The sequence below is a fragment of the Hemiscyllium ocellatum genome, chromosome 5, assembly GCF_020745735.1.
Source record: "Hemiscyllium ocellatum isolate sHemOce1 chromosome 5, sHemOce1.pat.X.cur, whole genome shotgun sequence".
Classification (NCBI taxonomy): Eukaryota; Metazoa; Chordata; class Chondrichthyes; order Orectolobiformes; family Hemiscylliidae; genus Hemiscyllium; species Hemiscyllium ocellatum.
The window spans coordinates 47,242,748-48,396,180 of record NC_083405.1 but is presented as its reverse complement, the minus strand read 5'-3'; the positions used below and the strand labels follow the sequence as shown (position 1 = coordinate 48,396,180).

Genomic DNA, 1,153,433 nt, shown 5'->3' with positions numbered 1-1,153,433 from the left:
ACTGGCATTGATGGAATGTCTATTGAAGTATTGAAACACAGCAAAGAAACAGTTTGTAGCAAATATAATCCTAATCTTCTTCACTGAGGAAGATGAAAGGATGCTAACGGATTTCTAATGAGAAATTGGGAGGTGCTGTAATTGTGACTATCTTCAAGAAAAGAAATGATACCAGTTACAATAATTGCAAAGGGGCTTCCTGCCTTACGCCACTAGAAGATCATCAAAACATACTCCTAAATCCCCTTCCCACTGTGGCTGAAATGCTCCTACAGGACTCAGAATTCCACCCATCAAGAGGTAGGGTGGATATGATCTTCACAACAAGACAAGTCTAAGAAAAGTGCAGAGAGCAGCAGCAAGAATGACAAATGGACTTCTTTGCTGGTTGCGGACTCTTAAAACATGGGAGACACAGTCTTTGGAAAAGGTGGCAATCATTTAGATTTGAGATGTAAAGAAATTATTTCACTCAAAGCGTGTGAGCCTTCAGAATATTCTATTGCAGAAGGTTGTATATATATTGAAGGATGAAATCAGCAGATGTTTGCTCTCTTGTGGAATCAAGGATATGTGGAATAGGCAGGAAAGTGAACTTGAAGCCCAAGATCAACCATTCAGGCTCAAAAAGGGGTGATAATGGCCAGGCAGGATTATTGCTGGATAGTTAATTGGGAGAGCCAGGTAATGTTCTGGGGAACTGGGTTCAAATCCTGCCATGACAAATTGTGTAACCTAAGTGCAATAGGTAAATAAACTGGAATGACAAGTCTAACGATGACCATGAATCCATTGTCAGCTATCGGAAAAAAAGTATTTGGTTCACTAATGTCCTTTAGGGAGAGAAACTTCTTACCTGGTCTAGCCTATGTGTGACTCCAGACCCACAGTGAAGTGGTTGATTCTTACCGGTCTTCTGAACAAATAGGGATGGATAATAAATGCTGTCCTGGCCAGTAATGCCTGCAGCTAGTGAATTAATAAAATAAGATTAGACCCTAATGTTAATTCTCCTCCTGCTTTCTGTTCTTGTGTCATCAGTTGTATTGAACAGAAATTTCCAAGGGCTCCAATATTTACCAGATGGTGAGACCTATGCTGTTTTATCATTCCATATTTTTGCTTAGGAGTCATTTGATCATTCAACTTTAAGATTAGTGATAATATAGAATCTAAATACATGCTTGCACGAAATGATTATATTGAATAACATTATGCTCCAGGGAAAGAGAGGATTTTCTACTTCTTCCACAGAGCAAGATGATCTTGTGCAGTTTATCTGATTTATAAGCATTGAATCTTTACCTCAAATATGAACTTCCTGTCACAGTTTGCATATGGAGCAATGAGCAGAATATAATAATGAGGGCTGAGGCAGTCACCAAAATCAATGTTATGATCTGCACAGTGTCATAAATGACCAATTGGATATTTTTCTATCAAGTTTACAACACTGCACAATGTTATTCAAGTAAAATTTGTCCTTTCTGGTTTATTTACTGATCATGGTCAGATCAGCTATAGGGCTTTATTTGGCATTCCATTATTACTGCTCTTAGTATTAATGATCCATGCTACACATATAGGATGATAATTATAACCAGATGCCAGTATTAGATGATATCATTTGCCAAGATATTCCTATGACCATTTGCTAAATTGATTGATGAATTTTGGAAAGGGAAAAAAAAACACATGAGCAATGGAGGAGGGAAGAATAAAAGAAGATGGGCTGGGGTCGATCAGATACCAAGAAACTTGAGAAGAAGCAGAGTACATGATTTCTTTCCTTGGTCCTGCTTATGTATCATAAGCTTTTTTTTTATTGCTCCATTATTGGTGCCTGCTCCATATTATTCACATCAGAGGAAAACTAGAGGACCAAAAGAGATTCCTGCGGAACATTCCTGGTAGAATCCTTTTTTTTCCATTTAACATCATTGCCTCTAATTTAATACAAACGTTATGTGTTAGCTATGGCTTTGTGGTGAGGCATTCATTTCTGAGACAGACAGTTATAGTTTCAAATACCACTCCAGAGGATTGAGTACAATGTTCAGGTTGATTTGCAAGTGTTATGGCATCTTTCTTTTTCAGATCAAAAGTTAAATTGAAGTCCCATTCACTCCTTGGGAGGACATAAATGATCCCAAAGAAGAACATGAGATTTCTTCCTGTTCTTTGTCAATGTGTATCAACCAAACAATGTCATTAAAGCAGATCAGCTGAACATTATCTCATTGTTGTTTGTAGGAGTATTCTGTGTGCAATCAGACTGCAGTGTTTTCTATCTTACAAAACAATTATATTCAAAAGTATTTCAATTGTTTTAAAAGCGCCTTCGAAAACTTTAAGTTCAGAAAGAGTGTTATATTAATACAAGTCTTTAAAAATCTGACTTAATCCATCTGAATATAAACTAAAATCTACCTTATGGAATTTGATGTTTTAGTTAATTGCATCAAATGAGGAATTTTGTCAAATACAACTGGATTTTTCTTGCCATTAATCTACAATTTTCAAGTATTCTACCATTTGTTATAAAAAAAAGGTATAAGCTTTAAAGCTATGGAGACTGCAGGTAAGATACTTGTGCTCTTTAAATGATCATTGGTAGCATCTTTTATTATACTTTCATGCATTTTTCTGACAATGAATGTTAAGGAAACTGGTTTTTCATTTTCTAATTCATGGCTTATACAATGTCAGTTTGGGTCAGTTACTACTCCCAGCTCTGCTTCAGCTGATTGTAGGTTCCAACTTCACTCCATTATTAAATTTATAATCTAGGTTTGCAGTTTGCATTTGAGAGAAAAGGGTATATTGTTAGAGCTGCTGTCCTTTTAATCAAACCAATGGATTCTCTAATGGCTCAGATGGGTGTTAAAAACTCCACAGCATTAGTTAAAGAGCAGTTTATTTTTCATGGAACAAAATTCCCCTAAACAACAGATCAACAGGAATGACTTATTATTCATTTCATTGCAGTTGAAGGAATTTCCTGTATGCAAATAGTACTATGTATACTTTTATAACCCTGTCAGCACTGTAGAATTTTAAGGACAGAGTTGTGATGAAGTAATACAAATTCATTCTAATTTCTTTTTTATGTGTGAAATATAATTTTTATTCTCCAGTTCTTACATAATACTCCTGAAGCTCCTCAAAAAATTAACCAGAGAAGCACTATTTCTTTTCCTTGTAAGTCTTATATTTGAGATAACCAGGCTAATGTGCGTTAAAATTGCACACATAGCATTCCATGTAAATGGTAAAGTGATTTGAATATTTTCATAAACTGCTATTTAATCAACGATGATTCAATTCAGCAGATTTCACTCTGATTTGGTCTATTCATTGATTGCCCTTCATGAAACCTCTCCCATTTGGACAACCAGCAACTTCAGTGTTTTACAAAGCCTTACCTCCAAAAAAAAATAATAATACATTGCAACCTGTTCCGTTTGTCAACCCACTCAGAATACTTGTACTGCCACATTTATTCAATTTAGTCCAAAGTCACACAGCTCTTGGAGTTAATACATTCCAGGCCAAAGTCTATCGTGCCAGTAATGAAGACTGGACTGTTGTCTTCTGTAATGTTTAAATTGAATAAGCACAACAAAATTTGTCCTTACTTAGACCAAGCCTTCAAGAGTATTCGTGCAAACTCAAGAATTGTACCAAGGCATTCCATAAAAGTAAGAAAACTCCAAATATCGGGTGCATTTCAATGTTTACTACCATTGTGGAAACTAACTGAGTAAGCAATTAAAATTGCCAAGTTGCTTGCTTACTTTGAAGTTGACTGAGTCAAATTTTATTTCGTTTTTGGAAAAAAGTGAATCATTCTGTCAGGAACATTAGGGGAAGGAATAGAAACCAAGAAGTGCAATTTTAAAGAGGTTTAAGGAACAGAAAAATTTGGCATTCAAGTAACAGAACAATTTGAGAAAACTGTGGAAAAAAAACGTGGTGGTGAGCATTATAGCAGGGAGTGGATGGGGTGTGGGATCCTTGATTTGCAGGGAAATGAGAAAATATCAAAGCTGGAGTTTTCCAGATGGGACGCAATAGAAATATCGGTTGCCTAAAGAGCTTGCAGAAATCAATAACAGGGCATCTTTTGATTATTCCAGGATTCCATCCCAGTAGTAAGTCTGCTTGATAAGTTGTCCAGGCAGGAAATGCTGCAATAAATGACTGCTGCCAAGGACCACAGGACAGAGCGGTAGGGAGAGTTCACAGAGAACAAGCAGATCATAGTCAGAGGGACAGGTTGTGTTTGTGGGAAGACATCATTGTGGAAAGAAAAGATTGTTGTCAGTGGGAAAGATTATGGAGTGAGGAAAAGGGTAGAGCTGGGATGATTGCAAGAAGAAGATCAGAGAATTCAGTAATCATGGGAAAACAGCTACTGTTGGCTTGCAAGCAGCTCAAAAGGCACTTACTTAACACATGTGGCCCCTGTTGGCCTTTCTTTACCCAATCAAATGTCAGGAATCCTGGCCAAAAGGAACTAAAAGTGAAAAGCACATAACAATGGAAGCACATAGACTCCATAAAAGATTTACCAACCAGCCTGTAAACCCAATAAGATCAGTCATGCATTCCCGGACCTGTTTCAATAAAAAAATGGATGATTGTCATTGTGCTTGAAATGTTCCAAGGGTTATATTTCCATTCTGTCCAAAACCACCAATCTTCAAGGTTAAAACTACCCATCCAGAATGCAAAAGCAAGAAGGTTATGTCAGACATTTCAAAAATGTTAATTCATTTAAATTATGACATTATTGATAATTCAAAACATCTAACTTCAGTCAAGCAATTAGAGAAAGTGCAAAAGAAATTTGTTAGAATGGTATCAGGACTACAACACTGTAATGTGGAAAAGAGGAAGCAAAATTAAGAGTTTCTTCTTGGAACAGTTAGTGGAATTAAAATCAGAAAACGCTGGAAATATGCAGCAGTCAATTCAGCAGCTAACCTTTTAGATCAGTGAACTTTCATCAGAATTGATCAAGGTAACTTTTGGCTGGGATGTTACTTGCCCCCACCAAGTATATTTTGGGCAAGGGAGCATATAACATAAGAAGGGTGTTTAGCCCACCATCTTCCCACTTAGGCCCAAGCTCAGCACCATAATAGAGAAGGTGAGTCATTACAAAATTCAGCAGCTTATTCCCCCATGTGCAAATAAATCATTAAGGGTCAGTTGTGCTTTTTATTAAGAGTCAACTGAGTTTGTTAAAAGTTCAGTTGCCCTTAACACCACACTGCTCACATTGCTATGCAGTTTTTTGCGTGGCTTGGAAAAGTAGGCTTCAAGGGAAGGGTGTAATCGATATGTGGAGCTTGTTCAAGGAACAACTACTGAGTGTCCTTGATAAGTATGTACCTGTCAGGCAGGGAGGAAAGATTCGTGTGAGGGAGCCGTGGTTTAATAAGGAATTGGAATCCCTTGTTAAAGGGAAGAGGGTGGCCTATGTAAAGATGAGGCGTGAAGGTTCAATTGGGGCAATTGAGAGTTATAAGGCAGCCAGGAAGGATCTAAAGAGAGAGCTAAGAGCAGCAAGGAGGGGACATGAAAAGTCCTTGGTTGATAGGATTAGGGAAAACTCAAAGTCTTTTTTTAGGTATGTCAAGAATAAAAGGATGACTAGGGTAGGAATAGGTCCCGTCAAGGATAGTAGTGGGAAGTTGCGTGTGGAGGCTGAAGAAATTGGGGAGTCACTGAATGAATACTTTTCATCAGTATTCACTCAGGAACAGGACATTGTTGCCAATGTGAATATTGAGTTACAATTAATTAGAATGGATGGCTTTGAGATATGTAGGGAAGAGGTGTTGGAAATTCTGGAAAGGGTGAATGTAGGTAAGTCCCCTGGGCCTGATGGCATTTATCCCAGGATTCTCTGGGAAGCAAGGAAGGAGATTGCAGAGCCATTGGCCTTGATTTTTATGTCCTCGTTGTCTACAGGAATAGTGCCAGAAGACTGGAGGATAGCAAATGTGGTTCCCTTGTTCAAGAAGGGGAGTAGGGATAACCCTAGTAACTATCGGCCGGTGAGTCTTACCTCTGTTGTGGGCAAAGTCTAAGAGAGAATTGTAAGGAATAGGATTTATGAACATCTGAATAGGAATAATGTGATCAAGGATAGTCAGCATGGTTTTGCGAAGGGCCGGTTGTGCCTCACAAACCTTATTGAATTCTTTGAGAAGGTGACTAAGAGGTGGACGAGGGTAAAGCGATAGATGTGGTGTATATGGATTTTAGTAAGGCATTTGATAAGGTTCCCCATAGAAGACAGGGGGTAGTAGTTGATGGTAAAGGTTCATCTGGGAGTGCAGTTACCAGTGGTGTTCCGCAAGGATCTGTTTTGGGACCATTGCTGTTTGTCATTTTTATAAATGACCTGGAGGAGGGGCTTGAAGGTTGGGTGAGCAAGTTTGCGGATGATACGAAAGTCGGTGGAGTTGTTGACAGTGAGGAAGGATGTGGCAGGTTACAATGGGATATAGATAAGCTGCAGAGCTGGGCAGAAAGGTGGCAAATTGAGTTCAATGTCGCTAAGTGTGAAGTGATTCACTTTAGTAAGAGTAACAAGAAGATGGATTACTGGGCTAATGGTCGGATACTTGGTAGTGTGGATGAGCAGAGGGATCTTGGTGTCCATGTACACAGATCTCTGAAAGTTGCCGCCCAGGTAAATAATGCTGTGAAGAAGGCATATGGTGTACTGGCTTTTATTGGTAGAGGAATCGAGTTCCGGAGTCCTGAGGTCATGTTGCAGTTGTATAAGACTCTGGTGCGGCCGCATCTGGAATATTGTGTGCAGTTTTGGTTGCCATACTATAGGAAGGATGTGGAGGCACTGGAACGGGTGCAGAGGAGGTTTACCAGGATGTTGCCTGGTATGGTAGGAAGATCGTATGAGGAAAGGCTGAGGCAGTTGGGGCTGTTTTCATTGGAGAAAAGAAGGTTTTGGGGTGACTTGATAGAGGTGTACAAGATGATTAGGGTTGACCATGAGAACCTTTTTCCACGTATGGAGTCAGATATTACGAGGGGGCATAGCTTTAAATTAAGGGGAGGTAGGTATAGGACAGATGTTAGGGGTAGATTCTTTACTCAACGAGTTGTGAATTCATGGAATGCCCTGCCAGTAACAGTGGTGGACTCTCCCTCTTTATGGGCATTTAAAGGGGCATTGGATAGGCATATGGAGGAAAGTGGGCTAGTGTAGGTTAGGTGGGCTTGGATCGGCGCAACATCGAGGGCCGAAGTGCCTGTACTGCGCTGTATTTTTCTATGTTCTATGTTCTATATGGACAATCAGGCAGAATTAGAATTCACTTTTTCCAAAGTGCTTCAAACAACAGGAACAAATGGACTGTGGTATTATTGGAGGATGCCACTTGCCCTTTGGAGTACACCCCATGATGTTAGCAACATTCTTTCCTTTCCATCTTTACATTTGTTGAAACCTTTGCCCCCACAACCCCTTTACCCCCTCCCCCTCTCACCGAGTTGCCAAAATGCCTTTTGCCCAAAACCCCTGTTCATACATGACTCCTGAATCTGTTGTGTCTCCTGACTGGGCCAGCCTGCAGTCCCACAGCAGAGCTCTGGTATTGCTGGTACTGTTGGAGGTGCCAGTAAATCTGATTACCCAGCAGTCTCTCGTGATCAACACTACAATGAAGGGTGGAGGTCCCATTAGAAGCTTATTCATCCGGCCCATAATGCTTTAAGACTATGGGTTGGGCTTCTAACTGGGCCATGAATTGACCTCTGGCTTTTCTTCCATGAGTGAGTAAGACTCCTGCCCACTCTACCATCCCCATAATTTTCTATCAATTAACTATCTCAGTTCTCTGCAGCTGCTACCAGATCTGCTGAGTATTCAGTGCATTTTCTGTTCTTAGTTCCGTTTTCCAGCAGATGCAATATTTTGCTTTTGTATTAAGGTTAGAGGAAGATTTCATCAAAGTGCTCAAAATCATCAAGATTTTGACAGAATAAGAGAAATTATTTGCAATGATAAATGGATAAGGAACAAGAGAAACAACCATTTTAGATGGCTAGTACAGGGAATTGCCAAAGGTAGTCAGTTGTTGTGATTTAGAATGTACAATTTGAAAGACATGGTGGGGAAGATGTTTGGTAAGCTTGACTTCATTGGTCAGAGCACTGAGTACAGGTGTTGGAACGTCATGTTACACCTATACAAGACATTGGTCAGGCCACATTTGGAGAACTGCATACAATTCTGGTTGACCTGCTACAGGAAGGATGTTATTAAACTGGAAAGGGTACAAAGAAAATTTGCAAGGACGTTACCAAGACTGGAAGGTTTCAGTTATAAAGAGAGCCTGGATAGGCTGGGATATTCTTCGCTGGAGTGTAGGAGGCTGATGGGTGACCTGATAGAGGTTTACAAAATTCAAAGAAGTAGGAGATAAGGTGAATAGCTAAGGTCTTTACCCAAGGGTAAGGGAGTCCAAAACCAGCAGGCATAGTTTTAAGGGGAAAAGATTTAAAAGGCACCTGAGGGGAAACTTTTTCACACAGAGGATGGTGTGTATATGGAACTAGCTGCCAGAGGAAATGGTCGAGGACGGTACAATTATAACATTTAAGAGACATTTGGACAGGTGCATGGACATGGGCCAAATGCAGGAAAATGAGACTAGTTCAGTTTTGGAAACCAGGTCAGCACGGATGAATTGAGCTGACGTACCTGTCTTCATGTTGTTCTTCTTTGGCTTAATGACTCTATAAAGAGCGGTGGAAGCAGGTTTAACAACTTTCAATGGAGAGTTGGTTAACTACTTACAAGTGGAGAATTTGAATGGCAATGGGGACTAAGCAGGCAAATGAGATAAACTAGAATGCCCTTTCAATGTGCTAGTGCAGGCACAATGGGTAAAATGACATTCTGTCTTGAAATCCAATTCCAGATTAATCTGATAAACCGAGCAATAAGAGTTCCATTTGAAAATATAAGTGTCCCTTTTTATATGGGTTTCATTAATATTATCAGAATGAGACATTAATTTTAACGTGGCCTGAATTTAACACAGAATAAAAATGGATGGCAGAGTGGTTAGCACTGCTGCCTCACGGTGCCAGGGATTGGCCTGGTTCCTTGGCGACTGTCCATGTGGAGTTTGCAAATTTGCCCTGTGCCTGCATGGGTTTCCTTTGTGTGCTCTGGATTCTTGCCACAATCCAAAGATGTGCAGATTAGATGGATTGACCATGATGTGTAGGCTGGGTGGATTAGCCATAGGCAATGCTGGGTTACAAGGATAGGGTCGAAGGGTCAGTCAGGGTCAGAGTAGGATACTCTTCAGAGGTCGGTGTGGATTCGATAGCCCCAATGGTCTGCTTCTACATTGTAGAGATTCTATGAAATGCAGAAGAAAGCAGATTAGGTCAAAAGTCACATTTTTGAAATGTGACTTAGTCATGTGGCCGGGAAGTGCAGGCATACTGTTCCATTCTCTAGCCAAGTAAACCCTACAGACTATAATCCTAACATTTCTCTTAAATTATACTGTAATTAATTGTTAATTAACAGTACTTACATGATGCTAGAGCTTTGGAAATCCCATTTCCAGGGTCTCCAAAACAGTAGTCAAAGTTCAAATTTTCATGTTTGCTCATGCAGAGAAATCTGGCACTGGTTTGAATGATTTTAGCTTACGTCATAAAAGTAGAATATGCCAAAGAAAGTCATCAGAGTTAATGTTTTGAATCTGATATCACTCTTGAGAAAGATTATGATTATGATTATTCAGAATAAGATTGTTTTCTGAAAGTGTTCAAGAAGGTTTTCATCTCGGCCCAAGTATATAGACAAGTATATAGACAGAATGTATTTCTGTATTTCACTGTTTACTGTAAATGAACGGAATGCATTATACCCTCAGTGCTACTTGTTATCTGTCAACCATCACGAGACCAGTTATCATGTCCACTATGAATAGGAACCAAATGCATCATCATAAATGTACTAAATTTGTAAAGTACAAGTTTTAATTTATTTTTCAGAAAATGATGTGTGACTTAGCTCTGCATGGAAATTTGTTTCGGTCTCAGATACTCAATTCTACTTATTTAGTACCTATGACTAGTAAAAATTGATTTATTCGCTTTCAGATCTGGGTCAATAAATGTTGGAGCTGAAAATTCCTTAAACTTCACTGTTTGTTACTGCTACATTCAGTTTTTGGAAATCTTCAGACAGAACATTCCATTGATTTTAGTTAGATTTTAATTTGACTGTTCTACATCTCCCAGACCAGTCAAGTCGTTTTAGATTAATATAATGGGGACTGGGTTATAAAGAACAAGCATTTCACTTTTAAAATTATATACATTTTTAAAATCAAATCTCACTTTATTTTATTATTTTTTGAACTTGAAAATAATCCAGATATATTGGCCTGGAACTTTTAAATGCAAAGGAATAAACAAACAAACCATTTCAAATGATTTAATTTTTAGCAAAATACTTAATATAAATTACTGGAAATGAATGTCAATAAAAGACAAGCAAAAGGGTGGATCTGCTACTTCTCATTCTGCTCTTCAAGTAAATTGAACTGATTTCCTGTGATAATGATCATATTTCAAATTAGAACAAATAGTGCTTTAACAGAATCAATGTGCAGTCCTTGCAACTTGTAACGATAATAGAATTACAGGCAGACAATACGCTTGTATATTACAGGAAGGAATGAACAAATTAATAGTAATTGTTAAAATGAAAAATTTATCATTTTGTTCATGGTTTTGAAATCATCATTTCAGCACCAAATGCCCAAACTTAATTTTGAGTTGAAAATTAATATATAGATTTCACCTGGTTTTAACCACTTCACTGCTAAATTTATCAATTGTTCATTGTTGGCTTTAAACATTTTACTGAGTTTAAATACTCAATACATTATGTCATAAAAATGTTATACTTATTTCACTGGCAGCTTTCTTCCAGTTAGCTAACTTTGAAGGACACTTACTCTGTAAATGTCTTTCAGCTAGTCTCAGTTTAACAGCCATATGTCAATGAACCAACATAGTTCAACAGAATGGGGAAAATCCTGTTTTTCTAAATCTATATTTTTCAGGTGAAACACTTCTGTTTTGTGATTCAGTTAGAGACCCATGTGTGATTAATCCTCTTAGCTGACTGATGTAAACCAGTTCAAACATCAAGAAGACTTGAGATTCAGGATCACCATTTGACAGTTAGCTATTGTATTGCCTAATGTTTTCATACATAATGTTTGAACAAAAAGATTTTTAATCTCAAAAACCCTGTTGAATTGCTTATGTAATTCATGAAGGTGGGAGTTATTGCTTTATGCCCATTCTATGATGCATATTTATCTTCTCTGGCCTGGACATATTTTTACTTGTATATGTCGTTGTTTAGCTCAGATTCATGCTAACCAATATGACTTTGACTCACTTGAACTAGTTCATTAATTTGATTCTGCTGAAACTAGAAGTAATAGAATTCAAATTATATTCTCGAAAAACTCTTTTTTAGGTTCTTTAAATGAAATCATTCCTAAACGGTAGGATTGAGGTATGTTTATGTATCTTACCATGAAAATGTTTCTGATTTGCTGGCAGTCTATAAGGCATATTCTTGCTCATTTAGTATTTAGATTACTTAATTTCCAGATTGATTTTTCTTTTCCTTCTCCTTATTGAAAGACACTGGGCTGATTTCCCAAAATTGGGCTAGGTGTGAATTTCAAAGGGATTCATGAAGGGTTTCCCTCAGTGAGCTCCAGCAGAGTTTTCTTGCACAATTTTACACTTACACTGCTCACCTCATTAATGATATGCCACCCCTCCATAGCACAGCTCTCACATTACCTTTAACTTACAGTGGTGAAAATGTGGGGACCTTCTGCTGTTCTGAACATATTTAAAGCCCAGTCATGCACCACCTCAAATATTGAAAGCCTTTTACAGTTGCAGTGTCAATAGAATAGTCCCAGGGATGGCCAATAGATGCAAGTTCTCCACCTGTTTTGCCGACAGAGACCCAGAGATCGCAGTGGATCGGGTGAGGAACAGGAGAGGCCATCTTTTGCCTCAGGATGACCAGAAGAGACTACAGCACCATATCCTTCCAGCCCAGAAGTTGCTGAAAGCCTGATATTGCCATCTGAGTCAATGCCACTTGTATGGTTGCAGAAATGCTTCGCAATGTCACAGGAATATTAATCAACTCCACAAGGAGAAATGGTTCTGCCAAGATAAGCCTCACCATCTTCTCTCTGTTGCCTTACACTCACTCTAACTCTGTTACACCTTACATGTGCCACCAAGACTCATGGTCTAATGATCCTATCATTGCATGTGGCATCTTCTCCCAGGATTCTCATCCATATGATCAAGACTGCTTGTGGCAAGGATTTGTAGTTGACATCGTTGATTACTACACATACATCAAATGTGGGTTACTATGGTTACAGTTGTCATAGAGTCATAGAGCCCTTTCAGCACAGCCTATCGTGTGGAACCTTGTCAAAAGCCTTACTAAAATACATCTATCGTCCTGCCCTCATCAACATTTCTGGTCACATCATTAAAGAACTCTAACAAATTTGTGAGGCATGATCTTCTAAGCAGAAAGCCATGCTAATTACTCCTAACCAAACCCTGTCTTTCCAAATGCATGTATATTTTATCTTTCAGAATCTTCTCCAGTAACTTACCTACTACAGATATTAGGCTTATTGGTCTATGATTGCCAGGATTATCTTTACAGCCCTTCTTGAATAAGGGCACAACATTCACTACCTTCCAGTCTTCAGGGATCTCACCCGTGGCTAACGATGATGCAAAGATATATCAGCCAGGCGTCCTGCAATTTCTTCTCTAGCCTCTTGCAGGGTTTTTAAATGTACCCGATCAGGGCCAGGAAATTTATCCACCTTCATACATTCTAACAGTTGTCTTTAAACTGTACTATGACAATGTCTGATGAATGCAATTGCCCCACATCATTCTCAGTTTGAGCTCACTCCATCAAAGAAAAACAAACATTTCTGTCTCCACTCACTTCAGGTTTGGTGGCATCCAATTTTCATTTTGCTTGCACATCTTGGCCAGAAATACATGTAACATTTCACAGAATGAGTTGGGGCGATCAGTCTATCAGTCTAGTGACACTCTCCAAACTCATGTTCTTTTCTACCTGACAACTCTTGTCAGTACCACTGGTTCAACCTTCCTCACATTCACACCTAAATTTTATTTAGCACTTCATCTCCAGAAAATCTTCTACTTTTCTTTCCTCCACGACCCATACGCAGCAGGGATTTCCTGTACCGAAGCCAATGTGGGTGAGTGCTGATTACCATGCATGGGATACTGGAGCAGCTTTGGGTACACACAGTTGAGCAGTTTAGAGGCAATATTGTTTGTCTCCCCACCTTACCTTCTCAGCCCCATACCTACAGATTAGTAGTGGCAAATGTCATGATGAACTGTTCTCCTCACTCCCAAAAATTCCATGGTGAGATGGTGACCATTGATGGCCCACACCTCTCCAGCATCCTCCAAAACTCCATTTTCTTTCACCCTTCCAAGTTCAGTTGCCCCTTCACAATTATCACTCCACTTCATCTCAACGTGTTGCCTCCAATCTGCACAATTGACTTCTCTTACTGGCCCACAACAGCAGTGGCCCCTAGTACACTTCAGGTGACTTCCAGTGAATAGACCTCAAGGACAGACTGTTCCCGGCCTCATCTGATGTGGAAAGACAATCTTGACTGATGAGTAACCAGATCCCTGACAGGCCTACATGGAACTCCTTGACTGACTTACCACTAAATCCCTGACTGGTTACACTGGACATGTAGGACTAACCATGGCCCATTCCCTAAACTGTAATGATATGGAACTCCTGACACTGAATGGCCTTGTACAAATCTCTGGACTGATAGCAAACAATGTACTTGACATGTACTGTCTGTACCCCACTGACTGCCAACAGTTCCGATTGACTCAACTAAGGATTACCTCCCTTAGACTTTCAGAATGACTATTTGGTTGAAGCACGTCTGTGTGATTGCTTTATAAGCTGATGGCATGTGCTGCAGCTTGACATTGACATAGCACTATGCCATGCACCAACATTTCTGCCCCATGACAGATTGTTGTTGACAAACATGATAGGCTGCCTGGCTTTGTGTCTGTACTAAAAAGCAATGCAAGACTGAACTTCCGTGAGATATTAATTTCTATGTGAGGTGCCAATGCAGAGAAAGACAAGGCAGAGATACTGGAAGCACCTATGAAGGTGAGTGAGCATTAAGAAAGCAAACAAAGAGATGTTAGATATACCCTGTTTTGATGCCTGAGGCAGATGCCTGTCTCTGATCACAAAGCAGACTGGCAGCAGCATTACCATCAAAGGTACTGAAGTGAACTAAGAGATGTGCCAAAATTCTGTGGTGAGGCTGGTAGTTGATTGATTTCAGCCTCCATGGACACTGGATGCAGGCAATTACTGCTCATGGAGCCTGGGGTGATGGAGAATCTTGGCCAAAATAGATACCCTAGGACAACACCAGTGAGCTGTAGGCAACAATTGCCTGCTCTGACTTTCATGTCTGGAGTTGTCACAATCCAGGTTCTCTCCACTGCCTGGGAAAATAAAAACCTGTGTTTAATTGCAACATGATTTGACAATAATGAGATGTTAATGCATGCAAACTGACATCACATTACTCACTCTCATCCAACCATTTTCTGCGCAAAATTTGAATTTTTTTCTTGGTGCAAAAATCTCACTCTTTTCATTCTTGCTGCATTTTCTCAACATTCCTGATGAAGGGCTTATGCCCAAAATGTCGATTCTCCTGCTCCTCAGATGCTGCCTGATCTGCTGTGCTTTTCCAATGCCACCTTTTCCGACTCTGTATTTTCTCAACTGTCTCATCATTGCCCATGTCGCTGAGGACTTAGGGACATTTAGCCCATCATAAGGCGACAGACTCAAAACCTAACATTTCACTTTTATTCCTCTGGCCTGGTTGTCTGATCGCTTCTATTGGTTCACTGAACTCTTTTTGTAATGACTTGCCAGGGGCAACATTATATTCAATTAGTTTCAAGAAAGAAAATGGCAAAAACATTCGATATAATGCCATGAACACATTTGGCAAATTTTGGGATCAATCTAGGGAGAAAAAAAAGTCAAGGGAAAATTTGAACTGAAACACGTTTAACATCGGCAACGAGGAGCAGTGACAACTTGGCAGTTTAATGCCAAGCAAAGAGGACGATGTAATCTGCCTTGCAAGACACTGAAATGTAGAGATGCTGAAATATGTGTAACCTTGAATAGCAATCATTTCTAGCTAAAATATGTGTCCAATATGTATTGTTAAAATGTGGAATATTATCTTTATATCAAAACACTTGATAATATGAAACTTCTTCCATTTTTGGAGATGTTTCGTAAAATGTCAAACATGGAATATTTTAGGAATAAAATTATTCTGTAATACAAAAATGTGGAAAACAATTTTCAATGCATACTTTTTTATTTACAATTTCCCAGAGTTTCCTGAAATCAGACTTTTTTTTATTATTAAATCAGAGTTTCTGCAAAATTTTGTGTCAATTCCATAAGACCTTCAGCCAAATTCTCAGATCAATCATAATTTAACTGAATGTTAGAGCAAATGGCCCACTCCTGCTCCTAAACCCAATGTTCCTCTGTTTCAGGAATTTACTTTGTAATAGAAGTGAACATTTGCAAAATCAAAGTGATGCATATCTCACTATCATAAACAAATCTCTACATATTCAGAGAAAGAAAATATCTTGAAAAAGATTCAAATTCCTTCGGTGTATTATATCTGCAGATGAAGGGTACAACATAGAAGCAAAAATGAAGATAACAATGGGAAAAGCTGTATTTAGTAAGAAGAAATAGTTGCTATCCACAAATAAATGGCTGAAATAAAAAAAACTCAATAAACAATTTGGAAAGAGTTTAAGCACAATGTTATTTTGCATTGGCTGTGAGGTTAGGACGTCATGGAAAAAAATGATCAACTTGTCAATTGTTTTAAAATGTGGACTTGTATGAGTAACAGCTGGGTTTAAAACATAACCAATGATGAATTGCTGAGGAAAAGGCAAAAGGAAGGAATTCCCTTCCTCAAAAGACAGTGAATACAGAATCTTCAATGAACGTAGTGGTAGATAGATTCTTGATTAGTAATGGGATGAAAGATTATGGTAGACATGCTGGAATACTAAGTTGAAAAAAGTCAGCAATGATCTTGTTGAGTGGGGAATCAGGCTCAAAGGGCCATTTGTTTCTTGATCGTATGCTCGTATGCCATATCAATGTTGTATGGTTAGAAAATTGAAGAAAGCCATTACTAAGTGAAAAGACAGGCACACAATAGAGAGACATAGAGTAGACAATGGGCCACAAATCTGCCTTCGGGTAGACCGTAAATGACGTACATGATAATGGCAAAAAAAGTAGCATCCACACATTGACATGGATTGGGTGCGGGCTATTGCTTCATATAAATGGCCCTCCTAAAAGAGCCACAATCAATTCCAACTCCTACGCTGCTATGCCAAAGATTTGATGGTATCAAAATTTAATCTTTAGACATAAAAAGAGACTTAAGAAGATATAAAGCACAATTTGCTTTTTTAGTTCAGTCCTGTTTCAGCTGATTTCCAATTTTTGACAATTGTTTCATATTCATTGCATGTTAAAGTTTCATAACACACCACTTGGATAATCAACATAAATTTCTGTGGACCTGACAAATTATGCCATATGAATATTTTGGCCCAATATGTTATTGAAATGGCTTGCTTTTTATCAGGGCAAGTCAAACAAGCAATAAGCTAAATTGTCAAAATATGTGATTTGAAACAGTTACTGAAGTAGCTGATGTGATTTTATTAGGAATTGTCTATAAACTTTCTGTTGAAGATTCTTGTGTTCTATTGGAGTAATTTTGTTTACTGTTGGTTCTGTTTGTAAATTAGCAGAAGTGATCAGTGGTTGATTGATTCTGAATGAATAAAATTGCCCTGAAATCATCAAATTGATACTGGAATTAACATCAGCAGCTCTCATTTGGCTGTTAAATGTTGCCAAATTTAATTATAAAAGAAACACAGGGAAGAAGTTTCTATACAAGTAAAGGGCAAATGTATTAACACTGATAAATGGAATATTGTTTAATTGGCATTACCCTGTAGGTTAATGGTCAGCTTTGCTTGCGGTTCATTTTGAAAAAATATTAAAATGATTATGTAAACAAAGAGAACCAATAGAGTAATGTAGAAAATATCAAATTTAGTGAACTTGTGAACTGTGTTTAAATGAATATTTTCTTCCATACATGTCCATGTATTCTCTTTTTGGATACATCTTAAGTCTTGGAGCAGTTGATTGATATGAAAGAAGCAGAAGTTTCAAATTCCTTTCCCAGTAATTGCTGGAAAAACTCATCAGGCCTGGCAGCATCTGTAGAGAGAAAGGAGAGTTAACGTTTCAGGTTCAGTGACCCTCCTTCAGAACTGGAATTCAGTTCACATCCGAATAAGGGTCACTGGACCTGAAATATTACGTCAGCTTCCACTCCACAGATACTACCAGACCTATTAGGGTTTTCCAGGAATTTCTGTTTTCATTTTTGGTTTCTAGCATCTGCAGTTCATTAGGTTCTTATATCATCAATCTCAGGTGTTGGACAAGGCTTATTAAAATTCCCACCACTCCCCACCCTCACCATAAATACAACGGGCACCGTACAGAGAAAAATGTTGGTTCCACAATTTTACTCAAGGTTTGGCACCTAGTGTCCATTGTATATGTCAGGTACGCTATGAGTGAACACTTTTTTACTGCAAACCATAGCAGTATGTCAGCTAACATCAGTTCTGCTTGTTCATCTGCACATATTTCAATCTTAAACAGAGATTCTAATCTGTCCAAGATTAAATCATTCTATGTTTGTCATAATTGGTAGAGTTATTTGCTCTGATTTAAGTGTTTATCACCTTAAATAAAGAAATAACTTGCATTTCGCAACATCTTTCATTGAGACAAAACATCGCAATCAAGTACACTTGAGGTGTAGTCATTGTGGTAATAATTCCAAAAGAATTTACAGTAAAGATATAAATGACCTGAGCATCTATTTTCAGATGTTGGTTTAGATATTGTAATAAGCACTGTTCAATATTGCAGGAGAACTCTCCATTACTTTTCAACTTGTTTCATGGGATAATTTATGTCCATTTGCAGATCACACCTCAGTCTTTTGTGGCATTTCCTGATAGAGGCACTACTTAGGGCATGGAGAGCAATTTATGTCAAAGCTTTGCCGCTCAGTAAAAAGAGTGATACCACAGAGCCAAGACTCTCACTTTTCTTGATTTTGTGACTTAGTAACACTCTTATGGACCAGATCAAACCCCTCAAAATATATTAAGACGATAGCTTAGATCCTGACCTTTTCTTATTTTAAAGGTGAATATAATGCATTGGATTCTGAATGCAATTCAATTGTTCAAACTAATAATCTTGAAGTAAAGTACACTTTATTCATTCATTATATTTAAAAGACAATAAAAGAACAAATGGGAATATGCAACTCCGTTAGAAAACTTGACAAATAATAGGTTATTCAACTACTAGACAGTAAACGTCCAGAATAGTAACATACCATAAACATACACTTGGCAAAAGCAAATTCAGTAAACCAATCTGTCTCACATGCAATTCTAGCAGCAGGAAGAGAACCCCAGCTTTTAGCTGTAACAGAGAGAGGGATAAAAGCTTGCACATCCAGCTTCATGATGTCACCAACTCTATTGAAGGCTAAAACTAAAAACTCTGGTTCTGTGGGAGCTTGACCTCACTCATTCATACAGCTTCCATTTTTTCAACTTTAACAAAAATATCCAAGACCTCACAAGCTGTTTACTTTATTGGTTTTAGTAGGTCAATCATCATCTCTGTCTCAACCTTTCTTCATAAAATAAACAGGACAATATACACCTCTTAAAGCCATAGAATTGTCATAACGCTATTAACTGAGTATATTACCACTGCATAGGCACATCATTACCACATGGGAATTAACTGGACATTAAAGTATTTCCAAATCTCTCCAGGCTTGACTATTCTAATAAATTATCTCAGTTACACATTGTCACTACACCTACTGCTTGCTTTCACAACCAGGCCTCAGAAATGAAAATGTCATCAAACAGTATCAGTCTTTAATTAAAGTATTCATTCGAGGGTGTACCATATCCATGATATCATATTTCATATATATTTGCATAGCTTTAGTCAAACCTGGAGCACCAAAGTTGCTAAAGCACATTTCGCACAGGAATACTGCTTTCAAACGCTGAACTTAAATAAAAATCATACTTGGTGTGTTGATCTTTGGCAGTCCAACGTAGGTCTTATGCTTTTATAGGCTGAGATTCATATCAATTCCTGATGAAGGGCTTTTTGCCCAAAACGTCAATTCTCCTGCTCCTCAGATGCTGCCTGACCTGCTGTGCTTTTCCACACACTTGACTGAGATTCACATCAATTTTGGTGGAATGATTCTTACTGCAAGAGTGAGAGGGTTTTCCCACCACATTAATTGCCATTTGAACCCTGTATTGAGAATCATTTCCTATTTCCGAACTATCTTACCATGCAATGTAACTTAGTGGAAGTTGGGGGGTGGGGGGGGTTCTCCATAAGACCAGCATCACTTGCAGCTGTACTATTTTCAAAGTTCCACTGTTCATCTGCAAGAGTGCTGCCATCGGCACTTTGTAATGTTTAACTGTGTTACCATCAGGAGAGATGGCAGCTTGTACCACATTTCTCATGCAGGGATCATAGGAGGTCCTTCGAGGAATGGTGCTGAGGAGGAGAGCACTCCCCTTCCTACAGGACTGCCAAAGGGTGTGTACAGAACACCATGCACTGGAGCAATGTGGAAACAGGAATCAGATGGGTCTGAGGATGGGGGGATGGTGGAGAATGGATGGGCTTCAGGAGGGAGATAAAATAGATAGGGCAAAGAGTAGATTAAAGAGAGCAGATAGGGCTGTGCAAGAGGGAGAGAGAATGGAAGACATCATGGAGAAAGAGAAACTGGGCAGGATCAGAGGTGGAAGAGAGAACAGATGAGACTGGGGGTATAGAGAGAACAGTCAGTGCTAGTGGAGTGGAAAGAATGGCCAACGGTGGGGGTGGAGGAGAGATTGGATTAAGCTGGGGCAGGGGATGGGAATGCAAAGAGGGAGGCATTCTCCTGTTCTCTCTGTGCTCCCCCCATCCCATCTCTGAACTGATCTCCCCTGCCCACACACTCCCCATGTCCTTCCCAACCACTTCCTCATCCACTGCCACATCTGGTAATGCACGCGTAAAAGTCCATAGTGGGTAGCCTGCATGCCTCATGATGTGAGCAAAAGCAGCCACGTTGTGTCCACAGCTTACTTAGAAAACACTTGCATGTTTAACATTTATTTCACACCCACTGACACATAAATTGCTTGAGCATTTCATAAACCCTTGCATTTCACTCTTCACATGATCATTCCAACCTCTGTTTCAGCTGTCAGTGTGCTGTAGTATGCTGTGGCATCACTCCATGGCTGCTAAAGAAATGTAATGTTTAGGAAACAGCATCAATCACCAAATACATCATGTGGGAGCAGTGGTAGCAATGTGGGTACATGGTAGCAGGTCAGTCAGACACCTCAGCTTCCACTTCCATTATCATCACCTACTATTCGTCTGGCTGTGTATGCACAGGAATATATTTCTCAGGAAGATCCCCAGTGGTGACAGTGACAGGGAGAAACAGCTATGATGTCCAATGCTGTGACACAGCCAAGAGTTAGGCACCCTGTACGCTTGTATGGCTCATCTGTTGGCAGACAATATGGCTCCCCTGTGAAGGCCCAGTGATAGGTTGCAGATACAGACTCCTTCCCCACAAGTCAGCTCTCGTACTGTGGCAACTGCAGTCACTTCACAGCCAATCCCTTCAGCATTGCACTACCTACATTCTTCAGGACTGGCACCACAGCTTCTTTGAGCATCAGTGTTAACATCTAACAAATATATTAACCTCATAGCTCATTACTTCATTTCTCAATTTTTTACAATGGCAGCTCAATCATATACAATAGGCTGCACAACCTGCATTTGTAAACCAAATCTTCTCATGCATAAACCTATTTTTGTTCACAATTATATAAGATACTTGTTAATGTCGAGGGGTAAAAATACATTTAAACCCATTTGCAGGGACAGAGTTAGTAAACTTTGATCTAGCCTTGCCCAATGAGGCAGGCAGCACATCGTGTCAGCGCTGCTTCCTCATTTGCATGATTTCAGCATGCAGCTCAGCACAACCCATGCTGCTAGCTAGCTGCATGCTCAACAGGGAACCTTCCAATGTGTGAGGCTGATCTGTGTTTCAGCTATCCTGCAGTTTGGAAAGGAAGTCTCTTTGTCTTTAAAACAAAAACAGCTGCACTGAATGGAAGGAGGCAGCTGCTGATAGGCGGCGTGGATAGGGGGTAGGGTGCAATTGAAGACAAGGAGAATGGAGTACCATGATTCAGAGATGATGGGCAAGGAGGGCAAGGAGGGCAAGGAGGGCAAGGAGGGCAAGGGCGAGGGCGAGGGCGAGGAGAATGAGGTGGGGAAGAGGGAGGAGGATGACGAGCTGCATTTTCCCAGCTCCCAAACAAGGTTGGTGATTACAAGTCATTTGGGGAAATATGGCAAGATTGGAAAACTGAGTTTCTTGATATTAAGGAATCAAATGTCCGATTCTGCAATCATGTTTAGGATAACAAGTTGAGAACCTCTCTAGTGAGTGGTGAGAGACCTATTTATATTTGTAACTCAGCAGTTTCCCATTCGTCCACTGGCTGGCTGGAAGCTGTAGGGTAACTAATTCCAGCATGAAAATTAAAGTGGGTGGCTGCAGTTCAATGCTTGCACCACTTCCCATCAATTGTTTCTGAAGAAGAGTCACTGGAAACATTGACTCTGGTTTCTCTCCACAGACACTGCCTGATCTGCAAGAGTTTTTTTTCAGGCAATTTCCAATTTTGTTCCCATCCACTGAGGTTGCCATCTAACATGTACCAGCCACATCACATCATCACTGCACATCTCTGACTCATTCAGTTCTCCATTTTGATACTTTGGAGCGCAGTGATACCTTTTACTGTAACTTTGCACAGGTACCATCTCGTGGATCAGACCAAGGTTCATCTGGGGTTCCTCAACTACTTTCTTCCTGATCACACACTTTGCACTGGGTTTTGATGCTCACAGCATCTCTGCTTTGCTTTCCCACTGCCTCATTTAGAACTTAAAAGCTACCAGTGCTTGCCTTGCCATTTACTGCAGACACAAAATCAGGGTGCTTATCATGGTTGTCAGCAGTTATCAGTCAAGGGAGTGGACACATTGCTGTACTGCACCTGGCCACACCAATGCCACACAAATAACATTTGCTCGGAGCATTTGTGGGATGAAGATTTAAATGAAAGAGTTGGGTGGGAGCTCAAAACTGATGGGATCAACAGGGAGTTCAAAGAATCAAGGAACATGGAGGTCAGGTGTGGTTCTGGATTACCAGGCTAATCCTGCAGCTGTGACCTGCGTTGTGGAAATGGAAAATGGCTGCATGGAGTGGGTAGTATTTTTTTTCTCTTTTGGAGCATGTGGGTTCCACTTGTGAACTGATGTGAGGCCCTCCAAGGCATTCACTTCCCCTAAATGGATGAACGTACCAGTATTCATAGCATCCTGCTAGTGAAATGATGCAGAGCTATAATTGCCTTGTCCATTAGTTCAGTTCATTGTCATGTAAATTCAAATTTGTTGTTCTCTTAAAGGTGCTGCAATATTGAATCACTCTGTGAAAGGGACTTCATAGCTGCTATTCAAGCTGCAACACTTTGCGATCAGTTTTTCTAATCTGTCGATTTTAAGAGAATAAAATGATTGATTTGTTGAAGCATAGACTTAGAGTAGTATCATAGGGATTGCATGTCTGAGATGAAACTGCACTACACGGTGGATTGTAGATGTGAGGCACATCCCATCATTCCATATACAGCATATTTGTGCTCCAATCTACTGTATCACTATGATTCAGATACAAGCTCAGAAAAATTGGTCTAGAGCACGGTTTTCATTTTGTTTGTCATCAACAAGATCTACTCAAAGGGAATGGCTGTGTGATAGTGTTGAAAAATAAACATTAAGTCCACCTTAAGAATATCCCTAGTTTTTCTGGAGTAGTTACATTATACAATATCCTTTGAAATAATGTATCAAATTAAATTTTGTAGGAATAAATTGATGATCAAACTTTGAAGAATAAATTTGACCATAAACAGCCAAATTATACTTAATATTTAAAGCATTATGCAACACATTTATTCCCACTGGGTATCTTTAGCAAAGTTGTGTAAAAACTAAATGAAAGGAGATATTTTTTGTTTTTATTTTTATTCTGAGCAATTATTTTCAGATCAAATTCTTCTTAGAATCAACTGTTGTCTCCAGCAAATAAGAACAGATCTGCAGAAGGCTCCTTTGCAATAAATTGGCACAATCCATAGTAAGAACTTAATTACCAAGTATTTTATGTATCAGGCCACAGGGCTTTGTATTGCTGCATATGCTGAATGTGCTGATAACACATTTACACAGATTTAGTTTGGTCTTGACTATAAAAATTTGCTCATTGTATTACCCTGTGCTTCTACACACACGCGCGCTCTCAACCCATTCTCAATGCCTTTACAAACTGTATTCAACCTTCTGAGATCATGTGTACTCTTACAGAGCATCTGAACTGGTCTGAGTCAGAATTAACCCGGAGGGTATGTAGACAAAGAAGATATTGTTTTGAACTGCCACAAAAGCAGGTTATAAACATATTAGCACGCATCCTAGCAGTGTACCCTCTACCAAATTCAGGCTCTTGGTGTGTGTTCAATGATAAGTTTTACTTAATAACAAGTCGCATCAGAGTGAAAGAGTTGGGGGCTTTAATTGCTTCATGTGCAGCCTAATTGCAGACAGGCTGCTTCACGAAACATGCACTGCCAGGAGGAGTGTGACTGCACTTGGCCCTGCCTAATTAATCCTGTGATACAAACCTTCTGGCTTCAATTTTCACTTTTCTGTCTCTTTTTAAAGGTGATAATAAAACTGGAAATTTATGTTGGTTACTGTATGATTCTAACTGTGCCAGATGAACACAAATAAAACCATATGGATGAACAGGATTTCTCCTTGCTTTCTGGCTCTGCTCTCATGTGAGGTTTTGCAAAGGATTTCATACTTGTTGTGTTCTCTGGTAACAAGATGATAGTCAAACGATGTGGAAAAAGGAAGAAAAACTTGACGCTTTTCTGTAACAGTGAACATCCCATATGGAGGAGCGCCGGGTGACAATATTACACTTTGTTTCAAGTTTAGATAATGTAGAACAGTGACAATACAGCACTTGTGAAATTATTTGAATAAAATAAATGCAAGCACTTTTATAAAATAGAACCGGTATACCTGTGAATCATGGTAACTACAGGGTGGTGCCCGACAGAGTGTGGTACCCCTGAAGGCTTTGGTTTCTAATGTTCATTAGATTGAGTATTGTGGGTTTCAGGTTGGCATTCGTTTATGTTACCTTTCCAGAGTGAGCACAGAAGTAACAAACTGTAAAACTTGTCGGGCTGTCTTTGCATCCTGATGAAGGGCTTTTGCCCGAAACATCGATTTTCCTGCTCCTCTGATGCCACCTGAACTGCTGTGCTTTTCCAGCACCACACCCTCGCCTCTAATCTCCAGCATCTGCAGCCCTCACTTCTGCCTAAAATGCAGCTTAGTCCAAATCAACCCTGCTCAGGTCAGTTTTTTTTTCTGAAAATGTTCAGCTTATTGTGAAGATATGTTAAACAGATTTCAGTTCCTGACATTTTGACCTGACATTTACAAGGAGAAAGAAGGCCAGAAGACCATGAAATATAAGGAGCAGAATTAGGCCATTTGGTCCATCTGGTCTTCTCCAGCATTCGATCAAAGCTGATCTGTTTCTCAACTCCATTCTCCTGCCTTTTCCCCATAACCCTTGATCCTCTTAATAATCAAGAATCTTTCTATTTCTGTCTTAAAAACACAGCTCAATGACTTGGCCTCCAAGCTTTCTGTACCAACAAGTTCCACAAATGCACCACCATTTGCTTGAAAAAAAATTCCTTTTCATCTCAGTTCCAAAAGGTCATCTTTTCACTCTGAGACTGTGCCTTTATTATAGCCTCTCATACTAGTGGAAATTCCTTCATCACATCAACTTTATTCAGGCCTCTCAGTATTCTGTAAGTTTTAATCAGATCCACCCACATCCTTCCAAACTTCATCGAATACAGATCCATATTAAAAGCCCTTCATCCTGGGATCATTCTTGTAAACCTACTCTGGACCTCCTCCAACATAAGCACATCCTTCCTTAGACATGAGGCCCCAAATTGCTCACAATGTTCCAAAGGAATCTGACTACAGCCTTATGCAGCCTCAGCAATATATTTCTGCTCTTGTTTTCTAGCCCATTAAAATGAATGCTAACATTGCATTTGCCTTTCTAGCTGCTAACCTAACCTGCATGTTATTCTTAACAGACTCCTGAACCAGGGGCTCTCAAGTCCCTTTATGCTTCAGAATTCCAAATCCTTTCCCTGTTTACAAAGTAGTCTATGCCCCTATTCTTCCTATAAAAGTGCTTCACCTCACACTTTCCCACATTGTATTTCATCTGCTACTTCTTTGTCCACTCTCCTAACTTGTCCAAATTTTTCCGTAGCTTCTCTGCATCCTCAACGCTACCTGTCCTTTCACATATCTTTGTGTCATTTGCAAACTTAACAACAATGCTTTCAGTTCCTTCATTCAGATCATTAATGTGTAGCATGAATAATTGTGTTCTCAACATTGACTTGCTAAACTCCACTAGTTACCAGCTGTATCCTGAAAAAAAACCCTCTTATCCCCACTCTCTGTTTTTTGCCTGTCAGTCAATCCTTTATCCATGCTAGTAACATGCCCCTCACACCATTGGCTCTTAACATATTTATCAGCCTCCTGTGCAGTGCCTTGTCAAAGGTCTTTTAAAAGTCCACATAGATCACAACCACTGACTGTCCTCTGTTTAATTTGCTTGCTATCTTATCAAAGAATTCTAACAGATTGTCACGCATGACCTCCACTTCCTCAGCCTTATTTTACCATGCACATCTAACTACTCCCCAATCTCAAACTTAATAATGAACTCTGAAATCTTACCAAGAAGAAGAGAGAGTGGTGAACGTTTGGCAGTAATTATGAAACCATTGAAATGCAGTTAACATGGCTGACCTGATGACATTAAATCAATTGACACTTGTTCTTGCTCCCCGATAAAGCCAGCAACCTGCTAGTTTGACAGTCTAACTGGTTGACAGTCAGAAATGTTCTACTGGAAGATGAGAGCTAAGAATTGGAAAGATGAAAGAGCCATCTTGTGGAAGAGGAGTTAGAGTAGCTGATAGATGTAGGTGGAGAGTTGGTACGTCATGGAAATGTTGCAGGGATTATGGGTACTCATTGTCATGTGGAGACCATTATAGGTACTTTGGATTTCAGTTCTGTTGTAAGATGAATTTTCAGCACAGCTTGATGTAAAGTAAGATCCATCTAGTTGAAGATTTTTTTGCCATCATCCTCTTTCCTGCTAGTATTATGGAATAGCATGCTATAAATTGAGCTCTGCTATTTCTGGAGTCATTCCAAATGTTAAAGTTATTTTTTTAAAGTACGCACATGACCGCAATTTACCTGATTTTCAGCCCAAGGTTAATGGAAAGCATGAACCAGGTTTCTGTACTGAACAAAAATTACTTAATTATTATAAATACATATACTCTGTGTAAACTGACATAAACCATTAGCTTACAATACTACTAACTAAAGTTCTAATGACCTTTTAAATTCCACCTTTGCGCGCGCGCACACACACACACACACACTAGATAAGTGGGAAGGCAGCAAATCTGGAAGTCAGTTTAGTGGTCTTTGCTTTGCTTCTTGAATGTAATTTTGAGATTATCTTTCTTCAGTTCGTCAGGCACCCTGTTGTATTGATTAGTTTCTCTGAAGGCTTCTGCTAGTTTGAAAGAAGTGTCTCATTCACTTGCAAAATATTTCTGGTTTATCAATTCAAGAATTACAGTTTATACCAATGCTGTAGAAGTTTTCTTCAGGTATAAGGTGAGTTTTTAACTGCAGAGAACAGGCAGCTTCTGGGCTGGGAGAAAGCTGCATACTCCTTACCCTCTGTCTCTCCATGTCTGTGGAATTTGTCTCCAGCTCCAAGCTGCTCAGCCTCCCTAGAACAAATCACACAGTTACCAACGAAAGGTCTCTTATCACTTATAACTGTCACTCTTTCGCAGGCCAGACAATTTCTTCTTGCCAACAAGAGCTGCATCAGTGCACACATTTGATCCAGTTGTGTGCAATCAGAACTTCAGTTACTGCTTGTTTAAACACTTATTCACAATGCCCACCAAGGGTAAAAGGTTACTTGCTTTCACAACTGCAGACCCTCTTTCAAATGCTTTTTCTTCAAACAGTTATTTTCACTTCAGTCCAGTTTTCAAAAACACAAACATCAAAAGACATGATCCTTACATTTGGGTGTGCAGCCAATCTACAGGGCCTGCTGGGTTGTATTCTTATGAGGTCCAGAGAAACCACTGGAGTTTCTTGAGAAGTGGGTCTGTATTAAACAAGACATTGTTCATTGCATGACAGCAGCGAGGCACATGGTACATTGGTACGAAAGACATTGTTATTGAGACTATGTGGGAGACTCACTGTTAGGTCTTGCTACTCATTCTGAGGACACATTTTTTAAACATTTAGTAAAATATACTGTAACTTAATTCCAAATGATACAGTTCAGCACTAGAATGGGTCATAGAAAGTTTCCAGTTTGTTAGGTTACTACAAATAATCAAAGCACTGAGCTGACGAGAGAAATACAAATTAGTCCAAAGAATACCTGTAGTACATGAACAATCTGAATCAGCAATGTGCAAAATACACCAAAACTCAAATACATAGCTGATACCAAGATGTTGCTTCCACGCTATCCTCAAAAACAATTTCCCAATTAAGAGTAAGTGTCAGGTCAGCATCATGTGGTTTACTCTTGCCCAGTAAGAACAGACTGGGGTTGTTTCAATTGTGCTATTTTCAACTGCCATTATTGCCACAGAATGATGGTCTATACACTGCACCACCCAGCACATGCTTTGTATACTTACGTCCGTTTGGACTTCTGTGATATTTGTGCCGTTAATTCGGTAATGTTTCATTTAACACACTTAATTTGTAAATATAAAAATTATACTTCCATGCTTGTGGAGACAGCCAATTAAAGAACTGCAAGTTTCAGTGATGTTTATTTTTTTCCCCTTTATTAAAGATTTGATTACAATGATCATGAATGTTGGAATTTATCCTTTAAACTCCTTCCTGATTAATGCAAGGCTCATCTGATTCCTGGTTTGTGGTTAAATCTCTGTGTTTTTTATCCTTTGTGTACCCAAACAACCATATCACACCTACTTTTGGACAATTATTTTTTAAAAAATTCTTTTGAGTTTGTACTTTCTATGTTGAATTACATCTATTGAAAAATGAAACAATCCTAAGCATGAAAATGTTCACTGTAGTTCACAGCAACATGGACTGAATTTTCCAGACCCTGAGCAATGTGATCATTAGTGAGAAAGTTGGGAAAATCATGAGACATTGGCAGTAATGAGATTGTCATAGTGGACAGGAAAAAGTTTCTTTTTCCAAATAAGTGACAAAGAGGGAGGCAGAACTCTCACCAGTAAGTGGAAAGATGTCTATTTGCATGTATTAACATTAATTTTAAATGTATTATTAGCTAATCTCATTTCATTGATGTGCAATTTCCCATTCTCCCACCTATCAGATGGCAACTAGATAGCGACAATTCCCAACCTCAAAGCTGGCTGGAGGTATCAGCTCATGCTTTACTCCTTCAGTCCTCCAGCGAATCCCTAAAATGTGGAAGCAGGCCATTCGACCCATCAAGTTCACACAGACCCTCCAAAGAGCACTTTATCCAGATACACTCACCCACCTTATTCCTGTAACCCTGCATTTCCTGAGATTAATCCACCTAGCCTGCACATCCCTGGACACTATGTGCAATTTAGCCTGGCCAATCCACCTAACTTGCACATCTTTGGACTGTGGGAAGAAACCAGACCACACGATGGAAACCCACGAAGACACGGGTTAATGTGCAAACTTCATACAGACAGTCACACAAGGGTAGAATCGAACCCAGATCCCTGTTGCTATGAGGCAGCAGTGCTAACCACAGACCCACCATGCCACCCCCTTAGACAGTTTGGACAGCAGTCACCAACATCTCAGGGCACAGTCCATGCCAGTGACCTTGCACACATCCCGTCCACCATGACTTCGAAGGTCCATTTCAACAAAACAGGGTTGAAGTTACCTCTATCTAATATGTCTGGAGCAATTAACAGAAACCGGGCAGGGCAGCTCTGAACTCTGACACTTGAACTAGCACACGGTTGGGCTTCAAAAATGGAGGTCCTGGCAGTTACAGATATTTCTGCCTGTGGCAAGTGAGATGATAGGATGAGCAGCTCATCATAGGGACATGGTGTGTGGTAATGAGGTCAGTTTAGCAAGATAGTGCTGGAAATCTAAATCCGGCCCATGGAAAGAAGTTTATGAAACTTGTCAAAACTGACACTTAGCCAAATACCAATAAAACGGCCCATTTTAAGTTTGACTGTAGGTTTGGAGAAAACACGTCCCTACATCTACCTTAACAGTTAATAAAACAGGAAAGAAATTGCACTTGTATAACACTTCTAGAAAATAATAATTTTCATTTATTCAGCACCTTGGATGTAATAAAACCTGTAAAGACATGGTCTGTGAAGCAAAATTTGATGCTAAGACATGCAGGAAGAGCACCAGGTGAGGAGCTGGGAGAGAAATTAGAGTTGGATGAATATTTCAGGTCCAGACCAACATTTGAACAAGTTTAGCAGAAAAAGGGAAGGGCCAGAGAATGTTGGTTGGATATTCTCCACCTGAGTGTCAAACTCTGAGATGTCTCATTATTACTATGGGTGAGCATGCTAAAAACTGGTGAGGGGTTTACAAAGGCAGTTTGTAGAAGAGAAAATAAGTCAGGAGATAATATTTCATTCTACGATCATCCTGGAACAGGAGCTCATAGTTTTTACAAGGTTCAACAAAGAATATGTAAATCAGTTGATGTGTGCATCTGTGTGTCCATTTGTAGCCTCATAATATCCTCACAGTGTGTGATGTTTACTGTGGAAAAAGAGAAAGTCACCATTGTCCGACCAGACCATAGGGCCACTCTCTCATACAGAAAGACAAATGCTGATGGTTTAACTAATGCCTCATGTGAGGGGAGGGGTTGAGAAGGAAAGTTTTATCATGGTAACTTCAGCCAGTGCAGGAATTGAACACACTATTAGCATCTTTTGCATTGTAAAACAGCAGTTGAACCAATTGAACGAACAAACTGCAACATTCAACTATTAGCCCTTTCATACCCTGTCAGAGCCATATACAATATATCCCGAAAGGTTTTTTTTTGTCTCCACTATTAGTGTTATATATCTGTTATAAATGTTACTGCTACATTTTGCCATAAAACATCTTGAGTTTATAACTTCGTTTGAGCTGGAGATTTCATTATTTTCGCCAAACATGTTTTCCTCAAATTTGGAAGAATGGCAGTTTGTTTGTCAGTTGTTGTCCTGACATTCTGAGGTCTTTGGTTCTTCTCTATACCCGTTTCATTATTCACTTCGTCCCAATAACTAATCTGTGGATGGATCAAGCAAAACGGAATGACATTGCACCAATTCCTTTTATTGGCTCCTCTGGCGGTATGTATGTTATATAAGCTCCACTATTTTGCAACTGCTTGAATCATCGTATGTTTCTATTTAAATCACTGATGCAACTTGTAGCTATGGTCATGGCTTTGACAGATTCCAGTCAATCATGTTCATTGTAATGTGTGGATGGCTGTGATTGCTCAATACAATATACTGCTTGGACTGCAGTGATTGCTCATTGCAATATACTGCTTGGACGATAGTGATTGCTCATTACAATATACTGCTTGGACTGCTATGATTTCTCAATACAACTTACTGCTTGGACTGCAGTGATTGCTCAGTGCAATATAGAGCTTGGACTGCAGTGAAGGCTCAATACAATATACTGCTTGGACTGCACTGATTGCTCAATACAATATACTGGTTGGACTGCAGTGATTGCTCAATATAATATACTGAGTGGATCCTGTGATTGCTCAATACAATATACTGCTTGGACTGCTGTGATTGCTCAATACAATATATTGCTTGGATTGCAGTGATTGCTCAATACAATATACTGCTTGGACTGCTGTGATTGCTCAATACAATATAATGCTTGGACTGCTGTGATTGCTCAATACAATATACTGCTTGGACTGCAGTGATTGCTCAATGTAATCCACTGCTTGGATCCTGTGATTGCTCATTACAATATACTGCTTGGACTGCAGTGATTGCTCAATGCAATATATGGCTTGGGCTGCAGTGAAAGCTTAATACAATATACTGCTTGGGCTGCAGTGATTGCTCAATGTAATATATTGCTTGGATCCTGTGATTGCTCAATACACTATACTACTTGGACTGCAGAGATTGCTCAATACAATATATTGCTTGGACTGCAGTGATTGCTCAATAGAATATACTACGTGGACTGCTGTCATTGTCAGTAAAATATACTGTTTGTACCCCTGTGATTGCTCAATGCAATAAACTGTTTGGACTGCTGTGACTGCTCAATACAATATATTGCTTGGATTGCAGTGATTGTTCAATACAATATACTGCTTGGATCCTGTGATTGCTCAATACAATATGCTGCTTGGACTGCATTGATTGCTCAATACAATATATTGCTGGGACTGCAGTGATTTCTCAATACAATATACTGCTTGGACTGCAGTGATTGCTCAATGTAATATGCTGCTTGGATCCTGTGATTGCTCAATACACTATACTGCTTGGACTGCAGAGATTGCTCAATACAATATATTGCTTGGACTGCAGTGATTGCTCAGTTCAGTATACTGCTTGGACTTCTGAGATTGCTCAATACAATGTACTGCTTGGACAGCAATGATTGCTCAATACAATATACTACATGGACTGCTGTCATTGCCAGTAAAATATACTGTTTGTACTCGTGTGATTGCTCAATGCAATATACTGTTTGGACTGCTGTAATTGCTCAATATAATATAATGCTTGGACTGCTGTGATTGCCAAAGCAATATATCGCTTGGACTGCTGTAATTGCTCAGTACAATATACTGCTTTGATTACTGAGATTGCTCAGTCCAATATACTGCTTGGACTGCTATGATAGCTCAATTCATTATATTGCTTCGACTGCTGTGATTGCTCAATGCAATATATTGCTTGGACTGCAGTGATTGCTCGATGCGATATACTGCTTCGACTGCTGTGATTGCTCAATGCAATATACTGCATGGACTGCTATTGCTCAATGCAATATACTGCTTGGACTGCTGTGATTGCTCAGTACAAAATACTGCTTTGATTGCTGTAATTACTTAATGTAATATACTGCTTGGACTGCTGTGGTTGCACAATGCAATATATTGCTTGGACTGCAGTAATTGCTCAATACAATATACTGCTTGGACTGCGGTGATTGCTCAATACAATATACTGCTTGGACTGCTGTGATTTCTCAACACAGTATATTGCATGCAGGCAGTGATTGTTCAATAGAGTATACTGCTTGGACTGAAATGATTGTTCAATACAATATATTACATGGACTGTCGTGCTTGCTCAATGCAATTTATTGCTTGGAGTGAAGAGATTGCTCAGTAGAATATACTGCTTGGACAGCTGTGATTGCACAATACAATATATTGCTTGGACTGCAGTGATTGCTCAATGCAATATATTGCTTGGACTGCAGTGATTGCTCAATGCAATATATTGCTTGGACTGCAATGATTGCTCAATACAACATACTGCTTGGACTGCAGTGCTTGCTCAATACAACATACTGCTTGGATTGCAGTGCTTGCTCAGTTCAATATACTGCTTGGACTGCTGTAATTGCTCAGTGCAATATACTGGTTGGACTGCAATGATTGCTCAATACATTATACTGCTTGGACTGCAGTGATTGCTCAATACAATATACTGCTTGGATTGCTGTGATTGCTCAATACATTATACTACTTGGACTGCAACGATTGCTCAATGCAATATACTACGTGGACTGCTGTCATTGCTAGTAAAATATACCGTTTGTACCAGTGTGATTGCTCAATGCAATATACTGCATGGAATGCGATTGCTCAATGCAATATACTTCATGGACTGCTGTGATTTCTCAATACAGTATATTGCTTGCAGTGCAGTGATTATTCAATAGAGTATACTGCTTGGACTGAAGTGATTGCTCAATACAATATATTGCTTGGACTGTTGTGATTGCTCAAGGCAATTTATTGCTTGGACTGAAGAGATTGCTCAGTACAAAATACTGCTTGGATTGTAGTGATTGCTCAATACAGTATACTGCTTGGAGTGCTGTAATTACTAATTGCAATATACTGCTTGGACTGCTGTGGTTGCACAATGCAATATATTGCTTGGACTTCTATGATTGCTCAATATAATATACTGCTTGGACTGCTGTTATTGCTCAGTACATTATACTGCTTGGATGCAGTGATTCCTCGATGCGAAATACTGTTTGGACTGCTGTGATTGCTCAATAGAACATACTACTTGTACTGCAGTGATTGCTCAATGCAATATACTGCTTGGACTGCTGTTATTGCTCACTACAATAAACTGCTTGGACTGATGTGATTGCGCAATAGATTATGCTGTTTGGACTGCAGTGATTACTCAGTGTAATATGCTGCTTGGACTGCAAAGATTGCTCAATGCAATATATTGCTTGGACTGCTGTGATATCTCAATACAGTATATTGCTTGCAGTGCAGTGATTGTTCAATAGAGTATACTGCTTGGACTGAAGTGATTGCTCAATACAATATATTGCTTGGACTGTTGTGATTGCTCAATGCAATTTATTGCATGGTCTGAAGAGATTGCTCAGTAGAATATATTGCTTGCACTGCTGTGATTGCACAATACAATATATTGCTTGGACTGCAGTAATTGCTCAATGCAATTTACTGCTTTGCTTGAAGTGATTGCTCAATGCAATTTATTGCTTGGACTGCAGTGATTGTTCAATAGAATATACTGCTTGGACTGCAGTGATTGCTCAATACCACATACTGATTGGACTGCCGTGATTGCTCAGTACAAAATACTGCTTAGATTGCAGTGATTGCTCAATTCAGTGTACTGCTTGGACAGCTGTAATTACTTATTGCAATATACTGCTTGGACTGCTGTGGTTGCACAATGCAATATACTGCCAGGACTGCAGTGATTGCTCAATACAATATATTGCTTGGACTGCAGTGATTGTTCAATAGAATATACTGCTTGGACTGCAGTGATTGCTCAGTACAATATACTGCTTGGACTGCAGAGATTGCTCAGTCCAATACACCGCTTGGACTGCTATGATTGCTCAATTCATTATATTGGTTCGACTGCTGTGATTGCTCAACACAATATATTGCTTGGACTGCAGTGATTGCTCAATAAAATATACTGGTTAGACTGCAGTGATTGCTCATAACAATATATTGCTTGGACTGAAGAGATTGCTCAATGCAATATACTGCTTGGACTGCAGTGATTGCTCAATACAATATACTGCTTGGACTGCAGTGATTGATCAACAGAATATATTGCTTGGACAGCTGTGATTGCACAATACAATATACTGCTTGGACTGGAGTGACTGCTCAATACAATAAATTGCTTGGACTGCAGTGATTGCTCAATAGAATATACTGCTTGGACTGCTGTGATTACTCAATGCAATATACTGCTTGGACGTCTCTAATTGGTCAATGCAATACATTGCATGGACTGCAGTGATTGCTCAATACAATATATTGCTTGGGCTGTACTGATTGCTCAATACTTAATACTGCTTGGACTGCAGTGATTCTCAATACAATATATTGCTTGGATTGCAGTGATTGCTCAATACAATATACTGCTTGCACGCAGTGTTTGCTCAATGTGATGTACTGCTTGGACTGCTCTGATTGCTCAAGGCAAAATACTGCTGGGACTGCTGTGATTGCTCAGTACAATATACAGCTTGGACTGCAGTGATTGCTCAGTACAATATACTGCTTGGACTGCAGTGATTGCTCAATACATTATGCTGCTTGGACTGCAGTGATTGTTGGATGCGATATACTGCTTGGATCCTGTGATTGCTCAATGCAAAATACTGCTTGGACTGCAGTGATTGCTCAGTGCAATGAACTGTTTGGTCTGCTGTCCTTGCTCAATACAATATACTGCTTGGAGTTCTGTTATTGTTCAATACTATATACTGCTTGGTCTGCAGTGATTGCTCCATAGAATATACTGCTTGGACTGCAGTGATTGCTCAATCGAAAACACTGGTTGGACTGCAGTGATTGCTCAATACAATATACTGCTTGGCCTGCTGTTATTGCTCAGTAGAATATCCTGCTTGAACTTCAGTGATTGCTCAATAGAATATACTGCTTGCACAGCTGTGATTGCGCAATACAATATACTGCTTGGACTGCAGTGATTACTCAATACCAATATACTGCTTGGACTGCAGTGTTTGCTCAATGACCTGTTTGGTCTGTTGTCCTTGCTCAATACAATATACTGCTTGGAGTGCAGAGATTGCTCAATTGAATATACTGCTTGGGTTGCAGTGATTGCTTAATACAATATACTGCTTGGACTGCAATGATTGATCAATAGAATATACTGCTTGCACGCAGTGATTGCTCGATGTGATGTACTGCTTGTACTGCTGTGATTGCTCAAATCAAATCAATGTAATTTACTGCTTGCACTGCAAAAGATTTCTCAATGCAATATACTTCTTCGACTGCAGTGATTGCTTAGTACAATATACTGCTTGGACTGCCATGATTGCCCAATACAATATATTGCTTGGACTGCAGTGATTGCTCAATAGAATATACTGCTTGGACTGCAGTGATTGCTCAGTACAATATACTGCTTGGACTGCAGAGATTGCTCAGTCCAATACACCGCTTGGACTGCTATGATTGCTCAATTCATTATATTGGTTCGACTGCTGTGATTGCTCAACACAATATATTGCTTGGACTGCTGTGGTTGCACAATGCAATATACTGCCAGGACTGCAGTGATTTCTCAATACAATATATTGCTTGGACTGCAGTGATTGCTCAATAAAATATACTGGTTAGACTGCAGTGATTGCTCATAACAATATATTGCTTGGACTAAAGAGATTGCTCAATGCAATATACTGCTTGGACTGCAGTGATTGCTCAATACAATATACTGCTTGGACTGCAGTGATTGATCAACAGAATATATTGCTTGGACAGCTGTGATTGCACAATACAATATACTGCTTGGACTGGAGTGACTGCTCAATACAATATATTGCTTGGACTGCAGTGATTGCTCAATAGAATATACTGCTTGGACTGCTGTGATTACTCAATGCAATATACTGCTTGGACGTCTCTAATTGGTCAATGCAATACATTGCATGGACTGCAGTGATTGCTCAATACAATATATTGCTTGGGCTGTACTGATTGCTCAATACTTAATACTGCTTGGACTGCAGTGACTGCTCAATGCAATATACTGCTTGGACTGTACTGATTGCCCAATACATTATACTGCTTCGACTGCAGTGATTGCTCAATAGAGTATACTGCTTGCACACAGTGTTTGCTCAATGGGGTGTACTGCTTGGACTGCTCTAATTGCTCAAGGCAAAATACTGATTCGACTGCTGTGGTTGCACAATGCAATATACTGCCAGGACTGCAGTGATTTCTCAATACAATATATTGCTTGGACTGCAGTGATTGTTCAATAGAATATACTGCTTGGACTGCAGTGATTGCTCAGTACAATATACTGCTTGGACTGCAGAGATTGCTCAGTCCAATACACTGCTTGGACTGCTATGATTGCTCAATTCATTATATTGGTTCGTCTGCTGTGATTGCTCAACACAATATATTGCTTGGACTGCTGTGGTTGCACAATGCAATATACTGCCAGGACTGCAGTGATTTCTCAATACAATATATTGCTTGGACTGCAGTGATTGTTCAATAGAATATACTGCTTGGACTGCAGTGATTGCTCAGTACAATATACTGCTTGGACTGCAGAGATTGCTCAGTCCAATACACTGCTTGGACTGCTATGATTGCTCAATTCATTATATTGGTTCGACTGCTGTGATTGCTCAACACAATATATTGCTTGGACTGCTGTGGTTGCACAATGCAATATACTGCCAGGACTGCAGTGATTTCTCAATACAATATATTGCTTGGACTGCAGTGATTGCTCAATAAAATATACTGGTTAGACTGCAGTGATTGCTCATAACAATATATTGCTTGGACTGAAGAGATTGCTCAATGCAATATACTGCTTGGACTGCAGTGATTGCTCAATACAATATACTGCTTGGACTGCAGTGATTGATCAACAGAATATATTGCTTGGACAGCTGTGATTGCACAATACAATATACTGCTTGGACTGGAGTGACTGCTCAATACAATAAATTGCTTGGACTGCAGTGATTGCTCAATAGAATATACTGCTTGGACTGCTGTGATTACTCAATGCAATATACTGCTTGGACGTCTCTAATTGGTCAATGCAATACATTGCATGGACTGCAGTGATTGCTCAATACAATATATTGCTTGGGCTGTACTGATTGCTCAATACTTAATACTGCTTGGACTGCAGTGACTGCTCAATGCAATATACTGCTTGGACTGTACTGATTGCCCAATACATTATACTGCTTGGACTGCAGTGATTGCTCAATAGAGTATACTGCTTGCACACAGTGTTTGCTCAATGGGGTGTACTGCTTGGACTGCTCTAATTGCTCAAGGCAAAATACTGATTCGACTGCTGTGATTGCTCAATGCAATATACTTCTTGGACTGCAGTGATTGCTCGAGGGAATATATTGCTGGTACTTCAGTGATTGCTCAGTACAATATACTGCTTGGACTGCAGTGATTACTCAATGCAATATACTGCTTGGACTGCAGTGATTGCTCAATACAATATACTGCTTGGACTGCAATGATTGCTCAATCCCAATATACTGCTTGGACTGCAGTGATTGATCAACAGAATATATTGCTTGGACAGCTGTGATTGCACAATACAATATACTGCTTGGATTGGAGTGACTGCTCAATACAATATACTGCTTGGACTGCTGGGATTACTCAATGCAATATACTGCTTGGACGTCTCTAATTGGTCAATGCAATACATTGCATGGACTGCAGTGATTGCTCAATACAATATATTGCTTGGGCTGTACTGATTGCTCAATACTTAATACTGCTTGGACTGCAGTGACTGCTCAATACAATATATTGCTTGGATTGCAGTGATTGCTCAATAGAATATACTGCTTGCACGCGGTGTTTGCTCAATGGGATGTACTGCTTGGACTGCTCTGATTGCTCAAGGCAAAATACTGCTTGGACTGCTGTGAATGCTCAATGCAATATACTTCTTGGACTGCAGTGATTGCTCGAGGGAATATATTGCTTGTACTTCAGTGATTGCTCAGTACAATATATTGCTTGGACTGCAGTGATTACTCAATGCAATATACTGCTTGGAATGCCCTAATAGCTCAATGCAATATACTTAGAACATAGAACATAGAAAAATACAGCGCAGTACAAGCCCTTCAGCCCTCGATGTTGCGTCGACCGAAGCCTACCTAACCTACACTTGCCCAATAACCTCCATATGCTTATCTAATGCCCGCTTAAATGACCACAAAGAGGTAGAGTCCACCACTGCTACTGGCAGGGCATTCCATGAACTCACAACCCGCTGAGTAAAGAATCTACCCCTAACATCTGTCCTATACCTACCACCCCTTAATTTAAAGCTGTGTCCTCTCTTAACAGCTGACTCCATTAGCGGAAAAAGGTTCTCACTGTCAACCCTATCTAACCCCTAATCATCTTGTACACCTCTATCAAGTCACCCCTAAACCTTCTTTTCTCCAATGAGAACAGCCCCAAGTGCCTCAGCCTTTCCTCATACGATCTTCCTACCATGCCAGGCAACATCCTGGTAAACCTCCTCTGCACTCGTTCCAATGCCTCCACATCCTTCCTATAGTATGGCGACCCAAACTGCACACAATACTCCAGATGAGGCCACACCAGAGTCTTATACAACTGCAACATGACCTCAGGACTCCGGAACTCAATTCCTCTACCAATAAAGCCCAGTACACCATATGCCTTCTTCACAGCACTATTTACCTGGGTGGCAACTTTCAGAGATCTGTGTACATGGACACCAAGATCCCTGTGCTCATCCACACTACCAAGTAGCCTACCATTAGCCCAGTAATCCATCTTCTGGTTGCTCCTACCAAAGTGAATGACTTCACACTTAGCTACATTGAACTCCATTTGCCACCTTTCTGCCCAGCTCTGCAACTTATCTATATCCCGCTGTAACCTGCCACATCCTTCTTCGCTGTCCACAACTCCACCGACTTTTGTGTCATCCGCAATCTTGCTCACCCAGCCTTCAAGCCCCTCCTCTAGGTCATTTATAAAAGTGACAAACAGCAATGGTCCCAAAACAGATCCTTGTGGAACACTGCCAGTAACTGCACTCCAAGATGAACCTATACCATCAACTACTACCCTTTGTCTCCTTCCAGCCAGCCAATTCCTAATCCAAACCTCTAATACACCCTCAATGCCATACCTCTGTAGGTTTTGCATTAGCCTGCCATGGGGTACCTTATCGAACGCTTTGCTAAAATCTATATACACCACATCTACTGCTTTACCCTCGTCCACTTCCTTGGTCAGCTTCTCAAAGAACTCAATAAGGGAATACTGCTTGGACTGCAGTGATTACTCAATACAATATACTGCTTGGACTGCAGTGATTGATCAACAGAATATACTGCTTGGACAGCTGTGATTGCACAATACAAGATATTGCTTGGACTGTAGTGATTGCTCAATACCAATATACTGCTTGGAATGCAGTGATTGCTCAATGTAATATATTGCTTGGACAGCAGTGATTGTTCAATAGAATATACTGGTTGGACTGCAGTGATTGCTCAATAGAATATACTGCTTGCAGGCAGTGATTGCTCGATGTGATGTACTGCTTGGACTGCTGTGATTGCTCAAATCAAAATACTGCTTGGACTGCTGTGATTGCTCAATGCAATATACTTCTTCGACTGCAGTGATTGCTTAGTACAATATATTGCTTGGACTGCCATGATTGCTCAATACAATATATTGCTTGGACTGCAGTGATTGCTCAATAGAATATACTGCTTGGACTGTTGTGATTGCTCAATGCAATATACTGCTTGGACGGCTCTAATTACTCAATGCAATACACTGCTTGGACTGTAGTGATTGCTCAATACAATATACTGCTTGGACTGCAGTGACTTCTCAATACAATATATTGCTTGGATTGCAGTGATTGCTCAATACAATATACTGCTTGCACGCAGTGTTTGCTCAATGTGATGTACTGCTTGGACTGCTCTGATTGCTCAAGGCAAAATACTGCTGGGACTGCTGTGATTGCTCAGTACAATATACAGCTTGGACTGCAGTGATTGCTCAGTACAATATACTGCTTGGACTGCAGTGATTGCTCAATACATTATGCTGCTTGGACTGCAGTGATTGTTGGATGCGATATACTGCTTGGATCCTGTGATTGCTCAATGCAAAATACTGCTTGGACTGCAGTGATTGCTCAATAAAATATATTGCTTGCACTGCAATGATTGCTCAACAGAATATACTACATGGACTGCTGTGATTTCTCAATGCAAAATACTGCTTGGACTGCAGTGATTGCTCAGTGCAATGAACTGTTTGGTCTGCTGTCCTTGCTCAATACAATATACTGCTTGGAGTTCTGTTATTGTTCAATACTATATACTGCTTGGTCTGCAGTGATTGCTCCATAGAATATACTGCTTGGACTGCAGTGATTGCTCAATCGAAAACACTGGTTGGACTGCAGTGATTGCTCAATACAATATACTGCTTGGCCTGCTGTTATTGCTCAGTAGAATATCCTGCTTGAACTTCAGTGATTGCTCAATAGAATATACTGCTTGCACAGCTGTGATTGCGCAATACAATATACTGCTTGGACTGCAGTGATTACTCAATACCAATATACTGCTTGGACTGCAGTGTTTGCTCAATGACCTGTTTGGTCTGTTGTCCTTGCTCAATACAATATACTGCTTGGAGTGCAGAGATTGCTCAATTGAATATACTGCTTGGGTTGCAGTGATTGCTTAATACAATATACTGCTTGGACTGCAATGATTGATCAATAGAATATACTGCTTGGACTGCAGTGATTGCTCAATGCAATATACTGCAAGGACTGTTATGATTGTTCAATGCAATATACTGGTTGGACTGCTGTTGTTGCTCAATACAATATACTGCGTGGACTGCAGTGATTGCACGATACCAATATATTGCTTGGATTGCTGTGATTTCTCAACACAATATACTGCTTGGACTGCTGTGATTGCTCAACGCAATACACTGCATAGACTGCAGTGATTGCTCAATACCAATATACTGCTTGGACTGCAGTGTTTGCTCAATGACCTGTTTGGTCTGTTGTCCTTGCTCAATACAATATACTGCTTGGACTGCAGTGATTGCTCAATACAATATACTGCTTGGACCGCAGTGATTGCTCGATACAATACATTGCTTGGACTGCAGTGATTACTCAATACAATATATTACTTGGTCTGCTGTGATTGCTCAATCCCAATATTCTGCGGGGACTGCAGTGATTGCTCAATAGAATATACTGCTTGCACGCAGTGATTGCTCGATGTGATGTACTGCTTGTACTGCTGTGATTGCTCAAATCAAATCAATGTAATTTACTGCTTGCACTGCAAAAGATTTCTCAATGCAATATACTTCTTCGACTGCAGTGATTGCTTAGTACAATATACTGCTTGGACTGCCATGATTGCCTTATACAATATATTGCTTGGACTGCAGTGATTGCTCAATAGAATATACTGCTTGGACTGTTGTGATTGCTCAACGCAATGTACTGCTTGGACGGCTCGAATTACTCAATGCAATACACTGCTTGGACTTTAGTGATTGCTCAATACAATTTACTGCTTGGACTGCAGTGACTTCTCAATACAATATATTGCTTGGATTGCAGTGATTGCTCAATACAATATACTGCTTGCACGCATTGTTTGCTCAATGTGATGTACTGCTTGGACTGCTCTGATTGCTCAAGGCAAAATACTGCTGGGACTGCTGTGATTGCTCAGTACAATATACAGCTTGGACTGCAGTGATTGCTCAATACCTTATGCTGCTTGGACTGCAGTGATTGTTGGATGCGATATACTGCTTGGATCCTGTGATTGCTCAATGCAAAATACTGCTTGGACTGCAGTGATTGCTCAATAAAATATATTGCTTGCACTGCAATGATTGCTCAACAGAATATACTACATGGACTGCTGTGATTTCTCAATGCAAAATACTGCTTGGACTGCAGTGATTGCTCAGTGCAATGAACTGTTTGGTCTGCTGTCCTTGCTCAATACAATATACTGCTTGGAGTTCTGTTATTGTTCAATACTATATACTGCTTGGTCTGCAGTGATTGCTCCATAGAATATACTGCTTGGACTGCAGTGATTGCTCAATCGAAAACACTGGTTGGACTGCAGTGATTGCTCAATACAATATACTGCTTGGCCTGCTGTTATTGCTCAGTAGAATATCCTGCTTGAACTTCAGTGATTGCTCAATAGAATATACTGCTTGCACAGCTGTGATTGCGCAATACAATATACTGCTTGGACTGCAGTGATTACTCAATACCAATATACTGCTTGGACTGCAGTGTTTGCTCAATGACCTGTTTGGTCTGTTGTCCTTGCTCAATACAATATACTGCTTGGAGTGCAGAGATTGCTCAATTGAATATACTGCTTGGGTTGCAGTGATTGCTTAATACAATATACTGCTTGGACTGCAATGATTGATCAATAGAATATACTGCTTGGACTGCAGTGATTGCTCAATGCAATATACTGCAAGGACTGTTATGATTGTTCAATGCAACATACTGGTTGGACTGCTGTTGTTGCTCAATACAATATACTGCGTGGACTGCAGTGATTGCACGATACCAATATATTGCTTGGATTGCTGTGATTTCTCAACACAATATACTGCTTGGACTGCTGTGATTGCTCAACGCAATACACTGCATAGACTGCAGTGATTGCTCAATACAATATACTGCTTGGACTGCAGTGATTGCTCAATACAATATACTGCTTGGACCGCAGTGATTGCTCGATACAATACATTGCTTGGACTGCAGTGATTACTCAATACAATATATTGCTTGGTCTGCTGTGATTGCTCAATCCCAATATTCTGCGGGGACTGCAGTGATTGCTCAATAGAATATACTGCTTGCACGCAGTGATTGCTCGATGTGATGTACTGCTTGTACTGCTGTGATTGCTCAAATCAAATCAATGTAATTTACTGCTTGCACTGCAAAAGATTTCTCAATGCAATATACTTCTTCGACTGCAGTGATTGCTTAGTACAATATACTGCTTGGACTGCCATGATTGCCCAATACAATATATTGCTTGGACTGCAGTGATTGCTCAATAGAATATACTGCTTGGACTGCAGTGATTGCTCAGTACAATATACTGCTTGGACTGCAGAGATTGCTCAGTCCAATACACCGCTTGGACTGCTATGATTGCTCAATTCATTATATTGGTTCGACTGCTGTGATTGCTCAACACAATATATTGCTTGGACTGCTGTGGTTGCACAATGCAATATACTGCCAGGACTGCAGTGATTTCTCAATACAATATATTGCTTGGACTGCAGTGATTGCTCAATAAAATATACTGGTTAGACTGCAGTGATTGCTCATAACAATATATTGCTTGGACTAAAGAGATTGCTCAATGCAATATACTGCTTGGACTGCAGTGATTGCTCAATACAATATGCTGCTTGGACTGCAGTGATTGATCAACAGAATATATTGCTTGGACAGCTGTGATTGCACAATACAATATACTGCTTGGACTGGAGTGACTGCTCAATACAATATATTGCTTGGACTGCAGTGATTGCTCAATAGAATATACTGCTTGGACTGCTGTGATTACTCAATGCAATATACTGCTTGGACGTCTCTAATTGGTCAATGCAATACATTGCATGGACTGCAGTGATTGCTCAATACAATATATTGCTTGGGCTGTACTGATTGCTCAATACTTAATACTGCTTGGACTGCAGTGACTGCTCAATGCAATATACTGCTTGGACTGTACTGATTGCCCAATACATTATACTGCTTCGACTGCAGTGATTGCTCAATAGAGTATACTGCTTGCATACAGTGTTTGCTCAATGGGGTGTACTGCTTGGACTGCTCTAATTGCTCAAGGCAAAATACTGATTCGACTGCTGTGGTTGCACAATGCAATATACTGCCAGGACTGCAGTGATTTCTCAATACAATATATTGCTTGGACTGCAGTGATTGTTCAATAGAATATACTGCTTGGACTGCAGTGATTGCTCAGTACAATATACTGCTTGGACTGCAGAGATTGCTCAGTCCAATACACTGCTTGGACTGCTATGATTGCTCAATTCATTATATTGGTTCGTCTGCTGTGATTGCTCAACACAATTTATTGCTTGGACTGCTGTGGTTGCACAATGCAATATACTGCCAGGACTGCAGTGATTTCTCAATACAATATATTGCTTGGACTGCAGTGATTGTTCAATAAAATATACTGGTTAGACTGCAGTGATTGCTCATAACAATATATTGCTTGGACTAAAGAGATTGCTCAATGCAATATACTGCTTGGACTGCAGTGATTGCTCAATACAATATACTGCTTGGACTGCAGTGATTGATCAACAGAATATATTGCTTGGACAGCTGTGATTGCACAATACAATATACTGCTTGGACTGGAGTGACTGCTCAATACAATATATTGCTTGGACTGCAGTGATTGCTCAATAGAATATACTGCTTGGACTGCTGTGATTACTCAATGCAATATACTGCTTGGACGTCTCTAATTGGTCAATGCAATACATTGCATGGACTGCAGTGATTGCTCAATACAATATATTGCTTGGGCTGTACTGATTGCTCAATACTTAATACTGCTTGGACTGCAGTGACTGCTCAATGCAATATACTGCTTGGACTGTACTGATTGCCCAATACATTATACTGCTTCGACTGCAGTGATTGCTCAATAGAGTATACTGCTTGCACACAGTGTTTGCTCAATGGGGTGTACTGCTTGGACTGCTCTAATTGCTCAAGGCAAAATACTGATTCGACTGCTGTGGTTGCACAATGCAATATACTGCCAGGACTGCAGTGATTTCTCAATACAATATATTGCTTGGACTGCAGTGATTGTTCAATAGAATATACTGCTTGGACTGCAGTGATTGCTCAGTACAATATACTGCTTGGACTGCAGAGATTGCTCAGTCCAATACACTGCTTGGACTGCTATGATTGCTCAATTCATTATATTGGTTCGTCTGCTGTGATTGCTCAACACAATATATTGCTTGGACTGCTGTGGTTGCACAATGCAATATACTGCCAGGACTGCAGTGATTTCTCAATACAATATATTGCTTGGACTGCAGTGATTGTTCAATAGAATATACTGCTTGGACTGCAGTGATTGCTCAGTACAATATACTGCTTGGACTGCAGAGATTGCTCAGTCCAATACACCGCTTGGACTGCTATGATTGCTCAATTCATTATATTGGTTCGACTGCTGTGATTGCTCAACACAATATATTGCTTGGACTGCTGTGGTTGCACAATGCAATATACTGCCAGGACTGCAGTGATTTCTCAATACAATATATTGCTTGGACTGCAGTGATTGCTCAATAAAATATACTGGTTAGACTGCAGTGATTGCTCATAACAATATATTGCTTGGACTGAAGAGATTGCTCAATGCAATATACTGCTTGGACTGCAGTGATTGCTCAATACAATATACTGCTTGGACTGCAGTGATTGATCAACAGAATATATTGCTTGGACAGCTGTGATTGCACAATACAATATACTGCTTGGACTGGAGTGACTGCTCAATACAATATATTGCTTGGACTGCAGTGATTGCTCAATAGAATATACTGCTTGGACTGCTGTGATTACTCAATGCAATATACTGCTTGGACGTCTCTAATTGGTCAATGCAATACATTGCATGGACTGCAGTGATTGCTCAATACAATATATTGCTTGGGCTGTACTGATTGCTCAATACTTAATACTGCTTGGACTGCAGTGACTGCTCAATGCAATATACTGCTTGGACTGTACTGATTGCCCAATACATTATACTGCTTGGACTGCAGTGATTGCTCAATAGAGTATACTGCTTGCACACAGTGTTTGCTCAATGGGGTGTACTGCTTGGACTGCTCTAATTGCTCAAGGCAAAATACTGATTCGACTGCTGTGATTGCTCAATGCAATATACTTCTTGGACTGCAGTGATTGCTCGAGGGAATATATTGCTGGTACTTCAGTGATTGCTCAGTACAATATACTGCTTGGACTGCAGTGATTACTCAATGCAATATACTGCTTGGACTGCAGTGATTGCTCAATACAATATACTGCTTGGACTGCAATGATTGCTCAATCCCAATATACTGCTTGGACTGCAGTGATTGATCAACAGAATATATTGCTTGGACAGCTGTGATTGCACAATACAATATACTGCTTGGATTGGAGTGACTGCTCAATACAATATACTGCTTGGACTGCTGGGATTACTCAATGCAATATACTGCTTGGACGTCTCTAATTGGTCAATGCAATACATTGCATGGACTGCAGTGATTGCTCAATACAATATATTGCTTGGGCTGTACTGATTGCTCAATACTTAATACTGCTTGGACTGCAGTGACTGCTCAATACAATATATTGCTTGGATTGCAGTGATTGCTCAATAGAATATACTGCTTGCACGCGGTGTTTGCTCAATGGGATGTACTGCTTGGACTGCTCTGATTGCTCAAGGCAAAATACTGCTTGGACTGCTGTGAATGCTCAATGCAATATACTTCTTGGACTGCAGTGATTGCTCGAGGGAATATATTGCTTGTACTTCAGTGATTGCTCAGTACAATATATTGCTTGGACTGCAGTGATTACTCAATGCAATATACTGCTTGGAATGCCCTAATAGCTCAATGCAATATACTTAGAACATAGAACATAGAAAAATACAGCGCAGTACAAGCCCTTCAGCCCTCGATGTTGCGTCGACCGAAGCCTACCTAACCTACACTTGCCCAATAACCTCCATATGCTTATCTAATGCCCGCTTAAATGACCACAAAGAGGTAGAGTCCACCACTGCTACTGGCAGGGCATTCCATGAACTCACAACCCGCTGAGTAAAGAATCTACCCCTAACATCTGTCCTATACCTACCACCCCTTAATTTAAAGCTGTGTCCTCTCTTAACAGCTGACTCCATTAGCGGAAAAAGGTTCTCACTGTCAACCCTATCTAACCCCTAATCATCTTGTACACCTCTATCAAGTCACCCCTAAACCTTCTTTTCTCCAATGAGAACAGCCCCAAGTGCCTCAGCCTTTCCTCATACGATCTTCCTACCATGCCAGGCAACATCCTGGTAAACCTCCTCTGCACTCGTTCCAATGCCTCCACATCCTTCCTATAGTATGGCGACCCAAACTGCACACAATACTCCAGATGAGGCCACACCAGAGTCTTATACAACTGCAACATGACCTCAGGACTCCGGAACTCAATTCCTCTACCAATAAAGCCCAGTACACCATATGCCTTCTTCACAGCACTATTTACCTGGGTGGCAACTTTCAGAGATCTGTGTACATGGACACCAAGATCCCTGTGCTCATCCACACTACCAAGTAGCCTACCATTAGCCCAGTAATCCATCTTCTGGTTGCTCCTACCAAAGTGAATGACTTCACACTTAGCTACATTGAACTCCATTTGCCACCTTTCTGCCCAGCTCTGCAACTTATCTATATCCCGCTGTAACCTGCCACATCCTTCTTCGCTGTCCACAACTCCACCGACTTTTGTGTCATCCGCAATCTTGCTCACCCAGCCTTCAAGCCCCTCCTCTAGGTCATTTATAAAAGTGACAAACAGCAATGGTCCCAAAACAGATCCTTGTGGAACACTGCCAGTAACTGCACTCCAAGATGAACCTATACCATCAACTACTACCCTTTGTCTCCTTCCAGCCAGCCAATTCCTAATCCAAACCTCTAATACACCCTCAATGCCATACCTCTGTAGGTTTTGCATTAGCCTGCCATGGGGTACCTTATCGAACGCTTTGCTAAAATCTATATACACCACATCTACTGCTTTACCCTCGTCCACTTCCTTGGTCAGCTTCTCAAAGAACTCAATAAGGGAATACTGCTTGGACTGCAGTGATTACTCAATACAATATACTGCTTGGACTGCAGTGATTGATCAACAGAATATACTGCTTGGACAGCTGTGATTGCACAATACAAGATATTGCTTGGACTGTAGTGATTGCTCAATACCAATATACTGCTTGGAATGCAGTGATTGCTCAATGTAATATATTGCTTGGACAGCAGTGATTGTTCAATAGAATATACTGGTTGGACTGCAGTGATTGCTCAATAGAATATACTGCTTGCAGGCAGTGATTGCTCGATGTGATGTACTGCTTGGACTGCTGTGATTGCTCAAATCAAAATACTGCTTGGACTGCTGTGATTGCTCAATGCAATATACTTCTTCGACTGCAGTGATTGCTTAGTACAATATATTGCTTGGACTGCCATGATTGCTCAATACAATATATTGCTTGGACTGCAGTGATTGCTCAATAGAATATACTGCTTGGACTGTTGTGATTGCTCAATGCAATATACTGCTTGGACGGCTCTAATTACTCAATGCAATACACTGCTTGGACTGTAGTGATTGCTCAATACAATATACTGCTTGGACTGCAGTGACTTCTCAATACAATATATTGCTTGGATTGCAGTGATTGCTCAATACAATATACTGCTTGCACGCAGTGTTTGCTCAATGTGATGTACTGCTTGGACTGCTCTGATTGCTCAAGGCAAAATACTGCTGGGACTGCTGTGATTGCTCAGTACAATATACAGCTTGGACTGCAGTGATTGCTCAGTACAATATACTGCTTGGACTGCAGTGATTGCTCAATACATTATGCTGCTTGGACTGCAGTGATTGTTGGATGCGATATACTGCTTGGATCCTGTGATTGCTCAATGCAAAATACTGCTTGGACTGCAGTGATTGCTCAATAAAATATATTGCTTGCACTGCAATGATTGCTCAACAGAATATACTACATGGACTGCTGTGATTTCTCAATGCAAAATACTGCTTGGACTGCAGTGATTGCTCAGTGCAATGAACTGTTTGGTCTGCTGTCCTTGCTCAATACAATATACTGCTTGGAGTTCTGTTATTGTTCAATACTATATACTGCTTGGTCTGCAGTGATTGCTCCATAGAATATACTGCTTGGACTGCAGTGATTGCTCAATCGAAAACACTGGTTGGACTGCAGTGATTGCTCAATACAATATACTGCTTGGCCTGCTGTTATTGCTCAGTAGAATATCCTGCTTGAACTTCAGTGATTGCTCAATAGAATATACTGCTTGCACAGCTGTGATTGCGCAATACAATATACTGCTTGGACTGCAGTGATTACTCAATACCAATATACTGCTTGGACTGCAGTGTTTGCTCAATGACCTGTTTGGTCTGTTGTCCTTGCTCAATACAATATACTGCTTGGAGTGCAGAGATTGCTCAATTGAATATACTGCTTGGGTTGCAGTGATTGCTTAATACAATATACTGCTTGGACTGCAATGATTGATCAATAGAATATACTGCTTGGACTGCAGTGATTGCTCAATGCAATATACTGCAAGGACTGTTATGATTGTTCAATGCAATATACTGGTTGGACTGCTGTTGTTGCTCAATACAATATACTGCGTGGACTGCAGTGATTGCACGATACCAATATATTGCTTGGATTGCTGTGATTTCTCAACACAATATACTGCTTGGACTGCTGTGATTGCTCAACGCAATACACTGCATAGACTGCAGTGATTGCTCAATACAATATACTGCTTGGACTGCAGTGATTGCTCAATACAATATACTGCTTGGACCGCAGTGATTGCTCGATACAATACATTGCTTGGACTGCAGTGATTACTCAATACAATATATTGCTTGGTCTGCTGTGATTGCTCAATCCCAATATTCTGCGGGGACTGCAGTGATTGCTCAATAGAATATACTGCTTGCACGCAGTGATTGCTCGATGTGATGTACTGCTTGTACTGCTGTGATTGCTCAAATCAAATCAATGTAATTTACTGCTTGCACTGCAAAAGATTTCTCAATGCAATATACTTCTTCGACTGCAGTGATTGCTTAGTACAATATACTGCTTGGACTGCCATGATTGCCTTATACAATATATTGCTTGGACTGCAGTGATTGCTCAATAGAATATACTGCTTGGACTGTTGTGATTGCTCAACGCAATGTACTGCTTGGACGGCTCGAATTACTCAATGCAATACACTGCTTGGACTTTAGTGATTGCTCAATACAATTTACTGCTTGGACTGCAGTGACTTCTCAATACAATATATTGCTTGGATTGCAGTGATTGCTCAATACAATATACTGCTTGCACGCATTGTTTGCTCAATGTGATGTACTGCTTGGACTGCTCTGATTGCTCAAGGCAAAATACTGCTGGGACTGCTGTGATTGCTCAGTACAATATACAGCTTGGACTGCAGTGATTGCTCAATACCTTATGCTGCTTGGACTGCAGTGATTGTTGGATGCGATATACTGCTTGGATCCTGTGATTGCTCAATGCAAAATACTGCTTGGACTGCAGTGATTGCTCAATAAAATATATTGCTTGCACTGCAATGATTGCTCAACAGAATATACTACATGGACTGCTGTGATTTCTCAATGCAAAATACTGCTTGGACTGCAGTGATTGCTCAGTGCAATGAACTGTTTGGTCTGCTGTCCTTGCTCAATACAATATACTGCTTGGAGTTCTGTTATTGTTCAATACTATATACTGCTTGGTCTGCAGTGATTGCTCCATAGAATATACTGCTTGGACTGCAGTGATTGCTCAATCGAAAACACTGGTTGGACTGCAGTGATTGCTCAATACAATATACTGCTTGGCCTGCTGTTATTGCTCAGTAGAATATCCTGCTTGAACTTCAGTGATTGCTCAATAGAATATACTGCTTGCACAGCTGTGATTGCGCAATACAATATACTGCTTGGACTGCAGTGATTACTCAATACCAATATACTGCTTGGACTGCAGTGTTTGCTCAATGACCTGTTTGGTCTGTTGTCCTTGCTCAATACAATATACTGCTTGGAGTGCAGAGATTGCTCAATTGAATATACTGCTTGGGTTGCAGTGATTGCTTAATACAATATACTGCTTGGACTGCAATGATTGATCAATAGAATATACTGCTTGGACTGCAGTGATTGCTCAATGCAATATACTGCAAGGACTGTTATGATTGTTCAATGCAACATACTGGTTGGACTGCTGTTGTTGCTCAATACAATATACTGCGTGGACTGCAGTGATTGCACGATACCAATATATTGCTTGGATTGCTGTGATTTCTCAACACAATATACTGCTTGGACTGCTGTGATTGCTCAACGCAATACACTGCATAGACTGCAGTGATTGCTCAATACAATATACTGCTTGGACTGCAGTGATTGCTCAATACAATATACTGCTTGGACCGCAGTGATTGCTCGATACAATACATTGCTTGGACTGCAGTGATTACTCAATACAATATATTGCTTGGTCTGCTGTGATTGCTCAATCCCAATATTCTGCGGGGACTGCAGTGATTGCTCAATAGAATATACTGCTTGCACGCAGTGATTGCTCGATGTGATGTACTGCTTGTACTGCTGTGATTGCTCAAATCAAATCAATGTAATTTACTGCTTGCACTGCAAAAGATTTCTCAATGCAATATACTTCTTCGACTGCAGTGATTGCTTAGTACAATATACTGCTTGGACTGCCATGATTGCCCAATACAATATATTGCTTGGACTGCAGTGATTGCTCAATAGAATATACTGCTTGGACTGCAGTGATTGCTCAGTACAATATACTGCTTGGACTGCAGAGATTGCTCAGTCCAATACACCGCTTGGACTGCTATGATTGCTCAATTCATTATATTGGTTCGACTGCTGTGATTGCTCAACACAATATATTGCTTGGACTGCTGTGGTTGCACAATGCAATATACTGCCAGGACTGCAGTGATTTCTCAATACAATATATTGCTTGGACTGCAGTGATTGCTCAATAAAATATACTGGTTAGACTGCAGTGATTGCTCATAACAATATATTGCTTGGACTAAAGAGATTGCTCAATGCAATATACTGCTTGGACTGCAGTGATTGCTCAATACAATATGCTGCTTGGACTGCAGTGATTGATCAACAGAATATATTGCTTGGACAGCTGTGATTGCACAATACAATATACTGCTTGGACTGGAGTGACTGCTCAATACAATATATTGCTTGGACTGCAGTGATTGCTCAATAGAATATACTGCTTGGACTGCTGTGATTACTCAATGCAATATACTGCTTGGACGTCTCTAATTGGTCAATGCAATACATTGCATGGACTGCAGTGATTGCTCAATACAATATATTGCTTGGGCTGTACTGATTGCTCAATACTTAATACTGCTTGGACTGCAGTGACTGCTCAATGCAATATACTGCTTGGACTGTACTGATTGCCCAATACATTATACTGCTTCGACTGCAGTGATTGCTCAATAGAGTATACTGCTTGCATACAGTGTTTGCTCAATGGGGTGTACTGCTTGGACTGCTCTAATTGCTCAAGGCAAAATACTGATTCGACTGCTGTGGTTGCACAATGCAATATACTGCCAGGACTGCAGTGATTTCTCAATACAATATATTGCTTGGACTGCAGTGATTGTTCAATAGAATATACTGCTTGGACTGCAGTGATTGATCAACAGAATATATTGCTTGGACAGCTGTGATTGCACAATACAATATACTGCTTGGACTGGAGTGACTGCTCAATACAATATATTGCTTGGATTGCAGTGATTGCTCAATAGAATATACTGCTTGCACGCGGTGTTTGCTCAATGGGATGTACTGCTTGGACTGCTCTGATTGCTCAAGGCAAAATACTGCTTGGACTGCTGTGAATGCTCAATGCAATATACTTCTTGGACTGCAGTGATTGCTCGAGGGAATATATTGCTTGTACTTCAGTGATTGCTCAGTACAATATATTGCTTGGACTGCAGTGATTACTCAATGCAATATACTGCTTGGAATGCCCTAATAGCTCAATGCAATATACTTAGAACATAGAACATAGAAAAATACAGCGCAGTACAAGCCCTTCAGCCCTCGATGTTGCGTCGACCGAAGCCTACCTAACCTACACTTGCCCAATAACCTCCATATGCTTATCTAATGCCCGCTTAAATGACCACAAAGAGGTAGAGTCCACCACTGCTACTGGCAGGGCATTCCATGAACTCACAACCCGCTGAGTAAAGAATCTACCCCTAACATCTGTCCTATACCTACCACCCCTTAATTTAAAGCTGTGTCCTCTCTTAACAGCTGACTCCATTAGCGGAAAAAGGTTCTCACTGTCAACCCTATCTAACCCCTAATCATCTTGTACACCTCTATCAAGTCACCCCTAAACCTTCTTTTCTCCAATGAGAACAGCCCCAAGTGCCTCAGCCTTTCCTCATACGATCTTCCTACCATGCCAGGCAACATCCTGGTAAACCTCCTCTGCACTCGTTCCAATGCCTCCACATCCTTCCTATAGTATGGCGACCCAAACTGCACACAATACTCCAGATGAGGCCACACCAGAGTCTTATACAACTGCAACATGACCTCAGGACTCCGGAACTCAATTCCTCTACCAATAAAGCCCAGTACACCATATGCCTTCTTCACAGCACTATTTACCTGGGTGGCAACTTTCAGAGATCTGTGTACATGGACACCAAGATCCCTGTGCTCATCCACACTACCAAGTAGCCTACCATTAGCCCAGTAATCCATCTTCTGGTTGCTCCTACCAAAGTGAATGACTTCACACTTAGCTACATTGAACTCCATTTGCCACCTTTCTGCCCAGCTCTGCAACTTATCTATATCCCGCTGTAACCTGCCACATCCTTCTTCGCTGTCCACAACTCCACCGACTTTTGTGTCATCCGCAATCTTGCTCACCCAGCCTTCAAGCCCCTCCTCTAGGTCATTTATAAAAGTGACAAACAGCAATGGTCCCAAAACAGATCCTTGTGGAACACTGCCAGTAACTGCACTCCAAGATGAACCTATACCATCAACTACTACCCTTTGTCTCCTTCCAGCCAGCCAATTCCTAATCCAAACCTCTAATACACCCTCAATGCCATACCTCTGTAGGTTTTGCATTAGCCTGCCATGGGGTACCTTATCGAACGCTTTGCTAAAATCTATATACACCACATCTACTGCTTTACCCTCGTCCACTTCCTTGGTCAGCTTCTCAAAGAACTCAATAAGGGAATACTGCTTGGACTGCAGTGATTACTCAATACAATATACTGCTTGGACTGCAGTGATTGATCAACAGAATATACTGCTTGGACAGCTGTGATTGCTCAATACAAGATATTGCTTGGACTGTAGTGATTGCTCAGTACAATATACTGCTTGGACTGCAGTGATTGCTCAATACAATATGCTGCTTGGACTGCAGTGATTGCTCATTACATTATGCTGCTTGGACTGCAGTGATTGTTGGATGTGATATACTGCTTGGATCCTGTGATTGCTCAATACAATATACTGCTTGGACTGCTGTGATTGATCAATACAATTTAATGCTTGGACTGCAGTGATTACTCAATGCAAAATACTGCTTGGACTGCAGTGATTGCTCAATGCAATGAACTGTTTGCTCTGCTGTCCTTGCTCAATACAATATACTGCTTGGAGTTCTGTTATTGTTCAATACTATATACTGCTTGGTCTGCAGTGATTGCTCAATAGCATATACTGCTTGGACTGCAGTGATTGCTCAATGCAATATACTGCTTGGACTGCGGAGGTTGCTCAATTGAATATACTGCTTGGACTGCAGTGATTGTTCAATTGAAAACACTGCTTGGACTGCAGTGATTGCTCAATACAATATACTGCTTGGCCTGCTGTTATTGCTCAGTAGAATATCCTGCTTGAACTTCAGTGATTGCTCAATAGAATATACTGCTTGCACAGCTGTGATTGCGCAATACAATATATTGCTTGGACTGCAGTGATTACTCAATACCAATATACTGCTCTGACTGCAGTGTTTGCTCAATGCAAACACTGTTTGGTCTGTTGTTCTTGCTCAATACAATATACTGCTTGGTGTGCAGAGATTGCTCAGTTGAATATACTGCTTGGGTTGCAGTGATTGCTTAATACAATATACTGCTTGGACTGCAGTGATTGATCAATGCAATATACTGCTAGGACTGTTATGATTGTTCAATGCAATATCCTGGTTGGACTGCTGTTGTTGCTCAATACAATATACTGCGTGGACTGCAGTGATTGCACGATACCAATATATTGCTTGGACCGCTGTGATTTCTCAACAGAATATACTGCTTGGACTGCTGTGATTGCTCAACGCAATACACTGCATAGACTGCAGTGATTGCTCAATACAATATACTGCTTGGACTGCAGTGATTGCTCAATACAATATACTGCTTGGACCGCAGTGATTGCTCGATACAATATATTGCTTGGACTGCAGTGATTACTCAATACAATATATTGCTTGGTCTGCTGTGATTGCTCAATCCCAATATTCTGCGGGGACTGCAGTGATTGATCAATAGAATATACTGCTTGGACAGCTGTGATTGCACAATACAAGATATTGCTTGGACTGTAGTGATTGCTCAATACCAATATACTGCTTGGAATGCAGTGATTGCTCAATGCAATATATTGCTTGGACAGCAGTGATTGTTCAATAGAATATACTGGTTGGACTGCAGTGATTGCTTAATAGAATATACTGCTTGTATGCAGTGATTGCTTGATGTGATGTACTGCTTGGACTGCTGTGATTGCTCCAAATCAAAATACTGCTTGGACTACTGTGATTGCTCAATGCAATATACTTCTTCGACTGCAGTGATTGCTTAGTACAATATACTGCTTGGACTGCCATGATTGCTCAATACAATATACTGCCTGGACTGCCATGATTGCTCAATACAATATATTGCTTGGACTGTAGTGATTGCTCAACGCAATATACTGCTTGGACGGCTCTAATTGCTCAAATCAATACACTGCATGGACTGCAGTGATTGCTCAATAGAATATACAGCTTGGACTGCTGTGTTTGCACAATACAATATATTGCTTGAACTAAAGTGATTGCTCAATACAATATACTGCTTGGACTGCAGTGACTGCTCAATACAATACACTGCTTGGACTGCAGTGATTCTCAATGCAATATACTGCTTGGTCTGCTGCGGTTGCACGATGCAATATACTGCTTTGACTGCACTGATTGCTCAGTACAGGGGACTGCTTGGACTGCAGTGATTGCTCATTACAATATCCTGTTGGACTGCAGTGATTGCTCTGTACTATATATTGCTTGGACTGCAGTATTGCTCAATAAAAAATACTGCTTGGACTGCTGTGATAGTTCAATAGAATATTCTGCTTCGACGGCTCTGATTGCACAACGCAATACACTGCATGGACTGCAGTGATTGCTCAATAGAATATACTGCATGGACTGCAGTGATTGCTCAATACAATATACGGCTTGGACTGCAGCGACTGCTCAATACAATATATTGCTTGGACTGCAATGATTACTCAATACAATATACTGGTTGGTCTGCTGTGATTGCTCGATGCAATATACTGCTTTGACTGCAGTGATTGCTCAGTAGAATGGACTGCTTGGACTGCAGTGATTGCTCTGTACTATATACTGCTTGGACTGCCGTGATTGCTCAATAAAATATACTGCTTGGACTGCTGTTATTGCTCAACGCAATATACAGCTTGGAGTGCAGAGTTTGCTCAATGCAATATACTGCTTGGACTGCAGTGATTGCTCAATACAATATACAGCTTGGACTTCAGTGATTGCTCAGTACAATGTTTGCTCGGACTTCTGTGATTGCTCAATTGAATATACAGCTTGGACTGCAGTGATTGCTCAATGCAATATACAGCTTGGACTGCAGTGATTGCTTAATTGAATATACTGCTTGGAATGCAGTAATTGTTCTATGCAATATACTGCTTGGAATGCAGTGATTGCTCAATGCAATATACTGTTTGGACTGCAGTGATTGCTCAAAGCAGTATATTGCGTGGACTGCTGTGACTGCTCAATATAATATATTGCTTGGACTGCTGTGATTTCTCATTTACAATATATTGATTGGACTGCAGTGATTGCTCAATAGAATATACTGCTTGGACAGCTGTGATTGCACAATACAATATATTGCTTGGACTGCAGTGATTGTTCGATGCAATATATTGCTTGGACTGCTATGATTGCTCAATGCAATATACTGTTTGGACTGCAGTGATTGTTCAATCCAATCTATTGCTTGGACAGCAGTAATTGTTCAATAGAATATACTGCTTGCATGCAGTGATTGCTCGATATGATGTACTGCTTGGACTGCTCTGATTCCTCAATGCAAAATACTGCTTGTCCTGCTGTGATTGCTAAATGCAATGTACTGCTTGCACTGCTGGGATTTCTCAATGCAATATACTTTTTGGACTGCAGTGATTGCTCAAGGGAATATACTGCTTGTACTGCCATGATTGCTCAATACAACCTATTGCTTGGACTGCTGTGATTGCTCAATAGAATATAGTAATTGGACTGCAGTGATTGCTCAATGCATTGTATTGCTTGGACTGCTCTGATTGATCAATATAATATACTGCTTAGACTGCTGTGATTGCTCTGTACAATAAACACTGGGACAGCAGTGATTACTCAGTACAATATACTGCTTGGACTGCCATGAGTGCTCAATACAATATATTTCTTGGACTGCTGTGATTGCTCAATGCAATATACTTCTTGGACTGCTGTGATTGCTCATGTACTATATAATGCTTGGACTGCAGTAATTGTTCAATATAATATACTGGATGGACTGCAGCGATTGCTCAATAGAATATACTGCTTGCACACATAATTGCTTGATGTGATGTACTGCTTGGACTGCTGTGATTACTCAGTACAATATACTGCTTGGACCGCCATGATTGCTCAATGCAATATATTGCTTGGACTGCAGTGAATCCTCAATGCAATAAACTGTTTGGACTGCTGTCCTTGCTTAATACAATATACTGCTTGGAGTGCTGTTATTGCTGAATGCAATATAGTGCTTGGACTGCTGTGATTGCTCAAAAGAATATACTGCTTGGACAGCAGTGATTGCTCAATCCAATATACAGCTTGGACTGCAGTGATTGCTCAATAGAATATACTATTTGGACTGCAGTGATTGCTCAATACAATATACTGTTTGGGCTGCTGCAATTGCTCAGTATAATATACTGCTTGGACTGCTGTGATTGCTCATGTACTATATATTACTTGGACTGCAGTAATTTTTCAATAGAATATACTGGATGGACTGCAGTGATTGCTCAGTACAATATATTGCTTGGACTGCCGTGATTGCTCAATACAATATTCGGCTTGGACTGCAGTGACTGCTCAAAGAGTATATTGCTTGGACTGCTGTGATTTCTCATTTACAATATATTGATTGGAATGCAGTGATTGTTCGATGCAATATATTGCTTAGACTGCTATGATTGCTCAATGCAATATACTGTTTGGACTGCAGTGATTGGTCAATGCAATATATTGCTTGAACAGCAGTGATTGTTCAATAGAATATACTGCCTGCACGCAGTGATTGCTCAATACAATATACTGCTTGGACTGCAGTGATTGTTCAATAAAATATACTGCTGAACTGCAGTGATTGCCCGGTCCAATGCAATGCTTGCACTGCAGTGATTGCTGAATGGAATATCCTGCTTTGACTGCTGTGTTTGCTCAATACAATATACTGCATGGACTGCTGTGATTGCTCAATGCAATATACTTGGACTGCTGTGATTGCTCATGTAGTATATATTGCTCGGACTGCTGTAATTGTTCAATAGAATACACTGGATGGACTGCATTGATTGCTCAATAGAATATACTGCTTGCATACAGTGATTGTTTGATGTGATGTACTGTTTGGACTGCAGTGATTGCTCAATGCAATATACCGCTTGGATTGCTGTGATTGCTCACTGCAATATACTTCTTTTACTGTTGTGATTGACCAATCCAATATACTGCTTGGACTGCTGTGATTGCTCAATGCAACAAACTGCTTGGACTGCTGTGATTGACCAATCCAATATACTGCTTGAACTGCTGCAATTACTCAGTATAATATACTGCTTGGACTGCTATGATTACTCAATGCAATATACTGCTTGGACTGCTATGATTACTCAATGCAATATACTGCTTGGACTGCTGTGATTGCTCAATGCAATATATTGCTTGGACTGTTGTGATTGCTCAATGCAACAAACTGCTTGGACTGCCTTGATTGATCAATCCAATATACTGCTTGGACTGCTGCAATTGCTCAGTATAATATACTGCTTGTACTGCTATGATTGCTCAATGCAATATACTGCTTGGACTGCTATGATTGCTCAATGCAAAATATTGCTTGGACTGCTGTGATTGCTCAATGCAATATACTTGGACTGCTGTGATTGCTCACGTACTATATATTGCTTGGACTGCAGTAAGTGTTCAATAGAATACACTGGATGGACTGCAGTGCTTGCTCAATAGGATATACTGCTTGCACTGTTTGGACTGCAGTGATTGCTCAATGCAATATACTTCTTTTACTGTTGTGATTTCTCATTTACAATATATTGCTTAGACTGCCGTGATTGATCAATACAATACACTGCTTGGACTGCAGTAATTGCTCAATGCAATATACTGCTTGGATTGCTGTGGTTGCTCAATAGAATATACTGCTTGGACTGCTGTGATTGCTCAATAGAATATACTGCTTGGACTGCTATGATTTCTCATTTACAATATATTGCTTGGACTGTAGTGATTGCTCAATGCAATATACCGCTTGGACTGCTGTGATTGCTCAGTGCAATATACTGCTTGGACTGCTATGATTGCTCAATGCAATCTACTGCTTGGACAGCAGTGATTATTCAATAGAATATACTGCTTGCACACAATGATTGCTCAATGCAATCTATTGCTTGGACAGCAGTAATTGTTCAATAGAATATACTGCTTGCACGCAGTGATTGCTCGATATGATATACTGCTTGGACTGCTCTGATTCCTCAATGCGAAATACTGCTTGGCCTGCTGTGATTGCTCAATGCAATGTACTGCTTGGACTGCAGTGATTGCTCAATAGAATATACTGCTTGGACTGCTGTGATTGCTCAATAGAATATATTAATTGGACTGCAGTGATTGCTCAATGCATTGTATTGCTTGGATTGCTCTGATTGATCAATATAATATACTGCTTAGACTGCTGTGATTGCTCTGTACAATAAACTGCTGGGACAGCAGTGATTACTCAGTACAATATACTGCTTGGACTGCAGTGATTGCTCAATACAATATATTTCTCAGACTGCTGTGATTGCTCAATGCAATATACTTCTTGGACTGCTGTGATTGCTCATGTACTATATAATGCTTGGACTGCAGTAATTGTTCAATATAATATACTGGATGGACTGCAGCGATTGCTCAATAGAATATACTGCTTGCACACATAATTGCTTGATGTGATGTACTGCTTGGACTGCTGTGATTACTCAGTACAATATACTGCTTGGACTGCCATGATTGCTCAATACAATATATTGCTTGGACTGCAGTGAATCCTCAATGCAATAAACTGTTTGGACTGCTGTCCTTGCTTAATACAATATACTGCTTGGAGTGCTGTTATTGCTGAATGCAATATAGTGCTTGGACTGCTGTGATTGCTCAATAGAATATACTGCTTGGACTGCCATGATTGCTCAATGCAATGTATTGCTCGGACTGCTGTGATTTCTCATTTACAATATACTGTTTGGACTGCTGTGATTGTTCAATAGAATATACAGTTTGGACTGTAGTGATTGCTCAGTATAATATACTGCTTGGATTCCTGCAACTGCTCAGGCTAGTATACTGCTTGGATTTCTGTGATTGCTCAATAGAATATACTGCTTGGACTGCTGTGATTGCTCAATACAATATATTGCTTGGACTGCTGTGATTTCTCATTTACAATATATTGATTGGACTGCCTTGATTGATCAATACAATATACTGCTTGGACTGCAGAGATTGCTCAATGCAATATATTGCTTGGACTGCTGTGATTGATCAATAGAATATACTGCTTGGACTGCTGTGATTGCTCAATACAATATACTGCTTGGACTGCAGAGATTGCTGAATAGAATATACTGCTTGGACTGCTGTGATTGCTCAATACAATATATTGCTTGGACTGCTGTGATTTCTCATTTACAATATATTGATTGGACTGCCGTGATTGATCAATACAATATACTGCTTGGACTGCAGAGATTGCTGAATAGAATATACTGCTTGGACTGCTGTGATTGCTCAATGCAATATACTGCTTGGACTGCTGTGATTGCTCAATACAATATATTGCTTGGACTGCTGTGATTTCTCATTTACAATATATTGATTGGACTGCTGTGATTGCTCAATACAATATACTGCTTGACTGCTGTGATTGCTCAAGAGAATATACTGCTTGGACTGCTGTGATTGCTCAATGCAATATATTGCTTGGACTGCTGTGATTTCTCGACAAAATATACTGCTTGGACTGCCGTGATTGCTCAATACAATATACTGCTTGGACTGCTATGAATGCTCAATGCAATATATTGCTTGGACTGCTGTGATTGCTCAATGCAATATATTGCTTGAACTGCTGTGATTGCTCATGTACTATATATTGCTTGGACTGCTGTAATTGTTCAATAGAATATACTGGATGGACTGCAGTGATTGTTCAATAGGATATACAGCTTGCACACAGTGATTGTTTGATGTGATGTACTGTTTGGACTGCGGTGATTGCTCAATGCAATATACTGCTTGGACTGCAGTGATTGCTCAATGCAATATACTGCTTGGACTGCAGTGATTGCTCAGTACAATGTATTGTTTGGACTGCAGAGATTGCTGAATACAATATCCTTCTTGGACTGCAGTGATTGCTCAATACAATATATTGCTTGGACTGCTGTGATTTCTCATTTACAATATATTGATTGGACTGCAGTCATTGCTCAATACAATATACTGCTTGGACTGCTGTGATTGCTCAATGGAATATACTGCTTGGCATGCAGTGATTGCTCAATGCAATATACTGCTTGGAATGCAGTGATTGCTCAATGCAATATATTGCTAGGACAGCAGTGATTGTTCAATAGAATATACCGGTTGGACTCCAGTGATTGCTCTATGGAATGTACTGCTTGCATGCAGTGTTTGCTCAATGTGACTTACTGCTTGGACTGCTCTGATTGCTCAGGGCAAAATACTGCTTGGACTGCTGTGATTGCTCAAGGCAATATACTTCTTGGATTGCAGTGATTGCTCGAGGGAATATATTCTTGTACTTCAGTGATTGCTCAGTACAATATATTGCTTGGACTGCAGTGATTACCCAATGCAATATACTGCTTGGACTGCAGTGATTGCTCAATGCAATATACTGCTTGGACTGCCCTAATAGCTCAATGAAATATACTGCTTGGACTGCAGTGATTACTCAATACTATATACTGCTTGGACTGCAGTGATTGCTCAATACAATATATTGCTTGTACTTTATTGATTGCTCAGTACAATATACTGCTTGGGCTGCAGTGATTGCTCAATGCAATGTACTGCTTGGACTGCCCTAATATCTCAATGCAATATACTGCTTGGACTGCAGTGATTGCTCAATACAATATATTGCTTGGACTGCAGTGATTGCTCAATCCCAATATACTGCTTGGATTGCAGTGATTGATCAACAGAATATACTGCATGGACAGCTGTGATTGCGCAATACCAGATATTGCTTGCACTGTAGTGTTTGCTCAGTACCAATATACTGCTTGGAATGCAGTTATTGTTCAATAGAATATACCGGTTGGACTGCAGTGATTGCTCAATAGAATATACTGCTTGCATGCAGTGATTGCTCGATGTGATGTACTGCTTGGACTGCTGTGATTGCTCAAATCAAAATACTGCTTGGACTGCTGTGATTTCTCAATGCAATATACTTCTTCGACTGCAGTGATTGCTTAGTACAATATACTGCATAGACTGCCATGATTGCTCAATACAATATACTGCTTGGACTGCTGTGATTGCACAATACAATATATTGCTTGGACTACTGTGATTGCACAATACAATATATTTCTTGGACTGTAGTAATTGCTCAATACAATATACTGCTTGGACTGTAGTAATTGCTCAATACAATAAAGTGCTTGGACTGCAGTGACTGCTCAATACAATATATTGCTTGGACTGCAGTGATTGCTTTATGGAATATACTGCTTGCACGCAGTGTTTGCTCAATGGGATGTACTGCTTGGACTGCTCTGATTGCTCAATGCAAAATACTGCTTGTCCTGCTGTGATTGCTAAATGCAATGTACTGCTTGCACTGCTGGGATTTCTCAATGCAATATACTTTTTGGACTGCAGTGATTGCTCAAGGGAATATACTGCTTGTACTGCCATGATTGCTCAATACAACCTATTGCTTGGACTGCTGTGATTGCTCAATAGAATATAGTAATTGGACTGCAGTGATTGCTCAATGCATTGTATTGCTTGGACTGCTCTGATTGATCAATATAATATACTGCTTAGACTGCTGTGATTGCTCTGTACAATAAACACTGGGACAGCAGTGATTACTCAGTACAATATACTGCTTGGACTGCCATGAGTGCTCAATACAATATATTTCTTGGACTGCTGTGATTGCTCAATGCAATATACTTCTTGGACTGCTGTGATTGCTCATGTACTATATAATGCTTGGACTGCAGTAATTGTTCAATATAATATACTGGATGGACTGCAGCGATTGCTCAATAGAATATACTGCTTGCACACATAATTGCTTGATGTGATGTACTGCTTGGACTGCTGTGATTACTCAGTACAATATACTGCTTGGACCGCCATGATTGCTCAATGCAATATATTGCTTGGACTGCAGTGAATCCTCAATGCAATAAACTGTTTGGACTGCTGTCCTTGCTTAATACAATATACTGCTTGGAGTGCTGTTATTGCTGAATGCAATATAGTGCTTGGACTGCTGTGATTGCTCAAAAGAATATACTGCTTGGACAGCAGTGATTGCTCAATCCAATATACAGCTTGGACTGCAGTGATTGCTCAATAGAATATACTATTTGGACTGCAGTGATTGCTCAATACAATATGCTGTTTGGGCTGCTGCAATTGCTCAGTATAATATACTGCTTGGACTGCTGTGATTGCTCATGTACTATATATTACTTGGACTGCAGTAATTTTTCAATAGAATATACTGGATGGACTGCAGTGATTGCTCAGTACAATATATTGCTTGGACTGCCGTGATTGCTCAATACAATATTCGGCTTGGACTGCAGTGACTGCTCAAAGAGTATATTGCTTGGACTGCTGTGATTTCTCATTTACAATATATTGATTGGAATGCAGTGATTGTTCGATGCAATATATTGCTTAGACTGCTATGATTGCTCAATGCAATATACTGTTTGGACTGCAGTGATTGGTCAATGCAATATATTGCTTGAACAGCAGTGATTGTTCAATAGAATATACTGCCTGCACGCAGTGATTGCTCAATACAATATACTGCTTGGACTGCAGTGATTGTTCAATAAAATATACTGCTGAACTGCAGTGATTGCCCGGTCCAATGCAATGCTTGCACTGCAGTGATTGCTGAATGGAATATCCTGCTTTGACTGCTGTGTTTGCTCAATACAATATACTGCATGGACTGCTGTGATTGCTCAATGCAATATACTTGGACTGCTGTGATTGCTCATGTAGTATATATTGCTCGGACTGCTGTAATTGTTCAATAGAATACACTGGATGGACTGCATTGATTGCTCAATAGAATATACTGCTTGCATACAGTGATTGTTTGATGTGATGTACTGTTTGGACTGCAGTGATTGCTCAATGCAATATACCGCTTGGATTGCTGTGATTGCTCACTGCAATATACTTCTTTTACTGTTGTGATTGACCAATCCAATATACTGCTTGGACTGCTGTGATTGCTCAATGCAACAAACTGCTTGGACTGCTGTGATTGACCAATCCAATATACTGCTTGAACTGCTGCAATTACTCAGTATAATATACTGCTTGGACTGCTATGATTACTCAATGCAATATACTGCTTGGACTGCTATGATTACTCAATGCAATATACTGCTTGGACTGCTGTGATTGCTCAATGCAATATATTGCTTGGACTGTTGTGATTGCTCAATGCAACAAACTGCTTGGACTGCCTTGATTGATCAATCCAATATACTGCTTGGACTGCTGCAATTGCTCAGTATAATATACTGCTTGTACTGCTATGATTGCTCAATGCAATATACTGCTTGGACTGCTATGATTGCTCAATGCAAAATATTGCTTGGACTGCTGTGATTGCTCAATGCAATATACTTGGACTGCTGTGATTGCTCACGTACTATATATTGCTTGGACTGCAGTAAGTGTTCAATAGAATACACTGGATGGACTGCAGTGCTTGCTCAATAGGATATACTGCTTGCACTGTTTGGACTGCAGTGATTGCTCAATGCAATATACTTCTTTTACTGTTGTGATTTCTCATTTACAATATATTGCTTAGACTGCCGTGATTGATCAATACAATACACTGCTTGGACTGCAGTAATTGCTCAATGCAATATACTGCTTGGATTGCTGTGGTTGCTCAATAGAATATACTGCTTGGACTGCTGTGATTGCTCAATAGAATATACTGCTTGGACTGCTATGATTTCTCATTTACAATATATTGCTTGGACTGTAGTGATTGCTCAATGCAATATACCGCTTGGACTGCTGTGATTGCTCAGTGCAATATACTGCTTGGACTGCTATGATTGCTCAATGCAATCTACTGCTTGGACAGCAGTGATTATTCAATAGAATATACTGCTTGCACACAATGATTGCTCAATGCAATCTATTGCTTGGACAGCAGTAATTGTTCAATAGAATATACTGCTTGCACGCAGTGATTGCTCGATATGATATACTGCTTGGACTGCTCTGATTCCTCAATGCGAAATACTGCTTGGCCTGCTGTGATTGCTCAATGCAATGTACTGCTTGGACTGCAGTGATTGCTCAATAGAATATACTGCTTGGACTGCTGTGATTGCTCAATAGAATATATTAATTGGACTGCAGTGATTGCTCAATGCATTGTATTGCTTGGATTGCTCTGATTGATCAATATAATATACTGCTTAGACTGCTGTGATTGCTCTGTACAATAAACTGCTGGGACAGCAGTGATTACTCAGTACAATATACTGCTTGGACTGCAGTGATTGCTCAATACAATATATTTCTCAGACTGCTGTGATTGCTCAATGCAATATACTTCTTGGACTGCTGTGATTGCTCATGTACTATATAATGCTTGGACTGCAGTAATTGTTCAATATAATATACTGGATGGACTGCAGCGATTGCTCAATAGAATATACTGCTTGCACACATAATTGCTTGATGTGATGTACTGCTTGGACTGCTGTGATTACTCAGTACAATATACTGCTTGGACTGCCATGATTGCTCAATACAATATATTGCTTGGACTGCAGTGAATCCTCAATGCAATAAACTGTTTGGACTGCTGTCCTTGCTTAATACAATATACTGCTTGGAGTGCTGTTATTGCTGAATGCAATATAGTGCTTGGACTGCTGTGATTGCTCAATAGAATATACTGCTTGGACTGCCATGATTGCTCAATGCAATGTATTGCTCGGACTGCTGTGATTTCTCATTTACAATATACTGTTTGGACTGCTGTGATTGTTCAATAGAATATACAGTTTGGACTGTAGTGATTGCTCAGTATAATATACTGCTTGGATTCCTGCAACTGCTCAGGCTAGTATACTGCTTGGATTTCTGTGATTGCTCAATAGAATATACTGCTTGGACTGCTGTGATTGCTCAATACAATATATTGCTTGGACTGCTGTGATTTCTCATTTACAATATATTGATTGGACTGCCTTGATTGATCAATACAATATACTGCTTGGACTGCAGAGATTGCTCAATGCAATATATTGCTTGGACTGCTGTGATTGATCAATAGAATATACTGCTTGGACTGCTGTGATTGCTCAATACAATATACTGCTTGGACTGCAGAGATTGCTGAATAGAATATACTGCTTGGACTGCTGTGATTGCTCAATACAATACACTGCTTGGACTGCAGTAATTGCTCAATGCAATATACTGCTTGGATTGCTGTGGTTGCTCAATAGAATATACTGCTTGGACTGCTGTGATTGCTCAATAGAATATACTGCTTGGACTGCTATGATTTCTCATTTACAATATATTGCTTGGACTGTAGTGATTGCTCAATGCAATATACCGCTTGGACTGCTGTGATTGCTCAGTGCAATATACTGCTTGGACTGCTATGATTGCTCAATGCAATCTACTGCTTGGACAGCAGTGATTATTCAATAGAATATACTGCTTGCACACAATGATTGCTCAATGCAATCTATTGCTTGGACAGCAGTAATTGTTCAATAGAATATACTGCTTGCACGCAGTGATTGCTCGATATGATATACTGCTTGGACTGCTCTGATTCCTCAATGCGAAATACTGCTTGGCCTGCTGTGATTGCTCAATGCAATGTACTGCTTGGACTGCAGTGATTGCTCAATAGAATATACTGCTTGGACTGCTGTGATTGCTCAATAGAATATATTAATTGGACTGCAGTGATTGCTCAATGCATTGTATTGCTTGGATTGCTCTGATTGATCAATATAATATACTGCTTAGACTGCTGTGATTGCTCTGTACAATAAACTGCTGGGACAGCAGTGATTACTCAGTACAATATACTGCTTGGACTGCAGTGATTGCTCAATACAATATATTTCTCAGACTGCTGTGATTGCTCAATGCAATATACTTCTTGGACTGCTGTGATTGCTCATGTACTATATAATGCTTGGACTGCAGTAATTGTTCAATATAATATACTGGATGGACTGCAGCGATTGCTCAATAGAATATACTGCTTGCACACATAATTGCTTGATGTGATGTACTGCTTGGACTGCTGTGATTACTCAGTACAATATACTGCTTGGACTGCCATGATTGCTCAATACAATATATTGCTTGGACTGCAGTGAATCCTCAATGCAATAAACTGTTTGGACTGCTGTCCTTGCTTAATACAATATACTGCTTGGAGTGCTGTTATTGCTGAATGCAATATAGTGCTTGGACTGCTGTGATTGCTCAATAGAATATACTGCTTGGACTGCCATGATTGCTCAATGCAATGTATTGCTCGGACTGCTGTGATTTCTCATTTACAATATACTGTTTGGACTGCTGTGATTGTTCAATAGAATATACAGTTTGGACTGTAGTGATTGCTCAGTATAATATACTGCTTGGATTCCTGCAACTGCTCAGGCTAGTATACTGCTTGGATTTCTGTGATTGCTCAATAGAATATACTGCTTGGACTGCTGTGATTGCTCAATACAATATATTGCTTGGACTGCTGTGATTTCTCATTTACAATATATTGATTGGACTGCCTTGATTGATCAATACAATATACTGCTTGGACTGCAGAGATTGCTCAATGCAATATATTGCTTGGACTGCTGTGATTGATCAATAGAATATACTGCTTGGACTGCTGTGATTGCTCAATACAATATACTGCTTGGACTGCAGAGATTGCTGAATAGAATATACTGCTTGGACTGCTGTGATTGCTCAATACAATATATTGCTTGGACTGCTGTGATTTCTCATTTACAATATATTGATTGGACTGCCGTGATTGATCAATACAATATACTGCTTGGACTGCAGAGATTGCTGAATAGAATATACTGCTTGGACTGCTGTGATTGCTCAATGCAATATACTGCTTGGACTGCTGTGATTGCTCAATACAATATATTGCTTGGACTGCTGTGATTTCTCATTTACAATATATTGATTGGACTGCTGTGATTGCTCAATACAATATACTGCTTGACTGCTGTGATTGCTCAAGAGAATATACTGCTTGGACTGCTGTGATTGCTCAATGCAATATATTGCTTGGACTGCTGTGATTTCTCGACAAAATATACTGCTTGGACTGCCGTGATTGCTCAATACAATATACTGCTTGGACTGCTATGAATGCTCAATGCAATATATTGCTTGGACTGCTGTGATTGCTCAATGCAATATATTGCTTGAACTGCTGTGATTGCTCATGTACTATATATTGCTTGGACTGCTGTAATTGTTCAATAGAATATACTGGATGGACTGCAGTGATTGTTCAATAGGATATACAGCTTGCACACAGTGATTGTTTGATGTGATGTACTGTTTGGACTGCGGTGATTGCTCAATGCAATATACTGCTTGGACTGCAGTGATTGCTCAATGCAATATACTGCTTGGACTGCAGTGATTGCTCAGTACAATGTATTGTTTGGACTGCAGAGATTGCTGAATACAATATCCTTCTTGGACTGCAGTGATTGCTCAATACAATATATTGCTTGGACTGCTGTGATTTCTCATTTACAATATATTGATTGGACTGCAGTCATTGCTCAATACAATATACTGCTTGGACTGCTGTGATTGCTCAATGGAATATACTGCTTGGCATGCAGTGATTGCTCAATGCAATATACTGCTTGGAATGCAGTGATTGCTCAATGCAATATATTGCTAGGACAGCAGTGATTGTTCAATAGAATATACCGGTTGGACTCCAGTGATTGCTCTATGGAATGTACTGCTTGCATGCAGTGTTTGCTCAATGTGACTTACTGCTTGGACTGCTCTGATTGCTCAGGGCAAAATACTGCTTGGACTGCTGTGATTGCTCAAGGCAATATACTTCTTGGATTGCAGTGATTGCTCGAGGGAATATATTCTTGTACTTCAGTGATTGCTCAGTACAATATATTGCTTGGACTGCAGTGATTACTCAATGCAATATACTGCTTGGACTGCAGTGATTGCTCAATGCAATATACTGCTTGGACTGCCCTAATAGCTCAATGAAATATACTGCTTGGACTGCAGTGATTACTCAATACTATATACTGCTTGGACTGCAGTGATTGCTCAATACAATATATTGCTTGTACTTTATTGATTGCTCAGTACAATATACTGCTTGGGCTGCAGTGATTGCTCAATGCAATGTACTGCTTGGACTGCCCTAATATCTCAATGCAATATACTGCTTGGACTGCAGTGATTGCTCAATACAATATATTGCTTGGACTGCAGTGATTGCTCAATCCCAATATACTGCTTGGATTGCAGTGATTGATCAACAGAATATACTGCATGGACAGCTGTGATTGCGCAATACCAGATATTGCTTGCACTGTAGTGTTTGCTCAGTACCAATATACTGCTTGGAATGCAGTTATTGTTCAATAGAATATACCGGTTGGACTGCAGTGATTGCTCAATAGAATATACTGCTTGCATGCAGTGATTGCTCGATGTGATGTACTGCTTGGACTGCTGTGATTGCTCAAATCAAAATACTGCTTGGACTGCTGTGATTTCTCAATGCAATATACTTCTTCGACTGCAGTGATTGCTTAGTACAATATACTGCATAGACTGCCATGATTGCTCAATACAATATACTGCTTGGACTGCTGTGATTGCACAATACAATATATTGCTTGGACTACTGTGATTGCACAATACAATATATTTCTTGGACTGTAGTAATTGCTCAATACAATATACTGCTTGGACTGTAGTAATTGCTCAATACAATAAAGTGCTTGGACTGCAGTGACTGCTCAATACAATATATTGCTTGGACTGCAGTGATTGCTTTATGGAATATACTGCTTGCACGCAGTGTTTGCTCAATGGGATGTACTGCTTGGACTGCTCTGATTGCTCAATGCAAAATACTGCTTGTCCTGCTGTGATTGCTAAATGCAATGTACTGCTTGCACTGCTGGGATTTCTCAATGCAATATACTTTTTGGACTGCAGTGATTGCTCAAGGGAATATACTGCTTGTACTGCCATGATTGCTCAATACAACCTATTGCTTGGACTGCTGTGATTGCTCAATAGAATATAGTAATTGGACTGCAGTGATTGCTCAATGCATTGTATTGCTTGGACTGCTCTGATTGATCAATATAATATACTGCTTAGACTGCTGTGATTGCTCTGTACAATAAACACTGGGACAGCAGTGATTACTCAGTACAATATACTGCTTGGACTGCCATGAGTGCTCAATACAATATATTTCTTGGACTGCTGTGATTGCTCAATGCAATATACTTCTTGGACTGCTGTGATTGCTCATGTACTATATAATGCTTGGACTGCAGTAATTGTTCAATATAATATACTGGATGGACTGCAGCGATTGCTCAATAGAATATACTGCTTGCACACATAATTGCTTGATGTGATGTACTGCTTGGACTGCTGTGATTACTCAGTACAATATACTGCTTGGACCGCCATGATTGCTCAATGCAATATATTGCTTGGACTGCAGTGAATCCTCAATGCAATAAACTGTTTGGACTGCTGTCCTTGCTTAATACAATATACTGCTTGGAGTGCTGTTATTGCTGAATGCAATATAGTGCTTGGACTGCTGTGATTGCTCAAAAGAATATACTGCTTGGACAGCAGTGATTGCTCAATCCAATATACAGCTTGGACTGCAGTGATTGCTCAATAGAATATACTATTTGGACTGCAGTGATTGCTCAATACAATATGCTGTTTGGGCTGCTGCAATTGCTCAGTATAATATACTGCTTGGACTGCTGTGATTGCTCATGTACTATATATTACTTGGACTGCAGTAATTTTTCAATAGAATATACTGGATGGACTGCAGTGATTGCTCAGTACAATATATTGCTTGGACTGCCGTGATTGCTCAATACAATATTCGGCTTGGACTGCAGTGACTGCTCAAAGAGTATATTGCTTGGACTGCTGTGATTTCTCATTTACAATATATTGATTGGAATGCAGTGATTGTTCGATGCAATATATTGCTTAGACTGCTATGATTGCTCAATGCAATATACTGTTTGGACTGCAGTGATTGGTCAATGCAATATATTGCTTGAACAGCAGTGATTGTTCAATAGAATATACTGCCTGCACGCAGTGATTGCTCAATACAATATACTGCTTGGACTGCAGTGATTGTTCAATAAAATATACTGCTGAACTGCAGTGATTGCCCGGTCCAATGCAATGCTTGCACTGCAGTGATTGCTGAATGGAATATCCTGCTTTGACTGCTGTGTTTGCTCAATACAATATACTGCATGGACTGCTGTGATTGCTCAATGCAATATACTTGGACTGCTGTGATTGCTCATGTAGTATATATTGCTCGGACTGCTGTAATTGTTCAATAGAATACACTGGATGGACTGCATTGATTGCTCAATAGAATATACTGCTTGCATACAGTGATTGTTTGATGTGATGTACTGTTTGGACTGCAGTGATTGCTCAATGCAATATACCGCTTGGATTGCTGTGATTGCTCACTGCAATATACTTCTTTTACTGTTGTGATTGACCAATCCAATATACTGCTTGGACTGCTGTGATTGCTCAATGCAACAAACTGCTTGGACTGCTGTGATTGACCAATCCAATATACTGCTTGAACTGCTGCAATTACTCAGTATAATATACTGCTTGGACTGCTATGATTACTCAATGCAATATACTGCTTGGACTGCTATGATTACTCAATGCAATATACTGCTTGGACTGCTGTGATTGCTCAATGCAATATATTGCTTGGACTGTTGTGATTGCTCAATGCAACAAACTGCTTGGACTGCCTTGATTGATCAATCCAATATACTGCTTGGACTGCTGCAATTGCTCAGTATAATATACTGCTTGTACTGCTATGATTGCTCAATGCAATATACTGCTTGGACTGCTATGATTGCTCAATGCAAAATATTGCTTGGACTGCTGTGATTGCTCAATGCAATATACTTGGACTGCTGTGATTGCTCACGTACTATATATTGCTTGGACTGCAGTAAGTGTTCAATAGAATACACTGGATGGACTGCAGTGCTTGCTCAATAGGATATACTGCTTGCACTGTTTGGACTGCAGTGATTGCTCAATGCAATATACTTCTTTTACTGTTGTGATTTCTCATTTACAATATATTGCTTAGACTGCCGTGATTGATCAATACAATACACTGCTTGGACTGCAGTAATTGCTCAATGCAATATACTGCTTGGATTGCTGTGGTTGCTCAATAGAATATACTGCTTGGACTGCTGTGATTGCTCAATAGAATATACTGCTTGGACTGCTATGATTTCTCATTTACAATATATTGCTTGGACTGTAGTGATTGCTCAATGCAATATACCGCTTGGACTGCTGTGATTGCTCAGTGCAATATACTGCTTGGACTGCTATGATTGCTCAATGCAATCTACTGCTTGGACAGCAGTGATTATTCAATAGAATATACTGCTTGCACACAATGATTGCTCAATGCAATCTATTGCTTGGACAGCAGTAATTGTTCAATAGAATATACTGCTTGCACGCAGTGATTGCTCGATATGATATACTGCTTGGACTGCTCTGATTCCTCAATGCGAAATACTGCTTGGCCTGCTGTGATTGCTCAATGCAATGTACTGCTTGGACTGCAGTGATTGCTCAATAGAATATACTGCTTGGACTGCTGTGATTGCTCAATAGAATATATTAATTGGACTGCAGTGATTGCTCAATGCATTGTATTGCTTGGATTGCTCTGATTGATCAATATAATATACTGCTTAGACTGCTGTGATTGCTCTGTACAATAAACTGCTGGGACAGCAGTGATTACTCAGTACAATATACTGCTTGGACTGCAGTGATTGCTCAATACAATATATTTCTCAGACTGCTGTGATTGCTCAATGCAATATACTTCTTGGACTGCTGTGATTGCTCATGTACTATATAATGCTTGGACTGCAGTAATTGTTCAATATAATATACTGGATGGACTGCAGCGATTGCTCAATAGAATATACTGCTTGCACACATAATTGCTTGATGTGATGTACTGCTTGGACTGCTGTGATTACTCAGTACAATATACTGCTTGGACTGCCATGATTGCTCAATACAATATATTGCTTGGACTGCAGTGAATCCTCAATGCAATAAACTGTTTGGACTGCTGTCCTTGCTTAATACAATATACTGCTTGGAGTGCTGTTATTGCTGAATGCAATATAGTGCTTGGACTGCTGTGATTGCTCAATAGAATATACTGCTTGGACTGCCATGATTGCTCAATGCAATGTATTGCTCGGACTGCTGTGATTTCTCATTTACAATATACTGTTTGGACTGCTGTGATTGTTCAATAGAATATACAGTTTGGACTGTAGTGATTGCTCAGTATAATATACTGCTTGGATTCCTGCAACTGCTCAGGCTAGTATACTGCTTGGATTTCTGTGATTGCTCAATAGAATATACTGCTTGGACTGCTGTGATTGCTCAATACAATATATTGCTTGGACTGCTGTGATTTCTCATTTACAATATATTGATTGGACTGCCTTGATTGATCAATACAATATACTGCTTGGACTGCAGAGATTGCTCAATGCAATATATTGCTTGGACTGCTGTGATTGATCAATAGAATATACTGCTTGGACTGCTGTGATTGCTCAATACAATATACTGCTTGGACTGCAGAGATTGCTGAATAGAATATACTGCTTGGACTGCTGTGATTGCTCAATACAATATATTGCTTGGACTGCTGTGATTTCTCATTTACAATATATTGATTGGACTGCCGTGATTGATCAATACAATATACTGCTTGGACTGCAGAGATTGCTGAATAGAATATACTGCTTGGACTGCTGTGATTGCTCAATGCAATATACTGCTTGGACTGCTGTGATTGCTCAATACAATATATTGCTTGGACTGCTGTGATTTCTCATTTACAATATATTGATTGGACTGCTGTGATTGCTCAATACAATATACTGCTTGACTGCTGTGATTGCTCAAGAGAATATACTGCTTGGACTGCTGTGATTGCTCAATGCAATATATTGCTTGGACTGCTGTGATTTCTCGACAAAATATACTGCTTGGACTGCCGTGATTGCTCAATACAATATACTGCTTGGACTGCTATGAATGCTCAATGCAATATATTGCTTGGACTGCTGTGATTGCTCAATGCAATATATTGCTTGAACTGCTGTGATTGCTCATGTACTATATATTGCTTGGACTGCTGTAATTGTTCAATAGAATATACTGGATGGACTGCAGTGATTGTTCAATAGGATATACAGCTTGCACACAGTGATTGTTTGATGTGATGTACTGTTTGGACTGCGGTGATTGCTCAATGCAATATACTGCTTGGACTGCAGTGATTGCTCAATGCAATATACTGCTTGGACTGCAGTGATTGCTCAGTACAATGTATTGTTTGGACTGCAGAGATTGCTGAATACAATATCCTTCTTGGACTGCAGTGATTGCTCAATACAATATATTGCTTGGACTGCTGTGATTTCTCATTTACAATATATTGATTGGACTGCAGTCATTGCTCAATACAATATACTGCTTGGACTGCTGTGATTGCTCAATGGAATATACTGCTTGGCATGCAGTGATTGCTCAATGCAATATACTGCTTGGAATGCAGTGATTGCTCAATGCAATATATTGCTAGGACAGCAGTGATTGTTCAATAGAATATACCGGTTGGACTCCAGTGATTGCTCTATGGAATGTACTGCTTGCATGCAGTGTTTGCTCAATGTGACTTACTGCTTGGACTGCTCTGATTGCTCAGGGCAAAATACTGCTTGGACTGCTGTGATTGCTCAAGGCAATATACTTCTTGGATTGCAGTGATTGCTCGAGGGAATATATTCTTGTACTTCAGTGATTGCTCAGTACAATATATTGCTTGGACTGCAGTGATTACTCAATGCAATATACTGCTTGGACTGCAGTGATTGCTCAATGCAATATACTGCTTGGACTGCCCTAATAGCTCAATGAAATATACTGCTTGGACTGCAGTGATTACTCAATACTATATACTGCTTGGACTGCAGTGATTGCTCAATACAATATATTGCTTGTACTTTATTGATTGCTCAGTACAATATACTGCTTGGGCTGCAGTGATTGCTCAATGCAATGTACTGCTTGGACTGCCCTAATATCTCAATGCAATATACTGCTTGGACTGCAGTGATTGCTCAATACAATATATTGCTTGGACTGCAGTGATTGCTCAATCCCAATATACTGCTTGGATTGCAGTGATTGATCAACAGAATATACTGCATGGACAGCTGTGATTGCGCAATACCAGATATTGCTTGCACTGTAGTGTTTGCTCAGTACCAATATACTGCTTGGAATGCAGTTATTGTTCAATAGAATATACCGGTTGGACTGCAGTGATTGCTCAATAGAATATACTGCTTGCACGCAGTGATTGCTCGATGTGATGTACTGCTTGGACTGCTGTGATTGCTCAAATCAAAATACTGCTTGGACTGCTGTGATTTCTCAATGCAATATACTTCTTCGACTGCAGTGATTGCTTAGTACAATATACTGCATAGACTGCCATGATTGCTCAATACAATATACTGCTTGGACTGCTGTGATTGCACAATACAATATATTGCTTGGACTACTGTGATTGCACAATACAATATATTTCTTGGACTGTAGTAATTGCTCAATACAATATACTGCTTGGACTGTAGTAATTGCTCAATACAATAAAGTGCTTGGACTGCAGTGACTGCTCAATACAATATATTGCTTGGACTGCAGTGATTGCTTTATGGAATATACTGCTTGCACGCAGTGTTTGCTCAATGGGATGTACTGCTTGGACTGCTCTGATTGCTCAATGCAAAATACTGCTTGTCCTGCTGTGATTGCTAAATGCAATGTACTGCTTGCACTGCTGGGATTTCTCAATGCAATATACTTTTTGGACTGCAGTGATTGCTCAAGGGAATATACTGCTTGTACTGCCATGATTGCTCAATACAACCTATTGCTTGGACTGCTGTGATTGCTCAATAGAATATAGTAATTGGACTGCAGTGATTGCTCAATGCATTGTATTGCTTGGACTGCTCTGATTGATCAATATAATATACTGCTTAGACTGCTGTGATTGCTCTGTACAATAAACACTGGGACAGCAGTGATTACTCAGTACAATATACTGCTTGGACTGCCATGAGTGCTCAATACAATATATTTCTTGGACTGCTGTGATTGCTCAATGCAATATACTTCTTGGACTGCTGTGATTGCTCATGTACTATATAATGCTTGGACTGCAGTAATTGTTCAATATAATATACTGGATGGACTGCAGCGATTGCTCAATAGAATATACTGCTTGCACACATAATTGCTTGATGTGATGTACTGCTTGGACTGCTGTGATTACTCAGTACAATATACTGCTTGGACTGCCATGATTGCTCAATACAATATATTGCTTGGACTGCAGTGAATCCTCAATGCAATAAACTGTTTGGACTGCTGTCCTTGCTTAATACAATATACTGCTTGGAGTGCTGTTATTGCTGAATGCAATATAGTGCTTGGACTGCTGTGATTGCTCAATAGAATATACTGCTTGGACTGCCATGATTGCTCAATGCAATGTATTGCTCGGACTGCTGTGATTTCTCATTTACAATATACTGTTTGGACTGCTGTGATTGTTCAATAGAATATACAGTTTGGACTGTAGTGATTGCTCAGTATAATATACTGCTTGGATTCCTGCAACTGCTCAGGCTAGTATACTGCTTGGATTTCTGTGATTGCTCAATAGAATATACTGCTTGGACTGCTGTGATTGCTCAATACAATATATTGCTTGGACTGCTGTGATTTCTCATTTACAATATATTGATTGGACTGCCTTGATTGATCAATACAATATACTGCTTGGACTGCAGAGATTGCTCAATGCAATATATTGCTTGGACTGCTGTGATTGATCAATAGAATATACTGCTTGGACTGCTGTGATTGCTCAATACAATATACTGCTTGGACTGCAGAGATTGCTGAATAGAATATACTGCTTGGACTGCTGTGATTGCTCAATACAATATATTGCTTGGACTGCTGTGATTTCTCATTTACAATATATTGATTGGACTGCCGTGATTGATCAATACAATATACTGCTTGGACTGCAGAGATTGCTGAATAGAATATACTGCTTGGACTGCTGTGATTGCTCAATGCAATATACTGCTTGGACTGCTGTGATTGCTCAATACAATATATTGCTTGGACTGCTGTGATTTCTCATTTACAATATATTGATTGGACTGCTGTGATTGCTCAATACAATATACTGCTTGACTGCTGTGATTGCTCAAGAGAATATACTGCTTGGACTGCTGTGATTGCTCAATGCAATATATTGCTTGGACTGCTGTGATTTCTCGACAAAATATACTGCTTGGACTGCCGTGATTGCTCAATACAATATACTGCTTGGACTGCTATGAATGCTCAATGCAATATATTGCTTGGACTGCTGTGATTGCTCAATGCAATATATTGCTTGAACTGCTGTGATTGCTCATGTACTATATATTGCTTGGACTGCTGTAATTGTTCAATAGAATATACTGGATGGACTGCAGTGATTGTTCAATAGGATATACAGCTTGCACACAGTGATTGTTTGATGTGATGTACTGTTTGGACTGCGGTGATTGCTCAATGCAATATACTGCTTGGACTGCAGTGATTGCTCAATGCAATATACTGCTTGGACTGCAGTGATTGCTCAGTACAATGTATTGTTTGGACTGCAGAGATTGCTGAATACAATATCCTTCTTGGACTGCAGTGATTGCTCAATACAATATATTGCTTGGACTGCTGTGATTTCTCATTTACAATATATTGATTGGACTGCAGTCATTGCTCAATACAATATACTGCTTGGACTGCTGTGATTGCTCAATGGAATATACTGCTTGGCATGCAGTGATTGCTCAATGCAATATACTGCTTGGAATGCAGTGATTGCTCAATGCAATATATTGCTAGGACAGCAGTGATTGTTCAATAGAATATACCGGTTGGACTCCAGTGATTGCTCTATGGAATGTACTGCTTGCATGCAGTGTTTGCTCAATGTGACTTACTGCTTGGACTGCTCTGATTGCTCAGGGCAAAATACTGCTTGGACTGCTGTGATTGCTCAAGGCAATATACTTCTTGGATTGCAGTGATTGCTCGAGGGAATATATTCTTGTACTTCAGTGATTGCTCAGTACAATATATTGCTTGGACTGCAGTGATTACTCAATGCAATATACTGCTTGGACTGCAGTGATTGCTCAATGCAATATACTGCTTGGACTGCCCTAATAGCTCAATGAAATATACTGCTTGGACTGCAGTGATTACTCAATACTATATACTGCTTGGACTGCAGTGATTGCTCAATACAATATATTGCTTGTACTTTATTGATTGCTCAGTACAATATACTGCTTGGGCTGCAGTGATTGCTCAATGCAATGTACTGCTTGGACTGCCCTAATATCTCAATGCAATATACTGCTTGGACTGCAGTGATTGCTCAATACAATATATTGCTTGGACTGCAGTGATTGCTCAATCCCAATATACTGCTTGGATTGCAGTGATTGATCAACAGAATATACTGCATGGACAGCTGTGATTGCGCAATACCAGATATTGCTTGCACTGTAGTGTTTGCTCAGTACCAATATACTGCTTGGAATGCAGTTATTGTTCAATAGAATATACCGGTTGGACTGCAGTGATTGCTCAATAGAATATACTGCTTGCACGCAGTGATTGCTCGATGTGATGTACTGCTTGGACTGCTGTGATTGCTCAAATCAAAATACTGCTTGGACTGCTGTGATTTCTCAATGCAATATACTTCTTCGACTGCAGTGATTGCTTAGTACAATATACTGCATAGACTGCCATGATTGCTCAATACAATATACTGCTTGGACTGCTGTGATTGCACAATACAATATATTGCTTGGACTACTGTGATTGCACAATACAATATATTTCTTGGACTGTAGTAATTGCTCAATACAATATACTGCTTGGACTGTAGTAATTGCTCAATACAATAAAGTGCTTGGACTGCAGTGACTGCTCAATACAATATATTGCTTGGACTGCAGTGATTGCTTTATGGAATATACTGCTTGCACGCAGTGTTTGCTCAATGGGATGTACTGCTTGGACTGCTCTGATTGCTCAATGCAAAATACTGCTTGTCCTGCTGTGATTGCTAAATGCAATGTACTGCTTGCACTGCTGGGATTTCTCAATGCAATATACTTTTTGGACTGCAGTGATTGCTCAAGGGAATATACTGCTTGTACTGCCATGATTGCTCAATACAACCTATTGCTTGGACTGCTGTGATTGCTCAATAGAATATAGTAATTGGACTGCAGTGATTGCTCAATGCATTGTATTGCTTGGACTGCTCTGATTGATCAATATAATATACTGCTTAGACTGCTGTGATTGCTCTGTACAATAAACACTGGGACAGCAGTGATTACTCAGTACAATATACTGCTTGGACTGCCATGAGTGCTCAATACAATATATTTCTTGGACTGCTGTGATTGCTCAATGCAATATACTTCTTGGACTGCTGTGATTGCTCATGTACTATATAATGCTTGGACTGCAGTAATTGTTCAATATAATATACTGGATGGACTGCAGCGATTGCTCAATAGAATATACTGCTTGCACACATAATTGCTTGATGTGATGTACTGCTTGGACTGCTGTGATTACTCAGTACAATATACTGCTTGGACCGCCATGATTGCTCAATGCAATATATTGCTTGGACTGCAGTGAATCCTCAATGCAATAAACTGTTTGGACTGCTGTCCTTGCTTAATACAATATACTGCTTGGAGTGCTGTTATTGCTGAATGCAATATAGTGCTTGGACTGCTGTGATTGCTCAAAAGAATATACTGCTTGGACAGCAGTGATTGCTCAATCCAATATACAGCTTGGACTGCAGTGATTGCTCAATAGAATATACTATTTGGACTGCAGTGATTGCTCAATACAATATACTGTTTGGGCTGCTGCAGTTGCTCAGTATAATATACTGCTTGGACTGCTGTGATTGCTCATGTACTATATATTACTTGGACTGCAGTAATTTTTCAATAGAATATACTGGATGGACTGCAGTGATTGCTCAGTACAATATATTGCTTGGACTGCCGTGATTGCTCAATACAATATTCGGCTTGGACTGCAGTGACTGCTCAAAGAGTATATTGCTTGGACTGCTGTGATTTCTCATTTACAATATATTGATTGGAATGCAGTGATTGTTCGATGCAATATATTGCTTAGACTGCTATGATTGCTCAATGCAATATACTGTTTGGACTGCAGTGATTGGTCAATGCAATATATTGCTTGAACAGCAGTGATTGTTCAATAGAATATACTGCCTGCACGCAGTGATTGCTCAATACAATATACTGCTTGGACTGCAGTGATTGTTCAATAAAATATACTGCTGAACTGCAGTGATTGCCCGGTCCAATGCAATGCTTGCACTGCAGTGATTGCTGAATGGAATATCCTGCTTTGACTGCTGTGTTTGCTCAATACAATATACTGCATGGACTGCTGTGATTGCTCAATGCAATATACTTGGACTGCTGTGATTGCTCATGTAGTATATATTGCTCGGACTGCTGTAATTGTTCAATAGAATACACTGGATGGACTGCATTGATTGCTCAATAGAATATACTGCTTGCATACAGTGATTGTTTGATGTGATGTACTGTTTGGACTGCAGTGATTGCTCAATGCAATATACCGCTTGGATTGCTGTGATTGCTCACTGCAATATACTTCTTTTACTGTTGTGATTGACCAATCCAATATACTGCTTGGACTGCTGTGATTGCTCAATGCAACAAACTGCTTGGACTGCTGTGATTGACCAATCCAATATACTGCTTGAACTGCTGCAATTACTCAGTATAATATACTGCTTGGACTGCTATGATTACTCAATGCAATATACTGCTTGGACTGCTATGATTACTCAATGCAATATACTGCTTGGACTGCTGTGATTGCTCAATGCAATATATTGCTTGGACTGTTGTGATTGCTCAATGCAACAAACTGCTTGGACTGCCTTGATTGATCAATCCAATATACTGCTTGGACTGCTGCAATTGCTCAGTATAATATACTGCTTGTACTGCTATGATTGCTCAATGCAATATACTGCTTGGACTGCTATGATTGCTCAATGCAAAATATTGCTTGGACTGCTGTGATTGCTCAATGCAATATACTTGGACTGCTGTGATTGCTCACGTACTATATATTGCTTGGACTGCAGTAAGTGTTCAATAGAATACACTGGATGGACTGCAGTGCTTGCTCAATAGGATATACTGCTTGCACTGTTTGGACTGCAGTGATTGCTCAATGCAATATACTTCTTTTACTGTTGTGATTTCTCATTTACAATATATTGCTTAGACTGCCGTGATTGATCAATACAATACACTGCTTGGACTGCAGTAATTGCTCAATGCAATATACTGCTTGGATTGCTGTGGTTGCTCAATAGAATATACTGCTTGGACTGCTGTGATTGCTCAATAGAATATACTGCTTGGACTGCTATGATTTCTCATTTACAATATATTGCTTGGACTGTAGTGATTGCTCAATGCAATATACCGCTTGGACTGCTGTGATTGCTCAGTGCAATATACTGCTTGGACTGCTATGATTGCTCAATGCAATCTACTGCTTGGACAGCAGTGATTATTCAATAGAATATACTGCTTGCACACAATGATTGCTCAATGCAATCTATTGCTTGGACAGCAGTAATTGTTCAATAGAATATACTGCTTGCACGCAGTGATTGCTCGATATGATATACTGCTTGGACTGCTCTGATTCCTCAATGCGAAATACTGCTTGGCCTGCTGTGATTGCTCAATGCAATGTACTGCTTGGACTGCAGTGATTGCTCAATAGAATATACTGCTTGGACTGCTGTGATTGCTCAATAGAATATATTAATTGGACTGCAGTGATTGCTCAATGCATTGTATTGCTTGGATTGCTCTGATTGATCAATATAATATACTGCTTAGACTGCTGTGATTGCTCTGTACAATAAACTGCTGGGACAGCAGTGATTACTCAGTACAATATACTGCTTGGACTGCAGTGATTGCTCAATACAATATATTTCTCAGACTGCTGTGATTGCTCAATGCAATATACTTCTTGGACTGCTGTGATTGCTCATGTACTATATAATGCTTGGACTGCAGTAATTGTTCAATATAATATACTGGATGGACTGCAGCGATTGCTCAATAGAATATACTGCTTGCACACATAATTGCTTGATGTGATGTACTGCTTGGACTGCTGTGATTACTCAGTACAATATACTGCTTGGACTGCCATGATTGCTCAATACAATATATTGCTTGGACTGCAGTGAATCCTCAATGCAATAAACTGTTTGGACTGCTGTCCTTGCTTAATACAATATACTGCTTGGAGTGCTGTTATTGCTGAATGCAATATAGTGCTTGGACTGCTGTGATTGCTCAATAGAATATACTGCTTGGACTGCCATGATTGCTCAATGCAATGTATTGCTCGGACTGCTGTGATTTCTCATTTACAATATACTGTTTGGACTGCTGTGATTGTTCAATAGAATATACAGTTTGGACTGTAGTGATTGCTCAGTATAATATACTGCTTGGATTCCTGCAACTGCTCAGGCTAGTATACTGCTTGGATTTCTGTGATTGCTCAATAGAATATACTGCTTGGACTGCTGTGATTGCTCAATACAATATATTGCTTGGACTGCTGTGATTTCTCATTTACAATATATTGATTGGACTGCCTTGATTGATCAATACAATATACTGCTTGGACTGCAGAGATTGCTCAATGCAATATATTGCTTGGACTGCTGTGATTGATCAATAGAATATACTGCTTGGACTGCTGTGATTGCTCAATACAATATACTGCTTGGACTGCAGAGATTGCTGAATAGAATATACTGCTTGGACTGCTGTGATTGCTCAATACAATATATTGCTTGGACTGCTGTGATTTCTCATTTACAATATATTGATTGGACTGCCGTGATTGATCAATACAATATACTGCTTGGACTGCAGAGATTGCTGAATAGAATATACTGCTTGGACTGCTGTGATTGCTCAATGCAATATACTGCTTGGACTGCTGTGATTGCTCAATACAATATATTGCTTGGACTGCTGTGATTTCTCATTTACAATATATTGATTGGACTGCTGTGATTGCTCAATACAATATACTGCTTGACTGCTGTGATTGCTCAAGAGAATATACTGCTTGGACTGCTGTGATTGCTCAATGCAATATATTGCTTGGACTGCTGTGATTTCTCGACAAAATATACTGCTTGGACTGCCGTGATTGCTCAATACAATATACTGCTTGGACTGCTATGAATGCTCAATGCAATATATTGCTTGGACTGCTGTGATTGCTCAATGCAATATATTGCTTGAACTGCTGTGATTGCTCATGTACTATATATTGCTTGGACTGCTGTAATTGTACAATAGAATATACTGGATGGACTGCAGTGATTCCTCAATAGGATATACTGCTTGCACACAGTGATTTCTTGATGTGATGTACTGTATGGACTGCGGTGATTGCTCAATGCAATATACTGCTTGGGCTGCTGTGATTGCTCAGTATAATATACTGCTTGGACTGCTATGAATGCTCAATGCAATATATTGCTTGGACTGCTGTGATTGCTCAATGCAATATACTACTTGGACTGTTGTGATTGCTCATGTACTATATATTACTTGGACTGCTGTAACTGTACAATAGAATATACTGGATGGACTGCAGTGATTCCTCAATAGGATATACTGCTTGCACACAGTGATTGCTTGATGTGATGTACTGTTTGGACTGCGGTGATTGCTCAATGCAATATACTGCTTGGGCTGCTGTGATTGCTCAGTATAATATACTGCTTGGACTGCTATGATTGCTCAATGCAAAATATTGCTTGGACTGCTGTGATTGCTCAATGCAATATACTTGGACTGCTGTGATTGCTCACGTACTATATATTGCTTGGACTGCAGTAAGTGTTCAATAGAATACACTGGATGGACTGCAGTGCTTGCTCAATAGGATATACTGCTTGCACTGTTTGGACTGCAGTGATTGCTCAATGCAATATACTTCTTTTACTGTTGTGATTTCTCATTTACAATATATTGCTTAGACTGCCGTGATTGATCAATACAATACACTGCTTGGACTGCAGTAATTGCTCAATGCAATATACTGCTTGGATTGCTGTGGTTGCTCAATAGAATATACTGCTTGGACTGCTGTGATTGCTCAATAGAATATACTGCTTGGACTGCTATGATTTCTCATTTACAATATATTGCTTGGACTGTAGTGATTGCTCAATGCAATATACCGCTTGGACTGCTGTGATTGCTCAGTGCAATATACTGCTTGGACTGCTATGATTGCTCAATGCAATCTACTGCTTGGACAGCAGTGATTATTCAATAGAATATACTGCTTGCACACAATGATTGCTCAATGCAATCTATTGCTTGGACAGCAGTAATTGTTCAATAGAATATACTGCTTGCACGCAGTGATTGCTCGATATGATATACTGCTTGGACTGCTCTGATTCCTCAATGCGAAATACTGCTTGGCCTGCTGTGATTGCTCAATGCAATGTACTGCTTGGACTGCAGTGATTGCTCAATAGAATATACTGCTTGGACTGCTGTGATTGCTCAATAGAATATATTAATTGGACTGCAGTGATTGCTCAATGCATTGTATTGCTTGGATTGCTCTGATTGATCAATATAATATACTGCTTAGACTGCTGTGATTGCTCTGTACAATAAACTGCTGGGACAGCAGTGATTACTCAGTACAATATACTGCTTGGACTGCAGTGATTGCTCAATACAATATATTTCTCAGACTGCTGTGATTGCTCAATGCAATATACTTCTTGGACTGCTGTGATTGCTCATGTACTATATAATGCTTGGACTGCAGTAATTGTTCAATATAATATACTGGATGGACTGCAGCGATTGCTCAATAGAATATACTGCTTGCACACATAATTGCTTGATGTGATGTACTGCTTGGACTGCTGTGATTACTCAGTACAATATACTGCTTGGACTGCCATGATTGCTCAATACAATATATTGCTTGGACTGCAGTGAATCCTCAATGCAATAAACTGTTTGGACTGCTGTCCTTGCTTAATACAATATACTGCTTGGAGTGCTGTTATTGCTGAATGCAATATAGTGCTTGGACTGCTGTGATTGCTCAATAGAATATACTGCTTGGACTGCCATGATTGCTCAATGCAATGTATTGCTCGGACTGCTGTGATTTCTCATTTACAATATACTGTTTGGACTGCTGTGATTGTTCAATAGAATATACAGTTTGGACTGTAGTGATTGCTCAGTATAATATACTGCTTGGATTCCTGCAACTGCTCAGGCTAGTATACTGCTTGGATTTCTGTGATTGCTCAATAGAATATACTGCTTGGACTGCTGTGATTGCTCAATACAATATATTGCTTGGACTGCTGTGATTTCTCATTTACAATATATTGATTGGACTGCCTTGATTGATCAATACAATATACTGCTTGGACTGCAGAGATTGCTCAATGCAATATATTGCTTGGACTGCTGTGATTGATCAATAGAATATACTGCTTGGACTGCTGTGATTGCTCAATACAATATACTGCTTGGACTGCAGAGATTGCTGAATAGAATATACTGCTTGGACTGCTGTGATTGCTCAATACAATATATTGCTTGGACTGCTGTGATTTCTCATTTACAATATATTGATTGGACTGCCGTGATTGATCAATACAATATACTGCTTGGACTGCAGAGATTGCTGAATAGAATATACTGCTTGGACTGCTGTGATTGCTCAATGCAATATACTGCTTGGACTGCTGTGATTGCTCAATACAATATATTGCTTGGACTGCTGTGATTTCTCATTTACAATATATTGATTGGACTGCTGTGATTGCTCAATACAATATACTGCTTGACTGCTGTGATTGCTCAAGAGAATATACTGCTTGGACTGCTGTGATTGCTCAATGCAATATATTGCTTGGACTGCTGTGATTTCTCGACAAAATATACTGCTTGGACTGCCGTGATTGCTCAATACAATATACTGCTTGGACTGCTATGAATGCTCAATGCAATATATTGCTTGGACTGCTGTGATTGCTCAATGCAATATATTGCTTGAACTGCTGTGATTGCTCATGTACTATATATTGCTTGGACTGCTGTAATTGTACAATAGAATATACTGGATGGACTGCAGTGATTCCTCAATAGGATATACTGCTTGCACACAGTGATTTCTTGATGTGATGTACTGTATGGACTGCGGTGATTGCTCAATGCAATATACTGCTTGGGCTGCTGTGATTGCTCAGTATAATATACTGCTTGGACTGCTATGAATGCTCAATGCAATATATTGCTTGGACTGCTGTGATTGCTCAATGCAATATACTACTTGGACTGTTGTGATTGCTCATGTACTATATATTACTTGGACTGCTGTAACTGTACAATAGAATATACTGGATGGACTGCAGTGATTCCTCAATAGGATATACTGCTTGCACACAGTGATTGCTTGATGTGATGTACTGTTTGGACTGCGGTGATTGCTCAATGCAATATACTGCTTGGGCTGCTGTGATTGCTCAGTATAATATACTGCTTGGACTGCTACGATTGCTCAATGCAATATATTGCTTGGACTGCTGTGATTGCTCAACACAATATATTGCTTGGATTGCAGTGATTGCTCAATGCAAAATACTGCTTTGAATGCATTGATTGCTTAATGGAATATACTGCTTGGACTGCTGTGATTGCTCAACACAATATACTGCTTGGATTGCAGTGATTGCTCAATGCAAAATACTGCTTTGAATGCAGTGATTGCTTAATGGAATATACTGCTTGGACTGCTGTGATTGCTCAGTTTAATATTCTGCTTGGACTGCTATGAATGCTCAATGCAATACACCTCTTGGACTGCTGTGATTGCTGATGTACTATATATTGCTTGGACTGCTGTAGTTGTTCAATTGAATATACTGGATGGACTGCAGTGATTGTTCAATCGGATATACTGCTTGCACACAGTGATTGCTTGATGTGATGTACTGTTTGGACTGGGGTGATTGTTCAATGCAATATACTGCTTGGGCTGCTGTGATTGCTCAACACAATATACTGCATGGACTGCTGTGATTGCTCACTACAATGTATTGCTTGGACTGCAGAGATTGCTGAATACAATATACTGCTGTGATTTCTCATTCACAATATATTGCTTGGACTGCCGTGATTGATCAATACAATATACTGCTTGGACTGCTGTGATTGCTCAGTATAATACACTGCTTGGACTGCAATGATTGCTCAATGCAATGTATTGCTTGGACTGCTGTGATTGCTCAATGCAATTTACTGCTTGGACTGCTGTGATTGTTCAATAGAATATACTGTTTGGACTGCATTGCTTGCTCAGTATAATATACTGCTTGGACTGCTGCAATTGCTCAGGATAGTATACTGCTTGGACTGCTCTGATTGCTCAATGCAAAATGCTGCTTGCACTGCTGGGATTTCTCAATGCAATATACTGCTTGGACTGCAGTGATTGCTCAAGGCAATTTATTGCTTGAACTGCAGTGATTTCTCAATAGAATATACTGCTTAGACTGCTGTGATTGCTCAATAGAATATACTGCTTGGACTGCTATGATTGCTCAATGGTATATGCTGCTTGGACTGCAATAATTACTCAATGCAACATATTGCTTGGACTGCTGTGATTTCTCAACACAATATACTGCTTGGACTGCCGTGATTGCTCAATACAATATACTGCTTGGACTGCTGTTATTGCTCAATACAATATACTGCTTGGACTGCAGTGATTGCTCAATACAATATACTGCGTGGACTGCTGTAATTGCTCAATGCATTATATCGCTTGGACCACTGTAATTGCTCAGTGCAGTCTACTGCTTGGACTGCTAAATGCTCAATACCTTATATTGCTTCGACTGCTGTGATTGTTCAGTTCAATATAGTGCTTGGACTGCTGTGATTTCTCAATACAATATACTGTTTGGTAATTATGAATGTGTAGGTCTAGAACCAATTTCTGCAGTAGATGGGAAGCTCGAGTCTTCAGCTTCCTACTTTTCACTGACAGATCAAATTGGAGAGAGATGGATCTGTAATTCAACAGTGCTGAGGAGACGTCAGATAAAATCTTCAAGAGGGACCTATTACATCATATGTACTGTAATGAACTTGTTGAATGTTCAACACCAAAAGTGATTGGAGTACTCATTCAAGAATTGTGGTCTATTTTCCAAAATCATCACATTGAGAATATCATGTGCTGCAAAAATACCATGTCATACTCAAATAACATTCTGTGTCATGGCATACAACTTCTTAACTAAATCCAAATGGTGGTGTTTGTGTTGGAAACTGCATTAATGAAGAAATTAGAAATTCAAGTAATGTTGTGAATTTTTTAATAATGGGATACTACATTTTACAGAGTGTGCGAACAATCATCACTGATAGTATGAAGAATGAATTCCTGGAGTGAGTATAAATTGTGTTTTTAGAGCTGTACTTTGGGAGCAACCAACTAGGGTCAGACTATTTTGGATTTTGTGTTGTGCAATGAATAAGGACCGTTTTGGAAACAGCGACCATGATCTGATAGGATTTCACATTAGGTCTGAATGCAATATTGTCCATTCTGAAAATAGGTTCTTAAATCCGAGGAAATGAAATTATGAAATGGCAAGTTGCTAATCATTAATTATGAAAATACACCAGAATATTTGAAGATAGAAGGAAATGGTTATATGAATTACTGCACTGTCAATGGATAAATACAGCACAACTTCAGTTATCCGAACATCGATTATCCCAATTTCGGATTGTCTGAACATGGTCTCAAGGTCCCGATGCTTGGGTAAACTGTGCTATCCGAACATCAATTATCCAAACATTCGATCATTTGAACAAAATGCTCCCCGCCGGATTGTTCTGTCAATCAAGGTTGCCCTGTATTCCTCTAAGACACAAACTCACAAAAGGAAAGGCAAATCAGCCATGGTTAATGGAAGAAGTTACATTTTGTGTTAGATCAAAGGAGGTCGTTTATAAGGATATCAGAAAACATGGTGAGCTAAGCATTAGAGGCAATTTGGAACCCAAGAAAGGATGAGCAAGAAACTCATTAAGAAAGGAATAAGAGAATCTGAATGACAAACTCGTGAAGAAATATAACTGCAGCGACAGCACTGCAAAAGGTTTTCTTTTGAATATGAAAATGAAAAAGAATTGGAAGGAAAAATGTTGACTCACTGTTGGTGAAAACAGAAGAAATTATGATGGAGAGTAGGGAAATGGCACAGAAACCAATTACTTTGAATCTGTCTAAATGATAGAAGACATCATCCAAAATTACTTGATGATCAAAGGATTTGAGAAATAAGGTAATATCAGTAAAGAACTAGCACTTAAAACATTAACTGGGTTAATGTTCAATAAATCCCCTGGTCTAAATGAGCTTCATCTCAGAGAGTTGAAGGAGGTGGCTTGAGAGATAAAGGATGCATTGGTGGTTATCTTCCAAAATTCAATAGATTCTGGGAAGATACGGTTTGGGGAGGGGGTGGCATTCCAAGATTTTGAACCACTGACAGTGAAGGTTTGGTGGTATATTTCCAAATCAGGACAGTTGAGTGGCTGGAGGGGAACTTGCAGGTGCTGCTGCTCATATGTATCTTACAGCCCTTCAGTACCCTGCCCATATCCGTACACAGTCTAGATAAATAATTTGGATGTGGGGACAAATTATAATTTTTCTAAGTTGGCTTATGACACCAAATTGAATGACAATGTCAGTTGTGAGGAGGATGCAAGGTGGCTTCATGAAAACGTGGTCAGGCTGCTTGAATGGATTATTACACAACAAATAGAATATAATATGGACAAAAGGGAGATGCTTGTGGTGTCCAGCCTTCTGAAGCAGGTGAGATTTAAACTGGGCACTCCTGCTTCAGAATGGGTTGATTAGCAAACATTTATGAGGTGAATAAGTACATATTTCTTTCACTTAGGAAGTCAGGATTTTTTTTAATCAACCTTTGACTCTAATTAGATTAGATTCCCTACAGTGTGGAAACAGGTCCTTCGGCCCAACCAATCCTCCGAAGAGTAATCACCCAGACCCATTTCTCTCTGACTAATGTACCTAACACTATGGGCATGGTCCATAGCATGGCCAGTTCACCTGACTTACACACCTTTGGAATGTGGGACGAAACCAGAGCACCCAGAGGAAACCCGTACTGACACTGGGAGAATGTGCAAGCTCCACACAGACAGTCACCCAAGGCTGGAATCGAACCTGGGACCTTGGTGCTGTGAGGCAGCAGCGCTAACCACTGAGCCATCATGCTGCCCAAATACTGAAAGATTGGGAAGTGCAGGTAACCTTGTTCATGAGTCATGAAAAGTTAACAGAGAAGTGCAGCAAACAATATATTGACCTTCATCACAAGAGGGTTTGAATACATGATATCTTGCTGTAGTTGCATTGCATTTGATTTTGGATTCCTAATTTAAGGAGGAATATTTCTATTACATAAGTAGTACAATAAAGGTTCTCCCTAGGATGGCAGGATCATTTTCTGAGGAGAGATTAAAGAGATTGTATTCTGTGGCATTTCAAAGAATGAGGAATGACCCCATTGAAATTTATAAAATTCTTCATGGACCATGGTTTTACAGGAAATTGCCACTGGCTAGATGATCAACCTGGACATAACTAAAAATGAGCTGAAAATGTGTTGCTGGTTAAAGCGCAGCAGGTCAGGCAGCATCCAAGGAACAGGAAATTCGACGTTTCGGGCATAAGCCCTTCATCAGGAAAGGCTGATTCCCTGAAGAAGGGCTTATGCCCGAAACGTCGAATTTCCTGTTCCTTGGATGCTGCCTGACCTGCTGCGCTTTAACCAGCAACACATTTTCAGCTCTGATCTCCAGCATCTGCAGACCTCACTTTTTACTCGATAACTAAAAATGAGGCAGGCTTGATTGGCTGAATGATTTACCCCTGTTCCAATGTTCCAAAGGCTTTCCATTGAAAACAAACAAATCATGTACATACATTAATATAATCTTATGGGGAATTTGGTGCAAGATAAAGAATCCTTTTGTTCTGGACTGTGAATGGCATGACAATTGGCAATAATTTCCTCAATGTCTCTGGCATTGTCAAATTTTATGTTCTACGTGATGCATCTAAATTGCCCTGCCAATACTATTTCTGATGCCATAGTTTCTAATGTATTTCGTCCTCCTTAAAGATTAACAGTGTGCAGAAATGGCAGTTCTTCCATGCTTTGATGCTGCTCTGGAGGGTTTTTTTTTGTGCTTCATGACTGAAATGGAGGTTTTGCTATGATTCTGACTTCACTGTCCTCTCCTGGAAATTATTCTGTAGAAACGGAATTAAATCAAATTCTGGTCTAAACCTCCGAATATTTCTCTGCTTTAAATGGCTTGGTTTGCAATTTCACTGGTGATTTCATTATTCATTCCTGAAATATGCAAATTTGCTCTTGTAGCCTTCTTAGTTACATTTTTCCAACCCTAACTCATGTAATCTGGGCTGTATACTGGAGACAGCCAAATGGAAATGCAATTTATATTTTATTTAAATTTATGATCTTTTCATCTGTGTTACTGAAGTATTTAATGTTTCCCTTTCATACAAGGGATGTTTTGCTTTAATTTTCATGTCTGGTTGGCTCACTGGCTCAAACTAGACTTGGAACTGCTCCCACAGACCACTACCTCATGATACATCCTGTACCCTGCCTTGAAGATGGACATTCCTTTTGAGACACAAATAGAAGTTGTTGGAAAAGCTCACCAGGTCTGGCAGCACCTATGGAGAGAAATCAGAATTAACATTTCAGGCCAAGTTGTCACTTCCTCAGTTCTACTGAGCTTTTCCAGTAATTTATATTTTTGTCTCTGATTTACAGCATCTGGGTTGTTTCGGTTCAGATTTGTTTCGGTCCTGTGCATCTCCTGTCAGGTTTGAAATACTTTCTGTATTATTCTCTGAAGTATTCTTCCCTGTGTTATCACAAGGTTAGCTATCATCAGCAATCAGATGTATCTATATGTCTTGAAGTCTTCTGGGTCACCAGCATATTTTTTTTCAGGTTTTTGCTTCTTTTTCTGCAATTCTAATTTCTCTGGCTTGGCACCTTTAAGATATTAAGATGTTAATCGCTACTCATTGTCACACCTCACTGGGATAGCATGTTAGAAATCAAATCACACTATTCTCAGAGTTGTCACAAAATGTAAAGATTTTTAAAAGATATAACTGTACCAATTAAACTCTAATTCCCTTATTTCTCTCTCTCACACACACACATGCACGCACACATTGTGGATGGCAGGAAAAGCTGGGTAAGCAGCTCAGTGGTCCCTGTGCACAACATCTGCTGAGACAGTTATTGCGCTGATCTGAGTACAACTTCTTGGTTTTCCTACTCCAGATGTATTCATTGGTTTTCAGGGGCACAGGATAGCTGGACTTATAAGATTTCTCTGACTTTTTAATTAAGTGTCAAAGTTAACAACTATGCCGAAGGAAAAATAAAGAAGATTTTGCTTCAGAGACTGACATAGTTCCTGAACTGAGGAAGGTCTGAAAGCTTGATAATTGCCCCCAAGAGGCCCAATCTGGCCAGCTAGCTAGGCAACAATCACATACCTGTTGGCAGGTAAGGAGCCTTTGTCTTCAATAACTGGTCATTAGTCCACAGACCAATCAGCTACTTGTTGCTGACTGAATCTCCATTGTACATGCCCTTGGTTCCAGCTCATCTGCTTCTTCTGCTCCTGCTTGAATCATCAGCCATGAGAAAAAAAAGGCTTCCAATGAGTGTTAGGTTAATTGAATTTAAAAAATGCAATAATCTTTGTTTGTTATTTTCCCATTTCAATCCACAATCAAAAATACAGAAAAAAAATGTAGGTCCTTGCATCACTCAGTTGTGAAAGGAGCCTCACTGTCACCTCACTGCTGCTTCTTAAGTTTTGTGTGTGGGTTCCTTCAAGCTCAAGTTGGCATAACATACTTGAGCACAGCCATTGTTCTGGTCCAAGCATCTTTTTGAATAAACACAGGCAGGTTATTTGTATTACTGCAATATTTACAGATTATTTGAATATGATCTTTATTGCTTCAGAATTTGTTGCGAACATACAAGCATTAGGTTTGTAACCTACCAGCTCCTTATTTACTCTATGTTTTTGTTATATTGGATAGTGCTGATTGCAGTCAATCAAATATTCAGCCTTTCAGGTCCTTCGCAGATCAGGATACAATTTCATCGAATCCCGACAATGTGGAAGCACGCCATTCAGCCCAGTGAATTCAGCCCAACGCCATTCACCAGCCGTCCCATCCAGACTCATTCCCCATACCCCAACCCTGTATTTCCCATGGCTAATCCACGTAGCCTGCATATTCCTGGACAGTATGGGCAATTTAGCATGCCTAATCCACTTAACCAGCACTCCTTTGGAGTGTGGGAGGAAATCGTATCACCTGGTGGAAGCCCACACAGACACGAGGAGAATGTCCAAACTCCTCTTAGACAGTCACCCAAGGCTGGAACTGAACCTTGACAGCAGTGGTGTCAACCTTGCCTCCCTGGCAGTATCCTTTCAAGTCCCCTGGCCATACTGGGGATATTAAGGTGTTAACATCTTAGAGATGAGGATTGCAATTGGGGACGTAGCCAGATTGAGCAAGTGCAATGCTTATGGAGCCAATTAAACACTTTGAAGAATGATGAGCTGATGTAAGCAACATGACAACCTGTATGTACATAGTTAGGTTATGCAAAAACAATGGCTCTGTCATGCTCTGTTTTGACTTTGTTTGAGTGGTAATTTCTTTGTTAGGGACAAAAAGAAAACTGCAGATGCTGGAATCCAAGGTAGACAAGCAGGAGGCTGGAAGAACACAGCAAGCCAGGCAGCATCAAGAGCACCTGTGTTCTCCCAGCCTCCTGCTTATCTAACTGGTAACTTTTTTTTGTGAGCATAGTGAGACTAATTTTGTTCTCTTGCATGAATCTTACTATGGAATTTGTTACATCCTCCTAAGAGGGCAGATGGACTCTTCGTTTAAAATCTCATCTGAAAGAAGACACCTTCAAACTGCAACACTTCCTTAGTACTGCACCATGGTACCAGCCTAGAATATGCTTTGTTACTGTGGACTTGAACCAATGACATCCTGGACTCAGAGGCAATCTTGGGTAATACATTCCCTTGATCTTATCTGTCTAGCAATAATAGACTTTGTTTACAAACCTTTTCTGGCTCAGCAATTTCAAACCCTAAACTATGTTTGTCTGTCTTCTCTGAATACTGCCAATTGTATTTGAGGGTTAGCATTACACTATTCAATAATTATAAACTATTGAATAAAAAAATTAAACTTGGAAAGAGTCACTTCTGGATTTTATTGTGATACATTCTGTATATGCGTACATGAACCTGTAATTGAATCAAATAAATTAATCTATTTAAATTAATTTGTTAAATAACTTCAAAACTAACAGTCATAAAAATATCATTCACAGTACTAATTAGTGTTTTGCAACACTCAGAGTGTGTTAACCTCAGTATGATCTTTCAAACTTGACAGAAAACTTTCTGTTTATTGTTGATTGCTTCACTAGTGCTTTGTACTATCTCATTATCATTTAAATGTGCTCATTCACTCCAGCATTTTAGTTAATTTCACAACTTCCATTTAAGAAGCTTTCAGCACCAGCTTTACATGTGAATCCTTTTCACCTTATTTAATCATACTACTTTGAAATTAAATTATATTTAGTTTTTAGTACAGTGTGAATTAGTTTGTATTTTTCAGTACAATCTTTCTTATTTGATTTACTTGCACAGAGACACCCCTACATATCTTTTTGTTTACCCAACACCTTCCTTTCAGAAAGGAATCTTTGACTGTCAATGCCTTTGCAACATGTATCAGTGAGCAGGGTCAGCAGTAATGGTCCAAGAGGTGACTCTCAGCAGTGATTGCCACTTTTCACAGCAAGCCAATTAAACCTACCTTGGCAGTGATCAATTCCTCTCTACTAATTTCTTATCCAATTGATGTCATCCTCCATTGTCAAAAGAGCTAACATTTTAACAGCAAATCTCTTGACAGCTCCTTGTCACCTTTCTCTGAAAAATCTAGGTACATAACATCAATGGCATTATCATCAATTGTAAATTCTTTGACATTCTCAAAGAATTTCAACAGATTTGTTAGGCATGATTTGTCTTTTATAAATCCATGTTATTCTGATATTAATGCCCTTGTTTTTGTTAAATGATGCTGAATTACTTCCTTTATAAAATACTTCAGTGTCTTTCTTGCTGTAGATGTCAAGTTAATAGCTTATAATTCCTATTTCTGACATTTTCAAAATTTGGAAAAACATTATCTTTTTTTCCCATGTTCTGTCATACTACTGAATTTAATGAGCTATAAAAAAATTTCAGCCACAGCTCCCCCTATTCCTACCCTCATTTCCTTAAGTACTCTTGGACGCATTCCATCTGGTCCTGTTTTCTTATGAATATTCAAGTTCTCTATTATTTCATTACTAATCTCTATTTTCTCATCTAGAATGCATCTCCTATGAATCCAACAACCAGAAAAACACACTACCATTTCCTGTAATGCAAATTGCCTCGTAATTCAAAATTTTGAAATTCAATGTTCCTCTCCGATTATTTTTGCACCCTGTGTCTTACAAACACACTTTTAATTTTTTTATTTTAAATCTTCTAATCAAACCTTACAATTACACTTTAATTTTTTTTGTTTTTAATTTCACATTTTTTCAGAAATATTCAATGTATATTTAAGTTTATGTTTTCCCTTTTTAACTATTCTTGGTTTCCTTATTTAATCATTATGTCTGGATATTGATAGGGACATAATTGGTCTTTCTATTGTTGAATGGTATTCATACAGTGGCACAGTGGTTAGCACTGCTGCCTCATAGATCCAAGGACTTGGGTTTGATTCCACGCTTTGGTGACTTGTATGTTCTCCCTATGTCTGCATGGGTTTCCTCTGGGTGCTCTGGTTGCTTTCCACAGACCAAAGATGTGAAAGTTAAATGGATTGGCCATGATAATTGCCCTCTAGTGTCCAAGGATGTACAAGTTAGGTGGATTAGTTATGGTAAATACAGGGTTACTGAGATTGGGGTGGGATGTTTTATGGAGATTTTGTGCAGACTTGATGGGCAAATTTGCCTGTTCCTGCACTGTAGGGATTCTATGATTCCACACCAGACTTGGGAGGCAGTTGGTGCTCTGAGAACAATTTTCATTCAAAATTACAAATGTTTTCAGAAATGTACATTTTGCTTACATTCCTGACTGGCTTCATTTGTAAATCACGAAACTGAAAATCTGTCATCAACTGGCACAACCAGGTCATGTTTTTGAATGAACTTTTAAATAAAATTGAACATAAAAACATTTCTTGATATATTCGGGGCATTTGGCTCAGTTCCATGAATGCAAATGAAGCTACATTTATCACAAAATGTCACCACTTTTCATCATTGTCTATAGTCGAGGACCTGTGTGCAACCCTAAGATAAATAACCAAAATAACTTTAACAAAACTGCGCCAAACCATTTGTTCGTTCAATTGATAAACAGTAGTCAACTTCTTAATAAACTTTTCAAAACATTTAAAATGCTTGGTGCCTTGTGTTTAAAGGTTAGCAACAAGTGCAAAGAGGAGAATTTATCTCATGATTAATTTGCTTCGGGGCACAGCTAGTTTTGTTTGTGATTCTGGATCAGTGGTGCTGGAAGAGCACAGCAGTTCAGGCAGCATCCAACGAGCAGCGAAATCGACGTTTCGGGCAAAAGCAGTTCATCAGGAATAGAGGCAGTGAGCCGGAAGCATGGAGAGATAAGCTAGAGGAGGGTGGGGTGGGGAGAGAGTAGCATAGAGTACAATGGGTGAGTGGGGGAGGAGATGAAGGTGATAGGTCAGGGAGGAGAGGGTGGAGTGGATAGGTGGAAAAGAAGATAGGTAGGTCGGACAATTCCGGACAAGTCATGGGGACAGTGCTGAGCTGGAAGTTTGAAACTAGGATGAGGTGGGGGAGGCAGAAATGAGGAAGCTGATGAAGTCCACATTGATGCCCTGGGGTTGAAGTGTTCCGAGGCGGAAGATGAGGTTCTTCCTCCAGGCGTCTGGTGGTGAGGGAGCGGCGGTGAAGGAGACCCAGGACCTCCATGTCCTCAGCAGAGTGGGAGGGGGAGTTGAAATTTTGGGCCACGGGGCGGTGTGGTTGATTGGTGCGGGTATCTCGGAGATGTTTCCTAAAGCGCTCTGCTAGGAGGCGCCCAGTCTCCCCAATGTAGAGGAGACCGCATCGGGAGCAACGGATACAATAAATGATATTAGTGGATGTGCAGGTAAAACTTTGATGGATGTGGAAGGCTCCTTTAGGGCCTTGGATAGAGTTGAGGGAGGAGGTATGGGCACAGGTTTTACAGTTCCTGCAGTGGCAGGGAAGATGCCAGGATGGGAGGGTGGGTCGTAGGGGGGCGTGGACCTGATTTTTACCTAGTGTCATTTGTGAGTCCAGCTTCAAACATAGAGGATTTTAAACCAGTCAAAAACAAAATAATTTCCACAGGAATAATCTGCAGTTAGAACTCTTCAAATTATTTTGCCTTGGTTTAGCCATTTTTCAGCAAATTACACGATGTAGCAGAATCTTATATATCATTCACATCGAGTCCAATTTACAAATGTGTTTGAAGTGTCGGGGTGGGCATGTTAGGAGGCAACAGACATCACAAGCTAAGAGCTTACCATGTTGTACACCAAGCTTTGGTGAATTTCTAAACTTACTGCAGGCCTTGGCACAGGTCAAAAGAAGCTGGTGGCCATTCAGGGACTGGCAGTTTTTGTTCCATAAGGCCACCCAGGCATGGCCTATAACTCCTTTGATCCAGTGGCAAGAAAGTAGATCATTTATATACTTTTCTCCCATGTGGGTGTGGTGGAAGAAATGGGTTAGGGGTCCAGCAAGACGCGAGGATTTGCAGTCAGACACCCATCAATGATTCCAGGCTGGGGCAATTGGAGGGCTGCTGCCCATTCTCCCACCACAAACTGTCAGGCTGTTCCCTCTGGTTTACATTTCCAATTGAGGAAGTGAGTCACCTTCCTTGCATACTGGGAGGAAGGTAATCATGGAGAGAGCAAAGTCAGGAATTTAAGTGTCTGTGAATTGCCTTCTTAAGAGCCCCAACTGGTCAAAGGTTAAGAAGGTTCCACATGGACCTTCTCATTCAGAGCTTGATTGGCAAAGTGATGAAAAAGAGACAAGCATCTTCCCAGCACCATCTCATCCAACTTTTTCCTTCTACTTGCTATCTTCCTCAGATGTTCCAGGGAGGGGAATATGATATCTGCATTGTCAGTATCAAAATCTCTAAACTTAGATATGGCATATGTTAGGTACTTTATCCCAATCTTAATAATGCATCTCTGCTGTATCCATGTAGCATACTTATTTCACTTAATAACCATTCTTATTCTGTCTCTGGTTGAGATTTTTAGATATCGTGCTATGCTGTAGTTATTCAGAGCTGGTTGACACAACCGAAGCAAACTTCACCTCAAAACCCTGACAAAGGACTGAGAGAGAATTTGTTTTCCACTTGAGTTGATTTCAAAACTTTGACTCAAAGGTGAATGATCAATTTTAATCATTTGTATCATCCACACTATCTAAAATATCAGTAAAACACTTAATTTCTGTAGATTACTACTTTTCCTTGATTTTTTCCATGATTTAAAAAGTGCCATGTACTTTTTGCTATCTCTTCACTACATCATCAATTCTAGTCAGACTGTGCCCAAATATTTCATCTTCCTGTAAATTAAGTATGTTGGCCTATGAACTGCTGAATTTCTAACCCTCACTGTAACATTCTCTATCCAGAAACAGCCCTGTCATTCTTTTTTGGTTGTCACCTGTGTTTTACCAACAAAGGCATTCTGACAAGGATTGAAAATTGTATATACAGCAATGCATCCCAACAGACTCAGTCTGAGCTTTCTCCACATCAGTCTCTCTCATGATCTGTGTAGAGTTATTATCCATGCTTTTGTGTACCTGGGCTCACTGTAAATGTGCTACTCTGATGGGTCTCATTTCATCTTGGATCTTTATCCTTGGCAAAGAGCAAAAAAACAATCATCCTTCAATGTCTTCATTATAGGATGATGATAATGCCAGTCACAGACAGAGCAGGGAGATGTTCTAGCTGAAAAGTAGAATACTGCAGATACTGGGAATCAGAAGTAAAAGCAGAAATTGCAGCAAATACTTAGCAAGTCTCACAACAGCTGTAGAGAGAAAACACAGTTGACATTTCTGAGGTGTGTCCTTCCATCAGTCCCAGGGGTTCTGATGAAATGCCACTGATCTGAAATGTTAACTCGTTCCACAGATCTATTGAGTATTTCCAGCACTTCTGTATTTATTTCAGTTTTACTAAGCCATTGTGCTGCCCATGATTTCATTAGCATTTATCCCTAATCAACTAAATTAATTAAGAAAGAATTTGTATTTATAGTACCTTTCACATCCTCAGAATATCTTGAAAAGTTTCACAGCCAATGACATTTTATTCATACATGTTTACTGCTGTTATATAACAGATAATTTGCACCCAGAAAGGGATAGCATTGGATACGATTAACCAGTTAAGTTGTGTTTGTTAATATTAGGATAAACGTTGGCAGTACCACTGTTAAATGCCTACTCTTTTTCCATTATTACCGGGGGAGGTCCATTACTCCCACCTATGCAGGAGACGCAGCACGCAGCGTAATATTTCATATAAAAATGGATCTTCAATAATGCAGGGCTTTTGCACTGCTATGTTGAAGTCCAGAGTGGATGTAAATCCACAACTGCTGATATAGTGAGGCAGTGCCATCATTAAATTGAGCTGACTATTTGCACATTCCCAATGGGGAGCTGTGCTGAAAAGGAGCATAGGCTGGAGTTGGTCAACAACCAGCAACCTCAATTCTAAGCTTGTAGGTCAATAGAGTGTGGTTCCTTGCTGAGAGTATGAAGTGAATGGTTTTATTGTCTATTGTCAGGTTCACTCACTCGTCAGAGATGTGCAATCTCATTTCTGAAAAGGTTCATGATGAATCTTTCTGTCTCTGTTATTTATGGAACCCTCTTTCCCTATAATGCCCCCTGAAGGCTAAACCCTATGATGTCAATAATTTTAAGGTAATATTTCAAGAAAATCAATCTCATATTTCCACAGGCAGTATTACTTCCTTTTCTAATAATTATCAACATCATATATTTTGTGGAAATTGGCTACTGTTTTGTCTACACATCAAAATGCTATACAAACCCAAATTATTTATTTTTAAGGAGCTATAGATCAATCTTGTAAATAGTCCAAATTGGCTTCTTTAGATTTTCAATTCAATTTAGCTTGTGCTCCAAGTAAGTCTGTTAAAGTAATAGTGTTAGCTTAACAGTAATATCCAGTTCAAAGGAACATTGTATTTAATATTAAAATCAAGATAAAAGGAGTAGCTATTCCCATTAACTCCTGGAACATTTGATTTTGCTTATAATGATCAGCAGAATATAACATGTAAAAGCCACTGGGCAAAGCATATTTCTTTTGTGCTTACTGTCGATGAGGCCAATATTCCTATGTGATGTGCTGATTTTAATGTACCCATTAACACATTCACATAAGTTACTAACAGTGCTATTTTAACACAAATGTTACAGGTTAACTTCTGTGATAAACTCGTGCAGACAGGAATTTATGCCAATTAGTCAATAGTGTGCTAAAAATAGCTCACAGAGGGAATTAAACCCATATGTGAACAAAATGTGAAAATATGAATCTTCAATCAAATTTCACAAAATAAAGCCAACAAACCACATGACTTGTCTATGAACCCTCCCTCACAAAACTGATTAATCAAAACACAGATTTCTTTGGTGTGTTTCATGCTGTCACAGTGTACATCAAATAAATGAATCCACACAGTGCGTAAGTCCCCATGCAGTGTACAAAGGTTTCCCACACTCGTACGTATATCAATAAACATCAATCATTGCCTAATATTAGCTTAATTTGAATTAACTTATTTCCTTCACATATATATATAGTGAGAGAGAGAGAGAGAGAGCACATAATAAAATGCATCAAATGCTCAAACAGGCAAGCTGTTATTCTAATGGCTGAGTGATTGTGTCTCGACTAAATGTGGCCATAAAGATTGAGAAGATTCAAGGTTTGATCCAGTCTATGCTGATTTTAGCTGATCTCAGCCAGTGTAGCAGAAGGCTTGCTACAATTTGTTTTAAAGCAGTTGGGATAGACAGCAGAAAATTGGCCAGGGATCCACTTCTGGTTGCAATTTACAGTCCCCCACTGGAAGTGTGCATATGTAAATGCCAGGTGAGTAAAGGAGCTGGCTTGGCTGTGATATTCCTCATGGTTGACAGCCTGTTGACACTCATTGTCAAGGCTCCTGCATGAATAATGGCTGGTTGGATGAAGTGCTGAAGTGGAGCCAACAACTGGGAGACTGTACTCAATTAATCAGGCAATGACTGCAGCAAAGGACGGAGGATTGGAAAAAAATAAATAGCCAGCAATTGAATAAAGTGTGGAAATACATTTTTTAATCTAGATAATACCAGCAAGATGAAATATTCATCTGTGTATTCTCCTCACAATAAACAAATTATTATTTTGATAGAGCTGTGGGCAGGTAGATAATAGTGGTCAGTGTGTATTAATTTAGTGACTCCGATTTGATAATCATGTTGGGGGGGAATCATAATGGTTTCAGTTTCCTATGTTTCAGTGTTCAGATACTATGCCATAGGAGGCCAGGTAATGTTTTGCACATGGTGATTGAGTTCGCAAGCTGAGTGTCCAATGAGCATTATTCAGTTTCTGAGATTGACTTATGTGTTCTGCATTTATATAGCATATGCCTTGCTTTTGTTCTTTGCAAATATGTTGAACATTATAGAGGAATGACCAAAGTAAAATGATGACAATAAATAGTAATATAAAAGTTGAAATTGTATTATATTGTATATTATTGTAAACCGAATGCATGAAAATTTACCTTCTATTGTTCAAAGCTTCCCAGACATTCATTTCAAATGTCATGCATAAATCCTCACAGTAGAATTAACCATATAGAGAATTTTAAAAAAAACACTGTGACGCTTGCAGACTGAAGGGCCACATTATTTTGCCATGACACAACGTTACTACTGCAGGCCTTGATAGATTACAAGGTGTTCTCTACAAAATTAAAGTGACTTGCAGAGGGTGACAGGTTCAACTAGCCTCTCTTCAACTCATATATTCTTGGAAAATCCCAAACAGCACTGCCATCCTTATCGTCATTTGTGTTATTGAGCTTGGATGCTCTCCATCAATCTGAAGCCAACTGATATATCTGACACTTCCTGATATCAGGAAAAGAACCATCTGTCTACAATGAAAAATCTGAACTTTTAGAGCTTGTTTATATTAGTCTGTAATCAAAACATATGAAAGATGTCTGTCCATATATTTCTAATTGAATAGTCATATAACCTGTGTTATATACCAATTATTAGTTTAAAATAACGTTGGTGCATCAGACTAAATAATCCCAATATTCTTTGAAATAGAACTTTTGTTTTAACTTCTTTAGGGTTTTGATGTGAAATATAAACAGTTGATAAAAGTTTAAATATTTGTGTTTAACATTTTCTTCCATCAAGAAATTCAACCTATGTATATTTATTTTACCAATGTCAAGTTACACTCAGACTTATTGCATATTGAAATGAAACCAGAAACATGATGAGTAGAAACTATGTAAAGTATCGTAGAATCATAAACCACAGGAGACCACTTGACCCATCATATCTGAACAACTGTTTGAGAAAGCTATCCAATTAGTTACAGTTCTCTACTGTTTCCCCAAAGTCCTACGTTTTTCTTATTGTCAGGTATTTACCAAATTCCCTTTTAAAATTATTATTGAACCAGCTTCCACCAACCTATCAAATCCTATATTCCAGCTCACAATAAAACACGAGGTAAAATAAAGCTCTCTGCTTTGCCCCTTTTTGTACTGAGGAAGGAGTTATCAGGAGCAGGTCAACAACTGCATTCTGACATCACTTGAAAACATTTTGGCTGGAGATATAATAATTTGTCAAATTTTTAGGTATTGTTTGACTACCAAGCCCTACAGTACTATCCATTATAGACCTGTACAGTATCACTCGCCTCAATATAATGCACAAAAAATGTCAATAAAGAATACATTGTTGAGAAAACAGTTGGACATATCTGTTATAGATATGTCTAGGCCACCACCTGCTGCATTCAATGCAAAGCAGTTAATTCAGGATATCTTTCTATATTGGTGGCCTGGTGGCACAGTGCTGCCTCACAATGCCAGGGCCTTGGGTTTGAATCCATCTTCGGGCGGCTGTCTGTGTGAAGTTTGCACATTCCACCCAAGACTCTGTGGGTTTCTCCAGTTTCCTCCCACAGTGCAAAGTTTTGCAGGTTAGGAGGATTGGCTGTGCTACATTACCAATAGTGTTCACGGATGTGCAGGCTGGGTGGGTTAGCAATGGGAAATGCAGGGTTATAGAGATAGGGTGGATCAGGGTGGGACGCTCTTCAAAGGATCACTGTGTACTCGATGGGCCAAATGGCCTGCTTCCACACTGTAGGGATTCTATGCACATAAGACTAGGTCACTGTTAATACTTCTGTATTACTGTTACAGTTACAGCCAGCTACAATCACTGAGCTTAAAACCAATGTATGTGATGCTTTTACCTGTGTTTGGATGAGGTTTGTGATAATATGCATGCAACCAGGGAATTTTAAGCTATCAAAAATGTTAACTCATAGTCCCCATATTTTTGCATGAGAACTCATACACAGTGAACAGTTTCTTGTTACATTAAGTTAATCTGTTTCAGTCCTACTCTTGTTGTCTGAATCTTTTTCACGTTTCCCGTTTCAGGTATAAAAAAACTTACAATGCTCTCGAGACCAATGGCACTCTGTAGATAAAACTAAATGGCTACTTGCATCAAGTAGGTGTCGGTGAGTTAGTTCCCGCAAGCTTGCTCACCTGTGATTATAATTGTACTTTGTATGTGTATGGTTAAAATTTCTAATTTAGTCTTAATAATGACAGAATAATGAAAAGATATAGGCTAATGATCATGGAGTCTTTTTGAGAAGTGTATTCATTACATAACCTTTCTGATTTTTATATAAGTCAGTTACCTAATGCAGTTCACAATCCAAGATGATATATTGCAAATCTTCATTGGCTTAACATTGTGTTTGCTTTTGATCTGCATTGTGATTATACACCAGCTGGCACTGACAGACTGAGTGCATCAGAAACTAAGCTTGTTGCTGAGTATCTGCTGGTGTGTTGCTAGGAAGTAATGGTGAGTGACTGATACTTGATTTGGTCAATTATCTTTCTAATGGTACGAAGGATAGGTATTTTTTGAAAACTAATCTATAAATCTGCAAACAAAGACAATGACCATTGCTCAATAATTTGAAGTCTAACTAAAATTTCAATTATTTAGGGAGTAATGTGGTGATGTACAGGATCTGAAGATTTCTGGTAGCAAATGATATGCTCACTAAGAATTAATCACCAAGTCACAAGAACATTCAGTAAAATACCACAAACAGCAAGTCCAATGAACAAATCCAAGCACGTTTCCGTTTCAAGCCAGACAATGAGACTATGTGGCACTGACTAGTTATAATTCTGGTGTTATATATTTAATAAATGCCATCTTTACTAAAGGTTAGAAAGTTCTCTTTCACATTTAAAAATTTCGATAAATTGAACCTAAATGTTAGTATGACTAAAATTAAAGTTACAAGAAAAGCTAATAAGCAAACATTGGTTAAAGTAAGGGGGATGAAATGAAAAGTGGGACAAAAGGGAAAAGTGAGTAAAAAAAGCTGTTTCACAGATTTTCTAAGTTTGTGATAATTTACAAAAAAAAAGCTAATTTTGATTTGGACAATCATCATTAATGTAATTGTATTACTTTCAGTATTGCAGTGTATACAAATTGATAGCCCAGGTTGAGAATAATTTCACTGAACACTGTTAGATTCAATCCAAGTCTGGAAAAATAGCATTTCAATCAAAAGTAATGTAATCATTTTGGCAGTAACCAGAGCACCCTGCAGGAAGTAACACCATTTTACATCAATGATCGGTGTAAATTCTTCTAAACTCCTTCAAGAACTCAGTTGCGAAATATAAGATTGCACCAGGGCTCTTGTGATGCAGTGGCAGTGTCCCTACCTTTGAGACAGAAGATCCAGGTTCAAGTCCCCACGTCAGGATGTGACAGCTGCAGAGGTGCATGATAAATATGTCCAAACTGGGTAATTTAAAGAGCTCATGTGGCAGAGGGGTAATGTCCTTTACAAGATCAAGTCCTACTTCCCCCAAAAGTGTGCCATAATATATCCAAACGGCTTAGTTAAAATGTCAAGTTCAGACACGTGACCTGGGAATGTCCCAGGTTCAGGCTCTGAACTGAATTAATGGATTTCAGTTGAATCATGTAACTCCAGCAATTCTGATCTGGAGTCAGAAATCATTTAGAAATTTTGTTACAGATTGTAGAACAGGGGCTGCTATTTAGAAACTGTGCGTGCGAATCTATTGAGGGCATTAAACTGTCCTCCCACTGAGGTAGCCTTGGCTTGCTGATTCTCACCTAATGATGTGTGAGATGTATCACACAAACAAGCAAACTCGGAGTGGGAGTAGACCACTGAGCCCCTCAAGACTCCCCTGCAGTTCATTAAGATCATGACTCATCTGATTCTTCCTGCCTACTCTCATAACCTTTCACCCTCTTACATACCAAACATCGTGACAGCTCTGCCTTAAAATATTTGAAGAAACTGCTTCCATTAACTTCAGCAATACTTCCAAATCCTCATAAACCTCTATGAGAAAAAAATCTCTCCTTTCTGTCTTAAAATACTTAACCTCATTTTTTTTAGAAACAATGGCTCCATGTTCAAGGTTCTCCCACAAGAGAAAGACCTTTTCCACGTGCACCTTGTCAACATCCCTTTTGTTTCAATATTGATACTAGTTCACACCTGTGGATGAATAGCAATCCAAAAGATTATCCAGCAATCATTAGTAACAGTTTTAAAATATTACTATGCTGAAGGTCTCAATCACAGCAGTATGTTTTGGAAAAGATCCTAATGGTCACTTCTCTTTTCACAAAGACACAAAACGTCTGAGAATTTTTTATGCGTGCCTGTTGTTCCTCTCTTATAAGGTTCAATCTAGAGCTGTCACAATTAAACTTTCATGCAGTATTCCAATTTTTATGAATGTAAAAAAACTTTGAGAGCAATGCTCAAGGATTTTCTAAATTACTTACTTTGAATTGCAAAAGGTTGAATGATTTAATCGACGCAGTTTGCGTGCAGGATTATTTAATTGTTAAACCTTTTCTTTGAGAATTGGTTTAAATAGTCAGGTTTAAAGCAAAATCACTAAATTAAATAAAGATTCTCCCCACATGAAGTCGAAATAAGGCACAACTTAAGCATGTGTTAGAATGTTCTCCACTTCTCTGGTTGGGTGTATCTGTATTAGCTCTAAAGAAACTCAATGCTATCAAGAGGAAAGCAAGCCCATTCACAAGGGTAACAATTCTAAACCCTCCCTGTTGTTGGTACAATGGCTACAGTCTATAGAATGCACAGCAGGCAAGAACAAAGCTCCTTCAAGAGCACTTCCCAAGGCTACAACCTCTAATCCCAGCAGACAAAAACACAAGGTTCACGGTGATACCATCATCTCATGCCCACATCCTAAGAATAAATTAAATTAAAATAAAATGCACCATAAATATATTTTGGTTGACTGAGGGTTATAATCCATATTGACATATATTAAAAGAGAGAAAATCAGCACTGTGACACAATGCATTGCAAATATAATGGAAATTAAATGCAGTGTGAGAAGATAGGCTCATGCCTGTGTCTTGCATAAACTAAGTTCTTTTGTTTAGGAGTGTTAACATGGAATATAAAGAAGAGTGGGGTAACTTGGGAGTCTTTATTTGCATCTCAAATGCCCTGCCTGACAATTATTTTTGTAACATGCTTGGTGGTCTGAAGTGAAAGAAGATTGAAGGATTTGAGCTCTAGGGAGAGGCTGAATAGACTGTTTTTTTAAATCCCTGGAGCATCAGAGGCTGAGGGGTAATCTTATCGAGGTTTATAAAATCATGAGGGGTCATGGTTAGGGTGAAATGCCAATGTCTCTTTCCCAGAGTAGGGGAGTCCAAAACTAGAGGGCATAGGTTAAAAGTGAGAGGGGAAAGATTTAAAAGGAGCCGCAGAGATAAAACTTTCATGCAGAGTGTGGTACACACATGGAGGTGGAGGAGGTTGGTACAATTATGTCATTTATAAGGCATCTGGATAGGTACATGAATAGGAAAGATTTAGAGGGATATGGGCCAAATGCTGGCACATGGGATTAGATCAGTTTAGGATATCTGGTTAGCATGATAAGTTTAACTAAAACATCTGTTTACCTGCTGTATAACAGTATGATTCTAAGTATAGCTACATACTGCTTCGCTGGGGATGGTGCATGTAGCAGGGATACCGCAGGATTAGGGGAAAAGATGCACGCTAAAATAAAAAATATAAATAGAGGATGTGAAATATAGTGCCATAGTCAATGGCTAAAAACACACATTTAAACAGGCTGCAGAACTCAGATGGAATTTTTCAATTTGCAATTGATTTATTGAGTGACATTCATGATGACCAGTCTGCGATGGCTTGAAACAACTTCTTTTATGTCATCTTCTGCTATTCACCACATTAGTTAAGCAACTGGGCAGATAGATACTTTTTATTGGGACATTGGGTGGCAAGGATGCAGAAGTGCCTGTCACTGTCAGGACCTACAAGCATTTTTGCTGCTGACGCTTTATTTAAAGGCCGGTTACTCATCTCTTCAGATGCTGTAAGCTGGGCACTGACCCTCACTCTGTGCTGCTTGACTGTTATCATTGGGGACATGGTCCAGAGGGAAGGAAAGCTCTCTGCCCACTTGGTGGGCAGGAAAATGAAGGTGGATAGTGTGGTGCAGAGAAGGGCAGTCCTTTTTCCAACTGCTGTGACAGGACACCACACTATCAGTCTAAGCCAACTGGATGCAGATTACAACCCAGCTTGGTTCTGCATCCTGGATGAAGCAGAATGCTAAACAGCAAAGGAAGCAAGTCAATGATATTTTGCTCGCTGCAAGAGTAAGTGTCATCAATTTGCTTCTGCTACCTTACATTCACAGGGTCAGCAGTCAATCTAAATTTGCCATCACACACCCATCAAACCAAGGCTCATGAACTATATTTCCACTATTGCATGCATCCTGTCCACTCCACAACTTTTACCCACTGCATCCTCCTAATTTATTTACTCTTCTTGTCCTCCATACCTCCTACACACTCATTGGGGACACCCGATCACCTCCCCTGCTCTTGCAGCATCACTAACTACGCTTCCAGTCACTTGTGCCGTACACAGTTCCTCCTTTTCTCTAATTGCATGAAAATGTGGCTCAACCTAGATCGACGTTTCGACAGCAGCCCAACGGATCTATCTATAATCCCCATATTTGATGCAGTTGACCTGCAGGACTAATTGTGACCCAATCCCCAAACACTGTGGACATTGGATTACCAGAGTTTGGGAGGACCAAGAACCTGACAGTCCTTGGATAGAATTGATCAAATCCCAAAGGGACTGTGGTAGTGTCCCTGACTGTTCAGAGTTCTTCACCCATACTAAGAACTGATCCCTTTTAACTTTCATTAAAAAATCATTTACTTGAAGTACATTCAAACGTAACTACCACCTAAACTACTGACACATACTGCAGGCATGACTTTAATGCAGTATGGTTCCACATAGCATACCCTTGACTTTACATTCTTTCTCCATTGTGAAAATCTGCCTGCTGCTCCCTCTGTGTTGAAAAGCAATGCAAGTCACGGAGACTGGCAAACTGTTACTAAGTGTTAATGAGTCTGGGAGTTATGAAAGCACAGCTTCTGCAGATGTATGAGATACACGTGTGTTCTTGAATGCAAGAAGCATGCAAGTTATAGTGTCTGTGAGCCAGAAAACCAGTACTGAAAAGCTGAAGTTGTGACTGTGAGCTGACCTGAAAGCAGGCGTGATGATGTGGTGAGGTTAACTAATGCTGAGTTGGATTGATGAACAGTCGAGGAGAATAGCAACCACAGAGCATTCAGAGATGGAGTTGTGTTGAATGCTTCTCCCAGCAATTGGGTGATGGCTGGGAGATGTATTCAGCAAACTGAAGCTGTCAGGTACCTACTCTGACCTACACATCAGAAATTTAGGCTGCTTAGTTCCTTGGACAAATTTAATAGGTTTAGTTGGAAGCACTAGCTTTCGGAGCGCCGCTCTTTCATCAGGTGTTGAAGAAGCAGTGCATCGAAAGCTAGTGCTTTTAAATAAACCTGTTGGACTATAATATGCAAATCTGTCAGGTGACACAGAACTGAAGCTAAATCTTTTTGAATAAATAAGTCTATTTGCATCAATGATGGGTTCATAGTGTATGATGTTAATTTTTAGGCTTTGTAACAATAAGGATAGCATTTCAATATATTCTATCATCATGCAAGCTCATATAAAATATATATTACTTGCCAACTACTCTAGTTTAAAAATAATTTTTAGTCAAGAACTGAATCAAATCTCTTGTCTAGTACAAAAAAAGTTGTATGTTTATTTACTTTGTTGTTTACTTTTTTCAGATGCTATTTGATTTCCTTTTAATTGTATGGATCATTGAAGCACAATGTCTGACATGTTGTCATCTCCATGAGGGACTGCTCATTGTTTCTCATCTAAAATAAGTTTGCACTCTGAAGGAAACTTTCATAACAGTTGTGTGATTTTTAACTTTGTCCATCCCAGTCCAACACTAGCTCCTCTAAATCATAGTTTCTTGGAGAAGGTGAAGAGAAATCGAAATGGCGTATGGTAAAGGTGAATTGTAGCTTTCCTGAGAAACTATTGGATGAAATGAGATTTTAAGAATGTTACGTTACAAGACGTTGTCTCAACATTGAGGTTCTAATAGTTTTCACTCTCTCCATATTTTCCTACATTTTTTCCTATTGCTCACATGTAAATTCCTTCCCGTGAGCTTTCCGTTTACATTATTTTCTATACTATTAAATTAGAAAATGTACAGGTATTGATTTTAAAAGCATCAGTTATTTGAATTGAGAAATCATCGTCACGTTGCACAAGTGGCAGGCAATCTCAAACAAAAGAGAATCTAAGTATCACTCTTGACATACAATAATGTAACCATCACAGAATCAGCTACAATCAACATTGTTGGGGCTTACCATTGACCAGAAACTGAACTGGACTTATAGCATAAACATAATGGCTGCAAAAGCAGGCTTGTAGGCCAGAAATCCTGCAGAGAGTAACTTACCTCCAGACTCCCCAGAGTCTATACACCATCTACAAGTCTGGAGTGTGATGGAATACTCCTCAATTCCTTGACGGTTGCAGTTGCAACAACCCATAGGAAGTTTGATACAAGCCAGGACACAACAGCCCACTTTATTGGTACCACATTCCCTTCACCGCCAATGCTCAGAAGCAACAGAGTGTACCATATACAAGATGCACTGCAGAAATTCATCAAGGCTTCTTAGACAGCTCCTTCTAAACCCACAACCAACCTTAGAAGGACAAGGGTGGCAGGGATAAGGAAACAGCATCACCTGCAAGTTCCCCTCCAAGCCACTCACCATCCTGACTTGAAAATATATTCATTCACTATCACTGGATTTAAATCCTTGAACTTTCTTCCCAAAGACATTTTGATCTACCTTCACCAAATGAATTGCAATGGTTCAAGAAGGTTACTGCACCTTCTCAAGAGCAATGAGAACTGACAATAAACAATGGTCCAGTCAATGATGCCCACATCCCAGTATGAATTATAAAAGAATGTAATCCCAGCAAAACTGTTATGAAAGTTTCCTTCAGAGTGCAAACTTATTTTAGATGAGAAACAATGGGCAGTCCCTCATGGAGATGACAACATGTCAGACATTGTGCTTCAATGATCCATGCAATTAAAAGGAAATCAAATAACAACTGAAAAAAGTAAGCAACAAAGTAAATAAACATACAACATTTTTTTGTACTAGACGAGAGATTTGATACAGTTCTTGACTAAAAATCATTTTTAAACTAGAGTAGTTGGCAAGTAATATATATTTTATATGAGCTTGCATGATGAAAGAATATATTGAAATGCTATCCTTATTGTTATAAATTAACACCATACACTATGAACCCATCATTGATGCAAATAGACTTATTTATTCAAAATGATGTAGCTTCAGTTCTGTGTCACCTGCCAGATTTGCATATTATGGCTAAGTTGCAGTTCATGACATTTAATCATTCTTTTGTCCAATTAAAAATGTGTTTCTGCCAAATGGTTAAATGATGTTATTGCATATGAAATATCTCATAGGCATGACATTATGCAGAACAAATAACACGTTTGACATTGGGTTGAGGTCTTAAACAGTCAGTATGAAGCTTAAGCAGTCATCCTCACCTAAAAAGCATTAGTCTTTTTGAACATGTTTATTCTGAGGATTATATGAAAACACAATGACTTTACCTATTCTTATTTTAAAATTGGATTCCTTGACAGACAGTGAGCACGTTTCTGTAAGTCTACTGTATTATTTTTTAAAAGTGCCATTTATTTGATAAAATATATAACCCTGATATCAAGATTTATTCAGTTAAAATAGAAATAATATTTCAAAGCAATGAGATTAATATAGTTGAGAGGTGTATTACTGAGTGGGAGTAATGAGTCCAAGTCAAATTCCAGCCAGTTTCTGATGTTATCTGTGCTGTGGAGGTTTATGACATGCAAGGGTAACTTTCAGCAACTGCAGGGAAATGTAGAGCTGCTGTTCTCATTGCGGTGAGGTCACATGCCTTCAGACAGCCATTCAGTTGTACCTGATTAAAAACTTAGCATCTGACCATGAAACGTCAGATCCAATATAACAGGAGGCTCACAAGTGGGCAAAATATCTTTATGGATTGAGAACCATAACAGACCAGGATAAGGCTGGAAGATTTTTAAAAATGTATTATTTAAGTAAGGATCCTAATCCAGCTGCAGTACTCCTTTGTAACATTAGTATGTTGGTATGATAAACTGACTCAGTCACCAACCACTGGAGTGGCAAACAGTCAACACCCTTCAGCAGGGATATTGGTTAGATACAACAATTGCATATAAGTGTTAAACTGATAAGTTCTGGGAGACTTTCTTTCCTATTTTCTGGTCAGAAGTTTGCTGAGCTAGGCCTGTTTTCTGCTAGCTTTCTCTGTTTTTCTAATTGCTGCAGTCATCATAGGAGGCTGTTCTCAGAGGAGCAGCGCTCCGAAAGCTAGTGCTTCCAAGTAAACCTTTTGGACTATAACCTGGTGTTGTGTGCTTTTTAACTTTGTCCTCAGAGTGGGTCTTCAAGGAACATGTCTCATACCTCAGCTGCACTGAAGGATAATATGTGAGGTATGTGCATTTCTCTAAGCAGGTTATCACTAAACTATGTCATTCACTTGCAAGCACCATTGCTTGTGTTTTCAAGGTCATTGGACACCTTAGCTTTTATGCCAAAGGATTGTTCCAGGCTGAAACAAATGACATCAGTCAAATATCCAAGTCTGCTGTTCCCCGTTGTATTAGTGAGGTCACCAAGGATCCATTTGTTAGCAGGAACATTCCTATCCAAATTCTTGGAACTAAACGCAGGATGCAACATAAAGAGGCTTCACAAATTTTACAGTCTTTGCCAGGGTACGAGGTTCCATGAATGGTACCCACATTGTCTTGTGTGCGTCATCACTGGTCGTAAGTGATTCCACCGACAGATCCTTGTGGGTGTCTCTGCCCTGTGTTGTGACAGTAGATGTGATTTATTTACCTTGTGTCATTTCTGTGGCACCTTTATTCCAGCCAAGCTGTCGGGTCTTGAGCTGGTTAGGTCTTTCCCTTAGAATCAATGCATGACTGGGAGATTAAGTTGAGGAACCACAGAGTAGGGGAAGTTGCTAGACTCAGCAGGGATGAAGACAGGAATGGCAAATTGTGAGATTCATTGCACAAGGTGTTCATCAACTTCCATCTCACAGATGAACAATGCGTCAGGTTTCTCTACTTCAGTAAGGACATCCTCACTGAAGTCTACTACCTGCTGCAGCCACGACTGACATCTCATCAGGGCAAGGATGGCATGTCAATGACTGTGAAAGTGACCATATCTCTAAGTCTTTGTTATTGGATCCATGCAGGTCATTGCTGGAAACATTTGCATCAGACACTGCCATTTGTGAAGGGAGCTCATTGAGGGTCTGTTTACCAAAGAGAGTTGACTGCATTTCATGCCCTCTTGACAGAACAAATACACAGTTTTAAAAGGTCATCAGGCTATCACAATGGTGGAGCCATGGACATCGTTTTGCTGAGGTGTCACATGACAACTTTCTTACATAATGCAAGAGAAAGAAATACCATTCTCTCAACACTTAGCTAATTTGTGATTTGAGAATTGGACTGATCAATGCTCAACATCCTGACAGCAGGCAAGGTGGGTTCAATCAGTGACAGTCCACTACACCATCGGAATTTGAACTACAATGTCAAACCAACAAGAAACTATTGGATGACAAGTCTATACACTGCAGTATGACTATGACTCCAAAGCACAACCCATGTACATGTGGATAACTTGCATACAATGAAAACCAGACTTTACATGAAATGTGAACCAAACTAGAGCAGTCCTGCAGTAGAGACATTGGGAACATTTTTATATCTAGCAGGAACTCCAGGTACAAATCCAAACTCAGGACTTGAAGGGTGTGTCTTAACATGGCCAAACAGGGTAATTTTCAATCTGTTAATACTTCTAACTAACAATCGTAGTAAGAACAAGATAGTTTCCTCATCAGCCAGAAACTTAAGGTAACTACAGCACAATAGCCTCCCTTCATTCAAAACTACCACACATAGGTTCTTGCCATTAGCAAGCATCCTTCATAGTAAAGCTGCACTGACTACCCCGAAATCTAGCTTTCCAAATTCAGAAATGCAGAAGAGAAGAAATTCTGAAGAACCTCATGGATCAAAATGTTAACTCTGTTTTCACTTCACAGGCGCTGCCAGATCTGCTGAGTTTCTCCAGAAATTTCTATTTTTGAATGCAGGCTTAGGGAAGGTGAGCTGGCTGGAAAGCAAACAGCCCATGGTCAACCCAGTTGTAGTTTGCACTTCACTACAGACTGCAAGGATGAAGTGGGTTTTGAAAAAATGCACATGGCAGGAGCATACATCCTGCTGGGTATCCTGCCTTTTCCAGTGTCATGCTTTATACTGTCCAGCATCTGCAGTCCTCACTGTCTCCTATCCTGCTGGATATTCTCAATGAAACTAAATGCAATGACCCAGACACAACCAACCCTTTGAAGAAATGGTCATTTATTTCCTTCACCAGTCCTCGTCTCCTCCCTCCTATTATCTATGACTTTGTATTGCAAAGCAGGAAGAGTGCCAGTGAATGTGTGCAGTGTGCTTGTGTGACGTGCTTGACATAGATGAATAGTTGTAATTATGTGGAGATTGCAAGATCTGAATGTGAGACTTATAGTATCACTCAGTGTGTGAGGGTGAGGTGGCAAACCTGATTATTAAGCATAACTCCTTATTGCTAGATTTTGTGGATGACATGGTGTTGAGGGTGAACTATATGGAGCAGTGTGAGTGATTAGTAGCATAGTGAACAGATAATATCATTGGAAGACTCAAAATCAATAACCTTGACCATTCCTATATGATCATTGAATATTTTCCAAAGTTCAAGGTCACACTTCCCTTGAAAGCCACTTATTCCATTCCCTCCTCAGGTTAAATCTTGGAGTTGTCCTGAGCAACCTGCAGTAACATCCCTTTCACCTCTTTCCAACATCCTAGTCTAAGGTCTCCAACATTACATTAGAAATTCCTGGAGCCCTCTCTCTGGTTGACTGTGGTTCAGTTGGATGCTGCTGCCTGAATGCATCTCATGAGGCTGGTACAATTGCAACATTTAAAGGCAACTGGATGGGTATATGAATGGGAAGGGATATGGGCCAGGTGCTGACAAGTGGGACTAGATTAGGTGGGATATCTGGTTGAGTTGGATGGAAGGGTTTGTTTCCATGCTGTAAATTTCTATGACTCTATGTTTAAGTTGAATCAGAGTGAGACTGGAACATTTAAGAAATGCAATCTAGCTGAAAGTTATGCATGCCATGCAGGTACCTGGTTTGCCTGCTGATAAACAACAGTGTGCTTCAGGCTGGGCTACTTGACACAATAAGACCTGGTATGTTGTAGTCATGTATCATGATGCCCTCATTCACCAGCTATTGGGCTTATTTGAACTTTTTGGCCTGTATGTTTCTGAAATACATTTGTGTTCCAACTACAGGAACATGCTTTAATAAATGAACTTAAAATCATTAGAGAGGGATGCTTCCAGCTCCAAGAGTAGTATTATAGTCCCTACAAGAATCCACATCAGAACAGCTTAAAATTGTTTAAAATGGAGTTACTAAATAATTTTACTGGTATGAATTATCACAACATGGTTGCAGGTCTAAGATATTAAAGTGAAAGAGTTGACAGGCTTTAAATTGTGTGAAAAAATGTGGATGAGCATCTAACATAAAAGATGATTATGAGGTCAATCTCTGTCAGGATAGCAAAAGCAAAGAAAAATATGGTGACCATTTCAGGAAATTTTAAACAAAAATAATAAACGAGCAAAATTACAAATATATTTGTTGTTAATTTCCAGTCCAGCACTTGATTAACTGTTTTACCTCCAGTCATTACCATGACTGTTGTAATGTTTCCATAGTAAAATGTTGAAAAGGTTATTCATCTCACCCTTGAGGTTACATTAGTGTAAGTCAATGGGATGTATTCTTAACTAACATTACTGTATGATTGGTATGCAAATACTGCATCTTACGTTATAAAATGATCATACTTGTTGAAATGTTAAACATCAGAGCAGCCTATAATTAATGTATTTTTTTTAATAAGCTAAAAATGTAATTTGTCACGTTTAATGGCTGAGTGTGAAAATGTTTTGAGTGCTCAAAAAATTATCAAGCACAGTAGGGACATGAATATGAATGTATTGGAAAATTGTTGGAGCTGTTGCATTTTTGTAATCTCCAGGACTTTTTTTTTCAGGCCTGGTGACAGATGGTACGCCACCTGACTCCAATCAGGCTAATGTAAGATTCATTGTGCTTCACAGGAAGTCTAAAGATCAAGCGACACTGCAGAAGGTGAAGCAGCACCTTGACAGCCAGTATCACTGTGTGACACATCGAAGCAGCCAAGTCTTCGGAACCTCCAAAACAACATTGGAAATTAACCCTCTCAAGCCCGCGCCAGGAAATCCACAGCTTGGTTTGTGCTAAATGTCAAAAAGTGTTAAGTCTTCCATTCACTTTCAATGTGAAACTAAAAATGGCAATGTCATACCTACTGTTTCTGAGTATCGGGGAGACAGCAGTGGATTTCATATCTATTTGGAGCCCAAAATACATGAATCCTTACCAAAATTGAAAAAACATGTCATTTGGCATCACATTTTGTCAGTAACTTTGACTGAAAAATGATGTTTCACAGCAACTGCATCATAGCTTGTGCAAAATGAAATAAAAGAGAACACTTTTGTTTTTAATACCATAATTAGTACACATTTATTCCATGTAACAGCTTAGAGCACAGTTCAATATGAATGTCTAAACAATATGAGAATTTAAAATTAATGCAGAAAGGAAGACTCAGAAGTTGCTTAGTGTCTGAAAGATAAAGGTAGTTTAATATTATAGACGTAAATGTTCAGCAGAACTTGCCAGAATATTAGCCTTTCTTTCTTTCTTTCTTTCTTTCACAAATATTGATTGATCTATGATAAATTTCATTTATTTGTAATTTTGTTGCAGATTTCCAGAGCCAAAAGTTTTTCCATTTATCTTAATTTTGAGTTGTTTATTTTGAGTCATTTTTGGTTAGTACAGGAAGTAAGATTACTTCTTTTCAAATTTAAAAAGAGCATTGCTGAAATTTATGATATCAGCAAATTTTATGCTCACAAAAGCAATTTTAATACATAGATGTTATCCATCATGATCAATGAAGTACACACAATGTTTTCTTTATTAGAATACTCATTGGTGTGACTTGTGAGACAATATACATCGCTTCAAACTTCGTCATGAACAGTAAAATCAGAATAAATGCTCCTGTGACATTGCTTTCACCATAATACAATTTTACATGATTGCGTTATGGACCAAGTATATTCTTATTTATAACAAATGATAAAAATGATGACCAATTAGAGGTTAAAATATATTAAGTTGCCAGTATGTTGTCATTCTGTATTTGCACCAGTGTGACATCAAGACTAATTTTAGAATCGAGTGGATATAAAGAACACATTGACACTGTCAACTCAGACAAGTATAAATATTGCAGGTAAATCACAGCTTTTTCTCTTATTCTCAGTGTTGCCTCTGACTCAGGTGTCAGTACTCTTGCTTCTGACAAGACTAGTCATTCACATTTACTTCAGAAACTTGACTTCAATTCTAAGCTAAGGGATTACGGAACTTTTGCAAGTGCAGCCTTTCAAGAAAGGTGTTGAACTGAGGCCTTGTCTGCTCTCTTGGGTGGATGAGCAAAATCTGATAACATCACTTTGAAGAAGAGTTTGGAATTTATCCTGGATACCCTGGCTAATATTTATCTCAAAATCAACATTAATAAAATAAATTATCTGGTCGTTATCACATTATTGTTTGTGGATGTTTGGTGTATGCCACCTATCCCAAATGTAACAGCACTTCAAATGACTACACTTTAAAAGCACCTCAATAATTGCAAAGTGCATTTGACAACCCAAGGTAATACTTGACAGTTTATAAATTCCTACTTTGGAAATAGAGCCTGTTTGACTCAAGATTGGAATACAAACAGATGCTAACCTTACACGTTTAATGCATTGTGAGCTGAGATATTACCTTTTTTTTAATAAACCGTTAAGTCATCTCAGGAATGTGACTTGAAAGGAATTCTGGGATTTATGTATTAATGAATCAAAACCTGCAATCTATTCTAAGTGATTAAAGACTTAACAGCAATCACGGTGTGTTCAATATCTCGCATAGTTGTATGACACTTTGATCTTTTATTCTAAATTCTGTGTCCCACAATCCTGCCCCACTATTTACCTGAGGAAGGAGCAGTGCTCTAAAAGCTTGTTCTTCCAAATAAATTTGTTGAACTATAACCTGGTGTTGTGTGATTTTAAACAAGCTATGCTGGGCAACACAGTGGCCCAGTGGTTAGCACTGCTGCCTCACAGCGCCATGGGCTCAGGTTTGATTCTCTCTGTGTCTGCATGGGTTTCCTCTGGGTGCTCCGGTTTCCACCCACAGTCCAAAGATGTGCAGGTTAGGTGAATTGGTCGTGCTAAGTTGCCCATAGTGTTCCAGGATGTGTAGGTTAGGTGCATTAGTCAGGGGAACTGTAAAGTAATAGGGTAGAGAATGGGTCTGGATGGTCACTCTTCGGAGGGACTTGTTGGGCCAAAGGGCAAGTTTCCACACTATAGGGATTCAGTGATAAAGATGCCAAATAAATGCAAATCCTTCTTTGTTTCTCACCATGCTATCTGCCAGCAGTAAGCGATCAATGTTCATATCTGAGTCCAATAACTACACGTGTGAGCTTTAGCAATCATTTTTGTCTCTTCCTACAGCCACAATCTCTGCTCTGCTAAAGTGATCATAGATTTTCTTTTTAATGCCCCATCTGTATACTCAATATTTCTGCACATCTTAACCCAAGTGATCATGTCACCCTCCTGCAAAAACTCTGCTTTTGGGTAGATTACTCTCACTTACTTCCATTCTAAGCTAATCAGTTGTGGACAATGAGTCTTCAGCAATGAGTTGTCTTCAATAACTATATCATTACCTCTGAAGTTCCCCAAAACTCCTTTACTTCACCTACATGTCATCTCTTGGCAACATGATTATTAGACATAGGGTCAAGTTCCAGACCTTCATTAATGATACTTCTCAACCATCTTTCATTGGCACTGCGTGAAGGTTGTCCCTCCAATAATTAGTCTTTCAATCAATGAGAAAATTGAAAGTATCACCTTCAGCCCTTGTCACAAGCTTCACATCTTTACCACAGATTGCTTACAGCTTACACAGCATTGTTTCTTCTTACATTACAACATTTCAGTAAACTGCTACTCTGGCTGTAAAGCACTTTAAAATGTCAGCTGGTTATCGAGAGTGCTAAACACACGCAAGCAGTCCTTTCTTTCTCTTTTACCGAAATATCTCATTCAGCAAGGTTTAGTTATCCCAGCTGAAATTTTCTTCTTTAAGTAGCTCTCCATTTCTGGCTGTTTGCATTTCTTAGATGTGTGGTGGAATATTCTTGACTTTTGAAGGTGCCATACAAATGTAAATTGTTGATGATACTCAGTTACAAAACAGCCCATGTTTCATGAGAATAGTTGATCACATTCAATGCAAATATTTGCACTGCTCTCTGGATATAAGTTCACACCAGTGAATAGAAGTCAGATCCATTCTCAATCTCTGTTGAGCACTTCACCCCACTCAAATATTTACTTATGCACCTTAACTTAGAGAAGAATTCATATTGGTTCAATAGCTCTCAAAGTCATAGCTGCAGCACATCCAAAGATGGATGTAGAACAATACTTTGACTTCTCTGTTTCAGCTAGCTGTGTGTAACCGGCTAGATTTTGGAGGATGTCAAAGTTAGGGGCCTTACTTTAATTTATTGTGATGACAAGTGTGTAAAAAATGTTATTATATTTTTTGAAATTTGGATTATTATGAAAAGAGAAGTGCATGGGTGTGGGTTGGCGCTGTGGAAATGTAAAATATCAGAAAGTCATTCTGAAACTGCGACACAAACGCATGAGGTGCAAACAGATATATGCTTGGGAGAACCCCTGGAGTGTTCACGGAATGGGATGTTCATACTATGGGTTTTTTTGACAGGCAGTGCAAAGACAGTCAGACATTAGATTTATTTTTAATTCTACTCAGAAAATAGCAGGGCTTCAGTTTGGAAGAATCAAGGCTTGAATTCAGAAACAAATTCTCGTTTCTTTCTTAGCAGGTATTGTTTAGCCTAGTCCAGTTCAGAGGAGCCTAGTCATTACAGAAGCAGGGATTTATTTGCTGATTTGTGAAGTTGCAAGCCAGGTGATTATGGATAGAAATCTTGAGCCTGTTCAAATTGGAAAAGGTTCAGGTCATCAAACTTGTAAAAGGTTTGTGCCATCAAAGTCAGAGATGAATTGTAAAAATATTTCTACAATTCAAGAGAATGGAACTAAAAATCAGTGGAATCAAAACTTCTAAGAATTGAGATAGGAATTTAGTTTTTCTGGACTTGGGTCTCCATAAAAGATAATGTGGGTAGCCAGGTTAAAAATGAGTTTTAGTGTGTGTGTGTTAAGACCATTCTAACGGTAATTTGTTTACCTCCCCATCTTTGTGTAATAGGCTTATAAAGGTTGTTAAGAAATATCTATACACTCATGTGAATGTATTTCAGTATCTAACCACGACATTAACTAACCAAACAAAAATAAAGATATATGGGACTCAATTTTATGTTCTGTTGGCTAAGTGCAAGTTGAGTTTTTTGAAAGGATTCTTACCACAAGGACCTAACAGGATTTCTCATGGCATCTTGCCAACCACACTACATTAACTATTCACTCTGCCTCTATGGTGGCCTCATATCTGACTCCATCCACATTGTTTACCATGTTACTCCTGGAACAATTCACCACTCAGTAGATAACCAGCAGAAAACTAACATTCCCTGCATTTGTACCTCCCCTAAATGGCTGCTTAAGAGACGCATTCACAATCTGCCATTGATCTTAACTGACTGACAATGTAATGGCATAACAGCCACAAAGCCATAGTGCTCATGGTACATATTTGAAATGGCTGATACTCCCTCTCATATGCAACCCCATTTTCTCACCTAAGTTCATAGTTCAAATAACTACAAGAATACACAGCTTACCTGCCCTTAGCTACATTCAATCTAATCACACTCTCTAGGCCAACGCTACCCTATCCCCACTGGACACTCATCCCGCCATTACCCAGAGGTGTCTAGCCCCTCCACCTCCTTTCACCATTGACCTGGCCTGGAGAAGTCCAAGAGAAAAGAGCCACCTGTACTGTGGCTGATCATTGTAAGTCTAAATACCCCCTGAAACCACCAGCCAAGCTGTCCAGGCCAACAGAACCAACACAGAGCAGGCTCTGTCCACTCTAGCCGAAGCAGACAGGGTTGCACATAGATGTAGCGGGTGGGAAAGGAAGAAAATAACCAACTCAGGGCATACCAGTGACTCAGGTGACACTGATCTGCAGATAATTCTTCACCTTAGTAAATATATATTTGTTATACTCTTCGATCTGTCCTCTCTAGTCTCTTTGAGGCTGTCAGACCTGGGATCAGACTAATTTTTAAAAGTTTGAGCCGCCTCTTCAGACATCGCAAGGATGAAAGGTGACGAATGGCCACACATTGTTCCTCTGTCTCAAACACTGCCTGCTTGACTGTTGACAGCATTAAACGTTAGAGATTCATGAACCATCACATTGTTGACTGCAGCCAAGTCAGTGCATGCTACTGTGGACAACTCTGAGGCTCTAAGTAATGTGCAGGAATACTGACAGTGGCTGCCCTGAACAGATCACCCATACTTATCATACCTTACGGATGAGAGCACAGAATCAGTGATGATTCAACACTTCCTTGCAGGCAATGTTTTATATTTTGTTTCAGCCTTTTAAGGAAGCTCCTTGCCATTCAAGGCTGAGAGGTGTACAATGGGAAGTTCACATCTCTATTTTCTTACATACTGCAGTGGCCCACTAACAGAAGCTGCCCAAAGTATTGCCTCTCTCTGATGAAATGCTGTCTAACAGCATGTTCAAGTCTTTCATTTAGCAATTTTAAAGGTTCATCAATGATAGAAATGTGAAAAGAAAGTGCCTCAGGATTTCTCCCAACCTGCTGCCTATCACGAGGTACTGCACTGTTCAACACTTCAATATCATATGCTGACTGAAGTCTTAAAATCTACCGAAATCAGTGTCATGCCATGTTATTGTTCTAGCTCACCAACTACTGCTTCCTCTCAAGCACCAAGCAGGATCTGTTCAAGTGCAGATACTTTAAGGTGCGTTTAGCTCAGGATACCATACACAGTGATGGTGAGGAATCTCACTGTCCAAGCTACCTGACTCTCCTCATCACAAGAATAGGATATAAACTGATGCATTCTGGAGAAAATACATCAGTAACATCCCAGTTGCATCAGTATGTCAGGAATTCGGATTTCACACAGAAGTCTCCAATTGCTTCTTGGAACAATCTGTTGGGCACTGGGTTGGGATGGCCACATGTTCTTTCCGAGCTCAAGTCTTGTTCCAGCAGATGAAAATTTGGTGATGATGGCCTGGGATATCCTTAGTCTCTGCCTGCATTGTGTTTCTGACAGTTGTAGATAATGATGGTAGGGCCAGTCAATTCAGACCTGATCATTCTTCTCCATCTCCTCGGGGGATCTTCAGCCATTGCTTCTCCCTATAGAGACTGTGCAGCAGCCATTGGAGATTTCTTGCTGGTCTTGGCAAAACAAAAGCGGTAATTGATGCCTTCTTTGAGTCTGTCATGTCGTGCCATGTTCAGCAGGATGAAAAAAATCCACTGAGCTCTGACTCCATCTCGAGTGAATGATCAGGTAATCTGAAAACAATGTCAGAAATAGGAAAGCAGACCAGTAACATTATTGATCCATTCCTTCAAGCACAATAAGTCAACATGTTCTGTCCTGACACAATGTGGCACATAGACGTTGCCTTTAAAAACAGGCAAATGTCATGCCTTGATATGGAACTCTGAGCTCTATAATCTTATCCAGATGTATTCTGCAGATCCATAATTTTGATGCTACAATGTGGGGTGCAATTTCAGGCACCCCCTCTTAATAAAAGCTACTGTCTAATACACAGACCACTTAAAAACATTCATGCATTTAGATGTAAAAATATGGCTGCTCTGAAGCATTTTGCTCCAGTTTTAGGCATGAAAAGTGATGCAGAAATCGCAAAATTGGTGAGATCTTTACATTTTTGTCTTCATAGTTTTGTGTATGAGACATGACAAGGGGGTGATTGATGCAAAGTATAGCATGGTCACATTTGCTTAAGGCCATAATTTGTAATACTTATGGTTGCCATAAACATGACCTTTGAATAAAAAAAAAACATTTTGTCTCTTTCTCGCACAGTTGTGTTTATTGCGAAGATATCAAGGGTTTCACTTGACTCCCCATGACTGATTGGAGGCTCTATTTGAGACAAACAACGATCCACTACATCCTTCATGTTCTCTATTGTGTTGTGGTCCCTGCATCCCTGATTGCCTTCTAGTCTCCCATTGTTTCTGTCCATGCGTTGTTTGTCATACACCATCCTTATAAAGTATTGAGGTCAAGGCAAATGTGCCTTGTGATAGCACTGTCCACAGCTTCCGCACATCATACGCTCACTCCTCCAACACCTCTACACAGCACCAATAACTTCTTATCTCTGCCTAAGCTCCAATGAAATCTCACCCTTCTATCTTGAATTGCTCTCTTCTGCTCTCATCATTATCCCATTTACCTAGTCCAATGAACCCCCATTGGACCCTGACTTCAGATTCCCACTTTCCCAGGAATGGATTGCCCCTGATAAGTCCCTGATTGTTAATACCCAAACACCCAAGGCTGACCATGGCCAATCTCCTGGATTGAGTTTGAATGACTGACTTTTCCCAAACCTGTGGTCATTTGGTTGAAGCACACTCAGTGTGTTTGACACATAGGCTGCTGGTACATGCTGTAGGTGTGACATTGATGTAGTATAGTGTCATTCAGCAACACGTCCATCCCATTGATGGTTTAGTGTTTTGGACAGTAAAAAAGTTGTCTGCCCTTACCTCTGTACTAAACTGCAGCATAAATCACAGAGGCTAATGGCCTATAAGTTAAGACTGAAGAACCTACACACCGAAGAGTACAACAAACCAAAGAGATTGACAGTTACTATGGCAGTGCAATAATGTGTATGCACTAAGAAAGTAATCTAAAAAGCCTAAGATGTTTCCAATGTGAATGCATGAGCTACATGTGCGCCCACACTCTCAAAGTGACAGTGTCCATGAAGCATATAGGGAAATGGTAGTCACAGTGGAATTGTCTGCAGACCTAGAGAAGCAAGCAGTGAGCTGCTGTTGTCAGGTAACTGCTCTGACTTCCATGTTAGCAATTGGTGTCTAACTACTTGGGGAAAGAGAGGAGAACTGGGACCTGCTTGGGATGATTTAAGGTTAGCTCGCAATGAGATGCAAACTCATGGAAAAAAGACAGTCGCTGTTCATTACTGAAATTCAGAACTCTTCATTTAAAGATTAAGAGATAAGTTGGAAAATTCTTTCTTCAACATCACAGATCTGCTTCTGTCATTCTCACTGCATTTGCCCAAATTCTTCATCATTGCCCACATTACTCAAATGGAAAATTCCATCCTCATCATAGTCATGGAGATCCACAGCACAGAGAAAAGGCCCTTCTTTACTTCAGATAATGTGAGAGTGAGCAAAGCTGTATTTGTCATCTATGATGCTGAGCCTATGACACTTGATTGTTAAGAAACAAGGTGAAATCATGTAACAGATTTGAAACTTAATCTTTAAGGTTAGAGGCAACAACCTAATCTGATAGATGTTTTCTTTTACAAGAGCTGAATGAAATAAAAGGGTGGGTGCTCCTCTCTATCATGATTGCTTGGGAGATTGAGAAGTGGTCAAGAATGCATGATTACAGTCTAGTAATTTCCAAAGTTTAAGAGAGAAACCCAGCAATTCTATGAATTAAGGGTGAGGTTACCAGACTTCTGCACTAAAGCTAGCAGGGAATGCTATCTGGGATCTGATCAAGGGGGTAACATGTCCTGAAGTGTTGGGAAGTGCTGGTCAAGATGGACGCCCAGAGAAGATGCCACTAAATTGCAACTGCCAAGTATTTGTTTCAAGTTTCAAGTTGGATATTGACATGCCTCACTTTGTACCACTACCTGGGAAAATAGCAGCCTGTGTGCATCAATGAGGAACACTTAACTAACCAACGAGACATTAATACATGCAAATAAACTCCTCACCACTCACCAGTGAGATGCTCATTTAGCTGCTGAAACTTTAATAGGAAAATCTGACTTTTGTCACTCAATGTTGAAAATTTCATTTCCTTTCTTGACATCTTTTCCAACATTCTCATTGTAGCCCATATCATTCAGGCGTTAAGAAAATTCCACATGTTGAGATGAATTTCTGCATTTTGTAAAACTTTCATTAGAATTTTAAACATTTCAAGCTTTTGATTTTTGTGTTGTTTTCTTTCTCATTCCTCTGTCAAGTTATTCTCTTTCTTACTCCAGTCTTAACTTACTTTGCTTTATTTCCTGTATTTGAACAGAAAATTTGACTGTAAATCCACACTCCTTCTCATCATTCTTCTCAACCCTCTCCATCCTATAATTTCACTGATTTCAGAGAAGTCTGTTGATCATGTCATTCAAGGTCCCTGGTGAACTGTTGTCAGCTTGCACATCCAACAAGTTAATGCATAAATTACATTTGAGCCAAAGGGTGTAGGAGAGAAAATAAATTATTAAGAATGCAAGTTGCAATGTTTTGTGTTTCTGATAGTTTTAAAGGTCTTTTCTTTAATCCTTATATTTGTTCTGTTCACATCATGTTGCCTAATTGCAAAGTGCTATGGCTGATGAACAAAGAGTAAAAATTGAATGCAAACAGCATTCTAGGTAACAATGCTTGAAGTGTTACTGATACAAATCTAAATATAGGATTGAGCAGTTTCAAGGGTTAATTTAAACATTGATTTCCAGCTCATGCAGTCTTCAGGGAAAAGCAGATCCTACAAAATGATAAGAACAATCAGCAATGTTCAATTATCAGTCCCAAGTTGTGTGAATAAATTCATCTTCCTTTTTGTTGCCCAAGCACGATTTCATTACTGTTGAAGAACAATATGCAAGTTTGGGCTTTAACATAAATATTATTTGTGCAAAGCTCATCAAGGTAGTAGGGAGAGCATATTATAATGGTTTCTAAAATATCACAAGTGTTGCATAATTCTGAATTAATTGTCAACCGACACCTATACCTAAAGCTACAATTCTTCAACAGAAGACCTCATGGATATAATAAAGTAATGATAGTTTTCATATGAATTAATGGTTTGGGATTTTATCAGGTGTAGAGAAATAAAGCTGTAACTCATATATCAAAAGCAGTAGATATGCCCTTGTTAATGAACCATAGAATGAAACAACAGAAGGAGTCCATTTGGCCATTTGCATCTGTATTGGTTCTTTGAAAGAGCTCTCCAATTAGACTCATATCTAAGGAAAAAGTTGCCCCTTAAGTCTATTTTATATCTTTCCCCTCTTACCTCTATAAGGTCACTCCTCAGCCTTCGAAGCTACAAGGAAAACAACCCCAGCCTATTCAATCTCTTCTGAAAGCTCAAATCCTCCAATCCTGGCAACATCCTTGCAAATCTTTTCTGAACACTTACAAATTTCACAACATCTTTCTGATAGGAAGGAGACCAGAATTGCATGCAATATTCCAACAGTGGCCTAATCAATATCCTGTACAGCTGCAACATGACCTCCCGACTCCTATACTCGATACTCTGACCAATGAAGGAAAGCATACCAAACACCTTCTTCATTATCCTATCTACCTGAGACTCTACTTTCAAGGAGCTATGAACCTGCGCTCCAAGGTCTCTTTGTTCAGCCACACTCCCTGGCACTTTACCATTAAGTTCATAAGTCCTGCTAAATTTTGCTTTCCCAAAATGCAGCACTTGACATTTATTTAAAGTAAACTCCATCTGCCACTCCTCAGCCCATTGGTCCAACTGATCGAGATCCCATTGTAATCTGAGGTAACATTCTTCACTTTCCACTACACCTGCAATTTTGGTGTCATCTGCAAACTTACTAAGTATACCTCTTATGTTCATATCCAAATCATTTATATAAATGAAGAAATTTCCTTTGTTCAGAATAAAACCTTCCTTTGTCAAACAATTTGGGAGTTCTAATCTGTGGAACAAGCAATATAAAATAAATATTTCTAGAAGAAGTTCCTGTACTTTAAAATCAGCAACACATTATACATAAGTGCCCATTAGTTCTTTCACTCACTAATCCTAGTAACATCTGGCTACTTTTTGAGTATGTTCAAGTTATAGCAAGCCTTTTTGTTCATGTCACTATATTGTAGGAAGGCTCCCAAACATGTCTTTATTATAATATTTCCAATTGGTATCAACCATTTGTTAATGTCAGTCATGATTCAGTTAGTAGTACTTCCACCTCTGAGATGAAATGTTCTGAATTCACGGTCCTTTGTTCAGTACAGTAATGAAGCAATGCTGTATTGCCAGAGGTGTTGTCTTTTGGATGTGACCTCATGCCATGTCTGTTCCTGACTGGATGTATGAGATTCGATAGGACTATTTCAAAGAAAAGCAGGAGAGTTATATCTTGCGTCTTGACCAATATTTATCCCTAAATCAACATCACACACACACACACACACACACACACACACACACACACACACACACACACACACACACACACACACACACACACACACACACACCTCGTCATTATCACATTACTGCTTATTTGCTGTGTGCAAGTTACATGCCATATTTCCTACAGTCTAACAATGATTACACTTCAAAATTGCTAATTGGCAGTATAGCATTATAAAGAAACCAATGGTTTTGAAAAGCAGTACAGAAATGCTTTTTTGTGTGTCTATGGTGTTTAATTCATTGATAATAGGGAAATCATTTTGTTTTTTTAACTGTATGGTTGTTGAGTTTACTTGGGTGCAGCATGGACAGTAAATATGGTAAAATAAATTGGACACACAGAAAGACATGGATGATTTTATTTCTAATTTAAAAATGAATGCATTTCTTGACTCCCTCACCTCAGATTTCCTGAGCAATTAATGTAAACAACCATTCAATTTGAAAGACAAAACACCATCCAGTGTTGTTGAGCAACAAATGTTCAGGTTCAAGCCTGATGAGCTATCCAAGATTACAGCATTTATCTGACATAAAATCCTAATATGAAGGGCAGAATTTTTTTTTGTATGTCTCATAGTTGTCTCAATTTTCACAGGGATCCCCCTTCTGGTAGAAAGAAAATGTATCTAGCAATACTAAAAATTAAGCAGTAGCTGAAATGAATAACAGACAAAACACTCGGGTCCAAGCCAGTCATGGCTCTAATCAAAAGATTAATAACTGACATATGGCCATGCATACCCAAAGGGTCAAGCAATTCCATACACATTTAATTTCTTGTTGCAATGAGAACACTTCAGGGTCTCTGCTCCATTTTTAGACATTCAACCAAAGCCAAATTGTCTTATGGGGGATTACACAGCCTAAGATTTCAACTTTGATAAGAATTTCACTGGTGATTTACAAAATGTGTACACAAAGCTGGAAAGTACTCACCCTAAACTGAGAGCTATACTCTTTGGATAACTAGTGCAAACACCCATGGCAGCGATTAGTTGAATGATCACTTGCTTTTGCTGTAGATACGTACATTTCAGTAAGGAGTGGAAGGATTTTTGAACCTGCACTAGTATCCAGCTTTACAAGAATATTTTTCTGTTTCTGCATTTATAGGCAAGGTCTTCTCCTAGTACCACAGTGCCAATATATTTGATTCACCATGCATACTCAGTTGATGGTCTGGTTATCCTCTTTGCTTGCACCATACAATTTGGCTGCACATTTCATGGATCTTATTTGGATGCTGTCTGTTATGGTCTCTAGGTAGATTAGAATGCTCTACCTGTCTGACCTTTAGCTGTGGCCTCTCTTAATGTCTTTGCTTTCTCATTGGCACTTCTCATTTCCTGTGATGCCATATGCCCTGTATACAGTTTTAGAAGCTGCGCTATTTCTGGGTGCATGTATGAGACTTTGCTGCTCACATTGCTTACTTGTCTGCATTGGCCAGTATGCCAATGATAGAAACATTGTTCATTAGTTGTAGACCCCATATGTGGGAGTGTCTCAGAGTAAGGCATCACCTATTTAAGGCAGAGTTGAGGAAGTTTTTTTTTCAGATGGTAGAGAATCTGTGGAATTTTATACTGCAAAGAGCTGTTGGGATTAGGTCAATAAGTATATTAGCAGCTGACATAGATTTTTTAGTCATCAAGGGTAATGGAGATAATGCAGGGCAGTGAAGGTGAGGTTTATCAGATCAACAATGATCTCATCGAATGATGTAGCAGATTCCATGGGATGAATGGCCTATTTAATCTCCTATGTCTTATTATCTTATAGGGTCTTAGTGACTCTATCTACCCAATAATATGATTTTGTAATTACTTTGGCTTTGCAGTAGTCCTTTCATAATGTAAACTTTGGATTGGTCCAAGAGGTTATTTTGGAATACTGCTATTAGTATAGATGTTATGTTCTGGTTTCCTCCCACAGTCTAAAGATGTGCAGGTTAGATGAATTGACCGTGCCAAATTTCCCATAGTGTTCAGGGATATGTAGGTTAGGTGCATTAGTCATGGGAAATGTACAGAAATAGAGTTAGGGAATGGGTCTGGGTGGGTTACTCTTTGGATGGTCAGTGGGGACTTGTTTGGCCAAAAGGCCTGTTTCCACACTGTAGGGATTCTATGATTCTATAATATGATTCTGTGTTATCATGACATAAATTATTCAATCAGGTAGCTCCATATTCATAAAGTTGCAATCAGTCCCTTAGCTCTCCATCGACTTATTACATCTATCAGTTGTTGCCCAAAAGAGATAAATTCCAGTTGGTATATTCAAATTTGAGCTTCACTCAAAATTAATCTTTAATTGTTCATCATTGCATTTTTGAGATCATCTTCTGACAGACCAAATAAACTTCATTGCCTCTGTTTTAATGGTGCGTATATCTGATTTTAAAGCATTGAGGTTCAAAAAACACAACTTAATGAAGTTGCTGTCCTTCCAATTGAGTGTTGGAAATTCTATGGTCATCCTGTGGCTTTTTGCAGAATTATTCATACAATCTTGAACAGGGACACCCATTCAGGTTGTTTGGCTCCCTGAGTTGCAATACCTTAACTGGCCATAGCCTTAGCCAGTCATTAGTTATTATTGCCTGTAATGGTGGTGCTGTTGAGTTCTCTCTCAGCTTTGCTAGTTTGCTGAAGCCAGACCCATAAAACAGTTAGTTTGGTCTGAAAGGGATGTTGCAGGCTTTAACAAGTAAGTTAAACAGTAAAAAAACAATGTTTGCAACTTGCCTTTAATTAAAAGGAGATGTTTGGAGCCCTTATGATATAAACTATCTTTTTTCCCTCGTTCCATCAAATCTTTTAATCTCCCTCACTCCAAATTACTCAAAAGCTGGTGAGGTCCTAGAATCATCACATAATATGTAGAAGTCTTACAGTGCTGTACCAATACTTACACAGCATAAGTCAGTAGTTAATGGTTCTTCTATATCAGTTGCTTTTCTGAAAGTGAAAAGGTTAAGGCTTGTCTACCTCACCGTCAAATCTGCAAAAACCACACCATTATCATGTTGTGTTCTTCCATTTGATGTAAACAACCAATTAAATGACAAAGATTGGTAAAATAATAATGTGAGATTTTTATTAGAAGGTAAGACAGTGTACATGTAGTTGTAACTGAGAAATTACATTCGTAAGCTGCTGTTTTTTGCTGAGTTCTGAATCGTGGAATGAAAACATAACATCCTGAGATAAGTGACAGTAGTTTGATATACCTGTAACATTACATGCACCTAATACTACTGCTCAGAATAAAAGAATGCAACATCAAATCCTTTGAGCATCATTTGTTTGTTTCCTTTGTTGGAAGAGTCTGTTCTACTCATGCGTGATGTCCTATAGTAAATTTACAGCACAATATGATTTGTCTATAACGTATTTATGTTCATGATGCTATACCACCTTTTGTTGCTGATCATTACTATGATAAAAATATGTTTACATTTTTAAAATTGCACAATTACTTATCCTATTACATCTAACGTCACAGAACATTGTCCATTATTCTGTCTTCCGACTGCACTCTGCCTTTGTCAACTGACTGGTTACTTGCTTCCTCTTAATTTGGGATCTGCCACAGATTTTAGTGATATCGCTACTCATTCCATTCATTCTGGAAAAGAGACAAAAGGCAGGATCTTGCAGGTGTCTGAACAATGTGGATTATGGTGAAAAATGTGATAGAACCTTGCAAGAAGTCCAGTGAATCTTATCTTGAGAACAATTAGCTACATCTGTCAACTATGTAAAAAAATCACATGACACCAGGTTATAGGTTTATTTCAAAACACAAGTTTTCAGAGCCTCACTCCCTCTTCAGGTGCTAGTGAATTATGTTCCAGGTGTCGATGTGAGATTTTCACTAGACAGCAGCTAGTTGCTGATCAAGGAGAACTGGTTGTTGACAACCTTATTAACTGCAAATCTCACCTTATTTGTATGCACCACAGTATTGTGGCACATACTGTGAGAAAATTGTGCATCAAGACTGTTTGACATGGAAATTAGAGAGGGCACCCTGTGACTTCAGTTCATTGCTGGCTGTGAAGACCCTCCAGTTACATCACCACACAACTGCATCTCAGGGCACAATCCATGAGCACAAGCTACACACAAATCTTGCCCATAGAAATTGGCACCTGATCATTGTTAATGTTTCAGGAATCTTTTGGCCCTCACCAATCCAGTTGAGGCATGTTTAGGTAGAGGAGACCTGTATTTCAGAGTGCACTGGCAAGTAGCACTGAAAGGCTGCTGCAAGGGCACAAAGCATACCAGACAGGCGCAACTCATGCATTTGACCAGATTACATTTCATGGCTTTTTGCTTGGAATCCAATCACATCCATGCCTTGCCTTGCCATAATGTGCCATGCCTGTTAATGCACTGGTGTTTCAGCCAGAGCCTGAAGACTATTGGTGCTGCTGTATTGATGTGCTCTTTTGCACAATGCAAAAGCAGGGTAATTGTAATGCTTTTCAGTAGGATTTGTCCATTTGGGATGGGACAATTTGACAGGCCACGACATCAGTATAACACTTATATCATTTGCCAACTGCCTGTGCAGCAAACACACTGAACATTTATTGAAACAAATGGCCATGTCTGGAAATGAGCTGAGGCTAGCTCACACTCCAGCCAACAGTAGTCACTGTCGTTTAGGCGTTTCCGTACTTTTAGGAATGGGCACATCCAGGGGTTAGGTCGCAGTCAGTCATCCAGTCGAGGGAGCTCATGGTCAGGAAATCTGTCCAGACAGGGGACTGGGCAATGATCATTCTTGAGGGTCATCACAAGGAGCCAATGTGACTGTGTATCATTAACTGGAGAACTTCAAAATTAACAATCGGGGTCTGGTCAATAGTGACTAAGGGCTGTGTTTGTTGAAGTTGGTCAGAGATTTGGGATCAATACTGATTGGAGGTCTGAGCAATGGTCAGTGAGAAGGATGCAGTGGGTCGGGGGAGGGCTGTGTTGTAGGGGTTTGGAGGGTTTTTTTTCCAAAAGAAGGTGGATTAAACAAAACTGGGCTGGAAAACAGTGGCATCGTTGAGGTGGGGACACGAATAGTGATGGGGGAATGTCAAGAAACAAGAGGAAGATGCAGAACAGCATTGGAGAGCATGATATTGTTCTTGGCAGTGATTACCACACTGTACAGTACTAGGGTAGGCACCAGTAAGTTGTAAAGTCAGAGCTCTCGGGGTAAAGAGGAAGGTTGGACGCAAAGTATAATGTGACAGATCTCCACAAGGTTGGGTTAGGTGGAAAATGTTTGTCACGATAGTGCAAGTGAATATGGAATGTCCTGGCTCTCAGGCAATTTGGCAGGGTCCGATTCTATTGGTTTCTACTGGGATCTGCAATCCTGAGATCATTTGCTGTTCACCAGATGCTAAACAGCAATTGCAAAATGGCTGGGTCAAAGCCCAGTCTACGCCAAGTCATTCTCAATTGGGCGAAAGAATAGAATCAGCATCTGCTGGATGCTAAGATATTGAAGGGGCAAGTACATGAAGAATTTGTTTGCAAACATTTCATTTGGGGAGGCGATAGCCTAATTGTATCATCACAGGACTGTTAATCTAGAGACCCATATAATATTCTAGAGACCTGGATTCGGTTCCCATCATGACAAATGGTGGATTTTGAATTCAATTTGTTTTAAAATGTGGAATAAAGAGTCTAATGGTGGCTCATGAATCTATTTCTGATTGTCAGAAAAACTCATCTGGTTGTCTAATGTCCCTTAAGGAAGGAAACTGCCATTCTTACTTGGTCTGGCCTATATATAACTCCAGACCAACAGCAATGTGATTGATTCTCAACTGTCCTCTGGGCAGTTAGGGATGGACAGTAAATATGGGCCTAGTTGGCGATGCAGTCAACCTGTGAATGAATGAAAGAATTTGCAAACTTTTTTTTCACTGTTCTCCACTTCTTTATGGAGAGAAGGTGCAGTGTTGAGTAGTCACTGTATGTCCCAGGAAATTGTGATGGAACAATGCTGAATGCTAAAGCATGACCTAAGGGTTGAGGAGTAGGAGGTCACCGTCCCTGGGGAATGTGAAGATGTCAGCCGCTTTGAATCTCGATGTGACTGTTTCCTTCCATAGACTAATGGGTGACCTGCGTGGGATCTCAGTCATGCACCTACAAACGTATCAGGACAGCGAGTGATGCTATGTGTGTGAGGTCACAGCGGTTCATTTTGTTTCCTGATGACAAGGTCAGTGCTGCAACCTGGGCAGTCGGATTCAGAAACATAGCTGGATTCTCCAAGGTGCAGGGTGCCATTACTGCACACACGTGGCACTGAAAGGGCTGTATCACAATACTGCAGAATTCATCCACGGGATGAGGTTCCATTCTGTTAATGTCCAAGTGATCTGTAATCACCACTTTCTGGAGATGTGTGTCCACCAAACTAATAACTCTGACATTGCTGGAAATCTCAAATAAAGCAAAGAATGTTGAAGAAATCCAACAGATCTGGTAGCAACTGTGAAGAGAGAATTTCTAGCACACTGACCTGTTCCTTTCTCCCTTTTATGTTTATTTAACTTACCCTTAAATGCATCAAAGATAATCACCCCAATTAGTTTTTGTAGTATCAAGTAACAGATATTCTGTAGTTCTCAGTTGAAAAGCAAAAATGTAAGACCATTTGTCAGGCTTTGTTTCATGTTAAACTCCTTAACTTAGATATTGCTAGCTAGAAGTTGCAGACAGAATTGTTTGGTCATTCAATTTCTCCCAGCACTTCAGTGGAGTGGTTCTGCATACTGTTGAAATTGACTGCAGCCGAAAATTACTATTACTAAAATTGCTAAACATTACGACTTTGTTGACTGTTAAGCAAATATTGTGCATTTGCTAGCTATTATTTATTTAGCGAATTTATACTGAAAACATAACACCATCTGAACCTAAATTGGAGTGCACCTCTCTGCCGCAGGAGGACACACCATGACCTGCAGTGAGAGAAGAATATTGTTTATGTACAGAACAAATTTTAATGAGGTTGTTCTGTACACCCAAGAATCCCTGCGGTATCTGAAAATTCTGAAATTGGAATTGTCGGGTTGTTAGCTTTGGCAAGATGTAACAATTTGCAAGTGTCAATATAGCACAGATGTCCAAATATCAACACAAAGATGTTCCTTGGGATCCATTTCAGGGATTACATTTTCAATCTGAATTTAAGGTTACAGTTTTAAACACTCTGAGTAATCTATTGATAAGTTCCAGTGGATGACTATTTTTTAGATCTTACAAGTAAAGGTTTTTTTAAATTTCAATTCACATTTTTAAATTAGCAAATTTGCATTTGCTAAATTATTTATCAGGCCTACAATTTTATGATCTCAATCTAGTTGCCATCCATCCAAGGCATTAATACTTTGATTGGTTTGGTTGGTTATTTATATCTATTTATTTTACCAGACTATTTTCTTAATGAAACAATTAAGCTTTTAATAATTCTATCTTGTTCATAGCTAAAACATATCTCATACAACTTTACGCCATTGTAATATCTTCTTCAACTTGCTAATGTTCACTTTATTAGTTATATTCAACTATTTTTGTGTAACTCCTGGTCCTCACGGCTTTCTAGATCAGTTATTAATTTTAAATCTGAGGTAGATAACTTTTGTTCTGCAAAGGTATTAAGGGATAAGGACCAAAGGCAGATATATGGAGTTAGGCCACAGATCAGCCATGGTCTCATTGAATTATGGAACAGGTTTGAGGGGCTGAATGGCCAACTCTTGTTTCCATCTGACTCTTTGTATCTTTTAAAATAATTGTGATCAGCATTTGAAGGTTTTAGCCTTCCATCTATAACGTCCATGCTATTGTTCTCCATCATCTCACAAAGAGTTCTTTTACTTTCAGATTTTGATTCAGTGACAATGAAAGAACAGTAATACATGTTCAAGTCAAGATGTTGTGTAGTTTGGATGGTAACTTGCAGCAAGCAGTGTTCTTATGGTCTATCTGTATGCATCCTTCTAGGATTCGAAGTTCCAGCTTTGCGAGATTACATTGAAGAAACTTTAGCAAATTGGCTGTAGTCCATCTTGTGGATAGTACACACTGTAGCCAAATGAGCTAGTCTTGGAAAAAGTGAACATTAAATGAGGTGGATGAGATAGCAGTTAAGTGGAATCCTTCATCTTCGTGTTTAGTGTTGTTGGAGCTGTAAGCATACAAGCAAATGGAGAGTATTCCAACACATTCCTGATTTACAGTATATACTCACGCAAAAGTCAAATTTTTTACACTATTTTTTAAGATTAAATATACAGGGTCAATTATTACATGAATACTACTTTCGAGGGACTAAAATTCTTGCAATAGTCCAAAATACCGTATCATTAGCAGAAACCCAATTGACTTCGAAATGATTAAAGGAAATAATGTTGATGTATTATCTGTGAAGAACTAGGGTCGACTTTTAGATGAGATATATGGAAAATTTCAGACTTTTTGGCCTCAAGTTGGGGAGGGGAGGGGGGAGGGGGGTGTTGGTTTTTACATAAGGTCAATTTTTACTCAAGTACATATGTATTATGGTGGCTTATGACCTAGAAGCATTAACAATATGAAAAATGTGTAATTACTTGGGAATCTATAATTGTTTATTTTTGAAAGCATTGTAGCAGTCTCTCTTTAATACTATCTCTTTTTTGTTTCTAACTTGCTTTCCCATTTTCTATCTTATCAGACGATTGTGTATTTTTTAAGCTCTTTTATGTCATCAGACTGTGAGTCCACAGTCGATGAGGAAACCTTCTTGAGCCTGAATCATTGGATATTTCTTGTTGATTGATGGAGAAGATGACATGTTATATTGTCTGAGCTGCAAGAAGTAGAGGTTGTGGTGGGGTTTGGCGTGGTTGTTAGAGTTGGGGGCAGGATCAGTAGATGGCAAGAAATTCTACAGCATGCATCTAAAATTGTCCATAATTTCTCTTCCCAGAAATGCGACTAATTGACGGAGCTGGTTTACTGTAGAATAGAAGCAGTCCACAGAAGACTGCAAGATAGGTTACAGTCCATATACTGATCAGGAAAGATATTATTTCTGTGAGGGTGAGGATCAGTCAAGTTGCAGTGCCTATCCACTAGTTACTGGGATGTAGGAAGGGACTCTTGTAGTTTCATTGTGTTGCAATATAGGATCCCCATTTAGAAAGCAGTTCAAGGAATCGGTGGAGCAAAGATGGAGTATTGTAATCTGGGATTGGGCACTGGGCATTCATCGACGGTAGAGTGGGCTTCGGAGAAGTTTCTGTCCTTTCCTGCTTTATTTGGTGTAATGGCTGAAAGGTGAGAGTCAAATGGAGTTTGGCATTCAGTGCATGATCCTTGCTGCAGAAAGTTCATGACTGGGGAAGTGTCTTGTGGTACTGGATGGCAGAGGATAGTGTGACAGTCAACAGGTCAGTTGAATGTGATAAGGCTGAAGCTATATGGTCATGGGCAAAGATTGCAGGGGATTGTATACCCGTGGGGGGGTTCTTGGAAGGTGATGGAGTGGTTGGCTATGAGGATGGGAGGGTAGAGGGACAGGAGTGACGTTGGGGGGATCTAGATATTTATGAGCTCAAGTTGTAACTATGGAAGTCACAGTAAACATATACAGATTCTGCAGAGGTGGGGAGAGGTTCAACGGTTACATGGGTGACAGATACTAAAAGGTGCTGTAGGTAAAGAAGAATGGGAGCAGCTTGGTAGGTAATGGGGAAGGGTTATACATGCTTATTTTTACAAAATAAGTGAAGTTCTGCTGGATCCACTCTCAATGAGGCAGCATAGCTTCAGAATTCATGGCATCACATTCCAATGAGATCGCATGAAATGATGCATCAACAGTAGACTGAATGGATTCTCAGTCGGTATGAGTTATGAAGACAGATGTGGAGGAAGAGAGATAGACTCAATCCATAATGTAATCCCAGATAGAAGATTATGCCAGATAAGGGAATTTGGGTGAGGAGTTTTGTTTCTTGATCTTTGGTGCCATGGCAACATGAGAATGGATCTGCTACAACCTCCCTGATGGAAAGGCAGTTGTTGTCGGCAGAGAGGTATACTGATTTACTTTTAGTATCCTGGCCAATGTAGATTCTCTACATGCATCTAAACATTTGGCTGTAAGAAGCTATCTTCTGACAACACACAGTCTGACCATTTCCACGGTATACATGCTGACTGAGGAGGAAGGCTTCAGAGAGGAAATAGCCTTTACAGGCACATTGTAAAGCAGGTTTGCAGGGCAGAACTCAAAAACAATCATGACTGTCTGCTCCAGTGAATTGTCTCCATAGATCTCCTGAAACCAACAGTGCCAATGTGAAAAGCAGCCTTGCCACTCTTCTGGTCATCTCGAAGGTAAAGAAGGACCAGTGCAGAGGATACATGAGTAGTCTCAGCATGTATAAGCTGCAGGCTAATTGCGGAGGCATGGGATCCAGATAATCATTGGTGATATCAATGATGAGTATTGGCCAAAAGTAGAATTTATCAACACCACTGCTTTAACTGACTATAAGACAGAAAGTACCTCAGGATACATTAAGTGGTGGTGCCCTCCATGAGCTGGCTGTTGGGCAAGGGCCATGGGAGGTGGTGGTACTGTGGTGATGTCGCTGAATTAGTGATCCAGGATCCCAGGACCTTAGGATATCAGTTCAATTCCCACCATGGCAGATTGTTAGATTTGACTTTTTGAAGAAGTGGCAAAGAGGATTGATGAGGGCAGAGCAGTGGATGCAATCTATATGGAATTCCATTCCAAAGTTTCTTCATAGTAGATTGGTTAGTAAGATTAGATCTCATGGAATATGAGGGAGAATTAGTCATTTGATAACAGAACTGACTTGAAGATAGGAGTGATAATGAGCTTTCATTGTTGGACTGGGCTGGACAAAGTTAGAAACCACATAACACCAGGTTTTAGTTCAACAGGTTTATTTAGAAACACTAGCTTTCGAAGCATTGCTCCTTCATCAGGGAGCTGCACTCCAAAGCTAATACTTCCAAATAAACCTGTTGGACTATAACCTGGTGTGTGTGATTTTTAACTTTGAAGGAGAGAGACAGAGGGTGATAGTGGAGGGTTGCTTTTGAGACTGGAGGCCTGTGACTAGTGGTGTGACACAAGGATCGGTGCTGGGTCCACTGCTTTCATTATTTATATAAATAATTTGGATGTGGACTTAGGAGGAATGGTTTGTGCGTTTGCAGATGATAGCAGAATTGAAGGTGTAGTGGACAGCCAAAATGATTATCTTAGAGTACAACAGGATCTTGATCAAATGAGTGAATGGGCCAAGGAGTAGCAGATAGAGTGTAATTCAGACGAATGTGAGGTGCAGTATTTCGAAAAGGCAAATCAGGACAAGACTTATACAATTAACCGTAAGGTCCTGGGGAGTGCTGCTGAATAGAGCGACCTTGGAGTCCAGGTTCATAGCTCCTTGAAAGAAGAGTCCCAGATAGAAGGATAATGATGAAGGCATTTGGTATGCTTGCCTTTATTGGTCAGAGCATTGAGTATAGAAATTGGGAGGTGGTGTTGCAGCTGTACAGGCCACTTTTGGCTACTGTGTGCAATTCTGGTCTTCCTGCTCTTGGAAGGATGTTGTGAAACTTGAAAGGGTTCAGAAAAGATTTACAAGATGTCACCAGGGTTGGAGAGTTTGAGCTATAGGGAGAAGCTGTATAGGCTGGGACTATTTTCCCTGGGGTTTCAGAGGCTGAGCTTATAGAAGTTAACAAAATCATGCAGAGCATGGAAATGGTAAGCCAACAAGGTCTTTTTCCCTGGGGTGGGGAGTGCAAAACAAGAGGGCAGGAGTTTAAGTTGTGAGAGGGAAAGATTTAAAAGGGACATGAGGGGCATGGACTGATTGGACTGAAGGGCATGTTTCTCTGCTGTATGACTCTATGACTTTATATTTATAAATTCCTGTTTTTTTCCCTCAGAGGGTGATGCATATATGGAATGAGCTGCCAGGGGAAGTGGTGGAGGCTGGTATAATTACCACATTTAAAAGGCATTTGGATGGATATATGAATAGGAAGGGCTTGCAGGTATATGGGCCAAATGCTGGTGAATGGGACTAGATTCATTTAGGATTTCTGGTCAGCGTGAATGATTTGGACCAAAGGGTCTGTTTCCATGCTGTTCAGCTCTATGACTCTATGACTCTAAATTAAATCTGAAATAAAGATCTAGCCTAATGGTGACCATATAATGATTGTCATTTAACAGCCCATCTTGTCCACTATTGTCCATTAACGGACGAGATCCACCATTCCTACCTGGTCAGGCCTACATGTAACTCCATAGTTACAACAGTGTGGCTAACTCCTAATGATCGTGGGGGCAATTATTGAAAGCAAGAAATGCTGTCCTAGCCAACATTACCCATGAGCCGTGAATAAATAGAAACAAAACCAGCGAATGCAAGGGCTAAATGACAATCCTAAGCTAGTTGTCTTGAAGTAATAGTGGCATTCAATTGCTTCACAGATAGCCGAGTTCACGAATCCACTGGGGACCTCTGCTAAATGTTTTAGACAGTATCTCACAAGTATAGACAGAAAGTAACTGATGTTTGGACTTGGAAAAAGCCCAGGAATTTATAAACATAGAGTCATAGAGTCATACAGCATGGAAACTGACCCTTTGGTCCAAACTATCTATGCTGACCATAATCCCAAACCAGACGAGTCACACCTGTCTGCATTTGGCCTATATCCCGCTAATCCTTTCTTTTTCATGTACGGATCTAAGTATCTTTAATCGTTATTACCACAGTCACATCCACCACTTCCTCTGGAAGTTCATTCCACACATGAATCACTCTTTGTGTAAAAAAAATTGTCTCTCGTCTATTTTAAACCTTTCTCCTCTCACCTTAAAAGTATGCCCCCTAGTGTTGAAATTCTCCACCTTAGGGAAAACACACCAGCCATTCACTTTATCTATACCCTTCATTATTTTATAAACCTTTTATAAAGGTCACCACTCAACCTCCAGCACTCCAGTGGAATAAGTCCCAGCTTATCCAGCCTCTCCTTATAATTCAAAGTCTCCATTCCCAGCAACATCCTAGAAAACCTCTTCTGAACCTTCTCCACCTTAATAATATCCTTCCTTTAAGAGGGTGACAGAACAAAAGACGTCCCACCAAAGTCCTATACAACCTCAGCATAATGTATTAATTCCTATATTCAAAGGTCTGAGCAATGAAGATTTTATGAGTATTTTGTGATGTTTTCCTTGGAAAGGGAGCCAGACAGACATGATTTGCTGTAATCACAAGTTTCCCACAGGTGCAAGGTACTACAGACTGCCAACATATTGTCACCAGAACAACCTGGGATCAGCCAGCTGGTTTTGTTCAAATTCCTTACAGTGCAGCCAATATGTGACCACGCTAGCTCACTACTGCAGGTTCACACACAGTACCCAGAGAGCTGTCACAAATCCTGGAGCACTTCTCAGTTGCTGAGCTTTTCAACGTCCATCCTCTGTCACAGGGCTCAGCGCAAAGGCTTCTTCCCAGAGATTTGACTGATAACAGTATTGAAGAATCCTCAGGTGCAGTGCTTCCATAAGGGGTAGAATTGAGCAGACTACTGAGCCACATCATTGAGGAAAGAGACAATGTTGGTAATAGCATCAGCTAAATGGTTATTGATGGAGTAGAAGAAGCTAGAACAATGGCCAAATGAGGAAGCAGGCCTGTGATAACTTTACATGCACAAACTCCAGGTTTAGTGATCTAATAGAACATGTTTGTTTGAGCATTACGTTTCTTGAAACCAGCTGGCTGGGAACAGGTGCTATCCTTAATGAGAAACATCAGACTGTGTGGATAAACCTATCTTTTGTGCTAATTGTGTGCAGCGACTTGCATACTCCCATGACCACAACCTCCTGGAGGGAAGCAGGGTGATGGGTCTTACCTTAAACCTAGAGGAGGCAGGGCAGAGCATACAGACACTGAGGCAAGCTCAGCAGTTCTACATCCTGCTGGTGAGAGTAGTCATTTCGTTCCTTGACTCTCTCTACAGTTCTGGATAGCTTTCTGCTTCTCAACTGTACATTGCAGTTGCTGAACGCCCTCAGTGACTGTGATTTCACTGCTATGAACTGGGCAAGTCCAAGCTCTTCCCGCCCATCCCCCAAGAGGCCAACTAGGCTGACATGCATTGCCTGTCTCTAATTGGCCAGAAGACAGTTGAGAGTAAACCACATTGCTGTGGGTTCAAAGTTACATGATGGCCAAGCCAGGTAAAAACGACAGTTTCCTTCCCTGCAGACAGTAATGAATCAGATGGGGTTTTCCAACAATCAATTCATGGTCATCACTGGTCTTTTACTTCCAGATTGATTTATTGAATGCAATTTCCATCATCTGCCATGGTAGGATTTGATCCTGGGTCCTCAGAACATTATCTGGGTCTCTGGATTAACAGTCCAGTAAAGGTATCACAAACTCACTACCTCCCCATGTTAGCACAATACTCCAGTGGCTCACAGGAACCGCCACCAGCTCAATATTGACCCTTGGAGGATTCTTAAGAGGCTTGACAGCTTTAATACTAAAAAAATGTTTCTCCTCATAGGCCAGTGTAGCACCAGAGGGTATAGTCTCAGAATAAAGGAATGCCAATTAAAGACTGAGCTAAGGAGGATTTCTTCTCTGATAGGATTGTGAGTCTTTGGAACTGTATGCCGCAGAGAGCTGTGGAGGCAAAGACCTTGTGTATATTTAAGGCTGAAATGGATAGATTCTTGATCAGTCGAGAAATCAAAAGTCGGGGAAAAGGCAGGAATGTGAGGAATATCAGATCAACCATGATCCTACTGAATGTTGGAACAGGCTCGAGGGCCAAATGGTCTACGCCTTTTCCTATTTCTTATGGTCTTATTATCTAAGATGACAAGGCACATAAAGGACTTTAAATTCTGCTGACACCGTTACCACCTCCTAATTCTATTCCTGTCCTGTGTGCCCAAAAGTACTAGTTTGAATGAAGCGGTCAGCAATACCTAGGGCAGTGAGGTGTACAGCACTGAAGCAACCAAAGCCTTATGATCACCAGCATAGTGATCCTCAGGTCAGGTATAGTGTTTGAGTCTGTGTATAATGTTCCAGTTCTCTAAAGTACCTCACACTCACAGTCAGGGTCCTGAACTCTCTAATTCACAAATCGAGTCACTTAACCTGCTCAATCCGAGGGGGATTACGGCCATTTTCCTCCTCATTGAGCATGTTCAACAAGATGGAAGGTGACAATGAGCACTCTTCAGCCAGTGACCACCAGCCTCCACTTCCGTGTGTCATTGAAGCCCTGAATATCCAGATCTTCCTGGTAGCTTTTCCTGTAAACCCCATAAACTTCATACCTCCCAGGTCACCACCCACCCAACTAAATAAACAAGCACCCACCTCGCTTTTCACCCAGTCTTTGCATATGGGGTGGCCATGCCAGATTTGATCATACACTGTTCCCTGCCTTGAAAGCAGGGTATTGTGGACCATGGACGATCTCTGCTCCCTTATTACTCTGTTTCTATCCATGTTTTATTGTATCAACCTTTACAAATACAGTAGCTTTCCCTTCACAACTGTCATTGCCCCATTCCACAGTCCCTACAAATGGGTTCCCAAGTCTCCTAGCACATCCTTCCCGACCCCCTTTCCCTTTAGTTTCTGTGGAAGAACCTGATTGACTGAACGTGACCCATTACCTTGCATGATCTATCTTGAATAGCCTGGACAACAAGTGCACAGTCACTTGGCTAATGTTTGCATAGGAACACAACTTCATTCACCCAGCTTCCCAGACTAACCACTCTGGAGCCATAGGACTGACCGTGACCCACTCCCTCGGCTGTAGAAACTCCATGAATGATGACGACTCCCCTGCCAGATGCCTGACTGTGTGCACCCCCTTGGACCGTGTTTGAGTTACTGTGTTGGGACCCCCTGGCTGATGGATGTCTCCAAGGACACATGGTGAGGACTACTCCATAAGACTTTGAGACACATCTGTTTGCTTGTTGCACATGCAATATGATTGCTGCATAGACTGATGGCACATGGTGCAGGTGTGAGATTGAAGTAGCACATTGCTGAATAGCAAGATGTGAGCCCCCTTGACTGAAGACTGCTGACCAGCAAGGCAAGCTGCCTGTTTGTCAGACTGCACTAATTGGCACGGCAACGCTTGGAGGTTACGAGCATACAGATGAATGAGCGCTAAGAAAGCAAACAATACTGAGATTAAATCTAGTCCAATCTCTGGGTTGGATGCCTATCTCTGTGAGTAATATGTCCTTGGAACAAAATTGCTGGTTTCTGATTGTTCTGCAAAGTAGGCCTTTGCTTCCTCAGTGAGCTGCAAGTGGATTGGGGAAGCATCACGAGGATCATGAGGAGTTGGCAAATCTTGAATGTCAATGTCTATGGACAAGGAACATGTGCCACTGATGCTCATGGATCACACCCTGAGACGCTGTTTCAAACTGAGCCACAAGGAAGCCCTACACAGCCAGATTGATCAGTACATGCTTTACCTTCCACATCAAGAATTCTTGACATCTAATTTGTTTGGTGTGTTTGATAAGATAGGAAGCTGCATATTTATGAAGTGAGGTGTACTGTTAATAAAGTGGTTAACAAGCAATAATCAGGGGATTCAAGATGGCGGCGATCTGAATAGATCAGTCTTGCTGAGCTCTGTGCCCCAACCCAAGGTAATAATTTTTTTTAACCCTCACCTTAGTTTTTTTGGAAAAGTTATTGTTAAACAGTAATAAAACCATTTCAATCCTTTTTTTGAGCGTGCAAGAATGACTAAGGAGAAGCAAATGGCCAAGTCTCAACACTCGGGACACTTGAAAACAATGGACAGGCCCGAGATTGCAACTGAGGAAGCTGCTGCAGCTCCTCAGGCAGCAGTGAAGGGAATGCCTGCACAGCAGAACATTGTGGTGGAACTCCGAACGATCCAACATCTGATCCAGGAGATGAGAGAAGAAACTTGTAATTGACTTGAGCCCATCTTGTCCATGCTGCAAAAGGAGTTGGAAGGGTGCAGGAAGCGAGTTAATGAGGTTGAGCACCACACAGCAGCATCAGAAACCGAGGTCGAGTCCTCAATGGGACAAACCCAGGCCCTTGAGAAACCGGTTCAGGCCCTGACTAAGCAAATCGATGACCTGGAAAATAGAGGTAGGAGAAATAATATCCGAGTAATTGGCCTGCTGGAGGGAGTAGAAGGTGGGCAGCCAGCAAGTTTTTTTGAAGATTGGTTGCCACAATTTCTTGGCTGGAATGCTGAGGCCGACTGGGTGAAGGTTGACAGAGCTCACTGGGTTCAGTGTGCAGATCTGGTCAAGGACAAGCAGATAGTCATAGAAACTTCTAGAAGGTTGGGGAGAGGCCATGACCTATCAGGGAATTAAGATAATATTTTTCCAGGACTTTTCTGCAACAGTGATTCATAAGAGAATTTCATTTGATGAGGTTAAGAGAAGGTTAAAGGACTTTGGTATTCAATATTCAAAGAGATACCCAGCAGTGCTTTGTATTACTTATGAGGAAACTGGGCGGTCATTTGGTTCCTTGGAGCAAACCAAAAACTTCTTGTTCTCTTTAAAATAGTGTAGGTGTATTTATGGACATTAACAATAATGTCTGGGTTTTTTTGTCTTGCTTTTATTTCTTTCACTCTGCTCCCAAAGAAGTTGTTGGTGTTTTTTTTTGTTCTCTCCAAGCTGGAGCGGTATTGATGTATTGTGGGGGATGGGCAGAGTGCTCACCATTTTTGTTATACCTTTGTATTTACTCATTTGGTTTCTTCCAGTGCTTGGGTTTGGGGTGCGGCTCGAGGTGGAAGGGGGAATGGAGGTGTGTGTGGGAAATGTAAGCGCCCTCTGTGGGCAGGGGGTAGGGTCTCCCATTAAGTGCCTTTTGTGTTTTGTAGTTAGATTATATTTTTGTTCTTTTTGTAAATAGACTCTATAATTCCTTTTGAATATGCTCAGTGTGTTGCAAGAAGAATACTTCCTCTAAGCAGGTCAAAGGTCATTGTCAAGGATCATGGTTAGCAGCATTCTTAAATGGTGCACCTGGAATATCAGAGGGATTCATTCACCAGTTAAAACCACTATTTGACAGAGTGGCTCAGTGGTTAGCATGTTTGCCTCACAGCACCAAGGACCTTTGATCAATTCTAGACTTGGATGACTGGCTGGGTGGAATTGGCATGTTTGCGGAGTGGACTTGATGGGCCGAATGGCCTTACTTCCACTCTTATGTCTTATGTCTTTAAAAGAAAGGTATTGTCGAGCCTTAGAAAGGAGAGGGTAGATATTGCCCTGTGCAGGAGAGTCATCTTAATGACAAGGAACACTTGAAGGTGCAGCAGGGTGGGTTTAGTGGGTGTTTTTCTCATCCTCTATTAGTAGGAACAGGGCAGTGGCAATACTCATCTGGAAGGGCTCCCATTTAATTTAGTAGATTGTGTTAAAGATGAGTATGGTTGGTTTGTTATTCTATAACCATGTTATACACGGTTTAAGGAATATGGTATTTTGAATACATAGGAATACGGTATTTTGAATATCCTCCAGCTCACCCATTTGACTGATGCACTATTTAAGCTGATGGCCTTAGTGTCACGGCATATTATTATAGGGGGGGGGACTTTAATTGCTTTATGGATGCTGTACTGGGTAGAATGCCCGAAGACCCCCAAAAGCTTTCTTCACAATCTAAGCACTTGGGTGATATATGTGTGGAACTAGGGTTGGTAGACTTTTGGAGACATTTACACCCTATGGGCAGAGATTTTACTTTCTTTGCCAATCCTCATAAATGCCACAGAAGGATTGATTATTTCTTGACTCCTGTGTTTTTTTTAGATTTGGCGTTATCCTGTTCGATTAGGAATATTGCCCTCTCTGATTATGCTGCAGTGTCTTTAATGGTTAAGTTTACGGATGGTGCAATGGGGTCATGGTACTGGGGAATGGATCCCTTCATCATCAAAGACGATAAGTTTGTAGAATACTTCTCTAGGGAATTTGAAGCTCTTTTGGCCACCAACTCGAGTACAGCTAGTAATCCGTCCATTCTCTGGGAGACTGCTAAGGCCAGTGCTAGAGGGATAATTATCTCATAGTCTGCCAGCCAGAAGTGACAGAAGGGAGAGCAGCAGTGTCTGCTTGAGGCACGACTGAAGGCAGCTGAGAAGGCATATTACAGTACACTGTCAGTGACTGAGCTGCAGTGGATCACTGCTCTCCGATCCGCTCATGCAGACAACAAGGAAGGAACTTTCCTTTGCAAAGCAGAGGCTGTTTGACCATGGTGATTGGCTGGGTAAATACTTGGAATATTTCATCAGAAAGAAAAATACCTCCCAGTCTGTTGCTTCTATTTGGGAAAGAAATGGGACTCTTACTTACAATGCTAGAAAGATCAATGAGGCATTTCGGAGGTTTTACTCTGAACTTTACCTGTCTGAATGCTGTGAGGACAGATGGGACAAGATGCGTCTTTTTTTAGGAATGTGGATATTCCCGGTGTGTCTGTTGAGCAGGTGCTTCTCCTTAGTGTTCCATTAATAGCCCAAGAGATACAGAAGGCAACTTCAATGTGGTAATTCCCCCAGCCTTGTTTGCTTGCCCAGTGAGTTTTATAAAGAATTTGTAATCATACTGTCAGGATGGTGCTAGACATGTATAACCATTCATTTAGTTGGGATTGACTCCCACCATCCTTGGCAGAGGCTAATATCACTCTTATCCTCGAAAAAGGGAAGATCCCGGGAGACTGTCCTTCTTACAGACCCATCTCACTTTTAAACTCTGATTTTAGAAGTTTGTCGAAGATTCTGGCATTGAGATTGGAAAGGGTGTTGCTTTCTATTGTTAAAGATCAGAGGGCTTTACAAAGGGATGCAGATCTTCTAAAAATGTCAGGAGTCTTCTTAACATGATTCAAGTGTGCCAGCAATGGTCAGGTCAACGGCTGGTGGTTTCCTTGGATGCGGAGAAGGTATTTGAATGGCCGTATTTATTTTATACTCTGGAGCCGTTTGACCTGGGTGAAGTGTTTACTAAATGAGTAAGGGTCCTTTACAGTGATCCTCTGGTGGCGGTTCTCAGTAATGGTATAAGGTCTGGTCATTGTAATATTGATAGGGGCAGTTGGCAAGGCTGTCCCCTCCTCACCTTTGCCATTCACATTGGTGATTGAGGTGCTGGCAGAAGCCATTTGTAGGACCCTAACATAATTGCCCCAAAAGTCAGGTCGAAGGTGCGTATGATCACATTATATGCCGATGATGTTCTCATTTTTCTTTGGAACCCCGACAGTTTCGGTGCCCCATTTAATACAATGTATTAATTCATTTGGCCTTTTCTCAGGTTACAAGAGCAATTTTTCAAAATCAGAAGCTATGCCTATGGGGGTTCTTAGGGGAATACCTGATGTTGAAGGTGAGTTCCCCTTTAAGTGGACACAGGGAGGCTTTCTTTATTTGGGCTTCTTTATTAGTCAGCCATTTTAATTAGGGCTTTTATGTAACCATGGTGGTTTGGTTTAATAAGTCTAATGCCCTGAGAGGAAGTATTTCGAGCAAACATGGATTTAATAATTGATGCTCTCGAAGGTTGAGAGCTGTGGTCTTGTCACGCTAAGAGTTTTTTAAAAATGTACTTATTTATTTATTGATGTGTAATGGGGGTAGTTGTGAGTTCTTTTGTAGAGTGGTATAGTAGTTGGTTTATTGTTTATTGTTGTTGTTATAATGTAATGTTTTCATATTTTTGTAAGTTTATAATTTTGTAAAGAAATATTTTTTCATTAAAAATATTTTTAAAAATACAAGCAATAATCCCCCTTGTTGGCACTGTGACTAGCACGACATGCGGTAAATGGATAAAAATGCAGAGTTTTCTGAAAATACTCCTCAATCAATTCTACAACAAATCTCACCATGACTCACTAATTCCAGCCTGCTATAAGATTTCGACCTAAATATTCAAACCTTCGTCTCAGCGAGACTTCATCAGCAGGGAAATAACAAACTGTTCTTACTTTCATATTTTACAAAAGTTCCATCCCTACTTTAAACTTTGTACCTGTTTTTTGGCTTATAATAGTGTCACTTTCTACTAAGTAATTTTCAACAAACTTATTGTGCAATAAAATAATCTTTGAGAGTTTTTGAGGCACAATGGCAATATCCCTACCTATCGCCCAGAAGGCCTGCTGAACATCTAAATTGACCTTTGACTTTTTTTTGGAACTAGAACACTGAAAAGTAGAAAAAAAGGGGCTAAATGAACCACACAAATTTACTGTTCACAGGTCAATCCATGAGCACACGTGGTGTGGCCATCACATACACGTTGAGTCAAATTATGTTTCAGTTCATAGTTAGAATGTACTTGGCTCTGCCTGTGCTGCCTGATTTTCATCCTTATATAGATACAACTCTTTCTCTTGTCAGTACAGAAGGGATGTTGCTTAAATTTGGAATAATTTATTTTAATGACATGTTGCTGAAGTTGCATTAATTTTCCAGATTGTGACTATATTTGGTATACTGTCAGCATGGAGTTCACTGTAAAAACAATTCACACCTAAACCTCCAGGGGTTCTTTGATGATGTCTGCTATTTACATATTATCTCATCCAACTTTTATTTTGAGTTTGGCTTTACAGATGGGAAAATAATGTTGGACATTGATAATCTGAATCACTGGACCAACAGAGTGCCGCATTTCGCATCCTGCCTAATATCTATTCTGTACTATTTATTGCAATCATTGCAACCATATCACCTTTCTCTTTATTTTCAAAATGATATGCTTCAACAAAAAATAAGATTAGTGATCAGCCATCATTCTACTTCAACATGCAAATGATAACTATTTATGATAACATTACTCCATGGTTTATTCAATGTATGAATTTGACACTTTGATAAATCAGAATCTGAATAAGCAGAATAAGTGTAATTTTATGAAAGAGAAAAGGTGTTTGACAAACCTGTTCAGGATTTTTGAAAATATAACAATGAGATGATTTAAGGAAACCAGTAAATACAGCACATTTGTGTATAACACAAGAAGAAAATACACAAAATTAGGAATTGTGGTATTGGGGGAAAATCTTTTACATATATTAAGGATTGGTTAAAGGACAGAAAAGAGAGAAGAGGTACAGCAGAATATTTTGGGATTAGCAAGCTCAATATTTGAGTCTCAGATGTCTGTGATGACTTCAGTGAGGAGAATGAGCAAAACCAAATGGAGTTTTCCCCAGACAATCAAAATGGTCACCATCAGACTCTTAATTCCAAATATCTATAGTTGAATTCAAATTTGACCATGATTTGAACAAAGGTCCCAAGAACAGAATAATAGTCTTATGATAATACTATTAGGATTTGTTTTCTTAACATAGTTTGGGCATACTTGTCCCATAGAAATTGCAACAATTGCAACAATGAATGATTTCTCTATGAAGAGAGATTGATTAGATTTGGCCTATACTTACTGGCACTTCAATAAATGTGAGTTGATCTTTTCGAAATATGTGAATTTCTTAAGAAAGTTGACAGGATAGATGCTGAGAAAATGCTGCCTCTGACGAGAAATCTAGTAAATGGGATCACCATCTCAAGTTGACTGGTTAGTTCTTTAGAACTGAGAGGAAGAAAAATAGCTTCACGCAAAAGAATTGTGAATCTCTAACATTCTCTATCTCTGGGCTCTGGCTATTCAGTTTTGTGTATACTCAAGACAGCAGCCAATGTTTTTTTGGGTACTAAAGCAGTTAAGCTGATTCTGCAGATTCAAAGCATTGACATAGAAGATCAGGTATAATCTTGTTGAATGGCAAAGCAGGCATAAAGGGCCAAATGGTTTTCTTATGTCTTTATGTCGTACTAATTCACACCAGTATTAATGAAAGGGATTAGTTGTTCCTTCTGCTAACCCAGGTTGCATTGAACATACAGTGCAGACTATTTGACCTTATTAATCTATGCCTGCAAGAAGGTTGTGAAAAATATTTTGTTTCCTTATTTTTTTCTAATACATACAACATTGTTTGAACAACAAGTGATAGAAATGTATCAGACATCACTGTGAAGTTTTCAGAGCAAGACATAACAGACATGGTTTTTGGACTGGGTCTTTGGGCTTTTGAGCATGTTGAATAGTAGCTACTACTGAGTTGTTTGTGGAATATTTTCAGTTCTGTGTGGTTTCCCTTCCTGCCAACCGTAAAACAAGCCATTCATTCTGCAAAGTCTAGCTATAAGCTGGAGAAGAAGCTTTTGACTTCCATAAGCAGTGAAGCAGTAACCTGTCAGAGCTGCCTGAAAAATGACACATCAAACCAACTAATTCTTGAAGTTATTCTTCACAGAACAGGAACTAAGGATGATAATGCAGATTGCATGTTTTGTATTATGCATCCATCTTTGGATTCATCCATTTTCAGAAGAAGATGGGGCTCTTGAAGGAATTGGTCAGCAGTTGAATAACACCTCCAGAAGATTGAACAAGGAATCAAATAAAATATTTTGCAAAGTGAAGAAAACCACAATGGAGATGATAACAGCCAGATATTGAACTAAAATAAAACACTTGCAGAGAATTCCACAAAGCTGAAACTGACAGAAGATTGCAAACAGACACCAGCTCTGTACCTCTGAGAGCAGGGCTCCCTCAAACTTGGGTTCAGGGCCCCAAACAGAATTACAAGCTGACATGAACTCCAAGGTTGCAATGGCAGGGACCAGGGAACTCTTCACTATGTTGTAACGATGACATTCTGCATTAACAGGGAGCCTCCACACCCCGCTCCACCCCATACGAATTCTCACTCATACAGGTCTCACTCTTGCATATGTCTAAATGATGATAAATGTTACCTCAATATTGAAGAAAGACAAAAATATATAAGTGAAAAAAGTGTAAAATATTAGCCTTACTTTGGTGGAAGTACTGCAGATTTGAAAAGGGTGAACTTGCCAAGAACAGTCTGTGTGGATTTGTGTTAGACTGGCTACATTTGAACATTTAGACCTTTCCATAAGACCATAAGACCATAAGACATAGGAGTGGAAGTAAGGCCATTCAGCTCATTGAGTCCACTCGGCCATTCAATCATGGCTGATGGGCATTTCAACTCCACTTACCAGCATTCTCCCCGTAGCCCTTAATTCCTCGTGACATCAAGAATCTATCAGTCTCTGCCTTGAAGACATTTAGTGTCCCGGCCTCCACTACACTCTGCGGCAATGATTTCCACAGGCTCACCACTCTCTGGCTGAAGAAATGTCTTTCAAAATCCTACCAGTGTTTATGTGTTAAGATTCCAGAATGCAGAGTATGTTGCATATAGATCCTCAGAAGACAATTAATGAGGTACCACGCAAGAGCCTTGTTCTGAAACTCAAGGCATCGTACATAAAAGGAAATATAGTGTCCTGAATAAAGCTGTGGCTGGTAGACTAATTGCTTAGGTAATAGGTGAATATGCTTCAGTTTGACAGAGTGTGATCTAAATCTCCTCGAGGCGTACTGCCATGGTGAGATTGGCCATCATTTTAACATGTCTATATTTTTTACTGCCTTCCATGGGAGATAAAATAGGGTGGAGAGGAAAACTGGACAGTGAATTTGATCATTTCATTTGCCCACCAATTAATGTGACCCATGCATTTGTATTAACATTAATGAGTTGGACATAATTGTAAGAGAAGTGACCTAAGACTATTGGTGTGAAGTCAATGGGAAAGGCAAATTCTAAAGAAGAATCTTGGAATTGTAAGAGAATATAACATATTTAACAGAGTGAAAATTAGAGTCAGATACAATTTTTCCTCCACTTGGGCAGACCCTCGTGCTCAAGAGTACCTTGCTTCAACATTACAAATGAGTTCCCACGTTACTGAAATGTCCTATGCACCACCTACAGACACTGTCCCAGGTGGGACAGGCGGTATTGGTTGGGTGATGGGAGGATGGGATGTCTGGTTTCCCACTCTACATTCTCTGTTGATGTTGGATTTCAGTTTGCGATTCCGACAAGATTAAAAGTGAGAAGATCCATCCCAGGTGCTTTCCCTCCATGTCAGGGCACTCTTAGGCCCAGGTTTCTCACGTGTCAATGGAAATGTGAATTTTATCAAGGTTTCTTCAAGAGTGTTCTTGAGGTGTTTCCACTGCCTTTCTTGCACTCATCTACTGAGTCAAAGATCCTAGTAGAGTGGTTATTTTGGGAGTCTCATGTCAAGCATGATGTTGATGTGGTCCACCCAGCAGACCAGATCAGGAGTGGTCAATGCTTCAATGCTAGGGATGTAGGCCTGAAGAAGAACATTGATGTTAGTATGCGTATACTACCAATGGATTTGCAAGATGCTGTGTAGGCAGAGCTGATGGTCCCTCTCTAGAGTTTTTAGATGCTGTTGTACATAATCCAGGCCCATGAGCTTTATAACATGAAATCATTAAAGCATGAGCTTTATAGGGGGATGGTATATCTCCCACTTCTTTTTCTTCCTTCTTTCTACTCTTTTGGATTCTTGGGGATCATATTTATCAGAATGTTTTATTAATGTCAGTCTTACACATTATTAAATAACAGAAGTATGCTCTGAGATGCAACTGAGACACACTTGGCCATCCAGATAGTAAACTAACTGGCAGAAAGCAAAGAGGGGAGCCATAGAAACATCCTCAGATGGCAAAGGTGTGTTAAGTAATATTCCAGAGGATCCTTCGCCAGGGCTACACGTGTTCAGAATATTCAAATGACAGGGAGTGAAACATTTTTTCCTCCACTTGGGCAGACCCTCGTGCTCAAGAGTACCTTGCTTCAACATTACAAATGAGTTCCCACGTTACCTAAATGTCCTATGCACCACCTACAGACACTGTCGAAATTAGGGCCTCAATTTGGGGTATGATAAATAATGAAAAAGGTTCTGAAAGACTGCAGCAGGACATAGGGAGGATAAGTCAATACCCAATGGGGCTAATTATAGAAAGTTGTGAAGTTGTGAATTATATATTCTGAATTTAAGAACAATTCCCATCAGCCCACTCAACACACACACGCACATAAACTTTTAGGTGTTGGTTATGAGTTGTTCATTGACCAAAGACAAAGGATGTGAGTGTAACAGAGACGGATTGGAAATCATTGATAATTGCAAGTGGTTTGAATAAGAACAAAGAGTACTGGGATGGTAGACAAATTGATAGCAGGATATAGAAGGGACTGAGTATGGTCTGTACACACCAGGATCCAGGAGAATGTAAAATGGTATCATTAAAATTGATAAAACTCTGAGAAACCTTGGCAGGGTGGATACTGAGAGGCTGGTTTCCGTATGTGGAGGATGTCGAACTAAGGGATTTCTCGTCTTTGGATAAGATTTTGTTCATTTAGAATAGAGATGAGGAGATAACTAACAAGGAACCAATGCAGATCAGTGATTACAAAGTGAAAGATGAACAGCACATGTTGTGAATTAGGAGACAGGGAGCAGAGTTTTGGATGGTCTTATGTTTACAGAGAGGAGAACATGGGATGTCAGCCAGGTAAGTTTTAGAGTCAATCTAGTAATAATAAAGGCATCGGGGGGAGTGGGGGGAAGTGTTTGAGCAGCAAATGAACTGGCGTAGAAAAAAATAGTCTAGTAGGTTCACATAGCCCATTTTGTCTCTACCTGTGTTTAACTAGAGTCAAAAACAAACCCTGGTGCCATATGCAGAGGAACCTCAATTATCTGACATTTGTTTATCTGAATATCGTATTATCTGACAAGATCACAAGGTCCCGATGCTCAGGTTAACAATGTTACCCGGCATTCGATTATCCAGAATTCGATTAACTGAGCAAAATACTCCCTGCCCGTGTCCTTCGGATAATCGAAGTTCGTCTGTACTCTTGCTTTTGGACTTGTAGGTTTCTCTACTTAAAACGTTAATCCTGTCTTTTAAAAATACAATAGATTCTACCTCAATGACTTGGTGGTAAACGATGTCACATTCTAACAATTATTTTCTTCAGAAATATGCCATTTAACTAGCTCCTTGTTCAGCCCAATGCAAAGACTGTGTCATTTTATTGTATTTGTGTGTTTTTTAAAGTAAAACAATGAACTGAAATAAGAAAGAATCGCCTTAAAGACAGTGTTTGAAATGGTGAATGTGTTTTTGAAAGCATGTAACCTGACACGCATGCCAATATTGTGTAAGCAAATAGTCATTGAAGTTTGTGTTGCAAATGATTAGAACCCAAAGAAGTATGCTGATGCAGCTTTTATTTAGCAACAAGAAGGTGACTGGTCTATGGATTAATGACCATTATCAGAGATCTTTTTGCCTCCCACAACTGTGCTATTTGTGCTCAAGTAATTTAACAACTTGGAGCAGGGAATAAAATACGCAGAGAGGGAATTGTTCAGTTCTTCCACAGCTCGGGAGCTGTGTTTATATTCTATAGTAAAAACTAATGATAACCCTGAAAAAAAACAGTTGGTCTTTCCCGCAGCAGTTGTTGTAAGTGGTGATTTTTTACCTGATAAGCCAGAGAGCTTTCAGAAGTGACCTAGACACCTTGTGTCTCTTACCAATCAGTGGAAGCACCTAGAGAAAAATGGCTGAAGCAACATGCTAGCCAGCAGAAGAATCATAAAGATCATCTCAGCTACAGAACCAGGAACAAGACTTCAGAACTGTCTTTCCTTTTCTCTCCTCTGTCACAAGATTTGTTTTTCCACTCCATTTACCTGTCAGTCTGTATAAAGGGGATTTTATAAGGAGGTTAGAGATTTAATTAAAAACGTTATTTGCTGATGATTTGTAACCATTTACCTGTAGCTAGAGCTTGTAATGAATAGTAATTCTTGTTCAGTATAGAAGCCTAGTCCATGCTTTCTATTAACATGCGTCTGAAAGTCAGGTAAATTGGGGAACTTTGTGTATTTTATAAAACCATTAGCATTTGTGATGACTCAGAATAGCGGGCTCAATTTCTAACATGCTACCCCTATAAGTTATTAGAGACAAAGAACTGCAGATGCTGGAATCCAAAGTAGACAGGCAGGAGGCTGGAAGAACACAGCAAGGCTGGCAGCATCAGGAGTTGCAGTAGCCAATGTTTTGAGTGTAACCTTTCATCAGAACTGGAGGTAGGTGTAGGGGGGCTGCAGGTAAAGGGGGAGGCAGAGGCAGGGTGGTGAAGAGGGGATAGGTGAAGACAGGTAGAGGGTATGACCTGGTCGGTCAATGGGAGGAATGAATATGGTTGGTGGCAGGGAGTAGTGGAAGGGAGGGGGAAGGACTGGGAAGGGAGATGGGGGAAGGGGAAGGAGGTTATTTGAATGTGAGGAGTGCTGCAGATAAAGGAGAAGGTGGGGGCAGGGTAGTGAGGTGAGGATAGGTGAAGATAGGTAGTGTGGGGGAAGGTGCAGATAAAGGGGAGGTAGGGGCAGGGTGATGAAGTGGGGTTAGGTGAAGACAGCAAGATTAGAGTGGTGCTGGAAAAGCCCAGTAGGCCGAGGAGCAGGAAAATTGACGTTTCAGGGCAAAAGCCCTTCATTAGGTGAAGACAGATAAAGGGGAGAGCGCAAACACAGTCCCCCACTACCACAAATTTTGCAGTCAAGTATCCTGCATTTGGGGACATTGCATGCGTCACCACACCCGAAGGATAATGCGATACCCTCATTCTGGGAGAATATCTCTCTTGATCACAGTATCTCCCTTACCAGGTAAGTACCCTTATAAGTTGTAACATTAGTGACCGCTTTAAATTCCTGACCATGTGTCAGAGATTTTCTCTATCAGGAAGTTAGTTGAATTAGAATTATCTATTCAGAGTTTCAGGAATTGTACACCTGGGAAACATTTGGAGGAATCAAACTGATAAAGTGGTTAGTGAAAATGTCCTAGAATCAGAATAGAATGTATGTTTAGCTTCAATAATTATGAGTACAGAAGCTGAATGTGTTCCATTGTTTATATTTTTTACATAATTACATGACTTTACTGGAAGTCACCATTCAAGAATTGTCATCAATTGGGCTGTAATGGAATTAATAAAGAAATAGAAATGTATTGCTTTAGGACTGGCTGATTGAATGTGGATTGTAATTCATTGTGACTGGAAAGAACACCATTAAGTCCATTCTTGTTACTTTTATAACCAAAATCAATAACCTTTTCTCAAACAAGGAGAAAGGGGCCAGTATATGGTTAAGCAGAAGATTTTTATTTCACCAGTGAAATACTACAAATCATCCCCTGCCCTGATTCTTCAATAATATCCATTTTATCAATTGAAGTAGACAGACCAAAATAATGGTTTTAGTAAAGAAGAACATCTGGTCACTTATATTATCATCACAAACTAACTTTCTCATTTTCTTCTAATTAAAGCTGTTTATATCCTCCTTGAACAGGAAAGCAGAACTTTGACTGAGCATCTAAATATGCAGCATTAACATTTTTTTCCGTAAGTATATGGGCAGCACGGTGGCTCAGTGGTTAGCACTGCTGCCTCACAGCACCAGGATCCCAGGTTTAATTCCAGCCTCGGGTGACTGTATGGAGTTTGCACTTTCTCCCTGTTTCTGTGTGAGTTTCCTCCCAAAATTCAAAGATGGTCAGGTGAATTGGCCATACTAAATTGCCCATAGTGTTAGGTGCATTAGTCAGAGGGAAACGGGTCTGGGTCGGTCACTCTTTGGCGGGTCGGTGTGGACTGGTTGGGCCAGAGGGCTTGTTTCCACACCTTAGGGAATCTAATCTAATATGGTCAATCAGGGACTTTCAGGCTCAAATTTAGTTGCCAAATTTGTCACTCTTTTAAACTCTCCTTCCTGCATCATTGTAGGCGCATTTTCACGTGTTTTGGCATTTCAAGAAATGGCCATCATTACTTTGTGCAGGAGAATGAAGCCTGGGCAATTAAAGTCAACTTTGTCAGTGATAGCACAGCCTGAGAGTGAATGAAAGAAAGCATGCAATGTTTCAATCAATGCCATATAATGGTATTTAGTTGTCGTAATCTTCCTGTCTACTGCACTACTTAACATGGTCAGGTATCTTCCTATGACAAAAATGGAATGTATAGATAGGTTATTTTCACATAACTCTTAGGAGCCAGACTAGAACAACATTAAGGATTGTCTGAGAACAGGCCACCCAAGTGAGTAACTGGCTGAAATTCAACAGAAATATTGAAGTAACATACCTCTAAGAGAGTTAAAATCCTGAAAAAAATTAATGCAAACACTGCTTCTGCTATGCTGTGAATACCAGCTCTTGTCTGTTAGATTTCTGGTGAAAAATTATTTTTGTTTGCTAGTTTGTTTATTACTGATAGATGATTGAATAGTATTTGAATTGGTTGGACAGTTGCTGGGAAACCACAGCATCACATCATTTCCTGAAATATTCATTCATTTATTATAAATCTTGTACTGTACGCACCATATGACAATTAAAAAGTCTGAGAGTAGATAACTTTTACTGAAAGTTCTTCAAACAGTTTAAACTCCTGCTTTTATTTGATACACATAGTGGAAATAAAAATGAAACCAATTAAAGATACTTGAATTTTTTTTGGAAAATTTTACACACAAAAATTAGAACTTAATGTTTCAGTCTGAGCCTCTATGCAAGTTAGTTGATGTAGTGTGGTTGGCAAAAGCTTGTTATCTCTCACCCAATAACTTGGGCAATATGGCCAGTTAAAACCAGCTGGATTCAGTTACCAAATGCCAGGATAAATTTTTTCCAGATTTCCTGTTTGACAAACTGAAGTGTTGGACTGTTTTGGCAATGTGTGAACACACTGAACCAGTTTGAATTGTGGACCTTGCTTATTCGCTAGTAAAATATTTAACTCCTCAATTACATGACTTGTATTACATTAGCCACCAGGAAAACACAGTGTATATAGCCAATTTTGGTCTTTTATAAGCAGTAGATATATTTAGAGAGCAATACAATCTTACAGCACAGACAGAGGTCATTGGCCCATCGTATATATGCTGGCTTGTTGAGAACTGTCCAGTTTGTCTCTTTCTCTAGATTTTTCACCATTGACTGGCAAACGAGACTTCTCCAACTTCATAACCAATTCCATGAAGGACTTTGTTATGGATTCCGCATACAATGTACCTTCAGGTAACATACTCAAATCAGGTAACATACTCCTCTTAACCCTTTCTACTCTGGGGACAATATTCCCAGATTCTATGATCTCTCAGCACAACTAAAAATCTTCATGGTAAATGTCTTTTGCATTCTTTCCTGCATTCTTCCAAAGATGCGTTGCCTCGAATTATTCCTAAATACAACAGCTGATTACTGATTCAACGTTCAGTCCACCTTGCTTATTTCTTTCCCTTTGTCACAGAGTCATAGAGATGTAAAGCATGGAAACCAACCCACTGGTCCAACTCGTCTGAGCTGGCCAGATATCCTAACCTAAGCTTGACCCATTTGACAGCATTTGGCCCATATCCCTCCAAACCTTTCCTATTCATATAGCCATCCAGATGTCGTTTAAATGTTGCCTCCACCACATCCTCTGACAACACATTCCATACATGCACTACCCTCTGTGTGAAAAAGTTGCCCCAATGGTCCCTTTTATATCTTTCCCCCCCCCCCCCCCCCCTCTAGTTCTGGACTCCCCCACCACCAGGAAAAGACCTTGTCTATTTATCCTATCCATGCCCCTCATGATTCTATAAACCTTCAGAAGGTCACCCTCTGACGTTCCAGGGAACAGATCCAGCCTATTCAGCCTCTCCCTATAGATCAAACCCTCTAACTTTGGCAACATCCTTGTAAATCTTTTCTGAACATTTTCAAGTTTCACAACATCTTTCGTATAGGAGGGAGACCAGAATTGCACACATTATTCCAAAAGTGGCTGAACCAGTGTCCTGTACAACCACAACATGACCTCCCAACAATGCTCTGACCAATGAAGGACAGCATAGCAAATGCCTTCTTTACTGTTTCCAAATCCAAGTATTGTTGTGATCATGATGGAGACCAAACATTTTTACAATGCGATGAACTCCCAGACTATCAATGGTATTCACCGAAGGACAAGGTTTCATGCTTTATGACTTTTTACTGAGCAAATAAACCTACACTAAGCATCACATACCAAGCAATCAATACATTAAACTGAAGTGCAGGTACATTTGCAGAGTCAACAAAGCCAACACATGTTTTCTAACCCTTTTAGCTGTTCTGTGTTTATGATAGATATATAGCTTTACAAGATCAAATCTAATATTGCTCCCTGTTCTCCTGCAGGCTTATATCATGCACAGTCAAAACTTCTAGTGTTCTTTCACAAAATTTCTATATTCTTTTCATGTTGTCTGAGTCTTCCAGATCCAATTTTCAGCAGCAAGTACCATGTCAGTGAGCTTTATTTTAATTTTTGAAAATTTCCATTATTTCCCATTAAATTCCCATTATTCTCTTCCTTTCATAAAAATCCTTATACAGTTCTGTATCCATCTCCTTAGAAAACCTTAGGCATCTTATTGCTCCAGAGGTAAGTAGAGGCTTTTGTGAAGAGCTATCCTCCTCCCTCTACATAGAACTTCCTCTCTGTGCAGTCTTCTTGCTATATCTCCCCAGTCATGTTGCAAAATCAAAAACACTCCAAGCACAACTTGACTGTTCATAAAACCTCTTAAGTTCCCTGAGCAGATGCTGAAATATTCAAATTCTTATTTCAACACATTGAGAATTACTTCCTGATGATTCCACATACTTTACAATAGCTGAAGTAAGTCAAAGCACATCAACTGTGAATCTGAAGATTCTTGAAATAGCATTATTGGAGAATCCTCCTTAGACTTGAATACATGTTTAGCTCTGAATGATCGGGACAAAGTTTAAAGACAATGCATCAAATCTGTGGGAACAGTTGAGATCATGATCTGCCATGTCAAGATCTTCTCTTGATGCATAAGACACATTTGAATTTGTGCCCTTTCAGGCACTGGGACACAGTACAGTTCCCCTTAAAAGATATGATGTCATTTCTGTAGTTATCCATGCAGGAGACATGGCCTGACCATGTAAGTTCAATTTAATGGATGGAGGTCTATGTACAGTTTAGTCCAACACAATAAAGGATAACATTGTTTGTAATTTTGCCCTGTAATCAAATTCAGAAGATGGATTTGGCGCCTTTGTAAACTCTTCCAGATGGTTTGAGGTGGTGCCTTGAGCAGACTCAGGATTTTATGCCATGCAACTGGGGCATAAGAATAATGGCCAGATAGAGTTTAGTTTTATATACAGTTTAAGATCATACTGGCACTGGATACAATCACGGAGACAGCTGTCAGTGGTTCAAGATTTTTGGAGGTGTGCAGATCTTTATCTATAGTGACAGCTTGAGAGATTACATTGCTAATGTATGAAAAAGTTTCTATCACCTTAAGGTTGCTGTGGTTAATGTTATGGGTGTCATTCCACAGCATCTGCACATTGCTAGTTGAAATGTTCTCCCATTTTGGAGATATTAATTTGGAGCAATAAATGATTTTTGTCCATCATCAAAAGGCATTTGAAAGAAATACATGGAAAGCATTAGAAGGATAAGGACTAAGTGCAGGGAAATGGGGTTAGCATAGATGGACATTTTGGTCGGCATGGACGACTTTGGGCAAAAGACCTGTACCCATGCTGTAGGACTCCTTGACTGTCTTTCTGTAGTTGATTTATATTTAACTCCCAATGGTGCAGGGCATTATTTTGTGAAACCCGATGTAGACAGCAAGAAACAACTTCTATTTATAATCTTTTGTAATTTCAGTCCGACATTGCATTATGCATGTGCACATCAGCCCTTGCCGCACTATGACTCTGAACATGTTACCCCAAGATATGGAAAGTGCAGGAAGATGAGCAGCATGTAACAGTCAACTTTGGAATTAATTGTTTAAAGTTGATGTTTTACAGATAAATGCTATAGAAATCAATAAACCAGTATTTATCAGCAGATTGAAAAAAAAGTAAATAAGACTTTTCCAAAGCTGAACTATCAGAACGGATGATGGAGTTGGTGATTGCATCATTACTTATTAAAGTATTGCAAAAAGACCTCCTAAAAAAGAAAAAAACTGCTGCAGCTTTGATTCAATACTAGCAGATGGCAAAACTACAAAAGCCATTGTAACCAGACAACAGCACTGGTAAGCAATAGCCGTGGCAAACAATGTAGACACTGCAGCCAGGATACAAAATGCCAGAAAGCTGTGTTGTAAATGTAATCTACCACACTCACTGCAAGCTGGTCTGTATTTCAAAATCTTTGCAAGGAATGCAGTACAGATGGATCCTGGGCCGGACTATGCAAGAAATGTTTCTCCAATGATGCAGCCAGAAGATACGAAAGAAAATGGATAACAGGCAAAGCAATATCGGAACAGCAGCAAAGAATTCATTAAAGAGATGCATAAACAAAAGAAATTCAAAGTTCACAGATAGACAAACCCCAGACAAGTCCAGGAGTGGAACAATGTCCGACCAGAAAACACGTAGGCATTTCACGTTCTGAACCTGACAATTTTTAAAATGCATTCATCGGCTGAATGGACCAGAATGCATTTCTCAATCTTAGTTGTGATTGAGAAAGTGATAGTGATTCACTTTCTTAAGCAACTGCAGTCTGCTTGATGTAGGGATTCACCCAATGCTGTTGGAGAGGGATACCTGGAAGTTGACTCAGGTATGTCCAGGATCCTCACCAACATTTACAGATGCACCATGGGAAGCATTCTATCTGGGTGCATCATGGCTTGGTACGGCAACTGCTCTGCCCAAGACTGTAAGAAACTACAGAAAGTTGTGTGCACAGACCAGACCTTCACAGAAGCCCATGCATGGACTCCATCTACACTCTGAGGAAAAGCTGCCAAAATCATCAATGATCCCTCCCACCCCGGTGATGGTTTCTTCCAACCTCGTTCGTATGGCAGAAAACACTGAAGCTTGAGCACATACACCAACAGGTTCAAGACCAGCTTCTTCCTTGCAGTTACTAAATTTCTGAATGGACTCTCTAATTTCAAATCTCATGTTGACCTTGCTTTTGTGCACCTGTGTGCAGTCATAACCTCGTGCTATCTAAGAACCCTTTGCTATGATCTACTCACAAAGCAAAACTCTTTTCCATACTTAGGTAGATGTGAACAATAAATAAAATGAAATCAAATATTAGAAGGAACATAACATCTTTCCATGTCAGGAAGGTGAGTGGCTTGGACAGAAATTTGTAAGCGCTGATATTTCTATGTATTGGCAGCTCTTGTACTTCTACATGACAGTGGTTGTAGATTTGGAAGGTATTTTCTAATGAGCCTTGGTGAATGTCAGCAATGCATCTTTCAGAAGACACACAGTATTGTCATTGAGGGAGTGAATGTCTTTAAATGTGGTGCCAATCAACTGGCATACTTTGAACATGAGTGGTGTCAAGCTTCTTGAATGTTGTTGGAACTGTACTCATCTAGAGAAGTTGGGATTATTCCTGATTTATGCCTTGTACATGGTGGTCAAGCTTTTGGAAATAAGGAGATGAGTAACTCGCTGCAGGCTTCCTCTGACCTCCTTTTGTAGCCACAGTTTTAATATGGCTAGTTCAATTCCATTTAAAATCAATACTAACCTCCAGGATTCAGTGATAGAAACACTATTGAATGCCAAGGGATGATGGTTAGATTCTATCTTGTTAGAGTTGATCATTACCTGACATTTGAATGTTATTTGCTGCTTGAAAGTCCGAGCCTGGATATTGTCCAGATCTTGTTGCATTTGGAACCTCTTCAGTATCTGAAGAGTCATGAAGGGTGCCAAACATTGTTTAATCACCCATGAACATCCACATTTGTGACCTTATAATGGAGAAAAGATTGTTGATGAAGCAACTAATGATGATTGGGCCTAGGACTCTACCCTGAAGAATTCCAACAGAGATTTCCTGGAGATGAGATGACTGACTGCCAACAATCACAACCATCTTCCTCTGTATCAAGTATGACTCCAACCAGTGGAGAATTTGCTCCAAATCCCATTAGCTTCAATTTTTCTCGAACTAGATTTTCCAAAACAGTCAAATCCTGCTTTGATGTGAAGAGCAGTCACTCTTACCTTCACTCCTTACTTATCCCCATCTTTTAATTAAGGCTATAACGAAGTCAGGAGTTGAGTTGCCCTGGCGGAACTATAACTGGGCGTCACTGAGAAGGCTATTGTTGAGTAGGTGCTGCTTGATAGCACTGTCAATCGCACCTTTATCACTTTACTGATGATCGACAGTCAACCGTTGAGATGAAAATTGATTAGGTTGAATTTGTCCTGCTTTTTATGTACAGGACATATCTGGGTAATTTTCCATATTCTTGGGTAGATGCCAGAATTGTAAGTGGAGCAGCAAGTTCATGTGCAGGAATCTTCAGTATTATTGCCGGAATGTTGTCAGGGCCCTTTGCCTTTGCAGTGTCCATTGACTCCAAATATTGCTTGATATAACGTGGAGTTAATTGGATTTGCTGAAGACTGGCATCTGTGATTCTGGGCATTTCTGAAGGAGGCCAAGATGGATGGTCTACTAGAAGATTATTGCAAGTGCTTCTGCTTTAATTTTTGCATTGATATACTGGATGCTCCCATCATTAAGGGTGAAAAAAATTTGTGGAGCATCCCCTTCCAATGAGTTGTGTAATTGTTCACCATCATTCATGAGTACATGTGACAGGACTGCAGAGCTTAGATCTAATCTTTGATTGTGGAATCACTTAGCTCTGTCTATCTGTTGCTGTTTATGTTATATGGCATGCAGGTCGTCTTGTATTATAGCTTCATCATGTTACCATGTAATTTCTAATTACACCTGGTATGCCCTTCTTAACTCATCAGAGTTGAACCCTTGGATTGATGATTGTCAATGTGCTGGGCTATGAAGTTACGTATTGTTTTGGAGTACAATTGTGCTTTTGTTGATAGCCGATAGAGTCTTGTGGATGCCCAGCCTTGTTAGATGTTTCTGCACGAAAAGATCCTGAATGTAACAATGGGATTTCGCCTCTATCAGGACAGCACAGAGGCCTCACCTACCAAATAGGCATTGAGACATGTAATTGTAGCAGATTGGTTGGTGATGAAGAAATCAAGCATGTTTTTCCCCTAGTTAGTCCCCTCATTATCTATCTCAAGTAGATCTTGGCCAGCTCACTTTTGAACGAATCCTTGTGATGGATTTGAAAGTCCTCCACCCAGAATGCGTTCTGAGCTTGTGTCAACCTCAGTTCCACCATTTCTCCAAATGGAGGAGCTGAGGGGAAGACTAGTCATGGAGAGTACATGGTTATCAGAAAGAGGCTTGCTTGGTCATTAGACTTCATGGGGTCCAGTATCAATGTTGTAGACTTTCAGGGAAACTCCCTCCCATCTGTATACCACTGCGCTAACACTTCTGCTGGGTCTGCCTTGCTGATGGGACAGGACATGCTCAGGAATGGTGATGGTGCTGTCTAGACATATCATACTTCTGTGAGCATGATTGAATTGCTTGACTAGTATGTGAGGCAACTCTCCCAATATTGGCAATTGCTCTAGATATTAGCAAGGAGGACTTTGCAGTGTCGATAGGGTGATGTTGATTCCAATGACTGGTTCAATGCCAGGTGACTTGGCTCATTTCATTTCATTTTTGAGAGCTATTAGCAGTTTCATGCCTTTGAAAGGTTTGCTCGCCCACTTCAGAGGCCAGATAAGATTCAATTTGCTGTGGTCTGGAATCACATGTCAACCAGTCCCTAAAGGATATCAGTGTATCAAATGGGTTGCAACAATGGATTCATGGTCACCATTAGAATTAGAATTTTGAATTTTTTATTTTAATTCCAATCCAGTTATCCATACTACTACCCACGTCTCTGTATTACAAGTCCAATGAGAATCCCACTACACCATTACATCTTTGACATAATCAACACAATTTACTGAACGAAAACTGACAAACAAAAGTTCAAAACCAAGATCAACATGGACACTAGTTCAAATATCCTACCAATATGAACACTGAAGGATGCGTATCAGGATCATTGGAACTCAGTGGTCTTGGAACTACTACATTGGAGTCATACAGGCATAAGTATATAAAAACCAGAAACAGACCCTTCATTACAACCTGTTCATGCTGACAAATATCCTACATTAATCTAGCTCCATTTGCTAGCATTTAGCCCAACTATCCCCAAACTCTTCCCATTCATACATCATTCAGATGCCTTTTAAATACAATTGTGGAGGTGCCGGTGATGGACTGGGGTGGACAAAATTGAAATCACACAACACCAGGTTATAGTTGAATGGGTTTATTTGAAAATACAAGTTTTTGGAGCATTGCTCCTTTGTCACATCGCTAGTGGGGCAGGATACACAGAACACAGAATTTATAAGTAAAATATCAAAATGTCATACAACAGACGTGATGTATTAGACAAACCTAGATAGCTGTTAAGTCTTTAATCAGTTAGAATGGGGATGAAAGGTTCGATTAATCAATATGAAATTCCAGAATTTCTTTCAAGTTACAACACTAAAATAATTTAAGCTTTTATCAGTAGATAAAAAAAGTGACATATCAGTTCAGACAATGCATTAAAGGTGTGAACTTAGAGTCTGTCTGTCTGTGTCCCAACCCGGAGTCAGACTGATTTTATTTCCAAAGTAGGAATTTATAAAATGTCACATGGACTGACTGCTTGCAGATTGTGTGCTTTTTGACCAAAATAGAATGCATTTTAAATGTTGTAATCATATCAGCCTCCACCACTTCATTCCATATATGCACCACCCTCTTACCTTAAACCTATGCTCTCTAGTTCTGGACTCTCCTACGCCAAGGAAAAGCCCTTATCTATTTATCCTACCCATGCCCATCATGATTGTATAAACCTCTAAAAGGTCACCCCTCAGCCTCCAGTGCTTCAGGGAAAATAGCCCCAGCCTTTTCAGCCTCTTCCTATAGCTCAAACCCCCCCAATTCTGGCCACATTCTTTTAAATCTTTTTTAAACCCTTTCAAGTTTAACAATATCTTTCCAATAGGAAGGAGACCAGAATTGCACAGCATATTCCAAAAGTGGCCGAAATCATGTCCTGTACAGCCGTAACATGACCTCCCAACTCCTACAGGCGAAAGTGAAGATTGCAAATGCTGGAGATTAGAGTCAAAAGTGTGGTGCTGGAAAAGCACAGCAGGCCAGGCAGCATCTGAGGAGCAGGAATATTGATGTTTTGGGCAAAAACCCTTCATCCAGAATGAGGCTGGAAGCCTCAGAGATGGAGAGATAAATGGGAGGGGGGTGGGGCTGGGGGGAAGGGACTTGAGAGTGCAATAGTTGGATAAAGGTGATAGGTCGGAGTGTAGGGTGGAGCAGATAGATGGGAAGGAAGATGGACAGGTAAGACAGATCATGAGGGCGGTGCTGAGCTGGAAGTTTGGAACTGGGATACGGTGGAGGAGGGGAAATGAGGAAGCTGGTGAAATCCACATTGATGTCATATGGGTGGAGGATCCAGAGGCAGAAGATGAGTTGTTCTTCCTCCAGGTGTCCAGTGGTAAGCGAGTGGCGATGCCGGAGGCCCAGGGCCTGTATATTCTTGGCGGAATGGGAGGGGTTGGTGAAGTGTTTGGCGACGGAGCAGTGGGGTTTGTTAGTGTAGGTGTAAGATGTTCTCTGAAATACTCTGTGAGTAGGTGTCCTGTCTCCCCAATGTAGCGGACTCTGCATCGGGAGCAACAGATACAGTCAATGATACGTGCGGAAATGCAGGGGAAACTTTGATGGATATGAAAGGCTCCTTTGGGGCCTTGGGCGGAGGTAAGGGGGGGAGGTGTGGTTGCAGGTTTTGTACTTCTTGTGGTGGCAGGGGAAGTTGCCGGGAGGGGAGGGTGGATTGTTGAGGTGTGGATCTGACGAGGTCGTCGCGGAGGGAACGGTCTTCACATCCAAATCACTTAGATAAATGACAAAAAGCAGTGGACCCAGCACCGATCCTTGTGACACACTGATGGTCATAGGCCTCCAGTCTATAAAGCAACCCTCCACCACCACCTTCCATCTTTTATCTTTGAGCCAGTTCTGTATCCAAATGACTAGTTCTCCCTGTATTCCATATGATCTAACCTTGCTAACCGATCTACCATGAGGAATCTTGTCAAACGCCTTACTGAGCTTCATATAGATCACATTCACCACTCTGGCGTCATCAATCCTCTTCATTACTTCATCAGAAAACTCAATCAGGTTAGTGAGACACAATTTCCCATGCACAGAGCCATGTCAGCTATCATTAATCAGTAATGGCCAAGGTTTGATAAGGAGCAGTCAGCATGGTTTTGTACATGGGAGATCATGCCACACAAGTTTGTGAGAGTTATTTGATGAAGTGACAAGGAAGGTTGATAATGGCAAGGCTGTAGATATAGTCCATCTGGATTTCAGTAAGGCCTTTAATAAGGTTCCACGTGATAGGCTGATCTGGAAGGTCAGATCACATGGAATCCAGAGAGAGCTGGCAAATTGAGTACACAGTAGGCTTGCTGGTAGGAAGCAGAGAGTAATAATGGAAGGGTGCTTGTCAGAGGCTGTGACTTGTGGAGTGCCTCAGGAATCAGTGCTAGGCCCATGACTGCTTCTTATCTATATCAATGATTTGGATGAGAATGTACAAAGCATGATGAGTAAGTTTGCAGAAGACACTAAAATAGTCAGAATCGTGGACAGTGAGGAAGGTCCTCAGAAATTGCAGCAGGACCATTATTGGTAGAGGGATTGAGGTTTGGAGCTATGAGGTGTGGCCACATTTGGAACATTGCATACAGTTTGAGCACCACATTATAGGAAGGATGTGGAAGCTTTGAAAAGGATTCAAAGAAGATTTGCCAGGATGTTGCCTGGTATGGAGGGAAGATCTTATGAGGAAAGGCTGAGGGACTTGAGGCTGTTTTTGTTAGAAAGAAGAAAGTTGAGGGGTGACTTAATTAAGACATATAAGATAATCAGAGAGTTAGATAGGATGGACTGTGAGAGTCTTTTTCATCGGATGGTGATAGCTAGCATGAGGGGACATAGCTTTAAATTGAGGGGTGATAGATATAGGACAGATGTCAGAGGTAGTTTCTTCACTCAGTGAGTCATAGGACAGTAGTAGCCTCGCCAACTTTAAGGGCATTTAAATGGTCATTGGATAAACATATGGATGAAAATTGAGTAGTGTAGGTTATATGGGCTTCAGATTGGCTCCGCAGGTTGGCGCAATATCGAAGGCTGAAGGCCCTGTACTGTGCTGTAATGTTCCATGTCCATGTTCTATTTGTTTAATATCTCCCCCATTTCCTACAGTTCCACAAAGAGGTGGCCTTGCTGATTTTTAAGTGGCCATATTCTCTTCCTAGTTACCCTTTCGTCCTTAATGTATTTGTAGAATCCTTTTGGATTCTCCTTAATCTTATTTGCCAAATCTATCTCACGTCCCTTTTTTGCCCTCCTGATTCCTCTCTTAAGTATACTGCTTCTGCCTTTATACTCTTGCAAGGATTCACTAGCGCTCTGCTTTCTATACCTGACATATGCTTCTTTCTTTTTCTTGACCAAAATCCCAATTTCTCTCATCATCCAGCATTTCCTATACCAACCAGCCTTGCCCTGCACACTAACAGGAACATTCTGTCTCTGGACTCTCGTTACCTCACTTTTGAAGGCTTCCCATTTTCCAGCCATCCCTTCGCCTGTGAACACCCCAATCAACTTTTGAAAGTTCTCGCCTAATACCATCAAAATTGGACTTGCCTCGATTTAGAACTTTAACTTTTACATCAGGTCTATCTTTTTCCATCACTATTTTAAAACAAATAAGAGTTAAGGTCACTGGTCTCAAATGTTCCCCCACTGACAACTCAGTCACCTACCCTGCCTTATTTCCCAAGAGTAGGTCAAATTTTCAACCTTCTCTGATAGATACATGCACATACTGAATCAGAAACCTTTCTTGCGTACATTTAACAAATTCCTCTTCATCCAAGCCCTTAACACTATGGCAGTCCCAGTCTATGTTTGGAAAATTAAAATCCCCTACCACAACCACCCTATTGTGCTCACAGATAACTGAGATTTTCTCGCAAATTTGTTTCTCAATTTCCTGCTGACTATTGGGGGGGAGGGGTATACGGTGCAATCCCAATTCCATTCCTACTTCACAGTTTTACTCAAATAACTTCACTGGATTTATTCCTAGGAATATCACCCTAAGTACAGCAGTAACATTATCCTTAATCAAAAACGCCACTCCCCCTCCTCTCTTGCTCCCCTTTCTATCCTCCCAATAGCATCTATACCCTGGAACATTAAGCTGCCAGTCCTGCCTATTCCTGAGCCATATTTCTGTAATTGCTATGATATCCCAGTCCCATGTTCCTAACCATGCCCTGAGTTCATTCGCTTTTCCCTGTTAGCCCTCATGAATTGAAATAAGTGCAGTTTAATTTATCAGTCCTACCTTGTTCTCTGCTTTGTACCTACCTGCCCTGACTGTTTGACTTCCTCCTTTTCTCAACTGTACCAGTCTGATCTCTTTCTTCACTATTTTTCTGCTCACTCCCCCTCCCCCCCCCAACCTGACGAGTTTAAACCCTCCTGAGCAGCTCCAGCAAATTTCCCTGCCAGTATATTAGTCCACTTCCAATTCAAGTGCATTCTATCTTTTTTATAGAGGTCATTTCTACCCCAGAAGAGATTCCAATGATCCAAAAATGTGAACCCTTCTCCCCTGCACCAGCTCCCCTGACATGCATTCTTCCTACTCCTACCCTCACAATCTTGTGCACCGGGAGTAATCCAGGCATTACTACCCTTTTTAAATTCTTGCCTAACTTTCTATATTCTCTCCTCAGATTCTTTTCTATGTCTCTTTCTATGTCGTTAGTTCCAGTGTGTTCAACAACCTCCTGCTAGTCCCTCTCCCCTTTGAGAATATTCTGCACCCTGTCAGAGATATCCTTGATTCTGGCACCAGAGAGACATCACACCATTCTGATGTCTCGCTGTCAGCTGCAGAAATGTCTGGCTGTGCCTGATTATAGAGTCCCCTATCATATCTAATTGCTTGAAACCTGGCATATCCCTCATTAACCAGAGCCGTCCCAGTACCAGAAACTTGGCTGTGCATGCTGCATTCTTCTGAGAGTCCATTACTCTCTACATTTTCCAAAGTAGCATACTTGTTTGAGATTAAGATAACTCCAGGAGACTCCTGCATGACCTGCCTCCCTTTCCTACCTTTCCTCGAGGTAACCCATCCATCTGACTGTTTCGGTAGCTTAAGGGCAGCATGGTGGCCCAGCAGTTAGCACTGCTGCCTCACAGTGCCAGGGACCCGAGTTCAATTCTGGTCTCGGGCAACTGTCTGTGTGGAGTTTGCACATTCTCCCCGTGTCTATGTGGGTTTCCTCCAAAGATGTGCAGGTCAGGTGAATTGGTTGTGTTAAATTTTCATAGTGTTGGGTGCATTAATCAGGGGTAAATGTAGGGAGGTGAATCGAGGTGGGTTGCTCTTCAGAGGGTCAGTGTGGACTTGTTGGGCCAAAGGGCCTGTTTCCATGCTCTAGGGAATCTAAACTAATGTAATCTTATCTCCCTTCCTGCAACTGCCATCTGTAAATTGCCTCATTGCAGCTAACTGCCGCTCCAACTGATTCATGCGATCCGATAGGGTTCGCAACCAAGCATACTTCCTGCAGACATAATCATCATACATTAATTGCATACAGTGGGTCACCCTTTCATTGGTACATGAAAAATGTAATGCAGCTATGGCATTTTGATCAATGTTTGCCAAGTAACAGGTAACAAACAGCAATGATTGATGGCTGTCCTTGCGCATGGAAAGCTGTTTTAAGAGGTCTTCTGCAAGGCTTGATGTTGGGACCCCAGCTGTTTGTCTTGTATTCTAACAAATTGGACTTGAACATGGAGTCCACAACTGGGGAATTTGCAGACAACACAACAATTGACCATATAGACAATAGCTGTAAGGTCCAAAAAATGCTCTCTTTCAACCTTTTCTGCTGCACAGAAGCTTGAATACACACACCAACAAGTTCAAGAACAGTTTCTTCCCTGTTGTTATTAGACAGCTGAAAGGACCTCTCTAACTTCAAGTAATGTTGATCTTGCTTTGTGCACTACCTGTGTAGCTGTAACCTTGTATGCTTTGCTCAGTCTAAGCACCCTATTATCTGTATGTCTTTATCTGCTATGATTTGTCTGTACTGCTCATAACACAAAACTTTTCACTGTACTTAGTTACATGTGACTACATCAAATCAAATCAAATCAAGTCAAATCAAATGATATCAAAGGGTTTGTGGAGTGGGCAGGAAAGTAGCAGATGGAGTTCAACAGTGCTAAGTGTGAGGTAATGCATTTAAGGAGGTCAAACTTAAAAGGAACTCTAATAAATGGAATTCTACTGAAGGGTAGATGAAGTGAGATCTTGATGTGCAAGTGCGTAAACCCATAAAGGTAGCAATACAGGTAGATAATATTGCAAAGAAGGCTAATGGAATGCTATTCTTCATTGGCAGATGTATAGAATACAAAGATACGGATATAAGGATGAAATTATATAAGACACTGGTGGGACAGCAACTGGAGTATTATGTGCAGTCCTGGTCACCACATTACAGGAAAAACATCATGGCTCTGGAAAGAATGTAGAGAAGATTTATTAGAATGTTGCGGGGGTGGAGAATTGTGGCTATGAGGAGAGACTAGAGAGGTTGGGGATGCTTTCCTTGAAACAGAGAAGGCTGAGGGGTGACCTGATTGAGATATACTAAATTGTGAGGGGTAGAGATAGAGTAGACAAGAGAAACCTGTTTCCCTTTGCAGAAAGTTCAAAAACCAGGGGCTACAGATTCAAGCGAAGAGGCAGAAGGATTCCAGGGGACATGAGCAAATACTCCTTTGTGCTGGAATCTGGGATTGGAAAGGGAATCTGAGTCTCTTTGGGTTGGCAGGGACAAAATGAGCCAAACAATCCCCTTTACTATATCATTTTGATGGATCTATGGTTCTAATCCAAAATTTCCAAGATGCAGAATATACTTTTCAACAAACGAGGAAAGATAAAGACAGTGCACAACAGTGCATCAGTGTGGGACTATCAGAATCACATTTTGGTGGAAAGGTCAGAGTCATGTGTCTCACAATGGAACATAATTACCTGGAAAGGTTTTCAAGTGTGCAGGGAGCCCAGGTCTTCAGAAATAATGACATTGAAGAAAGTAACATTGAGGGGGAACAGAAGTCAGCTCAGGGAAATGTACAAAGTGCCAATTGTGAACAGGAAAGAACACACCCAGATGACAACAGTGTGATCAAAAAGCAGGATGACAATCAGCACACTGATGTCACGTCTACACAGCAAGAGCAGCCAAGAGCAAACTTCACACTTCTACACCATAATATGATCTGGGAATGTTATCAACATGTGGAAGTGAAATGAGTTAGACTGCTTGTAGATTTTGTACTCCCTATCTTTGGATAACTGATTTTGCTGTCCCCTTTGAAGTGATGTCTATTTAATGCTCAATGTGGAAATGAGCAAAATGTCTGGATGTTGCCCAAAGGCTTTCTGCCATGTAACACTCTTGACAGAGGCAGAATGTACTGTATGTATTAATTTAGCTCTAAAGAAAGCCACTAAATGTTATATAAATATGAATTCATGTGCAATATATGCATTATCTTTAGTTATATGAATATGACTGCACCTATGAGTGAAAGTTGAATGAAAGGATGGACATCGGTTGACAACAACTATGAAGGAGATAAATGACATTGCCGAAAGATGAGTTGAGAGTGTGTTGCTGGAAAAGCACAGCAGGTCAAGTAGCATCCAAGGAGCAGGAGAATTGACATTTCAGCCATAAGCCCTTCATCAGGAAGTTTCCTTAAATGCTGCCTGACCTGCTGTACTTTTCCAGCATCCTCAAATGCTGCCTGAACTGCTATGCTTTTCCAGGATCCTTGGATGCTACCTGACCTGCTGTGTTTTTCCAGCATCTCTGATCTACAGCATCGGCGGTACTCACTTTCTCCTTGGTGATTTCAACTCTACTGCAAAATCTCTTCCAAGGATGCATACCTTGAAGACTCTGATCTCCAGCATCTGCAGTCCTCACTTTCTCCTTGTCTGAGAGCTAGTGGTGAATGATAGGTGGGGATGGGAAGAAACCCATTGACGTAGAGATGAATAGATTCTTCTCCACTGTTATCAGACTTATGAACAGACCTCTCATGCATTGGAGTTGATCTTTCTCTGCATCTTCTCTGCATCTGTAACATTATATTCTGTTCTATTACCCTGAAGTCCTTCTGTTGGATATGGTTTGTCTGGTTAGCACCAATATTTATCACTGTATCTCAGTATGTGACAATAATAAATCAAATCAGATGGGTGTACCTACATGGTCTTTTTGGTGTGACAAAGTTTGTACTGCAGTTGGCTAAAGATGGTAAAATGAAGGGGTTGGAGTGATAGATCAGGAAGTAGTTAGTTGTGCCTTAGTGCTCACTTTTCTTACTTTGCTTATGTTATTAGATTGCATTTAGCATTGCATCCTGAAGCACTCCTGCTGCTGAGCTCATGGCCAACCTTTACCCAGGTCTTCTTGGATTCACCAGCAGGTTTCTTCTACCTATCATTAGGAAACACTAGCATCTTTACAGCCTGAATATCACATCCAGGGAGGTGTCACTAAAATGAGACACAGATTTTGAATGTGTCTACTGTATTCTGCCAATTCACGTTGTTCTGCTCACAAATCTGAATGTAGCATATTTCATATTTGCCACATACCTTTAAACAGTGAAATTGAAATTCACATATGCAGGTTGTCATCATCTAATTAGTTGGCAAATACAGTGGCAGAACTAAAACGTCACCGAGAGACACACTGCATGTATTTCTTGGTTACCCATGGGCTACTGGGTCCACTAGTGCATTCCCCCAACCCTGGTATCTGATGCTTCAAATCGAGCCCATTTGTGTCTCCACAGATGTTGCTGAGCATTTCTACCATGTTGTTTGTATTATAAAGTTGCATTTATGTCACGCATGACCACCGGACATCACAAAGTATCTTGTCGCCAATAATCTGCTTTGTGAAGTGTATTCTGTATATAATAAGCCAGCGAAATTAGTGCAAAGCAGGCTTCCACAAGCAGCAATACAATAATGACTAAATTATCTATTTATGATATGTAGACCAACATAAAATTGAGGATGCTAGGGATACTTCCCCTGCTCTTTTTCAAAATTGTGCAGCAGGGCCTTGCACATCGTTTTGACAGAGTACTCTCAGCACTGTGTAAGAGTGTTAGCTTGACTGTTCGGCTCAAGCCCTGCAGCAGTACTTGAACAAATAACTTTATGACTCAAAGACTGGTGCACTCCGATTAGGTCATGGTCGATAGCTGCTTACAATACACATTCTTACCACTATACATGTCTATTTCTCCTGCATTTCTCCATAATGAGATCATCAATTTACTCTGTGGTGGATTTAGGAATTTTACAAAAAGGTGGACATGAACATTAAGCAAAGTTAAAAGGCTGAACTAAAAGCTTATTGACTGTCTGCTTTTGAGGACCAGAATTATTGGTAACTGATTATAGTATCAGACTATAGATGTTACAGGTGGCAGAAAGGTTTCTGCATGTAATTTAATATGGTTTCTTTCTGCTCTCGATTATGTGCAGTGTTGAATTGTGAAAAGTTGTTTTAACCAAGAACAACCAATGCCACAAGTCTATTTTCATTCAATCTGATGTTCTGACAAAAACAATCTATTGTATTTTGTCAGTTCTCCAGAATTGCGATGTTTGTAACTGAATTTCAAATCTATATGCAGTAACATTCGTCAGGCCTTTCTTTCATTATTGACAGAACTTCATTCAACAGCTCCCAGAAATGGACTGGCAACAAACACAAATAGACTCTGGGGGTTGCCGTGCTGTATCAATCAACTTGCTGAATTCATCTGGTCAGTCCTAATACATTGTTAAAAAGTTATAATTGCATTGAATGAAACTATTTCTTGCAGAATATGTGAATCTAAGTTAACTTGTGTACATCTGAAAATGGAAATTCCCATTTACAAATAGTTGACAATAACATTCTCATTTTTTTTTCCTACATAAGTGTAGTGGAAAGGCGATTGTGATCAGTAATATACTGTAATAACTAACAATACAAAATTTGTGACAACTTCTTTTAGTTGCATATGTTCCTGTGCTACTCTCACTAACCATCATATCCTCAGTATAAGCACATCATATGCTTTAGATCATGGCAAAATTCTGTGGAGTTTCAGAAATCCTAAATCTTTATATTGAAGATCCAGAGTTTTGATGAACAAAAGAAATAACGGAATAGATTTTGTGATTGTCAGTAAGGTACCAGATAAGTTCCATTTGGGATAATTTTGACACCATGTCAAAGTGCAAAATGGATGACAGATAATCAGTAGCCTGTTTAACATCTCTTGTGAATTTTATCTTCATTGACTTTAAAGATCTCCATAAAGTCAGCTTTACTCCTATTCTGTATAAACATAATATTGAGCTGTTTTTTTCAAAATATATTTACATAACATGTCAACAAGGAAACTGGAAGCCCAGTGAGTAAACACACAGAGGTTGATTGCATACTTTACTTGGGTACTGATATTTCCTGGAAGAAACTGTGTGTATGCAGTCCATGTTCCTTTCCCTGTTAAAATTAATAGGAAGTAAATCACAAGCTCTGCACCTGCACTTCATACTTTGGCTGCAAGATCTGCCCTGCAAGTTTTCCAATTTTGGTATCTGGATCAAACTCAGGAAAGAAAAATATGTGTGAATGCCTAGATTTTGTTGTAAACATCAGTTGGTGGTTCATGATTCATGGTGTCCTGGAATCTGACCTAAACCAGCATCTGAATGAAACAGCTAAGTGAAGATTATTCAACCAATTACACAAGCACGTGGCAAATCTCCTGATAATAATTAATCTCAGCAGTCTCGCATATAAAATGCAAGCATTTGCTAATGAAGTTCAGCTAAAACTGTGTAAATCCAGTCTTTGAAACACTGGATCACACTGCTTTCCAGATAAAAGTCTCAGTGATTGCATACATTCACTGCTGGAACTCCTGATGCTAAGCGTGATTTATATCACTTCATTTTGTCCCTGCATCCTGTTCTAATAAAACAATGAGTAGTATTCTTGGAATTGCGCCTTTGGCTATGGAATGAGTGATTCTGTCATGTCAACAACTTCTATTCATGCAAGAATCATTGAACACTTCTGAAGAATGAGGAAGAGCTGGTGTCAAGTGATGGTAAATATTATAGATGGAGACCAAAATCAGATTTGAAGAGTATTGCTGAGGCAATGGATGAAAGGTTAGTAAGGTAATATAATTTAAATAAAATTCAAAACAGATAGAAAACATCGACTGACAGATGTGTTTTGGATACTCAACCAGTTGATGAATTGTAACCTATATTGAAATAGCAGACATTCAGGCTACTGCTGGAGGAGATTTCTCTGAAATAGTGGATTGGAACCACAGAGAACTGAAACTTGAAAAGGCCTCCATACCTTTATCCTTTGCCATATCAGTTAATGTGCAGACTGTGTTCTGTCCAAAAGGGAACACAGATAACAACTCTCTAGATATACTGTTGTCTTTACAAACTAGAGATGAATGAGGTGTACAATTAAGAAGCTTTTCCTGATTTAATTAAGGTGTAGATTGAAGTAGAAAGACAGAGTTTGGGCACAATTAGCAATCAATATTGCTTCGGACACCTCCTAATTACATCACCTCGTGCTTTCAGGTAATATAATGACTGCGAATCACCACTTGTTCTTGATTACTTTTACAAGTCTATCATGCATTTTCTTTTTTCTATACCAGTGATAGAAACAATGTTGACAATTGAAATGCAGGTGACAGCAAATGATGGCATATACAGCAAATGTTCTTGTAACACTATTAGGTCTGATTGGAAATAAACACCAAGACTTATATAAAACCAACTAAATGTACTTTTGGATAACTCCATCAAGATTGTGCTCAATGTAAAAAATAAAAAAAAAATGAAACATAAAAAAGAAACATTGCTAGAATATTTTCTATCAAACTACATATGTCAAGAGTTCCTTAGGAATTGAACAGTTTATTATGCTATTACAGTTTTCTTCATAAAGCAAAATAAAATCATAAAGCAATACAAGAAATCTATGAACCCTTCAAATTGCTCAAAGCCTTAGCTGAGGAAAATTAAACAACAATGAGATTTACATTATTAATCCAAATGCTACTTTGTGGCCATATAAAACCAAAACATACATGATAAATACAAAATTACAAAAATTTAGAAAATTTCTCAGAAACAGCAGAAAAAATACTGTCCATCATTTACAGATGCCCCTCGATATTGTCTCTTTATTTATTTTTTTGCTACATTAGGTTTCCAGATGGCCATCTTCAGGCAGATGTAGTAATTTGCTTTTGCCTCCACCTTGTTTCGAGGACTCCTCAACACAATGCCTGGTTCATCTGGCACAAACGTGGAGATGAAGTGATGGCACCACAACATGTTGTGCAATGACAGGGAGAAGTTTTAAGATCAATGTTTTAATGTCTCATACAGAAGCTATATCCTAAATGTTGCAACAAAAGAAAATGCTTGTGGCACGTAAAAGGATTTAGTACAGTACCTTATAAATACATGTAGTGAAGGTTTCACAATCAGCACATAGTTTAAATTTCCAATGTTGACTCGTGAAATTTTTGGTTATTATTTGTGGACTTCAAAAGAAGAGCTATTTTATAATATTTGACCGTGGTATGAAATGCAAAAAGTCTAACAGACAACTGATTAAAAATGATTGAGTGAGAAAAGAAAACAATGTGTCATTAGAATGACTATTCATTATTTAGATCCTGATAGATTTTTAAAATTATTGTTAAGTCTTATCTAAAATGTTAATTAAGGGCTGAGCGTATTGACTATGGTGAACTAATCCAAGGACCCATTTCCATTGTTCCAAGTAACTTATGTCAGATGTCAGCTGAATTCCAATAATTTCTAGCTCCATGTATCAACAAACTATTTGACTTCACCAGTTAACACAACCAAACCCAACCTTATCCTCAGCTGATCACCAAGCAAGTGTTGCAGAGCCCCCCAATGATAACTAACAGCAGGAATCTCAACAAAGGATCAAACCTGGAATGCTTCTGGTCTGCTCGGTTCTGTTCTACATGTGCAAAACTAAGCAGAATCTATAATTCATTTTAGAAATCCTATTATCTTGCTATGTTCAGCAAAGTGAAAAATGCCTTTGTTAGCATTATAGAAATCAGACAAACCTAAATTAGTCACAGTGGGTGAAAGTTTAATCTGTGCCAGAGTCAAGGCAGGGTTACAGAAGAAACTTTGAAGTTGGTGGGTGTCAGACTTTGATGGGGGCTTCCAATGGAATAGGATATAATTGCCTCCACCCTTGCCCACCCTCAGCCTACACTGTGAAAGCTTGCAGGCCTCCTACTTCCACAGATTCCCTACAGTTTGGAAACAGGTCATTCAACCCAACAAGTTCACCAACTCTCTGAAGAGCATCCCACACAAACCCATCCGCCTAACCTTTGCTTGTAACTCTACATTTCTCATGAATAACACACCTAACCTACACATTCATGGGCATTATGGGCAATTTATCATGGCCAATTCACCTAATTTGCACATCTTTGAACTACGGAAGAAAATCTGAGCACCCATTGGAAACCCACGCAGCCACACAGAACTCGCAAACTCCACACAGACGGTTGCCCAAGGGTGGAATCGGACCCGGTTCCCTGGGGTGCTGTGAGGCAGCAGTGCTATGCACTGTGACCTCCATGCCCTTGCTCAAAGGTCGAAGGCAGGCCCATAAATAGCCATTAATTGGCATTGAAATGCTTGAACCAGCCGTTAGGAAGGCTCACTTTCTCAATGCATGTATAATGACAGGGAATGTGCCTAAGGCATCATACCCAATTTTACACTTCCTGCTCTCCTGTCAGAGAGACATGAAATTCAGCCTAGCAACTGTGGCAATGCTAAATAAGCCTCCACGATCAATCCCAACAATGCACGTTTACCTCCACATTAAAAAATGCAACTCCTTTTGTGAGACCTATTCTGAAACAGATCACACTTTTTGAACTGGGTTGCACATCACAGATTGGAAATAGAACTGATATCACTGGATAACTCTGCCACAAGCTTTATGCGGTAAAATTAAAAGAAGTCCTGTGAATACTACTGAAACACAAGGGAACAAATAGGACCAGTTACTCCCCCCGACTTGTTCCATGTGAACCAGGCATGATTGCACTTGATGCGAATTACTAGAAATACAATTCAAGGAGAGAATCATGAAGAGCAAGCTGACAGATCTGTCCACATATTAATATCCCAAAGTCACATCATGAAAATTCAGATTAAAGTTGACCATTGACCTTTTTATATATATTCTATATATAACAAGCATGAATACAAGTGGTTTGTCAATTACAACATCAAATTAGTGCCATTTCACTTGAGGACATGTTTGCTGGTCCCAGCTATAAATTAGTGTTACTCAATCCCACGATGGAATTGCAATATGATTTACTGAAATTATAATGTTTCCCCCAGCAGAAAAGTGGTGGATAGGTAAGGAAGTGTGTGCCCTTTTTTTATACTTAGGTATACCTTCAGCACTGTATATCACTTCATGCAAGATTTAAAATCACAGACTCTTCCTCTTGCCAAATTACCTAATGGTAATTTTCAAAAGGGAATTGGATATATACTTGAAAAGGAAAAGTATGCATGGCCATGGAGGATGAGCAAGAGAGTGAAACTTTCAAAGAAGCAGCAAGGTCCCTTTCAGTGTTGTATGTCTCACTGATTCCTTAAACTGACTGCACCAAAGAAAAAAAAATCATAACCAAGCAGTGCTGCTATGAGGTGCACATTCCAAATCTGTACCGTTATACAGTTCAGGTAAAAGTCATCGTTGCAGTCTACTTTTCACATGTGGGCAGCGACCGAAAGGGTATTTAACTCTCAAACATAATTTGTCTTCTCTCATTTCAGATGCTCTCGGTCCTCTGTCACATAATGATTTGTTGCACACGAACAGGTTTGTTGATTATTTCAAGTTGCTATGTAATAGCAGTATTAGGAAGTCATGAATGAAAAACCTTTTGGTCATTGCTGGACTGCACTGAACTCTTAAGCCCCAGAGAAGTGACCATTCCCTTCAGCTGCCCTCTTTCCCTGGGAAAATGGTGTAGAAGTAGTCTAGGGTGACGTGGGGATGAAAACTGAGCAAAACAATAATATATTACTGTTTACTGATGAACAGATGAGGAATGGACCAGAAGCTTTAAAAATGCAATGTATCACTCATCATCATTGTTTTCCTTCCTATTATTGAACTGTGTTATGCAAATATGGTCAAGTTCTTAAGATTTCTGTTTGATGATTTGATGATTGTTCATTTGATGATTACCCTGGGGTAAGCAAAGATTTTGACAATATTCAAATTCATCTTAATCATCTGGATAAATCATAGACTGGAGTATCCATTTCAGAAGGCCAGAATACATTTGCAAAATGCAGTAACAATATGACAAGGATTAAAAGCTATACAAATGTCCTAGTTTCAATTTCCACAGAACCCTATTAAACATTTTGATATGTAAAGGAGCATAAGAATTGCTCAATGTATATGCCCGCCAAATATTTTTAGGTTTCCAAAGTAATGCACAATGATCAGCTTTCTAACCAGAAGGGAAAAATATAGGTTTCTTCTCACAGTCACAGGATCATTTATTGACTGAAGGAAACATTAATCTTCAAGGAAACAAAGAGAAACTTGTTCACATTCAGTGATTAGAACAGCAATAGAAATTCATCATAGGAATGTCTGTGGACATCATGGTATTCTGCCAGAAATGACATAGAATGCAAGTTATGTCAAATTTGGCGTGTGCAATGTGCCTTCATATGTACAGGTTCTGCTGTCTAAATATAGCACCTGTACATCAGCATATCTTTTAGGAAGCTACCCCAATTGTTTTAGAGAAAAATCTTAACCAGGAAAAAGGCAGTCACATGCTGAAGCTAAAATGCTGATCAGACAAAAATTCATCTGATGTTGAGAAAGTTTTTTTTTCCGAGCACAGTTACTTACTGAGAACAATATTGAAATTATGTTGAGTGATTAGACCAGGAACGTTTGACATATGCACATCAAAATCCTTTGTCTAAATGTTAACCAGTTCAAAATAAATGGGGTTATACTGCTGTGTGAATGTTCAAATGTCAACACCAGTCAGTGTAGCTCATGAGTTCCAAGAACTATTCAAAGGTAACTTTGTCCTTTTTGCCAGGTTGTATTCTTGTCATACATGTCTTGCCATGGCTACTTCAGTGTCTGGATTTGAAAACTGACGTGGGTTTAAATAAAAGGCTGCCATTGACAGGTTCCATTAGATGGATTTCCAAGGATGTCAGTCTTCCACATAAAAAATTCCTTTTACAAGTTGCAGGTGAATAATCTTTTACCAATTCCTAAAGCGTACAGTTGCTTATAGTATATCTACAGCATAAGCTATATCCTAAGCAGTGAATGTTTTGTGTTGTCTATCGTTGTCCTGAAATACTACCTGGACTTAGAACAATACTTCAGATGTCTGCAATAAACCCTTATTTAAAAGAATTTACAGAAAAGGAGACTGCAGCAGAAGCTTCAGCATAATCTAGTATTCATATATTTTTAACAAATATGACACAGCAGTAAAATGCTTGACTGTATATTAATGTGTACCTGACAAAAAAGTACTATGTACCTACTCAGATATAGATTTTTAAAGAGTGCTGGCTGTGTTAACACAGCAATATTAGATATGCAATTTCTTTTATTACTGATATCAGCAGATTTCTTGTAACTTTCACTTAGTAAGTTTTTTAGCTGATATGAAACAAAAATCCATATGATAGCATCGATCAAACCATGTAAATGTCCGCAATTCCCGACCCTCCCATCCCTCCTTACCCTCCAAAGAAAAGCATGTAGGCTAAATGAAAACCACTCCCCTCTCCTCAACACCAACCACTCCCACTCCCCACCCACCCTACCCTGAAAAAAACATGTAGAACTCGAATGAGTCTTTTCATAAAGTGCACTGTCCCTGGTGGTGGACCATGGGGTTAATGCGACAGAAACCGTGGACCCATTACTTGATGTCAGAGATGCTGAAGAGATGAAGTAAATCCTGGGTCATGGTCTACAGAGAAAAATAATAGAGAAAAGAAAAGAAACAAGGAGTCATTTTCCCCAAATATGTTGCATCAGTACACATAGGCTTCATTATATGGATGGGGATTGCAACAGCCACTATCTTGTATATAGGCCATGTTCTCATCAAAGTGGGAGAGAGGGACAGTGTCCTCTTCATTGATATGACGCTCAATATCAGTTTTCAGCACTGGCCTCTGGTTGTCTGGGAAAGCCATCGAGAAAAGCGCTTCTGGATCACAGACAAATTTATACACATATCTTTCTCCAGCCACCTGCAGAAACGAGAAAAACAGTTTCCCATAAAGATTCGCTCTTCAAAATAAACCAAAAGCACCATTAGACTGATGTCGTCAAAGGTTACATTACTGGCCAGTCCCAAACCTAGAATTTGAAACTTTAAAATTAAAAGGTTACAAAATGCAAAATTCAAACATAAGAAAGATCTTACTGCCATTAGTATTTCTTTGAAGTTCTTTGAGCTTCTTATTAGTGACTGCTGGATAAGTCAATGTTTATCAAACCAGGTATGTTAATGATCTGAATCTCTTTTTTTACTGCCTGAACAACATCTAAACGTACAGTGAAAATCAGTTCCAGACAATAAATGCAATCCTGTGCACTTATTTAAAGGGTAGGGAAAACAAGATTTTATCTTACAAATTTAATTGTTCTTTTCATCCTTATAACACAGAAAGCATAATTGAAAATTGCTGATTCATCAGAGATACCCATCGATTCATTGCACTTTTTCCTCTATTGTTCTAATTAGGAGGTTAAGCCCCAATTTATGTTTTCGGGTCGCATACACAGAGGTGGGAGCAACTCTGCCTATAAATATGGCTTTCTACACTTCCAACTTTGCAGTCCAAAGGGAGGGAGAGTGCAATCTGACTGGAAGTCAGGCAAAAGAGCTGAGAAGACTGCTGGGTTCTGAGGCAGCTTGGATAGACAGCCTGCTTTGGAGCTCCAACACTGTCCACAAAGTAAAATAATAGGATAAAACCTAAAATGTTCCTCCAACCCTCACACCTGCGCTCTTGCCATGACAATCATCCACATCTTTTTTGTTACTCATGCACAGGATCAGGGCACCGCTGGCTAAGCCAGCATTTATTTCCTAGATGGGGGCAGTTAAGAATCAACTGCCTTGCTATGGGGTTTGGCGTCACATGTAGGCCATGCCAGGTAAGGTCAGCAATCTCATTCCCGAAAGGACATGAGTGAACAAAATGGGTGTTTCCAACACCCATTGTGGTGCCGTTAGACTCTCAATTTGGATATTTGTTGAACTCAAATTCCACTACCTGTCATAATAGGATTCAAACCTAGGTCCCCAGAATATTAGTTGAGTCTCTGGACTAACAGTCCAGCAACAATACTACTGAGTCATCACCTCTTCTGTAACCTTTTCTATCTGTACCCATTCCCTCAGGATCTGTCATAACCCCACATCAACCCATGGTTCCAAGTACTACTTGTTAGCACGCATTCAAAAGGAAATAACAGTTCCATGCACCAAGGATAGTGTGTGGGTAAGAAAACACACTCTTGCTGCTGACTGAAAGAATTAATATGTTGCATTTTCATCATTTTTGCTTTTCATTCACATCTCTAAGGACATCCTCATATTAAGCTGCCCTTGTGGTCCACAAATTACTTTGGCATATGTACCTTTCCCATTGGGGCTGCGAAGACCCCAGAGCTGCCACACATGTGATTGATCAAGCAGAGCCAAGAGCAACCTTCTGGAAAACCGTGTCATCGTTCCTGCTGCTAGCAAGAACTGATTTCCCATTTGTTGCTGACATAGTGGATCCAAAGCAATAAACTCTAATCCTCTGTTAATTTTAACTTGCTTTGTAGTTTTTTTCACCTTCTTTTTGTAGCTCTTACTACCTGGCTTGTCACTCTATGCTGTTCTTTGTACTCCTCCAATTTGTAAGGATGTGTTCAAATGATTAGATTCTTGTATGTGCTTTCTTTTAGTTGAATGTTGGATATCTTTCGACGTTCATCATATTGTTAACTGTCAGGCTCTTGCATTCAGGGTTTAAATTGATTTTGATTCACATTATTGTTTCTTGACACCTCCAACTGAACCACTGAGGTTTTACCTATTTACAGATCGGTGTAGTTTACACTGGGCAATAGGAGGTCTTCTGGCTCAGCATACCAGAGCACCAGGTTCAAACCATGCTCCAACTAGAATGGATCCAGGACTTGCCTCCTTGCCCTATCTGTGATGTATGTCACAGTGCTGTGGGGTTGAACCAACTCACAGCCAGACAATTCAAGATGAGAAGGAAAAAGGGGACAATCTTTGCCTCATCCACTACCCACAATCCACAATCTCAGAAGCTGTTTTGAGTTTCTCCCTTTCAAACACTATTTTGAATTCAATCATATTATAAACACTATTGGATTAATGCTGGATGCAGTAATGAATGATGAGCCAGATTTTGTTAATAAACTAACAAAGAGAATACAAATATAAAGTTGCACAATGGATGGATCAGTGCTTTAAGGGACTCAACATATGTCTTATTTAGCAGAATATAGAGGTTTGTTTTCAAATTATTTCACTTAGAATAGTTTGTCAACAATGTAGATATTCTTCAAAAAAAAATATCTGTGCACTGTCAATTCACGGTCTGACAGTTGTGTTTCAATAAAAATCTTTTTTACTCCTCCATACAGATAAGCTTGAAAGCTTCTTTGGTTAAAGAAACTTCTAGAAACAATTATTTGGGATCACATTAATAGTCACATGGAAAAATAAGTAAATTCAGATGTGATCAGGGAAAATCCTATCTAACTTCCTTATTTTGGTGAAGGAGGGTGAAGGAGGTCACAGTTAACATGAATTCTGTTTTCTCTCCACAGGTGCTGCCAGGCCTGCTGAGTTCCTCAGTCATTTCTGGGTTTTTTTTGTTTTAGATTTCCAGCATTCTTTGTCTTACTTTAGGACTCAGCTTTAAAGTGTTTTGCAAAAGAAGCCAAAGGAAGGTGAGAAAATGCTTTTTCACACAGTGAGTAAATAGGGTCCAAAATGCACTGCTTGGAATAATGGTTGAGGCAGATTCAGTTGAGGCATTCAACAGAAAACAAGATAATTATTTAAATGGAAGCGATTTGCAAGGTTATGGGGCAAAGCAGTAGATTGGCACTAAGTCAACATGCTCAGAGCTGATGTACAATGCATCAAATGGTCTCCATCTGCACCATAAAATTCTGTCATTCTGTGTTCAGCTTTTTAAAAATATATATATTTTACATTGAAAAACCACAGATACAATATTATGTAAGCAGGCATATGAAATATTTATAAAAATAAATCTCTCTTTCTGATTTGGCACTTTATTGAAGAGGAGCACCTATCAGTGAGAGGATGGGAAAATATTAAATTGGAAACCTAGAAGATTTCTCCTTTGATTGTTGGCTCCCAGTCATCCACTCAAGATGTGGTAAAGTGCTACTCCAACATCTCTCTTTCTTACTGAGGCAGGTACCCCAGAAGGACTGAAAAAAAAACTAGGTTGCTAATCTAAAAGGTGCAAATGCACTGAATTCAAAATATCAGAAGAGGCAAAGGGCACAAACACATGCTGAACAGAAGTGCTACTCTGTTGCAGATTGAACTAAGACATTTTGAGATTTTATTGTCCAATGTCAACAGGTGTTGGCAGAGTTTTAAGTATAAATTTTGGAGATCACAGATGACTCTGATTGCCAAAATACATGCCTCTGGAAGTAGCCAAGTAAAAAGTCAGGCGATGGAAATCTGAACAATATACTTCTCTTACATCAGCTATCACAGCAAATATCGAGCAGATTAAACTTTGTACTTATTTGTTCTGAACCACATAGTTTCTGTCTATGTTGCCCAGTTGAACTTTTGCCGAATCCAGAATGAATGGAGAAGCGATCAATACTTAGATGAGGTATTTTTGACAGTCTTTTGACTCAGTATAAGTCCTGAGGATGAAAAGAATGCAAATGTAGAGCTCCAAGTTACAGGTCCAAGAAAGGCATTGGATATTCCTTAAAAACAATGGGAATCTGTTTAATTGGATTGAAATGTGTCATACATGGGGATTTTCCCCACTTCAATCGGCATGCGATATATCTGTATCTCATCTGGATATTATTCAACTTCCATTTGAAGAAATTATGAATAAAATTACTCAAGCTTGTTCCTTACTTTCTGCATGATGCCTTTCTCATAGTAATAGCGCAGTGAACGGCTCAGCTTGTCATAATTCATAGCAGGACGATTCTTCTGGATTCCCCAACGTCGCGCTACCTAATTCAGAAAACATTGCCATTAATATAACATTATGATGTACACATTTCAACCGTAGTTCCACGAAATGTATAAATAATATTTCAGGCCAATATCCTCATGCCTTATGGTCCAAAATTCTTTTCCCAATGAACCTGAGGCCCCAGCACTCAATCATTTACATGCTGGCACTAGTTCAGTAATTTCATCGAGACAGATTTGAACATGTTAAAAATGTAATCGTTGGTAACATCTGACATACGCATGTCAGGAATGATTCCACCTTATTGGAATAGCATTCGAACCAAAACACTGCACTGAATGAAATCCTCTTAAAAATGGACTTGAAGCTATCAGAACAAGCCAACTGGAAAATAAACGATTGTCTACAACAAGGGCTGGCTCTGTGATGCAATGGCAAGCACGTTGGATTTGTCCGCCTTTGTTAAGGTTGCTATTCAAAGTTCGTGGGTTCGAATCCCATCGGAGTCAAGTTTTATGGGCAGCACAGTGGTTAGCACTGCTGCCTCACAGCGCCAGAGACCTGGGTTCAATTCCCGCCTCGGGCAACTGTCTGTGTGGAGTTTGCACATTCTCCCTGTGTCTGCATGGGTTTCTTCTGGGTGCTTCGGTTTCCTCCCATTGTCCAAAGATGTGCAGGATAGGTGAATTGGCCATGCTAAACTGCCCATAGTGTTAGGTGAAGGGGTAAGTTAGGGGTCTTTGTGGGTTGCTCTTTGGAGGGTCAGTGTGGACTTGTTGGGCTGAAGGGCCTGTTTCCACACTGTAAGTAATCTAACTTACATTTCACGCTAAACTTAAACAACCCATAAATTTCAGAGAAGCTATGGAAAACAAAATATAAATTATATTCTGAATCCAGGCATTTACATTCAAACAAAGCAAGCCTATATAACAATCATTAACCCTTTATTATTGATATGAGTTTAAGTGCTCCATACTCTTCATGGCCTCCCTAACATTGCTATTCTCTCTTAACATGCTCCTTAAAATCCACCTTTTTGATCATGGTTTCAGTCAGCCCTCCTAAAATTTTTGACTCAGTTTAGCCAAATGTTTTTCTCTAACCACACCTCTGTAAATCACTTTGGGCAGTTTTTTTATATATATATTAGCGATGCTATATAATTGCAAGTTGTTGATTTTGTTGCAATTCCCAATTGTCTGTTGCTTTTGCTGGATTTTTTTCCCTCTTCTGTTGTGTACTGAGGTCTAATGCAGCAAATACACTGTAATCAAGACCTTTAAAGGAAAATAAAACAAAAAATCCTGTTCCAAGACTGAGCCAACTGTCAGTTTTAAATAATTCTTTTCACACTAATAATTAAATCTGCATCACAAAAGTTGTATTTCCATTAAAAAGAAATGAAGTTACTGACTGCAAACTAAGATTTGACATTCAAGATAAAAGAATTGTTAATTTCTATCATTTTCACATTTATTAGTGATTAATATATAATTAATTCTATTTCCCTTTTTTATTAGTCTTTCATAGAGTCATAGAACTATAGAGATGTACAGCACAGAAACAGACCCTTCGGCCCAACTTGTCCATGCCAACCGGATATCCTAATTTAATCTTGTCCCATTCACTAGCACTTGGTCCATATCCCTCTAAACCATTCCAATTCCCATATCCAACCAAATGCCTTTTAATTGTTGTAATTGTATCAGCCTCCACTTCCACTGGCAGCTCATTCCATACGTGACACCATCCTTTGTGTGAAAAAGTTGTCCCTTATGTCCCTTTTAAATCTTTCCTCTCTCATCCTAAAACTATGTCCTCTAGTTCTGGACTCCCCCACCCCAAGGGAAAGACCTTGTCTATTTCTCCTATCTATGATTTTATGATTTTATCAACCTCTATAAGGTTTTTCCTCAGCCTCCGACGCTCCAGGGAAAACACACTTCACTCATCTTTCAATTCTTTAATATCTGTTCATGTTTACTGAGTTTAATCACTGTACCTTTCCTATTTTGTGTTTTTCTTCTTTCTCACAGGTACAGTATTAGGTTTCCCTTGTCGTGGAAATGACACAAAAAGAGAAACAAACAGGTCCTTGAAACAAAATTAAGAAGTAAATTTTATGAGACATCAGAATGACTAGAACTAACTTAGTTTTCTGGCATTGTTCCTCTATTTTTCTGGATGTAAACTAACATTAACAGTTCCCCGCTGGGAGAGGTGAGCACAGCTGAGGGAAATGGGAGATCATACTGACTCCTCCTCCAATCAGAAGCAATAATTAGCTGAGCCAACTGCAGTTTTACAACTTTGCTCCTGGTCCTGTCTCATAACTGCTTCCATAGAAAATTCAACCTTTGGTGTCTAAAACCCATTTTCCTTAACATTAAATTGAAAGCAGTTCACACAGCAACACTCAGGAGCAAATGCGGTTTGTGGAATAAACTGCATTCCACAAAATAACACACAGTTTACACTGTTAGTACAAAGTGCAAAACAACTAAGTACAGCACAGACACAGGCCCTATGGCCCACCAAGTTTGCATCAACACATAACGCCTTTCTAAAATAAAAACCTTGTGCCTCCATTCAGTCCATATCCCTCTAATCACTGCATGTTCGTGTATCTATCAAGACTCCTCTTAAATGCTGCTGTTGTATCTGCTTCTGCCACCTCCTCTGGCAGCGCATTCCAAGCACTTACCACTCTCTGTGTTAAAGCTTGTTTCTCACATCTCCTTTAAACTTTCCCCCTGTTATTTAAACCATGTCACCTAACAATTGACGTTTCTACTCAGGGAAAAAGACTTAGACTATCCATTCTATCCATGCCTCTCATAACTTTCTAAATTTCTATCAAGCCACCCTTCAGACTTAGAAATTCAACTGAAAACAAACTAAGCTCTTCCGATGTCTCCTCATAGCTGATACTCTCCAAACCAGACAACATCCTCATAAAATATTTCTTTGTCCTTTCCAAAGCCTTCACATCCTTTTAGTGGTCGAACAACCAGAACTGCATGCAATATTCCAAATGTGGCCTTACTAAACCCCTCTGTAGGTTAATGCTTCGAAAGGTTCTACCATTTACTGTTTACTACCGTCTGCATTAGACCTTCCAAAATTTATCATCTTGCATTTGTCCAGATTAAACTTCATCTGCCATTTCTCCATTCAAGTCTTCAGCCTCTCTATATCCTGCTATATTTTCTGGAAATCTTCCCAGCACTGATCCCTGTGGAACAACACTGGTCACAGATCTGCAGTCAGAAAAACACCTTTCTATCTCAAGTCTCTGTCTTTCATGCTGAAGACAGTTCTGTATCCAACTTACTAGCTCACCATGGTGAGCTGATGAAGGGCTTTTGCCCGAAATGTCGATTTTGCTGCTCCTTGGATGCTGCCTGAACTGCTGTGCTCTTCCAGCACCACTAATCCAGAGGCTCACCATAGATCCCATGTGACGTCACCTTTGTGTCAGCCTGCCAGGAAGGACCTTGTCAAAGACCTTGCTAAAGTCTATTGACAACATCCACCACTCTGCCCTCACTCATCTTTGTCACTTCCTCAAAAAATTCAATCAAGTCTGTGAGACACAACCTTTCCTGCACATACCCATGCTGCCTGTCATTAGTAAGTCCATATTTCACCAAATGTGATTAAATCCTGTCTCTAAACATCTTCTCCAATATTTTCTCTTCCACTATTGTAAGGTTCACCAGCCTGTAATTTCCTGGGTTATTTCCATTGCTCTTCTTAAACAAAGGCTATTCTCCCAGTCTTCTCGGATCTCTCATTTGGTTAAAACGAATACAAAAACTTTGTACAAGGTCCCAGCAATTTCTTGCCTTGCCTCCCTCAGAAGTCTGGGATAGATCCCATTAGGTCCTGGGGACTACCTACATTAAGGTTACACCCACACTTCCAATTTTATATCGACATGTCCTAGAATATCAGCATATCCCTCTATAGGTGTATCATCCACCAACTCCATCTCCTTTGTGAATACTGACGCGAAGTATCAAGGACCTTAATTAAGAACTTGATAGAGGTTTACCACAGGACAGTTAAGGACCTCAACCACATCCTCCGGCTCCAATTTCCATCTTTGTTCCTGAATGGACTGACCCTTTCCTTAGCTACCCCCTTTGCTCCTTGTATAAAAAACCTCTTGGGATTTTCCTTAATCCTGTTTACCAAGGTCACTTTGTGGCCCTTTTAGCCCTCCCAACTCCTGGTTTAACTTTTTCCCTCCTTTCTTTATATTCTGTGAGGGCTCTGTCTGCCTTCGGTTTCCTATATCTTACATCTGCTTCCTCTTTCTTTCTGTTTAAGTTCACAATTTCTCTTGATCATCCATGGTTCCCAAATTTTGCCATCCTTATCCAACATTTTCATAGGAACATGCTGTTCCTGAACCCAAATCAACCAGCCTTTGAAAGATTCCCACATGATAGATGTGGATTTACCCTCAAACAGCCAGCCCCAATCTATATTCCCTAGTTCCTGCCTAATATTGTAGCGGTTATCCTCCCCCCAGTTTAGTACTTTTACCCAAGGACTACTCTTATCCTTATCCACAAGCAACTTAAAACTTCTGGAATTATGATCACTGTTCCCAAAATGCTCCGTCACTGAAACTTATTTCAGGGCTTATTTCCCAATACCAAGTCTCATTTGGCCCCTTCCCTCATTGGATCCTTATCAATTCCTTCCCCAGTTCTGAACTCACCTCAACGAGAACACACCCTTTCCACACACACCTTATTAAAATCATTCAGAATCTTATACATTTCAGTGAAATCACCCCTCACACTTCTACAATGAAAAGAGGACAAGTCCTCCCAATTTTTCCTCATAAGACATCTCACTCAGTCTAATTATTAATCCAATGAACCTCTTCTGAACACCTGCATCATTTTGAGATTGTTCCTAAAATCAGTACACTAAACTGCATACAATTTTTGAGATATAGTCTCATTAAGGCCCAAGTATCTGAAAAAAAAAATCAGTATTTTATAATAAAAGCAGAACATGCTGGAGAAACTCACAGATGGTGTCATATCTCCTAAGTTTCTGCAGCAATTCCTGACTTTTATTTCACTTCAGCATCAGTAGTAATTTGATCTGATTGGAGTTCTTACTTTTCAGTTCAATAATAAAGGGTAGTATTCCATTAGTCTTCTCGGTACCTGCATGCAAATGTTTAGTGACTTCTGCTTGAGAACATCTAGATCCCCTTTGCACCTTAGAATTCTGCAGTCAATCTCTGTTTAAACAATAATTCCACCTTTTAATTCTTCCTTTCAAAGTGAACAACTTTTCCACATTATACTTCATTGACTAAAACTTTGTTCACTCACTCAACCCATCTATATCTGTCTGCAACTTCCTTGTCTCCACTTCACAACAAACTTTCCTACCTCTGTGTCATTTGCAAGCTTACATGCCAAAACCTATTTCCTTCACCTTAGTCATTGATACCAATCAGAAAGGTTCCAGCACAGACACCTGCAGAAATTCATCTGCCACATCCTACTATTAAGGGAAAAAAAAACTATTTATGAATTCCTGAAGAAGGGCTTATGCCTGAAATGTCAATTCTCCTGCTCCTTTGATGCTGCCTGACCTGCTGCGCTTTTCCAGCAACACATTTTTAAGCTCTGATCTCCTGCATCTGCAGTCCTCACTTTCTCCTATTTATGCATACAGCCCAGTTTGAATGATTAATTTCAGCCCCTCAAATGCTCACAAGTCCACATATACCATCATATTCCCTGCTTCCCTCCAATATCCACTGCGGACAGACTTCAATAATTCTAACTAGTAGAACTTTAGCTGAAACCACATGGCACACTGAAAAAAATGCCGCTTAAAAAAGTCATAAATTCCCTCAAGCAGTCAATCCATTGTACAAACAAACACCTACTTCAATAGTCACATTGAAGACTTTGTTTACACCTGCTAACTGACCACTTTTGGAATATTGCATGCAATTCTGATCTCCCTCCTATTGGAAAGATGTTGTGAAACTTGAAAGGGTTCAGAAAAGATTTACAAGGATGTTGCCAGGGTCGGAGGATTTGAGCTACAGTGAGAGGCTGAACAGGCTGGGGCTGTTTTCCCTGGAACGTCGGAGGCTGAGGGGTGACCTTATAGAGGTTTACAAAATTATGAGGGGCATGGATAGGATAAATAGACAAAGTATTTTCCCTGGGGTCAGGGAGTCCAGAACTAGAGGGCATAGATTTAGAGGGGGAAGATATAAAAGAGACCTAAGGGGCAACTTTTTCACGCAGAGGGTGGTATGTGTATGGAATGAGCTGCCAGAGGATGTGGTGGAGGCTGGTACAATTGCAACATTTAAGAGGCATTTGGATGGGTATATGAATAGAAAGGGTTTGGAGGGATATGGGCCGGTTGCGGGCAGGTGGGACTAGATTAGGTTGGGATATCTGGTCGGCACGGACAGTTTGGACCGAAGGGTCTGTTTCCATGTTGTACATCTCTATGATTCTATGACAATCAAACTGTGAACTCAGCCCTCAGCTGGAGCAAACAGTTCAAGTGTTCTTGAGACTTGGTGCAGTGGTAGTATCCCTACCTTTGAACCAGGCAGCCTGGCTTCAAGTCCCACCTATTCCAGAGGTGTGCAATCAGGTTTTTGAACAGGTTGGTTCAAGAACAGTGAAACCCATGTCTTCCCATGAACATTGGGAAATGTAAACAATTGAGTTATTGAAACTTAAAAAGCTGACTGCTTTTTTTCCCCACTTCTTCTATAGCTAATATTCCATCAGTCAAAGCAGACCAGGAACAGGTTACTTTTGTTTCTGTTAGAGAAAGCTGCTGAAGACTTTAGTGCTTATTGAGAAAGGACTCCGGGCATTATAATCACCTTGCATATTTTAATGGAGATCACAGAAAGTGTTTTTTTTTATTTCAAATGCGTAAGAGCACTTTTCACAATGAAAAGATATTCTGATGCACCTGAACATTTACATAATGGTGATCAGTGTAACAGGTAACTTTGCAAGATAATCCCCAATAATCCAATTTGTAATACCATATCTAAAGGTGAACAGTTCTTTACATTTGTATTTCAAAAATTGTGAATTAAAGACTTCCATGCCCAAGGGTTGTTATTTTTATTTCCCATTTGGGACTGAGTTTCCTTGTGGTTCCTGACTCCTGAATTACCAGGAACCATGTCTCCTAACAATCTATGTATGACTCAAAGATAGCAGTTCAAACACATTTTGGTTTAAATTTGAACTGGGGCCAGTTATTATTGATTTCTTTCTTCACAAAGAAGTACTATTTCTTTCATATTATCTACAGCCTTTTGAATCTATAATAGAAATGAGAATGTTACATGTAGGTGTGCACCTTTGTCCTCACTGTCGTATTGGTCAGGTTACATTGACAGAGCAGTTCCAGTTTCACTCCAGCTGAACAAGTAACGGATATACTCCACTTCCTCTGAGTTACATTTACCTTGCTAAATCTGTAACATTCATTTGAAGCATATGTTTGATTGCCCTTCATGCAAAATGGTGATAAGATACACATTAGAGTTTTGTTTTTGACAATGCACAATTACATGTTATAGGCTGTGTAATATTTACTCTTATTTCCAAAGCTTTCCATGTCCTCACTCCATTCTAACTCTGCAATCTCCTTCAGCCCTACAACCCTCTCAGACGTCTGACCACCTGAGTGTCCCCAGTTTTAATCACCGGGCTTCAGTTGCCTAGGTCCTAAACTCTGGAATTCTCATCCAAAACCTCAGAGCCCTTTTACCTTTCCTTCTTTAAGACACATAATACATCAAGGGTTTGACCATTTCTGTTAATATCACCTTATTTGACACAGTGTCATGTTTTGTTTTATGTTGCTCCAGTGAAGGGTCTAAAGAAGTTTTACTACACGAAAGATGGTAAATTAATATGTTATTGGTGGTGCACAACCTACTGCACAAATTGCCTTATATTTATATTGCTCCCGGTTTGAATACATAGGATAGAAATCAGCACTACTGGGTTTGGTTTGCCCCAGATGGAAACATCTATATTGCCTATTAGGGACTGCAATGCTACTGCAGAGCCATTCCAGCCAATAGTATCCATCACAACTTAACTTCAACATCATTAAAACTTGCATTTACTCCCTTTGATAAATGGTAAGAAAATTAATAAATACATAAATTGTAATTTTAATGTAGAAATCATTAAAGAATATTTTAGGTTAGGAATATATCTCTGCACTAAAACAAGTGGTGTTGAATGACTGCCGGATATACACAAAGTTCAACATTTTCTTCCATTGCATGCCAATGGAATTAAAATATCAGTCTCTGCTGGTAAGAGGTCATTTATATTCAAAGTGCGCCACTGCCCAAGATGAATTTCTACCCTTTTATAATGCCCAGTGACAATTGTGTTGTTATATTAAAGTTCATAAGCAACCTAAGAGTTTTGCAGCAAAGAGACTGGGCAATGCTAGACTGAATCACTCCCTTGCACTTCACTCCAGTCATTGACAAAGTCCACAAGCTTTACACTGTTGTGATCTACTAGCCCTTCATAGAGAAACGTGAGGTAACAGAAATGCACACATCTCCACGGCCAGAGGAGAAGTGAGCAACATTCCCCCAGGCTAGTCTGAACATGTTTTTTTTGTTTGTCCTGGACTTAAAACACACAATTTTCAGCAACCTCTCAAAACTCAGTTCAAAAGCAAAAAGCTGTAAAAGCGCTTGGAATAAAAGTTTTGGCAGGAATGCAAAGTCATGAGTCTAGGCGCTGTTTAGTGTGGGGGTCAGTCTTATCAAATAATTGTCCAACAGGACACTTATACTGAAATTAGTGGAAAGTATACAAAATATTGCTTTAAAAATTTGTAACTTGGTTCTGACTCCAGAGAAATTATACCATAATATGCAAGTGGATCTTTTATTTATGAGAATAAGCACTAAAGCATCCAAATTCAGTCAACAAATATGGGAAGATTTTCATAAATCAAGCATTATTATTTAAAGTAGATTATTTTCTGTTCCAGTATAACTCTAACACTAACAGGAATCCATCGTTTATCTTAGCATTAAAGTACTCAACTGAAGAATTTTCTTTTGCATAAACTTCCTGTCAAGCTCACCATCTATCCCACATGCATTCAGTTAAAACCTAAACACATTATAGCATGGACACAGTGCTCGTAAAAAATGCTCATGTAGTGCATTTGGTGGGCTAAAGTGTTTCTTCGGTATTGTATGATTCCAAGATACTATTAAATCTAATGGAGAATGATGTATATTTACTGAGTTTCTCCTTCATGATCACAATTATCAGGTCTTTGTCAGTTATACTAGCTGATTATAAAGAAAGCTTCAGCTGCAAGGATAAGGTCACCAGAGACAAAAAAAAAACTGCAGATGCTGGATCCAAGTTAGACAAGCAGGAGGCTGGAAGAACACAGCAAGCCAGGTAGCATCAGGAAGAGGAGAAGTCGACATTTTGGGTGTAACTCTTCTGCAAGTCACCAACCTGCTTAATTTTGTATGGACTGTAAAATATTGCTGCCCATTTCAAACAAATAATCTATTGCTGGTACATAAAATTTGTTGCAAATTACAAATAAGTTGATCTGAGGAAGGATGCTATTAAATTTGAGAGGGTGCAGAAAAGATTTTACAAGGACATTGCTGGTACTGGAAAGTTTGAGCTATAGGGAGAGGCTGAATAGGCTGGTGCATTTCTTTTCCTTGGAGCGTAGGAAGCTGAAAGATAATCTTAAAGAGAATTATAAAATCATGAGGAGCATGGATAGGATGAATAGCCAAGGTCCTTTTCATAAGGTGGTGGAGTCCAAAACTAGATGGCATAGGTTTCAGGTGAGAAGAGAAGATTTAAAAAGGACTTGAGGGGTAACTTTTTTACACAGAGGGTGGTGCATGCATGGAATGAGCTGCCAGAGGAAGTGGTGAAGGCTGGTACAATTAAAATATTTAAAAGGCATCTGGGTGGATATATGAATAGGAAGGGTTTAAAGGGATATGAACCAATACTGGCAAATGAGACTAGGTCAGATTAGGATGTCTGGTCGGCATGGATGAGTTAGGCCAAAGGGTCTGTTTCAATGCTGTGTGACTGTAAATGATTGGATTAAATTGTCTGTCCTTGGTATGACTCAGACCAGTAGCCAACTCAAGCCACACAGGTTCCACATTAGATTCAATGTAAATGTCAAAACAATGATTCTGAAATCAACAGATCTAAATTTGGAATTGTTATTAATAGTGAGACTTACCTCAAGAGCAATTTTGTTTATTCTGCTGGACACTGCTGAGTAAAAGTTCACTATATTCTGTTCTCATCAATGTTTCCTGTTATTTATGTTCACTATTTGAACTGCACTGCCCTTTTAAGATTGAGGTGTGGCTGTGATCGTGCGTGCATTAAATGGAGTGTGGCTTGTCTCTGGCCTGTTTCTTCCCTGCAAGGTGCTCTCACCTTATCCACCTACCATTCGTGTCGATCAGTGCGAGTAAAATTGAAATTATACGTTCGTCCATACATACATACTCTCACAGACTTGGGTGGCTTTTCGAACTTCACAGCTCAATTGAACTCCTGATTCCAGGTGCATGGTGTAGATGGTTTCCATTTAAATTGATGGCAACGAGTCATAGTTAACGTTCCCCCAAATTTCCTGGCATGAAATTTCAGCACAATTTGTTCCCAGCAAATCAGGATGTAATTCAACAAAATAGCAGAAGAAGTTACATAATTTTAAGCATTCATGAACACTCAATGCTGCCAATCAATCTGTCAGCTCTTAGCTGCAAACCCAGTCACACTCCCAGATCAAGACTATGAGATTTGGATGACTGGGCCCATTTGTAGTTATTTTCATCAACCTGTTCAAAAATGTCACAACAGACCTCTTGAGCAGGTAGGATCTGACTCCCAAACTTCTGGTCTAGAAGTAGAGTAGCACTGCACGATGAAAAGATCTGTTTGTCACATTGCAACCAAATCTCTGGGTGCACATTCACCTGGTCACATAGTAATCCGTTGTTATTTCTTCAAATTAGTTAGAAGTTGACCTCGTCAAATGAGCTGATCAATTGATCAGACCAATTAATTACCCTTGGGGTATCTGGAGCCAGTAAACAATTGACGCCAACCAGGTTGTGTCCTGCTTTACTGCAGTAAAACACATAACTGAAGACAGCAGTGATCACCAATCAATTAAATTCCATTTCAATTTCAGAACAAGAGGATTAAATCAGTCAGGAGGAGAAAGTGAGGACTGCAGATACTGGAGATCAAAGCTGAAAATGTGTTGCTGGAAAAGCGCAGCAGGTCAGGCAGCATCCAAGGATAAGCATTCCTGGAGAAGGGCTTATGCACGAAACATCGATTCTCCTGTTCCTTGGATGCTGCCTGACCTGCTGCGCTTTTCCAGCAACACATTTTCAGATTAAATCAGTCAACAGACTGTTGGCATCGCACCGCACTCCAAACTGGCCATTTGGCCAACTAAACAACCAATCCCCTACATTTCATTACCCCTCACCACCACGTAACCTCCCAGTCTTCCTTTGCTGAACAGGTGCCCCATGACATTTTACTAAAGTTGTGCTAACAATGGAAACCCACCTCCTCCGGCTCGATGAGTTTGAATTCCATGCCACGTCCCGTCCATGCAATAAAGTGCGAGTTTGCTGGATCATCCAGCAGAGCCACTAGAAACTGCCAAAGCTGGAGAGAGCCTCTACGCTGGTAAGTGGGTCCTTCCCGATATATGCCTGGCTCCTGTTTGATGTCACCTGTGGAAACATTAACACCATGCAATGTTTCACATTTAGGAGAAAGTGAGGACTGCAGATGCTGGAGATCAGAACTTAAAAATGTGTTGCTGGAAAAGCGCAGCAGGTCAGGCAGCATCAAAGGAACAGGAGAATCGACATTTCGGGCATGTTTCACATTTGTCAGAAATTAGTATTCGATCAAATAATCAAATCTAGTTCCCTTGGCTGGCCTCTTAATTCATAGGCTCTATACATTTAAACACATCTAAAACTCTGCAGCCATGTCCTAACTTGCATCAAGTCTCACTTATTCATCACTCGTGTGATAGCTCCAGCTCCAGGTTTAACAACCTCATGATTTTAAAATCTTCATCCTTGATCTCAAATCAGTCCATGACCTCACCACTCTCTACCTCTGTCATTTCCTGTAGTTCTCCAACCTGCTGCAGTTTTTGTGCTACCCCAATTCTAGCCTCTTCCACACCAGTGATTTGCAATATCCATTGATGACTGTGCCTTCAGCTGCCTAAGCCTTAAGCTCTGGAAGTCCCTCTCCAATCTCCATCTCTCTTTCTTCCCTTAGGATGCTGCTTGTAAGCCAACTCTTTAACCATGCTTTTAGTTATCTCCCCTACTCTATGTCTCGTTGTCAAATTTTGTTCAGTAATGCTCCTGTGAAGTGCTTAGGGAAGCTTAAATAGGTGGACTATGCTATGCAATTCAAAAAATAATTGCATACTGTCATTGTTTCTCTGGAACCAAGCTTTGAAACTTAGAAAATAAGTGCATCTGCCTAAAGCCTGCAGCAATTCTGTGTGAAATCAATTTGGAGAGTCAAAACTGATTCTCTTGAATGAATTCTTACAGGGCTGGATGCCAGGATAATGTTTCCCCTGAGCAATGGATCATGGCCTCAGTATATACATGGTAGGCCATTTCGGACTGAGAGAGGGTGAACATTCTTCAGTTAGGAGGTGGTGAACTTGTGGAGTTCTCTGCGCCGGAAGACTATGGAGACCAAATCACCAAATACACTTAAGAAAGAAATAGATTTCTAGAGCCCAAATGTGTCATGGGTATAGGGAGAGTGTGACATTGGGATAGGGGATCAGCCATGATCTTGTTGAATAGCAGAGCTGTTTTGATATGCTCAATGGCCTACCCCAATTGAATTTTCTATGTTTCTACATGTACACTATAAAACTGCTTGTACTTCCAAATTAGTCGCATAAACTAAATTTGAAAAAGCTTTTGTCTAATACATAATGGAAAATATTTTTTAAAAAAATCTCTGAAGCAAGATTAAAAAGTACAGAAAGAAACCTCAAGCAAGAGCTCTCTCTCTCTGTCACAAATACACACATGCACACATGTGCACACACATGCACACACATGCATACACACAAGCACACACGCATGTGCACACACATAAACACACAAGCCTTTTTAACCATCATTTATTTCGAAAGTTATGCTCTTGGTATTGACAGTCAATCTTTCAAGAAGTAGTAGCTAAATATTTGTGACCTCAGCCAAATGCGAAATACATCGTTTATACCTCTTCTAATACAGGGATCTGATTTGACCAAGTTTCATGAAAATCTTCTGGAACAACTATTACATTTCACAAGGTTATTACATCATTCCAATTTCAACTCTGACACATTTCAATTTGGATTCTCAGTGTTACCTGTTTATAACTGAAAGTTTATAAACAGTGAATGGTGCAGGTTTATAAGACTTTATAAGGCTCCCCTTCTAACACCAAGTCTCAGTGATAGCAAGGACAATAGCAGAAGTGAGGCTGGATCCCTGTAGCTCCCATTTCTTCAACAGTGAGGATCCATGCTCGAATTAAAAACTGCAAGATTAACCACACGTAGTCATAGCATTCACCATTCACCACAATGACCCTTGGTTCTGTGTCAGGCTTTGTTTTCTCACTATAGCACTGAACATTTTACATTAAAAACAAGGCATCTTTTGTCGCTAAACTGGGGCTTATTCCAAGATCTGGAGCACCAAACTAAAGTTGTGAAATTATGATAAGTGAACAATGAACTGAACACATTCAGCTTCAATATGCCACTCTGCTAGGTAAGCAGATTACTTTTGAGTATAAGTGAAGGAGAAATTTCTGTTACTGGAATTAAGCATTGATATGTTTCAATGCATGCTGATTAGGTACTGAAAACAAGTTTGTTAAATATCATTAGATTATTGTGAGCAGGTAAAATCATAGAATCTGTGCCTACTCCAACAATTTCTCCCCATTCTTACGCAAAACTGGTCAATTTCCTACATTGATTCACACTTTTCGGGATTCGAACTGTAATATTTTTGCATTTTGTGTTTGGGATATAGTCTGCTGCTTGTCCTCTTTCATTGCAAAAATGAAAAAGAACAATCTGTTTAATACTTTAAAAGATCTTCACTGAGTTAATACAGAAATATGGAACGGTTTCCTAATAATTGACTTGTAGTTTATTCAATTCAATTATTCATGGAACCTGATCTTAATGGAATGAGTGCCATTGAGCTAAAAAAGGATTTGACAGGACCAGGAGTCGCTAAGTCCTATCAGACATAATGAGAGGATTTCATTAACATTTCTGTATTCTGGTGTTCCTTGCCTGGCAGCTGGCTAGGCTGACAGACTAACCAAGGGGTAGGAAAGATCATCAGTGGTAGAAGGTCAGAACCAGGGAGCACTGGGAACAATTTCTGGTTTTCAGGAAATGGGGGCTATCAGTGGTTAGAGCTCAGGGGAGTGGAAAAAGTTTTCAAAATGGAACTGGGAGCAATTGCTAACAGCTGGTTTTAAGGGCAGGGGTTTGTTGCCTATTTTTGTTTTTCACTCCCTTGTTTTCTCTCTTACACACATGTGAATATTCTGTGGCGACTCCCATAGTAAGTCTGAAAATTTAGATTCTCCCAGAGCAGAAGTTTGTGCCATTATTTTTCCCAGGGTTTCTCAATCATTTATCTTTAGAAATTTGGTGGATAATTTATGTAAATTGCAACAAGAGAATGGATAAACCCCAAAAGAAATTTAATCTCCCATATTGTATTTCCCAATTTTCCTCTGTGTGGGAGTTTTAAAAACAGGCCAACCCTGAGGTGATTTATGTTTTGGAAAATGATGCTATGTGTCATTGGTAACCTGCTCAATTGTGATTTGTTGATGACTTATGGAGAGGATGTTTGAGCCAATTTGCAATATGTGTCACATATAGTTTCCAAATGCAATACTTTCAACTGTGACTCTTTCACAAATGAAAGGTGTTTAAAGGTAGATAATTTTTTTCGCCATATTGTCTAAGACTGTTCAAAATCACACATATACTCTAGACATAGGATTGTAGGTGAAGCAATAAGAAGCCAAATAATTTTGCAACCTATGTGTCAATCACTGCAAGTTTCTAAAGTCTTTCCTGAGAAATAGGTTTGTAAAATAGGGGAATGACAGTAGGCTTACTGACAAAAAAAAACAGAGAAGCAAATTATGTAGCCATTCTACTAGCCAGCCTGCCACAGTGCTAGATATATGCAAATGGTGAAATAAAAAGAAAATAGATGTCATCCCAAACAGGCTGATAAAATAACCAAGGCCACAAATTAGATGGTAGTAGACTGGCTATCCATTTGTAATTTTGTGGGTAGTATTATAAATGTCATTGCTGTTCCTTCTCTTTGAAAACTGCCAACACGTATTCCTCAAACCAATGTCCAACCCCATTGTCTTCTTTAAATTTCTCTCTGTGTTGTCACTTCCCATTTCCACAGCTAATTGTCCTGTAATTCCGTTGGAGTCTCACCAGTCAGGTTTCCTCCCTTCCTATAGTACTGAAACACCATTAACCAAAAAAAAGTGACGACTTTCTCTTCCTTTTGCAATACAGCTGGCAGCCAATTCCACAGTCATTGAAGTTCACCTCTGTGGAATCAAATCTCTCCACTCCTCCATTACACTTTCCTCTTTTAAGAACATCCTTAACATTTGTTAGTCTAACATTTTGCGCATCTGAATGTTTAGCCCATCTAAATGTTTCTTTGGTTTGACTCTCAGCTTGTTCTTCTCTTCAGGATGCATCTGGGAGCTTTTTTCGATGTTAAAAATGCAACATAATTGCTCTAGGCTACCCCATAGGCTTTAGGACATCTATAGGGAGGATTAAATGCAGGGGTCAATCCATAGTGTGCCCACTGGAGCAGCTTGCTAAATGGCTACCTCAGCATTCACCACCCAGTAAAGATGTCAAGTGGGCCGAGCTGACTGTAGAAATCATCTAAAAACAAATGGTCTCCTTCTCTGAACCTCAAATGATTAAAATATTTTAACTGCATTTTCAGATGACAGATTGCTTAAATATAGTGTTCAGGGCAAAGCAAGAGTTGTTTGCTATTGGAAATTTTTAAAGCTTTCAGAAGGATGTTGTATGGCAAATAACTACACGAGGGAATGTATCGATAGAAAATAAAACATGATTTAGAGATGCCAGTGTTGGACTGGGGTGTACAAAGTTAAAAATCACACAACATCAGGTTATAGTCCAACAGGTTTAATTGGAAGCACACTAGCTTTCGGAGCGACGGTCCTTGACAATTACCCGATGAAGGAGTGTCGCTCCGAAAGCTAGTGTGCTTCCAATTAAACCTGTTGGACTATAACCTGGTGTTGTGTGATTTTTAACTAAAATAAAACTTGGCATTCATATTCTGAAATTCAGATCATCCTAATCTAAACATGGTGTGGAGGTGCTAGTGGTGGACCGGGGTAAATAAAGTTAAAAGTCACACAACATCAGGTTATAGTCCAACACAATTATTTGAAAGTACAAGCTTTTGGAACGCTGCTCCTTTAGAAAGCAGCCACATCTGGATAGGAGCTAGCTACTTGACAAAGGAGCAGTGCTCTAAGAGCTTGTACTTTCAAATAAACTAGTTGGACTATAAGCTGGTGTCGTGTGATTTTTAACCTAATCTAAACAGTGAACAGCACCTATCCCTTTAATGCTACCATCTCTACAAACTGCCTGCACTTCCAAACATAAGCTTCTATTGTTGAATTTTCTGTCAACCATGCCACCTCAGTAACATTGTCGATTCCACTAACCCTACAATCACCAAGTCCATAGAGAAAGGAGACAACTTCCTTATACAAACTGATTCCGAAGCAAAGATAAACAAGGTTCAGGAATTTCCTCAGATGACTGTCCTGATTAGTAAAACTGTAAATGCAGTGGGAGTTCAGTGGAGATTGACAGACATCTATCTGAATCTTCCACCATTTTCTCTAAAAGGAAATTTGAGTCATCTTGAGCGAACCCAACTTGCAACTTGGTAAAATACCTTGGCATTTCAAAGACCCACAATTTTGGGGGGGTTGGGAATTTTGTCCCAATACAGAGCAATTTGACTCTACATGATGTGCTCATCCCCAATTTTAAATCCCACTTATGATGAAGCAATGTTTAAAAAAAAAAGTGGATTCACTTACTGTCAAATTTTTCAGGTACTACACAGGTGTCATCATAAAAATGTCGAGGACCTTTTTCATACATGCAACCTGTGGGAACAGAAATAAGAATGGAGAATTACTACAGGCTAATTCCACTGCAGATACAAATCATTTTTAATTTGGAAAAGTCAGCAGGATACATTTATGGAGAGAAAATAGAGTTAACATTTCCGATTCATTGACCTTTCTTCAGAACTGAGTTCAGAACCTTAAACACTAGCTCTGCTTTCTCTGCACAGATGCTGTTAGACCTGCTAAGTTTCTTCAACAATTCCTATGCTTGCTTCAGATTTCCAGCAACCATGTTTTTTAATTTTCTTATCAAGATAGATTTCTCAGCCGGAATCTGGCTGACAGTCTAGCCTAGTCTGTAATCGGAAAAGGGCCACATTTGCATTAGGATACTCTTGGTCATATTAGGGACCTGGCCCCCTCTGGTCACTTCTCATGATTAGCTCCATTCAATCAGTGTGGCAGAGGAGAGACTTTTTCTTTTCGTTAATTCATTTGTCGCTGGCCAGAATAGCATTTATTGCCCAGATGCCAGTTAAGAGTCAATGACATGTCTGTGGATTTGAGGCCACATGTAGGCCACAGACAAGAAGAATGGCAGTTTTCCTTCCCGAAAGTAAGCTGGATTTTTCTAATGCCATGTATCGTTGGTTTCATGGCCACCATTTTATCTTGGATGTTATGGGATTCAAATTTCACCATCTGCAACGGTGGGATTCAAACCTGGGTCCCCAGAACATTCGCCTGTCATTCTGGATTACTAGCTCAGTGACGTCACCACTACATCACTACATCACCATGTCCCTTTGAAACTGCAGCGGGATCATGCCTGTCTGGATCAGTGCAACCTGAGAGAACATATCCCCCAATGTTCTTGCATCTTTTTTTTCCCCCCAGCAATTCAGGCATTTTAACCTGATGCACAATAAAGCATTCAATAGTCAGGCAGTCCAAGGAAGCAGAAGTCACAAGCTTTGCTCCTCGTGAGGAATGCTTAATGACAAAATAATCCTTAACAAGCCTGCCACTGCACAGGTTCATGTTCCCAACACCATAGAACAGGGTGAAAATCTTTTGGGCTCTGGTTGTTTATGACACAGACTTGCAAAGCCTTTTTTGGCTATATCAGTTCCAACTTGAATGGATTGATACTTTGATGTCCAGCCAAACGATAATGATTCTGTGCTTTTTCCAGTCCCAGGGAAAGAGACACAGGTGTTTCCTCTGGCAAGTATGACAGGTACACTAGCTGAATGGTTATGAACCAAATGACCAACCCAAAAAACTTGCATTCAAATCTCACCAAGGTAAGTTAAGCAAATAAATTCAAAGCTGGCCTGCATTCTTATAACCTTGACTGGTCGAGCTAATACCTTTTAGAGAAGGGAATCTACCACTCTAGTCCAGGCTGACAGATGTGTGATTCCAGGTACATAAATTACGTGATTGATTTGTACTGACCACCAAGTGGACAAATGCCGTTCTGCTAATCAACCATTGTCCAAAGCCTGGTTTTAAAAGCTATTTGCTCTCCTCCAGAAATAAAGAGACATTTTTATAGTGCCACATCTGTCCTGCTGCAGATTGAAAATATCCCAAATCCAGAAATTTCCTGCCATGATGATCCAGAGAGCAAAAGAAAGCACAGTCTTACACTTTAATGTCAGACAGCAGAAAATGATATCATCTGGGCTAGTACCTATAGCAAGGTGGAAAGTGTCATGAGCCCTCACCACAGCTCATCATGTTGCACGAGGTATCTGGTAGATTTGCTGCAAGTGCCCTCTGTCCTGACAGTGATCCATATGGCCAGTGAGGCAGAGATAAACCACTTGGTCTTCAGGCAAGAATTGACTCATCTTAAACAGGTGTAGTTTATTGTATGACAGCAACAATGTACAAGTTATGCTAATAAAGTAGAATCTTGACTTGATATGAGATATCCCTACTCAGTGTATTTTCAGTAGAGTGTTAGGAGTAGGGGAGGCAGGTAATGTAGTCAGGAGGTACAACCGCCACCTTCCCTTATTTATATCCTGAGCTGCCTCTCATAATTTAGAGACTGGGTGATCATCAAAACCAGCAAGCCACTCACTGTAAGTAGATAAATAATTCACAGTTCACAGAGCTTGCTCACAGCTCAACTAACCCCAATAATTTTTTGCCCATACCATGCTATGGTTAAGACGGACAGGCAGATAAGAGTGGGCAGTCTGTTTTGTTATAAATGGCAGGATGGAACACGGCTCTACTTTTGGTGGTTGCTCTTTGCCCACTGTGGGAGGCACTCCACTCGAAGATAGGAACCTGCATTCCTACCTGCAAAATCAAACCATTCACCCACTCCACTCTCCAGGGTGATAAAGACCATCCCACACCCCTGACTGACTTGGATCTGGGATCCACTAAGATCCTTTATGGACTTACCTGCAGACCCTGTAATGCCCAATATGGAGCTGTGGCATTGCTAGAACTGGGGCTATGTTCCACCACTGAGGGAAAAAAGTCCTCCTCTGTAATGAATTAGCCTGCCTGCAGTTCAGTATGGCTGAGGGGTGGGTTTGTTCTCTGTTGGCCGACCACTGACTTTATTATCACTGAGGGAAGACAGGTCTATCTCCCCCACATTTCTATCCATCATTACAAAGAGAATAAGGAAAGCCTGGCCAGTGAGTCTTACTCTTTCAGAGTCCTTCACTGTTGTCCCCACAAGTCTGCCTGACATCACCATTATGGGTGATACTTACACTTCTCAGTGTTAATCAGTGTTAACCTTGACATTCTCACTCATCCTCACCCCCAAAACATTATTTCCATGAGGAATATTTCTAGATTTGTACTCATAATTACATTTAATATTGCTCAATCTCCTGCAAATCTCTGATCTCATGAATTCAGGCCGTCTGGATCTTTTACTATCTCACAAAATGCATTCGGACTGGGAATACTGCTCAATGAAGGCTGTTGACTTGGATTCAATCCCAGACAGAAAATCCTTTTAAACTTGTAGACTTTCTGCCTAGTTCTGGCGCTGAAATAGATGATAAAAGTGTGCACAGAGTCTCTGTTCCAGGATATCTTCACAAAGTGAAGCTGAGAAAATGACATGCCCATCATACACAAATACGTCTAGACTGTGATGTGTTCATTGCCACCTATTGGATTGTTGGTCCGTCCACTATGGGAACTTGGTAACATGGAAAATAGAAGCAAGAGTCAGTCATTTAGTCCATTGAGCCTGCTCTGTCATTCAATATGATCATGGTAGATCCCCTATCCCAATGTCATTCTCCAGCTCTCTCTGCTATACCCATAACATAAAATGAAATCAATCCATTTCTGTTTAAAGTATATTCAGTGACTTGGCTTCCACTGATTTATGTGACAGAGAATTCACACCTTCATCCTTCTATAAATCAATAAATTCCTCCCTATCTCAGTACAGACTGGTCTACCCAGTGTCTTGAGATCGTGATGTCTTGCTCTAGATATCCCAGTCAGGAGAAAATATCATCCCTGGATCTAGTCTGTCCATCTTGTCAGAAATTCATGTGTTTCGATGAGATCCCCTCTCAGTTTTCCAAACTCCAGTAAATACAGGTCCAGTTGACCTAATGTCTTTAGAAATGACAATCATGCCCATCTCAGCAATCAGTCTGGTGAACCTTGGCTGCAATGTCTCTATGGCAAGTACAGCCTTTTTTAAAGTAAGGAGATCAAAACTGCACAATACTCCCATACATGGTCTCACCAAGGCCCTACACAACTGCAGTGAGACATTCTTGTTCCTACAATCAGATCCACTTACAATGGAAACCAACATACCATTTGTCTTCCACATAATTGTAATGAATGGTGACACATACTTGGTCAGTCTTATGTTATTGTCATATTTGGTAGAGCTGATTGTGGCTTGCAGGCCTCCACTTCCTATTGACAGCACAACAAATTTCTTGTGCCAACATTACACATCTCAGCGGATTCTGTCTTCTGTTTGGTACATTTTCTAATTGTCACATTCCTATTTTGGCATGTTTTCTGAAAGTGATATATTGTTTTACATGCAAAGCATAGTTTTAAATAGCCAGAGACAGCTGTACCTATGAGGTTTTGGTGCTCCACAGCACTGACAATAGTATCAAGGGTCTGTCCTACTCACTGCACTTACTTCTTATGTGTGTCTTTCAAACCTTTGCACCTTCTGAACTGAATGGATTCTGATCTCCTGTGTACTAGAATAGATCATTTTTTAATTAAGATTGATCAGTACTGTTTCCAGATATTTTCCTCCACTCAATAACTGAATGACTTGATCGATAATCAAAGCTTCTTTTGATCATGCTAAATCTGACAAAGCTTCATCAGCAATTTGAACAGTAACAGGGCAGATTGGTGAGGACAGATCAATTAGGTTTCTTACTCTTGTTAGTTCCCTCACCACATGCCACAGCTTTTCCCTGACGACTTATTCAGCTCGATTAGTAGTATACTACAGAGCCCTCTTGGGGATGGACACAGAAGTCCACCACCCAGAGGACATTCTGCATCTTCACCACACTCTGTGCTTCCTCCAATTAGTATTCAATATTCAACAGTGTTCACAAATCCTAATTCATCAACTGAGAGGGAAGGCAATGTGATCTGCAGGTGGTAATCAGGAAAGGGTTTCCTTGCATGTGTTAGATATGATGCCTTGAGATTTCATGGAGCTTGGAGTCAATGTTATAGAGTCATACAGCATGGCAAGAGACACTTTAATCCATGCTGAGCAGACATCTCAAGCTGACCTAGTCCCATTTGCCAGAATTTGGCTGATATCCCTCTGAACCCTTTCTAATTATATACCCATTGAGATACCTTTTAAATGTTGTAATTGTGTTTGCCCCCTTCTCTTCATCTAGCAGCTTGCTCCATACATGCATCATACTGTGTGAAAAGTCATCACTCAGGTCCTTTTCCCCTCTCACCTTAAATCGATGTTCTCTGGTATTGGTCTCCCCCAACCTAGGTAAAAAGACCTTGGCTATTCACCTCTCCATTCACCTCATGATTTTATAAACCTCTATTAGGTCACACCTCAGCCTCTAATGTTCCAGATGAAAAAAGCCCCAACCTATTTTCCCTTTCCCTATGACTCAAATCTTCCAGGCCCAGCAACATTCTTATTAACCTGTTCCGCACCCTGCTAAGTTTAAGAATATCCTTCCCTTAGAAAGGTAACCAGAATTGAATGCAGTATTCTAAACATGGCCTTACCAATCTCCTGTATAGCAGCAACATGACATTCCAACTCCTATACTCAATGTTCTGACTAATGAAGGTAAGCACACCAAATGCTTTTTCATCACCCTGACTACCTATGACTCCACTTTCAAGTAACTATACACCTGCATCCCTGGAGCTCTTTGCTGGGCAACACCCTGCAAGTTCCTACCATTACCTGTACGATTTCTGCCCCAGTTTGACTATCAAAATGCAATTAGGAGAAAGTGAGGACTGCAGATGCTGGAGATCAGAGCTGAAAAATTAGTTGCTGGAAAAGCGCAGCAGGTCAGGCAGCATCCAAGGAGCAGGAGAATCGACGTTTGAGTGTATCAAAATGCAATACCTCACATTTATCTAAAATCCATTAGCCACTCCTTGACCCATTGGCCTACCTGATTGAGGTTCCATTTTACTCTGTGATACTCTTCTTCTCTGTTCACTGCATCATCTCTTTTAGCATCATCAGCAAACTTACTAACCATTCACCCTGTATTCATATTCAAATCATTTGTATAAATGACAAAAAACTGTGGACCCAGTACCAATCCTTGTGGCACACTGCGGTTCCAGACTTACAGTCTGAAAAACAACCCTCTACCAACATGTTCTGTTTCCTATCTTTACATCAATTTTGTATTGAATTGGTTAGCTCCCCCTGGATCCCATGTGATCTCACCTTACTAACCAGTCTACCATGTGGAACCTTGTGAAACACTTTACTGAAGTCCATATAGACAACAACGACCACTTTGTTTTATCAATCCTCTTTTTCACTTCTTCAGAAATTCAATGACATCAGTGAGACACAGTTTCCCGCCCATGTTGATTATTCCTAATCAGTCCTTGCCTTTCCAAGTGCATGTAAAGCCACTCCCGCAGAATCCCCTCCAAAAACTTACCCATCACTGATTTCTTTTTTTATTCATTCATGGGGTTTAGGCATTGCTAACTAGGCCAGAATTTATTAAATTTATTGTCCGTCTCGAATTACCCAGATGGCTGTTAAGAGTCTGGAGGGATTGGAGTCACATGTAAGCCAGATCAGGTAAGGATGGCAGTTTCCCTCCCCAAAGGACATTAGGAGCCAGATGTCTTTTTTTCTGACAATCGACAATGGCTGCATGATCATCATGAGACTATTAATTCCAGATTATTTATTGAATTCAAATTGCATCATCTGCCATGTTGGGATTCGAACCCAGGTCCCCAGAACATTACCTGGGTTTTTAGAGTAACAGTCCAGTGTTAATACCACAAGATCATCCCTTCCCTACAAAGGAGACTCACGAGCCTATATTTCCCTGGATTTTCCTTACAGCCTTTCTTAAATAATGGCACCAAAATAGCCAACCTCCAGTCTTCTGGCACCTCAGCCACGGCTGTTGATGAGATCTCAACAAGGAGCCCAGCAAGCTTTTCCCTAGCTTCCCACACATTTCTGGAAAATACCTGATCCAGTCCAAGGGCTATCTACCTATATGCAGTTTAAGACCTCCAGCACGTCCTCTTCTGGAATATGAGCTTTTTTCAAGACAGCATTATTTATTTCCTCAAGTTCCATAGCTTCCACGTCCTCCTCTACAGTAAATGCTGATGCAAATTTGTTTTGTATCTCACCCATCTCCTGTGGTTCCATACATAGATAGCCACATTGATTTATAAGGGGCTCTATTCTCTTCCTACTCTTTTGCCTTAATGTACTTATAGAATATCTTTGGACTCTCCTCAAACCTAGTTGCCAAAGCTATCTCATGTCCTATTTTTGCCCTCCTGATTTCCCTCTTAATACCTACAGCCCTTATACTTGAAGGATTCACTTGATCGCAGTGGTCTATACTTACACCTCCTTCGTTTTCATGACCAAACCTCAATTTCTCTACTCATCCAGCATTCCTCACACCTACCAGCCTTGCCCTTCACACTACCAGGAACATTTTGACTCTGATCTCTTGTTTATCTCTTTCTAAAGCATCCCCAATAACCTTTTGGAAGCTCCTGTGTAACGCCATCAAAATTGACCTTACTTAAATTTAGAACTTTTAACTTTTTGATCAGTTCTATCCTTTTCCATAGTTATTTTAAAAGTAATAAAATTATGATCACTTGCCTCAAAGTGCTCCCCCACTGACATTTCAGTCACTTGCCCTGCATTATTTCCCAACAGAGTTTAAGTCAGAATCTTTCTCTAGTAGGTACATCCACATATTGAATAAGAAAGTTTTCTTGAACACATGTAACAAATTCTTCCCCATCTAAGTCCTTTACACTCTGACTGTCCCAGTCTATGGTTGGAAAGTAAAAATCCCTTACCATTAAAACACTATTATTCTTACAGGTATCTGAGATCTCCTTACATATTTGCTTTACAATTTCCCACTGACTATCCCAACAAGGTGCTCATCCTTTTCTTATTAGTCACTTCCACCCATAGAGGTAAAAACAATCACTGCAGATGCTGGAAACCAGATTCTGGATTAGTGGTGCTGGAAGAGCAAAGCAGTTCAAGCAGCATCTGCTGCCTGAACTTCCACCCATATACATGTTCAAGGAGGCACAACAATGCCTCTTCTTCCTCAGGTGGCTTCGGAAGTCTGGCATATCCATAAGCACCCTCACCAACTTCTACTGATGCACCATTTAAAGCATACTGTCCATGTGCATAATGCCCTGGTATGGCAATTGCTTCACCCCTGATCGTAAGAAACTGCAGAAGGTGCACAGCCGAGACCATCATGGAAGCCAACCTTCCATCCAAGCAATCCCTCTATATGGCTTGCTGCTGTGGAAAGGCTGCCAATATCACCAAAGACCCACTGCACCCTGGTAATGTTCTCCTACTACCTCTTCAATCAGGCACATGTTACAGAAGCCTGGACACACACACCAGCATGTTCGAGAACAGCTACCTCCCGTCTGTTATTAGACAGATGAATGGACTCTCTAGCCTCACCAAGCAATTCAACCTGTATACTCTAAGTCTTTTTGTACTGTACATCTTTGCTTCCTATGATCTTTTTGTACTGTTCGTAAGCAAAGCTTTTCACTGTACTTCGGTACACCTGACAATAAATAAGTCAATTAACTGGACAATCACTCAGAAACATTAGCCCAAAGTACAGCCATAATGTTATCCCTAACCAAAAACGCCACTCCCCCTCCTCTCTTGCTTCCCTTTCTATCCCACCCATAGCATCTATACCTCTGACGACTTCTAGCACAGCTCCTTCCAGCTGTAAACCACGCTGTTACAATACCAGACAGTGGATCAGGACACATTCAGGACTGGTGATAGTGCCTGCAACATTGTCATTAAAGTATGATTCCACAAGTATAACTGTGCCAGGAAGCTGCTTCTCCAGTCTTTAGAAAAGCTGCCCCAATTTTGGCACTAGTCCCAGATGTTAGTAAGAAGGACTTTGCAGGGTCAAAGGTGCTTTGCTGTTTTTGGTGCCTAGGTCAACGCTGGATGGTGCTTCTAGTTTCATTCCTTTTGTTTATTCTTTGCAGTGGCTTACTACAACTGAATAGCTTGATCAGCCACTTCAGAGGGCATTTAAGAATCAACCATATTACTGTGGGTACACAGTCACGAAGTAACACTGGTAGATTTGCTTCCCTCAAGCACATTAGTCCATCGGATGAATTTTAAATGACAATCAACAATGGTAACATGGTTGCCATTATGTTAGGTTTTAATGCCCGATTTTAATCAATCTAAATTCCTCCATCTTCCGTGGTAAGATTCAAACACATATTCCCCAGAACATTAACATTAACCCAGGGTTCTGGATTACTAATCCAGTAACACATCCATTATGCCCCTACCTCCTCCCAAATCATTTTTTTCCCTGAGCCCATGGATCTCTGAATGTGCCAGTGGGAACAATGAATGTCAGAAGACCAAATGGAAGAAAGAAGATTTGAGATATTTGCCCCCAAAAAAACTACATTTCTTGTTTTGAAATCCAGTTCTATTTATATTTGACTGATGTAAAATAGATCATGCCGTTGTAACTGTCAAATGACAAAATTGATTTGACAGGTCAGAAATCACAGAAATATTTAAATATAAACATATGTGCACATATCAAAGCAGATCAAGCCTCAGTTAAATTAAATATTTCCACCAAACCTATGAACTGAGTACTAAATCGTTGATATGCAACAGTTGACAAAATAAGCAGAAGTGCTGGAAAATCACCATTCACTTGTATCCATTCAACTCGACTTGCCCTGTAAAAATACCTTTCAAAGTAACCTCAAAGGTTAACAAGAATAAAGCATTCCAAAATGGCATTGCCAAAAGATTAGGGCAATTCTATTTTCCCATCAAATGGGAGCAGTCTGTTGAATGAGACTGTGCTCTGTGATTTACTGGACCACACTATTACACAACTCAGTACTGACTGTTGGTGAAAGGTTCTTCAGTACAAACAGAATATAGCTCAATGCCATGTATTACACATCAGGACTTCCTCCATGTAAATAAGACATTTCGGAAAGAATAATGAGATTGCAAAATATTTGTTACAGTGTCATGTTTACATTCCAGAATTGCCTGCATATCCCTATTCAAAACATATATACAGCAATCACACAACACAAAGCCCCAAAAAACGCAAAGAGCAGAATAAGGCTAAAATAAATCTGTTTTCTGATTCACTGGAAAACTTTAAGATGTGCACAATCATTTCCTTCTAGATGAAGTATCAAGTTTAAAGCACAATGTTTTGATGCTGCATTTCCTGTTGAAAGCAGATTTCTTGGTTCCATTGTAAACAGAGACAAGGATAAACAATTGTGAAGATGGTAATTTGCAGTTGTCAAATTAATGAACTCTAGTTTTGAGGACTGGAGTCTTTAGTAATTTTGCATTCACACAGATGATTGATTTGTTAAATTCCATGACAAGTAGTTATTCCGTGATTTGTTGCATGCCTCATAATGACAGGAAAATAAGTATACAAATTGTCAAACAGACTAAATTACTGATTATGCCACAGGAGACCAAGACTAACTAGGAAATTCTTTTAAAATATATTTCATGGAAATTATATCATAATGAAGAGCTAATTGGTTTCATAAGAAAAAAAAACATTTCAAAGTAATGTTACCAGAAAAACGAGACCTGAATTTATAATGTATAGGTAATAACCAAACTGTGCCTAAAACACTATGTTACATAAACATAAATTGGAGCAAGAATAGACTATTTGGCATTTGCAAAGAACATATATTTCTCATGTTGCACTGGAAACCCTGTGAAGGAGGTAGAGAGGAGGAGAGGAGCAGAGATATTCCTGATCTACAGTTGGACATTGCAAATGCAGGAGGAGCATAGAGTTGTACAGCATGGAAATAGACCTTTGATCCAACTAGTCCACACTTACCTGTTCCCAAACTAAACGAATCTCACATGGCTGCATTTGGTCCTAACCCTCCAAATATTTCTTATTCATGTACTTATCCAAGTGTCTTTTAAACATTGCAACTGCGCGTGCATCCAACACTTTCTCTGGCATTTCATTCCACACATGCTGCGTAAAAAGTTGCCCCTCATTTTCTTTTGAAATCTTTTTCCTCTCACCTTAAAAATATGCCCCCTAATTTTGAACTCACCGCCCTAGGGAAAAGACCTTTGGTAGTTACCTTATCTACGCCCATCATGACTTTATAAACTTCTGTAATATCATCCCTCAACCTCCAACACTCCAGCAAAAAACATCCAAGCCTATCCAGCCTATTTTTACAACTCAAACATTCCATTCCAGGCAGTATCCTGGTAAATCTTTTCTCCAGTTTAATATTAATGAGCAGATAGTCATTGAGGTTGAATTAAGCATCCATAGTTCAATATCATCACACAAGTGAACAAAGTCGACGAATCATAGAAATATAGAAAAAGGGAGCAAGTCATTCACCATTGATCATCTAAGTCAGTCCCATCTCTTGCTTTCTCCCCATATCCTATGATCTCTTTAGTCATAAGAATTATATGTAATCCTTTCTTGAAAACATTCAATCTTTTGGCCTCAACTACCTTCTGTGGAGGAGAATTCCACAGATTCACCACTCTCTGTATGAAGAAATTTTTCTCATCTCACATGTTTAGATAATGATCCCTTGTTCTGGACTCCCAGGTCATCAGGAACTACCTTCTTGCATTTACCCTGTCTAGGTAGAATTTTGTGGGTTTATATAAGATACCGCCTCATTCATCTAAACTCCAGAGAACACAACCCAAACCAACCTATTTGGTCTTCATACATCGTTCCAGAAATCAGTCTGGTAAACCTTTGTTGCACTCCCTCCATAGCCAGAACACCCATCTTCAGATTAGGAGACCAAAACTACACACAATACTTCAGATGAGATCTCACCAAAGCCCTGTTGCAGCAAGACATTTCTGTTCCTCGAATCCTCTCGCTATGAAGGCCAACATACCACTTGCCTTCTTTACCAGCTGCATGCTTACTTTCAGTGTCTAGTGTTCAAAGACACAGGTCTCAATGTACCTCCCCCTTTCCCAAACCATTGTCATTCAGATAGTCTTCTGCCTTCCTGTTTTTGTTACCAAAGTGAATAACCACACGTTTATCCACATCATTCTTCACCTCCCACGCATTTGGCCACTCACTTAACTTGTCCAAATTACACTGAAACACTTCTGCAACTTCTTCATAGCTCACTCTCCAACCCAGCTTTGTGTCATCTACAAATGTGAAGATTTTACATTTAGTTCCCTCATCCAAAAAAAAAATCATTGATATATGTTGCAAATAGCTGAGGTCCAACCACTCTTCCCCATGGTACCCCACCAGTCAATGCCTGCCAAGGGAAAAAGACCACTTTATTTTTCTGTTTTATTTTCTGCTGGCAACAAGTTCTCTATCCTTGTCAGTATATTACCTTCAATTCCTTGCGTTTTACTTATACATCTCTTATGTGGGACCTTACCGAAAACCTTCTAAAAGTCTAAGTGAAATATATTCACTGGATCTCCCTTTACAACTTTACTCATTCCATCCTTGAAAAAGTCTGGTAGATCTGTCAAGCAAAACTTCCCAATTGTAAATCCATGCTGACTCTATCCGACAGGTCATTAATTTCCAACTACTCAGCTAATAATCCTTTCATAATGGACTCTAGCATTTTCCCCACTATTGATGTCAGGCTAACTAGTCGATAAATCCCTATTTTCTTTCTACTTCCATTTTTAAACACCAGTAACTTTCCAGCACCTATAAAATCTTGAAAGATGATTATCAATGCATCCACTATTTCTAGATTATTGGACCGTAGCGACTTAACAGCCTTTAATCCCATCAATTTCCCCAATACCATTTCTCTATTCATATTGATTTCCTTCAATTCCTCCCTCTCCCAAGACCCAGTGTTCCCTAACATTTTGGGGACATTATTTGTGACATCCTTTGTGAAGGCAAAACCAAAGTATGTACTTAATTGGTCTGCCACCTCTTTGTTCCTCATTATGCATCCTCCACTGCCATATTCTATCAACTGAATCCCTTAACTCAGTAAATTCTCAACTCACCATATCCCCATCACACATATCAGCAAGTCCTATCAAACATGACTCACATCTAACATTCCAAGTTTCACCTCAAGCATCAGAGCATAAAACTGCTTCAAGAGCTCATCGGCATCTCAACTTGCACACCATGACAACTCCATTATCTAAATAAGGGTCAGCAAGTTCACTGGCACACTTTCCTTGTTCTTTCTGGACAAGACGACATATAACTGCCCATCCTTACTCTGCAAGTCACCATTATTGCAGAAAACAGGACTGAGGTTACATCCAGCAATGGGCTTGAACATCGATCATTCCTAATCCTTCATCTCATATCCTACTTTCCCCTCATCCCAGTCTTACCAGGTTTACAATCTTCAGGTGTTGTAAGCCTGAACCACCTAAAGACCCCAGATGGCTGCAATGGCAGGTTTGACAATGAGTCTCGGTGAGACTCCATTCTAATGGAGGTAGGAAGGCAATGGACTTAATTAATGATAGCAGCCCATCTAAATAAAAATCCAAAGTGTGGTATGTTGGTGAATGGAGAAATTAAGGTTGCATTTACTTAGGGTGTGGTCAGATGAACATTGAAAGCTTGCCAGAGCAGGGATGTGCTGGAAACTTTTTCAGGTGCTTGTGTCATTTACCTCGTGGCAAAAAGCTATTTCCCTCCTGAAGATGAGATTGTGCAGCATGCAGCAGGTCATAATGAATCATGACAATCTCTGGTGAGTTCTACAGCTGGCCCAGGCACTGGAAGCTTTGCCTGACCACATTTCCTATGGCAGCATGGCATTTGCATTGGGCATGCTGCTCATGTATTGTGCAGTTCATACCCCAACTAACTTATTCTCCTTGCCCAGTAGTCACCTACTTACTTGTTGTGTTGGCGCAGTTGGGACAGTGGACTACTACAGAATGAAGCCATCAGGACTCCTTCCAGAGTGTGGCATTCACCTGCATGACATGCTGATTATGGTCAGACACCAACTGCATAGTGAGCAATGGAGTCCAGTCCAGCTGCATTACAGATCCAAATGAACAGGCAGGGCAGTCAATGACACCAATATCCTCACAAACCTCAAACTCTCTCCATTTACTTCTCTCTGAGAGGATGAAATGTATCTAGCTCTCTCTGATTATGGCATCACTGTGACTGCTCTTATCAACTGAGAGCATCAAACAGAAATGGATTTAGACCAGTGTCTGCTCTGGCCAAGAAAGGCAGGATAAAGAAAGAAAGTTTGTAGCTGGAGAACATGGCAGATTTCAGCGAGCACTGCCTTAGCAAATTGAGATGGCTGACACGCTGATTTGAATTTTACAGTGAGGACTGGAACCAGATGCGGGTGTCATTCCCAATCAGGAAGGGAGCAGCAAGCTGACTATCCACAATCTTCTTGCAATTAAATAGCTTGCAGTGGGAAAGGAAGGGATTGCTATGGTGGTGGGCTGGAAGGCAGTGAAGGTGAAGTCAAATGACACCATACTGAAAGGGCTGGCTGCTTTGAATTTAATGGCCCGGGAAGCTGCAAATTCAAAGGAAACCAGCAACTCTGATGGCAGAGGGAGAACATGTATGGCTACCCAATTTGGCCATTCTTCCCTGGAGGTCCTCTTCCTAGCTTCAAGGCAAGAAATCCTTTTCCCAGAGATAGCAGGAAGAGATCTGCTCATCAGAACAAGCAAGGTCAATCAGAGATTGCAGAGATGGTCAACGACAATGGGGTCAACTATGAATGTAGACCCAGTGCCGCAAGCCTGTTGATTACCTTATTTAGTCTGCCAAAGAAGACTCTATAATTCTTTCCCTTCAGGGCTGGCATATGGAGACATGAGACGGATGCTGATAATGGGTTTGCAAGGGAGCTTAGCTTATCAAAGAGATGGCTGCAACACTGAGAGATGCCAGTCTCTCATTTCTGACCCATCCCTCCACCCATAAGGTTCCCCAAGATCAGCCATAAGCCTTGAGGTATTTGTGTGCCCCCTTCTCAAATGACAAGACTGCCAACAATATGGATGTTGTGTTTGTCTCTTTGGGGGCAACACATATTGTTCGTCACTCTGTTTGTAGGAGAGGACAGGTCACAAAATAAGGGACTGGACCAAGGCAGATGGAGAGTTGTTATTTATGTTTACTCTGACTCCAATAGAAAAAGAATCCTTGAACTTGAAGAACAGTACGATGACCATCATTGATGGTGGTGAAGCAGAAGTGCCTACCACAGACACTGAGTGACTGATTGCTTTAGAGCAGGAATATGTGTGGCACAATGATGCAAAGGACTCATGTGTCCATTATGGACATACAGAGTTCCACTAGAGGGATAGTTAGAATGTCACAATGGGAGGATGGTGAACTCCTTCACGTCACTTCCAGTCATTCTTCTTGGTGTGCTGTGGACCAAGAGGAATGGAAACTATTGCAGGCATACCTGCGAGCCAGTGTTTAGTGCAGAATGTTTCATGTTAAGATGAAGTGTTAAAGTGCCCAGCATACCACTCCATGTAGACTTCAACAGCTTTAAAAAGTAGTTCAAATCTCGATACACTCTGCAACAGCCAGTATAAATCAATAAGGAATTAAACCGAAAGAAGCCAATGGTCGTTTTTTAAGTAGTTCCTTGGAGTGCCCTTCCAGTTATACAACATTAAGAGTGGGACTTAACTGGAAAGCTGAGCAAAGTAGCAGCACTGCAGTCAAGTCAACATTGTAATTAGATTATTATCATGATCTGTCTACTCTGCATATATGCTATACACACTCCCTGCATACATATTTCCATCCAATACAGGCTGACAGCCAGCACAGTCTGCATCAGAAATTCAGAAGAGAAGGTGTAATGCTTTGGACCCCATGTCAGACCAAAACATAACTTGTAACAATAAAACTAAAAAATGCTATGAAACCAATTTATGTTGCCAACGCATCTACAATAACAACATGCATTTATATAATAACTTTAACATTGTAAGATATTTCAGTGTTGTTCAAGTATCATGAAATAAAATTTTCAAGAAACCAAATGCTTGGCCACAGAAGACTGTCTGAAAACCAGAGAGAGTTCGAAAGAGGTTGAAACATGGGATACCATAATTCAGGACACCACACTGAAATCAGGAGTCACCAATGGTGAAAGAACAAAACATCAAGAATGTTCAAGAGTTCTGAATTGGAAATATCCCAGAATATTTTATGGAGGGAAGAGGTGGCAAAGACAGAAAAAGATGAAGTCATAAAGAAATTGATGAAGGATGTAACGTTTCAGAAGTGCGTTAGAAGTTCATTTCAAGAGTTGTCTCTTCATCCATATGTGTAAGAATTGCTGACACAAATAGAGTTGGTGTGAGCGCGTGTATGCATGGCAGGGGATTGGAAACAGGGGATGTGGGGAGGTGGTGTGACTGATTTCTCAATTTTCTGGCAAGTCTGGGTCAATAAGAAATTAAGGTATGCAAACAATGTGTGGCACTTCCACGAAAATGGACTTTTAAGGTATTCTCATTTTATTGGCCCTTCCAAAAATTCTTTTCCTTCACGCTCACATTTACTGAACCACATCTGGCACATATACACTCCTTTACCTAGCCTGTCAGAGGGCCTTTGCGATATTCTATATCCCTTCTTCGATCAACATGCCCCTAATTTGGTATTTCACTAACTTTGATATTGATCCCTTTATGCCAATGGATCATTTTATTAAAATCAGTAAACAAAGGAGGCCGAGCAAAAATTCTCAGCAAAATGTCTACAGATTCTGCCAAATCAGTAAAAATCTATTTAGCTTGTTTGGATTCCTGTTTCCCTGATATCTACCTGTGCAGCTGCTTATATTTTTTCTTCTTCCTCGGCAGTTCCTCAGGAATGAGGGAGATGTTCTTTCACTCTGGAATTGTGGGGCTGAGTGACTAAATAATGCAAGACAAGATGATGGTAGCTGAAGGAGATGGGTGGGATACTAGGGTTTTCACATTTGTTTCTGCTGTGTGCATTTGCCCTCCATCTAGGTCTGGCAGAGACTCTCAGAACCGTTGGCACCTTCATGTTCATTTCTTATCCAGTCTGAGCAGGCTTGGAGTAGAAGTTCCCACCAGTCAGTGGGAATATTGTATTTTACACAAAATCTTTGAGGTCAACCAAATGTTTCCTCTGCCCTTCCGGTAACCAATTGTTAACATGAAGCTTAGAGTAGAGAGCTTGTTTGGAAGTCTTCTGCTGGGCATGTGGACAGTGTGGCCTATCCAACACAGCTCACTGACAATAACCACTGCCTCAACATTGGGTAGCTATCTAACCCTATTACTGGTTCCCTTAACTTAGTTTCAGTCTCCTCAATGGCATCTTATCAAATGCTTTCCATTTGGTACAATTTTGAATTGAAAATATATAAAGTGGTGAATCCATGCAACTGTGGCTTATTTGCACAGATTTTAATGATATTTGTTATACAGATAGGGTATAGCCCTTGAAAGAACCGATTAGTTTTTGGTGAAGATATGGATCTGGGTTTTTTTTCAATCGCTGCTGAAAATGTGTTGCTGGTTTAAGCACAGCAGGTTAGGCAGCATCCAAGGAACAGGAAATTCGACGTTTCGGGCCAGAGCCATTCATCAGGAGGCTCTGGCCCGAAACGTCGAATTTCCTGTTCCTTGGATGCTGCCTAACCTGCTGTGCTTTAACCAGCAGCACATTTTCAGCTCTGATCTCCAGCATCTGCAGACCTCACTTTTTACTCAAAGATTTTTTTCAATCGGCCCAATTAACATTGGGAGACGGGTTAAATTTACTTCTTAAAAAAAATGTTGTGGGTGGTTTTATTTAGAACGTTATTACTTGTTCTGGAATGCTGTGGATTGTCTCAGCTGCTGTGATGGAATATGTCAAAATTGTATACAATTGTGAGCAGGGTTTCCAGAGCACATCGTTGCATGAGATGGGAGTTCTTAAGTTTATTTTCAGCCTTGTAGTTATGGAGCATCAACCAGGCAGGGAAAAAAAAACTTAAGGAACAGTTATGTAATTGTAATGATGCTAAGTTAATAGAACATAGCAGATGTTTGTGCTCTACTGAATGTCCTTTTCATATGTGTCAAATCGCTGATTTTTAGATTTTTCCTCCTGATATTTGAACTCTTATTCAGGGTGGATAAATAGTCTGTCTGAATTTTTCCCATCTTCCCCTGAACTTTGAATTGTCTCCTTTGGAAACAGCTAGACTAAGTGAAGAATGAAAAAGCATCATTTGCCATACTGTACCTAGTCCAACACATGCAAGAATCATCAAAGTAGTTTTTGATGTCGTTCAGCAGTTTTTGAACATTGCACTGGGAACAAAGAGAAGTAAATGTGCCTGCCAAACTGAATGTAGATACTGTATTAAACCTGCCCACTCTTCCAAACATGCATGGCTTGAACTGAAAAATCAGCACCACGCCAGGAAACTCAACTGTTTTCATATGAGCCTTCCTGAGAAATTTCTGAAGAACAGATGATTAGATTTACTGGCAGTATGGAAACAGGCCCTCCAGCCCAACAAGTCCATACTGACTCTCTGAAGAGTAACCCACCTGGACCCATTCCCCTCTCCTATACTTACTTGGCAACTTAGCATGGCCAATTCTCCTAACTTGCACATCTTTGGATTGTGAGAAGAAACCAGAGCACCAGAGGAAACCCACGCAGACATGGGGAGAATGTGCAAACTCCACACAGACAGTCGCCCAAGGAGGGAATCGAACCTGGGTCCCTGGCAGTGTGAGGCAGCAGTGCTAACCACTGAGCCACCATGCCTTATACCTCAGCCATAGCAGCCAAATTACATCCATATTCACATGAATGTCCATCAAAGCTTTGCAAATCAGTCGATTTAATTTGATCATGAATAGTCTGTCAGAGTACAAAGGTAGGTTGAAGATAAAGGCATTGCAGCTATTATTCACAAAAAAAACCCAAAAAATTATTATGGACTCCTGAGCATAATCAAGGGATAATTCCAGAATACCTACTTACCCTTACAAACTCACAGATCCTGAGATTTTAAATCCCTCAGGTAAGACATTAAGCTGTTCCAGAATACCAGAAGCAGAGGTATACACAGTGTATACCAGTATCTCTATTCATATGATTAACCTGATTTTACACAGAATAGTTTTTTTAAAAGGACTTAAAACTACAAGGTAGGGACAACTTTTGCTATCAACGTAATTCATGTATCTACTGCACTAAGGAAAATATATATGTTATCTAATCTTATTAGATATTTGTGAAATTTGTTTTATTTAAATTGCTGCCCATCTGTCATGCGATTTATTTTTCTGCACTAGCTAACTTATCATTGCAATTTTTCAACTGCGGTATCTTTTTATTTGAACAGCTGTTTTTTTGTTTCAGGATTTATGGCAGGGTCACGTCTTTGGGGTTGCAAAGGAGTGTGTAACTGTGTGTCCAGAAATGTTTGAAAATCACAGTTCTAACATGGAAACTTCATTAACAGGTTGGTGTTTAAAACTGCTGCATCTATGGATCATTTACAACACTGTTCTGCAGTGAAAACAGTGGCCCACTTAAGGAAGAAAATATAAACAATTCAAAAATAATACTTAGGCATATTTATTTAATTGCATATTTGTTTTACCAAGGGTGTGTTTATCAGAGGACTCACGTCAGGCAAAAGAATAGCACACGCACTGTCACAAGGTCAGTTGCAACAAAGAACTGTGCTGTAAATTCCCTCTGTGGCATACACACTCCAGCGAGTGCAATTATAACCTTGAACGTGAACAAGATGCAGGAAACTGCAACATTATTTTACTTCAGTCAGACCTCCTCTCATCTTCTGAACCATTAATAAACATTGAACAACAGTGCAGTAAGACAATGTAAAGTTTGATTGTAATCTGGAGCATGTTTTTCAGCAGTATTTTAAAATGGATTTTATACTGTAGGGACAATCTGCGCAAATCCCCAGTCTGCACTCTTGGTGGATGATGCTTTGTGCTGGGAAAGCAATTATAATTTGTTTATATCCGGCATGATTACATAGTTAGAGACACCAGAATCAAACATTTTCAAAATGAGGAAGTGCCTTTAGCTATACGCTAATCAATAGAAAACTGCAGAGTACTTTTCAATCCTTTTTTCCTTTCCTTGTCACAAGGTTAGTGATGAATGCTTGGGTACAGAAGTCCTCTACCCTCCTCAATACTTTGCCCAGGCGCCATCAATACAGTGAGAGTTAACAGGTCTTTTGATTAGGGAGGACATCATGACTGAGAGCAATCATGTCCTCATCAAATCTCTATACAGAGGTCACTTGATGATAACCAAGGGCAGCTATCTTAATTGACTTTGTCCTCAGGGTGTTGTCATCCAACTGTCACCTATCCCTGAGATCAATATCCCAGAGACCAGGGGCTGAAAAACATCATTGCCACAATAAATGTTGAAAAATTGAGTGAGATAACAGAAAGCCCTGACTGGAAAAGACTGAAAAATTGAAAGGTTTGTCAGATATAGTAAGCTTATTTATTGCCCAGAACTGTGCTATTTAAAAAAAAAGAACAGATAATAAGCAAAGATGTTTTGAACGGTTTCTGCATTTACAATTGTTTTATTGCTGTGTGCATAAACAAAATTTATTTTTATAACTGCAAAGAAAATGTTGCCGAATTATCAGAAGATGTCTGTATTCATTGGAACCATATATCTGGGCAGAATGGAGCTATTGTCTGCTTCATTGATGCACCCCAGGCTCTTCCTGATTTTAGAGTTTGGGGTTTAACACGCACTTCATTGACAACAACACCACCTTTGGCTTTACCAGTATGTTCACCTCATTGAAGGGAAAGGGAGAATTGCTGCAGTACATGCCTGTTGTCTGAGTCAACTAGGCTGTCAGCTGAAGGCGATGAAAGCAAAGTAAAACCACTGTCACAGCACACTGTAAAATGTAACTCTCAATTCCCACTTCAGGTTCTATTCCATAGTTTGGGGACAAAGGTTACAGATGACATTCCAGTGAAATACAGAGGTAATGCTATACCAGTTGGAAGTGCCTTCATTTGCATGAGAGATTAAACCCTGATATGGATGGGCGCAAAATATTCCAAAGCACTATTTCAAGAAGGCAAAGAAGAGCTTCTCTGGACATCATAGCCAATATTTAACACTCAATCAATGTGACAGCAACAGATGGAAGAAAGTGAGCACTGCAGATGCTGGAGATCAAAGTTAAAGAGTGTGGTGCTGGAAATGCACAGCCAGTCCGGCAGCATCTGAGGTGTGGGAGAATCGAAGTTCTGATGAAGAGCTTATGCTTGAAACATCAATTCTCCTAATCTTCAGTTGCTGACTGACCTGCTGTGCTTTTCCAGCACCACACTGTCTCACGACATCAATAGATATCTGGTTATTATCACATTGCTCCTTGTGGGAATATCACTGAGTTTTAATTAACTGTCACATTATAACTGGGAATGCACTTCAAAATATAAACATAATTTGGTAATTTAGAACTTATTGATGAAAGAAAGCACATTTTCATGATGAATCGGAGGTGCCAGTGTTGGACTATAACCTGGCTTTGTGTGATTTTTAACATTTTAGTGTTGCTTTTCATCTTGCACTCATTAAAATCCAATCACAAGAAATACAATAAAAAGGGAAAGCAATATTTATATTGTGTGAGAAGAGTGCTGATTAGTTGACAGGGTGGCTCTGATTGGCAGGGCATGGCCTTGGCAAATGCAACAGCTCAAATGATTGACAGTTAACTGCCAGGCTTGTTTAAATTGTAAATTAAGTAGCTTCAATCTGATGGGTCAAGCATTGGGAAATAACTGAGAGAATGATTGTCACCTATTCAGTTGAGTTGAAATTGGTGCAATGTATGTACGTGTCCTTTCTGTCGGTAAAGGAAATGCCTCTGTGTATTCATTTATATAGTTTCTGGTACAAGCAAGTATACCACACTATGAATCTGACTGACAATCCTAACCTCATTGGCAACATAAATCTTTGTACACTTAAGATCATTTACCATCCAAATGTTCTCCAATCACAAGGTCATATTTGTTGTGAGTTTTGCAATTACAAACTGGTAAGTGTGGCCAGTATCTTGCTGGCTGGAAATAGCCAAAAGGATACACTACTTGATATGATCGCTGAACTTTGGGACAGCAAGTTATCATAAAATTTACCAAGGCAATACTTCTATCAGAATTGACTAGCCAACCAATCAGCACTCTCCCATCATGCAATACAAATATTGTTTTCCTTTTGCATTGTATTTTGTGCAAGTTGTCCTGTTGAGAGCAAGATAAAAAGCTTTGATGAAAGTACTGAATTGATTCAAAGCAATTTGAGATGTCCATTGGTCATGAAAAGTGCTACTTAATGCAAGTTTTTTTGTGCTTTCAATATAGCAAGTGGCATGAGTCACATTCCACTAATTATCACACAGTGTGAAGCTGGAAAGAGATGGAGTGATTTTCACATTTTCCTCGATGTGCAACAATGAACTCCCCAAATCTACAGGGGCTCCAACAAGCATTTGAGAGTTTGTGTTCCCTTCAAGTTGTGACTCGAGGACCATCATTGCAAGCCAAAGAAACACCAAAGACAGGTTTTTTAAATTGTAAAAACTAACCCATTAGCTCTTCGGATGCTTGGGTATTTAGCCAGTCAATGGCATCTCAGGTCTGCAGTTATACTTGCATTGCCTGCCTCATTTGCCAAAGCCCGACCCAGCAAAGGCCCGAGCCTGCACTGGAATGTCTCCAAACCAGCTCAAAAAATGCTCCCCTTCAGCACCAAGGTCAGGAAAAGGCAGACCCTCCAACCTATTAAAACATAAAGCTAAAGTTGATATCATGTTGCCAGAATATAGGGTGGCACTCTCATTAGAGATTGAGAGAGAGAGAGAAAAGAGACAGAGAGAGACAACTGGTGGTGGTTTAACCTGATGATCACCAAGCCTCACGTGAGGGGAGAGATTGAGAAGGAGGGACTTTCCTAGTCACTGAATCAGTGGGGGAATTGAACCCATGCTGTCATCATCACTTTGCATCACATCCAATCTATTACACGTAGATGAAGAATTGTTTTCTGACTAACTCTAACACCAATTTGTAACATTGTTGTTAGAGTTCAATCAACAAATCTCAAAGACTGAGAGATTAAAAACGAGCATTTTGAAAGTTACTAAGAGGTGTGCTAAACTGAAAGCAGCTGAGTGGAAGTATCCAGGTAGCAATTTCTCATGCCGCATTACCATATGGCTGTTGATGGGCACCCTCAAGAGAAATGTTAAAATTAATTTAAAATAGGACACCAGGAAACAGGCTTGAGTCAAATTGAACAGAAGAAGATTTTGTAACTGAATTAAATGTTATCTATCATTGTTAGATCATTGTACCACACATACAATTTACAGGAGAATGCTGTTGAGCTCATCAAATAACCATCAGTGGAATACAGGTAGCATGAGAAACAGTGAGAAGTGTAACTATTTGTTCTGTATGGATTTGTAATACAAAGATGGACTTCTTTCATGCTCAGTAAGAGGATATGGGTCAATGCCCACTTTAAGTCTCCATTACCAGGTGGCAATGAGATGAGATGGCAGGGCAAATTGGCAGCGATCATCCCTGAAGAATATTCTCATGGATTTTTTCATGTCATTCAGGATTTGGGTTGTGTGGCTGTCCTCTCAATTTTAGATGGGGCAGCAGTAGGACTGCCTTCAACCCAACAGTGAAAGATGCATCAAACTACAGTGTGATCCATAAAAGATACAAAGTAATAGATTGAGAAAAATTCAAAACCCAACTTCAGTTTTGCTGGGGTGAATCAGTAAACCTTCTTGTATTAAATATGTGAAAAGACAGTTAAGTACTTCTGAAGAAAGCTGCGAGTGAGTGTGAGTGAGAAAGGGAAATTTCTCTGAGATCACCAGGATGGTAAAATCAATGGTATAAAAACCATTGATGAAACAGTCATTGCACTCAAAATCTTAACTCTATTCCTTTTGCTACAGATGTTGCCAGAGCTACTGAGTTTCTCCCGTGCTTCTGTTTTTATTTCAGATTTCCAGCATCTTTAGTTCTTTGTTTTTATTTGAAAGAATGTTGCAGGATGGCTGTAAGAGGGTGGACCTGGGGTTCGGTTGTGTAATATTGACCTCTACTTTAATGCATCCCCATGCAATTGGGATGGCATGGTGACACAATGGTTAGCACTGCTGCTTCATAGCACTAGAAACCCAGGTTCAATTCCCACCTCAGGCAACTATCTGTGTGGAGCTTGTACATTATCCCTGTGTCTGTGTGGGTTTTCTCCAGGTGCTCTGGTTTCCTCCCATAGTCCAAAAATATGCAGGTTAGGTGAATTACCCATAGTGTAGGGGAATGATCTGGGTAGGTTGCTTTTTGGAGGGTCAGTGTAGACTTATTGGACCAAAGGGCCTGTCTCCACACTAAGTAATCTAATAACAAAAATAAATTAAACTACATCCATCTACGTATCACAGACTTTCCCTTTTTTCCACAAGACGATAGAATTGCTGTTAACATTTTTAACACAAGATATAGGAGCACATGTGGGCTATTCTGCCTTTCAAGACTGCTCTGTCATTCATGGCTGATCTGATAATCCTCAACTCCATTTTCCAGCCTTTTCCGCATAACGCTTGATTTTCTTACTGATTAAAAGGTTTTCTATCTCAGCCCTGAATGCACTTAATGACTCAGCCTTAACAGTCCTCTGTGCAACCCCTTATTCTGATACCTCGTCCCAGACTTTCCCACTACTCTGGATGTCATGGACATGAACAGACCGCAATGTGGCTGTTTGTACTCCTTCAAATTATAAGCGTTGATTTGACCAGACGTTGATTTGTTTACATTTTTGACTGGATTTGATTGGTTTTACATCCCAAGTGCTGTGGATCAATATTATGATACTAAATTCTCCTCTAAATTTCTTCTTGTGTGTGATTTCTGTACGTGGTGCCTTTCCATCGTTTTGAATGGCTGCATGTTGTGCAGCAACCTTAAAGCTAATTGTTCGTGAACAGTCAGCAAAGCAATTTCCAGATTGGTATCTAGCCATGTGTGCAAGCTATTTCCAAGGAAAATTACGTGGGATACTAGAAGACAAATTCTTAAGTATTTGTCCAAAATTTCTCTTTGTGCCGTTTAAGTGCAGTCAATAACTTATTTATTTGTAAGAGTTTAATGTCACTACAGTATAGTGGAGGAATGAATTTCAGATGACAAGCTACACAAATATTCCATTGTTTCATTTCAGTGGACAGTTACTTTCAAAACAGTAATAAAAATGTTGATCTCCCCATAGATGGCCTTCTTTCAAATGCGCGAGAGTATTAAGTGCAATGAAATACAATGCTGTTATAATATTTATACTTTATTTATGACTAGCACAGAGACTGAAAGTACAATTCAATTTTAAAAAACCATATCCACATATGATTATCCAATAAAATAAGTAACATGGTTAATTTGGAACATCAGTGTCACTCTGAACTTCATCAAAGTAATGGCTGACCTAATAACATTACTTCTAATTAAATTGCCTGCCTTCTCCATTGTGACCAGATCTAATAAAAAGTAAACAGACAAGATTTAAAAACATTTACAGTAATAAATTAAACTAAATGCTGTAATCAGGTCCCTTCAGTGAGCACAAAAGGCCAAGCCAGCTTTTCCAAAATGACTATGCTGCATGAAATTCAATTCAGAATATGCAGCATTCCTAGTGAACAGTTGAGATTATTGCTATCATCAGTATTAACGCTCAGTAAATAGCTCCCTTCTATGGGGCTCTGTTTTCAGAACAATTTATTGAACTTCAACACTGAAGCTGAGATTTTAAACTAGCAGGAAACCAATGAACATTAAACGCTGCCCCTCGATTTCCCATTTATTGATAACAACGGACAAAAATGTAGGAGCAGTGCACCCATCAATTTGTCATCCAAGTTAATGGAGTGAAGGGTCCTGGCAATGGCAGAAGATTTTGGGAATTTTATTCTTCACAATTTGAATAGGAAGATGGAAGAAAAAGGCTTATGTTAGGATGAGATGTGAAAGCTCAGTTTGGGCACATGAGAGATACAAGTTAGCCAGGAAAGACCTAAAGAAAGAGTTAAGAACAGCCAGAAGGGGTATGAGAAGTCATTAGCAGAAAGGATCAAGGAAAACCTTAAGGCTGTCTATAGGTATATCAGCAATAAAAGAATGACTAGAGTAAGATTAGGGTCAATCAAGAACAGTGGAGGGAAGTTGTCAGTGGAGTCAGATCAGATAGTGCTAAATAAATATTTTTCGTCAGTGTTCACACTAGAAAAAGACTATGTTGTCAAGGAGAATACTGAGGTACAGGCTAGTAGATCAGATGGTATTGAGGTACACAAGGACGGGGTGTTAGCAATTCTGGAAAGTGTAAAAATTGATAAGTCCTTTGGGACAGATGGGATTTACCCTAGGTTTCGCTGGGAAGCCAGGGAGGAGATTGCCGTGCCTTTGGCTTTGATCTTTATGTCATCATTGTCTAAAGGAATAGTGCCAGAAGACTGGAGGATAGCAAATGTTGCCCCCTTGTTCAAGAAAGGGAGAAGAGACAACCCTAGTAATTATAGACCAGTGACCCTTACTTCGGTTGTGGGTAAAATGTTGGAAAAGGTTATGAGAGATAAAATTTATAATCATCGGGAAAAGACTAATTTGATGAGGGATAGTCAACATGGTTTTGTGAAGGGTAGGGCTTGCCTCACAAACCTTATTGAGTTCTTTGAGAAGGTGGCCAAGCAGGTGGGTGAGGGTAAAGCAGTTGATGTGGTGTATATGGATTTAAATAAGGCATTTGATAAGGTTCCCCACAATAGGCTTTTGCACAAAATACGGAGGCATGGGATTGAAGGTGATTTAGCGGTTTGGATCAGAAATTGGCTAACTGAAAGAAGACAGAGGGTGGTAGGGCATGTTCATCCTGGAGATCAGTTACTAGTGGGATCTACAAAGATCTGTTTTGGGGCTACTGCTGATTGTCATTTTTATAAACAACCTGGATGAGGATATAGAAGGATGGGTTAGTAAATTTGCAGATGACACTAAGGTCGGTAGAATTGTGGATAATGCAGACGGATATTCTCGGTCACAGAGGCACATAGATAAGCTGAAGAGCTGGGCTGAGAGGTGGCAAATGTGGTTTAATGCATAAAAGTGTGAGCTGATTCACTTTGGACGGAGTAACAGGTATGCAGAGTACTGGGCTAATAGTAAGATTCTTGGCAATGTAGATGAGCAGAATGATCTCTGTGGCCATGTACATAGATCCTTGAAAGTTTCCAAGCAGGTTGATAGGGTTGTTAAGAAGGCATAGGTTTGTTAGCTTTTATTGGTAGAGGGATTGAGTTTCGGAGCCTTAAGGTCATGCTGCAGCTGTACAAAACTCTGGTGCGACCATACTTGGAGTATTGCGTACAGGCCTAGTCATCGAATTATAGGAAGAATGTGGAAGCTTTGGAAAGGGTTCAGGGGAGATTTACTAGGATATTGCCTGGTATGGAGGGAAGGCCTTACAAGGAAAATCTGAGGGACTTGAGGCTGTTTTTTGTTGGAGAGAAGAAGGTTGAGAGGTGACTTGAAACATGTAAGATAATCAGAGGGTTAGATAGGGTGGACATTGAGAGCTTTTTTCCTCAGATGGTAATGGCTAGCACGAGAGGGCATAGGGGTGATAGGCATAGGACAGATGTCAGAGGTAGTTTATTTTCTCAAAAAGGAGTAGGGGCGTGGAAGGCACTGCCTATAACAGTAGTAGACTCGCCAACTTTAAGGGCATTTAAATGTCATTGGAAGCCATATGGACAAAATGAAATTGTGCAGGTTAGGTGGGATTCAGATTGGTTCCACAGGTCAGTGCAACATTGAGGGTTGAAGGGCTTGTATTACACTGTAATGGTCAACATTCTATGAATATTGCATTGAACAGAAAGACAGCATCCCTTCTGCATTCAAGAATGGAGTGGCAGAATGGGGGTTTTAAAATATATATAGTATCAATATAGACAACGGAAAAAGAAATCTGATCTGCTGAGAGTACATTATCACCAGACATCTATTTCAACAGCAATTTCGATGTTTACTTAATTTTTTACAATGGTAGTAAGTCAACTCTTTGGGGTGGTGGCACAAGGCACAGAAATATAGCTTCTCCTCTCTCATTTTCAGACTGCACCGTCAACATTCTCTCCTTGAAGGCAAATTTCTCGCAGTATGCATTCGTGACATGATGATCACGTGAAGCAATGCTGGGGAGCTGCTGTTTATGTACATCTCTGGTCAAGCTCTATTTTGCTTCGTCCCACCTGTACAGCTTCCTAATCCTGTTTTTGAATTCCTCGCTAGCAATATCACATCAACATCATATCCACGCTTCCACCACAATACCTCCAAAAGTCTCCTGGTCAGGCTTCCATGTTCGGGATTCCATAAACTTAAGTTCATTTAAATCTTTGCCAGTCCTAACCTGTTTCACATTCGGTCCAATGCTCTTATCATCTTTCAGGTGGTTAATGTATTTAATCTCCTAACACATAGATTTTTTTAAAAGACTCACCTCATCTTCAATTTGTTTCTGGTCTCAGTTTCCTTCCTGATCCTCCTTCATGCAAACTATCTTACCATCATGTTCCTTCCTCCATTTTAACATCAAAACTGAAGGCACACTCTTCAACTCTTGCTGGAAACTGCATGCCTCAGGCAATACTTTCTGAAGGGCACCTGAGGCATGTAAATCCTGAGAATTTCTGGCTTAGAATTGTTGTAAATAAAGAAAGAGATGAGACATCAAATTTTGTCTCGGAGATATTGGAAGGTGATAACATGGACATTGAAGAGGCCTGAGGAGATGAAGAACTGTTCTAGAACAGGTTGGGTGATGTTACAGAGATGGATCAGGGTGAATATTTGGTGGGGAGGGATGGAGTGTTCAATTGCCTTAAAGATCATAAATAAAAAGCTGCAGGTAAACAAGAATGACATGGTTGCAGCCATATACAGGACAGAAACTAGAATATATTGAAACAAGCATCAAAGGCACAGGTAGCTACACATAAAGGATACCATTCAGCGCATCACTTCTCATTTAATCACAAAAATGTAAAAGCCAAAGTTTTCAGCAACCATTTTATTCTTCCTAAATTAAGGTATTGAACTCCATAACTTCACCTGAGAGTCATTCCATATATTGATTTCTACTTGATGAGGAAGAAATTGTGAAGATTTTTTGGTTTGGACTTAAGTACTTTTACAAAATAGCTTAAAGCAATGTTGTAGATATATCCTTATTTAACCTTGTAAGATGCTCTTTAAAGCCTCCCTCTTCTTTCAGGATCAAAAGGCCTAATGTCCTTCAGATTTTCCTTACAACTCAAGTCTCTGGAAAACCAAACATTGTCCTTGTAGTTTTCCTCTCCAGAGTCTCTAGTGTTTCAATATGCTCCCTAGTCTCAGGGACCAGAACCTTTAGTGTACCAAAGATTTGTTCTGACCCACCACTGCAGTTTGATTATTATTATATTTCTGGACATTCATTTAGTTTTGTTGACAATGCACTCCTCAGTGAGTTCTCCAGCAGAACAATATATTTGAGAACTTGTAAGGCACTGGTGTTTGATATCGAGAGTTAGTCAGTCAGGGGTGTGGTCACCAGTGAGATTTACAACAACGTGATGCTTAAAGGTGGTGAAATGTCTGATTTAAATGCCTGATTTAATGCCTTGTTTGAACATAGCTACTCCCACATATATCACTGAGTGCAGTCTTGTCCCATTCAAATCACAAAGCTCCCAGATATAATCCTTGGCCTGTGCTAAGTTAGTTCTTCTTAGCCAGAGTGATGATAACCACTACAGCAGCCCTCACAATTTCTGAGCTCAGGCAGGGAAAGATTTTCATTAGCCTTCCCATTCCTGATTATTCTCCAGCAATCCTGTAAGAAATGAGGTCATATGCAAGCTGTAGCAAATTATACTTGATGGAAAATGGAAAGGTTCAGATGATGGATTGAAAAAACTAATAAAACAGGAGTTTAATTCACATTAGTGTTATATTTATGCTTGTGGTCACTTATAGAGCAGCTGTAGATTGTCAGCCTGTCTATTATTGAAGAAATGGTATATAAAAGGATTTAAAGATCATTTAAAGGCTTGATCATTAAGTGGGAGGCAAGGATGGGGAAGTCTTTATTTTATAATTAACTATTATGATTATCATGGCAGGATAAAATAAGAATTGCAAATTTCACTGAGCATCCTTTAAATGATTATTGTCTCACAGAGAAACGCTGTGCTGGATTTTCCAAGGAATGGTACTCTAGTTTTTTTTTTTACACACCACAAAAGAGCTTCATACTGCTGACAGGAAATTCTGATCAAGACTCCTTAACAAATGTGGAGTTGTACGTCCATTATCACAGCTCTCTGGGAGTGCAGAAGTGTCAGGGGAACGTAAACCACTCCATGTTCTTCACAACCGTTACCTCCTTGGTTCTGACATTTACAATTTCAATAGACAGTGACTTCAACAGCTGCTGTCAAACAGTAAGCCAGGTGAGAGTCGAAAGTTCTGGTGCTGGAAAGCACAACAGGTCAGGCAGTATTTGAACAGCAGGAGAGTCGACATTTTGGTCATATGTTCTTCATCATTCCTGATGAAGGGCTTACGTCTGAAATGTTGACTCCCCTGCTCCTCGGATGCTGCCTGACCTGTTGTGCATTTCTAACACCACACCTTTTGACTCTGACTCTCCAGAACCTGCAGCCTTCACTTTCTCCTAGGAAGCCAGGTGAGGTTAGGATGGCACAGGGTAAGGTGCCAGGTGGTTAAGAGGCAGGTAAGTAAGGTGCCAAGTGGATATTGTGATAAATGGATCAAGTGCCAGGTGGGTAGGATTCCAGGTGATTAGAGGGTAAGAGCCCAAGGCAGCCAGGTTGGTGATGGGATGTTCAGATTACATCAGAATGGCTGGGAGCAGACCGGTCTGGCATTGCGTGGAGGTGTCAGACTATATCAAAGAACAGTTAACAATCAATTATATTCTGAGACTCTGGGGCCTCAAGTAGGCCTGACCAGGTAAGGATGGCAGACTTGCTTCCCAAAAGGATAGCTGAATTAGATTGCTGTTTATTACACAGTCACTGTCATCACTACTGAAACTGGAGGTGGGTTTTGCCCTCCTTTGACGTAGAGAAGGACAAATAATTTGATGAATTTTATGCCCAGAAAGGTACTTGTCCCCTTCCTGCCATCCTAGCAATTAAGTTCTGGACAAGAAGGTCTCTAATGATCTTCTTAACCTGTCATCTATTAAGCCCCTTGAGTGGTCAATTAGCAGTCATTTATGAGCATCAACATGTCAAGGACCTGAATACTTGCTTGCCCAGGATGTGGGAAAATGCTATCACAACAGGGAATTCAGGGTGACCTGGCTATGAGGTGTCTTGGGATTCAGGTGTGGCTCCATTTGTCACAGTCTAGGGAGAAATCATGGAGGGGGTGGGACTCTGTGGGAGGCAAAGGATGGGAGGGGTTGATCATAAAAGCCATCTCTTTGCCCTTGCTTCTGAATCTCCTGATACTTCCCCTAACTCAAATTCTAACCATAATCACTGTTCTCTTGGTTTCTAGCCAAAGATTCTCACCTCGAGCAAACAATGAGACTTATCTGCCTACCAATAAAGCTCTTCATGGCTGTGCAGCCTAAGACTCCATTTCGCTGAGGTTGTAGAATACTAATAGGCCAGCAGCCTCAAGAGAGCTGGACTTCAGTGTTGAGGATTTATCTCGGTTCAGAAGCTTGCTGAACATCACTTAAGCACCTAATTTGTACAGTATCTGACAATCTTTAGTATTGGTGAGTGCAAGGAGTTAGTCACCCCTAAAGTTGCCTACGTCAACAGTTTGTGCACAGTAGTAAATCCTGGCCTAGCTTTTAATTCCAGTTTATGTTTTCATTAATTAAATTCAGATTCCATGAGCAGCTATGAACCTGTATCCCCAGTTAATTGATGTGGATCTCAGGGTTATTCGTCCAGTGATGTTATTGCCTTACCACCAACTCCGTCTATAAATACAGAGTTGTCAGGAAAGATCAAGCATTACTTAACATTGATAAAATATAAACTATGCTCCTTAGGGGATTGCGCTCCTCCCTTGTCATTTTTTTTTCTGATTCTGTGGGCCTCAGTGTGGTTCCCAAGTGTGAAAACATCGAACCAGTCCTTACATGGATAATTCATAAATCAAGCTATTGGACCATCACTTATCAACAATAAATTCAAGTAATTGTATTAGCAGAATGGAAGTGGTTTGAAAAATATTCCAGAATCCACTTCTGCATTTATGGTTTGGCTGACTATAATACGTTTGTTATGACTGAGATCATCCATGTAGAGCAAAAAGGATCCTGTTATGTTTCAAAACTGAAAATATTTGTGACAATTATTTTCTCCACATTCATCTTTCACAACTGCATCCAAAATAATAGCATGGCACAATATAATTATAGGGTGAATATGTCCTTTCATTGTTGCTTGTAGCAAAACTGGAAACTTTTGAGTCGATTTTCCAAAGGCATATTCTGTTTCTTGCTGTGACTTTGACAGAGATTCAAAAAAAACTCCCGAATAAAGGCAGAAATAGTATTCCAGATTGTAACCAAAAAATAATGGTGAATGATTAAAAGATCTTGACATTTATCAAGGACCCAGTTGAAATAGCAAGTAATGGATAATCCCCCAAACCTTGACATTCTTAATTTATGTGCAGGAGGATGAGCATCTACAACGGTCTGAAATCCTTTAGCATGCTGAAATAACTAGGATTTAAAGCCACACTCAAGCTATTGCCACTTTTCTCTTGGGACGTGAAGGCAGATAAAGCAAGGGCGTCTGATGGATTTGACTTTCTGCAAACTGCCAACAGGAATTCCTGCGATCAAGGGCTTATTGTCTGAAAAACAGTTGAACAGGTTGGGCATGTACCCATTGGGTCTGGAAGAATGAGAATTGATCTTTTTGAGAAGACATCATATCTTAAGGGCATTTGATATAGTGGGAACAAGGAGGATGTTTCCTCTTGTAGGGGAGACTCAAAGCAAGCGACACAAGTGAAGAATAAAATATCTTCCTTTTAAGCAGAGATAGGGGGTTTACTTTCAGCTCAAAGCATTATTAGATGTGTGGAAGAGACATTTAACATCATCAACAACACCCTCACAGGCATAAAGTTCACCAAGGAAGAAGACAACAAACTCGTATTCCTGGACGTCACAATCGAAAGAAAGGACAACGGAGAACTACAAACCTGCGTATACAGAAAACCGACAAACACTGACCAAAAACCTAACTACACCAACAACCATCCCAACACACACAAACGAAGCTTTATCAGAACACTATTCCAATGAGCCACCACACACTGCAGCACAGACGAACTTCGGGAAACAGAGGAGAACCACCTATACAACGTATTCAAGAAGAACGGATACTCAAAAAATATAGTCCACAGATTCCTCAAGAACAAACCACGACAAGCAGACCAAACACAGCCAGAAACCCTAACTACCTTACCATGCATCAAAGAAGTTTCAGAAATGACAGCCAGACTACTAAGACCCCTCAGAATCCTAGTAGCACACAAACCCACCAACACTCTCAAACAAAAACTTAAAATACCCAGTACAACCCATGGACAAAACCAACGTCATCTACAAAATTCCATGCAAGGACTGCCACAAAAACTACGTAGGACAAACAGGAAGAAAGTTAGCCACCAGGATATACGAACACCAGCTAGCCACAAAAAGACATGACCCTCTCTTCCTTGTAGCCCTACACATGGATGAAAAAAACCACCAATTTGACTGGGACAACACCTCTATCCTGGGACAGGCTAAGAAAAGACATGCCAGGGAATTCCTAGAGGCCTGGAACTCCAACCACAACACCATAAACAAACACATAGATCTAGATACCATCTATCAACCCCTCAGAAAACAAACAGGAAATGACATCACCACAAACCCCAGAAACCCCATCCAGGACAAACATATAAACAGAAAGCAGGAGACAACAGCTTCACTTCACTTGGAGGTCGCCACTGATGATGTTACCTCGCCAGGTAATGAAATGTCTGGATATCAAATCTACAGCTCAGCGAGCAAACCTACACCCTATATGTAACAGAACTGACAAAAAAAAACTAAATTTACTCAAAGCAGGCAAGTTGTAACACTCGCAAGTTCTGCAATTTGCAAGTCCCACATCCAGCCCCCAGTCTGACACATACACATAAGTTTATCAAGACCTTATATGGGTTCAAGATGGGAATACAGATTAGAGAATTGGATAGAGAGGTTGGTGTGTCCAAATTGTGGCACTTTCCATTTTCTGGTCATTAAAAATAACTAGATCAACATCTTTGTCTCAGGCCTGTTGCATCGTTCCAGTGTCACTCAGCACAAGCTGGAGGAACAGCATCTCATTTCCCACTTCGGACCTGGCAACCTTCAGGAATCAATGTGGAGTACAATAATTTTAGGGCCTGAACTTCATCTTCCATATCCATTATTCACTCGCAGACCCCTGGCCCTGTCATAACCTGGCCTGCTTTAATCACAACCAACCTATTTTCACCTATTAATGGTTCTTATTAACAGCGTTTTCTTCTCCATCACTTTGCCTAACTGCTGTTGTTCTCTCTCTCACTGGACTCCATGTCCACCTCCTGCATGCTACTTTCGCCATTGTCACTCCATATGTGCCACCTTTTCCGAGTTATCATCAGTTCTGAAAGTGGGTCACTGGACCCCAAACATTGACACCACTTTCTCTGCCAGACCTGCTGAGTTCCTCCAGTAGTTTCTGCTTTTCAGATTTCCAGCATCCGCAGTTCTTTGTTTTTTATGAGAAAAGCATTGCTCGGTAGTATCGACCATGAAATTGCTGAAAAGGAGGAGAATGGTTGAAGACACTTTACATCTTGCACTCACCAAGACAGACTCGAGAAAGTCAAGTTTTAAAGGGAACAACAATTTGTAATGCATGCGATTTGGAAGCTAATTAGTTGGCAGGTCGACTGAATTTGGTTGAGGTATTGCCATGAGCAATGTAACAATAAACCATTGTCCCTCAAACTTCTGTTCAATTCAAAAACGGTGCAGTGCTTGGACATCTTCCTTTCTCCAACAAAGGACAGGTCCTATTAATCTCGGTACTACAACAAATGTAACGTATGAGAAAAAATTCTATTGAATATTATAGGAAAATATCTGTCTCTCCCATAGCACATACACCAACTGACTGAAAGTTAAACAGGCCATCCAAACAATCATAAAACACAAGTTGATTTAATTGACTTGTGTTAGGAATAACTTGAATATCTGCCCCCTTGCCAGTGGACTGTTGGCAGAGAGTCCAGACTCTTAAAAAAGGTGATGTGAGTGAATTTGTCTACACAGTTGCAATTTTTAATTGGTTCTGTACATAATATATACTGTGTGAATTAGCATAGAAGGGACATGAGTTAGCCTGGGGCCTCTCAATGACAGTAGGAGTAGTTGGGAACATAGGTAAAAACAAGGACTGCAGATGCTGGAAACCAGAATCTAGATTAGAGTGCCGCTGGAAAAGCACAGCAGGTCAGGCAGCATCTGAGGAGCAGAAAATCGACGTTTCGGGCAAAAACCCTTCATCAGGAATAGATAGGGATGAAGGGCTTTTGTCCAAAGCCTCGATTTTCCTGCTCCTCGGATGCTGCCTGACCTGCTGTGCTTTTCCAACACCACTCTAATCTAGACAGTAGTTGGGAACATGACTTGCCATTGAGTTGCCATGGATAAGACATTTTGAAGTTCTTTTCAAAAGGTTCCCAAAACCAGACAAAGACTCATGATCCTCTGTGGGGTCATGAAACATGAGCCATGTAGCAGTTGGTCCAGTTCCACAAAACATGCAGTCAGCTGGGAGATGCTGACCACTACAATTGAGCCAGATGGGTTGGACATGCAGACCTACACCCTTATTCTCCACACTAGCAAAAACACAAGGGAGGCACAGTAGTTCAGTGGTTAGCGCTACTGCCTCACAGCGCCAGGGATCTGGGTTGTATTCCAGCCTTGGGTGACTGTCTGTGCAAAATACATGCATTCTCCTTGTGCTTACATGGGTTTCCTTCAGGTGCTCCAGTTTCCTCCCATAATCCAAAGATTTGCAGGTTGGGTGGATTGACCATCCTAAATTGTGTATAGAATCAAGGGATGCACAGGCTAGGCGAGTTAGGTGTGGGAAATGTGGGGTAGGGGGCTGGGTTTGGGTGGGATGCTCTTTGGAGGATTGGTGCAGACTCAATGGGCTGAATGGCTCATGTTTCATGACCCCCACAGAGGATTCTATGAACTCAAGGCACCTGGCATCAAGTCCCAACAACCATTTGTAAATGGCTTCAGAATCCTTCTGACCATGTGCGACTCTGGCCCTGTGTATCTAGCCTTGATGAAAAGAAAATTACAAGCCAACCATTATTTCAAAGATTAACATTTTGAACTGTTCTGACTGTTTCCAACAAGAATCCTCACTTAATAATTAATATTCTCTCTATTTCCAAATTTTACATTTGGGATGTAGGCATAAGGAAAGCACTTATTGCACACCCATTCTTTTCCTTGACGAAATGGTAGAGTACCACCTTCATAAATTACTGCAGCTCCAATGAGAAAGGTACCGACATAATGCTGCTGATAATGTGTATCAAGAACTTGAGGCAGTGACAATGAAGAAAGAGTGTCATGAGTTCAGTTTCCCTTGAATGGAGATCTTTGAGGTGACAGGGTTACCATAATCTGTTTGCAGTCTGTTTGAATAAGTTAACAATAAATAGGACCTGTTTCTATATTATTCACACAACCTATGTGAGAGGGTAGGAGGTGTGTGAGGGCAAATGTTATTCTGGAGGTTGAGGTGTCACTGTTCGTTTATTAAATTAATGAGATGCACAAAAGGTTCCTAAAGTAAATTAAGTCTCCATACTTTGCATTGTATTTGACTCTTCCCATCAGTTCAATTTTTAAACTGCCAATTTTAAACACTTTAGGCATAAGTAACAGTATGCCACAATGGGTTCTCATTTTAGACACGGGCTGCATCTTTTCCAATTTGTCTCTGTGAATGCAGTGCCATATTCGCATCAATTCTCCAATACATTCCACATTAACTTTGACAACAAGCTCCCTCACAAGCAATGTGTGTTGAGGAATTCTGGGTGGATTTTACAGCAGGATGGGTTGTCTGCACTCCACCTTTGCTATGCCCTCACCATCCTTGCAAATCAACAGATTATCTACTTAATGGACTTAAGGGCATACATGTAGGCTGCCTTGGACCTTATTAGGTCCCTTGGCACATGTGGGTCAAGTTGGAGGGTACGCAGGAGGGTGGTGAGCTCATCAGCTATTTTATTTTATGCAGACCCTCCGCCTTCAATACATCAGTGAGAGTGATTTTGAAAATTAGCCCACAAATATAAAAGCAAAGAATTGTGGATTCTGACTATCTACAAGAAATAATGGAAAATGCCCACTATCCTCAGCATCTCTAAGAAGTGAAACTGAGTTTTGTGAATGTGAGGTTTGAGGGAATGAAGGCAGGAAAGAAGATGACAATGTTTTAGATTATCTCTCCAAATTCACAATGGCATAACGATAGGGACATATGGCTTCCTGCTATCTCTGCTAGGCAATAAGCTGGGTGATGGTTATTCTGGGGACAGAAGAAGGTAAGCCTCACTTTACTCACATAACATAGGTCACACTTGAATACCAAGGGTAGGGGAGTCCAAAACCAGAGGGTATAGGTTTAAAGTGAGAGAGGAAAGACCTAAGAGACAACTTTTTCATGAGGAGGGTGATGCGTGTACGGAATGAGCTGTCAGAGGAACTGGTGGAGGCTGGTACAATTGCTTTCATTTAAAAGACATTTGGACACATATATGGATAGGAAAGGGTTAGAGGGATATTGTCAAAAAAACAGGCAAATGGGACTAGTTTGGTTTGGGATACCTGGTCAGTACTGACGAGTTGGACTGAAGGCTCTGTTTCTGTTCTGTCTGACTCTATGACTCTGACTCAGTGAAGAAACAATACTCAAGTTCAGTGAGAGCTGCAAGTGAGATTAGACTGTGTTGTGAAAAGAACACAATTCTATGAAACATGTCCTGTGAAGTAAATTTTGGGTTTTGGTCATATTATCAAGACTTATTTTTCTTCAGAATATTAATTGGACATTGGTAATGTTAAGTTAAGGTCACATTTGGTATGTTTGTTAAATAGAAGGTCATGAAAATTGAAATCTTTAAGTCTATAAGAAGTAGGAGCACAAGGAGGTTATGCAACTTATCAAGTTTAGTCCACCATTCAATGAGGTCATGGCTAATCTGATAATCCTCAACTCCTTTTTCCTGCTGTATCCCATAACCCTTGATTTTCTTAATGATCAGTAGGTCACCTTTCCATTACCTATCTATGCACCCCAACCCGTCTGACATTTTACATGGATTTTACATCCCACATCTCCTGACATTTTCTCCATGGGCATATCAGAAGTATGCCTTCCTGCTGAAGTCATCCCCGTTTCCCTCCTCCTGAAACTTTATTTTATCTTCCTTAGTTGGTTAGGAAAGAGGAAGTTGATGATTGTGGAGTGTATAGGCCAGTTGACCTTCTGTTAGTCGTGGGTAAAAGTCAAAGGGGTCATTTGAGGAACCTGCAAACTCAATGCAGAGCCTTTGCCTAGATCACTCAATGATAATACAATGTGAAGAAGTATGGCTATGTTTTCTACATGCAGTCCCAGTGCAACAGGTTCTCCATGGGGATTGTGTTTTTGTTAGATTACCCCTTTTGAGTTCATATTCTTCAAGATAAATGATTGAGCACTTAGAATGGCATGAATTAATCAGGGACAGCCAGCATGATGCTAAAAGGGAAGGTCAAATAACTCACTGGGTGGATTATTTTGAGACAATCAAGTATGAATAAAGAGAGTGTGAAGAATGTTAAAATCCATTTAAATAAATGCCATTCAAGATACCTTTTCAAAATTAAGGTGAGTGGCATTAAAGCCACTACTGCTGTATAAATAGAGGGACAGAAAACAGTAATTAAACATAAAATGAGGGGAAAGGCATTCTCCAAAGGTCTATTCCGGTCCCTCATTTTAATTTATTTAATTGACTTGACCATTGAAACAAAAATACTGCTATTAAAATTCACTAATGACATTGAATTAAAGATGTGAGGAAGAATGCAAGAGATAGGCAGTTTGTGTCATTCTGCTACGCAGAGAAAGAAAAGTGGCAGACTGAGTTCTGTGCAGAGAAATGTGCAATATTATATGTGGGAAAATGGATAATCTCCTAAACAGGGAGAAAGTGAGGACTGCAGATGCTGGAGATCAGAGCTGAAAAATGTGTTGCTGGAAAAGTGCAGCAAGTCAGGCAGCAGCAAAGGAGCAGGGGAATCGATGTTTCGAGCATAAGCCCTTCTTCTAGAATCCTAAACAGTCAGAATATGAAATTCCAGTCTCAGGACGAAGACATACATTGACCTGTGGTTTCATCAGGAATTAAAAATAAGTTGCATCTCAACTTCCCTGGGATTCTGTGCCTTGTTTGTTCACTTGTAATTCACTCTGAAGGTTTGAAAGGGTAGGGGAGGGGAACAGCAGCCATGGAAGAATCTCCTGCCCAGACTCATCACAGCTCAATGCAGTAGTCCTGATTTCCTGGCAGTTTAACACACAGGCACCTGGTAGGGCTCAAGTGGAATATTCACCCGCAGAGAACTGTGAGAAGCTTCTGAAGATTAGACGAAGGCTTCAAATGTTTAAAAGGCAAGCCACAATGATCTTAAGTAGTTTGATTGCCTTGAACAAAAGCCCTCTGCCTCTTCGGGAGTTCCCAAAAAAAAAATTCATAAAGTTGGTGTGTGTGTTCCCTTGGCAAAGTAACATGTGCCCAGTCAGATTTCCAAGCCTCAGTGAAGGCAACCGTCATTGCTAAACCCTGATTGTCTCTGAAGTAAATGATCACAATTGGAGATGGGGGTTTGTGTTTCAACATTTGAATGATAAGGGGGTCCACAACCTCAAAATCTAGCGGCTGGTTAGAACCAGTCTTAAAACATTTCACACAACAGGACCAAAAATGTGAGCAGAACCATCATTTCAGTATCAAAGTGCACTGGTCACGTCTACCAACAAAACACCCAGATGAGTTGTGCAGAGAGTGGTGGAACAAGCTATAAGTTTATAATGGTTTTGCCCGTTGTACAATCAAATGATCTACCCAAGACTTTTAAAGGAATTCATGAGTAGGCTGCCAGAGTTAGTGCCCAACTCTGCAGTTGTACACTTGGGGCACTGGCTCTGTCAGGGTATTCATGAGATTAAATACTGATAGGCGGGTAGCACAGCAATGTAGATGTCCTGTCAAGGCTGTCGTGATAGGGGGATAAAGACGTTCCTGACTGGAGCCTGAATATTGTTCTTTATCCAGGATGACAAAGGGCCAATGTCAACAAATCAGGTGTGGAACAGTACTTGAAACAATGCAAGTACAGTTACATTTAAAAGACATTTGGACAGTTACATGAATAGGGAAAGGTTTAGAGGGGTATATGCCAAATACAGGCAAATGGGACTCATTTACTTTTGGAAACTTGATTAGCATGGACAAGCTGGACTGAAGAGTCTGTTTTGGTGCTGTATAACTCCATGTATAATTGCTTCTGTGCTTTTAAGTTTGCATGACAACAGGAGTTACTTTCAACATCAGCAGGGCTGACAAACTAGCCATATTAAATCAGTCACTCAGTTCACAACCCACACAATTTCCCTTCTCGATGAAATCCATTCTCTCTGTTGTTTTTACCATCACCAAGCCAAAAGTTCTCCACTACATATCAATTTTCCCTTAGATAAGGTGTCTTCACTTCAATTCAACAATCTATAGATGAGCTCACTGATTCAGAGCACTTGCAAAAGCCCTCACATTTTTAGTTAGTAAGTATTCTTTCTTTTCACTTAATAATAAAGAAAGAGAACATTTAGCTTTCAATGCTTCCCCTGTGCAACAGTACAATTTTATTATGGAGAGTGTGTAAACACTCTAATATCTCATGATCGAGGAAATGAAATCAGTCTATGAAGGTCAAAGCCATCACATAAGACCATAAGAATTAGAAGCAGGAGTGGGAGAAAGTGACGACTGCAGATGCTGGAGATCAGAGTCGAGAGTGTGTTGCTGGAAAAGCGCAGCAGGTCAGGCAGAATCCCAGGAGCAGGAGAATCAACATTTGATGAAGGGCTTTTGCTCAAAACGTTGATTCGCCTGTTCCTTGGATGCTGCCTGAGCTGCTGTGGTTTTCTAGCAACACACTCTCGACTATGAGCAGGAGTACGCAATTCAGCCTCTTGACCCTGCTCTGCCATTTGAAACAATCATGGCTGATCCCATTTTGACATCAACCCCATCCTCCCCATAACCCTTCAACCACATTATTAATTAAAAATCTGTCTACCCTCCCCCCCCGACCTTAAATTTACTCAATGTCCCTGCCTGCACTACGCTCTGGACTCGTGACTTCCACAAGTAAATAACAGGATTCCATCATCTGTGGTATACCATCAGTGGAGTTCAACCTGTTGTAACACAAATGGGAAGGAATGACTAACTGTCTTGTTTTTATGCTAGCAACTGCTCCTCAAATTACCTGAAAAATACTCCAACATAGATTCACAAGTTCATTTTGGAACGTAAATTTTAAAACAGGTCTAATTCACTGTTCGGATAAGGAGGAAGAATCTAGTTGGTGTTGTTCAGCAGTGCTTTATCCTTTTACAACATCTAAGCAATTTCCATTTGCTTATAAAATCTGTTCATAAGCTTTAATATCTCCATTAGATATCAGAATGTCGAACAGTTTTGAACCTCAGGCCTGATCCTGACAATGGCAAGACATTTTCAAACTGAGTGTGAATTCCACTGAATTAAAATCCTGTCTAAATATGAATGTTAGATGTAACCTTACATGATGCTATGATCTAGATCCACTTTAGCCGTGTTGCTGGTCAAACTGAATAGGTTTTTCTAATGTGACTGCGGCAGTTTTCTCTGATCTATGCTTGAATTGCATTTGGCGTTTGAAACATTCTGACTGCAATTCAGACAAAATGAATATCTCTGAAAGTTGAATTCACACCTAATATTCACAATTTTATTTTTTTTTCTTCTAGTTCCATTTCATTTTCACAGAAACATAAACAAGTTTGGGTAGCAAAGCAGGCCATTCATCCAACTAATATCAGCACTTACCATCCACATGCACAAACCGTCCTAATCACCTTGATTCTATATCCAACTGTCTCCTCTCCTTTTGCTATCTATGAAATGTAATGCTGACTGTTGTATTATCTTTACTGTTTCCCTTTTTAGTTAGACCTTAAACCTCATGTTCACTACTCCCACGATATCCATATTCAGTCAAGTCTCTTCACATACCCATTCAGTTAGCAACCTGAATTGATCTCTTTCTATATGTGGAACTGTAACTGATCACTGGGATGTAAGAAGTAAAATCCTAACATTATGTAGAACAACCTTCGCTACGGTAAATCCAAATTGTTCGCCATGCCTTTTAGACCTCCTACCTAAATCATTTTAATATCTCTTTGCTAGGAGGTAATTATTTTACAAGGCTGTTCCCTGACAATATTTGTCAAATTTAAACTGCCTGAATAATTAACTGATATGGATTGGCATGCGATCATTTTGCAACTACATGCAAATCAAGAGGAAAAGAGGAAATATTTTCATTTTTTGGTTATTTTTTGGCCCATATGTGACAATTTATCTGGATTAAGAAAAAAAAATGTGCACTGGCCAATTTGGTATGGGAAGAGAAGCAAAAGCAAATGTCAGAAATTTGGTTGCTACAAAAAGAAGTTGCTATGTACTTCTTTGTGACCTTGTAAATGAATTCCTTGTATTACCATGTGGGGCTGCTCTTGTTCCCTTTATGTGGCTTGCATCAGAAACTTGAAAGGTACTCACAATGGAAGAAATATTTGAATGGAATGCAGACCAGTCAGCTCCTGTTATCTCTGAACAATGTGAATGGGACATCCTCGATTGCTACACATTAATTGTGCACAAAGGCAGAAGAGTGATATCAGTTTACTCTGGGCATGCAGTGATAGTTGTATCAAGTAATCTGGCAAAGGAAGCAGCTGCTAGAATTGTACACCCTAGCCAGTCTAACTGGGAATTCTAGTCTTTCCCTTCACTCCATTTTATGAATGAAACTCAATGCTGTCTAGCTCCATTCATGCCTGAGTTCAGCTTATGTGCAGAGGCCCCGGGGAGATGGATTGAATCAATCACTCTTGAGTAAAGTTGACATGATCGGGCTAATGTGGCTTCAGCCTTCAATTACTGGTTTAGGAAGACAGCCAGAGTCCATTTGACCTCGTAACACTGTAATGGGAGTATAAATCCGGATTATACTGTTGACATGTGTTGAACTCAGAACGCTGTTGACTGCTGCTGAAATTCTGTGACTTTTGATCACTTAATCTGACAGTGCAACAAAAAAATAAGCTTGTGTACATTAATTCTGAGGGTCTACTTCACATGAACACATTATCTAATGTACAAATAGAAATACAAAGTACTCTCATCACTGCAACAATAAATTCCTGGAAAAACTGAGGTTCTACAATACAGGCTAACACTGAAATTAATGTCAAATTTGTTTGTCTTTGAAGTTCATTCATTTTAAAACATTTGCCACAAATACATTCAAATATCGCAAATGCATGCCTATTTCATCTAGCTTTTCTTCCTGAAAGTATATAGTTACAATATCCCTTAACAATTGTTCACTTCAGAATTTGATGATTCGTTTTATTTTTATGCTAATACAGAGAACAGTATACCTGCACAACAAATGCATTTGGTAGCATTTTATATTAAAATTCAGTGTAATTTGCTGTGCTGCACCCAAGTGAATCGAGGTTTTAACCAAGATTGAGTTGTTCTATGGCAGGATGTTTGTTCTTCATATACCTGTATTGATATCTTGATCAGAATATTCAGAGTATGGCATGGGTATTTGACTTGCCAGTTTGGATCACCCACGGGTCTACTTGGCATAGGGATGGAGAAAACTGGAATAATAATGAGGCTAGATGCCAGATTATTGTTGGCTTCAATGGGTATGTTGTGTTTTTAAAAAGTCTGTAGGAATTGAGGTTCAGCTTAATGAGGAAAAGCATTAAGTGGTTCTGTTGCATCCTGACAGGGCAAATGTGTTTGGAACTGAGATACAACCTGCGACCCTAAGTCAAGATGTAGCACAGAGAACTGTAATGAATGCATTCAGTCTGAGAACAAGGAGACTGAGCAAGCAATTAGGACAGGAGTGGATACAGCTCATCATGGAAGCAGAGCTGTAACATAATAGGCACTGCATTAGCTGTGGCCAATGAAAAGACATTAGTAGGGAATAACAACTAATGGAAATATACTTCCAGGATCAATGACAAAAATTTAATGATCACAAGGACCAATCAAATTGTGCAGTAAAAGAGATTTGTCTTAAATTATGCATCTAATGAGACCGTGTCGATGGAAATGCATAATTTTAAAACTGGCCCTTATAAATAATAATTTAAACAGAATTTCAAAACATTGTTTAATGTAACAATTCTATGTTCTCTGAGCAAATACTACACTGGAACATAAAAGGTGCAGATAATTAAGCTTTGTTCCAATTTTTGCAGCAATAACATATATCAGCAACACAACAGGGGCAAAATATTTGTAAATTGAGAAAACCACACAGTAATGATCTAAAATCTAAATGAATGAGTAACAGCTCAATGGCGCCTCTCTCCTCTCTGAATCAGAGGGAATGGACTCAAGCCCCAATCCACAAGTTGTACAAATAATTCATCAAACACCTCATTCAGCATGGTACTGAGAAAGCATAATCTTTTGGATGGCAAATTTACTAAAGTCCACAGTTCTCTTTAGAAAGACGTAAAAGATCCCTATGTTATTTGAAGAACAATAGAGATGTTCCTCAGATGTTGCGGTAACATTCAACCAAGCAACAACCTCAGAAAAAAAATTGTTACATCTCACAGCAGTTTATAGGGCCTTCATGTTGCTACAAATTACTACTTTATTTTCCCCCAGTTATATGAGCAACTGAACTTCAAATAAATTGCTCATTAGCTATGAAGCACTTAGGGGTAACATGGTTGTGAAAGGTGCTATAGATCTGTGGTTCCTTTTTGATTTTTCTTTAAAGCAGTATTACGAGTAAGCAAAACCATACAACTGCGATTTTTCATTTCAGTGGGACTAAATTAATTTCCCGACAACTAGCTTTCTTTAACTAATAAATATGAAGAAGGAAGTGTTACACAGAAGTGATGTCAGAACAATATGATGATGTGCATCATGTGCAAGAGTTATAATATATGATAGGCAGTTCAAAGGATGGATAGATGCATTCATGCATATATAGATATATTTAAGCTCACGCTAAAACTAAGCATTAAAGTCAAAAGACACTGGTTGTATAGAGCAAATTTTTAAAAAAATTCTTAGTTTACTTTAGGGTTATGATTAGATTACTTTAAGGAGTTACTTTATTAAGGAAGAACTACACTTATTAAAGATAAAGAATTTGGAGAAAATAGAAAAAAGCAAGGCCTTCCTGCATGGCCATTATACAACTGTGATAAAGCAAATGCTCATAGAGATGAATGGGTTTATCCTTAATAACCACAATGTCACCAGCCACTTCCACAAAGGGAACACTAGAAATGTGAACCCATAGCACTTTACAAGTGCAAGCACATCAGATAATGCATTCCAGTTGAGGCTCCACAGGGCCTGTGAATGACCAGTAGCCATCCCTTCAGTGTAATAGTAGAAGCCAGTTATTCAATAAGCTGCAGCTGAAGATGATTTGTTTCATTGATGCTATTACCTTGGATCTTATTTTATACATTGGTACTCCAAAGACCACTAACCTGAATCATATGTGTAATCCCGTGGCTCTTGCTTAATCATCATCGGCTGTGGAAAACTCTGGTTTGTGGGCCCACTAATCATGGTGGCATGTTCATAGACTGGATCATGATATTCCTGTTTGAAGCCCTGAGGGGGAAAAGGGATGTTGGGCTCAGACAACTGCCTCTGGTACATCGGACGACCTTCCCTGGGCAGCCCATGTGGAGGTGGGAATGAATGGCACGGCTCCGAGAGCTGACGCCGGAATCTGAAAGTGATACAGAGTAGGAAAGTTTAGTGAAAATTGAAGTATGCTTCATCATTGTCCTTACTAATTGTCCAACACTGATATGGATTGTAAAAACTGAACAGCACAGTAAAGATCCAATTACATTCGAGGGCAAAAGATTTAACTGAAAAGTAAAAATCTGAAGCTTAGTTTGAGACACCACCATAGAAGCAAAGAGTTAACTGAGTTTTGTAACAGGAGAGGGGGGTGCACATTTTTGACAATAATGACAAACCATTGGTATTTTATACATGTACATCTTTAAGTGAATATCTACAAGAGTAGAAGGAGGGCACGAGGTTTCCACATATCATTCATTCTGTATATACTGTGCAGAATCCCTAGAGAATTTCTTTTTAAATAGACAAATTAATTTCTCAGGGAATAATATCCAAATGTATGATGCAACAAACTTGTTAGCAATAGATTTGTTACTGGATAGATTCCCATCAAAGGGGGTATACTGAAAGCTCACATGACCTATTGTCATTTTATTGAACTCTGAAGTAACTGTAGATGATGGAAAAATTATTTAGGCATGGAGAAAGAGAATTGAAGGCTACAGAGATTGAATTAACATTGCTTCATTTTACAACAATGTAGGAGAAAACAAAGTGCTCCTTAAAGTAAAGCACACTGGTGGGGGTGAGGGGGAAATGCATATTAGTGAATAATTACATTAGATTTAATGGGCAAATAACCTTTCCTCGCTCCAAATTTTGTTTGTTTCTTGATTTATAAACAGCAAGTTACAGCATAATAAACTCAAGGTAATTACATTACTGGCATTCATTGTTCAGCATTAATGTCATCACACATCAACAACACAACAGCATACTTTGACAGTGTTGATATTGAGAACTTCTGCTAGGATGAACAATGTCTCAAAGCAGACTGAAGCTGTGACAGAGTTGATTTCATGACTTGCACTCTCAGCACACAGCCTTTCACCCCAGAAACACTTACTGGGAGCCCAAAAAGGATACTCTTATAACACATGTAAAAAGTGACAGTCCTGTGGAATCATTCAAGGTTGTAATAGATTCTTGGGGGTTGATATGAAGTATAAACAGCTCCAGATTTGCCTTGCAGTTTTTCAGCTTCATCTGAATTCCTTGAACTCCCACTTTGCAATCATTCCCACATATTTATCATTCACTTGTAGTTGAGAGAACAAGTAAAATCTAACATAACAATTTCCAAGAATGCTATATATTTGAATGATGAATACCATGCAGTGAACTCACCAATGACCTGAAAAACCTGAGGGTGGAACTGGCCTGAGGCCATGACTTTAAACAGGCAGAAGTGACCCCATTTGCTCCTCCTTTCCACTGGAGTTAGTGAAAAAAATCCTCAAGGTGTTAAGCAGGCCACTGTTACCAATTCTTACTACTATGCTGAAAGCAATCTCACTGCCGATATTTCTATATAAACCCAGTGCAGTTTTAGGTCCATCTATCTTTGGCTGTCAGCAGCTTTAAATGCAGACAGCAGCCATCCCACACTAACATGTGACAATGCTCCCACAAGAAAGCAATTAACATGGAATTCCTCCTGACTGTACACTCAGGATTTCCATGTCTCCAGCTTGATTTAGAAGATACTAATGGATGAATTCAGCAAACACTTATCATATCTGAATCAATAAAGGAAATAACTAAGTGTACTTGCTGACCTAGGATCCATTGGATAGGCATTCTCTGGAATGGGCTGGGTGGTAGGCAGATGAGCTGGAAAACTTCGGTCCGGTTTGGGAGTTGCTGCAGGATTAGGTGACCCATGGTGCAAGGGGGAGACTGGTGTGCTGGATGGGGTTGGCGGGTTAGAGGGTTTCAATCCTGCGGGTGGCTTCTGATCGTAGGCACTACAGAAACAGAAACAAGCCCACAAATAAATCAAGAGATTAGAAAACAAAATGTGCTTTCCTCTGTGCCAATATTTGAAGACTACGATCTATAATATCAAATGATTGTCTTAACCAGGTTTGGGCTCTGGGATGGATGAAGGGAGAATGGCTTACATGCATCACTTTCCTCACATACTTAAATGCAAGGGGAAGCCAATCCCTTTACAGGATCTAATGCAAAACCTCACATGTGACAATCTGTTTTAAGCATTTAAAAGGAATTCATGCACATCAACAGGCCTGCCTGGAAATCTGTACTGAAATTACCGCCCACACCAACAGTCTTCTGTTATGGCACTACTTTTAAGATGGCAAAAGTACACTGATGCACTGAAACACTAATGTGTAAACTAAATCAGTCAGGGACTTCAGAAGACTAATAGCCTGGGAAATCCAAGAAAGGTTTGAATGCTTGTTGCTACCAGAGGTAGACTTGGAGCTGTCTTGACAACGGCAGCAGCATTCTTTGGGAGTTGGAAATTCACTAACTAAATATGAAAGATTGACTGCTTCATTACCTCTCCTCTCAGATCTTTAACAAAAGATGGAACTATAATGTGAAAAACCTTTCTGAACCAATCTTATTGCAAAGCGTGCATTACGTAAGATTGTTTCAGACTTCAAATCCATCACCATAAAACCATAAGACATAGGAGCAGAAATTAGGCCATTTGGGCCATCGGGTCTGCACTGCAATTCAATCCTAGCTGAAAGGTTTCTCAACTCCTTTCCTCCATCTTCTCACGATAACCTTTGATCTCTGTAACAATCAAGAAACTCTCTGTCTCTGCCAAAAATATACTCAATGACTAGGTTTCCACGGCTATCTGTGGCAATGAATTCCATAGATTCACCACTCTCTGGCTGTAGAGGTTTCTCCTTATCTCCATTCTGAAAGGTCTTCCCTTTACTCTGTGACTGTACCCTTGGCTCTTAGTCTCTCCTGCCAATGGTAACATCTTCCCAATGTCCACTCTGTCCAAACTGTAAGTTGAGTAATCTGTAAGTTTCAATTGGGTTCCCCCTCATCCTTCTAAACTCCATTGAATATAGATCCAAAGTCCTCAAACAGTCCTCATATGTTAAGCTTTACATTCCATGCATCATTATCAGGAACCTCCTCTGGACCCGGTCCAGGGCCAGTAAATCCTTCCTGAGAAATGGGCCACAAAATATTGCTCACAATATTCCAAATGTTGTTTGACCAGAGCTTTGTAAAGCTCCAGAAGTACATCCCTGCTTTTATATTCTAGCCCTCTTGAAATAGATGCCAACATTGTATTTGCCCTCCTAACTACCAACTCCACCTAAAAGTTCCAACTACCTACACAACCTTCAGAGAATCCTGGACTAGGACTCCCTTTGCACTCCCTATTAACTGCAACCAGCTCAAACAAGGGCAAGGGTTTGGAAGGTTTACACTTGATGAAGTGACTTTATACCTGTCTCCCAGATCCAGATGCCTGTCTGAAGAACCTTCAAAGCTGGGCACCTCTCTACCAACCTCCCCGTCTGGTTTCTGATCCACCTTTGATCACGTAGAATCATAGGATACCTATAGTGCAGAAAGTGGCCATTTGGCCCACCAAATCTGCATCAACTCACCAAAGAGCCTAATTGCCCAAACACACCATGCCCCACCCTATCCCTATAACCCCGCATGGGTTTTCTTACCCTGGTTATCCCACCTAAACTGCACATCCCTGGATACTACAGGGAAATTCTTCATTAGCATGGTCAATCCACCTGAACGTGGGCCGTGGGAGGAAACCTTAGTAACCCCTAACCCTGACTCTCTTACCAAGGAATCTGATGAATTCTTTCCAGGCCTCTAAATACCAACCACAAAACCTTTGCTTCTGTCTCCTCCTCAGGTGCCTAACTTCTCTCTGGATTCAGCAGGCCAGCCAAATTTTCACCCCCTTCTAGTGATCTCTGCCCCTCTCCCATTCAAATGGCCCCATCCCTACTTCGTCAGATCAAATTCTATTCCAATTCATATAGGATTCAGCCTGTTGTATCAGCACCTCATTATACTTCCACAATGGGCTTGAAAGCGCATGGCTCTTCAGAGCTCTGAAGACTTACTGACAGTTTTGACTTCTTGGGCATCAAAACGTTTACTCCTTGGGATTGACTGATTAAATTAATGAGGCTGAGTACAAATTCCTGAGGAGCTCCAAGGTTTGAACAGGACATCAATGAGGATATGAATTCTATCAAGGCTAAATTAAACAGCTTCCAATACAGGCACTGGTTTTGAGGTTCAACTTGATGAAGACTGCATGCCGACTTTGTGCTGCTTGCTCATTACAATCATTTCCAGTCAGATCTAACAATGGCATTTAGTTGTTGCGTTCTTCACCATAAAACTTTACTTCATGAGAGGCTAGCACAAGGCAACCTGGACGTCATAAAGGAAGGTGGAAGGTGTTGTGCAGGTGGTGCAAATCTTCTTGCAAGTCGCTGTGATGTGGAAGAAGACAGAAGGATGGTATACCACGGTTGACAGCATGCTCTGAAGTTTACAGGAGCTGCAGCAGGGTACTTAGCGAATGTAAGGAAGGAGATGAGAAATATCTTGTTTCTCCCAAAGTGGAAAGCAGACCATCCTGACAGTCAAAAGGCAGCAGGAACAGATAGGCATGGATGCTGGAAAAGGGGTTTGGTGGTAGTGGTTCAATGCCAGGAGTGAAACTCCGAGAATCTGGATCCTGTGCTTTTTTTGAGTTCAATGACCACATGATTATCCAAGGTCAGTGAATGTATTTCCCACCAACCATCTCACTAGCTTCAACAACTCTTCAATGTATCAGAACCCTGTCCACCACAAACATAACATCCATCAGGATTCTCAATTACCATTCTGAGAGATACCACACACACACACACACACTTCGTACTGCTGCAAGACTCTCATTCATACCTCATGGAATGCATGATTTTCAACCATAACTGACATACCTCAAAACTGCACAGCACTCAATGTTGCCCTCTCTCAGGATAAAGTAACAGAAAACTGGAATGGGCAGGGGTAAACTGGCATGGGACAACTGCATATCCTTATTCCCGTTAAGAGACAGTGCTTACAATCATTGGGCAACAATGACTGAGGCCATGACCAGAGTTGGTACAACCCATGTACGTTGACAATATTCATATGTCTTTACTCTCCTTCTCACACCCATTTTATTCTCATTTCACAATCCCCCCTGAAGATATTATAAAATGACAATTACGGATTTTAACTTTCTAAACATCGACTGGGACTGCCATAGTGTTAAAGGTTTAGATGGAGAGGAATTTCTTAAGTGTGTACAAGACAATTTTCTGATTCAGTATGTGGATGTACCTACTAGAGAAGGTGCAAAACTTGACCTACTCTTGGGAAATAAGGCAGGGCAGGTGACTGAGGTGTCAGTGGGGAGCACTTTGGGGCCAGCTATCATAATTTTATTTGTTTTAAAATAGTGATGGAAAAGGATAGACCAGATCTAAAAGTTGAAGTCCTAAATTGGAGAAAGGCCAATTTTGATTTTAGTAGGCAAGAACTTTCAAAAGCTGATTGGAGGCAGATGTTCGCAGCTAAAGGGACAGCTGGAAAATGGGAAGTCTTCAGAAATGAGATAGCAAGAATCCAGAGAAAGTATATTCCTGTCAGGGTGAAAGGGAAGGCTGATAGGTATAGGGAATGCTGGATGACTAAAGAAATTGAGGGTTTGGTTAAGAAAATGAAGGAAGCATATGTCAGGTATAGACAGGATAAATCAAGTGAATCATTAGAAGAGTATAAAGAAAGTAGGAACATACTTCAGAGAGAAATCAGGAGGGCAAAATGGGTATATGAGATAGGTATGGCAAATAGAATTAAGGAGAATCCAAAGGGTTTTTACAAATATATTAAGGACAAAAGGGTAACTAGGGAGAGAATAGGACCCCTCAAAGATCAGCAAAGTGGCCTTTGTGTGGAGCCACAGAAAATGGGGGACTTACAAAATGAATATTTTGCATCAGTATTTACTGTGGAAAAGGATATGGAAGATATAGACTGTAGGGAAATAGATGGTGACATCTTACAAAATATCTAGGTTACAGAGGAGGAAGTGCTGGATGTCTTGAAATGGTTAAAAGTGGATAAATCCCCAGAACCTGATCAGGTGTACCTGAGAACTCTGTGGGAAGCTAGAGAAGTGATTGCTGGGCCTCTTGCTGAGATTTTTGTATCATCGATAGTCATAGGTGAGGTGCCGGAAGACTGGAGGTTGGCAAATGCGGTGCCACTGTTTAAGAAGGGCAGTAAAGACAAGTCAGGGAACTATAGACCTTGGTGGTGGGCAAGTTGTTGGAGGGAATCCTGAGGGACAAAATGTACATGTATTTGGATTGACAAGGACTGATTCGGGATAGTCAACATGGATTTGTGCGTGGGAAATCATGTCTCACAAACTTGATTGAGTTTTTTGAAGAAGTAACAAAGAAGATTGATGAGGGCAGAGCAGTAGGTGTGAACTAAATGGACTTCAGTAAGGCCTTCGACAAGGTTCCCCATGGGAGACTGATTAGCAAGTTTAGATCTCATGGAATACAGGGAGAACTTAACGTTTGGATACAGAAATGGCTCCAAGGTAGAAGACAGAGGGTGGTGGTGGAGGGTTGTTTTTCAGACTGGAGGCCTCTGACCAGTGGAGTGCCACAAGGATCATGCTGGGCCCTCTACTTTTTGTCATTTACATAAATGATTTGGATGTGAGCATAAGAGGGAAAGTTAGTAAGTTTGCAGATGACACCAAAATTGGAGGTGTAGTGGACAGCGAAGAGGGTTACCTTAGATTACAACAGGATCTGGATCAGATGGGCTGAGAAATGGCAGATGGAGTTTAATTCAGATAAATGCGAGGTGCTGCATTTTGGGAAAGCAAATCTTAGCAGGACTTATACACTTAATGGTAAGGGGGTAAAAACAATGACTGCAGATGCTGGAAACCAGATTCTGGATTAGTGGTGCTGGAAGAGCACAGCAGTTCAGGCAGCATTCAAGGAGCAGCGAAATCGACGTTTCGGGCAAAAGCCCTTCATCAGGAAGGTCCTATGGAATGGTGCTAAACAAAGAGACCTTGGAGTGCAGGTTCATAGCTCCTTGAAAGTGGAATCGCAGGTGGGTAGGATAGTGAACAAGGTGTTTGGTATGCTTTCTTTTATTGGTCAAAGTATTGAGTACAGGAGTTGGAAGGTCATGTTGCGGCTGTACAGGACATTGGTTAGGCCACTGTTGGAATATCGCATGCAATTCTGGTCTCCTTCCTATCGGAAAGATGTTGTGAAACTTGAAAGGGTTCAGAAAAGATTTACAAAGATGTTGCCAGGCTTGGAGGATCCGAGCTACAGGGAGAGGCTGAACAGGCTGGGGCTGTTTTCCCTGGAGCGTCAGAGGCTGAGGGGTGACCTTACAGAGGTTTATAAAATTATGAAGGGCATGGATAAGATAAATAGACAAAGTCTTTTCCCTGGGGTTAGGGAGTCCAGAACTAGAGGGCATAGGTTTAGGGTGAGAAGGGGAAGATATAAAAGAGCCCTAAGGGGCAACATTTTCATGCAGAGGGTGGTACATGTATGGAATGAGCTGCCAGAGGATGTGGTGGAGGCTGGTACAATTGCAACATTTAAGAGGCATTTGGATGGGTATATGAATAGGAAGGGTTTGGAGGAATAAGGGCCAGATACTGGCAGGTGGGACTAGATTGGGTTGGGACATCTGGTTGGCATGGACAGGTTGGACCGAAGGGTCTGTTTCCATGCTGTACATCTCTATGACTCTATGACTCCATGACATCATTGTGTTTTTCTTCCTTCAGATATCCAAAAACTGCCCCTATAGTACACTCAGCTCTGTCACTTGATGCAATTGTAATTTATTGGGTAATTTAGAGGATCACAAGAGAGGCAATACTATAGCCTGGTGGAATGTCAAACACAGATCACAGGAAGCCATGACAGGGGGCAGTGGCACAGGTATCACCTTGGTACAGGGTGAAGTCACAGACAGGGTCTGCTGCCTGGGACTCTTATAAAGTACTTGGATGCAGTGGACTACAGGAGAAAGCTGGTTGGTATGCAGGATGAAATGCTTGGTGCATTGGCTGACTTGTTAGACAGCCTGCTGTCACTACCAAGGAGCCTAAAGGAATATAGCACCAACTTGGGATGCAGTGGTTTGCATGGAGCCTAGAGCCCTGCCTTCTCAGCATGGAAACGGTAACTAAATCCACAAAACACACTTGTGGACCTAACCACAAAGCAGCATCTGTTGACCAATGTGTCAGTTTTCTTTAGAAACATAGTTGGAGATAAAACAAGAACTGCAAATGCTGGAATCCAAAGCAGACAGGCAGGAGGCTGGAAGAAAACAGCAAACTAGGCAGCATCAAGATGTGGAGAAGTCAACGTTTCGAGTGAAACCCTTCTTCAGGACTGGGGGTGGGTGTAGGGGGAGCTGCAAATAAAGGGGGTAGGGGGGCAGGGTGGTGAAGTGGGGAAAGGTGAAGACAGGTAGAGGGTATGACCTGGTCGGTCGATTGAAGGAGTGAATCTGGTTGGTGGCAGGGAGCAGTGAAAGGGAGGGGGAGGGGCTGTGAAGGGAGTCAGGGGATGGGAAGGAGGGTTATTTGAAATTGGAGAACTCAACCATAAGCAGAGAGCAATCAATATTGCAGTAATTTAGTGCATGCTCTGTCTGAAGTCATGTGTTGCAGCAATCTGTCCTTGAATGGATTACTGAGGCACCATCCCAGGGGAGTGGCAATGATTTCATAGTGCATGAACTTGCTTATTCTCTCAGGATGATCATTTTTGTTTTCCTACCGTTATCAGTCTGCCAGTGCTCTCTGTATTGCTTGTCAACCAGTAAGACCACTGTTGCTATGACAAATTTTTGCATTCTGATATTGGGCCTTCGAAGCTGAGAACTGCTTAAGAGCTTTCTGCGAAACCATCTGCAGCCTCCCCCAATAAAAGGTAACAGCATTGCACTAATCAGGCTGCAGCCCTTGGGTTAGCAGCGCATAGGAGGACTGGTACAGGCAATGGAAACAGTAAAGTGGTACTAAGGAAATTAAGAAAATGATTAGTTGGCTTTATATGGAATGTGGAATGCTGTCATTTATAAATTTGGCTTGAAACATTTACGTTGTGCTTGCTTTTATTTTTACTTTGTGTCCAAATGAACAGATGGGATTGCGAAATGGGGAAATTGGATTGTACAGTGTGGAAGCAGGCCATTCAGCCCATCGAGTCCCCAGTGACACTCCGAAGAGCATCCCATCTGCCTACTGTATTCCTGGCTAATCCGTCAATCCACACATCCCTATGGGTAATTTAGCATGACCAATCCACCTAACCTGTCCATCTCCGGACTGTGGGAGGAAACCGGAGCACCAGGTGGACACTCACGCAGAAAAAGGGAGAATTTCAAATTCCACGTAGACAGTCACCCAAGGGTGCAATTAAACCCTGGTCCCTGGTGCTGTGAGGCAGCAGTACTAACCACTAAGTTGTTTCACCTCTCAGAATTGACATGCAGCATCTGCAAAATGATGGAACATGCAGTCAATGGTACCCTGCATCATGTGGATATCTACGATTCTAATGAAACTACAACATGCTCTTTGTACTTATCTCTGCCAAGTGACAATGAAATATAATCAGCACTCTGAATAAAAAGCCTTAGTGACCTCTTTTCCATATTTGTGGGCAGTTGCAAATATATTTAGTTTCAGCCTAGAAGGTGTCTTATGCTGAAATGTTCATGGTCACTGTTACCTTCACAACTAGTGGTAATGTGACCTTTACCCACATTAAAGTTATTGCTATCACAGCAGCTGATGGCAGTTTTCAATGTGTATCCACTTACTTCAGTGCACACACACTGTTCCTCTCTGAGTTTTAGATAGCAGAATCATTCCCTCAATATTATGGAATACTGAGAGCCCTTCATCTCAAACCCTTCCTTACTTTTCCAACAGCTTTCCCACTCGGTGTGATCTCTTGTTTTCTGAGTCATGCTGCATTCCAAGTGGAATACCCATGTCTATAGGTAATTGCTTTGTGCAGAATCCTTGACATCAGGACAAAGTTGTGCAATACCTACCAAACCATTCTGTGTAGATATTAACAACTTTACAGAGCTCTCAAAAATAATATAACAACCAGTGCAATAATTAGCAACTAACTTGTATGCAGCTAATAATCCATTTAAACTCCGCTATTGAACGCATGTGCAAGCCTATCACCTGATATCATGATTTACCTAGTGCCAACGACCTGCTTTCTACCAATATGTTACTGGTCACCATTTGTACCAGAAGTGGTTCTGGTTGCCCTGTTATAGGAAGGATATTATTAAGCTAGAGAAGATTCGGAAGAGATTTACCAGAATGTTGCCAGGTATGGAAGGTTTGAGTTATAAAGGCTGAATAGGCTGGGACATTTTTTTCACTGGAGCATAGGAGGTTGAGAGATGGCCTTATAGAGTTTTAGAAAATCATGAGGGGTATAGATAAGTTTAATGGAAGGTGACTTTTCCTTGGGATGGGGATTTCAAGGCTAGGGGCCATATTTTTAGGGAGAGAGGAGAGGGATTTTAAAAAGACAAGGGGGCAAATTTTTACACAAAGGTTGGTATATGTGTGGAATGAACGTCCCGAGGAAGTGGTGGACGTGGGCGCAGTTACAATGTTTTTTAAAAACTCAGATAATACATGAATAGGAAATATATGGACAAGGAGGAGGCAGGTGGGACTAGTTTAGCTTGGGATAATGCTCTGTATGGACCAGTTGGACTGAAGGGTCTGTTTCTGTGCTGTATGACTTTATGACTTCCTAAGTGTGTGCATGCACATTGGATGCCATTTTGGGCCTTTCTGGAGCTTTTTGATACCAAAAACGCCTACTACCATAAATCTCTGCCATATATTTTTAAAAACTCCTTCACTCAAGTGAATGGTGTCCTTATCCTTTTCAGGAGCACTTAACTAGAATTTCACTCCTCTTGTGTGTGGTTTTCTTTTGACGATAAACTGAGAATATTTAACTCATACAAATACAATGGTGGATGTTGTCTTGCAGTTTGCATGCAATATTTCCTTGTAAGGGATTACATTGGCCTTAATGATAGATGGCAAACTAAGAAAATATCTTAATTCCAGGACAATCATTAAAACTCTGCCAAATTAATGGACATGGTAAGTCACGTACAATTCATACCTCTCTCATCTACTTTAAATCTACTTTCCTTGCTGTACTGGGCCAAGCTGAGCAGGCCAGGAAAGTATGTATTCAGCTTATGGTACAAAAGTGGCAACATAAACCTGGCTGGGTCATTTTTCACTATAGTAGGACACAACACTCTCCTATGATGCACATTATAGCAGATAGGTAATGAAGTACTGAGTTAAGAATGGAGGAAGTAGGAGCATGCAGTAAAAAAAAGTAATTGCATAATAACAAGCAGCAGTTTATATGACTAAAGGTGGAAAAGCGCAATATTCAGGGAACTATTTTACCTTTCAGGAGAATAAAACATGACTCAGTATCATAGTGGCCCAGTCGCTAGCACTGCTGCATCACAGCACCAGGGACCCAGGTTCAATTCCACCCTCAGGCAATTATCTGTTTGGAGTTTGCACATCCTCCCCTTGTCTGTGAGAGTTTCCTCTGGCGGATCCAGTTTCCTCCCACAGTCCAATGATGTGCAGGTTGGATGGATTGGCTGTGCTAAATTGTCTATTGTATCCAGGAATGTGCAAGCTAGGTGGATCAGCCATGGGAAATGCAGGATTATGAGGATAGGGTGGGGGGGGGGGGGGGGGGGGGGGGGTGAGTCTTTGGCAAATCGGTATGGACTCGATGAACCGAATGGCCTGTTTCCACAGTTCTATGAAATTCTATGCAAATCATACATTACAGCCAGAAACAATAATACATATAACAAGGATTACATGTTTGCAACTGAAATCTCTTACCTGACATTATACAGGCACTTTTCCCCATAACTAAACTTGAAAGGTTGCTCATGGCTGCAGGCAGTACTCAGCTCAGAACAGGGACTCTGTGGTTCCTTCTTGATTTTTAGAGGGAGGCCATGAAAAGCCACTAAAATGGGAGAGAAAAAAAACAGGTAGTGTTGAAAAGGAGTGTACTTTCAAATCTTAGGAAGTTTTCAAACAGATCTGCAAGAGCAGCATTTTCCTGTATGAGGCATTATCTGCACTTTGTCATTTGCTGTTTAATGAGTCTGGATCCCATTGTCTGTATTTAAAATTATGGCCTATGGTCAAACTAGAGAAAAAATATGCTAAGCTAACTGCTAAATATAGTAGCTCAAGCATTTGGGGCAGCACACCAATGAATAGCTAGAAAATCACCTGTTCATAATAAGACAATAGTTACTGGACAAAGCAAAGTAGTTCATTCTTCTCAAATTTATATTCTCATGCAAATAATGCTGCTGAATATTTCACTGCAAAATATTTAAAGTGCATTGCTTAAATAGTCATGATATTTCGATCCTTTGTGCTCAACAGATAAAGTGTGTATATTTTGAATTAATAGCAGTGCAGTTTTAACAAGTGGTCTAGCTTAGTATGCCTTTTATCCTAGACCAAAACGTCACACACACAAGTGTTTGCAGTTTATGCCATCTCACACACCCAATAATGCAATATAAAATATTGAATTTATTTCACAGAATCTGGTGTGATTTACAGTGTGCACACATTTTACTTATTAAATTGCTATTTATTATAAATTAAGTTATTCAGTCTTGACAAAGATCAGAGCCCAATGCTTTCACATTGAGAAATAAATGATATATAAATACCCACAGCACAGGAAAAGAAAATCTTCAGTTAAAGCAAAAAATACTCAATTATAAGTCAGGGAGCATTGATCTCAGTTGATACCATTACCCTTCCTAAGACAAAGTATCAAGGAGAGCATTAAATTTTATAGCATGTCACCCCCCATTTCCACCAAAAGAGTTAAAAACCTCAGCATGATGCAAGATGAGTGAAGAGAAAACAGTTATATGAGACTAGGAATAGACACATTTAAAAATATTTGAGGAGGAAATCTATTCATTTTGAAAAGCTCTCTGTTCTAATGGCTATCAATCCTTCCATTGTTCGACATCCTGGATGAACCACAGATTCATCGAGATAAATATTAGGCATTGTCTACAGACCATATCACAAGCTTTTCTCCAGTAATTCCATCTATTGTGTATGCTAGTCTCTCAGGCTGACAGCAACTTCAGTGAGCTGTTTATCCACGGAACCTCTCCATCACAGAAACCCTCTGGGCAGAACCTTATACAGGCATGAACGAGCTGGGCTATGGTGAGAAATGCAGCAGAATCACACAGAAAATCTAGCGAGGCATTTCTCAATGTTGGAGTAACTCATTGCATTGTTTGACTAAGTTCTAGGTGTTCAGGCAAGGTTTTCACTAGATAGCGTCGAGAAACTAATTATTACTTGTCAATAGCCTTGTTAACTGCACATCATACTTCCTGAGATGCAGCATCGTATCCTCCCAGCAAACTAGATGCTGAAAATTCTCAACACAGAAGTCAGAAAGGGACTTGATGACATCAGTTCAATACTGGCAATGATGAATCTCCATACTAGTCACTGTACGACACCATCGCAGAGCATGTTAAGTTGCCATCGACAGTGGCATTCAAAAATTGCCACCCCCTCAGGATCCTCATAGCACCTCTCCAAATCAATTGCAGCATCTAGGAAGTGCAGAATTATATTGCAAGATACATCTGCAACTAGCAGTGAAAGGCTACTGCAAGTACACTGGACCAGGCTGCATCTCAGGGATGTCCACTTGTTCTCTTCGTGCCTACTTGTCAGGCTTGGCGGTAGGGATATGTTTGGAGTTGGGGAGCCATCCTGTTGTAGGGTACACCAAAGACCTCAATCTAACTACTGCAGCATTTGCCGGCTGCCTGAAAAGAAAACATTCGATACATTTATTCAACCAAATGGCCATGTTGGAAAATATGTGAAGGTGGTTCTCAACGTGGTGGTGGTGGGAGTGGAGGTGGGGGGAGTAGTGCATGGGAGCTGTCAGTAAGGGGCTCTCTTTGCCTTTAGTCATGAGTACAATCTATATACTGTCCTGGCCCTAGGTCATGATTAAGGGATAATCAGAGAATACATCCAACTACAGTCAGGAGTAAGCAATGCTCACTGCTGTAGGACTACCACAAGCAGTCAGGAGAACTGTGTCAATCAGGACGGGGTACAAGGATACAGATCAAAAGTCTGGTTAATCATGTCCAGGGGCTGTTCATGGAAGTCGATCAGAGGTCTGGGCAAACATATTCCTGGAGGTCAGAGTACTCATCGCGGGGTTAGGGCACAAAGATGTTCTGTACAAGTAAAGAGTAGGCTTATTGCTAAAAGGGTATGGAGCAGTCAAGACAGTAAGAAGGGAAACAGAGACTTGTGTTGAGGTACGGACAATGACAATGATGTTGGGAGGGAGCATGGTGTAACAGTGTAGGTAGAACATCAAAGGGCATGGAAGGCTACTGGAAGGTTGGGGGATTATTAGCAGTCACCAACACTGTGTCCTACACAAGGGAAGTGTGCAGGGTCTCCATGAACATTTGGAAGCTTTGGAGCTCAGGAAACAAGGAGGAAAGTTGGAGACAAAGTTTGAATAATGGGAGATATGTGGAAATGGACTGTTGGAACAGTACAAAGTAAAAGAGAACACAAAGGTTCTAGGAAGGTGCCTGGCAACCAGGCAGAGCCCAGTCCTGATGGTATTTACCATGAGCTGTGTTCTACACCATTCTTTTCTGAGTTAGACGTAACTACAACTAGAAACAGCTGGGACAATGCCCAGTGTGGACAGAGTTAGTGTCCATTAAATGAGTGGAAGCATAGGATCTATGTCTGCTGTACATTGGGGTATTAAAGCATGCACTTGCAAAACCGCAGTTACATTTCATTTGCAATCATCTCATTGGCCATTTGCATTGCGTGCAGAGTGATCACGCTCAAGATTCAAATGCTGTTCAACGTGCCTTACGTCATTGTGGTCAACAAAAAAAATTCAGACAAATGGAAAAGTTACTCCCCCATCAACAGCATCTGTTTCTTAGAAATCAAACAACTGTACAGATCTGCAGAGAGGGCAATAATCTTTAAGAAAACAGAGATAATTTCATTTGATTGGAATGTAAGCTGTTTCAACAAAAGATAAATTTCTAAGATTCTTCAACTCAAACTAAAAACAAAAACTAGAGCCACTTTTGAATTAGAACTTAAGGCCAGACAGGAGCTCTGCATGATCTGTTCTTTGCAATTAATGAACAAATAACAAAATCTTTCAGAACCCAGCTACACAGACTTTGTCATTAAGAAAGTAATAGCATTTAATCAACATTGACATAAGTCAAAGACACAGAACTTAAAGATATAATTCAATAGTTTTAATCAATCATGGATAGCAGAAACCTCTTTTTGGAATGGACTTCCAATGATATCTTGACTGAATTACAACTGCTCAAACAATGCAATCAGTTCCATTTTACATTCAGTTGTATTCAAATCAAGCAATATAGATGTTCATGAGAAAAGAGCTGTGAAAATCTTGCTTGCCTTCACCAAGGAGGGGCTTCAGAGGACTAACATATCTGATTTTTCTATGGACAATAAGTAACATTCAGAAACAGTCTGGACAGTTTGCAAAGACATGCTCAATGTACAAATTAAATTAGATTAGATTAGATTACCTACAGTGTGGAAATATGCCCTTTGGCCCAACAAGTCCACACTGACCCTCCGAAGAGTAACCCACCCAGACCCACTTCCCTCTGACTAATGCACCTAACACTATGGGCAATTCAGCATGGTCAATTCATCTGGTGTGCACATCTTTGGTCTGTGGGAGGAAACCGAAGCACCTGGAGGAAACCCACGCAGACACGGGGAGAATGTGCAAACTCCACACAGACAGTTGCCCGAGGCTGGAATCAAACCCGAGTCCCTGGTGCAGTGAGGCAGCAGTGCTAACCACTGAGCCACCGTGCCGCCTGATTCAGGATTAACAGATTCCAACTCGTATGAAACAGACAACAACTCAAGAGTCTACTGGATAGTCTGACAAAAGAGCCATCGTAAAATGCATGAGTATGACTTTCTCAAAGAAACCACTGTCTGAAAGGATCGCTGAGTTAGTCATCACCTCTACACCAATTAAAGACTTCAGTAAGGATCTTTTGGCAAGAATAAAGGTCATACCAATGGCAGATTACGAGAGGATGAACCAAATGAGAAGCATAGTGACAAGCCAATAATATTGCAATGATCAGCAAGTGGATCAAACCAATGTAATTTGTAGCCAATTCGATTTGACACACCTACTCAAAAGCCATCCAACTTTTCTTGTTAAATATATAGCATGTGACATCAAGGCAGCCTACACCCTGGAGGACTCAACATTGAGTTCTCCAATTTCAAATAATCTTGCCACCCATCCCCTGACTCCCTTTCCAGCCCCACCTCCTCCTTTCCATTCCACATATCAACCCTTCCTTCCAACTACCAACCGGATTCATCCCTCCATCGACCAACCAAGTTGTAGCCACTACCTTTCTTCTCCTATCACTACCTCATCACTCTACCCCGCACCCCACCTAAAACCCTCCTCTCCCCTCCCATTCTTTATCTGTAGCTCCCCCTATCCCACCTCCATTCCTGAAGAAGGGTTAGACCCGAAACGTTGACTTCTCCACCTCCTAATGCTGCCTGGCTTGCTGTGCTCTTCCAGCCTCTGCTTGATAGGATAAGCCAATCAGGAATTTTTACATCCATTAATTAACGTCCGAAAAAGGCAGGAGAACACATTCTGTAATCTCAAATCACCATGGTAGCTAGTGCCAAAACCTTATCACTCTATATTCAGAAAGACATGTCCTCAGCAAGCAGCATTCCACAGTACAACCGACAAGAGACTATCTCACAGCTTATAACTGATCACCAATTTTGTAGATTGGCAAAATCACACTGCAGTGTCGCTATGCAAGCTTATTTTGGCTTCCAAAATCTCTCTACCTGATACATACCAATGAGCTAGCAGTGGCAGGACTTACCAGTATGTACAGAGCCCAATACATAGTCACTATTCATGAGATTCAAACCACACCTACTGTACTGATCAGACCACACATGACACAAATGAATCAATGATCCCCCAGGATTCAACAGCATATGAATGCACTTGAGGTACAGCAAATTTATCAACCTCAGCAGCAAAGTGAGCCACTGCATCCACATGATGTTCCATCCTTTGGACAAAATCAGCAACAGACCTAATTCCAGTGCTTCCATTTCTGTTTTGATTTACTGACGCAAAGTGCAATTTTCAGTTTATTGGTATCATGGAATGGTTCATGTCTGACAATGGGCCACAATGTATTGGCAAACTGTTTAAAGATGTGGACTATGACAGGAGTGACCCACAGCACGTTGTCACTCCAGAATGCACTGAAAAGGTCTATTAGAACGTAACTCAATAATCATTAAGTGTCAAGGATCAAGGAATATGTTCACACTGCAGTGTTGCAAATTCGTGCAACACCAATTCAGAAGGGATTCTCACCCTAGCATAATTTATCAGTAGTGTGAGCACCCTTCACCAGCAACCAACTGGAAATCCATTGTGGGACACAGGACATTGTTCTCCACAGGCAAAGGGAAAATGAAAGGGAGAACACTCTAAAAACTGCAAACTTGGCATAGGATGTGCATCATAAATCCAAATCCAAATATCAGCAAATGTTTTGCAAATATAAAACCAGCCCAGATCAAATTCTTGCTGATCACAGTCCTACATTGCGAAGAAAGAGAAGATCAATGTACAGCACACCAATCATGCACAAAGACAGTGTGGAAAAACACACTGATGGTATTTGTGTGATGATGCTGAATAAAGCAGCCAGTAGCAAAACAAAAATTTGCTGAATAAATGCAACAAAAAACAATGAGTATCTCTCCAGATGAGTTTGCAATTGCCAATTCAGAATAGTTTAAAGTCTGAAATTCTAGTCTTATAAACTCAGTTTTATCTGATTAGATAATTATCAAATTGATAACACATGTCTAGGTACAGTCATTAATGTCTGAAATAAGTTTGCATCTTTAGAAAAAGGGGAACATTGTGTCACGTCTCACAGTCAGTATGTCAGTATACCTTGAAGCTACAGGCACATGACATTGTCACTTCTGATTAGTTTATGATGTGAGGGTATAAAATCTCATACTCCATCTTATCTCAGAACATTGGAAGTATGCAACCCCTTGTTGTAACGTAACAGCTCAATGTTAGTCCAGTGTGTGTGTGTGTGTGTGTGTGTGTGTGTGTGTGTGTGTGTGTGTGTGTGTGTGTGTGTGTGTGTGTGTGTGTGTGTGTGTGTGTATAATGTGTTTAATAAAGAATTGCAATATATCAATCATGCACAACGACAATGTGGAAAAACACAATGATGGTATTTGTGTGATGATGTTGAATGAGGCAGCCAGTAGCAAAACAAAAATTTGTTGAATAAATGCAACAAAAAATAATGCGTATCTCTCTCCAGGTACAATGATTCTCTGATACAATGATGTCCACACCAAGTTCTTTATGTTACAGAAGGTAACATCCGGGATAAACCTTTTCTGGGAGGTGAACTCACTGCAAGTAACTTCATCCACCTTCAGCCCTGACCTCAGGGATATCACCCACCTTTGCCTCTCCCTTGGCTCACCCATCTTTACTATTCCTTTGGCAGTAGTAAAATATACTTCGGAAATTTTAATTTGCCATTTTTACCTTCAGAGTCAATTACTTCAAATTCTCTTATTGGTCCTCTTATCATCAACAAGCTGTGAACTTCAGCTCATCAGAAACTCTACTGTCACCATGCTATCCCTCACCATCACCCTTTACTCACTGTTCTATATTGGTCCCCAATCCAACATTTAATTTCAAATTCTAATCTTTAGTTTAAATCCCTTCATGCTTCATCATGCCTTTCTCTGAAACCTATTTTAACCCTGCAACAACATTCCCCCTCCCATATTTTCTATTTCTTAGATATCTTGAGCATCCCTTCAACCCTTCAACAACCATACCTTTATTCAGCTCCATATGTTGGAATTCTCTCCCTAGGCCAGTTAAGCTCTCTGCTTCCTATCTCCCTCCCATCCTTTAAAATTCACCTTATAATTCAGAGCTTGAGCAAGCTCTTGGTCACTCCTTCGGCACCCTTTCTGTTTCCTCTTCAAGCTCAGCTGAACATTTTGGGTCAACTTTAAACATGAAACACTACATAATTGTATTTTGTTGTCACATTCGTTACTCACATGTATATCAGTATATTCAGTTAGAAAAGTCAATAATTCCCCAGACTAGAACTCAGTGGTGCATTTTAATAACACCAATTAGCAATGAAAGCATCAGTATGACCTGGGGCTGTTGTGACTGTATGACAGGTAGATAAATATTCTAAGTGGTGGCAGTCATCCCTAATGACACAAAAGCTACCAGATAGCGCACATGAAAATTCAAAAGCAAACATGTTTGATGCACCGTCCTTCAGAGATTAAAATAACTTCGAAGGCATAGTACAGGCAGGCCTATCTAACAGGCACAAGGACACATGAGTACGGCACATTAATTTATGCAACTTACTTTACCTTCCCACATGTACTCAATGCATGTAAGAGGCTGTTAAGCACTAAATTACTCCTGATCAAATCACAATCATCTGGAGTCATGATCAACACTAATTAAATTACATTCGCTGAATGCTGCTAGACTACAACTGTCTGCACTGCTTTGTAGGCTTTATTCTAGCCATTTCTCATGGGAGCCACACTATTGCTTAGCTGCTGTTTACAAAATGTCAGTACATGTGTCAAATTGGAGCCTCAGAATATTGTTTCTCACCCTTTCACATAAATCCCTTCCAATGTACTGCTCAGATTGAGTTTCAGCAGCACTGACCAGCAATTATATATGGCCCTTACTGTAAGAAAACATCCCCAAGATTTTCTCAGGACCAGACTTCCCATTGTGTGTATCATGAACAACATGGTTATTTGCAAACACTGAAATGATCGAGTTAAACAAGTGCAACAGCATTTGTTTCAAATATGAGGCAATTTGTAATTTTGTCTGTTCTTCAGTGCTTTGTTAAAAAATTGTGAAGGGGTGATATTGTATTTATTGTTCGTCCCTAGTTGCACTGAAGAAACTGGTAGTGAACTGCCTTCTTGAACTGCTACTCTCCTTGAGGTGCAGCTAGTGCTATTTATGAGAGAGTGCCAGAATTTTGACCAGTGACAGTGAAAGAGTCAGGAGGAGAGCGACTCACAGCAGAATTCTTAGCCTCTTTCCTGGCCTTGTATGCATCTAACTCTCTTCAGTGAACATTTATAACATTTTTAACATCACAAACCATCTAAAACTGTTCACCGAGGCATTAGAAAGCAAAATATGGAACAAGTCACATATTACATCACATGATCAAAGGAGATAGGTTGCAAGGAGAGTCTTAAATGAAGAAAATTAATTAAATGCAGCGAAATGTTTGCAGAAATTTTCAGGATTTAGGTCTGAGGGACCTGAAGGTGCAGCAATTAAGAGCTGAGAGATCAAGAGACTATAAAATCAAATTTTCTCAATCACAGTGATCCCTGTTCTGCTTTCCCACATTATTTGGTTAAATTTTTTATTATGATTGGAGAGGCATTTTCTCACTCACTCCTGGTCAGAATTCAAGTTTGTCATCCAGTAAGAGGTAAGTCTCCCATTTCGAACCATTAATTCATTGTTCTATCAATTAACCTTTCGACTGGCTTTAATTAGTAAAGCTCTCCTCCTATGAGTTGGAGTAGGTAATGTAGCCTCTTTGGCCGTTCAGTAAGACTGTGGTCAATCTTTGACCTCAACTCCACCTTTCTGGATTACCCGATATCCCTTGTTCCTCTTCCTATCCAAAAGCCAGTCAATCTTTGCCTTGTATATACTGAACAACTGAACAACCACAGCCCTCTGGAGTGGAAATTCAAAAGATTCTCAATGATTTAAGTGAAGAAATATATTCTCATTTCAGTCCAAAATAACAAGTCCCTCATTCTGATACAGCAACCTTTAGTTCTGGATTCAACTAGCAAGAACATCCTACTCATAATCTACCCTGTCAAGTCCCTTAAGCATTTCATATGTTTCAGTGAGATCATCTCTCATTCTTCAAAGCCGTAGGGAAAACAGGCCTGTTAATCTTGTTTCACATGACAAACTCTTCAGCTGAGAAGCAGATTTGTGAACCTTCATAACACTCTGTCCAAGGAAAATATGCCCTTCCTTAGGGAAGGAGAACAAAGTGATCAGATTTGTCTCATCAAAGCACGATATAATATGTATTTTCTTAATTGCTTGTTGTACTGTCTGTTAGCTTTCTATGATTCATTCACAAGGAAAGCTGAATCCCTCTGAATGCCAACACTTCCCCATCTTCCAACATTTAAAATTTCTTGCCTTTCCTACCAAAGTCGATAACTTCATATTTTTCCACATTATATACTTTCTTTATAGGTACACATTTGATTGCACTGAACACATCGATATCCATTTGCAACTTCTTCGCATCCTCTGCAGCTTGCTTTATCACCTAACTTTGCATCAACAAACCTGGATAAGTTTCACTGTATCTCCTTATCTAAATAGACTGGTAATACCTGATTGTCAAGCACCAATCCTTGTCAGGCCACATTTGTTAAAACCATCCTAAAAATGATCCTTTTATTTCTTGTCTATGTTTTTGTTCTTGTTAGCCCATTCTATTCCCACATTCCCATGAACCTGATGTGAAAGGAGGCAAGAGAGGAGGGGGAGTGACATTTTTGATAAGGGATAGCATTTCTGCTGTACTTAAGGAAGATATTCCTGGGAATACATCCAGGGAAGTTATTTGGGTGGAACTGAGAAATAAGAAAGGGATGATCACCTTATTGGGATTGTATTATAGACCCCCTAATAGTCAGAGGGAAATTGAGAAACAAATCTGAAAGGAGATTTCAGTTGTCTGTAAGACTAATAGAGTAGTTATGGTCGGGGATTTTAATTTCCAAACATAGACTGGACTTCCATAGTGTTAAGTGTTTAGATGGAGTGGAATTTGTTAAGTGTGCACAAGAACATTTTTTGATTCAGGATGTGGATGTACCGATCAGAGAAGGTGCAAAACTTGACCGACTCTTCGGAAATAAGACAGGGCAGGTGACTGAGGTGTCAGTGGGGGAGCACTTTGGGGCCAGTGACCATAATTCTATTAGTTTTGAAATAGTCATAGAAAAGGATAGACCAGATCTAAAAGTTAAAGTTCTAAATTTTGATGGTATTCAGCAAGAACTTTCAAAAGTTGATTGGGGCAGATGTTTGCAGGTAAAGGGATGGCTGGAAAATGGTAAAACTTCAAAAATTATATAATGAGAGTCCAGAGACTGTTAAGGTGAAAGGAAAGGCTGGTAGGTGATTTCCAGCATCTGCAGTGCTCACTTTCTCCATTGAGGCATATGAGCCAGGTGGGAGAAAGTGAGGACTGCAGATGCTGGGGATCAGAGCTTAAAAATGTGTTGCTGGAAAAGCGCAGCAGGTCAGGCAGTATCAAAAGAGAAGGAGAATCGATGTTTCGGGCATAAGCCCTTCTTCAGGAATGAGGAAGGTGTGCCAAGCGGCCTGAGATAAAAGGTAGGGAGGAGGGACTTGGGGGAGGAGTGTTGGGAATGCGATAGGTGGAAGGAGGTTGAGGTGAGGGTGATAGGTAAGATTAGGTTAAGATAGCTAGTCAGCATGGACGAGTTGGAATAAAGGGGCTATTTCTGTGCTGTATATCTCTATGACTCTATCAACTTTCTGCTGGAATATGACCTTAATGTTAGCCAAGATACGTGCAAGAATTTGTATTAATCAAAGAATATTATGAATATCATCAATAGTATAGATTCTTCATCAAGCTTCATGTTTCAGTAGCCATTTCTAGAATCAAATTTGTTGAAATCCTTTGCCCTTCTCAATGAAGGTGTAATTTATTTTGATTTTGGACTAGAGCAATTTTGCTTTTTAGTGTTCCATTAAAATTTTCAGAAACCAAGCAAATTTTGTATGGTTTCTCTCACAGCACAATGAAATTTATCTACCATGTAGGCTCTGCAATGTCCCTATTTTCTTCCATCTTTTGGAGCTGTCTTGTACACCTACTTTTCAGTTCCATTGATACTTTATATGAGAGATGAATCATTAGTTTCACCATTGGGTCACCATTGTGTCCAAGCTAAAAGCCTCCAAAGCATTCAACTATCTCATCAAGACACTCTCAGTACATTTGCACCAGGTTTTCCTTGCTCCTGTTTGGAAGGTGCTTGTTAATGATTGTACTAATGGTCCAACCCTCAGTGTTGCCTCCTTCATCTCCTGGCTTAACTAAATAAGCTGCAGCTGTTCCCAACTGTTCAAACTCAAGATAGTCGGATCTTCTGTTTCAAATGATATTGTACATCCACTTAACGTTGTTTCCTTTGAGCATCCCTCTGTTTTGGATTGTTCCTAGTTACCAAATCTCATTTCCTTGGATAACCATTTTCTTTTAAATTTCAAAATATATTTGGTTCTGTCTGAGTGTTATGATATTATTGTGTGCTTCAGCACCTAGCTTCAGATTTGGAGATGAGGCTTATTTCACACTCTCTGCCTGATAAGAATTATAGTGTGACTTTCTTTTCTCTGAGAATAGTCCATTCAGCCACTTAATGCAGTTCAGTGATAGCTATAACTATTTTTATGTTCTCAAACTTTATCATCGTTTTCTAGGTTATGGGAATCTTGGTTCCTTTCTCTTTTCATTTGTTCTGCTTCTGACAACTCCTTGAGCATCTTCATATTGCTGACCTTCTCATAGTAATGCAAGTGTGGCATATTTCCTTCCGTATATGAACTATCCCTATCTCTTGCACATCTTCCCACCTGTCTGCGTTGCATTCTTTTGTTGCTATTTAACTGTATCACCCCTGATGCCTTTTCCTTTCCCTAACTGAAAGCCAACACTTTGGTAGTCAGTATCTTCCATCTGTCTACACGTGGTTTCACATCTTCCACTAGCGTCAACCATCTTTGTTATTGTGGGTTTGATTGTGGAAAACCAAATGAACTGATCAAGTAGTCTTTCATCTGTCTCCTTAAATTTGCCAGTGGCTTTTTCTGATATTGCAAATCCTAACCTGATTCCTGCCTCGGGCTCTGAATTTCATATTAGCGGATCAAATGATTTAAGTTTAGCAGGAGATCTATTTTGCATTTTCAAAAGTGTTGTCTGCAATTTTGCTGTTAACTTCACTCAGTTCCTAATGATTAAGCAAATCTAACCCTTTCTGTCCATCACCAAATGGATGTAAATTGCACTTTGACTTTTAGAAAACTGCTAAACATTTGTCTGGTCTTGTTCTAACTTATAAAATATATCTATGCCATCATCAGCACCACCACCGACAACCGACACATCCCCATTACCCCCACCATCTGCTCCCCAATCCATCGTGGGATGGAGCTGTTAGGTGATAACTTTTTTTTTGCCAGATTCATTCAGTGTCTTCCCTCTTTCTGGCACCAGTTTGAACTGATCTCATCACATTGAGTAATGTTTGAGCCTTCACTCACCAGCATCTGCTGCCACCATGTTAGATCTTCTCATTCCCATATGTTAAAAAGAATCACGCTGCAGATACAAAGTGCTGAAGTTTCACGAAGTGTAATCCTTGCAGTTCTCTATGTAGCTGATGAACATTTGCAGAGAAACCAGGAACAGAGGTAGGCTATTCGGCCCTTCAAGACTTCAATTTTGCCCTTTACATTGTACTCACATTCGGAGTGATAATATCTCAGTAAAGCATGGCACCTCAGATATACATTCTCGTAAGTAGTGCTTATCTCTTTGTAAATAATGTGTGAAAATGACCATCCAAGCTCTTCTGTTTTGCTTTCTATTTGTAATTGGACAACAAATCAAATGTTTGTTTTCCTTTTGTAAACTTGCTAAAATTCAAAATACAACTTCACAATGAATGTCAGCCCATGGAAATAAGTAAAATATTAATGACTGGTGAGGGTAAAGGGGCTCTGTCTGTTGTTATTCAATTGGCTATTTGGGCATCACACATAGCAACTTGTTCTTTCATCACAGTGTGAGCTTGATTTGTCTTTCCCATCACCACTCAAAATATATGGCTGCTTTTGGCATATTTGGTCCCAGAGGTCCCGAAATCACTTAAGAAAAACCGCTCGTGGAGTTGGCCAATCAGACAAAAGTTGCCCCTGTGACCAGAATGGTAAGAAAGGGTGAAGAGCTGCTCATCCAGTTGGAGGTCGGCTCTTTTCCATGCTCGCTGTGGGCCTACTAATGACAAATGTGGGAGAAAAGCAACCCCAATGGATAGCAGTGAGCAGATTAAGCTACTTATCACAGTCTGAGTGTTGCTGGGGGAGCCTTTAGACAAGGCCAGGTGCAGAGGCTGCCAAGTATGTTATGGGAACAGTCTTTTTGCCAAGGAAACATTGGAGTAGGCTTATGCTGAGGATGTTATTGAGGCTCCTATTAGCCAACTGTGAAAGTTCCAACATCTGAGGCTGAGGTACGGCCATCTGCTGGTGGAGAGCAGGCATTGGAAGTGTGTGGCAGAAGTGGTTGCAAGATGCAATGAGAGAGAGAAAGTGACTACATGTGGTGTAAGGGAATGAAGGAGACTTCCAGAGGACTGTGGAAGTACAAAGTCTAGGTTAGAGTGGTGCTGAAAAAGCACAGCAGGTCAGGCAGCACTCCATTCCTGATGAAGGGCTTTTGCCTGAAACATCGATTTTCCTGCTCCTCCGATGCTGCCTGACCTGCTGTGCTTTTCCAGCATCACTCTAACCTAGACTCTGGTTTCCAGCATCTGCAGTCCTGTGGAGATACAAAGGAACTTACAATGGAGGGGAAGCAGTGGATACAGTTCTAAACCTGTCAATTAATACTCAGCGAAATGGGATCGCAGAAATTTTTAAATCACTGAGGTAATGAATTTCTTGCACATAAATATGGACTCTCTAGTATAAGGCTAAATAAGTTCAGGAGTTAATAGACTTGGGGAGGAAATGTAGTGGGTCCTACTAATGAACAATCGTAGTAATTGTTAAACTGAAATCTAAGATTGAGATCAGAGATACAATAACGATGGTGATAACTGTCTGATTAAAATGTTCCACCTTTTACATACATGATGAAACACGATAGCTGTGACCCCACCAGTATGCGGAAGGTGTATTTAGGATGATGGCCACTGGCTGGTCAGCATTTTTATTGCCTGTACCTAGTTACCCTTGAGATGGTGGTAGCGAGCTGCCTTCTTGAGCCGCAGCAGTCCATGTTCTGCAGGTAGACACACCCCTTAGAGAAGGAGTTCCAGGATTTTGATCCAGCAACACTGAAGGAACCGCAATATATTTCAAAGTCAGGATGGCGAGTGGCTTGGAGGGGTATATGGAGGTAGTTATGTTCCATGTATCCGCTGCCCTTTTCCTTCTGGGTGGAGCATTCATGGGCTTGGAACGTTGATGAATTTCCACATCCACTGTCTTGTGGATAATACACACTGCTGCTGTTGCTGAGTGTTGTTGGTGAAGGGAGTGGATGTGATGCCAACCAAGCGGGCTGCTTTGGCCTGGATGGTGTCAAGCTCCTTGAGTGTTTTGGAGCTACACCTATCCAGGCAAGTGAGGAGTATTCTATCAGACTCCTGACTTGTGCCTTGTAATAGTTCACAGGCTTTGTTGAGTCAGGAGGTGAGTTACTCAACACAGTATTCCTAGCCTCTGACCTGCTTTTGTAGCTATTGTATTTATCTGGTGAGTCCATTTGAGTTTTCAATGAAGGGGAACTCCAGAGATATTGATAGTATTAGATTCATTGAACATCAATGGGCAGTGGTTTGATTCTGTCTTGTTGGAGATGGCAAATGCCTGGAATGTCACTTGCCACGTGTCAACTCAAGCCTGGATATTATCCAGATTTTTTTGCATTTGAACATGGACTGCTTCAGTATCTGAGGAGTTGTGAATGGTGCCATCACTGGACAACCATTGGTGAACATCCACTTCTGATCTCACGATGGAGGGCGCGTCATTGATGAAGCATCTGAAAATGGTTGTGCTGAGGACGCTACCCTGACGAACTCCTGCAGAGATGTCCTGGAATAGAGATGACTGACTTCCATCAACCACAACCATCTTCCAATGTGCTAGGTCTAACTGCAATCAGCAGAGAGTTTGCTCTTTGATTCCCACTGATTTCAGTTTTTGAGAACAAAAACAAGCCCCTAAAAAGGTAGCTCCCAACAATCAAAATCAGAACTCTGTGTTATCTTGCCATATACTGAAGACAAAAAGCCAGGCAGCTCACTGTGGTTGTCAGCAGTGACCTAGCAAGGGTGGACATGTTGGTGTACAGCATCATACCACATCAATGACACAGCTACATCATTTGTCAACAACGCGCAAGCATATACACTATATGTGCTTCAGCCAAATGGCCATGTCTCAAGATCTGCAAGGATTGTCCTTAGTCAAATCAATCGAGACTCTTAAACAGAAATTGCTGGAAAAGTTCAGCAGGTCTGACAAGTCTGGAAAGATATCACAGTTAATGCTTTGAGTCATGTGACCCTTCCTCAGAAAGCCTTGTCAGTCAGAAGGTCCAGCCAAGTGTCAATCTCAGTCCAGGGATTCAGCGCTTGCTTGGGACATGCAAAGTCAGGGTTCTGTGTCAATGCAGTCCAGAGAGTAGGTCACAGTGAGTCTTAAAGGTCCATAAATGAAAGAGTTGGAAGGGAATTAGAATTCCTACAGTATGGAAACAGGCCCCTCAGCCCAGCAAATCCACACCGACCTTCTGAAGAGTCTTTCACCCAGACCCACTCCCTTATAACTGAAAATGTGTTGCTGGAAAAGCGCAGCAGGTCAGGCAGCATCCAAAGAGCAGGAAAATCAATGTTTCGGGCATGAGCCCTTCTTCAGGAATGCTGCCTGATCTGCTGCACTTTTCCAGCAACACATTTTCAGCTCTGATCTCCAGCATCTGCAGTCCTCACTTTTTCCCATTCCCTTATAACTCTACATTTACCCCAGACTATTGTACCTAACCTACACACCCCTGAACACTACAGGCAATTTAGCAAGGCCAATTCACCTAACCTGCACATCTTTGGATTGTGGAAGGAAACCCACACAGACACAGGGAGATTGGGCAAACTCCACATAGACAGTAGCCTGAGGCTGGACTCAAACCTGAGTCCCTAGCACTGTGAGGCAACAGTGCTAAACCCAGAGCCACCGTGCCGCCCCAAATTAGTGGAAACTCAGTAATGACGGGAGTGACCGGGAGTCCAATGAAGAAGCTGACATGAAAATTCAGGGCACCCCATGATGACTAGATTGAGAGTGTGAATCTCTCTGCCAAGTGCAACCCGTTTATCTTCAATCCTCACCTCAATCACAAATGAACACCGAAAAATTGTCGCACCCATACACAGAGGGGGTGAAGGAAGGGTTTCTATTCTGTCTCAATATGCATGCCCTTCAAACAGTAATTGCATTTCCACAGTACAGATTGAAGTCAACTGTACTCTCATTGTACCCTGTATGAGAAACACATGTGTGGGGTACAAACGCTGGTTACAAGCAACCTCCAACCTGTCACTGCAGGTTGTCATCTCCATGAAGCAGAAGTAATCAGAGGTGATCTTAAACATATCAACCTTGGGCCATAATTCACAAACAATTCACGGGGTGGCTAACAGCACCAGAGACTCGGGTTCAATTCCAGCCTCTGGCAATTGTCCGTGTGGACATTCTCCCCGTGTCTGCATGGGTCTCCTCCGAGTGCTCCAGTTTCCTTCCACAGTCCAAAGGTGTATAGGTTAAGTGGATTAGCCATGGGAAATGCAGGGTTACAGGCAAGAGTGGGAATGGGTCTGGGTGTGATGCTCTTCATACGATCAGTGCAGACTCAATAGGTTGAATCAGGATTAGAGTGGTGCTGGAAAAGCACAGCACATCAGGCAACATCCAAGGAGCAAGAAAATTGACGTTTTGGGCAAAAGCTCTTCATCATTCCTGATTTTCCTGCTCCTCGGATGCTGCCTGACTTACTGTGCTTTTCCAGCATGACACTAATCTTGACTGTGATCTCTAGCATCTGCAGTCCTCACTTTCGCCTCAATAGGCTGAATGGCTTGTTTCCACACTGTTCTATGATTCTATGAATCTACGGCCTCATAGGCTGTGGAAGGACATGAAGCTGATTTCTTCTCACAATGAACTGTGAATGTATGCCAGTGTACTCGTACATGCAATGCAGCTTTTCTTGCGTGATGTCGGGGAGTGATGATAAGGGGTTCAAGGTTTCAGTAATCCAACCTCACTTACAATCTCCTACCGTACTTTGTGTGGTGTGGCTTGCAATATGCACAATGGAATGAGGTTCCCTGTGTTGAACTCCACGTCAAAGCATTCCATGGCCCTTCTTATCAGGGCTTCCATGTCCCACTGTATGGAGGAGGAGACTAAGCCATCATGTACGTGTGATGTGAATGCTGACTGCTCACATTATTAAGGATCTGTTGTCTTTCTGATATTCCTCACATAGTTTTATTGGAACTGCATCCAATGGATATAGCTACAAACAGGGCTTGTTTTCACTGAATTGAAGAGAAACTGAGGAGAAATAAACGTACCAGCAAGCTCAAGGCTAGTACCATTTGCCAGCAGCTGCTGAATAGATACTGCATGAAGAAATCATGGCACACGGTCCTGTCAGAACTCAGAGCTGGTGCAGGAGGTCCACAGCCTATCATCCTCAATGCCATTTCCTCAGATAAATGAAGTGCATTGCTACCATGGTCTGATGATGTCTAGGCACTATGTTAATGGTGGGAACGGCGGCTTGAGGGGATGGGTGACTATTTATCCTGATGGTTGTCAAGGTGGCAGCTGCACTAAAAGTTTTTACAACTGATTGTTTCCAAGGATCTGCTGGGAGCATCATTGGGATCTCCCAGTCCTCAACCCTGAAATGTATCAAACCTGTCACTGATGGACATTGTGCCAGATCACATCACTTCATCTCTTTTCCCCATGATGAGATCAGTACTGCAGGCTGGGCAGAAAGCTCTGCCAACGTAGCTGGCATCCCACAAATGCAAGGTACCATAGACTGTGCACACTTTATATTGAGAGAGCCATACTGTGCAGTAGACTTCATCAATTGAAAAAGTAATCAATGTACAATCATCTATAGTCGTCAGTACCACATTCTAGAGTCTGCACCAGGAATCCTGGAAGCAGCCATGATGCTTATCTCTTTTATAAGTCACTTGGTTCTGCTTCATTTCAAGGACTGGATGCCTTACTCGGGTGGATACTGAGAGGTAAGGGCTCCATTCTGCAACTATTGCTAATAACTCCATTACATAACGCCTGATGGAGGCTGAGCATAGATACATATCGCTCATTCTTCTATCAAGGATACCGTTCAATAGTTGGTGGGGCTCCTGAAGATGAAGTCCAAAGCTTCGTTGGTCTGGAGAAGGTCTTGCAGTACCTTCCAGGCAGAGTGTTGCAGAATCCCAGCATGCTCGATTTTGCACAACTGGAGTAGGCAAAGAGGGGATGTGATGAACATTGAAGGGCTGGGAGGGTAACTACAGTCTTCTCAGCAAGAATGATGAGAACATTGGACAGAAGCAAGATCAGCTTCAGTATGAAAGAGCAATGCAGAGAGTTGGGTGCAAAAAGCTAAACAGGACATAATAAATGCCAGGTGCCAATGGGTGTGAGGTGGATACAATGATCATTCATTGACTCTAACCTGGTTGTTGTTCGCAAGGAAAATAGTCACTATTTGTTTCCAAAAAACAAATGCAACATTTTTTTTTGGTCTGTTTGCTTGTTTTTCTTGTTGTTCAACAAGGACTTACATTTTCAAATGTGTGAAAATTTTCCAGCATGCAATGCTTCCACTTTGAACAATAACAAGATGTTATGCCATGCTGGGCTCCAGGTACAGTGGCACCCCCTTAAACACGGTATGGCTCTTAGACAGTGAGTCTCTGTAGCTTCATTCTAGTAGATGCGATTACATTGACAATTGAACAATCAGGTGATGATCTAAAATAGCAATACGTTTCTGAATATGAGTTTTACTTAGAGTCATCGAGTTGTACAGCATGGAAACAGACACTTTGGTCGGATTCCCCATGCTGACCAGATATCCTAAATCAATCTAGTCACATTTGCCAGCACTTGGTCCATATCCCTCTAAACCCTTGCTTTCATACGCCCATTCAGATATATTTAAAATGTAGTAATTGTACCAGCATCCATCTCTTCCTCTGGAAGTTCATTCCATATACTCTCCACCCTTTTGTGTGAAAATATTACCCTTCAGGTCCTTTTTAAATCTTTGCCCTCTCACCTTAAACCTATGCCCTTTAGTTTTGGATTCCCCCATCCAAGGAAAAACACCTTGGCTCTTCACACTATCCATGCCCCTCATGATTTGAAACACTTCAGTGTCTGATAGTCCAGGGGAAATAGTCCCAGAACATCTCTGCAGGAATTCCTCAGGGTAACGTCCTAGGCCCAACCATCTTCAGCGGCTTCAACAATGACCTTCCTTCCATCATGAGGTCAGAAATGGGGATGTTCATCGATGATTGCACAATGTTCAGTGCCACTCATGACTCTTCAAATACGGAAGCAGTTCATGTTCAAATGCAACATAATCTGGACAACACCCAGGTTTAGGCTGACCAGTGACATGTAACATTTGTGCCACACAAATTCCAGGCAATGGCCACCTCCAATCAGAGACAGTCTAACCATTGCTTTCTTGAGGATTAGCTACTGCTTGGTCTGAGCTTGAGCTGCCCCTATTCAGACATTATTGAGAAACTGTGCTGCTGCCGTTCACCTCCAGGTACACTCAGGTCTCCCTGGTTCCTCTTCAAGGCAGAGTAAACAATAGACAAGAGAATTCTTATTCCTATTGATGTCCTGTTTCACTCATGTCCACACCACAGTTACAGACTATAAGGCTTTGGCTGTGTACTTAGCTCAATTATCTCTTCCAAATGTATTTTTTTAAGAAGAGATCAGAGTGTTCTTCTGGTATCCTTCTCTTACAATGTCCAAATATCTCCATAATCTTCCAATTGAACCAATCTTTACAATCTTAGGAATTTAGGGAGGCGTGCTCTTCCAAAACATTCCATTCATCTCCAATCTAGTTGTCAGCCATTTTGAGTTGATGGTGTTCAATCCCTAACCCTAACTATTAGAAATGTACATCAAATTTTCTTTTATATAAGATCCAGCCGTTGATGTTTGGAGTTCTTGGTGTATGCAAACATGCAGTGTAGATGAGCAAAAAAACTACCCCATGATTTGGTGTTTATGTTTAAAAGGTTTTCTCATCAACTTGCTCAGAGATGTTAATGACACACATCTGGAACAGGTGGGACTTGAATCCAGGTCTCTGGGTTCAGAAACAAAACAGAAATTACTGGAAAAACTCAACAGCTCTGGCTGAATCAGAGGAGAGAAAGCAGAGTCAATGCCTTGGGGCTAGTGTGATACCCATGGCACCTGTGTGTCCTCAGATGCTTTTCTTTTTTAAATCTTCCTCCCATTAGGATATTGTGAATGGTTACGCTTCGCTGCCACTGCTTGACTTACGACACAGCTGGTTTTAAACTCTGATGCCAGCCACTGAAATCCAAGAGGGTCTCAGTACTGGCAATGTGGGATATCAGGGTGCATTGATAATAAGATCAGTCACATAAAATTGAGAGACAAAACGCTCTGGCGTTCACAAAGAAAAACACGCCATGAAACTTTGCAAATTGAAACCGAGCTTATGTATAATAACATTCAACCCAAAGCCACAAAAAGGAGAAAGCCAAAATTCACTCCAAAATTGAAACAAGGAGATTAGAAAATAATTGAATCCAGAAACAGAATTAAAAACTGGTCCTGCTGCCTAACGGAATTGTCAGATCATCTTTGCCTTTCGTCTGATCCAGTTTCTTGATTCCCATTTCTATGTGACTGGGTACCACTCCAAAATTCCAAGTTTGTTGCTAGTTAGGGACACCTGTCAATCTGTGAGAGGCGAGTAAGCCCATCTCCATGATTTCAATCACACAACCATTTTGGGACATCAATAAAAAGCAATCGCCCAGTTATATTCTAGTTGACCATGGTGTGATGACATTGGTACACTAGTTTTCTTTCCTCTTTCTGTTCTGCTCCTCTCTTTAGTTTTGAATTGTGTAATGATGACTTATCAAATAAGAGCAGAAATCACAGAAATAATAAGTGCCTTAAAGGCTCCTGTTGCACTGAGACGGAAAGAATACTTTAGCCAGACAGGTATCATACTACATTAAAAAGTGAAATCTGAACACCTTTCATCAAGAACATTGCTTTTTTAAATTAAAAAAGAAGCAAAGTCTGGCCCAACAGACAGAATTATATCTTAACACTTTTTTTTCAATGGATAAAGCTTCTAACATTTTGTTCATTCTGGCTATTGTTTCAATGGTTGCCTCAGATGCGCAGTAGAAAATTGAAGGGTTTCCCAAAACACATTGCAGTGGGCAGGTAAGTCACCATATTCCAACTACCATAGGTCTGCTCTACTATTACAGAGAGATGACTGATGATGGTTTAATATGAGGGTCACCCCACCTCAGGTGAGGAGCGAGGTTGCGAAACACAGTCCCTCATGGTAACCTCATCTCAAAGGGAACAGAACTCACGCTGTTGGCATCACTCTATAATACAAACCAGCTGTCCAGCCAACTGAGCTAGCCAATTCCCTGTCGCAAACAGGCTTCCCACTGCTGTGGGCATTGTCCACAGAAAACTGTTCAAACTCAGTCAGTTGAAATTGAAGAGGAAAACAACATCTCTGTTCTCTCAGAACACAATCTTCAAGCTTCACTTAATACCTCATGGAAACATACCAAAGATTTGGCTTCAGACTATACCTCAAGACAATTCAAATCCTATGCCACCTTGTCCCAGGTCAAGTTTGAGTTGATCCATCTTTAAAGATCAATGGAGAAGTCCTTCCACACATTGACATTGCTTTTTTTTCTGAGAAGTTATCTTTCATCTAAAATTGACATTGGATATGACGTTGAACCTCTGCATCAATCTGAAAGTATTGACTTTGGATGTCTAAGGACGAGAATCTTCGACAACCGTGACAACTGTGCTGATACCAAGATCCTTGCATATTATGTAGTCATCCTTCCAACTCTTCCAGATAGCTCCAAATTGTGGGCTACATATAAGCAACACTTCAAGACCCTTGAGAAGTATTATCAAAATTATTTGAGCCAGATTCTCTGCATCCACTGCGAGGGCAGGCATACTAATATCAGTGTTCTTAGCATAATGAATAGCACCAGTGTTCAGACAATGATCATTCAAAACCAACTCCACTGGGCTGGTCATGTGCATGGGAATACCTGAGTTTTGTTTGCTAAAGCAAATCATCTTCACCAGACTCAAGGAAAGCACGCCAATGAGAGGAAGACAAAAGAAGTGTTTCAAAACTGCTCTGAAGGCTTCCCTCAAGAAATGCCATATGAATGACAATATAGGAGAGACCCTCACTCAGAAGAAACTGACTTGAAGGAAACTCCTACATAAAGGAACACAGTCCTTTGAGAACATGTGACGACCAAGAGGAATTATGGAAAAAGAATCGGAGAAAGGAATGCCAATGATCCCAAGGCTGGAAACACCTGCTAAATACGTAATCAGAGATGGGGCTTTAGGATCAGGCTCATCAGCCAAAAAGTCAAATATTTTGACAAGAGTTCCATCTGCCACCATTTTGTCCACTTCCCAACACGAACTAGTGGATCATCTAAAATGTATAATGCATTGTACTCAAAAAATAGCTCCAGGCTATAGTAATTGACGTGTGAATAGGACTCCACTATTACACCTTTTGTATGAAGACTAAGACTGTAAATAAATGTTGTGTGTGAATTGTAAACCTCAATGATCTTTTGTTGATCTGTGTGTGTCTTGTCCCATATCATTTAAAAGAAAACCATCACAACTTGCCCATATATTGAAAAAGCATTATTCAAACAGCCTTAGCTGTTGCTATATGTGCAGCTGTGTCAATTTCTATTACACAGGGGAACTGTCAGGGAGTCAGCAACATAATTTATGATCTAGCAGATTCAGAAAAGGTGTTTTTTTACTTAAGATTCGAAAAACATCTGTCCATATAAGAAAACATTTAATCCCTTCATCAAACATATTTTCCACAGCTTTGTGGTTCATAGTATTAATGATAGTCATTCATAGTAAACTATCAGGCATTTCGTAAACATTCCTTTTTGCAATCTTAGTTTAGGTTTCAAGATAAAACAGTTGCATCGTCATGCTGTGCTCCTCCTGATACAATAGGCAACAGTTTGCATACAAACAAGAAATTGTAGACTCTGCTCCTTTACATTGTTGTGACATCAAATAAAACTTTTCACTACCCTAAATAAACATGAACAGCCATCTATCGTGCTGCCTAACAGGACATAAAATGGCTCAAAACCATTGATAAACATGAGAATAGTAATATAAACAGAAAAGATTGGGCCGTGGTGTTTATTTAAAGATCTTGCAAGGGAAATGAAAGTTCAAAACAGTGAATTAACTATTGTCACGAAAGATACATGTCTGGACCAGCTGACAAAAGTCAAGATGAAACCAGTTCAGAAAAGACGACAGGATTTCAGTCACCCGTGACACACTTTATAGATTCAATAAAATCCACTGTTTGCAACATCGACAACCTCATAAAATGTCGAGACATGTACTTTTCACTACAACTGCTAAATCACTATTTAAAATTTGTATCTCCCTCATGAGATGCTAAAACAGTGTCGGTAAACTACCTCACACTGTCAATTTGTTATGCTTCACTTTGTAGAAGTAATAACCTTGAAGTGCTTAGAACCGCCAACACATTTGATACAATGAACCCCCTGTATTTAATTGCTTCTATAAAATTTTGCTTTCAATTCATATTGTATGACATTTTAAAAAACAAATCTGTACTCTTTAGAACAAGGTTACCATGCACTTGGACTTGGATTGTTTTTATAAACCTTACAACATGGATTTCCAAGTTAACAGAACATGGATGCAGGACGAGGAATTTTAGTTTGAAAGCTGTTCCATTCATCATCACTGAATGCAGCACAAATGTCGGCGGATTTTAATAGAAGCAGACAGACATGCAGCTTGGAGGTCTGCTGTGGGTTAAAAACCTTTTTTTTTATCCAGGGTATTTTGCTTTGGCGTCTTAACTCAGCCAGTAATATATGCCTGCATTTGCCAACCTATCAAAGAGCAGATGGGTGAAGTAACATGCCAGTAGTGTCAAAGGAAGAATTTCTAACATAGAGGCTCTGGCAGTGGTCAGAATTGCTGAACTATACAATGATTTCTATATTCCTTCAGCAACAAGCATGGAAAGAAACCTTCGGAAGGTTATCCCCCTAACCATGATGTTCTCCATCCACCCCATCTCCACTCTCCCCATAGCCCCATCTGGTGTCTCACACTTCTATGAATATTCTCTGACCTTTTCTTCCATCCACCCATTCCATTTCTCACACTGAAGAACCAACCCCACTCTCACCTTGCTGACCCTGGTGAGTTCAACACAATTCATGAAACCCACACATTGGCTGTTAAATCTAAGATAACTGCTGCTTTGAATATTTAAAATATATACCCAATAGCTGGACAAGGGCTCCCTGTTCACCTACAAACCTGAATCATTAAGCTCCCAACTCAATGCCATGTTTCTGGACATTAATCTTTCTCCAACATCCAAACTTATTTCTCTCTGGAAGTTAAAATTCTCATCATTTAACAGGCAATATGCTTATGTCAGACTGATGTCTGTCTCATAAATATATTTTTTATAATGAGAACTTGCACTGCCCATGTATGACAAGGGTAAAGATCAGAAATGCCCTTGCCTTCTAGAAAGAGACTTCACAAAGAGGAAGTGAGGTATTTCTGATTGCACAAATGACATTTCTGCAAATGATTTACAGTCCTTGGAATTTGAAGCTTTCAGAAAGAAAGAAGCTGATAGTACTCTGGCTCTAGGTCCTACTTCCAAATCACTCTTAAATTGACTCTCTCTACCCTCTTTTGAATGCAAAATCATTTCACTCATCTCCAAATGCATTTTTCCATCAAATCTCTGCAGCTTTAATCCAGTCAGGTGTATTCTGTCCTCAGACTCTAGCTTCCTGTGTTTTGCACCTTGCTTTGGGGTTAGGTGTTCATTTCCCTCAATCCAACAAAGAATATTTTTTCTTAACTGCCCCTATACTTCACTTTGCACCTTTTATAAACCTTTCTATAAAATCTCTTCAACCAATGCTTTCACACACCTCATGTATCTCTCCCAACAGGGCCTGGCTGCCCCTCCTCTTCATTTCTTTCTGCACGTGACCTTGGGACATTTTATTGTTAATGGGAACAAAGTGTAAAATACAAGTTATTTCTGGAGAAAGAGATTATTGCTTGTCACAGAGTAAACTTACAGCACCAGCAGCGTTGCTGGTATCTGGTAATAATGGGAGCAATGTGTGGATATTCTGACTTATCTACGTGGGAGCATTTAAAGAAGACTGCATTTTGAAAATTGAGATTCACCACAGAGACAGTGACTAAATTTCTCTGTAAATGCATCAATGTGGCAGGTTTACCAAAGATTAGAATACCACAGATCAACTTGTGTAGCCCTTGAATGGTTTTTGCTCCATTTATTTTCCACCTGTCACCCGAATGCTGCTTCCCAGCATGCAGCACTCCATTATATTTTTTAAAGAAGTTTTCTATGTTTAGGTTATTTGGCAGAGAAAGTAAATTTGAAAGAATAGTTCCTTCGTGGCTAGGGCCATCCTCTTGGAATGTAGATCATGACATTATCAAAAGAAACACTGACAGGCACAAACGCAATGGATCTGGCAACATTGGTTAAGAGAGAACAGAGATTACAGCTCGAGTCTAGAAACATTACCTCGGGTCTGAACTTTCCTATTTTCAGGCAATGTGGTTGTTTATCAGGTGAAATGCATGGTGGACCATCCTCCAATGACTTGCAGTGAATTTTCTCACAGTCTTCACTCAGTTCCATGTCAGGTTCTACGCTGCCCATTCCGTGGGGTCATGTGGCAGGACAGGCAGAAGCACTTACAGCTGGCACCATATTTAAAGTCCAGCTGCACACCATTTCAGATGCTGCAAGCCAGAAGCAGTTGTTCACACCGTCGTGTTTGAGCCTTTCAATGCAGGATATGACCCAGAGTAACAAGCTAACTCCTCACGTCTCCCACAGGAACCTGGGGGTGCTGGTGAACAGGACAGTAGTGCTGCATACTATTGAATGGCAAAGGAGATCATACCACCAAACTTGGTCAATCCTGAACTAATTAATAGACGAGGTCAGTGTTGTGTTTCAGGGAAAACATGATGCATAGCAGTGCAGGAAGAAGGTGAATGATATTCTGTGCTCTGCAAAGGTCAGTGCCACCATCTTCCTTCTGATCCCTCACAGTTTACAGGGCCACCACTTATTCCAACTCTGCCATTGTACACACATCTCACCAAAAGAATACAGATCTTCACCATTGCCTGTAGCATGTCTACTCAATGGCTCCCATGCACCTCATCCTCCTTAACCATTCATGCCTTCTGCGCATCGCACCCACTCACTGGGGACATTGCACCACTATTTGGTTCTCTTCCATCACTTCCGGAATACTCAATCACTCCCTTTGTTTCTTATTTTTATTCTTTCATAGGATTCAAGTACAGCTGGCAAAACTAGCTTTTACTCTGGAGAAGGTGGTGATGAGCTACCTTCTTGAGCAGCTCATGGGATATTGCGTCACCAAACCACTTCTTGGAAAAGAGTTCTGAGATGTTGACCTAGAAATAGTGAAGGAACAGACATATTTTCCAAGTCTGAATGGTGGGTGGTTTGGAGGAGAGTAGGTGATGGTATTCCCAAGTATCTTCTGTCCTTGTCCTTTTAAGTGGTGGGGCACACTTGCTGTTGAAGGAGCCTTAGCAAGTTGTATTTATGACTGGATTGATTGTTTAAGGATCTTACAGAATCAGCAAGCATAGAATTGCACACCTTACACATAAGTTAAATCTCCTTCCATCTTTCTCTCCCTCTTGAGCAAAAACTAAAAGTAAGTTAATGTATTAGGCAAGGAGATTGGTTCTCTCATGATGTCACAGTCTCCTGATACAGGTCTCCATGTTGACATTCCTAAGTCAGCAAACTGGAGTCTTATATTCACTTATCGAGGAAGTGTCAAGCACCAATTAATGAACAAAACCCAACATGAAAAGCTGGCTGATGACCTCGAGGCAAAGTGATACTCAGGGGAGGGTTTACTTTGGTGCCTGTCCTTGGTAATTGGTCAGATTATAATCAAACAAGTGATCGACATGCAGAAAGCCACTGGTTCCTGGAAACAAACAGGTGTGCACGAGGAAGCCAAGTAGACTGTCAGAAGGTGACGGCAGATCAATATTCTAAATCTAAGTTAAAAAAAATGAGGCTGTGTCATCAGATACTATTCATCCTCCTGAATCAGTGAACTGCTTCGGCCTGTCTTTATTATAATGGGTTCTCAATTTGGGTTACACATTATTTTTAAACTGTAGCTTCCTAACAAACTATTCTAGATAATTTATGAGCTTGACCCTCTTTCTCCAGTAGTTTGTAAGTCACAGACCAGAATCTTACAGAGCACACTGCTGCCTTTGTGCATTGAAGGCGGAGGGAGTGATGTTCAAGAAGGTGAATGGGATACCAACCAAGCAGGTTGTCCTGGTTGATGTCAAGCTTCTCGTGCATTGTTGAAGGCTGCACTGATCCAGGCGAGTAAAATGAGTTTCAACTCACTCCTGACTTGTTCTTTATAGATACAGGAGTGGGGAAGTATGTTACTGGCCCTGCACGTCACTTTGCCTCAAGGTCATATTTCAGTACATCACACATTGGGTGTTATTTGTTGATTTCTGCCAGATGCTTATCACAATTACATGTAGAAGGCTCTATTCTACTAAATGTTTTGAACTGATCCTATAAACACAACATTTCTATGTCTGCTTTAGTTAAGCTTGTGGTCAACAGTGACCTTCAGAATGTTGACGATGGATGCTCAGAGATAATAATGCCTTTGAATGAGTGATGGTCATTGCCTGACACTTGGGTGGCACCAATGTTACTTGTCACTATCAGCTTGATCAAAGTGCTGTCAAGGTCTTGTTTCATGCAGACTTCGACTTGTTCCTTAACTCAATGTTCAAGTGAATTTCCCTGATAGTGTCTCTTTGCTCTGCATTAGTTTATCAAAATTAAACAGCTTCCTGGAGTTATCTAGTTCTTCATAGTGGAACACTCAATCATCACTGTACCACATTGCACAGTGAGATAAAGGTAAGACCGGCTACAGTAACAGAACATAGGGGATCTACTGTAGTTATCACTCAGACCACTTGTAAAATACTAATGCTTTCACTGATTTTAGATTTTAATTTAACTAATCTGGAGCATAATTAACTGTGAAAGATTCTATTTTATGGAGGAGCCAACTGAAACTCAGTTCTAACATTTTCCCTTGACTTATTGACTAGTATGGCAGTGGGAAAATATCTAGATTATCCAGAATAATCTATATTTTAGAGTAAGAAATATGTCAAAATAGTTGCTGTTTGAAACATGCACTAAACCTTTATTAACCATATTCCAAAGTAATCATGTACACCTCATATATTGTTAGAAAGGTTTTTCAACTTTGATTTTATTCTCCTTAATGTTTCTTTAAATTGAAATTTGTTGATGTTACTTTTAAATCATTCGCTTTTCTAATTTCTAGTGTACCATGTTAAGATTGGGATGTCTCCTGTTAGATATGGTGACTCATTAGATGCAGTGCAAAGCTCCACCTGCTGTCGAATACCTTAGAAGATCATTCCTATTCAATCAGAGTGAAGCCTTTGCATTTTCTACCCGGTGATGTTGGCATATCTCCACAGAGTGCAATGCAGAATAAAAACCATGGAGGAGGTTTTACTTCGGCAAGGCAAGCGATGTTTTTGAGAAGGGAGAGCAGATTAGAGAGTAAAAATTGAGAATAAGGCAGGAACCTGCCCATTTTTGGTTCAACCTGAACACGCATGGGACAGTGGTCTGAACAGTATCTTCCTCCTTAACCGAATATTTTTACTTAAATATTTTGCACATAGATTCCCAGACTTCCTGGAATTCAGCAAGGCAAGCAAGCAGAGAGGATTGCAAAAGCTGTGAGGGCTGGACAATTGACTGGCAAGAAGTGCTTTAAATACTAAGACAGAACAGCTACTTCCTTATCCAGGTGAAAGGCTTTTGCTTACAGGATTTATTCCAAGAACGTGTTTCCAGTACTCTGGTGTCTTCATCCATTGATCAACAGTGCTATTTTTGTGAGACCCCAGATACAAGAGTCCTTCTCAACTGAACAGGCTAGTCAGAAAACTTGAGCTGTCTTGTTTTGCCATTCTGATTGGCTTCCTATGGACTAAGGCAATGATGACATAAATGTGACTTACAGTGTGTTGCGTTTGCCCATACCGGAAGCTACATATGTTAAAATACAGGGGCGTATTTGTTGCAGACAGAAAAACATGTGCACTGCACTTGTTTGAACTCAACGAAATAGATGACAAGCCATTTGTCAATTCATTTCTCAGAGCAATGTCCTGACCAATCACAATCAATTTGTTTGGTTTAAAATCTAGAACAAAGTCTCGCAGTTAACTGTCAACCATCATTAACTGCTACATGGTCTATAGCAACACATCTACCAGAGTCCGTTTGTCAATCATATAGCACAAATATCGATTTTCCCTTTTATTGTTAGTTTTGCAAAATGCCCTTTTGAGTGCAAAACAAAAAGCTTCACAAAATGTTTCTCTTTTCAGTAATGCTTGAGTTCTGTACTATACAATAACTGTTAAATTTGAAATATTTAATCTTGGTGGAACAAATATTGGGAAATTATGCCCTGATTAAATTACAATTGAAATTGTCTGAAGATGATGACAAAATGCTTGGCCAAATCTAGGAAACAAAATTCTCAAGGAAACGGTGTAAATCATCAATACTTGCCATCTGCTGTGACCAAGATTCACTAACGTGTGTGTGTGTGCGCGCGCGTGCATGTGCGCTTTTGCTTTACTGAGCAAAGATCACATGCACCGTGTTAATTCAGACAGAAAGAAGGAAATACAGATGATCTGAGGTTCCGGAACCAACAACAACAATAACAACTCTTGTGTTAAGTGGACAGAAGAAAACATTTCACGGAGTTCTAAAGGGAGAAGTTAAAAGAATACACCTGTCATTTCAAGGAATTACAAAAAGTACGTAGGAAGGAAAATGTTCGTAGTTACTCAAAGACTAGACTTCCAAATTTAGAACTGATTTATGCATATTAGGAAGGTGCCAGCTAATGTAGAGAAGCACTGTATAAAATACCTTAATATATTAACTAGCATGGAGCAAACATTAACTTGAAATAATATCCCTGTTCACTATCCAGTGATTATTTTTTGAAAATTAGGTTTGCTTGACCAGACAATACAAGGATAGGATAAAGTTTGACCATGATAATTCACCATGATCCCACAGACTGTCATTCTCAAGACACGATGTATGGAGAAATGTCTTCTCAGAGAGATGAAAATATACCCAGAATGGGTCAGCTTACTTACGTCAGGCAGGAAAACTGGCAACGTGACTGAGGGGGTTTGGGAGAAGGGTTTGTCATAATTACAAACTCCTACTTGTTGCTTGGCCTTCCAATCAAGCTGCTAGTTCAGGGAGCCTGAGACAAGGCAAGGTTTTACTAGAGTTTCAAAGAATGTGAGAAGTGAAACGTAGAAGAACATCTACATTATGACATTGCTGAGTCTCTCTTCATGATTTTATTTTCTTTAACTTAGTTAAAGAACTATTTGTCCTTAACACTCTAAATAGGATGAACCAACAAAAGGACTCTAACCTGGAGTCATTCTTTTCACTTCCTCTTTCTATTTATTTAGATGAATGAGTTTGCAGTCAGGATTAACAAGCACTGAAACACTTAAAAAAAGGGCACCAGCACCATAAACGATCAAGTGCAAGGAAAAGGAGAAGAAATGAATGTGGGAGTGGAAACACCTTTTTTATTGCAGTTACTATGTTTGTTGTAGTCATTTTGTAATCATGCACAAAGAAATTAGTACCACTCTTAGATGAGTAGTCAACACACCTCAAAACATAACATTCTACTTTATCTCATTCATTCTAAATGTAATCGTTTCTTGGCAATGCATTGAAATAAGCTCCCAGTCATGATCCCTCTCAGCCGAGAAGCGAGGAAGGACTGTCCAAATAGCTACAGAATGTGCATATTGATCTAAATAAGTCGTGATTTTGACTTCTTTTAAAGTTTTCTTTTCAAAACAGAAACAGTTTTAATAGATGAAGTATTCACAGAGTAGAAGGGGACAGTTTGTGGTATATTTCTGAACTTGGAAAAAGTTAGCATATCGAGGAAATTGGAAAGAATATTCAAAGAGTGCGTTATCCATTTGTAACCAGCTTGTGGTGACAATGCAAGAATGACGTCAGTCTGTCCTTTGAGCTACTGCAAGGAGTTGATGCATGGTTTGTGGAAAGGATATTAAAAAGAACTGAAATAAAATCATATTTGAAAACCACTCACCATCCAGTTGCTGAGCAGAGTTACTAAAAATTCAATATATTGTGTAATCCAGTCCTAATGAAGACACAAAACTAAAGTGGATTCGAACAAGGTTTATATCTAATTAGGGCAGCTCGACTATGGAGATACTGCTGAGAGCAGAGACTGGGAAGCTTTTGCTAAATCAGGAGTCTGCTGTAGATTTGCTTACTCTGGATCAGGTTCACAGATATCACTAAGTGCATTGTGATGGTACTTATTGATCAATGAAATATCGAATCATTTCCTTTATTATCTAAAGACCAATAACAGATTTATAAAAATAGAAATATTAAATCCCAGTTATTTACAGCAGCTGCAAAGAATCGAGTGAGATGCATCAAAAATATAACATTTAAGAACTGCAAAACTTTCATTCACAATTTCACTTTGCACACTGCAATGGCATTATGCCACTGATTGATTCTTCTCTGCATTTTGTTTAACCAATAAACATACAGCTAAACTCTGTGTGAGATAAGTACATGAAAAAATTTAATTTTACAAATGTCTGACTGTTTCAAAGAATTTGTCAGTCAATTTTGCTAGACTAAAATGCAATTCCTTAATATACAACCCAATGCAAAAATCAATAAATGCACATTCTGTTAAAGTTTTGGTTCTGCATGTGCAAAAATGTTTCACCTCTAAAATCCATTTCTAAACCATATTAATCTCAAGACTGATATATGTGAAATATGCTCTATGGAATGAACAAGTTTCAATCAAATTCACCTATGTAAACCCTGATTAGACCCCACTTGGAGTGCTGTGAACAGATCTGGGCACCACATCTTAGGAAGGGTATATGGCCTTGGAGGGAGTACAACATTGGTTTACAAGAATAATGCTTGTGGTAAAGTTATGAGGAAAAATTAAACAAAGTAGAACTATTATCTTTTGAAGTTAGAAGGCCAAGGGGTGATCTGATTGAAGTCTTCAGATTATTAATAGGAGAAGACAGGATAGATAAAGAAACTATTTCCATTGATTTCAGATCTTACAGGGAAGAATTGTCTAAAAATTAGGGCCAGATCATTCAGGAAAGATATTAGAAAGTACTCCTACACACAAAGGGGGGTAGAGGTTTGGAATTCTCTTCCACAAATGGAGCTTCTGCTAGATCAGTTATTAATTATAAACCTGAGATAGATAAATTTCTGTTAAGCAAAGGTATCAAGAGACCTAGGCTAAAGGTGCAAAGGACTGAATGACCCACTCCTGTTTCTATGTTCCTTAGTCTTACCCCTTTTAGTAATGAATTCTCAATTTACAATGCCATGTACTGGAGTGATTTGCAACAGAAATCATTGCAATCTGTGTCCTTGATATGTGTGTACACATTCGCAGTGAGTAAGGGACGAACTATGATTTCTGACACAAGCTTGAAAGGATGTAACCTTGTATCCTTGGATTTTCAACAGCCAATACTGTGCCATCATACATACAGTATCACTTTGAAATTCATGCTAGAATGGTTCTAAACACTAATAATGTGCAGCACTAGTCATTACATTGGTAGGGCAAAGTATGTCTCCTATCTAACAGCAAATGAGATATTTTTGCATTATTAAGTAGTACTCAAAACCTAATCCACAACAAATTCTAGAATGAAAAGCCAAACCCACTATGTCATTAAATCCATTTTCCCAGATCAGTATAACAGTAAGTACTTGAGATACATCACAGCCTCTCAATAGCTCCTTTCCAGTACATTTACCCCAGCTAAGTACTCCCCAAAACCCATTACTAACAGGCCTAATCTCAGCTATCAGCTCAGCAGTCTTTTATGGAGCCATTAAAGCATCTCACTTGTTTACAGTGACTGAAATAGCAATGAATTATATCTGTGACAGTATGGCAGTATCAATTAACTGCAATTAGAACGCAAAATAGATAAATTTAAGGGCAGTGCCGTTTTATATGTTCCCCTCATAAGCTATTTGTTTTGAATATTCTTGGCTGCAGTGAATGATTGAAGGACAAACAAAATCACCTCCATTCTCATTTGTTTGAACCTTCTGCCATGCATACAGCAGCAATCTGCAAGTCAAAGCGAAACAGGTGCCAACACAACAGGGTGTACCATTACTCTGTGTCTACAAATATGAGACTCACTTTGGATTTACAGGTCAACATGGTCTGGTCTTCCAAGCTGAAATATAGATCAGAATCACTGCACCATTGAGCCTAATTCAGTGGTAATTCAGAAAACCCGGCATAGCTTGAAATGTTTTAATCGGGTGAGGTTCAAATCTCACACGACAGCTATCCATCTTGCTGCTGAAAATGTTAGCTTTTGAGTGAGTTCCACACTTCAGTTTGATATCCTGTTCAACTCAAGTGCCCATCTCCACTAAAGTAACAAGTGACAGAAATGGCGGAATTTCTAAACCAAATCCAGAACACTGACAATTCATCATTGTTTCCTAATTGTCCAATAGTTTAAACTGACAGAGTTCAGTAACTTACTGAGGAAACATTAAGAATTCGATCAATTGTGATATATGTATCTTTTAAAATCAAGTGCCTATTCTGTACCAGTGAGCCCTTTGTCCAGAAGTCAATGAGTTTGTAATTTTCATACACGGCTATTCTACTAAAGAAGATGAGCAATTCGTAAAGAATGCTGTGTACAAAAACACAGTTTGAAAAATGTAATTTAATACACAGTATTACAAAATGCAAGCAGCTGAAGAGGCACTTTGGCTGGCCAAACTTAACTTGCTGAGATTAATCTACACAAAGAATGCAAGCATAAGAGTCAAAGGGTCGTGGAGTCATATAGCACAGAAACAGATCCTTCAGCCCAAACCTTCCATGTTGAAAAGTTCCCTCAACTGAACTCATCTCTTTTTCCTGTGTTTGGCCCTTATCGTTCGAAATCTTTCTGATCCATGCACCTTTCCAAATGTCTTTTGAATATTATAATTGTATTCACCCCAACAACTTCCTCCAGCATTGGTCCTCAGGTCCCTATTAAACTTTTCCCTCTCAACTTCTACCTATACCCTTAAGTTTTCCACTCCTCTATCCTGGGGAAGAGACTTTGGCTATTCATCTTATCTATGCCTTTTGTGATATTATAAACCTGTCTCAGGACACCCCTCAGCATCCTACAATCCAGGGAAAAAGGTCCATCTATTCAGTTTCTCCTTATAACTCAAACCTTCCTTAGTAACATCCTTGTAAACCATTTTTGCACCCTTCCCAATTTAACAAGATCCTTCATACAGCAAGGTGAATAGAATTGTACACAGTGCTTAAATGTAGCCTCACCAATTTTTTTGGTTCAGCTGTAATATGAAATCCTAACTCCTGTACTCAATGCTCTGACTGCCAAATGCCTTCTTCACCACCCTGTCTACTATGTATCTGTATCCTCGGTCTCTCTGTTCGACAATACTCTTCAAGGCACTACCATTAACTGTATAAGTTTTGTTCGAGTTTGTCTTACCAAATTGCAAAACCTTGCATTAATCGGATTTGAACTCCATCTGCCATTCCTTGGTTCACTAGCCCAGTTGATAAGATTCTGTTTTACTCTTAGATAACCCTCTTCATTGTCCATTATACCTCCAATTTTGGCGTCATCCGCAAGCTTACTAGGTCGTCATTCAAATCATTTATATAAATGATAAACAACAGTGGACTCATAATAATCAGTTCTCTAGTCTGAACAACCCTCCAACATCACCCTCTGTCTCCTACCATCAAGCCAATTTTGTATTCAATAGGCTAGCTCTCCCTAGATCCCATGCGATCCTACCTTCCTAATCAGTCTACCAAGCAGAACCTTGTCAACGGCCTTGCTGAAGTCTATGTAAACAAAGTCTATCACTCTACCTTCATCTATCATCTTGGTCACCCCTTCAAACAACTCAATCGTATTTGTGAATCATGATTTCCCACACACAAAGCCATACTGACTATCCTTAATCAATCCGTGTCTTTCTAACTGCACAGAGATCCTGCCTCTCAGAATACCCTCCAAACACTTACCCACCGCTGACATTAGGTTCATCGGTCAATAATCCCCTGGCATTTCCTTGCAGCCTTTCTTAAATCATGTCACAACATTAGCCACTCTCCAGTGGCTGTTACTGACACAAATATCTCTGCTAGGAACCCAGTAATTTCTTTGCTAGCCGCCTACAATGCCCTGGGATACACTTGATCAGGTTCCAGGACTTATCTACCTTTACGCATTTTAACATCTCCAGCACCTCCTCTTTTAAAGACAACACTATGTACTCCCCCACGTTCCTGAGCTTCCATCTCTTCCTCAAATGATAAATATCAAGGAGAAATATTTATTTAGGATCTCATCCATGTCCTGTGGTTCCTCACATAGACCACCTCACTGATCTTTAAGGGGTCTTATTTTCTCCCTCGTTATTCTTTTACTTGTAATATACCTGTAGAGTCTCTTAGGATTCTCCTTTACCTTATCTGCTAAAGGTATCTCATGTCCTCTTTTTTCCCTCCTGATTTAATTTTAAATGTAATCCTATACCACCTATACTCCTTAAGGGACTCACTTGATCCCAGCTCCCTACACCTATTCTATGCCTCCTTCCTTTTTCTCAACCAGAGCCTCAATATCTCCAGTCGTTCCTCTGCTACAGGCCAACAGTTCAGCAAATCACATGTTCTCTTGTGCCAACCGTTTGAAATGGCACAGGACGCTGTTATTTGAATAACACTCCTGTCAGAATCGCTTGCAATTCAGAACTGCAGGGTGATAGAATTGCATGAAGAAATACCGAGTAACATACAGTTTATTTTAAACACCTAAGCTTGATTCAAAACAGTCTTCTGGGATGAAGGTCTCCTCACCTTTTGCAAGTTATATGATATGAGACAATCTCAATCTAATTTCGAGGATGTTTACAACACAAAATTGTAAAGGTCAGCATTATTTGGCAAACTCAGCCAGTCATGATCAGAATGGCCAATATAAAATATAACTAGTGCAGGATACAGCTTTCTGGAAGTTAAGCACAGCTGGTGTGGCAAAGGTAGGGGAACTTAATTCTGAGTCTGCTGTGAGTCTTGGAAATGCTTGAAATTGCCAGGGTTACCAAAATGGAAAAACATTGTTTCTAACAAGCTGTCTTCCCGGAGTTGATTCCAAAGAACACCAGCTATGAGACAAAGACTGACCATTAGACCTTAAGAAATTGGAACAGGAGTAGGCCATTCAGCCCCTCTTGCCCACTCCACCTTTCAATCAAATCATAGCTAATCATTCGTTGCTTCCACTTTCCTGCCCTTTCCCTGTATCTCTCAATTCCTCTACTGATCAATCACCTCTCAATTCCAGCCTTAAATGTACACAAGGATTCTGCCTCCCACAACTCTCTGTAGCAAGGAATTCCAAAGACCCATAAATCCTACATGTTTCAATAAGATCACCTTTCATCCTTTTAAAACTCCAATGTACAGAAGCCCAATCTGTTTGTACTTTGCTCATAAGACAATCCCCCTTACGGGAGATCATTGAATGAACCTTCTCTGAACTGCATTCAATGACAGAATGTCTTTTGTTAAATAAGGAGATTAAAACTGCTCACAAGCCTCCAGTTGTGGTCATACCAGCACCTTATACAGTTGCAGTAAAACTTCCCCATTCTTATACTCTAACCACTTCAAATAAGGGCCAACATTCCATTAACCTTCCTGATTACTTATTGCACCTGGAGCTAGCTTTCTGTGTTCCGTGCACAAGTACCCCCAATTCCTTTTGCGTTGTAACTTTCTGCAGTTTTCCTCCATTTAAATAACGTTATGTTCTGTATATCATAGAATCCTTCCAGTGTGGAAACAGGCCATTTGGCCCAACAAGTCCACACCAACCCTCCGAAGAGTATCCCATCCAAACCACCCCAAGCTCCTCCAATACATTCCAGTCAGTAACTCCCTCCAGGGTTTAAATTATTCAGTATATAAGCCACCCTGAGCCCCTTCACATAGATTTCAGTCTGTAACTCACTCCCAGGGATCTGTTATTCTATATATGAACAATCCAGAACCTCGCAATCAGATTCCAGTCTGTTACGCACTCCCAAGCATCTGTTATTCTATACATGAACCACCCCAAAACCTTCAATTAGATTCCTATCAGTAACTCACTCCCAGGTATTTGTTATATATAACCCGATCCGAACCCCTTGATTAGGTTCCAGTCTGTAACTCACTACCCGATAATTGTTATTCTATATATAAACCACTCCAAATCCCTTGATTAGATTTCAATCTGGAGCTCATTCCAATGGCTTTGTTATTCTGTGTTCTTTTATTTCCCCTTCCAAAATGAACAATTTAATATTTTCCCATATTATACTCCCCCCACCAACTTCTTTGCTCACTAACTTAACCCATCGATATCTCTCTGTAAACTGTATCCCTCTGATACCTGCTTTTCTGTCTATTTTAGTGTTGTCTGAAAATATGGCTGCTGTGCATTCATTTCCTTCCTCCAAGCCATTGATGGCAGACACAATAGCAGACAAGAAGCACCTGGATGAATAAATGAATAGGAAGGGAATAGAGGGATACGGATCCTGTAAGTGAAGACAGTTTTAGTATGGAAGGGCAAAATGTGGCAGTGCAGCCTTAGAGGGCTGAGTAGCCTGTCCCTGTGCTGTACTGTTCTTTGTTATTTATAGATATTATAAACAGTTGCAGTCTCAGCATTGATTCTTGTTGAACTCCCTTGATCATGGGTTATCAACCTGAAAAAGAATCCTTTATCCCCACTCAATGTTTCCTGCCAATGAGCTAAATCTCCATCTATGCCAACATTCTATCTGCAACACCGTGGGCCCTTATCTTGTAATTCAGCTTTGTGTGAGATGCCTTGATGAATGGCATACATACAAATGACAATGAACATCGTATACAACATTAGAGAGGAGGTTGGAGAAACTGCAAACACTTATTTACAGTTTCTTCTTGTTGTTCCAAGGCTGTTGAAGATTTTACCAATAGGAATTACATTTTCAATATAAGATTCCATTGCAAGCTGTGTATGATTAGATATTATAGTGAATGGTTGTTCTTAAAATAATTGAGAAGCAAATGATAGTGCACATAGATCATTAGAAATGCCCAACCATGGCTACCATAATAGTGTAGCGTTTCACATAGCTGTGAATTTAATCAATTGTTGATACATGTTTTGGGCACTACTTAAAGGATGGCGGTCTGAGGAAAGGTGACATCCAAAACATTAATTAATCTCTTACTGAGATGTAGTTGTGATTCTAAGATAAAGATTTATTCAATATTTCACTCTTGCACAAGATAACACTGTGATCATTTGAAACAATAACAGCAAAGGACTTGAAAATCAGAAAAACTAAAACTTTGTGCCAAAATTTTATAAAATATATCACTTCCTATGTTCACAAACATGCCAATCCCAAATGGCAAACATCAGGTCAGTAGCAACTGCTTCTGCCTGTTAGGAAAACAGCATCAAGCATTTGATGACTACACATAGATTCCAAAGCTAAATTTGGAACCCTGAGACTTAACAATGTTACAGTCACTTGCTGCTGAGTTGCAGATCTTAACATTGATTTGAATTAAAAATTTAAATAAAATGAAAAACAGGAAGCATAAAGTGAAAAGTATTTCCATGTATTGTACAAGTTAGCAACGTAACTCTGTTGATTACTGATTCAAAAAACCAAGGTCAGAGTTCAATGTCTTGCAGTGTATCCAACTTCCAAAGTTAACATACAGAAGGCAGCACTTTTGACTTGTGAACCAAAATCCAGCTGCAAAGGCCTTGTACAAACTTCGAATAAAATTCAACTGTTGCTAAGGTAATAAAGTCAATGGAATTACAGGGATTTTTTTTAAAAATCTGGCAATAAACACCTTATTAGCACCAGCTTTTTCAGTGATGTTGTTTAATATCCCATAAAGTTGGAGCTACATCCTTGGATGAATTTCTGCCAGTGAGCTTTCTAATGGTTGTTAAATGCAGTTTATTGATACAGAAAAATATTAAGGCAAGGCTATATGTTTGTACATGCTGCACATGTGTGTAGACATCAGGCCTCAGAACTGATTGTTATTAACATCATAATGGCCTTTACATTGACATTTTTGAGTGACAAACTGCAAAACTGCACTGTTTCTAAATCCCAATGTCTTTCACTTGGAGAATGAAAAGTTAATCAATTCATTGCTTTGCTTTGAAAAGTGGAACTGCTGGTTTGGTTAGAGGGCATCGACCTGCAGTGGTAATTCTGATTCTCTCTCCTCTGCCAGAGTGTTTCTAGCATTTTTGATCTGAGTTCAGATTTCCAGAATCCACAGTATGTTGCATTAGTTCTTCTCCTACAATACGGTTGCTCATGCATCAAAATGAATCAGTTGGGCTTGGTGTTACAATGTCACAAAGTATAAATTTTGCAAATTATTCTAGATTTAATTATTGAAAGAATCTCAGGAAGTTTAAGCTCTTTCCCAACTGTAAAATGTGGACTCTGTACCTGATGAAGTTTAGTAGCAATTTTGTACAACGCTGTAGCAGTCAGTTTAGTCCTACTTTACAGCCAACTTTACTGTCTTCCAGTTTCTAAAAGGTTGAATAAATTCAAGTATTTAGATACATGACAATGTGAATGCATTTTGTGGCAATTTATACTAACTGGAATATATTGTTATTTTTCCTTTCATGCTTGTTCAAATAAGATCTATTCAACTTGTGAACCACCTGACCAGTTGTGCTATCACTGAATATTCAATTTGTTTTAAGGATTGAAGGACTAAGAGAGATGCCATTGAAATATTTGACTGCCTCACTTGTGCATTTGTGTGCAGCAGTATAACAAAGTGCATAAGTATATGAGTTACACGTGGCTTTAATCACGAGAAGCAACTCGGCTGGAAGCCAGCTGCCACAGCAGCAGAAGCCATCACTGTTTAGTATTACTGTAGATTGAATACTGGAATGTAATTTTCATTTTGTAGAGCTCTTAAATACATTCTGGGCTTTAAATGTGGTAAAATGGGTTAGCCAGAAAAACAAATCTAAGTGCAAAATCGTTTGTGTTTTGCTCCCTTGTTCACTCAGCAAAGAAAAACAAACTTGTATTAATTATTTATTTAACTGAAATTGAATCTTGTCAAAATTAAGCCCAAGGTTACACAATGCGCAAGGTGTGAATTTTATACAACCTTATATCTTTTAAAACAGTTTTCTATCATGCTAGCAATCTGGTCCAAACAGATCTTGTCTCACTAAATAAAAATTAAGCAAAAAAAACACTCTACTGATGTCAAAATGCTGAGGCTTCGGAGTTCCAAAGAGCAAAACTCAGACATTTAATTGGAAATCAATCTATCAGCTTTTCTCAAGAGAGGGGTTTGGATTTATTGACTAGCTGCTTCACCTTCTGATGCAGTATTCGCCACATCGGCTATAATGTAACAGCACAACTCAACAGAAACCCTGGTTATAGCCAGCTGCAGTTGGTATATTTCAGAAAGGATGAGTGGAGGAATTCCAGGATGAAGGGATAGCCAAAAAAAGCACAGTATTATACTGAAAGACTGTCACAGGATCTGACCACAACACAGCAAGTCAAGGACAATCAGATAGCTCTGTGTCACAGGCTATGTGCCAACATTTACATGATAGAAAAGTGTGACAGAAAGGAACTGCTATCCTGGTCTGAATTTTGAAAGATTGCCCAAGTACAGGTAGAAGTTTATTTCAGCAACAGGAGAAAGTGACAATTGCATATTTAATCAGCATCAAGTTATCTGTACTTGTGTTCATAGTTGCTCAGTTAATATTCTCAAAAAAAAATCATACCACCTTCCTGTTCACTGACAATGACTGGATTTCTTTTTATTTCCAAAGGGCATTTATTCTATTTTCTCTGAATTTCTGTTCGATTATAATTGTCACTTTGTTTGGTACATAAAGATTCCGCATGATGATTGATGAAAGACAAAATAACTGTCTGAAATTAATGCATTGTCTGTGCTTCAAGTTTCGAAAACAAGTCAAATCACAGAGTTATTGCAGTGCTCCAAGCTTATAAGGAAAGCTGAATTTTAGCTATTTATTTAATTTTAAGTTTACTACCAAATTAAACAAATTGAAAACTGTCATTCACTTGTATACCAAAACCAATCAAGTAATATATATATTTTAAAAATGTGAAGATTGTGAAGTAATTTGTTTTAGCACCGGTCTGTCTATCTAATCAGAATTTACAATATTCAATATTGCAGAAAGTCTGTTTTCACAACATTGCAAGACACAAACAAACATTGTCCCTGTCCTGCAATGTCTTGAAACCTTTGGGAGGATTAGCTGGGAAGATTAAATCAATTAGATTTACAAGGCACACAGAGATAGCAGTCTGGAAATGGGCTGTTTGGGGACTGACGATGCTAAAACTACTATTTCCATCTCTATTGTAATGGGAGTTTATGGACCTTAATGGGCTGGTTTCAGTTGAGATTTCTGAGGATGTTTCAGTATATATACATGGCTCACAGCAAAGCCAAAGACAAGTCTCAGAGACTGAAAACATCCAGAGTCCAAAACAAAATTAGGCTCCATTCCAAGTTGTCTGATCAGATTTTGAACATATTTTTGACATTTTAATTCTTCATCTATTCTGAATCCAAACCTCGGCATGGTCATGGCAGCAATGTTCAAAGGGGAGGGAATGCATTACTTTGACAAACTTAATTATGTATGCTGTTTACCCCATTATGAGATTATCAAATAAACTCATTTTCTCAATGTAGTCCTTTAAATTGTTAAATCATTTTATGTTTGACCATTAATGTCTCCAAATTGATTGTTTTTCTACTGGCTGTATTTCTTTACAGACCATTGTACTAGGATCAGTCCATCTAAATTCGTAAACTCAGGGACAATATTCTGTATTGAGATTTTTTTTTATAGCTTCTTCCAAGTAACACACATAATCAAATCAATTTAAACACAAAATCTGAAGGCTAGCAATGACCTTTCAGTACCAAACCTTAAATTTATTCCTCTAAAATATTCTGAATTCAGATCTGGTTCACTGATTGGACATTTTTGCCTCAATTTCTGTCTCATAAAATACATGTGCTTAGAACTACATAGATATCCATTTTAGAAGTTACAAAGTAATGGAAATTAAGATTGTTTTGTTTCTCTGCATTCAGGGTGGTTAGATTGTTAAGTTTATAGTTATATACTCCTTAATTGCTAAAATGTAAAAAAAAATAAATTTGTCTCGTGCACCCAGCTCTAACAACCACTTTTACCTTTCAAGAATGTTTTTAATATACCTTCTTAACTAGGGCTGCAAAATATCCTAGCCCAGCAAGGAAGAATTGAGACCTTTCAATAAGGCCTTCGAATCCCACCACAGGAGTCATACTTCCCTGCAGAAGACTAGAGGATCCAGAACTGGTGACCATCTGGATTAGCGGTGGGTGGCCTGTTCGTTTGCTGCCTTCCCACCAACCTCCAGAGTATTTGTTTTGATTTTAAATTACAAAGTAGAGAAAAAGCTGAGCAAAATGTAAATGAATCAAAAGGCAAATGGTTAATTTGATCAATGAATTATCAGATCCCATACCTACAGTTTGCTGTATTGTATCTGAAATGAATGCAAATATGATTAAACTGTTGATAATAGACCTATGCATGTATTTTAAAATAATTCCTTGTTTATAAAGAAATATCTTGAAAAGTGCTCGCTCTGTTATTGAGGTGTCCGGATCACTTGTTCAGTAGATGTAATCTTGCACCCCATATTTGTCCTCTTTCAGAAATGGACATATCCAGATCTGAGCAGACTGGGCTGATCCTAAACTGAGCTGCAATGCAGTGTTGCAAATGCTCTCAGATTGCCTTGGCTAGAAAAGGAATATCAACTCGAATTGCCTCTCCTGATCACTATCCAGTGACAAGATATGAATGTGCACTTCTAGAGTAGGGTAAAGATGTGAATGTGTTGTCTTCCAATTCTAAATGGCTGATCCGTACTCATTGTTAACATTCTTAAGAACAGCCACCAGATTATTTGAGAGAAGAGGCTAGAGGACTTAAAATTGATTAAATGCACTACATCCCTTCCTTCAACAACTGCAGCTTTCTTTAAAGAGCTATAGCAGTATTGAAATGTTAACAGGTTTACTGTCAGAGCAGTTTGCCAAACTAGTTTCTCGACATCTGTCACTGTGCATAACAAATCCACATTTTAATGGTGAAGGAAGGGCTGTTGAGAGAAAAAGCAGAAGCTCTTTAAAACAAAACGATGCCAAGATCAGGATAATCATAAATATTCCATGAACAATTACAAAGATATCAGCAGACATGGAACTTTATGTTGAGATTTACACATGAATGCTTGAACGAGTCACCCTTTTAAATCTACAACACTTCATAATACAATTCAATGCCAAAGGTCAGCCTGATCACCTCTAAACAAAGGTAACCACACTGCATCAATGTGCATACAGACACTGAAATCAGACATGCAAACAAAATACAACAGTGAATTCTTATAACTGGGCTGATATCCTAAAATTTATACCACTATAAAAGATTAAATTGTCCACTCGTGGAGGCTCAGTTGAAGATCTTGAATGTGCACCAGAACTGCTTGTGCATTGCTGCACAAAAATTGCAAAATTTATAGCAATTTTAAAGCAATATAAACCTACTGTAAGACCAGTGAAAATGACGTTCCATAAGTCATCACAACACTTTGCCAACATCACTGTGAGATCCATATATGTTAACAATGTTGAATGTGCAGTGATGGTGCACAGCTTAAACTAAGAAACCACTGTCTAACAGAAATGAATGACCAGGTCCTAAGTACCACTGAGGTCAGTTGTTCACCTGTTGCTCATTGCTGGAGGAATACAATTAAACTCTTGCTCTAATTGGGTGTTGCTACCTTTGACAGCAGCAGTATCAATCCACTTGTATTACAGCATTGTGTAAATTAACAATAACATAATTGATGATAAAGATGTCAGTAAAAATTGGGTGTGGGTCAGTGTCCTTTTCTGATCAACAGCAAAAACAAGCTACCACTAGAATTCTATCAGCAAACACCACTAAATATAGGACAACATATTTATTGTTACTTATGCCACTGGTGCTTGTAAAGTTTTGTTATGCAAAAAATATTTGTTCAGCTGAGAAGTGTGACTGTACTTCAAATAATTGACTGTCTGCAATTGTAGTCATTTCTGACCTACAGTACAATGTAAATGCAAATCCTTTATCGTAGTAAATTACTGTGACCATAGGGATGGCCTCACTGACCAAAACAAGTTTTCCAAGACAGAAACATTTTCTGCTTCATACTTAGTAACCTGGGCTGAATCTTGCGTTATTTTAGCAACATATCATTTTCACGGGTTTCGTGAAAGGTTTCTCTCTGTGAAGTCTGGCAGGTTTTGTTGTATTATCGTGCCATACACGTCTTGTTAATCACATACCATGGCCCTATGGCACTCCTCTTGGCTGACATTGGCTTGGTCCTCTCATTTGTCACAGCCGGAAGTACCCGCCACTGCTGGAATACCCTGGGATTTTTGGCACCAGCATCACGTTTCAAATGTTTTGGGGCAATTGGTCAAGTGCTGGTAGCCTGAAGCTGCCCTGCACAGATTCTGACATTGCACATGGACGTGGCAGACGGAGAAATTAGCACCTCCTTTTGCCAACTGAGACTCAGAAATCCTGCTGGATGGGGTAGTAAAGAGAAGGGATTTCCTCTTCTCAATGGACTGGCAAGAGGAGACCATGACACCATCCCTGGCAGCCTGGTCTCGGCCATCTAAAGAAAGGCCCAGCATTGCTGGGAAGAAGGGTGATGACCTTTTCCACTCCTACAGGTAAGTGCAACCAAATTCTGTCTGTCACATTAAACTTGTGTTTCCTCTGTTACTGTACCCACTGCTCAAGGTTCATTGCATCACCACTCTCAATATTGCCTGCAACATCTTCTGTCACTCACTTCACCGTTCACTCCCACCCCAATTCTCCCAGACCACTAACCCTGTATCCTGCTGCATTATCTACTCACTCAAGCAGGAACACCTCACCACATTTCCCCCACTTGCACTGTCACTAACAGCTGTGCCACCCACTCTTATCGCGCTCAATCCCTCCCATTCCCACAGTTGACAATAGGGCTGGAAGAGCCAAGATAGGTGGTGGAATCCCTGGCATTCCCTACAAGAGCAGAGTCCAGACCCTGCCAACCCTGACTGGTCAAATTCCAAGCCCAAATTCCTGGACTGAAAGCAGAGGCTGCCCTGGACTTAGTGTGAAGAACTCCCTTACTATTGGGTCTCTCCCTCAACCTAACTGAGGTCTACTTCTCTTAAACACAGAGGAGTGGTCATTTGCTTGAAGCACATGCAACATGCTTGCCATATACACTGTTGGCATGTGGTGCCATACAGTAAAATCTCTACCTGCTTGACTGATTACTGCTGACAACCATGGCAAGTTTCCTGGCTTGGTATCTGTGTAAAAAAACAAGTGGAGGTAGATGTACTGTTGCTGGCACAGGTGGAATGAATGCGTGCAGACACTGCCCTGAACAATGCCCTGAGACATTGGTGCCATGTGTCCAAAATGGAAGTCTGGCGGAGCAAGTGGCAAGCAGTAGTCATTGGTACCCACCCTCATGTTGGCATCCAGTTTCTGTTCAGCATTAAATAGAATAGGCACATGTACACAAATGGGGTGATAATAATCAATAATCCCTGTTAACAAACCTCACGCCACTCACTAGTGAGTCTCACCTTGACATCAAGACCTCTGTTGGAAAATACAACTTGTTACTCCTATAATCAAGTTTCTCACAAAAGTTTCCCAAATTCCATGTTATAGCCTAAGTCGTTCAGCACCTGGGAAGATTACACCCATAGTCTCCCTTCATAACATTTCTCCTTTAGTCACCAGACACACTTTCACGCACATTGGAAATGGCTTTGACTTGCCATTTGTCTAGCATGTGATCATATACTGATCATCACACTAGTCACTCCAATAGTAGATATATTTGTGAGCACTTTGTGAAGAAGAGACAAAACACCTAAACAAAATCAAATTAGTAAGCAGTTCCCCAGTAACTAGTAACTTACATACAGCCTGTATAAATGGACAAAGCCATTCAAGCCATCGTAGTCTTGAACAGGTCAGACTTAATATTTGATTTATTTTACCAAATTTCCATAGTCACCAACACTGACAATGGAATTCAACATTTTAATTAATACACCCTTTAATTTCTACATCATCTGAAGGTCACTTGAAGGCCATTAACATTGGGGTTACCATGAGTGATAGCTCAGTAAATTAAAAACTTCTTCAATTAAAATTTAAAGTCATTTTTGGAGGAAAGAAGTTAAATCATGAAAAAAAAAGTGAAAAAGACTGAAATAATTTTGTTATTTTCACTATCAGCCATTTCAAGATTGTCAGCAAGTGCTCTAGAGTGAGATGAGGAGATTTGTTTTTACTCAGAGTTGTTAGGATTTGGAATCCACTGCCTAGAAGTGTGGTGGAGGTGCACTCCATACAAGGTTTCAAAAGAGGGCTAAATATATATTTGACAGTGATGCAGTCAGAGGGCTAAGGAGATCTGAGGGCTCGAGAGTGGGATGAGCTGCATAGCTCTTTCAGGAGTTGCTGCAGACATGATGGGTCGAATGGCCTCCTTCTGTATTGTAAAAATCTAAGATTCTAGAAGTACACAGCAAGAAATAATGAAAAAGGAAATTGTTTTCAACAAAACTCTCATGATGCTAGCCTGCTGTCTATTTTAAATGTTGAACATTGAAAATTGAAATTGGAAATTGAAAATATCTCCAAATCAGCAAGGCTACAATTGTTCAAATTTAAACAGAAAGTGTAAACTGTGAAGTATGCACATCCGTAGCTATCAATATTGATTTGTTGTCTGTTGGCATATAAGGAGTAAGCTTCTATTAGATGTTGGGAAGGCACAGCTTAAGAGTACCTACCCCTCGTGTCTCCAAATTCCTAATAAGCAGCTACATCAAGTGAGACTGCGTGCTGTGGACATCAGCATCTAAAATTATCCCCATTAAATGTGTGTGTCTGTGTGTGTTCAGGACCTCCCTATAAGTACTGCCACATTCCCAGGGACACTGCTCTTACTTCTGAAAGATGGTGTCAGCTACTGGGAAGAAAACATCAATCATTGAAAAAGATCCTGAAATCTGATGACCTTGGGGGATCCCAGTTTGAAAATCTTCGCTGCAAAATGGAAATAGGTTGATTTATGTACATTAATCAACACCAACGTTTGTGCATTAAACTGACTGCCCAGCTTTTTCAATAGAGCATGCAATGAATTCATGTTACTGTAACGAGAGTTGGCTCAAGCTGTTGAAGCTGCATGCAATTGGTTCCCCATCTGTCTTCAGTCCAGAGAACATATGAATGACAGATCCCTCTGTGTTTAACACCTTGATCCAGTTGGTATTTCCTCGAACAGCCTGCAGCCACAACAGACTCATTCATAACATACAGCCCAAGTCCTGGCTTTGCTGATGTTACTCAGAAATGGGGAAAAAAAAATCCCACTGGGTACCACCTCCTTCAATCCAAAACACCATAAAATGTTATTTGCTCAATTTTAAAAACAGAATGAAAAATGGTAATCAGCTGAGTCATACTGTACTTACAGTTTTCAGACTGGAAATCTGGCACAAACTGTTCATCATTGTCAGGGACTTGAGCTGTTGAAAAGAAAAAAAAGGAGGAAAACGTGTGAAAATACTGAATGTTAAACAAAAGGGTTTGATTTATTCTGAATTCCAACATTTTGTCAAAGCCACTCTTGCTTTCTTTCAAAAATCTGCAATATATTTGAAATGGTCCTACAACAACATCCACAGCCCAAAGAACTGCAAATCCATCTTTAAATAAAACTCATTTTAGCAGCCTTTAACATATTTGCCAGAGAAGATGCTGGGATTTAAATGTCCTTTGATACCAGAGAAAGAATTTATTCTTTGCACGTGCAATGAACTTACACAATCGTAAAATGTATTTTAGAAGTCAGCTTTTTGTAATTTTTGACATATTCTGAGTCAAATCCTTCCTAAAGATCATTCCAGTAGAGATTGTGAAGGATTTTGTTTTGTTTAAATGCTGCATTTAAATGCCCAAATGATAATGTAAGGCATACTTAAAATATAAACAGGGTGGGAAAGAGTATAAAGCCTACAATAAAACAGAAATAGAGAATAACAGCAGAGAATGATCTTCAAAGTTATAATTTAAATGACAACTTTAAATATTGGGATCCAATTTATAATTACAATGCTTTAGAAAAGCATATATATTATTTATATATGTGAAAAGGCTACCCCAAAAGTTTAAATGTTACCCTTCATATTCTTTTGTTACTTTACACACTAAGCTTTGATATACATCATTTATTCAAATTTTCAACCGGCACATTCAGAATAATTTCAGAATTGAGACACGAATCATCGATGGGAAGACTCCAGTTCTTGCTGTGTTTTGCAATATTCAGTTCGAAGGATGACAGCATTAATAGGTATTATAGGTGGATCTTTGATGGAACTTTGATGCTGAGTAGATGGTTATTGGTAACTCTACTGAGAGTAAACTGGAAACAGTAAAGTTGAGGCTCTTTTCATCATGGACTATTCCAGGATATAAAGGCTTCAAATATTTCCATTTAGACCATATTTGCTACAGCAAGGTCAAAAAGCAGAAATGTTTTAATAGTATCAACAAGGGGATAGCTTTTGACTTTGTGACAACAGTACATAACAAACAAGTGAATTGATAGCTCTTTTTATAACCTTAGATTAAAAATTGGGAGAAATATAGAACAGATTGCCACCTCACTATCACCCACTTTATAAAATAGTGTAAAGTCAACAAGTATCCAAAAGGTGTGGTCAATATTTGCTACTATATTTTAAATCCTCAGAAAACCTCTCTAATTTCAAACATCATAATCCCTGTTCTTGTTCCCTAAATTTTACAGAGTTTAACAACTCATTCTAGACTTCACAGATCGCATATATATATTTATTCTTAATATTTTTATTTGAATCCGCATAAATAGCTAAGAGCAGCCATTAACTTTGACTCCAGAGTTTTTGTCAAATCTTTCACCAAAGTACAAATGTTATGAGTACTGCACAGAAATTCTCCACCAATTTTCTTTTTTCTCCTGCTAAGGTCTTCAAATATGCAGTAGGGTGCATCAGCGGTTAGCGCTGCTGCCTCACAGCACCAGGGACCCAGGTTTGATTCCCGCCTTGGGCGACTGTCTGTGTGGAGTTTGCACATTCTCCCTATGTCTACATGGGTTTACTCTGGGTGCTTCGGTTTCCTCCCACAATCCAAAAGATGTGCAGGTCAGGTGAATTGGCCATGCTAAATTGCCCATAGTGTCAGGGGGAAATGGTTCTGGGTGGGTTACTCTTCAGAGGGTCGGTGTGGACTTGTTGGGCCAAAGGGCCTGTTTCCACACTGCAGGGAATCTAATCCAATCAATGATGCAAATCTTTTGGACAATCACCCCTTCCATTTCTTATGTATCACTTATGTGCGAATAATAAAAAAACATAGAAAAATATATAACACAGAAGCCAATTTTGCTGATTCTATTTTAATGAATGAATGAATGATGCGCCAGTCATTGAAGAGCTACCCAACCTTAACCCTAGTGGCTCCACTAGACCCCTAGTCTTGCAGATTCATGACTGTTCAACTAATATACATCTACTGCTGCATTACACATTGAATAGTATTTAAAGAACTCTCCCCAGACAATCACAAAGGCCAACCTCCTGTCAACAGAATCCATCTATTAGGCCCGCTGTCAAGGAAAGGCCTCCAGCATTCTCAAAGATCCATCCCACCCTGGCAATGTTTTTCTACAACCTTTACCATCAGGGAGAAGGTACAGAAGTCTGAACACACGCACCAGCCGGTTTTGCAACAGTTTCTACCCTGCTGTTGTTAGAATACTGAATGAATTCACAAGCTCTTAACATTCGTACCTGTGTTTTTGTTTTTGCCGCTGTTCACCAACTATGCTACGGAACTCTGTGACCTGCCTGTATTGCTTGTAAGACAAAGCTTTTCACTGTGCCTCGGTACACATGACAATAAATTCAATTCACTTCAATTCAAGAATTCAGTATAAAGACAATGAGGCATAGTTTGGTACTTGTGCTAAGTCTTATCATAACTTTCCATCACCCTCATTACATCGGTTTAAATTTTGACTGTCATCTTAAGAACTCAGCTAATTTCAGTCGATCAGTAATCAAAAAAAGTGACAACTATGAAAACAGTCTGGATAGATTTGTACATATGATCAATTTAATTCAGATTTATTAAATGTTATGATTACACTTTTAAACAGGACATAATTTTGGTGTTGAACCAAACCGATGTTAAACATATATTGTAACCAATAATTCATGAACAGAAACACACAAAGAAAAGCGCAGTATTAATCTGGAGGAATGAGAGATTTAATTGGAGAACATTTAAAATCAAATCATTGAATGTTATTCGGTGGGTTCAACAAGCTGCTCAGGTACTGATTTTCATCAGAGAAAATGGAGAATTTCTTGATGATCCTAGGAGGTAATTTTAGAAAGTTTATCTGAACCATGCAAAACAAAAACGTCCCAAGATCAATCTACAGTCTTTGCAGAGTTAGCGGAGGTCAGTTGGTAAGATGTTGAAGAGAAGTTTAATTAACTTCATGCATCAAGAAGAAAAGTGAAAATCTACTTGAGCATTATCCAGTGAGGCTGTGGATATCAGGTCAAGACAGGCTCTTACTTGATGACCCCTATGATCAAATAGCTTATGGACACTCTCTGTCAAGTTTCACAAATTAATAACAGCTGATTGAGCAAAGAACTGGAGGGTGAATACTACACATCACATCATATCCTAACAGAGAGGTGATGACTGTGGGAAAATAAAAGAAAATTGAAGAAGTTTTACCAACCTAACAATTTACTTCCTATAGCTTACTCTTGAACATTTGACTGTGCAGTGCAGATGAGGAGCCGAGGCCACAGTCAGCACATATATGGAATCTAGGGAAATATTTTATTTTATTTTTGACCATTTAAATCAATGTGCACCTATATTTCTGATATGGACCTCCTGAAAAGCTATGCTAGCCAAATGTAAGTTATCCAGCTCAGTTTTGCTGCTATAATATTTTGAAAATCAACAGAACATTTGTGGAATTTTATAACAATTTCTAAAAAAAACCTTTTTACTTTTTTTAAAACTCAATGTGGCTGACCACATTCTGGTACAAGTATAAACCACAGAGCATCTAAAGTAAATGACCCAGTTCACTTAGGTTGATCAGTAATTTCTTACAACTGCTGATGCAAACTGTAAACAGGGCTTTAACGGGATGGCATAAGACTCATTGTCCTCCTTGAGAATAGTAGCATCTGAATATCAAAAGCAAAGTTAGGGAACTACAATCAGTATTGAAATTAACATCGACTTTAAAACTGAAAATTGCTTACCCCTAACATTACTAGACAGAGAGCATTTGGATCTCAAAGTTTAAAAACCTCAAAGCTTTTGCCAGTATGGAGTGAAGACTGGCAGCCGATTCTCCCTCGATCAGTAACACTCTATAATGTAAGAGAGGAGAAAGTGAGGTCTGCAGATGCTGGAGATCAGAGCTGAAAATGTGTTGCTGGAAAAGCGCAGCAGGTCAGGCAGCATCCAAGGAGCAGGAGATTCGACGTTTTGGGCATAAGCCCTTCTTCAGGAATGAAGAAGATTCCTGAAGAAGGGCTTATGCCCGAAACGTTGAATCTCCTGCTCCTTGGATGCTGCCTGACCTGCTGCGCTTTTCCAGCAACACATTTTCAGCTATAATGTAAGAGATCAAAGCTGTGGGAATGAATGGGTTCTCGTCCATAAAAATGCATAAGTGCATGGTGTGCTGTCAGACTAAAGGAGTCAATTTCTGCAATTTACAAATGGAAAACCAGCTTCTACATTTATTCTCCATCACAACCCAAGAAGTACTAAAGGTAAGAGACTTCTAATTTATAGATGAAGCCAGATAGCATTTTCCCTAAATAGAACCCTGCAACAAGGATTAAAAAAGATGTTTCTTTAAGACACTGGGCAAAATTCTGAAGGCTGAACAGGATTCATATACCTTTAGTGTCCAATGGTACTAAGTTAAATTCAAGCCCATATATATTCAACCTATGCATTTTATCTAAATTAGAACTGCAATTCTGCAGTTCAAGAAATTTTAAAATGATATTAGATGAAAAACTGCCCAAACAAAACGTATTTGTTTTCTCTTTTAAAAAAATTAACAATAATTGCAAATATTAAGTAATCTTCAGCTCAGTTTAAAGGAAGTAGTAATTTCAGGTGCTACAATTGTGAATATCCATTCAAAGGGAGTACCTATGGTTCACATTTGATAGAGTGTGATGTTGCGTGAGAAGTATTTAGAAAATTGCAAACATTGGTAAACAACAAAGAACAACTTCCACAACTCCAGCAGGAAAGCTTTAATGGACGTCTCCAACAATTGAAACTCCATTAAAAAAAATTGAATGAGGAACATTCAAGTATAGAAAACTGGAAATTTAACAAAGAGTAACTGACATTTAATTATTTATTGAAAAAAAAGGTACTGCTTGCTGACAATGAATAAGATAACTGTTCATAACAATTATTTACAACAGCAGCAAAAACAAAACCCTGCCTTTCTTCAGAAAATCAATTCAGATTCTGGAGCCTCCGTCCACTGTGACCAGTGTCACATCCTTTGGCTATGGAGAATTTGGTGGGGGGGGGGGGGGGGGGGTTGTTTAAGGGAAACTTGAACTTTCCCTGTAAACACTTATTCACTTTTTGTACTTACAGCCAACTGAAACTCATTAACATATGTAGTGTCTTTCTTAGCTTGGAGCTGACAATTATTTTCCATCACACACTTAATAAGCTGATGTTGTGCAGTACTGTGATTTCAATGCTATCTATTAGCAGTGCAGAACCACAGTAAACTAATTGGAAAAAAAATGCAGCAATGCTACCTGTTGGGAACTACTGTTAACCTGTGTAACAGAATAACTCTCTGAAGCAGTTATTGTGTTAATGAGTAACTGCCCAAGAGACAAACACATATCCTACTTCACAATTGAATTTGCAACCATTGTTTGAATTTAGCTACTCTTTGCAGCTCGATTTTACCACATGTGAACCAAGGTATGACGCCCATCTGGCAGAAGAATAAAATATTTTTGTTTTCGTTCAAATATTTTGATACATTTGTCTGTTCAAGTGGTAATTATCAATGCGGAAAATTAGATACTACCCAACTTTTTGAAATCCTCTCTATTTGACGACCAAGTCTAGAATAACATTGGTCAGCTTAATAACAGAGCTCTTTCTGTTCTGCCTCACAATATGCCTAAACCACAACCTTTAACACTAATTCTCTAGCTCCAATGGATTTTTTTTTCTCTCCATTTTCCACACTCAGCATTTATGGAACTTGATGAGCAACCTATTACAAATCAATGCCAAGTTCTGAGAGCTTCGTACCATGGGCACTAGTTCAATAAAATTTGTGTAAAGATCCTTGAGCCAGCAATGCCATTGGATCAACCTGGCCTCGATTCAAGTCCCTGAAGACAAAAGTCAACGTGCTAAATAAATTTCTAATTTTTAAAAAAAATCTTAAGTAGAAATCAATGGAAGGAGAATCTATGATTGGATATGAAGTTTGTGCTCTGGACAGCTGATCAACAATGGGATTGATGACATAGTAACGAGCTTGCTGACTTCATACAAACTGTCAGAAGGCAATGGAAGTGGCAAATGCAGGTAATTGGGGTTAGCTAACAAGCGAACAGAGGGGACAGTAAGGATGGCGGTTTAAACAAACGCACTTAATTACAAATAATACTGGGGTACCCGAACCTGCCTCTATTCTCGCTTTGGTTTTCAGGTAGAAAACGAACAATGGAACTAGTAATGCCAAAACGCACGACAAAATCAAAACACTGTCGCATTTTAACACAACAGTAGCCCACGCGTCCGATACACGCTTCTAAGTGGCTTCTAATTATTCTACATAAATTCAGTATTCACTCCCCGCACAGCTATTTCCAACGCATCCACAGCAATGCCTTTAAATAATAAGCTAATCTCAATGCAACAGAACAGAAACAGTTCTAAGTGGAAAAATGTTGCACCATTTTTTTCTTTGATACATTTTATTTTTAGGACTGTTTAAAATATCTTGCCCGATATTTGCATGAGTAAATCCACTTTGGCTACTACTCTGTTTTCAGTACGTCCAGTTCCCAATCAGCTCATCACTATTTACCAACTTCAACTGCAGCGCAAACAATACATTGGTACTACGGGCTAATACTGCTGATCAGAAGGAGGATGTGTAGCACCACGGCTACTTTGCAAAACTGTTTAAAGGACAAGGGAATTGTGGAATATCAAAAATTAACAATCTTTAAAAGCGGCTATCGATGCAAATCGTAACTCGCAAAGAGATGCCAAAGTGAAAGTTTGTGTTACAGCACAGCTTTGTTATGTCAACAAAATCATTTCTGTCTCAACAACCCAAGCATTTAATGCTACTCACACACACACACACACACACAGAGACACACAGAGACAACTGCTGGCAATATGAGCTGCACCCTCCCCGAATCTCTATTATTCGCCGTTAAAAAGCGCGATATTATGAGAGTTTAGAATGGAGTTTCGTGTTCACCTTACATTGTTCTTTAAAAGTAAACAGTAGAAAAGGGAATGTAAGGAATAAAGGCTGAGTTTTGTACAATGTATCAATCTGGCTTGCGAATTAATTTAACTTCATTCGGCGTGAAATCATTCAAACTGTTCAATCTACATTAGTACATTAAATGTGTTTTAGTAGCATAGGCAATAAACGAAAAATGTACGACCAATTAGCTATCAATACATCTAAATAGATGTTTTACCAAGCCCATCACAAGGACCTACTTACTAGTACATGGAACATGTTTTCAGGAACTTATATATTTTTTCCCAGTCCAGGAACTCGCAGTAACATCTTCCTTTAGATGAACGTCTTTTTAGGTACCTCAGACACTTTTAAATACCTGGTCTATATCACACAGCCCAATGAAAAGGCAGGAAAATGTTTATTCCTCCTCTTCTTTTGGCCTCAGTTATTTAAATGAGATTATTCACAAGATATTCAACATCTCAAAAGGGACTCACAATGTTAATAGATGAACTGAGTGAAAATAGTGAATTTTCTTTAAGGCCAATCTTACTTAAAAGTTGACCGGAAACAATTATTTGTCTAACTTGCCACAATACCTGACAGGAAAAGCAGATAGGGCTGCAGCTCAACACAGTAGGGATTTTAAAAAGGTTTGGAAATGGAACAAGGCAAATATTTCACTTCTTCAAATTTGCAAACCAGTTTGTTTATTTGCTTCCTTACACTGATTTTCTTCAAATCAATGCCTCAACTGTTAATCAGTTTCACCTAAATATATTTAGAATAATGCCAATGAATTGCATACCATTTTCCAGATACTCAGATTAGAATCAAACTTCAGCAGTTGCAATGATAAAATCATTTAGAACCACAAAAGATTAGCAAAACTGATAATCATTTTTGGCAATGCATTAAAATGCCACTATTTAAATATATACACAGATTAAAATACCACTATTTAAATATATACACAGATATAATGGTCACACAAATTGTGGAGTTAAGTAGAAATGTATTTATGTTCTATGTTTCAATGAATGTTCTGAGCAATTATTTTAAATAATAAAACTGTTACATTTTAACACTTTTAGACCAATCTCTAAATAGTGCTGAAAATTCTCCATAAAACAGTGGAGTCGTTTGAAATTTACAGCAATTATTTGAAGAATGCGTGCCACCAACTATAAAGTTGTCATATGGTTAAAATATTCTTAAACATATGCAAGTTATAGACCTCAAAATCACTCAATTAATTTCGAAATTTGCCACATCCTTCAGATAAGTATAATAGATTTAAAATGCCAGTTACAAACCTAAAGTTGTGTGCTGTGAGCAAGCTGGATAAAAGACACTTGCGCTCAAATCCTGAAGCATCCCGTCGCGATGAATCGAGGAATATAAACACTTTTTGCCATCAGAAAACAACACCTAAAGAACATCAAAGCTCGTTTTTGGCACCATCGGAGCTCGGATGTAGCCTAGTGTCTTAATAATTCACGCTTAAAAACGTCTCCTGCAGCAGTGAAGATTGATCAAGTAAAATCATCGCCAGTCAAAACTAAATGGTGCTTTCAAACTTAAGTCTAGATGTCTGGATGGCTACAGATCTTCCCAAAAGCAGATGTGACTGTAAACTGGAAGCAATTTCTCCTGGTAATCTGTGATGACACTGGGAAGATCAGCCCTGAGTTCCCCAAGGCAGACTAATCACAGTCTATAATGTATGCATGACACATGAGGTGGCTCTTTTAGAGCTCAATTAATTGGGCTTCACGTTAGGAACGCAACTTTTAAGCGTCGCAATTGTTTTCTTTTCCGACATTTTTATTCTCTCTCCCAGGGCTTTGAGAGTTTCTTACCTTCTGCGAGCCAGGTTTCCTGCAGCTGGCTCAGATCCTGAAAGAGTTCTACAATGCAGAAGAAGAAGAAAGTCAAAAACATTGTCGAGCGTTGCACAGTGTTTTCTTTTGAATCTAAAGTCAACTGTTCAGCAGAAAATGCGTAAAACGGGCTTAATCACCTTGAGTTACCATTCAGTCTCCTTCAGCTGAATGCAATACTGTATACTCAGGCAAGAAATTTAAACAGCAATATCGATCAGACCTAAATCTCATGTAACGCTTGCTAAAGATCCCCAACCCCCATCCGCCACCAAGAACAGGTCCAAGTGCAAAAAGACTTTTTTTTAAAATGTCGTCATTTTCATTCAGAACAAGACAAAGATCACCATAATCCAATTGGCACCACAGAAAATTGAGCGGTTTGACTAATTAAACTATTTTATCTACTGTGCACAATCTCGGTAGATTAAAGAGGGCTGCCGAACAGAAAAAATGCAAACTTTTATGGCAGATTGAATTAATGTACACAACAAGAAATTAATATTGGAGGGGTGCTGTTAGACGACCTGTGCCTAGTTACTGAATGTGTGAAATGACCATATTTGATTCCACGATGTGAGACTAATATAGAAACCCATACGTACAAATATTAGTAGCAGTGGAAACGTCAACAGGTATTTTGAAGCATTTTCAATTAAAACAAAAACAAATAATGGGAGATGGGAAGATAAAATGGGCGGAATTGAGAATATTTCATCTTGGAGAAGGTTACCTTCTGAATCTTGAGCTAAATCTGTATCAATGAATTTCCTTTTCCTTTCACTTGTCCTTTCACTACATTTCCCTCCATATGGCTTCTAAAGAAGATAAAACATTTGTTAAAATGTGGAGGAGCACACCTGCTAGACGAAACGACCTCAGCACACAGTTGCGAGGGCTCCTACTGTCTGAGAGACAGGTTCTCCAAATTCACTCTATTACTTTCAACCGAATAATGAGCCTATGTACTTTGAGGGTTTAATGTTTTCAAGTGAAATTCTGATCCTACATTATCAACGGGCACCCGTATTTCCCTTTAAACAACTGATGACACAGCAGAGCAGTAACTTGAAATGGACAGTCTTGCGTACGAATAGTAAATAGATTCCAAAACAATTAAGAAATTTTATTAAAACGCAAGGACGTAGGAAAAGGGCGGGTTTGTTTGGGAGGTTGATGCATTTGTAAACGTGTGTCATGTTGAAGACAAAGAGTAATAAGAGGGGCGAAGAAGGCCGAATGTCGCATCTCCGGATTAGTTTGACACAGTAACTTACGTTTCTCCGACTCTATTTGCAACAGGACCCTGAGTCAACTGCTGGATGTTGATATTGGACTTCTGAAAACCCTTCTACTTACTGAAGCTGCGTTACATAATTTCTCATGATGATTACATATTTTAGCCTAGTCGAGCTGTGATATAAGTGTAAGATTTATATATGACGTGCTTCCCCAAACCTTGTTTTTCTTTTGGGAGAGGGAGTGTGAGGAAAGTGCAAAGGCAGGAATGTGGGGTTGAAGTGAATTAAAGTCAAATTGATTTTTTTTTTAAAAATCTATTTATTTCCAGTTCGGTGTTTTGTTTTGTTACAAATGTGAAAGGAGCTACAGCTAGGTTAATAATGATGTATTTCATAAAACAACAACTTTTAAAACAACCCTTCCGTTTGCCAACTTCTTATGAACCCACTTGTCATTTCACTTACAGGAGTTGTTATCATGTAAGGCACTTGCTGGTCGTAGTATCCGTCGATTCCGCAGCTCATCGCAAACTCTTAGCTCGTCCTACTCTTCAGCATTGAGGTGGGTAGACTGTGCCTTGCTGGACCCGGTCAGCCTACAACGACAGAAGGTGGCCAAAGAAAAATCTTGAATGGACCGCCTGAACTTGCATATCTAATTAGCCTTCAGCTCCCCATTCACAAAAAAAATGCCAGACTACCGCCCCAACCTGTTCCAGAGAGATAGCGATCAGCCTGCAAACATGAGCAAACTGCTGGGGGAAGAGCACAAAACTGATCCTATCCCGGTACTTCGGACTTATCAGTGCGTATGCATTCGCATCGATTATAAAGGGCTTGCAAACGTGGAAAACACACAGTAAATTGGTAATGGCCGATCATCGTGGAATTCCCAAATGTTTTCCTTATATGCAGATAACGGGACTAAATGGAGAGCGTTTTATTATTAGTATTTCTGTAACGTTGTATCACGTAATGCTCTAGCGGCTTGCAAAAGTTGAACAGGGTCTCACCTGAATGGGTGCAGAGCGATCGCATATAAATATTCCCGTCAGATTTGGTAAATAGCATGAATTAGTTGATGTAGAGTCCTTTCAAGGCAGCCCAGACCTATGATTGTGTTCAATTCACTCGTTTTTCCTTTGCTTCTCCTCCAGGGGCCTCCAGTGTTTTCTAATGGATCTTTCTCATTGGTCGCCTGTCTGTTTCATCGGCTCCAATTTCTAGCTGTCAATCACTCACTTCTCTACTTGATTAAAGATACAGCCTTCCTTTCTCTAGGACTAACACAGGCTAGAATACAATTGTTCAAAAAAGAGTGGTGAAAGAGAGGGGTTAAATCAGTTAGCATACCACATCCATTTCTATTCATCACACTTCTGAGAAAGATACAGACCCAAGATATGTAAAATAAGTTTTGGAGACATCGTAGCTCCCCTGAACATTATTATCTACATCTAATTCGGCATTAATAATCCATAGCAACATCTACACATATTTGACAGGTCCGGAGCAGTTGCAAGACTAAACAAATAAACCTTGCAAAACAATATTGGTCCTTCATTCTAATTAGTCCTGCCTACCTAAGGTTCCCCGTGTTGCGTGGTTTAATTCGGTACATCTGTCATGCAACGACCAAATCCAAATCAAACATGATTTTTTTTGACAATTATGTTAATTACCCGGCGAGATACGCAACTGAATAAGAACCGGTTGCAACATTGCTGACCCTCCCAGATCGTGTTTAATGATTATAAGAGTCACAAAAGCCCTGGCAACAGTGACGCATCCTGCGAAACTGTGGATGTTTTATTTCTTTTTTCATAAAAAAACAAGTTCGTGGGTTGACAACTTGCCTGAAGAAATCTTACGGCAAAACAGGAATGCTGCTTTAAGAATTGCAACGCGAGTTTGAAAAAAAGTTTTGTGGCTGAGCTTTTTTAACTTCCTAAAATGTCCCCGTCTCTTTCCCAATGTTTCTTTAATATAATCTGTGAAACAGTTTTCAAGCTGTCTAATCAGGCAGGAAGAATGGTTACCGCAGCAACAGGGGGTGGCGCTTTGTGCATGACCAAGCTGTATTTGCATGGCTTTGCTGAGCTAACCAATGGGGCAGGCTGCTTTTCAGTTGAATGATGTGTTTATTCATACAGCAACAGTTTCCCTCCAGGCGAAAGAGTAGTGGGGGGGGGGGGGAATAAATAAAAAGGGACGATTCAAAGTGAAAGGGGCGATTCAAAGTGAAGGAGAAGGCGAATTCATTTCACCTGGAATGAAAAAAATGCAGGCAACACGTCTTGACAGCAAGATATCGTGGTGCAGAGACATTCATTCACGCAAAAAAAGTCTTAAAATTTAGTCAGACGAGAGATAAAAGAGAGCGAGGGGGCGGGAGAGTTCATTCACAAAAAAAAGGTCAAATTCACAGAGATCAGCCGAGAGACCAAGGGGAGGGAGGAGTTCATTCAGTAAACAAATTCCGAAGTTTGACTGGGCTGGGGGAGGGAAGAGTTCATTCACAAAAAAACTGAAACCCTATCCAGAAACATAACAAGCAAAAAGTTACAATCAAAGCTTGCAAGTAAATTATGAAAGTCAACTCGTTAAAGCATATGAGAATAGGAAATGGGTTTCTTTACATTAAAGCTGAAAGTTTGTTGACGGAAAACGTAAAACAAACTTATCTAAATCTTTATATTACATTTGCAGAATGAACTCCTTTAGACACTAGTTACATAACACTAGATGCAGCCTGAATGTAATTTTTCCTTTCCCCCTCTCTGCGCCCCTCCTCCTCTCAATGTGAGCTATTCAGTTTCTGCACAGACCTGTCAACGTTTGCAGTCCCTGTTTGCACGGCGCATGTAAGAGCACATGACAAAACTGATTTCTGGCTCAGGAAAGTTTTCCCCGAACCTCCATTACTTTCCTTTGCTGTTCGTGCTCATGTTTCAGCACATGTATTGGCAAGGTGAGTCACTGTAGTTAATGGGGTGACTTCAGTAAACCGCCACATATCAGCTGTTTTCCAGGCTCGACATCAAGCAGACTGTTGGTATTTCTGGATTGTCATAGCCTGTCTATGAGTCTACGCCTACACAATCACTGGTGCACAGAATATGCTTACATGTTCAATTAAAATCAAAATCAGTTGCCATGGCTCAATGATTTGCAACCTAATAACATACTTCATTGTGGTAGTACTTCAAAGAAACATCAATACGATTATGATGCAATTGTTCAATATGGCCCAACCCCCATCTACCAGAAAAACAAAACAATGGTGCTTCACACTTTATTCCGTGGTAGTTCCACGCTGTTTTCCAAGCATTTTGGTTCCTTGTATTTCTCAATGTTGTCATTTGCTCCTTTTTACTATTTTATCTGCTTGAGATTTGAAACAAATGGATCACAGCTTTCACATTAGATGCAGCTATGCTTTTGGAGGCAAACAGCTTGTGCTGCCCAGATATGCATAAAAAGTTAATGTGATGTGTGAAAAAAAAACTTCACACATCGAGTGGTTCAGTTCGGAAACACATTGCTTGGAAGTGCAGTGGAAGCTTATTCAGATGAGGTATTCAAGAGGGTATTATATGATTATTTAAATGGAAAGAAGGTGCAGGGTTCCAGGAAAGGGTGGACAATGGCACTACTTCATGACGCTCATTTGGACAGTACAGAAGCAATGAATTGAATGGCCTCCATTGACTCTGTAACAATTGACATGATGGGCTGAACAGCTTCCATTAGCACTGCAACAATTCTATGCTTCTGTAAAAACAATGTGTTGTCAGTTAAGCAGTAATGTCTATAAACCAATCTTTGGCTTTTCATATCAGTGTATATGCTCCCTCAATGCACTGATTCGTTGTTCCTCTTGGCCTACTTCCACCACTGCTGCTCCAGAGAACTACCCCATTATGCAAAAAACAGAAACGCTTACAAAGATATAAATTCTTATTTCTTGGGTGCAGAGCCAACATATTAGTGCAGGGAATGCACAAGTGAGTCAAGCAGGACTTGCCTGTTGTGTTGGCCAATGGACTCTGATAAAGGAGGTAGAGTAAATGGTTGCTAAGAAAAGAATGAGGATGTTTCCTAATGTGAGAGGAACACTTTGTAGCCAGGATAGGAGGGAAGGATGCAGAGGAAAGGGAGGATATCATTGCGGGGGGAAGTGGATGCTGAAGGATGTGACAGGGCAGAGACAATGGAATGCCATTTCTCTTTGAATTGAGTCCTTTGGAGTAAACTGACATTGTGAATAAGAATGATGCAAATAAGTACTGTATGCGAGACTGACTGTTGAAAAAGTTTAAAGATGTACTTGGTGCTTCATTCCACATTTTGTCACTAATTGGTATGTTGGTTCTTCTTAATTTAAATTGCAATGAGATGTTATTCTCATTGAGGGAGGTTATAGAAAAACAAGTTGTTTGGGAAATGAACTTTGCATCAATGCTTTTTGCATTTAAAGTATTCAGTTTGTCATATTTATTTAAACGATTTTACCACCTTATAGGTAAATCTCATAATTATTGTTGTATTCAGCTATGGCAGCTGCTCATATGTAGACTTGCATTACCTCTGATGGTTCAAATATTAAGTGTTAATTTTGATTTGTAACAACTACTTTTCCACACATGTTAATCAATTTCCTATATGATTGTGTATCTGATAAATTGCCCTTACTTGAATTTGTCTTCATATTGTTTTTCTATCTTCTGGTTTCATCAGGCTGATTCTTTGCTGTTTTATTTTCTGTGGAAGTATTGTCCTTCATCCATTCTATAGTAATAACCCACTGAAGAATTGTACTATTGATTCATCATGTGCACCTTTTTGAATCGCTCTGGTCTTATTTAATTCCCTCCACTTGTCTCCTCTTTGGATGTAAGGTGGTGTTATCTATGACGTGATGGCAAAGGATAAAATCATCAATTACAGCAACCTTCACATGGAATGGGATTTGCAGAGAAAATGTGGCCCTAGCCATTCCATTCCCCTCTCCCTCCCAATTATCTTTGCACCATCTTTCATTTCACCTTCTAATATTCCTGCCCTTTCTGATCAGCCTCCAGTCTCAAGATCATTCCTATCTCTTCTCCACTGAAATATCTCACAGGGAGATGTGCATTGTGCTAATGTCCCCAGGTTAGGGAAGCAGACGTATACTCTGGGAACACACAATTGGTGAAATTTGAATTCAATGAACAAAGTCTGGATTTGAAAGCCATACACAATAATGGTGACCGTGGAACCATCATTGATTACTGTAAAATCCCATCTCCATGTGTGATGCCATACCCAAACAATGCGAATAAGTCTCAACTGACCTCTGAAATGGCCTTGCAAGTCATTCATTTCAGGAGTAATTAGTTTGGTTAAATATGCTGGTATTGTTGGTGATGCCCACATCCTATGAAGAAAAAAAACCAAAGAATCTGTGCAACACTTACTCTCTTTTCTCCTTCCTTCACTGTCACAACTTAAAAATAAATGCATGAAGAAAGTAATCGTTATTCTTTCTGTATTTTTCAGCTTAATAGTTGTTAGAAATTCATATCTCACAGGTTTAAGTGATTAGCATTGACCTTTTCTAATTGTCAACAAAACACAGATGGAGATAATTAGTTGGCTTTAAAGCTTAGCTGATGTTTTTTTGAAAATTGAATATTAGCATAAGCAAAAGGTACTCTCTTTCCTCCCTTAATTTAATTCTTTCTCCCCTTCTACTACCCTCTAACTATCCCTCTCCTCTATATCAGCTTGGTTTCTGACAATTCTCTCTTGCCTTGGAACTCTATGAGCTTGACATATTTTCTCAAATTTCTAAACTACGAGAAAAGAATAGAACAGAGTCTAATTATTTTACAGCCATCTTTTCACACAATTCTCAAACAAATTCACACATACAACACCCTTAAAAAACATTAATACAAATTTGACCTTTAGAAATTTGTTCTGTTCCTCAATATCTGTTCAAGAATCTGAAGCCAAAAATTGCATCAGTACTTCAGCTAAATGATCCGGGTAAGAAAATAGGTACACTGGTTCAGACTTCATAGTTCTAATTCAATTCTTGAGGGGCAAAGGAAAAATAAAAATGTTAATTATGGGTCCTCGTGTTTGAAAATGGCTAAAACATTAAGTAAAGGATTAAAACACATAGCTACAAATCAGTAGATGAATGTAATCATGTTGTTTTTGAAATAAATGTTATTTACTTTAAACCCTTATTTTGTATACTTTGTAAAGAGTTTAATAAAAATATTAAATGGCAGAAAATACAATTTCAATAAGTAGATATATTTGCGTTATTGAGTAATCTTTATATATAGTTCTTTATGCTTCTAATTAAATATGAAAGACTGCAGTTTCTTCTCGTTTCCAAATTAGCATTGAAGCAGCATGTCAATACCTCCACATGACTCAAACATTAACATTGAGGTTAATGAAGAACGGTGACTGGGCCTGAAATATCAACTCTGATTTCTCTCCACAGATGCTGCCAGGCCTACTAAGCTTTTTTACAGGAATTCCTGATTTTGTTTGTGGTAAACATTAAGGTTCTGTTTGTATTCTTATTGAGTAAGGAGGGACAGTTAGGAGTAGGAACAAGGTTTTTCATTGAGTTATCATTATGAAAGAGGGAAGTAGAGTGGTGGCATAGCATATAAAATTCTGCAATTAATTAAAAGGTAATGTTGTGAAAACAGGATGCACAATGACTGAAAAAGAATGAACATCGGATGGTAAGAGTAGGTTGGATCTGCAGATTCCCAGATATACCCATGGATGCTTTGTTCATTATTCCTGATGAAGGGCTTATGCTCGAAACGTCGAATTCTCTATTCCTGAGATGCTGCCTAACCTGCTGTGCTTTGACCAGCAACACATTTGCAGCTGTGATCTCCAGCATCTGCAGACCTCATTTTTTACTCATTGAAGCAAAGGCAAGGAACAAAACAGTTCAAGGTAAGAAAAATGTCCTATGAGAGGATAATTCTCGTGAAGGAATGCTTGACACTATGAGTGCAAGTACCATCATCATACAGCCTGTTGAAGCGCAGGAAGAAACGCATAACAACTTCGCAAGAGTGAAGAAAGTAAATGAAAGCATCATTTTCAATATACATCCCATACAATTGAAAGAGATTTCACTCACCACCTCAGCTCACAAGTTTCTATTTTCATATTTATTCATGGATATGGGCATTATGAGCAAAGCTAACAATTATTATGAATCCTCAATTGCCTTTGAGAAGGTAGTGTTAAGTCAACTTTTTCTTATGTTTTAGGTACACTTATTGTGCAACTAGGAAGGAAGTTTCAGATTTTAGACCCAGTAATTACATAGGAATGGTAATGTGGTTCCCAGCCAACATCTTGTTGTGACTAGGTGAGGAATATGCAACTGATGGTGTTTCCTTGCTCTGTTAAACTTATTGTTATAGGCAGCAGGGGCACAGCATTGGAAGGTGCTGTTGAAGGAGGTTGGTGAGTTGGTGCACTGAAATATGAATATGATACAATTCTTTACACTATCCACATTTAGTCGAGTGAGTAAAGTTTAAATTAGTGGATTTGATGCTCATCAAGTGAGTTGCTTTGTTCTGGATGTTGTTAAGTCTCTTGGGTATTATTTGAACTGCACTCTTCTTTGGGAGTTAGGATCATCCATTGCATCCTGACATATACCGTATACTTAGCGGACAGCCTTTGGGAGTCAGGACAATCATTCTATTTCACCACATAGAGTCTGAAAAACTGTTTATTTTTACAAGGAGGAACAGTTATACATTATGCTAACTCCCACAATGTATGTACTCATAATTTCCTGGCATTGGGAGCTCTGCTAGTCATTCAGTCATAGAGATGTACAGCATGGAAACAACTCATTCATGCCGACCAGATATCCTAACCTTATCTAGTCCCATTTTCCAGCACTTGGCTCACATTCCTCTAAACCCTTCCTATTCACATACCCATCCAGAGGCTTTTAAACGCTGTAATTGTACCAGCCTCCACCACTTCTTCTGGCAGCTCATTCCATGAATGCACTACCCTCAGTGTGAAAAGTTGTCCCTTAGGTCCCTTTTATATCTTTCTCCTTTCACCCTAAACCTATGCCCTCTAGTTCTAGACTCCCCCACCCCAGGGTAAAGACCATATCCATTTATCCTAACCATGCCCCTCATGATTTTATAAACCTCGATAAGCTCCTTGATTTAAAGAGACAATGTGCTTGCAGGACTCATTATCATCCAGTCCTTCAGGTTATATGAATCCAAGAAATGTCCATGCCACTCATATTTCTTTAACTCTATGCTCTTCATGCAGGAGTCCCTGCCCATAACTACCATCAGAGAAATGAAAGCTGAAGGCAGAATTGTATTCCTGAAAATTCTGGATTGAGATGATGTTGAAGATCTACAGGTAACAGGCAGATAACACCATCAACATACATTTATGCATATAAGCATGCAATGGAATGAAATTTAATGTAATGAAATGAGACTTCACAGGATTGCTCTAAAACATCATATTGCTCTGACCCACATAAGGAGATATTAAGTCTGATGACCAAAAGGTTTTTAGAAATATACGTTTAAGAGATGTAAGAAGGGAATTCCAGAACTTTCGACATAAACAACTGAATTCATGGTCAACACTGACATATGGACATATATTAAAGACCAGGATAAGAAAGGCATAGATATCTTGTAAGGCAGTGGGGCTGGATGAGATAATAGAGTTAGAAAGGGGCAAAGCCATTTGATATCTTGGTGATAAATTTTAAATCAAGGTATTGTTTGACCAAGAGACAAGATAAGTCAGAAAATACAGGGCTGATGGTAGAATAGAGCTTGCTTCAGGCTCAGATATGAATAGCAGAGATTTGGACGACCTCAAAATCATGCAGGATGTAAGTGGGAGACTGGCCAAAAATGCACAGGAACAGTTGAGTGATAATAAAGGCATGGATAAGGGTTTCAGCAGCAGATGAGCCGAGACAGGAGATCTGAGAGTATCAATCAAATATCCAGGAAATGAAAGCACTCTCCTGTCATGCTGCAGTTACTGGACAAGTTAAAGAAGTCTGTTACCCATACTTGTGACGCATTGCAGGAAGCTTCCCAAAACCTCAGCACACTTTGAGGAGCAAGACAGTCCAGGAGATGAATATTTTAATATGTCCTCTGACACAGGCATATAAAGAAAACATTATTCTTCTTTTTGGGTGATGTCTGGTATGCTCAAACCAGCTGTCCTGCCTCTGAGGCTTTTTCCAGGCAAAGGCTTTTAACCTTCGATCTGCCCTGAAAGCCACTAAACAGTTTGTAATGGAGGTCAGTTACTTTCTAAATCTCAATGGAAGCAGTCACGGAGGACTGAAACATATCCATTTCAGGCATAACTGTTTGTCCTCTGTTGACTAGGCCAGCGGATGCAAACTTAACACGTGCAAGGAGATCGCCACAGCAATTTTCTTTATGAATCATTGAATAATCAATGAGGCGGGCCCTTGGATATAGAAGTGATACAAGAAGAGCCTGTAATGTGAGTGTGTGTGGGTTTGCTGTTGGTATATTGTTGCTTCATGTGAAAGGATGGAGGACAAATACAATTTTGGAATCTAGAAGTCGTGGGAAGAAAATCCTGGAGTGCATTGCCCAGGCATTGATTGGGGGATGAATTATATGTTGCAGAAGGATAGAGTTGTAAGGTTCTCCTTGAACTGGTATCAATAAAGGGCAGCAAGGCTTAGCACTTTGGACAGAAGTGAGGATCTAGCAAGATGTTTCACCATGTTAGATTTCATACCTATGTTTGCTGCAAGAAAAGTGATCATCCTCTTTATGATCTTAAGCATTTGGACAAAAAGCGTGCAAATCTAAATTTGCCACATACCACCCTCTTTGCAACATCAGAAGAAGAGTTGATCCAACTGTGGGAGAATTGTTTGTCCAACTGAATAATTTTGTCAGCCACTAACAACCTTTACTTATAGGCATCACAGTCAGTAGAACAGAGACAGTTCACCATTAAACTCAAAAATAAAAGCAAATAATCCCAGAAATCCAAAACAAAATCGGAAATTGCTGGAAAAACTCAGCAGGCCTGGCAGCATCTGTGGAGAGAAAGGAAAGTTAATGTTTTGGGTTCAGTGACCCTTCTTCAGGAGCCAGAAAATGTTGATGTATATATACTAAAGAAGGGGTTGGGGGAGAGGGAAGGAGCAAACAGCAGGTGGAGATGAAGGCCAAAGAGAGAGAAAAAAAACAATTGGGCAGACAAAGGAATAAGTAAGGGTCAGCCTGGCCGAATTAATTGCTGCTAATGGGCACTTTTAGAGGTTGACAGTGGATATTGTGTGGTAGTAGTTTATGTGATGACAAGGCTTGGTGCATTCAGGTTGCGGTTAGGACATGGGAGAAGATGCTCAAGTCTTAACATTGTTGAACTGAATAGTCAGTCCAGGAGGCTGCAGCATTTCCAAGTGGAAAACAAGGTGTTGTTCTTCCAACTTGCGTAGCAAGTCTGAGACAGAGATGTTGGCTAGGGAACATGATGGTTTGTTGAAACGAATGGCAACAGAAACTCAGCGTCATTTTTGAGGGCAGAATGTAAGTGTTCTGCAAAGCAGTTGTCCAGCCTGCACGATAGATACCTACATACCTGCTGACGTTTTTTTTTAGCAATTCTGTTTTTGTTGCATCATTAAACTAAACCTTGTACAAAGCACATTAAAGTATTCATTGCTTTACAGATAAATTTAAATGGTGCAATAAAGTAAAACTAGAACTTTCAACTTCTGCTTCACTTTTTGTTGGATAGTTGCAACACTAAAGAACGATTCAGACACTAGTCAATGCGACTGTCCTTCCATAGAAAATAATGTTCATTGGCAGAACAGCAACAAATAGGTGTAAATGTATCAAAGTTAACTTCCACTACACCTTCAAATTCAATGAAATCTTCATATTTTATTAGTTTGATTGCTGTTGAGGGCAAAGAAAGAATGAGAGAAAAACTTAAAACTGTACATTTCTATGCATCTTTCACAATGCCCCAGAGTACTTTATATCAAATGAAGTACTTATCTGAAGTGCAGTCACTGTTGTAATGTAACAGTGCATAGGTTCACCGCTGTGAATGGCAAGTTTAGGATAGATGCGAGTAAGTATTTCCTTGCACAGTGAGTGATCAATAGTTGAAAGAAGAGTGCCAACAAGAGTAATTGAGGCGATCATATAGGACATTTGACTTTGTAAGGGAGCATGGTAGAAATTCTGGAAGGATTATATCAAAAGGCTGCACTTAGAATATCCACATTATCTTTCCGGGAACTTTACTCATGTAAAGAACATACTGGGAAATTGCATACTTGCTCTGCAGGATTTTAAATCAGCTGTAATTAATGGATTGAGAATCATACCATTAATGTCCAAGTATGTCCACAGTTTCAAGATATTCACTCCTGGTAAATGACATGCACTGCCTGAAGCATACTCCTAAAACTGAGCTCAATTTTGCAAAGGAACTTTAAATCTTCTCTTGTAAGTCATTTTTTCAACTTTGCTAGTATTTTAAGAAGATTGATGCAATTACCTTTACAATTCCCAAGTGCCAACATTAACAATCAATTGAGTTAAAGGTAGTTAAAATTATTTTTAAAAACATTAAATCCTAATTGCTGGAATTCCTATTTCTGAAGCTTCCTGAAGTCCAACAAACCGTCAAAATCTCTGCAGTCCTCCAGTTCTTGCCTTTAGGCAAACCTATTTTAATTGTTCTTCCAGCTCCCCAGCCCCTAAACTAAGAATTCCAGAACTTATAGCATCTTTAGGTCTCTCTCCTCCTTATTATCTGTCTTATTTTCCAAGTTTTTGATGCCAATAACTCCTTCGGATGCTTGTGTTTAATTTCTGTTTATGTCATACATGTGAGGCACATTAGGATGTTGTATGGGGTAGAAATGCAATACTGTACTCGTGTGTCATATGGCTTTTGCCTCCAGCAGGGTACTTTGCTCGATGAGACAATGCTTATGTTATCCCTTATACGATGTTTTTGTTGTAACATAAGAAGGTGGACTTGGTTATCATGACATTGAAGAATTTAACAGACCTTTATTACGGCTAGCTGTTGTATACAAACATAATATTCACAGGCACATGAACATCTGGGCTAATATTAAGCTATTTACACATAGCAGCATGATTCTTATCATGAGTGGTCTGCATTAAGATGTAGTATGAGATCCTTACACCCTTAAGTCACGTTTTATTTTAGAGTGATGATATCATGAGCATGTCTCTTAAAGGCATACCATTTCTCTCAAAGGTACATTAACATACTGACTGTGAGACATAATACAACATCCCTCTTTTTCAAAAGATAAACTCTTATTTATTAACAAATATACATTGTCGTATATGGTCACGCATTATCAATTTGATAATTATACTAAGTGGTAAAACATGTTATACAAGATTAATATTTTATACTTTGATGAAAACAGTTTGCAAATTTGACAACTCATCCTGATCCAGTCATTGCTAACCCACCTGGAGAGGTATATGTTGTCCTCTGCTGCACTTGTTTCAAACTTGTTTTCCTGCTGTTTGCTTCAATTCAACATTGCCACAAAATTATCATCATCAGATTGTTCTTCCTCATTCTCTTTGTACATGATTGGCTTCTCAACTTGGTCCTAAGCAAACTCCCTCCAATAAAAAAAATACACAGTAAATTACTTGCTACACTGGGTCCGAAGCAGAACCTGTGCAAAAATACACTAAACTGCAACCTACCTGCTCCACAGGGCTTAGGAAAGATAATTTAAGTGGAAGCAGTCGCAATCCACTCCACCAGACCACCGAACCCCTCAAATGTAAGAAACCTGCGAGGAAGGGGGGTAAGCGTGCCATCCTGCTAGTAAGGCTGAGACTATGCGGTTTCAAGAGCAACCCTTCCCCGCCTCCCCCCCCCCCCACCCCATCCCAGCCCCACCCCCACACACCGCCTTCCCAGCTTACTCTCAGCAAATGTACAATCTCTGGAGAACAAGATGGATGAACTCAGATCACAGCTCAGCTTCCAGCGTGAACTGTGGGACTGCTGCGCACTCTGCTTCAAATATAAGGAATCCAAGTATGGCTTCTGCCGAGCTATTAAGATGGCCAAGGACCAATACTGAACCAAACTAGAGACCCAGACAGACACCCAGCGACTATGGCAAGGACTGAATGACATCACAGGTCCTAAAAAGACACAGTGCAAAATAACAGATGATGATACATCCCTCCCAGATATTCTCAATGCCTTCTATGCTCACTTTGAACAGCATTTCGACGGAGAGGTAACACCTATTCTGACAAGTCCTGACTAACCTATCACAACAGTCATTAGAGGTCAGACTAGTTTTCCTTTGTGTGAATCCAAGCAAAGCGATGGTACCAGACGGAGTACCAGGCTGTGCACTCAGAACCTGTGCAGATCAACTAGCAGAGATCTTCTCGGACATCTTCAACCTTTCCTGCAGCAGGCCACTGTTCCTGCCTGTTTCAAGAGGGCCAACATCATTGTGCCTCGGTACACGTGACAATAAATAAATTAAATTCATACATTGGTCCGAGCTGGCTTCTGTTAATTGTAATCTTATATGATGAGTAATAACTTTGTGCAATCTGAGCATGCTGATCCCTAAGTATTTGTATTTGCAATCCTAATTCACAATCTCTGCCTAGTGTGCAATTTTGGCAATTCTCCACTGGCCCATGTCTCTCTCTCATTCTCCTTAGTCTTCGAAGAAGAATGTCTTGTGGAATGATTGAATAATTAGTTACTGGCAAGTTCATTTATATTTGCCTTCTAGGCAAAGTTGTGGTGGGAATGGTGATCCCTTCTCTAGAAGTGTTGTAAAAACTAAATCAATGAAATATGACACTCTTGTTATTTGACAATGAATGGTCTTTGGTTTGAGTGTATGCACCATAAGTTCTGCAACACTGTTTGAGTGTGGATAGTGAGATGTTGATGTGATATGTGACTACGTTTTTTTTAAACAGTTTTCCAGTGAACTGCTGTTGTCAGACACTATCCATTCTGGAATACCAAATAAAATGAAATTTAGAGGAATAATCTGATAGGTGGATGTAATCTGCATTATGCAATGTGAATAGGTCATTTGCTACCTTCAACCGAAGCAGTGGATAGAACATTGTGCGGGTGTACAGACTCCATCCACTGTTGGCATTGATGAGTTTGGATGCCTCACATACATTCACAAGTCATTGTATGTTGCAATTCATCCCTGCCAGTGCACATATCGCATGATCACCATCTTGTGTGTCCACTACCCATGTATGCCTGGTGTAACATGGGCATTATATCTTTTGGTATTATGACTAGTTTGCCCTTAAACATAACTTTTCATGGTATACCAATTTCATCTCTGTAAGACCAAAATTAACAAATCTCCTCAGAAGTTTGTTAATATTGTCCAGCCATCCTTGGAAAATGAACTTTTGTAACTCTTGTTGTTGCTCACTTTCGTCCACTGCTGATTGCAATAGTTCACACTGGCTGTGGTCAATGTATAATGTATAAACTTTGATAAAAACTTCAACTATGAACAAAATCCTTATACCCATGTTATGGTACAGTGATGATGTTATAAGCATGTCTCTTCAAGTCACACTGACAACTGTGTGTCCTTGAGAATACATTGACCAGGAGATAGAACAGAACAATGCCCCTCTTAGCTTATTGTGATCGTGTAACATCTGTAAGGAAGTATTCATTGCAAGCATCCATCTTACAATCTGCTCAATACAGACACAGTACAAGCCAGAATGTTGTTCTACAAGCTCATAAAAATGTTTTCCTATGTGAAGGTGCTATGGAAATGTAAATTGCATTGTTCCTGTGTCTTTCATATTACATAAATACATGCCTTTCTGCTATAACGCGCATTTGTTACTGCAAATTCGTTATAACAAGATTGATGAATTGGGGACACTGTTTCTAAAGTGTGAACTTTTAAAGCATGTATTGATTGTGACATGATTCAAGCCCCATTAGTTTAAATGGTGCTGTTATTACACGATTTTCATTTAACATGGGATTGCATGAGAATGGAACTATCGCATTGTAGCAGAACTGACTGTATGTGTATTTCCCTGTTCCCAATAATCATACAGCAGAACAGAATTCTTACTGCTAATAATGATGGGACAGGAGATTAAAATATTATGCTCGGTATGTACATTGGTAACAGATGCAAGGGAAATGTCAGTCTGTGACCTGCATAAGTCACCACTTTTAGTCCTGTACACTAAAGTTTTCAAAGGAGCTGCAGTGTAAGTTCTTCCTGGTCCGGGCCGACCTCGTTTTGATGTTTGTTTTTTTTTAACTTGCTCTTTTATCTGTTGTTGCTTGTCTCTATATTAAGTGTCATCCACTTCCATTGGCATGTGACTGAATGCCACTCAGCTAGGCTACATGATTGCTTTACCTCGAATTTGCTTTTAAAATGTAAGATATAGTAAATGAAATGTGCTCTCAAAGCCGCAGCACATTCCTTATCTGAAAAGCAAGAAATAATTTCACTTACTTTGTGTGCTTAATCTCTCATCCCAGCACTTCACCTCATGCAATAGCAGTTTAATTTGACAGCATAAACTCTATTTATAACCAGGCCTTGACTCTGGAGTGGTAAGATCTCAGTCAAGGTCCCTTTTCTGATGAGTGACAGATTTTCCCTCAATGTGATTATTTGTAACAACTTGACTCCTATGTTAATAGAAGAGAAAATTGCAACAGAAAACCAGCAGACACTGACTTCCAGCAGCGTACAAGTGAGCACAATGAGGCTGCCTCTACTGGTTATGGGCTGTAGGTCATCAGGAGTAAGCAGTGATAGCCTCTGCATACTTCAGTTTTCATCATCATGAAAGACACTTAAATCACTCCCTTGAGAACTGGCATTGAAATTGGTTCTGTGTTGAACTCCTTGGGTCTTTATGAAATCAACTTAGTGTGCTCAGGAAGAAATGTTATGGGCAGGGAAAGTGGAGTTACATATTATCAGATCAGCCATGATCTAATGGAATTGTGGAGCATACTCGATAAGCCAAATGGTCTACTCCTGCTCCTACTGATTGGGGGGGGCACAGGGGCACAGTGGTTAGCATTGCTGCCTCACAGCACCAGGGACCTGGGTTCGATTCCTGCCTTGGATGACTGTCTGTGTGGAGTTTGCACTTTGAACCTGTGTCTGCGTAGGTTTCCTTTGGATGCTCCAGTGTTTGAAAATGAGTGGTTGGGTAAATTGGCTGTGCTAAATTGCCCCATAGTGTTCAGGGATTAACTATGTGAAATGCAGGATTACAGGGGAGGGGGATGCTCTTCCATGGGCTAAATGGCCTGATTCCACACTTCAAACTAAGATCAGCTCAAAATCCAGCAAGTGCACAACCTGATGCACACTCATCCAAACTAAAGAAATATATGGCTGAATCTTGGTATCCCATCTTTTCTATTCCTGCTGTTTGTGCATCTCACACATAAACTAGAATAAAGGGAATTGTATTTTTTACTTAAAGGAAACCTGCTGAGCTTGTGTGAAAGGAACTATGTCACAGTGACAAAGCATCACACAGAACCAGAGTCTGGACCAGTAGTGCTCCAGATACTACATCCTTTCATAGCAAGATCAATATGTTGGAATGTTCAATAAAATCTGTTGTTATTCATTCATAAGACCTAACTTTACCACATGGTCACAGTGGTGACTAGGTTTGTGGAACAAGAGGCAAGTAACAGTAAGAGCACAGCGTGAAACCCAGCAACAGTTATTGATCCAAACCCTGAAATATGGGAAATAATTGGAGTGAAAATCAGTGAGGGAATTGAGTGACAGATTGTGAGGCTGACCTATGAACAGAACGGATAAAGTGAAAGTTGCACACAAGTTAAAAATATGCTGGAGAAAGCCCATACCAGAGCATCAGGTGATAAACATCATGTGATGGCAAGTATCTGTGAGAAATTAGCCACAATGTGTAAAATATTACAGAAAATGTAAAGTGCTTACATCATTGAAACTGACACTGTCATAAAATGTGAGAGTTAAGACTATAAATTGTCATGATGACTGTGTTTCAGAGGGAGACGTTGGTGAACTTATATTAAGTCTGTGTCAAGCTTTGCCTGTAATTAAAATTTGTCATAGCTCTACCCAAGACTGAAAGTGACCAATTCCAACAACAGCAATTTGGCACTGTGACCGAAATCTTCGCAATATTGGTTGGTGACACCGAATCCAACAGCAAGTACATCAAAGGAAGTGTGAATATGTTTATTTTACTACCCATTAGATAGGGAATGGCATCAAAACGAGAAGTTGATGAGCCGATTTGAAGATCCAAACCAGACACTGAGTCTGTGAGCATAGTAATTAGAGATGGTGTGGTGTGAGTATTGCAGTTTAGTTGCTTGCGTAAACAAGAAAGTATAATTATAATTCTTCAGAGGATAAACTGACACGGATTGGTAAATAGCTGTAGGCTAAATCGGTAAAGAAAGAATCAGTGGATAATACAAAAGAGATTGTTTCCTAATTCAAGAGAGTGAAACAAAGGAGACCTTTTCTGAGGGAAGCCACTGGGCTAAAGCATGAGGTACCATCTCCTCATCCAGAGGGTAAAGGAGGGAAAACTGTTTCCTAGAAAGAGAACCATAAATAGACTATAAATATAACATGACAAACAAGAATTTAGTACAAGGTTCTTGAAGGTTCACTCATCCAATTCTTGATTAATAAGAATAAGAAGATCCAAAGTAAAATGACTAAGGAATGCTTAGTTCCATCAGGAGCTTTGGATAAGTGTATCGAATGGGATAAACAGGTACAACTAAAAGAGACAAAACTGCAAGAGAAACATGGAAACTAAAATTGGAATTAGGTCATTCAGCCTTTGAATCTGCTCTGCCATTTAATATGATCAGAACTAATCCTCAGTCTTGGTGCTGCTTTCTCTCTAGACCTTGTGAAGCCTTTAAAATCTACACAAATGATCAATATACGGACCCCACAACCTTATGTGGTTGCACATTCTGGAGGCTGACCACCTCTGTTTATTCATCTTAAAATTAAATGACGTACCCCATATCCTGGGACTGTGAGCACTGGTAATAGAACTCACCAACCAGGGAAAGCATCCTCCCAGTATCTCGTCTCTCTCGCCCAGTTAGACTTATATACATTTCAATCAGATCTCCTCGCATCTATCTAGGCTGAATACAGGTCCAGTAGAAACAATGTCTCCTGATACAATGGTCCTGCCATTGCTAATGAACATTTGCTGTATTCTATCTATCGCAAATATATCCTCTCGTAGGTAAGGCAACCAAGACTGCACACAATACTCCAGGTGCGGTTGTACCAAGGTCATGTTCAACTGCAGTAAGACAGTTTTACTTAAGAATTCAAGTCCTTTTTCGAAGAAGCCCAACATATTATGTTGTTTCTTTCTAGTTGTTTCCTGTAGCCTGCCTGTTTGCTTTCATTGACTGGTGTACTAAGACACTAAGATCCTTTTGTATACCCAAATTTCCCAATGTGTCAACATTTAAATAATATTCTGCTTTTCTATGTTTTCGCACTTAAATGTTTAACTTTACATTTATCCTTGTTATACTGTATCTTCCATGTGTTTGCCCATACACTCAATTTGTCTGGATCACCCTTAAGCCTCCTTGCATCGTCCTCACAAATTCACATTGTTTTGAGTCAGGAGAAAACTTGGAAATATTGCATTTAGTCTCTCACGAATGGCATTTATAGATAGCACATGAATGGCGTGGGCCCAAGCACTGATCCCTATGTCACACCACTAGTCATCATGTGATTTCCAGAAATGGCCCATTTATTCTTACCCTCTGTTTCCAGCCTGTCAGTCAAGTCCCAGTCCATGACAGGGTTTTACTTTGCCAACCACTTTAATTTTGACCACTAGCCTCAAGTATTTTGGAAGATTATCTGCTGAGCACCTCCTGGATCCAATGGGTGCAGATTATCAGGCAATGGCAATTTGTCAGCCTTTAAGCACATTAATTTTTTCATTATGGTGATTTTCTTCATTTATTCCTCTCACTAGATCCTTGATTCCCTAACGCTACAAAGAAATTGTTTGTGTCCTCAAATTTAAAAATATGCTTAATACTTCTGCCATTACTTTATTCCCATTTACAACTTCCTCTATATCAGACCGTAAGAGTCACTTGTGTTTGTTAATCTTCTTCTCTTAACAGAAAAGCTTTTAAAAGGCATTTTTTCAGCTCCCCTTCAAGTTTACTCTCATACTCTATTTTCTGCCTCACTATGGATCTTTTTGTCCTCTTTCATTGATTTCAAAACTGCTCCCAGTCCTCAGGTTTGCTGCTTTTCCTGGAAATTTTATGTATCTTCTGTTTGGATCTCTAATTTCTTCTGTAAACCATGGTTGAGCCATATTTCCTGTTTTATTTTTATGCCAGGAAGTAACTTATATAAAAGTCAGCGAACTCAAGAGGTAGAAAGGCTCACTCAAGAAAAAGAACAATTACAGAGGTTGAGGCAGAAGTTCACAGAAGGTATAAAGGCAAATGGGAGACTGGTACAGAAAAGCAGACCACTCTGTGTGAAAGATTGGGATATTGGACTTGAATTGGAAACTAGACAAACAACAACTATTGATGACTGCTGAGATGAAGAGGCACGTTCCCCTTTCAGCAGACAACACCCTTGCTGCGTGTGTGTTTTGCCACAAAGGAAAGCACTCCAACCCAAGCCACAAGTAAAGTTGAGACAAAAAAAGAAAATTTGGAGTTGAAACAATTAGCAAAAAGTGGAAAGTACCACAGTAATCTGGAATGCTTTTAAAAACAAAAAGTGAGGGAAAATATTATAAGCCTTGTCCCCTGTCTCTGTGTGTAAAAATGTCCTGTGTCTGCCTGTTGGTGCCAGTAGCTATTCATTAACCCTTTGTAGTCTGGTTTTATATGTCTTAAATCTGTTGGTCCTTAATGCATGTGAAACATCTCTGTGCAAAATTAGCTGAAGAATAATTCGTGAGGAAATGCAGATTTTGTTTGTTGAAAATAAAATTTCTAGGAGCGTTCCTCTGGGATGGGGGCGCAATCATGTATGACATTCAAGAGGTAGAGAAAAATGTAAAGTCTGCCAGAGAACACATGAAAATCCCTTTGTCTTCCCCCTTGTAAGAGACTAGTAACAATTAGCAGTTTTTAAAAACTTCTTTTTGGAGCAAAAAATGTTGTTAAATTGGATGAGTCTTATGGATGTGTGAACAAGCTTCAGTTTGAAACAAAAGCCAACAGGTAATGTTATTCATTGGAAGGTAATAGATAAGAGTAAAACATTAAAGGAACGAGTTCTGAAATCATGCTTACTAGTCCGAATTATGATTTCAGAATTTCCTGATAAAAACATGAGGAGTTTTAATCTGATACAGGTTTCAAACAAATTTTAAATGGTACTTTTTAAAGATTGACCATGTACATTGGGATTATTGGACTGATTATGATTAATCTCGAGTTGGATTGATCTCAATCATGAATATGATTATAAAACTTGTAAAGTTTAAATATTTGAGAATGTTTTACTTAATATAATCATCAAAAGGAAAATAAAAAGAATTTTAAATCTGGATACTGCTGATTGAAACTTTACAACAAAATGATTTCAATTTGATAGTTAGCTCAAAGGGTTAAAATGGAGAGAATTTAACTCATCTCAGAATGAAAAGGAAGCTGAAAAGAAGAGACAACTGACATTAATGTAAAATGTTGCAGAGTATTGTGCTGTAATAATGGTGGAGTCTTGCTCCTTTGTGGTTCAGGAATGTTTGAGGAAAACAAGAAGAATGATGTAAGTGCATGAACTGGAGAAAGTTTGCTTCATCCTTTTGAAGAACCAGAAGAAGTTAATACTTTCTGTGAGCAGATTAAGACTTCAGGCTGCCAGATTAACTCATTTTACATCAAGCACAATGGATCTCTTATGCCGTTTACTTACAAGGTTCCTGGCAACTTTGAGAATTTGATCAGATATTTATAGGGAATTGGAAATGAAGAAAGAAATGTGGATTAGTTTGACATGGTGAGATTTTCTGAAAACAATAAAGAGAAAAAGTCCACACACAAGTTAGCAGGACTTATACACTTAATGGTAAGGTCTGAGGGAATGTTGCTGAACAAAGAGACCATGGAGTGCAGGTTCATAGCCCCTTGAAAGTGAAGTTGCAGGTAGATAGGATAGTGAAGAAGGCATTTGGTATGCTTTCCTTTATTGGTCAGAGTATTGAGTACAGGAGCTGGGACGTCATGTTGCGGTTGTACAGGACATTGGTTAGGCCACTGTTGGAATATCGCATGCAATTCTGGTCTCCTTCCTATTGGAAAGATGTTGTGAAATTTGAAAGGGTTCAGAAAAGATTTATAAGGATATTGCCAGAGTTGGAGGATTTGAGCTATGGGGAAAGGCTGAACAGGCTGGGGCTGTTTTTTCTGGAGTGTCGGAGGCTGAGGGGTGACCCTATAGAGGTTTATAAAGCATGAGCAGCAAAGTATTGTCCCTGGTTTGGGTGAGTCCAGAACTAGAGGACATAGGTTTAGGGTGAGAGGGGCAAGATATCAAAGAGACCTAAGGGGCAACATTTTCACACAGAGGGTGGTACGTGTACGGAATAAGCTGCCAGAGGAAGTGGTGGAGGCTGGTACAATTGTAACATTTGAAAGGCATTTGGATGGGTATATGAATAGGAAGGGTTTGGAGGGATATGGGCCGGGTGCTGGCAGGTGGGACTAGATTGAGTTGGGATATCTGGGTGGCATGGATGGGTTGGGCCGAAGGGTCTGTTTCCATGCTGTACAGGTCTATGACTCTATGACTCTAAGTATCGCTGAATATGAAAATAAAGATTTCTTTTGAAGAGCAATAAACAAAATATTGGAGGTGACCTGTCAGCTCGGTAACACTGTTACTTAAATTTGAGATGGTGAGATTGGTATTTTACTTTCCAGCAATGTCAGACTGAGTGACACCAATCCTAATGGTCAGGACTCAAGCTATATGACTCACATTATTTTTTTCTTTATCCAAAGGATGGTCAGAAGCAGATCTCTTAATTGTTTCAGGCAAGTCAGTGCACAGCAGTAATGGTCAACACTCTCCAGATGACCACAGCTGAATGACAGCGCTCCCATCAGGTATATCAGCAAGATCATCTGTCTGTGTCCTGGGTGGTGCTTATAACCACCTAAAGGAGAGTAAGGAGACAACAGTTCCAGACTCCTGAGTGTTGCAAGAATTGCTGCAGTAATGGTTAAGATTTCAGAATGGACTAACTTAACTTCTTAAAATGGGAACCAGAACCCTAGGTGGTGTGGTGGCTCATTGGCTAGCACTGCTGCTTCACAGTAGCAGGGACCTGGGTTCAATTCCAGCCTTGGGTGACTGTCTGTGTGGAGTTTGCATGTTCTTCCTGTGTCTGTGTGGGTTTCCTTCCACAATCCAAAGATGTGTAGGTTAGGTAAGTTGGCCAAGCTAAATTGCCTGTAGTGTTCAGGGATGTGTAGGTTAGGGGAAGGGGTCTGGGTGTGTTACTGTATGGAGCATTGGTGTGGACTTCTTGGGCCAAAGGGCCTGTTACCACACTGTAGGGATTCTATGGACTTGACAAGAATCATACCTGTATATTATTAACCAGTTAGAACGTGCTGGTGTAAGATATTTAATGCAACAATGTGGATTCCGGTAATCCAAGATGGAGGATGGGAAAGCAATTGTGGCTGTAAAGCTGCTCCAGTATTGGAGCTGATTTCCTTGAATTCTAGGCACAGTAAGAACTGTTTTATCAGTTGTTCAACTGTTTTGGAACTTTGGGAAAAAAATCAAAACAATGGTACTTTAAGAAGGTGGAAGAGAAACAAAGCAGAGATGGGTATATGAACAGGAGAGAGTGAGGACTGCAGATGCTGCAGATCAGAGTTGATAAGGATGGCTCTGGAAAAGCACAGCAGGTCAGACAGCATCCGAGGAGCAGGAGAGTTGACGTTTCGGACTTAAACTCTTCATCAGGAATGACACAGTGATTCTGATGAAGGCATCCTGCTCCCACTCTCACAGAGACTCACTATCCTGCTCCCAATTCTCACAGAGATTAGATTACTTACAGTGTGGAAACAGGCCCTTCGGCCCAATAAATCCACACCAACCCTCCGAAGAGCAAACCACCCAGAAACATTCCCCTACATATACCCCTTCACCTAACACTATGGGCAACTTAGCACTGCCAATTCACCTAACCTGCACATTATTGAACTGTGGGAAGAAACCAGAGCACCCGGAGGAAACCCACGCAGACACGGGAAGAATGTGCAAACTCCACACAGACGTGAATTGGTGAGGCAGCAGTGCTAACCACTGCGCTACCGTGCCGCCCATAGTGAGAGACTCACTATCCTGCTCCCACACTCGGCAGAGACTCACTATCCTGATCCCGCGCTCACAGAAACTCACTATCCTGCTCCTACTCTCACAGAGACTCACTATCCTGTTCCCACTCTCACAGAGACTCACTATCCTGCTCCCACTCTCAGCAGAGACTGACTATCCTGCTCCCACTCTCACAGAGACTCACTATCCTGCTCCCACACTCAGCAGAGACCCACTATCCTGCTCCCACACTCTGCAGAGACTGACTATCCTGCTCCCACACTCCATAGAGACTCACTATCCTGTTCCCACTCTCACAGAGACTCACTATCCTGCTCCCACACTCCTCAGAGACTCACTATCCTGCTCCCACACTCCGCAGAGACTCACTATCCTGCTCCCAATCTTGGTAGAGACTGACTAGCCTGCAACCACCCTTGGCATTGACTTGCTATCCTCCTCCCACTCTCGGTTGAGACTCACTATCCTGCTCTGACTTTCACAGAGACTCACTATCCCAGTCCCATACTCACAGAGACTCACTATCCCGCTCCCACTCTCGGTAGAGCCTGACTATCCTACTCCTACTCTCACAGAGACTCACTATCCTGCTCCGACTTTCACAGAGACTCACTATCCCGCTCCCACTCTCGGTAGAGCCTGACTATCCTGCTCCTACTCTCACAGAGACTCACTATCCTGCTCTCACTCTCGGTAGAGACTCACTATTCTGTTCTCCCTCTTGTCGAGACTCACTATTCTGTTCCCACTCTCGTGGAAACTCACTATTCTGCCCCCACTCTCAGCAGAGAGCTGTCTATTACAGACATTTCTGTGGTTTTTCCTTTCATCAATATACAGAAAAGGGGTTAACAGAGAATTTTAACACTGTCTGATGGTGATTACTAGGCTGTCATGGGCTATAACTTGTCTCGTCTGCTGTGGAGAACCATTTTAGAACAGCAGTAAACAATTTAAGCCACAGTAAAACAAGGGATAGCCTCTCTCAGTCTGAGTGCTGTAAGCCAATTAAAGATTCAGGGCAAAGGAACTTTAATAAGTCCAGAGAACCAAAATTCTTGCACGTCAACTGTTCAACTGCCAACGTCAACACGACCAGCACAACCCAATAACTGCCACAGGTTTGTTATAACTGCTCTTCACAAACAATTCCGAGACCAATCTGTGTTACATTTCTTGTTTTTATCTTTTTGAGCTCACCTCTTATTTCTCAGCTATTATTTCTCAGCTGTTCTCAGACTTAGTTTTTTTTCCCTCATGCGTGGCAATTAATAAAAACATAACTTTGTGAATTCAACAAAACCTAGCTAAATTGTTTCCTTTTTTAAAATATAAATTCCTTTGGGTTTGGGAGAAAGATAACCACAAGATAACCTTTCTAACCATGTTACAATCACTTAATGGGGTAACTAATAAAGAAGGCGAACCCATTTCATCTTTCCTTACCTGGGAGCCTAACGGTTTAAGCTATCCCATGTAGAATTTTAATCAACTGGGAACATTGCCTGGAGTCTGGGTGTAACACTGTAAGGCAGAAATGGGTGCCCCAGCCTGTTCAGCCTCTCCCTATAGCTCAAATCCTCTAACCCTGGCAACATCCCTGTAAACCTTTTCTGAACTCTTTCAAGTTTCACAACATTCTTCCAATAGGAAGGAGACCAGAATTGCAAGCAATATTCCAAAAGAGGCCTAACCAATGTCCTGTACAGTCGCAACACGACCTCCCAACTCCTTTATTCAATGCTTTGACCAATAAAGGAAAGCATACCAAATGCCTTCTTCACTATCCTATCTACCTGTGACTCCACTTTCAAGGAGCTATGAACCTGCACTGCAAGGTCTTTTTGTTCACCAGCACTCACAAGGACCTTACCATTAAGAGTGTAAGTTCTATTCTGATTTGCTTTCCCAAAATGCAGCACCTCACAGTTATCTAAACTAAACTCTATCTGCCACTTCTCAGCCCATTGCCCCATCTGACCAAGATCCTGTTATAATCTGAGGTAACCTTCTTCACTGTCCACTACACCTCCAATTGTGGTGTCATCTGCAAACTTACTAACTATACCCTCTTCTGCTCACATCCAAATCATTTATATAAACGATGAGAAGTAGAGGGCCCAGCACGCTTGTGGCACTCCACTGGTCACAGGCCTCCAGTCTGAAAAGCAACCCTTCACCACCACCCACTGTCTTCTACCTTTGAGCCAGTTCTGTGTCCAAATGGCTAGTTCTCCCTATATTCCATGAGATCTAACCTTGCTAATCAGTCTCCCAGGGGGAACCTTATATGTAGACAGGCCAACAAGAGGTGAGGCCATACTGGATTTGGTTCTGGGTAACGAACCAGGCCAGGTGTTAGAATTGGAGGTAGGTAAGCACTTTGGGGACAGTGACCACAATTCGGTGACTTTTACTCTAGTGATGGAGAGGGATAAGTGTGCACTACAGGGCAAGAGTTATAGCTGGGGGCAGGGAAATTATGATGCAGTGAGGCATGACTTAGGATGAGTGGTTTAGAAAAGTAGGCTTCAAGGGAAGGATGCAATCGATATGTGGAGCTTGTTCAAGGAACAACTACTGAGTGTCCTTGATAAGTATGTACCTGTCAGGCAGGGAGGAAAGAGTCATGTGAGGGAGCCGTGGTTTAATAAGGAATTGGAATCCCTAATTAAAGGGAAGAGGGTGGCCTATGTAAAGATGAGACGTGAACGTTCAATTGGGGCGATTGAGAGTTCTAAGGTAGCCAGGAAGGATCTAAAGAGAGAGCTAAGAGCAGCAAGGAGGGGACATGAAAAGTCCTTGGTTGATAGGATTAGGGAAAACCCAAAGGCTTTCTATAGGTATGTCAAGAATAAAAGGATGACTAGGGTAGGAATAGGTCCCGTCAAGAATAGTAGTGGGAAGTTGCGTGTGGAGGCTGAAGAAATTAGGGAGACACTGAATGAATACTTTTCATCAGTATTCACTCAGGAACAGGACATTGTTGCCAATGTAAATATTGAGTCACAATTAATTAGAATGGATGGCTTTGAGATATGTAGGGAAGAGGTGTTGGAAATTCTGGAAAGGGTGAAAATAGATAAGTCCCCTGGGTCTGATGGCATTTATCCTAGGATTCTCTGGGAAGCAAGGGAGGAGATTGCAGAGCCATTGGCCTTGATTTTTATGTCCTCGTTGTCTACAGGAATAGTGCCAGAAGACTGGAGGATAGCAAATGTGGTTCCCTTGTTCGAGAAGGGGAGTAGGGATAACCCTAATAACTATAGGCCGGTGAGTCTTACCTCTGTTGTGGGCAAAGTCTTCGAGAGAATTGTAAGGGATAGGATTTATGAACATCTGGATAGGAATAATGTGATCAAGGATAGTCAGCATGGTTTTGTGAAGGGCCGGTCGTGCCTCACAAACCTTATTGAATTCTTTGAGAAGGTGACTAAGGAGGTGGACGAGGGTAAAGCGGTAGATGTGGTGTATATGGATTTTAGTAAGGGGTTTGATAAGGTTCCCCATGGTAGGCTACTGCAAAAAATACGGAGGTATGGCATTGAGGGGGAGTTGGAGGTTTGGATTAGGAATTAGCTGGCTGGAAGAAGACAGAGGGTAGTAGTTGATGGTAAATGTTCATCTTGGAGTGCAGCTACCAGCGGTGTTCTGCAGGGATCTGTTTTGGGACCATTGCTGTTTGTCATTTTTATAAATGACCTGGAGGAGGGGCTAGAAGTTTGCGGATGATACGAAAGTCGGTGGAATTGTTGACAGTGAGGAAGGATGTGGCAGGTTACAGCGGGATATAGATAAGCTGCAGAGCTGGGCAGAAAGGTGGCAAATTGAGTTCAATGTCGCTAAGTGTGAAGTGATTCACTTTAGTAAGAGTAACAAGAAGATGGAGTACTGGGCTAATGGTCGGATACTTGGTAGTGTGGATGAGCAGAGGGATCTTGGTGTCCATGTACACAGATCTCTGAAAGTTGCCACCCAGGTAAATAGTGCTGTGAAGAAGGCATATGGTGTACTGGCTTTTATTGGTAGAGGAATTGAGTTCCGGAGTCCTGAGGTCATGTTGCAGTTGTATAAGACTCTGGTACAGCCGCATCTGGAGTATTGTGTGCAGTTTTGGTCGCCATACTACAGGAAGGATCTGGAGGCACTGGAACGGGTGCAGAGGAGTTTTACCAGGATGTTACCTGGTATGGTAGGAAGATCGTATGAGGAAAGGCTGAGGCACTTGGGGCTGTTTTCATTGGAGAAAAGAAAGTTTAGGGGTGACTTGATAGAGGTGTACAAGATGATTAGGGGTTTAGATAGGGTTGACCATGAGAACCTTTTACCACATATGGCGTCAGATATTACGGGGGGGCATAGCTTTAAATTAAGGTGTGGTAGGTATAGGACAGATGTTAGGGGTAGATTCTTTACTCAGCGAGTCGTGAGTTCATGGAATGCCCTGCCAGTAACAGTGGTGGACTCTCCCTCTTTATGGGCATTTAAACGGGCATTGGATAGGCATATGGAGGAAAGTGGGCTAGTGTAGATTAGGTGGGCTTGGATCGGCGCAACATTGAGGGCCAAAGGGCCTGTACTGCGCTGTAGTTTTCTATGTTCTATGTTCTATGTTGTCAAACACCTTACTGAAGTCCATACTGTTCTGCCCTCATCAGTCCTCTTTGTTACTTTTTCAAAAACTCAATCAAGTTCATGAGATATGATTTCCCATGCAAAAAGCCATGTTGACTATTCCTAATCAGTCCTTGCCTTTCCAAATACATGTACATCCTGTCCCTCAGGATTCCCTCCAACAACTTGCCCATCACCGATGTCAGGCTCACTGTTCTATTGTTCCCTACAGTGTGGAAACAGGACCTTCGGCCCAACCAGTCCAGACCGACCCTCCAAAGAGTAACCCACCCAGACCCAGTTTCTTCTGACTAATGCACCTAATACTTTGGGCAATTTAGCATGGCCAATTCACCTGACCTGCACATCTTTGGATTATGGAAGGAAACTGGAGCACTCAGAGGAAACCCATGCAGACACAGGGAGAATGTGCAAACTCCACACAGACTGTCACCCAAGGTTGGAATCAAACCTGGGCCCTGGTGCTGTGAGGCATTAGTGCTAACCACTGAGCCACCGTGCTGCCCTAGTGGCACCATGTTAGCCAACCTCCAGTCTTCGGACACCTCCTCTGTAATATGGACATTTTTCAAGATGTTACCATCTATTTCCCCATAATCTGTCTCTTCCATGTCCTTCTCCACTGTAAATACTGATGCAAAATACTCTTTTATTATCTCCCCCATCTCCTGCAGCTCCACACCTAGTCTGCCTTGCTGATCTTTGAGGGCTCCTATTCTCTCCCTACTTACGCTTTTGTCTTTCATGTATTTATAGAATCCCTTTGGATTCTCCTTGACCATATTTGCCAAAGCTACCTCATATCCCTTTTTTGCCCTCCTGGTTTCCCTCTTACGTATATTCCTACTGCCTTTATACTCTTCTAAGGATTCACTCGATCTATCCTGTCTATACCTGACACGTTTCCTTCTTTTTCTGAACCAAACCCTCAATTTATCTCGTCATCCAGCATTCTCTATATCTACCAGCCTTCCCTTTCACCCTGACAGGAATATACTGTCTCTAGACTCTCGTTATCTCATTTCTGAAGGCTTCCCACTTTCCAGCTTCCCTTTACCTGTAAACACCTGCCCCCAATCAGCATTTGAAAGTTCTTCTCTAATACCATCAAAATTAGCCTTCCTCCATTTTAGAACTTCAACTTTTAGATCCAGTCTATCCTTTTTCATCACTATTTTAAAACAAATAGAATTATGGTTGCTGGTCCCCAAAGTGCTCCCCCACTGACACCTCAGTCACCTGCCCTGCCTTATTTCCCAAGAGTAGGTCAAGTTTTGCTTCTTATCTAGCAGGTACATCCAAACACTGAATCAGAAAATTTTCTTATACATGCTTAACAAATTCCTCTCCATCTAAACCCTTAACACTATGGCAGTCCCAGTCTATGTTTGGAAAGTTAAAATCCCCTACCATAACCACCCTATTATTCTTAAAGTTAACTGTTATCTTCTTACAAATTTGTTTCCCAATTTCCTGGTGACTATTAGGGTGTCTATATTACAATCCCAATAAGGTGATCATCCCTTTCTTATTTCTTAGTTCAACCCAAATAACCTTCCTGGATGTATTCCCAGGAATACCCTCCTTAACTGCAGCAGTAATGCTATCCCTTATCAAAAATGCCTCTCTTCCTCCACTCATCCCCCTTTCTATCCTTTCTGTAGCATTTGTATCCTGGATCATTAAGCAGGCAGTCCTGTCCATCTCTGAGCCACGTTTCTGTTATTGTTATGATATCCCAGTCCCATGTTCCTAACTGAGCCCTGTGTTCATCTGCCTTCCCTGTTAGGCCTCTTGCATTGAAGCAAATGCAGTTTAATTTATCAGTCCTATCTTGTTCTCTGCTTTGTTCCTGCCCTGACTGTTTGGCTCGTTCCCTTTCCTAACTGTACCAGTCTCAGATTGATCTCTTTCCTCACTATCTTCCTGGGTCCCCCACCTTACTAGTTTAAATCCTTCTGAGCATCTCTAGCAAATCTCCCTGCCAGTAAACTAGTCCCCTTCCAATTCAGGTGCAATCCATCCTCCTTCTACAGGTCACTTCTCCCTGAGAAGAGATTCCAATGATACAAAAATGTGAACCCTTTTCCCCTGCACCACCAATTTGAAAAACGTTCTGGGATTTACATATTAATTTATCGAAACCTGTCTCCCTACTTTAAGTGATGAAAGACTTAACAGCAGTCTAGGTTTGTTTAATGCATCGCATCAATTGTCTGACACTTTGATCCTTTAGTGTAAATTCTATGTCCTATGATCTGCCTCACTAGCTACCTGATGAGCAGCACTCCAAAAGCCTGTACTTCCAAATAAACCTGTTGGACTATAACCTGATGTTGTTGTAATTTTATAACTTTGTACACCCCAGTCCAACACTGGCACCATACCAAGGAAGGAGAAAAAGTAGGTACTGACTTAGCTGTAGGCATTAGGAAACCATTTCCCTCTCTATCATTAACATACAGGGGAATGGGTCTGGATGGGTTGCTCTTCCGAAGGTCGGTGTGGACTTGTTAGGCTGAAGGGCCTGTTTCCATACTGTAGGGAATCTAATCTAATACAACTTGGGCCACAAAATTGATTATCCGAATTTCGGATTATCCAAATAAGGTCTCAATGTCCCAGTACATGGGTAAACCATATTATCTGAGCATTCAATTATCCGAATATTCAATTATCCGAACAAAATACTCCCTGCCCATGTTGTTCGGATAATTGAGGTTGCCCTGTACTCAATAAAAGCTTAGGAATGTAACAGCTACAGAGAAGACTTGTTTCATTTACAGTATCCAGTGGATGGTCTCGTGACTGAAAAGATTCTGGCCAAGCCCAGCAGGAGGGATTGAAGGGTCAATTGATCAATATTGATATTTAAATGCCCAATTTTTTTTTTCACCTGTTCATAGCTATCAATGCATGCAGCAATGAGTATCTTCTTTAAGCTTTAAGGGCAATAGTGTCATTACTACATGCATAATGGGGTAATTTTTTAAATAAAGCCAATTCTATGGGAACCTCACTAAGAATTTAATGACCTTCTCAGCTTGAACCGACAGTTTCAGTGTGATAAGGGGATAGGCAAGTGACATAATGAGAACATGATAGGACATCATCAAGTCTGTTTATCGCTAAGGATATGAGATGTAAGTGCTAAAATAGTCAATGACAAGTGAACTGTAAAAACATTGCAAGTAAATGTGAGAATTAAGACTATAAATTCTCATGCTGACTGTGTTTCAGGGAGACACCTGGGTGGATATTTTTGAAGTGAATTGCCAGCATATACTTGTAAATCAAGTCTGGAATGCACAAGACTGATTTCAACCACGACCAAAGGTGAATAAGAAGGGGCAGAGTGGCCACCTTGGGTATTCCAGGCTATGGTTTACTCTTCCAGCAGCCAGAGGAGGAAGCTCCTGTCTCATCATTCTTTTTCTGGAATCTGAGTCTTTTGGGCCTTCCTTTGGATTTAAATGGCACTAGTCCTGAAAAGACAGCTGTCTCTTTTGAGGAGGCAGTGTTTTTTTTTCCCCCTGAAGGATGTAAAGGAAGTAATGGAATATATTTATTTCACACAGAATGTACCAAGGTGATGCAGAATCACATCTGCAGCTACAGTTAAATGAAGAAATTTCTCACAGTGTGGTGAGGCAGAAAATGACAGGAAAGCAAGAACAAAACCTATGGCTTGTGAATCAGTAATAAAAACAAAGGGGGAGATCTAGCTACCAAAATCTCTGCAACCTGGAAGGTGACATCAGAACTTGAGATCTCTAGGATGATGGCATTAGAAATAAATCTTCAACCATGCAGTGAAAGTATCCCAGAACTTCGCACCAAATTCAGAATAACAAAAGCTTTAGAAAGGCTGGATGACGCCCTACTTGCATTGGCAGAAGTCACCTCTATGAAATGCATCTTTAAAGTCATGCACAGAGCTCATCAACAAGCCTGTCTAACTTCAATCCTCAGAAACATTGTGTTTGTGGGAAGATAGCAACTCCAATCAGATAGCAAAAATGATCTAGTTTGGGAAGAGGGTTTCTAATATACTATTATTAGTAGTAATATAATTTGAGAACTTGTTTCTAAAATTGAGCTAAAATGGGATTTGTTTTCAATGCTGTAAAAGTTCTGACCTTTTATTTTCTTAAGGGTGAAAAAGTCATTTGGAGCAGTGAACTAAAATTAGCCTTGCCAAGAACGTATGTGACTTATGTTCAATGACTAGCAAGCTACCTGGGGAAATAGAATCACAGAATCATACAGTACTAAGGAGGCCATTCAGCCCATCAAGTCTGAACCACCAATTGCAAATTGATGTGATGTTTGATAAGGTGAAATTTTAAAACCTAATGTAAAGGCAGACAAGGATTCCTGATGAAGGGCTTGTGCCCGAAACGTCGAATTTTCTGTTCCTTGGATGCTGCCTGACCTGCTGTGCTTTAACCAGCAACACATTTTCAGCTCTGATCTCCAGCATCTGCAGACCTCACTTTTTACATAAAGACAGACAAAGCAGTTTGAGTTTAGAACAAAAAGAAGAAGGATAGTTTGATGTTTGTGGAAGTGTTCAGGACAACAGAGCTAGAAATAAGTCTGAGGATTTTTTTTTAGTTGATTCAATAAAGTCAATGAGTTAGCCTCTCCGTGTGTCTCTGGAAGTGAAACGATTTAGAGACTTAACATCTGATTAATGTGCAGAAAGTCATTGAAAGGGACAGTTTTTTACTATTGTAGTTAGAGACAAAAAATGAGAATAGAGGGAATTATGATTATGGAAGAATTTCAAAATAGTATTTAGGTACTTCATGACATATTCATCTGAGTGGCAAAAATGAGTACTGCAGATGCTAGAAATCAGAGTCAAGATTAGAGTGGTGCTGGAAAAGCACAGCAGGTCTGGCAGCATCCTAGGAGCAAGAAAATTGACATTTCAGGCAACAGCCCTTCTTCAGGAATGCCCATCCATATTCATATGAGTGTCATGTTTCAAAAGTCAGAAGACTGGCTGTCCTGGCAGATAGCTAACTCTCTCACACGTACAGATACATGTGTGGAAATGGCCAAATGGGAATCAAAAAGGAAATTGGAGGAATAGAAAAGATATGGATGGACGAAGTATTTGTTCTGGGGAATCGACAGAAGAATGGCAAGCTTACTTAACAGAAAGGCTAGAACCTAAAAGTATATAAAGAAAATAATTGCTTTCATTGTCATAATATTGGACTTAATAAAGCAATTGTTGAAGTGAAATAGGCAACCTAAAGCAGTGATAGGAGCACCTACAGAATGCTCAGGAAGGGGTGCATCAGAACAAAAAATATCAATGCTCAAAATGGGGTGTGTTTCCTCAGAACCTATTAGGAAAGGAGAGATGGCTCAGAACAGTTAAGAACATTCTGAGTCATGTGGCAAGAGAGAGGGAAATGCTCAACACTGCCAGTAGCTTCCAGTGTACATGCCACTGATGCCTAATAATTAAATCCCAAATGCACATCACTTCAAACACAGCAAACCAGGCATTGCTTCTTACACTGTGATGCTGGAGCTTTATGGTACATATAAGACAGCTCCCAATCCACTTAACAAACAGTGACCTGCAGGTAGTAGCAGACCAGTCGGTGGAGAACAGGGTCATCCTTCTTCCATCTCATCCCCACAGGACGCCATGCCACCAAACTCAGTCAGCCCAGACCAAGATAGCAACCTGGATCAGTGCTGTATTTAAAATGAAGCAGGAAGAGATCAAGGCCTCTAACTGCCATTATGTTCTCTCTGCTATGTCTCACTTACAGAACCACCATTTACTCCAGAACGGCCACTACGTTTGCATTTCATCAAAGCTCATGGACAACAACCTTCACGATTGCATGGATCATCAATGACTCTCACATCATCATCACAACCTATGAAGCCTTTGTGCTCTCTGCACATTTTACTCATTCACTGGGGACATCTTACTATCTCTCACACTCCTGCATCATCACTTACTGCCATTCCATCAAACTCAATACCTCTCCTCATCACATTACAGGAAACACTGGCCAACTATCCAATCTGATGTCAGCTCAGCATCCCACCCGACCTATCAACCCTCAGACTGGTTGCTTTGACCTGCAGGACTGACCATAGTTCAATTCTGAAGCTGTAAGGACAGCAATCCCCAGATCCTGGTAAGACCCAGCACCTGCTGATAGTTGCCATCCCCCGGACTAGAATCAGATGAGCCATTTGACTGACATTGGTGGTACCCCTGGACTGATCATAACCAGCGTTTCCTCAATTCCTTAATTCTTCAATTGGACTTCAGTGGTCTGTGTGCGGAAGGATCTTCTGGAACTGGAAGTCAATGCTGTGATCTGCATCAGCATGAGTGCACATCACAGCCAGGCAGTTTAGAGGGAACATTGACCATAACCCATCTTTCTGCTCCTCTTTAAATTTCACACATGGCTATTTGGTTGAAGCCACATAAGTTGTTCGTATACGCTATAGGCATCACACTGATGTAGCTTGATACTGCACAGCAATATATTCACTGCCTTAACTGTTTAGTTCTCATTGACTGCTTCTTCTGTGTTAGTAAGCAATGCAAGCCACAGAAGATGGCGGTCTCTCACTCTCTGTGTGCTAAAAGGCAATATGAGCCACACAGGCTGGCAGCCTCCAAACAGGCACTAAGTGAGTGAACACTAAGAAAGCATAAGTGATGAATGGTAAGGTCCCAGGGAGTGTTGCTGAACATGAGACCTTGAAGGTTCATAGCTCATAGAGTGGCAGGTTGATAGGATAGTGAAGAAGGCGTTTGGTATGCTTTCCTTTATTGGTCAGAGTACTGAATACAGGAGTTAGGAGGTCATGTTGCAATTGTACAGGACATTAGTTAGGTCACATTTGGAATATTGCATGCAATTCTGATCTCCTTCCTATCGGAAGGATGTTGTGAAACTTGGAAGGGTTCAGAAAAGATTTGCAAGGATGTTGCCAGGATTGGAGGATTTGAGCTATTCAGAGGCTGAACAGGCTGGCGATGTTTTCCCTGGAGCATCGGAGGCTGAGGGCTGACCTTATGAAGGTTTACAAAATCATGAGGGGCATGGGTAGGGTAAGTAGACAAAGTGGAGATAATGAGGTCTGCAGATGTTGGAGATCAGAGCTGAGATTGTGTTGCTGGAAAAGCACAGCAGGTCAGGCAGCATCTGAGGAGCAGTAAAATCGACGTTTCGGGCCAAAGCCCTTCATCAGAAAGATAAGGTCTTTACCCTGTGGTGGGGCAATCCAGATCTAAAGGCATAGGTTTAGGGTGAGAGGGAAAAGATATAAATGAGACCTTAGGGGCAACTGCAGAGGGTGGTACATGTATGGAATGAGCTGGCAGAGGAAATGGTGGAGGATGGTACAATTGCAACATTTAAAAGGCATCTGGATAGGTATATGATAGGAAGGGTTTAGAGGGATCTGGGTCGGGTGCTGGCATTAGATTAGGTTGGGAAATCTGGTCGGCATGGATGAGTTGAACTGAAGGATCTTTTTAGATTAGATTAGATTACTTACAGTGTGGAAACAGGCCCTTCGGCCCAACAAGTCCACACCGACCCGCCGAAGCGCAACCCACCCATACCCCTACATTAATACCTTACCTAACACTACGGGCAATTTAGCATGGCCAATTCACCTGACCCGCACATCTTTGGACTGTGGGAGGAAACCGGAGGCCCCGGAGGAAACCCACGCAGACACGGGGAGAACGTGCAAACTCCACACAGTCAGTTGCCTGAGTCGGGAATTGAACCCGGATCTCAGGCACTATGAGGCAGCAGTGCTAACCACTGTGCCACCGTGCCGCCCATCTGTGTCTGTGCTGTACATCTCGATGACTCTAAGACTCAATGAGGGGATGCATAAAATGTATAAGTCACTGAAAGTAAGCATGCAGGTACAGCAGGCTGTAAAGAAGGCAAACTGTGTGTTGGCCTTCATAGAGAGAATTTGAGCCCAGGAACAAATGCCTTGTAGTTATACAAGGCATTTGTGAGGCCAGACCTGGAATATTGAGTGCAGTTTAGTTCTCCTTATCGAAGGAAGGATATCCTTGCTGTGGGGAGAGTGCAGCAAAACTTTACCAGATTGATTGTTGGGAGGGAAAGACTGACATATGAGAAGAGAATAAATCGGTTGGAATTGGATTCATTGGAGTTTAGAAAAAGAAGGGGGATCTCATAGAAATTCTCACAGGACTAGACAGCTTAGATGCAGAAAGGATGTTCCCAATGATATGGGAGTCAAGAATAAGGGATAAACCTTTTAGGATTGAAATGAGGGGAATTTCATTTTTGGCCATTCCTGCACACTGTTGATTTGGCACTGATCTGGGGGGACATTGGACTGGATTGGCAGGGTCTTGTTCTGTGGTCCCCTCTTACTGAACCTCTTTACAGCTTTCCCTCTATCAGGATTTAAGTTCCCATTGAAGAATTGGGTGCCATTTTCCCTTCTTCTATGAGTGAGTTTTAGAATGCCAGTGTTTGTCCAGGTGCTTAGCGACAGCGATTGCTGCTGGTCTTTCGGCAGATACCTGCTGAGTGGCAAGTTGCTTTTCGAATGGCGTGTGGTGCAATAGGACTGGAATTGGGCATGGTGGATACCATAGGAGTGAGGTAGTTGGTTAATGAGGAGAGTTTAGGAAGATAGATTGAGTGAACCTTCATTGGACCTCATGGCCAAAAACCCTCTAAAACCCATGCAACTCGGACTTGGTCAAAGATCAGTCAGTCAGCCTGAGAGTACAACATTTATTCATATTAAAATTATTGTGTTTTTGCATAACATGGATGCTGCAATAAAAATTAAATAACTCTGATGTTAGCCAACATTGCCAATGATAGATTTAAAAAAAAATGTTTATATTACTGTCATGAGGATGTGGCATCCCAGTACTTGTAAAATCGTGCAAGTTCCATTTTCAGAAACTGACCATTGGAAACAAACTATTTTGTTGAAAATGTATTAATTTCTGGTTTGTCAACAAGGCCAGCATTAATTACCCATTGCTAATTCTCTTTGAGAAGGTGTCGGGGGACCACCTTCTTGAATTACTGCGGTGATGTTGTGTTGGCACATCAGTCATGCTGTTAGGGAAGAAGTTCCAGCTATTTGACCCAACAACAAAGCAGGACCAGTGTTATCTTTCCAGGTTAAGGATGGTATATAATTTGGAGTGCAAGTTTATTAATCTGGTGGTGTCCCTGTACAGCTGCTGCCTTTGTCCTTCCAGATGGCACAGGTTGTGGGATGGGAAGGTGTCTGTCAAAAGGGTCTTGGTGAGATGCTCCAATGCATCTTGTTCACAGTACACACTGCTGCCACATCATGCTGGTGGTGGAGGAATGAATATTTAAAAAGGTGGGTGGGTACCAAACAAACAGAATATTTTGTTTTAGATGGTGTCAAGCTTTCTGAGTGCTGGTGAAGCTTCATTAAAGCCCATGGAACATATTACGTTTCTAATCTGTGTATCCTTGGTGGTGAAAATGCTTTGGGCTGAGCAGAACGTGAGTTAATTACTGCAGAGAACCCAACATCTGAACTCTCGCTGTAGCCACTGAATTTAGGTGGATGCTTCAGTTAAGCTACTGGTCAATGGTGACCCACAGCATATTGATGATGGTGATTTGGCAATTGTAATGCCTCAAACATTAAGGGATGATCGTTAGACTTTTCTTTGTTGGGCCAATTACTGCATTGCCATGAATGAAATTTGCCACATGATAAACTCAGTCTGTGTGTTATTTAGGTTTTGCTGCATATAGTTACAGATGTTTCATGATCTGAGGATTAGAGCATGATAACAAACTCAGTGAATGGTCCCACTTCTGAGTTTTTGATGGAGGGACAATCACCCACGATGCAGACCACCTCTGGAATCCGGCTCTTTTGTCCAAGTTTTAACGAGATTGTAACGAGAATCACCAGTGAACAAATCAGTAATTGTAATTTAATAGCATTACCCATGGATCTCTATTACCTTGCTAAAGGTTGAGACTAGGTTGATGGGGTGGCAGTTGGCCAGTTCAGATTTTTTTTTTCTTTGTGGACAAACTAAATCTGGGCAACTTTCCATGTTGTCAGACTGATGCCAATCTTCTAATACTGAGTAATGTCTGGATAATAACAAACACTATTAAGTCAACTTATTACTACAATATCTAGAAATGATTCAGTGATAATGGATTCTATTTGTGCAGCTTTAAGACAACATAAACCACACTTATGTTGAAAGCTGCAGTTGTAGGCTGGCTTTATTGTGAGCAAAAGGTAAATGTAATTTGTGTGGTTGTAATGAACTTCCTGCATAGTGCAGGTTTCATTAATAGTGAACACTGCTGAGATTCAGGGTGTGGCAGCATTCCAAACACAATATTCCCATTGTAGATATTATTAATACCTAAGGAATTACTCAATGATCCAAAGGCTCAATATTGCTATATGGGAGAATTTCAAGTAATTCAATTTTTTAATTAAAGTGGACAATGAAGATTTTCACAAAAGTTATTCCAGGTTATGCTCACACAAACTTTCTTGGACAATTTTTCTGTTATTTTAAATAACCATTACATACACTCAATTAATCCTTTCATGTGGAAGGTACTATTCTCTTTAAGAGGATCAAAGTATTTTGTCGGCACAATCTTTTAGAGACAAAAGGGTGAGTGTTTTGATGCAAAGGTTGGTCTCCTTTGAAATTAGCTGAAACTGTGTTGCTAGAAAGCACAGCAGATCAGGAAGCATCCAAGGAGCAGGAGAATCGATGTTTCAGGCATGAGCCCTTCTTCAGGAATCCTGCTCCTTGGATGCTGCCTGACCTGCTGCGCTTTTCCAGCAACACATTTTCAGCTCTGATCTCCAGCATCTGCAGTCCTCACTTTCTCCTTTGAAATTAACCAATTATAATTCCATCACTAAATAACCAAGACATGCCATTGTCGTGCGGCATAAATCAGTTCTTGTAACCTTCAGTTTTCTTCCCATCTCCAAAGAGTCAGATGCTGAGTGAACACTGCTGGAATGTGAATCAAAATCTTTCTATTCCTGACACCAGGGCTAAATTTTGGGGCTGATGGTAAAGTCCTAACAAAGAGGCTGAAAGCCAGAGACAGTGGTTCTTCGATGGATGATGGGACACTGGGTGCATATGGACAGTCCACAAGAGGAATGGCAGCTCAGCAGCCTCAGCAACATTTCTACCAGCAATGGACATTGCTGAGGTTGCCATTCCAAGGAAAGGGCACCCTAACAGTGGGCCATCCTGCAAGACGGGTGAGCTGTATTAAGGCACAGTTGAATCAGATGGGCAGGATCTGGGCAATTGGGGATAGCACTGTTAGCATATTGGCACCCCATTGGCACTCTGGGGTGGGGGGCTTGGGCGAAGATGAGGGAAGGTGTGGTGGGATCCATCTTTGACAATGGAGTGTCCCTAAAGCTATGAGGTAGGGATCTTACCTGCCACCATGCCCGAAACTATTAGGAGGCCAGTGAGCTTCAGCTGGAGAGCTCCATATGGATCTGAACTGGGCGGGCAAAATGTTGTAGAGAAAGTGTATGGACCAGAACAAACCTTCTCAAAATATATTAAGAAGGTAGCTTTTTTCTTTATTTAAAGCTAAGTGTAAGGTGATGCACTTCAGATGCAACATGGTTGGTCAAACTACGACTTTAAGCAAACATATTTTATTTTTACACTACAGTTAAATATAGACAAAAATAAAAAGAAAAGGAAATAATTAGCTTAACTGTAACTATCGAAATGCTTAACAAAATGATATATAAAATATTAACTAGTACTAATTAACTGTTCTAATATTGTCACATCTCATAAATACGCCACCCTTGGCAAAGGCAAATTCAGTAAAATAGATTGTCTCACATACAATTCTAGTAGCAGGAAGAGAATCCCAGTTTTAAGCTGTAACAGAGAGAGGAATAAGTGCTTCCAAATCTTGCTTCAAGACCCAGCAACTGCAGAAAGCAAAAACTAAAAATCCTGGTTCTGTGGGCGCTTGACCCCACCCATTCAGGCTGCTTCTATTGTTCCAACTTTAGGAAAAAACCCAAGGCCTTAGAAGCTACTTACTCTATTGGCTTTGAGCAGACTATCTTGGCAGTTCTGTTTCAACCTTTCTCCATTAAAAAAAGTGACAAAATACATCTCTTAAAGCCATGGTATTGTCACTTAAGGAAATTGGCCTTAATTGGTGACTGAAAATGGATCAATTAGCCTCCCTTTAGAGAACCAAACACCAACATTTCTGCCATTTGCAATGTGAGGAGATTCCAGCTCTTTCCTAATGCTTTTCTGCATTGTTTCGCTCGGCTTCCCATCCCCCAATCTGCCCTAAAAAGGTCTGTGAAGTGTAGCCCTGCAAAATATTTTCCATCAAACAAATAAGTTCTGGCTTCTCATTTTCTACACAATCAATTGGCAGTCTCTCTTTTGTCTAATCGTGAAAGCCAGAACTTCTTGAGAAAGCACAAGCACAACAATATATCACTATGTATTCCTTGTTTCTGGACTAACCTCCTAAAACTTCATATCTAACAGGATTGAAGGAAACTGTACTTTTCAGACACAAACAAGGGACAGCCATAAACTTGTCAAGGCCAACTAGGGATAAGGAGCCACATAGAACATAGAACATTACAGCGCAGTACAGTGCCTTCAGCCCTCAATGTTGCGCCACCCTGTAATACTAATCTGAAGCCCATCCCACCTACACTATTCCATATACGCCCAAATGCCTGTCCAATGACAACTTAAACGCACCTAAATTTGGTGAATCTACTGCCATTGCAGGCAAAGCATTCCATACCCTTACTATTTTCTGAGTAAAGAACCTACCTCTGACATCTGTCTTATACCTATCTCCCTCACTTCAAAGTTGTGTCCCCTCGTGTTTGCCAGTCCCATACTTGGAAAAAGGCTCTCCCTGTCCATCCTATCTAACCCTCTGATTATCTTATGTCTCTGTTAAGTCACCTGTCAACCTCCTTCTCTCTAACGAGAACAGCCTCAAGGCCCACAGCCTTTCCTCATAAGACATTCCTTCCATACCAGGCAACATCCTAGTAAATCTCCTCTGCACCCTTTCCAAAGCTTCTACATCCTTTTATAATGTTGTGACCACAACTGTACACAAGTGTGGCCGTACCAGAGCTTTGTAAAGCTGCAGCATAACCTCCTGGTCCCGGAACTCAATCCCTCTATTAATAAAGGCCAAAACACTGTATGCCTTCTTAACAACCCTGTCAATCTGGGTGGCAGTTTTCAGGGATCTGTGTACATGGACACCAAGATCTCTCTGCTCATCTGCACTCCCAAGAATCTTACCATTAGCCCAGTACTTTGCATTCCAATTACTCCGTCCAAAGTGTATCATCTCACACTTGTCCACATTAAACTCCATTTGCCACCTCTCAGCCCAGCTCTGCATCCTATCTATGTCTCTCTGCAACCAACTACATCCTTCGTCACTATCCACAACTCCACCGACCTTAGTGTCATCCGCAAATTTACTAACCCACCCTTCTAAGCCTTCATCCAGGTCATTTATAAAAATGACGAACAGCAGTGGACCCAACACTGACCATTGCGGTACGCCGCTAGTAACTGGACATCAAGATGAACATGTTCCATCAACTACAACCCTCTGTTTTCTTTCAGCAAGCCAATTACTGATCCAAACTGCCATGTCTCCCACAATCCCATTCCTATGCATTTTGTATAATAGCCTACTGTAGGGAACCTTATTGAACGCCTTGTTGAAATTCATATTCACCACATTAACTGGTTTACTCTCATCTACCTGTTTGGTCACTTTGTCAAAAAAGTCAATAAGATTCGTTAGGCATGACCTACCCCTCACAAAACTGTGCTGACTGTCCCTGATCAGATTATTCTTTTCTAGATGGTTATAAATCCTATTTCTTATAACCTTTTCCAACACTTTACCAACAACTGAAGTGAGTCTCACTGGTCTGTAATTACCAGGGTTGTCTCTAGTACCATTTTTGAACAAGGGAATCACATTTGCTCTCCTCCAATCCTCAGGCACTATTTCTGTAGACAATGATGATTTGAAGATCAATGCCAAAGGCTTGGCAATCTCTTCCCTTGCTTCCCAGAGGATCCTAGGATAGATCTCATCCGGCCCAGGGTACTTGTCTATTTTCATACAGTTACTTCCTTACAAAATGAACAAAAACAAAACACTGCAATTCACATGACCTGGCCGGAGTCATCATTCTCTCCTGCTGTTTGCCTTACTCCACAGTTTGATCATGGGTATGAACAAGCCATTCTTCAATGGGAAGAAAGAGCAGTGACCCTCAAAATTATCGAATGTAGCAATTGTTCGTTAATGAAATGACTGTGACTGAAAAAATAATGTTAGTTCCACAAATCAATATATTTCTACTTTTCGGTTCAGGAATGTGTTTGCACCCCATTAACACAGACATATATAGAGCAGCTTGCAACAGACCGAGAATAACTTTGGTTTGTGGGCAGTAAACCAACATTATCAGAGGTTTAATCCAGCTGCACAACTGCTCTTATCAACATGCCCCATCATTTGCAAAACATCCCATGTTGCTTGTCAGAGAAATGAAAAAGATAATTGATGTGTCTATTCATAGTTCTCAGTTATGACTTCTTCTTCCTTTAGGCTAGTGAGGGAGAGTTTCATTCACAAATCCTTACCACAAAGGACAGTTTGCATGCGACTGAGACAGGGTGGAGTCAGTGTTCTGTGCTGTAAACAATGAGGTAAACTTTCCGGTGTTCATTCACAAACACCTTCCAGCACTTCCAGGCAAAGCCTAGCTTCAATAAATCATATAAGGCTGAGGAATGTTTTGCCACATCATGAAGAAGAAAGAAAAATAAATCTGTCTGCACAGAAAGTTGGGAAAATAAACATTCAAAATGTATTTGAATAATTTTTTTTCCTATAGAAATTCTATAAGTCAACAAGACAAAGTTCAGCTTGTATTTCTAAAGACTTTCTTCCAACACATAAATCACAGCAATAAAGACTCTTTTGTTCAATTAAATACTTACAGGAAACAGTTGTTGAAGTGCACCAAATAAATAATTTCTGTTTCCTTTCTCTCTGCTGTGTTGTCCAATCTTAATTTTCTGTAATGCCTTGACATTTTATGTGCACCAATAATAATCATTTTTAGAGCAGGCATCTTAGTGGACCCTACAGCAGATAGGGAGCCATGGGCAAATCATCCTTGGTTAGGAGGAGGCCTTGCCCCTGAGTACAGGCCATCCAGTAAATCTGGATGTACTCCCTGCAGGTGCAGCATGGAGTTGGAGGTGGTGTGGGGCCAAGGGGTGTATTTTCCTATTCAGGTGCCTCATCACAGTTGAAGGGGATCTCTCCATGCCAATGGCATTGAATTCCTTAGAAAAATGTCCCTCTGGCCCTTTATGATTCAAAGCCCTTGGCTCGGTATAGCTCCTAATTATCTTAGTGAGATAGCTCCACAAAGGCTGATATCTCATCACCACATCACCCTTTATTTGCCATGCATAGTACTTGACACTAATCCAGCTAGCTCAGAGTGAAAGGAACCTCTGACACTCCTGTTTATATCTGTCAGCCTGGACTCCCTGACTGGACCAGGTTAACAGCCTCAATCAGGGAACGCCTATTCTAGGAGGTCCACCTGATTGACCTTGTTCCAATTGTTACATCCCTCCTCCTCCAAGTCCTGGGACTTGGGCTGTTCCTTCTCCTTCAGCTTCTCTTGGGGTGATTTTGCACCAAGTCTGGTTCCTCCGACTGTGCCTCAGATACTGGCAGTGTGTATCAGACCATAGCCCACCTCTTGCGCCTGGAGTGTCTCGGCTAAAATCTATCTTCTTCAGGTGGTAACAGTGATGAGACTGCAACATCTGTTGCATCCATCTCACCTTCAGAGGTTTTATTTTGATGCTAGGTGGAGGGGGCAAACCCACAACGTCTGACAGTCTTGCCAGATGTTCTGAGGGGCTGGGTATGTTTTACTCCTGTCCCATTTGTGAAGTTGCAGCTTTCATGTGGTCCACATGCTTCTTCAGGACCACCACACCTACCCGAACTTCTTACGTCACAGGACCTGTGACCATTCCTCATAGTCATGCAGTGCCATACCCGAGGTTTTGACACCAAATTTCATCCTCTGAATTAAGCTGCCTCTCTCGCTAAAAGGATTCTTGTATTCGGTATTGGCATTCCTGGTTTTGCCCTCCCCGCACTGGTCTGGATGGATCAGGTTTAACCTGGTGTGAAGTTCAAAGTTTGTGCGAAGATTTGTAGCTCGGGTGCTTGTTGTAGTGATTCTGTTCGCCGAGCTGGAAGTTTTTGTGGCAAACGTTTCGTCCCCTGGCTAGGAGACATCATCAGTGCTCTGGAGCCTCCTGCGAAGCGCTTCTTTGACGTTTCTTCCGGCATTTATAGTGGTCTGTCCTTGCCGCTTCCGGGTGTCAGTTTCAGCTGTCCGCTGTAGTGATTGGTATATTGGGTCCAGGTCAATGTGTCTGTTGATGGAATTTGTGGATGAATGCCATGCCTCTAGGAATTCCCTGGCTGTTCTCTGTCTGGCTTGCCCTATGATAGTCGTGTTTTCCCAGTCGAATTCATGTTGCTTGTTGTCTGAGTGTGTGGCTACTAGGGATAGCTGGTCGTGTCGTTTCGTGGCTAGTTGGTGTTCATGTATGCGGATTGTTAGCTGTCTTCCTGTTTGTCCTATATAGTGTTTTGTGCAGTCCTTGCATGGTATTTTATAAACTACATTAGTTTTGCTCATGTTGGGTATTGGCTCCTTACTAGAACAAAGGAGCCAATACCCAACATGAGCAAAACTAATGTAGTTTATAAAATAAACTAATGTATATACCCTATGAAGACAGGATCCAGGATCCAAAGCCTAGCAGGAGAAGACAGGGACCGCTCCCCTGAAGATACAGAAACATCCATGTTGCTGCAAATGGCTAAGTACCACTGGTTGCCGCACTGGAATGCTGACACTCACCGGTCAGTCAGCCTCATGCATTGGGTACCTTTTATAACCAATTGTCAGGAGACTTTCTGCCTCTTGTGTCTTGTGGGTGCAGCCAACCTCTGGGGTAAATTTGTGGAGAGTGGCTCAACTGCCCCACAGCATGCTTCCTTGACCTCTGCGGGTAACAGAATTCAGTGGCCAGAGAAAGCACCAACAATGCTATCTCCTGGATCCCACATCAGCTCCCATGTGGAAATATTGGTGGGTTCGATAGGTAGCTAGAGTGTATGATTGGAGGCTGCCAATGACTTCACATTCATTGTTGCACAGACAGGCCACTAGCACATTTTTAAAATCCGGATGCTTTTCTTCAAGGGTGCATTTGTTTCCTTAAAAGCCTTCAGCACTCAGATTGTCTTTCCAATGTTCAGATGTACAGAAATCCAATTCATCATGTCATATATTTCCACAACGTAAGAAGTGACATTTTGCTCTCTGCTGACCTGGTAAGTCAGACGTCTTTATTATTAACAGACCTTGTGCCCTCCTGTTTACCATTTATACACTACTCCTTGGTGACATCACACGGAAGCATGGCATTAGTTTCCATATGTATTGATTCTTGGACTTCCCAATTATCTGCCTAATATCAAGTTTGGATGAGTCAGTATTTTATCCAGCTGAATGCAGGTGTAACCAAAGTCATTCAATTCATTTTGCTCCTGATCGGCTCTCCTAACTCCCTCTTCTCTCATTTACATCAACCTTGCTGTCACCTTTACATCATATGATGTGAAATATTAGGAACCAGCTTTTCGTAGACTTGGGCTATCTTCCCCAGTTCAGTTCTTTCAATGACATGACAGGCAGAATCTTGTGCAGTCAATGGACTCTTAGTTGCAGGCTGGACAGCTGGCAAGATCCCCAGAGTACCTATTTTTGGGAAGGGCATCTCATTCCACTCAAGCACTTGACAGGCCAACAACAGTTGTTACCTAGGATCAAGGACCCCAGAGAGCTATTGCTGGATTGACAAACTGATAACCAACCTGGCTAGCCTTGTTATGACATCCCTCTCCCATTGCTGTTGAGTCCAGAGGTGGAACTTCAAGTCAAAGTGTGCGACCGAGAGGTAGGGGTGCTACTGTTGCATCACATGACCCCTTGCAAGTCACTTGGACAATTACTTACATTCTTATCTGGTGCCACACATTTTTCTTTCAAGTCCTTCACAAGCTCGACTGGCTCCCAGAAAGCCTTCAATTCACTTGTGATATCCTGACAGTTTTTTCTTCAAATTTGATCTTAAAGGCCACTTTAGCTCAACATCTGCACTGGTGTCTTCTGCTCCTCTGACATAGGTGGATCTTCACTCCCTGTCTGCTCTGCTTTACCACTGATGGCAAATGTATCACACAATATTTTGCAAACTATTGTATGGATGCATGGATGGAGAGATGGTGTAGAGGGAGATCTTTAGATTCTGGATGTAGATTTGCTCACTGAGCTGCAAGGTTCTTTTTCAGATATTTTGTCACCATACGAGGTAACATCGTCAGTGAGCCTCCGGACAAGTCACTGCTAATGATTCCTATTTTCTATTTATATGTTTGAGTTTTTTTGGGTTGGTGATATCATTTTCTGTGGTGATGTAATTTCCTATGGTGATGTCATTTCCTGTTCTTTTTCTCAGGGGATGGTTTGGAATGCCATACTTCTGTGAATTTTTGTGCATGTCTCTGTTTAGCTTGTCCAAAGATGGATGTGTTATCCTAGTCAAAATGGTGTCCTTCCTCATCTGTGTGTAAGGATACTAGTGAGAGAGGGTTATGTTGTTTTGTGGCTAGTTGATTTATATGTATCCTGATAGCTAGTTTTCTTCCTGTTTGTCCAATGTAGTGTTTGTTACAGTCCTCATAAGTGACATTAGTTTTGCTTGTTGTCTGTATAGGATCTTTCAAGTTCATCAGCTGCTGTTTTAGTGTGTTAGTGGGTTTGTGGGCTACCATGATGCCAAGGGATCTGAGCAATCTGGCAGTCATTTTTGAGATGTTTTTGATGTAGGGGAGCCTGGCCAAGGTTTCTGGACACGTTTTGTCTGCTTGATTGGGTTTGTTGCTGAGAAATCTGCAGACGATGTTCATTGGGTACCCATTCATTTTGAAAACACTGTTTGGGGATTTTCCTCTGCTCTGCATAGTTTGTCTGTGCTGCAGTGTGTGGTGGCTCATTGGAATAATGTTCTGATGCAGCTTAATTTGTGGATGTAGGGGTCATTGCTTCTGTAGTTCAATATTTGGTCCGTAAGTATTGTTTTCCTAGAGATACTGGTTTGAAGTTCCCAAACAGAGACACGCACTAGAATTCCTAGAAGCATGGCATTCCAACTGGAACTCTATTAACAAACACATTGACTTGGACTTGATTTACCGCCCCCTGAGAAAAAGAACAGGAAATGGCATTATCATAGGAAATGACATCACCACAGGAAATTAAATCCCCAACCCAATGGAACCCAAACATATAAATAGAAAACAGGAATCATCAGCTGTGTTTTGTCAGGAGGCTCACGAAGGTGTTACCTAGTATGGTGACAAAACGTCTGAAAAAGAACCTTCCAGCTCAGCAAGCAATCCTAATTCAGAACCTCAACCTGATCTATTAAATTTCTCAAAACTCACTAGGTCTTTAGAATGCTGGGACATTGTGACCAAGGGAGATGATGGAATTTTAATTCAATAAAAAATATGGAATTAAGAGTCAAATGATGACCATGAATCCATTGTCGAATGTTGTAAAAACCCATCTGGTTCACTAATGTCCTTTAGGGAAGAAAACTGCCATCCTTACCTGGTCTGTTTGTGACTCTAGACCCACAGCAATGTGGTTAACTCTCAATTGGCCCCTGATGGACAATAAATGGTGGCCTAGACAGCGACACCCTCATCCTGTGAATGAATATAAACAATACTATAGGCCAGACAGGGTGAAACAGAACAGAGCTGCAACTAATGTCCTTGTGGGAGGTTTGCCTGTGCTTGGGAGTGTTTAAACTAACTAGGAAGAGACATGGAAAAAAGAAATAATATTAAAAAGGAAAACAAAGATGTTTAGAAAATAGGGGAGGCAGACAGCATCAGGGGAGGAAATAGTAAGGTATGAGGTAGGCCAAACTATGGAGAATGTGAAGATGTCTAAATTAGCATTGGTGCTCATATACATGAATGCACAGAATGTGATAAATAAAATGGGTCAGGGTTAGGTCTAGTTCAAAGAAGGACAAGACTGGATACTAGCAATACTTGGATATGATGTGTTCAGGAAAATAGGGAGTGAAAGAGAGGGGGAGAGATGACACTGTCGATGAAAGAGAAAATGAATGTGCGGGAGAGAGAGAATATCCCAGAATAGTTAATGACAGAATCTATTTGGTTCGGGAAAAGAAATGTTGGACATACTGTTACCTCACTGGGTGTCTTCTATAGACCACCAACTACTGAGAAACATGTAGAAGAACAAATTTGTAAGGAAATTACATAGAAGTCCAAGAATGATAGAGTATAGTAGTTAAAATGGGGGATTTTTCACTATCCTCATGTAAACTGGGATGATAGTATTGTAAAGGGAAAAGAGGGGCAGGATTTTTTATCTTGTGTTCAAGAGAATTTTGTACTGTTGCATATTGCAAGTCCGATGAGGAAAACAGAGAAGAAGATGGGCCAGCTTGACAAGGGTCAGTTAAAGAACATTTAGCAGTTTAAAATTAAAGTAAAACATTGTGGATGCTGGACATCTGAAATTAAAACAGAAAGTGCTGGAGAAACTCAGCAGACCTGTTAACATCTGAGGAGTGAGATACTGAGCCAATGTTTTGAGTTCAATGCTTTAATCAGGCACTCAACTTGGCAATTGGCTTTCCAGGGATTAAGGACCCCCAGGGGCTGAGAGCTGCCAGCAAACCAGTGACTGGCATCTGAGGTACTGGTTGCTAATGGTTATGTTGCCATGTGAAGTCCAGGATGACAGACAATCTAGATCGTAAGAAGTGGAATGCAGGGTGGGTGTTGTGGAGGATGGAATGGACTTACTAATAAGGAAGGGGTTTGACTCTCAGCAACCTCCTCTTCTTGGTACCTGTTCCCTCAATCAGAAACTGAATGCAATTGAACAATGAGAGCCTGAAAACATCCACATCGAGTCATAGAGGTCTAGAAGGTGAATCCAGGTCCCGCAGCCCAAATTGCCCATGCTGCCCAGTATTCACAATTTCAGGTAGTTACATTTGCCTGATTTGATCCATATTCCCCTCTCTCTATCCTATCTATGTACCTAACCAAATGTTGGGTAAGGGCTGTAGATGCTGGAAACCAGATTCTAGATTAGAATGGTGCTGGAAAAGCACAGCAGTTCAGGCAGCATCCGAGGAGCAGGAAAATCGATGAAGGGCTTTTGCCCGAAACATCGATTTTCCTGCTCCTCGGATGCTTCCAGAAAACTGCTATGCTTTTCCAGCCCCACTCTAATCTAGAATCCCTAACCAAATGTTTCTTAAATGATGAAATTGTACTGGATTCCACCACTATCTCTGGCAGCCTGTTCCAGCCACTCACTCCTCTCTGTGTGGGGAAAGAATTGCCCCTCTGGATCCTTTTATATCTCTCCTCTCTCACCTTAAATCTATATCCTCTAATTTTAGACTCCTCTATCCTGCAGAAAAGCTGTTGGCCTCACCAATGTCTTGTACAACTTTAACATGACATCCCATCTCCTATACTCAGTGTTCTGACCAATGAAAGCTAGCATGCCAAAAGCCTTCTTCACCACTCTGTATACCTGTGACTACATTTTCAAGGAGCTATTGACCTGTACCCTGAGATCTATTTGTTCTATAACACTCTCCCAGGCCTTACCATTCAGTGTATAAGTCCTTCTCTGGCTTGCTTTACCAAAATGCAATATCTTGTATTGATCTAAATTAAACTCCATCTGCCATTCCTCAGCCCACTGACCCAATTGATCAAGATCTCGCTACATTCCCAGGTAACCTTCTTCACTGTCTACTATACCACCAATCTTGGTGTCATCTACAAACTTACTAACCATACCTCCTAAATTCTCATCCAAATCTTTCATATGAATCACAAGTAACAGTGGACCCAGCATTGACCATTGTGACATAACACTGTTCACAGGCTTTCAATCCAAAAAACAATGGTCTACCACCACTCTCTGTCTTCTGCTGTCAAGCCAATTTTGTATCCAATTTGCTAGCTCACCTGGATCTTGTTAGATTTAACCTTACTCAAGGTTTTGCTAAAGTCCATGTAAACAATATCTACTGCACTTCCTTCATCTATTTTCTTGGTCAGTCCTTCAAAAAATTCAATCAAATTCGTGAGACACGATTGCCCACATACAAAGACATGCTGGCTATCCCAAATGAGTCCTAGCCTCTCTAAATGCCTGTAGATCCTGTCTCACAGAATTCCCTCTAACAACTTACCCATCACTGACATAAGGCTTACTGGTAAAAACCACAGGCATTTCCCTGCAGCCTTTCTTAAACAATGGCACATTAGCCACCCTCCAATCTTTGGGCACTTCACCTATGGCTGTCGACAATATAAATATCTGCACTCGGGGCCCTGCAATTTCCTCCTTAACCTCCCACAAAGTCCTGGGATGCACTTCATCAGGTCCCAGGGATTTACCTACCTTAATGCATTTTAGGAATTCCAGCACCTCTTCTGTAATGTGAACCGTCTTCAAAACATCACTACTTATTTCCCTAAGTTCCCTACCTTTCTTGACAGTAAATGCTAATGAGAAATATTAATTAGATCTCACCAGTCTCTTGTGGCTCCAGAAGTAGATGACCTTATTGATTTTTAAGAGGCCCTATTCTCTCCCTCGTTACTCTTGCCCTTCAGGTAGTTGTAGAATCTCTTTTGATTCTCCTTTACCTTATCTGCCAAGACCATCTCGTGTCCCATATCAGGCCTCCTGATTGCTCTCTGAAGTCTACTTTGACACCCTCTATATTCCCCAATGAATTCATTTGTTTCCAGCTGCCTATACATGTCACATGCTTCCTTCTTTTTCAAGACCAGGGCCTCAATAACTCTAGTCATCTAGGGTTTCCTACTCCTGCCAGCCTTACCCATCACTCTACCAGGAACACACTGACCCTGAACTTATCTTTGAAAACCTCCCATTTACCAGATATCCCCTTGCTTGCAAACTGCCGTCCCAACAAATATTTGAAAGTTTCTCTCCACGACCATCAAAATTGGCCTTGCCCCAATTTAAAATTTTAACTTGTCGACCAGATCTATCCTTCCCATAGCTATTTTCAAACTAATGAAATGACCATTGGTCCCAAAGTCCTCCCCCACTAACACTTCCATCACTTGCCCTGCCTTAAATCAAGTTTTACTCCTTCTCTCGGGCCATCTACATAGTACATGAGAAATTATTCCTGAACTCACTTAACAAATTCCTCTCTATCCAAGCTCTTAACATGATAGCAGTCCCAGTTGACTTTAGGAAAGATGGGGTGGCACAATGGCTCAGTAGTTGGTACTGCTGCCTCACAGTGCCAGGGACCTGGGTTCAATTCCAGCCATGGATGACTGCCTGTGTGGAGTTTGGACATTTTCCCCGTGTCTGCATGGGTTTCCACTGGATCCTCTGGTTTCCTCCCACAATCCAAAGAAATGCAGGTAAGGTGAATTGACTATGCTAAATTGCCCACAGTGTTCTGAAATATGTAGGTTAGGTGCATTAGTCAGGGTTAAATGTAGACTAATAGAGTAAGTGAATGGGTCTGGGTGGGTTACTATTCGGAGGGTCAGTGTGGACTTGTTGGGCTGAAGGGCCTGTTTCCACACTGTAGAGATTCTATGAAAAGATTCCCCTATATGCCTGCTATCTGGGATTTCCATATAGCAGCTACAGACCCACTGCTGGGTGAATATCGTGGTGGTGGAACATGGTCCTTCAATGACCATTAATTTCCCTATGAATAACCTCAATTAGCAGTGGCTATAAGTTGACTGTCCACAAGCCTCCTTTCCCTGTGTTTCATCAGGGCAGAGGTGGAAGGTGGTGAATGCGAATAGTTCCAGCAATGAAGACCTTCTGTCCTTTAGATGGATTACAGTGGTTGGGGCTGCCCTGTTTAGAGAAAACTGGGTTGAGAAGAAATTTAATGTTCAAAATCATGAGGGACAGAACAGACGAGTGAGGGACAACAAATTCCTGTTGGTTGAAAATTTGGGAATCAAAGAGACCAGTATAAGATTATTACTAAAAGAAATAATGTAGGCAAGAGGAAGGGCATTTTTATGCAGTAGGTAATTAGGACTTAGAATGTATTTCCTGAGGGAGTGGGGAGGCAGATTCAATCATGGCTATTAATGGTGAAGTGAATCATTATCTGAAGAAGGAAAATGAGCAGGGTTACAGAGGACACACAGTAGTATGAGACAATTTGCTCTTGCAGACAGCAAGACAGACCTGATAGAGATGAATGGATTCCTTCTGTGCTGTAACAACTCTATGATTCTATTCTATTGTTCCCTTCAATTTGGTAGCAAATTGTTTTGAAGCAAAAATCTGAAATTGCTGGAAAAGCTCAGCACGTCAAGCAGTGGGTCTGCTGGGCTTCACCAGCATTTTCTGTTTGCATTTCTGATTTACAGCATCTGCAGTTTTTTGGTTTTTAGCTTTTTTTTCTGCTTTGTGAAATGTTTAAGACATCTTATCTGTTTCATAAGCTATTGGGTTCTGAAGGGGTTATTTTTTAAAAATTCATTCATGGAATGTGCGCATTCCTGGCTGGACCAGCATTTTTTTGCCAATCCCTAATTGCCCAGACATAGTTAACAGTTAACCACATTGCTGTGGGTCTGGCCTCACACATAGACCACGCCAGCTCAGGATGACAGATATCCTTCCTTAAAAGGAAATTAGTGAACCAGATGGGTTTTTCCAACAATAAACAATGGTTTCATGCAGTATCCAAATCCAAGAGTCCAGAATATTACCTGGGTCTCTGGATTGATAATACCACTCAGGGCATTGCCTCCTCTAATGTTACATTGACTCTACCCACACTACCGATATCACACACAGTCTGTGCGTAGAAACAAGGAGCAGAACCATCTGAACAATGTGGGCCACAGCAAAATATTGGGAAAATCGCATAAGTTGACCAGCAGGAGCTTGTTGACATCGAGAAGAGGATGTTCTATTTTCAAACAGGGTGAACAGGGTGATGAAATTCTCACCAGTGAATGGCAAGAAACTGATTTGCATATATTGGCATATATTAACATTTTATTATTATCTTATCATGCCCCATTAATATAAGTTTACCAGCTTTCAATTCTCTTACTGGCCCAATAGAAACTAAACACACTGGAGTGTTCTACACGATCCCAGCATGCTTTGCCCTGCCCACAGAGAGCAGGTAAAGAGGAATGTGATGGACATGATGGGCTGGGAGAGTTGGAGCAATCTTTTTTTGAAGGAGGAAGAGGACATTGAGTAGAAGCACTATCACGTTCTATATCATACTGTATTGCAGCACTGACTGCAACAAACCAGGCAGGACTGAACTGACATTTGGTGCCAGAAGCTGAGAGCAATGATGATTTATTGTGCGATGTATTATGTGCAATGTTATCATTTATTTTGGAGTTTTTAATTTTGAAGAAGTCAGTTTTCTGTGTGATTTGGAGGTGCTGGTGTTGGACTGGGGTTTACAAAGTTAAAAATTTAATTTAGGTATCTCTTTAGCCTTGCAATTTCTTTTAAAACATAGTTATTCAAGACTTCCTGTAGAAGAATCGGAATTGTTTACATTGTGAATGTTAAATGAACAGTGTTACAGTTGTGCACTAGGTTTTCAGTTTAGATCATGGAATTTATTATTTTCCTTCGATTAGGGAAATAACTGTTGATTAGTGGGAAAAAAGAAACTTTTTAGTTTCAGTTTGAGCAGTTTTTCACAAGTCTTGATTGAAGTTGGATGTGTAACACAGTTGCTCCTAAGAAAGGGAGGCAGTTTAGAATGGTTAAGAAAGAGGTTACCCCAGTGTAAGGTGTTTGGTTTAAAATTTTGAGAACAGAAGTATTTTATTCAAACCTTGAAGGGGTTATTTGAAGTTGAGAAAGTCTAAATATAATCAAAGAAAAAAGCTGTCAGATTCCAAAAACATGAATTAAATCAACAGCTAAATCAAACTTTCTGTGGGATAGAGAAGGGAATCCTCTCTGGTTTTCGACCATTGTAATGGGATACTGTTGGGATTAATGGGATTGTATTTCTGATGTGTGGCTTGAAATCTGTAACCATGTTATATATAAACAGTTTGGTTTATTCCATTTTATCCTCATTTCTTTTGCATAATCAATTTCTGTTTTACTATTCAATGTGAATCTGTAATCTGTTCTTAAATAACAGCAGAACAGCACCTCGTTCAAATAAAAAATAATCTATTAAGACAGATTTTAGAATGAGATTTGGAAAATCTCATATTACCAACTTTAAAAATGCTGTATATACATTTGTGTAAAATTATCTTTGTAAAGCCATTTCCTATCTGCTATTTTCAAATGTCTGCCACTATCACCCATACTTGCTTTTCCTGTTTATCTGGAGTAAGACAACACAAATTACCCAGTGATCAAGTTCCAACTGAGGGTTATCTAAATTGATGAGAGTGGGTGTTTTCTCTTTAAATTACCATGGTGTTTTTTTTTTGCCTTACTTTTTTGAACAATGAATGGATTTTTTAAAGCTCTTACTGCACAGGCTTGTTGGTAAAAAGAAATTCTAATTCATGAAAACATTAAAGTTTTAAAATCTCTTCAAGTGGACAATCTCTTATAAAAACAAGTATTGGTTTACGCTCCTGTACCTTTTAATAGACTCTTTAAACTCTCAGCTACCTTCCCCCAGCACAACCCCCCCCCCCCCCCCCCCCCCATTTATCTCACCACCCTCTCGGCTCACAGCCTCATTCCTGATAAGGGCTTTTGCCCAAAACGTCTATTCTCCTGCCTCTTGGATGCTGCCTGACCTGCTGTGCTTTTCCAGCACCACACTCTCGACTCTTTAAACTGTCAGTCGAACTGTGAACTCAGAAGCCAATGCAGCTATTAAAACTCAGTCAAACCAGCATAATACGTAGCCCACAACCAACAACAATAAAAGCAGACACTCACTGAGTTCTGAGGAAGGGTGACTGGTCCCAAAATGTTAACTCTTATTTCTCTTTATAGATGCTGCCAGACCTGCTTAGCTTTTCCAGCAATTCCTGTCTTTGTATCTGATTTCGAGCATCCGTAGTTCTTTCTTTTTATAGATATAGCCCTGAGGGAATTGTTGACCGAAAAAGACTATCAACAATCTGAGCAGATGCCATATCAGGTGATCTTTGAAGTAAAGCAATTTAGCAGAATGTTGTTTTTAACATTAACCGACAGCTGCAGCCAGTTTTATTTTAAAGAGAGGGATTTTTAAAAAAAACTCAGATTATGAAAGTTAGTTAAGTCTTATCCATCCTCCAAGAGCTTTTCATGTACTCCATAAATTTATGACCATTGCTCTGTGGGCTAATACACTTTCAGTAGCTAAAATGGGATCTGTTTGAACTCCACCCCAAGGGGAAATGGCCCTGCTGAGTTTGGGTTTCTTCCTGTCTCAATTACTTCCAAGCCCCATTGGCAAAGTCTAGAAGACTCCATGAAAAGTTTTAATATTTAGTTAAACAAATATTTTTTTTCCCTCTCTTTTTGTCAGTTACCTTCCTTTGTCTCTCAAGGATATTGTTACTTTTCTGACATACATTTCCATCTATGCTAGTTCATTTCCAATTATCATAATTGATATCTGAGCTATCAGAGTGAATGCTGACTGGCTACTTGGTTGTATAGAATTATAACTGAGAACAATCCTGTCTTATCTTGATGGCCTCATGCAGCAGGGAATTTTGCAATTCCTTGGATGAGCTTTGATCGTCTCCCTTTCCTTACCCAGGGATTCTGAGGCTAATTATCACAATGCTAAGGTAATTTTACTTTTACCCTCCCTGTGCCCTGCTGTAGCCTGGTAAAATCACAAAACAAAAATCAAACATTTATCACTTGTCCATAAAATGCAAAGGAGGAACCTGATAGGTAAAATGGTTTATTAAGTTAACATTTGCCATTCTTAAAAATTACAGTACATCAGATGGCGTAAAGCAGAAATGTTGAAATACAGCGTACACAACTCTTTTATTTGAAAATACAGTTGTCTGTTATAGAATTCATGCAGACATATGTAGTTTATAGACAAACAGAAACAAAATCAGGTGTTGCACTTTCTAATCCCAGATGGCTGCACCTATAATATATGTCTTTTAGTTGCAGGAGACCAAGCAGTCAAAAGAAACATTTTTAAATTCAAACACACGACTATCTGTGACCCTACATTATTGATGTGTGATTCATAAACAGGGCCTAAGTCACACCAATTATTAGCAGTGATATATTTATGAGAATGCCTGGCAATAATATTGACTGAAGCAAAGAGGTATAAAATACATCAAAATTTACCCCCACATCACTTCATCATCACTATGTTAGGATCCCAAAATTTACCAGAAAACAGCTTTTTGGAAGCAGCAACATCACAAGACCAGCAGCTCAGGTAAAAAGTCCACCATCAGCTTCTCAGGGTATTTGAGGATGGACAATAAATCATCGCCAATTCAGTGTCAACAGCATCCCAAGGACACAAGAACATTTGAAAACAAAAACTTGGTCACCATTGAACTCATGACATCGATAGGAAGATCATGGGTTCAAACTCTGGGCAGGTCATGTACTCTGCCTGGCAATGCTATTTTTGTCTTTCTGCACAACTTATGTTATTTTGTGCCTCTTACTTTTCAAAGATATTTGTATTTTATGACCACTTGCTTCAGTTGAATGATGATGAAAGAGATATCAAAAGTTGGCAAAGGAGAATCTGTGTCATGGAACAGGAGCCTGAGATAAGGAAGAATTTCTTTAGCCAGAGGGTGGTAAAACTGTGGAAATCATTGCTGTAGAAGGCTGTGGAGGCCAAGTCAATGAGTGAATTTAAGACAGAGACAGATAGGTTCTTGATTAGTAAAGGGATCAAGCGTTATAGCGAGAAGAGAGGAGAACAGGGTTGGGAAATATATCAGCAATGATTGAATGGTGGAGCAGATTTGGTGGGTCAAATGGCGTAATTCTGCTCCTATACTTTATGATCCCTGCTCTGTAAAAAAAAAATGTTATTCTTGTTGCTGTAAAGGTTTTGCATATTTTAATTTGAATGCAGTTTATTTTTACACATGTTCCTTGCAAACTAAATTACCTTTTTAAATTACCCGAGAATGAAATTTACATCGGAAAGCCAAGTGAGTATGAGAAATGCTGTATAGTCACCAATAATCTAGAAAGTTCAAATGTTACAGAGACAGATTAGTTGTTAATTTGTAAAACTTGTAAAAATATTTGCATTTGTAAATGTTCTAAATTTAAACTAAGATGGGAATAATGGATACAAGATGGTAAACATATGAGAATATTTTAAGACGTAGTAATAAATATCAATAATATTACAATAATTTTGTGTTACATGTTAATTCAAAAGGAAAATGTCTAATTCAAAGGTTGGTATGGTCACAACCAATAAGAAATTAAACATTTCATCACCTTTTGCTTCAGTAAAAGCATGCAGGTCCTACATTCAAAAGAATACAACTGAGCATCAGTTAAGCTTGGGAAAGAATGGCCAAATAGTGTGACAATTGCATCAAATATGTCCATAAATCCAACTACATTACAGATGCCCTAGAAAATAATTCAAATTAATTACCAGATTCCTGAGATCACAAATAAACAGCAATCACCATACAGGTCCTAACTATATGTGATCTGAAGTATTAATTCCAAAGTTTGAAGGTTTTTAACCTCTTCCTTGGCACACACATACATTCAGGAATTGCATATTTTTGTTGACTACCATACTAAATGGAAATTAGTGTTAAGATTTCTTGACACAGCATTACATAGAATGTTTTGTATCATCAGGTACTGCTGTAGTGGTACTTTCATATTATACAGTGAAACAAGATGGAAATAAAGAACTTTTGTCTCTCAAATGTAATTCAGTAACATTCCTGTGTAAGAAAAAAATATTTAGTTCAAAGTTGATTGCAGTTGGTACAATGCAGTTTTATATTTTCAACCGAAGCATTGGTGGGAAGATTTCCTTTAAGCGTAATGTGGTTTAGTGGCTTTTATAGTGGTTTAGTGGGCGGCACGGTGGCACAGTGGTTAGCACTGCTGCCTCACAGCGCCTGAGACCCGGGTTCAATTCCCGACTCAGGCGACACTCTGTGTGGAGTTTGCACGTTCTCCCCGTGTCTGCGTGGATTTCCTCCGGGTGCTCCAGTTTCCTCCCACAGTCCAAAGATGTGAGGGTCAGGTGAATTGGCCATGCTAAATTGCCCGTAGTGTTAGGTTAGGGGTATGGGTGGGTTGCGCTTCGGCGGGTCGGTGTGGACTTGTTGGGCCGAAGGGCCCGTTTCCACACTGTAAGTAATCTAATCTAATATACTGTTTTATTAGTGCCACTGGCTGAGGGGAATCTCTTGTGTCTGTTGTGACTCCAAAATAAGATTTACTAGGAATGGCTATCATTAAGCTCACATTGGTGTGACTGGTAATTATTCAACGAGGTAAAAACAATGACTGCAGATGCTGGAAACCAGATTCTGGATTAGTGGTGCTGGAAGAGCACAGCAGTTCAGGCAGCATCCAAGGAGCAGTAAAATCAACGTTTCAGGCAAAAGCCCTTCATCAGGAATAAAGGCAAACAGCCTAAGGGTGGAGAGATAAGCTAGAGAAGGGTGGGGGTGGGGAGAAAGTAGCATAGAGTACAATAGGTGAGTGGGGGAGGGGATGAAGGTGATAGGTCAGGGAGGAGGGTGGAGTGGATAGGTGGAAAAAAAGATAGTCAGGTAGGACAAGTCATGGGGACAGTGCTGAGCTAGACGTTTGGAACTAGGGTGAGGTGGGGAAGGGGAAATGAGGAAACTGAAGTCCACATTGATGCCCTGGGGTTGCAGTGTTCTGAGGTGGAAGATGAGGCGTTCTTCCTCCAGGCAATTGGTGGTGAGGGAGCCGCGGTGAAGGAGGCCCAGGACTTCCATGTCCTCGGCAGAGTGGGAAGGGGAGTTGAAATGTTGGGCCACAGGGCGGTGTGGTTGATTGGTGTGGGTGTCCCGGAGATGTTCCCTAAAGCGCTCTGCTAGGAGGCGTCCAGTCTCCCCAATGTAGAGGAGACCGCATCGGGAGTAATGGGTACAATAAATGATATTGGTGGATGTGCAGGTAAAACTTTGATGGATGTGGAAGGCTCCTTTAGGGCCTTGGATGGAGGTGAGGGAGGAGATGTGGGCGCAGGTTTTGCAATTCCTGTGGTGGCAGGGGAAGGTGCCAGGAAGGGAGGCTGCGTTGTAGGGGGGCATGGACCTGACCAGGTAGTCACGGAGGGTTTTTATTTGGAAGGCTCCTTTAGGGCCTTGGATGGAGGTGAGGGAGGAGGTGTGTCCACGCTTCCAGCTCTCTGCCTTTATTCCTGACGAAGGGCTTTTGCCCAAAATGTCGATTTTACTGCTCTCGGATGCTGCCTAAACTGCTGTGCTCTTCCAGCACCACTAATCCAGAATCTGGTAATTATTCAAGGCTGATGGGTCAGTATGGATGCCATTTACATAACAGTGATCGAATTTGCAGGAGAAATTCCACTCCATGTTCACTAATTATTCTTTTTTTTCTTTGTAGAGATTAGAACTATGTATCATTCAAAAGCAAATAAGAGGGGACAAGAGGGTAAGGAAGTGCACACAGATATTGTCTATTCCACAGAAGTATGGGCAACTAATAAATGGTATTTTTTTTCTGGAGAAAGACAACTTGCAACAGAAAGCGGGATAAATTGAATATGCTGTCCTTGCACCTCTGGGACTTGAGCTTGAATTAAGTTCATACTGTTGGAATAAAAGAGCTAATTCATCAATCAGGGCACTCCTGGCAATGAGCTGCACTCGCAGGAAGCGCTTGTCAATAATCCTGCTGCTCCTGATTTCCTATCCACCTGAATTAGTGGTAAGAAAAATCAAGGGCCTGAGGGCTTGCAACTCCCCAGCCAGATATTGCTTCTTGTTCAGAGCACCCAATCAAGGAATAGTCATGACATTTGGTTAGAAGTAAAGTCACTTAGTGCAATTTGTGAGTGATGACATTCAGGGGTAGCTTCCTAGCAAACAAAGAAGGAGAGGAAAACTGGGTCATGTGTTCTTCTAAACTGCTGATTTATTTAGTATCTATTTCTCATCTCACCAAGAGGTCATAAAATATTTCTGTTGACTTGCATTTCTAAACTATTTACAAACATGTTCTGCTGTATACCCAAATCTTCATAACCATGGTCACTATAGAACACCTCATACAATTCAGAATTGTAAACTTTCTAATTTCTCCGAACCACATATTGTTTTAGATCGTCAGAGGGAAATTGTCAGTTTAGGTACACAATGTTATTGGTCAATACTCATTGGGTTAAAGCTAACTGAATCTGATGGATGTTTACAAGTGATGGAGAAAGACAAAAATAGAGAAAAAAATGAGAAATAGAAGCAGAGACAAGCAAAGGAGGATAGATCTTTAATAATTGGTTAAACTGTTTGTTTGAGTGTCCAACAGGGTATGCAATAGGATTACACTGCAACTTCATTACCATACTGCCAGCAGACTATGGATGTATGCTGAAAATGTGTTGCTGGAAAAGCGCAGCAGGTCAGGCAGCATCCAAGGAGCAGGAATCCTGAAGAAGGGCTCATGCCCGAAACATCGATTCTCCTGCTCCTTGGAGGCTGCCTGACCTGCTGCGCTTTTCCAGCAGCACATTTTCAGCTCTGATCTCCAGCATCTGCAGTCCTTACTTTCTCCTAGATTATGGATGTATGTAAGTTGAAGGTCAACTGAGCTAGCAGCACATTAGGACTATGAAAAAGGGAAGGACGCAGGGCTACACAATGTTCTTGTGAAATCCTGAGGACATTTCTTGCTCCATCATAACCCTATCACAAGTGGCCCCATCATCAAAAATACTTGCCAGGTTTGCTTTTTTTTGGTATTAAAAGAGTTGTAGTGCTATTGTAACAACTGGCTTTGATCAAGTATCTAGAAAATGAGAGTTTAAACCCAAACATACGAATCTGAGAATTTGAATTCAGCTCAAAAAATGTCTGAAAATAAAACAAGAACTGCCGTCAATAAAAAGTGGCCAAAAAGGAGATGCCCTTCAGGAGAAAGAGGCCTTTCGTTTGAAACCAGCATGACCCACATCCAACATTAATATGGTTGATCCTTAACTTCCTTTTGAAATGACCCAGCAAGAATTTGGGGATGGAGTTCAGGAAACAGAAAGTGAGAAATATAATTGGGTTGGATTTGAATGTAAAGGTCAAGTGAAAGAAAGCTGAGCAGCCCACTGTGTTATTCAAACTCACAGCTTTCCTTGCTCTCAGTACTACAGCTTATTTATAAAACTTGCATCTGTACATAAATTATTTTCAAAACATTTTAATTATCTGTTTGTAAAGCTAATTAAAACAAAATAATTATTCTGTGACTGTGACCACTGCTCATATTACATCAGAATATCTGCAACGTCACTCTGTAACTTGTTCACCTAAGGACCATGTTTGCCAAGCTAATGTTAGAATTTATTTAACGGCTCTTATGCTTAAAATTGCAGTGATAATATGAAGAAAGTCACTTAATTTCACTGCTCACCTACTGCTAGAACTTCATCTATTCTGTTTTTTAGCCAAATAGAGTCATAGAGATGTTCAGCATGAAAACAGACCGTTTGGTCCATCTCATCCATACTACCCAGATATCCTAAATTAATTGGGTGGCACGGTGGCTCAGTGGTTAGCGCTGCTGTCTCACAGTACCAGGGTCCCAGGTTTGATTCCAACCTCGGGCGACTATTTGTGTGGAGTTTGCACATTCTCCCTGTGGTCTGTGTGTGTTCCCTCCGGGTGCTCCGGTTTCCTCCCACAGTTAAAAGATGTGCAGGTCAGGTGAATCGGCCATGCTAAATTGCCCATAGTGTTAAGTGCATTAGTCAGAGGGAAAAGGGGTTTGGGTGGGTTGCTCTTCAGAGGATCGGTGTGGACTTGTTGGGCTGAAGGGCCTGTTTCAACACTGTAGGGAATCTTCTCTAATCTAATCTAGTCTCATTTGCCAGCATTCAGCCCATTTCTCTCTAAACCCCTCCTACTCATACACCCATCCAGATGCCTTTTAAATGTTGAAATTGTACCAACCTCAACCACTACCTCTGGCAGCTCATTCCATAAATGCACCACCCTTTGTGTGAAAAAGTTGCTCCATAGGTCCTTTGTAAATCTTTCCCCTTTCACCTTAAACCTATGCCCTCTAGTTTTGGACTCCTGTACCCTGGGGAAAAGACCTTGACTATTCTCTCTATCCATGGCCCTCATGATTTTATAAACTTCTACAAGGTCACCCCTCAGCCTCCAATGCTGCAGGGAAAACAGCCACAGCCTATTCAGAAAGAAAAAATTGCTGGAAAAGCTCAGCAGGTCCGGCAACACCTGTGAAAAGAAATCAGAGTTAACCTTTTGGGTCCGGTGACCTTTCTTCAGAACTGGTGGTAGCCAGGAAAGTGTGGGTTTTTATGCAGAAGATAGAGTGGGGGGAGGGGGTAAGGAATAAATGATAGATAGGCATAGAGCCCAAAGAGACAGAAGAACAGTTGGACAGACAAAGGAGTGGATAACAATTTGGCTGGGAAGGTGAATAGCTGTTAATAGGGACAGTTAGTGGCTAACAATGGATTGCATGTGATAGCAGATTGTGTGATTACAAGGACTGGTGTGTGTGGGTCGGGTCTAAGACACAGGAGAGTTTAAGCCCTAAAATTAATGAAATCAATATTAGGTCCAGAAGGCTGCAGGGTCCCCAAGTGGAAAATGAGGTGTTGTTCTTCCAGATTATGCTGGAGCATTCCTGCAAGCCCGAGACAGAGATGTTGGTCAGGAAACAGCGTGGTGTATTGAAGTGGCAGGCGCTTGGAAGCTCAGTGTCTTTTTTGCAGACAAAACGTAGATGTTCTGTAAAGCAGTCACCCAGTCACACTTCATTTCTATAATGTACAGGAGACCACTTTAACCTCCTCCCCATATAGGTCAAATGTTCCAGCTCTGGCAACATCCTTGTAAATCTTTTCTGAAGCCTTTCAAGTTACACAATATCCTTCCTATAGCAGGGAGACTAGAACTGAATGCAATATTCCAAATGTGACCTAACCAATGCCCTGTATAGCCACAACATGACTTCCCAACTCTTATACTCAATGCACTGAACAATAAAGTAAAGCAGACCAAACACCTTCTTCAATACCTGACTCCACTTTCAAGGAACTATGAACCTGCACTCCAAGGGACTCTTTGTTCAGCAACACTCCCCAGGATCTTACCATTAAGTGTATAAGTCTTGTCCTGATTTATGTCATGTCCTTTCCAAAATGCAGCACCTCACATTTACCTAAATTAAACTCCATTTGTCACTCTGCAGTCCATTGGCCCAGCTGATCAAGATCCCATTGAATTCTGAGGTAACCTTCGCTGTCCAATTTTGGTGTCATCTGCAAACCTATTAGTTATACCTCCTATGTTCACATCCAAATCATTTATATCAACGACAAAAAGCAGTGGACCCAGCACTGATCCTTGCGGCACACCACTGGTCACAGGCCTCCAGTCTGAAAAGCAACAGGTCACCACCACCTTCGAGCCAGTTCTGCATCCAACTTGTTAGTTCTCCCTGTATTCCGTGTGATCTAATTTTATTAACCAGTCTACCAGGAGGAACCTGGTCAAACACTTTACTGATGTAGATCTTGATTTAAAGGTTCAAATTTCTGCCAGAAACAGGTCAAAGCCTTATTCCTATATGACTATTCACATTGCTGTTACCAGTTTATCAACCCACCCACAAACCATGAGCAGTCCAAGTCAGGAGGCAGCCTATTTCAGTGGTATGTAAAGAGTTCATTTGCATTAGGAAGGGAATAAAGGTGAAAGCTGTGAGACACTCATTTGTTGCAGATGTCATTTGTGTCTTTTGACCCTTGAAGTCTTCCAGTATTTGATTTTAATTGCTGCTGTGAACGTTGCAAGCATTTTTCCATCCATTATAAGCTCCTGTTTCTTTCCAATTCAAGTATGTTGACTTCTCCCTGTAATAGTCAAAAAGTGTGGCGCTGGAAAAGCACAGCCATCAGGCAGCATTCGAGGAGCAGGAGAGTCGACGTTTCGAGTATAAGCTATTTATCAGGAAATCCTAATATCCTGTGTTTCCAGTGCCACACTTTTTAACTCTGATCTCCAGCATCTGCAGTCCTCACTTTCTCCTCCATTTAATGATTTGGTTGACTGGATCCTTTATACCTATATATAAAACTCCACTAAAGTTTTACAGATCAGAAATAGTTTCAAATCTATAGAGGACTGTGTTCAATGAAAAGTTGATGGGGAATGCCAAGTGTGGCTTCAGCAACTATCAGGTAACACCAGAGAAATTGGAAAAATAATCACTGTTCCCTAACCTCCACTGAATGTGTTGAGGATTGCGTCAGATGAAGCCAGATATAAGGAGGCTGCAACAGACTCTACAAAAAGACAATCTGCTGACATTCATCAGGAAATAAAATGTTGTGGACAACGTCTTGTTTGCAGTAGGAAACGGTCTTGACATCTTGCGAAAATGAGAAATCTTATGCCGATTGTTATTTCTTTCTGTTACTGTTTCCGAATGGCAATTTTCTAATTATCAGGAACTTAACAGTGCTTGCAAGAACTTGTCTGCTTGAATTCACACATTATCAATTCCTAAAACATAATAGTTAAATCGAAGTTGGATGGTCTTGGGCAAGGAGAGCGAGGAGATCCCACAATTCACCTCACAATTCCCCAGGAGGATGGAGGTGAGGGGCTATCCAGTGACCTGCTATTAAAAAAATGGGTGGATGATTCGATTAATTTCCTCTGCGGTGGTCCTTCCATTAATTAATCACCAGCACTTACTACTTTGTTCTTTCAGATACTACTTGACGTGGTGCATATTTCCAGTATTTATTTTTTATGTATTCAAGACCATGGCACAAGGGTCTGGTCAGAAGTAAATTTCTGGCTGTCCCCATTTTTGCACATTAGACCACTTAGTTTCATATTTTAATTTTTGATCAATTTTGGATCAGTCATTCTTCTCTAGATTTCAGTAAATGTTCGAAAGAACAAAGAAAATTTACAGCCCAAGAACAGGCCCTTGAGTCCTCTAAGCCTGAGCCAATCCAAATCTACTGTCTCAACCTATCAGTCAATTCCTCAGCATCTTTATCCCTCTTCTCCCCACCTACTCATGCATCTGTCCAGATGCATCTTAAATGAATCTACCATGCCTACCTCTACCACCTCTGCTGGCAACATGTTCCAAAAGCCCACCACCCTTTAAATTACTAAATAATAGACTAGCAGTGATTAAATGCACATAAGATTGGCTTAAATTCGTGGATTTATTTTTGTCTTATTGAGAGAACTCTATGTTTTTTTTAAGGAATTAGATTTTAAGTAATATTTAATGTTAGAACTAAACCTTGAAAATGTTTGGAGGTAAACTGGACTCAGCCAAAGGTGTCAAGCAAGTTAATAAAGAATAGGCAGTCATTTTATAGCCAGACCTGAACTTCTATTCACTGAAGTCCACAGAATGATGTTTAAGCTCTTTTTTTTTGCAAGAGTCATTTTCTCATCTCCTTGTCCCTTTTACTTGGTTTAAAATTAACATTTTTGACAAAATCGTTAAGAGAATGGAAAATGAAAACAAATGAGGTCAGAATACTGGCTACCAGGTTGTTGTGGACTAATGATATAGATCAGTTCAGCCTTTTATTTCAAGGTGGCATTTTCTGCGGGAAATAACATCATCACAATTTGATTCAGCTGTTTTTAAGTATCCAACAAGGTTGTTAAATATGAAAACAGCTGATGTTAGAAATTGGAACCAATTCAAAACTGACCAAAAAAACACACTATAATTTAATTCTGCAAAGCATAGAAAAACAATTTAACCCATTTACAACTAAATTCACGATGTGAGTTTGCCATTATTTAACTAGATCCCCAGTTGTTCATACTTTAGGAAACCTACCCTCCTTACATGGAGCCGAAGGAGTTCAGGCAGGCATTAAAAATAATGCAGGTGAAGGGCTTGTCAGTAATTTCCTACAATGTGGGATAACGGAGTGGGTTGGGAGCTGTTAAAAGCAAAATGTTCATTTTAAGTGGTTTTCAAGGAATGTGTTACCCTTGACTGGTTCTTAAATTTCTTAAAGGCTTCCCAATGTTATTGTAGGACTTGTGAACTCTGTTTATTGTGGATACTGGATGAATAGGTGTTTCCTCCGGGTGCTCCAGTTTTCTCCCACAGTCGAAATATGTTTAGGTTAGGTGAATTGACCATGTTAAATTACTCGTAGTGTTAGGTGAAAGGGTAAATGTAAGGGAATGGGTCTGGGTGGGTTGTTCTTTGCAGGGTCGGTATGGACTTGTTGGGCTGAAGGGCCTATTTCCACACTGTAAGGAATCTAATCTAATCTAATGTGGAGGGGTGAGGGGGTTTGGGGTATATGGGATTTGAGGGCAAGAACCGAACTGTGTTGGGGTGATATGTTTAGTTTTGGGATCTCACCTGCAATGTCGATGTCTCAGCAAATGGAAGCAATCCTGTTAACCTGCCTATTTCCACACTGGCCAGCTCATCCTCATCTCGCTGAGGTGGGATCGCAACATCAGGAAATCTCTTAACTCCCAATTTCTGCCTCTCTGATGAAAATCCAAATAGTTAGCTTGCTTCTCTGATCCACCCTTCAAAAAACAAGTCAGGTGATGCCATTACTGTCTCCATAGTCTTTAACCAAACAGGACTTGGCTTGGAACCATGACCTGCATAAAGTTAATAAACGCCCCATTTTTCATTGAAGTGCAGTTGCTCACTTAATAATGTCTATAAAACCCTGGGGGAATCCAATGAGCCTACCTGCACCATCATATGAAGAACAATGCTTATCTTTCAAAGATCAGATCAATTGAGGAGGACATTTTGAATGATATACTGGGAAACAAATTCATGTACGTACATGCAATGCCTTTGTTAATAGGGTGAGGTCACCTTAGTTAAGAATGTAAATACCAGAGTGCTTGAGTTATAATGGGCCTGTGGTCACAACATGATTCTACCAGCATACATGTGTTTCCTTTTGGTTCGTAAAACATAAATATGATACTAGCAGTGTACCACACAAGTCTCAAACTTCAGCAATGATACGTTTAGGTATAGCATGTTTTCCTCTGAAGCAAATTGAAAGTAAGAATATAAACAGAGTTGCCTGTTTCTGACAGTTCCAAAGGGAAACCTACAGAAAAGAAAGGCTGCTCCTAGAAGCAGATGATAAACCAGACGCCATAAAATAACAGAGTGCTTTCACTCCTCTGAAGCTGGTTCAATAAACTGCCACTTGTGTTGCTGGAAAGCCTTATCTGCACATTGCAACAAAAATGTATTGTGACACGTTCTGATAAAGCTTGCCATGCTGTGAAATCTTGTACATTATTTTGTCTGGTCAATATGAATCACAGAGGGGAAGAATAATTTTCAAACATGCCATGGGCAGAACATGTAACTGTGAATCATGCACTTTTAAAATAGGAAACTAGCAAACAAATGTACGTCATGCTGGCATTTAAAAAGCACAATGTTTATAATGACAGTATTTGATCGTAAGACATTGAAATTCTGTCATAGTATAGCTCGGCTGGTAATTTGTATATAATAGCATGCAAAAATTATATACAAAGTTTTAACATTGAAATATGTTGCCGGAAATAATTTAACCTCTTTGCCATTATATTGGGTTAGGACTTGTCTTTTTCAAAACAGACCCGTTCTTTAATATTGCCTTCAAATAGTTGTAACTATTTTTGAACATTTAAGCAAAAAAGGTGATTTGGACCATTATGCTGGGCTTGGAGTGGGCTGTTCAAATAGTCTCACTCTTCTGCTTTGAATCTTATGTGTCTATAAATTTTGCCTTTCCAAGCATAGACAGTATCCAATGTCCTTTTGAAAGCTATGATTAAATCTGGCTTTACGCAGGTATGCATTTCTGTAAAAATAAAAATTCTTAACTGCCTCCTGGTTCCACTGCTAATTAAAAAATAAAGTAAAATAAAAATCTTAGAGAAACAAAATTTATGTTATTATTTTTGGCATTCTCTCAGCATTTTCTAATGACAATTTATCATTGAATAATTATTGACCTCATGTATTGATGATTATAAAAGGTGGATTATAAATGGCACGTCCTGGCCTGATACAGTTCTCCGTTTTTTTTAATGAATGTTATTTTAATTAAAAGCTAGAAGCTGCTTCATTTTACAGGCTATTGTCATAAATTGACATGTAAAACAGACTTGAATCTCTGATATTTACTTCATTGTATCAACTCAACCTTTTGTCATTGATCCATAGTCATTTTACAGTGTGTATTCACTTGCTGTTCAGTGGTCTCGAGGACCCACAGGTAAAATTTTAGCTATTTATTATTCTGCCTGAATGATAAACTTTTTTTTTCACATATATCTATGATCTAGCTATAAATAGTGAAGAGTGAAGACTCTAATCTTCCTGTCCTCAGATTAGAACGGGGCTAGTTGGTGATATTAACTTGCACTTTGCAGACATGTCTTTCCAATATTTTAAATGTGAGTTGTTAAAATTCTGTCCACCGAGTGAAGACAATGATACACAACACCAATGCTCCAGAATCTCCGGCTGAACCCCACCAAATGCTCTACTTTGAGCATTCCACTAAATCAAACTTGTATGGAAACTACTAGCTGAGCTTACTCAACAGGTTATCATTTTCAGTTTCAGAGCATGGACAATATGTTGAAAGAATGGGTGCCCTGACTATTTTATATTACATTTAATTTTAATTTTGTTGATTTTGATAAAATGAAGATTCATTGGGTTCTTCAAGGTTCAAGTGATTGCCTACATCACACATATCAGGAGCATTTGCCTTGCACGACAAGGAGGGTACTTCTAACAGAGATATATAAATTTCTGTTTGAAAAGTCCTTATGGTTCACAGTCATTCTAGTGAAGAAATAGATAGCAAGATATAAGACTTGATCATAAGAGCCACTGAAATAGAGCCTCTGAAGTTTATTTCAGGTGAATATTTCCAGAAATAAATGGGATCAAGTTGATTATGGTCTGACATGCAGCTGGCCCATCCTCATGGTATTGTTGCCCAAAGTTTCCAAAGTTATGGCACAATGTTTAAATTATTATTGAAAATTGCGTTCGATAGAAGGCTGACACTTGAAAACACTGGATTATAGTGAAAATCAATCGGTCATTCAAGCCACCTCCAAGGAAAGGATAGGTAAGCTGAAAGCTCTGAAGATGGGTAATTCACCCAGAGTTCTGAAGGAGATAGCTGAGGAGATTGTACAGGTATTGATGGAGATCTTTGAGGAATCACTGGAGTCAGGGTGGGTCCCAGAAGACTGAAAAATGATTAATGTTACGCCCCTGTTGAAGAAAGGAGGGAGGCAAAAGAGGGGAAATTATCAGCTGGATCTAGCAGACCTTGGTTTTTGGTAAGGTTTTAAGAATTGATTATTAAGGATGAGATTACGAAATACATGGTAAAATAGGATTGAGTCAGCATGGCTTCGGCATGTGGAAGTCATGCCTGATAAATCTGTTAGAATTTTTTTGAGGAGGTAATGAACAAGTTTGACCAAGGAGAGCTAGTTGATGTTATCTATTTCAATTTCCAGAAGGCCTTTGACAAGGTGCCACATTGAAGGTTATTTAATAAAATGAGCCAGTAGTGTTAGGGGCAAGGTACTGGCATGGATTGAGAATGACAAGCAGGAGGCTGGAAAAAATCACAGCAAGCCAGGATGCATCAGGAGCTGGAGAAGTCAACGTTTCAGGTGTAACCCTTCTTGAGGACTGGGTGTGGGTGTAAGGGGAGCTGCAGATAAATAGGGTGAGGGGGGGGCAGGGTTGTGTTTACCTATCCCCAACTTACTACCCCGCCCCCACCTCCTTTATCTGCAGCTCCCTCTACACCCAGCCCCAGCCCTGAAGAAGTGTTACACCTGAAACGTTGACTTCACCTTCTGATGCTGCATGTCTTGCTGTGTTCTTCCAGCCTTATGCTTGTCTACCTTAGAATCCAGCATATGCAGTTTCTTTGTCTCTAACCATGGCTTGAGGACTGGCTGACTGGACGATAAAGGGGTCTTTATCAAGATGACAGCTGGTGACTAATAGAGTTCGGCTGGGGTCAGTATTGGGACCATACCTATCACATTATAATTAATGATCTGGATGAAAGAACTGATGACATTGTTGCTAAGCTTGCAGATGACAAGAATAAGTGGAAGGACAGGTAGTGCTGATAAAGTAGAGAGGCTGCAGATGGACATGCGGGGAGAGTGGACAAAGAAGTGGCAGATGGAATAAAATGTGGGAAAGTGAGTTATGCACTTCTGTAGGCAGAATAGGGGCTTAGACTATTTTGTACCTGGGGAAAGGCTTGGGAAATCTGAAGCACAAAAAGGACTTGGGAATCCTAGTTCAGAATTCTCCTAAGGTTATCATGTGAAGTCAGCTGGAAATCAAGAAGGCAAATACAATAGAATATAAGAGCAGAGACGTACTGCTGAAGCTGTATAATGCTCTGGTCAGACAGTATTTGGAATATTATGAACAGTTTTGGACACTATAACAGAGGAAGGTTGCACTAAATCTGGAAGGCATCTAGAGGATAGTTAGAACAAAGAACAGTACAGTACAGGAACAAGCCATACAGCCCAACTAATCTGTGCCAAATTTTTCTTTAGGCCAACAAAAAAAAATTATGCCTGGAGAAGAATGATTACAAGAACGGTCCCGGGGATGAAGGGTTTGTCATGTGAGGAGTGGCTGAAGGCTCTGGGTCTATACTCGATGGAGTTTACAAGGATGGGAGGGAGATTAGATTAGACTTACAGTGTGGAAACAGGCCCTTCGGCCCAACAAGTCCACACCGACCCGCCGAAGCGCAACCCACCCATACCCCTACATTTACCCCTTACCTAACACTACGGGCAATTTAGCTTGGCCAATTCACCTGACACGCACATCTTTGTGACGGTGGGAGGAAACCGGAGCACCCGGAGGAAACCCACGCAGACACGGGGAGAACGTGCAAACTCCACACAGTCAGTCGCCTGAGTCGGGAATTGAACCCGGGTCTACAGGCGCTGTGAGGCAGCAGTGCTAACCACTGTGCCACCTTACAAAATACTGAGAGATCTGGATAGAGTGGTCATGGAGAAGATGCTTTCAGTAGTGAAAGAAACTAGGACGAGGGGCACAGCCTCAGGATGAAGGGATAATCCTTTAGAACTGAGAGGAGGAAGAATTTCTTCAGCCAAAGGGTGGTGAATCTGTGGAACTCATCGATGCAGGTTGTGGAGGTCAAACCATTTGAGTATATTTAAGATAGAGATTGATAGATTCTTGATTAATAAGGGACCAAGGGCTACAGGGGCAACATAGAAGAATGGAGTTGAAAAATATTTCATCCATACTCGAATGGTGGAGCATTCCCAATGTGTCGAATGACCTATTTCTGCTCCTATATCTTATGGTCTTATGAAGAAGCAGGGCATCATACTGTGCAACTCAGACATAGTTGTCCACTTCAAAGGACAAAATTGGCAATCTTGAAGACATGCAAAGACAAATGTTTCAATTGTTTGCTTGTTATTGAAGATGGATCCACTGAGTGCTGTTGGTTGGAGGAATTGGCTACTGCCTACTGCCAGCCTCTCCTTCATCATCCACCTCAGCAAAACAGAGCATTCACAGTGGGTCTGCTGGTCACCATTCATTCCTGATGAAGGGCTTTTGCCCGAAATGCTGATTCTCCTGCTCCTCGGATACTGCCTGACCTGCTGTATTTTTCCAGCACTACACTGTCAACTCAGAAATCTCAAGCATCTGCAGTCCTCACTTTCTCCTGGTCACCCTTCTGTTCAAGTACTCTGATTTTCCAGCATTATCAGGCTGTCCAGCATCCTGAAATGAATGGTGTACCCAGAGGTAGCTTCCAAATAAGCATCCTCCAGGAAGATGACACTTGATGGCCTGTCACAAGTACATCTGACTCCATAAGCCACAAATTAGCCCAACACTGGGCTCACAGCTGGTTTGGAAATCTCTGCCTCATGATTTTCTCTAATTCTCTCATCTGATCCCTTTGATATCTTGAATGCTTTGATCGAATCACTCTTTAAGCCTCTAAGTCACTGGGGTTATGGCTCCAGTTTGCATAATCTCATTGTGTTCATTCATTTTAAACCTAAATTTGGTGGCTACAGGACTTTGCATTTTGGCTCCCAAGGTGGCTATGGAGAACGAGAAACATTTTCTGGTTCATTACACTCACCTTGGAAATACTGCTCTGAATGGAGGCGTTTTCCTTCCGGAGACAGGGATTTGGGGTGGTGGTGGTGGTGGTGGTGGTGGTGGTGGTGGTGGTGGTGGTGGGGGGGGGGGGTGGGGGATGTTGCTGGATGCATGCTGTCAAATAGCATGGTGCACAAGGTAACAGATCTACCTTGGTCTCTTGGAAAATCATCCAACTATTTCCTAAACATTCAACCATTCAGTTTTTATTCCTCAGCCCTCCACAGCCAAACTGATTGCTTCTACATGCTAACTCATGCCAATACTCTAACCTGTCCTTTTGGCTTCTTAAAGTTTCTATGCAAACTTAGTTCCCCTATTCAGTCCCACGATCTGTTACAGTCCCTATACCAATTCACCCTGCATCCACAATGGGCCGACTTCAGGAAACATAAGATGAGCGAAAATAAAATTCTAAATATCTATCAACAACTTTACTAGAGAAAAAAGATGCATTTGTACTTTTAGATCAGTAATTAGTTCCATCTAAAAGTTTTCTGTCCATAACCCCAAATCAAAGATATCAAATTCTTCAATATCAATGGAACAATCACAGGTTACAGAAAACACTCAAGCATTAATAGTGCTGTAGTTAGGGAACTTAGGGCAATGTCAACAAATGGCTTTTGAAATTGTGAGAATGGACATTTCTCAACTGAAGTATGTTTTTTTTTCCTTTTTGTAAATCAACTTTTAAGTGACTGGATATTTAAATAATTGGACAGTTTGAAATTTCTATGGATCTCATTCACATTTAAAATAAGTCATACAGGCTATTGAAGATTTGTAACTTCCACACCAAGTCTTCCAGTAAAAACTTGGTCTACTTGAACTCAGCATTGAGCTTAAAAGGCCCTTCAAGTTCAGGTTCCTATCTCCAAACCCCCTTTCCAGCAAAAACTGTTTCTATGGTACTTTGAGATCCAAAGTCTGCCTCCAGGTTTGGATACCTTGTGAAGTCTCCATACTTAAGTAAAAATTCAGGGCCACATTTTCTTATGAGGAAATCCATTTGCTATAATTTTGCCCAATCAATTAATCTATCGATATCTCTGTCCGTCAGTTTTTTTTTCTGGACAATACCACAAGTTTGCCCTCTTGGTATGGAGCTCTACACACCAAGTACATATAGCTAAATGACACCTTGTTCCTGAACTCCATGTTTCAGCTCTATTTCTTTGCACCCGTCTTTTCAAATAAACCATTCCACTCAACAGTATCATGTAAAACAAAGAAGTTGGAAATATATCATACCTGGCATCCAGCATTTTTACAGTGCAAGTGACAGTAATTATGTTCGATGATAAATTTCTGTCATTTGCATAGTAATGCAGCAGAATTGATAGGATATATTCTACTGACTCTCTGTCATTTCCCACCTCCCCACCCTCAACTCCCATTACAGTTGGCACAAAATCCCGGAAGTGCAGTGAATAATCAGGGGGCTGGCAAAGTAACTCAGAAGGAACTACCCATTATATTTTATGCAACATGATTTTTCTAACTTTTATTAGCTGCTAGAATTTTAAATAGTTTTGTTGGCTATGGTATTAGTAATAATAAATGTATTTGTATGACAAACATTTATTTTAATGAAGACATTAGCTAACACTTTAATTTAAATATAGGCCAAGGAATTTCACACAAGTTTATTACTAATATAGTACAACTGCTTTATGTGGCTTTGCTATCCTTTAAAAGCTAATGACAGTAATTGCTATCACCTTAGACCTCCATCCTAACCACAGGAAAGCTTTTACTGAAGCGAATGGCTTTGAGCCAAAAATTGATTCCCAATTATCACAAAAGACAAAAGCAGGGAATGTAGGCCTGCGCTTAAACCTAAATGCAATTCATGCAATTTGAACTCATAGGCCATAAAAGATAAATGCTTGTCATGCATAAACTGGAGGCCAATGTTACATGTGTCTGTTAACCTTCACAACTTAATTCTTATATTCAATCACAGCAATTGCAACTGTGTGAATGAATGGGATACACTATCCTAGTCTAGAGGATACTTTCTCTGACTTTGTGCAATCAGGGGAAGCCCCTCCTGTCAATCATGTTTATTGGAATGTTGGATGTGTTTTCCATTTATTTTCTGACTATTACTGTGAACAGACAGGAAAACCATGTCCAAGGTATGACTGAACTTCCATTATGTGCTTCTGTGGGTGAGATTCCCGACAGTCAGAGTAAAATTGAAAACTGGTCCTTATGGAATGCAACTTATTCCTAATTTCAGTTTTCATTTCCGTGTTTCCTTGCTCTCACTTTAAAAAAACAGTACTGTTCAAGAGGGTACTTTCTTTTTTCCAGCTTATCCTTGCACCTTAGTTCCTGGTTCGCTTGATGACTGAAGATACAAAGCCAGTCTTGGGAGGTGGAGCCTTCAACATTGGAGCCTGGTTCTTGTGACTTATTGTAATCTAAGAGAAGTAAACATATTGTGAATATTTTTTATAAAAACCACAATTACTGCAAAGCAATACAAACAATTTAAACTCACTGCAGTTCAATAGACCAAAATATTAGGAAGCAGCCAATGTTAAATTGTCAATTAATTGTCAGGATCCATTTTTCACTCCAACATTGGGGTCTTGAGGCCATGGTAGATCTCAGCAAATAAGGCCAGTGATAAGTAATATTTATTTGTAAATGGCAAAATATTAAAATTAACTTTCACTGTCAAGAAATAAAACACACTTCGCATTGCTAGAAAAAAAATCCAAATGAAAAATATTGCCTGATGATAAATAACAATATGAGAATTGTGGATTTAATTCCTGATTTGTTCTTACTCAGTTAGATTTGACATAGGAAGGAAATTCCAAGTCTCAGTTTCAAATTGCATCCAAACCACAGCAGAAGTAATTAAAACATATTCTCATCTAAGTTAGAAACACAAATTATTCTTAACCTCATCACCATGAGAGATCATCATGCAACATGGGCTTCTACTTTGGATCCAAATTGTTAAGAAAAGGATGCCTTTTATTTTACTTAACCAAATACTTCACTCAAGAATGAATTACCTATTTTCTGGTTTTTATTTGATGTCCAAAGGCTGATTAATTGTCAATATAGCAATTCACTTACTGTGAAGCCCGATCACAATTAAAATAGTAACCTTGTACATCTCCTGCATTGATGCTAGATAAAAATAGTAACTGGAAAAAAAAGCCACAACTGAATAAGCTTGAAAAAAAAGGGGCTGGATTTTATAGGTGGTAGGGTTTCCTGTCCTAAGAAATGTTAGTTTGCTAGACATACCAAGGTCATCCCAATTCAGGAAGCTGCTGACTGATCAGATTGGCTGACAGCTCTGTATTCAGAGCAGACAGACTGGGAGCTGAAGCCAATGCTGGGACAATAACCACTTCCCAGATTCTAAGTCCCAGAGCTCAGTACAGAGGTAAGTGTTGAGATTTATGGTTGAATTAGTAGGGGAGAAGCTGGTATGGTGTGGAGAGTAGAGAAGTAGCATTGATGGCAAGGCCAGGAAGGAGTGAATATCCAGCGAGGGGCACAGAACTGAAGTGAGAGGAGAGGCAGCTCCAAATCCAGGAATTAAAGTGCGTCAACTCTTTCCTTCCTGAAGTCCATTCAGAGAGAATTGCTGAGCCTTGCCATTTTCCCTTCCTGGAAGAAAATGGGCTTACCAGTAATGGGCAACAAGGTTTTGTGAGGGGAAGATCATGTCTTACAAACCTAATAGAATTCTTTGAGGAGGTGACAAAGTTAATTGATGGGGGAAGGGCTGTAGATGCCATATACATGGATTTTAGTAAGGCGTTTGATAAATTTCCCATAGTAGGCTGATGGAGAAGGTGAAGTCACATGGGGTCCAAGGTGTTCTAGCTCAATGGATAGAGAACTGGCTGGGTGGCAGGAGACAAAGAGTAGTAGTGGAAGAGTTTCTCAAAGTGGATACCTGTGACCAGTGGTGTTCCATAGAATTCTGTGCTGGGACCACTGTTGTTTGTGATAAGTATTAATGATTTGGAGGAAGGTGTAGGTTGCCTCATTAGTAAGTTTGCAGATGACACTATGATTGGTGGAGTAGCAGATAGTGAAGAGGACTGTCACAGGACACAGCAGAATATAGATAGATTAGAGAGATAGGCAGAGAAATGGCAGATGGAGTTCAATGCGGGTAAATGAGAGGTGATGCATTTTGGAAGATCCAATTCAAGAGCGAACTGTACAGTAAATGGAAAAGTCCTTGGGAAAATTGATGTGCAGAGAGATCTGGGTGTTCAGGTCCATTGTTCCTTGAAGGGGGCAACGGAGGTCAGTAAAGAGATTAAGAAGGCATATGGTATGCTTTCCTTCATTAGACGGGGTATTGAGTACAAGAAATGGCAGGACATGTTCTGGTTGTATAGGACTTTGGTTCGCCCGCAGTTGGAATATTTAGTACAGTTCTGGTCGCCACATTACTGAAAGAATGTGAATACTTTGGAAAGGGTGCAGAGGAGGTTCACCAGGACGTTGTCTAGTATGGAGGGTGTTAGCTATGAAGAGACGTTGGATAGATTAGTATTATTTTCATTAATGAAATAATACGGAGGTTGAGGGGGACCTAATTGAGGTCTACAAAATCATGAGGGGTGTAGACAGGGTGGATAGCAAGAAAACTTTTCCCGGAGTGCAGAACTCAATTACTAGCGTTCACGAGTTCAAAGTGAGAGGGTAAAGGTTTAGGGGAGATATGTGTGGAAAGTTATTTACCCAGAGGGTGGTGGGTGCCTGGAATGCATTGCCAATGGAGGTGGTAGAGGTGGGAATGACAGCGTAATTTAAGATGTATCAGGACAGATACATGAATGGGCAGGGAGCAAAGGGATACAGATCTTTAGAAAATAGGCGGCAGGTTTAAATAGAGAATCTGGATCAGCGCAGGATTGGAGGGCTGCAGAGTCTGTTCCTGTGCTGTAATTTTCTTTGTTCTTTGTCCTTACCCCTCCTTCACGGTCATGATCTCCTCCTCTGCATGAAATGTTTCCCCTGGGTTGGAACTGGTCCTTAAGTTGGTCCAGGCCTCAATTGCTCCCCTGCCCCATAAAATGAGAAGGTGTGAGTACAGGAATGGCAGCTGGAATGCCAGGGAAATGTTGCTGCTCTCACTGCCTGATGATCTGCTGGCAGAGGATCATACAATTGCCCTAATCATCCCCACTGGACAAACATTACGGGCACAATATTCCATTTCTCTTCCAAGAGTGGAATGAATATCTTGGGTGGTGACTAACATAATCCCACAGACAAGATAACTTACCAGACTATCTATTAATCAGCTTTTTAGCAACTGAAAGCTGAGTCATAAAGTCATAGAGATGTACAGCACAGAAACAGATCCTTCGATCAAACCCGTCCATGCCAACCAGATATCCCAATCCAATAGTCCCATTTGCCAAAACTTGGGCCAATATCCCTCCAAACTCTTCCTATTCATATACCCATCCAGATGCCTTTTAAATGCTGCAATTGTACCAGCCTCCACTACTTCCTCCAGTAGCTCCTTCCATACACACACCACCCTCTGCATGAAAAAGTTGTCCCTTAGGTCCCTTTTATATCTTTCCCTTCTCACCCTCAACCTACCTTTACTCTCTTCTTCTCAATCAGTGAGGGTCATGGGAAATCAGGGCAGCGGCTTTCATTTAGTGCTTCTCATTCTTTGTGATTGCACAGGTTTGATGCTACTACCTAAACCTGTACCACACTGACTTGGCATGCAGGATGCCATCATTTTCAGGAACCCAGGCACATTTCTCAGGTTGGCAATTAATTGGGAGGTGCAAAGTTGAGGCCCTTAAGTGTCCATTAATTCCCAAATTAAGAGCTTCAATTGACACTGAATTGAGCAAATTGCCCGTGGAACTTCTCACCCAGCATTTAATTGCAGAGCCAGATAGAGTGTGTGGAATTTCTATCCAGAGCAACTCACCAAATTACTTCTCACCATTTAACTTGCCACCATCAGAGAGAAAAAGTTGCATCCTGTCATATTAGCATACTGATCATAACATCATTTGTTTAATCTCTTAATTGGTAAAGTAGTTTTGGTATCATCTAGCCTCGTGATTGCATGGAATTAGGTTAAAAAAAAGATCTAGGATGCTTCACAAGTATGTTGTGAATGCCTTCTGAATGCAAATCTCATTTGTCCTTTTTCAAGTTTAAGTTTTCAACAAATGCTCAAAGTCTCACTGAAGAAACTACAATTCCAATTTTGCTTATATGGTTCACATGTCAAATCGACAAAGTACATGATCTTTTCAAAATGTTCTGAAATTTATCAGTTTTACATATTTTCTATGCAGTATATATATTCACAGTGGAGTTAGCCTTTCTTTGTTATCCATAGTATCCAAGCATGATTCGGGTGGCACGGTGGCACAGTGATTAGCAATGCTGCCTCACAGCGCCAGAGACCCGGGTTCAATTTCCGACTCAGGCGACTGACTGTGTGGAGTTTGCACATTCTCCCTGTGTCTGCGTGGGTTTCCTCCGGTGCTCCAGTTTCCTCCCACAGTCCAAAAATGTGCAGGTTAGGTGAGTTGGCCATGCTAAATTGCCTATAGTGTTCGGTGCAGGGGTAAATGTAGGGGAATGGGTCTGGGTGGGTTGCGCTTCGGCGGGTCGGTGTGGACTTGTTGGGCCGAAGGGCCTGTTTCCGCACTGTAAGTAATCTAATCTAAAAAAGCATGATTGTTGGAGCAGCCTGAACAGCATAGATGGTTTTGATAAGGGAACGTTACTTTGCATACAGGGAGTTTCAATGAATTTGCCCACTGAAAGATGTCATGTTCTGTGTTTAACATATTGGATACAATGCTAGAATGTTTACTCATTTAAGAAACACAGATGACAAGATTGAAAATAGATATTTAACTCCTCATGCAAGACAGTTTATCTTTTCCTACAATAATTATGCATGGAAAAATTGATATAACATGGACTACATAGAAAACAGGGAGACATGGTCAACTAAAATAGACAGTTAGTGATAGATACATAGAATAGGAAGCACAGACAAGGCCAGGTTAATGAACACAGGAAGACTGGCAATTTGAAGTGTATTTATTTTAAAGCAAAGAGTATAACAGGTGAGGCAGATCAGTTTAGAGTCAGAAATTTGGTTGAGAGAAGGGCAGGACTTTCAGCTCAACATTCCAGGTATGATAGACAGGGATATAAAAAGGGTGGTTGGGTTGCATGACTGATTAAGGAAAATGCCACAGCTGCACTGAGAGAGGACACCTTGGAGGGTTCAGTCAGTGATGTCACATGGCATCTCAGGAACAAGACAGGTGAAATCACTATGGTGGGGTTATACTTTAGGCCTTCTACATTATAGGGAGTGGGAGATAACAGAAAAGATCATGGAAAGATGTAAAAACAACAGGGATATTGTTGTGGTCAATTTTAACATCCCCAATATTGACTAGGCCTCCAGTGTTAGTGCTAAGGGCCTAGATAGGGCAGAATTTGTTAGTTATATCCAGGAGGACTTCTTGAAACAATATATAGATAGTTCAATTAGGGAAGGGCCATATTAGATCTTGTACTGGGGAATGAGCCTGGACATGTGATTGAAATTTCTGTGGAGGAGCATTTTGGAAATAGTGATTATAATTCCATATGTTTTATGATAGGTATAAATAAGGATAAGACTGGTCCTAGAGTGAAAGTACTAAATTGGAAGACAACTTGTCTTATAAATTTGATTGTGTTTTCTTGAATAAGTGACAAAGATGATTGATGAGAATAGGCAGTGGATATAGTTTACATGGACTTACTAAAGCATTTGACAAGGTTTCTTATGGTAGGCTGGTTCATAAGATTATCTGACATGGGATCCACAATGAGTTGGTAAATTGGAAACAAAATTAGCTTGAGCATAGAAGATAGAGGGTGGTTCTGGAGGAGTGCTTTTCTGACTGGATGTCTGTGACCAGTAATGTTCCACAAGGATCAGTATTGACAACTCTGTTTGTAATATGGACAAATGATTTGGATGAAAATGTACAAGGTCTGATTAGTAAGTTTATGGATGACACAAAAGTTTGTGGAGTGGCAGATAGTGAGAACGGTTGTCAAAAATACAGCTGGATATATATTAGTTGGAAATTTGGGCAGAAAAATGGCAAATGAAATTTAATCTAGATTATCTGCTATAGGAAGGATGTTGTGAAACTTGAAAGGGTCAGAAAAGATTTACAAGGGGGGACAGAGGCTTTGAACAATATGGAGAGGCTGAATATGTTCCCTGGAATGTCAGAGGCTGAGGGGTGACCTTATAGGGGTTTATAAAATCATGAGGGGTATGGATAGGGTAAATAGACAAAAGGTTTTTTTCTCTGGGGTGGGGCAAATCCAAAATTAGAGGGCATGAGTTTAACGTGAGAGGGGAAAGATTTAAAAGGGATTAAGGGGTAACTTTTTCACGCAGAGAATGGTGCTTGTATGGAATGAGCTGCCAGAGGAAGTGGAGGAGGCTGGTACAATTGCAACATTAAAAAGGCATTTGGATGGATATATGAATAGGAAGGGTTTAGAGATATATTGGCTAAATGCTGGCAAATGGGACTAGATTAATTTAGGATATCTAATTGGCATGGACTAGTTAAGATTGAAGGGTTTGTTTCCATGCTGTACAGCTCGATGACTCAGTGTCAGGAGATGTTTTTTTTATGTGGACAAATACAAGAGGAAATATACAGTAAATGGCAGGAAATTCAGCAGAGAAATCTTGGGGTGCAAACTCATAGCTTCCTGAAAGTGGCAACACAAGTAGATGAGGTGGTAAGGAAGGTGCATGATATGCTACCCTTCATCAGTTTAGGGTATTGCGAGAGTAAAAGTTGGCATGTCATGTTGCAACTATATAAGATGTTAGTTAGGCTACATTTGGAATATCATGTGTAGTTCTGGTTGCCACATTATTGGAAAGGCGTGTAGGCTTTACCAGGATGTTTCCTAGATTGCACTGCACGAGCTATAAGGAGCAGTTGGAAAACTTCAATTGTTTTCTCAAGAGTATTGGATACTGAGGGGCAACCTAACAGAAGTGGATAAAATTATGAGAAGCATGGATAGGATGACAGGTTCTTTTTCCTAGGGTGGAAATGCCAAATACGAGCAGGTGTAGGTTTAATGTGAGGGGGAAAGTTTAAAGGAGATATGCAAAGCAAGTTTTTTTTAAAGAGGGTGGCAGGTGGCGAGAACATGTTGCCTTTGGAGGTGGGAGAAGCATATAGCAATGTTTAAGAGGCATTTAGACAAACATGTGAACAGGTAGGGAATAGAGGGAAATGGACCATGTGCAGGCAATATGGTCCACTCAGGCATAATGGGCCGAAGGACCTGTTCTATATTCATAACTAACAGATATAATTACAATGCTTTCAAATTGGACACTTTTGCCTCAAAATTCTCGAGAATAACAGGTCTATGTTCATAAAAGTCCTCAGATTGGTCTATCTTTGCATTATATATTTCTAATGGTGTGACATAGCTGGTGGAGCAACATTGGATTATAAAGTATTGCTTCATATTTTGCCTTGTCTCATTCACTCATTTACACAGCCATATTGTTAAAAATTCAGAACTTCTCTCTGGGATCCCTGATAATGTTCCAGCTTGTAGCAGAGTGGCCAAGTTTTGGGAATGTGCTTCATTCTGCTGGAAAATCTGCTTCAGCGCAGCAGTAATAACCATCACAAATGTTGTTCTCCACTCTGAAGGAAGAAATATAACAATAGTGGGGGATAAAAAAGTGTTTGTATAAAACATGTGGGCATTCATGTCCTTGAAGAAACTATTTTTTCAGGCTATAATTCTGTCCATGAATGCTGCCAGATGAACAGCTGCTAAGCCATATTGCCCACTGAAGTACCACAACATGTTACCAACATACAGGACTTTGTAGCAATAATTTAATTTGATTATTGTATTTATGAAGACAGAAACAAGATTAAATGGCAACTTAATTATGAAAAGCAATTAATGACAACTTGGCAGAGAGAAAAAAAACATACTTTGAAATTCATATATTAAAGGCAAGAAACAACTGATTTTATAAAAATTATCTAATGAACATTAATAGATCAGTTTACCCATTAATGCTTTTGTATATTATTTCTGTAAGCAACCTCTAAGGTCAATCCCATAAAATCTCTACCTTTGTCAAAGTTACCTTAATCATGATGTCCTTACACAATAATATTGCTGAAATTGAACAATGTACTGTACTGAACTGTAATAAATGCAATTTTCTTAATCAGTTGAAACAACTTAGCATGTGTAGAAAGTCTGCAATAAATATATTTTTAAAAATATTTCATTTCATATAAAACATAAATGAGATAAGCCTTGTTTAAATGCATTTGTTCTTTAAGAATTGCTTTTCACCAAAATTATCTACAGGTATCTTTTAGTATGGACTCCTGTATTTCACATTTTATATCTGCAATTTTCTCAAACATAAAATTAAATCAAACAAGACATTTTTAAGGGCTTGTTATGCTTTAAGCTAATTAAAAGCTGGCATTTTCTCTCTGACCATTAGAAATGTTTTTAGATAATAGATGATTCTCATTATTAAATAAAAAGGTCACATCTTGCCTTAAGCCAATGAAAGAATGAGGGCCTGTTTCAAATACAATTCAACATATTTCTTTGGTGAGTTAAGTCAAACAAAAAATATTAATCACAAAGTAGTCATGAGATATTCTTTATTGTTACTAACTAAAGAAGAAATGCTGAAGCTCATAAAATCAGTGTTCTATATTTGTGCAAAAAAAAGACTGAATCAATGAAGGCATAACATAACTAAACTTTGCAGGAGCAGCTAATGATCTTTCAGAAACAAATACTTACACATGAGTTCTTTGGCAATTTTCTCATCTTTATTACTCCCAAAGACATACTGTTCTGATGGATTACGGTTCTGCAGGCTCTTAACAGCCTTTGGTATTCCACCATTGTGGTTATTCTCGAGGTGAATACCTACACACTGGATGTTGACAAGGTATTCAACCCCCATTACTTTTGAGCTCAGTCTCACCTCCATTGTTCATATGTACATCAGCCACCAGATGACAATCAGGAAAGAAGGATCCCTAATTGACATTCTGTTACCTAACCCTAGGGCACCAAGACTATTTGCAGCATTTCTTGCCACTCACTGACAATGAGATAACTCAACACCAGGTGGATTCAAACCTGGCAACCTGCAGCCTAGTCAGCTCAGTTAAAATTTGGTATTATCAATTGAAGCGACAGGAGAGCTAATTTCTCCTGAAATTCTTTGTGTGGTGACATTCTAGATTATTAAACATGTATTTTTCAAGCCTATAGGAGTTTCGCATAACACCGCTATCAGCACACTGTAAATTTAAATATTCCTTGGTTCACATGTACCATCTGGTGTTGTGCCACTTGGCAGAAGTACATGCTTCTCTAAATTTGCTGTCTTTCTGTAAACTGTCAATAGGGTCACGTTTAGAAGAAACGTTTAGATTGCAGTCCTTCTATATAGGAAAAATGATCAACTACAATCCCTAAGGATTAAACAAATTATCTAAAACTGGATTGATGCTGTCAAAAATAAACCTGCAACTAGTAGCTTTTTAAAATCACATTTGCTTTAATGTTCAGTGTGCTGCCGTTTGATGCAATATTACTGAAAGTAATATGGAAGATGTGGAGCGTATCAAATATATCTCAAGACCAGAGGGCATACATTGAAGATGAGGTGCAAGCAGTTTAGAGGGGGTGGTAGATATATGGAATGTGCTGCCTGAGAGGGTGGGGGAGGGAAGTACTCTCACATTATTTAAGAGGCATCTGCATGAATATTCAAAATGCTTCAGCATAGTTGACTACGGACCAAGTGCAGGTAAATGGGATTGTGTAGTTTGGCTTCCATTGGTTGGCATAGACATGGTGAGCTGAAGGGCCTGTTTCTATGCTGACTGACTCTATGACAGTGTACTATAGAGAAAGGATCAAGAACAGATCAAAAGTGGACAGCGAAGACAGCCAGTATTGTTCCATAAACAGAGTTTCTTTGCTATTCAATTACTATAAAAGCAGAAATTAATAAGGGTAAACAATTCTTATGGAATAATACATGGGATATTTCGACTTTGAGACTGGAAGAGGAGGAGTCTGTCAATATGATTAACTGAGAATGAGTTGTGCGGTTACTTTTCAGAGTGAGAGTTTGCAGGTGGTGGGAAGAAGTGGATTTGTGGTGGGGTTCTGGTGGCCATAAGAGTGGGGTGGTCAGATGATTTAAAACAACCACAATATAAAACTTGTTCTGCAGCGTCACATCATTATCACTGAGTTGCCATTTTGCTCAAATCACTGAACTGAGACTCCCAAACACAGGCTGACCTCGACAACATATCAAACCCCCTCCTACATTGTATTCTCATACAAGAGTTGGAATGTGCTGAGGTACAGCTGCAGAGCTTATTTTATTCTCAGATGTGAACGTTGCTGGCAAGACCAACATTCATTGTGCATCCCTAGATGGTTCTGAGCAGCTGTTGGTGAGCTCCTTTCTTGAATTACACTCCATGTTGCATAGATACAGTCAGAACTTCTTAAATTCAAGGTTTTTGACCCAGGAACAATGAAGAAATGATTGTAGAGGAACCTCAATTATCTGGCAAAATCGCAAGGTCCTGACGCTTGGTTAAATTAGGTAAAAACAATGACTGCAGATGCTGGAAACCAGATTCTGGATCAGTGGTGCTGGAAGAGCACAGCAGTTCAGGCAGCATCCAATGAGCAGCAAAATCGACGTTTCAGGTAAAAGCCCTTCCGTCAGGAATAAAGGCAGTGAGCTGGAAGCATGGAGAGATAAGCTAGGGGAGGGTGGGGTGGGGAGAGAGTAGCATAGAGTACAATGGGTGAGTGGGGGAGGAGATGAAGGTGATAGGTCAGGGAGGAGAGAGTGGAGTGGATAGGTGGAAAAGGAGTTAGGCAGGTAGGACAAGTCTGGACAAGTCATGGGGACAGTGCTGAACTGGCAGTTTGAAACTAGGATGAGGTGGGGCAAGGGGAAATGAGGAAGTTGTTGAAGTCCACATTGATGCCCTGGGGTTGAAGTGTTCCGAGGCGGAAGATGAGGCGTTCTTCCTCCAGGCGTCTGGTGGTGAGGGACCGGCGGTGAAGGAGGCCCAGGACCTGCATGTCCTCGGCAGAGTGGGAGGGGGAGTTGAAATGTTGAACCACGGGGCGGTGTGGTTGATTGGTGCGGGTATCTCGGAGATGTTCCCTAAAGCGCTCTGCTAGGAGGTGTCCAGTCTCCCCAATGTAGAGGAGACCGCATCGGGAGCAACGGATACAATAAATGATATTAGTAGATGTACAGGTAAAACTTTGATGGATGTGGAAGGCTCCTTTAGGGCCTTGGATAGAGGTGAGGGAGGAGGTATGGGCACAGGTTTTACAGTTCCTGCGGTGGCAGGGGAAAGTGCCAGGATGGGAGGGTGGGTCGTAGGGGGGCGTGGACCTGACCAGGTAGTCACGGAGGGAACGGTCTTTGCGGAAGGCGGAAAGGGGTGGGGAGGGAAATAAATCCCTGGTGGTGGGGTCTTTTTGGAGGTGGCGGAAATGTCGGCGGATGATTTGGTTTATGCTTGGTTAAATTATGTTAACCGGCATTCAATTGACTGAATGAAATACTCCCTGTCCGTGTCCTTCAGATAATTGAGGTTCCTCTGTATTTATTTCCAAATCAGGGAGGTGTCCGCTTGAAGGGAAATAGTAGTGTTTGAATGTTTCGTCCTGATCTTTCTTACTGGTGGAATCAAGGGTAGGGATAATCAAAGCAAATGCAACTGCAGATCTCAAAAATCCCTTGAAATACGATTATAAAAACGTCCGAGCCCAACTGTTTTAACTGTTGTCTTCTTTCCTTTGTAATGGTAAACCTGCAGATTTGAGAGAGTTATTAGGGAATCATTGCTGTTGTTTTAAGTGGTCTTTCAATCACAAAATGGCTTCTGAGGTTGAGATTGTGAGAGAGACTGGCAGAAAGAGTCGTCATGTTCTTCGTCATCCATTTTTTTTTGTCTCTGCTCTGTTGCTTACACACAGCCATAGAATCATAGAGTCATAGAGATGTACAGCATGGAACCAGACCCTTCGGTCCAACCTGCCCATGCTGACCAGATATCCCAACCCAATCGAGTCCCACCTGCCAACACCTGGACCATATCCCTCCAAACCCTTCCTATTCATATACCCATCCAAATGCCTTTTGAATGTTGCAATTGTACCAGCCTCCACCACTTCCCCTGGCAGCTCATTCCATATACGTACCACCCTTTGCATGAAAATGTTGCCCCTTAGGTCTCTTTTATATCTTTCCCCTCTCACCCTAAACCTATGCCCTCTAGTTCTGGACTTCCCCATCCCAGAGAAGACTTTGTCTATTTATCCTATTCATGCTCCTCATAATTTTGTAAACCTCTATAAGGTCACCCCTCAGCCTCCGACGCTCCAGGGAAAACAGCCCCAACCTGTTCAGGCTCTCCCCATAGCTCAAATCCTCCAACCCTGGCAACATCCTTGTAAATCTTTTCTGAACTCTTTCAAGTTTCACAACATCTTTCCAATAGGAAGGAACCAGAATTGCACACAATATACCAACAGTAGCATAACCAATGTCCTGTACAGCCATAACATGACATGCCAACTCCTTTACTCAATACTCTGACCAATAAAAGAAAGCATACCAAACACCTTCTTCACTATCCTATCTACTTGCGACTCCACTTTCAAGGAGCTATGAACCTGCACTCCAAGGTCTCTTTGTTCAGCAACACTCCCTTGGACCTTACCATTAAGTGTATAAGTCCTGCTAAGATTTGCTTTCCCAAAATGCAGCACCTCACATTTATCTGAATTAAATTGGTTCATCTGGTCAAGATCCTGTTGTAATCTGAGGTAACCTTCTTCACTGTCCACTACACCTCCAATTTTGGTGTCATCTGCAAACTTACTAACTGTACCTTGATGCTTGCATCCAAATCATTTATGTAAATGACAAAAAGTAGAGGTCCCAGCACCGATCCTTGTGGCACTCCACTGGTCACAGGCCTCCAGTCTGAAAAACAACCCTCCACCACCACCCTCTGTCTTCTACCTTGGAGCCAGTTCTGTATCCAAATGGCTAGTTCTCCCTTTATTCTGTGAGATCTAACCTTGCTTACCATTCTCCCATGGAGAAACTCATCGAATGCCTTACTGAAGTCCATAGAGATCACATCTACCGCTCTTCCCTCATCATACCTCTTTGTTACTTCTTCAAAAAACTCAGTCAAGTTTGTGAGACATGATTTCCCAAAGCAATATTGACCATCCCGAATCAGTCCTTGCCTTTCTAAATACATGTACATCCTTTCCCTTAGGATTCCCTCCAACAACTTGCCCACCATCGACGTCAGGCTCACTGGTCTATAGTTCCCTGGCTTGTCCTTACTACCCTTCTTAAACAGTGGCACCATGTTAGCCAACCTCCAGTCTTCTGACACCTCACCTGTGATTATCGATGATACAAATATCTCAGCAAGAGGCCCAGCAATCACTTCTCTAGCTTCCCACAGAGTTCTAGGGTACACCTGATCAGGTCCTGGAGATTTATCCATCTTTATGTGTTTCAAGACATCCAGCACTTCCTCCTCTGTAATATGGGCAAGGTGTCACCATCTATTTTGCTACTTTCTGTATCTTCCTTATCCTTTTCCACAGTAAATACTAATGCAAAATACTCGTTTAATATCTCTGTGGCTCCACACAAAGGCTGCCTTGCTGATCTTTGAGGGGTCCTATTCTCGCCCTAGTTATCCTTTTGTCTTTAATGTATTTGTCAAAACCCTTTGGATTCTCCTTAACTCTATTTGCCAAAGCTATTTCATGTCCTCTTTTTGCCCTCCTGGTTTCCTTCTTAAGTATTCTCCTACTGCCTTTATACTCTTCTAAGGATTCACTCGATCTATCCTGTCTGTACCTTATATACGTTTCCTTCTTTTTTTTTACTTAACCAAACCCTCAATTTCTTTAGTCATCCAGCATTCCCTGTACCTACCAGCCTTCCCTTTCCCCTAACAGGAATATACTTTCTCTGGATTCTCGTTATTTCATTTCTGAAGGCTTCCCGTTATCCAGCCATCCCTTTACCTGCGAATATCTGTCCCCACCTTGCCTAACATCATCAAATTTGGCCTTTCTCCAATTTAGAACTTCAACTTTTAGATCTGGCCTATCCTTTTCCATCACTATTTAAAATCTAATAGAATTATGGTCACTGGCCCCAAAGTGCTCCCCCACTGACACCTCAGTCATCTGCCCTGCCTTATTTCCCATGAGTAGGTCAAGTTTTGCACCTTCTCTAATAGGTACATCCACATTCTGAATCAGAAAATTTTCTTGTTCATACCTACCAAATTCCTCTCCATCTAAACCCTTTACACTATGGCAGTCCCAGCCGATGTTTGGGAAGTTAAAATCCCCTACCATAACTACCCTATTATTCTTACAGATAGCTCAGATCTCCTTACAAGTTTGTTTCTCAATTTCCCTCTGACTATTAGGGGGTCTATAACACAATCCCAATAAGTTCATCATCCCTTTCTTATTTCTCAGTTCCACCCAAATAATTCCTTGGATGTATTTCCAGGAATATCCTCCCTCAGCACAGCTGTAATGCTATCCCTTATCAAAAACCCTCCTTCTCTCTTCCCTCCCTTTCTATCCTTCCTGTAGCATTTGTATCCTGGAACATTAAGCTGCCAGTCCTGTCCATCCATGAGCCATGTTTCTGAAATTGCTATGATATCCCAGTCCCATGTTCCTATCCAAGCCATGCGTTCATCTGCCTTCCCTGTTAGGCCCCTTGCATTGAAATAAATGCAGTTTAATTGATTAGTCCTACCTTGTCCCTGCTTGCCCTGAGTGTTTGACTCACTTCTGTTCTAAACTGTACCAGTCTCAGGTTTATCTCTTTCCTCACTATCTCCCTGAGTCCCAACCCCCCACCTTACTAATTTAAATCCTCCCGAGCAGTTCTAGCAAATCTCCCTGCCAGTATATTAGTCCTCTTACAATTTTAGGTGCAATCTGTTCTTCTTGTACAGGTCACTTCTACCCCAAAAGAGATTCTAATGGTCCAAAAATGTGAATCCTTCTCCATTACACCAGTTCCCCAGCCATGCATTCATCTGCTCTATCCTTCTGGTCTTGCCCTCACTAGCTCATTGCACTGAGAGTAATCCAATATCACTACTCTTGAGGACCTCCTTTTTAAATTCCTGCCTAACTCTCTGTAATCTCCCTTCAGAATCTCAACCTTTTCCCTTACTATATTGTTGGTTCCAATGTGGTGGTTCCAATGTGTACAATGACCTCTTGCTGGCCTCTCTCCCCCTTGAGAACATTCTGCACCCTCTCTGAGACATTCTTGATCCTGGCACCAGGGAAGCAGCACACCATTCTGATTTTTCGCTGCTGGCAACAGAAACATCTGTCTGTACATTGGACTCGAGAGTCTCCTTACACAATTGATTTCTTGGAACCCAATGTACCCTTCATTGCATTAGAGCCAGTCTTAATACCAGATACTTGGCTGTTCATATTATGTTCCCCTTAGAATCATTACTCCCTACATTTTTCAAAACAGCATAATTGTGAAATGGGGATAGTCACAGAAGGCTCCTGTACTAGCTGCCTACCTCTTTTACCTTTCCTGGAGTTAACCCATCTATGTGACTGTATCTGAGACTTCACCCCTTCCTATAACTGCCATCCATCACATACTGTTGCAGCTGCAAATTCCTCATTGCTTCTAATTGTCTCTCCAACTGATCCATTCGATCTGATAAGATTCGCAACCAACAGCATTTATTGCAGATATAATCTGCGGTAACCCTTGAACTCTCTTTAAACTCCAACATCTGACAAGAAGCACATATCACTCTACTAAAGGCCATTTTTGCTCCTTCACAATCTACAGACCCAGAAAATAACACCGTCTTATTCCTCTACAAAATACTGCTCCAGCTTAAATTAATAGTTATAGCTTATCTTTTAAGTTTAATAAAGAGACATATCTAAAAAAAACCCAAGAAAGAACCCACTCTACTCACTACTGCAGACTTTCTGTAGGTCCCACTTAAAAACAATACACTTATCTGCTTCTGTGCTATGAACTTTGTCCAAACAGCTCTTCCAAGATCAGTTGTGAATTTCACTGTTTGTTAATTTTCCCAGACGTAGTCCGATGTCCAGCGACACTTGAATTCAAACAGCAAAGGCAGCAACTGTGCAGGTTCACTGCTGTGTCAGTTTTTTTCTCTCTCTCTCCTGCACTGACCTCACCATGTGCTTCCTTTGTCTGTCTTCTCCCTTTTAAAACTGCTGTTGTTTTGACTTTTTTTTCCTCAAAGTTCCAAAACAATGCAACAGCATATAAAACAGTAATTGCTGCTCCTGGAATTTGAGGAAATCACCTTTAACATCTAAAATACCTCAATAAAAGAGCAGCTGTTACAGCCAGAAATTTTTCCCGTCCTCCATCTTGCATTACCCAGAAGCCTTTGACAAAGGTTTACTGGAAATTCCTATACTCCACAGACAACCTTTCATGTCATTGGGCTGAGCGTTCCCATGTGAGTTAAACAGTTTTGTCAAGTGAGATTCATGGTGCACAGTCTGCCATGACTCAGAGCAACTTTTTCTTCATGCAACCTCCTGTTTGTTATCACAGTAATTATGCACCAGGCTCTACAGCACCCTTCCCGTGCAATCACACAGCCAGAAAGTTGGAAGTGCTTGCCACTACCAGGACACTGCATGTTCAGACTACTGGTGCCATATTTAAAGCTTAGCTGCAAACCACTACAGATTCTGCAAATTAGGAACTGGCCCTCATACCGTGGTGCTCAAACATTATCACCGAGGGCATTAGCCCTACTTCATGAATAGGAATGTGCTGATGGAGGGCATGCTGGAGAGACACCAAAGAAAGCCACAACACTGATACAACCTGCCTGGAACCAGATATGAGTCCAGAACAGTGTTGTGCCTTGGGTTAAGAGGAATGCCCAGAGGTATAGGTAATACGTTAATCATCTTCTGTTGTTAGCAGGGCTAAGTGTTATCACATTCACAGGCCATCACTCATTTGAACTCTAATACTGCACATATACTCACCAAGGTTTCACAGAATTCAACACTCAATACTGCATATACAATCCACACTCAATGGCTCTCATTCACCATATCCTCCTAAACTAATAACCCTTTCTGCCATCTGTACTTCTTATTCACTCACCAGAGACTTACCACCCTTTCTCTTGCTCTTGTATTGTCTATCACGGCTCTACCATTCACTTCAAACCATATTCAATCCCTTCATTTTGTCTCATTGCCGGAAACATTTTCAGAAGCACCGACCAATGTCTCCACAGCATCTCAATCTGTGATCTCCAGATTTGTTACACTTGACCTGCAAGCCTTCTCACTGCCCAATCAACAGGCTGGAAGGAGACTGATCCCCAGACTCTGATAGGATTATGTGCCCAACTGATTCTGGCAGATACCCAGGCTGGAATTGGACATGCACCGTAACTGACAATGACAGCACTCTGACTGAATGTGGTCTCCATCCATCCCAGTAAGGACTGGTCCCCTTTGACTTTCACATATGACCATTTGCTAGAAGGGTATGGGGTGTATTTGCTGTGCTGGCACACACTGGAGATGTGATCTTGATATAGCATGGTGCAAAATATGCGACATGGTGACATAACAACATGGCCACCTTTGGCTGTTAAGTGCTCTGAACTGTGGCAAGTGTCCTGTTCACTGAAAAATGAGACATGCTGGCAGCATCCAAGTAAACACAAAGTCATTGAATACGAAGAAATGAAACTCAGAAGCATAAGGTGCACCCTGTGTAGATGCATAAAACACCTGTGCAAAAAGTAACCTGACTGAGCCATACAAGTCAGAGGCGACTCTGAACTCCAAATCAATTTCTGAAAGGCTGAAGTAGACTGAGAATTGGACGGAGAGCAGTTTTCACGGTGATTATGACAAGTGGAAGGAGTTTGGAGGATGGTGGTGATCTGAATCGAGAGCAGGTATCATGGTGTGGTGGCTGGTGGCTTGTCGATGCCGACTTTTGTGTATGATGGGCGGAGGAAGATAGTGACCATGTAGAGTTGCAGGTTCATTGTAGTGAAAATGGAGCTCGATCAAGGCTAGGTCAAGCAAGCAGAGAGCTGCAGCTGCCATCTACCTGCTCTGATATTCATGTCGGGAATCGGCATTGCTGAGTTTATTGGGGAAGGATGGAGGAATTGCAAGGGGCATGCAAATGAGGCAAGTTGTGCTAAAAACAAGATACATGGAAATTAGATAGAAGTCCAGAGAGTAGTGAGGTTCTGAACTTATTGTTTGAAGCCTAAGGGAAAACTCAGGAAATTTTTCTTGATGTGGAGATTCTAATTTTTATTTTTCCAATTTTTTTCACCATTGCCTACCCTGCTCATGGGACAGAAAGAAGCTGCTTAGATTATATTAGATTCCCAAAGTGTGGAAACAGCCATTCGGCCCAACAAATCCACACCGACCCTCCGAATAGTAACCCACCCAGACTCATTTCCCTCTGACTAATGCATTTAATACTATGGGCAATTTAGCATGGCCAATTCACCTGCTCTGCACATCTTTTGGACTGTGGGAGGAAACCGGAGGAAACCCACCACCAGTCACAGGGAGAACGTGCAAACTCCACACAGAGTCTGCCAGAGGCTGGAATTGAACCTGGGACCCTAGTGCTGTGAGGCAGCCGTGCTAACCACTGAGCCACCGTGGTGTTTAATGTGTGGCTTCCAGAAAGCTGCCATCTGGAAGTTGAAGACATGAATGTCAGTTTATTTTTGTGATAATGTTAAGCTTGTTTCAGACTGGGTATATGGGCTTGGCTCAACCTCGTCAGTTGATGATAATGGCCAGTTTAGGTCCGTACTTTTCCATTCTTGAAACAATTCTTTTGGTCTATGGAAGTCTCAGATATAAAATCAAATGATGAAATTGAATATCAATAGTCCGTTTTCACTATGGTTATGAAAAATGGAATGAGTTTGGAGGATGGTGGTTCTCAGAATTGAGAGGCACTTGCTGCATTGGGATGTGAAGAACTTTTGGCTTTTTGAGTTATTCTCTTGGCTTTGCAGTTAAAGACACATGTAGTCTATGTCATTCATGCTCTTTTACCTCCACCTGCTCCCTCCTGTCTTCTCTGCTGCTCCACCTTCACCACTAGCCGCAAAGGTAGACTCAGCAAACCATCACTGACTACAGCAAAGCTGTTTTCAATGTAGATATAGAAATTCCAGCACTGATAGAGCTAAATATACAGTGGAGGAGCACATTGTAATACTTACCCCAAAGGGAGTAATGTCAGATGCCGGCTGACCCATGATAAGTAAGGCCACCCCTGCAGCAATAACATGTTGTAGGGCAGCAATACTAGTTTTCAAAGTAAGTTGAGTATGCACCCTCACTCACCTACCCACACCACCTGTTTTATGGTATGGACAGGCTAATATTTGGATCAATAGTTTCGAAATGTGATCAACTACCGATCGCATTTGGTGCCCACCCAACCACCACTGTTCAGGCAGGTGGTAGGCTACTCAGCTGTCATGTTTTATACCCTCCTGGTAAAACAGAGACCTGGGGGACAGGGTAATGGAGAGGATGCCTTTTCTCTTCTCTCAGGACCACCAGTGGACAATATGGAATCAGAATGTCTTTGTCAGAATCACTGTGTCATTCCAGATGAAGGGCTTATGCCCGAAACGTCGATTCTCCTGCTCCTTGGATGCTACCTGACCTGTTGTGCTTTTCCAGCGCCACACGTTTTGATTACGGAATCAGAGCCTGCCAGCCTGAAGTTGCCCCCAGGTCAGTGCAGGTCAATGGTCCAAAGGAATACCCAGCAAATCAGGAAGAAGCTCAATGACATTTTACACTCTACAAGAGTAAGTGCAATTCTTTTTTCTGTACAACCTCATACTCACTGGAACCCTGCTATCTACCACCTACCACCAAGGATTACAGTATACCAGGCTTACAACTGTATGTAGCATTTTCCAACGTAGTTGTCTACGTCTTCCACCTCCACCTTGTCTGCAATTTCTGACCCTGTAGAACTTTAAGCCAAGGAGACTGAACCTACATCTAGCCAGGACACTTTCAGCATGCTTGGACCCTCTGGTCACAAATACACTGGGTCGCCTGCCCCAAACTCCAAGATCAACATGCTCAGCAATAGGGCAGTGCCTCTCCACCACTGTGGTGGATATTGAGATTGCAGCTAAACATAATGAGAAGGAAAAGAAACAGGTACACCTTTGAGGGCACATAGCTGGCATAGGTGAAATCTGATTGTAAATACATCTAATTTTTAAATGGATGTCAGTTTTCACCATCAGCTGCATTAGCAACCGTCAACACAGCTGCAGTTAAAAGAATGAAGGTAGGGAGGCAAGTCTTCCTTAATCCCACAAAATGTTATGACCTTGTTTGAATGATAGCTACCCTTTCGATCGTGCCCATACTAACATGAAACTGTGTTAAGACTGAATGAGGGAGCATGTTGTGAAGGCGTCCGACAGTTTGTAACCTTACCTTTATTAAACAGGAGGAAAAGCATAAATAAAAACACAAAGAACTGCAGATGCTGTAAATCAGAAAGAAAACAGAAATTGCTATAAAAGCTCAGCAGGTCTGTCAGCATCTGTGGAGAGAAATCAAAGTTAATGGTTCGGGTCGAGTGACCTTTCCTGATAACTGTTCTGAGAAAAGGTCATTCGACCTAAAATGTTAACTGTGATTTCTCTCCACAGATGCAGCCAGACCTGCTGAGCTTTTTGAGAAATTTCTGTTTTTGAATAAGAAAAGCACAGTAAGGTCACAATGGTAAGCAGAATTTATAGAAGGGATTAAACCGAGGACGCTGCCTTCAGCAGCATCAAAACACTTACAGCCAATGTAACATAATGTAATGCAACTGGGTTGCACTAATTAAGTTTTTAAAAAATATTCCTGCCTGGCCTCCTTTGTCCAGCATTACTGTGCTGTACAATGCTGAGGGTACTGTTCCTTATGAAGAATGTACTCATTTTCCTACTTAGTACAATACTGTGCCTCTTATGGATTCTCATTAATCATCACGTAGCCTTGTTGTGTCCTCCACTTGTCTGGTCCAAAGAAACAAAGGATAAGGTAGCATCATCTATCTTTACTGTACTGCAACAAACCCCCAGTTATGGTGTTTAGGAGCCATCATATTGCTGTCATTGGCCCCATTGGAAGAAGACATTGTATTGCATATATTTTAGACATCGCAACATGGTGATCTGACCACCACCTCCAAACAGAAGCTAGCTTTACTGTTGTCCCTTATCTGCATGGTGTTTCATAGGAGACAACTCGCTGTGGGTCTCCTACATTTTTTCACATTATGATGACACATCTGGTTGGAAACTCTACATGAGGGCACTGCACTTCATCCAATCAGGTTAATGCTGGTCCTGAGCTTTGTGTTCCTCAGTCATTCCTTTAGACACTCAATGGAGCAGCCACTGAGACAACAAGTTTTCCATGGAGAGGTCGATTGAGGATGGTTCCAATGAGCCTATGTGGACAATATCAGAAACAAAGCAGCTCCTATGTAATCTGATTATTCAGCAGTTGCAGCACACATAAATGACATCATCTTGGAAGTGATTGCAAAATTTAGAACTCAGCTGAATCTTTACAAGTCACTTGATATTACTTTTATTCCAAAGCCTTTACTAGATGAACTTGCAATGTTGAACGATCTGATCAAGATTTTTTTCTGGTCAAGAATTTTAGTTGATGAGTTTCATAAGCAAAATTCTGTGATAACAGACATCTTTCCCCTGTATTGTAATTGTGCTTTGAAGGGCTTTGTATCGTTTACAAACAGAGCCTGTTGCCTCAGAAAAATGAAAATGTTAGCTTTGTCCATTCCAGGTTTGGTGGCAGCTATTTTTCATTGTGATGTGCAAGGTTCCCCATGGGAGACTGGTTAGCAAGGTTAGATCTCATGGAATACAGGAAGAACTAGCCATTTGGATACAGAACTGGCTCAAAGGTAGAAGACGGAGGGTGGTGGTGGAGGGTTGTTTTTCAGACTGGAGGCCTGTGACCAGTGGAGTGCCACAAAGAATTTCTGGGTCCACTACTTTTCGTCATTTACGTAAATGATTTGAATATGAACATAGGAGGTATAGTTAGTAAGCTTGCAGATGACACCAAAATTGGAAGTGTAGTGGACAGCGAAGAGGGTTACCTCAGATTACAATGGGGATCTTGATCAGATGGGCCAATGGGCTGAGGAGAGGCAGATGGAGTTTAATTCAGATAAATGCAAGGTGCTGCACATTGGAAAAGCGAATCAGAGCAGGACTTATACACTTAATGGTAAGGTCCTAGGGAGTGTTGCTGAACAAACAGGCCTTGGAGTGCAGGTTCATAGTTCCTTGAAAGTGGAGTCGCAGGTGGATAGGATAGTGAAGAAGGCGTTTGGTATGCTTTCCTTTATTGGTCAGAGCATTGAGTACAGGAGTTGGGAGGTCGTGTTGCAGTTGTACAGGATGTTGGTTAGGCCACTTTTGGAATATTGCATGCAATTCTGGTCTCCTTACTATTGGAAGAATGTTGTGAAACTTGAAAGGGCTCAGAAAAGATTTACAAGGATGTTGACAGTGTTGGGGGATTTGAGCTACAGAGAGAGGCTGAATAGGTTGGGGTTGTTTTCTCTGGAGTTTCGAAGGCAGATGGGGTGACCTCATAGATGTTTATAAAATCATGAGGGGCATGGATAGGATAAATAGACAAAGTCTTTTCCCTGGGGTGGTGGACTCCAGAACTAGAGGACATAGATTTAGGGTGAGAGTGAAAAGATATAAAAGGGACCTAAGGGGCAACTTTTTCATGCAGGGATGGTATGTGTATGGAATGAGCTGCCAGAGGAAAGGGTAGAGGCTGGTACATTTGCAACATTTAAGAGGCATCTGGATGCGTATATGAATAGGAAAGGTTCGGCGGGATATGGTCCAAGTGCTGGCAAATGGGATTCGATTAGGTTGGATGTCTGGTCAGCATGGATGAGTTGGACCGAATGGTCTGTTTGCATGCTCTGTCGCCATCTCTTTTCTCTCACTGCCAGGGGATACAGCATGCTGCATTAAATGAGGCATGATTAGCTAACTGGCTTTCTGTCTTGACTGAAAGGCAAGGAAAGACAGAACTACTGTGAGATTGTCTCATTCAGAACTTAGAACATTCCTGATGAAGGGCTTATGTTTCGATTCTGCTGTTCCTCAGATGCTGTCTGACCAGCTGTGCTTTTCCAACACCACACTCTCAACCACAATCAGCTAACATCAAGATGTAATATATTCAACTTACTGGCAAGATTCTTGTCTCTCAGTTAAAGTCTTGCATATAAAATCATTTTTTCTCTCAATGTCAAGACTTTTAGTTTTCCATTTTCAGCATATTTTTACCAACTGAACAGGGGAGTTAATCCTCAATATCCTGGCCAATATTTATCCTTCAAATAACATTACAAAAATGTTCTGGCCACAATCACTGCTGTTTATAGGAACTTGCTGTGAATGGATTGGCTGCTGTGAATCCTAGATTTCAGCAATGACATAAGGAGTACGCTGAAAATCACACAACACTAGATTATAGTCCAACAGGTTATCTGATGAAGGAGCAGCGCTCCAAAAGCTAGTACTTCCAAATAAACCTGTTGGACTATAACCTGGTGTTGTGTGATTTTTCACTTTGTCCACCCCAGTCCAATGCCAGTACTATCACATCAGGAATACTGTATTAGCTACATAAGTGCTTAGAATCTTCTGGTGGTCATGAAAAGTGCAACATAAATGCGTCTTTCTTCTTCAAGCAATTCATTATCCATGAACGTTTGAGAAAATATATGTGCTTTGATATGTAATTAAATGCAAAATATGTCCTTATTAATTGTAGATTGAAATCTTCATAATGACTCTTTGGCTTGTATGTGTAGATATGTCTGCTGTGTTTTAGTCTCTGTAGGGGTTAATTCCTAAAAAGTCTTCTGTGTCCTAAATTTGATGTTCACAGTGATCACTCTATGCACACCATTCAGTGCTCAAGGGGAGCAAAATGGCTCAGACTGCATAGTTTTAAAAGTCCAAACTTTCTAAGAAAGTACACTTGTAAGTACCAGAGGCATGTCTCCAAGCAGTTAGCAGTCTCTCTAAACAAAATAAATGGCTATAGTTGAAAAACATGGTAACAAAATGCACTTGATTGCTATTCAGACTTACAGATTTCCAATATCATCAACATGATTGCTTCAGTCTGACCCTATCGATTGTGTTGATAAATGAATAATGTTACATATTTACTCAGTTAAAATAGTGACAAAACATTATATACTTGGTTACCGAAACGACACAAAATATGATACTTTTTACAAACAGTTGTGATCTTTGGATTCTGATAGATACTGTCTATATTATTTAGGTCACATTAATGAATAAGAAATGTCTGTCCTAAGCAACATTTCAACCATATTCAACCATTTCGTCATCGCACTATTCTCAATATTTTGAGGAAATCAGAATACAATGTATTATTTCTGATAATCAGCATTATATTATGGTATGGTACATAATGCACCGTGCTAGGTGGTGAAATATTACAAAGATCCACAAAATGGAATGAAATGTTCATCATGCCCTGTGTTACACTGGAGTAAAAGCAATTGTTTCAGTAGTTCTGTCACACACTTAAATATGTGATAGAATGTCTTGTGCAGTCAATGCAGATATAAATAAAATTATACATGGCAAAGAATATTCAAAAGACATCTGTTCTCACAAGTCTTAAGCAAATGGAATCATTTTCCCCCTGTTAACAACTGTCTTTGAAGAATGCACCTAAAATTGTTGAGGTTTTAAATATTTGTAATAATAATCATGTCAGTACATAGATTTGGGTGAATTAGCTGTTAGCCCTTAAAATCACACTGAGTACGGTATTAGAGGTTTTACTGATTTACAGTGCAAGTGATTTGTTTCAGGCAGATGTTCAGCATTCAGAATATTGTGATCATATTGGCTTTTACATCACTTTAGCTGCCGATAGGTTAGCTTCAGTATCGTATTGATTCAGTGCAAGCGTTTTTGATGCATACTTCCCTTTGCATTCTCATTGTTATTTTGTTATTCTTCATTGTATTTTATTAATATAAATGTACTTCAAGAAAATGCCTGTAATCCACTTTTACTAATTTAAATGCACCACATTGAGATCCATTAAAGAAAGCTGAAGATTTATTATAAATTAGATTGATCTGTCAATAATTGTCAGAATATTGTTATTCCCAGGCAATTCAGGGTATTATGTTTACACTATTCCACTCAAATATATAACACTTTTACAGTTTTGTACTACTGCAATTACTTTTGGCTTACTGTGTGATAATTAGGTTCAGTAACTTCTGGGTGGGTTATGATTATACTGAAAGAAACTAAAGTCAAATGGCTGCTTGCCTTCCCATCCTATCTCCTCTGAAATTAGTGGTGCTATTTTAGATCTGCTGATCTCTACTTTTATATCACTGAATGCAGATGGTGCTTTCTGAAAGAAACATTAGATGATAACTTTAATTTGTTTTCAAGGACAGTTGCGTCAAAATGTGCTAAATCTAATCACATTATATCACTGCAATCAGAAGTAATGAACTTCAGACTCTACTTTAATTGCAGTCTTCCAAGTACTCTTTCACACAGTTAGACCAGGGACATTATTGTGTCATTGCAATTCTATAACCTGCTATGAAAATGACAGAAATGCAAAATTAAAATAAATGATTAATGGTATTTTTCCATGTTTTGTACTAATAGGTATCCCTGAGCCTTGAAATTAATAGACCTGTCAAGCTTCAGGTTGTTATAGATGGAGTGTTGAACAAAAATGGAAATTAAATATTCTTCAGACACTGAGACACGACACTTTTGAATATTTTAAATTTAATTACTAGTTACTGAATTTTTATCTTTTATCACTAATTTCAATGTTATAAATTAATTGGAATTTTGTCACAGTTTTTGTCTTCTATTTTGAGAATGTTGAACTACTTATCCACATAATTTGTCCAAAGTGTAAAAGCACACAGTGTAAACTAAAAGCTTTTTTTAGCATATCAACAATTTTGTATAAACAACAATTAAAATAATTAATAGATTTCATTACAAGATCTGTGTAAATGACGTGTGGTACAAAATGGAATTCCTTTCAATGTTTTAATTGATTGTTAAAAAAATCAATTGGACTATACAACATCACACATTAAACATAGCACTAGTTGGTCACTGGAAAACTAATATTTTCCTTCCCATGGTCTGTCCTTTGCTTTAAACCTACCAGTGGGGCAGCATAACATCCAGTTCACAGACTTGCAAGCTTGTAACTTAGACATTACAGGTTAAAATGGAGATGCAAAACAATTGGTAGTGCCATCTGCACTCCCTTTAATATTCCTAACTTGGAACATTGTTTTACCTAATGCTTCCCCTCCAAGTCAGTTGTCCTTATTTAGAAGGACTTTAGTTCAAAGTTAGATGACCATTTTTTACATTATATTGTTCCTCACAGCTGCACCCTATCTTTTCATCTCTCATAGCAAATTAGATATGTCTCCGGAATATCTACCTGTGGGCTATCTCCAATGGAATAAAAAAAAGCACAATTCATTTACAATAGGCCACTTGTCTTACAATGATCATTTATAAGTAGGCAAAACAGTTTCTTAATTGTAACATTAACCTTAGCTCTCCTGAATTACTTTGCCATATGTATAAGTTAAATAACTTGCTACTTTTTAAGAGAAAAAATATGACCACCAACCCTACAGAATAACAATTAACATTAGGCTAGATTTATTTTCAGATTTCCAGGGCCATCTGATTTTATTTCGTCAGATCTCTCCCACATATGCTCCTATTATATGAATAGTTTGCTACTGCTCACTTCACTGGAAAGCTGAGTTTGCAGTTTAAAGAAGTTCAAAGATTGGGGAAAAGGGTTTTTTTTTCATTTGTGTTTAGACTCAACAATGTATTGCTATGACATCTCGAATTTAACTTAGTACTCTCCTATATTGTGCTGCTTTCAGACTTTCATTTTGTTCATTGAAATATTATCTAAAGTCAGTGCTAATTTTTGTATGCATGCTGACCTTACCGTGATAATATTCTCATGCTAAGTGTAATACAGATCAGGTATATGGATTCATACGAATATCTCTCATGGGTTTATTTGCTGCTAAATTAATCCATAGTGTCAATCAATCTCCAGACACAATCTACATCTCCAGTGCTACAGTTCAGATTGCCTCTGGCCTGCATTCATTTAACAAACTCTAACTATTTTGATAATTTGCATGTTAATTTGCATCAATACTTAACAAACACTGCAATTGATTTCGCCACGATTGCTGAACTGTCAGAACTGCTTATCTGACATTCCATATTGAAGAGGCAGAAATTTGCTCCAATCAGATACTGGAGAAGATGTGAATAATTGTTTTCAGCCTTTTCTTCAAACTCCATTTCCAAATTATGAGCTCCACATTGATGGAAATCCTTTGAAACAGTCAATCTGTTCCCATGTTGAGCTTCTGACTTCATGTTCATGCATTGCTAAGACTGCCTATTTCAACTGCTGTAGCACTGCTTGACTTCACCCCTATTTCTGCTCGATTACTGCTGAAATTTGCATCTATAATACCCATTGATATGATTGTTGCAAGGTATCCATCTCCCTCATTTTACCTTTCATAAACCTGACTTTTTTCAAAACACTATTGCCCATGTCTTAACTCACAGTTAGTCCTGGTTCACAATTATCCTTGTAATTACTGACTTACGTTTACTCTCAATCAAGTAACATCATGACTTTAAAATTCCCATCCTCACTTTCAAATCTCTTTATGGCTTCATTCCTCATTGTCTCTGGCATCTCCTCCAACAGCATAAGCTTTTGAGATACTTGTGCTCTTCTAATTCTGATATCTTGCATCCCAAACAGTTTGTTAGAGACTTAGAGTCATAAACAGCACGCAAACAGATTCTTCTTCCTTGGCGACCAGATATCCTAAATTAATCCAGTCCCATTCACCAGCATTTGGCCCACATTCCTCGAATCCCTTCCTATTTCTAAATGCATCCAAATTTCTTTTTGATATTATAATTGCACCAGCCTCCACTACTTCCTCTGGCAACTCATTCCACACACATTGCACCTTATGTGTGAAAATGTTGCACTTAAATCCCTTTTACATCTGTTCCCTCTCACCTTAAACTTATGCCCTCAAGTTTTGGATTCACCCAACCTGGGAAAAGACCTTACCTTATCCATGCCCCTCGTAATTTTCCAAACCTCTAGAAAGTCACCTCTAAGCCTTCAATGCTCAAGGGAAAACAGCCCCAGCCTATTCAGCCTCTCTCTATAGTTCAAACTCTCCAAACGTGGCAACATCCTTGTAGATCTTTTCTAAAAGTTTCTGAGTTTCACAACATCCTTTGTATAGCAGGGAGACCAGAATTAAATACAGTATTCCAAAAGTGGCCTAACTAAAGTCCTGATGAAGGGCTTATGCTCGAAACGTCGAATTCTCTATTCCTGAGATGCTGCCTGGCCTGCTGTGCTTTGACCAGCAACACATTTGCAGCTGTGATCTCCAGCATCTGCAGACCTCATTTTTAACTAAAGTCCTGTACAGCCTCAATATTACTTCCTGACTCCTATACTTTTGGAATTTGTATTTTTTTTAGGTGTAAGGCAAAGACACATTGCTTACAGAGGTAGACTTCTGGTTTCGGCTTTACTTCGAGTTTTGAGTAATCTTCTGAAATTTCGGTATATGATGGCTGTGTAAATCTGTGCTCCTCAGAAGGGAAACGTATGCTGTAAACTATGTTATAAGAGTGAAATGTCGGGATTAAAAACCTGAAGAGGTTACTTAAAGCTTAATACATTTAGATTCAGGAATATGATCACTACAGGACGAAGCTATCTTCAGTCCCAGGGCAAAAGTTGAAGTCACAAATGACCTAAACCTACCTCTGGTGGTTCTGATATTTTTGGGAACTGTACCGAGGTATGCTTTGGCTGTTATAGAAAAGCTATATTGCTTCTTTACAATTAATGAGGATTGATTTGGGATTAATGGTGATTATGCTTTACTTTAAAAATCTCTGAATTTGTGCCATATGCAGAAAGTTTGGTTTATTATATTTAACCTTCAATTATCTTGTTAATAAATTTCTATTTTACTATCAAAGCAAAATCTGCAGCATTGCATGCTTATGCTTCAGTGAGAAATTATTGTGTTAAAATCAAAACTAATCAAAATCTGATCTATTAAGCCAGATTAAGTGGGCCCAGAGTGTGAACCCAGAGTGGGTCCAGCGCAGAGGACAGCAAGCCCAATGCAGAAGAGAATGGGCCCAGCATGGAGCAGAGCGGGCCCATCACAAAGGAGGGTGGGCCCACCGCAGAGGAGAGTGGGCCCACCACACAGGAGAGTGGGCCCATCACAGAGGAGAGTGGAGTAAGTGCAGAGGAGAGTGGGCACAGCACAGACCTTAAGTGATCCCTTATTTACTTTTCTGGGGCAAGCACAGGGCCTAGCATCGGAATCGGCGGCTGCTACCTCGGCGGAGAAGTCAGTGAGGTCGGCCCGATGGAAAGAGACGGTGCCATGGGATTGGTGACTTTGTCCTTGGTTGGGTCTGGCACTGGTGGTGGCATAGTGGTGGTGAAAGGGCATCACAGCAACATCAACTAAGTGGGCCCAGTGACTAGAGATGTGACTCCAAGCCCATCGGTGAAAGATAGCACCTCAGGATTGGTGACTTCAATGTTGGTTGAGTCTGATGTAGATGGCAGTGAAGCAGTGGAGGAGGGATGGTGGTGTAGGCATCATTGATTGTGATAAGCTGGCTCAGGACTAATGAACTTACTTTGAGCTACATCTTACTTTTTTCCTTATTTTTAAACTGTTCTAAATGGCATCTAATCATGGCAACAAATGAAAGCTTTTCACAGGATTTCATTACATTATTATTGTAAAATACATGCGACCATAAAATCATTCATTCGTTCATATGACCTACATTGCATATTGAAGCAACTTGGTGCCTGTTTCAGGCAAACAGACAACATACTCATTTACAGGCTTCTCGTAATATTACACTAGTCAAACCTTGAATGTTGAAGAGGAAGCCAAGGTGCCCACTGCAAATACCTACCCCAGAGCCTGCCAATTTTCAAATCCCAGGCTTAAGGTGTGCTAAATTGGTGGCAGTACCTTGAATTTATAGCTCATCATCTGTTGACTCAGACATTCAATAATCACAAAATCACAGAATTGCTAAGGTGCACAGAAGACCATTTATTCCACTGTGTCTGCACTGGATCTCTGAGCATTTTGACTCAATAACAAATCCCTGCTTTTTCCAGATAACCCTGTATATTGCTTCTATTTAAATGATCAGTCAATACCCTCCTGAATGCCTCTAATACTCTTCCAAACCCAAACCACTTGCAATGTAAAAAACTTTTCTCAGCTTACACTTGATTTACTTTTTCAAAAAATACCTTAAAATTGTACCCTTTGATTCACAATCCTTTTACAAGTGAGAACATTTTCACCCTATCTGCTCTGTCCAGACCCGTCATGATCTTGAAAGCTTCTGTCAAATCTTTGCTCAGCCTTCTCCTCTATGAGGAAAACAGTCCCAGCCTCTCTGATCTATCCTCACGCCTGAAATTTCTTATCCCTGGAACCATAAACATAAACCTCTTCTGCACTCTCCCCATTGCATTCAAATCCTTCCTATTGTGTGGCACCCAGAACTGTACACAATAATCCAGCTGAGAACAGGAATCTGGCCTGCTTAAGCCCTATGATATGTAATCAAACAGTATTTATTATGAGTCATCTGAAGTTTGGATCGGTTCTACATTACTTCTTTACCTCTGTCTCACACCTATATAGGAATTTTAATGAAAAATAGAAGCTTTTTTATTGCAGGTATGTTGTACCATTTCCTCTTGCTTCTACAACTTAACTTGGTTCTGGGTAATGAAGCAGAGTAAATAGGCCATCTTAAGAAAGGGAATATTTGGGAAATGCAATATAATTATGCCTAGAATAAAATAGAAAACAAAACAAAAATGAGGACAAGGCACTTGCCCACAAAACATAAAATAGTGATTGCTGGAAAAGACAGATCTTGTTGAAACTTCTTTGTCTTGTACTTGGGACTTTCAGAGGAATATCGATGTAAAGTGGAACAACAGTTCTGTGTTGTATGAGAAAACGCTGTTGATTAGTTGGCAAGTAGACTCTGGTTGGTCGAGGCATTTCCATGGAGAACGCACCTGTTAGGTGATGCCTGAGAGTTAACTGCTTAGCTTTATTTAAATTTAAATAAGGCAGGTTGACTCTGATCACTCAAGGCACTGCCCCAGAATGAACTAGAGGATGGCTGTCACGTATTTTGTTAAGTTGAAACTGGCACAAGATGTTGACACATTATTGAACAGGGCCCTATATATTAATAGAAACAGCTTCCACTATTCACAAGTAAGCCACAATGTGAGTCTGACTAGCGATCTTAAATTGTTGGTCAGTATAATTCTTAACATGCTCGGCATTATTTAGCAAACGTAGTCTATATACTGAAATATATCTAATGTTGGACATTGTGTTTTGTGCTTTGCAAGCACAGGCTGGTTTAGGACATTCAGTACCTTACTGGTTGTGAACAACTGAAGGAACATGCTGCTTGATTGGGTGACTAGTCTTTGAGCTGAATAGTAGCATCATACTGGACTAGTAGTCATATACCACATTACTCATTTGTGTGATAGGCAGAACATCTTTTTGGTATGGTGGCAGCAGGTGAGTAGAGAATACTTGTACTGCTGCTGCACAGCAACAACATAAAATAGCTAGTTTCACACATTGAACAATGTTTGAGGTACCTTACTCTTCCAAAGTAACTTGAGTTAAAAATCACACAACACCAGGTTATAGTTCAACAGGTCTATTTGGAAGTACTAGCGTTCAAAGCACTGCTCCTCCATTAGGTAATTAGTCTAGTTACCTGATGAAGGAGCAGCGCTCTGAAAGCTAGTATTTCAAAAAAAAACCTGCTGAACTATAACCTGGTATTGTCTGATTTTTTTTTAACTTTATCCACCCCAGTCCAACACTGGCACCTCCACATCAATACAATCTGAGGCAGACTGAAATAAAAGACAACCTACTTCAGATCAAATGTTAAGATGAGACATGAAGGCTCAGTTCAGGTGCTTGAGAGTTATAAGTTAGCCAGGAAAGACCTAAAGAGAGAGCTAAGAATAGCCAAGAGGGGACATGAGAAGTTGTTGGCAGATAGGATCAAGGAAAACCATAAGGCTTTCTATAGGTGCATTAGGAATAAAAGAATGACTAAAGAAAGATTACGGCCAATCAAAGATAGCAGCAGGAAATTGTGTTTGGAGTCCGAGGAGATGGGGGAGCGCTAAATGAATATTTCTCGTCAGTATGCACACTGAAAAAAGACAATGTTGTTGAGGAGAGTACTAAGATGCAGGCTATTAGACTAGATGGGATTGAGGTTCACAAGGATGTGGTAAAACTGGAAAGTGTAAAAATAGATGAGTGCCCTGGGCCAGATGAGATTTATCCTAGGATTCTCTGGGAAGCCAGAGAGGAGATCGCAAAGCCTTTGGCTTTGATCTTTATGTCGTCACTGTTAACAGGAATTGTGCCAGAAGACTGGAGGATAGCAAATGTTTTCCCCTTGTTCAAGAAGGGGAGTAGAGACACCCCTGGTAATTATAGACCAGTGGGCCTTACTTCGGTTGTGGGTAACGTGTTGGAAAAAGTTGTAAGAGATAGAATTTATAGTCTTCTAGAGAGGAATAAGTTGATTAGGGATAGTCAACATGGTTTTGTGAAGGGTAGGTTGTGCCTCACAAACCTTATTGAGTTCTTTGAAAAGGTGACCAAACAGGTGGATGAGGGTAAAGTGGTTGATGTGGTGTATATGGATTTCAGTAAGGCATTTTAAAAGGTTCTCCATGGTAGGCTATTGCGCACAAAGTGTGGAGGCATAGGATGGAGGATGATTTAGTGGTTTGAATCAGAAATTGCTTACCTGAAAGAAGGCAGAAAGTGGTAGTTGATGGGAAATATTTATCCTGGAGTTCAGTTATTAGTGGGGTAGCGCAAGGATCTGTTTTGGGGCCACTGCTGTTTTTCATTTTTATAAATGACATAAATAAGGGCATAGAAGGCTGGGTTAGTAAATTTATGGATGACATTAAGGTTGGTGGAGTTGTGGATGGTGCTGAAAATGTCGCAGGTTACAGAGAGACATAGACAAGCTGCAGGGCTGGGCTGAATGGTGCCAAATGGAGCTTAATGTGGAAAAGTGTGAGGTGATTCACTTTTGAAGGAGCAACAGGAATAAAAAGTACTGGACTAATGGTAAGATCCTTGGTGATACACATAGATCCCTGAAATTGGCAACCCAAGTTGATAGGGTTGTTAAGAGGCATACAGTGTATTTGTAGAGGGATTGAGTTTCGAAACCAGAGGGTCAAGCTGCAGCTGGTGCGGCTTCACTTGGAGTATCGCATAAAGTTCTGGTCACCACATTAAAGGAAGGATGTAGAAACTTTGGGAAGGGTTTAGAGGAGATTTACTATGATGTTGCCTGGTAAGGAGGGGCGGTCTTATGAGGAAAGGCTGAAGGACTTATGGCTGTTTTTGTTAGAGAGAAGAAGAAGACTTAATTCAGACATATAACTTAATCAGAGGGTTACATAGGGTGGACAGTGAAAGATGTTTTCCTTGTATGGTGATGGCTAGCATGAGGGGACATAGCTTTAAATTGAGGCATGATAGATATAGGATAGGTGTCAGAGGTAGTTTCATTATTTAGGGGGTAGTAAGGGTGTGGAATGCACTGCCTCCAACAGTAGTAGGCAGGGCATTTAAATGGTCATTGGATAACCATATGGATGAAAATGGAATAGTGTAGGATAGATATGCTGCAGATTGTTTCCACAGATTGGAGCAACATTGAGGGCTGAAGCGCTGTAACGTTCTATGTTCTAAATATCTGCAATCACTTATAGCCCAGATTAGGATTGGAAAATACAAACTACAATTCAAATATATTCAAAAAGCCCAGTCTCAGCAACACAGAAGCATTGTAAATGAGGACTTGAAGCCAGCTGGATGAAAATACAAATCAGGAGCAACAGTGGGTCATTCAACCCTTCCAGCCTTTTCTGCTATTCAGAAAGGTCATGGAAAACCTGAAAGTGGCAACAACTCCCTATTACTGCCTCTCTGATAACCACACACTCCCTTGCTTGTCAATAATCTACCTACCACAGCCTTGAAAGTATTTCATGACCCTATCTTCATCATTCTCTGTTGAAGTGAGTTCTGGAGACTCCACACCCTGCTGAGACTAAAAGAAAACTCCTCTCATTTCTGTCTTCAATTGGAGACCACTCATCTAAAACGGTGTCCCCTCCCTCTCAGCATCTCCCACAGAGAAAATCCTTTCAGTGTCCAAATTCAGAGAACATTAACAGCACTGACCTAGTAAGTAAAAGTAAACAGTTTATGACCACTCAGTATGCTATCCCAAGAACGTTTCTATCATCAGGCATAAATACTTCTGGGTGGTCGTCAATGACTTCTCATTGTTCCTTAAATATGATGTTGACATGACAAAACAATATGAGTTAGAAAAAGAAAAGCTGTAATTGCTGCGCATTTTACTTGCTGCCAAGTGGGATTTGTTTTTTCCTTTCCCCTTACTACTTTTGATACATTCTCGAGTACTTTCTACAATCCAGAAGTTAAAAGTGAACAGCATCTGCTTAAACAGACTTGCTGATTGTTCCCAACCTGTTATTCTTTGATGATATGCTTAATACTATTTACAAATAATGTTTATGACCAAATTGCAATAAATAATGAGAAATAACTAACAAGACTTTACCAGTATCGCATATGAATACAACTAGGGACAATCATTGGTCACTTATGGGTGTCAATCGGTAAGCTATCCTCTCGGAGACAAAAAATGGCAGCTCAAACGATGTGCAAGCATTACAAATTCCTCCAGTAAAATAACATACTTCTCCAATGTGAGGAAGTGTATATACAAAATGACAGAACATTTAGCCGACAGGATTACATTCCTACACCTCTTGCTTCATTTTGGAGTGCATGTTGGCTTGTAGCATCTAATGTTTAAAATATAAATGATGAGGGAGTTGTCATGCACTCTCTATCACTTGCACTGACATGTGTTATGGACCAAGCCAGACCCCCTACAAATATTTCAAGAAGGTAGCCCACACCCTCACTTTTATTCTGTTTTTTTTAAGGCAGGTGTAAACTGGAGTGATGCAGCTGGTCAAACCACTCTGCTTCAAGCAAAACAGAATTTACTTATGCACTACATTTGAAATGCACAAAAGAAAACAGAATTTAGAATAACAATGATTTGAAAACCCAACCAACTCGAAATCACAACTTAACAAAGCTGTTCCAATTCCCACAACATTCCATAAACATACCCCCGGCAAATGGTAAGTTCAAGTACAGGTTCTTCCAGGCAGGAGGGATTTCAGAGAGAAAGTTCAGGCAAGACCTCTGTTGAAACATGGAACCTCTTTTAACTGTAGCTGCTTCTCTACTACCAGCAGTTTCCGACTCCCTGCTAAAACTAAAACAAACTAGAAAAAACCTGAATTGGGAGAACTTTGATTGTTGACTTAGGCAGTGTCTGTTAGCCATTTCAGCACCACTGCCTTTACAACCCCTCGAAGAAAATTAAGGACAACATCACCTTGTTAAAGGGGCAGCATCGTCACACATGGTTCTGGTGGATATATAGTCAAACCTCTTGGCACCCACTCCCACCCTTGCCAACTCTGTGCACCCTATTTCAAATAAAAGTGCATTTATTAAACTTTCTGAAAAGCACGTTGTTCTGCTTTTAGATTTTTATTCGGGGACATCCAGCCATCTTCATGCAGCAATTCTATTTTACGTAGAATCTAGCTTTAAATCCTGCAGCTATATGTTAGAATTTCTTTCCCCATCAAAATGGAATTTCCAGATCTCAAAGGTGCAGTGAAGAAATGGTTAATACATTTGTCTGAACCAGCAATAGTAAAATCAGCTAACACAAACATATCTGGCAAAAGCTTTGCCCAATCACACTGCTAACAGGAGATTGCAGAAGCTCATATGTTTGGCCAAAAGAGACATGTAATAACACTATAAAAGGTCTGAAAATAACAAATAATTTAGAATATCATAAGGTAATTATTGTGATTTAAATAAATAATATGGGATGAAACCATTCAACTTGGCAGAACCAAGGTCAAAGAGGTTACAAAAGTTCACGTGAGTCCTGTTACAACCAGGCGGAGGGTTATGCATTCGGGGAGTATCAATCAGACTTTCTGGCACCTTGACTTTCAGCTGGTGCCTGAAGACATGCACTTGAAACGTCCCTATGAAGAATGTGAACAGAACCTCATTGGATGATTTGACTCCACTCATGACCTCAATTGCCAAAGGCAACAGAACACACAGGAAGTTGTGGGTGAGGTCAAAACACACACATGGAAGCCACTCCCTCAGCAAGACATGGCAGAAGACCATGCACTAACCCAAGGAGACTCATGTTCAACCCTGACTGGTGAGACCCATTTTTGTGGAAGAGAGATAGCCCTAAAAGGAGAGGAAATCACTTCTAATGGTCGAACTCAAACACATGGATTGTTGGGGGTTATATCCTTCCTCAGACACTTTACCTGAGCAGTGCTCCAAAAGCTTGTGATTTCAAATAAACCTGTTGGACTATAACTTGATGTCATGTAACTTCAGACTTTGTTCACCCCAGTCCAACACCAACACCTCCATATCACAGCTTTCTCAGACAAATAGAGCTTCATGAAGAGTGAATACTGTGAGAATTTGGGAAATGCTCACATAGTATTTTTCATAAGGAGTATCTTGTGAATACAATCATGTTGAACGGTAATCCAAATTCTCTGTCCCTTTGTCCATCTCACCAACAAGACTGCTTGAGTAAAGTGTCGAAATAAAGTCTGAATTTCTCTAATATGTAATGTAGAGTAGCATTTAATCCAGTGTTAATGTATTCTAATGCATCTGGAGATTTCACAATCCTATACAATTTAATGGTCACTTCCTACTCCAAAGCAAGCCTCATCATCACACACTGCATTAAAAGTATGCATAACCTATGATACAGCATGTCACTGTGACATAATGACAACTTTTAATCTTTTAAATAGCTCATAACCTCAAACCACGTTTCCCCATGGTTCATCACATGCCTGACCTGATGTGAACTATGTTTCCTTTTAAAGTCAGTACATTATCTTGAAAATTGAGCATGGCAAGAAATGCTTACTTTCAAAATACAGCTGACAAAATTGGGTGTGGGCACAGAATTCACCTGCTTTTACGCAGTGATGAAAGCTATATTGCAGACTAGAATGCCATTTGTAAAGTCTGCCTGGCTCAACTGAGTCCTGTTTCAGGATAGGAAATCTGGTCCTATGGAAGCAGATTTGATGGAGGGACTTGCAGTAAGTTTGAAGATCAAGACATTGGGTTTGTGCTTCATGTTGTTCCCTGCTACTGATATTATTGCTAGGTGTAGGTCAATAAGAGCAGTGACTACATCCGGCAGTGACAGGAGCTGGTTAATGACCACTGAAACAACTAAGGAGAGAATGTGAAGAAGTCTGGAGGGATCTTCCCAGCACCAGTGTGTATCTCTGACATGAGAGAGGTTTCTCTGGAGATGACTTCCTTGCAGCAGGCGAGAGGCTAGTGGAACTGGTATGTCCATGCCCCACTTATAAGGTTATGGGGAGAAAGTGCTACATTCACCAAAATGAGTCCTCTGGGTGGCTTTTCCTCTCTACTCCAATGAATCTACCCTTATGGGTGGTCACTTGGGGAGACAGCAGATCAGTTACTCACCATAGGATTCTTAACATCTGGTTATGTAGCTGCAGTATTTACATGATTGGTTCTTTTCAGTTTTAAGGTAATAGTATCTCCCAGAATGTTGATGGTTCATGACTCATTGATGATAATACTGCTGACTGTCACAGAGCGATAGTTAGATCTCCTCTTGTTGGAGATGATCATTGACTGGCACTTGTGTGGCACGAATGTTAGTACCACTTATCAGCCCAGCTTGGATGTTGTCCCTGGTCTTGCTACATGTAGAGCTTTAGTATTTGAATAGGAATGAATGCTGCTGAACATTGTGCAATCAGTAGTGAACATTGCCACTCCTAACTTTATAATGAGGAAAAGTCATTGTTGAAACAGCTGAAGGTGGTTGGCCCTGAGGTAACAGCCTGATGACCTCCTGCAGTGAAGTCCTGGAGCTGAAATGATTGACCATCAACAACCCAAACTAGGTATACTAGGCATGACGCAAGCAGCAGTGTTTAGCCCCTACTCCCCACTGATTCAATGATGCTATATTTGTCAAAATACTGTTTTGAAGCCAAGAACGTAAATGTATCAGTACGATTACACAATAATCAACAGTCTCCCTCTCCCTGAGGCTCTGATGTTGAACACACACTGTTAACATGTTACATTGATTTGGGGTTCAAAGCATCTTCAAAGATTTCTAATTCTCTCCTGCCTGCTGTTTTATTTCTCAGTGAGATCTCAGTTACAATACAGCTTGTAACATTACTTTCCCAGTGCCGATAGCAGAGTTGCAAATCTTATATGCTGTTTAAAAAAATATTACAATTATATTGCGATTTCATTGTTTTGCCACTGAACGTCTGAAAACAAATTCCAAATTTGTCTTTTTATTTCCACAAAGCAGGGAGGGAAAGATGCATAAACAGAAGTTGCTGGAAATATTCAGCAGGTCTGGCAGCATCTGTGAGGAGAAATGCAACATAATGTTTCGGGTCCCTTCCTCAGAACACACAGATGCTGCCAGACCCGCTGAGCTTTTCCAGCAACTTCTGGTTTTGGTTCTTATTTACAGCATCTGCAGTTCTTATGATTTCTATTTCGGGGAAGATGCATAACCTTTTTGATTCACCCAGTACTTTAATGCTGATGGTTGCTTTTTCTAAAAAAAACTTCTTCCTTCCTGTTTCTTTCAGCAGAGGGCCCTCTCATAGATCTGAAAATCCACACGTTTTCAGCTGCACTATTCCTGACACCCTGTTCCAAGTGGTGTGTTTAATAGCTGCCAGCAACTGCCCAAAGAGACACTCACAGCAAAGCTTGGGGTATCATCACTACCACAAAGCAACCTCTTCCCTGGATACAGTAACATTTCTCCAAACAGAGATAAAGATATGAAAAGAGAATGATACAAAGAAAATAATTCTTATTATTTTCAGATTTTTTGAATAAGACTCAGAAAAAACAATTTTCAGTGCCAGAGTGGTTGTTTGACACCATTTAAGATGCATTGTGCTATTTAACATTAATTTACAACTTATGTAAAGACATAACTTTTTCTGGTGCTCTTTGTGGCTAGCTAGTTTGGTTAAGGAACCAATGAAGCTAAGCTTTGGAGCAACAAAGTAAATCAGATTGAATTCCAGATGTCAGGTTTTGCTCTCTGATTTACTCCATAGGAACGGTGAGAACGCACAGCCTCATCACTATTCATAATGAAAAGTCTGGGCAATATTACACTGAACTGGGAAAATTGGGTATGGTGGTGAGGGTGACTCCAGTAGGAAATTAATTAGCCAGCTAGGATGGGTAGGTAGTGTTTGCAATTCGATACAGACGAATGCAAAATAATATTTTTTGGAAGAATGCAGAATGAAAGTAAGAGTTCAAAGGTTGGAAAGATTCTGATCGTTAAATTGACAGCATAAGTCAGGAAACAGAATTTTCAGTTTCATATCTGAAGCTTAGTTTTAAAGAACGTAAAGGAAAGGAAATCACATTGACCTTGTACAAGACCTTATCTTGACTGCAGTTGAATTACTGTACAGTAGATAATTAGAGGATAAAATATGGAAGTGTTGGGAAGAATTCACTGTGGACATTATCAGGGATAAAGAACTACAGTTATGAAGAAAACCTTGAAACATTAGTGCTTTCTCACTGTTGCTGATGGTATATGTGCAATGACTGAGGTCCATAAGATTATAATGGATGTTGATAAGCTCAGTTGTGATAAATTATTGAGATGGTTACACGAAGGCTTATTTTTTAAGATAACCATTTTAAAACAAATTACGTGGAAAGTTGAAAACAATCTTTATAAAAATTGCCGACTAAATGAGGTACTCTTGACCAAAACCATTGTTGAACTAGAATGCATATTTTATTTTGAAAAAGTGATTAAACTGTTCAAATTGTAATTAAGTTGGTAAAGCGAAGAAGTCAAAGAACATATTTGACTCATGCTCCAAATTGTCTACATGAATGGCCTATATGTGACATTTTAGGATTCTAAATCTTGCTTTGCTAACTGACATATAGGGTACAATTCTCCCACTATACATTTATAAATGTTAAAGACATGAGCAATGGCAAGTCAGTTGGGAAAACACGGTGAGATCGGAAAAAACAAAGTTCTCGATTTTCCACCGAAAGATTTAATGGCAAAGTGAGAATCTCGCTAGTGAGCAGTGAGGAGCCTATTTATACACAACAAGATCTCATTGTTACCTCTACTCAGTCTGCTATTCTCTCAGGCAGTGGAGAGAAACCAGATGACGATAATTCCCAAAACGCAAATCTGAGTGCATACCTACACCCGCGGCTTGCCAGGACCTTCTCCAGGCAACAATATTGTCTAAAATTGCCCAACATCCCAGGGTATGCTCCATAGGCACCAATCACCTTCATCCTTTGTCCACAGAGGATCACAATAGAGGATCCTGGCACAGTCAGTCAAGGGTATCATCTGATATCAGTGCAGGGTCTTGGACTCAGCCACAAGGAGCAATTAGAATCAAGGGTCCATATCCTTCAAGTCTGCAATGCGGGCCATGGTCAGTCTTGAATGTCCAGTGCAACCAATCAGGTGAGTAGCAGTAAGCCAGTTGGGGAAGTGCACAGAGATTAGTCGGGTGCCTGGTCACTCGTCAGTCAGGACTATGCTTCCTGGTTGGTCTGCAGCTGGGCAACGGTCAGTTCAGGATGTTGGTTCATTGAAGGACAAAGGGTTTATCAGAGGCCACTGCTGTTACGGGCAATTTGGGGAAATCAGTTGAGGGGATTGGAAGCAACATGCTGGGATGTGGAGAGGACAACAATTGTGAAGGAGGCAACACTACAACAAAGGATGGTCAATGGTGGAGCATGGGAAGGAATGAGATAATGGAATGGGGCACCATTGATCATTCAGTGCTCTGGCCTCAATGGCTGGGGGGGGGGAAAGAGGTGGGCACTCCAGTCATGATGAAAGGTATTGGCCTGAAACATTGACTTTCCTGCTCCTCCGGTGCTGTCTGACCTGCTGTGCTTTTCCAGCTTCACAGCTATTGACTCTGGCTTCCAGCATCTGCAGTCTTTACTGTCTCCAGGGCATTGCATTGCATGTTTGGTGAGAATTAAGGTGCAGGCCTGGGGCTGAGGGGTAAAGTGAGAAGAAGAAAAGTTAAAGAAATGAGAGGGAATGTCAGGAAGATCAAACTCATGGGATTGACAGGGAAAGCAAGATAGAAAGCAACATGAAGGTGTGTGAAGGGGCCATCTAGACTGAGAAGCTGAGCCTGTGAGACAGTGTGTAAAACACATGTTGTGTTCCCTTTCATCCTCATCAGAATCGTTAATGCACAACCAAAATGAACAAAAGCAGGGAGAGTGAGTGTTTTGTTTTGAACGTGCCAAGAAGTGGGCTCTACTTCAGAGCGATGTGAGGTCCTTCAAGGATGACAGCAGTAAACACATACTCTCATAGTACAGGTTTAAAATCACTGATTTAGGGATGTGACCATTTATCCTGGCCACAAGCATTCATGACCATGTCAATTAACACTACAAATGAATCCGGGTAATGGATAAGAAGCAGAAGGAATGCCAGGTGAGATGTAAATTTTCACCAAAGTTCAACAATTTGTAAACATAGTCTAATGTGTCACAGTCTGCAGAAGGAGCAGGAGTTCCTTACATCACACCTTGGACTAAAATTTGTGCACATTAGTATCCTATTTGCAATGCTGCCTTTCTTGGGCAATGTGGGGGGTTTCGGCGTGTGGTGAGACTGTCTCATTCTGTCTGCTACACTTTGTGTGTGTGTGTGTGTGTGTGTGTGTGTGTGTGTGTGTGTGTGTGTGTGTGTGTGTGTAAGGTTCATGTGGAAGCATCCCATTGCTTCCTTGTTTGGAGTCCTCCATCCTCCATGTGGACCTCCCCCTCCAAGGGTCATGTCCACAAATTCGTGTGAAGTAATCTTTCATTGACCGAGGTCAGCATTCCCTGTGTAGTCCCAACTACTAATCGGTTTCTTCTTTTCTCACTTTTCCTGTTGTTCAATAAAAGTTGAGATTACAAACTGATGGAAGCCTTCACAACATCTGATACTTCCTCAGTCAATCATGACATACTGGTATAAGCATGACAGAAGGGACAATTATCCTTCAGATAGGGTTAGAGCACTAAGGGTGGCTATTCTCACGCTTCATTCTTATGCCTGCAGTTAAAATGACAGTTGAGTGTACAGCTAATAGCCAAAAGTGAGGATCTACTTACAAACGTGATAATGTGTTGACAATGAAATTTCACCCATTTGCTCTCAAAGATTTCTTTCTCTTTTCTCTCTCTCAATGCCTGAGTGCAATTCTGGGGTGCACAGCTGGGATAGAAGGAGTCTGCCCTCTAGTGGAGCATATGGGCCTTGGATATTTGGACACATTTTCTGGGGCCACTTGTAGCTAGAGGGCCCCGACATATAGGAAGCACCCTGGCCAGATGCAGGTATTTCCACCTCGGCTTGAACTTCCACAGGACAGGGATTGCAGGCAGGGTGAATGTGGAGAGGCTGGACATCTCTGAGGTGCCCTGAGAGGAGATTTCTATGGGGCGTGTATGTGGCTCCCTCTCTAGCTGTGTGCCACTGGCACCAATTTGTCTCCTTTGAGAAAGGTGCACCTGGACAGACGTCAGTGTCCCTCACTCCCCGATCAGTTTGCCATTAGTGCTGAGCTGCAGTGATACAGTGCAGCTCAGCAGGCCTCTCCAGCAGGCAGTGAGTGTTCTCCTGGACATGGCTCCCCATAACAGCCAACGATTTGCCAAAGGAGACAGTAAGATGCATACAAGTCACAGCCATTTTGAGGAAGCTACTGATAGCTGGCCCCATGAAATCATTCCCTCTAAGCAGGTACCAAGACTACAACGGGCCAACGATCTCAGATGTTTCTTCCTCATTCAGCTGTGGAGACATGCCAGTGATGCATCTCCCAGACTGTGCTCCTGAGTCTAATCTATTTGCAGTACTCACTGAGCTGCAGTATCTGATCTAATGGAGAGTATTTTAGACAGCCTTGCTGGTGCTTCCTCTGAGGGATCTTTGACTTCTTCCTCAGAGGCTGAGGTGGAGGTGTTGGCTGGAGGGACTGGCCTCTTGTGGGCAGAGACTGTTAAATATCACTGACGCCTGCGGAAGACAAGAGCAGAAATAGGGGTAAATTAAGAATACATTCACTGCAATGGTAAGGGGAGAGCAGTGCAGCATGTGATGATGCATTTTACTTTGTTGCCAGGTCATGGCGGTCTCAGTACCACCAACAGTATTCCCTTTAAACTGCTTGGAGGTTCTATGTACGCCATGCTGACAAACTGACTTCAAATGTTATTCTGTTTGCAGCAGAATAAAAAAAACTAGGAGTATCAAAGATCACCACATGAATTGTCTCTATTTGTTCCTGTAAACTCCTCATATATGGGGTGATGAGACACATGTTGGGCAGCCCCATTTATTTTGGCCCTTTTGGCTCTATTGTATCCTGTTTTCTCCCACAATGGGGCAGAGGCAGTATTAAGAGAGATGAAAGAGAGTAGCACAGTGTTGGAAGAAATGTGATGAGGTGGTCAAAGTGAATGAGCCTCTGATAGTAGATGTGTTTAGGACCAGAGTTACAGTGAATATGAAGTAGTAGAGCCAAAATGGTGGTATGTATCCTTGCGGAGTGCAGATAGTCATTAACCTTCTTCCTCCATTGCTGGACATTCCTCTGGAGCATGGGCACCACAATGACCAAGGGGACAACTGAGGTTGCCTATGTCTGGTAGCGTGGATTTCTTTGTCGGTCACTGGAAAGGTGATAGCACTATCCCATCCATGTGGACCTCCCCCTCCAAGGGTCATGTCCACAAATTGGGTGAGAACTTGCCTGATCAACCATGTCTGGGGCGAATCCTCCCACCCTCCATCTGTTAAGGGCTATTTGATTAGATTCCCTGCAGTTTGACCCAAAAAGTCCATACCCTCTGAAGAGTAATCCATCCAGACTCATTCCCCTACCCTACATTTACCCCTGACTAATACATCTAACACTAAGGGCAATTTTGTATGGCCAGTTTACCTAACCTGCACATCTTTGGATTGAGAGAGGAAACCGGAGCACCCGGAAGAAACCCACATGGGGAGAACATGCAAAATCCACCCAATCAATTTCCCAAGGTGGGAATCAAACCTGGGTCTCTGGTGCTGTGAGGCAGCAGTGCTAACCAATAAGCCACTGTGTCACCCATTTCTGGTCTGCAGCATTCAAACTGCTGCAAAGCTTGGATTGAAATATAGCACAAGCTGTGGAAGGTCTGAGAAGCAGTCAGTACCTTTACCTCTGGTACATCCCAGATAGCATGGAAATACACTGAGGGCATGGCTACATAATGAGATGTGCAGCAGACAATATCTCACCCACCTTATAGTTGGTTAACCTCACAACCTTTAAAAAGTAGTTGGATGTGCACTTGAAATGTTACAATTTTCATTAGTGGACTTAGTGCTCAAGGGTGTAGATTTAGTGTTGTCTGGTGGTACAGACTTGATGGCTGAAGGGCCTCTCCTGTACTATATGAATCGATGATAATTGTGTCAGAATACTCATGACAACTCACAGAGAACCTTCAAGGAAACTCCTTTTTGTAAGATTCAGCTTGAATTTTCTTTGTATCAGAAAATTCTATTATTGCACTGAACTTTTCCACAGTTGTGTCAGTTCTTGCTCTGCATTTCTATTTTTTGTTCCAGACACATGATTTCTGATGTCTCAGATCCTTGGTGAGGTGAAGGCTTTCATATGGGTAAATTTCACAGGGAGAATTTGCAACCAAAACTAGCTGTGCCAGGTGTGAACCTCACTTACCTGGAGATATGTTTCTGAATAGGAACAGAGATAATCTATTCTGGCTATTTTCAGAATTTCACCCGGTCATCTCATCCACAGGTCATTAGCTGCCAAAACCATGGAAGGTAACAATCCACTGCTGGAAACAGTAATTGACCCCTCTCCAAAGACAAGACTTGATGTTCGTTTGTGACGAGTAACAAAAGATATATACTATCCCTTTCAGCTTTTCCTTGATCTCTGGCTTCTCAGTTGGAACAGAAGGATGCCACTCAATTTTCCATCAGTCACTTTAGGTGGCTGTTCTTTAATGTCTGGATGGGTACAATGCAAGGCCCTAAAGATTAACATTTCTGAAATGAATTAAATTCAGGTCCATTTATTTTTGGCAAGTGGATTGGGAACCTTGGGCTTGGTGTTGAATTATCTGGAGGGAGATTGAGAGGTGTGAGGGCAAACACAGCGTGACTGGAGCTCAGGCCCAAGGAACATGAGACAGATCACATGTTTTGGAGTTGTTGTCAAGGATCTTGGGACTTCGAATATCACCCAATTTTGTTATATCCACGGGTCGTTTGCAACAAAGGTTGGAATTCTTTATAGCACAAGGCTATACCACTCACCAATTAATAAAGTGCTGTTAACAAGATGTGATATAGCAGTGAGGTGGTGATCAAAGTTGACATCAAGCGTGTGATCTTTGGCCAATCACTTGGGCCCTTTCTCTCTCCCAAATGCACATACATATACAACATTAAAGCAAAATTAATGTAGTTTAGAGTCCTTTGAATCTTCTGAAGGTGCAAGGTTTAAATGTGAGATAATAGTTAGTGAGTTGATTTCTTGGATCTGTCAGGAATCGTGAATATTGCACCTATCTTTTTAAGTTCTTGTTTTCTAATACTTCTTTACAATTAGAGTTGTCGCTGGGCTTTTGCTTTTGAGAGGCAGAACAAGTGATTAGCCTGTGTCCATGTCTGCAGTCTAAAATTCAACTCCACTGCTCTGGCAAAATAAAACCCCTGGAAATACAAAACTATTTGTCTTCTGTCCTTATGTATTGCATGTCTGTGAAAGTTCGATTTTCAGGCTTGATAGTAGTAGGCAAGGTTCCATCTTCAACATAAAGATAGAAAGCCAAAGATAGGAAATAAGCCTTTTTCATGCTTCCTATGAGGCTTATGGGATTGACAGGGCAGGGTGGCGAGGGATGATGCCAATAGTTGGCACTGGCTGAAGTCATTGCCTTTGGGAACAGTATTAATACCAGCTTAGTCTTGTTTCTGTTTAATCCACATTGACTTCATTTTAAAAAATGGCCAATCTGCATGGGTCAGATGATACCTGAGCCCACCTTAACTTTATATTGGACCCTTTTCAAAACCATTTCAATCCTTGCAAGTCCCGGGAGTAAAGCGGCTGATGGGATTCAGAGATCGATAGTCCACGTTGTGTATAATCATGACAGCCTCTTCTGAATTACTTACTCCAATGCCTATATCTTATGTTCTCCCATTAACAGCACTGCATTTAGCAACAAAAATGACATTAGAATCCCAGAAACATCATATGAGTTTCTAGCTCTTGGGAGATCATCACTTGTGAACATATTTTACTTAAAAGGCTACTGCATTATATTTAAAAATCAATTTTCTAAAGAGGGTTGGGTAATGGAGAGGATTAGAACATCATCTCTTTTTCCACAGGGATCCAGCTCAAACAAATGGGATGGAAGCCTAATCTCTAAAGCATTATGGGGTTCTATGTGAAGTAAGCGTGGGCAGTCTCAGCCCAATTCTTAATCCAAGCAGCTAACAACATACAAGGTTGTCTCAAATTCAAGAGATTAATATTAAATTGCAAATGCCACATGTGAATCTGTAAGATCAATCGTTGACTTGAATAATCCACTCTGGTAGAGCAGGGATTTTTTATTCTCTGTGGTTAGGTTTAATAAGTGTTGCTAGGGAAGAAAATAGGAAGCTTTATTCTGCATTAGGCCTGAGAATGCTTGACGCCAACTTCAGGTGCCTGAAGAACTGAAGAGTTTGACTTTGCAGCATTAGATCAGCACAAAATAATTAGAATTCTATGAAATTAAAAAAAAATCTATTAAATTTTGCTCCATAGAGTTTTAAAAACTGACATATACCATACACATATGAAATGTAAAATTATTCAGAATGTGACCCTCTGACTTGGGCTTAACGCCTTATTGAGCGCATTTGCAAATGCTGTAAGTTAATTGAATCAGATAAGTTGTTCAGAACATTTTGCATGATTCTTTGTCAAACAAGTCAAAAAGTGTGGCACTGGAAAAACACAGTGGGTCAGCAGCATCCAAGGAGCAGGAGAGTCGACATTTTGGACATAAGCCCTTCATCAGAATGTTCAGGCTTATGCCCGAAATGTTAACTCACCTGTTCCTCGGCACTTGCCTGACCTGCAGTGCGTTGCCAGGGCCACTTCTGATCTGCAGTCCTCATTTTATCTTTATCAAACAACCCTTATTTCAGTGACGAGCATAATTTACAGAAATTTTCTGGAATTTTGACATCTTGAAGATATTAACATGTGAGAAAAGTTTTATTTTAATGAGTTCTTAGAGACTTTCTTTGCGCATTTTTTGATTCAGGGATGGAGGGTGCTACTGCACACAGAGCTTGAGAGTCATTAGAAGCAGGAGCAGCTCCCATAAATCCCCAGGCAGCCCTGCTACTGTGTACTTGCTTCTTCATAGTCTCTTTACTCCTCTCCTCATGATCTCAATAGTCACAGGTGAGGTGTCGGAAGACTGGAGGTTGGCTAACATGGTGCCACTGTTTAAGAAGGGTAGTAAGGACAAGCCAGGGAAATATAGACCAGTGAATCTGACGTCGGTGGTGGGCAAGTTGTTGGAGGGAATCCTGAGGGACAGGATGCACATGTATTTGGAAGGGCAAGGACTGATTCGGGATAGTCAACATGGCTTTGCGGGAAATCATGTCTCACAAAACTGGTTGAGTTTTTTGAAGAAGTAATAAAGAAGATTGATCAGGGTAGAGTGGCAAATGTGATCTATTTGGACTTCAGTAAGGCATTCGACAAGGTTAGATCTCATTGAATAAAGAGAGAACTAGCCATTTGGTTAAAGAACTGGTTCAAAGGTAGAAGACAGAGGGTGGTGTTGGAAGGTTGTTTTTCAGACTGGAGGCCTGTGACCAGTGGAGTGCCACAAGGATTGATGCTGGGTCCTCTACTTTTTGTCATTTACATAAATGATGTGGATGCGAGTATAAGAGGTATAGTTAGTCAGTTTGCAGATGACACCAAAATTGGAGGTGTAGTGGACAGTGAAGGAGGTTACCTCAGATTACAACAAGACCTGGACCAGATGGGCCAATGGGCTGAGAAGTGGCAGCTAGTGTTTAATTCAGATAAATGCGAGGTGCTGCATTTTGGGAAAGCAAATCTTAGCAGAATTTATACACTTAATGGTAAGGTCCTGGAAGTGTTGCTGAACAAAGAGACCTTGGAGTGCAGGTTCATAGCTCCTTGAAAGTGGAGTCGCAGGTAGATAGGATAGTGAAGAAGGCGTTTGGTATGTTTTCCTTTATTGGTCAGAGTATTGAGTACAGGAGTTGGAAGGTCATGTTGTGGCTGTGCAGGACATTGGTTAGACCACTGTTGGAATATTGCATGAAATTCTGGTCTCCTTTCTATCAGAAAGATGTTGTGAAACTTGAAAGGATTCAGAAAAGATTTATAAGGATGTTGCCAGGTTTGGAGGATTTGAGATATAGGGCAAGGCTGAACAGGCTGAGGCTGTTTTCCCTGGAGCATCGGAGGTTGAGGGCTGACCTTATAGAGGTTTACAAAATCATGAGGGGCATGGATAGGGTAAATAGGCAAAGTCTTTTCTCTAGGGTCAGGGAGTCCTGAACTAGAAGGCATAGGTTTAAGGTGAGAGGGGAAAGACATAAAAGAGAGCTAAGAAGCAACCTTTTCACACAGAGGGTGGTACGTGTATGGAATGAACTGCCGGAGGAACTGGTGGATGGTGGAGGCTGGTACAATTGCAACATTTAAAAGGCATTTGGATGTGCATATAAATTGGGAGGGTTTGGAGGGATATGGGCCGGGTGCTGGCAGGTGGGACTAGATTGGATTGGGATATCTAGTCAGCATGGATGAGTTGGACCGAAGGGTCTCTTTCTGTGCTGTACATCTCTATGACTCTATGACTCTCCTCTCACTGGCCCTAATTTCCTTGAATGGCTGGGAATTGTCCGCAGTTGTTAGCCTGCCTAGCTGCTCGGCAGGTAGAGGAGTTAGTATGGCTGCCTCCACCTCCGAGGTAGAAGCCACAGATCCCTCAAAGGATGCACTAGCAAGACTACCTCCTGCACTCTCCACACACTCATGACAGTTCAGTGTGCACTTTAGTAACATGGGAACACACTCTAGAGAGCACACCACTGGTTATCTGAAGAGGAAATGCTCTTGTGATACTCAGAGGACATTTAAAAGACATTTGGACAGGTACATGAATAGGAAAGGTTTAGAGGGATATGAACTAAGTGCAGGCAAGTGGGAAACTTGAGGATGAGTTGGGTTGAATAGCCTGTTTCTATGCTGTATGACTCTATGACTGCCAAAGACCAGGCAATTCTCAGCCCCCAGGCAGGAGATGACCCCATGGTGTCAGCTTTGAATAACTTAATGCAAAAGATCAAGCAGACACGGAATAGTGGGAATTTCTGCCGAAGATACAAGACTAAAGGTTGAAGGAATCTATCAACCCCATCTGCTCTGTGCTGGCTCTGGCATGAATATGTTTAGCTGTCTCCCTGGCAATGATAGTGGTTGCAATGGAGAGGCAGTTCCAGCAGAATGCACTTTGACCAACAGCAAGATGAGAGAGGAATAAACATAAAAGACAGGAGTAGGGGGAGGCCATTCAACCCTTTGAGCATGTGCCACCATTCATCATGATCATGGCTGATCATCCAACTCAATAGTCTAATCCTGCTTTCTCCCTATTGTCTTTGATCCCAATCATCCCCAGTACTATGTCTAGCCACCTCTTCAATGTTTTAGTATTGACTACTTCCTGTGGTAACAAACTCCACAGGCTCACCACTCTTTGGATGAAGAAATGTCTCCTCATCTCTGTCCTAACTGGTCCACCTCGAATCCTCAGACTATGTCCCTTGGTTCTGGATACACCTACCATCGGGAACATTCTCCCTGCATCCACTCTGTCTAGTCCTGTTAGAATTTTATATTTCTCTATGAAATCACCCTCACTCATCTGAACACCAGTGAAAACAATCCTAACCTGGTCAATCTCTTCTCATATATTAATTCCTCAGCCTGGTAAACCTTCGCTGCACTCCCTCGAGAGCAAGCGTATCCTTCCTCAGAAAAGGAGACCAAAACTGCATACAATATTCCAGATGTGACCTCACCAAGGCCCTGTATAACTGCAACAACACATCCCTGTTCTGTACTTGAAATCTCCCGCAGTGAAGGCCAACATACCATTTTTCTTCTTAACCATCTGCTGCACCTGCATACTTACCTTCAGCGACTGGTGCAAAAGGACACCCAGATCCCACTGCACACTCACCTCTCCCAATTTACAGCCATTCAGGTAGTAATCAACCCTCTTGTTTTTGCTTCCAAAGTGAATAATCTCACATTTATGAAGGACCTTAACATCACTCCATGGTGCCCCTTCAATACGAGGGGACAGGGTGATGCAAGTAGAAACCTACCTGCAGTGCTCACCACCCCCCCCCCCCCCCCCCCCCCCAACCTCCTCCCCTCCCTTCACCAGAAGCCTGTTCTCAGGTCACTCCAGAGTTGCACAGGCCCTCCATCTCCACCCTGCCTGCCACCCTTAACACTGAGGGAGTTCAAGACAAGGAGGCTGAACCCAGCATGTCTGGGCCATCTAGCCCCAAATATCCTGAGGTTGCCTGATCTACATTCCAAGGTCAAAATACTCCAGCATAGGGCAGCTCCCATGTACCCATGCTAGACAGGCTGGCACCGTACCTAGATATAATGGGCAGGAAAGGAAGGAGGAGGAAACTTCATCATAAATATTACCTCGTTTGTAAATATATGTTCACTTTTCATCATCAGGCTCTGATGTGAAGAATGTTATTTTAGTTACAACTACAAGAATGAGGCTAGCCATCTTTAACACAACATAATATTCTTACTCTGTCAGTGATATTACTCTGTCCGTAGTGCTCGTGCTAGGATGAAACTTTGTCAGGGATTGACTGAGTGAATTGCATATTTTGAAGGCTTCCATCTGTTTGAACCTTAAGTTTTATTAAACAGCAAGAACCGCATAGAAAGATCAAATTTTCAAGTTGCATTTGCCATTTGGATTGTATGGGAACTGTTGTTTTAGCAACATCAAACCATTTACAGTCAGAGAAGTACGACTTCCCACAAGGCAGGCCCACTGAATGAGTATCACAAAGAAGTCATTCCTGCATTGCTGTAGCTGATGCTGCTGTGCTTTAGGATGCAGACATTGTTAATCATTCTGAAGTATGTCATCACCATTGCAATGCTGTGGTTCAGCCTCATCCCCATCATCCATCCCATAACCCTAGTGTGCTCTCCAGTTGTTTGGAGCAGAGTTTCTGTGAATCAAGCGACATTCTCCATCTGGACCATACCTGAACGATGACCCAGAAATGACCTGCTTGGGAACTCAATGTTGAGGGACCATCGCACGTCCCTCATTGGAAGGAAGTATTGCCTTACAGAACCACTGGACATCATGACAGGCAGTTTCAACCATCACCCTGGACAGAACTTAGCACCACTGCCTTTCACTCATTTGCACAGCATTCATTGGAGACAAGGGCTTGTAACTTCCCTGCAACTTCACTGCATCATGTGGGCACCTATGGCTGGAAGCTCTGCAGTATAGGGTGTCTTTACATCTGCTGAAGATTAATACTCAAGCAAGGCTTATGAATTCATGCGTTCCTTATCCATTTGTGTAGCAGCCCTTCCAACAGTAGATATAGGGACAACCACAGTTTCCATGCTTGATTCATTGGGGATAATTCCAAAGAGCCTTTGTGGGGAATAGCAGAAACCAAGCAGATCTCCAGTAATGTGATCATTCAGCAGTTACAGCACACAGAAAGAACATTTGAATGTCATCCTCCAAACACTGGGACATGGAGGCCCCTGACTAGAAGGATAGTGGGCCGCCTCCATATTGATCATTGCTTTGCTTCAAACATCTGGTGTAAGTGCGAGATTCATGTTGCACAGGGTCATACAGCAACATGTCCATGACCATGACAAGCTGCCTGGCAACTGTGAGCCTTTAAGCCTTGGCTGAGGGGGCAAAACACAAATGGGCAAGGCAGAGATGCAAAGTGAGTGAGCATGAAATGAGGAAGTGAAGAACTCTGACTTGCACCCTGGTTGAAACCATGAGGTGGCTGCCTGACCCCGCGCACAAAGTGGCCAGCCAGCAGCAATGTAATGAAATGCGCTGGTGCTGTCCAAACTGCAGCATCGAATTGCAGAACTCTACTGCAATTTAATTGCAGATGAGCCATGAGTGCAGTGAGGCAGGTACATGTCATCTGATGGAGATGGTGCGTGGGCAATGCCCATGGGTACACCCTGAGATATTGGTGACTATTGTCCAAAATCGAGGCAAGGTACCTGTTCTGGCTTTCATGTCAGGAACTGTTGCTGTCTAATTTCTATCTGGTAGTTAGGAGGACAGTAAAATGCATATCAATTGGGCAAGATTAGATATTAATGGCATGTTGATACATGCAAATGGATGCAAACAAGCCTCTCGTTGGAAATTAGCGAGATTCCTGTCTCTGTAGTCAACACTTGGTTGCAATGTTGGGTTTCGCTTTTACAAGATCAGAAGTTGCATTACCATCACCAACACTATGGGTGGGTTGCGCTTCGGCGGGTCGGTGTGGACTTGTTGGGCCGAAGGGCCTGTTTCCACACTGTAAGTAATCTAATCTAATCTAATCTATATTTTCCCAAATGACCAGCCAATGCCCGTATTGCGCAGGGGCTGTGAAGATTGCGCTTATTAAGTGCAGTAACGTCTGAGCTCATACTGGAAAAAAATTACCGAGGAAGCTAAGAATTGTCATTAAAAATCGAACTTGCTTCAGTAGTGTCCTCCAGGGGAGGGTTTCTGCTTTCTCTGGCTGAGTCCACAGTGCATACTGTATTGCCTTTTTGAGTGGTCTATCAAGTCCTTCAATTGTTCAAACAAAGCTCTGTAAAGTTAGCTCATTCCCAGCTTCTCAAAGCATAGGGGCATAAGCAATAAATGCAGCTTTGTCGGTGTCATCTATACCTTGACAACAAACAACAGATTTTATTTCACATTTTTCCTTTTTGAACAGTTAACATGGGTACTCTAAGAACTTGCATTAATTTAAAGCAATTACAATTTACAATACACTGTATTTAAGATGCAATGGGTAAGAGCTATATTAATATGAATATGTAGTAACATGAAGTGTCTGTTGTTATTCAGTCTGTCAATTTTTAGAATTTGTTAAAAGTTGAAGCTTTGTTTTAAGTCTTACTAATAACAAACCCATTAGCATTGACAGAATAATACTTTTCTTTTACAGCTCAACGTTTACAATGTCATAATTCTGTCATCATTCCTAATTGGTATTTTCTCTGGAAGCAAAGCTAATGCATTTAAACAACAAGGCATTTCAGAATACATTCCTTATGTTTTCTTGAGTTTCTGCTTCTTTTCTGGAATTATGGCTTATCCTCAATAGTAAGTTAATTGTTTTTTAGAATTTTCTTTTCCTTTTTAATAGCTGGAAAATACTGATCTCAAAGTCTGTTGTCCCAAGCAAGATGTGCTTGGTTTACATGGTGAAAGTGCACTCACATTCACACTGTTTACAAATACTTCTTTGTAGTTGACTCATCCATCAGGCAAAATACAATATCTTCCTCTCTGGATATATTATTTAATAATTATCAACAAAACATTGCATTCTAAAGAAAAGACAAACCACAGAATAATACACCATATTGTCTTTTAGAAATCAGTCAAAGGATTTCTTGCCATACAGCAGTGATTCTTCATTTGCCAAGATATTGTTGACAACTCTAATGCTTCATTTCTTGGTGCTACCATTATCATTTTATTACAATATGGTGCTGGCTTAAAAGGCTAAGTGGGAATCAGTGATTTTTTTTTCCTTTTGGTCCTGTCACCTGCAATTTTGTTCTTATAAATGAGGCACATTGTTAACTCTGGCTGCAGAATTTGACTTTAAATCTGATCACATTCCTTTAATTAAGAACGTCAGAAATTGAAGCAAGAGAAAGCTATTTGACCTTGACCCTGCTTGGCCATTTGGAAGATTTGCCAAACTTGTACCTCACCTACATCTTCTTGAACTATCACATAGTCCCTGATTTTCTTAGGGCCAAAACCCAATCACTCTCGGTCTTGAATACATTCAACAACCAAAGCATTTGCACCTCCTTAGGGTAGAAGAGTCAATACATAATTGATACTGAGAAACAAAAGGGAAACTGCCGCTTAGCTTCAGTGAGGTGGTTCACATCAACGCAGACTGAAACTAATCACCTCAACCTTGATGCAGGTAGCAAACAGTTTGAGTTAAACATTTTCAGCCCAATAATCTCATATAATTAAACCCATTTAATGAAAAAAAAATCTACGGAGAAGAGAAAAACTCTCAAAAGCTTTTAATATTGTTTGTAAAGTCACCAGTCTTACCAGACCATAGGGATGCTCTCTCAATTGAGTGAGATGACTGGTGGTGGTTTAATATGAGGGTCACTACGTCTCATGTGGGGGCAAGAGGTTGGGGAGTAGAGTTCTTAATGGTAATCTCAATTGGTGTGGGAATTCTGACCTGTTGTGCAATGCTATAGTTGCATAGAATTTCTAAGTACGAAGTAATTATTTAACTGAATTATTCCCATACAAATTTCAGCTCAAACACATTAAGCTATCAACTACAAAACCAGATTTAATTCCATAAAACAGAGGATCTTAAATTGTAGGAGTGGACAGAAGATGAGTGGATTCTGCAGTAAAGAAAACAGGCCCAACTACTTCATTTCATAGAAGTAAACATGGAACTTGCACATTGCCGGTAAGAGTGACATGTTGTGAAGTTTCTGGTTCAAGTTAAAAAGCTTTGACAGCATGGCTCTCTTTTCAGCAATACTATCCTTTTTACTAAGTATTGTTAAAACACATTTTACATGCAGCACTTTTATACTATGACTGTGGAAAACATTATTATTCAGTTTGGGGGTGTCCAATAATCATTAATCCATTTGAAAAAAAAACACTTCAAATTAAACATTTGAGAACTGCTGATCAAGATTCATCAACATGTCTTATCGACATTACCATTGCTAGCAGGTTTCCTTGCCCATGTTTAAACTGATGCCATGCGTTTGTGATGTCTGGAGTCAATGTTGAGGATGCCCAAGGTGACTCCATCCCACCTGTGTACCACTGTGCCCCAACCTCTGGACAAACCCCAGAATGGTGACATTGGTTACTGGGAGATTATCAGTAGGGTGTGATTCCATAAGAGTGACTAGGTGAGGGTATTGCTTGACTAGGCTGTCGGACAGGAGGAAAAACGTTCAGAAAAGATTTACAAGCATGTTGCCAGGGTTGGAAGATGACACTATACCTAGGGTTGGAGCTATAGGATGAGGCTGAACAGGCTGGGGCTGTTTTTCCTGGAGCGTTAAGAGGCTGAGAGGTGACCTTATCGAGGTTTATAAAATCATGAGGGGCATGGCTAGGATAAATAGGCAAAGTCTGTTCCCTGGGGGTGGGGGTGTCCAGAACTAGAGGCCATAGGTTTGGGATGAGAGGGGAAAAATATAAAAGGGATGTAAGGGGCAACTATTTCACACAGAGGGTGGTGCGTGTATGGAATTAGCTGCCAGAGGAAGTGATGGAGGCTAGTACAACATTAAAAGGCATCTGGATGGGTATATGAATATGAAGGATGTGGAGGGATATGGGCCAAGTGCTAGCAAATGGGACTAGATAAGGTTTTGATATTTGGTCAGCATGGACAAGTTGGACTGAACGGTCTGCTTCTGTGCTGTACATCTCTATGACTCTATGACTCTAAAAGTCCAAAGACACACAACATCTTCAGTCAAGAGCTTCCTCCACATGCCCCTTCTAAGTAGTCTGCCCTGCATTGGTGACTGTCAAGCTCTAGTCCTCTTGCGCAGGAAAGACATCTCCCCAACACATCAAACCTCTTATGCTTGTTATGAATCTAAATTAGATCACCTCTAATTTTGCTAAATTCTAGGGAATATGGCTTGGTCCACTCAATTTCTCTTCATGGAACAACATCCTAATCTCAGGAGACTGACAAATGAAACATTGCATGCTTCTAAAGAGATCTATATTATTTATTATGTACAAGACTAAAATTTCATATAGTATTCCAGACCCTCATCAGGATCCCGTATAATTGTATTAAAACATTTCTGTTATTCCAGTAGGACACTCAGGTCTTTCTGAACACTCATATTTTACAGTCTCTCACCATTTAACCACTTTTGCTTTTCTATTTTTCCTTTCAAAGTGGTTAACTTCACCCTTCTCCGCATTGTATTCCATTTTCTTCTCCACAATTTAGCTGTGTATATTCCTCTACTGCCTCTTTGCATCCTCCTCCTAACTTGTTTTCCCACGTAACATAGTATTGTCACCAAAGTTAAATATATTACACCTAGTTCCCTAAACTACGTTTTGATATAAATTGCAAATAACTGAGTTCCAAACATGGATCCTTGTAGACCCCAAGCTGTCAACTCAACAATTAACTGTTCATTCCCACTCTTTCTTTATTGTCTGTTAATTAATTCTCTGGGATCCACTATAATATATTACTGCTAATCACCTACTGTAATCTCATACACAGAGAAATGTCTCCAATTTGTCCAATTGTTTACTGATCTTGTAGCTTCTCCTGCAGGCTATCACTTTGCTTCTCACTGGCAAAGCAACCAATAGATTGTCTTGCCTGGCCAAGGGAGTTTCATGGAGATCATAATGGAGATCTGCATTCATGAGATATGAGGCTGTGTCCAGCACTGAAAAAGGGTGCTTGATCTCCTACATTATTCCAGGATAAATAGCATGGTATAATTTCAGCAAAGTGACCCTCATGATGGCAAGAAGCAGTGTAGGTGCACGAGTGAGAAACTATGCAGGTTGGAGTGTGCATTCTAAAAATCTCAGCACCAGCGGGAATAATGAGCATTAAGTTTGTGGAGTTGGTTCATTCCAATAACATTGTAATAGTTTTAGGAGGGTGTGGGTATGGAACACTTAATAGGGAGTTACTGATAGCTGTTATAGGGCTACATGCTCTTGGTGTACATTGAGTTAAGGCTCAATCTTTAAGAAAAAAAAACATATTCCTGGCAGAGTAGGCAAACATGGGTGGAGGTTGTCACCGATATTTCCCCATTGACTCTGCAGAGGAAGAGGTGATTAAACTTGCTGGGGAACAGGGTAGATGCTCAGTTATAGGTGGTGACACCACAGCATCAAGGCAATATGGTGTTAAAGTCTCCAACCTGGTGTCAACAACTAATAATACAGAAGACTGAGGTGACATTGTACTTAGAAATGTAGTTGTGGTTAATCATAAACAAATTCTTTGTGTTCTCCATTGCAAACCCTCACGTACCTGAGGATTGGTTCCCCAGTGTGGGCAGCCTTCCAGTGCCATACCTCTGAGGATAATTTGACAGAAGGCTCAGAGGTTGCATTTGTATTGTCAGGTCATTGTCCTTTATCCTTCACGGGAGAAAGAGTTGGCGGCCTCAGTGGGCATATGTTTGCAAATAGATTCAGGGTTACAATCTGGTGACATCATAAATATCTAGCAGAAGCTCATGGAAGACATGACAGACAGGGACCTGATGGTGGGTGGACAGCTGGAAGCTCGGTCCATGCTGAGTGTCATGTTGATGACAACAATTTCATCACAGCCTCAAGGGACTTGCTGGAGATATAGAGAGATGCAGGGCAACTGCTGGTGGAGATGCCAGAGGTTAGGTGCAATGTCATATGAAAGATGGAGTCATCCATTCAAACCATGTGTTCTGCCATGCCTTCAACCTGTGAACACATCATCTCCAGATGCATAGGATGCTGGTCCATAAGAACACTCACTGGCTGCCAATTATGTGCCAAATTTGGACCTCCTCCCAAGTGTACCTTCTCCTCCAGGAGTCAGCCCATCTCCATGACACATTGACTAGGAGAAACTACACCAGACTTTTGCTGCAGGAGTATCATCTCAGCCACAGCTCCTTCTTGCCTCTGCCTGGAATCCCACTTTCTCCAGCAAAGAGGCTACACTTCCATCTGTTAAGGAGACCCTCACCAGGCTGGGTTACTCTCAGCCTTAGACCAGAGGACGGCTGCCAAGGTCATCTCACACAATGATGAATAGCAGTCAGTAGGCTGTCTTCACATTAGCTCTGGATGTCAGGGTTGCAGCAAAGAAAGGGATTTGGCAGGGTAGATGCGGAAAGGTTGTTTCTCCTTGTGGGAGAGTCTAGGATCAGGGGACATATTCAGAGATTAAGGAGTCACATATTTGAAACAGATGAGGAAGACAGAGAGTAATGAACTTGTGGAATTATTTACCAAAGAGGGCTGTTGAGGCTGTGTCATTAAGTACAGATAGATTTTTAATTAGTAAAAATCCATCAAAGGTTATAGTGAAAAGGTTGGAAAGTGGAGTTGACAAATATTAAATCAGCTATGATCTCCTGAAAGGTGGACTAGATGGACTGACTGGCCTACTTCAGCTCCTACATTTTATGGTCTTATTTAATACTTCCCTCTCATATTGAGTTATGTTAATTGAGAAAATATAAACACAGTTCCTTGGCTTGAGGAAAATGAGATAGAGAGGAACCTCGATTATCTGAACAATGACTATCCGAATTTCGAATTATCTGAAAAGGATTGCAAGGTCCCAATGCTTGGCTGAACTGTGTTATCCAACATTTGATTATCTGAACCTTCAATTATCCGAACAAAATAATCCCTGCCTCTGTCACTCGGATAATCAAGGTTCCTCTGTAACATTAATGTGTAATGTATGTTCAGTAATTGACAGGTTGGCCTAAAGTGGAAGTCACTGGCATTGGACAGAAGAATGAAAGAAATTGACATTTGAAAAATTACAACTATTTTGTTGCATCTGATGCTCAGGGCGCCGAAGCAGAAAGTATATTGCTACATTTTCTGATGGCACAGTGCCTATAAGACTTTTCTATTCAAATTTCCTTTAACACATGAGAATTAACATTTTTAACAGTTCCAATGGGAGGTCCACTGGAAATGGGAGATCCATCAGAAAATATCAGCAATTTAATTAAAGGAATTATTTATTTCTGGATTGGTTTTGTAATTTGGTCTAATTAATTATGTTTTTCAATGGGAGTTCATGCCAATAATTTTAAAAGAACAATTGAATTGTTCTTCTGACAATGTACTTCTGGCAAGATGCCATTTTACAAAGGAATTCAGAGGTATTCTTCAAAAGAGCATTGAAGGTAAGACTATTGATAAGGTTGAGCCTGGGGTATTCCTTCATGTGATGTGTTGCAGCTGTCCAGTCAATAATTACATACCTTCTCTAGAGTTCTAAAGCTTTGCCGATTGTGCTAAACATGTTTTGTTCATTGATACTATGCACACTTCTTGTTTTCAGCAACTGAGATATGTGTGCAAGAAATCCACAACACTATAGCTGAATAACATTATACTATTAGTGTCAAACTTGCATGCCTATCCCAGATGCAACTAACACAGGGACCCATCATATCAAACTGTCAGAAAGAGCAACAGAGCTGCTATTCATACAGATCTATTGGCCCAAATTCAAATCTCAGGCTTAGAGATAATGGGCAAGTCAGTCATAACAGCACATGTATGACCAGTTTATTTGTATTGAACACAAAGAATAACATTTCATGCAAAGTTAATGAAAAATTCTTTCTTTTTCAATCTGTCAAATTTCCCTCCATGTTTAAATTCTTCCAGAACTTGGAGCACTATTGCACATGTGCAGTATTACTGTTCCAAATTTCAGAGAATCCTGGAGTGTTCTATGTGCATGGCTTATATAACCTGGCAGCATGACTAAAGCAACCCTAGTCAATATGCCATGCTCTCAGTAGCAAGTTACCTATAATTAAGCCAACAAAAGCAAAGTACTGAGTCAACTTAAAGCATATGCTCCCATATGTTACAAATCTCAATCTCATTAAAGACAAACAATTCACACTAAATTATAATATACCAGAGACCAGAGGAAATTCGAGAAATAGAATCAGCTTTTTGTTAAAAGAAAATGGTTATCTTTTTGATTACTTTTATCAGGTTGAACTACCAAATGATTGGTAAATAAACTATGACATAAACATTTAATGGCTTATATTCAGTTGGAAATTTACAGGAGTTCTTAGCCAATTGGAACAAATTAATTACACATCTTTCAGGATTCAACTGGTCTGTCTACTGAGCAGGGCAGCACTACTGATTAAATTTGCCACATTTCTACCTCACATACTGCAGCTTTTCATAGCTCATTATGGTCTCATGACATATTTCCCTCACTCTTCCCTCTGGGCAGAATTTTTCTGTTGGTGGGATTCCCCACGCCATCTTAAGAGGCAATTGGATAGGCTTCCCCACTAATCACAACAATCCTGCAGCCATTTAGCTCTCTGAGAAGTGTAAATTAGTTGGAGGTGGAAGTTCTGTTTTTCAATGAGGTGCTGCAATTTCCATCTGAGGGAGCTGCCTGCTGATCCAACTGGGCCAGCAGCAGTTCAGGCTCTACGTTCGGGAGTTGAGCACCACATCATTATGATGGATCTCACATGGGGAACGGGAGAAGACTCAGCCAACTGGAGAAGGGTGGTGGGTATTGATGGAGTGACTGGAGGAAGGGTCGGACATTGGGGATGCACCTAATGTGGAAAAGGAGGCCTTTGAGAGAGGCATACCCCAACTTTAGCAGAATCACCTATTTAATTATCCTGAACCCAACCCTTGAACTCTTCCTGTTTGCCTCAAAATTGAGGTGGTCTGGAAACTATTCTGAAATAATCAAGAACCTTAGGTGGGATGAAGTTGGGTTGGAACCCTAGGCCTTAGCTGTGCCCTCTAAAATTGCAGACATATCAGGGTGAGGCTGGGAACAAGGCCACCCTGGGAAATGTATGGCCCTGCTGCCAGCAATCCACTGGCAGAGGACTACAAAAACTTTCCCAATGTGCTTATTTGATGCAGTCACACCAAAATTACTTATTTAAGAGGCCCTGGCACAATAGAGAGTGCCGGGGGGGGGGGGGTTTGGTGGTGCCAGGAATTGCACCAACCATACCTAAAAGTGAGGTGTCATCCTGATGAAGCTACTAAATTGAATTACTTGCCAAACAGTTGAAATAGCATGTGATAGAACAGTTGAGTCATCCCACATCAATGGATCCGTTCTAATGCTGATAGTCCTGACACATACGGTCATGAATGGTGAGCAAGTAGGATTTCCAAAAGACTTTTTATAAGATTGCATGTCAAAAGTTACTGCACAAGAGCTTATGATGTAGGAGGTAACACATTCACATGATAGAGAATTGGTTAGTTAACAGGAAGCAGATTGTGGAGATTAATTAACCTTTTTTGGGCTGGCAAGTTGAAACTGATAGAATGTTAGAATGATCAGTGTCATAGCCTCAAATATTTACAATCTATATAAATGATCTGGATGCACAGACCAAAGGTATTTACCGGTGGAAACAAGATATGCAGGAAAGTAAATTATCAGAAGGCTGGACAGGATATAGATCGAACAAGGTAGTCAGCACACTGTTCTTCCAAACTCATGACCACTCCCATCTAGAAGGACAAAGATTGCAAATGCAAGGGAATATAACCATCTGTAAGTACCCCACCAAGTCACTCACCATTCTGACTTCGAAATGTATCTTCTAGCCAGTGATGCCAATGTGCCACAAGTGAATTAAAAAAAAAGATACTGGGAAATTGTTTCTGCTTGTGAGGGATGCTGGATTTGAGGCACTGTTTAAGAATGCGGAGAATATCTTAAGGCAGAGATGAGGAGAATATTTTCTCCCTGAAGGCGGTTAGTATGTAGAATTCACTCTACCAGAAAGCAGTTGAATTGAATTTATTTAACCTAATTGGATAGACAAGAGAACCAAAGGTTTTTGAGGGCAGATATGAAAGTGAAATTCAGATCACAACTTGCTCAATCTTGATCTTACTGAATTGAGCTGGCTTGATTGTCCACATGGTCTGCTCCTAATCTCATGTTCCTATGCGATGTGGCAAAAAAAGGACATGTTCAGCAGAGCTCTGGATGTGCTTAGGTTGATACAGATTGCAAAATGGGTGCTTGTCCAAGAATGCATTGGAATAGTTGAGTCTGAAGACAATCAAGAAGTGATTTACACGAGTCTATTTTCCCGTGAGACAATTACCTACTTAACTGCTAATTATATAAAGGTCAAATATAAGGTTAAGTGTATACAGGTGATAGGCACCAATTGGATAGTGAATTGAACACACTTGCAGAGACACTCCTTCCATATCCAGTCAGCATTGTTGGAACTGGAGTGCATCATCTTTACTGACATTTTTAATGAAGTTAGGAAGGTTTCGATTTTTACTCCAGTGCACATTTAAGGGGCTTTTTTTTCACTCAAAAGACTACAAAGGCACATTGACTGAATCTAGTAATGGGTTCTAGAGTTAGGAGCTATACATTTGTAAGAATGTCACTTTGAGAATAAATCTAAACCTGAGTAATGATGACTTTTATTCTCTCCTTGAGTGGCTGTAACATGCTTAACAATCACATATAAGACATGAGGAGGAATTTCTTCTTTAAGGGTGGTGAAGCTGTGGAATTCTTTACAGTGGAGGCCTTTTGAAACTGGGTCATTAAGAATACTCAAGACTGAATTCAAGGACATCAAGGTTATGGTGAAAATGCAGCAAAGTAGGCTTGAGGATTATCAGATCAGCCATGATCTCTCAGAATAGCAAAGTATTCTGGTGGGCTAAATGGCCTACCTCTGTTCCTGTGTCTTACTACCTTAAGGTCAATAAGCTTTAAGTCCCATGACTGAATTTTTTTAAAAAATCACTTTGGTTAATGCATTTCACAATTTAATATCTCCTTGTATTTTTTTTTAAATCCTTCGACATTTCCCTGTCATAATTCTACAGGATTTGTCCAACCTTGGGAATCATCTTTTATTATTTATCCAGTTATTGCTATTCACAATTCAGATATCCTTACAGATTTCTTCAATCTCATTCTTGGATATATCGAAATGTGTATACTGATTTAGAAAAAACCTACATAAAACCCTATTTGCTTATACAAGGCCTTTTATACCTGTAAATCCAGCTTGGAGATCTCTATTTAAATCTCTCTATCCAATCTATTAAGTGACTTGCTCCATATGATGTATTTTATTTCACTAATTTTTTTTTACGATTTCTCAAATTGTACCGCATGCTTCTCTCTCCTGAACTTCTTCTGCTAACTATTTCTGTCATCCTGCAATGTCCTACATTCTTCAGCTCGGAAAAGATACAAAATATATGATCATATTTTGATTGCATTGCTTGTTGACATGGTAAAGAAAAAGACATAATATTAAGATAAACTCAACATAGAATTGTAGGTAGGCTAGCAAAAATATTTACAAATTGATTACTTAGAAATTGGAACATTTCCCCACTCTTGAAGATAAATCCATTATCCTGTTAAAAGAAATTTAGACTGTGATTCAAAAAATAAAAACATTAATTCATATGGGTTGGAATATGCCCTCTGGTCCTAGATGCTCCCACAAAGTGAAACAGCCTTTCCTCATCTACCCTCTCAAGTATCTGAGAATCCTGTATTTCAATAATCTTGGCTCTTATTGTTCTAAACACCAATTAAGTATAGGGCCAACTACCTCCTAAGCACCTTTGTCTTCCGATCACAGCAAGGGGTGACAAAATGATTACAAATTAAACATGGATGGGTTTACAAATGGTTGCTTCATGTATTTGTGCTACAAAGTCTTAGCACCCAGGAAACTTTGATCCTGTGGTTTCACCCATCAAATTGGCATTGACTCCACCCAATCAGGGAACGGACTCAGCTATTCCTGAGTAGTAGTAGGGTGAAAAGAATGAATGGTGGGTATAGTGAAAGCTAGATGACTAGAGAAATTGAGGTTTTGACTAAGAAAAAGAAGGAAACATATGCCAGCTATAGACAGGAGAAATCGAATGAATATTTAGAAGAGTATAAAGGCAGTAGGAGTATACTTAAGAGGGAAACTAGGAGGACAAAAAGGGGACATGAGACAGCTTTGGCAAGTAGGGTAAAGGAAAATCCAAAGGGATTTTATAAATACATTAAGAACAAAAGAGTAGCTAGGGAGAGAATAGGGTCCCTCAACTATCAGCAAGGCAACCTATGTGTGGAGCTGCAGGAGATGGTTGAGATACTAAACGAATATTTTGCGTCATTGTTTACTGTGGAGAAGGACATGGAAGATACAGAATGGGGTGACATCTTTAAAAATATCCATATTGCAGAGGAGGTGGTGCTGGATATCTTGAAATGCATAAAAGTGGATAAATCCCCAGGACCTGATCAGGTGTACCCCAGATCACTGTGGGAGGCTAGAGAAGTGATCTCTGGGCCCCTTGCTGAGATATGTGAATCATCAATAGTCGCAGGTGAGGTGACGGTAGACTGGAGATTGGCTAATGTGGTGTCACTATTTAAGGAAGGTGGTAAGGACAAGTGAGGGAACTATAGAACGGTGAACAAGTTGTTGGAGAGAATCTTGAGGAACAGGTTTTACCTGTATTTGGAAGGCAAGGACTGATTAGGGATAGTCAACATGGCTTTGTGCATGGGAAATCATGTCTCACAAACTTGATTGAGTTTTTTGAAGAAGTAACAAAGAGGTTTGATTAGGGCAGGGAGGTAGACATGATCTATATGGACTGCAGTAAGGTGTTCAACAAGATTCCTCATGGAAGACTACTGAGCAAGGTTAGGTCTCATGGAGTACAGGGACAATTAGCCATTTGGATACAGAAATGGCTCAAAGGTAGAAGACACAGGGTGGTGGTGGAGGGTTGCTTTTCAGACTGGAGGCCTCTGACCAGTGGAGTGCCACAAGGATCGGTGCTGGGTCCACTACTTTTCATCATTTCTCTAAATGATTAGGATATGAACATTGGAGGTTTGTTAGTAAGTTTGCAGATGACACCAAAATTGGAGGGGTGGTGGACAGCGAAGAAGGTTATCTCAGATTTCAACAGGATCTGGACCAGATGGGCCAAAGGGCTGTGAAGTGGCAGATGGAATTTAATTTAGATAAATGTGAGGTGCTGCAGTTTGGAAAAGCAAATCAGAGCAGGACTTATATACTTAACGGTAAGGTCCTTGCGAGTGTTGCTGAACAAAGAGACCTTGGAGTATAGGTTCATAGCTCCTTGAAAGTGGAGTCACTTGAAAGTTGATAGGATAGTGAAGAAGGCATTTGGTATGCTTTCCTTTATTGGTCAGAGTATTGAGTACAGGAGTTGGGAGGTCATGTTGCGGCTGTACAGGATATTGGTTAAACCACTTTTGAAATTTTGTATGTAATTCTGGTCTCCTTCCTATTGGAAGGATGTTGTGAAACTTGATGTTTAGAACATGTTTAGAAAAGATTTACAAGGATGTTGCCAGGGTTGGAGGATTTGAGCTATAGGGAGAGGCTAAACAGGCTGGGACTGTTTTCCCTAGAGCGTCGGAGGCTGAGGGGTGACCTTAGAGAGGTTTACAAAATCATGAGGGGCATGGATAGGATAAATATACAAGGTCTTTACCCTGGGGTGGGGGAGTCCAGACCTAGAGGGCATAGGTTTAGGGTGAGAGGGGAAAGATATAAAAGACACCTAAGGGATAACTTTTTCACACAGAGGGTGGTACGTGTTGTGGAATGAGCTGCCAGAGGAAGTGGCGGAGGCTGATACAATTGCAACAATTGTATCCTTGTCAGCGTGGACAAGTTGGACTGAAAGGTCTGTTTCCGTGCTGTAAAATGTCTATAACTCTGACCCCAATGTGCTGCATTTTGAGAACAGAAAGAGATGGCAGTGAAAGCAGCTTGTGGTAGACAGCATCAGCTTGGGCCCACCTGGTTTTGAGATACATCCCATCACCCTGCACCCATAGTCTCCATGTCCATGTTTACTGAACTACTCCAGCAACCCAATTCATCCATCTCCCCCATGTGGAGGCCTGCCACATTGAACTTTACTTGTAACTGTCCTCCCTATCTCCTGAATCTTGGCATTTAATGATGTTCACCCTGCTCTTCTATTCTCACTCTCTGGATGCCATGGTAATGACCATTATCTCCTCCTTCCGTAGCTGACTATGTCTTCTAATGTTATTTCGTAAACAGTTTCATTCAACTTGAATTATTCCCTGTTATTGACCTTGTCCCCACTTGTACTAATGCCTCTGCTTCCCTGCTAGCCCTTGGCATCCCACCCTTTCTGCTGTGATTCTCCTGTTATCCATTGCTCGCACCCCTTCCTTTGAAAGTATGGCAGATGGAGCCTCAGGACAGTGTTCAGTCCAGATCTTAATGTCGTCAATGAACAGCCCCGAAACATGACTGGCGGCATGACAAGACAATAAAAGTCATGGATGCTCTGGGCTTGTAGGGAGGTGATACGTGAGCAAGCACTAAGACAGCAGATCAGCTGCCCATGAGATGCTGCCTGGTCCGATCTTTGATCCAGGCACCTGTTTGACTGTCTTTGCTGCCAATTTTCAAAGCTCATTGCCAATACATCCTGCAAGGTCACCCTGTGCTTCTGAGGGTGCCACCATGTGTATTGGCGAAGGGGTTGGCAGATGTTATATGTCCATCAATGAAGGGTGTGCATGGCTGATGGTGCAGATCGTACTACCTTGAACGCTACATGCAGTTTGCTTGGAACAAGTGGTGAGTCGAATCTGCCAGAAACCTTCTCTGGTCTTCTTGCTGCGTTTTCTCAACATCTACGTATTTGACGGATTTGGTCGAACAGGAAACTGAATATTCATGAGGTGAGTTAGACCATCAACAAGGTGTTTAACAAGCAATAATCTCCCTTCACCAGTAATGCTCCACTGCCTAGTGAGAAACTCACCACGCGACTTGTGAAAGGTATAAAAGATGGAATAGGATGCCTTGATGTTGTGATAAGCCTCACTCAACATCCTGATTGTCTGATTGTGCAACAAATCCCATCTCATCCCAATTGGCTCAAACCCTCATAAGATTTCATTCAATATTTCACCTGCCTAGTTAGGTGTGGGGATGGTTGAGCTTATCTTTCTAGCTGATAGAGGGAGTGAATGAAGCAACAATTTTGACATTAGTAAAAGTTAAGTTGCCAGAGTCAAGAAAATATGGGGAACTCTACTGAAAAGCAGCATCCTGTAAATTCTATAAGAATGCAGTAAACATGTTGTTCGACACTCACTGTTAACATTTCTAGCTCAAAAAGGATGAGAAAGAACACTAAATATGGAGTACAGACAGCTCGAGTTGAAAATAACTTTTTAAATAATTTCAAAAGATGCAATATTCTATTTTTAAAAAATTATGACATTATCCTTTCAAAATTGCTTCTTAACAAATAAGCAAAACGTGGACTCACACTGGCAAAGCTGTCTTTGATTCCCTGACAGACTGTCTTTCTCACATAAGGAACTTGTAAAAGGATCAAGAACCAGAGGGCACAGTTTTCAAGTGTCTTTCAAAAGAAGCAAATGCAAGGTGAGAAACCACTTTTTCACACTGTGAATGATAAGTATCTGAAACGCACTGCCTGGAGGTGTGATGGAGACAAGTTCAATTGAAGCATTCAAGAGGGCATGAGCTGATGAAAAGAAATAACGTAGAGGGTTATGTGGAAAAAGCAGAAGGTGGGCATTAAGTCAAAATACAGAGAGCTGCTTCAAACACAGCAAATAGAGTAGCCTCCTTCTGTACCATGGTAATTGAGAGATTCGAGCTTGGAAGTTTAAGCCTGATTGCCATAAGATACCTATGACTCTGAGTCAGATAGATTTGAGACATTGGACTGGTCAATTCTGGTCTTGCACATGTAATGAACTTAAACCTTTTTGCCATGTCTCTTGTGAATGTTGTACTCAAAGATAGCTGCTCTTAAATACAGGCCAACTTCTGTAATATCAAAGTTAGAGTTTTTACAAACTTATCTGCTTACATGAGTTGAAAAATTTAAAATGAGGTGGTCACTTGAGACTCATTACTGTTAATGGCTTGTTCAAAAACCAGGTGAGGCTCTGCATATCCTACAAGTCACCATACCTGTCCGTTTGAACTGTACAGGAATTCCCCACACAGTTAATTAAAGGATTTTGCTAAAGATATACTTTCAGTTCTTCCACCAATTATGAAAAAGATAACTTTGATTGCAACTTTTTTTATTACGAGAGGCAAAATATTGTGGAAAACTGATAGTAAGCAAAAATACACAAAATCATTTATTTAATCATGAATAATGGTTTAGAAGTAGAAGGAGATTTTTGTTATGCTCTCATACCGTTTACAGCCTCCCTTGGTTAATGCTGTTAATACTCACCAGGATGGCAGTTTCACAGAGGCAAGTTCTGAGGTGGAGGGCAAACTTTTCAGAATTCCATAACAGGAGATTTTTTTTAAAAATACATTTTTATTGAAAAAAATAGATCTTTAAAAATATTATAACAAATACAAAACAATACAAAAAAAGAACACAAGTTCCTCCTCCTTGAACGCATAAAACACAATCATTCCGACTATATAAAAGCCCTTATTAGTGTGGCAGGTAAATCTCTGACAAAGTATTCCAAATAGGGCTGCATGTCTTATAAAAATTCTCAGTTTTGTGGTGTACCATACTTGTGTGAAAATCCAAGGGGATATTCTCCATAACAATCTTCCACCAACCCGACATGTCCGGGGGGTTTTCAGATAGACAACCTAGCAAAATATTCTTTCTTGCACAGAAAGTGAGGATGTTGAAAAGTTTTTTTATTATATGCATCTGTAGAGAACACACTGGGCAGATCCAGAAGAGGAGAAATCGGGTTCTTCTCCATCCTTACACCCAAAATCTCCTCCATTGCATCCACCACAGCACTCCAGTATGTTTGAAGCTTACCACAGGACCAGAGACAATGGGTAAGAGTTCTTGTGCACTTGGGACATATTGAAGATATCCCTGATTTAAATTTTGATAAATGATCAGGAGTCAAGTGCACCCTGTGGAGAATCTTCAACTGTAAAGCATGGGTCCTATTGCAAATTAATATCTTTCTTGCATTTTCCCAAATATCTTCCCATGCTTCTGAGGAGACTTCAACATCTAGCTCTTTCTCCCACACCCTGCAGAGTCAATCAAACTCATCTGAGGGGGAGTCCCCCAATTGATTATATAAAGTACTGACAAAAAGTGTATTCTGAGCACTAAGCACCCTCCTCTCGTCAGATTTGTAGGGATCAATCAAAAGTGTAGTCTTTTTTTTGATTAAAATCCCTAACCTGCAGAAAACAAAAGAGGTCCCTGTTAGATAGCTGATATTTCCGTGCTAACTGATCAAAGGACATAATTGTGTCTCCCTCAAGTAAATCACTAATGCAAGACACACCCCTAGCTGCCCAATGTTTGAATCCTGAATCTATCATCCCCGGTTGAAAACCTGGCATACCCACTATAGGTGTAAGAGAAGATGTTTGTCAATATTGCCTCCCCTTTTACTGAATTGTTCTCCATGCTTTAACATTATTGATAACTATTGGGTTATGGCAATATTCCCTAACTGTCCTCATTGTGTCCAAAAACAGCAAGGTAGTAAGGGGGCACCCTGCTTGGGAGGTTTTGATATCTAACCATATCGAAAGAGAGAGCCCACAGACCCAATCATTCACATTGGATAAAAGCGAGCTTAGTTGGTAACGTTTAATGTCCGGAAGGTCCACTTCCCCCAATCTGTGAGGCAATTGCAGGTTAGCTAATTCAATGAGGGGCCGCTTGCAATGCCAAATAAAGGAGCTGAACCAGCCGTTCAGTCTCCTGGATGTTTGATTATTGAAAATCAGGGGAAGCATCCGTATAAGGTACAACAAACGGAGGAGAATATTCATCTTAATAAGCGCTATCCAAATCAACCACGAGACCCGAAGAGCCTCCCATCTTTGAAGGTTTGGTTTGATTTTGTCAAATAATTGAACATAGTTGGCTTTGAACAGTTGATCCAGAACTGGAGTAATGAATATGCCCAAATACACAAAACCTGCCTGTGACCAGTTAAATAGGAATTGGCATTCACCCTCAAGACCCAGCACCTTCGTAAGACCACCCTTAGGCAAAGGCTCTGATTTTGCAAGATTAATCTTGTACCCTGCCAATGCACTGCTGGATTTCACAAAAAAAGGACATCGTTCATGTACAACGAAATCTTATGTAATTTTGCCCCCACTTCTGGAGCTGATATATTAGGATCCCTACAACTGGTCACCACCAATGGTTCAATCACCAATGTAAAACGTAGTGGTGAAAAGCGACAGCAGTGCCAGCTGACCCTAAAAATGTTAAAATTGCTTGATCATACCCCGTTGGCAATGACCGCAGTAAGAGGGTCACTGTAGAGAACCTTCACCCATCTTATAAAGACTCCGCCCAAGCCAAACCGTTCCAGAGTATAGAAAAGGTACGGCCACTCAATTTGGTCAAATGCCTTCTCTGCATCTAGAGAAATCACCAATCCCTGTATTGACTGTTGTTGATACGCTTGAATTACATTAAGCATCCTCCTAACATTATTGGTGGATCTGTGGCCCTTTATGAAGCCCATCTGGTCCTCTTTAACAATAGATGGTAACACAATCTCCAGTCTTAATGCGAGAGTCTTTTAAAGTCCATATTTAAGAGTGAAATGGATCTGGATGAAGCACAGTCCTCCGGGACTTCCACTTTCTTTAAGAATAAGCAAAATATTGGCATCTCTCAAACATAGTGGGAGACAATCGTGGCTATATGAGTCATTAAACATGTTGAGCATTGGGCCTGACCATATGTTTATAAATTCCTTATAGAATTTGCTGGGAAGTCCATCAGGACCAGGCGCCTTTCCACTCTGAAGCTGCTTCACAGCCTCCTGCAACTCTTGTCCTGATAAGGGGGCATTGAGAAAGGACTCTTTTTTTGGGAGGGGTAACACTCAGGAGCTCCAGATCCTTGAAAAAGGACTCCATTTTGACCCACTCCTCCTTACAAGTTGATAGATGAAGCAAAGGCTGTAGATGTCATATATATGGACTTTAATAAGGTGTTTGATAAGGTTCCCTATGGCAAACTAATGGAGAAAGTGAAGACACATGGTGTGCAGGATGTTCCAGTTGGGTGGATAAAGAACTGGTTGAGCAACAGGAGACAGAGAGTAATAGTTGAAGGGAGTTTCTCAAATTGGAGAATGGTGGACAGTGATGTTCTACAGGGATCAGTGCTGGGGCCATTGTTGTTTGTGATATACATAAATGATCTGGAAGAGGGCATTGTTGGTATGATCAGCAAGTTTGCAGATGACACAAAGTTTGGTGGAGCAGCAGAAAGCTTAGGGGACTGTCAAAGAATACAGGAGAATATAGATAGACTAGAGAGTTGGGCAGAGAATTGGAAGATGGAGTTTAATCCAGGTAAATGTGAGGTGATACATTTTGGGAAGTCTAATTCTCGAGCAAATTATACAGTAAATGGAAGAGCCTTGAGAAAAGTTGATGGGCAGAGAGATCTGGGAGTTCAGGTCCATTGTACACTGAAGTTTGCTGCACAGATGGATAGAGTGGTCAAGAAGGCATATAGTATGCTTGCCTTCATTGGACAGGGTATTGAGTATAAAAGCTGGCAGGTCATGTTAAAATTGTACAAGATATTGGTTCGGCCACATTTAGAATACTGTGTACAGTTCTGGTCGCCACATTCCCAAAAGGATGTGGACACTTTGGAGAGGGTGCAGAGAAGGTTTACGAGGATGTTGCCTGGTATGGAAGGTGCTAGCTATGAAGAGAGGTTGAGTAGGTTAGGATTGTTTTCATTAGAAAAAAGTAGATTGAGGGGGGAACTGTTTGAGGTCTACAAAATCATGAAGGTTATAGACAGGGTAGATAGGGATACGTTTTTTGCCAGGGTGGAGGATTCAATAACGTGAGGTCACGCTTTCAGGTGACAGGTGAAAAGTTTAAGGGGGATACACGTGGCAAGTACTTTACACAGAGGGTGGTAGGTGCCTGGAACACGTTGTAGAGACAGGCACGGTAGATTCATTTAAGATGCATCTGGACAGATGCATGAGTAGGTGGGGAGTAGAGGGATACAGATGCTTAGGAATTGGGCGACAGGTTTAGACAGTGGATTTGGATCAGTTCAGGCTTGGAGGGCCAAAGGGCCTGTTCCTGGGCTGTAAATTTTCTTTGTTCTTTGTACAACCCTCAGATTGCTATAACTTAGAGTAAAATCTCTGAAATGTCACACTAATCTTTTTGGAGTCACATGTTAGGTTCCCAGACCCTTCCCTAATTACCATAATGGCTTGAGGGGTGCTCCTTTTCCTGGCGAGATATGCAAAGTGTTTGCCTGCCTGTCACCATGCTCATATAACTTTTGCTGAGCAAAGGTAAGCTCCTTCTTTGGCGTCTGTGTGAGCACGGAATTCAATGCAGACCGCAGCGCCGTAACCATAGAGTCATAGAGATGTACAGCATGGAAACAGACCCTTCGGTCCAACCCGTCCATTCCGACCAGATATCCCAACCCAAACTAGTCCCACCTGCCAGCACCCGGCCCATATCCCTCCAAACCCTTCCTATTCACATACCATCCAAATGCCTCTTAAAAGTTGCAATTGTACCAGCCTCCACCACTTCCTCTAGCAGCTCATACACGTACCACCCTCTGTGTGAAACATTTGCCCCTTAGGTCTCTTTTATATCTTTCCCCTCTCACCGTAAACCTATGCCCTCTAGTTCTGGACTCCCCGACTCCTGCGAAATACTGGCACATAGGAAAATGGTTGTGATGTCAGAGGTCAGTGGTCTCAGCTACAGGACATCTCTGCCCTTGGCCCAACTATCTTCAGTTGCTTCATCAATGACTTTTCTTTCATCATGTGGTCAAAAATGGGGAGGTTTATCAATGTTTGTAGAATGTTCAGCACCATTTGTGACTCCTCAGATACTGAAGCAGTCCAGACCTAGACAATACCCAGGCTTAGAGGAGAAAGTGAGGTCTGCAGATGCTGGAGATCAGAGCTGAAAATGTGTTGCTGGAAAAGCACAGCAGGTCAGGCAGCATCCAAGGAACAGAAGATTCGACGTTTCGACTAGTCCAACCTGCCAGCACCCGGCCCATATCCGAAATGTTGAATCTCCTGTTCCTTGGATGCTGCCTGACCTGCTGCGCTTTTCCAGCAACACATTTTCATATATGAAGATACTATCTTCATCCTCAGTCCATCCTAAAAACCCCACCAATGAGGTCCACAACTGATCATTCATCAGAAGACTCCTGCTTATTTCTTGCAGTTAGCCTCCACATGTACAAGTTGTTTCAGTTACTTGCCAGCTGCTAATGCAGTTATTAGATGTATTTTGCCTCAATAGTTCAGGTCAGCAGTAGAAAGCTGGGAACATGATATTAGTTTGCCTGTTGCATGCTTGCCTTGTGGATGGATAGGCCACTCAGTGATGGAAAATAATGAACTGATCATGGAGTTATAAAAGATGGAGAATGGCTAAAGCATGCTGGGAAATGGGAACTAGCCTTGACCAAAGTGACTGTGCTAATCAACATGTTGCAGAATCCAAACAGACTGCAGCTACCATCAAACAGTTTGCAAACAATCTTGGTAGCTGCACATCCTACATTACACACCCGAATTTAGGTTTGAATAGGACAATCGGAAATATCGAAGTGTGTACCAGACATGGAGGCACTCACACCCTTATTTGGCAGAGGCTATGTGCACCCAGCACCTCTAGTAATGGACACTTAAGGACCACCCTGCCATTGGACTTACTTAGATAAATGAAACTACCTTCAGATCTAAAACAACTGATGGCTCAACCGTTGGTACTCACATTTCTTTGTCACAACGTGGGATAGCAAGCAACCTACTTCAGAAATGTTTATGCATCTCAGCTTAAAAACAGCTCAGATACATTTTTGTTTAGAGCATTTCACAGTCACATCCTGCACTCTTTGGCCTCTGTCTGTATGAATTCCACCCAAGTCAAGGCTAAATATGTATTTAATATCTTTTACATGGTTTTTCTGGACACATACACAGACACAGACACACACACACAGACACACACACACACACACACACACACACAACAATAAGATCAGTTAAAGGGATCCCCATCCTTCCAACCTTATTAGTTGCAACTTGTTTCACAGCAAGAATTGCAAGGATTGAGCAGCATCGGCCCTAACAAACAGAATTTCTCAATAAAAACAGAAACGTACACAGAAATAAAAGTCCACAGGTCATCACATTGGCAATATTAATGCCTTTGTCCATGATTTTGATAATGGAGGTGTGGTTTGGCACTCAGCTAAGAGTTGATCAAAGTAGTTATGTAGTATGCTATCTGCCTGGATTTGAGTGCCATCCAAACAAGGGAATGAGATCAGGGACTAGGACACAGTTTCTGTTGGATGCTGAACAGAATGGCTTTGACCTTGTTCATATTGAGCCACAAGTAACAGCAAAAGGAGCCTTTATCTATCTGTCTGTGCTGAACCCAGGCTACATTACAACACTCGGAAATCCTATCAGTTCAAAAACACACTTGCATATTTCTTTACTACATAACTGTGCAGTCTTTTGAACTTACCCAGTTTTGACAACCACTGAATCCATTCCGTATTTCAGGATAGTGACTCACCCTCATTTTAAATGTGATGCATCTGTTGCCTTCTTGGAGGTATTTTAGCATGCCTGCAATAGTTTTCACCAATAATCTCTACTTACTGTACAAGGTGTCTGCATCCAAGGTTCTCCGTCAATCTGCATTGGCAGGAACTTACTGGTTCTTGAGAACAAAGGAATAAGGAAATGTGACATAACAATAAATAACAGATTATAAAAAATTACATTAATTACACTGATTAAAAACATACTCAAAACGAATAAATTTGATTAAGAACTGGCTCTTTTTCTCCAGACTCTGGGTAACAGTGCTCAATGTTACAGTTTCACCCCATCTAAATAATTCACATCGACTTTGGATTTGCACCAGAAACTATCTTAATGGAGTAATTGTGCGAAACCTGGGAAGCAGCTTAAAGAGATGAATGTATTTAAAGTGGTTACACATTGGAATGAATATTGATTTAACATTTATGAAGCTTCAAGTTTCATTTGAAAAGTTTGCCAAGCCAAAGGATCAGAAATATAATGAGAGGTAGAAATCAAGTGTAAAGACATCCAACACACTTGAGCTTCTGTTTGATGGTTGACAAAGAGGATGTACCAAAGTACAAAACGAATGCAGGTGGGGTCATTATACATAGGACTTCATTGCACCCTGCACGGAGAATTGACTTTAGTCAGGTTCTGCAGGAAATGGTTGCTATCTATGATGCTGTTGGATAATCTGGCACACAGGAAACATTTTGTATCCTGCCAACATGATGCCACCCCTCTGCAAGGAAAGTCATGAAATTATTGTTCCTCGCAAACAATTACTATATTTGTGATCCAACAAATTACTAAACTGACCAATGTTACTGTTGTTGTTCTTTAAAGCAGCTGGGAATGTTAATACACGTTCAAGGGACGTTCCACCCCTCTGCGACCTATTCAGCTAAATCAGTATGACATAGCTCTGTGATGGCTACATTTTATGAAGAGGAGGCAGAAAACATTGTTAGGATCTAACATTGATGGTGGAATGTGTAGTGGTGTTACATCTGGATTGATACACACACGCAGGGACTTACCTTCCTCTCCAAGTCATGCACTACTCTAGAGAGTTACTGAAATCTCTCTGGATTAGAGTGGTGCTGGAAAAGCACAGCAGTTCAAGCAGCATCCGAGGAGCAGGAAAATCGCATTTCGGGCAAAAGCCCTTCATCAGGAATACAGCCCTGTATTCCTGATGAAGGTCTTTTGCCCGTAACGTCGATTTTCCTGCACCTCGGATGCTGCCTGAGCTGCTGTGCTTTTCCAGCATCACTCTAATCCAGAATCTGGTTTCCAGCATCTGCAGTCATTGTTTTTACCTAGTTACTGAAATCCCATATTGTCCTGGAATTTCCCAACACTAACCGTTGAATAACCCTGAAGATAATTTATAGGGTGCATTTTTCTCCCAGCTCAGTGTGCATAGACAATTCAAGTTTTAAAATGATGTGGAGTCCAGGTTATAAAGCAATTTCAAATAAACCTGTTGAACTATAACCTGGCGCCATTTGATTTTTGACCAAGTTTTAAAAGTTTATAGTGAAAAATAAAAAGATACATTTTCATTAAATAGTTGTTTAGTATGTTTAATTATTAACGATAAAATTAATTTGAATTATTAGTTGACCTGAATATGAAATTTTGCTTTATTCAAACTAGACTGAATTTTAAGTGTCAGATTAGTTGGCTTTTCCCTTAACTGTTGGACCACATCTCTCTAGAAATGGAAAAGAACTTGCCAAAAACCTCAGATAGTCATCTTTTACCTCAATGGAATTCATTCAACAGAAGTGGGTCAACTCCTCTTGACACTAATCGTTAATCCTCAGCAATATTGTGTTTTGCTTAAATTCAATATCTAAGCCAAAATAATTCCATTTTAAGTTTGGTTTATTGGCCTTGTTAAAACATCATCTTAAAGGATACTCAGAGCGGCACGGTGGCTCATAGCACCAGGGACCTGGGTTTGTTTCCAACCTTGGGCGACTGTCTGTGTGGAGTTTGTACATTCTCCCAGTGTCTGCATGGGTTTCTGCCCACAATCCAAAGATGTACAGGTTAGGTGAACTGGCCATACTAAATTGCCCAAAGTGTTTAGGGATGTGTAGGTTAACAGTATTAGTCAGGGGAATGGACCTTGGGTGGATTAATTTTCAGAGTGTTGGTGTGGATTTGTTGGGCCGAAGGGCCTGTTTCCACACTGTTGGGATTCTATGAGAAATTGTTATGATGTGAAGTGCGATTGACATTTATTTTCAGTGCAATAGCTTTAAAGCAGAGCTATGATCATAGTTATCTTTTTTTTTAAAAAATCAATCATTCTGTTCTGTAGTTAATCGATCCTAATGACTCATTTCCTCTTAACTTAAGGGGTTCTCTGGGACTTACACACCAACGTACTGAAACTTAGTTACTTACTGCAGGATAAGCTTCAAGCATTTATCAGTGATGTTCTGTACTTTATAAAATTCAGCAATTAAGTACCCTCTCTTCAAGATAAAACAAGATGTTATTCCTGTCATCCTGACAAATGCTTCTCAGTAAAATATGAATACAAAAGAAACTTTCAGTCTCTTTATCCAAGGAGCCTTTCTTGCTCCCAACTCAAATGGATCATTTGGCTCACGTACTGCATAAACTTTTCAAAATGCTTTTCTTACAAAATATTTGGAAATGCTGAGGGTACAATAAGCTCAATAAATTTTGTAGATTGCTTGAACTGAACAAATGAGACAGGAAGCGTCACGGGTCAATGAGGTTTGCAGATAACATTGAGCTTTGAGATGGAGATAATGGTAACATGATTAATTATTTGGTGAGCCAGAGACAAAAATACACCGCAAGACAGAGGCACGAAGAAGGGCTTATGCCCGAAACGTCGAATTTCCTGTTCCTTAGATGCTGCCTGACCTGCTGTGCTTTTCCAGCAACACATTTTCAGCTCTGATCTCCATCATCTGCAGACCTCACTTTTTCCAGGAAACCAATGATCTAAGTTATGGGCTGACCGATTGACCACAAAGAGGATGGTAAGAGTGGAGGCATAAAGATTATGAGTGATTATTTGAAGAAAGCGCATAGTTTCTAGTACATAAGGTTAGTGAAGGCAGAAGATAGGAATACAAAAAATAGAAATTAATCAAGTTTCTTGGAATAATTGAAAGAAGTGTGGTGGAATGCTAAGTAAAGAAAAATACCATTAAAGCTTATAGTATTGGGTGATACAATAATTAGGGGCTGCTTTATTAGGGATCTCAAAACAGGATGGAATTGGGGCAGAGTGTGCCGAGTCTTAGGCATGGCCTCTACTACCTTCCCCAGTGTACAGTGTTACGTTTGTTACTGCCAATGTTCACATACCCGCGTGCAAACCTGACCTTAATAGAAAACTGAAAGGAGAAATCTACAAGATGGTTGCAAGACCAGCTTTGCTATGTAGTCCAGAAACTTGAACATCACCAGAAAGAGATACACAGCTACTGGATACTAAGATTTATATATGTTAAGGTGGAGTTGTGGAATAACAACACTGAATGAAACCAGGAACCAACACACCCACGGGGTCTGCGAAGACTGACAAAGCAAAGAAGGAAGTAGCAAGAAGACATTGAAATGGTATGGTCATCTATGTCAGAGAGAGAGAGAGAAAAAGAGGGGAAACGAAAGAGAGGAAGAAAGAGGATGAGAGAAAAAGAGAAAAAAGAGAGAGAAAAAATGCAGTGAGGTGAATAACTGAGAGGATACTGCCACGAATAACGAGAAGAGGAAGACCTGAAGCCAGATATAAAGATGTAGTGGTGATAGATTTGAACATAGCAGTATTGGAAGGGCATGGGCGGCTGACAGCAGAGATGAAGGACAAACAATCAGCATTGTGAAAATCAAAGATGACATTTGGAAGACGTCATAATAGTAGCCTGTGGAGCATTCTCTCTGCCCTGTTGCAGAACTGCCTTTGTCATCCACAGGATAGCTAAATCAGTTCTCGCTGACTAATATGAAGCTGCAGTTTAGCACTGGCAAATTCAAAACCAGAACTGTGTTTAAATAAAACAGATTGAATTTGCAATCTGAGCATTTAAACTTTAGTCAAACCAGATATAAATACATAACAGTATCCTATGAATACACTGAGACAAACCTGATTGTTACCAGGGAGCACTGAGCTAGTCGCTTCCCTGCACTTTTCAGTCCAGTGTAGATCTGTCCCATCTCCATGGCCCCTTCCAGACCAATCACTTCAAATAGCTGATCACTTACATCTGAAAAAAAAGACAGGAAACTATAAAAGCAATCAAAATAAAGACAGGAATATAATTCAGTGTTTTCAAACAGTTATGATTCAATCTGTTCCAAAATACCCACTGATTTCCAATCTGTGTTCAATTTTCTTTACACAATACTTTGGAAAGTTTTGTTACATCAACATCACCGTTCTAAGTATTAGAGGTTTTTTTTGTTTCCGCTGCAAGTGTTGATAAAAGTGGCAGTTTTAGTGTTCTGATTGACCAGGGGAGACAGTGCACTACTGATTATTTAAAGATTCCATGTTGCTGTGGCAACATGTGCTTTGTTGTAGCCTAGAATTATGGATAGTGATGGCAGAGGCTCATAATTTCTTTCTATTTGAGACTGACCATGAATTTCTCCTGCTTATATAGCCTGCCATTGATATTTTTCATCATTATAGAATGCCTACAGTGTGGAAACAGGCCATTCAGCCCAACAAGTCCATACAACTCTCTGAAGAGCATCCCACCCAGACCCACCCTCCTCCACCCCCAACCCCATCCCTGTAACTCTACCTTTCCCACATCTAATCCACCTAATTTTACACATTTCTGGACACTTATGCACAAGTTAGCATGGCCAATCCACCTGATCTGGACTTCATTGGACTGTGGAAGGAAACCCAGGCAGATTGGGGAGAATTTGCAAACTCTACACCATCAGTCATCCAAGGCTGGAATTGAACCTGGGTCCCTGGTGCTGTGACACAGTAATGCTGATCACTGAGTCACCGTGCCACCTTTGCGATTTGTTGGAAAGATTTGCAGTTTGATATACAAACTGCTTCACTGTGCTGTGGACACACCTGCCTTCAAGTCCTGATGCGGTCTAGAATCCAAAACTTCGGGTTCAGAAGCAGAGATTGTACCACAAGATTTCCAAAAGGGGCCAGTAGTTGGAATTCACTTTCAGTTTTGACTTTAGAGAGTACATTTTATTTCAATAACTTGCAGACTGAATCCCAAAATAGCTCTGAAATGATCACATGGGCAAATCATTTGGAGTTTTGCACAATTCTCTAATGAATTCAAATTCATGATACTTATCACTGGTACTACAAGGTTTGCAGGCATATACCACATAACTCGGAATGTTTTCTCAGTTTTGTCAGTTTACTATAATTAATTTTGTCGCATGAAGTATTAATAGGAAACATACCTCTATCTCTGATCTCAATCGTTAGGGGCCTTTATTGAAAAATTGTGTGGAACACAAGGTTCAGTGCACATAATCAAACAGATTCAGGGATTATAACAATAGAGTAACAGCTTGTAATGTAAATATTGCCAACATAAAAAAGTTCTAATAATATAAACCATGTAGTGACTTAGACAGCAAGAATGGGAGAGCTGAAGTCAAATTCCAGCAGCACAATGCATATCTTTATTCAGAATTGGTCATATAGATCTCACATTCATTTGCTTACAGAAATTTAAAATAAAGAAAATGTCCAAATTGCAGACTATTCACTCATTTCATTAATAGACAACTGATTGACTAATAGCAGAACTAACCAATCTTCTGGTGAAAAGCAGAGAAATTCCAGACCCATTTTTAACAGAATACTAAAAATATGCGGGGTTGTGAAAAAAGTGAAACTACATTTTTGTACACCAAGTTTAGCACTACAGCTGATAAGGCTAGAAAATGGGATTTTGCTTGTTTCTCTATTACAGCCCATAATTAAAATAAATTAATGAAACCGTAGCACTTTGACACTAAGCCTAAAATGTGAACTTGTAAACTGAATCTAATTATTTCATTCACAGCAAGAGCAGTGTTTGTTTATTGTGGCCGAGAGCATACATTATTAAGTAACTCCTTGTTTAGTACTCTGAGGAACCTTAGGCAAGAGGCTTTTTATTCTCAACATAAAATTTTTAAAATACATATATTCTGACAATCTTGTAGTTGCATTTCAATATATGCTACTGTTCCATTTTTAAAAAAAATTCAATGTGTTAACTTTGGATGCTTGTGGACAGAATTTCATGATGCCTATACTGACAAAGGACAGTAGCAGCATCTAGGAAATTGGCCCAGGAAATTAGAATTTCCTCCCCTAGGTCAAATACATAGTAAATGGCTGTGGGCCAAGCTTTGAAGTTTGCAAACTACTGAGCATTCATAGATGTATCATCTATAACTGGAGGTAAGCTGCTGGAGGACTGGAGGATAGCTAATGTGTGCATTTATTTAAAAAAGGCTGTAAGGAGAAGCATGGGAACTACAGACCTGTGAGCCTGATATTCATGGTGGGTAAATTGTTGGAGGTGATTCTGAAAGATAGGATTTACATGCATTTGGAGACATAAGGACTGGTTAGGGATATTCAACATGGCGTTGTGGGAAAGAAATCGTGTCTCACAAACTTGATAGAAGTCATGATTTGGAGATGCCGGTGTTGGACTGGGGTGTACATAGTTAAAAATCACACAACACCAGGTTATAGTCCAACAGGTTTAATTGGAAGCACTAGCTTTCGGAGCGCTGCTCCTTCATCAACCACCTGATAAAGGAGCGGTGCTCTGAAAACTAGTACTTCCAATTAAAACTGTTGGACTATAATCTGGTGTAGTGGGATTTTAAACTTGATTGAGTTTTTTGTGGAAGTAACCAACAAGGTTGATGAGGGTAGTGTGGTAGACAGTTATAAGGACTTTATTAAAGCCTTTCACAAGGTTACTTTTGGTTGACTAATTAGTCAAGTAAGGTCACATACGATTCAGGGCGAGCTTGCCAACTGGATACAAAATTTGCTTAACAGGAGAGAGGGTGGTGGGAAGGTTTTGTTTGGATTGGAGGCCTGTGACCAATGATGTTCCATGGTGATTGATACCGGGCCCACTTTTGTTTGTCATTTACGTAAATAAGTTGGAAAAGAATATAGGACACATGGCTAGGAAGTTTGCAGATGACACCAAAATCGGTCATATATTGAACAGTGGAGAAGATTGTCTAAGATTAAAAAGATACCTTGATCAATTGAGTCAATGGGCTGGGGAATTGCAGATGGAATTTAATTTGGGAAAATGTGAAATATTGCAGTTTAGTAAAACAAACATGTACAATTAAAGATACCCTGGTTAGTGATGTAAAACAAAGTGACCTAGAGATTCAGGTACATAATTCTTTGAAATTCGTATTATAGGGGTGACAGGGTGGTTAAGAAAGTGTTTGACACGTTTGCCTTCATTGCTCAGGTCTTTGAGAATAGGTATTGAAAAGTCATGTTGATGTTGCACAGGAGTTGGGTGAGGCCTCTTTTGGAGTACTCTGTGCAGCTCTGGTATCCCAGTTATAAGAAGGGTGCAGAAAAGATTTACCGGGATGTTGTGGTAGTGAAGGGTTTGAGTTATAAAATTAGGTTGGGACCTTTTACACTGGGATGTAGGAGGGTTGAGCAGTGACCTTATAGGGCTTTATAAAATCATGAGGAGCACAGATAAAATGAATAGCAACAGTTTTTTGTCAAGGGTGGGGGAATTCAAAACTAGGACAATGAGGGGCAACTTTTTTTTTACACAGAGTGGATTGTGCGTGGAATGAACTGCAAGAGGAAGACATGAATGCAGATATGGTTACATTTAAAGATACTTGGATAGGTACATGAATAGAAAGGTTTGGAGAGAAGTGGACCAAATATGGCAAATAGGATCAGTTTAGTTTGGGAACATAGTTGGCATGGACTAGTTGGATCGAAGGTTCTGCTTCCGTGCTGTATGACTCTATAGATTGATCAAGTATGGAAAAAAAAAATTTAGTCCATTGTCGATGGAGATTGACGGCAGACTTAGTGTGAAAATGCTTGGTGGGGCTTATGTTGTAAAAGTTCAAGTCTGATGATCTATCTGGGATTGAGATCTTTTGGTAGGCATGCGTGTTTGTTTGTTGACCTCTGAGCCTGCAGTGTCAAGGAATCATTGCTGTAAGGTAGATCAATGGGAGATCAGGTATACCTGCTTCCTTCTCACTCTGACTCTGCCTGGTGGACATGTATTGAAAATACAAGCTCATCTCCAAACTTAGAGAAAAGAAACCTGGAATTCCCATGTCTATTTAAGTGGATAGAAACACAACAATTTCACTATTTCCCAAGAACAAGGGCAGGAAGTTCAGTTACTTGATTTCTCAATTCAAATTTCGCAGGTCATTGTTTAAAAAAAAACAAAATCAATTTGTGAGAACATTGAAAGACAACATAATTGGTTAGTGACCAAAGAGCTTATAACTGTAATGATTCTGATCCAAAAGACAGGAATTATTAAAACATAGTAACTTTTTCTATTTAATATAACTGGTATAGAGCTTCATATATTTAGAGCTTAAATCAGGAAATTGAGCACAAAGAGCAGAGACTTCCATTGGATTTTACATTGTTTCATTATAACCTTAAAAAAATCCAAAGCTTCATATTAGTAGTGATGTAGCACATACAAAGTAAGTCAAAACCAGTAGTTTTGGTAAAACTATCACCTAAATACAGGATTTGTAAACACTTCACTAAAATACTCTGATGGCAGATGTTCTCACTTCTGGTTGTATTGGTTCATCAGGTACAGAAACGCATCTTGTGAGGAGGATCATGCACTGATAAAATAACAAACATGAATTGGATGGCCACTCTTCAGTGGTGAGATCCTTCCTCCATGACATGTTTTTTTATTAATGCACTATTCATGATGCTCAAATATTCCATAACAGGAACGTCTAGCAGATTGTGTTAGATATTGAGATACAGCCTTCAATTCTTACATAAGAGACATCTGTGAAAACTGAACACATCCATCAAATGACATCTACATGTTATTAAATAGATTTATACATCAGTAAGGTACAGAACAGACATTATTGACGTTTTATAATATTCTCCAACTATTTACAGTAAGGTAATTGTTAATCCATGGCCTCATATTAGAGAGTAAAGGAGTGCTGAAATTCAGAAAACAAAATGTGTTTACTGGTCTCAATTTTGGTCATTTAAATACATAAAAGTGTATATTTTTCTGCTGTGTTCACTGACTTTTCTGCTGCAGGTTCAGCCCTGCTATTGGACAATTCTGATCAAATAAACTTTATTTATTGGAATTATTTGCTGGTTTCTGCAACAAATTCTACTTCTCCTCTGGTTTTTGCATTTGACTTTACTATTCCCTTGGCTCCTGAGTTGAAGTTTGCTGCCAAGTTAGTTTCCTAAGCCAAGCCTTGATTCTGATTCTTGGTCTTTCTTTCATTAATTTCTCGTTTTCCTGTTCTCACCGCTGCATAAAATTGACTCCTCCACTGGACCTTTTCTTAGCAATTAGGAAACAAATGTACAGACAAAGATCAGTTCAGAAGCTAGCAAAGAAGTAAAATCAGATTCAGGAACCAATAGATGAGATTACCTTGATGCAATACCAATGGATTAGTATTGAGCCATAGCCACTAGATTTACAAAGTCCAGGGCAGTGATAACTTTGATGCATATCAGCATGCTACCACATAAAATAAAGCAACTACAAAACATCAACCTCAAATCTGGTATGTAACACCCTTGCAACAGTAACAGCAGCATCTCACTGAAGACTAACTACTTTGACTTTAACAATACAGCTCCTCAAACTTAACAATGGCAAGAAATACTTGAGAGAAAATGCAACACATGTCCGATGGCCCCATTTCTGGAAGGAGAAGAATGTCCTGAAAGGAGAGATGATTGGACTAGACAGTTCTAAAATGTTTTTAATTCATTCAAGGGATGACAGCATTGCTGGCTTGGCCAACCGTTCCCAATACCCAGAGGGCACTTTAAGGGTCAACCACATTGCTGTGGGTCTGGGCTCACACGTAGGCCAGACCAGGTAAAGATGGCAGATAACCCTCTCTAAAGGACTTTAGCAAACTATATTCTCTGGAATTTAGAATAACGAGAGGTCATCTAAGGGCTTAATGCCCGAAACATCAATACTCCTGCTCCCCAGATGCTGCCTGACTGGCTGTGCTTTTCCAGCTCCATATTCTTCAACAATATTTAAGAGATTTGATAGGGTTGATTCTGAGATAATATTTCGACTGACTGTGGAATCTACGAAATGGAGTCATGGTCTCTGAGTAAGTGTGTGCCAATTAGAACTGCATTCAGGAGCAATTTCATCAACATTATTCCAGAGAGCTGTGATGCTGAGTCACTCAGGATTTTCAAGTCTGAGGTGTATAGATTTATTGGTATTAAGAGAAGTAATGGATATGGAGATAGTGAGTTATATTAAAAACAGATGATGTCTTAAAGAGGTCAAGGTTGGTAGCAATAAGAAACAGATGTATCATTACATGATTGGGTGTATTCAACAGGGTTGAAAATGTGTTGCTGGTTAAAGCACAGCAGGTTAGGCAGCATCCAAGGAACAGGAAATTCGACGTTTCAGGCCAGAGCCCTTCATCAGGAATGTTTCATTCCTGATGAAGGGCTCTGGCCCGAAACGTTGAATTTCCTGTTCCTTGGATGCTGCCTAACCTGCTGTGCTTTAACCAGCAACACATTTTCAGCTCTGATCTCCAGCATCTGCAGACCTCACTTTTTACTCGTGTATTCAACAGGGTACCAACTAGTAGAAGCGATACAGAGGAACACATTTATAAGGAATTTAGAGATGCACACTAAATGCACAATGGTTATTATGGGGACTTAAATTCATTCTTATATAAACTGAGATAACAATGGTGCAAAGGACAGAGAGGCAGTAAAGCTTATAAAGTGCAGTCAGGGGAATTTTTGAGTTGACAATAATTTTAGCTTCATAAGTAAGGAATCATTGTTGGATCTGGTTCTGGAAAATGAGGTGGGTCAAATGGAATTTAATGTCAGCAGGAGAATATTGAATGGACAATAATCGTTGCATCATAAAGTTTAGGGTAGCTTTGGAAAAGGGTAAGAAGCAATACAGAGTGAACATATTGATTTAGGGCAAAGCCAACATCAGTTGAATGAGAATGGTTCAAGCCCAGATAGATTGGAATCAAAGATTGGTGAACGAAATTGTATCAAAACAATAAACTTGCTTTAAAGGGGAAATAGTCTGTGGTTGAGGTACATTTCCATGATGGAAAAGAATATGGTAAACAAAGCCCAATCTCCCTGCGTTATGAAAGAGACAGAGTGCATGACAAAATACAAAAAGAATGCATGAGACAGATGACAGGTGAATAGATGACAGAACCAACTGAAATAAGAAGCTTAGAGAGAAAACAAATAAGAAATAGAGAGTATAAGATGAGATTAGCATGTAACATAAAAGGATTTTCAAAGCATATACGTAATAAAATAATGGCTAAACAGGGAACGTAGGGCCAGTTTTGAATCGAAAAGGGGATGTACGCATGAAAACAAAAGAGCTTAAGCAGAGAACATAAATGAATAGTAACAATTACTTTTAGCGAAGAACATTTTGCCCTAGTCACAGTTAAAAAGGAGGTATTTGAGACACTGGGTAAATTAAAACTTGATCATGAAAAGTTTTTAGATAAGGCCATAGCATTTAAAGATGGCAAGGAAACAGGACCAGATGAAATTTAAGGATACTGAGTGAAATAAGTTAGAAATTGCAGAGGCATTGGCTATAATTTTCCAATCTTTCTTAGATACAGGGATGGTACCAAAGGATAGAAAATTAAAAATATTATACCATGGGAAATTAAGAATACAAAGATAAACCCAGAAATTTCAGGCCACAAAGTTTAGCCTCAGTGCTGGTATATGTTTAGAGTCATAGAGATGTACAGCATGGGAACAGACCCTTCGGTCCAACCCATCCACACTGACCAGATATCCTTAATTAATCTAGTCCCATTTGCCAGCACATGTCCCATATCCCTCTCAACCTTTCCATGTACGTGAACCCATCCAGATGTCTTTTAAATGTTGTAATTGCACCAGCCTCCACCACTTCCTCTGGCAGTTCATTCTGCACACACACCACCCTTTGCATGAAAAGTTGGCCCTGAGGTCCCTTTTATATCTTTCCCTTCTCATCTTAAACCTATGACCTCTAGTTCTGCACTCCCCACCCCAGGGAAAAGACCTTGTCTATTTATCCTATCCATGCCCCTCATGATTTTATAAACCTCTCAAAGGTCACCACTCAGCATCTGACGTTCCAGGGAAAACAGCACCAGCCTATTCAGCCTCTCACTATAGCTCAAACCCTCCAACCCTGGCAAACATCCTTGTCAATCTTTTCTGAACCCTTTCAAGTTTCACAACATCCTTCCTATGGGAGGGAGATCAGAATTGCGCACAATATTCCATATGTCCTAACCAATGTCCTGTACATTTTAAAAATAATAAATCAGAACAAATTTAACATTCACTTGAACAAATGTTAACTAATTACTGAAAGGAAATATGGATTTGATAAGTACGAATCATATTTAAATAACTTGATTTTTTAAATAAGAAAATAGAGACTGATGAGGATAAATGTCATCAATATGCTGTGCATGGAGGTCCAAACAAATCCTGTGATAAAGTGTCAAATAGCATACTTGTCAGCAAAGTTTAAGCCCAAACAGTTAAAGTGAGAGGATAGCATGAAGACAAGATTGGCTGAGCAACAGGAAACAGGGGCTGCTGGTGAATTGTATTATTTTGGACCTGAGGACGGTATATAATGGAGTTTTCCATGGACAATTAACAGAAGAACTGTTTCTCTTAACCTACATTATTAATGGTAGACTCAGGTATAAATGTCACATTTTTAAAATTTGCAGGTGATACAAAACTTTGTGTTATTTGCAGGATGTTATGTATGGGTTAGTGGACATGTGGCATTAAATTTTAATTTAATGCAGAGACGGTTAAAGTGAATCATTTTGTTTAGAAAAATAAGGGGGACAAATGCAATTCTAAAGGTTGTAAAGGAGCAGTGGGACATATGGACTTATGAGGATTATCGTTGAAGGTGGCAGGACAAGTTAAGTAAGCAATTAATAAAGCAGAAAATCCTGTGTTTTATAAATAGGGGTTGATAGCATGTAAGCAAGATAGTTGTGATGAACTTTTACATAACATGAATTTGGCCTAAATTGGAGTAACATGTCTCATTCAGGGTCACCAGTCTCTAGGCAGAATACAAAGGCTTTAAAGATGATGCAGAAGAGATTTACCAGGATGGATGAGGAACTTAGATGAATTGATTCTTGAAGTTGGGCTTAATCCCCTTGGAGAAGAGAATTTAAGAGCAGACTTGATAAAGCTGTTCAAAATCACAAGGGATATGGACAGGGCAGGTAGATAGAAGCTGTTTCTGTTGTCCTGTATGAATAATCTGTTGTTCAAGTTGTGACAGGGCAGCTAAGAAATCTGAATTCAATTAATTTAATTCTGAATTAAATCTAAAATCTAAACATAAGATACTAATATCAATGATGGTCACCATGAAAAACTCAATTGTCATTTTAAAAAAAAGAACATTTATTTCTTTAATATCCTTAGAGAAAACTTACCCTCTGTTATCACTCAGAATAAGTGTTGCAAGGGCAACTTCCATTTATTGTACACTCGATTTCTGAAATTTGGCAGTGTATTTATCCAAAAGCAAATCAGGCAGATGGTGCTCAGTGCCACCAGCTCAAAAGAGACTTCCACATTGGCGTTAAACCAATTAATAGCTTGTGGTAGAAACAGGAGTTTTTGAAAGGGTATGTTCAGCCATGAATATTTCAACTGGCTTAATGGAATGTCTTAATTGTGGAATATGCTGGTAGACAGCACAAAGTCAGAACAAAAATGTTATTAAACCTCTGATTATATGACTTTACATAAATCTGAGAGAGCTGGAAGTGGTTGTTCCATGATCCAGCCGAATATAATGTGTACAACTTGGATGCAGTTCATCTGCTTATACAGGTTAGTAAGAGCTCAAACTATGTGGTGTGTATCAAGCTAATCAACAGACAGAGAAGACACTACAAATTAATCATTAATATTAAGCTTTTTTTGGGGGAATAAGCATCTATGACATAGGCAAGAGTTGGTTTCTTGACTATTCTCTCATGAAAAATTGTGTAATTGATTTGTCAGGTGTGAAAAGGGAAAATGTACAATTAGTAAGGCTGGCAAATATTTTGTAACCAGTGTTATACATTAAAAAAAATAACTATTTTAAAACTTGCCATGAAATCCAATACTCAGTGTTTATATTACATACTACCAGTCATCTACAAACTAAACAAAATTATAACACTACAAAATAAAGGCAGTTCTTTTCCATTTAAACACTCCCAACATTCCATGGCAATTGGTAACCATGACAAGGTGCATTTCGATATTTGAAACACTGAACATGATCAAATATAACAAATGAGAAAGCTGTTCACTTAGCCTTAATCAGAAGTGTATTTTGAATTCTGGGCCTTCTTTAACTTGCATGTTTTCATATTAACAAAAACTTGGCAGTTCTGACTGGAAGGGAAATGTGGGCAGGTTGGAAGTTTCCTGAGAAGTGTTGCCATATGTTGAACATATTGGCTTTAGCAAGGAAGACGGACATCCCTATTGTCTCCTGGCAGTGCTCTAAGATTCTAAATGGCATATCTCTTGCTAAATTCAGTAAATTTCTTCTCCTCTCAAAGAACAGTAGTAATCTGAGTCCTCACAGCATAATAGTACATTAACTACTAAAACCTTTCCCTGCACTTAATGTTAAAAATCAAACCTGAAAACTAATTACACAGCCAACACATTTCACAACTACAATATTAAAACACAGTTTGATTCTTCATAACATGAATGAATAATCCTTAAAAGTCTTCTTTCTCTGTTTACCTCTTGGTTCATTTGAAACATACCATGCAGTCTTAACATACATTCAAAATCTGTGTCAGAAATATGCCTCTATTTAATTTTTATAAACATTTACTGCTCAATATTGAGTTCTGAAAGAAAAAGGCTCCTGAATCCTCAGTTAACTTCTCTTCACTCAAAATTAGCAAACAACAGCACACAAACTAAAATGAAACCCAGCACTCCAAATGTTCACAAAGTCTCTGCTGTGTATCAGTAAGATTATGTTTTGAAAGTGGTTGGTTTTTTCCCTCCCCCTCCCCCTTTCCCTTTGCTTATTTTCAATGTGAATGAGCTTGCAGGCTGTGTGGGAATGTGTACACAGCACACAGCAACTCCTGCGCTTTTCTAGAAAGTCAAACTGCCTCACGTGTCTGTTCACATTATGGCAGTCTGAAAACAAGGCCCAGTCTCATGAATGAGTGCTGATGTCAGCAATTTATGAATGGCACACAGAGGGGGCTGACCTGTTACGCTCATTCCTAATGGGGGGAATGTGATCACTAGGGAGACACCCTGTTCAAATCCTCTTTAATTTTAGAAATCTTTGCAATGGACTGCGGCAGTACTGTGGCTCCAAACACCAAAGAACTGGTTTAGGCCTGTGCAGATGCACTTGCTAAAGAACGTTGTTTTTATTGGCTTGTATTGGTGGACCTGTTGCCTATATAAATATGCTCTTTGATTTCTTTTCTGCAGATTTGCTGTAATATCCAAATATACTGTTAGTCAATACGGAATCCGGTTATGCAGTACATACCAAGAAAAATTCTACAGCTAATTCTTTTTGCACGTTATTTAGCACATCAGTGAATTTCCAAAGGAATGATTAATGGTTCTTTGTAAAGTATTTCATTTGGTTTTAAAAGCAGCTAAAGGAGGTTTATTCCTTTAACTGCAATAGCCCTCACAAAATGTTAGAAATCTGCCCAGGAATCTTGTGAAATGTACAACTTTCTCCATTTTCTTCCTACATTGTTTTAGTACACATTCATATGAATGAACTCCCTGCTATCCTAACAGCAGAGGAGGTGGTGTGGAGAGTTAACCAGCAATCTGGAACATTGTGCTGGGGAAATTACTTCAGATCCTGCCATCGCAGATGATGAAATTTGAATTCAATAAAATCTGGAATAGACAGTTAGGCCAATGGCAACCAAGTGAAAACCCACCTGTATCATTCATGTCATTTAGAGAAAGCAATCTGCTGTCCTTGCCTGTTCTTGTCTATATGTGTCTCTACACTCACAGAAATGTGGTTGACTTTCAATTGTCCTATTGGTAATAAATGCAGACTGAGCCAGTGACACCCACCTCTTGTGAAAGAATAAAAAAAATACAGAATAGAGTTATGGGGCGGTGACACTGTCTTGATATAATTCTGATCTGTTTCTGTCCAAACAAAATAAAATGCTTAGTTACTGGATACATAACTCACTCCTACTTTTATCAATCTGAGATGATTCTTGGTTCTCATATCAAACTCACTTAAAAAACATCTGAAAATCCCAGCTGGATGGATCCCAGTTGATTTCAGAATTAACATGGTTTACTCTTAGCAAGTAAGGTTTTAAATCTTTTAAAACAGGACCTAGAAATTTTGTTTTCAAGAAAGACTTTTTAAAATATCTGACAGGTTGAACATGGAGTATTATTTACTTTCTCTCTTAATTCATGTTATAGGAGGGATGTGATTGCCCTGAAGAAGGTGCCGAGGAGATTTATCAGGATGTTGCCTGGATTTCAGAGTTTAGTTAGGCAGAAACCCTCAGAACCTTCAAAAGGTATACAGATATACACTTGCAAAGCCAAGGCATACAAGGCTATGCAGTAAGTGCTGGAGAATGGGATTAGAACAGTCAAGTGGGTTTTTGACCTGCACAGACTCAATGGACATGAAGCACATTGCAGATACAAAAACAAATTACAATTTAACTGGTTTCCTATCATTAAGTTGTGATAGATTACAAAATACAAGTGATGTTATTAATAAATGAACAGCTAACATGCTCGCATCAATTTGCTCTCTGCTATTTTAATGAAGCATTAATTTATTGATTTTAAATGGATTAATAACTGCATTAAAAGAATCCTAAGCTCATTTTTATAGAACTACATTAATTATTCATATGATAACATCTTTGATAATAAATTCCAACCTTTATTTGACACAAGAAAGTTACATATTAAGCACAACATTAAACACATTAGTAGTAGATATGCTATATTGTTTTTATTAGAATTGCTTATCCTGACACTTAACAGTATAATGTGCAACTCAATAGTAAACTAGTTTGACCACTGATGGGACAGAATATACATTACTCCTCTGGTACAGACACTTTGGCCATGACTCTAACACAAGTGTACTGACATGCGGTCCACAAATTAGGCTAGAGCCAAGACATACCAACTCTTGGATTTACATCAAATATCCCATTGAGCTTAATAAGGGGCAAAGCCTCGAATCACCTGAACAAGGCCAATAGCTAGGTAATCAGGCTTGGTGTGGGGAACTTGAATTCTAGGATTTCCTATGTCTCTCAAACACCGATGTATTATCCGTCCTGCTATACTCAGTATTACAAGCTGTCAGATGGTGGCAAGAGTCCATAAAGGATAGGTTCAAACATTTTGATTAAAAGAAAACATGTCCTGCTAAAGGGGAAAGGAAGGGTACATTAACTTTCTGTCCATTGGAGTAACAGTAATCACCCCTACTTACAACTCTGCCAGCCGTAAGCACAGTTTCCAGTTGCTTGGAACAGGATGCTGCCCTTATTGATATGTACGTCTACCATTGAACTACATATGGGGCTGCCCTCCACCAACACTGAAAGATCCATTGAAATCAGTAGCAGAGGTTGCCAGATATGATATTCTAACATCAACTGTGGGCAGTATGGATTTATAGTTACTATATATTTGAATCACTGGTCGATTCTAAACAGTCGTCAAGGGTCCAGTTCGACAGATAGCATTTTGAAAGTACAACTTTTGAGATTTCTAAAACTTCTTCGAGTTCAAGTTCCATGGTGGCACCATAAACATGTAAAATGATTAAAGACATTTCTTGTTATCTGTCACTTGTATTAAATCATAATTTGCAGTAACACTAATTATTCTGGAGAGAGATGCAATATCTACTGCTTCATTAAATGTAATGAAATATTTATCGGGATGTGGTGTTTTGCAATGTCAAGTTGACTTGCATTGTTCCGTCATTATCTTTGTTTGCCCTTTTACAGTCGAGGGCAACAGGGAAAGAATGGAAAAATGGGTGAAGCTAACAGTTGTAAACTGCTAATTGTGATAATTAATAATGTCCCAGCATTGCCCATTACTCCTTTACTTACATTGTACTTTTCTTCCCATTTTACCCAATCTTTATTCATGATAAACCTCTTGCATAGACTTGGATGCAACTCAATTAGTCATTCAGAATGAACTGTACATTCTCTCCTGTTTATTTCCTGGAATCTACTGTCTCATCTACATTGGATGGCATAGGATTCGACCTTTCCAACAAAAGTCAGTACACATGCAGCAAACCAATGTTTTAATGTAATTGCCAAATATTAGAGTTTAGCTGCAATAATATAATGCAAAACATTAATATATATTATCAGTTGAATGTAATTCAGGAGATTGCTGTTGAATTTGGCAGGTTACTTGTAAGTGTTGCCTTATTTCTGGCGAACAAGGTATAAGGGAAACATCATGTAAACAGTACAAGAGAAGGACCACATGCTGAATTTTACTCTTAGAAGAAGTTTTTTGAAGACTGGTCTGTAAAACTTCGCTTTGTTGACTTTGGCAAGAGATTAATGGCTTGAGGACCTGACAGAGACAGATAGGACAGCAACTGAAAATTAAAATAGTGAGCAACATTCTGAGCTAAATCACAAGCATAGAGGCCTGATAGAAGGGCAAATTCTGAACTGAAGTCAAGATATAGCTCTCCACATAAAATGTGATCAACTTTTACCGAAAATTTAAACTGCTTAAAAAGAAACTACGTTGTCATTTTGACTGCACTGACAGCAAAGAGCCAAATAATGAAAATCTTGAAATAGCAATGCAAATATCCAGAGATAAATTCTGCAAACTGTTTTATTTTAATGAGTGGATTAAAATGGCTGATTTCGAATGTTTGAATCATTGGCAGAATCAACCCAACCCCCGAATCATGCAGACACTGGCAAGGCATTGGAGAAAACTGAGAAACCAGCAGTAAGCAAATTCATGACACTAAAAGTGAAAAGTCCCTTTCTCCAATCAATCGCTCAACAGTGAGATAAGAATCAAACTCGTGAGTAGAAAGAGGTCCCATTGAATGCATGAGTATGCATTTACATCTCAACATTAATTACTTTTGCCTGATTGATATACAGTGAGGTCCCAATTTCTCACCTGTCAGATAGAAACTAGACAGTGACAATTCCAGCATGAAAGCAAGGATGGCAACATGACAATTCCTGCTCACCACTTGCTTCTCCAGCGTTCAATCTTGGACATCAGTCACTGATATTTTGAGGCATGCTCCATGGGCAGTGATAACACATAGCCACAATCCATGGAAACTGGCATGGGACAATCACTGCACCCTTATGACACATCTCTGACCCACAGACAATATGGTCTGTACTTCAATGCTCCACTCTGGAGGTCACTGGTATGTTTCATCACAATGCTGCTGCAGGATATTCTTTGTGCAGGAAAAGGCACCCAGCTCACAGACTGCACCAGGATGTATCTCAGGATTCCTTACTTGCTCTCTCAGCCCTAACTCACTTTGCACTACTTCAATGTTCACAATGTCTTGTCTTGCCAGGGCTTGTCAAGCATTTTTATGTTTTTCCCCATCAGCCAGATGTTAAAGTCTCATTGTACTTCTATCTTGTCTTTTAGTGCAGACACAGTCAGGGAGCTTGTCAGCATTGCCAGCAGTTATTAGACACACCACCAAGATATAACAATCTCACCACCATGAAGCAGCAGCCTGCGCAGCAGCTACACTGCATGTACATAAACCCAAATGGCCACATCTCAAAGTGTAATGGGTATAGCCATCAGTCAGGTCAAGGGAAATAGCCCTCAGTAAGCCAAAGGCAACCTCTAATATCAGTCCAGGGACTTAGACATAGTCAGTATGGGGCAAGTGAAGAGCTGAATGTTGAGCACCCCATCAGCCATCTTTTCCCTTTCTGCCTTATTGTGAGTCATCTTCTACTGGAAAGCGACACAGAGAGGGATTGAGTGAGATCAAAGTGGCTGTTCCAGCTGTTAGTCTGGTGCAGCTGGCAGGAAGGTGGTGAAGCGTCCTGAGTAAATGAGTTCATAGTTCACAGACCAAATGGGATTCGTGGTATGAGGGAACAATGAGTGAGGGAAGTTGTTGCATGTAAAGTTGTGTATGTGGTAGAGCATAGGCCTTGTAAGGAGATGGGTGGAGTAACAATGATAGACTACAAAGCAACAGACAGAGGATAGTGGAACTTATCTCTGCAGAATGGGAAAAACCATTGACTTTCTTTCTGCATTGCTGGGCTTTCCTGCAATCTGTGGAAACAGCATTGCTTGGGTTGCAACCTCTAACTGACCAGGCTAGCAGCCTTGGGTGACGTGATCTCCTCTGTCAATCCTGAGGGAAGATGAAATCCCTCCTGTGCATCACTTCATTCACCAGGACCTATTGACAGGGCCTTGTGCCAATTTCTGTTCTTTGGCATCTCTGTGGCAATTCTCACAAACTTTACAGAGCAGTCTGACAGGACTTGACATGGTGCACAATTACATTTTCAATATAGCGTCCGTAACCCCGGAAGGTCTCAACAATGGCAAGTACGCCTGCCTGTGAAAAGTTGAAGTCTACGACATACTGGGTGCCTTAGGGACATGGTGCATAGGAAATGAAGCCAACTTGGAAAGATACCATGAAAAATCTCACTTGGCCTCCTGGAGAGAAACCCTCCCTGGAACGTACAAGAAATAATATCCGAAAGAACTGTGGATGCTGTAAATCAGAGACTAAAATAGAAATTGCTGGAAAAGCTCAGCAATTCTGGAAGCATCTGTGGAGAGAAATCAGAGATAACATTTTGGGTAAGGTGACCCGGTTCTGAGGAAGAGTCACTCGACCTAAAATGTTAACTCTGATTTCTCACCATAGACTCTGCTGGACCTGCTGAGCTTTTTGGCAATTTCTACTTTTATCTCACAATAAATACCATTTAGTTGCTTTCTGATGAAATTCAGCCATTTATTCTTTTACTGCAGGAAAGGCAAGGTGGATGAGCAAATTATTCATCATCAAGTCTTTCCTTCACACTCCTCTTTTCCATTTGTGCAAGAAAAATACAAATGCTGTGGAGAAGTAAATTCATGATTTGAACGGAAGAATTAAATTGAAGACAATAGTTGAACTGTTTTATTTATGTGTAAAATGATATTTAGCACAGTTGAAACATGTATAGCCCAGGAATCAACTGATTTATTTTTCTATCCTGATAGGATTTTTTTCATCACAAGTCTCTAATATGCTTTCCATTTCGATTCAGTGGCTGCTCCGTCCATCCCTTTTGTATCTCCTGATTTGGGATACTAATTCTCCAAAGGTCAAGCTGTTGTCATGGCAGTTCTAGGTTTTCCTGTTCCTAATGAATGTCTTTTTTATTATTGCAGCTGCTCACATTGGAACACTAACCCAAATGTCTGCATTTAGCAAACCACTGGCCAGTATCCAGAACTCAAGCAGCGCGTGCATACTGCCCACATTGTATTTATTTTGCAGATAGTAAACGTGCTGGGGAATATGCAAAGGGTAGATTGCATGTTAACTGTAGCCCTGTATGTCAGGGGATGGTAAATTTCAGTTCATTCAGAATCAGCTGCCGATCCAAATGAAAGAGCTATGCTGTAATGGGATCTTGTCGTCATGGATTTCTGGCTCACCAAGAAAAGCTTTCTTTCCGTGAATGTGGCACACTTGAGTCTGTTCAAAAGTGTCTTCATTGTAAAAGTTGCGGCAGATGCAAATCCCCGCATCTTTGATTCTCTGAGCTGTGTGAATGCAACAATGCTGACAATGCCCTTTCTAATTGGTGCAAATTAACTTTCAGACACTTTACAAATTGAATTAAAATTTGGTTCTGTTCACCCATATATGGAATGAAAATGGCTGGGGCTGGAGGGCAACTGAAAAGTCTATCCATGCAAATCTGATGGTACAGAATACTCACTGTTTCAGTGAAGGAATAATACATGAAATGGAAAGAGTTTAAATGGGATCTTTATACGATTGATGTTATTTTGACAGCAGTGGAAAGGAGAATAAGGTCATAATGACAGCATACACTACTTTGGAGGGAGCTGGATCTCACAGCCTTACCAGTAGTTGTTGTGCATTAGTATTTTAATGCACATGTTTAACATTACATTTTACAATGACTACTTTGCAGAGCTACAGTGAAGTGATTACATAGCACAATAGATACATATCTAGCTCTACTGATTTTCAGTGACAAGTCCTTAGTTCAAAGGCTGCATTTATAGCCAAACTGTATAACTGAAGTAAAGCTGTTTCATTTGGTCCTGTTAGTAAGAAGGTGTAACATAAATGTGGAATCAAATAATTACCTAACTTTGAGATAGCGAAGTGTGAATCTTTCCTCCCATAATTTTAATGTAAAATGTTACAAGTTTTAAGAAGTGTAATTAAAAACAGACAGCCTAAATAATTAAATATACAAATAGATTTAGAGAGGGATAACTATACTGGTAAGAAACCATGAGTAATAAAAAAGAAGATGCCAGAATTATATTTGAGGTACAATAATTTATAGGGGAGTGGAACAAAGCATGAATGCTCTTTCAAAGTGTATGCACAGGACTGATGGCCCAAAATGCCAGCTTTTGTCCTCTAAGTTTCTACAATTCAATTGTATACAGGATGGTTATATTTTATGGTTAATGCCATTTCTGTAACATAAATAGTTAAACGGTAATGAAAACATACAATCCACTACAGCTTTATATTTATCCATATGTGGGAAAAGCCCTGGGGAATAGGAATAAAATAGTTGGCTGTACAAATATTCCAACCTGATTTTCACAGAACCTGTGATTTTCACAAACTAAACATACAGCCTAATGACCAAAGGCCTTTGACATTTAAAGAGGGTCAGCAATATCATGACATATTCTGATCTGTATAACTAGCCATCTTCCACACCACAAGGAGTTGTTGATGTAGTTTTCAAAATGATGCCATTATATAGTTGCATTTGAGGCAAGTCACAAGAATAGAAATTTAAATAGCAATTTACCAATAATAGCAAGCAAAATTAGAGAACCAAACTGGTCTTAGTTGACTGTTTCATGTGTTATTCTCGTGATTCGTCAGCTAACAACCATTGTCATTGGAATAAGCCAACATAAAGGAAAATGAAGCTCTCCCCAATCTAACAACTTCTGCCATTCTGTTACCAAATAAGCACCAATAATATTATTCCAGCAAATGTTAAAATAAAATCCTTTCACAATATCACAAAAGAAAAATACTGGAGATTTTGAAAATCGAAGTTAGAAACATTGCTGGAAATGCTCGTCAGACCTGTCCCCATCAGTGATGAGACTAAAGGCATAAATGGGTGGAACTGTCCCCTTACTGGGGTGTCACAAATTATGATCAGCATGATAATTTAATCCAGTGAGTGTCTGAAAATTAGATCCTTGTCATCAAGTTGAACCTTAATTTCTCACTATTAGTTATTATCAAACCTGACTTCCCTTTCACAAATCTGTGCTGATTCTGCCCAGTTTTACAATTTTTTTTTCTAAAAGTTCAGGTATCACATCATTTATTATGGATTTGAACAATTTTCCAACTACAGATCGTTTTGCTATAATGTGCGATTTATCAACGCAAATTCGCTGTAACAAGGTTGACAAATGGGGATGCTGTTTCTAAGTGCAAACTTTTAAAACGTGTTAGTTATAGTGTGATTGCATTGCCAACACTAATTGTTATTTGTATTGCGCGATTTTTGTATATCATGGGGTCGCACAAAAACATGACTACTGCGCTAAAGAAGAAATGCCTGCACTAATCAGTTCGTGAGAAGCCACATGCTTCTTACTAATTATCCGACTCACCAGAATTAACTTGGTCTTCCCTATTAACTTCTGTCCAACTGAGATACTTCTGTCTCCGAAACTTGACTGCATTAGCCAGATGTGCACCAAATGAATTTGGTCCTCTGCTTCTACTGATCCATTTGCAATGCTCTTTTTCTTCACCTTGAATGGAAAGAAAATCTATAAACACAGTCAAAGCTTTCATGTTGATGAAGGCGTGATGTGTCTCTGACCCACCACTCCAAGTAAATGGGCATTGGCAACACATCGGCACGAGTCCTTAGGTGGCACTTTATCATGTGTGGTCAGCCAGCAGCATTTCTCTCTCAGGTAGCGCTTCAGTGGACAGGGTCAGTGAGCAGCCTTTGCTTATCAGATGGCAATTTCTTGTTAAAGGAAAGACAGTCAGCTTGTGGTTGAAAGTGATGCTTTGGGAACCGAAGTAGTCCACTCAGCGCCTCATGCCTGCTCTGACATTCAGTGAGATCCTCAATGAACATTTATCTCTATACTGTGTTTCAGGCTCCATCCCATATTTCTTGATGTTATTCATCTCAAGATATCTCTTAATTTCTGTCTTGATCCAGCTGAATGATTGAGCTTCCACAACTCTCAGATTTCCAAATATTCACCATGCTAGGAACCTTATCAAAATCTTCGGAAAATGTAAACACATCACATGCATCGGATCTCCTTTATCAACGCTACTTGTAATAATGGCAACAACAAAAAAATTCTAAGTTTGTCAAACCTGATTTTCCTTTCATAAATCTATTCTGATTCTGCCCAGTTTTACCAATCTTTTCTAAGTGTTAAGGTATCAAAGAATCAAGGAATCCCTATGTGGAAACAGGCCATTCAGTCCATCGAGCCCACACCGACCCTCCGAAGAGTAGCCCACCCAGACACCACACCACCTCTCCCACTCCCCCACCCTCCATTCCTGTGACCCTGCATTTCCCATAGTTAATCCACCTATCCCACACATGCCTGGACACTGTGGGCAATTAAGCGTGACCAATCCACCTAACCTGCAAGGCACAACTCACAGTGTGATAGGAATACCCTTTATGTGCCTGGATGTGTGCAGCTCCAACAACTCTTCTGTGCTCACTAGGGAAAATGCACATCGTTTCTAATGGATTTGAACAATGTTTCAACTACTAGCATCAAACCAACAGATGCATAGTTTTCCAAATCTGCTCTTGCAGTCATAGTAATTACATGAGTGGTGCAGTTTGTTTTCTGGTCTTTGGTGATTCATAGGACATTGATAGTGGCAGGGGTGAAGGGGCAGAGGCGGTTTAGTGGAATGGGAATGCTATTGAATATTCAAGGACTGTGGTTGAATTTTCTCTTGTTGGAGATGGACACTATGACACTGGTTTGGTATTAATGTTGCTTGCCCAAGCCTACTGTCCTGGCCTTGGTGCATTTGGATACAGATTGTTCAATATCCAAGAAGCCTTAATGCTGCATTATGCAAACATCAGCAAACATCCCCACCTCTGACATTGTGATGGAAGGAAGGTCATTGATGAAGTACCTAAAGGTGGCTATGCCAAAGACACTCCCTGACTTAACTCCGACAGCAATATCCTGGAGCTGAGATGACTGACTTTCAACAACTGCAACCATCTTCCCTTGCTCCAGGTAAGATTCTAACCAGTGGAGAATTTTATCCTGCTTCCCACTGACTTCAGTTTTGCTTTGGATCCTTAAAGCCAGACTCTGCTGAATATTGCTGTGATGTCACCCTTACTTACCCTCTCACATTTGACTTTTATGCCCATATTGAGCCAAAGTAATGAGGAAAGAGTTGAACGGGCCTGTCAAAGCTCAAACTGAGCATCAGTCATTAGGTTATTGTTGACTAAGTGTTGACTGATACAGGCTTTTATCATATCTTCCATCAGTTTCCTGCTGACTGAATGTAGACTAATGGGGCAGTAGTTGGTTATGTTGTCTTGCCTTTAGTGGACAGGATATATCCGGTCAAATTTTCACATTGCAAGGTAGATGCTAGTTTTATAGCTATGCTGGAACTGCTTGGCTAGGGTATGGCATGTTCCGGAGCATACACCTTCATACTATTGCCAGAGTATTGTCAAGATTCAAGCCTTTGCAATATCCAGTGCTTCTAACCATTTTTGATATCATGTAGAGTGAATCAAATTGGGTGCAGACTGATGTCTGTGATGCTGGGGACATCTGGAGGATGAAAGTCTTACACCCAAAATGTTGACTCTCCTGCTCCTCGGATGCTGCTTGATCTGCTGTGCTTTTCCAGCTGTCCACGACATTTAGAGGAGGTCAAGATGGATCATCCACTCAATAGTTCTGGCTGAAGATTGTTGCACTACTATATTGGGCTCCTCCATCATTGTGGAGGGGAATGTTTGTGCAGCCTTCTCCTCCAGTGAATCTTTAATTTTGCACCACCATTCATGACTGAATGTGGTATGGCTGCAGAGTCTAGATCTGACCCCTCTTCAGAGCTGGTGCTGACTCAAGCTGCAGCCTCTTTCTGCAATGCAGAGTTCTAAGTGGTGCTAATACCCGTGGAAGCAGAGAGAAATAATTAATTGGTGAATATGTAGAATAGATTTTGCAGAGCTATGTACTTCTCTTCCTGATCTTCTGAGGAATGTAAGCACTGTTTTCCTTATTGGATTTCTTGCCCATTGATATCTCCCCATCATCAGAGGAATGATGCTGCTCTTCCTCGCAGCTTGTTAGCCCTTTCTTCAGAGTGAGTGAGAATCTTTTTATCCACCACCTTCACTGAGCCAGTTGTAGGCCGCTTTATCCTACAATATGACAAAGGGAAGGATTCATCATGAGGATGCAGAAGGGGTTTGTGAGCAAATGTAACCATAAAAAGTGACGGAAAATCCTCAGTAATTGAGTAGGAAGCACAGTGACCAGGAAGGCATAGGTGCTTGGCAGGATGAAATGGATGTGCACATATATCGCTGATGCGGAGGCTTTTTGAGGTGCTTGTGCTGTGTGGCAGAATTAGACAAAGTAGTGCCCCAATAAGCGTGAGGCGGCCAAGGGAAGATAGTGCCTGTTATCCTTCAATTTCTGATGTTTTTTTGCCCCTGAATAGATTTCCGGTCCCCTCGTGTGGGTCAGTGCACTGCTCTGTGCTGTAGTCTTGGCCCAAGCTGCATGAATTTGATTGGATGGCCTCCTGGTATGGTCACCTGGGAAGTAGATGCTCCTTCTATCAGTGACCCCATCCAGCAGCATCTGGTGGCCAGCACGGCTGAATCTGGGAACCAACTTCAATATTTTTAGAGGTTATTTTGGGATTCAAGGGGTCACAGGCTGCCACAGGCTGAGCTGTCCTTGGCTTGTAGGAAATGAAGGGGTATCCAGCTGGCCTGGGGACAGAAACTTTGACCTCATTGAGCAGATCTTCCAGATTGCCTGCCACACAACTCGGTGAGCACCTTGTGCAAATCTCCCTGATGTAAATATTAAACTGAGAAATACAGGAAGGAGTAACATGAGATAACTCACTTTGGCCTACAAGTGGAGAATGACACCATCCAACTTGCTTGACACCATATGATAAAGTCAAAATGGAAAATCTCAGCTAATATTTCACTGAAACACTAGTGGCCTGAATCATTAACTTTCCCTCTCTACATAGGTGTTGCCTGTTGTTTTGAGTATTACAGTATTGTATATTCAGTTCCATTCATATTACCACCTGTAAGTATTCAGCAAATTTTGAGGGGAGATTGTTAACTCTCTAATGTGTGTGTTAGATTACAGCTGTATTAAATTATTAAATATCTGAATCTCACCTCCAACCAACTCACTTCTGGATCTTAAGATTTAATCTCCTGTTACATCATTAAGCCTCTCAAGTCTTTCAGCTTCTATGTTTCCTTACCATCTACTGACACGAATTAGAAATCAGATGAAATGGTCACCACTTGCTTGTGTGGATGTGGCTAGAAGAGCATCCCAGAAGCTCAGTATCAATTTGAATAGAACAATCTGCTCGTTGACCATTAAGGAAGAGGCAGATAAGACTCTTACCAACTTTTAGAGATGCACCATAGAAAGCATCTTATCCAAATGCATCACAGCTTGGTTTAGTAACTGCTCTGCCCACAAATGCAAGAAGTTAGAGTGTTGTGAACACAACCCAGTTTTTACCATCACAAAAACCAGCCTTCCTTCCACTGACTGTTGTGAAACTTGACAGGGTTCAGAAAAGATTTACAAGGCTGTTGCCAAAGTTGGAGGATTTGAGCTATAGGGAGAGGTTGAGCAGGCTGGGGCTGTTTTCCCTGGAGCGTCAGAGGCTGAGGGGAGACCTTATAGAGGTGTACAAAATTATGAGGGGCATGGATAGGATAAATGTCTTTGCCCTGGGGTCGGGGAGTCCAGAACGAGAGGGCATAGGTTCAGGGTGAGAGGGGAAGGATATAAAAGAGACCTAAGGGGTAACTTTTTAGATTAGATTAGATTACTTACAGTGTGGAAACAGGCCCTTTGGCCCAACAAGTCCACACCGACCCACCAAAGCGCACCCACCCAGACACATTCCCCAACATTTACCCCTGCACCGAACACTAAGGGCAATTTAGCATGGCCAATTCACCTAACCTGCACATTTTTGGACTGTGGGAGGAAACTAGAGCACCCGGAGGAAACCCACGCAAACACAGGGAGAATGTGCAAACTCCACACAGTCAGTCGCCTGAGGCGGGAATTGAACCTGGGTCTCTGGTGCTGTGAGGCAGCAGTGCTAACCACTGTGCCGATCCACTATTTTTCACGCAGAGGGTGGTCCATGTATGGAATGAGCTGCCAAAGGAAGTGGTGGCGTTTGGTACAATTGCAACATTTAAAAGGCATTTGGATGAGTATATGAATAGGAAGGGTTTGGAGGGATATGGGCTGGGTGCTGGCAGGTGGGACTAGATTGGGTTGGGATATCTGGTTGGCATGGAGGAGTTGGACCGAAGGGTCTGTTTCCATGCTGTACATCTCTATGAGTCCGCCTGTACTTCCCAATGCCTCGGGAAAGCGGCCAATATAGTCAAAGTTACCTCCCACCCAGTTTATACTCACTTCCACCCTCTTCCATCAGTCAGAAGGTACAAAAGTTTGAAAACATGGACCAACAGATTCAACAAGTGTTTGTTCCCTGCTTTTATCAGACTTATGAATGGACCTCTCATATTTTAGAGCTGATTTTTCTCTGCACCTTCTCTCTACCTATCATATTATATTCTGCATTCTGTTCTATTACCCTGATGTACTTAAGAAAGATATGATTGGCCTTACAAAACAATACTTTTCACTGTATCTCAGTACATGTGACAATAATAAATCAAATCAAATCTCATTATAACACATTTGAAGTTTGAACTCTATGAAATAGGTTGGTTCTTCACCCATTCTCTGGTCTCAGTTCACTCTGAAAATAGGTGAGTTGGAGGCAGGTTTCCATTGGGATTTCTCAGACTTTAACCCTATTTTGTCTTTTAGGTTTGAGTTTCTCTGACTGAATGTCTTAACATTCTTAAAATGAGCCATTTTTGGGCAATATTCTGTACTATGAAATGCAAAATCAGCCGAGGCGTGAGATGTGGTGTGATTCACTAACACCTGATTTTTGACTGCAGATAAAAAATTAGAATGATTAGATTCCCTGTAGTATGGAAACAAGCCCTTCAGCCCAACAAGTCCACACCAACCCTCCAAAGAGTAACCCACCCATACCCACTCCTCATATCCTATATTTATCCCTGACTAATGGACCTAACACTACAGGCAATTTAGTATGGCCAAATCACCTGACCTACAGAGCTTTGGATTGTGGGAGGATACCCATGCAGACACTGGGAGAACGTTCAAACTCCACAGAGACAGTCACCTGAGGCTGGAAACAAACCTGGGGCCCCGGAGCTGTGAGGTAGCAGTGCTAACCTCTGAGCCACCATGCCACCTGTGAGCTTCATAAGTTGTAAAGTTTGGTGGCATGTTGGCCTCCCTGGATCAAGCATGGAGCTTATTGTGCCCAATTTTAAGTAGCTAGAGTACACAGCAATCTGGACCATACTACACAATGCAATAAACCATTCACAATCACTGTTTCCCTGAAGGCAACTGGGCTTGGCCAAACAACAAATCATAATGGGTTCCTGAAATACAACAAACATTTCACAAGCACAAGGGAAATTAGAGATTCAAGGTTTGTGCGAAGATTTGTAGCTCGGGTGCTTGTTGTAGTGGTTCTGTTTGCCGAGCTGGAAGTTTTTGTTGCAAATGTTTCGTCCCCTGGCTAGGAGACATCATCAGTGCTCTGGAGCCTCCTGCGAAGCGCTTCTTTGATGTTTCTTCTGACATTTATAGTGGTCTGTCCTTGCCGCTTCCGGGTGTCAGTTTCAGCTGTCCGCTGTAGTGGTTGGTATATTGGGTCCAGGTCGATGTGTTTGTTGATGGAGTTTGTGGATGAATGCCATGCCTCTAGGAATTCCCTGGCTGTTCTCTGTCTGGCTTGCCTTATGATAGCAGTGTTTTCCCAGTCGAATTCATGTTGCTTGTTGTCTGAGTGTGCAGCTACTAGGGATAGCTGGTCGTGTCGTTTCGTGGCTAGTTGGTGTTCATGTATGCGGATTGTTAGCTGTCTTCCTGTTTGTCCTATATAGTGTTTTGTGCAGTCCTTGCATGGTATTTTATAAACTACATTAGTTTTGCCCATGTTGGGTATTGGCTCCTTTGTCCTAGTAAGTTGTTGTCTGAGCGTAGCTGTTGGTTTGTGTGCCGTTATGAGTCCTAAGGGTCGCAGTAGTCTGGCTGTCAGTTCTGAAACGCTCCTGATGTATGGTAGTGTGGCTAGTCCTTTTGGTTGTGGCATGTCCTCGTTCCGTGGTCTATCTCTTAGGCATCTGTTGATAAAGTTGCGCGGGTATCCGTTTTTGGCGAATACCTTGTATAGGTGTTCCTCTTCCTCTTTTCGCAGTTCTGGTGTACTGCAGTGTGTTGTAGCTCTTTTGAATAGTGTCCTGATGCAGCTTCGTTTGTGTGTGTTGGGGTGGTTACTTTCATAGTTTAGGACTTGGTCTGTGTGTGTTGTTTTCCACAAGGGTACACAGGAAAACAACACACACAGACCAAGTCCTCAACTATGAAAGTAACCACCCAACACACACAAACGAAGCTGCATCAGGACACTATTCAAAAGAGCTACAACACACTGCAGTACACCAGAACTGCGAAAAGAGGAAGAGGAACACCTATACAAGGTATTCGCCAAAAACGGATACCCGCGCAACTTTATCAACAGATGCCTAAGAGATAGACCACGGAACGAGGACATGCCACAACCAAAAGGACTAGCCACACTACCATACATCAGGAGCGTTTCAGAACTGACAGCCAGACTACTGCGACCCTTAGGACTCATAACGGCACACAAACCAACAGCTACGCTCAGACAACAACTTACTAGGACAAAGGAGCCAATACCCAACATGGGCAAAACTAATGTAGTTTATAAAATACCATGCAAGGACTGCACAAAACACTATATAGGACAAACAGGAAGACAGCTAACAATCCGCATACATGAACATCAACTAGCCACGAAACGACACGACCAGCTATCCCTAGTAGCCACACACTCAGACAACAAGCAACATGAATTCGACTGGGAAAACATTACTATCATAGGGCAAGCCAGACAGAGAACAGCCAGGGAATTCCTAGAGGCATGGTATTCATCCACAAACTCCATCAACAAACACATCGACCTGGACCCAATATACCAACCACTACAGCGGACAGCTGAAACTGACACCCGGAAGCGGCAAGGAACAGACCACTATAAATACCGGAAGAAACATCAAAGAAGCGCTTCGCAGGAGGCTCCAGAGCACTGATGATGTCTCCTAGCCAGGGGACGAAATGTTTGCAACAAAGACTTCCAGCTCGGCAAACAGAACCACTACGGAAATTAGAGATAATTTTGTTCACAACAGTCCAAATATTCTGTGCATTTGCTGCGATGATCAGGTGAGGAGGGATCATATCTCCTCTCTTTCTTAACTCCCTCTTAGTCAGTCAGAACAAAGGAGAAGGCAACAATGCTGTTATCACCAGACTATTAACCCAGAGACCCAGATAATGCACTGGACACTTGAGTTCAAATCCCACCATAGCAGGTGGTGGAATTTGAACGATTGTCAGGAAAATTCATCTGATTCATTATTATCCTTTTGGGAAGGGGAGTGTAGTCCTTACATGTCCTGGCCTCCATGTGACTCTAGATTTTTATCTATTTCTGGGCTATTAGGGTTGAACCTAGCCAAAATTAATTCTTAAATAACAAAAGAAGCTAGGCAGAACAGTCCTATTCAATTTTTTAAAATTTTAGAACTTCACACTTCAATTAAAGTTATGATATGGAGATGCCGGTGTTGGACTGGGGTGTACAAAGTTCAAAATCACACAACACCAGGTTATAGACCAATAGGTTTAATTGGAACAACACTAGCTTTCGGAGCGACGCTCCTTCATCAGGTGATTGTGGAGGGCTCGATTGTAACACAGAATTTGTAGCAAAAATATGCAGTGTGATGTAACTGAAATTATACATTGAAAAATTGATTGTCTGTTCAGCCTTTCATCTGTTAGAATACAGTGATAGTTTCACTTCTTTCATGTGTAAATCACAAAACCCTTCTTTTTAAAGTTGCATTCTCAGGTTAGCTGTTAACAATGGTGATAACAATAGTGAAACTATCACTATATTCTAACAGATGAAAGGCTGAACAGACAATCAATTTTTCAATGTATAATTTCAGTTACATCACACTGCAAATTTTTGCTATAAATTCTGTGTTACGATCGAGCCCTCCACTACCACCTGATGAAGGAGCAACGGTCCGAAAGCTGGTGTGCTTCCAATTAAACCTGTTGGACTATAACCTGGTGTTGTGTGATTTTGAACAATTAAAGTTAGTTAACCAGATCAATAATGGAGGAGAGTGATTCCAAGGTTTATTGAGTGAAATAGAATGAAGCTTTTTTACACACATACACACATACAATGATTTTACAAAGTGGCAGGTCCAGATCTTAAGAGTCCATTGGGTTGCGAGAATGTAAAGACTTGAGTTCAATTATTTTGCTTCTGTCATGTTTCTTCCACAGAGGTGAAGTGTGAAGATCCTGAGTTCTCAGCAAATGCTGATTTTTTTCAAGTTTCTTTTATACCGGCACTTTTTTCCACTTGAGACTGAGCTTCCAGTATACTGTCAACCCATGGTGCTGTCTGTCTCTTTTTGCTCAAAGGCTGTTATTTATACGTTATTCATTTGCACTTTCTGAAGTCTCTGCCATTATTTCATTTCAGTTTGGATAGCTGTAGGCAATCTTTTATCTCTCAAAATGTGTGGTTATCATGTGGTAAAACAAGGGATGCAAATTTGCTTGATGCTCATGTTTCAGCACCACTTTATTAAAATGGCAATTCAGAGGCAGCCAAATTGATATGTTCCATGGTGGTTGCCTGAAATTGTCAGGTGATCATAGCAGCCATTTTAGGTCAGCAGTGTCCTCTCCAGAATAATTTTTGGCTTGTCAAAATTTCAAGTATTAAAGCCAAAGTATGAATACTGAATATTGATTGTCCATTTTAACTACTATAATTGTAAGACTGCTGATTTAAAAAAAAGGTAGGACAATGAATTGGGTACATAAACTTTTAAGTTGATTCTATGATTTGTATCCTGTTAAGTAAAACTCTATGAATGGATTGTGCCTTTAAGAGTAAAATTTCTGAACAGCAAAGTCCTATTTAATTTAATATTTCCTTTAGTTTGTGCTGACTTGCATATCTAACTTGGTCCTCATCAAAGCCTATTAAAAGAAACTCTAGTCTAATCTTCACCTGTACTCCTAATTTTTAACCACTTCTTAAATGATGATTATAGCAACAAGAGTGATTACAGCTCGAGGGCATTATATATTATGTCCAAAAGAATTTCTTGTTTGCAAACATTAGTCAAGCTGTCAGACAGTTTTCCTTTTACAATGGGGAGCAACAAATCCTTCAGGGTACTATGTAGAGGAAACACCTCAAATCAGGAGGGATTTCAATGCAGTAGACATATATAATCCAGGAAAACTTGCACTTACAATACATGTCAAATGAAAACCAGTACAACCAAACCACTATCCATAAATAGAACTGTTTATATATTCCACGAGATGAATTGACAGGCTGCACCTGGCTACTTTCTTAGTCTAAAGGTAATAGGATAGTCAAATCTGTGGACACCCGAGTTCAAACTCAGTTTTCATATCATGAATTCTTCAGCTTAGGGTAATCAGGAGAAATCTTTACTCTTCTAGCACGGTGGTTCAGTGATTAGCACTGTTGCCTCACAGCGTCAGGGACCCAGGTTTAATTCCAGCCTCGAGCGACTGTCTGTGTGAAGTTTGCCCATCCTCCCTGTGTCTGCATAGGTTTCCAGTTTCCTCCCACAATCCAAAGATGTGCAGCTTTTGTAAAATGGCCATGCTAAATTGCCATGGTGTTCAAGGATGAGTAGGCTAAGTGCATTAATCAGGGGTAAATGTAGAGGAATGGGGAATGGGTTTGGGTGGAATAATCTTCAGATGGTCAATGTGGACTGTTGGACTGAAGGGCCTGTTTCCACACTGAATTTACGGTTCATAGTGATCACGTTGCTGGACCTCTAGGATCTCATGATGAAATACTCGGTCTCTCATTCTGTAAGTATGACCTCCTCTCCGGATTGATGCCATCCCATTGAGTTTGCACAAAGTCTCTCAAGGACCTATGGTCTACTTTAGATACAGCTCCATTTTATATAGTTACATAATGTCTTACAATCAGTTTCCATGTCCTTGGTTAGTTTGATCTTCCCCTGTAAACTTTTTGGTCATTCATTGCTGGTTTCTAAAACAATGCCAATTCTCAGGCTTGCTTTCATTCACTGGACCATTATGAACCTCTTCATTTAATCTAAAACCACATCTACATTCTCAGACACCAATAATGGTTGTTTTTTAATGAAACATGCAACTGTTGAAAACTTTGCATCATTTCGTTAAATGTTTCCCATGTTTATCCACAACTAAAGTTTAAGTCTATTCATCAATCAATAACACCTAACTCTGCCCTCATGTCTATGTAATTTGTTTCATTTAAGTTTACAATTCTTGTTTTTAACTTAATCATGCCACTTAAAATTTAATATGGAGTCTTCCTGCGTTGTGACAATTTTACTTCAGAGGATCTTTGACCATGAGATCACAAATTAACACTGCATGATGATGCAATATTTCACATACGTAGTATTATCTCGAGGTGATTGCATGTGTATTATTCAAAAAAACTGTCACAAGTACATTTTTGTACATATTTTCCAGACTTCCTTTACCCATTTCATTTACCCAGTCTATACAGAGATTGAAGTTCTCCCGTGTTTACTACTTGTTATTGTTACTAGCTCTAATATTGCTGCTCCTGTTTGATACAACAGCATGTTTGCTGTCAGGATCCACTAAGCTTCACTGACCAGCATTTTCTGGTTTTATTATTTCTAATTACCACCCATACTGATTCTACTTGTTGGTCTTCTAGCTGGGGAGAAAGACAGTGATAGTGGAGCCACGTTGTTACTTGTTTTTATGTCTGCACCCACTGTTTCAGAAACTGGTTTTTGGTATACATTATTGGTGATTTAAAGGTGGCACTTTAGCACATGGCAGGTAGCCATGCCAGAGAGTAAGGAGAACAGTTTATAATTGAAGGATGACAGCAGAAGTTGTCCCGTTCAGATAGTAATATAGTATGCAACATTTCACCACACATCCTGATGAACTACAAAAGGAAACTAGCAGAAAACACTGATATAAAACATTCTAGAAGTACATAAAAAGGAAGAGAAGAGTGAAAGTAAATGTTGGCCCTTTAGAGGCTGATAATGGAAAGGTAATAATGAGAAACACTGCAATGGCAGAGACACCAAACCAATACTTTGTCTTTGTTTTCACAGTGGAAAAGAAGAATTCCTCCCCAACAACTACAGTTACAACAGAGGAACTTGGTGAAATTATTATAGTTAGGGAGAAGATGTTAAGTAAACTGATGGGATTAAAGGAAGCGAAGTCCCCGGTGCCTGGCAGCCTGCACTCGAAGATATTCAAGGAGGTGAAAACAGATAGTGGATGGATTAGTTATGACTTGCCAAAATTCCCGTGATTCTGGAAATGTACCAGTGAACTGGAAACATGCTAATATGACTCCTCTATTCAAAAAAGGAGATAGGAAACAAGTAAGACCAATTAGGTTGGCCACTATAGAGGAGATGTTGCTGGAGTCAATCATAAAGGAGGAGATAACTGAAAACTTGGAAAAACAAAGCTCAATTCATTAGTGTCAGCATGGTTTCATGAAGGGCAAGTCATGCTTGACAAATTTTCTGAAGTTCTTTGAGGATGTAACCAGCAAGATAGATAATGAAGATTCAGTGGATGTGGTATATCTAGACATCCAGGAGGCATTTGGCAAGGTGCTGTATAAAAGACTGATCCAGAAGGTTAGTTCTCAGGGGGTTAAGAGTATTGGCTTAGATAGAGGATCGGCTGACTGATAGAAAGCAGAGGGTCAGGATAAATGATCCTTCTCTGGATGGTGAACTGGAACTTGTGGGGTGCCACAGGGTTCAGTTCTTAGACCTCAACAATTTACAGTCCATATAAATGATCTGCAAGCAGGGATAGCGTGTAACATACCAAGTTCGTGGATGATACTAAAACAGGTGGGAATGCAGGCTGTGATGAGGAGACAGAGAGCATACAGATTGATATTGATAGGCTAGAAGAATGGGCCAGAATTTGGCAGATGGAGTTTAATGTGGCTAAGTGCAAGGTTGTCCATTTTGGCCAAAAATACAAAAAAAAGGCACATTATTATTTAAATGGAAAGCAGATTTAAAGTGTCAGTGCAGTAGGAGTTTGGTATCTTTATGCATGAATCGCATAAAGTGTGCATATAATATGAAAGGCCAATTGAATCCTGACATTTATTGCAAAAGGATTGGATTATAAAAGTAAAGAAGTGTTGTTACAATTATATAAGGCATTGGTGAGATAACACCTGGCGTAGTGTGTCCAGTTTCAGCCTCTGTGATTGAGAAAGGATGCAGTTGAGAGGAGGGTCACCAGATTGATTCCAAGGATGAAAGCGTTGTCGTATAAGAGCAGTTGAATAACTTGGGCTTGTACTCTCTGGAGTTCAGAAGAATGAGGAAGAACCTGATTGAGATTCATAAAATGTGAAAGGGGATTCATAAGGTGGACATGGAAGACATGTTTCCCATGCACTGGGCTTTCCCACAAAATGCAGGAGAAATGCAGAGCTCTCACTGGTGCTCCAGTTGCTGGCTGAGATCCCAATCTACAAGGTTACATCCGCAGTCTTCAGGAGGGCAAGAAGTATTTGGTGCTTGTTAGGGATAATAAAGTTGTGATTAAGAGGACATAGATACAGAGTGAAAGGAGGTAGGTTCAAAGTGGAGGTGAGGAGAAACTACTCCTCTCAGAGGGTTGTGAACCTGTGGAACTCATTGCCCCACAGTGCACTGGCAGCAGAATCAATTAAAAAAATTCAAGGAAGAAATAGATATGTTTCTGATGAAAATCAGGATAAAGGGCTATGGGGAGCTGGCAGGAAAGTGGGGTTGAGACCAGGCTAAGATCAGCCATGATCATGTTAAATGGTGGATCAAGTTGGAAGGGCTGAATTGTCGACTCCCATTCCTAATTCCTAATGTTCATATGTTGTCTACGACAAATCTTGAGGCCCCTAAATATCTCACACATCATTGTTGAGGCCCAAGTAGGAAACATGCTCCCTGAAAACCTTGGGTCTATGTTCCCTTTGAGGCCCTAAAGAAGATCAGTGGTGGGTAGGGAGCTGTCCATGCAAAAAGTGTGACAGGAAAAACCCAGCATGTTCACATCTAGGCATCCAACGGGTCCATCCTTCAAAGTCACTTAAAGCCTGACTAAGGCACCTAGCATCAGCTAAGTGGGGTGGAGATTGGGAGAAGGAGCAGAGCTGTGGTTGCCCAAGCTGCTGAAAGCCAGCCCCCAGCTCTCATTAACTGCCCATCCTTTCCAACTACTTCCACAACTCACACTCTGTAAACCCGCTTCCCACCATCACTCATCTTTTTGTACGCACAGCAGACACTGTATCTCCATTGTGTACGCTGAGTGCAGAAGTACTGCTGGCTTAACACTGGTCTTGCAGGCAGGACATGTGTGTGTGAGGGCACAGGGTTGCAACTGGGCTGTCAAGAGCCTGAGTGCACAACATGCAGTGGGCTTTCCCAAAAAGAGGAAAAGCAGAGCTCTCAGTGGCTGTCTAGTTGCTGGCTGAGACCCCAAATCACCTCCGCAAGATTATACCCACAGTGTTCAGGAGGGGGAAAAGTATTTGGTGTTCGTAGGGATAATAAAGCTGAGGCAGTGCCACCTTTTGCATGCACTGGGACTAAATTTGAATCTACACATGCGAGCAGTACTGACAGTCAAGGTGGTGATTAGCCTCTGCTGACATTGCTTTTTACATGGTTCACTTACTCTGCTCCTGAGTCTTCATACTGTCAGTTACTAATGCCATGACATTTTCTAATTCCACAATAAAACTTGCAGTGCTTGTTATTTAGAATCAGACCCAGTTCTTCACTGGCAGCAGGTTCCAGAATACAAATTCCCAATGGAAGACAATTAAACTTCCTCGAAAATTAGGTCTCTCATAAACCAAAAAAAAGAGAATATTATTCAAGAGGGTTTTTTTCAAATAATTAAAGAAAAAAAGTTGGGTTGATACAATCACAAATTTTGTCCAGAATCAAAGAATGTAGGAATTCAGAAGTTAATCTTAAGGAATAATATTTTTTGCTTGCTGAGTTCATTTCCTTTTACTGCCTGGAAAATGCATTAAATATATGTTTCCTTTCTCTTTTCTTTCACATTCTCTCTATACAACTTTACCCAGGCGACCCTTTGTGAATCTGGATGTGTTACAATTAGCACATAACAGAGAAACCTATTGGAACATCGCCCCAAAGTGTTGCTTGACCTATCATTAAGAACTTGGCAGATTAAAGAAAACCTACCATCGTTAACCTAATGATACTATTTAGCCCATCTTTAGGAATTTTTCATCGACTGGATATGTGAGCCTAAGAGGTATAGTTAGTAAGTTTGCTGATGACACCAAAATTAGAGGTGTAGTGGACAGCGAAGAAGGTTACCTCAGATTACAATGGAATATTGATCAGATGGGCCACTGGGCTGAGAAATGGCAGATGGAGCTTAATTTAGATAAATGTGAGATGCTGCATTTTGAGAAAGCAAATCTTAGCAGGACTTATACACTTAATGGTAAGGTTCTAGGGAGTATGGCTGAACAAAGAGACCTTGGAGTGCAGGTTCATAGCTCCTTGAAAGTGGAGTCACAGGTAGATAGGATAGAGAAGAAGGCGTTTGGTATGCTTTCCTTTATTGGTCAGAGTATTGAGTACAGGAGTTGTGAGGTCATGTTGCGGCTGTACAGAACATTGGGTAAGCCATTGTTGGAATATTGTGAGCAATTCTGGTCTCCTTCCTATCAGAAAGATGTTGTGAAACTTGAAAGGGTTCAGAAAAGATTTACAAGGATGTTGCCAGGATTGGAGGATTTGAGCTATAGGGAGAGATTGAATAAACTAGGGCTGTTTTCCCTGGAGCATCGGAGGCTGAGGAGTGACCTTATAGAGGTTTATAAAAACATGAGGGGCATAGATAGGGTAAATACGCAAAGCCTTTTCCCTGGAGTCAGGGAGTTCAGAACTAGAGGGCATAGGTTAAAGGTGAGAGGGGAAAGATATAAAAGAGACCTAAGAGACAACGTTTTCACTCAGAGGGTGGTACGTGTATGGAATGAGCTGCCAGAGGAAGTGGTAGAGGCTCGTAAAATTGCAACATTTAAAAGGCATCTGGATGGGTTTATGGATAGGAAGGGTTTGGAGGGATATGGGCCCGGTGCTGGCAGGTGGGACTAGATTGAGTTGTGATATCTGGTCAGCATGGACGAGTTGAACCGAAGGGTCTGTTTCCATGCTGTACGTATCTATGACTCTATGTTGAATTGTGGGCAGCTCAGTGCTTACATAAGACTCTGCATTATGGTGAAGGGGTAATATATTGGCACGGATAGAAGATTGGCTTGTTAACAAGAAACAAAGATTGGGCATAAGTGAGTTATTTTCTGCCTGACAAGATGCAACATGTAGTGTGTCAGTCAGTTTGATTGTTTGTAAACGACCTTGATCTGCCCTAATATTTGAAAATTCAGGGCACAGACAATGGCCAGGAGTTGGCTCTTAGTGAGAAGATGTTGATAATCTGTACAATTCTCAATTTCCTATCCTCCTAATTCTTTAGGCTGAAAGTCAACCTGTGCCCTTCCTCTTGACTCCTATGATTCTCTATCTCCATGGCACCCAATGCCAGAACCAGTCTACATCTGCCTCACAACTACCCCACCAGCAGACACCACCACACTTACCTGATAACTTGCTCCTTTCAATCTTGGTTGTCCTCCCAGCAACAGCCAAAAGCCTCCTCCATCGCTATACCAAGTGAGAAAGCTACTGATCAGCATTCTAGTTCCTCTTCTGAGAACGTAATTCTGAAGGAAGGCTCACTACTGCCCTCCAAAGAGCCTAATTGGAAAGTGATACAACAGGGCTTCCTTTGAAGTTGTAGGCACAGTTGTATTGTCACGTTTTAAGCAAGTGAGATGCCAGGCAAAAAAAAAATTGAAGACTTTGTCTGTGATAAGATATTTTTTGATACTGTTCAAGGGATAAATGTTGGCAGAACATCAGCGATAACTCCCCTATCCTTGTTTGAAACTGTGTAATGGAATCTTTTACAATCTGGATTAATTTAAGAAAGAGTTGGATAGAGTTCTCAAGGACAGTGGAATCAAGGGTTATGGAGATAAGGCAGAAACAGGATGCTGATAAAGGATGATCAGCCATGATCATATTGAATGGTGGTGCAGGCTCGAAGGGCAGAATGGCCTACTCCTGCACCTATTGTCTATTGTCACCCATGAAGGCAGAAGGGCCCTTTGTAGCTGCCCTGGAGTGTCAGCTTTGATGTTTGTGCCCAAATCCTGATGTAGGCCTTGAACTTGGAACTTTATGACTTAATACAAAGAAAGGTAATAACTGAACCGCAACTTAAGCCAAGTTGTGTTTCTTCACAGATAATTATACCCAACAGTTCCTTACCTATTTGATGCCTGAGAAGTAAGTGAATGTGTGTGTGTGAGAGAGAGAGAGAGAGAGAGAGACTCCTTCTTAGAGAAAATGGCAGAGGCAGAAATCTTCCGGTCTCCGGTCCTGCTTCTGAACATACATGTGAGTATGGAGTAAGGACAGGTTCTAATTTGCATACTGTAGTTCACAGAAACTATTGCACACATCAGTGTAGCGACCTTAATCAGACCCAATTTTCAAGAGTGAGATGTCCAAAAACAATACCTGGACAATGATTGGAGGATGATCCAAAGAAGCTCCAGTTCTTTGGAGACATAAAGCACCATTTCACATCTAACCCAGGCATACCTTTAAGAGATGTCAGTTACTCTTTGGGATTGTGAAAAGCAGACATGAATGTTCAAAACTAATTGGAACTACTAAGATAGCTCTTAAGAGAACTACAACAGTTGCATCACCTGCTCCTTAAATTTTGGAACAAAATATTGTAGTTTTGAAAAAAACATGCTATATTAATGTGTTGACATAATCCAGAAGATCAACTTTACAGTAATAAGGCTGCATGACTGATTTCACAGCTTTTAATTATTATAAACCGGTTGTCATATCAGTTTATAGTTTAAATAATAGTTTGAAATGATGACACACTTTTTAAATGTGATACTATGAATTCAAATGCTTGTTTTGGAAGAGAACAAAGGAAGTTAAATATGGTGAAAACGTATTGATTAGAGTGGTTCTTTTTCAATGGTTGATTTCCCAACTGACATTTAAGAATTTTATTTAATCTCAGGGTCCTGAGGTCTGTCCCAATGAATATTGGGTAAACTGGCATGCTTCGATTAAGGTCGAAAAGTGTGACTCTGGAAAAGCACAGCAGGTCAAGCAGCATCCGAGAAGCAGGAAAATCGACATTTTTGGCATAAGCTCTTCATCAGCCCTTCCAGATGAAGGGCTTATGCCCGAATCGTTAATTCCCCTGCTCCGCTGCACTTTTCCAACACCACACTTATCGACTCTCATCCCCAGCATCGCAATCCTCACTTCCTGCTGTGCTTTGATTAAGAGAAAAGGATTATGGTTGGGGATCATAGGGGCATATCAGTTGTCACTAAGTTGGTATTAGGTCTATAAAGGGCCATGAGAGGGCATAGTTTAACATGGGGGAAATGAGGTAAAAGGTCATAAGCTGTTCCGCATTGACATGGATTTTGGAAGGAGGGAGGGTGGAGTTGCAGCGGGGAGGGGTTAGGAGGGAGAAATGTCAAGAACAAGGTGGTGGGCTAAAGGCCAGAGGGTGTTTTTTGTTTTGTTATTCTCATTACATATTTGCTAAAGTACATATTTCACCCAGCATACTTCCACACCAGGGAGACTCCCAGGTCTTTCCACAGATATACCCCCTCAAATCCTCATAAATACTTGCCCTCTTCAGAATGAAAATTCAAACTTTTGGGGAACTTTATCCCAGGTTGGGTTTGGGAAGCCAACAAATCACAGTTCTCAACTCCAGACAAAAAAATGAGACGAGTATTTGCCTGTCCATTTAAATGTACATTTACATGCACCAAGCTAGGAATTATGTAAAAAAGATAAAAGGAACTAAATCACTAATGAAAGAATATGGGATAGGAACTTTTCTCTGGTTCCACTTTCATAAATAAATCAAAAAAATATATCCTGACAGCTCAATGGTTAGGATTGCATCCTGCACCTCATCCTAATTCAATTTTAATTGATGGATGTAGACTGGAGGAATCAAGGATCTTAGCTCTCCCAAGAATTTTGTAGAAAGAATTACTTCAAACCTGGAAGTTTAATTGTTTGTTGATGACAAACATCAAAATGTTTGCATGTCAAAAACTCCAGAGATGAAGAAAACATTTGCATTTTAACAAGTATTTCCTTCTGGATTAAATTTCAACTTTTGACAGTGGCTTAGCTTCTCTCCTTCCGTATTTCAGTTATAGAGGTGCCTTTGGAATTAAGGAAACATTCCTGCTTTTTGCTGATCATTGAATTCCTCTCACACTTGCATAAATGAGCTTCTGCGCATATTGTAAGAATTGCAAAAATGAGCAAAACTGTTGACTCCTCAGACTGAATTAAAAAATACTGGAAATGCATCAGATTTGATGAAGTGGATGATAATCACAATTAGAAAACAATTTTGCATGTGTACCTCATTTGACATAATCTCATGTGAAAATTAATTTTACAGTTAGCATCTAATGTTATCATGAGTAACAGACCATTTCTGCATAGCTTCCTACCTTGAACACAGAATTTCAGCTCTTTGGCATCTATAACCGTTGCCCGTTTTTCTGGAACTTTTTTACTGCCTCGATGATAGCTTCGTCTTTTTTTGCTCTCTCCCCAAAGATTTGATCCACCATGTATGCTTGGTATATTCAAAACAGCTATCCCCTCCAATGGCATATTGCTCAAATCCAGCAGGATTCCATTGCACTGAAACATGAATCACAAAGAGAAGAAAAAAAAACACAATTATTATACACAAATTAAGCTAAAGAATCATCTGCAATTTTAACACCAAAAATATCAGGATACTGTGCATGCTGATATAACACTTGCGTGGTCAACACAAATTGGTTATAGTGCAATGACAAATTGTGGACAATGTTTGGAGAATGCAAACTTTCTGCTGAACAGGTATAGCAATTTTCTGTAGCGATCTTCTAGAGCATGGTTTCCTAAAGCATGATTTTTTTTTATAGTGGGAGGTTGTAGAGAAATACAACAGTCGTGTCGTAGCAGAACGCACTGCACACCTGATTTTAACACACAGTTAGTTGCAATATGACAGCCGAGGAGAATGGCAAACAATCCGGCCTATGCATCACAAGATGCTCACTCTCAAGATGCAGTTGCTTTAAGTATCTGCACAGAGATAGTACGTGTGCTAATATGAAGCTCCTTGCACATAAGTCAGTCAACCTTCCTAGTGTTATGTATGGCTGCAAAACTTGGCTATGTAAAGACACCATCTCGACACCTTTAAGAAATGCTATCAATGCAGTTTGAAACAAATTCTCCGTGTCAGCTGGATGGTCAGGTACACTAACATCAGTATCCTCAAAGTAGCTAACAGCACCAGCGGCGGGGTCATGATCATCTGAAACCAACTACGCTGGGCTGGCCACGTGCTTAGGATGCCTCGGTTTTGTCTGCTAAGCAAATCTTCTTTGCCCAGCTCAAGGAAGGCCCTAACTCTAACCCTATCAAACAAGAGGAAGACAAAGGAAGCTTTTCAAACTCTCTCTGAAGGCTGCCCTCAAGAAATGCAACAGGAATTTCAATGTCTGAGAGATCTTTGGCTCAGAAGAAAATGGGGAATGCCCTATTTGAAGGGATACAATTCTTTGAGAACATCCAGTTGGATTAGAAAGTATGGAAAAGGAATCAGAGAAATTAATGCCAATAATCTCAAAGCCAAGGATCATTTCCACTTCCAGGAAATACGTGCCAAATGTGTAGTTAGCGATGTGGCTCTATAATCTGGCTCATCAACCATGCAAGCACCCAGAGAACCCAGGGACACAGAATTTCTTAGGTGGACAATCATACTTATTAGCATGTGATTGCCTATGTTGCCAATGATGCCAGAATAGCTTTACTTTGTGGGCAGCTGCTGCATTTCAAACATAAGTATTGTTGGACTGAGGAAGCCTTCTTATGAATGCAAGGAAAAGCTAGGGTCACAACTTCTATTTGCTGGTATTTTCTCCAGACTCAAGAGAAGCTAATGGAGACTGTGCAAATTTATTAGCAGTGTAGAATTGTTAGGGTGCACTTATAAGGATATTGTAGATAAATGCATAGAATCTGGGAAGCTTGACCTAATATTACTAAGTGTTGAGCTTAGAACTATGAGTTCAAGGTATACCATTGCTCTACACTGTAAATATTTCTAACATAGGTGATTTTTCTTTATACAAATTGTCAATACTGAATAGTGATGCTATTTTCAGACATTGTGCTCAAGTTACACAGCTGTCTAAATAAAGTCCAAGTGACAATGATGATTTCCATCTTGTAGCTCAATGTAATATACAGAATATTTGCATAAGTGCTGTACAATAGATGCTTGATGAAATGAAACACAGATGGAGAGACTGGCACCCACCTCCCAAATCATGCAAACTGACGAAGTAAACAGGGCTTGAACCTGCCCGTACACCAGAACAGAAACAATTTTGATGAAGGTCAACAAGTCCACAAGGAAACTGGCTAGTTCCTGCCAGGACATTCATGGACCAATTATGAATTGTGTTTTTCAGAGAAGTGGATCAGTCATGGGTTGTCCCAGTTGGAGAAATTGAGCAGTTACAGTTTGTTGCTACCGGGGAAATGGACCAGAAACTGTTTAGGGTATGTAGCAGGTAGGTAGTAGAGAAAAGCAGAGATTTCTTTCAGAATGAGGCTCATTCAGCTGAGGAGGAGAAAGTGAGGTCTGCAGATGCTGGAGATCAGAGCTGAAAATTTGTTGCTGGAAAAGTGCAGCAGGTCAGGCAGCATCCAAGGGACAGGAGATTCGACGTTTCGGGCATAAGCCCTTCTCCAGGAATGAAGAAGGCCTTATGCCCGAAACGTTGAATCTCCTGTTCCTTGGATGCTGCCTGACCTACTGCGCTTTTCCAGCAACACATTTTCAGCTCATTCAGCTTAGGGCCATTGTTGCAGCTGGACAAGAAAGGGGATAGCCTAGTCAGCTGCCTGAACGAAGGAGAGGTAATGATCCTGTCTATTTCTTGGGGAAGCTGAGCAACTCCAGTGCAGAGTGGACATTCACTCACATGAGTTTCACTGAACTATTTGATGACTGTATTACCAGAAATCAAATAATATGGAGTTGATGAGAGTGGAATCTTGAATCTTGTGCCCTTCGTATCTAGACGAGACCTCTGAACACAGGATGATAGGCTGCAATTTGAAAATGCTTATTATGGATTTGAACTTCAGTTCTAAGTAAGTAATTTAGTACTGCAACAAGATGTGACAGGCTATAGGCCAATGTAATGGAGGCTGTTTTGGGTATTGTGCAAAATGGTTGATGGTGAGTTGACACTCCATTGACATTATTAACAATGGAAGTTGAACCTTGTGTCAAACCAATTGGTGATTTCTACTTTGATGTTCAATGCCAATTTCATCCTCACAATTCTTAAAGCAGCAAGTTATAATTTTGAATTAGACGACGGAGAGAGAAATCAAGGCACAGGACTTTTTGTACGCAGCAGTACTAAATTGCCAAATCATTTATGAAGAACATGTTACAGTTTCACTAATTTGAAGTGACAATCATTTCAATTTCACAATTTCAAGCTTATACCCCATCCTCAACATCCCAAACCCCACTGTATCCAAAGTACTAGACAGTATTCTTAACACTACATAAAGACAAAGACTTTCTAAATAGACATCTTAAATGGTTTGCTCTGCGCTAAGTATTGAGAGGAAGAGTAACATAACTCTGAACAATCTAAAGATAAAACAAAACATCAAAAATGACAAGGTTATACTGACATGCTATATCCTTGTTTATAAAAGGTGATAGTGGGGAAGAATTTTTCACAAATTGGGATGAGAGGAAGGTTATTTCCACACATAAATATCATCAGGATTTGTATTGCTCCTCTGCTGATAGAAGTATATAGCTTCCAGTTGTACAGTCAGGTGACTGCTAACATGGTCACATGATGTTGCCATCATAAGCATGCTCATTAAAGGTATATTGCACGTCTGCTGCGAGACATAACACAACATGAGAAACATATGGAATGCTGTTTAAGTTCCATCTATAGATTAGTTCAGAGTGCCTCATAGCTAACGGTAAGTTCTCAGAGCCTCAAATGCTGACAACCCTGATAATCTATCGTAAAAGATTCTTGCGCTGGGATGTAAATACAACAATGCTGGGGGCCCCATGTGAAACTGCGAGAGTCATTTCTTTTCTTTGTAGCCAATAACCGCAATTTGCAACAATTCTGTTCAAAGGCAGGTTGACACCCTTAGGCTCTCGATGTTGCGCCAAACAGTGAAACCAATCTGAAGCCCATCTAACCTACACTATTCCATTATCATCCATATGTTTATCCACTGACCATTTAAATGCCTTTAAAGTTGGTGAGTCTACTACTGTTATGGCAGGGCATTCCACGCCCCTACTACTCTCTGAGTAAAGAACTACCTCTGGCATCTGTTCTTTATCTATCATCCTCAATTTAAAGCTATGTCCTCTCATGCTAGCCATCACCATCTGAGGAAAAAGGGTCTCACTGTCCATCCCATCTAAACCTCTGATCGTCTTGTAGGTCTCTATTAAATCATCTCTCAACCTTCTTCTCTCTAAAGAAAGCAGCCTCAAGTCCCTCAGCCTTTCCTTATAAGACCTCCATACCAGGCAACATCCTGGTAAGTCTCCTCTGCATCCAATGCTTCCACATCCGTGCTATAATGTACTCAATGGTCCAAGTGCAGCCCACCAGAGTTTTGTACAGTTGCAACATAACCTCATGGCTCCAAAACTCTACCAATAAAAGCTAACACACTGTGTGCCTTCTTAACAACACTATCAACCTGGGTGGTAACTTTCAGGCATCTATGCACAAGGACATCAAGATCTTTCTGCTCATTCACACTATCAAGAATCTTACCATTAGCCCAGTACTCTGTATTCCTGTTACTCCTTCCAAAGTGAATCACCTCACACTTTTCCACATTAACTCCACTTGCTACCTCTCAGCCTAGCTCTGAAGCTTATCTATGTCTCTCTTTAATCTGCAACATCCTTCCGCATTGTCCGTAACTCCACTGACCTTAGTGTCATCTGCACGTTTACTAATCCATCCTTCTATGCCCTCATCCAGATCATTTATAAAAATGACAAACAGCAGTGGCCCCAAAACAGATCCTTGTGGTACACCACTAGTAACTGAACTCCAGGATGAACATTTCCCAAGAACCACCACCCTCTGTCTTCTTACAACTAGCCAATTTCTGATCAACCTGGTAAATCACCCTCAATCCCATGCCTCCATTTTTTTTCTGCAATAGCATACCGCGGGGAACTGTATCAAACACTTTACTGAATACTATATACACCACATCAACTGCTTTACCCTCATCCACCTGTTTGGTCACCTTCTCAAAGAACTCAATAACGTTTGTATGCTCCATGTTCTCAGGCTGCAGCTGAAAACCAGTGGAGAAATCATCAGCTCTAAAGGGAAATTTTCACTGTGCATTGTAAACATATTGGTTTCATTCACCTTTTGTCTGGGGAGATTGTCTGGAACTTTGGTCAGGCAACAGAAGACCACTTACATTCTGAAGGGTGTTCTTTGCTTGTTACTGGTGGGGTAAGTACAAAGGACTCATTCGTGTCATCCCTTGCCCGCAGTGGAAGTTGAAGTGGCACCTGAAAGGGAACTGTTTTCACGAGCGCTGGTACAAAATTCCTGACATACCCTCAAGCAATCCATCAGTGCTGTGTTAATCTGAATTCTGGGCTCTAGATCTCTTGAAGTATGATACATTGTAATTGTTCCTGAATTAATTCATTCATTTCTGAATCTCTATAACTGTAATTAAAGTTAACATGCTGTGTTTAATCTTTAAGTGAAGGGTAATCCTGCTAAATAGAAGATCCACAGGGGTTCTTAAATTTGCTTTGCTTTACAGCTGAGGAACTGAGGCCAGCTGTAGCTGAGAAGGGCAGGTGCAGAGATTAGCATTTCACCATCAACAATGGGGTGGCACTGTAAGAATGATACAGACTAAGAAAATAAAATCATTTGGCCTTAATTTTTTTCCCGTAATGCTCAGTTGGCAGAAGGTAGGTTTGTAATTTCTCGTAAGGGACTCAACTTTTCTCTGAACTGAATTGCTGTACAATTCACTTACTGCCTGCAAAAATCAAACTTGGATTTTCAAGAACATGTAAAAATTCGTAAGGGATTTTTAAATGGAAGGTAGGAACTTGACCAGAAAATGCTATCTTGAACCAAATTGTTATTGGTATTGAATAAGCAGTAACCTGACGGAGCAGATCAGCCTTCTGCTATAGAATGCATCTAATATGCATCAGTTTTAATGGGGTGTGTATCCAATAGATTCTCTGCATTGAGCATCCAGCCCATTCCTCATGATTTTTGCCCAAGCAATGAACATGAAAAGTTCACCCATTCCTTTTATTCAATTAAACTTCTGAAGCTATATTTCAAGCTCTGGACACTATCTTGAATAAGACATTAAAATATTTGACAGGAATCAAATGACTATGAAAAATATTCCTGGTAACTTAGAATGGTGAAACAGGTTTTTTTTTGATGAAAAGAAAACTAGGTCAGAGGCATAATTCAGTTTCTAAATACTCAAAGTTCACCGCATGGTCAGTGAACTGAAGATTAATATGTTGCCCCTTTTAATTTGAAATGATTCAAGTTAAGCAGTTAAGCTTTGATTAAAGGTTAGTTTATTGCAAGTTATTACTGAAGGTTCCTTCGGAATAAAGAGACAAACTATTAAAAAAAAAACAGGTACCAAGATTCAAACAAGTATGGATAGGGTATAATAATAATAAGTAAGTACTAATATCCAGTGCTCATTTCTTGATCTCCTTGTTGCTGAAGGGAAGAGATTAACAACTGAAGTCAGACACTACAGCTGTGATAGTTTCTGTAGTTGAATAGCTAGTGGTTTCTTTTACAGATAGGTTCATCAGGATTGGAGGCCTTGGGAGAGAGAGAGAGAGCAGATTCCTTGCTTCTGGTTGTGCAGGTAAGGCACTTTTTAGCTGTTCAGTTACTAGACGGCTGTTTCAAGATGTCACTCTCTCATTATTCTCTCTCTGCCAGGACTGGCGTCCACTTCTGGTTAGTTCAAAATGGAAACTCTCTTTCTCGAGGCCTAACTTTTTGAATCATTCTTAACTAGTGTGCTAAAATGGTCCACTGTGATTGGGTAATCTATGCACTAAGTAAGTTATGATCCATGTAAGGCTTTGCATTCCAGAGAAAGCTTCTCTCCCAACTATGGTTCTTTGTTGTTACTCTGGTCAAATCCCAACTTAGGTTTCTCAGCCCAGCATATGTTGTCCAGTGGAATTTAAATTTCAATTTCCAGGATTTGAACCCCTGTCCCTGGAGCTTGTGTCTCTGGATTACTAGTTACATGATCAAGATACCAGCATTTCCCCTCATCACTGAGCCTTATTAACTTATGGATCAGAGTTTATGTGTCTAGTAATCCTTGTAGACCTTCCAGTTGTACAGCCGTGTGACTGCTAACAGGTGCGTTTTTAGCTTCTTGTGTCAGGAAACATCAGAAAAACTTGCAAGTGAGACATACCCTTCTTTACATGAGTGCAGAGATAGGGAAATAATAGGGTAATTTGGCTGAGGAGAGAGCAGTCAAATCAGTAGCTAAATACTGAGCAAAAAGATGCACTGGAAACTACCTTGATTTGGAAGAAATCAAGACTCTTCAAAGACCAATTAATAGTCACTCGAAGGCCTCATCTCTCACTTCCACAATCACCTACTTACTCAGGGGATGAGAAAGGTAAGCTAGTTTCCTGACTGGGACAGAGAAGTGGTATTTGAAAGCCAATCCCCTGTCAATGCCTCCCCTTCTTCAGAGGATTGTGTGGACTCGATGGGCCGAATGACCTGCTTCCACGCTTCCAAGTATGATTCCACATGGTATATCCTGAATTTGTTTTAAAAATAAAAATTGACTTTGAACAAATGAAAATAAATGAGAAAATAAAAATATCTGTATTTGATCAATGCACAGAGTTCAAATAAGGGACTGAACATAAGTTTGATGAAAGAAGCAGTACATTTTTAAAGACTAATTTAGTTTCAACACATTAAGAAAAGCACACAGGAGCAAAAGAAATGACTGATGGGAACACAATCACACCATCAGGATCATTGGCTTCTCTTCCTTCAGAGATCAAAATCTACAAAACTTTGTTAGCAAGTACTCTGTAAAACTCAAACATGTGTAGGATTTATACAGTTCTGTCAGTCGGAGGAAGAGACACTGAAATGCCAAATTATAAGGGAATGCCTCAAAATCTTTGCCTGGAAAGTAAGGACAGGGAAGTAATGATAATTCTGTGAGCTTCCACTCTTGTGTCGCAAAGGGGAGTATAAAGGAAGCACAGATGTACTGCTCAGCCACTGAAGGAAGGGTTGTTAACACAGGTCACAGGACGGAGGCAACGGGGGTGGAAATATTCTGGAATCAAAATGTATCATCAACAACAATTGTCACATGAGTGAAATCAGCAAAATTGACCAGCTGGCAGGTAATCATTTACATGCATACAAAATACTGACAATTTGGCAAAAACATCAAGTTTCCACCTGCTTTTACCATTGCTGTAGGGGTCCATCACGGACGAGTGGCAGAAGGAAGCTGAAGCACCATGATTTCCAACTGGCTTTGGCAAAGTCCCTGATTATATCATCCAGGGGTGACACCTACTTGATTTGTGGCATAGCACTTCTACCCTTTTATCATCAGAACAGAAACATCTGATGAAAACTAAATTGTGTGGAAAGAAAATGCAATGGTGCGAGCCTTGTGGAAAGATCCTATGCACATTTTCCTCTCGCTCAGTGTTTTAGGTATTTCTGTGTGACTTGTATCATGTGATGTCAGGTTCCAACAACTGGCATAGTGAGTGCTGATAGATCATTTGTAAATGCTAATCTGGTGAGAAGCATTGGCTTTCAACTCTAAACATTGTAGGGATCCTTTCTCTAATTTTCTTAACTGCCATTACAAACTGTGCTCACTGTATTATTATTGGACCAAAGGAGGCAAATCAGTTAGTTTGAAGAAGTAATTATTCTAGACACACAAAAAGGCAAATATTGCATAGTTTACTAAAGAGTGCTGCCAATTATAGTTCTTTCCATAGCACAAGTAGCACCATGGTACCATTTTTAATACTATAATTAACCTCTTTCTCCTGGCGATAGTAGGACTGCATAAATAACCAACCTGCATTAAAAGCAGAAGCAAACTCTAGCTATAAAAAGATTTTATCCACGATATAAAAATGGTGCTCTAAAATTTTTGACATTGAAGAATTATGGTCAATAACCAGATAGCAACATAGCGATTAGCTTTTTTAAATCAAATCCCTAGAGTGTTGAAACAGGCCCTTCAGCCCAACAAGTCCCCACCAACCTTCCGAAGAGCATCCCAGCCAGACCCATTCCCCCACCCTATTAATCTAAATTTCCCCCTGACTAATGCACCTTACCTCCACACCCCTGAATACTATGGGCAATTTAACAGGGCCAATTCACCTAACCTGCACTTCTTTGGATTATGGGAGGATTATGCAGACACAGGGAGAATATGCAAACTCCACACCGACAGTCACCTAGGGTGGGAATTGAATCCAGGTCACTGGCACTGTGAGGCAATAGTGCTAACCACTGGACCACCATTATGTGACCAACTATTAATCAAGAGGCCTGTACAAATGATGCATAGAAATGAGTTCAAATCCCATTACTTAAATTCACTGTGTTAAATAAATCTGGAATAAAAATCTGGTATCAGTAATGGTAATCATAGTGGTTTTGGATTGCCATTCACAATCTGGTCTGTGAATATCTCCAAGAGAGAGAATTTTGTTGTCCTTAGTTATCCTGTGATGCCTGACACACAGTAGTTCAGCTGATTCTTAACTATCCTCTGAAATTTACAGAACAATCCACTCGGTTGTGTCAACCACCATGAACAATTATAATAAGAGAAAACAAAATGAACAAACTGCTGGTTTCAACCTAGGCATCCTATTTGGAAATGAAGAAGAAAGCCCAGATGTCTTGCAAATAATTCTGCTCTATCACCTGGGGTCTTCTTCAAAAACTCAGAGTTGTTTTGTAGCCAATTTTGTTTAGTCTAGCAATAACCATTTTGTCATATTCACACAATCACACCTTACAGTCAGTGTTCCAGACTCTTCCATTACCATCCCTGAAAATGTTCTATCTAACTGGTAGATGATTTGTGCAGAAGTATGCCTGTGATACAGGCTATGTGATGTACAGATTTTTAATATAATTTATTTTAAGCTTAGATTTTTGGATTTTGAAGTCATGATATGAGTTTTTCTGTGTGTCTAATTAATGGGGTTTTATTTTTATTGTGTGTTGAGTAATCTTTAAATCAGTGTTTAAGATAATTAGCTTGGTTTTTTCTGTTTTACCTTCATATGTTTTTGCTTATAAACGTTAAAACTAAATCTGCAACATTGTGTGTTTTGTTTCAGTGACAGAACACTTTGTTCAAACAAAAACAACACAAAACATGATGTATCAAGTCAGATTTCAGTCTTGAATCTGATTTTTCCTGAAATAACATCAGTTGGGGTGATAACAGGTCCCACTAGCAACCAACGAGATATGTAACTGTACATCATGATTTTGATATACTGATTGAGTGAGGTCAATTGGTCAGGTTACAGGAGAACTCCTCTCTCACTATTAGATAATATTATGTTTCTTGTCGTGCTTCTTTTAAGTCTTCAAAGCTATCTCAATTTGACAGCACATCGAGAGATAGCAATTCTTGGTTTTGCATGGAAGATTTTCTTTCATAGGCTGAAACCGTAAGATTTTGACCATGAGGCAGGAATGCTACTGACTGGGCTAAGCTGTCATTGGTAGATCAGCAGAGGGAGAATTATTGTAACTTTAGATATTGTTAATCAGCCGATTCAGCGATGTTTTTACACACCTCTGGAGCAGGTAGAACTTGAACCTAGGCCTCCTGGCTCAGAGGGAGAGACTGCAGCACGAGACCTTTTAAACACACTGACTCTAAATCTTTCATATTAAAGTTATGGCTCCATTTGCAGTTGCAATGATATTTGCACCCCAGTTATGCTCAGCTTATCTTGCTCAGAATTAAAAGGAAATATATTTCTATCTAAAACACAGAAATAAGTATTATCTAAAATATGACCGAAAAGTAACTGGATTAGTTTGAAAGCTTTATTACATATAACAGTAGTTTTAGTAAGTAATTTAGTTACACTTAATTCAATTAAATATTTAATCAATGTTCACAGTTGCTAACAGCATGGGCTAAAATGAACACTAATTTAATTATTATAGAATTTCACAGCACAGAACGTGGCCATTTGGCCCATCAACATTGCACTTAGTTAAATACAGAGTGGCCTTTGCAAATGAAATGTCAGACTCCCACTGTCCTAGTATGGAGGATTTGAGCAAGAAAAGACTCGGTAATTGGAAACACGCATATTTTTAACCTTATTTGCATACATATTATATCTTTTACAGTGACAAGTAACAGGAGCAACAAAAGTCGATGGACCGAGGGGAATTCCCAGAAAGTAACCGTAACATCACATAATTTGCAAGCTAAATTAAAATAATTTGATCTTTGACAGGGAAGAAATGTCAAACAGTAGGGAGTCCACTACAAAATATGGTGCGCAGTATTCGGATTCTAACTACTTCATGTCAGTCATTTCTTTATACAAATTTAAGTACGTTTCATGCAAGGTATGATAAATATGCAATCGAACACCTCCTGCGGTTAAGTTAAAAAGGTCTGGAGGCTCCTAAACTAACTGAGATGACTTAAATAAGAAAGAAAAGTAGTGTGGGATAGATGCCACTGAGTAGGGCTTCTATTAACACCCAATATTGAACTCAGCAGGTAATTTTCTGCTGCAATTATTTGACTAATCCATGGCGTCTCAAAATGTACTTCATTGGATTAAAAAAAACTAAATGCATCGATGCATTATTAAAGTTTAAAGAAGCAGGATGTTTTTACAACATTCGTTTGGAGCGTATTGGAAATGAACAAATTCACATTTGTCAAAGTCTGTTTTACCTTCCCTAGGTTTTCCTTCGACCTTCTGTTTCGAATTTCTGCATGACAATTTGTTGCTGGTTACTGCAAGCATTTGCCAATTCTACTGATAAGAAATAACACTTGACTGAAGTAATAGTTGTCCTCATTGCTTTGCTACTTCTGCCATTCTGAAGTGACAATAAATGTTGAAATCATTTCACTTGTTGTGTGGCTCCAGCAATCTTTCAAAGCATTATGCATTAGTAGTCACTAGTAGCACCTAAAAAGTAACTGGGTTATTCCTTTGAGGTTTCCAGCACATGCGTTGTTTCTTTAAATTAATTTTGAAAACTATATACTGTACAAATTGAGCAAACTTGCAAATCATGTTCAAGATGATGTTAATACATGTTTCTTTTTTTCCAATTTGAATGCAAATAATAGACTGGATGGAAAGTGAGGACAAAATATCAGGCTAAGAGCATTAATATGAGCCCCATGGAAACAGATAACAATTTTTAAATCAGAAGAATCCTCACAGTGCCAGTGAAATGAAAAGCACAGGCTAAGACTTCACTTCTTGAGCCTTGTGCTGTAACCAACCAAATACTATCGATGACTTTAGACATTGATTAACAGATGAATCATATCTCAAATTAAAAAAAAGATACATTTCATTTTAAATAGTTAACAGAATGAAGGTACACCTCATGTTACTTTCTGTACAAATGTTGGGCTGTGCGCAATATCACAAGTGTGTCAAACTCTTTGCCTGCTGTGTTGGGTCTCTTACTTGTCACATATTCATTTTAAGGCACCTCTCCACCATCCCATTTATCAGGCCTTCCAGTTCCCCATTGGAAACGTGGAGTGCCAGCTTCCTTATATAAACCACGTTCTTTAGAATTGTGCAGCAACACATTGCGAATGACAATTTCTGGCTTGCACCATTTGATCCGGTGCACGGCTGAGATTTAAATATTACAACAGAGATGCAAATCTTGGAAGGTTCCCAGCACAGAGTCATGGAGTTATATAGCACAGAAACAGATGTTTCGGTCAAACACATCCATGCCGACCAGATAGTCTAAACTGATCTAGTCCCATTTGCTAACTTTTGGGCCGTATCCATTTAAATCCTGTAAAAACTGAAAGAACTGCCGTAAATCAGTACCAAAAGTAGAAATTGCTAGAAAAGCTCAGCAGGTCTGGCAGCATCTGTGGAGAGAAAGCAAAGTTAACATTTTGGGTCCAGTTCTGAGGAAAGGTCACTGGCCCCGAAATGTTAACTGATTTTTCTCTACTGATGCTGCCAGATCTGCTGACCTTTTCCAGCAATTCCTATTTTTTGACTCCCTTTAAACCCTTCCTATTCATGTACTGATCTAGATGCCTTTTAAATGTTATAATTGCACCAGCCTCTACCAATTCCTCTGCAGCTTGTTCCATACACACACTACCCTCTGCTTGAAAACGTTGTCCCTTAGATCCCTTTTAAATCTATCCCCTCTCACCTTGATGTTATGCCCTCAAGTTTTGGACTCCCCCATACTCTGAGAAAAATACCTTGCCAAACACACCCTATCCATGCTCCCCAAGATTTTATGAACCTCTATAATGTCACCTCTCAGCCTCTGATGCTCCACGGAAAACAACCTATTCAACCTCTTCCTATAGCTCAAACCCTCCAACCTTTGCAACATCGTTGTAAATATTTTCTGAACCCTTTCAAGTTTCACAACACCCTTTCGAAAGCAGGGAGACCAAAACCGAAAGTATTCTAAAAGTGGTCTCACCAATGTCCTGTACAGCCACAAAGTGACATCCCAATTCCTATACTCAATGTACTGACCAATGAAACGTGCTAAATGCCTGTCTACCTGTGATTTGTACACCTGCACGCCTTTGAGCAAAACTCTCCAAGGTTCGACCATTAAGTGTAGAAGTGCTGCCCTGATTTGCCTTACTAAAATGCAACACCTCACATTTATCTAAATTAAATGATATCTGCCACTTCTCAGACCATTGGCCTATCTGATCTAGGTTTCGTTATACTTTTAAATAATCTTCTTCACTGCCAATTTTGCTGTCATCTGCAAAGGAACCAACTCACATCCAAATCCTTTATATAAATGACAAAAAGCAGTGGACCAAGCACTGATGCTTGTGGCACACCGCTGATCACAAGTCTCCAGTCTGAAGAACAATCCTCTACTACCACTCTCTGTCTCCTACCTTCAAGCCAATTTTATACCTAATTGGCTAGCTCCCTCTGGAATCCATATGATCTTATCTTGCTAACCAGTCTCCCATGCGGAAGCTTGTTGAACGCCTTGTCCATACAGATGTCTATCACTCTGCCGTCATCAATCTTCTTTGTTACCTCTTCACAAAACTCAATCAAGTTAGTGAGACATAATTTCCCATACACAAAGCCATGTTGATTCTCCCTAATCATTCCTTGCCTTTCCAAATGTGTGCAAATCCTGTCCCTCAGAATCCCTTCCAACAACTTACCCACTAGTGACAAAGCTGTGCAGAGTACCTCTGCAGCATACATTATGAGGTCAGCAGTGGAGAACTGAGTGAGATATTTTGCTGGTATTCACAAAGAGTTCCTCCATGAACCATGCCCCCCAACCCTCTGAAATAACACATAGCTGCTTTTTTTGGTAAACTTCAATCAATGTCTGCTGACTTGTAGAAACACTTGGCATTGATTATTCTTAGTGTTAAAAACCGGAACATTTTAACTGCAAATTGGCTGGACAGCCCAAACTTATACCCAATCCCACTGACACCCTCATGGAATTGTTTCAAGAGTTTGTGAATTTGAATAGTGAGATGGTTGTTTTTGACCAGAGCAAATGCAATGGGTCAAAGAGATTTCTGTGCTGTAGACTCCTATGACTTGAAGAATCATAATTTCCAGAATCAGCTACTTTGAATACTCAAAGCAAGTGCAGAGAGTTTTTAAAAGCCCACATTGCCTCTAAAACAAGAACTGAAGAATGAGTAGGAGAAGTGGTACAATGAATGCCAGTTAACAGCTGGATGGAAAGACAGAGATTTGGTGCAACTACATCTTATGAAGTCTCCTGATTCCTGTGCAGAGTTTGAAAAACTTGATGACCACAGCATTAATTGCTTCAGCACAGAAGGAAGCCATTTGATCTATCAATCCCTTAATGAATAATGCAGCTAGCCCCAATCCCATTCTCTTTCCCTGTAACCAACAAACTGTTTTCACCTCTGTTGCTTAAGCATTTCCCTCGAATGTTACAATTGAATCTGTCTCCAAAACCACACTTTCAGTGTATTCTGGACAATAAACATTTTCTTCAAATTGACTATGGTTCATGACCCAATCCCCGTAGATTTGTGATTTCTAGTTTCTGCTTATTTACACTGCCCACCTCCATTCTTTACTCCAAAAAGTCTGAGGTGGTGAATTTTAGAATACATTCCCTCTCCCTCTCAAACACTGTAATATTATTCTTCCCTAATTCTTTCTTTCCTGAATATCTTGGGGTGAATTCACCTCTGGGTATAGGGGCATGTTTTAACGTGCAAATAGTCATGCTCTGATTTTTGTTAAGAAGAAATTCAACTTTCCTGTACAATCCTCATTGAGTACCACTTTTCTCTTTTGTGGGGATCCTCATTTTAAATGCAGGACAAAAACTGATTTGCAATATTTCATTGGCTGGAGTTGGGAATACACTGAAAGATAAGTGCAAAATGTTATCAGATCATCAAATATAAACATTAGATTCTGTATTGTGATGGAAATGTCTTTTCATGCAATGTAGCAGCACAGTGGCTTAGTGTTTAGCACTGATGCCTAACAATGCCAGGGACCCCGGGTTCGATTCCAGCTTCAGCCAATTGTCTGTGTGGAGTTTGCGCATTCTCCTTGTGTCAGCATGGGTGACCATCAGGTGGTCTGGTTTCTTCACACTGTCCAAAGATGTGCAAGTTAGGTGGATTGGCCATGATAAATTACCCTAGTTTGGGTGCATTAGCTACAGGAAACACAGGGTAGGAGGAGGGTCTGTGTGGGATGCTCTTCAGAGGATTGGTGTGGACCCATTCAGCTGAATGGTCTGTTACCATGCTGTGGGGTTTCTACAGATTCATCATATTGATCTGTTCCTCTGTAAATTAATTCAAATAGAGCAACAGAAAGGACACATGGAACACAGTTTCTTTTGAAGTTACAGCTTTCCAACCAATTTCTGAAAATATTTGGGAAGAATGTAGAACAAAAATTAATCATATTCCTCAAAGCCTTGATAGGAAGAATAATTTTGTCACCTCAACCAAGCTATTTGGAAATCAATAACATTAACATTGGTAAAATCGCAAAATTATTCTAAACCTTATTAACTACATTAAGAACGGCTTTCATTATTTATAGTCTTGAAGTCCATTCTCAGCATTTACTTTAACAGCCTGGATATTCCTGTTAGTGGCATAGTCATGACATCAGCTGTTGACTGCATAAACAATCTGTTCTGAGCTAGTTTGCAGGCTGCACAGGGAACCTTCATCCCTGTTTCACCAGGTCCGAGTGTCAAGATAAACAGCAATCTTTCCAGCAAGGCATTCTGCCAGCAAAATCCACACCCCATTAGATAACACAAACTAAAGGCATGCTCATTAAGCTCAGTTTTCAGCTCACTGCAAGATGGGAATTGTAATTTTAAATATTTTTAAACCTATATGACTTTGTAAACCATTACAATCTTTTAAAACTTTGAAGGGGCTCTGTTTCTTTGTGTATCTCCTTCCTGCGCCCCAGTTTCTGGTACTCCTCTCCCACATAGAACCTTACAGTGTGGAAACAGGCCATTCAGCCCATACCAACCTTCTAAAGAGCATCCCACCCAGACCCATCCTCCTACGTTATCCCTGTAACCCTTCAATTCCCATGGCTAACTTGGCCTATTTACACATCCCGAGATACCATGGGCAATTTTAGCATGGCTAGTTCACCAAACTGGCACGTCTGTGGGAGGAAACTGGAACAAACCCACACTGATGCAGAGAATGTGCAAATGCCACAAAGACAATGGCCTGAGGCTGGAATTGAGCCCAGGTCCCTACTGCTGTGAAGCAGCACTGCTAACCATTGAGCCACTGTGCTGCTGTCAGATATTCACGCCGCTCTTAGCTGCTCCTGTTCTCTGGTTCCTGTGTTCTACCAATGTCACAAACATCAATTGACGAGAGGGAAAACCTCAGGTGGCTTTGGTCTGTTTTTCCTCTTCAGACTGAAAATTGTTTCTGACATCCCTGGGACTCAGGAGCTGCATAGTAGGGGAAACAGAGGGGTTGGCTTTGAGGAGGAGGGGGAGTGTGGTGGAGGGAGCGGTAGAATGATTTGCTGGGAAATCCAGAGAGAGTGGGTACTGGTCAGGAAGGGGAGTTGTGGAAGCCCTGGCTGCAGGGAAAGCGAATCCAGAGAAATCAGGACCATCATTTTTATTGCTGTTATTTTCATTTATCCTGTCTTAGAGATTTATTTTCACTAATTTTTTAGTCACCTTGGTGACTTATGCCTGTGAATACGAGGGCTAATTTTTCGCACCTAAACAATGACATAAAATTGTGGGCAATAGGCATAATTCTTGAGTTGAGGCACACCCGAACCTTTAGATTTCAGGGTAAGTCAGTATGCCTGAGGTTGTGGTAGGATCACATCTCTTACTGGTAGTAAATTTCTCAGTGTTCAGCTCTACTGAAAAAGACCTCAACTATTGTTAATTCATTTGCTGTAAAAAAAAAGAATTAAGTGATAGGTCCAATTTGTTTACCTGGGAACAAGCGGTGAACCCTTCTGTTAATTAAACCAAACACCCAGAAAAGCTCACCTCGCCTCGTAATCTATTAAAATATGAGTGACAGAGAGCTCCCAAATTCCACAATTTAAAGAAAAAAAATCAATTTATTCTTTAACTCTAAAAGCGAACATTAAACATCAACTATTCATAACTCTAAGCCCCCTTTCTTTTAATTGTTTGTTATCTGCCTCCAACTCTATAACAATACACTGTTCCAATAAAACAACACGTATCAAAATTACATCAACTTAATATCAAAACCACACAGCAGCACTCGTTGTTGGTGCCTGTCGTCTTTTGGCTGAAGATCTCTCTGGGTCATCTTCTTTCTTTTTACTGCAAATATTTTTCATTTGAAAAAAATACCTTTGATAGAGAGTGTTTTTGAATGGCAGTCTTTCTTGATGGCAGCTACTCTGTCTGACTTTCAAAATATGTGCTTTTTTTATACTTCCAACATCAGATCATCTCATTGGTTTGATGTTGGCAAAACAATAAATTCAAACTTGATTAGGTTTAATTTAAACTGATTGGTTAAATTCAAATTGTTGTCAAAACAGCAACCAACTCCGATATCCATTTCACAGCCAAATGTTACATATTTTCACTTTTCCAGTATCCTCTGAGACTGCTAGCTAGTCATATAAGAGGTGCTTGTCAGCTGACAGTGTGAAACAGCATTCACTCTGTCTTAAAGGGACAGTATATACCTTGAACTTCATAACACTATGGAAAATTGACTCATATGTATGACCACCAGAAGCTGGCTGCTGAAAGTTGGATTCCTTTTAAATTGATTAGCAGCTGAAAACCACCGTACATACAGTCTGTAATGCTTTTAACTCACATTCATAGGTTGAGGTGCAAGCAGCATGCCAAATTATTCTGCCTGTTTATTTGAAGGATGGTTGTTTGCCACCAGCAATGTGTTGTGAATTAGCTGACACAGCACCAGGGGTCACACAGAAAGGTACACAGAAGCTGGCACAAAGGCAATATACAACAGAGATTCGTTGATGTCAGTGCACAATACAGCACGATTTGGTAAATTTATTTTCTGGTAGTTTTTATATTTGCAGTGTGGCCAATCCAACAATGTTATGGTCAGTAACTGTAGGAAGCTAATAAATGTAGCAGTGTTATTGTACGAGGATCTGGGGTTGCATAGATTAATATTAGATGTTGTCTTCAAGTGCAGCCTGGACAAAAATAAGCTGTCTGTTTCCAATCCCCCTTAAGCTTCTTTCTCCTCCCTTTTCTAGCATCTTGCCCTGCTCTGGATGGCTCTGCTCATCCTCCAAGTCTTGCTCTATTCCATTGGAAAGATTGATTGATCTAGCCAAGTGTATTTTTTTTTTGCCATGAAAACTCCTTCTGCGCTTGCCACAATATTCCCTACAGAGTTCTGCAACTTGAGGATTAATGGGAAGCATCAAATTCTGTTGGAGTTTTCCCAACAGCCAGCACCAAAGCCAAAAGTAATTGTTGAACCTTTTAAGTAATACTGGTAGGACTCTGTCCTACTGCTGAAGCATGCTGAGCCATGCAAAAGTAAGTGATAGTGAACTGTGAAATCCAAAATAGCATCAATGTTTGAACCAATGTTGCATACTGTTTGCTGTCATGATCTAGCCTGTACATATAATGCTGCATCTGTACCACTACCTCAACCAAAATTGTCTCTTGCATAAAAGGCAGCAGAATTGTGTGCCAGAAACAATCCTGCATTAAATTTTGCAAAACACTAACAGCATCCAAAAAGGGACACCATCAAGTACAATGCCATGCTCCAAGATTTTGAATTAAAAGGACCCATTAAAATGTGCTAATTAGTTAAGTATTACACAATGCCTATTTCTAGCTACTACATGTATAATAGAAAAAGCTAAGGAACAATTAAACTTGAACCACTTTATCGAGTTATCCATTCACCTTACCTCTATCTCTACATATTCGTGTAGTCTTTTACAAGTGGCAGAGAATGTTTCAGATGTCCCAAATTCAAAATACCAGAATTTGTTCTTCATCCTGAAATGAATGAACACAGCAAATTACTTTATACAACTAGCTCTTAGGAAGAAGTACCATGAGTAAGCACAGATCAGAAAGAATTGACCAAAAATCATTTGGAGAATCCAGCATTTATATACTTCGCTGATTGAAATGTAACTGTCAGCACACACTCTATTATCCTGGCATCTATTGTACCAGGAAATACAACAGCAGCAACTGACCTGGTTGCACCAATAGTGGCAAGCCCTTTGAACCTAATGAGTTTTATTAACTGCTTTGCTAATTCTACTGTTTGGAGTGTTATGAAAACTGGGTCAGTTATGGGTATGTAAAAATGGACAGTATTATCAAGAGGCTTGTCTAACCTCCTGAAACTGAAGCTTCAAATTCAAGATCAGCAAAATAAGCTTGATAGAAAAAAGACACCACAGTGTTGCAGAACTCTACAGTTAGCATTATCAGTATCCTAGAAGGCTATGTCATAGTGCACTCATAACATGTACAACTGTATACAAATCACATCGGAGAGATTTATGTCTGTAACATGGTCAGATATATAATATCTGTGTCCTACATGTAGATGTGCATTTTATTTTATAGTCACTTTCAGAAGATTTCCAAAATAAATACTATTACATTCCTCTTTTATATAATAAACTTCTGTACCATGCTGAAATCTAGCTCCAATAAGATCTCTCAGGAAGATGGAGACAAAAAAAAATACAATGATCAAAACTTAACATCAGAAATGAATACTGAATTCCAAAACTCTGCTTCAGAATCTGCATTCATGCAGCTTCCCGAAGATCTTAATAACAATGAGTGGGACAGTGTGCTAGCATCTAATGTATGAACAACTGGACTTGAAGCAGACTTTCTGCTGAACTGAAGTGTTTGTTTGTAGAACTAGATCTTAGACTCTTACGAATTGCCTGACCTCAAGTTGAATGCTTCAGTTCACTAACTATTTTCTTCCTTTGCATATCCTATTCCTAAACTGGTATTTTAACATAAATTGCTTCTTGCTTTTTATCATACTGATTTTTCTACTAAGCTAACAGTGCTTCAGAGTTTCCATCCAAAGATTCTGTCAAAGTATTCACATGGTCCCACATACAGGTAGAATGTACAGATAAGGAAATAAATTATGGTGCTTTTTGCCCTAAGCTGTCCAAAGCCTGTAAAAGAAGTGGGTTACACATTTAATCAATTCGACTGCAAAATACACAGCAATTCAGTATTTTCCACCATTAAAATCTAAATGGTAAAGAAAGAAAGTCAATACTAGTAGTCAGCTTTCTGGCTGCTGTTTAGCCAGTACGTATGGATTTCCTTTGACTTTCTTAGTTCCTCTGGGAGTATTGTAATCATAGGGGAATAATAATGAGTTTGCAACCTAGTTCAGTTCAGAGCTGAACATCTCATTGGTTTTTACTTTATTGTGTCAGCACTTTTTATTACAGATTAGACTTGTCATTGGTCTACAGTTATAGGGTGGCAACATTCTACTGAACCTTTGTACACTACACAAGAGGCTGAGACACATATCTTACTAAGGTAAGATTCATGCAAATTAAAAGAGTTCAGCTGGAAGTCAACACCATAGTATTGCTATCTTATAGATTTGAGTGAATTGAGGTTGCAGTTCAAAAATAAAGTTTGAACAGATTTTGTGATTTTGCATTTGTCTGCTTTGTCAATCAGTAGTAGCTTAATTGATGAGTGTGGTTACAATAACACCAAGGGGTGAATAAAGTTATTGCTTTCACTAAACCCAGGCTTCAGAAAAAAAACATTTAGGACTCATTAAAAGGAAGGATAATGCTGCTGGAGTAATACCTATTAACACTAATGGATGTTTGTTGTCTTGGTGCGGAAACTAAAGCAGCCAGTGGTTACCTTAGGGACAGCAGCGAATCAGATCTCTTGATTAGAGTCAATGGGTAGCACACAATTGTAACTTGTGCAACTAGACCTGAGCTTGATCCAACTTAGCATTGTGAACAAGGTGTATAACAGATGGAATATGTCTTCATTTTTATCGAATCAAAAATTTCTTCTCCATCCCACTTTCAAAAGACTCACTGATGAAGTTATATCAGGAACTTAGAAGTTGAGTATCACAAAGGAAATTTCCAGTGCTCTAATCACCGAATCTGCTACTGTGGAATGAGGTCTTGCAAATTCTATCCATCTTGAACAAGAGTTAACAAGAATAAAATACTTCTTCCCTTCCAAATTGAAGTTTATGGACTATCATGCCTAACCTGGGTAAATGTTTTCTTTTCTCAGTCTTTGGAGTTTTCTCTGTTTTTCTCCAGCATTTTTTAATCCCAAAGTCTTCTGGGGTGTTGACCTGCCTTCAGAGTCTTCTCTTTTGAATTATGTTTCTGAGACTCTCTTTAAACTTCAGATCCTCAGTTTTTTTTGTTCCTCTAGCTGCTACCATGGTTTATCTTGTAGTCAAAGCTAATACTGCAACCTGCACATTGAATTAGCAGTGTGGTGTATCTCAGGCTGTACCTGTCTGCACATGCACTGCCTCTGAGGCTGCTTGGTTCGTAAATCAAAACAAGACTTTTCAACTCATCTACTGTTAATACTCCTTGATTTATAATTGTACATACTCAGCTCTCAAACACAACTATCTAGTATAGTGTCAAAGACCTCTCTTTCACATGCTAATTCCAGACTGGCGTCTGCTGTTCTCCTGGGGTCAGAATAATGTGATCAAACTTTATATAAACCATATCATATCACACTAGCTACAATAATGAATTAATAAAGGTTTATTTGAGTAGCTTGTTCCAAGGTACCTGAACAATGAATTGGGCACTGTATACATTCCTTCTCCACTGACTGGGTCCTTGACCATGATCATCTCACCATATAAACTTTCTCACCTGACTGCATATTTGATGAGTGCACAGCAATGAATTTATCATGACAGACAATATAAAACTGAGCCACGCAACATATGGGATTTTTGGCATTGTTGTTCCCTCAAGTCACAGCCTCCCTGAGATGACAATCTGAAAATACTTACATGCGAGACTGCAAAAGAACGCTTTCAAGTCGCAAAATCGTTCAGCAACTGAACTGTTAAAATAATTGTTCCTGAGTGACCTTCACTGAATTTCTTGCTAATATTTTAAAAATGCAAAAGGACTTCATCTGTGTTGCCGATGAAGTAGACCTAATTGTTTTATGCAGAACATTCGATTCACACTTTGAAATTTCAGCCCAGATATTCTAAAACATCAGAATCATTTAAAAGTGAGTACATTATCAATTTCTAGACCTATTGGTTTATAAAATCACAAATCCCATAAATCATCCCTTCTCATCTTTCTGTAGCCAGTCCAGCCTTATTTAGTCAGGATTTGAAGAGGTGTGACCTTCAGAATTGCTCTGTACAGTTTAGGCACATAACAGTTTGAACATCTTGACAATAGTGAAATGCCATTATGAACATTTGAAGATGTAAGAGGAAAAATTCCTCTGTTCAGTAAGGGGAAATCATCCTTTTTATTTGCACATTCAATTTTGTACAAAAGACACAGAGAAAATCATTGCTGCACCCACAAATGCAAATTTGTTCAGAAATGTCAAGTTCAATACTGTTGCAGAGGAAAGGCAAAGGTTCCTTTGAAACCATCATGCATTGTGACTTTTGCTAAAAAAAAGTCTGTGCTATTTTTGCTTGAAGCAAAATCCATTCATTCAAATCACATTTTAAATAATTTATGCTAACAAGACTGATATTCACTGTCTAGTTGCCCTGAAAATAGGTAGGCCTTCACCTTGTAGCAGTTTGGTCTAACTGAATAGTTTATTAGGCCATTAAAAGTCAACCACTAGAAGTAGGATTGGAGTCACATATATAGCAAGCAGGTTAATTAATTGACCAGCAAAGTGCTTTCTTGTTCTTGCAAAAACCTGGCAATTTATTTCTGATGCAAGATTTTGAAAGTGAATTCAAATATTAAAATCCCAGTGGGATTTGATTTGTTTTAATAAAACCTCTGGATTATTTGTCCAAGCCTCAGTTAGAATGATTTGCTCCAAAACCTTCACATATTAGAGAATGGAAGAAGTCCTGTTATTCGTCAGTGCAAATTAGATGTCCGAAAAGATGACAACAAAAATGTGTCTATTTAGATATTAGAGTTTATCTTAAGTCCTACTGCAAGCATTTCTTATATTCAATATTTTGTTTTCTTTCTGTGCTTTGGTGTTGCTTGCACAAAAAAAGGGAAAATATCTTTTGCTTCCTTCCTGAGATCAGGTGAGATTGTGGTGGAGAATGTTACAAAATTCAAGAGTGAGATCTGGTTTCACTTCACTGCTATGACCAGGATTTTATATTGATGTTATTCATTGATAGGATCAGGGTCTTGCTGGCTGAACCAGCAGATATTGCCAATGTAGACCTAGAAACATAGAAACTAGGAGCAGGAGTGGGCCACTTGGCCCTTGAAGTCTGTTCTGTTATACAACATGATCATGCCTGATTCTCTATATCACTGTCAGACTCCTGCTTTCTCCCCACATCCCTTGGTGCCTTTAAAATCTAAAAATGTGCCTATCCCCTACTTAAATATATTCAATCAACTTGGCCTCCGCAATTTTCTGTGGTAGAGAATTCCATAAGTTCACTACCTTTCCAGTGAAGACATTTTTTCTCATTTCAGTCGTAAATGGCCAACCCCATATCCTGTCACTGTGTTCCCTGGTTCTAGACTTCCCAACCAGGGAAAACATCCTCCCTGCAGGTGGCCTGTCCAGTCCTGTTGGGATTTTATATCGTTCAATCAGATTGCCTCCCATTCTTCTCAATTCTAGTGAACATAGTGAAACTACGGTCTTCTCATAGGATATCACTGCCATCCCTGGTAACATCCGACAGAACCTGTACTGTATTCCCTCTGCCACATGTATACCCCTTCCTTGGTGGTCTCACCAAAGTCCTGTTTCACTGCAAAAAGACATACCTACTTCTTAACCAAGTTTGTTTGCAATGACATCCCTTTGGCATTTGTGTTCCCAACTGCTTTCTGCACCTGCCTGACTACTTTCATTGATCCATTTGTATATCCAGAATTCTCAGTATATCACCAGGTAAATAATATTCTTCTCTTGAGCATTTTCCAAAAATAACTATGTATTTGGCCAAGTTGAACTTCATCTGCCAAGTGTTTGCCCAATCACTGAATTTGACTTATCACTTTGATATGTCTTTGCATTCTCCTCACAACTCCTAGTCCCTCCAGCTTTATGTTGTCAGTAAACTTAGAAAGGTTGTACTTGGTACCTGCATCCAGGTCATTTATATATTATGAATAACTGAGGCTAAGCATTGATCGTTGTGTTATGCCTCAAGGCACTCCTGGCCATGTGCAAAAATACCCACTTATTCCAATACTCTGTTTCCTGCCTGTATATAAGCCAATATATTACCTCTCACACACATGCTTTAAATTTTCCCACTAACATTTTAAGAAGGATCTTGTCAACAGACTTTTGGTGATCCATATATATCATATTTACTGGTTCTCCATTATCCACTCTATGGCTTACATTAAAAAAAACTCCAGTAATTTTGTGAAGCATGATTTGCCTTTTTGTAAACTCATGCTGGAGTTGTCCAATCCTGGCAAAGCTTTCCAAATCAAAAACTGGAATTGCTGGAGAAACTCAAAAAGTCTCATCTGTGGAGAGAAAGCAGAGTGAATGTATGCCAGATCTGCTGAAGTTTTGTATCAAATTCCGTTTTTGTTTCAGAATTCTAGTATCCAGAGTTCTGTGTTTTACTTTCATGCTTTCCCAATGTTCTGTCATCATGCATTTTATAATAGACTCTTGCATTTGGGCATGACTGGTGTTAGGGCAACTGATTTTAAAATGTCTGTTTTATTTTCACTCTCCCTCTCTTTTTAAGTATGGGGTTACATTTGCCACTCTCCAGAATCTATACAAGTTTGGAATATGACCACTAATGCAATGTATATTTCCAGTGCTGCTTCCTTTCAGACTCTGGGTGTGGATTATCAGGGTTTACAGATTTGTCAGCCCTAAACCCCAATAATTTTCCTAGCGCCAGTTTCTTCTCAAAACTGATTCCTCAATCTCATCTTCTCACTTGTCCCTTGGTTCCCAAGCATTTTGGGAAGTGATTTCTGCCCTCTTTTGTGAAGACAGAACTAAAGTATGCATTCAAATTTTCTGCCTTTATGTTCCTCATTACAATTTCCCCAGCTTCTGACTTTAATGGAGCTGCATTTGTCCCTACTAACTTTTCTCACCATACCATGAGGATGTTTCCTCTCTTGGGAAATTACAGGGCCAGAGGGCATAGTCTCAGAATATAACAGGCACCAATTTAAGGCCGAGACAAGAAGGATTTCTTCTCTGAGGGTTGAGAGTCTTTGGAACTCCTTACCACAGACAGCAGTGGGGACAGAGTCCTTTATCACCTGATGAAGGAGCGTCGCTCTGAAATTGTGCTTCCAATTAAACCTGTTGGACTATAACCTGGTGTTGTGTGATTTTTAACTTTGTACACCCCAGTTCAACACCGGCATATCCAAATCATGAGTATACTTAAGGCTGCGATAGATCGATTCTTGATTAGTCAGGGAATCAAGGCAGGAAAATGGATGTGCAGGAACATGTGATCAGCCATGATCATATCAAATTGCAGGAACAGGCTTGAGGGGTTGAACAGCCGACTTAGAGTCATAGAGTCATAGAAATATACAGCATGGAAACAGACCCTTAAGTGCAACTAGTCCATGCCGACCAGATATCCCAATCTAATCTAGTCCCATTTGCCAGACTTGGCCTATATCCCTCTAAATCCTTCCTATTTATATAACCATCCAGATGCCTTTTAAATGTTGCAGTTGTACCAGCCTCCACCACTTCTTCTGGCAGCTCATTCCATACACGTACCATCCCCTGCCTGAAAAAGTTGCCCCTTAGATCTCTTTTGTGTCTTTCCCCTCTTACCCTCATGATTTTATGAACATCTATGAGGTCACCCTTCAGCCTTCAATGCTCCAGGGAAAACAGCCCCAGCCTGTTCAGCCTCTCCCTATAGATCATATACTCCAATCCTGGCAACATCCTTGTAAATCTTTTCTGACCCCTTTAAAGTTTAACAACATTCTTCCGATAGGAAGGAGACTAGAATTGCACGCAATATTCCAACAGTGGCTGAACCAATGTCCTGTACAGCCGCTACAAGCCCTCCCAAATCCTATACTCAATGCTCTGATCAATAAAGGAAAGCATACCAAATGCCTTCTTCACTATCCTATCTACCTGCGACTCCACTCTCAAGCAGCTATGCACCTGCACTCCAACATCTGTTTGTTCAGCAACACTCCCTAGGACCTTACCATTAAGTGTTTAAATATTGCTAAGATTTGCTTTCCCCAAATGTTGCACGTTGCATTTATCTAAATTAAACTCCATCTGTCATTTCTCAGCCCATTGGTCCATCTGATCAAGATCTTGTTATAATCTGTTGTGACCTTCTTCGCTGTCCACTACACTTCCAATTTTGATGTCATCTGCAAACTTACTAACTATATCTCCTATGTTCATATCCAAATAATTTAAATAAATGATGGAAAGTAGTGGTTCCAGCACCGATCCTTGTGGCACTCCACTGGTCACAGGCCTCCAGTCTGAAAAACATCCCTCCACCACCACCACCCTCTGTCTTCTACTTTTGAGCCAGTTCTGTATCCAAATGGCGAGGTTTTCCTGTATTCCATGAGATCTAACCTTGCTAACCAGTCTCCCATGGGGAATCTTGTCGAATGCATTACTAAAGTCTATATAGATCATGTCCACTACTCTGTCCTCATCAATCCTCTTTGTTACTTTTTCAAAACACTCAATCACGTTTGTGAGATACGATTTCCCATGCACAAAACCATGTTCACTATCCCTAATCAGTCTTTGCCTTTCCAAAAACATGTAAATCCTGTCCCTCTGTATTCCCTCCAACAACATGCCCAGCACCGAAGTCAGGCTCACTGGACTATAGTTCCCTGGCTTGTCCTTTCCATCTTTCTTAAACAATGGTACAACGTTAGTCAACCTCCAGTCTTCTTACACCTCACCTATGACTATTGTTGACACAAATATCTCGGCATGGGGCCCAGCAATCACTTCTCTAGCTTCGTCTTTTATGATCTTATGGTCTTATCAAAGCCTTTCTTGTTACTTTCAATGTTACCTGCAAATTTACTCCCATAATCTATGAAGCCCTCCTGACCAAACTTTTTTGTTGTATTCTAAATGCTCCTAATCCTCAGGCTTGCTGCATTTTTGGCAATTTTATGTGTCTCCTTTTTGGATTTAATAGCACCCCTAAATTATTTCATAGATGATAATTTTTGCATCAGGCAGGGATAATTGGTAGATATAATTCATGCGCCATACTCCAAATGTGAACCATTGCCCATGCACCATCCAATCTTTAGTAAGGCTTTATGATCCATTCTTTGCCAATTCACGTTTTCTTTTACATTCAGATTCAAAGGACCCTAATCCTAACCCATCCCTACTTAGCCTTTTAACCATGGTTGTGAGCCACCTTCCTGAACCACGAGTCTGCGAAGTGTAGGTACAGCCACATTGCTTTTAGGAAGGGAGTTCACAATTTCAATCCAGCTAAAGTGAAGGAATAGTAATATAGTTTCAACTAAAGATGGTGAACGGTTTGGAAAGGAACGTGCAGACACTAATGCATCTGCTGCTTTAGTTCTTTTCATTATTAGAGGGCACAAGTTTGCAAGGTGCTGTTGAAGGCGTCTTACAGTAGTGCTATCTCTTTCCTGAACATGGCACACAAATAGCAATACGGAAGTCTTTTGTTCCCAGTGGGTTTTACTTTCTCCTACTCTGCATTCTACCACTTCCTAGGACCATCATAAGGAAGGCAGTAAGAAACCCCTTTATTCCACAATTTCAAAAGGCACAGGGATGGGCTATGGAGTGACACATTCTTCTTCCAAGCAGCTCCACAGACTTGACAAATTATATTTTTGATCTAATCCTACACCCTCATTGGGAGCCTTTCTTATGATCTTTGAGCACTTTTGCCTCCTTAAAATTTCCTCACCATCTCTTGTTCTATGTTGCAACTGCAAAACAATGAAGATCTTCTGCCTTTACACTGGGACAACTTCGCTTGTGGTGGGAATCATTGCAGAAGCTCAGCATATATAACTCGCCAGTTGTAACCCACAAAAATGGATCAGAGCTGGATCAGATATGGAAACTTAGAGATTTCCTCATCATTTTAATTTTGCTACGCAGAAAATACATTTGGGGAATGTACTTACTGCCCCGAAACTCAATAAAAATATTTCAGCACTCAAAAAGATAAAGTCTGTGAAAGGATGTTGAAGCTTCAATTGAGAGATTTTTTAAAAAATAGCTAACATGCGTTAGGGGCAAAACCTAGGAAAGACTGAACAGACACTGAAATGCACAATCTAGGCTGACAGTTCTAAACAGTAGAGAAACTGTTAAATCAATGAAAGTCATTTTCATAAATGCAGCTGTAATTACAATAGGAGAAATCAAAGTACTACCAAAAGTCACAAGTACTCCCACTTTGGTATTGTCTGACTGTCAGCAATGTCAGCATCAGAATATCGAGAGTTTAAGCATCAATATCGCAGCTGAATACAAAAACACAGATGACACTTTTTCAGATTTCAAGCATCTGCAGTTCTTTGTTTTATTTCAGGACATTTTCAGAACTCTTCCCAGTGTCTTGGTCAAAATTCCCTTTTCGTACGGCATGGCCAAAACATATTCATGCATCATGGCCTGGAGTTTTGTGGAGTCAAGGAGGCTCTGTGGATGGTGAAAAGTGTCCAGGATCTGTTTCCTGGATCTCCACGACCATTCCCGGGAATTCCAATTTTCAACAGTGCATTTTAAGGGTGTGCATTGCTTTGGGTCATGAGTTTCACCCTGCACTCCCAACCTGGCTGGGTCCATTGCAAGGATAGATATTTCAAATCATCCATCATTTTGATGGAGACAAGCCAGCTTTTCAATCACTTGTGGTTGACAGCACCATTATCAGTATTAAGAATCATAGTCCATGTGAGGGAATCCTTTGAACGGCCTGTACGAAAGGCCTTGAAACTATTATTAAACACAAATTTATCTATCTCAGATTTAAACTTAGCATCTGCTACAACATCCACTGCTGTTTGTAGAAGAGACTTCCAAACATCGACCACACTTTGCTTCCTAACATTGCTCCAGAACAATCTGACCTTAATTCTTAGACTATGCCCCCTAGTTTTAGAAGCCCCGACCAGTGAAAACAATTTATGTTTATCTACCCTGTCTTTTCCTGTTAATACAAAAATCTCAATCAGATCCCCCGAAACATTGAAATTCTTATACCACTGAAGTTTATAAAGTTCTCAGCAGACTGTATTTGGTATATGGTGAACAGTTTTGGACCCTGTATCTAGGAAGAATGTGCTGGCATTGGAGGGGTTCTAGACAAGATTTACAAGAATGATTCCAGGATGAAAGGTTTGTCATATAAGGAGCAGTTGAAGACTCTGGGTCTCTACTCGATGTAGCTCAGAAGGATGGAGGTGGGGATCACATTGAAAGTTATAGAATGCTGAGACACCTGGATGGAGAAGATGATTTTACCACTGGTAGATAAGACTAGGACCTGAGGGCACAGCCACAGTGTGAACCCTTTAGTACTGAAATGAGGAGACATTTGTTCAGCCAGAGGGTGGTTAATCTGTGGGACATATTGCTACAGAGGGCGTAGGGGATAAATAGTTACATGGAGATGGCAGGAGAATGGTGTTGAGAAACATATCAGCCATGATCAAATGGTAGAGCAGACTTGTTGGGCTGATTGATCTAATTCTATATCCTTCAGACTTATAAGACCATAAGACATAGGAGAGGAAGTAAGGCCATTTGGCCCATCGAGTCCACTCGGCCATTCAATCATGGCTGATGGGCATTTCAACTCCACTTACCAGCATTCTCCCCGTAGCCCTTAATTCCTTGTGACATCAAGAATTTAGCAATATTTGCCTTGAAGACATTTAGCGTCCCGGCCTCCACTGCGCTCTGCGGCAGTCTAAATTCTGAAGAAAACAGGCTGAATTTGTGCAATCTCTCCTCACAGCTTAAGCTCTGAAGTCCAGGAATCATTTGCTTTCCAATTAGATCTGGGCAAAGAAATGTATATGTGACTAGCAAACTTGTAAATGCAAAAGACTTATGTTTTTATGGCAGTTCTGTGCAGAACCACTGAGGAAAGGTGAATAAAATTATAATTTTGTGCCTTTCTATCAGTTTCTCAATAATTTAGAAGGCATTTAAATTGTCATAACTGAACTTAGAATGCCAATAAATTTCACCAGCATGCAAACATCAAGAGTCAAGTCATTCTAATAATAATCTGTGGATGTAAGAAATAGGAGCACGAGTTGGTCATATGACCTTGATCCTGTTCCATCATTCAATGAGATAATGCGTGATCTTCTATTTATACTTTCTCCTATGTCTCCATATCCCTTCATTCCCTCAGCATCAAAAAAATCCATCTATGTTAGTCTTGAATATACCTATCGACTAATCACCCTCAGTTTTCTCAAACTATGGAGTTAAAACATTCACAATGCCCAGAGTGAAGAAATTTTTCCTCATTTTAACCCCAAATGATCATCTTGCAATATGACCTTGATTCTCATTTGGCACATGAGCAAAATAATACCTGTTCACTTCTGCACAATCCATGCATGACTTAACCTGGGACATTTGTCTTTTGACACAGAGTCACGCTTGCAGTCCAGTGGGCTGGTTAAAAGGGTCTTCTTGGTTCACTTACACTGTAGCCCCAACCCCAATGTCATTTAAAGCCTTCCTCAAACCCTCACACATCCCCATGCCCCTTCAAGTCACTCATATTATCTTCTTCCACCCTCAGCCTCCACCCAACATCATGTTACCAGCATATCCCTTCATATTCCCATGTTACTGCTTTTCTCCATCCCGCCTATCAATCCTCATTCTTGCTCAGAACTCCAACTATTCCTTAACCACTCTATGCCAGTCTATACATCCTTCAATTACCTCTCCCATGTCACATTCATAGTTCTCTATCTCGAAAGACATTTACCCAGTATTCACTTTGTACTGTCTTCAGAAACCAAACAATAGCAATGGAATTAATTTAAAGTCATTTGAGAAACGAACAAACCTGTACCAATCTAATAAAACCCTATATTCACACTCTAACAATGATTCATAGCAGGGGGCGGGGCTCAAATTCAGAAGAGTGAATTTAGTGCCAATGTTTGGCTATTACAAGAACTTTAAGTCACAGGTTGGGAATAACAAATGGATGGAGAAAACGTAAACCATCAAGGCACATAATGTTTAAGCCCCTTGATATCATTTTATTAAAAATCCTCTTTTTTTTAAGATAGAAAAGACTAAAGCTGTTAGTAGGGAAAGTTGAAATACTATCATCTGAATTGACATGTCATTTGATATAAGTTAGAAATGAAACATTACCATCTTTTGGTGCAGTTTCAATAGGGTTATTTGTTCATATTTCCTATGGACTATCATTACAAAAGCCTAGCAGTCTTCAAAAGCTATAATTATCTTAGCAGAGGTTTGTGAGTTCAAAGTTTGATTGACAATTCAAGGCATCTCTTAAAGGATTAGCTGTCTTTGATGTTGTGTCTGAATAGAGCCTTTTTTTGAAGAAAAAGCAGTGACTGACCACTTGAGGAAATGTCAAACTTTTAAATGAGTTTCATCAATGGGAGATTTTTCACTATCAAGTAAATGTGAACGACACCTACATGACAATACGAGAAGCTTTCTTTCATCTCAACAAATTTCCTAAGGTTTGTACATGGTGAATACAGGGTGAGGGGCTATAGCATTAGCTTGAGTTATATGGGGCCACAGAATTTGGGTGCATAATATGGCATTGAGGGACTATGGAGAAGACTGAGAGAGTGAGAGAGTTAGAGAGATCTGATAGCCTCTAAAGCAAATGGGAGAGAACAAAAGAAGGCACCTCCTAACAAGCTCATTTCAAAAATGCCCCTTTGGTCACTTACTATTTGCTTTCAAACAGACCTGACGCTGCCCCACATCCTTCTTCCCTGAGCAAAAGTTAGATCCAGTCAGGGTTTTGATCAAAGGCACATCTGCTGAGTCAGATTTCCTGATTCTAATCAATCATCCGGGTCTTGAATTTCCAATCTAAGTTCAATAATTTGTGAACTAATTTGGATCTCCACTGTGAGAAGGAAATCCAGCCTACGTCCCTGGTTCTAGATTCAGCAGCCTGGGGAAACAACCTGGTAATGTAGATCCTGTCACTTCTAGGTTAAATCAGAATGCTTTTAACATTCAAGTGCAGATTTCTATACTTTATCTATTTACAGAAGCAGAGAAGGCAAAGGAAATTAATTGTGATGCTATATCATGTCATAACTGAAATGTTCAGAATATTGGTATGTTTTGGACATGACTTCAGCTTCTAAACGTTTAATAAGAGCCCCAGCTGTGATCCTTCTTATCGATTACACAGTCAGCTCTTTCATTTTATAAACACTAAACATCATTCAACACTTCCCCCTCATACTTTAATCAATCAAAACCCACATGCTTAAATCAGAAATGGAGATGTGTGAAATAAATTTGACACGTCATTCACAGTCTCACTGTTATATCAGTGCATTGAATAAACTGGTAAGAGAAATATTATACCTTTGACAATCAACTTTAATCAAAAACTTATGCATTTGCAATTATTTTTTGTCCATTTTTGGTTTGATAAGAGAACACTTTGATAATTTGGTAAGGGAAATTCATTCCAACAATGGTTACAAATTGAATTATGTTTTCCAAGTGGGAAATCTAGATCAGACTGCAGGAAGTTAGTACAGATTTAGAGCAGTTGGCAGAAGATCACCTCACTCCAGCTGAAAAGAAAAATCTGATCTTCCATGTCCCATTAACCCTGCACTAATTATTGTCATTGGGCCATCAAAGCTTGTTTATGATGGCTCTGGCTGACAGGATATTGGGACACCCTGTTAAGCTCAGGACATGATGGGGGCAGTTATTGGCACCAAATCATCTTTCAGTTGCTTATGTACATTACAGGCTTCATTGGCACATAAGCCATATATGGAGCATTGCGTAATTACTGCTGTCAGAGAAATGAATTTATTTTTGTTTGATTTCATGAACCAGCTGTTTCATAGCAAACATCTTAGTCAACAGATTCAATGAACTGCTATTTGAACCTTCTGAGCTCTCTCATGTATTAATTTTTTTTGAAAAAAGATCTGAAAACACATCAATGCAACTATGCCAATGTAAGATGAGCAAAGATTAACATTTTCCAAGATATCTGTTTCTGAGCAGACTTTTGGGTATGAATTTATTTTGTGTGGTAATGTTGCAAACAAATCTGGAGTGTATTAATGCTCAGTTGATATCTGAGCAGTTGGTCCTTAATACACTTTATTCCAAAAATCCTTTGGGTGCACAATAGACAGTGGGAGTGAATATTACATGTCCTTGACGAATGTGATCTCAGTTGTGGTGGAAGGGAAAACAAAACAGGGAGAATGAACATCCCATCATCACCACCCCCCCCCCACCCCCAATATTCCTGCGATCACACCCAAAAAATGGGAGGGGTTGTTGGCTGCCAAAATTGGCAGCTGGACCACCATATAATTGAAGGTCAAATTAACCTGCTAAAATTTCAGCTGACCCCAATATTACCCTGTCAGAACATGGTTGGCATAAGCAGGTAGGTGAGAGTGAGCATGCCCTGTTTCTTTTTTAAGCAGGTTCTTAAAAGTCTGGAAAGGAAGGGGTGGGGTACAGTTTTCAGAGAATGCCCTTTATACACTGGGAGTGCCCTGCAGAAGATAACATCATTTCCTCCTTCAGCCCCTCACAGAATTTAATAACTCTCACTGAAGCTGGGACAAATCATTTGAATCTTGGTGGTTATCTGCAACATGGAAGCTTTATTTGGATATCACCACACAAGTTAAACCAAATCATGTCTGCATTTGCCTTGAATAATGCTTGCACATATGTGCAAGTGCACACAGTCATAGTCTGATTCGCTTGCAAAGTACAGAAGCAAATATGAGGTAATTAAACTGCTGATTTCTGCCTTATATGATATTAAGATGATTATGAATGAAGAAGGTGGTTTGATCTATGATAAATCGACTATCCCACATGATCCTAAATACTTTACCTTGCAAAACAGTAATTTGTTCAATGATTTTAGCTCTCTTCCCCACTTTTCAGTACAGAAGGCAATTGAATGTATCGATCACTTGGGGTGCCCAGCCCTGAACAATGATGGTGTTGGTTAGAAAGTTGGGAGTATCACGCGAAATGAGAAGCATGGAGCTTCCCGCCATTATAAGAAACTAGCTCCAAAGTATTGAATGGTGAGACGAGACTTTCACTAGTGAGTAGTTATCATCCTCATTATTGTGTGATCTCGCCTCATTAATATATAATTTAGGAGAGATGATGGTCTAGTAGTAATGTCACTAGACTAGTAATTCAGAGTACCAGATAAATGTTCTGGAGACATAGATTATAATCTCACCAAGGCAGAATTTAATAAAAATGAACTAACCTAACAATAATCATGTAATCAATGCCGATTGTTATAAAACCCACCCATGTCCTTTGAGGGAGGAAACTTGCCATCCTTACTTGGTCTGGCCTACATGCAACTCCAGATCTACTGCAATGTGGGTGACTTTTTAAACTGTGCTCTGGGTAGTTAGGGATGGGCAATGCATGCTGGCTTAGCGATGCCCATATCCCAGGAACAAATTAAGGAAAAGGCTTCTCATTTTTTACCCGTTGGACAAAGTAGATAGGCACAATTCCCAGCACGGAGGTCTTAGAAGAGTATAAAGGAAGTAGGAGTATACTTAAGAGGGAAATCAGGAGGGCAAAAAGGGATCATGAGATAGCTTTGGCAAACAGAATTGAGGAGAATCAAAAGTGTTTTTACAAATATATTAAGGACAAAAGGGTAACTAAGGAGAGAATAGGGCCCCTCAAAGATCAGCAAGGCGGCATTTGTGTAGAGACGCTGAAAATGGGGGAGACATAAAATGAGTATTTTGCATCAGTATTTACTGTGGAAAAGGATATGAAAGATATAGACTGCACAGAAATAGATGGCGACGTTGCAAAATGTCCAGATTACAGAGGAAGAAGTGCTTGAAACGTCTTGAAATGGTTAAAGGTGGATAAATCCCCACCTGATCAGGTGTACCCGAGAATTCTATGGGAAGCTAGATAAGTGATTGCTGGGCTTCTTGCTGAGATATTTGTCTCATCAATAGTCAAAGGTGAGGTACCGGAAGACTGGAGGTTGGCTAACGTGGTGCCACTGTTTAAGAAGGGTGGTAAGGACAAACCAGAGAACTGTAGACCAGTGAGCCTGACGTTGGTGGTGGGCAAGTTGTTGGAGGGAATCCTGAGGGACAAAATGTACACGTATTTGGAAAGGCAAGGACTGATTAGGGATAGTCAACAGGGCTTTGTGCATGGGAAATTATGTCTCACAAACTTACTTGAGTTTTTTGAAGAAGTAACAAAGAAAATGATGAGGGCAGAGCAGTAGGTGTGATCTATATGGACCTCAGTAAGGCGTTCGACAAGGTTCTCCAAGGGAGATTGGTTAGCAAGGTTAGATCTCATGGAATACAGGGAGAACTAGCCATTTGGATATAGAACTAGCTCAAAGGTAGAAGACAGAGGGTGGTGGTGGACGGTTGTTTTTCAGACTGGAAACCTGTGACCAGTGGAATGCCATAAGGATCGGTGCTGGGTCCTCTAATTTTTGTCATTTACATAAATGATTTGGATGCGAGCGTAAGAAGTACAGTTAGTAAGTTTGCAGATAACACCAAAATTGGAGGTGTCGTGGACAGCAAAGAGGGTTAGCTCAGATTACAATAGGATCTTGACCAGATGGGCCAATGGGCTGAGAAGTGGCAGACGGAGTTTAATTCAGATAAATGCGAGGTGCTGCATTTTGGGAAAGCAAATTTTAGCAGGACTTATATACTTAATGGTAAGTTCTTAGAAATTGTTGCTGAACAAAGAGACCTTGAAGTAAAGATTCATAGCTCCTTGAAAGTGGAGTCACAGATAGATAGGATAGTGAAGAAGGTGTTTGATTTGCTTTCCTATATTGGTCAGAGTATTGAGTACAGGAGTTGGGAGGTCATGTTGCGGCTGTACAGGACATTCGTTCGGCCGCTGTTGGAATATTGCATGCAACTCTAGTCTCCTTCCTATTGGAAAGATGTTGTGAAATTTGAAAGGGTTCAGAAAAGATTTACAAGGATGTTGCCAGGGTTGGAAGATTTGAGCTATAAGGAGAGGCTGAATAGGCTGGGGCTGTTTTCCCTTGAGTGTCAGAGGCTGAGGGGTGACCTTATAGAGGTTTACAAAATTATGAGGGGCATGGATAGGGTAAATAGGCAAAGTCTTTTCCTGGGGTCGAGGAATCCAGAACTAGAGGGCATAGGTTTAGGGTGAGAGGGGAAAGATATAAAAGAGACCTAACGGGCAACTTTTTCACACAAAGGGTAGTACGTGTATGGAATGAGCTGTTAGAGAAGGTGTTGGATGCTGGTGCAATTGCAAATTTAAGAGGCATTTGGATGGGTATATGAATAGGAAGGGTTTGGAGGGATAGCTGGCAAGTGGGACTAGATTAGGTTGGGATATCTGGACGGCATGGACGGGTTAGACCGAAGGGTCTGTTTCCATGCTGTATATCTCTATGACTCTATGATTCTTAACCAAAGCAGGATGACTCCTGCTTCCTTTTATAACCTCCACTGGTCACCAAAATGCCAGGCCATGGCCAGCAACCATACGCTAACCATATCCAGCAGGATCTCAAGATTCCCCTCGGAAAAGTTAAGAACCAATTAGCCTCAGTCTGTCATGTCTGTCAGTAAATAGAAAAAAACTGTGCCGGGCAGCTGTGGACTGCTGGCAGCTGACTGGGTGAACAGCTGAGTTTAAAGATGGCACAGTGCCATGAATCTTGGAAGTGGCCAGCAAGTATCAGTTATTCTGACTATGGTGAATGGGAGAATACAAAGAGTAGGGCACCTTGTGTGTAGTTAATGAAGTGAGTTTGGGAAACAATAAGATGCAACAGCAGTGGTAGGCCAAGTCAGCCCTCAGAGTCTTCTCCACTATTCAATGGGATCGTGGCAGATCTGACAATCCTCGACTTCACTTTCCTGCCCCTTTCCCCATAACCATTGACTCTCTTACTGCTTAAAATTCTGTCCATCTCCATCTTGAAATTCTTAATCATCCAGCATTTACAGCCCCTATGGTGAAGAATTCCACAGATTCCCCACCCTCTGAGAGAAGATAGACTTTCTCATCTCTCTTAATTGAACAATGCTTTACTCTGAGATTATGCCACCAGGTTCTGGGCTCTCCCTCAAGGGGAAACAATCTGCCAGTACCAACCCTGTCAAGCCCTTTAAGAATCTTATAGTTTTAGTAAGGTCACCTCATTCTTCTGAAGTCCAATGAGTAGAGGCTCAACTCACTCAACCTCTTCTCAAAAGAAAATCCCCCCCATAGCTGGGAGAAATCTACTATAACTTCTTTGGACTGTGTCCCATGCCAGCAAATCTTTCCTTAGATAAACTGTTTCTTGGTATCACCTGGAGTGAACTGAATTAGTTGAAGACTGTTATTTGTGATGTCGAGAACACAACAGGAGGTTAAGTTGGTTTACTCAGTCAGCACTTCTGGCTGAAGATTGCTGCAAATGCTTCAGCCTTATCTTTTGCACTAAAATGCTGGACTCTTCCATTATTGAGGATGGGGATATTTGTGGAGCCTCATCCTCCAGTGAGTTGTTTTATTGTCCACGACATTTCACGACTGGATGTGGAAGGATTGCTCTAATCTGTTAGTTGTAGGATCACTTAGCTCTGTCTATTACTTATTACTTATGTTGTTTGGCATGCAAGTGCCCTGTTTAATAGCTTCATCAGGTTAACACCTCATTTTTAGGTATGCCTGGTGCTGTTCCTGGCATGCACTCCTGCATTCTCTATTGAACCAGGGTTGATCTCCTGGCTTAATGATAATGGGTAAGTGGGGAATATGCAAAGCCATGAGGTTACAGATTGTGCTGGAGTACAATTCTGCTGCTGTTGATGGCTCACAGCACCTCATGGATGTCCAGTCTTGAGTTGCTACGTTCTTCCTGACAAAGTGCATAACCTTACATTCTCCCACATTATGTTACATCTGCCAAGTTTTTGTACACTCACTTACCTGCCTATATGCCTCCACAGTGTTTGTAACATCTTCACCATTTGCTTTCCCATCTACTTGTGTGTCAATTGTAAATTTGGCGATAGTACCCTAGGTTAATGATTCATCCACATCATTATTATGTATTGGAAATAATCATGGCCTGAGTACTGATCCCTGTGGCACTACACTAGTTAGAGGTTACCATTCCTGAAAATGCCCCCTTATTTCAACTTTCTTCGTTTATTTAGCCAAGTCTTTCTGCATACTAACACTCGACCTCCAACAATGTGGGTTCTTACCTTACAAAGTAACCTTGTGTGTTAGCTTATCAAACACTGATTGGAAATGCAAATATATTTTATTCACTGATTCCCCTTTATCTATCTTGCCCATGACTTCCTCAATAAATTCAAATAAATTTGTCAGTGATCAATTATCTTTCATGAACCCACACTGACTGTGCTTATCCAATACTATTGTGTATTTAATTGATCTGCTACTACGTTCCCCATAATAGACTCTAACATTTTTACAATGACAAGATATTAAGCTAACTGGCCTATCATTAACTTTTTTTTTACCAAGAGTGTTACATTGAGAGTTCTCATATCCTCTGCGATTTTTCTAGATTCTAATAATTTTTTGAAGACTATGGCCAGTGTATCTATCTCTGTAGTTACTTCCTTTAAAATCCTAGGATGCAACCCACCCAGTTCAGAAGGCTTGTCAGCTTTTAACTCCATTAGTTTCCCTGGTACATTTTCTCTATTGATAGAGATTGTATTTATTTCCTCTTCAACTTTTGTCTCTTGATTATTTTGTATTTTTGGAATACTGTTACAGTATTGTACCATGAAAACTAATGCATGATACTTATCCAAATCCTTTGTCACTTCCTGGTTTCCCACTATTCACTATTCTGTCCTTCACCATTTTATCACTTTAGCCTCCCTTGTTCTTTTTATATATTTGAAGAAAACTCTTTCTGTCCATATTGGTATTACTTGCAAGTTTATTCCAAAATCTTTATTTTCTTCCTCTTTATATTTTTCGAACAACTTTTGTTAATTTTCATAAAAACTTTCCAATCTTCTGGCTTACTACTAATCTATGCAACATCATACATGGTTTTTCTTTCAATTTGATACTATCCTTAATTTTACATGGTTAACCATTGTTGATTTATCACCTTCCTACAATCCTTCATCCTCATTGGATGTTTGGAGTCATAGAGTAATACAGCATAGAAACAAATTGTTCGGTTCAACCAGTCCATGCCGAACATAATCCCAAACTAAATTAGTCCCACCTATCTGCCCCTGGCCCTAATCCCTTCAAACATTTCCTACTCATGTACCTATCTCAGTTTCTTTTTAAATGTTGTAACTGTACTCACATCCACCACTTCCTCAGGAAATTTGTTCCATACACAAACCACCCTCTGTGTAAAACATTTCCCCGCATGTATTTTTTGAATATTTCTTCTTTCACCTTAGAAATATGTTCCCAGTCCCCATCCTAAGGGAAGGATACCTACCCATTAACCCTATCTACCCATCAAGATTTTCTAAACTTCTACAAGGTCTCCTCTCAACCTCCTACTCTCCAGTGAAAGAAGTCCCAGCTCATCCAACCTTTTTTTATGACTCAAACCTTTTATACCCAGCAACACCCTGGTAAATCTCTTCTGAACCCTCTAGAGCTTAATAATATTCTTCCTGTAACAGGGTGACCAGAATTGCACACAGTATTCCAGACGAGACCTCACCAACGTCCTGTACAACCTCATCATGACTTCCCAACTCCTTTACTCAGAGGACTGAGCAATGAAGGCAAGCATGCCTTTTCAATCACTATGTCTAAATGTAATGCAAACTTCAAAAGTATATGTCCTGAACCCCTGGGTCCCTCTGTTCTACAATGCTACCCTAATATTAATTGTATAAGTTCTGCCCCTCTTTGTTTTGTTTGAGATGATGGATGATCTTTTTTTAAACATCTGCTTTTGTTCCTCCTATTTGGTTTTGACCTTTCAATAGCAGGTGAAAAGGATATCACAACATGTAATCATGTAGAATTAAGATGGTATGGTTTCTTGAAAATTGCGATTCCAGTTTATGGTAAGAAATATTTGGAAGATTAGAAATTTTTTTTAAGTATACAATGAGCAAGTATTATATAAAACATTAAACTTGTAACAAGTGATTTTATTGACCCATGTATGAACAAAATGCCCATTCACCATTACCTTCACATCCAACCTCAGCATCCCAGAACGGCTAGGTTTAATCTGAACGTTTGAGTGGAGACCAGCACTTTGCCAGAGGTATCATCTACTGAAGAACAACGTGCTTTTGGAGGATTGACAGAAAATGAATCTTTGTGGGCTTTCATCATAAAATTCAATGACATAAAATAAGAGTGGACACTTTACTCCATGCCTAAAATATTGGTACAGATTGTGTAGGAGAGGTGGATAGCAATCCTGGTGTGCAGAAGGTGCACAGAGCAATTGACAACGATGGAAAGATTCAAGGCTAAGATTCATACTCCTTTGTGGGCTTCCAAAATGCTGTTTTCAGAGTGGCATACAGTATTGCTGCTTAATATAGCATGGATTGTAGCGCAATAGGCAGAATATGTAAAGCTGTAAATTATATTGGGATTTTATAAATGGCATTGGATCCCTAATGCAACATTCTGTGTTTTGAGTTGGATTGCTAGACACCTATTATGATGCAGACATCCTTGGGCTGAGGTGGGCAGCACCTTAATTGTAACATTATTGCCTGCCTATCACCCTACTTTCCATATGAGCCACACATTAGACAATAGAAGAGTCCTCCATTCTCTCACTAAATATAAACAGCTGTTAATGAAGAAACATTTACAGATTAAACATAAAAATAACCAGGATTCAACAAGAGCACTCTCAGATAATCAGATGTACTGTATTAACTTTACCCAGTAAAATACGATAATTAACCTTCCGCTCAGTAAAAAATACAGAGATTTGAATGATTGGAAGCTGAATAGATGAGAAGCGTGAACCACAATGCAAAAATACCATTCCTTAGACTTAAGTCCTGTTGTTATTGATAATCTACAAACAAGCACTTTTAGCAGGGTGCTAGCAGTTTGCTGTTCCTCTAGCTGTGAACAATCCTTGATGTAGTCAAGCAAACGTGCTTCAGCATTGATCTTTTTTTGACACTTAATACATCCTTCAGCATGATTTACTGCCTTATTTTCACAATGATTTCTCCTCTATCATAGGTGATAAATATCACATGCACATAACTAGTTTTTTTTCACTGATTAGTATTTTTGCATTGTGTCTATAATGGAATACATATAAAAAGCAGCTGGGCAGCAAATACCACTATTCCTTGATATGGATTTCAATGCAATCTGCTCAGTCTACAGTTAGTTCAATAAAACGGAATCTTCTTTTATGCACATTCAGCAGAATGTGTTTTTTTTTTCTTCGTTTTCAAAAATAAACTACAAACCATTAAAGGGCCATCCTTCTCGAGCTGCTGACTATTAAATTGCTAGATTCTGTGAGGGATCATGGATAAGCATGTTCTGAATTTAACCTGCTAATGAACTTGGTGTACATCTGTAATTTTATGAATCCTCAGTTAAAATAGTAAAGGATACAGTGGCTATGACTTCATATATGAGATACCACTATTTTTTCAGGCATGATGGGGTAACACCAACTGTTCCTCAATGTTACTGTTTTGTAATCGAGAGCGTGGCTGATGCAAAATTGGTTCCTCATTTCTTATTTATTTTTTGTTTCAAATGTAGCAATCGCTGGAGACACTTTAGAATTACATAGTTCTTCTTTTAAGCAGTACTTTTATCTAACAATAATATAAAACAAAGAACAGTGGATACTGGAAATCTCAAATAAAAACAGAAATTGCTGGAGGAACTCGGCAGATCTGACAGCAGCTGTGGAGAGAAAGCAGAGTTAACATTTTGTGTGTAGTGACCTTTATTCGGTTCTGAAGGATTGGCCCAGTACCAGTTTCACAGTTCTGAAGAAGGGCCACTAGACCTAAAATGTTGACTCTCTTTTCACTCTAAAGATGCAGCTATTTCTGTTTCTTATCCAACAATATAGTTACACAGACACACAACACACCAAATTTTATTTAACTACCTTTCGAATCCAAGTTGTTTGCTTTCAGGTTGACTGTCCATTGGGCAGCCATTAGACATAATGATTGTAATGTGGGTGTCCCTATTCACGTTCATGGTCAAGTTACATCAAAATAAGTTGCCAAAGATGAATAAATGGTTTCAGGAAGCTTATCCAGTGAGCTAGAGGGTGCATTTCTCCACAAAGCTAATGTGGAAGTAAGCACTTGAGAGAAGTCGGTGAAAAAGTAAATATTTGGACAAGAACCATGGGATGCCTGAAGAGTTCTGTGAGGCCAGAGAAATATTCTCGATCTGCTAGGCACCACAAACATCAATCCCACAACCACTTCTCTCAGCATTTCCAGGGGTGCCTGCACTGCTTTGGTCACTCAATGTTTGGAACTCCAAAACTGCACTGGAGTGCAACAAATGGCCTTGGACCCCAAGGTGAATGTTTAAACAAAGCTCCTGCCAATTTCAGGCAAGAATGTTGGCTACCAAGTGTGATATCTGCTTGAAATTGTGGCCAGCCCTACTTCATGCATCCAACTTATAGTACTTATTTTAGGCAGACAAAAGCTCTACTCAACCTTAATTGGATATAGACATAAACTTTTAAAAACAATTTTATATGACACAAATCCATTTACATAATGTAAAATATTTTATAGAGTTAGAATAAAAATATTTGATGCACAGTTTGAGTTTACAAACACATGGGTTATTTACATTTCATTTGAGAACAATTGGTTCTTTTTAACCAGAAAGGCAGACAATAGCTTGTTCAATAACAACATTTAAGTAGTTTTAACAGTCTCTCTCTTTGACTTAAAAAATCATATTTTTAAGAAGGGTTAGCAAATATTTTTGTTTCCCATTATGATAAGAATTGATTTAAATAAAAACAAACTCAATGAATTTACATGATGACTCAGAAGAGTTACGACCTCTGATCTGCTAGGCACCACAGGTGCCTAGGTGAGGTGAGAGTGACAGCCCTTGACATCATGACTGCATTCAGCTGAGTGTGGCATCAAGGAGCCACACTGAAACTGGAATCAATGGGTATCAGGGACAAACTTTCCAGTGGTTGGAGTCATACCTGACACACTGGAAGATGGTTGTGGTTGTTGGAGGTCAATCATCTCAGCTCCAGAACATCTCTGCAGGAGTACTTCACGGTAGTGTCCAAGACGCAACTGCTTCAAAAATGACCATCCCTCCATCCTAAGGTCAGACGTGGAGATGTTCTCCACAATCATTACACAATATTCAGCACTATTTGCGACTCCTCAAATATTGAAGCAGTCCATGTTAAAATGCACCAAGATCTGGACAATATCCAGGCTTCGACTAACAAGTAGCACATAACACTCGTGCCACACAAATGCAAGGCTATGACCATCACCAATACGAACAGATTTAACCACTGCCCCTTGACATTCAATGGCATTACGATCGCTAAATCCTCCATATCAACCTGGGGCTAACCATTGACCAGAAACTCAACTGGACTCACCAGATAAATAAAATGGCTACAACAGCAGATCAGACACTAAGAATACTGCAGCGAGTAACTCACCTTCTGACTCCCAAAAGCCTGTCCACCGTCTGCAAGGCACAAGTCAGGAATATCTTGAAATTCTCCCCACTTGCCTGAATGAATGCAGCTCCAACAACACTCAAGAACTTTGACACCATCCAGGACAAAGTAGCTCGCTTGATTGGCACCACATCCACAGCATCCAATACCTCCACCCACGATATTCAGTAGCAGCAGTGTGTTCTATCTATAAGATGCACTGCAGAAATTCACCAAAGATCCACATACAGCACCTTCCAAATTCATGACCAGTTCCATCCAGAAGGACAGGGGCAGCAGATGTTGTAGTGGTTCTGTTCGCCGAGCTGGAAGTTTTTGTTGCAAACGTTTCGTCCCCTGGCTAGGAGACATCATCAGTGCTCTGGAGCCTCCTGCGAAGCGCTTCTTTGATGTTTCTTCCGGCATTTATAGTGGTCTGTCCTTGCCGCTTCCGGTTGTCAGTTTCAGCTGTCCGCTGTAGTGATTGGTATATTGGGTCCAGGTCGATGTGTGTGTTGATGGAGTTTGCGGATGAATGCCATGCTTCTAGGAATTCCCTGGCTGTTCTCTGTCTGGCTTGCCCTATGATAGTAGTGTTTTCCCAGTCGAATTCATGTTGCTTGTTGTCTGAGTGTGTGGCTATTAGGGATAGCTGGTCGTGTCGTTTCGTGGCTAGTTGGTGTTCATGTATGCGGATTGTTAGCAGACTACAGCGGACAGCTGAAACTGACACCCGGAAGCGGCAAGGACAGACCACTATAAATACCGGAAGAAACATCAAAGAAGCGCTTCGCAGGAGGCTCCAGAGCACTGATGATGTCTCCTAGCCAGGGGACGAAACGTTTGCAACAAAAACTTCCAGCTCGGCGAACAGAACCACTACAACAAGCAACCGAGCTACAAATCTTCGCACAAACTTTGAGCAGCAGATGTATAGGAACATTACCACCTTTATGTTCCCATCCAAGCCACTCACCATCCTAACTCGGAAATATATAACCGTTCCTTCAATGTTGCTGGGTGAAAATTCTGGAATTCCCTTCTTATTGGCATTAGGGGTCAACCTACAGCAGGTGGACTGCAGCAATTCAAGAAGACAGCTCAGCACCACCTTCTCAAGGACAACTAGGGATGGACAATAAATGCTAGCCAGTCAGTGGTGCCCAAAACCAACAAATCAATCAATTAAAAAAAAATCGATTTTGGGAAATTCTGATATGATAATTCAATTTATAAAGTCACAGAGTCATACAACACTGAAACAGACCCTTTAGTCCAATGTGTCTCTGCCAACTAGGTATCCTAAATTAAACCAGTCCTATTTGTCTGCATTTGGCCCATGTCCCTCTAAACCTTTCCTTTCCATGTACCTGTCCAAAATGTCTTTTAAATGTTGTCATTGTAACTGCCTCTATCACCTCCTCTGGATGCAGTTTGTACACACAGCACCCTTAGGTCCCTTTCAAAACTTTCCCCTCTCACCTTAAACCTATGCTCTCTCCTATTCTTGGAAAAAGACCTTGGCTATTCATCTTGACTATGACCCTCATGATTTTATAAACCTCTATAAGGTCACCCACCCTTCAGCCTCTGACACTCCAGGCAAAAAAAAAAATCCATGATAACCAGCCTCTCTTTATAACTCAAATCCTCCAGACCTGGCAACATGCTAGTAATTTTTTCTGTATCCATTGTAGTTTAACAACATTCTTCCTCACAATGGTAATATAACTGAACAGAACCCAGCACTGAGGTCTTGATTGAATCGGATAGTAGCCATCCCACTCTGCACTGGCCTTGGGACATTTGAACAATCTGCAGCAAATACTGGGGATGTGCCATGTCTTGAAGATCATTGTATCTCCCCTGATAGTAAGGGAGTGGCAACCCTCAAGAACCAGACTCTCCAGCCCAGCCTGATGCCAGACTCCTGCAGTGATGGCTCCATTGTGGTAAGAGACTCAAGGAGGGAAAAGGTAGGTGCTGCCTAAACAATGACCAGCTTCTTTGCTAATTGACAGCAGTAACCCAAAACCAGGGGAGACCCATAGCCTGAAAGACGAGACCACAAGTGTATGGCCCTATAAGGAAAGCGATGGCATAGTGCTAATGTAGAAACATAGAAAATAGAACATAGAATGTTACAGCGCAGTACTGCCCCTTCAGTTCTCGATTTTGCGCCAAACTGTGAAATTAATCTGATGCCCATCTAACCTACACAGTTCCATTAATATCCATATGGATGTCCAATGCCCATTAAAATGCCCTTAACGTTGGCGACTCTACTACTGTTGTAGCCAGGCTGTTCCATGCCCCTATTACTTGCTGAGTAAAGAAACTACCCCTGATATCTGTCCTAAATCTATCACCCCATAATTTCAAACTATGTGCCCTCGTGTTAGCCTTCACCATCTGAGGAAAAAGGCTCTCACTATCTACTCTATCTAACCCTCTGATCATCTTACATGTTTCAATTAGGTCACCTCTCAACCTTCATCTTTCCAATGAAAACAGCCTCAGTTCCCTCAGCCTTTCCTTGTAAGACCTTCCATCCATACCAGGCAACATCCTAATGAATCTCCTTTGAACCCTTTCCAAAAGTTCCACATCCTTCCTATAATGCAGTGACCAGAACTGCATGCAATACTCCAGGTGCGGCCTTACCAGTGTCTTATACAGCTGAAGCATTACCCCTTGGCTCTGAAACACAATCCCCCTACACACCTTATGCCTTCTCAACAACCTGATCAACCTGGGTGGCAACTTTCAGAGATTTATGCACCTGGACACTGGGATCTCTCTGTTCTTACACACTGCCAAGAATTTTTCCATTAGCCCAGTACTCTGCATTCCTGTTACTTCTTCCGAAGTGAACTACCTCACATTTTTCCACATTAAACTCCATTTGCCCCTTCTCAGCTCAGCTCTGCATCTTATTCATGTCCCTCTGAAACCCACAACATCTTTAGGAAACCATGGCTCTCTCTTTCAACAACTACCTCCCTATCTGAGAGGTATATACTTATCAAGGACCTACGGTCGCTGTTATTCAATAAGCTCCACATTTCAGGTGTGCCTATCCTCTGCAGTTTCCTTCCCCATCCTGTGCATCCTAAATCTTGCCTAATCGCATCATAATTGCCTTTTTCCCTGTTATACTTCTTTCCCTGCAGTGTAGACCTATCTCTACCCATTGCTATTGTAAACATAACTGAATTATGGTCACTATCACCAAAGTGCTCACCTACTTCCAAATTTAACACCTGGCCGGGTTCATTCCCAGTACCAAATCCAATATGGTATTGCCTCTTGTTGGCCTGTCGACATACTGTGTCAGAAAACCCTCCTGCACACACTGGACAAAAACTGACTCATCTAAACTACTTGAACTATAATAATCCTCGTCCATATTGGAGAAGTCAAAGACCCCCATATCAACTATCCTGTTACCTCGCTCCTATCGAGAAACATTTCTGCTATCCTTTCCTCTACATTCCTGGAACAATTCGGAGGCCTATAAAAAATTTCCAACAGGGTGACCTCTCCTTTCCCGTTTCTAATATCAGCCTAAACTACCTCAGTGGACGAGTCCTCAAATGTTATCTCAGCTGCTGTAATACTACCCTTGATTAACAGTACTATACCTCCCTCTCTTCTACCACCTCTGTTCTTACTGAAACATCTAAATCCTGGAATCTGCAACAACCATTCCTATCCCTCGTCTACCCATGCCTCTGAAATGGCCACAATATCAAAATCCCAGGAACCAACCCATGCTGCAAGTTCACCCACCTTATTCCGGATGCTCCTGGCATTGAAGTACATACATTTCAAACCAACATCCTGATTGCCAGTGCCCTCTTGCAACCTCGTAAACCTATCCCTGATCTCACTACCCTCAACCTCCTGTACACTGGAACTGCAATTCAGGTTCCCATGCCCCTGCTGCATTAGTTTAAAGCCACCAAAGACATTAGCAAAGTCCTCCCCCGGCACCCTCCCCCAGGATATCAGTACCCCTCTATTTTATTTGCAAAGGTCCCACCTTCCCCAGAAAGAGCTCCAATTATCCAAAACCCAAAACGTCCCTCCTGCACCATCCTTGCAGCCATGTGTTTAGCTCCGTTCTCTCCTTATTCCTTGCTTCACTAGCACATGGCATGGGCAACAAACCAGAGATAACAACTCTATTCGTTCTAGCTCTAAGCTTCCATCCTAGCTTCCTGAATTTCTGCCTTAGATCCCCAGCTTTCTTCCTACCTATATCATTGGTGCCTATGTCGACCAAGCTTGGGGCTGCTTTCACTCCCCCTCAAGGATCCCAAAAACATGATCAGAGACATCACGAGCCCTGGCACTTGGGAGACAACACATCAATCATGAGTCTCTCTCATTCCCACAGAACCTCCGATCTGTCCCTCTAACTATGGAGTCCTGGGCCTCCTCCACCAACACTCCCTCACCAACTGACGCCTGGAGGAAGATGCCTCATCTTCCATCTTGGAACACTTCAACCCCAGGACGTCAATGTGGACTTCACCAGTTTCCTCATTTCTCCTCCCCCCACCTTACTCCAATTCCAAACTTCCAGCTCAGCACCATCCCCATAACCTGTCCCACCTGCTAATCTTTCTTCCCACCTATTTGCTCCACCCTCCTCTCTGACCTCTCACCTTTACCCCTTCCTCCATCTACCTACTGCACTCTCAACTACCTTTGTCCTGTTCCCACCCCCTCCCATTTGTCTCTCCACTCCCGTGGCTTCCAGTTACATTCCTGATAAAGGGCTCCAGCCCGAAACATCGATTTCCCTGGTCCTCGGATGCTGCCTGACCTGCAGTGCTTTTCCAGCACCACTCTAATCTTGATACATGCAATTTCAGTATCCCATTCTTACTTTATCTCCATCCTACTTGATCCCTTTACCACAAGGCTCATGTTCAGCTCCCTCTTTAATATATCTGACTCCAACGGCTTCCTGTGGTAGAGAATTCCAAAAGGTTCACAACTCTCTGAGTGAAGAAATTCTTTCTTAGCTCAGTCCTGAATGGCTTGCCCCTTATACTTTGACTGTGACACCTAGTTCCCCAACACCCAGAACATTTTTCCCACATCTAGCCTGTCCAGTCCCATAAGGATTTCATGTTTCTATGAGATTCCCCCTCATTCTTTTAGATTCCAGTGAGGATAGGCCCAGTCAATCCAGTCTTTCTTCTTGTGTCAGTCCAGACATCCCTGAATCAGTCTGGTGAACCTTTGTTGGACTCCCTCAATAGCAGGAATGTCCCTCTGGCTAAGCAACCAAAACTGCACACAATATTTAAAGTGTGGCCTCACCAATGCCCTGTATAATTGCAGCAAGACCTGTCTACTCCCATCATCTCACATGCCATTCCTCACCACTGGTTGGACCTTCAGTGACTGTTCAACCATGACACCCAGGTCTCATTATACTTCACCTTTCCCTAAACTGCCACCATTTAGGAAATAATCTCCTTTATGTTTTTGTGGCTAAAGTGGACAAACTAATATTTATCCACATTATACTGCATTTGCCAAATATTTTCCCACTCAGCCAGACTATCCAAATCACTTTGCTGTCTCTTAGAATCCTCCTCACAGCACCCCCTGCCACCAGCTTAGTGTCATCTGCAAATTGAGATACTGAATTCAATTCGTTTATCCAAATCATTGATGTATATTGTGAACAGCTGGGGTTCCAACACTGAACACTATGGTACCCCACTTGTCACTGCCTACCATTCTGAAAAAGACCTGTTTATTCCAACTCTCTGCTTCCTGCCTGTCAACCAGTTCTCTATGCACATCAATACATTGTCTCCAATACCTTGAGCTTTGATTTTGCTTTCTAATCCCTTGTGTGGACCTTGTCAAGAGCCTTTTGAAAGTCCAGACAAATAACATCTATTGGTTCACTCTAGTCTACTCTACTGTCTCTCTAGTGGCAATCCAGTCAGTTCAGGCTGGTGCTCTGATGCCGTGGGTTCACATTCTACCACAGCAGCAGGTGGGATAACTACATCGAAATGGTGAAGATAGGAGCAGGAGTAGGCTATTCAGCCCCTCAAGCCTGCTCTGCCATTCAATATGACCAGGGCTGATCATCAAGCACAACACCCTAATTTCACCCCCTCCTCCACATCCCTGTAGAGCTATATCTTCCTCCTTCTTGAAAAAAAATATAAAATCACTATAATTTTTCAGTGATTTATCACAACTCCTATTCTGCATCAATGCTAGTTTCTATAAATTTACAGAAAATAACCATGGGTGTCTTTTAATTTTAATAACTGTTTTACAAATTCTATAAAAATAAATTCCCAATTTCAAGGAAAAAGTACAAAATAACTCAGGATTGAAGAAAGAATAAAACAATCTGACACTTTGATGTTAAATGATTGTTGGGAGATAGGTTCGTGGATCTAATTACAGGTATCAGTAGAAAGCAACTGGAGAAGGTAGATCTGAGTACCAATGGTGAAGTTTACCATTCTCTGATACATATTCTGAAAAACAACCTCGTTGATCAAGGAGTTAACTATCGGCTATAGCCCATCAGTGACAACACTAAAATATAAAACATATTTGCTGCTCCTTGGCTTGCTTGGTTAATTGAAACTATTGAGAAATAGTTGTTTCTCTATTACTTGTAAAAGTATAAAATTTGCATTGAGCCAGATATTAGAGATTTAGGAGATGTTAAGGACTTTCCCACACTAAATGGTCCTGTTCAGCAAGAATGGTATACTCGCTTCCTACAGTGTAATATTGGAGTTGGCCACAATACTTGAGCTGGTACCTTACTGATGTTTTATAATGGTTCTGTCAAACGTCCTTGCTTTTTGCGCTTTTACTTTGATTATAAAACTAAAAACTTTGCTTTTTTTCAACCTCAAAGATTAGTGTATTCACCTCCAGGATAGATGATCTGACTAAAAGTTGTATTATTTAATTTATATTGACTCTTGTTATTCTTGTTATCAAGCGTATTATTTCAGATTTGTCTGTTGAACTTCATCTGTCAAGTATTTGCCCATTTTACTACCAATATCCTTTTGACATCTCTAACAGGCCTGTTAACTTTATCTTGACTAAGTGGTTGACTATGGAAGAGATCTGTTATTTTGTAATGAGGAGGCCTGGTTCCTAGAGGAATTGAACCTGTTGTGGCCAAAATTATACTTCATTTGTAAGGAAGAGATTTCTGGATGTCTGGCCTTTTCAAGAGAGATATAGGCAGGGACTACAGAAGCACATCTGAACATTATGATTGACTGTTCCATTTCAATGAGTCTGCTCTCTTCTATTTTGATAGAAATAATGGCAAAGAATGTGGTCCATGTTAATAGGCTCTGCTAATAGATAGATCTGGCACCATTTCCAGACAAAATTAGTTTGTCCATCTCATTCATAACGCAGGGCACCATGGCAGAACAAAGAACAGCAACAGATCTGCGACAAAGCTGGTCCTTTAACAATATTATGCTGTCCTTGGCTTTTTATTTTCAGAGACGTTGTAAACGACACAAACTCTGAGAAGTCTGGAGGTGAATGGGTTTAGGGCGAATTTGACAATAGCTAACAGATACAGCCTCGGGCAGAAGGCTTTCAAGTTTTTAAAAGAGTACTTGTACAATGAAAGGGGAGTGACCAATTCTCCCAGTCTGGTTTTTGGCAGTTGCGTGGAAAAAGTTACTTAACCCAAAGAAGCAGGTCCCGGCTGGTACCCCCTCTCTGAATTCCATTCCCTAAGAACCTGTATTTGATTTTACCTTTTGTGTTAAGGGGGGTTTATGGAGATCATTGCAAATATTTGGAACAGCAACTTTAAGTTGGGATGACCTATTGGGTTTTTGGAGAGGTTAGATTATGCAGTATTCTGTTCTCATTTGTTTCTGTTTCATTCAGTAATCTTGTATATAAATTCTGCTTTGTTTAACACTAAGTGGTTTGAACCTACATCACTCCTGGAATATCTGTGTTACACCTGATTAAAACAATTTGCATATTTAGGGTCTGGGCTATGTTCTTGAAATGTTTTAAGGGATGTGGCCTGTTCCATAACAGATCTATTTTGCTCTCCTGATCATATTTAAAAGGTTGCAATGGTCCTAAAAACACAGAAAATATGGTCCTACAAAAAAAAGTGAAAGGCGAATCTTTTAAAATTAGATTTCTACACAACAGAAGCTAACTGTACCCAGATCTCAATTGGTTCTCTCTCTAAATCAATTCCAAAACAAATGAAAGTCTTAATTGTCATCGAGAAACAGAAACGTACAATTAAAAGCATTAAAAGCCAATGGTCCACTTCGGAGCAGCGAGAGGTGAGAGCCGGGAGGAGGTGACGTTGGTGCGAGGTGATTGTCAGGAAGGCCGGTAAGTATATTTAAAATTCTTTCCTTCAGGCCAGCGAGGGAGGAGCGAGCAAAAGACTTCTGGGAAGGGGAAGTAGAACAGTTTATATTTGCGTATTTGCATTACCTGAGACACTACACGGGTAGTGTCTCCCACCCATCCTCCTCTAACCTAAAAAAAATTGTGGAAGCCAGATTGACAAGGTAAGGTAACTAGTTTATTTCTTAATTTTTTTTTAGCAGTCACTTCAGGAGTTAGAATAGTGGGTATGGAGTTTAGGGCAGTGGAATGTTCCTCCTGCAGAATGTGGGAAGTAAGGGTCACCACTTGTGTCCCTGCTGACTACATCTGCGGGAAGTGCACCCAACTCCAGCTCCTCGAAAACTGCGTAAGGGAACTGGAACTGGAGCTGGATGAACTTCGGAACATTCGGGAGGCAGGGGGGTTATTGACAGGACTTACAGAGAGCTGTTCACTCCCCAGATAAAAGAAAAAGACAGATGGGTGACAGGGGACAGAAAGGGAAGCGGCAGGTAGTGCAGGGATCCCCTGTGGCTATTCTCCTCAACAATAACTATACTGTTTTGGATACTGTTGGGGGGGGATGACTTATCAATAGAAAGCAGTGGGGCACCTGCTGCTCAGAACGGAAGGGGGAAGAGGAGCAGAGCAGAAGTCATTGGGGACTCGATAGTTAGGGGGAACAGATAGGAGGTTCTGTGAGGACGAGAGAGAGTCACAGTTGGTGTGTTGCCTCCCGGGTGCCAGGGTCCGTGATGTCTCTGATCGTGTTTTTGGGATCCTTAGGGGGGAGGGGGAGCAGCCCCAAGTCGTAGTCTACATTGGCACCAACGACATTGGTCAGAATAGAGATGGAGACTTGAGGCAGAAATTCAGGGAGCTAGGATGGAAGCTTAGAGCTAGGACAAACAGAGTTGTTTTCTCTGGTTTGCTGCCCATGCCACGTACTAGTGAGGTGAGGAATAAGGAGAGAAAGGAGTTGAACATGTGGCTACAGGGATGGTGCAGGAAGGAGGGTTTCAGGTTTTTAGATAATTGGAGCTCTCTCTGGGTTGGTGGGACCTCTACAAGCAGGATGGTCTTCATCTAAACCAGAGAGGTGCCAATATCCAGGGTGGGAAATTCGCTAAAGCTATTAAGGTGGATTTAAACTAATACAGCAGGGGGATGGAATGCAAAATTATAGGACAGGTACAGAAGAGGATGAGAGTAGGGAGTTCCAAAATCAAGTATCTGAAACTGGCAAGCGAGAACCTGGTTTGAAGTGTGTGTACTTCAACGTGAGGAGCATCCGAAATAAAGTGTGTGAACTGGCAGCGTGGGTTGGTACCTGGGACTTTGATGTTGTGGCCATTACAGAGACATAGATAGAGCAGGGACAGGAATGGCTGTTGCAGGTTCTGGAATTCAGTAAAAACAGAGAAGATAGTAAAAGAGGGGGAAGTGTGGCATTGCTGATTAGGGACAATATTACAGTTGGAGAAAGGAATTTTGGGGACTCGTTAACTAAGGTAGTATGGGCTGAGGTTAGAAACAGGAAAGGAGAAGTCACCATGCTGGGAGTTTTCTATAGGCCTCCAAATAGTCCCAGACATGTAGAGGAAAGGATAGCAAAGATGATTCTCGATAGGAATGAGAGAGGCAGGGTAGTTGTCATGGGGGACTTCAACTATCCAAATATTGACTGGGAACACTATAGTACAAGTACTATAGATGGGTCAGTTTTTGTCCAGTGTGTGCAGGAGGGCTTCCTGACACAGTATGTAGATGGCCTACAAGGGGCAAAGCCACTTTAGATTTAGTACTGGGTAACGAGCCTGGCCAGGTGTTAGATTTGGAAGGAGGCGAACACTTTGGAGACAGTGATCACAATTCTGTCAGGTTTACTTTAGTGATGGAAAGGGATAGGTATACTCCACCGAGCAAGAGGTACAGCTGGGGGAAGGGAAATTGTGATACAATTAGGAAAGATTTAGAAAGCGTAGAATGGGGAAGGAAACTGTAGGGGGATGAGCACATTAAAAATGTGGAGCTTATTCAAGGAAAAGCTCCTGTGTGTCCTAGATAAGTATGTACCTGTCAGGCAGGGAGGAAGATATAGAATGCGTGAGCCGTGGTTTACTAAGAAAGTGGAATTCCTGGTCAAGAAGAAGAACGCTTACGTCAGGACAAAATGTGAAAACTTAATTAGGGCACTTGAGGGTTACAAGGAAGTTAGGAAAGACCTAAAAAGAGAGCTCAGAAGAGCCAGGAGGAGACATGAGAAGTTGTTGGTGAATAGGATCAGGGTTAATCCTAAGGCTTTCCATAGGTATGTCAGGAATAAAATAATTTTTTTTAGATTAGATTTACAGTGTGGAAACAGGCCATTCGGCCCAACAAGTCCACACCGACCCGCCGAAGCGCAACCCACCCACACTCCTACACTTAAACCTACCTAACACTACGGGCAATTTAGCATGGCCAATTCACCTGACCTGCACATCTTTGGACTGTGGGAGGAAACCAGAGCACCCGGAGGAAACCCACGCAGACACGGGGAGAACGTGCAAACTCCACACAGTCAGTCGCCTGAGTCGGGAATTGAACCCGGGTCTCAGGCGCTGTGAGACAGCAGTGCTAACCACTGTGCCACCGTGCCGCCCCCACTGTGCCACCGTGCCGCCCAATGACGAGAGTTAAATTATGGCCAATCAAGGATAATAGTGGGAAGTTGTGTGTGGAGTTAGAGGAGATAGGGGAAGCACAAAATAAATATTTTTTGACAGTATTCACTGTAGAAAATGAAAATGTTGGCGAGGAAGATACAGAGATACTTGCATCTAGACTAGAAGAGATTGAGGTTCACAAGGAAGAGGTATTAGAAGTACTGCAGAGTGTGAAAATAGCCAAGTCCCCTGGGCCAGATGGGATCTATCTCTGGATCCTTTGGGAAGCAAGGGAAGAGATTGCTGAGCCTTTGGCATCAATCTTCAAATCATCATTGTTGACAGGAATAGTGCCTGAGGATTGGAGGATAGTAAATGTGGTTCCCTTGTTCAAAAATGGTAGTAGAGACAACCCTGGTAATTACAGACCAGCGAGACTCACTTCAGTTGTTGAAGAGTGTTGGAAAAGGTTATGAGATAGGATTTATAATCATCTAGAAAAGAATAATCTGATCATGACAGTCAGCACGTTTTGTGAAGGGTAGGTCGTGCCTAACAAATCTTATTGACTTTTTTGACAAAGTGACCAAACAGATAGATGAGAGTAAACCGGTTGATGTGGTGTATATGATTTCAGCAAGGTGTTCAATAAGATTCCCCACAGTTGAATATTATACAAAATGTGGAGGAATGGGATTGTGGCAGACATAGCAGTTTGGATCAGTAATTGGCTTGCTGAAAGAAAACAGAGGGTTGTAGTTGATGGAACATGTTCACTTTGGTGTCCAGTTACTACGGCGTACCGCAAGGGTCAGTGTTGGGTCCACTGCTGTTCGTCATTTTTATAAATGACCTGGATGAGGGCTTAGAAGTGTGGGTTAGTAAATTTGCGGATGACACTAAGGTCGGTGGAGTTGTGGATAGTGACGAAGGATGTAATAGCTTGCAGAGAGACATAGATAGGATGCAGAGCTAGACTGAGAGGTGGCAAATGGAGTTTAATGCGGATAAGTGTAAGGTGATACACTTTGGACAGAGTAATCGGAATGCAAAGTACTGGGCTAATGGTAAGATTCTTGGGAGTGCAGATGAGCAGAGAGATCTCGGTGTCCATGTACACAGATCCCTGAAAGTTGCCACCCAGATTAACAGAGTTGTTAAGAAGGCATACAGTGTCTTGGTCTTTATTAATAGAGGCATTGAGTTCCGGAACCGGGAGGTTATGCTGCAGCTGTACAAAGCTCTGGTACGGCCACACTTGGAGTATTGTGTACAGTCCTGGTCACCGCATTAAAAGAAGGATGTGGAAGCTTTGGAAAGGGTGCAGAGGAGATTTACTAGGATGTTGCCTGGTATGGAAGGAATTTTTTTTTAGATTAGATTAGATTAGACTTACAATATGGAAACAGGCCATTCGGCCCAACAAGTCCACACCGACCCGCCAAAGCGAAACCCACCCATACCCCTACATTTACCCCTTACCTAACACTACGGGCAATTTAGCATGGCCAATTCACCTGACCCGCACATCTTTGGACTGTGGGAGGAAACCGGAGCACCCGGAGGAAACCCACGCAGACACGGGGAGAATGTGCAAACTCCACACAGACAGTCGCCTGAGTTGGGAATTGAACCGGGTCTCAGGCGCTGCGAGGCAGCAGTGCTAACCACTGTTCCACCGTGCCGCCCACAATGTCTTACAAGGAAAGGCTGAGGGCCTTGAGGCTGTTCTCGTTGGAGAGAAGAAGGTTGAGAAGTGACTTAATAGAGACATACAAGATAATCAGAGGGTGAGATAGGGTGGCCTTTTTCAAGTATGGGAACAGCAAACATAAGGGGACACAACTTTAAAGTGGGGGAGATAGATATAAGACAGATATCAGAGGTAGTTTCTTTACTCAGAGAGTAATAAGGGTATGGAATGCTTTGCCTGCAACAGTAGTAGATTCGCCAAGTTTAAGTGCATTTAAGTCGTCATTGGACAGGCATATGGACGTACATGGAATAGTGTAGGTGGGAGGACTTCAAATTAGTATGACGGGGTGGCACAACATCGAGGGCCGAAGGGCCTGTACTGCGCTGTAATGTTATATGTTCTATTGTTTGATCAGAAGCCAGTTATTCACAAAGCAACTCTCCTCCAGAGATGAAGGCCAGCAACTCCACCAGAAAAAAAGAGTAACTGAAACATCAAAAGTGGAAACATAAAAGAAGTGAAGCAAAACCAGTGAAAGATAAACAAACTCTGCACAGCACTCTACTTCCAAAAAACAAAAAAAAATCTCCAAACAGAAATGGAAAGCACACAACTATGTATTAGACGTGCAGTAACAAATTTACTAATGACAACAGTGCAAACAACATAAGAAGTTCTGTTTTACAGATGATGCAATAGATGATCAAAACAAAAACTTGCCATTAGTAAGGAAGGGCTTCACAGAGTTAATACACCTAACCTTTCTGTGAATATAGGGGAGACAATGACCATGAACCCACTGTTGATTGTTGGAAAAATCCCATCTGTCCTTTAGGGAATGAATCTGTCATCCTTCCCCTCAGTTCTGGCCTACATGTGCCTCCAGATACTCAGCAATATGGTTGCTTCTTAACTGCCCTCAGAGCAATTAGGGATGGGCGATAAATGTTGGCCTAGCCAGCGATACCCACATCCCCTGAATGAATTTAAAATAATAATCAGAAAGATCCAAAAAGATCCGAAAAGTTCTCAAAGACTGGTTTAAGGTAAGAACTTATTTCAGAATCAAAACATTCTGACTCATTCCATAGGGACAGCAACCCTGAGTCAAGAGAGCAGTTTATTAGTAGAGCAAACATCAGATATGCTCAGTGAATCAGTCATCACTTTCAGAAAGGATTGTTTAGGCAACAAAAAGAGCCATAGCATTGATACCATGTGAGGATGGATACAAGACTGAAGGCATAGTGGCAGGCATCAATAATTACTAGCTTAGGTGCAGTAAATGCAATTGTTACAGTCAGCATAGGGCACAGAACCAACAAGATCCATAAAAGATCTTTTGTGTTGCATTTACTCAAAAGCTGTCCAGTTTTGCTCAATGAAGAATGTGGCATTAAGAATATTGGGCACACATGCATAGGAAATCTGGTTACAAAGCCAGATTGCTGTGCAAAACACAGATGATGAATAAGACAGTATAACATGGCAACACTAGTGGCAAGGAAACTGTGAAGAATATGCAGAAACGTATTCACAAGGTTCAGCATTCGATCAAGCTTAATGTATGTTAGAGAATGTAAATTAACCTATTGACATTTCATTGTGTTATGATGACTTTCCTCCAAACAGAATGACTCTAGCTGTCTCAAACTTTCAGGTGTGAAAATCCACAACTTAACCTTGTTTGAAAATTCGTCCAGCACTTGTAACAAGTTCACAGGTATAAGAAAGCCATCTTTGCTCTGGTTTCTTAAAGAAAAAGCCAGAGAGTACAGTCAATATTCCATCAAAAATCCAGCACAGAGACCATCAGAAGTCAGTGGATCAGCTGCAATTAACTGAGAAGCCAAAATAATAAACAGCAAATTCCTAATTTCAGGTATTTTAAAATTCAAATTTCTCCATCACCATGGCAGGATTTGAAACGGGATCCCCAGATCCAGAAGCTCTGGATGAATGGTCTCAGGATAATACCACTGGGCTATCACCTGCCCGAAGTTGAAGTTCTGCCTATTAACTTAGAACTCAGTCCCTCAAGGTTTCTCAGCAGAAAGTTGTTCTTTGCTCTACCTCTATCTTGTACTGATTCCAAGATACGGGATTGTAAGTGGTTTGTGCCTCTCTCAATTAAGTTTTTCTTCAGCTCGAGAAGACATCTTTAACTCTGACATCAGGTGAGCAATACAACCTTCAAAACTCTTGGGTGTGACTGCAGTGACAGTATGAATTCCTTTCATTATCAATACCACATTCCTTTTCACTTCCCTCCAGCCCTCCACTACTGCCACCCCAGCTCCACATGCAGGCTTTATGGAAAATAGCAGCATGTTAATTTGCCTTTCTGGCAATCACATAAACAAAGATATTGCAGAAATGCAAAAAGCATGCACAATGAAGATTATTTCTTGTAATAAACACTCCCACCACTATTTCAGAAGGCTAATTTCATAAAATCCTATATGGAATTTTAAAACATATTTAACAGAGTCTATTAATCACAACACCTATCTGTTCATCAGGGAGAAAATGTGATGAATGCATGAGTCAATATACAGCAATATGAAATGTTTTAATGTAGAAGTCATTCTACAAGATGTTTCTTTTGTCCAACTATTGCTATTAAGAGCAGAATTATAGAACACATGATCAAATCAATCTTTTCAATGGCTAAATACATTATTTAGTGTGTGCCATGTAAACATTAAAGCCTTTTATCATTGACTGTAAATAACAATTAAAGTGTGAAAGTATCTCGTCAACTTAACTACCTTGCCTGTAGTAAGACAGGTACAAAATTTGACTTGGATAAGTCAGCTTGCCTTGGTTCTTTTTTTCAACTTTCTCTTTATTTTTCCTTTCTCACCTCAGGTTTGTTGAAACAAATGTCACCCATTCAGCCCCACTCCTTCCTCAGAAATGGTCAAGAATGCCCTGAGCCATTTATAATTTTCAGAGAGATTTTCCATACTCCTGATATCATTTTAGAGTATGGCTATCTGAAACAAGCTTAACATGTGGTAACCTAAGCAGTGAGTATTGGTTAGCTACTCAACAATAGAGGGCACTTTGTCTGAGTTTGTTCCTGAAATCCTTGACATCCACAGCATGCTCCATTTCCAGCAGCTTGGAATCAGTTGCTACCACTATATTTTTTCTTTCCTTACCGAATCTCAAGGGATCCAAAGACAGATAAATTAATTGGCTTGGATGCAACCAGCTACTGCCTACTTTACATTATACAATCATTTCAATTCAGGCAATAGATCTGTCTATTAACATTGTGGTATCTTCACACAATGGAAAAAGGCTTTCCAAGATGCTGCTAATAGACATGCAGCAAATTCACAGCTAATATGATAATCATGACTTGTGACATTCATTTTAGGTTACCAAAGGAAGGATAGCAAAATGGTTGCACCATCATTCAGTGCTGACTAAGTGCTTGGGTCACTCAGCAGGAACACTGCGAAATGACAATCTTGGCAGCAGCATTTACATTTGTTACAACCAGCATTGTTACCTCTAAAGACACGAGGGAATGAAATCAAGGAGTGCACTTGGGATCTTTCCAGTCTGTGTGCCTCAATGATGGATGTTATACTCTTCAAACGGTGATTGCAAGGGAGCTGTGAATATTTGTCTCTGTTTTCTTTTACAAGTCACTGGATATGGAACAGGAAATATAGTGTCCTGTGTGTAAATTAGGGCTTTCCATGAGCTATTTTACAAATCAACTGCTCTCTCCACAGCTGGATTCACTAACTTACCAGCATGTACTCTGATAAACTGGTTTAATACTCATTAAAGGATCATTATTGCAAATGCATTGCAATTGCTGATTTTATTTATTCTCATTGGCAAATCCCTTTCTTAAAAAATTGCCTGTTTCATATTTATTTATTTATATAATTTTGTCCAAAGACCAAAATTATCACAGCAACAGGCTTTTCATCAATTATTTTCTGCTAAGTTGCTTCTAGATTTATTTTATTAATAAACCAAATAGCAGATTATTTCCTGGAGATAGGTAAAACAAAGCTGCCTTGTAAGTCAATGGCATTGCCTTTTTGCTACACCTGTTACCTAGACAACAGGTAATTCTTGTTAACTGAATAACCTATTTCTCACAAAATGTTACAAACTTAGCAAATGTATTCACTTATTAATAAATGAAGGCAAAATATCCATAGAATGTTTCTGCCAAACAAGTTCTGAAAAAGTTTTAATTGCAATTGGGCAGATTTTTGAAACAATGAGCATGAGCTGGATGTATTGGTGCTGTCAATCCCATTAAAACATCAAGGAAAAGCCCACCCCTCCTCAGTTGGCTGCTTTCAACAACCACAAACTGACTACAGAGCCTTATACTGGCTTGAGGCAAACCCTTTGCCAGTCAGCAACAGGAGGTTCTAACTAAAGCTCAGTATAACAATCAGAAACAGACAGCACCACTGAGTTGGCCACTGCTGTTCTTGTAGTGACGCTGGCAGGAAGGCATATGCTGCTGGACCCTGAGGTCTCACTAGGGATCTGAAAAACATTTGGAATTTTTGGAATCTTCTCATTTAATGGAAATATTCACTTACTGGATTATCAGAGACACATGCAATAGAATCTGATCTGCTTATTTGAAGTACGATATGTTATTATTTGAGAACTTGACTTCCAAAGACACATAGATTTTAGTTTTTCAGTTCTCTGAAAACATGGTGCTTTTCGGAGGATCAGAGATTCATCTTGAATATTGAATTAAAATAGCACTTACAAGAAATGTGTGATTTCTGAAAAATATAGCCAGCAAGCTCTCGAGGAAGAAAACTATTGGGGTTTTTGCTGACTTGGGTTTTGCACTGAGAGAGAAAGAGAGTGTGAAAAGGGAGTGGAGCAGAAGCAGGTTTATCTAGAAAGATGGGGTCTATACAGCAAAATGCTGCTCACTGCTATCTCCAAGTAGTCTCTGCTGGGGAGAAAGTCCAACCAATTTGGAACTCAGTGGAAAGAAAATCCCAGATGCAGGAGGTGTCAACAAGGAAGACATTCTACAACTCAGTTCAGAAATAGGTTTAGAAAGCCCATGTTAAGTTGTAAGTGAGTTGAGTTAGGAGCTTGTTTCCAAATTTCCGTGGAGAGGCATTTCTGAAGAAAATACCATCAAGTGAACATGCAGAACTTTCCCAAATGAAAGTTGATTATAGCCATGTCAGTGATTAGCAGGGTAATGTCAGGATCGGTACTAGGACTTCAGCTATTCACAAAATATATTAAGGATTTAGATGAGGGAACTAAATGCAACATCTCAAAACTTGTAGATGACACAAAGCTGACTGGAATGGTGACCTGTGAGGAGGATGCAGAGATGTTGCAGTGTGATTTGGACAGACAGAGTGAGTCAGCAAATTCATGGCAGATGCAGTGTAATGTGGATAAAAGTGAGGTTTTCCACTTTGGGAGCAAAATTAGGAAGGCAGATTATTATTTGAAAGGCTGGAAATTGAGAGGTGAATACTCAACGAGACATGGGTGTCTTCGTGCACCAGTTGCTAAAAGTAAGCGCTCAGGTGCAGTAGCCTGTGAAGATGGCAAATTGTACATTGGCCTGCATAGTGAGAGGATTCGAGTACAGGAGCAGAGATGCCTTGTTGCAAATATACAAGGCATTACTGAGGCCACACCTGAAATATTGCACACATTTTTGGTCTTCTTAGCTGAGGAAGGACATTCTTGCTGTACAGGGAGTGCAGTTAAGGATTGCTAGGCTGGCAGGACTGATGCATGAGGAGAGATTGAAGTCACTGGAGTTTATAAGAATGAGAGGGAATCTCACAGAAATGTATAAAATCGAACAGGACCAGACAGGTTAGATGCAGGAACATTGCTTATCTTCCATGAAAATAAAACAATACGAAATTCCCAGTTTGCTTTGTAATTAATTCAAATTATAATCATTCTTTTTTTTCAGCCAAAATAGGAAGCAAATTGTTGAGGTAGTCCTTACTAGGTAGATTTTTTTTTGATTCACCCTTGAGTTAAAAATATGAGGAGAAAAGAGTGAAAGAAATTAGTATCTGGGATAATGGTGAACAACATATTCTTAAATAAATAGATTTAAGGATTGGAACCGAAACATTGGAATGACAAAATTAGAGGGTGAACTGGAGTTAAATACCTTACAGAAAGAGAACTAAAGAGAGGAAAGAAAATTCAAAGAGAGATTAAAAAAAGAGACAAAAGGATAAGAATTTGAAATCTAAATACGTCAAACAGTGAAGAAGCTTTTGGCTAAGAGAGAAAGTGTAAATGTTCCTGCATTATCCGAATAAATGTTTAATCCCTGAAATTGATTCTTTTGCTCACAATGTTTCATAAGTACTTGCCCTCTGAGAAATTTCCAGAATGGAGGGGCCACTCATGAGAAGATGAAAGAAAGTACATAACTTGGCTACGTTTTGCCATGTCCGCAGATGGAAAAGTAATTCTCCTTTCCTGGTGAATATCAGGAAAAAAAAGTCCCAAGATTTGATGATTGTTCTTCTCATAAAATCGTCGACATCCACAGCTGGATTGTGCTGGATGGAATGATTACAAGCCAGTGGCGCAAAATTCTTACTTTTCTCACAGGCTGTTAGCAGCTGTGCCATCGAGATTAAAGTTTGGTGTTGAGGTAAATGTTTAGCTGTCCATTTATCAGGACTGGAACGAGTGATCAGCATTTGAGAGCCTCCTTCATTAAGTTATTATCTTTTGTAGAAAAGTAAGATTATTTAATAATAGTAAGAGATACGCAAACAATTTTGGCAGAATGTTAAAGCATCTGCTGTACTTATAAATCCCATGATTTTGTAATTTTGTAACTGTGGGGCATGACAGCTGAAATATGAATTATTATTATTAATTTCACAACGATGAATGAATATGTTCCAAACAGCAATGATCGCACAATAATTGCTTTATCACTTCATTTAAAAGTACTTTTCAAAACCTCAATTTAGAACACATTGGAAATTTACGCATTGCACACATTACTGAACATCTCCTGAGTCTTGCCTTTCGTTCACTGAGCAGTGAAATGCAGAGTCGAGCACTGGCCTAGTTAGAACCTATGCCTGTATTGATGAAAAATTCTCTCTTTCTTTCTTTCTCTCTCCCTCTTGCTCTTTTTCTCTCACTGCATCTGTATTAATTTGAATTGTTGACTGAGGAAGCTGAGGGAAACTCCGACTGTAAAATTATCTATATAAAGTGACACATAAATACCGCTCTATCTGCTACTAGGTTCTTCAATCAGGCATTGTATGTCTTTGAATGAGCGACAGAACCGTCCCACCCCCACCTCCACCCAGAAGCCCATAAGAAAATCCACATGGGATTGTCTATCATCCTGTCCCCATACTGAGCTTCCTCAATTGGGATGAGCCTATTAAATAAGCAGTAAGTGCCCATTTGAAGACCTCAAGTGATAACAGGGTAGAAAAAATGTCAACTGAGACAAGCAAGTCCACACTTGCTGCTCTTTCAGCTAAGTAAAAGCTTCCTCATCACTCCATTCACCCCAAGGGAAGGGCATTAAATTCCCTCTGGATTGCCATCTCTGAAAAAAAAATGGTAGGATATTTAGGCTTGAGATTAAGAGAGATTTCTTCTTTCAAAGCGTTGTGGAACTTTGAAATTTTCTACTCCAATAATCAGAGAATACTCAGTTCTTGTGTATAATGCAAAATTTTCAACACCATTTTGTGACTCCTCAGGTATTGAAGTAGTTCATGTTCATCTGCAGCAAGACTTGGATAATCACTGAATCCCCCAGAATCAACAGCCTGGAGTTATTATGGACCAGAAATTCGAAACTGAATAGTTACATCAATACTGTAATTACAAGAGCACATCAGGGGCTAGGAATCCTACAGCATGTAACTCACTTCTTTACCTCCCCAAAGGCTGTCCACCATCTAAAAGGCACAAATCAGAAGCGTGATGGCTGGCTCCAACAACATTTAAGATGTGAGACACCATCCAGGACAAAGCAGCCCACTCAGTGGACACCACATTCACAAACATTCACCCAGCTCCACTAATGATATACAGTAGCATTATGGACTATCCACAAGATGCACTGCAGAAATTCATTGAGGTTTCTTACACAGCACCTTCCAAACCCACAACCACTACCATCTCGAAAGACAACGACAGCAGAGGAAACAACCTGTAAGTTCCTCTCCAAACCACTCAGTGTCTTGACTTGGAATTATATTGCTAGACCAAAATCCTGGAACTTCCTCCCTAACAGCACTGAAATTGTTCCTGGCACTAAATGGCCTACAGTGGTTCAAGAAGGGAACACCCACTACCTTCTCAAAGGCAGCTGGGGTTGGACAAAGATGATGGTTCAGCTGGCAAACCACCAACACCCCCCCCCCCCCCACAATGAATGAATACATCCCAGACAAAGGTTGATTGATTTTGAGGATTAAGTTATACAGGGATTATGAGGCTAATGCAGAAAGGTGGAGTTGAGATGAAACTCAGTTACTCTTGTTAAATGGCAGCACAGATCTGAAGGCCAGATGGCTGCTCCTACTTCTTACATTCTTGACTGAATATATGACATGCAAATCCATCCTAGCATTTCATTACAGTGACCATTTTAATGTTTTGTGTGACTTCAGAATGAAAACCAGCAACTGTGGGAACACAAGGCTAGGGGTTAATTTTGGATTATTGTTGAGCAGGCAAGGAGGTAGAGAGTTGTTAAGGGAAGACCCAGCTTATTATAGACTGTTATTGCACCAGCAATCAGTCCTTACAGAAAAGATCATTACACCATGTCCTCTAAGAAGGAAAATATAGATTTACAGAGGCCTCAGAGCTCAAACCTCAATCTGAGCCCTGGGGCTGCCATAATCCCAAAGCCTCAGCCCACAGACAATTGTGACCCTATAGTTTGAAACCCTTAAATCTGGGAATATGATTTCACAATATGGCATCTTCTCATTGACAGATACTTTACAATACGAACAAAAGTATTATCCCAAACTTGCTATACGAAGGAAAACATACATTTATACAGCATCCACTATGTTCACTGGTTATTTGAAATTATTTATAGATTGTGTTGTTTAGGAATGCAGTCACCACTGAAATATTGCAGATGCAACATTCAACTTGCGAACTTCAACTGCCCAGAAACAACAATGTGATAATGACCTGATCATCATTGATTGAGAGACAATTATTGGCCAGGATACTGGGAATATCTCTGCTCTCCTTTGATACAGGTTCTTTTAAATTGACCAAAATGCAGACTCAGTCTTTGCTCAACATCTCACCTGAAAGACAGCCCCTCCATTAGCTTTCCCTATGAACTGCACTAGAGTGTTAAACCTGACTTTTGAGTACAAGGAGGAAATTAATTTTCAACGTTATCATACAGAAGCATGAGCTATGGTTGGCACAGTAATCATAATTCAAATATTTATTACTTGTGACATAAATATTTATGTCACCCTCAGACCCTCAGATGGATATAAAAGGTATCACCTTAAGACCCTCAGGTGCCTGGTCAATCAGCATCACAAAAATCCGTCAATCAACATTGCAAAATTAAACTATCATTGTGTTTATAGTAGCTGGCTGTATACAGACGGTCTCTTGCTTTTCCTGCATTACTTCAATACCTAAACTTTAAAAAATACTTCATTAAGGATGACATGCTTTGGGATGGTTTATGATCATGAAAATTAACAAATAAGTTCATCTTTTTTCCTTTGAACTTATTGAAGGTGGGGTATATAAAAAACATTTTATCCTTTTTGCATTCCTGCTTTAGTTTAATTTAATCCCCAGATACTGAGAGGTTTGAAACCCAATGCACTTCTCCAGATTCTATGAAAGTGCTGATAACTGAAGCTACTTGGTTCAAAGATTAGCAAACCTAATGGTAGACTAGTACCATTAACTAAATGGCTACCAAGAACATTACACATCAAAAAAACTTACTGGTAACTCATTTTTTTTGTATATTCTAGGAGGTAGTAGAAATATGAAGTCTATAAAAATTCTAAGAACACCAAAAAGGGCCATTTCTTGGAAGAACACCACAATGTTTCCAATATTTAGTCTTCTTTGTGGTAATGTGAAGTATTGTGCTTCTCTATTACACTTCAAAATGCTTAATTAGGTGCAAAGTCCTTTGGAATGGTCCTGAGCACATTCCTTCTACTTCCTTAATGTTTGAAAATATGCAGTCTCTATTAAGAACCTTCAGAACTCTTCACTCTCCTTTTAAAGATCATGTCAGGTAACGATGCATTGGATAAACTTGCACTAATGCCATCATTATGGTACAAGATAAAAGTGTTGGATCCACGCAGAGAGAAGACAGTTGCTGGTGCTTCTCATGAAGGAAAATGTCTCTTTTTCTTTGCTTCGTTAGTGATTACCATTTTCCAAAGGTTTCTTTTGTCTGTTAAAAGTGCTAATGTCCTAGTACCTGGCTGAAAATGAATAGCACTTCATTAATCAGAGCACATTTATAGAGTGCAAAATGATCATGGAACCTACAACTGAGAAAAATGTATATAATGGGAAGCAACAACATTGGACATCCAAAGCAGTGCAACCTGACACTGTCACAAGTTGACTGACTATAAAATAGACCGAAGAGACAATATCACTAAAAGAAAGGGATAAAAAAAATTATGCAGTCACAAGACATTACTGATTTCTAATAGACCTCAATAGAGAAAGACCAACGCATTAAAAGCTTGGTTAAAAAAATACAAAAAAATGCATTTAAATGAGATCCTGCTGTGGCAGAGGCTGGGCCACAAGTGATATTTCAATGAATTACACTCATAAGTGGCCATGAATTATAGATGACAGCCTAGTTAGAGAAATTATTTTATCTCAAATTAGGACCAAGCAATTAGGCAACTAGAGGCGTTGTATCCCGCAGCAATATGAAAGCTAGTGCGGCAGGCTGGGTTGGGTCATATGACATGTCCTTTGAAGAAGCAGATAATTAAGCTAAGCATCTCTTAATGTTCTGGTTTCCCTCTGCCTTTTTGAAAGGTTAAAACAGCATATTTTAAAGTCTGGGCGTTGGCAAAGAAAGTAGCAGAAAACCAGGTTTAGTTACTGAATAGATATACTTTGTCTGTCCCAGTTTTTTTGTCCCTAGCTAATTATATTTCTTTACCTAATTTACACTAAAATCTTTTTTTTCAATTTTAAAAAATAAGCTGGACTGCACAAAGGTGATGAAGAAATGTCTGGAAATATTTCCTTTAGTCTGCAAATGCTTTACGAGTTCTGTAGACTAGTTCCATCATTCTCCACGACAGCACAGTTTTGGATTGAAGAGTAGTACCAGTTTCAGCATTAGATCCCTACCTGCTGACAGCCAAGAGGTTGGGGTTACCCAACTCAGTTCTCATTGACTTCAAGCCTCAGAAGATGCCTTCTTCACTCACTGCATGTTGGTTACATCTTACTACTCGAGAAAAGACTATCCAACTTTGTATAAAAATGTTACTAATTGCTGTGGCCAAAGAACTTCAAGGTGAATTCTTGAAGGACAGTATGACACCATTTGCTAAAGTGGAGTTTAGATAAATTCACTATGTAATAATGTGAACCCAAACTCTCATATTGTGACAGAAACTGGTTGTGGCCACTGAAGGCCAATCATCTCAACCCCAGGGCATCATGACAAGAGTTCCTTTTGGAAGCATATTAGGCACAGCACATTCAACTATTTCATTAATGGTCTTCCCTCATCATTGGTCAGAAATGGGAATATTTGCTGACGATTGCAGTGTTCAGACCCATTCATAACTTTTCTGATAATATACTAGTGCTGCAAGGCACTGGCAACATTCATGCTGAGGCCAATGAGTGGCAACATTTATGCCACACAAGTGCTGAGCATTGAGCATCTCCAAAAAGAGCAAGTGTGATGCTAGAGAGAATTTCCTCATTATAATTCATGATTCTATCATTACTATATCACTCACCATCAACCTCCTGGGCATTACAAGTGATCAGAAACTGAAGCAGATCAGCCAAAACCATGTTGTGGTTACAAGGGCAGATCAGAGGCTGCTAACTCACTGAGTAACTCACCATCTAACTCAAAAACCTGTCCAGTACCTTATCAGGAATGTGATAAAATACTCTCCATTTTCCTGGATAAAAGTTGCTTCAATAAAACTCTGCTTTGCCTGTGAAGCTGTTCCAATTCTTTTCCAAATAGAAACACAAAATAATACAAAGCTCAAATAATGGGGTGCTGTGATTTTTAGTCACTTAAATATTGTTTGTGTTAACATCCAGGATTTTAATGATTCTGATACAAGAAATGGACATGACAGCCTCAGTTCAATAAAACAGATCTGTCAGTGAACTAGTGTCTACCCAATTCTATTCTTCATTTACTTCACTTGCACATCTCTCCCAGCAGATTGTACCAAGGATACATAGTTTTGTAATTTTTTTCTGCTAACTTTTCACCTGAAAATCATTTAAACCATTAATTTGTTGTTTTCAAATAGCTACCTGCTTATAGGACAGCCCAGCTGCTGCCCTGGGGTCCTTATTAACACTTACTGGTAACAGAATAGAGCATAACTATGGACCTGTTTTTAAAGTTAGCAACATAACAGTAAGTTGCTAAGTACAATGTTAAAGTCATGCTGAGATTATCAACAGCTGTTGTCTTCACAGATCATTTGAAGATATAGTTTGCAGCCCCTTTATTTCATAAAACATGAAGCAGCAATGGAACATTTCCACAGCTTTCTATGTCATAAACCAATATTTAAAGATTTATTATAAGATTCTATATCTCAGAAGAATAATATTCAGGATGATTTTGTCTAATCGTGAGCCACGCAAGAGAATAATTGATGTATCTTTTGTATCAGACTGACAGTAACTGAATGCACTTGGTTAATTGCACATTTTTATCCAATTAATATTAAGCAAAATGAATTTTCTCTGCAACTATGAAGAAAACCAATGAGTTTTGCCATTCACCTAACACATGCAAAAAGCAATCACTCATCTTCATGTATCGATCAATCAAAAATATTAGCCAAATGGTCCAAAGGCTTAAAATATATCTGGAAGGCTGCTTTTCTCTTTTACCATCATAGTAATTCTGATGTGCGGGAAGATCTAACAAATTAGTGTTGTTGAATCTTAAATACAGTTCCTCATGTTTACCTGAAACACACATATTCAATCTTTCCCAGTGATGTGAGATGAGCTAAATGAAATATTCCTGTAGAGTTCCCACTGTTCTGCATATGAGGTGCAAAATTCATTTTAAATCAGCCTTGCACAGTCTTCCGGCATGCTGCTTTGATGCTCTAGCTCAGTCATGTATATTGGGAAAAAAGTAGCGCTCTCTAACAGAAGTGCTATAGCAATATACCACTATGCCGCTATATAGCGATATACTGCTAACACTAGAGAGTCTATGAGGTGTGACTACTTTTTAAAAATCCACAGGTTAAAAGCACTTGCAATTAACTTAAAAAAGATCTTAAAGGGGAGAGTGCTTGAAGGTGATTAAAACTGCAATATGAGGGAACTGAAATGAAGTTGGTTGTTATATTCACCAACTCATAACAACTTTAATTAGTATAGTGTTTTTCACATAAAAAAAATCCCGAAGTGTTTCAAGGTGCGTAATATAATTAAGAAAGGATGCTGATCCAAAAGCAGAAAGTTGGGTTGGGTGACAACAAAGTTTGCTGAAGAGATCAGTTTTCAGAAGAGTCTTAAAGATGTGAACAGAGGTAAAAGGACACAGGAGTTTTTTCAAGGAATTCCAGCATGAGATCTGGGCAGCTGAAAGCACAGCTGGTAATAGTGGGTTGATGGGAGATGAATGTTCAAGAGCTTTGGAGTGGAAGTGAGGGAGTAGCCAACGAGTAGGACTTTTGTTTTGGGGGTTCCAACATTGGTTCCAGAGTTCTGAATCTGTATGGCACAGGTGTGCCTTATTCCAAATTAATTTTTAGTGGATGGGCAAAACAATGATGAGGCATGCTTGACAAAATGTGGTTAAAAAACTTGCTAGACACACAGCCAAAGTCTCTTCAGAAAACTTAATGCACCTGGCCCTGAACTAAAACAAGTAAGACCCAGCCCAAATTCATCAAATACACAATACGAAAGACCACCTCTTGAAAAGGTTCATCTTTGGTAGCAGTATAAGGTGATAGATAGAAAACTGCAATCCCAAAATGCATTCACATGTATAGCCCAGTTCACAATACTTAAAAGAATAGACATTCATTAATACCTTCTTCATGAATTGATCTTAGGTTTTAACTATTTAGAAATGGATCGATTTGTCACTCGTCACTGATTAAAGACCAAACCAGTGAAGGAAAGAAAGTATTGTGGAAGTAATTGTTGGAGATAGTCTGCATTCATTACTATCCATTTGTGTTAGTGTCTTTCATTACCGCAGAGCTGCCAGGCCATAATTACAGGAAAAACTACAAGTGATTCTAGGATCATTCTGAGTTAGAACAAGTAATGAAGATCCCCGACGAGGATCTTAAAATCCCCTCCTGTAAATCAAAACACATTGATGGCATTGGTAATTAAACACAGCTGCATCAGACGAAGACAAGGGGAATGAGTTGAAGATGCTGGCATTCATTTCATCAGTAATGATATCATTAAGCTTGGTATCAGGGAGGAGCAGAAAAACTCTTAAGTCACTGCCTGTGAAATATTTGCTCTTACCATCATTCACAATCACACATTAGGTTACCATATGCAGCTGAAATGATTGGAGTTAATTCTCTTGTTTCACTGTTCCACTGAAAGAATAACTTTTCATGGTTTCAAACTTTTATTTTCTCTGCAATTGACTGTTAAAAAAAACTTTCACCTTTTTTTTGACACAGACCTTGACGTGCTAAAACGCATCAATCTATCTCTCAGTGCTGCAGCAGAACCTATTTTTGGCCATGTTTTTGGACGTCTCATGTACCTGTCCAACATGCTCTACTATCTGGTGCTGGGAATTTCTACAAGCATGTGCAGAAGCCAAAACTACACATATTGACTCATTAATTATAGCAGATTAACTTTGCTAATTTTGTTAATTTAAAATGAAGCCAATGGAAAGGGAGCAGGAAAATATATGCAAATTAGATACTAATTGAATCCTTCATCGAAGACGAGATCATAAGCCCAATAGGACTGCTGTGCTATGCAATAAGGTTATGACCAAATGGACTGTGGCCTTAACTCCACTTGCCTGCCTTTCCTGCATTAACCCTCAGTTTCCTTGCCATTCAATAATTTGTCTAAATCAGGTTTTCACATATTCAACGGCCCAGCCTATACTGCTCTCTGGACAATTCTAAGGCCTGACAACCCTCTCAGAGAAGAAATTCTTCCTGATTTCTGTCTTAAATGGGAGACTCCATATTTTAAAACTGTGCCCCGTTTTTAAGAATTCTACACCAAATATAAATCTTACTTTCAACATCTGTCAAATCCCCTCAGAGGTTTATCAATTTCAATAAGAGTGCATTCTGTAAAACCATTTTAAAAATCCTATTATGCAATTGCACATTATTTCAAGTAAAGAATGGGAGCAGAAATATCAGAGATGTGAGCCAGGAAAAGAGACGTTAACATTATCAATGTGCTTGGTTACAAGTCCCAAAAATGCCAAATTCCACATTCTGCTCCTGAAAGCATGTGAAGGGGAATGTTTCTGTGCCTAAAGTTCACAATGTCAAATTTAACAAGAATAGCAGAGTCAGCTTGCTTGAATGTTTTTTCAAAAGTGCAAGTCCAGTCCTGGTACATTGAGTAGTGCAACAGTAAAACAAAAACAAAATTGCGGTAAGGAGAAAGAAACAAATTTGTGACATGCAACAGCAACATCTGAAGCCAGATTGAACTTAAATCAAAGCTGGCAGACAGGAAACAGGCAAAGGAATCAAGCAAAAAAACTGCAAAGAAAGGAGCAAACTACTCAGAGATTGTTATAAATAGTCTTACTGTAGGTAGGACGGGTGGTTACAGGATAGCCAGGTTATAATTGTGGGTGCGGTGGCAAGCGATCGGCTGACAGCTCAGTATGAAGGACAGAGGCAGTACAGACTGCGAGTGACAACTTTCTAGCCCAAGGACCCGACTGAAGCAGGTTAATGACTGTAACAAGGTCATCATTTTAAATGTCAAAAAGAAAGTGGAATGCTTCTGTCCCCATCAAGCTATCAGAATTGTGGAGCCCCCGTCTCTTTCATATTTCTGACAATGGTGGAATGTTAATGAGCTAACAACCTGGTTTTGAGGAGTGTTCTGAAGTGGAATGAAATTTATGAGCTTATCTGCTCTTAATTTGGACATATGTGTTTCAAAATATGCATTTAGCTGACTTTTTTCATAACATTACAAAATTATTTACTTGTTCAATCCATATTTAAATTATGTCTAAGTTATATTCTCCTTTCCTCTCCCTCTAGTTTCTCTTGATTCTTAATATTTCCCTAAATTTATTCTGCATCTGCAGATTCTGTTTTGCCTTATTGACTGAATAGATTTCTGAAATTTCTTTTACATCCTCCTCCAAAAATGAGACAATAGTTTAGTTACAGTGCTCCTTGTTGGATGGAGAGTAGTAGGTATGCAGGAGGGATTTCAAGACAATATTAACGAGACAAAAAAAATCATGAAAGTAAAACTCAAATGATTCATACCAATTATCTGGACTGTATGAGAAGAGTTTAATCTTGAATTCCCATGCTGATATCAGTCATTGCTCCTAATGCATAATGCTTCATGTATATGTGTTTGATTAGTTTTTTTTAACGACAGCAGCTGTCAGTGCTGCCTACTGCTTTTTTTCCCTTTTCTCTCGTTTACCGGATGTGCATGCCACTGGCTAAGCCAGTGTTTATTACCTATATCTAACTGCCCTTGAGAAGATGGTAGTGTGCTGCCTTCTTGAACTGCTGCAACTCCGGGGAGGGTAGGTACACCCATAGTGCTGCTGAGAAGGCATTTTCAGAAGTCTGAGCTAGCAACTCTAAAAGAACTGTGACATAGTTTCAATATATAGTGTGACAATCCTCAACTCCACTTTTTTACCTCCGCTTCGAAATTTTTGGTCCCCAGATTGATTAAAACACTGTCTACTGTAGCCCTGAATGATCCACACACAACAGCCTCTGTGGTTAAAAAAATTCCATGGATTCAACAGTGAGAAAAAAATTCCCTCCTCCTCGTCTTTGTCTTAAATGTGCAACTCCTTATTCTGAGATTATGCTGTCTGGTCCTCGACTCTTGTACAAGGAGAGAACAAACCTTTCTACATTTACCCTGTCAAGTATCTTAAAAGAATCTTGTATGTTTTGATAAGTTCAACTTCCATTCTTCTATATTCTGCTAAGTACAGGCCCAATTCTATTCAACCTATCCTAGTAAGTCCCTCCGTATCTGGTATCAGTCCCATGAACCTTTTCTGGACAGCCTTCAATGGCAGTGTATGTTTCCTTTGATAAGTGGCTCAAAATGTTCATTGTAATCTGGCTGTGGTGTGACTAATACGTTATACAGTATCAGAAATATCTCCCTATTTTTATACTTTATTCACTTTGAAATAAAAGCCAAAATTCAACTTGCCTTTACTATTATCTGTTGAAATTGGATGCTAGCTTTTCCTACTTCATGGATGGGAACTCCTAAATCTCTCTGTGCTGTCGCTTTCTGCTGTTTTTTCTCCATCTCAATAATATGCTACTTCTCTAATCTTCCTGCCAAAGTGTATAAACCCACATTTCCCCACATTATATTTCATCCACCATGTGATCTTTAAACAAAACGGAATTAAAAGCGATCAGGGGCTCATCTAGGGGCTCCAATTCCTGCCTGGGAATTTCTGTGACCAGTACAGAGATCAAAGTGCCATGAGTGATATGGAAAGAAATGAAAGCAGGGCTGGAATCTTATATGGAAGCCATGGAAGCCTCCAACCCAATTAAAACGACAGCCTGTCTTTGCTTTGCTGGATCGCCCTCAGTGATTAATTGACTGCGGGGCCTCCAAATGACTCAGAGAGACGTCTTCCCTGCTCTGGGAGGAAGTCATGTCTCTAAACAACACCAGCCAATCAAGTGGCCAGCTGCACTCAAATCCCAGCAGCATCATTAGGAGTGAAGACCACTCTTGGGCTACAAGTATTACCCAATGAAGAGGTGTCATGGAGTCAGAGTTCCCAGAATGCTCAGGGTTATGTCAGGGCCAGGCTAACAGGTCCTGGCAGAGGGCCAGCTTCAGGAAGTAACATGGCAATTTTCAAGGACTTGAATTATCGTTCAGTTGGGCAGGCTGCCTGACACCTCTCCATTTCTAGTAAAAGCATAGCTGAGGTGTGTGAACACTGGTTATGGTGCACCTTTCATGGGCCCCAATTTTCTGGCTCTCCACCTGATTGTTCCCAGGGAGCTGAAAAAGTCCACCCTCTGTTATGGAGAATGTTGTTCAGTCCAACAAGAGACATATCAGCTACAATTTCAATCAGTGGAGAACAGGGGGAAAAGAATGCCTCATGGGAGTGTCCCTGCTGAGTTACAGATGTAAAATAGGTGTCCAGGGTAGCTCACCAGCTTAAGAAAGATGTTAAAACTGCCCAGTTCCTGAGCCTGTCCAGACAGTGGGTCTGGGCTGGAGATAAGTTCTAGAAGAGGGGTGCAGAGCTGATCCTGAGGGCAAATCCAACACAAGCTGATAGCAGTGATGGTATTTTTCTAGCCTTCAAAAGAATGTTTCAGAACAACTTCCCAGCTTTCCATTTTCAATAGCCACCACCTTTTTAAAGGTTAATTGGTTAAGGCTAGTCATCACTTCCTACAAATGTTAAAAATCACATTAAACCAGGTTATAGTGCAACAGGTTTATTTTAAAGCACCAGCTTTCGAAATGCTGTTCCTTCATCAGGACCGTAGCTGTGGAGCAGGACCGTAAGACATAAAATAGCTTATGGTCTTGCTCCACAACCACGTGATGAAGGAGCAGTGCTCTGAAAGCTAGTGCTTCCAAATAAACATGGTGGACTATAACTTGGTGTTGTGTGATTTTTAACTTTATTCACCCCAATCCAACACCGGCTCCTCCACATCATTCCTAAAAGTGGACCCAGCAAATGTAGTCAACACTGTCCATTTGTTGTTGTGATTTGCAAACATGTTTCCACTCCAGGCAGAGTCTGCACATCAAGAGAGTAAATGGGGTGGCCCTTACTTTCAATTGGAGTAGATAAGGTTAACATAGTTGATGTCATTTATTTAGATTCCCAAATGCCTTTGAAAAAGTCGGAGTTGTTGTTTTTGGTCCCCTTCTCCAAACTTTGTTTACCAGTTATTCATTCCATTTCTGTTCCCATCTGAAATAAAGCTAATCTGCTCAAGTCTTAGTGTCATGTTTAATTTTGAGATGAGATTCCAACCTCATTTATACATTCACAAGAGAAGGTGCAAAAATGATTTATAAGGATCTTTCTGAGATTGGCTTATAAGGAGAGGCTGGATAGGCTGGGATTTTTTTTTCCCTGGAATGCAGGAGGCTGAGTGATGATTTTATAGAGGTTTAGAAAATCATGAGGGCATAGATAAGGTGAACAGCCAATGTCTTTTTTCCTAGGTTAGAGGAGTCCAAAAGTAGAAGGCATAGATTTAAGGTGAGGGGTTTAAGGTAAAGATTTAAACAGGACCTGAGAGGCAACCTTTTCATACAGAGGGTACGGTGTACAATGAATGAGGTGCCAGAAGAAGTGGTAGAGGTGGGTTCAACTACAACATTTAAAGAACATTTGCACTAGTACGTGGATAGGAAAGGTTTAGAGGGATATGGGCTAAACACAAGCAGATGGGACTAGTTCAGTTTCGGAAAACTGGTCAGCATGGGCGAGATGGGCTGAAGGGCCTATTACTATGCTGTATGGCTCAATGACTAAGCCAGACTATTTTCACCTCTGTAACATCACTTGACTTTGTCCTTGCTCCTGCTGCTGAAACCATCTCTCATACATTTGATATCATAAGACTAGACAATTATAGCATATTTCTAGCCAATTTTCCACATTTCATTCTTTGTAAACTTGAAGCAATCCAAAGCATGTGTGCCCAAGTTGAAACTTGCATTATGTTTGTTCCTCAATCACCATCCCCTCGCCACCCCCTGCCCCTCTTCCATTCACTGAACTACATCAGTTTTAAGTCCAACATCTAGATTTTAGAATTCTGATTCTTGTTTCCAAATCTCTCCTCTACTCATGCCTTCTTGGCCTTGTGTGCATTCCTGATTTTAATCACCTCATTATTACTGGCCACACCTACAAGTGCCTAAATTTCAATCTTTGGAATACACTCCCAAAACCTCTCCTTTCATTCTTTAAAATATTCCTTCAAACCCATCTTTTGTCAAAGCTCTTGGTCATCTGAATATCAATATTGATAAGAGTATTATATTTAATGTGGCTTAGTGTCGTACCTTACTTCATTATACTTCTGAGAAGTATCTTGAGATGTTATACTTATAAAGCATTTTCAACAGAATAAAAGTTGGTGTCATGCAAAATCAGGAAACAACTAATTGAATGAATAGCTATCTGTCGACAAGGCAAAAAGCTGAGACAGGAAAGCGATGGCAGAAGGTGTTAAAGGTCAGTGCTGGGATTGTTGTCATTCATAATTCGAGTCTTCGATTCAAAAACAAAATTCCAAAATATGAAAATGACTAGAAATTAGAGGTGGAGGGTGAGAGATACAGTCAATAGGTGAGAACTATAACAACTACAAGATGTTAACTTACAGATTAGTCAAACAATTCGTAAATAAATTACATTGATAAATGTAAAGTTTGCATTTTGTTAATAGAATTAAGAAGTTACATACTACATTGAAATATGACTCTAAGTTGTGTCATGCAGAAAATGAGTCCAGCGTATAAATACACAAATCAGTAAATGCCGTGACACAGGTTAATAAGGTCATTGACCAAAACCAAATACTGGATTTGTTTCTAGTGGGATATAAACAAATAGAGGAGCTGTGCTAAACTTGTGTCAAACCTTGGTTAGACTGCACTTGAAGAATTGTTTACAATTTGCTCACCATTTACTAAATAGATGTGCAGACCTATCATGGATGATTGGCATGATAAGAGTACGGGAAAATGATGTTAAGTCATGAATTGGTCTGACTGACACAAAATTGGTATTGGGGCTATAAAAGGCTAAGAAGGTGAGCAGAGGGACATGTGTTGCTGGTTAAAGCGCAGCAGGTCAGGCAGCATCCAAGGAACAGGAAATTCGACGTTTCGGGCATAAGCCCTTCCTGATGAAGGGCTTATGCCCGAAACGTCTAATTTCCTGTTCCTTGGATGCTGCCTGACCTGCTGCACTTTAACCAGCAACACATTTTCAGCTCTGATCTCCAACATCTGCAGACCTCACTTTTTACTACGAGCAGAGGGACATGAATTGGCATGCATGGTATGAGGTTCTATATGGGTGGGGACAGAGCATCAGCTACCCTGAAAGGCATGAAGGGAATGGGGGTCATGGGGGTGGGTAAGGGTTAGGGGTTGGCATGGATGGAACATTGTGTGACTGGTAGTGTCACAACTCACTGGGTTAGTGCATTGGAAATCAAGTCCCAGTATTCCCAGGGTCATCAGAAACATAAGGACTTGAATAAACCACTAAGTTGCACAATTTTACCTATTTAACACAGGAGAAAAAAATGTTTTCTTTCCATTAACAAGTAAATAACTTTTAACCAGACTGTTCTTAACCAATGGAAAAAAGCAGACAAATTGAATTACTAATCCATAACTGTATAGCTTAAACTCTCTCATTTCCTTAAAATTCCAACATACATTCAAACAGACATGCTAAAAGAAAAGACAAGACTCAAATTCTGTGGGGCAGTGAAAGGAAAAATAAAACAAAAAGTCAGAGTACAGTTCTTGTACCAGTCTAGATTGCAGATGTAGAGGAAATGGTTTCTTTCAGCTTTCTTTCAATTCTTTCTCATTTTTTTTACTAATGACACAAGGTTGCAGTTGCACCAACATTTATTACATTCACTGGATGAGGAGTTGCCTTTGCAGTTCCTTAGAAGTGGTGTTTCCCTTGTCATTACATCAGGGGATGTGCAGAGAGAATGACTCACTAAGAAAGGTGAGGCAGAGCAGCTAGCTGTTGGGGATTTTTGTTCACTTCCCCACACAAGAAGTGAGAGTCTCTTCATGGCTGTCTTCTGCTGTGTTGTCTATACTCACATCAGTAACCATGTACATGGGAACTAATCCAATTGCCATTGTCATGTTCAACCCTCTGAGTCCACAACACCTGGATCTGACTGAAAAGTCAATCAGAAGACTGTTTCTGGGAAAAACTGCATTGTACACATCTGGTTGATGCCACTCTGTATGAAATGCTCCCTTATTCCTTAAATAAGGCAATATAGTAGGTACAATTCATAACACGTTACATCCATTTTTAAAACTGCAAATGTCTTTACAGACAATAATCTTGATCTAAGACAGTATCTTTTCCCATTTTTTCATCGACAACCCAAATGAAAATAAAATTGGTCTTTACAGTAGCAGCAGGTGCAAGGTGCAATGTTTATTTTATTCTTTCTTTTAATTATTAAACTTTGGTGTTGTGTCATTGCCCAGAGGTAGGCCTTCCAGCCAGACAAACTCTGCACCCAGCAACCCATGTTCTCATTCCAGCGTCACCTGACCTGATTCCCAGGGAATGTCATGACCCTGGAATGAAAACCACTACTTCCATTTCTTTGGCTTGGGTTTGTGGAGCCAGGAAATGTTCCCGACCTAGGTTTAACTGTTCATAATCTTAACATTCTTCTTATTATCAATACAAACAGCAACAGAGGTTTTCTGTTATGTGGTGAAAATGAGTTAAAAACTCTGAATAGAATCTAAAAAAGAAGCATCACCTAAAATAAAAATACACCAGTTCTGGGCAGGTTAGTGAAATAATTAAGATAGTTTAATGTCTTTAGTGGTTGAGGCTTTGTGAAATCACAGCGAATTCCTTGCTTGACTAAGCATAGTGATCTCAGTGCTAATAACAGGATGATCACTCTCAAAATAGTCACTTAAACACAGAGCAGCAATCACTTTTGGAAGTCATGGTACTTTTAAAACATCTATTTTATTTTAGTCCTAAGGTGACAGACATTTACAGGTAAATATCCGTTCTTAGTAACTTCCTCAATCTTTCAAATAGATTTATAAAACATTAAAAGATTTTCACTTTTAGGAGAGTAATTTAAAGAAAAAAAAACAGGTAATTTAAACTAGAGGTATTTGTATCATCCCAACTATTCTGATAGTAAAACTGTGGGCTGTGGAATTCACACTAGGATTCTGGTCTTCTTGCATTACCTCTGCCATTTTCACTCCGTTGTGCTTAGTCAAGGGAAGGTTGACTTACTCAGAATAACAGGGAGCTAATTTCAAACGGTAGGCTTGCATCTCAGTGGTATCAGTCAGATACTTTTCATTTTGTCTCTTGCGTCCATCTCAAGCCAGTGCAGTCTGGACCCCTCCAGTGAAAGGCAACAGCAGCTGGAATCCTAGCCAAAGGCAGCCAGCTAAAAAAAAATGCTTTTCAAAATATGTCTCTGATCAAGCAGGCTTGTTGCACTCACTTTGGGAAAAATGCATAATTTTCACAACTAGTAAGGAGTGTGCAGGCTGGATTCAAGCCAATGTGCTGAAGTGATTTGTTTAAAAGGCCCATAGTAGTTCTTTTGGACTTCATAGCAGTTGTTTCCTTCAACATAGACCCTCTAGCCCTCACTCCTTACCTGCCTTCTATGCCACCCCCTAATCATGGCCATAGATGTCAACTCATGTCAGTGTATATTCCCCTCCCCCCTCCAATGGCCCCTTTGTAAGCTCCATACAAAGCTATGGTTTCCACCTCCAATCTCTTCTGATATCACCTCATGAGGGACACAGATAGGATAAATAGACAAAGTCTTTTCCCTGTGTTGAGGAAGTCCAGAACTAGAGGGCAAAGGTTTGGGGTGAGAGCGGAAAGATATAAAAGAGATCTAAGGGGAAACTTTTTCACACAGAGGGTGGTACGTGTATGGAATGAGCTGCCAGAGGAAGTGGTGGAGGCTGGTACAATTGCAACATTTAAAAGGCATTTGGATGGGTATATGAATAGGAAGGGCTTGGAGGGATATGGGTCGGGTGCTGGCAGATGGGACTAGACTATACTAGATGTTGGGATATCTGGTCGGCATGGATGAGTTGGACCAAAGGGTCTGTTTCCGTGCTGTTCTCTATGGCTCTATGACCCATGCCAAATAAATGCCATTTGATGCCCTCCCCCATCCATTACACTTTGGTCTTAGCTGATCCTTGCCTACAGGAAGTATTCAATACAAGGGGACCACAGGGGTCAAACTGAAATAAAATAAAGTTCAAATATCTACTACAGATTTCATCATATGATAGAAGGACATATTCTCATTCAGAAAAGGGTATTCAATATATTTAAAGAAACACTAACTCTCATATCAGAACAACCATTAGTATTCATGCCCCCACATCAAATGCAGCTCATGCTGTCATAACCTCTTTGAGATGTCAATAAAACAGTCTACTTGCTGATCTCATATTGTGATGATAGGTTAGAGAAAGCAACCAATCATTAATAAGTCTTTAATATCATTACTAAGGAACATATCAACAAAAAGCTATTGGCATTAGCAGAGCAGATTGATCTTTTAACTTTTACAGACAGCATCAGCAGCAGCAGAAGCATTGCCACAGGAAATTCAAAGATCAGGGACTCAAGGAATTTGCAAAGAAAGACTTAGTTAATGTCACACAAGCAACCTGAAAATACTCAATGAACAGGGTAGCAGAATCACTGTAGCTTTTGGTCTGCCATTTGTGAGGAGACAGTGGGTTTCTTTAACAGGGCACATCGAGACTGGTTTAATGAAAATGACCAAGTGGCACGGTGGTTCAGTGGTTAGCACTGCTGCCTCACTGCTGGGTTCGATTCCAGCTTCAGGTGACTGTGTGGAATTTGCACGTTCTTCCCCATGACATCGTGGGTTTCCGCCCACTGTCCACAAATGTGCAGGTTAGGTGAATTGGCCAAGCTACGTTGTTCATCATGTTCATGGGATGTGTAGGTCAGGTATATTAGTCAGGGGCAAATGTAGAATACGAGGTAGGGGAATGGGTCTGGGTGGGTTTCTCCTCGGAGGGTCGGTGTGGACTTGTTGGGCCGATGGGCCTGCTTCCACGCTGTAGGGATTCTATGATAGGAGATCAAGAGCTCAGTCAAAAGCACAAGAGGTTCCTCAACTGGAAACTCCATCACCAGCTGGGTGAAAAAAGAACATGTCGACAAACAAATGAGATCCAACAAAAAAATGAGATCTGACCAATAGCTGGTGAGTGGAAAACATGCAGAAAATGCAGCAACTCTCTGACAGCCATGACTTGCGTGGATTGCTCACCACAGTCAAGAGCACCTATGGACTAAGCAAAGAAGGACCAACCTCACTGAGAGCCAATACAATCTCTTCAGCCATGACTCAGTCCTTAATGTGAATACCAGGAGTGCAACCCACCAGCAACTCAGCACAACAACAGCCCAGCATGAGGTTGAAATTGTCATCCATCAGCTGAGAAATAACAATGCTAATGCAGATGGAATCCTTAGTAAAATACAGCAGATCAGCACTTATAGCTTGTACACACAACTATCTGGAAGAAAGAGAGCATATCAGGGATCTTTGAAATGCTGTAGCTGTGACCATATTCAATAACGAAAATGTGGCTGATTGCAATAACTACCACAGGGAAGTGGATTGTAAAAATCCTTATAAATCAAGTCCTGTCAGTAGCTGCACAGTTCAATGTGGAGTCACCACACAGATTCTATCTGTCAAGAGACGCAGTGGACATGATCTTCACAGCAAGACAAATTCAAGAAAAATGGGGTAACAGCAGCAACCTCTGGATTTCTTTCTCAATCAACCTGTTTTGGTATTTTTACATCTCTGGAACAGGAGGGACTTGAACCCAGGCCTTCTGCATATTAATTCAGATAGTAAATAAATGAGTGATCCTTGTACAGATGTTGGGTTCGGTGAATAGACAGAATGCTCACTCGCCGACAAGCTTCAGGAATGGGGTAGTTTAAATTCTGAGTTTCAACTAAATGGTTCTGGCCCACTTCTTGCCCAGAAGGCATGGCCAGCATGGATTTTCTGAGGACCTGGAAGAACACTCTTGCTCCTCTTGACAGCACAAAGCTTCATACCTACTTTGGATGGCCTCCTCAGTCATGCATTAGGCCGGTGCTGCTGCTTCTTCACTCTGTCCCAAATAAAGTGTGATCAGGAGAAAGTGAGGACTGCAGATGCTGGAGATCAGAACTGAAAATGTGTTGCTGGAAAAGGGAGGAGGGACTTGGGGGAGGAGCATTGGAAATGCGATAGGTGGAACTCAGATTTCTCCAGTTTCCTCATTTCCCCTCGCCCCACCTTGTCTCAGTCCCATCACTCAAACTCAGCATCACCTTCCTAACCTGCAATCTTCTTCCTGACCTCTCCGCCCCCACCCCCACTCCAGCCTATCACCCTCACCTTAACCTCCTTCCACCTAGCGCATTTCCAACACCCCTCCCCTAAGTCCCTCCTCCCTACCTTTAATCTTAACCTGCTTGGCACACTCTCCTCATGCCTGAAGAAGGGCTCATGCCCGAAACATCGACTCTCCTGCTCCTTGGATGCTGCCTGACCTGCTGCGCTTTTCCAGCAACACATTTTCAGCAAAGTGTGATCAGGATCCTATTGATGTAAAAGATGCCGGAATCATGAAAAATAATGAGGCCACAATGTCTTGTCTGTTTCAGGTTGATATTGGAGAGACGTGAAGCCAGCTATCACTGCAGGCAGTTCTCTTCATATTGATGTTCTTATTCTGCCATTATCTGTGACATCAGATAAAAATTTGGATTTTTTTGTTGCATGAAGCACCTTACACACACATCAGCACTTCAATGCATTACCAGCACAAATTTCCATTTCTTAGTCTGCCTCTTCCTAGTTGATCTAGATCCCGTATTGAGGGAGAAATGCACCAAATATTTGAAAAGGTCTGTGTTGAGATTCACATCTAATGGTATTGAGATAGTAACTACTCAATGACATGTGTTGACTCGATGTACCTCGGGTATACATTATGTACAGTGAGAATTAATATTTATATCGTACTTATGGGAAAATGCAGTATTTGTGAATGAAGTTGTACAATGATTCAGAAGAGATTAGAATGTCGAAGGCACAGAGACATGTACCGGGATGAAGTGCAAACACTTCACAGGGCCTCAAAGCTGGGTGGGATGCTTCTGTCAAATGGTATGTGATCTCAGAGTATAAGCACCTAACAGAAATTAATTTGAAACTCAAAAGTCTAGTAGGTTTGCAGACCAATTCCATGTCAGTTTGCTCAGAATCTACAACCACAGAATAAGTTTTCTTCCTGATGTACAGATTGTGCAGTTGTATCCTGATAAATGAAATGTTATGGAAGCATTTCCCCAGAGACCCATTCAGGTTATGACAACAGGATAAGTCAATCTAGATTTTTTGTTCATCCATGTTCAAATGTAGAATTGTTGTCAACATGTTTTATGATGCTGAATAAAATTTGCATGTAAAAGAGATGAATTTCCAACCGGTGAATGATAAGAGAATACCTATTTGCCTCTATATAAACCCATAAGACACTGGCACAGAAATAGGTCATTCAGCCCACTGAATCTGCTCAGCCACACAACAGATCATGGTTGATCTGATAATCCTCAAGTCCACTTTCCTGTCTTTTCTGCAGGAACCTAGATCCCTTTAATGATTAAAAATCAGCCTTGAATATACAGCCTTCTGCAGTAGAGTACTCGACAGATTCATTGCCCACTGATCGAACAAATTCTTCCTTATCTCGGTTTTAAATGGGTGACCCCTTATTCTGAGATTATGCCTTATGGTCTTTGACTCCCCCATAAGGGGAAACAGCCTCATCTGTGTCTACTCTGCCAAATCCCCCAAGAATCTTAAGTTTCAATAAGGTTGCCTCTCATTCTTCGAAATTCCAATGAGTACAAGCTCAAACAATTCAACCTCTCATCTTAAGACAATGCCTCCATACCTGATATCAACATAATGCACCTTCTCTGGACTGCCTCCAATTCTAGTATATCGTTCCTTAGATAATGATCTCAGAACTGTTTGTGACATTTTAGCTGTGGTCTGACTAGTGCTTTGCATTGATTTAGCAAAACATTCTATTTTTATATTCAATTCCTTTGAAATAAGGATTTTTGGGGATTCATGGGAATGGGTACTTCCAAATCTCTCTGTTCTACAGCTTTCTTCAGTCTTTCTCCATGTAAGTAATATTCCGTGCCTCTACACTTCTTGCCAAAGTACATAACCTCACATTTCCCCACATTATATTTCATAATTGGTCCCACAAAATACCAGGTTGCATAATTTTGAAATGTTTGACTTTGAAAATGGGCACCTGCTACTGAGTCATTTGTAGAACGTAGAAACTTTCCCACAAAGTTAACAGGTCCTCATTTGTATTCTCTTTCAGTGAGATGGATTCATCTTGGATTCAGTTCCATGTGCACTGGAACCAATCCCATTGATAGAACTGAGGCAATCCAGGCAGATCCCTTCTCGATAATTTAATCTTTCCCTGTCTGGATTTGTAAGCATAAGCAATAGTATTCAGTCAGAACTGAGCAAGCAAAGCAGCCTGCTCCATCACAAATACACAATTCCATTGCTTGGCTCCACATTTATTGTATAAACCATTCAGCACTCCCTAACACATTTTTTTAAAACCTCTCAAACTGCCGTTGAAAATACTGAGGTTATCAAAAGAGCTTTTAAAAGCGTTTTAAAATTCATTCACGGGATATGAGTTTTGCTGACATGATCAGATTTATTGCACATCTGGGAGGTCCTGTCAAAAACGTTTTGATGAGTTGCTGCAGTCCATCTTTACATGGCAGCTGCAATGTGTCAGTGCTCTGTGAGCTGTCCTTTAAAGTGGTGAAAGCTATAACGTTGTTATCGCTTTACTGAAGTCTATATTAATTTCTACTGCTGAGGTACTTAGCTTAACATGGTCAAAAATGAACCAACATTTTCACCAACATGTATCAGCTACACTGAATGAGAAATAATCTACTCCTACCTAAGCTCTCTTCCATGCCCATTACCCCCAATAAACTGGATACAAGCAATGAACGTACTAGTGACAATGGCATGCATTTACAAATAAAAAATCTTCGGGAAACAAAATTAGTTCAAAGTTTCCACTTGAGAAAACATTTTTGCCTTTGGACGAATAAAAATTTCAATCATTTAGACGCTGTAAAATATCAACAGCAAAAATGAACTGCAAACACTTGAACTCTCTTAACCTTGTGCAAAGAAACATTGGGTATTGGACAGAATCAGATAGCCAGAGCTGTCAGCAAGCAATACCCTCTCTGGGTCTTCTCTGATATTGGACTCTCATCCAAGAATGCTGAAAGGCATTTGGCTGAGAGCTAGGAAATCCATTTGATTGTTGGAACAACTGAGCCCCAGAGAAAATGTTGCTTGTTTGAAAGCTCTGGCTTGTGACATTCAGGCAGCTCTTGTAGTGGAATTTACTTTACCAATTGGAGGAGTCCTGAACTAATTGAAGATCTTCAGATCAACCATGTTTTCATAAAGGCTATTAACGTTTACACATTATCTGAGTTTTTCACTCACCAGGAAAGTCACAGGTCAGAAAAGCTCTGAGATCTGCAAACACGGCTCGCAAGGCACCTTTTATATTACCATGAGATGGTGCAGTCTTTAGTTAGGCCAGCCAGCCTGGGACACAGGTTGCAGCTAGACATGGGGGATACCCAATACTGAAGTAGGCTCTACAAAAGCTAGCCCCGTCTCCTCAGTGCTGGGGTCTTCATCCAAATTAAAATGAAAATGTAAGCCCCTCGAACTCTCACTCCTCACCCCCTCCAGGAATAGGTAGACCAATACAAGCCAAATCATCTGTCTCCACCACCCAACTTCCATGGTTTCTTAAAACTGACATTCTAAACTCCAGTAAGATTCTGCTCATTCACTGACCATACACTGCACAGAAACAACAAACCTAATCATGACAGTAGAACATTAAAAGAGCTTTAACATTAGCAATTTATCCAAAGGTTCACAATATGTTGAAAAAAGTTTATTAACCTATGTTCATTTTGCTCATTTGTGGAACATGGACCAAAATGGGAATATTGAAGCTGGCTAGCACTTATTGTCCATCCCTCATTGCTCTGGAGAAGGTGATGGTGAGCTGCCTTCTTGAACTGCTGCAGCCCATATGCTGCAGATCCACAACACCATTAGAGAGGGAATTGCAACGTTCTGACCCTGCGACAGTGAAGGAACCATAATATATTTCCAAGTCAGGACGGTGAGTGGCTTGGAGGGGAACTACCAAGTGGTGGTGTTCCCATGTAACTGCTGTCCTGTCCTTCTCGATAAAAGTGGTCATAGGTTTGGAAGGTGCTGTCCAAGGATTTTTGTGAATTTCTGTAGTGCATCTCATAGATAGTATAAACTGTTGATATCGAGCGTCGGTGGTGGAGGGAGTGGATGCTTGTCACTTTGGTGCCAAACAAGAAGGCTGCAATTTCTTGGATGGTGTCAAATGTTTTGAGTGTTGCTGGGGCTGCACCCATTCAGGCAAGTGGGGAATATACCATCACATCTGGACTTGTGCCTTGTAGATGATGGACAGGCTTTAGGGTGTCAGGAGGTGAGTTACTCACCACAATATTCCTAGCCTCTGACCTGCTCTTGTAACCACTGTATTTATATGGTAGGTTCAGTATAGTTTCTGGTCAATGGTAAGCCCCAGGATATTGATAGTGGAGGACTTAATGATGAATTTTAAGGGATAGTGGTCAGATGGTGTCTTATTGGAAATGATCATTGCCAGGCATTTACAGGGTGTGAATATTACTTGCCACTCGTCAGCCCAAACCTGGATATGGTCCAGATCTCATTGTGTTTGAACATGGACTGCTTCAGTATCTGAGGAGTCTTGACTGGTGCTACTAAACATTGTTTAATCATCAACAAACATCCTCATGTCTGACCTTATAATGGAGGGAAGGTCATTGATGAAGCAGCTGAAGATGGTTGGGCCTAGGACACTTCCCAAGACCTACTGCAGAGGCATCCTGCAGCTGACCTCCAACAATCGCAACCGCCAAGTATGACTCCAATGGGCGGAGAGGTCTCTCCTGTGCAGGTTATTGCTGAGCAGGTGCTGCTTGATAGTACTGTTGATGACACCTTCCATCACGTTCCTGATGATTGAGAGTTGACAGATGAGGCAGGAATTGGTCAGTTTGGATTGGTCCTGGTTTTCATGTACAGAACATATCTGGACAATTTTCCACACGGTCAGGTAGATGCGGAGTTGCAACTTAGTGGAAAAGCTTGGTGAGAGGAGTGGCAAGTTTGGAGCACAAGTCTTTAGTACTATTGCTAGATTGTAGTCAGGATCTGTAACCTTTCCAGAATTTGGTTCCTCCAACCATTCTTAATATCACGTGGAGTGAATCAAATTAGTTGTGGACTACTGGAGTTGGCCAAAATGGATCATCCACCTACAGAACTGGCTCAAAGGTAGGAGACAGACGGTGGTGGTGGCGGGTTGTTTTTCAGATTGGAGGCCTGTGACCAGTGGAGTGCCGGAAGGATTGGTGCTGGTCCACTACTTTTCATCATTTACATAAATGAATTGGATGTGAGCATAAGAGGGATAGTTAGTAAGTTTGCAGATGACACCAAAATTGGAGGTGTAATGCATAGCTAAGAAGGTTACCTCAGATTACAACAGGATATTGACCAGATGGGCCAATGAGCTGAGAACTGGCAGATGGAGTTTAATTCAGATAAATGTGAGGTGCTGCATTTTGGGAAAACAAGTCTTAGCAGGACTTATTCACTTAATGGTAAGGTCCTATGGAGTGTTGCTGAACAAAGAGACCTTGGAGTGCTGGTTCATAGCTCCTTGAAAGTGGAGTCGCAGGTAGATAGGATAGTGAAGAAGGCATTTGGTATGCTTTTCTTTATTGGTCAGAGTATTGAGTACAGGAGTTGGGAGGTCATGTTGCGGCTGTACAGGACATTGGTTAGGCCGCTGTTGGAATATTGCGTGCAATTTTGGTCTCCTTCCTATTGGAAAGATGCTGCGAAACTTGAAAGGGTTCAGAAAATATTTACAAGGATGTTGCAAGGGTTGGAGGATGAGCTATAGGGAGAGGCTGAACAGGCTGGGGCTGTTTTCCCTGGAGTGTCGAAGGCTAAGGGGTGACCTGATAGAGGTTTACAAAATTTTGAGGGGCATTGTAGGATAAATAGACAAAGTTTGTTCCCTGCGATGGGCTGGTCCAGAACGAGGGGGCTTAGGTTTAAGGTGAGAGGGGAAAGATATAAAAGAGACCTAAGGGGCACCTTTTTCAAGCAGAGGATGGTGTGTATGTGGAATGAGCTGCCAGAGGAAGTGGCGGAAACTAGCACAATTGCAACATTTAAAAGACATCTGGATGGGTATATGAATAGGAAGGGTTTGGAGGGATATGGGCCAAGTGCTGGCAGGTGGGACTAGATTTAGTTGGGATATCTGGTTGGCATGGATGAGTTAGACCCAAGGATCTGTTTCCATGCTGTACATCTCTATGACTCTGTAATTCAGCACTTCAGGCTGACGATTGCTGCAGCCTTACCTTTGGTTCTGATAAATTGGTTTCTTTCATCACTCAGGATGGAATATTTGTGGACCCTACTTCTCCAGTGAGTTGTATAATTGTCCACCACATTGATGACTAAATGTGACAGGACTGCAGAGGTTAGATCTGATCGATGGAGTAGTGTTCAGTTTGGAAGAATGTTGCAGGTTGCAGGGGGACTTGGACAAACTGCAGAATTGGGCTGAGAGGTGGCAAATAGAGTTCAATGCAGCTAAGTGTGAGGTGATGCACTTTGGGAAGAATAACAGGAAGGCAGAGTACTGAGTCAATGGAAAGATTCTTGGTAGTGTGGATGTGCAGAGGGATCTTGGAGTCCATATACATAGATCCCGGAAAGTTGCCACTCAGGTTGATAGTGCTATTAAGAAGGCATACGGTGTGTTAGGTTTCATTGGTAGAGGGATTGAGTTCCGGAGCCGCAATATCATGCTGAAACTATATAAAAACCTAGTGCATCCGCACTTCGAATATTGCATACAGCTCTGGTTGCCATATTTCAGGAAGGATGTGGAAGCATTGGAAAAGGTGCAGAGGAGATTTACCAGGATGTTGCCTGGTGTGGGGGGAAGGTCTTATGAGGAAAGGCTGAGAGAGTTGGGTCTGTTCTCACTGGAACGAAGAAGATTAAGAGGGGATTTGATGGACACATACAAGATGGTCAGAGAATTAGATAGGGTAGACAGTGAAAGTCGTTTTCTTAGGATGACGATGTCAGCTTGTACAAGGGGGCATAACTACAAACTGAGGGGTGAAAGATTTAAGACAGATGTCAGAAGCAGGTTCTTTACTCAGAGAGTGGTAAGGGTGTGGAATGCACTACCTGCTAATGTAATTAACTCAACCACATTAGAGAGATTTAAACAATCCTTGGATAAGCACATGCATGTTGATGGGTAGTGTAGGGGGAAGGGCTGAGAATAGTTCACAGGTCGGCGCAACACTGAGGGCCAAAGGGCCTGTTCTGCGCTGTGTTGTTCTATGTTCTATGATCTGTTGAATGAGGATCACTTAGCTCTGTCCATCACTTGCTGTTTATACAGTTTGTCACGCAAGTACTCCTGTTTGGTAGCATGACAAGGTTGACACCTCATCTTCAGGTAGGCCTGGTTCTGCTCCCGGCATGCCCTCCTGCACTGTCCATTGAACCGGGGTTGATCCCCTGGCTTGATGGTAATAGTTGACTGGGGGATATGCTGAGACATGAGGTTACAGATCGTGCTGGAGTACAATTCTGCTGATGTTTAATGGCCCATAGCACCTCATGGATGGCCAGTCTTGAGTTGCTAGATCTGTTTGAAGTCTGTCCCATTTAGCACGGTGATTGTGCCACACAACATGTTGGAGGTTATTCTCAATGTGAAGGTGGAGCTTTGACTCCACACAGACTGTGTGTTGGTCATTCTTAGCGATACTGTCATGGACAGATGCATGTGCAGCCAGCTGATTGGGAAGAATGTGGCCAAGTATGTTTCTTCATCTTGCTGGTTCCCTCACTATTTGCTGCAGAGCCTGTCTAGCTGCTATGTCCTTTAGGCTCCAACCCAGCTCAATGAGTAGACCTGCTGCCGTGCCATTCTTGGTGACGAACATGGAAATTCCCGGCCCAGGGTATATTTTGCACTCTTGCCACTCTCAGCGCTTCCTACATGTATTGGTCAACATGGAGGAGTATTGATTTCTCAAACATGTGACGATGATACATGAGAATCAGCAGGAGGTTTCTTTACTGTGTTTAACCTGAAGCCATGAGACTTCATGGGGTAATGTTGAGTCCTCTCAGGTCAACTCCCTCCCAACTGCATATCACTGTGCCACCACTTCTGCTGGGCCTGTCCTGCCGGTGGGATATGGCTTATCCAGGCACAATGATGGTGGTGTCTGGGACATTGTCTGCAAGGTGCGATTCTGTGATTATGGCTATATCAGGCTGTTGCTTGACTGGTCAGTGAGGCAGCATTCCATATTTCGCATTAGTCCCTACATGTTAGTAAGGAGGACTTTGTAGTCAAAAGGTTCCCAGAATATTAGCCAAGCTTCTGAATTAATAGTCTAGTCGTGTTATCTTTAGGCAGAATGTCAGTCATCCAGATCCTTTAAACCACCAAGAATAGAAACTACAAACACTTGAAACCTCTTAAATTTGTGTAAATTGTTAGATTAGATTAGATTAGATTACTTACAGTGTGGAAACAGGCCCTTCGGCCCAACAAGTCCACACCGACCCTCTGAAGAGCAACCCACCAAATAAGGACTGGTGAATTGGCTTCTCCTTTTTCTACAGCCCCCGCCGAGTCCAAACAAATACATTTTGTTTTAAAACATGCAGCCATATTGCACTTCAATAATTGTCAAAATTAAGGACATAATCATCATAATCAACAAGAGAGACTTCATTTTTTTTTAACCAAGAAAATCAAATGTGATGTCAAATACACAGACACTGATATAAACGTTTAAAAAGAATGTGTTTAATACAAAGGAAGATAAAGAATACAGTGTTTAAAAGTTCATTAAGTCCTTGAGATGTAAGTGTTAAACCTGAGACAACAGCCATTTATTTTGTGGTTTATAGCCTCAGCAGAAACGAGGTCAATGGAAGCATTGAATTCTCAGTAAATGTTTGCTTGGACAATTTACTTTATTACCACTGCTGGCTTCCCAATGGTTGTGGAGGGAACAGAGAGACAGCAAGCCTTCCACTTTCTGAAACTATTTTCTCTGTTTGCTCAAAAGTTGTTTGCCTGAAATTCAGTTCACAAGTCATGCAGATTATCCAGCTTGAAAAAAAAGTAAAACTTTCATTTCAATATGAGAGATTTCTAGAAAAATGCCAATCAAAAATAAGAAGTGGGGTCTTCTTCACACCTGACTGAGTTTGTGTTCCTTTTGATAAGATGTTAATTTTGCCTTAAATGCCTTTATTTATCACATTAAAAATCACACAACACCAGGTTATAGTCCAACAGGTTTAATTGGAAGCACTAGCTTTCAGAGCAACGCTCCTTCGTCACCTGATGAAGGAGCGTCGCTTCGAAAGCTAGTGTGCTTCCAATTAAACCTGTTGGACTATAACCTGGCGGTGTGTGACTTTTAACTTTGTACACCCCAGTCCAACACCGGCATCTCCAAATCATGACTTTTATTTATCACATATTGGTTTCATGAATTGAGCTGAACCAAGTCAAGGGATCAATGTGAAAAGCACAAGTCAGTGCTTTCCCATTTTATTTTAAAGAGCAAGTCTCTTTAAATGTCACAGGTATTAAAACCAGATGATGGAATTTGAACATTCATGGTCCTTGTTTTGCTCCTTTCACACGAAAATAAAATTTGCTCAATTGAAAAAAAAGACTTCAATAAATACCACAGCAGTTGTTGTCTCTGTCACAACATAACAGGTGTGGCCTCATAAGGGGAACCTAACAACTTGAAAAAAAATTAATTCATAAGTCTTTTTTTGTTTTTCGAGTGCTTCAATTTAAAAGAAACAGCAACTCAGCTTTATGTTTTAAACATTGTGAAGAGTTAATTCAGTAAATAGATGTCAACAATAGTTGACTAAGTAAAAATTGATCAGGTTGGTACAAATATAAACTTTTATTCCTAATTAAAATGTTAAGTATGAAAATGAAAATGGAGTTAGCCTCTAAAATAGTTGCAAGCTTGGGCTGTTTGAACTTTCATTTCCCAATGAAGAGGTTGAAAACTTGCAGTCAGGCTGAGCAGCAGTATTGAGTTCCACAATTGAACAGTTGGTGATTGCCACAGATGGATGGAGCAGGACAGGTTCCAGAACTGAATAAAGGCTGTGGCCCTTAGTAGTTTGGTTCAACACCGCAACCCTGGATGTTTTCATCAATTCTCTGCTGAGAAGCAGTGACTGTTTCAAGATGATTTTCTCATGACACAGATGTGGTTGGTCCTATCCAGACTTGGAACAGATCACACATAAAATGGCTGCTTTACCAAAACTGTTGGATCATGCTCCCACATATAGTTAGACTAGATTTGGGGCACAGAATCACCTAAGGTCTTGAGGCATTTAACTGTCTCAGCCATAAGTTTGGACGCTCTTTCAGGGTTTTGGTAAGTTAGGAAGGGCTATTCATGTTCAGGAGAATTTTGAATATTCATGTTCCCACATCAAGACATTTGTGAGCAATACTTAGTGCTACCAGAAACACAACAGTTGTTCCTGTACCAGCATAGCGTTCTGGAGCATGCAAAGTACTAGGCACCATTATGTACAGGAGGAGCTTTTGTATAGCCTTGAAAATGTTAATTGAATTTTAAAAGATCTCGTGATTTCTTCTCAAGACATGTATGACCTGCTCCAGTATCTGCAGATTAATTTTGTGATTTTTGAAAGCTGCATTTTACAAGTTCAATTTTAATGACAAACATATTTTCTTTACAAAATATACAATACATTTGTGACACTTCTATGCCATTTTGTTTCCTGACACAGCACATTCCTGGTACACTCACCGAGATTGACTTAAGGTTTTGCAGGGAGCCAAGGTTTGAGTTTCAGGCTTAAAAATGCAACAGTTGAGCATTCCTTTGTAATAACTCCACAGAGGCAGCTATCCCTTCAACAAGTAACCTTTCATTTAGACATGAACAGCCCTTGACTGTAGTACTACCTCGTATAGAGTCAGGCACCAGAGTGTCAGTATCTCTGACACTCTGGTGCCTGACTCTATATGAGGCAGTACTAAAGTATCTCTGACACTCAACCTTATATGTCAGCCCAGGCTCCCTGATTGGAGATTAACATCTCCAAGTAGGGAACTCAGATGATTGTATGCGGTCAAGCTGGCTGACCTTGTTACGATCACCACATCCTCCAGTCACATATTGTTTGTACATAATGGTGTCCAGTACTTTGCATGCTCCAGAACGCTATGCTGGTACAGGAACAACTGTTGTGTTTCTGGTAGCACTAGGTATTGCTCACAAAAGACTTGATGTGGGAAAGCACATTGTAAGCCTAAAACACACACTCTGCTAACATGTTCCTGTCATGGCTTAAGCTCAAGAAGAATTTGAAAAGGGTTGCATGAACAAAAGTAGGATGTCGAGACCTTCAAATGCATTACACAATTGAATTAGATGACAAGTAAGATGGGAGACATTTTCATCTTAGAGGTGGATAGTGAGAGTCAGAAAGTTTCCAGGTTGGCAGCTGTTGGATTGATTGAGGCCTAATGCCTTCATATTGAGATCAGGAGCAGCCATAGTATCTGCTGATTGCTGACAGAAGCTAGTTCTCACAATGAGGGTTGACTGAAAGCTTGGACTTCCATTACTTTGTCGAAAGATAGAAAGAAAACTTTAATTGTCAAATTAAGCTTTTTATTCTTCAATATATTTAGTCAATGTTGCAATGTTTATTTACACAAGATAAAAAGGTGTGAAGCTTTTACAGTTCCTGTTGTAGATACTTTGAATATCAGGTTATTTGATGCTTTTATAACGTTGTTGTAACAACAGTGCATTTTTTAACAGCCAGTAATGGATGGCTATTTTCTGAAGTTTTTCCAAATGTGACATTGTTCCAATAGGATGTATTAGTTCTGATCGAGTGTATTTAGGTAAAATGACATGAACACAGTATACAGTGTATTGGCATCAAGGGTCATTAAGGGTGAGTGAAATCATGGATTGGTGTACAAGGCCTAAGAGGCAATTCTGGGTGAATGGGGAAGCATGTGTTTGCATGGGGGCATGGATAAGACTGTTTTAAGTTAATCTTTTGAAAAACTACCAAAATTAGATTATGGTTCACGACTCCTCAGTGATGGCTGGAACCATGGCTGACCTGATTGCATGAAATCAGCAGGACAGGTAGGAGATGCCCAACCCAATCACAGATTGAGATGCTTACATCTTTCTCCTGCACCAATGCAAGTTGCAGGTGCAGGGTATACAAGAGAGAATATAAGTGGGGCCTATCCATCATTTCCCAAGACCTGCATAGTCTTCCCGACTCGGTGGAAATCCTGCTCATGTATTTTGAACCATATTTGTAACATAGAACATAGAACAACACAGCGCAGAATAGGCCCTTTGGCCCTCAATGTTGCGCCGACCTGTGAACTAGTCTCAGCTTATCCCCCTACACTATCCAAAAATCATCTGCGTGCTTATATAAGGATTGTTTAAATCTCCTTAATATGGCTGAGTTGACTACATTTGCAGGTAGGGCATTCCATGCCCTTACCACTCTCTGTGTAAAGAACCGGCCTCTGACATCTGTCTTAAATCTATCACCCATCAATTTATAGTTATGCCCCCTTGTACAAGCTGACGTCATTAGCTTAGGGAAAAGACTGTCACTGTCTACCCTATCTAATCTTCTGATCATCTTGCATGTCTCTATCAAATCCCCTCTAAGCTTTCTTCTTGCCAATGAGAACAGACCCAAGTCTCTCAGCCTTTCCTCATAAGACCTTCCCTCCAGACCAGGCAACATCCTGGTAAATCTCCTCTGCACCTTTTCCAATGCTTCCATGTTCTTCCCGAAATATGGGGACCAGAACTGTACACAATATTCGAAGTGTAGCCACACCAGCATTTTGTAGTTGCAGCATGATAATGCGGCTCTGGAACGCAATCCCTCTACAAATGAAACCTAACACACCGTATGCCTTCTTAAAAGCACTATCAACCTGGGTGGCAACTTTCAGGGATCTATGTACAAGGACTCCAAGATCCCTCTGCACATCCACACTACCAAGAGTCTTTCCATTGACCTAGTACTCTGCCTTCCTGTTATTCTTCCGAAAGTGCATGACCTCACATTTAGCTGCATTGAACTCTATTTGCCACCTCTCAGCCCAATTTTGCCGTTTATCCAAGTCTCCCTGTAACCTGTAATATTCTTCTGCTCTGTCCACTACTCCACCGACTTTAGTGTTATCTGCAAACTTACTAATCCATCCACCTATGCCTAACCACCTAAGTCATTCATAAAAATGACCAACAGCGTAGTCCCAAAACAGATCCTTGTGGCACACCACGAATAACCAGACTCCAGGTTGATTATTTTCCATCAACCAACACTCGCTGTCTTCTTACAGAAAGCCAGTTTACAATCCAGACTGCTAAATTACCATCAATTCCATGCCTCTGCATTTTCTCCAACCATGTGGAACCTTATCAAAGTCTTTGCTGAAGTCCATGTATACCATGTCAACCACCCTACCCTCATTTACATGTTTGGTCACCTTCTCAAAGAACTCAATGAGGTTTGTGAGACACGACCTGCCCTTGACGAAACCATGTTGACTATCCAAAATCAAATTGTTGCTTGCTAATGATTATAAATCTTATCTCTTATAATCCTTTCCAAAACCTTTCCTACAACAGAAGTAAGGCTCACTGGTCTATAATTACCTGGGTCATCTGTACTGCCTTTTTTGAACAAGGGCACAACATTTGCAATCCTCTAGTCCTCTAGTACCAAGCCTGTAGACAACGCCGACTCAAATATCAAAGCCAAAGGCTCTGCTATCTCCTCCCTAGCTTCCCAGAGAATCCTTGGATAAATCCCATCTGGCCCAGGGGGCTTGTCTACATTCACTCCTTCTAGAACTTAAACACCTGTTCGTAACTAACCTCAATTCTTTCTAGTCTAAAATCTCGTACCTCATTCTTCTCCTCTGCAATATTCTCCTTTTTCTGAGTGAAAACTGTTGAGAAATGTTCGTTTAGCACCTCTCTGAACTCCACAGGGTCCACACTCAACTTCCCACTTCTGTCTTGGATTGGCCCTACTCCTACCCTAATCACCCTTTTATTCCTCACATATCTATAGAAAGCTTTAGAGTTCTCCTTTATTCTATTTGCTAAAGACTGCACATGCCTTCTATGCTCTTCTTAACTCTCTTTTTAAATTCTTCCTAGCTGATCTGTAACTCTCCATCGCCTTATCTGTACCATCTTGCCGAAGAGGGTTACCTCAGATTACAACAGGATCTGGACCAGATGGGCCAATGGACTGAGAAGTGGCAGATGGAGTTTAATTCAGATAAATGTGAGGTGCTGCATTTTGGGAAAGCAAATCTTAGCAGGACATATACACTTAATGGTAAGGTCCTAGGAAGTGTTGCTGAACATGGAGACCTTGGAGTGCAGGTTCATAGCTCCTTGAAAGTGGAGTCACAGGTAGATAGGATAGTGAAGAAGGCATTTGGTATGCTTTCCTTTCTTGCTCAGAGTATTGAGTACAGGAGTTGGGAGGTCATGTTGCAGCTGTACAGGACATTGGTTAGGTGACTATTGGAATATTGTATGCAATTCTGGTCTCCTTCCTTTCGGAAAGATGTTGTGAAACTTGAAAGGGTTCAGAAAAGAGATACAAGGATGTTGCCAGGGTTGGAGGATCTGAACTATAGGCAGAGGCTGAACAGGCTGGGGCTGTTTTCCCTGGAGCATCGGAGGCTGAGCAGTGACCTTATAGATGTTTACAAAATTATGAGTGGCATGGATAGGATAAATAGACAAAGTCTTTTCCCTGGGGTTGAGGAGTCCAGAACTAGAGGGCATAGGTTTAGGGTGAGAGGGGAGATATATAAAAGAGACCTAAGTGGCAACGTTTTCATGCAGAGGGTGGTACGTGTATGGAATGAGCTGCCAGGAGATGTGGTGGAGACTGGTACAATTGCAACATTTAAGAGGCATTTGGATGGGTATATGAATAGGAAGGGTTTGGAGGGATATGGGCTGGGTGCTGGCAGGTGGGACTAGATTGGGTTGGGATATCTGGATGGCATGGACGGGTTGGACCGAAGGGTCTGTTTCCATGCTGTACATCTCCATGACTCTATCAACACATAAGCCTCCTTCTTCTTCGTAACAAGGGATGCAATTTCTGTTGCGAACCACAATTCCCTTACCTCATCACTTCCTCCCTGCCTGACAGGGCATACATATCAAGGACGCACAATATCTGTTCCTTTGACCAGCTCCACATTTCCATTGTCTGCATCCCCTGCATTTTGCTACCTATGCATCCTAATTCTTGCCTAATCGCATTATAACTGCCCTTGCCCCATCGATAACTCTTAACCTGTGGCATGTACCTATCCTTTTCCATCGCTAAACTAAATGTAACTGAATTATGGTCACTCTCTCCAAACTGCTCACCTACAACTAAATCAAACACCTGGCCTGGTTCATTACCAAGCACCAGATCAAATGTGGCCTCCCCTCTTGTTGACCCTTCGACATAACTGTGTCAGGAAACCCTCCTGTACACATTGGACAAAAACTGATCCATCCGACGTACTAGAGTTATAACATTTCCAGTCAATGTTGGGGAAGTTAAAATCCCTCATAATGACCACCCTGTTCCTTTCACTTCTACCCAGAATGATTTTGCTAATCATCTATTCCCCCCCACCTCCTTGAAACTCTGTGGAGGCCTATAAAAATCTCCAAGCAGTGTGACCTCTCCTATCTTGTTTGTAACCTCAGCCCACACTACCTCAGTAGATGATTCCTCATCAAAAGTTCTTTCAGCCACTGTTATACTATCCTTGACTGACAAGGCCACGCCTCCCCCTCTTTTACCGCGTTGCCTGTTCTTAATGAAAGATCTAAACCCTGGAACCTGCAACATCCATTCCTCACCTTGCTCTATCCATGTCTCCGAAATGGCCACAACGTCGAAGTCCCAGGTACCTATCCACGCTGCAAGCTCACCCACCTTATTTCGGATACTTCTGGCGTTAAAGTAGACACATTTCAAACCAGTTTGCTGTCTGCCAGCACCTTCCTACCCATGAAATCCTCTCTTGTCCTTCCTACTCTCATCCTCCTGTGCACTGCAACTATATCTCTGATCCCATCCCCTTGCAGAGCTAGCTTAAACCCACCCGAATAGCACCAGCAAATTTCCCACCCAGGATATCAGTACCCCTCTGGTTCAAGTGAAGACCGTCCTGTTTGTACAAATCTCACCTTTTCCAGAATGAGCCCCAATTCTCCAAGAACCTGAAACCCTCTCTCCTGCACCATCCTTGCAGCCAAAGGCAACCTCAAAGAAATATAAATCTGTCAATCTCAGCATTAGAAATATCAATTAACCACCTTTCACAGTTTTTGGGAGAAAGATCTAGAGTTAGATTGATAGAGTCGTATAGTCTTTGGCCCATTGTGCCGAAATAAGTCAGCAAACATCAAACTACACTAATCTCAACTCCCTGCAGTTGGTCCATAACCTACTATGCCCTGGCATTTTAAATGCTCATCCAGATGCTTTTTAAATGTTACAGTTCATTTTATGAGAACGTTCCTTCCTCATTTTACTTTCAAATGATCTTAAGATGGTATCCCATTATTCAGGAATTTCCTCACTGGTGGAAATAGTTTCCCTGCAATGACCCTAATGAATTCTATTGTCCTTTTTAAACTCCTCAATTTGATTACCCTTCAACTACTGAAATGCAAAAAACTGAAAACCAAGTAGACTTCATAGTTTAACCTTTTACAATATGATATCATTCTCAAAGAACTGTGTTGTATCAGACCAAATTAACTTTCCCTGACACTTGATGTCCAAAACTGAACGTGGTATTCCAGCTCTGCACATTAGAAATACCACTTCTTCACTCTTGAATTCCAGCCAGTTGAGTTAAAAGCAAACATTTTGTGAGGTGTTTTGATTTGTTTTTGCATCAGAATAATAACTTTGAGGGATTTATGGATACAAATGCTCATATTCCTTTGTCCCTCTACAACCCCTCAGTCAAATGTCAATAAAGTGTAACCTAAATTAGATGATAAATCTGAAACAGATAAATCTGATGTCCAATACCCAATTGAAAAGTAGGCGCTACACTTGAAAGAGTGGAATGCTCAGAGCCCCAAACCAATAAAGTGACACACATCAATCCAGGAACAAAGTGGCACTTGTCTCAGTGTGGAGATTAAAAATTATGTTTCACCATTCTCTTATCAAAGGTGTACAACAAGCAATGGGTAAGTTCAGGATTATTAATGCAAGGTCCAGGATAACCAGATGGATGGCAGCTGTAGGACGAGATCAACTTACGCAGTCACAACTTTATCCCCCACTGAGACACCTGAGGGCTGGACCTGAATCCCAAAAGAACATGCTCCTATCAGATACTGAATGGAGCAGACACTGACAACTTTAAGCAAAAATTCAGAACCCTATATTGATCACTGGAACATTAACAAACAACATTTGTTGAAAATGATCAGGACCTCTCACTCTAAGATGACTGTAAATAAGTTCCGTATCTGCTGTCTAAAACAGCTATAGAAGAGAGGTAGCAGCAACAAAAGCTGCAAAGCATCTCTAACCATGAGGCTGAAATGTTTGTACTTGCTAAAAGCCCTCGCCAGAGAGGAAAAAAAAATCAGAGACTCTTTTCTTCCCCCTCAAACATTCTTTTCTATTGACAGCTATGTCAACTTCTTTCAAATTTCACAGCTGACATAATTTTCACTTTTAAGATGTCCGGGAGTAGATTATGGCTCAGGAAGTAATGAATCAGCCAGCTAATATTATGAAGCAAATAAAAATGGTAGGGTATATTAGAGCATTGCAACAGTCCAATCCAGCGGCTCAGTGTGTGAACATGTCCATCAGCCACACTTGCACTGGAGGTGGACCTGCTGCCATATGCTGGATTCAGATGAACTGCTCAACAACAGGATGCTACCATCCCTTCCGGTCTACACACATGTACAACTTCCCATCCCTTTGTATCCTTCATCACTGAAGGTTTCTCTTCCTTATAGAAAAAGCAGGAAGTAAGTGGCAGCTCTATTGACATCTGCAACAGAGTCCCAGATGGAAGGCAGCCATGGACTAGGTCCACAGTGGCATACTAGACACAGCTCCAGTGATAATAGTGTGGCAACCTCTAGCCGTGGAAAGAGTTAACATTTTGTTTGTACGGAGACAAAGAAAAAATAAATCATGACAGCTTGTTGATTTAAATTTATGTTGCAAAATTTTATGCTGATTTGATCATTTCATTATCTTTATTGTATCCACGTAATAAGGATTTGCATGCAACCTTTGTTTCTGGGTGAATAAGTCCAAGACAGATTATCTAGATTATCTATGTATCAAGGTAAAAACATAAAATGCTGAAAAATATACAGATCGAATACTGTCTGCAGAGGAAGAAGATAGGCCTGGAGGGTAGAATGGAGCTTTCACCTTCAATGAGTGCATAAAGTGGTGAGAATGGTTTAGTCATCCATTATATAGCCCACTCAATCTTTTTTCTTTCCAATTAAGTTACCAACAAGGAAATGTGAAATCTGGCATTCATAGTCTAAGAGAGTGCATCCCTTTGTCAATGGATGTCAACAGAGCTGCCACTTATTTCTTGCTTTTCTATAAGGAAGAGAAACCTTCAATGATGAAGGAGATAAAGGGGGCAGCACGGTGGCTCAGTGATTAGCACTGCTGCCTCACAGCACTAGGGATCCAGGTTCGATTCCCGCCTCGTGTGACTGTCTGTGTGGGGTTTGCACATTCTCTCCATGTCTGTGTGGGTTTCCTCCGGGTACTCTGGTTTCCTCCCACAATCCAAAGATATGCAGGCCAGGTGAATTGGCCATGCTAAATGTTTGGTGCATTAGTCAGGAGTGAATGGGTCTGGGTGGGTTATCCTTTGGCGGGTCGCTGTGAACTTGTTGGGCCAAAGGATCTGTTTCCACACTGTCAGGAATCTAAAAACATTGCAAATCCCAGCCAAGAGTCAGGAATGTCTATCATAGAATTTCACTGACTGAAAGGCATGAATAACCCCTAACTTTCCAATTTCCAGAAAAGGTAGGGCAAAAACATAACTCCTGAATTCACTGCAGAAGAAACAAGCTGTTAACACCAATCTAATCTAACACAGATCAATGGAACAAACTGGTCCCCCAAGAAGTCCAGGTTGTTGCGGGAACATGTAGGTCAACATGAAATGAAACTAGATCCTACGGATGTATGTGATCTGAAATAAAAATTGTAAGGTTTGGCAACATCAACGCACCGTGAAGCAGAGTTAACATTTCAAATGAACATGACCATTTCTTGGGCTCATAGTGACAGTTGTGCCAAGGCCTGAGCAAATCTGTCAGTGATGTTGGAAAAGCACCCTCTCCACCCTGCAGGCACTCTGCCTCTATTCCTGAAGAAGGGCTTTTGCCCGAAACATCGATTTTCCTGCTCCTGGGATGCTGCCTGAAATGCTGTGCTTTTCCAGCAACACTCTAATCCCGAATCTGGTTTCCAGCATCTGCAGTCATTGTTTTTACCAAATCTGTCAGTGGTAGTAGTGGTGGTTTGGAGGTCAGGAGAAATGTTTCTGCTGAGCGAGTCTGGGGTCTTTGGGGGCAGTGATGCTGTCATGTGCTGCCAAAGGGAAGAGTGAATGTGCAGGGCAAGGCTGCATGTTAACTGAGTCAGCAGGGTACGTGTTCGCACTGCATTTACATAGGTCAGGGGATGCATTTGAGTCGGTTGAGGTGGTTTGTGGAGGGCTCAGTAACTCAGTAGGGTGAAGTAAGTCTGCCATGATAGGGGATGGGGTGGTTTCAGGCAGTCTGACTGGCGAGGCAAGGAATGTGTAGCTGGAGAGGGTAGGGCAGAATCAAATGGATAAAAAGGGGTGAAGGAGGGAGGCTACCAAAAGGAACCTATCTGGACAAGCAGGAGGCTGGAAGAACACAGGAAGCCAGGCAGCATCAGGAGATGGAGAAGTCAATGTTTCAGGTGTAACCCTTCTTCATGACCCAGCCCTGAAGAAGGGTTACACTCAAAATGATGACTTCACCACCTCCTGACGCTGCCTGGCTTGCTGTGTACTTCCAGCCTCCCGCTTATTTACTCTGGATTCCAGCATTTGCAGTGTTGTTTTGGACTAATTAAGGGAACCTAACAGCAAAGGAAGACCAAGCTAACTGAAGGCCAGGACAACTTGAGATCACAGGTCATGAATTAGATTAGATTAGACAGATTCCCCACAGTGTGGCAACAGATCATTTGGCCAAACAAGTCCACACGATCCTCTGAATAATAACCCATCCAGACCCATTTACCTCTGAGTAACGCACCTAACACTATGGGCAATTGAGCATGGCCAATTCACCTGACCTACGCATCTTAGGAATGTGGGAGGAAACCCACACAGACACAGGGAGAATGTGCAAAATTCACACAGACAATCACCAGAGGCAGGAATCGAACCCAGGTCCCTGGCACTGTGAGACAGCAGTGTAACCACCGTGCTGCCCGGTCATTTTTGCATGCTTTTCTGTATTTTTACAAAATGTGCAGTGGTTATTTAAAAAAAAGCTCCTTTTGCTAACTGATGACTGTTGTCTTCTGCCAATTTAACTACCCTATTGTCCAGCAAATGTAAGGGTTCCATGTGTGCTTTCACATGAAATTGAGCAGAGGTTTGATGTTTATTAAATATGGAGTAATAGATGCATACAGCACTGAAACAGACCCCGAGGTCCAACTCACCAAGCAGATATCCCAATCTGACCTCGCCCCAGATGCCAGCATTTGGCCCATATCCCGTTAAACCCACCCTATTCATATATCCATCCAGATGCCTTTTGAATGTTGTAATTGTACCAGCCTCCACCACTTTCTCTGGCAGCTCATTCCATGCACGCACCACCGTCTGTGTGAAAGTGTTACCCCTCAAGTCCTTTATAAATCTTTCCCCTCTGACCTGATATTGACAAATATTTCTAATTCTGTTTTTCTGAATCCAAACACCCCATATGTAGAAGATAATGTAACTACAAGCATACTGCCTAACAGAAGAATGAGGTTCATTGAAAAGGCCATCACTGATAAGAAAAGAAAATCCTCGAGAATTCTCAAGACGAGCTCTTGAAAAATATATAATTTTACACATCAATAATCTGGGAGTTACCACTCACCCAAAACTGTACTGTACTGCAAAAAATAACACTAGCTACAAGAGCAGGTGAGAGACTAGGAAGTCTGCAGTGAACAACTCACATATCTCCCTTATGAGTGTCCACCAGTTATCAGGGACAAATCAGGAACGTAATCGAAAATTCTCCATTTGCCTGGATGAGTGCAGCTCCAACAACAATTAAGAAGCTCAACTGGATCCAGGACTAACTAGCCAACTTAATTGACACTCACCACCCTCAAATCTCAGCCTCTTCATTCACTTTCTTCATCACCTTCTTCATGATGCACTGCAGTAACTGACCAAGGTTCCTTCAACAGTACCTTCCAATCTTGTGATCTCTACCTTCTAGAAGGACAAGGGCAGTTTGGGAACATGGCCTTCTAGTTGACCTCCAAGCCACACATTATCTTGATGTGGAATTATATCATGGCTATTATGATCCTAACCAATATTATTACTGAATAAGTCAGATTGCAGACTGAAATCTGATAGATGATATTTCATTTTATCTTTATTTTAAAAATATGGTCTCTCACTGTAACACACACTTGCAATGTTGCAGACTTGTCTTTAATAATAAAGCAAAAGATTATTAAGCAAAATAAATGAAGATTGATTGATTTACTTGTGAAATTAGTTTTGAGAGTTTCAAAAACATGGTAACATATAATTCCATGCAGAGCCAACAATTAATCTCTGAAAGTTGGCAAGGCAAAAGAGATGATTGTTGATTTCAGGAGGGCAAAGAGCAACCACTCTTTGCTGGACATCGATGGCTCCCCTGTGGGGATTGAGAAGAGCACCAACTTTCTTGGCTTATATCTGGCGGAGAATCTCACCTGGACCCTCAACAGCAGCCCCATAGCCAGGAAAGCCTAGCAGCATCTCTACTTTCTGCGCAGACTAAGGAAAGCCCACCTCCCAACCTCCATCCTCATCACATTCTAGAGAGGCTTCAGTACCCTGAGCTGCTACATCACTGTCTGGTTTGGGACCCTGCAACGGAGAGTGAGGACAGCTGAGAAGATCATCAGGGTCTCTCTTCCCTCCATTTCAGACATTTACACCACACGCTGCATCCGAAAGGCTAAGATGATTGTGGAAGACCCCCCACACACTTCACTCAAACTCTTCTCCCTCCTGCCATTTGGCAGAAGATCCAGGAACATTCGGTCTTTCACGGCCAGACTGTGAAAAAGTTTCTTTCACCATCAGGCTCCTTAACACTGTATGATCCGACTCTTTTGCATTTGAAATTCTTTGCACAATTTTGAACTACTGCTGGAAAAATGTCTATTGTTTATCATTCTTCTATTACATTGTAACTTGTCTGTTCTGTACTTCTTATGCACGTTATGCAGTGTACGTACGATTGTATAGTTTGTGTTGTGCATGTAGCATCCTCGGTACTGGAGGAACGCTGTTTCGTTTTTACTGTATCAATTGTATATGGTAGAAATGACAAATAAAAGCTACTCTACTCTACTAATCTCAAAAGACATTGCTTTACAGATCCCTAAATACCTTTGTACAGGACCTAAAAACTCACTTCTTACAGTCCTCTCACCAGAGAAAAATGGCCTTTTATGAAATCTCTACAGTTTTAATTTAGCTGTGACTTCCACTCCCAGTCTGGAAAATCTGATAGCCCATCCTTCAAACAGTCAGATATCTAACCGTAAACATACTCAACTTCAAATAAACTCTTCAGTGTGTTATCCAAACAGTCCTTGTTTGGTGCTATTACTAAACTTCCGAGATAACCTATTGTTAACAAGCCTAACTATCTCCTTCCTTTGTTGGGAGCTATGTTTATACATCCAACTTCCTCTAACACTGCTGTAGAACAGCCCTGATCTGAAACAAAAAGCTAAGCACAAAAATTCTAAAGTTTTCAACCAAAACTTTGATGCACAACCTGGCTCAGTTGTAAACTCACCAAATGTAAACAAAACCCATTTGTCCTAGAAGCTAATTCTCTATCAAGTTGTTTTGAAAGAAATCACCATGGCTACAAAAATACTTGCAGGTAAGTAATTAAACCCTGAAGTGTTACTAATTCTAAATTCAACATCTGTACACAAATAAATGATGTTTAAATCACACACACATCACACAAATCCTTCACAGTCACTGGATTCCATCCTAATAGAACCATGCGTTTCCCGACAGATCAAGGACTGCAGCAATTCAAGAAAGTAACTCACCATCACCTTCACTAGGGTAATCATGGGTGAATAATAAATGCTGCTCAGCTATCAACATCCACATAGAATCATAGAGAATCATTGAGATGTAGAGTATGGAAATAGACCCTTCGGTCCAACCTGTCCATGCCGACTAGATATCCCAAGCCCAATCTAGTCTCACCTGCCAGCACCCACCCCATATCCCTCCAAACCCAATCTCATGAAAGAAAAAAAAGTCATACTGAGTTTGGAACATTACTTTTGTCTCTCTCTCTCCCTCCATAGCTATGCCAGACCAACTGATTTTCTTGAGCAGATTTACCAATGGGGACTATGGACTTGAACCGCAAGATCCCTGCGTACATCAATGCTGCTAAGGTTCCTTTCATTTTCTCCTACAATGCATCACTTCACACTTGCATGGATTAAACTCCATTTGATATTTCTCTGCCCAAGTATCCAAATGATGTAGTACCGGCAGTATTCTTTGGCAACTTTCCACACTATTTACAACTCTATTAATTCTCATGTTATCTGCAAACTTCCTAATCAGACCACCTACATTTTCATCAAAGTCAATGTACATATTACAAACAATAGAGTTCACAGCACTGATCCTTGTGGAATACCTCTGGTCACAGATCTCCATTCAGAAATAACATCTCTCTTTAACTACTCTGTCTCCTATGACCAAGCCAATTTTGTATCCAATTTGCCAACTTGGCATGAATCTCATGCCATTAATATTCTGGATCAGCCTACCATAAGAGACCTTGACAAATGCCTCAGTAAAGTCCATGTAGATTACAGTCACTGCCTTATCTTCATCAATCAACTTCACCACTGCCTCAATATAACTCAATCAGGTTTGACAGACAAACTTGTAGAGGCTCCGTTTTGCTTTCCTTAATACGGATGACCCATCTTACTGCCTACCTTTGGCACTTACCTTAACCATCAATTTTTTGAGCAGAACTTAAACCCAGAGCTTTTGGCTCAGAGCCAGCTGGGATACTACCGTCTTTGCTCACAAGATCCCCTTTGCAAATATGTGTACGATTTTAACTGGAGCAGATTTCTGAGAGATGATGAGTGGGTATGAGGCAGACAAGGGTATGGATGATGATTATGAAGGGAGCATCAACACCCCACACACTCCATTAATTTAAGACATGCTATTTGAATTCCTGGGACTCACTTAGATCTTGCTGGTGCCTGTCTGTCTGAAATAGCTGGTATCTGTCTGGCTACCAACAATGAACAATTGGTCAACTTGGAGGTATGAGTTTTACAGTTCCCCTTAGAATTTCTGTGTTTTTATTTCTAAGATAATGAATCATGCCGTTCTAAAAGGTGAAAATGTACTCGGAATTAATGGGAATAAAAAATGCTTCACATGCTCATATGACATTCCTTCATGTAGCATTTAACGACGACATTACTTGCTTATTTTTGAATAGCTTAATGCTTCCTTTAAAATAGCAGGTAGCAGAACAGCAGCCCAATGCGAAATGCAACAAATTCAATGATAATGTCACCACATTTCAGCAGGTAGAGACAGATCTACATGTTTACCAGCTTTAATGAATGTATTATCACCATAAAAATCCAAATCAAAGAACAAGGAAGCTACCTGATGCTATTGTGTTGGTTTCCTAAACGTAGTTTTTGTATGCAGTTTGTCAACACCATTAATGCGTTAATTGTGCTGTAAGGCCTTTATCAGAGAGGTGCAACTGATTCCCCTTGTGGATTATTCAACTAATTTCCAAGCCGTTGTGTATGGCAAAGATTAATCGAAAAGGTTAGCACTGAACCCGAGAAACCAGACAAGAGTAAACTACAAAGAGATCGTAAATGAGGGTTTCCTGGGTGAAAGAAGTGAATTTGAGTGTGGAGGCATGTTCCAATTTATTATTATAGTAAATAGTTATACTTACTGTTATCAGGAACAGTGTGTAATTCAAAAAGATCTCTACATAATCTTCCTGTTTTTGACCTGCTTGCTTAATATCTGCAAATAAATCAATTGCATACGTGCTGCTTTTGGGTGTCCTATAGACACACAATGTGCTCCAATTCAAGTTTTTTCTCTTTACTTATCGAAGTAATTTGAGATAATGCAAATCTGACTACAATGTGTTTCTAATCCCACCTTCTGGGGCGACTTGGTGGGCAACAGCAATAGGAGATTTGATTTACAGGAAATATGAGGTCTATATGGATGAAGGTCAATAAAAACTCTTACTCCAAACTCTGACTGATAGTCATCTTATCAGGATAAGCCATTTCTTTTTATAGTAAACTAACCAACTGAGGCCTACGATCAGAATGAGCCCAGTGAGGGTTACACCTGAAACACTGACTTCCCCACCTCCTGATGTTGCCTGGCTTGCTCTGTTCTTCCAGCCTCCTGCTTGTCTATCCACTCCTCTGACAGCTGTCATACAGGCAGAAGTCACTGCTTCCCTGGTGACACTGCCATCCAATGCACTTGATGGCGTCTCTCAGTGGGTGGGACCTTAACCCCTTTAACTCAGCGCGGAGACAGCTCACAACTGGCCTACAAATTAAAGTGGGCGAAAGAGCGTACTGCAGATGCTGGAGATTAGAGTCAGGAATATGGTGCTGGAAAAGCACAGCAGGTCAGGCAGCATCTGAGGAGCAGGAAAATCGATGTTTCGGGCAAAAGCCCTCAATCCTGATTAAGAGCTTTTGCCCAAAACATCAATTTTCCTGCTCCTTGGATGCAGCCTGACCTTTTGTGCTTTTCCAGCACTACACTCTTGACTACAAATTAAAGTGCTTGACTGGGACAAGATGCTACAATTTTTTACGAGAAGAGGCAACATGGGGTTCCCTCTGTCTGTCCAGCTGTGTCTGACAACTGCACTGCATCTTCAAGATTTCTTTCAACATGACAACAGTGTTTGCCAACAAAATCCAGCAAGTGGATGAAATGGAGGAAAGGCTACTTCCTGGTTTACAGACTCATCCTTGGAGGTGATGATTCAACAAGGAGGCAATGAGGCAAGGATGGAAGTTCTCTTTCGTGCAACCAGGAGGAAGAATCCAGCCACCTTCACCAAGCTGCAAGTCACACAAGCTGTTGGCAGCTAAATGTTGCTAAGACTTGGATCAAGTGTCAGAAATGCCTTCAAGGTCCAGTAACATATGTTGACTATAACTTCCATGAGCAGCCATCATTCAGTACAGCATTACACTGACCATATGCTGTCTCATATTCCTTTCTCTCTGGCTTCCTTCTCAAATATCTATCTCAACAGACACCATATCTCAATCAATCTCTGCATTCCCATTCCTCACAATATTTCCTCAGCCACCAGACGTGTGGTGAAATATTCTTCACTTGCCTAGATGTGTGTAGCTCCAAAACACTCAATAAGCTTGATTACATCTTGAAACACGATGGCAGCAGAGTATGACATTCTTTTCTCTCCCTTTTTCCCTCCCCTTAACTCCAGAGGCGAATCCTGGAGCAGTGTCAGGCATGGGCAGTAAGTCCTGGAGCAGCAGGCCCTTGTACAGCGCGTGGGCTGTGAGCCCCAGACAGCGTAAATAGTGAGTCCTGGTACAGTCTGTAGGCTGAGAGTCCTGGGTGGAGACAGGCATGGGGGATGCAGTCCTGGAACTTACCCCAGAGCAGCTTAGTACTGGTACAGAGTGGACTGGAGGTTTGGAGCAGCTGAGTGCCGGTACGGAGGGGACTGGAGGTTTGGAGCAGCTGAGCCCCAGTACGGAGGGGAATGGAGGTTTGGAGTGGAGTGGGGATGGCTGTTGGACTGGGGTCTGGTGCATATGGTTAGACCACGTGCAGAGACCTTGCATTGAGTTGTTACACTCTAGTCTCTATCTGAAATTTCCTATCATACTGTAACGTCAACTCTTTAATAATGTCCTATTTTTAACTTGTTTTTAAACTCTGTAAAGTAATGCAACTACTTTCATTCCTCTGGTGTATCCAAGATTCGTACCCAGGTGGTTATACCTAAGATGCAGACATTGTACTTCTACAATGGAGAACACATGACAATAAAAAAGGATATTTTATATTCTATATTGTATTTATCCTAACATCCAGTACAAAGCAGCCTACTTTTCTGATAGCATATCCACGTATATCCTCTACAGCAATGCACTGTAGAAATTCACCAAGGCTCTGAGGGGAGCTCCTTCTAAACCCATGATCACTACCATCTAGAAACGTTGGCCTTTATATATACAGGACTGAAATGCAAGGATGTAGAAGTTATGCTGCAGTTATATAAAACCTTGATTAAACCCCACTTGGAGTATTGAGAGCAGATCTCAGCACCACACCCTAAGCCTTGGTGGGAGCACAGTGTAAATTTACAAGAAAAATGTCTGGACTTCAGGGGTTAAGCTATGAGAAGAGATTATTTAATTAGCCCTGTTTTCTCTAGAATTAAGAAGGATAAGGGTGATCTGAGCAAACTCTTCAAAATATCAACAGGAAAAGACAGGATAGATAAAGATAAACTATTTCCACTGTTTGGGGATTCTCGAACTAGGGGGCATAGTGTGAGAGTTTGGGCCAGACCATTCAGGAGAGAAGGTCTGAAGCACGTCTACACACAAACAGCAATAGATGTTTGCAACTCTCTTCCACAAATGACAGTGGACGCAGTATCATTGTTATTGTAAATCTATGATCGATAATCTTTTTCTTTATCCAAAGTATCAAAGGATATGGGCCAAAAGCAGATATTCAGAACTCCGCCACATTTCAGCCACTATCTCATTAAATAGTGGAACAGGCTCAATGGGCTGAATGGCCTAATTCTGCCCATATTTTCTACGTTTCTAAGTTACAATGGAAAGACTGGCTAACTTCATGCTGCACCATAGTCACCTGTGTTTTGTCTGCAAAAATGAACCCGAACTTCCTGTTGTTTGCCACTCTGTACCAGCACTAAGCTGCTCTGGGGTAAGTTCCAGGATTGCATCCCCCATGCCTGTCTCCGCCCAGGACTCACAGCCTACAGACTGTTCCAGGACTCATTATTTACGCTGTCACACCACCATGTTCCTGGCTGACATCTTTGTCTTAGATTTGCTGCAGCATTCTCACGAAGCTCAGGACAAGCTGGAAGAACAGCATCTTATTTTCTGCTTAGGGACATGGCAGCCTACAGTGTTCAATAATCCTGGGCCTGAGCACCTTCTCCCATGTCCTCCCCCCAACCTCCACACACCAGGCCCTGACATCACATGCACTGCTACCACTACCATCCCATTGACAGCCACTATTGATTCTCATTCTCAGCTAAAAATACCCCCAGGCTGACCTTTACCCCCTCCCTTGTCTTCCCAACAGTTTTTTCTCTCTATGTTCATCTCCACCTATCATTTATTCCTAACCACTCCCCATCTTCAGCATACATACCAACCTTTCCCTAGCTACAATCAGTTCTGAAGAAGGGTTACTGGACATGAAATGCTAACTCTGCTCTCTCTCCACAGATGCTGCCAGATCTGTTAAATTTGTCCAACAATTTCAGTTTTTGTTCCTGATTTCAATCGTCCACAGTTCTTTATGGTTTTCTGCCATACCAAATTATTCCCAGTCAATCACTGAGTACCTGCTGGCCAAGACTTACACTCTCTGCAAGCTCTGGCTCTAAGGTGGGCACGACATTAATCAAACCATAACTGTGGTAGTCAAATATAATTTTCACAGCCAGCTGCAAGCTATCCTGCTCAGGGTTAGCAGAAAAATGAATGAGAGTGTTCTAGGCTTCTCTGGCTTGTGCTTATTGCCTTTCAGGTTGCATTTCCTCTTTACCTTTGGAGAATATCAGTTGCTTTCCACCATCCTCTGGTACTCGCTCCCATTGTCTCTGCAGCATCATAGGGTATGGCAGACAATTCAGCACAGCCAATGGCTTGATCCGTTGTGGCCCGCATGGTAAAATAGCCCTGATAGTACCTCTCTTGTGCCTCTGGAGTGGTCACCCTCACAGGTTTCATGAACCAGATCTCGAGTGGATAGTCCTGTCCTCCAGCAGCCAGTCAATGAGGCTGTTTGTTGGAAAGAATAATCTGAGTCCATCAAAGGTAATCCCCTGGTTCCTTGCATTACTCTCTTGAAATGGTCCCAGCCTGGCTGTAGATTAAAAAGGGGCAAAAGCCCTACTATGTAATAAATACACCTGGCTGCTCCGATGATCCGGGAGTTAGCACACAGATGTCATCTCCAACAGCTTGGACTTGTGGAAGCTGCATGGGCAAACTAAAGCTGACAGCCCTGAGTTTGACTGGCCTCCCCTATCTCCATGTTAATTTGGTTGGAAGCTCTCGCAGAACAAGAACTGGTGACCTGATTGAAGCAGTTGTACACTGCAGATTGCGAGATGCTCAATGTGTCATTAGGTAACCCTGGAAGGATGCAGAGAATGAGGGTTCAGCCATCTTGCCAACCACTGCACCACCCCCCTCCCCCCTTGCCTCCTCAGCAGAGCTCTTCTTCCAAGGCACTTACTGCAGAAGTGCATCACCACCTACAGCGAGTGCTTTCAGAGGCACTACATTTTAGAGAGATCAAGGATGCTGATCCTTATCTAGCAGATGCAATGCTGTGGGTACCGCCTCCTTCCAGGTGCAGCCTCTGTGCTGCCCATCTCCAGCTGCATGTGGAGAGAGCAACCACTGCTGGAGTTGTTGCCCCTGTCACTGTGGTGGGCTGACCTGGAGGATACTGCAGCTCCTCTTCAGAGGTTCCACCAACTTCAGTAGATGTCGACTGCACACCACACGGTAACATTATAGACAATAAAGGGAGATTTGTTTCCAGACGTAGCCGAGGCACTTGCAATAAGTTGTGCAGATTTGCTGAACACAATGGATTCAGTGAGTTTCCTTAGAAGGAGGAGTCCCTGCCAATATGTGCCTTTTACTGTGGCTGACCGCACGTTACTGGGATCACCATTTATCTTATTAATATCAGCTCAGTTTTCTTCTATTACAAGCTCCTGCTGTGCACTTACATTCTCTAACCTGCTGAGCTACAGACCCAGAAGAGTGGATTTTTCCCACAGGCTTTCAAACCTCAATATTGAGATCTAGGCTTTATTTATAGACACATAGAACATAAGGGCAAGGAGGTTCTGTTGGATTTGCAAAAGACGGTAGATCAGCCTCAACTGGAGGCTGGATGTTGCACATTTGAAAAGTCGTGAAAACATTGGAGAAGGTGCAGAAATGAACCATTCCAGGAATGAGAAACTTGCATTATGAAGATAGATTGGAGAAGTAGGGTCTATTCTCCTTGGAAAAGAGAAGGCTGGAAGGAGATTTGATAGAGTTATTCAAAATCATGAAGGATCTAAATACACATATAGAAAGTTCGAGAACGGGAGGGCACTGGTTAAAAATAATTGGGAGAAGATGCAAAAGTTACATGGAAAAATATTTTTTTTTATGCAGCAAGTGATTGAGGTCTGGAATGCACTTAGTTGGGCTGAAGGTAGGTTTCAAAAAGGAATTAGATGGTTAGTTGAAAGTGAACAGTGCTCCTTCTGTGCTGTCACAATTCTGTTATCTTCCAATTCAAAGTTCATGGATTGGGTAAATAGATAAGGTCTTTCCCCTTGGGTGGGGGAGACCAGAATTGCAGGGCATAGGTTTAGAGTGAGAGGGGAAAAATGTAAAAGTGACTTAAGGGGCAATGTTTTCACGCAAGTGGATGGTGCATGTATGGAATGAACTGCCAGAGGAAGTGTTGGAGGCTGATACAATTGCAACATTTAAAAGTATCCAGATGGATATTCAAATAGGAATGAGGGATGTAGGGATTAGGTTGGAATATCTGGTCAGCATGGACAAGTTGGACCGAAGGATCTATTTCCATGCTGTACATCTCTATGACTCTAAGTAGCATTTCCAAGCCCTCACTTAGTGGGAGTGAGATTAGTGGTGGAAATTTCTGGGAGTTGGCCCCAAATTAATTGCCTCCATATTTGGCATCCAACTAAGGAGGGTGGGTGGGCTCCAAACGCTGCTGGATCAGAGAGTTGGTTACCCTTTGGGATCTCAGCACCTCACTAGGAATGGAGCCTTCACATGTTCACAAAAAACATCTGCACTGAAGACTCCAGAAGCTAAAATAGGGACTGGGATAGGAGTTGAACCCGCCTCCAGGTCGACTCGCGAATGTGTCTGTGATCCACAGTCTTATGTTCCTTTTGCCCTAAGTCTGTTGTTGAAAGACTACATCATTTGAGCTGGTGGCAAAGGTCTTCTGATGTGGTAAAAATTTTGATGCCAGCTCAAAATGGCCTCCAGGTGGATCCTTAATCAAGCTAACTGGTTGGCTGTCTCCATGGAATAGGAAATTGATCCCATTCCCAGCATGCCCCTGGAAAAGTTCCAAAGAGGAAGGGATTTATCATGGAACTTCCTATTTTCCTGATGCAGGTGCCCAGGAGAATTCTACTCAGCTTGTGAGATGATGGAAAAGGAGGCTTCCATATACTTAGAAAACCTCTCAATTTTTAATAAACATATTTTCATTACTTTCCTGTCAAAAGCACAGTGGTCTTGGTCTGGGAGGATGGTAGTAAGAGGGCTGGGCAATAAAGTTACCATGGACATACAACCTCGCCTCTGAAAGGAGGGAACAAATTGCGATGCTAATGATTTGTCCATTCTCAGGACTTTGCAAACCCACATCTTTCAGAATCCACTTTCCGCAGAATGGAAAAATCCTCCCCATGATAAAAAATATTATCATAGGGAATTTAGAAAAAAAAGTCAACAGAACATGGCCCAAACCTGGAAGTTGGAACTAGTTGAGGTGAATGATGGAAATCATGAATCCCCATCGTGTGGAAGTAGGCCATTCAGCCCATCAAGTCCACACTGACCTTCTGAACAGCATCCCACCTTGACCCTACTCGATCACCCTGCATTTCCTATGGCTAATCTGGTTAATCCACCTAAATTACACATCCCTAGACACTATGAGCAATTTAGCATGTCAAATCCACCTAACTTTCACATCTTTGGACTGTGGGAGGAACCAGAGCACCCAGAGGAAGTCCATTCAGACACGGGGAGAATATGCAAACTCCGCATAGACAATCGCCTGACAATGGAATCGAACCTGGATCCCTGGCATTGGGAGGCAAGAGCGCTAACCACAGTGCCGTGTGATCAAAGGAAAGCTAAATCGGTGCAAGGAGAAAAGACAAAGATCTTTGGGTGGGATTCGATTGCCCATCCCTAGTTGCCTAGAAGGCAGTATAGAGTCAGATTGCCATGGTCTGGAGTCAAATGTTGGCCAGACCAGGTAAAGACATCAGATTTTCTTTCTTTAATGACGTTCATGAACCAGACGGGTTTTTATGACAATGGTTACATGGTTGCCATTAGACCAGCTTTTTGTCTCAAATTTTGATTGAATTCAAATTTCACCACCTGATGTTGTGGGATTTGTTCTCAACTCCCCAAAACATTAGCCTGGTGTTTTGGATTACTAGTTCAGTAATATTATCACTATGCCACCACTCCCCCTTTCAGTGTTAAAATATTTTGAAATATGCAGTGACATTAAACAGAGAAGGATGGCTGATAAGCATACATGTTAAAGGTCTATTTTGATTTCAAAAAATAAAATTCTCTTCAGTCTCATGCAGCATGAGCAATGATTCAATACCATTCTAAATATGGACGACATAACTCTAAGGTTCTCACTATTTCCTCTTCAAAGTATTTTTAGTCATTTACACTATTTCTGCAAAAGTCTTCCTGTTGCAGCACATGGGAATTCCATATATAGATTAAACTCCATGAATACTTATTTATCAACACAGCAGTGCATAACATTTTCTCTCATATATTTGGGTAAAAACAGAGGAGCATTTACCTGTTCGTTTTTCAGACAGATTGCACAGAATTGATTTGAGACAATTCTTACAAGTCATTAGATCTCCTTGATATTTCAAGGATTTCATGCATACCACATAAGTATGCAAGCTCAAACTGTGATGCTTAAGATTTGAAAACAAGACCAGACATGACAGTATGATTTTTTAAAAAATGTGGCTGCAGTTTGCAGCCCACTGTCATAAATGTATTTTCTGGAAAGCTTTGTCATGAAATGGACTTTGGTGCTACTGGATAATTGAAGTATAACACAAGTTATAAAATAAGAAAATCTCATTCTTTCATGATCAGAAATGATTGGCACTTCGATATTATACTAAGTATATTAATTATATTTTGGCATAGCTTTGTAAACAACATCTAATAAAGAGACAGCAGCAACAAAAATCAGTCAAAAATCGAAATATGCAGTACAGCTACTTAAATCAGAACTCACACACACATATGTGTGTGTATATATATGATCAAAATTATATTTGTTAACTTTCATACTTAGATGTACAAAAATTCAAATACATTTGCAAACACAGATAAGCTACCATCTGACAGCTAGATTTGCACGATTTGAAGACCACTGCAGCACCAATTAAAATCAAATCTTAAACACCTTGCTATCATTCATACCAGACTATTTAGAAACTCGTCCATAGCAGATAAGGAGAAAAGCAACCAAACATTTCTGTCCTTCTTAAGTTCAACATGGATTCCCATTTCCCACATGATCATTGAAATTCTAACTCATGCACAGCTATGTATATCCCACCACAAGTGTGATTTATTCTATGCTCAATAGTTTATCGCTGACATTTCTTTTTCAAATTAGAAGCTTTATTCTATTACAGGATCATAGGTGTGGAATCTTTTTGACGAATGTCAAGCATTTTTTGCTTCATTCACAGTTTGTCGACATTGACAGAATCCATTTGTTGTGGATTTATGGCAAAATTATAGATCATTTTCTTGCAGTAATATGATTAGATTAGATTCCCTACAGTATGTGAACAGGCCCTTCGGCCCAACCAGTCCACACTGACCTCCCAAAGAATAACCCACCCAGACCCATTTCCCTCTGATTAATGCATTTTACACTACCGGCAATTTAGCATGGTTAATTCACCTAACCTGGACATCTTTGGATCGTGGCAGGAAAACAGCACCCGGAGGAGACCCACACAGACACAGGGAGAATGTGCAAACTCCACACAGACAGTTGCCTGAGGCTAGAATCGAACCTGGGACCTTGGTGCTGTGAGGCTGCAGTGCTAACCACTGAGCCACTGTGATGCCCCTAGAGCACCTTTAGTTCTTCCTTGAGCTAGAATGGATTTGAATTCTAATTTTTCTGCACTCTAAGAATAAAACTCAATGCCATTAGTGGTAAAGGCTATTCCTTCCTCAATAACAGTGAGTAATAAAAACACAGAGGGTACTATTTTCAATTAATATTGTGAATGGACATAATTGCTCATGGACCAATCCCTATTTACGTTGAATATTCTGCAGCTCATCAGTTTTAGGAAGACAGGAAACAGAACAGCTCTCACACGGCAGTTTGGGGCGGGTTTCTTTTCATTCTTTTATGGGATGTGGGCATCGCTGGCTGGCCAGCCAGCATTTATTGCCCGTCCTTAGTTGCCCTTGAGAAAGTGGTGATGAGCTGTCTTCTTGAACTGCTGTAGTTCATGGGCTGGAGCTTGATCCCCAATACCATTAAGGAGGGAATTGCAGGATTTGGACCCAACGACAGCGTTGTTGGAATATTGTGTGCAATTCTGGTCTCCTTCCTATCGGAAAGATGTTGTGAAACTTGAAAGCATTCAGAAAAGACTTACAAGGATGTTGCTAGGGTTGGAGGATTTGAGCTATAGGGAGAGTCTGAACAGGCTAGGGCTGTTTTCCCTGGAGCGTCGGAGGCTGAGGGGTGACCTTATAGAGGTTTACAAAATTATGAGGGGTATTAATAGGATAAATAGGCAAAGTTTTTTCCCTGGGGTTGGGGAGTCCAGAACTAGAGGGCATAGGTTTGGGGTGAGAGGGGAAAGATATAAAATACACCTACGGGGTAACCTTTTCACACAGAAGGTGGTACATGTATGGAATGAGCTGCCAGAGGAAGTGGTGGAGGCTGGTACAATTACAACTTTTAAGAAGCATTTGGATGGGTATATGAATAGGAAGGGTTTGGAGGGATATGGGCCAGGTGCTGGCAGGCGGGACTAGATTGGGTTGGGATATCTGGTCAGCACGGGCGGGTTGGGCCGAAGGGTCTGTTTCCATGCTGTACATCTCTATGACTCTATCTATCTTTTACATGCGGATATAGCCTGCTTCAGTGTCTGAGGAATTATGGATGCTGCTGAATATTCGACAGTCATCAGGAAACATCACAATTCTGACCTTATAAGGCCATTATGAAGCTGCTGATGATTGTTAAGCTTAGGACACTACCTTGGAACACATAGCTGCAGTGAAGTTCTGGGATTGAGATGATTGATCTCCAGCAATAGTCCAGGACAGGGTAGGAATTTAGGCTCAATGGCTGAACCTGGAAGCTCCAGGAAATTGGCTGCACTCATTTTGCTGGCTGGTTGCATGATAGACCCAGAAGCCCTGACCAGGATCAACACCCAGTCCCATATTTAGGTTCCTGCCCCCAAGAACCAAAACTCTGTCTTTTAGTAGTAGGTACAATCCTGACTAGTTCTGCTCCTGATCTTCACTGCTGTTTGCGAGTGGACCTTGATGGAAAATTCTGCTTAAATATAGAGGGAGGTCATCCTGACCGCATCTCTGGAATTCAACACATTTGTCCATGTTTGAAGCAAGTCTATATTGAATTCAGGAGCTCAGTGGCCCTGATGTAGCCAAAGACAGTGAACAGGTCATTCTTTTGCAAACGCCTCTTGACAACATTGTCGACAATGCCTTCCACAAATTTGTGAGTGTTTGAATGTTGACTGATATGACGATAATTGGGGTTGCTGAATTTTTCTGCTTTCTGTGGACAGGATATACCTGGACAATTTTCCACACTGATGGGAAGATGTTCTGGAACAGCTCAGTGAGGAATACAGCTGGTTTTGGAGCATCAGTCTTTCGTACTACTGCCTGAATGCTGGTAGCCCTCAGAATCTTTACAATATCCTGTGATTTCAGTTATTTCAAAGAATCAGAGAATTGCTACAGTGGGGAAGCAGGACATTCAGCTCGAGTTCACATCACATTCTTGATACAATGTGGAATGAAAGGAATTGTTGAAGACTGACATCTGTGGCTCTTTGCTCTTCCGGCTGTAGGAGGAGGGAAATGCTTCAGCTTTATTTTTTGCACGGACACATTTTGGTAGCCATCACTGAGGTTGGGGAAATTTATGGAGGTGATTTCTCCTGTTAGTTGTTTAATTTTCCATTAATAATGAGTGGATGAGGCAGGATTGCAGAGCTTAGATCTGATCTTGTGATCGCAAGATCACTGATCCCTATTTATTGCAAATTGCATAAACTGTTTGGCACTCAAGCAACCATGTACTGTCACTTTGCCAGGCTGACACCCCATTATTTAGAAAGATCTGGTATGGATTCCTCATACTTCATTGAAGCAGGGTTGATCACCTGACTAGTTAGTAATGGCATGAGTCAGGGATATGCCAAGCTGTGTCATTACAGACGGTGGTTGAATACAATTTTTTTTTGCTGCTAATGGCCCACAACGCTTCATGGATACCTACTCCCGATTTGTTAGATCTGTTCAAATTCTGTGGTAGTGCCATGCAACATCATGGAGGGCATCCTCAAATAAAATCAGCACTTTGTGTCTTCACAATAACTACGTAGTGAACAATCTTACCGATTATACCTTGGACAGGTGCATCTACGACAGTTAAATTGCTGAGGTCTATCAAGCTTTTTTTCTTGTTATTTCCTACAAAATCTGCGCAGACCCAATCTCACATTTATATTCTTTAAGATCTGGCCAGCTTGGTCAGTAGTGATGAGAGTGAGCCACTCCTGTTGATACACATTGAAGTTCCCCACCTTCTGTACACTTGCCAACATCAATGCAATCCAAGTGGAAGTATAGATTCTTCAAGTGCCTGGGGATCAATTAAAATCCACGTCCCCAGTACATTAACCTGGAGCTGCGAGTGACTTTACAACTAAATCACCCCCTCTGACTATTTCAATGAGGTGGATGGTTTGCCCATGATTAGCCCTTACTGAAAATTGCATCAGGCAGTTCTTGAGTATCTATGGTACGTCTGAAGGACCTTTCCCTTTAAATTTTTAATTGTTAATTGGACATTTTATTCAGGTGACAAAGGCATGGCTGTGTATTGAGTATTGCCCCCAAACTACATCTTAGATTTTTTTCCCTTAACAAGTTGTCTTTACTGGTACAATTATTATAAGACACAGAGATAGACATTTAGTCTAACACTTTAATAATTTATTAAACTATGCCACTTGTGAGAAATTAAGTAAAACAGGTGACAAGTCTGATTCCACAAATTGAATAATTTATGCAAAAAAGAGATACTCAAGAAACGAAAATACTCTCAGCCATCTGTTCCTTTCTGTTCCACATACACACTGACTTTCACCTATGTAAAAGTCTTATATTTTACTTTCATCCAGTCCAAAAATCAGCAGCCTCAAACCACCCACTCTCTCAAATTTCTTCATTACTGTAGTCTCATTTTTTTTATTATTTCAGTTGCACAGTTTGATAGAAGAGATGTAAATGGATTTTCATATGCTTTATAGTCTTCATGTAGATTCATCTGTCTCATTTTCCTAATGTGCTTCGTCAAGTGCTTTCCATTTTTGTGGATCACTAATTTTTATGAATCTATTTTCTGAAGTGCATGCTGTTGGCATCTTTTTCAACATAGTAGTATTCTTGAGCCATTGTAAAACTAACAGTCTCCAATAAGTTTCCAAAACACCATTTAATAAAAGTAGGTTAAGTTACATGTTGTTCAGTCTTTTGAAAGGATTTCTGTGGTGCTTAAATTTATTTCTGCTTCCCTCTTCAAGATAGTGACATTTATAGTTTCAGGTTGCAGGGAGGCTTACAAAGCCTCATCTAAGTGGCAGTCCTTTTTGCATTCTAAAAGGTTTATACTGTACTCAATTAATGAAAGTTGCTCATGTAACAAAAAAAAATCCAAACATGTCGTTTGCCTGAGGATCTGGGTCATAAGTTTGACCGACCTTGTTTATTGCAAAATTTTTGACTCTTCTGCTCCCCTGAGTAGTGGTCGCGCACTATCCCAATGCCGTAGTGTGCTACACTTTACAAGATGCTGCACAGAATTCTGACAGCTACCTGGAATCATGGCACTGTGATTCAAGACCACAGGCACCTTCAGTGTTACCAGCACTGATGGTCTTCAACGCAGTTGAAATTAGTCTCCCCACCATGATATGCGAGGTCATTGTTTGCTGGTAGAAACACAGCACTTGAAGGCACTGACTGCTGCAGGTGCTTGTACATTCATCCCATGAACTAACATCTTCTCAGTCCTCGCACTTGCGGATGGTTATCTCAACTATCTACAGCACCTGAAGTAGCCCCAGGAATCTCCTCTATTCAAGGAAGGTGAAAGACAGAAAGGAAGGGCCTAGAGGCCAGCTAACATAACCACCTGTCATAGGGATAATGCTGAAATCTACTATTACGGTGGTTAAAACAGGGCACTTAGAAAATACTCATGTAATCAGGCAGCATCAAGATGGTTTTGTGAAAGGGAGTCTGTGTTTGACTAACTGATTAGAGTTCTTTGAGAAAGCAATAAGCAACATGAATAAAGGGGAACCTTGTGGATGTGGTGCACTTGGATTTCGGAGTGACCATATCAAAGGTTACTGCACAAAATAAGAGCTCTTGGTATGGGGTAATATATTGGCATGGGTAGAGGTGTGGTTGGCCAACAGGAAACACAGAGCAGATATAAATGGGTTATTTTTCAAGTTTGCAAGGTGTAGTAAGTGGGGTGTCACATGGATCAGTGCTGGGACCTCAATATTTACTTATTTACTTATTATTTGGATGAAGATACCAAATATTTGTTGATGACACAAAGACAGGTAGAAAAGCAAGCTGTCAAGGTGACATAAGGAATATGTGAAGAGATATAGATAAAGTGAGTCTGCAAAAAAAAGTAGCAGATGGAGTGAAAGGTGGGAAAATGTGAATGTGTCTATGTTGGCAGGAAGAATAGAGAAGCAGCATATTACTTGAATCAAGAGAGACCGCAGAACTCTGTGGACAAAGAGATCCAAGTATTCTGATACCTGAATCACACAGAATTAGCAACAACGGATTAGGTAGGTGACTCACATGTTGTTAGAATATAAAAGGAAAAATTTGCTGCAGTTCGACAGGGCATTAGTGAGACCCCAACTGGAGTACTGTGTACAGTTTTGATCGCTTTATTTATAATAAAAAAAAGCCATAGTTGCATGAGAAGCATTGCAGAGAATGTTCATTCGACAGATTCTTGGATGGAGAGACTTTTAAGGAAATGTCATTAAGAGAACATAAGGAGGATGCAAACAGACATAGAGAAAATCTGTCAAATGGGCTATAGTATGAGGAAAAAATGTGAAGCTAATTACTTTGGCAGGAAGAATAAAGATATTGTGGAAAATGATTAGAATTCCGAGGTGTAGAGAGTGCTAGGTGGTCTAGTGCGTGAATTACAAAATGTTGGTATGTAGCTACAGCAAACAATTAGGATGCTAATGGAAGGCCATCTATATTAACGTGAGGACTTGAACATCGACACAAGCTGTTACGTTTCAGTTATGGAGGACACAGATGATGAGATTGCACCTCAAATACTGTGTGGAGTTTTGATATTCCTATTTAAGGAAAGATGCAAATGCATTGGAGGTGATCTAGAGGAATTTTATTTGATTGGTACCTAAAGTGAGTGTGTTGCCTTATATGTAAATATTGGACAGACTGGGCTTGTTTCCATTTGAGTTTGGAAGAGGAGGGGTGACCTGATTGAAACATTTAACATTAGAATGTTCCTGGCAAGGTAGACATGAAAAGGATGTTTGCTTTTGTGAGTCAGTACAGAACTTACTGATATGAATGATGGATCAGAGTTTCACTCTTTAATAAAATGGTTCACAAACTTAAAAACTCACTATGGTAAGAGTCACGGTATCATCTCTGGACTGACCTCCAATTAACTGGCACATCTGTGAATAAAAAGTATTTAACTGACTTCAAGTAATGAACAGTGACTGAAACAAAGAACCTGCCAGCTTGATATCAGTTAAAGGGAACAAACTGATTGGATTCCATTGACCCCTGGATAAGAATCTGCAGCAAAGAGATTGATCTGCAAAGAATAACACAGTTGTATTTGTAGAACGCACGCAGTAGCTCAGGCACTTTAGTTAAATTTCATCATGTGCTAATGATGTGGCAGGCCGTTGAACACAATTTTCACTTTCTCATCCTGTCAACCTGGCCCTCCTGCTGTTCAGATAATGGCACTTTGTAATTTGACTGCCAATTATGTTCAGATCTGTTTATTACCTTTAGATTTCTTATTGTTGGGTCACTATGGTGAGGGGGGGATTGGAGAAGGTAGAAAATTTTCACTAATAATTAAGAATGACCACAGATCTGCCTAAGAAGTGGATGCAATGTGTCTCAACTTTCATAAGCTCCAAGGTCAATGGGCTGGTGAGCAGTTACAGGGAGCATAAATCGAACATGTGTGTCAATGTGAGCAATAGGAGGAAGTCAAGCATTTACATTTGGAATTAAGACTATAAATTGAGACTATTTAGTTTGTCAGCAAGAGAAGTCAGCACCCAAACAGGGAAACTAGACAGCTGGAAATTGGCAGGGATCCAGTAGCAAGCTGACAGGGATTCAAACATGCTATTATCAACTGGACTTGTAAGTTTTATAAATTTATGTTTAAGAGCAAAGTGCTTATCAATAAGTGTCTAAGGAATGGCGTACGGCCTTCTTCTACGTTGGCTTTCAATAGAATAATGGAAACTTAATTGCATGACAATTGATAAGCTCTCAGGAGACAGAGGCAATAATAGCCTATAAAATCAGCTTCAGTCCATTAATCAGGTGCTAGCCAATTTACTAAGTCCCCTCCTACTGCTGTTATGCATTGTATGCAAATATTTGATGTTAAGTCCATTCTCCTCCATATGGGGACAGGAAGATGAAGATAGTAGTAGACTCAAAATTGCTGAAGAATCAAGAGGCAAAAGGAGAAGAGAAACTAAATACAATAACTAGCAAAAAGGTGCTTGGGAAATTAATGGAGTTAAAGACCACTATTCCTTAACCTGATGGGATGCATCTTAGGATATTAAAGGTAGATACAGACATAGTGGATGGACATTCAGTTAACTTCCACCAAGTCCTAGTGGATTGATGGTCCCAATTTAACTTCTTTATTTAAAAAGGGAAGGAACCAAAAAAAGCTAACAATAGGCCGTTAGCTTAAGATTTGTTATCGGGAAAATGTCAGAATTGATTACAAAAGATGTAATTGCAGAGCACTTAGAAATACATAACATGATCAAGCAGAGTCAGCATGGCTTTATGAAGGGGATATCATGCCTGAGAAATTTACTAGAAATCCTTGTTGAGGTAACAAGCAGGTTAGACAGAGGGGACGCAGTGGATGATGTTATCATTACTGAAACCCCCACTACCATCATCCTTGGAGTTACCATTGATCAGAAACTCAACTGGACTCACCACATTAAATGTGGCTACAAGAGCAGGTTAGAGGCTAGGAATATTGCAGTGAGTAACTCATCTCCTGACCCCCCAAAGCCTGTCCACCAACTACAAGGCACAAGTCTGGAGTGTGATGGAATACTCCCTGCTTGTGTGGATGGGTGCAATACTCAAACAATACTCAAGTAGCTTTACATAATCCAAGACAAAGTTTGATTGGCACCACATCCATAAGAATATATTCCCTCCATCACTGAGTCCCTGCAAAAAGTAAACAAAGATTCATCGGCAGCATCTTCCATACTCATACCACTTCCATCTCAAAAAAGAGAAGAACAGCAGATACTTGGGAGTACTACTAAATGCAACTTCCCCTCCAAGTCACTCACCATCCTGATATGGAAATATATTGCCATTCCTTCAATGTTGCTGAATCAAAATCATAGAATTCCCTCCCTCACGGCATTTTGGGTCAGTGAAGCCACAGCATGTGGACTGCAGCAATTCAAGGCAGCAGTTTGTCCTTACCTTCTCAAGGGCAATTAGGAATGGGCAATAAATGCTGGTCAGTCAGTGATGCCATGTCCCACGAGTGACAAAATATTTGAATTTTTAAGAAGACATTTGATAAGGTAACACACATAGACCATTTAATAAAAGCCCATAGATCGGAGATTGTTAACTAATTTATGCTAAAAAATTGGGATGGGGTGGGAGGAAAGCATTTTCAGTTTTGCAACCTGTAACTAGTGGTGTGCCACAGAGATCAGTGATGGGGGCACAATTATTTATATGACTTGGATGAGCAAAGTGAAAGTTCTATGACAGGTTTGAGGATGACATAAGAATACATGAATGGCAAATGCTGAGGATGCTATAAAGAGTCTGCAGGGGGATGCAAATAGGTTGAGCGAGTGGGCAAACATTTGACAGATGGAATACAACATGCAGAAATATAAGGTTATGAACACTGGCAGGAAGAATACAGGGGCTGAGCATTACTTAAATGGAGAAAGACTGCGGAAAGCAAGGGAATAGAGGGATTCGGGAGTCCTTGACTGTGAATCACAGAAAAGCTAAAATCCAAATTTAGTGGGTAAAAGTGAAGGGAAATGGAATTTTGGCCTTCATATCAAAAGGGAATAGATGATTAGAGTAAAGAGGTTTTAGTAAACTATTCAAGGCACTAATCAGACCAGTGGTGGAATATTGTGAACAGATTTGGGTCCCTTATCATACACTGGAGTCAGTCCAGAAAAGATTAACTAGACTGCTACCAGGGATAAAGGGATTGCCTAAAGGTGAGACGTTCAATCAGTTGGGCCTGTACTAATTGGAATATGGAAGAATGACAAACAACCTTTTTTGAAACATACAAGATTCTTAGATGTCTTGACAGCATAGTTGCAGAAAGGTTGTTCTCCCTTCTAGGGTGGGAAGGGATTAACTCAGAATAAGGGGTTGCACATTTAGGACAGAGGAGGAATTTCTTCTCTCTGAGAGTAATGAATCTGTAGAATTCTTTATCCTAGAGGACTGTCGCAGCTGGGTGTTAAGTATATCAAGGCTGAGATAGAGAGATTTTTAATCAATAAAGAAATCAGGGGAGGAAAAGGCAGGAAAGTGGAGGTAAAGATTATAGATCATAAAAACAAACAATAGGAGCAGGATTAGGCCATTCAGCCCTTTGAGCCATTTCTGCCATCTAACATGTTCATAGCTAATCATCCAACTCAGAATCTTGATTCAGATTTTCCTCACACCCTTTGATCCCTTTCATCCCAAGAATTGCACAAAACTTCTTTGTGAATACTTTTAATATTTTGGCCTCAACTGCTTTCTGGGACAGAGAATTCCAAAGGCTTACCACTCTTTGGGTGAAGAAACCTTTGTCCAACTCAACCCTAAATAATCCATTCCATATTAAGGGCAATTAGAAATGGCATTAAATGCTGGAGAGTCAGTGATGCCTGTGTCCACGAGTGAATAAAAATTACAACTTATTTGAATTTTTAGAAGGCATTTGATAAAGATAACAAACCTAGGCCATTGAATAAAAGCTGAAAATGTGATGCTGGAAAAACGCAGCAGGTCAGGCAGCATCTAAGGAGCAGGAGAATCGACGTTTCAGGCATGAGCCCTTCTTCGGGCTCATGCCTGAAACGTCGATTCTCTTGCTCCTCGGATGCTGCCTGACCTGCTACGCTTTTCCAGCAACACATTTTCAGCTCTGATTTCCAGCATCTGCAGTCCTCACTTTCTCCATTGAATAAAAGCCCATGGATAGAAGATTGGTAACTAAAATAAGGTAGAGACTTGGGATAAGGGATGAGGGCATTTTCAGTTTTGTGACCTGTAACTAGTAGCGTGCCACAGAGATCAGCACTGGGGGTACCATTCCCTGGTCATCAGGAACATCCTTCCCGTGTTTACCATGTCTAGTTCTGTTAGAATTTTACAGCTTTCTCTAAGATCCCTTCTTATTTTTCTAAACTGCAATGAATACAGAACAATCTTGGTTATCCAAATGTCAATTATCCGAATTTTGGATTATTTGAACAAGATCTCAATGTCCCATAAAAGCATTATCCAAATAATCAGTTATCCGAACAAAATACTCCCCACCCTTCTTGTTCGGATAATCCAGGTTGTTCTATATACTCCTAACTGATTCAGGAAACTAGATACAATACTTTCGGTCTCACCAAGGTCCTGTACAATTGCAGTTAGACATCCTGCACTCAAATCCTCTTGCTATGAAATCTAACATACTATTTACCTTCTGCACTGCCTCCTGCACCTGCATGCTTACTTTAAGCAACTGGACACCCAAGCCTCGGTGAAATTTGAAGTTGAAGTATAATGTGAATAAATGTGAGGTTATCTATTTTGGTCACAAAAACATTAAGTATACAGGCAGGAGGCTGGAAGAACACAGCAAGCCGGGCAGCATCAGGAGGTGGAGAAGTCAACATTTCGGGTGTAGCCCTGCTTCAGGACTGGGGGTGGGTGTAGAGGGAGTTGCAGATAAAGAGGGAATAGGTGAAGACAGGCAGAGGGTATAGCCTAGTTGGTCAATGGGAGGAATGATTCCGGTAGGTAGCTGGGAGGGTTGGAACCTCCACCACAAAACAGGATGGCAAATTATTATCTGAAATCTATCACCATTCAGATAATAATTTGCCGTCCTGTTTTTGTAGTGGAGGTTCCAATCCTCCCAGCTATCTACCGGATTCATTCCTCCCATTGACCAACTAGGCCATACCCTCTGCCTGTCTTCATCTATTCCCTCTTTATCTGCAACTCCCTCTACACCCACCCCCAGTCCTGAAGCAGGGCTACACCCGAAATGTTGACTTCTCCACCTCCTGATGCTGCCTGGCTTGCTGTGTTCTTCCAGCCTCCTGCCTGTATACTTAATGTTTTTGTGACCAAAATAGATAACCTCACATTTATTCACATTATACTTCAACGCCATGCATTTGCACACTTGTGATGAGGCATATTAAGACCTTGCTGACCCCCTCACTGGACACCCTGCAGTTCATGTATTGACCCAAACACTCAACCAAAGATGCCATTTTCACCACCTTCCATCTGGCCCTCACTCACCTGGAGAAGAAGGACACCTATGTCAAACTACTGTTCATAGACTTCAGTTCTGCATTTAATACTATCATTCCTCAGCACCTGATTGGAAAGCTGAGCCTGCTGGGCGTAAATACCTTCCTTTGTAACTAGATCCTGGACTTTCTGACTGGGAGAACTCACTCAGTCCGGATTGGGAATAGCATCTCCAGCAGCATCATACTGAGCACCAGGGCCCCCACAGGGCTGTGTGCTCAGTCCACTGCTGTTCACCCTGCTGACACACGACTGTGCAGCAATGCACAGCTTCAATCACATCATCAAGTTTGCTGATGGTACGATTGTAGTGGGTCTCAGCAGCACGAACAATGATTCAGCATACAGAGAGGAGGTGGAGCGGCTAATGGACTGGTTCAGGGCCAACAACCTGTCTCTAAATGTGGACAAAATGAAACGATGGTTGTTGAATTCAGAAGGGCAAGGAGCGACCACTCTCCACTGGACATCGATGACTTCCCTGTGGAGACCGTGAAGTGCACCAAATTTCTTGGTGTACACCTGGCGAAGAATTTCACCTGGCCCAGAATCTCACCTGGCCCCTCAACATAGCCAAGAAAGCCCAGCAGCGCCTCTACTTTATGCGCAGGCTGAGGAAAGCCCACCTCCCACCCCCCCCGATCCTTACCACATTCTACAGAGGGTTCAATAAGAGTACCATGAGCGGCTGCATCACTGCCTGGTTTGGGAATTGCATTGTCTCAGAGTGTAAGACCCTACAACGGATAGTGAGGACAGCTGAGAAGATCATCAGGGTCTCTCTTCCCCCCATTCCAGACATTTACACCACATGCTGCATCCGAAAGGCTAAGAACATTGTGGAAGACCCCACATACACTTCACTCAAACTCTCCTCTCTCCTGCTATCTGACAGAAGATACAGGAGCATTCGGTCTCTCACGGCCAGACTGTGCAACAGTTTCTTCCTCCAAGCCATTAGGCTCCTTAACACTGTATGATCGGACTTGTTCCCATTTGAAATTCTTTGCACAACTTTGAATTGTTGCTAGAAAATTGTATATTATATATCATTCCTCTATTACTCTGTAACTTGTGTGTTTTGCACTTCTTATGCACTAAATACGGTGTACAATTGCGTAGTTTGTGCTGTCCATGTAGCACCCTCGGTACTGGAGGATTGCTGTCTCGTTTTTACTGTATCAGTTATATATGGTAGAAATGACAAATAAAAGGTACTCTACTCTATTCATTCAACTTCTCAAAACCATATTGAAGCATCTTTGCCATGTTTTCATTTAATGGTGAAACAGACTCAGTGGGCTGAATGGTCTACTATTAGTAAACACTACTATTTTGTGGAAATAAACTGTGCAGAGTTCAGACAGAAAGGGGTGTTAGGCTCCATATATAGGCAAGTCAGAAGCACATTACCCCTTTGAGGCCCTGTTACAAGATTGTCTTGCTTGAAGCACCTGGAGCAAACCCTGGCTGCAGCCCAGTAGAACCTGACCTGAGACAGCTTGCTACCAAGAAGATATGTATTTGACATTTATTTACCTGAATGTGAAACTGAGAATTAAAGAAAATTGTCCAGAACTTGGAAGCCCATACTCACCTGGTCTTTAGCAAAGGCACTGACTGCAAACTCTGGATAACTATGGTGGTGAGAAAACATGTGAAATGGATCTCTAACCAATAGAACAAATTGGAAACTGTGTGTTATACATAAGACACATTGCAGTCTCACCATCAGTTACTGGCAAATCTGCGACCTTTATTCATTCAAGAGATGCGGGCATCACTGATTTATTGCCCATCCCTAATTGCCCAATGGGCAGTTCTGAGTCAACCACATTGCTATGGGTCTGGAGTTACATGTAGGCCAGACCAGGTAAGGATGACAGATTCCTTCTCTGACGGACATTAATGAACTAGATGGGTTTTCCAACAATCAGCTAAGATTTATGGTCATTATTAGTTTCTTAATTCCAGATATTTACTGAATTCAAGTTCCACCATTTGCCATGACGGGATTCAAACCCAGGTCCCCAGAATGTTACCTGGATCTCTGGATTAACAGTCCAGCAATAATATCACTCAGCCCCTTCTTGACTCCCCCTTCAAGACAACTACAACTTACAAGAACATCAACAAAAGCAAGCTCCACTCCAAGCCACATATCATTCTGACTTGGAACTACTTTGCCTTTCTTTCAGTGTTGCTAAATCAAATAATGGCAATTCTGTTTCTAACAGCACTGTGGGACCACCTACACTATATGGACTGCTGCAGTTCAACAAGATAGCTCACCAGCACCTTCTCTCAGGAAATTAGGGCTGGGCAACAAATGCCCACACCCTATGAAATAATAAAAAGAAATGCCCCTTTAAGAGGGGAGTCAGAGAATGCAGTGCCTCAGCCTAAGATAAATTAACTAGATACAGCCTCATCTCTCTACATTTGAGTACAAAAAAAATCAACTGTTTCAATACTTGGGATTTTAGGTTGGAGTTTATTTGAAAGTTGTCATAAAACCAGATGTTAGTGGATTTCTGCCTCTTGATGTATTTGGCTGATAAACATTATAATTTGGCATAGGCAGGGGAGCCAAATTAATATATGTGGACTGCTTCGTGTTGAATGAAATGCTACATTTACCCTAGAATAAGAAATCCAGTCAAGGAAATAAACTTCTTTTCTGTTCCCATTTTCCTTAAATGGATTAGCACTTTTCTTTAAAGAAAACATTGGAATGAATCAAAGATTGTTTTAACAGGCTTGTAAAGACTATCCCATTGGAGGATTTTCCCTTCATGAAAACATTAGCATTTCCAGGTCAAATTTGGCAGACCCAGAAGCATAATAATTTCCAACTACTCTCTTTTTCGCAATAAAATATCTCAAATGAAAGTTATTGGGCCTGTATTCACAAATTGCAGAGAGAATGTGTTAAGTAACGATGGATAATATAACAATTGGTATATAATGGGGATTGTGGGATTTGATATTCCAGATAGACAGTATAACTTTGTCATATTCCTGTACTTCATGCTTTAACCTCAAAGAAGAGCCACTTACAAAACCAGTGTGACATTTTCCATATCTCAGTGTTTCTCTGAATTGGATTGCCAATTAGTATCAAATTAGGGGCAGTTTAGGGACAGGATTGACACTACCTAAGCATGTTTCACAGATCCGACATTCATCAGAGAAAGACAAGAAATAGATGAAGTTCTTATTCCTTCATGCAGATCAAATTCAGTTTGCATTGTAAAAGGGCAGAAAGCTAACCAAAGTAGCATCAGGATTTGTTAATTTTGTTCATTAAGCAGAACCACTAATTTGAATCAGCACTGGCTATAATCCAGTTCATCCTTTATTCAGTTGAACAACATATTAGGTTCAAAAAAGTAATGAAGAGGGAATGATCAAGGAGCTGGACTGGAAAATGACAATGTTTTAGTAATGTAATTGGATATCCAGCCCCGTACTAATTGGGTAAAAACAAAATATCAAATAGGCAATTTATTCTGCAGCGAAAAATACCAATAAGTAAATGCACTGGGTGCAAATCAATGAAAACTGAAGTAATTTAAGACGAAGCAATAAGAAAACACAGCTTTCATAAACTTAGCCTCATCTACTTAGAGGAGACAGTGTTGATAACTTTGTCGAGTTTGGTAATAACATTTCAAACATGACTAATCCTCAAAAGTACTTAATTGGCTGTTCGGTACTTTACAATTTCCCAAGGTTGTCAAAGGTAATACATAAATGAACACATCAACCGACTGTATCACTGTTCCTTCATTGTCACTGGGTCAATATCCTGGAACTCCTTCCTTACAGCACTATGGGTGCCAAACACCTCAAGGACTCCAGATGCTCAAGATTAGACCTTTCTCAGGGTGACTGGAGAAGATAATAAATTGTAGCCTTGCCAGCAATTCCCACATCCCATGAATAAATAATAAATAAAAGACTTTCATCAGTTGTATGGAGACAGATTAGAAGGGAGAGGCTGGAAAAATGAGCAGAAAGATATGAGGTAGCATATCTGATTTCTTAAGCAGTTAGAAAGATAGTAGATGGGCACCATCTGAAGCGTATGCAATGTAACTGGCAAAATGAAGGGCCACTTTCTGTTTCGGCGCATTTTGCTCTAATTGGAGTCATTTGCCACCTTGTGGGAGACCGGCCAGTTAAATCAAGTGGGTTCTATGAGGACCTCCTTTTTGGGCACTGTTTGGTTTTAAGGAGACGTGTCTCTGGTAGCATTATCAGCTCTACAGCAACAGTGCCATCTATTCACCGAGACCCATAACCCAAACCTCCAATTGCTGGATCCTACTTGTCAGACTCATGCTACCTTGAGTGTACCAGCTACCAATGTGCCCTCATTCCCCAGAGGCAGCCCTTCCTGTGGTCACCACCAGCTGTCACACTGCTGTGCCTGCTTATGTGTCAACTCTTTGATTGCTCTTGGGGGCGGACTGCCACTTCATTGACCGCTGCCAACAAAATAGGACTTCAAATCCCATTGATCATCAAAACAGATCCACCTCACATTTCTGGGTCAGGACTTATGCTGTCTCAAAAATTATAGCTTTTCTTCATTTATTGGGAGTTTGGAAATATGCTTAAAATATAGGTGCAAGAGTTTCACTTACTGTTCCTGCATGATTCAACTTTTTCCAATGAATCTTATATCAACAATCTTAGAAAAGCAAGTATTATGTAGGAGACTGAACATGGATGGCCATTTAGATAACATGCTCAGCTGTTAAAGCCCTTTCTCTCAGGGATTAAAATCAATTTGAATTTGCCTTACACTAGATAAGATCTATAGCAGCTAATCTGCTAACCCACACGACATCACTCAGTTCCAATTAATGGAATAATGAAAGATGGAGCTCCTTTCTACTCAGCTGGTCACTACCAGAAGCATCAATTGCTAACTTTTTTAACAAACTGTGACAAAGGAGCTACACAAAACAGAATAACAGATTAGAAGTAATGATCTGCAGGAGCCAGTGTTTCACTGGGGAGGACAAAGTTAAAAATCACACAACATCAGGTTATAGTCCAACAGGTTTATTTGGAGGCATTAGCTTTCAAAGCGCTTAAAAGTAAATCTACACAAACAAAATTTTCAATAAATATACCCAAGTATCTCCATTTTATTTAAACTAGATTTGAATTATACACCTTACATCTTCTCCATTACAAAGTTCACTATTATAATTGTCCATTGGGACTCCAATCTCTGCAATCTATCACTGAAATCTTTTGACATGCAATTGTTAACTTGAAGCTAGAGCAATTGGATGCTCTCTTTGTTTGTATCCTACTGCTCGCATTCCATAATTTGTTCAAAGTCTGGAATGCATATTTTATCCAACGTTTTTAGTAGGATTTTGTGTTTTGTGTCTGGATGCTAGTGTCTGAAATTTAAAACATGAAATAAAAGAATGGCCACAGCTTACTGAATAACACTGACAAGGAGCAATTACTCCAAAAGGCACCCTCGAGCAGTGGTTGTAGTTAGGTGGAGATTGGGGAGGAGTGCAGGGAGTTATTCTGTCTGGAATACAGGTGTCCCAGCTTGCCACTGGACATTGTATCTAGGCAGCATACATTCTCATGAAGTCAAAAGATATACTTGCCATTATTTGTAATTAGCCTTGAAGAAGATACTCGCTGCATGTGGGCCATTACCTGTCACATCGCTGACATGATAGCTGAGAAAATAGCACAAGATGATACTGGCAATCCCATAAACTGGTCAGTAATACTAAATTAAGTGCCCACTATCTCAGGTATGTCAACCATATCAGAGCACAAATATTGCTGTTTGTTCCACTCATTCATAATTTCATCATCAATGACTTACAATGCTTCAAATCCCTCAATGCATTAATTTTAAAAACTCTGTCTCTACTATTAAATCTTTTCATGGTCTGACTCTGTTCTACCATCTTGATTTCATATATCCCAGACTTGTGCTTTTATTTGAATAAAAAATTGACTATCAACGAATGCAGTCAAATCTAAAAGATGTACAGTTAGTTTAAACACGTCACATGGATAAATTATTATGTTGATATTCAAGAAGCAACAAGGTAAAAGGTAAGAAGACATTTCCAAGCAATTTTCACTGATGAAGGAAGTCTTTCTATACCTTGCTCATAACCTTAGGTGCCTATGAACCAGAGGTCTTTAACACTTACAAATTAAAAGTGATCTACCATCACTGAATAATATTTCATACTGTTTTCATTTGTAATATGTCAGCTTAAAATTGGAACTTCTCATGGAGAAGTTGGACATTGAACAGTTGTTTTTAATCAACATTGCATTACAGCATATGTTGTAAACTATTAGCGGATATTGTCATCTACTCCACTGCCTCAATAAAAGTGATACCCACAGAAAAACTACACCTTTGCAACAATTAACGAATATTCATAATTTCTCAGCACTTTCAATTATAAAAAAGTTGCAATATATATCTCTCTATCATACCATATTTATGTAACACTTAACAGCATGTTGGAAGTTCACAGTTCTTTTGCTCATATGCAGTCAGAACAGGTTCTCTCAGTAATTAAGTAGAGTATTAATAAAGGCAGGAGTCCAAACAAGGGCCCACGGGACACATGCAGTCTGTGTGTTCTGGCAATTGAGCCTTCAAGGTCCACAAATTTAAGTCTAAGCGAGAGCGTGATAAAAAGTAAGAAAGAGCAGTTTTAATGTGGATTACTTCCAAATCACAGCACCAGGATATAACAGCATTTCTGACAAATGATTGAGAGCATGAATGTTAAATTTGAAAGAAGCTATTTTTCAAAGTTGTTAATACAAAAATACAAAACTACAACAGTTTCATTTTATGAATTTGAGGACATGTTCCCCAAGATTTTTCACCCATTAGGATTAATGGATGGAAAGTTGTAGATATTGCACCATATATTTCATGCTATGCATTCCTGGTCAGCAAGGCTGTGCACACGAACATCATTTTGTAAAATTAGCCAGAAAAGTCTCTCCCTTCAGGCAACCATTTGATCTCCAATGTAACAACTTGGTAACAATCATCTTTGTCAAACAGATATCAACACTGAATGGATGACCATTATAATGGAAGGGAAACTGAATGATAATTAAAAAGAAAGGTCTATTGTTTTGGAGAGTATAAGCTGCAATGACAATAAAAGTTGAAAGCTTGAGGTCAATAACAGTAAAGATTGTTAGATTCACAACTACATTTATGTGTGTTTTAACAGCTGAAAGACTAGAAAGATTATATATTCAAATTGTATTAAGGACTCAAAGAGCATGGTTTAGGCCAAGTGAAGAGTCCTGAAGCAGTGATGTTGCGGAGGTTCTTGCTGTGGTGGGATTCTAAACAATATTGGAAAACTGAGCCTTGGATCGGCTATATTATATATTCATCACCTTCAAGTGATCTTGTCTCCAGTTGATCATTTCAGTCAGGAACTACTGGAATGTGACAACCATGACCATAGTCACAGCTGCAAATTCTCATGTGGAGTGGATTTTCTTTTAACGTGCTCCAAAGCTGCAGAGAACACTTCCTACAGAGTCTCTTACTTGTCTCAGTGTAACTAGCTCCTTCTCTACTTCTGAAATGCTGCACAGAACAAACCTATTTTTTTTTCAAAGTTTTAGGTATCTGTTGTAATGTCTCCTTATCCAATATTTGATAATGCTCCTTTGATCTTTCAATATATTAAATATGGTATATCATTACAAGTTTTTTTTAAAGGTAAGCATGGTTCTTATGATGCAGTATCAGTTTCTTGTGTTTTTATCAATGGACTGTCTTGCTTTTGTTGTCATCTGCATTTCTTTAAGGAAATACATTTCAATATGGAGAATTAAACAAGCTCTTCCACTTTTACATCATTGATTTAAGGGAGAAACTGGCCACTGCTGTCTCACTATTGTCAACATCATCTCTATCAGCTTCCAGAAACAGAAATCTTTCCTTCATCTGGATATTATGTAGAATGCAGTAAGCTAAAATAATTCTAGAGACATTTGAAAAGATGTTTTGTAAGGCTCCACTTAAAATACTTCACAATATCTTTAATTTCATTTTTAACAACCCCTCTACAAAAGGTGATGATATACAGAGATTCACAGGGCTGGTGTTCTTAACAACTCATGGTACACCTTCACCAAGATGGGATGCATAGATCCTACGCTTTGAATGCAGAGACTTCAACTGTCAACTGAGGTCACCAAAGCTGACATTTCGCGCTGGATAGTTCTTTAGAAGTACTTACAGTATGGTGTGCTTTCACTGCATATAAGAAAGCACTCCAGGAAGATCAGCAGCAAGCATAGTGTGAATGATTGTGTCTGCCAAGATGTCACCAAGCATATCTGTGTTCTGACATCTTCCGTGGAGAACTGTTTTCAAAGGATACTTGGCCGCAAGAGTTAGCTGCAATGTTTTGCCATCTGCTGCAATAACACCAGAAGCTGGTATATAGCATAGGACTGGAGAAAACTAGTGACATGAATAGTCATCTATAACCTAAAGCTTATCTCCAGATCCACGCACATAATGCAGGGTTACAGTAATGGAGCCTTGGAATGTTAACAAGGAAAACTATCCTTACATTTTCAGTACCACCTCTGCATCAGGAATCACAATGAACTGTTACTTTCACTTGCCTGCAGAATTGAATAAAACATGCCTGCATGAGTGGCTTCCTTTACATTCATTTTTGCTTGGAGCTTCTTAATTCACTTACCTTCGGCATTACTAAGCGTTATCAATGGGCTGCTGTATCTGCAAAAATTGCATGGTCTTTTTGAGGGTTGAAGAGGTTCCTATTCTGCAATTTCAATTTAAATATCTGCATCCCTTAATCTCCATTATAATCTCAATTTTCCAATTCCAGAACCAGGCTACTCTTTGAATATGCATGAACATGCTTCTCAAACTATGGTTAGTAATGAAATTGAGCTGACCAGGAAACCTGTGCATTTTATTTCAAGTTAGCTCCAGCCAATGGCAAAGAAAGTGCATCTGTATTGAAAAATCCAATTGCCAGCAGCTGAGGCATAAAAATGTGCATATTTACAAGGACATTATCCTTAAACAATGCAAAAGAATAATTTATCTTGTACCATAATAGTTTCCATTGTACAGGTGTGCAATGCATTTTTTATCTCTAAGCAAATTAAAACCTCCCTCAGAGTTTATAGAAAAGATTTAGATATGATGTTACTAAAATAGCTAGATAATTACACAAATAATAGTTTTGCTGTTTTGTAAAGCAAACAGATCTACAGATTGAATCTACAAACATGATTGGCACATAGCTCATTTTAGTATTAATCCTTTATTATTAGAACAGTGTTACAAAACGTTGTGAATGATATCTTACCTACTGTTGAACTTTTCGGGATGTTTTTCTCGCATAATATGGAATCTATGGGCTATTGATGCATCCTAAAAACAAAAACAAAGGAAAAAAACTGTAACTACAAATAATACAGACATGAATGCAATACATTTTCCATGATGGAAAAGCAAACTGGGTAAATGTAAAGTAGGTTTTTGATTCATCTTTTCCATTTTGCAGCACTATCTGAGATGCATTTCATGACTACCTGTAAATCACTGAATTACTCAATAAACTGAACTGCATGTTGTAAACCAGTGTTCTATTTTTGCTTTGTAGAGTTCTTTAAGTTATAACAACAAAGATGATTATAATAACTTCCTAGTTTCTAGAATAGTCCCAGTGGATCGGAAGTTAGTGAATATGAGACTGTCACTCAAGAAAAGAAAGAAAGATAGATAACTACAAGCAAATTACCTAATATTTAAAAAAGGTCTTTGGGAAAATGCTGGAAATTGCTTTTAGGCAAGTCTTAAACAATCCACTTTGAATAACTTAAGCATGATTGAACAGAGTCAATGTCATTTTCACAAAAGGGAAATGATTTTACCTACATATTTAAAGTCTGCAAATCGTAGCCAATGGGAACTCACTAGATGTAGAATAATTATATTTAAAAAGGCACTCAATAATTTGCCACACAAATATTAATACGCAAAATAAGAGCTCAAAGAATTGGGGCGGTTTTTGGAATGGGCAGAGGATTGTTTCATAGACTGGAAGCAGGTAGTGATAAGAAGGGCATTTTCAGGTCAACAGTGAAGTTCCACAAGTATAAGGCCTTGGTATTAATAATCTATAATAATGACTTAGAAGTGATTGAGGGTATCACATCCAAATTTGAAGATGATACAAAGGTAGATAGAAAATTAATGTGAGGAGGATAGAAAGATGTAGCAAAGTGATTTGACAGGTTCAATGAGTGGACGCAAGGTTGAAGATAAAGTAGAACAAGGTATTTTGGTACTAAGAAAAAAAAAGTTTTAAAAATGTGAAACTTTTAAAGAAAGAAAGACTTGGGAGTATTTGTATAAGAACCCCTTTAGAATGACAGTTGCCTTACAGGTACAGCATTTATTTTGAAGGAAGAGTGATTTTTTTCAATCAAGGTGAATTGTCTACCCCAGAATGTTTGCTTCATTATTGAATATACATAATATTCTCTTAATATTATAATATTGCTCATAATAATAATAAAATAATTCTCATAATAATGCTTTTTTGAAGAATCATGGGAAATGAAGAGAAGGTGGAGAAGTGGAGTTAAGGCAGATATTCACCCAAATTGTCACGGAATGGTGGAACAGGCACAGTCAGCCATATGGTCTACAACAGCTCCTATTTGTTGTGTTGTTGAACCTACAAGTTATAGTCACATAAAAATGGGTGCAAAATGGTTAATGTTAAAGTGTACCTGGTATAGGAAGGTCAACATTATCACATGCAGCTTGGAAGCCGAAATGTCTCTTTTAGCAAGTACATGTGTGACAACACCATTGCTGGGAACTACACACTAGTTTCTGTGCTGAAATACAGCTCCTATTTTAGCACTTCAGCACAACATGTTCTCAGCTTATTTCTGAATTAAAGTCAGGTGTTTTCAAGTTATTGCAACCAGGTATTGGCAGAAAAAATCTTTAGACTTGCTTCTCTCTCTTCACCCCCATCCAGTGACTTCTCCACACTCATACATGCCCCTCTCTGTGCCAAACCAGTGCCCCTCTCCACCACCACAACCTCCAGGATAAAGTCAAGCAGTGCACTGCTGCATCAACCCGATATGCAATCAGACTTAAACCTTATTTCCTAGCCTGTCTTAGGGGAATTAAAATACTCCTGGAAATGGAAAAGTTTGAGTCAGCAAGTGAACATATCTATTACTGCTGTCTTACAGCAGGACATGTTCGAATTGTCTCTTTTCTGGAATTTTCTGATGGTTATTATAATGAAATGCCTCAAGCACCACTCCTCCTACTTGCTGGCCAATTATAATTCACAACTAGTCTTTTAGGAGCTTCCAGGTTGTTTCTGACAACCCTTTTCACATCTTCCAAATGGAAAAGACCACAATCTTCACAGCTTGCTTTTTTTTTGCAGAGGATCCAGACTGAGCCCCAGGGAGATAATGACTACCAAGAGAATGATGTAGCAGTGCTTTGTTTCCATGCCTACACAGCATCATGCTCTGGAAATTGACTGTAAGTGTAAAGAACATAGTCACCTTACATAACTAGTCTCTACCGGGGCAGCACAGTGGCCCAGTGGTTTGCGCATTCTCCCTGTGCATGTGTGTGCACTCCGGTTTCTTCACACAGTCAAAAGATGTGCAGGTTAGGTGAATTGGCCATGCTAAATTGCTCATAGTGTTAGGTGCATTAGTCAAGGGTATGTGTAAGGAAATGGGTTTGGGTAGGTTACTCTTTGGACGGTGGGTGTAGACTTGCTGGGTCAACTCATGGAGTACAGGGAGAACTAGCCATTTGAATGCAGAACTGGCTCAAAGGTAGAAGACAGACAGTGCTGGTGGAGGGTTGTTTTTCAGACTGGAGGCCTGTGACCAGTGGAATGCCACAAAGATCGGTGCTGGGTCCACTACTTTTCATCATTTATATAAATTATTTGGATGTGAGCATAAGATGTATAGTTAGTAAGTTTGCAGATGAAATCAAAATTGGAGGTGTCATGGACAGTGAAGAAAGTTACCTCAGATCAGATGGGCCAATGGGCTAAGAAGTGGCAGATGGAGTTTAATTTAGATAAATGTGAGGTGCTGTATTTTGGGAAAGCAAATCTTAGCAGGACATTTACACTTAATGGAAAGGTCCTAGGGAGTGTTGCTGAACAAAGAGACCTTGGGTGCAGGTTCATAGCTCCTTGAAAGTGGAGTCACAGGTAGATAAAATAGTAAAAAAGGCATTTGGTATGCTTTCATTTATTGGTCAGAGTATTGAGTAAGGAGTTGGGAGGTCATGTTGCGGCTGTACAGGACATTGATTAGGCCGCTGTTGGAATATTGTGTGCAATTTTGGTCTCCTTCCTATCAGAAAGATTTTGTGAAACTTGAAAAAGTTCAGAAAAAATTTACAAGCATGTTGCCAGGATTTGAGCTATGGGGACAGGTTCTAATAGTCTGGGGTTGTTTTCTTTGGAGCACTGGAGGTTGAGAGGCATGGATAAGATGAATAGACAAAGTCTTTTCCCTGGGGTCGGGGAGTCCAGAACTAGAGGGCATAGGTTTAGGGTGAGAGGGGAAAGACATAAAAGAGACCTATGGGGTAACGTTTTCATGCAGAGGGTGGTACGTGTATGGAATGAGCTGCCAGAGGAGGTGGTGGACGCTGGTACAATTGCAACATTTAAAAGGGATTCAGATGGGTACATGAATAAGAAGGGTTTGGAGGGATAAGGGCCAGGTGCTGGCAGGTGGGACTAGATGGGGTTGGGATATCTGGAAGGCATGGACAAGTTGTACTGAAGGGTCTGTTTCCATGCTGTACACCTCTATGATTCTATGACTCTAAATGGCCTGTTTCCACACTATAGGGAATCTAATCTACTCTAATTTCTGCTGGGCAGAACTCTCAGGTTAAGTTTTTAAGGGGCAATAGACAGAAGAAAATCAGTCTCTACATATCTTGTGTGTCCTGATGAAGGGCTTATGCCCGAAACGTCGAATTTCCTATTCCTTGGATGCTGCCTAACCTGCTGTGCTTTAACCAGCAACACATTTTCAGCATCTTATAATAATCTTTATTAACCAGTAAACATGAGGCAACATTTTCTTAGAAGGTATAATTCAAAAACATAAATCTCCTAATTTGTTTTTTACAAATTGCTGAGACAGATTAGGTGAGAAAGAATAGCTTTTAGGTGACAATAACTTGGTCTCTAAAATACATTAGTATTTTGAAATACAAGCTTTGAACATATCACACAGAAATATGGATGAATCCAATCAATTCCTGTTTGCTCCCACCAAATTTTTAACTTTTGTAATTACACATAGGTACATTTTAATTTCATAAGTCTGCTCAAACAATGTATAGGTGCAGAATGCATTACACAAACTGTAAGCTAAAAAGTGTATTGAAGACAAAATGTAGTCTGATATGATGTTAAACGAGAGACTGACAAACAATCTGTTCTAAATGTTTGGTTTGAAACCATGATAAATATATTTCTTCTCACTGACATGATTTACATCCATCAGAACTGCAAACATTTTGGAATTCTATAGGATTAAGAATACATGAAAGATCTCATCAATATAATCAACACAAAAAAAAGCTACCTAGATTGTGAGTTGAGCACCCAGATCTAATTGGATGTTACTCACAACGGAAGTAAGACTCATTGGTCTATAAAGACAATTCTGGTAATTATAGACCAGTGAGCCTCACTTCAGTTGTGAGTAAAGTGTCTGAAAAATGTTAAAAGAGATAGAATTTATAATCATCTGGAGAGGAACAAGTTGAGTCGGGATAGTCAACATGGTTTTGTGAAAGGTAGGTTGTGCCTCACAAACCTTATTGAGTTCTTTGAGATAGTGACCAAACAAGTGAATGGGAGTAAAGCAGTTGATGTGGTGTATATGGATTTCAGTAAGGCGTTTGATAAGGTTTCCCATGGTAGGCTATTGCACAAATTACGGAGAAATAGGATTGAGGGTGATTTAGCAGATTGGATCAGAAATTGGCTAGCTGTAAGAAGACAGAGGGTGGTGGTTGATGAGACATGTTCATCTTGGAGATCAGTTACACTGGTGCACCACACAGATCTATTCTGGGGACACTGCTGTTTGTCATTTTTATAAATGGATGATGGCATGGAAGGATGGGTTAGTAAATTTGCTGAAGACACTAAGGTCAGTGGAATTGTGGAGAGAAATGAAGGATGTTGCAGATTATAGAGGGACATAGATAAGCTGAAGAGCTGGGCTGAGAGGTAGCAAATAGAGCTTAATGTTGAAAAATGTGAGGCGATTCACTTTGGAAGGAACAACTGGAATGAAGAGTACTATGCTATGGTAAGATTCTTGACAGTGTAGATGAGCAGAGAGATCTTGGTGTCCATGTACAGATATCCCTGAAAGTTGTGACCCAGTTTGATAGGGTTGCTAAGAAGGGATATGGTGTGTTAGCTTTTATTGTTAGAGCCACAAGGTCATGCTGCTGGTGTACAAAACTCTGGTAAGGTGGCACTTGAAGTATTGTGTATAGTTTTGGTTGCCGCATTATAGGAAGGATGCGCAAGCTTTGGTAAGTGTGTAGAGGAAATTTACTAGGATGTTGCCTGATATGGAGGGAAGGTCGAATGAGGAAAGGCTGAGAGACTTGAGGCTGTTTTTGTTAGAGAGAAGAAGGTTAAGAGGTGACTTAATTGAGACATATAAGATAATCAGAGGGTTAGATAGGGTGGACAGTGAGAGCCTTTTTCCTCGGATGTTGATGGCTAGCATGAGGGGACATAGTTTTAAATTGAGGGGTGATAGATATAGGACAGAGGTCAGAGTTTCTCTACTCAGAGATAATAGGGTTGTGGAAGTACTGCCTCCAACAGTAGTAGACTCACGAACTTTAATGGAATTTAAAAGGCCATTGGATAAACATACGCATGAAAATGGAATAGTGTAGGATAGATAAGCTGCAGATTGGTGCCACAGGTCGATGCAATATCGAGAGTCAAAGGGCCTGGACTACACTGTAATGTTCTATGTTCTCACTTCCTATTGTAGATTTCATCCTATTGTATGACCATTATTATTCAAAATCGCATTGCACTTTTAGACTAAATAGCAGTTCCTAGCTTTGATTCCCTTCAGTTACTACCATAATCTGCAGTAATATTTCCAAATCGATACATAACGTTAAACAAAGTTTAAAATTTGATGCCAATCACATTCAGAAGGCATTGCAGTTCAGATAATGGAATCCATAGTTTATGTGAGCAAAGGGTGAAAATTCAAGAGGTTACAATGCCCTTGACAGCTATAGGTATGTGCGTCATTAGCTTTTACTGGCAAAGTGAATAATTTGCATTGATAGTTTAATCAAAGATGAAAGCAACCTCTTGTGACTTCTCAAATCTGTGCAAAGTGGTTATGGATACTGTCCCCTAGAAACTAGAGTGAGCTATAAGTAAAATGGTGATACTGTTGAACGTTTTTCAGTTGCATTATAATACATGGTCCATTTAAGCCACATATTTGTGAAATAGAGAGAGCACTAATCTCTATTTGCAAAAGAACCAGCAATGGTTGTTGACAATGTGAAACCTCATAAATTGGTCCTCTTCACCTGCTTCATGCATTGTTACAGGAACTCCAAAGGAATATGTATTCTCTCAATCTTATTGTGTTAAACTTGGACTACAACAGCAATTAGCAAGATGGAAGTGATTCTACAAACTGAAGACTGAAACAAAAAAAATGAAGTTGCTTTTCGTCATTTGTAGATCATGTGTTTCGTTGGCTGGACCAGTATTTATTGCCCATCCCTTAAGATGATGATGTTGTGAGTTGCCTTCTTAACTGCTGCATCCCATTTGTTGTCGATAGATGCACAATATTGTCACAGAATTAATTTCAAGACTTTGACTCATCAACAGTGAAGGAATGACAAAATATTTCCAAGTCAGGGTGCAGCATAGCCTGGAGGGAAGCTTGCAGGTGGTGGAATATTTTACTCTCAATGTCAGAAAGCCCCTCACTGTCCATCTCACATGATTTTCCCAACTTGAACATCTATAATCTTTACAGGGCTGGTCCAGCTCAATTTCTGATTAATGTTAATCCCCTGAATGTTGATAGCAGGAATTTAGCAAATGGCATTGTCACTGAATGTCAAGGGTAATGATTAAATTCTCAATTGTTGGAGATGGATGTTGCTTGGCACTTGTGTGTGCAAAGGTTACTTTGGACTTGTCAGCCCAAGCTTGGATATTGCTCAGATTTTGCAGAATTTGGATATAAACTGCTTCAATATCGAAGTAATCACAAATGACACTGAACATTGTGCAATTTTCAGTAAATATCTCTACTTCTGGTCTTAGATTGCAGGGAAATCCATTGATTACACATTGATAAAGATAGTGGTCTAATTTACTGGTCTAAGGAACTTTTGTAGTGATGTCCTGGATCAAAGGAGAATGACACATAATAACCATAACCAGCTTTGAGTTGTGATTCCAACCACTGGAGAGATTTCTTGGATTCCCATTGACTTCAGTTTTACTAGGGCTCTTTAATATCACACTCAGTGAAAAGCAGCATTGTTTGAAATACTCACCTTTGGAGTTCATCCATTTTGCATGTTTGAACCAAAGCTGTAATGATGTCAAGAGCTGAGTGACCCTGACAGAAACCAAATGGAGGGTCATTGAGCAGATTATTGCTGAACAGGTACTTCTTGACAACTCCTTCTATTACTTTGCTGGTGATCAAGAGCAGACTGATGTGGCATTAAGTTGGCTGGGTTGGATGTGTCTTGATTTTTCATGTGTCATGCAAAACATACCTTGGCAATTTTCCATATTGGTGGGTAGATTCCAGCATTGCAGCTATACTGAAAGAGCCTGGCTTCAGTACTATTGTCAGAACATTGACGGGGCTCATAACCTGGGCAATATCTCGTGCATTTAGCCATTCCTTGATATCCCATGGAATGGGTCAAATTGGCAAAATAATGGCGTTTGTGTTGTTGGGGACCTCAGGAGGAGGCTGAGTTAGACCATCCAAGTGGCACATGTGGCTTAAGATTGTTGCAAATACTTCAGTTTTATGTTTTGCATTAATTTTCTGGACTCACCATCAATGAGGATGAGTAATTTGAAGAGCCTTGGGCTCCAGTGAGGTGTTTAATTGCTCACCACTATTTTACATTGGATGAGGCAGACTGCAGGGCTCAGATCTGATCTGTTGGCTTTCAGGTTGCTTAGCTCAGTATCACATACTACTTTTGGTATTTGTTATGCAGATCACCCCATGTTGTCACACTTCTCACCTTACTTTTGGGAACGCCTCATGCTGTTTTTGACATTCCCTCCAGCATTCTTTATCGAGCCAGGATTGATTCCCATGTTTGATGATAATGGTAGGGGTGGGAGGAGGGGACAGATATCATGGGTTGTATCAGCTGCCATAAGGTTGCAGGTTGTGTGGAAGGAAGTGAAAGTAGAAGTGCAGGCCTAGACTTTCAAATTGACATGGGAGCAGAATCAAAGGTAGATGGGAGTGTATCATCAGGCTGCCAGTCCCTGGAATGGGTGGTGACCGTCAGTCAAATTTTAAGCCAATTTTAAATAATTGAGCTTTAGGGTTCTACTGACCTCCTGGCAGGCTGTCAAATCAGACTGATTACTGATAATTATGGGATTTACCAAAGTCCTGTCCCTGAGTAGAATCTTTAGCAAGCTGGTCATGACAAGATCCTGGGATCAGGATATGACATAAGAATAATAAAGGATGTTGGGAGATGGGGTTCATTACGATGATGCTACAGACACCCCCTCTCATCCATTACTGTTGCTGGGCATTCCATAGATAGACTATCCCTCATAATCATGACCAGCAAGTGGTGGATGTTCTAATTAAAATAAATCCTGACCTTACCTTCAGAGAGTCTATTATGAAACTCCTCCTCTTTCTCCGTTACAACTCTGAGCTCCTGTCTTGGTTGTCAAGACTGACGATCTGTCAGTGTTGGAGGGCTTTCTATTGACTCTCTAGCCTCAGGAACTTGTCCATGAATTTTAATGAGATAAAAAGCCCACCCACTGCTATTAATGTTCCTGATTCTTTAAAAATCCGGCTGGGCATGTTTGAGACACACTTCATCACACCATCATCGATGGCCCATCATGCACAATATTAAGCACTGGTTTTTCAATCAGTGAAAGCTCCTGAAAAGCTATGAGACACCTCACAGTTATGTGCTCACTTTCTCTGTGGAGTGAGGACGCAGGATGCATGAATAGTATCCTTTCCTTCACCTGTTCTATGTGAGATGTCGTTCTCCCCAGTGTGCCCCTTTTCATTTGGTTCCATTTATGAGAGTGATAAAACTTATTTTAACAATCCTATGGAGTCCTGTAGACATTCACTCTGCTCAGCACGTGTGTGTGCAGCCAGATTGCAAATTGGAGGCCTGTCACCGAGGAGTTCCTTGTCATGCATCTTGCCAGACTTGACAAAGGATTCTTGCCCTCTAATGTGACACTATGACTGATGACCTCCATAACCACATCCATCAAGACTTTCACTGAAGCTTTCACCTGTCAAATGCCAGGAAGACATGGATCAAATCAAGATGACCTCAAGAATGGCAACAGAAAACCTTGGGTCAACCAATGAATACCTGCTCATACCAGCAATTAATTGCTCAGCACATACCTCCAACATTATCGCAGTAACAGGCAAACCAAATTGTGGCTGTTGCTTGTCTTTTAAAAAGGCCATCCATTTGTCACCAACAGACTAAGTAGATGTTCAACACTTGAACATTGTATTGCATCATAGATACTAACGGAGCACAGGGTCAGAATCTGGAGATGATCTGCATGTTAGGTTCCCCACCCCAGTTTGATTATCTAGCCCATGGTTGCCGGTCAAACTCAAAACTAGCACTATTCTACCAGTAATTAGTTGAGTTGTGTTTATTTTAGTATATTCAAGCTTCAATATACATAGGACAATTTCTCTTGGTGTTGCGTCTCATAGTAGAGAATTCTATTAAGTCTGGAATGTTGACCTATATGTAAGATGGAATCAGTTCAGTTAAACATTCCTTGTAGTTTCTCAATCCAACACCTGTATAGCACCTGGTCAGACAGCAGGAGATTTTGGCAGCAATTAAGTTGTGAAACTTGCTCAAAATGAGCTGACTGTGAGTGAAACAAACACAGAAAATGTTGGAGAACCTAAGCAGGTCTGGCAGCATCTACTATTCTAAAGAATAGTCACATCAAACTTGAAACATTCAACTCTGTGGCTCTCTTCACAGATGGTGCTAGACCTGTTATGGTTCTCCAGCAATTTTTGTGTTTGTTTCAGATTTCCAGCATCCACAGTATTTTGCTGTTATGTGGTGATTTTGATTATTTCATTCTTCCATTACAAGGTGGCATCAGTTGCTCATTTCTCTGCCTCAATGGCCTTGAACTGATTGGTTCTCTGTGCCATTTCAGAGGGGCTGAAGAGTCTATCACAATGCTGTAGGCTTGGAGTCACATGTAGACCAGATGAATTAAGAACAGCTGATTTCCATCCATAGGTTGTGACTCTAAAAGGCTCTGTTAATATCAGGTCAACACTCAGGAGTGAATATTAACAGGATACATTGAAGATTAACTGTAAACAAGAAATCATAAAAGGGAGCCTCTTTGACATTTTTCTTTTGGTCACAATGCCACCTTTTTCTGTCACCATCATAGCATAGCCTCTTACGCATGTGTCCAGTAGCTATTATTAAAGAGAAGATATAGTGAATACTTGTTCCTGTTTTGCCCTAATCACACTTCTATAAAATGGTAACAACTCTTCACCTTCTTGAAGCAGTTGCATTTATTCACATTGCATGCATCTGAACTTTCACCAATTGACTACTCACGCTGGAGTGCAAGACTTGAAGATCATGTTTTACTTTCATGACCTTATCAAGTAGCTGCTGCAAATGAGTCGCCTCTTTCAGAAACTGTTCCTTGTCAGTCTCTGAGGTATGGAACTGCTATGTGACTGGTAACACCTAGGTTTTAATTTTGTAGTCTCACTTAAGCAGATAAATTTACTAACTCTTGCTTAGTTTTAAAATGTTCATGATATACTTTGTGTTTGGCTTGAAGCCATTCTAAGGGTTTCCTTGGCTGGAGAAACTCTGTAGCTTGGTCCTGAGCTTCTTCCCTGGAAGAAACCTTGATGATTTATATGGCTTGCTGATGAGATTCAATCTTGGTCTTCAGCTGATATTTGTACAAATTAATAATCACTTTACATTCAATCCTGCCATGATCCATATTTGAGTTAAACATCTCCTTTTCCTTGAAAAGATTTTCAATAGCTTCTTTAGTTGTTCAATTATATCTTAGTGGTATTTTTTTCAAGATTTGAATGTTTTCCCTGACTTTACCAAAGTTCACCTACTTTTTCTTACCTCAATATTCTGAATGTGTGTTGACGGTCTGAGACCTCCGTCACACTTGTTTAAAGGTCACTTTCTAGTTCCATAATCTGAGACTTCTCAGACAATGTAGCATCTTGTTGTCTGTAGAAAATTCTGACGTTTCACTGTTTTTCATTTGTGAGTTAACTATTGCATGCTCCTCCTCAGGCGCTGTCCCTTTAATTGGTAGCACATTTGCAATACTTCTTCCACTATGAGAAGCTGCTTCATTAATTGCCACTCTTATCTGAAAGAGCAAATTGAGGTTCAGAATTTCCCTTAGAGTCATAGAGATATACACCATGGAAACAGACCCTTCGGTCCAACTTGTCCATGCCAACTAGATATCCCAACCTAATTTAGTCCCATTTGCCAGCACATCACCCAAGTCCCTTTAAGCCTTCCTGCTCATATACCCATCCAGATGCCTTTTAAATGTTGCAATTGTACCAGCATCAACAACTTCTTCTGGTAGCTCATTCCATACACGTACCACCCTCTGCCTGAAATAGTTGCCGCTTAGGTCCCTTTTATATCTTTCCCCTCTCACTCTAAACCTATGTCCTCTAGTCCTGGACTTCCCCCACCCCAGGGAAAAGAGTTTGTCTATTTATCCTATCTATGCTCCTCATGATTTTATAAACCTCTATCAGGTCCCCCCTCAGCCTCCGACGCTCCAGAGAAAACAGTCCCAGCCTATTCAATCTCTCCCTATTGTTTGAATCCTCCAATCCTGGCAACATTCTTGTAAACATTTTCTGAACCTTTCTAGTTTCACAACATCTTTCCAATAGGAAGGAGACCAGAATTGCATGCAATATTCCAAGAGTGGCCTAACCAATGTCCTGTACAGCCGCAACATGACCTCCCAACTCCTGTACTCAATATTCTGAACCATAAAGGAAAGCATACCAAACACCTTCTTCACTATCCTATCTACCTGCGACTCTACTTTCAAGGAGCTGTGAACCTGCTGGCCACCTTCTTTCTTGTAGCCGCTTTCCCTGCAGCTTGAAGCCTTTTATCTGACAGAAATTAAAAACCTGCCCCTCCTTCCTAGGGCAGAGCTTCTGTAGTGGAGACTGATTCAGAACACACTGAGTCAACGTCAGCTTCTTCTGGATGTGTTAAACAAAGATGATTCAATGCACACATCTCCACTTGTTAAAGAAGTGGTCATTACCAAAGTTTCAGTGATCCTTCTCTTCAGAAAGTGTAGCTCGCATCTGCCCATCCCTTCAGACTTTACTGCCTCCTGTGCTTCTGAGTTGAATAGATGATGGCTGGATAAAGCTTGGCTCAGCCACAGCACAGAGTCTAACAGAACTGACATGTCGGATCAATTCAAGCAAAAATTAGTTTTCTTGCTGTTCACCATGATCTCCTTGCACCCGAATTCATCCTATGGGTCAACACAATTAGTTGAGTAAGTGTTTCTAATGGGTTTGTTAAAGTTGGGTCACAGAAATTGTCCAGTGGGTCTGGTACATCTTCCAAGAAGAATTCAGTCTGCTCCTCAGTGCCTTCTAATTCTTGAAATTTGGCAAACCATTGTGATGTCTGTTTAATATTTGTATCTCTAGTCCCATCCCAAAATGGCATCTCTTGGGGGCACTCTGTATCAATGGCATGGACAAATATCCGGCAGATTGGGTTCACTAATGGCAGTGACAATACTATTTTTTTCCATAGTTTCTGCTGTTAACTTTTGGTGTGCCCATTTAATTCTCATTTCAGCATATAGCTGTACTCTGCAGTCAATTAACAGTTACTATTCAACTGGGTGATTCTACAGCTTGCCGCATTGTCCACTTACAAGCTCCCTCTCTACGGGCATTGTGGGTCCACCTGTAGCACACAGACTGCAGCAGTTCAAGAAGACAGCTCACCACCACCTTCTCAAGGGCAACCAGAGATGGGCTATAAATGCTGCCCTAGCCACTGATGCCCTCATTTCATGAAGACATAATAAAATAAAAACCTGCATTTCTCTCACCTAGACAACTAATCCCAGTGTTTTGCTGCACTGAAGCTCTCCCTTTGCACTCACCTTGCGCTGACCAAGTTTGGAGGTTCTCTGTCTGGTGAGGGCGATTCTCCAGGAATTATTTCGCTGCCTGACTGCCTCCAGAATGTTCGCTCCAAACTTACCACAGTTCTTTTTTCCCTTCTGTTTCAAATGGGAGATTATTTCCAAGACTGGTGTGAGCCATTTCAGTGGAATGCATTCCCCTTTATTGCTGCCTTAGTGTTCTGTGACCTTACATTGATGCTACCATGTAATGACATCAGATCTGCAGTCAGGACAGTGCACATTAACAGGTTTTATTAAACAATACTACATGGAAAGGGCGGTAGGGGAAAGCCTGCCTGAGATTTAGGTCCTGGTTCTATCCTTTTCTGACATCACTATGACACAGCTTATTTTACACATGCTCAGTAGAGATTCTTTGACATAAACTGTGATGTCACATTGAAGGTCATTGGCCAAGTGCTAGAAAGTGATTAGTGTGGATAGATTGGCATAGACTCAATGGCCTGAAGGCCTCTACTGTGCTGGATGACTCCATGACTCAATAAATATATTAATATTTCGAGCTTGGGCTAGTGACATATGGGTCTTCTGTGGGTCCAAAATTAATAACTAATTTGTAAGCATTTTTGTAGCCACAACAACTCATTTTACAACAGTTTGAGAGCTTCTTTTGCAGCATCAATGGGTTTTTGTTTAATGTAGCATATTTTGAGACTTAGCAAGTTAAACCATTGCATTTTAAGGTCCATTAGAAACTTCTAGATTTTGTTTTTTTTTAAGTTTAGGAGATACACCCAAAGCTTAAAAGGGAGAGACATATTTTAAAATTTTGTTCTACTTTGGGGCAGTTCTATGAAGTACTTGGATGGAGATTATTGTATCCAGCAGTGCTTCTGAGAAGAGGAGAAAATAATAAAACTACATCACCATAACAAAAAAGAATTAGTGATAGTCTCAAATCAGAAGAGTTGGCATAAAGCCTCATGGTTACATGGAGCTAAGTAAGTCTAAGTTCAGGTCTATGATAGCTCCAGGAAGAGGTTATCAGTGTTTCCAGCCTAGGTATTAAAATCACAATAACCTTATACCTTTTGAGATGTTTGGAATAGATTTAGTTCTTTGGTATGAATATTGTATAAGGGATGTTGCTACATTTTTGGAATTTGTGAAGGTGTGCACTGGGATTAATAGGATTATACTTTTGCAATGTTTGAGTTTGAGTTATTCCATTTTATCTTCATTTCTTTTGTCCTAGTAATTTGTTTTATTGATAATAAATGACCTTGTTAAAACTAAAACAAACAAAATATGATCTATCCGGTTTCAGTCTGGGTTCTGATTAGTTCAGTAATAACAGAATGTGAGGTCATGGCTATTACATCAAAGATATAGTTCACCCTTTCCTCCAGACAAACCTCTTTGCTGTGAAATTTGTAGCATTTCACTGAATTCATTCTGCAGAAGGAGTAGGCTGATGCAACTGCAGAAGGCAAACAAGGCAATTATTGGTGGCCAAAGCAATAAGTAAACATTTTAATGAAGCTAACTTTCAGAAAGCTGGATAAAATGCAGCAGAGGACAGAAACAACTGGGAATCCAAAGAGGAAGTAATCTCACATGCCATGGAAAGGCATATGGTGAAGGCTCTGAATGCTGTTCCCTACACCGTGTTTCTTTCATTATACATTTAAATCCACCAGCCATTTTATTTTCTTTAAAGCGGCCATCTTGCGCTCAACTGCACTGGAACTTCTGGGTTGCTATGAAGCCACGCAGCTTAAAGGCAACATTGGACTCAGCCTGTTACTATTCCTTGAATTATAAAACTAAAGTAGTGAATTAATAGGATGAATTTTGCAAGGAGTCAAAATACCTTTTTAAGAAGTACTCCCTTCTATTTGTTTTCTTCCATAATTAACTGAAATTAACAGTGTATAAGTGTTTCCACATCTGTTGACTACATACTAGAAAATTATCAGCAACATGTCGATAGAAGAGACACTTCACCTCTCATGTACCTTTGTAAAATCTGACCTTTAAGACCACATGCTAACCTCACTGGTACAGTGAAAGTTTAACAATGTCATAAATAACGAATTATCCTAATGAATGCATTTTCATGCACTTTCCAATGCAAACAGTCAGGTATACATGAATGATTAAAACAGGCTTGATGGAAACTGGAGTTACTTGCTTAATGTACATGACATACAACACACAAAAGTCAGGTGTACAGAGCAGCAGATATTCAAATTTCTATTTGGTTAACAAGTTATATTCAGAACATATTCAGTAGCTGAGAAAACAAACCTTTAAATGCAATTGTGGCTTGAAAACAAATATCACTGATCAGTTCAAAGAAAGGTCGTGTGCATGAACGACCAGACAACTTTTGACATTGCTTTTTTTCTGTTTTTTTTTGCTTTCCAGCAATGCCAGTGCCAGAATCTAATGTCACTAAATAAAGGTACAGGCAGACAACCCTTTATCTGAAATCCCGAAATCCGAAAAGCTCCAAAGTAAAAAGGTTTTTTTTGCGAAGTTGTTTTCTCATTAACGAGATTGTTTGGCGTGCAAACAGTTAACCCAAGTTGATACCCACTTGATGTGTATCCCTAAGGTGCGACGTGGGGGTGCGTGGCACAGCACTGGCAGGTCTCACATCTGTTTCAGGGCCTGTTTTACTCAGTCAGCCTGCTCCTCCAGTAAGATATTTTAAAGTTTCACCATCAATTTGTGACTTATTCTGAAATTCGAAAAATTCTGAATTCCAAAAATCAGCTGGTCCCGAGCATTTCGGATAAAGAATTGTGAACCTGAATAAATATTATTCATAAAGGAGGCCACTTCAACTCTGTACACTCATTTTCCATTTGGAGCATTAGAATGGACATCCACTGTATCTATCAATGACAACAATGGAGTGCATACCTTGCCTTTAAGAGAGCTTCCCTTTGATGACTCAATGTGCCATGTTTACACAATGCTGTGACCTGGCAGTAAGTCCACTATGGGTCTGAAAGTAATACTCATAGAGATTAGGTAATTTGTTGTAATGACTGCTTCATAACTTGTAATGAATTATATATTCTAAATAAACTAATCCACAGAATTAAATAATCCTTGACCACCAAATGATCACTACATAAAGTTAATCCCAGGTGGAACACAGTCTTAAACTTCATGAGACTCAATGCCTTTATTCCTTACAGCAGTCACAGGTGATAGGCAATTTCCATACTGAGGCCCTAATTTAGTTCACTTGAGAAAGGTAAGTATTCAAATCATGTATTGGATTGAAAGCAAAGATCTAAGGAACATTGTCAGGGCATCCATAATTAAATGCCCAAGTTAAAACTGAAACTCAGCAGACCTCTTCACAGAATTTAAAATTCTTAAACAGCATTCAGAGCTATGGCTTCAAGATTCAAATATGTCAGAGGCAATAAAACAAGACATTAATATTTGCTCAGCAAATGGTACCGAAAGTCTATACAAACCTACCTCAAGAGCAAAAAGATTCCACGGACCGTATTAGAAAACCAATTCACAGTCAGATTAAATTTTCATGTTCATTGATTAAAATTTGTACAATGTAGACAGAGATCTATAGATCATTTTGTTAGAAGATACAGAGAATAGGGTCCCATGTGTGATTTTTCATACTGGATCTGACAAAGAGAATTGTTGACTGGTGATCATCTGCACTCTCATGGAAGCTTTCTAGACAAACCAAAGACTTATAGTGTCAAAAACCTGCTGCTAAATGCCAAATTACTACCTGTGAATTTTAGAAACCATATATCCCCAGATGTGGAAAGTCTGGATGAAACCTACAAATCTAAAGCCATCATCATGCAACAGGTCACCAATTCCATGTGCAGGATCAGTAGTGCTGGAGTGCATGCAGAATTAGGCAGCCTGGCTACTGATCACAGACTTTATCGTAGGTGCTTTTGGTCTGGCAATTCAGCTGTACCAGCCTTCTGAGACCTAACACTAGTCAGAAGTCAGATAACAATCAAGCTCAGAAACTTCACATATCACTTCAGTTTATTTCAGAACATTGTAATATTCAGAACATTTGTTAAATTTCAAAGGAGCTGCAACATAATACTCAAAGGAGAACACACGCTTGTTTATTGACTCAACATGTAAATGCAGTGTGTACTTTTAAGGCAAAGTGAGGATTGAACTAGATAAGACAGAGCATGATGGAATCATTAAAAGTGTGCAGGAACACTTAGACCTGTGTAACTCAATGATATGGGTAATAGAGAAGAGTAGATCTTTGAGGATACATTTTGATCTACTGTACCCAAACACAAATTTGAAATAATGCCCTTACAAAATACCAACTTTCAAAGAGCTAATTCTGAAATGTGCACATGCAAAATAAGGCATCACAAGAGCACAGTACATTTTCTACCCAATTCAAACAATTTTAGTTTGGCATTTGCCCTTCAGGCTAGTAAAGAATTTTTTCAAGCTGACATGAACCACTTTACATCCACTGTGCCAGGATGCATTTATATTGTTGCTGATATTCCTGCAGAACAAAGCAAGACCATAATCCACACTTGTTGATGCATAAAGAATGATTAATGTACAACAGTCAGAAATGTCATGTCAACATGTCGCGGATCAGCTTTGAGGATTCTTGTTATCCCAGTGTGGATATATATATATATATATATATTGATTCGAGTAAAATAAACATCAAAAACATACCAACTCCTCAGAACAAGGGTAATCTTTGGAGATGTTTGGATCTCTTTACTTGTTGCCATTATACATTCCTGATTTTTCTCAAAAGTCTCCATCACTTTGAGAATTACTGAGAAATTCATCTGGCACAAGGACCACCGGTGCCTCTCTGAAGCACTGAAACAGTCGCTATCAGAAACATTAAACATACCACTTTAGAATTGTTATGGAACAGACTAAACCTCTTCAAAACATATCAAGGAGACAGTCTAGACACCAACTTTTATCATAAAGTCAAGAGTAAGGTGCTGCGTTCCAGATGATGTGATTGGTCAAACAACTAGGCTTTAAGCAAAACACACTTCATTCCTACAGTTAAAACACAAACAAAATTGGAGGAATTGGCATAACTTTAACTCTGTTGAAATACTTAACAAAATGACAGATTACTGAACTACCACACACCAATTATTCCAATATAGCAGCATCCCATAAACACACCCTTGGCAAAAACAAATTCAGCAAAACAAATTTTCCTTACTTGCTACCTCCCTCCAGACCAGGAGAAGGAACACAAACAGAATGAAGTTCGCAATGAAAAGAGAACTCAAGCTTTTTGCAGCAGGAGACAGAGCTGTATCTAATAGCTTCATCTCCACAATCCCAAACTTCAATGACTGAAAGCAAAACTAAAACCCTGGGCCAGTGTGAGCCAGACTGCACCTCCTCATGCTTCTTTTGTCTACAGTTTTTTAAAAAAAGTTATTTGCTCTGCTTTCCATGGAGAAGACACCTTGGTTTATAACCAAGTTTATAACACCTCTCTTCAAGAGGAACAGGGCAGAATAACTCCTTCTTAAAGGCACATATCATCACACAATACTATGGAGACAATTATGCTGAAGATAGATGCCTCACAGAAATCTTTTGACAGCATATAAGCCGAAAGGTAAGTCAACTACAATTGATTCAAAAGCTCTCTCTAACATAGCTCAACAACTCAACCAATAAACTGGAAATTTGGCTTTAATTTTGAAGCCACACATTTTCATAACCTATCTATTCACAACACATTTTTGGTACAGATTGATCAAAAACCACTGGAGATGATGTGGCAAAAACCATTGTGCACTTATAAGATTGCATGTCTTTCAATAACAATCCAAGACTATGACTAAAGTTAGATACACAGTAGCTAACCTAATGGTCACAATGGATACACTTAAACTACCAAACCTCATGAAAACAGATTATATCACTGCAGATTTGAAATTAGACTTATCAGAAAACTTGAAACTGTTCCGCAAATTGACCTGAATATTGAAGAATTGTCTGATTCACATTAGCATATCCAGAAATGCATGAGACAATATGAGTTGCTTCAGAATGACCGAGGTGATTCCCAAGGAAGGCAGGTCATCATATCAGATTCTGCTTCAACAATATCTGGGCAGCATGATGGCTCAGTGGTTAGCACTGCTGCCTCATAGCACCAGGGTCCTAGGTTCAATTCCAGCCTCGGGCAACTGTCTGTGTGGAGTTTGCATATCCTCCCCGTGTCTGCGTGGGTTTCCTCTGGCTGCTCTGGTTTCCTCTCACAGTCCAAAGATGTGCAGGTCAGGTGGATTGGCCATGCTAAATTGCGGGGTGGGACTGTGGAGAAGGTAGCAAAGAGTACAATAGGTGGATGGAGATGGGGATAAAAATGATAAGTTGGAAAGGAAGGTCCTAGGCCTCCTCCATTGTCACTCCCTCACCACCCGATGCCTGGAGGAAGAACGCCTCATCTTCCACCTCAGAACACTTCAACCCCAGGGCATCAATGTGGACTTCACCAGTTTCCTCATTTCCCCTTCCCCCACCTTAATCCTGTTCCAACCTTCCAGCTCAGCATCATCGTCAGGACCCATCCTACCTGCCAATCTTCCTTTCCATCCATCCGCTCCACCCTCCTCTGACCTATCACTTTTATCCCCACCTCCATCATCTATTGCACTCTTAGCTACCTTCTCCCCAGCCCAACTCCCTCCTATGTATCTCTCCACCCAGAGGCTCCCAGCCTCATTCTTGATGAAGGGCTCCTGCCCAAAATGTCATTTTTCCTGCTCCTCAGATGCTGCCTGACCTGCTGTGCTTTTCCAACGCCACTCTAATCTCCCTCCAAACTTTTCCTATTCACATATCTTCATTCAAATGAAGATAAAGATAAACATTGTAATTATTTCCACATCCACCTCATCTTCAGCAAGTTCATTCCACGTGCAAACCATCCTCTGTGTAAAAAAATTGCCTTGTGTCTTTTTAAAATCTCTCTCCCATCACATTAAAATCCCCCATTCCAGGGAAAAGAGAATTACCATTAGTTCTATCTATACCTCGCATCATTTTATAAACTTCTATCAGATCTCCTCTCACTCTCCTACACTCCAGTGAAAAAAGTCCCAGCCTATTCAGCCTTTCTTTATGATTTAAACCTTCCTTGAAGTCCTTTGGAAAAAGTAATTTTCAGCATGTACAATACATCAAAATCTCACCTGAGTGGTAGTATTTCCCGACAAAGTTGTCATCTTGAGATCTGGACATACCTGCAAATTCATTCTACATTACATAGAATCATAGGCTTGTTTGTTATTGTCAATTGTTAAACTTTTCGAAAGCATATTGTATGTGTACTTTCCAACTTTAACGACTCAATTTTCTCTGTTTATACGTTGTCATGATCCAACTTGGTGGTTAGTCTGTCAAATGTTTATGAACTACAGTCAAAGGAATGGCTTGGTTTGCTGGAATATCTGCTTCATACCTTGTAATGTGTCTTACTTTTTTATATAAACTAATCTTCAGATACTTAATAAATCCCTGATGAGAGACTGATCATCGGACTACTATCATTAAGATGACAAGTGGAAGACAGGATAAATTTTTACAAATAAATCTTATTTGCATTCTGTTAGCAAGATCACCGTGCTCAAGGTGCCCCAGAAAGATGGCTGATTTTAATGACCCCAGAAGTAACTTAAAATGGAGATTTAAGCATTGCACTTAAAAGTAAAGCACTTTTCAGGAGCAGGAAAATCTCTGCTGCACCGACAGCAGCAAAAAGACAAAATATTGGAAGCTTTTGAGGGCATAGCTAATCTATGCCAGACAGATATATGTGACAAATGGAAGAAATGGCAGCAAAAGGAAACACAGAAATTAGGTTGAAATTCTGACACTATCATCTGATCCCAACTTGCATAGATCTGGCGCAATTTCTTACCTGCTAAATCAAAGTCTACCCTAAAACTGGAAACATCAAAATGACAGTGATAAGTGGGCATTCAGTTTGGTTTTTCATTTTTGTCTCACTATCAACCCAATACTATATGTAACCAAGGCAAGGAATACATGAATCTTGACCATGAGCAGTCTAAATTCACTTGGAATTTGCAAACAAAAGATTATTCCATTTCCAAGCAAGAAATCCTATTCAATGGCAATTTATGTTAAACTGTGGGCAATTTTATGCTGTTCTTTTCTCACTACAAATTCAGTTGAGAACACCGCCTGTTTATTTGACAGAGAAAGATTATATCAAGCAGGCGCAGTTTCTCGAGACTGATTTTCCACCCTGTAAAATAAAAGCAAACGGCTACAAATTTTGGGTGGCACATTTGATATTCCAAACTAGTTTCATGGAAACAAAGCTCTCAATCAACACTGTACAACTGAAAATTTTTCTCATTTTAAATCTTTTGTTTGTATTACAGGTCAGTAGGATAGATGTCAGAAATTTGGACATAGGCAATAACCATGCAATCGCTAGGCAAAGTAATTGAATAAGAAATGATTGTTTACCATGAACTATGGTTGAGTCTCCTGCTGTCAGTGCGACAGATCACTTTTGAGTCCATTTATTCATATTCTAGTAACTGAACAATCCTCTCCCAATACTGCAACACAGTGTTTTGACAACGGAGCAGCTTTTATGTTTTCCCTTTTTCCCTCCACCTATGTTAGAGGTCTTCTCAAGTAACCATTCTGCCAGCCCTCGAGGTTCAAAAAAGTAATAGATGCCATATTTACCAAAGCTAGTAATAGATGCCAAAGATAAATGTCTTGTGTTTCAACAGAAAATATTTTTGTTTAATTCACATGTCGGACATGAGCATTACAAGCTGGCCCAGCATCTATTGCATGTGGTGAGCTGCCTTCTTGAACCATTGCAATCCACGTGCTATCAGTAGATTTAATTTGTAATAAAATACAAGTGACAATAAATAAATCAATCAATATTTCTAATTCAGGATAGTCAGTGCTTGGAGGAGAACTTACAGCCGATAGTGTTGCCATCTATCTGTGTCCTTGTCCTTCGAGAAGGTAGTGGGTTGAACGTGCTGTCGAATTGTTTTTGGTGAATTTCTGCTGTATATCTTGTAGATGGTACACACTGCTTCTCCTGTGCATCAGTGGCGAAGAGAGTGGATACCTGTGGATGTGGTGTCAATCAAGTGGGCTGCTTTGTCCTGGAAGTGTCCAGGTTTTGTTAGTGCTGCATTAATCCAGGCAATTGGGGAGTATTCCATCACACTCCTGACTTGTGTCTTGTAGTTGGTAGGCAGGTTTTTGATAGTCAGGAGTTGTGTTACTCTGAATTGCTCTGGTAGCCACTGTCTTTATACAGCCTGTCCAAGTCAGTTTCTAGACGATGGTAACTCCAGAATGTGGATAGAAGGGGATTCAGCGTGGTAATGCCATTGAATATCAAAGGGCAGTGGATTGGATTGCCTCTTATTAGATATGGTCATTGCCTTGCATTGTATGGCGCAACTATTACTTGCCTCTTTTCAGTTCAAGCCTGGATATTGTCCAAGTCCTGCAGCATCTGAACATGGAGTTGTGAATGGTGCTGAATATTGCGTAATCATCAGCGAATATTCCCACTGCTGACCGTATGATGGAGGGAAGCTCATGGATGGAGCAGTTGAAAGTGGTTGGGCCTAGGACACTACCCTGAGGAATTCCTGCTGAGATGTCCTGCAACTTGCGATGACTGACTTTCAACAACCACAACCATCTCCCAGGTGCCAGGTATGACCCCAACCAACAGAAAGCTTTTCCCTGTAATTCCCATTGACTCCAGTTTTGCTCCCGTTCTTTGATAGAGGCATTGGAACACAACAAAATAGGAACATTAGGAGTAGGCCATTCGGGTCTTTAAGTCTGCTCTCCCATTCAATATCTTCATAGCTGATCATCCAACTCAGTACTGTGTTGACACTTATTGGTTCCCTCATTCCTTCAAGAACTATATCTTCCTCTTTTTGAAAACATTCAATGTTTTTGTCTCAGCCAATTCCAAAGAGAATTGGCAGAGAAATCCAAATGCTCACCATTCTCTGAGTGAAGAAAACTCTTCTCGTTTTAGCCTTTATCTTAGACTGTGACCCATGTTACTGGACTCCTGGTCATCGCAAAATCCTGCAGTTATCTGTCTAGTTCTGTGAAAATTTTATTGGTTTCTAGGAGATTTCACCTCATTCTTAACTCTAGTGAATACAGCCTTCACTAAACCAGTCTCTCTTCACACATCAGTCCTACCATACCAGGAATCAATTTGATAAACATTTGCTGCACTCCAATAGCCATAATATTCTTCATCAGAAAAGGACACTAAAACTGCACACAGTACTCCAGGTGTGGTCTCACCAAGGCCCGGTACAACTGCAGCAAGCCATCCCTGCTCCTGTACTCAGATCCTCTTATTATGAAGTCCAGCATACCATTTGACGTCTTCACTGCCTGCTATGCTTGCATGTTTACCTTCAGTGACTGACGTATAAGGACTTTCAGGTCTTTTTACACATCTCCCTTTCTCAAGCTATCGCTAATCTGGTGATAATCTGCCTTCTTGTTTTGCTATCAAAGTGGATAACTTCACATTTATCCACATTGTACTTAACCTACCATGCATTTGCTGTCTCACCCAAATCACACTGAGGCACCTCTACATTGTCCTCACAGTTCAGCCACCCACCCAGCTTGGTGTCGTCTGCAAACTTGGAGACATTACATTTAGTTCCCTCATCTAAATCATTAATATATATTGTGAATAGCTGGGATCCAAGCACTGATCCCTGCAGTACCCATTATTCGCTGATTGCTGTTCAGAAAATGTCCCATTTACTCCTAATCTTTGTTTCTTCTCCGCCAGACACATCCTTGTTGAAGCCACACTCTGTCGAATGCAGCCTTGATGTCACTTTCACCTCACCTTTGGAATTAAGCTCGATGGTCTATCGAGGCTGTATGAGATCAGGAGCTGAGTGGCCCCGGTGTAACCCAAATTTGTGGGTTCAAAGTACTGGACAGAACTTGAACCTATGAGCTTCGTGAAACAATAACACTATCATTACGTTAAGCAAATTTGAGATACAGCTCAGAGAAAATGGTTTTCTTTTTCACAGCTTCCAGAATTTAACTTGTCTTTTTAATGTCAAATTTCTATTTTTTGTAAACAACTTCTAATTCTCAATAAAGTTGACTCAGAACTTGAATACTGAGTTTGTTTCGAAGAAGCTGTTCTGACAGGGCTGCATTAACACATGAACATAAGGGGCTTTTGCCATAAATATAAACAGCGCTGCTTACCTACCTGTGCTGTTGGGATGGAAAGGAGTACATCAAACATGCTTATTTTGAGTAGCACACACTTCTCATGTTCTTGAATCGATGTATACCTGTTAGTTTTCACCTCCCTGGGCTCCATTGTCTCTCCATTGCAAACTTTCTATTCCCTGTTCAGCATTACCATAATCATGGTCCTCTGAATTCTCCTAAAAGGAACTTCCTCTTCTCATCCTCTCTCCTCTGCTCTATCCTCTTGAAATGAAGATTCATTTGACCATCTTGCACCTTTACATATTAACAGATAGGGCTTTGTCTTGGTGCTGTTTCTCCTCTGCCATTGCAGTTACCACAAGCATTGAGTGGTAATTTCATTTACACAGGGTTCCACAGCACTTTCCATGATGTAACACTGGTGAAGAGGGAGAAACTTCAAGGAAATTCTTGGAAAACCTTTTTCCCAATAACCTCAAAACTTTGGAACTCTCTTTTTCTTAATACTTTCTTCTCCAGTTTTTAGCCGAAGCATAAAGTAATTACAATTTCCTGATGTATTTCCTTCACTTTTTTGAACGATGCGCACTGAGCCTTGTTCTTGAATTAAAAGAATGTAGTCTATGGGCAAGATTCTCCTTTTCTTCCAACTGAGGGAGCAAGCATGTTAGGTGGCAACAAACACACCACCCCCACTGGTGAGACAACTGAATGGATTGTCTGCCAATCAGCTCAAGAAGAACTCAGAGATGAGCAATGGTGAGTATCTCATAATATCACAGGGATCAACATTCAGAATTGCTGCCCAATCAGATGCTGGCAGCTTCCAGGCCCGAAAATCAATGAAGGTCTACCATCGTGAGTATCCGGCAGTGAGAAGATAAGACTTTTCCCTTCCTCATTCCTGGCAATTTGGTTATTAGAGGCAGGGCACACACTCTAGCTCTCCATTTGCGCCTCCAATTGCCCCAGATTGGAGGCCCCACCCCATCATGCTGGCTGACAGGTTGCTATGAAACGAGTAAACTTTCTCGGCCAGTTGGCGAAGCTGATGATCAGAGAAGTAGTGAGTTGAGGCCTTTGAGTGGCCATTAAATGTTGTCAAGTTGAGAAAGCTGCCTCTGGGCCTTCACAATCAGCAACCCATTGCAGAGATGGTGACAGCAAACTCAACAAACTATTTCGCCTTCCAACCACCTCTCTCATCAATTCCAGGGAAGGTAAAATCATGCTTAATGTGTTCAATTACTCCAAGACATAGTGCAGTCTTTGGTTTCACAAATATTTTATGCAAGAATAGCATTCTCAAGGATATTTCGGAAAGGACAACAGGTGTTCAGTTATAATATATAAAAAAAATGTTGCTGAAGTTCCATAGACTAATAGTCTGAATTAAATGCATCGTAGGAAAGAGTGGTTATACTTTACATTGCTTATTTAGCTGACCTGATGATTACTGAGAGATATAAAAAAAACTAATGAGGTGTAACTGAGAACTACAGAGCAGGAAGCGTGATTTCAAAGGTTTAATTTATTAATGTAAAATTTCACATTTCTTCAAATGAATCCTATTTCATGGGCATAATTGAACCTGAAACAGACTAAATACTTCATACAATTTAAATGCTGGACATCATTCAAAGAACAAATAGAAATGCAAAAAAAAAGTACTTTAAAAATTAATGAAGTTGAATTTCACACTGTATTGGTCATGACCAGAAAAATGCTTATGTTAGAAAATTCACCTAACAGGAAAATTGAAGAAGTAGTCAACTAGAACCAGTCAGATACAGCACTGCAGGAGCTACAGTGTACAGGGTTCAAAATATGTACTGCAAAAGTACCGAAGGAATATCTTCACACGATAGTAATTTGCTTTTATTTATATTGCAGAACAGATCTTCTAAGATGCAAGGATCGATTAAAACAAACACCTAAGGAGCCAAGGGTTTCTTGTCCATTTTTCTAATTACAATGTGTATTTAAATGCACATAATAGTTTTACAGCCCAAGGAACAGCATTCAGATCTAATGCGATTAATTGATAGTGCCATACTGATTTCCAGCAGTATTAATCTGCACTAGTGTAACTGTATGGCTTATAAGGATAGGCAAGTTATGTTGCAACTTTATAGAACTTTAGTTAGGCCACACTTTAACTGGAAATGAGAATAATTTTATCCCATCAATTTGAGCCGAATCCAAATCCTCTGCTCACATGAAAGACTATTCTAAGTCAGATACTTCCCTCATCCCTTCAAACAAATGTATTCTGAATATCATATCATCACTTGTGGATTTATAAATAAACAGTCTCATTTGACAATTTCCATGTTTGCTCCTCTTTTCCAAAAAATGTCCCAAAACACTTTCTACATTTAAGAGATTTTAAGTGCTGACACAACTGGAAATGCATAAAGGATCAATGTAGTTTTATGTAAATTTTGTGCCCTCCCCAAGGCCCCAGAGGATTTTTCCACATCCCACAGAAATTTACCTGCACTTCCATGTACGTTATCTACTGTATCTATTGCACCCAATGTGGTCTCCTCTACATTGGGAGACAGGACGCCCACTTGCAGATTGTTTCAGAGAACGTCTCTGGGACACCTGCACCAACCAACCCCACTGTCCAGTGGCTGAACGCTTCAACACCATCCCCCCAACTCCACAAAGGACATGTAGATCCTGGGCCTCTGCCATCATCAAACCCTTACCACCCGACGCCTGGAAGAATGCCTTATCTTCCACCTTTGGAACCTGCGATCACACGGGATCAATGAGGATTTCACTAGTTTCATCATTTCCCCTCCCCCCAGTTTATACCAGTTTCAAGTATCCAACTCAGCCCTGCCCCCTCAACTGGTTCTACCTCTCCACCTTCCTTCCTTCCCAGCCATCTGCTCCACCCTCCCCTCTGACCAATCACATCCGCCTTACACTTTCACCTACCTATCACATTTCCAGCTACATTCTCCCAGCCCACCCACTCCCATTTATCTCTCAGCAACCTCCCCCCCCCACCCCACCCCCAAGCCCACAAGCCTCACTCCTGATGAAGGGCTTATGCCCAAAACGTCAATTCTCCTACTTTTCAGATGCTGCTTGACCAGCTGTGCTTTTCCAGCACACACTCTCAACTCTGACCTCCGGCATCTACAGTCCTCAGTTTCTCCTAATCAATATATTTATGCTGTGACATGTAACTGCAGTCTCTGACCACAGCTCCATTAGCACAGGGAGATCCTATCTCTATACACATCAGTAAGCTGTGTCTTCATTCAGTATATTTGTTTTCTTCAAATTTACTAATGTTATGTTTTGATATTAGCAATTGGGAAAGTATAACTGAATAGTTCTCAAACACAGTCTCTTTTGTATGCAAGATATTTTTTTAGATCTCACTGTGCTCTGATGAACATTAGACAAATCAGGCCATCATGTTTTCCAAAACTGCTTCAATCTTCTGGAATTGTAAAGGTTCAGTCTTGTTTGCATCTTTATTATTTATATAGAACATAGAACAGTACAGCACTGTATAGGCCCTTCAGTCCTTGATGCTGTGCCGACCTTTTATCCTACTCTAAGATCAAACTAACCTAAATACCCTTCATTTTTCTATCATCCATGTGCCTATTCAAGTGTCCCTTAAATGTCCCTAATGTACCTGACTGCACTACCACTGTTAGTACTGCATCCAACGCACCTACTACCCTCCGGCCCTACCTCTGACATCTCCCCTAAACCTTCCTCCAATCACCTGATAATTATGCTTCCTTGTGGTTGCCATTCCCGCCCTTGGAAAAGGTCTCTGGTTATCCACCCACTCTCTCTATGCCTCTCATCATCTTGTACACCTCCATTAAGTCACCTCTCATCCTTCTTTGCACCAACGAGAAAAGGTCCAGCTCCCTCAACCTTTCTTCATAAGACATGCCCTCCAATCCAAACAATGTCCTGGTAAATCTCTTCTACACCCTCACTAAGGCTTCCACATCCTTCCCATAATGAGGCGACCAGAACTGAACACAATATTCCAAGTGTGGTCTAACCAGGGCTCTAGCTGCAGCATAACCTCACCGCTTTTACACTCAATCCACCTGACAATGAAAGCCAACTCACCTGACTCTTTCTTAACAATGCTATCAACTTGGACGGCAACTTTGAAGGATCTATGGATATCTGGGTCAATTTTCTGAGGCTGAGAAAGTAAGATCAGGAATCTGCTGCAGATATAACCTTTGTATTTTCTCTATGGATTACCCCTCAATGAAATCATCATGTAGAAGCTGCGGCATTCAAATCTACCTTTCATTCACGACCTACAACCATTCAATTGTCTCTACGCTGTCAGCATGCTTGTTCAGCATCACAATCTTAGAAGAGTTAGAAATGGCTCCAGTTCATGAGCAACAGTAAAGCCACTATGTTTGTCTGTTGCTGCAAACACTGTTCCCACAGCACCAAATCCATTCTGTTCCAGTTACTCTTTAAGGTTCAATTCGTCTTCAAGCTGGATTTTGGCAACCAAGATGGGGAACTTAGTGACTTCCTGGATCCTTTCAGGAATAGTGTCCCGATACACATAATTTCCATTCTCTTCAAGAGCAGATTGATAGTGACCACAGGGGCAGAAGAGTGCCAAGGTGGGTTTCTTGGTGTCTTCCTGCCTGTCTCTAATCTCTGGCAATGGATCCCAGTTGGATAAATGGATAGGTGTTACACTTTCTGTGGTTGCAGCGGGAGATACAATGGGGTGTGGTGGTGGTGGGGGGTTGGAGGTTGTTGGGACTTAAGGTATTTCTAATTTACGGCATCCACTGTTTTCATTTTGCGAGAGATGAGTTATATGGGGCAAGAGCAGGCAGGGACAATGTGTCTGCCCGGGCAGTCCTGTTTGTGGATTATGGGAAGGAGGTAGAAGTGAGCTGTGCGGGACTGGGGGCTAACAGCTTGGAGGAAATTGTGGTGGGGTGGGGGGGCAGGAATCATCAGATGAAATGTGATTGGTGACCATAATTGACACAATGGGGTTATGATCCAGGAGAGATAGGTGGAGATATCTGAAAGCTGGAGCTCAGCCTCTGCAATGCAGAGTTTGGTCTACCAGACGACAGCACTACCATTATTAGGAGGCTTAATTATAAAGTTAGGGTTGGATCTGACAGCATGGGGTGCAGTCAGTTCCTGGGAGGATAGGTCGATTGGCCAAGGAGGCAGAGAAATTGAGGCTACCAATATCACGTCAACAGTTCTCAGTGAACAGAGAGAGTGCAGGTAAAAGGTCAGAGGGAGGGGTCCATATGGAGGGAGAGTGCTGGAGCTGGGCGAAGGGGTCTGTGAGACAGGGAGTGGACTCTTGTCCAAAGAAATGGGCACAGAGTCAAAGGAAGGAGAATTTAACGTCATGTCATGCTCAAAATTCATAAAGATGGGGACGGAGAGGGTTGAAACTGAATACAGAACATTCCAGCATCAGAGAGTGGAAGGTTAGGAGTGATGTTGAATACCCGACAGGAAGTGGGGGTGGGGGTGGATGTAGTCAGAGGGAAGGAAAGTGGGAGAAGGTTGCGAGAGATTTACGACATGGGGCAGGGGGCGTCTCATTACCCCCTCCCCCACCCTACCTACTGCATATAAACTGACAATTTCCTAGCTACTATCAGTTCTGAGGAAGGGTCACTCGACTCAAAACATTAACTGATTTCTCTCCACAGATGCTGCCAGACCTGTTGAACTTTTCCAGTTTTTTCTGTTTTTGTCAAAACAAAATCCATCGTTTAGCTAATAATTTTATTGGTTTGAGCTCACAGCTAAACCTCATAACACATGAATGAGGCATGGGATCATGGGTAAGATCTTCCCTGTTTTAAGCTTCTGAATCCAAATTAAGGTTCATGTGTCTTCTGAAGCATCACAAACCATAGGTCATGGAAAACTAGACTCAACTCCATGAAAACTGATCTAGGAAATGCTTATTACCACAATGGAGTCAGACATTTTGCTCAGGGCACATTGGCTTAAATTTAAGCTGCGTCCTTATCCTGCACCAGTAAAAATTGAGAGAGCTGGGAATGAGGATAAAACCCCTGCAATTATGTCTGATCGCCATTTCCAAATGGTTTCTGACTAAAAGACTGGCCATTATTGTCCAGTTTGACTATCAACTAAATTTCAAACTCCATACTTTCTACATCACAAAGATATCTTATTTCTTTAAAACTTTGCAACTCTATCACTATGTTCATCCATTCAGCGCTAAACCTCTGATTTACGCCATTGGCAGTTATGGATAAGACATTGCTGGCTTTCTACAACTCATCATGAATTTTCAACATGGTCAAAACTATACAGAATGAATTAACTCTTTGATTGACAACTACAATAGGTTTTCCAGGTGTACCTGGTTCACTGTTCCTCTGTGCATCACAGTTAAAAAGCTCATTCCCAGATGAAATGCTAAATCAAGGTTCCACCTACCTTTTCAAGTGGGCAATATTCAAATATGTGCAGATGAGTACTCCTTAGTTTCTTGGTCAATATTTAACCCTCAAAAATCATTTTTGATGAGAATTCTCATTGTCACAATGGGACTGACATCCTTGTTAGTGCTGTTGGGGGGAGTTTGAACTAGTTCAGGAGGGCTAGCATTTACAGTACATTAGTTTAATAGTAACACAGCTTAACTTTGAGAAGGAACCTGTCTTATGAAGAAAGGTTGAGGGAGCTAGGGCTTTTCTCATTGGAGCGAAGAAGAATGAATGATGACGGTAGAGATGTACAACATGTTGAGAGGCAGAGATAGAGTGAATAGCCAAAGACTTTTTTCCCATGGAGGAAATGTCTGTTATGAGGAGGCATAATTTTAAGATAATTGGAGAAAATTTTAGGGGAGATGTCAGAGGGAGGTTCTTTCCTGAGAGAGTGAAGGATGCATGGAATGCACTGCTGTTGGTGGAGTCAGATACACTGGGGACATTTAAGCGACTCAAGGATAGGCATATGGAAGTCAGTGCAATGAAGGATAAGTAGGGTAGTCTGATCTTAGAGTAGGATAAAAGGCCGGCACAACATCGAGGGCCAAAGCACCTGTCCTGTACTGTTCTATGTTCAAGACGGAATGAGTTCAACCATTAAGTTCAATGTCTCAAAGGGAGTAAGACGAGGCTGGATGGCCTCTATTTTAAATGTAACACAGTTGCATCAAAGGTGTGGATTGACACATGGAACTGCAATACTGTTGCCATCGCAGAGACGTAGTTAAGAGACAAATTTAACATTCCAGACTATAGGATCCTTTCTACAGGGACACTGGAACAGCAGAGGCAGTATCTCATTACCAGTTAGTTAGGGAGTCAGTTATTGCACTAAAGAGAGTGATATAAGATAATCTCATCAAATGAGGCTTGGTGAACAGACCTCAGGAATGAAAAGGGGGCAGTCATGTTGTTAAGAGTGCATTTTAGATCCCCAAATAGTCAACAGGCAATTGAGCAGATATGTAGTTCATTAGAATCATAGAGATGTACAGCATAGAAACAGACCCTTCGATTCAACCTGTCCATGCCAACCAGATATCCCAACCCAAACTAGTCCCACCTGCCAGCACCCGGCCCATATCTCTCCAAACCTTTCCTATTCATATACCCATCCAAATGCCTCTTAAATGTTGCAACTGTACCAGCCTCCACCACATCCTCTGGCAGCTCATTCCATACAGGTACCACCCTCTGCGTGAAAAAGGTGCCTTTTAGGTCTCTTTTATACATTTCCCCTCTCATCCTAAACCTTTGCCCTCTAGTTCTGCACTCCCCAAACCCAGGGAAAAGACTTTGTCTATTTATCCTAAACATGCCCCTCATAATTTTGTAAACCTCTATAAGGTCATCCCTCAGCCTCCGACGCTCCAGGGAAAACAGCCCCAGCATGTTCAGCCTCTCTCTGTAACTCAGATCCTCCAACCCTGGCAACATCCTTGTAAATCTTATCTGAACCCTTTCAAGTTTCACAATATCCTTCCGATAGGAAGGAGACCAGAATTGCACACAGTACTCCAACAGTGGCCGAACCGATGTCCTGTATAGCCGCAACATGACTTCCCAACTCCTGTACTCAATACTCTGACCAATAAAGGAAAGCATACCAAACACCTTCTTCACTATCCTATCTACCTGTGACTCCACTTTCAAGGAGCTATGAACCTGCATTCCAAGGTCTCCATGTTCAGCAACACTCCTGCTAAGATTTGCTTTCCCAAAATGCAGCACCTCGCATTTATCTGAATTAAACTCCATCTGCCACTTCTCAGCTCATTGGCCCATCTGGTCCAGATCCTGTTGTAATCTGAGGTAAGCCTCTTCGCTGTCCACTACACCTCCAACTTTGGTGTCATCTGCAAACTTACTAATTGTACCTCTTATGCTTGCATCCAAATCATTTATGTAAATGACAAAAAGTAGAGGACCCAGCACCAATCCTTGTGGCACTCGATGGGTCACAGGCCTCCAGTCTGAAAAACAACCATCCACCATATAGTCCATATAGATCACACCCACTGCTTTTCCCTCATCAATCTTCTTTGTTACTTCTTCAAAAAACTCAATCAAGTTTGTGAGACATGATTTCCCATCCATGTACAAAGCATGTTGACTATCCCGAATCAATCCTTGCCTTTCCAAATATATGTACATCCTGTCCCTCAGGATTCCCTCCAACAACCTGCCCACCACCGAGTTCAGGCTCACTGGTCAATAGATCCCTGGCTTGTCTTTACCGCCCTTCTTAAACAGTGGCACCACGTTTGCCAACCTCCAGTCTTCCAGAACCTCACCTGTGACTATTGATGATACAAATATCTCAGCAAGAGGCTCAGCAATCACTTCCGTAGCTTCCCATAGAGTTCTCGGGTACACCTGATCAGGTCCTAGGGATTTATCTACCTTTAACCGTTTCATGACATCCAGCACTTCGTCTTCTGTATATTCTATAAGGTGCATAAAATTAAGTATAGAACAACTTCATTTGGGGATTTCAACTACCGCAATATTAATTGGGATAACCATAGTACCTATGGCTTAGAGGGGGTATATTTCTCTAAATCTTTATAGGGAGGTTTTTACGTCAAAATGTAATCAGTCCTACAGGAAAAGTGTAGTGCTGAACCAAATTCTGGGAATGAGGGCAGATAGATGTTCAAGGTGACAGTCGGGGAGCATACACCACATACTAAAATTTGTTACAGGAAAGGAGAAAAATAGTCTTAAAAAAAAGAGTTTTGGATTGTGAAAAGGCAGATTTTATTTAAAAAGGCAGGATCTGGGCAAAGGAGACTTGGAACAGCTACTTGAGGGTAAATCTACACACGGAGTGTGGAAAGCATTCAGAAAGATAGAGGGAGGTGGGGTATAGGCCTGACATGTTCTCCTGAGAGTGAAATATAGGAGAAATTAGCCTAGAGAACCCTGGTTGCCCAGAAATATTCAGGGCTGGATAAAAATGAAAAAAAGAGATATGTAACAGATACAAAGGAGCAAAATGGCAGAGGGCTGAGAAAAGTACAGGAAATGTGGTGGGAGTCTTGAGAAAGCAATTAGGAGAGCAAAGGCGGGAAAGAGAAAATAGTGGCAGGCAAGATTCGGGAGAATCCCAAGATATTCTACAAGTACATCAGGGGAAAGAGAATAATCAGGGAAAGCTAAGGGCCAATTAAGGACCAAGGGGGCAATCTGTGCAATGTTGACATTGGTAGAGTGTTAATTGAGTACTTCATGTCTATCTTTACATGGGAGAAGGAGGATACAAGTACAGAATTCTACTAAACTGCTATAAACTCTGTGTTCCATGATCCTTCCCCATTAGCTACCTGAAGAACTGCAGTGCTCTGAAAGCTTGTACTTTCACCAAATAAACCTGTTGGACTATAATCTGGAGTTGTGTGATTTTTAACTTTGTCCTCCCCTGTCCAATACCGGCACCTCCATACCCTTAGTGGTAGATAGGATTCCTAATATCTCTCCTGAATGGTTTGGTCCTATGTACCAGATTAAATGCTGTAGTTCTAGAATTCCCAACCATTGGAAATAGTTTTTTTTACCCACTCTGTCTGTTCCTGCTAATATCTTGACCTGTAACATCAGCCAGACCTGGACATTTCTAGCATTTTCTGTGTTTAGATTAGATTAGATTAGATTAGACTTACAGTGTGGAAACAGGCCCTTCGGCCCAACAAGTCCACACCGACCCGCCGAAGCGCAACCCACCCATACCCCTACATTTACCCCTTACCTAACACTACGGGCAATTTAGCTTGGCCAATTCACCTGACCCGCACATCTTTGGACTGTGGGAGGAAACCGGAGCACCCGGAGGAAACCCACGCAGACACGGGGAGAACGTGCAGACTCCACACAGTCAGTCGCCTGAGTCGGGAATTGAACCCGGGTCTACAGGCGCTGTGAGGCAGCAGTGCTAACCACTGTGCCACCGTGCCGCCCTTGATTAATTCCAGAATTCCAGTATCATCAATATTTTTCATCTGTGTTGATAATTATTTTATTGGGTTTTGTTTTCTGGCCAGATAGACTTAAAGTTTTTCAATATAGCAACTATCATCATCAATTGGGATGCCATTATAGAGCACATTTAAGGAGCTTTACAAACGGTTGTAATTTACAACTGAATTCAGGCAAATAAGGTCAAAGAAATGGATTTCAAAAAGGTTGTTAAAAGAGGAGAGAAAAGAAGAGAAGTAGTTGTTTGTAGGAGAAGTTCCAAAGAGTAGGGTCCTGAGAATTGAAGGCTATGGCACCAATAAACTACAATAAATTCGGTGTCCTAAGACTCGGCCCCACTAGCTATCCAACAAAGGAGCAACACTCCGAAAACTTGTACTTCCAAAGCAATCTATTGGACTATAAGCTGGTGTTGTGTGATTTTTAACTTTGACCAGCAAGGGTAGCAGAGGTTTGGAACTCTTCCAGAAATTGCAGTGGATGCTTGACCAGTTATTAACTTGAAAAGAGATGAATCAATTTTTGTTCAGCAAAGGTTTAAAGGCATAGGAGCCAAAGATATAAATAATTGGTCAGGCTGCAGATCAGCCATGAGCTCACTGAATGTTAGAACAAGCGTGAGGAGCTGAATGGTCTACTCCTGTTCCTATGATCCTATGCAGTATATTTTGTAAGGTCAGATCTATGGTTTCAAGATCCTTTCTTCAGAACTAGCATAAGTACATTTCATGAACCTGGCTCATACTTAATACATAGGCAGTAATTCATGAGTTTTGACTGAGATTTTTAATGTAACAAAGATTACTATTAGGCCACGCAGTTAGGTTACTACATAAAATTACTAGAATTTAAAGCACAAACATGCAATTCAGTTTACTTCGCTAATATTTCTGATAATACATAGCCTCATTTCATCCTGTTCACCTAATCCTGTTACCATGTTCAAGCTGGGGAGGGTTTGGAGAATTGAAGACATAAATATAAATAAAGGAAGCCTGGGTTTAAGGTTTGGTGTTGAGAGCTGCTTTTGTGGTGAGTCACTGAACCCTCAAACGTGCAGTGATGCAGATTTGCTGCAAGCGTTAAAGGAGGAAGCAGATGCTAAATTAGCTTCATATAGAAAATTGGTGGATACTGGGGTTACTGGGGGAAGTGTGTGTGTGTGTGTGTGTGTGTGTGTGTGTGTGTGTGTGTGTGTGTGTGTGTGTGTGTGTGTGTGTGTGTGTGTGTGTGTGTGTGTGTGTGTTGGGGGTGAGGGGTGGAGGGGAGGGGAGGTTAGTGGGGAGGTTAGGTTGATGGGAGGGATTAGGGGGTTTGAGACACATATTTAAAATAAGGAAAGGTGAGGTGAGGCCCAAGCTTGAGTGAGGGGAATTCAGTCATGAATGTGGAGGAGGGGATAGGGTGGTTGCAGTCCCAGGTCAAGGGTAGAAGGAATTTTAGCCTGGTTCAGTTAGAGGTGAGGGGTTGTTGGTGGGGAATTGAGGGCTGGAGAAGTGCTGCAGTTAAGCTGGGGCTGGGGGTGGGGGATTTGTTGAGGGGGGAGGGCTCAGACACACATATGCAACCCAATGTATTTCTGTAGGTACATTAAAGGATCTAGCCTAAGCTTTGAGTGGTCTGATGGTCTACACTCCTAGCACACTGGGAAGGGGGCTTAGTGGAGAATTGGAAAGTTGGGGTGATCTGTAAGATTGTGGTTCTGAAACTTTCATTGGGTAGTAGAGTTTCTCTTTAAATGTTTTTCAACAAACAATTTTATGTTACCATTTTCTCTTCTTGCCTCTTTAGATGGGAAGTTAGATTTTCTTGGCAGTTGCACAGCCTAGATATTGGACTGGACCATAATCTGGGTTATGGTGCCTCCTGTTAGCAGCATGTTGAGCTCTTACTCATTACAGTTGGCAAGCTGTACGTGGCCGGGGTTAAGTCGGCCTGCTTCCTCATCCTGGATTATATTGGTCCCTGAGTTACAGAACCTCAGTGTTCAGGTACTTGGGAACAACAGCCAAACAGATGGGGGCTAGTAGAAAAGGAGTTCTAGTTTATTGTCCCAGTGACAGTGAATGAGTGTTGATGAAGATCTAAATCCGGATGGTGAGTGCAGTGTTCCCTTGTATCTGCTGCCCTTGTCCTACTCAATGGAGGAGGTCAAGGGCTTGGAAGGTGCTGTTGAAGGAGTCTTGGTGAGCTTCCATTTTCTCATTATAAAATTTTAATTTCTCTGAACGCTTACCTCTGCAATTTTGCCACATTTATGTTGTTGACTATTTGTTTATCAGCTCCCCCATTCCTCTGGCACAGCATCCTTGTTTTTTAATAGAATTGGTCAGGGTGGTTCCAGTGGTCAGCTTGGTGTAATGGGAACAGACGCATCAGAGAATGATCATTAGGAAAGAGAGCATGCCAATTCAAATGGAAGTGGTGACGGAAGTGGCTGGGAAAAAGTTTGAAAATAGGCCGTAAGATTTTTTTCTTTTTTAAATCATAAGCTGAAGTAAGCTGAATTTGATACTTGAGATACAAATATATAAGCTATGTCCACTTTCAAACATTCATGATTATTTCCACAAGTTGAACAACCTTTGATCACTTTCGAATGCCTGACTGCACAGACATGATCGTTTATGATCAGGACTCATTCCAAATTGCACCATTTGATGGCTCCTTTCATTCTCACTGTTTTAGAACATATCAGAACAACTCATATTTATTTCCCGAATCTAGTAAACATGAAGTTTGACTTTTTTTAACTCTACTTCATGTTCAATTAATAGCAGATTCTTGTGAACAAAGTACAGAATGCGAAATAAATAACAAAGTTCTTAAACATTGGACAACATGGAGTCATTTCTGAACCAAGATACACTAATGAATAATATAAAACACCGTTTTCCTGTGTCCATTTTTCTCAACATATGTTTATTTGATCTGAGTCAGCATTTCTCCTGTTGTGTAAGGAACACTGTGCCTTCCAATGACTGTCCTGTATTCATCTGCAGTTTCATCTAAAACTGACAATCCTCACAAAACATCAATTAAATCATCGCAAGCCGTTTTCAAACAGATAGGAAACTGGACAGAATTTCAATTCCTTTATGTTGTCCCAAAAACCTATTTCTGAAGATACAGACGGTGTGGCAGCTTCTCAATGCATTTGTTATGGAATTTGAAGTTTGCTGACTATGCAAAGTTGAGATCAATGCTAAGCCCTGAAGTGCTGTCAATAACATTGCTGAATTGTCAACATATATATGTAATATCTCACTCAGGTTAGAGCAGCACAGGCACGGGGCCACAATGATCTTAATTATTCAGAGCAAGAAATATAGGTTTCCATGGCAATTTCTTGGGTACTGAGTCACGCAACTAGAGGAAGCCCCAGATTTGAAACCTTTTCTAAAGTAACAGATCAATGAATGCGTTATCCACACAAAAATGGAATTATTTTTAACGTAATATGTATTTATTGTAAGAACTTTTTTTTCCCACAGAAACATACAAAATAGGAGCAGGGTTAGGCCATTCAGCCCTTCGAGCCTGCTCTGTCATTTAATATGTTCATTGCAGACCATCCAACTCACTACCTGAAACCTTTTGATCCCTTTAGCCCCAATAACTGTATCTAACTCCATGAAAACATTCAATGTTTTAGCTTCATCTGCTTTCTATGGCACAGAATTCCATAGGTTCATCACTCTCTGGGTGAGAATTTTTTTTCTCAAAAATGGTCTGCCCAGTATCCTTGGTATATCAGCCCTGCCATCTCTGGAATTGGTTTGGTAAAACCTTCATTGCACTCCATCCATAACTAGAATATTCTTCCTCAGGTAAGGAAACCTAAACTGCACACAACACTCCAGGGGTAGTCTCACTGAGGCCCTGTAAAATTGTAGTAAGACATCCTTGCTACTGTACTAAAATACTCTCACTAAGAATGCCAAAGTATCATTTATTTTCTTCACTGCCTGCTGTACCTGCATTCTTACTTTCAGCGCCTGATGTACAATGACACCTAAAGTCTTGCTACACCTCCCCATTTCCTAATCTACTGCCATTCTGATAGTAATCTATTTTCCTGCTTTTGTTATCAAATGGACAACCTCACATTTATCCACATTATAATTCATGTGTCACGCAGTTGTCCATGCAATCAACCTGGCACGGTGGTTCAGTGGTTAGCACTGTTGCCTCACAGTGCCAGGGACCTGTCTGTGTAGACTGCACATTCTCCCTGTGTCTGTGTGGGTTTCCTCCAGGTGCTCCCGTTTTCTCCCACAATCCAAAGATGTGCAGGTCAGGTGGCTTGGTCACACTAAATTGCCCATAGTGTTAAGGGGTGTGCAGATTAGGTGCATTAGTCAGGGGGAAATATAGGATAGCAAGGGAATTGGTCTGGTTGGATTACTTTTCAGATGTTCAGTGTGGACTTGTTGGGGCCGAAGGGCCTGTCCCCACATTGTAGGGATTCTAATTCTAGAGTTGAAAATGTGTTGCTGGAAAAGCGCAGCAGGTCAGGCAGCATCCAAGGAACAGGAGATTCGGCGTTTCGGGCATAAGCCCTTCTTCCTGATCTCCAGCATCTGCAGACCTCACTTTCTCCTATTCTAATTCTAGCCCAAATCACACTGAAGCATCTCTGCAGCCTCCTCACCATTGACCCTCTCACCCAAGTTTGTCTTGTCTGCAAATGTGGAGATGTAACTTTGAGTTGCCTGATCTAAATCATGAACATATATTGTAAATTGCAGGGGTCCTCGCAGGACCCATAAGTCACTGCCTGCTACACAGAAAAATGATCCATTTATACCTACACTTTGTTTTCTCTCTGCCAGTTCTCTATCCAGGCCAGTACACTACCCCAGTCCCATATGTTTTAATCTCTCAGGTGGAAGCTCTTCAAAAGCCTTCTGAGAGTCCAAGTAAATCACATCCACAGGCTCCCCATTATCAGAGCAACTACTTACATCCTTGAAAAATTCCAGTAGATTTGTCAAGAATGATTTCCCTTTCATAAGTCCATGCTGACTCCACCTAATCCTGTCAGTATTTTCTAAGTGCTCTGCTATTATAACTTATATAATGCACTCTAGCATTTTCCCTTCTACTGATGTCAGGCTAACCAGACAATAATTTACTGTTTTCTCTTGACCTTTTTTTAAATAATGGGGTTATATTAGCTACTGTCTAATCCATAGGGACTGTTCAAGGCCTTATAAAATCTCAAAAGATGACCAATGTATGATTATTCCAAGTGCTAATTCTGTAATTACTCAGGGATGTAGATTAGTAGACCAAAGAGATTTGTCGGTGTTTGATTTCTGATATTTTTCATTTTGGACCTATGGCCAATGCAGATTTACCAAGTAGTTTTAACAGAATTTTTATCAAATTAAAGAAAATGATATATTTACCATTTTTAAAGGACAAATATTTAATATACCCTCTTAAGATACTTGTGCCATATACCTGCCAACATTATTTTTAGGTAAGTTTAACTCATTTTCAGGGGAGTCCATCCAAGTTACCTCCACTGGATTTATTCCTTATGAAGTTAATAACTATCCTTTCAGAAACAAAATGGTTCTTCATGGTATATGTTCACCAGTGGTCATTTTTATCGTTCTGAGGCAGTGAATGAGCTGCATAATTACTTTTCTTCAGCTTCAGCCATCAATACAGTTATACTGCAGGAAATTGGACAACCACCTTATCACTGTGTTTGACAAATTCCACGTTACTGCCAACTTCAGTGAAATCTGCCATTAATGTTTTGTGGTACATTATCTGAGTATTGATTGGTCAGTGCATCAATGTAGCCTTGGAAACAGGAATGTTCTTGTCATAGAGTCATAGAGATGTACAGCATGGAAACAGACTCTTCGGTCCAACCCGCCCATGCCGACCAGATATCCCAACATAATCTAGTCCCACCTGCCAGCACCTGGCCCATATCCCTCCAAACCCTTCCTATTCATATACTCATCCAAATGCCTCTGATAGGAAGCAGACGAGAATTGCACGCAATATTCCAGCAGTGGCATAACCAATGTCTTGTACAGCCGCAACACAACCTCCCAACTCCTATACTCAATCCTCTGACCAATAAAAGAAAGCATACCAAACGCCTTTTTCACTATCCTATTGACCTGCAACTCCACTTTCAAGGAGCCTTGAACCTGCACTCCAAGGTCTCTTTGTTCAGCAACACTCCCGAGGACCTTACCATTAAGTGTCTAAGTCCTGCTAAAATTTGCTTTCCAAAAATGCAGCACCTCGCATTTACCTGAATTAAACTCCATCTGCCACTTCTCAGCCCATTGGCCTATCTGGTCAACATCCTGTTGTAATCTGAGGTAACCCACTTTGCTGTCCACTACACCTCTAATTTTGGTGTCATCTGCAAACTCACATCCAAATCACTTGTGTAAATGACAAAAAGTAGAGGACCCAGCACCAATCCTAGAAGTAGGTTAGCAACACAACTGGAAGAGATGGTGAAATGATACAGGTACTTCTTCTATAACATGATGGTTGTGTTTTTGTGCAACCCCTCATTATAGAAAAAAACGTGCTTTAGAAACAGCGCTTTGAGTGTTGGCGATGTAATCACTTCACAGTCAACACATTTTAAAAGTTTGCGCTTTAGAAACAGTGTCACCAATTCGTCAATCGTTTTAGAGACAATTTTCTTTAATGAAATGCACGTTATAGCAGAACGATCTGTACAATGAATACTGCAGCTTTGACAATTCACAATGTGACAATTTGGAGTATTGTAAACTTTATTGCTGAAAAGAATACCAGAACTTGAAGAGAAGCAAAAATTAATAAACATTCTATTTCCTACCAAGCAGACTGGATGGAGTAGGTTAAAGTCAAATCTCAACAGTAACTTACCCCCCCAAAAAATCTTGCAATTTACAGTGAATATTGTAAACTTAAATGAATTCCAGTTGGGCATTACTGCTGCTATTGAACCATTTGACAAAAGTCCTTTCAACCTGTGTGACAGCTATGACAAGGACTCTTGCACCACTCTGGAAATACAACAGGGCTTCTGCTATAAAACAAGGCCACAACAGAAGAAATAACTTTTAATAAAGCATTGGTCTTTTAAATGGCACAGTTTTGTTCTTCATGCGAGAAATCTAGGAAGGGATCTTTTGAATAGAATGTATATACTATATATTCTTCTCTATGACTGTTAATATTTAGGTGGCAGTGTACAAGGACTTGAGCTGTCTGGTCGCTAGGCACCCCCTTTTTTAATCACATTTAAGTGGCATCATGCATTCTCAAGACTTAGAGAACAGCAGTCGCTGCTGTTCTCATCAAACTTTCTACTTCAACATTAGGCCAGCTGTATGCCTGGGTATCACCTTGGCATTTAATATAATTCTCTTTATTTTAGGGCAATTTACCGAAATGCCACTGGAGGTTTGCTGAGTAAGACAAATGAGTCAAGCAGTCACGTGTAGTGGGACCATAGCATCATCAGGCAATGACATTAAATAACAATTAAGTTATGTTAAGATTATCGCCAATGAGTTGCTGTGCTGTGTGACTTTATGACTAACCATATATTTCAGCCCAGAAAAACTTAGTAAATACTTGAGCTTCAAGGATGCTCTCATTCGATAAGTATATTTGCAAGCTTTGGAAAAAAAAACGCAAGTCTTAAAATCCCTATAGTGTGGAAAGAGACCATTTGGCCCATCAAGTGCACGCTGACCTTCCAAAGGGAATCCTACCCAAGCCTCCACCCTATTCGCGTAACCCAGCATTTACCATGGCTAATCCAGCTAACCTGCATGTCTTTGTGACGACGGGAGGAAACAATCACAGGAAGAATGTGCAAACTCCACATAGAGAGTCACCTGAGACTGGAATCAAACCCAGGCCCCTGGTGCCATGAAGCAATAGTGCTAACTACGGTGCCACTTTGCTGCCCCTGCCTTGGAATTAATTGAAAAAAGCTACAACTTCTTTCTTTTATTTTTCAAAAATGAATTGTTCTACTTTCAGCTTTTAAAACTTGATTTCTATATTCAAGCTTAAAAGAGGAATTAAAAGAGAGATTTTAAAATGGTTTAAAAACTTTATTTCCAACTATGGTGAAGTGATGTTAATTGAATTGAAGTATGTCCTTATTTTACTTGAAAGCAAGATCTCTCTCAGAGCTTTAGCCGGGAACTTGCGGTTCATGATTCTATTTAAAGAATAAGTTTTTACAAACGCTTACTCTTAAAATCAATGCTGTTTTAAATTTTCACACAGTTTAAGAATACACTCACATGACATGACAATCACACAATGCCTCCTAACTTCCAGAGGGTGGTCTAACAATGATGATAATAATGAGCATGAAGTTTATCTTAGATTTCACGCACCAGTGTCCAATTGAGCAGTTGACATTCGCTTCGTAGCAGAAACAGACACTAAAAGCTATGACAAATGTGCACCCTCTCCCACATCACAGTCCATCTTATGGGCAATTAACTGCATCACAGAAAATGTGACAGTGGTAGTGTGTGACTACCATGCACATCAGTCTTAAACACATTAAAATAGGAAACAAAAATAGACCATTTTGCAACTCTTTCCCTTACAATGGCCTACGCTTAATACTTAATTATCATCATCTCGTTTACTCACAGTTTTTAATAATATGGACTGATTCCTGACAATGTTTTCTCTCTCTTCTTATACTCACTCACAAACTATTCTGGTACATTGTTTCCTCACAAAAAGTGAGCAAGAATTATACAGAATGGCATGGAAAGAGGCATTCAGCCTGATTAGTCTATTGGGGAGCTTTTTTGGTGAGCAATCCAGTTAATTCCACTCCACTCTCTTTCTTCATACTGATGTACTTTTTTTTTCTTTTGTAAGTATTTATTTAATTCCTTTTTGAAAGATATACTTGAATCTGTATTAATCACATCTAACCACTTGGGTAAAAATGTTTTTCTTCATGTCACTGCTGGTTTGTTTGCCAGGTTTGTTTTAAACCTCCATTGGCTTTTCAGTATTCAAAACACTCCCTTTTTATTTGCTCCATCTCAACGCTTCATGATTTTATTCGCCACTCGCCAAATCACTTCAGCCTTCTCTACTTAAACAGAACAGGCCCCAAGTTCTCTCGTCTAATCCCACATCTGTGAGCACTCATTGCTTGAAACCGTCTGAATAAAACTCTTTTGTACTCTCAGCAAAGCCTTTGTATCCTTCCTAAAGTGGTAGCCTAGAATAGGACCCAGAAGGCTGAATTTTACTCTGGCTACTTGATTGGCTTGACCCACCTCACCTCTGCCTGCCACCAATCATGACTCTTAAACTGACTTGACCCACCCGTTTTACTAAGAGCAGAGGATTAATGGATTTTTTGCAGTTATGTAACAATAATGTTGCTTTCAAGTAAAATGAGGAGACATAACACTATTTACAGAATAAATATGCTTTAAGTCCCTGGTAAAGGGATGCCGATGGGGTCCAGTGAAGATAAATCTGTTGTTATTGTCTTCATTATTGTTTTATGAACTGAGTAGGCTAACATGCCAAATCACATGAGAATTGCCATGTGGAATCCAAGCAGCAGCATAGGAGACTAAGGAAGCTCACATAAGTTGCTCTGTAATTACTTGTTATTAGTTTGGCCGTTAAGCGAACCTGCTTGAGATTGTTTTTAAAGCAAACTGAATCTATACTACATACTAATCCAGCATGCAAGTGGCAATTCTAGGTCAAGGAATAGGGCAGCATGGTGGCTCAGTGGTTAGCACTGCTGCTAACACATTCTCCCCGTGACTGTATGGGTTCCCTCGCACAGTCCAAGGGTGAGAGAGGAAAGATATAAAAGAGACCTAAGGGGCAGCTTTTTCACAGAGTGTGGTACATGTATGGACTGAGCTGCCAGAGGAAGTGGTGGAGGCTGATACAATTGCAACATTTAAGAGGCATTTGGATGGGTATATGAATATGAAGGGTTTGGAGGGATATGGGTCGGGTGCTGGCAGGTGGGACTAGATTGGGTTGGGATATCTGGTCAGCAGGGACGGGTTGGACCGAACGGTCTGTTTCCATGCAGTACATCTCTACAACTCTATGTGCAGATTAGGTGGATTGGCTCTGCTAATTTGCCCATTGTATTCAGGGATGGGTAGGTGCTTTACTTAGGGTTAAATGTAGAGTGGTAGTGGAATAGTTCTGGGTGGATTACTCTTCGGAGGGTTGGTGTGTGCTTGTTGGGACAAATTGCCTGTTTACACACTGTAGGGATTTTATGAATACAATGCAAGAATACAATTTTTCTTAAAAAGTTGAGCACAGCGATGCAAACATGAACAACACAGGAAGAAGTCAGACAAGATTTGAAGCAGTGCAGAAATTATGTTTAGACTTGGATCCTGCTACCCTCTCCTACAAAAGGAGATCACTATGCAAACTATACTGTCTAAACAGTGAGCTTTTGATTTGTGAGGTAGCCAGTTTGAACCATGAATCAATTTCGACTTGAGCTACAGAACCATCGAGACAACCCCAAGTGTCACTCACAGATGGAAGAAAAAAGTACCACAACACAGAAAAATACTTGCAGTCAAACATATTTCAGGGATGAATTTTTTAAAAAACCACAGCAGTTCCATTGCTGAATTTTCATGTGGCATAGCTTTACAGTCTCACTCTTAGAAATCTTCAACAATATTTGCAAAAGACAGGGAATATAAGGAAGTTGACTACCAACTTCCCTGGCCTGAATCAAAAGGACAGAAATTGCTAAAATTCACAAAGATTCCCTAGTCAGCTTCTTCTAAATCCATAACCACCATCATCTTGAAGGACAAGGGCAGCAGATACACTGGAAGCACCAACACCTGCCAAATCTTCTTTAATCTATTCACCACTGCCTCCCCTCCAGACCTGGCAATGTATCACCATTCCTCCAATGTCACAGGATCAAGTTCCCGAAACGTCTTTCCTGAAAGCATTGTGGGTATTCCCACACCTCATGGACTGCAGCATTCCTACTAACTGTTCCAAGGTAACTAACGGTGGGTCATACATGCATGCCCAACCAGTAATACCATTTCCCCTGAATTAACAAAAAAGTTCTCATCTGAAATTAGGCATTTTAAACAAATGATGGAGCTATTTTTTTTTGGATTTAGCTTTTGTCAAACTAGATAAATAAACGTTGAACATCAAAATAGTAATTAGAAATGGGAGGCTGCATACAGTCAACACTTAAGGTCTGACAGACAACTATGGAGGTTGGTGTGGGAAAAACTGGAGGAACAACTTGATGGAAAAGCAAACTTTAGAACTCATTGTTGTTATGATCATGGAAAACACAGACTCTTGATAATGAACTTCCATCATCTGATTTCCATACCTGAAACCTTTGTGAACTAAAGTGAACTTTAAATAAAAATGGCTGCTGTGATCACCTGAGTGTGAGAAATCTAAAACCTATCCATTTGGAAATACCCATTTCACCAACGATACTGGATACAAAGATGCAAAGCTGGAAATTAGGACATGTTATCCCCACCAGAAGGAAATTTGGCTGGTGGCTGGCTCACCCATTGGAAGCCCATTTGACAGCCATGCAGTGCTAAATTGGCCAAGTGAGAGACTTGAAGCCCTCAGCGGGGAGAAAGTTGCACCCATCAAATGGCTAACAGTTCCAGCAATAGCAGCAGCACTGTTATGTGCTCAGTGGGCAGATTCAGGAGGAGGAACAATGGAACCTGGCTGAAGTTAAATCTTTGGATACGCTCAGAGTGGGAGGAAGGGAGTGCATTTTGGCAAACAGGCAGATTGGAAAGAAAGAGAAGTCATTAACTTTGGGGGGATGTCACTGATGTATAAAGGCAAAAAGATACCTTAATAAAGTACTCCATTTGTTCCTGTCTTTTTTAAAAATTGGGAATCCTATTCCAGCAAGCATGTCCACTTTAACTGTAACTTGGCCTGGGCAGCATCATAGTCGTGTCAATTGAACTTCCAACATCCAATGTTTCCTTAATTATTTCCTTACATATCGTTAGAGAGCTGCCAATTTTGGTGCCCATACCACTATCTTCCGCATTACAGGTGGAGTTCAAGGTGGGCAAGAAGATGGCAGGCTGGGCACCCAGCCAATATCATGTGAACCCACGTCAAAGAAACACTTAGTGGACGCATAGAATATCCAGCCTGGTGAAAGCAGACAACTCCGTTTAATTCACACTTGACTGAAAGGTTCACATGCTGGAAGATGAAACATTACCTGTGGAGTGTTGAGCTTGGAACAACAGTAAAGTTAGGCTCAGGAATACCAAATCATTTTTCAGAGGCTTCCTTTGCAGAGTATGGAGAAAGTGATAAATAGGTTTTTAGCAAGGACTGGAACTTTTTCTCTCTGTGTACTTTATCATCCCTCCAAAACAGCACCGAGTGAAAAAGCAATTTGGGAAAGAACCATTCAAGAAAAACTAAGGATCCTATATTTTTTACGACTGATTAGGAAACAAGACAACAGCTAAATAGTCAAGTACTCAGGTTTCATCTCTGCAACTCAAGGAATCTATGCGCTTTTAAAGTGCATTTGCTTTTACGTTCCTGTTTATGCTAGACACTATCCTGGTATCGTCTTTTAAACTTATTACATGTGTCTGTTGTCAATTATATTAATTTTTGAGTAGGTGGTAGTAAGATTTCTTTTTTCTTTCTCCACAAAAAAAGTCTTTAAAATGGCTCCTTCATTTTTAACTAGTTAACTAGGTTTTAGACATGTAAAAACAAAAAAATATGTTTTGGAACTGACTGATATGGAGTTAAAAGGGAATGAACTGATTCTTCCTTCTTGCCTGCTTGTAACTCCAGATGGAATTGATGACTAACAGGCAAGTCACAAGAATTAATCAATCAATTCTTGAAATATTAGAAGGTAATCAAGTGGCTATCTACATATCTTAATTATTCACCTTCTGCCTAAACACACTTTCTAGTTGGCAGTGGGGAGGTAAAAATTGTGTTTTTACCCAATCTCAGGAAATCTCAATACTTTTTACGGCCAAAAAAAAACCTTTTGAAATAAAGCTACTCATAATATGGCAATTGCAAGTTTCATGCCAAGTTTCCACTTACAACAATGAAATAAATGACCCGATTGTTTGTTTTAATGGTGACTATTGCCAGGTTATTGACCTAAAGAGTTTCCTCCTTAACACAGTCAGTGACAGCTTACACCATCCGAGAGGGGAGATGGTTGAACATTTCAAGGGGAGATGGCACCTCCAACAGTGTAGCTTTCTTTCACTAATGTGCTGAAATAACAATCTAGAATTTTTGCCAGGCATTCCTGAAATTGAGCTTGATCTCAACATGCTTTGACTCAGTAAAGTGCCCAAATTAACAACAACACCAACTGCATAAACAAACATGCCAAGATGCTTCACTGGAATATTAAAAAGCAAAGTATTATACTGGGTCACAAAAGCAGAAACTTCATCAGATAACCAAAAGTGATGCTGAAGAGTTAAGTTTTAACGTGAGACTTAAAGGAGAAAAATGAGGTAGAAGAGTAGACTGAGGACACTATCGCACAATGTGCTATTCACAATGTTGCTTCCTCTGCATTGGGGAGACAAAATGCAGATTGGGTGACCGCTTTGCAGATTATCTATGAGCTGTCTGCAAAAATGCCCCCTGAGCTTCCTGTTGCTTGTTACGTCAACCTGCTACGCTTCCGGCTCACTGCCTTTATTCCTGATGAAGGGATTTTGCCCGAAACGTTGATTTCGATGCACTTTGGATGCTGCCTGAACTGCTGTGCTCTTCCAGCACCACTGATCCAGAATCTGGTTTCCAGCATCTGCAGTCATTGTTTTTACCACCTTGCTACGTCAACACACTACCCTGTTCCCTGGCCTACATTTCTGTCCCAGACCTGCTGCAGTGCTCCAGCAAAGCTCAGCGCAAGCTGGAAAACCATAACCTCATTTTCTGTTTGGGCAGCCTTCAGGACTCAATATGGAGTTTAATAATTTTAGAACCTGGACATATTCTTCTAATGTCCTTTCCCCACCTCCACATCCCAGGCCTTGTCATGACATGAAAACAGAAAGAACTGCAAATGCTATAAATCAGGAATAGAAACAGTATTTGCTGGAAAAGCTCAGCAGGTCTGGCAGCATCTGTGATGAGAAATCAGAGTTAACGTGTCAGGTCCAGTGACCCTCCCTCATGAAACGTTAACTCTGATTTCTCTCCACAGTTGCTGCCAGACCTGCCAAGCTTTTCCAGCAAATACTGTTTTTGTTCCTATCATGACATGGGATGTTTTCACAGTCAAAAGTGTGGCACCAGAAAAGCACACACCAGGCCAAACAGCATCCAAACAGCAGGAGAATCGACATTTCAGGCATAAGCCCTTGTTGACTGGGGGGGGGGGGAATGAGAGGGGCTGGAGGGGGGGAGCTGAGAATGCATTAGGTAGATGAAGGTGAGGGAGAAGGTGATAGGTCGGAAAGGAGCATTGAGCGGATATATGGGAAAGGTGATAGGCAGGTCAGGAGGGCGGTGCTGAGTTGGAGGCTTGGGACCGGGATAAAGTGGGGGAGGGGAAATGAAGAAACTGGTGAAATCCACATTGATCCCAAGGCAGAAGATGAAGTGTTCTTCCTTCAGATGTCAAGTGGTAAGGATTTGGCGATGGAGGCGGCCCAGGACCTGCATATCCTTGACGGAATGGGGGGGTTGAGTTGAAGCATTCAGCCACGGGGCGGTGGGGTTCGTTGGTACAGGTGTCCCAGAGATGTTCTCTGAAACAATCCACAAGTAGGCATTCTGTCTCCCCGATGTAGAGAAGACCACATCGGGTGTAATGGACATAGTAGATGACATTTGTGGAGGTACAGGTAAATTTCTGTTGGATGTGGAAGCATCCTTTGGGGCCTTGAACGGAGGCAAGGGGTGTGGTGCGGGTGCAGGTTTTTCACTCCCTGCGGTGGCTGGGGAGGTGCTGGGTGTGGGGTGTGGGCTGATGGGGGACATGGACCTGACAAGGGAGTTGCAGAGGGAATGCTGTCTTCGGAACGCTGAGAGGAGTTGGGGGGGGGGGATATTCCTGATGAAGGGCTTTTGCTCAAAATGTCAATTCTGCTGCTCCTCGGATGCTGCCTGACCTGCTGTGCTTTTCTAGTGCCAAACTCTCGGCTCTAATCTCCAGCATCTGCAGTCCTCACTTTCTCCTGTTTTCACAGTCAACCCATTTTCACCTATGGTCCCCATCACCAGCTTTTTTTCACTTCCTGGCTTACTGTTATGCATTCCCTTGTCAGCCTAACTTTTTCTCTCTCCCCCTGGGCTCCATCTCCAATTATAACTTAATTCGCCCCCCCCCCCCCCCGCGCCCCTGCCCCCAACCCCCTCACCACCAAATGTCGTGTCTTCAGCAAATACATCACCTTTTCCTAGCTACTATCAGTTCTGAAGGGTCATTGGATTGAAATGTTAACTTTGTCTTCTCTCCACAGACGCTCCTAGAAAGGTGGAGAGGGGTCATAGACATTCTACAACTTGAAGCCAAGCTAACTGAAGGTACAACGACTAACCATGGAAAACTGAACAGAGGGCAGAATTAGAGGAGAAAAGATATCTCAGAGAGCTGTGCGGCTGGAGATGATCACAAAAATACAAGGTAGCAAGTTCACCTGAGGGATTTAGAAATAGGATTATAAGTTTACAACTAATTTGTTGCTTGACCGGGAGACAATGGTACTGAACACAGGGCAATGGAAGTATGGGACTTACTACAATTTAAGATCCTGGTAGAATTTTGGATGACCTCAAGTTGACCTCAAGTAGAATGTGGGAGGCCAGTCAGATCTGCATTGGAATTGAAAATCTCGACGCAAAAAGGCATGAAGGAAGGTTTGAGCAACAGATTAGCTGAGAAAGTAGCAAAGTTAAGGCTGTATGCATAGCATGAATAGATCATTGGAAGCTCACCTTTGGGACAATTAAGGATGTAAGCAAACTGGCTTCATAAATTTCATCACCTGATGAAGGAGCATCACTCCGAAAGCTAGTGTGCTTCCAATTAAACCTGTTGGACTATAACCTGGTATTGTGTGACTTTTAACTGGCTTCATAAACATACTAATGCCAGCAAGAATGATGGAGTTGGTAGCTAGGGAATGGAGTTTGAAGCAATGACCAAAAAAAATAACTTCAGTCCACCCTATGTTTAACTGAGGGAAATTTCTGCTCATCCAAAACCAGATGTCAGATCACAGTCTGAGAATTTAGCAACAGTGGGGGAATCAAGTGAAGTGGTGGCGAGGTAGAGTTGGAGATTATCAGTGCACAAATGAAGACTGAAACTGTTATAAAACAGACAAACACTACATTTAAACATTCGCTTAAAGTATTAAAACTTGTAAGGTAGTTCTTTATCTGGATTTTGTTACATAATTGTCAATTAGGTTAAACTGGAATATGTGCTGAAGATTACTAGGTGACAATAAATATACCAGAAAGAATAAGAATAATAAGTATGATATGGGCAATTTTTAATTTGTTCAACTCCACTATTTTATTCTAACTTGTTGTGACAAACTTTAATTATCCACATCACCACCATTGATATTTCCCATAATCAGAAAGTTTCCAAAACCCAATGAAATCTGAATTTGGAGTTGAGAATGGGTTGACCATGGAAGACTGAAACTAGGACTGGTTGGGCTGAATAGGGTAATTTCTGAGGCTGAAGGAAACAGACTGCAAAAAAAAGGCATCCATTTCAGTCTGTTGAAAATAACAAGCACACTGCATGTTCAATGTCAATGGTGAAAAATATAGGCTTCAGATTTCTTACACTTTCACCCTCGCTGATACAGTAGGTGGCAGCAATGTGGTGGATTTGCCCCTTTTTTATGCCCCGCAAGGAAGGAGCCACCTCTGTTACTGCTCCCCCTAATAATTTGCAGCATGACAAAACACAGTGAAAACTTACCTCCTCCTACTCAATTCCATAAGGGGATAACATTTCTCCCGCTGATCGTTTTCATACAGACTGAATTTCACTCCTACTGTTTTCAATTATTATTTTATCCTTGGTTCATTTTTATATGCAAAATATTTGAGTGCATTTGTTGTTCCCTCTCCCTCCCCTGTCATCAGATATACTATACTTCAAGGAATGCAAAAACACTTGAATTGGATCTTAATCATCATAAATTCTGCTCTTTTATTAAGGATCACATATTACTGATTGTTTGCTCTTAAGATTCAAAACAATTTATAGACCAAACATAACGGCTTACAGTTCCCACAGCTAAACAACACATCTGTTGTCTGAGTATGTAAGATGTCTTTATTTTATTGGTAAGTTCAACAGCTTTTGTTTCTCTTCACCATCAGCCAATTGATCACTTATGTGACAAACATAATTGGATGCCTGAAGCACCTATCAAAGTAAAGTGTGACAAGTGGCAAGGTTACTACAACATCAGTTATGATTATTCAAGCCATATTTCACTTGTACTGCACCAGGTTTATGAAATAATGTGTAAGTGAATTAATAATGTCCTTAACTGTTGCTTCAGATTCATAACTGAGACCAGAGATGCGACCACTGACCAATAAAAATATCTTATTACAAAAGACATATTCGTCCAGACTTTTCATTTACAGTCATGGAGTCCGACAGCATGGAGACAGACCTTTTGGCCTAAACTGGTCCATGTTGACCAAGATGCCCATCAATGTTAATCTAATTTCCCTGTACTTGGCCCATATCCTTCTAAACCTTTCCTGTCATTGTACTTGTCAAAATGCCTTTTAAATGTTGTTAATGTACTTGCCTCAATTACTTCCACTGGCAGCTCATTCCATATGTATATCATCTTCTGTGTAAAAAAGTTGCCTCTCTCACTTTAAGTTGATGTCCTCTAGTCCTTGATTCCCCAACCCTGTGAGAAAACAATAAGTGCCTTCACCCTATCCATGCCTCTCATGATCTTATACACTTCTATAAAATCCTTCCTCAGTCTCCCATGCTCTGAAGAAAAAAATCCTAGTTTGTCCAAACTCTCCCTTTCACTCAGATCCTCAAGTCCTGGCTACATCCTTGTATATTTCTTCTGCACTCTTTCCAGTTTAATAACATCCTTCCTATAGCAAAACTGAACACAATAATCAAAGCGGGACCTCACCAACATCCTGTACAACTGCAACATAATTTCCCAACTTCTAACTCAATGCCCTGACTGATGAAGGCCAGAATGCCAAAAGCCTTCTTCACTGCCCTGTCTAGCTGTGACTCACTTTCAGAAAACTGTGCACCTGAACTCCAAGGTCCCTCTGTTCCACTGCACTTCTTCAGGCACTACAACTCACCTTGAAACAACTGCCTTAATTTTGACTTTCCAAAATGCAAGACCTCACACTTATCTATATTAAACTCCATTTGCCATTTCTCAATCCACTTCCCTAGTTGATCAAAGTCCTGCTGCTGCTTCTGATGACCTTCCTCACTGTCCACAATACCTCCCATTTTAGTGTCATCTGCATTTGTGTGTATACCACAAGTAATTAGGCCAACCATCTCAGATCATAATAACTATAAGCTGGAATATTTTTACACTTGGTACACTATCAAGACTAGCAGGAATAACTGTTTAATACCTTTCACCCACACCAATCAAGTACATGTAATAATAGAGTAATTAGTCATGACAGATCACAAAATTAAGAAGTAAAAAAAATAAAATTGTGAAGAATTTCTTAGGAATTAAACTAACAATGTATGGGGTGTGAGGAACACAGGATATTTGGAATAAAGGAAACAAGTTAGGAAAGATGACAAGGATATCATTGCTGGGAAGAAATAAATAGAGAAGACTCCTTGATTTGTTGTTCCAGAAGCTGTAACCCTCATGAGCATTGAAAAGTTGAATATTTTAATGCTAATAATTTGTAAGTCAAGAACATATAGGAAGAGATGGAAGCAGTTAATGCAGAGAACACTACAGTGTCATCTGATTAGGCTCAATTGTGACTTTCAACTTGATGCTGTAAAGTTATAGCATCATTTGAATAGCCAAAGACAAAGGTTATATTTTAGATTCGGAATCAAAGGTGTCCTATTATTTAAAATCATTGCTCCGTCAATTTATTGCCTGATGACAGAATTAATCCGTGTTACATCAGTGAGTCACTGAATATCTGAGAAGAGCTTATACAGATAGAAAAGGAAAATAAAAGAGCTAATACAACTGATTCTGAGTCATGTCACATAAACAGATTACACGAATCAAAGTGAAGGTGGGTGTGTGACCTGCACAGAAAATGAAAATAGTGCTGGACCCACAATGAACATTTTGACCGAACAAAGCACAGACTTGTTAATCAGCTCGCAGCTATTGACTAGCAGTTGACATTAGAGCTTTTGCTTCTCCTTCAGCTGTTATACCAATAAAAAGAAGGTAAAAAAACTGCAGGCATGTTTGTTTTTAATCCTCTCAAACAATATTTTTAAACCTCCTTAGGTCTTTTATAACTCAGGGGTGGAAAAAGTTGCAATGCTGCAAGGTGGCAAAGTGCTCAGAAATATGCACCCAGTTTATGGACTGGACCAGGATATACCTCTGGGCTGCTCACTCCCTGACAGCAACACTCACTCACTGACTATATCTGGATGTTCACGGCATTTCATCTTTATTTGCCTTTTTGTACTTTGTGCCCTTTGCCAGAGATGCAAGGTTCATGTTACTTCTGTTTTGCCTTCCCATTTAGCACAGACATAAAGCCAGGAAGCTTGTCATTCAAGTCAATGAAGTGCAGAAGTATAGTCTAATTAGATCAGAGATGTGCCATGAGGTTTCTTAAAACCGAGCACCAGTCAGATGCCACTGTCCACAGATGTAGATATATGCAGCTAGCACCCCTGGAGTGTGCTCTGAGGTGTTGGCATCCGATGTCTGATGTAGAGGGCCTTTAAAGCCAGGTACACCCTCTGATTTCAAAGTAGAGAATTCTCAAGATGTAGCTTGTTTGGTGCATTTTGCACAATAGAAGCCTGAACATTAATGAGACAAGTTGCTGTAGTAACAAATTATAATCCCCTTAATTGGCAACTCATCACTGTCTAGCGAGAAACTTGACTCACTGCTTGGCAACAGCATAAAAATGCAATGCTCTGCTCCCAACAGCAAGACAGGCCTTGCTGGATTTCTCAACAGATTCTGCCACAATCCTGCTATAGTCCGCATCATTCAGACTCCACCAGTATTACAACAGGTATCACAAGATCTGCCCAATTAAAATGAGGTTAGGGTACAATACAATTTTATCACCAACACAAAAAATAAGAAGGAACTCTTATTAGCTTCATGCTTGCTGTGTTGCGTATGAAACCTGTTTGTACGATAATCGCATATTGCAAGTGCAAATGAATGGAATCTGCATGGCTAGGATTTCTCCCCCAGGAATGGAAAGAAAACAAGAATGATCCACATTGTACTGAAGGAAGGCATCCAACAGTGCACTGTTAGCTTGACATGCCCTGCACATTTACATTTTCCATATTTTTTGACAGCTAAGTTGCTGGATGTGTAAGCTGATGATGTTGCAATGAGTGAACACTATGCATTTAAGACCTGAGTGAACAGAGCAAGTAATTCAGTAACCCATTAACAAGAGGGAAATATTGAGAAATAAGGAGAGGAAGAAAGAAAATGTAAATCAGAATGGGTGAATTTAACGTCAAACCAGATTCAGGAACAGAAAGAGAGAGAAAATAACGATTGTATTGAGAGTCATAGAGCCAGAGAGATGTACAGCATAGAAACAGACCCTTCAGTCCAACTTGTCCATGCCGACCAGATATCCGAACTCAATCTACTCCCACCTGTAGCACCCGACTCATAAGTCCTGCTAAGATTTGCTTTCCCAAAATGCAGCACCTCACATTTATCTGAATTAAACTCCATCTGCCATTTCTCAGCCCATTGGCCTATCTGGTCCAGAATCTGTTGTAATCTGAGGTAAGCCTCTTCGCTGTCCACTACACCTCCAATTTTGATGTCATCTGCAAACTTACTAACTGTACCTCTTATGCTCTCATCCAAATCATTTATGTAAATGACAAAAAGTAGAGGACCCAGCACCAATCCTTGTGGCACTCCACCGGTTACAGGCCTCCAGTCTGAGAAACAACCATCCACCACCACTCTCTGTCTTCTACCTTTGAGCCAGTTCTGTATCCAAATGGCTAGTTCTCCCTGTATTCCGAGAGATCTAACCTTGATAATCAGTCTCCCATGGGGAACCTTGTCAAATGCCTCACTGAAGTCCATATAGATTACATCTGCCGCTCTGCCCTCAACAATCCTCTTTGTTACTTCCTCAAAAACTCAATCAAGTTTGTGAGACATGATTTCCCACGCATAAAGCCATGTTGACTATCCCTAATCAGTTCTTGCCTTTCCAAATACATGTACATCCTGTCCCTCCAGATTCCCTCCAACAACTTGCCCACCACTGAGGTCAGGCTCACTGGTCTATTCTTTCCTGGCTTGTCCTTATCACATTTCTTAAACAGTGATTTGGATGCGAGCATAAGAGGTACAGTTAGTGAGTTTGCAGATGACACCAAAATTGGAGGTGTAGTGGACAGCGAAGAGGCTTACCTCAGATTACAACAGGATCTGGACCAGATGGGCCAATGGGCTGAGAAGTGGCAGATGGAGTTTAATTCAGATAAATGCGAGGTGCTGCATTTTGGGAAAGCAAATCTTAGCAGGACTTATGGGCCAGGTGCTACAGGTGGGACTAGATTGAGTTCGGATATCTGGTCGGCATGGACAAGTTGAACTGAAGGGTCTATTTCTATGCTGTACATCTCTCTGGCTCTATGACTCTCAATGCAATCATTCTTTTCTCTCTCTTGCTGTTCCTGAATCTGGTTTGACGTTAAACCTCCAGTCTATGTCCCTACAGTCTATATCTTCCATATCCTTTTCCAAGGTAAATACTGATGCAAATACTCATTTAGTATCTCCCCCATTTTCAGCGGTTCCAAATAAAGGCCGCCTTGCTGATCTTTGAGGGGCCCTATTGTCTCCCTAGTTACCCTTTTGTCCTTAATGAATTTGTAAAAACTCTTTGGATTCTCCTTAATTCTATTTGCCAAAGCTATCTCATGTCCCCTTTTTGCCCTCCTGATTTCCCTCTTAAGTATACCCCTACTTCCTTTATGCTCTAAGGATTCATTCGATCTATCCTGTCTATACCTGACATATGCTTTTTTCTTTTTCCTAACCAAACCCTCAATTTCTTTAGTCATCCAGCATTCCCTATACCAACCTGCCTTTCCTTTCACCCTGACAGAAATATACTTTCCCTGGATTCTTGTTATCTCATTTCTGAAGGCTTGCCATTTTCCAGCCGTCCCTTTACCTGCGAACATCTGCCCCCAATCAGCTTTCGAAAGATTGAAAAATGCTTCAAAAATAACATTTGATATTTAAAAAATCTCCAACATAATGAATACCTGAGGGAATGGGAGTCCATCCTTAATTTTCAGTGCCAGAATGATTGATTGACAGAAATTAAAAGTTATCACTATATGGAAAGGATATTTGAGCTCAAAATGATGAGTCTTAACTTTCAGAGGTGACCTTAGCTTGCATCTACCACATAAAGACAATAATGTCACAACATTTGTTGTATTTCACTCGTGTTGGTGGACAGTGAGATGCTCTGGAAAGTAATGCCTACCCCACAATGTCTCAAATTTATTAATCATTGGATCTAAATCATTTGCTTCAATGAAATCTTGGACAACACATAACATTTCAGCATTATTAATACTTTAAAAAAAACCACAACCAAAAACAACTTTGGATCTGTAAGCCATAAAATAATTCAACTCTTAAAACAGAAGTAAAGAATAGTTAAGCAGGTGCATACATTTTGGTTGAATTATAAGATTAAGAGAATGCAACTTGGCCAGCTTTTGAAACAAACCATTTCTATTCAATTTTTTTCCCTTTTAATGACCATTATTCCAATCTGTACCATGTGCATTACTCTCCTTTATTGCTGTAACCTCATTGATTGCTTACAAATGTGTCAACATTGTCTTGTTTCAGCTCAAACCATAAACTGTTGACAACATCTTTCCGTGGCAACTGCACAACTCATCTTAACCATTACTCGGCAACGCAACCTCGAGCTTTGCGTACATAGCAGGTGTTGATATTTAAAGGCACAATGCAAATCAAGTGATACATTTCACTGTTTGATTTGAAGTTGAGTGCTACTTCTCATTGTGTGGTTGAAATACAACGTATTCATATGCAAAGTATGGATTTCATTGAAGGCTGAAAATCATAACCTTTCACAACTAATTTAGTTCATTTTGATTTTTAAAAATATTTTTGATAATATTTGCCATCATAATTTACATTTCCATAATACCCTTGGTGTTGTTTAACATCTCCAATCACAAGGTCTATTTGTCTGATATATACCTTTTGTGAAAACCTGACAAAAAGCATAAGAACAGAGTGGGAATTTATTTTCCATAAAAACCCATGAGTGAATTTATGGCAACAGGCTGAAATAATGACATAGAGTCACAGAGTCATAGAGACGTACAGCAAGCTGAATGAGTCACAAAAATTGCTCACTATTAAGTTAGGGATATCTATGTGAAACAATGAAAATCCAGGCAACAAAGAGTTTGGGTATGACATGAATATGATTTTAAAAAATTGACTCTGAGCCAAATAACACGATAATGTGGAAGATAATAAATTCCATTAAATACGTAGAATTTAAGGTGCATCTTAAATGGAAAAAGGAAAGTAGGGAGGTGGAAATATTTTTTAAAAAGAATGCCAAAGCTCCAAGCCAGAACTGCAGGAATAGAGTTAACATAAAGGTTAGAGAACATTCCATTGCAGTCCAGGCCCTTCAGCCCTCGATGTTGTGCTGACCTGTGGAACCAATCTGAAGCCCATCTAACTTACATGATCCCATTTTATCCATATCTTTAACCAATGACCATTTAAATGCCCTTAATGTTGGTGAGTCTACTACTGTTGCAGGCGGTGCATTCCATGCCCCACTCCTCTCTGAGTAAAGAAACTATGTCTAACATTTATCCTTTATCTATCACCCCTCAGTTTAAAGCTATGTCCCCTCATGCTAGCCATTACTATCCGAGAAAAAGGCTCTCACTGTCCACCTTATCTAAGCTGCTGATTATCTTATACGTCTCAATTAAGTCATCTCTCAACTTTCTTCTCTCTAACGAAAACAACCTCAAGTCCATCAGCCTTTCCCCATAAGACCTTCCCTCCATACTAGATGACATCCTAGTAAATCTACTCTGCACCCTTCCAAAAGCTTTCACAACCTTCCTATAATGCAGTGACCAGAACTGCACGCAATACTCCAAGTGCAGCCGTACTAGAGTTTTGTACAGCTGCAGCATGACCTCGTGGCTCCGAAAATCAATCTCCCTCCCAATAAAAGCTGGCAACCATATGACCTTTTAACAACCGAATCAACCCGTTTGGCAACTTTCAGGGATCTATGTACATGGACACTGAGATCCCTCTGCTCATCCACACCACTAAGAATCTTACCATTAGCCCAGAACCCTTTATTCCCATTGTTCCTTTCATAGTGAATCACCTCACACTTTTCTGCATGAAATTCCAATCGCCACCTCTCATCCCAGCTCTGCAGCTTATCTATGTCCCTCTGTAACCTGGAACGTCCTTCAGTACTATCCACAACTCCACCAAACTTACTGTCATCTGTAAATTTACTAACCCATCCTTTTTTGCTCTCATCCAGGTCATTTATAAAAATGACAAACAGCAATGGACCCGAAAAAATATATTTGCAGTATACCACAAGTAACTGATCTCCACGATGAACATTTCTCATCAACCACCACCCTCTGCCTTCCTTCAGCTAGACAATTTCTGATCCAAACCACTCAATCCCATGCCTCTGCATTTTGTGCAATTGCCTACCATGGGGCATTTTCTCAAATGCCTCACTGAAATCCATATACACCAGATCAACCACTTTACCCTCATCCACCTGTTTGTCACCATCTCAAAGAATTCAATAAGTTTTGTAAGGCACGACCTACTCTTCACTAAACTGTGTAGCTATCCCTAGTCAACTTATTCCTCTCTAGATGATTATCAATCTCACCTCTTATAACCTTTTCCAACACTTTACCCACAACCGAAGTATGGCTCACTGGCCTATAATTACCTAGGTGTCTCTCCTCCCGTTGTTGAACAAGGGAACAATATTTCCAGCACTATTCCTGTCGACAATGATGACGTAACGATTAAAGCCAAAGGCTCTGCAATCTCCTCCCTGGCTTCCTAGAAAATCCTCGGATAAATCCCATCCGGCACAGGGAACTTATCTATTTTCATACTTTCCAGAATTGCTAATACCTCATCCTTGTGAACCTCAATCCCATCGAGTCTTGTCGCTTGTATCTTAGTCTTCTCCCTGACAACATTGTCTTTTGCCAGTGTGAATACTGATGAAAAGTATTCATTTAGCGCTTCCTCTACCTCCTAAGACTCTTTGCACAACTTCCCACTACTATGCTTGATTGGCACTAATCTTTCTCTAGTCATTCTTTTATTCCTCGTATACCTATAGAAAGCTTTAGGATCAAGGAAAACCCTATCTGCCAACGACTTCTCATGTCCCTTCCTGGCTCTTTGTAACTCTCTCTTTTGGTCTTTCCTGTCTATCTTGGAATTTTCAAGATCCCAAACCGAGCCTTCATGTCTCATCCTAACAGAAGCCTTCTTCTTCCTCTTGACAAGAGATACAATTTCCTTTGTAAACTATGGATCCCTCACTTGACCACTTCTCCCCCCTCACCCCCGTCTGACTGGTACATACTTATCAAGGACACGCAGTAGCTGTTCCTTGAATACCCTCCACATTTCAATTGTGCCCATCCCATGCATCCTAATCGCATCATAATTGTCTTTCCCCTAGCTATAACTTTTGCCCTGCGGTATATACCTATCTCTTTCCATCACTAAAGTAAACGTATCTGAATTCTGGGCACTGTCACCAAAGTACTCACCTACCAGGTTCATTACCCAGTACCAAATCCAATGTGGCCGCGTTCTTTGTTAGTTTGATACATACTGTGTCAGGAAACCATCCTGTACACATTGGACAAAAACTGAGCCATCTAATGTACTCAAACTATAGTATTTCCAGTCTATATTTGTAAAGTTAAAGTCCCCAATAGCAACTATCCTGTTACTCTTGCTCCTATCCAGAATTATCTTTGCTATCCTTTCCTCTCCATCTCTGGAACTATTCGGAAGCCTATAGAAAACTCCCAACAGGGTGACTTCTCTTTTCCTGTTTTCTGTTTATAACTGGACAAAGTTTCAGAATGGCGCCAGTTGAGACCCTGGCTATGTTAAAACTGAAGTATTGTGTAACTACAGCCAAAGTAGGCCATAAGAACTGGTGTGATGGGTGATGAAAATTGTGAATACCACAGGAGATGATGCATCCACAAAATATGGCACAAGTCAGAACATTAGATTTTGGATGAAGCACATGAAAGCTGGAAATTGGGATTCTGGCCAGCTGAATATTGGAATTTATTTTTATTTGGTAATGGAATGGGGCTGTCATTATCAAGGTAGCACTTTATCTTCATTCCCAATTGTCCTTCAAAAGGTGATGATATGCAACTATCTTAAACTTCTGTAGACTATAGATACATCCACAGCATTGTTAACTACTGGATTCTAGGATTTTGACCAAGCAGTGATGAAGCCATCAAAATTTCTCAGCCAGGATGATGGATCACCCCTACAGGTGATCATGTCCCCATATAGCTGCTGCCTTTCTTCTTCTTGGACTCCAAAGGCACAGATGAAGTAGTTTTGGCAAGTATTTTCATAACCACCATTATATTAAAAGCTCTGCAACTGGAGGTTTTTTTTCACCTTTTTGTTTTGCTTTTCATTCTGATCCAACCAAAAAAAAAGAAATTCTGCTTTAAAATGCTGACCTGTATTTTCTCACATGTTGTTGAATCATATTGCTGAACAAAGAGACTGAGTGCAGGTTCATAGTTCCTTGAAAGTGGAGTCAAGTTGGCGGAGGTGGGTACTGCAGATGCTGGGGATTAGAGTCAATATTAGAGTGGTGCTGGAAAAGCACAGCAGGTCAGGCAGCATCTGAGGAGCAGGAATATTGACGCTTTGGGCAAAAGCACCGGTGAATGGCTTTTGCCCGAAACGTCAATTTTCCTGCTCCTCGGATGCTGCCTGACCTGCTGTGCTTTTCCAGCACCACTCTAATCTTGAGGATAGTGAAGGTGTTTGGTATACTTGTATTTATTGTTCAGTGCATTGACTACAGGAGCTGAGGGGTCGCATTGCAGCTGTACAGGACATTGGTTAGACCAGTTTTGGAATATTGTGTGCAATTCTCATCTCCCTCCTATCGGAAGGATGTTGTGAAACTTAGAAGGGCTCAGAAAAGATTTACAAAGATGTTGCCAAGATTGGAGGACTTGAGCTAAAGGGAGAAGTGAAATAGGCTGGGGCTATTTTCCCTGGAGGGATGAGGGGAGACCTTATTGAGGTTTATAAAATCATGAGGGGCATGGATAGGGCGAACAGATAAGGTCTTTACCCTGGGGTTGGGGAGTTCAAAACTAGAGGGCATAAGTTTAAGTTGAGAGGGGAAAGATTTAAAATGGATGTAAGGGTCAACTTTTTTACGCAGACCATGGTAAATGTATGGAATGTGATGGAGGCTGGTACAATTACAACATTTAGAAGGCTTCTGGATGGGTAAGTGATTCGTTAGGGTTCAGAAGGCATGGGCAAAATGCTGGTGAATGGGACTAGATTAATTTCAGATAACTGGTCAGCATGCACGGGTTGGACCGAAGGGTCTGTTTCCATGCTGTACATCTCTATGACTCTATAATGTGTTGTGTATCTGAATATCAATTTATGCCTTTGTAATAATTTAATGGCTGATTTAAGGGAGCAGTGTTCTGCATGTATCTTTTTTTTAAATCTGTCAAACCAATTTGATATTAATACACATAATATGTAAAAAGGCAGAGACAAGTTAGAACTCCCCCGAATCTGATTTTCAAAAAATTTATTTTATTGAAGTAAGCTACATGTAGTGTACAGCAGAATCATTGGCAATGAAAATGACGTTCTTTACACAATTGCTGGTTGTAAATTGATCATCTAATGATTTGAACAATCATCAAATCCTGCAGTAAGTTTTTAAAAAATTCTCTTGTGCGCATCCTTAGCTGAACCAGCATTTCTTGCCTGTCCCTAGTTGCCCTTGAGGTGGTGGGAAAGAGCTGCCTTCTTGCACTGCATGTGCTGTAGGAAGACCCCCAATGCTATTAGAGAGCGAATTTCAGAATTTTGACCCAGCAATAGTAAGGAACAGCAATATATTTCCAAACTAGGATGGTGAGTGGTTTGGAGGGGAACTTGCAGGTGGCTTTGTTCCCAGATATCTCCTGCCCTTGATCTTCTCTTGGGTTCGGAACATGCTGTCGAAGGATCTTTGGTGAATTTTTGCAGTGCATCTTGTAGCATCAGTAGCAGAGGGAGTGGATGCTTGTCGGTGTGGTGTCTATAAAGTTTACAAAGTTAAAAATCACACAACACCAGGTTATAGTCCAACAGATTTATTTGGAAGCACTAGCTTTCGAAGCGCTGCTCCTTCATCAGGTGGTTGTGGAGTTTAAGATTGTAAGACACAGAATTTGTAGCAAAAGTTTACAGTGTGATGTAACTGAATTTTTTTTATTGAAAAGGACCCGGATTGTTTGTTAAGTGTCTCATCTTTTAGATTGAATATGTTGGTTTCAGTTTATCATATGTAAATCACAGAACTTCTTTAAAGTTACATTCTCAAATGCACTTTAACAATTGGTGTCATGTCGGCCCAGATAATGCCTTGTGTGAGGCTGTCTGTGCCACAATGTTCAGACTGATTCTAATCTAAAAAATGGATTTACAAAATTAGAATCAGTCTGAACATTATAGCACAGACAGTCTCACACAGTCTCCAAAAGCTAGTGCTTCCAAATAAATCTGTTGGACTATAACCTTGTGTAGTGTGATTTTAAACTTTGTACACCCCAGTCCAACACTGGCATCTCCAAATCATATCTATAAAGTGGACTGCATTGTACTGGATGATGTCAAACTTCTTGAATGTTGTTGGAGCTGCAACCATCTAGGCAAGTATAAAGTATTCCATCACAGTCCTGGCTTGTGCTTTGTTGATGGTGATCATGTTTTGGGGAGTCAGAAGGTGAGTTACTCACTTTGTCTCTGATCTGCTTTTGTAGCCATAGTATTTATATGTTGAGTTCAGTTATGTTTCTAGTCAATAGTAACCCCCAGGATGTTGATAGTCGGTGATGGTAATGCCACTGAATGTCAAAATGCAGTTGTTAGATTGTCTCTTATTGAATATGACAATTTCCTGGCATTTGCATGGTGCAAATGGCTACTTTTCACCCCACTTGGACATTGTTCAGATCTTGTTGCATTTGAACATGGACTGCTTCAGTAGCTGAGGAGCCATGAATGGTGTTGAACATCCCCACTCACGACCTATGATGGAGGGAAGGTCATTGACAAAGCAGCTAAAGATGGTTGGTCACAGGACACAACACTGAAGAACGCCTGCAGAGATGTCCTTGAGCTGAGATGGTTGACCTCCGACAACCACAACCATCTTCCTATTTGCCAGCTGTGAGTCCAACCAACAAAAGTTTGTTCCCTTGATTCCAGTTTTGAGAGGGCTCCTTGATGCCATACTCGGTCAAATGTGAACGTGATGTCACAGGCTGCCACTCTCACCTGACCTCTGGAATTCAGCTCTTTTGTCCATGTTTGAACCAAGGTTGTAATGAGGTCAGGAGCTGAGTGGCCCTGGCAGAATCCAAACTGGGCATCGCTGAGCAGGTTATTGCTGAGCAGGTGCTGTTTGATAGCACTGTTCATGACATTTTCCATCAATTTACTGATGATTGCGAGTAGACTGATGGGGTAGTAATTGGCTGAGTTGGATTTGCTCAGCTTTTGCATCCTGGACATACCCGGGCAATTTTCTACATTGTTGGTAGATGCTAATGTTGCTGTACTGAAAGAGCTTGGCTAATGGTGCGGAATATTCTGGAACACAAGTCTTCAGTATTATTACTGGAATGTCGCCAGGGCCCAAGCAATATCCAGTGCCTGCAAATATTTCTTGATATCACATGGACTTAGTCAAATTGGTTGAAGATTTGATGCTGGAGACCAACAGGGGTTGACGAGATGATCATAACCAGGCAATACCACAGGATTCCTTTAATTATATGTGCAAACTTTTGGCAAAATAAAATTCCAAAACATGCATTTGCAATGTGCTACAAAATATTTTTAATTCAGTTTTGAAGAGGGCTTCAAAAACTTTCAAAAGTGAATAACCCTTATCACTAAGGATTACTGGAACAAGAGAATAGTTTTCTAAGGTTTTTAGCTTTTAAACTAGACCACACTGGACTTGCAAGTGACTGAGTGAAAGCGAGTACTGCAACTGCTGGAGATCAGAGTAAAGGGTGTGGTGCTGGAAAAGCACAGCAGGTCAGGCAGCATCAGAGAAGCAGGATGGGTTGTCGGAGGGTGAGGGTTTCACATCCAATGCTGTCACATATCAGGGCGATGTAGTTTGGGATCAATGGTGAGGCAGGCGGTCCACTTTAACAGTTATCCAGGGGTGAAAAGGATTTAAAAACCTTCAACAATTCTGGCTAACTATTAAACTTATGTGAGTCTGAATTCTCCAACCTAAGGAGATTTCAGAATTGTTACTTTCCTGGACAATTCCCTTGGTGTCAGCTACTTTGAGATTTCTGCTTGGTCCCAATGCTCAACCCCAAGCTACGATGCAGAAAGGAGTATCCAGTCATTAGAATCTCTTAGCCATTACCACCGTCTGCCCACATGACATCACACATCATAAGAACAGAAGAAGCTTTCAACTTCCTTGTACTCCTCTGCAAAATATACTTTGCTATAACTCAGGATCTAACATTCAGGCCATGATATACTTCGGGTTTAATTTTGTACTGAAGTCAGATATTATATACCCATGGAATAATAGTTACTGTGCTTCAAACTATTAGATAGATTTATTGAATCTGTGTTTATATGTCAGGGCAAGGCTTTCTTTCATTAATCCAGAGATATTAGGCCTTTGAGATAACAGTAGTAAGTCAGGAGGTTTTCTGATGATGTCATCCTGCCTAAGCCTGGTATGGACCCTTACATCATCATCTGCTGAGCTGAACCCATTAGTACAGTTTGGATCATTCCACTGCACAACTGTGTCAATACACCTTCCAAAGCTGACTATATTAGAGCCTTTGAATTAGTAAAGCGGATAGCCATCAACTGCACTACTTCAAAGGATCTTCGGATTGTTCACCTGTAAATCAATCAAGAAATATTACAGTACAGAGTCAACTGGCGTAGGAAAATCAGAATCATGATACTGTCCAATGAGAGGCTATCTTGTGACACTACCCTGGAATGTGAGGCCCAGGTTAAAGTCCCACCTGCTCCAAAAGTATGTAATAACATCTCTGAAAACATTAATTAGAAAAATATGTGAATTAAAAACTGTCCAATGCAAAAAGCATCCCCTGATAAAGTGTTCAAACATACCTGAATTATTTTTTCACTTTCACTTTGATGGTCAATTTAATAGTCATTTCCCTTTTTTAAACAAAGCTCAATCATCAATCACTGCATCAAAAACATAATTTTACAAAATTCCATTATAACATTTAAAGTCATAACGTTAGCTATCGATAGATTGCCAATTTCAGAGAAGGCTCCCTCCCATAGTTCACGGCCGCCCTGAGCTGATATGAATCATACCTCCTTCAGTAGATGGCTTGACTGCATGAAACATTTGGACAGTCTGAAATCACCACTGCCTTAGAAATACACACAGCAGGATTCAGGCTTGGGAACCTGGATATGCATTACAGCTCCTTGTTCCTCTGTACCAGACTGGCTTCCACTCATAAAAGACTTTGAGATGTGTGAATGTGCTAAAACAGCCATATCACATTATTTATTTAATCATGTATCCAATTTCTGGGAGTCTATTCATAGTTCCAGAAGTGATTTGTTTGCATCGTATGCATTCATTAGTAATCACCTTTTTCATGTCGGCACAAAAGTTTTATTCAGAACGCCCACAATAAAAGCTCCTTTCTGATAGTAAACAATAACCAATAACCGATGTTTCTTACAGTTGCTTATGACGACATGCAAAATTATGTATAAAAATTCTACCTATTCCGTTTCATTTATGCAAAATGAAAGGGAAATTACTTGTCAGATACAATATTATTCCAATGGCTTATCTGAATAATCAGTTGAAAATTTGAATCTGCAGCATCTGTTTTTTTTGGGGGAACCTCAATGGCGCTTAAAGGGTTATATCAACCATCACAAAAAATAAGAAAATACCATTATAACATGTGAAGTTATAAACTTAGCTACTGATAGATTCCCAATCCCAGAAAAGAACCCATAACCAACTTCCTGCCCTCCTCCAAGATGTCCTACTTTCTCCCAACAATGCATGGAAGCAGCAGTGACCATCCTCACATAGTAAACCATGCCCTCCAATGCATTATCATCACCCCAGCCCTAAACACAGATGTGCCCCCCTTCACAATTATTGCCCTCTTTCCATGCCATCATGTGGCCTCCAATCCCCATGACTAATGTCTTCCCCAATCTGCCTAATAATGCCGCCCTTGAGTGACCAGCCCACCTGTGATCAATTTGGAAGGACCACCCTGATTGACCAGGCCCCTGACAGATCTCTGCACAGCTCCCTGATTGATCTGCCACTGATCCCCAGACTAGTTTCCCTACACTTGCAGGTTTGATCATTACTCACAGACTGGGACAATTATGGACTCCCAACACTGAATACTCCATGCAGCTGGCATACCAGATCCAAAGCCCTGGATGAATGCAGGTAATGCTCTCTACTGACTGTGGGGGAACCCCCTGATTGATGACTGTCCCACCTGACTTGACTCTGTACCTCAGACTTTGAGACATGGCTATATGAATTGGTGAATAACCTGCTGGCACAAGGTATAGGTGTAACCACTGATAAAGCACAGGGATGTACTTCTGAGGCTTTAAAAGACTCTGGTCAGACCACATTTAGAGTATTATGAGCAATTTTGGGCACCATATCTCAGGAAAGATGTACTGGCCCTGGAGAGGGTCCAGAGGAGGTTCACAAGAATGATCCCAGGAATGAAAAGCTTAACATATGAGGAATATTTGATCATTCTGGGACTATACTCAATGGAGTTTAGAAGGATGAGGGAGTACCTGATTGAAACTGACAGGATACTGAACGGCCTGGACAGAGTGGATGTTATGAGGGTGTTTCCATTGGCAGGAGAGACGAGGAACTGAGGACACAGCCTTAGAGTAAAGGGAATGGAGATAAGGAGAAACGTCTTCAATGATAGGGTGGTGAATCGTGGAATTCACTGTCACAGAAGGCTGTGCAGGCCAGGACATTGAGTATATTTACAACAGAGATAGATAGGTCCTTGATTGTCAAGGGGATCAAAAGTTATGGAGGGAAAAAGTGGGAAAATGGGGTTGAAAAACCTATCAGTCATGATTGAATGGCCTAATTTCTGCTCCTATGTGTTATGACGTTACAATCTACATGTCTATCCGCCTGACTGATCAGTGTGAAAAATCTCCTGGCTTTATTTCTGCACCATAAGACATGGCAACAGAGAAGTGGCTGTGAGGCTGTAAGTTCAGAATGACGTGGCAATGCACAAGAAGATGCATCTGTGTCATATCGGAACAAAGTGAGTGACAGCTAAGAAGGGTCTATCGTGCACCCTACTCCAATCCATGAGATAAGTGCCTTTCCTTGCTCATAAATGGCCTGGCTGCAATGTAAAGTACCAGTGAGCTCCAAATATAGCTACTGAAGAGAACATGTGTATTTTAAGTGTGGCCTATATACCTTCACTTTGTTATTTCAGCTCTGAAGGCAATAGCTGATCAAATGATTTCAGTTCACATGTTCAGCATCTGCTAAACCCAGTTGTTGACCCTCTGTAACACAGGCTTTTCATGCATACTAAACTTACAGCAAATCCAAAGCATGTGATGTGATGATACTGAAGGTCCATGCCCTAATTACATCAATACTATGGGCAGAGCTTAATAATGGCAGTGCAGGTTTTGTTGCCACCAAAACAAGTTGCAACTTGACCATGTCAAATTCCGGAAGCATAACAGAATCAATTTTCTAATTGTTGCCAGGGCTCCCAGCTCCATGGAATTTTAAGATTGCAGGGCTTGGCCCAGTCAGTTTTATTCTGCCCTCCTCCGGGAAAGCTGTCAGCCATTGACTTGCATTACCAGCACAGCCACTGCAAGTATAAACAGAAATTGCTGGCAAAACTCAGCAGGTCTGACAGCTTTGGTGAGGACAAAGCAGAGTTAATGTTTGAGTCCAGTGACTCTTTATCAGACTAAACACAGGTCATCAAAACCAAGGGAGCTCCCGCAATGTTAAGTCCCTCACTGGTGCAGTTTGAATATCTGAATTAATTGCCCTTTTATGAGCCTCAATTACTACCTCGGTTTAAAGACCATTGAGTTGAGAATTAACTTACTTCAGATGCAAACTAAAATCCAAAAAAAGAATTATCTTCACAATGCTCTATCAATATTTAAAAGATTGTATTTCCTCTTCCCTTTTTGCCAATTATGGAAATACATCTCCCTAATGCTGAACTCTCAAAAAGCCACTGAGATATAGTCAGTGTAAGTTCAAATGTTAAGACTATTCTTCTAAGTTTGCATAGCAACTGCAGGAATAAAGCTCTGGTTTTGCAGTTGAGTAAATCACTGTTATTACATATAGAAATATGAGCTTTTCTGATACTCAAACATCTGTCTGCAAGTTGTTTCACCTGTAATGTTTGATATAATCTGGGTGGGATGCTCTTTGGAATAAATAGGCCAAATAGCCTGTTTCCGCACCGTAGTGATTCTACAATTCTATGATAATAGGACAATAAACTTAAAAGTAGTTCACAGAAGATACTTACATTAGATTAATCAATCATGAAATAAACACTTTGCAAAGAGTACATAAAATGAGTTAAGGTTCTTTAGAGCAAAGATTTTCTAAGTAAAGAACTTCCACATCTGTGAAGGTTAAGGCAGCATTACAGATTGTTATCATGAATCAGCTGTTTATGAAGGAACAGAGAGCATATGAAGTAAAAGCACGGTTAAGTATGCAATGAAATGATTTGAATGATTGCATAAGGCACATCAAAGCAGATTGCTGCAGCCGCAAACATTCAGGTTCTTTTTAATTCTGAATGAGTACAACAAATCTACCATTGCAATCAGTTAGAGGCTTGCACCTGCTCCTTCCCTGGACCTCCTACGGATTGCAGTTTTGCAGTAATACATAAGCTGCTTTTATTTTTCATTTGCCCTAATTAGATGCAGTCTGACAGGCTCTAAATCAGTGTTTTTCTTCTCCTATGCAGAGACTGGGATGATTAAGGTAGTGCTGTTGAGCCTATTTGTTCTTCAAAACCTTATTAATTCTGGGAAACGATCTAAAAGTTTGACAGAGAAGTATCAAAACTTACCTACTTAGGGGACTGGACTTTGAATGACTGTAATTTAAATCTAAGAAGTCAGAATGGGTACGTATGATAAAGGTGCATAAAACGTATTCACTATTATTACTTGGGACTGGATTTTAAAGTAGAGGTAGATAGACTTTGATCAGTTCCACGAAGTTAATGGCAATTTTGGATGATCAGAGTATCATTTGGAACAATGACCTAAATATATATTTTCCAAAAAGTAATGTGATTTCTGCCAAGTGCCCAGCAGGACACCTGTGACGTGAATGTTTATACTGCTGAATTAACCACACAGTATAGGCCTTTCGTTTGGAGAACAACTTTCTCCAAGCAGGGAATCAAGTTTTAGCTCAGGACTATAAGTCACCCAGCCAAAACGTTGTCAGTTTGTGGAGCTCCAAATCAAGAGAGCTGTACAAAAGTCTTCACGGTGTTAAAACTAAGAAATATTAGGCTGCTGGAATTGTGAAAGGTTCTTCCCCGTTTAGTCCTTGACAGTTTTCGAGAATTTAAAAAGAGAAGTTTTTTTAAAAATCCAAAACATTCAATGCTGGTTCTATTAAACTTTGTTGGTTTCAGGCCATCTCTGATTGTCCATTATCTTACCAAATAGCCGAGTACAGCTACCTCGTGGTCTATTCATGTTCCTAGTTCCAACAGGGAAATACTTCATTGTTCATTAGCAATCTAAATAAATCATTATTGTTTTCCAACCTCTAACCCATTTGTGTAGCTGACAGATATTATGGATATACATGGGCTCGATTCCAGCCTTGGGTGGCTGTGTGCTGTTTTAATGTTCTTAACCCGTGGCTGTGTGGGTTCCTCCCTCAGTCCAAAGGTGTTAGGTGGATTGGCCATGCTAAATTTCCCTATAGTGTCCAGGGGCGTGCAGGCTAACTGGGTTAGCCATGGAAAATAAGGGGCTAAGGGGTTAAGGTGTGATCAGTGGTTGGGATGGTCTTCAGGGATTGGGTGCAGACTTGATGGGCCATAAGCCCTCCTCCTGCACTGTAGGGATTCTATGACATTATCACACAGAAAGAGAAAGAAAAGTAGAGGGAAAGAATATCTAACCTACTTTTCTCCCTGTCGCTAGCCTTACAGAAATATTGGTGAAGTCTTGGAAGTATCATGGCTGCCTGTCACTTTGGTCCCAAGGAAGGAAATCAATTCGGGTTTGGAATTAAAAACAGTAAAAGAGGGGTGCCCAAATATTTTACTCAGTGCATTATGCAAATCCCATAGATGATATACAAGCATAGTTGGCTACCTCTGCAAAATTAAATATTAACTTTGTGAAATTAAATAAACGTTAAAGGACCTCAAGCAAAGTTGCAGACTTAAATTAAAGCTAGTTTTTTTGTAACATTAAATACACATAAAAGCTATTCCCTCGAGCTACTTTGCAGACTTAAAATTAAAAATTCATGTTCTGTAATTAAAAACATATCAACGCACTTCCCCTTGAGATGTAGAATCTCTACAGTGTGGAATCAGGCCCTTCGGCCCAACAAGTCCACACCGACCCTTCGAGGAATAACACATCCAGACCCATTCCCCTACGATCCTATATTTACCCCTGACTAATGCATCTAACCTACACATCTCGGAGCAATTTGGGTAACTTAGCATGGCCAATTCACCGAACCTGCACATCTTTGGATTGGGGTACGAAATTGGAACACCCGGGGGAAACCCACGCAGACACAAGAGAATGTGAAAACTCCACACAATCACCTGAGGCTCGACTCAAACCCGGGTCCCTGGCACTGTGACGCAGCAGTGCTAACCACTGCCGACCCAAGTTAAGTTACAACTCTTTGTACGTGGCATCATTATTTGAATTTGCTTTATTTTAGCTCCATTTTAAACCTTTCCAGCAAATGAGAACTGAGAATCCTGGATGGTTAAAATATAGGTGGTGTTACACTCAATGCCTCATAATGCACAGAACACATATCAGTGCTGTTGGAGCAGGCATGGTTTGGATGGCTTGTAAGATTGCATCAGGCAGGTGATGACCTTATTGAGATTCAAAGATCAAGGTTTGATAAAATAATTCAGACCAAAATGATATATTCGCCAAGCCAACAGATTCGTGCTTGGTATGGGAGTCAACAGGATGGTTCAGCAGATCCACAAGAGACTCAGAAAGGTGGTCTCATGGAATCATTGGGCATCTCTTATTGAGCTTCCTCCAATCACCTTGGACATACAACTTCTAGATTTATCATTATTCAGGCCCATGGTGCTCTGCTGACTGTTTTCTGTGATGACAGACTGCTCTCACCCGTGTAAAGGGGTGACACAGTGGCTCAGTGGTTAGCACTGCTGCCTTACAGTGCCAGGGACCCGGGTTTGATTCCAACTTTAGGAGACTGTGTGGAGTTTTTACATTCTCTCCTTGTCTGCGTGGATTTCCCCTGGGTGCTCCAATTTCCTCCCACAATCCAATGATGTACAGGGTAGGTGAATTGGCCGTTCCAAATTGACCATAGTGTTCGGGGATGTGTAGGTTAGGTGCATTAGTCAGGGGTAAGTGTAGAGTAATAGGGTAGGGAAATATGTCTGGGTGGGTCAGTCTTCTGAGGGTTGGCGTGGACTTGTTGGGCCAAAATGGCCTGTTTCCACACCATAGACATTACATAGAACATAGAACAACACAATGCAGAACGGGCCCTCGATGTTGCGCCAACCTGTGAACTATTCTCAGCTCGTCCCCCTACACTATCCCATCATCATCCATGTGCTTATCCAAGGATTGTTTAAATCTCCTTAATGTGGCTGAGTTAACTACATTGGCAGATAGGGCATTCCACGCCCTTACCACTCTCTGAGTAAAGAACCTGCCTCTGACATCTGTCTTAAATCTATCACCCCTCAATGTGCAGTTAAGCCCCCTCACACAAGCTGACATCATCATCATCATAGGAAAAAGACGTCCACTGTCTACTCTATCTAATTCTCTGATCATCTTGTATGTCTCTATCAAATTCCCTCTTTGCCTTTTTCTTTCCAATGATTTATGATTCATTGCTTTTCACTCAATAAGGTCAAGCCATTGTAAAGTTTACACTATTGAGAACTAAAGGTATCTTTCTCATTGCTCCTGCACAACCATCTTTGTTTCCGGACAGAATACATTGGTAGGAAAATCGAATTAAATAGGGCTTCCTCATCTACAGTGAAGCTACATGAAATACAAATTTGTGGGGGGACCCCTTGCAATTTGACTTAGGGCAATTTTGCAGCATTTGAAAATCATTAGCTCCACCAAATGTACAATGTAAATTCATTGGCATAAGAAAAGTGGAGATGAGTGACTGGGTTTTCAATGGTTAAAAAAAAGAACAATGTACCATGAACGTTTGTCTTAAAAGAGTTACGTTCCCCAATAAGAAATAAAGAGAGCTAGAGTAATAGTAAAGGAATAAGATTTCTATTGAGAACAGTCGTTATTCGAATAAATGGAGACTTCAACAATCTGGTGAAGTCTGAAGAGCTGGCCATTGAAGCAGATCGACAAGACACAAAAACTAAAGATTAAATGGTCATATCTCACATGTCAAGTTCCTGGAAGATTGAATATTAACAATTCATAAATCAATTCGTCATCAGAACGTATTCTCTCAGAGTTATTTAGAATATGCAGAACAGAATAAGTTCAATATGTCTGTGCTGGTATTTAAGCTGTGCATTAGTCACAATGGAAGTTTTCTTGGATGGAGACAACTCTTCTGGGGCATTGAATAATTAATGGAACTGAATGGAATTTATGGCAGGCACTGGTTCTTCCTAGATTTATTTCATTGCAAGGTATACAGAATAAAACAGTAATGCTTTGATAATAGCCCAACAGCAAATTTGTGCAGCTGAATCCTAATATTTCATAACAATTCATACAAACATCACATTTCCACAGCTATTAATTTAACTTAAGTTCACACAGAGCATAAAAACTACCATGGAATAGTACGGCCGAAAGCCATACTTCATCCGGTAAATACTATGGTTATTAACATATAATGCATATGTATTATAAAGAAAATATGGTGAATAAAAGAGTTCAATAAAATACAAAATTCCTGTTTAAGTGAGGCCCCTGGATACTATTAGGAAGAATGAGAAAATCCCATATTTTGCAAATGGATCCTGAACTGCCACTTGATTTTACCAACCATGACCTCCAAGGCTTCACTTCTATAACAAATCACGATTATTAAGGGAATAGATGAACCATCTGGACACATTACCAGAAAAAGCAGAAATGTGTATGCACAGCCATTATTTCCCTAGTGAAAACTGGTCCTTCTCAGTCTTTTTTCCTGCCACCTCTGCAACTTGGCGATTAATGATTGAACTATTTACTAAAATGCATATTACCTTGTCTATAGTGCTGCAGTCCAAGTTCTACAGAGAATCTCTTTCATACCAGTTACCTTTCCAGATTAGGACATGGGATTCCTCCTATACATTCAATGTGATTCAATGCTTCAGTTGTTAACATGGGTATCCCATTTTAATGGAGCAGTTGTACCATTGAAAACAAAATGAGGACCAATGTAGCCCATTCATGAAAAATAACTACAAAAATTATATATTAAAGTAGAAGAAAAATAGTAAGATGTAAAATGAGCTTTACAAGTTTATTTCTTACATTAAAAAATATTAAGTGATATAAATGTAAAATGGCAGATAACGGAAATCTGAAACAAAAAAATGGATTGGAATTACTTAGCATGTCATGCAGGGTCTGTGGAGAGAGAAAGAGAGTTAACATTTCAGTTTGGCGTCCTTTAATCAAGCTCTGACAAAACATCATCAACCTTAAGTGTTAACTCTGTTTCTCTTCCCAAGGATGCTGCCTTACAATTAAGTAGTTGATTTATTTTCTGTGCCAAGAAAATTATAACTGAGTTTTAGCGACACTAAGCTGAAAAAAAAAGTCTTAGTACAGATAGAACCTGGATCTAATGATGGCCCTTATTAGTCCCAGGTGAGTTTTAACTGTGTCAGTATGATTTATTAGCCATCAGTCTTTTTAAATTGCACAACACTGCAATTTTCAGTATAGGTGGACACTGATCACTACTTTTAACATAGAAATGGTACTGCATTCAGAGCAGCTTAATCCAATCTTAGGTAGAAGGACATGATGCACAGCAGCCTTTAAAATCCAAAAAAAATGAAAACGAGGTGGTAGAGGGTGCATTTTGCGAAGAGTTCTTGAATTCGCTCACCCTATGGAGTGACAGAAATTTTGGGGGAAAAAAAGTAAGGAAAGGTTGTTTATCTTGATTCTCGACAGCTTCTGCAACTTCTTGGCTAAGTCACGATGGACATGTGGAAGAACTCTCTCAGACATTTATCCCCACTATGGTTTAGACCCAATAATGTGTGTTGCTTTTATTAATAAAATACTTTGTGGCCATAACACAACTTCAAAGTGAATTCTGTGACTACAAATTTAAATTAAGTCGCAAGAAATAAATCAATCAATGTTATAGGTCCAATTTGAAATTACAATTTACATGACTCCACAAACATTAACTACACTTTCCAGAGGTTGATGTTAAAAAAAATCATAAATATTGGGCTGACTTTACTATGAGTGAAATGAGCCTATATGTGTTCACTGATATTTATGCACAAATTAGATAGCAACTTCCAACAATTCAAATGGACAGGTAGCTATGGAAATAAAAAGGTTTTTTGCTAAGTTATCATGGCTCTTTCAAAAGATTCCTGTAAACATTCTTGCTATCTGTCTCACCTCTCAACCTTGCTGAATGGTGTGAAGTTCCTGTAAAAGTATTGAAGATATTGACTAAACTTTGTAAAATAATTCAAGGCTTATCCAGTTCACTTTAAGTTCTCTTTCAACAGCATGACAAGCTTTACTTAGTCCCAACCATCTCTTCTGTTAATTAAAATTAATTTTCCTAAGTGTGAAATTGCATTCCCTCAATATTCAATAAGTCATAGAGTCATAGAGATGTACAACACAGAAACAGACCCTCCGGTCCAACTTGTCTATGCCGATCAGATATCCTAACCTAATCCAGTTTCATTTGCCAGCACTTGGCTCATATCCCTCTAAAGCTTTCCTAATAATATACCGATCCAGATGCTTTTTAAATGTTATAACTGTACCAGCCTCCATCAGTTCATTCCATTCCTCTGGCAGTTCATTCCATACACGCACCACCCTCTGTGTGAAAAAGTTGCCCCTTAGGTCACTTTTAAAATTTTCCCCTCTCACCCTACACCTATGCCCTCTAGTTCTAGACTCTCTACCTCAGGGAAAATACCATGTCTATTTATCCTATCCATGCCCCCCATGATTTTATAAACCTGTATAATGTCACCCCTCAGCCTCTGACGCTCCAGGGAAAACAGCCCCAGACTATTCAGCCTCTCCCTATAGCGTAAATCTTCCAACCCTGGCAACATCCTTGTAAATCTTTCCTGAACCCTTTCAAGTTCCACAATGTGCTTACTATAGGAGCGAGACCAGAACTGCATGCAATATTCCAAAAATGGCTTAACCAATGTCCTGTACAGTCATAACATGACCTTCCAAGGATATTTTAAAACATTTTGATAAAATAAACTTTGTTGCCTTTTATTTTCTGCCTATCATTTTAGTTAGCCAACACACATCCCACCAGCAAAACCATAGCCCTCTCATTTGCTGTATTTAAAGTTATTAGTCCATCACTCAGTCTGTAGAGTGAACAGTCCTTATTTATGTTCAGCATTGCTCATGTGTCACTTCACGTGTGTAAGAGGTTTTTACCTAGGCCCCAATAGGGGGGATTGGTTATACTCTCTCTCTCTCTCTCTCTTAATTTCATGTCATATTCCCCACCACCTCTATTTCACTTTCTGCATGTGATATGGCATTGAATGGATTATTCTGAGGATGAGCTGATAGAGGAAGTGGTGGAGGCTGGTACAATTGCACCATTTAAAAGGCATCTGGATGTGTACATGATTAGCAAGGATTTAGAGGGATATGGGCCAAATGTTGGCAAATGGGACTATGGTCAGATTGGCATGTCCAGTCAGTGCTGACAAGTTGAACCAAAGGGTATGTTTCTGTGTGGTATGACTGTGTGATGCTACGATCTAGTATCTGTGCTGGTCATTAACAATTTCTCAATCTGTTTGGCTAAGGAGAGTCCTGTTCACACAGATCCCAGAAACCTATAAAGGATTCTCCATTGCTTGGACATTTGGTTATAGTAGATGACATACAAACATCCATGGAAAATAGGATTAGGATAATCTTTGTTGACTGACACAGACAAGATTGGCTGAATGGCCTCCTTTTGTGCTTTAAAGGTCTAAATTGTCTGTGGGAAAGTGCATAATAGTTAGTCCATTCATTTATATCTCAGGACAAAATGTGGCCCACTGTAAATGTGTTTAAATCTTTAAGTGCAGAGCAATGAAACAATCATTCCTTTCAGTTAGCATGAAATTGACGTCAGGTTGTCTAATGTTTAAAGGCACCACTCTGCTCCTGCAGCAGCTGAGTCTGTCAAGAAATGTTCCATTTCTTTTCTTGATGTTTAACCAGTGCTTTTTATTTAATCTCAGCAATTGTGAATGCTTAGTCCTCATAGTTGCGCATTTCCTTTTTCTAAGATTCCATATATAATGCACTTTAAATATGCATTTTACTTGGTATATTCACAATGGGAAACTTGTGCAGAATGCTTACAATATAATAATATAGTAAGATTCACAAGATTTTAAAATTCAAATCATTCTATTGGTTAATTACTTAGGTTGTTTCCTTTCTCTTTCTCAAGACATGTATATTGATTACAAACATTTAATTTTAAAAAGGAATTCAAATTTTCCATCTCAGTTGCCTGAAACACAAATCCTGCTTCCCATTCTGTAGCTGCCATGCTTTTCACTCAGTTCTGACTATCTCCTTAGGGTGATCAAGAATGGAAGCTAGTACAGGGTAGGAAAGATAATTGTGAGAGAGCACTTCAGGGAGAAACACAAGGAGAGATCAGAGAAATAGAGGTAAAGAACAACTAGGGAGAAAGGCAAATCTGTGGAGAGATGAGGAAGAAGGACAGATGAGGTGAGAAAGCTACTTAAAACCAGACATAGATCAGCATATGACATCACTGACTCACATGATGTATATTGAGATATTGGGGTAAAGATGACATAGCCAGCCAGACAGACTAATGTTTATACTCATCAGGAATATGAAATGGGTGAATCAGCAGCCTCATTTAAACTGACCTTGATTTTCTTTTCTATTTGTCGATGTTTCTGACATCTCAACTCTGTCCATCTTTCCTAGTTCCTAAGCAGCCTCACCAGTAGTCCTCCAAAGAACTTGGAATAATTTTCATTTAAAAAGGATCTGAAACATCCAGGTGGCAGCAGCAGGAGTTCAACAAAATAACTGTAGCCCACTATTGACCTGCCTTGGCAACAACTCAATCCCACCTCAGTGATGTCCTCAGCCCCAACACATCCTATTCCCAAGCACTGCCACCTCAATGTCAGCAGCAAGTATTGTTTCCTACAATTTCTAGGCCACTTGAATGGCTCTAGTGACTCATCTAAATCACTTCCCAAGCTCAAATTTAATTTGATTCTCTAGGTTCTCAATTCCTCTTCACTATCCCTGCACACCAGCACAGAAATATCTGGCATGAGGCTGTAAATCATTTAAGATCCAAAGAATGTAGAGACAGAGAGCTCTCTAGGAGAAAGTCTATAGCTAGTTTATAACCAGCTATCAAACAAGCATTAAGTTTACTTGTTCAAGAGACCACACAGTATCTAATTATATTTTTATTCCCGCCATTTTTTTTCCAGAATTAAAGTTCTGCTTATATTCTCCCTAACTTCAAAAGATATGTAGGAAGAAAAATGTGTATATAGATTACAATAATTGGAAAATGAAATATTTGGACAATTCCTGAGTTGCAAAATATTTATCATCAGATTCCTTGGAAAAAGTCAAGAGTCAAGGAGAACTATAGGTTATTTGCTGTCTCCTGGGAAAAAAAAACAGGTAATTTTGAAAAGCAGTGTCCATTAAAGCTAAGGAATGTGCTTCCCATAGCAACTAAAAAAGATGTTAGCAAGAGCTAACGTATCATAGGATCCATGGCAATACCATCTATTCAGGCACATGAGTTGCCAAGTCCATAAGTTCAATAGATACAAATGCAAACTGTCATAATGAAGTGAGATAGTATAGATAGCAATGGCTTATTTGAGTGGTAATTTGGTAAATAAGCATACATTATCGGAAAAGCACATAGACATGCTATTCCACTTGTTTGGTCTTATTATTGGTGAAGGAATCCTTCACTGTGAATGTGGCAAACTCATTTGGAGCTTTTTGTAACAGCTCCCCTGTAGAACCATTTTATCTTGTCCCATCTGTGTATGCATTTGGGATAAAACTGGGAGTAGTCATGTTTATCCTGTAGAGCAGCTTAGTCTACAATAGGTTTTGCCATTTATTATATGAATACAGATAATTTGCTGATAACGCTGTAGTTGTTCCAGTGAAACCTCATTTAATAGAAAATCGCTTAGGAGAAATAATGGAGCTTAAGGGAAAAATGAGGTTAGAGGCAGACCAGCAAAGAATATCACTCACGATCACTCAAAAATCACCCAAAGGTCTACCGCAAAGTATAGCACAGCTTGAATGAAGGTTGAAATCATATCAACAAAACAAGAGTAAATTTAACGCAATATATTAAGAAAGCTGGTCTCTGAACAGGACCTCTCACAGAAAGCTGCTCTGTCAGCAGCTGAGATCGTGTATGTGCAGAATAGCGCAGAGATTTTGGCACGCACATCACGCTTGTGCAGAATGAAGCACAGTGAACCCGATCCCTGCTGGAATTGTGCTATTGCCAATGAAGGTGAGTGTTCTCCAAAATACCATTCCTTAATTCTTCAGCGATGTTACTGCCAAATGCAGTACCGAAACACGCATTATCCCAGAATTACCTGCACATTCTGCCTTTAATAAACAGGTTTTTATAAGCTCATTGAAGAAATCTGATGAAAGCCTTGCTTGTTCTAGATAACAGTAATAAAGGGGAATAAATTGACTATTTTTGATGATTAAATAAGTCATTCATATTTTTGGTATGGCTCATGGAGTAGTGGGGCGTATTTCCAGCACGCTTCTCCCGTCAGAGTCGTAACAGCTCAAGCAAATGACCTCATTCTCACCACAATCCAATCTGCTTTCAGCAAACTAAGTTCCCAACCAGCATCACAAGTCTGAAGATTTAGCAATTTTGATATGAAATCTTTGATACATTTAAAAGATAGTTCTAATTAGCAGAAAAATACCTGATCTCATGAAAATATACTTTCAAAAGAATCCTTGTAACGAGTCTCAACAAGACAGACTTTTGAAAATCATGTTTATTTTGTGCAATGTCACAAAAAACTTCAAGTGTTAGTACTGACCACTTTGATGCACTGGTGGATCATGGGAAATACCTATAATACTTTCTCTGCATTTTCTCAAAATTTGTCATCAGCAGTTTTAACTCCTGCATGCTGTGTTTCCAGTCAGAAATCAATTTGGAGATTTTCAGAGACACAGCATTAACCTTCAATGTCACATTATCCATTTACTTTACTGAGACAAAGTCATCAACAGCTAATCCATCAAGCAAGAGGAAAAACTCTAACTGATACCAAAGACTGATTTATTTGCAGATGTGTCAGTGCTCAGGCAAGCAGTTGAGCAAGCTGTGTATCATGAAATGCTCTCATGGCTTTCTGAACATAGCAATGTGGAAGTTGAACAAACAAGTGACTGATGGGTTCTCGAAAAGTGTGAGGCTGATATTATTAAATGAGCTGCATATCATTGTTAAACATACCTTCAAGATAAAAGAAGATATTTCTTTATGGGACGAATGTGAAAGTGTAGCTGTGATCTATGTACCTCAAAATGGTTGCTCCATACACTTCAAGAATAAATTTTCAGGGACTTAATATGTGCATTTTGCCGCAATTGCTAATCGTTAATTCATTATGTTTAAGAGAATGGTAAAATATTTGGAGATTAGAAAGAGATTGAATTTTTTTTTTATTGGAGCAGTATTTTCATGGTTTGCATCAGACTAGGGTGAGGAGAGGCAGAAAAATGGGTCGAGATTAAACAATATAGCTCTCCACACTTTTTTAAGCTTTTTTAAATTTTCTGCTGAAAGCGAGTGAATATTTGAATTTGATCTCTCAAAAAATGTATAGCAGTATTATATAATGATAGAAATAACAGAATGAGGTTGGAAATTACATTTTCCAGCATTACTCATTTGATTCTGGATGTTGAGAACCGTATATACATATATATATATGAAAACCATTTTTGTGCTATTTAAACCTTTTGATCAGATTACTCGTGCCAAAATAGCAATTTAATTAATTAATTTCACTCAGCATTATGACATGGGAAACTGCTGCAATTTTACAATATTCTTATGTCCATCAGTTAATATTTACATCCACTTGTTTTAAATGGATTGATTTATCTTTCTCTTTCTTCAAGTGGCTCACTGCCTTGTTGTCCAATGGCTGGAAATAACGATTCCCTGAAGCACAATGGGGCAAGAGGAGGACGACTTAGACTCCAATAACAATATCAGCCAGTTTGGGGACTGAACCAAGGTCCCTGGCTTGATTAAGCATACATCCTAACTAAGTGAACTCACCAGCACCCTCAGTGGATTGATGCTTCTTCCGATTTCAATTAACAGGTTGACATTTTGCTAAATTATTTCATCATCACTGCAAATCCAAATGTGGTAAATTCATGTCTGTTAATATGGTCCATAACTGTTTCCAAGGCTTTTCATGTAGATTATACAAAATAAAATCTGGATATTTCCTTATAAATGAAAACTCTGGCTCACTACCATCATGTAGAAAGGAACAGAGTCATCCCAGTTAAATATACACAAAGTCTTATGGCATAATATCTATATGTGATTCATGAGCCACCTGCTCTAAGGTACGTACTGGAATTTTTCAATTCTGTGGTCTGTCACTAATGTCACTTTCAGCTTGTTTTGTAAAGATGGCACACTCATGACTCAGCTGTAAAGGCTGAATGCAACTAGATATTTCAATGTGTTAACCATTGAGATGCATGTTGGAGAACTCAAAGGCAACTACGTGCAGCGCAAGTATTAAATCACACCAACTGTCAGAAAGCAGTGTTTTGAAGAGGCAGGGTGTTCACAGGGAGAGGGGAGGGCAGGGAAATTGCTACATTACCCAGTTGATGGAAGCTGTGAAGAGGTCAGTTATATTACCATGTGATCCTTCTTCGCCAGACAGCCAGAATCCTACAATTTCCAAGTATATTGGACATTTTGAACAAGTAGTTCAACAGGATCCTAAGTTAAAGACCTATCATACAACAGTCAGTTTGGGCTGATAAGTGGCTAGTTACATTCACATGAGATAAGTGCTAGGCAATGACTGTCTTCAACAAGAGAGAATCTGACATCTCGCCTTTGAAACTCTAAGCATTGCCATTATTCAATCCTGCACCATCAACATCTTGGGGGCAATTACTGTACTCCACAACAACCATTTTTAAAACATCAAACTGGTGAGAACATTAAGGACATAGCTGGGATTACATCAATAGTCACAGATTTTCAACATCATAACTGGAACTGCGTGCCACTTATGTTCTCTCTCTTTGTCCTGTTTCTCACAGGATTACTGTGCAATTTCTACGTGCCAGTGGTGGCGTGCAAAATGGTAGATTCAAAGGCAGAGGATGCTTCTCATCAGTGAAATCTCCCATCAGCTGTCAATGCAGCAGGTACAAATGTGCGATATAAAAAAACACTCCCATGGCCAAAGAAGATGGCTTAGATCTGAAATAACTGCACAGAGGCCAATATTGTATCACAAAGTCACCATTTAATTAATTACACATGCACAATACATGGACTCTGAGCAGCCAGCTCAGAGCCAGTCCCCACAGTCAGGAAACTCTCTAAATCTCCTGTTTATATCTGTCAGCCAGGGGTCCCTGATTGGGGCTGTTAGCCTGGGCCAATCAGCGTCCTCACAGTCAATAAGATCCACCTGGTCCTCATTCCAATCATTATTGTAACATAATCACAACTTTCCTGCCCAACTCCATTTCCACTAACATAAGTCTTCACAGCACAGAGATAAGGTAGTGTTTTTCAGAATTAAATTTCACTTAAAACTATTTCACATTATATTGGTTTAGTTATGTGTGTATCATTCTTATCTCAGGTATGGAAATGGAGAACATTATAACAAACTTCTGAAGTGCACCTTGTGAATTGTGGAAAGGCTTCTAGGAGTTAGGAGTGGAATTACTTGTCTCAGATCTGCTACTGGGTCCTTGATGTTTATTTCACTTGTCCAGGTAAGTTACTGATCATTGGTGACAACACCTCTCTTTCACATCTCACTGACTTCCCACAGAGTTACATTTATACTCCTCTGATATTGAAGTAGTCTATGTCCACATGCAGCCAGACTTGAACAATATTTAGGTTTAGCAATCATACCTCACAAATTCTAGACAATGACTATTGCTTTCAATGTAGGCCATCTTAGTGGAAATTCCACAAATAAATGTGGGTTTATTACTCTTTCAGTTTGAGGGGTAAAATTGAACTCCAATTATCAAGAAAATTTGGAATGATGGTGGTACAAGATACCCTGCAGGAATTCTCCAAGGCTCCTGAGAGAGCAACGTCCAAATCTATGGCCTTTTATCTATAAGGACAAGAGCAATAGATACCACTACCACCACCTACAAGATCCCCTACAAGTTACACACCACCCAGACTTAAAAAATCACTAACTTCAATGTATCTGAGTCAAAACTCTGGAAGTCCCTCCCTAATGGCATTGTAGATTTGCCTACAGCAAATTAACTGTAGCAGTTCAAGAAGATAGCACCAAATTCTCAAAGGTAACTCGGGATGGGCCCAGCCAGTGATGGGCCCACATTCCATAAATGAATAAATAAAGTGGGCACGCAACTCATTGAAAACAATGTATTCTTCTACATGTCCAGTAAACCTTTGTCCTGGAAATGCTAATAGGTCTGTGGTAGTAGAGAATAGAACAAAGACAACTGCCCATATGCAAATACAGCTATGATACACAGTGGCATCAGTAATATGATATTGAATATTTTTGTCTTATTTACTCTGATGTGCATACTTGAACTAAAGTAAATTTAGTGGGTAAAATTGCTAGACTCTACAATTTGAGTACATGATCTAGGCCACCATGACACTACAAAAGGACCATTTGATGAATGAAATGTAGAAACTAGAACTGCTGATTCACTGCATTCCTTGTGCTGATGATGCTGTGCTTAAAAAAAAGTCATACCAATGTGGGAATGAAGATCATCATTATAAATCCTTTTAATAACTGCAATGCAGTTTCAGCTTGAGAACCAAAACACCGAAAAGATAACACTTATTTGTTCACTTCCTCCAAAATACAGGACAGCGAAACCATTTCAACTGGATGTTTTTTCCAATTCTACTTCATAAATCTATTGAAACTTTTGGAGAATTATGCAATAAATGAAAAAATTGTGTATTTTAAAACTGGGAAGAATTTTTTTTAATTTCAAAAGCTTATTATTGCATCTGCTTCTAAATATTCTTCCCACATAACTGATTAAAATTGAACATTGCTGAAAAGCAAGACATGTGACTGATTATGTTTGTCTCGCACTAATTTGGACAAACACAGTACTCAATTTCAAACAATTAAAAATTGCTAAAACAGATCGATCATTAACTTAGCCAAACAGCAAGGGATGCTGGGTACATTGGCCAAGTAAAATTCAAAAATAAAAAATCAATACACCAGATACAGTGCAAACACAGCAGTGAGTTCTTAATGACACTCGCATAATGAAAAAGGCAACAGTTACTCTTGACAAACATACTCCAACAACTTAGCCGCTAAACAAAGGAGAGCCCAGACAGAAAGGCACCAGATCCTGCTACAGAAAGAAACTAACAGTGGCATGCCATCTCAATGACTGTTTCAAACTACTAAGCCTATGTCCCTGATTGCCAGAACTATAGAACTTTCCAGAAAACCATCTAAAAGTTACAAAATAAGGGTTTGCCTGCAGACCCCTCTCTTGGAATTGTCTGAGGCCCTCTGAGGAGACCAGTATGGCAAGAGGCAGAGACCAGCTGAGCATTCAGAGAGAGAGAGAGAGAGATAGAAAGAAAGGAAGAACACAGCTTCACAGACCCAGAGACTGGGCCAGAGAGAGAGAGTGCCTGTGAAAATTTACAAGAGACTCAGGAAGTATTTTAAGGGGCCAAACAGGATTAGAGATACTATGTTTTGTGTTAAAAACTACTGTAACTTTGTTCTTAATAAAGTTGGGACTGTTTTGTATTGGTACCAGCTTATGTGTATATTGATTTGACCGCTATGGTATTGAAGGACACCTGGGCAAATTCATTCATAATATTCTGGTCAGGGTTGTCTAACTTGTCTTAAGGAGATTCTAGACAACGCAATTATTTTTAGTAAAGGTTGACACCACGACTGACAGAGGCATTTCCATGGAGAAATATCCACACATAGGAACCAATTTAAAAAATGCAAAGTATTTATTCCCAGACAAGGCCACCCTATTCTGACAGTGTTTATTGAAAGGTGTCATGCTATTGCAATATGCATTGCAACATAATTTTCCTTTCATTTAATTATCAAAATCTGTTGAGCCACTTGAATATATTTGTATATTACAGTGCTGATCGGCGTATGGAAATTACCAATTGAAAACAATGAATACTAAAACAAATCTGAAAATAAATAGAATAAAATAACTTTGTCGAAACTAAACAGGTGTAATAGAAATAGGAGGAGTAGACCTTTTGGCGTCTTGAATCTGCTCTGAGATTCAACTACATCATGTCGAAGTGGCCAGATTATTATCTCTATTCTTCAAGGCTTTAGCTTTTTCCTCATACTGTCAGACTAACAGGTCTGCAGCTCCCAGTTTTCTATCACCCTTCTTTGTGAAATAGTGCATTGCTTTCACTACCTTCCAATCTGCTGGAAATGCTACAGAATCGATAGCTTGGGAGATCTACCATGGGACCGATGTGGTCATGTGGAGAGCATGAGTTTACCGGTGTGTGAGATTGAGTGAAGAGAATGGGTGAGGGAAGAGGTCAAGTTCAATGGTGAGTGTGGTACAGAATTAGCCTCGGTGGGAAGTGGATGGCCATTGCAGAGATGGATATATTTGAAGTGGTAGAGAGAAGAATGTGGCACTTACCTTAGAAGAATGGAGGAGGTCACTGACCTTTTTTGACGTACCTACTTGCCATTTCTCCCCAAACTCATTGTGGCACAGATCTGAGCAGTGACCTCAAACCAAGCTGGCAGGGTCTGCTAGTGCGGCCTCCTCTGGAGGTCTTCCAGGAAGAGCATAGTCCTCCTCTGCACACTCTGGCTTCCTCCAGGTCTCTGTCAACAATGCCATCTTCCCCTTCTCTGATATCTTATGGACATATCTTTTAATGAGCAAGACATGCCAGTCCTTGTCTGGGTGCAAATGAGCTTTTAAAGATAGCGCTGGTGACGGGGTGCTGCCATTCTGGTGGATATTCACTGAGTGGCGAGTTGTTCTACTAATGGTGCGTGGCAAAATGAGGCAAAATTCAGGCATAAGACACACCGTAGGGGCAGGGAAGGCAATTGATGAGATGTGTTTGATCAGAGAAGGCGATCAAACTCGTTAGGTCTTGTGATGACAAACCCTCCAAAAACAATTGACACAACCCAGACCATGTCGACGAAAAGTAAGTTTCAGACCAAAGTATGTGTTTAGTTAACAGCCTTCCCCTATCCAACGTTATACATTCTCTTGGTCTCTGCAAGAAATGAACCCAAAATTTATTTACTGACCTCTTCCTTTATATATACCTATGTAACCATTTACATTGTTTTAACATTTCTAGATAGCTTACCTTCAAATTGCATTTCTACTTTGTTTCTTCAGCTGCTTTGCTGAATTGAAAGATGTTCCTAAGCCTTGGACTTGGAACATTTTTGGCAACTTTACAAGCCACCTACTTTCATCTCACGTTAACTTTAACATTTCCAGCTAGTCACAGTTGAATCATTTTTTATACTGGATTTTTGTTCTTTGGAAGAATATAAATTTGTTGTAAGCCATGCACTAATTCAATAATTACAACCGGTCACTTATCCACCAAAGTAACTTCTTCCAATTTAGCACAGCCAACTTGTTACTCTTAACTTTAGTTTGTTTATAATTTAAGCACTTGCTTCAGATTGAAGACTATCACCTTGAAACATATGCAAAATTCTATGATAGTGTGGTCACTCTTCCCTTACAAACCCCTCCTAAGATTATTTATGAGGCTTCTCTCATTGCACATTACTGGATCTAAAAGAATTTGTTCTATAGATGAATTTTGTAACATATTGTTCTCGCAAACCATCGTGTTTATATTCCTTGAATTCTTCCTGCACAGCATTAGTGTTAATTATGTTTACCTAATCCGTCAGATTACTGTATTACAGGTGTTACATGTCCTCTTACTTCTCAATTTCTTTTCTGCCCTTTATTAGCAATGCTGTTTGGTGGTCTATGAAAAACTCCCACCGATGTTTATTGCCCTTGCTAATTCTTACTTCTTAATTTGTTGTTCAGTTCAGTCAGTTCAGTTGGCTGGACAACTGGTTTGTGATACAGACTGTTGCCAACAGCTTGTATTCATTTCCTGCACCAGCTGAGGTGACCACGAAGGACTCTCCTTCTCAACCTCTCCCATTATCTGAGGTAACCCTCAGGTTAAACCATCACCAGTCCTCTCTCCCGCTCTCTAATGGAAGAACAGCTCTATGGTCATCTGGGACTATGGCAACTTTACCTTTATTTTCTATTCTTACCTCCATCCAAACTAATTTAACACCATGATGTTCTGAGATAAGTTCATCCCTCTCTAATGCACTGATTTCATGATTTATTAACAGCATTACCCCATCTCCTTTTCATTTATGACCATCCTTACTAAACATTGAATATCCCGTTCCCAGCCTTGCTCACCTGGCAGCCAAGTCTCGATAATGCCGAATTAATTATTCTTGTTTATTTCTATTTGTGACACTAATTCATCTATCTTGTTGTGAAGGTTGTAAGCATTCAGATACAGTCTCTTTCCTCCAGTCTTATTTTTTATTCTGTATTTTGAGCTTATTTGATGCTGCTCTTGCTTTTCACTGTCTTCCAACATCACTTATTAGTTTTTTTTTAAACCAACCACTGTTTGTCCTATCTGAATTCCCTCTCAGACTCCCACCTACCTCTCAAGCGAATTTAAATCCTCCTTTCAGGCATTACCATGAAAATGTTCAGATAGGATCACGAATTTGGTAGAGCTTATCCTGCAGGTACCCATGATTCACTTCACAGGTTCATGGCCCTATAGATCTTGGCTATTCACACTACCCATGCCCCTTTTGATTTTATAAATCTCTATAAGGTCACCCCTCAACTTCCAACACTCCAGGGTAAAAAGCCTCAAGCTATTCAGCTTCTCCCTATAACTCAAATCCTCATGTCCCTGCAACATCCTTGTAAATCTTTTTTGAACCCTCTCAAACTTAAAACATCCTTCCAATAGAAAAGCAACAGAATTGTGGACAGTATTCTAAAAGTGGCCTCACCAATGTCCTGTAAGGCTACAACATCACATCCTAACTCCTACACTCAATGCACTGACCAATAAAGACAAATGTGCTAAATGCCTTCTTCACCACCCTGTCTATCTACGGGCTCGACTTTCAAGCAACTATGCACCTCCACCTCCCAGGCCTCTTTGTTCAGCAATACTACCCTAGGAGCTTACCATTAACTGCATGGCTTCTGACCTAGTTTATCTTACCAAAGTGCAACACCTCAAATGTATCTAAATCTGTCACTCCTCAGCCCTTCAGCCCATCTAATCAAGATCCTGTTACACTTTGAGATTATCTTCTTCGCCATCTGCCACACCACCAATCTGTAAACTTACTAATCATGCCTCCTACATTCACATCCAAATCATTATATAAATGATGAAAAGCAGTGAACCCAGACCAATACTTGTGGCACACTGCTGATCACAGGCCTCCAGTCTGAAAAGCAACCTTCTACCCATCACCCTCTGTCTCCAGAAATTAAGGCAATTTTGCTTCCAATTTGCTGGCTCTCCTTGGATCCCATGTGATGAAACCTAACTAACCAGTCTACCATGTGGAAACTTGTCAAAAGCTTTACTGAAATCTATATAGACAATGTCTACCGGTCTGCTTTCGTCAACCTTCTTTGTCACCTCTTCAAAAAACTCAATCAAATTCATGAGATACGATTTCCCACATGCAAAGCGATGTTGACTTTCCCTAATCTGTCCTTGCCATTCCAAATGCATATAAACCCTGCCTCTCACAACCCCTCCAACAATTTACCAACCACTGGAGCCAAGCTGATCTATCTAGGTCCCCAGCATTTCCTTACAGCCTTTTTACTCCATCTCAGACCTTTCAGTCATAGAGTCATAAACCCATAGAGATGTACAGCATGGAAACAGAGCCTTCGGTCCAACTCATCCATGCTGACCAGATATCCCAACCTAATTTAGTCCCATTTATCAGCACCCAGCCCATATCCCTCCAAACCCTTTTTATTCATATACCCATCCAGATGCCTTTTAAATGTTGTAGTTGTACCAACCTCCACCTCTGGCAGCTCATTCTCTGAACTGAAAGTTCAACTCCTGCTACATTAACAGAACAAATAATTTTATATTCTGCACTTTCTTGGTGATTCACGTTTTAAAATAAGAACAGACTTCTACCTGTATAGCAATTTCATGGCAGGATGTCCCAAAGCACTATACAGCTAATGAAGTACTTGTGAAGTGTAATCACTGTTGGAATGGAGAAATCGCAGCAGACAGTTTCCACACACCTAGCTCCCACAAACTACAATGGGATAACTACCCAATTAGACCATAAGATACAGTAGCAGAAAATGGTCATTTAGCCCAATGAGTCTGTTCTGGTATTCACGAGATTACAGCTGATCTGGTAATGTTCAACTCCAATTTCCTGCCTCTCCCCCAAAACCTTGGATTCCTTTATTTGATTAAAAAATTGTTCCATCTCATTCTTAAATATGCTTAATGACCTAGCCTCACCGATCTACAGATTCAACTACCCTCAGAAGAAATTGCTCCTCATCTGTGTCTTAAAATGTACAACACCTTATTCTCAGATTATGCCCTTTGGTCCCAGATTCTCCCACAAGGGGAAGCAACCTTTCCACACTTACCCTGTCAAATCACTTAAGAATCTTCTATATTTCAATAAAATCACCACTCACTTTTCTATATTTCAATGAGTACAGGCCCAATATACTCAACCTCTTCTCATTACAGTCCCCACCATAACTGGTATCAGCTTTGTGAACCCCCTCTTTTTGAGTAAAGACTGGCCTTCCATTTGCCTTCTCTATTAACTGCTGAACTTTGGTGCTAGCTTTTTGTGATTCATGGGTAAGAATTCTCAAGTCCCTTTGTTCCATAGATTTCTGCAGTCTTTCTCCATGTCAATAATATTCAGCTCCTCTATTCTTCCTACTAAAATGCATAATTTCACATTTTATGTCATTCTTAGTAATTTTGTGTCATCTGCAACTTGGCTATTGTCCATTCACTTTCATTACAGAAGTCAAGAATATATCCTGTAAATAACTGTGGCTCCAGCACAGTTATGACACAACTAATTTCAGATTGCCACCTTGAAATGCACCCCCTTATTCCTACTCTGTCCTTTATTATTTAGCCAATCTTCTATCCATGCTAATAGACTAATCCCAACACCATAGGTTCTAAGTAACTTAATTTATGGCACCTTATCAAACACCTTCTGAAAATCCAAATAGATTACATCCATTGTTTCCCTGTCATCTATCCTGCTTGATATCTCCATAAGAATGTTAGTAAAATTTTAATTTCCTCTTCATAAAGCTATAATGATTTTGCCTGATCGTTTTATGTATTTCTAAATGCTCTGCTATTAAATTCTTTAAAATTTCCTCTAACATTTTCCCAACTGTAGACTTTAAGCTTATTGCTATGAAAGTGTAAGGTACAGTATCCTTAAGAAAGTTAAAAGCTAGCAAGGACTTAGAGAAGCACACAGAGTACTGGTAAATTTAAAATGTAACATTTGGTCGAAAGGCTGGATGAGCTGCCCTTACCCTTATATGGCTTTTCAATGATTTTCACATAAATGTAATGTACAGCACCTCATCCTTGAACCTATGAACTTAATACAAAGTTCAACAATTTTAGATCATAGCTTTAGATTGCATTCTGATTCATCTTCCATCACTTTTTTTTTTATTGTGCTATTCTTGCTTCATTTATTTTGCAATTGGATAGCATTTTTTCTGCCATTCACCCCGCCAAGATGCGTGTTTTGTTTCGTTACTTGTCATAGTGCCACTCACTTTGGCCTTGCAACACAAAAATTTTTCATATTTAATCTTTCCAAAAGCTTTCCATTTGGTTCTTCATCAACATTTTGTCTTTGTTTATGCGATCAAAACTAACCATATTTCTAACATGTCCCAGTTCTGATGGAAGTGTCACAGAACTGAAATGTTAATCCTATTTCTTTCTCCACAAATCCTGCCAGCTCTGCTACATATTTCAACCATTTTTTAAATTTATGTCAAAGATCATATATTATACCATGTATTATCATTCATGAACTTCGGCGAGGAATACTCTCCTAAGACTTTCAGACTTTTTTTTAGATTAGATTAGATTACTTACAGTGTGGAAACAGGCCCTTCGGCCCAACAAGTCCACACCGACCCGCCGAAGCGAAACCCACCCATACATTTACCCCTTACCTAACACTACGGGCAATTTACCATGGCCAATTCACCTGACCTGCACATCTTTGGACTGTGGGAGGAAACCGGAGCACCCGGAGGAAACCCACGCAGACACAGGGAGAACGTGCAAATTCCACACAGTCAGTCACCTGAGTCGGGAATTGAACCCGGGTCTCAGGCGCTGAGAGACAGCAGTGCTAACCACTGTGCCACCGTGCCGCCCATAAAGCACTTTCTGTCTGCTTGTTGTACGTAGAATGTGACTACTGTGTAAGCTGCTGCTTCATTATGCAGGTGTGAGATTGATGAAGCATTCTGCCAAACCCCAAGGTACTGAGAAGCTATTCCCCTGGCTGGAGAATCCAGAACAAAGGCTCACAATCTCAGGGTAAGGGGCTCAGCATCTAGTACTGAGTCAAGAAAAAATCTCTTCACACAAAGAGTTGGGAATTTCTATAATTTTGAATCTGAGAAATGTCAATGTGCCATTATTGCATTTTGTTAAGGCTGAGATACATAGATTTTTGCTCTCTCCAGTATGAAAAGGATATGGAGAATGAGAAAGAGAGACTGTGGTTAAAGCTGAAGATTAGCCATGATCAAATGAGATGGCAGAGTTGGGTTCACAGACAGTTTGACTATCTCCTGTTGCCATTGCCTATTTTCTCAAATCATTGCCAGAGCAATCAATGTTTAAGCAGGCAAAGCTCAACTCAAAATCAAACATCACGCAACTGAAGAACACCACTGCTTCTAGTTTGAGTTTAACTGGCGATCTTATTAGATGGCTGTCATGGGAAAAGGACGCATTTTACACTAGAGTATGGAATACTTTTCTCAGAGTTTAAACATTGAAGCACTGTAATAACAGCTTTTAAACTTTCTGCACTCAACCTGAAATTATTCCAAGGAGTATTGTGTTCCTCAGCATTAATATTCCTCATGAACAAAACAAAAAATTGTTGGACCTCTGAAAACAAAAATACATCTTTCTTAGCTGCATGCTCCTCTCTGCAAATAAAGCTGTTTGACTCTTTTCACTTATGACTTTTTTTTGGGGGGGGGGGGGGGGGAAGGTGGGGAGTGTATGCATTGGAATAGCAAGGCTCAGGGATAAAATACAATCTTGATTCAAAACACAATTCTTACATCAAATAAATGGATGATCAGTTCTGCTACGAAAGCAAAAAATTTATTTTTCATATTCATAATCTAGGATATAAATATGGAATAATTTCATCTCAAGGTAAGCTGGTCTGGGGTGACTTTAATGCCACTCAGGAAGAGGGGGCATATGCAAAACAGTTTGGCAGAACTTTCATTTCCAGTTGGTAGCAACCTTGCTGTGTCGCTTCTGCTGCACACTGGAATTGCCTGTGCCAAATGAAGCACAAGTAACTAAGAATCAGAGACTACATAAGAACGTCATCCAGCCCTTCGAGCCGGCTCCACCACTCAATAAGATTATGGCTGGTCTTATTGTGGCCTCAGCTCCATTTACCTCCCCTTTCACCATAACCCTTAATTCCTTGAAAAGATCAAAAATTATCCATCTTAGCTTTAAAACCATTAAATGAGGAAGCCTCAACTACTTCACTAGACTGGGAATTCCACAGATTCACAACACTCTGGGTGAAGAACTTCCTTCTCAGTTCAGTTCTAAATCCACTCCCCCTAATTTTGAGGCTATGCCCTTTTGTCCTATTTTCACCCGCCAGTGGAAACATTCTCTCTACTTCTACCTTATCTATTCCCTTCATAATTTCATATGTTTCTATAAGATCCCCCCTCATCCTTCTAAACAAAATCATATTCCATTTCCTAACTTAACTGCCATAGCAATGTTTGAATTTGGCAATGTCAACATGTATCTGGCATCCAGTTTTGCTCAAAGCCACAGAGGTCTTTGCAAATTAAAAGGTGTACGCCAAAGGAGGCCAATCGATTGAAGAACAATCAGCCTTTACTCCCCAACTGATGCTGTGTGTTGTGTTGAGCAGAGATCAAACTTTTCTCCCTCAGTCTTTTCCCTGGCCTGGCAAATAAAAATCAACCTTTTCATTTGTTGCTGTTGCTCGAGTCTGATAGTATCATGGGTTTTCCACAACCTTCCCTAGCAAGCCGGCTGCTGCAGATGTAATCCCCACAAGGAGCATGCCAAACGTGATTTCAATTAAGGTGAGCCCAAGAGGTTCTAGCTGATGTGCAGGGTATGCTCACACTGGGTTGGACAGCTCTGATAACCCAAGAGGTTCGCCAGTGTGAATGGCATTATTGCCAGGCTGGCAAAATTCCTGCCTCATCACATTTCGTTTTATAGCTGCCAAAGATGAAAGTTCAGATTTAATCCAACGTTATAGATGGCAGGGTAAGAAGACAGTCATGCTGCTTTCTTTACCACAAACACAGGGCAACTAACTGTTAATTATTTTGCTATAATTAAACTAGAATTTCACAACTTGAATGTTGGCATGAATTCTTTTATATTTTACTTTTGAGTTAGAAAATGAGGAAAAACATTGCCGAGAGTGAAATACAACTATCAGGAAAGAAGAATAATTTTCTCTCCTCACAAATTGCAGTAAAATCAGACCAAGTTTTTTTGTAAACACGGTCATAATGTTACAATACCCAGTGAAAAGTGAAAGGATTTTTTAAAAAGACTAGCAGTGGTTTAAATATTCTTCTCTCATTACCTGTCATTTTACAAAATTTATTTTAAATGTTGATTATATGGATAATAATTTGACTAAAGAAAACTGTCGAGTAGATTCAGTGAACGCTGCTGAAGTAATTTTGATGAACTACTTTTGTCAGGAGACAAAGTGCTTAAAGTCTTTTTTTCCCAGATAAATCTCAGTAAATCTGCTATCAGAGCTGTTCAACCCAGTATGAGCATACCCTTCACATCAGCTAGTACAGCACACATCCGGAATTCAGCAACGGCTTCATTATTGTATTTCTTGCAGCTGCAACTATACACATTTGTCTCCATAACAAATGAACAGCTGTGTTTTTTTTTCCCCAATGGTGACTGACCAAACTGTGTGTGATCTCTCTGCCAGCTGACATCAACTGGTGGCATCTTTCCATGAGAGCTGGAGTCATGTCTTTCAAATGACAGACAACATCAGAAAAATAATTCTCTGTGCTAGGACACTTGTCCTCCCCTACCAGTCAGTTCACCTCCAACTGTAAAACTGGCAGTTGCTTCATGTTAAACCTCTAATCATGGCTGCAGTGGTCCAACAGTAGGCTTTTCTCATGTGACAACTAAAGACTAATAGATGGCTACGATCAATGTCTAAGACAGGTATTCAATTAAGTGGGTGTGACGATGCCTGGAGAACAAGACCAAAACTCAGCCAATTTCTGATCACAAAGATTTAATTGCTACTTTAAACTCTCAGATTTTTTTTATTATCCCTAATGAAATACATGTTATTTATTATAATTTATTACCAACTAATACCCAGTACACACTGAGGATGATCAAAGTAAAGGGCCACAGGATATAGTGACACTGGGTTCATGTCATCTAATGCCCCCTAGTGTTGACCCCACCAGTTATCTCCAGGATGAGACTCAGGGTAACTAAATAGGATGAAGAAAGTGCAGCACTTTCATACACCCATCTTTAGCACTCATCATTTCCAAGTACTAGAAACCAGAAATTAGCAAAGAAGTTAGCTGATCTGTACTTCTCAAGTCTGGTCTCGATGCCTCTATCCCTTATTCTTGGCTTCCCGTTGAGATATGGCAAAGGAGAGCAGTGGATCTGACAAGTTAACAGCAGGCAGGTTGCTTAAACAGCTCAAGGGTACCTTAAATCACAGAGCAGAATATATAGGTCTCATGTTTGCAATGAGCAGGGCAGTAGCTGCAGGGCTTTTCCCAGTGATAGGGTCATGACCACCATCTTTATAGCAACAATATGCAGTGGAGCAATTGCCATCTTCATTGGGGGCAAAGTGCTTCAAGGCATATGTGAAGCTATCTAAACCAAGAAGCAGGGGGAGAAGGCTTGGATAATTGTGGAATATGGGAGCTTCATTTTTTAAAAATATTAATTTGCAGGTTGTGGGCATCACAGGCTAGACCAGCACTTATTGCACATCCCCAGTGAACAGTTAAGAGCCAACCAAACTGCAATAGGTCTGGAGTCACATGTGGACTAGACCAGATAGGAATGACAGATTTCCATCCTGACAGGACATTAGTGAACCAGTTGTTTTTTTAACATCAGGTGGTAATGTTGCCATCAGGCTTCAGTAGGCCAGGTCTCTATTCCAGATTTTTATTGAAATCAAATTTCTCCAACTGCCATGGAAGGATGCAAAACCATGTTCAAAGAACATTGGCCTAGGTCTCTGGATTACAAGTCCCCATGATATTATGTCACTGCCTCCCTGATGAATGGTTTTGAATTAAGTGCATTAAATAATAACATTTGTACATTTAATAAAATATAGACTTATGTTGTTACACACAAATATGATATTTTGATCCATGATGTGAAAACTTCAATAATATGAAGATTAATATTCTGTTTCATTTTGCACATTTATTTTTGTTGGAATATGAGTTCACATTAATTTTTATGTATTAAAATGAAGTCATATTAGTAAATTGTTTGGAAAACACTGTACAGTATGAAAGACTTTGCCAGTACCTTGCAGTAGCAACAGCAGAATTAGAATAGAATTCAAAAATAAAACTGGCCCTACAGGGATAAGTTAAGAAAATACATTCCTGACAGGGTCTCTGTTATCCTTGGAATGTATGTCAAGAAATTAATGGTGTATCTGACTGGATAGTGAGATATGACGACTGTGGGAGAAAAGGTGAACTTTGAATTTTATTGAACTTGACCATGTGGTTAACAACGTAAAGGATACAGGCAGATCATTAAAATTTGAAGCTTGAAAATAGGTATTTAAAAAATGATGACAGTATCAAGCTGTGAAAAAAATTGAGGGGGTTCTCTAGCATTTTACAGCCTGGGCCTAAAGCTCTGTAATTACAGAGTGACAAGTTTACATAGGCAGATTCAATTTTAAATGTGGACACAAAATATGTAAGAGGAAAGAAGTTGACAAAGTCTGACAAAAACATGACAACTCAAAGTTAACTGGTGCAGACAGGAGTGGATACAGATATAAGGTTTCTAATAAGATACAGATATAAAGAAAGCAATTTTAAATGTGTGTTATACTTTTACTTCGAAGAATCAGAGCTCAGCAATTATGGTATCAGAATCCACAGGACAGTCTAATCCGTTATCAATGGTGATCGTTTTTTCTACCATCTTTCTGCATGGTAATATAATTGCATGAAAAAAATAAAATATTATTGTTGTCTTTCATTAGAATCAGATACTTCAATTATCTAAATATGATATGAAAAGATTGTGGTAGTTTGCAAAGTCTAATCCTGTTGGGTGGCATCAAGGAAACAAAAGTTAATTGATGGATGCATTGAACACAGTGATAGAAATAGCTCTACTATATATGGATTTCAAACAAGGAGTTCTATTTATAGAACACACTTGTAAAACATAAGCACCTCTGAATTTTTTTAAAGCCACAGGATAATGGTTATGTTTTTCCTCCAAGAAAGCTACACAGAAACCTGTAAGGGACTAGCAGAATTATGAAACGATCAAAGCAGAGTGGACTTTTACTATAGATGCAATGTGTACTGATTTTTACTTTAACATAAGTTTGGTACAAGAGGAAGTCCAATGGAGAAAAATGTTGTTACCATTGCAAATAACAACTTGTATGTATATCACAACTTTAACAAAGCATAATGTTCTAAGGTAGTTCACAGAAGCATCATCAAACCAACGTTGACACCAAGTCACATGAGAGGTGTTAGAACAAGTGACCATTGGCTGAGTCAAAGAGGTTGCTTTTTGAGAGTGTCTTAACATGCACACAGCAGTCCCCATGCAGCCTGGGATAGCCAACTGCAAAGGTCATAAAACTGTCCCCAAAATAGTGAGAGTGAGTCTCCCTAAAAGGCAACTTTAGTACAGATGAAGGATGTCCATATTTGATACTCCTCTTCCTCATTGACCAACCACCTTGATACAATGGCAATAGAGGCAGGGTGAGAAGTGCTCAGATTCTGTGCCCGTCGGCTCCCGCTCACCCAGCCAGCAGCAATTTTCTTTATTCGTTTTTATTTCTCTTTTATATCAAAGTGCACACCTTTTCTTCTTTTAAGCAGTTGTGGTGGAGGAAGGTACTAGTGAGGGTGTGGTGCAGTGGCGGCAGCTTCAGATCCAGGCATCCATTCCTCATGGTCATAGTGACTATGGCTTTATCGAAGGCTTCATCGTCAGTGACCTGGTCATTCCTCCTTGCGGTGGTTTCAATCCTGCCCAGGCTCAATAACTCCCACCTTCCTTGAGATTTTGGCTGAAATGATGTGGTAGACTGTGGCCCATGACTAATGGAAAAACCCAGAAGAGCCAACAAACTCCATCTGTGCGGGCTGCCAGCCTGAACAAGCAGTGTCCCAAGCAGACACAAAAGGCAACAGCAACCAGCAAGGCCCCACTCCGTTTAGCTTCAGAAAGGCATCACAGGCAGCATCCACAATGCAGCCAGGAAAAAGTGAGGGCTCCAGTAGGGAGGTCACAACTCATTGATTAAAAAAAAAACCAGTCCACAGTCAGAAGATCCACTACAGGAGTTATTATAAATAAATTTGTTGAGCTATTTCTTTTCCTTTTTTTAACAGTTTAAAAGTTTATTTTATTTAAACAGTTACCTCACTTACCAATGTAGGAACTCTGATATTTATAGTTCCATATGTCATCTTAGAAGGTACAGTTATGAATGATGTTTTACTTTTCTTCCTCTGCTAATGAAAGCCTTATAAAACTTATTGCAGTTTCAACAGTAACTCACCCTTCTACATCAAATCATTAGGTCTGCTTACTGCTTTTTTGCAGTTATATCCTACAAACTGTGAAGTCTTCTTACATGAATATTCTCAAAACTGAAAGCATCGAATTTCTCAGTCTTCAATAATCCTGTCAATTTCCAACCAAACTTTCTTGGTCTGGAAGCATCACATCAAGGAAACAGACATTTTCTGCCCTGTACTCATTTCTAAGAGAGAAACTGTATTTGCTTTCAATTCCAGTCAGGTCTCCTCGAAAAGTGACCTGAAATCTTTCAATGTCAGGATTTTCCAAGATGAAAAATCAAACCTTGATTATTCTAAATCAAAAACAAGCTACTGCCTTTCATGGGTTACTCTGCTGCTGTAAACCCCAATGTATAAGCAAACAATCTTTCAGTAACACTCCAGGGAGGTTGCAGTCACTTATTCTCTTTTATTTTTAAACACCTTCACAAAATGAACCAACACCCATATAATACTAGGTTGAAATCCAAACTCCAAAAATGATATTAATGTATATAAACCAAAGTTAAAAATCACACAACACCAGGTTATAGTCCAACAGGTTTAATTGGAAGCACACTAGCTTTCGGAGCGACGCTCCTTCATCAGCTGGTTGTCATCACAATCACCTGATGAAGGAGAGAGGCTCCGAAAGCTAGTGTGCTTCCAATTAAATCTGTTGGACTATAACCTGGTGTTGTGTGATTTTTAACTTTGTACACCCCAGTCCAACACTGGCATCTCCATATCATATATAAACCAAGACCTTGTTATGTCCTATGCTGATCTGTAATTCACTTTGCCTTCCACTCAGACTCTTACAATTCTAACAAGAATGCTGATTTTTTTTTCACGATATGTAGACTGGCTTTCAGACAGGAGGGATAATTTTAAATGTTGTATTAACCTTGCAGAAACCTGAGGTCCTCTGCTATTGAAGCATATAGACACTTAGAAATAGGCAACTCTGCACATTAGCAGGCAATATACAACTGATCTGATATCTGCATTAAAAACACTGATCAAGCACTGTGACTCCTGCTTAGGGGGCTGTCAAAGTTTGCCATTGCTTTCTGTTGTCTTTTCTCAGACATGAAGTGTTCCCACACCTATTCCCAATATTTTAATGGATTACTTAAAAAAAAAGCCGTAAACAAACTGCCATACTTCTTTTAATATCTTGTACATTAATTTTATCAATAAGTTGGGCACTTTGTCAAAAAGGCTATGCTGAATTACCTGGAGAGCAGTTGAAGCTGTGTAATTTACTTTAGCTCATTGAACAAGCAAGGGGATGACAAAAACTTATTTTGTCTAAAAAAAAATACATGGAATAAGAAACTAAAGGTTTCATATTTGACTATGTAATAGCAGCAAAATTAGCTAGGATTAAATGAAGACGAAATGCTTTACTGCTTACACTGCTCAAATATGGAGAAATGACAGATTTCAGAGTGGGAGAGAATGTGCTCATTATTTTATGATATTTCTCTCGAGACATATTTGGTTACTGATGCAAGAACTGAATGGATGGAATGCAGATCTGTTACATCATTCTCTGCTGGTGGTGTCCCTTGTGTTTAACACACCCAGACTGGAAACTTGCACATGGTGACTGTCTGTACATTTCATAGAAATTCCTTGCTGTTAGCACTAAATTGAAATAAAAATACCTTAAATGTTAACTGAGCAAGTAACAAGAGTTGAACTGATGGACAGGACAAACAACAAAGGAATTAAAATGGCAATAACACAGCTTCACAATTTGACCCCATATCTGTTCCATTATCACTACCACTTCCTTTCTCCTATGTAATCTGGTCTGTTTTCAGCCCTACTTCACTATTTTACCTGCTTCTGAATGCCCATACCTAAGTTACACTGAGATATAATTATTTAAGAAACCTTGTCTTGCCTACGAACTTGCACTCTTTGCAAATTTGAACTCACCAGCAACTTCCATTCACCTATCCAATATGTGCTTGCAGTCTGGGAAGACCTATTTTTGTTGATCCAGGGACCATTTTCAGAAAAATAAGTGTTAATTCTAGGGGGCAATGTGTCATGCTCGAATAACATCTGAAGATGTTGGGACATTTCTCAGGTATCCCTGGTGACCAACCTACAGAGGAGGTAAATGGTTAAGTAATGTCCCAAATTCACAGTTTTCAAGATTGACCCTGCCTGTGACCCACAACCCAGCCTCTCCCCTGCCACTCTGCCTCCAGGCAATGCAGGTATCTTCTTCTGACATGAGCTTCTTGTGGAGGCCCAACACTTTCAGCAAGTCCCCAAATAAGGTGAAAGAGCCCCAAGACCAAACTTTTGATATGGCCTCAGGTCTCTCGGTTGCCTTCCATTTTAAGACCAAGAATAGCCCTTAATAAAATAGGGTAGAAATTGATTACTTTACACATTATTGGAGTATAGAATGGCTCTTAGACAAATCAATACTGGCAGAATCCATCATAGTTTTTAGAAGAAACATATTTGAACATTAGAAAAAAAATTTCTTGCACTTTTGCCTATTAATTAGAGAAGTATAAGACATTCTTGTAAATATTTGTTCTGAAATTACACAGGAGAGAAAAACAAAAGAAAACTGTAGGGATTAGACACTGATACAAAATTAGAAAGTAGTGGAAATCACAAAAGATAGGTCAGCGTCCTAAAGAAAGCAGAGTGTTATGTTTCAGTTGTGACCCTTCAGAGCTTTGGTAATGACACCATCGCGGATCATGTGAAAATCAATCAGGGACATGCTTTTGTTTGTGATGAGCAGCTGAGATCATGGGCCCGATTTGCAAAGTTGCAAATTGCAACCTCTGTCCTGACCTTCAAAGCAGAATCTCTTCCTGATATTTGACTTCCATCTTTTGAATATTGAATTTCTTTGGCACTCATCAATACGTCACTTAATATCTGTTGCAGGAATTACCTCATGCACATTTACATTCTACTTTCTTTTTGAATGAATGTATGGGTTTGTCTGAATGATTAAAAATTTAGAATCTTCAACAAGCTTAAAAGTCATGGGTTGTTTTTTTTTTCCCAACTGAAACAAAACTGTTATATGAGCTGAATGAATTAACATCTTGCATATTTGCCCAGTTTCCCAGTGAGCTGAGTATAGCAGCTATTATTTCAATGTTTGTGATTTTGTGCCATCATTTAACAAGGTCAGCCAGATGGGCCTCATAGAATATGAGTTCCCTGACTGGTGCTGTTAATCTGGTCCAATCAGGGAGCCCTCGCTGATAAGATATAAACAGGAGTGTCAGAGGTTCTGGACACTGAGAGCTGGTTCTGAGGAAGCTGAACTAGTATCAAGTACTGTGATGTGGAAATAAAGGGTAAAAGCTGAAAGAGCTGTTGGTGCTGTAAATCAGAAACAAAAACAGAAATATCTGGAGAAGTTCAACGAGCATCTATGGAGAGAAATCAGAGGTAACGTTTCCAGTCCAGTGACCCTTCTTAGAACAGATGATAACTCAGGAACTTTCCGTTTATATACAGAAGATAGTTTGGGGGAGGGGGTTAGGAATAAAGGATAGGTGGAGATAACACCCAAAGGGAGAGAAGGACAGTTGGACAGGCAGGCTAGGCAGATCAAATCTATTAATGGGGACTGTTAGTGGCTAACAATGGGTTGTGTGTAACAGTAGACGAAGTGATAAACCAGGCCCGGTGTGTGGGGGCTGGGGTAAGGACATGGGAGAAGCTCAAGTCATGAAGCTGTCAATTCGATATGGAGTCCAGAATGCTGCAGGGTCCCCGTGTGGAGAATGAGAATGGGCATGTAAATAAAGGGTGACTTTGTGATGGGATACCGGCCTCTGTCGAGTTATTTCAATTATCTTTTCATTCCTATTCATACTCACCACATTTAGGCACCCTGAAGAGATTTTCATTGAGAACAGTAAATAGCAAAATAATAAGAAAGAAATAAAAACTACAACTTTCAATTGAGAAAACAGTCTCATGGCTGAAGGATATTTTTGATATGTATTTATTTATATATTTAAATAATAACCATAATCAAAGCAATAACACAAACTGAAAATCCTTACAGCAACAAGATACCATTTCACAACAGAAGGTTGTCTTATTCAAAGTGTGAAGAAAAATAATTCTGGAAATTTATTAATTATATTAATTGAATGTTTATTCCATTCATGTCAAACTCTTCCTTTTATTATGGTAATGCATTGAGTAAATATTGCAGCAATGGCTCTATTAGGAGAAAGCAAAGATGATTTTGAAGTGAATAGATTAATTTCAAATTTATCCAAAAAATATAGTAAAATTGAATTGACAAATACAAATAGTGAACAACAGTTGCATTTCCACAGCATCTTCCACAGCACATTTCACAAACTCAGCGTTTGTACAGAATTGATTTCTTGTATTGGAATATTAGGAACACACAGACAGGACTCTATCTTTGACATGAACCTTAAAAATAGCCTTAGTCTGATTGAAATTTCTAAGTCATTATATGACGGCTAAAAGGATTAGAAATCTAACTGATATGCTGGACAACAATATAATCCATAGCAATCATATCTGCAGCAAGCATTTTGGGCTTTCCGTCAAATGAGATAAAGTGAGAAGTCACCATAGTCTCACCAGATCATAGGGTTACTCTCCCAGCAGATAGTGATGACTGGTAGCGATTTAACCTGAGATCGAAACAACAACAGTAGCTGCTGGAGAAACTCAGCAGATCTGGCAGCATCTGTGGAGAGAAAGCAGACTTAGTGTTTCGACCTGTGATCCTTCTTCAACTTCTCTGCTTTCCGTCTATAGATACCACTATACCTGCAGAGTTTCTCCAGCAATTTCTGCTTTTGTTACAGAAATAGGGAGGTTAAGTTTCAATTACGCAGGGCAATGGTGAGATACATCTGGAGTACTGTAACAGTCTCTCTACTTAGGGTAGGAGGTATCCAGTAGGAGTTTAGAACAGTAAGGGGTGACTTGAATAAAACAATCAAATTCAGAGCAGACTTTTGATCGAATGGATGTACAAATGATGTTTCCATGAGCAGGATAAACTCGAACTAGGGGTCAATGTTTAAAAATAAGAAGTCACTCACATAACTTTTAGAGATAAGAATTTTTTTCTCTCTAGGGGATTAAGAGTTCTTGGAACCCTTCTTCAAAAGTTGGTGGAAGCAGAATATTTGACTTTTTAAGGGAGAGACAGATAGAGTCTTGACAAGCAAGGAGGTGAAAGGCAGGAATATGGAGTTTAAGTTAAAATCAACAATGACCTCGTTGATTAAATGATGGAGCACAATCAAAAGGCTGAGTAGCCTACTCCCACTCCTAATTCATTTATTTATTTTTTATATAAGACACTGTGATGCATTCAGGAGGGAAAAGTTATAGGAGGCTGTCCCATTCTTACATTGAGTGAATAAGCTATAATCAATAGTCAAAAAGATGTGACTATGTTTGAGACAAGTCTGGGCATTGAGAAGGTAGCACTGAAGGAACCTCAACACTTATAATTGTCCAACAGTTTGGAGGTCCTTGCAGCCGATGTGTACATGAGCAGAGTCTGCAAGGAGGGTGAACAAACTGACAAAAGGGGAGAATTCAAGTTTGGGGAACGAAAAGGGATTTTATGGCAGCAGAGAAATATACAGTTAGGGTGATTGACAGTTGGTGCCATAGGAAAGGTTATGTCTTGAGGGATGGAGAGAAAGTTGGAAAGCGAGAAGACAGCATCCAGTTGTTGTGGTTCACACTGGTATAGATTAGACTAAGAAAAAAGTTCTGCGGCGAACGTATGGCCAGTTATTTGTTTTAATTCAATTATGGGAGGAGGGCACCATTGGCTTGGACAGCATTTATTGCCCATCCCTAATTGGTCAGGGAGCAACAAGAGTCTGTGGGTTTGAGCTGAAATGGACTGAAATGGCAGTCTGACCAGGTAAGAATGATAGGAGAAAATGTTTGGTCAGGTAACCTTGTGAATAAGCTTTTCACATGCTGTTCGCTCTGACACTGATTGGGATTAAGATTAGTGTGAATGTAGAAACAATGATGGACACAGAAAGACTCACAATTCCATGCAGTCTATCCTTTGTTGGAAAAAATGTAATTTGTGCTCCCAGTGGACAAATTCCATCTCAGGAGAGTGAACACATAAGTTTATCTCTTATATAGTTTAAGTTGCCTTCTACAAAATTACCTTGATTATTGCATTAATACATAACACAAAGTAAAACTTGAAACAGCATATGGGAACACGAAAATTTTTGAAGTTTGTAATACATTCCGAATGGCAGAACACGATCTCCACACGGCACTGCACATTCAAAGAACCTGTGCAAGAAAAAGGAATGTACTGATTCAAGTTCGGGCCATGTACATCAGGTGGGCTGCACTGACTATATCCTTTACAGACTCCCCCTGAAATCAACTTGAACAATTTTGTTTTATTCATGGCAATACTTTACATGGATGTTTTCTCTCACTCGCTCCTCCGACAGAACAAAGAGATTTGTTCCCTAGGTCTCTCAGATCAGAGACTCAGATCCTTTATCTTTCACAGTTGACAGAGGGACACATTCAACACTTTTCCCTTCATTGCGAACCACCTGTAATTCAAACACAACACAATATCCTTCTAGCCACCTTCTATTAAAGGCATTTCAACTTCACCAAGATAATAAGGCAATTCCACCTCTCACTCCATCCCTCTGATTAATAGATCTACTGTACCTATCCAACACGCTGTCACCTCAGTACATAAAGGCACTTTCTAACCTTGGTGACCTTTTCATTGCGGCTCCCATTGAATGCTTTGTACTGACAACAAATATTCATTTTCAGTTGTACGATCAGAAATTTCCACTTGCAAGTTTAGTTGAAACATTGCTACTCTAACCAAGTAAGTGCAAACAGAACTAGAAGTATAAAAATGAATGATGGAAGTGTCTGTGTTTCCTGAATAAATATCTTTGGGCAGCAAATCAATAGTTATCTTATAAATTCAGCCAAGAGAGAAAGTCAACTGATTTTGTACCTTTTACATCTCTAGCACTTTAACAGCAAAATGTGTTTGAATAAAGAAAACCTCACGCCCACTGCATTTCTTTCTTATCAGTAAACAAAATACCATTTTGTGATAAAGGATCAAGCCATTTTTTAAATTAAGCCCAGGGCTCCTCCTTCTGGACATGTTACTTTAGTTGTTGAAGGACCAGTTGGTCTCAGGTCACAGTACTCAAAAGATAGGGCAGGTAAGGGCCCAGAGGTATTATCGCTGGGCTATTCACCTAGAGACCCAGATAAAGTTCTGGGGACTTTGGTCCGAACCCCATCCATGGCACACAGTTGAAATTAAATTTCATGAAAATTTGGAATTAAGAGTCTAATGATGAATATGAAACTGTTGCTGACTGTCAGAACAATGTCCTTTAGGGGAAAGTTGTTGTTTATCTAACCTGGCCTACATGAGACTCCAGACTCACAGCAATGTGGTTGACATTTCGCCATGCTCTTGGAAATTTAGAAATTGGTAATAAATGCTGGCCTAGCCAGCAGCACCTATTTCCTGAAATGAATAAAAAAATCATGGGACTAAACCTTCTTCACAGTACTAAAATTCCCCTTGAAGTAGATACCAATATATTATTTGCCCTTCTCATTGCTAGCTGCACTTGCATACTAGCTTTTAGTGACTCACAGACAAGGACAACCAGATATCCTTGGACATGCACACAATGTGTCACCATTTAAAATCTTTTATGTTTTTAATTTCTCTTAATATGAATAACTTGACACCTAATGTACTCTATCTGCCAAGATCTCGCCCATTCACTTAGACTGCTCAAGGTTTCTTGAAGCTTCATTCAGCCTCCTCACAACTTACACTTTCACCCAGTTTGGCATCAGCATTGCTCTCCACATCCAAATTATTTATATAAATAGTGAATAGTTTTGGACCCAGCTCTGATCCTTGCAGTACCCTACCTGGAACCGTCTACCACACTCAATGATTTGTTTGTTCCTACTCTTTCTTTTTGTCTGTTCTCCACTTCTCAATCAGACTTGCATATTCCACCACATTCCATGGGCTCTGAATTTTATTTACAATCCCCTTATATCTGAACAAAAGCTGTCTGAAAATCCAAAAGTAGCACATTTACTGGTCCTCCTTTGTCTATGCTACGAATGGCATTCTCAGCAATTCGACAAATGATCGCCCTTTCAGACATCTATGGTGATTCTGACCATTTTGCTATTAGATCCTAAATGTTCAATCAGTACATCCCTTATAATTGGTTCCAACATTTTTCATACCATTGACATCAAACTAAAATATCAGTAGTGTTCTCCACTCTCCCGCTTTGTCCCTTCTTAAACAATTGAGGTACATTTGTTACTTTCCAGTCAGTAGGCACCTTTCTAGAATCTACAAATCTATGAAAGCTAACCATCAATGCATTCACTATTGCTATAGCAACTCCTACATTATGGGAGAAGCTCATCAAGTGCAGGAAATATATCAACCCTTAATCCAGTTACACATACCCTGACACATGATCGTTCAGTATTTCTTGTAGATTTTCTGCATCTACTTCCAAAAAGACAGGCACAAACTAATTTTAATTTCTCTGCCTTTCCCTCTTCTCCACTATAAATGTTCCTGTCCTCACACGTAATGAACTTGCATTGGTCTTTGCCAATCTTTACCCTTTTCACATATTATTAGAACCTTTTATTGTCCACCTTTTCTTCCTAATCAGCTCACATTGATATTCTCTTTTCTCTTTGTTTATTGGTTTCTTGGTTCTTCTTTGCTGAGCCCTAAATCAGTCCCAATGTTCACCATTATTTCTGGTACTCTTAAAAGCCACTTGCTTAACTTAAATATAACCAAAATGCATTCACCTTTCACTTTGGGACTGATTGGGCCTTACAAGAATGGATATTTAGAGCATTTCCTTTAATACTGACTATTGCCTGACTACTGTTAAATCTTGGATATATTTTCCAAATCTACCATGACCAAATTCCCCTTATAACTGACAGATTCCTTTGTTCAGATTTAGTTTCAGAATAAAAAATGTGGCATTCAAGCTACATGTGAAATTCTATCAATATGGTTATTATTTCCCCAAAGGCTTCTTTACAGCCTTTCAGAAACCCATTTCTCATATACTCGAAAAATTAATGCTAATGCCCATGTGCTAATTTTGAAGTCACTCACTATAGCTGCAAAGGACAGGAGCCTCGAAATATCCTGATATATAGAATGCCCACTATTAACATTACAATTGCTCGTCTATAAAGAACTCCCACCAATGTTTGTTTCAACTTCAAATACCTTTTAACAACATTCAAAATACCACACTTATCAGTCAGATATAAATATCATATTGCTCTGCTCCCTGACTTATTTTCTCAGAAATATTGAATAGACTAATTTAATAAATTGATTGCCACACTCTTTCACTATGGATGTCACCTTGTTTCAAAAAATAGCAAATTCACCTTCATAATAAATACTGCTTACCAATGATATAGTCCAAGGTCATACAACACCAAGTTATAGTCCACCAGGCTTATTTGAAATCACAAGCTTTCAGAGTGCTGCTCCTTCATCAGGTGAAGCCAGATTTCAAATAAACTTGTTGGACTATAACTTGGTGTCATGTGACTTCTGACTTTGTCCATCTCAGCCAACATTGGCACCTCCATGTCATGGCTACTAATGATACAAAATGAAATCCTTCCACAAAACGCTATCATATTCATGATAACAATAAAGATTTACAGCTGTAATCTCAAAGAAGTGTTCGGTTAACATCTCATTGTTGATAATACACCTGAACTCCTTGATGTGGCTTCTGCTTTGTTATCATTGCTCCGTTCAAGTTGCACAACTGCACAGTAACCTGAAAACTTGAGTACAGGTCAAACATAAGTCAGATCCCTAAATTATTGTGCATATTGAACCATATGGAATATATAAAGAGCTTGTACAGTTAAATTAGTAGATCATACGTAACAATTAAAAATGCTGCCTCACAGCACAAGGTTCAATTCCATCCTCGAGTTACTCTGCGGAGTTTGTACATTCGCCCCATTGGGTTTCCTCCAAATGCTCTGGTTTCCTCCCACAGTCCAAAGTGGTGCAGGTTAGGTAGATTGGCCATGCTAAATTGCCCATAGTGTCCAGGGATGTGTAGGTTCAGTGAAATAGCCATGGGAAACATAGGGATAGAGTGGGGTGGGGTGAGCCCTTGAAGGATGCTCTTTGGAGAGTTGGTACGGACATATTGGGCCAAATGGTCTGTTTCCACACTGTAGGAAATTTCACTTGTAATTACTTCTCATTCTCCTTCTCGGAACACAGTTTATGATTATTCATGTCAACAGTTACTGCACAGAGCTTGGGAAGCGCCGAAGGCTGCAAATAATGTAAAAGAATTCCAATTCTGAACTGCTGTCATTTACCATTTCAATTGGATACAGCCTCACATCCTGCACATCAGTATAGGATAAATTAGAAGGGATACAAAAACATATGAACAAACAGACTACTAGGTTTACATGTAGATACACATATGCAAATTTACACACATACATACGTCAGTTGTTACTTATAATCAGAAGACATGGGGATGCAAGTATGTTCTGAGACTCAAGCAGCAGGATTTTTAAATAAAAAATTTAGAGGATGTGCATGTAACTATAAGCTTTTAAACAGTTACACTCTATGTAGTATAGATTGGGAGTCCCAAGATTCTGATCCAGAGACAATGGAGGATCAAAGGTGTATTTTCAAGATAGGGTGGCACATGGTTTGGAGGGTCATTTGGAGGTGCTGGTGTTGGACTGGGGTGTACAAAGTTCAAAATCACACAACACCAGGTTATAGCCAACAAGTTTATTTGCAAGCAGTAACTTTCGGAGCGCAGCTCCTTCGTCAAGTGGTTGTGGAGTATAAGATCGTAGGACACAGAATTTATCGAACAAGTTTACAGTGTGATGTACTGAAATTAGACATTGAAAAAGATGGTTTGGAGGGTGGTGATACTCCCATACATCTTCTGCCCTTGTTCCTCTGTAGGTTGGAGGTGGCAGATTGGGTGTTGCTGTCTATGGAGTTTTGGTGAGTTATTGGCATGCATCTTGCAAATGTTACGTACCACAGCTGACACTGTGTATCAATGGTAAAGAGAGTGAGTGCTGAACAATGGGTGCCACACAAGTGGGCTCATTTGTTCTGAAGTGATAGCAAGTTTCTTGTTGTTGTAGAAGCTACATTCATTCAGATAATTATAGAGTATTGTGACATGTTAGTGACTTGTGCCTTTTAGACAGAGAACAGGTTTCGGTCAATCAAAGGTTAATTACTTGCTGTAGGATTCCTAGCCTCTAAACCACTCTTGGTACCCAATATATTTATATGGCTAATCCAGTTCAGTTTATGCTCAATGGTAACCCAAAACTGTTGGCAGTGGGGGACTCAATGATGGTAATGCCATGGTTAGGTACTTCCTTACTGGCACTGGTCATTCCACTTCTTAGCCCAAATATGGATATTGCCCAGGTTTTGTTGCATGTGGATGGGGACTGTTTCAGTAACTGAAGTGTCACAAATTGTGCTAAACATGATGTAATCCTCAACAAACATCCCCACTCCTGACCTTATAATAGAAAGAAGTTCATTGATGAAGTAACTGGAGATGGTTGGGCCTAGGACTCTACCCTGAGAAACTACTGGGCCCTTGTGTTGCAGTGGTAGCAGCACTCCTACCTCTAGATCAGTAAGACCTGGGTTCAACTCCCAACGGCTCGAGAGGCATGATAATATCTTTGATTGGAAAATATTACTCCGAGAAATTCTTGAAGTGATGTGGTTGAGATGATTGACCTCAAACAACAAAATTCCTTTGTGCTTGGTATGAATCAATCTAGAGAAAGGTTTCCCTTTAGATTCTACCGGCTCCAGTTTCACAACTTCTCCTGGTTTGGGACACATCATCAAAATGCTGCCTTGATGTCAAGTTCATTTGACCATTTCTGGATCAAAGTAGTGATAGGTCAGAAGTTGAATAAGCTTTACAGATCCCAAACTGAACATCAAGGAGCAGATATTCACTGAGTATTTGCCAGCTGGTACCACTTAATTGCAACCTTAATCACTTTGATGACTGAGAGGAGACTAATAGAGCTTTTTGTCAACAGGACATTGCTGGATAATCTTCCAGACTGCTTTGGTAGATGCAAGTGTCACGGATTGATTTGAGCACATCTTATACTGGAGCACAAGTATGCAGTTCATTGCTGAAATATTGTCAGGGCCCACAGGCTTTGTAGTATCCAGTCACTTCACCCATTTCTTCACAGAATGTGCAGTGAATTAAACAGGCTGGAGACCGGTATCTGTTAAGCTGGTGTCCTGAGGAGGAGGCTGAGATAGATCAAGCATTTGTCACTTTTGGCTGAACATGCTTGCAAATGCTTCTGCCTTGTACTTTTCACTGATGTGCTAGGCTGCCCTGTCAAAGAGGATGGGGACATTTGTGGAGACACAATGAGCTTAATTTTCCACCACTGTTCATGACAAGATTTAACAAGACTGCAGAGCTTTGAACTGATCCATTGGTTGTGGGATTGCTTATCTCTGTCTATCGCAAGCTGGTTATGCTGCTTAGCATGCAAGTAGTGCTGTGATGTAGTTCCACCAGGTTGGCACCTCATTTTTAGGTTCACGTGGTGCATATCTGACATTAATTTCTGCACTCTTTACAAAACAATGGTAATCCCCTGGCTTGATAGAGTTAGGGATATGGCAGGCCATGAGATTACAGATTGTGGTTTAATACAATTCTGGTGCTGCAAAAGGCTGTCAACTCTTCATTGATACCCAGTCCTGAGTTGCTAAGTCTGTTTGAGATTTATCCAATTCAGCAAAAATGGTAATGCCACACAACACAATGAAAACTATCTTCAATATAAAGAGAGGACTTTATTGCGGCAACAACTGTGCATTCCTATCAATACTGCCATGGACAAATGCATCTCAAAGTGGACCGTTGAGAACTAGGTCTAGTATAATTTACCCCCTTGTTAGCTTATTCACACTCTGCTATAGGTGCAGTCTAGTCACAATATAACTTAGGACCTGACCAACTCCATCACTGATGGTGCGACTGAGCCACTCTTGGTAACAAACATTGATGCCTTATTCAAAATATGTTCTGTGCCCTTGTCACAGTCAGCACATCCTGTATGTGATGTTCAATATGGATGAGAACTGATTCATCAGTTAAACTGGTGGCTGTGGGGAGTGGGGGAACATGGCAATTGGCAAAGGATTCCTTGGTTCATGTTTGACATGATGCCATGCGATTTCATGGAGATCTATATGTCAAGGACACCTAATGCAACTTTCTCCTGACTGCATGTCACTGTGCTGACACCTCTCCTAGCTCTATACCTTTGTGAGAAATGATGTATCCAAGAATGGGGATGTTGTTGTCTGGGATAATGTCTATAAGGCACAATTCTGTACATATGACAATGTCAGGCTATCACTTGACTTGCACAACTCTTCCAATCTTGCGCACAAACCCTCAGGTATTAGAAGAGATAAATTGGTGGCCTTGACAGGGCTGTACGTGCTGCTGCCATGTCCATTCCTTTGGCCCCCAATACTAAGTGATCTGTACAGTTTCATTGTTTTTAACGAACCTTGTAGCAGTTGAATAAAAGCTAGTGAAATGCTAAGCCAGCTCCGAGGGCGGTTAAGAGTCCGTCACATTGCTGTGAAACTGTGGAATATGGAGGTCACAAGATCAGGGTGGCAGGTTTTCCTTCGTGAAGATCATTAATAAATCAGATGAGTTTTTGCAATTAATAACTTCATGATCATCAGGCTGGCTTTTAATTTAGATTCATTATTTGAATTCAAATTTCATCAATCATGATGGAATTCGTATCTACATCCGACAAAAAAAGTCATACTGGGTATATCTGAATTACTAGTCCAATGGCAATATTATTAAATCATCTCTTCCTTACATGGTTATATGGCATAAATATGTGCACATTAAGACAAATCAAATAAATCATTCAAAGCAGTCTGAAAGGTAGTCAGATTCTTTATGTCTTGAATGCAGAGTGATATCTTTACCCCAAACCATATCAAGTCATGAACCTGGAGAAGTCCGTGTCATTGTTGCAAAACACAAATGTTTGCAACAGAACATCAGGGATTGCTGTAGACAACAATCAATTAATTTTATGAATTTGAGCATATGATCCAGCTGGCTTCGCAAAATATAATTCATTAACTAAGTAAGGAGATATTAGAAGCCATCTAATATTTTCATTACAATCATAATCTATGTCATTTCAGGAAATGTACAGACTAGATTTGGTTTAAATGCTTTTATTTGAATGAAATCAAGGACTGCAGATATTATCATAAAATTGCTGCTTTAGTGACAATGGCCTGTAGAACCAATTTGGAAACAGGTTAAAAAATCATAATAATACCTGCTTGTAACAATGGTAAAGAGCTTCACCCAGGTGTATTTTTTTAAATATTAAAAAATACAAATTATTTATAATTGAATAACATATTAAATTCTGATTTTTTTTGTTATTTGAAGAACTCGTGACGTGAGTACAGAATGCAAATTACCTACACTGAATTTTAAAAAAAAACTAATATTAAACAATGTACATAATAAGAAAATATTGCACAATTCATGCATGTGCATTAGGTAGCTAATAAGGTGTTTTAACATGGATCACGTAAAATTCTCACTCCAGATAGGTTTCTGATGTGTTTTTACTCCATGTTAAAGCATCGAATGATAGGACTGACTGCGTAGTCAGACACAGGTGATACTGTACTTTGCCATCATTTCTGGCATTTCACAAAATGATTAAACCTTGGAACAGAAACAACACAATCCACTTAAAGCTTTTCTTAAATTTGTACAGAAAGTACTTATTCAAATCCTGACTCCCTACGAGGAGGTCATTCTCCACCACAAATGTGCAATCACTGAAGCAGGAGGCACACTGAGTGCCCCAGGGTAATTCTCTGCAGTCTTAAAATTATGTTGTGGGACCTACACATGAATGCTTAACTCAATCATATGAATTCTTTGCTCTAAAATAAATGAACGAATACTTTGCCCAAATAGCAAAGGGAAAAATGTCACATAAATACTTTCAAGGTCTCTTGTTAGAATCCAAAGGTGTGATTTCAAGATGGTTGCCTTATCCAAAAGCATAGGCCATGGAATTGGGCTCGGAGAAAGTGAGAACAGCAGATGCTGGAGTGCAGAGTCAAGAGTGTGGTGCTGGAATTGGGCTCCATGGTACCACTGCTGTTGATGCTACTGAATACCTGAACAGAAATCACAGCAGCACAATGCTCCACCCATTTCAAGTACAGTGCCCCAGCTGATCGAGTACTAACACAAGATGCTGTGTTATATTTGTACTGGAAGCATACAGTGACAGCAGATCAGACGTGAATTAGTGACTTTGGCTGGTCACACACAAGTCCTGTTAAGATCTTCTCCTTCTCACTTGTGCTGGACTCTGCAAGGGATATCCAGTAGTGTTATTGTACTCAACTTCTAGGTGATTTTCTTTTTCTGGAAGTATTGCAGGGTGTTTATTTGGGAAGGTTTGGTGATCTCTAACACTTTGAAGGTAGTGTTGCTGCAACTGAAGGGGAGGGTCAGTTTCTTCTGTTCAGTCAGCAGAAAATTTATTTGTGTTGGCTTTAGCTGTGGCCCTACTTGAACTGAGGACAAATAAAGAGAGCTTTCATTTGAGCCTGGATCACTGCAGCTACAACAGCAGTCAACATCAGGACAAAACATCACACATTAACCAGCACCTTCTCATCGCACTTTGACAGCAATACTCAGATCTCCCAACTAAGTTAAGAAAAATACCAACAGATCTAGTTATCCCTGTAGTAGTTCTGTAGAGATACACAAAATTTCATGAATATAAATAGATATGCACTGTGTCCATTTTTCAGGCATAAAATAGACTGAATGCAAGTTAATGCAGCAGTGAGATAGCCCGCAGCCAATGTGGAGATATTGACCCCACGTCTAAACTCATGGGGTCTTTAATTTTAGGAATTCCATCCATAGATATCTAACTTTGGGGTTTGGCAGTCACTGACAGAGCCCCATCATTAATCAGCCATAGTTGAGACAGAAATTTGGCCAGCTTTTCTCAGGATTCATTAACTTTAAACCACAAGAGTGGTTAATTTAAAAACATAAATATTCAAAACAAACTGAAGTATTAATATTACTCCAACAATCCTGCAGCAAAAGCAACCCTCTTCCCCAAAACCCATTCTAGGGCTTATTTCAGAGCTGCTCTCGTTTAGTCAAGGAGCACAACATTAATCCTTTTGTTTAGCTGAGATGCTCAGCCTATATTTCTACCCTCATCCCTATTCTTGAATGTCATGGAGTCATAGAGATGTACAGTAGGAAACACAGACCCTTCGACCAGATATCCATGCCGACCAGATATCCCAACCCAATCTAATCCCACCTGCCAACACCTGGCCCATATGCTTCCAAACTCTTCGTATTCATATACCCATCCAAATGCCTCTTAAATGTTGCAATTGTACTTGCCTCCACTACTTCCTCTGGCACCTCATTCCATACACGCACCACCCTCTGCGTGAAAAAATTGCCCCTTAGGTCTCTTTTATATCTTTCCCTTCTCACCCTAAACCTATGCCCTCTAGTTCTGGACTCCCCCACCCCAAGGAAAAGACTTTGCCTATTTATCCCATCCCTTCATGATTTTATAACCCTCTATAAGGTCACCCTTCAGCCTCCAACGCTCCAGGGAAAACAGCCCCAGCCTATACAATCTCTCCCTATAGCTCAAATCCTCCAAACCCGGCAACATCCTTGTAAATCTTTTCTGAACCCTTTCAAGATAAATCTGAACTCACTTCAAAAAGGGAAAGCTATGTAAATTTATCAAGAATCAACAGAATTATTGTCACTTGTTAAGCAACAGTGGATTTTCCAGAACAATGAAGCCAAAATGAAGCCCTACAAGCTTAGCAGCTTAGTGATGTGCATGATTTAGCTTGTTTTTTTTAATGTCACACATGTGGATGCAAAGGAAAGGATTAAGGCAAAACATTGATTTCTGAAATAGAATAATCAACAATCACTGTAACCTTAATTGTTTTGCAAACACTATGTAATGAAGACATTTGTGAACTGTTTACAATGCTGCATCATTCATGTGCAATGTACGCCAATATACTGTTCTCTCATGGGATTACCAATGTGTAGCTGAGATTAGTGATACATCAACACATCATTTCATGATTTAAATCAACAAGACACATTGACTCATAATTTGCTGACACAGGGTAATGGTGAGACTAAAGCCACTTTCCACTATTTATGCACAAAAGCTACAACAACCTCAGTTTAGCTGTGTGAATAAATAATCCAGAGCTGCTTCTGAGACACACTCCTCCATTCATAACTTCTCAAAATAAAAGACTCAACACCAAAATACAGTGGATGATGTGAAGGTAGAGTGCATGCATGGTACTATGTGAATGTCACCTCAAAGAGTTAAGACTCACCGATTTGAATCAGATCAGTAGTTTGATAGTTCAGCACGAGTGGAGTTAAAAGAGACAATGGCGACATAGAGCTTAGTATCATCAGCGCATGTATCAAGGGGCAGCATGTAGATAAAAAAATAGGAGAGGGCCAAAGATGGAACCCTTGAGTCACTGGAGGTAATGGTACAGGAAAAGCAGGAGAACCATTGCAAGTCATTCTCTGGCTAAAATTAGATAGGTGACTATGGAGCCACATGAATGATGAGAGTCCAAGCCATTGCTCACAATGACAGGGGGCAGATGCTAGAGGAGGAGGATGTAAGCAGCCATCTCAAAGGCTGAAGACAGTCAAGATGGATGAATAGAATCAGGTTATCATTACAGCAATCACAGAGGGTATAATGTGTGCCTTTGCCAGCAAAGAATTTATGCATTGCGGCAGGGATACAAACCTAATTGGATTCAAGTGTGGAATTTCAGGAAGGTGGGTTTAGATTTGGGAAGCGGCAACACAGTCATGGTATTTAGAGACACAGATTAGAAGTGGGAAAATCATTTCAAAAGACAGTGGAGTCTAAACTACATTTTGTTTTGGCCAAGAGGTGTGATGAGAAGATGTTAGTTAGTGATTCTCCAGCTTTCATGATCCACATAATGCCTTTGACACTCGAGCTCTGCTTGCCTTGTAGGGAGCTTTGTCATTTGGGGGCACTGAAGCTCCTTTCAATTGACCCTCACCTCTTTTCACCTCCCCTCAGTGATTATTATGGCCTCTTGCAGCCACAGTTTCTACTCCAATAAAGGGTAGCTCTCCTCAAAACATAAGGCCTTGCCTGGAAACCGACACCTATGAATGGCTGGGGCTCATTCAATGGGCTCACAAAGGACTTCTTGCCACTCCCATGTGGTGTCACTGCCTTCCTACCACTGGAACAATGTGAAACAAAATTCCCAGCTTTGGGTTTCCTAAGTCCTGACTCACTCCATCAGCTTCATAAACTCTGCCTACTATGAGAACTCATGACAACAAATTTCTGTTATGCCGCTTCATGGTATAATAACTTATTATTTAGTGTTGATTTTTCATTGCCTGGTGATATATGAAGTACACTAAATTAAAATGCATTTCTTTCCTGAAAAAAAAACTTTATATTAATTTGTACATTGCCAATATATCATTAGTGAACTTGGTTTCAGCACAAAACTTGTCATTTGCACTTGCCAATCTCAAATAGGCTATGACCTTAATACGTAAATTAGAAACCAGAGGGCTCAGCTTGAAAGGATTATCTATGATAACTGTTTCTAACTTAGTATCCAATAAATCTGCAAATGAAATAGTCTGAAAGTATATTGAATATTCCATCTGCATCATTTTTTTTTTACCCCTAGTGAAAGTCATACAGATATGCCATGTTGCAACACAGAACTTTCCAATTTGATAAAATGCTTTGGAGGAGCTGAGCAATCACCTTTTGGAAGGCAATATTCCATAATAGTTTTTATTGAGTCCTCTGTTGAGTTCTTCTACAAAACCATAAATCCTTGTTTAACATGGCACAAGGTTAGAACCGTTGAAGCAGCTGCGCATTTTATATTACGAGCATTTCATCCATCATGGGTTCATGGATAGTAGTAAGCCAGTTAGCTCATCCACTCAATGCCAGTGGTTCTCTAAATAACCAGTCAGCCTAATTCCATTCTACTGTTTATTCTACACTTTAACATTGTTTGAAAAGGAAACAATCTACTTATCCATCTTAAAAACAAAATGGTCTCTTTTTAGCTACATCTTGTGGTAGTAAACTTCCGATTCTACTCATTCGCTTTAAAGCATTTATTTCCAACCTGTATGCTTACAAAACATTTTCCTCTCTTATACTACCTATTAGCCACAACTTCTTAGTACTCATATCATGTAAGCCTTCAGAAATGAGAGAAAAAAAGAGAACAGCTCAGAGTAAGAAACAGTTTTCAAGCCATAAGAGATGCATAGCACAATTAATTCTTCGTTTGAGGAAATAAATTGTCACCTGTACAGGAAAGGTTGTTATGCTTATGTCCATGCAATATCTATTGACAGAATGTAAGGAGGATTATTGAAAGGATTAGTGGAGCTCACCACATAGTGATAAATTGGACAAGATGAGCCTCAAAAAGGAACATGCACAAGGATTGCTTCAAAATTCCAAGATAATAGGTTGAAATTCTTGGCTTTTTTAATCCTACCTTTGTTTGGAAAAGGAGAACATTATACTTAGGCCATGTAGTCCAGACAATACAGCCAGCTGCAGGTGATGCAGCTATATTACAGAAGGTAAAAGAAAAAGGCAAATCAGGGATGCAAATGGGAAGGTCAAGTCCTTGTTGGAAGGGATTTGGTAAATAAGCCTCAATGCAGAAAAGTTATTTTAATCAACCTGTTCTGTCATGTGATGACACATATACAGGGCAGATGGGACTTTGACCCAAGTCTCCTGCCTCAGAGGTAAGGACACTGCCACTACACCACAGGAGTCCTTTAGAAGTTCACCTGGGCAATACAGAGTAAAGCTGAAAATGTGTTGCTGGAAAAGTGCAGCAGGTCAGGCAGCATCCAAGGAGCAGGAGAATCGACATTTCGGGCATGAGCCCTTCTTCAGGAATGAGCCCTGAAGCCCTGAATGAGCCTTCATCAGCCCTGAAGAAGGGCTCATGCCAGCAATGTCGATTCTCCTGCTCCTTGGATGCTGCCCGACCTGCTGCGCTTTTCCAGCAACACATTTTCAGCTCTGATCTCCAGCATCTGCAATCCTCACTTTCTCCAATACAGAGTAAATACAACAAATTTTAAGTGATAGCTGGAAGGCAGAAAACTGGCCAAGTCATTAGTTTGACATCTTAAAGCCACAATGAGAGCCGAGAAAGATTTCCATGAAAAATGATTATATATGTTGCAGAGTTGGATCCTTCTTTGTTTAAGGATGTCAAGTTTAGAAATCTGCAGTGGGTGTATCAGTGGGTAAGAGCCTGCCTGAAGGAATTCTTCATTTGAATAAGCCAAGTAAGGGACTTTTTAAAAATATTTGTGAGATGTGGACAAGGCCAGTAGTTTTCCACATCCCTTCCACATTCCACATTCCACAAAGCTTTTCATTGCGCCTTGGTACACGTGGCAATAAATTCAATTCAATTCCCTGATTATCCATGAGAAGATGGCTGAGCGTTGCCTTCTTGAAATATTGCAGTCCATGTAGTGTAGTTCCATCCACAGTGCTGTTAGCCAATCACTTCCATGACATTGACCCAACAATGGTGATCAAATGGTGACAAATTTCCATATTCATAAAGCATATCTCTTGGAAGGAAGTTACAGGTAGTAGTGTTTCCATGTACTATCTAGGGAGCAGAGATTCACTGTGTTAAGAGATGCTGATGAAAAAGTTTGGTGAGTGTTTGCATCCTTTTGGCAGTGCACATTGTTGCTGATCAATACAGCTGCTGGAGGGAATGTTTAAGGCACTGGATGGGGCTTTAGCCTCTGCTTAATATCTTAACTTGCACCAAGTTGCAACTGGAGACGAAGTGCATTGAGACAGAGTGCTGACTGCCCTGATTTTCCCACTGTCTGATTGCCATTGTAGAGATGTAGAGTGGGGTTGAACATCAAGACTGAACTGAAATGCTGACATTGCTCACTCAGCGATCTACCCAAGAAACAGGAAATTCTGATTGACAAGTGGTTTGTATGTGGGAAAAACCTTTGTTTTCAGCCTCATTCGCACAAATGACAAACACACAAAAGGAAGGGATAAATAAAAGAAAATTACAAAAGTGGCCATATTTCGTTTTCACAATGTGCTGTTCCACAGCCACAGATGGTGTTTTCTTGGTTGGTTTTCCAAGATGCTGATCAGAGTCATCTTTACAGTTCACTCAGATAAAGGTAGCAATACTTTTTACTAATCTCTTCTCTGAGTTTCCAAGAGTTGATAACGAAGCACACAAATCTTCATGCTACAGCATTAACAGTCAGTTTCCTTTTCATTGAAATTACAATTCAAAACCAATTCGAAACTCCAGCCTTTCCATTCGACTGACCATATCCTCTGCACTGTCCCAGACCATTTGCCATGATTGAATGGCAGAGTGGACTCGATGGGCCAAATGGCCTTACTTCCACTTCTATGTCTTATGGTCTTAATACTTACTTTATGCTTGAGCATAAGGTCTTTTCCAGACTTGCTGGAACAAATTCCCAGGTACTGACCTTGTTAGAGCCAACTTTGAAATAGCAGAAAGTCATGGGGTGAGCATTACTTTACACCACATTTACTGACAGAAGTCAACACACCAAATTCCAGGCTACAAAGAACAATTCTCATGCCTGTAAAAGAACAGCCATCGATCTGTATTTGTGTACACTGCAAATCAAAACCTCCTTTTGTCAAAACAGTGAAGCAGAAAGTCTCATTTCAACAACTTTCAGAGACAAGTATCTACCTATAAATCCTCAACTACTGGATAATGGATCAACCATCCCCCAAAAGGAATTCCAGACTAGTAACCCTTGGGACTTTTCAACTCCATCTTTGAAAATAAGAACACTGCTAAACAGGCATCCCTTGCTGGTTTTATATTTAAATAATCACTGATTAAACAATCTCTTTATAAATTCCATGTTACCCCATCTTCTATGTTCTTAAGTATGTTGAGAGTCTTTGAGGCATACAGCACAGAAACTGACCTGATGAAAAGCCATTCACCTTATGTCTATCGTCATGACTTTAACAACTCTCCAAGGTCACCTCTTAAACTCCTCCGCTGCAATGAAATATGTTCCAGCCTTTTCTTACATTTCTACCATGCCTAAGAGTATGTGAAGTAAACCCCATTCATGGTTTAACTTTACCACAGTGTTATTGTAATTCATACAAAGCCAGAGCCCACAGAGAGTGAGAGAATTGTTTCAAAAAAGGGAAAATAAAATCACAATCTGTGTGCGGACAGGTGGTGAGAATCGGGAGCGAGATTTGGTTTGACACTCGCAATCTGTTTGTAACAACAGGAAGAAAGGAAAAGAAGGCTGAGTGGCAATGTTAATCAAGAATGAGATCAGTGCATTTGGGAAAAATAACCTTAATTTGGAGGATTAGGATGTAGAATTAGTTTGGGGTGAAATAAGAGAAAGCCAAGGAAAGAAGTCACTTTTGGGAACAGTTTATACATCTCCTAATAGGAGCTACACTGTAGGGTTGAATTTAAACCAAGAAATTGTAAAGGTCATAATAAATATATTGCAATGATTATGAGAGATTTTAATTTTACTTTAAAATTAACAGATTAAATTGGCAAAAATAGTCTGAAGGATAAGTTTATAGAGTGCATTTTGAGCAATGTCTGAAGATAAATATTCTGGAATCAATCATGTAACAGACTACATTAGGCCTTAAAAGAGATTAATAAAACAGGATTAATATACAACTTCATAGAAAATGATCATCTAGGCAAGACTGATCATAAAATTACATTCTTTTAGGAATGAGAAATGTGAGTCCATAAGTATTCAATAATGGCAGTTGGAAAAGTAGGAATATACAGTTGGCTCAAATAGACTAGGAAGATAATTCAGAAAGAAAAACTTTACACAAAGGATATACCATGGATTAATGGTTGAAACAAACTGAAAGAAAAAAAAGTGCTGTATTGTAAAGATACGTAGTTGGCCAGAGGAGTGTAATACATTTAGAAACCAGCAAAGTCTGACTAATAAAAAAAATAGAGAAATGGGAGTACAAGAGAAAATTATCAAGAAATATAAAAGCAGACAGTAAAAATGGGAACAAGCACAAAATAAGGGAGAGCTGTTTTAGAATGTTGATCCCTTAAAGGGTGAGACTAGGTAATTAATAATGAAAACAAGGAAATGCTAGAGATTTTGAACAAGAAAAGAAAGATGAGAGTTTTCACATTCTGTAAATGAAAAGAGTTAACATGGTGAGCATATAAAAAGTGAGTCTGCAGAATTGATAACAGAAATAAAGAGTTAGATGATTTGAACAAACATTCTGCACCAGTCTTCGCTACAGAGGATACAAGTGTAAGACGATACAACTCCCAGAAGTAGTTTAAAATCAGGAAATGAAAAAGAAGGAAGTACTCAGGAAAATTACAATCACAAAAGAAATGGCAATGAGTAAATTGTTGGAATTGAAGGCTGACATGTATCTCAGTCTTTTTGGATTTAAGCTCAGATTTTAAAAATAAGTGGCAAGTGACACACTTGATGCATTGGTACTAATTTTCTAAAACCCCCTAGATTTAGGTGAGGTTCTATTGGATTGGAAGGTAGCAATGCAACTCCTTTACTCAAAAAGGGAGGGAGATTGAAAGCAGGGAGTTACAAATCAAACAGCGGAACATCTGTCACAGGGAATGAGTTGAAAATTAGTAATAAAGAAATAATAGCAGGTGTGTGGGTAAATGCAATGTAATTCAGCAGAGTCGACATAGTGGGCGGCACGGTGGCACAGTGGGTAGCACTGCTGCCTCACAGCGCCTGAGACCCGGGTTCAATTCCTGACTCAGGCGACTGACTGTGTGGAATTTGCACGTCCTCCCTGTGTCTGCGTGGGTTTCCTCCGGGTGCTCCGGTTTCCTCCCACAGTCCAAAGATGTGCGGGTCAGGTGAATTGGCCATGCTAAATTGCCCGTAGTGTTAGGTAAGGGGTATGGGTGGGTGGCGGGTCGGTGTGGACTTGTTGGGCCGAAGGGCCTGTTTCCACACTGTAAGTAATCTAATCTAATCTAGTAGTTCATTGGTGAGCACTGCATGCCTCACAGCACCAGGGACTCAGGCACAATTCCAGCCTTGGATGATTGTGTGTGCAGTTTGCATGTTCTCCCTGTGTCTGCATGGATTTCTCCCACAGTCTGAAAATGTGCAGGTTAGGGGAATTGGCAGTGGTAAATTGCCCCATATTGTCGACTGATGTACCGGCTAAGTGGGTTAGCCATGGCAAATGCGAGATTACAGGGATAGGATGGGGAGGTAGGTTTGGGTAGGTTGCTTTGCAGAGGGTTGATGCATACTCAATGGACCAAATGGCCTGTGACTGAACTGTTGGGATTTTATGATTCTATAACTTGATTTTGTCAAAGAAATATCATATTTCATCAAACTATTGGAGTTCTTAGAGAAGGTAATACATGCTGGGGATCTAGGGGATCTGGCAGATATATTGAATCTCTCGTCAGACATGACACTGAAGATGTTCATGATAGTTTACATGATGAAATAGTAAAGATATAGCACATCCAAATGGAATTCACCACCTCACTATTGTACGGAGTAAGGTTATTTCTAAATCATGTGACTTCATTGACAACTGTTCAGGTGAGCTTTAAAAATAGATTCTATGGATGCATCGTGTAAATTCTCCATTAATGTTGAGCATGCGTGCTTTTGAAATAGTCGGCATAATTACGAAGTTAATCAACCTTGAGAAAGAGTCCTCATTTGCATACCATCCTGAGTTTTCAAGACTCCACAACAACTTAATTACTTTTGAAGTACAGTTGCTATAGTCCTGCAATTAAAGGTTGTGTTCCATTAAAGTACATCTCTTGTATCAAAAAGTAACAGATGAGAAAAACATTAACTAAACCATTTTTGATTATTTTGGTTAAGTAATGAATGCCAGGTCAGGATGCTGGGAAAATTATCCACTTAACTATTCAAATAATGCCGTGGCATTTTCTGCAGCCACCGGAACAAGCAGATGAGGTTGCAGTTTAACATAGAATCTGAAGGAAAGCCCCTCCAACATGGCAACATTCCTTTAGAACTGTACTCGTGACAGCTTAGACTGTATGCTTATGATTTAGGATAGGCGTGAAGTCACAAAGCTTTTGAATCAGAGTCAGGAAGTGCTGTCACCAGACAATGCTGCCATTCATTGTAGTTAACATACAGAAAACAAAGTACAAATTAAGGAAAAGCCAATACACTGTCTCAAAAATGTTTTTCTACAAAATTGCATACTGTTACAAAATCATCACAAAACTGCAGAACATGTAATTCTGACAAATACTGACAAGTAATTCTGTGAGCCAATGATCAAAATAAGTAAATGTGAATGGTTCAAAAAGCAATCAATGAGAATCGAGTGCCCAGCAGAAAATCAAAAATTGAAATACAAAAAGTAAACTGAAAATGGTTGAAATTGAAGACAAAAACAGTTACTATTCATATGGGAGGGGGAGGAAAGGATGTTAATACTTTCTTCACGTTTCCTTCAATAAAAGGGATAGGAGTTTCATAGTTGCAGTATTTAGAACAATCAAAAATAATGAGGAAAACCAATCACACAGCATGTGCATGCACTGACACGAATGGCAGGAAACAGAATGACCTGTAAAGTGCTTATAAAACATAGATGGTTTGCTCACATGATTAAAGTGAATGAAAGAGGAAGGCACTGGCTGTAAATTTCCATTTTGAGTGAAAGTGTTTTGTCAAGTAGCACACACGGCTCCTGGTCCATCATGACTTGAAGAGACTTTTCACATTCAATCTTCCACTCTTCACCTCATTCATTATGAAAACAGGCTCTTTGAATCCTTCTCGCAGAACTACACAGAGGCAGTGGTATTATCACTCAACTAATAATCCAGAAACCCATGATAAAGTTCTGGGCATCTGGGTTCACATCCTGCCACAGCACACGGTGGAATTTGAATTCTATTTTTAAAAAAATCTGGAACTAACAGTCGACTGATGGCCATCAAACCATTGTCAATTGGCAAAAAAACCCCATCTGGTTCACTGATGTCCTTTAGGGAAGAAAATCTGCCATCTTTACTTTGTCTGGCCTACATGTGACTCCACAACAATGTGGTTAACTCTCAACTGCCCTCTGAAATAGCCTAGCAAGCCACTCAGTTGTATCAATTGCTGGAAAGTCACAATAAAGAAATGAAACCACTTGGTATTGATCTTGGAACCAAAAAGGACAACAGCAAAAATGCAAACAGCCCTGTCAACCATGCAAAGTCCTCCTCCCCAACATCTGGGAGCTAGTGCCGAAATTGGGAGTGCGGTCTCACAGACTAGTCAAGCAACAGCCTGACGTAGTCATTCTTACGGAATCATACCTTCCAGATAATACCCCAGACACCACCATTACTATCCCTGGATATGTCCTGTCCCAAGGGCAGGATAGACCCAGTAGTAGTGGCGGTGTAGTGGTATACAATGAGGAGGGAGTTGCCCTGGGAGTCCTTGACATCAACTCTGGACCCCATGAAATCTCAGGTTAAACATGGGCAAGGAAATATCTTAGTGGTTACCACATACTGTCCTCCACCAGCAGATGAATCAGAACACCTCCAAGGCGAACAACACTTAGAGGAAGCACTGAGAGTGGTAAGGGTGCAGAATAGGCTTTGGATGGGGATTTCAATGTCCACTACCAAGAGTGGCTCAGCAGCGATATTACTGATCGATCAGGTCCAAAAGGGTATAGCTGCTCGACTGGGTCTGCGGCAGGTGGTGAAGGAATCAACAAGAGGAAAAAGCATACTTGACCTCATCCTGACTAATCTACCGGCTGCAGAAGCATCTGTCCATGACAGTTTACGTAAAAGTGACCACCACAGTGTCCTTGTGGAGATAAAGTCCCACTTTCGCATTGAGAATAACCTTCAACATGTCGTGCAGCACTATCACCGTGCTAAATGGGTCAGACTTCGAACCAATCCACAGTATCTTAACTGACTTCACTGTCATTCATGAAGAAATAACCATGGCCCCAAACAGCAGACTGCAAGCACATTGATCCTGAAACCTGGCAAGACCAAAATCAACAGTGGTACTGGAATTGGATGATCCCCTGACTCAGTGTAGCTACAGCCACTGAAGGTTTGTGGTGTCACTTGGCACAGTTAGACTGGTCCTCTTTGACTTTTATTTATCATCTGTTTGAAGCATATGCATTTTGTTTGCTGCATAAATTACTAGCGCATGGCAAGTCTGGCAGTGATGTAACCTTCTGCCAGTCAGTGACATGACTACCACTTGATCAGTCAATGCTCCCTGCTGTGACAAAGTTGTCGGAACTTGTTCAGTGCTAAAAAGCAATGCAGCAATTGAGGCTGTCAGCTTGTAACTTAGCACTGAACAGTGATTCAAGTCAGGGAGGCTTGCAGCTTCCACGCAAGTCCAAATTGAATGAGTATGAAGAAATAAGCTCAGAGCCTTGAGACATATCCTTGCAGATGAATGAGATGGACATGTGTCCATGTGTGTAATATGACCTGGTAGAAGCATGCAAATCATAAGTGACTTTGAGTTCCAAAGACAAGTCCTGAAGGGCCAAGTGGATCTGAGAGTTGATCAGATAGCAGCCATGGTGATGTGGTGAGGCTGGTGTTTGCTGATGAAATGGTGAAAAAGATGATGCCCATGTAGCTGAGGGAGCTTGTGCTGAAGAGATATCTGGATGATGACCAGTACAAGCAATCAGCAAGCTGCAGCATCCAGGTACCCACGCTGACCTTCATGTTGCGATATTTCACCATTTTTATTTCATTGAAGAAGGGGAGATTGAGAAGCGATGCAGAAATGAGAGGAGTTCGGCTCATGATGAAATGCAAACGCATGGAAATAAGGCAGGTGAAACTCAATAGTGGGATTCTGATATAACCATTCAAAGCTTAAGGGGGAAAGCACTACACTTTGTCTCAATGTCAAGATCCTAATTTTTTTCAATGATTGTTATATATTTGTAATGTTCTTATCAATGCACACTCCAAGGAGGGAGCCCATCATTAAAAAAAATAAGCAGAGTTGTGCAGTTTTCATTTTGCCTAATGAAGAAAGCTAGCCTTAGGATTTTCCAAGAAGATCATTAAACAAAGACAGCTAAGTAGCTAAAGTGATGGAATGTAGACAGGATAAAATGAATATCAATTTAAACCGTAAGGATTTAGTTTGCTATATGTATTCCAGATTCACTTTCTTCCTCACCTGTCAACTTACTGTATTCGACCTGATTCTTGCTTGAAGGAATCACGTTTTAAAAGAAAACCCGATACCTTCGGTCAGCCAAGGATTTGCTCTTTGTTGGGATATGCCTCATCTGTACCAGAGTCAACATCTTCTGAGAGACCTGACCTTGCTTTGTTACAATATTACCTGTCAACCTTTGGTTCCATTCTCTTTCACCACATTGACGTTAGCCCTCTTCCAATTCAGATGATTGACTTCAGATTGTCACTTGTTCTTCACTACTTTGAAACTTTAAAGTGCAATGATGATTCCTACCTAGTTCTCCATATACCCCAACACCGGATTTAGCAATGCTGCCTTCTTCTTTCTTTTGTTGAGAACATACTGGCCGAGGAAGTTCTCCTGAAAACATTTTCAGCAATTCCTTCTTTCTTGCTTTTAGCTTTCCTTTCCTTTAGATGAATCCAAATCAACATTTAAATAATTAAATCTACCAATGTCACCACTCTGTAGTTCTTGCACATGTCTAACTTGCCTGAAGATTTCCTCCTCCTCCTCGGTCTCGCTATGTGAAGATCTTTGGAAAACAAACATTAGCACGATCGTGCCCTTTGCTTCTCAACTGCAGCCAAAGGGACACTTTCTTTGTTTGTTTATGGATATCCTGTTTCCAATATAGCACTGCAAATTTAGAAGCAGCATCTCAGTCAAAGGGAACCTTGCTACTCATAGGAGTAACAAAATCTGACGAACATTGAAAGAAAAGATGCAATATTGATATCCCATAAAAATTGACATGGTTAAAGGGATTACATCCAGACAAATTCTTTAACTTAGCTTTATTGCTACAATTGGAATTTTTATACCATAAGAAATAATGCATTATGAGTTGGTTATGTTCTGCATTGTCATTACATATGTATGCTACACCTCTACTTAGCTTAATTATATCTAATTTTACAATAAGAATCACACTTTTACGCTGTCACTTATGACAAGAAGCTTCAATGTTTGTACTAGCAATGCATTTCCCACTCTTGGCTGTGCAAGTACATGGATTCAATACAACAAAAGTTAACAACAACCTCGCCATGTACTTTTGCGATAAGAACTACGAGCACAAAGATCTTCGAGATGGAACAGAGGATGCCGGGATGACCTGATGCACAATATCATTCGACAGCTGTTCAGAACACTCAATAACACACCAAAATAATGATTAAAGTACAAAACAGTTGAATGAATAATGAAAATTATTGCCTAACACATGTGAAAGAGTGAATAGTCAGGACCCCCTGTATGATTTCCTGTAGTTTCTTATTCAACAGTTGGTTTACTTGACCGTTTGCCCTGTCATGAAGCAGGAAAACACATTCAGGGAGCTCAAGGAAAACAGCCAGCTAATCGGAACAAGAGATTGAAGTGTGGGGAAGTAACAAAGTATGGAAATCATAAAGTGCAGAGAGGCAAAAGTTTTCAGGGAGGGGCAAGGGCCTTTTTAAGATATTGGCAGGGGTGTCCTGCTCACCCTTATTCACAATAAGTGCTATAAAAACAAACACCCTTGACTTAGCAATGCCCTTCTTTCTTTCACACTGGTTCCTTGAATCCTTGGAAGCCTGCACAATAACTAACTTGAATCTAGCTCACAAATGTATTGTGAGAGCCCAATTTGAATAAGTTACTAAAGTTTTGTGCCTATTGAGGATGAAAAACTCGCATAGCGTGAACCTAGAAAATGTGCAGTGAGGCATTCTCTGAACTAGTGTTTCACATTGTCTCCTTTTCACCCAAACGTCTACATCCAATGGGTGGGAATGGTATACATACTGCAACTTGTGATTGGGAACTAACTGATGAACCAAGATCAAGAATGACTTTTGGACGAAACAGCAGAAAAGAAAAAGTAAGCCATTGTTTTTGGTCTTGAGTTCTAAACTCATTTCCATCAGACAGCATTTTCTGAAGTAATTTCAAGTTCTGGTTTAATCAGGACCATTCTGGACAGGTGTAATTATTGGTTCATCTTTCGCAAATATACAATCTTGAAGGAATCCACACAAAATCATAGTTGAGCTATAAAGTTCATATTTAAGCCACTCCATGGGGATGCCTGATTTTCATAATGAAATATTGCATTGCAGAGATGGCTGAGTCCTCACATAATTGCTAAAAAAATACAAACAATGAATACATTTTCTTCCCATTAAATAGTAGTACTGAATAATGGAAGAGACCTCTTACTATCCAATCTTATCAATACACATAGCACAGATATTATTTTAAAAATGTGTTTCTTGAATTTATATAGATATGAATATTGCCCAGTTTATATTTTGCAGTGAGGAAACTGAGGCATGCTCTGACAGATTCAAACAAAAAAAAATCTCCTCATTCCATTTTTAGCTGCTTCATTTAATTATCGTGCAAATCATGTTTGACAGTTTGCAAGCCTGGGCCTATATCAGCAATTACATTTGCCCTTTAAGGTGAAGTAAACTAAAGTTTATAACTGTCTGGAGACTGATCTTTCAAATGTTTTCTTTAAGATGCACAGCCACATCTGCGGGCAGCTGTGTTTCAAACTTTGCCTGTTTGCTATTTACATTTTGTTGTGTACTTAATTCCATGTATGTTTAGGTTTCATATCGAATGCTCTGTTTTCACTTTGGGAAGGAACCCAGTTGATAGTGTTGGATAAGAATGTCATGATAAGACGATGGAAAAACTGGAGGGAATGCTGCTCAATAAAACTTAATGTTCAAGACTGTAGAAATTCTATTCATAATTCAAATCACAGTACTAAGAAGGTGATGAATGGGATTTCTTTTCATTGCCAATGCTGACCAAACAGAAATATTGCTGCAGGCGGGCAGCGACAAGTTTAGACTGTAAAATTATCTCTCTGGCAAATATGAATCATTCACATGCAGTCTAGCTTCAGAATATTTTTTAGTGGGTGGCCTCATATTCTCATAGCATTGACTGAAGCATCACTTATTGCAGTGAATGAAGTCAGTTACTTGCTCCAATCACTTGTTAGCTGCAGTGCTATTGGGGAATGGCATTGGGACCTTTAAAAGGAACTCATCAAATTGGGTTAGCTCCGGCTTGGAGAAGAGCCGCGGGCTGCAGGTAACAGAATTTGCTGACCTGGTGCTAACTTAACGGATTTGTGCTTGGCTCACAACCAGAATCAAAATTTCCGCAGATTCAAAATCAGTCACTATGTTCCAGATTTACCCATCTGTAAAACAGCAGCAGAGCTGCCAGACTACTATTAGATGTGGGTAGACATCCCCCATTATTATGGCCAAGGCAGCATACGTCCTTTTAGAACCCACACAATTTTGATGCCTTCCAAATGAATACATTGAAATCCTGCAGACCTGTTGATTGTGAAGGGCATCACGGCTGGCCTCAATTAGGCCTCATATAATAATTGCCATGAGGAGATTTGGGGCTGGACAGTGTGTGTAACGGCCTCATTCAGAACTTACAGGCTCGCGGTAGTTCTGTCATGCATTACGTTTTAGTACAGACACAAAACCAAACAGCCTGTCATGCGTGCCAGCAATGATCAATCAAGAGACTGGACACGTTGTAGTGTGGATCCATGTTGCATTAAGGTCCAATCTGCAGCATTTGCCAGTATTGAATTACATTGTATGTTTGCCATATACAAACAGCCATATCGCAAAATCTAAGGAAAGCTGTCTTCAGTACGTCCAGGGGCACTTCATCTGATAGGGAATACCAGCATCAAGGTCATCATCTGCTCTTAGCCCTGGGGCATGCACATAGTTAGCTGCTTGTACAAATCAGACTCTGAGTCAGGGATTCCACATCATTAGAAACCAGGGAGTGAGGAACAGGTAGCCTTACAGATCAAGTGCAACCAGTCTGTGGACTAGTGGTAAGTTGGGGAGCTATGCATAATTCACCAGAGGTCTCGTCACTTATCAATTGGAACTGTCTTTTCAGGTTAGTCGAGGGTGGACCACATTAAGTCCGGGGAGGCTGCCTGTTCTAGTCAAGGGGATTATTCGGGGCCAGAGCTGGAAAAGTCCACTGAGGGGATTCAAGTCAATATGGTGGGATGCAGTGAGGATAATATCTGAGGGGAGTAGTTCAACCTGCAAGAACAGATGATCAAGCATGGGACAGCAAGGGGTGCTGAGGAGAGGGGGACAGGCCATTAATGGTCACCACAACCTTCTGTACAAGGGCAGTGCATAATTATGTTTGTCATGACTAAGCTTGGTGCCTCAGAGGTAAAATGGCAAGCTGAGAGTTGGGGGGGAACATGCGGAAGATGAAAGCTGACGGGGTTGACAGGGAGGCCAAGGCAGAAAGGAATATGAAGATTTGTGGGGTGGATCACCAAACCTGCAACTTACTCCCAAAGCACAACCCGTACTACCTTCCACCCTCATCCAAATCACAAGTGCACAATCAAAATGAAAAATGACTACCTGGAATCAGCAGAATAAGGTTTTTTTCCCCTCTGTGTGAAGGTGCTCCACATTTTTGTGATGAAAGACTCTTCAAGGGATAATAGCATCAAATTGACGCTGACATAGTACCGTTTAAAAACATGTTATCATATAATTATGTTTGTGGACTTCATACATTGAACAACTGTGTCAACTGAAAATGGTGAGTAATCTTGACCATATTATTCACCATTACAAATGAATCTTATCAATGTGAAGCCCAAGTAATGCCAGGTGAGCTGTAAAAATTCATCACAGTTACAAAGGTTGTGATCACCTTTTAAGGTCCTATAACTTATCCAAATGCAGGAGTTGTCTATTTGTCAGCTTGGACTGTAAAACGTTCACAACATTCTCACAGATGCAATGCTGTCTTTCCTGAGTAATGTGGGGGTTTGCTGTGATCTTCTCATTATTGTTGCCCCCACACACAACCTGATACTGTTTGTGTGCCAAAAGGTTAGAACAACATGCATGCATATCAGGTCAATAATGTGCAAAGTCTTTGTAGAATCATTCCATCGGACTTCTTGTTAGAGATCCTCCACATCCAAAATTTAAAGGGGACCGTGGATTAGAGGATAAAAGTTGCATGCGTGGACTAAGACTGCTGAATGATCACATTATTGAGGAGCTGCTTGTTTCTAATATTGCCCACACTGGAATAATCCCCATTATATCCCAGCACAGAAGTTGTGATGGTCCCCATGTCCACTAAACTAAGAAGATCCACACAAATGGATAAGCTGCACATGTTTGAAAGCCCAGGATCAGCAACAACCTCCAGTGGATGTGGAGCAGCCTCCAAGTTTCCAGCAAAAGGTGTCCTTGTAATGCAGCGAAGATGCAGGAGATCGAGACCACTTGTCTTAGAATGCGATGTGACTGAGTGAAGAGCAGTGGCGGTACATTCCCTTTAGAAGCGCCATTCAGAATGCCGCATCATGATGTTTAGCATATTTGCAATGCAGCATCTTCTTCCACTGGGGCCAACAGGTTTCCAAGCAGGTCGTGTCTGTGGCTCCACTGCAGTTCTGCGCAAATAGAGAATGCAGCTTAATCATGGAATTCTTTGCTGCAGATAACTGTGCGTGGAGGCTATGTGATGGATTATGAGGGATGAGAGAATGAGAATATCCTTCAGAAGGAGCAGCACCTTCAGCATCATACAGTGCAGCCGTGTGGGCCAATACATGCCAGGCAGCAGTTCTTTGTGAACTTCTTACAATGGACTATACTTGTGTAGTGCCATTTTCACTGACTATAAATGTTGTAATGTTGTAGAGGACAGCATCCCTTGTTTAATCTCAATGGCAAATGCAGCTTATCTTTTTGATCTTTTTAAGCTCTTTGTGTTACTTAAGAAAATTAAGGTTACAAGTTGATGGAAGCATTCACCACATTTGATGCTCCCTTATTCAATCATGACAAAGTTTCATGCAAGCATCAGCTCAGACATAGTTTACACATTGTATGTCATGAAGGATGGATACCCACCCTATCTTCATCCTTGTACATGCAGCTAAGATGACAGTTAGTCATTCACAAAGATGATGAAGAAAAGTATGCATATGATAAAGTTTGTATAGTTAAATGTCACCTACATGCCCTCAAAAGGTTTTCTTTTTCTTTTTCTCTTCCCTCCAACATTGCAGCTGGGTTTCAGAGAGCCAGTAGGGTAAAGATGGCATTATGGACTCCTTCAACCTCCAATTCAGTTTACCAAGTGTCTCAGACTAATGTGCCTGTGGTACTTGTGCATATACTTGCAGATTTCAAGGAAACAATGACTGGCACAACTGGCTGATATTGTCATGTATGTGAGAGAGAAGAACGTCGAACACCCCGCTATGCATCATTCCTCACTCTGCCCTTGAGCAATTGATGGAAAAGTGCTGCGTGCAGTTGGGAGAGTGGTAAACCTTGGGCTTTAGTAGGACATTGGTACAGAAACAGATTTAGTGAAACTAAGGTAGCAGAGAAAAGATGGTGGCACTTATCCTTGCCAAGTGCAGAGGATCATAAACCTTCTTCCTACCTTTCTCTGGACTGCATATACTGCATTGAGCATGGTGGTAACCTCAAACCAGGCTGGCAGAGTTTGGTACCATCATCTCTTCTGGTGGTCCTGAGAAAATGCAACAGCCCTCCTCTCAGCCACCCCATCAACCAGGATCCAGGACCATGTCAACCAATCTACCTCTGTCAGCCAAGTCTCAGGCAATTCTTCTCATACTGCAAGTGTGAAGCGTTGGTCGCGACTGACCTGGTGCACAGATAGGGTTAAAATATAGTGCCGGTAGCAGGAATCCCAGAAAATCCAGGCCATAGTAAGCATCTCCTCCATTTGTGAGTACAAGAGAGTGCGAACATGCCGCTGTCAAGGCTTGGTGCATAAGTCATCATGTATGTAGTACAGAATAGTACATGATAAGTCATGGAAAGAGCTCATGGAAAGAAACCCTCCCTGAACCTTACATTTAGCTGTTTTTCTTTATAAAATTCAGCCCAACGGTGGTTTTGTTTCCCTTCCCAAACTATTCAACAACAGAGGCTTACAAATAAGATGATGATTCAATTGGTTTATACCAGTTCTTACTTAAGCAATTGAAAAGCAGTCAGAGGGCGCATCCTCACACCAGAGCCTATTTTCCTCTATAAACTGGTTTGTGATAGTTGTTGGATAAATTGTTCAGTCACCATCTTTCAATTACATCAAGGCTCCTAATTTGTCAAATTTCCAGTATTTGCATTTCTCCTCCACTTTCATTTTATTCTTGTCATGGATAATATGACACATTGCAGGTTCATCATGAACTCTGTCATCGAATGCAGAAAGCCTGCACTGAGTATAAATATACATTTAAGCCAATTAGAAAAGGAATTTGAAACAGAGTTTATGGCAGTTTAAGCTCATTGCAAGCATAAAGCTTGGCCTACAGTTAGCTCACCAAAACATTTTTAAAATAATTTGCCATGATCTTGCAGAACTTGCAAAGAAACACAGTTTCTGAGCTAGCTGCAAGTCTGCATTAATTTAAGAATGGGTCAAAATTGTTTAAATTCAATTGTTCCTCTCATAAATTGCCAGGAAGATTAGGACAATATATTTGTCCTGTTATATATTGGATTCTGAACTTCTGATTCTCAAAATATAAATCCCAATTGAAAATGCTGAGGTAGAACTAAAATAAGACCAACTCACCGATAACCATTGTATTGGCTCCAGATATGACACCACTGAGCTGTTGAGTTCCAGGTGAGGAGAAATTCACTTAGCCCCCTTGGTTGGTTGCAACAAGGTTAACTGTGGATACCTTTCTCCCAGACCAGAATGAACTTACATTTTTAAAGAAACCAATTTAACCAGGTATTCTTGAATTAGCAAAAAGAGTTAGTTCATTACAACACATGAGAAAACCAACACAATACATGCACACAGGTTAGACACAAGAGGTGAGTCTGAAAACAAATGCTTACAAAGAGATATTCGGTTCAGCTTCTAAATTGGTTGCAAACATCAGATAATTAACTATTGTGGGGTTGAAGTGGAGGTCAGTGCTTATACTGGCAGCTGAATTGACAATTTTAGAGATTCTTTGGTTTTAAGTTGATGGAAGTTCCCCTTTCATCATCCTGCTAGCCAGCTGACATCTAGTGCTCAGACTGAGAACTAGGTATTAATCTCAGAAACAAAGGTGACAAGTGCTAATTCTTTAACTGTGCCCTTCATAATATGCTAATACTTGAAAGCAAGGTGGTCCTCTCGTCCCACAAGTCCACTCCAGTACAGCTGAAACTAACTTTTCAACCTAGATTTTTCTACAAAATGCATGTTCAGAAATATTCAAGTTTTGCATGACCAAATGATGACTAACAGACATAAATAAATTATATGCTCAATCCTATAAACTCAGATAATCTCTGATGATGCTATATTTACTAGATGTCACTCAAATCACAAGGTTTTATGCATATGATACACAATAGAATTATCCAAGTAGACAGAATCAGTAGCATCTCTGACACTGAACCAGAAGTACTGACTTCATTATCACCTCCAGTACTTGATGACCAATGAAGATGTGTTCATAACATTGCCAATGAAATTACATAATCACCAGTTAATTCTTCCAAGTTACAACAAGTGTAGGTTGTAAGAAGAAAGATTCCTGAACATCCCATGAAATTGAAAGAAATTAGAACATCTACAATCACTGTCCACAGCTCCAGGCAACAACATGTATGTAAATTCTATGTTATCACAGCAGTACAGACACATAGCATACACAAGTTGGGCTGAAGGGTCTGTATCCATGCTGCATGATGTGGCTTTTAGGGGTGAGGGAAGATCATTTTTGTGGTTGGGGCAGATTTAGGATCTGCATCCTGACCCTACATGTGGCAAAGGTCATTGTGTTGGGACCGACTTGCAGACAGAGCATTAAGAAAGGAAATCTCACTCCTGAACACCTCCTCCCACTGACCAATGCACTCCACACACACACAGCCTACCCCATACCACTCTATGCCCTCAAATGTCAGCTCATTTGATACCCATTCCAATGCCACCTCATGCCCAATCAGATCCTCCCTATAGAATCATACAGTACTGAAGAGACCATTCAGTCCAACAAGTCTTTACCACTAAAAATATACTATGACCTATATTAGTGCCACACACTAGGCTCATCAGCTTAAATTTAATGACATGTCAACGCTATGCCTCTTATTTATCCTTTAAAGTCAAACTCTCAGTATGTATTTCATACAGTCTTCAGGAACCATGAAATTGCAATGGAAAAAATTGTTTTTCAATGTTTATTAAAATAGAGTCATAGAGATGCACAGCATGGAAATAGACCCTTCGATCCAACTCATCCATGCCGACCAGATATCCCAATCCAATCTAGTCCCACTTGCCAGCACCTGGCCCACATCCCTCCAAACCCTTCCTATTCATATACCCATCCAGATACCTTTTAAATGTTGCAATTGTACTAGACTCCCACCACTTCCTCTTGCAGCTCATTCCATACATATACCATCCTCTGAGTGAAAACGTTGCCCCCAGGTCTGTTTTATATCTTTCTCCTCTCACCCTAAACCTATGCCCTCTAGTTCTGGCACCCCACCACCCCAGGAAAAAGACTTTGTCTATTTTTCCTATCCTTGCCCCTCATGATTTTACAAAACACTAAACAGTCACCCCTCAGCCTCCGACGCTCCAAGGAAAACAGCCCTAGCTTATTCAACCTCTCCCTATAGCTCAAATCCTCCAACCCTGGCATCATCCTTGTAAACTTTTCTGAACCCTTTCAAGTTTCACAACATCTTTCCGATAGGAAGGAGACCAGAACTGCACACAGTATTCCAGCAGTGGCCTAACCAATGTTCTGTACAGCCGCAACATAACCTCCCATTCCTGTACTCAATACTCCGACCAATAAAGGAAAGCATACTAAAAACCTTCTTCACTATCCTATCTACCTGTGACTCCACTTTCAAGGAGTTATGAATCTGTATTCCAAGGTCTCTTTGTTCAGCAACACTCCCTAGAACCTGACCATTAAGTGTAGAAGTCCTGCTAAGTTTTGCTTTCCAAAAATGCAGTGACTCACATTTATCAAAATTAAACTCCATCTGCCACTTCTCAGCCCATTGGCCCATCTGGTCAAGGCTCCATTGTAATCTAAGTCAACTTTCTTCACTGTCCACTACACCTCCAATTTTGGTATCATCAGGAAACTAACTATACCTCTGAGGTTCACATCTAAATCATTATATAAAGGATGAAAAGTAATGGACCCAGCACTGATCCTTGTGGCACTCCACTGGTCAGAGGCCTCCAGTTTGAAAAACAACCCTCCACTACCACCCTCTGTCTTCTACCTTTGAGCCAGTTCTGTATCCAAATGGTGATTCTCCCTGTTTTCCATGAGATCGAACCTTGCTAACCAGTCTCCCATGGGGAACCTTGTCGAATGCCTTACTGAGGTCCGTATAAATCACGTCTACTGCTCTGCCCTCATCAATCCTCTTTGTTACTTCTTCAAAAAAACTCAATCAAGTTTGTGAGACATGATTTCCCACGCACCAAGCCATGTTGACTATCCCTAATCTGTCCTTGCCTTTCCAAACATATGTACATCCTGTCCCTCAGGATTCCCTCCAACAACTTGCTTATCACTGACGTCAGGCTCACTGGTCTATAGTTCCCTGGCTTGTCCTTTACCATCCTTCTTAAACAGTGGCACCATGTTAGCCAACCCCCAGTCTTCCAGCACCTCACCTGTGACTATCGGTGATATAAATATCTCAGCAAGAGGCCCAGCAATCACTTCTCTAGCTTCCCACAGAGTTCTCAGGTACACCTGATCAGGTCCCGGGGATCTATCCACTTTTATGCATTTCAAGACATCCAGCACTTCCTCTTCTGTAATATGGACATTTTTTTAAGATATCACATCTATTTCCCTACAATCTATATCTTCCATGTCCTTTTCCACAGTAAATATTGATGCAAAATACTCATTTAGTATCTGCCCCATCTCCTGCTGCTCTACACAAAGGCTGCCTTGCTGATCTTTGAGGGGTCCTATTCTCTCCCTAGTTACCCTTTTGCCCTTAATGTATGTGTTAAAAACCCTTTGGATTCTCCTTAATTCCATTTGCCAAAGCCCTTTTTAGCCTTCTGATTTCTATCTTAAGTATGCTCCTATTGTCTTTATACTCTGAGGATTCACTTAATCTATCCTGTCTATACCTGACATATACTTCCTTCTATTTCTTAACCAAATGCTCAATTTGTCTAGTCATCCAGCATTACCTATACCTACCAGCCTCTCCTTTCACCCTAACAAGAATATACTTTCTCTGGACTCCCATTATCTCATTTCTGAAGGCTTCCCATTTTCCAGCCTTCCCTTTACCTGCAAATATCTGTGCCCAATCAGCTTTTGAAAGTTCTTGTATAATACCATCAAAATTGGCCTTCCTCCAATTCAGAACTTCAACTTTTAGATTCTGTCGATCCTTTTCTATCACTATTTTAAAATTAATAGAATTATGTCGCTGGTCCAAAGTGCTCTCCCACTGACACCTCAGTCACTTGCCCTGCCTTATTTCTCAAGAGTAGGTCAAGTTTTGCACCTTCTCTAGAAGGTACATTCACATTCTGAATCTTTCACAGTTTCATATATTTATTAATTCAAACACACTAACAGTGATTGGCAATCTCCAAACACCAGCCTACAACTCATCCACTTTATCCTTGATCGTACGTTGACAGGCCGACGAGGGGAGAGGCCATTCTGGACTTAATGCTCGGAAACGAGCCAGGGCAGGTATCAGATCTTGTGGCGGGACAGCATTTTGGTGATCGTGACCACAACTGCCTCACATTCTACATAGCTATGGAGAAGGAGAGGAATGGGCAAAATGGGAGGATATTTACTTGAGGAAGAGGAAATTATGATGCCATTAGACATGAGTTAGGAAGCATGGATTGGGAGCAATTGTTCCATGGTAAAGGCACTATAGACATGTGGAGACTGTTTAAGGAACAGTTGTTGCAAGTGATGAATAAATATGTCCCTCTGAGACAGGCAAGAAGGGGTAAGGTAAAGGAACCTTGGATGACAAGAGCAGTGGAGCTTCTCGTCAAAAGGAAAAAGGTAGCTTACATAAGCTGGAAGAAGCTAGGGTCAAGCGCAGCTCTAAGGGATTACAGGCAGGCGAGGAAGGAGCTTAAAAATGGTCTGAGGAGAGCCAGGAGTGGGCACGAGAAAGGCTTGGCAGAACGGATTAGGAAGAACACAAAGGCATTTTACACTTATGTAAGGAATAAGAGAATGGTCAAAGAAAGTGTAGGGCCGATCAGGGATAGCATAGGGAACTTGTGTGTGGAGTCTGAGGAGGTAAGGGAAGCCCTAAATGAGTTTTTTGCTTCTGTCTTTATGAAAGAAATAAACTTTGTAGTGAATGAAACCTTTGAAGAGCAGGTATGCATACTGAAATGGATAGAGACAGAGGAAGCTGATGTGCTAAAAATTTTGTCAAGCATTAAGGTTGACAAGTCGCCAGGCCCAGACCAGATTTGTCCTCGGCTGCTTTGGGAAATGAGAAATGTAATTGCTTCGCCACTTGCAAAGATCTTTGCATCCTCGCTCTCCACTGGAGTCATACCTGAGGACTGGAGAGAGGCAAATGTAATTCCTCTCTTCAAGGAAGGAAATAGGGAAATCCCCGGCAATTATGTCTGTTGTCTGCAAGGTGTTAGAAAGGATTCTGAGGGATAGGATTTATGACCATCTGGAAGAGCATGGCTTGAGTAAATGCAGTCAACACGGCTTTGTGAGGGGCAGGTCATGCCTCATAAACCTTATCGAGTTCTTTGAGGATGTGACTGGAAACGTTGATGAGGGTCGAGCTGTGAATGTGGTGTATATGAACTTCAGCAAGGCATTTCATAAGGTTCCCCATGGTAGGCTCATTCAGAAGGTCAGGAGGAATGGGATTCAGGGGAACATAGCTGTCTGGATACAGAATTGGCTGGCCAACAGAAGACAGCGAGTGGTAGTAGAAGGAAAATATTCTGCCTGGACGTCTGTGGTGAGTGGTGTTCCACAGGGCTCTGTCCTTGGGCCTCTATTGTTTGTAAATTTTATTAATGACTTGGATGAGGGGATTGAAGGATAGGTCAGCAAGTTTGCAGATGACACAAAGGTTGGGGGTGTCGTTGACAGTATAGAGGGTTGTTGTAGGCTGCAGCGGGACATTGACAGGATGCAGAGATGGGCTGAGAGGTGGCAGATGGAGTTCAACCTGGATAAATGCGAGGTGATGCATTTTGGAAGGTCGACTTTGAAAGCAGAGTACAGGATTAAGGATAGGATTCTTGGCAGTGTGGAGGAGCAGAGGGATTTTGATGTGCAGGTACATAGATCCCTTAAAATGGCCACCCAAGTGGACAGGATTGTTAAGAAAGCATATGGTGTTTTGGCTTTCATTAACAGGGGTATTGAGTTTAAGAGTCGTGAGATCTTGTTGCAGCTCTATAAAACTTTGGTTAGACTGCACTTGGAATACTGTGTCCAGTTCTGGTCGCCCTATTATAGGAAAGATGTGAATGCTTTGGAGAGGGTTCAGAGGAGGTTACCAAGATGCTGCCTGGACTGGAGGGCTTATCTTATGAAGAGAGGTTGACTGAGCTCGGACTTTTTTCATTGGAGAAAAGGAGGAAAAGAGGGGACCTAATTGAGTTATACAAGCTAATGAGAGGCATAGATAGTGTCAATAGCCAGAGAATATTTCCCAGAGCTGAAATGACTAACATGAGGGGTCAAAGTTTTAAGCTGGTTGGAGGAAAGTATAGAGGGGATGTCAGAGGCGGGTTCTTTACACAGAGAGTTGAGAGAGCATGGAATGCGTTGCCAGCAGCAGTTGTGGAGGTAGGGTCATTGGGGACATTTAAGAGACTCCTGGACATGCATATGGTCACAGAAATTTGAGGATCAGTGGTCGGCACAACATCGTGGGCTGAAGGGCCTGTTCTGTGCTGTACTGTTCTACGTTCTATGTTCTGTAACGTCTTCACCTTTGACAACCAGTTCTTCATCCAGACACATGGAACAGCCAAATTTGCACCCCAATATGCCAACATTTTTATGCACAGGTTCGAACAAGACTTCTTCTCTATGCAGGATCTCCAACCAACATCGTACGCCAGGTACATTGACGCCAGTTTCTTCCTCTGGACACATGGCGAGGAGTCACTGATAAAACTACACAGTGTTATCAACAAGTTTCTTCCCACCATCAAACTCACCATGGACTACTCTCGACCATCTGTTTCATTCTTGGGCACATGCATATCCATCAAGGATGGACACTTCAACACCACACCCACAGACAACCTCGCAATGCTACACTTCTTCAGTTTCCACCCAAAACATATTAAAACAGCCATCCCCTATGGACAAGTCCTATGCGTACACTGGATCTGCTCAGATGAGGCGGAATGTGACGGACACCCGGAAGTACTCAGGGATGCCCTCACAAGAACGGGATACAATGCCCAATTCATCGACTGCCAGTTCTGATGTGCCACAGCAAGGAACCATAATGACTTCCTCAGGAGAGAGACACATGCTGCAACCGACAGGGAACCCTTCATTGTTCAGTATTTCCCAGGAGCTGAAAAATTACGCTATGTTCTTCGTGACCTGCAACACATCATCAATGAGGATGAGCACCTCACCAAAACCTTCCCCACACCTCCACTACTTGCTTTTAAACAACTGCCAAACCTCAAACAGATAGATCATTGTTCGTAGCAAGCTGCCCAGCTCTCAGGACAACTCCATATAACCCTGTCACGGTAGGCGCTGTAAGACATGTCAAAGTGTGGACATAGATACCACCATTACATGTGGGGACACTTTCTACCTTGTACATGGCAGGTACTCATGGGACTCAACCAACGTGGTCTATCTTATACGTTGCAGGCAAGGATGCCCTGAGGCATGGTACATTGGGGAAACCAAGCAAAGGCTACAGCAATGGCTGAATGGGCATTGCACAAAAGACAGGAGTGTTCCCTCCCAGGTGGGGAACACTTCAGTGGCCCAGGACATTCGACCTCGGACCTTCGGGTGACCATCCTCCAAGGTGGACTTCGGGACAGGCAGCAGAGGAAAGTGGCCGAGCAGAGACTGATAGCTAAGTTCGGTACCCATAGGGAAGGCCTCAACCAGGACCTTGGGTTCATGTCATATTACAGGTGACCACCATTGCACTATGCACACACACAGATACTCCTACACACATATACACAGACGTGCACACAGACACACATATAAACAGATGCACACACAGACACACACACCCTTACAGATACACATCCTCCCAAACTCACACATGCACCCCCTCACAGACTTAAGGCACTCTGCACTCACTACAAACGCATACATGTTCTCACACTTTCAACCCTGAACCAGACAGACAGACAGACAGACAGACACACACACACACACACACACACACACACACACACACACACACACATTCTGTGGGGTGAATTTGTACTTGCAGGGTTACATTGTACTTTGCTCAAAAACTGCATGAATTCATGTAAAACTCCGTTATCTCACCTTTTAGATTAGAATCAATCTAAACATCATGGCATAGGGAGAGAACACAGGGGGCTAACACTTTCAACATATAGTCTAGCTATCACCATTGTTAACAGCTAACCTGAGAATGCAATCTTTTTTAAAAAAGGTTTTGTGATTTACACATGAAAGAAGTGAAAACTATCACTGTATTCTAACAGATGAAAGGCTTCACAAACAATCAATTTTTCAATGTATAATTTCAGTTACATCACACTGTGAATTTTTGCCAGAAATTCTGTGTGTTAGGATTGAGCCCTCCACTATCACCTGATGAAGGAGTGATGCTCTGAAAGCTAGTGTACATCCAATTAAACCTGTTGGACTATAACCTGGTGATGGGTGATTTTCAACTATTTTATGACTGTTAGACTAACAATACATCAGGAAATCACACCAGAGACACATACGGCTATTAGACACTCTTCAATACTATTTTTTAATCAACTGGCCACCGATAGTTTTCGGAATGCAGCCAAACATTTTTCACATGCAATAACTACCAGAACTAAAGCTTCCAGATATTTGGCTTGAAATGTACAGAATATAATTGAATTATATCCCCCTTGATTTCAAAGCACAATGCTTTAATGCTTGTCAATCAAAGAGAAGAAGCAATATATATTTCCAACAATCAAAAGAAGTTTTTATTAACGTTTGGATTAGGTAATCAATTTAATCCACTGTACAAAATATGATATTAGAGGTTGAGAGGTCATTTTATTCTTTTTCATTTTTACTGCATTTTTGCACTTTCACCAATGGAAAAGGTATTACAATGCATGACTAAAACTGACCATGGTTAAAAATCACACTACACCAGGTCACAGTCCAATATGTTTATTTGGAAGGACTAGCTTTCAGAGCAGTGCTCCTTCATCAGGTGGTTGTGGAGTATAAGATCGTAGGACACAGAATTTATAGCAAAAGTTCTGTGTCCTACAATCTTATACTCCACAAACACCTGATGAAGGAGCACTGCTCTGAAAGATGGTGTTGTGTGATTTTTAACTTTGTGCACCCCAGTCCAACACTGGCAGCTCTACATCAAAATTGACCATTGTTGTGTAAATGAAACTACCTTTGCAGGACAGATCCTCAGAATAAATTATTGCATTAAAACACATCTACACCACAGTACGGAATCTAACAGGGATTCAGACAGGCACTTGAAGTCATCAAAACATTTTACACTTACTTTCAGAAAGTTCCCAATTCCCCAGCTAGCTTCCCATATTGGTCAGGAATGTTTGACTGAGATTTTTTTTCAGGGCTTCCAAAACACACATTAGCAGACAAAAATCACACATGGAAGGAAATACAATTATCTTATGTTTCACATAATGAAGGACACAACCTCAGAGGAAGTACAGATATGTTTTGCACCCAAGACTTTACGAAAAAGCTATCTAAAAATGGCATGGAGTCAAGAAGGCTGAGGAAATTTGATTCTTCAGCCAAAATCCCTATGTTCAACATTTTGTGACTAATTTAAATCTTTAGTAGGAGACAAAATCTAGCCAGAAGGTCCTTCAGTCCATACAAACTCAGAAATTGCCATAAATCCCAAAGAAAAACCCAAATTGCAATGAAATATGATTGAGAGGCCACCTGATTCTGCTAAGACTCATATAAATATTTTACAAGCTTAATATTCCTCTTGTCATCAAATATAAACTATCTTAGTGATAAAGCCCGTCATACCAAAGTAAATATACCTAAAATACAGTAATTTGCAGCTTTCATATTCTCAGACTTCTAAGCATTCTGAGCTTGAATATCAGGCGTTTAATCAGAACACTGTTTGAAAATGATTTTAATTCTAACATAATAGTGCACTGCCAACTCCAATGTTAAATCTGACCACGTGCACAGAGATCAGTGGTTGGTTGACTTTCAATTTATGAAGTTGACCTGAAATTAATTTACACATCACAAAGAAGCAACAAACCCACAAGAACATAAAATACTACAGGCTAAGCAGAAATATACAAAAAATATTCACAAGCACTTATCCAACTGTGTGTTATATTTACCTCAAATTTTGCCTTCCTCTCTCCCCTTTCTTCCAGAGAAATTCCACTTAATGCTACATTACCAAGGAAAGTGGACAGCTTGCAGTAACATGTCCTCAATTTCTCACATAAAAGTTGAGACATTGAGATGAGGAAAATTGGTATGACTCACTTAAAAGTAGGGACCTTCTTGGGGTACAGTGGCAGTGTCACTACCTTTGAATTGCGAGACTTGGGTTCAAATCCCAACTGTCCAGAGACGTGCCTTAACATTTCTCAACAGGTTGATTAGGAAAAAAATAGGTCAATAAAATTTACCGCTCCAAGCTAGCCTGTACTGTTCATCTGACTGCAGCAGGAACTGTAAAGTGATTACTAAACAGCCTTTTTGAATGGAAATGTGTGTACACAATGGCAAACCAAATGACAGCATGCCACAAAGTTCTCTAGTGCAGTCCTTGAGGCCTTACAGGTGGAAGTTACCAGGTAAAGCTAAATAGGTCATCTTGACAATGAGCCAGCCAGCCTCCACGAGACCCTGAGAAGGCAGGTGGCACAGAAAACCAGCACTGTTAATCCATACAGTCAAGCCCCAATATCTGGGATACAATGCAGGAAATAAAGCGTGATTTCAGGTCAGTGAAGGCATCTTCAAATGTAATATTCTGACAAATTAAGCATTAATATCACTGGCATCTCCATTCGTTGCCTCCCCTCCACCCCCCTCCCCCCCCACCCCACCCCATCATTCATTTACCAAAAATTTCCAACAAGCATAGGTCATATTAAGCTTTAACTGCCTCACCTCATCTTTATCCAGTTAGCACTGCTCAATACCTCACCTTTCAATTTGTACACATTGTCAGCTTTCTACAATAGGCACATCACAATGCAATGTGATCCCCAATCTCTTGTAGGACATATTGACATATAACCTCAGATAACAGCAACTAACTGCCAGCGTCACGTATAGTTGAGAGATTAAGGAGTTAAAATATTAAAAGTTTGAATGGAAGCTTTTCTAAAAAAAAATGTAACTTTATAACAGATTTCCTTAAAATCTTAACACAGCTGGGACAAAACCCGAGAGAACTAGACTGGCCATTTAAACATGCTGCTCCTGAACTTGTGCTATTCTTCCAGGGATGGTCAGTCGGATTTCATCCACCCCGTCCCTGGATGGAAGATCTTCATGAGCTATTGCTGTAAGATGGTGGTGACAAGCTGAGATATTTCCCAAATGAAACTACCCACTGCAAAAATAAAGTCAAGACTCTGGTGCAGCAGTGCATTGCATTTCGTTTTACAATGCGTAGGGCAGTAATAATGAAGAAATGCTCACCTTTCACTTAACATTCACCATCTTAGATACTGGCAGTGCATGGTAACATAGAACTTCCATCATTTGCTGATCTTTCTGAGGATGACAGCATTCATTGTCCCACAACTGCTACTCCACCCTCATCACCCAGCCAACTGAGACTGCTATTATACAGGTTAACTGCTATTGGATCTTTTAAAGCCACAACCACTCCAGGCTGGTCTGCGTGCAACCTGTACTACTGAAAATAAGTTCCATCAGCCATGGTGCAACAACTGGATTAGGACAGCACTAAGCAATACAAGGCATAGTAGGGTATACCAGAATGACTGTAAGGGAATGCACAAGAGTGATCAATTGATGTTTATATGCAACATTGGTTGGCCTGTTTGGTAAGGTTGTTTTAGAATTGTAACATTGCAATTATTTATTGCAATATTGCAAATCAAGAGCATGTTGTAACAGTCAGTGACAGCGAGGTTGTGTGCAATTCCTGCAGAATTGGGGATTTGAGAGGTACTCAACAGAGCTACATTGACTGGATGGTCAGAGACAGCCATACTGGAAAAGGGATTTATTGGTTCTCTCCTCCCTTTCCCTTCCTTCTCAGCTCCTCACTATTTAATTAAGGCATAAGCCGTGCCCTCACAACATTGAAATTGTCCAGGATACTAGTCAATGACTAATTTTGACAAACATGCCATCAAGTACTACAGAGTTCATCCATACTGGAAAGGATGAAAATAGATAAGTCTCCTGGGCCTGATGGCATTTACCCTAGGATCCTCTGGGAAGCTAGGGAGGAGACAGCAGAGCCATTGGCCTTGATTTTTATGTCGTCATTGTCAACGGGAATAGTACCAGAAGACTGGAGGATAGCGAATGTGGTCCCCTTGTTCAAGAAGGGGAGTAGGGACAGCCCGAGTTACTATAGGCCAGTGAGTCTCACTTCTGTTGTGGGCAAAGTCTTAGAGAAAATTGTAAGGGATAGGATTTATGAACATCTGGATAGGAATAATGTGATCAAGGATAGTCAGCATGGTTTTGTGAAGGGCAGGTCGTGCCTCACAAACCTTATTGAGTTCTTTGAGAAGGTGACTAAGGAGGTGGATGAGGGTAAAGCAGTAGATGTGGTGTATATGGATTTTAGCAAGGCGTTCGATAAGGTACCCCATGGTAGGCTAATGCAAAAACTACGGAGGTATGGCATTGAGGGTGCATTAGAGGTTTGGATTAGGAATTGGCTGGCTGGAAGGAGACAGAGGGTAGTAGTTGATGGACTAGGTTCATCTTGGAGTGCAGTTACTAGCGGTGTACCACAGGGATCTGTTTTGGGACCGTTCTGTTTGTCATCTTTATAAATGATCTAGAGGAGGGGCTTGAAAGCTGGGTGAGCAAGTTTGCGGATGACACAAAGGTCGGTGGAGTTGTGGACAGTGAAGAAGGATGTGGCAGGTTACAGCGGGATATAGATAGGTTGCAGAGCTGGGCAGAAAGGTGGCAGATGGAATTCAATGTAGCTAAGTGTGAAGTCATTCACTTTGGTAGGAGTAACAAGAAGATGGATTACTGGGCTAATGGTAGGCTACGTGGTAGTGTGGATGAGCAGAGGGATCTTGGTGCCCATGTACACAGATCTCTGAAAGTTGCCACCCAGGTAAATAGTGCTGTGAGGAAGGCATATGGTGTACTGGACTTTATTGGTAGAGGAATTGAGTTCCGGAGTCCTGAGGTCATGTTGCAGTTGTATAAGACTCTGGTGCGGCCTCATCTGGAGTATTGTGTGCAGTTTTGGTTGCCATACTATAGGAAGGATGTGGAGGCATTGGAACGAGTGCAGAGGAGGTTTACCAGGATGTTGCCTGGCATGGTAGGAAGATCGTATGAGGAAAGGCTGAGGCACTTGGGGCTGTTTTCATTGGAGAAAAGAAGGTTTAGGGGAGATTTGATAGAGGTGTATAAGATGATTAGCGGTTTAGATAGGGTAGACACTGAGAACCTTTTACCGCTAATGGAGTCAGCTGTTACTAGGGGACACAGCTTTAAATTAAGGGGTGGTAGGTATAGGACAGATGTTAGGGGTAGATTCTTTATGCAGCGGGTTGTGAGTTCATGGAATGCCCTGCCAGTAGCAGTGGTGAACTCTCCCTCTTTATGGTCATTTAAGCAGGCATTGGATAGGCATATGGAAGTTATTGGGCTAGTGTAGGTTAGGTAGGATTTGGTCGGCGCAACATCGAGGGCCGAAGGGCCTGTACTGCGCTGTATTTTTCCATGTTCTATGTTCTATGGTCTAAGCTATGGAACTATTGTTTGAGCATGATGAAAATTTGTTTCATGGTGTTCTGTGGAGTTTATGGCTCTCATTATATACATGCTGTCCATCTCCTTTGCAAAATGAAAATCTCACCTCAATCTCAGCCAGAAAGTATAAGAGCAATCTCTCCTAAAGACTCTGGATGGACACGGCCTCCCGCCAAGAGTCCTTCGTAACCTTCTCCTCTTGCCTCTATGGATGGATTGTCTTCTGTTCTGGGACAGAAATTACAGAAAGCACACTGAGAGCAAGTGCTCTGCCCAGAACCCTCAGACAAGAGCTAAAGCCTTCTCTATGTGCAGGACCACTCAGATGCAGAAAATTTAAACAACTCTGCATATCAGTAAGCTCTTCTGAATCTCAAATAAACTAGTAGAAATTATTGAGCTATTTGAGTGGTTGATGACCTCTTCAAATAGCACTAATGAGAGGTACTTCCTGTTGTTGATAATACGTTTCAGTGTTTGTGCTTAAGAGAGGGTATTATCGGCAATGGTACAGGTGAAAATGGCACCATTAGTGTCAAATTAGCAGTATACGATGATGGTACAATGATCTGCTATTGTATGCTTTCAACACTAGTTTTAATACTAGACTACTGACTTTTAAAAAAGGCACCTAATGTGTGCCAAGTAAAAGGCCAAGCAACACCAAATTGGAAAGCACAAACTACAGGCATTTCTGAGCTGAATTTTGCAGGCTAAATGTTGGATATCTATTGAATAGGTAACCAGCCCAAGCAGACTGAATCACATCTTAGGATCCGTCTAAATTTTCTTCGCAGAACCACTTGATAGGAATCTGGAACTCAAACAGATCTTCCCTGCCTCTCAAAAAGCAACAAGCCTAACAATTGTGCCCCCCGCAGCATTTCCCAAGACCAGCCAACTCAGCACTGATCAGTTTGCTAACCATATGGTTGATCTACACTCAAGCCTTGCTTTCTAGCATATGTCAAGTCTGTTCACTAAAGGGTGACATTATCAATTCTCTCCTTTTAAAAGATTAATTATATCTTAATGATCTGGATGAAGGGACTGGGGGCATTCTAGCGAAGTTTGCCGATGATGCGAAGTTAGGTGGACAGGCAGGTAGTACTGAGGAAGTGGGGAGGCTGCAGAAGGATCTAGACAGTTTGGGAGAGTGGTCCAGGAAATGGCTGATGAAGTTCAATGTGAGCAAATGCGAGGTCTTGCACTTTGTAAAAAAGGATTCCAAGCATGGACTACTTTCTAAACGGTGAGAAAATTCATAAAGCCAAAGTACAAAGGGATCTGAGCGTGCTAGTCATGGATTCTCTAAAGGTTGAATCTGTGATTAAGAAAGCGAATGCAATGTTGTCATTTATCTCAAGAGGGTTGGAATATAAAAGTAGCGATGTGCTATTAAGCCTTTATAAAGCTCTGGTTAGGCCCCATTTGGAGTATTGTATCCAGTCTTGGGCCCCACACCTCAGGAGGGACATACTGGCACTGGAGCGTGTCCAGCGGAGATTCACACGGATTATCCCTGGAATGGTGGTCTAACATATGAGGAACAGCTGAGGATCCTGGGATTGTAGTGGGCGGCACGGTGGCACAGTGGTTAGCACTGCTGCCTCACAGTGCCTGAGACCCGGGTTCAATTCCCAACTCAGGCGACTGACTGTGTGGAGTTTGCACGTTCTCCCCGTGTCTGCGTGGGTTTCCTCCGGGTGCTCTGGTTTCCTCCCACAGTCCAAAGATGTGCGGGTCAGGTGAATTGGCCATGCTAAATTGACCATAGTGTTAGGTAAGGGGTAAATGTAGGGGTATAGGTGGGTTGCGCTTCGGCGGGTCAGTGTGGACTTGTTAGACCGAAGGGCCTGTTTCCACACTGTAAGTAATCTAATCTAATCTAAAAAGTAATCTAATCTAAATACTCATTGGAGTTTAGAATGTTAAGGGGAAATCAAATAGAAACTTACAAGATAATACCTGGCTTGAAAAGGGTGGACGCTAAGAAATTGTTTCCGTTAGGCGAGGAGACTAAGACCTGTGGGCACAGCCTTAAAATTAGAGGAGGTCAATTCAGAACAGAAATGCGGAGACATTTCTTCAGCCAGAGAGTGGTGGGCCTGTGGAATTCATTGCCACGGAGTGCAGTGGAGGCCGGGACGCTAAATGTTTTCAAGGCAGAGATTGATAAATCCTTGATGTCACAAGCAATTAAGGGCTATGGTGAGAATGCGGGTAAGTGGAGTTGAAATGCCCATCAGCCATGATTAAATGGCGGAGTGGACTCGATGGGCCGAATGGCCTGACTTCCACTCCTATGTCTTATGCTCTTATGGTAAAGCCAATCTTTAAAATGGCATGAGTTCAACATTTCACTGTGCTCTGATTGGTATTAAGAATTACTCCAAATAACACGAACAGAAAATTATTTTCTCAGTAAGACAATTTACCCGTTATCACTCTCACCACTATGAACTTCAAATAAACGTTCAATTCTTTTCTTCATATAGAGGGTGTTTTATAAAGTTATCTTTATAATTTGAAACTTGATCTGGATTACAGAATAAACAAGATAGATTTGACTTCAACTTTCTTTAGGAAAACATCTGTTTTAATTCAGATTGGAAAAGTTATGAGTATAATTAATAAAAATAACATATACCACAGATACTACAAGTTTGAAATAAGAACAAAATGCTGAAAAAGACAGGGAGGCAGTTCTCAAGATGAGCAAACAAATATTGGAACAGTTTGTCACTGTATTCTTATACTTTGAGGAAGGATAACAGGAGGATTTTGCAAGACTTCATAGAAAGTATAGATATTTTCTATTCAGCTTGTTCAGAGATGTTATTACACATCACTGGAGCAGGTGGGACTTGAACTGTGCCTCCTAGGAGAGGTAGGGGGATTATCACTGCACCACAAGCATCACCCCCATTCAAACCAAAATACTGGAAGTAATCAGCACATCAAGCACTGTGAACATAATAAAGGGGGTCCAACATTTCAAAGCATTGATGTGAAGCATGACTGAATAAACATTTTGATTCAGATAGATATATTTATGCATATTTCCTTGTGTATAATTATCAAATGCATTTTGTTCTTAGTTCTTTGCATTTCTCTGTCAAGTTAACAATAATGGTCTCATTAGCAACCTCTTATCCATTTGTGATTAACTATAAATATTAATCTGTTCAATTCAGTAACAAACATTACAAGTTGTGATACGAATATTACAGAAAGCCAACTGATATGTGTTTGTGCAGTCTACATATCCGAATCAGACTAAGTGCCATGCAGAGCTGCAACATTGTCATACAGATATAACATCCCCTCTTTACAAAAGGAGGTTTAATTCATGAGACTATGAATCCCAAAAACATATTTGCTAAAAGCACAGACCTTGTAATGGTGGCATGTTTGGAGTTACAATTGATTTCTCACAGTCAGTGATAATGTCTGTCATTCCTGTTTATGCTGCCCAGTTTTTCTTTCAAGGGATGTCATTGATGCTCCAGAATTTATATACCCTGATGCACTACTGCCAAGTTTTTTCCAGATTTACTTCTGGTTCATTTTATTCTCAAGCCATTTTAAATGGTCCAAATCTCATTGACATTTAACATTTTGTTCTTTAAGACCTGAAAATGTGTTGCTGGTTAAAGCGCAGCAGGTCAGGCAGCATCCAAGAAACAGGAAATTCGACGTTTCGGGCATAAGCCCTTCATCAGCAATGCCCGAAACGTCGAATTTCCTGTTCCTTGGATGCTGCCTGACCTGCTGCGCTTTAACCAGCAACACATTTTCAGCTCTAATCTCCAGCATCAGCAGACCTCATTTTTTCCTCGTTCTTTAAGACCTGCCAGCTTATTTTGAAGCATTTCATTTTCAGCCCTATATTCTCCAAACCTTATCAATATTTTAGCCTTCTGTTGATTAAATATATTTTCTCCTTCATAACCTGCTTTTGACGTCAACTTCAACCTTTTTCCTTTTTGTTTTTTTTTTGCAATCCGTATCTTTGATTTTTTGCTTCACTGGTTGGTTGTTTTCCTCCATGTTCCATCTGAATTCTTTCAGTAAAGCATAAGTGCTGACAGTTACTTTGATAGGATTGTCTCATGAATGATTTACAATTTCCTGTAAATACTACACATCTCCAGCTGTTTTAGTAGATCTGTAATTTTGGCTGAAAATGTGTTGCTGGTCAAAGCACAGCAGGCCAGGCAGCATCTGCAGACCTCATTTTTTACTCGTAGATCTGTAATTTTCTCAAGCAATGTTTTGGACTGACACCATTGCTTCTGTAGCTGCTCCTGTTGAGCTTGATATAGTTTACCAGCGAGATGCTACAGAACTCTCTATAAACTGACAATCTTTTGGCTAGATTGGTAATAGAGAACATAGCTCCTCTTGCTTCATTTCTTTCTCTTCCAGAGCTTCAGTCAGTCATTTCCTCTTCAACTTCCATTTCTTTGTTCACAAAAGAGAGTTGAGATCTTGGTTTCATTCATTCAGAAGAAATGATGTATTCAGTTCTTCCTTTGCATTAATGACTTAAAATGTTTTTTTTAATAGTGTGCTGCAATAGTTCTGTCACTGATGTTTGACTGATTGCATGGATTATAACTACTGCCAGATCATAGCATGCTGGTACACCTGCAATTGCTGATCCAGCAAGGTTTGTGATGCAGAACATCTGTGACATCCAGGAAGATTAAATGTACTTGCAAACTAGCACTATTTATCCTGTACATTTATTGGTGAATAATTTGACCTTTGTAGGGTTTGTCATGGCATTCCATATCTGTGGATGCATGTTATTATAGAATTAACAGAGGCTGTCTATTGGTACTTGAATCTGTGTATTCTTAGTCAATAATGAACAGTCACCAATTTTCAGAGGACAGTTAATTTGATCTCTTGCAAACAATTTGGACAGTGTGATGTGCTGAAGATTGGGGTTCCTTAAATTAAATTTGCCTACTATTTACCATTAGCGGGCTACTTTGTTTGAAACAGTATTACAGCTATTACAACAGTAATTAACTTCCTAAAATTCTAGCATATAAAAATGTGAGGTCACAATACCCAATGAACCAGCATCAACAACAATAGACACTAGATTTATCTTACAAAGTTCATTGTTTGGAAAAATAAGCAGCAGGTGCTGTTAAAAAGAATGGCAAATTAATCCACAGATAAAGGTGCATAAGGGGACCATAGCCATTCAATATCATTCAGTGATTGCTACATTTTGAGGTCACCCAAATACTGAATGCAGCAGAAGTGAGAATGAAAATATTGCAAGATGAACCCTCACTGTTGCTCATAATGTTGAATGAGCTATCTGCTCAAGTAAAGATCACAGACAACTGTCACCAAAGGCCACCAAGACCTACCTAGAAAAACTGCATGATATCAGAGACGTAAGAGTGCACTACCTCAGGTGCTCCATGTCACAGAATCGGTTCAGGATCAGCGAAGCATTCTCATCTATCACGAGTCGCATATTTCCTTTCTTTGCCTAAGTAATTAATGTACCATAGCTAGATTGCTGCTCCTTAACAAACTCAGTAAATTAACAGACTATAGTTTTTTGTTGACAAATTGTCAACTGCCAATATTAAATCACTGTGAATGCATAAAGTCCTTAAAATCAACACATGACAATGATGTCTTCCTCAAAATGGACAGTGTGAAATGTATATTCATCAATCTTTGTTTTGTCATGTATTATTCAATGAACAAACTTTGAGACTAGGTGCTGATAAACCAATTGTTCACAAAGTATCTCAGACAAGTATGCTCCTATTGTCACCCAACATCTACAAACATAAAGGTCAGTACAAACAAGGCAATGGTTAATTTATCATTGGTTGCTTAGAGTCTGAGGCTAATTATAATTCTATTGTTGGAATCCCAGATCAGATAATCTCACTGAGAACAGGCCACAGCCTGAAATTGAGACAGTTCCTCTTTTGCCTTTAGTAAGTAAACAAGATTTATTAATTTAATTCACTGAATTGGATCCTTTTACATCTGGGATTACAGCATGGTTTTCCTCCTGCATACAGCTAGGCCTAGAAATTGGAGTCCTCATTTGCAAAATATATTTAGTCAAAGGACTGATTATATTTTTTGGTACTGTGTCTGATAATAACACTATAATCTTAACAATAATAATAACAATGAATTCAGTAAGAACCTGAATCCTTGCTTCAGACAGACTAATGGTTGAATTAATGTGTGGTTAGCACAAGCTCAAGATCCAGTTGGATACGAAAACAAATATCTAGTTGATGGCAATAGATTAAAAGTGCTTAGTCTGAGGTGTTTCAGATATTAGCTTATTTATTATCTAGACCTTGAAACTGAATCTTGGCTAAGAATTGTCCGATTTACCTTCAATCACAGTTTTAGATGGAAAGAGTGCATGAGCTAATTGGCATTCAGGTTTATTCCAGATGACGTAAACAGCTAATTCTTCCTCGAGTAAAACAGTTTAATAGGTAACAATATCATTGTGAAAACCTTCAGAAAACATTTGCATGCAAGAGCCTGTGCTGGAAGCAAATTTTGGAAAATAGTCTTCATGGTTTGTATTAATGAAAGTCCCAACAGAATTTCAAGAGCTCATAGAAAATATAAAAGTTCACAGAAAATATAGTTCACAAGAAGTACACACCTTCAGAAGTTGAAAGAGAATTAATGCTGAAACAAAACAACAGGGAACTTCACAAAATACATTGACACCATCTTACCATTATGAAATACCAAGTATCTCCTAGATGAAGTCTTGTGGAGCTTACAAGCAACAAACTCCTGAATTTTAAAATATGTCTTCAATTTTGGTAGGGCAAACATCTGCTTGAAGAGTAAAAGGTAGCTCTCATCTCCCTCAGCAATGCCTTCAGCTATTTGGAAAGTTCAGGCTTAGTGTCAAACTACACTAATTATAGCAGCAATAAACCAAGTCGCCTGCCCATTTAAAAAATTCTCCACTGAGATAGTAATAACTCAAATAAACTTACCACTCCTATAGAAAAGTAGTTGTTGATAATAGTATAAGGTACAGGGTCTCCTTTCTCCTCTTTGTCATGTGGTATCACCTCAATTTTCCATCTATCCAGCATGACCACTGAGCAGTTCTCAATATCTTTAATTATCTTCATCAGACTTTCCCCTTCGTAACCTTACAGTAGAACAAAAACAAATTGGTCATATTGGTTAAAAGGCTGGATGATGACAAATCAATGACATCATACAATTGAAAAACATAAGGTTGAAAGTTAATACTCAAAGACACTCCAAGGTTCCTCTCTGAGATCTAAATATAACTGATTCTATCTCACAGCAGTGCTGTCAATACATTGGTCAATAGATTAAAATAAATTAGAATGTGCTACAAAACAGCCTTAGAAATCATTAAGCCATTCAGTCACAGTAACTAAGCTCAGTGCTGCAATTGCATTTTGCATTAATGTTTGAGAGCTAATTCTGTGGTCAAGTGCATCCAGCAAGCAAGAGGTGGAAGGGACTTTGAAATTAATAGAAAATGAGTCCACGATTAACCAGCTTGTGCTCTCAGCAAGTGGGGTTTCATGCTGGGTGCACCCAATTACTATTGCCTCTATTATCTCAATTTAACTGTTTTAAGTAGAACAGATGGTGAAAAAGATTTTTTTTAAAATACTGAAGGTAATAGACTAAGAGAAAGAAATTCTTACATTTGTACTTCAAAAAATGGCTTTCTCAAAGTATTTCATATTTTCTCTGTTGCCTTAGATAACAATTTCACAGAGGCTTCCATTCTAAGGACTACAGAGCTGACATGAGTTGTTAAGAATTCTGTCCTAACTGCAGCAGACAACCTATTCAGTGAACATGGAAAGCCTGCAGGTCAATGTGACAATTACACTGGAAAATCATTGGTTCATTCTTGACAAAGTGAAGTGTGCTGTATGTGGCTGCATCATTTAAAATCACTGTTAAATATAGTGATGGACCTTCCAATGTACATAAAAGCCAGAAAATTGCATTGGTTTTCCAAAATTATGGCTCAAGTGTCCCCTCAAGTTTATCTATATATGCAGAAATGTAAATTAGTAAAAGAAACAGCCTAATTACGTATTATTCCAAAACAATTTCTCGCATTCATTTTTTTAATATATCCAAGTTTCAACTATGAAAATTTTTATTAAAACAAGTTAAAATTTGTTAATTATATAAAAACTGTTATCATGCAAGTTGCAAGGTAAGTAGTGTAAGTGGTCACAGTCTTCCAAACTTTCGGAATATAGTGACATTGAATCACCTTGTTTTTGTGTTCCTGGTTAAGCCAGCCTTCAATGTTGCCCATCTGCAGCAATATTAGCAGGACCCCTGCAGTTCACGCACATTCTGACCTAGTGAAGTGCTGCCGCAAGTGGTGTTGATCCCCGCTCACGCTGTAGTCTTCATAACATTTGTTTGTATTGTCCATATTTGACGGGGGCAAAGGGAAGTCTCAGGTGCTTTCCCATTGCCTTCTCCACTTGTGCTTCAATGGAGCACAAAACTTCTCTTTCTGGAAGGTCTTCCACCTAACACTGGCAGCTATAATCCTGCAAAGTTACAGCTCCTCTGTCATCACTGCCATGAAGACCAAAAGTGAATTCCGAAAGGTAAGCAATTTTATTAAGAATGTCTGGTGCACCATCTAGGAGTAACTAGCTTTTAAATCACAAAAAAAATGACTTCATCAACAAAAACTACAGAATTTCATGTCAGCGAAGAACAGTTTGGTGTCCCACCTGCAATGATATGCAAGGACCCAGAGTACCTGAGTGTTCACAGACTGAGGGATGCGTTTTGTGGCTTTGCTTTCCCGGCAATGAGGTCTCATGGCAGAGTCGGGGAGGGATTTGGACATGTGTTTTTATTGTTTCTTTTTTTCTGCTCCTATTTTTAATCCTATTTTTTGTATACTAAGATTATATTGGGGAATGCCAACTTTGGACACTTTTCACTGTACTCTTGTATTCCTGAACTCCAGTAAATGTGACATTAAAATCTAAATCCTTTATCAGAATTTCAAAGGTGCATTTTAGTGTCCTTGCACCTGAAAAAAGACAGACAACTTTAAAAGTCTTGTCAATGGATGATTTGGTGGTGCTGGTATTGGACTGGGGTGTGCAAAATTAAAAATCACAGAACACAAGGTTTATTGAAGCACTCATTTTCAGAGTGCTGCTCCTTCATCAGGTGATTGTGGAGTATAAGATCGTAAGACTCAGAATTTCTAGCAAAAGTTTACAGTGTGATGTAACTGAAATTATATTTTGAAAAAGACCTGGATTGTTTGTTAAGCCTCTCATCTTTTAGGATGACCATGTTGGTTTCAGTTCTTTCATATGTAAATCCCAGAACCTTTTTTTTAAAGTTACATTCTCAAGTGAACTTTAACAAAAGGGACTTGAGAATGCAACTTTTTAAAAAGGTTCTGGGCTTTCTACATAAAAAAACTGAAACGAACATGGTCATTCTAAAAGATGAGAAACTTAGATAATCCAGGTCTTTTTCAATATATAATTTCAGTTACATCACACTGTAAACGTCCGTTATAAATTTTGTGTCTTACAGTTTTATACTCCACAACCAGCTGATAAAGGAGCAGTGTGCTGAAAGCTAGTGCTTCCAAATAAACCTGTTGGATTATAACCTGATGTTGTGTGATTTTTAACTTTGTCAATGGATGGCAAACTGGTATGAATAATTCAACATATTGTAGTGATGAATTTGATCGAGGAGAGAAAGGGGGCATGGGAATTTGTTGAGTAGAGGAAACTATTTTAAATTAGGTTGCAAAAAAAACCTAAAATTCTTCAATCTTTTGCATTAGTTTATTTGATCTTGAGAGAATCACATAACCTAGAGGAAACAATGCACCAAGATGCATATTAACAGTCGAAAATATTGTAAGTGAGATTTCCTTTCTTACCTCCGCCTGACCTAAGACACCTTGCCAAATCATTGCCAGTTCCAAGTGGAAGAACTGCCACTGGAGGATGTTGAGGCAAATTTGCTTTGTCTATGAAACAAGCAAATATTTTACAAAACATGAACAGAGCTGTGCCTTGTCACAGTTTTTAACATTCTGTAAAAGTGAAACTAAGAAATCCGCTGAAAATATTTTTTATCCAGCCAAACAAAACATAGGTCCTCTTTGTATATTCCAATTACCCTGAGGAATGTTTTACTGTTGGAAGTAATATTCGGCAATCATTATTGATTTATGTTTGATGTTTGTAAGTTTTAATATCTGCAATAGTACACCATTATTCCTGGTGGAAAGGAGGTACAGATTCATCCCCACAAAAAATTGTTTTGCAATTTCTCGAATGTTCATGCTTAAGATGGTTCATATTGTCTCATTAAAGGGAAAAATAGTTAATCCAATCCAACTACTGAATACAAACTGAATAATATTTTAGTCGCAAATCTTGAAGTTTGAAAGGTTATCTGACTAAGGATAAAACCTAGCTGTGTCTAAACAAAATGTAGGCGTTATTAATATAAAATGAATGATGAATTAATAAAGACTGTTCTCCGCATCTCTTGATTACCACAGTTATTTTAGCAGTTTGAATTAGATGTGAATGATGAATTAGAAGTTCTGCCCTCAATTAACTTGTGATAATTGATCTAATCTTATATATGCATTTACACTATTACAAGTACTTATACAAAGCAATTGGTGTCGGGTGGGTTTCAGGGGATGGCTAATTCTAACATCAAAATTTATATGAAATTTAACAGGAGGGACAATTTCTGTTTAGGGATCGTTGGTTTCTCCTTACCAGAAGGGAAACAGGTGCAGACCTGCTGCACCAGCTGACTGATTCATAACAGCTCCCCAAGGTTTCTGAGACACAAACAAAAATGGCTTAGCTGGGCCTGTCTTTCAGATATTATTTGATACGTACAAACAGGTTTCTCCAGTTAGGGTTGCAGGATAGAGATCATGGCAGGATTATTGTCCGACTAATTCGACTTTTTCAGCATAGGAGCACTAAGGCCAACTGTAGTACTCTTGCTGGTACGTCTGCTCAGATCTACAGATCAAACCTTATCTGGTCGACATAGCTTAATTACTCTCCATGATAAACTTGCTGAGCCATGAGGGAGAATTGCAGAACTTAATTTCATAGTTAATAGTTGTATTTGCATCTTATAGTTTTTTTGTTAAAATATGAATTAATCCTATTTACACATGAATACGCAGAAACACTTTATTGTATTTTAATCTTTTCCTTGTTGCAGGTCATCTGGCATTTTCTATGATGGGCTTCTAAATGAAGTTTGACTGCTGTACTTGTGTCTGAGTGGATTAGGATGGTGTTATAAATCTCTTGTTTGTTTCTTTTGTTATTTTACTTGTATCATCACAAAGACAACTTGGAACAGCTTTATTTAAGGTTTTTAATATAGCAGCACATTAAGAATGCTCTTGTTTCTAGTAGACCATTCTTTAACTGTATCAAGCCATGCAATTTATACCTTACATTTATTAGAAATTCACTGACTTAAAATAGAAAAAAAAAGTCACTGCTATGAAATCAAAGTGCAAATCACATTCTTTTCTTCCACTGAAGGTGGTCATTGCTGAAAATGTCAACAGTTATCGTCTGAGGATCTTGCCTCAGATATAGACAAAAAAAATGCAGACATTGGAATTTGAAGTGGACAGATAGAAGGCTGGAAGAACACAGCAAGCTGGGCAGCATCTGGACGTGGAGAAGTCGATGTTTTGTGTGTAACCCTTCTACAGGACAGGAAGCAGTCCTGCAGATGGGTTACACTCAAAACATCAACCTTTCCACCTCCTGATTTTGCCCGGCTTACTGTGTTCTTCCAGCCTCCTGCTGATCCTGCCTCAGGGACAGAGTGGTTTGCTGGGTTTTTCTGAGGACAGTTAAGTATCAACCACATAGCTGTGGGTGTGGAGTCAGATCTAGGTTAGACCAGGTAAGGATAGTGTATGACTTACCCTTAACAACATTAGTGAAGCTGAAGGGTTTTTACTATAAACAATAGTAGTTTTATTGTTAGTTCAATCACAGATTTATTAATTGTACTTAAATTACTGACATGTGGGAGTTTGAACCTGCATCCCCAGTGCAATATACTCTGGATTACTAGTCCAGTGATGTTAGCACCATACCATCATCTCCCCCTTTAGTAAAAGTAATTCAAATCGAACAGTTCTTAAGAGATGGATTAGTGGAGTGTGTGAAATTAAATAAAGGTGTGTTTTTTTTTGGGAGGTGCAATTACAAACTTTATACATTAAAACATTAAACTTTATTTAAAAAATAAACTGGCCATAACATCAGGGATCTAAAAACCCCTTTGTTGGTTTTATTCAATACATGGCTTATTCTTTCTACTTGAATCCCTAGAATTCCTTCAGAATGTTATAACCATTTAATAAACCCCTGCAGTTGTAAATTTCAGCACCCAAGACCATCCATTTTTCTGAAATAAAAACAGTGGTTAGATTAGGCCATAAAACAGAAAGAAAATCATATAAGAGCCTTGATCTAAGAATTTGGCACAATTACATATTTCAGATACTAACCAATTTGTCATGATCTTGGAAATTGCCAACTATTTTCCATCATCCTGGGTATATTGATGGAGTCTAATACAGCTAACAATCTCACCTATGCAATCTAGGATCCATCCAACTGTTCCATCTCCACCGCAAGCCAAGATTCTAAAGTCTGGAACATCTCGGAAAAAGTTTAACCTAAAGAAAAAGTGATTTAGTTGTAACAAGCCATTTTTGACAATGTGGTTTGTTTTAAACTCGTAATTACCCCAATCTTCTCCTCACATTCCCCCCACCCCGCCCCTCCAAAATGAAGAAATCTTAAATCTGGGGAAAGCAGTTTATTTATTCCATCTCTGAAGAATTTAATTCCATGGGGCTGATATTAAACTTGCTATTTTCTTAAACTACTCCCATTTTGCTGCTTTCTCCCTGTGCTCTTTTTTTAAAAATTAATTAACCAGAATCATTTTATTTTTACAATCATCTTACCATCAATTATCAACTGTAGCAGAGGATTTGATATTTTGAAAACTCTCTGCATGAAGAGATTTTTCTCAGTTTCTCCTTTTATGTATTGTGTTCTTTAATTAAGATTATAATCTCATAACTTCAATTTATACAACATGAGAAGTAATTCAAATTTACCTCAACTATTCCCTCTGTCATGTTAAGCACCATCATCAAATTCCCCTCAAATACTCTTGATTTCAGCAGTGCACCTTTCTGTGCAAGTTAGTCTCCACATTCTGATAAATATCCACAGGACTATAAACTTTTGCCTCCAGTGCGAAACTGCACAGTATGTCTTATTTATGGTCCAGTTGTCTTTGCTTTTGTATGCAATTCTTCTCAACAGAAAACTTTAAATCAAATTTGTCTTTGTAATTACTTTCTAACCTGTTCATCCCTTTTAACATTTCTGGATTTGCACCATTTCTTCCCCATATATTGGGAAATTTATCATTTCAGCTGATCGGCTTTTAAACAAATAAAATCCAGTTTGAAATATGACTCAAGCAGATACTCAGCCTTGATATGCAGGGATCTGGCCCTTTATATTTCCATATCAACCATTTCAACTGCTAAGAACTTCTTTTTACTGTAGTTGCGACCTACTGTAATAAACTATTATTCTGTCATCAAAACAATTTGTGGATAAAATGGTCCAATGCATGGTAAAATTATGAAACAGTTTTATTTTCAAAGCAAAACTTTTCTGAAGAGCTCTTTCAACATCAAAAACTATTTGGTAAAGTATTTGTTAAAATAACTCATGAAAGTTTGGGAACGATAGCATTATATTTTTGAGACCCAACAACAAAATTCATATCTAGAAATTAGCAGATATACCAAACTATGAACTGCTGTTACACTGTCATTATTTAGATTCAAATTAATTATTTGTAATCTTACTAGACAAAGCATGTTAAGTTTTCATACAATCACCACTAGTCTCAACACATAAAGTTTTGATCACAATACTTATGGGTGCTATGGCCACTTACTGTTGCCCCAGGTTAACAGCAAAGACTTGTCAGCTTTTATGTAAAACATGCCATGAGAACTTCAGAGTACTAGACCACATAGTCAGACCAATATCTTGAACAACCAGCAGTAATATTAGGTGTACACCTGTTCAGATGATTGGTAGATCCAAAAGAAAAAAAACCTCAAGCCCGAAAGTCATGCTGATAAGTTAAAGCTTGCATTTGCAAGTTAGGCAAAGGAGAGCCAGTGGATGTGATCTATTTGGATTTTGAGAAGGCCTTCAACAAGGTTCTACACAGGAGGTTGCTGAATAAGTTCACAGGTCATGGTCTTAGGAGCAAGGTACTGGTACAAATAGAGGATTCTCTGACTGGAAGAAGGCAGACAGTAAAGATAAGGGGATCTTTTTTTCAGGATAGCAGTTGGTGACTAGAGGACTTCCCCAGGTGTCATTGTTCACACCACACCCATTCATGTTATTAATGAACCGGACAAAGGAACTGAGGGCACTGGTGTTAGGTTTCAGATGACGCAAGGATAGGTAAGCCAGGCAGGCACTTATCTCTCCACCCTTCATGCTCTCTGCCTGTATTCCTGATGAAGGGCTTTTGCCCGAAACGTCGATTTTACTGCTCCTCCGATGCTGCCTGAACTGCTGTGCTCTTCCAGCACCACTAATCCAGAATCTGGTTTCCAGAATCTGCAGTCATTGTTTTTACCTAGGTAGACAGGCAGGTAGTGTTGAGGAAATGGGGATGCTGCACAAGGCCTTCCTTGGATATGCTAGGTAAATGGGCAAAGCAGAAGCAGTTGGAATACATAGTGGGAATGTGAGAGATTATGCACATTGGTAAGAAGAATAGAGGTGTATATTATTTTTTAAATGGAGAAAACTTTCAGAAATCTGAGACAAAAAAGCACTTGGAAGTCCTAGTTCAGGATTCTCAAGGTTAAAATGCGGGTTCAGTTGGCAATTAGGAAGGCCAATGCAATGTTCACATTCATTTCAAGAGGGCTAGAATACAAGAACAGAAATGTACTACTGAAGCTGTCAGACCACATTTAAAATATTGTGAACAGTTTTGGGCCCATATCTAAGGAAACATGTGCTGGCATTGGAAAGGGTCCAGAGAAGTGAAACGAGAAGGATCCCAGGGATTAATGGCTTGTTATATGAGTAGTTGGGAATTTTGGGTCTGTTCTTCATGGAGTTCAGCAGGACAAGGGCAGGTTCTGATTGAAACTTATAGAATACAGAGAAGCCTGGATAGAGAGGACATGGAGATTTACCAGCATATTGCCTGGACTTGAGAGTTTCAGTTATGAACAGAGATTGGACAGACTGGGGTTTTTTTCCAGTGAGGACAGGAAATTAAGAGGGGTCATGATTAAGATGCATAAAATTATGAGGGGCACAGATAGAGTAGGGAGAAAGGAAGAAACTTTTCTACTTGATGGAGGGACCACTGACCAGAGGGCATAGATTTAAAGCAAGAGGTAGAAGGTTGAGAGGAGATGTGAGGAACAAACTATTTCACCCAGACAGTAGTGGGAATCTGAAACTTCTGCTCTGCAAGGGTGAAAGAGGCAAAAAAAACCCTCATATCATTTAAGAAGTATCTAGGTGTGCTTTTGTGCTGCCAAGGCATACAAGACTACAGGACAAGGACTGGAAAATGGGAATAAAATAGTTAGGTGGTTGCATGGAGGCAATGAGCTGAGAGAGCCTTTTTTCTGTGCTGGAGACCTCTTGACTGCAGACTGTCTACTCTTTGGAATGTTGTGTTATCTGTAAAACAATACTTAAATGACAATTCTCCCTCTGGTCTAAAAACATAAATGGTTGCTGATGCTATTCCTTCATCTTCTGTACAGCAATCAGAATCCATATATCAAATCTTGAATGATGAATCACTAGTCAGAATAAATTACTCACAAGAACTGTGTTCATTTCCAACCGGTTCAAATTAGTGGCGTTCTGCTGTATTTGTTCCATCTGGTGCTACAAATTATTTAATTTTTATTTTTGTCTTTTTTGCTCTTCTGAAGTTGAGAAGTACGAAAAGAATTATCCTACAAAGTATTTCAACTCTTTGGAACATGGCTATTCAGAGAACCTGCTTGAAATAACTTCACTAAAATAGAAACATTCTCAGATGGTCAATTCTAAACACAGGAGAAGTAGTGACTTCAAAAGCAGGATATATCGGTTATGACTAATGTTCTTAGAATGAAATGTTTAAATGTCATCAGATAAAGAACTTACTTAAACTGTAAATTAACTGCGATGTGTTTAGCTTATTTTCCTTAAAAGCAGATAGCTTTAAGAAACGCACAAAGGAGAATGGCCTTTGATCCATTGAAACAACGGGAATTTGAATTCCTCAAGATGGGAATTCTGGGGAAATTGTTAAGTTTAAATATTTAGTGGGAATTTCTGTCTTTAACAATCAAGGTGCAAATGTTCAGCTTGCTGAACACTTGTCCATTTTTCTAATAAGCACTTGTTACACAAAGCTGTATGACTGTATTAACATTCAACATTTAGTCATTCTTCAGATGAAAGCGTTTGCAGCATCAAAAGAATTTAGAGAACCATCATTAAACAAAATAACAGACTTTGTTATTTTGGTGACCATAACATTGACAAAATCAGATTGTGTACTGATACAGTAATGACCAAGTTAAGGTGAGGAGCGCCAGCAGCTCTAGTGACAACAGCTATACTCCATCCTGGGTAAGGACATCAAATTGTAAGAAAATAATCATTGAGAAGGGCATTCTTACCCTTCTCAAAGAATTTAAGGATTGTAGAACAACTTCCAGCAGTTCTCTTGTGAACAGGGCACAACTGCATGTTGACTCTCCGGGCCAACTGTTGTTGCAGGGTTCAGTCACATCCTGCAACAAGATTCTCAGCCAATTGTTCAAGGAAACCCACCAATTTCTGTTGTAACCTGATAAATCCCCAGGGACTGAGAACTAACATCCCAGGGTACTAAAGGAGGTCATCATGGAAATAATGTATGCATTTGTTGTCATCTTCCAAAATTCTATAGACTCTGGAGGAGCTTCTAGAGAACGGAGAATGGGAGATATAACCCCACTATTTAAAAGAGAATTACAGACCAGTTAGCCTTACATCAGAAGTGGGAATGTGCTACAGTCTACAACAAAAATCTTGACAGCAAAACATTTGGGAAGCAGAAAATCCATATTGGTTTTGTCCAATCCCATTATGAAAAGCGAATCATGCTTTAAAAAATCTGGAGTTTTTTTGAGAATGTAACTCGTAGAACAGTTGATGGGGTACATTTGGACTTTTTGAAAGCTTTTGATAAAGTCCATAAAATTCCAGGTATATGGGATGGGACGGGGTAATGACCTGGATGAGGGATCCAAATGCAACATTTCCAAGTTTGCTGATGATACAAAATTGGGCAGGATTATCAGTTCTGAGGGGGGCAGCGAGAAGGCTTTAAAATTATTTAGACAAATTGAGTGAGTGGGCAAACGCATGGCAGATGCAGTACAACATGGCCAAATGTGAAGTTATACACTTCAATGTGAAAAACAGAAAGGAAGATCATTATTTAAATGGTGATTAAAACTCAGAAGAGTGAATGTACAAAGGGATCTGTATATCTGAGTACACCAAATACAATTAGTAATTGAGAAGGCAAATGTGGAGTTTGCATGTTCTCCCCGTGTCTGCGTGGGTTTCCTCCGGGTGCTCCGGTTTCCTCCCACAGTCACAAAGATGTGCGGGTCAGGTGAATTGGCCATGCTAAATTGCCCATAGTGTTAGGTAAGGGGTAAATGTAGGGGTATGGGTGGGTTGCGCTTCGGCGGGTCACTGTTTCCACACTGTAAGTCTAATCTAAATCTAATCAAATGATATATTGGCCTTCAATGCAAGAGGATTTGAGTTCAGAAGTAGAGATGTCTTCCTGCAGTGTCCAGGACATTGGAGAGATCACGTCTATAATACTGAATGTAATTTTGATCTCCCAACCTAAGAAAGGACAGGAAGGGTGACATAGAGATTCACTCGGCAGGACTGTCACATGAAGAAAGATTGTTTGAACTGGGCATATATTCAGTAGACTTCAGAAAGGATAGACGGGATGTGATTGAAATGTATAGAATTCTAACAAAACTAGACAGAAAATCTAGATGTGGGGAGGATGTTTTCCTGATTGGAGAATCTAGAAGCAGTGGATTTAGTGTCAGGATAAAGACTGAGATGAGGAAAAATTTCTTCATTCGAAGGATAGTCAACCTGTGGAACTCTCTAGAACAGAAAGCTGTGGAGGCCAAATCACCGAAAATATTCAAGAAAGAGATCCATACATGTTTAGATTGCAAATACGTCGAGAGGTATAGGGAGAAAGCATGGTTACTGCATCGAGATAGAGGGACAGTCATGATCATATTGAACGACAGAGCGGGCTCAAAGGGTTGATTGACCTGCTCCCTGCTCCAAGCTTCTATGTTTCGGTGGTAGACCATTTAGATTGAGAGGAGAAATGCCTTCACTCAGAATGGTGAACCTGTGGAATTCTTTACCACAGCAAGCTATGGAGGCTTCGTCACTGAATATATTTAAGACAAAAATCAATAGATTTTGAGACAAAAGATGTAAGGGATATGGAGAGAGATGGTTGTATGGCATTGAGTTAGACAATCAATAATGATCACGTTGAGCAGTGAAGCACACACTATGGATCCAAAGGCTCACTCTCCTATGTTCTGTATTATTATGTTTCTAAGGGGAGTCACTTAAGCACTGAAATTCCCTGCCTCTGACTCCTTCTAGGATTCCCCTTTCCCTTCCTTAAAGATCCCCATTGAGGATTAAATGCTATGTCATGAAGCTCCTTTGCAGTTACAGCCTAGATACGTAAGCACGTTCCAAATCTACGGGCGTCATCTTAGAGGCATGAATGAAGTGGGCTATGGCATCAAAGGTGGCAGAATTGCACAAGAAGTCCAGGGAGGCCCATTGCAATGTTAGGATGTTACTAAATGTGCACAGCATATCAGTAAAATAGACACAAAAATTTCTCGACATGCAGGTTAAAGCAAATTTTAGCTCAGATCCTGCTCCAACAGAACACCCATTTTGGATGCCAAACACCTACATCTCAGAATGCACTCCAAGGCACCCATTGCACACATCCAATGCCACACACACAATGGCATTCAATATGGCGATGAACCAGCCTCCAAGAACAGTCATGGCAGTTTCAGTGCCCTTCTGAAGATCAGTGCTACACCTCAGGGTGAAATGCAACTATCATTGTGACACTGCAGAAAGGGTATCGTGCACTCAGGGACAGGAACCCAGCTCATCGACTAGACCTAGCCTGCTTCCTTACTCTAAGCCTAGCTGAATGTTCATGGCACCCTTGCCTGGTCTTTTAGCACTTTCCCCTCATCCAGATATACCAGACTCTCAAGTCTGCTGTGTTACCTTATCATTTAGCACAGACACAAAACCATGAAGACATTGCTGTTAGCAGTTGTCAGACAATTCAAGGGACTTTCAGTCAGGAGGTCCTGGCACAGTAAGTCATGGGCAGCCTCTGATACCAGTCCGGGGACTTGAACACAGTGAGTCAAACACTCAGGATCCTCTCTGCACAAGGGGTGAGGGTTGAATGTTGGACAATCCACCACCTATTTTGACTCTTCCTTCCGTGTTGTGGGTTGCTTTCGTCCTGGAATGAGAGGCAGGTAGGTACTAAGGGAGATGCTGTCATTTACAGAATGGTGGGGAGGTGGGGGTAGTGAGTGAGCAGTGCAGAGGTCATGCAGGGTTAGCAGCGACAGGGGCTTGGCTGGATGTCAGTGATGAGGGAAGATGCTGCAGGTTGAGCATGAACCTTAGTGGGAGATGGGTACATTTCCTGAGAGAGAATGAGCGTGAGGTATTGGAACGAGGATGATGGTAGTTCGGATGGTGGAATGGACCTTTATCCTGCTTCGGTGCACATTCCTGTAGACAGGTTAGACTGCTGTGACCTCAACTGGCATGGTCTGGTCCTTTGACTTCCACTACTGGCCCTGGGGGAAAGGGATGGCACTTATCTGCACCAACACATTGTTCAGGAGTTCCAGCTTCCTGCCCACAAAGCAGGGCACCAATTTTCCCTCATCTGCGTGGCCAGGACTAATATCAGGAACTGTGCTCAGCAGCTCTGAACTGACAGTGCTTGTCTGAGTGTACAACAGGGTTTTAAAAGATGGTGCAGATGTTGGGGGTGATACAATCTATTTTGTGATGTCCCTGCAATTTTGTATTTAAATTTCATACCAGGGATGCTCCTTGCCATTTTTCAGACCAATCTTGAATGTTATGTAGACCTTACCGTGTAGTGGCATGGACTGCCTCAGTGTGAGGAGTTGGGAACGGTGGTGAACGTGGTCTAATCATCAGCAAGGATCCCCATTTCAGATCTTAGGTTGGTGGAATGTTTGTTAATGAAGCAGTTAAACATACTTAGGCTTCAGATGCTCCTCTGAGGAACCTCTGCAGTAATGTCTTTGGAATGAGATGACTGACACCCAAAAATCATAATCAGCTTCATTTTTGCACGGTACAACTCTACATTTCTTCCATTTTGTAGCTATACCAGAACACCTTGAGTAGAAGAACAGCTGGTTCTGGAGCTAAAGCCTTCAATATTACTCCAGGTTATCATCAGACCTTATAACATTTGCAGTATTCAGCACCTTCAGTTTCTTCATTTCACAAGTGCACTGAATTGGCTGAAGATAGAGAGCTCTGATGCTGGGAATTCCAACTTGCACAAAACACAAGCTGCCTGATTCGTGCCCCTGCAAAAATATTTGGTGCTGTTTTCAGCTTCTGAACTAATATGCCCATTTCTCTCGCAGAAAATTCATGCCCAAATATCAACTCTTGGTCTATCCAAAACTGGGTATAGAATCCTCTGTCATTCATTGAAAAAAAAAGCATCAGTACAGTTAATTTGAAAAATCAAAGATCAACAGTCCACTTTTAGTCATAGAGATGTACAGTATAGAAATTGATCCTTCGGTCCAACTCGTCCATGCCAAACAGATATCCTAAACTGATCTAGCTCCATTTGCTAGCATTTGGCCCATATCCCTCTAAACCCTTCCAATTCATGTACCCATCCAGATACCTTTTAAATGGTTGTAATTGTATCAGCTTCTGGCAGCTCATTCCATACCCACACCACCCTCTGCATGAAAAAGTTGCCTGTAAGGTTCCTTTTAAATATTTACCCACCCACTCGCAACCTATGCCCTCTAGTTTTGTACTCTCCTATCTTGGGAAAAAGACCTTGGTTATTCACCATATCCACGCCCCTCATGATTTTATAAACCTCTAAAAGAACCCACCTCAATCTCCAATGCTCAAGGGAAAATAGCCCCAGCCTATTTAGCCTCTCAAATCCTCCAACCCTTCAGAAAATTAAATAAATTGTACAAAATATACAATACACACATTATTTCCATTGAAGTTAATGGGAAAGAAGATCAACTAAATTGTAAAACAGGCAGTAATTCTTTATTTTGTATTTTAAACTATTGCTCAAAAACTAACTGCAATTTCACCATTTCAACTTTTGCAAACCCCCCCCTTATCAATTTGCATACCTCAAACAGAACATCCTTCACCTTTCTGCATCAGATTCCTGGAAATACTACTTATTACATTTCACAATTTCTCTGTATTCCATGAACAGGAAACCTTTCCCTCTCTTCATTTACTACTGTGTTAGTTTCTGGGAGCAGCGAGCCTTTCTTGCATTCTAATGTAATCGAATGCATCAAGGTACAATGATTCTGACAATTTCAACATAAATGGGTTTCAGTGCTCTACAAAATTTAACCAAACACCTAAAACACCTTTTATGGATATCTATCAGTCTGATCCTTGATACTTCCTACGATTGTGTGGGTTTCATTCCATCTTTCCATTATTTTTTGAAAGCCTTCCTATATCAGAGGTATAGGCTGGGTCTTTTCCCTCGGATGGGGATTTCAAGACAAGGGGCCCCATTTTTAAGGTGAGAGGAGAGAGATATAAAAAAGACACGAGGGGCATTTTTTTTGACACAGAGGGTGGTTCACATGTAGAATGAACTTCCAGAGAAAATGGTGGATGCGGGTACAGTTATGCCGTTTTAAAGGCATTTGGATAAGTACACGAATAGAAAAAGTTTGGACAGATATGGGCCAGGAGCAGGTAGGTAGGACAAGGTTAGTCTGGGATTGTGTTCATAATGGACTGGTTGGACTCTATGAATGAGGTTCTAGAGACTGTATGACTATATGACTCTATTAACAATATCAGCAGAATCATCACAAATGTTAATTGATCATCTGGATGTGTGTATTTTGTCATAAGGACAAATCTGGTGGAATATTCTCCCAACTAATTTGATTTTTCAGGTCTGCATAGGTAGCCAGGGCAGTCCTGTCCCAGTGTTGAGAAAGAGAGCAGAAATGCCAACTGCATGTGGTGTTTCCATCTACTTCCCCAAAAAGATTCAGTATTATTCCATTAAGTTTGCAAATTCACTGAAGTCAGCATTTGGGATCAATCAGAATCTCCATGGTTGATTTATTTCTGCATAAAACTCAACTGCACCAAAAATCTAAGTTTTATGCAGAAACACCACAGTCTTTATAGTTAAGGATATCACCAAAACCAACCAAAATTCCCATCCTCCCTATGTCAGTATCCACATTGCTTTATTCTTTGTCAACATGCAAACAGTCATGTGGATGGATCAGCAATCATTTTTGCTTTTTTTAAAACTAATAGGTCAGCATGTGGGTCCTGGCATGGAACCTTGTCAACATAACCTTGGAAATTAGACATTTGGATAGTCAAATTAATCTGGTCAGATAACAGGCCCTTCGGCCCAACAAGTCCACACCGATCCTCTGAAGAGCAACACACCTAAACCCATTCCCCTACATTTACCCCTTCACCTAACACTATGGGCAATTTAGCATGGCCAATTCACCTAACCTGCACATTTTTGGACTGTGGGAGGAAACCGGAGCACCCGGAGGAAACCCACGCAGACACGGGGAGAATGTGTAAACAGAGGACTGACAGATTTTACTTTTCATTTGGATACTGTGTGAATTTGGAGCTTCATTAAATAAATATTTACTGCAACAATATAAGTGATTTATGTTTTGAGATGTTTCTGAAGACTTCCTACTAACAAGCACTTCCTACCACTGTACAGCAGTCATTAAAAATGTAATTAAGTAAACATGGGATGAAGTGTTTTCCACAATGCTCAGAGTTTCAGTTAAATGGCCTGTTTGCATCTTGACTAAACAGTAATCCTTTTCCTTTCCTACTAAGATACAAATGGATCATGGCAGCAATTATTAATCCATTTGATTTTAACTTTGCTTCTTTATTCCATACTTTGTTAAACAATTACACTCGTCTGTAACTTGAGATGCATCAAGAAGATTAAGGAAATAACCAGCTGTTAATAACATGTATTTATCAACATCTTTAGATAAGTGGGGTTTAAGCTGACATATAGACTTTGATATTGGCTGGCTTGGCACAATATAGAGCAATTTACCAGCAGCAGTTTTGGGCTGAAAATCACAGTGAAACTAATTTTTTGTAGGTTCATAACAAGAACAAAGCCATATTACTGACAAATGGATCTCATTTGAATTTAGATTTCATTGATATAAGGTTTGTTTGTAACGTTTTCAACCATATGTGAAATTCTAGCAATATTGTTGCTTTCACTCTCTTTTAACAGTTGCATTGGAAATCCCAGGGCATGGTCAGCTCCAACACATTGCATAAGGTGGATCAATTGCATATAATTACTGTCCAAGCTTGCTGCTATATTTGCCACTGCACTAAAACATCCACTGGCAATTGAGTGCAGAGGTGGAAGCGAGTCATTCACACCCAATTCTCCGTGGTCAGCTTATCAACATAGTAAGCTTAAATGGATGTAGGACACATATTGGAAACAGAAATTGACAACAGCAAATAAGTGTAATTTTAAAAAGGATGGTTACAGTTCTAAGTGCAGAAATACTGAAAATCTATAAAATATATATTTCTACTTCTTAGTTCTTCCCAATCAGCAGCCCTTTCTACTTCCTATGCCATAAGCTCTCATGATTGTCACCTTCACAATGCTATTAACTTCTGATGGTTCCTACCTGCCCAGGATGGTCCTTAGCCACGACCTTGTGCTGACAGTCAGTCGGTCAATCTAACTGACTGCTAACTGAGCAATGCTGTAACAAAACTAATCATGACATCCTCTGAATACACGGAGCAGAACCCTTGTGTTCCTGGAACCAGGGGTCCTACCTGCTCCCATTATATCTCAGCAAGGTAATATTTCCAGCCATTACTATGGAACACTATAAAGCTAAGTTAAGGACTTTTAGTACCAATATGATAAACCTACTCCCGAGATTTGTCATTCATTACTGTTGCCTATAACTGTGACTTTAAGAATGCTTTCAGTGGTGCAACCTTGGGAATAAATGGTCACTTCCATTTTGATATAACGGAGCGAATACTGTTGAAAACTTAGACAGTTATTTCACACATCTGTAAAAAATATTAATGCACACATACAAATGTCGGCTTGCACAAAATTTTATCTTCTTTTTCCTCACTGCCCTTGCCCTCAATCGATTGGGTTGGTATCATCATGTTCAAATACAAGGACCACAGAATTGTGAGCAAGTAACGCAAGCCTCCAATATTCACCTGGTTCTCTCTGGTTTATACAGGATGTGATTTTGTCACCTGATGAGAAGTAACAGGTGCAACAGAACCATAAAGAAGCTGGAAAGCTCTTTGTGAGAACAGCTAATAGCACTGACGGCTGAATTATTAGCTTCCTATTTTTGTAAAGATGGTTTTCTGTGATCTGGCTCACTTTTGAAACTTTGAATGAATCCAGTTCAGGCAGAATAAATATGCTTCCTTTTCTTACTGTAATTGTTAGTGATTTTGCAAACTCACAAGGTATAACTCTCACTTTGAGAGAAGTATGCAGGGGAAAGAAAGTGTCATACCGAGATAGTAACAGGGAGGTAGTCAAGAAGATCAATGGAATAAATCTCTTGGCTAAACTTAATGTTAGTGACACTTTGAGATACTATTTTGTTTAGGAATAAAAGAGAATTAGAGACATTTTATTTGGTAAGAAGCACTTTTTAATGCATCTCTTTGAAGGAGTGGGTGTTTGAGATCAAAGCGAACTGAGGTATGAGGGCTACTTTTATTCCTGTCATCCCATTAATTCATCTGTAGTGGGTTCTGTAGGCACAAACATTCTGCCCTAATGTCCTCCCTGCTTTAGGCAGGCCCTGAAATATTCCACACAGTACAAGGTGCACACCCGGCAAACAGTTTTCCAAAGAAAGAAGTTGACTGGGAAGACCCTCCAAAAAATGTGTGCACCCCTTCCCACCCCCACTCCCCCACCCAATCCAGAAATACTACCCTACTTTCTGACAGATAGTGTTTTTGTTCGGAGGGATAAAGGACAAGTGGATCATACAGGAAGGAAATCCAAACTGTGCAAGACCATTTGAATCTAGTATTGAGTTCAAAGAGACCACATTCCCAGTGTGAAAGTCTTAGATTGATGAAGTAGCTATAAATGCTTGTGAAAGGCAGATAAAACAAGTTTTTTTTTAAAATCTCCAATCTTTTAGACATTGTAAAAGGTCAAAAGGTCAGGATTGGGTTGTCAATGTGAATTCAAAAAAACATGCTCTGCCAGCCTGCTCATATTAACAACTCAATAAAAGCAGGCTAGCAAAGAAGGCTAGCAACTTCAAGAGCAAACTAATGGGTTGATTATTGGTTGGGTTGTATCAGTCCTTATCTTGTGCACAGGACATGCAATTTTCCACATTCTTGGATAATTGCGAGTGTATTAATTGTACTAGAACAGTGGGTCTTGGGGCATGGCTAGTTGTGGAAGTACTGAAGTTTCAACAGAGTTCTTTGCTGTCATTTCCAAGGGCTTTTATTATAGCTGAGGTCATTATGAATATTTGACCCAAGTTCCAAAAGCTTAATTAAACATTCATCTCAATGAAGGAGGTCCAAGCTGATATCTGATTGACAGTTTAGGAGCTATTAAAGGATGAGTAGTCTTTGATGTAATTACGATAGTGCAGTTCCTCTGCAAGCTACATGGCTCATGATGAATCTGATGGTGTTCTGTGTGATTGGTACAAAGCCCATCCATTGTTAAAAAAAAGTGTGTTTCCACAACCAGCCATGTCCCTAGAAATGCTGTTCTAGTACAATTAAAACACCTGCAATCATGCAAGAATATGGAAAATTGCATGTCCCGTGCACAAGAAAAGGACTGATGCAACCCAACCAATAATCAACCCATTATCCTGCTCTCGATTATCAAAGTGATGGAAGGTATTGTCAGCAGGTCAGCAATAACTAGCTCACCCGTGCTCAGTTTGTGTTCTGCCAGGGACACTCAGCTCTTTACCTGATTACATCTATACAGTAATCCAATCATGGACAAAAGAGTAGAACTCAAAAGTTGAGGTGAAAGAGACTGCCCTTAACATCATGGCAGCATTTAAGCTAGTTTAGCATCAAGGAAAGCTGACAAACTGATGATAATGTGAATCTTGAGTGAACCAGTCATACCTAACACAATTCACTCGTGATGAAGGGCTTATGCTCAAAATGTTGATTCTCCTGCTCCTCGGATGCTGCCTGACTGGCTGTGCTTTTCCAGCCCAACACTCTCAACTCTGATCTCCAGCATCTGCAGTCCTCACTTTCTCCATACCAAACACAAGTTGTTGGAGGTCAAACATCAGAGGGGCAGTACATCTTTGCAGGGTTTCCATAGTTCAGTATCTTTGGTGCAACCATCTCAGCTGCTTCAATGACTTCCCATCCATCATTCGGTCAGAAACTGGGGATATTCACCAATGACTGCACAAAGTTCAGCTCCCTTTGTGCCTCCTCAGATAATGAGGCTCTATGTCCAAATGCAGCAAGACCTGGACACATTCAAGCTTAAGCTGACAATTGGCAAGTAACATTCAGCCAGGCAATGGCCACCTCCAATGAGAGCATGGAACCATGTGCCCCTGACATTACATTGACATTAACATCACTTCCCACTATCTTCCATTTCACTATGTTCGCTTGTAAAAATAATTTTACTTATGAAATGTGGGCATCATTAACTAGGTCAGCATTTATTGCCTGCTCTTAATTACCCAATGGGCAGTTATGAGTCAACCACATTTCTATGCATCTGGCATACCATGTAAGGAAGGATGACAGTCTTCCTTGACTACAGGACATTAGTGAACCAGCTGGAATTTTTGACAATTGACCGTGGTTGCATAGAAACTAGACCAGCTCTTCATTCAAGATTTAACTGAAATCTAATTTCGCCATCTGCCATGGTGGGTTTTGAATGTATGTCCCCAGAGCATTGAATAAAAAAGAACAGAAAACTGCAGATATTGGAAATCAGATGCAAAAACAGAAATTCGTGGAAGACTCAGCAGGTCTGTAAAAAGGCAGAATCAACGTTTTGAGTCTAGTGACCCTTCTGAAGATGTTTTCCAGCATTTTTTTTTGTCCTCAGAACATTGGCCTGGAGTTCTGGATGACTAATTAAGTGACGTTACCACTACATTGTCATAATACCTTTTTTTTATAAACCATATCTCTTTTTAAGTCTCCCACTACTCAGAAAAAATGTCCTAAAATCCCAAGTTTTCTTCAACTAATTTTCTGTGATCCACCTCTATGTAAACTTTTATTAATGGAGGGTGCTACAAATAAACATAACTGGTTGGGGTTATCTTTTCTCATAGAATTCTGGTAGACAACTATGCCTTTCCCCCCAAGAGTAGAAGGTTCAAAAGAAGTACATTTGTTCACTGTTGTTTTGTTTATGTTTTACAGGAAGGACTCTCTATGGTTGAATGGAAAGGCAGACGTTTAAGATATTATACTGTTGTTTGTGAATTAGGAAACAGATGTGTCTGGTAATCTTGCCTCAGGCTGACTGCAATCTTGTAATGTTTCTGTAAGGGTAAGATTTATCAGCTAGTACATCCCACCCTGCTGGGAACACAGGGTATCATAACAAGCAACACAGTGCATTATTCATACAAGACTGTTCTTCACTATTTGTCTTCAACAGTAATGAAACCCGTCAACTCCTAAGATATAAAAAGTTTCTACGCAGATTTAAATGACTTCACTGTCTTTCAGAGACAAAACTGAATTATCAGTTGAATGATCTTATTAACAAACAGCATGCATAACCAAAATACGTTGTTATACACAGTCATTTATTGAAAATATTTTTAAAACGTTGTGATCTTATTACTTTTATTTAAGTTAAAAATTTTATTGCATATAATTTGAGTTAGATCTGTAATCCACTGAACAGTTTAGCCTTTGGAAAAAAGTTGTGGGTATCATGTCATTAACAAATATTCCTGTCTGAGAGCTTTTATTTTAAGTCTATCCAAAACAAACGAGATATTAGGTTTTAAAGACGAAGGTGAAATTTCATAAATTCAAAGTTTTTTTTATAGCTGATGTGTAAATCATAGAATCATAAAATCCGAACAGTGTTCAAACAGGCCATTTAGCCCATCAAGTCCAGAAAGCAGCCCACCCATACCCACACTCCCTACTCTATTCCTGTAACCCTGCATTCTCCATAGCTCATCCCCCTAGCTTGCACATCCCTAGACACTATGGTAATTTAGCATAGCCAATCCACCTAACTGGCACATCTTTGGACTGTGGGAGGTAACCAGAGCACCCAGACAAAATGTACGCGAACACAGGGAGAATGTAAAAACTCCACAAACACAGTCACCAGAGGGTGGAATTGAACCCAGGCCCCTGGTGCTAGCCATTGAGCCATGTCATAGATGATTAGTAACTAGCTTCTAATTTATACAGTAAAACACATTTTTTTGTTCAAAATGAATATTTATGAAACTTATAATGTTTTACATTTCCAACTTCTGGATGATATTTCTAGCTCCTGCGTTGGTGCTGCACTTACCCTGGCATTGGTCCACTACTGGCAAGGTTGTAAACCTGGCGTGGATTCAGAAGAAACTGGAATTTTCTGAAGATTCTGTGAAAAGAGTATAAATATACTATCCATTTCTTTAAGCAGTCTGTTTTATGTTAGATCACCGTTTCAGATTTTTTTTCAAAAAGGAAGTTGAATTTGACAAAGCAAAAATGAGTCTTTATGTAATGCATGTGGATTCATCACTTAATACAGAAGTGATCTGTATTGTTACTGTAATCATTTTAGTTTTAATGATGATTTATAATGAAGGTCTTTTCCAGGAATGTGCTAGGGTCAAGCCTGTACTGGTGTCACACCTAATTAATGTCCCCAGGCAGTGTTCTCACAGCAATATGAGTTGAAACAGTGCACAAGTCACAGGGGAGGATAAATGGAGGCACTTGTAGAGGATATTAACTAGACACGACACTTGTACCAGGTCATTTGTTTTCCACACTTTATTTTCACTGCACAATTAATGACGCACAATTTTAATTGCACAACATTTAGTATTTCAAAACAACTAAACAGAAGTACAGAAATGCAATTTCACAAATGTATCTTTCTGATTTTGTTAGTAAATATTTTTAGAAATATTTGCTGAGGAGAACTGTTTTAGGAGAAACTGGCATGTGTCAGAGATCGGGAAGATTTTGAATAAAAAACAAAAATATCAAGGAAGTGCTTAATGTTTAATGAAAATCTGTTAATAATATATTTTAAAACAAACTATGGTTGAATTATAATGGACTTTTTTTTAAATTGCCTTATTTTAAGATACTTCTGAACAGTTAGCTTCTTAAAATAAAATACTAACCAATATCCAATGTTATAAGCAGAAACTCAAGACGTTAGCATAAACACAGACTTATGCAGAACCACATAAACCAATAAACAGTGTGTCATTTAGTTACAACCACCTCTGTGTATAAAGTACACATAGTGCAGCTTTCATCAAGTCTTACTGTCAGCAGTTATACCCTGGCAACAAAGATCACAATGGTGCTTTTATTTCTGTGTTCACTAATACACACCTCCAAACTTTGTGTTGGAATGGGGTGGGGGTGGGGGTTGGGGGGGAGAGGCACATGTGGCTAGTGGAGAGGAGAGAGGTTAGGTGGCCCAGATTATTCACTGAATAATTTGATTATGTATTTTCACAAACAGGCCAATAAACCTTGGGAAGCCTGATTTACTTAAAAATTTGATTTGGACTGTGGCACTGGGGTTAACGTTTCACCATTGCCTTCGCATAGCGGTTGCCACAGAAACATTAGTTGCTTTGCAAGATCTCAGGGCATGAACTCTTGGCTTGGAGAATCCTCATCTTTAGTGCCTTCCTCTGGCTCCTCAGGACAGAGATTTTCTCTCTCTCAAGGTAGCTAGGAGCCTTTGATAAATGATGGGATCACATTTCAACCAGATGCCTGTCTTTTTCTGCATCAGTCCACTTGCCTCCAGCAATATAAAGTCAATGAAGTTTCAAGTGCCTAGGGGTTTTATCCATTGCCATTTGATATGACAGGATGATCCCTTGTGTTTGGGTAATGCTTCTCTCTGATGTTATACATAGACATCACTTTCTAGTACAGAATAAAATCCCAATTACAGTATTGAATCAATAATTAGGAAAGTTGACATTTCTGCAGAACATTTGGGATTACAGTTGCACTTTTATCAGACTTTTGTAGTTTCTTTTTTTTTGAGGTCAAATTGAAAAAGAAAACACAAGCTCACCTTTCTCCCTGCTTTCCACCACTTTTCGGGTTCACAAACACTAGAAGTGGATGCGTGCCTGGAATCGGTGTGATCTGTGAAAAGGTAACAAATTGTGAGATTTTCATTCAAGTTCAGAGTGTCAAGTTTTTTACCCAAATTTGTATCTTATTGTATTTCCATAAATGTTTAAATTTCAACAATGCTACATTGAAAAGGTCTGAAGGAGGTGATACTGCAACTTAAATCCTTCTTCTGAAATAGTCCTTTTGCCCAGAGAGGCATCTAGTCTTGGATTGAAACCTCCCCAAAACCATGCAGCTGTTATAGGTTGAAGAAGAATCCTTTATCATCTTTTTTTTGGAGGTGGGGGGGGAAACAGAACAGCAGTCTCTCGACACCTGGATGATATTTCCCAGTGGCTCAAACTATTGCCTGGTTCTGCACAGGATCCTGCCAGTTTTGTGTCCTCTACAGTTGAGGAGCATTAAGACCAGGCATTAAGGTGACTCAGGGATCGTGTCTATCTCTTTTGCAACAACTGGTAAAATCAGCGCCGTCCAGTCCGGTGGAACATTAATGCTGGGCAGCAAGCATTTCGTCATTTCTTTCCATTCACTTGTATTTTTCACAACAGCAAGGCCAATGAAGTATTCAAACTAGTTAGCACCCAAAACACATTTATTAAAAACAGATTGTGGAAAATAGTGCATTTTTTTAAATGTCAAAAAACACACCAGGTGGATGGAAGCCAATTCTGCAGCTTATACTAAGAAACTATAAGCATGCACCTACAACGTATTATGCTACCTCTGAACAGGAGTTCCCTGTAGTCCTCATGAGTTGTTTTGAAAGCAATTCTTTTCCACCAGGTTTTCCATTGACATACCAACTTTTACAGTTAATTAAATAGCATATGTAATTGAAAGTAAATCTCTGATCATTAAGTGTCGTTATCATTATTGGCAGAGTGGCATTTGGCACCACACTCTTACTTAATGTTAACACCTACACAATCGTAACATTGACTGCAATGAATCAACCAGTTCTTTATAAATAACCGCAAAGAACTGCAGAAACGCAGCACCCCAAATTTCAAAGTAATGCCCTACATTTTCTTACCACTTTGGTCAAAAATAGTCACAAGCTCCCCTTGGGATTTTGTCATATTTTTCTTTCCATGATTGTGCTGCTGTCCTTTTCAGAGCATTAACTATGTGCCAATGGAACACAGAATGACAGAGATGAAGTACCTAACTACCTCAGTCTGAAGTCCCGATGGAATCAGGTAAATTAATGAGACTCATCCAAAGGTTATGTATGATCTATTACTTCCTCTAATTATAAATAATAATCCTGATCATTATGCTGGTTAGCTATAAAGAACTAAGATAAATGTGCTTAACCATGATTAATAGACATCAATGAACTGCATAGGTCTCTTTTGTTGCCATGGTATCTCAAGGTACCGCAGTTATTCCTTTTTGTTTCTTTCTTTCCACTGTTACACTGGGAAGTAAATATGAGTCTGCTTTGCAAATCAATTTCAGGCTTCAGCAGCACTTAAAAGATCTTTTTAGTGCTCTATTCCAAAGAGTTAAAGTACTTTTAAGAACAGCTGAACGGATATATATGTTCATTGCAATTAAATAAATCACTTCCTGAGAAACAACGTTAAAGAAGTCCAGTTATTCTCAACACTAGAGCTAAAATAATGTCTGACAGCTGGAAACTACAACTTAATAATATGTCATAATAGCATAGCCAAAGTTGAAGAGATGACAGCCTTATCACATGTACTACAGCCTGCAATTTATTGCTGAAACGTCAGGCCAAATACCTTGCAAATAGTGCTTATTTTAAAATGTTCTGAAATTCTGCCATTTACCAAGCATAAAACAGATCCACCCTTACACTGCTAGTTCATGTCAAAAGTAATAGGTAAAAGGCAACAGCAGTTTTGACCTATGTCAGCAGTCATATTCTTTTAATCTTTTCATTCAAAGTAATGTGATGATTGAAGAGCCACTAAGATAGAAGAAATCAGTTCATCGTTTTTTTTTACCAGTCACAAAATCAATATGAATTGTATTATTGCCAGTGCTTGCCAACAGCACAGAACATTCTTTTGTCACTCGATGGCCTTGAGAAAAAGTTTTGAGAACATTTTTATTTCTCTTTCTTTCCTCTTGTCCCCCTCTTCATCTTCTGATAGTGACAGTTACTAACCAGGGGGATAGATTGAAATTAATTGGTGGAAGGATGATACAGAGGCAATGAGAGTCATGGAAGCCACTGTCTGAAAGGTGGTACAGACAGAATTGCTCATTGCATTTAAAGAAAACTTGGATAGAGTCATAGTCATAGAGTCATAGAGTCATACAGCACAGAAACAGACCCTTCGGTTCAACCAGTCCATGTCAAACATAATCCTAAACTAAACTAGCCCCACATGCCTACTCTTGGCCCATATTCCCCCAAACCTTTCCTATTCATGTACTTATCCAAATGTCTTTTAAACATTGTAACCTCATCCACATCCACCACTTCCTCTGGAAGTTCATTTCACACATCCTCTGTATAAAAGATTTGCCCCTTCTGTCTTTTTAAATCTCTCTCCTCTCACCATAAAAATGTGTCCCCTAATCTTGAAATCCCCCATCCTTGGAAAAAGACACCTACCATCAACTCTATCTGTATCCCTCATTATTTTATAAACTTCTACCAGGCCGCCACTCAATCTTCTATGCTCTAGTGTCCTTGGATGCTGCCTAACCTGCTGTGCTTTAACCAGCAACACATTTTCAACTGAAAAATGTCCCAGCCTTTATTGACAAGTCAACCCTTTCATGCTCAGCAACATCCTGGTAAATCTCTTCTGAATCCTCCCCTGCTGAATAATATGCTCCCTATAACTGGACGACCAGAAAGTGCAATATCTTGTAAGACTATGGACCAAGAACTGGGAAGTTACATAAGGCTAGAAAGCACTTTGTTGACTAGCACAAATATGATGAGCTGAATGGACTCCTCCTTTGCTATAATTTGCATGGTTCATGCTGAGGCACAATTCAAGAGGGTTCCACAGTTTCTCCATTGCTTTGTTAAAAAGTGAACATGTGAGAATCTGGACACTATTTTAATTATGGGAACTGATCTCAGGTCTGCTGCTCCCTATAACTATGCGTACTTCAGATAAAAATGTAGATCGGCATTTATATTGTAAAACGACAAAGAATGTTTTCAAAAAGCAAGAAAATTCCATAAGCATGGCAAGAAAAAACTGTCAAATACAAATGAGAGATAAGTGTTAATGTCCAGAGGAGACAGTCTGTTTTGGTTAATGGAATTGTTCACAATCAGAACATAATCCGATTAAGTTTACGTGCCTTAGATTATAGAAATGATAATTCACGGACATTTTCCACAGTAAATTGATTCCTTATGACTGTTACAGCCATTCATGGAATGTTATGCCAGAAGGGAAAATGAATCAGAATTTCAGTCCATCTCACAAACAACTCTCGTGATAGCAAGGAGGTTTGCTGCTCATATTCCATGCAATTGAGCAATAGAAATAATTAACATTCTAACTACCTGCATGTTGAGAGAGGAAAAAAAAATCTGGCTCATCTTCAAAGAATGATGTTTTGTGAAGGGACTATTTTGATCTGAACGGTCAAAATCCTGCCTGGAGCAATACATTTACTATGAGCAATGTCCATTCTGGTGTTCAATTGCTTTAATTGTTTCACTTGACAGGTCATGCACAGAGAGATGAGTTCCATAAATAAAACATTGAATTGTGATCAACAGAGACTCAACCAAGAGATTTTAAAAATAGATTCTGACACTATTACTTAGGTTTTGTAGGCCATTTAAGTTATTATGTTGATCAGCCATTATGTTGCAAACTATCTGCATAATTCACATCAAATACTGTCCAAGTATTTGTGATCTTCAATTTGGCTTAAATGGTATAACTTCTCAGCAGTGTTCTCTAGCTTTCAGAAAGCGCTTCAGATGTAATCCAAGATGGAGGACAGGAAAAAAATTGTGGCTGTAAGAGCTGCTCTTTTTTTGAGGGACTTTTAGGTGTTGAAGGTGATTTCCTCGAATTCCAGGAGCAGCAATTACTGTTTTATAAGCTGCTGCATTGTTTTGGAACTTTGGGGAAAAAGATCAAAACATTGGCAATTTAAAATGGAGGAAGACAGACAAAGGCAGTGACCACATGGTCAGGGAAAGAAACCTACACTGTTGACTGACACAGCAGTGAATCTGCACAGTTGCTGTTTGAGTTCCAGTATCTCTAGACATCGGAATGGATCAAGCAAAAATTAACAAACAGTTCACAGTTGATCTTGGAGGAACCTATGTGGGGGAGCTCACAGCACAGGAACAGATAAGGACATAGTTTTTAAGTGTAACCTTGTTGTAAGTCTACAACAGTGAGTAGAGTGGGTTCTTTCTTGATTACATGTTTTATTGAGGTTGGTCCTTTGATTAAATTTTTAAAATAATTACTAAGTTAGCATAGAGCAGTTTTTTTTTAGAGCAATAGGATGGTGCTATTTTCTGGGTCTGTGGATTGTGAAGGAGCAAAGGTGGGGGTGTTTAGTAGAGTGATGTGCTCTTCCTATTGGATGTTGGAGTTTAGGGAATGTTTCCATGTTATTGATGATTATGTCTGCAGCAAGTGTATTTAGTGCGAATCCTATCAGATCATATGGATCAGTTGGAGTGGCAGTTCGAGTCAAAGAGAAATTTACAGGAGCTAGGGAGTGTGATGGATGACAGCTATAGGAAGGGAGAAAACTGCAGTTACAGTCAGGTAGAAGGGTTAACTCCAGGAAAAGTAGGAGAGGGAGTCAGGTGGTGCAGGAGTCTCCTGTGGCTATCCAATCTCAAACAATATGCTGTTTTAGAAAATGTAGGGGGCAATTGCCTCTCAGGGAATGTGGCACAAGCAGCCAAATTTCTGGTACCAAGACAGGCTCTAATGTAACAAGGGATATGTTGGGTTCCAAGCGATCGATTGTGACAAGGGATGCTCTAGTCAGAGGCACAGACAGACGTTTCTGCAGCTGGCAGCAAGAAATAAGAATGGTGTGTTGCCTCCCTCATGCCAGGACCAAGGATATCTCAGAAAGGGTGCAGAATGATCTCAATGGGGAGAGACCAACAGGAAGTCATTGTACACATCAGAACTATTGAAATAGAAAGGAAAAAGGATGACATTCTGAAGGGAGAAAATAGAAAGTTAGGTAGGGATTTAAAAATGAGGTCTTCAAGAGTAGTAATGTCTGGATTATTCCCAGTGCTACAAGCTAATGAGAGTAGGAACAGGAAAATAGAGCAGGTGAATGCATGGCTGAGGAGCTGGTGCAGGGGAGAAGGGTTCACATTTTTGGATCATTGGAATCTCCTCTGGGGTAGAAGTGACCTGTATAAGAAGGATAGATTGCACTTGAATTGGAAGTGGACTAATATACTGGCATGGATATTTTCTAGAGCTGCTCGGGAGGATTTAAACGACTAAGATGGGGGAAGGGTGGGGGTGTGGCAGGGAATTAGTAAGGAAAGAGATCAATCTGAGTCTGGTGCAGTTGGGAAAAGGAACAAGTCAAACAGTCAGGGCAGGCAGGAACAAAGCAGAGAAGAATGTAGGACTGATGAATTAAATTACATTTACTTCAGTGCAAGAGGTAAGCAGGGAAGGCAGATGAACTCAGAACATCTTTAGCTACATGGGACAGAAAGATCATAGGAATTACAAATACGTGGCTCAAGGATAGACAGGACTGGCAACTTAATACTCCAGGATACAAATGCTATAGGAAGCATAGAAAGGGAGGCAAGATAAGAGGGGGAGTGGCGTTTTTGATAAAGCAGAACTTCACTGCCATATTTAGGGAGGATATTCCTGAGAATAAATCTAGAGAAATTATTTGGGTAGAACTGAGAAACAAGAAAGGATGTTCACCTAATTGGGATTGTATTATCGATCCCCTAGTAGTCAGCAGAAAATTGAAAAACAAATTTGTAAGGAGATTTCAGTTATCTGTAAAGATAATAGGGTGGTTATGGTAGAGGATTTTAATTTTCCAAAACACACTGGGACCACCATAATGTTAAGGATTTAGATGGAGAGAAATTTGTTAAGTGCATACAAGAAAACTTTCTGATTCAGTATGCGGATGTACCGACTCAAGAAGGTACAAAACTTGACCTACTCTTGAGAAATAAGACAGGGCAGGTGCTTGAGGTGACAGCAGGGAAGCACTTTGGGGGCCAGTGACCATGATTCTATCAGTTTTAAAATAATGATGGAAAAGAATAGACCAAATCTAAAAGTTAAAGTTCTAAATTGGATGAAGGCTAATTTTGATGGTATTAGGCCAGACCTTTCAAAAGTTGATTGGGGGAAAGATGTCTGCAGGTAAAGTTACAGCTGGAAAATGGGAAGCTTCAGAAATGAGATAACAAGAGTCCAGAGGGAGTATATTCCTGTTCGGGTAGAAGGCAAGGCTGGTAGCTGTAGAGAATGCTGGATGACTAGAGAAATTGAGGTTTTGGTTAAGAGAAAGAAGGAAACAGGAAGGAAAAAGAAGGATTGAAATGACCTTATCAAGATTCTCAAAGTCTGGCTCTCCTCCATACCTCTCTTATGCAGCAGTCCAATCTGACTGTAAATTAGCACCATGTTAGCAGTCCTTTCAATTTTAATTTTCCGTGCCTCATCTCTTGCACCATCCACTAAAGCACTCAAAATCTGTCACATTGTTTATAATTAAATGTCCTAACTGATGTTTTCCTCCTCTTCCTGCAAGTATAAGATGGGTCAATGGTGAGAAGATGGCAGAACTGCAGTGAAATAAACAAGGCTAGATGTAACAATATTCTGGATCAGTGGTGTTGGAAGAGCACAGCAGTTCAGGCAGCATCCAAGGAGCAGCGAAATCGATGTTTCGGGCAAAAGCCCTTCATCAGGAATAAAGGCAGTGAGCTGGAAGCATGCAGAGATAAGCTAGAGGAGGGTGGGGGTGGAGAGAGAGTAGCATAGAGTACAGTGGGTGAGTGGGGAAGGAGATGAAGGTGATAGGTCAGGGAGGAGAGGGTGGAGTGGATAGGTGGAAAAGGAGCTAGGCAGGTCGGACAAGTCCGGACAAGTCATGGGGAAAGTGCTGAGCTGGAAGTTTGAAACTAAGATGAGGTGGGGGAAGGGGAAATGACGAAGAGCTTCAGGGCAGAGGAAATGACCTGGGAGTTGCAGTGGGAGAGGGACTCCCTGAGATTCTTGTAGAGAGAGGAAGAAAACTTCTTCAAGGCAGGCATCCTTGCAAGAGGATTCGCAGTAGGGTTAAAATCAACGAGGTAAAAGCAATGACTGCAGATGCTGGAAACCAGATTCTGGATCAGTGGTGCTGGAAGAGCACAGCAGTTCAGGCAGCATCCAAGAAGCAGCGAAATCAACATTTCGGGCAAAAACCCTTCATCAGGAATAAAGGCAGTGAGCCGGAAGCATGGAGAGATAAGCTAGGGTGGGGAGAGAGTAGCATAGAGATGTAACAATATTCAAGTCTAGATGTAAAAAAAGACACAGATTTGGTTTTTAATACCAAATGAACTGAGGTGGGGTGGAAGTAGATAGTCTAATAGAGATAGCAGGAGATAGTGTTTTACTAATGCAAGGCAAAAGTGAGGACTGCAGATGCTGGAGATTATAGTCAAGAGTGTGGTGCTAGAAAAGCAGAGCAGGTCAGGCTGCATCTGAGGTGCAGGAAAATCAAGGTTTCGGGCTAAATCATCAGGAATGAGGCTGAGAGCCTTGCGAGTGGAGAGATAAATGGGAGGGGACTGGGGCTTGTGGTGAGGGGGGAGCAGAAGATAGCTGAGAGTGCAATAGGTAGACGGAGGTGGGGGTAAAGGTGATAGGTCGGGGGGGTGAAGTGGATAGGAGGGAAGAAAGATGGACAGATGGGATGGGTCATGAGGATGGTGCTGAGTTGGAAGGTTGCAACTGGGATAAGGTGGGGGAAGGGGAAATGAGGAAACTGAAGAAATCCAAATTAAGGCCCTGGGATTGGAGGGTCCCGAGGCGGAAGATGAGGCGTTCTTCCTCCAGGTGTCATGTGGTAAGGGAGTGGCGATGGAGGAGGCCCATGATCTGCATGTCCTTGGCAGAGTGGGAGGGGGAGTTGAAGTGTTCGGCCATAGGGTGGTAGGGTTGACTAGTGCGGGTAATGGCACAGCCATATGGTTACAAGGTCATTTCAGGGTCAAATATGACTCTAAGGATTCAAACAGTATGTTTCAGCCTCACACAGTTCGCAGGGAGAGGGACAGCATTGCTGGCTATAGTGTAAGGTTTGCAGCAGCGATCAGGGACAATGGTTTAAGACTTGCACACATTTAGTGGAGGAGTTCTGTTCATTTAGCAATCCACAAGCTGTGTATCAATTTAAAGATAGCAGAGATGTCAACAGAAATGGTCATCCGAAGTAATGGTGTTGAGAGTGACAGAGAAGCAACTGCATGCCATTCTACAGTGCTGACCGAATGGATAATAATGGAGCCAACTAATTTCAGTGACTTAGCCAGATGTCAGTGGGGAAGGGTTACAGAATGATGGTGTGGTCAACAATGTCAAAGTTTGCAAAAAGGCTCAAAAGGTCAGAGAGCATATCTTTGTCACATAACATGCCATTTACGACTGCTAAGATCTGTTTCGGTAGGGGGTTATAAACCTGATGGGATGGATTCAAACATGGAATTCAGGGAATGATGAGCATGGTGTTCTGATACGACAGTATGTTCAAGAACTCAGTAGGAAAGGGAGCTTAAAATAGAGGAGTACAGTATTTTGCAAGGACAGAGTGGGACAGGATGACAGGAGTTGGTTTCATTTTGAATAGATGAGTGTTGAATATAGATTTGAAGGAAATGTGGACTATACCTGAGAAGAGACAAAACTGAACAATATTAGCACTATATATTTTTATTGAAGCTGTTATGGGGCATAGGAAAGGTTTAGTAAGGTGGTGAACACTTCAGTGGGAAGTATGTTGAGGTATATGCTGTTTACATTAAGTTTGAAGCAATGGGACAAATGGTGAACAGTGCTACTACCAGAATACATTATTAAATAAGAGTGAAGAATTAAAGTACACTTCAGTGGGAAGGTCTCCAGGTACAGGAACCCATCTGTCTCTTCAGAATAATTTGTCATCGTTGTCTCTCTCCTTCATCACACTGAAAATCCCTCAATAACTTGTAGCTCCATATTACATAGTCAAGTCACATACACCAAAGCACAATAATACAGGACACTCTTTGTGGTTGCATTTCAGGGGCTGATTGACTTATCTAAGCTGTGGAGAACACTATTGGTCTGTTCACTGAATTCTCCACACACAGCAATTGAACTGTGGGCTAATAAAACTGATTGTGGCTTGGTTTGACCACTGAGGTATGGTTTCTTGAAAGTTTGATGCGCTCTTACTCACCAGCAGTCAATTTCCAATTATTCTATAGAAGCAAAGAGAGGGGTGAAGAAGAATTAATGCAATGCAGAAGTATCATGCCAATTGCCACAAAAGCTGACATGGCATTTTGCACTTGTTGCTGATGGTAGCACACCAACTGCATATTAATCAAGAATAACTCTTACATTTATAAAGGATTCCACTGATAAGGTGGATGAGGCAAGGCACTGCGGACAATTTGTGGCCGAGTGTATCAAGAGTCCTTCTCACTGGTTCCAATCTCCATCAACAAAGAGATGAACAAAGTTTGCTCCAGAAAAGCTGCAATAGATAGCTCCTCGGTGCATCTCAAGATTAACCAGTTACTAATAAATCTGTGATAACATGGAAGCAATATTCAGTGACATTGACTGCAACAGGCTATACATTACAAGCTGCAAGAGTTTAATGTAGGTCACGTATGTGATCAACTTTCTAGAAAGCACAGTCTATTCTTGCCAAAGTAGGTTACATGTATTAGCTTGGGCCTACATGTTGGAAAGGCAATAATTCCCATATAAATGCATTTCCTTCTATTTACTCTCATGACAATGTCAGCTGTCCTTGCTTCTTCCACTTGTTCTTTCTCCTGAGTGGAATTACCAGAAGGAATCCAGGAAGACAAAACTGCACTCTTTTAAAAAAAACACTTCAAATGTTCAAAACTTGGTATATGCATCATAAAATTTTACAATATTCTAAGACCTAATACAAGTAAATGCTGCGTAACTCTTTGAAGCACTTGAGATAAAAGCAGGCCAGGGAAGCTTTAAATTGCAACATGTTAGCCTCCTAACTATTAACTCATTGTCCATAGAATTTTACAGGAACAATACAGGTAAACATAAAAATTGTATTAATGCAACTCCAATTTTCATGAAATAAATAGGTCCTGCTGATTTGCCATGATTCCATTCTAAGGCACAGCCAGCCTCAATCTTCCTGATTTTTATCCTACTTTTAGAGGTAAACAGTTAAGGTTCAGTGACCTTCCATTCTGATTCTCAGAATGTGAAAGGTGTATTTTGCATATTACAGGTGGTTTTGGCCCATCTGTAACAGATACGTTGTGTTAGGAATACGTATTTGGAGTGCAAGGAGAAAGCCAAAAATCTATCATGGTATCACAGCCCATGTACTTTTTCAAGGACCAAATGTGCATTTCTTTTTTTGTTTGAGTGTCTAGCAATTAGGATTCAAAATGACAGATGACTTTTCTCCTACCTACCTCAGCTGAAAGCTCATGGAGATCAATGGCTGCCAGCCAAGCTGAAATCAGCAAAAATACCACAGACAAAATAAACTTTTATAACCTTCTTTTCCTTTTGAGTTTAAACTAGCTAGTGCGTTCATCCACTTAACCACCAGAAAATATGCCATTTGGTTTTAAACCATTGTAACATTGATTAAGAAACTGCTTTTTTGTTTATTTGCCATTTGTTATTAGGTTTCAAGACACTTTTGACTGTTGGTTTCAGGTATTTGCAGCATTCATAACTTATATTTTCTATCTTTTTGAGTCAATTATTGTAGGTTAAACTGGGTCATATAGCATCCAAACTTTGAGGCATTGTACGGCTGCAGAAGGCTCAGAAAATGGGCCTAGGATGCCAGCACACATTTTCAGCAGGACAGGATGCTATCTGGTAAATGTGTATACTTAACTGACACTTGCTACCTACGTATCAGTAACAGATCTCAAACCAGTGTGTCAAGCAGATATGAAGGATTCTGAATTCATCCAGGTGAACATGCATGAAGGAAACCTGCTCCACACAACTCTACTTCTCCAGCTTTTTTTAAAAGGGATAATTGACTATTAACTCAGATTAACTGGGGTACTCTTACTTCTGAATGCTAGTTGCATTTGTCATTGGCACTTTTCTAACACCATGAAGATAAAAAATTCTGCCTACAAAGGTCTACTTTTTTTGGGTGATTCAAAATCTTATTGCTTTCTGACGGCTGATTTTCTGTCAGTGAGCAGGAAGTCTTAGTGCAAAATGTGGAATTCCCTCTTGGAATTCAACATGACTGGGTGAATGTAGAAAGGTCACACAGACCTGGATAGGCTGATGTAAGATAGGAGAGGAGGAAGGGAAACCAGTTTCAGCAAAAGGTCTCATCCACTACATATTTTTAGGGAGCAACTTCGTAAACAATCAATATTGGAGATCCTTCACTTGGGTGAAGCTGTTGGGAAAATAAATTTTCCAATAGCTAGAGGCTGAAACAAACGAACAGCCGCCAGTGTAAATGAGCTGTGAGTTGAAGTTGCACTGTTGACAAACTTGATGGTGAAGTAAATCATGGGATTCAAAAGGATGAGAATTGATTGACACGGATCGATGATTGTAACTGGATAACAGGGGTGTCGCGAATTAAGCAGTGGATTTGGTGGGACATATGACATGAAGTTGAATTCATCCACTTTGATTGTTTTTGCAAGATTGTTAAACTTCTTTCTACATCTTGGAATGACATGCTTGTTATTAGCCTCTGTTGCTACTTGTTTTCACTGTCTCTTCAGCACGTGTCTAGAGGAAACCTTTTTCCATTGTAATGATACGTTTCACTCCACATTTTGCACTAACACTTCCTGCTCACTGACAGAAAATCATGGTGCACACGCCAAAACATTTTTCATCACATACTCGAGCTGCAGAGCACAAAATCAGTTTCCAAGGACACCCACATCTCCTGCAGCCAAAATACACTACCCATTTGCAGGGTCCTTTTATACAGCACTCACAACATCAGGTCACTAAATGCAGACAATAAACTGCATAAGTCGTCGTGCTGGCTGCAAACAGCATTCACTTAAAACTGCAGGCGACACAAATTTACCATGCTGTCCTGCAGCACAGTGATCAAGCATGGGTTAGTTGTGTACCACAATACCATTTAGGGGTGATACCATTCAACTGCCTGTATCTCTGTAGTATGGTTCTAACATTCTTCACAATTTGACTGGTGTGAAGCAGAGAATGCCAGCAGGTAACACAGAAAGGAGTTTTCTTTGACTTCATTGAATTTTTTGAACCAGTCATGCTCAAGATTCCAGCCCAAGGGTATAATTATTTTATTTCTCTCTCTGCACTAGCATGCCCTCCCATTGTTTTAAATGAGGAAACAGTAATGGAGTGAAGCTACAGTGGAAATGAATGTTAACTTGCAACAACATTTCCACAATTATCTATGACAATATTAAGTTGTGTCCTGCTAAATTTTGACTCAAACTGACTACCACCTAAAAGCAGCTGTGCGTGTTTGTGTGTGTTTTGCTGTCATGGATCACATCCAAATGTAAAATGTCACTATTACCAAGAAGTGACAAAGGTGCATATAATAATGGTGCTTCTAAGTTTGAGAGAAGAGCTACCAAACTGGAACCTGAGTAAAGCTCTGACAGTCATGAGCTATCCCCAATGTCCAGGAAGAGCTGGGAGGAACAATCGGTGGAATAACAGAAATCCTATCAAAGAGAACTAACCCGTTCGAATAGGTCATCAATCTCTGAATGTAAAACAGAAGTCCTGCATTGGACAGAGACAGATACCAAAACAAACACTAATGCAAATAGTTAATTCCTTTCCAGAAAGTATGACGACACACAGCCTCTCGTTTCATGACAAAAATGATTCTGACACCTTAGTCAGGTGAAAGGTTACTCACCTCTGACAAGAGGTTGAAATTCTAATTGCCTTGTATTCCCAGTGGAATTGTGGCTGGAGCAAGGCCTGAGTTCAGAAATTCCCAAAGATATCAGCATCACATTGAAGCATGGGATTATTAGCATTATGAAAACAAGCCAATGATGCCTGGAGGTGGACAACAGCATGACTTGCCTTGAAAACGTCTAGGATGGTCAGCACCATCATTCCACAAAAGACTTGGGTAATGCCTCATGGAAATCAAAAAGGGCAAAATTCCAAAATAACTATAAGATTGCAAACCAAGAGGTTTCCATTATTTTCTCATACCAAGGCATTTGGGGCCTTTACTAAACCCAGAGGGGAACAGGTTACTGCATGCTCCAGTAGAACTTTTCAGGGAATGTAATAGGTAGAATTTCCTGAAACCCTTCAGAACTCCCCATCACTTGGAGGATAACAAGAGTCACCATTTGGTCCATCAGAATTTTCTCTCCTCCTCTCCACAGGCTGGAATTGCTGCAAAAATTTTCCAGGACCACCTGCCCATATTCAGCTGTTGAATTGAGATGCACCCTGGCCCAAGTTTTTTTTGGGGGGGGTTGGGGGGGGGGGGTGGTGGCAGTGGCAGAATTGTGTTGCATCAAAATCAGGTATGCACCATAAAAACAGGAAATGTTATAGAAGTAGTCTGTAGGTGTGGTAGGATTTCATGAAAGAGAAACAGAGTCAATATTTTGAGTCAACAATGATTCTTCTTCAAAGGAAAAGGGGAAGAAATGTGATGGGTTTTATGCTGTTTCTTTACTTCAACCATTATCATTCCCATTACCTTTGTTCCATGACATCTTAGTTAATTAATCACTCCCATTCTCTAACCTATTTCACATCCACCTTTCTGTACTTTCCCTGAGCCCTTCAACCCCTTTCAGCAGCATAAATCCCATCTTCCAGCCCGAAGTTCCAAAGGAGAGTTTCTGACCTCAAAACAATAACTCTGTTTTTCTTCCTAAAGATACTGCCAAACTGGTTAAGAGTATCAAGATTTTGCTTTGCTGCTTGATTTTGTTCCCTACTTATCTCACAGTCTCCAGCTCAAACATACTGTAATCGCATTACTTTCCCAGTTAGACATTTAAAGTCAGTGTGTTATGGATTATTTAATGACCAGCTTACCCAAAAACAAACAACTGTAGTAGAATGTATCCTCCCTGTCTCTGCCTTCTCTTATAACCAAAATTTATATCAGAAAGAGGACAACATTACGGAATGATCCTACCATTATTGAGCAACATACCTGCAGCCCCTGTCCATCCACAGTGACTGAGTTAGCTCGTTGAATTTTGGTGCGCTCCTCTGATTTTTTCATTTGTAGGGAACTATCATCTCTTTTCTTCACAGTAGATTGCCTTTCCTAGCATTAAAAACAAAAACAATGGAATCTCAAATTATTCCACTTCTTAGAAACAATATCACAGATTATGAGAAACTGCATTTATTCAGGTTGAATTGTCCATCATTAATTTGGAACATTTCTGCCATTTTAACAAGATTGTTCCAATTCTTCGACTGATGTCATTATGGACAATTGGAACATCCCCTGTGATGGCTTCTCGATCAATTAAAATCCAGTGATAAGCTAAGTCTACTCAAATTATTATATCCCATCCATAATATTGCCACAGAATGATTCTGACCGCCTGGGAAGTGCAATAAGATGCCCTGAAGGAAGAAATTTTGAAATATTAAATACAGCTCAAGCTACATTTGCACTTTTCAGTGTTAATCAAGGCACCACAATTGCAGTTAGTTTAAATATTTAGATATTGCAGGCATTCTTTTTTCCTTTGCCTCAACATTTAGTCCATTATAATACATGGGCCCCAAGCTTTAACATGATGAGCATACCATTTAGTGCCAACCCTGTTGAGTTTATATAGGGAACCTTATCTGCATGGATACAGCAGTCACCACAACTGCACACCTGGGAGTGCTCACCTCCTCTATGCTGCCAGACATTCCAGTCGCCATTGTGAGAGGTAGTGCAGTTTTCTGTCATTCCTCCCAACCCTTATGTATTTTCTAACTTGGGACCAGAGTACACAAACCAATCCACAAAACAAAACTTTATTAGTCAGTGCATCGCGTATAGGAGTTGGGAGGCCATGTTGCAGCTGTACAGGAAATTGGTTAGGTCATTTTTGGAATAGTGCGCCCAAATCCAGTCTCCCCTCTATAGGGAGGATGGTGTGAAACTCACAAGGGCTCAGAAAAGATTTACAAGGATGTCACCAGGGTTGGAGGATTCAAGATTTAGGGAGAGATTGAATAGGCTGGGGCATTTCTTCCTGGAGCAGAGTTTGAGAAGGTGGCCTTACAGAGGTATATAAAATCATGAGAGGCACGGATAGGATGAATAGTGGGGGAGAGGGGGAGTCCAAAACTCGAGAGCATAGGTTTAAGGAGAGAGTGTAAAGATTTAAAAGTGGGTGCATCTATGGAATGAGCTGCCAGAGGAAGTGGTGGAGGCTGGTATTATTACAAGGCATCTGCATTGGTATATCAATATGAAGGGTTTCGAGGGATGTGTGTCAAATGCTGGTAAATAGACTAGATTTATTTTGGATATCTGATCAGCATGGATGAGTTGGACTGAAAGGTCTGAATCTTGCTCTCTGACTAAGAAGAAAAAAAAGGGCAACCTTTGAAGCTCCAAATGGCTTCCTTATTCTTTCACGCTGTAGTGAAGTCTATCATGTTCAAAATACCCAGGAACGGGAAGCACATTCATCTAGGGAAATGAAAGGCCCCCTGATCATGATCTTGTTTTGGAACTATTTTGCCATGTTTGCAGTGAACAAAATAGAAATAGATCTGTGGGCCCAATAATTTGTGGGTTTGCAAGGACTCTGTAGACATTCAACAATAACAGGCAGGATCTGATTCCTGCTCCCATTCCCAGTTTGTCTAATTTTGGATAACACAGTGTAAGGATGTGGGTCATGAACCTGTGCTGTCTCCTGGCCAGATGTACTACCGGTTAAGTATCTTTTAGCGTCAGTGCTTTTTGTGAAGTCAAGATAACTTTTCCATGATTCATGGTTCACAGATCACAAAGGAGTTGTGAATCATCGCCTGGATTCAAACATATTTTGTTCATAAGGCATCCCCATGCTTCTTCCTTGCACATTTTTTTCCTCCTCCACCAATGGCCCCTTACAACCCATACATTACCTCAGTGTAAGCTCATGCTTTCACTCATCAATAGCAGAATGAGAACACTTATTCACTACAACTGAGTGGAGAACAAATAATGATAGATTAGTGAGGATACTACAGGCTAGTTGGTTAAGAGATGAGAATCTCAAAAACAAAAGATACAGAAAAGAGGGGAGAAAGAAAATAAGCTTTGACCAAAGAGACTCAAAATAATGAAGATGTTAAGAATGACTAGGAGACAGAAGCTTTGGGTTTCCAGAAGCATTAGAAAATGCTGAAGTCTGAACAAAGACTTGGCGGAGATATATGGGATGGGCACAGAGGTTGTAAATGTGGTACAATGGAATATGCTACGTTGGGTCCCATTGAGGGTTCATACAATAGTCTGCAATGCCATAGAAGGAAATGCAGACATGACAGTAATCTGAGAGTCTTTAAGAAAGTGGCATGGAAGAAAGCCAGTCTCAGGGAATGTTTTTATATCTGTAAATATGCTGTAAAGTTAGTGTTTTATTGCTAACAGTTTTTGAAAGTTATTGGATCTATTCCAACCCAACAACACAATAACATAGATGTGGTAGAACTAGCAACTAAATTTGCTGTTGATTCTAAAAATTAGCACAGTCGGAGAACAACAGAGCACAAAAGTACACTGTTCAGAGCATCACATCTGTGCAGACTCTGGAAGCGATGTCTGATCGCTCCCACTCTCCTACTTTCTTCCCACATAGCTCAGTAAATGTTTTAAGTCTTATTCAATTCCTTTGAAAGTTTCTCTCAAATCTGCTTCCAATGTTCTTCATGTGCATATGCAATGGCAAATTTTGAGATGCAAACTATGTTTTCCTACATGTTAGTCATTTGAATCATCAAAATAGTAAACATGTAAATTTTACCAAGATAAACAAAAGTTTGTACACTCAAAATTACCAGTCACTTTCATGAAAAAGATAACTTTGATCTGATCTTGTCCCTGTGACCCTCTGCCCAACGGTGACATCACAGCCAGGTTGGGACATAAATTGGGGCAGGGGAGGATTGGTGGTGGTGGTGTTGTGGATGTAGTCTTACAAACATGATATGCAGTCTATAAGAATTCTTAAATGTGTTAGTATAATAATTCAATTCATACAACTAAATCCTAACTGATGAGCTGCTTGGACTTACCTGTGTATAATTGAGTAATGCCATGCCTCATGAAGGATACTGCCCAAAATGTAAACTCTCTTGCTCCTAGGATGCTACCTGACCTGCTGTGCTTTCTCCAGCACCATACTTTATCTACTCTGACTCCACAATCCTCACCATCTCATAACTGAGTAATGATCCTAGATCCACAAAATGTATGACAAGTTTCCTCCAGTTAATCTCTGAAAACTTTGATTTAAATGACAGTGATTTAAATCAAAGCATGGATAGAAGATATTGCTAAAGATCCATTATCTTGATCAGCTGGGCCAAAGGGTCAGGGACTATTGATGGAGTTTAAATTAGGTTAGTGTAAGGAGTTGCATTTTGGAAAGGCAAATTAGAGCAGGACTTATACACTTAATGGTTGGCTCCAAGGAGTGTTATTGAGCAAAGAGACCATGGGGTGCAGTTTCATAGTTCGTTGAAGGTGATTTTCTTTATTCGTCATTGCATTGAGTACAGCAGTTGAGATCATGTTGCTGTTGTACAGGACATTGATTAGGCCACTTTTGAACTACTGCATGCAATTATGGTCTACCTGCTGTAGGAAAGATGTTGTGAAACTTAAGAAATAAGATATAGGAGCAGAAATTCATTCAGCCCATCGAGTCTGCTCTACCATTCAATTAAGGTTGATACATTTCTCTACTCTATTCTCCTACTTTCTCCCTGATCCCCTTGACAATCAAGAACCTATCTATGTCCATCTTAAATATACTCAATGACTTAGCCTTCTCTTCCTTCTGTGACAGTGAATTCCTGAAATTCATCACTCTCTGGCTGAAGAAGTTTTTCCTTATCTCCATTCAAAGAGGTCTTCTCTTTACTCTAAGGCTGTACCTTGGGTTCTAGTCTTTCCTACCAATGAAAACATCTTCCCAACACCCACTCTGTCCAGGGCATTCAGTGTTCTGAAAGTTTCAATTAGATTCCCCTTTATCCTTCTAAACCCCATCAAGTATGGACCCACAGTCCTCAAATGTTCCTCATATGTTAAACTTTTCATTCATGGGATCACTTCCATGAACCTCCTCTGAACCCACTCCAGGACCATTACATCCTTCCTGATATAAGACCCAAAGCTGTGCACAAACTTGAAAGGGTTGATTTACAAGGATGTTGCCAAAGGTGGAGGGTTTGAGATATGAGGAGAGGCTGAATAGGCTAGGGCTATTTTCACTGGAGTGACAGAGGCTTCATAGGGATTTATAAAATTGTGAGGGACACGGATTGGGTAAACAGACAAGATATTTTCCCGAACGTAAGGGAGTCCAAAACTAGGGGGTATCGGTTTAAGGTGCGAGGGGAAAGATTTAAAAGGGACCCAGAGGCACCCTTTTCACACAAAGTGTAGTTCATATGTGGAACAAACTGCCAGACAAAGTGGTAGATGCAGGTATAGTTAAAACATTTAAGAAATTTGGACAGGTACATGAATAGGAAAGGTTGAGAGAGTTATGGTAAACTCTCTCAAGTTAAGTGGGGTTAATTTAGTTTGGGAAACTTAGTCAGCTTGGATGTGTCAGACTGAAGGGTCTGTTTCAGTGCACTATGACTCTATTCAGTTACGATGCGGATTGTGTGATATATACGTGGAGAACGTGAGGACTGCAGATGCTGGAGATCAGAGTTGACAGTGTGGTGCTGGAAAAGCACAGCAGGTCAGGTAGCATCGGAGGAGCAGGAGAATTGATGTTCTGGGCATCCACTGTTCCCTCTCCTGACTTAACATGGAAACAGATAGTGACGTCAACAATCAGGAAATATTGGTACATCATTCATGTTTTTAAGAGCATCAACAATACTGCCAATTCACAAATGAAGTTAGGAATAGCAAAAAAAAACCTAACCCAAATATGTTATCAATTTGAGAAGATTTGACAATGTCATCCCCAAAGTTTATTGCAGAAAAGTTGGCTCTGAAAAGATAGAAAGGCTGACATGGTGGAAATGTATTTGTTCCACAGAGAACAACTATCAAAAACAACAAGGTGAAGAAAACCAAACTGGTGAAACACTACCCCTCTGAGTGTGGAAATCAAAACAATTGTCAAAGGCTTTTTCAACTTGAAGATAGAACCATAAGTCGTTATTGACACAATCCGACCGGTGAACAGAGTTCCAACAGGGCAATTGATGATGTTATTAACTGTCACAAACTTTATCAACATAAGAAAAAGTGCTGTCCAACAATTTTTGAATAAATCAATCAAGATGTTGCCACAATATTTCAAATACATGCCAGACTGCTACTTGTTCACAGCCTTTTCTCTTTACAGTTTATATTTGTGCATTCACTATTTTTCTATTCTACCTTTTCAATTTTAACTGTTTTAACATCTCTGTGTTACATGGATCCTGAGGATGCTGGTGAACTTCAAAAAAAAGTCACGAAGAGTGGGAAGTGGAATCATTCTGAACACTGCATTGAAAGAGAAGCCTGAAAGTTTGAAAAGAGCACGGACAACGGGAAATGGCTTCACACTAAACACAGCACTGAGAAAGGTCAATTATGAAAGCATTGCAAAAATGCCATCTCAGGAAATCTCAGTTTACGGGTTGGCAAGACGCTGCTGTTAAGGAGTGAATCCAAACAGCTCAAACTGAAAGATGAAGTATCATTTGTAAAGAGAAAGCAGCAAGGATTTCATGAATGAACCCAAGCAAAAGGGAGGTAAAATTTAATTAAGTCAAAGTACAATAAACTACTACAATAAAGTGAAAGAAAAATAAAGTTAAAATAAATGCTATAAAGTTAGGTTGCTTTATTACTTTATTCAGGGTGGCACGGTGGCTCAGTGGTTAGCACTGCTGCCTCACAGCACCAGGTTCAACTCCAGACTCAGGTGACTGTCTGTGTGGAGTTTGCTCATTCTCCCTGTGTCTGTGTGGGTTTCCTCCCACAGTCCAAAGATGTGCAGGTCGGGTCAATTGACAATACTAAATTACCCATAGTGTTAGGTACATTAGTCAGAGGGACGTGGGTCTGGGTGAGTCACTCTTTGGAGAGTCAGTGTGCATTGGTTGGGTCAAAGGGCCTGTTTCCACACTGTAGGGAATCTAATCTAATTTATTACAAAGTTTATATTTATTCCAAGGCTAACAAATAAATTTCAGAGCTACAGAATAATAAGTGTGCAGGACAAGTGGAATGTTCATCCTGTGGTATGTGTGAAGTCATGAACTTCCTAGTCATCTAAGGACGTGTCACCAGCCGAGTATCGAGTGTTGAAGGCACTCAGGTATGCCTTGGCTGCATGGTGACCAAGACTGGGAAGTGAATACTCAAAGTTGTTCAACGGTTAGCCAGGGCAGAGCAAGAAAAATCTACAGAAGAATGTTTGGAATGTGCTTGGGTGGAAATAAACAACAAAGGCATTGCCTAGTCTTTGTTATAGACTTCCAAATCATAATACTATTGAGGGTCATGGTATAAATCAAGAGATTAGAGAAACATGTAACATGTGTAATACAATAATCATAGGTGACTTCACTCTGCACGTAGACTGCCTAAAGCAAATGAACATTTAAGTTAGAGAGGAAGTTTCTGACCTGTCTCAATGATAGCTTTTTAACATGTTGCTCTAAAAATCTAACTACAGTGCAGACTAATTTGGATGTATTTCATATATGAAAAGAGCTATTCATAATCTTGGAGAAGAAAATTTAGGAATGAGTAACCAGAACATGATCAAAATTTACAATATGTTTGTAAATGAGGTATCTGAAGCAAAAGGTGTTAAATTTAAATAAGGGAAATTATGAAATAGAGGCAAATGTTAGTTGACCTGTATATTAACATGAAATTTGCTGGGTTAGCCAAAATGAATTTAAAACTAAATAAAGAAGGACAAACACAAAGCCTGGGGATGACCAAATGATTAAAAAATGATTTTAATACATTTCTATGTTTTGCTAAAGGAATTGTGAATGTGTTTATATCAAGCACTATAACTCAGCACGAGTGAACTAACTATGACATTAACTCAGGAAAAGACTGAAGTTTTGTATAAAATGGACACAGTGGTTCAGATGCAATGCGGACTATTTATCAGGTGAATGTGTGATTGCACTGTGTAAGTATCACACAGTGACTGTATGACATAGTGAGAGTAAGCTCAAGCTGAGGTCAAAGTTTGTTGACGTCCAAGAAATAAGCATCTTTCCAGGTAGGCACGAGCACAGCCTAATGAGTTAATTGATCAAACCAATGAGGAAACATGAGGATTGGGAAGTTTTAAAGAGTACAGCAAACAAGCACCAAAAAACTGATAGGAAAGGAAGAATTGAATATGACTACAGTAAGCAAAAAGAGTATAAAAAACATACTGTAAAAACTTCCACAATATGTAAAAAGGAAATGCTTGGCTAAGACAAATGTTGGTCACAGAGACAGGAAAATTTATCATGGGGAACAGAAAAATGTTAGAGAAGCTTTGTATCTGTTTACATTGAGGAAAATACAAGAAATCTCCGAAAATTAAAGATCCAAGTGACTAGCGATAACAAAAAGTTGAAAGAAATTGTACTGGAGAAATTAAAGCGGCTAAAATTGATAAATCCTTGGGACCTCCCAGAGTGTTGAAGGAGGTGGCTACAGGGATTGATGATGTATTGGTAATCATTGTCCAAAATTTTATAGATTCTGGAATGATCCCTAGAGATTGGAAGTGTGAAAATCTCAATACACTATTTAAAAAAGGAGCAGGAAATACAGGGAATTGCAGCCCCACCAGCCTCATATCAGGAGGAAAAAAAATTGCTAGATTCTGTCAGAAAGGGTGCAATAAGCAGACACTATGGGACAGCTTTGTTGCCATGATCTTTTTTTCGAACCAGAATCTATTAGATTAGCACTTCAGAGTGAAGCCACTTGCTAGTTGAACAAGTAGAGGCTTGACCTAACAAGATGCACATGAGCAACCATATAGAAGTTTTGTTTTATTCATCCATGGAATGTAGGCATCACTTGGCTATGTCAACATTTATTGCCTGTGAGAAGGTGCTGGTGAGTTGCCTTTTTAGCAGCTGCAGGCAGGGTGGTGTGGATACACCCAAAATGCTTCCAGGATTTTGTCTCAGATAAAAGTGGACGAATGGCAACAGGCCAACACGGTAGCTCAGTGGTTAGCACTGGTATCTCACAGTGCCAAGGACCCGGGTTCAATTCCCACCTCAAGCAACTGTCTGTGTGGTGTTTGCACATTCTCCCCGTGTCTACGTGAGTTTCCTCTGGGTGCTCCAGTTTCCTCTCACAGTCCAAAGATGTGCAGGTTAGGTGTGAATTGGCCATGCTAAATTGCCGATAGTGCTAAGTGCATTAGTCAAGGGTGAATGTAGGGGAATGGGTCCGGGTGGGTTGTTCTTCGGAGGGTCGGTGTGGACTTGTTGGGCTGAAGGGTCTGTTTCCACACTGTAGGGAATCATCTTTTCATGGTAGTTTTATTGAGTTAGATGTCAACATGGTTACTGTTCACGTGAAGGCTCAGGGTTAATCTACTGCCAGACATATCTTCTATCATCAGGAACTCAGGGCCCCTACAGCTAAGTTGTTGCTAGATCACTAAGTCCTCTGCAACAATGGTGTCCCGCATGGCTTCTTTGCTACAACACTGCACCTATCTTTGGCAAATCTCCATGGACTATCCCATTAAAATCTTATTTGTTCAATGAAATCACCTCTCAATCTGCCAAGTAAATATAGCAGGCCTACCTCTCCTTGCAAAGGAGATTCAAACATAACATAACATAACATTCTATGTGGAATCAAGCCAATACCCAGAAAAGATGAAGCAAAAGAACCCTACTTATAGACTCCACCCACCTTGTAATGAGCAACACTCCGTTTACCTTCCTCATCACTTCTTAAATACAATGAACAAAGAACAAAGAAAATTTACAGTCCAGGAATAGGCCCTTCAGCCCTCCAAGCCTAAGCCAAATCTACTGTCTAATCCTGCCACCCAATTCTGAAGCATCTGTATCCCTCTGCTCCCCACCTATTCATGCATCTGTCCAGATGCATTTTAAATGAATATTCATTTTTTTTGGCATTGGTAGCATGCAGTAGTTGCTGACTGTTTTAAAGATCTCACAGCGAAGCATTGAAGAGCTCCAGCAAAAAAGGCATAGCATTAAAATCTCATCTAAAACAGGTCTATTGTACATTAATACTTAGTTGTAGGAACCCCGATTGGGGTTAGAAGCCAGTTCCTCAAAAGATAGTCTTTGTTGTCTAGATATGTACCGGGGGCTGAGGAAGAACATCTGAAGGAGTCTTCATTTGTGGAGTATACATAAACTGTAGCAGCGCCCTGGAAAGCAAATACTAACATCTAAGAAGTTCTTGCTAACATAGAATCCCTACAGTGTAGAAACAGGCCCTTCAGCCCAACAAGTCCACACCGACCCTCCAGAGTAACCCACCCATACACATTCCCCTCCCCCATTACTCTACATTTACCCATGACTAATGCAACTAACCTACACATCCCTGAACACTATGGGCAATTTATCATGGCCAATTCACCTAACCTGCACATCTCTGGATTGGGTCAGAGACAGGCTGGACATCAACAGTAAGAGATATAGCATCCTATCACTGAATTGGTCCGCTCCATCATGGACATACCTTCTTGGCCTAATGAGTGCTGTCCTTTTTACACTGGATCTATGGGAAGTCAGTTATTGTCTTCTGTGCTTTGGAAGTCAGCATTGTCTAATGTGCATCTCCACTGGCAAGCTGAAGAAGTCAGCTATCCTTGTGATGACGGTATCTTTATTGGCATGAATGCATTATAGGGCAGCTACCTGAGATATTGCATACAGGTAATCAATAGAACTCTGACAAGTACCTGAGCTGACTTTCAATGATACTTGCAGACCTGAAAAATTGTTGATCTTAATGGCTAAGTTGCTGTTACGGAGGGCATTGAGGTCAGTTACTATCTCCTAATTATCAACCACTTCCTGCACTGGCATTTCCAGACAGGCAAGTTTGTTGTAGACCAGCTTTTTAAAAAAATCATTTTGTGGGATGTGGGCATCGCTGGCTGGCCAGTATTTGTTGTATGTCCCTAGTTACCCTTGAGTAGGTGGGGGTGAGCTGCCGTCTTGAACCACTGCAGTCCACCTGCTGTGGGTTGACCCACAATGTCACCAAGGAGAGAACTCCAGGAGTCGGACCCAGAGACAGTGAAAGAACAGCGTATATTTCCAAGTCAGAATAGTGAATGGCTTGGAGGGGAACGTGAACGTGTTGGTGTTCCTATTGTGACATACAAAGCACTTAGGCTATGTCCCGCTCTTTCTCCTCCTCCATCCTGGGTGCTGACTTTGTGCCTCCTGCTGTGACATGGCATGCAACGTTGTCGCTGCTACAGCTGTCCAAGAAGAATAGTTTCCAGGTGGGAAGGAGACAGAGTCAGAATCCTTTCTCACAGGAAATATTACACAAACGAAAACAGACAATGTTGGAGAAACTCAGCAAGTCGAGCAGCTTCTGGAGGGAGAGAAACAGTGTTAACTCTTCTATGTAACCATCCTTTGAAAGAAGTCATTTCAATTCAGAATGTTAATCCCATTTCTGACACCAGAGGCAGTGCCAGATCTGCAAAATTTCTCCAGTATTTTCCACATCCAGCAGTATTTTGCTCTTAATTAAGAGATTACTCAAGTCTGGCAACAATCTTCCTGAGAACAATCTGATACATGGTTCAGTGGCTGACATTCTCTCAGGTCTTGTATGTTCAGGGAGTATACCTGTCTCTTCTCCTCAATGTAGATTCAGGTTCTTGTCACAAACTGGTACTGTAAGTTATTCTACTTGTTACCAACATTTCCCAGGGGGTCCCACTACATTCTTAACCTCACTAAGTTGGCATGTTCTCCTCAGGCTGCTCCAAAAATTCCAAAACCTCCCTCAAAGTACTCAAGAATCTTGACACCATCCAGGACAAAGCAGCCCATTTGATTGACACAAAACCTACAAACATGCATTCTGTCCACTATCAATAATCAGGAGCAGTAGCATGTACCATCAACAAGATCCACTGATGCAATTTCGTAAGGGTCCTTCATAGTATTTTCCAAATCCACCACCACTTCTATCTAGAATGACAAGGGCAGTAGATACATGGGAACGTGGCAGGATCCTGTCCAAGCCACTCATTACACTGACTTAGAAATATATCTCAGTTCCATCACTGTCGTTGGGTCAACATCCTGGAAATCCCTCCCTAATGACATTGTGGGTCTATCAACAGGACACAGGCTGCAGGGCTTCTTGAAGGCAGCTCACCACTAACTTTTCAAGGGCAACTAGGCATGGGCAATAAATGCTGGCCCACCCCGTGCTGCCCACATCCAGTACATGAACAAAAACAAAGCACTGGACTGCTCTATTATCCTCTATCAATAGCATATCCAATGAACCTCACTGAGGCTCACAATCCCCCAGCCATGCCAATGAAAATAGCATGTGTCAGATTTGGGAGGGGGGGGGTTCACAAGTAGAAAATGCATCATGAGATTTTCTAACTACTGATATCGTGTCCGTTATGTGAAACTCTGCACCAGGGGTACTAAATCACATGAGTACTGTAATAAAGAGCTGGACACATCTGGGTCTTGTAGAGTCTCTAACATTAATTATTGCAATGAAAACTAAGTGGTAATTTGAGTTATTGTATGCTAATGAAGCTGTTCTATTATTCACACCGAAGCCTCCTTGTTATTTGATAGGATTACTTTCTCATCCTATTTTCAGGATCTAAGATGAATGTAACTTTACAATGCTAACATGCTAATTTCATTTAAAATGTCAATGCTAGCAGACTTTAGTTGCTAACAGTTGTGACATGGGCTGGTTGCCAACTAAGTTAAAATTAGATACGCACGGTACTTGGCATATCAATCGAAGCTGGTTACAGCCAGACTGCCTATCACTTCGTTACAGGACAAGCACTTGCTTCCAGGTTTTACATGTTCCTCAGATGAGGTGTGGAAGAAAGAAGAAATAGCTCCTTTGGATACAAATACAATTTTTTTGTAATTTAGATTTATAATTATTCTGAGGAATTTCTGCCATGATCCATACTGTGGTAAGTGAGAAACAGATTTTCTCAACAGGTGTATAAGTGGTAATTATTCAAAACAATATCACAAAATGTTTGATAAAACTATGGAAGGTGACAAAGTATACGTTTTGAAATTTTGCTCACTGAATCTAATAGAATATATTACCTCCAAAGAAAAGCTTGCATTTTATTGCTTGTTTTTTCGCCATGTATCCTAGTGTGATTAAGAGTCACTGAATAACTGCCAGTCATACTCATTGGGATTTATGATTAGGTGTCTCCAATTGTTAATTAAGTCCAACTAACAGCACCAGCAGATAATGGTTACTTTCTTTTTACTATATAATTACAATATAATTACCCACAGGATATCAGAACTATACAAAACCTTTTCACTAAATGTGCCCTCATTAAAAATCAACTTATAACGCACAATTATTCAGTCAACCTGAATTAATTGAAACATTATTGCATTAATGGATGTAACATTAAGTACCAAGACCTGGTAATTTCTGCGGAGTTAGGGTTTCAAGTACAGAGAAACCTGCTTATTATCATAATGTTTTACATTCTAAACCTACTCATTATCATAGAATTCCAAAACACTACTCCATTCCCTATTCATTTCTCTGCAATTTATCATGTTTCAGGTCATAATACAGCTTAATGTCACTGATTATTTTATCTAGGTTACAGCATCCAACCAGTCACAATTAACCCACGTTAAATATTCAAACATTTTTGAACCTTTTCACAATGCATCTTTGTCTGAGTGACCTTATTTCTTTCCCCCTCTTTGATTCAGTGGAGGTCTCTTTATTGTCAAACATTCCCCTTTCTTTCTTCTCTTGCTGGAGTCCCGTCCATGGTCACAAGCCCTGCATTGGCCAATCTGCCTGAGAGAGAGTCAGGTCAGCGAATGAAAGGATGGAAGGTAATACGAGGATGTCGTGATCACTGGTTAGTGAAACCTGGTTGAGAGTTTTATCTGAGCCAGAGCACCGAGAGAAATTCTAATTCTGTTACAGCCACTCTTGTCAAGATCAACCCCTTCAGCGCAGAATTGAATCTGAAATTTCTGTCCATATAACTCATCTATTAGAATTCTGTAATGTTAGGTCTTTGACCTCAACCTATCTGGCTTTTGAAGACACTAACATATAAATGATTAATCTTTTCAATTAACTTATTTCTAAATTTGTTTCTGTTCCATTATAATTAGTTTTTGTATTAAAGCTTTCTGAAGTTGAAGGGATCATTTGGGTTCTGTCTGAATTCAGACTACACATTACACTATCATTGCAATATCAGGCGGAAGTAAAAGCAATTCATGTCAATGTTACAGTTATAGTATGATTATGTCCCAGTTATAATATGATTATACCCTTAGGCCAAATAGTCTGTATTTCTGACTTTTTATGTTGCAGAACATTTGTCTTGTTTCCAACATTTTTATGAAAGATAAGCAAACCAATCAGGTTTGGCCTTTCCAAAATGACATATAAGACAAAAGTCCTCATGAAAATGGTCAATAAAATGTTTTCTATTGTAGATTTGTGAATATTACCTCAAATAATGGAAATAAAATGTTTGTGTTCAGTAAAGGTGCTCTTCTACATTTAGTACCTTTTCAGAATAGGTTGTCTTGCAAAAAGGTGAGACAATTTGAATACCTTAAGAATCTTTGAATGTTGCATTTGAATATAAATCTTTCGAAAGTTTGAAGAAACTTACAAAAGTAAACTTCATTTTATTTGTTTATTTTTTCATTACATCAAATTTTACAACACACAATTTAGCCCAACAATTTCCAGCTAGTGTGTGTCTTGCTAGCAATTCATGCCATAACAAGGGTTTTAAGGTTAGGAGAGTTATTTCCGATAAGAGCTTTAAAAAGTTTAACAAGGTAATTTTTCTACAGATTAATACAGTTTATATTGTGTGGCTTTGTGCCCCGCTGTGAAAGAGTTTGTCTCATCTTAGAACAGGAAGGATAACGTATGACAAGCGGGACTTACTCCTACGATCAGAAACAACACCAGAGTATAAAGTATTGATAACACAGGGTTCACGCCAACCTGTCTGTGGTGTGTTTGGTGACAGGACACATTTCTTTAGGTGGACAGATCACATCCAGCAGCCTCCATCCCAATTAAGCGTCATCCATTAAAGCCTGGAAATGGGCAAACTAAATACCTCCTCCTGCTTCTGCTGGTGTTAACCCAGCAGCGGGTGAGGAACTCACCATGTACAAAACACAATGAGTAAACCTGTGCAGCATTGCTTGTGTGCTCCAGGGATTCTGATCCTTTGTTCAAAGGCACTCAGTATCTGATTGAGGAGCCAAGCATCAGGAAAGGCAAAGCCACTGAGAGCCACCACTGCACCCTCCCTGTCAACGACCATCACGAGCAATACCCAATACTTCATCAGCCATTGTGTGGAGGCAATGTCCTTGTGGTATTATTGCTAAACTATAATCTGGGGACCTGGGTTTGAACCCCACAGATGGTGGAATTTGAATTCAATAAAAACCTGGAGTCAAGAATCCAACAATGACCATAAATCCATTGGCAATTGTCAGAAAAAAAAATCCATCTGGTCCACTAGTGTCCTTCAGGGAGGAAATCTGTATTTTTACTTGGTCTAGTCTAAACACAATTCCAGACCCACAGCAATGTGGACTAATTCTCCACTGCCCTCTGGGCAATTAGACATTGGCAATGAATGCTGGCCTAGCCAGCGATGTCCTCATTGTGAATTAATTTTTAAAAATTATACCTGTGACCTGGGATCCATCAACAATGTGAAACCATGAGTGGGTATACTACTGACAACAGCCAGAGCCTCCACCATGATGCAAATCAATAGAGCTACTGAACTCTGATTAGCTGACAGCTCTTGACAGGTGGAAATTCTGTCCCCAGAGGCCTCAATCCTGTGGAAAGCCCACTGGTGTCCAAGCAACACCTGACTGACACTCAATATGATATTCACACCCTAAAAAAGGCAAAGTGAGGCTCTCAGCAGCTCATCAATTGACTGCTGAGACTCCTCTTGCCTCCAATATGTACTGTTCATTCCTCCCAAACTGTCATAAAAAATTACCACAGTACGCTATTTAATAAAATGAGCTTACACTGGTTGTCCTAAACCACAATCAACTGAAATTTTAGACTATAAGACCATAAGACATAGAAGCAGAAATTAGGCCATTCGGTCTATTGAGTCTGCTCTGCCATTCAATCATGGTTGATAAGTTGCTCAACCCCATTCTCCTGCTTTCTCCCCGTAGCCCTTGATCCCTTTGAGAATCAAGAATCTATCTATCTCCATCTTAAATATATTCAATGGCCTGGCATCCACTCCCTTCTGTGACAGTGAATTCCATAGATCCAGCATTCTCTAGCTGAAGAAGTTTCTCCTTACCTCTGTTCTAAAAAGTCTTTCCTTTTCTCTAATGCTGTGCCCTGGGGTCCTTGTCTCTCCTGGCAATGGAAACATCTTCCCAACATCTACTCTGCCCAGGCCATTCAGTATTATGTAAGTTTCAATTAGATTGCCCCTCATCCTTCTCATCTCCATCAAGTACAGACCCAGAGTACTCAAACTTTCCTCATATGTTAAGCTTTTTATTCTAGGGACAATTCTCGTGAACCTCCTCTGAACGCATTCCAGGGCCATTACATCCTTCCTGAGATATGGGGCCTGAAACTGCGCACAATACTCCAAAAGCAGTCTGACCAGAATCTTATACAGCATCAGGAATACATTCCTGCTTTTATATTCAAATTATCTCAAAATAAATGCCATCATTGCATTTGTCTTCTTAACTACTGACTCAACTTGCAAGTTTACCTTGAAAGACTCCCACGTCTCTCTGCACTTCAGACTTCTGAATTTTCTCCCCATTTAGAGAATAGTCCATGTTTCTGTTCTTCCAACCAAAGTGCACACTTTCCCATTTTGTATTCCATCTGTCACTTCTTTGCCCACTATCCTAACCTGTCCAAATCCTTCTGCAGCCTCCCAGCCTCCTGAATGCTACCTGCCCCTCTACCTACCTTTGTATCATCTGCAAACTTAACCAGAATTTTAATCTTGCAATGCAGTTCTGTGAATAATGAACATGGAAGCATCAGGAGCCTATTCCACTACTGGTTTCATTAGACAATGAAGAGGATTGAATATTGAATATTAACTATAAATTGAATAGATTTCAAGGTATCATTCCCATTTAAGAAATCATGTACTCAAAGAAACACTTTAAACATTGCCTAACTCACTTAAGCATCACTCAGTATAAAGGTACAGGGGAGGCAATGATAAATTTTCCCTAAGATGGGTCAGAGATAGGCTTGTTAACCCTATAGCCTTGTGTAAACTTTGACTACAAAAAAACCCATAAATTTAATATGCAATTAATAAATATCTTCTTTCATTTTTTTACTACAACTATATTTCGATTTAAAAATTGGACTGTCCACTAGAAATAGGAAATTGCCACACCATAAGAGGTAAGAGGGAGCTCAGCAGTCAACTAGAGAGCCAGGAGGGCCTTACTTTGCCATTTACACTATAGGGGTATGTGTATTACATTAAGTGCCAGTCAGGCATGTCCAGTTCATTACTAAACTTTCAAAAACCTGGCATAGAATTTCATAAGGTTCTGAGTGATGGGGGCTATGGTGAGGTGTGTGGCAGAATCAGGGGACAAGTGTAGTGAGGGTTATATCAACATGAAAGTCATCTCACTCCATCTTTAATGCTTTTCATAAGCCGTGCGCTCAGATTCTCATCAGGCAGTAGCAAGATGCCAATCGATGGGGAATCCGGCTTGTTAAATTGCTTAGTAACAGCACAACTTGCCTCATTAATGTTCAGTAAACTCACTGAACCAATTAGACATCAAGAAAACTCAGCGAAGTAACTAGAGCATGTAGCTGACAGATACAGCCCACCGCCTGCTCCAAACAATTTCCATAACGGAGGACGGACACCAGTGTCTCAGGGCACACAACCCATGTCCACAGAAATTGGCATCCAACATGTGCTCCCTCAGTGCTCAGCTTGGATCCATTACAGGAAGCTCTGTACTTCAATGTTGCAACACGGGCTGCATTGTCAACTACCATTGTAATACTGCAGGAGTCAGTCATACATCCAGCTCATGGACTGGAATAGGCTGCATCTCAGAGCTTTTCACTGCATTTCAATATTCACTTAGTAAGCCTACCTGGACATGTGTTGCATTGCCTTACTTTTTTGCACTTTACCCCCTCAATCAAACAAATCAGGGCCACATCCAGAGGATCATTAGCTGCCATTTCCACCACCTCCAGTGAGATGACATCACCAAACACATGTTTCCCTCCACTCCCTTCACAGTGACTGTTCCCTCCAGGATACCCTGGTCCAGTCTTCTTTCACTCCCAACACCCCCTTATAGCCTCAGGGCACCTTCCTCTGCAACCACAGATGGTGTGACACCTGTCAATTTACTTGTTCATCCTCAGTAACAAAACACAGCTTCCAGGTGAAGCTGCACTTTACACAATCTAATCTACTACATTTGCTGCTCACAATGTACATTGGAGAAATGAAATGTAGACTGGGTGAACGCTTCGCAGAACATCTACGTTCTGTTCACAAAAAAGACGCTGAATGTCCAGTTGGCTGCCACTTGTACACACCACCCTGTTCCCTGGCCAACATCTCTGTCTCAGGCCTGGTGCAGTGTTTCTGCGAAGCTCAGCACACCCTAGAGAATTCTGGACTCAATATCAAGTTCAATAACTTTATGGCATGAGCTCTCCCATATTCTTAACCCAACCCCCACAACCAAGCCTTGTTATCACATAGTCTGCAATACACGCCACCTATCATTAGCCACTAACAATCTCCATCAACAATATTCACCTTCCTAGTCAGATCGTTATCCACTCCTTTGTCTGTCCAACTGTCCTTCTCTCTCTTTGGGCTCTATCTCTACCTATCCTTTAGTCATTACCCCCTCCCCCCCACCCAGCACATGAACCAACACTTTCCTAGCTACCATCAGTTCTGAGGAAAGGGTCATTTGACCTGAAATGTTAACTGATTTCTCTCTACAGATGCTGCCTGATGTACAGAGCTTTTCTAGCAACTTCTATTTTTGTCCCAGGGTCATATTATTATCTAGCTGTGCTGTATGTTTAGCGCAGGCACAGACCTAGGATGCTTGTCCTAGTTGTTAGGGGTCCTCAGTCAATTCAAGCCTTTGCTCAGGTCTTCCTGGGACAGCAATTCTCCAATACCAATCCTGATTATGGCAGTCAGAGTCAGACTCCTCCCCTTATAAGCAGTGAGGGGTGGAATGATAGTCAGCACATTAGCCGTCTCAACACCTTCAATATTATTTTTGTTTTATTGATTTATGGGATGAGGACATTGCTGTTTGGGCCAGGATCTACAGCCCGGTCCTAATTACCCAGAGGGCAGTTAAGAGTCAACCACATTGCTGGGGGTCTGTAGTCACATGTAAAACAAACCAGGTGAGGGGGCAGATTTCCTTCCTGGGACTATTTCTCTCATGGAGTGAAGGAGGCAGGTTTTAATGGGAAATGAAAGTGGGTGACACAGCTATTAGTGTTGGCGCAGGGGCGAAGGTATCCCAAGTGAGTGAGAAAGTTGCACAGAGGGTATAACAGGGTTAAGTGCCGTCAGGGGTCAGAGTGGGCAAGAGTGAGTCAGAAAGACATTGAAGGCAACACTTGAGAGTGGTAGTGCCTGAATCTTGATGGGAGGCAAGTACAATAGTAGAGATAGATGGACCGTGAGGTAACACAGGCGAGAAGATGGCAGAACGCACCCTTGCAGAGTGGAGAAGGATACTGACTTTCCTCCTACAGTGCTATGCATTTCTCCAGATGGCCGAGAGTGCTATAACCAGGTTGGTGTTGCCTGGAATCGTGACCTTGATTGCTCGCGCTGGGGAGGAGGAAATCCCACATTAGCACCACCCCTCCACCATGGGCAAATGTCAGGAACTGTGCAGGGCAATTTCCGACTCAGAGTTTGTCTGGCCGCACCCAGATGTCTCTCCTGCATTTCTACACAGATTTATTAGTGACCCTAATTTTGAACTTCTCCACAGTGGAAACATCTTTTCTATGTCACCCCCTGCCATCAATGTTAAAGGGCCTTTTTCACATCATCTCCTAGTTTTCTCTTTTATATTGTTATGATCTACCTTATATTTGATTGATCTGGTTCCATACATACATTATCCTGTAAGAATGTGTAACATTGATTTGTTCTGCAGAACATTAGTAGATAGGAAATAAAACAGTGAGAATTCTTAAAATTTGTGTGTTAATGCATGAATATTGTGTGCAGATTTAAATCAATTAAGATTTTTACAAGCTGCTGTTTCAACATTTTTGCATTCCTACAACAAAACTAGAATCTGCTTCTCATTGTTGTACTGCCCGTTCCTACCTCAATACCTACTGCACATTCTTTGGTTGCTCCGATTCCCCAACAGTGACTGAGCTACCTCCTGAGCTGCTCTGTGATTTAAGCGCTCTCACTCAGAGCTGCCAGGACACTTACAAAAAGCAGATGGAGTGTGAATTACTGAAAGTGGGGGGTTGGTCCAACCAAAAGATTTAAAAAAAAACAAAAAAAAAGACAAAACAAAAGCAAAAAAGTGGGAATTTGATCAAGTTAAACAAATGGAAAAAAAACTAGAACAGGAAGAAATCTGGAAACAAAAGCATGAAGCTGGTTGTACTTTACATCGATTTTAACTGTCACCATAGTGATAATATCGGAATGATGTCATCTGTGGCACTGATTCAACATCGCACAGTAGGGATAGATGCCAAATGCTAATCTGAACTGTTTCAAAGGATAATATTTGGTCAAACGGTCATAAAACATGGTAATGCAAACAGAGAAAAATAATCCTGTCACTATTTTTCAACAGAAGTCAATCTTTTGAGAGGATTTGCCAAATACTGTAGACTCTTTCAAACAGCCTTCCATAGGATATAATCCACATTCACATGTTATATTTGTGTTCCAGTCAATATGTTGTGGTCTGATCAAGTATAAAGACCAAAGAGAGAACTACTTTAAAAAACTGAGCTTGCAACAATCATAGCAAAGCCAAACTTTAATTAAGTTGATTTGAAAAAGTAAAAGGGAGAAAGTATAAAACAAATGAAGAAATGAAGAAAGAAAGGGTGGCAAGATTAAAAAGAAAACAACATGCTGGTATTTTCTAATCGCACACTACTTTTGTTTAAATTAGATTTCTCAGAGGGTGAAAAAAATGTTCGGGACATACTCCACCTGGTCTCTATCTAATTGTGCAGCCTTCCTGTGCCTGGAAAGTCGTATGTTCTTCTCCATACAGTAGGTACACGGTAATGATATTTGAATGGTGGAAATGTGTTTCTTGCCATTCATACCATCACAACACAGCTTGCCAGTGGTGTCTGGTTGTTCCTGGCATTCAACAACAAACTGAAAATCTAAGACATTGCATTGATTGGACTTGTACTGACATACATTTGAAGGGCTTATGCTCGAAACGTCGAATTCTCTATTCCTGAGATGCTGCCTGGCCTGCTGTGCTTTGACAAGCAACACATTTGCAGCATACATTTGAACAGACAATATTCGCAATTTACACTGCAGGAAGCCTTAGGCTAATCTTCACTGTCCTTCTTATGGGACTCCTCTGCAGAAACCTCAGAACTCATCAAAATGATTTCAATACTTTGGAGGCTAAGAAATCAGCCTGGATAAGCAAAACTAGCAACCAAATTTTACTTCAGCAGAGTATTTTTTCATAGTGTTGGACCTATAGCTTGTGATATATTTCTCAACGGTGGTATATAGCGATTTTTGAGATTTGTAGTTCAGGTTAATAAGTATGTAAGTTAGCTCGCTGAGCTGGAAGGTTTGTTTTCAGATGTTTTGTAACCATGACTAGGTAACATCATCAGTGAGAATCTCTGGTGAAGCGCTGGTGGTATGTCTTGTCAGAAAAACCCACTTAACTAAATCTGTCGACTGATATAAATGTTCTGAACAATCATTTTGGAAAAAAAAAACAAAAGAATCAAGATAAAACTTGGGAATAGAGATTTAATGTCATAGTTAATTTTAACAGTTTTGTCGAGACAAGTATATCTCACACCAAGAGTCTTCCCAATCCACACTATAGTATCAATGAAAATAAAGATCAGCTCAAAATGAACCACTACAAGCCTAAGATATAATCTGTTATAGGTCATCTTAATTTTCCCCAAAGACATACATGCCTTTATATTTCAGAGGTTCATTAAAATTATTCTTAGTATAGGCTCACATGTCAGCATTGGACAAATGACACCTCTTCTTTTGTATCCTTTCTTTCTTTAGAACTTAGAGCAGGTTAACAGATGCTTCACGTAGGGCAATGTGATAAGTTTCCTTTTTAACTTGAATCATAGAATAAGAGTCAACCTCTGATTAGAAATGCAGATTCTCTTATGGGAATATTGAATTTGTTATCAAGAGTTTAAAATTGAGAAGGAAGCAGGGAAAATTTTAATGGCATCAATGAATGCTTTTCCTGATCAAAATATAAGAAATGTTCATATGGATCAGATGATTAAATAAAAGCCACATTAAATAAAAATAAAACAAATAAAATTATCTATTGTGTTTTAGCCGCTATTTAAGCAATGAAGCAATCCATAAAGGAAAACTGCAACAGGATAGCTCCTTTCTCCAAGACAACATACTTCATTGATGCTGTACAGAATACTGAACTAATAATTAATAGTCAAGCCAGGAATAAATGCAAAGATAAAGTCATGACAATAGTGTTATACGAATCATTGCTAATTAATTACAAGAAAATTAAGAAATAAGCAGGCAGGGAAGGGAAAATTGCCACCGGAGTTCTCCATCAGACAGCTCTCTTTGTGCATTTTTCTGTAGATTAATTAATTGTTAATCAAGAAAAGGAAGCTGACCCAGGTGACAACATTGAGGTTTCACTATGATCTTATATTTGAAGGAACGTGCTTCTTTCTATTATTCTGGGACCACACAAAACATTGGCAACACGACAGACACATTTCGATTTATATGTCAAATAATTTAAAATACTGCTGGTTTACATTTGAAAAGCCCAAACAAAAAACATTTCAAAATCCAACCAAAATATGTTGCTAATTTAACAGTGTCTCCCCTCTGGCAATGGGAAATTATATGACCATGTGACCAATCATGCAAAACATTTTACCATATTCCATAATACCTCCAACAAGAAATAATAACCAAGTCACAAATAAAGTCAAAGCCTTGGAAACGTCTCACAGCTGCTCTCTTTGATAAATTTCTGTAGCCAAAGACATAAATTTCCCAGCCAAAATTTAAAAGGTTAAGCAGCACTTCCATTGTATTCTAACAATAAAGAATGGCTGTTCTAAAATATTACACTCTCACTGAGGGGGGAATTAGGAATCTATATCAAATGTATTCCATCTTCACATATTTCTTTTATACAAGACCGTACTTCCTGTTGTTACTTCTTCATAACTATTCTGCATTATAATTTAGACTGTCTGCATTCAGAAGAAGCTGTCCATATAAACTTTGGTGGGGTAAAGACTGCCCCACACTGGTGTTGGAGTTGCAATGCTTCAGTATTGTGTCCTCCAGCTGCTCAGTATGTACTCTTGTGACAATTCTGTCACAACTAACTCCCCTTCACAAACGGAGATAACGTTTCCTGGTAACTACAAATCATATGAAATCAACATAACGAATACTGGATAGATTGAATGATGTTGAAATGGCAATTGAATAATGCACACTCACTACTGTCCCAATTACTTCCTGCCATTTAACCCTGATTTACCCAAAGAATACATTTAATGTTCATTCCTTGGGGTTCATTTTTGTCTTCACTATCTTAGCAGTTATCTGGTGGAATGGACAGCCCAGCTTTTAAAGATGCCCAATTATTAAATTCAATGAGGTGAGAAATTTGCAGATTTTATAATGAGATGGTATAAGAGTAGGCAAATTCAACCCTTCCAGCCTGTTCTGTAATTCAATTACATAATAACTGACCTATACATTGGGCCCATCCACCTCTATTGGTCCTAGATCACTAAAATATAAGGAAAAAACCTGAATGTTAAAACTTCCAGTTCACCTAACCTCAGCAGCTTTTTAGATGGTTTGGGTTAGTTGGGAAACAGTTCCAGATGTTCACTACTCTCTCTGTCAAAAAGATTTTTTTTAATTCCTTCGTGGGATGTGAGTACTATTTCCTGGGCTACCAAGTGTTTTCCAAAATCACTTCATTAATTATTACATCCAGCAATGAGGAAAATACACGAAGGCACAGGCACTAATGGCATAACAGCGGTGGTGAAGAAAGCATCTGATGCTTGCCTTCTTTTGTCAGACCATTGAGTAAAGGAGGTGGGATGTATGCTGCTGTTGTACAGGACATTGGTGAGGCCACTTCTAGAATACTGCGTTCACTTCTGTTCGCCTTTCTTTATGAATGATATTCTTAATCTCAGGAGGGTGCAGAAAACATTTTCGAGGATGCTGCTGGGACTGAAGGGTTTGAATTATAGGGAGAGGTGAAATAGGTTGGGGCTTTCTTCCCAGCAGCATCGGAGGCTGAGGCGTGACCTCATAAAGGGTAATTACATCATGCAGAGTATGTCATAATTGTCAAAGTCTTTTTCCCAGGCTAGGAGAGTCCAAAACTAGAGGGCACAGGTTTAAGACGAGAAGGGAAAGATTTAGAAAGGACCTGAAGGGTAACATTTTCACAGAGGTTAGTACATGTATGGAACAAGCTGCCACAGGAAGTGGTGGAGAAAGTGAGGACTGCAGATGCTGGAGAACAGAATTGAGAATGGGGTGCTGGAAAAGCACAGCAGGTCAGGCAGCATCTGAGGAGCAGGAGAGTCAACGTTTGGGCATAAGCTGATACAAATATGACACTTAAAAGATATCTGAATGGGTACATAAATGGGAAGGGTTGACAGAGATATGAGCAAAATGCTGACAGATGGAACTAGGTCAGATTGGGATGTTGCTCAGCACAGACAGGTTGGCCCAAAAGGTCTGCAATTGTGCAGTATGACTCTGACTCTAATCAGAATTGCAGATGATCACAAATTAACAAACAGTAAAATTCACAGCTGACCTTAGAAAAACCTGTATGGGAGAACTCATAACAAGGGAGCAGCTAAGTGGGTTTTTTTAAAGTGTAAATTTTTTTGGTAAATCTACAATAGTGAGTAGAGTGGAATCCTTTTTGATTATGTTTTATGGAGATATGACTCATGATTAAACTTTAAAAATATGAAATATGGGTACAAAGTTAACCCAGAGCAATGTTTTTTAGAGCAGTAAGACTGTGCCATTTTCTGTAGATTGTTAAGTTGCAAAGATGGCCTTCACTAGAGTGATGTGCTCTTCCTGTCGGATGTGAGAGATTAGGGAGAGTTTCTATGTTACAGATGATTATGTTTGCTGGAAGTATGTTTGGTTGCGGATCACGTAGATTGGTTGGAACAGCAGCTAGAGGCAATGAGGAATGTACAGGAGCGAGAGGGTGCAATGGGTAGCAGTTGCAGGAAGAAAGAAATACTGCAGAAGCAGTCAGATGGATGGATCACCTCCAGGAAAGGTAGGAGTGGGAGTCTCCTATGGTCATCCCCAACTCAAACAAGTATGCTGTTTTGCAAAACATAGGTTGTGATGGACTCTCGGAGGAATGTAGCACTGACAACCGAGATTGACTCTAACAAAACGACAGGTACATCAGGTTCCAAGCAATCGATTGTGATAGGGGACTTTCCAGTTAGAGGCACAAACATTTTGGCAGCTGAACATAAGACATCATAATGGTTTGTTGCCTTCCTGGAGCCAGGATCAAGAATATAGGGCCATAGAGATGTACAGCACTTCGATCCAACTCGTCCATGCCGACCAGATATCCTAAATTAGTCTAGTCTCATTTGCCAGCACTTGGCCCACATCCCTCTAAATCCTTCCTGTTCATATACCCATCCAAGTGTCTTTTAAATGTTGTAATTGTACCAGCCTCCACCACTTCCTCTGGCAGCTCATTCCTTACACGCACCACTGTGTGTGAAAATGTTGCCCCTTAGAATCCTTTCCTGTCTCACCTTAAACCTCTAATTCTGGAATCACCCACCCTGGTGAAAATATTTCAGCTACTCGTCCTATCTGTGCCCCTCATGATTTTATAAACCTTTCTAAGGTCACCCCTCGGCCTCTGACACTCCAGGGAAAACATCAGCAACCTATTCAGCCTCTCCCAGTAGCTCAAACCCTCCAATTCTGGTAAGATCCCTGTTAGTCTGCTCTAGACCATTTCAGGTTTCACAACATCCTTCCTATAGCAGGAAGTCCAGGATTCAACACAGTAGGTCAACAAACATAAGGGTTAGAGGTCACTGGGACTAAGGGTCAGAGTTTAGAATATGGGAACAGAATTTTGACTCATTTATGGAGGGTGAAAAATGGGAGTATTGCTTGGAATGCATTGGGATAATCAAGTCTAAATGTGTCAAAAAGAAATAGATGAAAATTTTAAAAGTAGAATGACAGATGTGGAAGCAAGTGGTCTCAATGATGTCTTATATATGTAATGGGAAGTCTAACTCTGTCAAATTTGACACCAAGCTTTAAAATAGTTAGATTAAGTCACAGTCAGGTACCAGAGATAGGGATGGAGTCAATGTTCAGGGAGTGCAGTTTGTGGCAGAGATCAAAGGAAATGGGCTTGGTCTTTCCACCATTGAGAAATGGATGTTCCACAAAGTACAAACAGTGGAGGGTTCTAGAGAGGCAATGGTAAGGCATAACAGCCTGTTGTCAGTACAAATGTGGATGCTGATATTGTCTTTCCAGATGGTGTTGCTTAGGAACAAGATGTAGGTGAGAAAAAGGAGAGGGCCTGGGGTAGCACAAGGACAATTAAGACGACTATATGACTACAGTCATGGTATACACCGCCAATGGAGTAAACACCACGTCAGAGCATAAATTCATAATTTTTGCCCATTTGTAATCATAGAATGCAATACAGTGTTCAGCTTATTGTGGTTGTTAGCTATTGGTTATACAATATAGTGTATGTGCATCAGTTGTAAGCTCCTAGCGAGCCACAGTTAACAAAGATTTGGGTCATCGTGGTACAGACTTAAAGACAGCCACATTTTTAAACATATCTCCTGACAAGAAACTTAGAATCAGTGAATTTGTCTGTATGTACAATCCACCCCCTTCCCCCCCCCCCGCCCCCCGCCCTTTGAATCACAGCCATCCCTGGTTACTCATCAAATAACACCAGTATACAGAGATTATTCCTTAATCAGACAGTGCTAAGTCTGAGTATTTGATTGACAAAGTATTTGGATGTTCTTTTTGTAGAGTAACAAGAGGTTTTTTTTATTATATTGCACGTAAACATTTTGGATGCCTTACCCAATTTCTGATTTTATGAGCAACTCGAGAGATTTCACAACACAGGCAACTTACCAGTACAATGGGACAAATCGAAGATGGTGGTAAGATATGATCTTTCAGTGGTCCGCAATCACATTCAGGTTTCACGTGTGAAGCACACTTGTTGTGGAGCTGTTTTTATCAAAATAAAACATATTTAGGTGATGGTCGAATGCTTGGAATCAAGCTAGCATTGAAAATCAATAACAAATAAACTTGGAAACTGATTACCCATTTTAGCATAGTCATTGATAGTTATTTCACAGACTATTTCTGCTCCATCATCATACTTTTACCAGAACTGTACAAACTCCATTTTCATAAATAAAGATTCCTGATGTGCTTCTGGCATAGTTAGGACAGTGGAGGTAGGATCAGACCCAAGGAAACTCAGAGCATTAACACCATTAAATACCAAACTGGGAATATTGTATAAATGTATTGACAACTCATCCACTAATAGTCATTGCCAATCTTTGGCCTGTACTTCCTGATTTTTAAACATGCTCTTTGGTCTTTCCCTAAGCAGCCAATATGGCTCCAAATGGCCAGAACATGACTGATCAACAAAGTACATGTAGAGTACTCCAAATATGGTAAATTTAGGCTGGGCACCAGCGTTTCACAGACATAGTTTATTTTTTAAAAGCAAGTTTAATTGTGCATGAGGTATGTCATTAAGGAGATTAAGGCAGAAAGGAAGAACATTGACAATGGGTACACAGTGTAAAAGTAACTTATATTCTTAAGGAACACACTTTAAGGAATTGAATATTCTATTTTTTTCATTACATATCCATTCTCTTGTGCAGAAAGACGATAGAATTTGGAGCTTCACCAAACAACTGTTAGGCAAAGCTAAATGTTGAGCGACGCATCTAACCTTGTCTGAGGGGAAGTCATGATGAGAAACTGCTTGAAAACTTCCCTCAGCTTCTAAAGTAAATACAAACTCAGAAATAAACTAAAGATTTAAGAAAACTAAGATAGAAAGGACCAAGCCAGCAATGCACAGAGTCAGAAACAAGTGAAGAAGAGGAGACTTCTTGAATGCAGGATTGGAAAGACGGCTCAAAAGAAATGGCAGCTGTTGAATTGTGGATTGTGTGCGGTGCAAGAAAATAGTAACAAGGAAATCTCTGGGCACAAACAAAGTAAAGAGGGGCTGGAAAATAAAAATGCTTGGACTACTGTGACAGAGAAGAAACGTGGGTGGAAGGATTCACCAATTGTTTGAGATATTGTCAGAGCAAATAACTCATTGTTTCTGAGTACACCTATGGACAAAACATTAATGACAAACCACTCTCAATTGTCAGACTAGATATGCACAGTATCGCTTTTGCTTGGGGTGAAGAGATGGAACAAATACAGTCACCACTGATTAGTTTTTAATAGATTGCTTATGTAAAATGATGCCATGCTTCAAGCTGGATTTAATGCAGTCTTTTGCAGTAGGAATTATAGTGACTGGCTCATTCAATCAAGGGAGAATCATCATTTCAAACCCCTGTCACCTGCAGAACCTCCCCCATTCAAGTCAGAGCACAGAATGGGCTGAACAGCATTTCTGAATTGCTGGTGATGCGATGTCAATTAGACTCTCATTAATCAGTTAATTTATACCCACATTCCCTTAGCCCATGATATTCAATAGTGACTCAGGGATTTAATTGGAGTTGCATGGCTCTTCCACCCAGGCACTGTCATTGCTGTTATACGTGGCACAGGTCTGGCCTATTCCCAGAACCTGTGCCACTGCAGACACCTGGGCCATCTTCCAATTTATATGGAGATCAAAGATGGACCGGGTCCGAAGGGACTCGATGTATAAAGATGTGGGCAACGGGGGAAAAAACACACCCAATGCCCCCTCACCCTGATGGCCACCTTTGTGTGTGGCTGCATCAAGCTGTGCATGGATCCCCAGTATGCAAACACCAAATATCACTATGTACTGAGGTTCTACCTGTCCCCAGTGTTGCGAAGGATAGGCCTGGCCTCGCTGCCGTGGAACACCCCGAGTAGTTGGACCGTTCCATATCACCTGTCCTTCGTGGAGATGTTCATGAAGGAAAACACCTTTGACCACAAGTTCATCAGGAAGTGGTCAGCACGTAGTGTCCTTGAGACCCTTCGGGAAAAGGAGAGGGTGGATTCTATCAAGCGGTACACTGAGCAGACTATCAAAGTTCTGACAGAACTTTCCAACAAGCACCACGACATGGCTTGGCTGGTGGTGAGAGGGCTCTGCCTGTGAGATCCTTTATGCACACCCAGACTCTCTCCCTCACCACACGCTGCCCTTGAAGCAGCTGCGGGGGGGGAATGAGACTGTCACACACCTCCTTCTGGAATGTGCCTACGCAGAAGAAGTCTGGAGAGGAATGCAGTAGTGTTTGTCGAGGTTCATCCTGAGCAGCGCTGTGACGCGGGACTCCGTGCTCTACAGTTTGTTCCCCGGGACGCACACCAAGATGAACATCATCTGTGCCTGGAGGATCATCAACTCGGTGAAGGACGCTCTCTGGACGGTCCAAAACCTGTTGATATTCCAGCTGAAGGAGTTGACCTCAAGTGAGTGTTGCAGACTGGCACATTCCAAGGTCCAGGATTATGTGTTGAGGGACGCGCTGAAGCTTGGGGCAGCTGCCGCCAAAGTGCGGTGGGAAAAGACCACTGTGTAACGTCTGCCTGCCTAAGCACAGGGGCCGACGCAGTGAGGGGGCTCCGCTCATCCCCCTGCTAAATATGTGGATAGTAATCATCCAGACCTGTATGTATGAATGATTACTCTGTCTCTGTATGCAAAGAAATGGAATGTTTACATATGTATGGCATGACCAATTGTACAGATCATCAAAACATTTTATGAATAAAGTATATTTTTGAAATGAAAAAAAATGCATCTGGAGTCTAATCACTTAGTTGGTGGATGCTTTGCCCAAACTGCCACACTCCCGCTGGCACTGAGCCAGTCTCTGATTGGCCAGCCCATCTGGATCTCTAACGTGGGGAATTTCTGACAGTATGTACTTAAGTACCTGGTTTACCCCAAGGGAATGACAGGTGTTTACTGTCATTTCACAAAGTGTTGGGTGAGAATACCTCAGCTACACAAATCCAGCCCTCATTTAGATATTAATCTAAAATAATAGCAATGTACCTCCCCTAACTGTGAACATTGCAAAGGCATAACTTATTTTTCCCTGGATGCTGAGGCAGATAAAGAAACTGTTATCTAAAACCTGGATTTCCTACTATAAAAACCTAAATGTTTAGTGTTGTGGTACTTTACAATAGTAAAGTGGCGAGTTACTTCAAATTATTCAGTATGAAATAATATGATGGAACCTTGTCATGTTTGGAGTTGGTCTTTCAAAAGAATGACCTTTCATATTTATGTGTGCCTTTGAACGTCTCAAGATGCCCCCAAGCAATTCATAAGGCTGAACTCGTTTTGAAGTGAAACCATTGCTGTTTCATCAGCAATTTTGGCAGCTCACATACACAGAGCAGAGTTCCACAAACAATGAAATCAATCATCAGTTAATCTGTCTTGGTGGCGTGGAACAATTTGGCCAGGTTACTCGAAGAATTGATACCACAGAATGTTTTGATTTCATATCCATCTGACCAGACAGATGGAGCCTCATTTTAATGCCACATCTGAAAGACAAAATATCTGCCAATACAGCATTAAGCTGAAGTGTCAGACTGAATTACATAGAGACTCTACATCAACAACTGTTAATGCTGCTATCACTTGTATAAGATGTATGATTTGGGATTTCTAGAATTTGATGGTGCTTGGAAAAGAGAAATTTTGTTGCTTTTATTTTTAAGATCCTCAGAATTAGGGAATGCAGAGCTAGGATCTGTGAAACACTTTCAGCTTTATGCAGACACAGTCTCTTCCTGAAATGCTCCCAAGTCATACAGAAGAACTGTTAGACTTAACTTTGTAGAACACTTAGTAAATTCGCAACATAGTACTGTTGTACATGAGGGCTCCCTCAAGCCCAAAGAGGTGTAGCATGAATGAGGACAGAGTCTGTCCTACAGCACAGAGAAAGGCCATTTGGCCCAAACTGGTCCATGCCGACCAAAATGTTCATCAATGCTAACCCCATTTCCCTGCACTTGGCCATATCCTCCTTAACCTTTCATATCCTTGTCTAAATGCCTTTTAGATGCTGTTAATGTACCTGCCTTGATTACATCCACTGACAACTCATTCCATATGCATATGACCCTCTGTGTAAAAATGTTGCCCCTCAGTTTTCCTTTTATCCTTTTCACTATCACCTTAAACTGATGCCCTCTAGTCCTCGATTCCCCAACACTGGGAAAAACAGAGCACATTCCATCTATGCTTCGCATGACTTTATGCACTTCGATAAGATCACTCCTCAGTCACGTCCACTCTAAAGAAAAAAGTCCTAGTTTATCAAACCTCTCCCTCTAACTCAGACCCTCGAGTACCGACAACATCCTTGTAAATTTCTTCTTCACTCTTTCCAGTTTAATAATAACATCCTTTCTATAGCAAGGTGGCCAAAACTGAACACAATACTCCAAGTGTGGCCTCACCAACATTCTGTAAAACTGCAACATAACTTCCCTACAATGCCCTTACTGATGAAGGCCAGTGTGCCAAAAGCCTTCTTCACTGCCCTGTCTACCTGTGACTCCAGTTTCAGAGAACCGTGGACCTGAACTCCAAGGTCTCTCTGTTCCACTACACTTCTTCAGGCCCTACCATTCTCCATGAAACTCCAGGCTTGATTTGACTTTCCAAAATGCAAGATCTCACACTTTACCTATACTAAACTTCAAAGGATGGCCACCTTTTTTGGTCTAACTAGAAGAGTCTTGTTGAATAAATAAAATAATTCCAATGTATTACTTCTACACTTTATAGATCACTTGAATATGACTACTTTACTACAGAGACTGCTAGGAGTTCATTAGCCTCAGGTCTGTCCCTTATTGGTACCTACTTTACTCAGACCAAAAATTCATGAGATCAGCACAATTGATGGTGCTTCATGCAATCAAATTATTAACATTTTCGGACACATTCACCACCAGTCATTACTAACCTACCTTGAGTCTTGGTTTTCTCACATCTTGAATTTAAAAATTGTAAGTGCATTTTGAAATAACTTTGTGATCTTGCCCATTCTATCTCTAACCATCTTTAGCATTACAACACGCCCCTCCACACCACCTCCCTCTCCACCCAGAGCTCTCCAATTCCTTACTTCATTTTGTGCTTTTCTGTCTAACACCACTAGTAGATATAGCTTTCATCATTTAAGGTACCATACTCTTGCGTTCCCTCTCAAACATCCCTCACTTCCATTCTCTCTTTTAAGACCCTACTAAAATCCAACCTCTTGTTAAGCCATCCCTGATAAAAACCAGGGGGACAAGCAGCCAGGCTTTATTTTCATTGCCAAAAGACAGCAGCTCTAATTGTTGACTTAGTGTCATCCTAAATTATGAGCTCAAAGTCATATGTTGGATGTTTTTTGAATCCTTAATCTTCTGATTCATTCATGATTCTGATTTTAGAATGCAGATCAGCTCCAAAATTGTACATATATAAACCTATCGCACTATCATATTTAACTTTACAAAGCTAAGCACAGAGATAAACTGAGCTGCAACTCAAACAAAATGTTCACACGAACTAAATTATGTCATCTAATCATCTACCCATTAAAGTTATGAAGATCCTTATTACTAGACAAGCATTTCAATTCTAATACCTCAAATCCTTAGGTATTCTATCAATTCTTTTGAGTAATGTAATTGTGCTAAGGCTGTCAAAGCAAATCTCCAGTGTCAAGTACTGGATGAATAAATCTTTCTTGTGACTACATAATCCATGAAATGAACCTCAGAAGAACAATTAAAGATCTGAAGACATGACACTGAGGAGTAGCTGTTCCACATTAGTATGCAATCTCAGATTAATTACATATTGTCCATGATGCATATGATATTCCAAAGCCATATTTTACTATTAGGTAGAAGGCTTTTCTTTTATTGTTTAGAATGCATTTCTTTTATATTCCTATTTTAAAAGCCTGAACAATTAACTTGCTTTACAGTTACAACAGTTTGCTGTGTCAATAATGATTTTCCTTTCAACCTTAAAGCTGGAAATTAAAATTAACAATAAAGATATTATTTTCTATTGTAATATCAATTCTGAAAATGCTGTGACATCAGAAGGAATTATCATGATCGCACAACACACACACCCAAATGTTGCTGTATGTTCAACCTTCTATGACACCTCAAGTTCTTAACCTGAGCCCTGTTACTGAAGACAAGAATTGGTGGGAGCCCAGCTGCTGCTGTGTGGAGGGCAAGATAGCCAAAAAGAAATATCATCAGCCAAGCACTTAGGTACATTTTATCATGATTGATTGTAAGCAACATCAGTGAAAGTTTAAAAAATGGCTTGCTCATTCACCAGATTACCTGCAGTTAATGTGTGCTTAATAACAATTGAGGTTAATAATCAACCGAGAGTTTGCCGGCAGATACAACAATGTACTTAATCTTTTGCATGTTTAATAAGCATAATATATTTTATTGATTATATTTACTTATTCAAAGTACACATTATAAACAGGACAAACAACACCTTGCGGTTTACTAAATTTAAAACAATCGCTTGTGTGAAACCCAAAAATAGATGCAACTTCTCTGTATTTCCCGCTCAAAAACAAAATCTAACTATATACACATTTGAAACTAATCTCCTGCCAGCTCGTGTATATTGTGGAAAAGAAAAACAATCACCTTAAGCCCCAACAAAGTCTGCAGGTTACTAGGCAACAGAGCATATGGCCAATAAGATTGAACTCGTACATTTCCTTTGTGAAAATAAAGGTTTGGAAACAAGCCTTCGATTCTCACATCAGCAATCAAGAGGTCAGGAGAAACACTAATTTCTAATAATTAACAGTTGGCTTTAGAGTATCAAAATAATAATTATAGCTAACATTTGAAAAAAAATATAGTAAGGTGTGTGCTAAGAAAATAAACTCTAATTGGTTCTTAAACCCATGCTGTTTTCCTCAACTAACTAAGCTAAGGAAAGTAGCTGTTATTTTTTTAAAAAACCCTGCGTATTAAGTTCGAATTAAAAGCAGACTCTGAAATCAAGTATCTGACCTCTGACTGGTGCATAGAGATATTTATGCAGAGAAGTTCACTTACCACAGGTAACTAAGCAACAGGAAATTAAGAACCAAGTAGGGTTAATATACTAAGGACGCCAAGGCCTCATTGTACTCCAATTCAGTGGCACTGTAATCTCATTCATTTGTCACGCAAATTCCCAACTGCAATGGCGTGGCTACTTGTACGCTAATTAATGCTCACCAGGCGATACAACATTAAATGAATGCACCTCAATGAGCCATTGAAATTCAATGATAAATAGCAGATCTGTAATTTGGCAGTGTGCAGGCTTAACAAAAAAAAAATCAAATTGCAACATCTGGAAAAAAAAACTCTGATGGACTTTGTGGGAAGTGGGTCTTCTTCTTTTGCTTATTGACAAAATTGAATGTTAATTGCAGATTTAAAAAAATCAACAGTTCTCAGCTTCTTCTCCAGGTCTTGCAGCAGGCTAAGCTAACTTTGGTTAGATTAAATAATAAGCAAGTGAGCCAACTACTCTTCCTGGACCCAAATCCATTTCCACTTGATAACTAGAACAGTAAATGTTATGCATGAAAATAATGCAAATTGGTTGTATTGGTTTAATGCGCCAGATGTTCCTCAGGAGAAAAAATGGACACAAACTACAAAATAATGACGTAGGTTTTGCGTCACTGTTGGACAGAAATAAATATTGCACAGTAAATGTCACTAGCCTGCCTTGCTTGTCCCTGATTAGGCTCTTGGAAGCTGTTGTTATTAGGCTGGACCCAGTAATCATGTGATTAAAATACAGAGCTTCAATATGGCAGTTCACACTCAATAAAAATCAATTACTAGCAACACAAAGGGTAGAGTTTTTGCCTGTGTTTTTCTCTAAGCATGAAAAGTCTCTTCAAAACAACACTTATTTGCAAAGAAATGATTGTGAAACAAAACACTGCAACACTAACAGTTTCAAAATATTTACCTGAGTTGTAATAATATGATGTTCTCAGCTGCTAATCCTTTCTGCAATATTTTATGTAGAATCACTGAGCAAAGAACGTCTGCTTTTGCTACTGGGAAAGAAAATTCATAGGGGCAATTTCTAAATGGATTCCCAACTGCTGATTTTGAAACCACACTAACAGAGATGGGAGGGCAGTAGATCAGCCTGCATTATGTTTCTGGCGCTAAGTTCAAGAAGCTCAGTGACCCAGCCAATGCATAGCCTTTCTTCCTGCCTTCGCACTGAAATACATAGTCACAAACATGGCTATTTTGGGGGAAAAAGGACACCGCAGACATTTGAGACTCCTCCCACCCACCCCACCCTCACCTCCCCCACCCCCAAATCTCCACATTCCCCCATAATTAATATCATACATCTCCATAGTTATTAGTAGCTCTCCAGCTGGGATTCCACATTTCATGTCCAATACTAAATTATTTGACCATGGATGTTAACACAAGCAAGCACAAATACTTTGGAACCTCTTGTGAAGCACTGTCTCTTCTGGAATTTATTTGGTTCCATTCCTAATACTTTTGGATTCTCATTGCAGTGGCTGGTATATTGGGTCTAGGTCTGTGTGCTTGTTGGTGGAGTCTGTGGATGAGTGCTATGCTTATACAGTCACAGACTCACCGAGATGTACAGCACAGAAACAGACCCTTTGTTCCAATTAGTCCATGCTGACCAGATATCCCAACCCAATCTGGTCCCTCCTGCGAGCACCCTACTCATATCTCTCCAAACCCTTCCTATTCATATGCCCATTCAAATGCCTTTTAAATGTTGCAATTGTACCAGCCTCCACCACTTCGTCTGGTAGCTCATTCCATACACATACAACCTTTTGCGTGAAACAGTTGCCCCTTAGGTCTCTTTATATCTTGCCTCTCTCACCCCAAATCTATGCCCTCTAGTTCTGGACTCTCCCACCCCAGGGAAGAGACTTTGTCTATTTACCCTATCTATGCCTCTCATGATTTTATAAACCTCTATAAGTTCACCTCTCAGCCTTTGATGCTCCAGGGAAAACAGCCCCACTCTATTCAACCTCTCCTGATAGCTCAAATTCTCCACCTCTGGCAATATTCTTGTAAATCTTTTCTGAACACTTTCAGGATTTCTATAAGTTCTCTAGCTGTCCTCTGATCGTTGTGTTGTCACAGTCGAATGTGTGCTCCCTGTCAGCGGTGTGTGGCTACTAGGGACAGCCGGTCATGGCGTTTAGTCGCGAGTTGGTGTTCATGGATGTGGATTGCTAGTTGTCTGTTTGTTTGTCTTCTACAGTGTTTCATGCAATTCTAGACATAGACCTAGACACAATATACCAGCCACTACAATGAACAACCAGTACTGGCACCCAAAAGCAACAGCAATGGAACCGAGTAAATTCCTGAAAATACAGTACAGCAGTGCTTCACAGGAGACTCTAAAGCACTGAAGATGTCACCTAGACGGGGACAAAACATCTGCAAATCAACTTCCCAGCTCAGCAAACAACCCACAACTACAACAACTGGCACCCGAGCTACAAATCTTAGTCAAACCTTCAAGCACAGATATATCCCTATCTGACACAAAAACAGAAATTGCTAAAGAAACTCAGCTCTAGCAGCATTTCTGGAAAGAAAGCAGAGTTGATGTTTCGAGTCCAGTGACTCTTCAATCAATCTTTATCTGACGTCCACCTAAGTGTACTTTTCAGCAGAAATGACTGGACAGCGGCCCATCCAAACGCCTCAATCATTTCCCAGCAGGCAAAGAAAAGTACTACTAATTTGGACACACTTCATTTCCCTATTCCAGCTTAAGATCAAATTCAAAATGAGGCTTGAACCCAAGATGTTGCTGGTCTACACAATATGGCAAGCAATAAGGCATCGGGAAATCTGGAATTCAGTTCATCTAATTGAACGCAGGACTTGAAACCATAGTGAGAGTGTCTCTGTGTCTGGAGTTGTAGCCAAAATGGTACTGCAGCATCAATTCCAGAAGTCCTTCCCTCAAACCTGTCTCCAGCACCCAAAATACACAGGAGTGGTGGGCAAACAGACCCTACTAGCCAGGGAGAATTCAACTATGGGGGATCCAAATGAGAGAAGAAAAGATGCCTTAGTTGAAATGAAAATAATAAATGAGGAGTTGCTTCTCTAAATACAAGTTCACTTCAACATATGCTTGCTCCCTATGAACTCAGCAGTGAGCCCATCAGTTGGACTGGTTGAAGGAGCAGAAAGTAAGTGGCAGCAGTGACTGAAACTTCAGAAGAGTTGGAGCTGTCTTTTGGTATGGGCCATGCCTTTTGCTGGGAGTCAGCTTTTGCCAGGGTCCTTGGGCCCAGATATTTGACAAGGCTGTGGGCCGACACTGTAAGAGGAACAGTGGTCAGGAATCTTGCTGTGGGCTTGGGTCCAAGCATTTCTCAGGCTCTGTGGAACAGGTCTTCTGCAGGAGTACAGGAGCCCATGCTTTTTGGCGATGGGTGTATAGATGATTGCACCGAATGGTGAGGGGCAAATGAAGGTTGCAAAGGAAGTTGGGGGAAATGGAATCTACAAAAGGGGTGGAGAGGCAACTGCAATACAGTAGTGGGAGAATGCTGCAAGAAGATTTTTTTGGAGGAAGAGGGAGAAGAGGAAGTTGCAGATTGCAGAGGATGCTGCAAAAAGAGCAGAGGGAAAGGATGAGGATCTGAGGAGGAGAAAGGGATGCTGAAACACAGAACAATTTGAAATCTGCCAGTAAAGAAATATTCAGTTAAACACAAGGAGGTTTTGAGGAGTTTGAAGGAAATCTTTTTTCACCAAGAGTTTGGTAGGGATCTGATAGGCACTGCCTAGGAGGGTAGTTGAGGCAGGAAACCTCACAACCTTTGAGTAGTATGCGATTGCACACTTGACATCTTATAACATTCAAGACTATGGGTCTAGCACTGGTAAGTTGGACAAATGTAGATGTAGTGTATTTTTGATGTTGCAGACTCAACAGGCAGAAAGTCCTATCCTTAATGGGACTAGTTCAGTTCAGGATACCTGGTCTACATGTATGAGTTGGACTAAAAGGTCTGTTTCCATGCTGTTGGACTCTGATTAACTATAAGTCAGGAAAACTTTAAATCACTGAAGTAATAAACTCTTTGTAAATCTCTAGTTTAAAGCTGCAAAAGTTCAGGAACTACCACATGGGGAAAAGGAAGTCCACTCTACTGTAATGAACACTGCACTATTTGTTACACTTAAGTTTCAGTTTAAGATCTGAGATGAAGAAAGAAGGGGACTGACTTCCTGATTGAAATTATCAAAATTATTAGTTTTAAATGCATATGTGGGAAATGCATCAGCCACAACCCCTCAATTCTGTGAAGACTGAAATAAAATTATACCTTTTTTTATGTAAAAGTATGTCAGTTCTTTTGGAAAGAAACCTGTTAACCAAGATCAGCTATTTTGTGCCAATTTAAATCCATTGGTTTGCAAATCAATGGCTTTGCTCGTGTTGTGGCTTTATGTTTAATAAATGCTTGATAATTATTGAAGATATTGATGAATTCTTTCCATTCTGTGACTGTGTCAGTCCAAATTTATGTCCACACAAGATTTTTGTCTTGTTCCAATTACATCACCAAACAAATAGGTTTGCAAGAATGAAAAAGGAGCTGCAGAAAACCAAAAGGTGGCACATGTAAATTGAGAAGTAGCTTTGAGAACACTGGGGAAAAAAGTTTTGTTTCTTCACTGACCCTCATGTTCGCCTGTGTGTGCGCATGCATGTGCACACACTTCATGGTCACACAGATGCACAGATGAGAAGAGAAATGCAGTTGTCTTTAAATAGATCCAAGTTTTATGATCTGCATGTCCAAAATGTCTTGTCATCTTCACATTTTTCAAGTGATGAACTAAACGGACAAGAATATGGTCCCTATTTGAATTGGTCCAGTGACCTCTGTGGGAAAGGTTAGCGCTTGTTTGGAAGGATCAAGTAGCCTTTGGGATTGATAAATGTTTATGCATATTTATGTCCATACTGGTTATGTTTATTGGAACTAAACGGTCAAGGTATTTAAAATTTCACACTTTAAATTAAGAAAAGCAGCTTTAAAAATAATCAGTGTCTGCTATTTGACATTGACATAGTCTAAAGGCTATCAGTACAGGATTTATGTGCATGAAGGTTTTCATGACTTATCATTATCACATTGGGAGGCCATTAGATCAGAGTTTGCTTGATAGATATAAGCAACTACAAAATCTCTGATGTGAGATATGAATACAAATGCTTGTTTTTATACTGGATTGGGTTGTTGAAGGAATGTAAATATAGTGAATGAATTTTAATAAACTAAACTCTTTTTTTAAAAAAAAGAGGTAAGTTATAAATAAACACTTAGAACTTCATTTATTCCATCCTCAGTATGGCCCGAGTGGTCTGGTGAATGCAAGCTGAATTGGCAAGGAGGGATGGAGGGTGCAAAGGCAAAGGATGGTGCATGGGGTGCATTAGTTGGCATGAGTTATGACAGGGACGATAATAGTTCACGGGATGTGGATAGTGGAACGTGCTTTGATATGGTGGATAGCAGGGCCCACAGGACATTGTTAGAGTGGTACAAGTTGACATGCAGAGTATGAGGGGCCAGACGATGTTGGTAATAGTTTGAGTTGGCATAAAGTTAACTGGGGAGGAATGAACCTGTCAGAGGGTTGAGGGCTAAACGGATGTTAGATTGGATTCTTTGTTTCCAAGACCCAGAGCACTGAGGAGAACTATTCAGACAACTCTCTGCTGATTTCAGCAGCTTCTCTGACTGTCTCTGTATCCAGGCATAGCAAGTGAGGAACCTGACTGACATCACTTGACACTTCATGAACAAAAACCTGACCACTGTGAATAAATTTTATTTTTCTTCAAGGACTCTTCTTGAGAATTCTCAAATGCTACAGCTTGATTTTCAGAACGATATTTTAATTCTCAGTAATCCCTTCATTAGTTAAGGTGTAGTCATGTAGTAACATTATGTTTTATATTTTTGCTGAAAAGGAGCTTTTGCCCTTGCAGAAGCAGAATTAAAAGAGTTTGATATTATCCTCAATAATTATCCACTCTCCATTAAATGTAAAGCCACACACAAGGAAAGATTAAACTTTGTAAGCACTACAGTATTTCAATTGGAAAATGTTTTTAATTAAATAATTGATGCGCAATTCATTAAGAAACATTCATTGCAAGAAATTCATTACCTGTGGCTTCAAGTATTTTTAGATCCCAGTTAGCTGGGCACTCCTATGATGACAGGCTTCACTCTTGATGAAGTGCTTTTGCCCAAAACATCGATTTTCCTGCTCCACGGATGCTGCCTGACCTGCTGTGCTTTTCCAGGTACCATAGTCTTGAATCTAATCTCCAGCGACTGCAGTACCCACTTTTCCCTTGTCACCTCCCCTCCTTCTCCCGTTTGTATCCATTGGGTTCTCACAGACTCCTCTTTGGTGCACTCCTTCTCCCCACTCCCCCATCAAGGCATATAATTCTCACCTCATCCAGCCGACTCTTTGCACCTATCATTCTACCAGCCTCACTCAGTAAACAGTCTACTCTGCAACCCTAGCATCACTCTGTATGCTTGCATTGGCCCAATACCTTCAAACCAGCCTCAATCAGCAGTCAACAGTATGTGATGGATGGCAGTTATAGGAAAGGGGGAAAGTCTCAGATACAGTCACATGGATGGGTTAACCCCAGGAAGGGTAAGATAGGCACCTAGGGCTGGAGTCTTTTGTGGATATACCCATTTCAAACAGGTATGCTGTTTTGGAAGATGTAGGGGGTGATGGATTCTCAGAGGAACGTAGCACGAACAGCCAAGTTTCTGGTATTGAGCTCTAATGCAACGAGAGATACATCGGCTTCCAAGAGATCAATTGTGTTAGGGGATTCTGTAGTCCGAGGTACAGACAGACGTTTCTGTGGCCAGCAGAGAAAAAGCAGTATGGTGTGTTGTTTCCCTAGTGCCAGGATCAAGGATGTCTCAGAGAGGGTGCAGAATGTTCTCACAGGGAGAGGGGCCAGCAAGAGGTCATTGTCCACATTCGAACCAATGACATAGGAAGGGAAAAGGTTGAGATTCTGAAGGGAGATTACAGAGAGTTAGACAAATTTAAAAAAGAAGTCCTCAAGGGTAGTAATATCTGGATTACTCACGGTGCTACGAGCTAGTGAGGGCAGGAATAGGAGAATAGAGCAGATGAATGCATGGCTGAGGAGCTGGTGTATGGGAGAAGGATTCACATTTTTGGATCATTGGCATCTCTTCTGGGGTAGAAGTGACCTGTACAAGAAGGACGGATTGCACCTAAATTGGAAGGGGACTAATATACTGGCAGGGAAATTTGCTAGAACTGCTTGGAAGGATTTAAACTAGTAAGGTGGGGGTTGGGACCCAGGGAGATAAAGAGGAAAGAGATCAATCTGAGACTGGTACATTTGAGAACAGAAGTGAGTCAAACAGGTAGGAATAATAAATTAAACTGCATTTATTTCAATGCAAGGGGCCTAACAGGGAAGGCAGATCAACTCAGGGCATGGTTAGGAACATGGGACTGGGATATCATAGCAATTACAGAAACATGGTTCAGGGATGGGCAGAACTGGCAGCTTAATGTTCCAGGATACAAATGCTACAGGAAGGATGGAAAGGGAGGCAAGAGAGGAGGGGGAGTGGCATTTTTGATAAGAGATAGCATTACAGCTGTGCTGAGGGAGGATATTCCCAGAAATACATCCAGGGAAGTTATTTGGGTGGAACTGAGAAATAAGAAAGTCATGATCACCTTATTGGGATTGTATTACAGACCCCTTAATAGTGAGAGGGAAATTGAGAAACAAACTTGTAAGGAGATCTCAGCTATCTGTAAGAATAATAGGGTAGTATGGTAGGGGATTTTAACTTTCCAAATATTGACTGGGACTGCCATAGTGTTAAAGGTTTAGATGGAGGGGAATTTCTTAAGTGCGTACAAGACAATTTTCTGATTCAGTATGTGGATGTACCTACGAGAGTAGGTGCAAAACTTGACCTATTCTTGGGAAATAAGGGAGGACAGGTGCAACGAGAAATACAGGGGGGGACCACTTTGGGGCCAGCGACCATAATTCTATTTGTTTTAAAATATTGATGGAAAAGGATAGGCCAGATCTAAAAGTTGAAGTTCTAAATTGGAGAAAGGCCAATTTTGACGGTATTAGGCAAGAACTTTCGAAAGCTGATTGGAAGCAGATGTTGCAGGTAAAGGGACGGCTGGAAAATGGGACAACAAGAATCCAGAGAGAGTATATTCCTGTCAGGGTGAAAGGGAAGGCTGGTAGGTATAGAGAATGCTGGATGACTAAAGAAATTGAGGGTTTGGTTAAGAAAAAGTAGGAGGCATATTCAGGTATAGACAGGATAGATCAAGTGAATCCTTAGAAGAGCATAAAGTAGGAGTATACTTAAGAGGGAAATCAGGAGGGCAAAAAGGGGACATGAGATATCTTTGGCAAATAGAATTAAGGAGAATCCAAAGGGTTTTTACAAATATATTAAGGACAAAGGGTAATTAGGGAGAGAATAGGGCTCCTCAAAGATCAGCAAGGTGGCTTTTGTGTGGAGCCACAGAAAATGGGTGAGATACTAAATGAATATTTTGTATTAGTATTTACTGTGGAAAAGGAAATGGAAGATATAGACTGTAGGGAAATAGATGGTGACATTTTCCAAAATGTCCAGATTACAGAGGAGGAAGTGCTGGATATCTTGAAATGGTTAAAGATGGATAAATCCCCAGTACCTGATCAGGTGTACCAGAGAACTCTGTGGGAAGCTAGAGAAGTGATTGCTGGGTCTCTTGCTGAGATATTTGTATCATCGATAGGCACAGGTGAGGTGCCGGAAGACTGGAGGTTGGCAAACGTGGTGCCACTGTTTAAGAAGGGAGGTAAAGACAAGCCAGGTAACTATAGACCGGTGAGTCTGACCTCAGTGGTGGGCAAGTTGTGGGAGGGAATCCTGAGGGACAGGATGTACATGTATTTGGAAAGGCAAGGACTGATTCGGGATAGTCAATATGGCTTTGTGCGTGGGAATCATGTTTCACAAACTTGATTGAGTTTTTTGAAGAAGTAACAAAGAAGATTGATGAGGGCAGAGTAGTAGATGTGATCTATACGGACTTCAGTAAGGCATTCGACAAGGTTCCCCATGGGAGACTGATTAGCAAGGTTAGATCTCATGGAATACAGAACTGACTCAAAGGTAGAAGACAGAGGGTGGTGCTGGAGGGTTGTTTTTCAGACTGGAGGCCTGTGACCATTGGAGTGCCACAAGAATCGGTGCTGAGTCCTCTACTTTTTGTCATTTACATAAATGATTTGGATGCGAGCATAAGAGGTACAGTTAGTAAGTTTGCAGATGACACCAAAATTGGAGATGTAGTGGACAGCGAAGAGGATTACTTCAGATTACAACAGGATCTGGACCAGATGGGCCAATGGGCTGAGAGAAGTGGCAGATGGAGTTTAATTCAGATAACTGCAAGGTGCTGCATTTTTGGAAAGCAAATCTTAGCAGGACTTATACACTTAATGGTAAGGTCCTCGGGAGTGTTGCTGAACAAAGAGACGTTGGAGTAAAGGTTCATAGCTCCTTGAAAGTGGAGTTGCAGGTAAATAGGATAGTGAAGAAGGTGTTTGGTATGCTTTCCTTTATTGGTCAGAGTATTGAGTTCAGGAATTGGGAGGTCACGTTGCGGCTGTACAGGACATTGGTTAGGCCACTGTTGGAATGTTGCGTGCAGTTCTGGTCTCCTTCCTATTGGAAAGATGTTGTGAAACTGGAAAGGGTTTAGAAAAGATTTACAAGGATGTTGGCAGGGTTGGAGGATCTGAGCTATAGGGAGAGGCTGAACAGGCTGGGGCTGTTTTCCCTGGAGCGTCGGAGGCTGAGGGGTGACCCTATAGAGGTTTACAAAATTATGAGGGGCATGGATAGGATAAATAGTCAAAGTCTTTTCCCTGGGGTCAGGGAGTCCAGAACTAGAGGGCATAGGTTTAGGGTGAGAGGGGAAGGATATAAAAGAGACCTAAGGGATAACTTTTTCACGCAGCGGGTGGTACGTGTATGGGATGAGCTGCCAGAGGATGGGGTGGAGGCTGATACAATTGCAGCATTTATGTGGCATTTGGATGGGTATTTGAATAGGAAGGGTTTGGAGGGATATGAACTGGGTACTAGCAAGTGGGACTAGAGTGGGTTGGGATATCTGGTCGGCATGGACAGGTTGGACCGAAGGATCTGATTCCAGGGTGGGTTCAATTCCTGACCAGTTGAGATCATCACGAAGGACTCTTCTTCTTAACTTCTCCCCTTGCATGAGGTATATTGACCCTTAGATTAAATCACCACTAGTCCTCTCTCCGTAATGAGACAGCATCCCTAAGGTCTGGTAGAGCTGCAGTGATTTTACCTTTTTGTGTATTTCAAATAGCCATCTAAATAGTTCTTATATATGATGAGTCCACATACCCCATGCTTTGTGTATAAAAAATCCTTAACCCCTCATAAATACTTTTCCCTTAAGTCTATGCAACCTGTTTTTTTTTGACCCCTTCACTCAGGGAAAAGCTCTGTTCTATTTATGCTATTTAAGCCTCTCACAATTTTGTACGCCTGAATTAGGTGTCCCCTCATCTTTCCCTTCTTCAAGGAAAATAAGTCCAGCCTATCTAGTCTCACTTCATTGGTGAAACACTCCATCTGAGGCAATATCCTGGTAAATGATCACTACACCTACTTGAATACAATCACATCCATCCTGTAATGCAGAAACCACAACTGTATATTGTACTCCAGCTGTGGCAGTGTCTTATTCAGCTCCATCACAACCTCCTTGACTAATAAAGAAAAGTATCTCATATGCCTTCTTAACTATGTTATCCTCAAGACCTCTTTCCTGAATATTGTCCAGGTGTGGCTGCTTCAGTATCTGGAGAGTTGTGGATGGTGCTGAATGTTGTACAATCATCAGTATATATATCCCCCCAAGTTGGAATGGAGCAACTCATGGATAGTATCCAATCTTGGGCTGAAAAGTGGCATGTAATAGAGTTAGACAAATGCCAGGCAATGACCATCTCCAAGAACAAAGAACCTAACCACTGTTCCATGACATTCAATGGCATTAATATCACTGAATCCCATGCCAGCAACATTTTTGGGGGTGACAGGTGACTAGAAAATTATCATGGACTAGACATATCAGAGGCTAAGAATGTTGCTGCGAGTAACTCATCTTCTAACTCTACAAAGCTTGTTCACCATCTACAAGGGACAAGTCAGGAATGTGCTCAAATACTCTCTACTTATCTAGATGAGCACAGCTCCAACAACATGGAGTTTGATGCAATCAAGGGCAAAGCAGTCCATTTGATTGGCACCACATCCACAAACATTTATTCCTTCCAGAACCAATACTCAGTAGCAACAGTGTGTCCCATCTACAGAAATGCAGGAGTTCACCAAGCCTCATTAGACAATACATTCCAAACCCGGACCACTATCACTTAGAAGAACAATGATGGTAGATGCATGCCAAGACCACCATCTTCAAAATTCCCCTCAGAGCCACTCACCATCCTGACTTGGAACTATATTGCTATTCCTTCACTGTCACCATATTAAACTCCTGGAACTCCCTCCCTGAGGACATTGAGTGCATTGACACAGAACACTGGTTAGGCCACAACTGGAGTTCTGCAGGCAATTCTTATCTCCACATTATGGGAAGGATCCAATTGCAATAGACAGAATGCAGGGGAGACTTACTAGAATGTTTCAAATAAAAGCAAAATATTGTAGATCCTAGAAATTGGAAATAAAAACATGAAATAGTGGAGAAACTCAACAGTTCTGGTTGCATCAAGAGAAAAACAGAGTTAACATTTTGACAAATGGTAATGTTCAACTCGAAACGTTAACTCTGTTTCTCTCCAGATCCTGCCAGACCTGCTGGATTACTCCATTACTTCCAGTTTTCACCAGGATGATGCCAGTGCTGGAAGGTCTGAGCTAGAAGGAAAAATTGGATAGGTTGGAGTCGTGTTCCTTAAAGCAGCAAACGTTGCAAGTGTCCCTGGTAGAGGTGCAAAGATAGAATTGATCAGACAGCATTCATTCCAGTAGTACAGAGGTTAAAGAGTGTGTGTGTGTATGTATTTGAAGTAAGAGATAGAAAGCTAAAAGGACAGTTACGGAGAATTTGTTTTCACTTAGTGGGTGATAGGAATCGCGAATTCAATGTCTAAATGGGGGGTTAAGAGAGAAACTCTTGTATCATTTAAGTTATATTTAGATGTTCACTTGCATTGGCATAGTCTGCAGGACAATCCAAAAGTTAGATTAGTGCAGTCAGGTCTTTGTTGACCAGGACAGGCATGATAATCCAGATGGTCACTTTTTGTGCTGTTAATGTCAATGAGTCTTTCAGACTCCCTCACCATATACCAAATGGGAAGTGCTAGTGCTTTGTCTTCATGTTTTGGCCCATTTGCTTTTGGTTGTTCCTTCCGACTCTGAGATAATTGAATGGAGTCAGGCCAGTGATGGACTTTCCACTTCTAAATGCCCAGCACACACTGCCTTCCCCCATCCCCACTCATGGAGGAAGGGAGCATGAATATCTGGACATTATTGGAATGGTTGGACCAGATGACTTTACAGTCAATAAAACCTGTATAGTGATGATAAACTTTGAATAATGGTGGCACTGAAGGTAGAGTTGAGGGTTTGACCTTGTTGTTGAAGATAATCATTGCCTGGCACTGAACGTGGTACAATTAATGCTTCCCAATCATCAAGCTAAGATGAAAAACTGTCTACTTAATACTCTAGGTTATCATAGGTTATCAAAATAATTAAAAATATAGCAAAACACAGTAAAACTGTCAATGTAACAGCACATATCTTTGATTATAGTAGGTTTTTTTTGGTTCGTCTTAGCTGAGTGATAACATTCTTGCTTCAGTATTAGAAGATTGTTTAAACCTAGGCTGGGAAGCCAACGCATTGCTACATTATCTGAATTGCAATATTTTCGGGCGAAGGGTAAAACTGAATGCTTGCCTATGCCCTCAGATGGGTGTAAATGATGTACCGGCTCTACTTAAAGAAGAGGTTCTCCCAACCTACTGTGCTGAATGCCTGTTATAAAGAGTCATTCCAGTCTAAAAACATGAACTGTTTCTCTCTTCACAGGTCCTGCCAAGCCCATTGGGTTTCTCCAGCATTCTGTTATGTTTTTCCCAAATTTCTAGCAGTCCGGTATTTTGTTTTTATTTAATGTTTGGAAAAAGCTTTATTGTCGATTTTGTTTGTCCCTCTGAAAATGATTTTTAGGGAAAAGGTTTTTTTTAAATCAAATCAGGTACAGTGTTCTAAAATTAGTTTCATACTTGGTCTTTTAATTAAGGAAATTCAGTACCTTGGGATGAAATGTGCCTTTGGAACACTGATGTACTTGCTTCTACTTTTTTTAAAAAAAAAGTTGCTTTCCTTAAAAATTTCTCCCCATTATGTTCAATTTGGACAAAGCTTGTTCATCTGGAATTTTCTGCTTTTTACTTCACAGATGCTGCCGTTCCTATTGAGCATTTTGTGTTCTTTTTAAACAGATTTCTACTGATATTTGAAACACATGAAATTATCATCACTCCACAACCTAATGACTTGCCATTATGTTCAATTTAATGAACTACAACATAATATCAACAGCAGTTAAAACAAATATTGTTTGTTTTTTAAAAAAAACACAGGCAGCAAGTTGAAATCATGTTCAGCAATTTGTACCAAATAGTCTGAAATGCGTGAAACTCCTCATTTCTGTCTTTTCAAAACGTTGAAAAAAGTCAGGTGAAAACTTTTGCTACCACCATATGACAGCTCCAAATTCATCAAAATCATAAAACAATTGATTACTTCATTACTTCATCTTACTCTAAAATTGCCACACAACGTTAAATCATAATAAGGAAATTCTATATATTACATTACATGAAAGAATACATGTAATAAAAAGGTGCAGTGAGGTTTGCTATATATTCGTAATTGAAATAGAACAACTTAAAAACAACTTAAAAGCTTCGCTATTCAGACAGCTTCTGTTCTTGTTGGCATTAGTTATTATTTGTGGATGGATGGAGCTATAATACTTACAGTGATCTGACACCATACACAGTGAAGACCTGTAAGTCCTTGATAACATTTGATGGCTTTATGGCACTTGTCACATTTTTTTGGGCAGTTTCCCTCCACCCAAAAGTGATGCATTACCTATGGAAGACATGCATACCATTGGTTTAGAAAACATACCAACTCTGGAATTTGAAGTAAATGCAATTCACAGTGAGAGTTAAATTAGAGGACGGCTTACAGTAGCATTCTTTTTTGACTTGACATAGGTGTTAATGCAGGATAGTGGGGCTCTGGCCACACAACGCTCATGAACTGTATACTTGCAAACTACAAAATTAAAAATACAGGTCAGTCATCTTAGTCTTTATACTGCATGACTAAAACCAGCAAAAGCAGATTGTGTATCAAGTTGACAAGTATTTTATTTTCCTGCAAGATAAAAGCAGATTATGATCAAAATACATATGCACATAAACGTTCAGCACTTGATAAAATATCCAGTGGATCTAAGTTCAATAAGGATTAGATTAGATTAGATTCCCTACAGTGTGAAACAGGCCCTTCGGCCCAACAAGTCCACACCGACCCTCCGAAGAGTAACCCGCCCAGACCCATTTCCTCCAGACTAATGCACCTAACACTATAGGCAATTTAGTATGGCCAATCCACTTGACCCGCACATCTTTGGACTGTGGAAGGTAACCGGAGCACCCGGAGGAAACCCACGCAGACACTGGGAGAACGTGCAAACTCCACACAGACAGTTGCCCGAGGCTGGAATTAAACCCAGGTCCCTGGTGCTGTGAGGCTGCAGCACTAACCACTGAGATACGGTGCCACCCAGCAGTCAAAAGGCCATGTGCTTATTTTCTTTTTATAGATGACTGAAGATGAAAGCAAGAGTCTGCCATTTAGTTCCTCAAACCTGTTTCACTATTCACCAAGATCGTGACCAGTATTTTCTCTAAGCTATGAACCAGCACAAAGCACAACAGTCTATCAAATGTCCTGCACTTAATTATAACGTCTGTTCAGATCCTGGTCATTGTGTGTGGACTACTGCCACTATAGGCCAAGAGCAAAGAATCCATTGGCTTCCCCATAACAGGAAATTAATGGATGAAAGCCAAGTCTGCCATGGCTAATCAGATGGATTTAATGGATGAAACTCACTCACATCAGCTCCTGGAGTTTGAAGCTATCGCTCAGCAGATATCTTTCATAGGGTCTTCTCATCGACCTTCATATGGTCTTCTGATCTTTGCTTCCCTGCTCATAGCTCCACTCACTGCCTCCTTCCCTCTCAGCAAGTGGGAGCTCAGCAGAGTGAAGTGACAAAGCAGGAAGTTTAGAGGGAGCAGGGGCAGGTGGGACTGGTGGGGAAGGAATGGTAGCAACTCAGACGAGGTGGCAAGCTGAAGGCAGCAAGCAGTCAGTCAAAGGAGTTAGCTATTCTGATTGACCGGCAGCTCTACAGTCCCAGCAGAGGAGGAGAAAGTAGTAGCCACTGTTGGAACTGAAAATAGTCTAAAAGAGGAAGAGAAGATGTCCTCAGTCTTGAGATAGGTCCAAGGATTTTGAACAGTCTCACTTGGGAGATCTCCACAAGGGTGGTACGACAATGGTTCAGAGACTAGGAATGGAAGCTCAGAACGTGGGGTATAAGTCTGGAGTGCGCTGCTGATAGTTCTGACAGGAGACATCCCCTTCTTGCTCAGCGCCAGTACATGCAATCAAAGCTGCAATGCATCACCTTGACACTCAGATTCAAAAACTGCTTCAGAGACACACTGAGGCTCTAACATGGTAGCTCATTAGCCACTTAAGGCCGTCAATAGATTTAAGGGTGGTCTAGCCACCTGCCATTATGCACACACTGGTACAGACTGTTGACACCATCATTTACATTATTTAACATCTTCATGGATGAAACAAACACAACAATGCTTCTCATGCATATCTGGTTAAACAATCGAGGAAGTAGAAGAAAGTGAGGACTGCAGATGGTAGAAAGTCAAAGTGTGGCACTGGACCAGCTGACCAGAGCACAGCTGGTCAGGCAGCATCTGAGGAGCAGGAGAGTCGATGTTTTGGGCATAAGCTCTTCATCAGGAATGGAGGGGGGGGGGGGGGGGGGGGGAAAGAGGGCTGAGAAGACTGGAAATCTGAGAGGGGTGGGAGGAGAATTGTTGCAGTATTTGTAATTTGATATTCTTATGCCTGTCATGATTGGGTACAAAATGAAAAGCTTCAAAAACATGTCACTTTTTTCAGTAATACTCAAGTTCAGTACCACCAAGCAACGACAGTTGTTCCATTTATTATGGTCTGTGGTTTTAATCTGACACATAATATGGTACATGCCCCCTAATTCAAATTGTTTAATTCAAATTACCCAAGTTTACATTTGACAAGTAAATTCCTAATTTAGTGTCTTCATTACATTGCAAATCTTAAAATACTCGATAATTTTAACAGAGAGACCAATATGAAGTATTCAGAATGCCATGCAAAACCTTAAACCTTTTTTTTGTCACACAGGATCTGGTTAGCTTTGGACAGTAAATCCACTGTTTAGTAAACTCAGCAAAACACATCCTACAAATAGAACAAATATCCAAATAGTCTTCAGTGTGAATAAAAAATAGTTGTTTTTTTCAAAGGTATTCGCTTGTTAAATGGTCACTTCAGAGGATTTATTCTGAAGTGCTGTTAAAGTGTTTTAGTTCTCAACAAAACAATGAAAAATGTCCATTGCACAATGATTAATAATCTATTAACACAATATTATATGTTTTACAGTTATATGATATTCAAGGAGTATTGCTTACTTGGAAAACAAACATTCCAACCATTTGGGTTTGTTGAAATTAATAATCATATTATGATTTAATGTTCAATAGGATGTGCACCTATTTGATGCTAGGAGGCTTGGTACATAGGACTGTTGCAAAATAGGATGTGGCGTGCATTTCATAAAATTGATGAAATCTTCAAATACATAGCAATGGGGGCCTCTACTTTAGAACAGAGGGATAGCTGCTTACCCAGTGCTGATCAGAGTACTTGTTTAAGGGTTAATATTATCCTGGAGCTTTCAGACACAGCAACCAGCAGCATTGCCTTATTATTTTGTCCATAGAGTGATCAGTTCAAAAGAAAATGAAAAAGAAAACTTAGAAAGCTGCTTTGTACACCCAATAAGACAGAAAACAGCATTTTTCTAAGAGTACAATTCATCTTGAATACTTGATTAATGAAGTTAGGAAAGTATGTGATTGAATTGCCTTTGTGAAGAAAGCTTGACAGTTCATCTTCCAAATCCTCACAATACTCACAGGAACAGCAGAGGCCTTGCTTGCCAAAACCAATCAGCATGTTCAAACAAAGATTGCAGTAAGCAGGTTTGTTAAAGTGCTTCAGTCTCCACACGTGTTGCCCATCATCCTTCACATTCTACAAAAGAAGAATACACCAACAGTGAAGTTGAGAGCATCTTTTGGGATGTGGACTTTCAATGGAAATACATACATTTGCCAGGCATGAATTCTCAAAGCAACTTTAAAACGTCTGCAGCACGATTGCTGACATGATGTTGACAAATAACCACGTGAGCAATTTATGTACAGCAAGATTCCATAAAAGGCACTGTGATAAGTGATCTCTTAATCTGTTTTTCTGACATGAGTTAAGGAATAAATATTGCCCAGGAGTCACTCTTAGCCAAAGAATGGGCCTGCTTTTAGCAAGGAGGATTACCTACCAAGCATGGGCTCCCTGTGCCCTGGTGTAAATTTCAGGGGAAAGCCTTCCTCTGCTTAGCTGGCTCACCTACTTCAATATTTTGTGTGACAAGCCATTTAATGAGTGTGAAATGGGGCTTCTGTGCATTGCCAGGAGGAGATCCACTGAGAGGCCCACCCTGGCAGCACCCTGCAGGAACAATGGCTGCTACTGACATTGCTGGAAGGGCAGGAGGTGAGTTTCAGCTATGGTACCAGACTTTAAGTCCAATATTTTACTGGGGGTCAGACTGGTAGGCTTCAGTGAGGAGACCTGCGGGCCACAATGGACACCGTGCAATGGTGAGGGGATAGGCACTTGGGAGGAAAACTGTAGGGTGGCTGGAGTAGTCTAATTGGCACAGGATCTGGAGAAAGAGGCACTTTGTCTTCCAATGACCAGCCTGCAGGGTAAAATCGGCCAGGCAGCACGTTGAATGCAGTCCCAACCCCATCACTCATATATCAAGTCAAGCTGAAAGAGGCTCTTAAATGAGTAATTAAGGGCCTCAATTGGGCCATGGACAGTCAACCCACCTGACATCTTCCTTGGTGCCTATATACCCTGTGATGGGTATCAGGCAGGGGCTGAGGTGGGAGGATGGATGATGGATAAATGGCACGTTGACTGAACTTACTGTCTGTTTGCTAGTCTGCTGTAAAATTTATCCCTACAACCCTGCTCTGGTAGGCAGAATGTCTATCCCCAATCTTCCCCTAAACTTATTCCAAAGTGTCAACTTCAATAGTAATTTGAAAGTCTGAAATGGGATTCAAATGCACAACTTTCTGATACAAGACAAAGTGCACCAGTAACTAAGTCCAACAAACATTTCTGTTACTGTGCAGAAAATAATACTTCAGGAAGAATAACGATGTGTAGGAACCATTCAATGTGGTAATACAAGTGCGATTAGATGCAATGCAAAGCACAAGCTATTTAAAACCATTATCTGACCCAAATATTATGTCACGCCCCAGTATCTGCAAGATCTATTTTAATATTTGCCTACAGAAGGTTTTCCTCTCTCCAGCCTCTTTCTGGTTCTACTCCCTGTCCCACAAACTCCCTCAACTGTCAACAGGATTTCTGGTTTTGTTAAACCAGTGCTGCAAAGCTGTACAGGAACAGTCTGGAAATATTCTGCATAGTTTCTTTTTGTCTGCTGCAGTTGGGACAGTGGGTAACAGTCTCTGGCCTCTGCTTGGTGCATGCTCAGTGTGGAACGATAGGCATTAGGTCATTATTTCTAAATGCTACTATTCCCATTTAACAATTGGGAGATTTAATTGGACCTTTCCTCAACCACGAACACATGCCAACATAGACACTGAAGTCAGCAGCTCAACATTCTGACCATTTCCCAATGTTTGCAAAATTATTATGAAAACACAAATGCAAGTTTGATTTAAAAATCTCAGAGGGTTCAAATTTAAGGAACTATTACACATTAACTAAGATGGTGTTCTAACATTCTAAGATAATTCCAGCTAAACTCCATGCAAACAGGTAAAAACTTATTGAAAAATATTCATAAAATGTTGCAGTGTACTTCAAGATCCAGATGTCCAGATTAATAGTGAGGCAAAATTCATGAAGTTTTCTCAACTTTTCATTTACCCCTAGTTTACTTATGTTTGATTAATGAAAAGTACATTAACTTGGTAATACCTAAATTGACAATTACTGAAAAAAATGCTGTCAATGCTTTAGGTCTTGCATTCAGCAGGGCAGAACTACAAGAATACTGAGTCTCAAAGGGAACAATATATTATGCTGCATGCTGACAAGACAAAAAAGTCTGAATTGCATTTTTCATTTATCAGCAGTTAAAGAATCTTGGACTTTTAAGTTCCTAAAATTCATAAATTAAGTTTGGAGATTATAAGGTGAAGAAAATAGATGGTTTGTTTCCCTTTCCTCAATACATACACATGCTGACTTTTCCACCTCAAATTATTTTGAAAAATTAGATTGATGAATCTACTGAATATGAACTTTAAAAAGGGATTCTTTGGAAGGTACATTTTAATAATTATACAGAAAATGATCATGGTGCCAAACAGCAATTTCATACTAAATTACATAATTTAGAATTTTGAAATATTTAGATCTTGAGATTTCACCTAAACTTCAGCATGCCAGTGCAAAAATTATTTCTAGTAAAATACCTTGCCCCCTTCCCCACCTTGCAACGCACTGAATCACAGCCAGAATCTCAATCACTTGAAAGGATGACTCAGAGCATCTTTTCATTCAATAAAAATAGCCTTAAGTTGCACTTTTTGGACATCAGTATGAGTGCAACTCTTTTCATTGTATTTCATTGATAAAGTTCTCTATTTGAAAATGTTCTGTGACAGCCCTTTCATTGCCCCATCAGCTCCAGCCTTTCTTTCGAATCTCAAACCTGCTCCCTTGTGGAAGTTTCACTGACAGGTCATCAGCAAATGGGGGCAAAACAAATGGCAACATAATTGCTTAATTCTCCTGTTTGGTGGTGAATGGAACAAGGAGGCCTCAAAGCCACAGATTTTATAATTTAATTAGCAGAAAAAGCATGAATTCTCATAATTTATATTGAAACTGACATCTTGATCCCTTGGTAACCCATTGCAAAGACAGAAATCAATCATCTCACAAAATATTAAAATTTTAACCAAAGTTTAGATGCTTCAAACAGGGAATCATATTTTTCGGTCTGACATTGCACTTTCTCTATGATTGACATGTCAAATATATTGGAATAAAGTAGCATACAAATACAAATAAGCTGGAACCGTGGGTGTTACTTTTACTTCCCCAATCCCTACTTCCATTCCTTTTGCTTTCTCCCTCTCTCATACTCAGTTGTTTTGCCACGATTAATCATCCACCTGCAAGAAACACAGGTTTCAACAACTCTCTCAGTTTCTATCTCTTCTGCTGTTTATTATTTATGGTGACAGAAGACAACATGGATACAATGATTGACATTTCCCTTGGGTGCGATACAGATCTGGAGGACTTAGAGAGTGAATCTAGTTATTTAAATTCCAAATTATTGGTTTAAAACATCACATATGCTGGCATCAGCTAAAACATAAGAAATGTATTCCATCGGGATTCACTTTATATTGTATTTTAATTTCAAATCCACATTCATACAAAACTTTCACAACACTACATCGATAATCATTCATTGCTGCAACATTTGCAAACTTGCACCCAAACTGAAAACACATTGCCAGATTTTCCAAAAGGTGGCCATCTCACGCAGAAGACCAGTCTGACTGATTTTTTTTTAAATGAAAAGAGAGAGCTCCGTTTTTCTAACAGGACAGACTGCTTTGGGGTCCCTTAGAAACACAAAGCCATACTTCCATTCTGATGGGTCTTTCATAGCTCAGAACTGTCAGAGGAAGGCAAACCACACCCCTTTTTCACAGCAATCGAAAATCTTTTCTGAACCGTTTCAAATTTCACAACAACCTTCTTATAGGAGGGAGACCAGAATTGCAAAACTCCAAAAGTGCCAGAACTAATGTCCTGTACAGCCTTAACATGACCTCCCAATTCTGAAACTCAATGCACTGACCAATAGGCAAAGATACCAAATGCCTTCTTCTCTATCCTATCGAGCTGCAACTCTACTTTCAAGGAAACATCGCCCTGCACTCCAAGGTCTCTTTGTTCAGCAACACACCCCAGAGCTTTACCATTAAGTGTGTACATTCAGCCCTGATTTGCTTTTCCAAAATGCAGCATCTCACATTTATCTAAATTAAACTCCATCTGCCACTCCTTGGTCCATTGACCCATCTGACCAAGATCCCATTATACTCTGAGGTAACTTCCTTTGCTGTCCACTACAACTCCAATTTTGGAATCATCTGCAAACTTGCTAACCATATCTCCTATGTTCACATCCAAATCATTTATATAAATATGAAAAGCAGTAGACCCAGCACATATCCTTGTGGCATCACTGATAATTGGCCTCCAGGCTGAAAAGCAACCTTTCACACCTTAGAGCCCGTTCTGTCTCCAAATGGCTAGCTCTCCATAGAATCTAAACTTACTAACCAGTCTCCCATGAGGAACCTTGTCAAACAACTTACTGAAATCAATATAGATCACATCCGCCACTCTGCCCTTATCAATCTTCTTCGTACTTCTTCAAAATACTCAATCAAGTTTGTGAGACACGATTTCCCATGCACAAAGCCATGTTGACTATCCCTAATCAGTCCTTGCCTTTCCAAAACATGTAATCCCTGTCCCTCAGGATTCCCTTCAACAATTTAACCATCACTGGTCTCTAGTTCCCTGACTTTGCCTTACCAACTTTCTTAAATAGTGCACTACATTAGCCAATCTCCAGCTTTCCGACACTTCACATGTCACTACCAATGATAAAAATATCTCGGCAACAGGCTCAGCAATCACTTCCTTAGCTTCCCACTGAGTTTTGGGTACACCTGATCAGAAATAGGAAATTTATCCACCTTTATGCGTTTTAAGCCATCCAGCACCTCCTCCTCCATAATATGGATTATTTTCAAGATGTCACTAGTTATTTTCCCATGTTCTATACCTTCCATATCCTTCTCCACAGTAAACACTGATGTAAAATACTGGTTTAGAATCTCACCCATCTTCTGCAGGTCCAGACATAGGCAGCCTTGCTGATCTTTAATGGACCCCATTCTCTCCCGAGTTACCCTTTTTACCTTCATGTATTTGTAGAATCCTTTTGGATTCTCCTGAATCCTATTTGCCAAAGCTATTTCATGACCCCTTTTTGTCCTCCTGATTTCCTTCTTAAGTATACTCCTACTGCCTTAATGCACTTCTAAGGATTCACTCGATCTCTGCTATTTATGCCTGACGTATGCTTCCTTCTTTTTCTTAACCAACCCCTCAATTTCTCTCATTATCCAGCATTCCCTACACCTACCAGCCTTGCCCTTCACTCTAATAGGAACATACTGTCTCTGGACTCAGTTATTTCAGTTTTGATGGCTTCCCATTTTCCAGCCATCCCTTTACCTGTGAACACCTGCTTCCAATCAACTATTGAAAGTTCTTCCCTAATACCATCAAAATTGGTCTTCCTCCAATTTAGAACTTCAACTTTTAGATCTGATCTATTCTTTTCCATCACTATTTTAAAACTAATAGCATTATGGTCACTGGCCCCAAAGTGCTCCCCCACTGACACCTCAGTCACCTGCCCTGCCTTATTTCCCAAGAGTAAGTCAGAATTTGCACCTTCTTTAGTAGGTACATCCACATACTGAATCAGAAAATTTTCTTGTCCACACTTAACAAGTTCCTCTCCATCTAAACCCTTAGCACTATGGCAGTCACAGTCTATGTTTGGAAAGTTAAAATCCCCTACCATAACCAACTTATTATGCTTACAGTTAACTTGTTTCTCAACTTCCTACTGACTATTGAGGGATCTATAGTACAATCTCAATAAAGTGATCATCCCTTTCTTATTTCTCGCTTCCACCCAAATAACTTTCATGAACATATTCCAAGGAATGTCCTCTCTAAGTACAGCCATAATGTTATCCCTTATCAAATATGCCACATCTCTGAAATTACTGTAATACCCCAATCCCATGTTCCCATACATGCCCTGGGTTAATCTGCCTCATTTGTTATGCCTCTTGCATAGAAATAAATGCAGTTTAATTGATCAGTCCTACATTGTTCTCTGCTTTGTCCCTGACTATTTGACTTGCTTTTTTGCCCAATTGTACCAATCTCAAACTGATCTATTTCCTCATTATTTCCCTGTGTACTCCCACCCATCTCACTAGCTTAAATCCTCCTGAGCAGCTCGAGCAAATTACCCCACCAGAATATTAGCCCCCTTCCAGTTCAGGTGCAATCCGTCCTCCTTGTACAGATCACTTCCACCCCAGAAGACATTTCAATTATCCAAAAATGTGAACTCTTCTCCCCCGCACCAGCTCCTCAGCCATGCACTCATCTGCTCTATCCTCCTGTTCCTAACCTCACCAGCTTGTGGCACTGGGAGTAATCCGACATTACTATCCTCGAGGACCACCTTTTAAAATTCCTGATTAATGTCCAATATTCTCTCCTCAGAATCTAGTCCATTTCCCTTCCTATGCCATTAGTTCCAATGTGTACAACCACCTCTTGCTTGTTCCTCTCCCCTTTGACAACATTCTGCACTATCACAGAGATATGCTGTATCCTGGCTCCAGGGAGCTAACACACCATTCTGATGTCTTGATGTCGGCCACAGAAGCATCTGTCCCTGCCTCTGATGAGTGAGTTCCCTATCACACTGGAACCTGATGCACCTCTCATTACTTTAGAACCATTCTCGGTATCAGAAACTTGGTTGTCAGTGCTACATTCCCTTGAGAGTCCACCGCGCCCCTACATTTTCCAAAACAGCATACCTGTTTAAGATGGGGAGAGCCACAGAGGCTCCTGCAAGACGTGCCTCCCTCTCTCTGAGGTAACCCATCTTCCTGACTGTCTCTCACGGTTGATCTCCATCCCTGTAACTGCCATCCATCACATCCCTAGCTCCCGTAAATTCCTCATCACCTCTCGCTGCCGGTCCAACCGATCCATGTGATCCAAAAGGATTCACATCCAAATAGCACTTCCTGCAGACATAATCATCAGTAACATGGAAACTCTCCCCAATTACCCACATCTGAAAGGAAGAATGCATCATTCTACTAAGGGCCATCTTTGCACCTTAACAATATACAAACCAAAAAAAATAGCACAGTCTTATTGCTCTGAAAAACATGGCTCCAGGCTAACTTTGCACCTATATTTTATATTTTTTTTCAAGTTTAATCATGAAACAGATCGCCATAAAACAAAATCAAAAAGGGACCCCCTCGAACTACTACTGTAGATTTACTAAAGAAAACAGTAAGGTTACACTTTAAAAAAACCATTAGCTGCTCCCATGCTGTGAGTTCTCCCACACAGCTTTCTCCAAGGTCAGCTGTAGATTCTGCTGTTTATTAACTTTTCTTAGATGACTCTGGTAGCCAGAAATACTTGAAATCAAACAGCAGAACAGTGAGTGTGTTGATTGACTGCTGGATCAGACAGTTATGCAGGTTTAAGTCTCTGTTTGATTCACTTCCCAAGTGGTCACTGTCTTGGTCTGTCTTCCTCCTTTTTAAACTACTGTTGTTTTGATCTTTTGCCCAAAAGCTCCAAACAATGCAACAGCTTATAAAACAGGAAATACTACTCCTCGAATTCAAGAAAATCAGCTCCAACATTGAAAATACCTCAAAAATGGAGAAGCTCTTACACCACAATTTTTTCTTGCCCTCCATCTTGGATTACTCTGAATCCTTCAATCGTTTAAACGTTTCCTAAATGTCTGTTCTACTTAATTTGATCAGGAACTATCAGAATTAAATGGAGACTTTTAGAAGGTTCCAGGTGCAGAGGAATTGCCTCGCAAAAAAATTCAAATTCCCAGGCAATTCCTTCAGTCTATCATGGGCATTCCTCAGCTAAGTTCAGGTCTTAAAGCAGTTTCAAACAACTGTTCACCCCTTCTTAAAGTGAGATTACCTTCTTGATGAGATTGGCAACTGCTAATAATTATGAAAAGTCATTACTTGGTGGAACTTCCTGTTTATTTTCCCCCAGATATATTGATTACTTTCCAATTTTGGCTTTCTATCTATTGTAGATTAAGGTTTTTAAAACCAGATTGTTTGTTAATCTTTTGTTCAGTTAGTTATACTATGGGAGAGAGGAAAAGAATGAGAGGTTTTGATTCAGGTGCAAAGGTGAATTTGTAAAAAATGAAATACCAATAATGGACCCAAACATGTGTCCACTTGTATTTTTAAGTGACTTGGGAAGGTAACCAATCCATTCCAGGTAGTTAGGCTAGTACTTTCAATGTGATATAATGAGGTTGTCAGCTTCACTGCAGCTCAGTTTTAAATATGGACAGCAAGTGTCTCTGCCCTCTGGAATTCAGCAGCTACATATGGGTGATGGGTGACAGAAGGAGATGGGGAACATTTTTACACACACGTCTTGGATCCATTGTATTTGCCTGAACATCTCCCTCTGCACCTCGATCAGACAGTCCTGTCACTGAACTTTCCCCATTAAGTCTCCCAGCCATTAACAAATTAACAAATTTTTTTTGCTTGAAAAGAATAACATATTTAGCAAGCATCTCCAAATACAAAAAGTATATCCCTATAGGGGTACAGAATGTCATCCTCCACCCCATCTGTGTTAATGCATTCATTCACGTAAAGACCTTTAAAAGCTTCTTTTTTTAACGTTTTAATTAAGTACGATAGATGACATCCTTCATCACACAGTAAGTTTCCTTCCTATGACAATGCCATATATTTGTCACCACTTGATTTGTGAAGATTAATTTGTATCACAGTAATGTGTGTCATATGGCTTCTCAGATGGCTGAGTTGCTTACGGCAGAGATTAGCTACATCATGCAGATGCACAAGTCAACAGACTTCAGCACGTCACTCCCAGGTGTTTTGTGGTTTGGTTCGGCACAGAGGTACTGCAGAAGAACAGTACCTATGGAAGAGGGAAGGAAGTCAGAAGAAAAATACTTTCGTCTGCTGAAAATCTGAAAAAAAAATATACACCAGATACAAGGGCAAAATATTCCCCCTCAGTCACTGTCAGAACAGCAGGACTATTTCTGAATTGGGAACCTACTTACAGACGTGAGGTCACTCTTTCCAAAGCAAGCTAACTAACAGCCTGTGACCGATTTCACTGAGTAAGACCATAAGACCACAAGACATAGGAGTGGAAGTGAGGCCATTTGGCCCATCGAGTCCACTCCGCCATTTATTCGTGGCTAATAGGCATTTTAACTCCACTTACACGCACTTTCCCCATAGCCCTTAATTCCTTGCGAGATCAGGAATTTATCAATCTCTGCCTTGAAAACATTTAGCGTCCCGGCCTCCACTGCACTCCATGGCAATGAATTCCACAGGCCCACCACTCTCTGGCTGAAGAAATGTCTCCTCATTTCCGTTCTAAATTAACCCCCTCTAATTCTAAGGCTGTGTCCACGGGTCCTGGCCTTCCTGCCCCATGGACACAACTTCCTAGCGTCCACCCTTTCTAAGCCATGCATTTTCTTGTAAGTTTCTATTAGATCTCCCCTCAACCTTCTAAACTCTAATGAGTACAATCCCAGGATCCTCACCTATTCATCGTTTGTTAGGCGACCATTCCAGGGATCATCCATATGAATTTCCGCTGGACACACTCCAGTGCCAGTATGTCCTTCCTGAGGTGTGGGGCCCAAAATTGGATACAGTATTCTCAATGGGGCCTAACTAGAGCTTTATAAAGTCTCAGAAGCACATTGCTCATTTTATATTCCATCCTTCTGGAGATAAATGACAATATTGCATTCACTTTCTTAATCACGGATCCAACCTGCAAGTCAACCTTCAGAGAATCCTGTACTAACATTCCCAGATCCCTTTGTACTTTGGCTTTATGAATTTTCTGATTGTTTAGAAAATAGTCCATGCCTGTATTCTCTCTTTCCAAAGTGCAAGACCTCATGTTTGCTCACATTAATTTTCATCAGCCATTTCCTGGACTACTCTCCTAACAGTCTAAATCTCCCTGCAGCCTCCCCACCTCCACAGTCCTACCTGCCTGTCTACCTAACTTCGTATCATTATCAAACTTTCACGAATGCCCCCAGTCCCTTCATCTAGATTATTTATATATAATGTGAACAGCTGTGGCCCCAACATTGGTGGAGTAATTGATAGATTAGGCAGGGAACACGAGACACCTTAGGCAACGATACAGGAACTCCACTTATAGGGACCTCAGTGGAACTCACAATGACAGCAATGCATGGAGAGAAAAGAAAAAACAGCATGAGGGAGGGAAGGCCTGCAGCCTGACAGCAAGGTGTGAATAGGTGCCTTCCCCAGTTCACAGACTCACTGCATGAATCACTTTCTGTAGCAATGAGGCTTTGGAGAGGATCCTGCTCTCATCGAGCAGGTACAGCTCCAAGCTGCTGAGACAGTGAGCAGTCAGAGCATGGGCCTGAGGATATAGATCCAGTGCTAAAGAAAAAGGTTCAGTGATATTATAAAGGTGAGTGTCTTACAATTCTAAGCTGGCAGCTATGACTCTCTCAAAACTACACATTCTTCTGCATCATACTCCACTAACATCACTTATTGTCATACTCATTCTGTACCTTTAGCTTCCTCAGTGTTGCACCTCAACAGAGAAGATTCAGCTGCAATCTATTTTCCTCTCATTCCCATTACAATCATCCTCCTCAAATGGCTACGATCCATTCTTAGCTATCAAAAAGTCCTCTCATTCTGATACTCAACCATTTCTTACAGCAGCAGCAGAGGTAAAATTGAAGAAGCCTTTGCCAAGACCCTCACAGGTTCTCAAATCTACAGGACATCCACGACAGGCATCTCCTTGGTCAGAACAGGTAAGGAGCAACCAACCACCACCTCCAATCCTTGGGATTCCAACTGAAGTTTCATCCCTCATGCTTTGAATCCACCCAGGATCACAGGCATCTCCATGATGTTCAAAGTTCAAAATTCCACAGACATATCCTGAGATCCACTGCCATGCGGTGTCACATATACACACACAACTTCTCTCTCCAACAGCATAGTCAATACACTGGTTTAGGGCTGCACCACTCCGCAGTTCCATTTCATTCTCCAGCTCATTCGCCACACTAACAGGAAACTTTTTCTCTTCCTTGCATCAAAGTTCACAAGATGTAACAACTCAGAAATCCCCATGGCTTTCTGGAGCCTTTCTTCCCTCCCCTTCCCTGACTCCATCCCCTCCCCCAACCCCACCTCCTGTCAGGTACTCACCATGCCTCCTATCCTTCCAGTCTCCAATGCTGAATGGTCTTTACTCAGCAAAGGTCTCAGGTTTATCCCTCTGCTTCTCCACCTTAATGAATTTCAGACACAACATGACGTTGAACTCTCCTTCCATCCCCTTCACTCTGTGCCCATTTCTTTGGACAAGAGTCCTCTCCCTGTCCCACAGACCCCTTTGCCCAGCACCAACACTCTCCCTCCAACTGGGCCCCTCCCTCAGGCCATTTACTTGCATTCTAGCTGTTCATTGAGAACTGTCAACGTGACATTGGTTGTCTCAATTTCTCTGCCCCTTTACCCAATCCAACCGGTTTCCCTCTGAACTGACTGCACTGTATGTGCTTGGATCCAACCCTGACTTTATTCCTAAGCTTGCCGATAAGGGGGTGGGAGGGTGGGATGCTGTTGTGGTCTGGCATACTGACCTCTAAGTTGCAGAGGCTGAGCGCGAGCTCTCGGATATCTCTTTGTCTCTCTCTCTCTCCCAATGACACTACCATGGAACATCAGGCTATTGTATCAATGACAGTCACTGACCTTATTTCATCTGGTTTGAGCTGATGCAGGGCAAATAGCTACAATTCCATGAAGAATAGATCGCTCAGGCAGATGATCAATGTTTCGGCAATGTCTGACTTGGTTAACGTTAGCCACAATTTGAGGAGTTGCTCAAGTTCCACTTGTGGAGTAAATTATCACTTCTTCCCTGGAACCACGATCAACTGCCCTGCGCACCACCACCCCCCCACCCCCCCCACCCCCCCATACACCCACCCCAAACCCCATTCCTATTCCCCCTTACAGCCAGACCGTTCTCAACTCATTTGTCTGTCCAATTGTTCTTCTCTCTCTTTGGGCTGCAGCCCTTACCTATCGTTTACTCCGTACCCCCTCCCCCCACAATATCTTCTGCATATAAACCAACATTTTCCTCACTACTATCAGTTCTGAGGAAGAGTCACTGGTCCCAAAATGTTAACTCTGATTTCTCTTCATGGATGCTGCCAGACCTGCTGAGCTTTCCCTGTTTTTGCTTCTGATTTACAGCATCTGCAGTTCTTTCAGTTTTCCTCAATACGAGAGGGTGGGCCAGGGAAGAAGCAATCATTTACTCCCACAAATGGAACATGAGGAACTTCTCAAATTGTGGCTGCAGTTAGCCAAATCAGACATTGCCTATACATTTATTATCTTTCCTGAGCGATCTATTCTTCATGGAATCATAGCCATTTTCCCTGCTTCAGCTCAAACTGCTAAATGGATTACCCACCTCAACATCAAACTGGGTTCTCAATGGAGTCCAGTCTGAGTCTATTCACCAAGTCAATTTACACACAAGTTGGAACACAATGCAGGACAATATAAAGGAGTCATTTGCAAGTACAGGAAATGCTTACATATCAGATCTTTAAAATTACAACCCAGTAGGTGAACGCATTTACAACTACAAGCATTTATAAGTTGAAGGTTTGTAAAACAGGGACCCCCTGTATCTGCTTCTCCAGTCACGCAAACCAAAAATTCAAAAGTGCTAATTCCTAGACAGAATTATGTTTTGTTACTTTCCAAGTATAACAGATTTAGCGAATTGTTTACTAAAATGAAATTTCACGCCCAAATGCAATGTTCTAGGTGTTCTGAAGCAGAACAGAGGTCATCCTGACTGAGCTATTAATTGAATGGACTGGCAGCAGAGTCGTGCAGAATAAAACTATAATGTGCCTTTTGGGCAAGTTCCAAATTTAACACTTCTTTTTTGCAACAAGCTGTTCTGACCCCCAAACCGGACACTGGCATCCAATAGATTTTGAGTTAATTGATACACAATGAGTACACTAAATGTGAACAACTTGCAACGTAATTGTGGTAATTTTGTTTTAAATAACCACGAACCTGATGAGTAAGCAATAACAGTATTGGTACTCAGCACAAACTGTAAAAATATCACAGGAAAACAAAATGTAATTTCTTCCAAACTTTGTCCTTCATTCAAAGTATTCTATTCTAGTGTGAAAAAAAGCAGTGCGTTGCCATACAGATTTTGAAAAAAAAACCATAAATAAAATTCCTCATAGCATAAAAGGGAATGTGATTTCGGAAGAAAAGCACTTCTACGAAGGAAATATATGATCTAAAAACGAAAGAGAGATATAATTCATGTCTACTCCCAATTAACCATTAAGTCAATGAGGTTAGTGTATTTTGCTGATGAGAGAAATTGAAATGGCACTCAAGAAGCTATTCTGTGGTTGTAATTACAAAATGTTATTGGGACAGAGCAAAAGAAACATTGATTCTCCACTTAACCAGCGCCAACCCAAGTTCAGTATGCTTAACACAGAATGTAAAACCAAGCACTTGCTGCTCTACCATGACATTCCCATCTCTATTACTTATATTGCAATTCCTACACACCTGCCAGACTAAGGCCCTGCAACTCATTGCGTAACAGCACCAAAGATATTCCTGAACCTCAAGGACTGCAAGGGTCAAATAATGCAGCTTATCGTCATTTTCTTCAGGGTGATTAGGAAGGGGCAGGAAATGCTGGCTGGCCCTGTCAGTTGCATCTACATCCCAAGAATGAATATATTTTTAACAAACACTGAAAATGTTGGAAGTCTATCTATCTATCTGTTTTCTGAATAGCATGCTGGATTCAGTCAGCAAACAGATGAGCCAAGGAGGTCCCCACCTTTGGATAATTGTTGTGACAGAAACTATGATAGAAACATTAGAGGGTTTTGTGATGAAATGGCAGTGCCCCTATCTCTGGGCCAGAAGGTCCAGGTTCAACCTCCACCTCAGGATGAGTTAGCCATAGATGTGCATCAAAAGCATCGAAAGAGGATGCTGAAAAATCTGCATTTATTTCGTAACACTGCAGTTCGGCTCAGTGGGTTGTAAAAGCCAAATTCAGCTGAAACCACACATGTCTTGAAACAGGATCCATTCACCTCTAGTGCCTATGTGGTGAACAAGTCTACTGACCAAGAGGCATAGGAGCAGGAGTAGGCCATTTGATCCTTTTAGCTTGCTCTGTCATTCAGCAAGATTGTAGCTGATCTGTGACTGTCTGAATTCCAGGTGGTTGTCTCCTCTCCTCTAATCCTCGACTCCTTTGTCAAAAACCGAACTAAGCTTTAAATAAAGTCAATGAATCAGCATTCACTGTTTCTGAGGAAAAGAGTTCCACAGATCTAATGCCCATTTGAGAGAAAAAAAAGAAACCTTGAAATGGGGGCTTTTTATTCTTCAACTGTACTCTCTGGTTCTTGTCTCCCCCAGTGGCCAAACCAGCTTAGATTAATCAAAACACATGAGGGAAAGGGAAGGGAAATTTCATCCTGCAGGGTCCCAAGTTGCCCAGGAGAATTAAATTTTGAATGGGGTGGGTGTAACCAATGAGAGAAAAGTCATCCCTGTAAGTCGAAATGAGAGAGGAACTGCTCCTCCAATCACAGGCTGGTTCTCTGTCACAATTGCTCCTGACAGGCGAGCCAATGAGAGCCTGTGATGAAAGAATACAGCAAGCAGGTGATAACAGTTGGAAATGGCAGCAATGAGTGAGTCACCAGGGGAGTTGCTTGCCAGGAGTAGGGAATGTATTTTATGTCAAGGCTGAGTTGGAAAAGGCCTGCCATTTTCCAAGCTCAAGGGGGAGACTTCTACTGAGATTAGGAGGTATCTTATCTCTTTTTCTGAAGCTGCAGGGATACCTATCGCAAGGATTATGGTAGTTTGTGCTGCAGATGTCCATCTGTCAGTCAATCAACCTTTTCCCAGAGCCAAATTTGACTGTATATGATTTTTTTAAAAACTGGGTGGAAGCATGAACTCTCAGGAGGTTGCAGAGATGTTTCAATTTGATTTGGACAAGTTGAATGGTAGCCAAATGCATGGTATCACAATGTGGGTAAATGTGTGGTTATTCAATTTGATAGCAAAAACAGGAAGACAGATTATTATCTGAATGGCAACAGATTGGTAAGGAGGAGATGCAATGAGATCTGGGTGTTCTTGCACACCAGTCATTGAAAGCAAGCATGTAGTGAAAAAGGTAACTGGTATGTTGGTCTTCATAGCAAGAAGGTTTGAGTACAGCAGAAGGGATATCAGGGCTTTGATGGCATCCGTATTGTGCACAGTTTTGGTCTTCTTCTCTGAGGAAGGATGGAGGGAGTACAACAAAGCTTTATCAGACTGATTTCTAGGATGGCAAGACTTATGTATGAAGAGATGCTGGATCAGTTAGGACAACATTCCCTTGAATTAAGAAGAATGGGGGGATATCTCAAGGAAGCTTATTAGATTTTAACAGGATTAGGCAAAGTAAATACAGGAAGACTGTTTGCAATAACCAGAGAAAAAGTGAGGACTGCAGGTGCTGGAGACCAGAGTTGAAAAATGTGGTACTGGAAAAACACAGCAGGCCAGGTAGCATCCGACGAGCAGCAGAATCGACGTTTCGGGCATAAGCCCTTCTTCAGGCATCCAGGGAGTTCAGAACCAGAAGTCACAACCTGAGGAGACAGGATAGGCCTTTTCAGATTGAGGTATGAAATTCCTTCCCCTATAGAGTGGTGAATCTGTGGAATTCTCATCCACAGAAAGCAGTTGAGGCCTTGAATATTTTCAAGAAGGAGTTAGATATAGTTCTTAGGCTAAAAGGATCAATGGGTATGGGGTGAAAGCAGGAACAGGGCAATGAGCTGAGTGATCAGTTATAGTCAAACTGAGTGGCAGACCAGGCCCAAAGGACCGAATGAATGACTCCTTATCCTATTTTTCAATTTTTCTATGTTGTCTGTTGACACATCAATCTATTGGGTCTGCAGGTGGAGAGGAGTCAGCAAGCTAGGTTTGGTAGCATGGAAGTGGGGAGAAGAGGAAAGAGTTTCCAAAGTATGATGCTCTGAAAGTAATAGTTTGGGAGGTGAGAGAAGGCTGAAAGAGGTGTGGGCAGTAAGAGTGTGGCTGTCAGAAAGACAGGGAGGCTTCAAAAAGGAGAGAAACCCACTTTAAACCCATGAAGCAAAAAAAAATTCAGCTAACTAGATCCAGGAACACTTGAAATTACTGGGGTACTGAATTGCTTGAAAATAAAATGTGGAAATTTTAGCTTAAGGCTGCATAAATTACGGGAGATACTATGTGGGTAAATATGCTATTGCAATGAACACTGTGCAATTGGTGAATTTAAATCTGAGATGCAGTGAGAAAAGCTGTAACTGCCTGCTATCCAACTTTGTGCAAATGTGATGGAAATACATTTGTGATGACCTCAATGATCTGTGGAAAATATGTTTTGGGTGATGGCTTTATGAGTGCAGAATTGTGTCAGTTACTTTGATAGAAAAATGTTTGATGTTAAACTAAAACTGTCATCTTGTGCCAATTTAAATGCGACAATACTTGCTTGTAAGTTATGACTTTAAATTTAATGAAGTGTTGTTAATTATCAAGGATATTGATGAATTGGTTTAGCTCAGTTGGCTGGATTATTGGTTTGCAGAGCGGTGTAATGCCAACAGTGTGGGTCCAATTCCCATCATCGGTTTGAGGTTACCATGAACGACTCTCCTTCTTAACCTCGTCCCTTGCCTGAGGTCTGGTGGCCCTCTGGTGAAATCATCACCAGTCACTTCTCTCCAATAAGAGATCAGCTCATATGGTCTGGTAAGATTATGAAAACACAACAAATGATGAATCATTCTAATGCCTCTGCTGTGGGAGTCTAATAATCCATTTGGCAATACAAATGTAGAAGGTCCTGTTACTGTGTGACTGTATCACCTAACAAATTAGTGTGAATGAAAAACGAATCCCAAGTACTCATATATAGCCTTCAAAAACAAAAAGTAGCACCCTAAGAAATTATTTTGACCCCTGTTATTTTATCAAGTTCCATCAGGTCTAGTATGTTTCAATAGGATCAACTCCCATTCGTCTAAACTACTTGATCAACCTTTCATCGTATTCATTGTAAAGGCTCACACATAAGTTAGTTCTTTCGGTAGGCAGTGAGGTATCAACACTGCAAAATACAGAGAGGACAAGAAACAAAATTCCACTTTAGGATCAACTTTTTCTAAAAATGCCTGATATCCGGCTTACGGAATTGCTGGAATCAATTTAACACTCACCGTTTCCAGACCCAAGAGAACGAGAAGTGGGATTGTGGTCATTCCTCCCTGAATCCATTCTTCCAAGGACACTGTGCCATCATGGTCATAATCGATCTCATCCATCATCTCCTGCAGAATCTATCAAATAAGAGAATCAATGATTTCAAAAACACATGCAGTTCACTTTATGTACAACTAAGATCATGTTGTTGCTAGTAGGAAACAGGAAAAGGTACCTCATTTTCCACTTAGGGATGCTGCAGCCCTCTGGACTCAATATCGAGTTCAATAATTCTTGGGCCTGAACTCCCCCCATGTCTTAGCCCCCTACCCAACTCACCAGGCCTTGTTATCACAGTCTTCCACTATACAATTCTTATTGTTAGCCACCAACAGACTCCATTAACAGCTATTCTCCTTTCCAGCCAGATAGTAATCAACTCCTTCGTCTGTACCATGTGTCAACACGTAAATCTTCCAATGTAGCTAATAACAGTCAGTAAGAGCAGGCCTAGTCAGCTATGAAGAAGGAAAGAACATAGAAGCCACTACCGTCACTGTTTGTAGCTCTGCAACTACAACATTCATGTATATTATCATAGCAACTAGAACGCCTGTTTGGGGAGCAGTTGGCTTAACTGGCTGGTGTCAATCAGAATGATGCCATGCAAGGCATTATATCCCAGCTCTAGCTGGGGAGGATTCAACCCCTGCCTCAATGCTCTACCCATGGTAGAGATTATGGCATTGTTGGTCAAGCCAATCTTCAGGCAGAGGAGTGAAGAATGCAGCTGAAATGTAGCTTTTGAAACATCTTCTATTTATGGTGATATACCTTTAATTCTACTTAATTACAAGCTCAAAATCCATCTGTCTGAGACAATAAAGTCCCAGTTTCTGGTTACATCACAGAAATATGCACAGAATTAAGAAGAAACTGGATATGCAGCAATTAAGGACAATTTACACAATAGACAAATTTTGACCCAATGCTTTCTGTTGCCATTTAAAATGTGTATTCCTGTAAAGAAAAGCATTGCAGACATCATTGGGTGTTCGGTTAGGTAAAGGCAATTTCTCTCTAGTTCATTAAAATCTCTACCTATCTTTTCAGAAATACTGTTTTCTTCTTTGCTTTGGTGGCCAAAAATGTTTGCTTGAGAAGGTAACTTTAAAAAACGCTCTGGCACATATGAAAGAACTGAAACCAACATGGTCATTCAAAAAGATGAGAGGCTTGACAAACAATCCAGGTCTTTTTAAATATGTAATTTCAGTTATATCACATTGTAAACTTTTGCTATAAATGCTGTGTCTTACGATCTTATACTCCACAACCACCTGATGGACGATAACCTGGTGTTGTGTGATTTTTAACTTTAAACTTTTATCTGTCTTTCTTTATTTTTCTATTTCGTATCTAAGATTTAGGGCTGGGAATGGCATCTTTGCAGACTTTTGACACTATACTTGAGTATACGGTACAATAATCCCAATTCTAATCTACACATGTGGTTCTGATGTTTCCTTCATCCCTTTTCCCTTTGCTTATTTTTTACCATCCTTGCAGAACACAAGCAAGATCAACTACTCTGCAGACTGCCATGATTGCAGACAATACCAAACCCCGATAAATTAACTTTAATACCTGAGGCTTCTTGAAAAGACCATACCAACCTAAACTGAGTGCTGTGCTGACCTGACAAGTCCGGATAAGCCATGTGGAATATACGAAACATTTACTTCAAAGGATTGATGAAAGTTAGTGGGGCATCAAGAAATTAGCACCTCTTGGTTTGCTCACACTTGTTTGATTACTTCACATACTGAGGATGGTTGGAATGGAACAACAGCGGAAATGAAGAGAAACCATGAGGGCCTGCAGATTAACAGAAAGCTTTGAGAAACAAAGGTGAGAGAAGGCAACATAGATGACAGCAAAGATACTGAACCCTGCTTTCCCTCTCTCCGAATATCACAACCCAGTGCCAGTGAAATAGCAACTTGTTAAAAAACACCACTCACTGACAAATCAAGGGTATCTGCAAGGTTCCCATTCCTGACTAAACAAGAACAGTTGAGACTCAGGACTCTCAATTCAGAACTGTTAAAAAGTAGAAACTCCAAATACCTTTCTCTTCCAGTCTGTATAGACACAGCTTCATTTCTAGCTTACTACCTCTGTTTATGTGCGTTTGTTGTCAATTATCTTTGCATGGTATTAGGCAATAAACCATATCACTCTTTTACTCAAGAAAACCTTGGAATTGGTCCCTTTATCTTAGAATCATAGAATCCCTACAGTGTGGAATTCAGCCCTCTGAAGTGCATCTCATATAGACCCATCCCCTACCCTAACCCTGTAACCCTGCAATTCCCATGGCAAATCCAACTAGCTTGCATATATCTGGAAACTATGGGCAATTCAACGTGGCTAATCCATGTCACCTTCATCAAGTTAATTCAATCTTAGTGTGATAGCTGTGTGATAAAGAGAAAAAAAGGTATTTCTGGAACTAACTGAGAGGGGTTAAAAACAAGGGAATCAAACAGCCCTCCTCAATTGGTTATGTAAGAGCCACAAATCTTTCAAGTTTGAATCTTCTCATTAAACACTGACTAAACTCTATGCATCAACACCATTCGACTGCCTTTCTTCCATGGAAACAGGAGTAGAGCTAGGCCATTCAGCCCAGCAATCTGCTTTGCCTTTCAATGAAATCACAATTGATCTGGTAATCCTCAATTCCACTTTCCTGCCTTGTCCTCATAACCTTTGATTCCCTTCCTGATTAAATATTTGTATCTCAACCTTGAATGTATTTAAGTTAGCAATGTATAGCATGGAAACAGACCCTTTGGTCCAACTCGTCCATGCCGGCAGATATCTGAAACCAATCTAGTCCCATTTGCTAACATTTGGCCAATATCCTTCTAAACCCTTTGACAAAGGGTGAGTTAGACTCTATACATCAGCTCTCTTCTCTCCTTACAGATGCTGCCAGACCTGCTGAGATTTTCCAGCATTTTCTCTTTTGGTTTCAGATTCCAGCATCCACAGTAATTTGCTTTTATCCTTCTAAACCCTTCCTAGTTATACACAGATTCAAATGCCTTCTAAATATTGTAATTGCACCAGCCTCCACCACTTCTTCTGGCAGCTCATTCCATACACTCACCTCCCTCTGCATGAAAACGTTGTCCCTTAGGTCCCTTTTAAATCTTTCCCCTCTCACCTTGAATCTTTGCCCTCTAATTCTGGATTCTCCTACCCTGTGGTAAAGACCTTGACAATTCACCCTATCCATGATTTGTGATTTTGTAAACCTCTATAAGGTCACCCCGGAGCTTTCAAAGCTCCAAGGAAAATAGCCCCAGGCTATTCAGCCCTACCCCTTAGCTCAAACCTCCAACCCTAGCAACATCTTTTTAACACTTTTCTGAACCCTTTAAAGTTTCACAACATCCTTCTGATAGGAAGAAGACCAGAATTGGACACAATATTCCAAAGGTGGCCTAACCAATGTACTGTCCAGCCACAACATGACCTCTCAACTCCTATACTCAATGCTCTGACCAAGAAAGGAAAGCATAACAAACACCTTCTTCACTATCCTATCCACCTGTGACTACTTTCAGCAACACTCCCCAGGACCTTACCATTAAGTGTATAAGTCCTGCTAAGATTTGCCTTTACAAAATGTAGCACCTCACATTTACCTAAATTAAACTCCATTTGCCACTCCTCGGCGCACTAGCCCATCTGATCAAGATCCTGTTGTGCTCTGAGATAACCTCCTTCACTGTCCATGACATCTCCAATGTTTGTGTCATCTGCAAACTTACTCACTATACCTGCTATGCTCAGACTCAAATCATTTATATAAATGACAAAAAGCAGTGGACCCAGTACCGATCCTTGTGGCACACCACCGGTCACAGGCTTCCAGTCTGAAAGGCAACCCTCCACCACCACCCTCTGTCTCCTACCTTCAAGCTAGTTCTGCATCCAAATGGTGAGTTCTCCCTGTTGTTTGATTGTTTTGTTTCAACAATGGTCACCTCACATACTGCTAAACCCAGATGAGTACAGGCTCAACCTACTCACCGTGGGCGGCACGGTGGCAAGTGGGCGGCACGGTGGCACAGTGGTTAGCACTGTTGCCTCACAGCGCCTGAAGACCCGGGTTCAATTCCCGACTCAGGCGACTGACTGTGTGGAGTTTGCACGTTCTCCCCGTGTCTGCGTGGGTTTCCTCCGGGTGCTCCGGTTTCCTCCCACAGTCCAAAGATGTGCGGGTCAGGTGAATTGGCCATGCTAAAATTGCCCGTAGTGTTAGGTAAGGGGTAATGTAGGGGTATGGGTGGGTTTCGCTTCGGCGGGTCGGTGTGGACTTGTTGGGCCGAAGGGCCTGTTTCCACACTGTAAGTCTAATCTAAAAAAACCTCACCTCATATGACTGACGCTTCATATCCAGAATCAGCCTCCTCTGGACTGTTTCCAATGCCAATATACCATTTCTTAGATAAAGTAGAAAAAAAACTATTCACAGTATTCCAACTATGATCTAACTGTTTTGTGTAGTTTTTCTTGTGGGAAAGCAAATCCTAACAGGACTTATACACTTAATGGTAAGGTCCTAGGGAGTGTTGCTGAACAAAGAGACCTTGGAGTGCAGGTTCATAGCTCCTTGAAAGTAGAGTCACAGATAGATAGGATAGTGAAGAAGGCATTTGGTATGCTTTCCTTTATTGGTCAGAGTATTGAGTACAGAAGTTGGGAGGTCATGTTGCGGCTGTACAGGACATTGGGTAGGCCACTGTTGGAATACTGCATGCAATTCTGGTCTCCTTCCTAGCAGAAAGATGTTGTGAAACTTGAAAGGGTTCAGAAAAGATTTACAAGGATGTTGCCAGGGTTGGAGGATCTGAGCTACAGGGAGAGGCTGAACAGGCTGGGGCTGTTTTCCCTGGAGTGTCGGAGGTTGAGGGGTGACCTTATAGAGGTTTACAAAATTATGAGGGGCATGGATAGGATGAATAGTCAAAGTCTTTTCCCTGGGGTCAGGGAGTCCAGAACTAGAGGGCATAGGTTTAGGGTGAGAGGGGAAAGATATAAAAGAGACTTGAGGGGCAACCTTTTCACGCAGAGGGTGATACGTGTATGGAATGAGCTGCCAGAGGATGTGGTGAAGGCTGGTACAATTGCAACATTTAAGAGGCATTTGGATGGGTATATGAATAGGAAGAGTTTGGAGGGATATGGGCCGAGTGCTGGCAGGTGGGACTAGGCTGGGTTGGGATATCTGGTCAGCATAGACGGGTTGGACCGAAGGGTCTGTTTCCATGCTGTACATCTCTATGACTCTATATTCAATTCCTTTTGAAGTAAAGGTCTAGGTTTCTCCTGCCTTTCCTATTATCCACTGAACAGATTTGCTAGCTTGTGATTTCTACATACACTCTCAAATCCCACCATTGTATAGCGTTTTGCTTCTTTCTCCATTCAACTAATATTCAGCTCTTCTATTCTCCCTGCCAAAGTGCATGACCTCACATTATATACAATCTACCAAACTTTTGCCCACTTGCTTAACCTGACAATGTCTATTGTCTTCCTCATCACTTGGCTTCCCACCTATTTTTGTCTCATCTACAAGCATGATGACAGTACATTGACTTTTCTTATCCAAGTTATTAGTATATCATGTAAATAGTTGTGGCCGCAGCACTAATCCCTGTGGCACTCCACCAGTTATAAACTACCATCCTGAAAATGACGCCTGTTATCACAACACTCTTGTCTTCTATTCAATAACCAATACACTATCTATGCGCACATACGACTTTCAGCACCATAGGCTCTTATCTTGGAACACAGCTGAACATGTTGTACCTTATAAAGCAACTTATGGAAATCCAAATATATTACATCCATAGCTAAGGGCTCTAAGTGGCATAGTATTAATGCCCCTGCCTTCAAGCTAGGATTCTTGGATTAAAGCTCCTGCTCCAGAGGTGCTTATTCCTTAACAGACTGATTAGAAAGTATAGATGACACCCTCTGCTTCCCCTTCATCAATCTTACCTGTTAGGTCCTCTAAGAATTCTAATAAATTTTGGGTTGTTTACTGGGTTAATTAGATGGTCAATTGCTTTTCTATATTAATTGGTGATAAAATAATTGGACTGTTCATGGTCTTATCTGAATATGCATGTTCTATGTTTCAAAATGGAGAGGTACCTATTCAATGCTCCCTTATACAGATGATCAGTCACTTGTTTTCGTAAAATATTGGAAGATGGAGTATCCCTATATTTGTCCATTATCTAGTTGTATCTCTTTCTGTGTCTTATCAGTGTTTACGTTTGAGAGATCGCACATCTTTGTTTAGACTTGAGTGATTGAGGCACACATCTCTGCCTTTTAATCCAAGTTGTTGCAGATGAAAACCAAATATTGAAGTTAGTTTTTCTTCTCTTAATGCAGAAAATTGACTGTCACCTTTTATCGGGCACACTGGCATGACTTTGTACTTAAAATAAGAACAGTTCTGAATAACAACAGAGCTGTGTACATAAAGCCAGATGCATACAATCACCAATCTATTAAAGGCAGTGATTGGTTTGACTCCTGGGCTAGGGTACCAAACAATGTTGTCGCAAGTTTCAGTTCAGTTGCGCCATTTTCTAGTGAAATATTTGTAGGAAATTTATATTGTCTAGTTTGAGTATCAGCGACAGCAGTATTAGTGCAATCAAGGTGCCCTGAAAGAGATAGCTCCCATGTGAATGAACAAGTGACAAGGCACTTTAATTCAACATATCAATATTTCATAGAACAACTAATCAACTGAATTACCTGGTGATTAGTTGTTTTATGAAACACTGATATAAAGAATGAATGTCTCATTAGCATGCTAATTTTTGCTACAAAACAGGATTGAATTTTCCTAATTGAAATAGATTTACCAGGTCCGACTATGCATCTTTAGCGGGTTTTTGTTGCAGAATGTGTAAAGGAAGAAAGCTGAGGGCACTTCAAATTCCATATAAAATTTATAAACAAGCTATATTTCCTGGATTCCACTTTCATTTCCTTCGGCAGCACAGATTTATTTTTTTCCATTTTTACCTTCCAGCAGCAACAAAATTTGCATTTCAAACTTCCTGCTTCACTTGGAGAGCTCACTGACAACAAGAACTTGTATTTGCTTAGCACCTTGACTGGAGTAAATCAGCCAAAATCTTTTCTAGGAGTGTTATCAAACAAGCTTTGGCTTCGGCTACATAAGGAGATACGAGGACAAGTAGAGAGGTACATTTTTAGGGGCATCTTTAAGAAAGGAGAGATGTAGTAGTGGAGAGAATTCCAGAAATGGGACTTTCCAAGGTTTCAAGGTCTGAAGGTGGTGAGCGTGTCAACCACACATCTGTGGGAGTTGTGAACCAGGCTATATTTCATAGGCAATAGCCAATTTAGGGGCTGCTGTTCGATTAAGAATGGTGATCTGTTTCCAACAACTGGTAGCGCAAGTAGAGGTGGTAGCTCAGCAGTCCCATTGAGTGAAATGGCTATACCTGGAAGACGGCACGGTGGCTCAGTGGTTAGCACTGCTGCCTCACGGTCCCAGGTTCAATTCCAGCCTTGGGCAACAGTCTGTGTAGAGTTTGCATATTCTCCCCATGTCTGCTTGAGTTTCCTCTGGGTGCTCTGGTTTACTCCCACAGTCCAAAGATGTGCAGGTTAGGTGAATTGGCTATGCTAAATTGTCCGTAGTGTTAGTTGCATCAGTCAGAGGGAAATGGGTCTCGGTGGGTTACTCTTCGGAGGGTTGGTGTAGACTTGTTGGGCCGAAGGGCCTGTTTCCACATTGTAGCTAATCTAATCTGATGGATGTGCACCTTCACGACCAGGTGTCCATGACTATAACTTCTCAGTATGTTTTGCAGTAAAAGGTGTGATCTTTCTTATCCTTGGTGAATGTTAAATTTTCAAGCAGCAAGCCCTGATGAGTTTTAAAATAGAGGAGGCATTTATTTCTCACTCTTTCATCCTGAATGTGAAGCACATCATCTCTACACTCACATGGGCATGCATACATATAGACACATATGCACACACAGAGACTGATAATAGACAATATTCCCAAGGGACATTGGTGATCTGTGCAGCAGTAAACCAAAAACAAAATACTGATTACACACAAATCCAGTCAAGCCATTGCAGATCATAGTATATCTGGTTTATCCAGCTCCAACAAGGTTGGCCTGGCTTCTTGGAGGAAGCTGATGCTTTAAAGATGAACTAAGGATCTTGTAAAGCAAAGGATTCCTAGCAGGCTCTGAAGCTTCTTCTGCAAAATATCAGGGAGTTTGGTTCTCAAGTGATCTTGAAGTAGGGACAGTTGGAGAAGTTGTCTCCCCTCACCCTCCATCAAGGTGTAGCTGTTCATTTCTTTGGCTGCTGACTGACTTCCAGCTAATACTGTGGCTTCTGGTAGGCCACTGTCTGCAAACAGCTTTGAACTGGATTTAAAAAAACAGACATCAGAATGGCTCACCGATCATATGACTCCCACAAGTTCAAAGTCCTTCTTTTTTATAATCATACAATGATTTGTATATTGAGTAAAATAACCTGGACTATTATTTAACATGGTGTTTGAGATAACCTGTGCCCTTATTTCTGAAAGAATCATTCAATTTAATAAATCCTTTCTGGTTCTGTGTCAATCTGCAATGTTCCTTTTGTTTCCTCAAGAAGGATAAATCATTTAAATCCACAAATGATGTCAGGTGTCCTACAAGTGGCCAGCATTTGCAGCCTACTTTTTCCAGTTTTAAAGTATAAAACTATTGACTGAAGATCCATTCTGTGACATGACGTATGTGCAAGTGGGAAAGATAAAAAGGGGACAGCAGAGTCGAATATGAATATAAAGAATGGAAGGGAGGGAGAATAGAGATGAAATGGACAAAGGAAGAGGGGGGGAAAAGGGCACTGGATTTAGAACTTAGAATCCCTACAGTGTGGAAATAGGTCCTTCGACCCAACAAGCTCACACCAACCCTCCAAAGAGTAACCCACCCAGATCCATAACCCTACCCTATTAACTACATCTACCCCTGCCTAATGCATCTAACCTACACATCCTGAACACGATGGGCAATTTAGCATGACCAATTCACCTAATCTCCTGTATTCCTGATGAAGGGCTTTTGCCCAAAACATCGATTTTACTGGTCCTCGGATGCTGCCTGAACGGCTGTGCTTTCCCAGCACCATTCTAATCTAAACTCTGGTTTCCAGCATCTGCAGTCATTGTTTTTACCTAATTCACCTAACCTGCATATCATTGAATTGTGGGAAGAAACTGGAGCACTTAGAGGAAACCCACACAGACACAGGGAGAATGTGCAAACTCCACAAAGTTTCTTCCGAGGATGGAATCGAACCCGGGTCCCTGGTGCTATGAAGCAGCAGTGCTAACCACTGAGCCATCGTACCACCCTAGTGTCACCTTCCTGGTGTCAGGAAGAATTGGTGCATTTGTAAGCACCCTTTCTATGCTCTTCATAATCTTATACACCTTTACCAGGACCTCTCTTAACCTGCACTGCTCAAAGAAAAACAGTTTAGGTTACCCAATCTTTTTTCTCATTGCTCAAACCTTCCAACAAAAGCAATATCATGGTAAATCTCCTCTGTACCCACTCTCACACAATCACATCCTTCCTATAACATGGTGAGCAAGTTTGCAGGCAGAACTCCAATTGAGACTCAACCAGCATTGGATTTAATAGGCTCTTACTATCTCAAGCTGTCTGCCATGAGGGACTTTATTAACTGCCTTGCTGAAGTCCATACAGACCATATCAAATACATTACATCTTCATTACACTCTTAGCTACCTCCACAAATAAATTAAATTACATGTGACAAACATTAAATTCCTTTAACAAATCAGTGCTAAATGATTGATCTGAGCCTATGGAAGGGCATTACACTTCATCTCTTAGAAATCTATCAAATGACTGCTACTGAGATTAGATCAACTAGCCTGTAATTTCCTGGTCTATCCCTTTTACTTTTTTTGTCAGTAAGCTGTGTTTACTTACATGCAAGAGCATGCACAGTAGCAGTAAAATCTCTGAAATAAATTAAAATGAAAAAGTAATTTAAATAAACCTAACAAACCATTAACAATGAAATAAAAGGACATGGGAAGAGGGAAAAAAGTTGTTAAATAGAGTAGTTTAAAAACATTTTATTAAGAATTTTATAATGCAGATGTATATTTAACAAATTAAGAGGTGAGCATGCCCAGTTAGAATAGATCAGATGGTTTGTGTCAATGGGCACTCTTTAATAATTGGACAGCATTAGCAGTCCTCCAGTCTTGTAGCACCTCACTTGTGGCCAGAGCAGATTTGAATATTACTGCGAGGGCCCCAATATCTCACTAGCCTCCCTCAATATTTCATATGACCTTGAGGATCTATCCACTTTTAAGGCTGTTAAACCTTCAGTACTGAAATAACTCTGCAAACTCCAGTATCCCGTCACCAAGTCACTCTTTATTTACACATGCATGCTACTACAGCTGGTGCAGCTACCTAGCTACCTCAGAGCTGGCTCACAGAGTGAACAGATCTCCTGACACTTCTGTTTTTTTTCTCTTTTTGGTGGAAGCAGGCCCCAGGCAGTGGCAGTGGTGGAAGTGGGCCCCAGGTGTGGGTAGGCCCAAGCAGCAGCAATGCTGTGTTGCAGGCAAGGCCCAGGCTGCGGTAGTAGAACAGGTCCAGGCTGCAGCAGCACAGCAGTGCTAGCTGCCTACGCAGCTGAGCACAGCTTCAAATTAATAGAACTAAACAGGAAGAAACCCAGAAAACAAACGATCACAATAAACAATAAAGAAATCAAAGCAAAGTCTACCTGAAACAAGGGGGAGAGATAAAAAAGAAAACTCTTCTCCTCTGTACGAAATATCAACAGCAGTAATAAGACATACTGACTGTGTGGTCCAGGCAGTTCAGAGGTCAGTTTCCCCCCCAACACCCCGCCTTAACAGAAAATGCAGAGTCCTTCACATAGTGGTCCAATCTCTCAGAGGCAGCTCTGAGAGAGATGGGAACCTCTGTTTATTTATTTTTCCTGTTTATTTTTTTTTCTTTTTTTTTTGTCCCGCACGACTGCCTAACAGCAGTAGTGCTTATTTTTTTCCCAAGCACCCATGTCGTGTATGTGCAGGTGTTGGACACAGTGAAGAACAACAAGTGTGTAAATCTTTATTTATATTCCACCACCAGGAAGAAAGGAAACACCCGAGTGGCCAGTGACAAGCAGTGGACACTCCAGTTTATACCTATCAGCCAGGGCTCCCCAATTGGACCAGATTAACAGCCCCATTCAGGGAACTCATGCTGCGAGATCCACCTTGCTCCAATCAGTACGACCACCTCCTCTATCTCGGTGTCATTTTTTTCTATTATTTCAAAGCTCTCCACCCTTATCTCCAAACCTGTAGTGCCCTTTTACACAGGAAGCAGAAATGCAAAGTATTCATTGACGACTGTACTGAAGTCTTCTGGATGCACACATAAGTGACATCTATGTAAGTTATGCACCTGGGTGAGATAGTAGGATGTTTCCCCCTTTCTAACTCTTTTTGACCAACACATTGTGTTTTGCAGTGCTGTTGTAGTGCCTTGAATGCCACGGCTCTCAAGAAAAGACACAGGGCAGCTTTGATTTTTAAAAAAATAAATGTTCATGTCTCAAATCTGAAATTTAATTGCAGCAATATCCTTTCACTCCTTCACGCAAGAACATGCCTTAGATGCTGAAAGGGTCCGAAGAGTCTCTAATACACTGGCTTTGCAAGATCTGGAAAGAATTGCAGGCCTGAGGATTTATTATTTATTGAGGGTTCATAAATGAAAATGATGTTGCAAGTTTATAACATCTTCATTCAAATTCAAATTCAATAAAGCTTACTCCATCCAAAAAAACTATTTTGATGGAGGTAAACACTACTATTGTGAAGAAATAGCTTGATTCTGCAAGACTTTAACTAAAAGGACAGCCACACCCCCAGCTACAGAGGAACCCTGATTATCCAAATGACACAGGTAGGGAGTATTTCGTTCGGTTAATTGAATTCGGGATATTCGAATGCCGAATAACATAGTTTAACCGAGCATCAGGATATTGCGATCTAATAATCGAATGCTGGATAAGTGAGGTTCCTCTGTGTTTGGTTTTTAGACACGGTTCTCTCCTTTGTTGGGCAGGATCTCCCTCTGAAGTGTCTTTGTCTCCCAAATAAACTAACATTCTGAGGGCTGACAAAGTGCAAGCTAATAAAGGTGCGTAGCTGGTTTCTGTCAGGTGGCCACAGCAACAGTTTTCCACCTCTTCACATAAACAATTCATGATGCACAGACTCACAATAGAATGAACTTCAGTCATTTGTATTTCCTTGCATGATGATAGTTTTGTTTCTTCACAACAATTTAGTTCAAATCCAAAACAAACACAGAACGTGCTAGTGAAACTCAGGAAAAAAAAGGTAACATTTCAAGTCTAGTATGACACTATGAAAGGGGTTGGACAATTGTTTTTGCTAAATTGCCTTTGCCATTTCAATAAAGCACTTCACTCTTTCATGCTAACATTTCTGTCCTGGATCTGCTACAGTATTCCAATAAAGCACAATGCAAGCTCAAGAAATGTGTTCTCCCCTTTGGCACGTTGGATCCTCTGAGACATTATACTGAATTCCACAACTTCAGAGCCTGACATCTGTCCACCATTTTCATTACATTCATCTACACAACTCTTCCCTTCCCCCACCCACCCTCACCAGAGTCCTGTATTGCTGATAACTTGTTTACTTTGCTTTCAGTAGAGTGGACCCATTTTCTCCTTTTAACATCTTAATTCAAATCTATTTTACAGCTGTTTGTTTTTCATTACTATTAACAACCCCTTTGCCTTTTGTAATGACTCTCCACACCATCAGTTCCCCTTGCTCCTCCTCTGCCTTGGTCAAATGTATAAACATGACCATTTTCCAACCCTTTCAAGTTCTGAAGAACAGTCACACTGGATTCAAAACACTAACTGTTTCCCTCTCCATAGATTCTACCGGACCGCTTAAGTTTCTCCAGCCCCTTGTGCTTAGTTCAGATTTTTCAGCATCCACAGTATTTTGATATTATTTGTGGAATTCCAATCGACAGATACTGAAGTGAGAGTAATTTGCAATGAAACTTGTTGCATTGCAATGTCTCTTCTGTGCAATGTTCCTAAACAGTAATTTATAATGTAAAATCCTATCCAGAGAAGCAGGCCAGATTAACAAAAAATACCTGAGCATTAGGATGCCAGTAGTTGCTTTAATGATCATGACTTTCCATGCAGGAATTGCTATCAATCGCCGCACAGCTAGCATTTAAGGTACCTAACAATTGTAGTTAGTATCACATCGACCTTGCTATAAGATGATGCATTTCTCAAGTCCCAGAAAAATATTTATGTATGTACTTACCATAAAAACTGATCCAGTCAGTTCAGCCATGACATGCTACATCTGCAGCAGCAGTCAGTCTCGATTCTTCTATGCAACAAATTCGTGTTTTACTTACGGGTACCTCACAACTAGTGCATGGAATCCAGCAAACTACATGGGCTGTGTTGTGAACACGTACAGGAGTTTAAGGCTCAACCACAAGAACACATTGAATATAGCAAACAACAAAGTGAAATGAAAAGGTTCAACAAAAGTAAAGAAGAATTAAGCTGGTTTCAAGCTTAAGGCCTTAAACACTTAAAAACTTATTAAATAACTTCTGTAGTCATGGAGTTTGGTGTTGTTGATAAAACTGGTGTCATGTGAAAGAAGGAATCTACACTGAAGCATGTAACCAAGATTTAAATGCGCCTTGATAACAGAGACAAGCCATCTGCCTGATCACGAGAAGCATTTGTCAGAATAGGTTCTCAATAGTTGTCCCAACACCACCAGGAGGCTGTGAGCCCAGCAGAACTAGTCAATGGCTAATTCTTGTCATTGCTTTATAAAACAAAGATGTATTGTGGCAGGAGACCAAAATTACCTCAAGACTGCCAAAAGACCTCAATGATAAAATTACCAGTTTCCAGTAAATCTTCATCAGACAGTGAAAGAAACGGAAATACCCAATATACTGTGTTGCCAACATGGATGACATACTCATGAATTCCGACATAAGAACCTAATTGTGGAGGAGGAGGTTTGGAAACAGTTCTTGAGAAAACTACAGTACGTGAGAAGACACAACACCTGATGATAATCGCCTGCACTGGACAATGGACAAAAATTAAAGTCTCTGATAATTTTTAAGTGTATACCCATTATGGAAATCAAGTTCCCTGCTGGAATTCCTGTGCATGTCAGTGGAAGTGGTTTGATGGATATGTATGAAGTGAATTTGTGGATCAATAATATGTACAATTGGGATTCCAATGAGCTCCATGAAGTGTAAAGTTTATTAATATAGGACATGCTTGGATCTCAATGAGATTAAGAGACACTTGGAAAAAAATACCACATAAACTGCACTTATTTTGGGAGTTTAAGTCCTTGGTTAAAATCTTTGGATATCTCACTCAACTGATATCTACTAATGTCATGAACCAACTAGATCAATGATTGATGGAGAGAAAAGCTTCACAAAAAACAGTGCAAATATGTATTCTGCCACATTTGATGTTTTATGTGGCTTTGTCATCAAACTGCATAATGGTATTAATGCACAAACTATTAGATTGTTCAAAAATATGCAGTATCTGATTCAATGTATGTCGCTGAACATGATTTGTTGTGAGGATGATGAGTATGAAACCAACACTGGCTACACCTGATCCAGTGGAGGATCCTTACTGTGATGCCAGACTGAGGTGAGACAAGAATGAATCTGATGAAGCGTATGTCTGTTGTCAAAGTAATTGATCGGGGTAAAACTCTTTAATTATGGATAAAGGCATTTTAATGGTAAAAGTTTCTTCTGTAATTTGGTTTAATTTAATATGAATAATTGTCGTTTTTTTTCACATTTCAAAATGTTGGCCACCCATACCCATGCCAATAGTTCACATTTTATGCTCAGCAACTAAGTTGACTCCTGTTTGTGCAAAAGTTTCCGAAGTTTCAAAGGTTGACTTATACAACATGACCTGTTTCACGACATGGAGAATAAGTGGGCAAAAGGAACAAAGTGAATGAGATTAAATTCGGTCAGATCATGCTTGGATTAGTGAACTAATTCCAAAGCAGTATTGATGAGATCTGGAATTAGTTAACTGACAATCTCTTTGGGCACAATGTGGCAAAGAAGGAAGCAGATATAGAACCAAAATGGAAATAATTCACCAGAAGTTATTAATGACACAATTTCTTGGCATATTGCATGTGCCCTGGTGATTTCAGCAACAGAGAATCACTTCCAATTTGTTTTCATTAGATTGCTGTGTAATGACCTAAAGATATCAGCGACATTACAGTCTTGTTTCAGATTGTCACAACAATTGAACCATTCTTCACTGGAACGGAATTTAAACGGTAAATCATGTACGGAATTGTTTGTATTTTTGCTAATTACAGAGAATAATAGATGACTGGCAATAATTACAACAATTTAACTGAGCGAAATCAAATGACATTGTGAACTGTAGAAGCAAATGTGTCACAAACAATCTGAACCTTGAGATTACTACTCTGAAATCATTCTATTATTGGTTATTGTTCTGATACATGAAGGTATTTTTTGCTTGTACATGCAAGGGGAGGAGGAAGAAAGGTCAACGCATTGGAAAGTTGTTTCTGTGACTGTTGCAAACATTCATGTCTCGAGTTCTATATCTGACTAAGAACCATGACGTCAATTGGGTTTATTACAGTATTACTGTTAAAACCTTTTTTCAGATTATCGTACATTTTGTTACTAAAAATATTCTATTACTCTTCTGATACAAACCTATACTTCTGCTGATCAAAGTCTAAAATGTCTGCCTTGTCAAGTATCAATATGTCAATAAATATCCCTCAGGGACACTAGACTGCTCCTAGAATTCTAAAACTGTCTGAGCAAGTTACTGAATATTTTTACACAACTTCATATCTGTGCACTAATTTTCAACAACTGGTATTCAGGGCTTTAGATCTCAGTGTCAATGATCAGCAACATACCTAAGGATAACATGCAGCATTTTGTCTTAAAAATATTTAATTCCACAAAAGGCAAAATCTTTATTAAAATGGAATCCTTTCAATTATTGATATTTAAGAAGCGTTTTTAAGGGTTCTAGCCCAAGTGTACCAGTGTTCCCATAGCACCACCAAGTGAGTGATAGTTGAAACTACATACTGGTTTGAGTTCCGTCACATCCCATTCAAGATATTCTGCAACATGCATCATCTGACTGATGATCTGGTCAAGTTCCTGGAGAAGAGGGAAAAAAAAAATCATTGAAAAAAACAATCCATATTTTTATTTCTAATGTTTCTTTTGAAAACATTTCAAGAGAAGCTTTTATAAAGACTGAAATATTTGTGCTTGAAGGAAAAAGTGATCTTAGGAAATACAAAGGTAACAGTCATGGAAACGTTTATAGTATTAACAGGGATGTGACACCACATGGATCTCATCACAATTGTTACCTTTCCAGCTGATTGTCTTATCCGCTATACTCACATGCTCATTATTCAGATGAAAAAGTATATTATTTAAGTGGTATAGAAATGAAGTACACCAGTGGTGAATGTTTACAAAGTTAAAAATCACACAAAACCAAGTTATAGTCCAACTGGTCTATTTGGAAGTACTTGATTTCAGTGTGCTGCTCCTTCTTCAGGTAACTAGTGGGGCAAGATCATAAGACATAGAATTGATAGCAAAAGGTCAATTAAAATGATATATTGAACAAACTGAGATTGCTGTTAAGTCTCTCATCCATTCGAAGGGTTGTAGGAGGATGAGCACCTCTCCATGACCTTCCCTACACCTCCACTTCTCACCTTTAAACAACCGCCAAATCTTAAACAGATCATTGTTCGCAGCAAGCTGCCCAGCCTTCAGGACATTGACCACAACACAGTACAGCCCTGTCATGGCAACCACTGCAAGACGTGTCAGAGTATTGACACGGATACCACCATTAGACATGGACACCACTCCCCATGCACACAGCAGGTTCTCATGTGACTTAGCCAAATATTGTCTATCTCACACCCTGCAGGCAAAGATTCCCCAAAGCATGGTACATTGGCGAGACCAAGCAGACACTATGACAATGGATGAATGGACACTGCAAAACAATCGCCAGGCAGGGGTGTTCCCTCCCAGTTGGGGAACACTTCAACGGACAAGGAAATTCGGCCTCAGATCTTCAGGTGACCATCCTCCAGGGCGGACTTGAGGATAGACAACAATGTAGAATGGCCAGAGACTGATAGCCAAGTTCAGTATCCAGGAAGATTGCCTCAACCGGGACCTTGGGTTCATGTCACACTACACGTGACCCCACTACACTATACACTCACACACATGCTCTTACATACTCACACAGACCCTCTCTCATACACACGCTCTCTCTCAGACACATGCATACACCCCTCACATTCTCACACACACATTCACTCTCCCTCGCATGGAGATACACATAAATTTATGCGGTAAGTTTGCATTTGCAGATACATTCTATTTTTGCTCCAAAAGTGCATAACCTGCAGGCAATCAATCCATATAATATTTTATAAATGGAAATGGAACCAGTCTGATTCAAGTTTGGGACAGAGACAGACTCGAACCTCACACCTTTGATACATTGTCTGAGCTGAAATGTCACCTTGTTTTATAAAATCTTAAGTTATCTCAAGAATGTGACTTTAAAAAGTCCTGAGATTTAGATATTAATGAACCAAAACCTGCAACCCATTCTAAAAGATGAAAGACTTCACATCAATCTAGGTTTGTTCAATAAAACATTTTAATTGCATGACACTGACCTTTTGCTATAAATTCTGTGTCTTATGATCCTGCCCCACTATTTACCTGAAGAAGGAGCAGCACACTGAAATCAAGTACTTCTAAATAGACCTGTTTGACTATAACTTGGTTTTGAGAGGTTTTAACTTTGTGCACCTCGGGCCAACACCAGCTCCTCCACATTATAGTTAACGAATACAACTATAATCTCCTGACCTTTCACTCCGACTGCGGTTGTCGCTTCAACCTGCTCACCTATGGTTTCACAATATTATTGTCAAGCTTAAAACAAACTTCAGGAACAACACCCTAAATCTAGAGGGGCTAGAGAAAGGGAGATAGTGTAAGTACGGTGCTGGTGCACTCAATATTGCGGCCAAAATGATCAGCCTCAATGAACTTTGTGATGTATTGGACTAGGACCAGTTCTGAAGTAGGATCACTGAACCCAAAACATGAACTCTGTCTTTTCTCCACACACGCTGCCAGGCCTGCTCAGTTTTTCCAGAAAGTGCGGTTAATGTTTCAGGAAATTATTCAGAGATAGACAGCCACCATAATGTCAGCTGTGGTAAACACAAGGCACCCAGAAGTCTCAATAGTAAGATGATCAGTGACAAGCGATATCTGTTGCTAAAACCTGCTTTCAGTCTCGTGGTCATGCCAGTCTACTTGCTGGACATCACTGCTAATCATATCTTTCGTCTTGTCACTGTCCTCGTAGGGTGATATGGTGGCTCAGTGCTTAGCACTGCTGCCTTACAGCACCAGGAACCTAGGTTCAATTCCTGCCTCATGCGACTGTCTGTGTGGAGTTTGCACATTTTCCCTGTGTTTGCGCAGGTTTGCCCCTTCTTCCCACATTCCAAAGTTGTGCAGGTCAGGAGAGTTGGCTGTGCTAAATTGCCCAAAGTTTTAGGTGCATTAGTCAGGGGTAAATGTAGGGGAATGGGTCTGGGTGGATTCTCTTCGGAGGGTCGGTGTGGACTTGTTCGGCCAAAGGGCCTGCTTCCATATTGAAGGGAATCTATTCTTCCAGTGATCTTCTCCATTCTGAATTCATATTGCCCATTTGGTCAGAAAATTATGCATGCGGTACAGAATGCTGGTTTTCCAGATTTTGGCAGGATAGTCCATCAGCTTTCTACTCATGTGGTTCATGAGAATGTGAGAGTTACTGGACTATCCCTGTGGTGTGCTCCCCTATAATTGAAGTATTGATAGGGACCACATCTGTACCTGTGCTTTGTGGAGTTCTATTCAGGCTTGTGAACTGTGGCTAAAAAAGGCTGAGACCATCAGCTCGTACAGTCACTCTTGAGTATTGTAGAAGTAAATCCCCATGACTCAAAAGCAAAATTATAATTCTGTGATCTAAACCCACCTGAAGACTTGTGAAGTGTAACTTTTTTTATCCATTTGCATCCAGACTGCTTAAGTGAGCCATTAATAGTCACAGATTCCATCTAAGAAAAGCATTGAGACTCTGGGCTAGCTACCAGGTGGTAAAAAATCTAGCTCGAGCAGAGATCCATGAAGGTTACTGCAGTATCCCTATCGCTCTTTATTCCAAAATTCATTTTAATAGCTTCAAAAGTCAGAGATTTCTCTTACTTCATTTTGGATAATTTTAACTACCAAAGCTGTCTTACAAATTGTTTTGAAGTATTTTCACTCTGTGGCTGACATAATCTTTATATATGAGTCATGTAAAGAAGAAATAGCTTACATCAATATGGCATCTTCCACAGCCAAATAACTCTCTGACATGCTGTCACTGCCGTTTCAAAGACTACCATGGCAATTTGCAGACAGCAAGATCATACTTCCAGCTCTCCTGGAAAATTGTACATTAGATTTTTTTTTTACAAATGAGGAATTATACTCCAACATTCTTCTAACTTGCAGTAAAATAACTTTTCAATAGAAACAAGGTAGCTTTGGCCTATTTTTGAAGTTCACATATGTATTCTGCCTTTGATAAAAAATACTGCAGATGCCATCACAGAACCCCTATGGTGTGGAAATAGGCCATTTTGGCCCAACAAGTCCACACCGACCCTCCAAACAGTATCCCACTCAGAGTCAGTCCCCTACCCTATTATACTACATTTCCCCTGACTAACACACCTAACCCATACATCCCTGGAAACTATGGCAATTTAGCATGGCCAATTCACCGAATGTGCTCACCTTTAGACTGTGGGAGGAAATTGAAGCACCCAGAGAAAACCCACGCAGACACGGGGAGAATGTACAATGTACAATCTCCACACAGTCGCCCAAAGTTGTAATTGAACCAGGTCCCTGATACTGAGAGGCAGTGCTAACCCCTGAGCCACTGTGCTGCCCTTCAAAGAAAAGATCACTGGTGGAGACAAACTTGAAATGTTGTGCAGAACATTCCCCATCCCAGTAAGTTTGGCTTTAAGATGGGACTGGGAGGAACTGCAAAAAGAGATGCGCTGTGTCCGCTGTCCAAGAACCCCTGCTTACAGATAATCTTCCTGAAGATTTGCTTATGTCTGCAAAACCTATACACCCAGTACCTGACAGCTACTCCCTTATAACCACTGAAGGTCAAGCCCAGGAATCCCATCAAGATGGCATGTCATTATTTGGCCTGAGGTTCACACCAGGCCTCCAACACAAACTCATCTCACTGGAGTGGCAGCCACCCATTGACCCTCCCAGGATGGTCAATACTGTATTCAGACCTGGAAGTCAGCCACACTCTTAACGCAAGGGCAGGTCTCAAATCTTAACTCTGTTTCACTGTCTGCAGTCCCTGCCAGTCTTTCCAGCATTTACTGGTTGTATTATGCTATTGGTGACTGAGTATTACCCATGAGCAAAGATTGTCCTTTACATAAATAACTGGGATGACAGCAATATGTGTCTGAGTTATAACTTCAATTCCAACTTTTAAAACAGGGGCAGAGGGATCAGTTAACTATATAAATCGACAAAGGTAGTCAATAAAATAACTACTCATAGCATTTGTAAGCATTGAATTGGGAAGAGCTGTTTGAGAAGACTTTGCAAAAAAAATGGCACGTTGAGTTGCAAGGTTTTTAAACAGTTCTGTAAAAGGAATTGAATGGTTTTATTGTTAACCCTATGAATTGATTTGCAGTAGAATGGAAAAACACACTAGCAGCTAATGTGTTGCCCAACTTATTACCCAGTATTTGTGTTGAACAGTTCTGGTGACATTCTAATCTGACTGCATAGAACTTTATATGAACACAAAAAGAAGAATTATTGCTTCATTGGATGAGATATTAAATTAAAAACTTCTTTTCCTAAATTTACCTGACAGACAAGTGGAGGAAGTCCTCCCAGTGCTCTAACAACACTAAGATAAACTAACTGGTTTTGTAACATATTAGGTGCTGGATTACTTTCAGAATTTTAAACAAATCTGTCAACCGGATTCCTTAAAAAAGACAAAATTATTTATTAACTATATAAAACACGACTTATAAAACAAAAATACAAATCTGATCAGACACAGCTTGAAATATAAAAGTATAAATACTAAGTTGACTTTACAACACCGCCATCAGCACCCCCATCTCAGCAGTTAAAGACAAAATAAAGATGATTTCTCGGCAAAAGTCAATTTGAAAAGGAAATTGCTTTGACAATATATTTGTTAATTCTTTGATGGAAAAGGATAGGATAAGAAATGTTCCAAATGGTTTTTAGTTTGCTATCTTGGTCCACACAGGCAGGTTACAAGGTGCATGTGGTTGCCACTGGGGTCTTTTCAGAAGCAGTTTGATCTGGAGATGTCATAGGGGAGCTTCCTATGACAATGATTACATGAGTTTTTCCTAGTTTTCACATGGACTCTCAAAAACGTTGGGGGGTGAGGTGGGGGGGGAGGTGAGTTGGGTAACTATTCTCTTAACTGGCAACACTCAAATTGACATTTCTAAACAATATCCAAAAACTCCTGACAGTCATGAGTCCAGCCATTTGATTTCTCTGCTAACAATCCAAAACAGTCCCTTATTCTGTCAGGCTCTGACTGTTTATTTTACTTGTCTCTTGAATACTTTTTTTTTGCAAAGGTATTGAAGTTACTTTCAAATAATCTTCTTGGGAAAAAAAAACAAGTTTCAGTATCTCCACAGCCTTCCCAATGAACCAATTTTCACAATCTGCTAAACACGATTCCTCGAAAATATTAAAGAATATAGCAACACTGAAAACCTTGCAATCATGGAAGTGGAAAGTATTTGCCAGGTTGGCTTTGCTTGTACTTGTGGTAATTTTTAAAATTTGACAGAATAGATTGCATGTTACAAGAGAAAAATGTGAGATAATAACCACTGAACCAATCTTAGTTGCACAGCGATATGGTAAAATACACATTTAGAAATGAGACTACAGCAAATGTCATGCAAAATGTTTGACATTGAATGACCAACTTCTGTTGCTAGCTGATACAGACTTTTTCATTACCAGCAGAAATGTAGCTTTTTGAATTACTGGTATCTTTTATAGAATTATTGCCAGTATGATAATTTGAAGTCTTTTACTAGTAGAAAAGTTACAAAAGTTACAAGAATACTTTTTTTAAACTTTGACCTCAAATTTATACAACTTCAGTGAGTTAACATTTTTTCCTAAGACAAATAATAGAAATTATTAAAATATTTAACATTATATAGGTAAATTTGGTGAGAAGAGAATAAATTGTTCTATTTCAGCAAATAAACTTCTATACTTTTCTATATTAACTCTGATAAATAGAGAAGGACATCAGCTTTCAGATGGCACCCATAACAACTCATGCTCAGATAAAGGTCAGCCACAGGGTACAAGGCTTGCTCTTCTATTTCAAACATTAGGAAAGTATTCTCATTGCACTAATTTACTTTTCCAACCACAATGAATGACTTACTCATTTAGTGTTTGCTAGTGGCAGGACTGGATTTAGTGTTTCTTCTAAAGTGCGAGCAGGGCCATGAAAATTCTTGAATGTGCCACACATTGTAACAAACAGGCTGCTCACAATAGTGAGCTTAAGCAACCGTAATGCTGAACATTACACATACTGAAAACAGTGCGTTTGGCTGGACAGAACAATGCAAAATACAGCTGTGATTAGAGGTGCAGCAACAAAGTGAGAAAGGAAATCTCCAAGTGAAGAAGCAGTGAGATTAGGAAACAGATGTTGGATGGGTGACTGGCTGACGGACGGAAGTCAGAGAGTTGGGCTAATTTTTTTCTGGATGGCATGAAGTAACTAGTCGGGTGCCATAGGGTTCTGCCTTTGTACCCCAGCTATTTACAATCTATATTAATGTCATGAATACAGGGATAAAAGGCTCTGCAGCCACATTTGTGGATGACACAAAAATAGGCGATATGGTAAATTGCAATGAGGAAATAAGAACATTGCAAATGGATATAGGTAGGTTAGGAGAGTGGGCCAAAATGTGGCAGATTGAGTTTAACGTAAAAAAGTGTGAGCTCATGCATTTTGGTCAGGAAAATGGGAAGGCCAGCTATTATCTAAATGGCGATAGACTTTGGGGTGCTCGGTGCAGAGGGATCTAGGATTCCTCATACATGAGTCACAGAAAACCAGCATGCAGGTATAGCAGATAACAAAGAAAGTGAATGGAAAGATGGCTTTTATAGCTAAAGGATTAGAATATAAAGGTAAGGAAGTATTGTTGCAACTGTACAAGGCATTTGATGAGACTGCACCTGGAACACTGTGTGCAGTTTTGCTCCCCTTATTTGAGGAAAGATGTAGTGGCATTGGAGACAGTTCAGAGGAGGTTCACTAAATTGATCCCAGAGACGAGGGGTTTGTCGTATGAAGAAAGATTGAACAGTTTAGGCTTATACTTTCTGGAATTTAGGAGAATCGAAGGAGATCAAATTGAGGTATTCAAGATGACAAAAGGTTGGGATAAAATAGATGTGGAGCAGATGCTTTGTCTTGTGGGGCATTCTAGGCTGAGAGGTCATTACCTTACGATAAGGGGTAGCAAATTTAAAAGCGAGTTGAGGAGAAGATACTTCTCCCAAAGGGTGTATGTGTGGAATTTGCTCCCTTAAAGTACAGTGGATGATGGGACACTGTGTAAACTTGAAGCGTTAGACAGATTTTTAATTAGTAATGGGTTGAAGGGATATGGAGAGAAGGCTGGAAAATGGGGCTGAGAAGCATTTCAGCAACGATCAAATGGCAGAGCAGACTCGATGGGCCAAATGGCCTAATCCTGCTCCTATGTCATCATATCTTATGAACAGTGATTAATGGAGCAATGTGCATGGCTTTAAGGGACTCTGTGGTTGAGCGAGGTGACCATATTGAAGAGCTACAGTAGGACTGTTAAGGAGCAGGTGAAGAGAGACGGAAGGTGGATGGCATGCCTGGGAGAGGTAAAACGGGATATGCAAAACAAGACAGAATGGCACAAGTGAGAAGAGAATTAGATTGATGCATCTAACAGTCGTACAATGTGATCTGTTAAAGCAGAAGCAAATTGGAACCATTGGAGTTTAGTGGCACTTTAGGTGGAAGGAGAATAATGCATCCTCTGACCTGCCTGCGTGCTTCTTCATACTGAGATAAAGAGGCTGCTGACAGGTTTGAGAAAGCTCAGTGAACATTGAAATTTAAAATCCACCTGGAAAAATCAGTGCCTGGATCAAAAAATATTAAGAGGGAGATGTTGGGTACAGGCATATCATTTTAAGAGTATATGTCATTACATTGCAATGGTACGTGTGGGAATGGTGGGACTGTTCATTTTGTTTGAAGGATTTTGACAAGTCTAAGTTTGCAGGAGCTGGTTGTGCTTTTGTTAAAATTCTTATTGAACTTTGAAGCCACACATGATCTCTGTCCTTTGCTTTTCTTGACAGGATATTGTCCCAATAAGAACTCTTTGTTTATCATAGCATTGAAAGTCTATTTTCAATCTATTTTGCCACACTAACCATTTAATTACAAATGCAATTCTCAACCAAAGGTAATGGCACATCTTCTCTAATTCACTGCACTACAGAGTCAACAAGGCATATACATAAACAATAGTGAAACATATATAACATTTTAGCAAAGAAAAACTTCATTTGAGAAATATGTTTGTCACATAAACATTTAAATAGGTAAGCAGATATCAATTGTCTAGTTTAGAGTGGTGTTGGAAAAGGACTTTTGCCCGAAACGTCGATTTTCCTGCTCCTTGGATGCTGTGCTTTTCCAGCACCACTCTAATCTAGACTCTGATTTCCATCATCTGCAGTCCTCACTTTTGCTGAGGCATCAATTGTCTGTCTACCATAAAACATAAATAGTATAACAGCATTGATTGATAGGTTTCTCATCAGCTTACCGAGCTATCTAGCGATCCATTTCCATCAGTGTCATAAAGACGGAACATAACTAAAAAGAAAAATAAAAGTTTATTAAAAATAAAAATGTTGATGGAGTGTTAAGTTTCCATCAAACGTATACTCCCTATATAAATATTACCAGTATTGCTGCTGAACATTCTCTCATACCATTATAACTGGAATTATCTGATCTTTCTCATTTGCAAGTATTGCTATTGTAGTACAATGTTGTATAGATTATGGTTTGTATTTCACAGTTATAAATAACATTTAAATGTGCAATATCTAAAGAACTGTTAAATTGAAAGTTACTTCATATATTTTCATCTGCCTGGATAATTAGTAGCTGCCTTTAAAAAGAAGAGTAAGATGAAATAGAATTTCCTATTTGTTAATATCATTCAAATTACCTCTCCAATAAATTACTTGCATTGTTTAAGAAATGTACATTATACATTGCTGAAGAAGCAGGTCATAGAGAATTTTGATAATTATATTTAACAAATAAGTAATTCTGAACATTTCAGAGTGTAGTGCAAGGTTATTAAAAAAAAGGTCAGGATTGTAATAAAATTAATGTTGTTAAATACAAGTGCATTTGACTTGTTAGTACCTTCAGAAATTCATCATATCAAGTTAGAATCCCTGATTTGCCCACAGTATCTAATAACACAATACAAAGAAGCCAACTGTTTCCCTAAACTAGCTATTAATCATTGTTGTATGATTCCTAATCAAGTCCCAGAAACATACCTGACCGGTGGGTGGACAAATCTAGCAAATGCAGCTTTCTGTACTGCTAATAATGGCATAGTTTTTATTGAAAACTGACACACAGCTCTCACTTTATTGCCAAGCAACATAATCATCAATCGATTGTGGTTGTCAGACTGACCCATTAGTTTTAGAACACATAATGTGTGACAATAATGGCAAATAATTTTAAGAGGACTTGAGCAAAGATTTGTCAATATGGCAACAATGGTGCAGAAAGCAGAAATAAAAGCATAACACAAACATTCAGAGGGTGCATGGCAAGGTCAGAAACTGGGACTGGGATAGCATAGCAATTACTGAAGCGTGGCTCAGGGATGGACAGGACCAGCAGCTTAATGTTCCAGGATACAAATGCTACAGGAAGGACAGAAAGGGAGGCAAGAGAGGAGGGAGACTGGTGTTTTTGATAAGGGATAGCATTACAGCTGTACTGAGGGAGGATATTCCCAGAAATGCATCCAGGGAAATTATTTGGGTGGAACTGAGAAATAAGAAAGGGATGATCACCTTATTGGGATTGTATTATAGACCCCCTAATAGTCAGAGGGAAATTGAGAAACAAGTATGTAAGAAGATCTCAGTTATCCGTAAGAATAATAGGGTGGTTAAGGGTTGAGCTGGCGAGGAATTTGTTAACTGTGTACAAGAACATTTTCTGATTTAGTATATGGATGTACCTCCCAGAGAAAGTGCAAAACTTGACCTACCCTTGGGAAATAAGGCAGGGCAGGTGACTGAGGTGTCAGTGGGGAAGCACTTTGGAGCCAGCGGCCATAATTCTATTAGTTTTAAAACAGTGATGGAAAAGGATAGGCCAGATCTAAAAGCTGAAGTTCTAAATTGGAGGAAGGCTAATTTTGATGGTATCAGGCAAGTACTTTCAAAAGCTGATTGGAGGCAGATGTTTACAGGAAGAGAGATGGCTGGAAAATGGGAAGCCTTTAGAAGTGAGATAACAAGGGTTCAGAGACAGTGTATTCCTGTTAGGGTGAAATGAAAGGCTGGTCGATGTAGAAAATGCTGGATGACTAAAGACGTTGAGGGTTTGGTTAAGAAAAAGAAGGAAGCATATGTCGGGTATAGACAGGGTAGATCGAGTGAATCCTTGGAAGAGTATAAAGGCAGTAGGAGTATACTTCACAGAGAATTAAGGAGGGCAAAAAGGGGACATGAGATCGCTTTGGAAAATAGGATGAAGGAGAATCCAAAGGGTGTTTACAAATACATTAAGGACAAAAGGGTAACTAGTGAGAGAATAGGACCCCTCAGATCAGCAAGGTGGCCTTTGTGTGGAGCCGCAGGAGATGCTAAATGAGTATTTTGCATCAGTGTTTCCTGTAGAAAAGGACATGGAAGATATAGAATGTAGGGAAATAGATAGTGACATCTTGAAAAAATATTCATATAACAGAGAAGCAAGTGCTGGATGTCTTGAAATGCATAAAAGTGGATAAATCCCCAGGACCTGATCAGGTGTACCCGAGAACTCGTGAGAAGCTAGAGAAGTGATTGCTGGGCCTCTTGCTGAGATATTTGTATCATTGATAGTCACAGGTGAGGTGCCAGAAGACTGGAGATTGGCAAACGTGGTGCCACTGTTTAAGAAGGGTGGTAAGGACAAGCCAGGAAACTATAGACTAGTGAGCCTGACCTTGGTGGTGGACATGTTGTTGTAGGGAATCATGAGGAACAGGATGCACACGTATTTGGAAAGGCAAGGACTGATTAGGCATAATCAGCTCAGCTTTGTGAATGGCAAATCATGTCTCACAAACTTGATTGAGTTTTTTGAAGAAGTAACAAAGAGGATTGATGAGGGCAGAGCATCAGACATGATCTATATGGACTTCAGTAAGGCATTCGACAAGGCTCCCCATTGGGAGACTGGTTAGCAAGGTTAGATTTCATGGAATACAGAGAGAACTAGCCATTTGGATACAGAACAGGCTCAAAAGGTAGAAGACAGTTGGTAGTAGTGGCGGAATATTTTCAGACTGTTGGCTCCTGACGAGTGGAGTGCCACAAGGATCGGTGCTGGATCCTTTACTTTTCATCATTTATATAAATGATTTGGATGTGAACACAGGAGGTATAGTTAGAAAGTTTGCAGATGACACCAAACTTGGAGGTGTAGTGGACAGCAAAGCAGATTGCCTCAGAGTACAACGGGATCTTGATCTGATGGGCGAATGGGCTGAGAAGTGGCAGATGGAGTTTAATTTAGATAAATGTGAGATGCTGCATTTTGGGAAAGCCGATCAGAGCAGGATTTATACATTTAATGGGAAGGTCTGAGGGAAGATTGCTGAACAAAGAGACCTTGGAGTGCAGGTAGAGTCACAGGTAGATAGGATAGTGAAGGAGGCATTAGGTATGCATTCCTTTATTGTCAGAGTATTGAGTACAGGAGCTGAGAGGTCATGTTGCGGCTGTACAGGACATTGGTTAGGACACTGTTGGAATATTGCATGCAATTCTGATCTCCTTCCTATTTGAAAGATCTTGTGAAATGGAAAAGGTTCAGAAAACATTTACAAGGATGTTGCCAGGGTTGGAGGATTTGAGCTATGGGGAGAGGTTGAATAGGCTGGTGCTGTTTTCCCTGGAGTATCGGAGGCTGAGTGCTGACCTTATAGAGATTTATAAAATCATGAGGGGTATGGATTGGATAAATAGGCAAAGTCTTTTCCCTGGGGTAGGGGATTCCAGAACTAGAGGGCATAGGTTTAGGTTGAGAGGGGAAAGATATAAAAGAGATTTGAGGGGCAACTTTTCCACGCTGTGGGTGGTGCATGTGTGGAATGGGCTGCCAGAGGAAGTGATGGAGGCTGGTACAACTGCAACATTTAAAAGGCATCTGGATGGGTATATGAATAGGAAGGGTTTGAAGGGATATGGGCCGGGTGCTGGCAGGTGGGACTAGATTGGGGTGGGACATCTGGTCAGCATGGACGAATTGGACCGAAGGGTCTGTTTCTATGCTGTACATCTCTATGACTATGTGCACTGTCACTGACGCTGCTCTCCCCACTGAGCATTAATAGCACAGTGTGAGTGTTCTGAAATGAAAAGAGAGAAACATGTGAAAAGCCAATCAGAAGCCTGAAGTCTCACCATGTGGATGTTAAAGAGACGTATAGATCAGTATGTGGGGTAGATTAACAAGCATTAAGCAGTACAACTCATGGAATAGTATTTCAATAATTGTGAGATTATGGCCATACATTAAATACTACAAAATGCATGGTATTCAATCTTAATATGTAAAAGGCAGCATTGTAAAGAAGCCCAGTCCTGAAAGTTGTTCTTGATCTTGCTTTCCTCTTGTCCAGTGGCCCTTGAACCCCAACTCATGGATGTGGGTATAGAACCACTCAAGAGTTTTCATGTATAAATATACATAAAAATAACATCGGAACATACTATCAGAGGACAAGGAGATGGCCATTCAGCCTATCGAGCCTGCTACACCTTGCAATTTGATACAGGCTGATCTTCTACTTTAAACCTACTTTCCCACATCATCAAAATCTCCCTTGATGTCACTGGTCTCTAGATATCTCTCGATTTCTGTCTTGTACACGTTTCATGATTGAACTTCAACAGCTGTTTGAGTTTCAGAATTCCATAGATTTACTGCACTTAGAGAAACAATTTCACCTTATCTCAGTCTTAAATGGTTTCCTCCTTACCCTGAGATTACATCCACTGGCTTGAGATTCATCAACCAGTGAAATATCGACATCAACCAGGTCACAATCTGCAAGGATTTTATATGTTTCAAATAGGTCCTCCCTCATTCTTCGAAACCATTGGGAATACAAACCCACTCTCCTCATAAAACAATTGTGATGTCCCAGGGATTAATTCTCATCAACCTTCATTGTACTCCCCCTTTTGCGAAAATATCCCTTCTTGAGCAAGGGGACCAAAAGCTATGCACAATACAATATGGTAGGATCCTGGTGTGGTGTGGCAAAGGGAGTGGGGGGTGTTCTGGAGACTAGAGTGTTGCACTGTCAGAAGTGCTGCTCTTCCAGGGCCTCATCTGTCTGCTCAGGTGAATGTGAAAAGATCTGATGGCATTATTTCAAAGTTAAATATTTGTGATGGTGGGGGGATTGGGTTGAAGAGTTATACCCTGTGTACACCCCATTGGTATCTCTCAATCAACAACACAACAAATTGGCTCTCTACTCATTAGTGTGTTGTTATCAGGAAATTACTCAACAGAATGTTACAGCCAGTGATCAGGGAGGGGGGAATGCCTGCCTGAGGAAAATACATCGTATTTGCAGGTCAGCCTAGCACTGATGGGATTGAAGCCCTCAGTGCTGATAAAATATATCACAATTACTCAGGAGTGTTTAACAGTTGTATGTATTAATGTTGGATGCTTGGGGGAAGGCAGTTTTAGCTGCAAACCCAATTCAGACTGGCATTACCACAGCTGAAGCTGACAGCCTTGGCTGATCAGCCATCCATCTCTGAAAGGTAGCCTGCAATATCCTGGGAATGTCTTCGGCAGAGACCTGGAAAGACCAGATGACAAAGTGCTGGAGGATGGTCATTACTTTGACAGCCACTGGTGAAGTGGGGCCACCAGATTCACTTGGCAGCAGCTTCAGTTTCATTAGGCTGCAAACGTCTGATATCACCTAACATGAGGGAGAAGGTGAGGACTGCAGATGCTGCAGATCAGAGTCGAGAGTGTAGTGCTGGAAAAGCAGCTCAGGCGGTATCCAAGGAGCAGGAAAATCGATGTTTTGGGAAAAAAGCCCTTCATCAGAAATCAGCTTCTTGCTCCTCGGATGCTGCCTGACCTGCTGTGCTTTTCCAGCACCACTCTAATCTGGACTCTGATCTCCAGCACCTGCAGTCCTCACTTTCGCCAAAGTAGGCCTCTGTTATGACTATGGCTTCTGGCAGGTTGCAGCTCTCTATTGATCACTGCAGTCCTGGAGAGGTGCAGGACTGGGCAGCCAGTTGACTGTGCAGCTGCTGTGTCATTTAGATCTTCATCAGAATTCTGAAGTGACAGAGTACAAAAGCGCCGTGCCGCCGCGCCACCTACACACACACACACACACACACACACACACACACACACACACACACACACACACACACACACACACACACACACATAACCTGATAGCCCAGAGTTCCATAGTGCAGATCAGGCCTCCAAACATGCAAAGTATTGATGCCACTCCAAATGTTTTCAAACCCAACCTCTCAGCAAAAATATTGAGAACAAAGCTTTCATCATAAGCATGTAAGAAAACAGCTTCGAAGGTTGACTGGCATTGCTTCTTCATCACAGCTCCAGTTCCCTCAGTAACTCCTTCTTGGCTTTGCATTCTGAAATCAATACTCAATTCCAAGAAGCTGGGAACCCATGAGACCAAAGATAAACTTCAAAACCTACATGAATAGACGTGCACCTGACCTTATTAATACACTGAAATTGATAGCTGACCTTTCCTAAGGGGCTTTTCTCACCAGCAGCCTGATATGCTGTAGGTAAATGTGGGTGGGAGTCACAAGTCTCAGCTGACTTCCCAATGTGCTTGAATTTTACCATGATTCACCTCCACTTGTGTTCACCAAATTATTATTCCCCACATTAAAACTAAATGCAACCATTGACAATTTCAACTGTGAGGAAGCAGTAGCTGTAAATATCCAGCAGGGGGTGCTCTCTCCCCACTTTTTCTCTGAAAAAAATAAGCCAGTTTCTTTTTTATACCAGTATATTGAAATGGTGCCCATGAAAGAAATGAAACTGCAGTAAAATCACATCTACACATAATTCAAGCCCATCTATGGGAACTGTCCCCAGCTGCAAAAATATGAGCCCTGGATTTTGGAACTCCGGTATCAGATGGAGTCAGTTTGGTGCCCATACAAAGCTGGGGACGACATAAACAGCACATTTAACAAAGTGAACCCACAGCACATTAAATGCATGCAAGCAGAGAGGGAATGGAGATCACTAGACAGTTTAAAGGAAAGCTTAGCAGTTAGTGCAGAGCCTTCTGAGTTTATCTTACTCACAAACTGACTTTTTTTTCTATTTTGGATATGAGTGAGAATAATGGTTTATTACAGCAATGTAATAAAAGCCAAGCAGGGAGCAAAAAAGGAGTGAAAGGATAATAGTGGTAGATAATTCAATAGCAAGAGGAACAGACAGGCTTTTCTGTTGTTGTAGATGCGATTTCAGGATGATTTTGCCTTCCTGGTGCCAGGGTAAAGGATGTCACAGTGAGACCGTTGGACATTCTTTTAGGAAGATAAAGAATCAGAGATCTTGTTCTCCGCTGGCACAATGACATAGGCTGAACAATGCATGATATCCTAATGTGGACTTCAGGGAGTGGGCAAGAGACTGGAACAAAGGACCTCAGAGTTGGTAATCTCAGGATTATCTCCAGTCCCACTTGCTCGTCAGTACAGGAATAGGAATAAAAGACAGAATGAAGAAGTGGCTGGAAAATTGGTGATGATGTAGCAGAAAAGGTTTCATATTTCTGGGGCAATTGTGCCCTGTTCTATGGCATTGAGGCATGTATAATGGCATCTTAGTAAAATCAGGACTAATACCTTGAGTTGGGTAGTGCTATTGGGGATGGTTTGCACGTGTTTGACAGAGGGATGGGAACCTTACATGGATTTCAGATAGAACAAAAAAAGTTGAATCTGGGCAAAAAGAATCAAGTAAATATGGAAAGCAGCAGAAACAAGTTCTAGAATCAATTACGGTCAACTTACAGAACAGTTCCATCAGCAGAGACAGAAGCTTGAACACACACACACACACACACACACACACACACACACACACTCTAACAGGTTCAAGAACAGCTTCTTCCCTGCTATCATTAGACTGCTGAATGGAGCCCTCTAAATTCAAACAATGTTGATCTTGTTGTGTGCACTTCCTATGCAACCGTGCCCTTGTTTGCCTCGCTGTAAACACCCTATGATCTGTCTGTCCTTGTTTGCTATGATCTGCCTGTCCTGCTTGCAAAACAAAGCTTTTCGCTGTGCTTAGGTACATGCACTGACAATAAATCAAATCAGGTCTTTAAATGACAATATTAAAATCAATTGATCTGAATAAAAACAACAAGATTGGTGAATTGAAGGCACTAGTAGAAATAAAAGGATACGGTTTAATTGCAATCTCGAGCCATGGCTACAGGGTAACCAAGACTGGAAACTGCACATTAAAGGATGTTTGATATTTAGGAAGGGCAGTTGCAAAGGAAAAGGAGGTGGAGCAGTGATGATAATGAGAGATGGGATCAGTGCATTAGAGAGAGGCGATCTCCAATTGGAAGAGCAAGACAGAGCATCTATCTGGGTGAGCTATAAAATGGCAAGAGATAGAAAACATTATGAGGAATGGCTTTATAGGCCACCAAACAACATTGCCAATGTAGGGCATGGCTAGGAATCAGGAAGTTAGATATGCACTTATCAAGGGATGCTGTAATCATGGGTAACTTTAATCTATATATAGACTGGGTAAGTCTAATGAACACAATGCTCTCTTATGGAGAATTTCTGAAATGTGTTCTCAATTTTTTTTTAAGAGCAATGAACTGCTATTTTAGGCCAAAAAGGACTAACTTAAAATATTTTTAAAATAATTGTTACAAAAGAGTGATCATATGAGAGAATTTTCTCGAAATATGAAAAAGATGTAGTTCAATCTGAAACTAGAATCTTGAATGAGTTAGAGTCAGACCTAGTGCATAGGAAGATGGGGCAGTGGTGACTGGAGGTTAGTCATCTCAGCTCCAGGACATCTCTGCAGGAGTTATGTCCTAGACCCAACTGTATTCAGCTCCTTCAATGATACTCCCAATTCTGAACTTACGATGGAGGGAATGTTTGCAAATGACTGCACAATGTTCCACACCATTCACGACTCCTTATATACTGAAGCAGTCCATGTTCAAGTGCAACAAAATCTTGACAACACCCAAGCTTTGAATGACATGTGGCAAGTAACATACACATGACACAAATATCAAGCTATGACCATCACCAGCAAGAGAAAAAGAGAACATCTAACCACTGTTCTTGATAGAGAATGGCATTACCATCACTGAATCCCTTATAATCAATATCCTGGGGGTTACCATTGAGCAGATACTCACTGGGCTCACCATATAAATACAATGAAAAAAGAACAAGTCAAAGGCAAGGAATATTGCAGTGAGTAACTCATATCCTAAATTTCCAAAGTCTGCCTACCAACCACAAGTCAGGAATCTGACGGAATAATCCCTGACTTGCCTGCCGCTTCAACAACACTCAAGAAGCTCGACACCATCCAGGACAAAGCAGCCCGCTTGGTTGACAACACATCAACAAGCACCCACTCCCTCCACTACTGACACTCAGTAGCAGCAAGGTATACAGCAGAAATTTACCAAGGCTCCTGAGCCAACACCTTCCAAACCAATACCATATACAAGGACAAAGACAGTAGATACATAAGAACTCCACCACCTGCACGTTCCCCTCCAAGCCACCCACCCTCCTGACATAGAAATGTAATCATATATCCTTCAATGTAGCAAGGTCTAAATCCTAGAATTCTCTCCCCAACAGGATTGTGGTTCTACATGGACTGCAGCAATTCAAGAAGGCAGGTTACCACCACCTTTTCAAGGACAACTTAGACCAGGCAATAAATGCTGGTCAGCCAATAACACTCACATTCATCTAGTGACTAAAATAAAACTAAAATCAGGGAAATTATGAAGGCATGAGGGGGGAATATAGAGTCTTAGGGTTATACAGCATGGAAATAGGCCCTTTGGTCTAACTCATCCATGCTGACCAGTTATCTTAAACTGATCTAACTTGATTTGCTAGCAAAGAGCCCATATTCCATGAAAGCCTTCCTATTGATGTATCTATCCAGATGCCTTTTAAATGCTGTAATTGTGCTAGCCTCCAGTTCCTCTGGCAGTTCATTCTGGTCTCCCTGTTATAGGAAAGATATTGCTAAATTTGAAAGTGAAGTGGGAGATAGCTTGGGGCAGGGTGACACTAGGCACACTGACACACAAGATGGCTGCCGGACTACAACATGGAGAGAGCCAGCACAGCAAACACAGATACTGCCTGAGACCACCAGAATGCACCACCCTCTGCATGAAAACTCTGCCCTTCAGGTCCCTCTTAAATCTTTCCTCTCATCTTAACCTTATGCCTTTTAGTTTTGGACTCCCCTACTCTGGGAAAAAGACCTTGGCTATTCATCCTATCCAAGCCACTCATGATTTCATAAACTTCTGTAAGGTCACCCTCAACATCCACTCCAGGGATAAAAGCTCCAGTCTATTCTTCCTCTTCCTATAACTCAAATCCTCCAATCGCAGCAATATCCTTGTGAAATCTTTTTTGAAACCTTTTGTTGTGGGGAAAATCACCAGTCTCGGAGTCAGAGTCAGGCTTCAATGACAGAGTTTATCGTACAAGGAAATACTGGAGCTCCAGGGAGGGAAAGATACCAACAGCACAGTGGTCAGCTGCAAGTCTCCTCTCAACCTGGAGCACGTGTCAAGATACTTTTATATATTTTGTGAAACATTAGGTCAGTGATGAGGTTATTATCTCTGTAACATAGTTTGTTTGTTGTAAACATTGCAGAATTGTCGATAGTTTCGATGAAGTCATTGTCAGTTCCAGTGCAGTCTTTGTTAATTTCAGCGCGTCGTTGTCAATTTCAAAGCAGACATTGTCAGTTTCAATGTCGGCAAGGGAAGTCCATTGCTGTAGTAATGGGCGTTAATCACTCTTCCTGAGAAGGATGATTACTGCAGCCCTGGCTTTTCGCACTTCGTATTGAGTCTGTATCAAACTGTTCGCATTTCTATCAAAGGTGTTGGCTGGACCCAGACACTTCGGCAGGCAGTATACGCTCCTCATGTGTATTCTCTCCCTCACCCACCTTAAACTAATCAACGAGGTTTTAAGTGCATTGTGCTGGCATCTGGTGATCTCAGGCAGTATCTTGTGTTTGCTCTGCTGTCCCTTTCCATGTTGTAGTCCGGCAGCCATCTTGTGTGTCAGTGTGCCTAGTGTCACCCTGCCCCACGCCATCTTCCACTTCACTTTCAAATTTAGCAATATCTTTCCTATAACACGGAGATAAGGATTAAATGCAGTACTCCAGAAGTGGCCTCATGAACATTCTGTGCAGCCACAACATGACACCCGTTTACCCAATGTACTGACCAATGAAGGCAAGCGTGCCAAATGTCTTCTTCACCACCCTGTCTACCTGTGACTCTACCTTCAAGGAAACATGCACCTGCACCCCAGAATGTTTTTGTTTGGCAAGACTCTCCAGGGCCTTACATTAACTGTATAAATCTTGCCCTGTTTGTCTTACCAAAATGTAACATCTCACATTTATCTAAATTAAACTCCATCTGTCACTCCTCAGCCCATTGGCCCATCTGATCAAAGTCCAGTTGTACTCTGAGATAATCTTCTTCACTGTCCATTTCATCACCAATTTTGATGTCATCTGCAAACTTACTAACCATACCTCCAATTTTGACATTTAAATCATTTATACAAATGACTAAAAGGTGTGGAACCAACATTTATCCTTGTGGTACACTGCTGGTCACAGACCACCAGTCCAAAAAACAACCCTCCACCATCATCCTCTGTTTCTTACCTTCGAGTTAATTTTATTTCCAATTGACTTTACTGTTGGTCGAGCATTGAGAAAGGAGTTGGGAGGTCATGTTGCAGCTGGAAAGGTCACTGTTGGAATATTGCGTGCAATTCTGGTCTCCTTCCTATTGGAAAGATGTTGTGAAGCTTGAAAGGGTTCAAAAAAGATTTAAAAGAATGGTGCCAGGGTTGGAGGATTTGAGCTATAGGGAGAGGCTGAACAAGCTGGGGCTGTTTTCCCTGGATTGTTGGAGGCTGAGGGGTGACCTTATAGAGGTTTATAAAATCATAAGGGGCAGGGATAGGATACACAGAGAAGATCTTTCCCCTGAAGTGGGCGAGTCCAGAACTAGAGGGCATAGGTTCAGGGTGAGAGGGAAAAGGTATAAAAGAGACTTAATGGGCAACTTTTCAGATAGAGGGTGGTGTGTGTATGGAATGAGCTGACAGAGGAAGTGGTGGAGGCTGGTACAATTACAGCATTTAAAAGACATCTGGATGGATATATGAATAGAAGGGGTTGAGAGGGATGTGGGCAAAGTGCTGGCAAATGGGACGAGATTAGGCTAGGATATCCGGTCAGCATGGACAAGTTGGACTGAAGTGTCTGTTTACATGATGTTCATCTCTATGACTCGTTCCCTGTGGATTCCATGTGATTTAACCTCGCTAGCCAGTCTACCATGCAGAACCTTGCTGAGTGCCTTGCTGAAGCCCAAATAGACATCTCCCACTCTGCCTTTCTCAAACTTCTTTGTCGCTTCAAAAAATTCAGTCAAATTAGTAAGACATGATTTCCCATACACAAAGCCGCGTTGATTATCCCTAATCAGCCCTTGCTTTCCAAGTGCATGCAAATCCTCTCCCTCAGAATCGCCTCCAACAACTTACTTACCATGACACCAAGGTCACAGGTCTATTGCTCCTTGACTTTTCCTTCCTGCCTTTCTTAAATAAATGGTGCCTCATTAGCCAACCACCAATCTCCCAGCATCTCACCTGCGGCTATCAATCTCAGTGTTTAAAGATTTCACTGCAATGGCTATTATTTAAAAATTGCATCATTCTCAAAACATTGAGCTCTCTTTGGAGGTCAAAATATCTACCAGGAAACAAGAGAGTGCCATCTCTACTAAGGGAAGTTAAAGTTAGTACGACAAAGGAGGTCACTTATAAAATTGCCAAACAATTTGAAGTCTGAAAGTTGGAATTCAACATAGTATATTGCCTTATGAGCTGAATGTGGACTAGGTAGTCTGAACTTGTACATTATACCGAATTTCCAAGAACTTTGAAACTATTTACTTAGCCAATTTTAAACATCCATGGAATCTTACTGACTCTTTGAGCCTCCTGATCTAAGACTTTGCTGGGTATTTGCAATGCAAGGAGAAGACATTTTGCATTGGTGGTCGTTTTCAATCACTATGTTTTATTCACTTAAAGGGAGTCCTTCTTGTGTACATCGAGGGCCGAAGAGCTTATCCTGCGCTGAAATGTTCTATGTTCTACAATACGTCCAGGCATGGACAACCAGAGCAACCATCATCTCTTCTATTACTTTATTAGGTTCAGTTTTACAATTGGGCCTAGTAGTGACGATTATTCCAGGCCACATATTTTCAGGAGTGCTGTTAACATTCTCTACTAAAGTTAATTAATTTCAAGTGTACTCTCAGCAGTCAAATTGATAAAGACTGCAAAACAACAATACCATCCATTGAAATATCACCTTGGCTTCTCTTAATTGGTCCTAACTTTAGCACTAGTAGATCCTTCAATGCTTATGGTCAACAGCATTACCATTTATAAATCTATCCTCATTGCCTCTGATAGTTAATTCAAGGTCTCAGGAAATTCCACATCTATAACATCCAACAGCTTTATTATGGATCAATTGTAAAATGTGCATAATGTACATACACTCTAGCTTGTCCTCAGGTCGTCCTCCTTCTAGTAATGACAGGTAGCAAACGATATCCTTCAACTGAACCACATCGGACTCATCGTTGCTGGCAAGGGATGATGTTACAGAAGGGGATGGAATTCCTTTGATCATCTGTAGCTCACACTTTGTTTCCAAGTTCTCCAATCCTAAATGAAATAAAAGATAACTTTCAAGTAACTTTGGCAATTCCTGGTTTTCCCCGAACTAATTCACTGGGTAGAATGTGTGGCTTATTTTTTCTCTTGAAGATAACAGCAATAAAAACAATGTATATTTAAAATGTTTAATTATTAGAAAATTAAAGCATCTAAATCATAATACATCGAGCCAAGACATTTGCTATTAAATTGCTGAAAGTAGGAATGTTGAACAATGACAAGTAGCATCTTTCACATCTCTTTCTAATGCAATTAAATACCCCATTGTTCACTACTTGCCTTCATTTTTCAAATAATCATAATTTAATAAATGAAATTGACCAATCACCCCCTCAAGCTTACTCTATCATTCAATCACCAAAGTACCCATTTCCACAGACTTCATAGCCCTTGATTCTTTTAATGGCCAAAGATCTCTTAACTTATAACACGAGTATATTCATCGGCAACAGTTCTTTGGAGTAGAAAACTTTCATTAATAACACTTTGAGTGAAGAAGTTTCTCCTCTTCTCAATCCTAAGCGATTCCTTAGACTCTTTAGCCTGGGGAAACAACACTCCAGCAATAACTGGAATTTTGTATGTTTAAATGAGATCACACCTTAGTCTTCTAAACTTTGGGGAACATAGACTTACTTTACTCAATTGTTCCTCAGAGAACAATCCCTCCGCCTCAGAAAGCAAGTCTGATGAACCTTTGCTATCATGCTTCTTTTGATTGTGATCCTTATTCAAAACTTGAAAACTGTTGTAATCCCTCAGTAAGAAATGAGAGCAAGGCGGAAGGGGACTGAGAGCAGGACTCTGTTAGAGCAGGAGCACAGCTTTATACCGTGATCAGAGCACCATGGCAACCACTGCTGCCTCAGAACTCAGGACCATAAATTTATATGGGGTTCTGACTCTACTTTGGCAGGTCCTGCTCTAAGGCAAATATGTACAATTTAAAGTCATAACCAAATCTGAGCAATTCAACTTCATGAGCTATTCAGCAACAATTTCTATGATTCTTTACACATCTTCATTGACTGTATAGTTTGAATTTTAAATCTTATTTCTAAAATAACGCCAGCCCAAACTGAGACACACACTGGGAAGGTTTACCACAGTAAAGGTTCCATGTGTACTGTTACTAATCCTATTTTGAGGTCATTTTCCCCACCTCAATGGCTGTAAAAGCAGGTGAAACTGGCTCCAATGTGTGCCAGAGGATGAGGGAATATGCAATACAAATAACTCAATTTTTGCCAATACTTAATCTAATGCGGGTCAGTTAGTTTAAATTCTGTCAGGCTGTCATTGGAAGGTCACACATTATTAGATGACAACAGAATTTTCACAAGCCCTCCATATTGACTTCTGGGAAGGCCCTTAAGAGAACTGGCATGCTACTGTCTGGAAGAGAGCAGAGAACTCAGACAGATGTATTTCTGGGATATAAATCTTTGATAAACTGAATTGATAGAGATATTTTCCTGCATGAGACTTCAATAATGAGCGATGCCCTGGCCTGCATTTTCTTCAAACAATATAAACACTTGCTACCCAAGGTCTCACATGCAGAAATATTTCAGTTTGGGTGAACTGGGTGTTGCTGTGTCCCTACACTACAATAACGACTATACTTCAAAATCAATTCTTTAGCTGTGATGCACTTTGGTAGTTCCTTAAATGTTTATACAATTCGCTGTGAAACATGTTGTATGTCACCACAATCAGCAAATCAAAGCATTCTGCCAACTTTCACACAACCATCTACCAATGGCATAGGACAACTCAACTTGCAGCAGATTAACAGCACAGCAAATTTTTATCTGTTGGAAAGACACCTGAACAAGCTTAAGAGATGGGGGAGACACTGCCAATGTTCAGTATTGTCCAGCACCAACAACATTTGTATGTCCTTTCCCACTGAACTCCTGAGGATATGTTGTCAACATGATACCCACATGGAAAATTGTTGGCCACACCAGGTTTTGTGGAAAGTAAAACAAAGTTAACATCGAGTCCGATGCCACTCTTCTTCAAGCTGAAGGGGTTGTTAAATGTTGGATTTTAAACTGTTGTCATAAGCGGAGCAAGAACGAGGGGATTGTTGGTGTGGAGGTCTACGGCAAAAGACAAAAGGGGCTATTGATTGTGGTGCAAGAGAAATGGAGATGTGAAAAGATCCTCAAGCATGAGCAATAAAATCTCATTTTCCACTTTATAGCCTCTCTCAGACTACAGATTGAATTGCAAAAACGCAAAGGCTGCTGGTGTGTTAGCTACCCATCAGGACAGAGATGTTAACCTGACGGCAAGGCAATTTATTGTTATCTTGGAGTTAAGATGCTGACAAGTACATAATGGGGATAATTTTTTGATTTGCATGGCATCTAATTTCATAAATGGGCATCGAGTAACAAGTAGCAACAGTACCAGGGTGGAAAATTACAATGTCCTTGTATTCTATTGGCTGTAGGCCCTGTGATTGCCAACTTTTATAGGAGCACCCAATTTCATAATCACCCTTTAATTAGATTGATATCGTTAGAATAATTCCATACTGTGAGATAATCTTTCAGGTATTACCTTTTAACTTTTGCTAATGACCAGTCTTTTTTATGTGAAGAAGTTGCATGTTTATTGTTCATGTTTGTCTGAAAGGTCAGTACTTTGACCCAATTATATTGAAGGAATGTCAATAACCACCCAAATTATGTTGTTGAAAAACTTGGGGAGGAACTTGGAAATGATCTTCCGCTGGGCCTTGCGTCTTATTCATCGAATTCATATGCAATGTGCTACTAATGAAACCTAATGGTTGTCTGCACAGATAGTACACAACAAAACCATGGAAAACCCATGATGGAGGAGTTTGACTTTTAAGGCAACATATGAGATATCAGTCAACCAGAGAGTTTTGTCCTAGGTGGAATTAAGCTTGTTGCATGCAGTTACAGTTCTAACAATTAAGGAAGTAGAAAGTAAATCAAGTCCTGACTTGTGCCTTGATGTTAACAGAGAAGCTTAGGGCATCAGGGGATGAATCATTCCTTGTGGAAAGTCCAACCTCTAAGCTGTCTTGGCCATCATGACATTAATTTGTTTGATGGGTGTATGTTTCTGGTCAAAGCTAACCGTCTGGAAGTTGGTAGCGGGGAATTTTCAGTAATATGTATAAGCTCCCTCTAACGGGCAGAGGCATTGCATAACAGTTACTCACCACTAATTAATCCAAGCGTTGATTTTGTTCAGGTCTTACTACAAGTAGGTGACAACATTTTTGTTGCCAAAGCAACAGGAGAGAGAACAGAAGTTTGTGGCGGCCATTGCTGCTTTGGGAGCTGGCAACCACAATATTTCACCTGGAAACCTCACTTGGAGCCCTGGCCCTCCCACTTTGAGACGCCCTGATTTAAAGTACACTGCATGATTAAAAGCACTTTTTTTCCCTGAAGGCAGCATTTCATTTTAATTCCCATACATCCTTCACTCGCAGCTTCAATGAAATGGACCTTGCATCATTTGGATATTTCCTCTCAGTATCAACTTCCACCAGTGGTTTCAATACAATGTAAATAAAACCCAAGTATGAGAGATAGAAATTCTGAGTTTGTCCCACAGATGAGAATGATCTGTCAACAGTACAAACTTTTGATCATTAGTAGTAATAATTCAGATTTCATGCCCCGATACCTTCATTTAATAAGGTACCAAGTAACTTAGTCAAACATCTCAGGATGGTCATAACTTCAATGCCTGACTCATGATCTGTTAGCTGGTTGTCTGATGCACAGAGACGTTACAGTTCATTTCAAACAGCTTGGAATTTAAAATACGCACGCAAAGGTGAGGTATGATTCAGAGATTTTGTTGAATAGTTAACCAAAATGACTATCTAAAATCACATGACAGTTACCTACTGAGATAATATATGACAGTCAACCAAATAACACAACCCAGAGTGCATGCCAGAACCTCTGGGAGTGTGGGTAGAAAAGAGGAAATTGGTGAAAACATCTGGTTGAAAAGAATTGCTTTACCTCATACACATTTTTAATACATCGAGTGCAGAACTATATTTTTAGGTGGGAATCAGTTTAGCTCAGCTGGCTGAATTGTTGGTTTACAGAGCAGTATAATGCCAACAGCATGAGTTCCATTCCCATCACTGGTCTGAGGTTATCATAAAGTGCTCTCCTTGTTCCTTGCCCGAGGTCTGATGGCCTTCAGGTTAAATCACCATCAGTTGCTTCTCTCTAATGAAGAGAGTAGCCCCTATGGTCTGGTAAGATTATGATGACATAATAATAACATGTTTTTAGGCAGAATTAGCAAAAAACATATCAGACATTGCTTATTACAGCATGCTAAGAAAATTAATATGCATTTGCTTGACTTTAAATCCTATAGTCACATTTTGTGTTGTGGAAACAGCACTTATCATTATTATCTACATGTAGAAGTGTCTTCAGTTAACTCACTTATCTGCAACAAATGTTTTGTGGAAGAAGTTTGTTGAGACCCTTTTAAGCTTACAAGAAAATGTTAAATATTTTAAACATTCAGAATAGTGAAATGCACTGATTCCCATGTCCAAAGTGGGCAATTTTTGCAGATTTATATCAATCACAGGAATAGCCTGCTGGGAAACCGGACTGGAGAATTATGCATCTAGTAGAATGTTGAGTTAAGTGAATACATATTGTGACCAGTTAGGTGGAGAAGATGACAGACAGAGACAGGACTAAACTCCAAGCAGGAAAGAATTGTTGACCTGGATTCTAATAAAGTAATTGAACTGCACTGAGTCTGTGCATTTGAGGAATCAGCAAGACATCAAGAGTAATTGGATAACACTGTGCTGTTAGAAATTATGAGAAGTCCTCAGAGTAGCTAAGTGTGGTAGTCAGAACTCCTCAAAGGTCCTAGGAGCTGTGAGGAGCCATATGCTACTAATAATTCTGTTCAGCTGTATGTGAGGGGGAAGGAAACCCACAAGTTATTTTTGTTTTATACAACGGAGACAGATTAGAGCTCAGGAAACAAACACTGGTGTATCCAGGCTTATTGAAGCCCATTGTTTGTGAAATGCTGGTGAGGTGTCTGTGACTAAAGGGCTCGAGTACAGCATCCAAAAATCTAGGAAGTTTAATTCCAGCAAAAGATGTTGAACAACCAGAACATGAGAATGCATTGAGGCAGCCCATAGAGCAACACTTGAAAGAGATTCAAGGTCAGGACATCAAAAGTTAAGAATCATAATCTTTTTTTAAAGTATTAATGTGAATTGGTGACCCAAAGTGTCATTAACTTTGGGACCGAGATTTTTGAAAAATCGATGAGATTAGACATAATCTTATTTGGTGTCTTATGTGGGGTTATGTCTGACTCATATTTGCCCTACATTAAGTTTGAATATAGTTTAATGAAGGGAAAATCACGTTTGACCGATTTTCTACTGTTTGTTAAAGATGTAACAAACAAGGTGCATAATGGTGATCCTGTATTTGTAATACATCTGGACTTCTGGAAGGTATTTGATATGGTGCTACACAAGAGGTAAATTTACAAGGTTGGATCATATGGGAATAGGGGTAATTTATTAGTTTGGATAGATGACTGGCTGATGGACAGAAGACAGACAGTCAGGATTTTCTTTTTGTCTGGATAGCAAGATGTAACTAGTGGGGTGCCATAGTGTTCGGTCCTTGGACCCCAGCTATTTACAATCGACAGTAATGACTTGGATACATGGACAGAAGGCTCTACAGGCAAATTTGTGGATGACACAAATAAGTAGGACAGTAGATTGCAATGAGGAAATAAAAACCTTACAAATGGATATAGTTAGGTTAGAAGAGTGGGCCAAAATGTGGCAGATGGAGTTTAAAGTGGGTAAGTGTGAGGTTTTGTATTTTGGTTGAAAAAAAATGAAATGCAACCTATTATCTAAATGGTGAGAGACTTTAGAATGCTCTGGCGAAAAGGATTCTGGGTGTCTTGTTTTTGAGGAACAGAACTGAAAATGTGTTGCTGGAAAAGCGCAGCAGGTCAGGCAGCATCCAAGGAACAGGAAATTCAATGTTTCAGGCATAAGCCCTTCATCAGGAAACTAGTATGCAGGTACAGCAGATAATAAAGAAAGTGGAGTGAATGGAATGTTAGCTTTTATAGCTAAAGGGATAGAATATAAAGGTAAGGAAGTATTGCTGCAACCATTCAAGACCATGGACATAGGAGCATAAATTAGGCCATTCAGTCCATCGAATCTGCTCCACAACTTAATCACCGCTGATAAGTTTCTCAACCCATTCTCCCACTTACGTCCCAAAATCCCTTGATCCCCTTGTTACTGAAGAACCTATCTATCTCAGTCTTAAAAGTACAGAATGATGTGGCCTCCACAGCTTTCTGTGGCAGTGAATTCCATTGATTCAACACTCTCTGGCTGAAGAGATTTCTTATTATCACCATTCTAAAAGGTCTTCCCTTTACTCCAAGGTGTGCCCTCAGGTCTTAGCCTCTCCTACCAGTGGAAACATCTTCCCAACATCCACTCTGTCCAGGCCTTTCAGTATTCTGTCAGTTTCAAGTAGGGCCCCCTCAAACTTTTAAACTCCAAGTATGTGTTTGTATTTGCTTTCCTAACTACTGACTCAACCTGCAAGTTTGACTCAAGAGAATCCTGGTCCAGAACTCCCAAGCCTCTTTGCACTTCAGACTTCGGAATTTTCTCCCCATTTAAAGAATAGCCCATGCCTCTATTTTTTTGACCAAAGTGCATGTCCTTGCACTTTCCCATGTTGTGCTCCATCTGCCACTTCTTTGTCCACTTTCCTAGCCTGCCCAAATCCTTCCCAATACTACCTGTCCTTCTTCCAAACTTTCCATAATCTGTAAACTTTGCCAGAATGCCCTCAATTTCTTCATCTAGCTCATTTGTGTTTAGAGTGAAAAGTTGTGGTCCCAACACAGAGCCTTGGGAACACCATGTGTCAACAGCTGTCAACCTGAGAAAGACTCTTTTATCCCCAATTTCTGCTTTCTGCCAGACAGCAAATCTTCAATCTATGCTAGCACCTTGCCTCTAACAGCTTGGGCCCTTATCTTACTCAGTAGCCTCCTGTGCAGTGCCTTGTCAAAGTCTAGGTTGGTAACATTCATTGACTCTCTTTGGTCATTGAATTCTTTGAGGAAATAATCAGATTTGTCAGGCATGACCTCCCCTTGATGAAACCATGCTGCCTTTGCCCTATTTTACCATGCATTTCCAGGTAGTCAGAAATCTCATCCTTCACAATGATTTTGGTGAGACTGCACCGGGAGTACTGTGCACAATTTTGGCCCCCTTATTTGAGCAAAGATGTAGTGGTGCTGGAGGAAGTTCAGAGGCGGTTCACTAGATTGATCCGCGAGATGAGGGGTTTGTCGTTTGAAGAGAGATTGAACAGTTTAGGTCTATACTCTGTAATTTAGAAGAATGAGGAGAGATCAAATTGAGGTGTTTAGGATGATAAAAGGTCTGGATAAAATAGACATGGACCCGATGCTTCTTCTTGTCAGACTTCTAGGATGAGAGGTCATAGTCTTAGGATAATGGGCAGCAAATTTAAGAGATTATTGAGGAGGAACTACCTCTCCCAAAGGGTTGTGAATCTGTGGAAGAAGCTGCCCCAAAGTGCAGTGGATGCTGGGACAGTGAATAAATTTAAGGAGGAGTGGGACAGATTTTTAATTGGCAATGAGTTGAAGATGGAAAAATGGGTGTGAGGAGCATATCAGCTATGATATGGTGGCCTATTTGAGTGGCCTAATTCTGTTCCTATACCTTATGAACTTATGAAGGTCCCACAGTCTAAATCATTTTTTGTCAATAATCTTTGCACATTTGTTCAAATCACTTTTACTTGTAATAAACCAATTATTCTTTCCGGACTAAATAGACCGAGCTGAATTGTTTCCAATACTAAACTGAAACAGTCAAGAACTAATAATAATTTTTCACATCCCACTCTGGTTCAATCTAAAGTTTGTTGTGACCATTATAGGATTGGGACAGGAATCAGGACACCACTCCAATCTTGGTGGTAACAGTAATGGTAAAATCATATGGAGATGTGAGCATTATAGGAGATAATGACATGTGTGGTAAAATCAGGTGACAGGTCTGGCCATTTCACATCACCTTTTGAGAGTTTTCTAGCTAGGCAGCAGCGAGGTGCCAACAGACCTGGATTAACGTTTGTTAAATGCCTTGTTAACGCAAGTTGTCATCAATTTCTATATTTGTATTCCCAATTTATCATGTTCACCAAGCAAGCCCAATATCAGGACATCTCGATAAGGAAATCAGAGCAGATTTAACTTGCCATTTGCTCCAATCTACCAACATGACACCTCCAACCAAACTGTAGCTTAGTGCATGACTCTGGGTACTAATTGCACTCTCTACTCCATGAAATTTGGCACATGACATCTATCCATCTCAACCATCCTGGTGCTCCTATTATCAGGAACCTCAGACTAACATTGCAGACCGCACCGGCAAATTACATCAACAAGCTGCAGTGGGGATACTTTGTGCACAAAACACCCAGCTCACACATTGGACCAGGCTGGATCTCACTTGTTCTCTTGGCGTTCGCTCATTTAGTGCCTAACTGCATGTTCACAACATCCCTGCTTTACCTTGCCATGCCATGCCTTTAACATAGTCACACAAACATGTAAACTGCTTTGATAGACAAACAGGAAGCCAAGCAGCATCAGGAGATAGAGAAGTCAATGTTTCAGGTGTGACACTTCTTCAGGGCTGGGAGTGGGTGTAGGGGGAGCTGCAGATAAAAGGATTGGCAGGAAGCAGGGTGGTGAGGTAGTGATAGGTGAACACAGGTAGAATGTATGACAGGTTGGTCGATAGAAGCAACGACTCCAGTGGTAGACGGAAGCAAGGGTGGATGAGAGAAATGGAACAGAGGGGGATGGGAAGGAAGGTTATTTGAAATTGGAGAACTCGATGTTGAGTCTGCCAGGCTGTATGCTACCCGGGGGAAGATGAGGTGCTGTTCCTCCAATTTGCGGTCTGATTCGCTGTGGCAATGGAGGAAGATGATCATTAAACAGTCTTCAATCTGGGAAAAGGGAGTGGGAGGCGCACATCTTGCAGTAAGCCATGTCAATCCCGCACCAGAAACAAGTCCAGCAAAATGCCAAGCAAAATGCATGTGCAGCAAGCCGGCAGCCATTTTTTCAAATCTTTGTGGAATAGTCTTCAAATGAAGTCCATCCATCAGTTAGGGATCACGATATAATTAGTCAAGGACATCTCTCAGGCTGAGGCCTGGGACTGGTGGAGGAGTAGTGTTCATCATCACCTTCTATTATGTTGCAGATCGCCAATACACAATGGAAAAGAAAACATCTGTGAGCATGCTCAGAGTGAGCGGGTTTCAGTGGGAACCTCCCAGGGTTGAAGGTGGGGCAGGCAGAGGAGAGGTGGACAGCCACACTACCTCTACAGTATACAGAGTGAAAACTAACAGGGTGTGATTCTTCCTCCAGCCAGGGTGCGGTCCTTCCTGGCAATGCCCTCTCTCCTTGTGAGGAGGCAACACCTTGCCTAGGGTCAACTTGAGGCACAGTGGCACAGTGGTTAGCACTGCTGCCTCACAGCGCCACAGACACAAGTTCAAATCCAGCCTTGGGCAACTGTCTGTGTGGAGTTTGCTCGTTCTCCTAGTGTCCGCCTGTGGTGCTCCAGTTTCCTCCCGCAGTCCAAACATGTGCAGGTTAGATGGATTGGCCAAGCTAAATTGCCCATAGTGTCTTGAGATATGTAGGTCAGGTGGATTAGCCTTGGGGGTTGCAGGGATAGAGTGGGGGTGAGAATCTCTGTGGAATGCTCATCAGAGAGTAAGTGTGGACTTGTTCAGGTAAATGGTCTGTTTCCAAAGGATGGATTCTCCAAAATGGCTTCAGTCTGGAGGCCCAGTAGTTAGGGCGATGGTGTTTGTGACTCTCCCAATGATCCTGAGGTTGCTGAACCTGGGTCTCCATAACAGCTGCCAACCTGTCAAGGAGACCGACAGATGGTTACTTGACTCACCACACTGGTGCAACTTCTGAACAAGAAGTGCTTTTGAGTACCATATGCCCATCAGTCCCTCCTCTTTTACCCTGTGCATTTAGACTGAGACAAACTGCTGAAAGCACAGGGTCACATCCTGCCTGAGCTGGGGAACTGCCAGGTTTCTGGCTGTCCTCCATGTGACAGCATCTGGGGTTTTCCTTCCTCAACCAGCTGCTGTGAAGTGCTCACCAGATTGCGTACTCTCACTCTCTCTCACGATGGCTCCCACTGAATGCCAGTGCCTGAGCTATCGGGGATACAAGAGCTAGCCTCGCTGATGCTTCCTCTGAGATCTCCATACTCTCATCCTCAGAGATCAAGGACGCTACTTCTGGTGGTGCCAGGCATTTCATCAGAGATCAAGATAGGTTGGCAGAATGTGCAATTCAAAGGAGAAAGTAGGCATTACAACCAATGATTAAAATTGGTATCTAATAATAGAGAATTACAGAAGAGTTAAAAGAAGACATTCAGATAAATAAGACACTGACACTCACCCCTATATCAAGCTGAAAAGTTATTGGATGTCCACTGCCATACACATTATCTGCCAACTATCAAGCAAGTAGATCACTACTTCCCTTAGGAATGCCTCAGGTAAATTTTCTGATGGAGGTGTACTGTCTAATACAGGTCTCTTTTCTTGAGAAAGGTGCTTTGCTGCATTGACATCTTTGTATGAGAGAGAATTTGGATTTTTGCTTCTTTAAAACAGTTCCCCAAGTCTGTATGCCCTGTAGGAATGGTCTATTGTTTTACAGATGTAGCATCCTCTTGACACATTTAACCACTGCTTATACTAATACAGGGTTCCACAGCACTGACACTGACCCTTGGTAGCTGCTGTTCAGCTTCATCTTAGTGCTGAATCTTCATTTAGGTGTGGGGAGTATCTGTGTGTTACAAAGTGGATAGACTCCGTTCCCCACTCTCCCCCACCCCCCCCATCCCCCCTCCAATCCACCACAAAGCTGTTATTCTCCTCTAAAGATTTTTCTGAGAATCTTCCTGATTTCTTCTGCCAACACAATTGGAAATGATTTCTCCAAAGGTAAATCTCCTTTGGACTAGAATAAATTTAACAAAGACGAATTAGTAATTCAAACAATAATTCTATAATGTACAAATTCTGGTTTCAAAGTTCCATAGTTGCAGTTCTCTATAATCTCTGTAGAAGTCATTAATTACATTATCCAGGTATCCCCTCCCCAGATGCTGAACTTATCTATTAAGATTTGCCCTTTCAGGCATTTGATTTGTTCTCAGATTGAAGTAATTATTGAAACTGTTGTGAATGACTTTAAAAATCTGTCTTTTGTACGTTATGGTCATTCATAACATTGTCTGTTATAGAACTCAGTGGACACTATAGTAATATATTTATTTGATCAGCTTCACATTCAGTATGCAAGCTTGAAACAAAGTCCATACATTAAGGACTGTTACGCTGCTAACTGTTTGTCCTTTCATGTGCTTTTAGATGCTGACTGATTGTGTACCTTCTTAAACTGTGCCTTCTTAATGTCTCTAACACAATTTCCTTCTGATCTTTTCTCCTCCAGGAATGAAGGGATTTGTTTTTACCATTGCACAATCCTTCTATGGAGAAGTTACAATGCAGCATATCTTTGGGGTGATACACTAGCTCAGTGGCTAGCACTGCTGCCTCACAGTAGCAGGGACCTGTGTTTGATTACACCCTTGAGCAACAAGTTTACATATTTTCCCCATATCTGCGTGGGTTTCCTCTAGGTGCTCCAGTTTGCTCCCCACAGCCCAAAGACCTGCAGGTTAGGTGGATTGGCTGTGCTAGGTTGCCCATAGTGTCCAGGGATGTGCGGGCTAGGTGGGTGAGCCATGGAAAATGCAGGGTTACAGGGCCGGGGTTTGAGTGGAATGCTCTTCAGAAGGTTGATGTGGACTTAGATGGAGTAAAAGGAATGTTTCCACATTGTAGGGAATTCTATGTTATCTTGAGCTTTTATGCAATGATTTCCATCTACTGATTTCAATGTTGTATTTTGCACTACCAACCACACATGGTTTGTGACTGGGGTAGAGTGCTGCCACCAATCCTCTTTTTAAATACTGATTCTAAGGGCCAATAATATTAGAAATGGTAGAAGATAAACTAATATTGAATATTTATGTGAAGCAGCACGGGTGCAAGTTACATTGACCAATTAGGTAAACCAATTGTCAGCATCCAGAGATGAAACATCTGTCTCTATCAGAATTTCACAACACAAATACTGTGTAAAATTATCAAACTGAGTGAAGTTTAGTGCAGCTTCAAAATTATATCTTTCAGAACCATTAACTTGTACACAGATTTTGCATTGTGCTTCAAGTGATATGAATGTTATTGATGTATTAAACAATTCTTTATAAGTAACATGCTCACTCCATGAGAATGTGAACTAAGAGCAGAGTTGGGCCAATCTGCCCTTGAGCCTGCTCCTCCATTAAAAGGGATTTACATAGAACATAGAAAAACATAGAAAAATACAGCGCAGTACAGGCCCTTCGGCCCTCAATGTTGCGCCGACCGAATCCTACCTCACCTACACTAGCCCAATAACTTCCAAATGCCTATCCAATGACCGCTTAAATGACCATAAAGAGGGAGAGTTCACCACTGCTACTGGCAGGGCATTCCATGAACTCACAACCCGCTGTGTAAAGAATCTACCCCTAACATCTGTCCTATACCTTCCACCCCTTAATTTAAAGCTGTGTCCCCTTGTAACAGCTGACTCCATTAGCGGTAAAAGGTTCTCAGTGTCTACCCTATCTAAACCCCTAATCATCTTGTACACCTCTATCAAATCTCCCCTAAACCTTCTTTTCTCCAATGAGAACAGCCCCAAGTGCCTCAGTCTTTCCTCATACGATTTTCCTACCATACCAGGCAACATCCTGGTAAACTTCCTCTGCACTCGTTCCAATGCCTCCACATCCTTCCTATAGTATGGCGACCAAAACTGCACACAATACTCCAGATGAGGCCGCACCAGAGTCTTATACAACTGCAACATGACCTCAGGACTCCGGAACTCAATTCCTCTACCAATAAAGCCCAGTACACCATATGCCTTCCTCACAGCACTATTTACCTGGGTGGCAACTTTCAGAGATCTGTGTACATGGACACCAAGATCCCTCTGCTCATCCACACTACCAAGTAGCCTACCATTAGCCCAGTAATCCATCTTCTTGTTACTCCTACCAGAGTGAATCACTTCACACTTAGCTACATTGAATTCCATTTGCCACCTTTCTGCCCAGCTTTGCAACTTGTCTATATCCCGCTGTAACCTGCCACATCCTTCCTCACTATCCACAACTCCACCGACTTTTGTGTCATCCGCAAACTTACTCACCCAGCTTTCAAGCCCCTCCTCTAGACCATTTATAAAGATAACAAAAAGCAATGGTCCCAAAACAGATCCTTGAGGTACACCGCTAGTAATGCACTCCAAGATGAACCTATACCATCAACTACTTCCCTCTGTCTCCTTCCAGCCAGCCAATTTCTAATCCAAACCTCTAATGCACCCTCAATGCCATACCTCCGTAGTTTTTGCATTAGCCTACCATGGGGTACCTTATCGAACGCCTTACTAAAATCCATATACACAACATCTACTGCTTTACCCTCGTCCACCTCCTTAGTCACTTGCTCAAAGAACTCAATAAGGTTTGTGAGGCACGACCTGCCCTTCACAAAACCATGCTGACTATCCTTGATCACGTTATTCCTATCCAGATGTTCATAAATCTTATGCCTTACAATTCTCTCTAAGACTTTGCCCACCACAGAAGTCAGACTCACTGGCCTATAGTTACTCGGGCTATCCCTACTCCCCTTCTTGAACAAGGGGACCACATTCGCCATCCTCCAGTCTTCTGGTACTATTCCCGTTGACAATGACAACATAAAAATCCAGGCCAATGGCTCTGCTATCTCCTCCCTAGCTTCCCAGAGGATCCTAGGATAAATGCCATCAGGCCCAGGAGACTTATCTATTTTCATCCTTTCCAGTATTCCCAAAACCTCTTCCCTACATACTTCAATGCCATCCATTCTAATCACTTGTGACTCAATATTCACACCAGCAACAGTGTCCTGTTCCTGAGTGAATACTGATGAAAAGTATTGATTTAGTGTCTCTCCAATCTCCTCCGCCTCCACGCACAACTTCCCACTACTATTCTTGACTGGACCGATACCTACCCTAGTCATCCTTTTATTCCTGACATACCTATAGAAAGCCTTTGGATTTTCCCTAATCCTACCAGCTAAGGACTTTTCATGTCCCCTTCTCGCTGCTCTTAGCTCTCTCTTTAGATCCTTCCTGGCTACCTTATAACTCTCAATCGCCCCAACTGAACCTTCACGCCTCATCTTTACATATGCCGCCTTCTTCCCTTTCACAAGGGATTCCAATTCCTTATTAAACCACGGCTCCCTCACAAGACCCTTAACTCCATGCCTGACTAGTACATACTTATCAAGGACACTCAGTAGCTGTTCCTTGAACAATCTCCACATATCATTAGTATTCTTCTCTTGAAGCCTGTTTTTCCAATCCACACATCCTAAGTCATGGCCTCACCGCATCATAATTTCCCTGCCCCCAGCTATAACTCTTGCCCTGCAGTGCACACTTATCCCTCTCCATCACTAAAGTAAAAGTCACCGAGTTGTGGTCACTGTCCCCGAAGTGCTCACCCACCTCCAACTCTAACACCTGGCCTGGTTCATTACCTAGAACCAAATCCAGTATAGCCTCACCTCTTGTTGGCCTGTCTACATATTGTGTCAGGAAACCCTCCTGCACATATTGGACAAACACCAACCCATCTAACGACCTCGAGCTATAGCTTTCCCAGTCAATATCTGGGAAGTTAAAGTCCCCCATAACAACCACCCTGCTACTTTCACTCTTCTCCTGAATCATCCTCGCAATACTATCCTCTACTTCTCTCGGACTATTAGGAGGCCTGTAGAAAACACCTAACAGGGTGACCTCACCTTTCCTGTTTCTAACCTCAGCCCAAACTACCTCAGATGGCAAGTCTTCCTCCATCGTCCTTTCCACCGTTGTAATACTATCCTTGACAAGTAATGCCACACCTCCCCCTCTTTTACCCTCATGTCTGACCCTACTAAAACATTTAAACCCTGGAACCTGCAACAGCCATTCTTGCCCCTGTTCTACCCACGTCTCTGTAATGGCCACAACATCGAAGTCCCAGGTACCAACCCACGCTGCAAGTTCACCTACCTTATTTCTTATACTTCTGGCATTGAAGTATACACACTTCAAGCCACCCTTCTGATTACAGGCACCCTCCTTCGAGATTGCTGCCTTGTTCATAACCTCCCTACACTCAAGGTCCTGTACCCTAAAGCTACAATCCAGGTTCCCATGCCCCGGCGGAGTTAGTTTAAACCCTCCCAAAGAGCACTAGCAAACCTCCCCCAAGGATACTGGTGCCCCTCAGGTTCAGGTGTAGACCATCCTTTTTATAGAGGTCCCACCTTCCCCAGAAAGAACCCCAGTTGTCCAGAAACCGGAATCCCTCCCTCCTGCACCATCCCTGTAGCCACGCGTTTAACTGCTCTCTCTCCCTGTTCCTCGACTCTCTACCACGTGGCACGGGTAACAAACCAGAGACAACAACTCTGTTTGTTCTAACTCTGAGCTTCCAACCTAGCTTCCTGAAAGCCTGTCTGACATCCTCACCCCTCTTCCTACCTATATCGTTGGTGCCAACGTGGACCACGATCTGGGGCTGCTCCCCCTCCCCCTTAAGGACCCGGAAAACACGATCAGAGACATCACGTACCCTTGCACCTGGGAGGCAACATACCAATCGTGAGTCTCTGTCGCCCCCGCAAAACCGCCTATCTGTACCCCTCACTATTGAGTCCCCAAGAACTATCGCTCTACCTTTCTCCACCCTTCCCTTCTGAGCAACGGGGACAGGCTCCGTGCCAGAGGCCTGAACCTCGTTGCTTGCCCCTGGTAAGTCATCCCCCCCACAAGTATCCAAAACAGTATACTTGTTCTTGAGGGGAATGACCGCAGGGGGTCCCTGCACTGGCTGCTTCCTCCCACTCCCCCTCACTGCCACCCATCTGTCTATAACTTTTGGAGTAGTTCCCTAAAGCTCCGATCTATGACCTCCTCTGCCTCCCGAATGATCCGCAGTTCATCCAACTCCAGCTCCAGTTCCCTAACACGGGCTTGGAGGAGCTGGAGATGGGTGCACTTCTTGCAAGTGTACTCAGCAGGGACGCTAATGGCTTCCCTCACCTCATACATGTTGCAAGAGGAACATTGCACTGTCTGCACTGCCATCCCTCTAAAAAGTAAGCTTTCTTACTCACCTGCGCGTTTAAATAAGGAAAAAACCCTACCCAGGTAACCTAGCGCGACACTAGCTTCCGGGTCTGCTAAGCGCTTTTTTAAAAAAAAACTTTAAATTTTTAACTGTTAAACAAACGACACTACTGGAACTTACCAAACAGCCGTCACGTGGTCCACCGAGAGACTGAGGATTTAGGATGATCAGATTACTCTGCATTCTGGCTCTCACTCAATAATTTTTCACCTCCATGCCTTTCATATGTTAATTTTATATTATTTGATTTGACTTTATCATAGCTACAGAAACAAACCATAATTTAGTTAAGTAGTTTTTGAAAACAGCATTATTTAAATTTTATACAACATCACAGTTTAGAATATTTTGTTTCTGTCGCTGTGAAAGCAGGACATTTGGCATATCGTGTCTAAACTGCCCCACTGAAGAACATCCCACCCAGATCCATACTCCCTACCCTATCAGCTCACATTTCCCATGATTAATCCACATTCCCTGCACATGCCTGGTCACAATGGGCAATTGAGCATGGCTCATCCATCCAATTTACACATCTTTGCTCTGTGGGAGAAATACAAGCACCGGAGGAAATTCATGTAGCCACTGAGAGAACCTGCAAATTCTACACAGACAGTCGCCTGAGGGTGAAATTGAACCAGGGTCCCTGGCGCTTACAGGCAGTAGTGCAAGCCATTGAGCCACCACACTGCCATTTTTCTGCCGCATATTTTTTCTACTATATTCTTTGCATTTAAGAATGTGCTTCTAAATAAATCATAAAATTAAGGGGAAAAATCAACTTCGACCTTCCTTATTCTATTCCAGCAGAGAGACTAACTTGCTTAACCCTGTTTCAAAGTTGACACACTTGCAGTTTTTTTTTAATTGCCTTATTTTACAGGATATATTTTGTGAATTAATTTGCTTGGCATTGAACTTTTCCCTGTAGGACCACAAAGCAGGAACAAAGCCCATTAGATGATGTACAACACAGATAATTTTATACTAAAATTCAGAATTCTACAGCTGCTGCATGCAGGGTATTAACAACTAAAATTTAAAATGTCACAGAGCAAAAAAAATGAAATAGTTTCACATTGGATTCAGCAATTACATTCAGAAACCTGGCAGTAATAAGCTTGTGTTATATAACAGCATATGAATTAGGAACAGCCATTTATCCCTCAAGCCTGGAGTTCTGCAATGCAATATGATTATGGGTGATCTGATTGTTCCCTCAAATCCAGATTTCCCTACCTGCCCCAACAGCTGTCACTCTCCTGCCTCCCAGAAATCTATCTACTGTTGCCTTAAAAGTATTCAAAGACTCTGCTTCCAATGTTTTTTCAGAGGGACAGTTCCAAAATCTTCCCAAGGAGAGGCTTCAACTACTCTCTATTTAAATGGCCAACCCCTGATTTTTAAATAGTGACCCCCCCAGTTCTAGATTTTCCCCATAACAGAAAACATGCTTTTCTCAGCTACCTGTCAAGACCCTTTATACTGTTATATGTTTTGAATTATTCATCACTGACTTTTCTGAATTCTAGGAGATACAAGTCTGGCCTGTGCAGCCCTTACTCAAAAGGCAAACTGCCTATTCTGGGTACTAGTTTATTGAACCTTGCCTGAACATCTTCCAACACATTTACATCCTTCCTAAATAAGTTGGCCACCGCTATGAACAGCAATCCAGGTGCGGTCTCAACAATGCTGTATAAATAAAGTATTACCTCCCAGCTTGTATATTTAATTACCCTTGCGATTCATGATAAATCTCCATCAGCTTTCCTAGTTACCTTCTGTACCTTATATGATTCACGAATGTGGATACCCAGAGGCCTCTGCAACTTAGTGGTTTGAAATCTCTCAACATTTGGAGAATTTTATTCTTTTTGCCAAAATAGACAATTTCATATATTCTCACATTATATTCTATTTGCCCACTCGTTCAGGCCTCTACAATTTTTTTGTAATCTTCTTGAATCTCTTTGACAATTTACTTTCTGACCTCCTTTGATCCATTTGCAAATCTTGGCAACCATACCTTCCATTCCTTCATCAAAGTGATTTATATAAATTGTAAACAGTTGAGGTCCAAGAACTGATCAATGGGGCAAGAAGCATTGCATCATGCCAAACTGAGAAGGACCCATTTTTACACCGACTCACTGCTTCCAAGTCAGCCAACCTTCTCGTGATGCCAATATGCCATGCCCTACTACATGAGATTTTAGTTTTCCACAATAATCTTTGAAATGGCACTTATTCAAAGACCTTTTTGGAAATCGAAGTGCATAACATCAGTCAGTCCCTTTTGACCCACATTATCTCTTCAAAGAATACAAAGGCTGGTCAAATATGATCCTTTTACTTAAAAAAAATCAGAACCACATTGACTCTGCCTGATTCCAAATGGCCTGCTATAACATTTTCATATGAGCTTCTAACATTTTCACTAAAATGGAGGTTAAGCTAATTGGCATGTAGTCTCCTGCTTTCTGTCATCCTTCCATTTTGAATAAAGGGTTTGCATTCTCACACTGGGTTTCAACAAAATAATGAGGAGGATGAATCTGCAATGTGAAACCCAACATTGCCTTTTATAAACTCAATGGCATTTCTCCAGATAGGCAAGTCTATCACACAATTAGGTTAATTTGACCATCAGGCCATGAATGTGTACATCTGCCTGGCAATCTGTTTGCATTATCTCTAACCTTGGAGCATGTTATCTCAGAATCTCGAAGAATCTTGAGCATTTCATTGAAAATAGCTGCAGCTCCAGGCAGAACAAGTGATTCATAGTAATGCGCAGAATTTTGCGCAGAGTGCAAACACAGTCAATTACTTTTTAATGCGTGCTGTGAGCCACAAAAGCAGCCCCAAACATCACTAATTCAACAACAGCAACTTACATTTACAAACCATCTATAAACATAATACCAAAATACTAACGTACTTCACAGAAACTTTCACAATAGGATCTAAGCCACAGAAGGAGATATCAGAATAGGTAAAGCCTGGTAAAAGCAGTAGGTTTAAGGAGTACTTTAGTAGGAGAGAGAGAGAAACATTTATGAAGGGAAATTATGAATGCAGGGAAAAGGCTGTTGAACTCCACATTAATTAATATATACAGATTCTCAGTGACAATACCATTGACCACATGCATTTAAATCTCTTATGTTTATTCCATTATTTAATAAAGATATCTGGAAAATTATTGTGCTGTTATTATAACATCTGGTGGGAGACAGTTATTGACAACATTGTCACTGACAATGCAATCAAGCAGCATCTGCTCAGCAACAACCTGCTCAATGACTTCTGCCAGGGCCACTAAGTTACTGACTTCATTACAGCTTCCATTCAAACATGGATAGAAAGCTAAATTCAAGGCTACATTTTACTGAGTGCAGCAATATCAAGGATCTTTAGCAAAATTGCAGTAACAAGAATCAGGGGTTGGAGTCATATCTGGCACATATGAATATGACAACTCCAGGACATCTCCACAGGGGTTCTTCAGGATAGTACCCTTGGCTCAATCATCTTCAGCGACTTCATCAATGACTATTTCTCCTCCACAAGATCTGAAGTGGGGTTATTTGCTGATGTCTACCACTTGCAACTCCTCAGCTACAACAACAGTTCCTTTCTAAATGCAGCAAGACCTGGACAATAATCAACCTCTAGGGTGATATTGATGGGCTGAACAAATTCACCCCACAAACTTATATGTGTATGTGTACATGTTGGGGGGGACAGATATAAGTGTCTGTGGACGGGTGGACTTCGGGACAGGCAACAATGAAATATTGCCAAGCAGAGGCTGATAGTCAAGTTCCTACCCATGGGGATGGCCTCAACTGGGACCTTGGGTTCACGTCACACTACAGGTGACCCCATTGCACAACACACACACACACACACACACACACACACACACACACACACACACACACACACACACACACACACACACACATTTGTGGGGTGAATTTGTACTTGCAAAATTACATTTTACTTTGTTCAAAAACTGCGTGAATCCATGTAAGATTCTGTAAATCCATGTTTTAGATTAGAATCAGTCTGACCGTTGTGGCTCAGACAGCCTCATACAGGGCACCTCCCACCTTTGATGCATTATTTGGGCCGACATACACCAATTGTTAAAGTGCACTTGAGAATGTAACTTTCAAAAAAGTTATGTGGTTTACATATGAAAGAACTGAAACCAACATGGTCATTCGAAAAGATGAGAGACTTAACAAACAATCCAGGTCTTTTTCAATATATATTTTCAGTTACATCACACTGTAAACTGTTGCTATAAATTCTGAGTCTTACAATCTTATTCTCCACTACCACTTGATGAAGGAGCAGTGCTCTGAAAGCTAGTGCTTCCAAATAAACCTGTTAGACCATAACCTGGTGTTGTGTGATTTTTAACTTCTCAAAGTGTATCATTTTGCACTCTTACAGAAAATAAAATCAATTTCCCACTGTTCAGCCCATCAATATCATCCTAGAATCTAACTTTTTTCCTTATTTTTTTCAATCAGACTACCAATTTTCATTTCAAGTGCAAACTCACTAATCATGTTGAGATCATTATGCACACAATAGTCAGACCAGCACCAAACTCTGTGGTACACAACTGGACACAGGCTTCCAGCCCTAAAAACACCCCATGGCTCCCATGGTTAGGTTCATAACCAGATTATCAGGTAAGACCTTGTCAAATGGTTTACCGAAGTCCCTACAGTATCAACTGCACTATTCTCATTTATACATAGAGTCATAGAGATGTACAGCACTGAAACAGATCCTTTGGTCCAATCCATCCATGCTGACCAGACATCCAAACTCAATCTAGTCCCACCTGTCAACACCCGGCCCATATCCCTCCAAACCCTTCCTGTTCATATACCCATCCAAATGCCTCTTAAATGTTGCAATTGTACCAACCTCCACCACTTCCTCTGGCAGCTCATTTCATACATGTACAAACCTCTGCGTGAAAAGGTTGCCCCTCAGGTCTCTTTTATATCTTTCCCCTCTCACCCTATACCTATGTCACCTAGTTCTGGACTGCCCCCATCCCAGGGAAAAGACTTTGCCTATTTATCCTATCCATGCCCCTCAATTTTGTCAACCTCTGTAAGGTCACCCCTCAGCCTCTGACACTCCAGGGAAACTAGTCCCAGCCTGTTCAGCTCCTCCGTGTAGCTCAAATCCTCCAACCTTGGCAACATTCTTATGAATCTTTTCTGAACCCTTTCAAGTTTCAAAATATCCTCCTGATAGGAAGGAGACCAGAATTGCACGCAATATTCCAAAATTGGCCGAAACGATGTCCTGTACAACTGCAACATGATCTCTCAACTTCTATACTCAATACTCTGACCAACAAAGGAAAGCATACCAAACGCCTTCTTCACTATCCTATCTACCTGCAACTCCACTTTCAAGGAGCTATGAACGTGCACTCCAAGGTCTCTTTGTTCAGCAACACTCCCTAGGACCTTACCATTAAGTGTATAAGTCCTGCTAAGATTTGCTTTCCCAAAATGAAGCACTTCACATTTGTTTGAATGAAACTCCATCTGCCACTTCTCAGTTCATTGGCCCATCTGATCAAGATCCCATTGTAATCTGAGGTAACCTTCTTCGCTGTCCACTACACCTCCAATTTTGGTGTCATCTGCAAACTTACTAACTATACTTCTTATGCTCACATCCAAATCATTTTTATAAATGACGAAAAGAAGTGGACCCAGCACCAATCCTTGTGGCACTCCACTGGTCACAGGCCTCTGGTCTGAAAAACAACCCTCCACCACCACCCTCTGTCTTCCACCTTTCAGCCACATGTTTGTCCTAAATAAATTCAAACAAATTTGTTTGACACAATCTCTTCCCTGACAAATGGACATTGACTTTCTTTGATTAATCCTTGGCTCTGAAAGTGGAGATTAATTCTGTATCTCAGAATTTTTTCAAACAGTTTAGTTTCCACAAATGTTAGACTCACTGGTGAATAGATTCCTAGTTTATCCCTACCACCTTTCTTGAGCAATGATACCAAATGAGCTGTCCTCCTAGCCCTCATGCATCCCACATGTGGCCAGAGAGGAGTGAAAAGTTAATGTCAGAGCTCCTGCAATCTTCGGCTGTGTCTCCCACAGCAGCCTGTCATCCATCTTATCTGGGTTTAGGACATTATTCACTTCAAATCCTCCTAAAATTTCTAAAACCTGCCCCCACTTAAATGTTCATTTGTTCAAATATAATCACAGTTCCCCTCTCTGATTTCTACACCTACATCATGTTTCTCTATCATGAATACAGTTGGGTTCCACGGGGCGTAACATTAGAGTCCTTGCTGCTTGTGTTGTATAACGATTTGGACTAAAATGAAGGAGGTATGTTCAAGAAGTTCATGGATGACATAAAAACTCAAAGTGGAAAATAAGACCATAAGACCATAAGACATAGGAGTGGAAGTAAGGCCATTCAGCCCATTGAGTCCACTCTGCCATTCAATCATGGCTGATGGGCATTTCACCTCCACTTACCCGCATTCTCCCCATAGCCCTTAATTCCTCAAGACATCAAGAATTTATCAATCTCTGCCTTGAAGACATTTAGCGTCCCGGCCTCCACTGCACTCTGTGGCAATGAATTCCACAGGCCCACCACTCTCTGGCTGAAGAAATGTCTCCGCATTTCTGTTCTGAATTGACCCCCTCTAATTTTAAGGCTGTGTCCATGGGTCCTAGTCTCCTCGCCTAACAGAAAAAAATTTCCTAGCGTCCACCCTTTCCAAGCCATGTATTATCTTGTAAGTTTCTATTAAGTCTCCCCTTAATCTTCTAAACTCCAATGAATACAATCCCAGGATCCTCAGCCGTTCCTCATATGTTAGACCAACCATTCCAGGTATCATCCGTGTGAATCTCCGCTGGACACGTTCCAGTGCCAGTATGTCCTTCCTGAGGTGTGGGGACCAAAACTGGACACAATACTCCAAATGGGGCCTAACCAGAGCTTTATAAAGTCTCAGTAGCACAACGGTGCTTTTATATTCCAACCCTCTTGAGATAATAGTGAGGAGGGTAGCTACAATCTGAAGGTGGGTGCGAATGGATTATTCAGGGCAGACAGCAGAGGCAAAAAGAATTCAACGTGCAAAAGTACGAGTTAATACACTCGGTGAGGGCTAACAAGGCAAACAGTAGGCCCTTTGAAAGTACTGAAGAACTTTGATATGCATATCCTCAGATCCCTGAAGTTCACAAGGCATGTAGATACAGTAGTTAAGAAGGCTTATAGGATATCTATTTCAGTAACTTGGCATAGGATACAAGAGCAAGAATGCCATGATAGAACCGTCTAAAATGCTACCACATCAGGAGTATTGTGTGCAGTTTTGGTCACCACAATATAGGTAGCATGTGATAGTACAAGGGAGGATGCAGAGAAGATTTACAAGGGATGGGTTGGAGGCTCTAGGCTCAGAAAGAAAATTAGTTAAGCTGAAATATTTTTCACTGCTCTAAGGAAAACGAAGAGAATCTGAGGTGCATAAAATTAATATAGGCATAAAAAGGGAGAATAGAAAGGTGCATTTTCTGTTTTTAAGAGGGTCAATAAATTGAGGGCATTGTTTTGAAGTAAATAGTTGAAGATTAAGAGGAGAATTGAGGAGAAATATTTTCACTGAAGGTGATAGGAGCTGGAACTCAATGCCTGAAAGGACTGTTGAGTCAGAAATTCCGATAAAACAATTAGAATTTAGATATTCACTTGCATCGCCATAATCTTGCATTGCAATGGGCCAAAAGCTGGAAATTGAGATGAAATACATCTTTTTTGACTAGTATGAATACAATTAGCTGAATGATGCCTATCTATGCTGTAAATGTCCAAAAGTCTGAGTCCATTGATGTAGCTTACATGAACACCAAGATGTCATGCATTGAGAATGTCAGTTGAAATTATTTCTTATGAAATTAAAGTGCAACTGTTGAAATGGTTGGAAAATTAGTTAAACAGTAGAAGACAGATTAAAAAATAACTAAAGACTTGGGCAGAATGCTCCCTTCCCTATAGGTGGTAAAGAGTTTGTTGAAAAGGATAAATAATTGGGTGAGTTCAACACTTCAGGACAGAGCTGAGCGAGAGCAAACAGAGAGCGTTCTGGGAAGGTAAGAGATTCTGAATTGAAACAGTTTTGACTGAGCAAAAACTGAAAGGTGACATCACAGGAGGGCTGTGATTTGATTGGCTAATAAGGGGTCTGCCAGATTTGAATCTGTGTTAAATTGACTCGTTAATTTATTGGTTACAACTTGCATAAGCAGAGATACTAAAACAGTTAAAAGTTTAAAAAAAAACAAATTCAAAACTAATTAAATAAAATGAGGGTGGAGGGTCTGCTGATGTGCTGTTTCTGCAGGTCGGAGCTGGTGGATCCCATTATAGTTCCCAGTGGCCATGTCTGTAGGAAATGTTGGTTGCTGGAAGAACTCTGGCTGGAGTCTGAGCTTCAAACATTGCGACACATCAGGGAGGGGGAAGAAATACCTGGATGCTGTGTTTCAAGGGACAGTAACACCCACTAGACTAACTAACTCTCATTCGACCAATGATCAGGGACAGGAGGGAGAGGCTGTGAGTGAGCCAGACAAAGGGATTTAAGAGGTAGAGTTGCAGGAGCGCCAGCCGCTGTCGTTGTCCAACATGTTCAAGAGTTTTGCTCCCTGTGTGGATTGGAAGGGGGATTGCAAAGAGGTTGAGTTGACTGACCGCAGCACCATGGTGCAGGGAACCATTGAAGTGTGGGGAGTGAACAGAAATATTGTTGTAATTGGGATTGTATAGTTAGAGGCATAGACATTGTCTTCTGTGAGCAGGATCAAGAGTCCCAAAGATTGAGTTGCCTGCCTATTGCTCTGGCTCAGGATATCTTATCTGGGCTGCAGAGGAACTTGGATGGGAGGTAAAGATCCAGTGGTCGTGGTCCATGTCAGTATCAACTAAGGCAGAGGTTCTGCTAAGGGACAGCTAGGAGCTAAATTAAAAAGCAGAACCAAAACAGCAAACTCTGGATTTATACCTGAGCCATGAGCTAATTGGCACAGGGTCAATAAGATTAAGTAGGGAAATGCATGGCTCAAAGATCAGTATGGGAGAAATGGGCTTGAATTCATGGTACATTGGCACCAATACTGGGGAAGAAGGGAAATGTTCCGATGGGACTGTCTTCATCTGAACCGTGCTGGGACCAGAGTCCAAGCAAATCACATTATTCGGCTGTAAACAGGGCATTTAACTAAATGGGGAGGGGGGGGGGGGGGAATTCAGTTAACAGGGAAATCAGAGAACCTGAATTAAAGGAAGAGTTAAGACTACAGAACACAGGAGAGGTTATTAAGTCTCCAACACAGATACAAATAGGACACACTGTATGGAAAAGGTGAACAATCAAACTTCAAGCACGCTGGGCAAACGAATGGCAGTGAGAAGAGGGACAATTAATACAGGACAGAAGGTGCTATATCTGAATGCACATAGTCTGAGGAATAAGGTAAATGAGATTTCAGTGGGGGAGCAGTTTAGGGCCAGCGATCATAATTCTATTAGTTTTAAAATAGTGATGGAAAAGGATAGACCAGATCTAAAAGTTGAAGTTCCAATGAGAGTCCAGAGACAGTATATTCCTGCCATGTTGAAAGGAAAGGATTGTTGGTGAAGGGAATGCTGATGACTAGAGAAATTGATGTTTTGGTTAAGAAAATAAAGAAAGCATATGTCAGGTATAGACAGGATAGATCGAGTGAACCCTTAGAAGAGTGTAAAGGCAGTAGGAGTAAACTTAAGAGGGAAATCAGGAGGGCAGAAAGAGAACAGGACATAGCTTTGGCAAATAGGGTGAAGGAGAATCCAAAGGTTTTTACAAATACATTAAGGACAAAAGGGTAACTAGGGAGGGAATAGGGCCTCTCAGAGATTAGCAAGGCAGCCTATGTGTGGAGCAACAGGAGGTGGGGGAGATACTAAACAAGTATTTTGCATCGGTGTATAGAACAGAGGGAAATAATTGGCAACAACCTAACGGTACAGAAATGGTGGTGCTGGATGTCTTGAAATGCATAAAAGTGGATAAATCCCCAGAACTTGATCAGGTGGTCTGTGAACAGTGGAATGCCACAAGGATCGGTGCTGTGTCCCCTACTTTTCATCATTTATAGAAATGATTTGGATTTGAACATAGGAGGTATAGTTTGTAAGTTTGCAGAAGACACCAAAATTAGAACTGTAGTGACTAGCGAAGAGGTTACCTCAGAGTATAATGGGACCGTGATCAGATGGGCCAATGGGCTGAAGAGTGGCAGATCATTGAGTATAGGAGTTAGGTGGTCATGTTGCGGTTGTACAGGACATTAGTTGGGCCACTTTTTGAATGCTGCAAGCAACTCTGATCTTCTTTCTATCGGATACACTTGAAAGAGTTCAGGAAAGATTTACAAGGATGTTGCCAGGGTTGAAGGATTTGAGCTATAGGGAAAGGCTGGGGCTATTTTCCCTGTAGCGTCAGAGGCTGAAGGGTGACCTCACAGAGGTTTATAAAATCATGAGGGACATAGAATAGATAAATAGACAAAGTCTTTACCCTGGAGTGGAGAGTGCAGAATTGGAGGGCATAGGTTTAGGCTGAAAGGGGAACAATACAAAAGGGACCCAAGGGGCAACTTGTTCATGCAGAGGGTGGTGTATGTATGGAATGAGCTGCCAGAGGAAGCGATGGAGGCTGGTACAATTGCAGCATTTAAAAGGTATCTGGATAGGTATATGAATAGGAACGGTTTAGATGGATATGGGCCAAATGTTGGCAAATGGGACTAGATTAAGTTAGGATATCTGGTCGACATGGATGAATTGAACCAAAAGGTTTGCTTCTGTACTATAAATCCCTCTGACTCTATGACTATGACTCTACGACTGGGAGAGGAGCCTAACAGGAAAGACAGTGGAACAGCAATAGCAGGAGTTTCTAGGAGTAGTTTCGGAGACACAGCAGAGCTTCATTCCGAGGAAAAAAAAGCATGGTACAGGGAGGATGAGGCAACCATGGCTGACTAGGGAAGTCAGAGATAGCATAAAAGAGAAAGCATATAATGTGGCAAAGGACAGTAGGAAACCAGAGGATTGGGAAGCTTACAAAGACCAGCAGAGGGCAACAAAAAAAAAAGGGAGAAGATTAAATAAGCAAACCAGTAATATAAAGGAAGATTGTAAGATAGAGAAAGGACAAAAGTCAGGCAAAAAAAAAGTGGTAATCAGGCTGCTAGTAAATAACGCTGGAGAGATATTAGTGGGGAAACAAGGAAATGGATGAGGAACTGAATAATTACTTCATGTCAGTCTTCACGGTGCAAGACACGAATAGTATCACAAAAATTCAAGAGAGTAAGGGGGCAGAGCTAATTATGGTGGCCATCACCAAGGAGAAGGTACTAGAAAAACTGAATGGACTGAAAGTGGATAAATCACCCGGACCAGATGGACTCCATCTCAGTGTTCTAAGGGAGATAACTGAAGAGATAGTGGAGGTGTTAGTGCTGACCTTTCAGGAATCACTAAAATCAGGGACGGTCCCAGAGGACTGGAAAATCACTAACATAACACTGCTGTTTAAAAAGGGAAAATGACTAAACACAGAAAATTGCAGACCAACCTAACCTTGGTCATGGGTAAGATTCTGGAATCCATTGGGAAGAATGAGATTTCTGAATAGTTGGAATTATATGGTAAAACAGGGCAAAGTCAGAATGGTTTCATCAAGAGGAGGTCATGCCTTACAAATCTGCTAGAATTCTTTGAGTAAATAATGAGCAAGTTAGACCAAGGAGAACCAAAGGATGTTATCTACCTGGACTTCAAGAAAGCATTTGACAAGGTGCCACATAAGAGGCAATTGCCTAAGATAAGGGCCCATGGTGTTAGAGGCAAGGTGCTAGCATGGATAGAAGATTGGCTGTCTGGCAGAAAACAGAGAATGGGGATAAAAGGTTCCTTCTCAAGATGGCAGACAGTAACAAGTAGTACTCTGCAAGGGTCAGTGTTCGGACCACAAATTTTCATTTTATACATAAATGATCTAGATGAAGGAACTGAGGGCATCCTGGTTAAGTTTACGGGTGATAGAAAGATAGGTAGAGGAACAGGTAGCATTGAGGAGGCAGGAGGGTGCAGAAGGATTTGGACAGGTAAGCAGAGTGGACAAAGAAGTCGCAGATAGAGTACAATGTGGGAAAGTGTGAGGTCATGCGTTTTGATAGGAAGAATAGAGGCATGGACTATTTTCTAAATGGGGAGAAAATTCAGAAATCTGAAGTGAAGACTTGGGATTTCTAGTCCAGGATTCTCTCAAGGTAAACTTGCAGGTTGAGTCAGTGGTGAAGAAGGCAAATGCAATGAAGACACTTATTTTGAGAGGACATAAATATAAAAGCAGGGATGTACTTGTGAGGCTTTATAAGACTCTGGTCAGACCACATTTGCAGTATTATGCGCAGTTTTGGACCCCATATCTCAGAAAGGATATACTGACCCTGGAGTGTGTTCAGAGGAGGTTTACAGATTTGATGTTAGGATGATGTTTTCATTGGTAGGAGAGACTAGGACCTGAGGGCATAGCCTTAGAATAAAGGAAAGACCTTTTAGAACAGAGGTAAGGAGAAACCTCTTCAGACAGAGAGTGGTGAATTTATGGAATTGCTGCAGAAGGCTGTGGAGGTCAGGTCATTGAGTATATTTAAGACTGAGATTGATAGATTCTTGAGTTTCATGGGCATCGAGGGTTACAGGAAGAAAGTGGGAGAATGGGGTTGAGAAACTTATCAGCCATGATTGAATGGCAATGCAGACTCAATGGGCTGAATGGCCTAATTTCTGCTCCTGTGTCTTCTGGTCTTATGGAGAGTTACTGGTGCCTTCTCATGACCTGAAAAACTTAGCACAGCACATAAAGTCCACTGGGAACATTTTTCAACTCAGCAGCAATGAAGGTCCTTAAAAAGTCAATTAGCAACCAATGTGCTTTCCCCCAGGCACCTAACTGCAAGAGAGAAATGTACCTGGTTTCCTATCTGGGAAATCAAGGTGATCTGCCTGCTAAGTTGAAGGGAGATGTAACTACACTGGGGACAGTGGTGTGGTTCAAGGTGGTGGCTGAAGAAACCTAACTTCCTACTCTTGCTTCCAACACCCTCTCTTAGTGATCATTACCACACAAAAATCAAAAGAAAAACACTAACTTTCTCATCTTTAGATCCACTGAAAACTTGGCCTCAACCAATCTTCTTTAGGATCTATGGACTGCAGATCTCTGATTTGCCAACAGGTTTGCTGGAAAACTCTTGATAAACTTATTGGAGTTCCATCTGGTGACTTCTCTTAGTGGTGGGGACAGCAAGTCAGTCACCACTAAACCAACCTGCCCCCACAATTAGGCAACAACTCTGTCAATCAGAGTATACTAACCTGAATTAGAAGGGAAAGATGGTGTATTCCAAAAGACACTGTTCTGGGACCTCAACTATTCATTGTCTAGATGAGACACCTGGGTAACATGACGCAGCTATATAGCTAAATTTGACAATACCAGAAAGTTCAATGGCTTACCAAGTAATGCAGATAATGGCATAAAATTATAGACACGTTGACAAATTATGTGGTCATCTCCAGAAGATCAGAGGATTATTTAAATTGTGATAAGTTAGGGATAATTGAGAGTCCAAACTTAGGGATCCAAGGACAAAGGTCGTTAAATTTTAATTGTCCAGTAGACAAATAACTTAAAAGGATAATGCTGTCAGTACAGCATATTTATAGAAATAGGAAGGAGAACTATTCAAAGTCTTGTTTAGGCCATACTTGATATACCAGGCACAATTCTGGGCAATGCATTTAGAAAGGCCATGGTTGGAATGCTATACAAACCTACCAGAATGTTCCAGGTCTCCAAGACATAGGTTATGCAAATACATTAAGTTAGCCCCTTTTTAAAATTTCCTTGACTGTACAGGGTTATGGATGATTTGATTGCGAATTTTAGGCATTTCAAAGGAATTGAAATTAGAGATAAACTTTCTCACTGATGGCAGCCTTAGAGAAAGGAATATAATCTTAAAATTAGGGCCAGGTTAGTTTGAAAAGAATTTAAGAAACATCTCTTCACACAAAGGATTATGGAAGTTTTAAAATTATGCCCACAAAGAGCATCACATCATAACTTAATTAATCATTTTAATCTCAAGCAATATTCTTTTCCTAAGGGCATGCAGTCTTGGCAGATGAATGGCAGTAAGATGCAGACAGTCACAAATGAACTGAGAAGTAGAATAGCCTTGAAAGGACTTTGATCTGCTACTGATCTATTTCTGCATGGAACATGTAATACAACATTCAACCACTTTGGGTCAGGCTAAGCTGAACATTTCCCAGTATACAATGTTTTTTTGAAAAGGCTATTATTATTATTGTAATGTTATTGCAGCAGACCAATAAGGCTACATTAGAAAAAATGCACATTTTAAATAAATGCTGCAAATTAAAATGATTAACACCTTACAGACTTACGTACCTGCAGTATAAAAGTCAAGTATTATAATATGCTTATGTAGTGGACATAAAAACACAATTAGGAAAGTCACTATTAAAATGAGTAACCATTTTAAAATATTTTAAAGACAACAAGTATGATCATGAAATACAAAGAATATTGAGAGACAAGACCTGATCTAACTCAACACTCGGGAATGCTTGAGATTTATTCAAGGCCTGTTCTGAGTGAAAATAAGTTCTGAATTCCATACTTTTCAACATTATATATGTTCAAAATTTTTATGAGAGTATTGCCAGCTATTTCTGATAGTTAATTGTGATTTGCATATGGTCTGATCAAAGTTCCTTCCACTCATAAAAGAAACAAAAATGAGAGGATGGAGATGTAAATTAATCTGCAAAAGTAAGTACAAGTTGTTCAATTAGCAGGGCATTAGGACATTGTGTCCACTATCTGGAAGTATGGTGAAGGCAGGTTTAATTGAGGCAATCAAGAGAAAATTGGATAGGTAGTTTAATTGAAATAATGTGCAAGGGTAGGGCAAAGAAACAGGAGATTGATATTAGGCATTAATGCAGACATGGCAGACCGAATGGTCTCCTACACCCTTACACATCTGATTCTGTGAAATGGTTTTCTTGAAACATGGAACTAACTTTGGGTGCAGACAGGCAATTGCACAAAATAGACGTATATCACAGACAGACGTACGACACCCTTCCCATCAAACATCATATAACTGCTCTTTCCAGTAGGAACCGCTCTGACTGAAATCACTGGGTAGGTGACCTACAACTTTTGAAAATGCGTTGCTGGTTAAAGCACAGCAGGTCAGGCAGCATCCAAGGAATAGGAAATTCGACGTTTCGGGCATAAGCCCTTCATCAGGCTTATGCCCAAAACGTCGAATTTCCTATTCCTTGGATGCTGCCTGACCTGCTGTGCTTTAACCAGCAACGCATTTTCAACTGTGATCTCCAGCATCTGCTGACCTCATTTTTTACCCGACTTTTTTGACCTACAACATTTGCTAACTTCATGCCAGAAAGGTCTAAAGACCACAAAAAATATTGCTTGAGGATACAACTAAAATATGATGCTATCAATCAAGTGTTCTTTCCATAAAATGCTGAAACCTTAGCCTACCTCACAGTGACTGGAAATCAAAGCTTGGGTCCCTATAATGCAGCGTGTTTTCTGGTGATGGATTTACCACTGAAACACTAAGGAAGAAGTTCTGAAAGTTTTTTTTAAGAAAAGCATTGAATGCCAATTTTGGTTTGAATTTGAACATGTCCAGGTGGAAATATGTTGCAATCTGTAACATATTAAAGAAACAATAAAATGCCACATCAAGAAGTCAACAGGAACCCACTGATTTCCCCACATAATGCACATAAGGCATTGTGTGGGAACCCCTCAAACCCAGGCTGCCATGAACACAAGTTAAAGCAACTAACTGCATCCTTCAGCCTTTAACTTCCAGTGCATGGTTTCTAGGATTCTCTGAAGTTGAAACAACCTAAGATTCACAGGTCCAAACCAATTGTGACATTGCAAAACCTTTAAATACTGAGATTTAACATGGCTCCTTTGCCGAGGTGAATGGCTGTGCTCACAGGGCCAGGTCTGTAAGTTTGCTTTCTTTTGAAGTTTCTCAACTTTAATCTGCAGCTTCCATCTGGTAGGCTTCAGATCAGCTTTACGTTTTTGAATTGGAAACATTTACAAGGTGTTGCTAACTATGCATTGCTCTTGAGGTATTCCACAAGCATTTCAAAGGAAGGCAAGTGAGAAGATTCTTTATATATCCATAAATATATTTGTCCATTTTGCATCCGGTGAGATAACAGATAAAAGAACAAATGCTGGTCTCAAAATTTAGCCAAGCAATGATGAAGGACTGACTGTTTAATGCGTGGGATTAAGATCGCATTTTATCCGTATTCTTTCAGACAAGAGAGGTTGTGGGTTTAGGTCATGGTCCAAGATAGCAGCATCGGCACAGTAGGTAACATTCAGGTTCCTGAGCCCACCTGCTCCAGTCGAGCACATTCTTCTCTTTCGCTCCTTTCTTGTCTTTTTCTCTTTCCTTCATCTTCTGATGTTGTGGGGAAGCCCTCGCAGTGCTTGACAGGTCGCCAGCAGTGGCAGTAGTGGTGCCCAGAGCTAAGACTTCTAGCTACAGTATGCCAATAGCTTTGACTCAGGGACTTGGTGAGTCTTCAGTTGCAGTGGTGGTAGTATCTGGTGTGAGGAGTTCTGTCTATGGTAGGCCTGAAGCAAAGACTCAATGGGTCATTGTCTGCAGTGGTAGTGGTGTCTGATGCGGGGACACTTGGCAACAGTAGGCCTGAAACGCGGGGGTTCCTTGAGGCCCGACACCTTGCATAAACCCTGGAGCTGTGTTTGAAGACCCCTCGTACTGAAGCTACACTATTTGTATAATTGCTTTTTAATTTTTTTTGTAACTAGTGATGGATTGTGGTGACAAAACACTTTTCACCACATCTTTCTAGATATATGTGACAATAAATAACTCACATGGTAGGAGGTACTGTTGAAAAAGCCTTGATAAGTTGTGTCAGTGCATCTTGTTGATGATACATAATGGAGCACCAATGAAGAAGGAAATGTATTTTTATGTAGTAGATGGAGTGTCAAACAGAATACATTGTACAATCATTACTTTGTGTTATCTAAGTTGCATTCATCCAGGAAATCTGTTATATTCTTGGTGCACACCATGCAGATTGTGGGCAAGCTTTGGGGAATTAGAAAGTGATTCACTTGCCACAGAATTCCCAGCTTCTTAGATCTTCTTGTTGTCACAGATGTTAAAGAGGTAAGCTCCTAACTAGTGATGACCACATGATGTTTTTGGTGGAGGATTCAGCATGATCATACCATTGAACACTGAGATGGCCATTCCCTGATACTCAGGTTGCACATTGGTGAAGGTACTTTCCATCATGTTACTAAGGATTAGGAATAGACTGCTGAGTCTGGTTTGGATTTATCAAGTTTTTCGTGAACAGGACACACCTGGGTAATTTTTCACATTGTTGAGTTAACATCAATGCTGTAGCTGCGCTGAACAGCTTTGTTCCTCTGTGGAACATTTATTTCTTTTTCAAATATGTGTTGGAAATTTAGCATGAAAAGATCAGACAGTGCAGTATTTCATAATAATAGCTAAAAATCACCCAGGGCCAGAGTTATTCATCATCAGTAGATGGCCTATATTATCTCCATTAGCTAACATCGCCCCCATAATGTGGTGATTTCAGATTCAAGTCCTTCTTCCTTGATCTTTTTTTAAAAAGTGCCATTTTACATTTGCTAATTGTCACTGGCAAAGAGCCTTGTCAAAGACATAGATTGCTATATATAACCTTAACATTACAGCTGAATACAGTGATAAGGTAAATGTATCTGTGCCCCAAGTGTGAAAACTTGTTTGTTAGCAGTGACCATTAAGGTTTAGAGCATGAAATCAGAAGGCCACATAGGATTTTCCATCCATTAATATTAAATACCACATTGTCAGATCATGACTCTGCCCTGAATTCCCAGAACATACTTGAGGAAGAAATAAATGTCCCACAAAGGAACAGAACTGTCTGCTACAAATACTATTTCTATTGCTCGCCTATAATTTGTTCATGCATTGAAAACATAACATGGGAACATGGCTCAGACTAAAAAAGTGGGAGGAAGAGGTTCCAACTTTTTTTGAGGAGGAAAAATGTTTGGAGCAGTCTCCTAGCTTTATCTGCAAAGGTAAGGTTCTTCAGATTTATATTTATTATTAAAACTTTGATGCAACAACAAAACAGTGAAATAGTAGTAAAATGCTGGATTTTTTTAAAAAGCCAATATTCAGTTGTTTCAACTATTCTTTTGTTTGCTTTACTTGTTTATGGGTAGTCCTACAGGAACAGTACAACATGAAAGCATAGCTCTCAGGATCACATACTGCAGGGCCAGTTACATCAATGTGGTCCGTATTTACTGCTACAGAGCACAAAAGCAAATGTGCACTGCAACGTGCAAACCCAAAGGTTACAGTGGGTCAACCAACATTACTCTCAAGGGTTTGCTTGTCTTAGAGGGGAGTATGGTACTGACACCAATTTAGGTTATTACCCAATAATAATGAAGTAATAACATTCAAAAATATTAAATCTACACTTCCAGATTGTTTTATATGCTTTATTAAGGAAGGTGATACAATTATAAAAGTTAAAATGGATCAGTTTCTGAGCATGAATATAAAATTGATGACTCAAAGAACAGATCGTAACTAGGAATCCTACATAGTTACATTAAAATTCCTGACTCCCCGAATCCTATTCACCATCTACAATGCACAAGTCAAGACTGTGATGGAATACTCCCCACTTGCCTGGATAAGTGCTCAACCAACTCAAAAGCTTGGGACACAATCCAGGGGGGAATAAAAGGAGCCTAATCAATTGGAACATCCACAAACTTCCTCTTCAACCAATAATGACACTCAACATCCTGCATGTATCCCATCTGCAAGATGCATTGCAGAACTTCACCAAGGCTAAGACAGAATCTTCTAAACTGAGCACTTCCATCTGGAAGGACAAGAACAACAGATATCTGGAAACACCCATCACCTAAAAGTTCCCCATCATGCCACTCACCATCCTAACTTAGAAATATATCGTTGTTCCTTCAGTGTTGCTGGGTCTAAATTCTGGAACTCTCTCCCTAACAGGATTTTTGAATGCACCTACACCAAATGGACTACAATGGTTCAAAAAAATGGCAGCTCACCACTATCTTCTCAAGGGCAACGAAGGATCAGTACAGGTCATTCTGATCTTATGCACATTTCATTAACGTGAATTCGTTAAAAAGCAATTGACGAATTAGGGAAACTGTTTCTGAAATTTTTAAATCTAAATGGTGTTACTATTCTGCAATTTTCTTATAACACGGAGTTGCACAAGAATTGAACAACCACATTACAGCAGAAATGAATGTACTAAATGTTGGCCCAGGCAGCAAGACCGATTTCCTTAGGTGAATGAATAGAACAATACTTTGCCCATTTCTGACTTAAGTCTTATTTCTGATCCATATATATTTTGCTTGTTCAATGGATTTTTTTTTTGTTTCCATAGTAATTGCAGTTCTGATCTGTGCTGCCAATCAGGTGAGTTTTTCTACATTTTGTGGCTAATATAGAGGATTGCCATCATATTTTATGGTATGAGTGCTAAGCTTTTGCACCCTCATGACATTATCAGAATGAGTGCTGCTTGAGGCATTCCTCTTTTCAGCTGGCTGTGTCAGTATTTATTGTTCATTCCTAGTTGCCCTTGAAAAGATGGTGGTGAACTAGCTTCTTGATCCATGATAATTCCATATACTGTTAGGTAGACTCTCAACGCTGTCAGGGAGCAAGTTCCAAGATTTTGACCCAGTGACTCAGAAATTTATATCATGCTTTCTTCAAACAGTATTACAAGGGATATCACATGGCTACTCAACTTTTTCATCAACAGTTCATCTGTAGATGATGGTAAGTAAATGATTGACACAAATTGTATTAAAGACATTTAAACTCAGGGCAGTATCAGTGACTATACGCACCAAGCTATCCCAACATCTACAGCAATCTCCCTCTACTGGAGACTGTAATTACCACTGACACAAAGGCATACACATACAGACACATATATATAGACACATACGCACAGAGACATATATATACACACATATAGATCAGGACATAGATCAGTTGGAGGCAAGGGCAGAAAAATAGCACATGGAGTTTAATCTGGAAAAACAAGAGATTATGTATTTTAGAAAGTCAATTCCAGGTGGAAACTATACAGTGAATAGCAGATCACTTTGTAGTACTGATATGCGGGGGATCTGGGAGTGTCAGTCCACAGATCACTGAAGGTGGTAGATAAGGTAGTAAAAATGGCCTATGGCATGCTTGATTTAATTGGAAAGGGCACTGAGTATAAGGATAGACAAGTCATGCTGCAGCTTTATCGAACTTTAGTTAGATCACATTTGGAATAATGCATACAGGGTTGTGATCATCACACTACCAGAAGGATGTGGATGGTTCAGAGAGGTACAGAAAAGAGTTACACAGATATTGCCTGGTATGGGGGATTTCAGCCATGAAGAAAGGTTGGATAGATTGTGTGTTTTCACTGGAACACAGGAGGTTGAGGGGTGACCTGATAAAGGTTCATAAGATTGTAAATGGTATGGATAGAGTGGAAAGTGAGGCTTTTTCAAAGGTTGAGGGGTGTTGTTTAAAACAAATATGCAAGGCAAGTTTTTCATACAAAGGATGGTGAATGCCTGGAACACACACTCAGAGGAAGGGGTAGAAGCAGACACAATAGCAGCTTTCAAGATGCACCCGGACGAATACATGAATAAGAAGGGAATAGAGGGATACAGATACTGTAAGTGAAGACAGTTTTAGTCTGGAAGGGAAAAATGTGTCAGTGCGGCTTGGAAAGCCAGAGGGCCTGTTCCTTTGCTGTACTGTTCTTTGTTGTTGACATTGTTGTATTTCCAAGTCAGGATGGTGAAGGGAACGTACAGGTGGTGGTATTCCCATGTATCTGCAGCCCTTGTCCTTCAGATGAAAATGATCATGGATTTGGAAGGCGCTGCCAAAGAAGCCTTAGTGTATTTCTGCAGTACATCTTCTGAACAATACGAACTGCTGCTACTGAGTATCAGTGATGGAGGGAGTAGTGCTTGTGCATGAAATTATCAATAAAGGTATGTTACCATGAGTACAGCTACGTTAGGCTTGACTGGTCTGAGGCAGCTCTTCCAATTCCACAAACAGCAAGCCCCAAGATGTTAATAACGATGACTGTGCAGGGTGACCTCTGATGTTTTACCCTTGTCTAGTTACATTTCTTTTTTGAGACTTTCCAGTGATGATTAAAACTGAGTAGATTGCTCAGCCATTTCAGAGGGAAATTAAGAGTCACCCACGTTGTAGAGAACCTAGAGTCACACGTAGGCTAAAACATTACACACATCATTACAAGATGCATAAGTCTGGTCAATCATGCATTGCCCTACATCAAAAACCTATATCCCAAAGTATCTATCCTCACAAAACAAATCACAATTATAGTTCTCAAATGTGAGTTCCCGCTGACCGTGCTACGTCTATGAGTCTTATTTTAAGTAGGTTTTCAGGCAATGTAGAAAATAAATTAGTTGTTCTGGTCTTTTATTGCAGGTTTCTGAATACTTCTTAATTTTATTCCAGCAATGAACTGTCTTTTCTGTTTCTTTGGATGAATCTTCTGGGTGCAAGAATAAATCATCTTAAAAACTGAAAAGCTTCACCAAATACAGATGGCTGAACATGAATGACTAACGAGTAAAGTTGTTGAAACTTAAATTTTAATACAGTTCAGTTTCTTTGATCCCTGATTACAGATGCTGATTTACACGCATTTCAGATTAGTTTATAGTCTCGATGAGATTCACAGGATTTTTGAACATTATTTGATAGTTTTAACATGTTATGATATTAAACATGTCATTCAGCTTTAACTTCTTGGATGTTCCCATCAAGGAACACCTTGTATAAGCGCTTAAATCACAACTGAAAAAATGTATGGGGTGAGGGCTTTATCGCAGATCATCCTTTAAGCTTCATTTAAACTATATACATACCAAATTAATCAGCTTCCACCCTGTACTGTAAAAGGGAGGAGATAATTTGAGGTAGCAGCAACATCTTCCTTGCTGATCTGTCAGAGTTCACAGTTTCTAAGGGCATTATTTCCATTTAAACCATTAACAAGAAAACGAAACAATAAGAAACTGCTTGCAGTCACTCCAGCCCAGTTTAGATCACAGCAAGACCTCTATGTCAGTTTGTTTGCATAGCCAGCATGCTGTGTGATTAATGAAGATGGAACATATCCTCTCTTCCCAATTCTTCTAAAACTGCAGCTGAGTAAACACCTTTCTGTTGATTCTGCACAGTCTGGCTCACATGAGAATCTGGCTTGCTTTCAGCTTAAAGGAAAGAAAATATGGGAAGAGTTCCTCTTTTTTCCCAACATGCTAAATCAAAATGGACTCTCATTTAAGTTGACAGTCTTGGGGAAAAAGAAATGGGAAGGATTTAGTTGAAAAGTTACAAAGCAGGTTCCAACCCAGTAACACTAATTTTAATGTGACTAGTGTTCGGTAAATTTTGAGGATCACAATGTGTCTTCCTTCCCAATTTTGCCTTACTGCCTCCACATGATGGGTAGGGGGTGGGTCACCTCTTGGTATATAAATGTCATTTTGTATTCATTTGGAAGCCCTGTTGGAAACTTTTAGAAATTCTGAGAGAGGTGGTTTCCAATGTCAAGCATAGATCACCAGAGGAAATCTTGGATAGCATTCTCCCAGAAGCTGTATTCCACTGTCCATGATCCACAGACTAATCATGGTTAGATAGATCTTGGGTGCAAGTTTAAAGAATTGAACTTTCATCATTTACATTATCCCAGCAAATGGAGATGGAAGTCATATGACAACTTAAGGACAAAAATGTGACCTGAGTAGACATCATCGTCAAATCAAGAGATAGTTGAAGTGCAGATTTGTTTGGCTCATTTGAAACTATAAAATTAAAATAAACTAATTATTTGAAATGATGGCTCCTTATTGAATGAACATAAACAGTTTTATTACAGTAACACTCAAGCACTTACTACCAGTGTTTTAATGTCACATTCATCCAATAATAATGGTCTCTGCTGCAGGTTATATTAAGGGTTGATAATGTCAAGTTTTGAATTCAGTTTCAGGTGAATTAGAATTTATTTAATTTCAATTTGTTTTATTCTGGTTTTGCGGTTTTACAAATAATGCCTTGACTTCCATTTCCTTACAAGATATGTCTGAAACTTGGACTCAGCTGAAAGGCTCTTAGAAACAAAAAAGACCTACAATTGTGAAGGAGTGAATCTTGGAGGTTGCAGCTATGCTGTGACAAAAATTGGTGGGCTTCGATTTTAACAAATTTTTCAGCTCTGATCTCCAGTATCTGCAGTCCTCACTTTCTCCTTTGATTTTAACAATACAAGTAAGCAGAGAGAGGCTGCCAAAAACAAAATTTGCTGTGTTTAACCAAAGAACTCAGTTCTGTACTTACAGAAAGAGAAGATGATAATTCTAGAGATTGGGTAGGGCTAAATAGTTCTGGAAAAGTCCAATGACGGATAATATGCCAATGGAGTGTCTATATCCATCTCACAGATCATAGCATGGGACTGACTTGAACTTGGAGCTCATGATAGTAGGATTATACCATTTACCTGAACTGTAGCCTGTGCAGCCAGACACAGAATAAAAAGGAACTGTCTTCTAGAATATGAGAATGTTTAAAAGCCTTTCAAAACTTCTGCAAAAAGGTGAAGCCAGGTTAAAAATGTGGATAGCATTTAAGGTGGCATGACATACTGTTTCGAACCATAATTTCAATTGTTCATTATACTGACTCAGTCATTATTGTTTTTTTCTTAAATTTGTAAAGATTAATTTGACATTTCAGTTTAATTGTACAGTCCTTTGTGACCTATCTTTTTATACTTGCTTCTCCTATATATTACTTTCTATACATGATTATGATCGAACAAGCCAGATCTTAACAAATATCTGACTTGTACAGTATGCTCAAGTTAGGAACTATAAGGGTCAAGCCACAAGTTTCAATGCAAGCTCTACGTAATACAGCAACAACACCCACATTTGAAGATAATAATTAACAACACTTTCAGCTGCACTATTTCCACCATTGATCACAGGAATAGAATTTTGGCATCATTGGGTGTTTTCACAAGTGATTCAGAGAATGTGAAATTCTCACTCACAGGTGAAGTTTAGCCACAGGTATACAAACAGGCAAGAGCTGGTAGCAGTACTGTTAGAAGTGAATGAGTTTCAAGATGGTCACAGTCTAACAGTGCAATAGACAGTTCTTTTATCACTTGTGAAATTTTAAATTAAACAGCTCCATAAAACACAGCAACAATAGTGCCAGAAGGGAGCGAGTTATTTATCTTATTTACCAACATACTTTGTAACAAGTATAATGTGGGAGAACCACAAGAAAACGAATGTGCTGCAAGGCACCTTCCCAGTAACTGGCAACAATAATTACTAAGGCCGGCCAGCAATTTAAACACTGCAAACATGTCTTTTTAACACTGAATTCATCCAGCAGTTTATCTGGATTTTGAAACACTTCAACATTTCTGTTGCAGCGAGACTCGGACAGTTTAGCAAAAAATGGACTTGTACGTTTTCCGATTTAGGGGAGAAACATGATTTAATCTCTCCACAAAGTATTTGTCTCTCAGCTCTTTGCAAAGCAACTGGGCACAATATTCAGAACTACAGTTCAAAATCATTGAAGGATGCAAACAAAATTGTACAAATTGTCAATATTAACATAAAACTGGCTTGGTTGGCAGATATAAAGTTAAGATAAATGATAATGAAGTGAGGAGAAAATATGGAATTTGATGATGACCTAATTATCAGAAAGAGGTCACTGGCTTTTAACATGTTTATGTTCTGCTGAAGGAATGTGTGCTATGTATTTACGTCAAACCTTGTAACTCAACAATAATAGACTGAAATGTCACAGTAACATTTTGAAAAGCTGTTTAAAATAGATACAGTGATTCAGATGTGATAAATTGGACTTTTTAATCAGCTGAATTTGTAATTGTCATGGAATTGTGCGATGTAAATATCTTACTGCTGATTGGCTGACATTGAAGTAACAAACAGTGAGTACATCTTCATTGAAGCCATTTTCCAAGAGGACATAAGCATGTCTTAACGAGTTAATTGATCTAACTAATTTTGAAAACATGACACAGTTGTAATGTTTGACAGTAGTCAAAAATTAGAGACTGGATAGTGTCAAAGACTTTGAATGTATAGCTTCTTTGTGCGGCCAGTGTATAAAACAACTTGCCTCCCAGCAAGCTTGGGGAAGAGGTCAACTAATCAACAATCAGAAGTTGAGGCAGAATGAGCTGATCATCTCTTTTAGCCTGAAAACATGAAAGCGGTCAATTGTTATTGTAAGCATTGTAAGATTCTTGCAATATCTTTGAAGGGGACTTTGCTTTAATAGAAGCAATTGGTACTTTCTGTTGCTAGAACTGCCTTGGGTTCCTTATGTCCAGAGTATACACAATGGACGAGAAAAAAAGTGACAATAAAAACTTATATCACAGGGCAGAATGAGGTTATCTGTTCAATGAAATGCCTTATTACACAGTGGCAATCAAAATTTGCTGTGGGCAAGTATTTGATATAGAAGGGAAGGTGATATCAAATTCTTCAAACTAATGGGCAGCATCAAATGTACAAATAACCAGGAACAAAATCAGAAATTGCTGTTCACCTTACATTTTAAATTTCATGTTGATCTCAGTCTTTGTGCTCTTTCTTTGCAGCCATAACGCTGCATTCTTCTGCTCCTTCTGATTCTCCCTATTTCTCAACCATGCTTTACATAGAACATAGAAAAATACAGCGCAGTACAGGCCCTTCGGCCCTCAATGTTGCGCCGACCAAAGCCTACCAAAGCCTACCTAACCTACACTAGCCCAATAACCTCCATATGCTTATCCAATGCCCGCTTAAATGACCATAAAGAGGGAGAGGCCACCACTGCTACTGGCAGGGCATTCCATGAACTCACAACCCGCTGAGTAAAGAATCTACCCCTAACATCTGTCCTATACCTACCACCCCTTAATTTAAAGCTGTGTCCCCTAGTAACAGCTGACTCCATTAGCGGAAAAAGGTTCTCACTGTCAACCCTATCTAAACCCCTAATCATCTTGTACACCTCTATCAAATCTCCCCTAAACCTTCTTCTCTCCAATGAGAACAGCCCCAAGTGCCTCAGCCTTTCCTCATACGATCTTCCTACCATGCCAGGCAACATCCTGGTAAACTTCCTCTGCACTCGTTCCAATGCCTCCACGTCCTTTCTATAGTATGGCGACCAAAACTGCACACAATACTTTAGATGAGGCCGCACCAGAGTCTTATACAACTGCAACATGACCTCAGGACTCCGGAACTCAATTCCTCTACCAATAAAGCCCAGTACACCATATGCCTTCTTCACAGCACTATTTATCTGGGTGGCAACTTTCAAAGATCTGTGTACATGGACACCAAGATCCCTCTGCTCATCCACACTACCAAGTAGCCTACCATTAGCCCAGTAATCCATCTTCTTGTTACTCCTACCAAAGTGAATGACTTCACACTTAGCTACATTGAACTCCATTTGCCACCTTTCTGCCCAGCTCTGCAACTTATCTATATCCCGCTGTAACCTGCCACATCCTTCTTCGCTGTCCACAACTCCACTGACTTTCGTGTCATCCGCAAACTTGCTCACCCAGCTTTCAAGCCCCTCCTCTAGGTCATTTATAAAAATGACAAACAGCAATGGTCCCAAAACAGATCCTTGTGGAACACCACTGGTAACTGCACTCCAAGATGAACCTAGTCCATCAACTACTACCCTCTGTCTCCTTCCAGTCAGCCAATTCCTAATCCAAACCTCTAATGCACCCTCAATGCCATACCTCCGTAGTTTTTGCATTAGCCTACCATGGGGAACCTTATCGAACGCCTTGCTAAAATCCATATACACCACATCTACTGCTTTACCCTCGTCCACTTCCTTGGTCACCTTCTCAAAGAACTCAATAAGGTTTGTGAGGCATGACCTGCCCTTCACAAAACCATGCTGACAATCCTTGATCACATTATTCCTATCCAGATGTTCATAAATCCTATCCCTTACAATTCTCTCTAAGACTTTGCCCACAACAGAAGTGAGACTCACTGGCCTATAGTTACTCGGGCTGTCCCTACTCCCCTTCTTGAACAAGGGGACCACATTCGCTATCCTCCAGTCTTCTGGCACTATTCCCGTAGACAATGACGACATAAAAATCAAGGCCAATGGCTCTGCTATCTCCTCCTTAGCTTCCCAGAGGATCCTAGGATAAATGCCATCAGGCCCAGGGGACTTATCTATTTTCATCCTTTCCAGTATTCCCCAGACCTCTTCCCTACGTACCTCAAGGTCATCCATTCTAATCACTTGTGACTCAATATTCACATCAGCAACAGTGTCCTGTTCCTGAGTGAATACTGACAAAAAGCTTTATGCTACTACTGATTGTCTTTCCAGTTCTAATGCATCTTGATTCTTCTCTCTAATTTTCATTTGGTGTCCATCCCCTTGCCAATTCAATTTAAACACTCTCTCAATACAAGTTAATCTATCTCAGAGAAAATTGGTTCCAGCTTGATTGAGGTGCAACCATCCACTTTGATCAGACTCCTCCTGCCTCTGTACTGATCTCACTGTCCTGGAGTGAACTGGAAAGACAACTAGTAGTACCATAAAGCATGGCTGAGAAACAGGGAGAATCAGAAGGGGCAGAAGAATGCAGCATTATATTTGTGTTCTTATACATGTATGTTCCTGTACTGTCCATAATCAGGAAGGATGGCTGAGGTGCAGGCACAGTCCCCTGTATTGCTTTAGCTTATTGTTGGACTAATAAAGACCTGGCTTAAAGGAGGAGAATTTGTTAACTTAATATTCCTAGCTACAAGTTATTAATTTCCTGTGATGTAATGAAGTAAGCCTGTGTAATGCTACCACAGGTAGTGCTAGGTGAATGAAATTCTCATTGGAATTGAATTAGTCATAATTACGGAAAAAGAGAAGAGCTAAAATGCTATTACATGATACAGCACAAATGAATGAGAAGACAACAAAGGAATTGATTGGAAATAAATCAGAAAGATTTAAGAATTACAGAATAGGGTTAATAGAGGATTTCATCACTACTAGCATATTCTAGAATAGTGACAGTCAAAGGAACTCTCAATATTTCTGAGAACACTGTCTTGATCAAATGGTGATTCCATAAGAAAGCAGTGCTGGTGGAATGAGGTGGATAAGTGCAAATGTTTCAGTGGGAGGCTCTTGGAGAACAGTGAGCACAATTTCAAATAATTGTTCAAAGGACATGTTAAAGTCAGGAACAAAAGTAATCAACTAGAGGGGAATTGAAAATAAATCTGGTCCAGGTTGTAATCCAAAGTTGGGAAGTGAAATAATGGTAAGCCTTCAAAGTCAGGTTGATCCAGGTTTAGAATTCCTGAGGAGAAGGGATAAGCATCTAAAAGGAGAGCTCCTTTAAGGACTAAAATCATAAATGTAAAAATCAGATAATGTTACTAGTGATACTGTCAAGTTAACAATATCTTTAAAAACACAGCCCTCAATAAAGAAAATACAGAGAATAAAAAGGGATTAAGAGGAGCAAACAAATTATATAAAACAGAGAATGATAGACCAGATAATAAAGCTTTTATAAATGCAAACATAGTCAAGGAAAGTCAAAGGAAAGGTGGAGTTGTTTAAGGATGAGAAGAAAACTTTTGTGAAGAGGCAAAACCAGGGACAATTTGATTTTATGGGAATCCGTTAGTTGCCTGCATGGAGTAACTGTCTCTTAAAGGTAAATGCTTTACCTCCAAGCATTGTTGGCCAGAGGGCTGACATCTCTTCAGTCCCAGCAATGGCACTGTTCACATGGAAGAATGCTGCAGCTCTGCCCAGCTTGGAGACTGCATCATGGACCCTAGGTAATAGGAGTTTGGGTTGCCAGGGCAAATCAGTCAAACCTTGGTAAGAATGAGAAAGATGTGGTTCGTGAGATTGGCAAAGTGTTTTTGGAAGACTAGCCCTCACCACCCAAGGGCTCTTCTTTGGGCTACATGGATCCCAATCAGAAGGACTCCACTATCTCAAAGCACATCAGGTGACTCCAAGGTTTTACTGGACTTCAATATGGCAGATTGTGCTTCTCCACCGCTGGTGGAGTTCAAGGGTTGGTGGAAAAATGCCCTTATGTGATCATTAACTGCCTTCTGGTATCAAGACTGTTCCCACATTGTCTGCTACTGGGAGAATTGTATTTTTTTTAGAAGCTTATTCATGCAATATCTATTACTACATCATGCTACATCATCTCTAACTGTCCTCAATAAGGCAGCATTGAGCTGCCTTCTTGAATTGCTCCAGTTCTTGGTATGAAGGAACACAAACAGTGATTTTAGGAAGGATGTTTCAGAAGTTTGATCTAGTAGCACTGAATGCATAGTGATGCAGCTTCAAGGCAGGACGGTCTCTGGTTTATAGGGGAATGTTGAGATATTGATATTTCCTTGCATTTGCTGCTCCTGTCCATCTAGGTGGTAAAAGTCATTGGTTTGGAAGATGCAGTGTAAGATCACAGATGAATTGCTAGTGCATCTTGTAGGTAGCACACAATAGAATGAATTTTGAAAGTGGTGGATGAAATGTTCATCAAGTGATCTCTTTTGCCTGGATGGTATCAAACTTCCTGAGTGTGGTTAGGGCTGCACTCCTCCAGGCAAATGGAAATAATGCCATCTAACCTGTAGTTGATGGACAAACATTGGGGATATGGGGAGAGTTATTTGCCATAGAATTTCTAACCTCTGATCTGTTCTTGTACTGAGTATTTTTGTGACTTGCCCAATTCAGTTTCTTGTCAACAGTAATCTTTAACAACATTATCACCACTGAATTCACCAACAATAATGACTGAATGTCAAAGGGCAATTGTTAGGCTCTCACTGGCGATGGTCATTGCCCAGCCCTCTGTGGGTGGTGAAAGGTACTTGCCACTATCAGCCCTAACTTGGATGATGTCCAGTTCTTGTTGCATAAGGGCACTGACCTTATAAATCAAAATAAAGTCAATGGTGATGATGGTGATGGTGATGGTGGTGGTGATGATGATGGTGGTGGCGGTGATGACAACGACGACGACGATGCTGATGATTGGACTTTAGACACTACACTGAGAAACTCCTACAGTGTTATCTTGGGTTGAGATTATTGAATTATCTTCCTCTGTGCTCTGCATGATACCAATCTGCAGAGAACTTTTCTCCAAATTCCTATTGTCTCTGGTTTTATCAGGGGTTCGAGAAACTTATCTTCTCTTCCATAATCTAAACTTTATATTTTAATAAAACTGATCAATAACATACTTTTGATATTCTATATAATACAGTCAACCTATATTTCTATATCTGTAGGATTGTGCAAAAATCCCGTCATCTTAAATACTGGACAAGACACTACACTTTTCAAAACTTCTCAAAATAAATGGAATACCTATGCTGAGTGCTGGGAAAGATACACAAACACACAGATGGCTGCCTGAAACCATGTTTAGCCTGGCATGGCAATGTACACCTCTACTCCAAGAGAGCAATCAACCAAACCTAACACTCTGGACTGAAACAAATTTTTACACCTTGGGCTACCCAGCACAAATAGTATGGGGCCTGTACAGAGACCGAACACTTAACTTGAATTAAAATTCATTTATCCATTCTCTTAACTTTCAGGAAGCCAATTGACTTCAGAAGGAAAATCAGAAACCCAATTGGACGACACAGATTTGAGGGGAGAGAACGGAGCACATATTCTGTATAACTACCAGCCCCAATCTCAACTGGGGGAGAGCCTTTTCTTCCCTAACAGCGTCCCCATAGTCTTTCAGCACCAATGAGCAGCTTCGGACAACAGAGGCTGAACAGAGAAGCTGAATCGTGAAGCCAAACCAAGGGCCACATTGCAACAAAGGACATCTGAGACAGTGGCAGCCAACCAAGCGCTATTCGAACAAGAGTTTCCAGACATGCGCTGGTTCCCAACCAAGAGAATCTCAACAGCAAGTTGGACTTCAAAATCGTGTTTTCCTCAGTAGTGATCTTAAACTCCCTCGGTCCCAAGATTTCTGACCCAGCTAGCAGGGAAGCAAAGGTGAGTGATGACAGTGCATGGGACCCCAAGACTAGGATGCCTGATTAAAATGTCTGATAAAAACTGATGTCTCAATTCCAACAGTCTTTAATCGGTCCTTAATTTAATGGTGTATTTAATTACTGTCCATATAAATGATAGTGCTAATTTTACTGTTTAGTGCGTTTACCGGTATTTCTTGCATTATACTTACCTTTTTGTAATTAAATGAACACAGATGTTTTTGCCCTGAAACACCTGCAATCATCATTTCACATTCCCTAAATAAGAACCAGGGATCTGGGAGCGATTCAAACCACCTACAGACCAGCAAATTATTGATTGCAAACCAGAACACTTTTTTTAAAACAAATAACAGCATGGTTAATCACAAAGTGACTTAAACAAAAAAAAATTCATTACATCATCAGGCATCATTCTTTGAGATTGTCCAATAATTGATTGGAGCAAGCACTTTTTTTCTGTGAAACAATCTGACTGATGATTAGCAACAACCCATTTCCTTTTGGAAATCTGTTCTCTTTCTAACATTTTCTTCATTATGGTCAACCCTCAACTATTTTTCAGCAACACCATGTGTCAAATCTATGTTGTTCCAAAGTGACTGGTAATCCACATAACATTCTATGGGAACTATTTTCTTGGATTGCAGTTGTATATCATTTCTTTTAGAAAATTGGAAAATGCACATATTTATGTAAAGCTTTTAAAAAAGTACAATGTTACAGCACTTATATGATTTACAATTTACATCCTCAGCCATGTTTGGCTATCTATATATATATATATATTTGAAAGTAGAGTTTTGGCTCAAAATATAACCTGATTTTTCTCTGCACAAAATTTGCTAAATTTGTCCATCATATCTAATTTTCATTGTAGATAAATTTTGGTTAAACAAGGGAAGAAAAGGGATAGATTGAAATGTGAAATTCAAATAAGAAAAAACCCATGATCTAATTGAATCTCAGAGCAGGGCTGAGAGGTCAAATGGCCTAATGTGCATATTCATAACCTGAGAAATCCTGCATATTCAAATCATTATCCAGAATATTGGCATGTGAAGGAGAACCGAAAAAATGAGCTTCATAACTTCTTTGTCATCCATGGCCTTAAACAGGTAAGTGTATTTTTCTGGATTTAATTCTTTTAAATGTTTATTTGCTTTCAAGGCTTCCTCAACTACACTATTCAATTCCAATATCTCATAACCAGCACTGAGTCTACTCTGGCTGCACAACTGGTTTAACTACACAAACATGCTTCCAAACTGAAGATTTCTCCCCAAATGCAAAATTTTAAGAGAAACTGGCCCAATTCAATTAGCAGAGTCCCACTTCCTAATTAAGGCTATTCATCCAAAATCATGCCTGACCTATTGTGCTTAATGTCCAACCGTATATACTTAAAAGGCTCTGAAATTGGACTTCCAATTTTAAACTTCCTTTTTACTTCACACAACACACAGATTCCTGACCGAATATCATTGATGTGTATCACAAAGACGTACAGCTGTAAACTGAATGCAACATATGTACAAGTCAGAAAAAGACCATGCCCTTGCTCCATTATTCAGCTCAGAAAATCATGTTTAATTTCCATAGCTTCTTTCTATGTCACTTGCTTCTTTTGGTTCATTCAAGTATACTTAGCTTTGAAACTTTTCACCCTGGAAAAAATTGAGGTGATCTTCAAGATCACTTTTTCTGCAGTAAGGGAAACTACTCCAATATGATGATTGCAATTTTCTCCTTAAAACTCCATACCATTAGTTTGGCTTCAGTCTTGTAAGTCCCATCATGGAGCATTTTATTTTTTAAAAACAGGCTTATCTATTTGCAGAGGAACCTCGATTACCTGGCATTCAATTGTCCGAATTTCAGATTATCCAGCAAGAATTGCAAAGTCCTAATGCTTGGCCACACAGGTTGAGAGTTGTAAAGAAAGTATACAGTGTTTTAGCTTTTATTACCAGGGGGATCGAGTTCCGGAACCATGAGGTTATGCTACAGCTGTACAAAACTCTGGTGTGGCCGCACTTGGAGTATTGTGTACAGTTCTGGTCACCGCATTATAAGAAGGATGTGGAAGCTTTGGAAAGGGCGCAGAGAAGATTTACTAGGATGTTGCCTGGTATGGAGGGGAGATCTTATGAGGAAATGCTGAGGGACTTGAAGCTGTTTTCATTGGAGAGAAGAAGGTTGAGAGGTGACTTAAAAGAGACATATAAGATAATTAGAGGATTAGATAGATTCAGGATCAGTTCCTGTGGATTGGAGGGTGGCTAATGTTGTACCACTTTTTAAGAAAGGTGGGAGAGAGAAAACAGGAAATTATAGACCAGTTAGTCTGACCTCAGTGGTGGGAAAGATGCTGGAGACTAATATAAAGGATGAAATTACGACACATCTGGATAGTAGTAACAGGATAGGTCAGAGTCAGCATGGATTTATGAAGGGGAAATCTTGCTTGACTAATCTTCTGGAATTTTTTAAGGATGTAACTCTGAAGGTGGACGAGGGAGATCCAGTAGATGTAGTGTATCTGGATTTTCAGAAAGCTTTTGATAAAGTCCCACATAGGAGCTTAGTGGGGGCAAAGTACTAACTTGGATTGAAAGTTGGTTGGCTGATAGGAAACAAAGAGTAGTGATAAACGGCTCCAATTCAGAATGGCAGGCAGTGACCAGTGGGGTACTGCAGGGATCAGTACTGGGACCGCAGCTTTTTACAATATATGTTAATGATATAGAAGATGGTATTAGCAATAACATTAGCAAATTTGCTGATGATACTAAGCTGGGTAGCAGGGTGAAATGTGATGAGGATGTTAGGAGATTACAGGGTGACCTGGACAAGTTAGGTGAATGGTCAGATGCATGGCAGATGCAGCTTAATGTGGATAAATGTATGGTTATCTACTTTGGTGTCAAGAACAGGAAGGCAAATTACTACCTAAATGGAATCAATTTAGGTAAAAGGGGCAGTACAGAGAGATCTGGGTGTTCTTGTACACCAGTCAATGAAGGTAAGCATGCAGGAACAGCAGGTAGTGAAGAAGGCTAATAGCATGCTGGCCTTCATAACAAGAGGGATTGAGTATAGAAGCAAAGAGGTTCTTCTTCAGCTGTACAGGGCCCTGGTGAGACCATATCTGGAATACTGTGTGCAGTTCTGGTCTCCAAATTTGAGGAAAGACATTCTGGCTATTGAGGGAGTGCAGCATAGGTTCACGAGGTCAATTCCTGGAATGGCAGGATTACTTTACACTGAAAGACTGGAGCGACTGGGGCTTGTATACCCTTGAGTTTAGAAGACTGAGAGGGGATCTGATTGAGACATATAAGATTATTAAAGGATTGGACACTCTGGAGGCAGGAAACATGTTTCCACTGATGGGTGAGTGCCGAACCAGAGGACACAGCTTAAAAATATGGGGTAGACCATTTAGGACAGAGATGAGGAGAAACTTCTTCACCCAGAGTGTGGTGGCTGTGTGGAATGCTCTGCCCCAGTGGGCAGTGGAGGCCCAGTCTCTGGATTCATTTAAGAAAGAGTTGGATAGAGCTCTCAAAGATAGTGGAATCAAGGGTTATGGAGATAAGGCAGGAACAGGATACTGATTAAGGATGATCAGCCGTGATCATATTGAATGGTGGCGCAGGCTTGAAGGGCAGAATGGCCTACTCCTACACCTATTGTCTATTGATAGGGTGGACAGGGAGAGCCTTTTTCCAAGTATGGTGACAGCGAGCACGAGGAGCATAGCTTTAAATTGAGGAGTGATAGATATAGGACAGATGTCAGAGTAGTTTCTTTACTCAGAGAGTAGTAAGGGTATGGAATGCTTTGCCTGCAATGGTAGTAGATTCGCCAACTTTAAGTACATTTAAGTCATCATTGGACAAACATATGAATGTACATGAAATAGAGTAGGTTAGATGGGCTTCAGATTGGTATGACTGGTCAGCGCAACATCGAGGGCTGAAGGGCTTGTACTGCGCTGTAATATTCTATGTTCTATAAACTATGTTATCCAGCATTCAATTAATCCGAATGAGATATGCCCACCCATGCCCTTCAGATAATCAAGATTTCTCTCTATATGGTAAGACTGGCTGTCCCTTCTCTGCTACCTGAATATATAAGCCAAGTTATTTACAGCTCTTCAGCTATTGTTGTTTGGCATTCTTTATCAACTTATGTTCAAGAGATTTCAGGAACTACAAACAAATTAGCGATAAGGGCTTCTACTTCTGAAGCATTTCCAGTCTGCTCCTATCAAAGTATGACAACTACTTGCCCTCTTATTTTGTTCTGGATTGCTACTACAACAAGCTCTCTCTCCAATATGATCAGAATTCCTTTCTTACATTCTCATCTCTTCTTACGGCTCTGTTCATTTGTTAGTCTCTATTCTGATCTCACACTGCATTTTCTGGCATTCCACACCTTTACCTCATTTTGCCAATCCATAAATCTTACCTCATATCCCTTTTTCTTACACAATTAGCCAAACATTTGAATCTATCCTTTATCTTCCCTGCTCTCTCTATAATGGTGCCAATCCTCCATTCACTGACCCCTTCTGGCTTTTCTTTCCTCCTTGTATCATTTTATCCACATTCAGTCAGTGTTTCATCTGTCATAATCTCATTGTCATAGTTGTCCAATATATGTGTAACCCAAATACATAGTGCTTCAACTAAATGAAGTGTTGAGGCTCTCCAACTGTGTGATCATCTGCCAGTTAAGCTTAAGACGTGCATTCTAACAGATTAGTTGCCATGCTGTAAGATGTCTTGACTACTACTCCAACATACTGGAAACCATTTTAATTGTAATTCCGAAATGTTTTTACTTTAATGAAGGGATGATAGAGAAAAATCAGATGTAGATTTAATGGCTACCTAGATACCAAGAACCATAGAATTTCATATCTATGGATGCAAAGAGAAATTCAAACAACTGCCCTTCAAAAGAAGCCAGCCAAAACAGATTGGACAGTGATCTCTTATGACTACAAATGTAACAAAGGGCTAACAAACTCTTACTCACAAGTAAGTGACCACCTGTGGTTTATGTCCCAAATTGCAGCCATATTTTGTGATTTCCCATTGAATAATATATAAGGAAGGGGTTAAAAGGCCAGTTTAAACTCTACTGGAGTGTACTAGTGGAACTGAACATTCTTGTGCACGCTAGCCTGGGTTCAACTCTTGGCATAATATGAAAGGCATATTCAAAGAATGATTCCCCCATCACCCCTACATTACAGGCAAAGACTCTGTCACTCTGTGTTTAATTAGCCTGACAAGAGGAAAAGGGACAACAAAAGGGCTCTTCCCCCATGCTAAATCCAACCACTGTTGAAAAAAATCAGAATTATATAATCTCAACCAATATGCAGTAAAGATCTTGAAACCCCCATATTCAACGAGCTGCTCTTTGCAAACAATTCAGAATCTGCATGGTCTAACATTTGCTTTTGAAAGATTCTCTTTTTTAGACTCGCTTTTTGTTTACATTAGTATTTACTAACAAGTAATTAATTTTGTTAATAGAAGAAACCCAGGTTAAACTGACTCCTTTAAAACATCAGTTCATTTAGGTCTGAGAAAACGTAATCCACAAGAGAAGGCATCCTTTTTAAATTTACCTAACTGTAACCAAGAGGATGGATGAATCAAGTAGAAGTATTAACATTCTCACTCTAGTAATAATTCTCATTTGGTTTTGAAGCTTTTAGCCTGTATCTGGGTGGGATCACATAACACTGCTATTGAACCCTCTATTGTATGCAGTACAGCTGAATGTCCTTTTTGTGTCATGGCTGCCACTGGTAATAAAAGTTATCCCAGGATTATTTATTTATTTATTTATGGCTCCCGAAATTTGTTCCAGAAAAAAAATGCTTTTGGAAGTCTAACTACAGTTAATAAGGAGTCTATGTTTTACACGTTAATATATCCAACAATTTAAATTTCAAATTCTGAGATGGGAACCTCCAAACAGATTTTAAAATTTCATTCCATACTCTTTTATGGATTAATTGTGTGACTTTCTAAATTTATCAATACTTGACCAAACATCAGATGAATTTAGGTCATATTTCCCATATATTTTGCCCATAAGTGATCATAAATTGTCCAAAGCTTCCCCAGTGTCCAAAGCTTGAGCCTCTAGCTTTGATAATTGTTTACATCTTATCCTGTTCCTCAGAGGAAGAATGAGTGACAAGGTTATACTTCTGTTTAATTTTGATTTGGTATGGACATAACCCATGTCCATGTATTTCCTTAAATTTTTCCACTAATCCTAAGATTCAACTTCACACATAATTAATGTGAAATCCTATTCTGACACTTCACACTTGTTTTCAATCAAACATTCTTCTCAAAAGCAGCAACATTAGGTCCTTCAGTCTGGAAAGAGGAGAAAACTTAGTTTTAAATCTTCAGTATTAGGAATCACCCTATTATCAAGATCAACCCATTCCCAAGGTAGTAAGCCAGGCTGGAAACAAAACATCCTGCTTTATGGTTAGAGTTTATTAACTAATCAGTCTAACATCATTTTCTACAATTTACTTGCTACATTTCCCCCTGTATATCTGACTAGACAATTAATCAATTAACTCCAACTACCTGTTTAACTACCTTCTTCATTAGCAATAGAGCTGCTATCAAAAGCATTTGCCAGTCGGACTAAATGGATAGTGGCAGCACAGATGCAAAATTGGCACAGATAGCAGCAAATTATATTTTGCAGCGATCAATAATAGAATCATTGCTCGAAATTGACTTGGGTCTACAGAATGGGTCTACAGAGTCTAGTTTCAATGTTTGCAGTTGATACAAAACTCAACTGAAATTATCAATACAGAATGTCATAAAATTCACAAGTCACCGACATTCTGTTGAAATGAGCAGACACATTGCTGATGAAATTGAAGTGAATTATGGAGTAGCGCATTTGATAGGAAACATAAGGAACATAAGTCTAAACTAAATGGCACCATCTTAAAAGTTGGTGCTGGGATTATATGTATACAAATTAAGTAGAGTACTCAGATTTATTCTGCAACATAAATTTTGAATTTTCAACACTGGCATGGGCTCTTTAGACATTATTGTACTTTATTTATGGTCCCTCCTAAATAATGATGGAATGTTTAGTTTACTTTTAGTTTAAATTACAACACTCTTTATCCCACTGCACATTTAGCACAATTAGTTCTGTTTTTGCACATGACAAAGATTTATATTCTGAACTGTCTAACCTGTCAGTTTGTCTAAATCGACTGGTTAGCTTTTTACTAATTATATATTCAGAATTACAGAATCAATGTATGTCACAGAAATTTGTAGCATAGTTGCCATTCAATTTAGTGCTTTTAGCTGGAGCAATTCAAAATGCATCTGCCTTCGAACTTCACTTTCTGTCTCTTCCTCGGCTTAATTTATTTATTGAATTTCAATCTTAAAAGCTTGAATTGTCTCTACCTCAAACACCTATTGTGGAAAAGCAATTCATACTCCAACAAGCTTCTCTTGGGGAAAAAAAATCGCAGCTAACCTTTCTCCCCAGTCCCAAACAATTGTACAGTCACCTATCAACAATGATTCACAAAACCTACAGATGAGGTTCTGCTGCAGGATCAAAGAGCTGACAAGTCAATGAGTAACTGTTTCAATCTCCACGTGTGTGGCTTGTCTACTAAGTAATTCCAACATTTTCTGTTTTGTTTCAAATTTCCAGCATTCAACTGTAAATATTAAATTGCTTTTGCTCTTTTCATTTTCACTACCTTTCACTTGACTATCAAAAACCCTGAGATGAAAGAAAAAGTCTTAATCATTTTCCTTTTAACTTTAGTTGTGACAATGAAAATAGTCTAGCGTGTCTCATATCCCACCTCATCATCATGGATTTGCTACTCCTTTAAAGACTATTCAAGCTGTTGTTTGTGCAGTCTGACAACAGAAAGAGGGAAGGTCTGCTGATTTAGAGATCCTGGTCACTTACCTCCTGCATGGAGTGGGGAACTGCTGGAATTTCTTGCCTGTGAAGAAGGGCTTGGAAGGGAGGACTTGTTCTTGAATGACATGAACAGATGCTGACAGAAATCATCAGGCAACTCAGCCTCCAGGAATGTTTTCATAAACAGCTTGAAGCCATCAAAGTCTATCGGCTAGAGATAAAATAAAGAACATTTACTTTTTAAAGAAATGATCAAAACTGGAAAAAAATGGCTTTGCATTTGAGAAAAGATGTCACCCATGATCTTAGCCAGAACTACTACACATTTTTAGAATGAAAATGTTTATATTTCACGCTTAACAATGCAGTTGCACAGATGTCTGCTTTAATTTTGTTTGTAAACAAACTAAAATTAAGTTTTGCATTAGAAAACAAAGATTTGTTTCTCTTTACATTTAATCTAATGTCCCTCAATGGTCGTTCCTTAGCCTCCTCATGTTTTTTCATCTACATGTCGAGCCTTGGAACATCTGAATGAAATTAGCAAGCATTTGTTCATACAAAAGGATGGTAGTAGCTTGGAACATCCTTCTATAAACATAATAGGTGCGAGACCAAGTATTAAGTTTAAAACTGGCACTGCTAGGTTCTTTTCTGAACAAAGATTTCATGGGAGATGAGGCAAAGGCAGAATATATAGAGCTTGGCTGCAATAGTATCAGTGAATGATGTATTAGGTCAAGGTGCAGAACAGTCCCTTCCTGTCCTTCACTATGACATCCAATTAGGAGCCATTAACAAGCCTAAAACAATTGGACAATAACCCCATTTTCCAAGTCAGGACATTTCTGCATATAGCTTTGATAGAGCTTGGGTAACAGTCTGCAGATTAGCTACATAAGATTATACATTCTTAATAACTAGTTGAGAGAGGCATCACATAGTGAGATCTGCCTGTATCTGATCAGGTTTTTTTAAAGTTTCAGATCAGGCATTTTTCTCAGGTTCAGAGAACTGTGACTGCAACAGAATCTTCACTCCCTGTGAGGCCAAACATACCTTCATTTGCCAAAACCGAAGGAATTGCAGCAAGGACTGGGATCTAACAGAGATCCTGGATGCTTACATGTATTTTAATTCATACGTTCACAGAATTTCCTTTGTTCAACAAAATGGTCAAAATGAACATCAGACCGTGGCAAAGTTAAAAATTACAAATTAGACATTACAAATTAGACATAACAAATGAATAAATATTTTAAAGACATTCAGTAGCTTTGTAGTGATTTTTAATATTCGTCTATCGAGTACAGAGCAAGGTGAAACAAAGTCATGATTACACCAGGAAATGGTGGAACATTTCTAATGTTTGATTTCTCTCATCCTGAATTGCTCCAAAAGAGAAAATGCTGGAAAATCTCAGCAGGTCTGGCAGCATCTGTAAGGAGAGAAAAGAGCTGATGTTTTGAGTCTTACTGACCCTTTGTCAAAGGGTCAGTTAGACTTGAAACATCAGCTCTTTTCTCTCCTTACAGATGCTGCCAGACCTGCTGAGATTTTCCAGCATTTTCTCTTTTGGTTTCAGATTCCAGCATCCACAGTAATTTGCTTTTATCTTCTGAATTGCTCACTGACTGCCAACTTGGAGAAGGTCAGCCTGAGATTTAGGACGAGATTTAATTGAGGCAACAGGAAAAGCCGGCAGGAGTCCTGCACCACTCGATTATTTGTTTTGATATATTATTGTCACATGTACTTAAGTACAGTGAAAAGTTTTGTTTTGTATGCAGTACAGGCAGATCATAACATATAAAGACGCAAAGATCAAAAGATCATTGGGCAATTAAACAGAGCGAGGGATACAAAGTTATGGCTGCAAAGGTGCACAAAAAGCAAGATCAACTTTAGATTTGAAATTTGAGAGGTTCGTTCAAAAATCTAATAACAGTGAGGACGGAGCTGTTCTTGAACCTGGTATATACGTTTAAGCTTTTGTATCTTCTGTCTGATGGAAGAGGTTGGAAGAGAATATAACCGGAGTGGACATGGTCTTTGATGATGCTGGTTGCCTTTCCGTGGCAACAAGTAATGTAGATGGAGTCAATGGATGGATGGATGGTCTGGGCTGTGTTTATCAACTTTGTGTTGGTCCTAATGGTCCGAGGCAGAGCAGTTGCTGTACCAAGCCATGATGCATCCACATAGTATGCTTTCTGTGGAGCATCTGTAAAAGTAGGTGAGGGTTCTTACACTGATTTTCTGTAGCCTCCCTAGAAAGAAGAGGTGTTCGCTGTGCCTTCTTGAATATTGCATTTTCTAGTGGTCCTGAACAGATTGTTGGTGATCGTCACTACTAGGAATTTGATGCTCTCAACCATCTCCACCTCAGCTCCACTGATGTAGATAGTGGCGTGCCTTCCTCCTTGATAGGAAACACCTGCAGAATTAACTGCCAGTTCAGGCACTGTGGAACAGTTGACCTTCCTCAGGAATCAACAGGATGAATCTTCATAATTACCTTAAGCTACCTTGCTACCTTTAGGGATCTATGGACAAGCATCCGAAGATCTCTGTTCCTCCGAACCTTTAGTGGCATGCCATTCATCGAGTACTCCTTTATAACTTTATTTCTTCCAAAGTGCATCACCTCTTATATCTAGCTGTTAAACTCCACTCACTCCATTCACTCATCTGACCAACCTGTTTGTATCCTCCTGTAACCTAAAACCTTATTCTTTTCTGTCTCAACCACCGAGCCAATCATTGTACCATCCCTCACCTCACATTCTCATCTGCATTGTTTATATGTACATTTCATTAACAATAAGGGACTTCCCCACTGATCCCTGTGGTACTCCATTGGGCACAGACCTCCAGTCACACAAACAGCCTTCTACCACCATTTTCTGTCTCCTGCCATTAAACCAATTTTAGATGAAACTTGTCAACGTACCCTGGATCCCATGTACTTTTATCTCCTGCAAGTTTCCCATGTGGGAACTTTTCAAATGCCTTGTTGGAATCCATGCATCTGGTAAACCTACACTGCACTTTCCAAATTCAAGATACCTTTCTTAAGTTGTCGTGACCAGAACTGCTCGCACTACTCTGGCTTGGTTTAACCAGGGCTTGGAACAGCTTAAGCACAACATTGCACTCTGGTCTGCAAGATAAGATCATCATTTCATTAGCCTTTTTGATCATTTTGTGTACTCAAATTATTTTAATCATCTATGTGTCTGGAACACTCTCGCAACTCCCAAGGCTCTTTCCACCTCTACTGTTTCTCATTGTGGAAAGGCCCCATCCATTTTAACTTCAAGATATCAGATCTCATATTTGCTTGCATTAAAATGCATTTGCCACAGTTTTGCCATTCGCTTAGTCAGCCAATATCTCTTTGAAATTGCATGCTTTTATCTATACAGTTTGCACTCACAATGCTGCCTACCTTCAGTGTCATCTGCAAATTGGGAACAGCAACTTTCTATGCTATGCTTTAAGGTATAAGTAAACCTGGGATACACTGAGTTTCCAAAACAGAGCTTTGAAGAATGCAACAACTTACAGCCTGATAATTACAACACCAGCTCATTGTCTTCAACATTGTCAGCTAATTTCCTAATTTAGAAAATCAGAACTGAGTTTCATGGGCTTCAACTATAATCTCTTAATCTTTAGCAAATATCTTCAGAGGTTCTTGTACATTTCTCCTTCTGGATGAATGATTGAAGGAACTTCTTCAGACCATATTTCCTCATCCAGCTGTTGTGCCTCAGAAACAACTGTCAACATTTGATAACGCCGAGTGAACAGACTGCTGGACCAAAGGATGTTGTGAACATTCCACATCTGGTCTTTTCTCTTTAAAGGGCACTTATTTTCTGAGTTTCATTTTTCCACTTGAGTATTGCATTCTCCTACTCGATTCGATAAGGCTATAAGAAATAGGAAAACAAGTCGGCCACTTGACCTCTCCAGGCTGCTCCATCATTCAATAGGTTCTAACATTCTTTATTTCCACTTTCCTGCCCTTTCCCTATAGATTCTTGATCACTATGGGATCAAGGGTTCTCTCTCAGTCTTACATATACACAAGGAACCTACTCCCACTGTGGCGAAGAGTTTCAAAGACTCTCAACCCTCTAGCAGCAATTCCTCCTCAACTCGGTCTTAAATTAGTGCCGTTTATTCTGAGACAATGCACTCTCAGACTTGACTCTGCCATGAGGGGTAACATCCTCTCAATATTTACCCTGTCAAGTCCATTAAGAATCCTTACTGTTTCAATGAAATCATCTCTCATTCCTCTAAACTTCAATGAGTAGAGTCACATTCTATTTAACCTTTGTTCCTAAGACGACCTCTTCATATTCGATCCCTTAAATTAATACACTCATCCAAGCTTGAGTCCTCACACCCTCTCTTTTTTAGTTTAAAGCCCCTCTCCACCTCCCTGGCTGCAAGGTTTGTGAGAATAAGTCCCAACACAGTCCAGGTCAAGACTGTTCCAATGGTGGAGATCCTTCTTCCCTAGTATTAGTGCCAGTGCCCCATAAACCAGAACCCACTTCATCCATACACCTTTTTGAGCCAGACATTCACTTCCCTAACATTATTCATCCTCTGTAAATTTGATGTAGTTCAGGCAGTGATCCAAAGTTTTAAAAACTTGATGACTCTGCTTTCTAATTTAACATTAACTTCTTATATGCCCTCAGCAGAACCTCTGCCCGCTCAAACTTCCCATTTGCACTGCAAGTCTTTCCACAGCCCAGAGGAGATAATCTGAACCCTGGCACCAGACAGGCAACACAGTCATTTGGACTCACTCTTTGTTACTGAGATCAGTGTGAATCCCTCTTTATTACTACACCCCTTCTTTCTGCCCCACTCTTGATTGGCAGCTTCTACCATTGTGCCATGGCCAGTTTGCTCACCCACACTCCATCCCTCACTCTCAACCACACAAACTGAGAACGGCCCCAGGTTCCTGCACTCCTGAATTTTGGATCCACTTATCTGCCTCACTTACAGATATTCTTTTTGTCTCAGACCACTGAACACTTCAGAAAATGTTCCCATTTTTGAGGAGGCAAACTCTTACACTAACAAATAACTTACCCCCTTCCTTGATGTACCACATAGTGTAATTGTAAATTGTTAGTTAATTCAATTTATAATTAATGCAACCTACACCTCCTAAAATATTTAGAGCTTTGTGAATATCAGCACAGACACTTAAACAGATTGGCCAATGTTAAATGTTAACAGACATGTTAGAACTAACCTATTCAAATAATGAAGCTTTGGAAAGCAGTAAATGAAATTAGATTAAATAGTAAAGTCACCATAGTCCTAACAAACCATAGGGCTGCTTTCTCCTTAGAGAGTGATGACTTGCAATGGTTTAACCTGAGGGTCACTATGCCTCCGAAAAGGGGAGACATTAGAAGGAGAGACCTTCATGGCAATCTCAACTGGTGTAGGATTTGAAGCTATGATGGTGGTATCACTCTGCATTAGAAATCAGCCATTCAGCCAACTGAGTTAACTAGCGCCCACTGAAAGCTAATAGACCTTTACAAAACTATTAATAAAATATGCAAATCTGGTGGCCCGAAGGCCAACAAATAGCATGAAACAGTTGGATTGGGATTTCTGTATATCTTGATTATCTGATTTATCTCTGAGCAATGCAGAGGTGACTAGTTCTAAATCCAAACAGTTGTTTTTGCAAAACTGTATAAAATTTGGAACATGTCGCCATTTCACATACACATCCTTACAGGACCCTCAGGTCTCCCATATTCTGTGGAGTTAGCTGCTTGACTCATCAAATATACACACTGACATAAGCAATTAAACCCTGTACAATGATTCAATATCATACCAGCATAAACAAAATAAACACTAAATCCTAAGAAGTGTACAAAAGCAACAGCACAATCTCTCCACTACCATCCCACCACCCCTTCCTAAAACAAAACATTATATCCTTTTCCAGCAGGTATTGACACTCAATTTTCCTTAAAATCACAGGTTGATAATTTCCTCTGGCAACTGAAATAGTAACTGTTATTCATGTGCAAGGCTCAACAATGGGTAAAGGCAGACCATTTAACTATTAAGTGATTTGACAGCCAAGTTTAATCCCACTCATGCCTTATAATCACATACATGCACAACTGCTCAAGATCCCTGGAAATCTAACAGAATAGAAAATCCTGCCAATTCTACCCTCCTGAATCTAAGACCACTAAAAGCAATGAAAATACTCTGAACACTGTCACTGCAGAGATCAATTAACTCAACACAAAGTAGAGATTGTATTTGGTGTTTGTGGTTCAGAAGCTCATTAGTAGATTTAATAAATCAAAAATCTAAGATCAAATTATTCCTCAACTTCATTCTGTGTAAAAATAGCCCAACGCCCCTCATGTCTAAGCTAAACAGCACTGAGCTGAAAACGTGTTGCTGGAAAAGCGCAGCAGGTCAGGCAGCATCCAAGGAACAGGAAATTCGATGTTTCGGGCATAAGCCCTTCTTCAGGCATATGCCCGGAACGTCGAATTTCTTGTTCCTTGGATGCTGCCTGACCTGCTGCGTTTTTCCAGCAACACATTTTCAGCTCTGATCTCCAGCATCTGCAGACCTCACTTTCTCCTCTAAGCTAAACAGCAACTCATCCACTACTGTCTCATCACCAAATCCTGTACATTTTGAAATAAATGACACTTACTTGACTAAGAACATCCTGCTTCTGAGGAGATGGGCAAGCAAAAGGAGAGAGAGAAAGTAAAACTAGATTAGCATTTACAGTTAGAAAAGCAGAGAACATAATACAAAGTGATAGCAAATTAACTTGCAGTAAATAATGTGAGGCATTGTTAGATGAGAGCTGTAATGAAAACTGTGACACAAAAATCACCGTCTGCTCAACAAATATGTCTGTTACTGCGCAAGAAGAATAACTTAAGTGCAGCTTTACTCATGAGATTTTACCACTTTTAATCAGAGCAGTACAAAGAAATCCCTTGCAATCAAAACTCCAGATTAGCTGGTGTTAGCTATGGTTGATAAGGGCAAAGTAATTCAGGAAAGCGATTACTTTATGACAACAGAATGTCCAAGTTCTTCTCATAAATGGCCTAAAAGTTGCCTGCAGTTATCACATCATATAAACATAAAGCATTTAAGTAATAATTTTTTTTGTATTAGGCCCTATTCTAATTCCTTACCAAAAGTATTTAAGCTGTATAGATACAAAAAAAAACTATGCTTTAGTTCATAGAATTCAGTCCATGAAAAAATAATGGTCTTGTTCAACCAACTCACTAAGTGCTTGTGTCAAATGATATCCTGAGGGATCTGGGCCATTGGGGTAGGAACTCCAGTCTTCAAAAATGTCCCCATAAGTTAATAGAGTTGTGAAGGAAAAAAAATTAACATTTTCAGGGTACTACTGCAAAACACCACAGATTTAGAATTACAGAATTGTTACGATGTCAAGAGAGTCCATTTGGTCAATCACATCTGCATGGTCTGAGTGAACATGTCACTGAATGCCTTCTATCTGCCTTCAACCCTAAACCCTATATGCTGGTTGTCTAATTCCCTTCTGAATGCCTCGACTGAACCTGTTCCACAATGTGCTCAGGTGCTTCATTCCAGATTCTAAACAGTGGTGCCCAGAACTACGTACAGTACTCCAGCTGAGATAGAGCTAGTGTTTTTACAAGCACAACATGACTTCCTTAGTCTATTATTTTAGGACCTTATTAATAGAATACTGTGATTTTTTTTTAATTTACTGCTCTCCCAACCTGTCCTATTACCTTCAATGACTTATGCATGTATACTCAAAGTCTCCCATTTCCAATATACCACTGTTTGAAACACTAAGAAGAAAGCCAGGAAGTGTACAATTATTTTCATCTTAGCCTGGCATTACTCTGTTGCCACAGTACTTTTAACTCAAGTAAACTAAAGAAAGACTTACATTTATTTAACCCTAAAAATCTCAAATTACTTCTGAGTAAGTTAAGCATTCTTGCAGTATAGTCACTGATGTAATGTCAGAAAATAATGGCAGCCAATATGTGCACAGTAGTATTCACAAAGCAGCAAAATACTAACAATCAAATTATTTTGGTGTTATTGTTTATGAAGTAAACATTCTCCAGTCAACTAGAGAGAACTCCCCACCAAGTTTTTTTTCAAGAAAAAACATGGTATGGGGCTTGAATGTCTCCAGTCGGCAGGGAATTGTCTCTCATTTTAAATAAAACTCACCTCAGACAATACAGTATTCTTTCTGTGCTGAGAACCTGGATCTGGGACCCACAACCTGCAAACTCTTGGTCAAAAAGTATAATCTTTCAGAAACAATATGGCAGGCAGGAAGAGGCCATTAGACTGTCACCATGACAGAGGCACATGCTCAATACTTGTTAACCCCATTCCAACCTGAGCAGTCGCCCTCTTAGGAGAGAATGACCCCCTCCCTCTCCGAACCCCTCACTCAATCCCATATCCCTTTTCCTGGAATCTGCCAGAGTCCAATGTCAACCACTTCATGTGATTTTTGAAATTTTTGCCTCAAACAGGTTGCTTTACTTGATGCAATGTGTATATCGTTTCCTGTAACACAGGAAACTGAGCACAGTCTCTGTAGCATTGAAAATCTGTTAATAATTAAAGAAAAGTATGACAAATGCTAGAGATATGAAGTATAAATAAAATATGAAAGAGAAACCCAGCAGTTTTAGCTTCATTTGTGGAAAGTGAAGGAACGGAACATTTTGACCTCAATTTGACACCTCAAAACTCCAACAGACATAGTTACAGCTGCAAATTATGGACTAATATGACATTCATGACCTGACATTGAGTCTTTAGTCACAACAAGGAGCACGCTTCTAATACCATGTCATGCTTCAAGTGATCCCAGGATAAGGTGCAATACGAGAACTTTATGTCCTCTGGTTGCAGGGGATGATATTATGAGCAACATCTCTTAAAGGCAATTGACATATTGACTGTCGGATACAATACAATTTTGCGAGCATTTTCCTTGGGAATTGTTGTAGACTCTGTGGGGGTCACAACTCATAGTGACATTGCTGGGACAAGAAAGCTGCCAGCACCCCGGGTGGGGTGAGAGATGCAGAAGGAAATAGAATTCCACCTGAAGACAACTAAAATCCAGTGGTGGTGAGCTGCTCAGGTAGAGGCAGGCTCTCTTCTGACTTTTTTGACAAAAGGTGGGGGTTGCTGTCATGACCCTGGAGCTCTCACAACCATCTTGCCAACAGTGTAAAATTCTGCCCTGTCACTCAGAGGCAGGATTGCCTCCACTATACTGCAACTGATTACCAATGAAGTGCAGTCATTCCAACTACCAAAATATATATAAATGTCCACAGGCCAAGATATTGCCTATATTGTACTCATACACTTCGGAAGATTCTGGATTGTTGTTTCAAGTATTAGAGCTGAAATAGAAGAACAATCTTATTCCAAATTTATCAACTTGCAGAGGCAGTTAAGAAATGTGAAACAGTTGAGAAATATTTCAGCTAACAAAAAACTCCTACATAGTATGAGAACAAAAACAGCATTACTCAACAAATTGTTTCACACTAATCACACTCAACAATTCCTTTTTGTTGTATGATTGTATGCATAATTTTCCTTCACACTGAATTTTCCTGGTCCTTCTCTAGTGTTATGAATAATTATAGTTCATCAAATTCAAAATGTTCTGGGCAACAATATATACATTACCAAATTCTGAGGAAGACTGCGATTAGGAAGATTTAGTTTAGACATGGGACTGTGAACACATTCAACAGGATTAAGTAAAAATAGCTAAAGCCTCATTAAAAGCAAAGCTTAAAGAATAATAGAAACTCAGGTGATTGAACACTTCAGGGAAAGATCATTCATGTGGTGCTGAAATTACAGAAGGAAAGGTAGACTATGAACAATCCATGTGAGAAGTGAAATAAGACAAACTTTCATTAACCACAACATGGTCCATGATTTTGGAGCGGGTAGATCCAGTGAAGGTCAGAAATTTCCTGAGTCCATTCTCCCCAAAACCAAGAAGCATAACTGAGAGATAAACTCAGCACACAGATCCATTCCATTATTCTGTCCAATCTGGCAAGCAAATGGAACACAGGAACTTGTGTATATAGCTATTCCATCATTCTATTGCAATGGCAGAGTTAGAAATGAAAGAATGCAAATTTTGCACTCTGGATTCCAGTTGTAGGTAAAGCGTTGGAAAAGATTATAAGAGATAGGATTTATCATCATCTAGAGAGGAATAAGTTGATTAGGGATAGCCAACACAGTTTTGTGAAGGGTTCGCCATGCCTCACAAACCTTATTAAGCTATTTGAGAAGGTGACCAAACAGGTGGATGAGGGTAAAGCCATTGATGTCATGTATATGGATTTCAGTAAGGTGTTTGATAAGATTGTGGATCAGTGGTGCTGGAAGAGCGCAGCAGTTCAGGCAGCATCCAAAGTGCAGCAAAATTGACGGTTTCCAGCATCTGCAGTCATTGTTTTTACCTCGTTGATTTTAACCCTACTGCGAATCCTCTTGCAAGGATGCCTGCCTTGAAAAAGTTTTCTTCCTCTCTCTACAAGAATCTCAGGGAGTCCCTCTCCACTGCAACTCCCAGGTCATTTCCTCTGCCCTAAGCTCTTCAACCAAGTCATGAAACAAATTCGATACCACAGCCACATTTGCTTCCTCAGGGCCTGCCTCTGTAACCAACTCATCCCACACGGACTCCGGACCACCTTTAAACCAGCAGAGTTCGGACCCGAACAGGCCCACTCTGCTGAGGACATGGAGGTCGTGGGCCTCCTTCACCGCCACTCCCTCACCACCTGGAGGAAGAAAGCCTCATCTTCTGCCTCAGAACACTTCAACCCCAGGGCATCAATGTGGACTTCAACAGTTTCCTCATTTCCACTTACCCCACCTCACCCTAGTTCCAAACCTCCAGCTCAGCACTGTCCCCATGACTTGTCCGACCTGCCTAGCTCCTTTTCCACCAATTCACTCCACCCTCTCCTCCCTGACCTAAGACCTTCATCCCCTCCCCCACTCACCCATTGTACTCTATGCTACTTTCTCCCCACCCCACCCTCCTCTAGCTTATCTCTCCATGCTTCAGACTCACTGCCTTTATTCCTGATGAAGGGCTTTTGTCCGAAACATCGATTTCGCTGCACTTTGGATGCTGCCTGAACTGCTGTGCTCTTCAAGCACCACTGATCCAGAATCTGGTTTCCAGCATCTTTAGTCATTGTTTTTACCCTGTTTGAAAAGATTCTCCACAGTAGGCTATTGCATAGAATATGAAGGCATGGGGTTGAGGGTGTTTTAGCGGTTTGGATCAGAAATTGATGAATTGAAAGAAAAGAGAGGGCGGTGGTTGATGGGAAATGTTCATCCTGGAGTTCAGTTACTCGTGGTGTACCACAAGGAGCTGTGTTGGGTCCACTGCGGTTTGTCAATTTTATAAATGACCTGGATCAGTGCAGAGAAGGATTGGTTAGTAAATTTGTGGATAACACTAAGGTCGGTGGAGTTGTAGATAGTACTGAAGGATGTTGCAGGTTGCAGAAAGATATAGATATGCTGCAGGGCTGGACTGAAAGGTGGCAAATGGAGTTTAATGTGGAAATATGTGAGGAGATTCACTTTGGAAGGAGTAACAGGAATAAAGAGTAATGGGCTAATGGTAAGATTCTTGGCACTGCAGATGAGCAGAGATTTTGGTGTCCATGTATATGGACCTCTCAAAGTTGCCACCCGGACTGATAGGGTTGTTAAGAAGGCACACATAGTGTTAGCTTTTATTGGCAGAGTGATTGAGTTTTGGAGCCACGAGGTCATGCTGCAGCTGTATAAAACTCTCGTGCAGCTGCAGTTGGAGTATTGCATATAATTCGGGTCACTGCATTATAGGAAGGATGTGAAAACCTTGGAAAGGGTTCAGAGGAGATTTACTAGATGTTGCCAGGTATGGAGGGAAGGTCTTATGAGGAAAGGCTGAGGGACTTGAAGCTGTCTTTGTTAGAGGGAAGAAGATTGAGAGGTGACTTAATTGAGACATATAAGATAGTTAACGGGTTAGATAGGTTGGACAGTGAAAGCCTTTTTCCTTGGATGTTGATAGCTAGCATGAGGGGACATAGCTTTCAATTGAGGAATGATAGATATAAGACAGATGTCAGAGGTAGTTTCTTTGCTCAGTATTAGGAGTGTGAAATGCGCTGCTTGCACCAGTAGACTCACCAAATTTAAGGGCATTTAAATGGTCATTGTATAAACATATGGATGAAAATGGAATCATGTAGGATAGATAGGTTTCAGATTGTTGCAGCAATCTGTGGAATTATCAAGGGGCTGAGGGGCCTGACCTGTGCCATAATTTTCTATGAGTCACATGTCACAGTAGAAACTCTCAAACTCGAGTAGACATCATCCCCAAATGGAGGGGCAGCTGAAGTTGACCCGATAAAAATCCATCAATTACATTCTTACAATCTCAAAACAGACTGACTATTGTTCTATTTAAATGGTGATCGCACAACATTCTTTAAATGGGTGCATTGGTTATTCGAACCAAGATAACACAGCAATGTTCCAGGTAAATGGATTAGCTTTGACCAGTATCTTGTGAGAATATCAAAGCTTCTTCTGGATTTGATCTATTTTACAGCATCTTTGAAAGACCAGCCATTACAACATGATCCAAAACTATATCATCCAAGGGTCTAGTGTGCTGAAATTTGATTGCCGAATTAGATAGAATGTTGTCGACTGTGAAATAATTTTATCACAGGTTATATTTGGACACAAGAAAAATCCAGAAATGTGCTTAAATGCGGCTTGAATAAATTTACACTCTTCAGTTCATAAATCTTACTGAACAGATGAGCCAAATCAGATACTTCAACATCACAACAAAGAGATACGTGTTACTGAAACTTTTGTCCTGCATTCATCAGGACTGATTCAACAATGCCAAAAGGGTGACATTGAAGATCTATTTCTGTCCTGGAAAATGGCACAGGGATGAACAGCCAGGAGGCACAAACTGAAGCAACAGTGTCATTGATCATAAATATGATAAAAGCCTAATGTGTTGGCAGCAAGGTACTGGCATTGACAGAGGATTGGCTAACTGGCAGAAGGCAGGGAGTAGAGATAAGGGGGTCTTTTTCAGGATGGCAGCTGGTGATTAGTGGAGTTCTACACCATTTACTTTCTACATTAACAATCTGGATGAAGGAACTGACGGCATGTTGCCAAGTTTTCAGATCGAACAAAAATAGGAGGGATAGGTAATGTCGAGGAAGCAGAAGGCTGCAGAAGGACTTGGACAGGCCAGGAGAGTGGGCAAAGTAGTAACAGATGGGATACAATGTGGAAAAGTGTGAGGTCATGCACTTTGGTAGGAAGAATAGAGGCATTTTCTAAATGGGAAAAGGCTTCAGAAATCTGAAGAACTTAGGTGTGCTGGTTCAGGATTCTCTGAAGATTAACAAGCAGGTTCAGTTCTCGCCACAAAAATCTCAGCTTCGTATAAATACCTCCCTATTTCTCCCCTTTTTTGTTTTAGCTTTGACAAAGGGTCAGTTAGACTCGAAACGTCAGCTCTTTTCTCTCCACATCTGCTGAGATTTTCCAGCATTTTCTCTTTTGGTTTCAGATTCCAGCATCCACAGTAATTTGCTTTTACTAGGTTCAGTTGGTAGTTAGAAAAGCAAATGCACTGTTAGCACTCATCTGACAGGACTAGAATGCAATAGCAGGGATGTGCTGCTGAGGCTGTATAAGGTTCTGGTCAGGCCACATTTGAAATATTGAGAGCCATTTTGCATTCCATACCTAATGGAGAATGTTCTGGCATTGGGAGATGGTCCAGAGACGGTTATGGCAATGTTCCTGGAGATGAAGGGCTTGTCATATGAGGAGTGATTAAGGACTCTGGGTTCCGTACTCAATGGAGTTTCGAAGGATGAGGGGGATCGGATTGAAACTTACAGAATACGAAGACGACTGGGCAGACTGGATGTGAAGGTGATGTTTCAAAGAGGAGGAAAGACTAGAGTTCATCCTCAGAAAGAAGAGATGACTCTTTAAAACTGGGATGAGGAGGAATATCTTCAGCCAGAGTAGGCATGCTATGCTTCAGTTATACAGAACATCAGTGAGACCATATCTGGAGTACTATGTACTGTACTTATCAAAATACTAATGGAAGAACATTAACACATTGGAAGCAATTCAGAGAAGGCTCAGGAGACTGATATCTAAAATGAGGGGGATTTCCTTCTGAGGAAAGGATAAGTAGGCTAGCCATACATCCTCTAGAGTTTAGAAGAGTAAGAGTGACTTAACGGAAAGGCGTAAGATTCTGAGGTGTCTTCACTGGGTGGTTGTTGAAAGGATGCTTCCTCTTGCAGTAGAATCCAGAACGAGGGTCACAGTATAAAAATAAGTGGTGCCCGTTCAAGACGGAGGTGAGAAAAAATAAATTGTGAGAGAGTTTTGTCTCTTTGGAATTCTATTCCTGAATAGGCAATAGATGCAGCATTATTAAATGCTTTTAAGCCAGAGGTAGATGGATTTTTGATTATCGATGGGATGAAAGATTATCGGATATGCCAAGTTGAGGTTAAAGTCAGATCAACCATAATTTTATTGAATGATGGGAGGCTTTAAAGGCCCAATGACCAAGTCTCCATCCTTGGTCATATATGTCATTGGAGAATGGAGGCCTTATGGGAAGGAGGCAGAGAAAGACTTTCCTCTACTAGATGTAAATCACAATGTTGATTCTATGTCCATACTGTGTCCTTTTGTTTAATCTTCATTTCCCTTTATGTACGCAATGTCCAGGGGATGTCAGTGGAATAAAGAACCCCTGCTTCAGGATCATAGAGTTGTCCATCTGTTCAAATCTAATTTTAAACAGCAGCTTAAGGAGAGGGCAGAATGTTCACTCATTAGCAAATTGATTTGCCAAGATCTTTGAGATATTGATGAGTGTTCACAATTTATCTGCAAAATTGGCTTATTTGATTTAAACTCTTACATTTGGAAGTATATTTAACAAGGATCAAATTGAGGCAGATATGAAGAAGGCCGAATACAAAATGCACCTGCTGGCAGAAACTTCAGGTCAGAATTTCATCCACATGTTGCCGTTCAGCTGGCAAGGAATGGTACAGATAGCAAGCAGGGAGGAATCGAGAAGATTTAACACAATAATCAGAACTGCAAACATATACAAAAGACTAAATGAATTATTAGAGCCAAGTGATGGGAATGAAAATCAGCTACTTCAGTCTCTGTGCTGCTTCATTTTTCCAATTAGTTGTCAACTGAACAAAGTCAGAATAGATGTGGAGAATTGCTGGTCAATGGCATCAGGTAAATTTCCTTCCCTAATACCTTGAAACTATTTCTGCAGCACTACAATAGCATGTAAATTCTCTGAGACGCTTGTTCAGTTTCTCTTGCATGACTTAAATCTTGCATTTACAGAGGAGCAATTCTCCATGTGGCCGTGCATGAAAGTAGTTCTGTGTGTATATGTCAGTACCTTTTACGGTTTCAGATCTTAAATGTCCTGTTTTAGTTCACAGTCTCAGTCTGTGTCTGTCTTGAGGACAGCCTCCTAGCACAAAGCGGAGGTCCTTTCTGACTGGTTTGCTTCAACCTTTGCCAGAATAGTAGCAAACTTGACAACAACAATGTTAGTTAACATGGACATTCCTTTACTGTTGCAATATGTGCCTACAAGATTGGACTTGCAAAGAACTGCTGGTCCAGATAGCATTTATCTGAGGTTATTCAAAGAGATGGGAACTCTTATGTTCACTGATATCAATGATTATTCTGAAGGTTTGGAAGGAGACTCATGTTCTATCCATATTTAGAAAGAGAAACAAGTCAGAACTGAGACATTAGAAATGTATGCCTTCAAAATATTCATGAGTAATAAGGGTCTTGAAAAATGGGTTTTACCAACTCAGTGAAAATCAACCCTATATTTATTCTCTTATTACAGATCCATCCCTTTGCTTTTCATGTATTCCAATTGCTTTTCTGCAGTCTTGGTTTCCAGCAATCATGCTGGTGTAATCTTCATTTGATCACCGCCTCCTTCTTTTACTTAACAGAAGACAAAGTACATGTAAAACCCACACAGAATGACAATTACTGCCCATGCTTTTAAACTTTACACTTCCAGCCTTTCCAAAACAATGCTTTCGATTTTGAACATAATTTTCTGACTGAGCATGAGTGGAAACAGAAATGTGTAATCGTTATCAAATTCCTTCTCGTACTTTATTAGTTTACTTCCATTACTACATTGTGAAACTGGTTAGTTAATTTACTCTGGGCAAACAAGCAGCTCAAGCTCCATACTGCTCAGCTTCTCCATCCTGGTTTCTGTTTCACAGTTTTGCACAAATCAGAATATCTGTAAGTTTACAACAGCCAGTATCAGTGTTGGTTCCTGCTGACCCACAGTCCTCTGTATTTTTATGACAAAAAAAATCACACAACACCAGGGTATAGTCCAACAGGTTTAATTGGAAGCACTAGCTTTTGGAGTGCTGCTCCTTCATCAAGTGGTCATGGAGTACACCATTGTAAGATTACAGAAGTTATAACAAAAGTTTACAGTGTGATGTAACTGAAATTATACATTGAAAAATACCTTGATTGTTTGTTAAGTCTCTCATCTGTTAAAAATGACCATGTTACTTTCACTTCTTTCATATGTAGATCACAAAACTGCTTTTAAATTTACATTTTCAGGTTCACTTTAACAATTGGTGTCAGCACAGATAATGTGTGGAAGGTGTTAGCCCCCTGTGTGCTGTTGTCTGTGTCATAATGTTTAGACTGATTCTAGTCTAAAAAAGTGAATTTGCAGAGTCTTACATGGATTCATGCAGTTTTTGAGCAAAGTCCTGATGAAGGGCTTATGCCAGAAACGTCGAATTTCCTGTTCCTTGGATGCTGCCTGACCTGGATCAGAAATTGGCTAGCTTAAAGAAGATAGAGGGTGGTGGTTGATGGGAAATATTCATCCTGGAGTTCAGTTACTAGTGGGGTACCACAAGGATCTGTTTTAGGTCCACTGTTGTTTGTCATTTTTATAAATGACCTAGATGAGGGATTAGAAGGGTGGGTTAAAAAAATTTGCTGATGACACTAAGGTCAATAAAGTTGTGGATAGTAACAAAGAATGTTTTAGGTTACAGAGGGACATAGATAAGCTTCAGGGCTGGGCTGAGAGTTGGCAAATGGAGTTTAATGTGGAGAAGTGAGGTGATTCACTTTGGAAAGAGCCATAGGAATAAAGAGTACTGGGCTAATGGTAAATTTTTGGTAGTGCAACTGAGCAGAGAGATCTGTGTCCATGTACACAGATCCCTGAAAGTTGCCACCCATGCTGATAAGGTTGTTAATAAGGTTTGTTAACTTTTATTAGTAGAGGGATTGTGTTTTGAAACCATGAGATCATGCTGCAGCTGTACAAAACTCTGGTGTGGCCGCACTCGGGGTATTGCGCACAACTCTGGTCACCGTATTACAGGAAGGACGTGGAAGCTTTGGAAAGAATTCAGAGGAGATTTACTAGGATTTTGCCTGGTATGGAAAGGAGAAAGGCTGAGGGATTTGAGACTGTTTTCACTAGAGAGAAGGTTGAGAGGTGACTTAATTGAGACATATAAGACGATCAGAGGGTTAGATAGGGTGGACAGTGAGAAACTTTGTCCACAGATGGCAATGGCTAGCCTGAGGGGATATAGCTTTAAATTGAAGAGTGATAGACATAGGACAGATGTCAGAGGTAATTTCTTTACTCAGAGTAGTACGGCGTGAAAAGCACTGCCTGCAATGGTAGTAGACTTGCCAACTTTAAGGGCATGTAAATGGCCTTTAGATAGACAATAGGATGAAAATGGAATGCTGTAGGTTAGATGTGCTTTGGATTGGTTTCACAGGTCGGTGCAACATTGAAGGCCAAAGGACCTCTCCTGCACTGTAATGTTCAATGTACCAGGGAATTTATTAGTTTCCTGGATACAGTTTGTTGCGTTGTTAAATAAAAAATAATTTTTTCATCATTTCTGAGCAGATTTCCCTCAGCAACACAATGACAACAAGAATATTCAAAGTAGCAACCAATAATATTATACTTTAGACAGGTTGGATAGAGATAAGCTTTTTCCCCAGGGTGAAGGATTCAATAACGAGAGGTCATGCTTTCAAGGTGAGAGGTGAAAAGTTTAAGGGGGATGCACGCGGCAAGTACTTCACAGAGGGTGGTGGACATTTGGAACGCGTTGCCAGCAGAGCTGGTCGAGGCAGGCATGGTAGATTCATTTAAGATGCGTCTGGACAGATGCATGAGTAGGTGTGGAGCAAAGGGATACAAATGCTTAGGAATTGACCGACAGGTTTAGGCAGTACATTTGGATCAGCTCAAGCTTGAAGGGCTGAAGGGCCTGTTCCTGTGCTATAAATTTTCTTTGTTTTTTGTTTAGTTACAAACTAACACATAATTTCTGTCATGATTAAAAATGGGTGAACCACCATGTTCCCCACCTCTTCCCCCCACCCCCCCCCTCCCCCCCCCCACCCCCCACCACCACCAAGTTATATTAAGTCAAACCCATCTTCTCCATTCTATATATGATTCCTGATGGCTCTACAACTCAAATGTTACTTTGCAGACATTTTCAGTAACACTGTTTTGTTTTAGTTAAAGCCCGAGATTCATAGCCAGTATGTAATGAGGCAAAAAGAGGAAATAAGACAGAATGGGCTGGATTACACATCAATTTGGACTAAAACTTGACAGTAAATTGAGACTGGGAAGTAGTGGAGACACAACTTTGGCATTTATTGAGAAGAATGATGGAACAGACGGAGGCAGAGAGTGAAAGATATTCATGTGGTGTTTGGCTGCAGGGTAGATGACATCATAGGGCCTGAGCAGCAATAGGATTTAGCCTTTCAATACCTCTGGACAGGCAACTGTGGTGTAGAGTGAGGAGGAGAAGCTGGTCAACTTTGCTTTGTGCTGAATGGGGAGGTGAAGTTTTATCTAATATGGAGAAAAAGTAAAAGGAATGCTTAAACTAAGAAATATTGAACACTGAACCCATGATCTGGGGAGAACTTGCAAGTATTGACTTGATTTGTTACCACCTTCCAATTCAGTGCAGTGTTGACTTGGTGCACCAACCTGACAGGCAAGCAGTACAAGACCTGCCTACTTGCTATCTGAGTATCAGGGTACTCTTGTTAAAGAAATTTTAAATGAGTAAAATATATCCAGTTTCAGTTTGAACTAATCTGAGTAAGAAAATAACTTTGAGGGCATTCACTCCTCAAGGAGTGGACAGAAATCCACACTTCAAATTTACTTCTCTGCACATATACATGGGCAACCAGCCAACAAAGTTTAAACAGATTATTAGAACAGTGTGGGTATTAAAGTGAGGAAATAGTGTATATGACTTGATTGCATCCTGTTCTTAAAATGGTGCATAATGGCTCTGATGTGTCATTGCCTTTTAGAAAATTATTGATTCTTAGTAACAACTACTTTTTTTTTAAAAAAAAGGTCAGGAAGTGTGTAACAGTAAATTAACTGATGCATTATAAATCTCTCAAGTCAAAACTTAAAATCATTTAGCTTCCAGGATGTTACCAAATGGCTGGCAGACAGACAGACAGACAGACAGACAATCTTCAATTAGTTATTTCCAGTAACAAATAGAGATAGACCACAAATTCCTCTTTATGACAGCTGAATCCAGAATATTCCTACTGTGACCAAAATAGCAAGCACAAATAACAACAGACTATTTAATTTTCTGGAGGTCAGGCCCTTGATGCTTCACTTGCCACAGTTGAGACTTCCTGAGAAGCATACTCATCTATTAAAGCCAAAAGGGAAAGTAATAACATTGCCTATTATCAGGAAACTGTGTGCATATTTACAAAAAAAAAAAGTTCTGCTGTAAAAATTTCACATACACAGGACATCCCAAAGCATTTGCCAACATTAGTACAGTCACTAATGTAATGTCGTCAAAAACAGATGGCCATATACTAAAATGCTACTGGACTCGAAACTATCTAGATAAATTATGATTAGAAATTTCTTCAAAATTGCTCATCTGCAGCCATAATTAAAATAGATATCGAACAAAAACTTCACTTTCAAATCCCACACCAAAGATTTTAACAAAAGGATGTATACTGACATAAAACTTAACCTTAGTTCTTTATTCCAAGTTGTACCTGCAGGGTGAAGGTCTGCATGCAGTGAATATGTTGCTCCCACCACCATCCCACACACCCCCTCAAAGATACATCTCAACCTACCCCTCAGAACAGCATCCCTTTTTTTAAATGTGATCCTTGGATGTGTGTATCACTGGCTGGGCCACCATTTAATACCCACCCCTAATTAACCTGGAGAAAATGGTAGTGAGCAGCCTTCTTGAACGGCAGCAAGTCTTTGGGATCTAGGGACATCCATACAGTGTTAAGAGAATTCAAATGGTTTAACCCAATGACAGAGGAAGAACAATCATTATTCCAATTCAAGTTGCTGTCCCATTTGGATTGGAACTTGTAGGTGCTGCTGTTCCCAAGATATTCTGCTGCCCTTGTCCTTCAAGGTGTTAGAGGTCATGAGGTTGAAAGGTGTAGTGGAAGAGTTTTGAGAGTTACTTCTGTGAGTCTTGTAGATGGTTCACACTGCTAACCCTGTGTTTAATTTGTAAAGGGAATGAGTGTTAAAGGTTTTTGATGGAGTGACAGTCAAGTGATTTGCTACTTGTTTTGGATGGTATCACGACTGAGTGTTGTTAGAGCTGCATACATTCAGGCTTTTAAGAAAAGCCCATGACAATCCTGACTTGTGCCTTGTAGATAGTGGACAGGCATTTGGGAGGTAGGGGAGGAGTTGCTCATTGTAGACACTGTTTTTGTCCTGAATCAAGTCTGGTCGATGGTATGCCCCAGGAAGTTGATAGTGGTGAATTCAGTGATAGTAATGCCACTGAATTTCAAAGGGGGGAGGTAATTGACTATGCAGCTTGATATGGTTGGACCTAAACCCCGAAACTTCTACAATGATGCCCCGACACTGAGATAATTGACCTCCAACAATAACCACTATTCCCCCTTATGCTGGATGTAACTTGAATTATTGGGAGCTTCTCTCTCCTCCCCCTCTCAAAACAAAATCCCACTGACTCTACTTTTGCTAGAGCTCCTTGATGCCACACTTGGTCAACTCTTCGGATGGTCAGTGTGGACCTGTTGGGCCTAATGGCCTGTCTCCACGCTGTAGGGATTCTATGATTCTAAATGCTTCCTTGATGCTAATGGGAGTCACTCTTACCTCACCGCTGGAATTCCATCCTTTGCAGTGGTAATTTTATTTTGCATTTACTGAACTAACTATTCTTCGGGTTTGTTGAGAGTGATTAGCAGTTAGGGATACTTTTATTAAGTAGATTTGTATTCAGTGAGAATTTCTAACTCAGAGCTGGTTTCTATTCAGTCAAGGGGAAAAGATGACTTAAGTCTCTAGTTCTTAGTTATCCAGCACAATCTTGTTACTCTCAATTTCAACATGGTCATTAAAACAACATAGTGCAAGAGAATGGGCTGCTTGCATCTAACACGGCAAATCCATTTTCTTTAAAATCACAGTTTCTATCCTCAACTCACCATGGTGCCTAATACAGTGGGATGGTTCAAAGATGACAAAAATTTAGTTAAGATTCTGGAATTCTTGCTACAAATTGTTTTCAAGCTAAGTACACAAACTGTTGTGAAACACATTGTTGTAAAAGGAATCAGATAGTTGCATAAAGAAATGAATTCCAAAGAATATGGGGAATGAACAAGGGTGCGGCATTTCAAAATCTTGGTAACTGGTAGAGAAAAATGTTTAGGCAGATCAAATGATCTGTTCCCGTGATACAACATTCAAGAAATGCAACCACCTTAAAATCTGCATGGCATACTTCACTGCCAATTTAAATCATGTGACCTACTGTTTTGATTCCAATAATCATCATTTGATTATTTATTTTATCTTGTTGTTTCATTGCTCTCTAAAATGGATTCATCAATTCAAATATCAGTGCACATTTGAAAGCTGCGAATTGATAACATCAGATAGTGCTGAGATTTTTTTTAAAATCCTTGTCTAAATGTTGCAAGTGTCAAGCTTTCTAAAGAGTGATGAACAACCTATTGCAAATTCATCACTTCCTTTTCTGATCCATTCTACAGTATGATCTAAAATGACATCTTTGAAGCAACATGAGCTATAACTATTCTGATCAATTTTAGTCAACCAAATTGAAATGCATCAAGATTCTGTCATTGTAGTGTTTGACATCTTGACTACAGCTACTTTTTAATTGAGGGATAATATGGGTATTGAATATTTACCACACTATTGACTGACAGAATGTGTGGAGACTGAAGATATATTTATACTGAAAAAGCACCGACATTCTCCATATGGTGCCTGAATCTACTTTTCTGAACAGACATTTCATAAAAAAAATCCATCAATAAGGCATGACAAGGACACCAACAAGCATAAATGTCAAAATCAATGATGCAGTCAAGATTCTGCTGAAAGAAGAGTCAATACAAAATTATTCCAATTAAGAGCGAGTATAAGTGACAGAGACATACAGATGTAATGACGTCTTTACTTCAAATTGCAAAATTCATGTCAATAAATCTGAATTTACAATCCAGGAAAAAATGACCATGAAAATTGATGATTTGTTACAAAAACCCAACTTGATTATTAATACCTTCTAGAGAAGTGAACCTGTCATACTAACTCAGTCTGGCCTACATGTTGCATTAGTTCCAGACAGAGGAGTTGACTGAATATCATCTAAAGCAGCCAAAAAGTTAATTCGTTTTACAAAATCAAACACAAAAAGATTTGCAATAATGGATGGAAAAATGATACATTCCCTAAATTCTGAGGCACCAGTGAAATTGGAATACATGTGTTTATTTCCTTTCAGTGTTCTAATATTTAATTCTTGACTGAGAAATGAGAAGTCTCGAGTGTGGTGCTGGAAAAGCACAGCAGGTCAGACAGCATCTGAGAAGCAGGAAAATCGATGTTTCGGGCATCAGCTCTTCATCAGGAATGAGAAGATAGAAAGTGAGTCTATGATGTTTCTCTTAATATGGGCAACATTATATGAAATGGAATATAAAATACCTGCTCTGGATTATACTTCACGAGTGTACCAGCACCATGGAATTCTTCTAGAACATCTTTAAGTTTCTTTGTGGAGTCTAAAAGAAAAGATAAAATGGTTTTAGTTTTTCTAGTTTACCATACAAAAGGCAGAATGGAATTTTCACAGAACAATAATTATGGGTTTTCTATAGATCACAAGTTCTGGCATACTTGTCTAATTCTGAATCTGCAATGAAGAAACAAATCAATTAGAAAAAGTGAAACTACATCAGAGAACAACTCCAGGGTTCACAATCTAGAACATAAATGGAGGATGGACAGGAAATGCAGAAATTCATGGAATCATAACAGAGATTTTTGTTTTGCATTATAATTTACAAAGAAGTTAGCAAAAAAAAGTGTTAGAAAAAGAAGGCTATAGTGAGAGCTGTTTAGTATTACTGAGCTGAAGATGAATTAAAATATCCACTCAAAAGGTTTTACTAAAATTTTTATAAACAATATTAAATGTTACCTATTTAGGAAACAGTATCTTGAAATAGTCCACAGATTACACACAAAAGCTATATTTATGACCATCTTAAAATGTAAGGTTGTGATTAGAAAGTATTTGTTGAACCTTGCTTCAGTTTGTAATCTCTAGTTTTCCTTGGCTAGAGGCTACCTCATTTCTGTACATTGTTTGTGTTCAATTAGCTCTGTCATGGCCTTTAGAAATTAGACAGAAATGCCTGATATTGAGAATCAGTCGCCTAAACTGGCTGCTGTTCTCATTTCCTAGAATTATATTGCCACCTTTTCATTGTAACCAAGTCAAATCTTTAGAATTCTTACAGTGTGGAAACAGGCCCTTTGGCCTAACAAGTCCACACTGACCCTCTGAAGAATAATGCATCCAGACCCATTCCCCTACCCTATATTTACGCCTGACTAATGCAACTATCCTACACATCCCTGGACATTATGAGCATGGCCAATTCACCTAAACTGCACATCTTTGGACCGTGGGATGATACTGGAGCACCTGGAGGAAACCCATGCAGACATGGGGAGAATGCCTGTGTGGAGTTTGCACAGTCACCCAAGGCTGGAATCGAACTCAAGTCCCTGTGCTGTGAGGCAGCAGTGCTAACCACTGAGCCACCGTGCTGCCTTAGTACTCCCTTCCTAATGGCATGTCTGTGTGACAAAGACTGCGCTGGTTCAATTGTCTCCAGACAGAGTTTTACAGATGGGCAATAAATGTTGGTCTTGCCATGAACCAAAGGAAAAACAGAAACATATTTCTCTTCAGGGGAAGATCCAATCACATCATCCTATGTGAGTGTGACAAAGATGAACCCTTCCCCATTGCTCATCTTGGCCTGTGGCTTTTGACATTGTTTGCCACACCATCCTACTCCAATGTCTCTCCACTGTGGTCCAGGTGGTTGAGACTGTTCTCACCTGGTTTCATTCTTTGTTTTTCAATAGTAGTCAAAGAATCGCATGCAATGTCTTTTCTTTCTGCCCCTGTATCATTAGCATAACCCAACATTTTGACATGCACATGCAGCACCCAGGAAACATCATTTGAAGTCAGTATTAGGTTTCATATGGACAATTACAGCATCCAGTTCTACCTCGTGACCAGCTTTCTCAATTACTCCACCATTGTTGAATTATTAGACTGTTCATCGAAAATCAATGAGCATAAATGCCTTTTAAATAAGCATTGGGAATACTAAAGTTGTTTTTACTCCAGTCCTGTTTCAAACTTCATTCCCTAGGATCTGTTAAGGAGAAGTGTTATCAAAAATATTAAGCTATTATACCATCAGCTGGATATAGCTGGAATATTTCAAATAAACACTTCAGAGAAAAATGAAACAGTCTGACAGTAGCTAAAATACTGCACTTGTGAAGAGAAATTGGATTTTGTAAGGCAGAGTTTGCCGAGAAAAAGGTTACGTAAAACAGGTGCAAAACAGCTGATGGGTTCTGAAATAATAAACAATAATAAAGAAAAATTGCCACCAGACAGAGAGAAAACAGAAATAACCCATTCCTTCTTGTTTTGTTTGAAACATCTCTCAAAGCTGAACCATCCACTTGAAGGCCCATTGGAAGATTTCACTGCTGCAACTCAAGAGTTCTTATGGGAAAATTCCAAATCAACTCAACTGTATTGGAGAGAATGAGAGACTAATTCAATCCCAACTATAGCAGAACTGCCCCAGTAAGAAACTCCATAACCAGCGGATACCTCATGAAAAATGGCCTAAAGCTGGGAGCACACCTCTGAACAACCCATAAATAACATTCTTTCCTGACTTGGTAAATGACAAAATTTTCAGATCTGGTATGAAGCAGAGTTTACCTTTATTTGCATAAATCTAGAGAACGTTTGTTGCTTTTGCCATAATTGGAGCTGGATATATTTGTATATTTTAAGACTTTCATTTATAAGTTCACCATCTTTGAGTGACAATTTGTGAACACAAATCATTCTTTACTTGTTCACTTAAGGAACCTGGCTGTCTGAATCTTTCACCAAGCGACTGACAGTGAAGTATACATTTTTTGAATTAGTAATAATGAACCCCTATAAAATCAAACTCCATTGTAACTAATCCAGGAATGATGTGAAGAGAGGTGTCAGTTCATCACTCCTGATTCAGTCATAACACTACTGATACTATCCCCTTCTCTGGCAAATATACTGAGATTAAGTCTCCTGTTTGCAACTTGGAGTTCAAGTTGAGCTTGCTACCTTACACTCATGCCATCACTAAGATTAATTGTTTTCACTTCACTGACCCAAATTCATCTCCATCCCAGCTGATCTGCTTCTGAAGCTTTTGTCATGTCTGGACTCAACTATTCTATTCCAGTCTGGGCAGGTTTCCCATATAGTATCCTGCGCAGAATTGAGGTAGTTTAAAAATCTCTGCTGCCTGTCTTACCTTAATGCAAATCCTTTTTCTCCCTATCACGTCTATGCTCACTGACCTACATTAGCTCCTACCGAAGCAACAACATGATTTCAAACTTCTAATTTTTGTAAAGACTTTCACTGTCTCACCTTTGTTAACTAAGAATCTCCTTGTTCTAATATATGAGTACTGCTATAACCCTTGTGTCTGTGTTGTAGAAGGCAATTGTTCAAAAAATATTAAATGTTGAAGACTCCAATAAGGTCCACCCAATCTGGTGATGTCAATTGGACTTGAGTGGAGGAAGGAAGAGCTTCATAAATTCGCAAAGACTTTTAGCAACTTTGTAGCAATGTTCAATTTATTAATGAGGTGTCAACCTGGTGAAACTACAGCCTAGGAGTAAGTGTATGCAAATAGTGCAAACAACTTTCAGTTGTGAATGGTGAAGAACAACTAAACAACTAATAGGAGGTGGGGGAGGTTTGTTCACAAATATCCCCATTTCCAAAGGCAGGGAAACCCAACATATCAGTGCAAAACCAAGGATAAAATTATTTACATTCATCTTCAGTCAGAAGTACTGAATGGATGATCAACCTATTTCCGAGCTACCTAACATTAGCTGATCTTCAAACAAACCAAATCATTCCACATGACATTAAAAAAATGGCTATACTGAATATGTTATGAGCCTTGACTGTATTTCAAAATAGTACTGAAGACTTGCATTCTAGAACCAGTTGCACCCCCAATCAATATAACTACAACACTCCCATCTACCCAATAATGTGTAAAATTTGCACACAGAACATTACTGGCCAAAAGTGGGATAAATTGAATCCAGTCAGTTTCTGCTCTCAATTATCAGTAAAGCAGTAGAAGAGGTTCTGCTAAGGTGACTTGGCTTCTGACTTCGTAACAACCTTCATCTAAATATGGAAAAAGAGGGTTGTACCCCAAAGGTAAGGCAAGAGGGACCGTTCTGAACACTGAGGTGACATTTATACTACAAGTATGACATCAAGAAACACACGTAAAATTAATATCAATCGGAACTGGGGGAAGTTGGTTGTGATTAGAAGTAAATTATCTCACTCATGGGACATCACTGCCTGGAGAAACAAGTTGAATCAGGCATTCATGAGTAAAATGAAAAATCCCAGTACAAGGTGAAAGCTGTAAATTAGCAGCACATCACTGGGTCCAGCTTAACACAGCTGTCATAGCCTATCTGATGATGTTTTAAGAACTTGTGGATGAAACACAAAGCATGTTAGGATCTCAAACAGGACCTGAGCTGTTATCCTTAAGTCTCCTTAAAGACTTCTGAGCAAGATTTAACTTATAAATGTAACATTATATTGGGCTGCTATCAAACAATAAACTCTTTCTTGCTTAAATACAAAAGCCTTTTTTCATTAGCACTTTTCCACTATCACTGTAAACCAAGTTGGCCCTTAGTCCTAGTCAAGGAAAAAGGATGGTGGCAGAAAATTATCCAACCTCAACTTGGTGGTGGTTGGGATCAGGCAGCATCCAAGGAGCAGAAGAATCGACGTTTTGGGCATGAGCCCTCCTGAAGAAGGGCTCATGCCTGAAATGTCGATTCTCCTGCTCCTTGGATGCTGCCTGACCTGCTGTGCTTTTCTATCAACACATTTTCAGCTCTGATCTCCAGCATCTGCAGTCCTCACTTTCTCCTAGGTGGTTGGGATCACAATGTCACAACATTGAACATCCTCAAATTTAATATCTCCACCAACAGCGGCCATACTTTCAATTATCCAAGCTCTAGAATACTTGCCACTCACTTTGGCTCTCTAACTCATTTCCTCTTTTATGGTCCTTAAAGCACAATCTCTTCACCCAAGCCAAGTAATATCTACGAGCATCCACTCCTTCCACCACTGATGCTCATTAGCAGAAGTGTGTACTATCTACACAATGCACTGCAGAAATTCACCAAAGCTCCTCAGACTGTACCTTCCAAACCCACAACCACTTCCATCCAGAAGAACAAGGGCAGCAGATATATGGGAACACCACCACATTAAAAGTTCCCCTCCAAGCCACTCACCATCCTGACTTGGAATAATATCACCATTTCTTCACCGTCGCTGGGTCAAAATCCTGGAATTCCCTCCCTAATGGCATTGTTGGTCAACCCAAGCAGATGGACTGCAGCAGTTCAAGAAGGGAGCTCACCACCAACTTCATAAGGGCAACTAGAGATGGGCAATAAATGATGGCCAGCCAATGCCCACATCCCACAAAATGCATAAATTAAAAACACATATCAAATGAGATTCTGAAGGGAGAATATAGAGAGCTGGGCAGGAATTTAAAAAAAGAGATCCTCGAGAGTAGCAATATCTGGATTACTCCCGGTACTACGAGCTAGTCATGACAGAGCAGATGAATGTATGGCTGAGGAGCTGGTGCATGGGAGAAGGAATCACATTTTTAGATCATTGGAAACTATTCTGGGGTCGAAGTGACCTGTACAAGGAGGACGGATTGCACCTGAATTGGAAGGGGACAAACATACTGGCAGGGAGATTTGCTAGACCTGCTCGGAAGGATTTAAACTAGTAAGGTGCTATGGGAGGAGTGGGGAGACCCAGGGAGATAGTGAGGAAAGAGATCAATCTGAGATTGGTAGATTTGAGAAAAGAAGCGAGTTAAACAGACAGGGCAGGCAGGGACAAAGCAAAGAGCAAGGTAGGACTGATAAATTAAACTGCATTTATTTCAATGGAAGAGGCCTAATAGGGAAGGCACATGAACTCCGGGCACGGTTAGGAACATGGGCATAGGATATCATAGCAGTCACTGAAACGTGACACAGGGATGGACAGGTCTGGCAGCTTAATGATCCAGGATTCAAATGCTACAGGAAAGATAGAAAGGGAGGTGAGAGAGGAGGAGGACTGGCATTTTTGATATGTGAGAATACTGCTGTACTGAGGGAGGATATTCCCGGAAATGCATCCAGAGAAGTTATTTGGAACTGAGAAATAAGAAAAGGATGATCACCTTGTATTATATTGTATTACAGACTCCTTAATAGTCAGAGGGAAATTAAGAAACAAACTTGTAAGGAGATTTCAGTTATATGTAAGAATACTAGGTTGGTTATGGTCATGGATATTAACTTACCAAACATAGACTGGGACTACCATTGTGTTAAGGGTTTAGATGGAGAGAAATTTGTTAAGTGCATACAAGACAATTTTTTGATTCAGTATGTGGATGTAGCTACTAAAGAAGGTGCAAAACCTGACCTATTCTTGGGAACTAAGGCAGGACAGGTGACTGAGCACTTTGAGGCAGTGACCATAATTCTATTAGTTTTAGAACAGCGATGGAAAAGGATAGACCGGATCTACAAGTTGAAGTTCTAAATTGGAGAAAGGCCAATTTTTACGCTTTTAGGCCAGAACTTTCAAAAGCTGACTGGGGGCGGGTGTAAAGGGACAGATGATAAATGGGAAGCCTTCAGAAATGACATAATGAGAGTCCAGAGAAAGTATATTCCTGGCAGGGTGAAAGAGAAGGCTGGTAGGAGTAGGGAATGCTGGATGTCTAAAGAAATTGAAAGTTTGGTTAAGAAAAAGAAGAAAGCATATATAAGGTACAGACAGGATAGATTGAGTGAATCCTTAGAGGAGTCTAAAGGCTGTAGGAGTATATTTAAGAGGGAAATCAGAAGATCAAAAAGGGGACATGAGATAGTTTTGGCAAATAGAGTTAAGGAGAATCCAAAGGATTTTTACAAATACATTAAAAACAAAAGGGTAACTAGGGAGAGTATAGGCTGCCTTTGTGTGGAATTGCTGGAGATACTAAACAAGTATTTTGCATCGACATTTACTGTGGAAAAGGGCATGGAAGATTAGAATGTAGGGAAATAGATGGCGACATCTTGAAAAATGTCCAAATGTCATTTGGATGTGTTGAAATGCATGAAAGTGAATAAATCCCAAAGAACTGGTCAGGTGTAGCCTAGAATTTTGTGGGAAGCGAGGAAAGTGATTGCTGGGCCTCTTGCTGAGATAAAAGCTGAAAAATGTGTTGCTGGAAAAGCGCAGCAGATCAGGCAGCAGACAAGGAGCAGAAGAATCGATGTTTCGGCCATAAGCCTTTTGCCCGAAACGTTGATTCTCCTGCTCCTTGGATGCTGCCTGACCTGCTACGCTTTTCCAGCAACACATTTTTCAGCTCTGATCTCCAGCATCTGCAATCCTCACTTTCTCCTCTTGCTGAGATATTTGTATCATCGATAGTCACAGATGAGGTGCTGCAAGACTGGAGATTGGCTAACATGGTGCCACTGTTTAAGAAAGATGGTAAGGACAAGCCAGGGCACTATAGACTGGTGAGCCTGATGTCAGTGGTGGGCAAGTTGTTGGAGGGAATCCTGAGGGACAGGATGTATATGTATTTGGAAGGGCAAGGACTGATTAGGGATACTGGATTAGTGGTGCTGGAAGAGCACAGCAGTTCAGGCAGCATTCAACGAGCAGCAAAATCGACGTTTCGGGCAAAAACCCTTCATCAGGAATAAAGGCAGTGAGCCTGAAGCGTGGAGAGATAAGTTAGGGGAGGGTGGGGGTGGGGAGAAAGTAGCATAGAGTACAATGGGTGAGTTGGGGAGGGGAAGAAGGTGATAGGTTAGGGAGGAGAGGGTGGAGTATATAAATGGAAAAGGAGGTAGGCATGTCGGACAAGTCATGGGGACAGTCTGAGCTGGAGGTTTGGAACTCGGGTGAGGTGGGGGAATGAAGAAGCTGTTGAAGTCTACATTGATGCCCTGGGGTTGAAGTATTCCAAGGCGGAAGATGAGGCGTTCTTCCTCCAGGCATCTGGTGGTGAGGGAGTGGCGGTGAAGGAGGCCCAGGACCTCCATGTCCTTGGCAGAGTGGGAGGGGGAGTTGAAATGTTGGGCCACGGGGTGGTGTGATTGATTGGTGCGGATGTCTCGGAGATGTTCCCTAAAGCACTCTGCTAGGAGGCACCCAGCCTCCCCAATGTAGAGGAGACCGCATCGGGAGCAACGGATACAATAAATGATATTAGTGGATGTGCAGGTAAAACTTTGATGGATGTGGAAGGCTCCTTTAGGGCCTTTGATAGAGGTGAGGGAGGAGGTGTGGGCACAGGTTTTACAGTTCCTGCCGTGGCAGGGGAAAGTGCCAGGATGGGAGGGTGGGTTGTAGGGTGGCGTGGACCTGACCAGGTAGTCATGAAGGGAATGGTCTTTGCAGAAGGCGGAAAGGGGTGGGGAGGGAAATATATCCCTGGTGGTGGGGTCTTTTTGGAGGTGGTGGAAATGTCGGTGGATGATTTTGTTTATGCGAAGGTTTATAGGATGGAAGGTGAGCACCTGGGGTGTTCTGTCCTTGTTACGGTTGGAGGAGTGGGGTCTGAGGGCGGAGATGCGGGATGTGGACGAGATGCGTTGGAGGGCATCTTTAACCACGTGAGAAGGGAAATTGCGGTCTCTAAAGAAGGAGGCCATCTGGTGTGTTCTATGGTGGAACTGGTCCTCCTGGGAACAGATACGGCGGAGGCGGAGGTATTGGGAATACAGGATGGCATTTTTGCAAGAGATAGGGTGGGAAGAGGTGTAATCCAGGTAGCTGTGGGAGTCGGTGGGTTTGTAAAAAATGTCAGTGTCAAGTGGGTCGTCATTAATGGAGATGGAGAGGTCCAGGAAGGGGAGGGAGGTGTCAGAGATGGTCCAGGTAAATTTAAGGTCAGGGTGGAATGTGTTGGTGAAGTTGATGAATTGCTCATCCTCCTCGCGGGAGCACGAGATGGCGCCAATGCAGTCATCAATGTAGTGGAGAAAGAGGTGGGGATGGTGCCAGTGTAATTACAGAAGATCAATTGTTCTACGTAGCCAACAAAGAGACAGACATAGCTGGGGCCCATACGTGTGCCCATGGCTACCCCTTTGGTCTGGAGGAAGTGGGAGGATTCGAAGGAGAAATTGTTATGGGTGAGGACCAGTTCGGCCAAGCAAATGAGAGTGTCGGTGGAAGGGTACTGTTGGGGACGTCTGGAGAGGAAAAAACGGAGGGCTTGGAGGCCCTGGTCATGGCGGATGGAGGTGTAGAGGGATTGGATACCCGTGGTGAAGATGAGTCGTTGGGGGCCGGGTAAACGGAAATTTTGGAGGAGGTGGAGGGCGTGGGTGGTGTCTCGAACATTTGTGGGGAGTTCCTGGGCTAGGGGGGATAGGACAGTGTTGAGGTAGGTAGAGAGGAGTTCAGTGGGGCAGGAGCATGCTGAGATAATGGGTCGGCCAGGGTGGTCAGGCTTGTAGATCTTGGGAAGGAGGTATTACCGGGCAATGCGGGGTTCCCGGACTATGAGGATGGAAACTGTGGGTGGGAGATCTCCTGAGGTGATGAGGTTTTGTATGATCTGGGAGATGATGGTTTGGTGATGGGGGGGTGGGGTCATGGTTGAGAGGGCAGTAGGAAGAGGTGTCCTTGAGTTGGCGTTTGGCTTCAGCGGTGTAGAGGTCAGTGTGCCAGACTACCACTGCGCCCCCTTTATCCGCTGGCTTAATGGTAAGGTTGTGATTGGAGCAGAGGGATTGGAGGGCTGCACGTTGTGAGGGTGAGAGGTTGGAGTGGGGGAGGTTGAGGCAGTTAATGTTCCGGCGGCAGTTGTAAATGAAGAGGTCGAGGGCAGGTAATAGGCCAGCGCGGGGTGTCCAGGTGGATGCAGTGTGTTGGAGGTGGGCAAAGGGGTCCTCGGAAGATGGGCGGGAATCCTGATTGTGAAAGTAAGCTCGGAGGCGGAGGCGACGGAAGAATTGTTCGACGTCACGGCGTGTATTAAATTCATTGATGCGTGGACGGAGGGGGATGAAGGTGAGTCCTTTGCTGAGGACTGATCGTTCGTCCTCAGTGAGGGGGAGGACCTGATTAGGGATAGTCAACATGTGCATGCTTTGAGTGTGGAAAATCATGTCTCAGAAACTTGATTGAGTTTTTTTGAAGAAGTAAAAAAGAGGATTGATGAGGGCAGAGCGGTGGACATGATCTTTATGGACTACAGTAAGGCATTCAACAAGGTTCTCAATGGGATACTGGTTAGCATGGTTAGATCTCATGGAATACAGGGAGAACTAGCCATATGGATACAGTACTGGCTCAAAGGTATAAGACAGAGGAGGGTGGTGGAAGGTTGTTTTTCAGACTGGAGGCCTGTGACCAGTGAGTGCCACAAGGATCAATGCTGGTCCAGTACTTTTCATCATTTATATAAATGAATTGGATGTGAGCATAAGAGATATAGTTAGTAGGTTTGCTGATAACACCAAAATTGGAGGTGTAGTGGACAACAAAGAATGTTACCTCAGATTTCAACAGGATCTTGATCAGATGGGCCAATGGGCTGAGGAGTGGCAGATGGAGTTTAATTTAGATAAATACGAAGTGCTGCATTTTGGGAAAGCAAATCTTAGGAGGACTTATACACTGAGGTCTGAGGGAGTGCTGCTGAACAAAGACCTTGGAGTTCAGGTTCATAGCTCCTTGAAAGTGGAGTCACACATGGATAGGATAGTGAAGGCGACGTTTGGTATGCTTTCATTTATTAGTCAGAGTATTGAGTACAGGAGTTGGGAAGTCATGTTGCGGCTGTACAGGACACTGGTTAGGCCACATTGGGAATACTGCGTGCAATTCTGGTCTCCATCCTGTCAGAAGGATGTTGTCAAACTTGAAAAGGTTCGGAAAAGATTTACAAGGATGTTGCCAGGGTTGGAGGATTTGAGCCATAGGAAGAAGTTGAATAGGCTGGGGCTGTTTTCCCTGGAGCAATGGGGGGCTGAGGGGTGACCATGTTGAGGTTTGTAAAATCAAGAGGGACATGAATAGGAGAAATAGACAAGGTCTTTTCCCTGGGATGGGGGAGTCTAGAACTAGAAGGCATAGGTTTAGTATTAGAGGGGAAAGGCATAAAAGACACCTAAGGGGCAACTTCTTCATGCAAAGAGTGGCGCGTATGTGGAATAGGCTGCCAGAGGAAGTGGTGAGGGTTAGTACAATTGCAACATTTAAAAGTTTTCTGGATGGGTATATGAATAGGAAGGTTTTGGAGAGATATGGGCCAGGTGGGACGAGATTGGTTGGGATATCTGGTCGGCGTGGATGGTTTGGACCGAAGAGTCTGTTTCCATGCTGTACATCTCTATGTCTCTATGTGGTTCAATGTTGTACCTTTATTTAAAATGCTCTTGTCATGTGCCTTGGGACATTTCATTATGAAAAAGGCCTTATATAAAGTTAACTTTTATAAATGTCAACCATTGTTATGAGACATCAATGGTGCAATAGTTTCTGCTACAAAAGACAGAGGCTGTCCATATAGTTAAAGAGTCATCTAGCTAATAGCTTTCCTTCTCCACTTTCCTTCCTTCCTTTGAATCCGGATAATGGTGTGGAGGGTTCTCTCAATCTTTTTCATAATCACCATCATTAAATCTCGGGGAATAGCAAGCATTTCTGTGTCGCAAGGAGGCTCCTGCTGGACTATATTTAAGATGTCCAGCAGATTTACCCAGGCAACTAGAATACATTGAAGTGGCCTTGGTCAGCTCAATTTAAATTCTCATAGCACGGTGTGCCACAATATTTTTTGCCCTTCCACTCTGGGTTCTGAAACCATGTCCTTAGAGAATACCCCGAACAAAATGGGACAATGAAACCTTAACAGCTTACCAAAAGTATAAAGTGAGACTAAGTAATGATTTAAGAGATAATGCTAATGTGTAATGGAAATGCATACAATGCGTGACATTTAAATAAGCATGTATGCACATGGAAATTAAGTCATCAGTACATTGCTGAACAGCTGAAATCCATCACTTCGTCATTCCTATTTAAGGAAAAAGGAGGGAATCTGGAAAATTTCAAAAAGAATGCCATCATGATGGCATGATGGTCAATTTAGGTTCAAAATAAGTTGTGCCTCTAGGCTTCCAGGCAGCTCTTATTGCTATCCTGCAGGACTGCGTGAAACAATAAAGCTTTCTTTAATTTGAATTACTGAAACAAACAAGTTTGCTCAGTTATTTTCTTCTTCAAAAACCATGACATCCAGAAGCCAATGTTGTAGGGGATGGGTGTAAAGAGGAATCTTGGATCTAATCATCTCTCTGATAAACTGGAGGGAATTAGTCATCATCATTTATCAAAATATTTACAATTTTTTTCATGATGAGATTCAGTTCTCCCATTATAAATAACTTTGTCATAAATGAATGCTCTGGATTTAATGTGTCACAGCATTAAATTCAGCCTATATTTTTATTAAAATGTGATACTTTTGTAATTAAGGTGCACAATGAATGGTGACAAAATGAATAAGACACAACAGGAGCTGAATTGGATTGCCCCCAACTATGTACTGCCAGCCCAAATTAATGATTTCGAGATCCAACCGGTGCTAACCACACTTCACATTTGCTGCACGAAATCAACAGGTGTGCTAACATTTTAATTTCTAACATTGCTACTTCACTGCTTAGAGCGAGGGAGAGAGAGAGGGAGAGAGCGAGGGAGAGAGCGAGGGAGAGAGAAAACCTCAAACTGAAGGGACATTAGGGCAGTAACAGATACAGAAGGTCATGCACAAAGTGAACTGTTGTTAGAAATGATTTCAGATGGGAAGGCCTAATCTCAAATGTTTTTGGTTGTTACACAGAGTCTTGGTGAAGAGTCAAGATGTCCTGTCTCTATGGATGAAGAAGAGTTCTCCATCAAAACCAAAAGGCAGTGATGACAGATATTTCAATGTCAGGATATTACCGGAAATATACCCAGGGAAGTTATTTGAATGGAACTGAGAAATAAGAAAGGGATGATCACCTTATTGGGATTGTATTATAGACCCCCTAATAGTCAGCAGGAAATTGAGAAACAAATTTGTAAGGTGATTTCAGTTATCTGTAAGAATATAGGGTGGTCACTGGAGGGGATTTAACTTTCCAAACATAGACTGGGACTGCCATCGTGTTAAGGGTTTAGATGGAGAGGAATTTGTTATGTATAAGAAAATTTTCTGATTCAGTATGTGGATGTACCTACTAGGAAAGGTACAAAACTTGACCTACTCTTGTGAAATAAGGCAGGGCAGGTGACTGAGGTGTCAGTGAGGGAGCACTTTGGGGCAGCGACCATAATTCTATTAGTTTTAAAATAATGATGGAAAAGGATAGACATAATCTAAAAGTTGAAGTTCTAAATTGGAGGAAGGCTAATTTTGACAACATTAGGCAAGAACTTTCAAAACCTGATAGGGGTCAAATATTTGCAGGTAAAGGGACGGTTAGAAAATGGGTTAACGAGAGTCGAGAGACACTGTTAGGATGAAAGGAAAGATTGGTAGGTGTAGGGAATGCTAGACAACTAGAGAAATTTAGGGTTTGGTTCAGAAAAAGAAGGAAGCATATGTCAGGTATAGACAGGATAGATCGAGCGAATCCTTAGAAAAGTATAAAGACAGAAGGAGTATACTTCACAGAGGATTAAGGAGGTCAAAAAGGGAACATGAGATAGCTTGAGCAAATAGGGTTAAGGAGAATGCAAAGGGTTTTTACAAATACATTAAAGGACAAAATGGTAACCAGGGAGACATTAGGGGCCCTCAAAGATCAGCAAGGCTACCTTTGTATGGAGCCGCAGGAGATGTGGGTGATGTGGGAAATGTGGGAGATACTAAACGAATATTTTGCATCAGTGCTTACTGTGGTGAAGGACATGACAGATATAGAACGTAGGGAAATAGATGGTGACATCTTGAAAAATGTCCATATTACAGAGGGGGAAGTGCTGGATGTCTTGAAATGCATAAAGATGGATAAATCCCAGGGACCTGATCGGGTGTACCCTAGAACTCTGTGGAAACTAGAGAAGCGATTGCTGGGCCTCTTGCTGAGATCTTTGTATCATCAATAGTCACAGGTGAGGTGCCAGAAGACTGGTGGTTGGCAAATGTGGTACCACTGTTTAAGAAGGGCGGTAAAGACAAGTCAGGGAACTATAGACCAGTGAGCCTGACGTCAGAGGTGTGCAAGTTGTTGGAGGGAATGCTGAGGGACAGAATTTACATATATTTGGAAAGGCAAGGACAGCTTAGAGATAGTCAACATGACTTTGTGCATGGGAAATTATGTTTCACAAACTTGATTGAGTTTGTTGAAGAAGTAACAAAGAGGATTGATGAGGACAGAGTGGTGTACGTGATCTTTATGAACTTCAGTAAGGCTTTCAACAAAGTTCCTTAAGGGAGCCTGATTAGCATGGTTAGATCTCATGGAACATAGGGAGTACTAGCCATTTGGATACAGAACTGGCTCAAAGGTAGAAGACAGAGGCTGGTAATGGAAGGTTGTTCTTCAGGCTGGAGGCCTGTGACCAATGGAGTGCCATAAGGATCGGTGTAGGGTTCACTGCTTTTCATCATTTACCTAAATGATTTGGATATGGACATAGGAGGTATAGTTAGTAAGTTTGCAGATGACACAAAAATTGGAGGTGTAGTGGACAGTGAAGAACGTTACCTCAGATTTCAACAGAATCTTGACCAGATGGGCCAATGGGCTGAGGAGTGGCAGATGGAGTTTAAGTTAGATAAATGCGAGGCGCTGCATTTTGGGAAAGCAAATCTTAGCATGATTTATACACTTAATGGTAAGGTCCTAGGGAGCGTTGCTGAACAAAGAGACCTTGGAGTGCAGGTTCACAGCTCCTTGGAAGTAGAGTTGCAGGTAGATAGGATAGTGAAGGCGGCATTTGGTATGCTTTCCTTTATTAGTCAAAGCATTGAGTATACGAGTAGGAGGTCATATTGCAGCTGTACAGGACATTGGTTAGAGCAGTTTTGCACGCAATTCTCATCTCGTTCTTATCAAAAGGATGTTGTGAAACTTGAAAGGGTTCAGAAAAGCTTTACAAGGATGTTGCCAGGGTTGGAGGATTTGAACTATTGGGAGAGGCTGAACAGGCTGGGGCTGTTTTTCCTGCAGCATCAAAGGCTGAGAGGTGACCTCAAAGGTTTATAAAATCTTGAGAGGCATGGATAAGATATGATGTGGAGATGCCGGTGTTGGACTGGGGTGTACACTGTTTAAAAATAACACAACATCTGGTTATGGTCCAACAGGTTTACTTGGAAGCACTAGCTTTCGGAGCTCCTTCATCAGGTGAGTAGGATAAATAGGCAAAATCTTTCCCCTGGTTTGGGGGAATCCAGGACTAGAGGTCATAGGTTTAGGATGAGAGGGGAAAGATATGAAAGGGATCTAAGGGGCAACGTCTTCACGCAGAGGGTGGTGTGTGTATGGAATGAGCTGCCAGAGGAAGTAGTGGAGGCTCGTACAATTGCAACATTTAAAAGGCATCTAGATGAGTATATGAATAGGAAGGGGTTAGAGGGATATGGGCCAAGTACTGGCAAATGGGACTAGATTAGGTTGGGGTGTCTAGTCGGCATGGATGAGTTGGACCAAAAGATCTGTTTCCGGACTCTAGGACTCAAATTCCAAGGATCTCGACAGTGCAGGAAGATATTCATACAAGTGATCAAGGTCATCTGAATGCATCTTAAAATGCCATATCCCAACCAACTGGGTCAACCCCTGGTCAATTCATTACACAGCCATCACTGAGCCAGTTACACTTTTCCTTCAAACATGACTCACACCTAACATTGATTTCTTATCATTTCACATGCTTAATACATTTGCAAGCACACACCCACATTTCACAATTTATGCACACAGTGTCAGCTTTTCAGCTGCCATAGTTCCATCAGCCAAACAAACATATTTCTTAAACTCTCAAACCTGTGTCTTGCAGGACAAGACAGCACAAATGGAAAAAGGAGCAGAAGCTAAATTGCAGGGGGCAGCCACATTTGTACATCCTCAGCCCTATTCCCTTACAGGAACAACAATTGTAGAGGCCTCAAATTGTCAGACCTCGGCTGATGAATTGCACTCAACTCTGGATGCCACGCTCGTGAAAACATGTGAAGGCATTGATGAAGCTGCACAACATGGCTCCTGGGAGGGAGCTTCTGCTCGCAAGGTAGATTGGAGAAGTTAGCACATCTTAGACTTTTTCTAGGAGAAGGCTTCGAGGTGATTTGATAGAAATATTCAACACCATTAGGAATCTGGACAGAGAAGGATAATTGTTCATACAAAAATAAAGAAAAATGCAGGGAAATATTGGTCCCACACAGTCTATTGCTGAAGTGTTCATGTTCACAGACACTATCTATCTGTTCTATAAAACAAACAACTCACACTTCCAAGTCCAATTTATGCAGGAAATAGTCAGGACAGTTCAGTTCAGTCACACACACATACACACCCCCGCTCACGCGCACTTGCACCCCATCTCTCACACACACTCGCTTACACGCACTTGCTCCACTTCTCTCTCACACACACCCGCTCACACGCACTTGTACCCCTTCTCTCACACACACCCGCTCACACTTGTACACCTTCACACACACACCCACCCACACATCTCTCATAGGCACCCATAACCCCACACACACGCACCAACATACACACACATAAAAGTTTACGGGGTGAATTTGTACTTGCACAATTAATGTCAGTCTTCATCAGAAAGCAGAGGCCCAAACTCTGTCTTGGTCCAACCATTTTCAGCTACTTAATGACCTTCCCTCCATCACAAGATCAGAAGTGGGGTTGTTTGCTGATGAGTGCACAATGGTCAGCATTATTTCACAACTCCCCAGACACCAAAGATGTCAATGCCCTAATGTATCAAGATGTACGTTTTGTCCAGGTTGGGCTGACAAGTGACAAATAACATTCATACCACACAAGTACCTGGCAATGAGCATCACTAACAGAGAATCTACCCATCGCATTAGCATAACCATCACTGAATCCATCCCTTTTGATGCTTTAGGAGGTTACCATTGACCAGAAACTGAACTGAACTACCCCTATAAATATGTAGTTACAAGAACAAATACAGGGCATAGGAATCCTCTTGCAATTAAGTCAAATCCTGAATTCCAAAAGCCTCTCCATCATCTACAAAGAAATGTCATTGAGTACTCTCCATTTACCTGGATGAGTGCAGATCTAACGAAATTCAAGACACTTGATACCCATCCAGGACAAAGAAGCCTGACTGATTGGCACAACATCCATAAACACTCACTCCCTCCACAACTGACACAAAAGATTAGGAGCATGTACCAACTAGAAGATGCTCTGTAGAATTTCACCAAGGCTCCATGCACAGTACCTTCCAAATGCATAACCACTTCCATCTAGAAAGACAAGGCAGAAGACACATGGGAACATCACCACGTTCCCCAAAGTTAAGGGAACGTATAAATACATTAAACAGTAAGTTAAAAATTAAACAACACCAGGTTACAGTCTAACAGGTTTATTTGGAAGCAGGAGCCTTTGGAGAGCTGCTCCTTCATCAGGTGGTTATGGAATATAAAGATCACAAGATGTAGAATTTATAGCAAACGTTTACAGTGTGATGTAACTGAAATTATATTTTAAAAAGACTTGGATTATTTGTTAAGTCTCTCATCTTTTAGAATAAACATGTTGGTTTCAGTTATAGAACATAGAAAAATACAGCGCAGTACAGGCCCTTCGGCCCTCGATGTTGCGCCGACCAAAGCCTACCTAACCTACACTAGCCCAATAACCTCCATATGCTTATCCAATGCCCGCTTAAATGACCATAAAGAGGGAGAGTCCACCACTGCTACTGGCAGGGCATTCCATGAACTCTCAACCCGCTGAGTAAAGAATCTACCCCTAACATCTGTCCTATACCTATCACCCCTTAATTTAAAGCTGTGTCCCCTAATAACAGCTGACTCCATTAGCGGAAAAAGGTTCTCACTGTCAACCCTATCTAAACCCCTAATCATCTTGTACACCTCTATTAAATCTCCCCTAAACCTTCTTCTCTCCAATGAGAACAGTCCCAAGTGCCTCAGCCTTTCCTCATACGATCTTCCTACCATGCCAGGCAACATCCTGGTAAACTTCCTCTGCACTCGTTCCAATGCCTCCACATCCTTCCTATAGTATGGCGACCAAAACTGCACACAATACTCTAGATGAGGCCGCACCAGAGTCTTATACAACTGCAACATGACCTCAAGACTCCGGAACTCAATTCATCTACCAATAAAGCCCAGTACACCATATGCCTTCTTCACAGCACTATTTATCTGGGTGGCAACTTTCAAAGATCTGTGTACATGGACACCAAGATCCCTCTGCTCATCCACACTACCAAGTAGCCTACCATTAGCCCAGTAATCCATCTTCTTGTTACTCCTACCAAAGTGAATGACTTCACACTTAGCTACATTGAACTCCATTTGCCACCTTTCTGCCCAGCTCTGCAAATTATCTATATCCCGCTGTAACCTGCCACATCCTTCTTCACTGTCCACAACTCCACCGACTTTCGTGTCATCCGCAAACTTGCTCACCCAGCTTTCAAGCCCCTCCTCTAGGTCATTTATAAAAATGACAAAGGGCAATGGTCCCAAAACAGATCCTTGTGGAACACCGCTAGTAACTGCACTCCAAGATGAACCTATACCATCAACTACTACCCTCTGTCTCCTTCCAGTCAGCCAATTCCTAATCCAAACCTCTAATGCACCCTCAATGCCATACCTCCGTAGCTTTTGCATTAGCCTACCACGGGGAACCTTATCAAACGCCTTGCTAAAATCCATATACACCACATCTACTGCTTTACCCTCGTCCACTTCCTTGGTCACCTTCTCAAAAAACGCAATAAGGTTTGTGAGGCACGACCTGCCCTTCACAAAACCATGCTGACTATCCTTGATCACATTATTCCTATCCAGATGTTCATAAATCCTATCCCTTACAATTCTCTCTAAGACTTTGCCCACAACAGAAGTGAGACTCACTGGCCTATAGTTACTCGGGCTGTCCCTACTCCCCTTCTTGAACAAGGGGACCACATTCGCTATCCTCCAGTCTTCTGGCACTATTCCCGTAGACAATGACGACATAAACATCGAGGCCAATGGCTCTGCTATCTCCTCCCTAGCTTCCCAGAGGATCCTAGGATAAATGCCATCAGGCCCAGGGGACTTATCTATTTTCATCCTTTCCAGTATTCCCCAGACCTCTTCCCTACGTACCTCAAGGTCATCCATTCTAATCACTTGTGACTCAATATTCACATCAGCAACAGTGTCCTGTTCCTGAGTGAATACTGACGAAAAATATTGATTTAGTGTCTCTCCAATCTCCTCCGCCTCCACGCACAACTTCCCACTACTATCCTTGACTGGACCGATACCTACCCTAGTCATCCTTTTATTCCTGACATCCCTATAGAAAGCCTTTGGGTTTTCCCTAATCCTACCAACTAAGGACTTTTCATGTCCCCTTCTCGCTGCTCTTAGCTCTCTCTTTAGATTCTTCCTGGCTACCTCATATCTCTCAATCGCCCCAACTGAACCTTCACGCCTCATCTTTACATAGGCCGCCCTCTTCCCTTTCACAAGGGATTCCAATTCCTTATTAAATCACGGCTCCCTCACAAGACCCTTTACTCCCTGCCGGACTGGTACATACTTATCAAGGACACCCAATAGCTGTTCCTTGAACAATCTCCACATATCATTTGTGTTCTTCCCTTGAAGCCTATTTTTCCAATCCACGCATCCTAAGTCATGCCTCACCGCATCATAATTTCCCTGCCCCCAGCTATAACTCTTGCCCTGTAGTGCACACTTATCCCTCTCCATCACTAGAGTAAAAGTCACTGAGTTGTGGTCACTGTCCCCGAAGTGCTCACCTACGTCCAAGTCTAACACCTGGCCTGGTTCATTACCTACAACCATATCCAGTATAGCCTCAACTCTTGTTGGCCTGTCTACATATTGTGTCAGGAAACCCTCCTGCACATATTGGACAAACACCAACCCATCTAACGAACTCAAGCTATAGCTTTCCCAGTCAATATCTGGGAAGTTAAAGTCCCCCATAACAACCACCCTGCTACTTTCACTCTTCTCCTGAATCATCCTCGCAATACTTTCCTCTACTTCTCTCGGATTATTAGGAGGCCTGTAGAAAACTCCTAACAGGGTGACCTCACCTTTCCTATTCCTAACCTCAGCCCAAACTACCTCAGATGGCAAGTCTTCCTCCATCGTCCTTTCCACCGCGTAATACTATCCTTGACAAGCAATGCCACACCTCCCCCTCTTTTACCCCCATCTCTGACCCTGCTAAAACATTTAAACCCTGGAACCTGCAACAGCCATTCCTGTCCCTGTTCTACCCACGTCTCTGTAATGGCCACAACATCGAAGTCCCAGGTACCAACCCACGCTGCAAGTTCACCTACCTTATTTCTTATACTTCTGGCATTGAAGTATACACACTTCAAGCCACCTTCCTGTTTACAGGCACCCTCCTTTGAGATCGATGCCTTGTTCCTAACCTCCCTACACTCATGGTCCTGTACCCTAAAGCTACAGTCTAGGTTCCCATGCCCCTGCAGAGTTAGTTTAAACCCTCCCAAAGAGCACTAGCAAACCTCCCCCCAAGGATACTGGTACCCCTCAGGTTCAGGTGTAGACCATCCTGTTTATAGAGGTCCCACCTCCCCCAGAAAGAACCCCAGTTGTCCAGAAACCGGAATCCCTCCCTCCTGCACCATCCCTGTAGCCACGCATTTAACTGTTCTCTCTCCCTATTCCTCGACTCTATCACGTGGCACAGGTAACAAACCAGAGACAACAACTCTGTTCATTCTAGCTCTGAGCTTCCAACCCAGCTCCCTGAAAGCTTGCCTAACATCCTCACCCCTCTTCCTACCTATTTCGTTGGTGCCAACGTGGACCACGATCTGGGGCTGCTCCCCCTCCCCCTTAAGGACTCGGAAAACACGATCAGAGACATCACGTACCCTTGCATCTGGGAGGCAACATACCAAACGTGAGTCTCTGTCGCCCCCGCAAGACCGCCTATCTGTGCCCCTCACTATTGAGTCCCCAATAAATATCGCTCTACCTTTCTCCACCCTTCCCTTCTGAGCAACGGGGACAGGCTCCATGCCAGAGGCCTGAACCTCAATGCTTACCCCCAGTAAATCATCCCCCCCACAAGTATCCAAAATGGTATACTTGTTCTTGAGGGGAATGACCGCATGGGGTCCCTGCACTGGCTGCTTCCTCCCACTCCCCCTCACTGTCACCCATCTCTCTATAACTTTCGGAGTAATTACTTCCCTAAAACTCTGATCTATGACCACCTCTGCCTCCCGAATGATCCGCAATTCATCCAACTTCAGCTCCAGTTCCCTAACACGGTCTTGGAGGAGCTGGAGATGGGTGCACTTCTTGCAAGTGTAATCAGCAGGGACGCTAATGGCTTCCCTCACCTCATACATGTTGCAAGAGGAACATTGCACTGCCTTCGCTGCCATCCCTCTAAAAGGTAAACTGTAAAAACTAGATCTAAAGAAACAAACAAGCAAAATGCAGCACTTACCTGCTTACCACAACGGGTCTTATTATTAGGTTAGAGGAAGAGGGTGGGTGGGAGGCTCTACCCCTGTAGTGCCTCGGGTTCCTCGCCTGCGCGCTTTTATAAGAGAAAAAAACCTTCCCAGGTAAGCTAGCGCGACACCAGCTTCCGGGTCCGCTAGGCGCTTAAAAAAACTTTAAATTTTAGTCATTAAAAAACAATAACTGGACTATACCCGCGACTTAAAAAAAACACCACCAGACAGCCTGCTCCGCCGAGAGAGTTCTTTCATATGTAAATCCGAGAACTTTTTTTAAAGTTATATCCTCAAGTGAAATTTAACAGTTGGTGTCATGTCAGGCCAGATAACGTATTTAAGGTGCGAGGCTGTTTGTGCCACAATGTTCAGACTGATTCTAATCTAAAAGATGGATTTACAGAATCTTACCTGGATTCATGCAATTTTTGAGCAAAATAAAATGTAATTCCGCAAGTACAAATTCACCCCACAAACGCGTGTGTGTGTGTGTGTGTGTGTGTGTGTGTGTGTGTGTGTTGGTTATGAGTGTGTGAGAGAGAGAGTGGGAACGTAAAGGGGTATAAGTGTGTGTGCGTGTATGACAGAGGGTCTGGGTGAGTGTGTAGGAATGTGTGTATCCGTAGGAGTATGTGTCTGTGTCTGTGTCTGTGTGCGCGCATGCCTGTGTGTGCATCTGTGCGTCTGTGTGTAGTGCAGTGGCTACCCATGGGGATAGCCTCAACCAGGCGCTTGTCACACCTCAGATGACCCCACTGCACTACCTACACACACACACACACACACACACACACACACACACACACACGCATATACAAGTTTGTGGGGAGAATTTGGACTTGCAGAATTACATTTTATTTTGCTCAAAAACTGCATGAATTCATCTAAGATTCTGTAAATCAGTTTTTTAGATTAGAATCAGTCTGACCATTGTAGCACCGACAGTCTCACACAGGACACCTCACACCTCAAATTCATTATTTGGGCCGACATCACACTTGAGTTCACTTGAAAGAGCTGCAAGAAATGCTTATTGACATTGCCCCCATCAAACACAAGTACTCCAACTTTAGGAAATGGGTACATGTCAGAAGCCCTAATCTCTCTATCCCGGAGGGTCCCTGCATTCATTCTGGCTGTTACCCGAAATGTCAATTTTCCTGCTCCTCGGATGCTGCCTGACCTGCTGTGCTTTGCCAGCACCACTCTAATCTATACTCTGATCTCCAGCATCTGCAGTCCTCACTTTTGCCTAGAAGCCCTAAAAAGTCAGCTACATATCAGCAGAATGAACTAACGAACAGCACAAATTAAAGCTGGAGGGGGAAGAAAATCTATTCCAATTGCGAGACAACTCATTGCTCCTGACCAAGAGAGTACCTAAATTTTATTGGCTGTCCATTTAATATGAAAGGGAATTAGGCAATATTGGATAAAGTTGAAAAATAAAGTTGAACGAGACGTTTAACCAGGATTGAGTGAATGCTGAAGCTCTCTCACTGGGCTACAGAACCCACTCCTGTTTTTGCACCTTACGTCCTGAAGTTGCAATGTTCCATTGAGCTGCAATCTCTACACTGTCTACCAGAAGTTCTTCTCTGAACTAAGTAGAGCACTCAGCAATAGCAAACAAAAAGTCAAAATGACAAAAGAAAATTGTGTTTTATTTCCCAAGACACTTTCACAGGATATTAGCATCACTGTTAAGGCCATCCCTAATTTTCCAAGGTGATCTCCCCTATTAAACCATGGTGGTCCTATCTCATTCCGGCATTTATGGTGCCTTTATGCTTCTAGATGATCGGGATCATGGTTTTGGAAGATGGAATTGAAGAAGCCTTCGGTTTAATTGCAATGCATCTTGCAAATGGTGTATGCGGCTGTGTGTCAGTGGTGAAGGGACTGATTGGTCAAGGTGGTGGATACCATACCAGTCAAGCAAGCTACTTTGTCCTGGATTATGTCAAGCTCCTCGAGTGTTGTTGGAGCTGCAGTTATTCAGGCAAGTGGGAAGTATTCCATCACACTCCTTACATTCACCTTGAAGATAGTCAGCATGTTTTGGGAATTAGGAAATAGGTTGCTCACTTTAGAATTCCCTGACTCGTTCTTGTAGTCACAGTATTTTTAATCACTGGTCTAGTTAACTTCTGCTTTATAGTTACCCCAAAAGGTTAACACTGGGGTATTGGAACATAGAACATTACACTGCAGTACAGGCCCTTTAGCCCTCAATGTTGCACCGACCTGTGAAGCGAATTTGAAACCACTCTAAACCAACACTATTCATTCTCATTCATATACCTACCCAAAGACCATTTAAATGTCCTTAAAGTTGGCTGGTCTACTACTGTTGCAGGCAGTGCATTCCACACCCCTACTATTCTGAGTAAAAAAACTACCTTTGACGTCAATCCTATATCTATCATCCCTCAGTTTAAAGCTAAGTTGCCTTGTACTAGCCATCACCATCTGAGGACAAAGGCTCTCACTATCCACCCTACCTAACCCTCTGATTACCTATCTCAATGAAGTCACCTCTCAACCCTCTTTTCTCCGATGAAAACAACCTCATGTTCCTTCAGTCTTTCCTCGTAAGACCTTCCCTCCATACCAGGCAACATCTTAGTAAATCTCTGAACCTATTCCAAAGCTTCCACGTCCTTCCTTTAATATAATGACCAGAGTTGTACACAATACTCCGGGGTGCAGCTGCAACGTGACCTCATGGTTCCAAAATTCAATCGCTCAACCAATAAAAGTTAACCTTCTTAACAACCCTATCAACATGGGTGGCAACTTTCAGGGATCTATGTACATGGACATTGAGATCCCTCTGCTCATCTTCACTACCTATCCCTTTCCATCACTAAAAGTAAACATAATCGAATTGTGGTCACTATTTCCAAAGTGCTCACCTACCTTCAAATCTAACATCTGGCCAGGTTCATTACCTAGTACCAAATCTAATGTGGCCTCCCCCTTATAAGCCTGTCTACATACTGTGTCAGGAAACCTCCTACACACATTGTTCAAAAACTGACCGATCTAAAGTACTTGAACTTTAGTGTTCCCAGTCAATGTTTGGAAAGTTAAAGTCCTCCATACCAACTGCCCTGTCATTCTCGCTCCTATCGAGGATCATCTTTGCTATCCTATCCTCTACATCTCTGGAAATATTCAGAGGTCTATTGAAAATTCCCAACAAAGTGACCTCACCTTCCCTGTTTCTACCCTCAGCCCATACTACCTTATTAGACAAATCCTCAAATGTGCTTTCTGCAAACCCAGAATTCCAGGTGCCAACCCACGCTGCAAATTCACCCCCCTTATTCGGAATGCTCCTGATGTTGAAGTAGACTCTTCAAAACAACATCTTGCTTGCTGGTGCCTTCTTGGGAACTTCCAACCTTATTTCTGACCTCCCTAATCTCAACCTCCTGTACTTGAACTACGATTTAGGTTCCCATCCCCCCCACTGAATTAGTTTAAATCCTCCTGAAGAGCATTAGCAAAATCTCACCCCAGGATATTGTTACCCCTCTGGCTCAGGTAAAAACTATCCTGTTTGGAGAAGTCCCAGAAACTCCAGAAACAGCCCCAATTATCCAGGTTCCAAAATCCTCCCTTGTGCACCATCCCTGCAGCCACATGTTCAACCCCTCTCCGTCTCCTATTTCTGGTCTCGTGAGCAACAAACCAGAGATAACAACTCTGTTTGTTCTAGCTCTAAGCTTCCACCATAGCTCCCTGAATTTCTGTCTTAAATCCCCAACCTTCTTCCGACCTATGCTGTTGGTGCCCATGTAGACCATGATTGGGGCTGTTCCTCCTTCCCCTTAAAGATCCCAAAAACACAACTTCAAGAAGAGACGTTTAGTTTTTCTCTAGATGAAGATAGTCATTACCTGACATTTGGAAAATGCAAATATTACTTGTCACTTGTTAGCTTGAGCTTGAATGGCTGTATATGGATATAGGCTGCTTCAATATCAGAGGAGTTACAAAATTATATTGATATCATGCAACTATCAACAACCTTACAATGGAATGAATGTCATTGACTAAGTATCTGAAAGTGGTTGGATCTAGATCACTACCCTGAGAAACGTCTGCAGGGATAAGACCAATGTGGTTGGCTCCTGCAAATACAAACATCTTCCAAACAATGGAGAGTTTTTCTAATGGTTCAATTTTGCTTGGGCTTCTTAATACCACATTTGATGAAATGCTGCCTGAATATCAGGGGCAGTCAGTCATTCTCCCTTTCAAGTTTAGCTCTTTTGTCGATGTTTGGTCCACAAGATCAAGAGCTGAATGGCAAAACCCAAACTGAACATGTCATTGTCAAGTAAATGCCACTTGACAGCATTGTTGAGGCATGTTCCACCATTTAACTGATGATTGAGAATACACTGATGATGGCAGTTAGTCAGATTGAATTTGCTCTGTTTGTGGAAAGAACATACCTTGTCAAATTGTCCACGTTGCAAGTTAGATGCTAGTGTTGTTGCTCTACTGGAACAGCTATTGTGTCAAGTACTGTTGTCAGAATGTTGTCAGACTCCATAGCCTTTGTAGTATCCAGTACCTTCAGCTGTTACATGATAGCAAACATAGTAAATTGAACTGACTCTGAGGCTCGGAATCTCTGCAGGAAGCCGGAATGGATTATCGGCTCAGGATTTCTGGCTGAAGAGGGTGCAGATGTTTCAGCCTTGCCTTCGGCACTGATATACTTGGCTCCTCCCTCTCAGAGGATCACAATATTTGTGCAGATTCCTGCTGTTGGTTGTTTCAGCATCCATTAGCCAGGACTGAATATTGATGGACTACACAGCTTAGATCTCTGTTTATTTGGAAATCTTTTCTACCAAGTTGGCTCAGTTCTTTTGAACTTCTACATTATTCTCAGTTCACGATACATACCTGTATTGTATCATCTGCACAATTTGAAATTGTACCCTTTATACCAAAGTCTAGACCATGAATATATGTCAAGAAAAGCAAAGGTCTGAACACCACTCCCTTGACAACACCACTATATAGCCTTTATTCTGTTACCAGGGGTCGCTCACCAAATTTTGCATCTATGGGTCACTGCCACTTTTATTCCATGAGCTGTACCTTTGTTCATAAGCCTTTTACGCAGCCCTTTGTCCACATACACATCTCGAGCATTATTCTCAATTTAGTAATTACTCTCAACTGTTTTTAATTGCCTTACATAAACCTCCAGCAAGATCGTTATATGTTTTGCCTCATCAAATCCAATAGCATTTTTAATTAACCCACATTTGTCCATTTAATTTGTTCCCAAATTATAACTTCCACAACATTTCCCTACCATGAGAATAAACTGATTGCCCAGTAGTTGCTGGGCTTATTTATACTGGGATTTTAAAAAGCTGTTTTTGTTTAGAAATGCTGTACCATTTGCAAATCATCCATCCTCTGGCACAAAGTCACAGGAGAATTTGAAAATTACGGCTACTGTCTCTGCAATTACCACTCTCATTTCCTTCAGTTCCCGGTGTCTCATCTGATCCTGGTGTCTTAGCAACTTGAAGCAGTCAGTCTGTCGAGTATCTCCTCCTTACCCACTTTGAAAACTTTTCAGTGTCTGAATTACCACTTCTTCCATAATAAGCATTCCTTCCTGGTAAAAATAGATGCAAAGTATTAATTTAGTATTTCAACCACGTCCCTCACTTGGTTAGCACTGCTGCCTCACAGCACCAGGGTCCCAGATTCGATTCCAGCCTTGGGTGACTGCCTGTGTGGAGTTTGCACATTCTCCCTGTGTCTGCGTGGGTCTCCTCCGGGTGGTCTAGTTTCCTCCGACAGTCCAAAAACGTATAGGTCATGTGAATTGGTCATGCTAAATTGCCTAGTGTTAGGTAATTAGTCAGAGGGAAATGGGTTTGGGTGGGTTGCTCTTCGGAGGGTCGGTGTGGACTTGTTGGGCCGAAGGGCCTGTTTCCAGACTGTAGGAAATCTAAATCTAATCTTTGGTCCCACTCCTCCTCTTACCACACTTACTATTCATATAGAGTTAGAGAATTGTACAGCATGGAAAACAAATCCTTTGATCCAACTCATCCATGCTGAGATATCCTAAATTCATCTAGTCCCATTTGCCAGTTTACCACGCAGAACCTTGTTGAATGCTTTGCCGAAGTGGATATAGACAATGTCTATCACTCTGTCTTCATCAATATGCTTTGTCAACTCTTCAAAAAACTGTCACGGGATCCATTACTTCTTCATGAAAAGACTCGATTCCTCTGTGGAATTTTACCTGATTATATTATATTGTATAAGATTAAGCTTAACAACAATGATGCTATTAACTCGTTAAGTGTCATGGGATCCGTCTACTTCTTCATGAAAAGACTCTATTCTTCTGTGGAATTTTACCTGATTATATTAGATTGTAGCAACAATGATACTATTAACTCTTTATTGTATTTTAGCCTAGCAACAATTAAGTATAACTATGACTACGTGGCAGCTGCTCTTTACCAGCTACTTATCAGCTACTTATTGTTTTCTCAGCTAATTAAGTGTTTAACGCGACCTTTAAACAATGCTGACCGAGGCACAGTTTGAGATTCCAGTTCTTTAAACAAATGATGTAATTGCTTAACTTAGACTGTAAGGGATAAAAAGCAGAGCTAAAACAGACAGAACTCACTCTTGTCTTGAAACACAGACAATGAGTCACCCAACCATCTCGGCTTAACTGCAGATCCACTGAACCACCAGGCTTGCAGAAAAGACACATTTGTGCAAAATACAGACCGATCGGATGAAACATACGGACGGCTAAGAGCTTGCTGAAATACGCCTGCCTAAAAGATTCTCGGTTGAGGCACTGCATTCTAGCCTGAAAAAGATACAATCTGAACCAACTAGCTGAAACACGCTAGTCTAAGAAGATCCCATTTGGGACACTCAGGTATTAAGCTCTGCTTTTATCCTAGGTATCTTTTAAGAACATTCAAAAAGGCTGTAATGATTGTGATTAACTGAAAACATCTGATTGTGAGTATTCAACTTATTATAGTGATAAATTTCTATTATATTTTACACCACACACTTCGTATTCGCTGAACCTTTATTTGATAAGATATGTTTACCTTTGTGTTGGTATGTTAAGTCTAGAACTTAGCTGAGAAGGCATTAGGAATGACTTAAAGTGAATCCCTCTCACTCCTAGGTGAAAGGATAAACTGAAGGGACCTAGAGACCTGCGATAAACCCAGCCGAGTTTGTAGCTATCAGGACCATACAGTCAATAGGGACCACTGGTAAACTTGACAGGTAACGGCCTCAGGTATATGCCCGAGGTACTGTAGTTTAATCCGGTAGTAACCCATACCTATTGAGGATATCCACCTGAATAACATAACAATACTAAATCAAGTTAGGGAGACATTATTTGGCCCATATCCCTCTAAACCCTTCCTATTCACATATATATCCATTCAAATGTTATAATTGTACCTGCCTCCAACACTTCCTCAGGCAGCTTGCTCTGTACATGCACCAACCTCTGCATGAAAAAGTTATCCTTTAGATCTCTTAAATTTTTTCCCCTCTCACCTATGCTCTCTAGTTCTGGACTCTCCACCCGAGGACAAAGACCTTGGATATTCACCCCCTTGGATATTCACCCCATCCATGCCCCTCATGATTTTATAAACCTCTACAAAGTTAGCCCACAGCTTCCAATGCTTTAGGGGGAAAAAAGCTTCAACCTATTCAGCCTCTCCCAAGAGCTCAAACCCTCCATTCCAGGGACATCCCTGTAAACCTTTCTGCACCCTCTCAGGTTTACCAACATCCTTCCTATAGAAGAGTGACCAGAATTGAATGCAGTATTCTAAATGTGGCCTCACCAATGTCCTGTACAGCCACAACATGTCATCCCAACTCCTACGTTCAATTCACTGACCAATAAAGGCAAGCATACTAAACACCTTCTTCAATACCCTGTCCAGCTGTGACCCCACTTTGAAGGAATTATGACCTGTACTACAAGGTCTCTTTGTTCTGCAACACTCCCCAGGCCCCTACCATTAACTGCGTAAGTCCTGCCCTGATTTGCCTTACCAAAATTCAACATTTATCTACATTAAACTTTATCTGCCACTCCTCAGTCCATTGGGGATCTAATTAAGGTTCTGTTGTACTCCGAGATACTCTGCTTCACTGTCTATTACACTACCTATTTTAGGGTCATCTGCAAACTTATTAACTATGTCTGCAACATTCACATCCAAATCATTCATAAAAATGATGAAAAGTAGTGGAACCAGCACTGACCCTTCTTGCACAGGCCTCCTGTCTGATAAACAACCCTCCACCACCACTCTTTCCCTATCTTCAAGACAATTTTGAATCCAATTTGATAGCTCCCCTTGGATCCCATGTGATGTAACCTTGCTAACCAGTCTACCACGCAGAACCTTGTCGAATGCTTTGCCGAAGTGCATTTGGACAATGTCTATCACTCTGTCTTCATCAATATGCTTCGTCAACTCTTCAAAAAACTAAATCAAGTTAGGGAGACATTTTTTCCCCATACACAAAACCATGTTGACTCTCCTGAATCAGTTCATGCCTTTCTTAGTGTGAGTAAACCCTGTTCCCACAAAACAACCTATCCAACATTGACTTAGAGCTCACGGGAATATAGTTCCTTGGCATTTTCTTACAGCCTTTCTTAAATCATGGCACCACATTAGTCTGCTAGCACCTCACCTGTGGCTGTCAATAATGGAAATTTACAAGGCAGTTGCTTCCTGTGGCTCAGTATATGATCATTCTGGGCCTATTCTCTGCTCCGAAGTACATCCAGCATCAGTTTCTGATGCAGCTGCAAGTGCAAGATTGAGTGACAGTGCTTCATCATCATTATCACTTGTTCATCTTCCACTCAACGTTCTCAAGTACCTGCTTAATCAACACAATTGGTGGATACCTGAACAAATGACGGGATCATGGGGAAGGCAGCAATGGTTGCAGAGAACAAGAAAGAGTTTTATACTGACACCACCTAACAGCCTGTACATCATGAGTGTTGAATCGGAATACAGTGCATGTATGGTTAGGCTTGAGGTTACCATGAGCTTCAATGGCTTCAGGCTCTGCTGCTGGTCATAGCCTATGGCAGTATTGAGCCCATCAGATTAGTCATACAAAAAAAACTGATGGCCACCACCATATCCTTCATCAGGATGAAATTTTATTTTATTCACTCATGAAATAGGAGCATCGCTGGCTGGCCAATATTTATTGCCTGGCCCTAGCAACCATTGAGAAGGTTGTGGTGAGCTACCTTCTTAAACTACTGCAGTCCATGTGCTAGACATAGACCAACAGTGCCCTTAGCAAGGGAATTCCAACATTTTGACTGAGCGACAAAAGGAACAACAATACATTTCCATGTCAGAATGGGAAGTGGCTTGGAAGGGAATTTGAAGATGGTGGTGTCCCTATGTGTCTGCTGCCCTTATCCTTCTAGATGGGAGAGGGCATTGGTTTGGAAGGCATTGTTTTTGGTGGATTTTGGCAGTGTTTAGTTTGAGATTTCTTCAGTGTTGAAGAACTCACTCTGTTTCTCTCTTCACAGATGTTGCCAGAGCAGCTGGGTTTCTCCAGTATCTTCAGTTTTGATTTACGCAGCTAGAGTTATCTTTAAATAGTGCTCACCTCAGACAAACATACAACTCCTCGTGTTGGTCTCTCAATCACCAATTTAAATAAAACAGTGTGATGCCTAGATCAGAAATTAAAGATGTGAGTCAATGCTGCAACTTGACTCTTTCCATTTTAAAGGTATTGATTTAATCTTTTCTGGAATCCAAGATCATGAAGAAAAAAAATACAAGCGCCAAAACGAAGTGTTCAATTGGTAAATGTGAGTGACATGAATAAATTATATATCATTTTTGTTCTTTTGAAAATGCCTTATTTCCATTTTTTCTAAGCAACAGAAATTTCAGTTACTAAAATAAATGGAAAATAAAAATGTTAGATCATAAATTTTCCAATAAAAAAACTTTGAGGGGTGGGAAGTACTTGAAAGAAAATTTTGATTTAGTTGCACACAATGTATGCTCAAATCTCCACATTGAGGGCAGCAGTTTTGCATTTGAATTCCATCACAGCTGGAGAATGCAACATGTTTTGTTTTTAATTATGTGCAATTAATAAAAAGAGGAACTTGCAATTCAGCAAAGTGCTTCAAGGCCTTTCACTCTGGGCTGGACAGGGTGTCAATGATTAAGTGCAAACAACTTTTTATGTAACAGCTTGGCACTACAGCACAAGTTCACTCTTTTCATAAAAGTTGTTTAGTTTGCTAACAAATCCACTGCCATACTAGATTTTTTTTTAAAAAAGGGGATAACAATAAATACCTGAAACACCTGGCAACCACCAATTCTCCAGGCCTCTTTCAAACATATTTGAGTATTCAAACCTGAGGAATTCACACTGTCAAAATATGGCCTTGATTTCAAGGGCTGTCACTCTTGCCTCAGCTTGTGATTTCAAATAAACTTGTTGGGCTATAACCTGGTGTCATGTGACTTCTAACTTTGTCAATACTCAGAATGCGTATGCTAGACTCATGCATCTCCTGACCTTCCCATCCTGTTCTGGAAAGACAGTTAACTGATTTAAACACACAAGTAAGGCTGCTTGCTTCACATTTAACTTTGCTATTTGCATTTAGTAACTATGGGCCAAATCGCCCAGAGTTTAAGATACCCCACAGTTAAAGTAAGTTGCCAGATGCAGTAGATTTTGTTTTTATAAAGAGCACTGCTCATTGGTCATAAGAAATAAAAGAGTGCTTTTTTGCTTTGCTTCAAGATAATCTGCCATCCCCACCCCCCACCAAACCTTTCCTGCAAGCTTATTTCTTCCCGCCTTCCAATCTCTCATACCTCATCCAGTCTTTCCACGCAATCATTTCCTGCCTTCTCATCATTGTCATCAAAAACTACCATCTGCCGTGCCAAACCATTCAAACCCCAACTTTCTGAAAATACCAGAAAGGACCTCTGGCAGTCACCATCTGGGCAGTCTGCCTATCTGGATGGCAACCAGGTTGCAAAGTGTAGAACAGTTCTAATAAAAAGGTCCTGATTTTAACTTCAGCAAGGTCTCTAACATTTTGCTTATTTCTAGGTTTGTTCCATTTTCCCCATAAATATACATCAAGATATTGCCATAAAATCAGTGGAAAATTCAGACAGAAACAGCTAGTGATGATTTAATAAAGTCTATGATTTTGCTTAACGCTTGGTAGCTTGAAGATGATGCCCACCTTTTGTCTACTTACACCAGTGACGAGCAAAATGATATTAAAGATAAATGATAGTGTACTACAGATTGCAGAGGCTGGTTTACTGCATTACACTTTTATATGACATTGGCATGAAAGTGTGGAGGAGAGAACAAAATTGTTTCATTTATATTCATTTTTTACATTGCACAAATGACACATACAAGTAAAGAGTAAAAACACAAATTGTGTTTTATAAAGAGATTGTTGTGTTAACCTAGAACAGTATTAGAAATGTACAGCTTGAATTATCATTGTGACTTTCAAAGATATATCATTGCATACTTCTTGGAGTGTGCACAGAGGTTAAATGCCATAATTTCAGACATTTGACTTTCACCTCAGACTAATGATAAGTTCTGCATGTTAAGAAAAATGAACAAAACACCTTTTTAAAAAAAAACTACACCTGTTAACACTATTAAAGGGAAATTGTTTATCCATCCTGCCACGTGCAGTAAGAAGGATACTTTTGAAGACTTGAGTTATGACAAATTGTAGAAACATTAAATTATTTCAAGTCCCATAAAAATATCTTACATTCGTTCTTTTTTTGAGGAAGGTTCCACGAAACAAGACAATACATTTTTGTTTAGAAAATGCTTCTGTAAAATCAGGAGTTTTGCTCATCATTTGAACTCATTTAAGATATTACCTACCCACTTTTGAGGCTGTCATGTCTGAACAGTATTTTGCCTGGATAATTTTTGGTTTAGAAGTGAGAGAGAAACCTGTTGAGGAAAGACTGCCCATCCCATTTCTCTGCTGCTTCCAAAATATACTTGTTGGATTTCTAGTGTGAAAGCTCTCTTGAAGAGTGAATCAGGGGCGGGGTGTGGGGTTGCGCTTCTTTCTACTGTACTTCCCAAGCACACGGCAAGTGTCAAGGTCTCAAACACAACCACACACTTGCCAAAAAACCTGCCAGAATCCAGATCAACAGCAATCCAACTATGTCTAGTATTATCTTCTTTGCCATCAACTAATAACCATTATGGACCAAAAGCTATTTTCTCCCCAAAGTGAATCTCCACAAAGTATAATCCATTTTTCTCTTTTTTTCTGGTGGGACAGTGCGATGAGTGCATGAATACATGTGTGACAGAGTGGCTGTGAACATACAAACACGTGTGAGCACAAACATGGAAACACATGAGCGTGCTGTGAGAGTACCCTTACATGAGTGCATTTATTTTGTTTACCTGGAGGGGTAAACATTTACATTTTGATATTGCAAACTGCATGCGTTCTAGGTATGCATAATCATCGAATCAATTTTGTTTTATAATAAGCAAATAATTGTGTGTATTGGAAGAATTTGGTTGATGGAATTCTTATTCTATGGTTAATATAGAATAAGCATCCAACTAATAATATCAGGCGCTGAGTAAAACTTTCAAATTTATGTTGTGATCTGTGAAGTGGTGGGACGACAAAGAGATAGCACATTGATTCCATTTCAGTCATAACACATAAGCCTTCAAATTGAAAGAGATATAATAATGTGCTGCCTTACTTAGTTTCATCTCAGTTCTACAACATTGCCTTTAGTTATACTTGAGATTCACACAAACAACAGTCTGTTCAGGAGGACAATGAGGACACTAGGGAGGAGGAAGCAGTTATTGTCAAACATTACAAGCCAGACTGAACTTAGTTGCCACCCAGTTCTAATAGATGAATGCTGGGTGCAGCACACAATCATGGACTGCAAAGTAATCTTTGGTCATGATGCTAAAACTTGGTTTGTGTTGTGGGATGACAGTCAATATTTGGGATTTGTTTGGACTGCCTATTGCCTTCTGTAGATACAAGTTTTAGAAGCATGGTAGCTAAATAGTTGGGCGATTTTGGTAAGATACAGTAAGAGAACTCAATAGGACTTATAGCAAATGATCCTCCAAAAAGCCTGATGCAACTTGGATGCTGGAAAAACTCAGCAGTTCTGGAGAGAGAAACAGTTAATAAAGAAGTATCATACTGGACTTAAAGTTAGCTCAGTTTATCTTGTCACAGATGCTGGCATCTGAGAGTTTTGCCAGCATTGTTTGTTTCAGATTTCCAGCTTCTGCAGTATTTTGCCTTCATTTGCAAGTTTCAGCCCATGGTTTTTGCCAGCTTGGATTTTTTTTTTCTTATTTCCTCTGTATTTGCTGTAAAGCCACAAACATTCAAGTTCTGAACAGTTAGGAATTATACTTACATTTCCTGGTTTGTCATTAATTTAAGCAGTGGTGGAATGTAGAAATTTTTAATGCTGACTGTAATCAGTACATTTGTAAACTCCTCAGACAAGTTAAAAAAAAAGCACTGAATGTATGACTTCTGTGTTAAAAAGACTCACATTGGTTCAAATGTATGTTCATGACTGTGTTCAGCTTTGAAGTATAGCTATTCAGGTTAAGGAAGACACTACTATCTCATTTGGTTTGCGAAGATGTTAACTATCACTTAGTAGTTATCACTTTTTTTGTTAAATACAAAAGGAAAATCATGAAACCTTCAAGACTCAAAAGAGTTCACTTTGGTAACAACAACAGAGTTCACAATGGGTTTTCAGCAAAGGTTTTGCAAACAGCAAGATGTCCTTGTTTGAAGAATTAATTGCACTGGTCTACATTTACTGTTCATTTAATTACATTAATACAGGTACAGATTGCTGTGAAGGTTTCTTTATATTTCTCTATACAGTTTCAAATTGCCAAGTCAACTAACTACTAATTTGTAACAACTTTAACAGGAGCTTCATGAGTAATTACTGGGTGAGAGGCAGACTTGATTGTTAGAGCAGGCAGGTGTTTTGACTTTCCTTGTCCTTCCACAGTTTTGTCCCTATTATACTTCATTTAAACCACGCGGAAGAGAGTATGCAGTAATGTGCAGAAATGTTCTAAAATCATGTTACATTTGGAAGTTGCATTGACCCACTTTTCAAGTGCAATAAGTACATATCAGGGGCTGAATGATTGACTATGTCTCTGAGAACTTCAGGATAACAGAGGCAGACTATTGAGCCATGAGGTAGATAAAGCTGGTCCACCAATACAGGAATTCTCAAACACAAGTCCACTGACCACTCCAGATCACAGGAAGGTTTCCTGGGGTCTGTCAGTAGCTTCCTGCCTCCACCTTACAGACAAATTTATTTTGCTTTCTCTGCTTGCCTATAAGCCGAGTTAATGTTTCGGGTTCGCTGACTTGTCTTCAGTGCCCTTACTAGAAGCCTCAAAACTGTGGGTTACTGGACCCAAAACATTAACTCTGCTTTCTCTTCCCAGATGCTGCTAGGCCTGCTGAGTTTTTCCAGCAATTTTTAATTTTGTTTCAGACTTCCAGATCCACAGTTTTGTTTTTGTTCTGTTTACAGACACAGCATTTTACTTTCTAGCTCTGAGTCATCAACTGAACCCAAAACAGTAACACAGTGGGCATATGAGGCTTCTATTATGAAGAATACAAGACAAGTCAGATGAGTACAAGTCACTCACAAGATATACTGGTCTTTCCTTCTGAATAGACACAGATGTAAATCAAGATTTAGGCCAAGGATAGCCCCATGATTGTGAAGAAATTATTCTATCTACCAGTGGTATCAGGTCCTTGCAAACATACAAAATAAATGAATGTTAAACTTATTTAAACAAAAATCATATTCACATGGAGTTAAGCCAATAATTCACATCCGGTTGAGGAACTATTCTGTCTGTCTGCCTCTCCTTCAAGGCTTCTTTCTAACAACGCTCTAGGATTAGGGACCCCATAACTCTCTATCCTTCATGGATCTGCGTATAATGGTGTTTCTCATGCAAAGGTCTCATGTTGACTATTGCAGCCCCTCCCTCACAGATCAAGACACTTGTCCCACTCACTCTGGATGTGGTCACAGCCATTTTCTTCCCCGAGTCCTTGCAATTACCATTGTGACAAAATTCAAGTGAGTGTTCTTCAGCCAGTGCCTTCAAGCCTCCATCTCAATAGGTTGCTGACACCTGAACATCCAGATCCCCTAACTATCAACTTCACAAACCTAGCATCTCTCCAAGTCCTAAAACCACATGTCTACATTGGCCTGCACTTAGCCATCTGTTAACTCCCAGCCCCTGGAATATGAGGTAACCATCCAGGAGACGGCCTGGGGTGCCCCTGATCACAGATAAAACAGTCATTGTTCATCACATCCTTCCCAATGATTTACTGTATCCACTCCTCACAAATATAATGGTGTGCCCTTTACAACTGTCCCACATTCCCCTCAAGTTTGCAGCCTCCAATTCCCATAAATAGGTCCCAAGTCCCCTTCCTGTGGCAGTGGTCCTCCTCATTTTATCCCTCCATTTTCAACCCCACTTTTTTTTTTAGATTACTTACAGTGTGGAAACAGGCCCTTCGGCCCAACAAGTCCACACCGACCCACCGAAGCGCAACCCACCCATACCCCTACACTTACCCCTTCACCTAACACTATGGGCAATTTAGAATGGCCAATTCACCTAACCTGCACATCTTTGGACTGTGGGAGGAAACTGGAGCACCCGGAGGAAACCCACGCAGACATGGGGAGAATGTGCAAACTCCACACAGTCAGTCACCTGAGGCGGGAATTGAACCCGGGTCTCTGGCGCTGTGAGGCAGCAGTGCTAACCACTGTGCCACCGTGCTGCCCATTTTAATTTCTCTGGACAGACCTGATGGACTGACCATGGACCACCTTCTTCAGCGACATAGAACATAACGGCACAGTACAGGCCCTCGATTTTGCATTGACCTGCGGAACCAATCTGAAGCCCATCTATCCTAAACAATTCCGTTTTCATCCACGTTCATCCAATGACCATTTAAATGCCCTTAAATTTGGTGAGTCTACTATTGTTGCAGGTAGTGGGTTCCACGCTCCTCCTAATCGGAGTAAAGAAACTATCTCTGATATTTGTCCTATATCTATCATGCCTCAATTTAAAACTATGCACCCTCATGCTAGCCATCACCATCAGACGAAAAATGTTCTCACTGCCCACCCCAACCCTCTGATTACCTGAAGTGTCTCAATTGAGTCACCTCTCAACCTTCTTCCCTCCAATGAAAACAGCCTCAATTCCCTCTGCCTTTCCTCATAAGACCTTCTTTCCATACCAGTCAACATCCTAGTAAATCCCCTGTGAACCCTTTCCAAAGCTTCCCCATCCTTCCTGTAATGTGGTGACCAGAACTGTATGCAATATTCCAAGTGTGGCCACACAAGAGTTTTGTACAGCTGCAACATGACCTCGTGGCTCTGAAACACGATCTCTCTACCAATAAAAGCTTCACAGCATATGCCTTCTTAACAACCCTATAAATCTGGATGGCAACTTTCAGGGATCAATGTATATGGACACCGGGATCTCTCTGCTCATCTACACGACCAAGAATCTTACCATTAGCCCAGTACTCTGCATTCCTGTTGCTCCTTCCAAAATGAATCATCTCACACTTTTCCGCATTAAACTCCATTTGCCTAGCTCTGCAGTTTATCTATGTATCTTTGTAACATGCAATATCCTTCAGCAATATCCACAACTCCACCGGCCTTAGTGTTACCTGCAAATTTACTAACCCATCCTTCTATGCCCTCATCTAGGTAATTCATAAAAATGAGAAACAGCAGTGGCACCAAAACAGATATAATTGGACAACATCAGACAAGATGTGTTCAGGCCTCTAACTGACAGCTGTGCATCTCCCCAACCACATTAGCCCTACCTCAAAATAATCGGCTGCTCTGGGGTTAAAGGAATGACCATATTCACTCCATGAACTGCAAAGGTACAACCTCCTCATTGAGAACATCCCTACTGGACCTAACTATGGGCAATCCACTGGAATGGTCATGGAAGCTATCCTTGGCTGACTTCCAGGTCCACCAGATCACCTCTATGAACCAGAGGTCAATTTGAGGCATGGCTGCTTTCCTGCTGCACATGCAGTGTGTTTGCTGCACAAACTGCTGGCACACGGTTGACAGAGTACAATGCCATATAGCAAGATGTCCTCCGTCCTCAATTATGGACGACTGCTGGCCTGCAAAGCAAGCTACTTGGTTGTTTGACTGTGCCAATGGGCACAGCATGGATGATGCAAGCATGCAGGTAAGCAACAAGCAAGTGAGCTTGCAGCCCTGAGATGCAGTGTGGTGCAATCCATCACAGCATGCAAGTTATTTTTGCAGCAGCATTTCAATGCTAGTTGCTGTTGTGCCCTGTAATGCAGATCTGTGCTTCAACAGCATCCTCCAAGTGTACTGGTCATGTGCCATGAGTAACCTGAGGGGTTAGCAATTATCAGATGCTTCTATCTGCTGTCAAGGGGTGCATATGGTTAGCACCCATGCAGGGTGCACTAAAATGTGTCATGCTGAGAACATGAAGGCTGTTGCAGCCAGTGGGAGCTGAATTCACCAGTTACCCACTCTAACTTCCATGTTATGGATTCTTGATGCCTAGCCTGTTTGGTAATTTAGAAACAGCATTTAATGAGGTAAAATGCAGTTCATAAAGTCAGTAAGAAGGAAAAGTTCCTTTACAAGGCAGCTCACTGCTGCCCAGTGAGAAATTCACCTGGCAGTTGCAAGTTGCACTGAATTACTCCTGATGTTGAGATAGGCCGAACCAGAGTTCTCATTTGATTCTGCCTCAAATCCTAGCAGAGGCACATCACTCAGGCCCTCAAGATTTCCCATATGTTTCAATGCATTTTTCAATGCCAATGCCAACCTCTGGCTATCACTTGCCAGATTCTACATGTCTTCCTCATAGCTTACTCTCCTACCTATCTTTGCATCAGCAAATTTTAGCCATACATCGAGTTCCTTCATTCAAATCATTGATGCAAACAATAAGTAATTGACACCCCGGCACTGACCCTTTGACATTCCACACCACTTGCCAGCCCAAAAACTACCCTTTGTGCCTTCTCTATTCTGATGGCCAACCACTCCTCTATCCATACTGATATACTAGCTCCTATACCAGGAGCGCATATTTGTTTGTAAAGCTATCTTTGAAGTGGTACCTTGCCAAAAACCTTTTGAAATTCCAGCATAGCACATCCACAAGTTCCTCTTTATCTAACTGAATTCTTGTGTCCTCAAAAGAGCTCCATTGAAGTTCTTGATTATTTCTCTTTCACAGAACCAAGATGATTATCTGATTGTGTTGATTTTCTAAGTCCACTACACAACTTAATAAGTTTCCAGTATTTTCCCTATGGCAGATGTTAAAGAAAGCTGGCGTTTCGGGCAAAAGCCCTTCATCAGGAATACTGAAGGGCTTTTGCCCGAAATGTCAATTTTACTGCTCCTCGGATGCTGCCTGAGCTGCTGTGCTCTTCCATCACCACTAATCCAGAATCTGGTTTCCAGCATCTGCAGTCATTGTTTTTACCTAGTTAAAGAAAACTGAGCAATCATTCCCTGAATTCTGTCCTGTTCCTTTTTTGAATATAGCAGTTACTGTTTTCCAATCTGATGGGATATTTGCAGCATCTAGGGAAGTTTTGTTTGCAACTTTAAAAAACAAAAGTACGTTATCTCACAATCCCTTATTTGAAGGCTACAGAATGAAATTCATCAGGACCTGGAGACTTGTCAACTTTTTGTTCCAATAGTTTTCCCAGTATACGTTCTGTGGTGATTGTAATTGCTTTAAGTTCCTCCCATCCACCTCCTTTTTTACAATTATTCCTGGTATATTACTCATATGTTCTACAGTAAAGCAAAACATCTCAATTCATCCAACATTTTGCTAAGTTCCATTATTAATTCCCTTGACATCTTCACCAGAGGGCTAAACCTCATTCCCACACCCCTCTTTTTAAAAAAAATCTGTAGAGTGTCTGCTATGTTTTTATATCTCTAATCAGCTTTCTCCAATTTCTCCTTCCTTATTATTCTTTTTGTCATCAGCAATGCGATCTAAATTTCACACAAAGACCTCCTGGCAGGATCTCAACATCTAGTAAGTCATGCATAAAGCTATTAGGGAAAGTAAGAAAACATTATGTACTTAACAATAAGTGTTTAAAACTGTTTGCTACTTTCAATTCCAGATAAACTCTCCCCTCACAAAATAATACTTGATATTCAATTTCTTCAAAGTAACAAAATGCATTATTCATTTAGAGGTAGAGCTATTCAAAAAAGGTCATCTGGAACCAAGTTAGTGCATTTATGATTACATGCATATATCTGTGCAGACTTCAAATTGGCAGCATTAAAACAAACAATTTAACTGTAGGCTGACAAGCTCTAGTATTTTTAACATTTCAACTTGCCTCAAGTACGTTTGCCAGTAGAATTTACTATGCCAATCCTAGCAGACGTTTAAAAACAATTACTCACAAACAAGAACGCTGCAAGCAATCTCTCGGGTGTACATTTTGGAGTAAAAGCACACAGGTAGCTCAAGTTTGAGATATTTGTTGCAATCAATGAATCATAACTGTTGCAAGGAAATAGGTTAAGATTTTGAAACAATATTGCGAGAAGGACCTCTCTCTCTCTCTCTCTCAAATCACTCCTCAGCGATTGCTTCTTCTCAGCAATGATCTTAACAGTGCTGATGCAGCAAAATTATTTCCTGAGTGGATATGGATAAAAAGTGGATATACTCATTCACAATCATCTTCAAGAAATCAACTAAGTGCTTCCTTCTGTGGTGTCAAGAGTGAGCAGCTCTTAGGAGATCTGCAATCTGATCTTTACATGCACAACTACCTAACTTGGTGTTATGTGTTTACAAGTTAGGGCATTTCAAATGGCTCCAACCCTGGGATTTCAATGGGAGTTGAACTTCTTGTCTACAGGTGACCAGCAGTCCTTGTTACAGTTCCGCAAGTAACTTCAAATGCTATATAGACACACTGATGTGCAATTTGACAATGGAGTTAGATTCTTGCAATGATGTAATCAGTCCCCTACTTTCAATTCTTCAAAGGCCTGGTCTTCTCAATTTCCATAAAATATTTGCTGAAATTAAAGTGGATAACAAAGACAACAGTGATTCATCACAAATTATGGAAACAAAGAATATAATAAAAATTGGCTGATTTTTAGGGTTTTTTTTAAGGCTTTAAACTCCAGGTCTACTTACATAACTCCAGGTTCCCTCCTCTACTGGCGTACCTGTAACAAGGACTGCTGGACACCTGTAAACAAGGACTTCAACTCCACTGAAATCCCAGGGTTGGAGCCCTTTAAACACCCAAACTTGTCAACACATAGCGCCAAGAAAAACAGCAAGAACTTCAGCATTCTTTACAAAGTTAGAGATCCTTGTCGGACCAAATCGTAAACGTTCAAAACGTAGAATGTTTTCCTTAAAGGATACCACTGTCAGTCCTTTATAGTTACTATTTTCTTCATTCAATAAGCTACATTTGCTCCCTGAATTACATGAAGTATTGAGTATGCAATGTATAAAGCATTTGCGTCCTCCCTACAATTTCTGCTGGGCTACAGGACACAATGGTTTGAGCACGATTAGAAATATCCCTCCTGTCAGAGATGGGAAGGAGGGAAGAGTCAAAAAGTACTTTCCCAATTGAAGTCCAATGCTGGTTCAGGTGTCTGTTCTTGGCCACTCGTCATTCCTTGATCAAGGAGGGAACTGTGCCAGTTAGCACATTACTGTATTTGCCCACACTCCAACAGTTATTACACTTCAGAAGTACTTTGCTGCTTATGAAACATTTTTGGCTGTCCTGAAGTTACAGGTGCCAAACAAATAAAAAAAAATGCTAAAACTAAGTGCCTGTCTTTTGGCTATGGGAATCATGACCCACTTACAGTCTTTTGATGTGGAGGGATGCAGAACACAGATTTTCAGCACCCTTCTCTTTTATCTGATTGTAGTTTAGGGTTGAGCATTTCCTGAGCAGCATATAGTAATAGCATACGTTGGAGCTAGGCTTGTGTGTTTAAATTTAGTCTGTACCTCTTTAAGAGAAGCTGCACATCAGCTCATCAGGGAGCTGCAGAATATTAGCTGCAATTGTAAGCAAGGATGATGGGACATCAGGGTAGAGAAATGGGTCAAAGGTTACTGATGCACTATCACATGCTTTAGTGGTGGAGTTCAACAGGAGAGATGCTATGGTTGCAAAGGGGAGCCTGGGTCTGAGCACACTGACTAGTGAGAAATTGTTCTCACTTTTCTCAGATCAAGAATCGGAGAGCATAGTTTTAAAATGCTTTACCAAAGAAGCAAACACAAGATCAGGAAAAGAAAAAAAACTGTCTTGCAGAGTGGACGGCTGGAATACGGAATGCACTGCCTGCAAATGTGTTTTAGACAAGTTAAATTCAAGCATTCAAGAGGTCACTGGATAATGATTTCAGTGGAAACAATTTGCAGGGTTATGAGGAGAAGAATTTGCACAGAGTTAAAATGAACAGACTGACAGTGCAGACAGGATGGGTTGAATGGCCTCCTGCACCATTACAAGTTTAGTGTCATCTGCAAATGTTCCAATCATGCCTCCTACATTTAAACTCAAATCATTGAAATTAAATGATTAACATCAATAAAAATGATTTTGCAGATGGGATTTGAGACCATAGTAAGATTGAGCAACCAGAGTTGAAGAGTGGCTATGGAATAAAAATGCTAGCATGGACTCTCCCACCTGCCAGGACAAGCAATCCAGAAAGCTTGTTTGGTTTTTAGGCCATATTTTCTGCACGATGATAACTTTCAAAGAAATGTATCTTTGACACCACCAACAGAGGTGTGCAGTGCAGAAAGGAAACTTTGGAAACAACACAGTGTGCCTACGGCCTGAATGCTCCGTCAAAAACGTGCTTTCTTTCGGCAAAAACAATTGCAGTAAAAAAAGCCATATTCAATTAAAAGCAGATCCTGAAATGTTTTATTGCTATCAAAAAAGGAAACTTATACAATGTACGTGATGACTTCTCACAGAAAACATCCATTTCAGATGGATTGCATAGCTCTGGGATTTTTGGATATTAAGAGTAGCAGGTCTGGAATAATTGTAAATTGGCAGTACTCTTTTAAGCATGTTACTCCATCCTGCTTAACTGTTCTAGTTCATTGCACAGATGATGTTACATCTAAAAATACAGAACTATTGCAAAGGTTGATTTACATGTTTAATGGTTCAGCCAAAACCTGATGGTGTTTATGATGTGTTCAATTTAAGTGGCATGATAATAAAATGTTTAAATTTCCATACCCGAGTGATGAATAAAAACATTTTTAGCAATGCTTAATATCCCAATTTTCATGGGGCATACTCAAGTGCAGTTAGCTTCATAATACTTTTATAGGTGAAAATGAGAAAAAGTGTTATTTGAGAATCTAAAAAAATTACATGCTGTTGAAAATACTTTACCTGCTGAAGCTCTGGCACATTTAAAAGGACAGTGGTTATGGAGTTATAAAGCACAGAAACAGACCGTTCAGTCCAACTCGTCCATGCCGACCAGATTTCCTAAATTTATCTAACACATTTGCCAGTATTTGGCCCACATCCCTTTAAACACTTCCTATTCATGTACATGTCCATATGCCTTTTAAATACTGTAATTGTATTTGTCTCCACCACCTCCTCTGGCAACTTATTCCATACATGCACCATCCTCTGCATGAAAAAGTTGTCCCTTGGGCCTCTTAAATCTTTCCCCTCCCACCATAAACCTATGCCCTCTAGCTTTGGACAACCCTCCCTGAGGAAAAAACACCTTGCCTATTTACCCTCTCCATGCCCGTGGTTTCATAAACTTCTGTTAGGTTATCCCTCAGTCTCCAATGTTCCAGGGAAAATAGCTGTAGCCTATTCCACTTCTCCCGACAGCTCAAACCCTGGCAACATCCGTGTAAACCTTTTCTGAACTCTTTCAAGTTTCACAAGATTCTTTTTTATGACAGGGAGAACAGAATTGAATGCAGTATTTCAAAAGGCGGTAACAGCCACGACATGACATCCCAGCTGCTATACTCAATGTCTTGACCAATAAAGGCAAGCCTACTAAATGCCTTCTTCACTATTCTGTCTACCTGTGACTCCACCTTCAAGGAATTATGAAGCTGCACCCCAAGGTATGTTGGATTCCAACTGTGAAATATGTCACATGAAAATTGGCAAGACATACAGAGGATAGTTTGCCCATTGAATGTCAGACGGTTCCTTCTGTGATAATGTGCACGCATCAACAAGGTTTCCCAAGTTATGGACTACAGCTTCTAGTAAAATTGCTCGATAAAATTTTGGGGTCGCAAGCTCACATTTAAACAGCTGTGAGGCCCTTTTAAATCATTTCCAATCTAAAAGGAAATTGCATGCAGCCTAATTGATTGATTTTTGAGGATTGATTTCTCCAAAAAAAAAGGTTGAAAAGGTAAGTACTTAAAGCTGTAAAGGATTGAGTATTGTTCACACCCCTAACACCTCTCAATGCCGTCCCCTACCCTGGGTCCTCAGCACTCTCATTTACATCATCCTGCACCCAACTCCCACAGCTTCCCTGTGGGAACATGGCAATTCTTGAGCCTTGAAATGGAGTCACAGAGATGAAAAGCTCAGGAAGCACTGTTTTACGAAAAGAAAAGGGTGTTCAATTCAATTATTCATTGTTTTTAAAGGGTTGAAACAATTGTTGGAGGAAGAAGGCAATCTGCCAGATCAAAACGTGTGGATGCAAGTTATTAATTATTTGATAGTGGTTTATGAAACACCACTTGCATCAAGACACCATTGGGAGTACTAGATTTATTTTTGTGTTGAAACGTTATTTGCACATATTCAGTATCAAATTTCATGTAAAGAAAATGAGAACCAGTTAATTGTATCGACGGAAGATGAGAATACAGAAATGGAGGGCATCGACTGTATGATTGCTTGAGTACATAAAAAATTATTTGATTTTCTAAGTACCCTCCAAAGTATTATTTTTGTTTAAAGTACCTCTTTATGGAGCCGTCAGTTTGTTGAATTGTTTCCTCGAAGGAGGATAAGACAGACAATTATTGACAATGGTTGTATGAGGAAAAAATACCAGTAATCTTTCACCTTCTGACTGAACCAATTCAAAGTAAAGACAAGCTCTTGTCTCTTCCTTCATCAACTGGTTAGCTAGAATAAAGGCTGTGGTCCTTCTCAATTCCCAACTCATCTTGAACATGCTCTGTGTCATGGTAAGTGAGTTGCAGATGATATGACTATGGATTTCGCTTCTCCAATTCTGCCAACTTTCTCTCATTCCCAAGCTTTACCTTTTGAATTGATTTCAGAAACCCAACAGTTACAGCCTCCAGCCACATCAGCTCTGAGAGACGAGCAAAGAAAGAAAGATGGGAAAACCACAGAAAACAGAAGAGGTTCAGTCACTTGATGTGCTCCTCCAAGGCACCAGCTCAAATACTACTGCTACCATCAGTTACCAGCCCTGATATAGAGAATTGGTATCAGACAATGGTGAGTAATCAAACATAAGTGTACTGTTGGTAAGCACAGAGTAAAAAAAAAATGCTCCTAGTTTCAGCTGACAACAGGATGAATCTATAGACTCATCTGCTATTGAGCACTCAGATTAAGGTGAAGGGCCAGAGTGCAAGAGAATAGTGGGGAACAAGCAAACAGATGTTGGATGCGTTGACTAGCTTGCCAAACAAGTTGTCGCCATTAAGGCAGGTCAGTTTCTCCTCTGAACCTTCTTTGTGAATACTATAATATTCCTTTGCTAAATACAGGAAACTGACCATAACACTGCCAAAAAGACCCCACAGTATTTCATTATTTGCAGGTCAGATGCTGGATTCTAAATAACCCAGGAGCAGGACTCAATTTGCAGCTGAACATCATTGGTGAATCATGCATGAATTTCTTGAATAGGCATATGTGGTCAAAATTTAGAAAATGGGTATCACATTCACTGCTTGAGCTGCAAGATTGAATCAGGACTATATTTGCTTTTGGTGCATGAAGGGGGCCTTCACAATTTCCCTTCTCAAAGTGGCGCACCTTTGAAACAGATCCACCTTTCACTGCAGGAAGCTACTCACTTCCATAGGACCATCTCTAACAAGACCAAAAGTCCATACTTCAAGACTAAACTCATTCTTTCTTTGATCTAAATTTTTTGTTTCTTTAATTCTAACCACTGTTATTTTTGAAATGCAATGTATTTAATTAGCACCTTTATGCTTTAAAGAAGGAATGTTACTTTTCGAAACATAAGATTAGCATCCACAAAAATATCTGGAGTTACACTGATATTACATCATTGCTTAATTAGAGGTCATAAATAAGTTTGTCACTACAAAGTTTAATTTGAATTTCAGGAGTAATACCTTTTTGATTAATCGATTTTAGATTGAACAAAGATTCAAGTGCAGTATGTGTAGTGTATACATTGTCTAGGTGGAATTATCTGTTGTTTTGCTGTACATTCCATGCAATTCTATGCAATTAATCTCAATTTAACATTATAGAACAATACCGTTTCCCTCCTCCTCCCTTTGAAACACAAGAGGAGGATTCAAGATTCATAAGCAATGAGAACCTGGTTATGCTCATGAACCTTAACTTTTGTAAAAATAAATATTAAGATGCATGAAGTACAACACATCAACTGCAAGTCAAGCCTATGCTTTAAAAAGCAACAAAATCAGAAATTGCTGGAAAACCTCAGTGGGTTTACACCTCTGAAGGAGGGTTATTGGATCCAAAACATTAACTCTGCTTTCGCTCTACACACACTGCCATGACCTGCTGAGTTTTTTCGGCAACTTCTGACTTGGTTTCTGATTTCCAAAGTCTGCAGTTTTTACGTTTTACATACTACTTCATTTGACCAGAATCAACACACATAAAAGAATACAAGTTACAGTGCAATGGAAAATGCTCTGCTTATTCTGACTCTGACAAGTAACTAATAGGTATGCAAACTAACACTAAAACCTTTTCAGATCATAGTGCTTGAGGTAGATTAGATTAGATTAGACTTACAGTGTGGAAACAGGCCCTTCGGCCCAACAAGTCCACACCGACCCGCCGAAGCGCAACCCACCCATACCCCTACATTACCCCTTACCTAACACTATGGGCAATTTAGCATGGCCAATTCACCTGACCCGCACATCTTTGTGACTGTGGGAGGAAACCGGAGCACCCAGAGGAAACCCACGCAGACACGGGGAGAACGTGCAAACTCCACACAGTCAGTCGCCTGAGTCGGGAATTAAACCCGGGTCTACAGGCGCTGTGAGGCAGCAGTGCTAACCACTGTGCCACCGTGCCGCCCACTAAGTAGTTAAGTCAATACATTGAAAAAAAGGAACAAACCAAGGGTAGCAACTATTACCAAAGGGTTAATCACTAGATCAACTGGAATTACAAGAATAAGGAGACTGAATATAGTGCAAGATTTGCCTTCCAGGATAGTGCTGTGAATGAAAGAATAAGTAGACAAAATACTGTAATATGAGAAAGTGAGGACTGCAGATGCTGGAGATCAGGGTCAAAAAGCGTAGCACTGGAAAAGCACAGCTGATCAGGCAGCATTGAGGAGCAGGAGATTCGACATTTCGAGCACAAGCTCTTCTATAGGAATGGGGGGGTGCAATGTGGCTGAGAGATAAGTGGGCAGGGGTGTGGCTGGGGGAAACGTCATTGGAAATGTGATAGGTAGATGAAGGTAGGGGGTGATAATGATAGGTTGAAGTGGAGGGTGGAGCAGGTAGGTGGGAAGAAACATGGACAGGTGGGACAGTTCAAGAGGGCAGTGCCAAGTTGGAAGGTTGGATCTGGGATAATATTGGGGGGAGGGAGTGTGTGTGTATGTGTGTGTGGGTGGGGGGGGGGGGGGGGGGGGGGGGGGGGGGGGGGGGAGGAGGAGGAGATGAGGAAACTGGTGAAATACATGTTGATCCCATGCTGTTGGAGGGCCCTGAAGTGGAAGATGAGGTGTTCTTCCTCCAGGCATCAAGTGGCTAGGATTTGACAGGGGAGGTGGCCCAGAACTTGTATGTCTTTGGTGGAGTGGGAGGGGGAGTTGAAGTGATTGGCCACAGGGCGGTGGGGTTGTTTAGTGCTCTGCGGCCGATCACTTCAACTCCACCAAGGACACGCAAGCCCTGGGCTGCCTCCACTGTCAAATCCTAGCCACTCGACACCTGGATGAAGAACACCTCATCTTTCACTTTTGGACTCTCCAACTACATGGGATCAATGTGGATTTCACCAGTTTCCTCACCTCCCCTTCCCCCACGTTATCCCAGATCCACCCCTTCAAGAGGGCGGAATCGAGCTGGTCTGTCCTACTTGCCGATCTTACTTCCCACTATCTACTCCACCCTCTGCTCTGACCTACCACCACCCCCTACCTTCATCTACCTATCACATCATAGCTACCTTCCCCCCCAGCCCCAGCCCCCTCCAATTATCTCTCACCCCTCCCCCTTGGACATGCCCCCTGCCCAACATCCCTGATGAACAGCTTATACTCGAAACATTGACTCTCCTGCTCTTCAGATGCTGCCTGACCTGCTGTCCTTGTTCCAGCACAAAACAGTCTAATAGGAATGCAGCCATAAAAAGGGGTGTCGGATAGACCCACAAATCATGTGACAATTTCCTCTGTTCATCCCACTTCAATATTTTGGGGAAGCTTGAAGATTCAGGAAGGCTTCTAATTAAGATAGATCTGGACTTGGTTTGGACTCACACTCCTTCACCACATTCCTAGTCAGTTATAGTAGCAAGGGCAGAGCAGCTTTGAAGATGCATGCAATTTGTAAATTGTGATTAAATGACAGGCTTTTACATGGGGAGATAAAACTTAATATATTCATCTGCTGACCTGATGGTTCTTTTGAAGAAAATCAAGCAGAAGGGGAGAGATTTGCTAACAACAGATTTATGCAATCTTATTTCCAATGCTGCAATGATGAAAAAAAAAGGAGGCATTCAGGGGATGTCTGGCAAGTCCTGGACAGGAGCTTTCTGTTAGGAAGCTGGGGAAACCTGGCCAGGAATCCTCATAGCCAACAGAGGAGAGGATCTTCATCAAAAGCATGCCTTCTTTTCCAGTCAATATACAGTGTTTGTGACTTAAATATCCAGCAGCACAGCCAGCCACTTTGACAGTGGAAGGCTAACTAATGAAGGTATATGTGGAAGTAGGGTGCCATATAAGTACAGGAGTGTTTAGGATGGGTCAAGGGTTCAAGGAGGGATTGTATTTTGGGTGCAACCAGTTTAATCATTACCCAGATGTGAGAATGATACTTTAATCACCTTCCCTTGTTAACTATTTAGCTCAAATGAATCAGAACCCTTGAAACAATCAGACTTTAAGGGATTTTTACAGAGGGTTGCAGATGCAGGGAAATTGGCCATTAGATTTTTCAGTTTCCCAGGCAATTCCATTAAAGTTGCCATGAAGCTACTCACCTGGGCCTGACATGCATTTCCATAAAGCACTGCAAGAACAACCATCTAGCCAGAATTTCTGGACTAGTCTCTCAAAAAAGGAGCTGAGGGAAATGAAAGAAATGGACACGACAGTAACTGAGAAGTTAAGAATCTCCAAAAAGCATTTAACCTGTGAAAGCTTAACAGGTCAAGACCAAGCGAGCCACTTGCACTTCAAAACTTCATAATGCTAAGTCTGCCATCTCGGATCATCATTTGCTCTGAAGTAGAACAGATTGTAGCAATTTCTGAGTATTGAGGATCAGCAATAACTTTCTCCTCAGTCTCACCTTCACACCTTTGTTTGGCCACATCCATACAGTACATAGCTGCTGAATGCATAGATCAGATCAATCAGATCTTATCCAGTCAATGGCTGCTGGATAAGAAACCTACATCACTGCACATTGTATAAAAGGCTACGGACCGATTTTAGTTTTTGGTTCAAGAGAAGGCAGACTGCACAAGGTCAGAGGGTTCAAACCCATCTGCTAAAGAGGAGGGATAGTTTCAAAATGCAGGGAATGGTATGGGAGGGAGAGAGGCAGGAGATATATGTGTTAACTGCAGCTTCTGCTATTTTTCCTCATTCAATTACACACAGCATTGACAGTCAGGTGTTGCATCCAATGAGGTATGAGGGGGCGTAGTGGAAGAATGGAAGTGAGGTCGGAGCAGGGAGGCTGTTGGGAAGGCAAGTGGTTGCTATTTAAGTAGGTGTGATAAGAAAATTAGGGAAGTAAGCACATAGCTAAGGGATTGGTGTGGGAAAGAGGGATTCTATTGGCATTGGTTTTGGAATAGGAGGGATCTGTACAGTTGGGACAGTCTCCATCTGAACCGATCTAGAACCAGTGTTCTAGTGAAAAGGAGAAATAGGGTGGTCAGCAGGACCTTAAAATTTTGAGTCAGAGGAAAGGGAAAGCGAAAGCGACAGGGGGTGTGGAGTTAAATGGAAATATAAGGCAGCAGGAGAGCATGTGTGCAGGTGGGTTTAAGCTTGCGGCAGACTAGGAATGCAGCAAAAAGGAAGGATAACTTCAGACATCTTATGATTCCCATATATTTCTAGTAGTGATAAGAAAGTTAGCATTAAGGGCACTTTACCTGAATGTTCATAGTATTTCTAACAAAGTAAATGAATTAACGCCACAAATCATCGTGAATGATTATGATGTGGTAGGCATCACAGAGACTTGGTTGCAGGGGGTTCAGGACTGGGAGTTAAACATCCAAGGATTTACAACTTATCAAAAAGACAAGGAGGTGGGCGGGGGTGGGCAGGGGGTTTGGGGGGTGGAGGTTGCCTTGTTAGTTAAGAATGAAATTAAACCTATGGCACTGAATGACATAGGGTCAGATGAGATGTGGAGTCTGAGTGAGTGGAGTTGAGGAACCACAAAGGCAAAAAAAAAACCATAATGGGAATTACGAACAGACTTCCTAACAGTGGTCAGGACCATGGATGCAGGGTGTACCAGGAAATAGATAGGTAATGTCAGAAAGGCAAGGTCACGGTGATTATGAAGGACTTCAATTTGCAAATGGACTAGATGAATAATGTTTGTGGTGGATCCAAAGAAAGGGAATTCATCAAATGCTGACAGGATGGCTTCTTGCAGCAGCTTGTGATGGAGCCCACTAAGAAGCAAGCTATTCTGGACTTAGTGCTACTTAATGATCCAGACTTTATAAAAGATCTTTAAGTAAGGGAACAGTTAAGAGTCAGCAAACAAGGTAGAGTTCAGTCTGCAGTTTGGAAGAGAGAAGGCAAAATTGAATGTAATGGTGTTACAGTTAAATACAGGGGCACGAGAAAGGAACTGGCAAAAATCGATTGGAAACAGAGCCTAGTGGGGAAGACAGTACAGCAACAATGGCAGGAGTTTCTGGGTGTAATTGAGGACACAGTACAGAGGTTCATCCCAAAGAAAATAAAGATTATCCAGGCCGGTTGGGGGGGGGGGGGGGGGGGGAGTGGTGTGTGGTTTACACAGATATGGCTATCAAAGGAAGTCAGGAAATGTATCAAAGAAAAAGAGAGAGGCTATAAAGTGGCCAAGAGCACTGAGAAATCAGAGGATTGGGAAGACTACAAAAACAGACAGAGGATAACAAAGAAAGAAATAAGGAAGGAGAGGATCAAATATGAAGGTAGGCTAGCCAGTAATATTAGAAATGATAGTAAAAGTTCCTTTCAACACATAAGAAATAAACGAGAGGCAAAAGTAGGCATTGGGCCATTCCAAATTGATGCTGGAAGGCTAGTGATGGGAGATAAGGAAATAGCTGAAGAACATAAGTACGTTGCATCAATCTTCACAGAGGAAGACATGAGTAATATCCCAACAATTAAGTAGACTCAGGGGGCAGAGTTGAGTATGGTAGCCATTACAAAAGAGGAAGTGTTAGAAAAGCTAAAAGATCTAAAAATTGATAAATCTCCTGGTCCCGATGGGCTACAACCTAGAGTCCTGAGAGAGGTGACTGAGGAACTCCATTGCTAAGGATGAGATTTCTAAATTCTTGAGTGCAGGGTAGGATTAGAACCAAGTCAGCTTGGATTTAGTAAGGGGAGGTTGTGCCTGACAAACCTGTTAGAATTCTTTGAAGAGGTAACAAGTAGGTTAGACCAGGGAAACCCAGTGGATGTTATCTACCTAGACTTCCAAAAGGCCTTTGATAAAGGTGCCTGATGGGAAGCTGCTGAGTAAGGTGTGGGCCCATGGTGTTGGAGGTGAACTACAGGCAAGGATTGAGGATCGGCTGTCTGACAGAAGGTAAATAGTTGGGAAAAAAGGTTCTTTTTCAGAATGGCAGACGGTGATAAGTGCTGTCCTGCAGGGTTCAGTGTTGGGGCTGCAGCTAATCACTTTATATATTAATGATTGGGATGAAGGGACCGGGGGCATTCTGGTGAAATTTGCCGATGATATGAAGTTAGGCAGATAGCAGGTAGTACTGAGGTGGTGGGGAGGCTGCAGAATGATTAAGACAGTTTAGGAGAGTGGTCCAGGAAATGGTTGATGAAATTCAATGTGAGCAAATGCGAACTTTGGAAAAAGGAATACAGACATGGACTATTTTCTAAATGGTGAGAAAATTCATAAAGCCAAAGTGTGAAGAGATCTTGGAATGCGTGTACAGGATTTCCGAAAGGTTAACTTGAAGGTTGAGTCCATGAGTAAAAAAGTGACCGTAATGTTGTTCAATTGCAACATTTAATAGGCATTTGGATGGGTATATGAATAGGAAAGGTTTGGAGGGATATGGGCCGGGTGCTGGCAGATGGGACTAGATTGGGTTGGGAAATTTGGTTGGCATGGACGGGTTGGACCGAAGGGTCTGTTTCCATGCTGTACATCTCCATGACTCTATGTCTCATCTCAAGAGGGTTGGAATATAAAAGCAGCGATATGCTTCTGAGACTTTATGAAACTCTAATTAGGCCCCATTGAGAGTACTGTGACCAATTCTGAGCCCCAAACCTCTGGAAGGAAATACTGGCACTGGAGTGTGTCCAGTGGAGATTCACACGGATGATCCCTGGAATGGTCGGCCTAACACACGATGAACCGCTGAGGATCTTGGGATTGTATTCATTTAAGTTTGGAAGGTTGAGAGGAGATCTAATTGAAACTTACAAGATAATGCATGCCTTAGAAACGTTGGGAAGTTGTTTCCAATAGGAAAGGAGACTAGGACACATGGGCACAGTCTTAGAATTAGAGGAGGTCAATTTAGAATGGAAGTGAGGAGACATTTCTTCAGCCAGAGTATAGTGGGCCTGTGGAATTCATTGCCACAGAGCTCAGTGGAGGCTGGAGCGTTAAATGTCTTCAACATAGAGATTGATAAATTCTTGATCTCTCAAGGAATTAAGGGCTATGGGGAGAGTGCAAGTAAGGGGAGTTGAAATGCCCATCAGCCCTGATTAAATGGCGGTGTGGACTCAATGGGCCGAATGGCCTTACTTCCACTCCTAAGTATTATGGTCTTGGTCTTCATGCCTCTGATACTGAACCCATGTGTGATTCCCTCAGGAGCCCATTGTAACCTCTGCTGGCTCCTGGCTTGTCAGACCCATCCTTCACCTATAGTATGCATCATTGATCACTCCATTATCTTCATGTGAGCATGCTAGTGATCCAGAACAAGCGTTGCACTGGATAATGCACAGAGTATCACTGACAAACACCAGGTCAGAGTTGAATTTAAAGAAGGACAATATTACCATCTGGGTGAATGTGGTTGTTTGACTGAAAAAAAAGCACTCCATTCATGACAAATATCTTAACTGACACTACTTGCTCCAGTTGTGCACATGCCAATGCTATTTATAGAGACTGAGCTTCAATATGGGAGGAGACTGTTTCTCCACATCACAACAAGTTCAGTGACTGTCTCAGGCACAGTCCAGTAGTCTCACTAGTAAAATCTGGGCTCAGATTTCCACACAGTCAGAACAATTCTGCAGCCATTTAAAAATGGCAGTGCATCCAAATTCTGAGATATCATGCTCAATATTTTCCAGTCTGGGATAAATGCACATGTACCAAGATTACATTTTGCATTCCTGATATTTCCTGATCCATTGCAGCAATAGCCATCTCCGAGTGCCGCTCACCCCATAACTACTGCTGAATTAGGCCAGCTTCTGGATGGCTGGTGTCTCACAGGAGTTGCTTCATGGACTATTGTCCATATTCATGTTCCCCAAATTAACCCAATAGTCCCTCACACTCAATGCAAACACATGACCCCTCCATGTCCATTCACCCAGTGCATGTTATGTATAGAACTAATGAATAAAATCTGGCCCATGTGGAACTCTTCAGAAATGAAAAATGCATTCACAACTATTTTTCAGGAAAGCTGCAAATAAACTAATCTCCTGCTGAGAAGATTGTTGAGAGTCTGGGTGCTCAGCCAAGCATGAGTAACAAGGCCATCCAGTTCGAGACAGAGTTCTTGTACCTGTCGAAGCAAGGGTTTCTGTTTTGACAGCTGAACAGACCTGCTGACTTCTATGATGGTCAACTTTAAGCGGTTACAATAAATCATTGTGATCTCTTCTGTCAACACCTGTTTGTTTATTTGTGCAAGAATTTTAAAAAGTGTGAAATGATTAATCTCTGTGAACCTTAATGGCATATCTGATCAACACAAGTTTGTGGGAACAGCAGTTCTTTTTTCTAAAAAAAGTGATTTTGTTTCTTCTGAGCAGTTTTACGTGCCATTATTTTGATCTGGTTCATTACATCCATACATCGTGCACAGTGGCTGAATGGATATGGAACTACCATGAGATGGCATGGAGGTGGCACAAGGAGTAATCTAAAACTATTGAGGCAAGCTTTCTAATAAGTCTGACTTGATACTAGGAGTCAGCAGATCAAGTCCATCAGACAGCCATCGCTAGAATAGTGATCATAACATTCAGGGCCCTTTCTAATGAGGTGGTTCCAGTAACCGGGGAATTTCTCAACTCGTAAAAGATTTGGAGATGCCAATGTTGCACTAGGGTGTACAAAGTTAAAAATCACACAACACCAGGTTATAGTCCAACAGGTTTAATTGGAAGCACACTAGCTTTTGGAACGCTGCTTCTTCAACCACCTGTTGAAGGAGCAGCGCTCCGAAAGCTAGTGCTTCCAATTAAACTGGGCTATAACCTGGTATTGTGTGGTGTTTAACTCAACTCACGTTATCTGCCTTGGTAGCAAAAAAATCTCATAATAGATCAGTTTTAACATGAACAATGCTCATCCTGAACCATTGCCTAGGACTAGTAAACCAATTCAGTTCACAGGAAACACTGCTGTCTTATTGGCTGGTAGCACAGTGTGGTTCTCTTACAGGCCCAGCATTGTGTCATTTTCACCAAATCTACAAAGTCATAGCTGTCTGTACATCAGGAAAAGAGATGCTACCAACAGGAACCTCCACAGCCGTGAGGCGAGAGCAGCCTCAGTCACCCAGGAAGCTCACATTCTAACACAGCAGACTGTTACCTCACCTACTCCCACCACTGAGACGTCAACTGGGAAGTGCAGAACACAGAAGTTACAAGTATATAATTAATGCATCAAAACCAAGAATCATGAATCACACTCCCTAAGATAGCTCCAAATTAAAACTGCCGTAGAAAGAAAACAATGCGAGAAAAATCCTGGCCAATATTTACTATCAGCTTAAGGGGAGGCAACAGCCTACTGGCATTGTTGCTACACTATAAATCCAGAGCCCCACGTAAGGGTCTGGTGGTCTGGGTTCAAATCTGCCAAGGCAAATGGTGGAATTCGGATTTCAATTTTTTTAAAAAATGGAATTAAGAGTCTAATGATGACCATAAACCCAATGTCAATTGTTGGGAAAAATCCATTTGGTTCACTAAGGTCCTTTGAGGCATGAAACTGCCATCCTTACCCGATCTGGCTTAAGTGACTCCCGACATACGGTAATGTTGTTAGCTACCCTATGGGCAATTCGGATGGGCTATAAATGCTGGCCGAGCCAGAGACGCCCACATCCCATGAATGAGTAAAACAAAAAGCTGTCCTTGTTCACTCCTGTAAAATTCTGGTGGCAATTGCAGCAGGGCATGAGTCAAGATGATTCCTGGAAATATGGCAGGATAGATTCATGATGAAATAAGCAAAAAAGGTAGTTCTGTACCTGGTAGCACTTCTGTGGAAGGAAGGGAAAAACGAACACAAAACTGTTAACATATTGATCACACTTTCATATAAAGTAGATTTTAAAATGCAAGAAAGCTCTGAATATCTATGAAATAGACTAAGAGGTTGTCCTCCATATTTTCGTCAAGATGCTGCTGTTATGCTGATATTCTTGCCAGTCATTGAGGTCTTGCATCTCGAGGCTTCAAGGTAAAAATATGCAACAAGCAGAACACAATTATAATGCTCCAAACTCCAGTTAGGTTACATTGGACAGCATTTCCAAGATTAGCACACATCAAAAACATTGTTTCAAATTTATGCTTAATTAGTTCTTGAATGCACAAATGACCCTCGTTGTTGTGATGTCTAATTCAACCTGAAAAGTCCACATGGAAGAGTGATGGGGTAGTGGGCTGTTCTAAGTTAAGACACTGCCTCAGTTTTCATTCAGATACTCATGAACTACACAATGAGAAAGTTTTGGCATTGAATAAGCAATTCATCCACATTCACAAACTAACTTCTGGCACCTGTCACAGTGTTGGCATTTGGTAAAATGCAGTACGTTACATGACTCCTGAAAGCTGTGAGAAGAGGAGATCATTCGACAAACAATGCATCCTCAATTAATACATCAGTGCACATAGCTGATTAGCTAATGTTAGCTACTGGGGGTGGCAATGGTTACAAACACCAGAGTCAAGTATTCCTCGCAATACAAATGGATTTCATCAATGCAAATAAAAGGATTGGACCTACTGACATACATCCAGATTTATTTGCGTTGCAATTTTCCCAAAATGTTATACTATATTTTTCAGTTTGTTTCTGTAACAATTATGATAAATTCATACATGTGATCATTCCAGCGCTGCAAGCCAGTAAATAATATCAAAGAACATAATTTAAATTGAGTCCACTCTTCCATAATAATGGATTGTACAAATTATCTTGTACCTGTTACAGGAACACACAGTTTGTTACGTCATATGTGCTTAATGTACATGTTTCTCAGACTGACTGTGTGTGAAATCAAAGGGTAGAACAATGAGAATGTACAACCATAATATTCTCCTTTGTTATGTAAAATAAATCTGCAGCAAAAACAGATTTTGCATTTATACTAATGCACAATAATCATTTTCAAAAGTAAATTCTTGGACATGTGGAATACTGAAGATTCATTTGGGATGCTCAATATTTTGCACTGGCCCTGCCTATCTGAAATGCCCGAGATAAAAATGGCAGTTCCACATTAAGTTATACCAAAGCAAATGTCAAAAGCAAATCAAGCAGGTCTATATATTAGAGCAGCCTAACTCCAACCACTTTGACGTAAAGGTATAAATAAAGCTAGAACGTATTACCCAAATGTTTTGAACCAGAACAGTTTAAGTAACACAAACTATAACATTCCATTTGTCTTGTCAATGAAACGGCAGCAATTACCACCACTGTCAGCAGTTAATCAACTTGCTTTCTTGTACCACTTTAATTATATACCCATCACTCTGCAATCCTAGGTTATTCTTAGCATTAGCATGCATCACCTTATAGTTCTTAATTTAAAGATCCTCCTCAATGTATCTTGCTCATTGCCAAGTGGCTATTTTTGATTGCAATGTATTTATTGCCATTAGAGTTTTGCTAGTATTCATAAATCTCATTGTCTTATTTTTCATAACTCCATTAATCTCATTATTGTGAATAAGAAGTGCTTCAAATCTATCTTGATGAGTTTACTGGTTGCAAATACTGTACAAAGATTAAATGCAGGGCCAGAATTGAGTGTCAGAGAGTGACAGGCAATGCTTCTTAGTTCCTTGCCAGGATGTAAATGTTTATGCTCTCCAAAGGGCTGGTCCCAGTCTTCTCCAGCGAAGACTAAGAATTTCACAAGGGGTGAGGATGTAAATATCGGGCACTCCAGCATCATACCTGGCCTCATCAGCCTTGTTATGGGCCATTTTTCTCTTGAAGCAAGAGAAAGGGGGAGACAGAGCATGATGCAACTAGGTGGCACAACTATCAGGGCTGGTACAGCTGGAGAAGTGTACAGAGGTATCCTGAATGAGTAGGCAGTGCAGAGAGAGAGAGAGAGAGATGCAGGATTCATACTGTGGGAGGGTGGAGTGGGTAGGAATGAGTGAAGGAAAATGTCGCAGGCAATAGTCAGAGCAGTGGAGTGTGAGCTTCAATGAAAGGTGGGCGCAGTACCAGAGCGAGAGAGCGATAACAGAGGAAAAGAAAAGTATTCCACTGATGCTGGTGCAGCAGAGGTCATTCAGCTTCTCCTTACACAGCTGGGCAAGCAGCGCCAGCACAGGCAATGGAGATCATATTGACCCTGGTGATGGCCTTGGGCAGAGTCGAATAATTGTGACCTCCTCCAACTGTCCAAGGGAAGGAAAACCTGTCCTCTGCACCACCCAATCCACCAGATCTTCCTGGTGAAACAGGGTCCCTATTTCCCCTCATCTGCCATGTCCGAGGCTGTGTTCTTAAATGGGTTCACAACTACTTTTTAAATATGGTAACAGTCCCAGAACCTGGGATATCTGGGCAGTGCTGGTCATTGCAAGCAGTAGAACCGAGTTGGCATCGGACAAGAGGGCCAGCATAGGGGCACGGTTAGTATCAATGAGACATGCATGGAAAAACTATGCCGGAAAACTCACTAGGCCTGGGAGAAACTCTCCAGAAAACTTAATGAAAATGGCTGAGCCAAAATATCTTAAGATTCAGTCGACTAGCAGAGAAACTGGGAGAATCTCTCCATCAATGACAGCAAAATGAAGGAGCTGGTCATTTATTGCAGGATATAGGGTGGAGGACATATGCCTGCCTGCATCAATGGTGCCAAGGTGGAGATGGTCAACAGCATCAAGGTCCTATGATTGATGATCAGCAACAATCTGCCCTGGTCCACCCATGTCAACTTGATGGTCAAGAAAGCACAACAACACCTCTACTTCCTCAGGGGACTAAGAAAATTCAGCCTGTCCGTAATGATTCTAACCAATTTTTATAGATGCATCAAAGAAATCATCTGACTTGGATGCATCTGTGTGGTTTGGCAGCTGCTCTTCCAAAGATTGCAAGAAACCAGAGTCATGAACACAGCCCAGCCAATGACACAAACCAGCCTCCCATCCTCTGACTTCATCTACACTTTCTGTGACCTTGGAAAAGCAACCAAAGTAATCAAAGACCTTTCCCACTCCAGTTAGACTCTTTTTCACCGTCTTCCATCAGGCAGAAAATATAAAGGTTTGAATATATGTATGACCAGATTCAAAACCAGCTTCTTTCCTGCTGTTATCAGACTTTTGAACAGACCTCTCAAATGTTAATGATGATCTCTGTCTCTGCGGCTCTGACTGTATTCTGCACTCTGTTATGCTATCCTGATGCAATTTATCAGATAAGACCTACCTGTAGAGCACACAAAACAAAATTTTCCACTATATCTCAGTACATGTGACAGCAATAATTCAAATCAAAGAATGGAATATAGTTCTTACAGAAAACAAGGTAGGAGTTTGTGTAATCAGTTTGGTTGGAGGCCCCAACAGCTGCTCCCCTTTCAATAACATTCCCTTGAAAGTGCAATTCATGCAACACCTTTGCTTCAAACTAAGATAAACCTTTCCTTCTGATCCACCTTCTCCTTGTTTTTCCACTGCTTAACAGCTATTCAATTCCAGGTCTGATGAAATGTTATCATCCTCACCTCCCCACAGATACAACTTGTCATGCTGAGCATTTCATGCAGTGGAGGACTCAGTCATTTGGTCTACTCTGTCTGTTCCAGTCCCACACATATCCTTACTGCAGAACTACAATTAATTTCCTGTTCATTTTCAATAAGTCATGATTTCTCTTCCTCCAACACGCTCTGTCCTAGTCTTGTTTTCTGGTTCCTAGTCCCTTGTTGCATAAACAAAATCTGTCCATGTTGCTGGTGATTCTTTTTCAAATCACCTTAAATCAGTGTTCTCTGGCTCTCCACTATTTTGCAATGGGAACAATGTCTCTGAATGTACTAAGTCATAACTGGGTTTATATAGTAACTACAAGCAGCTTATAATTGGAATAGTTTGCTGCTATCAACTATGTCTTAACAAGAAGAAGCTCTCATCTTAAATAGGATGCAATTTCTTATCCAATGCAAATCAGGTGTGAGTAACATTCGTAAGATAAACATGGGCTTAAACACAATGAGATCACAGTCTGCACTCCACAAGATCCGAAGGTGTTCTGCTTCACCCCCACATAAACCTATATGAAATCATGTTGTGTGCAGCTTATTGCAGTCTCCAACTTCAAGCCTTTTGATTCCTTGCCTTATACAAAACTTCACTCTCAATTTTGAGCACCACTTTCAAATCTCTTCCCATCCCTCTTTTCTCTCACAAGGAACAGCCTCAGTGTCTCCGCTCAATCCACAAAACTGTCCATTCCTGGAACCAACTTCCCATATGTTTGTTGCATTATTTTTCAAAGCCTCATATCCTTTCTAAAAGGAAGTAACAGTCTTCTTTGCCTTTCTTTCCATTCCCATTTTCCTGAACACCTTGTACTAAGTCTTGTCCTTTCAAAAGCCAGTTCTCCTTAATCACAACATCATAATGCCCACTGGCTACTGGTGCCTGCAACTCAAAAACTTCATTCTTTTTGTGTTTAATTTCCATCTCTCTCCAAATCTAGTGCACTTTACTTGTCCTTTGGAATTCCGAAGGATTTGAAATAAATGTACAATGTAAGCATTAAATTATTCATAAGGTCCTAAGTACCCCACAGTTGAGCATCCTACTCATGACCGAACATCATTTACATAGCCATTCAGTTAAAACCACCTCTTATTTAACCAATTTATGATCCACCTGGTTAGAATGTTCTTCAAATCATAAAACGGAGTTTTTGCATACAGATTCTCAAGGTATATCAACAGAAGCCTCAGTTTTGTTTTGAAATCCAAGTAGACATCAGCACTGCAGAACAAAATCATTTTAATAGTGGAGATGCTCTCTAGGAAAACATATGCTTTTTGAAAAGATGCAAAAAGCAGTACAGCACAAGAACGGACCCTTTGGCCCACCAAGACTGTGCTGACACATGATGCCTTTTGCGTCCACATGGTCTGTTTTCATATCTCTGTCAAAATGCCTCTTAAAACATTGCTCTTGTATCTGTGTGCACCATTTCCTCCAGCAGCACATTCCAAACACCCTGTGTGAAAAAAAACTTACCTTTTACCTTAAACCTGTGTCTCCTAGCATTTGTCATTTCTAGCCTGGGAAAATAAAAATTCCAACTACCCATTCTATCCTTGCCTCTCATAATTTTGTAAATTTGGATGAGTAATCCTCTGTCTCAAAGATAGTTATATTTTAGAGGGCAAGAAAGTTCTCAATCTTAAATTAGTGTTAAATACAAAGGATCATTTCAATGCATCAAAATTTAAAATCGAGTTATTTAGCTTTGAGGGTTAAAGACTAATAGGCCAATGTGCATTTCCACAAAGTAGTAAAACAAAATGTGACTGAAATTATTCCGTTATTAATTTTGACTATATTATTAGGCTTGGGTGTAAAATGGAACACAGGCACATCCCATAGGAAAGGGACAGAAATATATAATTGAAAAGAACTAATACAAGAATTAACATTGAACATTGTCAAGAGATATGACAGTTCTAGAAACAAATGAATAATGAATTTTAACATTAAATATAGAATATAGGAATAGAACCAGGATAAAAATATTCAATGCAATGAAAAGTTTCTATATTCTGCATTATCTCCATTACCTGCTGTCTCCATAGAGCTTGCCTGAGGCATCTTATTAATAGAAATCAAACTAAATTTGCATTACAGAAACACACCAACTAAAAATGAATATGGAACATGCACACTGTAAACAATGAACTAATTGTGTTCATGCTGTCTTTAATTATCCTTCGGGTTAATTTTCTGAAGCATTTGACCTATTTTGGTATATTCTACTGAGTCTGTCAATCTTCCCTCATTAATAAATGAAAGCATCTTTGGTTTTGTTATGGCTAATATAAATTAAAAAGGTATGATTGCCAATTTATGGAATTTTGGAAATACCCCAAAAATGGGTTTATGATTAAAAGCAGTGTAAACGATGCCTTCATAGAAAATGGATAGCTAGTAAGAAAGCATTAAATAAAACTTTAAAACATTTGAAAAAAGTTTCAGACTCTGAAGGGTCAACTTTGAAGGCAAAGCCACAGACTGGTTAATTTCACTGATTTTTGGCACAAGGACCAAAAATGTCTTGGGGGATAAAATTGAATTGGAAATTCATTTTACCCCATTAACTTCCAACAAAAATCAAAGCATGATTTAAAACAAGCCGCCAAATGGTTACAAACCAGGCTGGTTTTGTTTCCAATTTGAAAGATGAGAGTTAATTTAAAAACTGCTTATTGCATTAAATCTTAAGATTTAAGATTTTATTCTCGGCTGAAATGAATGAGCTCAGTAAACAAATTACTGATGTGAAATTACTTTTTGCAGCATTTTGACTCTCTCCAACTGTGATATATAGTTAACATTTTCTTAACTGGCACCTATGGGATGAGGATCATGCTGGTTAATCAAATATTCCAGATAATCAAGAGGTATGCATAACCATAGTAAACCCTAACCAAGTGAAGCTTTAAGATGTCCACATCCCTCAAAAAAAATCAAAGTAAAAACATCAACACACATCCTAAAATCAATGTAAAAACACTAAGTAGCATAGGGAATATATACATCACAAATACGCAGACATTGATGTAGATCGTGGTATTTGAGGTCTGAGAGTTTTGCTGGTTTAGTCAAGAGTGCCAGTTGATAAGGTGCCAGTGAAATGCTTAAAGCAGTTTGCATGGGCAGTTTAACATAGGAGCATTTTCTATTAATGTTACTGCACAAGATAAGAGTTTGTCAGATTTTTATTCATGTATGGGATGTGGGCATCACTGGATGGCCAGCATTTATTGCCTATTCTTGTTGCCTTTGAGAAGGTGGGGACGAGGTGCAGCCTGCCTGCTGTGGGTAGACCCGGGTGTCATTAGACAGCAGTTTCTAGAAACTTAACCCAGTGACAGTGAAGGAATGGCAATATATTTCCAAGTCGGGATGTTGGGTGGCTTCAAAGCAAGTTTGCAGGTAGTGGTGTCCCCAAGTATCTACTACCCTCATCTTTCTTGATAGAAGTGGTTGTAACTTTAGAAGGTGTTGTTGAAGGTTCCTTGTAAATTTCTGCAGTGCATCCTGGAGATTGTTCAGTAGCAGCAGTGTGTGCATCGATGCTGGAAGGTGTGAAGGCTTGTGGATGTAGTGCCGATCAAGCGCAGCTTTGTCCTGGATGGTGCCAAGCTTCTTGATCATTATTGGAGCAGCACCATCCAGACATGTGGGGAGTATTTCATCACATTCCTGACTTGTGCCTTGTAGATAGTGGACAGTCTGGGGGTGAGTTATTCACTGCAGTATTCCAAGCCTCTGACTTGCTCTTGTAGCAGCTAAATTTGAATTGCTTCTAGTTCTGTTTCTGGTCAATGGTAACCCCCAGCCTGACAGTGAATGATTCAACAATGGTAATGCCATTCATTGTCAAGGATCAATGGATAAATTGTCTCAACCTAGAGATGGTCAATGCATGGCATTTGTGTGGCACAAATGGTACTTGTGGGTGACACAGTAGCAAGAATAATGAAATAGTTAATTAGCAGGACAGACTGTTTGGGAAAATATACCTTTTAAAGGTTGGTAAACTGTAACTAGTGGAATGCTACAGTGCTGGTCTTCAACTATTTATTATTTGTATTAATGATTTCGCAAATGGACCAACTGCATTGTAGCCAAATTCCACGATGTTGCAAAGATAGGCATGAAAGGAGGTTGTGAGGAAGATAAAGTGTCTAAAAGAGATAGAGAGAAAAATAAGTGAATAGACAGAATCTTGACACCTGGAATATGATGTGAAAAAAATGTAAGATTATCCAATTTTAACAGGAAGAATTGAGAAACAGAATTCTATTTATATGGAAAGAGACCACAACATTTTATAGAAGAGACCTTGGTGTCACTATACCTAAATCTCAAAAAGCTAATGTTACATATTAATTAGTCTAGGTTCCAAATAATTATGGAGTCATAGATATATTCAAAAAACTGCTTTATTATATTCTGAACAACACACAACTTTACATGATCAGGTCTTATATTGCTGAAGCCATTACACTACGATTTTTCTTGCCTCTTCGCCCATTTCACAGTCATATGCTCTCACACTTCATTAAGAAAAGGTGGTGTTATTTATGCAGTCCAATGCATTAACTCTTACAAATTCTGATTCGGCATCAGTGTGCAGGTTAAGCAAACATAGTTAGGAAGACATCAGAATGTAGGACTTTAATGCAAAGGGAAAGAGATCTTAAAAGTAGGTTAATTATGCCACAAGTATATAAACCATTGGTGAGAGCTCAGATGATGATACTGATACACTTTTAGTCCCCCTAACAGAATGATATGCTTGCACTGGAAGCAATTTGGAGGAGGTTCACTGAATGAAGAGGTTGCTGTATGAAGAAAGGTTGAGCAGTTTTACCATTTGAATGTTCAAAGTGTTAGAGGCCATCTTAAGTAACAAAGAGGATTGATGAGGGCAGAGCTGTGGACGTGATCTAAATGGACTTCACTCAGGTGTTCAACAAGGTTTGACATTGTAGACTGGTTAGTAAGATGAAATCACATGAAATACTGAAAAAACTAGCCATTCAGACACAGAAATAGCTCAAAGGAGATGACAGAGGTGGAGGGTTGCTTTTCAGACTGGAGACCTGTGACCAGCAGTGTACCACAAGGATTGGTGATGTGTCCACCGCTTTTCATCATTTATATAAGTGATTTGGATGTGAATATAGGAATTACAGTTAATAGGTTTGCAGATGACACCAAAATTGGAGATGTAGTAGACAAAGAAGGTTACCTCAGAATACAACGGGATCTTGATCAATGGACCGAGGAGTTTAATCTTGATAAATGTGAGGTGCTGCATTTTGGAAAGGCAAATCAGGACAGGACTTATACACTTTATGTTAAGGTCCTGGGGAGTGTAGCTGAACAAAGAGACCATGGAGTGAGCTTCACAGTTCCTTGAAAGTAAAGTCACAAGTAGACAGAATAGTGAAGAAAGTGTTTGGTATGCTTGCCTTTATTGGTTAGAGCATTGAATATTGGGGTAGGGAAGTCATGATGTGGCTGTACAGGATATTGGTTAAGCCACTTTTAGGAAACTGTGTGCAATTCTGGTATCCCTGCTATGAGCAGGATGTTGTGAAACATGAAAGCGTTCAGAAAAGATTTACAAGGAGGTTTGAGCTGTAGGCAGAGGCTGAATAGGCTGGGGCTATTTTCCCCAGGAGTGTCAGAGGTTGAGGGGTGACCTTATAGAAGTTTATAAGATCATGAGGGGAGTGGATAGGGTACATAGACAAGGTCTTTTCCCTGGAGTGGGGAATTCCAAAACTAGAGGGTGTAGTTTTAAAGGTGAGATGGGATAAAGTTAAGAAGGGACCTAAGCGGCAACCTTTCACACAGAGGATGATGCCTGTATGGAATGAGCTGCCAGAGGAAGTGGTGGAGGCTGGTACAAATGCAACCTTTAAAAGGCATCTGGATGGGTATATGAATAGGAATGGTTTAGAAGGTTATGGGCCAAGTGCTGGCAAAATAAATTTAGGCTATCTGGTCAGCATAGACGCATTAGAATAAAGGGTTTGTTTCTGTGCTGCACATCTTTCTGACTCGAACTCTAACTGTGGAAGATTCTGAGAAGGACTGAGAGTAGGTCATGGGATGATGTTTCCCCTTCTGTGTACTCCAGAACTAGTGGGCACAGTTTAAAAATAATGTGTAATATACAAAGAATTGCTTCCCCTACAATCTCATGAATTTTTGGCATTCTCTTCCACAGAGAGGATGGAAAGTTAGGTCATTTAAGATATTCAAACCTGAATTAGAAGCATTTTCAGATAATAAGGGAATCAAAGGTTAGAACTGCTTGGTTTGGAAATGACAAGGTCCATTAGAAGATGAGAAAACTCAATCTGATGATTAAGTTGTGGTAGTTTTTAGTTTTGTACATGGCAGATATCCTGTACAAAATAGTAAATTGCTTTATAAAGGCCCAGTTTACACCCTTGCTGGCTAGATCATGTAAAAAGCAATTATACATATATTGTTTGATTGGAGGAATGGATACCATCTATACAGAATATGTTAGCTGTAGGCAGTATGTCAGGTAAAAGGGAACACTTCTTGAGATATCCAGTTATATTCTCACTGTATACTGCATGTGGCAGTTTCTGTGCAGTGATGACTGAATCCAGCCAACTTACTGGATGAAATTCATAACTGCACCAGATCAGACATCTTCCTTGACTAAGTCCATCCTTCATCAGTAAGTGCGTAGAGGACGACATACCAAAGAACTTAACCTGGATGTCACCCAACTAGAAACTATGGCTGAACCAGGAGTTGTGGTCCTGTTTGCCGAGCTGGGAGTTTTGTTGCAAACGTTTCGTCCCCTTTCTAGGTGACATCCTCAGTGCTTGGGAGCCTCCTGTGAAGCGCTTCTGTGCTGATTCCTCCGGCATTTATAGTGGTTTGAATCTGCCGCTTCCGGTTGTCAGTTGCTGTCCGCTGCAGTGGCCGGTAAATAGGGTCTAGGTCGATGTGTCTGTTGATAGAATTTGTGGATGAGTGCCACGCCTCTAGGAATTCCCTGGCTGTTCTCTGTTTGGCTTGCCCTATAATATTGGTGTTGTCCCAATCGAATTCATGTTGTTTGTCATCTGAGTGTATGGCTACTAGGGATAGCTGGTCGTGTCGTTTCGTGGCCAGTTGGTGTTCATGGATACGGGTTGTTAGCTGTCTTCCTGTTTGTCCTATGTAGTGTTTTGTGCAGTCCTTGCATGGGATTTTGTAAACCACGTTGGTTTTGCTCATGCTGGGTATCGGGTCCTTTGTCCTGGTGAGTTGTTGTCAGAGAGTGGCTGTTGGTTTGTGTGCTGTTATGAGTCCTAGTGGTCGCAACAGTCTGGCTGTCAGTTCAGAAACGCTCCTGATGGATGGTAGTGTGGCCAGTCCTTTGGGTTGTGGCATGTCCTCATTTCGTTGTCTTTCCCTTAGGCATCTGTTGATGAAATTGCGCGGGTATCCGTTTTTGGTGAATACCTTGTATAGGTGTTCTTCTTCCTCTTTTTGTAGTTCTGGTGTGCTGCAGTGTGTTGTGGTCCTTTTGAATAATGTCTTGATGTAACTTCATTTGTGTGTGTTGGGGTGGTTGCTTTCATAGTTCAGGACTTGGTCTGTGTGTGTGGCTTTTCTGTTATACCTTCGTGGTGAATTCTCCGTTCGGTGTTCTCTGTACCATCACATCTAGGAATGGGAGCTGGTTGTCCTTTTCTTCCTGTCTCGTGAATCTGGGTCAGATATGTGGACGACACCTTTGTAATCATTAAAAACACAGAAATAGAGAACATCCACCGGATCATCAATGCCACACTCACAGGAATCCGATTTACGAGAGAGGAAGAAAAGGACAACCAGCTCCCATTCCTAGACGTGATGGTACAGAGAACACCGAACGGAGAATTCACCACGAAGGGATAACAGAAAAGCCACACACACACACACAAACCAAGTCCTGAACTATGAAAGCAACCACCCCAACACACACAAACAAAGTTGCATCAAGACATTATTCAAAAGGGCCACAACACACTGCAGCACACCAGAATTACAAAAAGAGGAAGAAGAACACCTATACAAGGTATTCACCAAAAAACGGATACCCGTGCAATTTCATCAACAGATGCCTAAGGGAAAGACAACGAAATGAGGACATGCCACAACCCAAAGGACTGGCCACACTCCCATACATCAGGAGCATTTCTGAACTGACAGCCAGACTGCTGCGACCACTAGGACTCATAACAGCACAAAAACCAACAGCCACTCTCAGACAACAACTCACCAGGACAAAGGACCCGATACCCAGCATGAGCAAAACCAACGTGGTTTACAAAATCCCATGCAAGGACTGCACAAAACACTACATAGGACAAACAGGACGACAGCTAACAACCCGCATCCATGAACACCAACTGGCCACGAAACGACACGACCAGCTATCCCTAGTAGCCATACACTCAGATGACAAACAACATGAATTCGATTGGGACAACACCAATATTATAGGGCAAGCCAAACAGAGAATAGCCAGGGAATTCCTGGAGGCATGGCACTCACCCACAAATTCTATCAACAGACACATCGACCTAGATCCTATATACTGGCCACTGCAGCGGACAGCAACGGACAACCGGAAGCGGCAGATTCAAACCACTATAAATGCCGGAGGAATCAGCACAGAAGCGCTTCACAGGAGGCTCCCAAGCACTGAGGATGTCACCTAGAAAGGGGACGAAACGTTTGCAACAATAACTCCCAGCTTGGCGAACAGAACCACAACAACGAGCACCCGAGCTACAAATCTTCTCACAAACTTTGAACTAGGAGGTCCACTCCCTACTTACATTCAGATCAGGTGACCCTGCCCTACAGGAATTCCAAGTATGATCTTTGCAAAACCGTCAGGGATGCCAAGAGACAATACCAGACTAAACTAGAGTCCCAGACTAACCACAAACACATGTCGACAAAAAATATATTTTTAAAAAATTGTTACACAGCAGGTTTCTCAGTGGATAATGAGAGCCGCAAGGCTGTTGCTGTAACAATTAAATGTCACGTGGCCTTAAGCTTATGGAGCTGTGACTTTGCTTCAGATTGTCTCTGTTCATCCTTCAGCACAGTGTGGGCAGCTCTGGTGGAGATCCAAAAGGAGCTTGGCAGATGTTCCATTGGATGTGTTTCTGTCTCAGTTCAAACATCATAAACTGAATGCTCAATTTTACAGCTTCACACTTCAAAGCTTTCCACTTTGGTAAATAGACACGGTCTCTTCCCGGGATGGGGGAGTCCAAGACTAGAGGCCATAGGTTTAGGTTGAGAGGGGAATGATATAAAAGAGTCCTAAAGTACAACTTTTTCACGCAGAGGGTGGTACGTGTATGGAATGAGCTGCCAGAGGAAGTGGTGGAGGCTGGTACAATTGCACCATTTAAAAGCACCTGGATGGGTACATGAATAGGAAAGGTTTGGAGGGATATTGGCTGGGTATTGGCAGGTGGGACTAGATTAGGTTGGGATATCTAGTCAGCATGGACAAGTTGGACCAAAAAGGTTTGTTTCTGTGCTGTACATTTCTATGACTCCATGAGGAAAATAAAATACAAGTGTAAGTTTGCAAGGAATACATTGGATAAAAAAAGGTCTATAAAAACTTCTCCAACTTAGAGACAAAAACGAGAGAAGACAAAAGTAATTCTCTTACAATCAGAAATGGGAACAATTATAAATGGTAAGAAACAAATTGCAGAAGAATTGACTACATATTTTGGTTCTGTCTTTTCCAAACAATGTTCCAGAAACATTAGGGAATCAGCAGTTTAGGGAGAGGAAGGAATTGAAGAAAATCAGCATTAATGAAAAAAACTGCGAGAGAAGCTAATGAGGTTGAAGACTGAAATTCCCAGTGCCTGATAGTCTGCATCACAATGTCCAAGAGAAAGCTAGCCAAAAATATAAAACAGATAATAAAAGTCTCTCAAACATTTAAATAAAAAGCTAACAAATTGAGCGTTTGCCGTGTCGAAATGGAGACTAAATTAATAATGGAAAATTAGGAGAAAGCAGACAAATTGAACAGATATGAAGTTAAGTCACATATAGGAATTGATAGCTAGCTAGCTGCAGGACTAACACATGGCAGCAGAGACAAAATGAGTCAAGACATAGTTAATTGACTCAAAACCAAGGCCTGCCAAAAAAGGAAGACAGGACCATTAGGTTGTATATAATGCAGAAAAAAAAAGGTTATTCAGAAAAATTATTGCAATTACCAGACAGTGGAATCCCGTTTCAAAATGTAAAGAGAGCATTACCAATGTAATGTATGTAGGACAGAGACTATTATCACATTATAAGGAAATATTCACTAATGAGTAGAATGGAGAATTGTTTTCAAACACCAAGAGACACAAGCATGATTTTTAAAAAATGTTGACATTCCAGACAGTAAAGTACTGTAAATGAGAACCTGCATCTATTTTCAAGGGACATTGTCACTGGATGTGGACACAGCAGGAGGTTCATTAGACTTACAATGAAATATGTTTATTTTAACTGGAACCTTTTTATGGAGACAATGATACCATAATTGCTTCATACTTTTTGTCACATGACAAATGGTATATTGAATAATGTATAAAAAACATCATAAAACATTAGTTTACTGAGCAGTGTATCTCGAGTTCTATCCCTGTATGCATAGTGTAGAATAAAGCCTTTGCCTTGTTTAGAGTCTAAACAATCCTTGTATTGATTGTCATTGAAAGTACTGGAACATTTATAGCAAAGTCTGAGGCAAAAACAAAAGAATACAACTTACATCCAGAAGAAGCTGTAAATCAAGAAATGGAGGGTAGAAAAGAACTCAGGAAAATTAGTCACCAAAAAAGTGGCATATAATGAATTGTGGGCTATTAAGTGTCTGAGTCTTGATAGACTTTATTCCAGTTGCTGATAAAAGAAATCCCAGTGACATATATCGGTTTTAATTTTCCACCATTCTTTAAATTTAGGAAAAGTTCTATTAAAATGGAAATAGTAACTGTAACTCTATCCAAAAAGAGAGCAAAGGATTACTACCAGCATAACATTTGGCATTAGAAAAATGTTGGAAATTATTATTAAAGATCAAGATACTAAGACAAAGTCAACATAGTTTTGTGGATGGGAAATCGTGTTTAATTAACTTATTGGGGTTCTTCAAAGGAGTAACAAGAGCTATGGCTAAAGGGCAGGTCTATTCTGTCCTTCTCTTTTTTCAAGTCAAGTACCACATGAAAACATGATGATGGGAAAAAAAAACATAGTATGGGGGAAAATATATTAGCATGGATTGAAGGTTAACTGGGAGCAGAGAAATGGGTCATTTTCTGGTTCACAAGATAGGAATGATACCAAGAGAGAAACAGTGCTGGTGCCTTAACTTTTGGGATTAAAAAACCTAAAATATAACTGCTTGATTTGCTGATTGTGCAAAGTTAGGTAAGAAATAAAGTTGTGAAGAGAACATAAGAAAGCCAAAAAGGGATATAGACAAGTTAAAATAATGGAGTAAAGTTCTGACATTTGGAATGTAATTTAGGAAAATGTGAAACTGTCCATTTTTTTATAAGAATAAACATTATTATCTAAAGAGGTGAGAGATTACAGATCTCTGATGTACTAAAGATCTGGGCATCCTACTGCATGAAACACAAGAGGCTAGCATACAAATTCATCATATCATTAGCAAAGCTATTAAAATGTCATCATTTATTGGGAGATGGATGGATTACAAAAGTAGGACGTTATGCTTGAGCAATCATGAGCATTGGCGAGATTGCATCTGGAGTACAGAGGTCAGTATTGGTCAGCTTATTTAAGGAAGAATGTCCATTTATTGGAAGCAGTTCAGAGAAGCTTTAACTGACCAATACCTGGAATGGACAGGTTGTCTTGAGGAAAGGTTGGACAGGCTAGGTTTGTATCAGCTGGAATTTAGAAGAATAAGAGGCACTATGATTGAAACATCTAAAAATCCCAAGGACGATTGATAGACGAGGGACAAATATTTCTTCTTGTGGGATAATCTAGAACCAGAGGTCACTGTTTCAGAGATTGGTGTAAGGTATACCCATTTAAAATAGAGACAATGAAACTTATATTGTTTAGGATATTTATGAATCCCATGAACACATCCTCAAAATGGTGACAGAAGTAGAATCTTCATTTTTAAATGTTTTTAGGGTATATTTTTATGAGCAAGGGGAGAAAAGGTTATGGAGGTCAGCAAGAATGTGGAGTAATCGCAGCAGGCTTGAGAAACTAAGCGGCCTATGCTTTCTTCTCATCAATTTCACTATCTTCTCTTTTTCCTCTTTTGTTTGTGTCCATCTTATACCCTTAAATTGTTTCTCCACCTCTTGAAGATCTCTTTCTCACATTCCTTTCTGGTTGACCCTCTCTTCTGATTTAGTCTTAATGCCAAGTTCTGCTGTGCTCTCTTTCTCTAGTTCACTTTCTCTCAGCTTTTCATGCTCCTGTCAGGATAAAATGGCACATTCACCAACTTAGCATGAGCAAGTGAGGAGATATTCACTCATTTTTTACAAATAAAGGAAAAGGTAAAATATCTGACATTGTCTTGGGATGAAAGCTGGCAAATGGTGCTAAGTTGTTGCAGTCAAGAACTCACAAAAAAAACTAAAAATCCAGATAGAACAGTTTGGGGCAGGGGGAGGGATGAGTTACAAAGACATCTCCTTTCAATAAACAAACATAAATGTCTACTTAAGGTTCATTGAAGTTAGAAAACCATAGGTAATTGAAATTTAGGTTAATTTTCAAGATGGCATCTACATAAAGTATTTACTTAGTAAATACAGCAATCACAGCATAGTCACGCCCTCAAAAGTAGAATACTTAGAAGCTTCAAAACAAAAAAAAGATAATAAAAACACCATTAAATTCTAACTGAAAGTTGTATTCTTGTAAAATGCTTAGTGCAGTGATTGAAATGAAGTAATTTATAGAAGAGATGACATGGAGGCTGTGGATGGGGACAGACATAACTGAGTTCATCACTGAAACAGTGGGAGATAACAAACTTGGAAGGAGGCGAAAGAATGTTGTTGAGTTTACTCTCCAAGGCCTATTAATTATCTCATGGAGTGAATTCTATATATTGGCTGTACCACATCCCCAACCACACAACTCCAGTCTACAAACTCAGAGGGGGACCTCATCTTTGAACCAGACGGCTATCCCATAGGAAATATACACTTCTTCAAAACAAAACCAAACAAAAAACAAAACTCTCTCACAGAATTGAGGTTTCCAACATATGTAAAATAATGCTGACTCTTTTTCCAGACTCTCACACAGATGATAATCACTGGATACAGGGGTAGAACGTCTGGATCTGGAGTTGAGAGTGTGTTGCCTTCTCCAGCATCTGCAGACCTCACTGTCTCCTTCTGGATCTGGAGTCACCACAGAATATTCTAAACGCTGCCAAACTTTGGGCATGTGTGTTCTAATTCATTTTTAAAATCATGACACTCAATGTCACCTTCAGTTGTATCTCTAACCTATGTGATTAACTGTGGGAGAATGTTTAGGATTGTGACAGTCTTTTTGTCACTATTAAAGCCTGGAGACCATTTTGTTTTTACATTCAGTGCCTGCCCTGCTAACAGTGCCCGTTTTCCCTTGCCTGCATGAGATGGTTAGCCTTGCAGCTGTGCCATTACCTGATCAATAAATTCCCCTCATTGCATGAAGCCATTCTTCTCTTTGCAAGGGCCTACTGTATACTAACACCTGCTTATCACTTACTAACCGACGCTTTCCAGACATTACATGACTAGAGCTAATGCTGGGCAAGTTGCCTTCACTCACTCATTACTCTATAGTTAACATTTTGCTAATTGTAACCTATATAACCATGCAATTCTCTGTATTTGAGTGACTTGAGGCCATCCAATCACACTGGTCACCTTGAGCTCGCGGGCATTGACATGAATAAACTAATCAATATTCAAGGCTTGTGTGATGCATTATTTCTAAATTGGACCGTTACGAGCAAGTCACCTTCTGAATAATTTAATTCTTTCCCTAACATTAACCATGGTCCAAGTGCTGATTTTAATTGCTTCTGCCCCAAGCTTCTAAACAGAAAGCAAATCAAGATCACATGACTACGGTAAGTCAGAATGTAAACATCCATGTTTCCATAAAAGGATAAAATTAACTTGTAACTTGCAAGTTACATAACATACATGATTCATTCTACATTCATCCATCCTTACACGTGCATTGCATACTTCATCTTTGAAGTGTCAGGTTATCTGTAGTATGTGAACAGGTTATTGGCTGTTCTTCTAATGTCTGCTTGATCTCCAGATCTCTACAGGAGGGCCTTGCTGTGATGAGTATCATTGCTGTGCTAACTGTTGTTGCTGTTCTATTGTCTTCTTGGGGAAACGGTTTGCCTCTGGGACTATTGATCATTCTGTCCTTGTGCAGTTGTTGATCGTATCCTTCTCATCATTTATCTGCAGTAGAAGGAGCAGCTTCTCCAGCTGTATGTCTATAATCTGTCATACAGTGTGCAATTAATATGACAGCTCCTCTGCATTCTTGCCAAATAGGCTAGCTTTTGTTGGACCAGCGAAGATTTACATGAATCAAATCTGGCAGTGTGGCACTTCAGCAAAGTGAAATTTGGCTTTCTATCATTTTACTTAAATTTCCCCAATTTACTCAATCCCAATTTACTACTTATGGCTTTAAAAAGTTTATTTTAGCTCTCGGACGTGCAGATCTGGTGGGGCATGACATTTACTGCTACAGAGAACTATTTCCAACATCTTCAGCAGACATACTTCTCTCCAAAACTGCCTAATTGTCAACCATGATAGATTGAATTGAATTGAATTGGAATTGAATTGAATTGTCACATGTACCGAGGCAGTGAAAAGCTTTTGTCTTCTGAGCAATATTGGCAGACCACACAGTTCAATAGCAAAGTAAATAATAGGTAACAGCAGCAAAAACAAAAACACAGGTACAAGAGAACTTTAAGAGTTGGAGACTCCATTCAGTATTCTAACAGCAGCAGGGTGGAAACTATTTTGAAACTGGCTGGTGCATGCATTCAGGCTTCTGTACCTTCTCCCCAATGGTAGAGGTTGTAGAAAAACATTGCCAAGGTGGGATGCATCTTTGAGAATGCTGGCAGCTTTTCCTTGATAGCGGGCCTTGTAGATGGATTCTATAGATGGGATTGTCCAGACCGAGTTCACCACTCTCTGTAATCGCCTCAGATCTTGAACGGTAGAGTTGCCATACCAGGTAGTGATACATCCAGACAGAATTTTGTGTTTGATGTCACTTTATCCATATATAAAGTCATAGCTGTTGCTATGAGACATTATTGGGCATGCAGCAATATTGTTGATACCCATTCATTCATCACTACTTTCTGCAGCACTGGGAAAGTTGCAACTTGTTTAGTTTGTTTATTTTGAGTAAAATGCTTGTCTTTCAGATTTATTGCCACTGCTGGGAGAATGGCACTCAGAGAATGCAAAATCAATGCTTTGCATTGAACCTGGAAGTTTTCAAATTTCATTTTTGCACCCTCAACTTCCGTCATAGGATGTGCTGCTCTCAACAGTCATGTTGACAATTTTTGAGAAGATTTGTAGCTCCAGATTGAGATTCTGGATGTAGGTTTGCTTGCTGAGATGGAAGGTTTATTTTTAGACGTTTTGTCACCACACTAGATAACATCTTCAATGAGCCTTCAGATGAAGCACTGCTGATGGTTCCTGCTTTTTATTTATATGTTTGGGTTTCTTCGGGTTGGTGATGTAATTTCCTATGGTGATGTCATTTCCTGTTATTTTTCCTCAGGGGGTGGGAAATCGAGTCCAAGTCAATGTATTTGTTGATAGAGTTCCGGTGGGAATGCCATGCTTCTATGGTGGATGTGTTGTCCCAGTCGAAGTGGTGTCCTTCCTCATCTGTATGTAAGGATACTAGTGAGAGAGGATCATGTCATTTTGTGGCTAGTTGATGTACATGTATCCTGGTGGCTAGTTTTCTGCCTGTTTGTCACACAGTATTTTGTAAATGACATTAGTTTCACTTGTCTGTATAGGGTCTATCATGTTCATTAGCTGCTGTTTTAGTGTGTTGGTGGATTTGTGGGCTACCATGATGCCAAGGGGTCTGAGAGTCTGGCAGTCATTTCTGAAATGTCTATGATGTCAGGGAGAGTGGATAGGGTTTCTGGACACATTTTGTCTGCAACAAACCCAAACAAGCAGACAAAACATGTTCAGAAATCTTAGCCACTCTCCCCTACATCATAGGCATTTCAGAAATGTCAATAAACTTGAAAGAGCCTATACAGGCAACAAGCAAAACCAACGGCATTTACAAAATACCATGTAACAAACACTACATTGGACAACAGGCAGAAAACTATCCACTAGGATACATGAATATCAACTAGCCACAAAAAGACATTACCCTCTCTCACTAGTATCCTTGCATACAAATGAGGAAGGACACCACTTCAACTGGGATAACACATACATCCTAGGACAAGCCAACCAGAGACACGCACGAGAATTCCTAGAAGCACATCAACAAACACGTTGACTTGGACCCGATTTACCACCCCCTGAGAAAAAGAACAGGAAATGACATCACCAACCCAAAGAAACCCAAATATATAAATATAAAAGCAGGAATCATCAACAGTGCTTCGTCTAGCGGCTCACTGAAGATATTACCCTAGTATGGTGATGAAATGTCTGAAAATGAACCTTCCATCTCAACCAGCAAACCTACATCCATGTTGACAATGTTTCTGAACTTGTATGTTATTTCCAAACAAACACCAAGTAAAGTCACATTGCTTACAGATGCTTTGTAGCAGATGGAAACAGCTTGGAGAAGATGCTTGAAAGTGATTAGTTTCAGACTCCACTGTCAATTTCTCTCTCCCAAACAAACATGGATTGAAATATAGTGAAGGTAAAACGATGGCCAGCCACACATTCTCAATGTGTGAGGCATTGTTCAATAATGAGTTAACACCCTGGAAGCAAATGCATCTGGCTGATCTTTTTGGATAAGGATTATTTCAAGTTCTAAATTACTGGCATCACATTGCAGGGTGACTTCATCTTTGATATTTTATTATCTCAGCACTGTCTAGGATGACCACTCATTATTTGAGAATGAAAGATCCTTCTTATTTTAGTCTCAATAGCAAAGCAAATCCTTAGCAGTGAGCTTGCATAGAGATTCATATTCTCATGACAAATTAAGCAACAATTTTCTAAGTTAGTTCATAAATCCAACAGATCTTTGCACTGCTTTTACATTTGTTAGTCACACGATCTCTTCAATAGCTCTCATCTTATCAGGATCAGGACAAAGTCCTCTTGTCAGTACATAACTTACTGAAACAAAATCCATGAGTTATCTTCAATTCTATATTTTCTTTATTCAAATTCTGACAATCTCTCTCCAGTAGTTACACAGGATTCTATTTGTGGTCTGTAATAGGTTACTCCATAGTGCGTCCACAACCATGAATTACCAGACCATCCACAATCATTTGCACCAGGAAAGTCAGAGTTATCTCATGTCATCTGCATTAATACTCTTCCAAAGCAATGGGAACATCAAACACATGCAGTTATCAGAGACTCCACACAGTATCCAGAATACAGTCAGAAAATGGTCATTTTCATCCAGCATCACTTGCATGTGTCCATCTTTCTCATTTCATGTACCAAGGTCATTTTGCCTAGACAAGTTCTGGCAAATACATTAATGGCCAGTATGGGGATGAGACCTTCTAAAGCATTGTCCAAATACTTTGGATCTACACATTTTTTGAGGATTAGTCACTACCACAGTGACAAACAGCTACTGATGAAGAGACCCAGCACTGCATCCAGTGTGCTGGCACAGCCTTCGGCCTCCTGAGGAAAAGGGTGTTTGATACCAACATCAGATCTGACACCAAGCTCATAGTTTACAAGAGGGTGGGAACCACCACAACTCTATATGGCTCTGAGACGTGGACTGCCTATAGTAGACACCTCAAGGCACTGGATCAGTACCACCAACACTGCCTGTGCAGGATCCTGCAAATCCTCCTGCATCCTCAACCAGGCCTTTGACCGTTCACACCTTTATCACCAAAAAATGTACCACTACCTACATTAGTCCTATTTGCCCACACTAGACATATAGCCTTAAATGTTTTAACACTACAAGTGTCCATCCAGGTACTTTTAAAAAAAGGTTTTGAAATTCCCTCTTCAACTCCTCTCCCAGGCATTGTATTGCAGACGTCCACAACCTTCTGGGTGAGAAAAGACTTCCTCAGATCCACTCAACCTTCTTGCTTTCATTTTAAATTTAGCCCCCTTGTTATTGATCTTATGACTAACAAGAATATGTCCATGGCCTTCGTAATCCTAAATATCTCTAACCTGCAGAACAATTTTTTTATTTTCCATAACAAACTTAAAATGGCGCTGTGGTCACTATGTTTAAACTTCTCCAGCATATCACTATGAATACCTGTAAAGCTTCATTCCCCAGACTTGTACCTTGTAACAGGTGGACAGGCATTAAAGAGTAAACCATCTCCTAACTCACCACTGAATTCCTATCATCAGACCTGTTCTTGTAATTGGTGTTTAAATGACTGGTCCAGTTCAATTTCTAGTCAATGGTAACACCCAGAATTTTGATAGTAGGGTGTTTGGCAAATGGTAACTGAACATCAAAGTGTGATGGTTGGACTCTTGTGGTTGAAATGGTCACTGAAACCATGGAATCACTGATGAATTTGAGGGAGTTGGTAAAGGTGATGGTTCTGTGAGCTGATGAACAGATACCCATGAAATGGACTCAATCTACCTGTACCTACAGCAATTAACTTTGACTTTTTATATCGGGTGTAAAGGACTTTGTTCATGTATATACAGTCAAGCCCTGAGCATTGGTGTTGTTGAAATGGTCATTACCTGCCATAAATGTGACTCATTCACGTGTTGCTGAATTTTGACCTGAACTGCTCCAGTACCTGAGGAGTCACACATTGTCCAATATTCAACACCATCAGTAGCAAATATCCCTATTTCTGACCATATGATTGACTGAAGATAACCCCCGTAGGAATAGGGACTGGAAAATTCCAAGCCTTATTGACTCACCCGGCAGTATAGATACAAATTTATTTTTCAAAATAATTCTCATGTTTCTTACAGCTTAACAAAGAAAAAAATAACTTTGGCCAGATTCCATGTACTCTCTTTAACAGTTATTACCTCAAGCCTCGAAACAGAAGCAACTAGAAATCACATGCCAAGTCATTGTGCACAATTGCATTTCTCCAAGCAAACCAATCAATCCATTTGTCATCAAGTGGCGTGCAATGGGTCCTCTCAAGCTGCATCTAATTCCAAATCAATTACACTTATTTAGGACAGGACAGAACCTCGTTGTTTGTAATGGTAATTACCTCTAAACTACTCAAATACACAATCTCTTCTCTATTAACTGTACCCCATTGTGGGTACACTGCTGATTTTACAATTGCCAAATCGTGACCCATTTTTCTCTGTCCAAGTACCACAGACAGTGATTATCGATTAAATCATTTCAGTACTACGATTCAAAGTGTACAAGATCTTCAGGAGATACTGTCGTTCCACCATTGTAACTGGAAGTGCAAAGGAAATCCTATTTATAAATACAAATTACTGCAGAATAGCAACAAGTAAATTCATGGTGCTATTTCCTCAAAAGGTCCTTTTCTTAAGGCTGAATGATCCATAAATGTGGATATTCACAGCACTTGAACAAAATCTCTTGCCTTAATTAAACACATTAATGAAGTTTTGAAATTGAAAACAAGGAGGTAATATTCTACAAACCAGACAACTGGATGGATAACCATTTAAGATTTTTGCTAATCTTAGCTTTGCTTTTTAAAAAAAAGCACAATTATTCATTTATACTGCATCCATTATTCACAATGTTAAGCAACCTCTATCTATCCTAAATGCACTGGCAGAACCATAGAGAGTCACTGCATTATAATAGGTAATGGAGAAAGTGAGGACTGCAGATACTGGAGATCAGAGTCAAAAAGGGTGGCGCTGGAAAAACACAGCAAGTCTGGCAGCATCTAAGGAGCAGGAGAGTCAATATTTCGAGCATAATCTCTTCATCAAACATTCCTGATAAACAGCGTATGCTCAAACGTCGACTCTGCAACAATAGTAGCTATCATTTCTGACACAATGAAAGCATGAATGTTTATGCCCTTATTATGCATAATTACATACATCTAAAATTGTGTAAATTTAGAGCCTGCATTCTGTCATTCACATCTGTTTAGAAGAACGTTCCTCCCCAGTTGTTTGACTTGAGAGAACAGTGTTAGTAATAGTTTGATATGCAATCCCTGTTCTGCAAGCTATTATCGCCCCTTTCCAACTTCCCGAAGTTGCATGAATGATTAGATTGTCTAAGACAACTTGCAAATTTCTCAATCTATAGACTGTCTGTAGATCTTTAACTTTGGAACAAGTACATTATTTTTGTTGCTCACTAGACCAAGTTTGAAAACTGTGCAGTATCGTCAACTGGTTCAAGCATTCAATTAACCTTTGTCTTTTGTCTTGATATGCACTTGTTGCATTCCTGACACTCAATGCCTGCAGTCACGGACTAAGAGTTTGAAAACATTCTGATGCTCCCAAAACCTTTTGGCTACTGTTGCAAACAACTGATTATGAAATCCCTAGGTCTTTCAGATTTGCCAATCTACAAGAGAGAGACTCTTATAATTTACAGAGCAATGGAAATGGCTGTCTGCCAATTCTATTGTTTGTACTTACATTCTTTAATGCCATACACATTGTAATACTTTACTGAGGTAGCACACTGGAAATCAAATGGTATTTTGTTATAATACAGCATACAGATTTCCCAGATTATCTTCTTGTAAAGCCAGGTTGACAAAACATGGATCAGGTTTCTATATTAACAGGAAATTCTATTCATTACAAATAATTGTTTATTTGTAGTTAAAATTATTTATGAACCACTAATATCTAACTCTACTAATTCAAACTGTAACCTACTTATAAAACTCCCAATCAAACACAGAGACACCCAAAAAAAAGCATTCTGGATGGAGGGACAAACCGGGAAGAAAGTTCAATGGTTCTTCTGCACATGGTTTGTGAAGGTGACCCCTTTGCTGATCAGAACGCAGATTCTTGATCCTACTTTGTCATAATTTCATTTATGTACATGAGGCATTGGGTGACAGGTTCACACTTACAAAGGTCTCTGACTTATTATTTAGAGGCCACAGATTATAGCAACTGAAAAAGGGAAACAGTTAGTTATCGGCACACCTAAAAGTCAGGAGTCAGACAGATGAAGCTACAATTCAGGGCTGTTTGCCGATAGAACAGCATATGAAAGGCAGGGCTAAGCGATCCTACATCCAACAGATCAAGGCTAAGCTCTAAGTCCTCCCACAGCAGGTCATGATTGATGTTGAATAATTAAAACAATTCACTGGAGGTCAAGACCCTACAATATCCCTATCCTCAAATGATGGAGTAGCCCAGTACATCTGTATAAAAAGACAAGGCTGAAGAATTTTCAGCATTCTAGAAGGACAAGGGCATCATATACTTGGGAATACCATCACCTACAAGGTCTGCTTGAAACCACTCGTCAACTTAATTTTGAGCTATACCTTTGCTCAGTTGGTATTTCTGGTTCAAACTTCTCAAACTTCCTTCCTAACAGCACTGTCATGTCCCTACACCACAGACTGCAGTGGCTCCAGTAGACAGTTCAATACCACCTGCTCAAGGACAACTATCTATGGAGAACAAATGCTGGCCTAGTTTAATACATCTACATCCCACAAAATAAACAAATTTCAGTATCTTCAATTCTTCACGTGAATCATTTTCTGGATTTATAAAAAGAAAAATGGGCGGCACGGTGGCACAGTGGTTAGCACTGCTGCCTCACAGCGCCTGAGACACGGGTTCAGTTCCCGACTCAGGCGACTGACTGTGTGGAGTTTGCACGTTCTCCCCGTGTCTGCGTGGGTTTCCTCCGGGTGCTCTGGTTTCCTCCCACAGTTCTAAGATGTGCAGGTCAGGTGAATTGGCCATGCTAAATTGCCCGTAGTGTTAGGTAAGGGGCAAATGTAGGGGTATAGGTGGGTTGCGCTTCGGCGGGTCGGTGTGGACATGTTGGGCCGAAGGACCTGTTTCCACACTAAGTCTAATCTAATCTAAAAAATGCTGATTGTCTTCTTTACTCCTATGTCAGCTGATTCCATGGAATGCCAAGTCAGATAACGTAACATGTTACAGAAAGCCTTATTTAACAACAGAGCCACTGAAATGACCTCAGAGCATAACGCTAGCTATCAAGAGCATACACATTTCAATTCATTCACCTTATCATGACTTTTGTCCCTGAAAAAAAAAACTCCACTAACAAGAAGATCTAAACACACTTAAGCACCTAAGATTAAATTTCTGCAATTATTCTACAAAAGGTAATCATGAATTTCCAAGGGATCAATGCAACACCTTAGCCAAAACTTCTTCCATTAGAAATGTATCCAGCATAATCTGAAGCAGGTCCCCTCAAGCATTCGATTAAATAGGTTATTCATTCAACCCAAAAACCTTTCTCATAAACTATGCATATCTACTTGGAAAATTACTTGGATTTTTTTCATATCATGTTAACTGTATTTATGTTCTATTGTTGTGTTGCAATCACAACCTACATTAATGACATGCTTACATCTGTACTATTCCTGCCTCTCAGAATTTTACAGATCTAGGTCATATATCCTTTTTCTTCTTTGAAAGCAAGTTCAGAATTCCTGTTTGCAAATTTAGGCTTCATTGTAGCGAATTTTTGTTTTGTCCTTCATTGACATCTCTACAATGCATCAATGTGTTTCTGGAGGCTGAAAATCCAAGTTTCAGACACGGTGCTAAATGATTACACAACAATCTATTCTGAATTATAATAGAATGCCTTTCAGAAAAAAGGCTAGTGCTTGATAAATTCTATTGATATCAAGATCATAATGCCTGGTTTCATTCAAATGTTGTACAATTAGAACAAAAGATTCACTAAGGCATTCTTTGAGTAACCATTTTAAAATTACTACTCTGATATGTATTGCCTTATAGGCCACTATGTTTAATGCTACACATTACTCAAAACATTCTGGAGGTGACATCAGCTACTACAGTAGTTATGCTGCACATATATTCCATTTTAGGGGAAGGACGATCACTCAATTTACAAGTTGCCATTCTTTTGCACTTGAATACATGATGGTACAGACTGCTGAATTATCATTAATGAATGCTGGAAAGCACTACATGAGTTGAAAACAGAAACACTGACATTACTTGAATTATAAAGGAATTGTCTAATAATGCTTACAGATGGCCCTGGGACCCCAAGAGTTCATTATATTTATTAATGACTAAACCAAAATATACACATTTGCCAATGACACCAAAAATTGGTGGCACTATAAATAGTGCAAATGGGAGTATAAAATTACAAGACATTGATAAGATTAAGTGTGTGTGCAAAACTGTGACAGGTGGGTTTAAGTGCAGGTGAAGTATAAACTTATTCAATTTTGACCAAACTAGAAAGATCCTGACATTTCTTTGAAGCTGAAACAAATGTAGAAGATGATTATTAAGAAGGCTATGTCCATAGATGTCTGTTATTTTTGATAAAATCATAAAACACCAGTTGTATTGTATTTGTAGCAAAATAGTAAGTGAGTGCGCAAGGGATATGTTTAGAACTTCATTAAGAATAGTTAGTAGGTACAGTCACTGACAAGAATGGTTCCAGAAATGAGGAATTTCAGTTATGAGGGTAGATTGAAAACGTCAGGGCTATTTCCGTTGTGGAGAAGATGGTTAGGAGGAGATTTGATAGAAGTTTCAAAAACATGAGCAGGCAGGATATAGTGTATGGGGAGAAGCTGTTCTCCCCAATCAAAACACAAGGAACAAGATGTAAGGGCATAGACTTAAAGTGATGTGGGGTTAGGCAATGGTCAAATGGTATTATCACTTAGCTGTTAATCGAGAGACCCCAGGTAATGTTCAAGGGACCCAACTGAATAAAAATTGGGACTTATGAGTATAATGATGTCATAACTCCATTGTCGATTGAGGGGAAAAAAAACTCATCTGATTAACTAGTGTCTTTCAGGGATGAAAACTACCTTTCTCACCTGGTCTGGCCTCCATGTGACTCCAGACCTACAGTAAAAGGATAGACTCTTACCTGCCCTCTGTGTAATTGGAGCTGGGCATTAAATACTCTTCTGGCCAGCAATGCCCACATCCTGTGAATGAATAAAACAAACGCAGGGGAAATGTGAGGAAAAGCTTTTCAACATTTAGGGTGTGTAAAGCACTGCTGAGAACTTTGGCGAAGTTCAGGTAAATTGAGACATTGGATGGTTATTTGGATGGAATCATTTAGTAGATAGAAAGATTGGCTCTAGGTAACAATTTCCATTTGAACAACCAATGCAGGCACAATGGGCCAAATAGCCACCGTTGCACCTTAACATTTCTGCGATTCTGTATTGATTCAAAAGGAGTTAATATTCAGAATACATGGAGTTCCATCTAATCTGGTGATGTCACACAATCTTTGGATGGAGATGGTCAGATTCTGCAGCTCCCAAAAGTCCCAAATAATTGTGTCCTCTATGTGAATGAGAAATATACCAATAGCTATCACACAGTAGATTATCATGTGTAAGACAAATTCCTCTATTTAACCTCAGCAGCGGTCCATTGTCAACCACTGATAATTAACCACAGTGAAAAGGCAGTCTGATGGCCAGAAACTACTTAAATCAGAATACCACATACTGGCAACATTTGGAGATGCCAGTGTTGGATTGGGGTGTACAAAGTTAAAAATCACACAACACCAGGTTATAGTCCAACAGGTTTAATTGGAAGCACACTAGCTTTCGGAGCATCGCTCCTTCATCAGGAAGCTAGTGTGCTTCCAATTGAACCTGTTGGACTATAACCTGATGTTGTGTGATTTTTAACTACACACTGGCAAGGGTGGGATCTAAAAATGTAACAACAACAAGTAGAGAAAATGTCCTACCATTGTTCTTACACAGCATCACAAATTACAAATATTAGCACCTATGCACTCCCTGGTCCAGCAATTTATTTCAAACAATAATATTGCTTATATAGTTTGTGCAAACGACAGTTTCCATTTCACAGCAATGACAGAATTTGTGCAAATTCACTTTTTCCTCAACATATGAAGCGATGACAAGTCACCAGAGACTGACACTGGGTTTAGTCCATCAGGTTTATTTGAAAACAAGCTTTCAGAACCTGCTCCTTCTTCAGGTGCTAGTACCTGGAGGAGGAGTGGGGAGTTCTGAAAGCTTGTGTTCTCAAATAAACCTGTTGGACTGTAACCCGTGTCATCTGTTTTTTGACTTACCCCAACCCCAGCACCTCCACATTTTTCAATGATGTAAGGTATTTCTGGTTACTGATGTGCATTGATAAGAATAGCCTGATCCAATTCCTACATTGTGTTTGTAGGGAAAACAAAATATGCTGGAAATCACAGCTGGTCAGACAGCATCCATGATCAGAGAGCAAGCTAATGTTTCGAGTCCAGATGACTTTTCATCAGACCACAGTTTTTAGGGTTCTTTTCTAGAAAAATCCTAAATGTGAATACAAAGAATGTGTAAATAACTTCACTGCAAATAACAAGCAGAAATCTCAAAATGGAATGCTAAATTCTTTCTAAACTCCACCATTCATAGCTGTTCATCATAAAAAAAGTAACAGGAACTTATCTGTCCAAAATGAATGGCCTTCACCCCTATGTACATTGAAAACATCTGTCCACTCATTTAATCTTGTCAATGTTCCTTTGAAATTTAATATTCCCACCTGCACTAACTATATTATTAATCCTCGGTATCATTAACAAACACGTGGATATGGTCCTCCATGCTGCTAACTGAATTAATAAATGTAATGTATAGTTGAGGGACCCACAACACATCATTGTGCAACATCACTCATCACTTCCATCCATCAGCATACCCATTATTCCCAACTCCCTACTATCATTTTAATAGAGACACTGACAATTAAACATGGATTTCCTTTGAAGCATTCATATGAGAAGAGGGAACCATTGGAGTTCAAGCCCTTCTTCAGCAACAACCATTTGTTGCAAATTCATTACAAAAGTCTCAACAAGGTTTTTCTGACAGGACCAGATTGTTCTAAACACGGTGAAAAATTATTATTTTATTGACTAATACATTCACAATTGTCAAGCTGGAAAGCAGCAACAGCTGATTTACTCCCCTCAAACATTCATTATTCTGTTTGGCTGGTGGGTTGGACCATGAGAGGTACGTATAGTGAATTGTTATTTCAGGTGAGTTCAAAAGCCAAGATACCTGCCTTGTATCCTGGAAATGTTAAAGGTTCCTGCCTTGTATCCTGGAAATGTTAAAGGTTCCAGAATCTCTCTCCAACTTGTTCATTGTTGAGGCAAAAAAAAATAGAAATAAAAGCAGCTTTTCAAAATGCATAATGACTTAAAAATATTAAGATTAGGAATGGGGTGAGTGTTAATGCACATGATTCCAAATCACAGAAATAGTCCAACCTAATAAAATGAATTATTCAGTGGAATACTGAAAGCCCTTTTAGAAACTGAAACATACTAACAACGAGGAGATAAAATAGCATAAAATGCAATGCAGCTGGTTCTCTCCTCCTGGTTATCTCGTGAGATAATTAAGGGCTGCTGAATTTCTGGGCATTTGCGCTCTAAATAACTAATCCATTGCATTGCAGCACGGCATTACATAACATAAACCAAAACCCATTGAGCTATGGATGCTAACGCGAGTTAGGGTTAACAGACACATTGCAATCTGGTCTCTAGTTCGACTTGGAAATATGAGCAACGATCTTGATTCCTGGGTGAAACTGAAGAACGTGGTCCTTCTGGGTTGAACATCTCCCCATCACTGAACAGCCAGGGGTTTGTGCTCCTGGTGCAAAGCACATGACGCACAGTCAGAGGACCAGAGCACTGAACAACATTGACTTCGAGCAGGCAGGTGCTCGCAGCTGAGAAATAAGACGGAAATAAAAAGGTTCTGTTTGAGAAGCAGCCGAGTAAAAGTAATAGTATGACTCCATTCGCAATGCAAACACAAACAGCTCTTCATCATGTCAACAAAGAAGCTGGCTGTGCATAATTTACAAACAAACAAAATTCTCAGTTGTTTTCCAATATTATCAGCAATGTTGCCTAAAGCAGAAAGATAATAAGTGCAGACCTTAAGTAACGCTTGTGTTTATAATGATGTTCTCATTTACAGTGTTAATTCTGAATATGCTTCGGGTATTTAAAACAAACATAATGTTGTACGACCAACCTGCGACACGTTCATTCAGTATGAGCATCTAAAGCAACGGCATTATTAAAACGGAATGGCTTGTCATATTCTTTAACACTTACACTGGGCGTACTTCTGTAGCTGGGAGAATTCTGCAGGGCTCAGGGTGATCCACTTCTCCTGGTTAGTCATGGTGGTCTTCACACTCATTTCTTTCACATCTAGATGCGCGCCCGAACGAACTAACCGCTCCGCGTTGGGATTTCTCCTCTCCAACACGCACCTTGGGCTTCAGAAGATTTCATTTGTTGAGTGGAATCGGGACTGTGGCTGCACAGAGTGCTGGCGTAAAGCAGCCTACAGATTGAGCTGCTGCAAAGATCTGGAAATAGACAAAAAGCAAGAGGGAGTGATGCATTTGTTTATTAGAGGAGAACTTGTTTCAGCGGTGAGCGTGAAATAATAAACAACTCTCTCCGGTGACTCCAACTTAAAAGCAACCTGTACAAGAGTTTTTAATTTATATGCAGTTATTTCGAGCCTTCTGTGCTTTTCAATGCATGAATATAACCATATCAGTTAGGTTTAACCAGATCCAAACGCCAGTATAAAATTATAACTTGCACAGTTTGAATGTAACTTCCAAAGAGTAAGTAGTTTCTATCTTTAGAATCTTGAACCCTGGAGGGAAAAGCTTTCCCCCATAAACCACATTATAAGGGAACGATTTCTATGAAGTTACAGTTTTCATCATTCCTCAACAGATTTGTCACAAGCCGAGTAAAAACTAAACTTAATACACATCCATTTATACATTTAGTAACTGTTCTTAAAAACGCTTTGAAAAGCCCCCACACAAAATAAATCGCCGTGAAACTCATGTGACTGAATTAAACAGCAACTTGTAGTAGCTTCTCAAAAGTCAAAGTTTACCAGGTAGTCAACACTTCACGAACCTCGAGAGAATGGAATGCTAAATTATTGTTATAAGCTGTGAGAGAGGCAATCCTATAATAGAAAAAAACCTAGACAATTAAACTTTTAAGTTGAATGCAAAATACTGCAGATACTGGAATAAGCAGAGGGAAAGAGAATTAACATTTTCAGTCTGATATGATTCTTCAGTTTCTCTAATATCCTGTATAACTGTTTCAGAATTTCAAGTTGCACCTATTTTAAGAAATTTAATGCTTTCCACTTAGTCCAACTCAGCAACATATTTGGCTGTCCTCAGTGTTTGCTTTCGTGTCCAAAGCAACTACTTCTCCTGCCTTATGAGGCTTGGTCACATGATCTCTTACGATGGAACGCAACTGCATTTTTAAATGTGTAATTTCGGGGTCAATAATGCTCTGTGCAGTATCCGCTGACAATAATCATCACCAACAAATAAAAAGCCTCTGGCCTGCAATAAAACCACCAAACTGTATTTGTGCTCTCCAAGTAAAAATACCTGGTTCCATCAAATAAAAAGTTGAAGGTTACACTTCAGATAAAAGCTCTCAGAAGATTGTCAAAGGGATTTTTAAAGAGATGGAAGGACCTATAACCCTCCAACTTCTGGCTAGCCTACTAACCCACTTCCACAAAAAAATTCCAGACTGCTAACTGAAGCTGTGAACTTTTGGACTACATTTTTACTCAAGGACATCGATAAACTGGCATTTTGTGGTTGTTATTGCACTTGCTTCACTACTATTTGAATATTCTCTTTATTTATGCTAATCCTATATCTACTTGTATGTTTCTAAGTGTTCTTGTGAAATTAACTCTGCACATAACAGATTGTAAAACAAAATTCTATTTCTGGTTTAAATCTACTTCAGTGTTGTGATCCTCGCAAAGTCAGAGCCTACAAACAGAAAAAGGAGGGAATTATCCCCTATTGTTTTAAACAAAAGCAGCAAAGTTAAATAACAGGAGCAAATTAGTGCTGATTCTGGAATCTGTACTGAAAACAACAAATGCTGGAGATCACAGTGGGTCAGATAGCATCCATGGAGAGAAAGCAAGCTAACATATCAAATGTAGGTGATTCTTTATCAGATCTAAAGTGAAGGTAATTATCAACCTACTTACAAATTAGTGAATAAAAAGAGTTCTTCAAAACTCGTAATCTGCCCCTAATGTTTTTTTTAAAAAGGTGGAGTACTTTGGTTGACATAGTCTGGAGTGTGATTTTGTTTAATTTTCCCTGCCATGTTCACATCCCAACACACAGATACATATGTTAGTTTCACATATGCAAGACATCATAGGCCATGTAAAACCATCCCTACAAAATTTTGCTTTCATTGCTGTACGTAACCTTGTAAAGGGCTTGTCTATTGCAGTTTAATAGATGGTGATAGATTGCTGTTATGTAACTATCACTCTGTTTTGTTATCCATCCTGTGACGGCCAGGATAATAGAAGTTGAATTAGGTGGACACTGACCTTTTCATATAGCAATTCATATTTTCTCATTTTTAATATTTGAAAAGTGAAAAACACTATAAAAGCATATCTCAAAATGAGAAAGTTTGCAACAAAATCAGTAATTGCACATCACAATTAACGTAATTATGATGGTGTATTTTCAGCAGTGCCAATTACCCTTTAATAACTCACAAGATCCTTATTAGAGATTTTAGAGCTAGATTGTTCCAAGGTGCACATGATATGGTTGCAAAAGAAGAACAATTGTTGGAATCCTAACCTTTGAATTTTGGGAAACAAATGTACTTTGCCATGATATAACGTCAAAAAATATTCTACACATGAAATTCCAAATTATATCATCTGTTTATGGAAATATACACATTTTGTAAATTAATTACATTTTCCTCCACAATTCCACATAGTAGTTCAATATGAAAATGATGTTTGGAAATGATGTATTTCATTAGTATTGCGTGCAAGTGCTGCCAATACATTTGAAACGAGAGTGAATAAACAAAATGCTGTAAAACTCAGTTTGTCCCATAATTAATTTATCTGAAGGCATACTACCCCATAGAAAGCTGTGCTATTGGGAAAATAGATAAATACATAGAATGTAAGTAATTATATGTAGCAAATATTTGTAAGTAATTATTTATATTTGGTCATGAATAACAAGATTTAGATAAAAAGATATGGGAACAGGTCAGGAAAATGTAGAAATTTAGCCATTTTAATGAATAGCAGAGCAGGCACAAGGCAACATATGGCATTCAAAGAGCCACTACAGCGTACAAAAAAGTCATTCACCCCATTGAGTCTGCACTGATCTCCCAGAGATCATCCCACTAACACCCAGACACCCTCCCAATCCTTGTAACCCCACATTTTCCACGGCTTATCCACCTACCCTGCAAATCCCTGCAAACTACAGGGCAACTTAGCATGGCAGAGCAGTAGAGCAGTAGATGTGATCTATATGGACTTCAGTAAGGCGTTCAACAAAGTTCCCCATGGGAGACTGATTAGCAAGGTTAGATCTCATGGAATACAGGGAGAACTAGCCATTTGGATACAGAACTGGCTCAAAGGTAGAAGACAGAGGGTGGTGGTGGAGGGTTGTTTTTCAGACTGGAGGCCTGTGACCAGTGGAGTGCCACAAGATGCTGTTGAGCATATTAGTTCAGTAAACATGTGCAACTGAGTGGCATTATTAAGCTGTTAGTGACTTTCACAGTACATTTCTCTTTAATAAGCTTTAAAATAAATACTGATTCAGTTCAATTACTTGTTTAATGTGAATGATATATTTGCAAGACTACATTTATTGTCTGTTGTTATTTGTCCTCTTAAGTTGATTATTCGAATAATAGAGTAACTTTCCAAATCAATTTACAGCATCCCCATGGAGTACCGCATTCTCATATAGGTCAGTGCAAATATGAAAAACTGGTTCATCAGTAAACCGGCAATGAACCATTTTCTTGATTTTATGGCAATCTAGTAGCTTTCATGGGTACATTTTCTCAATGCCAAAAACAGAATTAAGTGCAACTTTACAGTGCCATAATCATGATTGCTGAATTGATAGACCAGGAAAATAATGATCAGTCTGTTGTACCAAATATAGCCAAGCTCCTCATTCATTTTACATTGGTAAAGAAAGAACCTCTCACTTGAATTAATACAACGAACATGAATTATTAAATGAATTAAAATAAAATGCTCAGTTGATTATGTTTTGCTGCACCTCAAAAGGATAATAGGTGGTGAGTTAAAATTGTTACATCAGATTAAGTAATTTATTCCTTTTGATTGAACCATTTAGTTGGTCTGACATTTACCACATCTTAATGTATGAGTTTCACACTTCACTTTCTAAATCAAGCTGTAGATATCTTGAAAACACTAATGTAGTCAAATAAACATCTTAATTTAACTTGAAACTAAAACAAAGAACTGCAGATGCTGGAAACCTGAAACAAAAACAAATTGCTGGAGAAACTCAGCACGTCTGACAGCAAAGAGACAGTTAATGTTTTGAGTCTAGTGCTTCTGAAGAATGGCCACTGGATTCAATACATTAACTCCATTTCCCTCTCCATGAATGTCGCTAGACCTGCTGGGTCTCACCAGCAATTTGTGTTTTATTCTGATTTAACTCTCTGTGGTGCCTTTGCTATCTCATAGTGCATATTGTTTTCTAGGATGGTCAAATCCTGATATCAATCCATTCTTTATTTTTAATCTCCTATTTGTCCGATAGCTTGTTACATGATCTCAGAAGAAGATCAAACTTCAGAATCCCTTTTTGGCAGTGATGAAAATAAGCAATGTGATCATAGGTTACCCAGGCTCTTGCAACAGCACCTTCCAAATCACCAACCTAGAAGGATAATGGCAGCCGATAAAAGGGATCACCAATATTTGCTAATTCCTCTCCAAGCTACGCTGCATTTGACTTGGAACAATATTGCCATTCTTTTATTCGAGCAGGGTAAAATTCTTGGATTTCCTCTCCAAACAGAACTGTGGGTGCCCTTAGACCACAAGGACAGTAGCAACTTGAAAAGGCAGCTCACCACCATCTTAACAAGGATAATTAGGGATGAGAAATGAATATTTGATCAATCAGAAATGCCCACATCCCATGAACAATTAAAAAGAATATAGTGTTCATCAATAGTGCTCAAGTAGTATTTGCTCAGCAATAAATACTCACCAATTGCCAGGTTGGGTTCATCTGGGGCAACTCAATTCCATATATAATTGCAGTCTTTGCCTCAGCAATAGACAGAAAATAGGTGAGGTGGGCATATAACCTTGATATCAAACAGCATTTGACCAAGTATGGCATCAAGGAGCTAACCAACTTTGAGGTCAATGGGGATCAAGGAGAAAGCTCACTACTTGTGTGAGTCATATCTCATACAAAGGAAGGTTATGGTTGTCATAGCAGTGTGTATCAGTGCAGCAACCACTTAGTCATACAGTCATAGAGCTATGATTTGGAGATGCTGGTGTTGAACTGGGGTGTACAAAGTTAAAAAAATCACACAACACTAGGTTATAGTCCAACAGGTTTAATTGAAAGCACATTAGCTTTTGGAGCGCTGCTCCTTCATCGGTGTGTCATAGAGCTGTACAACATGGAAACAGACCCTTTGGTCCAACTCATAGATGCTGACCAGATATCCTAAATTAATCTAGTCCCATATGCCAGCATTTGGCCCATATCCCTCTAAACCCTTCCTATTCACATACCCATCCTGAATTGAATTGAATTGAATTTATTGTCACATGTATCAAGGCACAGTGAAAAGCTTTGTCCTGCGAGCAATACAGGCAGATCACAGAGTTAAGTAGCGTATATAAGTGAATAATAGGTAAACAGCGGCAAAAACAAAAACACACTTCCAGGTGAATGTTAAGAGTTTGTGGGTCCATTCAGTATTCTAACAACAGTAGGACAGAAACTGTTTCGAAACCAGCTGGTGCGTGTGTTCAGGCTTCTGTACCTTCTCCCCGATGGGAGAGGTTGTAGAAAAACATTGCCAGGATGGTATGGATCTTTGAGAATGCTGGTGGCCTTTCCTTGACAGCGGGCCTTGTAGTTGGATTCTATAGATGGGCGGTTGGCCTTTGTGATTGTCTGGGCTGAGTTCACCACTGTCTGTCACTGTCTCCAATCTTGAATGGTATAGTTGCCATACCAGATAGTGATACATCCAGACAGAATGCATCTATAAAAGTTGGCAAGGGTATTCGCTGTCATGCCAAATTTCCTCAGCTGCCTGAGAAAGAAGGGGCATTGTTGGGCCTTTGTAACCAGTGCATCCACATGAAGTGTCCAGGAAAGCGTGTTGTTGATGACCACTTCCAGGAGCTTGGCGTTCTCCACTTGTTCCACCTCAGTGTTGTTGATGTGTAGGGGGGCATGAATAACATTCTGCCGAAAGTCAGTAATGAGTTCTTTGCTTTTGCCGGCATTGAGAGCTAGGTTATTCACAGTCTTCCACCTCCCGTCTGTAGTCTGTTTCATTGCCATCTGAGATTCAATCGACTGTGGTGGCGTCATCAGCGAACTTGTAAATGGCATTAGTCTGGTATTTGGCAACACAGTCATGGGTATATAGTGAGTACAGTAGGGGGCTGAGTATGCACCCCTCGGGGGCTCCAGTGTTGAGTGTTAGTGAGGATGAAATATTGTCCTCAATCTTCACTGATTGTGGCTTGTGGGTCAGAAAACTGAGGATCCAGTTGCAGAGAGTGGGGCTTAGTCCGAGATCACCAGGTTTAGTAATCAGTTTCAAGGGGATAATGGTATTGAAGGCTGAATTGTAGTCAATGGGTAGGATTCTTACATAGCTGTTCTTGGTGTCTCCAGAGTAGTGGGGAGGCTGGAGTTGATTAATGCCATGACCAGTCTTTCAAAGCACTTCATAACCACCGAAGTTAGGGCCACTGGGTGGTAGTCATTGAGACATGCAGCATGAGCCTTCCTCAGGCACAGGGATGATGTTGGGCCTCTTGAAACAGGCAGAGACAGCAGCCTGCTGCAGGGAGAGGTTGAAGATGTCCAAGAAGGCATGTGCCAGTTGATCTGTGCTTGCCTTAAGTGCATGAGCTGGTACTCCGTCTGGTCTTATTGCTTTCCTTGAATTCACATGAAGGAAAGCTGATCTGACCTCTGATGCAGCGACTTGTTAGAACAGGTGTTGCCTCTCCGCCAAAATTCTGCTCAAAGCAAGCATAGAAGGCATGAGCCCTTGTCATAGTCGCCCGGTGTCTGTCTGATCTCTTTTAAATGTTGTAATTGAACCAGCCTCCACTACTTCCACTGGCAGCTGACTCCATACACGCAGCACCATCTGTGTAAAAAACGTTGCCCTTTAGGTCCCTTTTAAATCATTCCCTTCTCACTTTAAGCCTATGCCTTGTAGTTTTGGAGTCCCCCATCTTAGGGAAATGGCCTTGTCTATTCAAGGTTGAGTGTATGGTGCTGGCCAAACAACATCCAAGGAGTGAGAGAATCAATGTTTCAGGCATAAGCCCTTGTCCATTCACCCTAACCATGCCCTCATGATTTATTAAACCTCTATAAGGTCACCCTTCAGCCTTTGACACTCCTGGGAAAATTGGTACAGCCTATTCAGCTTACTTCGGTTCTTTTAACAGCAGCTTCCTAATCCCTGATCTCTATGTTAGAAGGACAATTGTAGCAAATGCATAAGAACACCACTATCCAGAATTTTCCCTCCAAGCCATACACATTCTTGACTGGAAATACATCAGCATTCTTTCATTGTGGCTGGATCAAAATGCTGGAGCTCCCTCACTGACAGAGTCTTAATGAACCTACAACACATGGACTGCTATGGTTCGAGAAGACAGCTCACCACTATCTTGTCAAAGTGACGGGCAATAAACATTGGTCTTATCATAGAATCCCCACAGTGTGGAAGCTGGCCATTTGGCCCATCTAGTCCACACCGACCTGCCAGAAAGCATTCCACCCATATATAACCCATCCCCGTAACCCTGTGTTTCCTATGTCTAATCCATCTAGCCTGTGCATCCCTGGGCTCTATGGCCAATCTACCAACCTACACATCTTTGGACTGTGGGATGAAACCAATGCACATGGAGAAAACCTACACAGACACAGGGAGAATGTGTAAACTTCACACAGACACAGTCGCCTCAGGCTGGAATCAAGCCCGCATCCTTGGCGCTGTGAGGCAGCAGTACTAACCACTGAGCCACCATACTGCCATCTTGTAAGTGAATTCCCCAGCACAAGAACAGATAAGGAAAACTACACTTCCTTTTGAAAAGGATAAAAATACTCAATGGAATTGAGTGTAATCCACAAAGTTGAAGAAATATGAGAAAATATCTGGGCTCAGCTGTTGCTGGAGGTCTATTGCAGCAATGTTTTAATTCATCTGTTGGACATAGGTATCGCTGTTGGCTAGCATTTATTACCCATCCCTGGTTGCCCTTGAGAAGGTGGTGGTCAGATGCCTTCTTGAACTATTTCAATCCACGTACTATAGATTGACCTGTAATGCCCTTAGAGAGGGAATTCCAGGATTTTGACCCAGTGATGGTCATGGAATATATTTCCTTTGTGAATGACAGAACTAATGATGTTTCTTCTGGGCACATGAAATTCCATAGTTTTAACAAGCTACAATGGTAGGGCTGGTTCTATCAATTCTCAAACATCAGCAAGGTAAGCTGCTTAATGCAGTGCTTCTCAAACCTTTTCCTGCTGACAACTCATTTTGAGGCTCGAAAATTGTTGCGAACCCTTTGTGGAAACAGATAGCAAGGTGGGAGAAGTGGGAAGACCCTTAAGTAGGGATGGGAGTGGACAGGAAAAAAGATCTATGAGAGTGAGGGGGAGGAGACAAAACAATATGGCAGCCGTTGCGGACTTGGAAGTCACAACACCAATCATTTAAACCCCACATGGGGACCCGAATCACTTTAGCAAGCCCTACGTTATTGCAAATATTTAGTGTACGATCTAACATTGCAGTAAAATTAGATCAACAACATAGATTTTATGTTCTCTTCTTGTCCAGTTTTCAGAAGGTTATAAGATATGGTTGTGTTATGTTTGTCCAAAATAAAGCTGATTAGCTTTTCAATCAACCAATACAAAATTGTATTAAGATGCAAAATTATGTAAAACGCAGAGTCCATACATTACACGATGGAGGAAAACTGAGATACTGCTTATCTAGAATTAAACCCAAGGGTGTGCAGGTAGTAAGCAACATCTAGAAATTTCAAATTTTAATATTTTTTCAATAAAAATGTAAATTAAAATCCAATTTTACAGAATTGATAACATCTGGACTTAAACACAGAAGAATGTTTTTTTCTCCATACTTATGCCACTTCTCGCTCCAATGTTATCTATTGCACTGAGGTTCAATATTCTTGATCTTTTCCTATACCCTGTTGTTTCCCCTGCCCCATAGCTCAGTGCATAATTCCAGAACAATCATGATTAAAGTGACTGAAATAACTGTTGGAATAATAATGTTTCATATTCTAATTATCGTTTGCTTGAAGCTCTTCTTCTTTCGCCTTGCACTAATAATCCTCTTAAACCTTTGAATTTTCGAACTGAAAACTCCTTAATCTTCTCTGCTCTGATAAATGCGGCCTTGCTTTTTTCCAACTCGTTCATCATAATAAAATGTTCTCAACTTTAGTATCATCAAAATGAATCTACATTCATAACTCGTGTTCTGTCAGTCACAGAGTAGCTCCCAAAATAATGGAACCACATTCTGGCACATCAACAGTGCAAGCACCTTCTTGCTTTCATAAACTCTACTAACAGTAACTACCTGATTCTTAAATATAGCTGGGCATATTTCACTTTATTTTAGAATCATGTCCAACATGCTTCTATTAAACAAACCAATTTTGCTGGTTTGCAAATGACTTTTGTTTCACAGGGAAGGGTTGGGGGTGGGGGGAGGGGGGAGAGATGCTGTTGATGGAACTGTTCAAAAATATAAAAAGTTTTAAGATGTCAGTAACGAGAACAGAGGGTGAGGCACAGTGGTCAGTGAGTACACCGACCAGTGGTTGAACTAGTAATAGCACTACCAAGGCCATTTCCAGGCATTGATTTAAATTAAATCTGCATTAAAGTCCGCTGACTCGTGTTAGAGTTATGAGCTAAGCCAGGGTTAATTTCCTGCAACATTTTAGCACTCCTGCATCCAAGAGCTGTCCACCAATCAGCAGCCCAGTACCAACAGCATCACTTGAAGCACTGAGGGTACTGCAGGACGTTCTAGCTTAAGGCTCAGTGCTGGAACACCAAGAATGAAGTTGTGGAGGATGGGGTCACTGAGGTCAGTTGGCGAGGCGAATGAGAGGAAACATTCATTGGGAAGGGCAAAGCAATATCTCCCCTTTGTTCCCTCCCTTGACATTGCATTTCTCTCCATTCGATGCCCGAGGAGCAAATCTGCCCAATGCAAGTCACAGGCCACGAGTGTAGGCCAGCAGTAATACCGGGGATTCCACAGGCAGGGACACAGATAGGTGTTTCTGTGTCTGCAAATGAGACTCCAGCTTGGTGTGTTGCCTCCCTGGTGACAGGGTCCAGGATGTTTGTCAGCAGGCACAGAATATTCTAAAAGGGGAGAATGAGTATATGGTCCATATTGGTATGAATGATATAGGCAGAAAGAGAGATGAGGTCTTGCAAAAAGGACTTTAGGGAGTTAGGAAGTTGAAAAGCAGGACCTCTAGGGTTGTAATTTTGAGATTACTTCCTCTGCCAAGGGGGCTAGGAATAGGAAGATAGTGCAGTTAAATATGTGACTAAAGAGCTGGTGTAGGAGCAAGGCATTTAGGTAAATGGATTGTCAAAGCAGGTGGAACCTGTACAAAAAGGACAGGTTGCACCTAAATTGGAGGGACACAAGTAACCTGGCAGGGAAATTCGTTCATCTACTTGGAAGGATTTAAATTAGTTTGTCAGGGATATAGGAACCAGAGCATTAGATCAGCAAACAAAACAACTGAGGATGAGTCAGAAACTAAAGTCAGTAAGATGAAGAGGAAGAAGAGTCAATGAAAGGTTACTGAATACGTCAGGACTGTCAATCTGAGGAGTACAGCAGGTAAGGCAGATATACATTAAAGCATGGTTTAATACATACAACTATGATGTTGTAGCTATTCCAGAGACTTAGCTAAGAGGACAGCTTAACATTCTGGGATTTCAATGTTTCAGGTGGGATAGAGGGGATATACAAGAAGTGGGGGAGTTGTGGAACTAAGCAAGGAGAATATCACAGCTGTAATGAAGGTGAACACCTTGAGAGCGCTGATCCAGTGTGGTCATGTGAGTAGACATCAGGAATAGGAACAGTGCAATCACTTAGATGGGATTCTATTACAGGCCTCCCAACAACCAAGAGAAGATAGAGGGAACATATATGTGGACAGTTTATGGGATAAATATAAAAATAACATATTTGTTATAGTAGATGAATATAACTTCCCCAATATTGATTGGAATTCACTTAGTGCCAGGGAGTTGGACATGGAGGAATTTGTTAGGTATGCCCAGGATGGGTTTTTTTGAAACAGTAAAATGCTTCCCCAGACCTGTAACTGAGTGACTGAACTTTCAGTGGGGAGCATTTTGGGAAGTGACCATAATTCTGTCCAGTTTAAGTTACTTATAAATGAGAACACAAGTAGTCCTCGGGTGAAAGTATTAAATTGAGTGAAGGTTATCTACCACAAGATTAGAAAGGAAATGGGGAATATGGATTGACTGCAGCCATTGAAGGTTAATTCACATCTGGCATTTGGGAATCTTTTAAAGGCCAGTTGATTAGAGTTCAAGGTCCATAAATATGAAGGATAAAGATGGCGAGATTCAGGAAACTTGATTGACAAAAGAAATTGAAATCTTGGTCAAAAAGAAAAAGGATGCATACATAAAATTTAGGAAACAGAGGACAGAGAGAACCCTTGAAAAATAGAAAGAAAGCAGGAAAGAACTCAAACATAGAATTAGGAGGCTCAAAGAGGCCATGAATTGTCTGGCAAATAGGATTAAAGAAAATTTCAAGGGTTTTTTATACATAAATAAGGAACAAGGCGTTAGCTAGGGAAGGGTAGATTCAGCAGCATCAAAGGAGCAGGAGAGTCGACGTTTCAGGCATGAGCCCTTCTTCAGGCTCATGCCCGAAACGTTGACTCTCCTGCTCCTTGGATGCTGCCTGACCTGCTGCGCTTTTCCAGCAACACATTATCAGCTCTGATCTCCAGCATCTGCAGTCCTCACTTTCTCCAAGGGTAGATCCACTCAAGGACAAAGGAGGGAATTTACACATGGATCCAGAGGAAGTGGGTGAGGTTCTCAAAGAACACTTTGCATTGGTATTCACGAAGGAGAAGAACATGGTGGATGGTAAATCTTGGGAGGGGTATGTTACTATTCTAGGGCATGTCAACGTTAAAAAAGGAGGTGGTGTTGGGTGTTTTGTAAAGCATTCAGGTAGACCTGACCTGAGGGGATTTATCCCAGAATTCTGAGTGAGGCAAGTGAGAAAATTGCTGGGGCATTTGTTCAAAACCTTTGTATCCTCATTACTCACAGGAAAGATCCCAGAGGACTGGAGAATAGCCAATGTTTTTCCATTGTTTAAGAAGGGCAACAGGGACAACCCAGGAAATTACAGGCCAGTCAACCTTACGTCAGTGGTAAGGAAACTATTGGAGTGGATTCTTAGGGATAGAATTTAGTCACATTTGGAAAAATATGGACTCATTGGTGTTAGGCAGCATGGCTTTGTACAGGCAAAGTCATGTCTCACAAACTCAATTGAGTTTTTTGAGGAAATGACAAAAATGATTGATGAGGGCAGGGCAATAGATGTTGTCTATAAGGACTTTAGGAAAGCCTTTGACATGGTACTTCATGGCAGGCTGATACAAAAGGTGAAGTCACGTGGGATCTGTGGTAAGATGGATACAGAATTGGGTTATTCATAGAAGACATAGAGAAGGCATGGAAAGGTATTTTTCTGACTGGAGGTCTGTAACCAGAGATGTTCTGCAGAGGTCAATACAGGGACTCCAGTTGTTTGTAATATAGGAGAAGAATGTAGGTGGCATGATGAGTAAATTTGTGGATGACACAAAGTTTGGGGAGCTGTAGATTGTGAAGAGGATTTCCGGAGGATACATGATATAAATGGGATGGAGAGTTAGCAGAGAAATAGCAAATGGAGTTTAATCCGGGCAAATGTGAGATGATTCATTTTAGAAGACATAATGCAGAAGGCAAAAATACAGTAAATGGCAGAATGCTTGGTAGCATCAACAGACAGACGGACCTAAGCATGCAGGCCCACAGTTCCCTTAAAGTGGTAACACAAGTGAATAAGATGGTCAAGAAGGTATATGGCATGCTTGCCTGCATTTGTCAGGGCACAGAGTATAAAAATTGGATAGTCATATTGTAACAAAATAGAACTTTAATTAGGTCACATTGGGTATATTGTGTACAGTCCAGTTCTGGTCGCCATGCTATTAAAAGGATGTGACGAGGGTACTGAAGCAGCTTACCAGGACCTTGCTTGGTCTGGAGCTCTAAAGAGAAACTGGACAAATTTGGTTTGTTTTCACTTGAACATCGAAGGATGAGAGGTGACCCGATAAAAGTTTACAAAGTTATAAGGGGCATGGATAGAATGGATAGACTGAGTTATTTTCCCAGGATAGAAACGTAAATTACTAGGGCACGTAGATTTAAAATAAAAGGGGGTAAGTTCAAAACAGATGTGAGGGGCCAGTTTTGTTTTCTTACACAGAGTGTGGTAAGTGCCTGGACTGCACTGCCAGAGGAGGTAGTGAAGGCAGATACTTTAGCAGTTTAAGAGCTATCTTTTCAGATATATAAATAGGCAAGGAGTAGAGGGATATGCACCTCACTGAGGCAAAAGGTTTTTAGTCTAGAAAAGCATCTTGTTTTGACGCAGTATTGGTGGGCTGAAGGGCCTGTTCTTGTGCTGTTCTGTTCTTTGTTTATGTTCTAGTATTTGGGATTCCTAATCCAGATCAAAAGGCTTAAGGCATTGTGTTCTCTATTTGACAGTTTGAAATCGGAATCCCTTTCACAAATGGGATGTTGAACGGGTTATGGATGCTTCCCGCTGATTTATTGATCTTTAGTTTCTCAATGGCATTTCACTGCATTTTTGTCATCAGGATGTTTTGAGAATTTTTTTTGCAAAATTACAAACAGATGAATATTGTGTGTGAACTTAAAAGGAGATGAATATTGTCTGCAAAATCACCAGAAGTCATCTGTAATTGAAGCATGAAATATTTATAAGAATTCAATGGAGTAGGAAAAAAGTAGATAGTTAAAAGAAAATGGGCAATACTAACTTCCATCACACTACAGGGCATCAGATATAACAGAATCTCATCCCATTGCTAAGAGCAGATACAATTAGTCAGAGACTTTTAAAGTGCCCCATATACAGTATTTCATGGGATTAGATTGTCATCTTCATTAACTAAGCAGTAATCTGATGTGACAGGTTGATCACATATTATGAAGCTATCTGACCTTTTATTTGTAAGGAATCAAAAAATACAAAAGTGAAAAAGAAGAAATATAATGCTGAACCAGCAAAACATTCTATAAACTCAGAATGCTAAAAGGTATGTATATTACATGTAAGCATAAGGCACCTCTAAGGCAAAAATAAACCCAATAAGCCAGAAATCAGGTTGAAGATGAGAAAGATTTCTTCTCTCACTGTATCATGTGTCAGGCCCTCAGCAAGATCTAATATTCAACAGTGAGCTGGATGAATATGTAGCCAGCAATGATAGCAACTATAAACAAAAATGATTAACATTGTGTAGAATACAATGGTTTTAGCAAAACAAATGTAAATATATGGAAATCTGAAATGAAACTATAATGTAGTGAAAATGTGCAGAAAGCATCATAGAGTGAGAAGACATACTATTTCAGTTATGCAGATCTATAGTGAAACAAAATATGTTCATGCAAATAGATACTAAAGAAAAAGAGTTAAGATGTTGTAAAGTAATTAATGTTTAGTGCAACAGGTACAAAAATGCATAAGAAAATTCAAGTGATGTATGTTGGAATATTCATTGGTGAGAAGAGGATAGAAGTACACCCATGTCATGGATGTTGTAATGATTGCCAATACCTAACTCTTCTCCATGAAGTTATGTGCCATCCCATGAGATGGTGAATCACTCTGATGCTGGCAAAATACCTGTAGCTGGGGAAAATGTTCCTTAATAGGGTTTATAATTGTTTGAAAAGGTTGTCCACCTTTGTTCCTATGAAGAGTCATCTTGGATCCACCAATTGTGAGAAGAGGCAGGTACATACACACACCATGAGTTCTGACCTCAATGAGGACCAATTCCTCAATAGAAATATAATTTTTAGTAATTAATGAATCTGCAAGTTTCAAAAGACATTTTGTGTGACAAAAGATTGCTCTCTGATCTACTTCAGTGGTATAAGTGGGTGCACATTGGGTGTTTTTTTTTCATTGGAGTTTGCTGTTGTTGTTAATAGGCAAAAGTGAGGAATGTAGATGCTAGAAATCAGACTCTAGATTAGAGTGGTGCTGGAAAAGCACAGCCAGTCAGGCTGCATCCGAGGAGCAGGAAAATCAATGTTTGAAGGGCTTTTGCCCAAAACGTCAATTTTCCTGCACCTCGGATGCAGCCTGACTGGCTGTGCTTTTCCAGCACCACTCTAATCAAGACTTGTTGTTAATAGTTTATTCTGAAGAATTTCCACAAAGGAGCCATTCCAACCTGGCACATCCTATTTTTGGAACAAACTTGGGCAGGGAAAATTCCAACCAATGAATCACTTTCCATTTGCACTATGTTTGATCACTCTTTATCATCAATATGTTGTTTAATTGAATGCAGGTATGCCTGGCAAGGTCAATTAATGTTGCCCATCTTTAATGCCCTGGAACTGAGTAACAGGCTAAGTCATTTCAGATGGCATTTTTCAGTCAACTAGATTTATGTGACATGGTAGTCACCTGTCAGCCAACCAGATAAGTGCTGCAAAGTTAAATATAAGAAAATATTAGTAGAAATCAGTATAGATAAGAGGAAACAATAGATGTAATATATTTAGATTTCCAACATTCATTCAGTAAGGTACAGCAGGCTGGCCTGCTTATGGGATAACAACTCCCGTGAGTTTAGGGGTAGAATATTAGTGAGGACAGAGGATTGACTAATTAATAGAAGGCAGAGTTGGGATAAACGAAAGTGGCAATTTCAATGTTAACTTGTAATTAGGGGAGTGCCACAATAATCAATGCTTGGGCTGCAGTTAATTACAATATATGTTCATGGCTTGAATGAGGAAGGTTGCCAAGTTTGTGGATGACAAAAGTCGGTGGGGAATCAAATGGTGAGGATGACACAGTGTGTATCCAGGAGCAGAAGTTACTGGTGGTATTGGAGTAGTGTTAATGTTACTAGACTAGTAATCTGGATGCGAAGATGAAAGGTATGGAGATGTGGGTTTGGACCCCACAATAGCATATGGTGAAATTTGAATTCACTGAGACAAAAGCAAAGCAGGGGGATCTTGTGGTGCAGTAATAGCATCTCTGCCTTTGAGTTAGAAAACTTGGGTTCAAGTCTTATCTGCTCCAGAGATGTGTAATAATATCTCTGAACAGGTCAATTCTTAATTGTAAAAGCACTGAGTGGGACCAAAAAGGAACAAACAGGTAAGCTGTTCAATGAAGTGAAGGGTATGGCAGAGTTACTAACTGAATACTTTGCTAGTATCTTTACCAAATTATATAATGGTACAATGGGCTAGTTGAAAATGTCGATATTGTGCAACAGGTAGTCACAGGCAAAGAAGTGATGCCAAAACAGCTGACTGCACTCCAGGTAGCATTAGGATGCATTTTAGATTGCTGAGGGAGTTAAAGGACCAAATTGCAGAACCATTGACAGAAATTTTCCAGGCCTCTCTGAACACAGGATTAGTCTCAGGGGCCTAGTGGTTTGCAAATGTGACAGTTGTTTATAAAAGTAGTAAATAACAATTCAGAGAACCACAGGTATGTCAGCTTAATGTCAATAATGGGAAAACTGATGGAGGCCAAATAGGAAAATGTATACTTAGAGAAAAATAAGCTACTTTGACAAGGTGACGCAGGCAATGGATGAGAATCGTACTGTAGATGTTGTATATTTGGACTTTCAGAAAGCATTTGTGAAGGTACCATATGAAAGGGTGATTAGCAAATTAAAAATGTTTGGGATTGATTGGTCCTTGGCAGCCTGGATTAGAGGTTAGCTAAAAGATAGGAAACGGAAGGTAGATATAGATAGGCAATACTCAGATTGGACACCAGTTGAAAGTAGTGTCCCCCAGGAATCAGTGTTGGGACTTTGCTTTTTCTGATTTATATAAATGACTTGGAGATGATTGTTGAGGACAAACTCACTAAATTTGCAGATGATACTAAAATAGGGAGATTAGTGAATTGTGAGGATGACTTTGAGCAAATTCAGAGGGATATTGACAAGTTGGACAAGTGGGAAGACACTAGCCAGATGGACTTCAATGCAGAGAAATGTGAGGTAAAGCATTGTGGGAGAAGAAACACAAAGACAATACAGGCTTAACTTTGAGGGGAGTACAGGAGCAGAGGGACCTTAACGTTTATGTGTAGAAATCTTTGAATGTGGTAAGGCAATGTGAAACAGTTCATAAGCACCTGTACAGATTATTGATCAGACTAAATATGGAGTATTGTATTCAGTTCTGTGCATGTTATTAAGGAAGGATGTTAAGTCCTGAGATAAAGTGTAAAGGAGGGTAACTAGAATGATACCAGGATTCAAAGACTTTAGATACAGGGAAAGATTGGATAAATTGGGCTTATTCTCCCTGGAACAGAAAAGATTAAGACGCAACCTTTTGAGGTGTTCAAAATTATGAACAATTTTGACAAGGTAAAGAGGATATTCTATTTCTACTAGCTGATTTGCCAAGGTTACAAGCGACAGAGGTAGGAGTGAGATGAGATGAAATATCTTTACTCAGAGAGTTATTAGTATTTGGAACACACTGTGTGGGAGAGTGATAAAGGTGGATTCTATAGGAGGCTTCAATAGAAATCTAAATATATTTGAAAATGATAAATTTAGAGTGATATGGAAGTAGGACTGGTGGATGGGTCTGGCTCGTTTGCTCTTTTGGGATCTGGCATTTGAATAATGGATCGAATGGCCTTGTTCTGTATTGTAAAATTCTATGATTCTATGATTTCAAGTATCTAGGAGCAGAAGTATTGGTTTTTGTGGCAAAGTGGTGGTGTCCCTACCCATGAGCTAAGAGCCCTGAGACCGACTCTGAATTAATGTCTCTGCACAGATTGAGTAGGAAACATGGAAGCAGAAGTAACAGCTCTTTTGGTGTAGTAGTAGTGTCCCTACCTCTGAACTGGGAGGCCGGAGTTCAAGTTTAATTAACTCCAGTGGTGTGTAATAACATCTCTGAAAAGTCTAATGTTAAAAATAGATGGGAGCAGAAACAGACCATTCAGTTCATTAAGGCTGCTCTGCCATTCAATGAGATCATGGCTGATCTGATAATCCTCAACTCCACTTTCCTGCCTTTTCCTCCTAGTCATCAATTCATTTGCAGATTAAAAATCAGCCTATCTCTGCTTAATGGCCCAAACTCTGCACCCTCTGTGGTAAAGTATTCCACCATCTGAAACAAAAAAAACAATTCCTCTTCATCTCCTTCAAATAGTCAACCCTTTAGTCTGAGTTTATGGCCTGTGGATCTAGACTCTCTTATAAAGAGAAACAAACATTGTGCAATGACTGCCATGCTCCTAAGAATATCCTATGCATTAATAAGGTCATCTCTCAGGCCCAATCTCTCCTCATAAGACAGTCGCTTCATACACAGATTTCACTGAGTGAACATTCTCTGGACCGCCAATAATGGCAGTATACCTTTCATTTGATATAGGGAGCAAAGTTCTCATTGAATGGTTTCCCAGAATCAACTTGTTGATGTTATTTTCCCAGTTCAGAGATCATAGATCATAGAGATCTACAAAAGGGAAACAGACCCTTCGGTCCAACTCATCCATGCCGACCAGATATCCAACCCAATCTAGTCCCACTAGCCAGCATCCCTCCAAACCCTTCCTATTCATATACCCATCCAAATGCCTCGTAAATGTTGCAATCGTACCAGCTTCCATCACTTTCTCTGGCAGCTCATTCCACACATGCATCACCCTCTGAATGAAAAGGTTGCCCCTTAGGTCTCTTTTATATCATTCCCCTCTCACCTTAAACCTATGCCCTCTAGTCCTGGACTCCTCCACCCCAGGGAAAAGATCTTGTTTATTTATCCTATCCATGCCCCTCATGATTTTATAAACCTCTATAAGGTCACCCCTCAGACTTCGTTGCTCCAGGGAAAACAGCCCCAGCCTATTCAACCTCTCCTGATACCTCAAATCCTCCAATCCTAGCAACATCCTTGTAAATCATTTCTGAACCCTTTCAAGTTTCTCAATATCCTTCCAATAGGAAAGAGACTAGAATTGCACACAATATTCCAAAAGTGGCCTAATCAATGTCCTGTACAGCCGCAACATGACCTCCCAATGCCTGTACTCAATACTTTGACCCATAAAGGAAAGCATACCAAACGCCTTCTTCACTCTCCTATCTACCTGCGACTCCATTTTCAAGGAGCGATGAACCTGCACTCCAAGGTCTCTTTGTTCAGCAACACTCCCTAAGACCTTACCATTAAGTGTATAAGTCCTGCTAAGATTTGTTTTCCCAAAATGCAATACCTTACATTTATCTAAATTAAACTCTATCTGCCACTGCTCAGCCCATTGGCCCAACTGATCAAGATCCTGTTGTAATCTAAGATAACCTTCTTTGCTGTCCACTATATCTCTAATTTTGGTGTCATCTGAAAAACAGCCCTCCACCACCACCCTCTGTCTTCTACCTTCAAGCCAGTTCTGTATCCAAATGGTAAGTTCTCCCTGTATTCTGTGACCTTGCTAACCAGTCTCCCACGGGAAACCTTGTTGAACACTTTACCAAAGCCCATAGAGATCAAGTCCATCACTCTGCCCTCATCAATCCTCTTTGTTACTTCTTCAAAAAACTCAATCAAGTTTGTGAGACATGATTTCCCATGCACAAAGCCATGTTTACTATTCCTAATCAGTCCTTGCCTTTCCAAATATATGTACATCCTGTCCCTCAGGACTCCCCCCAAGAAGTTGTCCATCACTGATGTCAGGCTCACTGGTCTATAGTTCACTGGCCTGTCCTTACCACCCTTCTTAAATAGTGACACCATGTTGGCCAACCTCCAGTCGTCCGGCACCTCACCTGTGACTATAGATAATACAAATATCTCAGCAAGAGGCCCAGCAATCACTTCCCTCACTTCCCACAGAGTTCTAGGGCACATCTGATCAGATCCTGGGGACTTATCCACTTCCGTGCGTTTCAAGACATCCAGCACTTCCTCCTCTGTAATATGGACATTTTTCAAGGTGTCACTATCTATTTCCCTACATTCTATATCTTTCATGTCCTTCTCCACAGTAAACACTGATGCAATATATTCGTTTAGTATATCCCCCATCTTCTGTGGCTCCACACAAAGGCTGCCTTGCTGATCTTTGAAGGGCCCTATTCTCTCCCTCATCCTTAATGTATTTGTAAAAATCCTTTGGATTCTCCTTTACTATTTGCAAAAGCTAGTTGTCCCTTTTTGCCCTCCAGATTTCCTTCTTAAATATACTCCTACTGCCGTTATACTCTAAGGATTCACTCGACCTATCCTGTCTATACTTGACATATGCTTCATTCTTTTTCTTGACCAAAACCTCAATTTCTCCAGTCATCCAGCAATCCCTACACCTACCAGGCTTTCCTTTCATCTGAACAGGAATATACCGTCTCTGGACTCTTCGTTATCTCATTTCTGAAGACTCCCTATTTTCCAACTGTCCATTTACCTGTGAACATCTGACCCCTCTCAGGTTTTGAAAGCTCTTGCATAATACCATCAAAATTAGCCTTCCTCTAATTTTGAACTTCAACTTTTAGATCTGGTCTATTCTTGTCCAACACTATTTTGACACTAATACAATTACGGTCTTCTTTTAATTTAGCCCTTTTAAAGCTATATATTTGGATTCGGCACTGTTTATATTTCTCAATCCCTCCTCATTTTCCAAGTAATTATTCTAAAGTTACTCTCCCCAAGTGGCCGTGAGTCGAATATTCAGCTAAGTGACTGCATCATTTCAGAATATCAGATAAAATTAGCACTATTTTCTTGCGAATTCTCTGATTTACTGGGCTCACAAACTATTTACCAAATCTGATTCTAATCCACATGAGATGTCCTTGTTATATATGGTTGATTGAAGTGTTTCATTAAAATGCTATTTCTATCCTCTCAAAGTATCCTTCTCTCTTTCTATAGTAAATTCCCCTTGTTCCTTTGTGAATATCATGGTCTGTTGTGACATGAGAGCAGCTGAGAGAATGGACTTTTTTAAAAAAAACGTATGTTCGATCACATTGATCCGAGAGACTTTCAATTCACCAGTTTTGACGATTCAAAATCATAAATCAAGATTGATGATTGATCAGGTCTATCTATTCCATCATAATTTAGAACTAATTTGTCTGCAGGCAGAGTAAGGAAAACAAAATGAGACCACCAACAAAATACCAAAAATTTCCACAAAGAGATCATCAACATTTTCAAGACTTATTTGAGCCAAGATAACTCTACAATATTGTAACTCTGGAATCATTGCTGCTTTTATGTTTTAGATAATCTCACTCTGCAGAAATAATCAGTATTTTCTGAAGGAGAAGTGTGAGAATGCTGATGATAAAAATACTCCATTACAAAGCAGGCAGAAACTGCACAGATAAAAAGGAGGTAAAGCAGAAGAGTTGAAGTAAATTAAAATTAACCACTTATCCCCATCCATTCCTCTCCCAACTCCTTACTGTCTCAAAGATGCAAGTATCATGCCAACTTGAATTTAATTGGCTGTAACTTCATTTTTAATGAAAGCAATCAATCACTACTGAATGGAACAATTGAAAATGGACACCTCTGGCCCAAATTCTGAAACATTAAATAATTTATTTCTATTAGATATGAGAAGGCTACATAATGAGAGTTAATGGGCTTCTTAGAAATATTTTCATGAACCACTATGGTACACTACAGTATAGTAAAGTAAGAATCATTTCTAGTCAAGTCAAATCAAATCAAGTCAGAAATGAAGGGTGAATATAAATAAGTTTATTGGTACAACATGGAAACAGACAGTCAAACCAAATAAGCCTTTCTGCATTTACAATACAGGAAAAAAATCAAACCTTTGGACACTCTCAATAATGACCCTGAGCTTTTTAAACAACAAATCCTCAGACTTTGCAAATAATCAATTCTCAACGCCAGTTTGTAGCTTAAACAAAGGACTTGGTCATTTATTAAAAATATGGTAATATTCATAAAAAAGAAGTAAATGGACAAATTATTTATTTTTGCTCTCAAGGAACTTTGACTATAGACTTTGGGACTTTATGTTGAGGTTGTACAGGGCATTGATGAGGCCTCTTCTGGAATATTGAGTGCAGTTCTGGTTGCCCTGTTATGAGAAAGATATTAAGTTGGAGAAGGTTCAGAAAAAGTTTACCAGGAACAAGTGCCAGGAATGGAGCGTTTCAGTTACAAAAATAGGCTGGATATGGAGAGACGTTTTCATTGGAGCACAGGCAATTGAGGGGTGGTCTTATAGAGATTCATAAAATTATGAAGGGCAGAGATAGGGTGAATACCAAGGGTCTTTTCCCAAGGGTGAAGGAGTTCAAAACTAATGGCATTTTCTTAAGGTGAGAGGAGAAAGTTTTGAAACGGACATGATGGGCAACTTTCTTTTACACAGAGTGATTCGTGTGTGGAATGAACTACCAGAGGAAGTGCTGGATGCAGGTGTAGTTATAATATTTCAAAGATATTTGGATAAATACATGAATAGGAAAGATTTGGAGGGATTTGGGCCAACAACAGGTAAATGGGGCTTCAGGAACACGGCCACCACAGACTAGTTGGACCAAAGGATCTGTTTCCATGCTGTGAGACTCTATGAATCTATGAATCTATAAAAACATTTGACTTCAGTCTGATTCAAACTAAAGCGACAAAAAAAACACAGTAAAGGGATAAATAAAAGATAATAATAAACCCAGATTACTCAAGTGGATTTCACAATGTATTGTTTCACAGACATAGACAATGGTTTCTTAGTTGATTTTAAGAAGATGTCAACAAAGGTGGCTATTACAGGTCATTCAATAAAGGCTAATTTCATCTTCATACCATAGCATCAATAGCCAGACTCTTGCCCATGGAAAACACAGTCCAAAACCCAATTCAAACTCTCA

At 40.3% G+C, this 1,153,433-nt stretch overlaps 2 protein-coding genes and 1 non-coding gene across 6 annotated transcripts; all 3 read right to left on the bottom strand.

Moving 5' to 3' along the window:
- Positions 1–159,652: 159,652 nt before the first annotated feature.
- On the bottom strand, positions 159,653–159,816 carry LOC132816273 (U1 spliceosomal RNA). Its single transcript, XR_009644766.1, has one exon. It is a non-coding gene; the product is annotated as a U1 spliceosomal RNA (small nuclear RNA).
- Positions 159,817–186,367: 26,551 nt separating this feature from the next.
- etv1 (ETS variant transcription factor 1) lies at positions 186,368–328,330 on the bottom strand. 3 transcript variants are annotated; one of them, XM_060824736.1, is made up of 13 exons: positions 328,166–328,330; positions 326,351–326,630; positions 325,803–325,933; positions 324,830–324,914; positions 324,076–324,123; positions 315,099–315,152; positions 266,349–266,478; positions 256,102–256,290; positions 254,155–254,402; positions 208,135–208,203; positions 202,483–202,652; positions 190,753–190,854; positions 186,368–186,823 (listed from the first exon to the last, which is right to left on the bottom strand). In XM_060824736.1, exons 3-13 carry the CDS (start codon positions 325,860–325,862, stop codon positions 186,602–186,604), a joined length of 1,377 nt encoding a protein of 458 aa, XP_060680719.1. In that variant the 5' UTR covers positions 325,863–325,933; positions 326,351–326,630; positions 328,166–328,330; the 3' UTR covers positions 186,368–186,601. The 3 variants fall into 3 exon arrangements, with proteins under 3 accessions (XP_060680719.1, XP_060680720.1, XP_060680721.1); XM_060824737.1 differs by lacking the exon at positions 328,166–328,330 and adding an exon at positions 326,921–327,068; XM_060824738.1 differs by lacking the exons at positions 256,102–256,290; positions 328,166–328,330 and having other exon boundaries at positions 326,351–326,712.
- Positions 328,331–400,622: 72,292 nt separating this feature from the next.
- dgkb (diacylglycerol kinase, beta) lies at positions 400,623–1,130,114 on the bottom strand. 2 transcript variants are annotated; one of them, XM_060825438.1, is made up of 25 exons: positions 1,130,045–1,130,114; positions 1,041,569–1,041,645; positions 1,024,955–1,024,975; positions 1,018,295–1,018,423; positions 977,156–977,176; positions 961,925–962,072; positions 948,508–948,557; positions 939,518–939,592; positions 923,123–923,242; positions 905,616–905,733; positions 902,516–902,604; positions 902,299–902,415; positions 880,907–881,005; positions 854,134–854,250; positions 839,678–839,751; positions 837,926–838,000; positions 821,434–821,519; positions 818,709–818,798; positions 815,761–815,921; positions 659,044–659,108; positions 539,311–539,401; positions 519,917–520,112; positions 480,187–480,307; positions 476,112–476,172; positions 400,623–400,718 (listed from the first exon to the last, which is right to left on the bottom strand). In XM_060825438.1, exons 1-25 carry the CDS (start codon positions 1,130,112–1,130,114, stop codon positions 400,623–400,625), a joined length of 2,367 nt encoding a protein of 788 aa, XP_060681421.1. The 2 variants fall into 2 exon arrangements, with proteins under 2 accessions (XP_060681421.1, XP_060681422.1); XM_060825439.1 differs by lacking the exon at positions 977,156–977,176 and adding an exon at positions 976,339–976,359 and having other exon boundaries at positions 961,925–962,066.
- Positions 1,130,115–1,153,433: the final 23,319 nt, after the last annotated feature.

What these genes read in the sequence shown, in the direction of transcription:
- etv1 (XM_060824736.1), bottom strand. Translation starts at nt 325,862, where the DNA reads ATGAGCTGCGGAATCGACGGATACTACGACCAGCAAGTGCCTTACATG. An exon ending in CTTACATGATAACAACTCCT is followed by an intron (nt 324,915 to 325,802) that starts GTAAGTGAAATG and finishes TATCTTCTTTAG; the next exon opens with AAGCCATATGGAGGGAAATG. An exon ending in GGAAACCTGGCTCGCAGAAG is followed by an intron (nt 315,153 to 324,075) that starts GTAAGAAACTCT and finishes TCTTTTCAACAG; the next exon opens with CTCAAGTCCCTGACAATGAT.
- dgkb (XM_060825438.1), bottom strand. Translation starts at nt 1,130,114, where the DNA reads ATGACTAACCAGGAGAAGTGGATCACCCTGAGCCCTGCAGAATTCTCC. An exon ending in TGAAGTATAATCCAGAGCAG is followed by an intron (nt 1,024,976 to 1,041,568) that starts GTATTTTATATT and finishes CCATCTCCTCAG; the next exon opens with AAGCAGGATGTTCTTAGTCA. An exon ending in GGTGGAAAGCAGGGAGAAAG is followed by an intron (nt 838,001 to 839,677) that starts GTGAGCTTGTGT and finishes CTCTTTTCACAG; the next exon opens with AATCTTCAGAAAATTCCAGT.